We start from the raw sequence: 1,153,433 nt of genomic DNA on the forward strand, positions 1-1,153,433 counted from the left end.
AAATTTTATATGGAGATATGCTGTCATTTCTCTTGGGTACCTACCTAGGAGTGGAATTGCTGGGTACATGGTATGATTGGGGTTCTTGATGGCAAGCAATAGAAAATGTCTCTGGCCGTCTTGAACAAAGAGGAAATTTACTGGCAGAATAGTGGAGGCTTCCAGAATCCACAAGGGAGAAGCTGAAGAGCTGGGCCTGGAAAATGGGGCAAGAGCCAGAAGGACTTCAGTGGTCAGGCAATGGAGCTGCAAGCAGCACCGCCCCATAGAAATGCCTGGGCCTGGGCACTGTTGCAGCCTGCCCTTCTGGCTCTTGTCCAAGATTCAAAGTCTAGCAGAGAGCCTCCAATTGGCCAAGGCTGTGAATCACTCCCCTTCTCCCCACAAGCTGGGGGCCAGGGAGATGAATGATCTGACCACTTCAGCCCCACAGCATAAGGGAGGCATTACACAAGTGACAATTTCTCCAAAAGAGAAATTAAGGCAACAATTTGAAGTTGGAATTCGGGGGAATGCTGGATACCTAACAAAAAGACAAATGTAATACAGCAGGGCCAGATTATGAGGGGGAAAAAGCCAACACAGAGAGGAGGGAGAAAGCAAGGGAGGAGCAGAGAAGAGAGCAGAGCCACTGCCTTAAGCTCATTCTGAAGCCACAGAATCTGTGGATTTCCAGTTACATGAGCCAGGGTGACTTGGATTTTCTCTTGCTTGCAGCCAAATGCATCCTAACTGATGCAGTAGCGATTACGCATGAAAGCCAACTAGAGATAGAAAAAGGCAAGGAAACCAGTGAGAAGAACTTGGGTCTAGCCCCGTTTCTGCCAGATGCCTCTTAGCCGAAGCATTTGATTTCTGAACCTCAGTTTTCTCCTTTTTTCACAGAGTTGCGAAGTAAAATGAAGGATATAAGAGCCCTGTATAGACTAAAGTGCAAAGGACTTCCCCATAGGCTCTTATGACCAAACAAGACAGAAGCAAAAACATGGTAATAAATGAACAAACAGATGTTTTCTCAAAGGCTTTAATATTCCAGGTTCCCATCTGGCCTAAGTTTTCATGAGTTCTTTATACTAGGCATCTGGGTGGGAGGTAGTGGGGGGTAAGAGAAGGAAACATTTTGAAGTAGAATTAGGTCAAAGCTAATCATTACACAGCGTGTAGATTTTGGGAATTTGCTTTTCCTTTTCTCTCTATTCTTAAAAAGCATTGGAGAAACTGTAGGAGGGAAAGGAAGGAGGGTGGCAGATGTTTCCCCCTCATTCTCTTATTTTATCCTCACAGCAGCCCTTGGAGGTAGGGATGATTACCTCCATTTTTCAGAGGTGGAAATGGTTCAGAAAGGTGAAGTCACCCACCGTAGGTATGAATTTGAACTTAGTCCCAACAGATGTTAGATGCCAGGCTCTTCAGTACACCTCACCAACTCCCAGGAAACATAAAAACATACTCCATTATATTCCATTTGGTATCTGAGCTTCAAAAATTTAAAGGAAGCATACAGAGGGTTGAGGGAAGGAATTGTTCCCTCAGGTTAACTCCAAACATTCTTTTTCCCTAAGGGAGGCAACTGTGGTATCAAAAGAACATGGCCATATATGTAAATACCAAGGATATCTTTAAAGAATACTCAAGAAACTGGTCACAGTGAGTGACTTGAGGGTGGCAGGAGAAGAAACTGGGTCACTTAGGGATAGGGAAGAGAAAAACTTTCTTTTCATTGTTGGCCTTTTCCTTCATTTCTTTCAATTAATAAACATTTTTAGAGCAGTTTTTACATCACAGCAAAATTAAATGGAAAGTACAGAAATGTCCCATGTCCCCCATCCCCACACACGGACAACCTCCCCCACTATCAACATTCTGCCCCAGGGTGGTCCATTTGTTACAATCTATGAACCTACATTGGCACATCATTATCAACCAAGGTTCATAGTTTACATTAGGGTTCACTCTTGGTGTTGTACACTCTGTGGGTTTTGACGAAAGTGTAACGACATGTATCCACCACTGTGTTATCATACAGAGCCGTTTCTCTGCCCTAAGAATCCTCTATGCTCTGTCTGTTCATCCCCTTCTTCCTCTCACCTCTGGCAGCCACTAATCTTTTTATTGTCTCCATAGTTTTGCCTTTTACAGAATGTCATATAGTTGGAATAATAGAGAATGTAGCCTTTTCAGATTGGCTTCTTTCACCTAGTAATATGCATTTAACTTTCCTTCATGTCCTTTCATGGCTTGATAGTTTATTTCTTTTTAATGCTGAGTAATATTCCATTGTTTGGATGCACCACAGTTTATCCATTCACCTACTGAAGAACATCTTAGATGGTTCCAAGTTTTGACAATCATAATAAAGCTGCTATAAATACCTGTGTGCATGTTTTGTGTGTACTTAAGTTTTCAACTCCTTTGGGTAAATATCACAGAGTACAAAATGCTGGATCATATGGTAAGATTATGTTTAGTTTTGTACAAAACTGCCAAACTGTCTTTTTTTTTTTTGGGCTGTAGTACAGTGGCACGATCTTGGCTCACTGCAACCTCTGCCTCCTGGGTTCAAACAATTCTCCTGCCTCAGCCTCCCAAGTGGCTGGGATTGCAGGCATGTACTACCACACCCAGCAAATTTTTGTATTTTCAGTAGAGACAGGGTTTCACCACGTTGGCCAGGCTGGTCTTGAACTCCTGACCTCAGGTGATCCTCTCGCCTCGGCCTCCCAAAGTGCTGGGATTACAGGCGTGAGCCACTGTGCCCAGCCCAAACTGTCTTTCAAAGTGGCTGTACCATTTTACATTCCCATAAGCATTTCATGTTGTCAGTGTTTTGGTTGGCCATTCTAATAAGTGTGTAATGCTATCTGTTTATGTTTTAATTTGTAATTTTTGAATGGCATATGAAAATATGCCCTTGTTGAGCATCTTCCTTCCCTTTTTTCTTTAGAGACAGAATATCATTGTGTTGCCCAGGCTGTAGTGCAGTGGCTATTCACAGTATTCACAGGTACAATCACAGTGCACTGTAGCCTTGAGCTCTTGGCCTCAAGCAATCCTCCTGCCTCAGCCTCTGAGTAGCTGGAACTATAGACACGTGTTAGGCCATTCTTGCATTGCTATAAAGAAATACCTGAGGCTAGGTAATTTATAAAGATAAGAGGTTTAATTGGCTCACAGTTCTGCAAGCTTTACAGGAAGCATGGTGCTGGCATCTGCTCAGCATCTGGGGAGGCCTCAAGAAGTTTACAATCATGGTGAAAGGTAAAGGGGGACCAGGCACATCACATGGTCAGAGCAGGAGCAAGAGAGAGAGAGTGAGTGATTGGGGAGGTGCCACACATTTTTAAATGACCAGATCTTATGAGAACTCACTATTACAAAGACAGCACCAAGCCAAGAGGGATCCACCCCTATGATCCAAACACCTCCCACCAGGCCCCACCTCCAGCATTGGGGATTACAATTCAACATGAGATCTAGGTGGGACAAATATTCAAACTATAACAGCATGTGCCACCACACCTGGTTTGAGCATTTTTTATATGCTTACTTGCCACCTGTATATCTTCTTTGGTAAAGTGTCTGTTCAGGTCTGTTGCCCATGTTTAAATTGTTTTTTTTTTAATTGTTGAGTTTTAAGGGTTCTTTGTAAGTTTTGAATTACGTTCTTTTATCTGATGTGTCTTTTGTAAACATTTTCTCCCAGTCTATGACTTTTTTCCTTATTCTGTTTTTGTTTTTTTATTTTTTCAAGACAGAGTCTTGCTCTGTCACCCAGGCTGGAGTGCAGTGGTGCGATCTTGGCTCACTACAACCTCTGCCTCCCAGGTTTGAGCAATTCTCCTGCCTCAGCCCCCCAAGTAACTGGGATTTCAGGTGCGCACCACTACACCCAGCCAATTTCTGTATTTTTAGTAGAAACAGGGTTTCGCCATGTTGGCCAGGCTGGTCTCGAACTCCTGACCTCACGTGATCTGCCTGCCTTAGCCTCCCAAAGTGCTAGGATTACAATGTGAGCCACTGTGCCCAGCCCCTCATTCTCTTGATATTGTCTTTCAAAGATAAGTCTTTAATTTTAATAAAGTCCAACTTATCAATTATTTCTTTCATAGATTATGTCTTTCATGTTGTATTTTAAAAGTTATCACCATACCCAAGGTCATCTAGGTTTTTTTCTTTTATCTTCTAAAAAATTTATAGTTTTGTGTTTTACATTTAGGTCTATTATCTATTACAGTTAATTGTTGTGAAAGATGTAAGCTGTGTCTAGATTCTTTTTTTTTTAAGCCTGGACAACATAGGGAGACCCTGTCTCTATAAAAAAATTAAAGAACTAGCTGGGCATGGTGGTGCACGCCTATAGTCGCAGCTACTTGGAAGGCTGAATTGGGAGGATTGCTTGAGCCTGGGAGGTCAAGGCTGCAGTAAGCCATGATCATGCCACTACACTCCAGCCTGGGCAACTAAGCAAGACTCTGTCTCAAAAAATAAAAATGGATTGTTTTTTGTATATATATGTTCATTTGTTCTGACGTATTTTTAAAAGATTGTCTCTGCACTATTGTATTGCCTTTGCTCTTTTGTCAAAGATCAGTTGACTACATTTATGTGAGTTTATTTCTGGGCTGTCTTTCTGTTCCATTGATCTATTTGTCTAGTCTTTCACCAATACCACAATGTCTTGACAACTGTAGTTTTGTACTATGTCTTGAAGTTCGGTAATGCCAGTCCCCTGACTTTGATTTTTTCTTTTTTTCTTTTTTTCTCTTTTTGAGACTGAATCTCACTCTATCACCCAGGCTGGAGTACAGAGGCGGATCTCGGCTCACTGCAACCTCTGCCCCCTGAGTTCAAGTGATTCTCGTGCCTCAGCCTCCTGAGTAGCTGGGTTTACAGGCACCCGCCTCCACACCTGGCTAATTTTTGTATTTTTAGTAGAGATGGGGTTTCACCACGTTGGCCAGGCTGGTCTTGAACTCCTAACCTCAAGTGATCTGCCTGCTTCGGACTCCCAAAGTGCTGGGATGACAGGTGTAAGCCACTGTGCCTGGCCGACTTTGATTTTTATTTCAATATTGACTTGGTAATTCTGTGTCTTTTGCCTCCCCATATAAACTTTAGACTCAGTTTATCTACATCCACAAAATAACTTGCTGGTATTTTGATTGGATTGTGTTGACTCCACAAATTAAATTGTAAAAAACTGACATCTTGACAATATTAAGTCTTCTTATCCATGAACATAGTCTATCTTTCCATTTATTTAGGTTTTTTTTTTGGTACCTTTCATCAGAATTTCATTGTTTTCCTCCATAGATTTTGAATATAATTTATACTGATTTCATTTTTTAATACCTACATATACAATTTATACATAAGCATTTTTATATCTAAGGGTCTCTGTTGCGGGAAGTCAGTTCTTATCACTTCCCCAATCAATACCCTTGTGATTTCCTATGCCTGTCTTTAATTTAATCTCTTAATCCTGTCAGTTGAGGAGGATGTATGTCGCTTCAGGACCATGTGATAATTGCGTTAATTGCACAAATTGTACAGCATGTGTGTTTGTGCAATATGAAATCTGAGCACCTTGAAAAAAGAACAGGATAACAGCAATTGTCCAGGGAATAAGAGAGATAACCTTAAACTCTGACTGCCGGTGAGCTGGGCAGAACAGAGCCATATTTCTCTTTCAAAAGCAAATGGGAGAAATATCACTGAATTCTTTTTCTCAGCATGGAATATCCCTGAGAAAGAGAATCTGCACCTAGGGGTAGGTCTCTGAACTGGCCCCCCGGGGCGTACCTGTCTCTTATGGTCGAGTCTGCAGAGATGAAATACACTCCAGTCTCCCATAGCGCTCCCAGGCTTATTAGGAAGAGGAAATTCCTGCCTAATAAATTTTGGTCAGACCCATTGATCTCAAAACCCTGTCTCCTGATAAGATGTTATCCATGACAATGGTGCCCAAAACTTCATTAGCAATTTTAATTTCGCCTCAGTCCTGTGGTCCTGTGATCTTGCCCTGCCTCCACTAGCCTTGTGATATTCTATTACCCTGTTAAGTACTTGATGTCTGTCACCCACACCTATTCGCACACTCTCTCCCCTTCTGAAAATCCCTAATAAAAACTTGCTGGTTTTTGTGGCTTGTGGGGCATCACGGATCCTACCAATATGTGATGGCTGCCCTGGATGCCCAGCTTTAAAATTTCTCTCTTTTGTACTCTGTCCCTTTATTTCTCAAGCCGGTCGACGCTTAGGAAAAATAGAAAAGAACCTACATGATTATCAGGGCAGGTCCCCTGATAGGTCTGTTGTGGGGAGTGCTAATGCAATGGTAATGTGTTTTTAATTTCAAATTTTACTTGTCATATCAGCAATGGTTGGTATATAGGAAAGTGACTGACTTTTGTATGTTAACCTTATATCCTGGAGCCTTGTTATACTCAATTATTAGTTCCAGGAGTCTTTTTTTTTTGGTCAATTTTTTCAGATTTCTTACATAGACAATCATGTCATCTGTGAACGTGGGCAGTTTTTTTTTTTCCCAATCTGCATATCTTTTACTTATTTTTATTGTCTCGTTAGTTAGGACTTCCAGTACAATGCTGAAACACAATGGTGAGAGGGGACATCCTTGCCTTCTTCCTGATCTTAGCAGGACAGCTTTAAGTTTTTCACCATTAAGTATGATATTAACTATAGGTTTCTTTATAGATGTGTATCAAGTTGAGGAAATTACCCTTTATTTCTAGTTTGCGCTGGGTTTATTATTTTTTTAATTATGCATGGACATTGGATTTTATCAAATGCTTTTTCTGCATCTATTGATATGATCATGTGATTTTTCTCCTTTAAGCCAGTTGATGTGATGGGTTACATTAATTGATTTTTGAATGTTAAATCAGCATTGAATACATGGAATAAATCCCACTTGGTCATGGCTATAGACTGAATATTTGTGTTCCCTAAAATTCCTATGTTGAAACCTCATCCTCAATGTGAAGGTATTTGGAAATGGGGCTTTGGGAAGTGATTAGGGCATGTGGGCAGAACCCCCATGAATGGGATTAGTGCCCCTAAAACAGAAACCCCAGAGGCTTCATTGTCTCTTCTGCCATATAAGGATGTAGCAAAAAGATGGCCATCTGTGAACCAGGAAGCTGGCTCTCACTAGGCACCAAATCTGCTTTCATTTTGATTTTGGACTTCCCAAATTCCAGAACTGTAAGAATAAATGTTGTTTAAGCCACCCAGTTTATGTTATTTCGTTATAGCGGCCTGAATGGACTAAGACGGTCATGGTGTGTAATTAGTTTTATACATTGTTGGAGTTGATTTGCTAATTATTATTGGGAATGTTTGTATCCATGTCATGAGAAATATTGGTTCAAAGTTTTTTTTTTCTTGTGATGGTTTTGATATCAGGGTAATGGCCTCATTGAATGAGTTAGCAAGCATTCTCTCTACTTCCGTCTTTTGAAAGAGACTATAGAGGAATGGTATAAATTTTCCTTAAATGTATGGTAGAACTCACCAATTAACCCATCTGGGCATGTCATGTTTTGTTTCAGAAGGTTATTAATTATTTATTCAACTTCTTTAATAGATATATTCAGATTGTCTATTTTTTTCCAGTGTAAGTTTTGGCAGATTATCTCTTTCAAGAAATTGGTCCATTTCATGTAGGTTATCAGATTTGTGGGTGTAGAATTGTTCATATTATTCTTTTAATGTCCATGGGATCTATAGTGATGTTTCATCTTCAATTTCTGATGTTAATAGTTTGAATCTTCTCTTTTTCTTAGTCTGGCTAGATACTTACTGATTTTATTGATAATTTCAAAGAACAAGCTTCAGGCCGGGTGGGGTGGCTCACATCTGTAATCCCAACAATTTGGGAGGCCAAGGCAGGCAGATCACTTGAGGTGAGGAGTTCAAGACCAGCCTGGCAAACATGGTGAAACCCCGTCTCTACTGAAAATATAAAAATTAGCCGGGTGCAGTGGCACGTGCCTGTAGTCCCAGCTACTCAGGAGGCTGAGGCAAGAAAACCTCTTGAACATGGGAGGCGGAGGTTGAAGTGAGCCGAGATCATGCCACCTCACTCCAGCCTGGGCGACAAAGCAAGACTGTCTCAAAAAACAAAAACAAAAACAAAAACAAAAACAAAGAACCAGCTTCTAGCTTTGTTTATTTTCTCTATTGCTTTTCTGTTTTCAATTTCTTTAATTTTTGGTCTAATTTTTATTATTTCTTTTTTTCTGCTTCCTTTGGACTTAATTTGCTCTTTTTCTAGTTTCCAAAGGTGGACACTTAGTTTTTTTTTAATATTTTTTTGAGACACAGTCTGTCACCCAGGCAGAGGACACTTAGATTATTGATTTTAGATATATCTTTTTTGGTAATACATGCATTCAATGCTATAAATTTTCCCCAAGCAGTGCTTATGCTACATCCTACAACTTTTGATAAGTTGTATTTTCATTTGGCTTAAAATATTTTTTAATTTCTTTTGAAATTTATTCTCTAACCCATGTGTTATTTTGAAATGTGTTGCTTACTCTCCAAGCATTTTGGTATTTTCCAGCTATCTTTGTTATTAATTTCTAATTTTATTGTGGTCTGAGAGCAAACATAATTTCTATTCTTTTCTATTTGTTAAGGTGTATTTTATGGTTCAGAATGTGGTCTATCTTGATGAATGTTCCATGTAAGCTTGAGAAGAATGTGTAATCTGCTGTTGTTAGATAAAGTAGTCTACAGATGTCAATTATATCCAGTTGGTTGATGGTGTTGTTGAGCTCATCTATGTCCTTACTGATTTTCTGCCTGCTGGATTTGTCCATTTCTAGTAGAAGGGTGCCCTTGTTCTTTGTTCCTATTTTTGTCTTCCACTTTTTCTGGCTTTTTTTTTTTTTTTTTTTTCTTTTGAGATAGGGTCTTGCTCTGTTTCCCTGGCTGGAGTGCAGTGGCATGATCGTAGCTCACTGTAGCCTCAATCTCCTGGGCTCAAGCCATCCTCCTGCCTCAGCCTCCTGAGTAGCCGCGACTATAGGCATGTACCACAACACCTGGCTTTTTTTTTTTTTTTTTTTTTCTGTAGAGATGAGGTCTCATTATGTTGCCCGGGCTCTTTTGTAGTTTTAACAGAGCATTTTATGTGATTCCATTTTCTCTCCTCTCTTGGCATGTCAGTTGTACTTCTTTTTTTACTTGTTTTCCTGGTTGCCTTAGAGTTTGGAATATCTATTTATAACTAATCCAAGTCTAATTTCAAATAAAATGAGTAGGGCAAGTATCTTTTTTTCCCTCTGTATAAAAATAGAAATATTTTAATGTTTCTTTTTTTTAAAATTTTACTTTAGGTTCTGGGATACATGTGCAGGATGTGCAGGTTTATTACATAGGTATACATGTGCCATGGTGGTTTCCTGGCAAGTATCTTATAATAATGGAATATTCCTAATTCCTCTCTTCCATCCCTCATATCATTTCTGTTATTCATTTTACTTATACATAAGCATATATAATAAATAATATATATTCATTTATGTGTGCCTATATATTTGACATATGCACATAATATAGGCATAATCAAATACACTGTTGCTATTATAATTTTTACTAAACTTCTTTGTTAGGCCAATTAAGAATAAGGAAATAAAAGTTTTTATTTTTACCTTCACCTATTCATTGTCTGATACTCTTGTTTTCTTTGTATAGATCTGAGTTTCTGACCTACATAATTGTCCTTCCCTCTGAAGAACTTCCTTTAATATTTCTTGCAAGGCAGACCAACCAGCAACAAATTCCCTCAATTTTTGTTTGTCTGAGAAAGTTTATTTCTCCTTCACTCTTGAAGGATAATTTCACAGGGACAGAATTCTAAGTTGGTGAATTTTTTTCTCTCAATACTCTAAATATTTCACTTCATTCTCTTCATGCTTGCACGGTTTCTGGTGAGAAGTCAGAGTTCGACATAATTCTTTTTTTTTTGAGACGGAATCTCGCTCTGTCACCCAGGCTGGAGTGCAGTGGTGCAATCTGGGCTCACTGCAACTTTTGCACCCCGGTTTCAGCAATTCTCCTGCCTCAGCCTCCTAAGTAGCTGGGACTGCAGGTGTGTGCCACTATGCCCGACTAATTTTTGTATTTTTTGGTAGAGATGGGGTTTCTCTGTGTTGGCCAGGCTGGTCTCAAACTTCTGGCCTCAAGTGATCCACCTGCCTCAGCTTCTCCAAAGTGCTGGGATTACAGGCGTGAGCCACCGCACTTGGCAAGAGTTTGATATAATTCTTGTCTTTGCTCCTCTATAGGTGTTTATTTTCTTCCTTCCGGCTTCTATTAAGATTTATTTTTAATCTTTAATTTTCTGAATTCTGAATATGATATGCCCAGGTATAGTTTTGTTTTGTTTTTGGCATTTATTCTTCTTGCTGTTTTCTGAGATTTCTGGATCTGTGGTTGGGTGAAAAATTATCAGTCATTATTGCTTTAAATATTGCTTCTGGTTCTTTCTCTCTTTCTTCTCCTGGCATTTCCACTCTACCTATGCTACCCCGTTTGTATTTGTCTCATGGTTCCCGATATCCTTTTTTGGGTTTTTCAAAATCTTTTTTTTCTGACTGGTTTTCATTTAGGGAGTTTCTATTGTCATATCCTCAAGCTCAGAAATTTTTTCCTTAGCTGTGTCCAGTCTACTGGTGTGCCCATCAAAGGTATTCATTGCTGTTACTTTTTTTTTTTTAATTTCTAGCTATTCCTTCTTATTCTGTCTTAGAGTTTTCATCTCTCTGTTCACATTACCCATCTGTTCTTGCATGTTATCTATTTTTTCATTAAAGCCCTTAGCATATTAATCATAGTGTTAAAAATTCCTGTTCTGATAGTTCCAATGTTCCTGCCATATCTGACTCTGGTTCTGATGCTTGCTCTGTCTTTTCGAACTGTGTTTTTTGTCTTTTAGTATGCTTTGCAATTTTCTGCTGAAAGGTCGACATGATGTACTAGTTAAAAGGAAACGCAGTAAACAGGCCTCTAGTAATGTGGTAGTCAGATCTGTGGAAAGCAGCAGCACTCTATAGTCCTATGGTTAGCTGAACTTCTCTGGACATCAGCTTCTCTGTAGCCCTGGGATAGCTGGATCTCCTTGGACAATCTGTTCCTCATCAGATGTCCACCTCCAAAATCAGTTCCAAATCATAACATATTAATTAGATCTTTTTGGAGACATAGCGAAGAAGATACATATAGTATACCACACAGTAGAAACTAAACCAAATTCTTCATCAGCCACTCCTCTTCATCTTGCCTCACACATTTTTTTTTCCCTGCTAATAATTTTGTTTCTCTTTTTTACCTCTACAACTTCTTAAAACTCATTCTGTTGTCCAGAGCAGTTCATCTCTACCCTCAGCTTGTGTATCCCACTCAGCAAAACAAAGACCAAGCAGAAGCCACCTTCCCAGTTCCTGTAAGTATGTCTGTTTTGAAGTGGGACAAGGAGCAGCCTCAGCTCACCTGGCCACGTGTACACAGGGCTAATTATATGTAACCTGCAAGGATGTTGTGAGGATGAACAGAGCTGGAATTCAGGCCTAAGTTTTCTGACCTCAAGTTCAATGTCCCTTTCCTTAGCTATCTCAAGACAACAAAATATTGTACAGCCTTTATTCTTAGAGATTTCCCTGGCTCAAACCCTCCATTTAACTGGATTTTTGTAACATTCAACTTTTTTTTTTTTCTTTTTGAGACAGAGTCTCACTCTGTTGCCCAGGCCAGAGTGCAGTGGCGCGATCTTGTCTCATTACAACCCCCGCCTCCTGGGTTCAAGTGATTCTCCTGCCTCAGCCTCCCAAGTAGCTGGGACTGCAGGCACATGCCACCACGCCTGGCTAATTTTTTTTTTTGAGATGGAGTTTCGTTCTTGTTGCCCAGGCTGGAGCGCAATGGCATGATCTCTGCCCACCGCAACTTCTGCCTCCTGAGTTCAAGCGATTCTCCTGCTTCAGCCTCCTGAGTAGCTGGGATTACAGGCATGTGCTGCCACACTTGGCTAATTTTGTATTTTTAGTAGAGACAGGTTTCTCCATGTTGGTCAGGCTGGTCTCGAACTCCCAACCTCAGGTGATCTGCCCTCCTCGGCCTCCCAAAGTGCTGGGATAACAGGTGTGAGCCATTTTTGTATTTTTAGTAGAGACGGGATTTTGCCATGTTGGCCAGGCTGGTCTCGAACTCCTGCCTCAGGTGATCCACCAAGCCCGGCCTGTAACATTCAACTTTTGGAAGAGACAAAGAATTAGCCAGGAATGTGAAAATAAAAATTTGATTTCTAGAACATGTGTCAGGGTCAGCACAAATGTATCGCTCTTATTCTCTCTGTATCTGTGATGCCAGCCCATGAGACTTCAATTTAGAGTGATGACGCCTGAAGAAGAGTGACATTCTCCCTCATTAAAGAGAGATATTATTATGTTCACTGACCCCTACTTAGGCAAGAATGTGGGCAGAGATGTTTCAAAAATCATGGGCAAGACTTGAGATGTGATGAGGCTTTCTTCCTAGCCTAGTTTCCCACTTCCTCCCAGGAAGGGAAGGAGATCAGGGTGACTGAGCCTATCAACGAGGTCTGTAGAGGAGGCAAACGGCCATGGCAGTCAGCATCAGGGTTAGGAGTAGAGTGTGTGTTAGTTTCCTAGAGCTGCCATAGCAAAGTACCACAAACTTGCTGCGTTAAAACAACAGAAATGTACTCTTTCACAATTCTGGAGGCTGGAAGTCTGAAATCAATATGGTGGCAGGGCCGTGCTCTCTCTGAAGGCTCTAGGAGATCCGTATGTGCTTCTTCCTAGCTTCTTATGGCTGCTGACATTCCTTGGCATTCTTTGGCTTGTAGATGCCTGACCCCTATCTCTGCCTCCCTTGTCACACGGCAGGCTTCCTGTGTGTGTCTGTTATCTCTTCTTATAAGGATGACCATCATTGGATCAGGGCCCACCCATCTTAATTAATTACATCTGCAAAGATCCTATTTCCAATTAAAGCCCCATTCACAGTCCTGGGGGTTAGGACTTTAACGTATCTTTTTGGGGAACAAAATTCAGCCCACAATAGAGTGCTCTATCTTTCGTGTTTGTCAGCAGAAGAATCTGCCGAAATGACTTGGCAGCTAGGACAGAAGGAAGGTGACTGAAGTGATTGAAGGAAGGTGAACTTCTGAGGAGGCAATGTCCACATTTCTGAAAATGGGGCAATGGAGGCTTTGGGAGCCAACTGAACCTTTAATCTCCTCCCCCATCCCTGGCATAGGCAGATTTTCAAAACTGCCGTCTGAAGTATAGGATACTTGCTATAGCGTCTTCATCTGACCTGTAACTTCAAAATAAATCCTGGCAAAGTGGCCCATTCATCATTCATAAGGTACAGTTTCACCAGCTAGTTAACATTCCCTTCCCAGGTAGATGTGTGTGTAATTCATTCCAGTATTTAAGAGAGATCTCCCAGAATTCTACTCAGATTTATTGTCAAATAACTGTTCGGTAAAACTGCGTCTTTTGCTGACTCAGGCCTGGCAGGAAAAGTTGCCACAAGCATGGAGCTCTGGCATTGATTTGTGACTTCCCAGTGGGAGAACCTCAGGGGTGGAAGCCCACAGGCTTGATTGCCTTCTTAGATTAATATTTAATAGGATGACCGCCCCCATCTACCTTGCCAGCCCGGATCAGTGCCACAAGTCAAGGCTTGGCCTTGCTGTGCACAAGCGCTGTGAGGAAGATTTGGCAAAATTTTAATTAACTGAAGATAAACATACATAGGGAGCATGAGTCCATTAGCTGGCATCACCACCCAGAGAGAAAAGGCCTCACTAATCACATGCCACAGCAGGTGAAATGACCTGCAGACCTGCAGCCTCCATTTGCTTTCAAATTAAAAAACATATTTTTGAAATAAATACACATGGGGCCCTGCTCATCATGTCGTTTCCCCTGAAAAGCAGGAAATCTGGGTTGCTAATGAGCAATGCTTTTAATATTTTAGCCCAAGAAAGCTGAAAACACAAGTGTAGCAAAACAAGGCTGGAATTGCCCTTCCTTTGGAGGAGGGAGGAAAGTTGGGACAGGAAACCAAGGAAAGGCAATCAGAAATGGAGGACTCAGTCCTGTGGAAAAATACAAATAATATAGTCAGCCTGGGAAGAAGTAACTGGATCTAGAAATCAGGCATGGCAGAGGTACCCATTTGCTCAGCGGCAAGGAATCCGCAAGGTTAGATCGTAGAATAAGTCTGTAATTCACCAACCTTTAGATTGCAAGATGGCCAAGAAATAGGGATAGAGCTTGAGTTTACAATATTCTAGAAGGAAAATTTTATACAATTTGGTCAGAAAGTGGGTATTTCGTTTGCTCATTAGGCTATATATTCATCACTTAATATGTAACAAGTGCCATTTCAGGTCTGGGGAGGTAGAAGTGAAGGAGACTTAACAAGTCTCTGTTGTCATGTGGCTTACTTTCTAGTAGGGGGAGGCAGACAACAAATACCCAAGAAAATATCAGGTAGCATTTAAGTCAGAGACCTGAATGGTGAGAAAGCGCTGGCCATGCAGAGATCAGGGGAGGGCATTCTGGGGAATAGAAAGTACAAAGGCCCTAAGGAAGGTAAGAGCTCAGCCTGTTGAAGGAATGAAGTGTGGCTGGCGCTCAGTGAGAAAGGAGATGAGGAGAAGAAAAGAATAGGTAGGGGCAAGGTTCAGGATATTGGGTTTTATTCCAAGTGCAATTATTCTTATGAAACTTGTCATTCCCACTAGATTATAAGCTTCAAGAGGGCAGAGACTCTCTCTTACTCACTCAATACCTAGTTTGCATTCCAGGGCATCTACTAGCTGCCTTTTCTTTTTATTTGAGCCTGGTCTTCTTCTAGCCCTTCTATAGTATGGTGAGCCAGCCTCCAAGATGACTTCCAATGACCCTTGCCTCCTTTTGTAATCCCCTTTCACATTGAATCAGGGCTGGACCTTTGTGGCCAGTAAAAGAGGGTAGAATTGATAGTGTATGATGTTCAAGGCTAAGTTATAAAAGTCATTCCAGCACCCATCTTGGTCTCTTGGATTTCTTGCCCTGGGGGAGGCCAGCTGCCATGGGAACACTCAAGCTGCAATGTGGAGAGGCCCACATGGAGAGGAACTGAGTCCCTGGACAATGGCCAGCAACCAATTTGCCATTCATGTGTATGAGCCACCTTGGAAGTGGATCCTCCTATCCTAGTAAAGCCTTCAGATGATTGTAGCCTCAGCTGACATATTATTGCAAGCGTATGAGAGACCTTGAGCCAGAACTGCCCAGTGGAGACCTCCTTAAATTCCTGACCAGTGGAAACCATGAGAAATAGTAAATCATTATTTTAAGCCGTCAAATTTTGGGTGATTTGTTACACATCCTTAAGAACCCAGCCAGGCGCAGTGGCTCACGCCTGTAATCCCAGCGCTCTGGGAGGCAGAGGCGGGCGGATCACGAGGTCAGGAGATAGAGACCATCCTGGCTAACACAGTGAAACCCCATCTCTACTAAAAATACAAAAAATTAGCCGGGTGTGGTGGTGGGCGCCTGTAGTCCCAGCTACTCGGGAGGCTGAGGCAGGAGAATGGCATAGACCCGGGAGGCAGGCCTGCAGTGAGCCAAGATTGTGCCACTGCACTCCAGCCTGGGTGACAGAGCGAGACTCCATCTCAAAAAAAAAAAAAAAAAGAACCCAGAACACATAGTATAAGGTCATGTATGAAGTAATGGGATAAAAGCATGACAATGAGAAACTGCTTAAAGGGGATCCTCTTCATGTGGGACAGAAGATCAGAGAACTCCTAAGACAAGGGGCGGGCTCACATCATTCCTTGGGGACATCTAAGAGTCAGGACTGAATGAAAGATCATTGGTGAGGTCATTTAAAAATAAATGTGGCCCTTTCCCCCGGCTGGCAGCGCAGAGGCCGCAGGATGCCTGGAGTTACTGTAAAAGATGTGGACCAGCAGGAGTTCGTCAGAGCTCTGGCAGCCTTTCTCAAAAAGTCTGGGCAGCTGAAAATCCCCAAATGGGTGGCCAAGCATAAAGAGCTTGCTCCCTGTTATGAGAACTGGTTCTACACACGAGCTGCTTCCACAGCGCGGCACCTGTACCTCTGGGGTTGGCTCCATGACCAAGATCGATGGGGGACATCAAAGATGGCATCATGCCCAGCCACTTCAGTCGAGGCTCCAAGAGTGTGGCCCGCCAGGTTCTCCAAGCCCTGGAGGGGCTGAAAATGGTGGAAAAGGGCCAAGATGGGGGCCACAAACTAATACCTCAGGGACAGAGAGATGTGGACAGAATCACCGGAGAGGTGGCAGCTGACAACAAGAAGCATTAGAACAAACCATGCTAGGTTAATAAATTGCCTCGTTCGTAAAAATAAATAAAATAAAATAAAAATAAATAAATAAATGTGGAGGGCAGAATTTATCCATTATTATCTCTTGTGAAGCAGACAAAAGCCACAGTATTCAAAATATATTTATAAGAATCTAGAACCTGTGTAACTTCCCTAGGTTTGTTGTTTTTGTTGCCCTGGTCTAATTATCCAGGGTGAAAAGCTCTTGAATGTTTGTCTGGGGTAACAAAGAGAAGGGGGGAGGGTTTGGGAGGGAGGAATTGCCCCACTCCAAATCTGCCTCAGGGGGTAGCTACCAGAAGAGGAAAGTAGGCCTTGGAACTTGCTGAGGGAATCAAGTTGAAGACAGAGCCTGACTGGGCCTGAGACAGACCCCCGGGCTAAGAGTTGAAAGGCACAGTGTGTTGAATAAAGTGAGCCAGGTTCAATCGTTTCCTGAGGCACAGGCATATCCGCAGCCTTCCAAAGCAGCCTTCCAAATCTGTCTTCTCCGGGAGAATCTTCCCCTCGTCAGAGCTGGTATCTCACAGGTGAAAATGTGAAGTAATCTCTAACAGCCCTGGGAGGTGAATGCCCAGCAAAGTATTTATCCTCAAACAACCCCCTCCTGGCACATTTGTCTGGCTATGTATTTCTGTAATTAATTGATGTTGTTCAGTTAAGATCTATTAAATTCTTGTCTGAAAATAAACGTCATCTGGAACTCCATGTGTTAAAACAATAAAAGCAGTGCTGTTCCAGTTAAGGTGGGAAAGGGAGAGGGGTGCTGAGTCCCGCTTCCCCTCAGCTTTGCCTCATCCACCCACCCCACTTAGCATCCCCAAGGCCTTTCCCAGGAGCCCTAGCATTCTGAAACTCATAGCTTGAAAAAAACAGATTGAGGATATTATAGCACCTGCTACATCGTTTTATAATAATCTGCTATTTGTGATTACTTATGCCACTGTTTTCTTCCACTACTGCAAATAAACAGATTCATCTTCTTCAGATACCATCTCATCATGTACTTAAGGCCTCTAGGAAGATTCTGGTTCTCAGAAGTTCAAGTCAGAGGGGCTTAAAGATGGCTGGTACTTGCCTCCTCCACAAAGAAGAACCTAAATAGTGAGTAGATAGTCACATTTCAAATAGGTCATCCAAAAAAAACACTGGAATTCATTGGAGAAGTGTCAGGAAACACCTAAGGCAAGGAATAAAAGGGAAGCAAGGCAGCCTGCTCAGCCAGGACCAGCTAGGAGTCTGTAGAGACTCCCCATTGTGGGGAAAAGGGAAGTGAGAGATGCCTCGTGGTCCACATTCTCACCGTGGACTCCTGCAGTCCCAGCCATGCGTGGACTCCTGCAGTCCTAGCCATGGTAGAGCCCCTGACCCACAGGGGCCCTGAGACGAAAACAGAGAGCTTCCTGGAGACCACACAATGGCACTGCCCCAGAGAGGGAGTTCACACTGGATCCCACACATCCCCAAGGCATCAGCAGCTCCTGTGCAAGGTGCTATTTTGAGAGCCCAACACCATGCGAACGGCACTCTCCCTGGGACCCAGCAGTGCCTGCATCTCCATGGCCCTGGCGCCCACTGAGATTCCCCACCTGCAGCTACCACCACAGCTGGCTGCTGCCACTGAGGCTGAAGTGCAGGCCACTAACCCCACTCCCTCCAGAAGCAGAGCCACTGCACATTTTCACACACCCAGACAGAATCCTCTGCACATAGCTGTTGTTACTATGCTGCTGGGGCTACAGTGTGAGTGAAAGGGCTGCTGCCATTAGGTCTGAAGCATAAACCAAGCTCGCCTACATATAACTGCTGCCACTGAAAGCAACTTCACCCTCTCCAGGAGCAGGGCCATAATGCAGTTTCTGCTGCCACAACCCTAAGCATTCTGCTGGGGGCCTGGGGATCACTCTGTTTCTGCCTACCACAGCCAGTGCCAGTATGCACCATTGTTGTGGGGAGCTGACTACAAGCCTGCTCAGGCTGGCTTTCCCATAATCCATGCCAGAGCATATAGTCTGTGGGCCTGAGGTTCATCCAGCCCAGTCCACTAGTGTCAGCACCTGAAAACTCCTCCTGGGGGCCTGAGGTTGGCCCCACCCACCCTTCCACTACCACCGCAGCTGGCACCTACTTGCACACAACACCTGCAGACCTGGAGACTAGATGGCCTAGCCCATTGCAGCCACTGCCAACACCACTGCATACTGCTTGGGACCCAGAGAATTGTCTCACCACTGCCACTGCCATCACTCACAACATGCCTACTGTCCAGGTTCCTGAGAAGCTGCCCACCTGCCAGCCAACCACTGCCACCAGCATATGAACAAGCCACCTGGAAGCCCAAGAATCAGCATGCTTGGACCCGCTAACACTGGTGCCAGCATATGCCACCCTCGGGCTTAAGGACAGACACACTCAGCCTACCACTGTCACCATTAGGTCCCAAAGACTGGCCCACCTGGTGTCCCAGTCCCCAGCAATACTTCACCACAGCCTCCACTAATGACCTCATCCTAAGCCATTGAAGAAATCACAGACATCACTAACACTGCCTATAGCCATAGAAATCATACAGAGACTACATTACTGTACACACCCAGAATCAAGGCCAAAGTTTCCTACACAAACAATACCATAGATACATCTTCAGGAAAAAGTCCTCCCCTATGAAAGCAAATTCAAAAACTGGAAGAAGCAACTGTTACACCAAATGCACAGATGTCAATATAAGTACACAGGAAACATGAAACAGCAAGAAAGTATGACACTTCCAAAGGAACATAATAATTCTCCAGTAACATATCTAAGTAAAAAAAGAAATTTATAAAATCCTAAAAAAAGAATTCAAAATATTGATTTTTAAAGAGGCTCAGTGAGATACAAGAGAATCCTGAAAAATACAAAGAAATCAGAAAAACAATTCAAGGTATGAATGAGAAATTTACCAAAGAGATAGTTATCATAAAAAGAATCAACCAGAAATTATGAAACTACAGAATTCATTGAATGAAATAGAAACTACAGTTGAAAACTTCAACAATAGACTACATCAAGGAGAAGAAAAGAGCTTCAAATTTGAAGACAGGTCTTTTGAAATAAACCAGTCAGACAAAAATAAAGAAAAAATAATTTTAAAACATGAGCAAAGCTTATGTGACTATTAGGACACCATAAGGTGACCAAATATTCAAAATTTCAGAGTCCTAGAAGGTGAAGACAAAATGAAAGTTATTTAACAAAATAATAGATGAAAACTGTCCAAGTCTAGCAAGAAAGCTAAACATCCAGATACAAGAGGCTGAAAAATTCCCAAATAGATACAATGCAAAAAGGTATTCTCCACAGCACATTACAGTTAAACTGTCAAAAGTCAAAGACAAAGAGTTCTAAAAACAGCAAAAGCATCTAGCACTTGTTGGGAACAGGCCCCCCAAAATCTGGCCATAAACTGGCCCCAAAACTGGCCATAAACAAAATCTCTGCAGCACTGTGACATCTTCATGATGGCCATGACGTCCACACTGGAAGGGTGTGGGTTTACCGAAATGAGGGCAAGGAACACCTGGCCCACCCAGGGCAGAAAACCACTTAAAGGTGTTCTTTTTTTTTTTTTTTTTTTTTGAGACGGAGTCTCGCTCTGTCGCCCAGGCTGGAGTGCAGTGGCGGGACCTCGGCTCACTGCAAGCTCCGCCTCCCGGGTTCACGCCATTCTCCTGCCTCAGCCTCCCAAGTAGCTGGGACTACAGGCGCCCGCCACTACGCCCGGCTAATTTTTTGTATTTTTAGTAGAGACGGGGTTTCACCGTTTTAGCCGGGATGGTCTCGATCTCCTGACCTCGTGATCCGCCCGCCTCGGCCTCCCAAAGTGCTGGGATTATTAAAGGTGTTCTTAAACCACAAACAATAGCATGAGCGATCTGTGCCTTAAGGACATGCTCCTGCTGCAGACAACTAGCCAAACCCATCCCTTTATTTCGGCCCATCCCTTTGTTTCCCATAAGGAATACTTTTAGTTCACCTATAATCTATAGAAACAATGCTAATCACTGGCTTGCTGTTAATAAATATGTGGGTAAATCTCTGTCTGAGGCTCTCATCTCTGAAGGCTGTGAGACCCCTGGTTTCCCACTCCACACCTCTATATTTCTGTGTGTGTGTCTTTAATTCCTCTGGCGCTGCTGAGTTAGGGTCTCCCCAACCGAGCTGGTCTTGGCAGTCACTTATAAAGGAACTCCCATCAGACTAACAGCAGATTTTTGGCAAAAACCTTACAGTCCAGGAGAGAATGGGATGATATATTTAAAGTGCTGAAAGAAAAAAAAATGGTCAGTGAAGGATACTATAACCAGCACAGTTATCCTTCATTAGTGAATGAGAAATAAAGCCTTTCCCAGACAAGCAAAAGTTTAGGGAATTCATCACAACTAGATCAGTCATACAAGAAATGCTTAAGAAATTCTACACTCAGTAGTGAAAGAAATATATCTACCATCATGAAAACACATACAGATATAAAACCCACAGATAGAGTAAACTCAAAAACAAGAAAAATACTCAAACATTATCACTATGGAAAACCACCAAACCACAGTGATAAACAATAAAAGAGAAATAAAGGAACAAAGGATACAAAAAATAACCAGAAATATATTAATAAAATGACAGAAATAAGTCCCCACATATCAATAATAACCTTGAATGTAAATGAATTAAACTTTCCACTGAAAAGATATAGACTAACTGAATGGAGAAAAAAACATGACCCAACTAAATGCTGCCTAAAAGAAATTCATCTCACACATAGACACATGTAGACTAAAAGTAAAGGAATGAAAAAAGATATCCTATACAAATGGAAACCAAAAGTGAGCAGAAGTAGCTATACTTACATCAGATAAAACAGACTTTAAGTCAAAAACAGTTAATAAAGACAAAGAAGATCACTATATAATAATAAAGGGATCAGTTAAGCAAGAAGATATATAACAATTCTAAACATATATGCACCCAACACTGGAGCACCCAGATATAAAAGCAAACATTAGATTTAAAGGGAGAGATAGATTCCAATACAATGATAGTCGGGGATTTCAACACTTCATTCTCAGCATTAAACAGATCATCTAGACAGACAATTAACAGAAAAAAAAATAATTTAAACTACATACTAGACCAAATGGACTGCCAGATATTTACAGAACATTTCCCCCAATAGCTACAGAATACATATTCTTCTCATCAGCACACAGAACATTCTTTCAGGATACATGATATATTAAGACACAAAACAAGTATCGAAAAATTTTTAAACATTAAAATTATATGAAGTGTCTTCTCAGACCACAGTGGAATAAAAGTAGAAATTAATAACAAGAGGAACTTTGGAAACTGAACAAATACATGGAAATTAAACAATATGCCCCTGAATGACAACTGGGCCAGGGAAGAAATAAAAAAATTTCTTGAAACAAATGAAAATAGAAACACACACAATATACCAAAACCTGTGGGATACAGCAAAAGCAATGCTAAGAGGGAAGTTCATAGCAAATAAGTGCCTACAGCAAATAAGTAGAAAGATTTCAAATAAACAATTTTATGATGCACCTCAAGGAACTAGAAAAGCAAGGACAAACCAAATCCAAAATTAGTAGAAGGAAATAAATAATAAAGATCAAAGCAGAACTAAACACAATAGAGACTAAAAAGAAAAAAAAACCCAAAACACCAAAGGATCAATGAAACAAAAGTTGTGTTTTTTAAAATATAAACAAAATTGATAAATCACTTGCTGGACTGAGAAAAAAGACAGAAGACCCAAATAAACAAAATCAGAAATGAAAAAGAAGACATTACAACTGATAAGACAGAAATACAAAAGATAATCAGAGACTTTATGAATAATGATACACTATCAAACTGGAAAAGCGAGAGTAAATGGACATATTCCTGGGACACATATAGCCTACCGAGATTGAATCAGAAATGTTAAAAGAGAAACTTCAGCTGAATTAAATTTAAAGGAGTTTAATTGAACAATGAACGATTTGCAAATGAGGCAGCCTCCATAATCACAGCAGATTCAGGAGACTCCAGGGATGCCTTGTGGTCAGAACAAATTTATAGACAGAGCAGACACAGTGGCTGATGCCTGTAATCCTAGCATTTCAGGAGGCCAAGGTGGGAGGATCATTTGAGGTCAGGAGATTGAGACCAGCCTGACCAACATGGTGAAACCCCATCTCTACTAAATATAAGAAAAAAAAAAAATTAGCTGGGCATGGTGGTGGGCACCTGTAATCCCAGCTACTCAGGAGGCTGAGGCAGGAGAATCACTTGAACCCAGGAGGCGGAGGTTGCAGTGAGCTGAGATTGTGCCACTGCACTCCAGCCTGGGCAACAGAGCGAGACTATGTCTCAAACAAACAAAAAAAAAAACAAAAAAAACAAAAAAACCTTACAGACACAAAAAGAGAAATGACGTACAGAAATCGGAAGTGAGGTACAGAAACACCTGGATTGGTTAAAGGTTGGCGTTTGCCTTATTTGAACACAGTATGAACACTTAGCAGTCTATGAGTGGTTGAAATATGGCCACTGGGATTGGCCAAGACTCAGCTATTGTTCCAGGCTCATACTCCTAAGTTAGGTTTTCGATCTTGTCTGCCTATTAAGCTAGGTTACAGTTCATCCATAAGGACTGAAATATAGAAGTACGGAGTCCTTCTCAGGCCATAGTTTGCTTTAACAGGAAGAAATAGAAAATCCTGAAAAGATTAATAACAAGTAATGAAGTCAAAGCAGTAATCAAAACTCTCCCAACAAAAGAAAAAGCTCTGGACTAAATGACTTCACTGCTGAATTCTACTAAACTTTAGAAAAGAAATTAACACCAATTCTCCAAACTATTTCAGAAAATTGAAAAGGAGAAGCCTCTCCCAACTAATTCTATGAATCCAGCATTACCCCGTTACCAAAACCAGACAAAGATGAAACAAAATAAATAAAGAAAGAAAGGAAACTCTGGGCCAATATATCTGATGAATACAGATGCAAAAATCCTCAACAAAACATTAGCAAATTGAATCCAAAAGCGCATTTTAAAAACCCACTATAACAAAGTGGGATTTATCCCAGGCATGCAAGTATGGTTCAACAAATGCAAATCAATAAATGTGATACATCACATCAACAGAGTGAAGGACAAAAGCCATATGATCATCTCAATAGATACAGAAAAAGCATTTGATAAAAATTCAACATCCTTTCATGATAAAAGCTCTCAACAAAACAGGCACAGAAGGAACATGCCACAACAAATTAAAGGCCGTATATGACAAACTCACAGCTAACATTATACAGAATGGGGAAAAGCTGAAGGCCTTTCCTCTAGGAACTGGAACAAGACAAAGATGCCCACTCTCACCACTCCTATTCAGCATAGGAGTGAAAGTCCTAGCCAGAGCAATCAGGCAAGAGAAAGAAATAAAAGGCACCCAAATTGGAAAAGGGAAGTCAAATTGTCCTTCTTTTCTAAAGCTATGATCTTATACCTAGAAAAACATAAAGACTCCATCAAAAAACTCTTAGATATGATAAATCAGTAAAGTTGCAGGATACAAAATCAACACACAAGAATCAGCAGCATTTCTATACAACATTAATGAACTAGCCAAGGAAGAAATCAAGAAGGCAATTCTATTTATGATAGCTACAAAAATAAATTTAAAAAAATACCTAGAAATACATTTAACCAAGAAAGCGAAAGATCTCTACGAGGAAAACTACAAAATACTGATGAAAGAAATTGAAAAGGATTGAGAAGAACAAGATAGCTGACTAGATGCAGCCAGGAAATGCCTCTCCCACTGAGAGAAACCAAAAATTGACTAATCCAACACATTTCAAACAGATCTTTTGAGAGAAAATACAGAAAGTCAATAGAGAGGCAACACCGACAATAAGGTTGAACAGGGTGGAAGCTGGGAATACTTCATAGAGTTGCTGAGCACCAGGACCAGCTCCTGGCCCTAAGCAGGTCCTAAGGAAGAGATTCAGCTACAAGAGATCCCATGACCCCCATAGACATTTTAATTTGCAGGGGAACTGCCTGGAAAGTAGGCAGAGGCAGAACTCGAACCTGTGCTAAGCCCAAAAGGTTTTGCATGGGGGACAACTGCAGCAAAATGTGACCATAGGTGTCCATCCTCCAAGGCTCTCCATTTTGCTCTGAGTGACTCTAGCCCTTGCTGACTGCCAGGCTGGGAGAGAGCAGAGCTGTCTTTCCTGCAGTACTAGGGTGCATCTGATCTGCACACCCCCCTATCCACTGGCTCCTCCTAAGGCCCCTGCCTGGCTGCTTGTGCAAGAGCGTGCACACACTTGCCCCACCTGATTGCTTTGCTGGTGGCCTGGGAAAGATTCAGCCTCCCCCATTCCTCAGCACAGCCAGTGCTCAACCCCAAGGGGCCAAAGGACAAAGCCATGGGGCAGGTCCCAACTCCCCAGGGTTTGAGCACATAGCTCAGGGGTATCGAGCTCAGATCTGTGGCCTGAGCTCAAGCAGGTGAGGAGCCCCCACTCTCAGAACACCTCAGAAGAGTGAGGTGCAGGTTCATGTACTAGTGTGGGATTTGGGCATGCCTCCCTCCACAAAAATCAGTCTGGGAAGGGTGTACCCTGTTTAACAGCCCACAGCCTCTGCCCAAGGGAGCCCCTAAGCCCAGAACACCTAACACCCCAGCAATCTGGGCACAGAAGGCTTGGAACAAAACTAGCTGTTTGGGCCTGCTACGGGGGCAGACACCGGAAGGAGATTCAGTCAGGGGAGCACAAGCTGGGTAGTCCCCACAGTTTTCTGCTGAGCAAAACCCCCCAGTCATGAGTCATGGGTGCTGCACCAGCTGTGCACCCATGACAACACTGCCCTGAGGATCCTCCAATCTTGACCCACTGCATCTACAGACCATCCGCAGACATACTCCATAACTCACTCTGACTATGTCAAACACAGAGGACCAGTGGATCTCAGGGGAGCTGTGGGTCTCCTGACAACCTAACCATTGACTCTGGCCACCCAAGGGAGGTGGGAGTGTAGCCTCCCAGGGGCCCTTTTGGGGCTAAGGAAATGCAGGCATGATGCCAATGATTAGAGGGTGCTCCTCCAAGGCCTAGGAGCAAACTTGGGGTCGTCTCTCACGCCCGACATCTCTCCCTCCACAAAGCACTGCTGTGAATGCCCTGAAATATAAAAGAGGCACATAGCTGAGTGACAGCCTATTTGCTGGCCCTTACTCTTAAGCTCCATCTACTGGAATGCAGCCTGAATTATACCACCAATCAAAAATTCCTTTAGCATACATTGACTATGAAACCCAGTACAGGAATCTAGTCACAACTCAATAACCCATACAGAGCCTTGGCCCTCTGAAAACACTCAGAAATGAAGCCAATCAACTATACACAATACACACCACAGTCAAAGCCTCAAGAGAACAAAAGCATATAAAAACAAAAAGCCCCATCCAAATAACAGCAACTTCAAAAGGATAAACACCAGCTCTCTCAGATAAGGAAAAATCAACACAAGAACTCCAGCAATCAAGAAGAAGGAGTGTTTCCTTACCTCCAAATGGTTGCACTGGCTCCCCAGCAATGAACCCTACCCAGATTGAAATGTGGCTGAATTGACAGATACAGAATTCAGAACCTGGATGGCAAAGAAACTCAGTGGTACTCAGGAGAAAGTTGAAACCCAATCCAATGAAGCCAATAAAGTGATACAAGAGTTGAAATAGCCATTTTAAGAAAGAACCAAACTGAACTTCTGGAATAGAAAAATTCACTATAGGAATTTCAAAATTCAGCTAGAGGCATGAACAACAGATTAGACCAAGCTGAGGAAAGAATCTCAGAGCTTGAGGACCAGTGCTTTGGATCAACCCAGTCAGACAAAAATAAAGCAAAAATAATTTTACAAAATGAACAAAACAACTGAGAAACGTCAGATTATGTAAAGAGACCAAACCTACAACTCATTGGCATTTCTGAGAGAGAAAAAGAGAGAATAAGCAACTCAGAAAACGTTTGAGGATACGGTCCATGAAAATTTCTCTCCCCAACCTTGCTAGAGAGGTTGACATGAACTTCAAGAAATTCAGAGAACCCCTGTGAAATACTATGCAAGATGACCATCCCTAAGACACATAGTCATTGTACCTTCCAATGTGAAAGAAAAATACCTTAGGCCGGGCATGGTGGCTCACGCCTGTAATCCCAGCACTTTGGGAGGCTGAGGCAGGCAGATCACGAGGTCAGGAGATCGAGACCATCCTGGGTAACACGGTGAAACCCCGTCTCTACTAAAAATACAAAAAATTAGCCAGGCGTGGTGGCGGGCACCTGTAGTCCCAGCTACTCGGAAGGCTGAGGCAGGAGAATGGCGTGAACCTGGGAGGCAGAGCTTGCAGTGAGCCAAGATAGTGCCACTGCACTCCAGCCTGGGTGACAGAGTGAGACTCTGTCTCCAAAAAAAAAAAAAAAAAAACCTTAAAGACAACTATAGAGAAGAGGCAGATCATGTACAAAAGGGAATGCTAACAGGCTAACAGCGAACTTCTCAGCAGAAACCTTGCAAGTCAAAAGAAATTGGGGGATTATTTTCAGCATCCTTAAAGAAAAGAAATTCCCATCAAGAATTTTATATTCTGCCAATCTAAGCTTCATAAGCAAAGGAGAAATAAAATCTTTTCCAGAGAAGCAAACATTAAAGGAATTTTAGGTCTTTAAGGGAGTTCTAAACAAGGAAATGAAAGAATGATACCTACTACCACAAAGCACACTTAAAGACATAGCCCATAGACCCTATAAAGCAATTAACTACACAATCAAGTTTACCAAACAACAGCTAACAGCATGATGACAGGATCAAAACCTCAAATATCAATATTAATATTGAATGTAAATGGTCTAAACACCCCACTTAAAAGGCACGGAGTGGCAAGTTGGATAAAAAAATAAGACTCAACTGTCTGCTCTTTTCAAGAGGGTGTCTCACATGTAATGACACCCGCAGGATCAAAGTAAAGGGATCTATCACGCAAACAGAAAACAAAAAATAACAGGGGTCATTATTCTTATATCATATAAAACAGACTTTAAATCAACGACAGTTAAAGAGACAAAGAAGGGCATTACATAATGATAAAAAGTTTAATTCAACAAGAAAACTTAACTATCCTCAGTGTATATGCACCCAACATTGGAGCACCCAGATTCATAAAACAAGTACTTCTAAACCTACAAAAAGACTTAGACAGTCAGATAATAATGGTGGGGGACTTCTACACCCCAATGACAGTATTAGACAGATCACTGAAGTAGAAAACTAACAAAGAAATTCTGGATTTAAACTCAACTCTTGATCAATTGGACCTAACAGACATCTATAGAATACTCCACCAACAACCATAGAATATACATTCTCCTCATATGCACATCAGCCATACTCTAAGACTGACCACATGGTCAGCCATAAAGCAAGTCTCAATAAATTTTAAGAAATGTAAATCATACCGAGCATACTCTCAAACCATGGTAGAATAAAAATAGAACTCAATACCAAGAAGATATCTCAGAACCACACAACCACATGGAAATTAAACAACTTACTCCTGAATGACAGATAATGAAATCAAGGCAGAAATAAAAAAATTCTTTGAAATTAATAAAAACAGAGACATAACACACCAAAGTCACTGAGATGCAGTAAAAGTAGCATTAAAAGGAAAGTTTATAGCACTAAATGACTACATCAAGAAGTTAGAAAGATCTCAGGTTAACAGTCTAATATTGTACCTAGAGGAACTAGAAAACAAGAACAAACTAACCCCAAAGCAAACAGAAGAAAAGACAGAACTAAATCAGAGCAGAACTGAATGAAACTGAGGTGAAAAAAATTCATACAAAGGACCAACAAAACCAAAAGTTTGTTTTTTGAAAGGATAAACAAGATTGATAGACCACCAGCTAGATTAACAATGAAAAAAAAGAGACAAGATTAAAAAAAGGAAAATCAGAAATTACAAAGATGACATTACAACCAATCCCACAGAAATACAAAAGATCTTCAGAGACTATTTGAACACCTCTATGCAAACAATCTAGAAAATATAGAAGAAATGAATAAATTCCTGGAAATACACAACCTCCCAAGATTGAACCAGGAAGAAACTGGAACAGGCCGATATTGAGTTCCAAAATTGAAGCAGTAATAAAAACCTACCAACCAAAAAAAGCCCTGCACCAGATGGATTCACAGCTGAATTCTACCAGACATACAAAGAAGAGCTGGTACCAATCCTACAGAAACTATTCCAAAAAATCAAGGAGGAGGGACTCCTCCCTAACTCATTCTATGAAGCCAGCATCATCCTGATACCAAAATCTGGCAATGACACAATGAGAAAATAAAACTACAGGCCAATATCCCTGAGGAACATAGATTCAAAAATCCTTAACAAAATACTAGCAAACCGAATCCAGCAGCACATCAAAAAGTTAATTCACCACAATCAAATAGGTTTTATTCCTGGGATGCAAGTTTGGTTCAATATACACAAATCAATAAATGTGATCCACCACATAAACAGAATTAAAAACAAAAACCATATGATCATCTCAATGGACACAAAAAGCTTTTGATAAGATCCAGCACCCTTTTATGATAAAAACTCTCAACAAACTAGGCACTGAAGGAACACACCACAAGATAATAAGAGCCATTTATGACAAACCCATGGCCAACATCATACTGAATGCACAAAAGCTGGAAGCATTCCCCTTGAGAACTGGAACAAGACAAAGATGCCCACTCTCACCACATAGTACTGAAAGTCCTAACCAGACCAATCACGCAAGAGAAAGAAATAAAAGGCATCCAACTAGGAAAAGAAATCCAACCCATCTCTCTTTACCGATGATATGATCTTATACCTAGAAAACCCTAAAGGCTCCACCAAAAGGCTCCTAGAACTAATAAACCTCTTCAGTAAAGTTTTAGGATACTTTAAATCAATGTACAAAAAAAATCAGTATTATTATTATTTTTTTGATGGAGTCTCACTCTGTCACCCAGGCTGGAGTGCAGTGGTGTGATCTCGGCTTACTGCAAACTCTGCCCCCCAGGTTCAGGTGATCCTCCTGCCTCAGCCTCCTGAGAAACTGAGATTAAAGGTGCCCACCACCATGCCCAGCTAATTTTTGTATTTTTTGTAGAGACAGGGTTTCGCCATGTTGGTCAAGCTGGTCTCAAACTCCTGACCTCAAGTGATTCACCCATCTTGGCCTCCTGAAGTGCTGAGATTACAGGCGTGAGCCACTGCACCTGGCCTAAAAATCAGTAGTACTCTATATACCAATAATGTTTAAGCTAAGAGCCAAATCAAGAATGCAATCCCATTTACAATAGCCACAAAAAATACACCAAAATATATCTAGCCAAGGAGGTGAAAGATCTTTACAAAGAGAGCTATTAAACACCGCTGAAAGAAATCAGAGATGATACAAACAAATACAAAAACATTTCATGCTCATGGATCGGAAGAATCAAGATCATTAAAATGGTCATACTGCCCAAAGCAATTTATAGATTCAACACTATTCCTATCAAACTACCAACATCATTTTTCACAGAATTAGAAAACCGTATTCTAACGTTCATATGGAACCAAAAAAAGAGCCTGAATAGCCAAAGCAATCCAAAGCAAAAGGAACAAAGCCAGAGGCATCATATTACCTGACTTCAAGGTAATATACTACAAGGCTACAGTAACCAAAACAGCATGGTACTGGTACGAAAACAGACACATAGACCAATGGAACAGAATAGAGAACCCAGAAATAAAGCTGCACACCTACAGCCATCAGCTCTTCAACAAAGTCAACAAAAACAAGCAATGGTGAAAGGACTCCCTATTCAATAAATGGTTTTGGGATAACTGGCTATCCATATGCAAAGAATGAAACTGGACCTCTACCCATCACCATATACAAAAATTAACTTATGATGGATTAAAGACTTAAATGTGAGACCTCAAACTATAAAAATCCTAGAAGGAAACCTAGGAAATATCCTTCTCAACACTGGTCTTGGCAAATAATGTATGGCTAAGTCCTCAAAAGCAATCACAACAAAAACAAAAATTGATAAGTGGGACCTAGTTAAAGAGCATCTGCACAGCAAAAGAAACTTTCAACAGAGTAAACAGACAACCTACAAAATAGGAGAAATTATTTGCAAACTATGCATCCAACAAAAATCTAATATCCAGAATCTAATGGGAACTTAAACAAATCAACAAGCAAAAAGCAAATAACCCCACTGAAAAGTGGGCAAAGGACATGAACAGGCACTTCTTAAAAGAAGACATACACATGGCCAACAGACATATTAAAAAATGCTCATCATCACTAATCATCAGAGAAATGCAAATCAAAGCCGCAATGATATACCATCTCACATCAGTCAGAGTGGCTTTTATTAAAAAGTAAAAAAATAACAGATTTTGGTGGTGCTGCAGAGAAAAGGGAATGCTTGTACACTGTTGGTAGGAATGTAAATTAGTTCAGTCACTGTGGAAAGAAGTTTGGAGATTTCTCAAAGAATTAAAAATAGAACTATTATTCAATCCAGCAATCTCATTACTGGGTACATACCCAAGGGAAAATAAATAGTTCTACCAAAAAGACACATGCACGCATATGTTCACTGCAGACATATTCATAATAGCAAAGACATGGAATCAACCCAGATGTCCATCAATGGTGGACTGGTTAAAGAAAATGTGGTAAATATACACTGTGGAATACTACACAGCCACAAGAAAGAATGATTTGATAGCACAATAGGGGAACTATTAGTCAATAATAATTTACTTGTACACTTGAAAATAACCAAAAGAGTGTAACTGGATTGTTTGTAACACAAAGGATAAATGCTTGAGGGGACAGATACCAAATTTTCAATGATGTGATTATTATGTATTGCATGCCTGTACCAAAATATCTATGTACCCCATAAATATATATGCCTACTATGTATCACAAAAATTAAAAATAAAAAAAGTAAAAAAGAGGTAAACAAAAGAAGAAGAAGAAGAAGAAATAACAAAATTATGTCTTTTGTAGCAAGATGGATGGAGCTGGAGGCCATTATCCTGAGTGAACTAATGCAGAAAGAGAAAATCAAATACTGCATGTTCTTGTCTATAAGTGGGAGCTAAACATTGGGTACACATGGACATAAAGATGGGAACAATAGACACTGGGGACTACTAGATTGGGGAGAGAGGGAGGGAGGCAAAGGCTGAAAAACTATGTATTGAGTAATATGCTTGATACCTGGGTGACAAGCTTCAATTGTACTCCAAACCTCAGCAGCACACAATATACCTTTGTAACAAACCTGCATACGGACCCCTGTATATAAAAGTTGAGAAAAAAGCCAAAAACAAAAAAGAAATTGAAAAGCACACAAACAAAGGGTAAGACATCCCATGTGCATGGATTGGAAGAATTAATATCACTAAAATGACTATACTTCTCAAGTAAATCTACAGATTCACTGCAATTCTTGTCAAAATACCAACATCAATTTTCCAGAATTAGAATGAACAATCCTAAAATTCATATGGAACCAAAAAAAAAAAAAAAAAAGCCTGAATAGCCAAAGCAATCCTGAGCAAAAAGAACAAAACTGGAGGCATCACAGTATCTGACTTCAAAATATATTACAAGGCTATAACAACCAGAACAGCATGGTATTAGTATAAAAAGAGACACATAGACAATGGAACAGAGAATCCAGAAATACATTCAAGTATTTACAGCCAACTGATTTTTGACAAAAGTGCCAGTAATATACACTGAGGAAAGGACACCCTCTTCAATAAATGATGCTGAGAAAATTGGATATTTATATGCAGAAGAATGAAATTTCACTCCTAACTCTCACCATATACAAAAATTAAAGACTTCAATGTAAGACTTCAAATTATAAAACTATCAGAAGAAAATACAGGGAAAACACTTCAGGATGTTGGTCTAGCAAAGATTTTATGGCCAAGACCTCAAAAACACAGACAAAATATACAAATGGGACTACGTTAAACCAAAGAGATTCTGCACAGCAAAGGAAACCATCAACAGAGTGAAGAGACCACCTGTTGAATGGGAGAACGTATTTGCAAGCTATTCATCCAACAAGAGACTAATATCCAGAATACACAAGGAACTCAAACAACTCAACAGTAAAAACAAAAACAAATAATCTCATTAAAAGGTAGGCAAAGGACATGAATAGACATTTCTCAAAAGATGTACAAGGGGCCAACAGGTATATGAAAAAATGCTCAACATTACTAATCATCAGAGAAATGCAAATCAAACCACAGTGAGATATCATCTTACCCCAGTTAGAATGGCTATTATTAGAAAAAGTAGCAGATGCTGCTGAGGATGTGGAGAAAAGAGAACTCTTATACACTGTTGGTAGGTATGTAAATTAGTATAGTCATTATGAGAAACAGTATTGATATGTCTCAAAAAACTAGAAATGGGCTGGGTGTGATGGCCTATAATCATGCCTATAATCCCAGCACTTTGGGAGGCTGAAGTGGGAGGATCACTTGAGTCCAGGAGTTGGAGACCAGCCCAGGCAACATAGGGAGACCCTGTCAGTACAAAAAAAATTAAGTTAAATTAAATTAAAAAACTAAAAGTAGAACTACCATATGATCCAGCAATCCCATTACCGGGTATTTATCCAAAGGAAAATAAATCAGTGTATCAGAGGGTTACCTGCACAAACATGTTTATTGCAGCACTATTCACAATAGCATAGATATGGAATCAACCTAAGTGTCCATGAGCAGACGAATGGATAAAGAAAATGTGGTATATATACACAGTGGAATACTACTCCGCCATAAAAAGAATGAAATCCTGTCATTTGCAGCAACACGGATGGAACTAGAGGTCATGATGTTATGTGAAATAAGACAGGCACAAAAAGACAGATATCATATGTTCTGACTCATGTGGGAGCTAAAAAAGTTGATCTCATGGAGGTGGAAGGCAGAATGATGGATACCAGAGGCAAGGAAGGGCATGCGGGTGGGAGGGGTAAGAAGAGAGGTCGGTTAAAAGGTACAAACATACCATTAGATAGAAGTTATCAGTTACAATGTTCCATGACAGAGAAGAGTAATTAGCAACAATGTGTTATATATTAAATACTTGAAAGTAGCTAGAAGAGAGGACTTGAAATGTTCTTAACGCCTAGAAATGATTAATGCTAGGCCAGGAATGGTGGCTCACACCTGTAAACCCAGAATATTGGGAGGCCAAGGTGGGCGGATCACCTGAAGTCAGGCGTTCCAGATCAGCCTGGCCAACATGGTGACACCCTGTCTCACTATTACAAAAAATACAAAAATTAGCTGGGCGTGATGGCACGCACCTGTAATCCCAGCTACTTGGGAGGCTGAGGCAGCAGAATCGCTTGAATCAGGGAGGTGGAGGTTGCAGTGAGCCAAGATTGCGCCACTGCACCCCAACCTGGGTGACAGAGCGAGACATCGTCTTAAAAAAAAATAAAAATAAAATAAAAAAAGGATTAATCCTCAAGGTGATGGATATCCCAAATGCCCTGACTTGATCATTACACATTCTATTCATATAACAAACCAAGCAAATCTAGCTTTGCTGTTTACAGCAGTGCATCTCTGAGCAAGTCACTTAGTCTCTCTGAATGTTGACCTTCTGGTCTGTAAAATCAGGAAAATACAAGGATTGGGAAAATGTATGTAAGGCATTTGGTATACATAGGCACCCAATAAATGGTTGCTATTTTTCAAAAATCACATCACTCATTTGTTTCCATTTTATTGTAAAAATTTTCAAACACATAGCAAAGTAGAAAGAATTTTACCATGAATAGCTATACACTAACCACCTAGATTCTACCATTAGCATTTTACTAAAATTGCTTCTTCACTTATCTATCCATCTCTCCATTCTTCTATCTACCCATTAATCTATCTTATTTTAGTGATTCATTTTAAAGTAGATTGCAGGCGTCAGTACGTTTTCCCCTAAATACTTCAGCATGCATATCAAACTAGAGTTCAGTATTTGGTTAGCTTTTTCATTTGATGTAAACTTTAGATACAATGAAATGCATGAATCTTAAGAATACATTTGCCGAGTTTTGACAAGTGTAAACACCTGTGTAATCCAAACACCCATCGAGATATATACATTTGTATCACCACCGAAAGTTCCCTCATGCATATACATTTGTATCACCACCGAAAGTTCCCTCATGCTGCTATAGCAAGATGTCCTAGACTGGGTAAAAAGGAAAAAAGAAAGAATGTTCCCTCATGATCCTTCCCAGTCCTTTCCTCTTTCACCCTAGAAGTGACCACTGTTCCAATTCTTTTTCCCTCTATAAAGTACTTATTATAGAACGTCATATAAGTAGGATCACATGCAGGACAGTTGTGCAGGTGGCCTCAGACTGAGCCAGTTATTCCCCTTTTCTTGCTTGTAGTGCTCAAGGATAACCGTAGAATATGCTGGAAATGCAACATCTTGAGATAAGGGGAAGCTGGCCAGAACAACCTGGGCTTTGTGCCTGTTCCCCACTACCCAGAAACAGGATTCCTTCAATACTCTAGCCCAGTGTGTTACAGTACCCCTGGGTCTAAAACCCAGAGCACGCTGCTTGCCGCCTTCAGCTGCAGTGCAAGTGAGGTATTCACAGTCAAACTCATCCACCCCAGGCAGTTTTCTGAGCCTTGCGGGACTGGGTCACAACGAATCCTAGGCTTCTGTTATCCCTTGCTGCTTATCTGTAAGGAATAAACCCACTTCATGTAACTCATATGTGTGGCTCTTCTGTCTTACCAGACTCAGACAAGCAGTGTGCAGTGAACTTACTTTTCATGATATAGTCTGTACTCTTATGTAAGGCTCCTTTCACTCAGCATGTTTTTGAAACTCATGTGATTAGTGGTCCATTTTTTTTTTATTGCTGATTAGTATTCTATTGTATGAACATAGCACCATTTGTTTGGCCATTATCTTGCTATTCATTTTTAATAAATACTGGTTACCTTCCTTCTTTCCTTATAGTGGATCATCATGAACAATATCAACTGCCATGGAACTCAACCAGAAGTGAATTGGCAACCCTGAGAAAAAACACTGAGCTGGTGGGAGAGGATGCTCCTTATACTGTAAGATCTCCAGTTAGTTCTTTAGATATAGCATGATCAGAGATAGATTAGATTTTAATTTCCTCCAGGGAGATCCCTCACTTTGTCTTATTTTTATTCAGTGCATTTCCCCAGCTTCCTCCACCATGAAATGACTTGGAGCCAATTAAGAGCCTTCTGCTTCCTCATCAGTAATATTTATGACTATGGAAATATTTATGGTGCATGGAGAGAGCTTGGGTCAGGTAGGAGACCAAGCTTTTGCTGTCCTTGTAAATGGGATTTGTCTCCTGCTTGTTTTTGCCAGAGCTGTAAAATGGAAGAGTGCACATAGTATAGTTTAAGGTTGCTTTTTTTTTTTCATCTACGCTTAGCATTCAGGCTGTGGATTATTACTGACCTTTGTGCTTGGAATGAAGGAGGCATTTTGGTTTTCTGGAGACTTTGGTAGTGTCAACCCCTTTTTCTGGGCCTGCCATCAAACCCCCTGTCCAGGCTAGAGCTATAACATGCTAGGGGAAGGCCTTTTTTAATCCAGTAAAAAAATTTCTGCAATCTGTATGAGGCTCAGGAGGTGCTGGAAGCCACCTAAATACATAAATGTGGAAGGGCCAGAGTCATTTTGTGTTTCTGGTAAAATTGCCAAGGAAGCAATTCTTTCACCCCAGTATCCATTTTTCTTTACTCTCCCTGCATGCCTTTATTCCCATCTCTCACGAATTTCCTTTCTCCTTCCAAGTCTAAGGCCTCCACCTGGACTGGGAACCCATCCTCTGCTACCCAGACCTGGCCAATCTCTGTTAAGAATTCCATTGCAAATGTGGCTTCTCCCTTCCCCCTTCCCCCACTGTCCCCAAACACTGTTTCCATCTCTCCTATAATATTAACATATATTTATAAAAATAAATATTTGTATCAAGAACACATTTATACAAACAGATCTATTTAGGAATGCCTCCTATGTGCCAAGTCGCCCTTTCACATGACTGCCGTCTTGTCTTCGCTTCTGCAATTCTTGAAACCTGCACTCTCTGCCATAGTTTCCCCACTTCTTAGTCCTTCACAGCCTTGTCCATTCTTACCACTCTACTGAGAGAGTCCCAAAGGTTGCCATCGGCTTCTCAGCTGGCAGACAGGGCAGGCTCTCCTCAGTCCTGCCTCCTTCTGGTCCTGATAACCAGTCCCCTCCCTGTCACCTTCTGAGATGCAGCAACATTCCATCACTTCCCACAACCCTACCATTCTGCCTTTTCCTTTATTGGATTTTATTTTCCTCCCACATCCTAAAGGTGGTCATTTCTCAAAGTGATGTCCTTGAACTGATGTCATCCCTTCTCCTACCATAATTTCAGCTCTCCCTGTGGGCAGCTGCATCCCGAGTCTGTGTCTAGCTCTAACCTCCCCTTGGATTTCAGACCCTAATTCCAAGTTGCTTTCTAGACACCTCTTCCTGAGTCACTTCACCCCTAAAACCAACCTTCTCTCCTACGTGAAGAGTTATAAAACATGGCTTCTGCCCCCGGGAGCTCATAACTTAGTCAGAGAGACACACATGCAGATTTTGAAATGTTCTGAGAGCTAATTAACATGAAAGGTGATGTTATAATGAGAGTCATGCCACATGACAAAATGTTAAGGAGTGGCACTAATCACACTGTTCTTACTCACAGTAGAGAGAAGTTGTGGGCTCCATTGCCCAGGAATGGTCTTATAGAACCTGGGTCCCATCAGTGAGGAGGAACAGAAAGGGGTGTGCATTCCAGACATGCAGGGTAAGGAAGGACCTTTCAAAGAACATTCTTTTAACCTACATTCAGCCACGCCGGGAATGATGCTTCTTGACCTGAGGTAGAACTGCTCCCTTAGGGAGATTTTGGAGGCCCTTTTGTTGTTAATTGTTACAATGACTGGGGGATGCTAGCAGCATTTAGCGCCTGGAACTCAGAAATGATAAATGTCCTGCAATGAGCGGGTTAGTCCCATGTCCAGCCAGTAGTGCCTAGGTTGAAAAACAACACATGTGGGGTAATGGGACATTGACTCTTCCCTGTCGTCTCCATGCTCCCAAGAACTCCATTCTGGCTTGTGAAAAACTAGTAATGGAATTACTCGTATATGAAAATAACTAATGCCCGATAGACAAACCAAACAGTTGCCTAGGGCACCAGCAAACAGAGAGAAAGAAGGATAAGTTCAGCTGTAATGAGCTTATTCACAATTTTGCAGGCAGAAAATCTAGAAAGTTGCTTTTTAAAATTTTAGCATAAACTTTCATGTTAAACCAAAAAATAAAATTTTATTTTGAATTTCATGTGCTATAAAATTTTATTTTGAATTTCATGTGCGAGTCCCTGGAAACTTGTCAGTGCTTAGGGCAATAAAGACATTAATCAGGTTGTAGGAGTATCCCATAAAAAAGCTATAAATGTGTGATTGAGGAGTTGCTGGAAATATTCACGATGCTGACAAGGCTCATCTCAGGGAGGCAAGACTGAAAAGGAATGTAATTAGGAAATCTAATCGGTGGAGCTCTATGTTGTCTGGGGGAAGACTGTAAACAGATGATGAGAGACCAGTCACTGGTCTGTTGGTCAACAAATACTTATCCACTAACTACTGTGTCCCAGGCACTGGGCTGGGCACTGGGATACAGTGGAGAACAAGACAAGTCCCTTCCTTCAGTGTGTTTACATTCTGGAGTTGGGGAGGGAAAAACAGACAAAAATACCACAGACACAGACCCATTTATACACACCCAGACAGACACGCAGGTGATCACAGGTCAGCAGAAAGCCTAGAGAACAGTGAGTCAGAACCATTTTGCAAGTTTTTCCAGCCCTCTCAGGGGAGGTCAGTGGCCACTTGATGATGGGATCCCCAGGTCTCAGCAGGGTTGGTGAAAAGGAACCTTGAGGCTACCTACCTTCCCTTGTCCCTGCATACCCTGTCCTAGCCCAAGGCGCCGAACCTGGCAGCGGCATCCTGTGTGGGGCAGTGTGGTGGGCGGTGCCCAGCGCTAGGAAAATCCCCAGGGTCACAGCTGGGGAATCTGAGCCCTACTCAAATCTGGGTGGCTAGGAGCAGAACTTGACCAGGGGAAGGAGGCGTACGAAGATCCTGATTGCACACCAGGTAAACGGTTGGAGCGTGTGTTCTTGCCTTATTGGCTGTTGGGCTTGCGGGGGTGTGGTCTGATTTAAAGGAACTGGGAATTATTTTATGAACAATTCAGCCTGGTGTCAGAAGTGTGTGACTCAGAGTCCCAACAGGAAACAGATGTCACACTCATTAGAGTAACTCAAGGAGGGTGAATTTAACAAAGGTGTGGGTGAAGTCGTGGGAACCAGAAGGGATGTTGGGGTGTTTTTGCAGCCCGTAAGCTGAGCTGTATACCACCCCAGGCCCAAGTGAAAGGGGAGGGAGTGGACATTGAAACCAGGAAGTAAAAAAGTCATGTAGAGGAAGGTAGAGATGACAAGGTTACCTTGAGAGAGACTGAGGGGCACAGCCAGCCTTGGGCCTCCTCATGGGGAGGCAAGGTCCTTATGGGGGACCCTGTTCCTCTGCTCTGCAGTATTTGTGAGCTCCCCATTGGCCAAACCCAGTGAAAAGTCAGAGGACAGAGTGAGCAGAAAATAAGCAGGGCATGGTGACCAGTAGCCAAGGATGCAGGCAGTCCTGTAACACCCTCCATTGTAAACCAGGAACCCTGTCTCCCATGAGGTTAGCTAGCTTCAGGAAGAAAGAGGAACTATGCACCAGCCTGGCGTCTGCCCTGATGTGACTCTTATCTTGCCTACCTAACTCCATCAGGTACACAATGTTCCCCTTTGGAGCTGTCTACTTCTTTCTCCCCATGCCACACTACCTGTGGCCACCACCCTCTCTTGCCTGAATTTCTCTAACAACTTTGCCGTCTCATCCAGTCCTCTTTTTTTTTTTTGAGATGGAGTCTCACTCTGTCACCCAGACTAGAGTGCAGTGGTGCAATCTCGGCTCACCACAAGCTCCGCCTCCTGGGTTCACGCCTTTCTCCTGCCTCAGCCTCCTGAGTAGCTGGGATTACAGGGGCCCACCACCACGCCTGGCTAATTTTTGTATTTTTAATAGATATGGGGTTTCACTATGTTAGCCAGGATGGTCTCAATCTCCTGACCTTGTGATCCGCCTGCCTTAGCCTCCCAAAGTGCTGGGATTACAGGCGTGAGCCACCGCGCCCGGCCCATCCAGTCCTCTCTTGACCATGCAACCAGATCTTTCCAACGTGCTGGCCTGAGCCTATGATTTCCTTCCCTAACACCACCTCACCACAGCATCCAAATGAAATCTACACAGCTTACCATGGCTTATGAGGCCCTTCATGATCTGGCTCTGGTTTACATTTCCAGCCTCATTTCTTGCCAATTCTCATTCTCCCCTCAACAAATGCCCCTCCTCAAATCCATCCCACTATGGTCCAGCCATACAGAACTGCTCTCTGATCTCTCTCTGACCCCAGGGCCTTTGCACATGCTATTTCTCCTCCTGAAAGTCAGGAAGTCAATTCTAACGTAACTCTTTCTCATTCCTCATTCCTTTGTTGCTGGTTGGGGTAGGCAAGGGTTCTGTGCCATTCTTATATGCTCCCATAGCACCCTGGCCCTGCCCAAATCATAATTTTAAAAAATTAATTCAATAGATATTTACTGAGTACCTGTAATGCACCAAGCCCTTCCCACCTCAGGGCCTTCTCTCATGCTGTTCTTTCCACTTGCACGTTCATCCTTCTACTCTTCATCTGGGTAACTCTTACATATTCTTTGAGTCTCTGCTGAAACATTATTTCCTGCAAGAGGTCCCCACCCCTTTTCTCTCCCACAGCATCCTGTATGACTTCGTTTATTTGATGTCTGTCTGCTTCTCTCCACGTGGGAAGGGGCCAGGTCTGTTTTATCCATGATAGTGTGCCCATCCCTAGCTCAGAAATCTGGCATGCAGCAGGCACTGGTTACATATGTGGTAAAGGAGGGAGGCAATAGGGTTCTCCCATTAGACCATGACAAGGAATAAAGAATTGTATGTTCCAGGGGTGAACTCAGGTTTTGTGGGGCCTGAAGCTTAGACAATTTGAGGTTTTATTTATTTATTTTTTTGAGACGGAGTCTCACTCTGTCACCAGGCTGAAGTGCAGTGGCGCGATCTCGGCTCACTGCAACCTCCACCCTCCGAGTTCAAGCGATTCTTCTGCCTCACCCTCCCAAGTGACTGGGATTACAGGTGTCTGCCACCGTGCCCGGCTAATTTTTGTGTGTTTTTAGTAGAGATGGGTTTCACCATCTTGGCCAGGCAGGTCTTGAACTCCTGACCTCGTGATCCACCCCCCACTTGGCCTCCCAAAGTGCTGGGATTACAGGCATGAGCCACCACACCCGGCCGAGGGTTCTCTTTAAGAAAAACACAAAATTACAGAAACAAAATTAGGCAGGAAAGTGGACCTTTATGTAGATTGGGAAAATAAATAAATTGTAAAGCTTTTAAAGTGGAAAAATACTTCAAATATCACAAAATATAGAAAAATAATATCATGTTTTTCTTAGTTAACTGCCTAACACACTGCAATAAGTCTTTCTCCACATTTTTTGGCTGAATAATACTCTTATTGCCTCATCATATGTAATGATTTTGTAATATTTTCCATATAGAGAATGGAATGAGAATTAAGTCCTCTGGCATAATAAAAATTATATTTATGATTGATGGGATGCATAAACACATGTGACCACAGCCAGACATACTTGTTTGTAGGACCGCTACAGTTTGTATCCTACGAACACAGGAATTCTGATAAATTATATTTGTCATTTTAAAAAGGGGAAAAAAAGGAAAGCATGTACTTGTATCGCCGCATTACTCAATATATATATGCCTAATGCATATGACTAGGTATCAGTGAGAACTGGATTCTGCACTTACAATCTTACACATCCGATGATTGGAAGAATTTCCTACAGACTAGCTTTTGGCTCTATACAGTTCAAATCTTGTTTCTCCTCCATTACCCACATGCTTCCAGGGCCAGGTTGCATAGGACACTCGCAAATCTCATATGGTCTTTGGCCCGGCATTTGAGTGTCATAATGCCAGATAAGTTGGCACCACAGGCAGTAAGCATGTTTCTGGGAGCCATTTCTGCACTGAGATGGCTAGCAAAAACCAACTCTACATAAAAGTGACTGCAAACCACCTAAATATGTCCCATAAAACAACTGTATCCCCAACTTAACTTCCCCCTAGCCAGATCACAAAAATGTCCATGGCCACTTCAGTTCTGGGCAACATGAAGGGGAGTGTGACAGAGGGGAAGTCTGAGGGGAAAGAGATAGCAGTCTAAACTGAGTGTGGTTCAAATAGCTGACTTTGGCAAGTTTCACAAAACGTGACCGCCACGAACACATTACTAGGGTCCCCTTCAGAACTTGTCCTAATGGGCAGCCCTAAAGCTTAAGTTTCATTAACTTCATGGTAAATTTGCCTCTGCCTGTATCGTATTCATTATTATGTGCGACCCCTGGCACCACGCCTGGCACATAGTAGTTGCTTAATAAATATATGCTGAGTAAGGAAAAGTGTTGCTTGGCCTCATTACCCAGGAAATAGTCTCTTCCCCCAGTAGATCTCATCCCTTTTTTGAAAGCTGGTGCTCAGAATAGTTAATAGACTTATTGGAGGCACTGGGAGGGGAAAGAAAGGGACCGCTTGGCGGGATAAGCTTTCCCATCTCCTCTTCACCGGGCAAATAAGCCGACGCCAACACGTCAGCTGCCCTCATTAGCAGTGAAGCGGCCCTGGCTGCCCTCTTGGGGTTATTCTAATTGGCTCCAATCAGGGAAAGCCAGGTCTGGGCTTTATAAACAGTGACAGCAGCTCCACCGTTAGAAGAGCAGGTAGAAAGGTCACACTGGAAACACCATTTCCAAGCACAGAGTAATTACAACTCATTCTGGCTTTCACAGCTATGCTGAGGAATCTTTATTTGTCTAGCCCGGCTGATAGTGGCCTTCCGGCTTCCTGCTTCCATTTTCTTCCTTGTCATGAGTTAGCTGAACTTCCGGGTCCAACACACATTTTTCTTCACGGCCTTGGGTCCAGCAAGAAGAAAAAGTCTGGATTCCTAAGGGGCTGACTCTAGGGGTCTCCGCTGCTGAAGAATTAGAGTCTAAAATTCTAGGGTAAGGAGAGTAGGCTATGTTCTAGACAAGCAAGAGTCTTTGGAGGACCGTGGTTTAAATGTACTGGTGACTGAGAAGCAAATACATTTCATACTCCAGCAGCCACTTAGCACGTCCACCTTGTCTGCTGCACTCTCGGCAAAACCTTCCCAGACCCCGGGGGCAGTGAGCCACTCCTCTGGGCTCCCACAACATTGGGCCCATGTCTTTATTACACGACTCACTGCATTGTCTTTCATTTATTAGCTTAGCCATCTGTCTTCCAAGATGGACTGCCAGCTCCTCGAGGGCACTAACCAAGCCTCATTCATATTTATATTTTTGGTTTATTCCCTAGCACAGAGCCTGGCACTTGGTACATATTGACTGACTCCTCAAAGGAAGGGAATGGAAGACACTGGTAATAAGATGAACCAGGAGCTTCCAGATAGCTGAACACATGGAGGGTGGTGCATCCAGAGAGGACACAGAAGCTCCACACTCCTAGCCCCAAACCACGCTCTATGTGTCTCTTCATCTGTATCCTTTATAATAAACCAGTAAACATAAGGTCTATAAGAAAGTAATAGGGTTAAGTGAGGTCATAAGGGCAAGGCCTTATCCCACAGGACTGTTGTCCTCATGAGAAGAGGACGAGACACCAGGGAACCTCTCCACACAAGAATAGCCAAGAGGCCATATGAAGACACAGCCAGAAGGCAGCCACCCACCATGAGGAAGGAGAGACCTCATCAGAAACCAACCCTGGTGGCGCACTGATATTGGATCTAACCTCCAGAAATGTGAGAAAATAAATTTTTTTTTTTTTTTAAAGATGAACTGGTGTGGGCGTAGAGTTTTACAGTAGAAATAATATGTCAAAGAGGTTAAGTTTGGTCTTGGGAGTAAACTGGTTCAAATTCCAGTTCCACCACTATTTTAATGAGGATTAGGTTTGGCTGTAAATGACAAACCCCAAAACAATAGCAGCTTAAGCAAGTTAGATGTTTACTTTTCTCTTTCATGTAACATTTTGGAGGTGGCCACCTCAGGATTCCCAAGTTAGCTCCAGCATGTCCTCAGGGACCAAGGCTCCTGCTCCCTTGCGGCTCTGCTGTTGATGGCCTTGGTCACATCATGGCACTGGCTGGCACCCTCTGGCTCAAGCTGTCACGTCTGCATTTCAGCAGCGGAGAGAAGGCTGAGAGTTCCAGGAAGTTGCACATACCGCTTTTGCTTATATCCTATTGCCCACAATTTAGTCACATGGACACCTAGCTTCAACAGAGTCTGGAGAATGTAGTCATAACTCTAGAAGGCCACATGCTCAGCTAAAAATGAGGGTCTACTACTGTACAATAAGGAGAAATTAGATTTTAGAGGAAAATAGTTTCTGTCATACTAGCTGTGTGACTTTGGGGAAAGGAATTAATCTCTCTGATTCTCAGTTTCCTCATTCAAGAGTTAGAAGAACGCAAGCAAACACCTTAGCAAAGTGCCTGGCACTGATGAAGGGTTGAGCTATTATTACTTTCCTTTGGTTGTGGCTAGGCTAGCAGGAGGCAGTATCCCTCACAGGGAGAGTGTACATGCAAGCCTGCCCGAATCTGAGTTTTTTTTCGTGCCACTTACCAGCTCTGTGACTTGGGGTTTGTTACTTGACCTTTCTGAATCTTAGTTTTTTCATTTATAGAATGGAGGCAGCAATAATCCTTTCTTTATAGGGTTCTTGTGAGGATTGAGATATTGTATGTAAAGCATTTCATAGGGTACTAAGCAAGAGAGACTCTAAAAGTGCTGGCTTCTTCTATTATTACTAGTCAAGACAAGCCCTGAGTGACCTTGAGATCGACCATGAAGAAGATGCTGGAGAAGGTTCCATAGGATTCTGCCTGGCCACCAGACTCCAAAATTCAGCTCGTTCTAAGGGGCGGGACTGATGCTGTAACCAGGAGGCAATAAATTAACTTGACCTCCAATGACTGTATAAGTACGCTTGCATTTTGAATTCTCTCCAAATACAGCTGATCTTAAACGCAACGGGAACATCCTCTGCCTTCCTGCACGTTTTCACTCCCCCAAACTGTCAGCAATTCTCATCTACAGGGTGCCTTTCCCAAAGGGCTCAGGCAATAAGCACCAGGATGAGAAGTGGTAAAGCCAGAAGGAATTTCTGGCCCCAGCAGGACCTGGAGGGCTGTGCCCAGGCTGTGTATACGCTGGGACTGCCTGTCCCCTCAGGCAGAAGTTGCAGAGAAGCAAAAAATAAGCCAGGATCAGGTGAGCCAGACTTCAGCTTGATGAAACAAGCAAAACACACTATTTCTCTTTAGCTCGGGCTCCTGGGATTAGCGGTTAGGTCCCTAGAGTATACTGGGTGTTTATTCTCGGAGACCCGAGGCTCCAAGGAGTAGCAAGAGTCGGAGGCACAGGGCCTCCCCAGGTAGCTCATTGTTGGTTCTACTTCTTGCAGAAGCCAAATTGGGATCCTCTGCCATATACCCTTCATGTTCACAGGCTGCTTCTCAATTCAGCATCAGCTGAGCAACTGCCAGGGATCCCCGAGAGACAGGAAAGACTGGGTGGGAAATGGACGACTGCGGCCCTGCTGGTTCCCACGCTTCCAGGCTCCCAGGGCACCCTTCCCACTCAGCCCTACTGACTGCCATAGTGACTGCTCCATCAGTTACCATGGCCGCTCGGCAACCCACCTGTAAACGAAGCCACTGTTCGATCCCAGAAAACTCCCAATTAAATCACAAATCTGATGTTTTTCTGCTGTCTGCGAAGAGGATGTATCACCTGAAGCGAAAAATTGGAAACAACCTAAATGACTAAGGAAAAGGGATTGGTTGCACAAACGATGGTTGCATCATTTCAAGTAATATTATGTGGCCATTAAAAAATATAAATCATTTTTCTGAGGATCCAGCAAGATGGCAGAGGTAGAGCAGAAGAAGAAGCGGACCTTCCGCAAGTTCACCTGCTGCGGCGTGGACCTCGAGCAGCTAGCTGCTGGACATGTCCTACGAGCAGCTGATACAGCTGTACAGTGCGCACCAGTGGTGCCGGCTGAACTGGGGCCTGCGGCGGAAGCAGCACTCTCTGCTGAAGCGCCTGCGCAAGGCCAAGACGGCGGTGCCGCCCATGGAGAAGCCGGAAGTGGTGAAGACTCACCTGCGGGACATGATCATCGTGCCCGAGATGGTGGGCAGCATGGTGGGCGTCTACAACGGCAAGACCTTCAACCAGGTGGAGGTCAAGCCGGAGATGATCAGCCACTACCTGGGCGAGTTCTCCATCACCTACAAGCCCGTGAAGCACAGCCGGCTTCAGGGCCACCCACTCCTCCTGCTTCATCCCCCTCAAGCAGTGGCTCAGCTAATAAAGGCACACATGTCTCAAAAAAAAAAATTATATATATATATATATAAAATCATGAGGATATATATAATCATGAGGAGATATATATATATATATATATATATATATATATATATAAAAATCATGAAGATTATGTGGTGACTTGGAAATATGGTTATATTATGATGTTCAGTGAAAATATAAAATCTCATCTCTGCCATGAGTGCAGTGGTAAAAACTATATGTATATCTGGATAAAGAAAAACACACCAAAAAAGAGAAAAAATGGGGTGGGAGGATGGTGGGTACAATTTCCCCTTTCATGTATTCTGGTATCTTTTCCTGCTGTTTGTGCACTAAATAAGAAAATCATTTTAAAATCTTGCTCACTAACCTATCATGCACTTTCACCTTCCCCCAAAGAGGAAAAAGCCTCATTCACTGAAATTTGCTAGTGTAGCTCCTTTGCTTATTTTGATATCAACTTTTCAATCAATATTCTCAGGAAAAGATATGACTATTTTAAGTTGAAAGCAAACCACAGACGAACTCAGTTCCCTGGTCAATTATCCTCCCAGTAGGTGGTGACAGTTAAAAGCAGCTCCTTAAGGGCCAAAAGCAGCTCCTTAAGGGCCCAAAACAGCTCCTTAAGGGCCAAACCCTGCAGTGAGGCCTGTAAATAACTTAGATTCTTCAGGTGCTCAGCGTTTGAATTCCTGGATCACCTGCGGCAGGCTCACCTGAAGTAGACATTAGAGGTGGGGCTGTTCTGCACCAGGAACAAAGCTACTCAAAAATCCTTGACTCTTTGAATTTGGCTGAGTGAACAGGAAAATTAAGAAATCATCACTTTAAAATGACCCAGAATTTCAGGAGCCACTTTAATACCATTCCTGCCACCAACTCATTGTGTAAGCCTAAGCACATCACTTAGCCACTCTCCAGACTAAGGGAACAGATTGTAGCCTGCCTGTAAATGGCTGATGGACAGAAAAACATGAAAACGATGGTGCTGAGCACTTTGCAAAAAGGAAACAGAGTTCATTTGAAAGAACCTGGGATCTGGAGTCAGAAAGTCTGGATCCAAGCCAAAATCTGCCACGCATGAACACTGGGACGTTAGGCTATTAGTTTCTGAGTCTGTTTCCTCAGTAAAATGGGGATAATACTCTGCGCAACTGGATTGTTTTGACATTTAAACGAGTTTATGAGAAAAAGCTTTGTAAATTGTAAAGCACATGTATTAGTTTTTAGGGTTGCCATAATAAAATTCCACAGACTGTGTGGTTTAAACAACAGAAATTAATTTTTTTTTTTTCACAATTCGTGAGTCCAGAAGCCTGAGATTAAGGTGTCAGCAGGGTTGGTTTCTTGTGAGGCCTCTCTCCTTGGCTTACAGACGGCTGCCTTCTCTCTGTGTCTTCCCATGATCTTTCTCGATGTGTGTCCGTGTCCTAGTCTCCTCTTCCTATAAGGACACCAGTCATATGGAATTAGGGCCCACCCAAATGACCTCATTTTAACTTCATTACCTCTTAGAAGACCCTATCTCCAAATACAGACATATTTTATCTGTTTTATTGTACTTGGCTTTATTATGCTTCACAGAAACTGCTTTTTTCACAAATTGAGGGTTTGTGGCAACCCAGCATTGAGCAAGTCTATTGGCATCATTTTTCCAAATACATGTGCTCACTTCATGGCTTTGTGTCACATTTTGGTAATTCTCATAATATTTCAGACTTGTTCATTATTTTTTCTGTTATGATAATCTGTGATAAGTGATACTCGATGTTACTATTATGATTGTTTTGGGGTGCCATGGACTGTACCTATATAAAACAGCAAACTTAATTGATGAATTTGTGTGTTCTGATTGCTCCACTGATTGGCAGTTCCCCAATCTCTCCCTCTCCTTGAGCAGAAATCCATGGATAAGTGGACCTGCATAGTTCAAACCTGTGTTGTTCAAGGGTCAATTGTATTTTAAGCCCACTGTTGCGACCTGCTGCTCAGAAAAAAAGATTTCTTTCCAAATATTACTGTTCATTGACAATGTATTTTGTCACCCAAGATCTCTGATAGAGATGTACAAGGAGATTAATGTGTTTATGTCTGCTAACACAACATCCATTCTGTAGCCCATTGATCAAGGAGTAATTTTGACTTTCAAGTCTGGTAATTTAAGAAATACATTTTGTAAGGCTATAGCTGCCACAGATAGTGATTCCTCTGATGGACCTGGGCAAAGTAAAATTGAAAATCTTCTGAAAAGGATTCACCATTCTAGATGTTACTAAGAACATCTGTGATTCATGGGAGGAGGTCAAAATATCAACATTAGCAGGAGTTTGGAAGAAGTTGATTCCAACCCTCATGGTTGACAAGGAGCTTAAGACTTCAGTGGAGGAAGTAATTGCAGATATGGTAGAAATAGCAAGAAAACTAGAATTAGAAGTGGAACCTGAAGATGTAACTTGAGAAAAGAAAAACAGCTCAGACCAGAAAGACTTATACCTACCCATGCCTGGGGGTAATTGTTGAAAGACATTTGTTTCTGAGCAGCTGCCTCACCCATGATCTTCTTGTTCCTGGAATTTGTGATACAAAGGACAATGTATAGCCAATGAATAGCTTATGTTATTTTAATATAAATTCTTGGTAAACACCTTCAGAACTTGCTCTTCTTTTTTCTTTTAAAAACCCACTTATACCTGCTGCTAATTAGAGCATATGTTCAGGGCAATTTGATTCTATGCTCCTATGTTGCAATCCTCAAACTTGACCCAAATAAACTCTCTACTTACACTAATTTTGCCTCAGTTTGACATTTTGAATTGCTGCAATTTTATGATAAAACTTGAATGGATAAGGAATTGCTTATCATGGATGAGCCAAGAAAGTGTTTTTTTGTTTGTTTGTTTTGTTTTTTTTTTTTTTTTTTAGATGAAATCCACTCCTGGTGAAGATGCTGTGACCATTGTTAAAATGACCACAAAGGTTTTAGAATATTACAGAAGCCTAAAGCAGTGACAGGGTTTGAGAGGACTGTGTCCAATTTTTTTTTCCATCTGTGGTATATGATGAGGTTTCTCTTCAAATAATCTGATCAATCTTTTATTCTTTAATTCATAGTTACCCACCCTCTTTTTTTCTCCTTTTTTCTCCTTTTTTTCCGTTTTGCCTTTGTTAGGTGCGCAGGCACGCCACAGTACCAAGCGTTATGAGTACCAGCTCACATTCCTTTCCTTATTTGGAAAGAGGACTTTCTAGCTCATTACAGACACCCTTTCCCCTTCCTCTCCACTTTATTTTATGTGCCCACCCTATCTAAAAAAATCATATGTTTAGCCAACCGGATTAGTTTAGATTGTACCACCTGACCCCGGCCAATGAGGAAAGGGTACAGGGGCAGGACTTGCGTCAGGAATAAAGGCTCTCATGCCCCTTTGTTCAGGTGTGCTCTCATGGCGACTGGCCAAGGAGGCATCCCTCTGCACAGAAGTAAAATTGCTTCGCTAAGAATCCTTTGTTTGAGTGTTCAATTTCCTTAGGATTTTGAGCCTTATTCCTAACACATCCGCTCAAGAATTTATCCTTTGAGTTATAAAAACAATCCAATTACACTCTTTACATTATTTAAAAATGTACTATTCGGCCAGGCACAGTGGTTCACACCTGTAATCCCAGCACTTTGGGAGGCTGAGGCGGGCGGATCACCTGAGGTCAGGGGTTCAAGACCAGCCTGACCAACATGGAGAAACCCCGTCTTTACTAAAAATACAAAATTAGCTGGGCATGGTGGTGCATGCCTGTAATCCCAGCTACTTGGGAGGCTGAGGCAGGAGAATCACTTGAACCCGGGAGGCGGAGGTTGCAGTGAGCCAAGATTGCACCACTGCACTCCAGCCTGGGCAACAAGAGTGAAACTCTGTCTCAAAAAAATAAAAAATAAAAATAAAAATGTACAATTAAGTTATTATTGACTATACTCATCCTATGGTGCTATAAAACAGTAGGTCTTACTCATTCTGTTTTTTTACATTAAATGCTTATCAACCATCCACACCTCCCCCCATGTTTCCTAATACCCTTCCCAGCTGGTAACCATCCTTCTACTCTGTGTCCATGAGTTCAATTGTTTTGATTTTTAGACCCCACAAATAAGTGAGAACATACAAAGTTTGTCTTTCTGTGCCTGGCTGATTTCACTTAACATAATAATCTCCAGTTCTATCCATATTATTGCAAATGACTGGATCTCACTCTTTTCTTTTATGGCTGAATAGTACTCTATATGTGTATGTATGACATTTATTATTTATTTATTTATTTTTTTGAGACAGAGTCTTTCTCTGTCGCCCAGCCTGGGGTGCAGTGGCACAATCTCAGCTCACTGAAACCTCCGCCTCCCGGGTTCAAGTAATTCTCTGCCTCAGCCTTCCAAGTAGCTGGAATTACAGGCATCTGTCACCATGCCTGGCTAATTTTTTTGTATTTTTAGTACTGACGGGGTTTCACTATCTTGCCCAGGCTGTTCTTGAACTCCTGACCTCGTGATCCACCAGCCTCGGCCTCCCAAAGTGCTGGGATTACAGGCGTGAGCCACTGTGCCTAGCCCCACATTTTCTTTATTCATTCATCTGTTGATGGACACTTAGGTTGCTTCTAAATCTTAGCTATTATAAACAGTGCTGCAACAAACATAGGAGTGCAGATATCTCTTTGATGAACTGATTTCCTTTCTTTTGGGTTTACTTTCAGTAGGATTGTTGGATCATACGGCAGCTAAATTTTTAGTTTTTTCAGGAACCTCCAAACTGTTCTCCATGGTGGTTGTACTAACTTACATTCCCACCAACAGCATATGGGGTTCCCTTTTCTCCATGTCCTTGCCAGCATTTGTTATTGCCTTCTTTTGGATATAAACCATTTTAACTGGGGTGAGAGTATATCTCATTGTAGTTTTGATTTGCATTTCTCTGATACTCAGTGATGCTGAGCACCTTTTCATATACCTGTTTGCCATTTGTATGTCTTCTTTTGAGAAATGTCTATTGAGATCTTTTGCTCATTTTTTATTGGATTATTAAATTTTTTTTCCCCTATAGAGTTGTTTGAGCTCCTTATGTATTCTGGTTATTAATCCCTTGTGGGATGGGTAGTTTGCAAATATTTTCTCCCATTCTGTGGGTTGTCTCTTCACTTTGCTGACTGTATTTTCTCTGCAGAAGCTTTTTAACTTGATGTGGTCCTATTTGTCCATTTTTGCTTTGGTTGCCTGTGTTTGTGGGATATTGCTCAAGGAATTTTTCCGCAGACCAATACCCTGGAGATTTTCCCCAATGTTTTCCTATAGTAGTTTCATAGTTTGAGGTCTTAAATTTAAATCTTTAATCCATTTTGATTTGATTTGTGGATATGGTGAGAGATAGGGGTCTAGTTTCATTCCTCTGCATATGGATATCTAGTTTTCGCAGTATCATTTATGGAAAAGCCTGTCTTTTCCCCAGTATATGTTCTTGGCATCTTGTCAAAAATGAGTTCACTGTAGGTGTGTGGATTTGTTTCTGGGTTCTCTATTCTGTTCCATTGGTCTATGTGTCTGTTTTTATGCCAGTACCTTGCTGTTTTGGTTACTATAGCTCTGTAGTATAATTTGAAGTCAGGTAATGTGATTCCTTCAGTTTTATTCTTTTTGCTTAGGATAGCTTTGGCTATTCTGGGTATTTTGTGGTTCAATATATTTAGGATTGTTTCTTCTATTTCTGTAAAGAATGCCATTGGTATTTTTGTAGGAATTGCATTGAATCTGTAGATTTTTTGGGGTAGTATGGACATTTTAACAAGATTTAGTCTTCCAATCCATGAACGTGGAATATTTTTCCATTTTTTGGTGTCTTCTTCAATTTCTTTCAATTGAGACCAATTTTGAAAGACATTCTGGTTAAAATGGTATCAAAGCTGGGCATGGTGGCTCATGCCTGTAATCCAAGCACTTTGGGAGGCCGAGCTGGGCAGATCACAAGGTCAGGAGATCAAGACCAGCCTGGTCAACACAGCAAAACCCTGTCTCTACTAAAAATACAAAAACTAGCTGGGTGTGCTGGCATGTGCCTGTAGTCCCAGCTACTCCGGAGGCTGAGGAAGGAGAATCACTTGAACCTGGGAAGTGGAGGTTGCAGTGAGCTGAGATTGTGCCATTGCACTCCAACCTGGGTGACAGAGTGAGACTCCATCTCCAAAAAATAAAATAAAATAAAATAAAATAAAATAAAATGGTATCAAACAGTATCTCATGCTACAGAGAAAACTTTCGTGAAAGGAAGAGTCAATCAATGAGACAAACTTCATGTCTTATTTTAAGAAATTGCTACAGCCACCCCAGCTTTCAGCAACTACGACTGTGATCAGTCAGCAGTCATCAATATTATGGCAAGATCCTCCACAAGCAAAAAAATTACAACTCCCTGACAGCTCAGATGATCATTAGCACTTTTTAGTAATAAAGCATCTTTTAATTAAGGTATGCTCATTTTTTTCTAGACATAATGCTGTTGCACACATAGTAAACTACAGCATAGTATAAACATAACCTTTATATGCACTGCAAAACCAAAAAAAAAATGTGTGTGACTGGCTTTATTGTGATATTTGTTTTATTTCAGTGGCTGAAACTCAACCAACAATATTCCCAAGGTATGCCTGTTCAGTCACATTCTGAGGTACTGGGGTTTAGGACTTCAATATATGAATTTGGAGACACAATTCAGCCATAACAACACAATATAAATATTTTTCTGGACTTACCTGGGACTTCCCATGATGGGCATTTAGCACACAGTAGGAAATAGCTTTGTTGACCATTTTTCCACTACATCATCATGGCGAGAGGCAGCAGGAGAGACCTGACAGCACTCTGAGCTTGCTCTCTGCTGCTGTGGGGCCAGGATCTTCTGCGGCTATGGGCCTCCAGTCCCACTCAGCAAATAAATGAGCCATATTCCCTTTGGGTTTGAAATGCTTTTTTGTAGGAAAGGAATAATCAAATACTTAACAGCTACTAACTGTTAAGTATTAACAGGGAGAAACAGGTGTGCATGGGCTGTGGGCATTTGTCTCTGTTTACATTTGTAAGTGTCTTCTGGAACAGCCCATCCAGGCCCTTTAAGGAGCTTTCACCAGCTAAAGGAAAAACTACCAACAGGGAGGCCAGGTCACTTTTCTTCCAAATTCTTCCCAAAGTATTTACTTTCATCTGCTGGGAAAAGACCTCAACAAACATTTATCAAGGACCTCTTTTGTGCCTGAGGCTGTGCTGGGTCTGGAAGGAATGTACTGCTTCACTGGGCCTGTTTAGTAAATACAGACATTGCTCAACCAACAAGGAGGAGAGAGAGTCCGTGGGTTCAGGAGCTGGGAATTCACTTGTGCCAGCAGAATGTAGGAGGGCCCTGGTCAGGAAGATAGGTTATTTGGTGCTGCTATGTTATTTTTTATTTTGCCTCTTTACGGATGTAAGGAAGAGACATGCCCACGTTACCTGCGAGCCATCTCTCAGTGGCACAGAATCCCATCCTCTCAACATTGCTGCGTCCCAGTGCTTCCAAGGTGGTGGGGGTGAGGAGAGGGTTCAGTGCTTTTCATGGAATCTGGATTTCAACTTAAGGCCAATAGATTTACCCTCTTTCTGAATGTCTAGAATTTATCCTAGCAGAGGATCTAGCTGTGTCAATTTACCCTTCTCCAAAACGGAGCTCTGCTATCTGCCAGAAGCAAAGGACATTTGTCGTTTTTGCCTGCCCAGCTTACCTCCCACTTCTCTTGGAAATAAAACCACACTTTCCTTCCTGGAACCCATTCTATGTGGTTCAGGTGGGGCTGACCTCACCTCCCCCAATGCAGGGAAGGTGCCCTGTCCTTAGTCTAGCCAATAGGAGTAGCTCTCTAGCCCTTGTCACAGTGATTGGCACAGAGCTGGGCATATGACTCAAGCACAGCCAAACAGAGTCTGCTTCAGGCATTGATGTGGCAGCCACAGGAGAGCAGTTCCGCCCTCCTCTTGGATAACATGCTCTAAGGATGGCTTGGAACTGCTTGCAGCCATCTTCTCCAGTGGTACAGGGGCACAGAGGACACTTTCATCATCTGGAGAAAATGAAGCCAATGTACAAAGAGAAATCGCAGAGAGATGGAAAGCTAAAGGCAACCTTAAAGACAATCTTTGAGCCTCTGGATCCATCTCTTCTCAGGAGCTAATACATTTCCTATGTTGCTTATACTCCTTTGAGCTGGGTTTCTGTCACTGGGATTGGAAAACTGACTGTTGCAGCAACAGGGTTTTGTACTGAGCCTCCTCAGAGACAGTCAGCATTTCTCATGCTTGGCCCATGGTGTTTACCCTTGGCTGGAGCCCTGATTCTCATTAAACTAATTACGGGCAGAGTATGAGGACTACATTCACTCAGAGATCAGGGCACAAAGCATTGCAATTTTATGCAGAGATTACTGCTGAGGACCACTCCCCTTGGAAGTAAGCTGTGGACTAGAGAGTCATTTCACACTTAAACCCTTCCCTCTATGTCTTTGGCCTTTAAACTCTGGTTTCTATTCTTTACTTTCTGAGTGTGTATTTTCAAATCACCCCTTGGGGAGGGGTCTCAGGAACATCCCAGGCTCCATATCAAATGCAGGAAGGTATTTACCATGCATGACAGGTTTCCTATAGTTCTTTGGACTGCAGAGGAGTACTGCGCTGCACGCATGAGCATGGGTGGTGGGGTCAGATGGAATGAAGATCTTTGGCTTTGAGGCAGTGTAACCTGTCTGCCTTCCTCTGTCATTGTGAGTTCCTCAATTCACGTTACTGTCAACCTCTCCCCATGTCTCCAAATTACCCTGTGGCCCACTGGCCATTTTATATGCACGTCATTCTAGCCTCAGAACATGCCATTTCCCTTCCGCTAATGTCTTATTGCCTGTATGAATCTAAACTTGAGGGAGTCTACTGGATTATCTTGCCCACGACCATAGCAGTTTTGTTTGTTTGTTTGTTTGTTTTGAGACAGAGTCTCACACTGTTGCCTGGGCTGGTGTGCAATGACACAATCTCGGCTCACTACAACCTCTGCCTCCCGGGTTCAAGCGATTCTTCTGCCTCAGCCTCCGTAGCTGGGATTACAGGTGCCTGCCACCACGCCTGGCTAATTTTTTGCATTTTTAGTAGAGATGGGGTTTCACTATATTGGCCAGGCTGGTCTCAAACTCCTGAACTTGTGATCTGCCTGCCTCAGCCTACCAAAGTGCTGGGATTACACGCGTGAGCCACCACGCCCGGCCAACCATAGCAGTTTACATGTGGGTTTGGTTTGGGACTGAGAGTCAAGATCCACTGAGGGGCGTGGCCTCTCTTCCAGTATTTACTTTTGTTTGCAAATGAGTACATATTCCGACTCCGACTCCGAAGTCTTATAAAGCTTTTCTAACTCAATTTTCAGAGGTAACAATAGACTCAACCTGAACATTTGATTGACAGTATCCTCTGCTTCCTTTTGCACAGGGTACTTGTGTCATTTCTCCTCCTCTAAGTAATTGCGGCAGCTTTGGTTTCTCTCTTTGCTATGTGACACAGCATGAAGGTTTGGACAGGAGTTTAACTATTACCCTTTAATGTTTTTGTTGTGTTACTGTCAAATTGTGTCTTCTTAAAGGTTGCTTCCTGTCCTTTCTTAGGAGCAGGAAAAAAAAAGTGGCTGTGTGTCTTATGCCCTATCTGTATAAAATGCTTTTCATTATTGATAAAGATACACTATTCCAGGAGACTCACCTATTTAACCAGGTCAAGAGCTGGAAACCTTTCTCCAGTCTGTGTTCAGCCTCTAGTCCCACAGTGGTGTGAATACAAAGCAGTCTTCCTTGCAGGTGTTCAGCACACAGGCCGTAAGCCAAGAGCAGTAGATGGCATGCAGAAGGAAGAGGGTCACTTTCTGCTTCATCATTTGGGATTCTAGTGGACCCAGAGAAGGAACGCCAAGGAGAGGACCTAGACTCGTAACCCCCACATGCCACACTTTTATTTCTCCTAAGATTAACGATGTTTATCACTATTTGAGGTACTGTTAATGTGCCAGATACTTTAAGTGCTTGGCATATGTTATCTAAACCTTAAAAGAATTTTATGAGGTGGAGAATATGATTCCCATTTTATACATAAACAAACTCAAAGATGTTGAGAGAATACCTGAAGAAGTTAAAAGGCTGTCACGCAGCCAGAGGTGACCCTGGGCTTTTGAGTGCTGGCAGGTGGCAAGCACCCAGGTGAGAGCTGTGGGGTGGCCTGCAGACCCCGAGGAGTTAGAAACAGAGGCCTTGGGACAGGCTCCAGGAAGGTGGCCTGTGTGAGAACCTCTCTAGTCCCCAGTGCTCCTGGGAGAGGCAGCTCAAGTGCAAAGCCAGATGCACCCTGCAGTGGGGTGAGAGAGGGGCATAGATCACCTTCCAGAAATAGCTGCCGAGTTGATGTTAAATTTTGTAGGTTTTCTTGATTCCGTTTGTTAATATAATCTTGTGCTCATGGGTGTTAAAAGATGTGGGCCTGAGGTAATATTCATTTGGCTTATTGTAATAGTTACTCCTGGGCATTACACATGCTAAACAAAGCAAAATATTCACCAAGCTCTCAATCTGAGCTCCTTGGGTCAGTAAGCAGAGGTCACAATCTTTTCCTAGTCCCACTAGTGAGTTAAATTCTGGAATGGCTCTGAATTATCAATATGTCAATAAAATGTCAGTCAGCCAGAGCGACATGCTATTGCAGTATTGACTGTCGGATCCTAAAGCAAAAACATGTTTTAATTGTTTTTGCTGAGTGTAGGGAAGCCAGTAAGTAGAGACCAGGTTTGAGAGGGTTAGAGATTGCCACTGATCTTTATTTTTCAGTTTTGAGAGTCTTGTAGCATTGTGGAACCCATTTCTCATTTTCGCCCACAGAATTTATATCAGAGTCAGAAACAGGAACCTGCAAAGGGAAATATCTGAGAAAACAGGCTGTTCCAGGCTTACCTGGTAGGGCAGGGCTGGTGCCCAGGTACAATCATTGGCCAGTGTAAATATATGCGAGTCAGCTAGTGGTGATGACTTTGAAGCATGGGAGGAGGAGATGGGTGCCGCCTTTAGCTCCATAAGCATTTGCTTCAACTGATTAGACTCTCCAGGTACAGCGTGGTGAGGAATGAGACTAACAGCAGCCAGACTGCAAAACTGTGGGTGTGGCATGTCTTCCGGAAAGACCTCCTTATCTTTCCCCATAGAGCAACAATGGTTCCCCTTTTTCTTTGCTTTAGCCCAAAGGTGGGTCTCATCTTGGAAGTCACTTAGGGTTCTCTTTTTCCTGAGGGACACACGTGGGCAAAGATTTGAATACGTCTGCGCCCAGGGGCTTTTCCATCCTAAGGACCTTGTCGCCTTTTGTGCTTTGCCTTGTTTCTCTTTTTCTTTTCATTCTACTCTTTTTCTTTTTTTTGAGGCGAAGCCTTGCTCTGTTGCCCAGGCTGGAGTGCAGTGGCACGGTCTTGGCTCACTGCAGCCTCCACCTCCTGGATTCAAGCGATTTTCCTGCCTCAGCCTCCCAAGTAGCTGGGACTACAGGCACGCACCATCACACCCAGCTAATTTTTTTTTTTTTTTTTTTTTTGTATCTTTAGTAGAGACGGGGTTTCACCATGCTGGCCAGGCTGGTCTCGAGCTCCTGACATCAAGCGGCCTCAAGAGGCCCCCCTCGACCTCCCAAAGTGGTGGGATTACAGGCGTGAGCCACTGTGTCTGGCTATCTTTTCATTCTACTCTTAACTCTCACCCTAACCCACAGGAGACCTTATGCAAACTGGAAAAAGAACATCTCTCTTGGCAGGTGTAGCCTGTACCAGGCTGCATGGCCGGGTGGGCAGATGATGGGCTGGACTTGGGCCCCCAATTTTCCCCTCAGTGGGTATTCTTGTGCAGTGAACACTGCATAGCTGAATGTGGTAGCCCTGTTAATGCTCATCATTTTCTTATCTTGTACTACAAAGGTAAGCTGCAGAGCCTTTTGGGGGCAAGGCAGGTGTAAAATGAATTAAGTATTAATGCGATATAGCTGAGTAGGCTATTCCCCCACTGTTAACTTGACAGAGTGGTACCAGGTGGGGTCCCACACACCTGGTGGGGGAGTAGTGGTCACCCCTGGAGGGGGCTTCTTTAGAAATACAGATATGCTTTGCGGGGTGAGCTGAATGGAAACTGCAGCCACTACTGGGGAGTGAGGGTGAGTCTAGGCACAGGCAGGAATCAGCGTGGATTTTGAGAGGCGTAGATGGAACGATTCTGGAGTAGAAAGAGTGAGGTGTTTTGATGCTGTCAGATGGCAGCTGAAACAGACAGCAGAAGCTGTCATTAACTGGTCAGAGCCGATGGCAGGAAGAAGATAAGAGAGGAAAGCAGAGCAGGACAGAGGAAAGAAGAGAAGAGGAGGAGAAGAGACAGAGGACAGGGAGGGGAGATGGGGGGAGGGGAGAAGACAGGAGAGGAAGTGGGGAGAAGAGGAGAAGGGAAGGGAGAGGAGCATAATAACATTTCCAAGGTCTGAGGAATTCAGTTTTACTCATGCTCACTCTGTTACAATTTATTACCTCCTCCATTCAGTACATGTTTATCGAGCTTCTTCTCTATGCCAGGTACTGTGACAGAGAGATGAGCATACAATCCAGTGGGGAACGCAAACATTGAAAGCAATGATTGCTGCTTGCTGGGCTCTGATGGATGATGTTACAGCAGCACAGAGTGGGCTTAGGAGTTAATAATGGGGAAAAGTGCAGGATGGCACCATATTTCTGTTTTAAGGGACTGTATGAATGAGAGTGCTCCTGGCTAAGATATGAACACAGTTGCCACAAACTGGGATAAAGAACATGAAAGAAGCAAGTGTGGTGGATGTAAGAATATGAGCCCAACTTTAGACATGCTGCATCTGGGGTGGAATGACACCGACTGGTGACCGGTAGATAGATAAGCCACTGGAAGGCAAGCTCCAGGGCGACAGGGCTTTCAGCCTACGCCATCTAATACTGCATCCCGAGGACCTGCAAGAGTGCCTGGCACACATGAGGTGCTCAGTACATATTCGTGGAGTGGGTGCGTAGCTCGGATGTGGAGGCACCCCCGTGGAAGTCCTCACTTGTTGCCCACATTCATCTTGATGCTGCGCTTAGTTAGCATTTTATTGCACACTCTGCCACCCCCAACCCTAAAACAAAGCTAATATCCACAATGCGTCAGTGAATTGTGCCTGTCACGTAGGAAGTGCTCAATAAATATTTATCAATGATAAATCTCATATTAATGTTAATCAATACAGGATCGATGATGTGTTAATTATATTAATATAGAATATATTATAATAATAAATGTGTATTATATAGAGATGTATAGATAACAAGTAATAGGCCGCAGTTCTCGAGGGGAGTTTGGGAATAATAATGATATTGCCCAGCAGATAGCAGAAACCTAAATATGTCTTCTCTCCTGCCAGCCAGCTTGGCTCTTCTCATTCTCTTTCCCCATGTGATCTCTAAACTCTCCATTAACTGAACTGTTCATCTTTGACTCTTGGCCTACATGCCCGTGGGAGCATAAGAAAAGCCTGGCATTCACTCAGCAGTGTCTTCGAGCCTTCTCTTTGGGGTACTTCATTCATCCCACCACCAATGGATCTGAAGCTCAGGCAGCATCTAGGAATGCAGATTTGGGGGCCAAAGGAGTGAGTGAGGAGGTGGAGTGTGAGGGAAAGAGGCTGAGGTGAAGCCCCTGTGAAACACTGAAGGCTGAGAGGCGGGGAGAAAGAGCAGTCTCTGCAGAGACAGGAGCTTGTGCATCCTCATCCAGCTTCCAGCCAGCTTACCTGTCCAGCTTCACAGCAGTATGTGTCCAGCCCATCACTGCAAGAGTCAGCTGGTCATGCACTATCAGGAACAAAGTTTGCAAGAAATAGTTTTTGAATGAAGAAAGTTCCAGCCACTCTCACAAAAATGGACTCTCTGCTCTAGTAATTCCGAAATAACTTCAGTTCTCAGAACATGCCCTGTTCTTTTCAATGTATGTTTAGCCATCCATTCACTCATCCATTTGTTCACTTAACAGGCCCATTTCCAAAACCATTCTCACATTTTAGGTTTTTGTTATGGCAGCACCCCATTTCTAGGTACCCACAGTATTGTAAAGTCACCACAAGTCGCTACCACACTAAGCTCCTCCTGGGCAGGGACAGAGTTTTGGCCTCTGTGTTGTCCTGAAGGCTCCAGCCTGACTCAGCCAACCCTCACTAAGACCAGCAGTCACAGGCCTGTACCAGCTCACCAGACGACCACTCTTACCCTAGTACCATGATACATTTTCAGACAATTTAGCCAAGTCGGCAGCTAAAGAAGCGGCATCATTGCAAAGAGGTGAAGATCAGAAACAAAGGGAAAAATAATGGCTCCATGCAAATCTTGCAAGGAATTTAAAAGGATACAGGAAAAGGTTTCAGGAAAGACTGCTTCAGTAGCTCAGAACCAGGCCCAGGATTCTCATCCAGAGGCTGCCTTTAAAAAAATAGCATAATTTCACTCTTGGCAACTCTATTAGCCCATTCTTGCATTGCTATAAAGAAGTACCTGAGACTGGGTAATGGATAAAGAAAAAGGGGTATAATTGGCTCACAGTTCTGCTGGCTTTGCAAGAAGCATGGTGCTGATATCTGCTCAGCTTTTAGGGAGGCCTCAGGGAGCTTACAATCATGATAGAAGATGAAGGTGAGCAAGACGCCACATAGTGAAAGCAGGGGCAAGCAAGGGGTCTGATCTTAAATGACCAGATCTTATAAGAACTCACTACCACAAAGACAGCATCAAGCCATGAGGGACCCACCTCCATGATCCAAACACCTCCCACCAGGCCCTACCTCTAGCATTGGGGATCGCAATTCCACATGAGATTTGGGCAGGGACAAATATCCAAACTATATAATTCCATCCCAGATCCTCCCAAATCTTGTATTCTTCTTACATACAATCATGCCTTCCCAACAGTCTCACAAAATCTTAACTCATTCCACATTAATTCAAAAGTACAAAGTCACATCTCAGACAAGGCAAATCCCTTCCACCTGTGAGCCTGTAAAATAAAAAACAAGTTAGCTACTTCCAAGATACAATGAAGGTACAGGCATTGGGTAAACATTGCCATTCCAAAAGTGAGAAATTGCCAGAAAGAAAGGGGCTACAGGCCCTATGCAAGTTCAAAATTTAGCAGGGCAGTCATTAAATCTTAAATGTCCAAAATAATCTCCTTTGACTCCATGCCCGACATTCAGTGCACACTGGTGCAAGGCCTTGGGCAGCTCTGCTCCTATGGCTTTGCAGAGTTCAGGTCCTGCAGCTGCTCTCACAGGCTGGAGTTGAATGACTGCCTCTCTTCAAGGTGCAGGTACAAGCTACCAGTGAATCTACTATTCTTGGATCTGGAGGATGGTGGCCCCTTTTTCACAGCTCCACTAGGCACTGACCCAGTGGGGAAGCTGTGTGGAGTCTCCAACCTCATATTTCCCCTCCACACTGCCCTAGTAGAGGCTCTCTATGAGGTCTCTGCCCCTGCAGCAGGCTTCTGCCTGAATACGCAGTCTTTTCCGTATGTCCTCTGAAATCTAGGTGTAGGCTCTCACACTTCCTTCACTTTTGCATTCTGTATGCCTGCAGGCTTAACACTACATGGAAGCTGCCAAGGCTTATAGCTTGTGTCCTCTGAAGCAGCAGCCTGAGCTGTATCTGGGGCCCTTTGAGCAAAGCTGGAGCTGGAGAGGGTGATGCAGGCAGCAGTGTCCCAAGGCTGCCCAGGTCGTCCTAAGACTGCCTCAGGCACTGGGGCTCTGGGCCTGCCCCCACAACCATTCTTTCACCCTAGGCCTCTGGGCCTGTGATGGGAGAGGCTGCCCTGAAGGTCTCTGAAATGCCTCTGTGGCCATTTCCCCATTGTCTTCGATTATTAGCACTTAGCTCCCTTCTAGTTATGCAAATTTCTCTAGCGAGTGGTTGCTCCACAGCCAGCTTGAATTCCTCTCCCTAAAAAGCTTTTTCTTTCTCTGCTACATGGCCAGATAATTTTCTAAACTTTTACACTCTGCTTCCTATTTAATTTCCAACTTTAAGTCATTTTTTTGTTCCTGCATTGAAGTGTAGGCTGTTAGAAGCAGCTATGCCACTTCTTGAACACTTTGCTGCTTAGACATTTCTTCTGCCAGATACTCTAGATCATCACTCTTTAGTTCAAACTTCCACAGATCCTTAGGGCATAAACAGAATGCAGCCAAGCTCTTTGCTAAAGCATAATACATGAGCTTTTGCTACAGTTCCCAGTAAGTTCCTTGTTTTCATCTGAGGCCTCAAAAGCCTGGACTTCACTGTCCATATCACTATCAGCATTTTGGTCACAACCATTTAACCAGTCTATAAGAAGTTTCAAACTTTCCCTTATCTTCCTGTCTTCTGAGCCTTCCAAACTCTTCCAACCTTTGTCCATTACCCAGTTCCAAAGCTGCTTCCACATTTTCTGATATCTGTATGGCAATGCCCTACTCCTCAGTATGAATTTTCTGTATTAGTCCATTCTTGATTGCTATGAAGAACTATCTGAGACTGGCTAATTTATAAAGAAAAGAGGTTTAATTGGCTCACAGCTCTGCAGGCTTTACAGGAAGCATGGTGCTGACTTAGCTTCTAGGGAGGCCTCAGGAAGCTTACAGTCATGGCGAAGTGGGACCAGGCACATCACATGACAAAAGCAGGAGTAAGCAAAAGAGAGTGACGGGGAGGTGCCATACACTTTTAAATGACCAAATCTCATGAGAACTCACTATCATGAAGACAGCACCAAGCCATGAGGAACCCACCTCCATGACCCAAACACCTCCCACCAGGCCCCACCTCCGGCATTGGGGATTACAATTCAACATGAGATTTGGGTGGGGACAAATATCCAAACTATATTAGCAACTGTCCATCCAGTGGAATTTTGGTGGCTTCATGGGGAAGACATTCCATCCCTCTCCTTTTCCCATACCTTCCTTCAGATGACCTACCCCATTACCTTCAAAGAATTCCACAGTCACAAAGTTATTCCTTAGGCATAAGACTCTTTGTCTCCTGGAAAACAGAGAATCTCTGGAAGGGATGGTCTAGGTCTTATGAGAGTCAGGGAGAATTGGTGTATGCAATCCTCTGCTGGGGGCAGGCTTTTATGAGAATAAAAGAAGAGGAAGCCACTGTGAGGATGTTCAGAGGAGAGGGTAGAGAAGATGGTGGTGAAAGGGGAACAGTAGGACCAAGGAGCAAAGACAACCAATAATTTGGGGATTTCAGAAACTCTGACATCCTGTCCTTTATAATTCTGGAGGTGCTGCTGAGCCCTGCTGCCTGCTCTGGAGTTTCTTGGCATTTGCTTTGCCTGTTTGCTCATTTACTATCAGCAAAGTAGCTGGACATTTCACCAGTTATCAAGGACTGTGCTAGGTCGGGCAGCACCAGGGGCTACGGACACACAGACAGCCTCAGCTGCAAGGGCCAAACATCGTCACTCCAGAGAGGAGGTCAAGCTCCAAGCTGGCCTCACCTGTGGCTGCCTGAAGACTGGGAAATGCACAGGCTTTCCAGTGAGACAAAGCTGAGTTCAAACCTGGCCCTGTTCCTCTAGCTGTGTGGCCATGGACATTGATTACCCTTTCTGAAGCATAGCTTTACCAATTGTAAAGTGAAGATCATCATACCCAACCCAGAGGGTTGTTAGGAGAAAAAATGAAAGAAGCTTTGTAGCATACCTAATGCAGGGTCTGGATCACAGCAATTGCTGAAAAACAGTTGTCCCCTTCCCCTTCCCTCTTGGCTCTGTCTTCCTGCATTTCATTAGTCAGATCTCTGCGGTTTTCCTAGAACATCTCTAACTGCAAACCACCAACTACTAAAAACCCTCAAGGAGGGGTAAAATGGATAATAGGAATTTCTAGTGACATAAAAGTGATATCATGTTTGTATGTGTAACTATCAATCAATTTCAGAGAAAAGCAGGCTTGCATATCTGAGCAGACACCACCAGCTTTCTTCTGCTTCTGCAGATTGAATTTTATTTTATTAAGAGCAGAACAATGGGCCTGATTTTCCTCTTTGGATACTAAAGAAGACAAATTAGTCAAAAGGAAATTCAGCTGAAACTGTATTTAGTGTTTGAGATCCTAAGCCCCGAGACGGAGCCTCTGTGTGACCTTGAGGAGCTGCGTGCATGCTCACTGCTGGATCCCAGCATGATGTGGCCATGTCTGGGTCAGGAGCACAGGAGGCTCAAGGCCAGTCCAGGGCCTGGTCAACAGAGCAGCACACGCAAAATCAAAGTGACCCTGGGCCTTGATGAGGGACACGCTGCCTTCCTGAGCAGTGCATGCTGCATGAGTGTAACTGATTACCACATTTTTAAAAGAAAAAAATGGATTTTCTTAACCTTTTTCCTTTTCCCCCACCTCCTACTTAGCTCTTTAGGAATGCAATTATAACCTTTACCTTCTCTCCACCAGACACTCCCTACACGGCAAGCTTATCTAACTATGTGTTTACTTAGAAGTTCTGGAGGCTGAACCTTGAAACACAGCAGGCACTTCTGGAACTCTCTCTCGCCAGGAGATTGCCTCAAGATAACAGTTAATTTACAACCTAAATTTTGCCCTAGATAAAATTAAAATTGTCAATTTACAACAGGGCCCTGCCCACAATGGTGCTAGCCAGACCACTTGATAGATAAGACCCAGGAAGCAAGTCACATGGGCCCCACACCTCCTCCCCTACCTCCTACATGAGGTTGACTCCAAGTCCCCCTTTAAAAGCCCCTGCTTTCTGCCCTGAAAGCTGAAGTAATACCCTTAAGGCAGGAGCCTGTACTTCTTCCTCTCAGCTAAGCTCTGGAATAAAAGTCACTTTCTTTCCGCCAGAACTCCTTATTAATTGGACTCTACCAGCCATGAGCAGCCGGATCCGTGGGACTCACTGTCACAACTGGTTGTGGGGACCGTCCCCCACACTGGCAAGTTCAAGTCAACAAACTATGCTAGGCAGTGTTAAAGGTAGAGGGCGAAAAGGGACTATAACATGGTCTCCACCCTCCTGAAATATTAAACACAAGCTAGGTCAGGGATTCTTAATCTTTTTGGTGTCATTGGAAATCAGAAGTATAGACCCCTTCTCAGAATAATGTTTTTAAATGTGTGAAATGAAATGAGATCACAATTGAAACCAACTCGAATGGAGCACACGAGGTCTCATGCACACATGGAGGGAAGTATTATTGCTAATTTAGAGGTATGAGCAGATCATAATGGTCAGGGGGTGTCTGAAAACTTTATGGAGGAGCCGTTAAAGACTTCTACACACAGAAATGGGGGAAGGCATTTCAAGCACAGGGAACAGCATGAGCAATCGTTTGGAAACAAGGGCGTGCAGATGCATTAAAGGGAACAGAATAATCAAGTGAGGCTGGGGCTTTGCAGGAAGCACCCAGTGCTTGTACCTGGGTCCTCTCTCTGTCTCTTAGAATCCTAGCCAATGTGAAAGGAAAATAAATCTTGGGGTCCCCAAATCACTAAGCTAAAGGGAAAAGTCAAACTGGGAACTGCTTAGAGCCAACCTGCCTCCCATTCTATTCAAAGTCTCCCCTATGCTCACTGAGATAAATGCATATCTGATTGCTTCCTTTGGAGAGGCTAATCAGAAACTCAAAAGAACGTAACCATTTGTCTCTTATCTACCTATGACCTGGAAGCCCCCTCCCCACTTTTGCTTCAAGTTGTCCCGCCTTTCCAGACCGAGCCAATGCTCATCTTACGTATGTTGATTGATCTCATGTCTCCCTACGATGTATAAAACCAAACTGTGCTCTGACCACCTTGGCACATGCCATCAGGACCTCCTGAGGCTGTACCATGGGCACGTGTCCTCAACTTTGGCAAAGTAAACTTTCTAAATTAACTGAGACATGCCTCAGATTTTCGGGGTTCACACCGGTAACAGATATGGACTGAGTTTGCACCTGAATTGCCCATGCTTCTGTCAGTCAGGCCACTGGCAATGGAAAAGTGAGCCCCTGGCATCTGTCCACTCAGCAGTGATCTGCTAGGAAGGTCAGAAAAGCAGGTGGGCGTGAGGGAGGCAAAAAGGAGCCCGGGAAGAGGGTGCTTCACAGTAGCTCTGTTTTGCCCCAGGAGGACAGCTGCTCTGGGAGTTGGACCTGCAGGGGGAGACACCATCAGCCACTGACAACCCACCTAGGCAATGCTCACTCCTCTGCCAGCCACTCTGTTACTCTGTTGGGACAAATTTCTGGCAGAATTGTCCTCAGGAAAAAATTTAATTAGACATTTATTACATGAGCATGTCAGCCCTGTGGTTTTTTTTTTTTTTTTTTTTTTTTTGGTTCTAGAGGACACCCGGCTCAAACCCCTGATTAAATTTGTGCCTAAATTGGGGCCATCCTAGAATCCAGGCCCAGAGTGACCACAGGCCTGGTGGGAGGTGGGCCTACCAGGCTTATGGAGCTGGCTGGGGAAAATGTGCCTCAAAGGCAGGAGTCCAGCACACCCGTTTGGTCCAGACACAATGGCCCAGTCAGCAGGAGAGGGTGATTTTGACATCTTCCCTTAGGTGGGCCTCTGAGGCCAGGCAGAGGGGCTGCAGTCAAAAGAGCAGGCAAGAGCAGCCACAGCAATAGCTCACGTTTATGAAGCACGCATGCAGCACTCGGCACTGTGCTGATCACTCTTCATGCACTCAGTCATTCAATCGGTAACCCTGCCAGCTATGGACTGGTGAGATCTCCCTTTTTCAGATAAGAAGACAAGCTTAGAGGGATTAAGCTGCTTGTGCAGAGCCAGGTCACTGCCTGCCCCCCTCTGCCGGACTCCAAACATCAGTAGACATGAGTACGGGAAAATAAAATATAAAGAAACTGGACAGGTGCAGTGGCTCATTCCTGTAATTCCAGCACTTTGGGAGGCCAAGGCAGGCGGATCACTTGAGCCCCAGAGTTTGAGACCAGGAACATGGCAAAACTCTGTCTCTACTAAAAATACAAAAATTAGCTGGGTGTGGTGGTGCGCACCTGTGGTCCTAGCTACTCAGGAGGCTGACGTAGGAGGATTGCTTAAGCCCAAGAGATCGAGGCTGCAGTGAGCTGTGATCACGACACTGCACTCCAGCTTGGGGGACAGAGTGAGACCCTGTCTCAAAAAATAAAAATAATAAAATGTAAAGAAACAAAATACAAAACAGGAATGTCACCGAAGCCAGTAGCTTCTAGTGGTCAGGTTTTGCAGTGAGGGAAGAAGTCAGGACTCTGGTAGCCTTGGTCAAGGCAAAAGGTGACCACCTTGGACTCTGAGCACTGGCAGCAGTAACCAGGTGCTCCCCACAGTTCATCTGAGCATGGAGAAGGGACCATGCAGATGCCTCCCAGCAGCCGAGAGGAAGCATCTGCACCTGCCGTCTGCAGGCCATTTGAGACACCACCAAAGGACTTCTAGGACCGCATGGGAACTTATGCTGTCTAAGCCCTCCTATAATCAAAGATGTATGTATTGGAGAAAGCTTGTAGGTGTAGGGGAAAGGTCATGTAAGGCTGCTTGAATCAGGTGGGAGTGATTTCCAGTAGATCGCTGAATCTGAGTCTGTTCTCTCACCTATAAAAGGAGCATAATAATGTTGACTTCACCTGTTGGCTCTAAGGATGAAACAAAGTGACATAAATAAAGCAGTCCAGTATGAGGCTTGACAAACCATAGGTGTTCAATAAATATACGTTTTCCTCCCTTCTCCTTCAGAAGAATTTTTAGAGGCTGTGTAGGCTTTTTGAAGCTTTATGTAAATTTATGTGAAGTGACATTCAGTGAAATCACTCATCTGTATGATCCCTTTAATCCTACCTGCAGCTTCAGTAAAATTGAAATTTAAATCATGCATTTTATTTAATGGCACAACTTAGATGCCTGGGGGGGTGTGGGGAAGGAGAGAGAGGAAAGAAAAAACCTATGTTAGAAAGAAAAGACCTTGGCACTAAAAATAACTATTCCAGGGGTGAAAGAGCTTTTGTTAAATGGACTCTTATCTTTTTTTAAAAAAATGTCAAATTTAAATCCAAAGATTTAGATTCAAATCAGGCTTTGAAAAAACAGAGGGCCTCCATGTGAAGTTTGCCCTTTCAAATTAAAATCCATTCTTTTTGTCTTGTGATTTTTTTCCCTGCTATTTCTCACTCATCTTACTTTTTTAGTTGGTCTTGTCTTACTACATGAATACATTAAAGGCTATGTATAATGATAAATACTACAAAGCAGAATCAGTGGACAATTCTGGAAACATTATTTTGGGCTTTAGATTTTAAGCACTAAAAAAAGATGCCCATCCACATTTTTTAAAAAGCAGGTTTTAAAAAACTGACAATGAATTTAATGTATTAAAAATACTTACTGTAAAAAGATAAAAATTATAGAAAACTATAAAGAAGAAAGTAAAATTGTCCCAAATTCTACTACTCAGTGATCGCCAAATTTTATAAATTTGTAAAAGCTTTTTGTATATTGAGGATATTAACCATATGCAGGTTTTATATATATATGTGTGTGTGTGTGTGTGTGTGCATATATATATATATATATATATATATATATATATATATTCATAATGTGTCCTCTATCATTCAAACTTTTAAATGGTACATAGTTTTTTGGTGAGAAGATTTAATTTTTATATTGCAAGATGTACCAATAATTTCTTTCTTTTTCTTTTTTTTTTTTTGAGACAGGGTCTTTCTCTGTCACCCGGGTTGAAGTGCGGTGGCATGATGAGGACTCACTGCAACCTCTGCCTCCCAGGCTCCAGAGATCCTCCCACCTCAGCCTTCCAAGTAGCTGGGATTACAGGTGTGTGCCACCATGCCCCACTAATTTTTGTATTTTTAGTAGAGACAGGGTTTTGCTATGTTGCCCAGGCTGGTCTTGAATGACTGACCTCAAGTGATCTGCCCGCCTCAGCCTTCCAAAGTGTTGGAATTACAGGCATGAGCCACCGCGCCCAGACTTTACCAGTACTTTCTATCTAAATTTTTTTGTTAGAAAGGTTTTTCCATCCAAAAATTATGAAAAATTTCACTTATTTTTCTACTACTTTCACAGTTTCATTTTTACATACACTTTTGGTGATAATTCTGGATTTTACTTTGATATAAAAATTAAGGCTTGGATCCAGGCTTACTTCTTCCAAATGGCTAGCCAGTGTTTTTCACCATCATTTCTTGAATTGCCTCTGTTTCTGTACTGATTTGAAATGTTACTTCTCTAATGTACCTATACTTGGCACTATACGAGTGTTACAGTCTCTTCCATGATCTGTTCATCTAATTTCATTGCTTTGGTGACTAGGACTTTTTAAGACATTTTAAATATCTGACAAGCAGTTGTGCATACTATTTTTGGGGAAAAATCAACATTTTTAATGAACAAAGCACTTTATAAAACAACATTTAAGAAGTCAAAAATAACAGATGCTGGTGAGGTTGTGAAGAAAAAGAAACACTTATACACTTACACACTGTTGGTGGGAGTGTAAATTAGTCCAACCATAGGGGAAAGCAAATCCTTTTGGGATGATATGAACATTCTAAAATCGGATTGAGGTGATGGGAAAACTGTGTGAATTTACTAAAATTATTGAATTGTACATGTAAAAAGTGATAAATTTGTGGTAAATAAATTTACCTCAATAAAGCTGGTTTATAATACCAAAAAATATTTAAAAATCAAATACTGTATACATGAAGAAAGAGAGAGAGGGAGAGAGGGAGGAAGAGAGGAAGGAAGAGAGGAAGTGAGGGAGGAAGGAGGGAAAAGAAAGGGAAGAGAAAGGAAGGGAGAAAGAAGGGAGAGAATAAAAAGGGGGAAAGGAGAAAGAATATTTCTTTTTGTATGATTAAAGCAATGAATGTTGAAAAGACTGCCTTTAGCTATTCTATATCAGAATTACTAAACGAAACTAGCTCAAAGCAAAATCAAAACAAGGGAAGAAAGACAAAAGTCGTGTAAGTTGAAATATAATGTTGAGAAATTACCACAATTCTTTCCAGAAGAAAATTGTCACCTCTGAAAATGAAGGATCCAAGTCTCTGTAAGAGTGGAAGATAAACAAATAAATAAGATTACACCACAAAGGAGAGTCATTTAAGAAGTCAGTCTCTTTCCCGGGGTCTCACACCCGGCTATCTCTGGACTGATGGCACTTCTATTGCTCCTTGCCCAGCCCTGGATGTGTGAATGGAAATCTCATTCTGTGCAGCTGCCTGTGGAAAGCCTCACAGCACTGCAGGGCCCACGTGGAGCGGGTCACCTCCAGCCCACACCAGGGAGATCTGAGCTTGCGCAAGCTCCTAGAAGCTAACTGCATCCAGCCCTGATCCCTGAGGTGTGGGAAACAGCCAAGAGTTAAGACAGGCCTGCGTTCTTTTAGCGTGGCCAGACAGCATTGAACTCCGTATTTGAATAATTAACTCAGCAAGCAACCTCCCAAATCAGCCTTGAACGCTATTTTATCTTCTCAAATAATGAGTGATAATCTTTCCTCTCTAACTCATTTACTTCTAACTCAAAAATGTCAAAACTGGGCCCGGCGCAGCGGCTCACGCCTGTAATCCCAACACTTTGGGAGGCCAAGGTGGGTGGATTATGAGGTCAGGAGTTTGAGACCAGCCTGGCCAATAAAGTGAAACCCTGTCTCTACTAAAAATACAAAAATTAGCCAGGCATGGTGGTGTGTGCCTGTAATCCCAGCTACTCAGGAGGCTGAGGCAAAGAATCGCTTGAACCTGGGAGGCAGATGTTGCAGTGAGCCGAGATCATGCCACGCACTCCAGCCTGGGCGACAGAGCAAGACTCTGTCTCAAAAAAAAAAAAAAAGAGTCAAAACTGAATGCAACGTTTTCCCTCTGTGTGAAATGGAAAGGCTTCATAGGGGGTGTTTGGATGCCAATGAGGTCTCTTGTTGGGGACATGCTCTTGATTCCCTGGCAGTTGTTAAGAGGAAGATGTGCTGATGGAAAGAGCTTCCCATTTGAATTCTAAAGACCTGTGTCTACACCCTCGTGGACATGACAGGCTAGTAGGAAAGACAGATGGTAAGTGAGTAACTAGAGATGAGACGGGAGCTAAATTACTGAGGGAGGTACAAGGTCCTGGAAAGCATACAATTTTATAGAAATCAAAAGCGTGCAAATGGCAAAAAGTTCTACATGAATAGACGACAAACTGTTAACAACTATCTATGAGGTAGAATAACAAAGGCCTTTAACTCTCTCAGGTATATATTTATGTATTATTTAAATGTTTTACAACCAGAGTATACTACTTTTGTACTTATTAAAAAAAGACATCAAAAATTAAATTAATTTTTAAAAAGAGTTTACAGGTTCTTAAGAATATGAAACTATTGGATTTTTTTTCTTTTTTTTTTTTTTGAGATGGAGTCTCACTCTGTTGCCCAGGCTGGAGTGCAGTGGCGCTATCTCAGCTCATTGCAACCTCTGCCTCTCAGGTTCAAGCAATTCTCTGCCTCAGCCTCCCGAGTAGCTGGGACTACAGGCGCGTGCCGCCACACCTGGCTGATTTTTGTATTTTTAGTAGAGACGGGGTTTCACCATGTTGGCCAGGCTGGTCTCGAACTCCTGACCTCATGATCCACCCGCCTTGGCCTCCCAAAGTGCTGGGATTACAGGCGTGAGCCACCACGCCCGGACTTGAAACTATTGGATTTTGATGTTTTGTTTTGTTTTGTCTTGTTTTGTTTTGTTTTTGAGACAGCATCTTGCTCTATTGCCCATGCTAGAGTGTAGTGATGCAATCTCTGCTCACTGCAGCCTTGACCTCCCAGGCTCAAGTGATCCTCCCACCTCAGCCTCCCAAGCAGCTGGGACTACAGGCATGCACCACCACACCTGGAAAATTAAAAAAATTTTTTCAACCGGGCTTGGTAGCTCACACCTGTAATCCCAGCACTTTGGGAGGCCAAGGCAGGTAGATCACCTGAGGTCAGGAGTTCGAGACCAGCCTAGCCAATATGGTGAAACCCCGTTTCTACTGAAAATAACAAAAATTAGCCAGGTGTGGTGGCGGGCGCCTATAATCCTAGTGACTCAGGAGGCTGAGGCAGGAGAATTGCTTGAACCCAGGAGACGGAGGTTGTAGTGAGCCAAGATCGCACCATTGCACTCCAGCCTGGGCAACAAGAGCAAAACTCCATCTCAAAAACAATTTTTTTTGTAGAGATGAGGTCTATGTTGCCCAGGCTGGTCTCAAATTCCTGAGCTCAAGGGATCCTCCCACCTCAGCCTCCCAAGTTGCTGGAATGACAGGCGTAAGCCACCACATCTGGACTGAAACTATTTGATTTTGAACATGGACTTTCATATTGTAATTTATTTTTTGCTGTGGTGACTTGAGGAAGGTAAAATGAAGCATTTCAGCAGGAACCATGAGTGGGCAGCCCATAGTTTAAGATCTGCTCATCTACAACAGCAAATGTGAGTCTTCCCTTAAGCAGCAAGGGTAGCCCTGTGGATTGAAGTGTCCACTGAAAACCTCATGACACCTTTCCACACAGTCCTGAACCAAGACTGGTGAGGCCTGACACAGCAGGAATAACAAGAAGTTAAATAGAGCCAGTAAGGAGAGGGCATTGATGAAGCAGGCAATGGAACACAAACCAAATGGCCATTTTCCATGGAGAACTGGTGCCAACTTAGAGGGAATGACTTGGAGCCTCCTTCCCTGTTCAGTAAACATCTTTTCTTTATTGGTAGCAAAGTTCTGCAAGGTCACCACCGTGTGCAATGCAGAGCTCTTCACATCCTCCCTTCCCAGTCAGTGCCCGCTGCCCACGGTCAGCTTTTGTCAAAGGCGTGGTGGAGTTCGCAAGCCGCAGCTCTTTGTTTTAAAATGAGTAAGCCAGGGCTTTCCCCCTCCTTCGTTTTCTTTTCCTGGCTCTGAATAGGTCTGTTCGTACACAGCAGATGGCTTTCTGACGAGGCCCAAATTCATCCAGTCTTTGGGGAAAAAAAACTACAGCAAGAGGGACTGTTATTCCAATCTGATAAAGTTTTCTATTTTCAGTTAGAAAAATGAGTCTCCGTAAGTAGAAAAGGAAAAAAAATAATAAGAAAGTGAAAGGAACAAAAGCAGTCGATACTTCACATGAGAGATGGATTTGGGGAGTTTTCAATTATGTAGATCCTATGTATCTCCAGACACCATTCTCGCCTATGGCTCAGAAGCTCCAGGGAAGACAGCTCCAGACAGTAAAGGCCTGCGTGTAAAACACACACAAGGAGGTGAAGGTGGGAAGGTCATACGCCAGCTTCCAGACAGTGGCTGTCTTTGGGGAGCGCTGGAAGGGATCAGAAACAAGAAGAGCTTAAAAGGGGGTTTCAACTTCTTAATTTTTTTTTTTTCAGACAGAGTTTCACTCTTGTTGCCCAGGCTGGAGTGCAATGGCGCAATCTTGGCTCACTGCAACCTCCACTTCCTGGGTTCAAGTGATTCTCCTGCCTCAGCCTCCCGAGTAGCTGGGATTACAGGCATGAGCCACCATGCCCAGCTAATTCAACTTCTTAATATTAAAAAAAAAATTTTGTTTTCTTTAAAAAGTAAATGCAGGTAGTAGTGGGTACCTGGGCATTGTTGGTTGTGAAGAGCAAGGACTATGGAACCACACTGCTAGGGTTAGGATACCAGCTCTGCTATTTACAAGTTGTATAACCTTAGCAAGTTACCCAACTCTGTGCCTCAATTTTCTCATCTTTAAAATGGGGATAATAATAGAAGATATTGTATGGGGCTATGGTAAAGATCAAATGACCTCACTTATTCATTCTATAAGTATTCCTGAGGGCCACTATGTACCAGGTACTGTCCTAGGTGCCAGGGATATAGCAATGATCAAAGCCCACAAAGATCTCTGTTCTGAGAGAGCATATATTCTGGAGAGAGAGAGCAATAAGAAGCTAGATAATGAAAAACAGCATGTTAGATAGAGATGAACAATAAGGAGAAAAAATAAAGCAAAGATAAGATGGGTCAAAGAGGCTGGCATTTTAGGGAGGGTGGCCAGGGAATGCCTCATTGAGAAGGTGACATTATGACATCTGAGTAAGGCTTGAAGGAGGTAATATTTACTACAAAGCTCCTAGAAGAGTGCCTGGCACTCAATAAATGTTAGTTTTTTAAAATTATCTATGTTTGAACTATATCTTATTTTTATATTAATAAGAAAACATTTTGAATGACCAAGAAGAAAAAGAGTACATGGATACTTAGAAATGCCTGGAATTGGTAGCAGAATCACTGCAGCACAGTTTGTTGGAAACATTGGTCAAGGAATGCTTAGTTGTACCAAGAAACCTTGCCACCCAGTGATACAGACCTACACGGTGACAAAAATTCAGCCAAGAGACAAATAATTCAAAAGTAATATATATTTTAAGGACAAAGACACAAAAGACATCAGTCATCTTTCTTTAAAATTGAGAACAGAAAACTATTGAATACAATAAGACTGGGAATGAACAACTACTCAAAATACAGAGCAAAAATGTAAATGGTAGAATTCTGTAGTATAGCCTTGTTAAAGAAGAGAGAAAGAAGGGTAGAAAAACAATGACAGAAAACAATGAGAAAGAGATATATCTAGTGAACAATAGAAATGGACAAGCTGATGCACATCCAAAAATAGGCACAGAAAGAAAATATAAAAAGAGAGAAACACTCACACAAAGATACAGCAAGGAAAAGACACTGAATGAATTTCATGAAATCTAATCCCATCTTTTGGCTTCTCTGATGTTATCATTAAAAAATAAAATTAGTGCTTTGTGTTTTGTGACTTCAGGCATTATGGGGTACAGTATTGGTGGTGCATTCTTTGCTAGAAGAATAAATGGAATCAAGAAGGGACCCCTGATCCTGGAAAGACACTCAGGCCCTTATCTGTAGTCAGGGTATGCTAGAATGTCCTCAGGAATTCTTCATGCTGTCTGGAACTAGGAGAGGGTGAGCCCAAACTGCCCAAGAACCTCCTCCCTCATCGCCAAAATATACTCAAGCCAATAAATTTAGACTGAAAAATTTAGCAGCTTGAAAAATAAGAGTATTTATTGCAAAATGCTGCAAAAAATCCACAGAACTTGTCTAGATTTTGAACTTGTCAAGCTCTCTTTTTATTGAGAGCAGATCAGTGAAATCATTAGGCAGATTTAGTCATGCAATTGCCTAAGAGATTCTGAGATACAGACAAACAAGACTCGAGGCACAAATCTTCACTCTACCAATAAGTAGATGAACAGAGAAAAGATCACAGCCTAAGCTGCAGAGGTAATGGCTGAAAAGTAAAGGACTAGCATCCCGATGACGGTTCCTATTCAGAAGAGCCAAAACGGAAATTCAGGCTAATGCAAAATGCAAAACATTATTGGAAAGGAGCCCTGAAAAGTGTTTCAGAGTACATTTTGATCCTGTTGAGGTGAGCTCAGAGCAAGAAGCTGACTCCCCAAAGCCTAGAGGAGCTGTGTGAGAAACAGCAGCCAAAGAGAAGCAAAATCAAACAGAATTGAGGATGACTCTTCAAGGAGAAATGATCTAAAAGAAGGGGAGCATCAGGGGGATGGCAGACTCATGGGGAGAGGGACAGGTACATCCCCATAACTGTCTGGGGTGACATAAGGTGGACAACCTTTCAATTTGTACAAGTACCTACAAAGAGTCTTTAAATTGTTCATATTCTTAGGTCCAACAAGTCTGTATTTAATGTTTTATCCTAAGGAAATAAATAATATAGGCAAAACATACCTATACAATAAGGCTAGATAAATCATGGCACATCCATATACAAGAGTTCATGCTGGGCACAGTGGCTCATGCCTGTAATTCTAGCACTTTGGCAGGCTAAGGTGGGAGGATTGCTTGAACTTAGGAGTTTGAGGTTACAGTGAGCTATGATTGTGCCACAGCACTCCAGCCTGGGTGACACAGCAAGACCCTGTCTCTAAAGAAGAAAGAGAAGGAGGAAGAAGAAGAGGAGGAGGAGGAGAAGAGTTACTATGCGATCATTAAGAATATTGTAAAATATTTCAAAGAGTGTATGAGCAGGTATATGGGCACTCCTTGTTAAAGATGGCAAGCTGAATACATATATTTACCTCTGCCTGCTAGGAAAACCCTACAAAGTTACATTAACAGGATCACAAAGGGAAAAGCTCCTAAGGCTTAAAGAACAAGAGTGCAGACAGCAGCATATTAGATATGTCAACAAAATTTTAGAAGCTTGAAAGCAATCAGATGAGCATTCACCAACTTGACACACCAAAAGATGACTGCTGAGGCATGGTGGCACAAGCCTGTAGTCCCAGCTACTCAAGAGGCTGATGTGGGAAAATCACTTGAGCCTAGGAGTTCAAGTCCAGCCCGAGCAACACAGTGAGACCCCTGACTCTTTCCAAAAAAAAAAAAAAAGAAGGTGACTGCTAAATGCCTGAGGGGTAGGGGGCAGTTGGGGAACTAGGAGGCAAGCCAGTTTGCTCCTCAGAAGTCTAGAAAGTCTCAGGAAGATGAGGGTAGGAACAGGCAAGGCTAAAAATAGTGGATTGCTTGAGAGACTATGAAAAGCATCTAGACCTCAAGATACCTTTCCCCAACCATGGGTCCCTTACTTCCTCACTCTTCCACCCCTCAGGAGCCTGGAGGGTCCCTCTCTGGAGGTATATGTGGCGGCCACACCATGGAGCATGGCTCACTAGGCACTGCCAAGCACAGGAATGTCTTCTGAGTTTTCCCTTTTTTTTTCATTTTCCTTGTTTTTCAAATTATCTACAATAGACATATGCTACTGGTAATCAGAAAAAATATTTTAAAAATTACAACAGTAACTTATGCTTAAAAGAAAATTTTAATAGTGCTGAAGAAAGCAAAGTTAAAGGTCCCCTGCTGCTCACCCCTACCTCCACAGAGATAACCCCAATTTAGAGTTGCTTTGTATATCCTTACAGAAAAAAAGTCATAAAAAATACAATGAAAGCAAATGGAAAGAAAAACAAAATGAGGTGAGGTGAAGACCAGGAGATGACAATTTTGCTAAAACTCAGAAAAAGGAGCAGAGATGAACACTTCCCTGGAGAATCCAAGAGGCTCCTAAGCACAGAGGAAGAGTAGGCAGGGGAGGAAAAGGAGACAGGAAATGAATTGCGTTATCTTTAAAGATGTTGGCTAGCATAAAAGGGCCTAAGGTCTCTTAATTTAACAACATGGTTCTATCATTAATAAAACAACTTTTGGCACAAAAATAAAATTAAGGAAACAATGAGTAGTTCATCTCTTCCCTATGATTCATATATTTTCCCATTAGGCTCTAACTGCCTCAGATTTTTTGTTTGTTTGTTTGTTTTTTAGAAACAGGTCTCACTCTGTCGCTCAGTGGCAAGATCATAGCTCACTGCAGCCTCAAACACCTGGGCTCAACGATCCTCCTGCATCAGCCTCCCAAGCAGCTGGTACTATAGGTGCGTGCCACCACTCCTGGCTAATTATTTTATTTTTTGTAGAGATAGGGGTCACACTATGTTGCTCAGGCTAGTCTCCAACTTCTGGCCTCAAGTGATCCTCCCGTCTCAGCCTCCCAAAGTGCTGGGATTACAGGTGTGAGCCACCGCACTGTCTTTTCCTGGGATTTTAATAAAAACTCTGAATGTTTCAGTAGAACCATGTACTTTGTTAATGATTTGTCTATGTAAGTGGCTAATGTCACAGGGAGACAGACAGAGAGATCCTAACATGCTTTTCAAAAAATTTCAATTTATGGTAAAAAATTGTGCTGTCTCTATTTCTAATAATTAAATTTTGGAATTGTATCCAGCCCATGTTCTGCCTCCACAGTAAAATCACAGCTCTTCTTGCCTTATGCAAATAGATTTGCTTTCATCTGTGCACTGGCTATCCGCACAGCAGTATTGTGCCAAGGTGAATAATCTTGATTAAATTAAGCATTTCCAAGGTCTTTTATGTACTTAAGGAAATATACCACATATTAAGTGGAGGTTTGATATGTCTTCTACATAGGTTACCCAGGCTATTTCTTAAATCAAATTAACAAATTTAAAATGCTTTATTATGCCAAAGGATTCCCAGGGACTTCTGTACTTGAATCATGACATTTTGTTAAGAGGAACTATGGGACAGACACAGAAGAAAAAATCCTATTATATGCTGAGCTGTACTTTAGAAGATCATTTTTCTTATAATGTTCTTGGGAAGTGTTTTAATATACTGAAGAACCTTGAGAGATTATAGAAGATAGAGAATTCGAGGCTTACCTGAAATTGCATTAATGGCTTTGCTCCTGAATGTAAAACAAATCCAGCCAGGGGAATTTGGGGGCCCGTTAAACATGTTTGTGTTTTACCAGAAGGCAGAAAATCCATTCATAGAAAATCTGCAACAGAAAATCACTGAGAATGCTCTGTGGTTTACTTTGTGTGTTTTTGCCTCAGAATTTCTGAGGTGATGAGGTTTATTGCCGGCCAATACGCTGGATTTTAAAGCTCTTCTCTTCAGAGTTTATTGCACAGACACATGCTTCTGAGAGTCCACACACACTCGCATGCGCGTGCAAGGCGGGAGCCAGGGCCCCGCCGGTGAGCTGAGGGGATGGTGGGCGCGCACTTCACCGCTCCTCTGACCCCGAAGGTGGGAAGGTGGCCCGCACAGGGTCCTGCTTTACCTCAGGAGACAGAGGTGCACTGTCAGCTGCCCCTTCTGCAGATGTGAGAGCTCTCCTCCCTTCCATCCCCAAACATTGCTTCTTTAATCCCTTTTACACAGTTTGGTAGAACTTCCTCCCCCCTCTTTTCCTGGTACCTAAGAGGAGGTTGCTTTTTGTAAACTACCACAAGTCTGGGAAGGAGATTAGAGCCTCTTTGGTCTAGTAAGGTTTGAAAGAATCAGAATGAGGTTAGACTTAGCAATGAGTTCGGTTTGCTTGTCTTTTAAATACTTCATTCTGGAGCCAGATCTCTGTGATGGCCTCTACCCTGCCTGCTTCCAGCTTCAGGATCTGAAGCTTCCTTACATCCCCCTCCTCATCCAGCTGCAGGATTAGAATTTGTCAAAAATGCCAATAACTGGGGCTAGAGCCTGGGTGGGGGCGGGAGACCAAGGGGCTACAAATATCTAAGGGTTTGGAAGAGGGAAAGGTAAGAAAGTGGTAATGAAAGCGTGTGGCTATGAATAAGGGTGACCCTGTGGTGTCCACCAAGAGTATAGGACTGGAGTCCTGCCCCAGCGCACAAAGGGAGGGCCCAGATTAAGATGCACGGGAGCCACTATAAGGCCCCCAGTACCACCCTGTATGGACTGTGTCAGTTGGAGAGGTGCACAGGCCTGACTGTATGTTCCCCAGGATTCCATGTACATGCTCAAGCAGCTAAAAGTGAGACCTTTTATTTTTTTTTTCTGAACTGTATGCCCTTCTCTCTTTCCATGATAAAGGATATAGTAATGATGGCATACATAACACAAGTAATACAAGTTACCTGCAGCAAAGTCAGAAAACACAGGTGAGCAACAACAGCAACAAACCATATTCTGAAATCTCAGTATCCTGTAAAAAAAAACACAATGTAAGACTTTGGTGTGTAGATTAGTAGATCTTTCCTATGCAAATGGGTACAGAATCAGCCTAGAGAACAGCAAGTACAGATTGGAGTTGGAGGGCAGAGTTCTAGCAGGGATGTCACTTAAAAAAAAAAGTAACTGATGAGTTTCCTAATGTAGTCAACTGCATTGAGAAGGAATTTATACTTTTGACATTGTTGGAAAGAATTGATACTAGGTAAAAAGCAAACCAAAGCAAATAAAATGTGAGGGAATTTTTAAATCTAAGGGAAAAATGTCACACAAGAAAGGAAATGTGATGATAATACTCTATGTGGCTCAGCTGTGAGCTGTTTTTCAACTTCATAATGTAAACACTAAATATTGACTTTTTAAAATGTTTGTTTTGAAATAATTATAGATTCGCGGGAAGTTGCAAAGATGGTACAGAGAGGTCCCATGTATCTTTACCCCAGTGGTTACATCTTACATACCTAAAAAAAACACCAAGCAGGAAACTGACACTGGTACAATGTGTGCATAGTTCTATGCCATTTTATCACATGTGTAGATCCATGTGACCACGACCATCAAGGCAGAACCATTCCATCACCACAAAGATGTCCCTTGTGCTGCTCCCTTATAGTCACACACTCGTCTCCACCATCTCCAATGTTACCCTGGCAACCACTAATCTGTTCTTCATCTCTCTAATTTTGTCATTTCAAGAATGTTATATAAATGGATTCATAAATAACGTGGCCCTTTGAGATTTTTTTTTTGAGATGGAGTTTCACTCTTGTTGCCTATGCTGGAGTGCAATGGCACGATCTTGGCTCACCGCAACCTCTGCCTCTCGGGTTCAAGTGATTCTCCTGCCTCAGCCTCCCGAGTAGCTAAGATTACAGGCATGTGCCACCATGCCCAGACAGTTTTGTATTTTTATAGAGATGGGTTTTCTCCATGTTGGTCAGGCTGGTCTTGAACTCCCAACCTCAGGTGATCTGCCCACCTCGGCCTCCCAAAGTGCTGGGATTACAGGCATGAGCCAATGTGCCCAGCCTGAGATTTTTTTTTTTCACTCAGCACAATGCCATTGAGATCTACCTAGCTGTTGCTTACATCGAGTTTCTTCCTTTTTATTGTTGAGTGATATTCCAACTAAATATTCTTTTAAACAAAAATTGCAATACAACACATGGCCAACCATAACCAGAATCTAGTCATAGCTCTAATAATGATAGCAGTTAACAATTCTTGAGTACTTAAGATTTGCCAGACACTGTGCTTGGTGCTTTCCCTACCCTATCTCATTCAATCCCCACCACCACAACTTTCATTATCTCATTTTTTTGATAAGGAAGCTGAGGCTCACAGAGGTTAAGTACTTTCTCAGGGTTAAGCAGCTACCAGGTTGATCCTGATCCACTGTCTAAGCTCTTAACAAGCGCATGTGCTGAGGAAACAGGACACCATTTTATTTGTTTTATTCGTAGGCCTCAAAGGGAGAAAAGCCATAGGCTGAGTCCCTCATGAATGTCGTCTCCCTACAGGCCACACTAGCTGTCCAACCTCTTTTAAAGAAAGGCTGAAGAGCACAGACTCTTGCTAAATACTCAGAAACTCAACTGCTGGTGTTAAGCCACTCAAATAAGATTTACCTTTAAAACGGAATTAGACTTACAACTGGCTTCTTGTTTTTATAACTTCTACCAGAGACTCCAGTATCTTCCACTCAGTGGAGACCATTAAGAGAATGTAAGTGACAATATAAAGATTTAATATGCACAGAAATACAGAAATCAAACTGAGAGCCAATTTTGAGATGAATGCCTTTAGGCCCTAAATATGCCTGTGTGATTTTTATAAAGCCTTATAAAATTATGTTCGTTGTAAATGAGCAACCAACTGTTCTGACAATAGGGTTAAATTAATTTACTGACTTGCCAAAACCAGAGGAAGAGTAAATATGTAGCTAATAGGAGTTTCCAAAGAAAGGACATCTTGGACCAGAGCTGTTGCTCAAAGGGCACCACTGAATCCTTTCTGTGTCCAACACTCTTCCCTGGGAGGACGGGACTGCCCAGGCCTCCACAGGCCTCTGGCACTTGCCTTGCTGTGACTCCCATGGCTGACTCCTGTGGGTCTTCCCGGAGCCCTCTCTGCAGAGCAGATTGTTGATTACTGTCATAAGCATCAGATAAAAGCTCTATGCAGAGGGATGACTCTCTTTTTTGGGAACAGCTAAACTGATGGCTGCAATAAGCCTGTGGTAATGACAAATGATAAAAAGCCAAACCTTGCTCAGCATCCTTGTGATGTTTTCTCTGGGCGCTGGTTGAAAAATCCTCACTCTAACAATGAAAATAAGGATGCCAGTTCACTTCCATGAAAGGCTTACGTGTCAGGCCCCTGACTTGTGTTATTTCCTTTAATCTTTATAACAATTCGAAGTTGGGTCATATGATCATTCCCACTGTATAAATGGGAAAACAAATTCAGAAGGATTGGATGATTTGCCCATAGTCACACAGCCAGCTGATGGTGCTCCTGGGATCAGCCGGGCAGGCTGACTTTCCTACATGAACTTCAGGGTCACCAAAGAGCTGACAAAAGAAGTTTCCCTTCATAGGAGTATTGCAGCTAGTACATGAAGGAGGAATGATATCACCATTTTGCAACTCCCTACTGAAAGAGTGGAAACAATCATTAAGCAATGATCATGAATAGTTTTTAACATTATAAAAGTAGACCCTGAACCAGATCAAACATTTAGATCTGATTACCAAAGTACAGGAAATAAAAAGGACAGAATAACATGGTAAAGAAACTATGGGATGCAATGAGCAAAATCCAAATTCTATTTGGATTTTGGAAAATCCTATATGTGGAAAAATCTATAGGGCAAACAGTCCAGTTTCTTCAACAGAAAAATGTCAGGAAAAAGAGAAAAAGGGAAGGAGAATCTATAAGTTGAAAGACACTTTAGAGACATATTAAGCAGTAGCAACGTATGAACTTCATTTAGAACCTGAATGAAACAAATAAACTATTTTTAAAAGCTATTTATTATCAGACAATTGGGGATGTGTGAACACTGATTAGGTATTTGATGCTATTAAAGAGTTGTATTGGGGGAGTGTGGTTGGGTAAATTGAGGTTCTGATTTTATAGATGGAGTCTTGCAGAGACACACAATGAAATTCTAACTGCTGAAACGATGACTGGGATTTACTTTACAATCCTCTGGGAGCAGGGAAGTTGGGGGTAGGGGATGTCTAGTGCAATTGAGATAGGCTACAAGTTGATCATTGTCGGAGCTTAGAGATGGATACGTAGGCCTTCATTGTACTATTTTCTCTGCTTTTATGAATGTTTGGAGTTTTCCATGATGCATTTTTTTAAAGGACTCTCAGAAAGAGCAGCTATAATGAAAGAAGAGGGGAAAACCCAGGCAAGTGTCATATCCCGGGATGCAAGGAAAGAAATGCCTCTAGAAGGAGGGTGTGGCCAGGTGGATCAGATGCTGCTGATGGGTCAGGTGCCCAGCACTGAGCCTGTCACCCAGTGTCTCCAGGGAGGGACCCACATCCCTCTGGCCTCTCTCACTTCAGGGTGTGCTCCCTGCCGCCCAGGAAATGCTCCTGGGCCAGGGATCCCCTTGGTCTCCTCACTGAGTGTCCCAGCTTCATCCTTGGTTACTCTGGAACATTAGCAATTTTGCAAGCAGGAGTCAGAGCCTCTGAGGCAGGTGGGGAGGTTATTCTGCTTCCCTTTCTAATTTATGCTGTGCCAGGGTTCAGTTTTAAAAGATTTGTTGACACAGCGTTCAAGGGGGAGTTAGTGAAGCTACCAGCACGATGCAAATTTAGCTTCCAGAATCTAGACCAAAGGTTACTGACTTGTTAATTATGATCTCATGGAAACTTCTTGTTTCACAAAGATCACCTCAATCATTTTTTAGGTTTTGGTAGTGATTTGGTTTTGCCATAAGAATGAAGGAAGTTTTCTGGGGAAGATATTAACTTCTCAGGCCACAGTTTGTCAACTCTAGTTGTACCCTTAAATGATCTCTTGCTCTCCCTGTCCCTCTGCCCACCTTTGTCTCACCCATTCCACATCCTCCTCTCTTTCCCCTTCCCCTTTTATCTCTCTCCCCTAACTACCTACTGTAGGCAGAGAATATTGTGTCTGGAAGTTATTGGTTTTCGGCCCCCTCTGCCTGGCTCCTCTGGGTGAGCCGGGGCGGCAGCCTCCCAGCATGGGCTTTCTGTATTCTAGGTACTGCCTGAAGAACCCGGCCCTGGATACCCAGCATGATGTGTGACTCACCTCTCCTAGCCATCAGCCTTGCTACTTGTTTTTGTTTATCATCTTCCCCAACCCTTCGGATTTGATACATTCTCTTTTGTTGCCCATGATAACAAAGGCCTGGCTTCCTTTCAGACTGGCCTGCCTCCGCCTCTCTGTTCCAGCAATTATGCCTTTGGAACCTGGGCCATCAGCTGGATGGATGGCAGCTCCATCTGCCTCTTCCCAGCCTTAGGTATGAGGCCAGGACAATTGCTGAGAAATCCCTGGAGGCCAGAGATTTTTGAGTGATGTGTGGTGCATAGGGAAGGTGTGTGTTCACCATTTTCTGACCTTAGGTGGAGTCCCTGATGGTGTGAAACAGTGTTCAGAAGTCCTCCAGTGGGCCTCACTCACCTCTGTAGTGGAAACAAGGCATCAGTGGAGCTGCATTCTCCAGAGCCATCAAGAATGGATAAGAAATGGGTCTTGGTCTCTTGTTTGGCTAATTTCTGTTACTGTCTGCCCCTAGCTCCCATGGGAGCACCTGTCTAGCTGTGCCTCTTCATCAGGCTGTTGTAGGACCTCACAGGAATGATTCCATCCCGTTCCCCAGAATGATCTCACACACACACACACACACATATGCACATACACACATACACACACACATACACACACACACGTAATGGGAAGTTGTATGCCTGTTGTAATTGCTTAATTAAAAAGGAAATTTAGCAGGACTCAAGGGCTTTCTTCTGATTGTTTTACATTTTCATTGAGTGGATTCTTCATCTTTGCTTCTGTGTTGTTGGATTGATTATTGAAGCTATAATAGGATGTGGGTCCTGTATTTCACCATCACTATCAGCTATTGTCTTTTTTCTCATGCACACTTATCTTTTGTGTTAATTGCGAGTCTAAGTGTCTTCATTTCAATATCCATTATTTCTCCTGTATAGTTAAATTGCTGGTGTTTTTTTTGCTTTCATAGGGTCCAGAAAATATAGGAAGTTAACACTAACAACTCAGCTCTCAAAAAGTTCGTTTTTATAGTTAGCTTCTTTCCCGTGGGGGACACAGAGACTCACTCAAGTTGCCTCAAGAAAAATGGTGTCTAGAGTGAAGATGCACATGGACAAATCTCAGCATCCTCTCCTCTCCATGTCCGCCTCTGCCTCAGAGCATTGCTGCCTGTCTCTGTGCGTTTGCTTCCTTCTCTTTCTTCTACCAGCTTTCTTAGAGAGTCTACTTCTTCAGCACTTCAGATGGCCCATACTACATCGTGTCCTCGTGGGATACAATTCAATTCTACTTGTGGACATTCTCTTTCAAAACCACCCCTAACCACTTTGCCTTGTTTCCCAATTCACATTCTCCATAGTTAGGATCTGCTAAGTGCAGCTTGTCTTTTTATCACGGTCACTGGCCAGTCTGGTTGGCCTGGGGTCAGATGCTGCACTCATTCTACCACACATAGTGTGTGTGATGTGGGGAGATTGTGGTTAAACAGGGCAAAACATGGCCACCAAAGAAGCAGGGGCTGTGGTAGCTAGACAGTTTCCCTCCAAGGGGGTTGTGGGCAGGCAGGTACCAATGGATATTGCTAGTGCACTGGTTAACTAACAATCTCATTAACTATTGGCCCAGAGAATGAGAAGGTTAAAATGGATGTTATAAATTCCATTCACAAAAACCCATGTTTCCTTCTCACAAGAAATCCTCTCAGCCATTTGATGAGTATTTACTCTTTTTTCAGGCAAAATATGCCTAAATATCTGAGTTTCACGCCCACCACAGATTTTAAGTAGCAAAAGTAAGGGGGCAAAGAAGGACTAATACAGACAGACACTAATAGCATTGAGAGTCAATAACTGAGAGGCTGACAGCATGGCAGAAAATCTATGAGGAGCAGACACAAGAACTCAAATAGCACAGTAGTCTGGGACCACTTAAAATGTAGGTTAAAAACAGCCCTCTGTACTTCAACAGTCCCCAAAGGCATTGCTGTCTTACAGCCTCGTTAACTGTAGCTAATGTTCATGTTGGTGAACCTTGAGTATATAAGGAAAGGCTAGAGGCTAACTTATGTTTAGAATATCCAGCTTAAGAAGGCAAACAAATTACATAATACACTTAAGAAAAATTTCCATGCACATTTAAAAATTGGTGTTTAAATGAGTAAAACCTAAGCTCTCCAAAGCAAGTCATTTGCTAAGTGTTCCAGAATAGCCACAGTCATAACCACGTGCTCTGAGTTTTAATGTTGGCTATCAGGAACCAGGGTGGTAAAATGTCCTTGCTCCTTCAAGCCGCCCAGGGAAGATTACCCTATTAAATCTCCCAAACTTCTCTCAGGAGACAGAGAGGCATGGCAGTTGAGAGCATGTGCTCTGCAGTCAAGTCAGTCTGGGTTTGAATCCTGGGATCCTGAGCAGTCTCTTGACAGGCCTAAGCCTTCATTTCCACATGAGGAAAATGGACACAATAATATGTATCATACAGAGTTGTGAGAACTTACTGTCCATAGATTTTTTTTTACCTTATTTGGAATTTTTAATTTTTATGTAGTCTTCTAAATAAACAAGACAATGTAATCCACTTGCTTTGAATTTATATGGTTCTCAATTATTATTTTTTTCCTATGGGGCAGTGGCTCCTAGTAGGAAAAGACTAAAATAACACCTCAGCTTGAATCAGTTTATTGGATTAGCCAAGGAGTCAAGCAGTTTTTCTAGAAGGGTGGAATAGAGAAGTCCTAGAAGGGACTGGGGAGGAAAAGGATGGCTTCAGTGTCTACACATGAAGACAAAGGATTGTTTGCAGGGAAAGGAGATGCGAGGAGAGTGGGGTGTTTGAAAGGGAGAAGGGGCCACAGGACAGCAAGCAGAGAGGTGCAGAGGATAATTGTAGTTACCTCTACAACATTCTCAGGATTATTCCTTGGTGAACTATGATTTTAAAATGTTCTCAAAAGGACAATTAGAGAATTTCAGTCACTGTGACTTTTTCTTTCTCTCTCCACCCCACCCCTTTTCTATAGGTAATTTGCTTGAAAGCTGAAAAGGCCACCATGAAAGAATAAGATAGATGAGCGTGAGGTCTGCAGAATCCTTGCAATCTTGGGTTAAAAACTGTCTCAGTCATGTGGTCCGCCTGCCTGCCCAGGAATTCAATCACCTCAGTCATTTTCTTCAAGTAACCGTTATTACATTCCTTTTAAAAATAAACAACTTTAGGCTTCCCAGAATCCCTGATAGATGAGAGAGGAAATTTAGCTGTCAGTTGTAGGTGAAGACATCAAATTCATAAACAGAAAATTGAAAAAGAGAGGGCATATTCACTTCATGCTCTTCCCTAGACCTGTTAAAATAATGTGCATTGAACAAACATCAAAAATAATATGGCTGGGCGCAGTGGCTCACTCCTGTAATCCCAGTACTTTGGGAGGCCAAGGCAGATCATGAGGTCAAGAGATGGAGACCGTCCTGACCAACATGGTGAAACCCCGTCTCTACTAAAAATACAAAAATTAGCTGGGCATGGTGGCACGCAACCTGTAGTCCCAGCTCTTCGGGAGACTGAGGCAGAGAATTGCTTGAACCCAGGAGGCAGAGGTTGCAGTGAGCCGAGACCACGCCATTGCACTCCAGCCTGGGTGACAGAGTGAGACTCCATCTCAATAATAATAATAATAATAATAATAATAATAATACATGTACCATTGTGCCCTTTCACTCTGTGTTCACCTCATCAAAGCAAAAGCAAAGACCCTGCCTCTGAACTATCCCACAAAGCTGGCAATCTTCAATCACTGACTAGACTATGGGTTCATCTCATCATATTTACCTTTTTGTTTTTTTAGAGATTCTTCCCTGGTTTTTTTTTTTAGGGGTTAAATATTTTTCTTATGTACCAGGGATTTGGGTTTATTTGTTTTTAATAAAAGTGGTTCTTGGCATCTACAGATTGCTATTGTTGTTTTATGGCCAAATTCTCAAAAACCATGATAAAAGCATGTCCACAATGTTCATGTACGAAGCTAATATAACAAAATTTTTGCAAACAGTTCTGCAAAGCCATACATTCTTTTGTGTGCACCTGATTAAACAATAGTTAAATCCTTCTGTCTGGGGATGAGCCAGTGAAAACCAGCCTCAATTCTTACAAAGAACACTGGGGATGGCAAAGTGATTTCAAATTGTGTGCCAGCCCTGATCACTTGGTTTTCGTGTTTTGCTGGGAGCTTTATTGAGAAGCATTTTAAGGCTGGATTCCTGCTCATTAGGAAAAGTTCTATGATGAGTGATGTCTGCCTTAGGTGCAGAGTAGGAGAGTCATGCATGTTTGCCACTTACTTACGATTTTGACAGAAGATCTTTGACATTGAAAAATTTAGACTTTGTGGTTTTGACCACTTTTCAGCTGTCCTGAAAGTCCATGATGTATGGGCACAGGGAGAGGAACATCACACACCGGGGCCTGTCGGGGAGTGGGGGGGCTAGGGGAGGGATAGTATTAGGAGAAATACCTAATGTAGATGACAGGTTGATGGGTGCAGCAAACCACCATGGCACATGTATACCTATGTAACAAACCTGCATGTTCTGCACATGTATTCCAGAACTTAAAGTATAATAAAAAAAATTTAAAGTAAAAAAAAAAATGAAAGTCCATGATGTATAGTAATTTGGAAGTTTTATTGCAGATAAATGTTTATTTATATACATATAACATATATATATAACATATGTATATGTTATATATTAACATATATAATATATATAACAGGTAAATGTGATAGGTATATATATATATATATTTGAGGGAGAGTTCCTATTCCATGTATATCTTGATGCATAAGGATTACTCCAAATTGTGTTGCTTAAAACAATAACATTTTTAAAAATTTATTTATTTTATTATACTTTAAGTCCTGGGATACACGTGCAGAATGTGCAGGTTTGTTACATAGGTATACACGTGCCATGGTGGTTTGCTGCACCCATCAACCTGTCATCTACATTAGGTATTTCTCCTAATGCCAATAATTTTATTATACTTACAGATTCTGTAGCTCAGAAATTTGGAAAGAGCAAGGTGAGGACAGCTTCTCTTTGCTCCACAAAGTCTGGGGCCTTTGTTAAAAAGACTGAAAGGCTGCAGGTAACCCAATGGCTGAGGGCAGAGCCATCTAAAAGCTTGTCACTACTCACATGTCTGGCAATTAACGCTGAAGACCTAACAGTGGGACTTCAACGCCCCACCGGGGACTTTGGCCAGAACACCTACATGCAGCTGCTTGTGCTTCCCGATGTTCCAAGAAAACCATAAGGAAGAGGAAGCTATATGCCTTTTGTGACCTTGCCTCAGAAGTCACATAGTGTGCCATGGTCATAAAAACCTCCCAGATTCAACTGGAGGGAGGAACATAGGCCCCACCCTTCAATGGGAGGAATGCCAAAGTCACATTCTGTAAGAAGAGCGTGGAGGAGGAGGATATTGATGCAGCCACTTTCAGAAAATATAACCTGCCACAGTCATTGGGTGAATGAGCCAGTCATTTCATTTCAATACACTTTGTAGTTTTTTCTGTTCCCACAACAATTACTTGCCTAGAGTAATAAAAACTTGATTTTCGTGTGAAAAATGGTTAACAATAAGAAATCAAAATCAAACTTCAAGGAAAAGTTCAAAATTCTTAAATTACGGTATGAAAACCTGTATAGTAAACCACTGATGAGGAAATAAAATTCAGAAGAAAGTCATTTGCCTTTATATTCATTTTAATCTTTGCAAATATGAGGTTTTGCTAATGGTTTGTCTCCCTAGATAACATCATAATGGTGACAAACCAGACATATCCATCTAACTTAGGGTTTCTCAACCCTGACACTATGATTCTTTGTTGTCTGGGGCTGTCCTATGTTATTGCAGGACATTTAGCAGCATCTCTGGTTTGTATCCCTTCCCCCAATCGTGGAAACTGAAAATGTCTTCAAACATCGCCAAATGTCCCCTGGGGTGCAAAATCTTCTTCAGCTGAGAATTGCTGCTATATGAGGCTGCAAATATATTCTCCAAAATTTGTTTCCTAAGACACTCTTAAGAGGTTTGCATAATATGTTTTTTTGAAAGTTTGCATTGCCTGATGCTATAGGAACCTCTATAGTTCATAATCATTTAACATGTGGCGTTCATTCAATATACTAAGTCTCTAGTAAACTGAGTCTTTTTCCTGTTAACAACATTCATTCTGAGGGGCAGAAGCTCCTCCTCTACTGATAAGACTAGAGGATTAAGTCAGGCAGAATAATTTAAGTGAAAGAATAATGAGGATATTAATGTCTTGGCTCATCCTACCTGAGAATGCGTGGGTGTGCCGTTGGGGGGAGTTGCAGCTGCACATACTCTTCCCCATCACCCACCCATCACAACCTACCCCTCCCACTTTCCAGAGAGAAGGTGTGAGTGGAAATAAAAAGCAGTGTGGTGATCACTTTATTTCTTGCATTCACAATTTGCTAGGGGCTGAGAGTGAACACTGAGAAGGTGTGAAAACAAGGAACAATTTCTGCACTGGGGTGTTACAACATTTAAGCTACAAGGTGCAGGGTAGAGTGCAGAATCACTGCATGCACCTTAGGTGGAAACCAAACCCTTTCCTGTAGACTCATGGGTATTTGAACTTGTTTGAATTTCAGGATTGAGTGGCAATAGGGATGGTATGTATAGGCGGTTCTCAGTTTATAGATAAGTGGATTCTGAAATCCACTGTTGAAATCAGCAGTGCATTTTGCATAGGAAAATAATGTTATAATATGCTAGTTATGCCCCTAGACCAGTTGAGAAAAATCCTACTTAACTCCTTTGGTGCAGTGCCATGGTTCTAAAGAACATAATCACCATGTCTAACGGTGCTTCTCAGGACAGTTGCATTCAGATTTCTAACATGGGATGCCAGAAGTTTGAGACAGAACCTGCTGACTGGCCTGCAGCCCATACTCATTGCAGCCAGTGCTCATGGCAGGCCAGTGCTCCCTGCAGGCCAGTCAGCAGGCGTTCTTTCCAACTTCTCTTTAATTCAGTAAGGTTTACCTGAAAAAAATAATGTGCCAGGCAGGCTATAGGTGTTGGGGGTTAAAAAAGAGGTATTCCTGTTTTTAAGAGGCTGAACTGCCAGCCTGTGCCATTCTTCCCTCTTGTACACATCGTGTACACATCAGGAGAAAACAAACTCCCTTTCAAACCTGGAAGTGACCTTCAAGACAGCCTGAAAGGTTGGAGCTCTTACAGGAGGAGGTAGTGAGGGAGATGGATCTGGGGACTTCTGCTTTTATTTTCTGTCGTTTGTCAGGGCCTTTGACTAGTGTTCCTGTCCTTCCTAATAACCAGCTACTGCAGAACAGAAGGTAACTTCACAGTTTCTCCCACTCCTCTAGTTCCTGAAAAATACAAATATTTGTGGAAAGCTGTTTTACCAACACAGGGATGGGGTGGATTTTGATCCTCATTGTCTCCATTCCCTGCTGACTACTGAGAATAAGCAAGAGGTGGCCTAAGGTTCAGGAAAGTGTCATTGCAAAGCCGATGCCAAGTTTTTAGGCATTGTAGTGTGGAAATTCCCTTTTGTAATGGTACTCTTCAAGTACACTACCAGGTAAGCTATTTCAAAGGTCACAGAAGGGAAAGACTCATAGGTCAAATTAAGATGCTTCAATAACAGGGTTTATTAAATCCATTTAAAACTTACAGCAAGAAGCAAGAGGAAAGAAATGAGATGTTAACACTCAGGGTAGGGTGCACGTGGGTAGAAGGAGCACACTATCTCATTCCTGGGTTATGCGATGCTTCTGCCTTCTGTCTCTTTTGCAGTGACAACAGCCTTGCCTTATGATGGGGAGGTTAGAGAACTACAGTTGAGGGAGGCTAGTGATAGTTAATCACATGTGCCAACTTGGTTAGGCCACAGTACCCAGATAGCTACTTAAATATCATCCAATATATTTCTGTGAAGGTATTTTTGGATGGGATTAAGATTTAAATCAGTAGACTTTGAGTGAAGCAGTTTGCCTTCTATACTGTGGGTAGGCCTCATCCATTCGATGGAACGGAGTCCAAAGTCAGTCATTCAGGTAGAATTCCCTGTCTCTCAAGGGAGCTTTGTCAGCAGACTGACTTTGGATTCTTCCCTGGGTCTCCAGCCTGCTGGCCTACCCTCCAGATTTTAGGCTCGCACAAAGCCTCCCCAATCATGTGAGCTGATTCCTTAAAGTCCCTCTCTCCCTCTCTCTTTCTCCACATTCTGTGGATTTCTCTCTGGTGTCACAATTCCCCCATTTAGGTAGGTCTGACATCAAGTACCCTTTGTGCAGTCATGGTGGTAGGGTGGAGAATTAAGGAACAGGACAGAAAGGGAAGGGCAGCCTGCCTCCCATCACCCACTGGACTGGGAGAGGGAGAGATATCCTCTCAAGGTGTCTCTGCCTAGGAGATCTAGGCACAGATGTGGGCAGAGCCATGAGCGGCAGAAGAGGCACCTGCCAGGTGGATGATTCGGGGGCCATCCCTGGGATAAAGGGAGACAAATGTCCTCATTCTCAAAAATAACAAACCTGACTATCTTAATAACACATTTTGAGTTTCTCCTGAAGCTAGTTTTCTTCCTTTTTGCTTCCACCTCTGCTATGGTTTGAATGTGTCCCTCAAAGTTCATGTGTTGGAAATTTAATCCCCAATGCAATCGTGTTTGGAGGCGGAGCCTAGTAAGAGGTGATTAGTCATGAGGGCTCTAGACTTCACGAATGGATTAATGTTCTTGTCACAGGAGTAGGTTAGTAATCAGAAAAGTAGGGTGGTTATAAAGTGAGTTTGGCCCCCCTTCCTATCTTGCTCTCAAGCGCTCTCTTGTTCTTCTGCCTTCTGCCATGGGACGATGCAGCACAAAGGTCCTTATCAGATGCCAACTCCATGCTCTTGGACTTCCCAGCCTCAGAACTAAATACATTTCTGTTCATTATAATTTACCCAGTCTGTGGTATTCTGTTATAGTGGCAAAAAATAGACCAGACTAAGACAACCTCCTAGAACCTGTAAGAAAAAGGAAAAAACACACAAAGCTAATAGTAGTTGGTCTTAGACTATACAGAGAGCTAGACTGAGATTCATCTGAATATTTGAGGAAAGTTCAAACTCAATGAGGCGTCAAGGCATTTTTGGCACAGAAACAAGATGAGGCCTCACCTTGGTGGCCTTCCCCTCCCCCCTTGCTGTCACAGGTCCTGTCTCAGGTGACCCAGGCCCTACTAGTTCCCTCCCCTCTGCTGGAGTGGAACCCTATGCTGGTTTCCTTTATCACATGCTGTCACTGCCTGACTCCTTAGGTGCCCCCACCACTGCACTGTAGTTTATTGAAGTCAAGAAGCAGGACTTTTGCACCACTTAGCACAATGCCTAGCACATAGTCAGCACTCAAAAGAAATTTGTTTAATGAATAAATGACCCAGCACCAGACCAATCTAGAATGAGATGAGAAGCAGGACATAAGGATGGGAGCCCCAGGCAGACTGAAAGTTAGCTGTCAGGTAAGGAACAAAGGGAAAAACATCACTGTTGGAGACCGCTGAGGCCACACAGCTGAACAGCTAGTTCCCATGAAGGTAACAGGCATATAAAGTAGGGGGCAACCTTTATTAGAAAAGAAAAATTTCTAACTCATATGCAGAGAGGCAGACAATCTTATCAAACAACCAAATGTCAGATCTCAAATATTTACACACTATCTTGCCATGGAACATGTTTTTCCACCAGGGAAACTGGTGAAACTCCGTTCTACCATGTGCTGTTGCCAGAGCAATATTCCCAAAATGTGCTCAAGAGCCTTCCATGCAGTATTTGCTTACTGTAGGTGGTCACAACATTTTTGAGAATCTGATGAAAGCTATGGTCTTCCTAGAAAAACATACCCAAATTTGCATTCAATTATAGGGGGCAGTGGTTTAGCCCACCCCCGCTCTGGTGGTCTCCCATTTCCTCAAATAAAATCTATCCCTTGCTCCTCTGCCTCTTCCCCACCTGGCTTTGGAGTGACACTGTCCCAGCCATTCTGCTCTTTTTCCCACGCCCCAAACACACCTTGTGGCTTTCCCACATTTGAACTTGGAGTCAAAGATCCTAAAGTTCTTTTAAGGTGCCCTGGGGACAGGAGCTGGGCCCCCACAGTCCACTCATGGCCAGGGCAACAAAAATTAAGGGAACAGCCATAACCTGTTCTGTAGCACAGTCCTGGCTGGCCCCACCCATCTTTCTGTGACTCTAGGCAGTGCAGGCTTCAGACTTGGTGTGGTCTCTTGGCCTCTCTGACTGAGATCTATCCCTAGACTTGCAAATCCTGTTGCTCCCAGCGACTCCCTAATGGCTCAGACTCCTGGAAATTCCTGATACAAAGCCTGCCAGATCTGACCCCAGGAGAGTGCTCACCCTTTCTACCTACTCATTCAATAATCAATCAATCCAGCATCCATGCTGTGTCATGGAGTGCTCCAGAAAGTTGTGGGAGTATAGCTAGACCCAGTTCCTGCCTCAGGAGCTCCGTCTTAGAAGGGCGGCAGCTACATGCAGAAATGCCTCCACAGGGAAGTCACAGAGAAACAATCACCCCTGGTGTTAGCAGGAAGGAGGTGACTGCTAAGATGAGGCCTGAGGAACAAGGCCTGACATGTTCCAGGAAAAAGAAAAGTCTGAGTAAAACATTCAAGGCCAGAAGAAAGAGAGGATGGTGTGGGAACTGCAAGCTTTTTAGGATGTGTGGACTCTGGAGTCCCTGGAGGGAGTGATGAGGCTCGGCAGATCCAGAGGGCCAGGGAGATGAGGGGCCCTTGTGAGCAGGGTTAAAGAGACCCCACTCTACCCTGAGGGTGGGGGAAGCCATGGAAGCGGGGGCTGGATCAAATGGTCTCTCTCAGGCCTGGGCAGCTCTCTCGCTCCAGTTGCCCTGGACTTGTTAATGCTGCCACCTCCTACTCTATCCCTTAGGGCTTTTTTGAGTCTGAGCATTACAGAACCATAAATATGACACACACTTTCATCTCATTTCTCCTTTTTGCCATTGAACTTCAACCAGCACCTCAAAAACAGCTGGTCCAAGATGGAACTCAGGGTTCCTGTGAAGCCCCTCATCCTCAGGCCTGCTCCCATGGCACTGACAATAGGACAGAGCCCTCCTTTCTCCCTCTGCCCCTGCCAACGAGGACACAAGCCCTTATGATTTCAGGGGTTGGTGTTTAGTTTTTAAACTGCTAATCCCTGAAAGGAGCCAGAAATGGATACCATAATAACCTGAGGTATGGGTGGGGCCTGTGGTGGAGTGGGAAAGTTTCCAACACCTTCCAGTACCTTCCGTTCAGTCTCTATCCTTAGTCCTGACTCCCTTGGTCATAAAAGTACTCCCTTGTGTTTTGTTCTTTCGATGGGCTTAATAAACACTGCTTATACCTCACTGTCCCCGACATTTGAGTAGTGGTTCACATACTTCTTTGACCACTAACCGTAGAAAGAAAGACATTTTATATCATGACCCAGCACACACACACATGTAAAACAAATTTCCTGAAGTAATATTGTACTTTCTACAAATGATGCCCTCTGATATTTTAGTCCAGTCTTTCCCTCCTTCCCTCCCTCCCTCCCTGCTTCTCTCCCTCCCTCCCTCCCTCCTTCCCTCCTTCCTTCATTCCTTCTTTTCTTCTTTCCTGGTCACAGCCCACCAAACTGATTTCAATATCCAAGTAATGGGGTGCAACCTACAGTTGGAAAAGCACTGCTTAGCGGAAGAACATGCAGAGACCTTCCCGAAGAGTACCTGTCTCCAGCCAAGGCAATCCAGATGAAGTCAAAAGTGTCCCCTATCTTAAAGGTTATTTTGAGTTTTGAGCTGCTTCCTGGGCCTCAGTTGACTTAGAAATGTTCCCTTTTGGTAACTGCCTTAAAGAATATGGATCCTAGAAGAGTGTTAGGTCTGTGTGTTGTTCCACCCACAGTCCGCTGGCAAGTGAGAATGGCAGAGGGAAAAGGAGCAGGCCATGTTGTCAGTGTCTGGTGATAATAACAGCAATGATAATACCAACAGCTATCGAGCTTGGCCAGACACTGTGCTGGGCTTTGTCTCACTCAGTCCGCACCAAAGCCTCTGAGTTCGACATTATCCCCATTTTACAGAATGTCAAAGGGAGGTGCGGAGGATTCACCCAGTTAGGTACTAGCAGGACAACAGGCTGGGATTCGCCCAGGTCTGCTGGACACCAGAGGCTGGGTCTTGACAAACCTGAGTGTTCTGGGTGTACTCCGTGGTCTAAAGGTGCTGGGGAGATTGGTCACCTCTAATTTCACATAGACAGTGTGTGTTCCATATGTTGCCCTGTCTCAGGGATTCCTCATTGGAATCTGTTTCATTCCCAGAAGTTTCACGAGCCCTTGAAATGGTGAAACAAGACTTTGAATGTACATTTTTCTGGCTAACCTCTCAAAGCAGTCCTTGACTCACTGACCCATCTGGCTGAGCTAAATGATCTGAATATAATTACAGTCAGCTCTTTGTATCCATGGGTTCTGCATCTGTGAATTCAACCAACCACAGATAGAAAATATTTGATAAAAACTTGTGATTATACTGAACATGTGCAGACTTTTCTTCTTGTCATCATTCCCTAAACAATATAGTATAACAGGTATTTACATAGCATTTACATGCATTAGGTGGTACAACTAATCTAAAGATGATTGGAAGTATAGGGGTGGCTGTGCATTAGTAATATGCAAATATTACACCATTTTATATGAGGGACTTGAACATTCATGGATTTTGGTATCCATGAGGAAGTCCTGGAACCAGTTCCCCACTGGTATCGAGGGACGACTGTACATTTTGGCAGCAACGATCAATTCAAGTATGTGTATGGTTGGGAGGGGGCTGGCTGTTGGAGATCAGTACAATAAGAGAGATTGTCTATTTGTAGGTCCCTGTGGGACAGGAAATTCATGTGGGAAGGAGATGTATGCAACTGAAGTGGGTGGGTGATGGGGATATTCCTGCCCAGAAAAGGGGAGTGGAGGCTGGGGAGAGCAGCTTCCTGGTCTATAAATGAGGGATTGTTCTAGACTACGTTTCTGAGAGCCTCGCAGAGTCTGCAGAGATGCATTGAGGCTGAGGCTCTTCTGCCATTACCTCAGGCTTTAACCGTAGCTATTCCCTCTTTCTGTTTGAGGGGGAAGGAGGCCACCTCTGCTACTTTAAAAAGGAGGGGAAGGAGAGAACCTCAGACAAATCCCAACTGAGGAACATCATACAAAATACTTGGCCAGCACGCCCCGAAACTGTCAAGGTCATCCAAAACAAGGAAAGCCTGAGAAAGCACCACAGTCTAGAGGAGCCTAATGAGACATGATGCCTAAGTGTGGTCCTTAGTCAATAATGTATCAAAATTTGTTCATTAATTATGATAAATATACCAGTGTAAGATGGTAATCATAGGAGAAGCTGAGCGTTGGGGATATGGGAACTCTGTACTCTCTTTGCAATTTTTATGTGAATGTAAATCAATTTTAAAATTTAGAACTATTAAAAGAAGGGGGTGCTACTGACTAGTTGACCTCTGAGGTCCTTCCCAGCTCTGACAATCCCTGAGTAGTCTGTGCAGTGGCTTGGGCTGGGGCCCTAGGGGAGAGGGGGGTTTCCAGAGTTTCTGAGCATGGAATCCAGGGGTGTGAGCTGCACCTGAGCACCTAGATGCTTTGGGGGAATAGAATTCCAGCTTGAGCCTGGGTCTTGCCCTTCATATCTGGCTAGAAACCTGGCAACCTTTGCATCACAGAGCCATAGATGGGACACACACTTTCATCTCTTTCCTCTTTTTTGCTCTTGAACATCAGCCAGTACCTCAGAGACATCTTGGTCCAAAACTGAGCTCAGGGCCCCCCGCCCTGTTCACTGCTCACCCTAGGTCTGCTTCTCTTCATATGTTCTGGGCACAGCACCACCCTTCTCCAGTCACTCGTGCAGTGACCAGCAAGTCATCCTCAACGTCTCTCTTCTCTCCTCCCATGCTCAGCCAGTCATAACCCCCTAAGGATCCCTGTCCCTGGTATGGTGGGTATACACAGACCCTCCTCATCCTCACTGCTACTGTCTTAGCTCAGCCTCTCCCCATTGGCCTAGCTGGTGTCCAGCCACTAAGGCTTCTAATCCACTCTTTAAAAAATATTATGGGCCAGGCGTGGTAGCTCACGCCTGTAATCCCAGCTACTTGGGAGGCTGAGGCAGGAGAATGGTGTGAACCCAGCAGGCGGAGCTTGTAGTGAGCCAAGATCGCGCCTCTGTACTCCAGCCTGGGTGACAGAGTGAGACTCCATCTCAAACAAACAAACAAACAATATATATATATATATATATATATATATATATATATATATATATATATATCATGATGAAATATTTCAGGCAAACCAAAGGATGCAGGTAATAAATGAACCTACTACCAAGTATAAGAAAGACAACGTTACTGATGCAATTAAAGCTCCCTGCATTCCCTGTCTGACTCATTCCCCACCCTCCAACCTATTTCTTCCCATTCTCAGACTTCTTATGCTTTTCCTTCTCAGCATGGCCTACTCTGACCACTCAATTTAACATTGCAATCCAGAACTCAGCTTCCTCAGCACCACAATCTCTTTTACTTCTGCTCTTTTTTTTTTAAAATGCATTTTATCACTTTTTTCAGGTTAAGGAAGTTCTCTTCTATTTTTAATTTTTATCATGGAAAAAGTTTGAGTTTTGTCGAATGCTTTCTCTGCATCAGCTGAGATGCTCATGCACTTCTTCTCCTTTAATCCGTTAGCATGGTGTTTTGCAGAACTAGATATGCTGGCGTTCCTGGGATAACAGTTCAGGGTTTTCATCAGGTGATTAACATGATCTAATTTTCATTCTAACAAGTTCACACTGGCTGCTGTGTGGAGAATGCATTGTGGGGAGCGAGGGTGAAGGAAGCGAGATTAGCCAGGTGGCTAGGACAATCGTCTGGGCCAGAGAGGATGGGAAAGTGGTAATGGAGATAAGTGGGAGGATTAGGAAGATATTTTGGAGATAAAACTGACAGAGTTCACAGATGGATTAGAGGAAAAGGGAAGAGCTGAGAATGACGATTAGGTTTTGGTGGAGCAGCGAGGTGGTCCCACTTTTCTTAATGGAGAGCACAGGGAGAGTCAAAGCAGGAAGGGTAGGAATGAAGGTCCTTTTCTAGATTTGTTAGGATTCAGATGCCTGTTAGACTCCCAAGGGGAGGTGTGAGCAGGTGGTTGGGTGTTTGAGTGTGCAGCTCAGTAGCAAGAGAGTTATCAGTGTACAGGTGGTGTTTAAAGCCACAGCCATCGATGCGATCCCTGAGAGGGAGAGTGAGACAGAGAGGACGGGGCGCAAGGCCAAGCACAGGGCTTTCCAGCACCAGTCAGGTGGCTAGTAAGGGCCAGCAAAGGAGACTAGATAAAGGAGGTTGCAGGTGGGAAGAGAAACTCAGAGAGGAGGAAGGTGAAGGCAGGGCTGGCCAGCCGTTCAAATGCTGTTGAGAGGTAGAGGAGGGTGAGGGCAGAGAAGTGTCCAGTGGTTACCAGTGGACTTCGTTAACTTAATATTTCTGAATTTTGTTATTTTCTGTGCTCAGTTACATGAGGAAAACACCAAGGACCATTTATTTGCACACGGTACTGAATAAAACCAAACTTATCCTCAGCCCTCTTTCAGATGTTTTAGGGGCAGGAAGGTGACTTTTCTGAATGTCTTCTTCTCAAAAGAGCATCTCTGGATTTGCCTCTGGTCACCAGCTCCCAGTGTTTTTGTAGCTGTGACACTCTACATTGAGTTTGATTTTGCCGTCTCCTAAGCTTGACTCACAGAGCTATAAATACAACTGTTTCCACACACACACTGAACTCACTCTCCACGTAAAGCACCCTAAAGGGCTGCGGAGTTCACAGAGAGGAGCACTGCCTCACCCCTGCCCTGAAGGTCCATTAAAAAAATGAAACTGCATTTAAATTACCTTCATTTAGGCAGTTTCATCACACACCCTTTGAGATAACATTTACACATAACACTGGGACTCCTTGCTCTAAGTTGTCAAAACAATTGCTGGCTGGGGTTTAAGGTGTGCATGTAGGTTACCAGAGTCTGGAAAGACAGCCTTGCCTTAACCCGGTGGCATTCAAGTTTAAAGTTTCCACCTTGGGATTTATGTTTGGCCAAGAAAGTGGTAAGGGCCTCCTCTTAGCCATCCTCATTTAGTCGTTCCTATTTCAACAAGCCCTCCCTTTCTTAAACAACCAAGATTATTCTCAACAAAGGTAATTTTCTGCTTCTCTGGTTCAATTCAATTTATCTTTTAAAAAGTAATTAGTATCCCTTTAGAATTCCTTTATGCCCGACTAATTGCACCTTAGTTCAGGAGTTAAAGCTTCTCTCTATCCATTTAGGCAACTACAATAATATCTAGTTAAAGTCCAGGCCAGACAAAAATGCCCATTTTGGATAACACAGTCTCCTTAGCTTTCTAAGTATTTAAATTTCCACCAGTCAGGGAGAGAGGTAGGGGATCCATTTATATTGTAAGGCATTCCTGAGAAGGTGTATTTCCAATTAACTGAGCATGGGAGGAATTGGAAACTAGCACAACTAGGGGACTTAAATATGCATTAAGAAAAATTCCACTACTCATTTGAAACTAGTTGGTAGGCCCATAAGTATCAGCAGCACTGTGTAGCTTGTATTTTTCCTTTGTAAACCAACACTACTTGTTTACTTAAGCCTGGTAAGTGAATCTGGACTTAACCAACACACGACCCGATTAGACAGATCTTTTTACAGGGTAGATAGCATTAGAGAAGTGCCAGGTGTTACAGAAAAACAGCTGGCCCTGCTATGTTCTTTGTTTCCAGGAGAGAGACCAGTTGAAAGAGAATCATAGAATTTTAGAGCTCAAATCATCTTAGAATAGAGTCACTCATGATTTTTAGTCCAACAGATTTATTAATGGCAAAGGGAGGATTTGAAAATTGCTAATTTTATTCCCAGCCCTTTGGTCTTTCCACTAGAGAGGTGGTTCTTGACTGTGCAGCATACTGGCATCAGCAGGGAAATTAAAGCAAATGAAGACACAAGCAAACGCCTTCCACAGAGATGGAGATTAAACTGATCTGGGGAGCTGCCTGGGCATTGGGATGTGTGTGTGTGTGTGTGTGTGTGTGTGTGTGTGTGTGTGTGTGAGAGAGAGAGAGAGAGTCAGAGTCTCCATCTGTTGCCCAGGCTGGGGTGCAGTGGTGGGATCACGGCTCACCACAGCCTTGACCTCCCTGGCTTAAGTGATCCTTCTGCTTCAGCCTCCTGAGTAGCTGAGACTACAGGCACATGCCACCACATCTGACTAATTTTTGTATTTTTTTGTAGAGATGGAATTTCGCCTTGTTGCCCAGACTGATCTCAAACTCCTGGGTCAAGTGATCCACCAGCCTTGGCCTCCCAGAGCGCTACGGTTACAGACATGAGCCACTGCACCTGGCCGATATTGAGATTTTAAAACACTCCTCCTGCCCCACCACCCCCCTGCACCCCACCTGCTCTGGGTACTAGAGGGAGCAGAAAAGGCAACTGAGTTGCAAGACACATACTACACATTTGCAAGGTATTTACTGTAATCCATTTCACCTCACCTACCACTGGCATGATCTTCTGAATGAAAAGAGCCTCTTTTTGAAATGCAACCCCCAGACTTTCTTTTTAATTTACAACATATAGCATTCTTTTCTTCTTTAGTGGAGAGGGCTGGGAACGGATTTCCATTTGGCTCCTGGACTGGTATATTTATTTGGTAAACAGAAAATGGCCTTGCAGAAATATAGAGGTTGTGGGAGCCAAAAGAATCATCTCATCTCCTAGGAACCAATTAGGATCCTTAAACGGCAAAACTCCCATTAAAAAAAAAAAATTACAAAGCCCTCTGAAGAGGCACACTCTTAGAATTACCCCTGAAAGTTCCCACTAAATTGGCAAAGGAGCGAGGCTCTGGGACACTTTGGTAGAAAGTTAGGCAGCAGTTTGACACAAAGCAATTAGGGGAGGAGACGGAGTGTCAAACCTGCGGCAGGCAGACATACAAACATGATGTATTGATTTTGGCAGTGGTTCCCATTACTTTTTGTCAGAAGCCAGCCAAGTTGAAAAACCACTGGCAGCCTAGGTCGAAAGCTGAACTGAGAGCTGGGGTCCAGTGGGCCTCTGCTCAATTCTGTAGCCTTGCATCTGTTTTGGGGGCCTCATGTCTAGCTGAAAAAATGCTAGAGCCATGAAACCTACGCCCAGGTTGCTAACCTTTCTCAACAATCCCAAGTAAACCATTTACCTAATGAAGTTGAAAGTTTCCTCTGTTCAACTGAGTGCTAAGAAATAAAAGGGAACTCCCTTAACCTGCCCAACTGGTTCTGAGACTTGAAACAGGTTCAGTACCTTTATTTAACATATAACCCAGGACACGAGTTCCAGCTCCACTCCGACTCTGTTCACAGCAACACCCCAAATCCTACCATACACACCACCTCCCCATACAGATTTCCCTCTTTAACAAATCCTAAAGATGTAAGTGTCACGCATTTGTCTTCAGGATTCACAGGAAGGCAACTAATTTTAAGAGAAGCATTTTGTGGTAACAAAGAAGAGGGAAGAATGCCTAAGTGAATGACAATCGTAGAAACAGCCAATTAACTGGTAAATCCCTGTGGTCTGCAAGCTGAACCAGGAACGAGTGCGGGAGGAGGAAAAGCAGCTGCAGCCCAATTAAACTCAGTAGCTCAGATACCTCCGGAGGATTCTTACTTGTGGTTTACCTAAACAGACCTGCTTTCTCAGAGATCTTAGGAGACCGCTATACAGAAGCACAGACTCTGATGATTTCCTTCTTTATTATTGTGGGCAACTGAGCTAAAATATGCATATAAGCAAATTAAGAAGATGGGAGGGTCACCAGCCTCAGAAAACATACTTTTCTTGGCCTCTGGGTAGAAGACAGAGGGAGACTGCTGGATCCTGCAATAAACCAGACTAAAGCAACCGTATACACGCACAGTCCAACAGCTGGAGGAAATAATTTCAGAACTGGCATCCACTTAGCAAGTCTTTGAGAATCCAACTGATCCTTCAATTAATGAGTTCAGAGAATCCAGAATACCCTGTTTTGAAATGGGCTGTCACAGAAAGATGATGTTATGCAACCCTAGGGGTTGGGCATCCTGGTCAGGCCCATGAAATATTCTCTTTGCCTGTTTTTTCATGTTTCCTTTTTCCCATATTTCTTCCATATGGACAGAATTTTCCAACTTCAATTCCTGACCAAAATACAGACTTCATCTTCATTCAATAAATCCCTATGAAGAGCTTGACTCATCCCTAGAGCACTGCTCAACTAGGGAAGATTCTCTCAGTCTGGTCCTGGACTATCTGAGTCCAGGGCTGAATTAAGCCACCTGGGCTGCTTGCTTAAAAGACCCGCAACCTAGAATTAAAATCTCCTTGGTACCCAAAACACTTGTGCTAATCTTTTTTTTTTTTTTTTTTTTTTGAGATAGAGTCTCACTCTGTCACCCAAGCTGGCGGGTAGTGATGTGATCACAACTCACTGCATCCTCGACCTCCCCGGGCTCAGGTGATTCTCCCACCTCAGCCGCCTGAGTAGCTGGGACTACAGGTGCACACCAGCACGCCCAACTAATTTTCTGTATTTTATGTAGAGATGGGGTTTCACTATGTTGCCAAGGCTGGTCTCGAACTCCTGGGCTCAAGCGATCTGCCTGCCTTGGCCTCCCAAAGTGCTGGGATTACAGGCATGAGCCACTGTGCCTGGAATTGTACCAATTTTTTAAAATGTTAAAAAAAAGTTTTTTACTATTTATCATGAACATGTTTAAACATTAGAGAGAATAGTATATTATCTATTAGAGAGAATAGTATAAAGAATCTCATGCACCCATCATTCAGCTTCCATAACTATCAACATCCCGTTATTCTTGTTTCAATTCTACCCAGCTGTACCACTTTTTTGGAGGCGAAAGTACTGGAGTACTTTAAAATGAATTCCAGACTCTTATCCTCTTATCCTTTCATCCATTAGTTCTTCAGTGCATTTCTGTAGCAGATAAAGACTTTTTTTTTAACATAATCACAATGCCAGCATCATACCCAACATTAACTATAATTTCTTAATATTAATTATCAAATTCTCAGTCTGTTATCAGTTTTCCACAGTAGCCTCAAGATGTCTTTTTGCATTTGGTTTATTCACATCAGGATTCAAAATGATCCATACATTGTGTTTGGTCGGGATGCCTCTTTTAATTTATAATAGCTACCTCCATTATTTTAGTGTCATTTATTTGTTGAGGAAACTGTATCATTCCTCCTGCAGAATTTCCCACTTTCTGGATTTGACTGATTATATCTTCGCAGTGCTGTTTTTAACATGTTTCCATATCTCTCTCATTTCCTGTAAGCTGGTGGTTAGAAGTTTGATTAGATTCAATTTTTTTTTTTTTGCAAGAATATTCCACAGGTGGGGGAACATTATGCCTGGCTGTTTCACTTTTAGTTAAGGTTGATCAGTGGGTTCAAGTGTGGTCAGCCTGATCCATCCACTATAAAGTTCTCCATTAACATTTTATTTAATGGCTCCGGCAGGCAATTTGATCACCGCCTGGTTCTATTTCAGTGATTTTCTAGTTCTGTCTTTCCTCCTGCATTTATTAGCTATGATTCTTCTAGAGAGAAGACATTTTCTTTATAAAATATTTGGTTACCAAGAAATTCAGTCTGTACAGGAAAGACAAGATAAAAGCTTTATTCTTTCCTTTTATTTATCATTTTCATATTTATCCGAATGATTGATGCCCTAGTATTTCCCAAAGATGACTGATGAAGTTTTCTTTCTTATAGAGGAGGGACGTTATGAGCTCATAGATTTTAACATACTTGATGTGTTTCAATCTATTGCAGTCATTACTTTTTTTCATGTTCAAACTGTCCCTCCTTGGCCAATGGGGACCACTTCAAGTTGGCTTCTCTGTTTGTCTTCTTGACATGAACTCGTAATCTCCATGATTTTCTCGCTTTCAGTTATGGCAAGATGTTCCAGGCTCATCTATTGCAGATCCGTAAGTAGCCATTTCTCCAAGGAACCCTGATTCTGTTTAGTGGGTAATGGTCCTTAGAGATTATAATCTGGGCTCTAGGGGTGCCCATTGCTCATCAATCTTGGCCATTTTCTTTGGCTAGAGCTAGGAAATATGCACTATTTTAAAAGAGAAAAAGTAAATTATGAATTTATACTTATATTTCCAATTCAAATAAAGATTATATTTTTATATACTTCGGTTTTATATTTTTATTCCTTTTCTCTTATGCTGAAAAGCTTGGCTCCTAATGATATTAACATAGTTATGTATTTTCTCTCTTTCTCTTTCTCCAAATTGGTACAAAATACCAATATTGCAACTAGCATAATAATACTGAAGGCAATAAAAATTTCTTTGTGTGTATATTTGTCCTCAAAATATATGTGTGTATATTTGTTTCAAAATCACTTAAAATAATTCTCTTTATGTTTATAGAATCAACTTGGTATATAGCTAGGTTTATTCGTTTTAGATTTTCAAGTAAACTTTTTATTTCATATGTTTCGGATGTACAGAAACATGATGAGGATAATACAAAGAGTTCTCATCTCTCTCACACCCAGTTTACCCTATTATTTACATTTTATGTGAATGTGGTGCTTTTGCCACAATTAATGAACCAATGTTGATACATTACTGGAGTCCACACTTTATTCAGATTTTTTTAGTTTTTACTTAATGTTCTTTTTCTGTTCCAGGACATTTGGAAATCATGTCTGCTTAGGCTTTCCTTGGCTGTGATGGTTTCTCAGACTTTGTTTTTGATAACCTTGACAGTTTGAGGAATATTGGTCTGGTATTTTGTCAAATGTCCCTCAGCTGGGATTTATCTGATATTTGTCTCATGATGAGACTGGAATTATGTGGTTTTGGGAGGAAGACAACAGAGATAAAGTGCTATTTTCATAACATATCAAAGGTACATAGTATCAACATGACAACTTATCACTGTTGCTGTTGACCTTGATCACCTGGCTGAGGTAGTGTTGGTCAGGTTTCTCCACTGTAAAGTTACTTTTTTCCCACCCTTTCTGTATTTTTTTTGGGGGGAGTGGGAAGAAAGTCACTATGCACAGCGCACACATAAGGAATAGGGAATTATGCTCCATCTCATTGAAGGTGGATATTTCCATACATTATTTGGAATTCTTTTGCATGTGAGATTTGTCTCTTATTATTTATTTAAAAATTTATTTACATCAGTATGGACTCAGATATTTACTGAATACTTTGAGTTATAACCCAATTCTATTTTATTTATTTTATTGCTCAAATTGGTTCAGCATTAGCCATTGGGAGCGCTTCAATTGACTTTTGTGTTCTTTAGACATGACCCCTTCATTTTTTTTTTCTTTTTGAGCACTTTCTTACTTTCTGGTACTACAAGATGCTCCAGGCTTATCTTGTAGTTTTCCTGACCCAATCCTAAAATCAGCCATTTCTACAGGGAGCTCTGGTTCCCCTCATTGGATAATGGTATCAGAAACTAAGATCTGGGCGCTAGATGTGTTTGTTGCTACTGGGGTGTCATTGCTTCTAGCTCCTCTCAGCTGACAGGCCAAGGAAATATATGCATGTAGACTAACTTGTGCATATACGCATATCTCTAAGTATTTCTATGTGTAAGCATCTGTGTCTATATTCAGCTAGACATGAGTTCATACTAATGTCTCCAACTCTAAGCCATTGCTGTGTGGCTCATTCTGGCTTCTTCCCCTTGCTTATCTGAAACCTCCCACCCCAACAGTAGAAACCTGGCTGCCAACCATTTACTTAATTGTTTAATTCCAGCATACATACATAACTATTTCCATTTGTTTTTAATGTTTTCTTTTGGTTAATTTTGTTTTTGAATTATGTAAAATGCTTGGTTCCAAAGTCAAAACATAAACCAAGATACTTTCAGGGAGGTCCATCTTTGACCCCAGTTCCCTCCCCACTGATTTCCCCTCCATCACAGATAGCAATTTTTGTTGGTTTTCAATTTAATCTTCCATTGTTTCCTTTGGAAAACACAAGCAAATGTATAAATAGTCATATTGCCTCCTTTCTTGCATAAATTGTAACATAAATTGTAGCATATCACACACATTTCTCTTCACCTCGCTGTGTTTACTTACCAATAGATCCTGGAGATCATCCAGAATATCCTGTAGTGATCCTTCCTCATCCCTGCACCGTCCTCTTTTGTATGGATGTACCACAGTTAACAAGTCCTCTACCGATTGACATTGACATATTTTCCAGTCTTTCACTTTTATAAATAGTAAAAATAGTAAAGAATAGCTTTGAACACACAGCATTTCAGATTTTTGCCTGTGTATCTTCAGGATAGAGTCCCCAAACTGAGACTACTGGGTCAAAAAGAGCATACATATAATACTGCTAGATGCTGCCAAATTCCTTCCTTAAGGGATATATCTTTTTGCATTCTCACCAGCAGTGTATGAGAGGTCCCTTTTCCCTATAGCTTTGTCATCAGAATTTTTTTTTTTTTTTTCACATTTTTGCTTATCTGGGTGGTGACAGTCAGTGAAATGGTGCATATCTCTTATTCTGATGAGGTCTAGCATCTTTTAGAACATTTAAACATCATGTACAGTTCTTATTTTGCATACTGTCTGTTTCTACCTATGTGCACTAAAGTTTGAGAGCCACTGCCCTGGTGAATATAAGAAGAGCATGGAACATAGACCCTTATTCTGGAAGGAACATACATGGGTTTGCCCAAATGACATGCCCAAAACGACAATAGAGACACAAACATCATGACTTTAACTTTTGAAGTCCTTGGCACAGATGAAATGTTTTGAGTTCAGAGAATAGAGATAACTGTGTAGAAATTAGGGAAGGCTTCCGGCAGGGCGCGGTGGCTCATGCCTGTAATCCCAGCACTTTGGGAGGCAGAGACAGGTGGATCACGAGGTCAGGAGATCGAGACCATCCTGACTAACACGGTGAAACCCTGTCTCTACTAAAAATACAAAAAATTAGCCAGGTGTGGTGGTGGGTGCCTGTAGTCCTAGCTACTCGGGAGGCTGAGGCAGGAGAATGGCGTGAACCCAGGAGGCGGAGCTTGCAGTGAGCCGAGATCGCGCCACTGCACTCCAGCCTGGGCGACAGAGCGAGACTCCGTCTCAAAAAAAGAAAAAAAAAAAAAAAAGAAATTAGGGAAGGCTTCATGGAGGAGGAGGTGTTTGAGCAGATTTGAAAGATATCTGGGATGGCATAAGCAGAAGAAAGAGAGGCAGGAAGACATGCCAAAAGTAGGCTGAGAGCAAAGAATATATTAATATAAGGAGAGGAAGCAGTACGCTTTGCTCTGGAGTCAGACTTCCTGGGCTCCAATCACAGCCTCTCTGTTTTATTAGCTAGTTTCAGACTCTGCATCTGTAAAATGAAGGTAATAATAGTACCAATCTCAAAAGGTTGTTGTGAGGATTAAATGAAAAAAAAAATGCTTAGCACAAAAACGTAGAGGACCACCTGACTGGAGTCAAATGTTCTCTTTTTGGAATTGTGGGAGGTTCTGTTGAAAAATATAGACGAGCTCAGATAACACAGGACATCAAACTCTATGCTCAGGAGTCTGGATTTCATCTAAAAGTGAAGAAAGAGGCACTGAAGGGAGCTTTTAAAGCAAGAGACTGACAAAGTGAAGGTGTCTTCATCTGTGTGTAACCAGAATGCTGAACAAGGAGGACTCTTGAAGTGTAATGAGAAAGAGACTTTATTTTGGACTTCCACTGCGTCTAAAATGGGGCAAGTTCTTTCCCTGCTCATAGTTTTAATTCAATAGTTAATAGTGTGCAGGGCCAACATAATGATTAGAATTCAAAGCTAGGCTGGGCACGGTGGCTCAGGCCTATCATCGTAGCACTTTGGGAGGCTGAAGGAGGTGGATCACTTGAGCTCAGGAGTTTGAGACCAGCCTGGCCAACACGCCAAAATCCCGTCTCTACAAAAAAACACAAAAATTAGCTGGGTGTGGTGGTGCATGCCTGTAGTCCCAACTAATTGGGAGGCTGAGGCAGAGAATCAATTGAACCTGGGAGGTGGAGGTTGCAGTGAGCCGAGATCACTCCACTGCACTCCAGCCTGGATGACAAAGTGAGACCTTGTCTCAAAAAAATAAAAGAAATTGGAAGCTAAACTTTATTCTATTCTCTGTTAGGTCCTTCTGCAGGTGGGAGGAAAAGGAGGGCTGCAGCTTCTCTTTCACTTGACTGACACATCCCCTCTCCTCAGCCTTCTAACCAACGGGGATTTCTGGCCTCTCTGTGGCTGAAGAGGGGGAAAGGAAGAAAGCAGGGAAGTTCTTATTTGACTAGTACTATCCCAATAGTGCTTCACAATTTGGACACCTGTTTTAAAGCTGACTTACGGACTTTTTTTGTGGGTTCTTGGGAGGCTCCATTGGGAACTTTCAGCAGCATTTCCTGTGATGCAGTTTCCTCTGAATGACACCCTCCTCAGCCCCAGTTTCCCAGCAGCCCCCTCTAGGCAGCAGCCCTTTCTAGGCAGACCTCCAGGTGGTTCTGTCAGGCCGACTTCAAAATGGCTCCAGGCCAGCTCTCAGCCTGACACGATCCACATCCATTCCATGAGAATTATCATCACATTTTTTGTCTCCACAAACTGCCTGTGTAGGCTGCCCAGTGCAAGCCGTGCTCCTCCACCCTGGCCATCAGAACAACTAGCCAGCTCATCTTTACCTTTTGGATTTTCTAGTCCAGAGTCAGACACCAGTCTATGAGGTCTCCCCAACTGCTAGTGCCACACATCACGCTCCCCAAATGATCCCCCTGAAACCCATCTCTATTGACTTGAGTAGAAAAGGGAAGCAGCCCTCCCCTACACTTGGGAGGAATGGCATTCACAGCCGGGTCACACATTACCTTTGCTCACATCTCACTATCTCCAGTCTCAGGTCTTTTATATTACAGTGGGATCTTATTTGGGCATTTAAGGATCTCCTTGGCCACTGACTTTGAAATTTTTGCATGGTAGTGTTTTTAAAATGTAGCACCTATTGTCTTCTTGTTTTAGCAAAATGGAGATAGAAGAGTCTAATTTTAGAACCCTATTAACATATCTTTCTCCAGTACACAGCACAGTGCCTAGCCCTTGGTGAGTAGTGACTGGTGCACTAGGAAGAAGGCTCTAGCTCAAGTTCATATGATAGATGGGTGTGTGGTAGAAGGAAGACCAGTTTGAATCTGCTGGGATCCAGAAATAAGACAAAATTTGTGTAGATTAGGGATATTTCACCCAGAAAAGAATACTTAGAGGGGCATAGTAATTCTCAGCATAGGTACAGAAAATGACAGTCATGTAGGAAGGAGGAAAGACAATTCATTTTGTTGAAGAGGAGGAATTAAGACAATTGGGTAAATTTGGACAACAACAGATTTGAATTCAGTGCAAGACTTTTCTGATATCAATGGCATCATAGCCTGCCCTTGTAGTGAGTGTCCCATCATTAAAAGTGTGCAAGCAGAGATTTGATTTTCTACACCCAACAACCTATCCCACCCCATACTGCTCCACCTCAGGAAATAACATCACTATCCACCCATTGCTTGAGCCAAAACCCAGGAGTCATTCTTAATTCCTCTTTTTCCTTTATTCCCACGTCCAATCCATCAACAAATCCTATCATTTATAAGTCAAAAATATTTTAACATACATTTGTCCATTTGTCTCCACTTACACTGTCCTTAGCCATCCAGGCCACCATCATCCCTCAGCTGGACCCCTACCCGCCCTCCCTGCATCTTCTCATGAGCTGCATGATCCATTCTCCATGCACTAAGCAAGCTAGAGTGATCTCATGAAAATGCAAAGCAGGCCAAGCGAGGTGGCTCAGGCCTGTAATCCCAGCACTTTGGGAGGCTGAGGTGGGAGGATCACTTGAGGTCAGGAGTTCAAGACCAGCCTGGCCAACGTGGTGAAACCCGGTATCTACTGAAAATACAAAAATCAGCCAGGCATGGTGGCGGGCACCTTTAATCCCAGCTACTCGGGAGGCTGAGGCAGGAGAATTGCTTGAACCTGGGAAATGAAGGTTGCAGTGAGCCAAGATCGGGCCATTGCACTCCAGCCTCGGTGACAAGAGTGAAACTCCATCTCAAAAAAAAAAAAAAAAAAAAGAAAATGCAAAGCAAATCATATCACTGTCTTGCTTAAAACCCTCCTATGGCTTCTCTTTGAACTTAGGATAAAACTCTGATCCCTCAGCCTAGCCGAAAAAGCCCCATGTGGTTTGGCCACAGCTGCCTCTGGAAACCCATCTTCTACTGTTCTCCCCTTAGCTTACTGCATTCATAACACACAAGTCTTTCTTGATTTTCCACACAAAGCCAGGTTCATTTCCACATAAGGTCCTTCACACCAGATGTCCCTTGCCTGGGTTACCCTTGGAGCTTGGCATGATTGTCTCCTTCTGTTCATCTGGGTCTGAACTAAAATGTCACTTTCTCAGAAAGAACTTCTCTGACTATTCAATTTAACGAAGAATCCATCCTATCCCCTCAACCATCTCTTTCTATGACATTATCATATTTTGTGCCTACCAGTTTTTACTATCTGAAATTATTTTATTTTCATATTTGTTGTCTGTCTGAGTATAATATTCACTTTATGAGAGCAAGGACTTTGTCTTCTTTGTCCAGCACTGTATTTCCAATATACTTAATAGGTACTCAGTAAATATTTGTTGAATGAATAAATGATTGAATGATCTTGGCTGGGGTCATTGGAGAGGGAATTCTAGTCATCAGAAGAAGATGAGGCTAGACCTTTGAGGTCACGTCAAAGTCTGTATCTTGGGTGGATGAGTCAACAGGAATGAAGAAGGACTGTATCTGAGATAAGCTCATCACTAAAAAGGTGATGATATATTATAGGAAAAGGCTGAGAGCTAAGGATAAGAAAAATTAACTCCACAGTTGGAATTATGGTGGACTCAAGAAAGGTAATACTCACAGAAGTTTGGAACCTGAGAAGGGGTCGTTGCAGAAAAATTTTTGAGCTTGTTTTTGGACATGGATGATTTTAGGTTGGCAATATGACAACAGAGTCTGAGGAGAGAAGTTTGGGCTAAAGGTGTGAGTTGGGAGTCATAAACTGATAGTTGAAATTTAAGCTGGAAGACCACGTAAATTTGGGAATAGTTGACAGCAGGAAAAGTAGACAAGCTCCCTGAGTACCAGGCCAGGCAGCGAGCAGGAGCTGAGTCTCAGTGCTCACGATGAGGGACTGAGAGAAGAAGAAAGAGCTGCAGAGAAGGGAAAGAGCATGGTGGCCACAGAGATAGAAAGAGACTCATGGGCCCTCAGTGTTCAGCAAATTCACAACAAGAGTTTCAAATGAGAGGTGAAGGCAAGATAAAGAAGAAGCTCTTACAGGTTACATATGCACACACACAGAGATTCTAACAAGAAGGATAGGGCAGAAATGATGGGTGACCTTTAAGAGAAATTTCAATAATGTGATGGAACAGACATCATATGGCAAGACATTTGGGAGGGAACACGTGGTGAGAATATGGACGAACAGATGCAGAAAGTGCCGCTTGTTGAAAGGTATATATAGGAGAAGAGACACAGGAAAATGGCTGGAACAGCTGCATCACACAGCATTTTGTGGTTTAAAATTGGAGATCTGTGTATATTTAAGGAGAACAGGAAGGAGAGTGGGGTTCAGTGTGGCAGATCCTTCAGGAAATGGTAAAAAATGGGGCCCACAACTTAACTGCGGAGGTTACTTTTAGAAAGGAGAAGGGTTTCCCACCAAAGCCGGGCCATCTGTGCTGCCAGAATCCTTCTCTGTTCTTGTCCCAAGGCAGCTCTCCATCCTGTTCCTCTCAAAAGATGTTCTAAACCTTCTCTTCTCCCCTCAGATCCCCTTGCCCAGCCATCCCTCATTCTTAGCACATGACTTTGTTTCTCACTGCACTGAGGATGATGAAGGCCTTGAACTCTTCCCTCTCAGCTCACTCCTTCTTGCTTCCCCCCACGCCCAGCTTCTCCTGAGGTCTCAGTGGTTGACGGCTCACCTCTCCACTTGGGCTCACAGCATTCTTGCCTCTTCCCTTCTTATAGCCCCAGCATTCAAGCCTGTCACCGCCTTCATTAGGGGCCACCCAACCCCTTCGACAACAAGATGGGATGAGTTAATACATTAATAAACTGAAAATAAGTCTCACCATCTCCAAAAAATTAGTCTTTAAAAATGTAAATCTGATGGTATATTTTTCTACCTAAAACTGTACACAGCTTCCATCCAGGCTGGAAGCAAACCTCCTTATCGTGACCTATAAAGCCCCGCGTGATCCTGCCCCTGGCTCCAGCTCCAGCCTTCTCTCCCGCCACCTCCCACTTGCTGGCCACGCTTCAGCTGCACCAGCCTTCCTGCTGCTCCTCCAACACGTCAAGCATGTTCCAGCCTGAGGGCCTCAGCACTTAATGTTTCCTCTGCTTGGTGTGCTGACACCCACATCTTCCCTCCATTCAGATCTGTGCTCAAATGTCCCCTCCTCAGAGGGGCAAGGCCAGCTGCAAAGTTTGCAGAGCCCAGTGCACAATGAAAATGCAGGGCAGGACCCCTTGTTCAAAAAGCAGGAAGAAAAGCTTTTTCCTTTCTTCTGTGGTCTCTCTCCGTCCATAATAGTGTGTTTTATTTGTCATTTTATGTCATGCCCCCTTGGGCACAGGGATACTCATAACTGCAGACCTTCATAGATGCCCCCACACTGGGATTTGGCCCGCAGGGTGCATGCATCCCACCCTGACTCTCCCTGTGCCCACACCCAGACCCCCACTGGGGCTGAGAGTGGCAGAAATTGCTTGAGTGGTCTGGGAGCAGCCAGCCAAGGGCCCAATGGAAGTGGGACCACATACACGCTGAGGCTCCAAGCTCCTAGCCCATCGGGCTTCACTTACAAGTCACAGACTCAGAAAATTTGAAGATGATGACTGCAGAGCATTAAACCCCAATCACAAGGCTACCTTCTGAATGTGGTGGCTTGTGCGACTGCACTGGTCATACACACACTCATGAAGCTGGCCCTGCAGACGGGACTTTTTGACCACTATATCCTAACAGGATCTCTGTATCCTCACTCTTATCTTTTCCACCTGAATCCACTTTATTTTCCTATAGCACTTACAACTACCTAAAATTATATGTGTTTATTATCTATCTCTCCTATTAGAGTGCAAGCTCCATGAGGACAAGGTCTTTGTCTGCTTCGCTTGCTGCTGTAGGCCAGGAAAGTAGCAGATGCTCAATAAATAGTTGTCAAATTAATGCATGAAAAGTTCACAGAATCAGTTCACACATTTGGCCTACTTTCAGTCACACATGGCATCACCTCCTAAAACCATCATGCTTTGCTCATAAAATTCACTTTGGCATATTTTGCTGCACTTGAGCTAAAGAAGAATTTTTAAATTTTCAGATCTAAAATATGTTGCATCTCTCCCAAGTCCTCATTTTCACCTTTCAAAAGAGAGATGAAAAACTAAAATCTTGTTTAAGAGAGGAAATAATAACAAGGATGATCATATTATTTTCTGTTTACTGAGCAGTGACACCCCTCTCTGCAGACAAGTCAAGAAGAATGATTCTCTCTTGCTCCATGACATTGCCTTGCTCAGTTTTGCTTTTCCCTATACCGCAGCCAGGGGCTCAGGGTCAGGCTTGAGAAGGCTCACCCTGCTGGAATCCATCCACAGTTCCACAACACGTTGTCTCCATTACAGCACATCCCCATCTAGCTAGGATCAGAACAACTCATTTATATTTCTGGCTCCCTGCTCTAGTGGGAGCATTTGGAGGGAGAGACCAGAGCTGCCTCCCACATCCCAGTGCAACCCCATCCTCACTTAGCTAACTCTGATTTATCCTTTGGTTCTCACCTTCAACATTACTTCCTCAGGGAAGCCTTCTTCAAGTGCTCAGACCAGACCCTCACCACACTTTCTCATAGCACCTGGACATCTCCATCAATTTACACAATATCAATGAATTACTTAATTGTGTGATTATTTGTGTAATGACTGTCTCACTTACAGGCTACAAGTTCTATGAGGGAAGGGATCGTCTCATCTAGCACCTAGCCTACTGCCTGACAAAGGGCAGACACTCAGCAAATATATGGTGAATGAACATGCATCTCCTAGTGCCTAGTGGTGGTGTTCAACAGAAGCTTGACAGGCGTTTGTTGAATTATACTGGAGAAATTTTTTTTATCTCACCAATGTGACTTGCTAAGAATGAGTTGTTTTTCCTTATTATCAAAATAAAAGACAGCTTGCATAATTAAGCCATTTTCCAAAGAATGGTCTTTCCTAACTAGAAGACCAGGCGATTAAACCATTTAGAGGTAATAAATGAGCAACTCCTTGGAAACATACAAAGCTCAAGGGTGGACTCAGGTGAGGGCATTTCTCTTTCTCTTATTTGTATCATCATGGACTTTCCTTTCTCTGCTTCCAGGCACAGCCAATTGCATACTATATTTAAACCTATTATCTATGGCCAAGCTTTGTATCCCTTAAAATCATTATGTTCCGGCTCTTCGAGCTATTCGATACTAAAAGTAATTATAGGCAGGCTTTCGGACAAAAACCTAATTCCTTTATGGTTTCTCCTATCCTAATAAAGACTCTAGAGGTAAGGATTCAAATAAGACTGAAGGTTGTAAATTGCATTGTGAGGAAGGATAAATCATTCTTTGTCAAGGCAGTGGAGCTGGTCCTCCTTCACAGGCAGAATCAATAGTGACAAATGGCGAGGCTGGAAACAAATGCTTTGCTCCAGTGGCCAGGTGTCATGGTAAGTCCTAATAGGAGATTTAGCTTTATTTGGTGATTGTTATTTCTGTGGGTCTTTTATGTTTTAATCCATTGATTCTCTATTTACAAATAATGGAACATGAGACTGATAAATAATATATGTCAACAATATTCAGAATAGAGGTTAACACTTTTCTGAAGTGTTGGATGGGTCTTTTTAAAAAATAAGCAAAGCAGGTGTTGTCCACCAGTCCTGAAGTCTGAGGGTCCTGGCCCCTCAGGGCCAGTAGTGCAGAGGCTGCTGTCACCATTGTCCCTGTGTCTCATTTGCTGCCACTTCTCCCCGACATCCCTCCCACCGCCATCTCACCTCTGTCATGCCTCCCTGGTGTGACATTAATCACAGCATGCCTAGTGGCTTCTGGAGAAACCACACTCTATGAAATGTAATTTATGACCTTAATACTGTTAACCGCATGGCATCTTTTATATTATTACAACTGATTAGGCAGTAGCCATAATGAAACTATATATAAATTTAAAATATATATAACATATATATACAAATTTAAAAATATATAACTTAAATATATGTAAATTTAAAATATATACACATAAATATGGTGTGTGTGTGTGTGAATGGAATAACTTTTTTTTTTTTTTGAGACAGAGTTTTGCTCTTGTTGCCCAGGCTGGAGTGCAATGGCGCTCACAGCAACCTCCGCCCCTCGGGTTCAGGGAATTTTCCTGCCTCAGCCTCCCGAGTAGCTGGGGATTACAGGCATGCGCCACAGGCCTGGCTAATTTTGTATTTTTAGTATAGATGGGGTTTCTCCATGTTAGTCAGGCTGGTCTCGAACTCCTGACCTCAAGTGATCCGCCCGTCTCAGCCTCCCAAAGTGTTGGGATTGATTACAGGCGTGAGCCACCGCACCCAGCTGGAATAACTTATTCTTATTTGAGTTTCCCTTTTATCAAGGCAAAATGATCACTGGCCTCCTCAAATGCGATTATGTTCTTTTTTTTTTTTTTTTTTTAGACAGGGTCTCACTCCGTCACCCAAGCTGGAGTGCAGTGATGCGACCACAGCTCACTGCAGCCTCTACCTCATGGGCTCAGATGTGTGCCACCACACTTGGCTAATTTTTGTGTATACTTTTGTAGAAACGGGGTTTTACCATGTTGCCCAGGCTGGTCTTGAGTTACTGAGCTCCACCAATCCACCCGCCTCAGCCTCCCAAAGTGCTGGGATTACATGCATGAGCCACCCTGCTCAGCCAATATGTTGTTTTTTTCTCTAAGACATATAACCAAATTTTCTTCCCTCTAAAAGTCTCATTTAATAGTTTTCCTCTGACTCAATATCCAAATAATGAAGCCAGAGCTGAAAGGCTCAAGGACCTTGGAGATGGTGGTTGGTGATGACAGAGATTGAATCTAAGCTCATATCAGCCTATTACGAGAACTGGAAGACTTCAGTAAACATCATTAGCTTTGTTTTAGCTGTTCCCTGAAGGTGACAGTAGAGTCAGTTGACAATGAGAATGTAATGCAATTTGGGCTGGAACGGGATCCTAAATGAAAAGCATTGATGTGAAAACAGGTGATGCTAAGTCCTGTTTAGGAATCAGGTTCAGGTTTAAAGAAACCTCCTCCCCACTGTAACAGATTTAGGCTGAGCACATCCTTGAAGACTTGGTCCGGACACCATTCATAGTGCAGATGACAGTCAGTTCTTCCACTATGCTTATTAGCACTTACCATCTCAAACGGTACTCATTTGTTTTTGCAGTCTCTCTGCTCCCACTAACCTTTGATATCTGGGAAGGCACAACCCCCACTGACCATAACTTTATGGCCTAGTTTAAAGCCTGGTGTACAAGGTGCTCACATAGAAGCCACATGTTTTATTGATGAGCAGATAAGTAACTCAGCAGGGTTTCCTAGAAGATTTAACCTTCTTTTACATTTGTTTCCTCATTAAGAGAAAGCTTTGGCTGGGCATGATGGCTCACGCCTGTCATCCCAGTACTTTGGGAGGCCGAGGTGGGTGGATCACGAGGTCAGGAGTTCGAGGCCAGCTTGGCCAAGATGGTGAAACCCCGTCTCTACTAAAAATACAAAAATTAGCTGGGTGTGGTGGCAGGTGCCTGTAATCCCAGCTACTCAGGAGGCTGAGGCAGGAGAATAGCTTGAACCCAGGAGGCAGAGGTTGCAGTGAGCTGAGATTGCACCACTGCACTCCAGCCTGGGTGACAGAGTGAGACTTCGTCTCAAAAAAAAAAAAAAAAAAAAAAGAGAGAGAGAGAGAGAGATAAAGCTTTTTTATTATGGAGATTTTTGAAAATACCCAAACTAGATTATTATATTACACATGCACTCAAGCTAAGCCTAACCAATCCACACCCCATCTTCTTCCTCCTTCACATTGCTTTTTTCCCCATAAGTTATTGGGGGTACAGGTGGTATTTGCTTACATAAGTTCTTTAGCAGTGATTTGTGAGATTTTGGTGTACCCATCACCAAAGTATACACTGCACTATATTTGCAGTCTTTTATCCCTCGACTCCCTCCCACTCTTCCCAAGTCCCCAAAGTCCACTGTATCGTTTTTATGCCTATGTGTCCTCATAGCTTAGCTCCCACATATCAGTGAGAACATACAATGTTTGGCTTTCCATTCCTGAGTTACTTCACTTAGAATAATAGTCTCTAATCTCATCCAGGTCATTGCAAATGCTGTTAATTCATTCCTTCATATGGCTGAGTAGTATTCCATCATATGTATTTTTCATAGTTTCTTTATCCACTCACTGATTGATGGGCATTTGGGTTGGTTCCACAATTTTGCAATTGTGAATTGCCTCTCATTGCTTTTTCTTTTTTTGAAATAGGGTCTCACTCTGTCACCCAGGCTGGAGTGCAGTGGCACAATCGCAGCTCACTGCAGCCTCTACCTTCTGGGCTCAAGGGATCCTCCTGTGTCAGCCTCCTTAGTAGCTGGGACTACAGGCATGCACCACTATGCCCAGCTAGTTTGTTTTGTTGTTTTTTTTCAACTTTATTTTTTGCACAGATGGAGTCTTGCCATGTTGCTCAGGCTGGTCTCTAACTCCTGGCTTTAAGTGATTCTCCCACCTTGGCCTCCCAAAGTGGTGGGATTACAGGCATGATGAGCCCCTGCGCCTGGTCTGTTCACATTGTTTTGAAGCACTTACAGATATGTAAGTGCTTCATATGACTTCATCCCTAAATATTTTGGTTTGGGTCTCTAAAAGATAAGGACAGATTTAAAAAAATGCCCACAATAACCTCCATCATCACATCTAAAACTAAAAACCTACAATCCTACAATTTCTTAATAGCATCAACTATTGAGCCCCCGTTCAAATCTGTAGTGTCGTGTGTTTTTGTAGATTGAATCAGGATCCCAATCAGATGCACATATTGCAATCTTTTCTATTTCTTTTATTTTTTAACTCTTTGAGATAACTGTAGGTTCATATGCAGTTGTAAACACTAATGCAGAGAGATCCCTATGCCTTTCACCCAGTTTCTCTCAATGTTAATACCTTGCCTAAAAGAAGTACAATATCACAACCAGGAAATTGACATTGATATAATCTACCAACCTTACTCACATTTCAACTGTTCTACACATGCTAATTTGTATGTGTGTTTAGTTCTATGCATTTCTAATCATGTGCAGATTTGTGTGACCACTACCACAGTCAAGACCCAGAACAGTTCCATCACAAAGGTCCCTCCTGCACAGGCACCTTCTTCCTGCGTCTCCTTCCTAACCCATTCACCTGTTCCCCATCTCTATAATTTTGTCATTTCAAGAATGTCATATACGTGGAATCATGCAGGACATAATCTTTCAAGATGGACCTTTTTCACTCAGCATAATTCCCTGACATCTATCCAAGTTATAGCATGTATGAATAGCTTGTTCCATTTGATTGCTAAGTAGTATTCCATGGAATAGATGTATCACAGTTAAACAGTCAACCATTCACTCACTGAAGGACATCTAGGTTGTTTCCAATTTGGGGCTATTATTAACAAAGCTGCTATGAACATTCATGCATAGGTTCTTGTGTGAACATAAGTTATTATTTCTCTGGGATAAATGCCCAAGAGTGCAGTTGCTGGGTTGTTTGATAAGTACATATGTTGTAAGAAATTGCCATATTCTCTTCTGAATGGGTGTACCATTTTACGTTCCCACTAGTAATGGATGAGTGATTAGTTTCTCTGCATCCTTACTAGCATTTGGTTTTAGTATTTTTTAGTTTAGCTATTTTGGTAGGTGTGTAGTGATATCTTGTTGTAGTTCTTTTTTAGTTTTAGTATAAAAGCTCACTTTTGTCCTAATAGAAAAGCTTATTGTAAAAAACATGGATAACAAGACAATCATAAAAAGCAAAATAAAAACCATCCATAATTCTCTTCATTCAGATATAACTACAGTTAGTATGTTAGTATATATTTTTCTAGTATTTTTCTGCAGACTTATCTATTCATCTAGCTATTTACATTTGATAAAACTAGAAACATAAGATACAATTTTGCATTCTATTCTTTCTCATAATGTTATGTGGGGAATATTCTTATGTATCCTATGGCATATTATTTGAAAACTTTTTTTTTTTTTTTTTTTTTGAGATGGCATCTCACTCTGTTGCCCAGGCTGGAGTGCAGTGGCACGATCTCGGCTCACTGCAAGCTCTGCCTCCCAGGTTCACGCCATTCTCCTGCCTCAGCCTCCCGAGTAGCTGGGACTATAGGCGCCCACCACCACGCCCAGCTACCTTTTTTTGTAATTTTAGTAGAGACGGGGTTTCAACGTGTTAACCAGGATGGTCTGGATCTCTTGATCTCGTGATCCACCCGCCTTGGCCTCCCAAAGTGCTGGGATTACAGGTGTGAGCCACCGCACCCAGCCAAAAACATGTTTTTAATGGCTGTATGACACTGTATTTTATGGGACTAATTTTTAACTATTATTTTTGGACATTTATGTTATTTTCAATTTGGATATTATAAACATTTCTTTGAATGTCATACATATACATGGATTTTAACTTACATCTCTAGTTAGTTCTTTATAATAGATTGTATAACTGGGATTATAGGTCAAAGTGTATAAACATTTTTAAGACTTTTGGCACATACGTACACATGTCCAGAGTGCTTTCCAGGAAGATTACATTTTTTACTCATCAGAGTGCATATCTCACCAGATCCTCAATAACAGTAAACATTTTTCAACTTTGCTTTTGTCTTTTTAATTTTTGTTTTTAATCTTTTTATCTTTGCCAAGTTGATAGAGAAATTAATTTGCATCGTTTGTTAGTAAATGAAGTTGAAATCTGTTCATAAATTTTCTTATCTATTTGTATTTCTTCCTTCATTGTTAGTGTTTGCCCTTGGCCTGGTTTTCATTGGTATGTTCATCTTTTTCTTATTAATTTGAAAAAAAATCTTTATATATTATGGATAGTAATTATTCTTTTCTTGTATTTGTAGAAAATATTTTTCTTTGTTGGTCAGTTCCCATTTTTCTGGCTGTGAGATTTTTTTCACTCATTTCTTTATTCTAGAAGCATTTATTGGATGTATTTTACATGCCAAAGAGTGTGCTAGTAACAGAATTTTTTAAAAAAAAAACTGAATATCAAAGTTCACATCCTCAGGGAATTCAGAATTTAGTGAGAAACACACACACATAAATAAATGTTTCCATTATGCCTATTTCAAAAGGAATAGATATGGAATTCCGTGGGACACAGAAAAAGGAAATATAACTGGGCAGGCTTCTTAGAGGAGGTAATGTTTCAGCTGGACCCAAAGAATGAGCAGGAACTGGCTAAGTGCAGAGGTGGGAGAGGAAGTCCCAGGCAGGAGGAGCATATGCATAAAAGCAGAGAGTCAAGATGGTGCCTGGTGGGAGCAGTGTAGCTGAGCAGGGATGGGAAATGAGATAATGAAAAAACTCATCTTGTTTCTGAAAATACAGAAACTAAAGATATTGGAGCAAAACAGGAAGTTATTCTACATCAAGGATCTGGTCAGGGTCTGTGTTTTTCATCTGTGGAGTAACAAGCCCAAGGGAGACTTATTGCCCAGGAACAACCCACTTCTGCACTCACCCCCACACCCCACCTTAGCCAAGGGAGTCAAGGGCTGAAAAGCCCCGAAAGATCTTGCTAAAATCACAGCAATAGGCTCTGCTGCATGGCCTTCTCTTTCTCTCATGGTTAAAGGATTTGGGATAGACTGGAAGATGGATAATGGGAAGGTGAAATGGAATCTGGCTATGGATTTCTTCTCGAATGTTCCTACTCTTGGCCACATACCTGCCTTGAACTCAGGTTGAAGAACCCTAGAGGTTGCTGATCTTCATAAGTGCAATGAGTGGCAGACATGCTCTTTCTCTGGTGACAGCTGAGACTGTAAGTAGCTAGGCTGTCTCAATCCTCATTTCATGGTGAAGCATTCCAGAGAAGGCAGGACATCTGAGGGGCGTGACATCCTTGCCTGCTTGCTTTCTTCCTGCTTGTAGCCTGAAGCTCAAATAGGTAGCCTGATAGCAAAGATGTCAGCATTCTCTCTTTCCTCTAAATTAATTCCTTTATAAATCAAGGTGCAGCAGGTTAACACTGGCAAAAACAAAAACAAAAACTACACTGATCCAAGCTTGTTATTCTGTATGGCCAAACATAAAGGGTATATTCAAAGTATTAAAAATATACAGTATCTATCTCTGCTTATTTCATGTCTTTGTCCTCTGTACTCAGACATGTCAAAGGTGACAGCATTCAGGATGTTAACGAAGAGAGCCAGGAGAGGAAAAGGTGGATGAACTCTCAACAATCCACTTGTTAGAATCAACAATCCTTTCCTGACCTCCTTGTCTCATCTACCTTGAAAAAATCTTCAGGATTCACCCAATCCACTGTCCCCGATTTGAAGGTGACTTTTTTAAAGTTTTATTTTTAAAGTTGCCCTTTCTATGCTTTTTAGACATCCAAGTAGCTGTAACTGTTTATCTGGTGATTTTTTTTTCCTATGGCAATGGTCACACATTGATAGACTGGCTCTTGAGTGGGCAGATTGCTGAGTGATATTTACCTGCCTGGTGGATGATTCTAACATATTTTGCGTGTACGTCTCTTGGGAATCTGGAACTCAATGTATCTATCAGAGAAATAGGCTAGGGCAGGGGAGCACTGCATAATCTCTAAACTCACCCCCACACTCCCCCAGCTTCCCCAGCTCTAACCATTCTCAGAATCTGTGAATCTCAATGACGGCTTTTTCTGGGAACTTTCGGAAACATAATGCTATCTCACAAAAGCCTCCAGGGATGCCTATTGGAGCTCCTTCACTTCAAAGGAGAGGTTCTTGGTCATTTTGATAACAGTTGAAAAAGCACACACCCAGCAGTTTCAGGCTTTTCTCCTTTACAATAGTTATGTTTTTAGATCACTATCCTTCTCAGAAATTTAAACACAGGATGTCAATTGCAAGATGGTGGAATAGAAAGACAGCTGCATTGAAATCTGGGGTTTGAAAAATAATCCAAGGTCTTTTTCTCTCTCTCTCTTTTTTTTTTAAATTTGAGTTTCCCCCTGAGAAACCTTGGCTTTTGAAAATAAGGCCTCCTCCCATGGAATGTTGTTTCATAGGTGGGATGCAGCCCTCATGATTCTTCACTGAAAACATGGAAAGCAAATAGGACAATCCCAACAGCTCTGAATTGGAAACAGTAATTCAACGTGTTGGTATTTCTGGAGCTTATGAGAAAGAAAATCTAGGCTGAAGGAAGAAAAGAAATAGGATGAAAATAATGGTAAGAAGTGGGGGAAGAACTATCCGCCAGTTACTTCACACCAATTATTTCTGTTTTCCTCACCATCCTAGGAGGCAGGAGTGATCCCCATTTCACAGAGGAAGAAACCAAGGTTCCAAAAGGAAAAGTAACTTGCTCAGCATCACACAGCTGGAAAGTGTTGAAGTATGCCTGGAATCAGTCTAATTAACACCACAGTCTCTTTCCACTTCTCTCTGTTATCTGTTTAACAACACCACACACAAAACTCTGATCTGAGGAAAGCTATTTTTTGCGTGTGTGGCTGGGAAGGCCCAGGAGCACACTTGTGAGCGCGCTCTCTCTCTTCTCCCCACTGCCATTGTGAATTCGTGGTCAAATTATCCTGGTGGGGACACTATGAATACTTGAATCTGTTTTTATTTTTCTCTAGGTTTCCTGATTTTTTTTTTTTTTTTTTGGCTGGAGTGCAGCAGCATGGTCACAGCTCACTGTAACCTCAAACTTCTGGGCTCAAGCGATCCTCCTACCTCAGCCTCCCAAGTAGCTGGGGTTACAGGTGCACACCACCATGCCTGGCTAATTTTTTTTTTTTTTGTAGAGGTGGGGTCTCGCTATGTTGCCCAGGTTGGTCTTGAACTCCTGGCTTCACATGATCCTCCTGCCTTGGCTTCCCAATTCCTAATTTTCTTATCCTGATGGAGACAAACTATTTTACTTCTGTTCCTTTCAATAACAATAAAAAATCCTGAAAAGACCAAGAATAGGGCCCCAGCAATTTCCCCCTAACTGTAATATCTGTAACTATTCCCCCTAACTGTAATAACTATAATGTAATGTCAGGGAAAGGTACATATCAAAGCTAAGCCACTTTCATTTGCCCTAAGCTATTTTGGGGACCATGTGATTGGTTTACTGTTAACTTTAACTATAAAAGAGCAGTTAACTGTAGATATTTATAATCTTTTCATCTTCAAAGCACTTTACAGTATTAATTAATTAAATCTTAGCAACACCTTTGATTAATTCCTTTTTATGGATGTGGGAAAAGTGGCATGGAAATAATAGAAAATGCCCTTGGCCATGATGGAATCAGCATTCCAAGGTAGGATTAGAATTCAAAATTTTCTGTCTCCACCTTTCATGATAAAACCAACAGACCAGTCTCCTGTTCTGATGCCTTGGTGGAAGAACATGATTTGGCCAACTCATTCTTTAAATTCTTTTAAGAAAAGAACTTTCTCAAAAGTGCCTATCACCTCTCCAGTGCTCTTTCCTATTCTCCATGGCACTGTGCCATAACTTTATTCACTTCTTAAATCAAAGGCGTTACTGGAAAAAGTGAACAATATGCCCAATTCTTATGGTTCCACAGAGCTCCCTTGTGTCTCCCCTTGGAGTCTATTCTTAGACCTACTGTTTGTTCAGGAATCCAAAGTAAGTCAGCTTTATCTGGCAACATCTCCAAAGATTTCTTCCTTCTGTATGTCCAGACAGAAAGCTAAGCAATAATTCAAAGACAGAAAGGGGTCAGCAATAACCATTTTCACAGCTACCAGGCAGAAACTCATCATCAATTTCATCTTCAACAAAATTTCCTCATCTTTTTAATGTTGGAAGAATCACTTGAAGTGTGAGATTTATGGGCAGCTGTTCCAGCCGGGTGAGAGTCTTGCAGACAGGTATCAGACGGTTATTAGCATCTTGTGTTCTAAATTAAAGGAGACGACTTGTCTCTGAATATACACTAGAGCCTTGGAAGGTTGGTAGGGATGGAGTGGGCATTGAAGTGCCTACGCTCAACAAAAACTTGGCAGAATCTAAATAACCTTTAATGACTCCCTTCTCTAAAAAGTTCTTATTCTTTGCTGAACTTGATAGCTTTGGTATATTTCAGGTAAGATTATCGTTGTGACAATAAGAACCTTATGTCAAAACCCAGTCCTAAAATTTGGTAGTGCTAGAAGGTTGTATGACAGACACCCTTTGTCCTCCAAACTAAATCAAACTCAGCAAGTTAAAAAGAATAACATGGAAGATTTGGCTTGGAAAACCTGGATTTGAATTTTGGTTCTGCTTCCTACTTGTTACGTGATCAATTAACCTTGTTGAGCTATTGTTTCCTCACTCTAAAATGGAATGGTAATAGCATTACTTGCATTACATAATTGTTGGAAAAATTAAATGAAAATATTTTCGGCACTCTAAAAATTGTTATCAGTTTTAGTTAATAATAATGGCCAATATTTATTGAGCCCTTACCGTGTGCCAGACACTGTGTGTGAGGTATGCTTTTATGTGCATTATCTGCTTTATCATCTCAACGACACTATGAGATAAGGACTGTAATTATGCCCCTCTTATGGATGCAGCAACAGAGGCCTAAAATCACCTGTCTAATAACTGGTGTAACCAGGATTCACACCCAGTCTGGTTAGACCCATGTTCTTGACCACTACACAATATTGTCTGTAATCTCCAGTTCCCTGCTGGACATTTCCTTTCAGATATTCTGCAGTTCTTTCAAATGTAACCAGTCTCAAACAAAATTCACTATCTCCTCTCAAATTATAGTCTTTTCACTGACTTTCTTATTTGCAAAAGTTACCTTTTTTTTTCCTCCCTGGCTTGAAATCTCTGGGTCATCTGTGTCTGTGTCTCTCTCTTTTTAGCTGAGGAGTCGCCCTGGTTATTCAATTGCACTCTTGAGACAGCACTCTACCCATTCCCTCTAATTCCTTTTGTCACCACCATGGATGAGAGCTCATCGCCCCCGCAAACATGGATTGTGCAATAACTTCCTAACTTGTTTTTCTACCTTTAGTTTATCCTGTATACTACCTGCTAATTAATCCTAAAATATCATTTTCAACAGTTACCTCCTTGATCAAAAACTTTCAGTTGCCTATGGGAGAAAGTCCATGTCCTGACATTCTTGTTCCTCCACAGCCTGGTCCCACCCCACCTTCCAGCCCTGAGCATGCCCTGCACTTTCTTGCCTTTGCACTTTAGTTAATAATGTTTCTCTTCTCCTTCCTCCTCCCCTTCTCTACCTACTGAATTGCAAACTCTCAAGATCCAAATCAAATCCTTTGTTGACTTTGCCATTCCCAAATATTTATTTCTCCCAAATCAGTAAGACTATACCACCCACCAACCTGTTTACTACTACCCGTTGCTAGTTAATTTTTCACAAATAATGTGTATATCTTATCTTACCTTTCTGATGGGAGGGAGAGGATAGGAAATGTGCCTTATATTTCTTTACCTTCCACACAACACCAAGTGAGTATCTACTGTAAAGCCAAGTGCTGTGTTGCATACTGGGGATACTGAGAAGAACAAGATATATTAAGGAGCTCACAGGCTAATAGTATAGATCAACATGTAGACAAATAGTCACAATTGGGTATGAAAGAGCTAGTAAAGATATGCCTCGAGGACTCTGGGAACACAGAGAAGAGCAATGACAAGCAACTAGAGAAATTGGTTCACAAAGGGAACTTTGAGCTGACTCTTGAAGGTTGAGTAGAAAATAAAAGCTCTTTAGGTAGAGAAGTAGAGAAGAGCTTTTGAGGGGCAGAGAACACCATGTTCAAAGGTCCAGAGGCATGTATGGTGTGTGTGAAGCCTGGTGAGATAAGAGCAAGATGTGGGAAAGAACACCAGGAGAGGAGCCTGGAAAAATAGGCAGCTTCCAGATTATAAGCACCTTTTCATGCAAAGAATATGGGAATTGATCCTACAAGGTAGGTAGGAAGCCAAGGGAGGTTTGTAAGTAAGGAAGTGACATGGTCAGATTTGTATTTTAGAAAATTAACTCTGGCAGCAGCATGTAAATAAATCGCAGCTGGAGACACTTGAGGGAGAGACACCAAGAGAGTTTAGGGGTCTGGACAAAGGCTAGGCTAATGGGGATAGAGAGGTCTGTTTACCTGAGGTATGTTAAGGGGGAGCATAAATAGACTTAGTCTACCATTGGATATGGTGAGTGAGGGAGAGAATGGGAGACTATGGATCACTAAGGTTTTTAGGTTAAGAGACTAGTAGTGTACGCATGACCCTATTCATCGAGGTAGAAAATACAGAGGTGAAAGACTGGGTTGTTTTGGCTATTGCTGCTGTTGTTGTCATTTCTATTGTTTGGGTGGGGTAAGTAATGAGGTTAGTGGCAGATGTGTTAAGTTAAAGGCACTTGTAGACCATTGACAAGGAGATGTTGAGTAGCAGGTAAATTTTTCTTGTGCCTGTCTCACAGCCTGGCACAGAGTGGGTACTTAACAAATGTTTGTGGAGAAACAAAATGAGAACCACCCAGACTAGGCATGTAAGCAATACATGAACTGACTAATTACCCATGTAAAATCATACCCTTATTTTCATGGCAAGGAATATAATATGTACTAGTTCTTCTAGTGATGAGAGATCACACAAAAGTTACACTGAGAGTCCTCAACTAGGTCATTGCCATGGCCTGGTTAGCACAGACACTCTGCTTTCTCTGGCAGACATCATCTGAGGGACAGCATGAACCAGGGAACCTCAGAGTACAGTGACATTGATGTATGAACACATAAACCTTGCACAAGGCCTGTAAAATTTCTCTCAAGGACACAGAAAACAATGGATTTCAAGGTCCATAAATGTTGACTTCATATGAATACTTAAAATGAGACATGGATATTTAGTACCTTTTTTAAACTTAAGAAATCTGAAATAAATCCTGATAAATCATATCCTATTCCATATGTATAACTCTCTTCTAGTCTCTTATAAATAACATTCTCAATTAATCCCAGAAAAATGGGGGTGAGCTAGGGAAAAAGGATGGAGAGAGGGAAAATAGAAATGGAAGAGAGAGGGAAACAAAAGCCCAACAGAGAGAGACTTGAGAAATGGCCTGATGCACCCAGCAGATTCCAGGCCATTCAGCTTCAGTCAGCAGATATAAGTGATGTCCTGGGACATGGAATTTTAAATATTAGCGGACATGTTTCAGTAGTACAGCACAAAGCCATTAATTTCTTTGGCATTTTCAGCACTTCATTGCTGCTAAGCATTCCCAGTATGTTCAAGTTAATAGAAAATTTGCAAGCCAAGGATATTTTATGCCTGCATAACTCTAGTTAAAAACACAGTATTGGGCAATATTTATAAAAGGTATAGACAATGTTCACACAGGTCCAACAAATGCTATTTAAAAGATGATAATGCACTTGTCTCACTTTAATTGCTTTTTCTGCTACTAGATTCTAATCACAATAGCAATATCATGCTCAAGGGCACGTTTCAACCCATAATATAAATGGCAGTCAGTGTGATAATATACATTTACCTTTCATGGTGATGCAGAAAGAAAGAAATAACATGTGCTTAAAGTACAGTTGGCACTCAATAAATTGTTTTGAACTGATTACAAACATGGGAGGCAGTTTCTCTGGAAACAACTGTTTTGCTTCAGAATACTACAAGGCTCTTCCTCCCCCATTCTTCTCTTCAAGTCAGAATTATAGGCTGTGGATTTATGATATCTTCTAGCAGAATTCTCCCATTTTCATAGATGAAAAATGTGATAAGCATGCATAGTTAGTACTCTCTTGGTAGCACGTGACAGAAAACAGAACACCAATCAATTTAAGCAAAAAAATTAAATTTATTGGCCTGTGTAGATGAAACGTCCAGGGCGGTAAGTATAGTTTCAGATGTGGCTGGATTCAGAGCTCTATGTTTCACCTTATATGGTTGTCTTTCACCATATTTTTGGCTTTCATTGCAGAATCTAAGTGCCCCGGTAGAAAATGGCGGTGCCAGCCCTCAGCTTCCAGTAGAGCAGAAGTGTCTGCCTCAGTCCCAGAAGCCTATCGCATTTCATTGGCTTCAGTGGGGTCACGTGCCCCTCGGGCAGCTAAAATGTGCCGGTGGCGGCTTAATCTAGGTCGTGTGCCTGCCCTGGGGAACCAGCATCTCGCTGTAAGTGCACTGGCTTCCTGGAGAGGAGGGGTAGCTGTCTCTGTGCAGAATTGAAGTACACTATAACACCATGAGAAGGGAGAGTGAATCCTGGGGTGGGGAACCAATAAATGACCTTGCGACCTTATGTAATATTTAAATTAAGATTTAAAAACAGCCTTTGCATCCCAAGGTAAAATCTTCCTCCATCTCAAAGAAGAGTCCCCGTTAGGGGAAGAAAAAAAAAAGTTATATATATATAGCAGTTGTTTGAGGACAGCTGAATGAAGCCGTTTCTCGCATTTGGGTTTCTTCCTTTACCTTCCATTCTTCTCTTTGTTACCACCAGCATCAGTCAGAATCCCCACAGTGTCTTCTCCTCCAGAACAAAGTATTCAACAGATACTCATTTCTGATTCCTGTAAGAAATGTTAATTGAGTCTGGGCTTCTCCACTGAATCCTGAAAATTTTAGAGTATGTCCCCACCTTCGCCACCCACAATCCTGACAGTTTTGGTGTCACCTTAATCTAAGAACCCAACCTAATCTTCCAAGTCCGCTTGCATTTTGTTTGTTTGGGGAAGTTAACGAGTATTAACAGCTGTTTATTTGGACCTGGATGGGTCAAAGGCCCTGGATGTGGGCCAGAACCACATAGAAGTCAGAGGCTTTAGTATTATCCCTCTGCTCTGAATGCATCCATTTCTTTTGTTTCTCATTATTATTTTGAGCCCTTCAGATTCTTTCAGAGTTCATTTTCCATTCACTTCCTTGTCATAAATATACATTGTGCAGGCATTTTTCTTTTTAACTGTGTCCCCCAGATTTTACTTGACCACTTGGCTGCATCCATTTGCCAGATGAAAATCTATGTTCTTCAAAAACTGCTGAAAATGCCAGTGTAGTCATGCATGCTAAGTGTCAGGAGGAAGAATTGGTGCTGCAACACACAAGATGATGTCAGAGAGTTATTCCTAGGAGCACAGCATGTCCTTGCTGCCAGCAAATCTCTCTCCTGCCATTCAGAAATTCTCACTTTGTTCAGGTGAAGGTTCTGTTGCCACACTTTTTTGAAAATTGCACAGACTCCACTTCACTTCTCATTTATCCAAAATCAACTAAAATGAATAAGTGGGCTTTCTGGATTTGCCACACATTAATCTCATTCTTTTATGCAGTAAAATGCCTTTGCTGGAAACACAGAAAAGGGGAAGACATAAATAACTGCCAATGTATCTGTAAATTTTAATTTTAATTGTATTAGTTATCTATTGCTTTGACCATCCCAACATTTAATGTCTTAAAACAACAACTGTTTTATATGTTCATTATTCTGTAGGTCAACAGTTGGGGCTGAACTCAGCTGGTCTCTGCTGATCTCTTCTGGGGCTATTTTCACCTGAAGCCATTAATGCAGTTGCAATCATCTAACAAGTCAGATGGGATCTGATAGTCTGAGATGGCCTGACTCATATGGATGGGGGTTAATGCTGGCTGTTGGCTAGGTCATTGTTTCCAGCAGTCTTGCTTGGGTTTCTTCACATGGTCCCAGAAAAATTCTTGGCAACAAGAGAGAGAGTCAAGCCCAATGGGCAAGCATGCTTCAAGCCTCTGCCTCTGTCAAATTTGCTAATGTCCCATCAGCCAAAGCAAGTCATATGGCCAAGCCCAAGTCAATGTGGGAGGGCACTACTCAAATGCATGGGTTTGAGGTGGTGGAATCCATTGACAACCATTACTATAAAAATCTATCACATTAAGTTAAACATCTACATCATTTCTTTTCTTAAAAATGAGATTTACTTGGGAAGATGTCAAGGCAAACTCATTACCAGGAAGAACATCTGTCAGAGATTTACAGATACAGAGCAGAGATATAAAACTTTTATAGATTTATTAGCACCAATGAAGCATAATCTGTGCACTGAGGCATTACCCCAACTGTAAAACCAAATCCACTTCAAAAACAGGAGTATAGGCCTTGAACAGTGGCTCATGCCTGTAATCCCAGCACTTTGGGAGGCTGAGGTGGGAGGATCGCTTGAGCCCAGGAGTTTGAGACCAGCCTGGGCAACATGGTGGGCCCTATTTCTACAAAAAATTGTGAAATTAGCCAGGCATGGTGGCTCCAGCTACTCAGGAGGCAGGACAATCACTTGAGCCCAGGAGGTCGAGGCTGCAGTGAGCCATGCTGGCACCACTACACTCTAGCCTGGACAACAGAGTGATACCCTATCTCCAAAAAACCAAAATTTAAAAATATACTTAATGCTGGGCGCGGTGGCTCACGCCTATAATCCCAGTACTTTGGGAGGCCGAGGCAGGTGGATCATTTGAGGTCAAGAGTTCAAGACCAGCCTGGCCAACATGGTGAAACCCCGTCTCTACTAGAAATACAAAAATTAGCTGAGTGTGGTGGCAGGCGCCTGTAATCCCAACTGCCTGAGAGGCTGAGGCAGGAGAATCACTTGAACCTGGGAGGTGGAGGTTGCAGTGAGCCAAGATCCCGCCAATGCACTCCAGCCTGGGTGACAAGAGCGAGACTCCATCTCAAAAACACAACAAAACAAAACAAACAAACAAAAAACTTAAAAAAAACAGAAGTCTAGGCCTGTATATTGATTCTGCTTAGATATTTAATATACAATTGCATTTAAGGTCCTTTCAAAGGACTTCTACAATAGGGGAAGGTGAGACATTCATTGGGTTAGATAAATCAAATTAGTCATCCCAGTTCTGGTAATAGGGAGAGAACAAGGCAACTCTGACAGTTAATAGCAACTAGCATTTCCTGAACACTGATTCTTAGCCACTGTGTGTGGTTTACTTTCTTTAAGCCTTGAACAGTTCTGTGATGTGGGTAGTTATCTTATGTCCATTCTACAAATGTGGAAACTGAGGTCTAGAAAGTTTAACTTACCCAAGCACACACAGCTTAAATAGAAAGGTGGTGACTTGAACTCTGTCTGTAGAGCCTCTGTAATTGTCCACTAAGTCATGCTACTTACTCCATGACATGGGACAAATGGATGGAGTCCATGAAATGATGTCTCTCCCAGGCCCAACACTTCAAATGTATGGTCCTGTTGCATGTTGCTCCTTCACGGAATGCATTCCTTCTGGTAAGACCTCTGGACTTCCAAGTCATAAACAGGGAGTCCCAGAGGGCCTGAGGGAGGGAAATGGCTTCCATACAACATGAGAATTGATAATAGGGTTGATTGTTTCCTACTTGGATTATACTGGGATCCCTTATGTTTCTCAGTGAAGTAGCTGCTGAGCCTAGCATATCTGGGCTTAAAGATGTAAATGATCCTCTGTTTATGCCAGCACCTTCTCATCAAATAGCATTATTGAAAATCAGAGATTTAGAATGACTGCCCTCCAACACATCTTAACGGAGTTATTCCAATAATATCGATAAGTGCAGATGATGATTAGAATGTAATGAGGGATGAGAAATACTATTCTGGATTAAGTCAATTTTCTCATAAACATTTTCATAAAATCATAAGTAAATTTAGGCTCTGTACTTTTGTGGTCTATTCCCAAGTCCCTACCTCTACCTCCAGGAAACTTGGCCTCCATTCTTTCATGTTTCCTTCTACACACCTTTAGCATCATACAGATTTTAAATTAGGTTTTGTGAAATGAGGCCCCACAGATTTTTTACCATTGTCCAGTCATATGCCTTTTGGCAAAGAGAAGCTAAGAAGCAACAGCACTTGTCAGAGAAGTATCCTTACAACTGCCTTTGCAGGCGGATTGATTTAGCAGAAGAGAAGGCAGTGTTTAGCTAATTTTGAAGAAGAATAAATGCATTAGATGGTATTCAGTGGAGCATGATTTGCATAGCATATAAATTATATAGAATTGCAGTGCAGAAAACTCAGAGCTTTCCAGTGGTGAATGAGTCTAATTTGTAGCTATTTCTAGGGACTAAAACATTCCGAAATAATAACTGGAAGATTCACTTTCCATTTCACAATTTGTGGAACACACAAGATAGGTTAAAGTCTTTTTTTATGTTGTTTTCAAGTAAACCTCTTGACTAATTCATTTTGATTTTAAAAACATAATGCATTGGTTTTTCCCTAATTCTGCACTGAAGTTGTACACATATTATCTGCCTCAATTTCCAAGCTTCAGTTCATATTTATGTATTTATAAAGTCTGCTGTTCTCAAAATGGAAGAAATCCTAGAAAAATTAATTATTTAATGAGTTTCAATATTCAGATTTGTGAGTTTTCACTTAGAATATAAATTTGGAGGCACATTCAAAATTTAAGCATAGCTTGACACAAATTAATATCCACATGAGCAGTGTGCAGTCAGATGAAAAAGAGATGAGAAGAATGTCTTCAAAGAAGATAGGACAGAGAATCTGTTTCCCTGTGAAGCTTGTTGTTTTGACTCAATGATATAATGAAGGTACACTGCAGGAAGAAGGCATTGATTCTGATCCCAAATCCAGCCATTCAAGTGCTGCTCAGAAGAAGAAATAGGGAATAGGGAAACTGGAATTCCATTCAACTAGAATTTCCTGGGCATTAGAATGTTTACAAATATGTAGATGAAATTGACATAGATGTTGGCTTCAAGAAATGAACTGTCCAGTGTGATAGACAAACAAACATCTATCAAATGGGAGGCAAAATGTGCTGTAAGTTTGGATCTTGGTAGAGGAGTTGGTTGTACATTATGAATGTGCTAAATGCCACTGAATTCTATACTTTAAAATGGTTAATTTTATGTTATATGAATGTCACCTCAATATTTCAAAAATGTGCTGTGAAGAGGCACAGAAAGAGAAAGGAAGAACCCCATTTCCTTGGGAATCTTTGCCTGTCATCTCTGAAGAAAAGAAGGCTTGCACATGGAAGGTGGGGAGCATCTGGGGGCTTGAAGTACCTGAGTATCTCAGTTCTGCTTTTGTTTTACTAGTGGACATCTGGTATTTTGAAAACTCTGCTGTTGTCTGGCCATTCTGGGTTAGAACATAAGTCCCATGAAGAGTAGGTCCACTGGAAATGTATTTGTCTACCTGATGAGAGTTGGGGACCACAGAAGTGACCAAAATACCAGTGAACTGGGGAAAGGACCTTAGATTTTAAAACTAAGTTGAGAACACATGGACACAGGAAGGGGAACATCACACTCTGGGGACTGTTGTGGGGTGGGGGGAGGGGGGAGGGATAGCATTAGGAGATATACCTAATGCTAAATGATGAGTTAATGGGTGCAGCGCACCAGCGTGGCACGTGTATACATAGGTAACTAACCTGCACGTTGTGCACACGTACCCTAAAACTTAAAGTATAATAATAATAATAATAATGATAATTAAAAAAAAAAAAACTAACTCTGCCCCTACTTGCTGTGTGGCCTTGGGCAAGTCAAGTTAATGAACCTCTCTGAAATTCTGCTTCCTCTCTAGCAGATTAGGGGGCATGAAAACTGTCTTAGATGGTTTTGGAAAAGATTAATACCATAATGCAAAGTGTATTGCACAGAAGAGACACTCATAAATGTTAACAGTTTCCCTTTCTGTCCCATCTCCCAGCCCCCTCAGCTCACCCCTATGATCTCACTTGATGCTCTCATCATAGAAGTCATTTCCTATGAAGCAGCAACAACACTGGCCTGAAAAATTACCCTCATTAGGTTACAGTTATGCTGGAGGAACTCCTTTCTCTTGACTTCATATTTTCTTATGAAACAGCTTCCACTAGAGCAGGGATCTGCAAACCAAATCTAGCCACCACTTGATTTTGTACAGCCCACGAGATAAAAAATGATTTTTAACATTTTTAAATGGTTGAAAATCAGTCATAAGTAGGATATTTTGTGGAACATGAAAATTCCAATTTCAGCATTCATAAATAAAGTTTTATTGGAACACAGTCACATTCATTCATATATGTTCTGCTTATAGCTGCTCTTGCACCACAATGGCAGAACTGTGTAGTGTGACAGAGACCCAGTGGCCTGCATAGGACACAATTCTTATTTTCTGGCTTTCTATGGGAAATGTTTGTGACCCCTGCCCTAGCATGTCATTCCTGGCCCTTCGCTCCCCTCTCCACTTACTTCCCATTGACAGGTGAATTTCTTGGCTGGGTGGGGCCAATCTATTAAAGACTACATGATTTCATCTCCTTTTCTTTCTACTCTGTCATCCACCAGTGGGAAGCACTAATCCTGAGTGACAATATCTACTCTACAGGGCTGTCCCAAGGCCTAGGCTGGGAGAGGGGGAATAGGAAGGTCCCAAGAGTTTGAGCTGACTCCCTAGATTTCTAGCAATCCCTTTCTCCCCAACCATAGGTCCTTAGTTTGAACCCTCACCATCTCTCGTCTGGATCACTAAAACATCCTCCTACATGGCCTTGCTGCCTCCAGCATCATCTTCTTCCAACAAACAGCAGCCAATATAATCTTCTTAAAACAAAAATCTGATCTTATTTCTTCTCCAACTGTGAAGATTAATGGCATGAATGGCCCAATCTTTCATGCCTCTCTGTACCCACACCCAAGGTAGTGCCTTCCCACACAAATTCTAGGCTCAAGCATGTGAATTGCTTCAGCTAAGGGAATAATAGAAAACTTGATACAGAAGAGGCTTGAAAAAGCACTTTCATGCTGCCTCCTCTCTTGGATCCCCACTAGTGCCACAAGAACATGCCTACAACACATGGAGGAGAGGTGAGTTGTCCCAGTCGAGGCCGTCCTAGATGAGCCAGGTCCCAACCAACCTGCTAGTTGCCTGAAAATGCATAATGAGTCTCAACCAGAGAAGCAGAACTGTCTAGCCAATCAGTAGATTTGTGAAAAACAATTGAAGACTGTCATTTTAAGTTTCTAAGTTTTGATGTGGCTTGTTATTCAGCAATAGCTAACTGATACACCTACTTTAAACTCTTCAATGCCTTTAATTGCCTCTGCAAAAAGCCTAAACTCCTTAACTTAATAACATAGAAGGTCTTTCATCATCTTGCTGAGCTCCATACCTTTAGGTAACCAGCCCTTTCCAGTGATGTGCAGCTATCATTGTAAGAACAGGTTCCCAACACCCTTGCCTGGTTCTCTCTTTACTGAACAGGTCCTGGTTTCCCCTGCTTAGATTGCCCCTCAAACTTAGTTGATCTTAGATTCCCTTTTTGACTATAACTTACACTCAGCCTATAAATCAAGGTGTTTTCCAAACTTTGAGTTGATCCACTGGGTTATAAGTTTAGAGAGTTAGGACTAGCATTTTTTTTTAGATGACATTGAAAAAAAAAGTAACAGGCAGGATAAAATAGAAAAATATCAGAGTGAATTCTAGGTAGTAAATTTTCAATGTGTGTGCATTGGTTTGCTATGCAATATGTGTGTATTTTTTCTGCTGGACATGATAAAAAAAAATGTTTGAAAACACACTGCTTTAGAACATTACTTCTGGCTACTCTGCATAAATACTGCCCCAATCTGCCTGTCCTCACACCCAACCCATGATGGATCCCATAGGCAGCTTTCCCCAGGGCCTGCCCTGTCTCACCTGCCCTCACCAGCCTATCTACCCACATCACCCTCCACTCCCCAACAGACCCTGTCACAATGAAGCAGCAGCTTCCTTGCACAATTAGCACCCTATCATGCCTGTGTGCCTTTGCAATTTGGTTTTTCCTCTGCCAATAAAAACCTTTCCTGCCTCATTCGGCTGGAAAATTCCTATTTGTTAGGAGTGTTGTAAATGCATCCTCCATTATTCAATCTTCAAGATATAGCCCAAATGGCACATTCTCTGGGAAGCTGCTTCTTCCCCTCCCTTCTCTTACACACCAAAGCTTACAATACATCAAACTTAAAAGCGTTGTTTTTTAAATTTTAACTTCGATTTCCCATGTTTTTTACTGGAGAATCATCTGTTTTTCTATGTGCTCCCATACCCCCCTGTGCATGCAGCTGGCATACCCTTAGCAATTACAGATTTATAGTTGTTGCATCTGTGTGCATATTTTCCATACAAGGTTGGAAGCTCCTTGAGGTTAAGGACTGAGTCTTATTTATCTTTGTATCACCAGCACCTAGAGCAGGGCCTGGCATCAATACGAGTTGGCATTCAACTCGAGTTAAAATTGTCCCCTGGTATGTTTTGGGAAGCACGAGTGGCCTGTGGGGATGAGATACAGGGCTACTTGGCCTCTGTGGGAAGACGATGGCCCAAGGAAACAGACAGGAGAGGGCACACTCCAGTGCTGGGGCTTCTTCAGAGGAAAAGGGTGAGCTCCCATGAAGCCCATTCAGCTTCCTTAGTAATTCAACCAGCCATGTTCCCAAGCACTTCAAAAACAAAGTGAAATAAAGAAACCCAAACCCACACAATGTGAAGAAGCAGGAAAACACTCCACAGACTCTTCTAGAGGGTTTTGTGTGCTGCGACACAGGAGATGAATAAAGGAGCACACAGAGTAATCAGAGATGAGAAAAATCCCGTGAAAGGCACAGAAACCTCAGGGCTGGGGACGGATGGGGCCGTTTACGGACTGCAAAGAGGAAGAAAGAAGATAAGAGCTGAAGCTGAGACTGACATGAAGATGGGCACTCAAGGGGCCCTGACAAGTCAGAAGGAAAACTTTTCTCACGGATTATATAGAGTGAACCGGAAAGTAACGACAACTTCAGAGAGACCAGGGGGAATAATTTAGTTACTCAAAAAGGACACTCTGTGGATGTGAAAAATTCACATGAATTCTTTGCTCCATGCTGCACTTGCACAGTACTGTTGTGGGATTTTTCCACATACTGCTTGTCCCAGTTACCAGGTTTCCGATAAAGGGCTCTGTTGTGGCCATCGTTAATTAATTACAGGTACAGTGAATGGTAGCAGAGTACCAACTGGAGAAAGTTAGTACAGGAGGCTTTGAAAATTTCACCCTAACTTACACAAGTTATAAAAGGGGGTTTAACTTACCCTTGGGTGTTTATAAATAATTCCAGTACCTAGCACAGTGCCTGGCACACTCGTAGGAGGAAACAGCTGAAGAGGAGTCAATGAATCATTTTATAGCTCTTCTACCCTTGCTAAAGCAACCAAACCACTTTGGTTTGTAAGAATAGCAGTTCCTAAAATAGACAACATGTCTCTGGAAGACTGTGCTAACTGGGCAATGAGGAGTAGAGAGAGGAAAGGGCGGAGGGGGAGGAGGGGAAAAGGGAGAGAAGGAAAAAAAGTTTCTCTCTCTTTCAGGCCATACAGGCCAATTTCAAGGAGAAAATGTTCTGTATGAGCATATGATTCAACCAACTCAATCAGATACAAAGGGAAATAAAGTAAGGCAGGTGAAACCTAAAGCCAGGAAGAGTGGAAGTGACTTTGGACTCAGAGTTCACGATGAGATAAGTCTAAAAGAACGTAACATAACTGTCAATTTCTTGTAGCAGAGCCAGCTACCTGGCTTTTTAAATGACTTATATCATCAACCTGGGGGATGTGAACCAGGTGATGAATCAATTACCTCAATGAGATAAAATGCCTAAACTCCATTAATGCATCTGGGAACAACAGAAACAACAAAAAAATACTGTCAGGTGTCTCCTGCAAAGCAGGTTGAGCAATTCTCCTGATGTTGGTCTCTTAGACTGAGTCCAGGGGTTACAAGCTGTTCACTCCCACGGTGAACTCCAAGCAGTGCCTACAATAGGTTGTTGGGGCAAATACCTCACTGCCCTTGGGAATAACAATAAGAAAAGAGATGGCAGGGAGAAACTGAGAAGGAAAGGGTTCACTTAAGTAACCAGGGGTTAGACAAGGCAACCTAAGACACAAAAGGAAGGAAGAAATGGAACTAATAAGAAACAATTTGAGTATAGTTAGCTGGAGCTTCCAACTAGATGGGCTGCTGAAAAAAACAAACAACTTCATGCCAGTTATTTATTGACTGTCCCTAAGCCAATGCCAGTCAAAGGCAGTCCATAATATCCCCAGCTATCCCTTAGGAAAAAAGTTCTCGAGCAATTCAGGTAGCTGGAAAAAACACATAAATACTCCAGGACAACAATTTTAGAATAAGAAAGCACCAACAGAGAGAGAAGGGATCTTTAGATTCCGAGTCACAGTGTTTGTACCTTTAACACAATTTGATATATAAAAATTACTCACTATATATGAGCTAAATTTCTCTCTCTTTCTCCGCGCACACACACACACACACACACACACGCGCGCGCGCGCACATGCGTGCACACTGGTATACCCAAGGCACTCTATAGTCTGTGCCTGGTTCCTACCTCTTCTGCTGGTCTCTATCCAGATAGCTAGGCCATTTGGATACCTACCTATAAACTAAACCTTGCTCTCATTTTTATGACCAGTCTGGACTTCAAACAGTAGGAATTTCTGGAGCTACAACGCAGTCTTATGGAGCAAACCATCAGGTCACCCAACTAGAAATCTAGCCCTGGTCTGTGGCCCCAGTTGGATAACTAGCTTTCTGTAACAATCACAACACTCACCATCTCCTTGTACCCCAGGATTGCCAATGGGCTTCTATCTTGAGGACCCTCTGTCTGAGATCGTGTTTAGATAACTTGCCTACTACTTTCACTAGGACTGGGGCCTAACAAGCCCCAGTCACCTCGTTTTGTTCCAATCACAAACAGGCATACAGTGCAAGGTCTTATGGTCCTCAGCAACCAGGACAGAACCAACAGGGAGGAGGAACCAGGCAACAGCTGCCAGACGCTCCCTCACCAGGGAAAGAATCACCTCATCTCATCAGGGTGGGGCAGAGGAAAGCATGGAGTGTGTGGTGGAAGCTGGGTGATCCCATCAGAGCCTTAGGCCTCACTTTAGAGTCACAGGGAATGCAGGAGGAGAGCAGTGTAGGGGAGATACGTAGGGAGGTGGCATTCTTGGAAGTTTTACTCACATGCACGAGTACCCTAGACAGCAGGCTGGATCTCGGAGATAAAAACTAGTCCCCTGGCCGGGCGCGGTGGCTCACGCCTGTAATCCCAGCACTTTGGGAGGCCGAGGCGGACGGATCACGAGGCCAGGAGATCGAGACCATCCCGGCTAACACGGTGAAACCCCGTCTCTACTAAAAATACAAAAAAATTAGCCGGGCGTAGTGGCGGGCGCCTGTAGTCCCAGCTACTCTGGAGGCTGAGGCAGGAGAATGGCGTGAACCCAGGAGGCGGAGCTTGCAGTGAGCCGAGATCGCGCCACTGCACTCCAGCCTGGGGGACAGAGCGAGACTCCGTCTCAAAAAAAAAAAAAACTAGTCCCAGAGCACCAGTCTGGAAAGACTATACAAAGTGTCAGTCAGTGGGTTCTTGTCCTAGGAAGAGGAGCTGATATCCTAGGCAGCACAGCTGAGTGCTAAGAAGACCTATAGATCAGGGCCGGGCACGGTGGCTCACGCCTGTAATGCCAGCACTTTGGGAGGCTGAGGTGGGTGGACCATTTGAGGTCAGGAGCTCGAGAGCAGCCTGGCCAACGTGGTGAAACCCTGTCTCTATTAAAAATACAAAAATCAGCTAGGCGGTAGTGGCATACGCCTGTAATCCCAGCTACCTGGGAGGCTGAGGCAGGAGAATGACTTGAACCCAGGAGGTGGAGGTTGTGGTGAGCCGAGATCACGCCACTGCACTCCAGCCTGGGTGACAGAGTGAGACCCTGTCCCAGAGGGGTGGGGAAAAAAAGGAGAAGAAGATCTGTAGATCAGGAAATGCCTCCCAGAGAAGAAAGATGTAAGACAGACACATGAAGGCAAGTAAGGTGTCATTGTCTTGTAGAACTTTCGCTGCCTCCAATCTTGCCCCTTTCCCCTCTGCCCTGCCTCTCACATTCAGATCGGATTTCCTAAAACACACTTTTTGTCAGGTCACTTCCTATTCAGGATCTTGGCCAAATGCTTGCTTATCACCAGATACCTGTGTTTTCAGCTGTCCAACCTAGTAGCCATCACGAGTTCTCCAAGACAGGACAGTGTGGCATGACCAAAGCCAAGGTCAGAGGTGTACTACAGAGAAGTTTATAAGGCAAGAATTGAAAATAGATAGCTGTATTTTATGCGTGGGGGACTTGCTGAGGCTTTTAAGTGGAGCACTTTTAGTGTAGTTTTGAGAATGGATGACCGATTATGAAACATGGGCGAAAAGAAGATAGTAGGAACCGGGTTTTTGATCAGCTGAAGAAAAAAAGACTAACGCTTAGTGTTTGTTGGAGTGAAGTCACATGTGATCACTGTATTTTTTTCACACCTTAATTTGTGTGCCCAATATTTGTTCATTTATTCTACGTATATTTGTTGAGGACTTACTCTGTCTGGACCCGGTACAAAGAATAGGGGATACAGTGCTAAACAAGATATACATGGTTCTCAGGGGCAGGGGTTGGGGTGAAGAGACATTGGTCGAAGGACACAAAAATTTCATTTAGGAGGAATAAGTTCAAGAGATCTATTGTATAATATGGAGATTATAGTTAATAACAATGTGTTGTATTTTTGAAAAATGCTAGGAGAGTGAATGTTCAGTGTACTCACCACACAAATGATAGCCATGTGAGGTAATACATATGTTCATTAGGTAGATTTAGTCATTCCACAAAACATCATGTTATATACAATAAATACATATAATTTTATCAGTCAATTTTTAAAAATAAGATTTTCGAGCAGACCAAAAGTTTTGCTTACTTTTCTTGAGACAGATTGTCACTCTGTTGCCCAGGCTGGAGTGCAGTGGCGCGATCTCGGCTTGCTGCAACCTCTGCCTTCCAGGTTCAAGTGATTCTCCTGCCTCAGCCTCCCCAGTAGCTGGGATTACAGGTGTGCACCACCAGACCTAGCTAGTTTTTGCATTTTTAGTTTTACCATGTTGGCCAGGCTGGTCTCGAACTCCTGACCTCAGGTGATCCACCTGCTTTGGCCTCCAAAAGTGCTAGGATTATAGGCGTGAGCCACCATGCCCCGCCCAGACCAAAAGTTTTAAAAGCAATAAAAAGTCCTTTTTATATAGAGATCTAATGTGCAACATGAGTACTATAATTATAACATTGTATTGTATACTGGATATTTACTAAGAGAGTAGATTGTAGGAATAACTATGTGAGATGATGAATATGCTAATTTGCTTGACTATAGTAACCGTTTCACTATGTACCAAAACATCATGCTGTACACCTTAACCAAATGTTAAAACAAAAATTGTAACATATTTGTTTTAAAGATATACAGGGTTCTGCTTTCAGGCAATTGCAAAGGGAGGATAGATGTGATGAGACGGGATGTGTAGACTGTTCCAGAAACACATGCGAGGGGCATTTAACACTGGCTTGGGAATCCCCTAGTCTCAACTGCCGTGGTTCTCCTTAGCCAGATTGGTTTTCTCCCATATTCTTGCACACGTCCTACGTATTCTTGACTTCGGCTCTGGGATTATAGTTTCAGCCAGCCTACTCAGGACCTATTAATTCTTTAAGACCTAGCCTGTGTCTCAAATTCCGCTTAAAGAGACTTCTGTTCAAGATGGCATACAGATTTACACATTTAGGTCCACAACCTGTCCCTCAGCTCCAAACACATAACAATGGTAGATAAAAATATTTTAAAAGAAATCTAAATACAAGTGGCCATGCTAAAAAAAAATTTTTTCTGGACCAGAAACAAAGCAAAAACCCAGTACCATAAGCAAGGCTACTAAGGATGAAAGGAGGCACAGGCTGTGAAATGGTAATATCTGGTATGCAAAGCAGGTCAGAGAGAGCCAATTTCATTGAGTGAAACCAGTACTTTTGCAGACTCTCTCACCCATGAAAGGAGGATGAAAAAAAAGTGGCAATGGGTCCTTATCTGGAGCAATGGAGTATATGAAGCTGAGTATCTTGAAAGATAGGAAATAATGGATCTCATCTTGAAGCAAGAATATGGGCCAAGCAGCCCACTGGGTTAGTAACCTGTACCTTTTTAAATTTCAGTAGGACAGGAGCTTCTGAACTGCTGGGGGTAAAAAGCTGGGATCTACACGCTGGGACCTGGGGGGCCAGAATAAAACAACCACAAAATTGTCAGAGTCTGAGGGAACAAAGAGAGAGAAAACACTAAAGCCTCCTATTCACAATGAGCCTTCAAACCAAAATTACAAAACACATGGAGAAAACTAAGACAACAGATATAAATAAGTAGGAGATATATTGATTACTCAGAAATCAAAATAATAGATTAATATGAAAATGTCTTCAAAATAGGTGTGTTTAAGATCCTCAAAGAGATAAAGGAAGGTCCATCACTTATTAAAAAACAAGAATTCTGAAACAAAATAGTCAAATGAGACAGGAGCAAGCAGATATAAAACATAACCAATTGAAAATCCTAGGAATGTAAAAAATGCAATCACTGAAATAAAAACCATAATGAATAGGTTAAGCTCTAGAACAGACATATTGGACAGATAATTAAAGAATTGGAAAATAATATTGAGAAACTCACCCAGAATGCAGCACAGAATGATAGAGATTAAAACTATAAAATGTCAGGTAGAAAATACAGAAAATAGATGGAATGACTCCAGCATGGTTCTTACAGGAATTCTCTGTTTTAAAAAGAATAGAGACAGTAGCAGATAAGATATATTTGTAGAGATGATGGCCGAGAATGTTCTGGACTTGAAGACAGATAAAAGTATACAACTTGTGCTGAGCAGGAGACATTTTTTAAAATGCCTTAGGTGCCCTGGTTCTACCTACCTCCATGACATCATCTCTACCTCTTTGCTCCTCTCTCCCATTGATTAGCCATCCTGGCCTCCTTGCTAGTCCTTGAACAAAACAAGGCACTCCTACCTCAGAGCCTTTGCACTTCCTCTTTCTCTGTTGAAATGCTCTTCCCCAGGATAATCTGTATGCCTTGCTCTCTCCCCTTTTTTTTTAGATTTCTCTTCAAATGTGACCTAATTGGTGAACTCTTCCCTGTGATATAAACAAATAAATATTTGCTTAGGAAATGAATGACTGAATGGGTAGATAGATGCATACTATCCTTTCTCCACCTCAAAACCTCACCCGCCCTCACATATCTGGTACAGTGGTGGGTACATGGATAAACATCTAATTTAGTTTTGCTAAATTCAATGAAAATCTCGATCTATGTCCTAAAAGTTGCCGTTACTACATGTGCATATGAATTAATATGTAATGACAGATGTGCTCAATCTATTTCCCCCAAAAGTTTATCGTTCTTTATAACAGAAGAATGAAATCATGGAATTATAAAGTTAAAAGGGGTGTTTAGAGCTTATTAACTTCACCTTCTACATTTTACCTGTGAAAAACTGAGGCCAAGAAAGGTGAAGTGGATACACAGTCAAGCAATGTAACAGAGCCAGGACCAGAAATCGGTCTCTTGACTCTGAGCCTAGTGTTCTTTCTACCATACTTCATGTCTCCTGTATCCTACCTGCATTCAGAGAGAAACAAGGTCGTAAGTCTGTCCCTTAAACAAACATCTTAACCCCTCCATATGTGTGCATTGTTTCTAGGTAACAATAGAGTACCCTCACTTGCTTTGGAGAAGTTGAGGTTTCCAGGTGCCACTTCATTAAAAATGTAATTTTAATGTGTTTTTATTTCTACGGCTTCTTGTCATTAAGAGCCTATAATTAAAATAATTAGAAGAAGAATCTTGCCTGTTAATCAGTCTACATTTCAATAAAACATTTTAAAATTCTCAGTCCAAAGCTGTTACCTTATTATTTAAGCATGAGTTCTATTATATAAATTGTCACCACAGCACTGCCAACCAGTTATTTATAGAAAAAAATCTGTTAGCTTTTCCTTGGTAAACCAATGTCACTCTATGCTGAAGTTATTGAAGAAATTATAGGGAGATGGAAGATGGGTGGGTTTGCATCCCCCCAGTGTAACCGGGCTCTGGAAGATTTCCAAAATCTTTTTTGGATGCAGTGTACGTCAAGAGGGTTGAGAAAGAACACAATTTTTGCAGCAGTGAGAATTCACGGTGCTAAATTTTGGGTGTCATGCATACATATATATATATATACACACAGACATATGTATGTGGTGATAGTGATGAAAAGATTTTTTAAGCTGCTATAATTCAGGCAGGCTACATTCCACTGGTGCAGTGGGGTTTGAGACACTAAAAAGCAATAAAAATGATAACCTCTAAAACCAATTTCTTATTGTAAGTGTTCTGTTCTGTTTGCTGTAAGCCTGCACTGCCAGAAGCCTTGTGCTAGGAGTTTCTGTAGGACACAGAAAACAGTTTGCATTTCCCCCAAAGGGAACCTCTGTTTGACCCAGGAGAGTCTTGGTTGAAAGGCCGCTAGAGCTCATTCATAGGGTATGGAACTCATGCCATCTGTTTATTTCATGTCCCTGCTAACTTCATTAAATATTCACTTCCCTGGGGTCCTATATGCAATGAGCTTATTTCCAGAAACAAGGGGATTATGCAACTAATAAGAATTAGGGTTCAACTCTTAAGAAATAACAAATAATATTTTAAGAAACTACTATAAGATAAACATCCCAGTGGGATTTTAAAATATTTTGAAAAATAATTATGAACCTTTCTCTCTTCCTGGACAAGGAGCTTTAGGATAAGTTTATGGAATTAGAAGAAATATAAAGGAAAAACATGGAATATTTGACATAACTCCCTGTGGCATATAGACCCTAAGATGCCCACCCCCCCCCCATCTCCTATTATCCACATCTTTATACAATTGTTTCCTCTCAAGTGTGGGCAGGACTGGTGACTTGCCTCTAAGCAATAGAAAGAAGACTGTAAAGGTGGTGGAATGTCACTGTCATGATTATGTTATATAACATCGTAACGTCCATCTTGCTAGCAGACTCTCTCCCCTGATGGCTTTGATGAAATAAGCTACCATGTAGAGATGCCCACACCGCAAGGAACCAAGGGTGTCCTCCAGGTGACAGACAGCAAGGAACTAAGGCCTTCAGTTCAGCAACCTGCAAGGAATGAAACGCTGTCAACAACCATGTGAGTGTGGAAGCCAATCCTTCCCCAGTCGAGTTTCAGAGGAGACCCCAATGCTGGCTGACACCTTGACTGCAATCTTTTGAGAGACTCAGAAGCAGATGATCCAGCTGAGTTGTGCCCAGATTCATGTCCTACAGATAATAAGTTAGCATTTTTTAAGCCACTAAGTTTGTGGCAATTTGTTATGGAGCAATAGCTAACTAATACATTGATTATTGATAAAAGTGGGGTCACATTCCTAAGAAAGGAAATGTACGAAATGGAAACGAGTATAGACTTGGATAACAGAGTTCCTGCTATGCCATTTAGTATCTGGTTAAGTTTCATATCTTTTCTAAACCTTGGTTTCTCTGTTTCTAATATGAAGATAATAGTTCCTGCCTCATGGTACTGTTTGCAGGGGTAAATCAGATACAGTATTTAGTAGCATGTCTGGCAGATATGAAGTATTTAATAGATGCTATTCATTGCTACTATATGATGTAGATTTCATCCACTGGAACAATTATAGTCTTCACCCGGGGACCTTAGCATGATACAGCTATCCAGGTTGGTTTTGCTAGCTTTTTTGTTTCCTCTTGTCAGGACTTTATGTTTCAGGGAGACTGAGTAACCTTCCATTCAGCCCTGAAAGGTTTTACTCTCATGGGTATTATAAATGTTCTCCTCTTGGTATGTGACATGATTATCTAATTCTTTTTGTCTGAAGTAGAACTAGGGAAATATAGAAGTGATGAGTTATTAAGAATCCTTTTTCAAATAAGGAAACAGATGAAATTCCCTCAGTGGCATGAATGTATGACCTCAGTCTTGGTACACAAGGTGGCTCTGCATTCGGGAGAGACTTCATTATCTCCCTGAGAACGCTGAGCTGTCAGTCACAAATTTTTAGCAGCCTTTTGCTTTCTTCATTGGCATTACCACGTTAGAAATTGTGAAATTTTTATCTTCCACTTGAATGCTGTCAGTCAATGCAATGGTAAAAACTTCAGTCTATAATGCAAAGGCTTCTTAGACCCTGACCAGGCTACACCTATAGTTAAAAAGAAACTATAATTTCATTTGAATGCCCTGCCTTTGTGATTAAAAAAAATCAGTGAAACTTTATATTTAAAAGCCATCCAGCTTGGAAACCCAAGAAATAGGAGATCTGTTTTGCAACCTTGTAATGGCTATCTGCATGACAGGAGAGATGGGTTGACCTTTTTCAAGGAGAACCCATTCTATTCCTTCATGGAGAATTATAGGAAGGTGGGTTGTTTTCTATTCCTCCTCTACCTCACCCCTAAACCTGCCTTTCCATTTCTTACAACAGCCATATAAAGCATATAGATCACTTTGTGTATCTATTGATTGGTTAGAAGACCTGGGTTCAATTCTTGGCTCTGCCACTTAGTAGTTTTGTCTCTTGGGCAAATCATTTCATCTCTCAAAGCCTTAGTTTCCTCATTAGGAAAATGAAGACAATAATAATAATCTCAAAGGTGGATATAAAGATGCAATGAGATATGTGAAAAGGCCAGACTCAATAATTTTGTTCTCCACACATACTTTAGGGGACAGCATTAATTTCAGGGAAAAAATTAATGCTTCTGTTTTTCTGTATACACTAAATTTTTCTTATATCTGAGCAATAAGCTATCTAGTACACTGTTCATAAATGTCCATTGTATTCTAAGGTATATTGCAGGTCAAAATATTTGCTTATGATTCATTTTAATGGAGATAATATCTAATATTTAATTAAGCACTTGCTATTGGCAAGTACTTCACATGTGTAATTCAATCAATTCTCATAGTAGCTCCATGAAGGAACTGAAGCTCAGAGAGGTTGAATAACTTGCTAAGGGTCATGCAGCTTGATGGAGTTAGGAATCAAACCTAGTTATCTGAATCAATAACCCGCACTACAGCTGACCCTGCAGTGCTTCCATGCCCCTCATGCAAGTGTTAACTCTGCAGGGGACTTAACCTCTAAACCAGTAGAACCAAAGAAACAGGGAGCAGAAAGTTTTGCAAGTGGAGTATTAGATGCAGCTGGGGTTTATGCTGCAGACACTGCCAGCCTTGGTTCCCTGAGACAAGTATCTGATTTGGGGAGAAAAAGCCCCATATTTTATAGGTCCCTGGTTACCACGTATAGCATGACAGCAGTTGCAGTAAACATTATGCAGAGCTCTTTGATTTTGCAACCTAACTGAAACCTTCAAAGGTGAGTGTGTCATTAGTAGAAAGTGATAATTTTAATTCCTGTTTATTATAAGTATATGTTAATGAAAATTATATAATCAATGATAAAAGAAGCTATTTAAATGGCATCGCCTCTAAATAGATTTACCTCCACCAGCTTCTGCCCGTTTGAGCAGCATTATAAATAAGCAGCTTTATATAGTTGTATTTTCTTATTTTCCTTTAGAATCACTGCGATCCATGAGCCTTCCAAAGCCTACCCTATCCAAAGCATCAGTAATAAATCATAAATATTTATAGCATTTAATCATGAGGCAGCCAAAGAACTAAAGAAGTGTTATATTATTCAGCAACTCATTAAGCACCCAGCAGGCTTATAATCCAATGGTGAGGCCTGTGAATGGTTTCCTTTATCAACAGCTTTCTTCCCTCTACTTTAGGAAAAAAATTCATTAATGCTTGCGTATGTTTAAGTTGCAGCAGGTGTGGACCAAAGTCAATTAGACTACACAATCCCTGATGTCCTAGAGATGTATAATTTAACAGAACAACAAAACGTATTCTCCTTGCCATCCCATTACAGAGGAAAGAAGAGAAAGATGAAGGGGAGGGGGGCAGAAGGGAGAGAAACAATTACTGAGCCCTCCTGTGAGCTAGGCAATAATAGCTGGAACATCACATTTACATTATTAATGACTATTTCATTTCCATAGCCATTTTCCCTTTATTATTTTTGAAGGGAAAATATTAGATATGTTACTCAGTATACAGAACACACAAACAATAAGAACCGTTCAAATGTGGAACGGGGCCTCCCTTCAGAGATAAGAGTCTTATCACTGGCAGTGTTCATGCACAAGCAGGATGCCCCCTAGCAGGGGTTTTGAAGAGGGGATTTCTATCAGAAAAGATGACCAGAATCACTTCTTCAGCACACAAAGATGCAAACCTCCTTTTTCTTCTTCTACAACAGAGGTTTAAATTCTAAAATACTTTCCCAGACTCAATTGTAGGTGGCAGTGGCCACGTGACCCTGTTCTGGCCAATGAGATGTTAGCAGGAGTCCTGGGGCGGAGTGAGGGAGGCTTTTGCGAAAAGCTTTTATAAGAGACAGACGCATTGGAATCGTCTTACACTGCTGGCAGGATTGTAAAATGGTGCAGCTGCTTTCGACAACGGTTGGCAGTTCCTCAAAAAGCCAAAACATAGAGTTACCATATGACTGAGCACACTCATAGCTATATACCCAAGAGAAGTGAAAACATACGTCTACATAAAGACTCATACACAACGATTCATAGCAGCATTATTCTTAATAACCAAAAAGTGGAAACAGCACAAATATTCATTTACCAATGTGTTATATACAGATAAGGGAATGTTATTCAGCCGTAAAAAAGAATGCAGCACTGAGACTTCCATTCAATGGATGAACCTTAAAAACATCGTGCAAAGGGAAAGACACAACAGGCCACATATTGTGTGATTCCATACATACGAAATGTTCAGAATCGGCAAATCCGTAGAGACAGAAAGTAGATTAGTGGTTGCCAGGGTTTGGGGAGGGGGAAAGGGGGAATGAGTGCCAGCTGCTAATGGGTACAGATTTATTTTGGGGATGATGGAAATGTTCTGGAATTAGACAGTGGTAATGATTGCACCACCTTGTGAACATAAGAGGTGAATTTTATGGTATGGGAATTATGTCTCAATTTTGTAAAGAGACAGATTCAGCTGGCCTAACAGTAATTGCTCTTGCATTGCCCTTTACCCATAACCTTATTTTCCTTGCTGAAATGCAGATGGAAGAGCTGAAGTGCAGTGGCCATGTTATGATTGTGAAGACAAAGGCCATTTGCTGAGGAGGATGAACAGAAGTAGTCAGGGCCCATTAAACCTCTTACTTAAGCTGCTGCCTGTCAAGTTTTCTGCTGCTGGCAGCTGAATGCAATCCTAATATACCTCCCAACTTCAAGATTTTATGAAAAGCCAATTACTCTTAAAATGAGAAGAATTGAGTTATGAAATGCAATACCTAGAGAGGTGCAGAAAAATAGTTTTTGAGAAAGTACCGTTTAAAGAGGATTTCACATTTTTAGAGATATTTAGTACTTGTGCTGTAACAAGAAGTGGTTTGATATTTAAGTTTATGATGCTGCATTATGACACAGAGTAATGAAATGTGAAATATATATTTTAAGGCATCTTTAAGAAAAATATAATGAACATGAATAATTACCATTATAGCTATTTTATTAAGACGTGCTATGTAGTCAAAGATGAAGAGTCTATTTTTGGCTTGTTTCCAAAATGCCTGAAAGAAAAACTTCTATGGTATGTTTTTGTTACATCTCTAGATAATACTGAAGATACTAAAAAACTACAATTTTAGTAAGAAATAGCCATAATTTGAGTAAAAGGGGAGCCATCATGAGTAAAGACAGTATGAAATATGCTGACATTTATAGTCTTCTGAGATATTAGCATGCACTAGTGCTATTTTATTTTATTTTATTTTATTTTTTATTATACTTTAAGTTTTAGGGTACATGTGCACAACGTGCAGGTTTGTTACGTATGTATACATGTGCCATGTTGGTGTGCTACACCCAGTAACTCGTCATTTAACATTAGGTATTTCTCCTAATGCTATCCCTCCCCACTCCCCCCACCCCACAATAGGCCCCGGTGTGTGATGTTCCCCTTCCTGTGTTCATGTGTTCTCATTGTTCAATTCCCACCTATGAGTGAGAACATGCGGTGTTTGGTTTTTTTGTCCTTGCGATAGTTTGCTGAGAATGATGGATTCCAGCTTCATCCATGTCCCTACAAAGGACATGGACTCATCATTTTTTATGGCTGCATAGTATTCCATGGTGTATATGTGCCACATTTTCTTAATCCAGTCTATCATTGTTGGACATTTGGGTTGGTTCCAAGTCTTTGCTATTGTGAATAGTGCCGCCAGTGCCATTTTAAACCAAACTTTCTGAAATCTGTACTCATAAATTCTCTGGCTAGTCTCATATTTTTGTATTTAATAAACAGATATCAACATCCCTCTGTTACTGATTTCTTGCCCTGTTTCAATGTTATAAAATTCTGGGATTCTAAATTTTAAAGTTGTTGACCAAATGAATGTATACTGGTTAGATTTACTTAACCTGGCTCTAGAAAAATTGAAATGAAGTTTGATTCCTGTGCGTGATCATTTTCAGAAATCATTCATTCATGTGGAAGGAAGCGTGGTACCAATATCTTTCACTCATCAGGCATTTTAACTACCAAAGATTTTGTTCAATGACTGAAAAATCAAATTAACCACACAGTTAACCGAGCAAATAACTGACAATTATATTATGAATTCCATAACACAGATAAAGTTAACAACAGTGTGAATTCAAATAACACACAGGCCAAGATACTCTTTCCCTTTGTATTATCAGTTTGGGGAAGAAACAGACAGAATGTGATAATCTGGTTAATTTGTCCCCACATCTCTGCTTCATTTTGCTCCTGAAGACCTTATGCTAGTGTTTGTTTTATGGTGGTGCAAACAATTCAAAATTTGGAAAGCTGGACTGTTCTTCACAAGTCACATCTTGAGCAACATGATTTCCAGCTATGCTCATTTGGTCTCAAATTCAATTGGTATGATCACTCCTAGATCCTGTGAAGAGCAAACAAGAATGTGGGTGTGTGAAAGCTCTTTGAAAAGTATGAAGAATTATAGGAATTTAAGGAGTTATTATTATATTATAAATGATATATCGAATTCTGCTAATCTCTCATTCTTTCTACTACTGTGGGTGTGGCAGCTCCAATAACTCTCTTCTGCAACTTCTTCAGATAAATGCTCAGTAAAGGGGCCGCATTTGATATTAAACTGAAAAACTGTAGACAGTAATTTTTCAGATACTACAGATAATTTTTTTTAAACCTGCAATTTCTACACCTACTATCTCCTTCTATTGAAATGATGTGTCAGCTCATTATATTAAATTCTAGCTTATTGGCCACTGGCTATATGCACAGTTATTGAACAGGGGCCCTCAAAAGGTCAGGTGAGAATATTATCAACATGGGAGCTGACTATTCTCATTAAGCCCCAGCTGGCTTTCTTGAGCAGATACAAAGAGAGAAATATGTGTCACAGACAGAAGAGCAATGGGAAAAAGGTGGTTCACCATTTGTGGAAACATAAGAGAGCACACTGCTTCAGTATAGGTAGAAAACATATGGATTTCCTCCAAAGCTTGAAAAACTTTTTAGGGATGAAAAGAGAAAATAAATATGTTTAACTCTCAAGAAAACTTTGCTGGCGAAAATAATCACAATAATTAGTCATTGCATCAAAAATGTAGTGTGAAAAGTAGCTCAGCTGGAACAATTGCTATTGTCCACCCCACTGACCTTTTAAGAAGCTTTATCTTGTAGTTAAATTTCATGTTCATCCCCCACACCATAACCTCGACTACTTTCAAGGGATCAGTTGTGACACACGTTTCTACACTAAGTTTATAAATATACACAGATGTGATAACAGGAAAGTCATTAGATTCACATCCAAATGTTGCAGCTACCTTAAAATAGCAGAGCATTTCTGTTACATTACTCTTTAATCAGTGTGATGTGTTTTTCTTTCTTTATTTATTTTTGTGTGATTTGTTTTTAGCTTTTCTAAGAGGCACTGATGTTGTAAAAGCACTCAGTATGTGGAAAACCAGTACAGTAATATTCTTCCCTTATCTGCAGGGAATACCTTCCAAGCCCCCCAGTGGTTGCCTGAAACCTCAGATAGTACCAAAACCTTCTATATACTATCATTTTTCCTATACATACATACATATAATAAAGTTTAATTTCTAACTTAGGCCCTGTAAGAAAGTCACAACAATAAGAACGAGTATAAGAATATATGTCAATAAAAGTTATGGGAATGCGATCTCTATCTCTCAAATTACCTTCTTGTTCTGTACTTACCTATTTTTGGAATGTGGTTGACCACCTGTAACTAAAACCACTGAGCGCACAACTGTGGGGTAAGCGGGGACTTCTGGAACTTCTAACTTGTATCAGGAGTCAGGACCTGATCCCTGAGGTACTTGAGATGAACTGTCTTGTCACCTTCCAGGCTCTCACACCCTAATCACCAATTCAACCCAAGTGATCCTAAGGGGAAGTAGAAGACTAATTCTCCTATGAAGGACTTTATGTTCCTCAAACTGAAAGGTCACTAAAGTAATATTAACAAAATCGAGGATCATAATGGTTACTTTAATGACAAGTCAAACTTTAATATTTTAAAGAAATTACCGTAATATTAAGATGTAGGGCCACATTAAGGGAACAGAACTGTTACAAAATTCTGAAGGAAATTGACTTTTTAGAAGAAAAGATCACCTTTGGCAAATGCCATATGACTTCCGTGTTCTTTTTTCACTGGTTAAGGGATGTTATTTTCATGTTTGCCAAGAAAAAATTTATCTTCCTTGTTAAATCCTGAAGAGTTAGTCAACTCTTATTCCATCACAGAGTTATTAGGAAACATCTAAAGCTTACAGTGGTGTGACTTGCAAAGTGATTTCCTAATACACTAACTTCAAAGGAACTTTGAAATCTCAGAATGTAAGAGCCAGCCCAGTGTTAATCCACCAAAGCACCACATAGTAGCCTGTTCGGGTTTGTTTTGATAGGTCTTTAACAAGCAGTCAAGCATTGAAGGTAGCATTCTGAAAAACACATTTCCCTATGCTATTCCTCTGATCTTTCTCTATGAAGGTGTCCTGTTTTATAACATGGAGAGCACAATGAAACTACCATTTTCATCTATACCTGCCAGCATATATCATCTTTAGCTTACTTTCCTGCTCTTTTAGGATCACAGCATAGAGATTCAGCTCTTCCCCCCAGCCAGGAAGGACTCTAGCCACAAAACTTGCTGGGTGGAAGAGATGATGTGAACACCTTTCTCCCTACCTATTACTCTTCCTTACGCCTCAATAGAAGAAAGAGTGGCAGAACAGGTGGCAAAATTTGTCAACTGTTACAAATCCCACTCCCCATACACAGGCGTCTGGGATGGAAAGAAAGATTATGCCCACTTCAAAGGGAACATATCTCTTCTTACCTTGCTGAAGAACCGTGAGTGAGTAATGATGTAATTGTTGTGGTTTCTTTATGGCCATACCCCATCTGGGCCACGTACCCTTTGAAGGTATGTGTACATTGACAAGGATGTAGGTGTTGGGGGTGTGTGTGTGTGTGTGTGTGTGTGTGTGTGTGTGAGAGAGAGACAGAGAGAGAGAGAGAGAGAGTGATTCTGTCTTTCCTACCCTGCATGAAACACATTTCTTTAACAGCTCTGCTCTCATATATATGTAAAATCTCCTAACTAGAAAATATCAGCCATTAAATTGCTCAAGGTCCTTTATTAAAAAATTTCTTTTCCTCTATTAAAAAACCCCTGTGACAAATTGTTCACAGAGTCCAGTGTCAGAAAGGGGTTGTTCTCATGACTAATTGGCCTGTTTGCTTCTATTGAAAAAATAAGTTATATAACTTATTTTTATATGTTTTTATATTTTATATTTATATTTTATATTTTATATAACTTATTTATATAACTTATATAAAAATAAGTTACATAACTCATCATATTTTCCTCTTTGCCTTGGTTACTAGGAGGCTAACTTTTGTGTACAAACACTATAGCTTTTTTCCCATGTTTTTGCTAAAATATAATTTTCAACTCTCTTTCCCTTCCCTGTTTTTGAGTAAATCTGATAAATCTGAATGTTACTGAAAACCAAAGTTTGCACAGTTTATAACAAATTAACAGTAACCACTTACATAAAATGTTCTATAATGTTAATGTGTAGTTTGCAGTACGGCCTTCTTACTTTTTCATGATACCTGCCCCATCCCCTTCCATCCCACATCTCTTTGTCTTTTTTTTTTTCCTTGAGATGCAGTCTCACTGTGTTGTCCAGGTGGGAGTGCAGTGGCACCATCTGGGCTCACTGCAACCTCCACCTCCCAGGTTCAAGCAATTCTCCTGCCTCAGCCTCCCAAGTACCTGGGACTACAGGTGCGCACCACCATGCCTAGCTAATTTTTGTGTTTTAGTAGAGATGGGGTTTCACCATGTTGGCCAGGCTAGTCTCCAACTCCTAACCTCGGTGATCTGCCCATCTCGGCCTCCCAAAGTGCTGGGGGGATGAGCCACTGCACCTGGCCCCACGCCTCTTTTTTAAAACTACAACAAGTCAGGAGATGTAATGCCTTCTTTGGACCATCGGATTCAGAAGGGTTACTTTGAGGAAAATTCTAAGAGATTCCCTTGATGATAAAGGGGTGTTTCCTTTTCAGCCTTCTTTTTCTCATTTTAATTTAGTAAACAGCACATTTGCCCATTAAAAGTTGTGTTTTCACTAAGAATCAAGTTAGATATTATTTTCTGCATTTGAAGTTGGACTCTACTTCTCAAAATTGGGCATTTGTGGGCTATTATAACTATCATATCCATAAACCCTTGTTTATCTCGGACTTTCTACATTTCAAATATTTTGATTTTTTTTTCCTATAGTAAGAATGTCACAGAAATGTTAGTAATGTGGTGTCCACAATACATCACACAAAATATCTCTTATTGTTGATTATGAGACAAAAATCCCAGGTCAAACTGTATATCCTTGTTTGGTGTCTAGAAAATGCGACCAACAGAATCCCAAGTTTTTAAAGGGGCATAATTAGAGGAGCTTGGAAAATGCAAACTGCTGTAAGAAAATAGCCGCGACCTACGGTAGGGTCTACTATAATAATAACAGAATCTAGGGATCAGGAGTCAGAGCAAGATGACCAAATAGAAGCCTCCACTGATCATCCTCCCTGCAGGAACACCGAGTTGAACAATTATCAACACACAAAAGCACCTTCATAAGAACCAAAAATCAGGTGAGCATCACAGTACCTGGTTTTAAATTCGTATCACTGAAAGAGGCACTAAAGAGAGTAGGAAAGACAGTTTTGAAATGCCAGTGCCACCCCGCCTCATCCCCTGGCAGCAGCCTCATGGCACAGGGAGAAAATCTGGGTACTTGGGGGAGGGAGAGCACAGGGATTGTGGGACTTTGTATTGGAATTCAGTGCTGCCCTGTCACAGAAACAAACAAACAAAACACCAGGTGGGTCTCAGCTGGCACCCATGGAGGGAACATTTCAACCAGCCCTAACCTCAGGGGAATTGTCCATCTGAGAAGTTGGAACTTGAATTCCAGCCACCCTTCATACCATGGGCTAAAGTGTTATGGAGTTCTAAATAAACTCGAAAGTCACTCTAGGCCACAAGGACTGCAATTCCTGGGCAAGTCCTGGTGCCGTGTGGACTTGGGGTGCACGTGACCTAGTGAGACACAACCTGGGGTGGCCAAGAGAATGGTTGTGCGACGCCTACCCCAACCCCAGGCAGCTCAGCTCACAACTCTGAAAGAGACTCCTTCTTTCTACCTGAGGGGAGGAGAAGGAAGAATAAAGAAGACTTTGTCTTGCAACATGGATACCAGCTCAGCCTCAATAGGATAGGACACCAGGCAGAGTCGTTACGGTGCTCATTTCAAGCCTTGGCACCCAGATATTTCTAGACACACCCTGGGCCAGGAGGAGACCTGCTGCCTTGAAGGGAAGGACCCAGTCCTGGCAGAATTTATTAACTGCTGACCAAAGAACCCTTGGGCCCTGAATAATCAGCAGGGGGTAGTAAGGCAGCATTTGTCATGAGCCTTGGGTGAGACTCAGAGACGTGCTAGCTTCAGGTGTGACCCAGCACATTTGCAGATCTAAGGACTACATGGAAGGACTCCTTCTGCTTGAAAAAAAGGCAGAGGGAAGAGTAGAGGAGTCTTTGACTTGAGCTTAGGTACCAGCTTGGTCACAGTGGGGAAGGGCACCAAGCAGGCTCTTATGGCCCCCAATTCCAGGCCTTGGCTCTAGGATGGAAGTTGTGGACTTTCCCTGGGCCAGAAGGGAGCCCATTGCCCTGAAGTGAGAGTCCTAGGCCTGGTGGCATTTACCAAAAGCTGCCTGAAGAGCCCTTGGGCCTTGAGTGAGCATCAGTGGTAGCTAGGCAGCATTTGCCACAGGCCTGGGGCAGCAGTAGCCATGGGGGGAGACTCCTCTGCTTGTGGAAATGGGAAATAAGAGGGGGAGGAATGCCTGTAATCCCAGCACTTTGGGAGGCCGAGGCGAGGGGATTACCTAAGGTCAGGAGTTCGAGACCAGTCTGGCCAACATGATAAAACTCTGTCTCTACTAAAAATACAAAAATTAGCTGGGCGTGGTGGTGGGAGCCTGTAATCCCACCTACTTGGGAGGCTGAGGCAGAAGAATTGCTTGAGGCCAGGAGGCGGAGGTTGCAGTGAGCCAAGATTGTGCCACTGCACTCCAGCCTGGGCGACAGAGTGAGACTGTGTCTCAAAAAAAAAAAAAAAAAAAAGAAAGAAAGAGAGACGGAAGGGCTTGCCTTATGGCTTGGGTGCCAGCTCAGCCACAGAACAATAGAGCACTAGGTAGATCCCTAAGGTTTCCAACTCTAAGCCCTGGCCTCCATACAGCGTCTCTGCACCAGTCTGGAGAGTGAGAAACTCACCACCCTGAAGGGAAGGACACAAGCCTGGCTGATTTCACTACCTGCTGACTGTAGAGTCCTAGGGCCTTGAGTGAATGTGGGTAGTAGTCAGGCAGTAGTTACGGTGGTCTTTTGGTGAGACCTAGTGCTGTGCTAGCTTCAGGTGTGGCCTAACACAGTCTCAGTGGTTGTGGCCACAGGAGTGCTTGTGTCACCCCTCCCACAGCTTCAGGCAGCTCAGCACAGAGAGATACTCCATTTGTTTGGGAGAAAGTAAGGGAGGAGTCTCTGCCCTGTAATTCAGAGAATTCTTCAAGATCTTATCCAAGACCACCAAGGCAGGACCTCTGTGAGTCTGCAAGAACCACAGCGTTACTGGGCTTGGGGTAACTTCTAATGCAGATATGGCTATAGTGATCAAAAACTTAGATCACCAAACCGAAGTCCGTTCAAATACCTGGAAAGCCTTTCCAAGAAAGACGGGTACAAACAAGCCCAGATTGCAAAGACTGCAATAACTACCTAATTCTTCAAAGCCTGGACATTGACAAGCATCCATAAGCATCAAAACCATCCAAGAAAACAGGACCTCACCAAACAAACTAAATAAGGCCACAGAGACCAATCCCAGAGAGACAGAGATATGTGACCTTTCAGACAGAGAATGCCAAATAGTTGTTTTGACAAAACTCAAAGAAATTCAAGATAACACAGAAAAGGAATTCAGAATCCTATCAGATAAGTTTAACAAAGAAATGGAAACAAAAAGAATCAAGAGGAAATTCTGGAGTTGAAAAATGTAATCAACATACTGAAAAATGCATCAGAGCCTGTTAAAGAGCAGAACTGATCAAGCAGAAGAAAGAATTAGTGAGCTTGAAGACAGGCTATTTGAAAATACACTGTCAGAGGAGACAAAAGAAAAAAGAATGAAAAAGAATGAAGCATGTCTACAAGATCTAGAAAACAGCCTCAAAAAGGCAAATCTAAGAGGTATTGACCTTAAAGAAGAGGTAGAGAGAGAGAGATAGGGGTAGAAAGCTTACGGAAAGGATAACAGAGAGGTTATCCCAAACCTAGAAATATTAATATTCAAGTACAGGAAGGTTATAGAAAACCAAGCAGATTAAACTCAAAGAAGGCCACCTCAAGGCATTTAATAATCAAATTCCCAAAGGTCAAGCATAAAGAAAGGATTCTAAAAGAAACAAGAGAAAAGAAACAAATAATATACAATGCAGCTCCAATACATCTGGCAGCACACTTTTCAGTAGAAGCCTTACAGGCCAGGGGAGAGTGGCATGACATATTTAAAGTGCTAAAGGGAAAAAAATTTAACCCCAGAATAGTATACCTGGCAAAAATATCCTTCAAATATAAAGGACAAATACAGGCTTTCCCACACAAACAAAAGCTGAGGAATTTCATTAATACCAGAACTGTCCCACAAGAAATGCTAAAGGGAGTTCTTCAATCAGAAAGAACACAACTTTAGTGAGCAATAAGAAATCATCGAAGGCATAAAACTCACTGGTAATAGTAAGTACACAGAAAAACACAGACTATTATAACACCGTAATTGTGGTGTGTAAACTACTCATATCTTAAGTAGAAAGACAGAAAGATAATAAAAAACAACTTTTCAAGACTTAGACAGTACAATAAGATGGCCAGGCACGGTGGCTCATGCCTGTAATCCTAGCACCACTTTGGGAGGCCAAGACAGGCAGATCATGAGGTCTGGAGTTCAAGACCAGCCTGGCCAACATGGTGAAACCCTGTCTCTACTAAAAATATAAAAATTAGCCGGGCATGATGGCACGTGCCTGTAATCTCAGCTACTCAGGAGGCTGAGGCAGGAGAATTGCTTGAACCTGTGAGGCGGAGGTTGCAGTGAGTCCAGATCGTGCTGCCACCACACTCTAGACTGGGCAACAGAGCAAGACTCCATCTTAAGGAAAAAAAAAAAAGCAAAAACAAAACCAGACAGTTCAAAAAGATATAAGTAAAAACAAGAAAAAGTAAAACCGTGGGCAGACAAAGTTAAAGTGTAGGGCCAGGCATGGTGGCTCTCACCTATAATCCCAGCACTTTGGGAGGTCAAAGTGGGTGAATCACCTGAGGTCAGGAGTTTGAGACCGGCCTGACCAACATAGTGAAACCCTGTCTCTACTAAAAATACAAAATTAACTGGGCATGGTGGTGCATGCATGTAATCCCAGCTACTTCGGAGGCTGAGACAGGAGAACCTCTTGAACCCAGGAGGTGGAGGTTGCAGTGAGCCAAAATTGCACCATTGCACTCCAGCCTAGGCAACAACAGCAAAACTCTATCTCAAAAAAAAAAAAAAAAAGAAAGTTAAAATGTAGAGTTTTTATTAGTTTTCTTTTTGCTTGTTTCTCAGTTTGTTTATGCTATCAGAGTTAAGTTGTCATCAGTTTAAAATAATGGGTTATAAGATGTTATTTACAACCCTCATGGTAACTCGAATCAAAAAACATACAAAGGGTACAAAAAAACCATGAAGCAAAAAGCTAAAGTATACCACCAGAGAAAATCACTTTCACTAAAAGGAAGATATACAATGAAAAACATACAATGGTTATACAAAAAATAAGCAGCAAGAAACTAAAGCATACCACCAGAGAAAATTACCTTCACTAAAAGGAAGACAGGAAGGAAGGAAAGAAGGAAGAGAAGATCACAAAACAGACAGAAAACAGAAAACAAAATCGCGGGACAAAGTCTTTAATTATCAATAATAAAATTAAAAGTAAATGGACTAAACTCTCCAATCAAAAGACATAGAGTGGATTTTAAAAACAAGTGGATTTAAATCTGAATGGATTTAAAAAACAAGACTCAATGACCTGTTGCCTACAAGAAACACACGTCATCTGTAAAGACCTAAATAGACTGAAAACAAAGGGATGGAAAAAGACTGTATTCAAAGGAAACCAAAAAAACAGCAGAAGTAGTTATATTTATATCAGCCAAAATAGATTTCAAGACAAAAACTATAAAAAGACACAAAGATGATCATTACATAATGATAAAGTGATCAATTCACCAAGAGGATATAACAATTATAAGTATATATGTACCCAACACTGAGGCACCCAGAAATATAAAGAAAATATTACTAGAGCTAAAGAGAGGGATAGACCCCAACACAATTAGAGCTGAAGACCTCAACCTCATTTTGAGCATTGGAAAGATCATCCAGACAGAAAATCAACAAAGAAACACTGGACTGCATCATAGACCAAATGGATTTTATATTTACAGACATTTTGTCCAATGGCTACAGAATACACATTATTCTCCTCAGCATATGGGCCACTAAAAAACTCTTATAACTGATAAACAAATTTGGTAAAGTTGCAGAATACTAAATCAACATACAAAAATCAGTAGCATTTCTATATGCTAACAGCAAACAATCTGAAAAGAAATCAAGAAAGTAATCTCATTTATAATAGCTATAAATGAAATTAAATACCTAGGAGTTAACCAAAGAAGTGAAAGATCTCTACAATAAAAAATATAAAGCATTGATGCAAGAAATTGAGGAGGACACAAAAAATGGACAGATATTTCATCTTCATGAATTGGAAGAATTAATATTGTTAAAATGTCCATGCTACCCAAAGCAATTACAGATTCAATACAATCTATCAAAATACTAATAACATTCTTTACAGAAATAGAAAAAAAATCCTGAAATTTATATGAAGCCACAAAAGACCCAGAATAGCCAGAGCAAAAATAAAAACTGAAAGAATTACATTACCTGACTTCAAATTATACTACAGAGCTATACTAACCAAAATAACACGGTAGTGGCATAGAAACAGACACATAGACCAATAGAACAGAATTGAGAACCCGGAAACAAATCCATACATCTACAGTGAACTCATTTTCAACAAAAGTGCCAAGAACATACCTTGGGGAAAGGGACAGTCTCTTCAATAAATGGTGCTGGGAAAACTGGATATCCATTACACAGAAGGATGAAACTAGACCTCTATCTCTCACCATATACAAAAGCCAAATCAAAATTAATTAAAGAATTAAATCTAATACCTCAAACTATGAAACTACTACAAGAAAACATTGGAGAAAATCTCCAGGACATTGGCCTGGGCAAAAATTTATTGAGCAATACCCCACAAGCATAGGCAACGAAAGCAAAAATAGACAAACAGGATTACGTCAAGTTAAAAAGCTTCTGTACAGCAAAGGAAACATAAACGAAGTGCAAAGACAACCCACAGAATCGGAGAAAATCTTTGCAAATGATCAATCTCACAAGGGATTAATAATAACCAGAATATATAAGGAGCTAAAACAGCTCTACAAGGAAAAAAAATCTAAAAATCCAATTTATTTTATTTTTTTTACAGTCAATAATAATTTATTGTACATTTAAAAATAATGAAAAGATTATAATTTGATTATTTGTAACACAAAGACAGGGCATATGCTTGAGTTGATGGATACCTCATTACCCTGATGTGATTATTATGCATCGTATGCCTATATCAAAATATCTCATGTACCCGATACATATAAACACCTACTATGTACCAACAAAAAATAAAAATTAAAAAATTTTAAAAGGCAGCTTCACAAATGAGCCAATTAGTAGCACTTTAACATTGTGTAAATAATATGTTGAAGAAAAGAGAATTTCACAAAAAACTGGAATGCATAAACAAGATTCAAATATAAATTCTAGAATTAAAAATTAACTGAAATTGTCCTATGACCCACAAATGCTACTCCTAAATATATAGTAAGCAGAAATATCCCAAATCTTCATTGAAATATGTATACAAATATTTATAGACACCTTAGTTCATAATATCACCCAACTAGAAACTACTCAAATGTCCATGAATCACTGAATGAATAGATAGGTTGTGGTATATCCACACAATGGAATACCAATGTCAAGAAGCTTTTTTTTTCTTTTCTTTTGTTGAGATGGAGTCTCGCTCTGTCGCCAGGCTAGAGTGCAGTGGTGCAATCTTGGCTCACTGCAACCTCTGCCTCCTGGGTTCAAGCGATTCTTCCGCCTCAGCTGCCCCAGTAGCTGGGACTACAGGCACGTGCCACCATGCCCAGCTAATTTTTGGATAAAAATCCAATTTAAAAATGGGCAAAAGATTTGAATAGACATTTCTCAAAAGAATCCATACAAATGGCAAACAGGTATATGAAAATGTGCTAAAAATCATTAAGCATCAGAGGAATGCAAATCAAAACTACAATGAGATATACTCTTAGCCATTAAAATGGCTTTTATCCAAAAGACAGGCAATAACAAATACTGGAGATAATGTGGAGAAAAGAGAACCATACATACAAAGAGAACATACACCATTGTTGGGAATGTAAATTAGTACAACCACTATGTAAAACAGTTTGCAGATTCCTCAAGAAACTAAAAATAGAGTTACCATATGATCCAACAATCCCATTGCTAGGTATATACCCCAAAGAAAGCAAATTAGTATATAAAGAGATATCTGCAGTGCCATGTTTATTGCAGCACTATTCACAATACCCAATATTGGGAAGCAACCCAAGTGTCCATCAGCAGACGAGTATCTCAAGAAAATGTGGTACTTCCACTGACTTTCTTCACAGAATTGGGAAAAACTACTTTAAATTTCATATGGAACCCAAAAGGAGCCCACATAGCCAAGACAATCCTAAGCCAAAAGAACAAAGTGGGAGGCATCACGCTACCTGACTTCAAACTATACTACAAGGCTACAGTGACCAAAACAGCATGGTACTTGTACCAAAACAGATATATAGACCAATGCAACAGAACAGAGACCTCAGAAATAACACCACACATCTACAATCATCTGCTCTTTGACAAACCTGACAAAAACAAGCAATGGGGAAAGGATTCCCTATTTAATAAATGGTGCTAGGAAAACTGGCTAGCCATATATAGAAAGCTGAAACTGGATCCCTTCCTTACACCATGTACAAAAATTAACCAAGATGGATTAAAGACTTAAATGTTAGACCTAAAACCATAAAAACCCTAGAAGAAAACCTAGGCAATATGATTCAGGACATAGGCATGGGCAAGGACTTCATGACTATAACACCAAAAGCAATGGCAACAAAAGCCAAAATTGACAAATGGGATCTAATTAAACTAAAGCACTTCTGCACAGCAAAAGAAACTATCATCAGAGTGAACAGGCAACCTACAGAATGGCAGAAAATTTTTGCAATCTACCCATCTGACAAAAGGCTAATATCCAGAATCTACAAAGAACTTAAACAAATTTACAAGAAAAAAAACCATCAAAAAGTGGGCAAAGGATATGAACAGACACTTCACAAAAGAAGACATTTACGCAGTCAACAGACATATGCAAAAATGCTCATCAGCACTGGTCATCAGAGAAATGCAAATCAAAACCACAATGAGATACCATCTCATGCCAGTTAGAATGGCAATCATTCAAAAGTCAGGAAACAACAGATGCTGGAGAGGATGTGGAGAAATAGGAATTCTTTTACACTGTTGGTGGGAGTGTAAATTAGTTCAACCATTGTGGAAGACAGTGTGGTGGTCCCTCAAGGATCTAGAACTAGAAATACCATTTGACCCAGCCATCCCATTACTGGGTATATACCCAAAGGATTATAAATCATACTACTATAAAGAGACATGCACACATATATTTATTGCGGCAGTATTCACAATAGCAAAGACTTGGAACCAACCCAAATGTCCCAAATGTCCATCAATAATAGACTGGATAAAGAAATTGTGGCACATATACACCATGGAATACTATGCAACCATAAAAAAGGATGAGTTCATGTCCTTTGCAGGGACATGGATGAAGCTGAAAACCATCATTGTCAACAAAATATCACAAGGACAGCAAGCCAAACACCGCATGTTCTCACTCATAAGTGGGAGTTGAACAATGAGAACACATGGACACAGGGAGGGGAACATCACACACCAGGGCCTATTGGGGGCTGGGGGGCTGGGGGAGGGATAGCGTTAGGAGAAATACCTAATGTAAATGATGAGTTGATGGGTGCAGCAAACCAACATGGCACATGTATACCTATGTAACAAACCTGCACGTTGTGCACATGTACCCTAGAACTTAAAGTATAATAAAAAAAATGGTACTTATACAAAATGGAGTACTATTCAGTGATAAAAAAAGGATGACTTCCTGTCATTTGCAACAACATGGATGGAACTGGAAGTCTTATGTTAAGTGAAATAAGCCAGGCACAGAAATACAAGCTTTGCAAGTTCTCACCAATTTGTGGGAGCAAAAAATAAAAACCACTGGACTCATGGAGATAGAGGGTAGAATGGTGGTTACCAGAAGCTGGGAAGGGTAGTCGGGTGAGGGAAGGGGGAAGGATAGTGGTTACAAAAATGTAGTTAGATAGAATGAATAAGATCTAGTATTTGATAGCACAATAGAATAACTACACTCAACAATAATTTATTGTATATTTTTGAATAACTAAAAGAGTATAAATGGATTGTTACAAAAAAGGGATAAATGCTTGAGATGATGGATATTCCATTTACCCTGATGTGATTATTATGCATTGTATGCCTGTAACAAAATATCTCATGTACCCCATAAATATATATACCTACTATATAAGCAGAAAAGTTAAAAATAAAAAATTTTTTTAAAAATTGAATCTTGGTATTCATAATTATTGACTCAATATTTTCTTACTAAGACCATTACTGAATAATGACCATGCTTTTTGCCAGACATAGAATTGTTCCAAGGAAGTCTAGGGTCTAATATAAAGCAAGGTATTCTATAATAGTATAATAATAATCCTGTCTGTGCTATCCATTTGTAATTAGTCCATTCAGAATCATGATCTTAAAATAATTTCATCTAGTAGGATATATATATATATTACATATGTATTTATATATTTATAAAATTGAAATACATATATATGTATCTATAAAATGGAAATACATACATATTTATCCTGTCATTTTCAACAATATGGATGGAACTGGAGATCATTATGTTAAGTGAAATAAACCAGGCACAGAAAGACAAACTTTGCATGTTCTCACTTATTTGTGGGAGCTAGAAATTAAAACTATTGAACTCCTGGAGATGGAGAGTAGAATGATGGTTACCAGAGGCTGGAAAGAATAATGTAGGCAGGGAGTGGGAAAGGTTAATGGTACAAACATATAGTTAGATAAAATGGAAATACATACATATTTCCATTTTGTAGATAGAAAAAAACAGAAGCTCAGAGATGTCCAGCAGCCTGTCCCAGGTTGCTTGGTGAAGTGTTTTTTACAACTCCTTTGCCAGTGCTCTGCCTCTGTTATGTAAAAAAATACAAGGTGGTATTTGTAGTATCACTTGCTATGCAGCCTGTAATGGTTAACTAGATTAATTAGTCATAAGTGATTCAGAAGCACTGGGTAAACATGGGTGTGTATACATAAATGATCAGTCACATATCAAATAGCTTTTAGCCTACATATGTTTGAAGAAGGGTGCTCTAGGAAGAATTTTTAAAAGCTAAGCTTCAGAAGTAAAGGTTCTTATGCAACACTGATATTAATATTCTATAAAACTATTTAAAATTGATTAGGTTGCTATATCACTAAAAATCCAGAGGGAACTAATAATTTTGGAGTATTGCCCAAATGATGACCCCAGGCAACCCCTGAAACCAGCAGTGAATACTGCGTTAGGATTTCAATCTATTTATTAATATTATGCTTCTACACAAAGAACACAAAATAGAGAGAAGAGAGGAGAGCAATGGCCTGTCTAGTTGATATGATCAGTATTGATAATTAGAGGAGATAAAGAACAAGTAACAGATTTTGAGATTTTTGTCTGAATTGTCTGAATAATTGTCTAAGCTGCTTGTGTGTGTTTGTGTGTGTGTATGTCTGTGTGTCTGTGTGTAGATTCAGAGATGAAAATGAATTTCAATTTTTAAAAATCCATTCCTCATAATTGGTCCTAATGCCTAATGATAGCATTTTTCAAAATAGAAGTTCATCTGATATTGTTGTTAGTAGAGGCAAAGGGAAAGGGAGTCTCTGCTTTCTGGAAAGCTAGCAGCATGGCATTAGCTCACCATAAGTATCAGTGGTGCCTATAGTGACCCTCTTGCCCCCCTTTTCTCTGTTCTCACACCTATTGTTACGTAAGAAACTCCCCTTTTCTCTCTTTCTTAGAATTCTTATGAAGAATTTCTGCTCTTGCTCAGCACTGTTGTTCTTCCAATGCCCTCGTGTGAGAGAATAAGAATTACTTGCAAATCAAATTCCAGGGATTTGCATGGTAGACTTGAAGCTCTTGCTGCCTTTTGTTGGATAACTAAGATTGGTTTGTATCTTGTACAAACATTCCTGTCATTCATTAAAAGAAATGTAATAGTCTATTTAGGTATGCAATTCCTTCACTTCTCCAAACATATGACCTGTTTGCCTCTTCAGAAGAAGCCAGAGAGCTGGATCAACCTCTTTTGGCTGCTAAGTTACTGTACTTGTTTCTATTACCCTTGGTCCACGTGTATTGCCAGGAAAAAGATCTTCCCTTGAGCTTCAAACATTTGATTCTTAACCCCATATATCATTCTTAAAATTATCAAGATGACTTTGTTAAGCAACTGCTAAGCTAACTCATAGGTATTGCCAATGGCATACACTCTTTATCTATAGGAAAATATTAGATAGTAATGTACTCAGAAACTTGGAACAATTTTTTTTCTTTACAAAGTGATAATGACCTCTATACTTGACCTCCCAATTAAGAGTGTAGTTTAAAGAAACTGCCAAATGTTCACAATTAGGCAATAGAAAGACCTACTTAAGAAGTAGAAAGCAAGCTTCCCATCTGTGAAGTCTTTACTACCCACATGGAACAAAGATAACATAAAAATGTCAAGTGAACAATTACATATGGAATTCTAGGAACTCTGGAAGGGAGGAAGAACCAGAGGAGTCTTCCAGATCAAGGATCAACAAACTCTTCTTGTAAAGAGACAGAAAACAGATATTTTAGGCTTTGCAGGCCATATGTTCTTTGTTGCAACTATTCAGCTCTGCTTTGTAGTGCAAACGTAGCCATAGACAATAATGAGTATAATTGTATTTCAATAAAACTTTATTTATAAAAACAGATGGTGGGCCAGCTTTGGATCATAGATTGCTGATTCCTGTCCTAGACCAAACCCCTCCCAATATAGAAATCTCATCTCTAGCACCCAGACCATTCTATATTTGGACAGTTGTAATAACTGGAGGTTTTCCTTATACAAAGTTACACCGTGTCTCTCTGAAACTCTCACCCACTGTTACCACCGTTGCCTCTGAACTAGACCATGACAGTAGCCTCCTAACTTATCTCTCTGGTTCTACCTTGTCCTTCCTACAATCAATTCTCCATAGAAGCCCCTTAACTAGTCCTTATAAAATGTAAGCCAAATCATGTCATTCTCTGGCTCAAGGTCCTCTGATAGTTTTCTATAACATTTACAATAAATCAAAATGCTTTACCTCAGCCTATAATTATAGGCCTGAAATACCTGGTTTCATGACTGTTTCTCTGATCTCATTTCCTACTACTCACTGCTCTCTGGCCACACTGGCTTCTCAGTGTTTTCCAACATACTATGTGCATTCCCATCTCAGGGCGTTTGTGCTGGTTTTTATTTGTCTGGAATTTCTTCTCCCAAATGCTTGCAGGGCTTGCTCCTTCTTTTCATTCAAGTCTCTGCTCAAATGCTACCATCTCAGAGAGGCCTTCTCCAGCTGCATTATCTATCCTGCTCCATGCTCGACTGTATATTTTACCCTGCTCTATTTTATTTCATATCATCTAACGCTAACATTATATTATACATATGAATGTGTGATTCTTTTTATAATTTACTCCCCCAACTCATGCCAGTTTTATATCAGTAGGAATTTATGTGCCTTGTTCACTGTTGTATTTCTACTGCCTAGAGCAGGAACTAGTATATATCAGTTACTTACTACATATTTGCTGGATACATGATAAATGTGGCTTTGCCCAGTGCAGTTTCCAAAAATACATATGATCACTCTTCCATATGACAACACTTCTACACGTGAAGGCAAGCTCTATATTCTTCCTAAATTTCCTAGTATCCAGGGATATGTAGCTTCCACTCCTGTAATATTTGCATTACTCCCTTAGGCCCAATAACTGGTCATGATCCTTAAGTTTTGACCTTAGGCTTCTACCTACATTTGCTCATCAGGTTACATCTGCCCCTGGTCACTCTGGGTACCTACTTTACCAGATCTAGTTTGACTTTTGGGACCTCTACTCCCTAAGGTTTGCCCAGGCACTTGTGAAAGGGAATCAAACACCAGTGTGTAGACATTTGTCATTCCTTTTAGCTGCTCAGTGACTGAACTTCCCCTTGGGTTTGAGGAATCTCCTCCCCACCTTATGAGACAAAGACCTCTATTCAGCAAAGAATCTGAAATTTCCATATATTCACTTTCCTAACCACCCTTACAGTAAGAGTGCTGTCACATGATCTAGCCTTCACCAATCAGATACTCTAGTCCTAAATTTCGTGGCAAGAACCAGTGAGGTTAAGAAGCAGCAACTGACCAAAATCCATTCTGGTGGTGCTGTGACAAAGGTAGCCATGACGTTCTGTTTCAGAGGCAGCAAAAGCAGAGGTTCTAGTGCATCCAGAGCTTATCTTCTTCTGACTTACTTGTGTACTATGATTTATTATGTATTATGCTTATTGTTAATTGTGTTAGAATGTTAGCTCCATAGGGGCAGGAATCTTTGCTTTGTTCAGTTGTGTGTCCCAAGCATCTAGAGCAGGGCCTGGCACAAAGTAGGAGCTCAATAAACATTTATGAATGAGTGTGCGCTGAGATGACCTTTTTTTTTTTTTTTATTGAGAGGGAGCCTTGCTCTGTCACCCAGGCTAAAGTGCAGTGGTGTCATCTTGGCTCACTGCAGCCTCCGCCTCCCGGATTCCAGTGATTCACCTGCCTCAGCCTTCCAGGTAGCTGGGATTACATGCACGTGCCACCACACCCTGCTAATTTTTGTATTTTTAGTAGAGATGGGGTTTCACCATGTTGGCCAGGATGGTCTTGAACTCCTGACCTCAGGTGATCTGCCTGCATCGGCCTCCCAAAGTGCTGGGATTACAGGCATGAGGCACCGTGCCTGGCTGGAGATGACATTTTTTCATCTATCAGATTGATAAAAAAGGCTTATCTGTGAGAGTGTGAAGGAATAAACATTTACACATTGTTGGTGAGATCATAAATTGCTGTAAACATTTTAAAATGTAAGATTGAAAATAATTTCATATCCAGGAATTATGCTGCACAAGTACACTGAGATCTTAATTCAAAGATGTTCATTGCAGGATTCTTTGCAATAGCAAAATATTGAAAATAAACAAAATATCAATCCATAGGGAACTGGATAAATAAATTTTTATATATTCATAGAGTAGAACTATATGCATTGACATGGAAAGGTTTCCAGACCTAGAACCCTCGGATATAAATAGTACCTAGTACTATTTTAGAAACTTTAATAAACAATTTTTTCAGAAAGGTATTCACAAGTAAGTTTTTTGCAGTGGTTGCTTTGGGGAAGCGGGTAGGTTTGGGGTTGTGGAAGGGGGGAGATTTTTGCTTTCTCATTTTATGCCTTTCTATACTATTTTACTTTCTCCCGTATGTGTGTATTATTCATATTTGTAAAAACAAAGAAAATGAAATGAGTTGACTTTTATCCCCCTACTCTGTCGTCCAGACTGGAGTGCAGGGGTGTGATCACAGCTCACTACAGCCTCAACCTCCCAGTCGAGGGGATATTTCCACCTCAGCCTCCCAGTGCTGCTAATTTTGTCTTCTAAATATTTATTGACCTCACCCCTCCTCTCTATCCTCACTTTTTGCCCTGTTTAAGGCCAGCTGGGACTACAGGCCTATGCCACCATGCCCAGCTAATTTTTAAAATTATCTGTAGGGACAAAATTATTTGTAGAGACAAAATTATTTGTAGAGACAAAGTGTCGTTGCCCAGGCTGGTCTCAAACTCCTGGGCTGCAGCAATCCTCCTGTCCGGCTCTCCCAAAGTGCCGGGATTACAGGTGTGAGTCACACATGCTTGGCCATGAGTTGGCATTTTTACTAATCAAGTTAGCAAAGTGTTTTGGTTTTGTTTAGTTGTTTTTAATGATGATTTTCTGCAGGAAGAGATATTGTGAAATGGATAACCTTACAATACCAGTGGCATTATAAATTGTTGCAATCCTTTTTGAAAGAGGTTTGATAACATGTAACAAAAGGTTTTAAACATTTGTATATTTTGATACTGTAAACATTTTTAAGAAATCTATCTTAAGGAAATCTGTCCCATACATGGAAAGCACTTTATATATAAAGATATCAATGAAATTATTATTTTAAATATCCCAACATTAGAAACAAATATCCCATAAAATATGAATTAAAGCACATCCATAGACAGTCAATATTATCTATTTAAAATAATATTTACAAAGATTTTGTTACAAAATAAATACGTTTGAGGTGTAATGTTAAGAGAAAAAAATATCACACACTGTTAGACTTAGTGGACAGAATGATCACAACCATGTTAAAGGATCTTCTTAGAAAAATACTGACAGGAATGTTAATTAGTGGGTAGCAGAACTTTTTCTTATCCTAGCTTTCGATAATTTCCAAGTTTTCTAAAATAAGCATTTATTATTTTATATTGGAAAAATAACTATTCTGTAAAGAGGAAATGAGACATGCTTGGTATGATTTGTTCATAGTCAATGTGTTCTGAGGCTAAATTAATCCACCATTTTAATTTCTAAATGAAATGTTCATTTACTGTTTCCAAAAATTGGCTACAGCATTTTGCCAAGGACCAATCATCAAACTTGCCAATTTTTATTATCCAAAGACACTCATTACTCATCACCAAGTGCTGCTAATTTTGTCTTCTAAATATTTATTGACCTCACCCCTCCTCTCTATCCTCACTTTTTGCACTGGTTAAGGCCTTTATCCTGACCGCACCTCCAGCTTCATTCTGGTTTCCCTCCATTTCACCCTCCACTCTGCCATGAGAGCAGTCTTTTTACAACACTGTTATACCACATTATTCATTTACCAAAACCTTCCCATAGCTCTTATGGCCCCAGGGCCACAGGGTTCTTGGTGAACCTACCAGACTCTCCTGACCCAAGCCCTGTCTGCATCTCCCCATCTCTCTTCAGCTGAGAATACAGAGGTGCTCATGGTTCTCTGAGCTCACCCTGCCACTTTACAACTCCTTGGCTTTGTTCATACCATTGCTTCAATCTAGAACCTTCTTCATTTGCTAACTCTCTGCCTTCCCCATGCCTCAGGCCCAACATCTGCTCCTCCAGGAAGACTTCTCTGACCCACCAGGCTGGGTCACAAAAGTGAACAAACCAATACTGCTTGTTAGGTTTTCAGAGCATTTGCATATAGAATAACACATCTAGCCCTCGTAATAACCCCGTGAAAATGGCAAGAAACACATTATCCACATTTTACAGATAAGAAAGGTAAGATTCAGACAACATACTTGGTTGAAATCATGTGGCTCATAGGGCAGAGCCAGGACTGGTACCCCGGTAAACCTTGACCTTAAATACAACGTTTGGTTTTTGTTTTGTTTTATTTCCTTTCGTGCTTGCTTTCTGAGCTGCTAAGATTAGAGAGGCAAACCTAGAGAGGCTGAGGAGCTGTTCAGGAGAAGGGGAATCTAGCTGATAGAGAATCTTGACATTTTTCAGTATGTCAATTGCCTTTTTCAACTCCAGAATTTCTTCCTGATTCTTTTTAATTATTTCAATTTCTTTGTTAAATTTATCTGATAGAATTCTTAATTCTTTTTCTGTGTTACCTTGAATTTCTTTGAGTTTTGTTCAAACAGCTATTTGAAATTCTCTGTCTGAAAGGTCACATATCTCTGTCTCTCTGGGGTTGTTCCCTGGTGCCTTATTTAGTTTGTTTGGTGAGGCCATGCTCTTTTGAATGGTCTTGATGCTTATGGATATTTGTTGGTGCCTGGGCTTTGAGGAGTTATTCATAATCTGGGCTTGTTTGTACCTGTCCTTCTTGGAAAGGCTTTCCAGGTATTTGAAGGGACTTGGGTTTGGTGACCTAAGTTTTTGATCACTGCAGCCATATCTGCTTTAGGAAGTACTCCAAGCCCAGTAACACTGGTTCTTGCAGACTCGTAGAGGTACGCCCATGGGGTCTTGGATAAGATCTGGGAGAATTCTCTGGATTACCAGGCAAAGACTCTTGTTCTCTTTTCTTACTTTCTCTCAAACAAATGGAGTCTCTCTCTGTGTGTTGAGCTGCCTGGAGCTGAGGGAGGGGTGACACCAGCATCCCTGTGACCAGTACCTCTGAGACTGCACTGGGTCAGACCTGAAGCCAGCACAGCACTGGGTCCTGCCCAGGCCTGCTGTAACTACTCCCTGGCTACTGTCTATGTTCAATCAAGGCCTTGGGGCTCTACAATCAGCAGGTGGTGAAGCCAGCCATGCTTGTGTCCCTCCCTTAAGGGCAGCAATCCCTCTGGCCCCCAGGCAGGTCCAAAGATGCCGTCCTGGAGCGAGGGCCTGGAGGCAGAAACCCTAGAAGTCTACCTGATGCTCTAGTCTAATGTGGCTGAGCTGTCACCAAAACCACCAGAAAAAGTCCTTCTCACTCTTCTCTCCCCTTTTCCCAGGCAGAGGAGTCTCTCCCCATGTCTGCCACCACCATAAGTTCATGGAGAGTACTGCCAGGGTACCACTAATGTTCACTTAAGGCCCAAGGGCTCTTCAGTGAGCTTTTGGTAAATGCTGCCAGGCCTGGGACTCACTCTTCAGGTAAGTGGGCTCCCCTCTGGCCCAGGGTAGGTCCAGAGATGCTGTCGAGGAGCCAAGGCCTGGAATCAGGGACCCCAAGAGCCTGCTTGCTGCACTTTTCCACTTTGGCCAAGCTGGTACCTAAGCCCACATCAAAGTCTCCTTTACTCTTCCCTCTTCTTTTCTTGGGAAGAAGGGGTCTCTCCTCATAGCCACCACTGCTATGAATGTTCTGGGTCACACCTGAAGCCAGCACATCTCTGAGTCTCATCCAAGGCACATGGTGTCCACTACCTGGCTACTGCTGCTGATTATTCAGGCCCAAGAGCTTTTTAGTCAGCAGTTGAGGAATTCTGCCAGGAATGGGTTCTCCCCTTCAAGGCAGCAGGTTCCCTTCTGGCTCAGCATGTATCTAGAAATGTTGTTCAGGAGCTAGGGCCTGGAATTGTGGCCTTATGACTCTGTCCAGTGCCCTGTCCTACATTGGCTGAGTTGGTATCCACATTGCAAAACTAAGTCCTCTTTACTCTTTTCTCTACTCTCCTCAAGCAGAAGGAAGGGGTCTCTTTTGAAGCTGTGAGCTGCACTGCCTGGGGTTGTGGGAGAGGTGGTGTAAGCGATTTCTTAGCCCTGCCCAGCCGGTGTCTCATTAGGTCATGCACCCACAGAGTCCACTGGATCTAAGCCCTGCACAGTCCTAGGTCTTGCCTAGAAGTTGTAGTCCTTGTGGCCTAGGGTGCCTTTCAAGTTTATTTAGAACCCCACAGCACTTTAGCCTGTGGGTGAGGCTTGTTGAAACCTAAGTTCCAACTGCCAGGATGGGCAATTCTTCTCTGGCAAGGGTTGGTCTAAATGCTCCCTCTTGTGAGTGCCAGCTGAGTTCTGCCTGGGTTGGCAGCAGTGTATTCCAGTGCAAATTCCCACAATTACTGCATTCTCCCTCTCCCAAGAACATATAATTCTCTCACCATGCCATTTGGCCATCCATTGCCAGGGGGATGGGGAAGGGGTGGTGTTGGCAATTCAAGACTATCTTTCCTCCTCTTCAGTGCCTCTTTCAGAGATATGAAGTTAAAACCAGGTACTGTGATTGCTCACCTGATTATTGGTTCTTATGAAGGAGCCTTTTGTGTAGTTGTTAAATTTTGTGTTCCTGTGGGGAGGATGATTGGTGGAAGCTTCTGTTCAGCTATCTTGCTCCACCTCCTCTCTCCCACCTGCCTTTGAATCTCTGTCAAGATGCAAATGATGGCGGCTGACTCCATTGCGAACTCAGAATAAATAGCCTTCGCTTTTCTCGTTTGGTTGACCTTTGTTTATTTCGGCACTTGAGAAATAAATGAAGAGCTTTTTATTATTCTGGAAATTATGGGAAGACTCTTGGTATTAAAGTATCAACATAGGATACTTTACCTTTGATATCAGTAGCAATTGTGAATTATATAAACAGAGTCCAAATGACTATTAGACCAGAGCAGGGCAGGTGCAGGAAGGATGAAAAACAGAAATGCGTAATTTGTATAAAAAGTAGCCATATTGGAAGAGGTATCAAATATGTAATTTATCTTTCCAATCATATTCCTCTTTTTTCCTTGAGAACAAGTTGCATATGTATCACTGTTAGTCATGAAAAGGGACATTACCATTGAAGCTATTCCTCTGTTCTCAACTTCCTCTACCTCTTTTGGTTCCTGGTATTGCCTTCTTTCTTCAGTCAGCTTGATATAACCCTTTTGCTTTAAACAAAAACATCTTCTTCTTCTTATATTTCACCAAGTCATGAGACCAGCTATGTAATTTGTGGGCCTAGCACAGAATGAAAATGTGAGGCCCCTGGCTCAAAAAATATGAACAACTTTTAGATGGTGACAGTAGAACATTATTAATTCAAGCATGAGGGCCTCCTGAGTTGCTTCTAAGACCCACACAGGTTACACACCTAGAAAGCCAGCCTTGTTAGGCTGAAAGGTAAACAAATACATCTTAGGAAACCTTTCCTCTTCTTTCTCTGCTTCATTTTCTCTTTGCTTTGCTAAGGCAATAATCTCTGGGAAATGCCACCCTTTTTATAACAATAAAACAAAAAGAAGATGAGCAGAATTTCCCCCTACCTTTCTATTCCCAGTTAACCCCCGTTTATATTTTGGAGGTTCTATGCTCCCAGGGAGGAAAGATTCTGCCTCCATACTCTCTTTGGTCTTCATCAACAGTACTTTATCAACTCTGAGACCTAAGATCCTACAAACTAAGCATGTGGGACCATCAAATGGGCTTTTCTAGGCTGGGAGTCCACATAAAAGCAAGACTAACGCATTCTTTTTAAGAAAGAACAGAAATCTTTCAGTGATAGATAAAAATTAGATACGGAAAGTTCATAAACTGGGTTAAGTGAATCATTAGATCGTGCTGTTATTTGCTAAAAATAATAAAAACACACACTGAATAGCAAATGGCCATGAATATTTAACCATCACAGATTCCTTTTTTATGTGCAGTGCATTGTAGCTGTTCTAATGTACAACAAAGAAAGAACAGTGGGAAAGTGCTGTAGACCTAATGGGGATTTTTGTTGTCTTTCTACCGTAAAGAAATGAATCTCTCGTCTTGTGGTTTCAAAATACCAATCTTTGGCAACTAAGACCAGATGATGCTTGTAAATATGATAATCAGACAACAAATCCATTATTCATCCTCCCCTGGAAAATGTATTGGCATAAAGTTTAGGCAGTATAATTTCAGACAAAACCTGAAAATTTTTCAGAACAGGATTTAACTAGGACTATATTTTATAAAACTGAAAGCTTACTTTAAATTACATAACATATAAAACCCAAGCACCTTGAACTCCAATGGGACTTTTCCACCATCACCAACATGAGTTTTCTGGTCTTTCAAAAAAGTTAGGGCATTTAGTACAGTTGTCCCTTGGTATTTGGGGGATTGGTTCCAGGACCCCCATAGTTATCAAAATATGTGGATGCTCAAGTCCCTGATATAAAATGGCATGATATTCGCATATAACATACATACATCTTCACATACACTTCAAATAATCTCTAGATTACTGAGGCCAGGCAGGGTGGCTTACACCTGTAATCCCGGCACTTGGCTTTGGAAGGCCAAGGTGGGAGGATTGCTTGAGCCCAGGAGTTCAAGACCAGCCTGGGCAACATGGTGAGACCCTGAATCTATAAAAAATACAAAAATTAGCCAAGCATGCTGATGCATGCCTATAGTCCCAGCTACTCGGTAGGCTGAAGTCGGAAGATCACCTGAGTCAGGAAGGTTGAGGCTGCAGTGAGCCATAATCGTATCATTACACTCCAGCCTAGGCAACAGAGTGAGACCTTGTCTCAAAATAAATAAATAAATAAATAGATTACTTATAATACTTAATACCATAGGCATGCTATGTAAATGGTTGTCATATAGTATCTTTTTAAAATTTTTTAATTTATTGTTATTTTGAAATTTTTTAAGTATTTTGATCTGTATTTGGTTGAATACACAGATGCAGAACCCAGACATGTAGAGGGTCAACTCTATACCTCTATTTTTTCTTTGTTTAGGATCTTGGGCCTCTAGAGATTAAGGCACTAATAGGACTAGTCACCAGGTTGGTTATGTCTTCCTTCAGTCCCATTCTCACATAGCATTTGTGCTGGTAGACATTTCCTGGGGACCATTCAAGCCAGTGTGCTCATCACTCCCATCACCTAAAATCCTTTTAATTCCCTTCCCTTCCCTTCAACTCTCATGCTTTAGAAATATTTATCTACCAAAACCCATTTACTAAATGTAGGCTTAATATGGGAAACTGTTATTTCCATTAGGCTTCATGAATTAATTAAAATAATTAAAGGATTTCCCCCTTAATAATAATAACTAAGGTTTACTATGCCAGGCATTGTTCAATCATATTGTATCTATCATCTCCGTGTAAACCCCGTAATAAGCCTATGAGCCTTATATTCCCTGATAAGGAAACTAAGCCTTAGAGAGGTTGGGGAATGTGCTCAAGATCACAGAGCTCTTACCCCATTTGCCCATGCCCACAAAACTCATCGGTGTCAAGTCAGGACTAGAACACACATCTTCTGAATACTAGTTCTGTGGTCTTTTCTAGCTAAAGAAATATTTACTGAGCTGCAACTATGTGCAAGACAATGTCCTGGATTCCAAGGGAATACCGAGTTGTAAAGGCCCTTTTTAAAATTATTTCCAGGCCAGGTGCAGTGACTCACGCCTGTAATCCCAGCACTTTGGGAGGCCAAGACTGGCAGATCACTTGAGGTCAGGAGCTCGAGACCAGCCTGGCAATATGGTGAAACCCCATCTCTACTGAAAACACAAAATATTAGCTGGGTGTGGCAGCGTAAGCCTGTAATCCCAGCTAGTAGGGAAGCTGAGGCAGGAGAATTGCTTGAGCCCAGGAGGCAGAGGCTGCAGTGAGCCAAGATTGCACCACTGCACTCCAGCCTGGGCGACAGAGTGGAAAAAAACATATGTCCAAAATGCTCACCACTCTTAGGTCCTTCTAATCCATACTGCACGCTGACACACCATGAAGATAATTTCCTTAAAGTCTTTTTGGATCAAAGTATTTTCAGCTATTCTCTATTTCATAAAGAACCAGTTCAAGTCCCTCTGCAAGGCACTTAAAGGAGCTGGTACGGTAGAAAGAGGAAGGATGTGCTGACAGACATGGGTTTGCATCCTGGTGCTGTCAACAACTAGCCTTACAACTTTAGACAAATCACATAATCTGTCTGAGACTCAGTTTTCTCACCTGTAGACCTGGGAAATAGCAGGGTTGTTGGAAGTATTCCGTAGGTAAGTAAAGGGCCTGGCGTACAGCGGGTAGCAATAAGAGTCAGTTGCCTTCCCTGTCTCTCCCACCAATTCTAGCTCCAATATAATTTTCTAAGACATAGACCCTCTAGGTCAGCCAGGCTGTCTGCTTACCACCCGCTGGACATGGTTACACAATCCTTCCTTTTCTTAAACATTCCCCCTTGGTCTAGAGGGCCCTCCTCCCTATTGTTCCCTAATCTAGCTAAATCTTTCTCACCATCCAAGACCCAGCTCAAGCCTACCTGCTTCTTTATAGCCCTCCCAACAGAACACATTCTCTCATGTTTTCTCAAAGCACTATTGTCTGGTTATAGATTCAGTACCCTACACTGTCATTAAATTTTTCATGCTTGTCTTGTTTCTCCAAAGGTGCTGTGAGCTGCTTGGGAGCAAGGGCAGGGCCTTCTTTTCTTCGTATCCCCCACAGAGATGATTGCAGTGTGACACCCATGACAAGTGTTCAATAATCACATGCTAAGTGTGTGAATGAGTACTGCATCATATTGCATTTTGTTAAATTATATGTGTATGCCTGGGAGTTGAAATGTGAGAAAATGACACGGCTCTTTCTCTTCCTAATGCAGATTGCTTTTTAAAATATTATCTATCCAACCTGTTTTTTTACATATAGTATTTTTTTTTCTCCAACATTTCAATACACCACTTAAAATTCGACCTAAAAAAGAAAGTATTAAAGCATGTGTTTCAAATGGGGGGAAAAATCCAGCAGCTATGACTAATGTCTTCAATTTATAGTATATCCAATTTGGAGAAGACCATGCTTTTTCATAAAGTTGCATAACTGCTAACAAAAACATTTTCAGCCACAGGATGTGTTTTTGGAAGAATGTAGCCCTTCGCTAGACGAGGAAAAATGTAAAAACCAAGGGCACAGCTTTCCTTGATACACGTCTTACCCAATACAGATAAGGCACTCAAATACTTATCAAATTGAATGTTCTCTCCTTATATAATGTATGATATTGGGCAGAAGTAGGTTGTCACATTCTTCATATTAATGGTTCATTCTAATTCTACATAGCTTTTCCTTGTGAACTATCTAGGTATTGACAACTATTGAGTACCATCATCAAAAAGGATTAAAGGAAGTGAGTGAGGGATGATGTCATGTATTTCTACATCTACCTCTTCTGGATTAAATAATCAAAACAAAGAGGCCTGTATATTACCCACTTTCTAATATTTGTTGTTACAGCCCTTTGGACATGAAATAATAGTGAATAGACTTTCAAATGAATCACAAGAACTAGAGCTCCAGTTAACTTGTTGACTGCAGTCATGTAAGAAAGTAAGACCCCAAGGAGGGTAACAGGTTAGACTGGTGAATACCTGAACTTAACACTGTGCTTTGGCAGTCTTTTTCACCCTTATATATGAGAATATAAAATCTGGGTCAGAACCAAGATGTATAAGTCTGACTTGAGAATAAACTGAACACAATCTCTTTAAAATACACAGAAGTAAAAGTTTTTAAAACTCACAAACTGTAACTTATCAATAGTCCAATAGAAAAGTTTAAACTCTTAGTTGCATAACGATTCATATTTTTATTTTTAAGTGTGCAAAAAAAAGTTGAAAGCAGCAACATCTGACCCTGTTGTCTATATCAAGCTAATAAGAACAGGTTTTAAATTCTAAGCTATTATTTTGTTTTTCACCTTGAGTATTCATTTTGCTGCCGAAGTAGAAGATGTGAAAATTAAGATCTATAGAACACAGTTTTGAATCAATCATCAAAAGCAAAAAAAAAAAAAAATTGTTTTCAAGGATGGGAACGAATTCTGACATTTTAATTACAAGCTCAGTAGAAAGTTTTCTAGTAGTCTGTGGGCTTTGAAAATCATTATTATGTTGTCATTACAAATTAATGACTATAAAAGAAATCAGTTTTGAATGCTAACGGTAAATTACAGAAAAAAACTTATGGAACTGCTTCCTATCTCCTGATGTACCAAGAGTATTCATCATAATTTACTTGATTAAGAAACCCAAACAGTGGAAAAATACAGAGACATAGATTTTTGAAATGGTATTATATAAATATAAGCCAGCTTTTTCTTAGCAATTCAAAAGATGCTCATCATAACACATTTGTAATATCAAAAAACTAGAAGCAACCTAAATATTCAGCAACATGAGAATGAGTAAGTAATTACAGTACATCCAATTGGTAGATTATGCAATTATTGAAAGTTATAAATATAACTTATATGTCAGATTGAAAAATGTAAGTACAGGCATACCTCGGAGATACTGTGTTTCAATTCAAGATTGCTACAATGAAGCAGGTACCACAAGAAAGCGAGTCACACAAATTTTTTGGTTTCCCAGTGCATATAAAAGCTATGTTTATGTTATACTGTTGTCTGTTAAGTGTACAATAGCATTATGTATAAAAAAAGTACGTATCTTAATTTTAAAATACTTCATTGGTAAAAAATGCTAACGATCGATTCAGCCTTCAGCAAATCATAGTCATTCGGCTGGTGGAGAGTCTTGCCTCAATGTTAATGGCTGCTGACTGACAACAGTGGTGGTTGTTGAAGGCTGAAGTGGCTGTGGCAATTAAAAAAGACAGCAATGAAGTTTGCCACATTGATTGACTTTTCCTTTCACAAAATAATTTCAGTAACATGTGATGCTGTTTTTTACGAACAATGGAACTTCTTTCGCAATTGGACTCAATCCTCTCAAACCCTGCTGCCACTTTATTAAGTTTATTTAATAATCTAAATCCTTTGTTGTCACTTCAACAATATTCACAGTATCTACACCAGTAATTTCCGTCTCAAGAAAACACTTTCTTTGCTGATCCATAAGAAGCAACTTATCTGTTCAAGTTTTGTCATGAGATTGCAGTCATTCAGTCCCGTCTTCAGGCTCTACTTCTAATTCTGTTCTGTTGCTATTTCCACCACATCTGCAGTTACTTCCTCCCCTGAAGCCTTGAACCCCTCAAAGATATCCATGAGGGTTGGAATCAACTTCTTCCAAACTCTCGTTAATGTTGCTATTTGAACTTCCTCCCATGAATCACAAGTTTTTTTGTTTGTTTGTTTTTGAGACAGATTTTCGCTCGTTGCCCAGGCTGAAGTGCAATGGCGCTATCTCGGCTCACTGCAACCTCCGCCTCCTGGGTTCAAGCGATTCTCCTGCCTCAGCCTCCCAAGTAGCTGGGATTACAGGCATGCGCCAGCACGCCCAGCTAATTTTGTATTTTTGGTAGAGACGGGGTTTCTCCATGTTGGCCAGTCTGGTCTCAAACTCCCGACCTCAGGTGATCTGCCCACCTCTGCCTCCCAAAGTGCTGGGATTACAGGCATGAGCCACCACACCTGGCAACAAGCGTTCTTAATGCCATCTACAATGATGAATCCTTTTCAGAAAGATTTTCCATTTATTTTGCCCAGATCCATCAGAGGAATTGCTACCTATGGTAGCCACAGGCTTACAAAGTGTATTTCTTAAATAATAAGAGCTGGAAGGCCAAATTACTCCTTAACCCATGGGCTATGGAATGGATACTGTGTTAGCAGGCATGGAAATAACATTCATCTTCTTGTACATCTCCATCAGAGTTCCTGGGTAACTAGGTGCATTGACAATGAGCAGTAATATTTTGAAAAGAATCTTTTTTTTTTTTTTTTTAGCAGTAGGTCTCAACAGCGAGCTTAAAATATTTAGTAAACCATGTTATGAACAGATATTCCATCATCCAGGCTTTGTTTTTCCATTTATGGAGTGCAGGGAGAGTAAATGTAGCGTAACTCTTAAGGGCTCTAGGATTTTCAGAAGGGTAAATGAGTATTGGCTTCACCTTAAAGTCACCAGTTGCTTGAGCACCTAACAGGAGATTCAGACTGTCCTTTGAAGACCTGAAGCCAGGCATTGACTTCTTCTCTCTAACTATGAAAGTCTTAGATGGTATCTTTTTCCAACTTAAAGCTGTTTCATCTACGTTGAAAATCTGTTGTTTATGCAGGCATCTTAATCAATGATTTTAGCCAGATCTTCTGGATAACTTGCTGCAGCTTCTACATCAGTACTTGCTGCTTTATCTTGCACTTTTATGTTATGGAGATGGCATCTTTCCCTAAATCTCATGAACCTCTGCTAGCTTCAAACTGTTTCTTTGGCAGCTTCCTCACTTCTCTCAGCCTTCATAGAATGGAAAGAAAGTTTGGGCCTTGCTCTGGATTAGCTTAAGGGAATGTTGCTTTAGCTTAAGGGAATGTTGGGGCTGGTTTGATCTTCTGTCCAGACCACTAAAGCTTTCTCCACATCAGCAATAAGGCTGTTTTGCTTTCTTATCATTTGTGTGTTCACTGGAATAGCACTTTTAATTTCCTTCAAGAACTTTTCCTTTGCATTCACAACTTGGCTAACTGTTTGGCACAAGATGCTTTGCTTTTCGCCTCTTTTGGCTTTCGATCTACCTTCTTCACTAAGCTTAATCATTTCTAACTTTTAATTTAAAGTAAGAGCCATGTAACTCTTTCTTTCACTGGAACACATAGAGGCCATTGTAGGGTTGTTAACTGCCCTAATTTCAATATTGTTCTGTCTCAGGAAACAGGAAGGCTCAAGGAGAGGGAGAGAGACAGGGAATGGCTGGTCAGTGGAGCAGTTAGAACACATACATTTATTAAGTTCACCATCTTACATGAGTACAGTTCATGGCACCCAAAAACAATGACAATAGTAACATCAAAGATCACTAATCACAGATCACCATAACAGATATAATAATAATGAAAATGTTTGAAATATTGTGAGAATTACCAAAATGTCACACAGAGACATGAAGTGAGCACACGCTGCTGGAAAAATGATGCCAATAGACTTGGCTTGATGCAAGTTTGCCACAGTCCTTCAGTTTGTAAAAAATGCAGTCTCTGTGAAGCTAAATAAAATGAAGTGCTATAAAACAAGGTATGCCTGTAATGTAAAGTTTTTCATTTTACATATGCAAATATTTATGCATGCTCTGAATACACCATGTAAAACTATGCACAAGAGAAAATAATAGAACAGAAAGTACAGAAATTGTTATAGAATTTATATTTGTGTGGTGAGATTATGGATTTTTCTTTTCAAATCTCATGTATGTTTAAATTCTATTTATAATTTTTTTTTTTTTTTTGAGACAGAGTTTCACTCTTGTTGCCCTGGCTGGAATGCAATGGCGCGATCTTGACTCACCACAACTTCTGCCTCCCGGGTTCAAGCGATTCTCCTGCCTCAGCCTCTCTAGTAGCTGGGATTACAGGCATGCGCCACCATGCCTAGACAATCTTGTATTTTTTTTTAGTAGAGACAGGGTTTCTCCATGTTGGTCAGGCTGGTATTGAACTCCTGACCTCAGGTGATCCACCTGCCTCAGCCTCCCAAAGTGCTGGGATTACAGGCATGAGCCACTGCACCTGGCCTCTATTTATAATTTTTAAAGATTAATTTTCACTTTTGAAGACCTATCATATGCTGAAGTATATTCATTAAATTCAACTCTATGAAATTGTCAGTTTCATGTAGGTCAATCATCTTTGACCTACAGAAATTGCAATGTATACTTCATTCTAATAGTGTATTATCATTGTTCAACTAACAAAATGAATCTGTTTTGGAATAAAAGTGGCTAGCTCCTATTCTAAAATGTTCTTTAAGCTTCAAAATAAGTCTAACTTCTGGAAAATTGTTGGTGAAATAAATTACTTCAAAATCACATTTGAAAACTGTGACTCCAAAATAATCAAAACACAATGGAGGTTTTTGATTTTGAAGAAAATAAACTCAGGTCAGACTGTTTTGAGTTGATGTAGAGCTATTGCCATTGTATTTCTTTTTTTAACATCTTTAAAATAGTGTCATGTTCATTTTTAATTATTCAACAGCCAGTTTAAAGTAAAACATTAATAATTTAATAAGTAAATTTGCTTCTAACCTGTGCTGCGAATGACATTTAAATTGCTTCATACTCTATGATTACTCAGAGATAATTAGTCTTCTAAATATTACTGTAATGAAGACCATGGGTTTAATGAATCATACATATTCAAACCAAATAGAATCTTTACTGAATATTTAAGTTCAGCATAAAAATTGTTTAACAATTGGTTAGAATTCAAAAAATTGTCTAAGGCAAGCCAGGCCATGAAAACGTACAGTGAAATTAAATGTATTTATAGGAATATTGAAACAACAGTTCTAGAAAAAAGAAGTTGATCATCCTGGGTTTGAAGTGAAAATGCACTTCAGCTTTGATATACAATAGTTATTGTGTTTGACATTATGGATCAGGGTTTCTGAATTTCAGTGAAGCATTTTACAATCTTTTATATTTGTTACTAAAGCACATAAATATGGATTCCTTGGAGGAAGACACAGGAGGGTGTGTGTATGTGTATGTGTGTGTGTGTGTGTGTGTGTGTGTGTGTGTGTGTGTTTACATCATCTGTATCATAAGCACCAAGCATAGTGCCTGGCACATGATAGATGACAAGTAAAAGTTTAATGAATAAATACCTGGGTTGGTTGAACAGGTATATGTTTTTTAAAAGTGTGCACTCCAGCCTGGGTGACAGAACAAGACCATGTCTCAAAAACAAACAGACAAATCGTGTATCTGATAAGAGGTTAATATCCAGGATATATGAAGAACTACTGCAACTCAACAACAACAACAAAAAACCCAATTTTAAAATGAGCAAAAGACTAGAATAGGCATTTCTCTAAAGAAAAGAAAATATACATATGGCCATAAGTGGATGAAAAGATGCTCAGCATGTCTAATAATCAGGGAAATGCAAATCAAAGCTGCAATAAGATATCTCCTCACACCCGCTAGGATAACTACTATTTTAAAAAAGACAAACAGAAAATAACAAGTGTTGGGAAGGATGTGGAGAAATTGGAACTCTTGTGCACTGTCAGTAGGAATATAAAATGGTGTTGCTACTACAACAAACAGTATAAAATTTCCTCAAAAAATTAAAAATAGAATTACTGTATGATCCAGCAATTTCACCTCTGGATATAAACCCAAAAAACTGAAAGCAAGATCTCAAAGAGATATTTGCACACCCATGTTCATTGTAAAATTGTTCACAATAGCCAAGAGGTGGAAGCAAGCTGAATGTCCATTGGTGGATGAATGAATAAAGATGATGTGGTATGTACATACAATGGAATATTAGCCTTGGAAAAGAAGGAAATACTTTCACATGCTACAACATGGATGAACCTTGAGGACATTGTGCTAAGTGAAACAAGCCAGTTGCAAAAAGAGAATCTGCTTGCATGGAGTATGTAAAAAAGTCATATTCTTGGAAAGTAGAATGGACATTGCCAGGGGAGGAAGTGGGAAGTTCAATGGATGCAGAGTTTTAGTTTTGCAAGATGAAAAGTTCCTAGGGATCTATTGCACAACAATGTGCATGTAGTTGACACTACTGAACTGTGTATTGAAAAAGGGTTAAGATTGCAAAAATCAATCTTAGGCAATTTGATTTTTCAAGACACAGACATCTACAAATGTTATTATTGAAGAAACCAATGCATCATTACGGATTATGCCTTTGGTAGTGTCTCCAGGTGCAAGGAATAACAGAAATAAAAGTCACATGATGTGTGAACCCCAGAGCTTTGGGGAGACTCCTATACCAGGTCTGAAGTGACCTAATAGGAAGTAGCTGTTATTCATAGTCAATGCCATATTAATGAAGAGAATGAACAACCTCAAAATGGTCTAATATCATGACTTTATCTAACTGTATCTAAATACACAACAGCAATTTGCTTTCCTTTTTAGGTTTACATGTAATAAAAGTATTTAACAATCAGCCTCTTTAGTCTCTTCCAAGAATTCATAGATTTTTTTTTCATATAGGGACAGCATTTTAGATACTAGAGTTTTTTTAAAAAGTTTAGAGTTTCATATAGTTTGAAAGAGGAACTCCTTCAATATTTAGTAACTACATTTCAGCATTTGGATCATTTGCAGCTTTCTTTACCTCCTCAATTTAATTACAAACACCTTCAACAGAGAGTTAGCAAACTAATTAGCAATTCCTTTTCCTTAAAAAATACTCCTAATCAAGGAAGATGATCATTTTTGATTAAACAGCAACCAGTTATCAAATGTAAATTTGCAATTGATTACAGAACAAAATATAGTGTGTGCTTTCCCTCTTAGTAACAGTAAGCATTATTTTTTCCAAGCAGTTATATTTAGTTTCTCAGATTAATTTAGGCTGATCCATCTCTTTTGATGGTGTACTCCCTAGGAATGCCTATATTACTTCCCAGGAGAATTATCCCTGTGCAAATAAAATATCCAGATGCAAAGTATGCATATGGTAAAAAGGAATCTGGCAGTTGCCCAAGTATTTTAACAATTTGGATGCTACCTACCTACAATAAATCAGTCTTTCAAATTTGTCAGGGAATAGGTCATGAGAAACAATATTTAGTGCGAAAAGATACAAAGCTAACTGTCTAGAATGACTGTGTCTTCTTAGGGGTGCCTACTATAGTCCAAATACCATCCAAGGTCCTTGGAATCTATCTGTGGGCAAGACAGAGTTTCTGCCCTCAGCAAGTTTATAAGCTGATTGGGAAGACAGGCAAGTTACAAGGCAATCACAAATCAGTATGACATGTGCTACCAATGGGAAATAAGCAGGTAGATATAAAAAGGGTTCCTGACACTGGGGGAGTTTGGGAGGCAAGAAAGAGATGCCGCGTGAGAATAGTACTGAAGGACCAATAGAGGTTAGATAGGTAAGGAAGAATGAAGGAGCACTAAACATGGAAAGGAATGACCGGTACCAGCCACTGCAAAAATATGCCAAATTGTAAAGACCATCGAGGCTAGGAGGAAACTGCATCAACTAATGAGCAAAATAACCAGCTAACATCATAATGACAGGATCAAATTCACACATAACAATATTAACCTTAAATATAAATGGGCTAAATGCCCCAATTAAAAGACACAGAATGGCAAATTGGATAAAGAGTCAAGACCTATCAGTGTGCTGTATTCAGGAGACCCATCTCATGTGCAGAGACACACATAGGCTCAAAATAAAGGGATGGAGGAAGATCTATCAAGCAAATGGAAAACAAACAAACAAAAAAAGCAGGGCTTGCAATCCTAGTCTCTAATAAAACAGACTTTAAACCAACAAAGATCAAAAGAGACAAAGAAGGCCATTACATAATGGTAAAGGGATCAATTCAACAAGAAGAGCAAACTATCCTAAATATATATGCACCCAATACAGGAGCACCCAGATTCATAAAGCAAGTTCTTAGAGACCTACAAAGAGACTTAGACTCCCACACAATTATAATGGGAGACTTTAATACCCCACTGTCAACATTAGACAGATCAATGAGACAGAAAGTTAAAAAGGATATCCAGGAATTGAACTCAGCTCTGCACCAAGCAGACCTAACAGACATCTACAGAACTCTCCACCCCAAATCAACAGAATATACATTCTTCTCAGCACCACATCGCACTTATTCCAAAATTGAACACATAGTTGCAAGTAAAGCACTCCTCAGCAGATGTAAAAGAACAGAAATTATAACAAACTGTCTCTCAGACCACAGTGCAATCAAACTAGAACTCAGGATTAAGAAACTCACTCAAAACTGCTCAACTACATGGAAATTGAACAACCTGCTCCTGAATGACTACTGGGTACATAATGAAATGAAGGCAGAAATAAAGATATTCTTTGAAACCAATGAGAACAAAGACACAACATACCAGAATCTCTGGGACACATTTAAAGCAGTGTGTAGAGGGAAATTTATAGCACTAAATGCCCACAAGAGAAAGCAGGAAAGATGTAAAATTGACACCCTAACATCACAATTAAAAGAACTAGAGAAGCAAGAGAAAACACATTCAAAACCTAGCAGAAGGTAAGAAATAACTAAGATCAGAGTAGAACTGAAGGAGATAGAGACACAAAAAACCCTTCAAAAAATCAATGAATCCAGGAGCTGGTTTTTGAAAAGATCAACAAAATTGATAGACCGCTAGCAAGACTAATAAAGAAGAAAAGAGAGAAGAATCAAATAGATGCAATAGAAAATGATAAAGGGGATATCACCACCGATCCCACAGAAATACAAACTACCATCAGAGAATACTACAAACACCTCTACACAAATAAACTAGAAAATCTAGAAGAAATGGATAAATTCCTCGACACATACACCCTCCCAAGACTAAACCAGGAAGAAGTTGAATCTCTGAATAGACCAATAACAGGCTCTGAAATTGAGGCAATAATTAATAGCCTACCAACCAAAAAAAGTCCAGGACCAGACAGATTCACAGCCGAATTCTACTGGGGATACAAGGAGGAGCTGGTACCATTCCTTCTGAAACTATTCCAATCAATAGTAAAAGAGGGAATCCTCCCTAACTCATTTAATGAGGCCAGCATCATCCTGATACCAAAGCCTGGCAAAGACACAACAAAAAAAGAGAATTTTAGACCAATATCCCTGATGAACATCGATGCAAAAATCCTCAATAAAATACTGGCAAACCGAATCCAGCAGCACATCAAAAAGCTGATCCACCATGATCGAGTGGGCTTCATCCCTGGGATGCAAGGCTGGTTCAACATATGCAAATCAATAAACGTAATCCAGCATATAAACAGAACCAAAGACAAAAACCACATGATTATCTCAATAGTTGCAGAAAAGGCCTTTGGAAAAATTCAACAACTTTCACGCTAAAAACACTCAATAAATTAGGTATTGATGGGACATATTTCAAAATAATAAGAGCTATTTATGACAAACCCACAGCCAATATCATACTGAATGGGCTAAAGCTGGAAGCGTTCCCTTTGACAACTGGCACAAGACAGGGATGCCCTCTCTCACCACTCCTATTCAACATAGTGTTGGAAGTTCTGGCCAGGGCAATCAGGCAGGAGAAAGAAATAAAGGGTATTCAATTAGGAAAAGAGGAAGTCAAATTGTCCCTGTTTGCAGATGACATCATTGTATATTTAGAAAACCCCATCGTCTCAGCCCAAAATCTCCTTAAGCTGATAAGCAAATTCAGCGAAGTCTCAAGATACAAAATCAATGTGCAAAAATCACAAGCATTCTTATACACCAATAACAGACAAACAGAGAGCCAAATCATGAGTGAACTCCCATTCACAATTGCTTCAAAGAGAATAAAATACCTAGGAATCCAACTTACAAGGGACGTGAAGGACCTCTTCAAGGAGAACTACAAACCACTGCTTGATGAAATTAAAGAGGATACAAACAAATGGAAGAACATTCCACGCTTACGGGTAGGAAGAATCAATATCGTGAAAATGGCCATACTGCCCAAGGTAATTTATAGATTCAATGCCATCCCCATGAAGCTACCAATGACTTTCTTCACAGAATTGGAAAAAACTACTTTAAAGTTCATATGGAACCAAAAAAGAGCCCGCATCACCAAGTCAATCCTAAGCCAAAAGAACAAAGCTGGAGGCATCACACTACCTGACTTCAAACTATACTACAAGGCTACAGTAACCAAAACAGCATGGTACTGGTACCAAAACAGAGATATAGATCAATGGAACAGAACAGAGCCCTCAGAAATAACACCGCATATCTACAACTATCTGATCTTTGACAAACCTGAGAAAAACAAGCAATGGGGAAAGGATTCCCTATTTAATAAATGGTGCTGGGAAAACTGGCTAGCCATATGTAGAAAGCTGAAACTGGATCCCTTCCTTACACCTTATACAAAAATCAATTCAAGATGGATTAAAGATTTAAACGTTAAACCTAAAACCATAAAAACCCTAGAAGAAAACCTAGGCATTACCATTCAGGACATAGGCGTGGGCAAGGACTTCATGTCCAAAACACCAAAAGCAATGGCAACAAAAGCCAAAATTGACAAATGGGATCTAATTAAACTAAAGAGCTTCTGCACAGCAAAAGAAACTACCATCAGAGTGAACAGGCAACCTACAACATGGGAGAAAATTTTCGCAACCTACTTATCTGACAAAGGACTAATATCCAGAATCTACAATGAACTCAAACAAATTTACAAGAAAAAAACAAACAACCCCATCAAAAAGTGGGTGAAGGACATGAACAGACACTTCTCAAAAGAAGACATTTATGCAGCCAAAAAACACATGAAGAAATGCTCATCATCACTGGCCATCAGAGAAATGCAAATCAAAACCACTATGAGATATCATCTCACACCAGTTAGAATGGCAATCATTCAAAAGTCAGGAAACAACAGGTGCTGGAGAGGATGCGGAGAAATAGGAACACTTTTACACTGTTGGTGGGACTGTAAACTAGTTCAACCATTGTGGAAGTCAGTGTGGCGATTCCTCAGGGATCTAGAACTAGAAATACCATTTGACCCAGCCATCCCATTACTGGGTATATACCCAAAGGACTATAAATCATGCTGCTATAGAGACACATGCACATGTATGTTTATTGCGGCACTATTCACAATAGCAAAGACTTGGAACCAACCCAAATGTCCAACAATGATAGACTGGATTAAGAAAATGTGGCACATATACACCATGGAATACTATGCAGCCATAAAAAATGATGAGTTCATATCCTTTGTAGGGACATGGATGAAATTGGAAACCATCATTCTCAGTAAACTATCGCAAGAACAAAAAACCAAACACCGCATATTCTCACTCATAGGTGGGAATTGAACAATGAGATCACATGGACACAGGAAGGGGAATATCACACTCTGGGGACTGTGGTGGGGTCGGGGGAGGGGGGAGGGATAGCATTGGGAGATATACCTAATGCTAGATGACACATTAGTGGGTGCAGCGCACCAGCATGGCACATGTATACATATGTAACTAACCTGCACAATGTGCACATGTACCCTAAAACTTAGAGTATAATAAAAAAAATTAAAAAAAAAAATTGACAAATGGGATCTAATTAAACTAAAGAGCTTCTGCACAGCAAAAGAAACTACCATCAGAGTGAATAGGCAACCTACAAACTGGGAGAAAATTTTCGCAACCTACTCATCTGACAAAGGGCTAATATCCAGAATCTACAATGAACTCCAACAAATTTACAAGAAAAAAACAAACCCCATCAAAAAGTGGGCAAAGGACATTAACAGACACTTCTCAAAAGAAGACATTTATGCAGCCAAAAAACACATGAAAAAATGCTCATCATCACTGGCCATCAGAGAAATGCAAATCAAAACCACAATGAGATACCATCTCACACCAGTTAGAATGGCAATCATTCAAAAGTCAGGAAACAACAGGTGCTGGAGAGGATGTGGAGAAATAGGAACACTTTTACACTGTTGGTGGGACTGTAAACTAGTTCAACCATTGTGGAAGTCAGTGTGGCGATTCCTCAGGGATCTAGAACTAGAAATACCATTTGACCCAGCCATCCCATTACTGGGTATATACCCAAAGGATTATAAATCATGCTGCTATAAAGACACATGCACACGTATGTCTACTGTGGCACTATTCACCATAGCAAAGACTTGGAACCAACCCAAATGTCCAACAATGATAGACTGGATTAAGAAAATGTGGCACATATACACTGTGGAATACTATGCAGCCATAAAAATGCTGGGTTCATGTCTTTGTAGGGACATGGATGAAGCTGGAAACCATCATTCTCAGCAAACTATCGCAAGGACAGAAAACCAAACACCGCATGTTCTCATTCATAAGTGGGAATTGAACAATGAGAACACTTGGACACAGGGTGGGGAACATCACATACCAGGGCCTGTCATGGGGTGGGGGAGGAGGGAAGGATAGCATTAGGAGAAATACCTAATGTAAACGACCAATTAATGGGTGCAGCCCACCAACATGGCACATGTATACATATGTAACAAATCTGCACGTTGCGCACATGTACCCTAGAACTTAAAGTATAATAATAAAAGAAAAAAGAAAAAAAAAGGTAAGGAAGAATCAACATGTGCATTTGCAGAGGTATGAACGATCTTGTCTTTGGGAAAGAAGTTTAGTTTGTCTATAATCGAAGTGAGAGGAGAAAATGGTGAGAAAAGAGACTAGAGTGATAAAGAAGAACCATTTTATGAAGAACAACAGTATGCACCTTCTGAAGAAATTTGCTTGCTATTCTAAAAGCAATATTGTAAGGTCTATTTTAATTAACTTTTTATATCAGGAAATTGTAAATTTAGCTTTTATCTCTGGTTGCAAACCAGATCCCTGAGTTCAGAAAATCCTTTTTTTTTTTTTTTTTTTTTTTGAGATGGAGTCTCACCCTGTCACCCAGGCTGGAGTGCAATGGCATGATCTCGGCTCACTGCAACCTCTGTCTCCTGGGTTCAAAAGATTCTCCTGCCTCAGCCTCCCGAGTAGCTGGGATTACAGGCACCTGCCACCACACCCAGCCAATTGATGAGGTTTCACCCTGTTGGCCAGGCTGGTCTTGAACTCCTGACCTCGTGATCTGCCCTGCTTGGCCTCCCAGAGTGCTGGGATTATAGGCATGAGCCACCAAGAAGGCAGTTAAATATATTCTTCCTTCTTTAAGTTACACTTAACTTCAGGTTTTTTTATTTTTAATTTTTTGATACAGTATCTTGCTCTGTTGTCCAGGCTGGAGTACAGTGGTATGATCATGGTTCATTGCATCCTTGAACTCCCAGGCTCAAGCAGTCCTCCCACTTCAGCCTCCCAAGTAGCTGGGGCCACAGGTGTGTACCACCACACCCAGCTAATTAAAAAAAATTTTTTTTTTGTAGAGATGGGGTCTGTCTTTGTCGCACAGGCTGGTCTCCAACTCCTGGGCTCAAACAATCCTCCAGCCTTCTGCCTCCCAAAGTGTTGGCATTACAGGCGAGAGCCACCATGCCCAGCTTAACTTCAGTTTTATACAAATAGGCACGTGACGACACAAGAGTGATGACTGCAAGGTAACCTCCAAGCTTGAACTTGCCTTCTGAAATGTAATAGGAAAAACGACAAATAAGATCAACTGTGTGTATTAATCCTTATCAAAGGTACCATCTAAGCACAGTTAAAAGATAGTCCCCTTGGAGAAATGGTAGGATATTTTATCTATGTCAAAAACAAAACAAGGGAAAAAATCTTAAACTACCAATAAGCAGCTAAATTGTTTTGGAAAAACACAAATTCTAATCCTAGTGGCCAGAAAGTATTGTCAAAACAGCATGACTGTATTTGTAGGCAACAAAATGGCTAGACAATGATTTTGTGATACAATGTAGCATACAGGTTAAGAACTATGGCATTTGCATCAAGTACACCTTGATTTAAATCCTGATTCTGCCACTTACTGTCACTTTCGCCTCTCATTCCTCACGCCTGGTTTTTCCCTGGTGCTGTTGAGTGAGAAACAAGCTGTCTTCACATTAGATTTTATAAGAAGTGAGACTTTAAAAACGCAACTGGTGACACGAATCTTTTGATTATATGTAAGGAAATAAATAGTTTATTATTTTAGTGAACAAAAAATTTCTTAAGTATAGAGCATATAGTTTGTACACTAATAGGAACTGTAAAAATGAGGTTCAGATGCCATTGTGACTACAGCATTCTGAGAAAGGGGGTCTGGGAAAGGATTTTGTCAGTTTCTTCCATACAAATAACCCAGTGTATTAGTGGATAATGGATGGATGGATGGATGGATGGATGGATGGATGGATGGATGGATGGATATATATTAACTCAGTGCAATAACCATGTAATAAATGCCTACTATGTCCAAAGATAATACAAAAGGCAGTAACATGTGGTAGGTAAGCTTCAGTAGGGCAGCAACCATATTCTATTGTTAATTTGGCTTTTGAAAAGCTGAAGCAAAGTATCTATAATACTGTAAGAGTATAGAGAAGGAGTGATGCCGTTTGGTCAGAAGGATGAAAAATGGTTTCATAAAGGAAAGTGCATTTGAGATGGTTTTGGGGGTTATGATTAATTTTGATGAATAAAGAGTAGTACATTTCAAACAAAGAAGGGAGCATGGGCTTTGGAGACAGATGGGGTTCAAATCACTAGCCGGGCTTGGTGGTGCATGCCTGTAATCCCAGCTACTCGGGAGGCTGAGGCAGGAGAATCGCTTGAACCTGGGAGGTGGAAGTTGCAGTGAGCCGAGATGGGGTTCAAATCTGTATCTGCCATTTTCTAAATATGTGATTTGGGGAGTTTCTGTAATTCCCTGTAACAATGTTTTCATCTGTTAAAAGTGGAATAATAGTTGCTACCTTACACGTTGCTGAGTTGATTAAATATGAAGTGCTTAACTGCAATGTCTGGAATATCATGCTGGATTAAATTGCAATTATTACTACCATTATGAAAAGCAGAAAATCCCACAGGGCAGGAAAAACACACAGGATAGGCTGGTTGAAGAGGAGGACACTGAAAGGTAAAGCCAGAGTTAAATTTTAGGGAGTCTTGGATGCCACACTGAGGAGTTTGGGCTTTATTCAATAAGCAAACAAATCTTTGATTTTTTTTTTTAGGAAACTAGATCAGACTTAACATTTTAGTGTAAATAAGCAACATGTTGGATGGACAGTAGGTTAAGAGTAGAAGGCGAGGCTGGCATCAAAGTGACCAGTTGGAATGTCATAAAAATAGTTTGGGTTTTTTTTTTTTTTTTTTTTTTTTTGAGATGGAGTCTCACTCTGTCACCCAGGTTGGAGTGCAGTGGCGCGATCTCGGCTCACTGCAAGCTCCGCCTCCCGTGTTCACGCCATTCTCCTGCCTCAGCCTCCCGAGTAGCTGGGACTACAGGAGCCTGCTACCAGGCCCGGCTAATTTTTGTATTTTTAGTAGAGACGGGGTTTCACCATGTTAGCCAGGATGCTCTCGATCTCCTGACCTCGTGATCTGCCCACCTCGGCCTCCCAAAGTGCTGGGATTACATACAGGTGTTAGCCACCACGCCCGGCCTAGTTTGGGTAGTTTTTGAGTGTTCATGGTAGCAATGAGAAAGGACAAGAGCTATAGAGGCCTATAGAGGCATAATCCATAGACTGACATAGAAAAAGAGTTGCTTTCGAGCCTCTGAAATATTGAGCATGATGAGGCACAAGTTGGATGAACAATGGTCTGGAAAAGGACATGGGGAGTGGAGTACATGGACCTCCTCTTCTCAGCCCCATGCATCAGCAGCAGTTAGAAAAGGAGCATTATCCATCACAAAGAATTGAAAGGGAAGCCTTGAAATATACAACCAAGTAGATTTTTCCACAAAACAGTGTTGGTTGCAAACAAAAAAAGCAGGAAAAAAAAATCCACAGTGAAAAGTATTGGGGGTGAGGGAGAAGGGAGCAAGTGCAAGGAACCTGGACACAGTGCTGAACTGGAAATGGATAAGTTAGCAGAAGGGAAAATAAGGAGGGGTTGTGTTCTACAAAAGTGAAGCACAAACATCAACACCGAGAAGATTATTGGAAAAGGTATGTTAGAACTGGGAAGGGTTGCTGTTTACATAGTGGAATTTAGTTAATAGAGGAGTTTGCAACTAACCGGTCTTAAGATTCCAATTGGTTTATTTGTACCTATAGAATTCCTTCCATGGAGGTGAATGGTATACATGACCTAATAGTTGGTTCACAATTTTGGCTGGTTCAAGTATCTTTGCTACACCAGTCTAACTCCTTTCAACTCTCTAAAAATGGCCATCGGTTTTCTAAATTGTTCTACTTTTCCTGCAAATGAGGTCAGGAATAGAAGCAACTAAATACCTCAATAACATGAGAAGCCAGAGAAGAAATGGTCCTTAGAAAAATTGGACAGTGGATAACAGACACCAAAGGTATAGATATTTGGTGTAGAATCAGGTCATTTGTAAGAACCCATGCATGTCAACCCAACAGGAAAAAAAATTGGGGAAGTTTGCTCACAACTTTGGAGAACCTATGAATGATGCAGTATCCTTGACACCCACACAATTGATTCAAAGGGTGAACCTTCAATTCTGGTGCACACTATGGGGACACCCACCAGTAGAAAGAAAGAAGACAATGATTTTTTCTACATTTTAAATAGCAAGAATGAAACATATTTTATGTGCCAAGCACTGTGCTAGGCCCTAGAGGTAGAAATATTAGTAGGTAAGAAGCAGTCTCCACTCTTAGCAGTTTCCATTCTGGTGGGCTTCCTTGGCAAATGCTTAGCCAGGGAAGAAAATGCAGCCTGGTCAAATATGGGCAAAAATAGATAAAAGCATCAGAAAGAAGACTACTGAAAAATATGGATCCTATGAAGGTCCAGGCCCTGAATCAAATACAGCTCAAAGAATACTAGCTTCACAGTAAAGTAAAACTGCTTTCTTAGAAACAGAAATGTTTTTAATGTAAAGAAAATTATGTACATGGAAAGTTGCTTTTTAAGTGACACAAATGTTTTTTAATGTAAGGAAAATCATGCACATCTTGTTGGAGGCAGAAACTATTTGGCATTTCAATAACTGAAACATTGGAATATATAAAGTTCTTTTCCTGTATACTGTAACAATGCAAATACTGCAATTACCTGTATTAAGTACCACAGATGTTCTAGAGCCCATTCCAAAGAGCAGAGCCAGCAATACCAATGAGTTCAAGTGTTTGAGGTCAGCCTTCTGAGTAGTCTTACCTTGACGTCCAGGGCACAGGAGAGGGAGAGAAGAAAATTAAGGAAAGATGGTAGGCTTTCTTCCTTTCTCCCTGCTCTTCAGAAATGGTCTCCCTCTCCCACCAAGGTCCCATTGAACTTAAGGACTCAGGAAGAAAGCCCTGGGAAAGCAAACACAGCCACAGTCTTTCTGCACCTCCCCATCACCAGGAGTCAGGGACATGGAATCCTGATGTCGTGATATTCTGTACTCCTATCTCATTGTCATTGCCCTTCCTATTCCAAAGATACTTTGCTCTTTCATTCTATTTCTGCACTGAAAAGCACGTAACATTTATTACCGGAATTCACAGGAAAATAAGACTTGATATGCAACGTTTTACCTAATGGCAAACTCTACCAGAACACAGTTTCTAAATTATAGGAGATATCTATAATCTTCTCAGCACGATGAAGAATGAATCTTTCAATAATGGATTTGATATGAAGGCATTTGCCTAGATGCATACGCAGAAAATACAGTAGTTCTTGTAATATTCCCTTTGGAAGGAACATATGGGTTAACCAATGATGTTAGCATTTGCAATGCAAGACAAGAATTAAAATCTATTAAGAGTGTGGCAAAAGGTAAACATAATAATAAGCAAAAATTGCTTATTTAGATCAAGTAAATTTTATAATGACAATATAAACTAGCCTCCCAAGTCAATAATAAAATTATATTATTGTAAATACAATAATCTCTCCTTAGCTACAGTTTTGCTTTCTATGGCTTCACTTACCTATGGACAACTGCAGTCCAAAAATATTGAATGGGAAATTCTAGAAATGAACAATTCATAATTTTAAAATGTTTCTATTTGTCTATAATTTTTCTATTTTATTATTAGTTATTGTTAATCTCTTATTGTATCTAAGTTATAAATTAAACTTTATCACTAGTATGTATGTATAGAAAAAACAAAGTACAGTTTATATAGGGTTTGGTGTTACTTGGAGTTTCAGTCATCCACTGGGGGTCTTGGAATGTTTACCCCAAAGATAAAGGGGGACTAGCGCATTTAAGAATAGCTAGGCATGGTCATCATGAATATTCAGCAATGATAATCTGCCACTGAGGGAACAAAGGTGGGGCAACAAATGCTATGTCCTGGTCCACTTTCATCAATTTTAGGATTATATGAGTTTTAAAAATGATATTTCCCTTTGTTCACATTTAAAGAAAGCCAGCAGCCAAATTCTAGGGTTTTTTAAATTATTACTAAGAACTTGAAATGCTCAGATATTCTCTCAGGGGGTGCATATAGGCTGCAACGTTGTTAGACCCAATCCAACAAAACATAGCTCTCCCCTGACCGTAATAGCAGCTTAGAAGTCTATGCTGCGATAACAGAAGGACAGAAGAAAAGCATAAACATAGAGATTACTTGTATTTCAATGGAATCACAATACAGTGGAAGTGAATTTTTATTACCTTGGCTCTTTTGTGGTTGTATGCAAAAAGTAAAACACATTCTTTTTTTTTAATGTAATATTATACATTGTTTCCAAAGCTTTTTGATTTTCTTTAAGCTTTCCCATGTCCTTTCTTTAAATTGCCTTCTCCTATTCATTTTCTTATCCATTTCCCTCAACACCATTGTCAACCACGTGCTCCTGGAATGATAATATAGCTTTTAACAATGGCAGACAATGGGCATATGTCTGCTGTACGATGTTTCTTTTTAAGTAAACTTTAATTTTGTAATAATTTTAGATTTACCAAAAAGTTGAACAGGTACTACCCAGAGTTCTCATACTCTCACCCAGTTTCACCTATTGTTAACATCTTACATTACCATAGTACATTTATTAAAACTAAGAAACCAACATTGGCATATAACTATTAACTAAACTCCAGACTTTATTTGGACTTCATGGCTTTCCCCAATAATATCCTCTTTCTGATTCAGGGTCCAATCCAGGGTACCACATTGCATTTAGTTGTTATGTCTCCTTAATGTCCTCTGGTTGTGACAATTTCACAGTCTTCCCTTGTTTTTCATGACCTTGACAATTTTGAAGAGTTTGGCCAGGTATTTTGTAGAGTGTCCCTCAGTTTCAGTTTGTCTTATGTTTTTCTCATGATGAGCTGGGGTTATCGGTTTTTGGAAAGAATGCCACAGAGGTGAAGTGTCCTTCTCCTCTCACACATCAGAGGGACATAATATGCACATGACATCACCAGTGATGTTAACCTTCATCACTTGGATAAAGTGGTGTGTGCCAGCTTTCTTCATTGTAAGGTTACGTTTTTCCCTTCCCATATTCTATTCTTTGGAGATGAGTCATTGAGCCTAGCCCACACTCAAGAGGTGAAAGGGGTGACTTGCTTTTAAGATAACTACTATGCAAAATGTGAATGTATAATAAAGCTCCTATCTTCCATACAAATTCAGTTCAATAAACTTTTAGGTTATCATGAAAAGAAATATTTTGGAGATTTGTTGTGCAACAACTGTAATCTCTAGAAGTGTCTGTGTGTATTACTATCATATGGAAAGACACAAACCTTAATCCTTACAATGATTATAGATACTCAGAGTCTAAGAGATGGTTATCTTTACCTTACATGAATTGTCTTTAAAATGATTGCTTATTTTTCTAAGCTGTTTTTAACATCTGATGAAATCTCTGGGTGAATTTTCTTCTGAGACTGAACATGCTACAATGCAAATTGTATACAAGCTAAAAATTAATCTTCATATAGTTGTACTCTGGGGTCACTCAACATTTAAACGCACATTGCCAAGAATACTGTTTGTCTGCAGAATCATAAATGCACAAATGAATTACTCTTACGATGGTCATGTGATTATAAATTTTCTCAAAGGCTTTCAACTTAGTAAATAGCTTGCTACCTTACATGTAAGGACATTTCAGTTTATCATTTTCATTAGAATCTCTAGTGTCATGGTACCTTTTTACATTTTGTTATTTTTAATTAGATTTTTTGTTTTTTCATTTTACTGGCTTTCCTTAAATTTTGCTTAACATTTTATTTGGCATAACTTACATAGCAGGCAACAAGATAAAAATATGTTCTTTTCAATTTAGAGAAATTAAGTAACTATGTTGCAGATCTGTAATTAAGGTCTTGATTAGTTACACTTTCTTAATTTGGTGATTCACATCTCTCTTTGTCCTGATCAAATTATGTCATCATAAAGAAATAGTTGTAGTGGTTAGAAATGCCTGTCAAGGCCAGGCGTGGTGGCTCATGCCTATAGTCCCAGCACTTTGGGAGGCCAAGGCAGGAGGATTGCTTGAACCCAGGAGTTTAAGACCAGCCTGGGCAACGTGGCGCAACCCAGCCTCTAAAAATATAAAAAATTAGCCAGTGTGGCGGTGCGTGCCTGTAGTTCCGGCTATTTGGGAGTGCTGAGGCAGAAGCATTGCTTGAGCCTGGGAGGTTGAGGCTGCATTGAGCCATGATAGTGCCACTGCACTACAGCCTGGGTGACAAAGTGAGACCCTGTCTCAGAAAAGAAAAAAGAAGAAAAAGAAATACGAATGCCTAGCAAGATTATTTTCTTCTAAGATTTTATTTATTTATTTATTTATTTATTATTATTATTTTTTAAGACGAAATCTCAATCTGTTGCCCCCAGGCTGGAGTGCTGTGGTGCAGTCCAGCCTGGTCTCACTGCAGCTTCAACCTCCTAGGCTCAAATGACCCTCCCACTTCTGCCTCCCAAGTAGCTAAAACTTCAGGTGCACACCATCAAGCCCAGTTAATCTTTTTTTTCTCTTTTTGTTTTTTTTTTTGTTTTTGTTTTTGTAGAGACAGGGTCTCGCTATATTGCCCAGGCTGGTCTTGAACTCCTAGCCTCAAGCCATCCTCCCTCCTCAGCCTCCCAAAGTGCTGGGATTACAGGCACAAGCCACTGTACCTGGCCTACTTACTTCTTTTTGTTCAACATTCATTGATACCTTAGGAGAATGGCTAGGTTCTGTGGAAAAAAAGCAATGCAAGGAACTTACTTACTAGTAGAGATGCTCAAATATATACAAAATTGATTATACTATGAAGTAGAAAACATTGACAAAAAAGAGGTACAAATAAGATGTATCAAAAATATAAAGTAATAAGAAGCCACTAAAGGTTTTTTAGCAGGCAAATGACAAGACCAGAGGTGTACTTTAGAAAAATTAATCCTGTAGCACAGTGTTGGGTAGATTATGGTGGTAGAAGAGAAGGCAAGGAGGATGGAAAGAGGAGAGAGGGAAAAGGGGCGAATGAAAAACTATTAATATTAAAGAGGTAATGTGAAGTAGGGTATTGGTAGTAGAAACAGAAAAAAGATCTGGATCCAAGAAATAAGGCTATGGTGAAACTAATAGGTCATGGCTACCAATTGAATATGAGGAATGAGGGATGGGAAAGATTCAAATGAAACACTGATACTTCAAGAAAGGAAATGTGCCACTAATAAAAATGTAGAAGGAGCATTTTCTGTTCTTATTTATTTATATTTCTTTGCAATATTTTTTACAATGTGTTTTATATGCATTGAGAGCTAGCCCACTGCATTAGAAGATTTTTTATGTTTCTCTTATGATTCACTAGTCATAGCAGCCTCTATTCCTTTCTGGAATAAGTTGCAGTATAAATAAATGAATACGCATTCATTATGCTTGATTATATAATTGTGCTTCCCTCTCAGCAAATGTCTCAAGGTAATAATGTAATGGCGTCTGTTCGTAACTAAAATCCAGGTTGTTTTTTTAAGGGATGTTTTTAAGCTATATTGTGTTTGTTATACATTTTATAACATTTGTTATATTTCTTGGCAATAAGTAGTAGCTTTTACAGAAAGGAGCTTTCTCATTTTAATTTGGGATCAGGTAAACTAATAATTATTCTATTTTCCCTTAAATAGGCATTCATGCCATTTTATAGTAAACAAACCATTGTTAATACTTATCCCTTTAGAATAAAATTGCTCTTCATTCTTTGTTAACATGATATAAACTTTCAGTAACAATTATAACAACAACACAACCACAGCTGAACATTTATTATATTTAAGGCATTGTTCTAAGTGCCTTTTACATATAATCCTCATAACTCTTTGAAGTAGGTACTATTAGAATCTAATGTCACAGATGAGACAGAGAAGGCAAGTAACTTGCACAATGTCACACAGCTAGTAACTGTAGGAGCCAGAATTGAACTCATGCAGTGTGGTTCCAGAGCCCATGTGCCTGGCAACTGCGTCCTCAAACACTTCATCCATATGTAAGACAGTTGAGTTAGACCAGCCTTATACTTAAGAGAGTGCATCTCTCTGCTATCTGTCTAAAAATTTGCCTTAAGTAGGGTCTATTTTAATAGAGAAAAGGAAAAACTTTTCATGCCCATTGGCATTCTCAGAAGACTTAATCATCAAGAGTCTGCAAAAATATAATTCCCTTCACACCAAGACATTTGATTGGTAATTTAAAAATACTCACTTCCTGTAGATAGCTGTAGGAAAGAAGAGTTCTTTATTTGTATTTAAGCTGAAAGTAGTAATAGAAAAAAAGGATAATGAATAAAGTTGAGTTGATTTTCAGTCAGTAAAGCCAATCAATTTCAGTCAGTAAAGTCAGATGTCTGTTCATTATAACAGTGAAGTGGGATTCAAGGGAGGGTGTGAGTCCATTGCTGGGAGTGAGGTGCTCATGGGCAAGAAAAGGAAGCTTTATGGAGACTGTGATATTTACGAAGGTTTTTTCAAGATGAGATGTTGACAACTCTCCTCATGGATGCCTATAAGAAACATAAATCTTTTATGTAATTCCAAAATCTGAAAGGACTGAATTATTTCTGAAGATACTGAAGTCTAGAAGTACATTTCATCGGAAACTCATTTGCCAAATGCCTTTATGGAAAATATCTTCATAGATCACATACACTGAAAAGATTACCTAACATATCTCAAAAATGCATCACGTGGATGGGCCCTGAATCATGGAATCATCATCCTTTATGCTGTTTGGTTACCTTGTGCACTTTCATGAGTTTGAACCATGAAACCAAGCAAGCCTTACACACACACACACACACACACACTCACTCACTCTCTCTCTCTCCCCCTCTGTCTCTCTCACACACACACACACACACTTTATCTTTCTGCATCTTAAGCAGTATTAAGAAATCTAAGATAAAATGATTTTCCCAGAGGAACAGTATAAGATTAACATTTTTAATCCTATTTTTATTTTCAATTTAAAATATCCCCCCATATGAAATTAAATATGTCTGACATGGTGTCCTCCAGTTTGCCAAAAGCTAAATGACTTTAAATGCAAATTATATTTTATTGAAAAACTCACAAGTGTATATACTATAGTTGTCACAAATACACATATTTGTGACAAAAAATAAATTTCCCTGCTTTTTAAATCTTAAAGCAGTATAGGCAGGAGAAAAAAAGTACTGCTTTTGCTATTTCTTGTCTAGAATCAGTCTTATTTTGAGGCTTCTAATACTTTGAAGTTTTATACAAACACTGCACCATTTTGAAAGTAGATTTTCTGGCTGTGCACAGTGGCTAACACCTGTAATCCCAGCACTTTGAGGCTGAGATGGGAGGATCCCTTGAGCTCAGAATTTTAAGACCAGCCTGAGAAACATAATGAGACCTCATGTCAACCAAAATAATAATAAAAATAAAAAATAAATAAATAAATAATAAGCCAGGCTTGCTGGTATATGCCTATAGTCTCAGCTACCTGAGAGGCTGAGGTGGTAGAATTGCTTGAGCCCAGGAGGTCAAGGCTGCAGTGAGCCATGTTTGTGCCACTGCACTCCAGTCTGGGTAACAGAGCAAGACCTTGCCTCGAAACAAAATGCACTCCAGCCTGGATGACAGAGTAAGACCTTGTCTCAACAACAACAACAACAAAAGCCTGGCTGTGGTGGCTCACACCTGTAATCCCAGCACTTTGGGAGGCCAACACGGGTGGATCACCTGAGGTCAGGGGTTTGAGACCAGCCTGGCCAACATGGTGAAACCCCGTCTCTACTAAAAATACAAAAAATAGCCAGGCGTGGTGGCAGGAGCCTGTAATCCGAGCTACTCGGGAAGTTGAGGCAGGAGAATCACTTGAACCTGGGAAGTGGAGGTTGCAGTGAGCCAAGATCGCACCATTGCACTCCAGTTTGGGTGACAACAATGAAACTTCGTCTCAAAAAAAGAAAAAGAAAGAAAGAAAAGAAAAGAGTAGATTTTTCATCTCAAGCTGCTGAAGGATTTTACCCCAAGATAGTATTCTCTAGGTCCCTAAACCTGCCATTCTCCACATTTCTCAAAGAAAGGGGTATGAAGATATGGCATAGTGGAGGCATGTATATTGTATATTTTAGAAATTGCTTCAAAATTGGTGGAATCAAGAATTATATAACCAGTGAAGTGTCTCTTAGAGTCTTGTCCTAGGACACAGTGGATCTCAAAAGCTGGTCCCTGCCTTGCTCAGGAACTTAGAAATGGAAATTCTGACACTCTAGACCTTCTGAATTAGAAACTCTCTTGGAGTAGAGCCCAACAGTCTCTGGTTTATCCACCCTTCTGGCTGATTCTGATAGTGCTAAAGTTTTGGAATCATGCCACTAAAATTTTGAAACTACTAGAGTCACCTGGGAGGTGGTGGGCTTACTGCAGATTAAAGGGCCCTACTGCATACCAAAATCTCTAAGGGTGAAACCCAGAAATCTCTTGTTGGGAGCAAGCCCCACAAAGTCTGGCCATAAACTGGCCCCAAAACTGGCCATAAATAAAATCTCTGCAGCAATGTAACATGTCCATAATGGCCATAACGCCCAAGCTGGAAGGTCGTGGATTTACAGGAATGAGGGCAAGGAACACCTGGCCCGCCCAGGGCGGAAAACCGCTTAAAGGCATTCTTAAGCCACACACAAAAGCATGAGCGATCTGTGTCTTAAGAGTGTGTTCCTGCTGCTGGATTCGGTTTGCCAGTATTTTATTGAGGATTTTTGCATCAATGTTCATCAAGGATATTGGCCTAAAATTCTCTTTTTTTGTTGTGTCTCTGCCTGGCTTTGGTATCAGAATGATGTTGGCCTCATAAAATGAGTTAGGGAGGATTCCCTCTTTTTCTATTGATTGGAATAGTTTCAGAAGGAATGGTACCAGTTCCTCCTTGTACCTCTGGTAGAATTCGGCTGTGAATCCATCTGGTCCTGGACTCTTTTTGGTTGGTAAGCTATTGATTATTGCCACAATTTCAGATCCTGTTATTGGTCTATTCAGAGATTCAACTTCTTCCTGGTTTAGTCTTGGGAGAGTGTATGTGTCCAGGAATTTACCCATTTCTTCTAGATTTTCTAGTTTATTTGCGTAGAGGTGTTTGTAGTATTCCCTGATGGTAGTTTGTATTTCTGTGGGATCGGTGGTGATATCCCCTTTATCATTTTTTATTGCGTCTATTTGATTCTTCTCTCTTTTTTTCTTTATTAGTCTTGCTAGCGGTCTATCAACTTTGTTGATCCTTTCAAAAAACCAGCTCCTGGATTCATTAATTTTTTGAAGGGTTTTTTGTGTCTCTATTTCCTTCAGTTCTGCTCTGATTTTAGTTATTTCTTGCCTTCTGCTAGCTTTTGAATGTGTTTGCTCTTGCTTTTCCAGTTCTTTTAATTGTGATGTTAGGTTGTCAATTTTGGATCTTTCCTGCTTTCTCTTGTGGGCATTTAGTGCTATAAATTTCCCTCTACACACTGCTTTGAATGCGTCCCAGAGATTCTGGTATGTTGTGTCTTTGTTCTCGTTGGTTTCAAAGAACATCTTTATTTCTGTCTTCATTTCGTTATGTACCCAGTAGTCATTCAGGAGCAGGTTGTTCAGTTTCCATGTAGTTGAGCGGTTTTGAGTGAGATTCTTTATCCTGAGTTCTAGTTTGATTGCACTGTGGTCTGAGAGATAGTTTGTTATAATTTCTATTCTTTTACATTTGCTGAGGAGAGCTTTACTTCCCAGTATGTGGTCAATTTTGGAATAGGTGTGAGGTGGTGCTGAAAAAAATGTATATTCTGTTGATTTGGGGTGGAGAGTTCTGTAGATGATCAAGTGGGCTTCATCCCTGGGATGCAAGGCTGGTTCAATATACGCAAATCAATAAATGTAATCCAGCATATAAACAGAGCCAAAGACAAAAACCACATGATTATCTCAATAGATGCAGAAAAAGCCTTTGAAAAAATTCAACAACCCTTCATGCTAAAAACTCTCAATAAATTAGGTATTGATGGGACGTATTTCAAAATAATAAGAGCTATCTATGACAAACCCACAGCCAATATCATACTGAATGGGCAAAAACTGGAAGCATTCCCTTTGAAAACTGGCACAAGACAGGGATGCCCTCTCTCACCACTCCTATTCAACATAGTGTTGGAAGTTCTGGCCAGGGCAATTAGGCAGGAGAAGGAAATAAAGGGTATTCAATTAGGAAAAGAGGAAGTCAAATTGTCCCTGTTTGCAGATGACATGATAGTATATCTAGAAAACCCCATTGTCTCAGCCCAAAATCTCCTTAAGCTGATAAGCAACTTCAGCAAAGTCTCAGGATACAAAATCAATGTACAAAAATCACAAGCATTCTTATACACCAACAACAGACAAACAGAGAGCCAAATCATGAGTGAACTCCCATTCACAATTGCTTCAAAGAGAATAAAATACCTAGGAATCCAACTTACAAGGGATGTGAAGGACCTCTTCAAGGAGAACTACAAACCACTGCTCAAGGAAATAAAAGAGGATACAAACAAATGGAAGAACATTCCATGCTCATGGGTAGGAAGAATCAATATCGTGAAAATGGCCATACTGCCCAAGGTAATTTACAGATTCAATGCCATCCCCATCAAGCTATCAATGACTTTCTTCACAGAATTGGAAAAAACTACTTTAAAGTTCATATGGAACCAAAAAAGAGCCCGCATCACCAAGTCAATCCTAAGCCAAAAGAACAAAGCTGGAGGCATCACACTACCTGACTTCAAACTATACTACAAGGCTACAGTAACCAAAACAGCATGGTACTGGTACCAAAACAGAGATATAGATCAATGGAACAGAACAGAGCCCTCAGAAATAATGCCACATATCTACAACTATCTGATCTTTGACAAACCTGAGAAAAACAAGCAATGGGGAAAGGATTCCCTATTTAATAAATGGTGCTGGGAAAACTGGCTAGCCATATGTAGAAAGCTGAAACTGGATCCCTTCCTTACACCTTATACAAAAATCAATTCAAGATGGATTAAAGACTCAAACGTTAGACCTAAAACCATAAAAACCCTAGAAGAAAACCTAGGCATTACCATTCAGGACATAGGCACGGGCAAGGACTTCATGTCTAAAACACCAAAAGCAATGGCAACAAAAGACAAAATTGACAAATGGGATCTAATTAAACTAAAGAGCTTCTGCACAGCAAAAGAAACTACCATCAGAGTGAACAGGCAACCTACAAAATGGGAGAAAATTTTCGCAACCTACTCATCTGACAAAGGGCTAATATCCAGAATCTACAATGAACTCCAACAAATTTACAAGAAAAAAACAAACAACCCCATCAAAAAGTGGGCAAAGGACATGAACAGACACTTCTCAAAAGAAGACATTTATGCAGCCAAAAAACACATGAAAAAATGCTCATCATCACTGGCCATCAGAGAAATGCAAATCAAAACCACAATGAGATACCATCTCACACCAGTTAGAATGGCAATCATTCAAAAGTCAGGAAACAACAGGTGCTGGAGAGGATGTGGAGAAATAGGAACACTTTTACACTGTTGGTGGGACTGTAAACTAGTTCAACCATTGTGGAAGTCAGTGTGGCGATTCCTCAGGGATCTAGAACTGGAAATACCATTTGACCCAGCCATCCCATTACTGGGTATATACCCAAAGGACTATAAATCATGCTGCTATAAAGACACATGCACACGTATGTTTATTGCGGCATTATTCACAATAGCAAAGACTTGGAACCAACCCAAATGTCCATCAATGATAGACTGGATTAAGAAAATGTGGCACATATACACCATGGAATACTATGCAGCCATAAAAAATGATGAGTTCATGTCCTTTGTAGGGACATGGATGAAATTGGAAATCATCATTCTCAGTAAACTATCGCAAGAACAAAAAACCAAACACCGCATATTCTCACTCATAGGTGGGAATTGAACAAAGAGATCACATGGACACAGGAAGGGGAATATCACACTCCAGGGACTGTTGTGGGGTGGGGGGAGGGGGGAGGGATAGCATCGGGAGATATACCTAATGCTATATGACGAGTTAGTGGGTGCAGCGCACCAGCATGGCACATGTATACATATGTAACTAACCTGCACAATGTGCACATGTACCCTAAAACTTAAAGTATAATAAAAAAAAAATAAAAAAAAAAATAAAAAAAATAAAAAAATAAAAAAAAAAAGAGTGTGTTCCTCCTGCAATTAATTCGGCACATCCCTTCGTTTCCCTTAAGGGATACTTTTAGTTAATTTAATATCTATAGAAACAATGCTAATGACTGATTTGCTGTTAATAAATATGTGGGTCAATCTCTGTTCGAGGCTCTCAGCTCCGAAGGCCGTGAGACCCCTGATTTCCCACTTCACACTTCTATATTTCTGTGTGTGTCTTTAATTCCTCTAGGGCTGCTGGGTTAGGGTCTCCCCAACTGAGCTCCCCAACTCAGCATCTCTGATTTCAACAAGCTTTTCAGGTGATTCTTATGCACACTGAAGTAGTAGATAATCAATAAATCTTTGATGGAAAAGAAACAGTCTCAAACAGCTTTCTCTGGAGGCAGCTTCATGGGGTGGAAAGAGCACTGGCTTTAAAGTCATCCTGACCTGGGTTTGAATTCCAGTTATGTCTCATTACTGCTTATGTGAGCTTCAACCAGTTATGCCAACTCTGTTAGTCTCATCTTTCTTATGTATACAATGGGCATAATAATACTTAGCTTACTCCATTCTGAGAGGATCCAATAAAATGGGATATATACTCAGCATAGCATCTTTTACGCTCAAACACCATTAATCTCCTCTTTTACGCTTTCCTCTTTTGAAATGTTCTAGCCCATTCCTGTCACAGTGCCTGGCACTTTGCTCAGTAAGTATTTGTTGAATAAACATAGAGTCCAGTACAACACTTTGGGGTTAGAGCCCTCCTTCCATCTCCTACTAGCTGTGAGACCATGAGCATTCAAGTTACTTGACGTGTCTGTGCTTGAGTTTCAACATTTTTACAATAGAGATAATAATAGCCTTGACCTCTGGGCTTATAGTGAGGGTCAACTAAGTTAATAGTAAAGCACTTAAAAACAATGTCTGGAACACTATAATTCTCTATACATGTTATTGAAAAAGAAAAATTCCTTACAAATATACTTCTAAACTTCAGAAGGGTCTAATTCTCAAAGAAATACATGCAATATATTTATTACTTTTCCCACAAACATAGTATTTGTTTACAATATCGCAGGTTCTGTGTGAGGCCTTGGGGACATGCAGCCTCTGTTCTCATAGAGCACACAGTCCAGAGGGAGAGGCAGACATTAATCACATAATCATATAAATGAGTAGTATGTCAAGACAAAATGAGAAACAGGTGCTGAAGCAAAGAACCACTCGTGTGGCTGGAGCTCAGGGAGCAAAGGGGAGAAAGATGGAACAAGGTGAGATGTGGGGTGAGAGAAGTGAACGGAGGCCAGACAAGCAGGGCCAGCACATATTTTGGTCTATTTCCAGAGGGAACAGAAAGCCTTTGAAGAGTTGAAGCCAGAGGTGACATGTTCAGATCTGTGTTTCTGAGGGCATGGTAACGATTGAAGCAGGCCGAGAGCAGAAGATCAATTAAAGGATTTTCACAACAGTCTAGGGGAGAGATGATGGTAGGTAAGACTAGAGCAGAGGCAGTGGAAATGGAGCCATTTAGAATTTGAGAACTATGTAAGAGAAGAAATGGACAGGATTCAGGGATGAATTGGAAACAGGAGAGAAGGGAGCGGGAGGTGTACAGAATGACTACCATTCCCTAACTACACTGGGAAAGGACTGGATTGGAGGGAGAAGATAGTAAATGTGGCACTGAGCATATTTAGTTTGATGTTGATGAGAGATGTCCAAATGGAGGGATCAAGAAGCAGTTGGACGTATTGCTCTGGGGCTCAGTGTAGGGGTCTGGGCCGGAGAAATCAGGGAGTCATAGGCTTATGGATGGCAACTACAGCCAGGAAAGCAGATGAAATTGCCCGGGGAGGAAACAGAGTGGGAGCTTAGGGAACCCCAACACTGGATGATCAGTGGGAAGAAGATGAGCCTGCAGAAGAGGCTCATGTGACAGGACAGTCTATGGAATATTAATTATTGTTTTTTCTAACTCTTATTTTTCCCTTTTCTCCCATTTTAAACTGATAGCCTGGTTTTATTATTCCTGGCTTCAGGGGTCTTGGTAGGGCCTAAAGCAAAAGAATCCTGAAGGTAAACTTCTTGCAATTTTTGGCAAATATCAAGAAGTCACAGAGAAGCTCCAAGGCAGGGTAAACTGTAAAGATCCACAGGTGGCTCAAGCTCCCAACCTGAGCAACTTAGGGCCTGTCAGAGTCCTTAGATGCAGCAGAACCTCCTGGGCCTGAGGGCCCCAAGTAGATCTGGTTGAGTGTATTCTGCAGATAATGAGAGTCTATGGCCACTGGTCAGAGGGTTCTCCCAGTGCCCTGGTGATATGTATGGCTTCCAGATCTTTGCCCAGCTCTAGGATGGGAAGCTCAAAAATAACTGAAGTTAAATTTCTCACCATGCTGGTGGGACAGTAGCAAAAAGTCTGCACTTTGCTTTAAAAATTAGAATTAAATGCGATTATTTTCAACAGTTCCACGATGTGTCATATGGATGTCTAAGGTAAAAGGAAAAATGTGCCCCTGGCTTTCATGGGAGCAAACTCATCAATAAAATTTTCAAATCTACTTATTTGATTACCTTGTTTTCAATTGAGATAACAGGATTACCCTGTTTTAAAATTTATCTTGACCGGCCAGGAGCAGTGGCTCATGCCTATAATCCTAGCACTTTGGGAGGCCAAGGCAGGCAGATTGCCTGAGCTCAGGAGTTCGAGACCAGCCTGGGCAACACAGTGAAACCTTATCTCTACTAAAATCCAAAAAATTAGCCGGTCATGGCAGCATGCACCTGTAGTCCCAGCTACTCGGGAGGCTGAGGCAGGAGAATTGCTTGAACCCAGGAGGCAGAGGTTGCAGTGAGCCGAGATCGCGCCGCCGCACTCCAACCTGAGCGACAGAGCAAGACTCTGTCTCAAAAAAAATACATAAATAAAAATAAAAATAAATAAATAAATAAATTTTCTTGACCAAGTAATGATCTAAATAAATTTTAATTAAATTGAAGTAAAATCAGAATTCCTTTTGGTACAGATAAAATATGTTTAAACTTAATGTGGTAATATACCTACTCTTTAATTTTTCAATATTTTTCTACCTATGTTAATGTTCAGGGAACAAATTGACCATTAAAAACCACATAAAAACATGTATACAGAGGCATACATTTTTCCATTTGCCTTAGGCTCCAATCTGGATCAGATAGCACTGGTTTTCATTTAAAATTTTGATATTTTGTTCAATGTAGATTTTTTACATTAATTGGGTTTTTAAAAACTTATTGCATTAAAATATTATTCACTTTGTTTACTTTTTGCATCCCCTTAATTTTACACTCAAGGTGAATGCTTCACTCAACTCACTCCAGTTCTAGTCCTATTTCTTGAACATGTAACTATGGACTGAGAATCATCCCCACTATATGGAGAAGTAGCCAGAGGTGTAAGAGAAATCCAGGAGTATAGCGTCATCAGAGTATTTCCAAAAGAGAGAATCATAAAGGGTATCAAATGTTGCTGAGAAGTCAACTAAAGCTAAAACTAAAACATACACTTGTTGAGTGATCTGCAGGTCATTGGGAACATATTGTGAAAAGCTTGAGTGGGGTGATGGGGTGGAATTGGGCTGAAATGGATGAAAAAGTGAGTAGCAAGCAGGGAAATCAAAACTTTGACTATGGACAACTCTTCTGAGATATTTGGCTCTGAAGAAGAGGAGAGGGATAGACAGGGCAGTAGCTAGAGAGAGAATTCAAGGGGGTGGGGAGGTGGGTTAATTGTATTTTTATGTGATCCAAGTATAAGAAAGAAACTTTAATATACAAGAGGGAAACTAGGGTCAATAGTAGAGTCCTGAGAAGACTGAAAGGAGATGAGATCCTAGCCAGAGGGGAAAGGATTGGCATTCAACAGCAGGTGAAAGTGTTCTGTATTACAGCCTGTGAAAGGAGGAGGGTAGGCACAGATGTAGGTGGGTTTTTATATTCGATAGCAGCAAATTGAGGAAGCTCCTTCTGAAGCCCTCAATTTTTTTCTTCTTAGAGGGAGAGAAATCCCTGAAGATAGGTGGGTAGGAATTGGGCACTGACGTTTTCAGGGAGGGGAAAAGGTTTGAGACCTGTAGTTAGGGACTTGAGGTTGGTAGGCAGAGCACTCATCAAAGCTCTTCTACATTCTGAGTCAATAAACAATGGTATCTCCCCTCTATGGAATCTATACAGTTACATAAAACATAAGGAAGCACTCTAAAGAAAGAGGAAATGATCTCCAGTATATACTGTTAAGTGAAAAAAACAAGATGTAGTCATCTAGTATAATACCTTTTGGGTAAGAAAGGGAAAATAAGAATATATCATATTAGCTTGTATTTACATGAAGAAACAGGAAAGAATACAGGCATTCCTCATTTCATAGCACATCGCTTTATTGTACTTTGCAGATATTGCATTTTTTACAAATGAAGATTTGTGGCAACCCTGCCTCAAGCAAGTGTATTTGGTGTCATTTTTCAAGAGCATGTGCTCACTTTGTGTCTCTGTGTCACATTTTGGTAATTCTCACAATATTTCAAAGTTTTTCATTATTAGTATATCTGTTATAATGATCTGTAATCAGTGATCTTTATGTTACTATTGTTTGGAGGAGCTGCATGCCACACCCATATCAGACAGAAAATTTAATAAATTGCCTGTCTTTTGACTGCTCCGTTGACTGACCATTCTTCCCGCTTTCTCTATCTCATCTTGGGCCTCTCTATGTGTTCAACACACAACAAACTAGGCCAATTAATAACCCTGCAATGGCTTCTAAGTGTTCACATCAAAGGAAGAGTCTCATGTCCCTCACTTCAAAAAGCTAGAAATGATTACACTTAGTGAGGAAGGCATGTCAAAATCTAAGACAGGCCACAAGCAAGGCCTCCTGTACCAGTTAGCCATTTTGTGAATGCAAAGGAAAAGTTCTTAAAAATATTACTCCGGTGAACACATAAATTATAAGAAAGCAAAACAGCCTTATTGCTGATGTGGAGAAAGCTTTAGTGGTCTGGATAGAAGATCAAACCACCCCCAACATTCCCTTAATCCAGAGCCTAATCCAGAGCAAGGTCCTAACTCTCTTTTGTTCTATTAAGGGTAAGAGAGGTGACGAAGCTGCAGAAGAAAAGTTCGAAGCTAACAGAGGTTGGTTCATAAGGTTTACGGAAAGAAGCCATCTCCAAAACAGAAAAGTGCAACTGCTGAGGTAGAAGCTGCCTCAGGTGATCCAGAAGATCTAGCTAAGATAATTGATGAAGGTGGCTACACTGAACAACAGATTTTCAATGTAGACCAAACAGCCTTCTGTTGGAAGAAGGTGCCATCTAAGACTTTCATAGCTAGAGAGGAGAAGTCAATGCCTGGTTTCAAAACTTCAAAGGACAGGCTGGCTCTCCTCTTAGGGGATCCAGCTGGTGACAATGCTGGTGATAGTGCAGCAGTTGAAGCCAATGCTTATTTGACATTCTGAAAATCCTGGGGTCCACAGAATCATCTCTGATGGAGATGTACAAGGAGATGAATGTTTTTTTCATGCCTACTAACACAATATCCATTCTCAGCCCATGGGTTAGGGAGTGATTTTGGCTTTTAAGTCTTATTATTTAAGAAATACATTTGGTAAAGCTATAGCTACCGCAAATAGGGATTTTTCTATGGATCTGGGCAAAGCAAATTGAAAACCTTCTGGAAAAGATTCACCATTCTAAATGACATTATGAACATTCATAATTCATGGGGAAGAAGTCAAAATATCAGCATTAATAGGAATTTGGAAGAATTTGATTCCAACTCTCATGGGTGACTTTGAGAGGCTCAAGACTTCATTAGAGGCAGTAACTGCAGATGTAGTGGAAATAACAAGAGAACTAGAATTAGAAGTGGAGCCTGAAGATGGGACTGAATGGCTGCAATCTCATGATAAGACTTGAACAGATCAGGAGTTCCTTCTTACGGATGAGCAAAGAAAGTGGTTTCTTGAACAGAAACTACTCCTGGTGTAGATGCTATGAACATTGTTAAATGACAACAAAAGATTTAGAGTATTACATAAACTTAGTTGATAAAGCAGTGGCAGGGTTTGAAAGGATTAACTCCAATTTTGAAAGAAGTTCTAATGTGGGCAAAAGCATCAAACAGCATCACATGCTTCAGAGAGATCTTTAGTGAAAGGAAGAGTCAAAGTGGCAAACTTCACTGTTAGCTTATTTTAAGAAATTGCTACAGCCACCAACCTTCAACCACCACCACTGTGTTAAGTCAGCAACCAGCCACATCAAGGCAAGACCCTCCACCAGCAAAAAGATTATGACTCACTGAAGGCTCAGATGTTTGTTAGCATATTTTAGCAATAAAGTATTTAAAAAATAATGTATGTATATTGTTCTTAAATACATAATGCTATTGCACACTTAATAGACTAAAGAATAGTGTAAACATAACTTTTAGATGTACTGGGAAACAAAAACATTTGTGTGACTCACTTTATTTTGATTGCCTGAAATTGAACCCACAATATATTCAAGATATACCTGTATATTTTACAAGCAACTTATAGAAAATGGTACTATAGAAAGCAGGGGATGAGAAATAAGGTAAATGGGACAGGTGGAAAAGAGACTCTCAATGTGTATCTTTTTATTTTTATTTTTACTTTTTGAATTATGTCAATGTATTGCCTATTAAAAAATAAAACTAAAAAATTAGAAAAATTAAGTTCCTATACATATAGGTATGCATAATTTACTCAGAATCTGTTTCCAAGACAAGTCCAAGTTGTCAAGCACTCTGACAATGTTTCAAAATGACTGCCCCATCAGTAGGATTATAACATTTCTATATCTTCTGGAAGGGAAATGTTGAGTTTAAGGTGTCAACAGGGCCTGACAGTTGTTAGGAGGATCAGAGTCATAAGAAAAGTTACTACTTTCACTCTCGAAGTGTTCTTTTACTCACTGTTTGGAGTAGACAGAAGTCCCCCAAGGTCTGCCTTTAGTGCTCATTCCCCATCTACTTCCCCTCAGTTAGCAATCTCATTCACTCTCCCTATTTCACCTGGACTCTATAATCTATATTTCCAATCCTAATCTCTCTTCCAAATTCTAGACGTGAAATCCAAATGGCCAGACCAACATGGTATATCACTCAACGTCTCAACAGGAAACAGATGGCACATTTAAATTGGGATAATTCAGAGAGGGTTTGTTTGCAAAGAGACTACTTAAAAAGGTTTGGGGGAGAGGAGAACCATGAGGGGCTACTGTGAGCTGGGCTTTTACTAGCCCTAAATCTGAAAGGATAAGAAGAGGAAGAAATTACCAGAACCAAGAAGGAGAGAAAGTTGGGAAGAGTAGGCTGCTTTGAGAGAACTGTAATTTCCTCTCAGGGGATGCAGCCAGCCTGACGGTGGTCTCGCTGGGAAGAAACCAGAGAAATAAATACCCAGGCTCCATTCTTCCCCCTCCTTATTTCCTGCTAGGCTCCCCATTGGCTAAACTCAAACAGAAGCCAGAGGGCACAGGAGGCTACGGCTGTAGCCCTTCAGATCAGTACTCCTGGGGCCCAGGGCAGAGTGGGGAAGGATGGAAAGCAGATCTGGAGGCGAAAACTGAATATAGGTGACAAGCATGGCTCCACTGATGTCCTGTTAGCACCTTAAACTTAACATCTCCCTAATCAACCACAGCATCCTTTCTTCATTAACCCAACCTTCCTCCTGGGTTCCTTAGTTACCTTGGTTAAAGGCACCACTACCTTTCAGTGCCATCCTCAATGCCACCTCCCCAGCCCTGCACATGCACACATGCACATACACACATCAAGTCTTTCTCTTCCCTTGGCTCATGAACCCCTGTAGGTGGGGCCCATGAGCCTGGACTAGCAAATATCTCATGAATTATAACAAATAACATTTATCAGGCACTGCCATATCTGGCATAATATTCAGTATTTGATTTGGATTGTCTTATTTCATCTCTCAACATAATAGCACCTACTCCGTGAAGTAGGTCCTATTATTATCCCCATTTTACAGATTAATAAACTGAGGCTAAGAAAGATTAAATAATTAACCCAATGTCACATTCTTAAAAGAGGATATCTGACATGGGAGCCCACCCTCCAGAACTATGACCTTTGTTCGCCCTCCTTCAGGGTTGAATGAACCACACACTGTGATAGCACAGTGCTTTGTTTATTGAAAAAAAGAGTCAGGTGTTGGTCAAACGATATAATTCAGAGAAAGCAAGGGTTGGAGCTAGGGTTTGAACTTGTTGCTGAATTTTAAAGGATAGAGGGGGAAAAGAGGGCATGCCAGGCAAGAAGGCCGAGGAACAGCTAGCAGGGATTATAGTTTGTGGGCTTGTGTAGAAAAGGCCTTGTCCACATCAGAGAATAAATATTCAGAAACAATGAGATAAAATTGAGGCCAGGCACTGTGGCTCATGCCTGTAATCCCAGCACTTTGGGAGGCCGAGGCGGGTGGATCACCTGAGGTCAGGAGTTCAAGACCAGCCTGGCCAACATGGTGAAACCCGGTTTCTACTAAAAATACAAAAATTAGCTGGGCGTGGTGGTGCATGCCTGTAATCCCAGCTACTTGAGAGGCTGAGGCAGGAGAATTGCTTGAACTCAGGTGGCAGTGGTTGCAGTGAGTCGAGACTCCGCCATTGCCCCCCCGCCTGGGCAACAAGAGCAAAACTCTGTCTTGGAAAAAAAAATATGTATATTTAGGAGGAAGTAAGGGAAAACAGATCACGGAGGGTCTTGAAGTCCATGAGCTGTTGAGCCTCCCTATAGAGGAAAGTGAAAGTGGTGTTTGGGGTAGATTAATTTGCCACTTACAAAGTACATAAGATGGATTAAAAGTGGAAGATTATGTGCTGCTGGAAGGACAAGCTGGAAAGTTGTTCTAATGGTCCAGAAACAAATCAGAGAAGGTCTGGATTAGAGTGAGGCAATGAAAATGAAGAATAAACATCAGATTCCAGAAATACTTCAAAGCAAAATTACCTACAGCACATACAGACTGATTGCCATGGGAATGAAAGAGGCTTGGACTTCAGTTAAGATGACTTCAGTTTCTAGCCTTTGCTGGTAGTCTTGCCATTATCGACTGAGAATTTGGAGTTAGATGGGACAGAAAGGATTAGCATAAGTTCAATTTTAGGTATATTGAGTTTGAGGTGAGGGCCTAAGTGACCTGTTTGTCATTTCCAATTTTGTCAATTTAGAGATCTAGTCTTACTATACTAAAAGAAGCAATAGTTGGGGGTCATATTATGGTTTTCCACATTTTTACCTTTTAAAAACTTTTGTTTCTTGAGTTTTTGTCTTTTCAATTCTTCTCTCTATTAATTTTCAGTACACATCTAGCCTCTGAACACATCCCTTCCTGCTGTGATGTGTGTGCTGGGGCGGGGAACAGGGTAGAGCTTGGATATCATAACACACCAGGGTACTGAAGCCCTGTGATTCAGGACTAACATACTGTGCCTCTAATTGATAATATTTTCTGCTTCACAGTAGCTGAGCTGAATTGCACAGACTTGGAGAAGTAAATGAAACAAGTGTTTTATGAAACACCAGGCAAACCATTTAAATCTATACTATGCTATGTTTTTTGCTTCCTTGTCGACGATGGAATGTGAGTGGTGTCTGAGCCACACAGTGATTTCCTTTCATGTTTGCAAATAATACCACAAATGATATTATATCCTTGCTCTGGCTCATAAGAGACTTAAAAGGCTGAGTTGACAAAACAGGAAAGTTAGGATGTAAACAACCAGATTTTCACCATCAACACTATCTTCAAAATGCTAGAATAAAAAAGGAGTTCATAGAAACCATAAATGTTGGTCTTTTGATCAGAGACAAAAAATCAAAGATAAGACCCTGTTTTTGTTTTTTTTTTGTTTTTTTGTTTTTTTGTTTTTACTAAAAAGAATACCTCTCTGGCTTGGTCTACAAAGTTTTGCCACCTCTAAAATATGTAGATGATCCCAAAGTTTAGAAAACCTTAAAAATTGGAACTACACATAAAAGAGCTTCTAGAGTTTGACTATGAAAATACCGTAAGGTATTTATAGTTTACTTTAAAATTTTACCAAAAGAACAAAGACTAAATATTTAGGTAGATATCTGCAGATACTTATGTTGTTTAAAACAGCAGCATAAATAAAGGACTTAAAGGATGGCAGGAGAAGTTTTTACTAGTAAGTCATAAAAATAGGTAAAGAGGCCAGGTGCAGTGGCTCACACCTGTAATCGCAGCACTTTGGGAGGCTAAAGCAGGAAGATTGTTTGAGCCTAGGAGTTTGAGACCAGCCTGGGCAGCATAGCAAGGCCCTCTCTCTAAAAATATTAAAAATTAGCTGGGCATAGTGACACGTTCCTATAGTTTTAGGTGCTTGGGAGGATGAGGTGGGAGGATCACTTGAACCTGGGAAGTGGAGGTTGCAGTGATCTCTGATCTTGCCACTGCACTCTAGCCTAGGCAACAGAGCGAGACTGTCTCAAAAAAAAAAAAAAAAGGGTAATGAGAAAGGAGCTGCAGGTATATGTGACAAATTTATACTATAAAATAGCATAACATTTTTTAAAAATATGGTACAATAACACCTTCACACATTACCTTACCTTGGGACTCAGTTATTTTGTTCAGTTCTGGTTTATGCAGCAAAACTGTTCAAATAAGAAGGGTTGTTATCCTGGTTTAATTAGTACTAGTATCCTCTTTCATTTGTGTCCAGATTTTGGTAAAAAGGAATTTGAGGAACAATAACAAAAACAAAAAAAAATTTTAAGTGTCCAAATTTAGACAACATGTGGTCATCTGCACACAGGTATCATGATGCAATATGCATGACTTTCAAAATCCAGTGCTTTATCAACTTTAATTCATTCAAAAAGTATTCATTTTATTTGTTATTTACCTCCTATCTGCAAGGAATGATTGAGATACAAAGATGAAAATATTGTTCCTGCCCACATGGAGCTTACATAATGCAATGTGAAAACTGCACCTGTAAACAATAAACATGTTTTAGTTCTTTCCTGAGTAAAAACTATACAACTGTTAACTGAATGATTGGGTTAGCCTGACAATACAATGGTGATAGTGAGCACCTTGTTCTTTTGTTTTGTTTTGTTGTTTTGTTTTTGCTTTTAAAATGAAGGACTCTGGTATTTCACTCTTGAACAGTAATTTCTCTGTAGCAGTGGTTTTGAGATTCAGGGTTTTTCTATTTGTTAGGGAGAAAAAAGAGCCCTGAGCAAGTTTGATGCCAGATTGCCTGGATTCAAATTCTGACTGTGTCATGTCATAGATGACTGGTCTTGGGCTTCCTATTTATTCACTCTTTATTCCTCAGTGTCCTTATTTATAAAAATTAAGGTAATCGGTGCCTGCGTCATAGTTTTTTTTTTCAGGATTATAAATGTTAATATATGTACAGGATTTAAGAATAGCACCTGGCACATGGTAAATACTTCTCATGCTTTAGCTATTACTATTTAAACATATATGTTTATACATTGTCTTAGTGAGCTCTGGCTGCTATAACAAAATACCATACACTGGTCACCTTAAACAGACGTTAATTTTTATAGTTATGGAGACTGGAAGTCCGAGACCAGGGTGGTGACAGGATTGGGCTTTATCTGTTTAGGCTAAACTAGAGAATGAAAACTGTTCTAAACAGTAAGGAGAAGGTATTAGATGTTACTTAGCATTTTGCTAAGAGTTATGAAAATGAAATGAAGGTGCTTGTTTAAAAGATGCTAGATTTTATCCGGCAAGAGCAGGCTTAAAATTTTTATTCAAAAGATGACAAAGAAGCGAAATATTTCTTAAATTGAAGAAATCAACTCAGCAGCAGGGTTACCTACAGGGTAAGTTTTTAATGCTGACAAATGTTTTGTTTTAAAAACAGATTCATTTTAGTATGTTTATTAAAGTGAATTTACTCTTATTTATTTTACGCTATTTTAATTATTCTCTCTACAACTCTGAGGAGGATAACACCCATAATTGTTCAGGAATCACCTCTGTATAAAATTTCTGTCAGCTTATACCTCTGTTTCTTAAAACAATTTTCAACCCACTGAAAGGACACAGAGCACCTTGAAAGATGGACTGATTTCAGGGCTGTGGCAGGAAATTAAGAGGAGTATGGGACATCTTGCTGTGCTGAAAAGCAAGGTGCAGGAATGAACAGGGGCAAGACATTGGTAAAGAAACAAAAAGAAAGAAAGAAAAAGGAGAGAGAGAGAAAATACAGCAAAATCTTGGTAATTGCTTAATCTGGTTGACAGATGTATGGGTTCATTTTATTCTTTTCTCTTGTATTTGTTTGAATTTTTCAATTATAAAATAAATGTTTACCTAATTTAGGGCTTCTTTAAAGCAAAGCAACACAAAGTCATACATTCTCAATGAAAGTAGACAACACAGATAAACACAAAACAGTGATAATTCTATTGCTCAAGAGATAATTACTCAACTACTGGTAACAATTTGTAATGCTTTTCTGACATTATTCATTACATATACAATTTATTTTAAAATGATTTCTTCTCCTTCAATTTCTCATATCTTTCACGGTCTAAAAGCACTACTTTGATTATTATATTATTCTATTCTATAATGCACCAGTGCATTCCATAATTACCAAATATAGTCCAAGTCTCTTCCAACCTTCTTTTCATAATCCTTTCTATGACCTTCTCTCTCCATAGACCTCTCTGCTCCAGGCACACTGGATATCCCTGGATTCAATCCAGATTTGTTTCTGCATAAATGTCACAATTTATAATCCGAACGAACACTCAAGACCTTTAAAATAATATATTTTGGGGTTTCACAGTTTAGAATTATTTATACAACTAGCAACTTGTCCTAGCACAGAGCTTAATTTTTGTGAAAAGGCCAAGCTGTTACATAAGCATTTTGCCGAGATCCATGAAAAGAAATCAAGAGAATGCATTTCTGCCTCTAAGGGATGACATGAAAACTGAAAGAAGGTGGGATAATCTGCCTCTACAGGTCACAATGCTTCCGCAGTATTTGTTTCTGCTCTGGTGGTGATGGAAGCAGCAATAGCATGCTTTCGGTTTAGCTGAGTACAGGGAGTATAACGTCCCCAAAGGTCTGGGCATCACATTCTTCTAGAACTGGGAATTTTGGCCCCTTAAACAAGCTTGTCCCTTGTTCAACTATGCTGCATTCGCTGCACACTACTTCTGCAACTAGGAAAGGTTATAATTTTGGTTATAAAAAGTATAACTCCATTGTTGTTTCTAAACTTCAACAATTCTATATGTCAATTGTTTTGTACTCTTGTTTTTCTACTCTTACGACTAGAAGGAATCTTATTCACGATAGGCGAGTATTTTCCTCATGTTTATTTTTACCAAACCTTTAAAAATCCACTAACTTGACATATACATTCAAAACTGAATTCCTGCTAATTTCCCAAGTCTTACTTCCTATTTATATTAGTTGTTCCTCTATTAATATTCTGTAAAACTTTGTTAAGATTCACGTTAAAACAACTTCCTTTTGATACAGATTAACGTCCTAGATCAAGATAAACATGGGCTAGAACCTCCTCTGCAAGCCACCTGAAACCTAGAAATCAGTTGAACCCCAAATCTCTCCAAAAACCAACAATGATGGAATTTCTGCTAATAGGTCTTGTTCTAGTAAATTTAACAGGTCCATTTTTAGCTTCAGACAGGTAGCATGCTGCTTTGGTGTGATCATGTTTTTCCATCACTGTTGATTTATCCTTCATCTTCTCTAAAGCTAATAACATGAGGTAAACTCTAATATCTTACCAGCATAAACTACCTTTAAGAAACAGAAAATTCCCTAGCCTGAGTGTCTCATACCCGAAATAGTCTGGTTTTAAAAGGTTAATCTACGTTAAAAACATTGAACTAAGGCTTGGACGAGATTCGAGACTAGTAGAGAGTTTTATTTATTCAGCACACCATCTGTAAGACACAGGGCTAGGTGATGCGGGGACATGTAGAAGTGGAGGTCTTGATTATTTTTCTTTTTCCTCTACCACTTGCTCTTCCCTCTCCCCCAACTCCTCCCTTTCACTCCACGTCCCCACTCTTTCTCGAACATAATGTTTTCAGTTTCATGTAATGTATATACACTTAGTGAAAATACTACTACTAATACTACTACTAATAATTCACAGTGCAAAGGGCATTTTGTGAAAAAACATTTCTCCTTTTCAGTCTCCTAGTCACATTGCCCAGAGACAACTACAGCCATCAGTTCTTATATATCCTTCAGAGGAACATGGGCATGTACATGCAAATATGTATATCCACTATTTTCCCCTTTTTATTCCAAATAGGAGCAAAAAATTCTATACCTTTAAAATATATTTTATGTAATCTTTCCACATCAGCATGTGAAGCTCTACTTCATCCTGCATAATAGTCTGTTGAATGTATACATCACAATTCATTTAACCAGCCTCTATTCTAGACATTCTCTACTACATGCAGTGCTACAATGTGCATGCTAGTATATGTCTTTGAAAATTCCTAGTAGTGAAACTGCACTGAAAATTTAAAAATTTTAATGCTGGCATGTTGCCCACCAAAGAACTATACTAATTTATAGTCTCATCTCAGCAACATATTATCAAACTTTTTGATCCTTGCTAATCTGTTAGGTAAAAAATGGAATTTTATTATTATTTAAAAATGAGGCTGATGTTTTTTATATGTTTAAAATCCGTTTTTTTCTATAATCACATTTAGCCTGTTTTTCCACTGGATTATTTATTTTGTTTTGCTTGCTTATTGATTTATAAGTGTTCCTTGTATAAGAAGAAAATTGCCTCTGTCAACAATATTATAAATATTTGTTCCAAGATTGTCATTTTTACTTATTTATTTCATAGGTCCAAGAAATAAAAGGTATGTCATTTATTTTTAAACTTTGTTTATGGTAATTATTTGGTAATATATACATTTAAATTTTTTGTAATCAAATTTAATAAACTTTTCTTAAGATTATCCTGTGTTCTGTGTCTTGACCAGAAAGACTGCCTTCCTCCAATATTACGAACTAATTTTAGCATCTTTTTTCTAGTACTGTTTGGGTTTTTTATATTTAAATATTTGATCAAGTGAAATTTATTTTTAAGTAAGGAATATGGTACGAATCAAGGATCAACATTTTTTTTCATGGCTAACCCAAGGATCAACATTTTTTTTCATGGCTAACCAGGGTTCTGTAACCATTTAATCCATTATTTCCTCATCGATAAATACTATTCATTTTAAAAACTCTCTCCATTGATATATATATCTACATATATATCTTACATAGTACAATGTATAATCTTAAGTGTACAATCAGATTAATTTCCACATATGTTTATACCTCTGTAAAACACACCCAGATCAGATATAAAACACTGTCAGAACCCTAGGAAGGTCCCTTGTGCCCCCTTCAGTCAATACTCCCTCAAAGGAAACCATTACTCTGACCTCAATCACCATATATTAGTTTTGCCCATTCTTGAAATTCATATCCATGGAATCACATAGTGATCTTTGTGTCAGGTTTCTTTTGCTTAAAAATTATGCCTGTGATAGTTATCTTTTTGTTTTGCTTTGTTTTGAGACAGGGTCTCACTCTGTAGTCTAGGCTGGAGTGCAGTAGTGTGATCATGGCTCACTGGAGCCTCAACCTCCTGGGCTCAGGTGATCCGGCCATCTCATCCTCTCAAGTAGCTGAGACTACAGGCATGCCCCACCATGCCCGGCAAATTTTTTCTATTTTTGTAGAGATGGGGTTTTACCATGTTGCTCAGTCTGGTTTTGAATTCTTGGGCTCAAGTGATCTGCCTGCCTTGGCCTCCCAAAGTGCTGGGATATTTATCCATTTTATTACGTGCAGATTAGTTTTTTCTTACCTTGCTGTGCGGTATAGTATATACTATCGTAAGAATATCCCAAGATTTATTTAACCATTCTAGTCATAATGAACACTTGGATTGCTTCCAGGTTCAGGCTATTATGAATAATTCTTGTATAGATCTTTTGGAGGATATACGTATTCATTGTTGTTGGATATATACCCAGGAATAGAACTGATGGGTCATAGAGTACACATATGCTAACTTTAGTAGAATCTACCAGTTTACCAAAGTGGTTGAACCATGTTACATTCTTATTAGCAGTGTATGGGATTTCCCAAGTCTACATTTTTTGCTAACACTTAATAGGGTCAGTCCTTTTAATTGTAACCATTTTGATGCAGTTGTAATGGTGATCACTGTTTCTTAACCTGGGTATTTTAACGTTTTGTTCCACTATGAAATGTCTTAAAATGACTACCATGATATAGGAAAGAAAGCTAGATGTGGAGCATAAATATTTGAATGCAAGTTTTGATTCACACTTAATGTTGAGAAACCTGTGAGTGACTATATTAAGCTTTCTGACCCACTACAAGTAGGCATATAATGATTACCTCATAGGATGATTATAGATTGAATTATTTAAAATCATGAAGTTTCAATTACCTAGTATAGCTAAAATGTCTGAAAGTACTTGGGTAAACAAGTATTTATTGAGATCCTTCTATGATCTAGGCACTCTTCTAGACATCAGGAACAAACCGGTGAACAAAACACAGAGATTCCTTCCCTCTTGAAACTTACATTCTAGAGTAGAAGCAGACAAAATAATAGATGTAACACATAAATTGTATAGTATATTAGAAAGGGTTAAATGCTGTGGACAAAGAAAAGAAAAGCTAGAGAGGGCTGTATAAGGAGGGTTAGGGGTTGGGAAAATGTTGCATTTTGAAATAGGAAGGTCAGAGTACAGGCCATGGAGAAGTGACATCTGACCAAAGACTTGGAGGTGAGGGAATCGGCCATGCAGATATCTGGGGGAAGAGCACTCCAGGCAGAGGGAGAGCTTAGGCAGAAGCATACCTGCATATAGCATGAATTATAAGAAGGCCAGGATAGTTGGGCTGGAGTCAGGTGGGAGAATAGGGGGCAGTAATGAATGAAATTAGAGAGATACATGGATAATGGCTGGGGATGAAAATGGTCCACATCAGGTAGGGCCTGTTGGTCACTGTAGGAACAAAGGCTTTTACTCAGAGTGAAATGGTAACACAATGCAGTGTTAAGCAAAGACAGACAAGATCTCACTCATTTTTTGGAAAGGATCACTCTAACTACTTATGTCTTAGTCAGCTCAGGCTGCCATAACAAAATACCATGGACTAAATGGCTGACATGACAGAAATTTATTTTCTCACAGTTTTGGAGGCTGGAAGTCTGAGATCAGGGCGGCAGCGTCGCCAGTTTCTGGTGATGGCTGTCTTCCTGGCTTGTAGACAGCTGACTTTTTCTCTGTGCCCTCTCATGGTGGGAGGAAGAGAGTGGGGGAAGAGATGAGATTAGAGCTCCACCCTTATCAGCTAATTTAATCTTAATAACCTCCCAAAAAACCTATTTCCACATTGGAGATCAGGGCTTTTGACATATGAATCTGGGGAGGATGCAATTCAGTCCATAGCAGCTTGCAACTTGAAAATTTCAATCTCTTAACTCTTAAACATTCTCAAACACACCAAGGCTGAAAAGGCAAACTTGAAAATTAACCATGTATCATTTGTATGAATGGTTCTGAAGGCTTGCTGTTGATATACTCTGTCACTTTCTTTGTCCAAGTTGTGCCTATCAGACTGTGGCTGGACAGTTAATGTATATTTAAATCCGCTAAGATTAATTTTGGGTTCTAAGCATAGAAGCACCTCATCAGAACCCATGTTACCTAGAATGTTGCCCTGATTCTGGACTGAAATTCGTCTCCCTCCCTCATCCCAAACCCAGAAAGATCACTTTCTATTAAAAGAGATTATTGAATTTTGACAAGTTATAATTGTATATATTTATGGGGTATAAAGTGATGTTATGATATGTATATATATAATATGTATATAACACACACACACAGCCACACACACTGGAATGATTGAATCAACCTAATTAACATATCCATCACCTCAAATACTTATAATTTATGTCCCGCCTAACTGAAACAGTGTATCATTTGACCAACATCTCCCCATTCTCCCCACCCCCCAGACTTTGGTAAACATCATTCTGCTTTCTGACTCTATGAGTTTGATTGTTTTATATTCCACATATAAATGAGAACATGTGGTATTTGTTTTTCTGTGCCTGGCTTATTTCACTTAGTATAATGTTCTACAGGTTCGTCCATGTTGTCACAAAGGACAGAATTTCCATCTTTTTTTTAAGGCTGAATAGTATTAACTCATTATCTATCTATCTATCTATCTATCTATCTATCTATCTATCTATACACCATATTTTCTTTATCCATTCATCTACTGATGAACACTTAGGTTGATTCCACATCTTGACTATTGTGAACATTGCTGTAATAAACATGAGTGCAGATATTTCAAATCCTTTGGATATACACTCAGAAGTGGGATTGCTGGATCATATGGTATCAAATGGTAATTCTATTTTTTGTTTTTTTTTTGAGGAACCTCCATACTGTTCTCCATAGTGGCTATACTAATTTACATTCCTATCAACAGTATACAAGGGTTTTCTTTATATCCTCACCACCAACGCTTATTACCTTTCTTTTTTTTTTTTTTTTTTTTTTTTTAGATAGGATCTCGCTCTGTCTCCTACACTGGAGTGCAGTGGCACAATCATGGCTCACTGCAGCCTTGACCTCTTGGGCTCAAGTGATCCTCCCACCTCAGCCTCCTGAGTAGCTGGGACCGCAGGCTCATGCCACCATGCCTGGCTAATTTTTAAAATTGTTTTTTGTAGGGACAAGATCTAACTACGTTGCCAGGCTGGTCTTGAACTCCTGGGCTCAAGTGATCCTCTGACCTCGGCCTCTGAAAGTGCTGGGATTATGGGCATGAGCCACTGCACCCAGCCTCATCTTTTCGATAATAGCCATTCTGACAGGTGTGAGGTGATACCTCATTGTGATTTTAATTTGCACTTCTCTGATGATTAATGATGTTGTGCATTTTTTCACATAGCTGTTGGGCACATGTGTGTTTTCTTTTGGATTACTCTTTATTTTTGAATGAAGGCCAATTCAGTATAGACCTTACTTTGGTTCCTTTTTAAGTACAGATGCTCTTTGACTTGTGATGGGGTTACATCCTGGTTAAACCCATTGTAAGTTGAAAATATGGTAAGCTGAAAATGCATTTAATACACTGAACCTAACAAACATCATAAGCTTAGCATACCCTATCTTAAACATGCTCAGAACAGTTATATTAGCCCACAGTTGGGCAAAATCATCTTACACAGAGCCTATTTTACAATAAAGCATTGAATATTTCATGTAATTTATTGAATACTGTACTGAAAGTGAAAAATATAATGGTTGGATGGTACTTGAATTATGGTTTCTACTGAATGCATAGTCCTTTTGCATCACTGTAAAGTTGAAAAATCATACGTGGAACCATTGTTAAGTCAGTAGTTGTTAGTGTAAGAAAGACCACAGTATCCTGTCTTTGAATGGCGTGTGTTTACTTTAAGCTCATGTGGTGTTTTTCCAATCATATTTACTGTGAAATTTTGGGAGTGTGTGTTTGGAAGCACTACACCTAAGTTTAGCCAAGTAAATGAGAATTTTCCTTCTGTTGAAGTAAAGGAGCCTCAGTTTGTGCTTTCTATTGGAATCTGCCACAGGCACTATTGGCTTCCAGTCTGCAATGGGAAAATAAGACTCAAAAATTTGAAGTTTTCTAACTAGTCAAATAACCTAAATGATTTTATATGGTGTCAGAGCTGTTTTAAAAAACTAGGCTTGCGAGTTAGTTTATAATTTAAGAAACAAATTCTACTTCATATAACACATTCTATAGAATAAATGTTGTTTCAAAAACTTTAAGTCATCCATGTGCTTTGACTGGATGTTACTTTCTTAAGAGATTAAACAAAAACCTTGAAATTAACATTACATCTCTCTGGAAGCTCTTCTGAATAAACATAATAAAACAAAGAACCTGTATAAATTTAAACTTAATTAAGAACTTTCCCTAACTTTTTACTTTCTATTGTCCTCCTCGTTATCTCACTGGGACAGGACATTTCAACAAAACAATTACACTCCACAAAATTCCTTATTAAGTACAATTGTAATGTATGTTTCTTTAGCTATGATCAGTCTAGAAAATTAAAGCTATAATTTCTGGTTACCACAGTGCCTTCAACAAATTTTCATCTGCATTATTTCTACCCTGGTCCAAGCTACTGTCATCTCTCATTGGGTTCTCATTCTGGGTTTCTATCTGCCTTCTCTGTTTCCACTGTCACCCCCACCCATCCTTTTCAACATAGCAATCAGAATCATAGCAATCAGACCTAAAATGTAAACCAGATTATGTCATTCCTCTCTTTAAAACTTCTGTGCTCAGAATAAGTTCCAAATTCCTTACTTTGACCTAAAAGCTTTATGTATCTGGCCTACCTCTCTGATTTCATTTCCTACCTTCTCTCCTCCATAACCCCACTCCAGCACTCTTTCTGTTCCTTACATTCACTCAGACAAAGGCCTACCTAAGTTCTTCGTGTAGGTCTGGAACGTGCTGGACTTGTATCTTCATATGGCTCACTTTTCCTTGTCATTCAGGTCTCATCACAACTGTTACTTTCCCTGAAGCCCTCTCTCTAAGTCCTCCATCTAATGAAGCCTGTGTCTACTTTTAACCACCCAATCACTTACACTTATTCTGTTTCATATTCTATTTTATTTATATTTATTACTACCAGAAATTATCTTTTTTTTTTTTTTTTGAGATGGGGTTTCACTCTGTCACCCAGGCTGAAGTGGAGCGGCCCGATCACACCTCACTGCAGCCTCGACCTCCCATGGCTCAGGTGATCCTCCCACCTCAGCCTCCTGAGTAGCTGGGACCATAGGCATGGGCCACCACGCCTGGCTAATTTTTGTATTTTTTGTAGAGACGGGGTTTTGCCATCTTGCCTAGGTTGGTCTCAAACTCCTGGGTTCAAGTGATCCACCCGCCTTGGCATGAGCCATCATGCCCGGCCAACTACCTGAAATTATCCTGATAATTTTTTTTTTTTTTTTTTTTTTTTGAGACGGAGTCTCGCTCTGTCGCCCAGGCTGGAGTGCAGTGGCGCGATCTCGGCTCACTGCAAGCTCCGCCTCCCGGGTTCACGCCATTCTCCTGCCTCAGCCTCCCGAGTAGCTGGGACTACAGGCGCCCGCCACCACGCCCGGCTAATTTTTTGTATTTTTAGTAGAGACGGGGTTTCACCGTGTTAGCCAGGATGGTCTCGATCTCCTGACCTCGTGATCCGCCCGCCTCGGCCTCCCAAAGTGCTGGGATTACAGGCGTGAGCCACCGCGCCCAGCCTATCCTGATAATTTACTCGTTTCAGGTTTACTGTCTTCTTCCCTATGAAAGGAAGGACCTTGTAAATCTGTTCATTGCTGTAAATGAATGTGTGCTAACTATACCAAAGACAAAGCACCCAGCTCAATGAGAGATACATAAATGAACCAAAAAGAGATCTTGCCCTCAGGGATCTTGAGGTCTACTGGAAAAGATAAAACACATAGATAGAAATAACACTGGAGAAGGAAGAGATGACATCCACCTATAGGAAATCCAGGCCAGCCTTGGGGAAAAGGTGGCCTTTAGAAAGATGGGCATTTTGGCATTTTCCATTTCTTTCAATGTTCTCTTTGTCCTGTTTTGTTAGACGAACTTGACACCTAACTGCTTAACTAACTCCCCTTTCCAAAACATGTTGGCACTGAAACTGATTTTCTTTTTTTTTTTAGATGGAGTCTTGCTCTGTTGCCCAGGCTGGAGTGCAATGGCAGGATTTCAGTTCACTGTAACCTCCACCTCCTGGGTTCAAGCGATTCTCCTGCCTCAGCCTCCCGAGTAGCTGGGATTACAGGTGCCCGCCACTACGTCTGGCTAATTTTTGTATTTTTAGTACAGACAGGGTTTCACCATGTTAGTCAGGCTGGTCTTGAACTCCTGACCTAAGGTGATCAGCCCACCTCAGCCTCCCAAAGTACTGGGATTACAGGTGTGAGCCACTGTGCCTGGCCAAAACTGATTTTTAATGTTCCTGTTGTTCTCTGAATTTGGGCTGGATTCATTTGGTCATTTGTAGGTAAGTGCACCTATGGGTAAAAATGCATGTTTATGTGTGAAACACAGTAATACTGATTTTAAACAATGAATTAGTTTATTTAACTGAAATAAAAATTTCCATGTTATTGCTTTTGTAATTGAGCATACTTTAGCATTGGCATACAAATTGGCCCATAACCTAGGCAAATAAAAACACTAACAAAATATAAAGTACAGTAGAACATTAATACTGAATTTGGCTAAGCTCTTAATATTGGACTACATTACATATATTATTTCCATTATATGTGTAAATATAAATATTTTCTAACCCAGTGAAAGATTTTGTGAATCAGAATTTTAACAACTTAAGATGATTTTATTATAATTATCTGCGGGAAAAAAACAGGACACATTTTCTTATATTCTGTATAAAAGGCGCATATTTGTTCCATCTGTCCACTCCACCTCTTCTCCACCCTCTGCCACCTCAATAGTTGAGAATGACTTCATCTACATAATGATGGTTTGATTTATTCTTACTAGAAATTCAGGTTTCCATGAAACTAGTGAGAATATAAATATAAACGAAATCTAACATTTGCCCCTCCATTGCTTTGGCACAGAGCCATGAACAACTCCAGGGCACTACTCACATAGACTCTGAATTGCACCACCATATGAGGCATCCCTGATTGTACAAAGAAGTAACTAAGTATGGGTCACTTCCAAAAATGGGAAATTTATACTTCCACTCTGAAGTTTTCTACTTAAAGGAGTGGGTTTTTTGAGATGGAGCCTCACTGCAATGCCCAGGCTGGAGTGCAATGGTGCAATCTTGGCTCACTGCAACCTCTGCTTCCCTGGTTCAAGCGATTCTCCCACCTCAGCCTCCTGAGTAGCTGGGATTACAGGTGCCTGCCACCATGCCGGGCTAATTTTTGTATTTTTAATAGAGACAGGGTTTCACCATGTTGGCCAGGCTGGTCTTGAACTCCTGACCTCAAGTGATCCGCCTGCCTTGGCCTCCAAAAGTGCTGGGATTACAGGCCTAAGCCTCCGTGCACGGTCAGGAGTGGGTTTACTTAACTGTCATTAGAAACATTAGGCACAATATTATGAAACAAAACAAACTTTCCACCTTGCTTAAAAAAAAATTATTAGAAGCAAATCAATGCAGTGTACACGTGGCAGACACTGTGAGTTGCTTACCCAAAAGCTAATCTCCCCTCCCTGTATTTACTAAGAGACCCCTCCCCGCCAAGTTTTGTCCCTATGTTGTGCAGCCAAGAGGCAGGGCCCCCTTCAGAGTACCAGAGGTGATACTGGATAAGTAATAAGATATTTCATTACCCTTGGCAAAGATTCATTTAGTAAAGGAAATTTGGGAAACTGTGGCCAAGAAGCTAGAGGAGAAGTCTTGCTGGAGGCCTTTCGGGGAAAGGCTTCCTTGATCTACAAAAAGGAAATGAGGAAAGGAAATATCCTTTTCCCTCCTTTCAGTCTTTAGCCATTATTGTGTGTGGATGTGATACTTGGAGCCTCTGCAGCCATCTTGGGACTGAACTTGTAAAGTTTCCATAGTGAAACATATTGATATGTTTTGGATATTTGTCCCCTCCAAATCTCATGTTGAAATGTGATCCCCAGTGTCAGAGGTGGGGCCTGGTGGGAGGTGTTTTGATCATGGGGACAGGACGGATCCCTCATGAATGGCTTAGTGCCGTCTTCTTGGCGATGAGTGAGTTCACACCTGACCTGGTTGTTTAAAAGTGTGTGGCACCTCCACCCTCTCTTGTTCCCACTTTCACCATGTGATGTGCCTGCCACTGCTGCACCTTTCACCATGACTGAATCCTACCTGAGGCCTCACCAGGAAGCCAAGCAGATACCAGCGCCATGCTTGTACAGCCTGCAGAACTGTGAGTCAACTAAACCTCTTTTCTTTATAAATTACCCAGCCTCAGGTATTTCTTTATAATGACACAAAAATGGCCTAACACACATAGCTATCTCTAGCTCTATAGATTAGATAGATTAGATAGGGATAGCCCAAAGAAACCTTGGAGATCACCAAATTCAATTGCCTCATTTATTTTTATTATTTTTGTTCCATGTTGTTTGGTTTATTAATATTCCCCAATGGAAATCACAACTATTAAACCAACCATTATTTTTGGAAAGTCGTGATAAACATGAATACAATACGATTATTTAATTAGGTGTCATTTTAGAGATAGAAGCTTAAAATATGACCCCTTTATGTAATAATTGCCAAAATAATATCCTACCAGAATTAATTCAATAGCATGGGTAGCTTATTTCTAGAATATTTTAAAAACTGAACCAAAGCTTACTAAGATGGGTGAATTTAATACAATGTTTTTAGCTTTGTCAAAGATAGTACAATTTAGCACAAACTAAAATAAAAATTTACTGTTTGCTCTATGCTGCATCCTATGTTATCAAATAGCTTGACTCAAATTACTTGACTCAAATAGCTTCATACAGTTCTCACAACAACTCAGGTAAACACTGTCATCAAACCCATTTTGTGGATGAGGAAATTGAGGATAGGCAAGGTTAAATAGCTTGCTCAAGATCACAGAGCTAGCAGTAGAAAAGCTGGGATTTGCAGTAAGTAGAAAAGCTGGGATTTGCAGTCTGATTTGCTCAAGCTCTGAACCACTGCAGTTTTCTGCCCAAGAATGAATACAACTTATTCATGGTTGAGGCATGTGGCAAACACTGTTGGATGCCTACTTAGCAACTATTTCCCCTTTTCTGCTCTCAGTCAGAACACTCATTTTGTTTAGGGGTGACTTGTGATCAATTTAATGAACTGTGGCCAATCCTATCTCTTTTTGCCAGTGACTGGTCTGATGTGGCATATGACCATTTTCTGGACAATAAGGAAGATTCTAAAGTCTGGGAAATATTTTTCTCCTTCATAAAAATGGGGGACAGCACTTCCTTTTCTTCCGTTCCTGCTCTGTGCAGTGACCTCTGTGGATGTGATGTCTGGAGCTATGGCAGCCACATTGCAATTAAGAGGTGACAAACCTGGAGACAAAAGCTCACATGCATGTGATGGCAGAGAGCAAACACAAAAAAGAGCTTGGGTCCTTGATGACATGATTGTACTGCTCAACTAACCCTGAAACTATCTGCACTTGAAATTTATATTGAAGATATAGTAAATGACCTCATGCTTTAAGCTACTGCCAAATATTCTGTTCCTTGAGGCCAAAGGCATTCTAACAGATGCAATCTAGACACAGAAAGATGTTTTCCCAGAGTTCCTGCAAAAACAGATGATGTGTAGGTTATGGAGATTTTATCCAGGAATCCATTAGTATAGGTAGTAGTTTAGAAAAAAAATACTCCAAGCTTTGTCTCAGATATGGTTAAATCTGAGCCATCCACATGGTGTCTGTGCTGAATATTTTCCCCTCAGATGCACTGTTTCCTTTTCTGAAACTGACTGATATGAACTATATCAAAAGCCTCCCTTGCCCTCTGGCGTCTGGTTGGACTTGGCCATTGACAAGCACCAGCAGGAGACTGGAGGAGGGTGGTGAGTTAGATATAAATCCCCCAGGTCCTTTGCTGGGTGTTTACTTAGGCTGACTGCATCCGTTGACTGAAGGTCACAGACTCCTGTCAGGTGGCCCTGTGTGTCTGGATTTTTCGGTAACTGTTCTTTCCCGATTGGACAGATCTAGGAGCTGTAGCCTCAGGGTTCCAGCTTCTCTTGTGGTTTCCCACACCCTGCCCACATCTTTGCAAAATGCCATTTGTTTCCTGCCAGGACCCTGACTGATACAATGGTGTCAACGAAATCACTGCAGCTATTGAAGCTTGGTCCAGTCTATCTGAGGTGTGGAGTTTTATAAGGGCTTTCACCTACTATTAAAGGGAGACAGGAGACTACACAAATAAATGTCATGCTGCAAAAGTGAAACAAAGATCATAGCTCAGAGAAAACACTTTCCACTTGAGGGCAAGAAATCAGAGAAAGCTACCTGGAAGAGCCGGCATTTGGGATGAGGACGGATAGGAGTTTTAAAAGAGATGAGATGAAGGGCATTCCAAAGACAGGGAAGAGTGTAAGTCAAGCCGGGGAAGAGAGAAAGCTCAAGTGAAATTTCTGAAAAATTAGAGCTGGAAGGGATCTACGATATCTTTTATTTAATGTTCGTTCTCCCTTCACCTCCTTTAACTGAGATTTGGCCAAGGTCAAACAGCAAGTAAGTAGCATGTCAGGACTCCAACCAGATCTGCTGGCTACCAGGTTAGTTCTTAATAATCCACCTTCTACCTCCACCCCACTCCCTCACCTCAGGCAGTCTGCTTACTTCTCAGTCTCTCCCACTAGACTGTAACCTCCTCAATAGCGGGGCTTCTGTTTTCTTCACCCTTGAATCCCAGTACCTAGCACAATATCTAACACAAAATCGTCATCGTCATCAGCAGCAGCAGCAGCAGCTACCAAACTTTAAGAGGCAACCACCCACTGTCAGGCACTATGCAGTTATTTTGTACATCTTCTGTAATCTTCACTTTTCACTGAGGACGCTGCGGCTCAGAGAGGTTGTCTAATTTGTCTTAGGTCATACAGCAGTGCCGGACTCTATTTTATAATATCTTTCATCAACCGGACTCCGAAGCCCTGCCTCAATGGGCGTTCAGTAACATCTGTTGAATGAACGAATGAACAAGCAATATCCACTCAATGCAAACTATCGGCTGTAACAGGCCACCCTAAAGGCCCCGGAACCTCGGCCGGCTCAGGACTCCGCACGTTGTCTTCCAATCTAAGCACACCGGCCCCTCTCTGCGCCCCGCACAGGCTCAGAGGCTCCGCCCGCGTCTCCGCCTAACTCGCCGGCCACGCCCCCACTTCGGGGAGCTCGGTCCCTCTCGGATTCGAGTTTTCCTCGGCTCCAGCCGCCGCGCAGAGGGCCTCTCCCGGCCCTGCGACCTACAGCCCCTTCCACTCCCCTGCCCCTCCTCTGCGCCCTCCCTCACTCTCCAAACTTCTTTTTTCCACCCTCTCTAAACTTCAGTCATTCTAGTGCCCGCCTCCTCCACTCGCACCGACCAACCAGTGGTCCCCATTCTCGTTGGCGGTCCGCCTCCTGCCCGCCGGGGGCCAATCCCTGGCGCGAGAGTCCAGGGCCGGGGCTCGTTCCCAAGCGCCCAGCCTGTGACGGCAGCGCGCCGGGCGCCGCGCGGCGGGAGGGGGCGGGGCTCTGGATGAGGGATGGGCGAGGGCCGGGGGAAGGGAAAAGGGAGGAGGAGGAGGTTGCGGCTGGTTTGAAAGCGGCAGTTTCCTGGCAGCTTGGGCAGGCGTTGGTCTCCGCGCTACAGCTCCGCAGCGGCCACGATCGATCCCGCGACGGGTCTACGCGCGCTTCTGCGCGCCCCCCACGGATTTTTCCCGTTCCCGGCTCTTCCCCCTTCACCTCCCCGCCCCCCCGCCTCAGCCTTTCCCGCCGCTCGGGCGCTGAGCCCAGGGACCAGCCGGCGGCAGTGACCCCGCCCGAAGCCCCTTCTGGAACCTCCTGGGGACAATTCCCTTTTCCTTTCTTCAGCCTAACCCGCGGTGGCCCTCGCGGAGTCCGGTCAGCCCCGGGGAGCGCAGCCGGGAGGGGCGTCCAAGGGGCGTCTCGCGTCTGGGAACGGCCGGGCCCCCAGCGGGCTGTGGTCGCGGGGTGGGGGCCGGAGCGGCGAGGCCCCCCTTACCGGGCTGCGCGGGCCGCCCAGGGCCCCCGGGCTGAGACGGGGCCGGAGCGGCGCCCCGGCCGCCCGCGCGGGGTCTCCCCCATGGTGCAGCGGGGTTCGGGATGTCGAAGACGCTGAAGAAGAAGAAGCACTGGCTCAGCAAGGTGCAGGAGTGCGCCGTGTCCTGGGCCGGGCCCCCGGGCGACTTCGGCGCGGAGATCCGCGGTGGCGCGGAGCGTGGCGAGTTCCCCTACCTGGGGCGGCTCCGCGAGGAGCCCGGCGGGGGCACCTGCTGCGTCGTCTCGGGCAAGGCGCCCAGCCCAGGCGATGTGCTGCTGGAGGTAAACGGGACGCCTGTCAGCGGGCTCACCAACCGGGACACCCTGGCTGTCATCCGCCACTTCCGCGAGCCCATCCGTCTCAAGACTGTGAAACCAGGTACGCCGGCCCTGCGTATCTGTCTCGGGGTGTTGGGGAGAGGGGCTTCAGGGTGGGCGTCCTGGGAGCGGCGGCACCTCCCCACCGCGTATTGTCCCGGGTAATCTTAGACCTCTAGGGTGTGCCAGACTCCTTGACGAGGGGGAGGGGTGGCGTTGGTGAGTCCCATTTTGCCGAAGGGAAAACTGAGCTCTGGCTTGGCGCGGTTGCTCTGCTAGCTGTGCTAGCTGTCACAGAATTGCGACTAGAAGCTGGGTTTCCTACATTTGTAGCTCCATCTCCCCCCGCAGACAAGAGTTTTTGACTAGAGAAGGCCAGCCTTTTCCTGTGTTGTGCAAAAAGGCCCTTAGGATTGTAACATTTTCTTTGGAACGATCTTACGCATCTTCTAACAGGGAAAAAGGGACTTTACTATAGAGGCACTTGGTGCCAAGGTTACCACCTGGTGTACCTGGAAGGGCTTAGCTGCTTCAGTGTTTCTTGCACTCTAGCAGACATCTCAGAGCTGACAGCCTAACTCTGTCAGTCCAGGTGGTTCAGGTGTCTGAGTACCGATGACGGTACAATATGTGATATGTGGCAGACTGGTGTGTTCTTGCAGGGAGCTGTTGAATAGAGTCTGGGTTTTGCAGGAAGACCTAGGTGCCTAGCGGAGTGAAAGCTTCTGTAACGCTTTTGATTTTACAGAATTTTGTTGAAGTGGTAGGTTAAAGGAGCCTCTGTTGCCCTGGTATCTTTTATGCTAGTAAAAATTGCTGCAAAGCACGTTATGTTTATGGCATACTCGTCAGTTTCAAAGCATTGATCAGAGACAGCATACAGTGAGATCTGATAGTATGTAGTAGTTCTTATGAATTTGTTATAGACAGCATTGTTGGTTTTGTTTCAGCATAGATAGAATGTGGTTCTGTCGTCTTAGATGTTTGTGGGAGAGAGAATTGTGATTGTAACATTATTAGAAACCAAACTGTTTTTCCTTAATGTGCTCTGCTGAGTATACGGTGCATCAAAATATAATGGGCTGGTTAATTGTTACCTGGGCTAGGTAGCAGTCCATCCCTTGATGGCAAAATGCTAGAAAATTCTGGATAAAAATTTAATATGTTATCTCCTTCTCATTTCTTTCTCAGCAGCTCGCTTTGGAAATATTAATATATCTTTAATAGTCCTTGAGCTTAATGGGGCTTGATGGTTTGTGGTGCAGTTTACATATGTCTGTGTATTGTGGATATGTATACACACAGACTCACATGCTCCTAAGGTCATAATTAAGATTTTCTTTCTATAGCGTATTCCATCGTATTCATTTTAAGTGTATGGGTTTATGTGGTGAGGTTTTCTTTTTATTGTTGTTAATTTTTTAAAACTTTGGCAGACTTTAAACAGCTTTTTCTGTATAGTTTTGAGAATTTGTAAATTTTTTTCTTAACTCTAACTTTTACAGCCATGTGTGAAAGGCAGAGGAAAGACTTTTGGGGCTGTAATTCAGCTAGTCAGGCACTGTCTGTAATATGCAAAAGGCTATATAGACAGCATTTACTAGTCTAGCTGCCAAATCTTAGTTCAAATCCCATGAGTTAGTGAATAGTGAGAACATCTGCATCATTTCTTTGTGTTTTGTTTTGATTCGTTAGGGCATAGATGAGAATATAACTTATTTTTAGAAATTTTAAAGTTGATATATTGACATGGAAGCTGGTGTATTCTAAATTATTGTGATCTTTTTTAGAAGACTGAAGAGATGGCTATTTCATAACATTAGTCTAATCTACCTGTTATACATTTTTCTCAACCTCTATATTATATTTAACAATAATTCAAGATTTAGAGCATTAGTAATATTAACTGTGTTGAATAAACATCCTATGCCCCCGTATGTAGTTGACATTATTAGAGTAATACAGTTTTGCCCTCTTGACAGCCACAGACACTGTTCTATTTTAAAGATTTAGCCAAAATAAAGGGAATAACGTATTAATGGCCACAGAACATTTTGTAGTCATTAGTAATAAAGTTCTGAATACTACACTTGTTTTTTGAAGAGACACTTTGTGTCAGTAATTTCTCAAGATACCATTATGTCTGTGTTATTTGAGATTAATATTGTTTCTAAGCAGGTTGTAATTTAAAATTTTTAATCTCTTTTAAAAATAGTATTCTTAGCTTCTTAATAGCCTCATGTTAGGTATTATATTAAATGGCTTTCTTAAATGGCTTTGCTTAAAAGCAACATTTGTTATAAAATAGCAAGATTTTTGCAGGTTAAACAGACTTTAAATACTAGAAATTAAGAATTTGAAGAGGTTATCTGTAGAACTTTTGAGTTTGATTAAAAACAAATATTATTTTCAGAAGAGACAAAGATTCTTTATTGTGATTCATTTTGGAAAGGATGAAAATAGAGTAAGGGAATTTAAAAAGAAACTTGCCATAAACATTGTTTTATTTTTTGCTTTTATCTAAACTTTGTGACAGAAATTGATTTTTCAATTTAATAAGGTATTGTAAAGTGTACTTAGCACTCTCTTGTCTTGACTAGTTGCTTTTTATTAAACCATATTCATAACATGACATTTAGAGACTAGCACAGTGAAAGAGTAAAATTTAACCATTTTTGTAAGATGTAATACTAATCGGAAATGTTCTCATATTGTCTTCTGACAAAGTCCATGGCAGAAGGATGAGCTGGGTTGTAGAACATGGCTTTTGTAGCACTGATTCTTCCTAGCCTTCTTTTCACTTAGGTGCTAAGGGTCGCCCTCCCAAAGCCAGTACTATCAGCCAGGTGACTTAACATCTTTCTGGCAGCTACTGTCTTTAGCTTTGATTTTTTTTCCCTTTTTTTGTTGTTATAATCTTTAATAGAGAATTGAAAGTTACTCTTTAAAATATGGTTTCTAATCTGAAGCTTTTCCTGAATCAATTAGGTAGTTTCTTATTGTTTTAGTGTAGTACTTAGTAGTCAGTACTTTGCCCGCTTATAGAAGAATCTTTGGTTTCACCTATTGCTTGGCTCGATTAGTTACTTGTTTCTTAATTATGACCCTGTTGTTTATTTTTCTGCAAAGAGAAAAGTTGTCATTTGAGTTTGAACTTTGTCTTTTCCCAGTAGTAAAGTTGAACTTTGGACCTCTGGTGAAATTGTTTTGTGATATACTACTATGACTAGGTTTAGTTTCTTTGATTTTACTACAGAGTATATATTCTTAAACCATTTCTATTCTGATTAATATACAAGTAGTGAATTTTGTTCTGAAATTCCCCAGACTCTAATTGTGCAGAGTTTTATGCTTCTTCATACACCTTTAAGCTCATATTTCAGCAGTTTGCTTTCAGTAAGTTTCAGTAAATTATGTGTATTTTATTCCAGAGATTAAGTATCGGTACAATAAATACATGAAATCATTGTCTACTGCCATATGCACACATTACATTCAACTACCCTAAGCAAGTAGTGTATCCAGGGATGGAAATCATAGGAAACAATGTTATAGTTTGTTTAAATAAAAACCAAGTTGAAACAGTTCCTGGGTAATGTTAAAGGTAGGTAAAAGTCTTCACTGCTGACTCTTTGGGACATCCAATTTGTAAGGGAGTTTTGTTAAAATGGGCTAATTCCTAGAAATACACTTCCTGTTGGTGAAGAAACACTACTGGATGCTTTAAAATAGGAAATATTTATGTTATTCAAATAAAAATAATGCTGTGCCTTTCTTATCTCTTGAATCTTTTTGTTAGTTTTTTTTTTTTTTTTTTTTTTTTTTTTTAGTGGGATATTTAGGATTTTTGATGAGTTTTGTTTAGGTGGTTGTATTATATGAGGATGGGAAAGGTAAGAGAATTTAGAGTTAATTGTTAGCCTCCCAGGCTTACAATACATTTCTTCGTACCTTTTTTAAAACAAGAAAATCTAGAGACCTAGAGATTATTTTAGAAACAATAGAAAAAGAAGCAAGCCAAGCCCCTTTGCTAGGGAAAGTAGCATTACATTTTGATAAACCTTGAAGTTGAAAATTTCCTATTTCAAATTTTGGTAGTTTTTTTTTCTTTTTTCCCTAAAGCTCTTAATAACTCAGGGGTTCAGGTTTTGGATTCTGTTCATTGACACCTTCAATTCATATGAGTAATGGGCTTACACCTTAGCAATTGCAAGCTGATTTGCTTGCATGATATTTGATGACTTTTATTATATCATTAACATCTTTGTACTTAAAAAATATTTTCTCTCCATCATTCTCTAAGAGTACTATATCCAAATATCTCAGTATGTATATATGTATATACGTGTGTGTATATATATATTATATGCATATATGTATATGTATATACACACACACATACTTTTGTTAACTTTTCTTGTATATCATTTTCTAGTATATCATTTTGGGTACTTTATTGATCCTGCCCTCACCCCCAGACTTTTATAATTTAGTTTGTAAAACTTTATTTTCCTAGGTTGAGGCATTTTAATAATTCTTTAATTTCTTGCTATCTTACTGGTACAAACAAATACTTAACATTTGGCCATTTGATTTTTAGATGATTTTAAATTTTATTCAGTTTATTGCTAAAACTGATTTTCATGTAACATAACTCTGTGTTCCTGGGACGTATACATTATTTTTCCTCTGAGATCCTGGCACATACTTTATAAAACCTTTTGTTTTGAGAGACAAATTTTTGTGATTTTTTTTCTGCTAATTTATGTAAACTGGCGACAAAACAAATCTTCTAAATTCATTCAAGTGTCTGACTTATGAAGTCAGTGCCTAATCTTCTCAAGTGATAGTTTCATACAGAGTCTTTACTATGTAACCCCTAAGTGCTTTGTAATTTTTGGGGGGACTTAGTGTTTTGGGAGTATGTTGAAAGAGAATCTTGTTTTTATGGATTACTTCAGTATTATTTACCAATTTCAAAATCTGTGAATGTCAGGGTTGTGTGTGTGTGTGTGTGTGTGTGTGTGTGTGATTTGACAAAAGATAAGTGTTTTGGTATTGAAGACTAGAACCGTTTCGCCTTTAATAAATTATTTTTTGTCTTCTGAAATTTTGAGCAATAATTTTCTTGAAATACTACATTTTGGTAGATAGAGTGAATGCCCTGAATTTAAAACTATTGTCTAAAGTAAGAGTTTCAGAAACTTAGAAGCTGGTGTTATGAGACATGTTTGTAGGGAAAGAGGCAAATCCATTCATTGCTCTTCTAGCTAATTTTGCTAACAAAATATCTTGCTAATATTTTGTTTTTGAAGAACAACTATTATTCAGAATGTTTTCCAAGAAAAGATGCATATTTTATTTAATACAGAAAAAATAAGAAGTCCTATTACTGGCACGCATTCATTCCCTCAGCAAATACTTAGTGGTGCACCCACCAAGTGCCAGCATGGAGCTAGCACTGGCGATATAAACATGAGTCAGAAATTGTGTGTCTTCAAGAAGCTGGCAGTTTAGTGGGAGCTTAATGACTCATTGGTAAGGAATACCTGTAGTAAGGGTTTTGCCTTTTTCACTTTTCTGCCAGTGTTTAAAACTCTTTAGGTAGGTCTTAGTATGAATTTTGGTGAAAATGAGACTAACTGGCTGCATAGTGTGCTATTCGAAAAAGTAGTGGAGCTGCATTTTAGAAAGGATTTGGGTTCTCAAGTCATCACAAAAAGAGGGAAATCAAATATAAGCAAAACTGTCTTTTCAAAAAGCCCTTAAATTGTGCATAAAATACTATATTGTACTGTTTGTAGGATGAGTCCAAATGCCACTTTTCCACCCATGTTGGAACCAATTGCAGTTTTTTGGTCGAATACCAGAAGAAGTAATTTGCTTGCATTAAAAAGATATGTTTTACAAAAAAACTTTTAATTCTAAGAAATTATCCTCATCTAGGTATGTACAGTGAATTTATGGAAATTAAATGTGTACATGAAGTGAAAGAATGATTTCTTTTCTTTTTTTCTTTTTAATATCTTGGTAGGATCCACGCCATCTGCCCTTGTTTTCTGACTTGAGTGGTTGAGGAATGAATTGTGAATAATTTTGAACTTGTTTGGGTTTTGAAAGATGACAGATTTTGGTTGAGTGGAATTAGGATCTTTCCAGTAGTAGGTAAGAAGCAGAGGAGGAGAAAAACACAGGGCAAAAACGTTCCATACAGAAAGGTTTACAGTGTGGTCCATCTCAATAATTTTGTGTGTGTTTGTGTACAAGGGCACAAAATCCACATTATAGAATAATTGGAAATTATTTTGTACAAGGGCACAAAATCCACATTATAGAATAATTGGAAAATAGAGGGAAGATCATATTAATTGTTTAAATGTATAGGTAGTTCCATTATGAATAGTCTCCTGTAAGTTTTTTTTAAATGTGTTATCTCCTCGAAATAATGCTCTAAGGTGCTTAATGCTATTTCTGCCTTCAGCCTCATTCCACTCATAATGTTATACTATGAATATTTTTATTTAACCCTTAATGTACCATTAGTTCTGTTCTTTATGGTTAATAGCCCTATTTTTGTTGTTTTGGAAGTCTAGCCAGTTTTATGGGAAAACACAATTTGCTAGCCTAGGAAAAAGGGAATTGAAAAATATATTTTCATCTTAATCCCGCCTTCCCTTTTGTTACAGCCACAGCCGACTGGCTTCCAGTGAGAAGGGTGGCATCATTATATCTCCATTCTTCCCTGAACCCTAGCAATTTATCCTGATGCAGCCACTCAGCTGCATTGCAGTGGTTTCCAGGAGCAACCCACTTACCTGCAGCCCCCACCCATTTCAGTCATCCCAACATGGCCAGGGGAACATAGATTACATTTTGAGGACCATAATTTGACTTATGACATATCTAAATACCTGAGAAAGGACACGCTGTCCTTATAGGTGATTAGGTACTTGTTTTATTAACACATACTGAGAGATATTGTTTTAGAGACTCTGTATGGGTTATGAAGGGTTAAACTTTTTTGCCATAATTTGTTTGGAGTTTAGGGTTTGGTTTTAAAAAATATCATGCAGTGGTAATTGGAAAAAATTTTGTTTCAAATTTATTAATAATTAAGATCTTTTCTATTTGGAGGCTTCCCTTTTTATTGTCTTGGGTATACAATGTGAACGGTAACCGATCTACTTAATTAAAACTTTCTGGCATTTTAGCCTCTTTGCTTTTGCTGGTTTTTTTGCACATAATTTGAAACACGTAATTATTATTTTCTGGCTTCAGGGGAGTTTGTGAGAGGCAAGCCTGTATCTCGTTGTTCTGATTGGGAATTACACATGACTATGAAAAATGGGATTTTACTATACATAATGGCATTTAACAGAAGTAGTTTTATGAAAGGAAAATATCCTACAAGGTAGGAAAAAAACAAGTATTTATTAATGCTTCATTTTCTGAACTTAAATAGAATTAAGCTAAATTGGCTTTGCTTTTTCCTCCAATAAAATAACTTTTAAAAATTCACTTTAATGGAGTAGTTCCAGAGATATATTACTCTTTGGATATGGTTATCTAGTTTGCAGCAAGTATCTTGTGATATATAGCTTAGATCTCAGCAGGAAAGAAAAAAATCTTAATTTACATATCAGTTTCTGTATTTGTAAGAATTCTGTAGCAAGTGACAGAAACGCTGTTGAGATTAATGTAGGCTAAGAAGAAATTTATTGACTTACATACATTAAAATCCAGGCATAGATCAGTAACAGCTAACTTCTGTTCTCAAGTGTTGGTCATTAGAATTATTATTTGGTTCTCTTTTCTTCTGGGTTGGATTTTTTCTCAGCTAGACTGTCAGTGTAGCGGTGAAGGTAGCTCTGAACCCCGAAGTCATACAGGGTCCTTAAAGCTTCTCATCTTTTTGGAGTCTAATAACAAATCTCATGCAGGGACTTTGGCCCTGTGCCCATCTCTTGGACCAATTATTGTAGAGAGAGGAGAGGACAATGAAGTGCCATGATTGGTCAGGCGTGGGGACATGTCTACCCTTGCAGCTGGGTATAAATAGCATAATATGATTAATAACTGTAGCAGAACCCCAAGACGTAAGGGAGGGGGAGTTCCTGAAAGGGTGGGATGCCGAGGAATCAATACTACAGGAAATGATCTCTTTTAAAACATTTAATCTCTCTTACTTGGAGGCCAGAAGTAGTACACAGTTGTCATAAAACTATCATTTTTAGAAAAACAGATATTGGCTGTAAACCAAAACTGATTTGATTTCTAGGCACTGCTTTTACTCAAATATTTAAATAAAAAATTGCTTTTATTTAAAAGTTATTTCTTTAAAAAATTGAAATACTGATACCTTAATGTGCACAATTTAAAAGTATTTCTTGTAATTTTTATTTAATTTTCTTTAAAAAAATTAAATAAGATTCTCTAAAATCAATGCTGTTGATTTTTAGGGAGATGGAATACTTTGGAAGATTAACAGTCTTTGGCATTGAGAAAAATATTATTAGCCTAGTTAAACAATTACGTTTTTAAAACAATTTTATTCTACCATTTTGAAAATGAAATTCTAAACGAATTACTTTCCAAGGTGTTTTGCTTTTAAAACAATGGTCTTTTTAAACACAAATTGAGACAATGTCATTATTGTAGTATTTCTGAGGGCTCCCTAATAATACTTTTTAACCATGATTTCGTGGAAATTATGTGAAAGGAACTACTTCACTGACTCTTATATAAAATGGGTATATAAGAGTTTTGAAACATTACTTAAGTATGGTGTCATGTGGTAACTGTTTAATTACCAAAAATGTTATTTGGCAGATATTGCAGGATAAAATCTGATCCCCTTTTTAAAGTTTTTTATAGCCTCCACTGGGAGAACAGAGGTACTCAGAGCAGGGGTAGACAGTTGAAAGAGAGGGGTGGGTGCTCCAAATAACATTTCATACTATTTTTATATTCTATTACTGTATCAATGTCTTCAGCTTTGGTGCCATAAAAATAATAATTTTAGTAATAACTTTGAGTTTATATATGCCATGCACAGTAGGAGTTTTGTAGTTTTGCCAAGTGTCATCTGGTAGTTGGATCTTTAGTGAATATTAAATGTTGGTAGATTATTGGTGAATGCACTTACTGTACATAAAAATGAACATTCATGGAATTGGGTGTGATTTGCCAGTAAGAATCATCATAGCAAGTACTTTGTATTGTTAGATTAGTTTGGGCACCCTTCGGATGACTTTAGACCATATTTGGAAAATTACTGCTTCTACTTCAAAAGCCTGTAATAATTAGAGTTCTCCAATATTAATTCCATATATTGATTAATTAAGCCATGAAATCTAGTAAAATGATATAGTCTTTATTACCTCTGTTCACAGAATTGTATCTCAATCCAACTTGGTAGCTTTCAGCAGAACACTTTGTCAAAATATTATTAATTTTAGCTAAGAATTCTATTCACTAATTTCAGTGTTTAAGTTAGAATGCACATGCTAGTGAAAATTTTAATTTCCTTTGAATAGAATTAGATTTGCTAACTAGAGCAATCTCACAATGTAATGCTGATGACTGAAATGACACTTCAGCCTCCCTTGGGTGACAACCCTAAGTTTAGACAACCTTACTCTAATAGGAATATTGAGGACTTATCACAACATATTAGCTGTCATTTAGAGTAATAACTTCCATGTCAGGGCATTTTATACCTGTCTTATTTGGTTTATAAGGATGTATATATTAGCATTCATGTTTTCTTATAAAGAACTTTATATATTTTTATTCTCTATGAGTCAGATATTATCATCTTCCTTTACACATGAGAAAATTGAGTTAGAGAGATTAACACGTGAAAGTTCACACAGACTCACAGGAAGAATTATGAACTGACACAGCGTTGAGTCTTTCTTTACTTTCTGGATAGAATATTAGTTCATTATATCCAAAAAACCTGTCTTCCTTTTTCTAGTAAAAGGAAAAAGCACAATTCTGAATTGTTTGCGTGGGTGTTAAATGCAGTAAAACACTGGGCAAGTACTTACAATAAAGGCTTCACTGCTTGGTTCTGTTTCAAAACAGAGTTTGTGGCCGTGCAGTTTAATCTGTACAGCTAAGCTGCATGATAAAGTAGTTATTTCCAAGAATTGCTAATCAAGCAGAAAGTTAGTATTCTTGCTACATTTGTAAGAGAATATTTTCAGCAGAATATTTTTATTGCGGAAAATATTCTCTATAATATGTAAAAGCCCAGATAAATATATTAGATACATATTTTAGGATAAATATACTTGGGAAAATTGCATATTAGAAATAATATTTTGTTCTTGTGTTTCCTTTCTACTTCCTCTGTAATTCACTCACCAGGAAGGTGTTAGCACATTTACTGAGAGCCTAGAAAATGTTCTGGTGAATGTAGAAAGGAACGTACTTTAGAATTAGGGATCTTTTATAAGTATGCAGACCCTTCTCACAAAAGTACACTTTGCTTGAATAAAATTTAGCTAAGCTAGGTAAAAGAATAACTCATTGCATTTAAGTAGACCTTTCTCCTTCTAGACTTCGAGTATTGCACACCTAAGATGGATCCTTTGAAGAGGCAGGTAAAGCAGGTTGTGGATTGTTGGAACCTCTTATTCTTTAAGTGTTTACGCTGTTATGTTTTCTCTCTGGGCTAAAGTCAGTCACTTGAGTGGAAGGAAACACAGCAATCCAATCTTAGTATATGGATAAACAATTCGAGGCTTAGCAATGGCAGAAGTCATAGCATAAGCATGGTAGAGCAGAGACTAGAACTCAGATTGTTTAGTTCCTTTCATTGTTCTAGTTTCTGGCATAAGAATTTGTGTAGAAAATTGGCGAAAAAAGGACCTGTTAAACATATTCTGTTTCTTTATGAAATCTGCATTCTCTTGGAACTAAGTGTAATGTGCTAGACTCAGTTTGTTAGGCCATCAGTGTGCATGAATGTGGTTAGAGGCAGTGGTATCCCCGAACCTGCAGCACAGGAAAGAATTTTAATCATTATATGCCATGGATTTTCAGGGCATTTTAAGCCTTTATAATGGTGTAACTTATGATTAAGATTTACACAGTCAAAATTGTTAGCTGGTATAATAGCTGAATAGTTAAGTATTTATTTTGGTTAGTTACTTTAGCTTTAGCTTTGAAAAATCATTTTTCCTATCGGAGATTCTTCACAATGCTTTCAGTAAAATGTTTCTGAATAGTTCCTGCTATATGGTAGACTGCTAACACTGTTTCTTGCTCTCTCTGTGGGGCTGATGCTACAAGTCTGATTTAGAGTCAGCTGTGCTTTTATTTTTTTCCTTGAGTGACTAGGGGATGCATTGGGGGAAGATAAATTTTAGGGCAAGAGGACACTCAGGGTTGTGGGAGATGAACTGTCAAGGATACCTTTGGCTCACTGTCCTCAAGCTTGTTCGGCTGCAGTGATGGCATAACTGAGAAGAGGGATTGTGCTCTTGCTGGGTGCGGGACAAGAAGATGTCTCAGGCCACGTAAAGCTGGCCACAGCAGAGGACAAGGTATTCCCTGTGAGGCAAAACTGAAGAAAGGGGATTGAGGTGGCAGTTCTGGGGAAACTATGTTTGTTAGGTAGACTAATGGGAATGATGGAGTCTTGCTTGGGCTCTTTGTAGGTCAGTGGAAGAACAGCATGAATGTGGACATGAAAAAATCTTTCTGCAATCCATTTACCACATACTCCTTTGCAATATCAGTCAGGGTTCAGTGCAGGAAACAGAAGGGGATATAATGCAGGGAATTAATTGCTTAGGGAATCTTTTGAAAGGGCTGGAGGGCTGGGCTCTAGACTGAGCCTCTGAGAATGATTTCCAGGACACCTTGAAACAGTCCACAGTGGGAGCTGCCACCTCTGCTTGAGTCAGGAAAGTGGCAATCAGGAGGTTGCTACTGAAACAGTGGCAAGAAAATGCTACTGTAGCTGTGATCCAGGTGATCAGGGCAGCCACTGCTGTTAACATTGTAACTGCTGGAAGTCTGGAATGTAGGATCTGGCCATTGCTGTGACAGCTTCTCCTTGATGCTCGTGAACTGGTGACTAGATGCTGTTATGATGAATCTGGTCCCTGCTGCCTTTGCCATTGTCTCTAAAATAATTAGAAAATGATTAATTATGTTTTTAATATAATTTAATTGTAATTTTATGCAACTAAATTCTTAATAGTGGCTGTGTTTGACAACTGATTTGTGAAATTCATAAAAATTTAATAATTGGCCTTGCAAGAGAGTACAGCCAACTCCATTGCATCACTGTAAAACCTCCTAGCTGACGGTTCTACTCCTTAATTGAAAATTCTCTCTTTTTTGTTTTAGTTCAAAGCTGGAGACTGGATACTGACATGTTCATGACCTTGTGTACAAGCTGAAAGCTGCTGAAAGCTACAGGCCAATGGGGCTCTGCTTTACTTCTGCCTTCCATATCTTGTGTCCTGCATCTTAATGGTGGAATCAGATTTGCATCCAGAATACTAGCTATAAAGGAGTCTGGAAAAGACAGTTTTTAGTTTTCCAACTTCTGCGTTTCAGGAAGGCATACTACAAGGAGGAAGTCGCTGAGTGATAGCTGATCCTTTCCCAGGCACTCATCTTCTTAAACATAGTATATTAATTACAATTTAGCCCATTCTTGATGGCTCATTGTCATTTCTGTGAGCTTCTCTTTTCATAATGGCCTGTAGTTGGAATAATCATAGGGCCAAGGGATTTTAACATCTGTAGTAACTTTTTGTCCTAGGTTAGCTTGTATCTCTCCCACCTCCCATAACTGCTGCTGAGACATCTATGTTTGATATCATTTGACGTCAACCTCCCCTGCAAGCCACAGGCAGGGAGAGCACCTCACCCAAAGCAACCAGTTTATTGGCTGGTCAGCAACCTGTGATTTCTGTAGCTTAAAAAGATGAGTGGGGCTTATTGTCTTTTGAACTAAGACAAAAAGGAAAGAATTTCCAATTAAGGGTGGGAGCTTCAGCTGAGAGGTTTTGAAGTGAGTTGGCTGTATTCTTTTGCAAGACCAATTGTTAAATTTTCAAGAATTTTGTGAGTTGTCAAACAGCCATTTTTAAGAATTAAGTTGCATAATAATTTAATAAAAACAAAGATAAATACTCAAAACAAATTATTTCCTAATTATTTGCCCACATTTTACAATTATCTATGCTTTTGAATTTCTTTATATCTACTATATCTGTATGGTAGAAACACTATATAGTGGTTTGCTACTGTGCATATCTTCCCAGCTCCCTTTTCACTGTTATCACAGTTGACTATGGTGGTAGTTGTTGGCATTTCCTGAACATATCACACTGATTGTGGGGGCGGGGAGGGAGAATCAAAGTTGGAGAGGTCATGAGAAACCATGTACAAACTAAAATTATGGGAGAAGAAACTATGAGTGAAACGATGAGAAAAACCTAATGCATGATGTAGAACTGAGTGGTGTTAATAGCAGAGCACTGGAGGGAAGGGCCACAAAACTCTTCACCCCAAGGTCTAGAATCATTCTAGAATCATCCTACAAGCCTAGTTTTCATGAGATTCAGCCCTATTTTATTTCTTGCTCTTGGAATTATATGAAATTACGAATTTCTGTGTGTTGCCAGCTGTAATAGAATACCCTGGAATTTTATTTACTTTTAATTTTGTTTATTTATTTATGCTTATGTGCCATCTTCTCATGAAAAAGAGGCAGTATGTTAAAAGTTTGAGTTCAGATTTTCTGATGTAGATAAATAAGCTAAAGAAGGCAGGGTGAAGTGTGATATATGAGAATTTCCAGAGCAGGGTATTCGTAACTTGTAAGTATTTAGTCCAAGTTCCCTCTCCCAACACATTTTACACTAGAATAAGATTGAAAGGCCAGATGTGGTGGCTCACGCCTGAAATCACTTTGGGAGGCCAAGGCAAGTGGATTGCTTGAGCCCAGGAGTTCAAGACCAGCCTGGGCTACATGGCGGAACCCCATCTCTACAAAAAAATACAATAAAAGGTAACTGGGCATGGTGGTGTGTGCCTGTATTCCCAGCTACTTGGGAGGCTAAAGTGGGAGGATCACTTGAACCCAGGCAGGTCGAGGCTGCAGTGAGCCATGCTTGTACCTGCATACTGCCTGGGCAACAGAGTGAAACTGTCTCAAAAAAAAAAAAAAAAAAAAAAAAAAAAGACTGAAGGCTGTCTTGAGGAATGCCACTTATAAATACATTTTTAAAAATTCAGTAATATTTTTCATGTATAAACATTGTGGAGACTATTGTAGTTGCTTGTACAATACTGGGGCATTGGTGATATCTGTCTCTTTACTATTGTAGCTCCTGCCTACGCCTTTAGTAACTGCTAAGGTGCAGACTGTAGATCTGGACTGTCTGTGTCTGTGGCTCACAACCTCAACTTCTCTGCTGCCTTTGATTTGCTCCCTCTGCAGTTTTGTTTTCTCTGTACTCCGATTGCTTCTCCCATGCTTCTCTGCTTTCCAAAGAAAAAACTGACCTTGTATAGATCCTGTCAGCTGATTGCAGTGCTCTTAACTTCTCCATTGTGAGTTGTTCAGTCTGAGGAGTTAGGTATAAACCCAGAGTGGTATTCTCTTTTCTGTTGTGTTTGGTTTTGCTTACATATTCAGGAGCTGCTCTTTACCCCCAGAACATCCGTATATATGTTTTTTTCTGTTTCTAGATTTAAAAATATTCCAGAAGCCTGGCCTCAAGATAGATAATATTTTACTTTTAATTTGGTGCCCTTGTTTTAGAGATTTGAACTGGATTGCATTTAGTAAACCAAACCCCATCTTTAAAAAAATCATCTTAAAAAAAAATAGTGGGCCGGACATGATGGCTCACATCTGTAAATCCCAGCACTTTGGGAGACTGAGGTGGGAGGACTGCTTGAGCCCAGGAGTTTGAGACCAGCCTGGGCAACACAGTGAGACCTTTTGTCTACAGAAAAAAAAAAAAAAAAAAAATTAGCCGGGTGTGGTGGCACGTGCCTGTAGTTCCAGCTACTCAGGAGGCTAAGATAAGAGGATCACATGAGCCCAGGAGTTGGAGGCTGCAGTAAATTATGATCGTGCTACTGTACTCCAGCCTGGATGACAGAGCAAGACCCTATCTCTAAGAAAAAAAAAAAAGGAAAAAAAAACTGGTTCAAATTGGATTTTTCTATTCTTTCATAAGATGATAAATGAAAAAAAAAAGAAAATAGATTTTTGAAAAGCAAATAATCTCTTGGAATTTCTTATTAAAGTATAAAAAATTATCTAATTGAGGCATGTTAATCCAATATTAAAGTATTAAAGGCTGAGTGTGGTGGCACAGGCTTATAGTCCCAGCTACTCATGAGATTTGAGACCAGGTGAACTGCCTGAGTTCAAGACCAGCCTGAGCAACATAGTGAGACCCTGTCTCTAAAAACAGGTAAATAAAAAAAAAAATTTCCTCTGATTACAGGAGATAGGTAGAAAAAATGTGTTACAGTGCAGATGAGAATTTCCTTAGCACTTTTAATGTGAAGTTTATTTAGATTGGGTGGCCAGGGAAAGCATCCCTGAGGAGGGGACATGTCCATTGTGAGTTGAATGACTGGGAGGCAGGCATCTGCCCTCTGAAAATTTTTTACTCAGAGAGAATTGTAAAACACAAATATGAGAACCTGGTTCGATATAGGAATAGAAAGGCTGATATGGCTGGCACCAACTAAATGAGGGGTGAAAGTGAGAGGGATCAGATTGAAGAAGTAGACGGGGACCAGTGGGGGTCTGTTAGCCACAGTAAGGGGTTTGGATTTTATTTATTCTTAATGCCACTGGAAAGTATAAAGTTGGAGAATGATTGGTATGTATGTCAAAAAGTCATTGTTTGTGATGTGGAAGGAGGGCAAGAGTGGAAGAAGGGAAACCCTTTAGTTTGGATGAAAATAAATGATGGCTTGGACTTATAAGAATAGTGGCAGTGAAATGAAGTGGATAGATTTGAGATATGTTTTTAAAGAGGAACTAAATAAGACTTAACTGATTGATTGCAGGTAAGGAAGGGAGAGGACTTCAAGAGAACCTCTAGGTTTTTGCTTTGAGTAACTGGTGGTGGTACTATTTCCAGGAATAGGAAAGACAGGAGGTTGGGTGGAGTGATCAGATTTTTTGTGTGAAGGAGATATATCTACCACCAAGATTATTTTCTTAACTTTTTACTGTACTTGCTTTATTATACATTAACCTATTCCTCCATCCATCAATCTGTCTTTTTTTTTTTTATGCCTTTCAATGTAAATTGCAATGCATTTCCACAAGAAAGGCTTTTAAGTGCCCAGTTTTTCTAATTTTACAGATGAGAAAACTAAACCTTGGAGAAAAATATGCTCAAGGTCGTATAGCTAGTTACTGGTGAATCTAGGATCAGCATGCAGGTTACCATTAGTTCAGGACTCTAATTTGATTATATTTTAGCTTGTAAGAATAAAAGTGAAATTTGGAAATGGGACAAGTTTTCCCACGAACTCGTTTATGTGCTAAAATATCTTAGACCCAAATTTCTATGTCAAAAATGCAAAAGATGTAGTACTACAGTTGCATTTGACTGGATTACAATGTTAGCACGGCACTTAGGACTTGTTGGAAAGTACCTTCTAATGTTGTAGAATTGGAACATTTTCAGATGTTTGGTTCAGGAAGGTAGCTTGGGATTCTTCCAAGCATTAATCCTCTTATTGGCAAGGCATTTGGATTTTAATTAGCAAATGTGCCTTGCATACCTACTATGCACTAAGCCCCATGCAAGGCCCAGATACCATAAAAGAGAATGATTCAAGTTCCGTACTTCAAAGTAATTCAGCCTTTGACTTCTGTGTCAATTTTCTGAAATTTCTCTTTTTTTGCTGTATGTTTGTTTAAAAATATAATAAAAACTGAAGTTCAGAAAGGAAGAGAAGCTTATTCAATCTAGGCAAAACTTCAGCCTCCTTGTTAAAATTTTATGCATATGACTGACATAGGCTACTGAATTGAATCAATAGCTAGTAGTGTGAAGGGCAAACAGATTTTTCATTTGCTTTGTGTAAGCACTTTATTTTCCAAGGAGTGAAAATAAGCTGTTTTAGTTTCTGTCCTATGGAATTAACTAGCTAGGTTATCAGTTAAGTTGGTATCCAACCTGGAAGTTAATGACTTAAGTTGGTACAGAAATATGAGACATGTTTGTCTTTAAAAGTCAAACTAATTGTCTGTCTTTAAAAGTCAAACTAATTGTCTCATATTGATATTATTTTTATGCTTTCTTGTAAAATAAACATTTTCACTATTGAGCTCTGAGAATTTGGATTTTGAGGAAATTAACCCAATAGAGCATTATGTTCTTTCCTTGAAGTGGTCATTCTCTGTTCTAAAATTTAATATCCTCCAACAACTCTCTCAGCTCATATCTTCCCAAACTCATTTCCCATTAGTACCTAATATGAATACTCAGTTACAGCCAAAGTATTTGTTACACATCTTCAAAATCCAGTCCTAAATTTATTTCCTTTAGAGATTTTTCTAGGATTAATCTATTACTTTTTATTTCTGTATTTTTCACCCCCAGGATACCTAAATAGTTCTGTACTTTGCCATATATTATTATTAATTTTATAGCTATTTAGTGCAGTAATTTAGACCTACCCAGCAGACTGTAGTGATAAAATTGATCTATTTATTACTGATGCTGAAAAAAACTTAGCAAATTTAAGTTAATCTGTAAACACTTTCTATACTGGAAGGCATCTTTATACCTTTGACAAGAAGAGTTTCTCTTTGGTGGAAAGTTTCAAGAGGAACACACATGGGTTAAAAAAGGATCTGTTCTTTTTTTTTTTCTTTTTTTTTCCAGTTCACTCTCCCAAATTTGACAAGGAAAAAGAGAAATGGAATGGAATTTAGTTCCTTGTTAGTAAGAATTAGAAAAGTATAAAGGTAGAGGAGACCAAAATTGACATCAATTTGAATTTATTTGGGATATATCTTTCAACTAGAAGTTTACTTTTAAAAATCTTCTCTTTTTGGCTGGGTGTGGTGGTTCACACCTTTAATCCCAGCACTTTGGGAGGCAAGCAAGAGGATTGCTTGAGTCCAGGAGTTCAAGACTAGCCTGGGCAACATGGTGAGACCCTGTCTCTACAAAAAATTAAAAAATTAGCCAGGTGTGGTGGTGCATACTTGTGGTTTCAGCTATATGAGAGGCTGAGGCAAGAGAATCACCTGGGCCCAGGAGGTCAGTGCTCCAGTGAGTCATGTTCAACATAGGTAAGATTGTAAAGTGAAATTAACATTTGGTACCTTGTTACTTTTTTTCTCCTATCCCATTCTCATTTTTACTTCTTGGTATTACTTTTCTGTGTCTGCACACTGTCTCCTGACTGTCTAGTCTCAGCATCCTTTCTTATTGGCACACACTATCACTTGGCATTTTTCCATTGTGTAATAGGTGGGTGTCAGGAAAGTTATTTGATTAATCTGTTCTATACTAGGTTATACTATACTGATGTGAGGAATTATCACTGCTAAACCTACTCAGGGATATTTTCCTCTTAACTTCCTGTGTGACCCCAAATAACAGAATTTCAAGCAAGGCTGTAGGAACTTTTCTGCAAGTCACGCCGTTAAACGTATTCTGCCTAATGTAAATGATTCTGGAAAGTATGAGGAAGATGTTAGTGGTTCCTAGCCTCGTCTTTTATCACCACATTTCTTCAGGCAGCTCCACTTCTCTTGCCTGAAGATGGTCTTTCTCCATGTGTTGTTTTTCTCTGTGTTCTTACCAGAGTCCTCTGTAACAGTATTTTGTTGTTCAAAATAAATTCATTACGGAATACCCTGCATTTTGAGATTCTTTGTATATACTGAAATATAAGTCAGCTTCATCTTTTCTGAGTGACAATTCTTTTGAGGCATTGGGAAGCCTCTTATATTAGAAGAAGGTCTAGAGCCTGGATTTTGGTTCTTAGTCCTAAATTTGAATCCTAGGTCTGCCACAGTTCTGTATTCAAAAGTTCCATAAAGAATCAGGACAAAAAATTGCTACTAACCATTTACCACCCAGAAGCCATAATAATAATTAATTTTATTTTTCTTTTACTATTTTAAATTATTTTGGCTGTGACCGTCCTAGACGTGTGAATACATGGTCAAAAAATGTGAACTTTTTGGGAGATCTTGATAATGTTACATTGTATCTTTCTGGCTCTAGAGCTCTTACATTTTTCATACTAAATTGTCTCAGTCTTTGGGGCTTTATTATTATTATTATTTTATTGGCAGTGTTAGATCTTGTAGCCAAAAAAAGATTTTTTTTTCCTCTTTTGGTTCCAAATAGTCATCTGTTATTTTGGATTATTTGCTGGATTGTTAACTATACAGGAAACTTCCAGGCCTCATCTCACAGCAATGACTGTCATGTTGATAAACAATTATGATATCCCAGGTTATGTTAACCCTGCCTAAGTAGTTACATGGCCCAGTGAGGATGCCTAGTAGCTATAGGTGATTGGTTCTGTTTTGTCTCCTACACCTAAAATTTTGCCATAGGTAACTGTTTTGATAAACATAGGATAGCGTCCTTTTATTCTGTATGTAAAAAAGTACTATATGTAAAAAAGGAACTTAACTCCTCACTACCCTGTTTCTGTCCTCTAGACAGCCAGATGGATCTTGTGTAAAAGTAGAAGTAATCTTGGCTATAGAACAAGAACTGTTGATATTTCCATTTTAAAAAGTTGAATCAGTCTTAAGTTTGAGTTGGTGAGTAAAACAAAACCAAAACCAAACCTGGGATAAGCTACCAATAAGTTACCAAAGTATTTAAAAACTTGACAGATGTAAAACATTAATATATAATTTATTCTTAGCAACTTAATCTGTTTATTGAGTGGCAGTGTTTCAGTAATAAAGCTGAGCTATTTGGATACACTGACCTTAATCTAGTGGAAAACAGGAGGCTTTTAAATTGGCACATACACAAATCATCTTAGGATCCATAAAATGCCTTATTGTTAAATTACTGTTTTTAAGTCTTATATTTTCTCTGACTACTTCTGATAGTATTAGTAGGCATCTCTTACTGTATTTTTTTTTTCAGAAGGCAAATTTAGGCCGTTTTTATAAGGTGAATATAGGTAGATTTTCATATGTATTCTGGTATATTGGGAATTACTGCCAATGATTACTTCCCAGATAATCCATTCTAACTATCGAGTATCTAGAAATGATATGTTTTAAGTCACGATGATTATTAAAAAACTGCTGAATTAAATAAGCTACACATTTTGCTGGAAATTAAACAAAACTTACTCGCTTCTTTGAAGGAAATTGATTTATTCCTTGATTTCTTCTCTGAATCTTGAATACAAATTAATTTTTTGGTTTTTTTTTTTTCTATAAAAGTGAACTTGGAGACCAGTATAGCACAATATAAAGCAAGGAAAGTTAAAATCAATTAAGAATGCTTTGTTTAAAAAGAGAGAAGACAGAAAATGTACAATTTGTTTGTGAAAGAATTCCATAGAAATAACTTATTTATTTATTTATTTTATTATACGTTAAGTTCTGGGGTGCATGTGCACAATGTGCAGGTTTGATATATAGGTATAAATGTGCCATGTTGGTTTGTTGCACCCATCAACTCGTATTTACATTAGGTATTTCTCCTAATGCTATCCCTCTCCCCTCCCCCCACCCCCGACAGGCCCCAGTGTGTGATGTTCCCCGCCCTGTATCCAAGTGATCTCATGGTTCAGTTCCCACCTATGAGTGAGAACATGCAGTGTTTGGTTTTCTGTCCTTGTGATAGTTTGCTGAGAATGATGGTTTCCAGCTTCATCCATGTCCCTGCAAAGTTCATGAACTCATCCTTTTTTATGACTGCATAGTATTCCATGGTGTATATGTGCCACATTTTCTTAATCCAGTCTATCATTGATGGACATTTGGGTTGGTTCCCAGTCTTTGCTGTTGTGAATAGTGCCGCAATAAACATACGTGTGCATGTCTCTTTATAGTAGCATGATTTATAATCCTTTGGGTATATACCAAGTAATGGGATTGCTGAGTCAAATGGTAATTCTAGTTCTAGATCCTTGAGGAATTGCCACAATGTCTTCCACAATGATTGAACCAATTTACACTCCCACCAATAGTGTAAAAGTGTTCCTATTTATCCACATCCTCTCCAGCACCTGTTGTTTCCTGCCTTTTTAATGATTGCCATTCTAACTGGCATGAGATGGTATCTCATTCTGGTTTTGATTTGCATTTCTCTGATGACCAGTGATGATGAGCATTTTTTCATGTGTCTCTTGGCTGCATAGATGTCTTCTTTTGAGATGTGTCTGTTCATATCCTCTGCCCGCTTTTTGGTGGGGTTTTTGTTTGTTTTTTTTCTTGTAAATTTGTGTAAGTTCTTTGTAGATTCTGGATATTAGCCCTTTGTCAGATGGGTAGATTGCAAAAATTTTCTCCCATTCTGTAGGTTGCCTGTTCACTCTGATGGTAGTTTCTTTTGCCTTGCAGAAGCTCTTTAATTTAATTAGATCCCATTTGTCAATTTTGGCTTTTGTTGCCGTTGCTTTTGGTGTTTTAGTCATGAAGTCCTTGCCCATGCCTATGTCCTGAATGGTACTGCCTAGGTTTTCTTCTAGGGTTTTTATGGTTTTAGGCCTAACATTTAAGTCTTTAATCCATCTTGAATTAATTTTTGTATAAGGTGTAAGGAAGGGATCCAGTTTCAGCTTTCTGTATATGGCTAGCCAGTTTTCCCAGCACCATTTATTACATAGGGAATCCTTTCCCCATTTTTTGTTTTTATCAGGTTTGTCAAAAATCAGATGGTTGTGGATGTGTGGTATTATTTCTGAGGCCTCTGTTCTGTTCCATTGGCCTATATATCTGTTTTGGTACAAGTACCATGCTGTTTTGGTCACCGTAGCCTTGTAGTATAGTTTGAAGTCAGGTAGTGTGATGCCTCCAGCTTTGTTCTTTTTGCTTAGGATTGTCTTGGCAATGCGGGCTCTTTTTTGGTTCCATATAAACTTTAAAGTAGTTTTTTCCAATTCTGTGAAGAAAGTCATTGGTAGCTTCATGGGGATGGCATTTAATCTATAAATTACTTTGGGCAGTATGGCCATTTTCACAATATTGATTGTTCCTATCCATGTGCATGGAATATTCTTCCATTTGTTTGTGTCCTCTTTAATTTCATCGAGCAGTGGTTTGTAGTTCTCCTTGAAGAGGTCCTTCACATCCCTGGTAAGTTGGATTCCTAGGTATTTTATTCCCTTTGTAGCAATTGTGAATAGGAGTTCACTCATGATTTGGCTCTCTGTTTGTCTGTTAATGGTGTATAGGAATGCCTGTGATTTTTGCAGATTGATTTTGTATCCTGCGACTTTGCCGAGGTTGCTTATCAGCTTAAGGAGATTTTGGGCTGAGACGATGGGGTTTTCTAAATATCCAATCATGTCATCTGCAAACAGGGACAATTTGACTTCCTCATTTCCTAATTGGATACCCTTTATTTCTTTCTCTTGCCTGATTATCCTGGCCAGAACTTCCAACACTATGTTGAATAGGAGTGGTGAGAGAGGGCATCCCTGTCTTGTGCTGGTTTTCAAAGGGATGCTTCCGGTTTTAGCCCATTCAGTATGATATTGGCTGTGGGTTTGTCATAAATAGCTCTTATTATTTTGAGATACGTTCCATGAATACCTAGTTTATTGAGAGTATTTAGCATGAAGGGCTGTTGAATTTTGTCAAAGGCCTTTTCTGCATCTATTGAGATAATCATGTGGTTTTTGTCATTGGTTCTGTTTGTTTGATGGATTACGTTTATTGATTTGTGTATGTTGAACCAGCCTTGCATCACAGGGATGAAGCCAAGTTGATTGTGGTGCATAAGCTTTTTGATGTGCTGCTGGATTCGTTTTGCCAGTATTTTATTGAGGATTTTCGCATCGATGTTCATCAGGGATATTGGTCTAAAATTCTCTTTTTTTGTTGTGTCTCTGCCAGGCTTTGGTATCAGGATGATGTTGGCCTTATAAAATGAGTTAGGGAGGATTCCCTCTTTTTCTACTATTGAAATAGTTTCAGAAGGAACGGTATTAGCTCCTCTTTGTACCTCTGTTAGAATTTGGCTGTGAATCCGTCTGGTCCTGGATTTTTTTTGTTGGTAGGCTATTAATTATTGCCTCAATTTCAGAGTCTGTTATTGGTCTATTCAGAGATTCACCTTCCTGGTTTAGTCTTCGGAGAGTGTATGTGTCCAGGAATTTATCTATTTTTTCTAGATTTTCTAGTTTATTTGCGTACAGGTGTTCATAGTATTCTCTGATGGTAGTTTGGAATACAAATTAATTTTTAAAGAATGTTGAGTCTTCTATTTTATTTTATAAAAATTACAAAACATGATATAAAAATAAAAAATAAAATAGTTACATTTACTACTTAGTATTAATAATAAAACTGTTTGGTGGGTTAATTTATTTCAATCCAAGCTAACATATATTACTAAAGCAGATTTAAATAAATGATGCTTATGTGTAAGACACTGCTGGATATTATAAAAGACTTTAGAGTTCCTTTTATACCTGTAACACTAATTCCAATTATTATGTGAAATTTGGTATATAATTTTCCTAATGAGATGACATTATTATCATTACAAGTTTCACAGTATTTGTATAAATGTGTTACTAGACCAAATAATGTAAATCTGAGGCAAATCTTTGCATTTATAGAAACTAGAGCAACTTTAAATTCCAGATCCTCTTCCCTATAATGTTTTTAGTAGCTTTCTTCTAAGTGCTTTGCCAGTAGGACCTTTAGTAGCAGAAGTAATACTAATAAAGTAAGCAATTATAGTTCAAGCAGTCTTTCTGCCAAAAGTTCATTCACATTTAAAGGAAAGTAGGAATGTTGGGTGTTTTTGAATTGTCTATGCCATTGCTTTCCAGACTGATTAAAACTGGCAGAAATTACTCAGATACTGTGAGGATGAATTTTGTAACCATCCCCATTCCCCACGCCTGATAGAACATCTAACACTAATTGGCTATTTTCAGAGGTTTGTGTATACCAGCAATAGTTGAGAATGAATAGTTTCTCCTTTTTTTCCTATCACTTTCTGCCTAGATTGCTTTGTGATGGCTGTGATCTTCCTTTGCCTCTCTTTTCTATCTCTCCGCTCCTATTATACTCCAGCCCCAATATGATTCTTGAGCATCACTTTTGTTTAGTCGTTCCTGTTTTTTTCCAAATCCATGATGATATCTCCTATTGCCAACTAAAATCTTCAGTTTAGCATGCAAATCTTACAAGTGTGGACCCAGCCTACTCTTCCAGCCTCACATCCAGTTATTCTCTCCTACACCAATGACAATGGTCTGTTTCTCACCAGAATATGCTTTGTACTTCTTTTTAAGCTTCAAAAGTTTTAGTATGTTATCTCCTTACTCCCTCTCCCAATAGCTGCACCTTCTGTAGTCTTTAAATGAGTGCGTTTTATATTTATAAAGTCGTACTGTATATATAGTATTCGGTCTGATTATGGAGGATTTGAAAGCTAGTCAGATCCTAAAGCTAGTGAAAGTAGCCAAATGTTTTTGAGCAGGGGGTCAAAAACATTTATATATATTAATTATATAATTAATTACATATATTAATTATGTAATTAATGACACATATTAATTATGTAATTAATGACACATATTAATTATGTAATTAATGACACATATTAATTATGTAATTAATGACACATATTAATTATGTAATTAATGACACATATTAATTATGTAATTAATGACACATATTATTATGTAATTAATGACACATATTAATTATGTAATTAATGACACATATTATTATGTGTAATTAATGACACATATTAATTATGTAATTAATTACACATATTAATTATGTAATTAATTACACATATTAATTATGTAATTAATTATGTAATTAATTATGTAATTAATTATATATCAATCATATATTAATTATATATTAATTTATATTATATTAATATATTAATAATATATATTAATTATTAATTAATTAATAATTAATAATTAATAATATATATTAATTATATATGATTTATATATTAATTATATATAATTTATAAATATATTAATTATATATAATTAATAAGGGAATATGTGATTAATCTGGCACTGATGTGTAAGAGACACTAGAAGAGTTAAAGATTAGCGTGGAAACCATTAAAGGAAGAGTCAAATTTCCCAGGATAGGTAGAACTGATGCCTGGGATGAGGAAGAGATATCAGGTATCAAAGTTAACAAATCTTGAGATACAGATAATGACAGAATAAGGGAGATTATGAAGGAGAGCTGGTTTTAAGGAGGAATATGATTTAGATTTTAAATAGGTTTGGTTGCAATGATGATATAAATATGGACTTCAGATTAGAACCTGAGCATTAAGACTTATTTCTCAAATTCAGAATGGAATGCTTAGAGTTCTATTCAAATAAAAACGACAAAGTTGCATATTTATTAAGAAAGTATTTGTTGCTGGGAGAGTGGTTATAAATAAAGTACTATAAATAGTAAGGGTGATATTAGCATATACTTTGTTTCTAATATAATATTAAGTAACTATTGAATCACCTTTGACTAATTGTCATTGAATTAGCAATTAGTAATTGATTTTTTAAAAAACTTTTATTTTAAAATTTCATTTATTTTCTTTTTTTCACTTCTCCATTGTTCTTTTAGACCTTTTTTAAAGTGTCAGATTTATTGAGTATAATTTACATACAATAAAATTCATCTATTTTAGGCATATGGTTATATTAGTTTTGATGAATGTATAGAGTCATATAATCACTATCCCAATCAAAATACAGATTTCAAAAATCCCCCATAAAATTCCCTGGTTCCTCCCTGTAGGTTGGTGATCTTTTGAGAATGCAATTTCACCTTATAATGTATTTCAACGAAATAAAAGTTTTCAGTTTTAAACAATCAAATTATTATAGAAGTGGATTTTGGAGTATAGCCACGTCTTAAATTGGGGACCACATTTATTGATTTCTGATAGATTAATTTTTATTTTCAGAGACAGGGTCTTGCTTTGTCACCCAGGCTGGAGTGCAGTGGTGACATCACAGCTCACTGCAGTCTTGAACTCCTGGGCTCATGGTAGCTTAATTTGAATTTCTTGTATTTAACTGAGCAATTTAAGAACAGGACTTAATGTAAATCTACACTTTTACTTTCCTACTCCCTCCTCCCCTATCCTTTTTCCCATTTAATTTTCTGCCTAAAATCAGTTTCTTCTCATGATCTCTGTGTTGGGCTATGTATTCCTCCTGTATATGTTTCTTCCCTCATTCATAGCATTTATCACACTATTATAACTGATAGTTACTTGTCTGTCCCGTTAGTCTGTAAGTCTCACTGAGGTGCTTCATTGTCTTGATCATTATTTGATCCCTATCATCTAACTCAGTGATTGGCATAGTAGGTAATAGATATTTTCTGAATGTGTTTTTCTTGTCACCTAGACTCAAATACTTTAGAATAATATTAGACTCTTTAAAGCCTCTTCCTAAAAGAAAGAAAACCTAATTACCAAGTTTTATCAGTTTTTCTTTCTTTATAATATTTTTTATATCCTCATCCATTCATTTTTATTTTCATATTCACTTCCTTGTCTGGGCTTTTTCGACCTAAGACCTGGGGTCCTTGGTTTCAGTCTTTTGTTTTTGTTTTTTATCTTGTATACTACTGCTATTTCAGTTTTGTGTAAATTTTTCTCTTATTCAGAAAGCTCAGTGGGATCTGTGTTGTTTACCACAGAAAATGTAAACTTATGTGTCTAGCATTCAAGACCTTTATCATTTATTTAAAAGGTTTTAGTGTCTGATAACTTCAAATGCACTGTGATGGGTGATTTGTTAGGCTGTGTAGTTTGTCCCCAACCCACTTTTCCTGTTATCTTTTTCTACTTCCCTACTTGAAATTTTCCACAGTGTCTAATTTGGTTGCTTACTTTTCTCTGAACATGCTTTTTGCTTTCCAGCCATTACTTGTGCTATTTCACTAATCTGGTATCTTCTTCTTTTCCATTTCTTTCTGAGTCTTACCCAAATCAAGTCCCACCTTCAACATCTTTGACCATTCTATTCCATAGAGCACTCCCTTTTGACCTCGTTTAGGGGATTTAACTATTTATGCTATTCATTTGTAATACTGCCTTGTAGTCTTCTTCTTTCTCTTTTTTTAATTTATAAATATGCCATCTTCTTACACAAGATGGAAAGCACATGGAGTTTGAGGACCATTTCTTACATGTGCTTGAATCTCCTGCTGTCTTTAACATAGGGCTTGTGCCTAGTGGTCCTCAATAAATATATATTTGATTAGAGTATTTAGACACCTGTTTGCACTTATGTATAGAAAATTAATGAGAGAATATGATAGTGAATCATTTTATATCTGATAAAATTCCAAAATATAATGACTAGTACACTAAACTTTAGCATCTATGAACAGAAGTGTTGTAGAACAACTTTAAAGATTTTAAAGTGAATTTTACAGGAACAATATATATTACAGTACATTTATCAAACACTTATTTTTTTGCTACATCATTGTTTTCCTGGAAGAAATTAATGTTGGCAGATAAAGCTATTATATAACTAAATATTTTGTAAAAACATTTGGCTTAACTAATGCAGTACTTGTTTAATTGATTTTTGATTTTTATAATTCTTATAATGTAAATAGTTTACATGATAAGTAAAAGTAAATATAGAGTTTAGGGGGCCCATTTTTAGGAAATTTTAATCATACACATTATATAGGGATTTTCTACTTTTATCTTCAATATCCACATTAGCTTTATTAATTAAGGAGTCATATGACTGAAAGTCTCAATTGAGAAGTCATTTATCGAATCTACATTCTGTACTCTTAAATCCTTATAGATGGGAAAAACCTGGGGACTCTACAGGTTAACTTATATTTTTATTACTCAGTTTGGGAGGAATAGAGGAATGAGGCCTTTTTATCTTTTAGAAGATCAGAACTGTTCAGAGTTCTGAACAGTTGTTTCATTTCAACTTGATATTGAGCAGTGAACTTTGTGATTATGCTTGGTGAGGGCAAGTAAACCAAATGGATAGGGCTTTAGGCATCTTTGTTGGAGAGAAAGTGTAAGAGGCTCTTTTGGGCTGGGGGTGTAGAGTGCAGGGCTAGGAGGAAGAGAAAGCATGGAGTTTTAGAAAAAAGAAAGATTGGGAATATCCCAAGAGCAAGACCTTGTATTTTTGGAGAGTGGTTGGAGACATCTTTTTCTTCTTGGTTTGCAAAGAGAGTGATTGGTTTCCATTACTGCTGTAACAGATTCCCACAAATTCAATGGCATAAAACAACATAGATTTATTATCTTACAGTTCTGGAGGTCAGAGGTCTAAGTGGGTATGGAGGGCTGCATTCCTTCTGGAGGCGCTAGGGAAGAATCCATTTTCTTGCCTTTTTAAGTTTCTAGAGCCTGCCTGCATTCCTTGGCTCATGGCCCCTTCTTCCATCTTCAGAGCGTTATCAGTCTAGCCTCTCCTTCCGTTGTCACATCTCCTTCTCTCACTTTGACCCTCCTACTACCCTCTTAGAAGGATCTTTGTGATGATACTGTGCAGTCCAAAGGGATAGAATTAGAATTTGTGGGTGGAAATTACAGAGACAGATTTGTACTCACATTAAGGGAGAACTTTCTAACCATCAGCTGTAAGGATGGAGTGGGCAGTCTCAGAAAGCAGCAGCATGTCCTAGACATTGGCAGTGTTGAATAGAGGATGAACAACCTCTTCCCAGAATTGTTGTAGATAGGATCTATAAACATTGGTGGGTCTACACGAGCCTTAGACCCTTGCCAACCCTGAGATCAAATGATTCTCTATGCATAGCTCAGTGCTATTATAATTTGGATATGGAACAATCCCTGCCTTAAGGAATTCAACTTTTACTCCATTAGTTGCTGTATTGCTTTATTGCCCCCTTTCAATACAACAGTAAACATAAGGCCTAAAAGAAAGACTGAAAACAAGGGCTGTAGATTTAGGAACCTACTGCTTAGACAATCAAACCTACTTTTGTTTGATGAAGTTCTTTTGGGTTAAATATATTTTCACTTGTTTTGAATGACTCATTCTTCCATTCAGGTGAAAAATACTCAGACTTTTTAACAATTTGAATGGATGGCATTCCTAAAAAGTTATGTGGAAAGGAGTTTGAATATTTAATCTTACACTTTTCCAAATAGGAGAAAAAAAATTTTTTGGAATTTAACAGGCCTATGTGAAGGCTTTAGGTGAGGAACATAGCGTCCGTTCATCTGTGTTGAATATTTCATGGTTTTGATTATAACCAACCAATATGAACCAATTTCAGTAGTTTTAGTTGAGAGATCTAGTTAGTAGTTCACTTTCAGGTAGACTCAAAAAGCTTTTCTGTATCTCAGGGAATACAAGTCAAATGTCTGTACATGGGGGGAGTGGCTTTTATAAGCTGGTAGTCAGTGAATATTGCATTGGGAGAGCTGAAAAAGTTTATGTACTTTCAGACATCTCATAATGTATTATGTAGCAAATTTGTTTTCTCCATACGTTTTTAATGACCTTATAGATTAAAACTTTTTTTTTTTGAGAGGGCTAACTGTATTTTTTTCTTGAAAGGTATTTTTGCTGAAACAGAGTGAAATTGAACATATTTTCTAACCAGTCTGGCATAGTGCAGCATCATGGTATTTACCTTTTTTCCCTGAGGCTGTTGTGCCTCATGTTTTCTATTTAAGTATGACTTACTAATGATACACAAAAAATTTCCATGGTTTCTGTAGCTTCTTCCTTATACTTCAAGCCTGTCCCACATGGTAAATATGCTTAAGGGTCCTCTTAGATAAATCCAATGTCAAGTTAAAAATTTTGTGCTATTCATTTGACAGTGAAAAAGAGATAGTCCCATTTGAGGATATGACCAGAGTATAAATCATTAAGTAATAGTATTAGAAAGGGCTTTGACAAGTTGTCTCATCTAACTCTCTGCTTTAAAGAGGCAAGTGACCTAATTCGTTAGTTTCCTCAAAATGCAGACTCTAAACCGAGGTTTCATAAAATCCAGGCTTTAGAGCCTTCAAGAACCCTCTGAAGCTGCATGCAAAATTTCTGTGATTGTGTCTTTTTATGGGATGAGGGTCCATCAACTTTTATGTATTCATTCATGAATTATTCCCTACCTTTCTTCAGTATTTTAATAAATGTTATGTGAAGCTTGTACCAGGTACTTGGACCATACTCTTAATATATGATTCTTCATAAACTTGATCTTTTGTTTTATCTACAGCCAGTAGGAAGTAGCCAATCTTAAAACAAGGAACCAGATATAAGGGACTATGGCTCTGTAATTACTTCTGTATTTGCTTTGAGGTGTATTTCTGGACTGCTCTTGGATTCTTGCTATACGCTAATGTCTGAAACCACCTTGATTTTTTTTTTTTTCAATCTATATGTGTTTGGATTTGGCTTTGCTTACTGATTGTCTGATGTGGAATTTGGTGACCTGGATGCTGGACTGAGTGCTTTCTTAGAATTCATGTTGTTTTTGGAATTTCACCTCTTATCATTAGTGTGAACTGACTTTAAAACTTTATGTAAAACATGCCCTGCCCATCTCTCTCTCTTTACCCTTTTACTGACTGTAAGGGAGTAAGCTTAGATAGCAATTCTTGTTTTTTATTTAATTGGAACTTTTATTGAGCTAACTAAATTCACATGTAGTTATAAGAAATAATAGAGATCTTGTATACCTTTCCCTTAGTTTGCACCAATGGTAACATTCTTACAAAACTACAGTATAATATCACAGTCAGGATATTGACATTGATACCACCAATCTTAACAGATTTCCCTAGTTTTACTTCTATTCATTTGTGCATGTGTATGTGTGACAGCATCCTTAGGGTGTTGCTTCACTAGCCGGAAACTTCTGTGCCGGTGGCACCTCTACTTGAGTTTTGCTCGCACCTGCTGGGCTCGTTCTGCCCACTTGGCCTGTCAGGCTGCGTTTGGCTCATGATGCCTGCCCGGATCCCATACCTGCCAAGGGTGAGCCAGGACAGAGCGGTGAGGGGCATGTGAGTGAGCGAGTGTGGGGTCTGGCCACTGCGCACAGACAGGCATGCCAGCTGCTGCGGGGCAGGGTGGCGGGGCAGGCAGCTCCCGGCGCTGGCACAGGCGCCTGCTCCGTGCAAGGGTGCATCTATACCAGACATACCGCAAGCAGCTTCTGCTGCGGGCACTAGTGTCTGGATAAGGGAACGTGGTGGCGCCTGAAAGCTGAGAGATACCAGGAACAGCAGAACCCTATTGCCCTCAGTGTGGCGAGTGGGGGAGGCATGTTTCGGGGGGCATGTTTTGGCCCAATTGTGTTATAGCTCTTTCAGTCTCACTACCCAGCTCTGGCTTGCAGCTCCTGGGCTGATCCGGCCCCACCGCTACTTCCCATTGCATGTGTGGCTGCCTGGTGCGGTGGAGGGCGGGAGGGCTATAGTGTTACAGAAACTCTGGCTTGGGGAATCCTGAGGTCTGGGCCCCCAGAAGGGTTGCCACCCTTCACTTCTGCAGTCTGAGAGTATGTCACTGCCCACAGCTTGGTGAGCCGACCAAGAATGTGTTACATACCCCTTTGGCTCCTGCCATTCAGTAGGTCCTGAGTTCTTGTCCCACATCCAGGAAGAATGAGATTATGTGGACAACTAGAGGATGAGCAAGGCAGAGAAGAACTTTATTGAGCAACAGAACAACTCTCAGTGGAGAAGAGACCCAAAGCGCGTAGTTCCTATCTGCAGGCAGGTTGTCCTGGTAAGTATTCGTTTTTTTTTTTTTGGGGGGGGGGTTGTTTTTGTTTTTGTTTTTGAGACGTAGTCTCGCACTTTTGCCCAGGCTGGAGTGCAGTGGCCTGATCTCAGCTCACTGCAAGCCCCACCTCCTGGGTTCACGCCATTCTCCTGCCTCAGCCTCTCGAGTAGCTGGGACTACAGGCGCCCGCCACTACGCCCAGCTAATTTTTTGTATTTTTAGTAGAGACGGGGTTTCACCATGTTAGCCAGGGTAGTCTTGATCTCCTGACCTCATGATCTGCCCACCTCAGCGTCCCAAAGTGCTGGGATTACAGGCGTGAGCCACTGGGCCCTGCTGAGTCTGGGGGTTTTTATAGGCACAGAAGGGAGAAAGTGTGTGCTGATTGGTCCATGCGCAGCCATGGGTAGGCCTGGAAAAAGCACCATCCCATTGGCCAAAAGGCATCAAGGAAGTTCTCACTCCTAGTCTCAGACTCCACCCGGTACTGGCAGCCCGGCCTCCAGGCTTCAGGCCTTCCCTTGCTTGAAGGTGAGGTTTCACCAGGGACCGTCCCTTTCCCGCCTGGGAATCTGTCTGCCAGGAGCCTCCCTTCCATGCTTGTTGGCATCCAAAGTTTCAGCCTCAGAAGCAGTTTCTGGAGGGGACTGAGGTGGCGGGTGGGGTGGGGGCGGGGACTGGTGTGTCAGCGCCACCCCAAGTGCTTGCACACCCGGCCTAGTTGTGAGCCTGGGCAGGGAGAAGCCAGGGAGCAGGTGCAGGCACTTCTGAGCCCACGGGGGCAGGGGGTTTCCCGCCCTGCAAGAGCGCAAGGATACCCAGTCTGGAGCTGCTGCTGGGCGGCACCTGCACTAGGGAGTGCGGGCTCCCACTTTGCCAACTCAGTAGGGCGCAGGACTCCTGCTGGGATCACCTGTTCCTAGCCCCTGCCAGCTCCAAGGAGTGTGCAGCTCCAGCCACCCCCGCCGCCTGCCCCCCCGCCCCCCGCTGCAGCTGGCATCCTCGCAGTGACCACTCCACATGGGCCGCCACTGACATCATATGTATATTTAGTTCTATACAATGTTGCCATTTTTGTAGGTTTGTGTATCTAGCACCACAGACAAGATACAGAACAGTTCCATCACCAAAAGCGTCCCTCTTATTACTGCTCTTTTAGAACCATACCCACCTCTTTGCCACCCCTCCTTCCTACCCCACATCCAGGAAGAATGACATTATGTGGGCAAAAACAAGAGCAGTCCAGAAATACACCTCAAAGTAACCACTAATCTGTTTTCTATTTCTATAATTTTGTCATTTCAAAACTGTTATCTCAATGGAATTATGTGATATATAACCTTTTGGGAATGGCATAATCTCCTTGACATTCATCCAAGTTGTTGCATGTAGCAATTATACCAATTTTTCATTACTGAGTAGTATTTTTGTTTAACATTCACTTGTTGAAAGACATAGACTGATTCCAGTTTTTGGCTATTATGAATAAAGCTGGTATGAGCATTCATATAAAGGTTTTAATGTGACCATAAATTAAAAGGTAATATTGGCTCATGAGTTGGGAAACGTTCCCTCTTTTTCTATTTTCTAGAAGAGATTAGCACGTTATGTAAATCTGGGACCAGGTGTGGTGGCTCACGCCTGTAATCCCAGCACTTTGGGGGGCCAAGGTGGGTGGATCACCTGAGGTCAGGAGTTTAAGACCAGCCTGACCAACATGGTGAAACCCCGTCTCTACTAAAAATACAAAAAATTAAATAAGTAAATAAATGAAAAATTAGCCGGGTGTGGTGGCAGGCGCCTGTAATCCCAGCTACTTAGGAGGCTGAGGCAGGAGAATCACTTGAACCTGGGAGATGGAGGTTGCAGTGGGCCGAGATCACGCCATTGCACTCCAGCCTGGGCAACAAGAGCAAAACTCCATCTCAAAACAAACAAAAAACTGGTATTAATTTTTGTTTACATGTTTGGTAAAATTATCCAGTGAAATAGGCTAGGCCTGGAGATTTCTTTTTTCAAAGCCTTTAAATTACAAATTCAATTTTTTTTTTTTTTTTTTTTTTTTTTTGAGACGGAGCCTTGCTCTGTCGCCCAGGCTAGAGTGCAGTGGCGCGATCTCAGCTCACTGCAAGCTCCGCCTCCCGGGTTCAAGCCATTCTCCTGCCTCAGCCTCCCGAATAGCTGGGACTACAGGCGCCCGCCACCACGCCCGGCTAATTTTTTTGTATTTTTCAGTAGAGACGGGATTTCACCGTGTTAGCCAGGATGATCTCCATCTCCTGACCTCGTGATCTGCCCACCTCAGCCTCTCAAAGTGCTGGGATTACAGGTGTGAGCTACTGCACCCAGCCTACAAATTCAATTTTTAAAATGTTTATAGGACTATTCAGATTTTCTTCATCTTGGTTGGGTGGTTTTTGAGGAATGGTCCATTTCTTCAAAATTATTGAATTTATGAGTATAAAATTGTTCATAATATTCCTTTATTATCCTTTAAATGACTGCAGGATCCGTCGTAATAGACCCTGTTTCATTCCTGACATTGGTGATTTGTATTTTCTCTATTTTTGTCTCTATTTAGTCTTCCTACATAGAGGTTACTAAATTTTGATGTTTTTAAAAACCTTCCAAAGAACCAGCTTTTTGTTTAATTGATTTTTTATTTCCAATATCATTCATTTTGCTTTTATCTTTATTTCCTTTCTTACGCTTTTTTGGGTTTATTTAGCTCTTCTTTTTCTAGTTTCTTGAGGTAATAACTTATTGATTTGAAACCTCTTCTTGTTTCTACTATAAATTTTTAATGCTATAAATTTTCCTGTCAGCACTGCTTTAGCTACATTCCACATATTTTGATTTTATATTTTCATTTTCATTCAATTCTGTGTATTTTTAAATGTTCCTTTGAGACTTCCTGTTTGTCATATGGATTATTTGCAAGTATGTTGATTAATTTTCATATGTTTAGAGATTATCCTATTGTCTTTCTGTCATTGACTTTTAGTTGGATTCCATTATGGTCAGAGAACACAATCTATGATTTCAATTTTAAAACATTTGCTGAGGTTTGTTTTCAGGCCCAAGATATGGCCTTTCTTGATGGATTTTCCATTGGTGCTTAAAAAAAGGTATATTCTGCTGTTGTTGGGTGGGGTGTTCTATTTATGTCAATTAAATTGTTAGTTAATTTTGCTGTTCAAAATAACCTTGCTGATTTTCCTTCTAGTAGTTTTATCAGTTGATGAGTGCAGCATGTTGAAGTCCCCATCTATAATTGTGGACTTGTCTGTGTCTCCTTTCAAATCTGTCAGGTTTTGCTTCGTGTATTTTGAGGCTCTGTTATTTGGTACATGCACATTTAGAATTATTATGTTTTCCTAGTAGATTGACCCTTTTATCACTGTGTAATATTCTTGTTTGTCTCTAATAATTTTCTTTGCTCTGAAATCTACTTTAGCAGATGTTGATTTAGCTAATTCAGCTTTTTAAAATGTTTACATGATATAATTTTTTTTATCCTTTTACTTTTAGCTTACTTAATGTTGAATTTGGACCAAGTTCTTGTAGACAGCCTATAGTTTGTTCATCTTTTTTGTATGCATGCTGCCAATTTTAGTCTTTTAATGAGTATGTTTAGACCATTTACATTTAAGGTAATTATTAATATGTTAGAGCTTAACTCTGCCCTTTTATTACTCTCTCTATATATATCTGTATCTATCTATATATATATATATGATCATATATATGTCTCTCTCCCCCCTCTCTTTATATATTTGTGTATGTATACATATATTACTTGTTACAGACAGTCACCCTGTTTAGGTTTAGCATGAAATCCTGCCACATTTTGTGGGCTGTGATTTCAATGATGTTTAAGTCCCAGAGTCTTTGTGATGTTATTTTGATCTGTGAAGTTTATCTGATACCACTGGGGCTCCCATGGTTCCCTCTTGGTACTGCCAGAGGAGGCAGAAGGGTTTTGCCCAGGCTGGACCACCTCTGGGTGAAAAGGGAGTCTCAGGCCTTTGAGGCCAAAGATGCATCTCAGGAGAGACGCTTTTGAAGGAATCCCTCTTGCCAGTGCCATCTGGCCCCCTAACCCAGTCTCCCTTTGTGGGACAAGAGAATCTCAGACCTTGTGGGAGAAGGAGATTGCTTCCCCTGGCTGCTTATTAGCAAGCTTCCCAGTCATAAACTCTCTTGCCTTTGGCTTGTCAGCTTTACCTGGTGTTGTTGAAAGTATTCCTGTTCAATCCTGGGGAGGAATGAGCCTACCTGGACTGCCTTCTGTACCAAATTGGGGGTTGGGTCATGCTGAGACTGGCTGTCTTTCTTCTGTAGAGTAGAGGGCACATATAGTCCTGAAATCCCAAATTAGTTTGCTGTCCTCTTACTACCGTACCTTCCAAAGTTTTCTTTTGGCTGTCTCTTGCAGTATTTCTTGGGTTTATAGTTGTATATACAGGCGAAGAACAAGAGAAATCAGTCTAAGCTAGCTTGTCAGGACTGAAAGTCTCAATCATGTTTTAAAATATTTTATTAATTTTAATTTGAGGGTAACTTTTTCCAACGCTGCCTTTTTTTTTGAGGATAACTCAACAACAAGAAATACATGTATATAACTATTTTTAAAATGAATCAAAATTGGCTCACTAAAATTTTGTTTCTTGAATGGGTAAACTTTAGTTACTTGAACTTTTTCTTAAGTGGAACATATTAACAGGAAAGCAATAGTCAAATGTTGAGGCATTAAAGTATATACAATGAATGTGTTCTGTGTGTGTGTGTGTCCCCATTCCTCATATTCTCCATTTTTTGTGCTTTCTCTGCTCTAATGGCTTTTTTCCTCACTCTGGCTTGCCTTTTCACTCTCTTAATGGTATCTTTTGATGAAGAGAAGTTCTTAATTTTAGTGTAGTTCAACTTGTTGTTAAAAATGATTAATACTTTCTGAATTCTGCTTAGAAATATCTGGCAAGCCCAAGGTAATGAAGATACTCTTTGTTTTCTTCTAACAGCTTTATTGCTTTGACTTTCACATTTAGATACACAGTCTATCTGGAATTGGGCATTTTTATTTATTATGTGAGGGCTCAAGATTCATTTTTTCCCCATATGGATTTTTAGTTCATTCAGCTCTATTTATTGAAAAGACATCCTTTGCTCACCACATTTGCAGTATTGCCTTTCTTATAAATCAGGTCTCTATATGTGGAACTCTTTCTGGACTCACTATACCAGTGGCAACTGGTCCAACTCTTTCTGAACCACTATAGTGTTCAGTAGAAATATAATGCAAGCCGCAAATGTGAGCCATATGTGTAACTTTAAATTTTCTAATGACCATATCTTAAAAAGTAAAAAGAAATTTATGAATTTTATTTAATAACATGTTTTATTGAGCCCTACCTGTGAAAATATTAACATGTAATCAATAGGAAATTATTAATGAGATATTTTACATGTTTTGGTACTATGTCTTTGAAATTGGGCATAAATTTAACATGTGTGGCACGTCTCAAGTTAGACTCTAAATTTTCACCAGAAATACTTGATCTGTATTTAGGTTTCATACAATCACAGTTGAATAAGTAGGTTCATATGCCTAAATTTGTCCAAATCATACTTCAGAGTTTTCCAGTAACTGAATCACTTATCAGTTCTTGAATTTAAATTAATTAAAAATTTAAACATTACAAATTCAGTTCCTTAATTACACTAGCTACATTTTAGGTGCTCAGCACTCACATGTGTCTTGTGGCTCTTATATTGGACAGTGCAGCTCTATTCTATTCTATTGTCAGTCTTTACTGTAGAACATACTTTTGTAATTACTGTCACTTTATCATAAATCAGAGTGGTAGTATAAGTCCTCCAACTTTGTTTTTGGCTATTGCCTCAGCTATTGCTAATCATTTAAATTTTCATATAAATTTTGGAATCACCTTGTCAATGTCCACTAGCATTTTTTCATCACAGTTTACTACTGTTTACATTGTTAGCTGCATACGTGACAACAAGAAATCCAAAGTGATATTGAGCTATTGTTACCAGTGGAGGGTGCCCAGGCTCTTGGCATTTTGAACAAAGAATTGGACAAAATGCACAAAGCAATGGAAGAATGAAGCAACGAAAGCATGTAGTTATTGAAATGAAAGTACACTCCACAGGGTGGGAGTGGGCTCCAGGAGGTGGCTCAGGAGCCCCTGTTACAGAATTTTCTGGAGTTTAAATACCCTCTAGAGGTTTCCCATTGGTAACTTGGTTTACACTCTATGTAAATGAAGTAGTGGCCCACAATCAGTCTGATTGCTTGTGAAGGTGACCAATCAGAGGCTGAAGTGAAGTTACATAGTTACACCCTATGCAAACGTGTGATTGGTTGCGGAAAGTGACCAGTCAGAGGCTGAAGTGAAGTTACAAAGCTGTACTCCTATGCAAATGAAGACTGGGCCCGTGACCAGTTTGGTTGCAGGAAAAGACCAGTCAGAGGTACTTTCATTTTTCATCTGCAACTGCAGAAAAAGTAGGGGTATTACAAAGGGAGTAGCCTCTGATCCCTTTGTTACTTGGATGTGGAGAGGTAGGGTGTTCCTTTTAATTCAGTTCTGGGAAGTCAGCATGAATTGGCCTTAGGTTCCCTGCCTCCAGACCCTATTCTCCTGCCTCACCATAAAGGCTGGATAGTTGACTTGGTTCTTTTCCTAACTAAACAACTGGTTCTGAAACAGTGGCCTTAGTGTTTCAGAAACACTAAGTGAAACACTTAGTGAAACACTGCCATTCCTTTATCTGCACCTCTGCAAATAAGCTTTTCCAGATAATTCTGAATATCAGTTATTCAGGCCACAAATGCAAACCACAGGGTAGGATTTTAACATATAATATAGAAGTAAGGGGAAAAAAAGTGAATAAATACATTTCTTTTTTTCTTCTTATTTTATCAGAGTGGAGTCTATGAAGGTGTTAGGACCAGGGAAGAGGTTGGAGTAGCTGCTGATTTTGGAAATTACATACAGCTCTATCATTTCTAGTACTTAGCACAAGGCCTGGCACATACTAGGTATTCAAATTTTTGGCAAATAAATGGAAGCATTATACTTAACAGAACTCATTGATCAGATATGGAGCCATTGTTCTTGTAGTTCATGAGTGAGGCCCTCTATTACTGTAAACTGAGACTTTTTGGCTGAAATGTCTGAGTAATATTATACAAAGTCATATATGGCATTTGGCTTTGTGACTTTTTTTAGAATATGAAAAGAGGTGTTTGGGGACATAATTACAATAGAATTGCTGTTTAATTTGGTATAACTCATGATGCATGATATATGACTGGAAAGTGAGTTGTTCTGATTTAAATAGAACACTATTGAAGTAAATCATCTCATGTTTTTAAAATAGTTCTCAAATTGTGTTCGTACTAGATCAGTTATCTGGCTGATTGTTCTAATAGAAGTATCTCTACATTTAAATGTCTTTGATTTCTTCATCAACCAAATGAACTGACTTACTAAATTCTTGTTCTAAAGGAATTTTCCTGTTGGAATAGACTATCCTAAAGTAACTTCTACAACAGTTGTTTTAAGCTAGGACATGTTCAAAAGCTTCATATGACTTATGGCATTAGGTTGAACAGTCAAGAAAACATTAATTGGTTTATTTTTCTGATAATATGGCTCACTGAATCAGTTATAAAACATTTAAAACATATTTGATTTAAAAAGGCATGACAACAAAGGGTCATTTTAAATGAATAGATAACTACAAAAATGAATGAGCAGGAGACTAGGGAAGCTAGCGAGCTTTGAAACCACTGGATAACCTGGGGACATACACAGACCTAGTAGGTAACCTGGAAACTTGGAGTAAAAAGGGGCTGGGGCCTGGGCGATGGAGTGAGACTTCATCTCTACAAAAAAATAAAAAAGCATTAACCTGGCATGGTGGTGTATGCCTATAGTGCTAGCTACTCAGGAGACTGAAGCTGGATCATTGCTTGAGCCCAAGAGTTCGAAGTTACGGTGAGCTATGTTCATGCCACTGTGCTACAGCCTGGGTAACAGATACTTGCCTTCACTATTTCTATTTTATATTAGACATTAATATATAACTTATTTGTAAGTTATTTAAAATATATCTTCAGTTGGAAATTGTAGCCAGTGTAATGACACAGGGCAGAGAGATGAAAGGTATAAGAGTTGGAAAGGAAGAAACAAAGTGGTATTATTTGTAGATGATACTATTGTCTATGTAGAAAAGTCCAAGGAGTCTACAGAAAAATCAATAGTTTAGCATAGATGTTGGATATAAGGTAATGATTAAAAATAAATAGTATTTAAGTAAACCTAAAACCAAAATCTATTTTAAAAAAGACAATATTTATAATTTCACAAAAGTATATCAAGATGTAAGTGTGAACAGACATGTAAGATCTTTTCAGAGAAGGTAATAAGATTTTATTGAGTGAAAATTAAAAATCTTAAATGGAGAGAAAAAATATTTTCAGATAGGGCGACTGAATATCATAATTATGTCATTTATTCACAAAATGATTTGTAAATTCATGCAATTTCATGCAAAAATTCCTGTGGTTTTTAAAAATGAAATTTGGAAACTTATTTTAAAATTTGCAGAGGTTAAATTATCCTGGAAACTTGGAGAAGAACAAGTTAGGGAGCAGGCACTTGATCTACACTATGTAGTATTATATTACTGATGTCAATAATTTATAATTTTATGGAATGGTAGCTTCACAGAGATAGATAAATAGACTAGTGAAGCAGAATATAGGCACAGAAGCAGACCTTTATGGAAACTTAATGTATGTCAGAGTGACACTGCAAGTTTGTGGAAAAAGAATAAACTGTTCACTATATATTGCTGGGACAATTGGTTATCTACATGGGAAATAATGAAGTGGAATCTCTACTTCCCACCCTATATAAAAATCCATTTCAGGCAAATTAAAGGCTTAATAAAAATAGCCAACACTTATGTTGTACATATCATATTATTGACCTTGTTCTAGCACTTTATATACATTTACTCTTTTTATCATGTTAGTTACCTTCATTTTTTAAAATAAGGAAACTGAGGCAAGCACAGAGAAGTCAAGTAATTTGCCTAGGGTCACAGTAGCAGAGCCACATTTTAACCAGGTAGTTTGGCTCCAGTGTCTATGCTTTTAACCACTATGCTATACTTTTTCACTTAAATGTGCGGAACGAAACTAAAATTTTCAATATAAGGGCATTTGTTTATGACCGTAGGATAGGGAAGGGTTGTTTTTAAATTTTTGTTATTTTTTTTTTAAATAATTGGGTCTTTATATGTTTCCGAGACAGGACTGAAACTCCCTGCCTTCAAGTCATTTTCCTAAGTAGCTGGGACTATAGGCTGTTTCTTTTTTTAAAGGAAGGATTTTATGTTTATCATGAAGGAAAAAAATAAATTTGGCTAACTTAAAGAGTTATTTATCAGGAGACACTATTAAAAAAAGGCAAATCAGAAATTTGGAGAAGATATTTTTAATACTGATAATAAGACAGAATTGTACCCTGTAACCATAAATATGTAGAATTTCTACCATATCAATAAGGTATAAGTTTCTGTTGCTCCACATCCTCTTGCACGGTTGGTATTTTAGACTTTTAAAATTCTTCTGCCAAGCACGGTGCCTCATGCCTGTAATCCTAGCATTTTGGGAGGCCAAGGCAGATCACTTGAGGCCAGGAGTTCAAGACCAGCCTAGGGAATATAGTGAGACTCCATTTCTACAAATAATAATAATAAATAAACATTATTATTGTTATTATTCTGATCCTGGTGGTCATAGAATGGTATATGTATGGTTTTAATTTGCATCCCTTGATTTTTAATGAGGGTAAGCATAATTTCCTCTATTAATGGCCATTTGTGATATTTTCTTCAGTGAAGAACCTGTGGGAGATGGAACATGAGGCTGACAGTTGGCATTATGTTGAGCTTGTGAGAGGTGATGTGATTCTACCTTCAGGTACTACTGGGTCTGTGCATTCTATAAAACCAGAGAGGCAACTATGATCAGATCTCCTGCTCTGGCTGATTTTTTATTTCTAGGAGATTTTTCATTTGTTTGTTTTCATTTAGAGCTGTACTCCTGAGTCATTAAATAGAACACTATAAATTTGCTGGTGCAGGTCATAACATTTGAAGGGATTAACATTTGGTTTATTCTCTCTAAATCCATAGCTATTAGGAAATAACCTAAAACTTCAGGATTTACTTTGCAGAAATGATTTCCTTCTAATGTATGCTCTCTCAAAGGAATTTAGAATCCTGTTACATAAGAGGCTATACAGCTTTAATCCCATTCATTGATATTTAGTGACCAGTTAAACTTCAAAACAATTTTTAAAAATTTCCCTAATTTAAAAAGTAATAATAATTATGTGAAAAAATTTTGGAAAATACAAACTCATAGATAATAATAAACCATTTAGAGAACTGTGACTTAACACGGTATATTCTTTTGTCTTTTTTTTGTAACCTTTGCGTACGTAGTTGAGAATAACAGCCCCATTTTAAAAGAGGAGCTTTAAATTCTTATTATGCCCCGTTAAAAACCCCACAGGTAATCATAATTATTTAGAAATTTAATCACACAGATGTTGAGTCACAATTTGTGATTTAATTTGATTACTTATGTATTTTCTTATTTTTATTCTTATCTCTTTCCTGGATGTGATTTTTTAAAAAGTTGTGGCCACTTTAAAGTCTTTTGAGAGATGAAATGGGAGCATGTGCCTGTTACCAATTAATTGCCTCTCAGCTCCAAATTCATCCTTCATTGCCCTGATTTGTGATATTAGAGCTGTACCCTGGTAGCTGTACTATGCTACCCAGAAGATACCAGATTATCTTCTGACCACAAATGCATAAATGAACCTAGCCAAAACCAAAAGAACCACTTGCTGAATCTAGTACAAATTGTCAACATGAGCTAAATGGTGTTTGCTGTTTGCCACTACATTTGAGGGTTGTGAGTTAATCATTAAAAGCACACTGATAGGCCAGGCAAGGTGGCTCATGCCTGTAATCTCAACACTTTGGGAGGCTGAGGTGGGAGGATGGCTTGAGCCCAGGAGTTTCAGATCAGCCTGGACAACATAGCGAGACCTTATTTCCACCACCACCACCACACACACACACAAAAAGCGTACTAGTTATACTGCTCTATTTTCAGTGCTTAGAACAACACCTTTTACTTAGTAAGCATTCCCTAAATAATTTGTGAATAAAACAAATCAGGTCAGCCCAAATTCAAGGGATGGAACAAGACCATTCAGTTTTTACAGCTGCTCTCTTTATTGAGAGAATCTCCTCTGTCCTCTGTGCCTCTCTATGTTTTATAACACACTGTATTATAACACTGGTTAATGTTGAATTGTGATTAAAAATTTATCTCCTAAGTAAGGTGTTTGAAGACAAGGATCAGTTTCTTATTTATCTTTTGCTGTTCAACAAATATTTATTGTATGCCTACTGTTTCAGTCACTGTGCTGAAGTAAACAGAACAGATAAGGAAGGTTCTTGCATTCATGAAACTTACTGCAAGTGCAGTATTTTTAATCATACTGCTTTTTAGCAAGTTTAGTATCATTCTGCTTTTTAGCAAGGCCTTGTTTTTTCATTTTGGCCCCAAACCATTTTTTATCCATGAGCCTTTTAATGTTATATTCTTGCAAAATTTTTATCTTTAGTCATCACTTTTGATTTTTATAGTTACATATTTAGTTGTTATGCAATATGTATGTTTTACATACCAAGTATGTTTAAGTTAATATACTATTTTCCTTAGTAGTTAACTCTTTTCTTGGTTATTCACTTTTGTCCCCCGTTAGCAGTATGTCTTACGTATTTTAAGATTCAGAGTTGAAATTCTAAATTCCTTTTACTCACGGGAAATTAGATTTTAGTGTTTTGCACAATGCCAAATACATAGTGGACACTTAATAAGCGTTCGTTTGTAGTAATAGCCTCTTTGGTTTTCTATTTCATAGAATTTCACCAAAGATGATTATTTTTGACTGACTTTTAAATGGCTACATGAATTCTTGACCCTCAGCCTAAGTAAATTTTTTCATTGTGGATCACAATACCTACTTTCTCTTTTCCTTCTTCATTTTACTCTTAAAAATATTAATGTGCAAATTTGGAAGTGTCAGTTTCACAATTGCTAACCTACTTGAAGTGTTTTGAAAAATGAAATTAAGGAAAATTTAGAGAAGTGGTTTATTACCTTAAAATAATTAATAGCAAGATTCTTCTTAATATGTTATGTCATAGTCACATCATTTATTTATTTACTGATTCATTCTTGGTTCAGCCAGTCATCCATTTAATAAATGTGTTTCAGTCCTTATCATATGTGCAAGGTGCTAGTATTATGAAGAGGAATTCAACACAGCTGATATGTGGAGGGATGTCTTTAATTTATATTTAAATCTCTGTGTGAGATTTGAAATATTACAAAAGACTAGAGTATAAATCAGGTGGAAAAAGGGACAGCAAAGAACTGCAAGGAACTTAACCTTTTCTAGCATCCAGCTTGACCATTCTATAAAATATATTTAGCAAATAATATTCTGATATTTTGATTTGAAAGCATGAGGCTGTAGCTCTTTCATAAATGAAAGATTTTTAAAGGTACTTATAGCATCTGCTTATTACTCTAAATCTTTGTGTCATATATTGTTGCAGTGAGTTTGTGAGGATTGAATTCAGTATTTAGAAATAATGATTATTGAAAAACATGAATACAAACATGTGCATCTTAGGAAAGTTATGTCAGATGAATTAGTTAATACCTGAATAGTTCAAAATGATGAATAATTGTTAGAATTATAACATATTATAAATTATCTTAACTACAGATATAGGGATGTTATAATTTGATAATTCAGAACAGGGCTGAATAACAATCATTCTCCCATTAATTTACAATTAATCTCTCTTTACAATTCCAGTGTGTTTTGTAAGAAATAATTTTCCATGAGTGAAATAATGTAATTGCCTTCTCTCTCTCTCTATATATATATTTTGTATATAGATGACCAGATTAAGACATGAAAACATTAGTGAGATAAAAACCAAAGATTTCTCTAATGGGCAGTTTGTTTGTAAGAATGATGGAGATGATACAGAGTAGCTCATATATTTACATGCCTAAGTGAATTTTATTCTGTGTTTTTATTTAAATGTGAATAATAAATGAATCCGTAGATCAGCAAGGAGGTTTAAAGTATTCAAAAAGCAAAAGTTAGGACATTTGGGGTTTAATTTTTTTCATTTAATTAAAATGGAAAGGATATTATTTAACCATTGAGCTGGGTAATGTTAATAGTTCATGGAGGATGCAAAATGATTCTTTTTTCTCTTTTGGTGCTCCTTTAATGAATAAACATCATTTTTTTTTAATACTGTCAAAGCACTTTGGAGAATGGAATTGTAGCTGCACAACTTATATTAAAGTGAAGTTACTCTTACAATTCTGTTATTCTGTTTTCTTTTTTTCCAAATTTTAAAGACAGTCTTTTTTTTTTTTTTTTTTTTGAGACGGAGTCTCACTCTGTTGCCCAGGCTGGAGTGCAGTGGCACTGATCTCGGCTCACTGCAACCTCTGCCTCCCAGGTTCAGGCAATTCTCCTGCCTCCACCTCCAGAGTAGCTGGGACTACAGGCGTGTGCCACCACGTCCAGCTAATTTTTTGTATTTTTAGTAGAGACAGGGTTTCACCGTGTTAGCCAGGATGGTCTCTATCTCCTGAGCTTGTGATCCGCCTGCCTTGGCCTCCCAAAGTGCTGGGATTACAGGCATGAGCCACCGCACCCGGCCTGGAAAATATTTTTTATCTCCCTTTATTTCTTTGATTATCTGCCCCACTCCCATGCTTAGCCTAGTTTTTACATACTTTTATTTAATATTAATATTTTATAAGTTTTAATATTTATTTTCAGTCTTTTCTTTCCCCTTCCCCCTCCAAAACAGGCTTGGAACTAAACTCATCTTTATCTATTAATGTTAAATGAGAATAGTAAAGTTGGAATTAGAGCAAGTACATGTTATTTTTAAACTGATTACTAATTCAGTAATTCATAACTAATTAAATGTCTTTATTTTTCTAGACCCTTACTCTCCTCCTTTTTTCTTTCTTGCCCATCTCATTATCTTATAAGTAATTTGTGTTTTTAAGTTTTTTTCTCCCTAGATAATAGAAAGGGAAAGAAGGTAGAACATAAATAAGGATTACTTAATAATTTTTCATTCAGTTATTTAGCTGTGTTTCCCACTGGCAAAAATATTTCTCTACTATCTTTGTATATATTGAATAATACATTATTTTTAAACTATATATATCAGTTACTCTTATCAGTCCAAAAGCTTATAGAATTAATGCTCCTCCTCCTTTTCCTTTTCCCCTTCCTCCTCGTCTTCCTCCTTCTCCTTCTTTCTTCTTCCTTTCCTCTTCTTCTTCTTCATTTTTCTTTCTTCTTCCTTCTTTCTTCTTCTTCCTTCTTCTTTCTTCTTTTCTTCTTCTTCTTCTTCTTCTTCTTCTTCTTCTTCTTCTTCTTCTTCTTCTTCTTCCTCTTCTTCTTCTTCTCCTTCTCCTTCTCCTTCTCCTTCTCCTTCTCCTTCTCCTTCTCCTCCTTCTCCTTCTCCTTCTCCTTCTCCTTCTTCTTTTCTTTTTTGAATATATAGAGACAGGGATCTCTCTATGTTGCGCAGGCTGGTCTGGAACTCCTGTGCTCAAGTGACCCTCTCACCTGAGCCTCCTGAGTAGCTGGAACTACAGGCATGAGCCACTGTGCCTGGCTCTGCAAGACTGATGTAGCAATCTTTTTGTTTGAGGCTGGGGTGACAAGGTTGTTGCTATGTTGCCCAGGCTGGCCTCCAATTTATGGGCTTAAGCAACAAGCCCCCTTCTCTTATCACTCCCCATTACTAGCTCCAACTGTTCCTATTTACTTATAGTCCTGAAATACAGTAGTCCCCCTGTATCCTGAGGGGATATGTTCCAAGACCCCCATTGGATGCCTGAAACTGGGCATAATACTGAATTCGATTGCTGGCAATCAGAACACGTTTCTGTTCACATCTTCTACCCATAAATTTAATGCCTTTTCCATCTTAACTAAGCACTTATCACATACTATGGCTGTAACTTTTGCAGTTTGAGGTGCTATATTAGTCCATTTTGTGTTGCTATAAACGAATACCTGAGGCTGGGTAATTTATAAAGGAAAGAGGCTTTATTTGGTTCACAGTTAGGCAGGCTGTACAGCAAGCATGGTACCAGCACCTGCTTCTGGTGAGGACCTCAGGAAACTTTCAGTTATGGTGGAAGGCAAAGGGGGAGCAGGTGTGTTGCCTGGTGAGAGAGAGATCAAGAGTTGCCAGCCTCTTTAAGGCAACTAGCTCTTACGTAAACTAATACAGTGAGAATTCACTTGTTACTCATCACCTCCCACTAGGTTCCACCTCCCACATTGAGGGTCACATTTCAACATGAAATTTGGAGGGGACAAACATCTAAACTCTATCAGGTGCAGTAGCAGAATTAGTACAAATATCTTTTTCCTTCTTCACAATCTCACAGATAGAATATTCATTGTTACTGTAGGTCTTGGCAGCCTCAGCATTCAATTTCTTTTTCCCTTGTTAAGTTGAGAACTTTTACCTTTTCACTTAAGAGGAAGTGCTTTATGGCTTCCCTTTGGCATATCCAAATTGCCAGCATCACTATTCTTGAGCTTTGGGGCCATTATTAAATAAAATGAGGATTACTTGAACACAGGCACTGTGATACCGTGACAGTTTATCTGATAAGAGAGCAAGCTAATAAGTAACTAATGAGTGAGGAGCATATACAGCATGGACATGCCAGACAAAGGGATAATTCACATCCTGGGTGGGATAGAGTGGAACAGCACGAGATTGCTACTCTGAGCAGTGTGCAAGTTAAAATTTATGCATTATTTCTAGAATTTTCCATTTAATATTTTTGGACCAATATTGACTTCAGGATAACAAACTGGTAAGCGAAATCATGGATAAGCAGGGACTACTGTATTTCCAGATTTCTTTTCCCTCTGTGCCTTTGCACATACTGTTTCCTCTACTGAGAGCATATTTCTGCTATTGCCCTTCCCTTTCTTATCACCTGGCAAGCTCTTTTTAGCCTGCTCAGAGGTTATTTCCTGAAGCCAGTTTATTACACTTCCTCCTTTTCTGTATTCCTCCTATAGCATCTGATGTATGCCTTTAAGATGACTATACTGTAGTGTTTTATCACCTCCCTTGACTTTGAGCTCCGTGAGAACATAAATGGATTATTTCACCTCTCTTCATGATTTGGACAGAACACTCAATTGTTAGACTGGAAAGGAGAAAGGAAACTAAAGTTTGAGTGTCTCTTATGTGCCAGGGAATGTGCTTAATTGTGTTGTTTTAGACACAATGGAATAAATTCAATTGCCACAATAAATTTTGTAAGAACATACTATCATAATTAGTATATATTTTTATTACATATTATCTCCATCTTATAGTTCAGAAAACTGAAATTAATTAATTTCCCCAGTTATTAAATACTAGAGCCAGGACTCGAACCAAGGCCTGTTTTGACTCTACGGTCTCCGGTTATTTCATTTTACTGTGCTGTTTCTTTACTACTAGTGTAATTGATGATATGATCTTGTGTAATGTAAAGAACATGGACTTGGACATCATACAGACCTGGATTTGAGTTCTAGTTTACCATTTAACTAATGTTGACAAGTGTCTTAATCGCTATAAATCTCTGTTTCCCCCCTTTAAAAAATGTGGTTGTTATCATTATTTACTTTAGAGGATTATTGTGAGAATTAAATGAAATAATGTATTAGAGGGTTTTGTGCAGTGCTGGGCACATGATAGATGCTTTATAAGATGCTAGTTGTATCTTATCTGATCAACAGATAAGTTGATCAACAGGTAGTTGATCTTATCATAGCTACAAGCAACAGAAAAACTTACAGTGGCTTACAGTGGCTTAGCAAAAAAACTTTTAAATGGCTTCACATAATAAAAAGTTTGGAGATAGTCTTCAATGACTTAAGTTTCTTTCTTTCTTTCTCATAGTCTTAGGATATCTGTGAAGTTGCAGGTGTTACATTTAAAGCAGAAAAAGGAATGGTATCATCTGTGTCTATATCTTTTATTAGAAGAGAAAAAACCCTTTCCAGATGTTTCCTTTGTATCTCACTGGCTGGAATTGGTTACATGGACTACTGTAATAGCTTAGCTGCTCTCCTAACTCCAGTCTTGCCATTATCTAAGCTGTGAAAAACACTGGAAAAGTGGAGAACAAGTTGATTGTGATTAGATCAACAATTATTCTTCTACTAGGGATGAGCACATTGCTCCCTCATATAAAGTTACAGAAGTGTCTTGTACAGTTCTGGTGGTGGTGGTGATGATGATGCTATGTGATGACATAGCACTGAAAACCATTGCAAGGTATGCTTATCATTTCATTAGTCTGAAGCAGTTAATAAGTAAGCATTGTGCATTGTTTTAATCCATATCACATAAAGACTAAGAGTAGCTCAGCTATGTCCTTATATTTAAGTGCTAACATTTTACAAAATTGGCTTTACAGGCATTTTCTTATCTCATTAGCTTAAGAATGCTTAAAAAAATGCTGCTTCTGTTACTTCTGATTGTTCCTACCCTCCTGACACACACATCAAACAACAAAACCAAGTGGACAACCGCCACTACCAGATATATAACAAAGAAACCCCTTAACATTGCTGGAGTCCCTCTGATAGTTTTTTGTCTCCTGCTCTTTTTGGAGATCTATAGCTTCAATGTCAACTTCCGGAAGATGATAGTATTCTTAAGGCCACTTTTTCTACCCCTAATATCTCATGTTGGGATTTCCCCTTTCACTCTTACCAGACTCAGTGAAAACAAAGGGATCTGCTATAGTTCTGCCTTCTACCCCTCAGCTTCCTATTATTGGAGCCTTCCACAATTATTAGATCTCCTTCTGCCTTCTCACCCTGTTGATTTTGGGCTGACTGGGAGAGAAGAGGAAAACTGAACTGTGAAGCTCTTGCTGCGTTGCCAGTGATTGGGAGGATATGTTACCCAATGCTCGCTTGGGTTCTGGGATGAATTTTGCCATAGAAACTGGTATAATGGATGTTTGGGTTGTGTACTATTATTGCTTCTCTAGTTCAACTACATTTTGGCTTTTGAGGACTGGCCTGAGATCTATAAAATACCACTATATATGATTCCTTTAGGGAAATACTTTGACTGCCAACCAATTTGAAAACAAACATTCAGAGTAGAATATATTAAATCATGAGTTGAATGACCTATGTTTGGGTTTTTACCATTCTGTACCTTGATAGGATGCTAGAGTAATACACACTCATCCCCAGTAAAAAGGCAGAAGCTAAGGACATGGATAATTAGTTGCCTGATTAGTCCCTCTATAATAAAAAAGTTAAGAACATGGAAGATTCGTCTTGGTTGCAGAATGAAGTATGTTCTTTCCTATGAGTACTTCATATGTATTAATTTTCTTTTTAATATTTACATGTTGAAGCAGTTATTTTTCCATTAGGTCTTTACTCAGAGAGCTTAGAGATCTATATGTGTAGAGAATTAACATCTGATTATTGCATGATTTCATTCTTTGGCTTAACTAAATTGTTTTACAAATCGAATAATTGTTTACTTTTGTATTTTAAAAATTTTCTTCCAGTGTTTTCTCAAGCAAATCAATGTTAATGCCAGATTTTCTAGATCCTTAGATTTACTAGATGGTTTTTAGTCATTCAGAAGCCACTTATAATTTAGTAGAGTAATAAACATAATAATGATTATCAGGTTCAGCTTCCAAATATTTGAGAGAGAGCATATATATACTTTACTGTGACAACTTTTAGAAACTGTTTTGAGATAGATGAAGAAAAGGCAGAAGATATGTTGAGAAGCAGATGTTGTATGACGGAAGTACCCAGCTGTGCACTAACAAAATGAATCTCATGCCGATTAGTTAACAATTCTTTGGCAGTCAGAGACATATGTAAAGCAGTGAACACAGCATGGGGAAATAAAAAAAAATTAAAAGCATTTTCTAAGCCTAAAACATTGGCAGTATCTAGTCTACCATATGTGTTACTGAAGAATTGGTTTTATTGTGGATAAGTCATACCAAGGTCACTTGCAAAAAAAATTGGTTAACCCATTAGAGTCTTCATTCTCAAAAATATATATGTGTATATATATATGATCATTATGTATTTCATATATATATAACGTACAGGCATATTATATGTCATGTATACAATGATCGTATATATAATGATCATAGCAGTGAGTTTATATATGTATTATATATCATACATATATATATATAAAACTCCTGGGCTCAAGGGATCCTCCCACCTCAGCCTCTCGAGTTGCTGGGATTACAAGCTACTGTAACTGGCTCCATAGCCTTAGTTTAGATTCTTCATCATCCTTATCTTGACTATTATGTTAGCCTCACAGCTGCTAGTTTTGTCTGATACAGTAGATAGTTTAGATTGTTTAATGATTTCTTCATAACATATATGTTAAAGTATAAGATCCTCAAAATTTATAATTTGCCCTCAGTTTATATTAGCTGGGCATTTCCATCTTGTATTATATTGTAAATTCTTTGAGTGGAGCCTAACATCTTTTTATTCATCACTATGTTGTGGACATAGTAACTACTCAGCTAATAGTTGTTGACTTAATGAGATAGACCTAGGCAGATTCTTGGCTTAGCAATTCAGTATGCCTTGCTCAAATTAAAACGAATTATTCTGTTAGTAGGAATAATAACATTATTTTAATATATTAATAATTCACACATAATTTTACAGTAGTAATTTATACAGCCCGCTGGTTCTGTTAATTTGAATTAGTAAGATGTTAAGCTATTATGTGCAATGGTTCTGAGTTCCAGTAGTTCTGATTAGAGTTGAAAATTTTTAATGCACAGAATATAGTAATGTCTACCTTCTTGAAGACTAGCAGGAAGCTTTGTTTTGGTTAGAATTACTTTCTTTTTCCTAGAAGGGAATTAATGGAATTGAGTAATAACAAGAGCATACACTAGGTTTTGGATATTTATTGTGGTACAGAGTAAAAATTAGCAGACGACTCCTCATTAGAAGTTTTACTCTTGATCAGAAGTTTATAAAGCTTATTTTAAAAGTTTATAATCTTTACCTTGTATAAATAAGTCTTTAACCAAGATCATTTATGATGCTTAGAATGTACCAATGATTCGTTACTTACCCTAATGGAATATTGTGAGTAACTGGTACAATCCCATCCGTAGTTTTTGTTTTAGTTTGCAACTTTTCTTTTTAAAGTCCCTTTTAACCTAAAGTTTGATTAATACATTGAAATGTGATAAAAATTGTTGGTTACCTGTTGTGACATTGTTTTTAAGAAAAGTGTTTATATCATGAAAACAAGTTTCTTACAGACAGACTATATGTTTTATATATTTATTCATTTTGTAAAAATTGAGGTATAATTTACATATGGTAAAATTTACCCTTTTATAGTATGCATTTCAGTGGTTTTTAGTGTATTCACAAAGTTATGCAACTATCAGAAGAGGATTTTGGTAAGACGGAGTGGGAAGCATCAGAAGGTCTTACCTCACCTAGACAACAACTGCACTGGCAGAATCTGTCTGATATAACTATTTTGGATCTCTGGAGTCTACTGAAGGCTTTCACTTTCCAGGGAGAAGATTTGGATCTAATTGTGGTTATTTTTGGTCAGTTACAGCTCTTCGCATGGTAGCAGCTACCCATCCACTACCCCAGCCCCATGGCAGGCAGTTGTGCCAACAGGTGTTCCAGAAACAGTTTTCACACAGCTCATGGGAGCTAGAGTGGGCAAAAAGCACCTTGTCCTCCAAATATTGGGGATCTGTGCTCTGATTGCTATTTCTGCTCACAGAGGTGCAGAGAGAGGATGGCAGCCTTTGTTGTATACCTACCCCCATTGTTGCAGTCCCCTCCCCCTTCAGCTGAAGTGATTCCAGGGGATTTAAAGGGTTAGCACCTTTACCTCCTCATTTTTCTCTTTTTGGGAGCAGACATGAAAGGCTAGAATATTCAAAAACAATGGCATATGTGAGGAAAAATTAGAAAGTGACTGTGCATGCCCAGGGAAAGGCACAGGTTTGGAAAAGACCTGGGAAAACCTTAAGTTTACATTTCAGGCTGATCATTGGCACAAAGACAATACCAATCAAGACAAAAACAATAAATAGAAATAACAACAAAACCCAGCAAACCCTGAGGAAAGAGGAGAATCTGATTTCCAGAGTAACCATATTATTAGATTCTAGTTTTCAACATAAAAATGACAAGGCATACAAAGAAACAGAAAAGTATGGCTCATTCCAAGGAAAAAACTGAATCAACAGAAACTCTTCCTGAAAAAGACCTCATGTCAAATCTACTTGACAAAGACTTTGAACAACTGTCTTAAAGATGCTTAGGGAACTAAAGGAAGACGTGGGGAAAGTCAAGAACATAATGTATGAACAAAGTGGAAATCTCAATAAACAGAAAACCTAAAAAGAAACCAAAAAGAAATTCTGGAGCTAGAAAATACAATAATTAAAATGAAAAATCCATTAGCAGAATTTAAAGGCATATTTGAGCAGGCAGAAGAATGAATCAGCAAACTTGAAGAGAGAATAATGGAAATTATTGAGTCTGAGGAACAGAAAGAAAAAATACTGAAGAAAAATAAACAGAGCTTAAGGAATCTGTGTGACACTACCAAGTGGACCAACATAAACATTGTTGGAGTCCCAGAAGGAGAAGAGGGAGAGAAAGGGGAAGAGGGAATATTTGAAGGCTTAATGCTGAAAACTTTTCAAAGCTGGTGAAATACATGAATATAAACATCCAAAAAGTTCAATGAACTCCAAGTAGTGTGAACCCAAAGAGACCCACACCAAGGCACATAATCATACTTTGACAGCCAGGTGTGGTGGTTTGTGCCTACAGTCCCAGCTACTCAGGAGGCTGAGGTGAGAGGATCATTTGAGGCCAGGAATTCAAGGTCAGCCTGGGCAACATAGTGAGAACCCACCTCTCTAAAAAATAATAATAAAAAAAATGAGTCAGGTGTGTTGGCATGCACCTGTAGTCCCAGTTACTCAGGATACTTGGGAGGCTGAGATGAGAGATTGCTTGAGCCTAGGAGTTTGCTGTGATTATGCCACCACACTCCAGCCTAGGCAACAGAGCAAGACCCTATCTCTTAAAAAATCATATTTTTGAATGACAGAGAATCTTGAAAGCAGTGAGAGAAGCAACTTATCACATACCAGGGATCCTTAATATTATTATTGGCAGATTTCTCATCAGAAACTTTGGAGGCCAAAAGGCTGTCGGCTGGCATATTCAAAGTACTAAAAGAAATAAACTATCAGCCAATAATTCTATGTCTGGCAAAACTGTCCTACCAAAGTGAGGGATAAATTAAGACATTCTCAGATAAACAAAAGATGAGGGATTTCATTACCACTGGATCTGTCCTGCAAGAAGTGCTTAAGGGAGTACTGCAGAGTGTAATGAAAGAAGACTAGACAGTAACTCACAGCTGTATGAAAAAATAAAGATCTCAATAAAGGTATATACATGGGTAATTATGAAAGCAAGTATTATTGTAACAACAGTTTGTAACCCCACTTTTTTTGTTTTCTTCATGATTTAAGAGTAATACATTAAGAAAAACAATCATTAGTCCAAAAGCTAGTATTATTGTCACTTTGGTTTGTAACTCCACATTTTTTTTCTACATAATTTAAGAAACTATCACATTTAAAATAATTATTAGTTTTTGTTTTTGGCCACACAGTGTCTAAAGATATAATTTTGTGACATCAACAGCCAAAAGGGGAGGAAATGGAGCTGTTATGGGAGCAGAGTTTTAGTATGTTGTTGAAGTTAAGCTGGTAATAATTTAAATTAGAATGTTTTAACTTTAGCATGTTAAATGTAATCCCCATAGTAACCACAAAGAAAATAGCTATAGAATATACACAAAAGGAAATAAGGAAGGAATTTAAACATTTTACTACAACAAAGTCAGTGAAATACAAAGAAGGCAGTAATGCAGGAAATGATGGACAAAAATGTATAAAGCATATAGAAAACAAATAGCAAAATGACAGAAGTATATATCAATAAATGCTTTAAACTTAAATGCGTTAAACTCTTCAACCAAAAGACAGAGATTGGCAGAATGGATTAGAAAAACATGATTCACTTATATCCTGTCTACAGGAGGCTCACTTTAGATCCAGAGACACAAATAGATTGAAAGTGAAAGGATTGAAAAAGATACTCCATGCAATAGTAACCAAAAGAGAGCAAGAGTGGCTATACTGTTATCAGACAAAATAGGCTTTAAATCAAAATGTTGTAAGAGACAAAGAAGGACATTATATATTAATAAATGGTTCAATACAGCAAGAGGACACAACAATTAAAATCTGACATATGCCACAACATGGATGAATCTTCAGAACATTATGCTGAGATAAGTCTGTCACAGAAAGACAAATACTATATGGTTCTACTTATGCAGTATAGAGTGTAGTCAAAAATCATAGAGACAGGAAGTAGTATGGTGGTTGCCAGGGGTGCAGTGGAGGATAGAATGCGGAATTAGTATTTAATGGGTAAACAGTTTCATTTTGGTGTAATAAAAATGTTTTGAATAGTGATGATGGTTGCATGATGGTGTGAATGTATTTAGTACTACTGAACTGTACACTTAAAAATGATTAATATGTTAACTTTATGTTATGTGTATTTTACAACTATGACAGTCTATTTTGTGCTGCTGTAACAGAAAACCTGAGATTAGGTCATTTATAATGAATGGAAATATATTTCTCACAGTTTTAGAACTGGGAAGTCCAAGTCAGGGACTGGCATCTGGCAAGGGCCTTCTTGCTGCATTGTCCCATGGCAAAAGGGCAAAGAGAGGTCAAGGGAAAGGAAAGGGGATCAAATTCATTTTTTATGAGAAACCTACTTCTGAGACAGTAGCATTAAATCATTCATAAGGGCACAGCCCTCATGGGCTAATCACCTCTTAAAGGTATCACCTCTTAATACAATTACAATGGGAATTAAACTTCAACGTAACTTTGGGAGGGGATAAATATTAAAAACATAGCAATCACAATAAAACTGGGAAATTAAAAAAAAATTGTGCGGCTGGGAGCGGTGGCTCACGCCTATAATCCCAGCACTTTGGGAGGCTGAGGCAGGTGGATCACCTGAGGTCAGGAGTTGGAGACCAACCTGGCCAAAATTGTGAAATCCTGTCTCTACTAAAAATACAAAAATTAGCCATGCATGGTGGCATGTGCCTGTAATTCCAGCTACTTGGGAGGCAGAGACAGGAAAATTGCTTGAATCTGGGAGGCGGACGTTGCAGTAGAGCCGAGATCACGCCACTGCACTCCAGCCTGGGTGACAGAACAAGACTGTGTCTCAAAAAAAAAAAATTGTGCAACTATCATCAATATATAATTCCAGAACATTTTTATCACCCCAAAGGAAACCCATATTCATTAGCAGTTACTTTTCTGCTTAGCCCCTGGCAACCACTAAATGACTAAAAATAAAAGCTGAAGCTATGATAGGAATGTCTTATTCTAATTTTGGTAATATTCATTATATTTTAAGTAGACAGATGTAAATAATGGGCAAATAATGCTTTTAATTATTTTCTTTAACCCGTCTTAGAGCCAAGAAGCTTCTTTCAAGGCAGTGGTACATGGTGGAGGCTATCAGAGTTTCTAGAATAATTATCTAGGCTGAAAGTCATATCTGGGCTTTTTGGTGATCTTTCTATGTGAGCACGTACAGCTAATTTGACTAATTCTCTTCAAATATTTCTTGAAGATGTATGTTACAACAAGGCTTAGGTTATAATATTAGAATAGGCCTTCTCTTTTGAGTGGAGTAATATGATTATTCTAATAAAGATCCTTTCTTCACTGAGGCTACTGTTTGGGAGTTGAAGTAACTGGGAAATTTGAACCTACCCTTCTCCTTTCACATTATATCACCAGTATAAGAGCAGAATTGTCAGATATTCCGTTAAATATTGGATACGAAATGTTTTTTAATTGATAAATAATTTGTGTGTGGCAGTATTTCTGCATTCTTGTCCTATAAACTAATATCAGAGTTCTTTGGTTGCTGTGACATGCCTCCTCAGATTAATAGTGAGATTTCTTCCTGTAGGTAACCCTAATTTCTTTTAAAGCAATGATTTATGGTATTATGATCTAAATGCCTTTTTTTTTTAAGAGATGGGATCTCACCATGTTGCCCAGGCTGAGCTCAAGCTATCCTCCCACCTCACCTTGGCTTCCCAAAGTGCTGGGATTACAGGCATGAGCCACCATACCCGGCCCTCGATGCATTTTTAATGTTACATTAGTTGCTAAAAAATAAAACATAAAAAAGAGGCCGGGCACAGTGGATCACGCCTGTAATTCCAGCACTTTGAGAGGCGAGGTGGGCAGATCACCTGAGGTCGGGAGTTCAAGAGCAGCCTGACCAACATAGAGAAACCCCATCTCTACTAAAAATACAAAATTAGCCCAGCGTGGTGGTGCATGCCTGTAATCCCAGCTACCTGAGAGGCTGAGGCAGGGAAATTGCTTGAACCTGGGAGGCAGAGGTTGTGGTGAGCCGAGATCACGCTATTGCACTCCCCTGGGCAACAAGAGCAAAACTTCATTTCAAAAAAAAAAAAAAAAGAATATTTTGCAATATCAGGGGGCAATAATGTGATATGCTGGATAGTAAAAAGTTAATGAGGACATAGATGCCTAGTCTAAGCAAAATAGATAAGAAGTTGCTGATCGTAATTGATGAGAATGACGTCACAGTGGAATAGCAGATAATGCATGAGTGGTGAATTTCCTCGTTTAGTCTTACTTTGAGGCAGCAAATAAATCCTTTATAAGTGTTGCATTACTTTTATGGTGTGTGTGTGTGTGTGTGTGTGTGTGTGACAGAGAGAGAGGCTTCAATCCTTAAATCATGTAATATTAAGAAAAAACAAATGAATTCACTTAGAAGATTTGGGGCTGGATCTATATTTTTTCATCATTTTAACATTTGGGGGTTAAAATTTCCAGACCGTTGGAGACGACATCCATCCAGAACAGAGTAGATCCTGGAGATTCTGGATAAATTATCTGCAAGTGCATTTTTTTTTCCCAATAGATTGAGTTTATTATCAACATTCAGTTTGCTGATTAAAAAATTTTTCAGTATATCGATATTGAACTCGAGTTGGAAGAGGCGAGTCTGGTCTCAAAATGGAGGGCCATGATCCAAAGGAACCAGAGAAGTTGAGAAAACTGTTTATTGGTGGTCTGAGCTTTGAAACTACAGATGATAGTTTAAGAGAACATTTTGAGAAATGGGGCACACTCACAGATTGTGTGGTAATGAGAGACCCCCAAACAAAACGTTCCAGGGGCTTTGGTTTTGTGACTTATTCTTGTGTTGAAGAGGTGGATGCAGCAATGTGTGCTTGACCACACAAGGTTGATGGGCGTGTAGTGGAACCAAAGACAGCTGTTTCTAGAGAGGATTCTGTAAAGCCTGGTGCCCATCTAACAGTGAAGAAAATTTTTGTTGGTGGTATTAAAGAAGATACAGAAGAATATAATTTGAGAGACTTCTTTGAAAAGTATGGCAAAATTGAAACCATAGAAGTTACGGAAGACAGGCAGAGTGGGAAAAAGAGGATTTGCTTTTGTAACTTTTGATGAGCATGATACAGTTGATAAAATTGTTGTTCAGAAATACCACACTATTAATGGGCATAATTGTGAAGTGAAAAAGGCCCTTTCTAAACAAGAGATGCAGTCTGCTGGATCACAGAGAGGTCGTGGAGGTGGATCTGGCAATTTTATGGGTCGCGGAGGAAACTTTGGAGGTGGTGGAGGAGCTATGGTGGTGGAGGTGGTGGCAGCAGAGGTAGTTATGGAGGAGGTGATGGTGGATATAATGGATTTGGAGGTGATGGTGGCAACTATGGTGTGGTCCTGGTTATAGTAGTAGAGGGGGCTATGGTGGTGGTGGACCAGGATATGGAAACCAAGGTGGTGGATATGGTGGAGGTGGTGGAGGATATGATGGTTACAATGAAGGAGGAAATTTTGGCGGTGGTAACTATGGTGGTGGTGGGAACTATAATGATTTTGGAAATTATAGTGGACAACAGCAATCAAATTATGGACCCGTGAAAGGGGACAGTTCTGGTGGAAGAAGCTCGGGCAGTCCCTATGGTGGTGGTTATGGATCTGGTGGTGGAAGTGGTGGATATGGTAGCAGAAGGTTCGAAAAACAGCAGAAAAGGGCTACAGTTCTTAGTAGGAGAGAGAGCGAGGAGTTGTCAGGAAAACTGCAGCTTACTTTGAGACAGTCCTCCCAAATGCATTAGAGGAACTGTAAAAATCTGCCACAGAAGGAACGATGATCCATAGTCAGAAAAGTTATTGCAGCTTAAACAGGAAACCCTTCTTGTTCAGGACTGTCATAGCCACAGTTTGCAAAAAGTGCAGTTATTGATTAATGCAATGTAGTGTCAATTAGATGTACATTCCTGAGGTCTTTTATCTGTTGTAGCTTTGTCTTTTTCTTTTTCTTTTCATTACATCAAGTATATTGCCCTGTAAATTGTGGTAGTGGTACCAGGAATGAAAAATAAAGGAATTTTTAACTTTTCAAAAGAAAAATTTTTCAGTATATCTGCATAAATGAAATTGGTCCATCATGTGTATTAGAGGAAGCTATCCTTACTCCGTTTGTTATCAGGATTATGTTAGCTTGAAGAATGGACTGATAAACTTTCTATAAGGCTTATTACAGGCTTTAACCTGTAAAATTGATCTCATCGTAAACAGCTTTGAGAGTATACAGATAGTTGACTATTTTTCTTCTCTGGTTTCTTCAGATACTCTTCATCATCTTGGATTTGTTTTAATAATTTATATATGTTAAAGAAAATAATCAAAACTGTGCAGATTTATAAATCTTTAAAATTGTACACAATATTATATATTTTAAAACTCCCTACATATGCAGTTTTATCACCCTTCTCATTTATGGTACACCATAAGACTCACTTTTTGATGCCAAGTGTTCTCGAAAATGTCCTAAGGAAGATCATTGCTGGAACAATGTTATTTTTGAGACTTTTGTTCCTTATAAGGAAATAGACATCAATTAAGGAGGGAATTTTTTTTTTGGAGGTGGAAATGGGTAGTATGATCAAGCAACTATATGTATATTTCCCTGGGGAACACGGCATTAAGAAGAGAAAATAATCCCAACTATTAACAATTTCATCTGTGCAGTGGTTTTTATTCTGCAACATTGTCTTTTCTATTTTTGTACATGTTTTCTAGAAAAGGTAAACATGTAGTAGAAATAAATGTGATGTTAATTGCTATGGCAGTGTGTCTGTACACATTACTTTTTTCTCCTGTCTACCCACCTTCCATTGGCAATCACCCAACTGGTTAGGTAAATGAGGGTGGATGGATAATAAACGTTTCTTCACAATTACTTCCTTAGCTCTCAAAAGGGATTCTGAAGCATTCCATTATAAGTGCTGCTTACAGACATGCTGAAATGACCACTTTTTGCTCTGGAGTGATATTCTTTGCTTAATAAAGAACAAGAGATCACAATATCTTTCTTTCCTGAGCAGAAGCAGGGCAAACTGTTGATTCCTTTTTGTTTTTTTCCTGCAAAGAAAGGACCTTGCTTATGTCACCCAATTTCCCCTTTCAGGAAGGGGAAGTAATTTTTAGTAAGTCAAGGTATGTAGTAGCCATAAGGTCTTCTGTTTAGGATTAAGGTTCAGTGAAGTCATTTGGCATTCATTTATTTTTGGAGTTTTGATCCGAAAGCTGCTTCATTGCAGAATTTTAGTCTGAATTATGTTCTAAAGATTGATGATCTCTCTATGGGACTTCACTGTAACTACTCCATTAGGACATCAGATTTAGCCAAGTATTTATGTGTTAATTTTGTTGGATTAACTTATGTGCATAGACATACACACACACACACACACACACACACACACACACTGAAGCCTCATTGTTCCCTTAAATTTTAATTTTTATTTGATATCTTTTCATAATCTATTGAGAAAAGTTATGATGGGAATGCAGTACTGTGAGTTTGCACTGACAATAAAGGTTGATCTATGACAGCCTCTTAGAAGCAACTACTTTAAAATATTTTATAGTGGGAAAAAACCCCACAAATGCAGTTGTTGTTTTGTATACTTTTTTCTCTGTTGACCTGAATAGGATTAAATAACCTCTAGGGTGATTTGCCCATTCAGCAAAGTGGCACAGGCCAAAAAGGAGATTAAAGTAGGATGAGGGGGAAACAAGGAAAACATGACAAAGGAAAACCCAAGATTAGAAAGACTCAGTGAAGAAATTTTACTCAAAGAAATAAAGAGGTTTTTTCTTCCTTCAGTATCCCCAAAGCAATATAGCAGGAAATCTTACTTTGATTATCCATCAACAAGCAAGAGTGGAATTAATAAGTTGACCAGCAAATTGATACATTCCACTGTGCACGCAAAAGTCAGACCCTTATAAGTAAGCAGTTGCATGATATACTTTATAAGTATATAAGCACATATGTTACAAGTTCTTCATGGGAAAGCAGACCAGCTCAGCCTAGCCTGAATGCCACCTAGTGTTCTCTTGTATGTATAGGATACAAGTGGAGCCAATGGTTGATTAATTGAAAATGACAATTAAGATAGGGAATTACATAAATTGATATAAATTTTCATGAGCATTTGATTTTTAACTTAAAGCATATACTGACTGGAGACTGCTGTCATCTTTCTTGCATAAACAACATATAATGCTTGTCTCCTGTTTCCAATTCAAATTTCCATAAAGTAGAACAAGAGCTTAGCAAACTGAGTATGGAATCCTACTCGATTTTTATATTTTTTATAACAATTTTTCTTTTCTAACATTTTGAGATTTACCTTTCCAAAGCTTTCAGTGTTTTCCCAAAACATTTATCTGTTTTCATAGAAACACCCTTTTTGTACTCATATTTCATAATATTTAATTAAATATTAAATTGCATAATCACAAATTGGCATAAAAGCAGTGAGAATGAACATAACTTGGTAAAACAGAATGTGAAGACATACTGCTATTGGAGTAGTCTGTTTGATTTAGCTTGCCTGTGGGCAGCTGCATGTTTTAAACAGGAAATGTAGAGCTAGCCCTTACATAGTGGAGATAGCCCATTTGGGGAGTTTCTGCTCTGTTTGATTTGGCTGATGCCTGTATTCTTCTTTAGGGATAATTAGCTATGATAGGCCTTTATGGCTAAGACTTTAAACAATAATACTTGGTGAAGTGAGTTGTCAAGGAGCTAAATATACACATTAGTATGAGAAGAGAGCAACACGCAATCTGATTTCAGAGCTGGTGCACTTAACCATCATGCTATCTACTGCTTCCCCTTGTGGGAAGTATTAGCATGCCACTTTATGTCCATAATATAGCAAGTAGATAAGAAATGGTGCATAGGAAATAATATAATTATGCTGACCCTTTTCTATATTAAACATTATTCTCAAAAAACAGAGCATATACCTCAGATATCTCTAGAAGAGTTACCAAAACTGATCTTCTATTAGGTTAACAGTATGCCACTAAATGAGTAAGAACAGGAATTATGCAAGCCATTTATGTAGATGAAATTCAAATAGAATTATAAATAACAAAACTGAAAAAGCCATTTGGTTGATAATTATTATTTGGGATGCATATTTTGCTTGTTTTAAATTAGTTTTCAGGGTCTTCTTCCTTTAGGGGTAGCTTAGCTCAGTCTTTAGCCTGATTCAGTTCAAGAGAAGAAAGGCTAACTACTTTTTACCCATAAGAGGCAGTGCAGCTTACTCTCTGGAGTCAAGCTAACAAGTATGACCTGTCCGTACATTTTAATTTCACTTAGTAGCTGTGTGACCTCGGGCAAATTACCTTACCTCTCTTGTCTCAGTTACCTCATTATAAAATAGGGATTAGTATCTATTACACAGAATTTCTTTTATTTATTTATTTTATTATACTTTAAGTTCTGGGATACATGTGCAGAATGTGCAGGTTTGTTACATAGGTATATACATGTCATGGTGGTTTGCTGCACCCATCAACCCATCTCTACATTAGGTATTTCTCCTAATGCTATCCCTCCCCTAGCCCCCCATCCCTCGACAGGCCCCGGTGTATGATGTTCCCCTCCCTGTCTCTATGTGTTCTCATTGTTCAACTCCCACTTATGAGTGAGAACATGCGGTATTTGGTTTTCTGTTCTTGTATTACACAGAATTTCAATGAGAATTAAATGGATTCATGTGAAGTTCTTACAACAGTGCCTGGTGTATAGTAAATGCTCAGTAAATGATAGTCATCATCATCCTTATCAACCTTGAAAAAGGGAAATAGTGATATTATTGTTGAAAATATAGCCAGAAACATGAATCTGAAGTATGTAGTATTGGAGATTAGGTACAGAATAAACAAGAAGTAGAACCAGAGAAGGCATACGTGAAAAATTAATGTGTGGTCCAGAATAGATGTCATAGTTCTGGGCATTACCTCTTGTTCATTAAAAGATAAATAGTGGGTCAGGGTAGAAATAAAAAAATAAGCTGGAGGAAGGAAATAATAAAAATGACATAGAAATACAGTAGGATAAATTCGAGAGTGGACTTTCTGAAAAATCCCAATAATATATGAGTACCTACAGCAAATCTAATTGGAAAAGAAAAAGAACGGGGGAAATCATTTAAAAAGTTAAAAAGAGGATCAGGGAGAGATCCTAAATAGTGTGAGAGACTGCTATGCAGAGTTGTGTGGTAATATATTTGGAAATCTTGATGAAATCTAAAATTTCCTAGCAGATATAAAAATCAGCTAGAGAAATAGAAGACTGTGATTATGTCATTCTTCTGCTTGAAATTCCCCTAAATAGCTTCCCATTGTTCTCAAGATAAAGATAGATACTTTCAACTTGTCTTCCAGTCCTCCCTGATCTGACCTGTTTCTTGCCATCCAGGCCTTGCATTCTTTTCCCTTGGGCTCCTGCACTCTGGCCATATTGATCTTCTTTCTGTTCATCTAATACTGTTCTCTTTTGCACCAGGACCTTTGCACGTCCTGTTTGTTTTGTGTGTTTTGAACACTTAATTTCTATTAATCCTTAGATTTCTACTCAAGTTTCATGTCATGGGGAAACTGAACCTTACTCTTCACAGACTAGGTTTGGGTCCCTGTGCCATCTGCTCTCATAGCTCCTTATACTTTGTTTTCATACTTAACACTATTAACAATTATTTCTGGGTATTTATGTCTCTTTCTCCCCAAGTATATCATAATTTCTTTGATGGTAGAATTGATGGCTGTTTTGCTTATTCTTGCCTAGCACAGAGAGAGGTACTCAGTATTTTCTGATTAAATAAGGACTTGCATAGTCAAATAACCTCTTCCGTTTTTTCTTTTTTCTCTCTCTTTTTTTTTTGGAGATGGAGTCTTGCTCTGTCGCCCAGGCTGGAGTGCAGTGGCATGATCTCGGCTCATTGCAAGCTCTGCCTCCCGGGTTCACGCCATTCTCCTGCCTCAGCCTCCCGAGTAGCTGGGACTACAGGCGCCCGCCACCACGCCCGGCTAATTTTTTTTTTTTTTTTTTTTTGTATTTTTAGTAGAGACAGGATTTCACCATGTTAACCAGGATGTTCTTGATCTCCTGACCTCGTGATCCGCCCACCTCAGCCTCCCAAAGTGCTGGGATTACAGGCGTGAGCCACCACGCCCGGCCCCATTTTTTCTTTAATAGTGAGATTTAGAAACCCATCCTCTCTCTCTCTCCCTCTCAAACATAAAAAACAACCTAAGTTGTTTCACAGACACATTCTTGTAAGCTTTCTAGGAAATAATTTTCTATATCCAACTGTTTTGTAACATACCCATATACATATAGAAAGCTATCCAGTTCATTTTATTTCAATCTCAAATTTGATAAAGTACCAAAAAGTAGTAATACAGACCTAGTTCAGTCATGAATATGGATGGGAAAAGTCAATATAAAATTCTAGCAAATCAGATTCAGCAGGATATTAAAAGAACATTTCATAACATAAGTTATACATTGAATTTAAAAAGTAGGTGAATATTAGATTAAAAATGAAAAACCACATGGTGATCTTAATGCCACAAAAGAGTTTGATAAAACTCAATATTCATTCTTTATAAAAGTATTTAATGGTTTGGATGAAGACTTCTTCAGTTAAAGAAAAACAAAGAAGAATTTCTGTCCAAACCAATATCCCAGTATCTTGCTATATAATGAAATGATAGAGTCATTTCTATGAAAATAGGATAAAATAAAGAGGCTTGCGGATACAGCCTTTTTTTTTTTTTTCCAAGTTCTAGACAATGCAATAAAACATAACAGAAATTAGAAGCAGGGCTTTTGGAAAAAAGGAGATACAGTTCCCATTTATTTGCAGGCCGATTGGTTATATCTAGAAACCAAAGAGAAAATTAAAAACTTTTGGAATTAGTAAGAATAGGTATGAATTAATATGAGAGTTGAGTTGGATACACATGTTTTTGAGCTGATTCATGCAAAGGCTTTCCAAGCTCCTTTGTGTTTTACTAGGTTGTGTTTGCTTAAAGTTGGCTCGCTAGTACGCAGTCATGAGTCAGGGGAAGAGAAGGAGCCTGACTGGCTCCTATATTGTTCTGAGTCATATTTCTTTTTTTCAGTGGAATTAAACCAACATGATTGTTGAAAGAGATCAAAATTTGGCAGGTTTTCATTTGCTTGATATCTGTAAACAGACTTTTCTTTCAGGAAAGGAATTTGGAGGAGGGCAGAGCCATCATTATCTCTTTTTTACAAATCTACAATTTCCCATTTGACCCTTACAATTAATCTGAAAGTCAATTTGTGTTTGAGATTATACGACAGTAACAGGTTGATAAGCAGACATTTCTATGTCTTATTCGATAAGAAATACTGAATTAAGTTGGAGAATGGAGGTCATGTGCTGCCCCGTACATTTCTCATCTTGTCCTCAGCAAGGACTATATGGTAATTTTCATAGATTTTGTCAATTAAATGACCGATATTTGAGTACCTTTTAAGTGCTAGTTCCTGTTCTTGGTGGTAGGATTGCAGTGGTGAAGAAGATATATTCTGTTCTTAAGAGGATTACATTGCAGAGGGGATAGATAGATAATAAGCTGTGTATAAATAAGATAAATTTAATTATAAATAATACTGATAAATATAGAGAAGATAAAATAGGTATTGACCAATTATGAATGGCATACTGTATGGCAAGAGCTTTTTAGATGGAGTCAAAGAAGTCTTTGCTGAAAAGGTGACATTTGAATTGAGTCATGAAGGATGAGGAAGAGGAAGCCATGAGGGCACCTGTTCTAAGAGCATTTCCCAGCATAAAGAACTATGTGGTGACAATAAATTCAGGGACAGAAAGGAGGCCAATGTGGCTGAAGAACAGTGAACTAAGTGGGAGAGTAAGAAGAGGTAATGCTGGAGAAGTAGCCAAAAACCAGGTCACGTAGGAACTTGTGGGCCATAAGAAGGAGTTTGGATTTTTGGAAATGTGTTGGAAAACCTTTAGATTGTTTGTTTGTTTTTCAAAGTGAGATGTTTATGATCTGTGTGGAAGACAGACAAGAAGAAAACAAAAGTGGAAGTAGAAAGACCAGGTAGGACATCGTTGCTTGTGCTGGTGGCTTGGGTCCAGGTGGGTGCAATGGAGATTCAGGGCAGCAAGTAGAATTTGACTGATGGATTGGAGTGGTATGAAAGAAAGAGTCAAGGATGGCCCTAATTTTTTGATCTGAATAATAAAGTGTATAATGAATGCTGTTTGCTGAAATGGGCAACTCTTGAGATTGGAAGTGAAGCTATGAGTTGAGAGCACTTTCTCTGTTTTGGCTGTGTTAACTCTCAGTATCCCCCGGAAGTCATTATTATCATTTGCCATCTGAATCCATTATACCCTGTTTACTTTCAATTTTTATGTTTTTTACTTTTATATTTTTTTGGAGACAGTATCTCACTCTGTTGCCCAGACTGGAATGCAGTGGCATGATCATAGCTCCCTGCAGCCTTGAACTCTTGGGCTCAAGTAATCCTTCCACCCCAGGCTCCCAGGTAGCAGCTAGGACTACAAGAGTGTGCCACTGCACCCAGCTAGTTTTAAATTTTTTTATTGTTTTGTGGATACGAGGTCTTACTATGTTGCCTAGGCTGGAATGCAGTGGCACAATTATAGCTCACTGCAGCCTTGAACTCCTGGGCTCAAGTGAACTTCCTGCCTTGGCCTCCCAAAGTGCAGATATTACAGGTGTGAGCCACTGTGCCTGTTCATTTTCTAAGTTATTTTATAAATAATTAACACAAGTAAACAATGAAAAACAACCTTATTAGAAACTTTAATAAGAATTTAACCATAGCAAACCCAATTTTTTTTATCCTGTAAGTTCCTGGTTTTGAAGACACATACATATTCAAAATGAGAAAAAGTCCTTTGAATATAATCATCAATTGCTATATACAAACCTGTAACATATACATTATATAAATACTGATTTCCAGATTTAAAATGAATCTCTTAATATGTTCTGGGTTTATCATTACTTCTGGTTTTTGCATTTTATTGTCAAAAGGCAGTATTTTTGAAAACTTTGATGGCTAAGATTTTGTTGAAGAAAGGATAAACACTTTCAATTGAAAAGTATTTTTGTTTTTTAGATTTATCAACTAATGAGAATGATCGATTTAATGAAATTTGTTATTTCTACATCAGTTATTTTTTCTCCACACTTTTTATATAGATACTTATCATCAGCATTTGTCTACCTATGAACTTCATCAAGTAAATTTAGCTTCATAAACATCATAAAAAGATCAATGAATACTACCACATATTCTTTTAACTAAATGGGATGGTCTAGGATCTTGTAACATATTGCACAATGAAGTTTCCTGTTGAATGACTGTCTGGCTAAAAGTACTTCTTGTCCTTAAAAATCATATTGTACATTCATTCCTTCTTAAGTTTCAGAAAATTTATCTAGGATATCATCATCTGAAGATTCATAACCTGAGATTTCACTACTACCTGCCTCTTTACATTCACCATCTAATAACTGTGAAATATCTTTCTTTGTCAGTTTTCTTCTCTTTGCCATTATGGGTAGAAAATGAAATATTCTGAATTTTCAACCGTGTTTACTGAAACCCTCAAAAATACAAAGATAGGATTTCCAGCCTTCTTTTCAAAAGATGAGACAATACCACCAACCAAAAAAAGCCTGGGACCTGATGGATTCACAGCCAGATTCTACCAGATGTACAAACAAGAGCTGGCACCATTCCTACAGAAACTATTCCAAAAAACTGAAGAGAAAGGACTCCTCCACAACTTATTCTATGAGGCCAGCATCATCTTGATACCAAAACCTGGCAGAGACACAACAGAGAAAGAAAACTTCAGGCCAGTATCCTTGATGAACATTGATGTACAAATCCTCAACAGAATACTTGCAAACTGAATCCAACAGCACATAAAAAAGGTAATCCACCATGATCAAGTAGGCTTCATCCCTGGGATGCAAGATTGGTTCAACATACACAAATCAGTAATTGTGATTCATCACATAAACAGAACTAAAGACCAAAAACTACATGATTATCTCAATAGATGCAGAAAAGACTTTTAATAAAATTCAACATCCCTTAATGTAAAAAACTCTCAATAAACTAGGTATTGAAGGAACATACCTCAAAATAATAAGAGCCATCTATGACAAACCCACAGCCAACATTGAACTGAATGGGCAAAAGCTGGAAACATTACCCTTGAAAACCGGCATGAGACAAGGATGTCCTGTCTTACCACTTCAATTCAACATAGTACTGGAAGTCCTTACCAGAGCAGTCATGCAAGAGAGAGAAATAAAGGGCACCCATACAGGAAGAGAGGAAGTCTTCTCTGTTTGCAGATGACATGATTGTATATCTAGAAAACCCAATAGTCTCAGCCGGGCACGGTGGCTCACGCCTGTAATCCCAGCACTTTGGGAGGCCGAGGTGGGCGGATCATGAAGTCAGGAGATCAAGACCATCCTGGCTAACATGGTGAAACCCCATCTCTACTAAAAATACAAAAAATTAGCCGGGCGTGGTGGTGGGTGCCTATAGTCCCAGCTACTTGGGAAGCTGAGGCAGGAGAATGGCATGAATCCAGGAGGCGGAGCTTGCAGTGAACTGAGATTGCGCCACTGCACTCAAGCCTGGGTGACAGAGCGAGACTCCATCTCAAAGAAAAAAAAAAAAGAAAACCCCATAGGCTCAGCTTGAAAACTCCTCCAGCTGATACACAGCTTCAGCAAAGTTGCAGGATACAAAATCAATGTACAAAAATTTACTAGCATTCCTATACACCAACAACAGCCAAACTGAGAGCCAAATCAGAAAGGCAATCGAATTCCCAGTTGCCACAAAAAGAATAAAATACCTGGGACTACAGCTAGCCAGGGAGGTGAAAGATCTCTACAATGAAAATTACAAAACACTCCTCAAATAAATCAGAGAAGACATAAACAAATGGAAAAGCATTCCATGCTCATGGATAGGAAGACCCCATATCATTAAAATGGCTATATTGCCTAAAGCAATGTACAGATTCAATGCTATTTCTATCAAACTACCAACAGCATTATTCACAGAACTAGAAAAAACTAGTTTAAAACCCTTACGGAACCAAAAAAGAGCCTGAATAGCCAAGGGAATCCTAAGCAAAAAGAACAAGTGCCAGAGGCATCATGTTACCCAACTTCCAACTATACTACAAGGTTACAGTCACCAGAACAGCATGGTACAGGTACAAAAACAGGCACATAGACCAATGGAACAGAAGAGAGAGCCTAGAAATCAGGCCACGCATCTGATCATCAACAATGCTGACAAAAACAAGCAATGGGGAAAAGACTCCCTATTCAATAAATGGTGCTGGGATAACTGGCTAGCCATATGCAGAAGATTGAAGCTGGATCCCTTCCTTGCACCATATATAAAAATCAACTCAAGATGGATCAAAGGCTTAAATGTAAAATTCAAAACTATAAAAACCCTGGAAGACAACCAAGGCAATACCATCCTGGACATAGAACCGGCAAAGATTTTATGACAAAGACACCAAAAGCAATCACAACAAAAGCAAAAATTGACAAGTGAGATCTAATTAAACTTAAGAGCTTCTGCATAGCAAAAGAAACTATCAACAGAATAAACAGCCAATCTACAGAATGGGAGAAAATATTTACAAACTATGCATCTGACAAAGGTCTAATATTCAGCATCTATAAAGAACTTAAGTAAATTTAGGGGAGAAAACCCCATTTAAAAAGTGGGCAAAGGACATGAACAGACACTTCCCAAAAGAAGACATACATGAGGCCAACAAGCATATGAAAAAAATCTTAATATCACTGATCATTAGAGAAATGCAAATTAAAATCACAGTGAGATACCATCTCATACCAGTCAGAATGGTTATCATTAGTCAAAAAATAACATGCTGGTGAGATTGCAGAGAAAAGGAAACACTTATACACTGTTGGTGGGAGTGTAAGTTAGTTCAAGCATTGTGGAAAGCTGTATGATGATTCCTCAGAGACCTAAAAGCAGAACTGCCATTTGACCCAGCAATCCCATTACTGGGTATATACCCAGACCAATATAAATCATTCTACTGTAAAGACACATCCATGTGAATGTTTATTGCAGCACTATTCACAATAGCAAAGATGTGGAATCAACCTAAATGCCCTCAGTGACAGATTGGATAAAGAAAATGTGGCACCTAAATACCATGGAATACTATGCAGCCATAAAAGAATGAAATCATGTCTTTTGTGAGAACATGGATGGAGCTGGAGGCTATTATCCTTAACAAACTAATGCAGGAACAGAAAACCAAATACTGCATGTTCACACTTACAAGTGGGAGCTAAATGATAAGAACCTACAAACGAAGAAAACAACAGACACTGGGGGCTACTTGATGGGGAGGGTGAAAGGAGCAAGAGGCGCAGAAAATATAACTATTGGGAACTGGGCTTAATACCTGGGTGATGAGATAATATGTACAACAGACCCCCTTGACACATGTTTACCTATGTAACAAACCTTCACTTCTACCCCCAAACCTAAAATAAAAGGTGAAAAACAAAAGATGAGGCAATACTTTGAGTAATGCAATAAGAAAACTGAAGGAGGGTATAGTAGTACAGCATCCTTTTAGGCAATTCTATTATTCTTACAATTTTAGATTTTTAAAAATATAGTTGGGAATAACTGATAAATAATGATGAAATAATTTTCAGGATGATGGATTACCGAAAGATTTAAGGTATAGGAAAAATAAGATCACTGAGGCCCTGTAATATATCTTAGATTTATGAAAGAGTCCAATGGACCCATATGGTAATTGCAAGACAAAATGAGTGTGTTTTAAAAACAAGTAAGAGTTCTGTTTGCTCTTGAATACCTCTAAGAAAGAATAAATTCATGAAATATCAATCCTTACAAATAGAACTGCCCAGAAACAAATTTAAAAAACAAATCTCCAGTCTAGTGGTCCCAGATAATACCAAGGGATAAGTTTGAAGTGTGTATTAAATATCCCATTGGAGATGTAGAGTAGTGGTTGTCTCCAGAAATCTAAACCTCAGAAGAGAGGTCTAGACTAGAGGTTTCAGTCTGAGAGTCATCAACCATTTGAAGCTTTGGATCTAGATGAGATCACCCAGGAAAGAGAGGATAAATGGAAAGAGAAGAGGGCCAAGAATAGAGCCCTGTGGCACACTAGATTTTAGAAATCTCATTTAGGAGAAAGATACTGAGAGGGTGCAACCAGTGAGGTAGAAACCTGTGATATAACTTGGAGAATAGTGTTTTAGGTGGGGAGAAGTCAACTGGATCAAAAGATAAGAGTAATTTTTAAAAAAGTAAGGTCAGAGAAGTTTGATCATTGACTTTTTTAAGAATAGGGATCTTTGATGACCCTTAGGAGAGCTGTTTCATTGAAGTGATGAGGCTGAAAGCCTGTTTGTGATGGATTAAAATGAGGAAGTAGAGATAAGCAATAGAGGCAAATTTTACAATAAATTTTGCTGTGAAGGCGGGGGAGAGATGGTATTTGGTGAGAGTTTCTTTTAACCCACTTTAGAGGATTGAGAGGAATTGGTAGAGTACCTGGAATTGGGGATGTCAATCAGGGAGATATTGGTACCTTAAATTAACATATTAAGGCTTGACATTAATACTCTCACATTAATACTGTATAGAATAGAGCAGAATTCTTCTCTCTCCTTTTCTCTTTTATGGATGTATAATAGAGGTACATAGTTTAGGGGTACATGTGAAAATATATTCCTATAACTTACAGAGATCAAATCAGTGTTCTTGGGATATTCATCACCTTAAATATTTGTCTTTTCTTTATGCTATAAACATTCAAATTATGCTAGCTATTTCAAAATGTACAATAGATTAAGTTATAGTCACCCTACTCACCCTACTGATCTATCAAAGAGTAGGTCTTATTTCTTCTATCAAACCATATATTTGTACCTATTAATCAACTCCTCTTCATCTCTTCCTTGCCCATATACTTCCTGGCCTCTGTTAACCACCAATCTACTGTATCTTTATGAGATCCACTTTTTTGGCTCCCACATATGAGTGAGAACAAGCAATATTTGTCTTTTACTGCTTGGATTATTTCTTGACATAATTACCTCCCGTTTCATCCACATTGCTACAAATGACAGGATTTCCTTCTTTTTTGTAGCTGAACATTATTCCATTGTGTATACATACTACATTTTCTTTATCCATTCATCTGTTAATGAGCACTTAGGTTGATTTATATCTTGGCAGTTGTAAATAGTGCTGCAATAAACATGAGAGTGCGGATATATCTTTGATATATTGGTTTACTTTCATTTGGATATATACCCAGTAGTGGAATGGCTTGATCATATGGTAGTTCTATTTTTTATTTCTTCAGGAACTTCTATACTATTCTGTGTAGTGATTGTATTTATTTACATTCCCACCAACAATGTATAAGGGTTCCCCTTTGTTTCCATCCTCACCAGCATTGTTATTGTCTGTCTTTTTGATAAAAGGCATTTTAACTAGGGTGAGATGGTATCTCATTGTGGTTTTTATTTGCATTTTTCTGATGATTACTAACAAGGAGCATTTGCTCACTTACCTGTTGGCCATTTGTATGTTTTATTTTCGGGAATGTCTGTTTAGATCTTTTGCCCGTTTTTAAATCAGATTCTTTGGCTTTTTGCTGTTGTGTTGTTTGCGCTCCATAAATATTCTGATTATTAATCCCTTGTCATATGGATAATTTGCAAAGATTTTCTCTCATTCTGTGGGTTGTCTCTTTGCTTTGTGGTTGTTTCCTTTGCTGTCCAGAGCTTTTAGCTTGATATAATCCCATTTGTCTATTTTTGCTGTGTGGCCTTGTGCTTTCGACATCCTACACAGAAAATCTTGGCCCAGGTCAGTGTCCTGGAGCATCTCCCCAGTGTTTTCTTCTAGTAGTTTTTCTTCAGTTGTTCGAGGTCTTAGATTTAAGTATTTTATCCATTTTGCTTTGATTTTTGTGTTTGGTGAGAGATAGTGGTATAGTTTCATTCTTCTGCATATGGTTAATCCAGTTTCCCCAGCAGCATCTACTGAAAATACTGTCTTTTCCCCATTGTATGTTCTTGGTACCTTTGTCGAAGATGAGTTGGCTGTAAATGCTTGTATTTATATCTGTGTTCTTTATTCTGTTCCATTGGTCTATGTGTCTGTTTTTATACCAGTACCATGCTGATTTGGTTACTATAGCTTTGTAGTAAAGTTTGAAGTCATGTAGTGTGACCCTTCCAGCTTCATTCTTTTTGCCCAGCATTCCTTTGGCTATTTGGGGTCTTTTGTGATTCCATATAAATGTTAAGTTTTTTTTTCTATTTTTGTGAAGAGTGTTACTGGTATTTTGTTAGAAATAGCATTGAATCTATAGATTGCTTAGGGTAGTATGGACATAGTAACAATATTAATTCTTCTAATCAATAAACATGGAATATCTTTCAATTTTTTTGGCATCCTCTTCAGTATCTTTCATCAGTGTTACATAGTTTTCAACATAGAGATCTTTCAGTTCTTTGGTTGATTCCCAGGATTTTATATTCATTGTAGCTATTGTAGATGGGATTGCTTTCTTGATTTCTTTTTCACTTTGTTTGCTGTTGGTGGGTATAAAGGCTACTGATTTTTGTATGTTGAGTTTGTATTTTGCAATTTTACTGAATTTGTTTATCTGTTCTAATAGTTTTTTTGGTAGAATCTTTAGGTTTTTCTGAGTATAAGATCATGTTGTCTGCAAACAAGACTAATTTGACTTCTTTTCCAACTTGAATGTATGTCCTTTATTTCTCTTGCCTAATTGCTTTGGCCAAGACTTCCAAGATTAAGTGGTATACAAGTGGTGAAAATGGATATCCTTGTCTTGTTTCAGATCTTAGAGGAAAGATCTTCAATATTTCACCTTTGAGTGCAGTGTTAGCTGGGAGTTTGTCATATATGGCCTTTATTATTTTGAGATATGTTCCTTTTATACCCTTTGTGATGAGGATTTTATCATAAAGGGATGTTGAATTTTATCAAATGCTTATTTAATCTGTTGAAATAATCATAGGGTTTTTGTATTGGTTCTGTTAATTATCGCATTTATTGATTTGCATACATTGAACCATCTTTGCATCCCTGGGATGAATCCCACTTAATCATGGTGAATGATCTTTTTAATGTGCTGGTGAATTTGGTTTGCTAGTATTTTGTTGAGGATTTTTGCATCTATGTTCATCAGTGATATTGGCCTGTAGTCTTCTTTTTTTGTTGTGTCCTTATCTGTTTTTGGTATCAGGGTAATGCTGGCCTCATAAAAGGAGTTTGGATATATTCCCTCTGGTTCAATTTTTTGAGTAGAATTGATATTTGTTTGTCCTTAAATGGTTGGTAGAATCATCAATAGAGCCATAAGGTTCCACACTTTTCTTTGATGGGAGACTTTTGATTACAGCTTCAATTGTGTTACTTGTTATTGGTTTGTTGAGGTTTTCTGTTTCTTCATGGGTCAATATTGGTAGGTTTTATATGTGCAAGAATTTACTCATTTCTTGTAGGTTTTTCAATTTGTTGGCATATAGTCTCTAATGATTCTATTTCTGTGGTCTGAGTTGTTACATCTTTTCATTTCTGATTTTATTTGGGTCTTTTTTTTCTTAGTCTAGTTAAAGATTTGTCAATTTTGTTTATCTTTTACAAAACCAACTTTTTGTTTCATTGATCTTCTGTATTGTTTTTTAAGTTTCAATTTCATTTATTTCTGCTCTAATCATTATTATTTGTTTCCTTATAGTAATTTTGGGTTTGATTTCTTTTTGCTTTTCTAGTCCCTTAAGATGTATCATTAGGTTGTTTATTTGAAGTCTTTCTACTTTTTGGATATAGATGTTTATTGCTATAAACTTCCCTCTTAATACTGCTTTTGTTGTATCCCATACGTTTTGTTATGTTGTATTTCCATTTTATTTATTTCAAGAAATTTTAAAATTTTTTCTTCTTAATTTCTTCATTGATCCTTTGGTCATTCCAGAGCATATTGTTTAATTTCCATGTGTTTGTGCAGTTTCTGAGGTTCCTCTTGTTATTGATTTTTAGTTTTATTACATTGTGGTCAGAAAAGATACTTGATATGATTTCTACTTTTCTAAATTTGTTCAGAGTTGTTTTGTGGCCTAAGATATGGTCTCTTCTGGAGAATGTTCCATGTGCTGATGAGAAGAATGTATTCTGCTTGTGTTGGTGAAATGTTCTGTTAGTTAGACCTAGTGTGTAGTTTAACTCTGATGTTTCTTTGTTGGTTTTCTCTCTGAATGATCTATTACTGAGAGTAGGGTGTTAAAAGTTCCCTACTATTTTTTCTTTTTAGAGACAGTGTTTCACTCTGTCACTCAGGCTGGAGCACAGTGGTATGGTCATAGCTCTCTGCAGCTTCAACCTCCTGGGTTCGAGTGATCCTCCTGCCTCAGCCTCCCAAGTAGCTGGGATTACAGGTGCATGCCACCACATATGGCTAATTTTTAAACTTTTTAAGTAGAGACAGGGCCTTGTTATGTTGCCCAGGCTGGTCTTGACCTCCTGGCTTCAAGCAGTCCTCCTGTCCTGGCCTCCCAACATGCTGAGATTGCAGGCATAAGCCATCACACCTGGCTCCCTCCTATTATTGTATTGCAGTCCATCTTTCCCTCTAGATCTATTAATATTTGCATATATACTTCAGAGCTCCACTGTTGTATATAAATATTTATAATTGCTATATCCTCTTGCTAAAATGACCTTTCTCATTATGTAGTGACCTTGTCTCTTTTTATAGTCTTTGATTTGTAGTTTATTGTATCTGATATAAGTATAGCTATTCTTGTTCTATTTTGGTTTCCAGTTGTATGAAATATCTTTTCCACCCTTCCACTTTCTGTCTTTGTGTTTCTTTATAGGTGCTAAGTTTCTTATAGGTGGCATAAAGTTGAATTGTTTCTTTATCTGTTCAGCCAGTCTTTGCCTTTTAATTGGAGAATTGAGTTCATTTACATTCAGTGTTATTATTAATATATAGTGACTTAGTACTACCATTTTGTTGCTTGTTTGTAATTCCTCTCTTCCTTTTTTACTGTCTTCCTTTGTGGTTATTTTCTTTGGTAGAATGTTTTAATTCATTGCTTTTTATTTTTGGTGAATCTATTACAGGTTTTTTGCATTGTGGTCACCATGAGGCTTACACAAAACATCTTATAACAAGGTATTTTAAAGAGATGACAACTTATCTTAGATCACAAAGAACTGAAGTTTTAATTTTATTTAATATAAGTTAAATGTAAGTAGCCACACGTGATGAGTGGATACTGTATTGGACAGGACAGCTCACCACTTTTATCATGTGCCAGTAGGTGAAGAAGGGAAGAATTGGGTAGATCAGAGTTTTTCCGGTAGCATCTGCATTGAGATATGCCGTAAGTGTAAAACACATGCTGAATTTCAAAGATATAAAAAAGAATGAATTTGTCGTCAATAATTTTAATTATTGATTACCCATTGCAATGATGTAATATGAATATATTTGGTTAAATAAATTATTAAAATAATTTCACCTATTTTATTTTATATTTATGTAACCACTAGAAAATTTAAAATTCTACATGTGGCTCACATTTGTAGATCTCGTATTTCTATAGGACAGTGCTATTCTGACAGTGAGCTCCTTATGGGGAAGGACCCTTTTCATTTTAATCTTGACTATTACTGTGTCTTTAATATAGTAGATACTTAATAGTTGTTGAATGAATAACATAGTCTCTAGAAATTGTGACCATAAGCCTTTTGAAGAATTGAGGCTTTGAATTAAAGCATATATATGATAGATACATACATAAACACACTTGCACATACAGGAAGAAACCTACATCTAGGAATACAAGAGTAATAGCACTTGTTTTGAGCCAAATTCTATTAATAATTGAAGAATTAAGTTCTCATAACAGCATCTGTAAGCAAAATTCTATTAATATTCCTCATTTACAGGAAACAGAGACAGGGACATTAAGTAACAAAATGACACAGAAATATTAAGTGATAGAAATAATTTGAATTCAGGCAGTCTGGCTGTGTAGTTTGTACCTTTAACCAGTATGCTAAAGAAATGTCATGTAATTTTGGTCATCCATAATTATCACTTTCAAAATTGTGAAAGGAGGTGTATGAATGAATCCTGGGCAGTTTTGGACTTGGGGGACTTTTTGATGCCTCTTTTGCTTTCCTGGAATGAAGAAAGTTTACTTAGGCCTTACAATCTGCTTTTAATTGCTTTAAGATTTATTAAAGTTCAGCAAGCAAAGTCTTTTTTTTTTTCTGTTCGGCATCAGCTTTTATGTTTATACTTCCAGTAATATTTTTTTCAGCTCTGGGAAAAGTATAAAGAAAGTGTTGCCACTGGTAGTGTATGAGTGAAAAATTATCATTTGACTTTTGGGAAAATGAAATGGTTATTTATATAGTGGTCCCAAGAATCAACTTATCTCTTATATTATTAATAGGAGAGATTTCTGCTTGGTAATAGATTTATAATACTTTACTTTTTGGGATGAAGCAAAAAGGCAAGAATATAAGTTTATTTCCCTTCAGCTTTCTGTTAACATTTCCCACAGAAAGTTTTATTTCATATCTAATTGTAAATCCAGTATGTTATTATTCTGAATAAATCTTTTATAAATAAATAGTTATAAAACAGGAGGGTATAAGGTTCAAAGGAAAAGATGTATTCTTTTTCATTTTTAACATGCTGCCACAATTTCCCATATATGCTAAGTTTATCTGTTTTTTCTGTTTACGTGATTCTTTTCAGTAGTGGCATACCTTTTGCTAATTCACACACATTTGTAAGGGTATTCAGGAAAACTTAGCTTAAAAAATATGCCATCAAAAGATTGGAGATGGATTCTAGGTAGAAAAATGAATTTATCTGTAGGCATTATCATGTTGCATGCAGAAAATAGTCTTTTTTTTTTTCTCTCTTGCTTGCTCAGTCTGAGCTGACAGGCAGTTCTGAATATTGGGCAGCTCTGTTTCACACTGCCATCCAGGGACCTTGTTTTGTTTCTTCTCTCTTGTTCTACCATTCCCTAAGGTGTTGCATGTCTGCAGAGATGAGTCTGAATTGCCACCACCACCACATTCGCATTCTAGTTTGTGGGAAAAGGGGAAAAAAACAAGTGGAAAGCAAGCAGCTTTCAAAAAAGTATGAAGTTTAGAAAACTTCACAGTTACACACAACACTTCATGCTATAACCTATTGACCAGAACTTAATCACGTGGACACATCTATCTGCAAATGTGGCCATCACCTCACATGGTAACTATATTAAAAAAAAATTGAGAACATTTAAGATCTACTCACTTAGCAAATTTTAAGTTTACAATGCAGAATTATTAACTATGGTCACCATGCTGTCCATTAGATTTCTATAATTTATTCATTGTATAACTGAAACTTAGAATCCTGTAAACAACATCTCCCCATTTCCTCATCCCCTGATCTCACTCAGTCCCTTACAACCACCATTCTACTCTCTGCTTCTGAGTTTGAAAATATTCCATATATAAGTGAGATGGAGTATTTGTATTTCTATGCTAGGCTTATTTCACTGAGTATAATACCCTCTAGGCTCATTCATGTTGTTTCAAATGACAGGAATTTCTTCTTTTTAAAAGCCAAATAATAATCCATAGTATATAGCCTTTTAGTTTGATGCAAAGCTATTTGTTCATTTTTGCTTTTGTTGTGTGTGCTTTGAGCATCATATCCAAAAAACTCATTGCCCAGACCAATGTAAAAAAGCTTTTCCCTGTGTTTTCTTCTGGTAATCTTACAGGTCTTACATTTACGTCTTTAGTCCATTTGAGTTGGTTTTTGTTTATGGTCTGAAATGAGGGTCTAATACTACAGACCAAATGGACCTACCAGATATATAAATAACATTCCAGCTGACAGCAGAAAATACATTCTTTTGAAGAGCACATGGAACATTTTCCAGGAGGGATCATGTGTTAGGGCACAAAACAAGTTTTAACAAATTCAAGAAGATTGAAATCATATCAAATATTTTCAGCCACAATGGTATGAACCTAGAATCACTAACAGGAAGAAAATTGAAAAACTCACAAATATGTGGAAATTAAACAACATACTCCTGAACAACCAGTGGGTCAATGGAGAAATCAAAATGAAAATTTTTAAAAATTGTAAAGAAAAATGGAAACACAACATACCAAAACTTAAGGGATGCAGCAGAAGCCTTTCTAAAAGGGAAGTTCATAGCAGTAAACACCTACATCAAAAAAGACTACAGGAAGACCTGCTTGAGGCTGTTTTACAGTTACCATTTTTTTTAACAAGGAGAAGGAGTACACTCTAAAAACAATGATAAAAGTATAATATAGTAGATACATAAACCAGTAACATAGTTTTTATTATCATTATCAAGTATTATTTACTGAATATAATTGTATGTGCTATACTTTTATATGACTGGCAATACATTAGGTTTTTTTTATACCAGCATCACCACAAACACCTTAGTAATGTATTACAATGTCTACAACATCATTAGGCTATAGGAATTCTTCAGCTCCATTATAATCTTATGGGACCACTGTTGTATATGTAGTCTGTTGTTGACTAAAACATTATTATGCACTTCATGACTATATTGCATTGCTGTTTCTCCTTTCACTTCTGTTAATACGTGCTTTGTTTATTAATATTTAGATGTTCTGGTCCATATGTTGGGTGCATATATTTTTACAGTTGTTATATCCTTTTGATGAATTGACTCCTTTATTATTACATAATGACTTTTGTCTCTTGTGATAGTTTTTGACTGAAAGTCTATTTTGTCTGACGTAAGAATAGCTACCTCTGTTCTCTTTTAGTTACCATTTGCTTGGAATATCTTTTCCCATTTCTTCACTTTCAGCCTGTATGTGTGCTTAAAGCTAAAGTTCCTTGTAGGCAGCATATAGATAGATCTTGTTTTTTTTTTTTTTTTGAGACAGAGTCTCGCTCTGTCACCCAGGCTGGAGTGCAGTGGCGCGATCTCGGCTCACTGCAAGCTCCGCCTCCCGGGTTCACGCCATTCTCCCGCCTCAGCCTCCCAAGTAGCTGGGACTACAGGCACCTGCCACCACGCCCGGCTAATTTTTTGTATTTTTAGTAGAGATGGGGTTTCACCGTGTTAGCCAGGATGGAGATCTTGTTTTTTTAAGCCTTCAACCATTCTGTCTTTTAGTTGGAGAATTTAATCCCTTTACATTTAAAATAATTGTTGATAGGTAAGTACTTACCATTGCTGTTTTGTTAATTTTTTTCTGAATGTTTTGTAGTTTGTTTCCTCCTCTCTTTCTACCTTCCTTTGGAATTTGATAGTTTTTTTTTTAATAATGATATGCTCTGATTCCTTCTTCTTTATGTTATTGTGTATCTACTACAGGTGTGTGTGTGTGTGTGTATGTGTGTGTGTGTATTTACCATGAGGCTTACTGATATTGTGTATCTACTACAGTTGTGTGTGTGTGTGTGTGTGTGTGTATTTACCATGAGGCTTACTGAATACATCTTATAACAGTCTATTTTAAACTGATAACAACTTGACTTCAAATACCTACAAAAACTTTACACTTTAACTTTTGCTCCCACCACATTTTATGTAATTGATGTCACAGTTTACATCTTTTGTATTGTATATCTATTAACAAATTATTATAGCTAAGTTGTTTTAATACATTTTAAACTTTTATAGTAGAGTTGAAAGCGATTTACACACCACTATTACGGTATTAGCATATTCTGAATTTGAATTTATAGTAACTTTTTAAAATTCATGTATTTTCATGTTGTCAATTAGCATTCTTTCATTTTAAGTTGAAGAACTCACTTTAGCATTTCTTGTAAGGCAGGTTCAGTGATTACAAACTCCCTCAGCTTTTGTTTTTCTAGGAAAGTCTTTATCTCTCCTTTATTTCTGAAGGACACCTTTGCTAGGTATAGTATTCTTGGTTGACACATTTTTTTTTCTTCCAGTACTTTATTTATTTATTTTTTTATTATACTTTAAGTTCTAGAGTACATGTGCACAACGTGCAGGTTTGATACATAGGTATACATGTGCCATGTTGGTTTGCTGCACCGATCAACTAACTCATCATTTACATTAGGTATTTCTCCTAATGCTATCCCTCCCCCAGCCCCCCCACCCCCTGACAGGCCCCAGTTTGTGATGCTCTCTGCCCTGTGTCCAAGTGATCTCATTGTTCAATTCCCACCTATGAGTGAGAACATGCAGTGTTTGGTTTTCTGTCCTTGTGATAGTTTGCTGAGAATGATGGTTTCCAGCTTCATCCATGTCCCTGCAAAGGACATGAACTCATCCTTTTTTTATGACTGCATGGTATTCCATGGTGTATATGTGCCACATTTTCTTGATCCAGTCTATCATCGATGGACATTTGGGTTGGTTCCAAGTCTTTGCTATTGTGAATAGTACTGCAATAAACATATGTGTGCATGTGTCTTTATAGCAGCATGATTTATAATCCTTTGGGTATATACCCAGTAATGGGATGGCTGAGTCAAATGGTAATTCTAGTTCCAGATCCTTGAGGAATCGCCACACTGTCTTCCACAATGGTTGAACTAATTTACATTCCCACTTACAGTATAAAAGCATTCGTATTTCTTCACATCCTCTCCACCATCTGTTGTTTCCTGAATTTTTAATGATTGCCATTCTAACTGGTGTGAGATGGTATCTCACTGTGATTTTGATTTGCATTTCTCTGATGACCAGTGATGATGAGCATTTTTTCATGTGTCTGTTGGGTGCATAGATGTCTTCTTTTGAGACGTGTCTGTTCTTATCCTTTGCCCACTTTTTGATGGGGTTGTTTTTTTCTTGTAAATTTGTTTGAGTTCATTGTAGATTCTGGATATTAGCCATTTGTCAGATGGGTAGATCGCAAAAATTTTCTCCCATTCTGTAGGTTGCCTGTTCACTCTGATGGTAGTTTCTTTTGCCACGCAGAAGCTCTTTAGTTTAATTAGATCCCATTTGTCTATTTTGGCTTTTGTTGCCATTGCTTTTGATGTTTTAGTCATGAAGTCCTTACCCATGCTTATGTTATGAATGGTATTGCCTAGGTTTTCTTCTAGGGTTTTTATGGTTTTAGGTCTAACATTTAAGTCTTTAATCCATCTTGAATTAATTTTTGTATAAGGTGTAAGGAAGGGATCCAGTTTCAGCTTTCTGTATATGGCTAGCCAGTTTTCCCAGCACCATTTATTACATAGGGAATCCTATCCCCATTTCTTGTTTTTGTCAGGTTTGTCAAAGATCCGATGGTTGCGGATGTGTGGTGTTATTTCTGAGGGCTCTGTTCTGTTCCATTGGTCTATATATCTGTTTTGGTACCAGTACCATGCTGTTTTGGTTAAGTCAGGTAGCGTGATGCCTCCAGCTTTGTTCTTTTTGCTTAGGATTGTCTTGGTACTGTGGGCTCTTTTTTGGTTCCATATGAAGTTTAAAGTAGTTTTTTCCAATTCTGTGAAGAAAGTCATTGGTAGCTTGATGGGGATGGCATTGAATCTATAAATTATTTGGGCAATATGGCCATTTTCACAATATGGATTCTTCCTATCTATGAGCATGGAATATTCTTCCATTTGTTTGTGTCCTCTTTTATTTCCTTGAGCAGTGGTTTGTAGTTCTCCTTGAAGAGGTCCTTCACATCCCTTGTAGGTTGGATTCCTAGGTATTTTATTCTCTTTGTAGCAATTGTGAATGGGAGTTCACTCATGATTTGGCTCTGTTTGTCTGTTAATGATGTATAGGAATGCTTGTGATTTTTGCACATTGATTTTGTATCCTGAGACTTTGCTGAAGTTGCTTATCAGCTTAAGAAGATTTTGGGTTGAGACAGTGGGGTTTTCTAAATATATAATCATGTCATCTGCAAAGAGGGACAATTTAACTTCCTCATTTCTGAACCGAATACCCTTTATTTCTTTCTCTTGCCTGATTGCCCCAGCCAGAACTTCCAACACTGTGTCGAATAGGAGTGGTGAGAGAGGGCATCCCTGTCTTGTGCCAGTTTTCAAAGGGAACACTTCCAGTTTTTCCCCATTCAGTATGATATTGGTTGTGGGTTTGTTATAAATAGATCTTATTATTTTGAGATACGTTCCATGAATACCTAATTTATTGAGAGTTTTTAGCATGAAGGGCTGTTGAATTTTGTCGAAGGCCTTCATCTATTGAGATAATCATGTGGTTTTGTCGTTGGTTCTGTTTATGTGATGGATTACATTTATTGATTTGCTTATGTTGAACCAGCCTTGAATCCCAGGGATGAAGCTTACTTGATCGTTGTGGATAAGCTTTTTCATGTGCTGCTGGGTTCAGTTTGTCAGTATTTTATTGAGGATTTTCGCATCAATACAGGGATATTGGTCTAAAATTCTCTTTTTTTGTTGTGTCTCTGCCAGGCTTTGGTATTAGGATCATGCTGGCCTCATAAAATGAGTTAGGGAGGATTTGCTCTTTTTCTATTGATTGGAATAGTTTCAGAAGGAATGGTAGCAGCTCCTCTTTGTACCTCTGGTAGAATTCGGCTGTGAATCCCTCTGATTCTGGACTTTTTTTGGTTGGTAGGCTATTAATTTTTGCCTCAATTTCAGAGTCTGTTATTGGTCTATTCAGAGATTCACCTTCTTCCTGGTTTAGTCTTGGGAGGGTGTATGTGTCCAGGAATTTATCCATTTCTTCTAGATTTTCTAGTTTATTTGCGTAGAGGTGTTTGTAGTATTCTCTGATGGTAGTTTGTATTTCTGTGGGATCGGTGGTGATATCCCCTTTATCACTTTTTATTGCATCTATTTGATTCTTTTTTTCTTTATTAGTCTTGCTAGCAGTCTATCAGTTTTGTTGATCTTTTCAAAAAACCAGCTTCTAGATTCATTGATTTTTTTGAAGGGTTTTTTGTGTCTCCATCTCTTTCACTTCTGCTCTGATCTTAGTTATTTCTTGCCTTCTGCTAGCTTTTCAATATGTTTGCTCTTGCTTCTCTAGTTCTTTTAATTGTGATGTTAGGGTGTCAATTTTAGATCTTTCCTGCTTTCTCTTGTGGGCATTTAGTGCTATAAATTTCCCTCTACACACTGCTTTAAATGTGTCCCAGAGATTCTGGTAAGTTGTATCTTTGTTCTCATTGGTTTCAAAGAACATCTTTCTTTCTGCCTTCATTTTGTTATTTACCCAGTAGTCATTCAGGAGCAAGTTGTTCAGTTTCCATGAAGTTGTGCAGTTTTGAGTGAGTTTCTTAATCCTGAGTTCTAATTTGATTTCGCTGTGGTTTGAGAGACAGTTTGTTGTGATTTCTGTTCTTTTACATTTGCTGAGGAGAGCTTTACTTCCAATTATGTGGTCAGTTTTAGAATAAGTGTGATGTGGTGCTAACAAGAATGTATATTCTGTTGATTTGGGATGGAGAGTTCTGTAGATGTCTATTAGGTCTGTTTGTTGCAGAGCTGAGTTCAGGTCCTCGATATCCTTGTTAACCTTCTGTCTCATTGATCTCTCTAATATTGACAGTGGGGTGTTAAAGTCTCCCGTTATTATTGTGTGGGAGTCTAAGTCTCTTTGTAGGTCTCTTAAGGACTTGCTTTATGAATCTGGGTTCTCCTGGATTGGGTGCATATGTATTTAGGATAGTTTGCTCTTCTTGTTGAATTGATCCCTTTACCATTATGTAATAGCCTTCTTTGTGTCTTTTGATCTTTGCTGGTTTAAAGTCTGTTATATCAGAGACTAGGGTTGCACCCCTGCTTTTTTTTTTTTGCTTTCCATTTGCTTGATAGATCTTCCTCCATCCCTTTATTTTGAGCCCGTGTGCATCTTTGCACATGAGATGAGTCTCCTGAATACAGAACACTGATGGGTCTTGACTCTTTATCGAATTTGCCATTCTGTGTCTTTTAATTGGGGCATTTAGCCCATTTACATTTAAGGTTAATATTGTTATGTGTGAATTTGATCCTGTCATTATGATGTTCGCTGGTTTTTTTGCCTGTTAATTGATGCAGTTTCTTTATAGCATCGATGGTCTTTACAATTTGGCCTGTTTTTGCAGTGGCTGGTAGTGGTTGTTTCTTTCCATGTTTAGTGCTTCCTTCAGGAGCTCTTGTAAGGCAGGCCTGGTGGTGACAAAATCTCTCAGCATTTGCTTGTCTGTATAGGATTTTATTTCTCCTTCACTTATGAAGCTTATTTTGGCTGGATATGAAATTCTGGGTTGAAAATTCTTTTCTTTAAGAATGTTGAATATCGGCCCCCACTGTCTTTTGGCTTGTAGGGTTTCTGCTGAGAGATCTGCTGTTAGTCTGATGGGCTTCCCTTTGTGGGTAACTCGACCTTTCTCTCTGGCTGCCCTTAACACTTTTTCCTTCATTTCAACCTTGATGCATCTGACAATTATGTGTCTTGGGGTTGCACTTCTTGAGGAGTATCTTTGTGGCGTTCTCTGTATTTCCTGAATTTGAATGTTGGCCTGCCTTGCTATGTTGGGGAAGTTCTCCTGGATAATATCCTGAAGAGTGTTTGCCAACTTAGTTCCATTCTCCCCATCACTTTCAGGTACACCAATCAAATGTAGATTTGGTCTTTTCACATAGTCCCATATTTCTTGGAGGCTTTGTTCATTTCTTTTTACTCTTTTTTCTCTAACTTTGTTTTCTTGCTTTATTTCATTAATTTGACCTTCAATCACTGATACCCTTTATTCCACTTGATTGAATTAGCTGATGCAGCTTGTGCAGGCGTCACGAAGTTCTCGTGCCATGGTTTTCAGCTCCATCAGGTCATTTAAGGTCTTCTCTACACTGTTTATTCTAGTTAGCCATTCATCTAATCTTTTTTCAAGGTTTTTAGCTTCCTTGTGATGGGTTCGAACAACCTCCTTTAGCTTGGAGAAGTTTGTTATTACCGACCTTCTGAAGCCTACTTTTGTCAACTTGTCAAAATCATTCCCTGTCCAGCTTTGTTCATTTGCTGGTGAGGAGCTGCAAACCTTTGGAGGAGATGAGGTGCTCTGATTTTTAGAATTTTCAGCTTTTCCACTCTGGTTTCTCCTCATTTTTGTGGTTTTATCTACCTTTGGTCTTTGATGTTGGTGACCTACAGATGGGGTTTTGGTGTAGATGACCTTTTTGTTGACGTTGATGCTATTCCTTTCTGTTAGTTTTCCTTCTAACAGTCAGTTCCCTCAGCTGCAGGTCTGTTGGAGTTTGCTGGAGTTCCACTCTAGACCCTGTTTGCCTGGGTATCACCAGCGGAGGCTGTAGAACAGCAAATATTGCACAACAGCCAATATTGCTGCCTGATCCTTCCTCTGGAAGCTTCGTCCCAGAGGGTCAGCTGTCTATATGAGGTGGCTGTCGGCCCCTACTGGGAGGTGTCTCCCAGTTAGGCTACGCAGGGATCAGGGACCCACTTGAGGAGGCAGTCTGTCTGTTCTCAGAGCTCAAATGCTGTGCTGGGAGAACCACTGCTCTCTTCAGAGCTGTCAGACAGGGACATTTAAGTCTGCAGACGTTTTCTGCTGCCTTTTATTCAGCTATGCCCTGCTCACAGAGGTGGAGTCTAGAGGCAGTAGGCCTTGTTGAGCTGTGGTGGGCTTCACCTAGTTCAAGCTTCCCCAAGCCGCTTTGTTTACCTACTCAAGCCTCAGCAATGGCAGATGCCCCTCCCCCAGCCAGGCTGCAGTCTCTCAGATCAATCTCAGACTGCTGTGCTAGCAGTGAGCAAGGCTCTGTGGGCGTGGGAGCTGCCAAGCCAGGCATGGGAGAGAATCACCTTGTCTCCCGGTTGCTAAGACCTTGGGAAAAGCACAGTATTTGGGCGGGAGTGTCCTGTTTTTCTAGGTAGTCTGTCATGGCTTCCCTTGGCTAGGAAAGGGAAATCCCCTGATCCCTTGCGCTTCCCAGGTGAGGTGACGTCTCGCCCTCCTTTGGCTCACTCTCCATGGGCTGCACCCATTGTTCCACCAGTCCCAATGGGATGAACCACGTACCTCAGTTGGAAATGCAGAAATCACCCGTCTTCTGCGTTGATCACGTTGGGAGCTGCAGACCAGAGCTGTTCCTATTCGGCCATCTTGGAATGCCCCTCCCTTCCTCTTCTTCCTGTACTTTAAATATGTCATCTCATTCTCTCCTGGCATGCAAAGTTTCTGCTGAGAAATATACTCATGGTCTTAAAATCGTTCCCTTGTATGTGACTAGTCATTTGCTGCTTTCAAAATTCTCTCCTTGTCTTTGACATTTGAGAATTTGATTAAAATGTGTCTTGGTAAAGATCTCTTTATTATTAATCTATTTCAGGTTCTTTGGGCTTCATGGATTTGGATGTTCATTTTTTTCTTCCAGATTTGGGGTGGTTTTCATCATTATTTCTTTAAATAAACTTTATGCCCCTTCTCTTTCTCTTTTATTTCTGTAATACATATATTGGTTCTTTTGATACTCCATAAGTGCCATAGACTATCTTCACTCTTTTTAACTCCCTTTGCTTTTTGTTCCTCTGACTGGGTAATTTTAAATGAACCATCTTACAGCTTGCTGGTTCTTCTTTCTGCTTGATCAAGTGTGCTGTCGAAAGCTCTCTATGGAATTTTTCAGTTCATTCATTGTATTCTTCAGTTCCAGAATTTCTGTTTGTTTCTTTTTTGTGGTTTCTATTTCTTTTTTGATTTTTTTTATTTTGTTCATGCATTGTTTTCCTGACTTCATTTAATTTTCTATCTGGATTCTCTTGTAGCTCACTGAGCTTCATTAAGATGTTTGTTTTGAATTCCTTGTCAGGTAATTTGTAGATCTGTATTTCTTTAGGGTCATTTAGTGGTGCTTCATTTTGTGCCTTTGTGGTGTCATATTTCCCTGATGATTCATGATCTTTGTTGCCTTGCATTAGTATCTGCCCATTTGAAGAAGTAGGCACCTCTTCCAGTCTTTACTGACTAGCTTTGGCAGGGAATGCCCTGCAACAGTCAACTATTTACAGATTCTGGTTAGGCCATTTTGCAGGGCCTATAGGGAGGGCTTGCCTAGTGCCTGGGTCTGTGGGGGCTGGCCTGGTACTGGGGGGAGTTCTACAGTTAAGGGCTGTCTGGCCGAGTGCCTGGGTCCACAGGGGCAGGCCAGGAGCCTGGGGCCATGAGAGCTGACGTGGCAGTGGAATGGCCCTGGAATCTGGGTCCACAGGGGTTGACCTGGATGTTAGCTCTGTAGGAGTGGACCTGGAGCCTGGGGCTATAGACATTGACCTGGTGCTAAGGTCTGTGGTGAAGTCATGTGCTCACGTTACTCTTCTTGCCCCATACAAAGGGTATTTCTCTTTACACTGTGCTGTGCAGGGTAGGAATGAATGATACAGGTAATGTGAAACTGTCCTTACCGTCTTCAGTGTGCCTTCTTATTTCCATGCTTCACTGAGGTGCTATACTTTCTCACCTGGATTCCTCAGGTCTTGTGAAAGTTTTTTTTTGTGCATGGATTGTTGTTCAAATTGATGTTTCTATGAGGGGACAAGGGCTGGAAACTCCTATTCTGCCATCTTACTGATGGCACTCTAGTGTGACTTTTGAATCCGCCAGTAGGAAACCTTTTATCATCCTAAGAAGCACAGATGTGTTTAGCTATTTTATTTGAATTTGGAAGGATAGTCAGAAGGACCTGGTCCACAAAAGCCAGAAGAAGGGACTTGATTCTCAATATACTACTATTTAATAAAGTCAGAATTGGAAAGCCTACAGATTCCTGTTTCATATTATCACTACATCCATATTACTTATACTATGCATCTCTCTTCTTTCCTTTTCTAGAAGCATTCTTTTTAAAGGCTTGCTTGCTTTTTGTTTTGTTCCTAATTTTCCTAGTTTTCTTCAAAAATTTCCTGCCATTTAGTAATGCATATTGCTTTTCTAGAATTATGCATCTCAGCAAAGATTACATGAGGATTCAGAAATACTTTTTAGCATGACTTCTATTTCTTTTATACCCCAAATCTTATAAACCTAGTTAGGTCCGCCTTTGTAGTTCACTGTCTAAATCTATTTTCTTATATTTTGATTGTTCAGGTAAAGGTTTTATTCTAAAATAATGAACACTATACATTGACAGAAACAAATGGATGAATTTCACCAGAGTTACTACATTCAATTATGTTAGCTATCTAATTCACTATATATATAAAGCTTGTAGCTTTGAACTAATTAGGGTTGTAGATTTTTACCTTTGTTTTTTTTTCTTTTTTGAAAAAGAGAAGCAAGCTTCTGTCTTGATTTTTAATTCTTTAATTTAGTGCAACTGTAACTGGTGGCATGAATTTGTTATTACTATTGGCAAATTTCTAAATCTTGTAACCCAAATTGCTCATTCTATTTTTTTCAGATCAAAGCCAGTGTTTACCATGCAATCCCATAAACAACTGCATAATAAACTTAATTCTATTTTTGTATTTGTTTTTAGTTGATGCTGTAACAAATCACCACACATTCAGTGACTTGAACAACACAAATTTCTTAAATTATGGTTCTGCATGTCAGAAGTCCAACATGGATCTCATGGGGCCAAAGTCAAGATGTCACAGGACTATATTCCTTTCTGGAGATATTAGGGGAAAACTCATTTCCCTGCTCAAGGTTTAGACAAGCTCTTTCTCATTTCTCTTTCATTCTCTCTTTTTTTTTTCATCTCTTTCAATATGATTGTAATCCCATGAAACATAGTTCAGCATTCAGGAAGAAACAAACTTAAACTATGTAATAATCATTAATTTATGTAATAAACTTAATATAAAATTAAATTTAAATATTTAAGATTATAACTATAAGATAAAAACTGTGAGTTTTATCTAACTCACAGTATTCCAATTTTCTAATTATTTCCTTAATTGTGATACTCAGAAGACAGGAGAGAGAGACTTTACTGTTGATGGTGATGGTGATGGCTGTTATGATGTTGAACTTTTGAGGGTCTTAGTTTCCCTTTTATACACATGTAAGTCATCCGGTAGTCTTTTGATAGTTGTCTTAGTTATTAAGATATTTGAGAGTTTCCTATTTAATTCAGTTTGTTCAGCCTATTTTTTTTTTCATTGAGATAGGGTCTCACTCTATAACTCAGGCTGCCACAGCCTCAATCTGCCAGGCTCAAGTGATCCTTGATCCACCTCAGTCTCCTAAGTAGCTGGGACTACAGGTATGCATCACCACACCTGGCTAATTTTTTTATTTTTCATAGAGGCGAGGTCTCACTATGTTGCCCAGGCTGGTGTTGAACTCCTAAGCTCAAGCAATCCTCTTGCCTCAGCCTTCCAAAGTGCTGGGCTTGAAAGTGTGAGCCACTGCACCAGACCTCAACCTACTTTTTTTTTTTTTTTTTTTTTTAACCACTGGAGATCTTATTTTCTGACTAAATCTAATAATTTTTTATGGAAAATGTAAGTATATTTGTGAATTGACAGTAGGGTTAAAGGCATGATGCCCTTTGGAATTGCTTTGTTAACATCAGAAGCAATATCTAAGATCCCCCTTTTTTTTTTTGAGACAGGATCTCTCTCTGTTGCCCAGGTTGGAATGCAGTGGCATGATCTTGGCTCACTGCAGCCTCAACCTCCTGGGCTCAAGCCATCCTCCCACCTCAGCCTCCTGAGTAGCTGGGACCACAGGCATGCACTACCATGCCCAACTAGTTTTTTTGTGTATTTTGTAGAGATAGGGTTTTACCATATTGCCACTTTCTGTTTTCGAACTTCTGAGCTCAAGAGATCCACCCACTTTGGCTTCCCAAAATACTGGGATTACAGATGTGAGCCAATGTACCCATGCAGATCCTTTTCTTACCTTTTAAAAGATTACTGGAAAATTTGAACATGCCTCAACATTTTAACATATGTGAATGCCATTTTGATATGAATGCAAAGTGGTGCTGATATTTACATATGGGATCTATCCGTAGTAACTGACTTTTGATGCTCTTTCTTTTTAGAGGTTGCTGTGGACTGAATGTTTGTGTCTCCCCACAATCCCTATGTTGAAACCTAATCCCCAATATGATGATATCTGGGGATTGAGGCTTTGGGAGGTAATCAGGTAATGAGGGTAAAGCCCTCATGATGGGCTTAGTGCCATTATAAAGAGAGACCCAAGAGAGTTTGATTTCTCTCTCTGTCCTCTGGCTTGTGAGGGCACAGCAGGAAGACAGCAAACCAGCAAGAGTCATCACCAAATGTGACCATGCTGGTACTGATTTTAAAGTTTCCCCCGTAATTGTGAAAAATAAGTTTCTGTTTAAGCAACCCAACCTGTGGTATTCCGTTATAGTAGCCCAGACTAAGACAGAGATGTTTAAATTTTATTGTGCTATTAAATAAAAGTACCGGTGCCTCAAAGCTCTGTTGTTTAGATCTAAAAGATCTAAAGGTATGAAATGAATATTGTTGAGGCAGGATGAGGTGGTTTGGATTTGTTTATTTTTCTCCAACTTTTATTGTGAAAAATTTCACACGTCGGAAGAGTTGCAAGAATAGAACAATACAGTACAATAGTACCAGTGTGTCTTAATTATTATTTTGCTGCAAAAGCACACTTGTACTTTTTCTCTCTAATGTGATTGTGTGTGTGTGTGTGTGTGTGTTTATCTGTTTTCTTCCCTGACCCATTTGAGAGTGAGTTGCAGATATTTTACCTCCAAATATTTTAGCATGTATCCCATTTAGGAAGTTTAACATTGATACAATATTATGTATCATATCGTTCATATGCAAGTTTCTCCAGTTTTCAGATTTAGAAATAGCAAATGATTCTAAAAGGGCATAATTACTTTGAAAAATTGAAAATCACTTTGAAAAATCTGGAGTTTTAAAGATGATTTACCATATGGGAAACTGTGGCAAATTTTAAATGAATATCCTGAAGTATGATTCTAATCCAGATTGAATTCAAGCTGTGAATTTTTGTTTTATTTTCTAAATTTTTTTATTTCAGTAGATTTTTGGGGGAATAGGTGGTGTTTGATTACATGAATAAGTTCTTTAGTGGTGATTTCTGAGATTTTAGTGCACCCATCACCCAAGCAGTGTACACTGTACCCAGTGTGTAGTCATTTATCCCTTGCCACCCCTCACCCTTTACCTCCAGTCCCCAAAGTTCAATATATCATTCTTATGCCTTTGTATCCTCATAGCTTAGCTCCCACATATGAGTGAGAACATACGATGTTTCGTTTTCCATTCCTGGGTTACTTCACTTAGAATAATAGTCTCCAGTTCCATCCAGGTTGTTGCAAATACCATTATTTCATTATTTTTTATGGCTGAGCAGTGTTCTATTATATATATATATACCTACCTTTCTCCCTTCCCTTCCCTCCCCTCCCCTCCCCTCCCCTCCCTTCCCATCCCCTCCCCTCCCCTCCCCTCCCCTCCCCTCCCCTCCCTTCCCTTCCCTTCCCTTCCCTTCCCTTCCACAGAGCCTTGCTCTCTCACCAGGCTGGAGTGCAGCAGCATGATCTTGTCTCCCTGCAACCTCTGTGTCCCGGGTTCAAGCAATTCTTTGGCCTCAGCCTCCCAGGTAGCTGGGACTACAGGTGTGCGCCACCACGCCCAGCTAATTTTTTTTGGTTTTGTATTTTTAGTAGAGATGGGGTTTCACCATGTTGGCCAGGGTGGTCTTGATCTCTTGACCTTGTGATCTGCCGGCTTTGGCCTCCCAAAGTGCTGGGATTACAGGTGTGAACCACCACGCCTAACCCATATATACCATATTTTCTTTATCCACTCATTGTGATGGGCATTTGGGCTGGTTCCATATTTCTGCAACTGCAAATTGTGCGCTATAAACATGCATGTGCAAGTATCTTTTTCTTATAATGACTTCTTTTCCTCTGGATAGATACCTAGTAGTGGGATTGCTGGATCAAATGGTAGATCTACTTTTAGTTCTTTAAGGAATCTTCACACTCGTTTCCATAGTGATTGTTTGCATTCCCACCAACAATGTAAAAGTGCTCCTTTTTCACTGTATCCATGCCAACATCTATTATTTTTTGATTTTTTTGATTATGGCCATTCTTTCAGGAATGAAGTGATGTCACGTTGTGGTTTTGATTTGCATTTCCCTGATGCTTAGTGATGTTGAACATTTTTCCATATGCTTGTTGGCCGTTTGTATATCTTCTTCTGAGAGTTATCTATTCATGTCCTTAGCCCACTTTTTTTTGATGGAATTGTTTGCTTGGTTTTTTTTCTTGCTAATTTGTTTATTTGTAGATTCTGGATATTAGTCCTTTACCAGATGTATAGACTGTGAAGACTTTCTCTCACTCTGTGGGTTGTCAATTAACTCTGCTGATTATTTCTTTTGCTTCGCAGAAGCTTTATAGTTTGATTAAGTTTCATCTACTTATATTTGTTTTTGTCGCATTTGCTTTCGGGTTCTTAGTCATGAAGTCTTTGCTTAAGCCAATGTCTAGAAGGGTTTTTCCAATGTTATCTTCTAGAATCTTTATGATTTCAGGTTTTAGATTTAAGTGTTTGATCCATCTTGAGTTGATTTCTGTATAAGGTGAGAGATGAGTATTCAGTTTCATTTTTCTACATCTGACTTGCCAATTACCCTGGCACTATTTGTTGAATAGGGTGTCTTTTCCCTACTGTGTGTTTTTGTTTGCTTTGTCAAAGATCAGTTGGCTTTAAATATTTGGCTTTATTTCTGGGTTCTCTATTCTGTTCCATTGGTCTTTGTGCCTATTTTTATACCAGTACCATGCTGTTTTAATGACTATGGCCTTATAGTGTAGTTTGAAGTCAGGTAATGTGATGCCTCCAGATTTGTTCTTTTTGCTTAGTCTTGCTTTGGCTATGCGGGCTCTTTTTTGGTTCCATATGAATTTTAGGATTGTTTTTTATGGTTCTGTGAAGAATGATGGTGGTATTTTGATACTGCATTGATATTGAGAATTGCAATTCCAGTTTGATATTGGGAATTGCATTGAATTTGTAGATTGCTTTTCTTTTGGCCGTATGGTCATTTTCACAATATTGATTCTACTCATCCATGAGCATGGGATGTGTTTCCATTTGTTTTTGTCATCTGTGATTTCCTTCAGCAGTGTTTTGTAGTTTTCCTTGTAGAGGTCTTTTACCTCCTTGGTTAGGTATATTCCTAAGTTTGTTTGTTTGTTTGTTTTGCAGCTATTGTGAAAGGGGTTGAGTTCTTGATTTGATTCTCAGTCAAGCTGTGAATTTTCAATATATTTTTGGGCATAAAAACTATCTTTAAATGGTGTGAGGACTTACTATGTATATTTTGATGTTTTCTTATAGTTTATATACTTTCTTGTGAAGACAAAAATAGGGGGTCTTCAAAGTCTTTTTTTTTTTTTTTTTTGAGACAGGGCCTTGCGATTTCACCCAATCTAGAGTGCAATGGCATGATCATAGCTCACTATAAACCTGACCTCCTGGGCTTGAGTGATCCTCCCATCCCAGCCTCCTGAGTGGCTAGGACTACAGTCATGTGCCACCACGTGGCTTTATTTTTTATTTTTTCGTGGAGACAGGATCTTGCTATGTTGTGCCACCACATGGCTAATTTTTAATTTTTTTGTGTGTGGCAACAGGGTCTTGCTATGTTGCCCAGGCTGGTTGCAAACTCTTGGCCTCAAGCAATACTCCTGCCTTGACTTTCCAAAGTGCTAGGATTACAGGCATCAGCCACTGCCCCCAGCCTACAAAGTCTTGAGGTACGAATTAGGGGAAGGTTTCTTGTCAAGTTTTCTTTTAACTCTAAAATTCTATGGCTTTCAATAATTTAACAGATATTTAAACTATTAAATATGTAACATTGTATTGGGTGCTCTAGGAAATGTGGATAATCCTTGATCACCAAGAATTCAAGGGAATTAAGAACTTATTTACAAATAAATGCATGAAAGTAAACTGTATATGAAGACTTGTAAGAAATATTTTAACAAAGTGCAGTGAAAATTCAGAGACAGAAGAAACTTGGCTGGGTGGTAAGAATAGAACAGATAAGCTTCATTGGATTGTAAATACTTGTTAACAGAAATCCAGGGTCTCTACTATAATTTTCCTGTGTATACAATAATTTTAACTGGAATTAATTGTATTAACCCATTTATGCCAGAAGTTGCAAATTTTTTTTTGTGAAAAATCAGATCTTGGTGATAACCTTGAGCAGTAGGATAAAAATAACTCCCACAAGCTTAGTGTTCCAGTAATGGAACACTAGGCATAAATGTATTAATAAGCATGAGGTATGCATAATTCAATTAGATTAACCAAAAATAGGGAAATACTTATGTTTGTGATATATTGCAAGTAAAAATTATTGAAATTTTTATTGAAAATAATACATTATAACAAATTTAAGTGTAGTAAAGTAGAAATTAAAAAGAAAAATGTCATCTATAGCCACCTCATTCATAGATAATACCTATTGACATCTGTTTTTTTTTTCATTTTTTCTATATTGTGTGCATGCTTATATTTGATGTTGCATTCTGCTTCAAATTAGTTGATAAAATAATTTTTTTTCACTTTAGTACCACACTTTTGCAAGCAATTTTATTGGCAGCATAATATTATATTGAGTAGTTGTGGCATGATTTACTAAAACATTTTTCTATTGTTTAACAAAATAATTAATTCTTTGTAGGAACAAGCAACTGTAGAAATGGTAAAGTTATGATAGAGAACAAACTTGTTCCAAGATCTCTTGGAAGGATCTTCCTTAATTTTTTATCCTGACAATTTAATACACCAAATATTTTACATGATTTTTTTCTTGCTTTTTTTTACTACTATTTTAACTTACCGTTATTAAATTATTTACGCTTTTCATTACATCTAGTTTAGAAAATTTAGTGTTTCATTGACTATTTGGAAAGATTATTCTGTATATGCTCAGAGAAGTGGTAGAAGCATCAAGCCAGCTGATGTGGATCCCAAAGGGTTTGGTGCAGGAACATCTGTAGTGGTGCATGGCCAGGGACAGCCATCCCCATAGGCTCAACTTGCTCCTATAGGAGTCTTTAGTGCTAGGGGAACTGTCAGTCCTCAACTCTGCAGGATGGTCTTGCCCATCAGATGAGGCAGGTCCAACCTGAGCGCCCCTTGGTCTGCTGACCCCTCCCAGGCCCCATTCCTGCTTGCAGGGCAGCCTCAGGTGCCCTGGGGGGCCTGCATTATAGCTTCTGTACTGGTAGACCATGGGTGATCAGTGGAGAGTTTCAGCAGGGTGGTTTCTGTGGGCATGAACCAGCCTGCATACTCCCTCCCTATGTTGCAGTTTCCCCTAACCCATGGCAACTTACTCAGCTGGCATGTATCTGTGTGGGTGAGTTTTGCTTTCCTTTGCCACACCAGTGTGAGGGAGTGCAGTCCGACCCCCTCCACCCACCAACTGCCATTGCAGGCAGAGCCTTGGCAGACACAGCCAGCCTTCTCCAACCAGCAGCCTGCCCTTGCACTAACACTGCTGTGGGAGTCAAACTAGGCACAGAGAACAGCAGATCCTCCCCAGCCCTGAGTGACAACTCCTGCTTGCAGGGCACAGAGAAGGCACCCAGACCTGCACCTGCCAGTACCCCACCCCTGAGCCAACACCATTTCTAGCATGACTGTGCGCACAGTCACCAGCAGGGGCCCCCTGCGCCCTGCTCCAGCTGCATTCCCTTCACTACTCTGGTGAACACCCACATGGAGACAGGCATCCTGGCACCTACTAGCACTCTGCCACAGCTGCTGCTACCACTGCTGCTGGCACATGCAAATGAGGATGGATCCTGCTGTCATTGCACTATGAAATGCTTTCATTCACACCACCTATCAGAGTGTAGTGACCAGCGGTCTGGGAACACCTTAGGCCCCCCCCGACCCCAGCACAGTGGATTTCTAACCTCGAGGAGCCAGAGAACAAAGAGCCAATGCAAGTCCGCCAGAGTTAGAGCACACAGTCCTGGAGTTGAGAGCTGAGCAGTGGCCCTCTAACACCTTCCAGAAATGAAGCCAGTCTGCTGAATTCACCTATACCACAGTCAAACTCTTATGGTCATCAAATAGAATAAAAGGAAAAAACAAACACCCAAAGGTCAGCAACCTCAAAGATTGAAGGAGGATAAGCCCACAAAGATGAGAAAGAATCAGCACAAGAACCCTGACAACTCAAAAAGCCAGAGTACCTTCTTTCCTCCAAATGGTCACATCTCCGTTCCAGCAAGGATTCTGAACCAGGCTAAGATGGTTGAAATCACAGAAATAAGATTCAGAATGTGGATAGGAACAAAGCTCATTGAGATACACGAGTATGTTGAAACCCAATCCAAGGAAGCTAAAAATCAGGATAAAACAATGCAGAAGCTGATAGACAAAATAGCTAGTATAGAAAAGAAGGTTACAACCCAACAGAGCTGAAAAACACACTACAAGAATTTCATAATGCAATTGCAACCATTAATAGCAGAATAGACCAAGCAGAGGAAGGAATCTCAGAGCTAGAAGACTGGCTTTCTGAAATAAGACAGATAAGAATAGAGGCAAAAGAATGAAAAGGAAGGAACAAAACCTCCAAGAAATATGGAATTATGTAAAGAGACCAAATTTATGACTCATTGGTGTTCCTGAAAGAGATGGGGAGAATGGAACCAACTTGGAAAACATATTTCAGGATATCATCCATGAGAACTTCCCCAACCTACCTAGAGAGGACAACATTCAAATTCAAGGATTGCAGAGAACCCAAGTAAAATACTTCACAAAGAAGATCATCCCCAAGATACATACTCATCAGATTCTCCAAGGTCAAAATGAATGAAAAAAATGTTAAAAGAAGCTAGAGAGAAAGGTCAGGTCACCTACAAAGGGAAGCCCATCAGACTAACAGACCCCTCAGCAGAAACCTTATAAGCCAGAAGAGATTGGATGCCAATGTTCAACATTCTTAAAAGAAATCCCAACCCAGAATTTCATATACAGCCAAACTAAGCTTCATAAGTGAAAGAGAAATAAGATCCTTTTCAGACAAGCAAATGCTGAGAGAATTCATTACTACCAGACCTGCCTTACAAGAGCCCCTGAAAGAATCACTAAATATGGAAAGGAAAGACTGTTACCAGCCACTACAAAACACACTGAAGTACACAGACCAGTGACATTGTAAGGCAACTACATAACAAGTCTGAAAAATAACCAGGGTCTGTGACAGTGTCAGATCCAAACATACTAATACTAACCTTGAATGTAATGAGCTAAATGCCCCAATTAAAAGGCAGAGAGTGGCTAGCTGGATAAAGAATCAGACCCATTGGTATGCTGTCTTCAAGAGACCAGTCTCACACGGAGTGACATACATAGGCTCAAAATAAAGGGATGGAGAAAAATCTATCAAGCAAATGGAAAACAGAAAAAAGCAGGGGTTGCAATCCTAGTTTCACACACAACAGACTTTAAACCAACAAAGATCAGAAAGATCAGAAAAGACAAAGAAGGGCATTACATAATGATAAAGGGTTCAATTCAACAAGAAGTGCTATATCCTAAATATACGTATATACACCCAACACAGGATCACTCAGATTCATAAAGCAAGTTCTTAGAGACCTTCAAAGACAGATTCCCACACAATAATAGTGGGAAAGTTTAATACCCCACTGACAATGTTAGATAATTGAGCCAGAAAATTAACAAAGATATTCAGGACCTGAACTCAGCACAGGATCAAATGGACCTGATCAACATCCACAGAACTCTCCACCCCAAAAAAACAGAATATACATTCTTATCATTGTCACATGGAACATACTCTAAAATTGATCACATAAGTGGAAGTAAAACACTCCTCAGTAAATGCAAAAGAACTGAAATCATAACGAACAATATCTTGGACCACAGCACAAATTAGAAATCAAGACTAAGAAATTCACTCAGAACCATACAATTACATGGCAATTGGATAACCTGCTCCTGAATAAACTCTTGGATAAATAATGAAATTAAGGCAGAAATAAAAGAAGTTCTTTGAAACTAATGAGAACAAAGAGACAACATACCAGAATCTGTGGGATACAGCCAAGGCAGTGTTAAGAGGGAGATTTATAGCACTAAATGCCCACATGAAAAAGTTGGAAAGGTCTCAGCTTGACAACCTAAATCACAACTAAGAGAACTAGTGAAATAAGAGCAAAGAAATCCCAAAGCTAGCAGGAAACAAGAAATAACCAAAATTAGAGCGAACTGAAGGATATGGAGACATGAAAAACCATTCAAAAGATCAGTGAATCCAGGAGCTGGTTTTTTGAAGAAATTAATAAAATAGACCATTAGCTAGGCTAATAAAGAAGGAAAGAGGAAATTGAAATAAATGATCAGAAATGACAAGGGTGATATTACCAGTGACCCCATGAAAATATAAATAACCATCAGAGAATATTATGAACACCTCTGTGAACATAAACTAGAAAATCTGGAAGAAAATGGATAATTTCCTGGACCCATATACCCTCTCAAAACTGAACCAGCAAGAAATTGAATCCCTGAACAGACAAATAACAAGCTCTGAAATTGATTCAGTAATAAATAGCCTACCAACCAAAAAGAGCCCAGGACTAGACAGATTCACAGCTGAATTCTACCAGATGTACAAAGAAGAGTTGATACCATTCCTACTGAAACTATTCCAATGAAGTTAAGGAGGAGGAACTCCTCTCTAACTCATTCTATGAGGCCAGCATCATCCTGACCAAAACCTAGCAGAGACACAACAAAAAAAGAAAACTTTAGGCCAATATCCTTGATGAACACTGAAGCAGAAATCCTCAAGGAAATACTGGCAAATCAAATCCAGCATAACATCAAAAAGCTTATCCACCATGATCAAGTAGGTTTTATCCCTGAGATGCAAGGTTGGTGTAACATATGCAAATCAATAAATGTGATTTATCACATAAACACAACTAAAGACAAAATCCACATGATTATCTGAACAGGTGCACAAAAGGCTCTCAATAAAATTCAATACTACTTCATGTTAAAAACTCTCAATAAACTAGGTATCAAAGGAACATACCTCAAAATAGTGAGAGCCATCTATGACAAACCCATAGTGAACATCATACTGAATGGGCAAAAGCTGGAAGCATTCCCCTTGAAAACTTGCACAAGAAAAAGATGCCCTCTCTTGGCATCCTTTTTCCATTCTCTTGGAAAAGAATACCACTCGTTTTCAACATAGTTTTGAAAGTCCTGGTCAGGGCAATGAGGCAAGAGAAAGACAGAGCATCCATATAGGAGGAGAGGAAGTTAAATTATCTCTTTTTGCAGATGACATAATCGTATACCTAGAAAACACCCCAGTCCCAGCCCAAAAGCTCCTCCAGCTGATACACAAATTCAGCAAGGTCTCAGGATACAAAATCAATGTGTAAATATCAATCTTTCTTATATACCAACAACAGTCCAGCTGAGAACCAAATCAGGAATGTAATCCCATTCACAATTGCCACAAAAAGAATAAATACCTAGAAATACAGCTAACCAGGGAGATGAAAGATCTCTATGAGGAGAACTACAAAATATTGGTTAAAGAAATCAGAGATGACACAAACAAATGGAAAAACATTTTATGCTCATGGATAGGAAGAATATTGCTAAAATGGCCATACTGCCCAAAGCATTGTATAGATTCAATGCTATTCCTGTTATACTACCATTTACATTTTTCACAGAACTAGAAAAAACTATTTTAAAATTCATATGGAACCAAAAAAGAGCCCAAATAGCCAAGGTGATCCTAATCAAAAAGAACAAAGCTGGAGGCATTATGCTACCTGACTTAAAACCGTACTACAGGGCTACAGTAACCAAAACAGCATGATACTGCTACAAAAGCAGACAGATAGACCAATGGAATGGATTAGAGAACCCAGAAATAAGGCCATACACCTACAACTATCTGATCTTCAACAAACCTGACACAAACAAGCAATGGGGAAAAGATTCCCTAGTTAATAAATGGTGCTAGATAACTGACTAGAGATATGCGGAAAATTGAAACTGGATGCCTTCCTTACACCACATAAAAAATTAAGCTGGATTAAAGACTTTAAAATCCCAAACTATAAAAACGTTGGAAGACAACGTAGGCAATACCATTCTGGGCATAGGAGTGGGCAAATTTTCATGACAAAGATGCCAAAAGCAGCTGCAATAAAGGTAAAAATTGACAAATGGGATCTAATTAAACGAAAGAGCTTCTGCATAGTGGAGGAAACTATCAACAGAGTGAACAGACAACCTACAGAGTGGCAGAAAATATTTGCAAATGATACATCTGTCAAAGGTCAAATATCTAGCATCTGTAATGAACTTCGATTTACAAGAAAAAGCAACCCCATTAAAAAGTGGGCAAAGAGCATGAACAGACAGTTTTCAAAAGCAGACATACATGCAATCAACAATCATGAAAAAAGACTCAACATCACTAATTACTAGAGAAGTGCAAATCAAAACCACAGTGAGATACTGTCCCACACCAGTCAGAATGCTATTATTAAAAAGTCAAAAAACAACAGATGCTGGTGAGGTTGGAGAGAAAAAGGAACACTTATACGCTGTTGATGGGAATGAGTGTAAATTAGTTCAACCATTGTGGGAGACGATGTGGCAATTCCTCAGAGACCTAAAAACAGAAATGCCATTTGACTCATCAATTTCATGACTGGGTATATATCCAAAGATTTATAAATCGTTCTATTATAAAGACACATGCACTTATATGTTCATTGCAGCACTATTCACAATAGTTCGCAAAGACATGGAATCAACCCAGATTCCCAATGATAGAATGGATAAAGGAAATATACACCATGGCATTCTAAGCGGCCATCAAGAAGAACGATCATGTCCTTTGCAGGAACATGGATGGAGCTGGAGGCCATTATCCTTAGCAAACAAACACAGGAACAGAAAACCAAATACCACATGTTCTCACGTACAAGTGGGAGCTAAATGATGAGAACACGTGGACACGGGAACAACACACGCTGGGGACTATCGGAGGATGAAGGGTGGGAAGAGGGAGAGAATCAGGAGAAATAACTGTGTACTAGGCTTAATACTTGGGTTACTAAATAATCTGTACAACAAACCCCTATGCTACAAGTGTACTATATAACAAACCTGCATGTGTACCCTTGAACTTAAATTTTTTAAAAGTTTATTAAGGTGAAAATGGTTATTGAAAAATCTTAATCTCTGAATTAGTAACAGTTCCCACATGCTAAATGATGTATCCCAATATCTCTTTATTTAAAATATAAAACTAGGCAGAAACTGAAATTATTTTCTAGTAGGAGAGTCTTTTAAAAGGTAGCATTCATAAGTGTTGTTTACATATTATGCATGGGTCACTGACAATCAATGTGTCTGTAAACAACTCTGTTGTAGTTAGGGCTCTTTTCCCTTTTGAATTTTGATTGCTCAGCCAAGGGTTCTTTGTTGATAGCTGGTTTGAGTACTTTTATATACTATACTTAATTCAGATTAATGAGCTTTGTTAATACTGATTTGAACTAGCTAGATTTTATTTGTTTACTTGTTTTTGTTATTTTTAAGAACGACCAATTCCAGATCTATGCTAATTTAAATATGTCCTCAAAAAGGGGGCACATATTTAAAAAAACAAACCAAAACATACATTTATGTTGGAAAAATCTTCTTAGTTCATTGTTAGTACCCTAATTTTTGTAGGTTTTCATAGGAATTAACTCTTTCAAAGCACCTTTTAGACTATGTTGTCGGCAGCTAGATGCTCCATTTACTTCAAGAAATGCAACAAAATTGAAACCAGTTTAACTGCTAAGTGATTCGAAGTAATGCAAAGTACATGGACTGCTAAATCATAGAGGATCTAATTTTTTTTTAAAACCCATTTGTTAGGCTCTCATATAAATATAACACTTAAAACAATAAGCACATATACTGTTATATAATTCAGGAAGATTTTTAGCTTGTAGACTTCCAAAGAATGTGGCATTTTGTTTTAGTTTTTGAAGTACCTCTTTTTTTTTTTTTTAATTTCAGTAGGTTTTCGGGGAATGGGTGTTGTTTGGTTACATGAATAACTTTAGTGGTGATTTCTGAGAATTTGGTGCACCCATCACCTGAGCAGTGTACACTGTACTCAGTGTGTAGTCTTTTATCCCTAACTCCTCTTCCACCCTTTCCCCCGAGTCCCCAAAGTCCATTGTACGAAGATACTGTACCTTTCTTTTAATGCCAGTTTATAATGCATGTTCGAACTTTTAACTTCACTAAGTCTATGAAGGTAAGATATACATAGTAAGAACTAAACCTGCTAAAGATCATCCTGTTTATGCAACATCATTAATTTAACAAATAAGCAGAGTAATGCATTTAGGACAAAAGTTTATGTTTGTTATTAGGGATATAAAGTCTGTTATCCCCAGGATCTTAGAGACTAAGAGAGTAGTATAAACAAATATTTATAGTAAACTCTGTAATTACTATAGAAAATATCACAGAAGCACAACAGCTCAGCTAACTCTGCCATATTAAAGTAGAGCAGTATTATGACTGAATAAATCAAAACAGCTGACATCATTAGACCTGCTATGATTGATAACAGGTTTTTCTCTTTGACAAGTGGTTGTGATATATGTAAGAATTCCTAGTTTTTCTTTAATATGATAGATAAACCTGACTAATGATTTTGAAGCATTTAGTGGTTGAAATCTTTCTGTGAGCTTTTTGTTTATCTTTTATTTTTAGCCTGATAGTCTGATAAAGGAACTGTGCTTTAATTTGCTTCTTTTTTGCTTGTTGCTAATGCTTTTTATGATTTCCAAATATTTCAACTTCATTGTTGAAAAATGAACATATTTTCAGGTAGATATTATATTTTAATGGATTACAACTTAGATTTTAAATTTGCTGAAATTTTTCTTTGCCAGGGGTAAGGTTTCTGGTCAATATAAATAGAATCATCATGTGTTTCTGTCTCCAAAAAGTTAGCTGCATATTTTCTGAATTTGAGGTTTGAATTAAGAATTGGGAATGCCAATTGATAGATGGATGGTTAAATGCTTATGATAGCTCACTGTCTATGAAATCCTATATGTGTTTGTTAAATGTGACCGTCAGCACTAAGTAAATCGGTAAATAGATTACTTTCCCACCCTAAGGATCTGCAGAGTGTCTTAGAATTTCACAAAAGGAGCAAACCTCTGACTTGATGGAATAAATTTTGATAATCAGTTTCTTGTTTGTTTATCTGTTTATTGATCTATTTCTTAGTATAATTATGATTGCATTTTATATTGGACTTTTGTTTTTTACCTTTTTAAAAAAACCACATTGAGCCAATTTTCAATTGTTTAAACTTTCAGCATGTTTAAATATTTGTGTTTATAGTTTTCAGAATTTTTGCTCAGTTTTGGAATAGTACCGATTACCAAAGGTAAACCTGACCCTTAATGAGCAAGTAAATTTGTAGGCTGTATACATTTTTTTAAAGTAATTGTTATCTAGGCCACATTAGCCTTCAAGCTACATTGTCTATTGACTGAGGCTCCTTAGATCTCTTATAAAATGCATTATATTGCCTGACTTGCATATTATATTATCTAGGTAAAGCAATGTAATTAAAGCTTAACTGAGGTCATGGGTGGTGGCTCACACCTGTAGTCCCAGCACTTTGGGAGGCAAAGGCAGGCAGATCACTTGAGGTCAGGTGTTCAAGACCAACCTGGGCAACGTGGGGAGAGCCCGTTTCTACAAAAATACAAAAATTAGCTGGGCGTGATGGCGCATGCCTGTAAGTCCCAGCTACTTGGAGGCTGAGGTGCGTGGATCACTTGATCCCAGGAGGTGGAGGTTGCAGTGAGCTAAGATCACACCACTGGAATAGGAACAGCTCCGGTCTACAGCTCCCAGCGTGAGCGACGCAGAAGACGGGTGATTTCTGCATTTCCATCTGAGGTACCGGGTTCATCTCACTAGGGAGTGCCAGACAGTGGGCGCAGGCCAGTGTGTGTGCGCACCGTGCGCGAGCCGAAGCAGGGCGAGGCATTGCCTCACCTGGGAAGCGCAAGGGGTCAGGGAGTTCCCTTTCCGAGTCAAAGAAAGGGGTGATGGACGCACCTGGAAAATCGGGTCACTCCCACCCGAATATTGCGCTTTTCAGACCGGCTTAAGAAACGGCGCACCACGAGACTATATCCCACACCTGGCTCAGAGGGTCCTACGCCCACGGAATCTCGCTGATTGCTAGCACAGCAGTCTGAGATCAAACTGCAAGGCGGCAACGAGGCTGGGGGAGGGGCGCCCGCCATTGCCCAGGCTTGCTTAGGTAAACAAAGCAGCCGGGAAGCTCGAACTGGGTGGAGCCCACCACAGCTCAAGGAGGCCTGCCTGCCTCTGTAGGCTCCACCTCTGGGAGCAGGGCACAGACAAACAAAAAGGCAGCAGTAACCTCTGCAGACTTAAGTGTCCCTGTCTGACAGCTTTGAAGAGAGCAGTGGTTCTCCCAGCACGCAGCTGGAGATCTGAGAACGGGCAGACTGCCTCCTCAAGTGGGTCCCTGACCCCTGACCCCCGAGCAGCCTAACTGGGAGGCACCCCCCAGCAGGGGCACACTGACACCTCACACGGCAGGGTATTCCAACAGACCTGCAGCTGAGGGTCCTGTCTGTTAGAAGGAAAACTAACAACCAGAAAGGACATCTACACCGAAAACCCATCTGTACATCACCATCATCAAAGACCAAAAGTAGATAAAACCACAAAGATGGGGAAAAAACAGAACAGAAAAACTGGAAACTCTAAAACGCAGAGCGCCTCTCCTCCTCCAAAGGAACGCAGTTCCTCACCAGCAACAGAACAAAGCTGGATGGAGAATGATTTTGACGAGCTGAGAGAAGAAGGCTTCAGACGATCAAATTACTCTGAGCTACGGGAGGACATTCAAACCAAAGGCAAAGAAGTTGAAAACTTTGAAAAAAATTTAGAAGAATGTATAACTAGAATAACCAATACAGAGAAGTGCTTAAAGGAGCTGATGGAGCTGAAAACCAAGGCTCGAGAACTACGTGAAGAATGCAGAAGCCTCAGGAGCCGATGCGATCAACTGGAAGAAAGGGTATCAGCAATGGAAGATGAAATGAATGAAATGAAGCGAGAAGGGAAGTTTAGAGAAAAAAGAATAAAAAGAAATGAGCAAAGCCTCCAAGAAATATGGGACTATGTGAAAAGACCAAATCTACGTCTGATTGGTGTACCTGAAAGTGATGTGGAGAATGGAACCAAGTTGGAAAACACTCTGCAGGATATTATCCAGGAGAACTTCCCCAATCTAGCAAGGCAGGCCAACGTTCAGATTCAGGAAATACAGAGAACGCCACAAAGATACTCCTCGAGAAGAGCAACTCCAAGACACATAATTGTCAGATTCACCAAAGTTGAAATGAAGGAAAAAATGTTAAGGGCAGCCAGAGAGAAAGGTCGGGTTACCCTCAAAGGGAAGCCTATCAGACTAACAGCAGATCTCTCGGCAGAAACCCTACAAGCCAGAAGAGAGTGGGGGCCAATATTCAACATTCTTAAAGAAAAGAATTTTCAACCCAGAATTTCATTTCCAGCCAAACTAAGCTTCATAAGTGAAGGAGAAAGAAAATACTTTACAGACAAGCAAATGCTGAGAGATTTTGTCACCACCAGGCCTACCCTAAAAGAGCTCCTGAAGGAAGCACTAAACATGGAAAGGAACAACCGGTACCAGCCGCTGCAAAATCATGCCAAAATGTAAAGACCATCGAGACTAGGAAGAAACTGCATCAACTAATGAGCAAAATCACCAGCTAACATCATAATGACAGGATCAAATTCACACATAACAATATTAACTTTAAATATAAATGGACTAAATTCTGCAATTAAAAGACACAGACTGGCAAGTTGGATAAAGAGTCAAGACCCATCAGTGTGCTGTATTCAGGAAACCCATCTCATGTGCAGAGACACACATAGGCTCAAAATAAAAGGATGGAGGAAGATCTACCAAGCAAATGGAAAACAAAAAAAGGCAGGGGTTGCAATCCTAGTCTCTGATAAAACAGACTTTAAACCAACAAAGATCAAAAGAGACAAAGAAGGCCATTACATAATGGTAAAGGGATCAATTCAACAAGAGGAGCTAACTATCCTAAATATTTATGCACCCAATACAGGAGCACCCAGATTCATAAAGCAAGTCCTGAGTGACCTACAAAGAGACTTAGACTCCCACACATTAATAATGGGAGACTTTAACACCCCACTGTCAATATTAGACAGATCAACGAGACAGAAAGTCAACAAGGATACCCAGGAATTGAACTCAGCTCTGCACCAAGCAGACCTAATAGACATCTACAGAACTCTCCACCCCAAATCAACAGAATATACATTTTTTTCAGCACCACACCACACCTATTCCAAAATCGACCACATAGTTGGAAGTAAAGCTCTCCTCAGCAAATGTAAAAGAACAGAAATTATAACAAACTATCTCTCAGACCACAGTGCAATCAAACTAGAACTCAGGATTAAGAATCTCACTCAAAGCCGCTCAACTACATGGAAACTGAACAACCTGCTCCTGAATGACTACTGGGTACATAACGAAATGAAGGCAGAAATAAAGATGTTCTTTGAAACCAACGAGAACAAAGACACCACATACCAGAATCTCTGGGACGCATTCAAAGCAGTGTGTAGAGGGAAATTTATAGCACTAAATGCCTACAAGAGAAAGCAGGAAAGATCCAAAATTGACACCCTAACATCACAATTAAAAGAACTAGAAAAGCAAGAGCAAACACATTCAAAAGCTAGCAGAAGGCAAGAAATAACTAAAATCAGAGCAGAACTGAAGGAAATAGAGACACAAAAAACCCTTCAAAAAATCAATGAATCCAGGAGCTGGTTTTTTGAAAGGATCAACAAAATTGATAGACCGCTAGCAAGACTAATAAAGAAAAAAAGAGAGAAGAATCAAATAGACACAATAAAAAATGATAAAGGGGATATCACCACCGATCCCACAGAAATACAAACTACCATCAGAGAATACTACAAACACCTCTACGCAAATAAACTAGAAAATCTAGAAGAAATGGATACATTCCTCGACACATACACTCTCCCAAGACTAAAACAGGAAGAAGTTGAATCTCTGAATGGACCAATAACAGGCTCTGAAATTGTGGCAATAATCAATAGTTTACCAACCAAAAAGAGTCCAGGACCAGATGGATTCACAGCCGAATTCTACCAGAGGTACAAGGAGGAACTGGTACCATTCCTTCTGAAACTATTCCAATCAATAGAAAAAGAGGGAATCCTCCCTAACTCATTTTATGAGGCCAGCATCATTCTGATACCAAAGCCGGGCAGAGACACAACCAAAAAAGAGAATTTTAGACCAATATCCTTGATGAACATTGATGCAAAAATCCTCAATAAAATACTGGCAAACCGAATCCAGCAGCACATCAAAAAGCTTATCCACCATGATCAAGTGGGCTTCATCCCTGGGATGCAAGGCTGGTTCAATATACGCAAATCAATAAATGTAATCCAGCATATAAACAGAGCCAAAGACAAAAACCACATGATTATCTCAATAGATGCAGAAAAAGCCTTTGACAAAATTCAACAACCCTTCATGCTAAAAACTCTCAATAAATTAGGTATTGATGGGACGTATTTCAAAATAATAAGAGCTATCTATGACAAACCCACAGCCAATATCATACTGAATGGGCAAAAACTGGAAGCATTCCCTTTGAAAACTGGCACAAGACAGGGATGCCCTCTCTCACCGCTCCTATTCAACATAGTGTTGGAAGTTCTGGCCAGGGCAATCAGGCAGGAGAAGGAAATAAAGGGTATTCAATTAGGAAAAGAGGAAGTCAAATTGTCCCTGTTTGCAGACGACATGATTGTTTATCTAGAAAACCCCATTGTCTCAGCCCAAAATCTCCTTAAGCTGATAAGCAACTTCAGCAAAGTCTCAGGATACAAAATCAATGTACAAAAATCACAAGCATTCTTATACACCAACAACAGACAAACAGAGAGCCAAATCATGGGTGAACTCCCATTCACAATTGCTTCAAAGAGAATAAAATACCTAGGAATCCAACTTACAAGGGATGTGAAGGACCTCTTCAAGGAGAACTACAAACCACTGCTCAAGGAAATAAAAGAGGACACAAACAAATGGAAGAACATTCCATGCTCATGGGTAGGAAGAATCAATATCGTGAAAATGGCCATACTGCCCAAGGTAATTTACAGATTCAATGCCATCCCCATCAAGCTACCAATGACTTTCTTCACAGAATTGGAAAAAACTACTTTAAAGTTCATATGGAACCAAAAAAGAGCCCGCATTGCCAAGTCAATCCTAAGCCAAAAGAACAAAGCTGGAGGCATCACACTACCTTACTTCAAACTATACTACAAGGCTACAGTAACCAAAACAGCATGGTACTGGTACCAAAACAGAGATATAGATCAATGGAACAGAACAGAGCCCTCAGAAATAATGCCACATATCTACAACTATCTGATCTTTGACAAACCTGAGAAAAACAAGCAATGGGGAAAGGATTCCCTATTTAATAAATGGTGCTGGGAAAACTGGCTAGCCATATGTAGAAAGCTGAAACTGGATCTCTTCCTTACACCTTATACAAAAATCAATTCAAGATGGATTAAAGATTTAAACGTTAAACCTAAAACCATAAAAACCCTAGAAGAAAACCTAGGCATTACCATTCAGGACATAGGCGTGGGCAAGGACTTCATGTCCAAAACACCAAAAGCAATGGCAACAAAAGACAAAATTGACAAATGGGATCTAATTAAACTAAAGAGCTTCTGCACAGCAAAAGAAACTACCATCAGAGTGAACAGGCAACCTACAACATGGGAGAAAATTTTCGCAACCTACTCATCTGACAAAGGGCTAATATCCAGAATCTACAATGAACTCAAACAAATTTACAAGAAAAAAACAAACAACCCCATCAAAAAGTGGGCGAAGGACATGAACAGACACTTCTCAAAAGAAGACATTTATGCAGCCAAAAAACACATGAAGAAATGCTCATCATCACTGGCCATCAGAGAAATGCAAATCAAAACCACTATGAGATATCATCTCACACCAGTTAGAATGGCAATCATTAAAAAGTCAGGAAACAACAGGTGCTGGAGAGGATGCGGAGAAATAGGAACACTTTTACACTGTTGGTGGGACTGTAAACTAGTTCAACCATTGTGGAAGTCAGTGTGGCGATTCCTCAGGGATCTAGAACTAGAAATACCATTTGACCCAGCCATCCCATTACTGGGTATATACCCAAAGGACTATAAATCATGCTGCTATAAAGACACATGCACTCGTATGTTTATTGCGGCACTATTCACAATAGCAAAAACTTGGAACCAACCCAAATGTCCAACAATGATAGACTGGATTAAGAAAATGTGGCACATATACACCATGGAATATTATGCAGCCATAAAAAATGATGAGTTCATATCCTTTGTAGGGACATGGATGAAATTGGAAACCATCATTCTCAGTAAACTATCGCAAGAACAAAAAACCAAACACCGCATATTCTCACTCATAGGTGGGAATTGAACAATGAGATCACATGGACACAGGAAGGGGAATATCACACTCTGGGGACTGTGGTGGGGTCGGGGGAGGGGGGAGGGGTAGCATTGGGAGATATACCTAATGCTAGATGACACATTAGTGGGTGCAGCGCACCAGCATGGCACATGTATACATATGTAACTAACCTGCACAATGTGCACATGTACCCTAAAACTTAGAGTATAATTAAAAAAAAAAAAAAAAAAAAAAAAAAAAAAAAAAAAAAGATCACACCACTGCACTCCAGCCTGGGTGTCAAAGCGAGACCCTGTCTCAGGAAAAAAAAAAAAAAAAAAAAAAAAGGCTTAATTGATTGAACCAGATTCGAGAAAACAGTGCTAAATTATAATTTTCTCAATACTGTAAATATTTTTCAATCTTCAGCTTCATTAACTTCTATAATTTGAAATTATCCCAATTATTACCTGACATGTACTAAAATTCCCTAAAATGGATCTTGAGTAACATTTTCACAGTACGATAATTTTTCTCTCTGTATATATTTATATAGTCACATATATGCACATACATTATACAAGCATTACTTTTCTATAACTGTAAGGTCAGAATTTGAAGTTGTGTTTTCTTTATCTTTTTATTTCCAATACTTGGCATCAAGTTGATATTCATTAGAAGTAAAGGAGGAAGGAAATGAATAATCTTCAGATACTAAGAACATTACACTTAAATTATTATTAAATCTAATTTGCATTCTCATATATTGGCTTAGCTTGGTTATTTGTAACAAGAATATAAAAATATATGTGACTGGGAATGACATGAATAGAAACTTCTGGAAAATGGAATGGTAAGGTCTAGAGAAGTGGTAAATATTTCATCACTGGAAATGAGCAAGCAGAGGTTAGGTTATTCTTTGACATTGATATTGAAGCAGAGAGTCTCTATAATGGATAGAAAGTTCAAAGTGACCTTTAGGATCTTTTATCTTCAAATTTCTATGAAAAGTATATTTACTTTAATAATAAGGTTAAGATGTTGGAGTGCATAGAGTAAAAAACTAGAAAAGAACCAGATGTTAGAAAGGAGATTTCTTAACAAAATACGGTTAAAGAGGATTTCTCATATTTTATATGGAAAGAAGGAACTTTGATATTTAAGTAGGAACCATCTTCTAGGGGACCCTGTTGATTAAACAGGAAATCTAGAAACTAGACAAAGAAAAAAAGAATTTGGCTATATGAAAGTTAAAACTTATATTGCAAAAGAGAACATAAAATTAATAGTCCAAATAAAATTCAGAAAATAAAATATTTGTAACAGAGATGCCAGATAACAAATTTGTATCTATAATATGGAAACAACTCTTATAATTTGTTTAGAAGATAACCCAATGGATAATGGGCAAAGGATATGAATAGGCAATTTTGGAAGATCAAATTTAGATGGTCAGTAATGTTTCAAAAGATGCTCAGACTTATTAACTGTTAGTGATATGCAAATTAAAATAACACCAAACTATCATTTTACATGCATAAGGTTGTCAAAGATTAAAATAGTCAAAACACTTACTACTTTGGCATGGGGATGTGGGAAGTGATTTGAATACATTGCTGTTGGAAATGTAAGAGTTATTTTATCTCTTTTTTGGAAGGCAATCTGGCAATATTTATTAAAATGGAAAATACACATACTCTATGCTCCAGTAATTCCACTTCAGGAAATATATCCCTAAGAAATAAAAGTACTGGTATGTACAAGGATGTTTATTTCAGCACTGTTTATAATATCAAAAATTACAAACAAAATAATGCTTATTAATGGGATGGGTAAATAAATTATAGTATATTGCGGCACAGATCATTATATTACTATCACAAAAAGCACTATATGAATTAGAGGGACTTTCTGTGAGGTACTGTTGAATGAGGAAAGAAAGATATACAGAAGTATGTATTAATATATCCAATTCTTTTGTAGAACAGTGACCAAAATCCTGTGTGTGAGTTTATGTATGAGTGTGTGAACCTACACATTTATATGTTCATATGGCAGGGCAGTATGTAGCAAAAGAGAAGAATTCATACTCAGTGGTTAGCATGTTTTTAGAGAGTTATAATAATACAACAGGAGTAGGAAGGAAAAGGGAGGTAGGCCCATACCAGGTAATTAGATGTGAGAATGGAACTCAAAGAGCAAGTCAAGACTCAAGATTTAAATTTGGGAGTGAACTATAGAGGCAATATTAGATGCTAACAAAACCGAATGTAATGGCTAACCCTTTAACATCTATCTGTATTTTTTGTCCTATATTTTAATCAGTTTCTGCTTCACCTTGGTCAGCAAAAGCTCAGCAATAGGTTTTGTAATATTTTCTGTTTTAACTAGCTCAAATAAACACATATTAATTGAAAACTTCTAACAGCTTTTATTTATTCAACAAATATTTCTTGATCACCTGCTTTCTGGCAGGCATTGTTATGGCCCCTGCAATGACAAATAAGACATACAGGGTCCCTACATAATAAATAAATAAATAAATAAATAAATAAATAAATAAATAAATATATAATGTCAGATCACATAAAAGCTATGAAGAAAAAGCATTTTTTCAACGGATAATAAGGGACAGAGCAGGGAAGGGAAAAGGAGAGGAGGTTTAACTATTTTGGATAAGGTAGTGAGGAAAAGTTTTCTTTCAGAAGGTGAATTTGACAAAAGAGCTGAATGAAATGAAGAACCAGCCCAACTGTATATCTGGGAGAAGAACCTGTCAGTCAGATAGAACAAGTAAGAAGACCTTGAGGCCTTGACTTATTCTAGAAACTTGAAGACCAGAGTGACTAAAGCATAGGGACATAGAGTGTGAAAAGATGAGTTCCAAAAGGTAGGTAGGGCCTGATCTTGTAGGGCGTTGTCACCCTTGTAAGGAGACAGGATTTTATTCTGGTTGTGATGGGAAGCTGTGGAGGGTTATGAGCACTGGAAGATTATGACATTGGAGGCTGTGCTAATTTGGATTTAAGAAAGCTCACTCTGATTACTCTGTAGAAAATTGATTATAGGGTATAAGAGGAGAAGCAAGAAAGACTATTGCTCTGGAGTAGGCAAGAGATGATGGTGACCCTATTAATTAGTAGAAGTAGTGAGAAAGGTGTCAGATTTCAGATACATTTTGAAGGTTAAGGGAGGGGTGCTTGAAGATCATGAGAGAATAGACTGATATATTTTAGTTGAGTCCACTTTGGAATCACACAAAACTATTTTTAATTTTGAATATACTTTAGTGCCCCCAGCATTAATTATGCAGAACGTTTTAGGCTGTTTAAAAGCAAAGCAGATAAATTAAAAGGAGGTTAGTGGTTAAAACTTCTCTTTCCTATAAATCTCAAAGCAATCACAAGACCCCTCCAAACCTCATATCCCTTTTTTTTTTTTTGCTAATGGTTGTAGATCACACCAGTGTTCTACATTTCATATTCTCTCAGAACTTGCTTTGACCCTCAATGTCGTTCTGTTGTAATGATAATGAAAGTTAAGGTAACAAAAACCACTTATTGTTTATCATGTGCAAAGTATTGGTTTAAGTGCTTTTGCTATATTAAATCCTTTTATCCTCAAACAACCCTATTGTAACAAAAACCAAGTTCAGTAGCTTGCCACTCACAGAGTCCAATTAACAAGAGCAAGGTCTGGTATAAAGACAGCTACTTTTTATTCCAAAGGTAGCTTATAGGAAGAAGTATAGGCTTCCTGCCTTAAGGGTACCACTTCCCTTTTGGAGCAGAAAGAGGGTGCTTTTAAAGGGGTTGCCTGGCACACCGGCATGAATGGCATGCAGGGGAGAAAGCAAGCAGGTGGGGAGTCGATGTACTAGCTTTGGTGCTTTATCTACTGGGTAGTCGAGCTGGTGACTGCTGGCGCCTTCTTGGGCAGGCCTAGGTTGTAAAAAGCATCCCAAAACTCTCCAGATGGGAGAGAGATTCATAGTGAGCATGCTTTGGGTTGTAGATGGACTGTTGTCTCTTGAGGCAACCTCCTGATGGGTGAGAGTTCTGCTCTGGAGCTTCTAAGTACATAGTTAGATGAACTTGCCCTGTAGGAAATGTCTGGTAAAGAGGAAGTAAAATAGAGCTAAGTAAAAAGTTGGGGAAAGGAGGGAAGAGAAAAGAAGAGAGAGAGAGAAAAAATAATTAAACTATCTCTTGGAAAATTGGGATACACTATGAGGTAGCTGCTGTAGCTGTTTTACATGTGAGGAAACTACTAGTATATATGTACTGTAAGTGGCATTAGATAAACTCAGCACCTAAGCCTACTCAGCATGGCATATTATATTTTATAGTATCCTCTCTACTACTTGTAAGGGGATAGCGTTTATGTTATTTCACTAATCTTTTATATTTTTCTGTTTTACATGGTATTGAAAAACGGTAAGCAGAAGGTTTGAGGGAATAGATAATGCTTTAAAATTTTGGCGTCTGTAAATCTAACCTTTTCTCTTATACTTCCAAGTTTGAATATCCTGTTGATTTTTTTCTTAGACCACCCAAATATCTTGAAAATTACCTTGCTTTTGAACCTAAACAGTGTCTCTCAGATAACATTTCACCTCTAGAAGTTACACAAAAATCTTTCAACAGATAATGTCTTGATTTTTGATTGACAGAATATGGTCATTGTATTACCTTATCTTTGTATCCTCAGTGCCCACATAGCACTTGGCACACAGAAAATGCTTAGTGAATGTTTACTGAATGACTGAATGGAGAGAACAGTTTCTCTGTATAATGTGATCTCATTTTTACCTACTAAAGAAAGACAGGTTTGCTTTCTAAGATGGGAAAATATGATCACTGACTGCCCCAGATTAGACACCCCAGTGGAAAGAGAGAGGTTCTATCTTCCAGTATTCATGTCAACCTTATTGAAGAACTCTGGCCCTTTTGGGGGTCATGTGCCTGCTCTTTGGACCAATCATTACTGCCAAAAAAAATGAGCTATTACAACTGGCTAAGCCTAGGTCAAGTTTTCCTTTTAATGGCCATGGAGGTATATTGCATTACTGAAAGGAAAGCTATGTGGAGCTTGAGCAAACAAAGAATGGCAGCTGTAATTATCCACAACAAAAATTATATAGAATTAAAATTTCCAAACAAGTCTCAACTCTTGTTTGCAATTTTATGAAAATTATAAATTTATGAAAAAGTGCAAGTTAAAAAGAAAAGAAACATGGTATGTAAACATGGGAAATGTACATTTTAGTATTTTTGTTAAGGGGAAAGAGAAGCAGAGGTGAACTCTGTGAAGTGATTGAAAATAGAAATCTTAAGGGTAGGCACCTCTCTTTTCAAGTTTCCGTACAGAGATTTTAATTCCTTTGGTCAAAAGGCTGCAATTCAAGTTGTTTTTGCAGGCCTGGCTCATTTTTCCACTGTTTTCCTCATGGGCTCAAAGGTCTGTTGAAGTGGTAAATAAACGTGCTTTGAAGCTATCACAACTCACCTTGTGTAGTTGAACTTGCTTAGGGGCAGTTATCACAGTTCCTAGTAAGCCAAGCTTGTTTCTGACAGCTATGGAGGATGTGAGAAAGAACAGAATTGGATAGAGAACCATTTGGGAAATGGGAGAGATGTGAGTGCTGATATGCTTTCCCCTCCATCGCTAATAAACTTCTAGTGCTATTCCTTGTTCTTTTAAATGTACCTATAGACATTTTGCTCTATGCAGGAAGTATTCCCTAATGAAAGAATGGAGTCAGAGCAAAAGGAAACATCTAAGCTTTATTGATCTGTGCTTATCTTACATTGCTGCTCTCTGCTGAGAAATTGATTGATTTTTTTAAAAAAAAAACTTCAGGAGCCTTTGTTGGATGTTGCCATTGCTGTTGCAAAATAGGAAAACAGTTATGCATAAATTATCTGGAGAAAATATTTTCCTTGATTTTTTTTTCTTTCTAAAAATGTGTGGGAAGAAATTATACAAAGTGAGTAAATGGTGGTATTATTTAGAAACCATTCTATTTTCACTTAGGCAACCCTAACATTAAGCAAGAGGATCTTTGTGGAGAATTTACTGTTAATATTGTTTGCATATTTACCCAAACAGCTTGATATAAGGGTTTGTTTTTTTGTTGTTGTTGTTCTTAAATTACCATTTTGAGATCTAGAAATTTTTCCCAGCCCAAATAACAACAAAATCGTTTACTCATTTTAAAACTTTATTGTTTAAAAAAACCCCACTAACAACCCTAAAATGAATGACTCCGTAGTTATTTTTACCTTCTTTTTATGAATTCCCTCAGCTGAAATTAGGATAATGTTTTGTTTTTTCCATCACTATTGAATACTATTCAATTATCTTTTCTTTTTTTTTTTTTGTTTTCTTTTTCCCAAATGGCTGTTGAATTTATTTGCTTGATCAATAATGGTCCTGGCAAAAATTAGTTAACCAATGCTGAGACATTTGTAATGAAATACTAATTTTAAAAATCCATGACACCTTGATAGAAATTAGAGTTTACACAAACAAAAAAGGAACCTTCGATATTGCCAGCAGCTATAAAGTGAACGTACTGAGACCGACAGGACAGCAAGAAGGCATTTGCACATTTATATCTGACACCCGACCATACTTTCAGTCACCAGAATATCTTCTCTCCAGATTTAAAAAAATAGTATGCTGATTTCTATAACAAAGCTTTTTTTCGTACAAAAATCAAATAATGGCCAACGAGTCACAACAGTGCAATAGGTAGAGGATTAAAAACTGCATCAAACAGGTGCTGAAAATAAATACTACCTAGGAGAAGGAGGTGAGAGCCCTCGTGTGGGGTTTGTTTTCGACCCCTTGAGTGTGTGTGGGGTTTGTCTTCCGAGCCACGAGCCTGGCCTGTCTCGCGGTGCTGTTCACTCTGACAGAGTGCGCCTGCAGCACGTTGCCTCCAGGGCCCAGCCTCCCAGAAGCCTCAGAGCATCAGAGCATCCGTCTCATCGGATGGACCTCAATTATCTTTTCATAGAAATGATGTCATTGTTATACACATGCAGTTTCTGTGGCATTGGAATGAGCGTGACACCATAAAAATAATTCTTAAAGATTGTCAATGTAGTGTTTTCTATATCATTGTTTATGAGAGTTATGGTTTCTGTTGTTTTTCGTGCATAAAAAATGCAATTTTTAAGTATTTTTAAAAATCAAACATTTGTAAACCATAATCTCCTGCATATTGTTGGTACTGTAAGTGCTACTTAGGTAACAGAAATGTTATAAGTATTTGATAAGATGCTTCTAAACATTATACATAAGAACAGTAGGCATTTAAGATAAACAGAAGTGTAAAATACATTTAATCCTAGGCCTTGACTTTTTTTTTTTTTTTTTTACATTCTGGATAATATTATCTACTCCCATGACATTTCAAGTGGATTTACTTGTGTAAATGTGCACATGATTCAAAGCACCAAATATCTGTTTGGTCTTTTCAATAATTCTTCCTGGGTAGCTATCCCTTCTGCTAATAACTTCATCTTTCATCAAGACTAAAAATAAACTTTTGAGATATCGCCCTTAAGTTTTTCTCTACTTAGACTGTTTCTCTTTCACGCTGTTGCCAGATTATCTTTCTAAAGGCAAAATCTTGGTCATATGACATTCCTGCTGAAATATCTCCAACATCTTATGTTGTATAGAGGAGAAATTCTAAACTCTAGCATGAACTTAGAGGCCATCAGCAATCTGTCCTTAGCCTAATTTTACTAGTTTCATAGTTTGCCCAGTGATCCTCCTCTAACCACCATATTATTAAGCCACATTTAACTGCATGCTGTTTCCACACCTGCCTTTATGAATCCATCTTCACACGCACTGTTTGCCCTGAGTATCCTTATTTTGCCGCTCAAATGTCCCTTGATTTCTCTAGGATTCTGCATCCTTATAACACTGTGCCTAGATCACCATAACATTAATACATTACATTACAGTTAATTGTTGAAGTCTTTCTCACTAGACTAGGGACCCTTTAAAAGCATGAACTAGCCAATATTTTTGTAAATCCCTTATCCTGTGCCCATTGTGGGGACTTGACATGTGGTAGGTGACATGCCTTTATATATTGTATTGGGTGCAGTTGCAGGGTTTAAATACTTTTTCCCTCTGAAAGAACTTGTTTGAACTGTAAAAGTGTCTAAGGAATATAGTACCTTTTTCCCCTATCACATTCTTCCAAAGTAGGACCTGTTAAGGATATTCTGGTAATTTAGTTGTGGGTAGGGGGAGGTAACCTTAAAGTATGAAATATAAAATCTTGTTATAATTCACTTGACAGTAAATATTTAAAACTAAGTTAAATAGCCCAAGAGAGTTATCTATACTAACACAAGTTAGGAAAGAATGAAAAGATGGTTGTTAGAAACAAATGCTTCGTGCTGCAAAGAAGAATCAGCACTCTGGCAAAAAGCTTTCTCAGCAAGGCAATTCACTTCTGAAGAAGGGTGCCACTCATACCTGGTGTGGTCACAAGAGCACACCGAGCAGGGTATGGCAGGGGTTTTTATCCCTAACAAAGTTCCTAGCACTTCTGTGTCCTTTCCCCATTGGCTGGGTTTGGACCTCACAATCTAAGCTAACTTGATTGGCTAAGGTTTAAAATTGAATACAGTTAATTTCCATGTATTAACTTTCTAGACAACCTTGAACAGGTCCTTGTACAATTAAAAGATTGGGTCAGATCATCTGGCAGATTTCTTATTGGGTAGTTACAAATGACTAGATAAATAGTAGTTCCATAAAATTTAATTTCTAAGATAGGACATTTAATGAATTTACTGAAGCTGATATTGGGCTATAACTTAAATGGTTTTGACTCAGTGAAAGTTGAGTTAATGAAGGAAAAAGTCACCTTTCAGGAGCATTTGCTCCCAGGGGTGGCACATTAAACAGCATTATTGTGATTATGATCTTTACCTCTTCCCCCAAACTCCCTTACATAACCAAAGGTTTCCTCTTAAGTCTTCTTTATTTCTCTTTAAATGTAGAGGTCATTTAGTTCTTTAAGGGGGAAAAGACAGTAATTTGAAAACGTTCAAATGCCAACATTTTTTTCACATTTAAAATCAGTAAAATAATTATTCTTAGGGCAAGACAAAATGGGTAAAAATGACTCATATATATTTGCAGGACTACGGGAGTCATAATAAAGCAAAACATTTTTTTCTGTATGTCCAGTGTTAGATTTATAAAATCAAAGTCATACAAAGACTGATGTTTAAGCACATTAATCTTCTATTATAATGTTTAGACCTCTCTTAGCTTGGCTTTAATTGTAAAATCACAGGCCTTGAAGAGAGAATAATTAACTCTATTACTGCAGCAACCACTTAAAGATCTAAATATTTTGGAGTGTTCTATTTGAAAATTAGAGGGAGAACTAGTCACTACAAAACCATCTACAGATCTTTGTGTTCTTTTTATTCTTTCTCCTCAACATGTAGTTTGTTGCATTTGTAAGGGAGAGAAATAAAAATATGTTTTTGGGCATAAATTTTAAGATTTTTAAAGCCTGTTCTTTTCATTCTGTCTTCTTCAGAGTGGTCTGCTGACTGATGAGGCAAAACATTTGTACCCTTGGACATATCTCAAAATAATAAGAGCTATCTATGACAAACCCACAACCAATATCATACTGAATGGGCAAAAACTGGAAGCATTCCCTTTGAAAACTGGCACAAGACAGGGGTGCCCTCTCTCACCACTCCTATTCAACATAGTGTTGGAAGTTCTGGCCAGGGCAATTAGGCAGGAGAAGGAAATAAAGGGTATTCAATTAGGAAAAGAGGAAGTCAAATTGTCCCTGTTTGCAGATGACATGATAGTATATCTAGAAAACCTCATTGTCTCAGCCCAAAATCTCCTTAAGCTGATAAGCAACTTCAGCAAAGTCTCAGGATACAAAATCAATGTACAAAAATCACAAGCATTCTTATACACCAATAACAGAGAAACAGAGAGCCAAATCATGAGTGAACTCCCATTCACAATTGCTTCAAAGAGAATAAAATACCTAGGAATCCACCTTACAAGGGACATGAAGGACCTCTTCAAGGAGAACTACAAACCACTGCTCAATGAAATAAAGGAGGATACAAAGAAATGGAAGAACATTCCATGCTCATGGGTAGGAAGAATCAATATCGTGAAAATGGCCATACTGCCCAAGGTAATTTAGAGATTCAATGCCATCCCCATGAAGCTACCAATGACTTTCTTCACAGAATTGGAAAAAACTACTTTAAAGTTCATATGGAATCAAAAAAAAGACCACGTCGCCAAGTCAATCCTAAGCCAAAAGAACAAAGCTGGAGGCATCACGTTACCTGACTTCAAACTATACTACAAGGCTACAGTGACCAAAACAGCATGGTACTGGTACCAAAACAAAGATATAGATCAATGGAACAGAACAGAGCCCTCAGAAATAATGCCACCTATCTACAACTATCTGATCTTTGACAAACCTGAGAAAAACAAGCAATGGGGAAAGGATTCTCTATTTAATAAATGGTGTTGGGAAAACTGGCTAGCCATATGTAGAAAGCTGAAACTGGATCCCTTCCTCACACCTTATACAAAAATTAATTCAAGATGGATTAAAGACTTAAACGTTAGACCTAAAACCATAAAAACCCTAGAAGAAAACCTAGGCATTACCATTCAGGACCTAGGCATGGGCAAGGACTTCATGTCTAAAACACCAAAAGCAATGAGCAACAAAAGCCAAAATTGACAAATGGGATCTAATTAAACTAAAGAGCTTCTGCACAGCAAAAGAAACTACCATCAGAGTGAACAGGCAGCCTACAAAACAGGAGAAAATTTTTGCAACCTACTCATCTGACAAAGGGCTAATATCCAGAATCTACAATGAACTCAAACAAATTTACAAGAAAAAAACAACCCCATCAAAAAGTGGGTGAAGGACATGAACAGACACTTCTCAAAAGAAGACATTTATGCAGCCAAAAAACACATGAAAAAATGCTCATCATCACTGGCCATCAGAGAAATGCAAATCAAAACCACAATGAGATACCATCTCACACCAGTTAGAATGGCGATCATTAAAAAGTCAGGAAACAACAGGTGCTGGAGAGGATGTGGAGAAATAGGACCACTTTTACACCATTGGTGGGACTGTAAACTAGTTGAACCCTTGTGGAAGTCAGTGTGGCGGTTCCTCAGGGATCTAGAACTAGAAATACCATTTGACCCAGCCATCCCATTACTGGGTATATACCCAAAGGACTATAAATCATGCTGCTATAAAGACACATGCACATGTATGTTTATTGCAGCACTATTCACCATAGCAAAGACTTGGAACCAACCCAAATGTCCAACAATGATAGACTGGATTAAGAAAATGTGGCACATATACACCATGGAATACTATGCAGCCATAAAAAATGATGAGTTCATGTCCTTTGTAGGGACATGGATGAAACTGGAAATCATCATTCTCAGTAAACTATCGCAAGAACAAAAAACCAAACACCGCATATTCTCACTCATAGGTGGGAATTGAACAAAGAGATCACATGGACACAGGAAGGGGAACATCACACTCTGAGGACTGTTGTGGGGTGTGGGGGAGGGGGAGGGATAGCTTTAGGAGATACACCTAATGCTAAATGATGAGTTAATGGGTGCAGCACACCAGCATGGCACATGTATACATATAGTAACTAACCTGCACATTGTGCACATGTACCCTAAAACTTAAAGTATAATAATAAAAAAGAAAAGCAACATTTGTACCCTTGTAGTTTTCTTAAACCACAAATCCAAATTCCAATCCTAGAATGTAACTCCAGGATATGAAAGATGGGAAAGAATAATATTACAGTGTAAAATTTGAAGAAAACTAAGAGAGGAATTTTCATACTTCACTAAATTCTCACATCTAGTAGTTCTGGGTCAGTGCCCTTATTGCCCTTACCTGACATTTAAGGCATATATTGTGCATCTTTGTAAGTAAATCTGTGTGGATACAATATAGCTTTTTGAATAGATGTTGATTTTGGTTTCTGAATAAAAGTTTCTCTTGTGATGAACCTCACAGTGGCAAAATGTAGATATGAGAAGGAGAAAACCATTTCTTGAGTAAAAATGGTAAAAAAAAATTTTTTTTTTGATCTCACGGCAGCAAACTTCCAAAGGCCTTTGATGTTTGCCATTTTGTTGTGATAGTTAACTAATCTATAATGTTTGGGACTATTGAGTTTTGTGATTTGACATTTGTTGTATTGGAATCTGATCTGTAAACTAGTAGCATGGCTTGATGTAGAGCTTTGACTAAAGAGACTGAGAGAATGAAGACTAGGAAATGAATTTTTACTATCTCTTCTCAAATGTTTGTCTAAAATTAGTCAAGAACTTCATTTCATTAAAAACGTTAAAGTTTTTTTATTTATATATGACCTCCAAAAATGATTGAATATTTTTTGAATACAAATTCTGTGCCAGTCAGCACACCAGCTTTTTACATGATTATCTCATTTAATCCTTAACACAACCTCATGGAATAGATGTTATCTTCATTTACAGATAAGGAACATTGGGTTCAGAGAGAGAAGTATTTTGTTCAAGACCATTTTTTCAGCTGGTAAATACATGACAGAGGTAGGACTCAAAATTCAGGTTTTGTCTGATTCCAAAGCCTGTGTGCTTAGTCACTATTATAAAAACAAACTCATAGTTCTTGAGTGAGGGAATTATTTAAGGCTTAAGTTACATTTACCTTTTAGTTTAAAAGACAGTATATGTAGTGACTGTGTATCATGATGATCCGTGGTACTGATTATTGAAATCATTCCACAGAGGTAGGCATGTGCAGGTTGTTGAATTGTACTATTATAGATCAATTGTGCCTGGCACTGTTAACATTTTGAACTGGGTAATTAATTTGTTCTGGAGGACTGTCCTGTGTACCATAGGATGTTTAGCAGCATCTCTGGCTACACTCACTAGATGCGTATACCACTCCCTTGTGACAATGAAAAATTGTCACGACTTTCAGAAAAATCATCATCCTTCTATCTCCAACAGAAGAGTGAACTCATGTTTAACTTCATGTAGGTACAGATGGGATATTTATCAATATGTATATAGTACATAGATTAATAGACACACATATTTCCTTGTTCTGTCAGCTGACAAGGTCTAGAAGCAGTGACTGCTCAGTAGCAGTAAGCAGACCTTACATTCAAATCTTGGTTTCTAATATTCTCCAACACAAGGAACCAGGACTCCTTTTAGAAATGGCAGATTCTAGGACTGGGTTGGAAAAAACTACAAGATGAGCCTGGAGCATTTTGTAGTGCCAGAAACTAAGGAAGTTCTCACAAAAAAAAAAAAAAAAAAAAAAAAGACAAAAATCCCCCACAATTATAAGAGTATGCCAAAGGGACACAGAAACTAACAGGAGAGCTCTCAACTGCCAAATCTGGAATAATTTATGCAAAAAAAATAAATAGAATAGTATTGCATTATAACCCAAAGTATAAAACAAATATCCATGAGCCCATATTGATATAAATAAATGATCTCATAAATTAATAAATTGAAGTGAAGTAGACAAATCTCCTGTGAGGAATTCCAAATAATTTATGTAACTACCTGCCCCCAAGGTGTGGGACATAACTCCCCACTCCTTAGGTATGAGCTACCCATAGTGACTTCCTTCCAAAGAGCACAATCAGTATAGGAGAGGGAAAAATAATGCTCCAGTGGAGAAATCTGATGAATACTACCTTAGCCAGGTATTTAAAGTTAACTTCAGCAGTGATAAATCATATTGATAGTGTGTGTATCCTTAACATGAAGTAATAAGAATGGCACTTTACCTTACTCGTCTTCCTCTCAAAAACACATAACCCCAGTCTCATCGTGAGAAAAACATGAGACAAACTACAATTGAAGGATATTCTACAGAATACCTGTTTACTACTCCTCAAAATTTTCAAGGTCATCAAAAACAAGGAAAGTCTAAGAAACTGTCACAGATAAGGGAAGCCTAAGGAAATATGACAAGTAAATGTAATGTGGTATTCTGGATGCGATCCTGGAAAAGGGGAAAAAAAACTTTAGGTAAAAAATTAGGAAATTTGAATAAAATATAAACTTTAGTCAATAATGTATCAATATTGGTTCATTAATTGTGAAAAATATACCATAGTAATATAATATATTGATAATAGGGGGAATTGGTGTAGTATATGGGAACTCTATACTATCTTTACGATTTTTCTGTAAATCTAAAACTTTTCTAAAATAAAAGTTTTATTTATTTTTTTTAAAAAGGCCTCAAAACATTGCCATATGTCTCTAGGGAGCAAAATTTCACCTAGTTGAGAAAATCACCATTATAGTTAATACCATAGAGAAAAAAAGTATATTTCATTTTTGTTTCTGTTGAGTCCCTAGTGGAGAAATAACATTAATGGAAATGCCTAGGATACCTAGTAGGCACAAAGGTGCAAAGTACATATTTACTTACCTTTTCTAATCTCTCTCCCCTTCCCCCTTAAAATTTTAGTGTCCTTGAGGGTTTTATATTTTTGTTTTTCTTCTCATTCTGGTAGCTGTCTTGGATTACCTCATTTGTGCCTGTAGCTTCACATATCATCCATATGTTGATACTACCAATTCAAAATCTTTAGGCTGATCTTAGCTTCTAAGTCTAGCTTCAGAGTAAGCATCTATCTATACTTTTATGTCCCATAACATGTCAAATTCACTAGATTTGAGTCACAAAACCTGATATCTCCTGCATTCTCTGTCTTGTTCCACCAACTGAATATGTGGGAGTCATCCTAGATTCCCTCTACCTTAAGGCCTGAATTATTGTACCCTCTTTCTCTCACTATGTCTTCCACATCTATGGGTTTAAAACAGAAATTTGATCCTCCTAATACCCTTTCTCTTAATCTTATAATGGTTCCTCATTGCATGTAAGAAACTTTTTTCTCCACTGTCATGTACTTCAATATCTCTAAAATTGACCCCTTCCTGTTTTGAGCCCCTGAATCTATTTTACTGGTTTCTGTGGTAATACAAATAACACACCACTGACATTGCTGACCTGTCTCCCCTTCTACTCCACCTAAGCTCCTAGAGTGCAAAGAGTCTATCTTTCTGTTCCCATGGTGGTTCATTTATGATGACTGAATGAGTGAATGTGGTTTCAGATTTATGGTTATAGATTTTATTCAGTGTGTTCAACTTGACTGGTTTCCTGTGTTTTGATATTTCTCTGAGTATGGCTTTATAAATTCAATAGTAGTAATGAGATGTTTTTTATTTATATTAGCAGTGGCTTTCCATTGAATATTATGATTTACCTCATACTTAGTTCCTTATATACATTTTAGGAGTTGGGAAAAGCAAGGTAGTTAAAATCATATCAGAAAGGAACCTTACTGTTTTTTTTGTGTCTACATATAGTACAATAAAAGCATAATTTTAGTATCTTTAATGTAGATGTTTGATTAGATATTGAAACCTTTCAACTATAATTAGATTAACAGATCTCCTGCTCCATCCTCATTCCCATTTATTAGTTGCTTCCTTTCAGACTGTGATTTAAAGTTTGAGTGATGCGCCTATTCTTTCTATAGCTAACAGAATTGTTCCAAAGTGCAGTGCAGCTGCTACTGAAGCTCCTTAGGTCAATACATTTTTCTGTAATAGAAAAACATGTGTATTGTGTTTTGTCTCCATAGGGATCTTAAATCTAATCCATTTAATTTAAAATAATTTTATTTATCTAGAATGTTACTTAATATTTTGTATAAAATATGCTTATTCTAAGAAAATGTTTAAGAGTTCTTGTCAGTGATTATTTTAAAATGAAAACAGGTAATGCAAGAGGCAGCTGGACAATTTTTGGATATATATTGTCTCCAAGTTATATTTCTTCAGAGGAATGAATAACAAGTTTGTTTCCCCCGTTACTACGAACTACACATTATTTTTGGAGGGAAATAAAAGGGGGTACTGATGCTTTCTGACATCACCCTAATTCTCTCTATGAAAACAGAAACCAAAGCCTCAAGAATTTGGGCTATTAAAATGTAATATTTGAGCTCCAGAAACCTGTTCTTAGAAGTATGCCGATTGGGATTTATGTGAACTTGGGGGTGGGGGAAGAGGGGTGGAAATGAGATTTCTTAAGAATAATTCCATTACTTTTGAGGCTGAGACCTAGTTCATAGCTTCAAAGTATGATTGGGTTTCTCATAATTAATTATCTTTTTGCTTTCTTGCCCCATGAGGGAAGTCTATAGTAACTACTGGATAGAAGTAATTATTGTAAAACATAGTTCAAAGTCAAAATCTTAATGACTCCTATTAAATTTCTTTTTGATATGACTTTTTATGGAAATCTGTTAAATGTTTGATAATTTTCATTATCCCAAAATAATGAGACTATTATCTGATATGGCATACTGTGTCAGAGGTCTTCAAGACCACTTCCAAGTGTGGTGATTTGTTAGGATAACTCAGAGGGCTCAGTGCATAGTCCTACTAATAGCTTTGATTTATAGCAACAAAAGGAAAAGGCAAATGGTGCAAAGACCAAGGAATCCAGGCTCAAGCTCCCAGTGGAGTCACACAGGATGCCCTTAACTCCTCCAGTATTGAGTTGTGACAACACATATGAAATGTCATATGCCAGGGAAGCTCATTAGTGACTCAGTGGCCAGGATTTTTATGGAGGCTTGTCACATGGGCAGCCTTAGCCTAGCACATACCAGATTTCCAGACTCCCAAAGAAAAGTAAACCATATTGTTTGCACAATTTAGGCAAAATGAGATATTCTTATCAGGGAATAGTAGGAACTCTCCCAAAATCCAGAATCCCAGGGGCTAGCCAAGGGCTAATCTTGCAAGGAAGCTTTTCTAAGGATAGCATCTCAGCCCTGTTTTATTGTCTTTTCACTGCATGTGCAATGTAACTTGAATGCTTATAGGTAAAGTTTGTCTATCATAATTACTGCAGTTTTGGAAGGTGGTCATACATCCATGCCTGTTTGTGATGGCTAATATCCATAGTTTGAAATAAATATAAACATGGTCAGTTCAGACTTCAACACATCAAGCATGTTAACTTTTGGAACAGATGCTATTTTTTTTTTTAAATAGAAATAAAAAACTGCATGTTACAAAATGATCACAATAGGAATGAATATATTGAGACTTTTTTTTTTTAGTTCTTCCTGTGTAAGTTCCATAAATGTGTTTAAATTCAGCAAACATTTGAGTGCCACTGTATGCCTATTTCTGTTCTAGATACTAGGGACATAGAAATGAATCAGGCATGATTCCTGCCATGAAGAAGCCCATATTCTAAGAAAGATGACAGGAATGTAAATAAATATATGTTTATAGATTAGTATAAGGAACATTATTTTGTCAAATTGTATTTTTTAAGAGATTTTAAAATAAGCTTACTTATACTGCTATTTATGTGTCAGTGTATATTCCACGGACACTGCTATGTAATCTTAGGGCTTTTTTTTAAAAAAAATTTTAGTCTCCTGTTTTCTTACTTTCTTTCTTCTTCTTTTTTTTATGAGATGGAGTCTCACTCTGTCACCTAGGCTAGAGTACAATGGTGCAATCAGCTCACCACAACTTCGGTCTCCTCAGTTCAAGTGATTCTCCTGACTCAGCCTCCCAAGTAGCTGGGATTACAGGCGTAAGCCACCACAAGTGGCTAATTTTTATCTTTTTAGTAGAGGTGGGGTTTCACCATGTTGGCCAGCTGGTCTCGAACTCCTGACCTCAGGTGATCCACCCACCACAGCCTCCCAAAGTGCTGGGATTACAGGTGTGAGCCATCGCACCTGGCATAGTGTCCTGTTTTCTTCAACTCTCTTGATTTTTGTGCTAGAGAAAGTGAGAGAGGGCATGCTTAATTATAAAGTGGTTTATCACAGTAAGTCACTGTGCTGGAACCTATTTAGGCTCTCCCTACATCAGCCATCACAAACATTTTAGTAACTGCCTTTAAGAAAAATTTTGCCATAGTGCTATTCATTTTTTTTTTTTTTTTGAGACAAAGTCTCGCTCTATCACCCAGGCTGGAGTGCAGTGGCTCAATCTCGGCTCACTGCAACCTCCGCCTCCCGGGTTCAAGCGATTCTCCTGCCTCAGCCTCTGAGTAGCTGGGATTACAGGTGCCCACCACCACACTCAGCTAATTTTTATATTTTTAGTAGAGACAGGGTTTCACCATGTTGGCCAGGCTGGTCTTGAACTTCTGACCTCAAGTGATCCACCTGGCTAGGCCTCCCAGAGAGCTGGGATTACAGGTGTGAGCCACCACGCCTGGCCAGTTAGTGCTGTTTTTTTTTGTTTTTTGTTTTTTGTTTTTAAGATGGGGACTTGCTCTGTCGCCCAGGCTGGAGTGTAGTGGCGTGATCTCAGCTCACTCAGCTCTGCCTTCCGGGTTCATGCCATTCTCCTGCCTCAGCCTCCTGAGTAACTGGGACTACAGGTGCCCGCCACCACGCCCAGCTAATTTTTGTGTGTTTTTAGTAGAGACGGGGTTTCACCATGTTAGCCAGGATGGTCTCGATCTCCTGACCTCGTGATCCACCTGCCTCGGCCTCCCAAAGTGCTGGGATTATAGGTGTGAGCCACTGCACCCAGCCACAGTTAGTGCTATTCTTAATGTCCAGTACTTGTAGTAGTCATATTTTGAATTTTATATAAAGCTTTATACAAAAAGAAATCAATTATCATAATTTCCTGTTTCCCCCATGCAATCTGCCTTTTTATTCCTGCCTCTTCTTCTGAAATAACTGAATTATTAGTCAGTTTTGCTTTCTTTCATTTCTCCTTTTGATATGACTTCCTTAATATAATGAGCTTGGAATTTGCTTTAGGTGGTTGTTCAGTTTATCTTCTAATCATGTATCAGAGTCTTCTATCATGCCCACAGCTCCACAAAATAACTCAAGAACCTGAGCTCTGGGTGTGGAGCTTTACTAACTCTTCTTCCCCTTTGCTTTAAATTTTTACACTAACACGTGTATTTTTTGGTCTGTCGTATATTTATTTATTTCTTTTTTGAGACAGGGTCTCACTCTGTCACCCAGGCAAGTGCAGTGGCACGATCTCTATTCACTGCAACCTCTGACTCCCAGTTTCAAGTGAGTCTTATGCCTCAGGCTCCCAAGTAGCTGGGATTACAGGCCTGCGCCACATGCCCAGCTAATTTTTGTATTTTTAGTGGAGATGGGATTTCACCATGTTGGCCAGGCTGGCCTTGAACTCCTGGCCTCAAGTGACCTGCCTGCCTCAATCTCCCAAAGTGCTATGATTACAGGCATGAGCCATTGCACCTGGCCTGTCATATACTTTTTTATAATTATTCATGTGCTTATCTTTGTCTTCTGTCCTCTCAGACGCTGTGCTTTTTTACCACAATTTATACAACCAGCTGTGTGACTTTGGGTAAGTTACTTAACCTCTTAATACCTCTGGCTACTCACCTATAAAACAGAGATAATAATACTCACCTCACAGGGACCTTGTAAGGATTGCATTAATATATGTAAATATCTTAGAATGATGTCTCCAGCCCACTTGATAAATGTTATCTTCCCCAACTTTTTTTAAAAATTCAAACCTTCAAAAATGGTAAGAGTGAATAAGTATCCACATACCCTTTGCTTGAACTAATTTTTTACTTTATGCCAAATTTTCCTTATTTCTGTAAGTGTGTGTGTAATTTTTTTAAACGAAACTACTTGAAGGTAAACTGCATATATTATGATACTTCAGCACATATCTACTAAGAGTAAGGACATTTTCCTATACAAGCACACCCAGGAAATGTAAGAAAGAGACAATGAAAGTATTTACTATGCAGTCTGATATGGTTTGGCTGTGTCCCCAGCAAAATCTCATCTTGAAATGTAACTACTACAATTCCCATGTGTTGTGGGAGGAAATTGAATCATGGGAGTGGTTCTTTCCCATGTTCTTCTCATGATAGTGAATAAGTCTCACGAGATCTGATGGTTTTATAAGGGGAAGTTTCCCTGCACAAGCTCTCTTTTCTTTTCTGCCACCATGTGAGACGTGCCTTTCACCTTCCGCCGTGACTGTGAGGCCTCCCCAGCCACGTGGAACTGTAAGTTCATTAAATCTCTTTCTTTTGTAAATTGCCCAGTCTCTGGTATGTCTTTATCAGGAGCATCAAAATGGACTAATACAGTAAATTGATACTGGTAGATTGGGGCACTGCTGAAAAGATAACCAAAAATGTGGAAGTGACGTTGGAACTTGGTAGAGGCTGGAACAGTTTGGAGAGCTCAGAAGAAGACAGGAAAATCTGGGAAAGTTTGGGACTCCCTAGAGACTTGTTGAATGGCTTTGACCGAAATGCTGGTAATGATATGGACACTGAAATATAGGCTGAGGTGGTCTCAGATGGAAATGAGGAACTTGTTGGGAACTGGAGCAAAGGTGACTCTTGTTATGTTTTAGCAAAGAGACTGGCAGCATTTTGCCCCTGCCCTAGAGATTTGTGGTACTTTGAACTTAAGAGAAATGATTTAGTGTATCTGGTGGAAGAAATCTCTAAGTAGTAAAGCATTCAAGGGGTGACTTGGGTGCTATTAAAGGCAATCAGTTTTAAAAGGGAAACAGAACATAAAAGTTTGGAAAATTTGCAGCCTGACAATGTGATAGAAAAGAAAATCCCATTTTCTGAGGAGAAATTCAAGCCAGCAGCAGAAATTTGCATAAGTAACGAGGAGCCAAATGTTAATCCCCAAGTCAGTGGGGAAAATGTCTCTAGGGCATGTCAGAGACCATTGCGGCAGCCCCTTCCATCACAGGCCTGGAGACCGAGGAGGAAAAAATTGTTCAGTGGGCTGGGCCGGGATCCCTCTGCTGTGTGCAGTCTAGGGACTTGGTGCCCTGTGTCCCAGCCACTCCAGCTGTGACTAAAAGGGGCCAAGGTACAGCTCGGGCCATGGCTTCAGAGGTTGCAGGCCCTAAGCTCTGGCAGTTTCCATGTGGTGTTGAGCCTGCAGGTGCATAGAAGTCAAGAATTGAGATTTGGAAACCTCTGCCTAGATTTCAGAGGATTTATGGAAATGCTTGGATGTCCAGGCAGAAGTTTGCTGCGGGGATGGGGCACTCATGGAGAACCTTTGCTAAGGCAGTGCCAAAGCAAAATGTGGGGTGGGTATGCCCACAGAGAGTCCCCACTGGGGTGCTGCCTCGTGGAGATGTGAGAAGAGGGCCACCATCCTCCAGACCCCAGAATGGTAGATCCACAGACAGCTTGCACCAGAAAAGCTGCAGACACTCAACACCAGCCCATGAAAACAGCCAGGAAGGAGGCTGTACCCTGCAAAGCCACAGGGACAGAGCTGCCCAAGACCATGGGAACCCACCTCTGGCATCAGCATGACCTGGATGTGAGACATGGAGTCTAAGGGGATAATTTTGGAGCTTTAAGATTTGACTGCCCTACTAGATTTCGGACTTGCATGGGGTCTTTAGCCCCTTTGTTTAGCCAATTTCTCCCATTTGGAATGGGTGTATTTATCCAATGCCTGTATCCCCATTGTGTCTAGGAAGTTACTAACTTGCTTTTGATTTTGCAGGCTCATAGGCAGAAGGGACTTGCCTTGTCTCAGTTGAGACATTTGACTGAACTTTTGAGTTAATGCTGAAATGAGTTAAGACTTTGGGGAACTGTTAGAAGACATGATTGGTTTTGAAATGTGAAGAGATGAGATTTGGGAGGGACCCTGGGCAGAATGATATGGTTTGGCTGTGTTCCCACCCAAATCTCATCTTGAATTGTAACTGCTACAATTCCCACATGTTGTGGGAGAGACCCCAGGGGAGGAAATTGAATCATGGGGGTGGGTCTTTCCCATGCTATTTTCATGATAGTGAGTAAGTCTTATGAGATCCGATGGTTTTATAAAGGGGAGTTTTCTTGCACAAGCTCTCTTCTCTTGTCTGCCACTGTGTGAGACATGCCTTTCACCTTCCACCATGATTGTGAGGCCTTCCCAGCCATGTGGAACTGTGAGTCCATTAAACCTCTTTCTTTTGTTAAATTGTCCAGTCTCAGGTTATGTCTTTATCAGCAACATGAAAACGGACTAATACACAGGCTGTGTTCACAATTTCCCAATTGTTCCTAAAATTTCCTTTATAGCTTTTTCCTTTTTTTATTCTTTCTCTCTCTGTTTAAAAACGTCTAGGAACTAAACAAGAATCACATTTGCTTTAGTTGTCCTGACTCTTCAGTCTGTTAATTTAGACCAGTCTTCCTTCCTTTTTTCCTGTCTTCTTGTGACTTTGACATTTTAGAAGACTATAGGGCAGTAGCTTGCTTTGTAACATGTTCTTTTGAAAACTGCACATACTGATTGAAAGATAACAGACTTTGTTAAATTATATTTCCTCTCTGTGGTCTTCATTGAACTAAATAATTAAATGATAGTAAAAGTAGCCTTCATTTAATAGTTAAATTATTTAACTATTATATGAAATAATTTAACTATTAAATGAAGGCTACATTTTATTATTTAATTATTTAATAACTAATGTGGTTTAATTAATTAAACTTTAAAGTTTTTAGAAGATAAATAAATAATGGAGATAATTTGGGTTATGTGAAAGATCATTAAAAATAAAATACATATTGGCCAGGTATGTAATCCCAGAACTTCGGGAGGCTGAGGCAGGCAGATCACGAGGTCAGGAGATTGAGACCATCCTGGCCAACATGGTGAAACCCCGTCTCTAGTAAAAGTACAAAAATTAGCTGGATGTGGTGGCGCATGCCTGTAATCCAAGTTACTCAGGAGGCTGAGGCAGGAGAATCGCTTGAACTTGGGAGGCGGAGATTGCAGTGAGCCAAGATTGCACCACTGCACTCTAGCCTGGTGACAGAGTGAGACTCCATCTCAAAAAAACAAAACAAAACAAAACAAACATATTTTGAGTAGAATATTCCAAAAGATTAGGTTTATAAAGAAAAAAATTAGACCAAAAAAGTTGTTTTATTTGAAAAAGGCTTTAAAAATATTTCAGTCTCATTTTATTAATTCTTTAATATTTATTGAGCTCTTGCTAAGTTGTTCCTGTTCTCCTAATGTTTGAAATCCAGGGAGTGAGGCAAGCTGTTAGGAAAGTGTAGTACAGTGTGATAAGGCATGTGGGTATATGTGATGAGGAGCTTACAGAGTCCTAGGGGAGCAAATAAGAAGGGCAGCTAACTTAGAACTGGGAGATTAGAGAGACCTCTCCAAAGATATAGTATCTGTGTATAGACATATTAATGTAGGTATAAAGGTATTATGAGACAACCAGACAAGGGGTTAGGGGAAGAGTGTTCCAGAGAAAAGGAACATCACATCCCAAGCTCTACGTATGAGAGAGAGAGAACCTAATATTTGAGGAATGTCAGAATGACGGTGGGTATGCAGTATGGAGAAGGAACTACAGGGTGGCAGGAGAAGAGGCTGAAAGGGAATGCTGGAGGTCTTATAAACCACATTAAGGGATTTGAAGGCTACTCTTAGCTCAATTGGAAGGTTACCTACAAAAGTAGAAGTATGATATAAGCAGATTTGTACTTTAGGAAAATTGGAAAACAAAGCTGGTGGCAGGGAGTCCAGTTAGGAAGCTGTTGGCTCAATCAGGCTAAAGATGTTGGTGACCCGGATTAAGGTAGTAGTCATTGAAATGGAGAGAACTGAATGAGTTTGAGAAATATTTGGGAGATGGTATCAACAGTATTTGGTGATTGAAGAAGAGGTATAACATATTAATTAAGAAAAAGACTGTAGAGCCCAGACATCTGGGTTCAAGTCCTAAGTCTGTCACTTAGTAGCTTTGTAAATTTGGGTCAGTTATTAAACCTCCCTATGCCTCATTCTCCCCATCTGTAAAATGGGAAGAAAAACAGTACTCATTTTATAGGATTATTGTGAGAACTAAAAGAATTAATATATGTACAGAATTTAGAACAGGTGCCAGGTACATAGTAAGTATCATATAAGTGTTCTATAATAGTTATTGTTGCAATTGTTAATATTATTATTACTGATTTGATATGTCAGTGAGGGGGAGAAAAAGAGCCAAGGCTAACTCCTAGATTTTTAAAATGGCAGTTGAGGTGAATTGTGGCAGATTTTATGTGTGTGGCGGGGGCGGGCAGGGAGGAGGTCTGATGCATTCACATTTGGATTTGCTGAGTTTGAGAGGCTTTTCCAGTTGGCATCGCTCAATAGGCACATGAATTTGGAAGTAGGGAGAAAGAGTTGAGGATATCAGTTTGAAAATTACTAGAATATAGGTGATAATTAAGCTGTGGAAATAGAATGAATTCACCCAAATGAAGAACTAGTTAAATAGGGAGAAAGGCATATAAAAGATTGTGTTATCTTTAAGAATTTATTATTTAGGCCAGAAGCCAAAGTATAAAACTTGGTGCCAAATGGAAAGTTTAGAAAACTTTCAGCATTCAATACAACTTCATTTAAATTAGGTTGGTCTTCAGAGGATATTGAGGTGAGTAAAATGGGCAGCTAGATGAAAGAAAATCATTCATCTATTGAGGAAACTGCAGAGAAGTCACTTTGCTAACACAGGGAAGATGTTGCTGATTATTTTCTGTTTTGGATCTGACTTAAGGAAAAAAGATAAAAGATTCATTCTTAATTGGCAGAATAGCAAAGAATGAGTTAAGTCTTTCTATAAATTATTTGTCTTAAGTACCTATTGCTAGAATTAGTTAATATTGTATTTACTAAGGAATTCTATATTTTTTCAACTATTATGAAAATTTTCAAGCATACAGAAAATTAGAAAGAACAGGACAATGAATACCCATATAACCACCACTTAGATTCCATACCCACCTATCTATAAGTATGTGTGTGTATGCGTACATGTCTGTGTTTAGTGAAACCATTTCAAAGTAAATTGCAAATTTTATGACACTTTAATCCTAAAATATTTAGCATGTATTCCATATTATACCTCACAACACCACTATCACATCTAAGAAAATTGACAGTAATATCTTAATATTAGCTACTATCCAGTTTATAGTCAAATTTTCCCAGTTATCACAAAAATATTTTTTATGGCTTTTTTTTCCCTTCCTAAACAGGATCCAACTGAAGTTGACATATTGCCTTTAGGTGTTATACCTCTTTAGTCTCTTTTGTTTGAAAATCTTCACCTCCCCCAACCTTTTTTTTTTTTTTTTGAAAGGAGGAGACTTTTTAAGAGAGCAGAATGTTCTAAATTCTAAATTTGTCTGATTGCTTCTTCATGGTATCATTTGTCTTGTTCATCTATCCTTTGTAATTCCTATAAACTGGAATGTAAACCAAGTTGATTCTATTCAGATTAAATGTTTTGGCAAAAATACTTCATAGATGACACTGTAAACTTCATATTGTATTGCATCAAATGGCTATCAGATTAGCAATAATAAGTTTGATCTTTTCTGTGTAATAAAATACTTTTCTCCTTTGAGATTAGCAGGAAATTGGTGGGAATAATTTCATACTAAATGGCTTAGCATTTATTGATGACTGAATCAGTTATTTCATCGGGAGTTGCTAATTCTATCGTTCCTTGTACATTGTTAGCTGGCATTCTTAGGTAAATAAGAATTTTGCACCTGGAAATGAACAACATAATTACTTATTTGCTTTATCCTACAGTACACAAAAATAGGTTTAAAATGACAAAACCCAGTGTTAATACTATAAGCATAATGTGAGGTTCAATATTTTTAATAGTTTTTATTGTCCTTAGAATATATGCCAATAAGAATGTAAGTCAGAATACTATGTTCAAAAGTGACTTGAAATATTTTTTGTTCTCATGTGGTTATGTTACTGATTTGACAAGCAATTAAGTTCATTTGTTTCTACTTGTTTTCGGTCAAAGTTTGCTTATTTAGATCTTATATTTAGTTTTATTCTCTTGAATTTATAAAACTTTTGTTGGTTCAGAAGTCACACTATATTATAAAGTATAGTTGGAGAAGTTTGGCTTTTATTTTGTACATCTACCCTCTACCTCTGTCCTTTTACCACCCTGTCATAGGTAAACATTTTTATTCATTTCTAGTTTAGCCTCCTAGTGTGTTTCTATGTGTTGTGATATAACTGTGTAACTGTCCTTGTTAATTAGCGTTGCTATAATGAAAATTCCATAAACTGAGTGGTTCAAACAACAAACATTTATTTCTCACAGTTCTGGAGGCTGGGAAGTACTAGGTTGAAGGTGCCAGCAGATTTGATGCCTGATGAGGGCTCAATTCCTAGTTCAAAGATGTCCATCTTTTTGCTGTGTCCTTATGAGGCAGAAGGTTAAGGAGCTCTCTGGGTTCTCTTTTATTGGACGCTGTTCCCATTGATGCAGGCTCTGTCCTCATGATCTAATCACCTATCAAAGGCCCCACCTCCTCATACCATTACACTGGGGGTTAGGTGTCAGCATATGATTTTGGGGGAACATAAATATTTAGTCTGTGGCAGTACTACAACTCTAACTATCCTTATTTTTTCTTCTATACTGGATGTATCATCTTGTACTCCATAGAGGCATGCCTAGTATATTTGATGCCTAAAGCAGATAACTTTTTAATATATATCTCTCCTATATGACAAAATTATTTTCAAAAATAACCATGAAATAAAACAAAATATAATAATGGGTAGAAATGAGATATAAACATTATATTTTATTTTATTGAATGATGAATATATAATCATGCCAATAAAAATAAATTAAAAATAAAATAAATATTACAGTACAGAAAATGTTTATTAAAATATTTTCACCAGAAAATTCATCTTAAGTTTTTCTATTTGTTTTTTTAAAAAACTTCTGAAAGTTTTTCTTTTTCTGGAAAATGCAGAGAAAATGACTGTGTGATAGTGGGCATTGATGCTATTTGACCCACTAGTTTATAACTGTGCATTCAAATAAACAGTGCCATTTGGTTTCTTCTAGTAATGTAAAAGCAGCATCTTTTGTTGTTTCCCTTAGCATTCTTCACATTTTTGTTCTTTTCTCAATATAAATGTCCATTTCCTCACATTTTATTTTTGAGTAATGACCATAGCCACAGTTTCTATGTACTGTTCTTTAAATAACAGTTTTAAAGCTTTATGTTTTATTGTCCATTGTTGAAAGTTGATTCCGGCTGTCTGCAAACATTTTTGTGTCTGATTAGCTCATCTAAAACTTCCTACCAGAAAGGAAAAAAAAAAAAAAGACAACTTAACGCAGGAACAGAAAACCGAATGTTGTATGTTCTCCTAAGTGGGAGCTAAACAAGAATACATGGACACAAACGGGAACAACAGACACCAGGGCCTATTTGAGGGTAGAGGGTGGGAGGAGGGAGAGGATTAAAAAAAATACCTGTTGGGCACTATGCTTATTACCTGGGTGACCAAATAATTTGTACACCAAGCCCCCATGACACGCACTTATATAACAATACTGCACATGTACCCAGAAACCTAAAATAAAAGTTAAAAAAAAAAAAGACAACTTAGAAAAGAGAAACAAGGCCAGGTGCAGCGGCCTTATGCCTGTAATCCCAGCACTTTCGGAGGCTGAGGCAGGAGGATTGCTTGAGCCCAGGAGTTCAAGACCAGCCTGGGCAACATAGTGAAACCCTATCTCTAAAAAAATACAAAAATAAGCCCTGGTGGTGTGCACCTGTAGTCCCAGCTACTCGCGAAGCTGAGGTGGGAGGATTGCTTGAGCCTAGGGGGTCGAGGCTGCCGTAAGCTGTGATTGTACTACTGCACTCCAGCCTGGGCAGCAGAGCAAGCCCCTGTCTCAAAAAAAGAAAAGGAAAGGAAAGAGAAAAAGAGAAACAGCATACACTGATCATTATTTATTTGGAATATATTATTTAAATGCAGAAATATATGGTGTCATAGGGGCTAGAGACATAAACTGTACTCAAAGGAAACTTGAATAATTTTGAAACATTACAAAATTAACTTCTGAATAAATGTAACTGAGTCCATGTGCATCAGAGGCTAAACTGTGAGTTCTCCACTTTCTTTTTTTTTAAGTTAATTTTCATATATAAATCAGTGTTTATTGAGAAATAAGTAATAAAAATCTGCTAATTTAAAGCTTACATACAGGTTATTAAAACTTAACAGTCACTGGAACAATTATTTAGAATTTAGAACACAAATTCTTTTTCAGGGAGTATTTTTATCACTGACATTGTTTAGAATTGCTGGCACTTGATGATAAAAAGCAGAATAATTTTTAGTTAGGTTTAATTTTTAAGTTCTCTATGTAGAATGCACCCCCTTGTTGTGGGCCTCAAGGGTGATCTGCTTCTACCACCCTACCTTTGGTATGCCACTGTATCCACTAGCAAAGTATGAGACTATCTGTTTCTTCCCAACCTCACCAACAGAGTGTTGTTGAATGTTTCATCAGTCTGATGGTGAGAAATCATATTGTTTTAATTAGCATTCATCTTATGAGTGAAGGCTTTTATAAGTTTAAAGGTCGTGCATTTCTTTTTCTATAAAATGCCTAGTCATTTATTTTGCCATTTGTTTTGGTGGTAGTTTTTCCCCGACTCTATGTTTGAACATAAGTGGTATTGCGGGGGGTGGGGGTCGGGTGGGGGGCTGGGGCGGGGACAGGGTACCTTTCTCGAAACCTTAGTACTCAACATGATACACAACAGAAATCACCATGTCTCCCTTTAAGGTGGCTTATGCATACTGCAGCCACACTAAGGAACTAAAACAACTTCATATGTATGAGCCTAGGAAACTGTTGAAGTAGAGCTTTTCAAATTGGACTCACAGTTTCATCTGTTTTTATACATTGGAATTTCTTACACAGTTTCTTTTAAGATATAATTCAGTTCTTAAGTCTCTGAATCACTGCTATAAAGTGAGAACAAACATCAGTGGTTCTTTTAAATTTTATAATATACCATAATACAATAAGAGCTACATAATTAGAAATTAGTAATTTAACCAATAAAATCAGTTAAATTGGTTTCTTCACTGAATTGAGTTAGGCAATTTAATTAAAATAATTATCACATAAATATAGCCCTACTGCTTAAAGACTATTTATACTTTGCTAAGAAAGAAAAATTGTATATTCATTTTATAGAGTCAAATATGAATGTTTGTATTGCAGTTATTAAACTTTTATATTATATATAAACAGCTTCCCAGAAACAGAATTGAACATGAAATTTTATCTCCATGTCTGCAAATTCCCTTTCAGTCAGTATTTATATATATATTATCTTTGTCTTTATAGTGTTACCTGCATGTTTGTATTGGACCTTTTCTACTTTTTTTTTTAAGTTGTAAAAATGGTAACAACATTTAAGACAAAAGTGTAAAGACAGAGCATAGCCACTCATAATCTTATCACTAACAGCTTTTTAATTGTCAGTTGTCTTATTTTTTAATGTCTCTTCTAAATTGTCACATCTGTTTCTTTAAAAATCCTGATCTCTAAGAATAATTTCTCCTCAGTGGCACTTTTTGCCTACTGGTCCCTCTTTTAAATACGATAGTATTCTTCAATAGCAACAAAAGTGTATTTGGTTTTAATTTTGAATTTAAAATTTAACAAAGTATCTCGTGTTTACTGAGGTTAAGGTACTTGTGAATTATTTATTAGAGAGCTTGGAAATGTTAATTTTAAGTGTATGTATTGTAAATCTGTCTCATCATGTCAAAAACAAGGTAATAGAATCATGTAATATATGAAGATGTATGTTATTAAAGAGCTACAAAGAATTGATGTTAGTGCTTACTTGAACTTACAACAGACTTTTTCCAACTGAATTGAGATTAATTTACATCTCTCTAGAAAGCAGTAACTTCTGACATCCATTCATTTTGACCATGAAAAATAAGGTGGTGTGTGGATTGTACCTCTCCCCTGTATCTATTGGTCTCGTTACCTGTGTGCCTTGTTTTTTCTCATGTGACACCTGTTTATTTTTTCATCACAGTAGCTAAATAACGTAGTATTAGTATTTGCCTACAGCAGCTCTAAGTTATATGGTTTTCTTTTAGCTTTAGTCATAGACCTCCGGATTACTTGTTTCGTGTCTCTCTGAAGAAAAAAATAAAAGAAAATGTGGTACATATACACCATGGAATACTATGCAGCCATAAAATGAACAAAATCATGTCCTTTGCAGCAACTTCAGTGCAGCTGTAGGCCATTACATTAAATCAATTAACACAACAACAGATAACCAAATCCACATGTTTTCATTTATAAATGGTAGCTAAACATTGAGTACACATGGATAGAAAGAGGAGAGCAATAGACCCTGGGGTCTCCTTCAGGGTGGAGGGTGGGAGGAGAGTGAGAGTCAAAAAACTACTTATTGGGTAGTATGCTCACTGTCTGGGTGACAAGATCATTTGTATACCATACTCCAGTGTCACTCAATTTACCCATGTAACAAACCTGCACGTGTATCCCCCGAACCTAAAGTAAAAGTTGAAAAATAAAGATAAAAAGATAGATGAAATTTAGCTATATATCTATTAATTTAAAACCACCATTACCACCACAACTCAGAAAGACCTTGTTGCCAAGCGAACGGAATACAGATAACACACCGTGTCTTTCATCACAGAGTTTTCATCTTAATCTCCCTTGATTTGGACTGTTTAAATATCTTTTCTTTTTCTTTTTTTTTTTTTTTGGAATCAGATTCCCCGTCCCCATAGCTAAAGAATTTAAATTTGTCTTTATGATGCTGTTGTTTTTACCTTTTTCTTGGGACACGGTGAATATTAATATTCTCATTTCAATGTAATTTCTTTTTAATTTTTGAGTTTTCTTCAACTGTGCTTCTTGTTTATTAAACATTTAGTTCATTCTCTTTTCTCCTGCAGGGACACCTATAATTTGAAGTTTGAATCACAGCACTTCCCCTGCACATCTGTGAGCATTCATTCACTTCACGTCTCAGCTAATTTCTTATGTTTAGTATGTTTCTTGACTCTGCCTCCTATTTCACCAATACAATTTTCTGCTGCGCTGATTCTTCTAATGCTGCTTCTACTGCCAGTATTAATTGGTTTGTGGCTAAATTTATCCTGTGCTGCTGTTAGTGCCCTCCAACTGTTCTGCTTTTCCCATAGTCCACATTGTTGCCAGAATGATCCATCTAAAATACAAGTCTGGCTATGTCATGCATCCTGGTAAAATATTTAGTGACTTCACCACAGAGTAATGCTCTAATCCTTTAAGGTCATGAGTTAGATCCTTCTTTCATCTGAGCCTCCCGCCTATCACTCTAGTCATATAATCCCTTGCGGCCTTGCCTTTCCTTCCATGCCATTCAGCATGCCCTTTCTCCTGCCTGGAATGCCCACTGTGCTCCCTCTATCTATCCTCTCCATTCATTCTTCCAGTCTATGTTGCCTGGCTTCCCCTACCAGTCACAATTATTTTCTCTTGGGTACATACTCCTATGTACCTTGTACATGCTTCTTAACTGGCTTTTGTAGTTATTTGTTTAGACTGGTTTATGATACTATAACACTGGGGTGACCATTATGACACCAAAGACAGGTATTACTTTGTGATTTTTATATCCCCCATGCCTAGCATAGTGCTTGGTATTTTGTTTTATTACCCTTCTGTCCTCTTCGTTTTATTTATTTTAAGGGAGAAAGTAATGATCACCTCTATCATGTGATTTTTTTTTCTTTTTTATGGGAAGTATTTTTATTGGAATCAGACTGTTTAATTGTTTTTCTCCTGTCCATGTTTTCTTGTACATAATTTACTAATCCCTAAGATGTGGTCTTAACAGTAAATTGCCTTAAATCACCATATGGTATTCAGTCACTGGGTCAGGGTAGAGGAACCAGTTCTGTAAGTGGCCTGCAAAAGGCCCAGTTAGTATTCATTTCAGTAACCAAATTACAGGCTTAAGTCAACCAGGACTGACTTCTCTAGCTTAATTGTTTGGTCTGAAGCCTGGGATGGTGCTCAGCTTTCACATGTGTTCCTAGTTATGCAGCTCTGAAATTTGAAAGCAAGCTGTACTCGGCCAGGGTGGTCTTATTCTCTTGTTTTTATTGTTTGCCTCAAAGATTATATTTGCTCTAATTCTTAAGCACTTAAAAGAATAGGGGAAAAAACAGAAGCTTTATAGATTTCTAAAAAATGGTATACTTTTGTTGTTCGCTTAAAAAAAAAACCTCTCAATAGAAAGTTATGAAGAGGAGGATAAAAATTCTTCATTGTCTTGCCACTGAGAAATAAGCACATTTTAGAATATGTTTTGCATACACATATAAGAAACATGTACCAATTTTGTAAATATTGTATACTAAATGCTATTCTGCACCTTCCTCTTTTTTTTAACTCAATATATTTAAACATTATAAATCAGTAGTTGAAGACACGTTTCATTATTAATGATGTACTCATCAGTTCCCTATAGTTGGACACATTTTTTTACATTTGTATTTGAATATTACCTTAGTAGATCTTTTTCTAAGAGGATATGCAAGTATATGTTAATAGATATTGCCATAATGCCTTTCAGAAACGTTGTGCAACTGTATGCCCTCATTAATAGTGCATGAAAATACTTATTACCGCACATCTCTTTCAAAGCTAGATTATTGTCAGTTACTCTCTGTGAGGTAAAGTCTTCCAATTTCCAGCCCTAAATTCAGAGCTCTTCTCTGAATTCCACATAGTTATATCCAACAACCTACTTGATATTTCTACAAGGTGTCCGTCTCACCAACATATCAAAACAACATGCCCCAATCCAACCTGATTTCCTGCCTCAATTCTGAAACCTGTTCTTCTCCTTTCTATTTTTCTTTAAATAGAACTTAAATTTACCTGGTTTCTCAAATGAGAAACCTGGAGTCATTATTATTTTTTGTCTCTGCCTCTCTCCCTGAATCTTCCTGTCAAATGTACCACCAACTATTATGGCTTCTACCCACAATCCCATGTATAGCCAAATACAAGAAGAGCCTGTTCTTAAGCTGTCCACAATTACTAGAAGACATGTGTTTTTTTTTTTTTTTAAAAAAATTTGATTAGACAGTATGAATCTAACTGTTAGGGATATAATCAAATTTCTACTTCTAATATTTAATTTAATTATACATGTATTTAAACTCACAATTTAGAGATACAGGGTTTGCCACTGTGTCATACAAAAATTTTGTTGGTGCTTTTTCAACACTGGAATGAGTCATCTAATACAGTTTTCCAGATCATCTCCTCCTCCCTTCCATCTAAGTTGTTTGAGATAATGTATTTTTTGAATCTGTGTATAATGCTGTCTCAGTTCCAAGTACAATTAGGGCAGAATTTTTCCCCCTACTTTTTCTGTTGGCATATATTCATGATCCTGTTACCTAAGCATGGACTGAATTGCTTTTTTCAAATGATCACTGAAATATTGCTTGATGGTGACATCTAACACACACAGCAGGGAGGTAATACGTCATGGAATAATTACTAAATCTTCTTACTTTGCTTACTTTTTTCTTTTTTTTTTTACCAGTTGTGTCAAATTATCTCTTGAAGCAATTGTTGTTGGTTCCAGCTAACATGACTGTTCCAGAGAGTACTTTGTGATTTTTCAGAACAAAATAATTTGTATGTCAGTCTGTAATCTGAAATATTCTAAGGTTCAAATATAAGATGATTTCCTCTTCTAAGGATAGTTTTTGATATTGAAAAACTCTTCATATATATGGGTTTGTACAGTGAATCTCAAATCCATCTCCTTTTCTCCTTCACTACCACTGTAAATCAAAATCATCTCTTACCTGGACAGTGGCCCTCACTGTTTAATTGCAGGCCCCATAGCTATTCTTGCCCCCCTGTACATTCTCCACACAAAGTTACTTTTTTAATATGCCAGTCTAATTTTCTTACTTCTTTACATAAAGCCCATTAGTGCTATTTCTTGACTACCTTTTCAGTTTACCTTGGTACAACTTGGCTCTTACCATTAGCACATGAAGTCTTCAGCTTGATATAGATAGCAGATAGCCTCTATTTAGCTATTAAAATGCCTGCATTGGTAGTAGTGGGTAAGGAGGGAGCTAGAGCCGAGGGAACATTTTGGTAGCTTTATCTCCGTTTCTCTATGAATTTTTGTCTTTTGCTCCTAGGCATTGGGAATTTTTGCTTTCCCTGTTGGGAGCAGGCATGGTGGCTTCATTTGGCTCCCTCTGCTTCAGGGTGAACTCATGGTGAATTAGAAGGTACTCTGCCACAGCTCATACACTTTTTGTCATGTACTATTCCACTCTCAAGTTACTGTCGTCTGCAGCTTTGAAGTAGGTTTGCCTACTGACATCACACCTCCCAGTTAAGAACCTTGTACAGAAGAAAAATGGCCAATGAGTTTGGCCAGTGAGTTCCACCTTCAGTCCTGCCGTGCTTTCTGATAGCTCACGTAAACTGGGGATGTCAGTGGAGGCCTTCCGGATATTTTCTATTCAGAGTTTGCAAAACGTGCTGTCCTTATGAGCTAGAGAGTTGCTTGTCAGCTTTTGGCATTCCCTCAGTGTAGTCCAAATTGTTTTGTATTTTCTGGAGTTGATAACGTTTTTAAGAGATAATAAATTTTTTCTTTCATTTTTGATTATTTTTTCTCATTTTCTGTGTTGAAAAGAGGGATTTTTGTAAAAGTGACTTATATTGTCATGTTGCCTAGAAGACTCTTCCAGTTCTTGAACAGACATTTTACATTTTGAAGGATCATTTTAAAAAATATTTTAAATGTGTTATTGATTAAAGAGAGATTAGAAATGGAAATTGGAAATACTTAAATTATTTTGTTTGTTGAATGTATGTTGACTCTCTCTGGACTCAGATTACTTTTGATGTATAATAGAATTTTGGGGATCTTTAACCATTTACTGCAGAAAAGTTCTGAGGGTCAGTATATATTTTTAAAAGCTATCAGAGAAAAGAAAACTATTAAATTGTTCCTTTCATATTGGTTAATTATATCAGCCTACTGCCTGAATCCAGAGGTTGAAATTGTTTACAATAATGAAGTCTCTTAAAACACACTATGAATTCTCTAATTATCATCTTTTTTGGGTCAATATTCCCTTTCAGCTGTCTCTTTATTAGCTGTTGTAATGAAATATCAGTAACAGATCTTCCACCTCAAGTCTTGGACATTCTGTTGAAGTGCATAACTTTGATTTGTAAAGACTACTAAACCCAGTTATTATGTTTTCAGTGAAAATGACAGTGCACAATAGATGGTTTTGTACGCTCCTGTCAAAAGGATGAAGCATATAATATGACTCAGTTATTGGTGTGCCAGCCAGGCATTGGTTATCTGGCATTACGACAGGTTTGCTAATGATTCCTGATGTGAGCGTCACAAAGAAAAAATTGTAAATAGCCTCAGGATAACACTTCTAAAATGCTGGGTTTTTTTTAAGTACTAAATGTTCATAATCCCATAAAAAGTTTAGAAAAGAAAAGGACCCAATTTTGATTATTTACTTTTTCACTTTTTCTACTCTGTTCTGCTAGGAAGGTCCCATCTTACTTTGCCCTTCCTGATATATGACCTTTTAAGGGGAGGTTGTGGTGATTTTGTTGTGTCTTGTCTAGAATGATGATTTCCATCTTATTTTTCAAACATAGGTTTTAGTTCTTTAGTTTATCCGTTGACTGAGAGTTTCAGTTAAAAGAGAAATGATTGCAATTTATCCTAGGAATGGTGAAAATAATATTTATTTTGAAGACAGCTGACCAAAGAAAAGCCTACACAAATAGTCTCAGCTTTCATGTAGAACTTGGAAGTTTTTTGTCATAATGGTCCACTATGTTAGGCCTCCTTTTCCATTAATGACATTTAAAGGGCACAATTTTTCACAATTTGGTTTCCAGTTTGTAAAACTTTTTTTTTCATTATAGTAACATATTTTCACTGCAGAAAATTTGAAAAACAAAAGCTATGAAGAAAAATGTTTTTAAAGAAAAAAGTTTATTTAAGGCCGGATGTGGTGGCTCACTCCTGTAATCCCAGCACTTTGGGAGGCCAGGGCGGGTGGATCATGAGGTCAAGAGATCGAGACCATCCTGGCCAACATGGTGAAACCCCATCTCTACTAAAAATACAAAAATTAGCTGGGCGTGGTGGTGTGCGTCTGTAGTCCCAGCTGCTCGGGAGGCTGAGGCAGGAGAATTGCTTGAACCCGGGAGGTGGAGGTTGCAGTGAGCCAAGATCACGCCACTGCACTCCAGCCTGGTGACAGAGAGAGACTCCGTCTCAGAAAAAAAAAAAAAAGAAAAAGCAAAAAGTTTATTTAAAATGCTTTTCAAAATCACAAGGTAATTACATCCTTTGATAATACCTTAAGTATTGTTAAGTATTTAAGAATGAGTTTGTTTTATGTGTGTCGCTTACATTTTTTTTAATTAATTAATTTATTATTATTATACTTTAAGTTTTAGGGTACATGTGCACAATGTGCAGGTTAGTTACATATGTATACATGTGCCATGCCGGTGCGCTGCACCCACTAACTCGTCATCTAGCATTAGGTATTTGCATATATTCAGTTATGTTTAATTTGGATTCATACCAAATATTTTATTTTGTAACTTGCTTTTTTTCATTTAAAATATATCATGAGCATTGGACTGCATTGTCATATATTGAAGCATTACTTTTTTTTTTTTTTTTGAGATAGGATCTCATTCTGTTCCCCATGCTGGAGTGCAGTGGTGCGATCATGGCTCACTGTAGCTTCGACCTCCCTGGCTTAGGTGATCCTCCCTCTTCAACCTCCCAGGTAGCTAAGACTATAGGTGTGCACCACAACGCCCAGCTAATTTTTTGTATTTTTAAAATACAGACAGCATTTTACCCATCTCTACAAAAAATAGAGATGGTCTCGGACTCCTGGGCTTAAGCGATCCACCCATCTCAGCTTCTCAAAAGTGCTGGAATTACAGGTGTGAGCCACCATACCTGGCCAAAACATTACTTTTAATGATGTTGCTTAGTGAAAGGGTTTGTGTGTCTTTGAAGTCTACAGTAAAAGTATTTTTCTAATATGAATTTATTGGAAACACTATCAGTATAACAATCACATTATTTAAAATGTCATTTTTGCACGTTTAAGACAAGCGTTTATTTAGCACTATGCTAGATATTTTGGAGGATACAGAGACACACAAAACATAATTTCTGACTTCACACATGCTTAAGATCCAGTGAGGGAAGCAGACACGTACCCACTGTTCTGTGGCAAGAACCAATGGGGAGGAGAGATGAAAAGATGACCTTCTTAGTGTGGACTCCAGAGTTCTGCCCACGTCTTGTTTTCAGAGCAGGTGGACAAGCGGTCAATGTGCAGGTCTTTTGCTTTAACCTTATTTATGTGTACACAGCACTGTAGATTTATGTGTACACAGCACTGTAGAGCACTAGTTAGAGTAGACACAAAACTGAAACCACTAGATAAAACAATTGGGTGTGGAGGTTAGAAGGGTAGAGCTGGGTGTTGACAGACTGGTGTAGTTGCCTCAGAAGTGAGAATATAGATATAGATGCAATAGCATTTTCCTCTGGGGCACCACCTCTTTTTCTTTACATCTCAGATCCCTGGCCATGTGTCTGACAGTTTTTTAGAGAAATGATTGTTATTTGTAAATACATCATACACAGAAACACTTGCTTTTTTAAGCAAATAAAAATCATAAAAACAAAAAAAAGTCCACAGCATGATGGGTTTTAGTTATACATAATTTGAATATAAGGGAGCAATTTTGATGCTGCATTAATGTGGAATTCTACATGTGATAAACAGTGTTAGACTTTTAGAATATATATTTTTAGTTTGGTAGAGCTCATGGATTTTCCAGATGTATAGGCTGCTTAAGCCAAAGAGTTCTTTCTCTAGCTATGATTATAATTCTTCTGATTATAAATGCATTAAAAAATAATAAAGGAAGGATGAAGTGGAGGAATGTAAGAAATAAGAAGGAAGGGGAGAGAGAAAAGAAAACCTTTCTGGGCATGTGTAAGGAAACCAGCAGGCTTGACCTTCAAATGCCAGTGATATGTAGGACCCAGGGCAACAGATGAAATCTGACCAATACATTTGTGATGGCCCCTTCCAGGAACCTATGGAAAGTGGACACTCCCATTTTAATGTTTACTATTGCCATAATTCGTAATATAGACGAAGAATGTGACCTTTGTTAGCAGGAGCCTTTCTTGTGACTGCTGAGGTGGTGGCTCTATTATGTAGAATATAATAACATTGCTTCATTGCTTTAGTCTGTTTCTTCAAACTGTAACTTGAAAAACTGACTAGTTTTAAAAATGGAAATGGCTCAAGAGACTCCAGAGTATTTAATGCTTTTCACACTTGGGACTGGAGAGGAATTTAATTATATAAATTATTTTAAAAATCCATTAAGTTCCTGCTTGCCTGTAACGAGCGTGGCATACTTAGAGAAATGTGTAGATATAAACCTTCTGAGTTTAAAACCTTGGATATATTCTTTTAAGTAGGAGACAGACTAGAAATAATGAGAAAGCATTTGAACACAGATGTGGAATATAGAGGTGACCAGAAAGAATATGTTGATAGTTGTTAGCTTATGGGAATTGCAAAGGGTTTTAGTGTCAGACCTGAGTTAGTGGATGTTCTTTTAAATTATTGTTACAAGGTTCTGCGTAACCTACTGGTCTATGGAACTCTTATCTCAGATTGTGTGGACTCTTCCTCACTTTCTAAGAGCCAGCAACACTGGATTTCTCTCAGTTCCTCTAACCACTGTGTTCTTCCCCAGCTCAAGTAAGTGCTGTCGCATGTCTTGTTTCCTCTACCAACATTTCCCCCACTGCCCTTTTTGCCTTGCTGGCTCCTATTTATCTTTCAGATTTCAGCTACAATGGCACTTAGTGAAGTCTTCCCATAACTCCCAGATTTAGGATCTAAGTTGTAAATTCCCACAATACTCTGTACAGTAGTCCCCCCCTCCTTATTCTTGGGGGATATGTCCCAAGACCCCCCAGTGGATGCCGGAAACCATGGATTGTACCAGATCCTACATATACTATGTTTTTTGATCTAATAACCCAGACAGCTACTAAGATAGCTACTGAGTAACTAATGTGTGGGTAGCATGTATGGCATGGATATAGAGATGATACAGCAGGACAAAGGGATGACTCACATCCCAGGCGGGATGGAACAGGACGGTATGGGAGTTGAGTTCATTGCAGCACTCAGAATGGCATGCAATCTAAAACTCATTAATTGTTTATGTCTGGAACTTTCCATTTAATACTTTCAGACCAAGGCTGACTGTGGGTAACTGAAACCGTGGAAGACAAAACGTTAGATAAAGAGGAACTCCTGTACTTCTCTTTTATAATGTTTCCACGTTTGAAATTTCTTCTTCAATGTTTATCTTCCCTGCAAGACTTTAAGTTCCCTTTGGGCTCACTCTCATTCACTGCGTTTAGCCCTAAGTACCTACTCCTCAGAACTCAGAAATGACTAGACTGTGTCATGGAAAAGTAGGCTGTTATGAAACAGGAAACCTGTACTCTATAAGCTTATGCAAAAGAAGAAATTCATCAAAAGGGACCATGTCTCTTACACACACAGGTACATACGCGTGTGCACACACACAAACACACAGAGAAAGAGAGAGGGAGAGAGAGAAAGAAACAGGGATATTCTAGGACAGCGCTTACAATGTTTACAGTGTAGGCTCTGAAGACAGATTGACTGTGTTCACATCCCAGGTCTGTCACTTACTAGCAGTGTAACCTTGGCCAAGTTACTTGACTTCTCAATACTTTAGCTTCTTACCTATAAAATGGGAATAATAATAACACCTACTTCAAAGGTTATCATGAGGAGTGAGTTAAAACATATAGCATATACTATAATAAATATAATTAATATGTATATAATAATGATAATAATTCTAAAATAACAGCCCTAGTCATCAGTGTTTCCATTTCTTGTTCTTGTCTCATTCCTATGCCTCTTCCACAGAAAGAAGTGTTTTTGGCTTTTCCTGCTGTAGACTTGTTATACCCAATGGTGCCAGAAGATAATCGATTCAAATGGTTAGCTTAGCCTTATTTTATATTTCAGTCCAGATACCATTTTGTGAATATGTTTTAAAATGTTAATAAATAAAGAACAAAATTTGATGAATTGACATATAAACTATAATTAAAACCTACTTTAAAGACTCATAGAGCTTGCTGCTTTAATGAAGAATTGAAGAAATTGATGAAGAATTTATTTTAGTGTTTTGACTGAGCCAAAATAAAATCAGTTTCATTGTTGAAGAAACACAGTTTAACATAAACTTGTAGATAGACTATTAAAGAGTGCTGTATCAGTTAAGTGAGCACTGTCTTCTAAAATTTCATGTATTCAAGGATGGAGAGGGTCAAATGAATAGTTAAAAATACAAATTAAGGCCAGGCATGGTGGCTCATGCCTGTAATCCCAGCCAGCACTTTGGGAGTCTGAGGCAGGCGGATCACTTGAGCTCAGGAGTTTGACACCAGTCTGGGCAACATGACAAAACACTGTCTCTACCAAAAATACAAAAATTAACCTGGCCTGGTGGCGTGTGCCTGTGGTCCCAGCTACTTGGGAGGCTGAGGTGGGAGGATTGCTGGAGCCCCCGAGGCGGAGGTTGCAGTGAGCCGAGATCGCACCTCTGCATTCCAGCCTGGTTGACAGAGTGAGACCCCATCTAAAAAAAAAAAAAAAAAAATTTAAACTGATTAACTTATTCTATTTTCTAGGTACACACTAAATCTATAAAAACTAAACTAAATCAATAAAAATAAACCATGGCCTTGGCCTTTAGATAGCTGACAATTTAGGTTTAACAATGTATATGGTATTTTTGAACAGCTTTTGTGTCATAGAATGAATATGTTTTACTATGAAATGTATAGATACTGATTATCTAGAAAAGCATTGTAAATACTTTTATTTTTACAAAGAAGTAGACAGTTTGATTTATTATTTTTTAGGGATCCCCTTCCTTGAGCCAGGGAGCCAGTCTGGCATTAGGCTAATCTTACCACTTTCATGGAGGCTTCCCTTACTGCTATAGATCTCATGAGGTAGAAGAAGTAATAAGAGGGACTGCTATTCTGAGTCCTGGTCTAATGGAAAAGGACTAGTTTGTAATATTGGTTGTGTGTTGATGTGGTTGTATTGAACAGTTTATTGGGAAAGTCACCAAGTTGTCTTACAGACATCATTGTAAAGAAGAGAACTGAAACATGGTTATGCCCATCCTTTGCCTTTAAGGAAAACAGATATTTGCAAGATTATAGCATCTATGGCTGTGATTTCAAGGCTAGAGAGTTCTAAAAGAAAAATTATTAGAAGAAATTCTTATAGGTGTACAAAATGCCCTGAACAGCTCAGGTTTCTTAAAGGATGTGCATGATTAATAGATGAAAGGAGCACATAATCATCACACAGTTATACAGTGCTAAGACTTTAAGAAATAAACATTTAAGAATTTTCTCTTCAAAGGCCAAAATTTAAAAGGAACTAAGATGCCTCAGAGTGCACAAAGAGCTTTTAAGGTTGTGTTTGGAGCAAGAGCAACAAGAGGGAAGAGATAGCTCACTGTCTGAAGAAGATATTCTTAATGTCTGTTTACAGGTAAAAATCAGACCTATACAATTCTTACTTTGCTTCTATAATCTTGCAATAGCAGAAATCCTTTTCCTATAGTAAAAGGTAAAACAAACAACCTGAAACAGAGGAAATTAAACAAACAAACAAAAAATATGAGAAGATGGAGTATCATTCACTTTAAATGAATTTAAATTTTCAATACTGAAATGTATTGCCTCCCAGGAGTTGACGGACTCAGGTATAATCGTAGGGTTATTGTCACTTTTTTTTTTTTAACAAAATATAGTTTTTTGTTTGTTTGTTTTGTTTTGTTTTTTTTTTACAAAATCACTGAGAATATGGGGTAAATACTTGGAGACAAGAGAGAGACAAATGTCCTAGTTTCCAAAAAGGAATAAAGTATATTGCAAAAACCCAAGACCAATTCCCTACTTTAAACTGTGGTAAAATTTGAAGAGATTGTAAAAAAATGAAATATTGTGTTTAGAAGAGAATGGGATGATCACCATGAATCAATATGAATTTATAAGAATAAGACATGCCAAAATGACCTCATTTTTTTTTTGCTTTATTTTTAGTTGTATAATTGCTATTGGATTAGAGAATAGTAAAGACATGTTGTATCTTGACTTTCGCCAAGTGGTTGACAGTGTTTCCTTAACTATCCTTGTGGAAACATGATGAAATTAGATTGTAATTAGATTGATTTACAGCTGCTTGCCTGGCCATTGCCATGCCCGCATGCCCAGCGTTTAGTTAAATAATAGTTACTTTATATACTGGTTCCTCACAGAGAACTGGTGGTGAACATTAATTTGCATATATTCAGAAAGTATGGATTTGTAGTTAACGAGTTTTTTTAAGGATTTGTATGTTGAAACTTGAGTTCCTGGATTTATTCATGATTGAGGTTTCTGTTAGGGACTTTTTTGCAACCAAGCTGTATTTGTAAGATATATAAATCTGTTTTTAATTTACATATGTAACCTTGACTTATAAATTACTTAGAAGCCAAGGCGTAATATTAGCATTTAGAGCAAAGTCTGGCTATGTTAAGAATGCTAACGTTATGAAGAATCTTTTCTTTGTTCAGTAACAACTATAGTAAGCTCACTTGGATGTTTTTCATACCCTTGAAATGTCATTCCTGTGAACTATCCCTAAACAAAAGGCAGATGTTCATATACAAATTGATAATACAGATATATTCAGCAGTGTCTTTCTGAGTTAATGTGTCTGTTGGCCTTCTGGTAATCCCACAGTCAGCTGCCTGTTCAAGATATTTACATATTTTTTAAAAAAATACAAATTCCCTGGAATCATATCAAAGAGAGAACCATATATTTTGTTCACTTAGGAAGTTCTTTTGGCAGTCCATGATGGCTGCTACATCCAATATATTTTTTAATTAATTGTTACTTTTAGAGAATGCAAGTCCATAGTTAACTTATTAAACTTTCATAATTGATATTTCTTTGATGCTTGTAATATTTTGTTTCTAGCCTCAAAAAAGTGTGATAACTTTTTTGAATACTTGCAGATGTTTACATAAAATATCACATTTATTTATTTGCTTATTTTTGAGACAGAGTCCCACTCTGTTGCCCAGGCTGAAGTGCAGCCGCACGATCTTGTCTCACTGCGACCTCTGCCTCCCAGGTTCAAGCGATTCTCCTGCCTCAGCCTCTGGAGTATTTGGGATTACAGGCACATACCACCACACCCTGCTAATTTTTGTATTTTTAGTAGAGATGGGGTTTAATCATGTTGGCTAGGCTGGTCTCGATCTCCTGACCTCAAGTAATCCAACTGCCTCGGCCTCCCAAAGTGCTGGGATTACAGGCATGAGCCACCGCACCCAGCCAAAATATCACACTTACAAAATTGTCCCTCACACTTTTCTTTACAACTGTTCGTCTCGGTGTTACATCCAGAATCCCAGTAGAAATGAACGGTGAAAAACAGAGTGCAATTCCAGCCTTGGCCTCTGAGTCTTAAGATCTTGTAGGCCCTTAAAACAAGAATTGAGGCCAGGCACAGTGGCTCATGCCTGTAATCCTAGCACTTTGGGAGGCCGAGGTGGGCAGATCATGAGGTCAGGAGATCGAGGCCAACCTGGCTAATACGGTGAAGCCCCGTCTCTACTAAAAAACACAAAAAATTAGCCAGGCATGGTGGCGGGCGCCTGTAGTCCCAACTACTCGGGAGGCTGAGGCAGGAGAATGGCGTGAACCCAGGAGGCGGAGGTTGCAGTGAGCCAAGATTGTGCCACTGCACTCCAACCTGGGCGACAGAGTGAGACTCCATCTAAAAAAAAAAAAAAAAAGCAAGAATTGAGTTGTTTCAATTATTTTGCCTTAAGAGACCCATTATGCTGTAATTTATGATTTTATTGTGGCTTTGTCCTTAATTATATCTAATTTAATGGTTGTTATTTTATAGATTAAAATGCAATCTGAGTTTTTAGCATTTTATAGTTATCTTTGTACGTTATACCATATCTGACAGTAAAGCTTCAAATTTAAAAAAAAAAGGAAATCGTGAGTTAATAAAACAAAGTATTGAGTCAGATTGTCTTTTTAAATTATTCATGTATTATCTTTTATCCAAATTAAGTCTTTTTCTGAAAATATGTTGTATAGCAGATATTTAGATGTCGGAGCCTACATTATGTTGTTTTTAAGTGGGGGAAAAAACAATGATGCATTCTCTGTCCATTCAAAAACCCTAACCAAACTTCCCCAAATATCACAAAACACCTTTAGACAACTATATAGCGATCTACGAAAACTTTTGTATAACATTTACAAAACATTTGAGACATCTCTTACCTGATTTTAAAAATACTTAATGAATTCATTATTTGGTATATTTTTGTTCAATAAGTAATGAGACTATACAGTATTGATTATAAATTAGCATTTTATTCTATCCGGTGATGAATAGTATACTGTATGATTCTGTATTATACATTTAAAAAATGAAATAATATTATTTTTATCTAAATAAGGCTTGGGTTAGTGGGATCCCTAAATGCTTAATAGAAACAACCTCTGGGACCAGAGATTCTTCTGTGTTCATCCTGGTAAATATCTTTCAGGTTTATTAAAATCACAAAGGCTCCCCCTTGCTCAGCATCTATTTTTAGCAAGACAAAAGAAGGACTTTTTAGGGTTTGTGTTTATTAGTTTAGGATCTGAATATGTTTGCTGAACTTTTGACATACACTGATTTCCTGCTTATGTTAACACCGTCTTGCATAGGTTATGTTCATTTATACATATGAGAAGAGCAAAAGAGGGAGTTAGAAATGTAATATTGTGGAATAATAGTTAAAAAAATTAGCTGATCAATAGTATTTGGTTTATCTAAGCTTGTCATAAGTGCGTTGCTCTAAATAAAAGAGTATACTTTAATCAACTGTTCTTATTCAATAAAATAATCTATTTTGCCTTAGCATTGATTTTTTCTAATTATCTGAAGCCTTGTCTAATGAACAATGGTTTGGACTGTTTGGAGTTTCATTTTAAGTTCAACCCTTACTATAAATTCATTGCTATCAGATTTCTGCAATCCTGTTTTTTCTGCTTAATATTTCTTTGAGAGCCCTTATATCTCTCTATTTATTTCCCATTTTCCCCACAAATAATAGAAAATTTTTGACTTTCTTAATTATTCACATTGTATCTAGGAGTCAAGCAAGTGGACAGAAAATGCCTGTTCAATCTAGTGATAGGAAGAGGACCCTAAGGTAGGGCCAGTTTGGCCTTTTCGAAGATCAGAAAGATGGCCAAGAATAGGTGGAGCAGTGTTTGACAGTGGGAAGAGTGACCAAATTAGGATCAGGGATGGCTGGAGCCAGAACATGTAGGGCCTTCTAGTCCCTGTTCGGGATTTTAGATTTTGTTGCAAGTATAAGATATCTGAGGGGACCCTAAACAGAGTAGTAATTATCAGATTTATGTTTTAAATCTCACTCTGGCTTCTAAGTGGTGGGCAGCAGGAAGGAGACAAGAATGATGCCGATTAGAAGGCTGGGACAGAATTCCAGATGAGGAATCAGTGGTGGCTTAGATTAGGGTGGTGGCAAATGAAATGAAGAAAAGTCAAATATGTCTTGGAAGTAGAACCGACAAAAGTTGCTAATGTGTTGGATCTGGATGGGTAGAAGTGAAAAGGAGAAATCAAGGATGACTTCTAGATTTCGAGATTGTTTTGCAAGTTGATGGTGCCTTCTACAATAGGGAAAATGTTGGGGAGGAAACATTGGGGGCAGATGGAATTAAAAGTTCTGTTTTGGCTATCTGAAACTTGAGGTGCTTATTTGACTTCCAAATATATCTGCAATATATATGCATCAGTTTGATGAGTTTAGAGCTTGGCAGAGGTAGATCAAGGATGGATACATGATATGAATGTGGAAGTTATCATTATATAGATAGTATTTAAAGCCATGGGACTAAATGAAATTACTCTGAATATTTTTGTCACCTTCTCTGACCTGTACCTTCTCCCTCCCTTACCATGTAAAATTATTCCCACATTATATTGCAGGTACATATTTTAATTATAGTACCTATAAATAATTTGGTGTTCTTTTCTTTTTAGTAAAATTCTCTGATTTCTTTATCCTGTTTATAGCTAACTGGTTTAAGAGTATTCAGTTACTAGCTTCTATATTTAAGTGAACGTCTAAAAATTATGCATTTATTTTCTGTTTTTTTTTTTTGTCTTTGCTCCAGGCAAAGTCATTAATAAAGATTTGCGGCATTACCTAAGTCTTCAGTTTCAAAAAGGATCAATTGACCACAAACTGCAGCAAGTGATCAGAGATAATCTCTACTTGAGAACCATTCCATGTAAGTATGTGATGGAATAAAAGAACTGAAGCAGAAATGTCCTTTCTTAACTAATTAAACATCTACAGATAGTTTGATGGAGTATTTCACATGAAATTGTGAAGACTAAGTTGGGAACAAGAATGAAACAAAAATTGGATAAGAAGAAAAATTTTCAAAGAACTTGAGAGGTTTTGTTTTTAAAAGTAGAAAAATGGAAAAACTGGGCCGGGTGCAGTGGCTCACACCTATAATCCCAGCACTTTGGGAGGCCGAGGTGGGTGGACTTGAGGTCAGGAGTTCAAGACCAGCCTGGCCAACATTGTGAAACCTCATCTCTACTAAAAATAAAAAAATTAGCCGAGTGTGGTGGCGGGCGCCTATAATCCCAGCTACTTGGGAGACTGAGGCAGGAGAATCGCTTGAACCCAGGAAGAGGAGGTTGCAGTGAGCCGAGATCATGCCACTGCACTCCAGCCTGGGTGACAGAGCGATACTCTGTCTAAAAAAAAAAAAAAGGCCGGGCGCGGTGGCTCACACCTGTAATCCCAGCACTTTGGGAGGCCGAGGCGGACGGATCACTAGGTCAGGAGATCGAGACCATCTTAGCTAACACGGTGAAACCCCGTCTCTACTAAAAATACAAAAAAAAAAAAATTAGCCGGGTGCGTCGCAGGCGCCTGTAATCCCAGCTACTCAGGAGGCTGAGGCAGGAGAATAGCGTGAACCCGGGAGGCGGAGCTTGCAGTGAGCCGAGATAGCGCCACTGCAGTCCGGCCTGGGTGAAAGAGCGAGATTCCGTCTCAAAAAAAAAAAGTAGAAAGTAGAAAAACTGGAAGATTCTATATTGTGAGTTTTAAAAAGTGATGACTAGAATTTAAGATTATATAATCCCAGCACTTTGGGAGGCTGAGGTGGGCAGATCACCTGAGGTCAGGAGTTTGAGACTAGCCTGGCCAACATGGTGAAACCCCATCTCTACTAGAAATACAAAAATTAGCCGAGCATGGTGGCAGGCGCCTGTAATCTCAGCTACTTGGGAGGCTGAGGCAGGAGAATCGCTTGAACCTAGGAGGCGGAGATTGCAGTGAGCCGAGATCATGCCGTTGCACTCCAGCCTGGGCAACAAGAGCAAGACCCTCAACTCAAAAAAAAAAAAGAAAAAAACGAAAAAAAATATATATATATTTTTACATGTTGTTAACTAGATTTTATTCCTGTAAATCAATTTGTAAAGCCTTATGCAGTAAGAAGACTTTTTAGCTCCCAGTGCCTTGCATACCAAGAACAAGTATTTTATTAGAACTTTATTTTAAAATAATTTTAAAATCTTTCCCTTCCCCAACAAGAAAAAAAAAAAAGAAGAAGAAGAAAAAGGAAAGGGACTCTCTCTTACTTGGAATAATTTCTTTTTTCCCTCCCTCCGTGGCTTCTTCCCTTCCTCCCTTGACTATGTAGTGGCAAAGAGCTAAGTAAAATTGAGTTCAAAATCTTTACTCTAGCATCTTACTGGCTACTTTACTTGGGCAAGTTACTTAATGTTCCTGATCCTCAGAAACTCTCTATATAGAATTAGAATAACAAGACTTACCTCATATAGCTGTTACTAGGATTTAAAATGAGAGCATATATGTAAACTGCTTGGCCTAGAGAGGCACTCAAGCAGTGTTTGTCCCCTTCCCCCATTCTAACTGGATCTCCTCCCTCTCATTTCACCTCGATTCAATCAGTTTTTAAAGTGCACATTTCTCAGCACTATAGGAAAGGGAAAAAAATTTAAAAATAAAGTGGACATCTGATTCTTGTCCAAAATCTATAGTTTATCCTTCAAAGATTTCTACTGACAAAGTTCAGACTCCTTAGCATCGCATAAAATATTTTTTGTTTTTTTAATCTGCCTCCTTATCTATGATTTCCTCCTACAAATCTACCTTGTAGCTGCAGATTGTAACTTCTGCCTTTATTTCAATTTGTATTTGCCTGATGTGTCTTTGTCCATCTTGTTATTCTTAAAGTCTCTGAATCTCTGTTTTACAAATAGTTCTAGACTTTACTCAGTAGCCAGTGTGAAACTTCTTAAATTTTTATTGATGTGATCAATATCTTTAGCCTCAGTTCTGTCATGGTTTTTATATTTACCATATATAAGCCTTTTGTATGAAAAGCTTTTCACTGTGTAGTCATTTTATTTGATCTCTTTTTAGGAAGGTTTGTAGGGATCTTTTTTTTAATGGTTACCTTGATACCTTTATATAATAATCTTTGTTCCTCCCTCCCTATTTTTTTGCTTCTGTCTCTACTATGAGTAATATTAAAATTACTTAGTCATCTCTTCTTTTTCCTTCCTTCTCTCCCATCATCTGACTTGAAGTAATATCTTTTTATTCCTACGAAATATAAGGTAATCAGTAAATGTATCCCACACTTTGCTGTGCTTTTCTCATTCTTACCCTACTTTTTTTGATAGTTGGGCTGTTGTTCTACATTGGCTAAGCAAATAGCCATTACATTACTGTACTTTCCTCCTTTATAATTATCATTTATCTTTTATTCTGTGGGTAAATACATATTTAATATAACCACCAATCCTTATGTTGTTATTTTTCACTAATTGTAGTTGTCTAAAGCTTTTTCTTTACTCGTTTTCCCAGCAAAGGCTCACAGGATCATCTTAGGAGTTTGTTTGTGGCCTTTATACTTTGATGTTTGTTTGGATGGATATAAAATTTTTGACTCATTTTCTTTCCTTGACTATCTTAAATATATTAGTCAACTATCTAACTGTTTTTGGCATAAAGCATTGCTCTTAAAGAGTTTGGTAGCAATCTAATTTTCATTCCTTTGTAAGTAACTTGATATTTTGCCTGCATGGGATGTCTCATTTTTAGTTTCATAGCTCTAGAGCTTCCTCTTCCCTTGTTAAAACAAGATAATAAAAATATGTACTTGTACTTTCTAAGATAGGTCTTTTTTTTATACTGCCCTCTGCCACTTTCACTTAAGTTTTTCTTTTAATTTTATTGTTCCAGTTTTGCAGTTTCCTCAGTGTGAGGTTTTTATCCTAGAAGGGAGCTAAAATTTATTTTGTTTCATTTCACAGGGTCCAAGCAGCTGTAGCCCTTTTAGATCTCAACAGGCCCTCTTAACTTACACAAAAATTGAAGTGTCCAAAGCTCCCTCTAGGAACCTAGACGCAATGACACATCAGTAGCAGGTAGCATACTGAAGGGTCACATGTGATCTCTAAATATCATACTTTCCTAAAAAGTTTGAGGTCTCCTTGGAGATAGTTCTGATTCTAGGTCTGGTACAAGGAAAGTACAAGATGAGCTTTGGAGCATATAAGTGTATCAGAAAGTATATAGTGCTTAAAACATTATAGAGACATATCAGAAGGACATAGAAGCCACCTAGAAGGGGTGCTTGATACTTACTCCAAAAATCTGAAACAATTTGAGCAACAACGTTGAAAAAAGAGGGCACTTCTATTATTGTCAGATATTGAGCTGTAGGTGGAACAGGACTATGATCCTTGAGAGAAGAAGAAAGGAGACCACACACAGAGGAATCCTATAATTTCCTCAACTTTCTACTTAGAGGCACTTTCTGGACCACAGCACAAGGAGGGAGAGTCCAGGCAGAGTACAATGGACTCTGAGTTGAAGGGACAGAAATCTGAGTTCAAGAAGCCTGAGGTATCTGGAATTTGCAGGACAGAATGTCACAGAGGAGAGGGCTATGAAGAAAAAGAGCTCAAGCAATCTGTAAAGGCACCCCCTTGACTCTGTGGCTGAATACTAAGCTGAGAATATGTAGGACCAGACTCTTCAAGGTTAAACCAAAAAATCTCTCGGAGTTTTAAGTTTAACAATTCCCAGAGCTTACCCAGGGGCCAGGAGACATTTGAGTTCTAATCAGCTTGGTGGAAGAATCCCATAAGGGTCCTCCCTTACTAGCAGGGCTAAAATAGTCAGATAAAGCTCCTCTAGGCCTGCTTTAACAAAGCTTAATTAAGCAAGACCCCAAAGGATCAAGTGAATATGCATGCAACTTAACTGCTAGCAAAAAAGGAAGAAAGAAGGAAAGAAGTAAATCAACACTCTTTAAAGAAAGATAGTGTCTGGGCTCAGTGGCTCACGCCTGTAATCCCAGCACTTTGGGAGGCTGAGGCAGGCGGATCATGAGGTTAAGAGATTGAGACTATCCTGGCCTACATGGTGAAACCCCATCTCTACTAAAAATACAAAAATTAGCTGGGCGTGGTGGCGGGTGCCTGTAGTCCCAGCTACTTGGGAGGCTGAGGCAGGAGAATTGCTTGAACCTGGGAAGTGGAGGTTGCAGTGAGCCGAGATCGTGCCACTGCACTCCAGCCTGGTGACAGAGCGAGACTACGTCTCAAACAAACAAACAAAAAAATAGAAAGACAACAAAATGGAAACATTGTGTAACAAAATATTCAGAGTGTCCAGCATCTAATAAAAAATTACTAGACCTGCAAAAAGCAGGAAAATGTGACCCATAATCAAAAGAAAAGTCAGCTGATAGAAAAAAGAAACAGAAATGACACATGATGGCATTACTATACCAGGAGTTTTAGTTATTAGAAATATGCTCAAGGATTTAAAGAACAGTATCAACATAATGAAGAGAAAAATTATATATAAATATTCATATGTGTGTGTGTGTGTGTGTATGAATGAAGTGGAACCTTAAAAATTCACTGAATGGACTCAACAGGAGATTCAAAACTGGAGAAGAAAAGATCAGTGAACCTGAACACGTAGCAATATAAACTAATGAAACTGAAGCATAGAGAAGAAAATGACTGAAAAAGTGAACTTTTTTTTTTTTGAGCAACCAGATGACAATGGGGAGGGGAGAGATTTCTACTTCTGCAATGAAGTACCAGTACCATAACTAGTACTAGATTTACCCTTTTGTAATAAAGAACTGGAAATTGGACGAGGAATATGTAACAGCTGTTTTCAGACATTGAAATACAGGCAGAACAGGACTATGATGCATTTATATTTACCCATGACAAACTATCAAGCCAAAGTGGAGGAAGGAGAAAAAAAAGAAATAGTGACTGAAATGTTTCCAAATTTGATGAAAATAATAAGTGCACAGATCTAAGAAGCTCAATAGATCCCAAGCAGAAGAAATGTGAAGAAAACCATATCAAAGGACATCATAATTAGATTATAAAAAACCATTGATAAAAAGAAAATGATGCTGGGCATGCTGGCATGTGCCTGTAATCTCAACACAGCAGGAAGCTGAGGTGGGAGGATCACTTGAGCCCAGAAGTTCAAATCCAGCCTAGGCAACATGGTGAGACCCCATCTCTAAATAAAGTGAAATAAAATAAAAATTTTTGAAAAAGAAAATGCAAAATACAGAAAAAAAAGATAAATTACATGCAAGGGAACAAAGAATGACTGCAGTATCCACAGAAACAGTATAAGCCAGAGTCCATCAAATAACATCTTTAACATGCTGCAAGGAAAAAAAAAAACGCCAACCTGGATTTCTATGTACAACAAAAATATCCTTCAAAAATGAAAGAGAAATAAAGAATTTTCAGACAAAAAGTGAAAGAAGTTTTCAGCAGCAGATATACACTGTAAGAAATATTAAAGATTGGACAAAATGCACAAACAACAAACGAAATGTTAAAGGAAATTCTTCAGGTGGAAGAGAAATGATATCAGAGCAATAGAACTGAAAGGAAAATAGACAACTTTATAATTACAGTTCAAGATTTCAACATCCCCTTTTAGTAATTAATTTTAAAATTAAGTAAAACATCAGTAAGGTAATAGAAAACATGAACAGTATTTTCAACCAGCTTGGCCGAGTTACTATTTATTAGAAGATGCCACCCAACAGCAGCAGAATACACATGCTTTCCTAGTGCAGATGATACATTTACAAATATAGACCATATTCTGCACCACAAAACAAGAACTGATAGATTTAAGAGGATTTAGACTTAAATCATATGAAACATGTTATCTAGCCATCATGAAATTAAATTAGAAATTATTAACGATGGTGGGAGGATTGCTTGAGGCCAGGAGTTTGAGACCAGCCTGGGCAACATACCAGGACCCCGTCTCTACAAAAAAAAATTTTTTTAATGAGGCAGGCAAAGTGGCACATACCTGTAGTCCTAGCTACTCGAGAGGCTGAGGCAGGAGGATCCCTTGAGCCCAGGAGTTTGAGGCTATAGTGAGCTATAATCATGTCAGGAATGAGACCCTGTCTCTTAAAAAAAATAGAGAAAGAAAGAAATTACTAACAGAAAGATATTCAGAAATTAATAATTAATAGCACACTTCTAAATAAACTGTGAGTTGAATAAATCACAAAGGAGATTACAAAATATTACACATATCAACCAACAAATTGAAATGTATCAAACACAATATATGAAAATTTGTAGGTTGTAGCTAGAGTAGTATTTAAATGGAAACTTACAGTATTAAATACTTATATTAGAAAATAATGAAGATTTCAAATTAGTGATCTAAAATTCTACCTTGAGAATCTTAAAAAGAAGGAGGAAAATACTTATTTTAAGTAGAAGGAAGAAAATAATAAAAAGTAGAAACCAGTGCAATAGAAAATAGAAAAAAACCAATGAAATACAAAGCTCATTCTTTGAGATCAATAAAAGTGATAAACCTCTAGCTAGACTGCTTAGGAAGAAATTAAGCACAAATTAGTGCTATCCGGAGGCCGGGTGCAGTGGCTCATGCCTGTAATCCCAGTGCTTTGGGAGGCTGAAGCAGGAGGATTGCTTGAGTCCAGGAGTTTGAGACAAGCCTGGGCAAATAGTGAGACTCTGTCACTACAAAAGAAAACAATATCAGGAATGAGAGAGGTGACATCACTGAAAATCCTATAGATGTTAAGTGTGTAAGTGTATGATAAAGATTTTTTTTTTTTTTTTTTTTTTGAGACAGAGTCTCACTCTGTCACCCAGGTCCTGGAATTCAATGATGTGATTAGAGCTCAACTTCCATTTCTTCCATCTCCTGGGCTCAAGTTATCCTCTTGCCTCAACTTCCTCAGTTACTGGAACTACAGATGTGTGCCACCATGCCCAGCTAATTTTTTTTTAATTCTTATTAGAGACGACATCTTGCTATGTTGCCTAGGCTGGTCTCAAACTCTTGAGCTCAAGCGATCCTCTGGCCTTGGCCTCCCAAAGTGTTGGAATTACAGACGTGAGGCCCCACACCCGGCCTAATAAGGAATATTCTGAATAACTTTATGCCAATAAACTCAACAACTTAGATGAAATGGACAAATTCTTTAGAAGACAAAAACTACCAGTGCTCACTCATGAAGAAATAGGTGAGCTGAAAAATCCTCTATCTATTAAAGAAATTGAATTTTAGTTTTTAACTTTCCTATAAAGAAAACTTTAGCAGAGAGGGGTAGGCACCATCTCTGCTGTTTGGTCGACTCAGCCATTCCAGCCTGCGGGCTTTGGAGAGTCCAAAAGTTTCAGACAAGGGAGCGTCCCCCCAGCAGCACAACATAGTGGCTTTGCCAGATCATGACCAGACTGCTGCTTTAAGCAGCCTGGATCACTTCCTTCTCACTGGGCAGGGACTCCCAGTTGGGCCCTTCAGCCATGCCCACTGGCACATACTATGGACAGAGCTCTGATCTCTCCCTGGGATGGAGTGCCCCAGGGAGGGGAGGGCTGCCACCTGGGTTGGATGGATGACTCAACTGTTCCAGCCTGCAGGCTTTGGAGAGTCCAAGCTGATGGGCAGAAGTGGTTCTCCACCAGGACACAGCTGTTTTGTTGAGGTGTGGCCAGACTGTTTCTTTAAGCGGGACTCTGATCCGCTCCTCATCTCAGCTGATCCTCCCAGCTGGCTCTTCACAGCCAGGGCCTCCAGCCACCACCCATGTTCTATGGAACTGACAGAGCTCCAATTTCTCCCTGGGACAGAGTGCCTGAGGGGTGGGCAAGCTGCCACCTTGGCCGTTTGGGCTCGTCAACGGGTCCAACCTGTAGGCCTTGGAGAGCCCAGACCAATAGGGAGCTGAAGGGATCCCCAACACAACACAACACAACTCCTTTACCAAAAAGCAGCCACACTGATGCCATTCGTCCTGACTGGGTGAGACCTCCTTACTGGAGTATCCAGCCACCTCCTACAGGTACGTTCGGGCTGGCAGTAGTTCAGTACCCACCTGGGACAGAGCTTCCAGAGGAAGCAGCAAGCTGCCATCCTTGCTGTTTTGCAGACTTCACTGGCAATACCTCCAGGTACAGGAAGAACCAAGGCAACTAGGGTCTGGAGCAGACCCCCAGCACGCTCCAGCAGCCCTGCAGAAGAGTGGCCAGACTGTTAAAAGAAAAACAAACAAATAAACAGAAAACAGCAACGAAGAAAAACCACAAAAACCCCATCCAAAGATCAGCAACCTCAAAGATCAAAGGTACATAAGCCCACAATGATGAGAAAGAATCAATGCAAAAAAAGCTGAAAACTCAAAAAGCTAGGGTACCCCCTCTCCTCCAAATGACCACAACACTTCTCCAGCAAGGTCTCAGAACCAGGCTAAGGCTGAGATGGCTGAAATGAGAGAAGTAGGCTTTAGAAGATGGTTAATAATGAACTTCACTGAGCTAAAGGAGCACATTGTAACCCAATGCAAAGAAGCTAAGAATTATCATAGAACAGTACAGGAGCTGACAGCCAAAGCCATTTTAGAGAGGAACATAACCCCCTGTTATAGCTGAAAACACACTACAAGAACTTCTCAATGCAATCACAAGTATTCATAGCAGAATAAACCAAGCGGGGAAAAGAACCTAAGAGCTGGAAGACTGGCTTTCTGAATTAAGACAGGCAGACAAGAATAAAGAAAAAAGAATGAAAATGAATGAACAAAACCTCCGAGAAATCAGGGATTATATAAAGAGACCAAATCTACGACTGACTGGGGTACCTGAAAATGATGGGGAGAATGGAACCAAGTTGGAAAACATACTTCAGGATATCATCAAAGAGAACTTCCCCAACCTAGCAAGACAGGCCAAGCCAACATTCAAATTCAGGAAATGCAGAGAACCCCAGTAAGATACTCCATGAGAAAATCATCCCCAAGACAATTCATAATCAGATTCTCTAAGGTTGAAATGAAAGAAAAAATGTTAAGCACAGCCAGAGAGAAAGGCCAGGTCACATACAAAGGGAAGCCACCAGATAAAAACAGTGGACCTCTCAGCAGAAACCCTGCAAGCCAGAAGAGATTGGGGCCAGTAGTCAACATTACCAACCCAGAATTTCATATCTGGCCAAACCAAGCTTCATAAGCAAAGGAGAATTAATATCCTTTACAGACAAGCAAATGCTAAGGGAATTCATTACTGCTAGACCTGCCTTGCAAAAGCACCTTAAGGAAACACTAAATATGAAAAGGAAAAAGCATCATTACCAACCACTACAAAAATACACTGTGGTGCACAGACCAGTGACGTTATGAAGCAGCCACCATAAACAAGTCTGCAAAATAACCAGCTAGCATCATGATGACAGGATCAAATCCACACATAACCATGCTATCCTTAAATATAAATGGGCTAAATGCCCCAATTAAAAGACACAGAATAGCAAGCTGTATAAAGAGTCAAGATCCATCAATATACTGTCTTCAAGAGACCCATCTCACATGCAAAGACACACATAGGCTCAAAATAAAGGGATGGAGGAAAATTTATCAAGCCAATGGAAAAAAGCAATTCTAGTTTCAGACAAAATAGACTTCAACCAACAGACTTTAAAATAGACTTTAAACTAACAAAGATCAGAAAAGTCAAAGAAGGGCATTACATAATGGTAAAGGGTTCAATTCAACAATAAGAGCCAACTACCCTAAATATATATGCTCCCGATACAGGAGCACCCAGATTCATAAAGTTCCTTTTTTTTGTTTTTTTTTGAGAGGGAGTCTCACTCTGTCGCCCAGGCTGAAGTGCAGTGGTGCGATCTTGGCTCACTGCAGCCTCCGCCTCCTGGATTCAAGCAATTCTCCTGCTTCAGCCTCCTGAATAGCTGGGACTATAGGTGCCCACCACCACACTTGGCTAATTTTTTGTATTTTTTTGGTAGAGACAGAGTTTCACCATGTTGGCTGGGCTGGTCTCGAATTCCTGACCTCAAGTGGTCTACTCATCTTGGCCTGCCAAAGTCCTGTGATTACAGGCATGAGCCACTGTGCCTGGCCATAAAGCAAGTTCTTAGGGACCTTCAAAGAGACTTAGACTCCCACACAATAATCGTAGGAGACTTTAACACCCACTGACAATAGTAGGCAGATCATTGAGACGGAAAATTAACAAAGATATTCAGGACCTGAATTCAGCTCTGGATCAAGAGGACCCGATAGTTATCTACAGAACTCTCCACCCCAAAACAACAGAATATACATTCTTCTCATCACTGCATGGCACTTAGTCTAAAACTGATCACATAATCAGAAGTAAAACACTCCTCAGCAAATGCAAAAGAACTGAAATCATAACAATCTCTCAGACCACAGTGCAATCAAATTAGAAATCAAGATTAAGAAATTCACTCAAAAATTAGTTGAGTATGGTGGCACACTCCTGTAGTCCTAGCTACTCGGGGCTGAGGCAGGAGAATCGCTTGAACCTGGGAGGCAGAGGTTGCAGTGAGCTGAGATTGTGCCACTGCACTCCTGCCTGAGTCACAGAGCGAGACTCCATCTTAAAAAACAAACAAAAAAACAAAAACAAACAAAAAAAACCAAAAAAACAATAAAACAAAAAAAGAAAAAAGGAAAGAAAGAAAGAAGTTCACTTAAAACCATACAACTACATGGAAATTGAACAACCTGCTCTTGCATGATTCTTGGGTAAATAATGAAATTAAGACAGAAATCAAGAAGTTCTTTGAAACCAGTGAGAACAAAAAGACAACACATCAGAATCTCTGAGATACAGCTAAAGCAGTGTTAAGAGGGAAATTTATAGTACTAAATGTCCACATCAAAAGGCTAGAAAGATCTCAAGTTAACAACCTAACATCACAACTAAAAGAACTAGAGAACCAAGAGCAAACAAACCCCAAAGCTAGAAGAAGACAAGAAATAACCAAGATCAGAGCTGGACTGAAGCAGACAGAGACATGAAAAACCCTTCAAAAAATCAACAAATCTAGGAGCTGGGTTTTTGAAAAAAATAATAAAATAGACTTCAAGCTAGATTAATAAACAAGAAAAGAGAGAAGATTCAAATAAACACAATCAGAAATGATAAGGGGGAATACCACCACTGACCCCACAGAAATACAAACAACCATCAGAAAATACTATAAACACCTCTTTGCAAATAAACTAGAAAATCTAGAAGAAAATGGATAAATTCCTGGACATATACACCCTGTCAAGGCTGAACCAGGAAGAAATTGATTCCCTGAAGAGACCAATAGCCAGTTCTGAAATTGAGGCAGTAATAAATAGCCTACCAACCAAAAAAAGCCCAGGACCAGATGGATTTATAGCTGAATTCTACCAGAGGTACAAAGAGGAGCTGGCACCATTTCTTCTGAAGCTATTCCAAACAATTGAAAAGGAGGGACTCCTCCCTAACCATTTTATGAGGCCAGCATCATCCTGATACCAAAACCTGGCAGAGATACAACAAAAAAAGAAAACTTCAGGCCAGTATCCCTAATGAACATCAATGCAAAAACCCTCAGTAAAATACTGGCAAACCGAATCCAACAGCACATCAAAAAACTTATCCACCACAATCAAGTCAGCTTTATCCCGAGGATGCAAGGCTGGTTCAACATACACAAATCAATAAACGTAATTCACCACATAAATAGAACTAAAGACAAAAACCACGATTATCTCAATAGATGCAGAAAAGGCCTTTGATAAAATTTAACAACCCTTCAGGTTAAAAATTCTCAATAAACTAGATATTGAAGAAACATATCTCAAAATAATAAGAGCCATTTATGACAGACCCACAGCCAATATCATACCGAATGGGCAAAAGCTGGAACCATTCCCCTTGAAAACCAGCACAAGACAAGGATGCCCTCTTTCACCACTCCTATTCAATATAGTTTTGGAAGTTCTGACCAGGGCGATCAAGAAAAAGAAAGAAAGAAAGCATATTCATATAGGAAGAGGAAGTCAAACTATCCCTGTTTGCCGATGACATGATCTCCTATATCTAGAAAATTCCACCGTTTCTGCCCAAAAGCTTCTTAAACTGATAGGCAACTTCAGCAAAATCTCAGGGTACAAAATCAATGTGCAAAAATTGCTAGCATTCCTATATATCAACAACAGGCAAGCTGAGAGCCAAAATCCAGAATGAACTCCCATTCACAATTGCCATAAAAAAGAATAAAATACCTAGAAATACAGCTAACAAGGGAAGTGAATGACCTCTTCAAGGAGAACTACAAACGACTGCTCAAAGAAATCAGAGATGATGATGGCTGAGCATGGTGGCTCACGCCTGTAATCCCAGCACTTTGGGAGGCCAAGGCGGGCAGATCACGAGGTCAGGAGATCGAGACCATCCTGGCTAACACGGTGAAACCCCGTCTCTACCAAAACAAAAAAATTAGCCAGGCATGGTGGCGGGCGCCAATAGTCCCAGCTACTGAGGAGGCTGAGGCAGGAGAATGGCATGAACCTGGGAGGTGGAGCTTGCAATGAGCTGAGATCGTGCCACTGCACTCTAGCCTGGGAGACCGCGAGACTCCATCTCAAAAAAAAAGAAATCAGAGATGATGACACAAACAAATGGAAAAACATTCCATACTTATGAATAGGAAGAATCAGTATCATCAAAATGGCCATACTGCCCAAAGTAATTTATAGATTCAGTGCTATTCCCATTAAACTAACATTGACATTCTTCACAGAATTAGAAAAAAACTATTTTAAAATTCATTTGGAACAGAAAATCAGATGTTCTCACTTATAATTGAGAGCTGAATGATGAGAACACATGGACACATGGTGGGGAACAACACACACTGGGGCCTGTTGGAGGGTTGCGGGTGGGAGGAAGGACAGCATCAGTAAGAATAGCTAATGAATGCTGGGCTTAATATGTAGGTGATAGGATGATCTGTGCAGCTAATACCATGGCACACGTTTATGTAACAAACCTGCACAACCTGTGCATGTACCCCTGAACTTAAAAGTTGGAAAACAGAAAACTTTAGGCCCAGGTGATACTGGTAAATTGTTCTGAATATTTAAGAAAGAAATAATACCAATTCTACACAAACTCTTCTAGAAAATAGTGGAGGGAACATTTCCCAACTCATTCTGTGTTGTGAACATGATTCTGATTCTAAAATCAGATAAAAATATTAAAAGAAAATGTTAGGCTAAAATTTTTCTTGAATGTAGACTCAAAAATTCTTAACAGTATTTTAGCAAGTCAATATATATAGCAATATGTAAAAGGATAATACATTATGATCAAGTGGAGTTTGTTTCAGGAATGCCAAGTTGGTATAACATTTGAAAATTAATATAGTAATATTAGAAAACAAAAACCAATTAATTTTTTCAATAGATGCAGAAAAGTTATTTGGCAAAATTCAACTCCCATTTATGACAGAATCTGTCAGAAAACTAGTCTGCCATTTATTACCCATTGCCTCTTGGCTATAAATCTACTTTTTTGCCTGCTTGTGATACTGTAACATTTGTCTCCTGTCCATTGGCACAGTGTTAAGCTTTCAATAGCGAGCACAGAAAGGATACTGGAGAAAGAAGAGAGTTCTTTTCCTGGTTCCAGTGTGTCTTTTTCTTTTTGCTCCTGCTATCCAAAAAGACACCCAGCAAGTTTCAGCAGTACCCTAGCAGTCAGCTTCCCTGTGACAAGTTCAGTGGCACACCTGCAGGAGACTTCCTTACAGCAAGTTCAGCAACACCCTGATAGGTGATTTCATGAGTACCAGCAGTGCACCAGCTGACTTATAGTTTCCTGGTGAGTTCTGTGACATCCCATTTGGTCCCCCAGTTTTCAGCAACATCCTCTGAGAACCAGTTTTCCTATGGGTTTCTCGCAAGTCCAGCCAATGTCTTAGCTGGTTTTCTATTCACAAACCTCACTCACCACCATAGGTAGCTTGCTGGCGAATTTCACTGATACCCCATGCAGTTTCCTGCCTGTTAAATCCCTGACCCACTAACTGTGAACTAGCTCTGTCCTCAGGCAACCCAGGAAAATTCCCCACCATCCAGTGGGCTGTTACCATACCCTCTTCAATGAGGTCTAAATCCCAGACCTTGGGAGAGTCCCTCCCTTCCAAGTTTGTTCCTTATTTAAATATTCTCCCTCAGCTTTAGGGTGATATTCTTTAGAGTCCTCGTTTATTCCTACTTAGTTAATTCCCTGTAAACAGTTAACAATTCTGTATATTAAACTGTCTCTGTTCAGATTGCCATGTGGTTTCTCTCTCTTCTCTGGATCTTGATACAGAATTAGTACTAGTAGCGCTCCCAGGAGACAGAACCTCTAAGAAGGGATTTCAGAATTGGTTTTGGTTGTCTTGGCTGATCTTACGTGGAGTGCCAAGTTTCTTCCAATGAGAGGTGGGATGCTGATAATTCATGAGAAGCCATGGCATCACAATTTAATTACAGTATCACTTATGGTTGATTGTGAAGAAATGACAAATGAACCCAGTACCTTGAGAGCCCAAATGACTGCTGCACTTGACTGTTATGGCAGTAGTTATGGCTACGAACACTGTAGTTTAGGATAGATTCTCCTGTGTGGCAAGTGCTTACAGAGAGAAACTGGCAAGATAAAATCAAATGGTTTACTATTGTTGTTATTATTATGAACTAATAAAATAAGATTTTGTTACTATTTTTCAATGATCTCTACTTGATACAGATGTCTGATAATAGAAAAACTTAAGGAGACATTGGTTGGGCATGTTGGCTCACACCTGTAGTCCCAGCACTTTGGGAGGCTGAGGCGGAAGGAACTCTTGAAGCCAGGAGTTCAAGATCAGCCTGGGCAACATAGCAAGACTGCACCTCTAAAACAAATGAATGAATGGAAGCATTAACACAAAATAAATACCAAATAAAAATCATTTAAAATTTGAAAGATAATCACATACGTATTTAGTATTTGAATTTTTCATACCTAAAATTGTAGTTATTTATTTATTTATTTATTTTTGATTTATTTATTTATTTTTGAGACAGAGTCTTGCTCTGTTGCCCAGGCTAGAGTACAGTGGCACGATCTCAGCTCACTGCAACCTCCACCTCCCAGGTTCAAGTGATTCTCCTGCCTCAGCCTCCTGAGTAGCTGGGATTACAGGTGTGCGCCACCATGCCCTGCAAATTTTTGTATTTTTAGTAGAGATGGGGTTTCACCATGTTGGCCAGGCTGGTCTCAAACTCCTGACCTCAGGTGATCCGCCCGCCTCAGCCTCCCAAAGTGCTGGGATTGCAGGTGTGAGCCACCGAGCCCAACCCTGAAATGAAATTTTAAAGCACAAAGTATCAATTGTTTTATCTGATGGTCTTGATCTTTGTTTGGTGATAAATATGCCAGAAAAAAATGTATTTCATTTTGCACTGACATTCATCAAATTATTAAGAATGTATCCAAAAACATCCTCATATCGGGCATTACAAAGTATGTTGTTTCATGTAATCTCATTTTCTTTTTTAATTCTGAAAGCATTTCGTCTGCTTCTCCTGATTTTGATTTTGCCGTTGAAATCTATTAAATATATTGCTTTTATTTCAGATTTTAGATCCGTTTCTTATTTCATGTTGGAATGTTCCACAACAGCATTCACTTTCTCTCTTTGCATTTTTTCTGTTAAATATTTACAAAGCACTGAAGCTTGTAACAAATAATCAGTGAAAAATGCCAGAAAATATTATTGGATAGTATTCAAATAACCTAACATTTAGATTTCTGAGCATGGTTAACAGCATTACACAGAGTTGTGTGTTGAAACTGCCAATTTAAGGACTTACTTAGCCTCCAAACTTGTTATTTCTTGGAACTCAACTTATAGGATTTATATGAAGTATAATATACATATCATCTTATTAGTATTGTTTTATGTAAGAAAGACCCACCACTAGCAGATATGGCCATGAGCACACACTTGTGGGAACAGCTGCAAGTAAGACTGACTTGAGTGTATTGTGACTACTACTCTCCCACATGCTTCTGTCCTGGTTCCTGGAAATATCAACCTTAACCTTTGATTCTGCCTTTCAGTGTTTCCTGCTCTTGCTTTCATTTGATATCAGCTGATTTCTTCAAGCCAGATGTCTCTATGTCAAATTATTAAACTTTAGTTTGTGCAGGAGAATTAGAACTTTTTTTGTCATTTTTCATATCAACTGATTTGTTGTAAATTTAGAGAAAGCAAATTACCCTAGAAACTCCAGAAGGAATTCCTACTTAGTAACATAAATCAACCGCAGCTCTCATATATTGCAGGTGGGAATGCAAAGACATCTACTTTGGAAAATAATGTGATGTTTTCTTATCAAATTAAACATACACTTAACCATAATACCTAGTAATTTCACTCCTAGGTATTAACTCAACATACATTTAAATATATGTCTACCCAAAGTCATGTAAGTTAATAGCAGCTTTATTTATTATAGCCCAAATGTGGAAACAACCCAAATTTCCATCATTGGTGAATGGATAATTAATTTTGGTATATTCATACAGTAGAATACCAACTGAATAAAACAAGACAAAAGATCAATGAGGAAACAGAGGACTTGAACAATACAAGACCAAATGGACCTAACCGACATACAGAACATTTCATCCAATAACAGCAGAATATACACTCTTATCAAGCATGCATGGAAGATTCTCTATGATAAACCACATTAGACCACAAAACAAGTCTTAATAAATTTAAGATTTAAATTATGCAAAGTATCATCTCTGACCATAATGGAATGAAACTAAAATTAATTAGCAGAAAGAAAACAGGAAAATTTGCAAATACATGGAAAGTAAACAGTGTGTTCTTAAACAACCAGTGGATCATGAGAGAATTTAGGAAATACCTGGAGATAAATTTTTTAAAAAGATACAACATACTAAAACTTATGGAATATAGTAAAAGCAGTACTAAGAGGGAAGTTTATAGCAGTAAACAGATTAAAAGAGAAGAAAAATCTCAAGTCACCAACCTAATCTTATACCTTAAGGAATTAGACAAATAAGAATGAACTAAATCCAAAGTCAGCACAAAGAAGGAAATAATAAAGACTAGAGCAGAGATAAACTGAATAGAAAACATTAAAAAAAAAGAAAAAAATCAACCAAACCAGGAGTTGTTTTTTTTTAAAAAGAAAATCACTAAAATTGATAAACCCTTACTTAGATTAAGAAAAAAAGACTTAAATTTCTAAAATTAAAAATGAAAAAGGAGATATTATAACTGATGTCACAGAAATGAAAAGAATTATAAAGACTGCTGTAGTGAAAAGTTAGATGCCCACAAATTGGATGATCTAGAAGAAATGGATAAAGTTTTAGAGATATAAACCTACCAAGACTGAATCATAAAGAAATAAAAAATCTGAAAAGACCTATAATGAGTGTGGAGATTAAAGCAGTAATCAAAAACCTCCCAACAAAGAAAAGCCCAGGACCAGGTGGGTCCCCTGGAGAATTCTACCAAACAGTTAATACCAGTCCTTCTCAAATTCTTCCAGTGAACGGAAGAGAAAGGGACACTCTCAAACTCATTTAAACTCATTACCCTGATAACAAAACCAGACAAAGACACAATAAAGGAGAACTACAGGCCAATATCCCTGATGGATATTTGACACAAAAATTCTAAAGAAAATACTAGCAAACCAAATTATATTGCACATTAAAAAATCATACATCTTGACCAGCTAAAATTTATGCCTGGAATGCAAGGATGGTTCAACATATAAGACTCAGTCAATATATTATGCCACATTAACATCTCAATACAGAAAAGCAAAATTCAGTACCCTATCAGGATTTTTAAAAATACTCAACAAATTAGGAGTAGAAGGAAACTACCTCAACATAATAAAAGCTAACATTATGCTTAACAGGAAAAGACAGAAGGCTTTTCCTGTGAGATCCTGCAATAAAGCAAGGATGCCTGGTCTTGCCATTACTATTCAACATAGTACTGGAAATTCTAGCCAGAGTAATAAGACAGCAAAAAGAAATAAAAGGCATTCAACTTAGAAAAGACTTAAAAGATCTCTCTTTGCAGATAACATCTTAAATGTAAAAAGAATTTGAACAACATGGGTGAATCTCAAAAGCATTATGCTAAGTAAAAGAAGCCAGACAACTACTGGAATCAAATTAATGTATGATTCCATTTGTATTAAATTATATTAAAGGCAAAACTATACTGACAGTAGGTCAGTAACTGCCCAGAGTGGAGGACTACAAAGAGGCCCAAGGAAACTTTGGGGGATAATGGTTTCCAAAGTTCACATAATTGTACTATTAGAATTAGTGCATTCTATTGTAGGTAAATTATTTCTTTCATACCATCAATATTTAGAAAATGAAAGTTTATGAAAATATTACTTACCATAGCATATAAGTTTTTTAAAAATACCTAGAAATTAACCTCTAATGAAACGTAAGTCCTCTATAGTGTGAAATTGAGGGATGCTAAAGAAGATCTAAATATGCTGACAGAAATTTCTTATTCATGAATTAAAGGCAGTATGGCAAAGATACCAGTTCTGCTCAAATTGACTTGTAGATTCAATGTAATTCCATAAAAATTTCAGCCTTTTTAGCCTGTTTATCTGATTCTAGAATGTATATGGACAGGCTTTGAATACAAAAAGCAAGATAGGTGGACTTGCTATACTATATATCAAGATTTATTAGGAAAATAGAATAATTATAACACTGATAATGATACCAGAATGGTCAGTAGATAGAAAGCCTAGTAGTAAACACCCAAGCTTATATAGACATTTCCATGAAAGAAGTGCTGTGGCTGATCAGAAGGGAAATTAATGACTTTTAATAAATTATTTTGAGTAGTCATTTGGAAAAAAAGGAAATTAGACTGGTACTTCTCACCAGCTCCCCCATCCCCACCATCTGTTTTTTGTGTTAAAGTCCTAGGTGTGAAAGGCAAACCTGTAGTGCTTTTTAAAAAGAATATAGAATATCTCCATAGCTTTAGGAAAGGATTTTTTTCAACTAGACACAAAAACCATTAGCTGTAAAGGAAAAGATTTATACATTTGACTACATTAAAATTAAGAGCTTCTGTCATCAAAATACAATTTCTTAAAAAGGTGAAAAAATCAGAATGTGACAAGATACTCTCTGTTCCTCTACATTTATTTCTGCAGTACAAAAAAGTTTACATGTGATTGGCACATATGTAGAAAATGACATGAATTTAACTCAGGTTATACTAGTTTCTATGCCATTTTCCTCAGCAAGCTAATGTTTTTTATCATCAAATAGCTACAAGTAAATAAAATAAAAGAACACAACTGAATATTGCAGCTGAGGAAGAATATGGCAGTGTATATGATACCTATACACTTCAATTTATCCTCTTTTCTGTTTGACCATGTGTTCTGTTTTAAAAATCTTTATTGCACTATTTGCCCTATCTTCATTATTTAGTAGCCTAACACTTTCTTATACCCGTTTCTGTCAAGCCACCTTTTCTTTTCATTCCTTTCATTTTCTTAAAAGACCAGTATTTTATTTACTCTGTTATTTTTAATTGGGAATTTAACATGTCTTTTAAACTGTATTAATATTTTAAATTAGGACCATTATTTATTTTGTTAGTGTTCTAGTTACAAAGTTGCAAAGGTTTTGAGAAGTCAACCATGACTCTATTTTCTTCATAATCTCTCTTATTATGGGTGCATGATTTTTCAGAAAGTACTATTTCAAGAAAACATATTTCACAGAAATCCCCCATTTGCAATACATATGTCTGACAATGGATCACAGTACTTCATCAATACTAAGACAGTTATTTCACATTTTAACATCTCTACAGTTGGGAAGCATCTTAGAATAGATGAAATCTTTCAATTATAATTGCCAGGGTTTTTTCTTTCTTAGAGATAAAATAATGATGCAGTTTAGAAGGGGTTGGTTACTTAGATTTGATGATTTACTATAATATTCAGAATATAAAGAATTATAAATCAATTTTATTTTATTTTTTATTATACTTTAAGTTCTGGAATACATGTGCAGAATGTGCAGGTTTGTTGCATAGGTATGCATGTGCCATGGTGGTTTGCTGCACCCATCAACCTATCATCTAGATTTTAAGCCTCACATGCATTAGGTATTTGTCCTAGTGCTCTTTCACCCCTTGCCCCCCACACCCCGACAGACCCCAGTGTGTGATGTTGCCCTCCCTGTGTCCATGTGTTCTCATTGTTCAACTCCCACTTATGAGTGAGAACATGTGGTGTTTGGTTTTCTGTTCCTGTGTTAGTTTGCTGAGAATGATGGTTTCTAGCTTCACCCATGTCCTTGCAAAGGACATGAACTCATCCCTTTTTATGGCTGGATAGTATTCCATGGTGTCCCTGTGCCACATTTTCTTTATCCATTCTATCATTGATGGGCACTTGGGTTGGTTCCAAGTCTTTGCTATTGTGAATAGTGCTGCAATAAACATACATGTGCATGTGTCTTTATAGTAGAAGGATTTATAATCTTTTGAGTATATACCCAGTAATGGAATTGCTGGGTCAAATGGTATTTCTAGTTCTAGATCCTTGAGGAATCGCCACAGTGTCTTCCACAATGGTTGAACTAATTTACACTCCCACTAACAGTGTAAAAACGTTCCTATTTCTCCACATCCTCTCCAGCATCTGTCATTTCCTGACTTTTTAATAATCGCCATTCTAACTGATGTGAGATGGTGTCTTGTTGTGGTTTTGATTTGCATCTCTGTAATGACCAGTGATGATGAGCTTTTTTTCATATGTTTGTTGGCCACATAAATGTCTTCTTTTGAGAAGTGTCTGTTCATATCCTTCGCCCAATTTTTGATGGGGTAGTTTGTTTTTTTCATGTAAATTTGTTTAAGTTCCTTGTAGATTCTGGATATCATACCTTTGTCAGATGGATAGAATGCAAAAATTTTCTCCCATTCTATAGGTTGCCTGTTCACTCTGATGATAGTTTCTTTTGCTGTGCAGAAGCTCTTTAGTTTAATTAGATACCATTTGTCAATTTTGGCTTTTGTTGCTATTGTTTTTGGTGTTTTAGTCATGAAGTCTTTGCCCATGCCTACGTCCTGAATGGTATTGCCTAGGTTTTCTTCTAGGGTTTTTATGGTTTTAGGTCTTACGTTTAAGTCTTTAATCCATCTTGAATTAATTTTTGTGTAAGGTGTAAGGAAGGAGTCCAGTTTCAGTTTTCTGCATATGGCTAGCCAGTTTTCACAACACCATTTATTAAATAGGGAATCCTTTCCCCATTTCTTGTTTTTGTCAGGTTTGTTGAAGATTAGATGGTTATAGATATGTGGTGTCATGTCTGAGGCCTCTGTTCCATTCCATTGTTCTATGTATCGGTTTTGGTACCAATACCATATTGTTTTGGTTACTTTACCCTTGTAGTATAGTTTGAAGACAGGTGGTGTGACGCCTCCAGCTTTGTTCCTTTTGCTTAGGATTGTCTTGGCTATATGAGGTCTTTTTGTTTCCATATGAAATTTAAAGTAGTTTTTTCTAGTTATGTGAAGAAAGTTAATGGTAGCTTGATGGGGATAGCATTGAATCTATAAATTACTTTGGGCAGTGTGGCCATTTTCACAATATCGGTTTTTCCTATTCATGAGCATGGAATGTTTTTCCATTTGTTTGTGTCCTCTCGTATTTCCTTGAGCAGTGGTTTGTAGTTCTCCTTGAAGAGGTCCTTCATGTCCCTTGTAAGTTGGATTCCTAGGTATTTTATTCTCTTTGTAGCAATTGTGCATGGGAGTTCACTCATGATTTGGCTCTCTGTTTGCCTATCATTGGTGTATAGGAATGCTTGTGATTTTTGCACATTGATTTTTGTATCCTGAGACTTTCCTGAAGTTGCTTATCAGCTTAAGGAGTTTTTGGGCTGAGAAGATGGGGTTTTCTAAATATACAACCATGTCATCTGCAAACAGAGAAAAATTGACTTCCTCTCTTCCTATTTGAATACCCTTTATTTCTTTCTCTTGCCTAATTGCCCTGGCCAGAACTTCCAATACTACGTTGAATAGGAGTGGTGAGAGAGGGGATCCTTTTCTTGTGCCAGTTTTCAAAGAGAATGCTTCCAGCTTTTGTCCATTCAGTATGATATTGGCTGTGGGTTTGTCATAAATAGCTCTTATTATTTTGAGATATGTTCCATCAATGCCCAGTTTATTGAGAGTTTTTAGCATGAAGGTGTATTGAATATTATTGAAGGCCTTTTCTGCATCTATTGAGATAATCATGTGGTTTTTGTCATTTGTTCTGTTTATGTGATGGATTATGTTTATTGATTTGCATATGTTGAACCAGCGTTGCATCCCAGGCATGAAGCCAACTGGATCGTGGTGGATGAGCTTTTCTATGTGCTGCTGGATTCAGTTTGCCAGTATTTTATTGAGGTTTTTCGCATCGATGTTCATTAGGGATATTGACCTGAAACTTTCTTTTTTTGTTGTGTTCTGCCAGGTTTTGGTATCAGGATGATGCTGGACTCATAAAATGAGTTAGGGAGGAGTCCCTCTTTTTCTATTGTTTGGAAGAGTTTCAAAAGGAATGGTACCAGCTCCTCTTTGTACCTCTGGTAGAATTTGGCTGTGAATCCCTCTGATCCTGTGCTTTTTTTGGTTGGTAGGCTATTAATTACTGCCTCAATTTCAGAACTTGTTACTGGTCTATTCAGGAGTTCGACTTCTTCCTGGTTTAGTCTTGGGAGGATGTATGTGTCCAGGAATTTATCCATTTCTTCTAGATTTTCTAGTTTATTTGTATAGAGGCATTTATGGTATTCTCTGAAGGTAGTTTGTATTTCTGTGGGATCAGTGGTGATATCCCCTTTATCATTTTTTATTGCATTTATTTGATTCTTCTCTCTTTTCTTCTTTTTTATTCTGGCTAGTTGCCTGTTTTGTTAATCTTTTCAAAAAACCAGCTCCTGGATTCATTGATTTTTTGGAGGGTGTTTCATGTCTCTATCATCTTCAGTTCTGCTTTGATCTTGGTTATTTCTTCTGTTCTGCTAGCTTTTTTTTTTTGAGACAGAGTCTCACTCTGTCACCCAGGCTGGAGTGCAGTGGCACAATCTCGGCTCACTGCAAGCTCCGCCTCCTGGGTTCACACCATTCTCCTGCCTCAGCCTCCCAAGTAGCTGGGACTACAGGTGCCCGCCACTACACCCTGCTAATTTTTTGTATTTTTAGTAGAGACAGGGTTTCACCGTTTTAGCCAGGATGGTCTCGATCTCCTGACCTCGTGATCTGCCTGCCTCAGCCTCCCAAAGTGCTGGGATTACAGGCGTGAGCCATTGCACCCAGCCCTGTTCGGCTAGCTTTTGAATTTGTTTGCTCTTGCTTCTCTAGTTCTTTTAATTGTGACATTAGGTTGTCTATTTTAGATCTTTCCAGTTTTCCGATGTGGGCATTCAGTGCTATAAGCTTCCGTCTAAACACTGCTTTAGCTGTGTCCCAGAGATTCTGGTACATTTTGTCTTTGTTCTCATTGGTTTCAAAGAACATCTTTATTTCTTCCTTAATTTCGTTATTTACCCAGTAGTCATTCAGGAGCAGGTTTTTCAGTTTCTAAGTAGTTGTGCAGTTTTGGGTGAGTTTCTTAATCCTGAGTTCCAATTTGATTGCACTGTGGTCCGAGAGAGCGTTTGTTATGATTTCCGTTCTTTTGCATTTGCTGAGGAGTGTTTTATTTCCAATTATGTGGTTGATTTTAGAATAAGTGTGATGTGCTGAGAAGAATGTATATTCTGTTGATTTGGGGTGAATAGTTCAGTAGATGTCTATTAGGTCTGCTTGGTCCAGAGCTGAGTTCAAATCCTAAATATCCTTGTTAATTTTCTGTCTTGTTGATTTGCCTAATATTGACAGTGGGGTGTTATAGTCTCCCACTATTATTGTGTGGGAATCTAAGTCTCTTTGTAGGTCTCTAAGAACTTGCTTTATGAATCTGGGTGCTCCTGTATTGGGTGCATACATATTTGGGATAGTTAGCTCTTGTTGCATGGATCCCTTTACCATTATGTAATGCCCTTCTTTGTCTCTTTTGATCTTTGTTGGTTTAAAGTCTGTTTTATCAGAGACTAAGATTGCAACCCCTGCCTTTTTTTTTCTTTCCATTTGCTTGGTAAATATTCCTCCATCCATTTATTTTGAGCCTGTGTGTGTCTCTTTGCACATGAGATGGGTCTCCTGAATACAGCACACCAAAAGGTCTTGACTCCTTTATCCAATTTGCCAGTCTGTGTCTTTTAATTGGGGTATTCAGCCCATTTACATTTAAGGTTAATATTGTTATGTATTAATTATATCCTGTCATCATGATGCTAGCTGGTTATTTTGCACATTAGTCGATGCAGTTTCTTCATAGGGTTGTTGGTCTTTATATTTTGGTATGTCTTTGCAGTGGCTGGTACCAATTTTTCCTTTCCATATTTAATGCTTCCTTCAGGAGTAAGGCAGGCCTGTTGGTGACAAAATCCCTCAGCATTTGCTTGTCTGTAAAGGATTTTATTTCTCCCTCACTTCTGAAGCTTAGTTTGGATAGATTTGAAATTCTGGGTTGAAAATCCTTTTCTTTAAGAATGTTGAATATTGGTCGCCTACTCTCTTCTGGCTTGAAGGGTTTCTGCAGAGATCTGCTGTGAGTCTGATGGGCTTCCTTTGTAGGTAGTCTGACCTTTCTCTCTGGCTGCCCTTAACATTTTTTCCTTCATTTCAACCTTAGAGAATCTGACGATCATGTGTCTTGTGATTGCTTTTCCCAAGGAGTATCTTAGTAGTGTTCTCTATATTTCCTGAATTTGAAAGTTGGCCTCTCTTGCTAGGTTGCGGAGGTTCTCCTGGATAATATCCTGAAGTGTGTTTTCCAACTTGGTCCCATTCTCCCTGTCACTTTCAGGTATACCAGTCAATCATAGGTTTGGCCTTTTCACATAGTCTCATATTTCTTGGAAGCTTTGTTTGTTCCTTTTCATTCTTTTTTCTCTAATTTTGTCTTTATGCTTTATTTCATTAAGTTGATCTTCAGTCTCTGATATCCGTTCTTCCACTTGATTGATTTGCTTATTGATACTTGTATATACTTCATGAAGTTCTCGTGCTGTGTTTTTCAGCTCCATCAGGTCATTTATGTTTTTCTCTAAACTGGTTATTCTAGTTAGCAGTTCCTGTAACCTTTTATCAATGCTCTTAGCTTCCTTGCATTGGGTTAGAAGATGGTCCTTTAGCTCAGAGGAGTTTGTTATTACCCACCTCCTGAAGCCTACTTCTGTCAATTCATCAAACTCATTCTCTGTCCAGTTTTGTGCCCTTGTCAGAGAGGAGTTGTGATTATTTGGAGGAGAAGAAGCATTCTGGTTTTTGGAATTTTCAGCATTTTTGTACTGGTTTTTCCTCATCTTTGTGGATTTATCTACCTTTGATCTTTGATGCTGATGGCCTTTGGATGGGGTTTTTGGGTGAGCGTCCTTTTGGTTAATGTTCATGTTATTGCTTTCTGTTTGTTAGTTTCCCTTCTAATAGTCAGGCCCCTCTTCTGCAGGTCTGCTGGAGTTTGCTAGAGGTCCACTCCAGACCCTGTTTGCCTGGTATCACCAGCAGAGGCTGCAGAACAGCAAAGATTGCTGCCTGCTCCTTCCTCTGGAAACTTCCTCCCAGAGGGGCACCCACCTGATGCCAGCCAGAGCTCTCCTGTATGAGGTGTCTGTTGACTCCTACTGGGAGGTGTCTCCCGGTCAGAAGGCATGGGGGTCAGGGACCCACTTGAGGAGGCAGTCTGTCCCTTAGCAGAGCTTGAGCAGTGTGCTGGGAGATCTGCTGCTCTCTTCAGAGTCGGCAGGCAGGAACATTTAAGTTACTGAAGCTGCACCCACAGCTGCCCCTTCCCCCAGGTGCTCTGTCCCAGGGAGATGAGAGTTTTATCTATAAGCCCCTGACTGGGGCTGCTGCCTTTCTTTCAGAGATGCCCTGCCCAGTGAGGAGGAATCTAGAGAGGCAGTCTGGCCACAGCCGTTTTTCTGCGCTGCAGTGAGTTCCACACAGTCCGAACTTCCTGGCGGCTTCCTTAACACTGTGAGGGGAAAACCACCTACTCAAGTCTCTGCCATGGTGGATGCCCCTCCCCCCACCAAGCTCGATCATCCCAGGTGGACTTCAGACTGCTGTGCTGGCACTGAGAATTTCAAGCCAGTGGTTCTTAGCTTGCTGGGCTCTGTGGGAGTGGGACCCACTGACCAAGACCACTTGGCTCCCTGGCTTCAGCCCCCTTTGCAGGGAAGTGAACAGTTCTGTCTCACTGGAGTACAAAAAAAAACTCCTGCAGCTAGCTCAATGTCTGCCCAAACAGCCGCCTCGTTTCGTGCTTGAAACCCAGGGCCCTGGTGGTGTAGGCACACGAGGGAATTTCCTGGTCTGCAGGTTGCAAAAGCTGTGGGAAAAGCATAGTATTTGGGCCAGGTAGCACAGTCCCTCATGGCTTCCCTTGGTTAGGGGAGGGAGTTCCCTGGCTCCTTGTGCTTCCTGGATGAGGCGCTGCCCCACCCTGCTTCTGCTCACCCTCCGCGAGCTGCACCCACTGTCTAACCAGTCCCAACGAGATTATCTGGGTACCTCAGTTGGAAATGGAGAAACCACCCACCTTCTGTGTTGGTGTTGCTGGGAGCTGCAGACCAGAGCTTTTCCTATTTGGGCATCTTGCCAGCTCCCACAAATCAATTTTAAAGACACAAACCCAACAGAGAAATGGGGAAAGACTTGAATAACCACTTCACAACAGAGGAAATCTATATGGCTTCTAAATGTATTAAAAAGAATGTTTAATCTCATAAAGCAATTGCTTTATGAGGTTGAAGTGAAGGGTAAAATCTTGAGTAGCCCTCCTATTTTTCGGATGTCTTGTTCATTGTTGAGGTTGTGGATGATATATCCGGAGCATATGAATAGTATGGCTTTAAAGAAAGTGTGGGATTAAATAAACAGTGAAGTGACTTTACACACCCAGGATATTGGAAAAATCTTATAAGCCTCATGACAAGTATTGGTGTGGACAGAAGAGAATGCATGTTATGTGATTCCATTCATACGAGGTTGCAAAAGTGGCAAAACTAAGCTATGTTGCTTAAAAATGCATTATTTAGTTGGTACAATCATTAAAAAGGAAAGGAAATCATCACAGATGTCAAGATGGTAGTCACTTTTGAGGATGGAGGGAGGGAGAGGTTTATCATCAGAGACACACAAGAAGGTTTTTGAGGTCCTGGTAATGTTCTGCTTTTTGCTTGGGTTGATTTGCTTGTAACTAAACAGAAAGGGTAAATGATCAGTTATGTCAAATGTTATTCATAGGTCAGTTAAGATGAGGGTAAGACTTGGCCATTGAGTTCAGCAAAGTGGAGACTATTGTTGAAACATAGCACATTGTCTCAGTGAATGGTTGGGGAAAAGATCTTATTTGAATAGGCTCAGGAGACAGTGAGAGGAGAATTGGAGACTGTGTATGGCTCCAAAGAACTCTTCGGAGCAATTTTTATGTATAAAGGAGAAATGTGGTGAGAAGTGGGGGTGAGGGGGGATGTAGAAAGCTTTATATAAAATATACAGTATTAGGAGAATATAAAGATAAATTTTATGGAATGCGAAAAGTAATGGGGTGAAGGAAGGAAGATAACTTTATGTGTATTGGGTTGTATGGTTTTGTGGGGGGAGTGAAAATTTATAATACTTTGTAAAGAGAATTAACATTAAAACTATTTTCTAGTCTTAGAAATATATGGTAGAATTACACATACCATTCATATCTGTCCATGAAAAGAATCATGGACAACATCCTGCTCAACACCACCTTGCAGAAAGAGAAAGCCAAAAGAGATTAAGTAGTTGCCTAAATTGTGCCGTTAATAATAATCACAGACCAAAACAGAGTTCCTCCTGCCCTTTCGATCAGTGCTGTTTTTATAGTATTATCTATAATATGGCTTGCTTTTAAATTGTTTTTTAGTCATTATGTTTTATAGTGGAGTTTATTTGGATATCTCAATTAGCCTTTGCTGTATAACAGACTACCCTAAAACTTAGTGGCTTAAAATAGTGATGTTTATTTCTCATGATTTCATGAGTTGGGCTCAGTCGGGACCATTCATGTGGCTATAATCATTGACAGCTCAACTGGAGCTGGAGGGGCTAAGATGGCCTCATTCATGTGTCTGGGGCCTTGCTGCTTTTTGTTGGCTTGGGCTCTCTTTATCACTCAGTAGTCTAGCCTGGACTTCCTTGCATGGTAGCAGGAGCATTCCAAGAGGGTGAATATGGAAGTCTAGATCCCTAAACTTGGACAACATCACAGCCTTTACATTAAATTAATCAAAGCATATCATCAATCCAGTCCAAATTCAAGGGATGAGGCAACAGGCCCCACCTCTTAGGAGGTGCAGAATATCGTCATCATATTTTTTCCATCTGTCATAGATAATTACAAATTATAATTTTAATCCTTGAATTTCCTTTTTTTTTTAAGAGACAGGATCTCACTCTGTCGTCAAGGCTGGAGTGCAGTGGTGCTGCAATGATAACCCACTGCATCACTGCATCCTTCAACTCCTGGTCTCAAATTATCTTCCCACCTCAGCCTCACGAGTGGCTAGGACTACTGGTGTGCATCACTATACCTGGCTAATTTTAAAAATTTTTTTATAGAGACGAGGTCTTACTATGTTGCCCAGGCTTGAGTTAATGTCTAATGTTAACTTTTATTTAATATGGAGCTAAGAAGCTGTTGATTCAGAGAATCTAACAATGTAGTTTTGGTCAATAATGAGAAATATAAAAATTTGAAAATAAAAAACGTATTAAAAATTAAAGGAAAAAAGCTGTTTTCCAGATTTTATATCCTCTATGATGTAAAACAGGTAAAGAAATGCTTATTTTTAGAAAAAAAAATTGGGTTAAAAAATGGGGGAGAAAATTCAATATAGTCTTTGTTGCACAGAATGTTGACATAATCATTATTTTCTCAGATTATTACCATTAATTTGTTATCATAATCTTTGTTTTTTTTTGTGCATGTTACAGAATATAATAGAATGTAATGTGACTAAAAACAGTAGGAGCAATTAAGAGTTTCCCATGAATTAACTTACAGTAATAATAAGAGCATATTGCCAGGCACTGTCCTAAATGCATTTGTTTACAATTTCACTTAATTTATTTGACAGCTATGTATATTCAGCACCTACTGTGATCTTTGCACTGTGTCAAGACTTGGGGCTATTACTCTGAATCAAATCGACATGGTTTCTGCATGTTGCCATACCCTAGATAGAAATCAGGGAAGGTTCTCTAAAGGAACTTTCTAAGCCAGGACCTGAAGGATGAGTAGAAGTTAGCTGAGGTGAGAGTGGGAAAGGGAGTAGGAAGTCCTCTGGGGACATGACAACGACCTTGAAAGTATGTGAGTGAAAGGAACATTAAAATAATTGAAAAATATATGTAGTATACTAAAGCCTAATGTGAAAGGAATGAGGCAAGAAAGAATTTGGGGAGGTTGCCAGGGGCCAGATCACAAAGGGCTTTGTAAAATGTGTTGTTATAGAATCTGGATTTTATGCCAAGGATCATGGGAAGCCATTGATAGGTTTAGAGAGAGATTTTGTTTGTTTCCTCAGACTGTGTTTTAGAAAAGTCACTGACTGCAGTGACTAGGAGGAGTGTAGCTGGGAAGAAGTAAAGGTTGACCTAGGGGTACCAACAATAAAGGTCCTAGATAATGATATGAATTCAGTGATTATGGGAATGAAAAGAAGTATTTAGAAATACTTATGAGGTAGATTTGGTGACTGGATGTGGAGTAGAGGGAAGAGCCCAAGACGACTGACTCTCAGATTTCCTACCTGGAGTGCTATTACTGAATAGGGGCCTAAGTGGAGGAACAGGTTTGAGAAGGAAAGTGTTCTTGTCCTAGACTTGCAACCAATTCCCAGTGAAAATCCTGTATCTCTTTGTATTATCTAGTATTTGAAATGACATTGTGTAAAAGTGACTCTTGTTTAGTAAAATTCAGTCAAATGTAGCAATGCTGCCATAACCTGAATTTACACCTTGAAGCTGAAAGATTGTACTTTAGCATTTAGTGATCTGTTACTGTAGTTAATTTTATGAAACAATTTACTTACTGCTTAATTTTTAAAAATTACTTGAAGAGAATAATGGCTAAGAAGCCATATGTGAATACCTATCTTAAGCCTTTTATTCACATATAAAGTAACTTTATAACCAGTGTTTGTCCAACTTTTAAAAATAAAGTTCATTAAAATAACTTATAAAAAATATTATTTTTTGTCTTTCATGACTCTAGTAAGTAGAATGTTTACATTTATGCTAGAGATGAAAAAATTAAGTAGGATAACTACTTTAAAATAAGTCTGTCTTTCACCAGGTGTGCACATGTATCAAAACATGTTGTATGCTATAAATATATACAATTTTATCTGTGAATTTTACCTTAATAAAGTTGGGGCAGGGGAATGAAACATCTCTTATGTGTTCTCTACAAACTGAATATTCTTTTACTTTGAATATTTTGTAAGTTTAAAAGTACTTTACAACCTACTTTTTTTTTTCTTTTTTCTTAGGCACTACAAGGGCCCCCAGGGATGGAGAAGTACCAGGAGTGGATTATAATTTCATTTCCGTTGAACAGTTCAAAGCACTGGAAGAGAGTGGAGCATTGTTAGAAAGTGGGACATATGATGGTATGTCCCCAAATAACATCACTACCACCCAAAAAACTATCTGAACGACTGGAATTATTTCAGAGGGAATTTGACCAGTAAAGTACCACTTTTTGAAAAACTTTTTTTCCTCTCTGTTTTTGAGAAAATTTTCTTTTGATGGGGAGATTTGTAATTTATTAATTAAAATGGGATTAAATAATAAGCAAAAAAAATCCATCATATTTTAAAGTTGATTGTGAACAGTATACTAAAAATCAGCCAGACTGGCCAGTTTATATATTTCATAGTAATTCACATTCATCATGTGAACTCAGTGAGTATTTGTTGATTGCATTTTATTTGTGGTTGGAATTCAAAATCTGTACTTTAAAAAACTTACATGTACCTTGACTATCCTGGAAAAAAGAGAATATAAAATTTGGGGAGAAAACAACAAAAACAGAATAATTGGTTTTCTTTTCATTTCTGTTTCCTCTACCCACTTGATTCCATTGATATTTGATATTTGAGATCAATTTCCATTTTTAAATGACTCTGTTAGATCTATTTTTCCCCTTATGTAACATACCCTTCCCTGGCAAGCTTATCCACTTCCATAGCACCCTACGCTATGGTCCATTATTGCTTTTTCATACTATTATAATTGCCTGTTTATAAGCTCTGTGATAGTAATGGTCATGTCTTTCTTACTTGATATTATCTTCAGTGCCTAAAGATAGTGTTCAATAAATATCTAACCTGGAATTCAGCGTATCTAAATATGCATTTGTGTTCTATCCAAAAGAGAAATTCTTCATCATTTCTCTCTTTAGCAGCACCATGATCTCAGAACAGTGAAATCATTATTTACTTTCTCCTTTTTCTCACATTTCACATCCATTTGCCAAATCTCATCATTTCTTCTTTTGTAGCTGCATTCACAATACCCTTCTTTCACTTTCACCACCTCATTGTAGGCCCACTAGAAGAGCTCATGTGTGGACTATTGCTGTTGATCTCATTTGTTCCCATTTCTTCCACCCTGCCCATTGCTACCATGCTAGTCTTCTTCAAGAGCAGCTTTATCATGTCTCTCTCCTATTCAGAACTTTCAATGATTTCCTTTCATCTGCTAAGTTTAACCTAACTACCTTTTCTGGGCTTAGCGCCCATGACTCATTCATTTGTTCATTCGTTTTATCCTGTTTTATTCATTAAACAACCATTTATTAAGTACCTACTATGTGCCAAGTACTAAAAGAGAATCTCGGAATACTGTAATGAACAAGATTAAAGTGCTTTTGAAGTTTTTTTTTGTTTGTTTTTGTTTTTTTTTAAGAAGCCCTCTCCCCTTAAATGATGAAGATGCTCTACATTTTCTTCCACTAAATATAAGAGCTTGGTATGGACGAAGTGGCATATTACTTATTATTAATTGCTGTGTGCTCAATTCAAAGAAAATGCAAATTAAAATAGTTGTACATTATTTCACATCCATAGATTGGCAACAATTTTACAGTCTGATAATTGCAAGAAATGGAAACTCCCATACACTGCTGGCAAGACTATAAAATGGTATAATCCTTCTGGAGAGCATCGTGGCAGTAGCTGGTAAATTTGAAGATATACATAACTCTGACCTAGCAGTGCCCCTCTCTAGACATCTACTCAGGAAAAACTGTTGCCCATATGCATATGTAGACACATATGGGAATATTTGTTATAGTGTGAAACAGTGACAGAATGGAAACAACTCTCCTTTAGTAGAATGAATAACATACATTTTAATTTGTTCATAAAAATGGACTGCTATACAGCAGTTCAATGTACTGGATTTATAGGTATCAACATTAATAGGTCTTAAGAGGCATAAAAAGTATAAAATTATATAAAGGTATAAAATTGTATAAAAAGAAAGTTACAAAAGGATATGTACATTATACTATTTATGAAAAAATATGTGAAATATTGTGAAAATACTCTGTGAAGCTTTTATGAAAACAATAGTATTTACATGTTATAGATGCATATATACATATCCTAGATGTATATTCAGGAGGAAAGACACATATCAACTTCAGGACAGCTCAGGGAGGGAGTGGCTATAGGGACAGGAAGTTAGAGCTTTAATTGTAGATGTGGCCATATATGTATATATCCTTAAAGAGAAAAAAAGGGAGATTTGAAAGCAATCTAGCAATAATATCTAGATGATGTATATATAAATAAATACATGTACATATACTTATATAAGTAAATTTTATATAGATATTTCTAATACTATTCTGATACTACAGTCTGTAATTTTATATGTTTGAAATATTGAATAGTTGGCATTTCTGCAAAAATGAAAAAGCCTTCAGAAAATAAAAAAAACTTCAAAACAGCTCTAAAACAATGAAAATCTTTGTCAGTAACTATAGTTAGGGTTCACAAACCTTGGAATTGTATACTGTATCTGAAAACTTGGTATTTACCAACATCTCAAGAAAAAATAGATCTAATTTATTTTATTTATTTATTTATTTTTATTATTATTATACTTTAAGTTCTAGGGTACATGTGCACAACATGCAGGTTTGTTACATATGTATACATGTGCCATGTTGGTGTGCTGCACCCATTAACTCATCATTTACATTAGGTATATCTCCTAATGCTATCCCTCCCCCCAGATCTAATTTATTTATAAACAATGCTAATTTTTTTTTAATCTGAGCCCCATAATTATCTTTTTAAACAAGGAAACTGCCCAAAATTATTATGAAGTCCTAAAATCTTTTCAGTGATTATGGATGGCAGTTATCATATCCTGCATTTTTATATTTTCCCCTTAGAAAAAGGTTAAATTTTCTCGAGTTAGATAATAATTACCAAGAATTCTCAGTAAGATGTGTTTCTAGTAGTACTACTACCTTACTTAGAAAAAGTGGACTTTTTATTTCTGTCATGGTATATCCAGTTTCCTTGATACTGTGATTAATGGGCATAATTCAGGAAAAATAGAGACCCTCGAACCTCCTAATCCCCAGCCAAATCTCTGTTTGGTGTATTTCTGTGCCGGCTGCCCCAGAGAAGCGTGACTGGCTTTTTCATTGGTTCTTTGCTTTACTTCTGAGCTAGAAAGTTTGCAGAAAGTTTAGTCTGTTTTCATACAAATCTTTGCATCCATCTGTATGACTGGAGTAACTCCATTTCAAATATGGATTTGGAAACAAGGGAGTAGGTGAGTAGGGAGAGACAGGATGTCATTGAAAAGTTTTTTAGTTTCATTTTATTGTTTTGTCTTCATTATTTTAATGACAATTACTGCTGAAAGTCAAACTTCCAAAGAATTCATGTTAAATGTTTTCCCCCTCAAAACATGCACAATTTAAGGTAAACTATGTAATGTCTAGATTTGTCTCAGCATTATGGGGAAGAACCTATGCTATTTTCTATCTAGGAAAAAACAATCAATTATCTACCTCATTAATTTACCTTAGGTGAATGAGCATCTTAATTACTTCCTTAGGAGCTAAGGAATTTGATTAGAAAATATGATTTTAGAAAAATCATGAGTATTTTACTCTCTAATCATATATATATTTCTCTAACGTTAGCATAATGATTAATAGAATGTCAAAAGTAGTAGGAACCACAAACTGTTAATGTGGCTAGACCTGTTGAGTGCTTTCCCATATTATTTGGCGGCCTAGTGGGAACTGCATGACAAATTGAGAAGATACTCAATTGTTTTCATTCTTTTCTGGAACATTTATTTTTACTGCAAAAATTACAGATTCTCAAGAGAAAGTTAAAGTATTTCTTGCTTTCCTGAGAGTAAGCCAATACTGAATTATCCTGCTAATGTCTCTGTTTGTTCAATAAATTGTCAGATAAAATAATAGAATGCTCAGAAAAACTTTTAAAAATTACCCTTACATAAAAAGCCTACATTTTTATATGATCTGGTTAGTTCTTAGCTTAACCTTTACCTACATACTTCCTCATTTTACCAAAATAGTTCATTATGTTACACATTAGAACAAAATTATTTCAGTTAGTTTTATCCTCATTTACCCCCACCTTTTATGCCAATTAGTCTTACATGACAGCATCAATGCATTTAAATTCACAAAGTATGTCCTAATTCAGAACCCATGTAAGGCAATCCCTGTAGGAATGAATAATCTACTTACATACAGTCAACTTCCTGGCCTTAAACAAATAGTATTAAGATATTAGATAATATATGTGAAGAGCACTTGAGAAATTAGTTCTTTCCCCTATTTCTGCTCTCTCTTCTCGTAAGATGAGTGCTTTGAGCGCTTTGGCCTCCTTTTGGCCAATGGTAGATATTTCCTTTTTTTTTTTTTTTTTTTTTTGAGGCAGAGTCTCTGTCACCCAGGCTGGAGTGTAGTGGCGCAATCTCAGCTCATTGGAACCTCTGCCTCCTAGATTCAAGTGATTTTCCTGCCTCAGTCTCCCGAGTAACTGGGATTCACAGGCATGTGCTACCATACCTGGCTAATTTTTGTGTTTTTAGTAGAGATGGGTTTTGCCGTGTTGGCCAAGCTGATCTGAAACTCCTGACCTCAAATGATTCACCCATCTCGACCTCCCAAAGTGCTGGGATTACAAGTGTGAGCCACCATGCCCACCCCTATGGTAGATATTTCAAAACTTCTTTGTGAAAAACAGGGCAGAGACATACACTAGGTCAAATTGCTCTGACTCTCACTGCAACATTAGTAATTTCAGCTGCTATTTTATTCACTTCAGGAAACTTCTATGGAACTCCCAAGCCTCCAGCAGAACCCAGCCCTTTTCAGCCAGATCCAGTTGATCAAGTCCTCTTTGATAATGAGTTTGATGCAGAATCTCAAAGAAAACGAACGACATCTGTCAGCAAGATGGAAAGAATGGATAGCTCTCTTCCTGAAGAGGAAGAAGATGAGGACAAGGAAGCTATTAATGGCAGTGGAAACGCAGGTTTGTAAATAGATGAACAACTTCTAACTGATCTTCTAGATTGATTTTACTATTACGTTGAATTAAAAGCACTAAAATTTTTTACAAAGCATATGGAGAGCAAGTGATGGGATTTTAATTTTTTTGTAAAGGTTGTATGTGGAGCAAAGTGTATTTCTGTAGACCATCCTATAAGCTAAAGTGAGTTGTCCCAATTTGGATAAATCAATGATAAACTATCATTAGTAATAAAATATATGCCATTACCCTGCTGTTTAAAATATTTGAGATTTGCCTCTGATGTTGCAATGTGGGAGTCTTGTTGGCCTATGTCTTACTTTACAGGATGTAAACAATATATGGATGTTTTAGAATGTAGACTTCAGCCTAAACAAAGTAAATAGGGCTTGAAAGTATGCTGATAAAAATTATCTAAAAGGTTGGTTTATAATATTTTGAATTTAAATTTTGGATTCACTCAAAGAAAAATTTCAAATATGAGACCCTTCATTAAATGTAAAACCAACAGAAATTCAGTGGTGAAGAATCTGCTCCTTTTGAGTAGCCCTAATTAATGTGGTGATTGCTTAGAGGGTTATTAGACTTATAACTGAGAGTATAACTAGGAAACCATAGAATCACAGCTGAGCTTATTCAATGGTATTCATTGCAAAAATTCCATTCAGAACACTAGAATGTAAACTTCATAGGGCTGAAGTTTTCCTTTTTTTATGTACTGTTCTATCCCTTCCATCAAAAACATGCCTGGCATGTAATAGGAACTAAAATCCTCAAATTTGCAGAACACATTTCCTTATCATTTTCCCAAAGCACCCTAATCTTTTTCATCAATTATTAAAATGTGATATGTATATTTATTGAGTTAATACATTCATTGTTTATGTCCCACTCCAGAGTGTGAGTTCTGTTTTATAGTCCTATCTTTCACATAATACGTTTAATGTTAAATGGATTACCCCAATGTATTTAAATGTAAATACTAAAAACAGGTTTTAAAAGGTTTAGGTGAATTCACATCTAATTTTTAGGAGTTCCTAAGGGAACTCATCACACCGTTGAGCCTTTTAATGTTGATATCAGCTTTGCTATCCCACAAAATTAAGTCTGTTAACATTTAAAAATGCTAAACAGTAGGATTGGAGACCATGAATCTTTCCCAATATGGGAATTTATATGTTCTTGATTTAAGGGAAAAGAAAATGTTCTTTTTTTACTTCCTAATACAGAGCCTTTAATTGATCACTGCAGTTCTTTTAGCGGTAAACTTGTTTGTAATCTCTATAGTTGATGCTTCATGTAAGTCACTTGTTAAACTGATGTTATATACTCTTTGATGTTAATATTTAAAGGGAATATATCCAAGGGTGTGTGGGAGGCAGTTCGTATACTACCTCTTATGTATAGATACCATAGGACACTTACATTGAATTACATATTTCTTTGTCATAGAAAATATACAGGACATTTAAGTGAAAAAATACAAAGCACCCGCCTACAAACAGAATTCACCTTCTGAATAAGTATGAACTGTAGTTGTTAGTTAACTAATCAAAGTTGGGGAAATATGCTTTGTGTGTTGCTTTTGTTGTTTTTTGTTTATTTGTTTGTTTGTTTGTTTTGAGACAGAGTCTCCCTTTGTTGCTCAAGCAGGAGTGCAGTGGTGCGATCTTGGCTCACTGCAATCTGTCTCCTAGGCTCACACAATTCTCATGTCTCAGCCTCCTAAGTAGCTAGGATTACAGGCATGTGCCACCCTGCCCAGATAATTTTTGTATTTTTAGTAGAGACAGGGTTTCACCATGTTGGCCAAGCTGGTCTCGAACTCCTGGCCTCTGGTGATCCGCCTGCCTTGACCTCCCAGAGTGCTGGGATTACAGGCGTGAGCCACCGTGCCCAGCCTGTGTATCGCTTTGGAATCCCTGCCTTGAAAAATCAGAAAATTGTTCGGGAGTAGAAATGAGGAGAGGATAGGTAGAGGTTTATTTGTGCACACCAGTATGTTTATTATTTTATATCTTGCTGAAGAAATAACCCAAAAGAAAGTTAAAATGGTCATGTACAATAACATATGTTACGTAATAATTATTTTTTTTCTAAGAAATGGTTTTATATAAAGAACATCTTCCCAAGTCATTGGCTATTAAGCAAACTCCTTTATTCAATTGCTTGGAACTATATTAAGAAAAGTGTTATAGATCATATACTTGCTTTTACTTTTCTCCAACATGGTTATTTCCCAAGAATGTAACTCCTTTCCAGATTGATTTTTCCATTAGGTACCTTTTAATTTCTATCATTTTTTCTGCATACAAAATAAATCATGTGTTTGATTCATTTATTTATTCAACAAATATGTAGTGAGCACTTACTAGAATACTAAATGCCATTGTGCTAAATGCTAGCAATAAAGCAGTGAACAAAACGGACAAAAACCTGTCATGAACTATACCTTCTGGTGGGAGAGACAGAACTGGCCAACTTAAATGAATAACATACATCGTGTGTTAGATGGTGCTACAGAGAAAAATGAAGCAGAGCAGGAGGTGGTAAGATGTGGTGGTCAAGGTTTGCAATTTTAGACAGTGTGGAAGAAAAGACTTGAAAGAATCAAGTGAGTAAACTCAGGATATCTGGGAGAAGAGCATTCTAGACAGACAGAACTGGAGGTACAAATGCCCAGAGATGGGAACATACCTAGAATATTCAGGCAATAGCAAGGAAACCAGAGTGGTTGGATACAATGTGGACAATGCATTCTATGTGGTTGGAGCAGAGTGATGGAAGGCAATAGAATAGAATAGTAACCAATAAGATCATTTAGATAATGATGGGCATGAGGAGGGAAGAATGTATATAATAAAGCATCTTGTAGGTCATTGGAAGAATTTTGATTTTTATTCTGAAATGAGAAACGATTATGGGGTTTTGATTCAAAGAGTAACATGGTACAACAGTTTTTAACAGGCTTATTGTGACTACTGTATTGAGAATAGGCAAAAGGAGGACATGGGCAAAATACCCTAACTGGGATACCAGTTAGGAGGTTATTGAATGTGCAAGGAAGAAAGTGATCAGATGCTGCTGATAACTCAAGTAGGATGGAACTGAGAAATGATCATTGGATTTAGCAATGTAGAGGTTATTGATGACCTTGATAAGAATAGTTTAATGATAGGAATTCAAAAGCCTTGTTGGAGTGAGGTCCAGAGAGAACTGGAAGAGTGGAAGTGGAGGTAGCAAATATAAACTCTTTCAAGGTGGTTTGGTGTAAAGAGGAGAGAAATAGGTTGGCTGCCAAGGGGTAAAGAGAATTATTTTCTTTTTACTGAACTGGGAACATGTTTTTATGTGGTTGGATATGATCTAATAGATAGAGAAGATTGGTGATGCAGGAAGGAGAGTGAAAGAATTGCTGTAGGCAAGAGAAGATGGGATATAATTTATAATTGGAGGGTTAGCCCTAGCTAGGAGTACAAACAGTTCTTCCATAGTAACAGATGGTGGAGTCAATGGGCACAGTTTCTGTGTAGATGTGATGGTGGGAGTTTGTGGAAGTTTTCTTCTGCTTGCTTCTATTTTGTTAGTGAAATAAGACACAAGGTCATCAAATGAGATGAGGGATAAGGGAAAAGTAGTGGATGGTTTAAGGAGAAAGAAGGTATGAAATAATTATCTTGGAGAATGTCAGAGTGAATCAACTAAAGAAATGTGCTATGATCATCATGCATCATTAAATGCCCACATAAGGTTAGTGATCATGAATTTAAAGTAAACTTGTCAATATTGCCTGTATTCAGCTGTGTATGGTGACATGGAGTAGGTGGAGAGTAGGATTTAAGCAGAGTTCTGATTTAGCCAGGCAGTATTATGAAGTAAGGTTAGGGCAAAGGAATCAGGAATATTTACAAGGGAATAATTATAGTGGTTCATCATGGAATTTAAGTTGGGTTAGCAGGGCAATGGGGAAATGGGTAGAGGATAAAGAATAGTGAAAGGTAGTAAATAGTAGGGCATGGTTAGATAAAGAATGGTTGGAGTTGAAATACTATAGAGAAGGATATCTAAGGATATATAAGATCTCTGTCAGATTCTCTGAATCTGAGCCATTGCCTGCAATTTGAAGTTGTTATAGTGATATTACATAGCATCGTTTAAGTTTTAGAAACAAGTTTTAAGTACACGAATTGTGAACTCCCTAGACAGTACCCAAATTTTAGTATTCTTACCTACATTATGGGCTTTGGGACTCTAAAAGGATTTTAATATTACTAAACAGAATTATATTTAACAACAGGAACTCTATTGAGTGTAATTTTTAAAAATTACTATTATTTAAAGGCCAGTGTTAAATGTGTACAAGGCAGCTTAGTATAGCAGGTGAGAGCATGGACCACTTAGATTCAGTTCATGGCTTTGCTGTTTATTGGCAGTGTAATTTTGACTAAGTTAACTTAACCTCTCTGTGCCTTAGTTTTCTCAGTCTATAAAACAAGGAGATTAATAATAGATACTCACAGGGTTGCTGTGATGATTATGAGTTAACATACAGAAAGCACTTAAAATAGAGCCTGACACATAAAAGGACTACATTAGTGCTGCTGTAGCTGCTGTGGCTTATTAGGATTTATACTGAATTAATTCTATTGTTGTTTTTTGCTTCTTTCCAAGACTAGCATCAGAGGTGCTATACAGAGTTAATTGTCAATTACTAGGGGAAAAGAGTTGAATATGTTGGTTATTTTAAAATTTATAGCAGAATGTGGACATAATAGACAAGAAATTTGCCATATTTATGTATTTGGAATTTTTTTAGAAAGGAAAGGTGCTGTTTGAAGAAGAATATAACTTTACCCACTTTTCACACCTTTCTGTTTTGAACAATGGCAGAAAACAGAGAGAGGCATTCTGAGTCATCTGACTGGATGAAGACTGTTCCAAGTTACAACCAAACAAATAGCTCCATGGACTTTAGAAATTATATGATGAGAGATGAGACTCTGGAACCACTGCCCAAAAACTGGGAAATGGCCTACACTGACACAGGGATGATCTACTTCATTGAGTAAGCAAATGTCTCTATCTCTTCTAATGTGCCCTAACATGTTGAGGATTGTCTAAGATTTTTTTAAACCTCATTTTAGACACATACCTTTTTCAGAAGACTCATTTTTTTTCTTTCTTTAAAAATATTTTTCATAAAACTGACAGTTGATTTTTAATCAGATTTAATCTGACACTTCATTTTTATTTGACTTGGATAAAGGAATAGTGTATTTGACTTCTGGTTTTATAAGAGCAGGAGGATCAAAAACAGTTCACGAATGGTGAAAAATGTAAAGAATAAAGGGTATTTTGCTTGGCTTTTTAAAAAGCTTTTAGGTAGATTGTCCAGCTTAATGAGATTTCAAGAATTGTCATCATGAGTAGGAGCATATTATTATCCGAATTAAATATTTTCAGTCCTGGAGTTTGAGTTTGATGTGTTCAGGCAATATAGTTGAATGATGTAGGAAGAAAATATCACTGATCATCAGAGTAATTGGTACAAATTTAAGTTCACAAAAAACATTATTTTTATGGAAAAGCACTATTAATATAATATTTATAGAGATACTGATTACCATATATATTAGATCAACCTAAAATTGTATGTTGTTTGTACTAGAGAATAATATTATGCAAATAATTATTGGAAGTTTTATCATGAAGAATTTTTATATTCTCACGTAGCTGTAATTCTCATCGTAAAGTAATTTGCCCAAAGGTAGAATATTAATGTAGTAAAGTTACAGAATATAACAATTAAATAACGGTTAAAATATTTGGATCTAGGCACTACACTCAAAGAACATATACTCAGAAATGAATTTGGAGTGGGAGTCTTGAATCTGTTTCCTCAGATGGTCCCAATTCCGTACCCTTCCAAAAGAGTGAGCGTCTTGCTATACCAAATAGGATTCTAGTTTTTAAAAGACACGGATCTTTGGATGTGTAGCGTTCTTTTTACTATAGATTGCACATTATTGATGAGGTTATACATTTATATAAACATTCATCACCACAATTATACAAAGCAGGTACAACCAGGTGGTATATTCTTCTTTATTGACAACTTTAAGGGATTTGTTAAGGGAAATTTAGACTTTTGACTTTCATGCTGACTTTAGAACTAAGCCCCAAAATAAGGTGTAGAGTCATTAGAAGTAGCTAAAATATCTTTAAAAACAGATTATGAGACATTTAATCTGACAGTACTTCACCCTGCAAACAGGGCTAAGTTAGTAAATTAAAGAGGGAGAATTTATAAAAAGAAATATTTTTATAGTTTAATATATGTAAATGGATGAAAGATCTAAATGTAAGACCTGAAACTATAAAAAGGAAGAAAACATAGGGAAAAAGCTTTACAACATTGGATTTGCCAAGGGCTTTTTAGATATAACACCAAAAGCACAGGCAACAAAAGCCAAAGTAGACAAAAATGGACTACATCAAACTTAAAAATTTCTGCATAGCAAAGCAAACAATCAACAGAGTGAAAAAGCAATATATAGAATAGGAGAAAATATTTATAAACCATATATATTATAAAGGGTTAATATGTAGAATATAGTTAAATATTTGCTGCTAGATAAAGCTGTTTGGTTTGGTATAACCAGTATGGTTGATCTGTATTACTGCTGCTGTTGAAAAATGCAACTGTAAGAAAATAATGTTCATATAGGTCTATAGACTTTAGTTCTTATGTTTTGGGAATATCCCCTATGGATATTTCTTTTCATTGGAAAATTTTGGGTAAAATTTTAGCAAATTGCCTACATCTGCTGATTTAGCAATAAAATTTTGGATCATGGGAACCTAAGTTAAGCTTTTCTCAAGTGGCAGTTTTTAGTTGGGTTTAGCAAGGTATTTTCGTGTTGTTGTTGTTCTTATTGTTGTTTCCTAACAATCTATGTGGCTCCTAGGCCCCTGAGTTCTCATCCTTTGCATTTTCTAAAATTTTTTTTTAAGCAAAAAACTTTTAAGTTTGGGGAGATTATTTCTCTAATAGCATGAGTAATATAGACTTTCTAGAGATAATCTCACTTTTTTCTACAGAAATAAGCTATTATTCAGCATATTAAAAACTGTTTTGGCCAGGCACGGTGGCTCACGCCTGTAATCCCAGCACTTTGGGAGGCCGAGGCAGGCGGATTATGAGGTCAGGAGATCGAGACCATCCTGGCTAACATGGTGAAACTCTGTCTCTACTAAAAATGCAAAAACTTAGCTGGGCACGGTGGCGGGCGCCTGTAGTCCCAGCTACTCGGGAGGCTGAGGCAGGAAAATGGTGTGAACCTGAGAGGTGGAGCTTGCAGTGAGCCGAGATCGGGCCACTGCACTCCAGCCTCTGTGACAGAGTGAGACTCTGTCTCAAAAACAAACAAACAAACAAAAAAGTGTTTCTATCACATTCTACCAGCTAGTATTATACCTGGCAGTGGCTGCAGAGCTCTGCAAGTAGCTCAGCGGTTACAAAAGATATAGAAGATGTGAGTAATTCCCTGAAACCTTATTGGCTTCATTTCCTAAGAGTGGTCAAGGTACAGATTAGTGAGTTTATTTCATGTTAAACACACTCAGGAAATATAACTTGTTTACATTCATTGTTACTAATTAATAACAGTTAATTACTTCAGTTAAGTATGACATGGTATTCCAATAATAACTTTAGGCAAGAGAATCACTTGAGCCGAGGAGTTCAAGACCAGTCTAGGCAACATAGCCAGGCCTCTCTCTGCAAAAAAAATTTTTTCAGTTGTTAGGCATGGTGGCACACGCCTGTAGTCACAGCCACTTGGGAGCCTGAAGCAGGAGGATCACTTGAGCCTAGGAAGTCAAGGCTGCCGTGAGCTGTGATCATGCCACTGCACTCCAACCTGTGCAACAGAGCAAGACTCTGTCTCAAAATAATAATAATAATAATAACAATAACTTTAATTTACATTTTATTCCCTTCCTATGTATTTTCTTCCATGACTTTTTCTTTCTTTAATATCCTTGTATGTCAGATATTTAAACTAACACTGTTTGTCCACTAAGCAATGAGATAGTTTCATTTCGGCGTTAGTATCTGCTGCATGGTGACCTGGTCTGAAACTAACTGACTATGACATATAATGAAATTAAACAGATACTGCTCTCTAAAGTCATCTTTGGCCTATATCATAAAATGAAGCAGGGGCAGGATATTTTTATTCCTCCCTTTTTTCCTGTGTGGATCATGCTGATGAAAACTTAGTTTTGTAGAGCAGAGTTTAACTATACCTGTTGTTTTTACTTGCATGTGGCAGAAACAGCCACTTTAAAACTCTTTGTTTTATTTTATTCTATTTTATTTTAAAGAGTCCCTGAGGGCAGGAGCTCTATCTGATGTTTATTTATCTTTATATTCCAGCTTCCCACACAGTACCTACGTATCACAGGCACACAAGAAATATAGTACTTTTTGAAGGGAAGAAGAAAGGAGTTCAGCCAGTGAGCAAACAAGGTTTTCAGTGCAGTATTGTTGGCTAGATAATGCACAGTATGTGGCTATGCGCCCACCTTTTGAAACATTTTTAACTGCTTAAATAGTGTCTGTTATTCCATACTTGGCATTTTAGGCCTTCTTTAAAGTCTCTTGATTCTCAAGTTAGTGCCTCTAGCATTACCATTCCTTTATGGAAATTTTGAAGTAGACTGAGAACAATAGGGTTAATGAATGAATCTGAGGAATACAAATGGAGCCTGTTGGAGATTAATGTTCAAACATCATGTCTTTTAGTCACTTTTAATCTTTACTTTTGAAATAATTTTCTCCTCCTTTATTTTACTGTTTCTAATTAAAATCTTTATTCTACAGCCACAATACCAAGACAACCACCTGGTTGGATCCTCGTCTTTGTAAGAAAGCCAAAGCCCCTGAAGACTGTGAAGATGGAGGTAGAGATTCAGAAACTTACTCTATCATACTTATTCTCTTAATCCTTTCTTGCTCTTCTTGCTCAGATAATGGGTTTTTCAAAACCCTAAACAAACCATAATGTACACAAGCAAAAAAGCAGTGGGTGGATATCATAATCAACTGATTGTGGTAATTATGTCATTACATCTAACTTTATGAGAGATTTCATTTCTTTTTCAGGATTACATAACTCTCTATAAAAAATAACAACAACACTAAAATACATTTGCCCTTTTTTGACATCTGTCCTGAAGACAGACTTTTAAAATTCTAAATAAATATTTAAAAATTAGGCACATCCTCAACCATAAGCTAGGTCTATCATGTCTTATGAAGTTTTTAAAGTATATTTAATTTAGTATACATTACAGTAGATATGCAAGTATCTATAGCTATTCTTAGCCATTTACAGCAGCAGTAGAAATTCAAGGAAAGTCTTTAATATAGGCCCCCACACATATACACACTTACTTTTTACTGCTTAAAGGAAAAATTATTTCTCTAAGAATCATCAGATAATAGCACTTATCTGTCCTATATATTATAGGTTATATTTAACAGTGTAGTTTTGAGCTGGGTGTGGTGGCACAAACCTGTAGTCCTAAAGCTATATGGGGAGCTGAAATGGGAGGATTGCTTGAGCTCAAGAGTTTGAGATCACAGTGAGCTGTGGTCATGCTACTGCACTCCAGCCTGGGCAACAGAGAGAGACCCTGTCTCTAAAAACTAATAAATAAACAAATTGTTAAAAAGAGTAGAGTTTTGTAAATAAGTATAGAATTTATTCCATCCAAAATTGTTTGCTATGTCTTTACCTTAGGAGATGAATAAAATTTGCATTTTTGTATTACTAATCAGAAACTATGTATTAATTGGTTTTAAAAAATAAGTGGCGTAAAATGAGGTTCACAGTAGTCCTCCTTGTATTGAAGTCCAATCTATAAAAAGAAATTAAACAGAATTTCCACATATATTGTTCAGCATGATTATAATATAATATTAAGAGTTTTCTAGGAAGAAGCAATCAGAAAATGGAATTGTTTAAAATTCCCTCTACAATGGCATCAAAAAAGTTAGATAGCTTGAAACAAATCTTCTGAACAATGTGCAAGTTCTCAACACTAAAAACTACAAAACATAATTGAAAGACATAGGAAGACTTAAAATAATTGACAAGAGGCTGGGCATGATGGCTCATGCCTGTAATCACAGCCAAGGTGGATGGATCACTTGAACCCAGGAGTTCAAGAACAGCCTGGGCAACAGGGTGAAACCCTGTCTCTACTAAAAGTACAAAAACTCACTGGGTGTGGTAGCATGCGCCTGTAGACCCAGCTACTCAGGAGGCTGAGGTGAGAAGATCGCTTGAGTCCAGGAGGTTGAGGCTGCGGTGAACCATGATCACGCCACTGCACTCCAGCCTGGGTGACAGAGTGAGACCCTGTCTCAAAATACTAATACTAATACTAATACTAATAATAATTGACAAGATATATTCTGTTCATTAGCCAAAGAACCTTAAAAAAAAAAAGACAAAGTTGGAAGACATAGGGTACCAGATCTGAAGACTTATTTTAGAGCTACAGTGATAAAGACAGTTTGGTATTGGCATAAGGATAGATAAATAGATCAGTGGAACAAAATAGAGAGTCTAGAAATCAATACACATGTATGTAGTCACTTTATTTTCAACCAAAGTGCCAACTGATATGGAAAAATGAACCTCAATTATGCCTCACTTCATACAAACAGTTAATTTCAGATGAATCAAAGACCTAAGCATAAAAGCTAGAACCACAAAGCTTTTGGAAGAAAATATAGGAGAGTGTCTTCATGAGTCAGAATTGGCAAAGATTTCTTAAACAGGCCACAAAAAATATGAACCATAGAAGAAAAAGTTAATATTTTGCATGTAATAGAAATTTTAAAATTCTCTTCATCAGAAGACACCATTGAAAAATGAATAGACAAAGTCACAGACTTTGCAATATATATTTGCCAAAGGAATTAAATTCAGAATCTATAAGAACTGTTTACAACTCAATAATATTGCCAAATTTTAAAATGGGCAAAATATGTTAATAAACATTTCACCAAAGAAAATATACAAACAGCCCATAAAAACATGAAAAGATATTTAAAATTATTAATCATTAGGTGTTTTGCAAATTAAAACCACTGTGATCTACTACTTTACACCCACTAGAATGAGTATAACAAAAAAAAAAACAGATGGTAACTAATCTTGGGGAGGATAGGGAGAAACAGTAACCCTTGTACATTGCTGTGCCATTGGAAAATGGTATAGCCACTTTGGAGAACAGTTTGGCAGTTTCTTAAAAGGTTAAATATAAATTTACCATATGACCTAGTAAATTTTCTCCTAGGTATCTACCCAAGAGGAATGAAAACAAAAGTCCTCATAAAGACTTGCATGCAAATATTCATAGCAGCACTATTCATAATAGCCAAAAAGTGGAAACCACCCAACTGTCCATTAACCAATGAGCAGATAAATCAAATGTGCTATAACCTACAATGGAATACTATTGAGCAATAAAAAGGAACAAAATACTATACATGCTATATGTATGAATCTCAAAAACATGCTAAGTGAAAGAAATTAGACATAATAGGCCAGATATTGTATGGTTCTATTTGTATGAAATGTCCAGAATAGGCAAATCTGTGGAAACAGAAAATAGGTTACTGGTTGCCTTGGGCTAAGGATAAGAATAGAGATTAACTGTTAACAGCATGAGGAATCTTCTTGGAGTTATGAAGACGTTTTAAAACTGGATTGTGGTGATGGTTGTACAATTCAGTAAATTATTAAAAATTATTGAACTGTATACTTAAAACAGATGAATTGTATATATGTAAATTATACCTCAATAAAGTTGTTTTTAAAATGGCCAAAGGACTTATGCACTTCACAAAAGAAGATAAAAGAAGAGTCAAGAAGAACATGAAGAGGTGCTTATCATTAGTTATCACTACAATGAGATACCATCAACACCCACTACAAGGGCTAGAGATACCATCTACATCCTTTAGAAGGACTAAAGTACACTGACGCTCAGCAGAAACCTTACATGCCAGAAGGGATTGGAGTTCTATCTTTAACCACCTTAAACAGAATAAGTGTCAGCCAAGAATTTTGTATCCAGCAATACTAAGTTTCATAAATGAAGAAGAAATAAAGTATTTTTCAGACAAGTAAATGTTGAAGGAATTTGACATTACCAGATCAGCCCTACAAGATATGGTAAAAGGAGTTCTAAATCTTCAAACAAAAAGTTGATATGCACCAGAATAGAACCTCTTGAAAGCATGCAACTTACAGGACTGCCAGGCACGGTGGCTCACACCTGTAATCCCAGCACTTTGGGAGGCTGTGGTGGGCGGATAATGAGGTCAGGAGTTCAAGACCAGTCTGACCAACATGGTGAAACCCCATCTCTACTAAAAATACAAAAATTAGCCAGACATGGTGGTGGGCACCTGTAATCCCAGCTACTCAGGAGGCTGAGGCAGGAGAATTGCTTAAACCCAGGAGGTGGAGGTTGCAGTTAGCCAAGATTGCACCACTGTACTCCAGCCTGGGCAACAGAGCGAGACTCTGCCTGCCATCCCCCCACCCCCCCTCCAAAAAAAAACTCACAGGACCTATAAAGCAATAGCACAGTAAAGAAAACAAAGTACTAGGTAACAATCAACATGATGACTGGAATAGTACCTTATATCTCAATATTAATGTTGAATGTAAATGGTCTAAGTGCTCACTTGAAAGAAGAAGATTGGCAGAATGGATAAAAATTCACAAACCAAATATCTGCTGTCTTCAAGAGATTCATCTAACACATAAGGATTCCTATAGACTCAACGTAAAAGAGTGGAAAAAGATATTTCACACAAATGGAAACTCAAAGTGAGCAGGAGTAGCTATTGTTATGTCAGAGAAAACAGATTTTAAAGCAACAACAGTTAAAAAAAAAGACAAAGAAGGTCATTATACAATGATAAAATGATCAACAAGAAGATATTGCAATACTAAATATATATACCCCTAACTCTAGAGCCCCCAGATTCATGAAACAATTACTATTAGACCTAAGAAAGGAGATATCAACACAATAATAGTAGGGGACTTCAACACTCCACTGACAGCACTAGATAGATCATTGGAGCAGAAAATCAGCAAACACTGGACTTAAACTACACTCTAGAACAAATAAACCTGACAGATATTTACAGAACAATTCTAACCAAGAACTGCAGAATATACATTCTTCTCATCAGCACATGGAACCTTCTGCAAAGTAGACCATATGATAGGCCACAAAACAAGTCTCAATAAATTTTTAAAACTCAAAATCTTTTGTGGGCATTTAGTGCTATAAATTTCCCTCTGCACACTGCTTTGAATGTGTCCCAGAGATTCTGGTATGTTGTCTTTGTTCTCGTTGGTTTCAAAGAACATCTTTATTTCTGCCTTCATTTCGTTATGTACCCATGCCCACAAGAGAAAGCAGGAAAGAGCCAAAATTGACATCCTAACATCACAATTGAAAGAACTAGAAAAGCAAGAGCAAACACATTCAAAAGCTAGCAGAAGGCAAGAAATAACTAAATTCAGAGCAGAACTGAAGGAAATAGAGACACAAAAAACCCTTCAAAAAATTAATGAATCCAGGAGCTGGTTTTTTGAAAGGATCAACAAAATTGATCGACCACTAGCAAGACTAATAAAGAAGAAAAGAGAGAAGAATCAAATAGATGCAATAAAAAATGATAAAAGGGGATATCACCACCGATCCCACAGAAATAAAAACTACTATCAGAGAATACTACGAACACCTCTACGCAAATAAACTAGAAAATCTAGAAGAAATGGATAAATTCCTCGACACATACACCCTCCCAAGACTAAACCAGGAAGAAGTTGAATCTCTGAGTAGACCAATAACAGGCTCTGAAATTGTGGCAATAATCAATAGCTTACCAACCAAAAAGAGTCCAGGACCAGATGGATTCACAGCCGAATTCTACCAGAGGTACAAGGAGGAACTGGTACCATTCCTTCTGAAACTATTCCAATCAATAGAAAAAGAGGGAATCCTCCCTAACTCATTTTATGAGGCCAGCATCATCCTGATACCAAAGCTGGGCAGAGACACAACCAAAAAAGAGAATTTTAGACCAATATCCTTGATGAACATTGATGCAAAAATCCTCAATAAAATACTGGCAAACTGAATCCAGCAGCACATCAAAAAGCTTATCCACCGTGATCAAGTGGGCTTCATCCCTGGGATGCAAGGCTGGTTCAATATACGCAAATCAATGAATGTAATCCAGCATATAAACAGAACCAAAGACAAAAACCACATGGTTATCTCAATAGATGCAGAAAAGGCCTTTGAAAAAATTCAACAGCCCTTCATGCTAAAAACTCTCAATAAATTAGGTATTGATGGGACATATCTCAAAATAATAAGAGCTATCTATGACAAACCCACAACCAATATCATACTGAATGGGCAAAAACTGGAAGCATTCCCTTTGAAAACTGGCACAAGACAGGGGTGCCCTCTCTCACCACTCCTATTCAACATAGTGTTGGAAGTTCTGGCCAGGGCAATTAGGCAGGAGAAGGAAATAAACGGTATTCAATTAGGAAAAGAGGAAGTCAAATTGTCCCTGTTTGCAGATGACATGATAGTATATCTAGAAAACCCCATTGTCTCAGCCCAAAATCTCCTTAAGCTGATAAGCAACTTCAGCAAAGTCTCAGGATACAAAATCAATGTACAAAAATCACAAGCATTCTTATACACCAATAACAGACAAACAGAGAGCCAAATCATGAGTGAACTCCCATTCACAATTGCTTCAAAGAGAATAAAATACCTAGGAATCCAACTTACAAGGGACATGAAGGACCTCTTCAAGGAGAACTACAAACCACTGCTCAATGAAATAAAAGAGGATACAAGAAATGGAAGAACATTCCATGCTCATGGGTAGGAAGAATCAATATCGTGAAAATGGCCGTATTGCCCAAGGTAATTTATAGATTCAATGCCATCCCCATCAAGCTACCAATGACTTTCTTCACAGAATTGGAAAAAACTACTTTAAAGTTCATATGGAACCAAAAAAGAGTCCGCATTGCCAAGTCAATCCTAAGCCAAAAGAACAAAGCTGGAGGCATCACACTACCTGACTTCAACCTACTACAAGGCTACAGTAACCAAAACAGCATGGTACTGGTACCAAAACAGAGATATAGATCAATGGGACAGAACAGAGCCCTCAGAAATAGCGCCGCCTATCTACAACTATCTGATCTTTGACAAACCTGAGAAAAACAAGCAATGGGGAAAGGATTCCCTATGTAATAAATGGTGCTGGGAAAACTGGCTAGCCATATGTAGAAAGCTGAAACTGGATCCCTTCCTTACACCTTATACAAAAATTAATTCAAGATGGATTAAAGACTTAAATGTTAGACCTAAAACCATAAAAACCCTAGAAGAAAACCTAGGCAATACCATTCAGGACATAGGCATGGGCAAGGACTTCATGTCTAAAACACCAAAAGCAATGAGCAATAAAAGCCAAAATTGACAAATGGGATCTAATTAAACTAAAGAGCTTCTGCACAGCAAAAGAAACTACCATCAGAGTGAACAGGCAGCCTACAAAACAGGAGAAAATTTTTGCAATCTACTCATCTGACAAATGGCTAATATCCACAATCTACAATGAACTCCAACAAATTTACAAGAAAAAAACAAACAACCCCATCAAAAAGTGGGCAAAGGACATGAACAGACACTTCTCAAAAGAAGACATTTATGCAGCCAAAAAACACATGAAAAAATGCTCACCATCACTGGCCATCAGAGAAATGCAAATCAAAACCACAATGAGATACCATCTCACACCAGTTAGAATGGCAATCATTAAAAAGTCAGGAAACAACAGGTGCTGGAGAGGATGTGGAGAAATAGGACCACTGTTACACCGTTGGTGGGACTGTAAACTAGTTCAACCCTTGTGGAAGTCAGTGTGGCGATTCCTCAGGGATCTAGAACTAGAAATACCATTTGACCCAGCCATCCCATTACTGGGTATATACCCAAAGGACTATAAATCATGCTGCTATAAAGACACATGCACAAGTATGTTTATTGTGGCACTATTCACAATAGCAAAGACTTGGAACCAACCCAAATGTCCAACAACGATAGACTGGATTAAGAAAATGTGGCACATATACACCGTGGAATACTATGCAGCCATAAAAAATGATGAGTTCATGTCCTTTGTAGGGACATGGATGAAATTGGAAATCATCATTCTCAGTAAACTATCGCAAGAACAAAAAACCAAACACCGTATATTCTCACTCATAGGTTGGAACTGAACAATGAGAACACATGGACACAGGAAGGGGAACATCACACTCTGGGGACTGCTGTGGGGTGGGGGGAGTGGGAAGGGATAGCATTAGGAGATATACCTAATGCTAAATGACGAGTTAATGGGTGCAGCACACCAGCATGTCACATGTATACATATGTAACTAACCTGCACATTGTGCACATGTACCCTAAAACTTAAAGTATAATAATAATAAAATTATAAAAAAAACTCAAAATCATATGAGGTATCTTCTCAGACCACAGTGGAATAAAACTAGAAATCAACTCCTAAAGGAACCCTAAAAACTATACAAATGCATGGAAATTAAACAGTCTGCTCCTAAGTGATTTTTGGGTTAAGAACAAAATCAAGATGGAAGTGTTAAAATTATTTGAAATGAATGATAATAGTGACATAAGTTATCAAAACCTGAGATACAGCAAAGCAGTGCTGAGAAGAAAGTTTATAGCACTAAATTGCTACATCAAAAAGTCTGAAAGATCACAAATTGACAACGTAATGTCACACCTCAAGGAACTAGAGAAACAAGAACAAACCCAAAGTTAGTGGAATAAAAGAAATAACAGAAGATCGGAGCAGAATTAAATGAAATTAAAACAAACAAAAACAGTAGGCCAGATACTGTGGCTCATGCCTATAAGCCCAGCACTTTAGGCGGCCAAGGCAGGCAGATTGCTTGGTAATTTGAGACCAGCCTAAGCAACATGGTGAAACCCTATTTCTACAAAAAATACACAAATTAACCAGGTATGGTGGTGCCCACCTGTGGTCCCAGCTGCTCCAGAGGCTGAGGTGGGAGGATTACTTGAGCCTGGAGGAGGCAGAGGTTGCAGTTAGACGAGACTGTCCCACTGCACTCCAGTCTGCGAAACAGAACGAGATTGTCTCAAAAAATAAAAAAAATCAAAGTGTGTGTATGTGTATGTATACACATATATATATATGTGTATACATACACAGAAGATCAAAGAGACAAAAAGCTGGTTATTTGAAAAAGATATACAAAATTTATAGACCATTAGCTAGATTAACCAAGAAGAGAAAAAATTCAAATAAGCCCAATTCGAAATGAAAATGAAAATGAAATGGAAATGAAAATGAAAATGGAGACATTACAACAAACACCACGGAAATACAAAAGATAATTTGAGGCTACTATGAATAAGTGAAATTGAAACTGTGCACACAAAGTAGAAAATCTAGAGGACTGGATAAATTCATGGAAACATACAACCCTCCTAGCTTAAATCAGGAATAAATAGAAATCCTGAACCAATAACTAGCAGTGAGATTGAATCAGTAATTTAAAAATTGCCAACAACAACAACAACAACAACAACAAAAAGCCTGAGGCCAAATGGATTTACAGCCAAATTCTACCAGACATTCAAAGAATAATTGGTATCAATCCTACTGAAACTATTCCAAAAGATTGAGAAAGAGGGAATCTTCTCTAACTCTTTCTATGAAGCCAGTATCACCCTGATACCAAAACCGGGAAAGGACCTAACAAAAAAATAAAACTATAGACCAGTATCCCTGATGAAAATAGAAAGACCCCAAAAGCAAATGCAACAAAAACAAAAATAAATGCGACCTAATTAAACAAAAAAGCTTCTACACAGCAAAAGAAATAATCATAAGAGTAAACTGACAACCTTCAGAATGGGAGAACATATTTGCAAATTATGCATCCGACAAAGGACCAATATCCAGAATCTACAAGGAACTCAAACAAGTCAGAAAAATAAATAAATAAAACCCACCAAATAATGCCACCAAAAGGTAAAAAGTGGACAAATTACATGAATTGGCATATCTCAAAAGAAGATACACAAATGGCCAACAAACATATGAAAAAAAATGCTCATCATCAGGGATGCGTAAATTAAAACCACAATGAGATACCACCTTATTCCAGCCAGAGTAATAAGTCAAAAAGCAATAGATGTTGGCATGGGTGCAGTGAAAAGAGAACACTTATACACTGCTGGTTGGAATGTAAATTAGTACAGCCTCTATGGAAAACAGTATGGAGCATTCTTAAAGAACTAAAATTAGATCTACCATTTGATCCAGGAATCCCACTCCTGGGCACCTATCCAAAGAAAAAGAAGTCATTATATCAAAAAGACACCTGCTTATGTATGTCTATCATAGCATAATTCATAATTGCAAACATGTGGAACCAACTTAGGAACCAACCTAAGTACCCATCAAATGATGAGTGGATAAATAAAATGTGGTATTGCCAGGTGCATTGGCTCATGCCTGTAATCCCAACACTTTGGGAGGCTGAGGCGGGCAGATCACAAGGTCAAGAGATCAAGACCATCCTGGCCAATATGGTGAAACCCCATCTCTACTAAAAATACAAAAATTAGCCAGGCATGGTGGCATGCACCTGTAATCCCACCTACTCGGGAGGCTGAGGCAGGAGAATCGCTTGAATCCAGGAGGCGGAGGTTGTGGTGAGCTGAGATCATGCCACTGCACTCCAGCCTGGCGACAGAGTGAGTCTCCATCTCAAAAAAAAAAAAAAAAAAAAAAAAAAAAAAGAGAAGAAAGAAAATGTGGTATATATATACCATGGAATACTACCCAGCCATGAAAAAGAATGAAATAATGTCTTTTGCAGCAACTTGGATGGAGCTGGAGGTCATTATTCTAAGTGACTCAGGAATGGAGAACCAAATACTCTATGTTCTCACTTATAAGTGGGAGCTAAGCTATGGGTACACAAAGACAAACAAAGTCGTATAATAGACATTGAAGATTCAGAAGGGAGGAGGGTCGGATGGGGGAAGGGATAAAAACTACATATTGGGTATAATGTACACTACTTGGGTGATGGGTGCACTAAAATCTCAGATTTCACCACTATACAGTTCATCCATGTAACCAAAAACCACTTATACCCTGATATAAATATACATATATAATATATAATATATGTAATATTATTTTTAGATATAGTAAAATAAAATATACTGACAATACCAAAGATTAATGAGATTTTAGAGCAACTAGCATTTTCATTTATTGTGAGTGGGGACACAAAATTACCTGAACATTTTTTAGAACTTTTCACAGTTTCCTATGAGGTAATATCTAAAGAGAAATGAAAACATATGTTCCCCAAAAGACTTAACTAGAATGATTATGACAGCCTTTCTCTTAATAGCTCAAACCTGGAAACATCCCAGATATCTATCAAGAAGAGAATGGATAAACCATTTGTGGTATATTCATGCAATAAAATACTACTCATGAGTAAAAAGAAAAAAGTGTTGATAACACTCAATAATATGGATGAGTCTCAGAAACATGTTGTAAAAGAAACCAGACACCAAAGAGTAGGTTCTCAATTACTCATTATTTAAAGCTTGAGAACAGGCAAAACTCATGTGTGGTAATAGAAATCAGAAAATGACTGGGGAGAGTAGAAGTGGGGTAAAGTGAGATAATTCCCTGGAATGCTATATTCTCCATCTCAATTGAGGTGACAGTTACACAGGCATATCCAGTTGCCAAAACCCACTTTTTATAATTGAACAAGCACTCGATTTTTTTTTTCCCCGAGACGGAGTCATGCTCTGTCGAACAGGCTGGAGTGCAGTGGCGCAATCTTGGATCACTGCAACCTCTGCCTCCTGGGTTCAAGCGATTCTTCTGCCTCAACCTCCCAAGTAGCTGGGACTACTGGCACATGCCACCACGCCCAGCTAATTTTTGTATTTCTAGTAGAGACGGGGTTTCACCGTATTGGCGAGGCTGGTCTCGAACTCCTGACCTCGTGATCCGCCTGCCTCGGCCTCCCAAAGTGCTAAGATTACAGGTGTGAGCCACTGCACCCAGCCAGATTTTTTTTTTACCATTAAAAGGGCACTTAAGAGTTGTGCATTTTATTGTTTGTAAATTATACCTCAATTATTATTCTTTTTTTGAGACAGAGTCTCTCTCTGTCACCCAGGTTGGAGTGCAGTGGCGCAATCTCTGCTCACTGCAGCCTCCTCCTCCTGGGTCCAAGTGATTCTCGTGCCTCAGCCTCCCCAGTAGCTAGGACTACAGGCTCATGCCACCATGGCTGGCTAATTTTTGTATTTTTTGGTAGAGATGGGGTTTCATCATGTTGGCCAGGCTGGTCTGAAACTCCTGACCTCAAGTGATCCACCCACCTCAGGCTCCCAAAGTGCTGGGATTACAAGTGTGAGCCACCATGCCCAGCCCAAGAAATAATTTTTAAAATAATTTTTATACCGTAGTTGTTTATAAAGCTTTCCATAGTAAGTTCCTTCTTATGGTGAAATCAGCCATTCTAAAGGCAAACTAGAATATATAATACTATAGAATTTGACTTTTTTTATTGTGAACATGGTATTTGTCTTCTAGAGCATGTCCCTTTTACTGGCTTCCATTCTTTTTCCTGGTCCCTAATTGTTTCAGTTCAGTTTTCTGCCTTTTCTTGTTTTCTTTTGTAGAAAGCATTTATTCTCATAGCTTTATCAGTTTACTATAGCCTGCCCCATTATCAAAATCTCTAGTATTGTCCTTTGTTCTGAATTATATTTCTGTTTCCTCTTGCTTTTGAGTCTTGGTTTTGATTTCCCTACTAATACTTCAAATAAGCTTATTTAAAACTAAATTGACATCTTTCTCCTAATACAACCCGTCCCTCTTTCTGTCATATACGTACCATTCTCATAATCATCTATGCCAAAATCTTTGCAATTATGTTTGCCTGTTCCTCTCTTCTTGCTCTACTTCCTGATTTAGTTTTCACGTCCTGTTGCTTTTTCTTTTTTCTCTTTTTGCCAATATATTATTATGCAAAAGTTTCAACATATAGGAAAATGAAAAGAATCATACAGTGAACATACATATGCCCACCACTAGGATATTACAATTAACATTTTGCTACATTTGCTTCTTCACATGATTATTCATTTATTCTTTCTCTATCTGTGATTTTTCTTTTATATTATATATTCCTTTCCATTCTCCTAATCACTACACACTTGGATTATTCTTGGTCTTTCTTCCTCCAGTTATTTCTCTCTCTTTAATACATCTTTTATGCCAGTGGTTTTCAAAATGATCATACTCAAACTATCTACTGGTACCCAGTAGAAAATATTAGAACTAATTTTTCATAATGTTGTTACTGAAAGAAAAAGAAACAAACTAAGCTTCACTACTATTTTACATACAGATTGGTAATGGCATTCTTACTGATTCCGTATGTCGGATTATCACATACTCTAACCAGAGTGCCTTGAGGGAGGAATGGATGAGACACCTTTGCTCTTTTTTCAAGGACACTGTGAAATTTTACAGTTGATTTGTGCCCAGTTAAGTGGATTTATAGACTAGTTATATAGTTTTTAAACTAACCTCACATAAAATGGAAATGTCACTTTAAAAGATTTCTACAAAAACACTACTGATTGAAGATGATACAAATAGGCAAACCCAGACTAATAGCAAGAAAATGGAAGAACCGATACTGTTTGTGTATCATATATGACCATATATAAGCTTTTTTCAACTTCAAGGTAAAATCATGATAATTGCTTGTTTAATCACCTCCTTTAAAAACATCTATTTTTGTATATGTTTTATTATATACATATTAGAAGAGGGGCAGATGTCAGATTTTTTACTAAAAAGGCTACATGATCAAAAAACCTTGGAGATATTATGTAAGACCAAATTAATCTTTCTAAAACTAATTTTCTATCTATCTCTCCCTTGCTGTCCATTGTCAGCAGAGTAAAGTCCAGACTCCTTGGTTAAGTATTAAAGATTTTTTATAATTGAATCATATTCTATATTTATTTTTCAAAGTATTCTCATGTCATAAATCTGACATATTTTTCGTCTTTGCCATATACCCATTTCTTCTGCCAGGAATCAGTCTTGTTTCCTGTGTCTACCTGGCTCATACCTATTATCCTTCGAAGCTCCAATCTAAAGTATAATTTCTTTGTAGCCCCTTCTGTCATTTTCTTGCAAGTCAGAAGTAGACGTCCTCTCCTCTGTGCTCAGTAGTACCATATGACATGTCTCTCTTGTAGCAGTTATATTGCATTGTAACTAGATACCACACTCAGAGCAATGATTTTTGACACATTCATCTGTATATCCTTTCAGTAGAGACTTCAATGTTTGAAAAGAGGGAAAGAGGGAAGAGAGGGAGGGAGGGAAGAAGGGAAAAGGAAGAGAAAGGGAAAAAAAGAAAGAAGCTACTCTATCCTCCAGATTATTTTGGTCGCCCTTTTGGAAATACTTTTCAATCTCTATAAGGCTCTGAGGGGCCAATAAATAATAAGCCCGTCTTCATTCACCAGTTTATAGTCAATAGAGAAATAAGACACCAGAGACAGACAGATGAAGTCAGAATGTCAGCAAATGAATGTTAGCCCTGCATGTACATGGCCTTGCTGTTATTTTACCCCTGCAGGAGGGAGACATGAGTACTTAGTCTTTGGCCTCTGTGTTCAACTGCAAGCCTCCTCCCAACGGGCAGACATGGCAGAGAACAGACCAGAATACGCCTCTGCAGGCAGGCTGTTAACCAAAACAGTGAGAGAACTCAAGAGTCCCTGAGCCAAGCATATTGAGTTCATTGTGTAAAACTCCCCAGTCAGATAAGACATTCTTTCTTCCTTGGGGAAGAAAGTGAAGGGGCTCCGAGAAACTGGAAATGTTCCTCCCATTCTTTATTCTCTAAGGAATTTGAAGAATTGGATGAACATTTCCCCCTAATGCTCTTTACATTAAGGCTGAACATATGTCTTGGTTGGCCCAGGACTGATCCAGCTTTTTCCTGTTGCCCCAACATAATTATTAATAGTATCCCCTTTTATTCTCAAAAGTGGACAGTACATTTTATGATCATCCTAAGTATATTTTTCTTAAAATAGAATGATCAAAATTGCATTCAGTATTCTGGGAATGTTTGAAACTCTTTAATATGGGCTACTCTCCCACTTACAAAACTGGGTACACCTTTTTAACATTGCCTATACTTATCTTCGGGGGAGCCTACAATTTAGAACATTGAGTCTATTTGTTTTATGCTCAGCCAGCCTTTTCCACTTTCCTCTCTACACTTTGTCTCCCCACGTAATAGCCCCACGGAAGACTATTTTCAGGATGAACTATGTGTGATTCATATTAGTATTCTCTGCAGTGCTTTGCACAGAGTAGATGCTGAAAAGAGAAGAATAATATTTTAAGTGTAGGTTTTATAGGTTAAGATATTGTTTACATTCTGCTGAACATTTAAGATCTTCTAGAAAGACCTTACAGTTTCTAAAACATGCCCTTTTCTTCCCAGTCTTCTGATATTCTGAACACAGCTGTGTATTCAAATACAGTGTAAGGACACAGCTTGAACAGCTTGGTTTAATTGATGTACATTTTATCTTCTATTCAAATAAAATAGTGTTTTGGTTAGGTAGTTGTCTTGAAAATACAACATTAGGAATTCGTTTTACCCTCAACCCATCCCATTTCTCTTATGATGAAAGAAAGATTAAATTTTTGCTAAAGGCAGCTTACAAATATATTGAATGTTGATATTTCAGAGCTTAGAGAATGATTAAAAAAATTATCAACTGAATAGAGCTCCACCATGAGAAAATAATTGTAATTCTTACATTTAAACAAGAAAAATCCTATTTGGGGAAGAGGAAAGAAAGATAAATTCATGGGATTTAGAACCAACCAGCTGCTTGATATGCCCAAAATAGTTTTGTCTTTTGAAATAGCTTTTTAGGGGAATACTTTGGCTTCATACACAGGAAAAGATGGTTAGGTTAGGTCTTTCCTGTATCAAAAATAAACAAACAAATTTTCTCTTGGCCCTAACCCTCCCCATAGTTTTTATACTATCTTTTCCACAAGCAAATTTTTGTTTTAAGTCATCTATTCTTAAGGACTCTACTTCGTATTTTTCTCTTCAGTTACTACAGTATTCTGACTTTTGCCTCCTACCTTTTCAGGGTTACCAGTAACCTCCTGATCTTATAGACTCTTTTTAGCCCTTATCTTTATGCCTAACAGCTTTACAAAGCGTTTTTTTGTTTGTTTGTTTGTTTGTTTGTTTTGAGACAGAGTCTTGCACTGTTGCCCAGGCTAGAGTGCAGTGGCGCGATCTCGGCTCACTGCAAGCTCCGCCTCCTGGGTTCATGCCATTCTCCTGCCTCAGCCTCCCCAACAAAGCGTTTTTTAATGCTGACCATGCCCTTCCTCTTCTGTCTTCTTTTACACCATTCCCCCTGATGATTCTTACTTTCTCCATCTGCCGCTTAAAATGTTAGTGCTCCTAAGGTTCTGTTCTTCACCTTTCTCTGCTCAGTTTATCTAGGTAATCATGTCTGCTGTCATAGCTTTAACTACAATGTCTCTCAAATCTTTATCTTCTTATATTTCTCTTTGGAGTACCGGGTTCATACGGCCAAGAGCTTGTTATTTATCTGTACCAGGATGTTCTACAGATCACTCAAATGTAACACCTTCCCTTCCTGCCTTCAACAGATATGACATCCCCCCAGCTGCTTGAGCCAAAAACTGGTTGTCATCCTCGCCTTTCCCTCACTGTCTCCTCTCTGTTGCAGTTAACTACCAAGTTCTATCAATTCTAACTTTTAAAAACCTGCCATTCGGGTGGATCACGAGGTCAGGAGACCAAGACCATCCTGGCCAACATGGTAAAACCCTGTCTACTAAAATACAAAAAATTAGCTGGGCATGGTGGCACGCACCTTTAGTTCTAGCTACCCGGGAGACTGAGGCAGGGGAATCACTTGAACTGGGGAGGCGGAGGTTGCAGTGAGCTGAGATCATGCCATTGCACTCTAGCCTGGCGACAGAGGAAGACTCCATCTCAAAAAAAAATAAAAAATAAAAACCTGCCATTTCTTGAGTGTCCATTGGTGGTAGACACATTACTAGGCACTTTTAATATATCATCTGTCTCCTAAATTCCTCTAAATCCACATTAATTTCTAATTTCTATTCCCACAGCCATTTTCATAATTATTCTTTTTTTTTTTTTTTTGAGACAGACTCTCACACTGTTGCCCAGGCTGGAGTGCAGTGATGAGATCTCAGCTCACTGCAACCTCCACTTCCTAGGTTCGAGCAATTCTCCTGCCTCAGCCTCCTGAGTAGCTGAGATTACAGGAACCTACCACCACGCCCAGCTAATTTTTGTATTTTTAGTAGAGATAGGGGTTTCACCATGTTGCTCAGGCTGGTCTTGAACTCCTGACCTCAAATGATCTGCCCACATTGGCCTCCCAAAGTGCTGGGATTACAGGCGTGAGTCACCGTGCCGGCCCATTTTCATAATTATTCAATAAATATTTGATAATGTATCACTTTTATGCCACAAAAGCTAGAAACCTGGGAATCATCTTTGCCTCTTTCCTCCCTTCCCTTCCTCAATCCTCATGGTAGTCATTAAGTTCTGTTACTTTACCTTCTTTGTTTTATTATCCATTCTACTACCCCTGCCTTAGTTCCAGTCTTCACAAGTTCTTATGCAGTCTATTAGTGTTTATCTTATTTGTCTGCCTTTATTCTCATTGCACACCATCTATTTCGTCCTTTATTACTGCTTCCCATAATCTTTTTCAAATATAAATTAAATCATGTCACAGTTCACCTTAATCAATTCTCTATCATCGTCAAAATAAAGATCAAACTTCTCAACACAGCACTCTAAGAATGTTGGAATTTTGTGCTTGTTCATAAAATTCATTTCCCTTTGCATACAACTTTCATTCTAGTTTACCAAATTATTTGTAATTATGGAAAATACCAAGCATTCTTAATACCTCAATGCCCTTTAATCTATCTGGAATCATCTCCCTCTCCCTAATCCCAACTTATTTATTTATTTATTTATTTATTTATTTATTTGACTCGGTCTATCACCAGGCTGGAATGCAGTGGCACGATCTTGGCTCATTGCAACCTCCACCTCCTGGGTTCAAGTGATTCTCCTGCCTCAGCCTCCTGAGTAGCTGGGACTACAGGCGTGCACCACCACACCCAGATAATTTTTGTATTTTTAGTAGAGACGGGGTTTCACAATGTTGGCCAGGATGGTCTCGATCTCTTGACCTCATGATCCGCCCGCCTTGGCCTCCCAAAGTGCTGGAATTACAGGCGTGAGCCAACTTATCTTTAAAGACTGCTTAAACATCAGCTTTTAGCAGGCTTTCCTGATAGCAATCTTACCAGGCAATTGGTATTCCTCTGCACTCCCCAAAAAAGATTATGTTTATCTTTATCTTATCATTTATCTCTTCTGTCTTCCTGTCTAGACTATAAACTCCTTGAAGTCAAGAACTGGGTTATATTTCTAATTTTTATTTCTGCATAAGGATGATGGGGAGAGGAGGATGAGAAGGGAGGAAGGAAAAAAGAATAAAATGAATAAATGAATTGATCCACTAAATAGTGTATAAAGTTGCTAGGTATTTTAGTCTTGATTTTTATTACCTTCACTTTAAATGAGCAAATAATAACCACTTCTTTATCTGTATTAAATTGCCCTGTGTGAAAACAAAACAAAACCAAACAAAAAAAACTTGCTAATGGTATCAGTGGTAAAGGTGTAAAATTAATAAAGTAACCCAGAAGATAAATGGCTGCATTTGTTTGCCCTCCTAAAGAAAGGACTGTTAATCTCTTAGTTGCTAATTACCTTGAGTGCTAACTAAAATGCTAAATCAACTTTCAAGTTAAGATTAAAATATATTTATGTTGATCTTTTATCCTTACTATTAGTACATCCCTTTTAGTGAATTTTTCAGATATCAAATGGACTATTTCAGCTATTTCTATAGTCCTTAATTTCTCCAAACTTCTCTAAAGACAAAACATAAATCTAATTGTGGTACAGTTGTAGAATTCCTCCTTACTCAGCTCTATTCAGTTCCCATGCTATTTCAAGAAAATTTCTATTAAAGAAAAAAATATTTTTCATGGAAGATCCATAACTGTTATAGTGCAGTTTTACAGATATATTCAAAAAAATTACTCTTATCCATGAAACAGTTGTTTGGCGATAAAATATTATATCTATTTGATAGATTTGCTTCATAGCTAAGGAGGATTAAAGTGAACTAAAGTACATCTCAGTTCTTTTTAATGTTTTGTTCTCTTCTCACATATTTCAACTATTTTAGTATTTCATTTGTTCTCATCTTTCCCACCTGAGACATTTCAACCAGGTCCTTCAAAGGAAAAACACAAAAACTCATCAAACTTTGAAACCACCAATCAATATATATGCAGAAAAGTATGGTGGAGAAATGGGGTAGGGGTAATTCAGACATTTTCACCAGGAGGCTAGTCATCTGTTCTTTTCTTATATTCTGAATGCAGAATAATAATTTTTCTTAGAGTAAAACAGTATAGCTTGTCAAGTTTATTATAATGGAATTTTTACTTACAAAGTTGGTATGTCATAACTGAGGCTAAATGATATAAAACTAATAAGTCTTGTGATGCTTTCTAAACCTGTTTGCTGTCCAGCGTACTTTTTGTGTGTGTGTCTTTCAGCAGAGCAGAAGCATTCTTAAGAGAAATTGAAAATAAAAGCGTGGGACATCATAGTGCACAACAGTGGACTTTTAAAAAAATTCTTTTTTGCTCAACTGCTATATAAAATGGATAGGACTAGAACCACCTGCTAGGAACATTCTTCCCAACTTATCCATGTTTTACTAATAAGATGGTTCTTCAGAAACCTTAACTTTACAAGGAATGCAGACAAAGTGGGAGGGAAAAGATTCACATTCACATTGAAAAGCTCATGTCAGTTCATGTTGAAAAGGCTAGAGATTTGTTTTAACTTTCAGAAATTCAACTACCTTCAGTATTTCTGGTTATATTTTATTGGTCACTTACTGAGAATTAGTAATATATAAAAATGCTATGTAAGGTATTTATTTGTTATCATTCACAAATACAGATTACACAAAGCACTGTGGTAGTTAGATTAGTGTTCCTTCAGATACTCAGATCTTGTTCACCAAGAGAAAGCAGGTACTTTTGTAGGTTTTAAGCAAATCTAGATTGCTCACTTGAAATGACAAAAGTCCAAGGCTAGGGTTTCCTTTGAGGAGAAGTGGGTCTGAACATAACATCAAAAATGACTATGTATAATAGTAAAAAATTGAACAGATACCTGCTTCTTCTATTGGACTACAAGGGTAAATATGTCTTGTGTCAGCATGATCAAGGTTTTTAAATGAAAGAAGTACACAGTAATTTTTATTAGCATTTTTATGGCTTGTGGTTCATATGAACACCTTTTTGTTTAATGCCATCTTCTGTTCTGGGCTTCTGATTGCTTGCTGAAATTCTCACTGGCTGGTGAAGAAGCCACTCAGACTTAAATTGTGTTTGTTCCTTGAAAGTGAGCCCTCAGCTTTCTGACACCCAAATATTAGTATAATGAAATAATAAATTCACTCACTGGTGAATTCTTTTCTGTCAGTTTTGAATCTGGCATTTCACTCAATTTTCTTTATTTACAGAGCTTCCTTATGGCTGGGAGAAAATAGAGGACCCTCAGTATGGGACATACTATGTTGAGTAAGTTTGTTACCTCAGTTAATATTCTCCCAAATATTTTCCTTTCAGCATATAGCTTTAGAGAATACTGGATACAGCACTTTATGCTTCTGTGATCCAGCTGTTGAGTTTTTCAACTAGGGGAATGAAAAGGTAGGGGCAGTGAGCATTTGCTTCATTGACCTTGGGCTTCCTGGAAGTTGGCTTTGAATTTCTAAATATAGAGAATAAGGGGGAAGTTGCCTAGACAATTAATAGCTAGAGATGGTATTGTTACTACTACAGCCTCTAAAGAGAAAGTCAGTTGATAGAAAACTGAAATGAGGGCAACAGACTAGATGAATTATCAAGGTCATTTCCAACACTACCACTGTATCCTTCTGAAAGCAGTGGAAGATCTTTAGGGCATTATAACATAATTATCTGAAGTTTTGAAGCATACACCTAAAGGTGTGCTCTCTTTTAAGGAGTTATTCAAGGAAAACTTAGTATTCTTTTTAGGGGTGAAAGTTGCTTCTTAGGCAGCTGCTATGGTTAAATTTAAACATAAATATATATTGGAGAGGAGTGCCAGACACCTGCCTATGTTAGCCAGAGAAATTAAGCTAATATCAATGTCTAATTTTGCCTTCTCTTTTCTTTATCTAATTGCTACAATGTTATGACCATTGGGATTGCTTTCTTTCCAGATGCTAAACACTGAATTTGACCTCAAGCGTCTAGCAGCAGGCAAATACTTCTATCAGAAACATTACTATTTACCTGGAGACTAGGAGTTAAACCTGCTGCCTAGGTAGCAAAGACAAAATGTTATTATTACCTGAAAAAGTAACAAACACAATCATCTTTAATTTTATAATTGTTTCTTAATGTTTCAACACTTATAGGCATAAACCAATGCCATTTCCTGGTAGTTATCCCTAAAGTAAGTATCTCTGACTCCTGTTGCAACTGTAGTCTTTATTCTATTGTGCAGGTTGTTACTTGAGTCACTGTGGTTAGAGGGATTTTTGGAATGACTTCTTAAAATTAAATGTGTCTCCTAAGGAAATGACTCAATTAGATTGACACTTAAGTATATAACTTTAGAATTTCAATATCTTGGTTCCTTTGAAAGCTATGCTAATTTTGTTTCCATTGTGTTACTTAATGTCTTACTGATACTGTGATGTAAAAAGTATACAGCAGCTCTTTTATTATTATTTTTTCCTAAGACTTATTTTGTTAAAGGAAGAAACAACCATTTTTCACATCAAAGGAGTATTTGGGGGCCGACTGAAAAGGTTTTGCAGGATTTTTTTCTTCCCCTCAAAGTTTAGTCTATTTAAATTGGGCTCTAATCAGCTATTTGCCATTGACACTGCTGAACATTTCTGAGATAATGATTCTCATTCTCTTTATTATCCATTCCAAGTGAATTTGAATACATGGTCAAAAGGTGAAAGTCATTTGCCTGTTATAAAACCTTGAGCTGAATGATCTGGTCCCCATTATGCAAAGATATAATATTAAAGCAACTTTAGGGCAAATCCTGAAGCGACCTGCTCCTAGTTGTCAGGGAGGTACATGAAATAGCCTGAATTAGAAGCAACAGCAGCAGCGACATGATTTTGTATGATTATTCCCAGAATGAGCTCATTTTACAGGAGGGTTTTGTATTAGACTAAGAAGGAGCAGACTGTACTCAAGATGCACATTAGTATGGAGTCAGCTGAGCTGTGGAGTGTGGCTTGATTCCCAGATTAGTTAGGTTTTGAATCTCGACCATAGTAATCTGCAGTGAGTTTACTGATGGAGATAAAAAGCTGTTACTTGAATGGCTACTCTTTGGCTCTCTTAGTTTGTCAAACCAGATGGCACGATGATTGCTCTTGGCAGGAGCCTTGTAGTAGTAACACCAACTGCAGTGGTAGTTTTTCTTTGTATTTATTTTAGAGGATGGGATTCTGAAATGGATGAAGTTATTTTTTAAAATAAAATTTTTCCAAAAATGTAATATGCTTATAATATGCATAAATATAAATATGCATAAGCTATAAATATGCTTATATATTTAGAAATGCGGTCTTGATTATATTGCATTACATGTCTTTTTAAAATTAACATATAATTATACACATTTTGGGGGTACGTAGTGATGTTTCAGTACACGTAATATATAGTGATTAGATCAGGGTGATAAGCATTAAATGTCTTGATGCACCTAGATGACAAAGTCAAAATATATACTTGCTTTCACAACTAAAACTTTTTTTTTTTTTTTTTTGAGACGGAGTTTTACTCTTGCCCAGGCTAGAGTGCAGCAGCACGATCTTGGCTCACTGCAACCTCCGCCTTCTGCCTCCCAGGTTCAAGTGATTCTCGTACCTCAGCCCCCCAGTAGCTGAGATTATAGGCATGCGCCACCACACCCACCTAATTTTGTATTTTTAGTAGAGATGGGGTTTCACCATGTTGGCCAGGCTGGTCTTAAACTCCTGACCTCAAGTGATCCACCCGCCTCGGCCTCCCAAAGTGCTGGGATCCCAGGCGTGAGCTACCATGCCCAGCCATCTAAAACTCTTTATGAAAGAATATTTTGTTGAGATAAATTTTTAAATCCAGATATTAGACATAAAATTTTAATACAGAAAATGTGTCAAATTGTGTACTAATATTTAATCATTCTTGTTTGCTTTGTTTCTTTCTGATAATCTGTAATATTCTCCTCTCTTATTTCCCACAGCTAGTTATTTGGAAAACAAAATTTGTTGTGTCTTAATAATAGTGTAGGTATAAGTAATTAAATGAAAAGGACAGTATTTTCACTTTTTTATTTTTTGATTTTTTTTGAGTGGCATTTTAGTCTAGATAGTCTAAGATAATGAAGACAATAACTTCCTTCAGTAAATCTTATATTCTTTTGTCAAATTTTTAGGAAAAGGATTACTCATTTGCATACGTCTACTCTCCTCTCCCACACATTACAAAGGGTATAAATACAAATTACTACTTTTTATGTTCTAATGCCTGGGTGGCAAAGTGAGTCATTCTAGCCAATGACTTTAAAGTGAAAGTGAGCCAAGGTTCTTTCTGAACAGGTTTATTCTTTTCTGAGTGTCAATTTTTAGTTGTTTTTCAAAAGAATATGTAAAATATCAGTACCTAAATAAATTTTTTAAAGTAGTTCCTAGGATTTTTATTTTCACAGAGTTAAACAGTTAACTCAGTGGACAGTGTATCCCCCGCATATTATGAAGCAGAAGCATACTTGAGTGTCAGTGAAATCAGAACCCAAACAATGTCCAGTGGCACTTACCATATTTAGAGCTCTTAAACTATTTAATAAGTAACTACGTCTGTTGTGGAACTGATATGTAGTAGTAGCCTGAGTGACATGGAGAAAGCTAACATTCCTTTTTTTGAAAGTGTTTTTTTAATTTTTAAATTTTTATTTTAGTCCCTGCTGCCCATTTCTCTACCACCACTCTTAATGTTTACAAATGGCAAAGCTCCAGCGTGGACAACATAGTAAGACCCCATCTCTACAAAAAAAAAAAATTTTTTTTAATTAGCTGGGCATGGTGGCACACACCTGTGGTCACAGCTACTCAGGAGGCTGAGGTGGGAATATCGTTTGAGCCTGAGAGGTTGAGGCTGCAGTGAGCTGTGATTGGACCACTGCATTCCAGCCTGGGTGACAGAATGAGTGCCTGTCTCCAAAAAAAAAATAAATAAAGAAATAAAAAGGCAAAGTAAATGTTCAACTTGTGTGACTATTTATATGTACATTTTGTAATATTCAGTCTACCTAAAAACAATCATGTTCTGAAATTCTCATGATTTGGTATTTAATTGTTGGTGTTCACTCATATCACCTCTTTATTTTTATTTTTTATTTTTTTTGCCGTGGAGTTTCACTCTTGTCGCCCAAGCTGGAGTGCAATGGCATGATCTCGGCTCACTGCAACCTCCGCCTCCTGGGTTCAAGTGAGTCTCCTACCTCAGCTTCCTGAGTAGCTGGGATTACAGGCATGCACCACCACGCCCAGCTTATTTTTGTATTTTTAGTAGAGATGGGGTTTCACCATGTTGGCCAGGATGGTCTCTATCTCTTGACCTCGTGATCTGCCTGCCTTGGCCTCCTAAAGTGCTGAGATTCCAGGCGTGAGCCACTGCACCCGGCCTCACTTCTTTAATTAAAGTGGAAAACTGTAGCATATGCTGAAATATATTTGTACTATGGAAGTGTTAGAATATGATTTCCATTGCTTCTGAATTAGACCTATTCGAGGTCCTAAACATCTTTTTTACAGCATTTCCTTTCTTAACCAACTCCACTTAACTGGCTTGCCAGAAGAATAGTGCTCTTTTTCTTCTGTAAAACATACTATCGCCCATAGCGTGTTGAATAGTTTGGCTAATCTCCTAGCGGCTAGTCTCCCCAGGCTTCCTGCTTTCTCTCAGAGAGTTGTATGCATTCCAAGAGTCAGTAGTGAATGTTCCCAAATCATAAATGCCAGTTGAACCTATGTTATAATTATTCATTTAATTATGATATAATTATGAAGAAATTTAAGTGTGAAAGAGTTATTCTATACTATAGTTGATAAAAGCAAGTCATTTTCTTAGTTGCTACTGAACGGATATAGGTGAGTCAGTGGAAAAGTAATAGTAATATAATTTAAAAAGGATTCTATACACAAATTTCTTTCAAAGTGCCTTTACAGCTTGCTTCATTTTGGAGAAACTTAAATTAAAACCCTTCTATCATTAACTGCCTTTTTTAAAAAAATTAAATTACCAAGAACAAGTACTTCTGATTGCATCAGATAAGAAGGCTATAGTTTTGAAAACTGTTATTGGCTATATTGGGTACGTTTATGAAGAAGCTATAGTAAATATAATATCAAAAGCTTCACAGCTTGGCATCTTCTGCAGGACTTTATTTAGCAGCAGAAAGCCCCTCTGCTATCATCTATCAGTCTCTCCATGTTCCATAGCCTAAAGATACATATTTGTCCCCTAATCTATGATGATGGAATGGTATGATAGACTATTTAAGAATATGTTACTGTTTTATTTTAAACTGAAATGTATATTTTTCTGCATTCTACAGTCACCTTAACCAGAAAACCCAGTTTGAAAATCCAGTGGAGGAAGCCAAAAGGAAAAAGCAGTTAGGACAGGTTGAAATTGGGTCTTCAAAACCAGGTAAGCATTCTTTTCAATCTTTTCTTCTAAGAATAACTTGTGAAATTTGTATGCTGAGTTAATAAAAGTGAGTTTGAACTTCTTATTTCTATGGCTTTGACACTAAAGAGTGTCTAGTTGTTACTGTAAAGATATGAATAATCTTAATAAAACATCTGAACATTATCAGAATACTGAGATTTTTCTCAGGAGTATACAAAAAGCATGAAGTTGTTGGGAGAAGGGATTTCGGCAGCTTTTTTATGAATTTGAGATTTTGTTTTGAAGATTGGAATGTTTCCTTATGTTTAAGGCTAGACCAATATTAGGTCTCCAGTTCATCGTTAGCTTTTCCCAAGTTAATTGCTTAAGTATGGTATCTGTAACCACTGAGGATTCTTCATTAACCAATATTAATAAATACTAAATATATCAAATGATTTACCTACATCATTGAGTCTCAAATGGGATGGTAGCTATTAGTAACATCAGATTCATTTAGGGAGCATTTTTTTAAAAATATAGATCCAGAAATTTCGATGAGTCTAATCATGTGTATTTTGAAAACACTGCTCAGGAAGTTCTTACATTCTACTTATCCCTCCCCATCCCTTTTCCAGCCCTCATTTGTCATTAATAACCAGGGGTATATATGGCCATATTGTAGTAATCCAGTAGATTCTCCACTTCGGTTGCCTATGAGAGAAATAGTTCTTTCTTATAGTTACTCTTCAAAAACATCGTCCTCCTCCTAAAGTTCTGCATTTCGTTTAGCAAACATTTTGAGTTTAACAAATACTTTTGAGCACTGACTATATCCCCAGTGCTTTGCTAGGCTCTAGGTATTCAAAAATGACTAAGAGTAAGACAGGGCTTGCCCTCAAGAGTTCATAGTCTAATACAGGAAACTGATGGTTATAATACATGGAGATAGGTGCCATCATAGAGTAGTAGTTATAATGGTAAGCTGAGGAGCAGGTTTGAATCCCAGCTGTGTAATCTTGGGTACGTTTCCTAAATCTCTAAATGCTCCTATTTCTTCATATATAAAGTAGGAATAATAATGGTACCCACCTTTTAAGGTGGTTATGAGTATGTAAATTAACAGATGTAAAGTGCCTACAATGGTATTAAGCACATGTTGACTAATAAATGATAGTTTCATTGTTATTAATAGACATGTACAAGTTACAGTGGTGGCATAAAGACGGGAGTACCCAACTCTGCTTTGGTGGGAAATGTCAAGTGGGCAGGAGAAATTTCAAAGCAGAAGAGATAGAAACTAGGTCTTGAAAAGTCAGGAAAAGTTAAAGCAGGCAGACAAAAATTTTAAAGGAGCAAGAAAGCATACCAAGTAGAAGGAACAGAATGTTTAAAATCACAGAAGCATGAAATGGTGTGCCGAAAGGCCAGAAGGCAAGTAGGTGTGGTTACAGCATAGGGTATTTGTAGGGTAGTAACAAGCGATGAGGTTGTAGGGATAGGCAGCCATGAGAAGAGGTTGAGTATGTCATATGTTGCTGGAATGTCAAGGAAGTTGAAGATTGAAAAATATGTGTTGGATTTGACAGTAGGGAGGTCATTAGTCACTCTAGGAAGAGCAAGTAGAGAGTGAAGTAAAATTGCAATAGAATGAAGAGGGTATGGGAGGTCAGACAGTACAACTGTTGGCAAAATGATAAACATAATTACCATATATTTATAGTAACTGCTGGAATTCCACTCAGTGTATACCCAAGATGAATGAAAATATGTCCACACAAAACCTTGTGAGTGTTCATATCAACATTATTCATAATAGCCAAAAAGTGGAAATAACCCAAATGTCCATCAACTAATGAATGGATCAACAAAATGTGTTGTTTATCCATACAGTGCCATATTATTTGGCAATAATATAATAAATATATTTTATCTTTAGTAAGTACATATTTAATTTAATATTTATTATATATTAATAATAAAGAGCAATAAAGTACTGACATATGCTACAATACAGATGACCCTCAAAAACACTGTCAAGTGAAAGAAACCATTCAAAAAACCACATATTGTCTGATTTTGTTTATATGAAATGCCTATATTGGGCACATCTATACATGGATAGTAGATTCGTGGTTTCCTAAGGCTAGGATATGGATGTGGGTTGGGGAGAAATTGGATAATGACTGCTAATGGGCATGGGGATTTCCTCTGAGGAGGGAAGAAAATGTTCTAAAATTAGATTATGCTGATAGTCGCATGACATTGAATTGTACACTTGAAAGGGCTAAATTCTATGGTATGTGAATTATATCTCAATAAATTTGTTAAAAAATAGATAATGGCAGAACATTTAAAATCTTTTTTACAGTTAATTTAATACTTCATAAATTATAAACCTGCACAATTTGATTCTCTCAGTTTTTGTCACTTTCCTAATGGCAGGCATGGTTGAGGAGAAGAGAGAAGAGGTTCTGGAAGGAAGTTGTTATTTGCAGATGTGAATCACTAGGGTCATCTAACCCCTAATAATGGGCATTTCAAAAGAACTATGTATTTTTTTTTCCTAAATTATCCACTAAACATGAGTGAAAGGGATAGAAATATGAAGCTATTTACTGATAGTAAAAAGATTCACTCCTTCCATCAGTTATAAATCAAAGACTGCAGAAAGCCTGAGCTGTGAATTATAAAAATTCTCAATATACTCTCTTTCATAAGTTTGTGACACTTGACTTCATCTTCCTGGTATAGTACTTTGCACATAAAACTCAGTAGATGCTGAGTTTTATAGTACAGTTGAATAGTATCCAAACTTTCAGAAATTGAGTGCTAAAGGTTGTATCATTTTGACTTCATATAATGGACTCTGGGTTGAAAGTAAGCACAGACAAGGCAATGAGAAAGAGATTAAGTTGAGAATAACATTAAAAAGTCATATAAAAGATTGACTCTGAGTGCTATATTCATTGTAATTATTTTTGTTCTCAAACCCACTTCTCATTTTGGCACAGATATGGAAAAATCACACTTCACAAGAGATCCATCCCAGCTTAAAGGTGTCCTTGTTCGAGCATCACTGAAAAAAAGCACAATGGGATTTGGTTTTACTATTATTGGTGGAGATAGACCTGATGAGTTCCTACAAGTGAAAAATGTGCTGAAAGATGGTCCCGCAGCTCAGGATGGGAAAATTGCACCAGGTAAGAAATTTTTCATAATTATTTGAAGAGTAGTGATACTATAACAAAAATTATAGTGAAGAGATTTTATATACATAAAGAGAGAGAAATAATTAAATTATATAACTAAAGAAAGAGATTCCAGTATTAAAATAGTTTATACTTTAATTTAAAAAAAAGTTGTATGGGTATACAGTAGGTATATATATTTATGGGATACATGAGATATTATACTATGATACAGGCATGCAATAAGTAATAACCACATCATAGAAAATGTGGTATACATCTCCTCAAGCATTTATCTGTTGTGTTATAAACAACCCGTTTATACTCTTTTAGTTATAAAATATACAATTAAATTATTGCTGACTGTAGTCACCCTATTGTGTTATCAAAAACTAGGTCTTATTCATTCCTTCTAGCTATATATATATATACACACACATATATATAATACACATATATATACACACACATACACACACACACACACACACACACACACACACACATATATATATTTTTTTTTGAGACGGAGTCTTGCTCTGTCGCCCAGGCTGGAGTGCAGTGGCGCGATCTCGGCTCACTGCAAACTCCGTCTCCCGGGTTCACGCCATTCTCCTGCCTCAGCCTCCCGAGTAGCTGGGACTACAGGCGCCCGCCACCACGCCTGGCTAATTTTTTGTATTTTTAGTAGAGACGAGGTTTCACCATGTTAGCCAGGATGGTCTGGATCTCCTGACCTCGTGATCCGCCTGCCTTGGCCTCCCAAAGTGCTGAGATTACAGACGTGAGCCACACCGCACCCGGCCTTTCTAGCTATATATTTTTTATATTCCTTAACCATCTCCACTTCCCTCTCACCGCCCCACCAACCCTAACTACCCTTCCCAGCCTCTGGTAATCATCCTTCTACTCTCTAGCTCCATTAGTTCAGTTGTTTTAATTTTTAGCATCCACAAAGAAATGAGAGCATTCAAAGTTTGTGTTTCTTTGCCTGACTTATTTCACTTAACATAATGATCTTCAGTTCCATCTGTGTCATTGCAAATGACAAGATCTCATTCTTTTTATGGCTGAATAGTACTCCATTGTGTATATGTACCATGTTTTCTTTATCTAATTATCTGTCGATGGACATTTAGGTGGCTTCTAAATCTTGGCTATTGTGAAAAGTGCTGTAACAAACATGGGAGTGCAGATATCTCTTCAATATACTGATTTCCTTTCTTGTGGGTATATACTCAGCAGTGGGATTGCTAGATCGTATGGTATCTCTATTTTTAGTGTTTTGAGAATCCTCCAAATTGTTTTCCATAGTGGTTGTGCAAATTTACATTCCCAGCAACAGTGTATGAGGGTTCCCTTTTCACCACACCCTCTCCAGCATTTGTTATTGCCTGTCTTTTGGATAAAAGCCATTTTTAACCAGGGCAAGAAGATACCTCATTGTGCTTTTGATTTGTATTTATCTGATGATCAATGACCTGAGCACTTATTCATATTGCTGTTTCTATGTCTTCTATGTCTTCTTCATGAGAAATGTCTATTCCAATGTTTTGCCCATTTTTTAATCAGATTATTAGATTTTTCCTATAGAGTTGTTTGAGCTCCTTATATATTCTGGTTATTAATCTCTTGTGAGATGGATAGTTTGCAAAGATTTTCTCCCATTCTGTGGGCTGTCTCTTCACTTGACTGATTGTTTCCTTTGCTATGCAGAAGCTTTTTAACTTAATGTGATCCCATTTGTCCATTTTTGCTTTAGTTGCCTAGGCTTGTGGAGTATCACTGAAGAAATTTTTGCCCAGACCAATGTCCTGGAGAGTTTCCCCAATGTTTTCTTTTTTTAGTTTTACAGTTTGAAGTCTTAGATTTAAGTCTTTAATTCACCTTGATTTGATTTTTGTATACAGCGAGAGATAGAAGTCAAGTTTCATTCTTCTACATGTGGATATCCAATTTTCCTAGAACCATTGAAGAGACTATCTTCTCCAATGTATGTTCTTGGCACCTTTCTTGAAAATGAGTTCATTGTAGGTGTATGGATTTTTCTATTCTGTTCCACTGGTCTATGTGTCTGTTTTTATGCCAATACCATCTTCCTTTAGTTACTATAGCTCTGTAGTATAATTTGAAGTCAGGTAATGTGATTCCTCCAGTTGTGTTCTTTTTCCTCAGGCTAGCTTTGGCTATTCTGGGTCTTTTGTGGTTCCATATAAATTTCAGAATTGTTTTTTCTATTTCTGTGAAGAATGTCATTGGTATTTTGATAGAGATTTGATAGAGATTGCATTGAATCTATAGATTGGTTTGGGTAGTATTGAAAAGAATATTGATTCTTCCAACTATGAACATGAAATATCTTTTCATTTTTTGTGTCCTCTTCAGTTTCTTGCATCAGCATTTTATAATTTTTAATGCAGAGATCTTTCGCTTCTTTGGTTAAGTTAATTCCTAGGTATTTAATCTTATTTGTGGCTATTGTGAATAGGATTACTTTTTTATTTCTTTTTCAGATTGTTCACTGGCATATAGAAAGGCTACTGATTTTTGTATGTCGCTTTTGTATCCTGCAACTTTACTGAATTTATCAGTTCTAATAGTTTTTTTATTTGTGGAGTTGTTAAGTTTTTCCAAATATAAGATCCCATCATCTGCAAACAAGGATAATTTGACTTCTCCCTTTCCAATTTGTATGCCTGTTATTTCTTTCTCCTGCTGATTGCTTTAGCTAGAACTTCCAGTCCTGTGTTGAGTAACAGTGGTGAAAGTGGGCATCTTCATTTTCCAGATCTCAGAGGAAGGACTTTCAGTTTTTCCCTCATTCAGTGTGATACTAGCTGTGGCTCTGTTGTATATATGGCTTTTATTATATTGAGGTATGTTTCTTATATAACCAGTTTTTTTAGGGTTTTATCATAAAGGGGTGTTGAATTTTATTAAATTTTTTCAGCATCAGTTGAAATTATTATAGTTTTTTTGTTTTTGTTTTGTTTTGTTTTGTTTTTTAGACTGAGTCTCTGTCACCCAGGCTGGAGGGCAGTGGCATGATCTCAGCTCACTGCAACCCCCACCTCCTGGGTTCAAGTGATTCTCCTGCTTCAGCCTCCAGAGTAGCTGGGATTACAGGCACTCACCAGCACGCCTGGCTAATTTTATATTTTTAGTAGAGATGGGGTTTCACCATGTTAGCTAGGCTGGTCTCGAATTCTTGACCTCAGGTGATCCATCTGCTTCAAATGATTATAGTTTTTATCCTTCATTCTGTTGATACCATGTATCACACTGATTATTTGCATATATTGTACCATCCTTGCATTCCTGGGATAAATCCCACTTGGTCATGATGAATGTTCTTTTTAATGTATTGTCAAATTTTACTTGCTAATATTTTGTTGAGGAGTTTTACATCAGTACTTATCAGAAATACTGGCCTGTAGTTTTCTTTTTTTTGATATGTCTTTGATTTGGATATCAGGGTAATACTGGCATCACAGAATGAGTTTGGAATTATTCTTCCCTCTATTTTTCAGAATAGTTTGAGTAGGAATTGTATTACTCCTTTAAATGCTTGGTAGAATTCAGCAGTAAAGCCATCAGATCCTGGGCTTTACTTTACTGGGAGACTATTATGGCTTCAATCTTGTTGCTTGTCATTGGTCTGTTCAGGTTTTAGATTTCTTTGTGGTTTGATCTTGGTAAGTTGTGTGTGTCTAGGAATTTATCCATTTCTTCTAGGTTTTCCAATTTGTTGGCATATAGTTGCTCATAATAGTCTCTAACAATCCTTTGAATTTCTGCAGTATCAGTTGTAATGTCTCCTGTTTCATCTCTGATTTTATTTACTTGGATCTTACCTCTTTTTTTCTGTTAGTCTAAGGTTTGTTAATTGTATCTTTTCAAAAAACCAACTTTTTGTTTCTTTGATCTTTTGTGTTGTTTTCTTCATTTCAAATTCATTTATTTCTACTCTTTCTGCTTTTCTTCTATTAATCTAGAGCTTAGTTTTCTCTTTTCTAGTTCTTCAAGATGCATCATGAGGTTATTTATTTGAAGTTTTTCTTTTTTTATATATATAGGCACTTATAGCTATAAATTTCCCTCTTAGTACTGCTTTTGCTGTATCCCATAGGTTTTGGTGTGTTTTGTTTCCATTATTATTTGTTTCAAGAAATTTTTCCAATTTCCTTCTTAATTCCTTTATTGACTCACTGGTCATTCAGGAACCTATTGTTTAATTTCCATGGGTTTGTATAGTTTCCAAAATTCCCCTTGTTATTAATTTCTGATTTTATTCCATAGCAGTTGAGAAGATACTTGATATAATTTTAATTTTTTGGAATGTTTTAAGACTTGTTCTGTAACCTAACATATGGTCTATCCTTGAATGATGCCGTGCTGAGGAGAATATATATTCTGCAGCCATTGGATGAAATGTTCTGTAAATATCTATTAGGTCCATGTAGTCTATAGTGCAGATTAGGTCTGATGTTTCCTTGTTGATTTTCTGTCTGGAAGATCTAATGCTGAAAGTGGGATGTTGAAGTCTCCTGCTATTATTGTATTGAGGTCTATTTCTCTCTCCTTAGCTCTAATAATATATATCATATATTATATAATAATTATATATATAAAATATATAATTGTAATATATGATAAAATACCTCTCTCTTTAGCTCTAGTAAAGCAAGTAACACTTGCTTTATGTGTCTGGGTACTCCAGTGTTGGATGCATATACATTTACAATTGTTATATCCTCTTGCTGAATTGACCCCTTTATTATTATATAATGACCTTTTTGTCTCTTCTTGCAGTTTTTGTCTTATAATCTATTTTGTCTGATATAAATGTAGCTACTGCTACTGTTTTTTGGTTTTCACTGGCATGGAATGTCTTTTTCCAGTCCTTTATTTCCATTCTATGTGTACCTTTACAGGTGACATATGTTTCTTCTAGGCAATAGATCATCAGGTCTTGCTTTTTTTATTCACTCATCTTCTCTATGTCTTTTGATTGGAGAGTTTAGTCCATATGGATTGAGTGTTATTAATGATCAGTAAGGACTTACTCCTGCCATTTTGTTATTTGTTTTCTGGTTGTTTTGTGATTGTCTCTTCCTTATTTCCTTCCTTCCTTTTAGTGAAGGTGATTTTATCTGTGGTATGATTTAATTTCTTGCTTTTTATTTTCTTGTGTATCCATTGTATTTTTTTATTTGAGTTTACCAGGACGCTAGAAAATACTATATTATAACTCATAATTATAAACTGAGGACAAATTAACACTGATTGTATAAACAAAGAAGCAAACAAGCAAAAAGAAAATGAATAAAAACTGTACAATTTAACTTCATCCCTTCCTTTTAAATTTTTTGTTATTTCTCTTTATGTCTTATTGTACTTTGTCTTGAAGATTTGTTCTAGTTATTATTTTGATTGGTTCATTGTTTAGTCTTTCTACCTAAGAGTATGTTACCCACCACAATTACAGTTTAATATTCTATGTTTTTCTGTGTGCTATTACCAGTGAGTTTTGTACCTTCAGATGATTTCTTATTGCTCGTTAATGTCCTTTTCTTTCGCATTGAAGAACCCCCTTTAGCATTTCTTGTAGGAGAGATCTAGTGTTCACGAAATCCCTTAGCTTTTGTTGTCTGGAAGGTCTTTATTTCTCCTTCATGCTTACAGGATATTTTTGCCAGATACACTATTATAGAGTAAAAGGTTTTTTTCCTAAGCACTTTAAATATGTCATGCCACTCTCTCCTGCCCTGTAAGGTTTCCACTGGAAAGTCTGCTGTTAGACATATTGGAGCTCCTTTGTATGTTACTTGTTTCTTTTCTCTTGCTGCTCTTAGGATCCTTTCTTTATCTTTGACCTTTGGGAGTTTGATTTTTAAATGCCATGAGGTAGTCTCCTTTGGGTTAAATCTGCTTGGTGCTCTATAACCTTCATGTGCTTGAATATTGGTATCTTTCTCTAGGTTTGGGAAGTTCTCTGATATTATCCCTTTGAATAAACTTTTTACCTCATTTTTTCTGTACCTCCTCTTTTGGGCCAATAACTCTTAGAATTGCCCTTTTGAGGCTGTTTTCTAGATACTGTAGGTGTGCTTTATTGTTCTTTATTCTTGTTTTTTTTTGTCTCCTCTGACTGTGTATTTTCAAATAGGCTGTCTTCAAGCTCACTAATTATTTCTTCTACTTGATCGATTCTGCTGTTAAGAGACTCTGATGCATTGTTTAGCATGTCAGTTGTATTTTTCAACTCTAGATTTCTGTTTGATTCTTTTTAATTATTTCAGTCTCTGTTAAATTTATGTGACAGGATTCTGCATTTCTTCTCTCTGTTATCTTGATTTTTTGTTGTTGTTTTCTCAAAACAACTATTTTTAATTTTCTATCTGAAAGGTCACATATCTCTGTTTCTCCAGGATTGGTCCCTAGTGCCTTATTTAGTTCATTTGGTGAGGTCATGTTTTCCTGGATGGTCTTGATCCTTATAGATGTTTGTTGGTGTCTGGGCATTGAAGAGTTAGGCATTTATTGTAGTTTTTGCAGGCTGGGTTTCTTTGTGCCCATCCTTGGGAAGGCTTTCCAGGTATTCGAAGGGACCTAGGTCCTAAACCCAATAACAATAAGTACCACCTTGGTATTCTTGGATACGATTCAGAAGAATTATCTGGATTAATAGGCAGAGACTCTTGTTCTTTTCCCTTACATTCTTCCAAACAAACAAAGTCAGTCTCCCTCTCTCTCTCTCTCTCTCTCTCTCTCTCTCTCCCTCCCTCCCTCCCTCCCTCCCTCACTCTCTGTCTCTCTCTTTCTCTCTCTCTGTGCTGAGCCTCTTGGAACTGGGGGTTGGGGGACATAAACATCCCTGTGGCCACCACCACTGGGACTGCGCTGGGTGAGACATGAAACCAGCACAGCACTGGATCTTGCCCACAGCCAGCTGTAACCACTACCTGGCTGCCACTTAAATTAACTCAAGGCCCTGGAGCCCTATGATCAGCAGGTGGCAAAGTGAGCTAGGTTCGTGTCCCTCTCTTCAGGATGGTGAGTTTCCCCAAGCCGCGAGTGGATTCAGAGATATCGTCTGGGAGCTAGGGATTGAAGTCAAAAACCTTAGAAATTTACCTGGTATTCTATTCTATTCTGGCTAAGCTGGCATTCAAACCACAAGACAGACAGAATTCTTCCCATTCTTCACCTTCCACAGACAGAGAAACCTCTCCCTGTGGCCACCAACACTGGCCCATGTGGGTGTGTGGGGGTGTTGCCAGGCCACTGCTAATGCTCACCTAAAGCACAAAGGCTCTTCAGTCAGCTTGTGATGAATGCTGTCAGGCCTGGGACTCACCCTTCAGGACAGTGGGCTCTCCTCTGATCCAGACTAGGTCCAGAAATGCTGACCAAGAGCCTAGGCCTGGACTCAGGGACCCCGAGAGCCTGCGTGGTGCTCTACCCTACTGTGGCTGAGCTGGTACCTAAGCTGCACGACACAGTCACCTTTACCTTTCCCCCTACTTTTCTCAAGCAGCAGTCTTTCACCATAGTTACCACAGCAGGGAATGTGCTGGGTCACGCCTAAAGCCAGCATGTCTCAGAGCCCAGTATCCGTGGTGTATTTATTACCTGGGTATTGCTATTGGTTATTCAGGGCCCAGGGGCTCTTGAGCAGGCAGGTGATGAAACCTGCCAGGTCTCTGCTGTGACAGGGCAGCACTGAGTTCAATGAAAAGTCCATCAGCCACTGTGCTCCCCCTCTCACAATCACACAGATTTCTCCATACCAGGTGGCTGCTACCGGGAGCTAAGGGAGAGGTGGCGTAAGCACTCCCTTAGCTGCCCTGGCTGGTGTCTCGTAGGTTGCAGTCAGGTGTCTCTGATCCCAGCTCAGCACTAGGACTTGTCTAGGAATTGCAGTCCTTGTGGCCTAGACTGCCACTCATTTCACTCGGGGCCCAGAGCACTCCAGCCCCCAGTGGTGAGGCTTGCTGGAACTCAGTCTCCAATCACTGGAATGGGCAATTCCCCTATGGCTAGGGTCGACCCAAATGCTCCCTTTGTTGGCATATGTCAGCTGAGTACAGCCTGGTTCTGCTTTCCCTTGTGACAGGGGAGCACTGAGTTCAATGCAAATCCTGACAATCGCTGTGCTCACCCTCTCCCAAGCATGCAAATTCTCACCACCAGTGCAGGGAGGATGGGGGAGTGGTAGCACTGGCAATTCCAGACTGCCTTTCCTATCTTCTTCAGTGTCTCTTTCAGTGATATGAAGTCCAAACCAGGCACTATGATTGCTCACCTGCTTTTTGTCTCTTGTAACGGTACTTTTAGTGTGTAGTTAGTTGTTAAAATTTGGTGTTTCTGTGGGGGTAGGGGGATGAGTAGTGTAGGCTTCTATCCCGCCACTTTGCTCTGCCCTCCGTCACCATCTATCCTCTAAACTAAATGCATATTATCTTTGATGGTGGGCCATTTTACAAACAGGTGAAAACTGTTGGAGAAAACATTAAATTTATTAATATTTTGAAATATTTTATATAACTTTGAGATAATCCTTTTGCTGTATAAAACTAAAGATTTATTAATCATCTCAGAAAAATATTTGTTTGATTTTCTTGAATTATAAAGGATACTTTTGGAGCAAACATTTACCTATAACCTTATTTGAAAAAAAGGTCCTGTGTGGTGTTTATCATGGTATCAAATTATTAAATCTTGCCGTTTTTCCCAAGTTTGTTTGCTTCCTTAATCTTACTGGTTATTAAATTGAACTCCTATGTTAAGAATTGTAGACATAACATTACCATTTTTACAAAGTAGTGTAAACTTGTCTTTTCTATAGTTTCCTAAAGCCTTTACTTGGTAATTGCTGGATATTTTAATATGGCTGGGAGTGTTTGTGGTTCAGGAACTTGGAGAAGGTTGAAGACTAGTTTCTGATTGCGGGGGGAAGTTTAAGTATTGTTTTCCAGAAAGATTTTAGTATTAATACTGAGGTTGCTTTTTGCAGTGTTTGCTAGACTTTTCTAATCCTCTGTTATTTCACATACCGTGAAAATATGGACCAACATTCAGATGGTTGAATTGTCATAGTATTTTTTGATCTCTCATATTATGCTTTCCCATTGAGGTAACAAAAACTTAAAACAGGAAAACTTAAAATAATCAAGTTATACTTGTAAAGAAAATTATTTTTTTCTACTTTATTACTTTATAAAGTTAACAAACTTTAGAGATTAAAATTAATAGTAAGGTTCTTTTGTTTTCAGTTTTGACCTTTTCAACATTTTATCCATGAAACACATGTCTTAGCTATTGTGTATGCTGTCAGGATTTCAAAATGTAGTTTCATATTTGCCTAATATGCTTATCTAATTTGCATGGCAATACAATATTTCCGTGAAAATTCTGGGAGCTTTAATACCAGATTGAGTTTTTTAAAAGCCATCAGAACAAATTAAAGCACCTTTGTTTGGCAATAACCTTTTAAATAATCATATTCAAATAAAAGCTAATTGATGAGACAACAGGGGCCAAATTTTAAGTCAAGACTGTATTAAAAAATACCCAACTGATGACCGTCAACTGGTAATGATTCTACAACCAAAATAGTCTTACTAATGTCAAATCAGGAAAGCAAAACCAACTTTTAGAGGGATTTATTAAGCTGCCTTGTCAGTGTCTTCAATAATGCATTGTTTGCTTCTGTTGAATTTTTTGTTGCTTGTTTCACCTTTTGAAATCTGATTTATACATCAAATTCAAAATTGCTGGAAAAAGAAGGATACTACAAGAAAATACACTCATAAATTAACATCATTCTAATCTTCAGTTCAAAATTTGTCAAACTAGAATGAATTTTTAAAGTACATTGTTAGCAATGGCTTTTGTTTTGTTTAGTTTTTTAGTTTTTTTTTTATTATTATTATACTTTAAGTTTTAGAGTACATGTACACAATGTGCAGGTTAGTTACATATGTATACATGTGACATGCTGGTGTGCTGCACCCATTAACTCGTCATTTAGCATTAGGTATATCTCCTAATGCTATCCCTCCCCCCTCCCCCCACCCCACAGCAGTCCCCAGAGTGTGATGTTCCCCTTCCTGTGTCCATGTGTTCTCATTCTTCACTTCCCACCTATGAGTGAGAATATGCAGTGTTTGGTTTTTTGTTCTTGTGATATTTTACTGAGCATGATGATTTCCAATTTCATCCATGTCCCTACAAAGGACATGAACTCATCATTTTTTTTTTTTTTTTTTTTTTTTTTTTTTTTTTTTTTTTTGAGACGGAGTCTCGCTCTGTCGCCCAGGCTGGAGTGCAGTGGCGGGATCTAGGGTTACTGCAAGCTCCGCCTCCCGGGTTCACGCCATTCTCCTGCCTCAGCCTCCCAAGTAGCTGGGACTACAGGCGCCTGCCACTACGCCCGGCTAATTTTTTGTATTTTTAGTAGAGACGGGGTTTCACCGTTTTAGCCGGGATGGTCTCGATCTCCTGACCTCGTGATCCGCCCGCCTCGGCCTCCCAAAGTGCTGGGATTACAGGCGTGAGCCACCGCGCCCAGCCGAACTCATCATTTTTTATGGCTGCATAGTATTCCACGGTGTATATGTGCCACATTTTCTTAATCCAGTCTATCATTGTTGGACATTTGGGTTGGTTCCAAGTCTTTGCTATTGTGAATAGTGCCACAATAAACATACTTGTGCATGTGTCTTTATAGCAGCATGATCTATAGTCCTTTGGGTATATACCCAGTAATGGGATGGCTGGGTCAAATGGTATTTCTAGTTCTAGATCCCTGAGGAATCACCACACTGACTTCCACAAGGGTTGAACTAGTTTACAGTCCCACCAATGGTGTAAAAGTGGTCCTATTTCTCCACATCCTCTCCAGCACCTGTTGTTTCCTGACTTTTTAATGATCACCATTCTAACTGGTGTGAGATGGTATCTCATTGTGGTTTTGATTTGCATTTCTCTGATGGCCAGTGATGGTGAGCATTTTTTCATGTGTTTTTTGGCTGCATAAATGTCTTCTTTTGAGAAGTGTCTGTTCATGTCCTTCGCCCACTTTTTGATGGGGTTGTTTGTTTTTGTCTTGTAAATTTGTTTGAGTTCATTGTAGATTCTGGATATTAGCCCTTCGTCAGATGAGTAGATTGCAAAAATTTTCTCCCATTTTGTAGGCTGCCTGTTCACTCTGATGGTAGTTTCTTTTGCTGTGCAGAAGCTCTTTAGTTTAATTAGATCCCATTTGTCAATTTTGGCTTTTGTTGCCATTGCTTTTGGTGTTTTAGACATGAAGTCCTTGCCCATGCCTATGTCCTGAATGGTAATGCCTAGGTTTTCTTCTAGGGTTTTTATGGTTTTAGGTCTAACGTTTAAGTCTAATCCATCTTGAATTAATTTTTGTATAAGGTGTAAGGAAGGGATCCAGTTTCAGCTTTCTACATATGGCTAGCCAGTTTTCCCAGCACCATTTATTACATAGGGAATCCTTTCCCCATTGCTTGTTTTTCTCAGGTTTGTCGAAGATCAGATAGTTGTAGATGTGCGGCGTTATTTCTGAGGGCTCTGTTCTGTTCCATTGATCTATATCTCTGTTTTGGTACCAGTACCATGCTGTTTTGGTTACTGTAGCCTTGTAGTAGGTTGAAGTCAGGTAGTGTAATGCCTCCAGCTTTGTTCTTTTGGCTTAGGATTGACTTGGCAATGTGGGCTTTTTTTTGGTTCCATATGAACTTTAAAGTAGTTTTTTCCAATTCTGTGAAGAAAGTCATTGGTAGCTTGATGGGGATGGCATTGAATCTATAAATTACCTTGGTCAATATGGCCATTTTCACGATATTGATTCTTCCTACCCATGAGCATGGAATGTTCTTCCATTTCTTTGTATCCTCTTTTATTTCATTGAGCAGTGGTTTGTAGTTCTCCTTGAAGAGGTCCTTCACGTCCCTTGTAAGTTGGATTCCTAGGTATTTTATTCTCTTTGAAGCAATTGTGAATGGGAGTTCACTCATGATTTGGCTCTCTGTTTGTCTGTTATTGGTGTATAAGAATGCTTGTGATTTTTATACATTGATTTTGTATCCTGAGACTTTTGGCTTATCAGCTTAAGGAGATTTTGGGCTGAGACAATGGGGTTTTCTAGATATACAATCATGTCATCTGCAAACAGGGACAATTTGAGTTCCTCTTTTCCTAATTGAATACCCTTTATTTCCTTCTCCTGCCTAACTGCCCTGGCCAGAACTTCCAACACTATGTTGAATAGGAGTGGTGAGAGAGGGCATCCCTGTCTTGGCGAGTTTTCAAAGGGAATGCTTCCAGTTTTTGCCCATTCAGTATGATATTGGCTGTGGGTTTGTCATAGATAGCTCTTATTATTTTGAGATACGTCCCATCAATACCTAATTTATTGAGAGTTTTTAGCATGAAGCGTTGTTGAATTTTGTCAAAGGCCTTTTCTGCATCTATTGAGATAACCATGTGGTTTTTGTCTTTGGTTCTGTTTATATGCTGGATTACATTTACTGATTTGCGTATATTGAACCAGTCTTGCATCCCAGGGATGAAGCCCACTTGATCATGGTGGATAAGCTTTTTGATGTGCTGCTGGATTCGGTTTGCCAGTATTTTATTGAGGATTTTTGCATCAATGTTCATCAAGGATATTGGTCTAAAATTCTCTTTTTTGGTTGTGTCTCTGCCCAGCTTTGGTGTCAGGATGATGCTGGCCTCATAAAATGAGTTAGGGAGGATTCCCTCTTTTTCTATTGATTGGAATAGTTTCAGAAGGAATGGTACCAGTTCCTCCTTGTACCTCTGGTAGAATTCGGCTGTGAATCCATCTGGTCCTGGACTCTTTTTGGTTGGTAAGCTATTGATTATTGCCACAATTTCAGAGCCTGTTATTCGTCTATTCAGAGATTCAACTTCTTCCTGGTTTAGTCTTGGGAGGGTGTATGTGTCGAGGAATGTATCCATTTCTTCTAGATTTTCTAGTTTATTTGCGTAGAGGTGTTTGTAGTATTCTCTGATGGTAGTTTGTATTTCTGTGGGATCGGTGGTGATATCCCCTTTTATCATTTTTTATTGCATCTATTTGATTCTTCTCTCTTTTCTTCTTTATTAGTCTTGCTAGTGGTCGATCAATTTTGTTGATCCTTTCAAAAAACCAGCTCCTGGATTCATTAATTTTTTGAAGGGTTTTTTGTGTCTCTATTTCCTTCAGTTCTGTTCTGATTTTAGTTATTTCTTGCCTTCTGCTAGCTTTTGAATGTGTTTGCTCTTGCTTTTCTAGTTCTTTTAATTGTGATGTTAGGGTGTCAATTTTGGATCTTTCCTGCTTTCTTTTGTGGGCATTTCATGCTATAAATTTCCCTCTACACACTGCTTTGAATGTGTCCCAGAGATTCTGGTATGTTGTGTCTTTCTTCTTGTTGGTTTCAAAGAACATCTTTATTTCTGTCTTCATTTCGTTATGTACCCAGTAGTCATTCAGGAGCACGTTGTTCAGTTTCCATGTAGTTGAGCGGTTTTGAGTGAGTTTCTTAATCCTGAGTTCTAGTTTGATTGCACTGTGGTCTGAGAGACAGTTTGTTATAATTTCTGTTCTTTTACATTTGCTGAGGAGAGCTTTACTTCCAACTATGTGGTCAATTTTGGAATAGGTGTGGTGTGGTGCTGGAAAAAATGTATATTCTGTTGATTTGGGGTGGAGAGTTCTGTAGATGTCTATTAGGTCTGCTTGGTGCAGAGCTGAGTTCAATTCCTGGATATCCTTGTTGACTTTCTGTCTCGTTGATCTGTCTAATGTTGACAGTGGGGTGTTAAAGTCTCCCATTATTATTGTGTGGGAGTCTAAATCTCTTTGTAGGTCACTCAGGACTTGCTTTATGAATCTGGGTGCTCCTGTATTGGGTGCATATATATTTAGGATAGTTTGCTCTTCTTGTTGAATTGATCCCTTTACCATTATGTAATGGCCTTCTTTGTCTCTTTTGATCTTTGTTGGTTTAAAGTCTGTTTTATCAGAGACTAGGATTGCAACCCTTGTCTTTTTTTTGTTTTCCATTTACTTGGTAGATCTTCCTCCATCCTTTTATTTTGAGTCTATGTGTGTCTCTGCACGTGAGATGGGTTTCCTGAATACAGCACACTGATGGGTCTTGACTCTTTATCCAATTTGCCAGTCTGTGTCTTTTAATTGGAGCATTTAGTCCATTTACATTTAAAGTTGATATTATTATGTGTGAATTTGATCCTGTCATTATGATGTTCGCTGGTTATTTTGCTCGTTAGTTGATGCAGTTTCTTCCTAGCCTCGATGGTCTTTACAATTTGGCATGATTTTGCAGTGGCTGGTACCAGTTGTTCCTTTCCATGTTTAGTGCTTCCTTCAGGAGCTCTTTTAGGGCAGGCCTGGTTGTGACAAAATCTCTCAGCATTTGCTTGTCTGTAAAGGATTTTATTTCTCCTTCACTTATGAAGTTTAGTTTGGCTGGATATGAAGTTCTGGGTTGATAATTCTTTTCTTTAAGAATGTTGAATATCGGCCCCCACTCTCTTCTGGCTTGTAGAGTTTCTGCCAAGAGATCCACTGTTAGTCTGATGGGCTTCCCTTTGTGGGTAACCCGACCTTTCTCTCTGGCTGCCCTTAACATTTTTTCCTTCATTTCAACTTTGGTGAATCTGACAGTTATGTGTCTTGGAGTTGCTCTTCTCGAGGAGTATCTTTGTGGCATTCTCTGTATTTCCTGAATTTGAATGTTGGCCTGCCTTGCTAGGTTGGGGAAGTTCTGCTGGATAATATCCTGCGGAGTGTTTTCCAACTTGGTTCCATTCTCCCCATCACTTTCAGGTACACCAATCAGATGTAGATTTGGTCTTTTCACATAGTCCCATATTTCTTGGAGGCTTTGTTCATTTCTTTTTATTCTTTTTTCTCTAAACTTCCCTTCTCGCTTCATTTCATTCATTTCATCTTCCATCACTGATACCCTTTCTTTCAGTTGATCGCATCGGCTCCTGAGGCTTCTGCATTCCTCACGTAGTTCTCGAGCCTTGGCTTTCAGCTCCATCAGCTCCTTTAAGCACTTCTCTGTATTGGTTATTCTAGTTATACATTCGTCTAAATTTTTTTCAAAGTTTTTAACTTCTTTGCCTTTGATTTGAATTTCTTCCTGTAGCTCGGAGTAGTTTGATCGTCTGAAGCCTTCTTCTCTCAACTCGTCAAAGTCATTCTCCATCCAGCTTTGTTCCGTTGCTGGTGAGGAACTGCGTTCCTTTGGAAGAGGAGAGGCGCTCTGCTTTTTAGAGTTTCCAGTTTTTCTGCTCTGTTCTTTCCCCCTCTTTGTGGTTTTATCTTCTTTTGTTCTTTGATGATGGTGATGTACAGATGGGTTTTTGGTGTGGATGTCCTTTCTGTTTGTTAGTTTTCCTTCTAACAGACAGGACCCTCAGCTGCAAGTCTGTTGGAGTTTGCTAGAGGTCCACTCCCTACCCTGTTTGCCCGGGTACCAGCAGCGGTAGCTGCACAGCAGCGGATTTTCGTGAACCGTGAATGCTGCTGTCTGATCGTTCCTCTGGAAGTTTTTTCTCAGAGGAGTACCCGGTCATGTGAGGTGTCAGTCTGCCCCTACTGGGGGGTGCCTCCCAGTTAGGCTGCTCAGGGGTCAGGGGTCAGGGACCCACTTGAGGAGGCAGTCTGCCTGTTCTCAGATCTCCAGCTGCGTGCTAGGAGAACCACTGCTCTCCTCAAAGCTGTCAGACAGGGACATTTAAGTCTGCAGAGGTTACTGCTGTCTTTTTGTTTGTCTGTGCCCCGCCCCCAGAGGTGGAGCCTACAGAGGCAGGCAGGCCTCCTTGAGCTGTGGTGGGCTCCACCCAGTTCGAGCTTCCCGGCTGCTTTGTTTACCTAAGCAAGCCTGGGCAATGGCGGGCGCCCCTCCCCCAGCCTCACTGCCGCCTTGCAGTTTGATCTCAGACTGCTGTGCTAGCAATCAGTGAGACTCCGTGGGCGTAGGACCCTCCGAGCCAGGTGCGGCATATAATCTCCTGGTGCGCCGTTTTTTAAGCCCATCAGAAAAGCGCAGTATTCGGGTGGGAGTGACCCAATTTTCCAGGTGCCGTCTGTCACCCCTTTCTTTGACTAGGAAAGGGAACTCCCTGACCCCTTGCACTTCCCGAGTGAGGCAATGCCTCGCCCTGCTTCAGCTCGCACACGGTGCGCTGCACCCACTATCCTGCACCCACTGTCTGGCACTCCCTAGTGAGATGAACCCGGTACCTCAGATGGAAATGCAGAAATCACCCATCTTCTGCGTCGCTCACGCTGGGAACTGTAGACCGGAGCTGTTCCTATTCGGCCATCTCGGCTCCCACCTGTTTAGTTTTTTTGTTTGTTTGTTCGTTTGTTTGAGACCAAATCTCACTCTTGTCATCCAGGCTGGAGTGCGATGGCAGAATCTCGGCTCATTGCAACCTCCGCCTCCTGCGTTCAAGTGATTCTCCTGCCTCAGCTTCCTAAGTACCTGGGATTACAGGCGCACGCCACCATGCCTGGCTAATTTTTTTTCTTTTTTTGAGATGGAGTTTTACTCTTGTTGCCCAGGCTGGAGTGCAGTGCTGCGACCTCGGCTTACTGCAACCTCTGCCTCCTGGGTTCAAGCAATTCTCCTGCCTCAGCCTCCTGAGTAGCTGGGATTATAGCACATACCACCACACCCAGCTAATTTTTTGTATTTTTAGTGGAGACAGGGTTTCATCATGTTGGCCAGGCTGGTCTTGAACTCCTGACCTCAGGTGATCCACCTGCCTCAGCCTCCCAAAGTGCGGGGATTACAGGCGTGAGCCACCGCGTCTGGCCTAATTTTTTTGTATTTTAGTAGAGATGGGGTTTCGCCATGTTAGCCAGGCTGGTGTCGAATTCCTGACCTCAGGTGTACTGGGATTACAGGCATGAGCCGCTGCGCCTGGCCTGAGCCACCACGCCCAGCCAGTGGCTTCTTAAACTCAAGAAATAAGGTGGTATTTAAAGATAGACTGACCCTGTCAAAAAGTGGACAAAGGATATGAACAGATACTTCTCAAAAAAAGACAATTATGTGGCTAACAAGCATATGAAAAAAAGCTCAACATCGCTGATTATTAAAGAAATGCAAATCAAAATGACAGTGAGATATCATCTTACGCCAGTCAGAATGGTGATTATTAAAAAATCAAGAAACAATAGATGCTGGCAAGGCTGTGGAGAAACAGGAACGCTTTTACACTATTGGTGGGAGTATAAATTAGTTCAATTAATGTGGAAGACAGTGTAGCAATTCCTTAAGGATCTTGAACCAGAAATACCATTTGATCCAGCAATCCCATTACTGGATATATACCCAAAGGAATATAAATCATTCTACTATAAAGACACATGCACACGTATGTTTATTGCAGCACTATTTACAATAGCAAAGACAGGAACCAACCCAAATGCCCATCAATGATAGATTGCATAAGGAAAATGTGGTATATATACACTATGGAATACTATGCAGCCATAAAAAGGAATGAGATCATGTCCTTTGCAGGGACATAGATGAAGCTGGAAGCCATCATCCTCAGTAAACTAACACAGAAACGGAAAACCAAACGCTGCATGTTCTTATAAGTGGGAGTTGAACAATGAGAACACATGGACACAGGGCCGTGAACAACAAACACCAGGGCCAGTCGGGGGTTGGGGGACGAGGAGAGGGAGAGCATTAGGACAAATAACTAATGCATGTGGGGCTTAAAACCTAGATGACGGGTTGATAGGTGTAGCAAACCACCATGGCACACTTATACCTATGTAACAAATCTACATATTCTGCACTTGCATCCTGGAACTTAAAGTAAAATTTAAATATATATATATTTATATATGATATATTTTATATATCATATATATAAATATATATAATATTAAATATATATATGATATATAATATATATACACTATATATGATATATATAATATATATGATATATAATATATATGATATATATAATATATATGATATATTATATATGATATATATAATATATATGAGATATATATTATATATATGATATATAAATATATATGAGATATATATTATATATATGATATATAAATATATATGAGATATATATAAATCTATATATATATCAGGGGTGGAGGAGGATTTCTGGCTATAGGGGCTATAGGAACTTGACAGGATTCTTGCTGAATGCAGGCTGAGGTGATCAGGTAATCACCTGGAGAATGGTGGGGAATGAGGACTTAGATCATATATCAAGAGTGGGTGATTCTGGCTAAACCAACTTAGCAGGATTCCTGCTAAAGCTGGGCTCTGGAGGACATGCCAAGGATGAGGCCTACTGAAAAAAGAGCTCAGAGGAACCTGTCTAGAGTTTGGTTAAGGACAGCGTCTTTTTCAGTGTATGTATATATACATACATACAGATATATAAATAAAATTAATTTATTCAAAAAATATAATACAGTTTGTACAAGTAGTCAGTGGAGTTATTTGCTTCTGTACTAAATACCTACTGCAATGTGCCTAGCTTTGCATGGATACTTAGATATGACTCAGAGGGTATACTAACAATGATAATATAAATTATCAGGGTTTTTTTTTTAATGATTCACTTGAGCTTGAAGTCAAAATTCTTTGCTACTGAAATAAGTAGGATTTTAGACATTTATACATACATTTTAGAGAGGAGTTAGAAAAGGGAGAAGGTCTGTGTTAGAAATCTATCTTTTCAGCAGTTAATAGAGGTTTCCAAAATTCAAATTTAGTTGCTAAATTGTAGTTATTTTTGCCCCTCTAGCAAAAAAATTAACTTATTTGTTGATTTTAATATTTTTAACATGATTATGTTTTTCCAGGCGATGTTATTGTAGACATCAATGGCAACTGTGTCCTCGGTCACACTCATGCAGATGTTGTCCAGATGTTTCAATTGGTACCTGTCAATCAGTATGTAAACCTCACTTTATGTCGTGGTTATCCACTTCCTGATGACAGTGAAGATCCTGTTGTGGACATTGTTGCTGCTACCCCTGTCATCAATGGACAGTCATTAACCAAGGGAGAGACTTGCATGAATCCTCAGGATTTTAAGCCAGGAGCAATGGTTCTGGAGCAGAATGGAAAATCGGGACACACTTTGACTGGTGATGGTCTCAATGGACCATCAGATGCAAGTGAGCAGAGAGTATCCATGGCATCGTCAGGCAGCTCCCAGCCTGAACTAGTGACTATCCCTTTGATTAAGGGCCCTAAAGGGTTTGGGTTTGCAATTGCTGACAGCCCTACTGGACAGAAGGTGAAAATGATACTGGATAGTCAGTGGTGTCAAGGCCTTCAGAAAGGAGATATAATTAAGGAAATATACCATCAAAATGTGCAGAATTTAACACATCTCCAAGTGGTAGAGGTGCTAAAGCAGTTTCCAGTAGGTGCTGATGTACCATTGCTTATCTTAAGAGGAGGTAAGTAAAAGCACAACATAGAAAAAGTTTCAGTGTTCAAGCGTTTATATCTACTGATTGTCTTTCCTTACAGTTTAGAATGTGTTTTCCCAGCAGACTTAACTAGTAATTAGTGTGCATTTTCCTTAAGGTTCTGTCTGATTGTTTCCATAAGCAGTGTCTTTTTCAGCAGTTTTTAAAAAATTATTAGTGATTTCATTCATGTCCATTATGGATTTATTTCCCTCTGTATTCTTTTGAAAATCTGATTCATGGCTTTAATGATTAGAGAGAGTCACAGCATTGTGATACTTCAAATGAAATACATCCTCTTAATTTCATTTCTCTGTTGATGACAGTAATAGAAATTGACTCTTTCAACCAATGGTGTGTCATCTGGACCTCTGTAATGCACCAAAGATGTTTTGAAAGAGCTAGCATCTCTGTGGATAAGTAAAATGTTGGATGGTGTATTAATCTGTTCTGCAGAGGCAATCATGATAGCATGTGCTCATAAAGTTTTCATCTTAAGCTCTAGTATCTGACTGTAAATGTTAATTAAACCACACAGTGCTTATGTGAGAGAAATATAATTTTTATTTTCCAAGGTCATCAGCTGACATGAACTCCTCCCAGACATTTACAAATTCAGTTCCAAGGAATAATCACAAAGTTGAATTTTAATATGCTTTCTTAAATCCATACTTATAAGTGACTAGTATCTTAAAGAATAAAAGCCACTTACTCTTTTATCTCTCTGGATTTTACTTTTCACTATTGAGGCAAACGAGCACTTCAGCTTCTTTGGGAGTTGTTTCTTATTCTCGTTTCTTTGATTCACATGGGTTTCTTCTCTGAGTGATGGTGGAATGTGCTCCAAGTAAGGTAGAAATCTCTTTGTGAGTGCTTGAGAGTAATCCAGGGCTTCAACAAGTATAACAAAGACACCAAAGTTCAATGTCACACAGGTTTGATGTCAGTTTCCTGCCTTGCCACTTACTGGTTCTTTGGTATAGGAAAGAATCTTAGTTTACCTTCTCTGTAAGATGGTCATAACATTTGTGCCTTCAGATTGTTATAAAAATGAAATGAGATAATATATGTATAATGCCTGGTACATAGGAGGTTAGACACAGAATTTACTAGCGTACTAAAAGTTGAAGCTAGTTTTATCGTAAACATTAGCAGTATTTGTGATCTGGGAATGCATCCTCTGGTTTTAAACTTTGGTTCATTTTTTTTTTAAGGTCCTCCTTCACCAACCAAAACTGCCAAAATGGTGAGTATACACTGGTCCTCAAATCTTTTCCCCAACACACTGAGAGAGATGCCACATTCCCCTCTGTAAGAGGAGCTCACTGTGGTGATGATTATCGACTGGGAGAAGTTAGGAGGCATGCTGCCCTTGGCTTGTATTTATTAGAAACTAGGGAAGCGTTTGAAAAAGCCCCCTAGTGAGGAGATGTGCTCCACTGGTTAAGTATTGCAACTGGAGGATTACTAAAGGCCTATTGTACCAATAATCCTGTTCTCTAAGTTATAAAATGTGAACACATTAAAGAACCAACCTAGAGGTCTTTTTACTTTTGTGTTTCAGAGAAACAAGGTAGGAAGGACCTAAATGTTAAGACAGATGATAAACTATTACATCGTCTTGCCCCTGCCTGAAGAGAAGACGTACTAGTTCACATAATTTTGTGGGGACTATAAATATGCATGCACCTTTAGATAATCTTCTTACTTTTAAGACTAAATTAGGCTTATTTTTTTATTATTTATTTTTTATTTATTTATTTATTTTTTGAGACGGAGTCTTGCTCTGTCGCCCAGGCTGGAGTGCAGTGGCGCTATCTCGGCTCACTGCAACCTCCGCCTCCGGGGTTCAAGCGATTCTCCTGCCTCAGCCTCCCAAGTAGCTGGGACTACAGGTGCACGCCACCACACCCAGCTAATTTTTTTGTATTTTTAGTAGAGACAGGGTTTCACCATGTTGGCTAGGATGGTCTCAATCTCTTGACCTCATGATCTGCCCGCCTCGGCCTCCCAAAGTGCTGGGATTACAGGCATGATACACCACGTCCGGCTGACTAAACAAGACTTTCTAGAGTAATTGTGGCCTTCTATGCTAAATTTGCTTGTTGTCAAAGTGAAAGACCTGAAACAGTGTCTTCTTTGGCATTCTTCTAAATAATCACGTAGCCTGTTTAAGGACCTGTGCAGAGAATAAGAACTTTAAAAAGGAGTGCATCAAATGCTGCTGTTGTGGAAGAAACTCTACAAGGTGCACATTTGTAGCTATTTAAATATCCACAATGTTTTGGATATAAAGACAATTTTATTTAAAATTCTAATTTAGTTCTAGTTTGCTCCTTTGGAGTCTTTTATCTCAAAATCAAAAGATGGCCTTCCATAACCATAAACTATAGACAATTATATTAAATGAATTAGTTCTTTCTAGCCCACCAAGTAGGAATCCTCTGCAAATTTGCTGTTTTATAGATTAAAAAGAATCCCTCAGCTTCTGGCCTTTTTTTTTTTTTTTTTTTTGAGACAGAGTCTCACTCCATCACCCAGGCTGGAATGCAGTGGTGTGATTTTGGCTCACTGCAGCCTCTGCCGCCTAGGTTCAAGCAATTCTTGTGCCTTAGCCTCCCAGTAGCTGGAATTACAGGTGCACGCCACCACACGCAGCTAATTTTTATATTTTTGGTAGAGATGGAGTTTCACTACATTGGCTAGGCTGGTCTCAAATTCCTGACCTCAGGTGATCTGCCCACCTCGGCCTCCCAAAGTGCTGGGATTACAGGCATGAGCCACTGCGCCCGGCCAGCTTCTGCCCTTTTCATTGACTGCTTATACTACTTGGGTCCAGTGTGAACAGAAATTGTTTTTGTCCATTCAGTTCAAATTGCACTGTATTCTACATTTCTCTGGTTCCTCTAGTAATCATTTTTAACTCCTGTGCCACCATATTTATTTCATAATGGATGCCACTGCAGTCGCAGTGGCCCTAATGCTTTATAATTGATGGAAGGGTCTGATGAACTTTAACCGCCTCTGACAGAATGCTAAGATGTATGGGGAAGGGTAGGAGACTACTGTTAGCTTCTCTGCCTTCTCATTGGGTCTGGGTGATTGAAGGGTCCCCTCTAGCACGACACTTTGTAGTGGCTGACCCCTGATTACTCCCTGACAGACTGGTGCCCCTGCATTCTAGTCATTGTTAATGATCACAAACATCCATAATCTCCCTCTCCTAACAATAATCCAGGAAAACGAGCTGGTCTCAAAACCATATTTCTTAGGCCATTTATTGGATTTCATTGTTAACATTTTATTAAATAAGTCATTTTGCTTGGCTGTTATCTTGGGAAAGTTCTAGCTGAATAGGAAAAATATCAAAATATGCTACTATGCTTTCCCTTATCTAATTGTCTTGCATGGTACATTTTCTCTTAATATATGTGAATTGGCCAGACAGGGTTTTCACAGTGCCATCTTTATAACCTAAATTAGAGTTAACCTCTCCTGTTTTCTTAGAAAGAGTATTATCTTAAACATCTTCCTTAGAAATTAAACTCAGTGAATGGGAGGTGGGCCGTGCTAAGAATTTTATGAAGATATTCTCTGAATCTCCCTCTTACTTTACTTAGAAGTGCTGCCTTGTATTGTATTTCTATTTATCTTCATCTCAAAGTCAATTTGTGTCTTGGTGGTGGAGAAAAGGGCAAAATTGTTTAAACATAGGACTAACTAAGGCTCTTCAGTTGATATTACTATAAACTTTTTTCTAATTTAAGTTAAATATGTTTCAACCAAATACACATTGCTATGAAAATGAATTCCTGTAACTGTAAATCTGCTGTGTCTTTGATCCTGCCACCTATACAACTATAATCAGTTGACATATCCATTTCAGATATCAGTTTTATGAATTAATCAACCATCTGCTTTTTAAAAAATACTAAGTAAGGCTCTTTTCCATTTCAGAAAACAGATAAAAAGGAAAATGCAGGAAGTTTGGAGGCCATAAATGAGCCTATTCCTCAGCCTATGCCTTTTCCACCGAGCATTATCAGGTCAGGATCCCCAAAATTGGATCCTTCTGAGGTCTACCTGAAATCTAAGACTTTATATGAAGATAAACGTAAGTAGTTGTGGAATATTTCAGGAGAGCATATAACAAGATAAATTTGGATTTATTTTAGACTAGGACCTTCCCATCTTTCAGAAGCATATTGAAAAGTTATTCCTTCATTACCATTTTAATAGAACTCTGGACTTCTTCCATGTATATTCGACATTCACACATTCATTTTTTTCAAAATCATGCTTTAAGTGCTAGTTATCTACCAGATGCCATACTAGGTAACCAGAATACAGAGATAAATAGGTTACATAGGACCTGCACCCAAAAATATTATTAGAACTAAATGGAAAAAGACAAATATGTAATCAAATAGTATACAAATAAGTACACATAATAAGCCTAACAGGTACAGTGATAGAAAGATGAAATGGATAAATTGGGATCCAAAGAAGGAATATTCAGTTTTATCAGTGTGGGCAGTAGGAAGTGTCAGGAAAAGCTTCATACTGGAAGCAAAGCTTTAACTAAGTCATCAGGGATGAAAAAGTGTCTTTGAGGAAGATAAAAGGGAAAGATAGAAGGAATAGCACATGCACACTGGCCTTGCATGACTTGGGCTCTGCAAGTAGTTCACTTTCGCTGGGTGCAATTGGCAAGGAAAGTCACAGAGGAGAGCAGGAACAGATTGAGGAAGGCCAATGATGCCCTTCCAAGGGAGCTGGAGTTGGTCATATAAATAACAGAGAACCACAGAATGCCTTTAACTATAAGGAAGGCATAGTTTTGTGTTTTAGAAAGGTTTTTCTGGCAGGAGTATGAAGGATGAATCAGAGGTGTATGCAATTTGAGGGAGGGTGTGCAATTTGAAGAAGAAACTAAAGAGTTGACTCCTTACAGGAGTCCAGCTGAGAGATAAAAAGAGAGACTGCATAAGGCAGAAATTCATGCATGTTCCTACTAATTCACTTACTAATGATAAATCTTTTCCAAAGTAAAATTGCAGATTTGAGTAGGTATAATTTTTTAAAATTTATTTGTTCTTAGAAAGAGATGTAAATCTACCTTGGAAAAGATATGTACAAGTGGAATATATGTATAGTTGACTTAATGCTTATTTAACTAGTTGCAGAAGTACATCTTGATAATCCCAAGCCATATTCAGAAAGATGAAAACCAGTTGTACGCCCAGCAAAGCAATAATTTAAATTAGCATAACAATGTAGAATCCCTTTCTTCATACTTTCCATTCATAGCCTGATACATTATTAATACTGGTATAAACTCTGCAGTCCCATCAGGCTTCACCCATAAAATAAGTGAGTTGAACTGATGACTCTTTTTTTTTTTTTCCCCTGAGACAGAGTCTTGCTCTGTCACCCGGAGCTGGAGTGCAGTGGCACAATCTCAGCTCACTGAAACCTCTGCCTCCTAGGTTCAAGCAATTCTCCTGCCTCAGCCTCCTGAGTAGCTGGCACTACAGGCGTATGCCACCATGACTGGCTAAGTTTTGCATTTTTAGTAGAGACGGGGTTTCACCATGTTAGTCAAGCTGGTCTCAAACTCCTGACCTCGTGATCCGCCCACCTCGGCCTCCCAAAGTGGACTCTTTTAATCTCTAAAGTTCTACAATTTTAATAGGAAGTATATATCAAAAGATACTGCTTCTATAGAATATTATCAGGAATTTACTAATCTCACTTTTTACATAGTTCCCTGACATGTTTATTTCTTCTCTCTTTACAGTAAATACTTCTTACCTATAAATAACATTAATATTTTCCCAAAGGAAAAATTTTAGTCATGAAATAGATTTTTGTGACTTAATATTCTTTTTTTTTTTTTTTGAGATGGAGTCTTGCTCTGTTGCCCAGGCTGGAATGCAGTGGCACGATCTCAGTTCACTGCAACCTCTGCCTCCCAGGTTCAAGCAATCCTCCTGCTTAATATTCTAAGGAATACAACCTACCCTTTGAGGGTAGGACAGTATGAGTTAGGAGATTAGACCCTGGAAATCAACCTGGATTTAAATCTTAGCTTCACCACTTGCTATGTGACAATGGCCAACTTACTTACACCCTCAGTTTTCCCACCTAGAAAATGGGGCTAATAATAAATGTTAGCTCTTAATTATTTTCCTTTAAAATGCTATCATTTTGCAAAACTAGGCTAGGTAAGTAGTTCATATGGAATACTTTTCTGAGAGAAAGGTATTAGCTTGAGAGCAGGAATAAGGTATTTTACAGGCACTCTATACAGCAGTGCCTGTACAGATTTAATGTACCTTACCCAAGTGTTAACTTAGGTCATTTGCACCTGTCAAATATCAAACTCAAGTTTGATCATTCTGAATTCAACATTGTTATATTGATTGGACAGCATTAGAAGTTAATGGCAGTGTAATACTGAGTATATGGAAGTGAGAGTAAATGTTTCTAAACAGTCTTCATACAGTTTTGTTTAGAGCTCAAAACGAGGATTTATAGTTGAATTGTGTGTGTGTGTTACACTCTTGTGCAAATTTTCCATATTAAAAAGTTCTGAGATTATAGTTTATTGAGTTACTCTATAATATCCTACTAAATACTGAACTTTGTTTTGTTTTAATCCTTTTAAAATAAATCATAGTATTTATATTTTCTGATTTTCCTCAGCACCAAACACCAAAGATTTGGATGTTTTTCTTCGAAAACAAGAGTCAGGGTTTGGCTTCAGGGTGCTAGGAGGAGATGGACCTGACCAGTCTGTAAGTGTCACTTCTTTGGAACATGGCTGTTTCCTGTTCAAACGTTTTGAGTGGTGATTTGGTGGATTATGGTGTGTTTTAAGTTTTTTTTTCTCTGACAGTTTCATTAATATGAAGAATAACTGCATTTCCATTATTATCATAGTCCCTCAGTTATTGTGGTGTAGCTGAGGCTAAAAACTGTGGGTAAAAACTGAATATGTCAGCTGCAAATTAGACAGTGATTAATTTATTTACTTCTCTGTGTGAATAACTACATAAAGCTTATTTTAAGTTTATATTTTCCTTTGCCCTCATTAAACAGAGTCTAAGACATTTTCCTTCTCTAAGAAGCCTATAATCCCATGTCCTCTTTCCCACTATTACTCTATCTTCTGGATGCTCCATAAATGGTTGGCATGAGCCTGTGCATATTGTTTCACCTCGTCTTATTAATAGGTTGGCATTTTCATGCTCAGTACTTTGCATGTCATTTCATCTGTTACCTTTGAAACTAGAGGAATATAAAATAATTAATATTTTTGTCCAGAGGCATAAGGGTTATATTTGCAAAGCATTTGAAGTCTAGGATTTTGTTTACACATGATTCTCACATAAACTTGTTTTAGAGAACAAATGTAGTGGGTTTTGTTTCTAAGTTTTGCTCTTGGTTTGAATAACAAAGAAGTAATGTGTTCTGTAGCATTTTTAAGAACATATTTGCATTTTATTTTATATAATATCAATATATTATATATCAAAAAATATGGTTGGAAGTTAGGTGAAGAACAATAATCTTTAAAAATTACAGGCTTCTTATTTCTGAATAGAACATTTGATTTATGTAGTATAAATTTGTTCTAATTGGTCATATTGGTTACAGTTACAACAGTCATTGGAGACACATAAAGCTTAAGGCAGGTTGCCCTATGTAGAACAAATACTAGATACTTTAATTGTTCTTGGTATTTGTATTTTTGTTTTATTGCTTCCTATTTTGTTGATACTCATAATGTTCACTTAGACATTTTAAGAATTTGTCTCAAACAACTTAGAAGAAACCTTTCTTTTCTCTTAAATGTCAGATTTTAGCAGCTCTGAAACTAGCCTAAACATTCAGGATTGCCTAATTACAGGATTCTAATGCTGGTGAGCAAAATGAACCAGATTTGTTCACCTAGATGCAAGTGAAGCTTCAGGCCACTCTGTTCCCGCTGAGATTTAGAAACAAGAAATGTCTCTGTGCTGTGTATATTGAACTTGTACCGTTAGTCATATGTGATGGGAGTACTGTTGAGAATGATCCCAGTTGCTGTGAACAGTATGTAGAAAATCTTGCCTGATGACATTGAACAGACTTTTAATAGCTACTCTGCAGATTTATATTTTCTGAGTTTAGTGTTTTGTTTCATTGTAATGATAGGGATAATGGTTGTGCTTTTTGAGTTATCGAACAACTTTGTATTTTCTATTTTCTTTGTACACAGCCCTGAGGATCTATAAGGGATTACATAATACAATGTGGTTATTTGAAGTGCCATTTTGGAGAATGGGCACTTTCTCAGATAATACCTTTCTAAAATATAACTGTTTTCATAGTTGAACTGCAAAAATCTGTTGGTTTGCACAATGCTAAGTTAGGAATTCCTTAACTCTTCAGCTAAACTTTACACTGTGGACCAAACTGTACTTTGTTATCTTATCAGATATATATTGGGGCTATTATTCCCCTGGGAGCAGCTGAGAAAGATGGTCGGCTCCGCGCAGCTGATGAACTAATGTGCATTGATGGAATTCCTGTTAAAGGGAAATCACACAAACAAGTCTTGGACCTCATGACAACTGCTGCTCGAAATGGCCATGTGTTACTAACTGTCAGACGGAAGATCTTCTATGGAGGTGTGTGAACTTGTTCCTGCTCTGAAAAGTTAAAAAAGAAACAAAGATACTAGTCTACTTCCTGTGTAGTTTTGCAGGTTATTTTATTACATTCAGTAGTATCTAAGATAACCCATTTGGTGTGATCCAGGGCCTCACTGTGGAAGGCTATGCAAACACAAAAGGATTCAGAAATAATACTACTATAAAAAAATAAATTTTGGGCTTCTATATTAAGATTATTTTCATATATTGATGCATTTTGCAAATGTATTATAGGTGGGAGTATTGATTTAAATCCGGTTTTGTTTTGTTTTGTTGAGTTGAGGTAGAGTCTCACTCTGTCACCCAGGCTAGAGTGCAGTGGTATGAGCTCAGCTCACTGCAACCTCCACCTCTTGGGTTCAAGCGATTCTCCTGCCTCAGCCTCCTGAGTAGCTGGGATTACAGGCACACACCACCACACGGCTAATTTTTGTATTTTTAGTAGAGACGGGGTTTCACCACATTGGCCAGGCTGGTCTCGAACTCTTGACCTCAAGTGATCCACCTGTCTCAGACTCCCAAAGTGCTGGAATTACAGGCGTGAGCCACTGTGCCCAGCCTAAATTTGTTTTGTTTTTTTTTAAATAACAAATACAAAATTATTTAGTCATACCAAGATATCCCACTAGCTGAATATACAAAGATTTTTGGATCCCAGTGAAATCTGAGCTACTAAAGGAAAGTAGGATGTTTCTACTTGAGAAGTTTTAGTATAATTTAACATTTATTGAGTGCTTACTATGTCCTAGATGCATGGATTATTTTATTTAATCTTCACAACACTATGAGGTCATTATCTAGTTCTATGATTACTCAGAGAAAGGTTGAGAAACAAATAACTGGTAAGAGGTAGGGCCTGGATTAAAAGTTGCAGTTTAATTCAGAGATCAGGGTTTAAACCATAGCATTAGGATATGAATATCTCTTATAGTTTCTCGCCAGTAGCTTTATGAATAATTAAATAGAAATTCTTATAAGTGAATTCTTTCCACTTTAAAATTAAAAAAATACAACTCTGTAGCACAAGAATATAAGCCTCATGAAGGTATGAATTTTTATTTGTGTAGTTATCTGCTGTAAGCTCGGCACCTAAAAGAGTGCCTGTCTGGTACAAAGTGGACATTAATAAATGTTGTTAATTGGATGAATATTTACATCACTCTTAAAAATGAGGCACTGTATTTTTTATTGCAACATTCAAAGTAAAGGCCTGCCTCCTTTGGTAAATACCAGGCATTTAGAATGCATATAGATTGTAATGCAGTACTGCCTCAATTTGGTTGTGTTGGAGGCCAAATGTAACTACTTACAGTAAAATTGTGATGTTATACAACCTACGCTCTTCCCTGGAAAGAATCATGAAGAAGTTTCATAGTAGTTTGGTATTATTGGAGACATTTTAGCTAATACATTCTAACTATGCATTTTGAAAAAAAAAAAGAAAAAAACATATTCTTAAAACCATGTGAATTTTCAGCCAGAAAGAGACCTTATAAATATGGACATGACTGCAGTGTGTTGTGGTTATTATTAACGATGGTTTGTACCAAATTATGGCAAAAAATATGCCCTTTTTAAAAAATCAGTTAGGACTTTGTGTCATTCTCAAGTTCTGATGTCATCCTTGAAGAGCAGAAAAAGGTGTAGGTTAATTGGCCATTTGTCAGGAATTTCATATGACCCTGTCTATGCCCAGAAGTGTTTGCTATTCATGTGGACAGCTTGTTATGTGTCCCAGCAAGTTGAGGGGTGGAGGTTGGGGAGGTTGAAGGCTGAGAACTGCTAATGATGAACTCATCTTATATCATCACTCAGGAAACTGCAGTTGCAAAACACATCATATAAGACAAATCCTGTACAGGTAGCAAACTGTTATAATGGGGCAGCATTTCTGCCCTGATGCTTTAACCTCTAAGACAGACATCAATGAATATCAGTCACTGAGCTAAATTATATTTATAATTGATTTTAAAAGGAAGTTCATGTGTCATTCCTCATTATGTGTTTCATTAAAATTATTGGTCCATGTTATAAAACTTGATGGAACTAAAACAGTTTTAGGAAGAATTTTTTTACTATCAAATCTCACAGAAACTTTGAAAAGCTTCCTTTAAAATGAGATCATGAGGTCAGGAGTTCGAGACCAGCCTGGCCAATATGGTGAAACCCCATCTCTTCTAAAAATACAAAAATTAGCCGGGCATGGTGGTGGGCACCTGTAATCCCAGCTACTCAGGAGGCTGAGGCAGGAGAATGGCGTGAACCCAGGAAGCAGAGGTTGCAATGAGCCGAGATCGCGCCACTGCACTCCAGCCTAGGTGACAGAGCAAGACGCCATCTCGGGGAAAAAAAAAAATGAGATAACATGAGATTGTATGTATTTTTCAGTAATCCACTCTGAGTATTTGGGAAGTCGGATGGACTGCTGTTGCCTACATCTGCACTCAGATTATACCCGAAGCTCACATGTGGGGCTGCTTTTCTATTCTTTATGTTATTAGAAACTGAATTTTTCTGTGAGAGGCTTAGCATAAAAACACTTTAGTCACCAGAAATTATGATGTTCCAGACATATCAAAACTGATCATGTTTATTACAGAAAAACAACCCGAGGACGACAGCTCTCAGGCCTTCATTTCAACACAGAATGGATCTCCCCGCCTGAACCGGGCAGAGGTCCCAGCCAGGCCTGCACCCCAGGAGCCCTATGATGTTGTCTTGCAACGAAAAGAAAATGAAGGATTTGGCTTTGTCATCCTCACCTCCAAAAACAAACCACCTCCAGGAGGTAAGGGCTATTGTATCTTATTGTCTCTCCCTGCAAGTCCAGTTTTCTGAGGCTCCCACTGGAGTTTATGAAATAATTAGGAGCTATGTATAAAATGCCTTAGGTACTTATCTTTTTAAGAATGGTGAATACTTTCCTTATTTTCAAAATTAGGTAATTTGAACCGAACCTTCCAGGCTTCAAGTTTATCTATTATCTCACATTCTATAAAATATTTAATAAGTCTCAGTAGCTCCATTTGCCTCAAGGTTATACTGAAGACAGTATGTCATAGATATGGATTTAATGAAAGGTATAATGCTGACTTTTAAGAAAATGGGGACATAGGTTTTGAAAATTAGGATAAATCGTGTATGTAGAAAATAGAGACTAGAAGCAATTGAGAAGAAGCAAAGCAGATTAACAGAAAAATCTTGACCCAAATATGTCGTAGATATTTTATGTTATTATTTAATAATAATTGCCATAGTCCAGCTATAAATTACCCTTGTTGAATGATAAGAGGCATACCTTTTATAAATGTTTCATTGAAAGGTAAAAATTTTGTCAACAATTGGAAAATGGATCTAAATATCTTGAACCAAGTTTAACAGAATATTCTAATCCAGAAGATGAATGTATTTATATCAGTTCCATGATCAAAGGAGGAATTACATCTGATATATTCAGGGCTGTTACGATTCAGCAAATGAAATATTTGTCTTGATATTTCTATAAAATAATAATTTTTAATATAATTATAAAATCCAGTTGAATATGAGAACCAGCTCCAAGTCAAATAATAAAAATCTTTGACCACATGAAAATGTGCCCTTGCCTTTACAAGTCAGTTTGATTATGTTTTGAATAGTGAGATCCTTTTAGACCAAGTGGTTGCTAAAACCTTAGTTTAAAAAAAAGAAAACACTTTTAGGAAAGTGTTGTGAGCCAAATCAGTTTGCAAAAATCTTGCTAAAATTAATGGAAATGTATAAGGGAAAAAGAGTCCATGACATGGATGAGTTATTGCTATAGTATTAGGTCACTGCTCACTGATGCTAGTTTCCATTTTCCCAAAGCAGTTGCCATGGAAACACTTGGAACTGGAACTGTCACTGATGCTGTGAGGATGATAATATGGCGTGTGTCAGAAAAATGAAAGGAAAGCAGCTTTTAGGTGGTTTTCATGTTGTATCATTGGAATCAGTATTTCCAAAAACAGATAACCATTTAGGATAATGATATTGTCATTCTCGTAACATACAATAACACCAGGCATTCAGATTAACTAAAACAGTGAAAGTATTACTCTAGTAGATAGATGCTAACCACTTTCTATATTGAAGATATTCCCTTTCTAGCACTACAGAAATTTGGGGAAAGTCTAGTGTTCACTATAAAACTAAGCTATATAGAGGAATTCAGTAAAATAAGTTTCATTGCTTAAATATATTTAAGCATATTTTTACATTTATTTATATTTAACATTTATGTTATATTAAATTTTAATATATTAAGTATTTTTATTTGTATATATTGGTAAATTTTTAAAAATTTAAAAATCTTTAAGTAGTTTTATATTTCCTTGTTTCAATCATTTTTTACTATTGTGATGGTTTTACCTATGGAGATACTTCATCTCTTTAAGATAGTGTCATTAAGTGTTGTGTTTTGTAATCCAACAAACTTGGATTCAAGTCCTGCTTATGTCTTTTAATAGCTGTCTGATCTTGGGCAAATTACTTTCCCTCCAAGAGCTCCAGTTTCTTCCACAAAATGAGGATGATAGAGACACTCCCTGTCTCATGAATGTGAGGATTAAAGGAGACAGGGTATGTGAAGCCCTTAGCCAAGGCCTTCAGTAAATGTTAGCTGCTGTTGCTTGTTGTAACTTCTGCTGCCATTGTTATCATCATCATTATTTAGAAAATTGTCACCGTCTCTTAACTTTTCTTTTAAAAAAAAACTTTTAAAAGTTCATCAATACTTAATAATGAGATAGGAAAGAAAGCCCAATTAAAATGTAAGATTGAGGCAGCAGCTAACATGTGGCAGGAGATGAGTATTTGCAGCTCATTAATTATCAGGCTGAATGGTAAATTAGGCTCAGGTTGTTGATGAATTTTATGTAAAGTACTTGAGATTTTCAGTCATGGTGTAAAACCAGAATTGATAATTTCACTGAAATGCTAGTTAATAATCTCATAAAATGTTGAGGCCTGAGAGTATTCTTGTTAGAATTTTATTTTTCACATATAGACAGAAAAAGGGTCCTGGGGAAAGCTCCAATGAGGAGTTTTCACTTACAGAGACTGAACACTTGCTGCAAACTGTATGACAGAGAAGGTTTGGTTCAGAAAGGAGTTAGCACAGGTGGAAAGGCAGGAAACCTGTCTCAGAATAGATCAGTATTTTCTTTTTCTTTTTTTTTTTTTTGAGACAGTCTTACTCTGTTGCCCAGGCTGGAGTGGAGTGGTGTGATCTCGGTTCACTGCAACCTCTGCCTCCCAGGTTCAAGTGATTCTCGTGCCTCAGCCTCCCGATTAGCTGGGATTACAGGCATGTGCCAACACACCTGGCTAATTTTTTTTGTATTTTTAGCAGAGACGGGGTTTTGCCATGTTGGCCAGGCTGGTCTCAAACTCCCAACCTCAGGCAATCCACCCACCTTGGCCTCCCAAAGTGCTGGGATTACAGACATGAGCCACCGTGCCCAGCCAGATCATTCTTTATGGACCTCATCTCAGGTATTTTCTGATGACGTATGTCTCAAGAAGAGTTCCTAGTAGCATCTGTGGTACCAGTTATGGAATTCTGAGTTTCTCTACTGTTGACTTTTTCAAAGATCAGGGATCCAGGTCTAGCATCCTCACAATTTGTCTAAGTGCTGAATGAATGGAGTACTTAGAAAAGGCCTCTATTTAAGATTAAGAAGACTCGGCTAGTTTTTGCTTTACTAGTACTTCAGAGCTTTTAGTGTTATTCCTTCTTATCATGTAGTTTTCAGTTCTGGTTGCAAAGGATTTCTTTGAAAAGGGAACATTTCCAGTTACTGTTCTTTGTTTTCCTGAAAAGAAATGTTTTAAGAGCACTAAAGTGATCTCAGGATCTAGACAAGCCAGGCTATGAGACAGATTTAGGCCAAAGATGAATGAAGATGGATAAGTTGGCTTTATGGCAAATGCCTGTAGACTTTGTGTATCAACAAAAACAAGGCAGGACTGAAGGCTTTTCCCTAGCTATGTGAACTCTAAGGGGTTACCTTGAACAGTTTCCCAGTCCGTTTAGAAAATGTTCAGAAGCTACCTTTCTACTGGTCTGTTTGCTATTTTTAACTGTTCCGGTGACACTGCTATAAATACTAAGACAGTAACAATCTGACTGCTTTTACCTTCCCTCACCCAGACAACCAGCCCTTTAGGAAGTTGTATACCACCATGCACCAATTCTTTTTACCACATTGCTCGCAGACTGAGAAAGGGGACCACTAAGATTTCAGAGATTAATTCTATTTAATGCTTTCCCAAGTCTGAACAAACTCCTTTTAGTGAGCCAAGGAACTGAATGATTTTCTTCTCAGAGTATCTAGAAAGAACACTATGTTTGAGTAAATCTTTTGTAAGGAGAATAACTGAGATATTGATTTAGAAGGTCACCACAGGGCCACCGTATGACCTGCCGTATGTTTCTGGTGTGCCACCTGTTGTAGAATTAGTGAATCAACTCATAATGCCTGATATGACATGGCCCTTTCTGCACTGGCATTTCTCTAATTACGTTGTTTGTAAGGAAAATAGAATAATAAGTGCTTGACATAATTCAGAGCTAAAAGGCACTTCCTTCCAACATTGACTTACTCTATTTTAAGATAAAATCTGCCACTGTGTATTCCTAGAAGAGCCAGGGCACTGTCTGTAGGGAAATAAATCATCATCAAGAATAACTTTTCTACTCCAAATGAAGGTCTATTTAAATGTCCCTTACATACTCCTAGATATGATTCAGAAATACTAGTAAGGAGCAGGTTTTACTATGGAAATTAAACATCATTCACAGTGCCATTCAAAAATATGAATTATCCCTATTCAAATCAGTCAGTAGTCAGCAGGAGCCCACATACCTGATAAGTTTAAAGTTTACTGACCTAGGCTAGGAAATTCTCAGAGAACATAGAAGGAACATTTGTTTCCTAATACAAATGCTGCCTGTTGCACGGTGGAAAATATTTTGTTTGACAAGATTTCCTGAATATCTGAGAACTCATTTCAAGCTATAATAATAGCAGAGTATCTTAATAGTTAGTCCAGGAAGGCTCTTAGCATTATAAGCTAGAGATACAGTAGAGCTACACAGAGCATCTTTGCAATTGTATTAGACTCAGCTTTGTGTATTTGGTTTAGAATTTGATCCATGAGTCAAGTAGTCTTAACAGTTAACATTTAATGTTCCAATTCCACTCAGCTTTTCAAATTTTAAAAAGAGCCAAAGGCATAAATAAGAGGAATTAATTTACATGTGGAATTAAGTATGATTCATTTTAATTGTCAGTCATTTCACTGTACCTGAATTTCTGACCAATAACTACCGAGTGCTAAACCTGAGTTTGACCTGCATTTATTTACAAGGTTCCTTATGGGAGCAAGTGTCCCTTTAACAGAAGCAAAGATAATCTTATCGTAGCAGTTTTTAAAATAGCTAAAAACTTGTTGCAGCTTAAATGGCCAACAATAAACAATGAGACATCTGATCAGTCAGGTGGTATCAGTGAGATTAGTAGCTCTTAAACAGAACAATTACGATGAGAATGTAAAAATTAGAAAAAGGTTTCTGGTAGGTAGAAAATAGCAAAGAGGTTTATATGCTATGATTACAACTGTGTAAAGAGTATTTATGCATGTGGGCAAAAGTGAGAAGTATGAAAATAGTTCCGTTTGGATGCGATGATGACGTGTGGTACTTTTCTGTTATGTTTTTAAATAATTTTCTTTGATGTTATGTTGAATTTTAAATGACGTTGATTATAAATCTAACACTAGCAGAAATCTTAAATAATTGAAAAACCTGGGGTTTTTTTTCCCATAGTTATTCCTCATAAAATTGGCCGAGTCATAGAAGGAAGTCCGGCTGACCGCTGTGGAAAACTGAAAGTTGGAGATCATATCTCTGCAGTGAATGGGCAGTCCATTGTTGAACTGTCTCATGATAACATTGTTCAGCTGATCAAAGATGCTGGTGTCACCGTCACACTAACGGTCATTGCTGAAGAAGGTAAGGAGCCAGTAGACGCGCCTGCCCCAAGCTGATCTGAGAGGCACAAAGCCTGTGTGAGGCAGTGGCCTCCTCCAGCACTGCCAGAATCACTGCGGGGATATAACTGTGTATGCACGCTGGAGTCTTATTCTTCCCCTTTTCAATTTAATGAACTTAAAAAACAACTTATTATAAAGTTGTCAGCAGCTCAAGAAAAATAATCCAGCTAGTGAGTGTGGACCGTTTATTTATGTGCTAGAGAAGCAAGCACCCAGAAGTGAAAGAGACTGGTAGTACTTTTCAGATCTTATTTTCTTAAAATAATGTCTTAAGTCTTCGCTTAAGTGAGAGAAAATCCTTTAAACAGTTCAAAGAAAGTCACTGTTGATATCAAGTCTTTTATGTCAGGCCCATGCCACAGTGTGCCTTTCCTTGGGGACAGGGCTTTGTTCTGGGCAGCCGCTTTGTAAACAGGGTAAAGGAGTGCGTGGGAATGGCTAGTAAGTGGGGCATAAAACACATACTGGCAGCCGTGGAGTCTCCCAAACATGTTTAATGTCTTGCCTTGCTGTAAAGCTGCCTTTTGATCATTAAGAATTTCTAATTAGGAACCATCTTTAGCCAGTCCATATTCTTTGTGAATTACAACATAACCACTATGTAATGCTCTCATTTTTCCTGATTTTGCAAAACTAACAAGGAGAAGCCAAAAACAGAATTATGAAGGGTCAGTCTTTGATGTTAAAATTCCTCATACTATAATGTGTATTCATGTTCCATTTTCTCCCATGACCCTCTAATCTAGTTGGTTTCCAAGTCTTTTATACTTCCTGGTTCTACCTTTTGTTTCTGTTCCTACCACACCACTCTCATCATTTATTTCTAAGGTATTACATAAATCTGTTCAAGATGCTATAGGGGTTATTTCTGCATGGACATGAATTGACTTCACTGCTCCCTTAGGCCCTGTCGAATTCTGGGCAGGATTCCAAGATGCTGTGACATCCCTGCCTTTGTTCTTTCCCTTCTCCATTCTGTTCCTATACTCTTCTCAGACTCTGCTGATTCTTTTCTAAAATAATCCCTTGTAGAAGCTCCACTGCTTCCCCACTCTCTGCCCAGAAAGTGTTCTGTGATTTTGCTCTCAGCCTTTTAAATGTACTTCTCAGTATTCTCTCCACACCCTCTCTAAGCTGGGCCTCACTGGCCTCTATGTACATGGCCTTCCCCCGCAACCGCAACTCCCATAGCACCTCCTATCTCTGCACTTCACTGGACATCATTCTTACATAACCATATCCCTATTTAAATGGTCTGCTCTTTGTAAACAAAAAACATATTGGTTGACTATGATACTAGATGCTCAGCATTTTTTTTTTTTTTTTGAGACAGGGTCTCACTCTGTTGCCCAGGCTGGAGTGCAGTGGCACAGTCCTGGCTCGCTGCAGTCTCAACCTCCCGGGCTCAAGTGATCCTCTGACCTCAGCGTCCTGAGTAGCTAGGACTACATAATTTTTAATTTTTTTTTTTTTTTTTTTTGAGATAGGGGTCTCACTGTGTTGCGTAGTCTGGTCTCGAACTCCTGGGCTCAAGCGATCTTCCTGCCTCAGCCTCCCACAGTGCTAGTATTACAGGCGTGAGCCACCATGCCTGGCCAGCAAATATTTTTTGAATGAAGGAATGAGTAAACGAATGAGTGAACAAAGTAAAAGTTAGGAGATGTTAGTTCTGAGGGCTTCTGTCCCATTACCTAAGCAGAGGCTATTTAAACCCAATAAAAGAAGTAAGGCTTTTGACAAAGGCCACAGATACCTATTAGCTAGTTACATGACAAAAAAACTACATAATATTTCTAATCTTCACTTTTTTAACTGTAGAACTGGAGTAGTAATATCTATTTCAGTATCATCATCAGGGGTTAAAGGTGAAAATATACATAAACTGCATAAATACCCTAGGGTGCTCATCTAATATCATTATTTTACCTACATGACTGGCTCCCTCATTCAGGTCTCTGTTTAAATCTCACTTCCCAAGGAAATAATAATAGTATTTAATAAGTGTGTACTATGTGACAGGCACTGTCCTAAATGCTTGACATATATTAACTAATACAATAATCCTAGGCAGGCACTATGGTTTTCCAATTCTTGTAGATGAGGAAACTGAGTCACAGAGCAGTTAGATGAATTGCCTGTGGTTAAAAAATGTTCTAAATGCTTACTCTCAATATCTATGTATCTCGTCTATGAACCACACTTTGGGTAGCCTTGGGATAGATTGTTAGGAAAAAAAACTACTTCTTTCTCCAGTAACTTTTCCCCCAAAATTACTGTTTAATGTTGATGGTATTTTCTCCAAGAGATTATCCAAGATTGTTCATAATTTTTCTTAGAATAAAAGTTCCCTTTCACATTCTGGCCCAAACACTTGTGGACAGACACTTAAGATTTCCTGTGTAACGTCAGTTTGTGTGCAGAGAAAAGAGAAGGGTGGAGGGAAGCTCCCTAGAAGATATATACTTAAAGTATATTTCATATGCAGCCACAGCCTCTTAAAATACAGTCACATTTTATATGTTAAATCACATTTCACTGATCACACACTATTTTATTATGCTCTAGGTTTTTTTTAAACTATGAAAACATCCAGAATCTCTTATTTTTCTTAGGAAAAAACAGAAAATCTTCCTTCTGTCCATAAAGATCTCATTCATGGAGTTTGTAAGCCTTCCAGGTTCTCATAAAATTCAGTATAAAATCTATCAACTGCATTAATGAGTCAAATGAATATTTATAACTCTAAAGCTATTTTCAGAAACCACACATTCAGATCAATACCTTAGGGCAGCAGAGCTTCCCATCTGATACTTCTCCCCTTCTCTCCATCAGCCATTCCCCATTGACAGGTAAAAGACAGTTACCTAGAAAATGAACAACTCTTGGTCCCTCCATCCTTTTTTCCCCCTTTGCTAGATGCTGTTTAATATTTGTGCCTATGTTGCCAAGGATATGGTAAGGCAAGTGTCATATTTCATAAAAGACTTCCAAACTGTAGCCAGGACTTGAGACTGTTCTCTATCATATGGCATTCCCCACAACACTACCGCCTCTTCCTCTGCCATGGTATCTTGTTTTTAAATATGGAACATAAATTTACTATATCTGGTAGTTCCTGCTTACTGTAAAAAAAAACTTAAATTATATAATTTTTCAAAATTAATTTCAAATTTTTTGTCAGGCCTTGTTAATTTTAAGAGTGAACATGACTTACCAAAGGCTACCAAGCACTCCTGTTGGAATTGATTCTGGTAGTGTTGCAATACTTTTGTTTTGTTTTGTTTTCAGTTGATTTATCTGTTTATTCCCATTTGTCTCCATTTTCCATTCTCATTTCTCTCACTGCTCCCATTGGCAAGCATTCTAGTATGTTTTATGTACTGCATTTTATTTGTACATCTTTTAAAATACATTTTTTGTTGTGTGTTGGCATTTATTTTTGAGTTACGTAAATGTTATGGATTTTACACTGGGTTTTTCTCAGAACCATGTTGTTGTTGTTTTCTTTTAATGCCATTTTACTGTTCTAAGATCCAATCCAGTATTCCTCTTGACATTTAGCTGTTGTCTTTTTTTTCTTTTTAATTGGGATAGACTTCATATACTATAAAATTAATCATTCTAAAATATACAATTTGGCCTGGCGCCGTGGCTCATGCCTGTAATCCCAGCACTTTGGGAGGCCAAGGCAGGCGGATCAACTGAGGTCGGGAGTTCAAGACCAACCTGACCAACATGGAGAAACCCCACCTCTACTAAAAATACAAAATTAGCCAGGCGTGATGGCATGTGCCTGTAATCCCAGCTACTCGGGAGGCTGAGGCAGGAGAATCACTTGAACCCGGGAGGCAGAGGTTGCTGTGAGCTGAGATTGCGCCATTGCACTCCAGCCTGGGCAACAAGAGTGAAACTCCATCTCAAAAACAGAAATATATATATATATATATATATGCATTTCAGTGGTTTTTAGTATATTCACAGGGTTTTGCAATCATTACCACTAGTTCCACATTTTATTGCTCCAAAAAGAAACTTCATACCCATTAGAAATCACTTCCCATTCTCTCGAAACCCCCATCCCTAGGCAACCACTTATCCACTTTCTGTCTCTGTGGATTTGCTGGGTATTTCATATAAATAGAATCATACAATATGTGGCCTTTTGTGTCTGGCTTCTTTCATCTGGCAAAATGTTTTCAAGGTACGTCCTAGTTGTAGCATGCATCAGTACTGCATTCCTTTTTATGACTAATGAACAATATTTCATTATGCATACATATATTTTTCTTACCTATTAATCATTTGATAGACATTTCAGTTGTTTCTACTACTGTGAATAATGCCACTACAAATGCTGTTTTATAGGTTTTTGTGTTGTTTTATGATTTCATTTTTCTTGGTCGTATACCTAGGAGTGGAATTGTTGGGTCGCATGGTAACTATGTTTAGCTTTTTGAAGAACTTCAAAACTGTTTTCCACAGCAGCTGCACCCTTTTATATTCCCACCAGCAATGTATGAGGCTTCCATTTCCCCATATCCTTGCCAACACTTATTTTCTGTTTCAGGGGTTTGTTTTCTAGCCATTCTAGTGGGTATGAAATGGTATTTCATTGTGGTTTTGATTGGCATTTTGCTGATGAGTAATGATGTTGAACATCTTTTTCATGTGCTTATTGACTATTTGTAAATCTTCTTTACATAGAGAAATGTCTATTTAAATCCTTTGCCATTTATAACTCAGTTATTTGTCTTTTTTATTGTTGAATTGTTTTCTGAATACTAGACCTTTATCAGATACATGGTTTGCAAGTATTTTTCTCCCATTCTCCATTTGTCTTTTTACTTTCTTGATACTATCCTTTGATGCACAAAGTTTTAATGCTGAAGAAATCTAATTCCTCTATTTACAGGGGCGGTGCTTGTGCTTTGGTATCATAGCATCATATGCTTTTAAGATTTATCTGCATTGCTGGGTGACCATAATTGATTGCTTTTAACTGCTTGACCGTTTTCCATGAGTATTTACCACAAATAACCTGTCCACTTCCCTATAGACAGTCACATTGCCTACAACACTACAGTATTACAAACAATTCTATAATACACATCTTCACATATCTATGTTACAAAACAGTGTGAGAAGCCAGGCATTGGTGGCACATGCTTGTAGTCCCAGCTACACAGGAGGATCACTTCAGCCCAGAAGTTTAGGCCAGCCTAGATAACATAGCAAGACCTTATCTCTTAAAAAAATAAAAAAACAGTGTGAGAATTTCTGGGAGTGAAATTACTTGATCAGAGGGTATACATGTATTTGATTTAATATTGTCAGATTGTTGCATCCATCTACTCCCACCAGCAAAACATTGAGGATTCTGATACTGTACTTCCCCACCAGTACTTTGTATTATCAGCTTTTGAATTTGCTAGCCTAAAGCATGAAGGTGTTGTCTTATTATTTAATTTGCATTTCTCTGATTGCCCATGAATTTCAGCATCTCTTCATATGCTTGAGTTTTTTTCTTGTGGGATTTCTGTGTTGTTGATATTTATTGGATACTCATGAATTATATGGACTTCAGTAGTACAGTTTTGTTTTAGAGACTATAAATATCTATCTTTTTCTGCCATCTGTATGTTCTTTGACCATGGTACCCTTTATTATACAGAAATTCTTAATTTAGATGTAATCAAATTTGTCACTTTTTACCTACAGCTTAAACTCTTGAGGTTTTATTTAAGATAAGTCATTTTTTCCCCACATCACAGAGATTTTTCTTTTATATGATCTAATACCAGATTTGTAATTTTGATTTTTGTACTTAGGTCTTTAATCCATCTGGAGCCTACCTTTGTATGTAGTTTTAGGAGGGATGTAGTTTTATTTTTTATTCTTAAGATGAGCCAGATTTCCCAACACCAGCTATTAGACAGCACTTCTTTGCCTTATTTATTTGTGATGCCATCTCTCCTATATATCAACTTCCCCTTTAAACATGAGTCTCCAAGTCCTCTATTCTGTTCTATTAGTTTATTTGTTCTTGGGCTGATGATATGTGTGTGTGTGTATTTTTTATTTTTTTATCTGTAAGTTTGTGATACATCCTAATATATCTGCTTATTAGGGAAAACCTATCTGTCTCCCTGTTTCTCAAAATTGACTACATATTCATGGAACTTTTCTATATAAAATTTTAGAACAAATTATTAAGCTCCTCCAAAAAAAATCAAAGTGCAGTTTTTTGGGGATATATTGTGTATACGCGTATATAAATATATATGTGTGTATGTATATATATTTTGGGGGTGGAGAATATCTTTACATATTAAGTCATCTCACCAAAGATCATGGACTGTATTTCCAATTATTCAGCTCATCTTTTATGTCCTTTAATAGAGTTTTAGAGTTCTAGTATGTTCTCTCATAGGGTTCTTATTTACTCTTGGTAAGGTGAGTCTCAATAGATTATAATGTTTATTGCTGTAGTTTAACTGTGGATTTTGTTTTTATCTTTTGAAAATACACTTTCTTTTAAGTGTATTATTATAGGCATACCTTGGAGATACTGCAGGTTCAGTTATAGGCCACTGCCATTAGGTAGTGAATATTGCAATAAAGTGAATCACATGAACTTTTTGGTTTTCTAGTGCATATAGAAGTTATATTTACACTATACTGTAGTCTCTTAAGTGTGCAATAGCAGTATGTCTTAAAAAACAATATACATACCTTAATGAAAGTATACTTTATTGCTAAGAAATGCTAATGATCATCTGGGCCTTTAGTAAGTCTTAATCTTTATGCTGATGGAGGGTCTTGCCTCGATGTTGATGGTTGCTGACTGATTTGGGTGGTAGTTACTGAAGGTTGAGGTGGCTGTAGCAATTTCTTAAAATAAGACAATAAAGTCTGCCACATTGACTCTTTCTTTCACCAAAGATCTCTCTGTAGCATGTGATGCTGTTTGATAGCATTTTACCCACAGTAAAACTTCTTTCAAAATTGGACTTTGTCCTCTCAAACTTTGCCTCTACTTTATCAACTAAGGTTATGTACTATTCTAAATCCTTTGTGGTCATTTCAACAGTGTTCACAGCATCTTCACCAGGAGTAGATTCCATCTCAAGAAGCCACTTCTTTGCTCATCCGTAGGAAGCAAATCCTCACCTGTTCAAGTTTTGTCATGAGATTACAGCAATTCAGTCCCAACTTCAGGCTCTACTTCTAATTCTGTTCCTTGCTGTTTCTACCACATCTGCAGTTACTTCCTCCACTGAAGTCTTGAACCTCTCAAAGTCATCCATGGGAACTAGAATCAAATTATTCCAAATTCCCGTTAATGTTGATATTTTTGACCTCTTCCCCATGAATCACGAATGTTCTTAATGTCGTCTAGAAACCTTTCCAGGTTTTCAGTTTGCTTTGCCTAGACCCGTAGAAAAATCACTATCTGTGGCAGCTATAGACTTACCAAATATATTTCTTAAAATACTAAGACTTGAAAGTCAAAATTACTCCTTGATCCATGGGCTACAGAATGGATGTTGTATTGGAACTCATGAAAACAACATTTATCTCCTTGTATTTCTCCATCAGAGCTCTTGAGTGACTAGGTGCTTTGTCAGTAAGCAGTAATATTTTGAAAGGAATCTTTTTTTCTGAGCAGTAGGTCTCAACAGTGGGATTAAATTATTCAGTAAATCATGCTGTAAACAGATGTGCTGTCATCCAGGCTTTATTGTTCCATTTTTAGAGCATAGGCAGAGTAGATTTAGCATAATTCTTAAGGGCCCTAAGATTTTTGGAGTGTAAATGAGCACATGAATTTACCAGCTGCATTAGCCCCTAGCAAGAGAGTCAGCTGCCTTTGAAGCTTTGAAGCCAGGCATTGACTTCTCCTTTCTAGCTATGAAAGTCCTAGATGGCATCTTCTTCTAATAAGAGGCTGTTTTGTCTACCTTGAAAATCTGTTGTTTAGTGTAGCCACCTTCACCAATGATATTAGTTGAATCTTCTGGAAAAGTTGCTGCAGCTTCTGTATCAGCACTTGCTGCTTCACCTTGCAGTTTTATATTATAGAGATGACTTCTTTCCTTAAACCTCATGAACCAGCTTCTTCTAGCTTCACACTTTTCTTCTGCAGCTTCCTCAGCTCTCAGAATGGAAGAAAGTTAGGGCCTTGCTCTGGATTAGGCTTTGGCTTATGGAAATACTGTGGCTGGTTTGATCTTCTATCCAGACCACTAAAACTTTCTCCATATCCAGCAATAAGGCTGTTTCATTTTCTTGTCACTCATTTGTTCACTGGAGTAATATTTACAATTTTCTTCAAGAACTTTTCTTTTGCATTCACAACTTGGCTAACTGGTACAAGAGGTCTAGCTTTCAGCCTGTCTCAGGTCTCAACAAGCCTTCCTCACTAAGCTTAATCAAGTCTAGCTTTTGACGTAAAGTGAGAGATATGCAACTCTTTCTTTCACTTGAATACATAGAGGTCATTGTAGGGTTATTAATTGGCATGATCAATATTGTGCATCTCAGGGAATAGAGGGGCCTGAGGAGAGGGAGAAAGATGGGGAAAGGCTAGTTGATGGAGCCAGCACACACATATTTATCGATTATGTTTGCCATTTTATATGGGTGTGATTTGTGGCACCCAAAAACAATTAGAGACAAGTAACTTGAAATTGACATACCCAGTAAGCAAAGGTGGAAGACCTGGGAATTTCCAGTGGGTACAAGAATATAAATATCAAAGATCACTGACCACAGATCACCATAACAGATATAATAATAATGAAAAAGTTAGAAATTTTGGAAGAATTACCAAAATGTGACACAGAGACATGAAAGTGAGCACATGCTGTTGGAAAAATGGCACTAATAGACTCGCCCAATGCAGGGTTGCCATAAACCTTCAATTTATAAAAAATGCAATAAAATGAAGTGTACTAAAATAAGGCATACCTATACTTACAGACAGAAAGCCCAGCAAAAATGTAATTCTCATCGAAGGAGAGATATACTTAACCCATTGCTTTACTATTTTAAGAATTTTCAAATAAAATTCAGAGAGAAGATAGGCCTGTTTGACATTATGGAATAAATATTTGACTTTGTGAAGTAAAATAGCTTATAACAGAAAAAAAATGGAGAAGCCATGTAGCACGGGTTGAAGGACTAAAAATGAAAAGAATCCCAGTGATAGGAAGTTTTACTTAAATTTGATGAAGACAACAAAACAACAAAAAACATGTAACTTTTTTTTTTTTTTTTTTTTTTTTGAGACGGAGTCTCGCTCTGTCGCCCAGGCCGGACTGCGGACTGCAGTGGCGCAATCTCGGCTCACTGCAAGCTCCGCTTCCCGGGTTCACGCCATTCTCCTGCCTCAGCCTCCCGAGTAGCTGGGACTACAGGCGCCCGCCACCGCGCCCGGCTAATTTTTTGTATTTTTAGTAGAGACGGGGTTTCACCTTGTTAGCCAGGATGGTCTCGATCTCCTGACCTCATGATCCACCCGCCTCAGCCTCCCAAAGTGCTGGGATTACAGGCGTGAGCCACCGCGCCCGGCCAAAAACATGTAACTTTAAAAGTAAGCACCAATTTGTGGTACATTTTGCCTGGAACTGAAATGTCTCATCTGGAATGGAAGGTAGAGGAAAACTTGAAATTGATCAGATTACTTCTATTGTCCTGCTCTGATGTTATACACTCATTACAATAGCCAAGCTAGTAACGCCGATAAATTATCTCTCTTGACCACATGCAAAGGTACAAGTATCTCCCAGTCATCTCATTGGCAAATGGAATTTTCCCCATCATTTTCCATCTCCTTAATAGTAACCATGAATTTACAGCGACCGAAGACAATCGAACTCTATACTGGGCAGTAAAGTTTAGAGACAGGTAACTTGAAATTGACATACCCAGGAAGCAAATGTGGAAGAACTTATGGAAATTTCTAGTGAGTACAGGAATATCGAGATAACTGAGATGTGATTCTTGCAATCAAGGAGTTCAGAGTCTAGTAGGAGAGACAGGTGTTCTGCCAGCTCTGACACAATGTGGGAAATGCTGTGAGAACATTGTGATCACAGTGTGCTTAAGGTGCCAGGTAGGATTTCACAGAGGAGGTGACAATTTGAACATGAGGTGAAATGGAAAGCCAGGAGTGCCCAGGTAACAAGTATCTTATGAGCAAGAAAACGTCACCATAGGTTGTTTTTGTTTGTTAGTTTGAGATAGAGTCTTGCTCTGTCGCCCAGGCTGGAGTGCAGTGGCATGATCTTGGCTCATTGCAACCTCCACCTCCTGGGTTCAAACGATTCTCCTGCCTCAGCCTCCCAAGTAGCTGGGACTACAGGCACATGCCACCACACCCAACTAATTTTTGTATTTTTAGTAGAGACGGGGTTTCACCATGTTGGCCAGGCTGGTCTTGAACTCCTGACCTCAGGTGATCCGCCTGCCTTGGCTTCCTGAAGTGCTGGGATTACAGGCATGAGCCACCGCGCCCAGCCCACCATAGGTTTTTTACACAAGGCAGTGGCATGTTTCAACTTATGTGTTAAAACTGGAGTCTAAGGTGGCAAAGAGAGCAGTTAGGAGGTCAGTATAAGCAGCTTGTTAAAGTTACTCAAGAAAAATAAAATTCATGATAGCAATATAAAAGAGCAACAAATTTCCAGGTCTCCAAAAAAAAAAAAAAAAAAAAAAGTTCATAGCCCACTCTACTCCCACCCTCCCTTCCTGGAATACTTGACCTTAAAGAGGAAACACAACCCTCTGGGTAAGTTCTGGTCCAGAGGTTGGTTCTGCATCTCCAGGTCTAGTACACATTGTTAAATCCATGTTCACACCCAAGCCCAGCAGCCAGAGGGCGTAGAAATCCTCAGGGGCCACCTGGCTTGGCCATATACCATTTCTTCCTCCTGCCACTTTGTACTCTCTGGCCTGTGTTTTTAGAGTACTCTCTAGCTTCTAGATACAAGAAACTTTTCAATAAAAATAAGCAATTTATCTGTGTTTTTAGTCTCACAGCACTTTGGAAAGTAACAACTTAACCCAAGCAATAAAATAGTGATGCATGTATTGTAGTAAAGCCTGAAGTTTCAGCTTTCTCAATGGAAACTGCTTCTTAATTATCTCTTATCTTTAACATGAGATTTTCACTATTGTATTCTAAGATTCAGGTTATATCAGCTTCCACATGTTTTTCTAACTTAAAGTACCCTCTACATTTAACATTTTTATAAAGCAAGGTAAAGATTTCAGCATATATGTTTAAAGAGAAATGCAACCCCAAGTGAGAGATATCATTTTGATGATGATGATGATGATGATGAAAATGATGATAGTTATAATAGAAACTGTTATATTGTGACTATTATATGCCAGGCACTATTCTAAGCATGTATATTTATAAGCTCCTTTGATACTATAACCCAGTGAGATAACTGTATTTCCCCTTTTATAGGCAAGACAATTCAAAGCACAGAGAACATAACAGATTTTCTCAAGAACACACAGCTAGTAAATGATGCAATCAGGCTTAAACCCTGTCCATCTTGCTCAGAGTTCATGGTCTTAATCATTAAGCTGTGCTCCCTCTGATACTTTAAATATCCTATGCTTTTATATTTAAACATAATAAAATGTTCAAAAGTTTCAACTTCAAAAATATGAGTCTGCCAGCCTTAGGCATCTTGTTTAATTGTCGCCTCCTTGCCATCTAGTTCTAGGTGCAGGCAGTCACTATGCTTAGCTATGAAAGCTACCTTCGAGGAACAGCAGGGAGTCCAGAGCTGTTGGGAATGATACAAAACAAATGTAATGTTTTTCACCTATATTTGTGTTCTGAGAAAATGGAAGCAGTAGAATATTTATAAATATTTGTTAGCACTCAGGATTCTATAAGTTTGTCTTTGGTTCTCAGTGGCAGGCAAAATAACTGCTCCTATATTGAAGATGCAGGTTCAAAGGTGTGAGTGTGGTTTGCAGACTGGCCTCCGTGTTCCAGCATTCCTGAGACCCGGCTTTGTTATCTAGAATGGGTTACCAATTATTAGGTGTGTGCTCTGGAAGCCCATAGAATAGGCAACAGTATAGTTCCTGGAGCTCTGTCTTCTAGATAAATATTATGTTCATTTCTGAATTTTATGTTATATGGATGACTAAAACACAGGTGAAAATGGGGACATAATATGATTCCTGTTCTCCTGAGACATAAACGTTAATCAAAAGCCACAGGGAAAAAGATGTTAATGCGCCAGTTCCAGACAGCTGACAATAGTGCTGTTCATGCTAAAGCCACTAAAGTCAGTACAGCAATAGCCATCTGTTATTGTCTCACCTTCACAGATCCGCTTGGCCTTCACATTTTTATGTACAAATTCTTATTTCTATTGTTTTCTCATTTGAACAGAGCATCATGGTCCACCATCAGGAACAAACTCAGCCAGGCAAAGCCCAGCCCTGCAGCACAGGCCCATGGGACAGTCACAGGCCAACCACATACCTGGGGACAGGTGGGGCTATTTTCAGGTTTTTGTTTTTGTTTTTTTCTTATTCTCTCCTTATTGCTCTGCTGTTCATAACCCCACTCCCCATCATCCACCCCCATGCAGTAATGCAGATGCCAGCTGTTGAGGTCAAAATGACAACTCTTGCCTGTTCCTCAAATACCGTCCCCATCACCTCCACCCATTCAGTACCTTCGTCCCTCTTCCAGCCTCCATCCCAGGCACAGCATAATTATCCAATCTTGCCTGACATGCGAGGATTAGAAAGAAATGACATAGCATCTGGCTCTGCTACTCTTGGTCCTCATAGTTTTCATAGGGAAGCTGCAGACCCATATGGATTGCTGTCTTATCAGACCACCTGAGCAGAGCAGGTTTTGTGTGTATTTCTGTCTTCTTTCATTGAAAATATTAGCCTAGATTTCCAGAAATCCAGCATCTTCACGGGCATTGGTGCTGCAGGAGAGCCATTTTTCACTGTGACAGGGTCAGCTTAACTGCCCTCTGGTGTAGTTATTTGATTGCAGTTTTCTTTGATATAAACTGCTCTGAGATGTCCTTAAAAAAATTGTGGATGTTGACAGACTTCAAAGTATGTTGGAATTAATGACCAGGTTTCTCCTAGCACCCCTCTGATCTGATTTTAGATATAGTCTGTCTTCATAGTGGTTTGTCAGAGGGAAAATGGCAAGGTCGAGCTTTTAAAAGAAAAGAAATTAATCTGCCTTTAGACTGTTTTTCATTTTCTCAGTTCAGAGAGTGACTTGATTTCTCTCTCTTGTAGAAGTGCCCTAGAAGGTGAAATTGGAAAAGATGTCTCCACTTCTTACAGACATTCTTGGTCAGACCACAAGCACCTTGCACAGCCTGACACCGCAGTAATTTCAGTTGTAGGCAGTCGGCACAATCAGGTAAACAAACATTTCCCCAGATGGGGAGTGATATTTTGAGTTGCCATACCACTGGCATTGGTGAATTTTTATTGCAAATCAGTTCAGATAAATTTGTTTCCAAAACTAATAATTCTCGAAGACCTGCCATGTGTTTGGCATTCTGCTGGCATTCATAGGAGAATGTTAGGAGTGAAAGAAAAGTTTCCCCTACAGCAGGAGAGCTTTGAACCCTTGGTTAAGTACTTAGAAGTAAATAGTATTTTAGATAATCAAATTCAGGTTTTTTTGTTTGTTACTTGTTTGTTTCCAGGAAAATTAGTCAAACGCTACTTAAAGGAAGCACTTTCCAAAATTCTGTTCTCTGATTGTTGCATTGCACATTGACCAACTAGAAAAGACATGTAACCTTCAGATTAATTTAGGCTGCATTTATAAAAATTAAGTAGCCCTTTAACCAAAACCTACATTCCTTCTTTACAATATAGAAATGCACATTGAGAGTATAAATCATTTCTTCCAGCTATAGAAGTAATCTTTCTTCAAAATGTAAGTAAACAGTCCATGAGAACTTGCTTTTCTTATACTTCTTTCTCTCTAGAACCTTGGTTGTTATCCAGTAGAGCTGGAGAGAGGCCCCCGGGGCTTTGGATTCAGCCTCCGAGGGGGGAAGGAGTACAACATGGGGCTGTTCATCCTTCGTCTTGCTGAAGATGGTCCTGCCATCAAAGATGGCAGAATTCATGTGAGTTGGTTTCTGTCTGTAACCTTAGGTTCAGGCTCTAGACTAGAAACTTCGAAAGATATTAATAATTGATTTAAAGGGAATGCAGGAACCTCCTAAATCTAAAAAGCAGGATTTGTCATCACTGGTAGCTAAAAAAGGCAAATGCTTGTCATTTTGCTTTTCTAACGCCCTGATGATTTCATTTCTTCTCTTCAGTGTGCTAAACCATATTGCAGTTATGCCACTTTTGCCTTCTTGACCTTGGTCAATAAGAAAATTCATTTCTTATTCACATAGTCAACATCTGAGGGTAAACGAATTAATAAATACACTTTTCATCTTAATAAGAGTCTTGAGAAAGCGAGGATCAAATAGAATCTTTAACTTTTTCCAGGAGGCAATAGGCCCAGGATTTTTTTTCCCCACTCTTAGCTACCGGGAGAGGTAACTAGAGGCTGAAAAGCGTGGCTCTCAACATTTCTTATTGTTTGAAGGCCTAGAATTCACATCAGTAGTATTCCATCATAGATGTTCTCAACTCTGAAACACTGTGACTTCGTATAGGGAACTGCAGACCAAATTGTTTATAGATCTGCATAAGATAGTTTTTCCTTCTTCTCTGGATGTTAATTAAAGAGGAATCTTATATAGAAGACATTTGCTGCTGGGCGCGGTGGCTCACGCCTGTAATCCCAGCACTTTGGGAGGCCGAGGTGGGCAGATCGCCTGAGGTCGGGAGTTCGAGACCAGCCTGACCAACATGGAGAAACCCCGTCTGTACTAAAAATACAAAAATTAGCCGGGCCTGGTGGTGCATGCCTGTAATCCCAGCTACTTGGGAGGCTGAGGCAGGAGAATCACTTGAACCTGGGAGGCAGAGGTCGGAGTGTGCCGAGATCACACCATTGCACTCTAGTCTGGGCAACAAGAGCAAAACTCCATTTAAAAAAAAAAAAAAAAAGACATTTGCTGTCTTCAATTTAAAAAAAAAAAAAACTTAACTCACTGGCATTCAGTTAGGTGATACATTAAAAACTTTTAATTTCTAGACACCGTTCCCCCTACTACTCAAAAGAATTTTGGATTTCCTTTCCCTGCCACCAGTAGGCATCAGAGAAAAGGAACTTTTTTTTTTTAATTTTAAACTAAGTAATTCAATTAGAAAGGCAAATGATCCTGGTAATTATTAGATGGTATATTCTAGTAATTATTAGAAAAGGTGCTTCTGGGTGATTGCAGTTTTGAATTTTTCATTTCACTCCCATTAGTCATTTCATAAACACATATTGAGTGTTTGCATTACCCAAAGCTTTATGCATGCTACTGAATGAGTTGGGAGAGTGACTCAAAACAAATAAGATATTATCCTCCCTCAAAATGACCAGACACATGCACAAGTTCAAAGGGATGAATAGAGAAGATTTCACAGAATAGGTGGCATTGACAGGTGCATAGGATTTCAATAGGGAGAAATTAAGGAGAGAAAACATTCCAGGCTGAATAAATGAGCAATGGCGTAAAACTAAGGAAGTATAAGTCATGTACAGGGAACTTCAAATGGTTGAGTTTACTTAGATTTTATTTAGAAAATGCGTAGATGAATAGAGGAAATGAGAATATAAAAGCCGATGGGTCGCAGGCATAAAGGTCCTAGGCAGTGGGAAGCCATGGGAGGCTTTTTAGCCAGGAGTTTCCCCTCAGAGCAATCTGCTGATAAAAATCTGTTAGTGGTGTGCAGGAAGGATGAAGGGACTCCAGGTAGCTGTAATTTATGCATACAGTGGTAGTGGTGGGAGTATAACTTGAATGGTAACGCTTTGGATGGAAGATAAGAGATGCATATAAGTTCAAATTTCAGTGAATAAAGGACCAGACTAGATGAACAACAAGTATCCTTTAAATGAGGGATGAAGGAAAAGGAAGAGTAAAGGATGACTCAGAAGCCTTGCCCCATCTGTACTACGAAAACCATCAGGGAAGCCAAGGGGAGAAAGGATATGGCAAAGACTGATGGTGTAGTAAGTTGGAGTCATGTTGAGGTGAAGGGAACAGCTAGTAGAGCAGGTGTAAATGTTTAGCAGGCAATTACTACTAGTAGTGGTAGAAGCCCAGATTGCGACATTACTGAGAAGTGATGATTGAAACCTTTGTGGTAGATAAGATCACTAAGGAAGAATATTTAGAGAGTACTTAGCCAAGGGCAGAGCTCTGAGCAAGGCATGTAATTAGTGGACTAGATAAAATAAAGAAAATGGGAAGGCGCAGCATGCAGAGCCACAGAGCCAAAGCTGCAGAGTGTTTATGACAAAGAGGGACCGATGGCCTTAATACAGCTCGTCAAGAACTGCTGAATCTACTTTCTTATAGAGACAATTTCATATCGTGACAAGAACATGGGTTTGGAAATCAGACAGGACATTCTCCTGAGTTTCCTCATCTGCAAAATGCAGAACCATATGTAATATACATGGTCCAAGTAAACTTCTTAAAGTCTTAATAAGAGCATCTTGAGACACTGTTTACAGAGGATGGCATATTTATTCCTGGTTTTCTTGGTCCTTTCCCCTCCCCTCCCCTCCTATCTTCTCTTCTCTCTCTCTCTCTCATCTCTCTCTCTCTCTGTCTCTCTCTCACACACACAACCTATTCAGTTACTTTACATCTGTGTTTCAATGCTTCTATTGTAAATAGTGTCACAAAAATCCAATTAAATGATAAATTAGGATATAATTGTTTTAAATGTTGGTTCCAAATATAACCCTCAGATCCACTAATCTCAGTAAACCAAAGGCAAACAGGCCTTAAAGCAAAGTCTAGTTCTAAACATGTCATTCTCAGCCAGGAGTGGTGGCACATGCTTGTAATCCCAGCTACTTGGGAGGCTGAGGTGGGAGGGTTACTTGAGCCCAGGAGTTCAAGACCAGTCTGGGCAACACAGCAAAACATCCTCAGTTAAAAAACGACAACATGACATGCTTTATGAATGAGCAGAAACTTTAGAATCTAATGATGAAATCAGCTTTTATTTCAAGAATAAACTCTGAAAACAAAAGCAAATGAGCAATTAACTGTTAGACCCCAGTGTGCTCTAACCTGTAAGAAAATGTCAGCTTTTCAGAGAAGTCACTTTTTGGGCTATTAAATTATCAAAATCTTGACTTGATACAGCTCATGAGGGCTTTGCATATAACTAGTGCTCAATAAAATGTTATTGATGACAACTTTCTCTGGTGGCCGCTGTCCAAATGATAAGAGTTTATCTCTAGCTGACACTCGCACCACGGAGCCACCTGAGTGCCCCTCTCTGCCTCCCCCGCTTGCCTCTCCTCTTCTCCCTTTATTAGGTTGACAGCTGTACTTTGTGTCCTATACCTATTATTCCGTATCTCCAGCACCTGATATGGTGCCTTGAATATTCATATCAGGTGCTCCATAGATATTTGTTGAAAGAGTAAAATGTATGGATAATAATTCTAGATACTGAGAGAATTATTGTGTGTGTGTGTTTTTATTTTTAAGATCAGTTCCCAGGACTTATTACTGGGTGAACAGGACTGGGGATATATGAAGTAATTAGCAACAATCTTAGTGTCATTAAGAAAACAAGAAATGTTAATTTGTAACATAGATGGAAGGATATTGAGAATCATTGAGAGGTTCTTCCTTTCGGTCTGGTTAAGATTTAGAGAGGAGAGAGAAAAAAAGTGTTCTGGGATAAGGAACTGAGAAATAGCTGAATGGAAAAGGTTCATATTAGGGAATAGTGTCAAACTTAAATATTTAACGTAGAACATAATCAGATTTAGAAAATATTAAGTGTTTGCTGTCTTTGAGGCAACATGTATTTTCCTACACAACATGCGTTTTTACTTATATTAGTCTCAAAAACTCTGAGATAGGTGACATTATCCCCACTTACAGATTTAAAACTGAGGCTCAAGGAGACTTAGTCACTTGCAGAGATCACTCATCCTGTGCAGGCCACAGTGTGACCCAGGTATGACCCTAGTCCGTCGTCCTCGAAGATCGGTTCATGTGCTTTCCGCTATGTCAGGTCTTGGCTTGAGTCCAGTTTGGATTGGATTTCATTGATAGGCAGACAGTTTCTTAACAGGTTGTGAGATAATATAAGCCATGTGGTAGAAATATTTTGTCATTTTAATACATTTGTAGTGGATGTTGTTTTTAAAACGACAAGACTGCCTATAAAAAAATAGTGATTTGTTTAAAAAAGGGAACATTCTTTTTCCCTATTCTTCCTACTTCTTTTCTTTTGGTTCTCCTATTTTTTTTCCTTTCTCTTTTCTTTCCTCTCTCTTCTCTGTCCCCATAATTATTTTTCAATAATACAAAACTGAACTTGAATCTTTGTTCTATTTATCAAAAGATGTTTTCTCCAAATTATTTTTTATCACATTTTTAAAGTGACTTAAAATGTTAAAAGGATGTTTACTGGGTGAATTTACTCCTCTGAATTTCCCTCTCAGAAGAGTCTTTTTCATCTGTAGTTTTGTGTATGTAGGTCTCTGCAGAATTTCTCCCACTCTGAGGGCCTGTCTACCATAAATCTTAAAGCAATGGCTCCCCCTCCTTCCCCTCATTCAGTTTTAAAGTTAAACAGAAATGACACCTGGTGGCAAGTCTGTTCAATTACAAGTTTTTGTTGTTTTTTTTTTTTGCAGTTTATTGCAGGAAAAGAATAAAAAGTGTTCTGGGTTGGAGAGCTTAAGCTAAAGAATGTGATTGAAATAAATTATAACCTCAAACCTGTTTTACAAGATATGCCCAAAGCAGTGTCCAAATACTATCTACTTTAATTTTCTTTATCAGCAAGATTATATATCTAGTGCTAATTTCTTACCTACATTGCCTCATGAAAATGATTCTTCTTCCATCATTTATCAAGGGAAATCTAAGTATTGGCTTTTGTTTCACTTATATATTCTGGATAGTAAGGGGTTTCTAAATTATTCTCCATCCTGCTGTCTTACTTTGGTTTTATTAAGGTGTTTTCATCTTACATATTAAATCCATCAATCTTGTTTCTGATATTGTCCATTTGTTCAAGAGTAAGCCTCCCTTGTTTAAAATAAGTATGCAATAAGACCTTTAGTCTATTTCATAGTTGACTTGAATTTTTTTGCATTGTATAGAATGGAGTGCAGTCTACAGTTAAATCTTCGTAATGATACACTTTAAAATAGCTTGAAAACTAATATTTGCACTTGGTATATAATCATGTTTTATCTTAAGTCCTCCCAGAATCCCACGAAATAGGTACTAATATTATCCTCATTTAACAGATGAAAAAAATGAGACCACAACACTAGAAAGAGGTGGAGCACAAGATGTGAACCACAGCCTCCTGACCGCCTGTGCCATGCTGTATCTGTAGAAAGAGTTGGCCCACTGACCTTTGTTAAATATTGAGTCCTTCTGTTTTGTTACTTCTGGATTGGCTTATTATTATTTCTATTCTTTAGTCACCTTGCAGCTAGCTTCAACTCAAAGGAACTTCTGGATTGTTTTAGTAAGCTCTTACAAATATTTGAGTATTTGCTTTTTGGAATTTCAGTAATATGCCATTGTCTAATTTTTCTGTTTTGAAGCCAGTATCCTTCATTTTACATGTCACCTTGAAATATATTTTTTCAACTTTTTTTTAATAAGTTCAGTGCGGCACATGTACAGGTTTGTTACACAGGTATATTGCATGATTCTGAGGCTTAGAATATGAATGAGTTCCCATCTCCCAGGTAGTGGGCATAGTACCCAATAGGCAGTTTTTTAGCCCTTGACCCTCTCCTTCCCTCCCCCCATCTTGTATTCCCGTGTCTGTTGTTCTCATCTTTGTGTCCATGTGTACTCAGTGTTTAGCTCCCAATTACAATTGAGAACATGAGGTATTTGGTTTTCTGTTTCTGCGTTAGTTTGCTTAGGATAATGATGGCCTCCAGCTCCATCCATGTTGCTGTAAGGGGACATGATTTCGCTCTTTTTATGGCTGCATAGTATTCTATGGTGTGTATATACCACATTTTCTTTATCCAATGCAGCATTCATCAACATGTGTTTGCTTGAAATAGATTTAAAATCAGTACCATCATTATGTTTAATTAGGTCTGTTCCAAAGTTATACTTGACTTTTACATATTTTCCCTTTTTCTTTTAAAATAACTCAGACATTTCTAGTAAATCACAATGGTACTAAGGTATATCTTATTCTGATCCCTAGTTTTATGTTTATTTTCCTGAAAAATGATTTTTTTTTTTTTTTGAGACGGAGTTTCGCTCGCTGCCCAGACTGGAGTGCAGTGGTGCAATCTCGGCTCATTGCAACCTCCACCTCCCAGGTTCAAGTAATTCTCTTGCCTCAGCCTCCCAAGTAGCTGGGATTACAGGCATGCGCCACCACACCTGGCCAATTTTGTATTTTTAGTAGAGACCGGGTTTCTCCATGTTGGTCAGGCTGGTCTCGAACTCCCGACCTCAGGTGATCCACCAGCCTCAGCCTCCCAGAGAGCTGGGATTACAGGTGTGAGCCACCATCCCTGGCCCTGAGAAATGATTTTACACTAACATCACTAAGTTTATGCCAGTTACTGGTTTTAAATAAGTGTTCATATTAATCTATTCTCCAAGTTTAAGTTTTTAAGAATTTTAATCTATAAAGATGTCATTTATTCAAATACCTCATGTATGTACAGGACATAGCAGCAGTTCAAAGGAATGAGCAGTTCTCCCTGGAGGCCAGGAAAGGCTTCAAAGATAAGAGCCCTCTGCCCAGGTTTTAGGAGATATATTTAAAATTCAGCTCAAGTTTGAAAGTACCCTTCACATTCGGACATAGCTCTGTAGTATCATTTGGATTGTTGTTTGTAAAATGTCTAACATGTACCCAGTGCTCTCCTGCGAGAGTTGATAAGAGGACAGATGGCAGCAACAGGAAGAGACAATGTCCAGGTTTACTCACGCATAAAAACCCTACACAGCAAGTGCCCAGGTTTACTTATGAAAATCCTACACAGGGCCGGGCGCGGTGGCTCACGCCTGTAATCCCAGCACTTTAGGAGGCTGAGGCGGGCGGATCACGAGGTCAGGAGATCGAGACCATCCTGGCTAACACGGTGAAACCCCATCTCTACTAAAAATACAAAAAATTAGCCGGGCGTGGTGGCGGGCGCCTGTAGTCCCAACTACTCGGGAGGCTGAGGTAGTAGAATGGCGTGAACCCAGGAGGCGGAGCTTGCAGTGAGCCGAGGTCTCGCCACTGCACTCCAGCCTGGGCGACAGAGCAAGACTCCGTCTCAAAAAGCAAAACAAAACAAACAAACAAAAAATCCTACACAGGAAAGTTTTATATGGCTATTAAAGATCTGGGCATCTTCAAATCAAGAACCAAATTCTAGAATTTGATTAACATTCTAAATTTGATTTCTATAAATTTAGAAAATTCCAAATCTGATTCTAGAATTTGATTCTTGATTTCAAGATGTCCAGATCTTAGTTAGTAGCCATATAAAACTTTCCTGTGTAGGATTTTTGTGAGTAAACCTGAACATTGCCACTTCCTGTTGTTTGTTGTCATCTGTCCTCTCATCAACTCTCACATGGCAGTACTGGGTACACGTTAGGTATTTTACAAACGAAAGAATCACTTAGCAAGGTTGAATGGCTCAAGAGCTGACAAAAGCAGAATTTACAAAGGATGCATAGTTTCATGTTGTTCCTGTGAATGTTCTCTGTCTAGGTTGGTGACCAGATTGTTGAAATCAATGGGGAACCTACACAAGGAATCACACATACTCGAGCAATTGAGCTCATTCAGGCTGGTGGAAATAAAGTTCTTCTTCTTTTGAGGCCAGGAACTGGCTTGATACCTGACCATGGTAAGTAAAGTAGCCCACTAGTAGCTGAAAAGTTGTATATTAGGGAGGGGACAGAAGAAAAAGGAATATATATTTGGAGAGGATAGATATTTTACTAGTTAATTCAGAGGTGAATGCTAGAACCATGAAAAGCTAGTTACATAGCAGAGTTATCATAAATAGTATTAGAAAACAAGTGACTTAGGCAGGACTTTCGTTGGAATGGAATGTATTTTAAATTTAATCAGAAAAAACATATAGTTGTTTTTGTAGAGAAATGTACCTATTAAAAAAGTGTATTAGAGGCAAACAATTTAAATACCATAAAAAATGTTTTAAATCTCTTCAAAATATCCCAGCTTTTTCTCTTACTTAGCTAATTACACATTACCAACCAATATTTTTATTTCTGTAAAGCAAGATAAGTTTATATTATAATGAATGCGCAGCATGAAAACTTAGGCTTTTCTGGTGACTCGGCAAAAACAAGTTGCTATCACCCTACCTGGAGACAGGGAGTTGGACCTGAGACCATTTCTGTCCTGTATTAATGTTAAACTTCCTGGGTTTCCATGGCATGTTTTGAAATATCATGGTATTTGAAAGTCACTGTTTTTTGAGTGCACTATTCTAGAAATAAAGGCAGTACCACACCCACGCAGTACTTGCCTCATCTAGCTCCCCACCTCCTGCCCTACCCCACCCCACCCCACCGCTTTTGAGGGATAAGTGTAGACATAACCTCCTACAGTACCCTTCCAGCTTATGATTCTCTGACTGTATTATCTTCCACCATCTGCTTGTAAATCATATGTTCCCAGTGACATCTTTGCTAACTGCACTGATTTTTTTTTTTTTTTTCACATAGTCCTAGGCTTTTTCTCTTCCCTCTTCAGGTTTGGCTCCTTCCGGTCTGTGCTCCTACGTGAAACCCGAGCAACATTAAGGCTTTCAGGGCTTTTCTTGGTCTTTCCTTAAAAAGACTTGGTAAATTTGCATGTCTTGTAAATCACTTTCTTCTTTTGTTTTCTTTTAAATTAAAAATGATGCTATTAAATACATCTATTTCTATCTTCTGCACTTTTCAGTCTTCTTTTGACATTAAATTTGACAGCTTAATGCAAGAGAATTATTACAAATGCCCATGAGCCTCATTCTGGTTACCACAGTTTGGTTTCCTTTATTAATTAGTGATTTTGCCATATCCTAAACTGTATCAATTCATAATAATTAGTGAGCTTCTTGGGCCACGTAATTTGGTTCAGCTTTATAACTTGTAAGTTCTAATTGGGCTTTACTAATAGAGAATTTACAGATCATATATTATCTCACTAATTATATGTAATTGGAAAAAATGAATATTATTTTGTGTATATAAACAACCCATCCTTCATGTATGAACAGATGTCTGTACACATCCGCCTTTATAGAGAGATATGTTGTAAACATATACAAACTGTATAAAATACTCAGGCTTTTTAAGCAGTTACGACAATTCAAATGGCTGTCAAAGTTCAAAACGTATTGTTCCTATTTGTAATTCTAAAATTTAATAATGTTCCATTCAAATCACTTTTTTAGGTGATTGGGATATTAATAATCCTTCGTCTTCAAATGTGATTTATGATGAACAGTCACCATTACCCCCATCTTCACATTTTGCTTCCATATTTGAAGAGTCTCACGTGCCAGTAATTGAAGAATCTTTGAGAGTTCAGATATGTGAAAAGGCAGAAGAATTAAAGGACATTGTGCCTGAAAAGAAAAGCACTTTAAATGAAAATCAGCCTGAGATAAAGCATCAGTCTCTTCTCCAGAAAAATGTGAGTAAGAGGGATCCACCCAGCAGTCATGGGCACAGTAACAAGAAAAATCTATTAAAAGTAGAAAATGGTGTTACACGAAGAGGTAGATCGGTTAGTCCCAAAAAGCCAGCCAGTCAACATTCAGAGGAACATTTGGATAAGATTCCTAGTCCTCTAAAAAATAACCCCAAAAGAAGACCCAGAGATCAATCCCTCAGCCCCAGCAAAGGGGAAAATAAAAGTTGTCAGGTCAGCACCAGGGCAGGCTCTGGACAAGATCAGTGCAGAAAAAGCAGAGGTCGGTCGGCCAGCCCAAAAAAGCAGCAAAAAATTGAAGGAAGCAAAGCTCCATCAAATGCTGAGGCCAAATTATTAGAGGGTAAGAGTCGAAGAATAGCAGGCTATACGGGCAGTAATGCTGAGCAGATCCCAGATGGGAAGGAAAAATCAGACGTCATCAGGAAAGATGCAAAGCAGAATCAGTTGGAAAAAAGCAGAACAAGGTCTCCAGAGAAAAAAATCAAAAGAATGGTTGAGAAATCTCTTCCATCCAAAATGACTAATAAGACTACAAGTAAAGAAGTATCTGAAAATGAAAAAGGAAAGAAAGTAACCACAGGAGAAACAAGTTCTAGTAACGATAAAATAGGAGAAAATGTCCAGCTATCAGAAAAGAGGCTGAAGCAAGAACCTGAAGAGAAGGTAGTTTCAAACAAAACAGAAGATCACAAAGGGAAAGAACTAGAGGCAGCTGACAAAAACAAAGAGACTGGAAGGTTCAAACCGGAAAGCAGTTCTCCAGTTAAGAAAACACTGATAACTCCAGGGCCCTGGAAGGTTCCAAGTGGAAATAAAGTCACAGGCACTATTGGTATGGCTGAGAAACGGCAGTAACCTTTAGTATAAAACAAAGAAAAACAAGTTGTAATCTTTTCTTACAGCAGCATTTTTCCAGAAAAAGCCTTTTTTTTTTTTTCAGATATTCTGAAACAGATAAGTACATGTTAATGTGAGCCTCAAGTTACCTAGGCTGCATGAAGGGCCTTTAGGATTGCTAAGAACCAACTGTCCCCCTGGCCGGCTGCCCTCCCTCGCTCTCAGGAAGGAGCTGCATCCACATGCTCATCTGACCCGCCCTGCTCAGGCTGCCCAGCTCGTCTTCATGAGTGTCTGAACAAATGACATATGTTGATATTAACAATGTGGTCACAACTCACTTTGTATTTGTGCCAAGTTATCTACTGTATCATGTCTGTTTTTATCCTTTTTGTTCAGCTGTTTCCACAGTAATGAAAAAGTTAGGTTTGGCTTGGAAGTTGATGATCTCAATAGCATGTTGCATGTTTACAGAGAGAAATATGTGAGTCCTTGCAGAAGAAGAGACTGTTAACTCATCGTTAAAGATGGCCGTTGTCTCTTCTAACAGCTACTGATGATGTCCCACTTTAAAAATAAAACCCCCAAACATCACTACTTTAAGGAAAAAAAAAATGTAGTCCAATATTGATGCTTTCTTATGGCTTTTTATTTTAATTTGGCTGGATAAGTTGTTTCAAATAACTGTTAAAGATATTACTTACAATTGAATGTTTGAAATAAGAAAGTACTTTAAGCAATAGAGTTCATCTCCTGCTGTGTTATCCAACCTCGATGTATACTTACAGCATCTCAGGTCACCCTTTTTATTTCAGTTATTTAATTATGAAACCATAAAGAAGCATGTGGAAATAGTGTTTATTGCTCTTTGAAGAAAAACCACCAACTATTTCTGGATATTTTGGCTGTACCTACTACTAAAGTCATTAGTCTTTAATACATAATACATATTTGAAAAGTAAACATATTATATAGATTATGTGAGGGACTTAATCATGAAACCAGTTTCACAGTCCAAGTACCAACTCTTCTGGTAGCAGGTGCACAAGCTTGGGTGTTTAAAAACAACCTGTGTAGGGTATGCCCAGCAAATGAGGACAAATGTGTAGACAGTACTTACTGGATCTTATTTAACTTTTAGCTACATTAACTAACTTTCTTATTTAAAAACAAGAAAGGGAGACTAAACATCTGCTTAACTTGTACACATTTTCAGAATTCTTTTTAAAAGTCTAGTTAAAGATGTTTCTTAGAAGTTGGAGACTGTTAACAACTTCCATAAAATAGATCCAGGTTTTTCAGTTCCCTGAAGCAGCATTCAGTAGCATCTATATAAATAAAGGCACCTTCTGAGAATAAAACTATTTTATGGAGTGTGTGAACACACTTGTTCTGTCACCTGGGTTCATCTTGTTGTGAAGCACATTAGGTCCAGGTCCTTCCCTCTGGGAGTCTGACTGTGAAACTCTTTAACCCAACAACTCAATTAGCCCCTGTAGATAAGACATGCTTCCCAGAGTGAGATTTTTGAAATCCCCTTTTCATCCAGAACTATATTTACCCACCTATTGTAACTATTCAAATAGAGCAAAATTAGGAGGCTTGATAAATACTAAGAATTTAGTACCACAGAAATTATTTATTATTTTCCCTGTAGTCCACAATTAGTGATAACGAATCCTATTTTTGTTAACTGTGACATAACTTTGATGTCATATGTTGTCCTATGTGGTTCTTCCTAAGTAAACTCTGTACTGATTATATACTGACTTAGCAATGTGGCCTTGGAATGCTGAGCAAAATGTGGATGTACTGGTTGTAAATGTTTATATATTGTACAGTACCTTTATATATACACTTGAGGTTCTGATTAGAGAAAGATCTGTAAATTGCTCATTATTTTTTATATAGATATTTAAAAAAAACAGTTTATGGCCTGCATTTCTTTTACTGTCACATTGGTTTAATGTTGCTTTCTAATGGTGGAGCTAGGTCCCATCATAGTCTGAGTCCTCAAATAGATTTTGTCCCTCCAAGTAACAAACTTTCAAAGTCCTAAAATCAGGAAGAGTCTTATAATAATGATTTTACCTCTATAGGTATACTTTTATTTATTTATAAATAGAGTTTGAAATTCTTTAGAGTTGAATATCATTATAACCATTTTTCATCTTTCATTGTAAAGAAAATAGCTTTGGATAAATAATTTGCTACTGAAAATCCTTTCTTAACACTGTTGGGGAGAGAAGAGGAGTTTCTCATTGGAAATTCAGCTACTAGACATTTATAATGGATATAGTAATATCAGTCCAGTTACTACAAGGTCACAAAATCCCATTTCATCAGACTAATGATTCACATTATCTTTAAAGATCATTTATTTATTTAGTTTTATACTTACTTTTAGAATGTTTTGACTTAACTCGGTATGAAAAGTGCCTAAAACCTACTTCAAGACCACGGTTAATTTTATACTCTTTTAAGGTGAAATATAAATTCCCACTTACCATTGCAAGAACGCATACTAAAAATAAACCCACGGTCGGGCACAGTGGCTCATGCCTGTAATCCCAACACTTTGGGAGGCCAATGCAGGCAGATCATTTGAGGTCAGAAGTTCGAGACCAGCCTGGCCAACATGGTGAAACCCTGTCTGTCTCTACTAAAAATACAAAAATTAGCCAGGCATGGCGGCAGGTGCCTGTAATCCCAGCTACTCAGGAGGCTGAGACAGGAGAATCGCTTGAACCCGGGAGGCGGAGGTTGCAGTGAGCTGACATCACACCACTGCACTCCAGTCTGGCTGACAGATGATGAGACTCCATCTCAAAAAAAAAAAAAAAGTATACCCAAACTTCTAGTTAGTTCCCAGACCCCACAGTGAAGATGTGCCATAGCAGAGGCTGCAGAAACAAACAGGCAGTAAAATCGTTTTGTTGTTTTAGTGAACATATTTTCTTACTGGTCACAACAGGGAGAAAAGCTTTGAGATATTATTACATTGTCTCCCTAGTGAGATTAGAAGGCTAAGATCCTATGATATTGTCTTTAGTTACATCAGTCTTGGACCAGGCAGCTTTTGAACAGGAACAACTCTTATTTCAGAAGTCTTGGATCCAGAAAGGCACTTGGCTTTTTATTCTACATGAGAATACCTTGTTACTTCCCTTTTTAATAGCAAGATTTAAAAGAGAAATAAATGTAATCATGTAGAAGTAAAACCAAATGCTTTTAAACATGTAGACAAAGAATTATTTTATGTTTAATATGTCCACCATTCAAAGAGTAAGGATTTATAAGGCAAGGAGTATTCAGATTAAACTGTATAAAACAAACAGTCTCACTAATGACTTCCAGAAAGCTGTATTTAAGTTGAAGCTTAGTCCACAGTGGAGCTAAGGAACATTGATATAAATAAACTTGTTACAAAATGTGACATTTCAGTCTGGTATGAGGAATACATCAGAGCAAGTTTTTACATCATCATGGCATGCTCCAAGGCCTAAAAACTATTTGTGCTTTGAAACAATAACATTTATTTATTCGGGTGGCTCTTTTCTGGTTCTATTAGAGTTTATCGGGAATATGACTTGTTTAAAGCATGTCATTATTACATGGAATCTATAATCTTTGCTTTTAGCTAGCTGAATTAACTTAATATATCAACTAAGTTGGATATTTTTTCAACATTGCTAGGCAAGTAGCCTTAAGAATTATAAAGCCAGGCATGGTAGTAGACACCTGTAGTCCAAACTACTCAGGAGGCTGAGCTGGGAGGATCACTTGTGCCCAGGAGTTTGAGTCCAGCCTGGATGACACAGTGAGACCCCCATCTCAAAAATAAATCTTTTTCTTTTTTTTCCCCTTGAGATGGGGTCTCACTCTGCCACCCAGGCTGGAGTGCAGTGGCACGATCTTGGCTCACTGCAACCTCTGCCTCCTGGGTTCAAGCAGTTCTCCCACCTCAGCCTCCCCAGTAGCTAGGACTACAGGCGCACACTACCACACCCAGCTAATTTTTGTACTTCTTGGTAGAGATGGGGTTTCACCATGTTGGCCAGGCTGGTCTCAAACCCCTGATCTCAGGTGATCTGCCCACCTCAGCTTCCCAAAGTGCAGGGGTTACAGGTGTGAGCCACTGTGCCCAGCCAAAAAAAAAAAAATTTTTTTTTAAGTAGTATAATAAGGGAGTATGAAGGCTTATAAGGAGTTAGAATTCTGGCTGGGCGCGGTGACTCACGCCTGTAATTCCAGCACTTTGGGAGGCCAAGGCAGGTGGATCAGGAGGTCAGGAGATCAAGACCATCTTAGCCAACATGGTGAAACCCATTTCTACTAAAATACAAAAAAATAGCTGGGTGTGGTGGCGCATGCCTATAATCTCAGCTACTTGGGAGGCTGAGGCAGGGGAATCGCTTGAACCTAGGAGGCGGAGGTTGCAGGGAGCTGAGATCATGCCACTGCACTCCAGCCTGGCGACAGAGCAAGAACTGTCTCAAAAAAAAAAAAAAAAAATTCTATTTAATAGAAAACTCTGAATCTTTCTTATGTATACATTAAAATAGGAAAACATAGCCAAGAGCTTTAATTTAGCCTAAACCTATATCTTGACAAATAATCCTGTGGGTATTTTGCAATACTGCATTCAAGTCAAGCCTAACTATTAGCAAATACACAAATCAAGAGACATATTTTGTCCTTAATAAAAGATAATCGGCTGGGCACAGTGGCTCACGCGTGTATTCCCAACACTTTGGGAGGCCGAGGCAGGTGGATCACGAGGTCAGGAGATCGAGACCATCCTGGCTAACACAGTGAAATCCCGTATCTACTGAAAATACAAAAAATTAGCCAGGCGTGGTTGCACGCGCCTGTAGTCCCAGCTACTCAAGAGGCTGAGGCAGGGGAATTACTTGAACCTGGGAGGCAGAAGTTGCAATGAGCCAAGATCGCACCACTGCACTCCAGCTTGGGTGACAGAGCGAGACTCCATCTCAAAAAAATTAAAAAAAAAAAAAATAGAAAAATAAAAGACAACCATTTATTAACTAGAGTAATACCCTATTATACCTTATAGGCTCAGGATATGCTGCAGGAAAGGTATAGAATTATTGCACATTTGTGAAACTCACACTTCACTATTCAACATGGGCCCCAATAACAGCAGGGAGCAAAGGATTACTAAACTAGCCAGTACATGAATAGATTAGGTTTAATGAATTAACTCCCAAGTGACACACTGTATTTGGAAGAGAGACTCATCTAGCCTATTATGAGTGTGTAGATCTAAAAGTTTTCACACATAAATTTCATTAATTTGAAAGATTATTTTTAAACTGCATAGGTCCACTTGCCTCTAAATAAAATGAACCTAAAATAAAAACAAACTATACTTTGTGAGACATCCTGGTATTTAGAATTTTTCTACCTGTCTCTGAAAGTCAGAACCATACTCCAATGAGGCAAGTATTTGGTTATTCAACTTCTCAAAGTGTTTATATTATACATGGGCCATATTGTACATATTTAGAAAGTCTGTAGATCAGCAGTCCCCAACCTTTTTGGCACCAGAGACTGATTTCATGGAAGGCAATTTTTCCACGGACCTGGGGGCAGGGAGAAGGGATGCAGGGAGGGGGTGGTTTCAGGATGATTCAAGTGCATTACATTTACTGTGCACTTTATTATTTCATTGTAATATATAATGAAATAATTATACAACTCACCATAATGTAGAATCAGTGGGAGCCCCAAGCTTGTTTTCTTGCAACTAGACGTCCCATCTGGAAGTGACGGGAGACAGTGACAGATCATCAGGCATTAGATTCTCATAAGGAGCACACGACCTAGATCCTCGCATGCACAGTCCACAACAGGGTTCACGCTCCTCTAAGAATCCAATGCTGCTGCTGACCTGACAGAGGTGACCTGACAGAGGTGGAGCTCAGGCAGTAATGCAAGCAGTGTGAGCAGCTGTAAATACAGATGAAGCTTCACTCTCACCTGCAGCTCACCTCCTGCTGTTCAGCGTGGGTGTGGGTGGCTGGGGACCCCTGTGGTATATTATACACCCACAGCAACTTTAGGAGAGATAATTTTTCCCAATATAACTGCAGATTATAAAATTAAGTCAACAGGTATTTTTCTTACCCTTCTATGGTTATTACTATTCCAACTAAATGTATGAATGGCCTAATCTAATTGTTTTTACATCTTGGTTTAATTTCTCAGTAACAAGTAATTATCACCAAAATCTCATTCCTTTTTTGAAATCAAAACAAAAGCCCAAGTTCCTAGAAATTATTATACAGGGATAAATGAGGCACTGAAGGTGGGAGAACCATGAAATTACAGTTGATCCTTGAACAACATGGGTTTGAATGGTGTGGGTCCACTTATATACAGGCCTTTTTCTGTAAGTATATTGGAAAATTTTTTTGAGATTTGTGGCAATTTGAAAAAACAAACCATGTAGCCTAGAAATATAGAAAAATTAAAAAGTTATATAGATACTAGCCTATTTTATCATTTACTATAAAATACACACAAATCTATTATAAAAAGTTAAAATTTATAAAAACATACAAACAAACTGTACATGGCACCATTCACGGTTGAGAGAAATGTAAACAAAGATACAGTATTAAATCATAACTGCATAAAATTAACTGTAGTACATACTGAGCTACTATAATTATTTTGTAGTTACCTCCTGTTGCTATTGTGGTGAACTCAAGTGTCAAAAGATCTGTTTAAAACACCATGTGATGCTAATCATCTCTGTGTGAGCAGTTCATCTCTCCATAAACCGTGGATCACAGTAAAAAGTGATCCCTTGCGGTTCTTGCATATTTTTCATGGTTAGTGCAATACTGTAAACCTTGAGGACATAAAAACTGCAGGACCCATATGAAGCACCACCAGTCATAGAAGTGCTCCCAAGAAGCACAGAAGAGTCATGACATTACAAGAAAAAGTTGAGTTGCTTGATACCATAGATTGGGGTCTGTGGTTGCCCACCATTTCAAGATAAATGAGTCCAGCATAAGGACCATTGTAAAAGAAAGAAGGAAAGAGAAGAAAGAAGGACGGAAGGAAGGGAGGGAGGGAGGGAGGGAGGGAGGGAGGGAGGGAGGGAGGAAAGAAAAGAAAAACTCATGAAGCTTTTGCTGCAGTTATGCCACCAGGCATGAAAACCTTGCACTTTTTGTGAAATAGCTTTTAACTTGCATTTAAAATGCAGCTTCATGTGGGTATGGGAGTGCTCTAAGGCATATCTATAGATTCCAATGTGATTCAAGAAAAAGCAAAGTTATATGACAAAGCAAAAGGAAAGTAGATTTGCTGATGAAGAAGCAGCAGACGAGTTCACAGATGCCATTCAGAAGATAACTGAGAAGAAAAGATATCTGCCTTAACAGGTTTTTAATGCAGAAGAAAGTGCCTATTCTGGGAAATAATGCCACAAAGGAAATTTATTAGAAAGAGAAGCAAGCACCATGATTTAGGCAGGAAAGGATAAGCTAATACTGTGCAAATGCAGTTGTGTTTACGATCAGGACTACACATATCTGTAAACCTGCTAACCCCCAAGCCTTGAAGAAGAAGAAGAAAAAAAAACACCAGCTGACAGTCTTTTGGTTGTATACCAAGAAGTCCTAGACAATGAGAACCCTTTTTCTGGATTGGTTCTGTCAATGCTTTGTCCCTAAAGTCAGGAAGTACCTTGCTAGTAAGACACTACCTTTGAAAGTTCTTTTGATACTGGACAATGCCCCTGGCCACCTAAAACCCCATAAATTCAACACCAAAGCGATGAAGTGGTCTCTGTGCTCCCAAACACAACATCTTTAATTCAGGAATAAGGGGGTCATAAGGACTTTTTAGATCCATTACACACAGTACTCTGGAAAGGACTGTCAATACTGTGAAAGAGAACCCCAAGAGAGAACATTATGAAAGTCTGGAAGGAATGATTATGCCATGCCACTGAAAATGCCATCATTGTTACAGAAAAAGCTGTGAAAGCCAACAAGCCCAAAACAATAAATTCTGGCTGGAGAAACCTGTGCAGATGTTGTGCATAACTTCATAGGATTTACAAAAGAGTCAATCAAGGAAATCATGAAAGAGATTGTGGATGTGGCAAAAAAAGTGGGGTGTGAAGGGTTTCAAGAGAAATTCAGGAGCTAATAAACCCCACACCATAGGAATTAACAGATGACTTGTTGATGGAGACGAGTGCTTCCAAATCAGTGCAAGATGATGAGGAAGAAAACTTAGAAGCAATGCCAAAGAACAAGATGATGTAAGACAATCTGGCAGAAGGGTTCCAATTATTCAAGGCTGCTTTTGACTTCTTTTACAACATGGACTCTTCTATGATATGGACACTGAAACTAAAGCAAACAGTAGAAGAACGATTGGTACCATATAGAAACATTTTTAGAGAAATGAAAAAAGCAAAAAGTCCAATTACAATGTATTTCTGTAAAGTTAGATCAAGTGTGACTGCCTCTTGTGCTTCCCCTTCCACCTGTGCCACCCCTGACTCAGCAAGACCAACCGCTCCTCTTCCTCCTCAGTCTACTCAATGTGAAGATGACAAAGAGGAAGACTTTTATGATGATCCACTTCTCCTTAATGAATGGAAAATATGCTTTCTCTTTCTTAGGATTTTCTTTATAACATTTGTCTTTTGTCTAGCTCACTTTAAGAATACAGTATATAATACAAATAACATACAAAATGTGTTGATTGTTTGTGTTACTGGCAAGACTCCCAGTCAACTGTAAGCTATTAAGTTTTGGGGGCATCAGAGTTACACATGAATTTTTTACAGGAAAGGAGGATAGTGCCCCTAACCCCTGCATTGCTCAAGAATCAAATGTATGACCCTTCTATCCTAACAGAAAAAAAAACTACACAAATGGTAAATTACTTGAGGTCTATTCTTCATTCAACACATTTTTATTGAACACCTATTATATGTTCTGGGGACAAGAAGAAGTCTCTGCCTTCAAGGGACTTACACTGTAGCGGGAAAGGAAACGACAGACAGTCAAAAAATAAACACGATAAAATTGTGGTAAGTGCCATGAAGGAAATCAATAAGGCGATATAACTGATAATGGATAAAATGGGTAACTACTTTAACTAGGGTCATCAGAGAAGGCCCTCTAAGGAACTGACAGCTGACAGCTGAGAGATAAGCAGCAGCCAGCCAGAGATGAACCTAAGAAAATATATTCCAGGCAGATGAAACAAGCTTGCACAAGCCTGATATGAGAAAGAACCTGGAATAATAGAAGAGCAGAGGGAGGTCAGTGTGGTAGTGAGGTAAAGGAGTGAGGCTGTAAAGTAAAGGAGGTGAAGCTGGAAGGCAAGGTAAGCATGATAATGAAGGGCCTTGGAAGCCACCAAAGAGAAAGCTAGGAAAGGTTTAAGTAGGAACAATGTTAGTTTCCAAATTTTGAGGCTCATTCATGTGGCTATGAAAAACCAACTGTAGGAGACAAGAATGGAAACAGACCAGTGGGTCACACAGTAGTCCAAGTGAGAGTGAAGGAGGTTTAACCTAGTAGCTGTGGAAATGTAGAACTGGCATGACATGGTAGTAGATTAGATATGGAGCTTTCAGCCTGAGCAATTGGAGAAACTCATTTACTAAGGTAAGGAAGAGTTGTTTTACTCTTCAACTTACAAACAACTGAAAAACAATTTTAAAAATATGAAAAAAAATGGATTTTAGATATAGACACCAGGCAGCACAGGACAGTAGAATTAAACAAGGTGAGTCCCATGATTGCTCCAAGATTATTGCATACAGGCAGTTTTACAAGGAGGCAGTTTCTAGGCTGTGGTGCAAGAAGGGAGAATCCAAAAAGAACCAAGCAGTCTTGCTGAGTTGAGGAGACAGAATTGAGAATTTGGGGAAGGCCTGGGGTCTAGAATTTTAGGTAGGAGTACCAGAGAGAATGCAGCTGCACAGAAAGGGAGGGGCTCCAGAGACATGCAGAGGGCTCCTTTCAAGTCTTTGGCTGAATATTGATCAGCACAAGCATGTGAGGGAATACCCAAGAACAGGTTAAGAACCTCCAAGAAGCAGGCAGAAAAATTCCAAAGTTCACACAAGTCTGGGAATAGTTCATGCTACTACAGCCAAAGAAAAAACCTCATAATGAACAGAGCATCAGGTAGAGTACTCAGAAGGATATTGCTTCAGTAAATAGAGAAAAACTAAAGGCTGCTCTTGCCCACCTAGCAAAGCTTAAAAGCAAGCCTTGAAATAATCAGACTGTTTCCAATAACTTTACAGTGTTCCAAAACAAAGCTCTCAAGAATATTTAAAAGACTACCAAGAATACACACATACACACAAAAACCAACAGCATAAAATTCATAGCCAATAAAAAATTACCAGGCATGCAAAACAGCAGTACAATGACCCAAAATGAGGGGGGAAAATGACCCCAATAACTGTTTTAATATCTTTATATACTATTCCTATTATAAATGTATTATGTTAAATGAGGTAGAGAAAAGAATACTCATGTTAAAGATAGACATGGAAGATATAAAAAAGACCAAAATCAAACTTCTAGAGATGAAAAATGTATAGGATGGGATCAATAGCAAATTAGTGCAAAAAAAGCAAACTTGAAGGCACAGCAAAAGAAACCATCCAAAATTAAAACAAAGAAAAGGTTGGAAAAACATATAAAGCATCAATGAGTTGAGGAACAACTTCAAGCAGTCTAATATACATGTAAATTTGAGTCCCAGAAGGAAGAAGTAAGAGTAGACTATAGAAAATTTATTTTAAGGAATAGCAAAAATTTTTCCAAACTGTATGTGAAAATAGAAAACTACATATAAAAAATATGATTACAAACCCACAGATCCAGTAAGTTCAACAAACCCCAAGCACAGAACACATGAAGAAAGCTAAACCAATGTACCCTATAATTGAATTGCACAAATTCAATGGTAAAAAGAAAAATCTTAAAAGTAGCCAGAGTTTTTAAAAAAAAAAAGAAAGAAAAAAGACACTTAACATACAGAGGAGCAAAGATTAGAGTGACTGTAGACTTCTTGTCAGAAACAATGCAACAACCCAGGAGGTAACAGCACAACCACATCTTTAAACCTAGAATTTTATACCCAGCAAAAGTATCTTTCAAACATAAAGATTTAAAATCTTTCTCAATAGGGTAGGCCTACACACCTTGCTAAAAGGATTTTGGATTTTTATCTTCAAAGTGCTAGTAAGCCACTGATGGATTCTAAATGATGAGACTTACATTTCAGAAAAGACATATTACATTTTTGAGATGAGTGGGTTAGGTGTGGGGGAAAGAGGAATCAAGCATACATAAGAGCAGAGATAGCAGAAACTTGCTCAAAAAACAAAGGATGCTGACTTAAATAAGAGCAGTGGCAGTGGGGAGGAAGAAGAGTGGACTGATGAGAAAGATATCTAGAAGATAATTATTCAAAGACTCAGTGATTGATTGGATGTGAGGTATGAGGAAGAAAAATGAGTCAAGAATCATTCCTAAGTTTCTGATATGATTAACTATACTTACACATAATTTTACCCACCTGAAAAATAATTTAAACCAATATACACCATCAAAACCACAACTGAAGCAATCCACACAATTGAATTAATATACTCTAAACACTGCTTTTAAACTAAGAATTAACTGTGTAAAAGTTGTACATAAAAATAGAACAGCATTTTTGTAGAAGAAAAAGATGAAGGCATCAGTTTTCATTTGAAATCTGCAGTGAGCTCAATTTTGGATTTGAGATCACTGCTACTGTTCCCTATGGAAACAGTAAAAGCATGGTTTCTATGAACCATCTGTTGAGATGCTGAAGTGCTTCTACAGAACACTGCCTTCTAAAGGTTTATCACTATAATGGAGTTTTGCCATTTAAAAAATTATAACTCATGTATAAAAGGCTGCATATTTTTGGTAATCAACTTCTAGTTCAGCAACCTTGCTTTCCATGTTTCTATCTTCACAGTTAGGAATTATCAGTGAGATTTTTTTTAAGGACTTTAAATAGTAGTAACACATTTATTGTAGATTTGCTGAGTACTAAATACTTTACACTGTGCAAGTACCTTACATGACAACCTCATTTAATCTTAACAACCTTATTATGTAGTTATTATCCCCACTTGTAGTTATTATCCCCATAAATGGGTTAACAAGTGAGAAAATTGATATACAAAGAGCTAATATGTGGCAGGGCCAAAGATTTGAACCCAGAAAGGTCTGACCTCAATCCCTGGACTCTTCAGAGATCCACCTCTAAACCTCACAAATATTCCTGCTTATTAGAAAATGTGCAACTGATCCTCTGATTTTAAATGAATACATGCTTTACATGTAATAACCAAGTTTCTAAATTATGTTTATTTAAAACTTCACAAAACCTTATCATTAAAATGTTCAAGCTTTCAATTTGCCTCAAAGAGATTCTTGCAAATTAGCCAGGTGTGGTGGCGGGCACCTGTAATCCCAGCTACTCGGGAGGCTGAGGCAGGAGAATCACTTGAACCCAGGAGGCAGAGGTTGCAGTGAGCCAAGATGGTGCCACTGCACTCTAGCCTGGGCAACAAAGTGAGACTCTGCCTCAAAAAAAAAAAAAAAAAAAAAAAAAAGAGAGATTCTTCAAAGCAGGTAACTTAATGAGCAAGAATTATAAGTAGACTATTAGAGCTTTCATTAACATATGTATATGCATGTGTATAACAGGATGCTGCATTACAGAACCTGTATCATCAGAGGCATGGCATGGCCGATTATAGACACTGAGGACCTGAAAATGTACGGAGGGTTTAATACATTAAGTTGCACAACTGATAAACTATCAATGATGCTTGTGATAGGACACATAGCACTGTGTTAGGAACCACAACTCAGATGATCTATATGGAAACAATGCTTCCATGGCTTCCACATAGAACGTGGAAACCATGTTGTATGATGGAAATGGATGAGTAGGCATATACTTAAATTTTTCATGCTGAATTACATGGCATATTGTATGCATGCATCGTTTGCCAACAACTATACAGTTATTAACCCAAAATCGTAAACGAACAAAACATTTCTCCACAGTTTAACAGAAACTCACAGTTTAAAAGTTAATTTTCTTCCTTCAACAACAAAGAAAACCTAGAAACTGAAAGTCTCCAGTAAAGTTCTTTTATTCGGATTTAACCTAAAATAGTTCGCTTGATCTCTCTTTGATAGAGAAATGAAATCTCCAGTTCTATAGACTATAATGGAAAAGTATTGAATTTGCATATTTCCAATAAAAGATATTTGCTTCATGCTTTGGGCATCTATCATAGTTGCCCAAAAGACTATGTCCAGTAAACATAACTGTCACAGTACTGAAGCGCAAACTTACAAAATTGTCTTTGTGTTACCACAACACACACAGTCTTTAGTCAGCTGACTATTCATGTTGTTTGAAAAGCATGAAAATACAGGTTTTTAGCATGCACACCCAGTTGGAAAAGGACTTGCTCCTCCGGAAACACCATTCATTCGCTTTGGCAGAGCTGAGAGCACCTGTGCATGTGAACAAGCAGGTGGGTATCTCACTGGTTTCTGCAGTCATCACTTTCCTTGATAGGTAAGTTTTGATACCAGCCAGGGGAGAGTCCAGGCATTTACTCAGCTTATGATTTAATTTTCCACAGCTAAGAGAACAAAATCACCAAAATAAGTTAGTTCTAGGAAAACCAGGTGGGATTTATAGGTACACTTACATGACTATAAACTAAGAATCCTTTATAAAAGAAGAAAATGTATCAAGTCTGGCAATAGCAACCATAGAACATCATAGAGAAAAAACATTTAAAACTTCCAGGATCAAAAATAATACAATGCAGTTCATGTACTGGTTTTCATTCATTCTACATCTGTACATTCCCCAGGATCAGAGTAAGACCATTACCCAGCTCAGGCTATTAAACTGATATGAAATTCAAACTTGATTTTTTTTGTTCCATTCAAGAGCACTGTCTGTTATATTTGTGTAAAATGAGAAAACTGAAGCTGAAAAGCCTGTGGACCACCAATCAAAATGCCTATTTCTTTACCTCAAGAGTTATTTGCATGCTAGAAACACACACACACACACACACACACACACACACACACGTGTGAAGAACACAGATTTCTGTACATAGTAATTTTTAAGACTAGGATGCTACAGAGTGGTGGTGATACTTACTCTTATATTAAATCCTAGAAGATCACTTATAACACCTGAGACAGCAGAAAGGATAACTACTCTTGTGATATTGTAGATTAAGGGATTCATTGTCAGTCCATAGAGTCTAAATGGTGTGTCCAGCTCCTACAAAAAACATCAAAGAATTGAAATGAGATACATGTTTTCTCATAGCTACTCAGTGACTTCTTGCTGTGTTTTGTCTTGGGTATAGATGAATGCTTAAGGCTGTCTTTCCTTAATATTCAAAGAGCTACCTTCAAAAAATCCATAACGTGTTCTCACCTACTTTTCTACTAACTAAGATTTTTTTAGGTGGATTTGAGCAATATGTCATTTGTAGTTTTATATATATATATACACACACACACACACACACACACACACACACACACACATACACACATATATAAAATATGACAGACATCAGCAATCATCAGAACCTGGGTAACAAAATTGGAAATTTTTTCACAGTAGTTATTAACCCAAAACCATCAGGTCAGCATTTTGAATCTACACAGCCTAGCATCTATCTCTTACTGGGTTCTGAGAAGTAAAACATTAATTAATGTATTTAAAACAGGTTAACTCACTTTATTTTTCTGGTATAAAACCACCACATGGTGGCCATAGCTAGAGCTTGGGTCCTCTACATGGAGAGTCTGGTATGGGTCTTTAGGCCATGGTCACTAAATTCCTGATAGGGAGACTTGGTGAACATGTCTCTTACCAGAGGTTGGGGGTGAAATAGCTGTAGGTCTTGGAGATGGCATCAAAGGTGCCCTTGGCAAAATTGGCCAGGGTAGCAGCGCAGTCCCCAGTCAAAGTGCAGCAGTGGTGGGTAACCACCATCAGCAGCAGGTTCCTGGGCACAGGGGCCAAGACAGTACCAACGCCCCTGGAGGCAGGGATGAGGCCACCAGCACAGAGATGCAGGCTGCCAGTCACCTTGCAAGGGTAGGTAGTGTGAGTGTGAGGCTTGCTAATCTTGTTCCCCCAGTAGTCTCCTCACACAGGGAGGATAAAGAGCTTGACCATGATTATAGCCCCATGGATGGTGCTGGCTACCTCCTTGGAGCACTAACACCCAGACCAACATAGCCGTTGTAGTCCTCAATGGTGACAAATGCCTTGAACCTGGTCCTTGATGCACAGAGAAGAGGCAGATCTCCTCCAGGGACTTGATCTTCATGTCCTTGACCAGATGGCCCAACTTGGTGATGGGGAGCCACTCTTTGTCCTTAATCTTGCCTCCAGGAGCTCTGTGACCTCAGCTCTGGTCCTAACCACCACTGTGACCCCTACCCCTGATGCCACTGTGGAAGAGTCCACTTCCAGGACCCCTCCCAACCCAAGGTATCATCTGCCATTTAATGTTTTCTTAGAGAAAAGACTGATTTAACTCAAATGATAGTAAAAGTGTATCATAGCCTATGACTTACTTTCAACAACTTGGTGGACAGCTTTAATACATTGTTTACTAGAGTAAGCTGTTCTTTCTTATTTGGCTTTTTTTCCATCTTAAGATATAAATTAATCTAAGGGAAGGAATAGAAATTAAGGTAAATTTCTTGGAAAAAAATATATATACTGCATAAAATCTGGCATATTTCAAAGGTCATGTTTTCAAGTAAAATAAATTTTGAAATTCCAATAGCTATCGCTACAGAGAACATATGTCATGTGCTCTAGCCCCCATTCCTGATCAGTCTCCCTCTGGCAAAGAAAAACTATTTAGTGATGAAAAATTAATGATGAAGCAATTTAAATATCAAAACAATGAAAAATTTTAATATTACTTGCAACATAACATAATTAGCACGTAAGCACCTTGAGTTCAAAACCTCTATCTTATTCATCTCACTATCCCCCTAGATAATCTAACATCCTCATTAAACATTTATGGAACAGAAGAAGATAGCTCCTTTTACTTTACTAATTCCTTATATTTTGCCTTGTAGGAAGAATTCTCCATTACGATTCTAAGACAAAAAAAAAACAGAAACGAATGATAAATGTTTTTATTCAAAGTTTATGGAAAAACTTGAAATTAAAAACAAAATTAAAAAAACTTTATACTACTCTGTATTTACAAGAGATATTTCTCAATCTTAGTGTCTATTCACATACTGAAAACCAAGTATCTTCCAAACACTGAATAATGTATTCTATGTCTAATACAGAAGAATTCAAGAAGCTTATTATACATGCTAAATGACAAGTACTCTAAAGATCTAATACTTGACATAGAATATGAGATTAAAAGCATGCTCCATTACCACCAATAAAAATCTCTCCATAGTATACAAAGTCTTTTCAATCCATTAGATCTTAATTCTCACAGAGCAGGAGGAGATATTACATCCATTTTATTAGGGATAAGCAACTACAGAGCAGCAAACTGACTTGTGAGGTCCTGTAGCTAGAAAGTGACAGCTAGACAGTGATTAAACCCTGAATCCTCTGCAGGAACCTTACAGCGTATTACGCTACCCCTAACCACTAAACCCAATTGACAGGACTGATCAATACCTGTTCTGTAAGTAATATTGAAACATTGCTGTATTTCTTATTGGTTTCAGACCCCAGTGAGGCCAGACGCAATAAAAAAAGTAGTAAAGCTGTTTCCCAGATCAAAAACTCCCAGTTATAAGCATCATTCAGGAAAGTTTTATGTCCTTGGAGAACCTATACAAAGGATCAAAAAAAAGTTAAGTTTTTCATTTACCTTAAAATCATGTAATTACTCTTTTACTCTGTCAATTTAAGAACATTTCCAAAAATCCAATATTTTAATACTGAAAGCAGAAGAGCTTTAATACTCATTAACTATTACCTATTTATTTAATCACTATATATTTCTCTAAGTTTTCTAGATTTTCTCCTTTAGCAAGGGTCTAGAAGTAACAAAGAAGGAAAATACCACAAATAAAATAAGACAAATGCATTTGCAGCTACTTTAACTATCAGTGTGTCCACTCACAACTATATGGCAACCATTATTCAAAGTAATAACTTTGCTTTATGTCAAGTGAGCTCCCTAAAACATGTGGCTCATTCCACTGGTATGACTAGAAAATCCTAAGGATCAGTTCTTTATTCTGTTTTAGGCTCCAAATAACAATAGCAGCAGCAACTACCATTTATTGAGTGCCTATTATGTGTCAAATTTTCCGGTAAAAGGTTTTTGTTTTTGTTTTTAAATTTGTTGATTTAAAAGTAAAGAAATTTACTCAAGCCCAAAGTAAGATGGAATTTACTGAAAAACATACAGATAATGCTCACAGAAACCTGGTGAAAAACAGGAAGTCACCAAGCAGCTGCCCTCTCCATCTCGCTTCCCCCAGGGCTACGTAGGCTCCCATCTCCACTCCTCTTAGCCAGCTCCATTGCCTTACAAGACCTTTGTTTTCTGCCTCCCCACTGAGTTTGACTCATATTAGCTTTGGCTTGTCATGGCACCCTAGCAGCAGACTTCTCAAGATAAAATGTGGAAATCAGAAAGCAATAGAATCCTAAAAGTGCTGAAAGGAAATAACTGGCAACCTGGAATTCAATTCCTGGTAAAAAAAAAAAAAAAAAAAAAAAAAAAAAAAAATCATTCAGAAGTGAAAGTGATAAAATATATTTTCAAACAAGCAAAAACTGAGGGAATTCATCACCAGCAGACTGGCACTAAAATAAATACTAAAGGAGTTACTCAGGTAGAAGGAAAATAATCCCAGAGAGAAACACAGAAATTCAGGAAATAAAAAGCAATGGAAAAGGTAAATATGTGAGTAAATATGATTAATTACACAAAACAATAATAATTACATCTTGCGGTTTTAAAATATATGTAAAATTAAGGTGAAGGACAATAATACAAAAGGTGAAGAGGTAAATGGGATAAACTGTTCTAAGGGCCTAGCATTATCAAGAGAGTGATAAATTAATCAGTTTATTAGACTATAAAAAATTAAGCATGCATGTTGTAATCTCTTTACTACTTACAACAAAAGAACATATAACAAGTTAATAGGATTAGGTGGAATATTTAAAAATATTTGGTTAATAAAAAGATGACAAGAGGAATGAAAAAGGAAAATTAGCAGGTAGAAAAAGTAAGAACCAAATATATTTGTGGTTACAGTAATAACATTAAGTTTAAATGGGCCAGACACTCCAAAATCTAAGACTGTGAGGATGGATTAAAAAAAAAAGCAACCAACTGGGCACAGTGTCTCATGCCTGTAATCCCAGCACTCTTGGAGGCCGAAGCAGGAGGATCCCTTGAAGCCAGGAGTTCGAGGCCAGCCTGGGGAACAAAGCCAGACTCCACTTCTATGAAAAATTTAAAAATTAGCCAGGCTAGGTGGCATGTGCTTGTAGTCCCGGCTACCAGAAAAAAAAGGAAGAAGAAGAACGAATGAACAAACACCAAGCAACCATAAGAGGAAATGCTGATTATGAGAGACACACCTAAAATATGAGAACAAAAGAATAAAAACAGGTAGACAAAGATATAACATGTAGAAATGAATCAAGACAGCTGGTGCAATGAAATTAACATCAAATCAATAAGAAACATTACAAATAGAGACATTTTGTAGGGTCATGAAAGGCAAAGCCTGACATTTTTCCAGATTAAAGGAGACTAAAGAGACATGACAATTACATGCAATATGTAATTCTGAATTGGATCCTGGATTCAGAAAAAATAAATAAATCACTATAAAGGACATAAAAGTCAACTGCCCAAAAAGATGGATAACAAAGCTAAATCTGGATGTACCCAGTTACACATAAAGCAAAAACTGACAGAAGAGGAAACACAGACAAATCCACAATCAGACTTAAACACACCTCCACCAATGGCTGACAGAATAAGCAGACCAAAAAATTCAGTAAGGATGTAGGTAATTTGACACATAAAGGACACTGCTCTCAACAATGACAGAATACAAATCTTGTCAATGTGCTAATGGAAAATTTAATAAAACTGAATGTATGCTGGATAACAAAGTAAACCTCTACATATTTCAAAGGACTGAAAATATTCAGAGTATGCTTTGACCACAGTAGAATTACATTAAAATTCAATAAAATTCAAAAAATATAAGATAAACCTGTAACTTCTTTTAATGCAGAAAGCACGGAAGTGCTTTACAAAAAGCAGACCCTGTCAAAAGGGTACAGGAGGGGGTTTCTAGGGGCTCCCACTGGCCAAATTTAGGACAATGTAGGCAGCAAAGCAAATATAGTAACAGGTTTTTTTTGTTGTTTTTTTCTTTTTTTTTCATGGAGATGGGTCCTCATTATGTTGCCCAGGTTGGTCTTCAACTCCTGGCCTCACACAATCCTCCCACATTAGCCTCCCAAAGTGCTGGGATTACAGGTGTTAAGCTGCTATGCCCAGCCTATAGTAACAGATTTTAACCCACTGTATAAAAATGAGAATACATGATTCCACAGTATAATAAATAAATGAATGAATAAATAAGAGGGAAAGAAATGAAAGATCTACCTTGGAGTGATAACTAATAAATACAGAAGGAATAATGTAGTCAGAAAATCAGTTATTTTGCAACCATATGATAGTTTTATTATCAATTAATAATTACCAACTAAAATTAGAGCGATCTTACAGTTTGAAAGGACTTCAGAATTACTTGTATTCCCATTTTGAAAAGTTAGAAAAATTACCAAACATCCAAAATAGTAAAAAATGTAGATGCATTAAAAATACATACTTAAGGACAGTGACCTAAGTCTAAAACAGAAAGTGAACTCTATAATAGAATTTTCATTTTTCCTTAAAGCAGATGTGAAACTTTTACCTGAGCACAACAAATGAAAGCAATCGAAAGTGTCAGTAGGAAAACCGAGGATACAACCACATCAACTGAACGCTGTGGCCCCCGTCTCTGTGGAGTGAGACACATGTGTTAATGTTTTAGTTACTGGCAGACAGCAACCGCCCTCACATTATTAACACTCTGAATTGTACTACATTCGTGTGAAAATAATGTTTATAAGAAGTTTCTGAGATAGGATTTTAACATATTTTGGACGTCATCAACTTTAAGTACTGAAATCCATGCATTTCCAAATTAAGGGTGACTGATTCATTGACATACTTTCGGCTGGAGTATTTCCCAAAAAAGCCAGAAAAATATAAACTATTTAATTGTCACTTTGCCCCTAGGAAATTTAGATTTTCTTTTCCCTTTCTAAGCTCTTCTTTACCTACCCCTACCAGCTTTGCAGAGAGATGACATCCAACTTGCTGTCCAGCAAGTCTGTCAGCTGCTGCTATAATCTGCCTGACACCCAGAACTACACTGTCTACTGAGTAACTGCTGCCAGGAGCTTCAGTGAGCATATTCTTGCACATACTCTATTGTTAATCAAATAAAACTCACCTTTAGATAGGAACGCAGTGATAACCATATTTTAATATTCTCCACCTTCTTAAGTCTGAAATGAGGTATTTCATATTTCCTAGCTTTCCTGGCAGAAGTAATATGGCTGAAGAGTTTTGCAAATAAAAATCTCTAGAAGAGATTTAAAAAAAATCACAGTGAAATGTATGTATGTGTCTGTGTATTCATATAATTGCCAACGATATTCCCAGAATACAAAAATATTAAAAAGAATGAAGTTCTAATCAGTGTTCAGTAAGATGGGCAGTGAAAATTTTCATTAATAGCTCGTTACCCTGTTGTTTCCAAAGCACATTACATAGTAACATACTTCTTCACAATGTGGTACACTCAACATTTGCAAGGAATATTCTTTGGAGACCCCCAAAGAATGGTTGGCATTTATGGATCCACTACTTCACAAACTCAAATGTTTATACATGATTCTGGCTTATTCTCAAATTAAATTTCCATTCAAAATCACATTTCTGGGGCTGGGCATGGTGGCTCACGCCCTGTAATCCCAGCACTTTGGGAGGAAAGACGGGCGGATAACTTGAGCCCTGGAGTTCGAGACAAGACTGGGCAACAAAGTAAGACCTCACCTCTACAAAAATACAAAAAATTAGTCGGGTGTGGTGGCGCAGGCCTGTAGTCCCAGCTACTGGGGAGGCTGAGCTGGAAGGACTGCTTGATCCTCAGGAGGTCAAGGCTGGAGTGAGCCGTGATCACACCACTACACTCCAACCTGGGCAATAGAACAACACCCGGTCTCAAAAAATAAAATAAAATAAATCACACTTCTTCTGCATATCACCAATATTTTAAACCCTCCATCCATAATTTTTATCAAATTTCAATAAATTTATTTCTCACTTGGCCATTTTTCACAAAAACATTATCACATGTAGATAATTATTTTATTCTATGGATAAAAAACAAAAAAGGGACACTGAGGTGCAGATGCTAAGCAGTCGGCTAGGCTCACTCACTGGCTAAGCCACTTATTCTACACATGAGGCCTGGCAAAATTTCAGATTACAACGTGTAATATGTAAATAGTCAATAACACAAACAATAAATCCACAAATATCAAAAGTCCACTTATCAATCCTTTATTGCCCACATCAACTTGAAGAGAGACCAAATCAAGAGAACAAAAGCAACTCAATGGAATATCATATACAAAAACAGGTAAAAAATTTTCCTTATTTCTCCACTGACCTGTTTATATGTTCTCTCTGCCACACACATCATGAAAAAAAACATCCAAGTAAGACACAATCTTTCAAAAAAATTAATTATCGACAAAACAATAATAGGTGTAACAGGTGGTGCCCCACAAAAGAGAGTCAAGATCTCCTCAGCTGAAATGGACTTTAGTTGGTCAAGGCTCTTCTCACGGAAAAGTCGATGTAAGAATGGAAAAAATGCTAATCCAATAGTGACAACATTTCCCAGCATCTGATAACCTACTCCTTGCTGATAGGCATTGACCTGTGAATTAATTTAAAATTTCCACCATTATTGTGTTAGCTAAATGGAGTTACAAAGCAGTATTTATCAAACACTATTTAGACTATTAAAAACACATTCTAAAAGTATAAATACAAATGACATACAGATTTATGACTTTCAAATCTTATTAAAAATTGGGATTCAATGAGATAAGGAATATCTGTAGAGCATACCTGAACAGTTGATTATGTTAATAGAGACCAGGTATAACAAATAATGTATATACTACCATGTAAAGACTCTGACTACAAAATTACATATATATGTTAATAATGTTATTATATATAATATGATATATATGTGCTTCAAAAGCAGAGTCATACTGTTTTAATCACTAAGAGATTCTTATAAAATAGCTCCTGATCACTTCGTATATTTTTTGAAAAATCTGAAAACATATTCAGTCTTACCCTGCTCATGATGATGCCACTTATTTCCAACACAGACATATCCATCTTTTTGCACTCATTCCCCTCCCAGATTATTGCACTAACTCGATCAGAGGAAGGACTTGAATTCTGAAGCCAGAATAAATGATTCTGAGAAGAAAAATATAAAATTGTTTCTATCCATGCCCTCTTGCCTCCATTAGTTTTTCTTTCCCAGGCTCCATTCATTTGCCAACACTCTAATAACCACCTCTATAATGCTGGTCCTTTCTTTCTTTCTTTTTTTTTTTTTTTTTTTTTTTTGAGACAGGGTATCACTATGTTGCCCAGGCTGGTCTCAAACTCCTGGGCCCAAGCAATCCTCCCATCTGCCTCCCTCTATACAGCCTTCTGTGTAGCAAGGACCATAGGCACATACCACCATGGCTCGCTAGGTCCATTTTTCCTTACTAAGCCATTCTCTCATCTAGAGAGAGACTAAATGTCTTCTGTTATGAGGAGAGATAGTCCATGATCTCCAAGGTTGCTTCCCTCTCTAAAGGTATGGAAGTGAGGATAAGCTTAGTGTAGTCATGGGCTATTAAGAAAGAATTTCTAGAGCTACGAGATTACACTGGGAGTAATAGGAAGTAAAGGAAGAGAGATACTAAAAGGCCTTATAAATCACATGAATGACTGAGGAGTTAAGTCTGTTTCTGGTCTAACCAGGACACAAAATTAGTGAGGCTTAGAAAAGCTCAAGTGGAGACAGTCACAATGAAAACAGCTCCCTCTCCTCCTCTGCCATATCATGTCTTATTCTTTAAATACTAGCTCAAGTCCCATTTCACCAACATGGTCCTCTCTGACAGCCTCAGTCTTACTAACTTTGCCCTTCTCTGAAATGAAAAACTTCTACAGTCTGTATCAGACAAATTAACATCTTATTATATGGTGCTTTTATGTTGTCCTCTATTTGTTTCCTATATAATTATCTTGTTCCCAAACTAAAAGATAATCTTCTAGAAAAGGACCATCTGGCATATTTTTTCTCTTCTACCACCATGCTTAGCATAATGCCAACAAGTATTTATTGATTTGAATCACTGACTTGATTGATTCACTGACTTATACAATTCATATTAAGCACCTACTATGTATCATGCATGTGGATAAAATGGAGAACAAGATAGATGTCCTTGCTATCAAGGAGCTTATAGACTTCTGAAGGAAGTTACTATACAGCATGGTAAGGAAAGGCAAGAGTGCTTTAGGAGTATATAAGAAAGGCTTCCTGAAGGAAGCATCACTCAAGCCAAGACCTGCCTGGAAATAAAAAGGAATGAACCAAAAGAATTGGCATTAGAGAAAATTATGTCCCAGGCAAAGAAACCTGTATGCATAAGGGCCCAGAGGCACATGAGGCCTGGTACACATCAGAAACAAAGAAGGTTAGTTGAGTCGAAGTTCACCATGTGAGGAGGAGGGAGGGAATGGTCAGAGATGAGACTGTATTAGAACAAATAAAGGAACAGAAGCAAGCAATCCAGAAAGAAGAAAAAAGGATTTTAAAGGAAGTGGCATTATCAGATTTGTATTTTAGAATTATCACTCTGGCTGTAGCAAGGAAAATGAAAGGAACAGAGGCAACCCTACAGAAGCTACTGTAATGATCCAGTTGAGATAAAATGATGGCCTGCACCAAGCAGGGTGACCAGAAACAGAGAGATGCAGGTATTTAGACAGCTGAATCAAAAGAACATAAGCGACTAAGGGTGGAAAGAATGGGGCCAGCTGGGCGCGGTGGCTCACGCCTGTAGTCCCAGTACTTTCGGAGGCCGAGGTGAGTGGATCACTTGAGGTCAGGAGTTCGAGACCAGCCTGGCCAACACAGCGAAACCCCATCTCTACTAAAAATACAAAAATTAGCCAGGTGTGGTGGCAGGCGGCAGGCACCTGTAATCCTAGCTACTCAGGAGGCTGAGGCAGGAGAATCACTTGAGCCTGGAAGGCGGAGGTTGCAATGAGCTAAAATTGTGCCAGTGTACTCCAGCCTGGGTGACAGAGTAAGACTCCATCTAAAAAAAAAAATGGGGTCAAGAATGACTTCAAGCTTTTTGACTTGGGTGGGTAGTGTGGTATTAAGAAATACAGGGAATAAAAGAATAGGCTACGTGAACAGGATTGGAAAATGATTTATTGCATTTGACATGGTGAGTTTACCACACTCAATTATTCTTATATATGTCTTAAAATTATACTGCAAATCTCAAAGGAGGGGAGTGCTACGGAGATCAACATCATCGTGATACTATGCATAACTACTGAAAACTAATGTAATTTAGATGAATCTTCAGACTGAATGCAAAAAATATTTAGCCTCACTGCAAAATCAGAAAAAGTAGCATAAAATTTTAATGAGAGCCAGGTATGGTGACTCACCCCTGTAATCCCAACACTTTGGGAGGCTAAGGTGGGAGGACTGTTTGAACCCAGGAGTTAAGACCAGCCTAAGCAACATAGTGCGACCCTGTCTCTACAAAAAATTTAAAAATTAGCCAAGCATGGTGGCTAATCAGGAGGCTGAGGTGGGAGGATCACTTGAGCTGGAGAGGTTAAGGCTGCCGTGAGTCATGATTGCACCACTGCACTCCAGCCTGGGCAACAGAGTGAGCTCTGTCCCAAAAAAGAAAACTTTAATGAGAAAATTTACACTGTTTCTTGTTCATTTTTTAAAAATTATATACATTTAATGAAGCGATTTTTTAAATGAAAATGTATAACCTAAATCAATGGTATTTTTGAATCAAGAATATTTGACAATTAAACAAATATATATCCATCATCCACTATTTGCAAGACAATGTGGAAATATTTAGCCTAAAGAACAAAAACCTAAGAATCATAACAATCATTGACATTAAGCAACTGAAAGGTTGATAAGTGAACTATTTCTTCATCATTCAATCTATCCAGAAGTGGAATAAGCTGTATCATTAAATAACAAGCATTCCAGCTCCAGAAGTATTTAAGAGGCCAATTGATCATCTGATGGAGATATAAATAATAATGCTAACATTTATTGGGTATTTACTCTTGCCAGGTATTATGCTATGTACTTTATATTATCTCATTAGCTATTTCACACTATTCCTAAGAAGTAAGAACTATTATCACCACATAACAGATGGTAAAAAATTTACACAGATGTAGAATGAATCTCTACATTGGTTGGAAGGTTGAAATACCTTCTAATGGCTATCTGACTTTATGATATTAATATAAAACCTGAAATTAAAAGCATTATTTATTTTATGCATTGTTCAAAAAGCAAGCAATACCATTTCCTAGTAATTCATATGTAACACTGTGATGTTCATGAAAATATAAGGTATATTCTCTATATGCAAACTCTACTCATATAAAATATAAAATACACATAAAGGACCATTCTAAGGAAAATAATAAGAAAAAGTAATATACAGAAAAATTTAGGTTAGGGCAACTCTAGATTACTTCTCCCTGAGTTCTAATCCCAACATCTTCACTTATAGACTATGCTCAGTTTCCTCACCTCTAAACTGGGGATAATAATAGTATCTACCCTACAGGATGATTGTAAAGTTAAATGAGATGACAGAGTGCCTGACACACAGTAAGAACACAATAAATACTAGCTATTCTTATCATGTCTGCACAGACCTGCTGAAAAACATCCTCTTTGGGGTCACGTTTGGTCCCTGAGTGAAGGGTATTCACATGGGCCCCCTCACTGTCACTGGTGACAGATGACCGGCACTCTGGGCCATGTAGCAGGTCGTCCCATAACATGTCCTCAGTCTCCGAGTCATGGCGGGTGCTTTCTGAGTCTCTTCTTGACATGTTGAGGCTTCGAGAGCCACCACTCACACCCGATCTAGAGCCCTTTAAAGGAAAACAAAAAGCAAAAAATGTTATTCATCTTTAAAAATAATTACATGTGAAATAAAATTAAAACAACTTATCTACAGCAATGGCTTGAAAGCCTTCAGAAGTCAATCACCATGAATTCATTTTTTCACAGGGCTTCACGTAACAATAATGCTTTTTTATTTTTTGATACAGGGTCGCGCTCTGTCACCCAGGCTGGAGTGCAGTGGCATGATCATAGCCCACTGCAACCTCAAACTCGGGCTCAAATGATCCTCCTGCCTCAGCCTCCTGAGTAGCTGGCACTACAGGTGCATACCATCACACCCGGATATATATATATATATATATTTTTTTTTTTTTTTTGTAAAGATGTGGTCTCATTTTGTTGCCCAGGCTGGTCTCCGACTCCTGGTCTCAAGCTATCCAACAACCTCAACCTCTCAAAGTGCTGAGATTACAGGCATGAGCCACCATGTCCAGCCAATAATAGATTTTAATATTTAAATGTTAAACTCTGATGTCTCTAGCAAGCAGTACTCCCTCTAAGAAGCTACTGCCATGTTATGGAACTGATCAACTAAGGTGTTCTGGGAGGGGAGTGATTCCTGTAAGCACACCAAGATGACCCACTCAATTGGCTTAGCTGAGCTTTTTGACACACACAAAGTGACCCCAACTCTAAATATTGTGAACTTGACTACAGACCTACTCGTGAACAGGATTCAGCTCCAAAACGTTAAAGGATAATCAGTCAAAGAAAAGTACCAACATAAATATGAAAGTTATTCCATGACCACAATTGCCTTATTAATCAAAATAAAAGAAAAAACCACACCACCACCATCTACTCTGCTCACCTCTGAGTTACAATTTTCCAAATAATATAATATGCCCTTTAGCTCTCATGATGAGATTTACTACTCCCATCTTTCAGAACTCCTTTCTCAAAAATCTGTCTTCATCAGCATCAATCCAATTTATGATGTTTAAAAATAAACTTCATATGCCAAGTGAATATTTAATAATCTCATTATTTAGGGATTAAGTAACCTCCTGCTGGGCATCATCTGTGATACTTTTAAGCTTAGGGTCAATGTAGGAAAATATTCTTTCTAGGTGTGTAGTCATTAAAAGCTGCTAGATAAGGAGATGGGTAATTGGAGACAGGGAAGGGCTGGCAAATATTAATGTAAATGCTACTTTAGGGCAACCAATAAAAAAAGGAATGGATAAAGTTATTACCCTCAAAAATATACCTTGATTTCTCAAAGGGATACTTTACCTGGCTGAAGGCTGCTGATTCAAATTCTGATTCAGCCAGACTATCTGAATCCCGCACAATATGACACCACCTTGTAGTGGTTTTCTTTACCTGCCAAAAATCAAACCAACAAGCAATAGGAAAATATGTTAAATGCTTTGTTACTAACTTCAATGATTCAGTCCTATACTTTCATAAACTAAAATAGAAATTACCTGAGAGTTTAGGTGCCTTGAAAGTATTGATTTTCTATTCTTAACTTCACAACCATTGTCACTTGAGGCCCCTTCCACACTCCTACGCAATAATATCATCTGTGTCCGTGCTTCACCATCTTCTTCACTTGACAGGTCATCAGACACCCCATTACCCAAACGCCTAAAAGCCTCCTACAAAGAGAACAGCAATACCTTCACAGGGGACAGCCCAAAATATTCTAATAAGCTGCATGTGTAAAAACAAAAAAAAATCATACAAAAACTACCAAGCAGCAAAAGTAAACTAACCCAAAACTGAACAAATCCATATATTACTTAATCTCAATTAAGAAAAATATTTAGTTGAAACTAAATATCCTAAATGAAGAGGCAGTGTTATGTAGTATTCAAAAACCAAGACTCAAGTCAAACTCTAAGCCTGAATCACAGCTCTTCTACTTACTAGATACATAACCTTGAGCAATTTACTAAATCTGTTTGGAGCTGAGTTCCCTCATCTAAAAAGAAATTATAATAAAAGCATCTATTTCACAGGTTTGTTGAAAATAAATGAGATAAGTTAGTATACGTAAAGTACTCAGAACAATGCCTGGTTATAGTAACGGCTCAATAATTCTTAGACTAAATGCCACAATCTAACCAATAAGAAAACAGTTTAAGACTATAAAAGTGTGTAGCTAGTTTTAGACATAGAGCAGACCATGTCTACTTAAACCTACAAAATAATTTCCCAAACTCTTACTATACTATCACTGCTTCTCTGGAATATGACCCAGCACCCTCTTCACTAATCTGTTTATTAAATCTACCAGCCTACTGCTAAGGCTGGATAACTCACAAAATTTTTTTTTTTTTTTTTTTTGAGACGGAGTCTCGCTGTGTCTCCCAGGTTGGAGTGCAGTGGCGCGATCTCGGCTCACTGCAAGCTCCACCTCCCAGGTTCATGCCATGCCATTCTCCTGCCTCAGCCTCCCAAGTAGCTGGGACTACAGGCGCCCGCCAACACGCCCGGCTAATTTTTTGTATTTTTAGTAGAAACGGGGTTTCACCGTGTTAGCCAAGATGATCTCGATCTCCTGACCTCGTGATCCGCCTGTCTCGGCCTCCCAAAGTGCTAGGATTACAGAACTCGCAAAATTAATAACAAGTCCAGTACTATAAATTTTAAGACTAAGTTCCAGTCTTCATGTGGTATCTTCTTTTCATATCCTGTGGTTTTACTTGTTAGGACAAATTTATAAACCTACTAGTACCTATTTTATATCTCTAACAGAATCTTAATAGGAAAATGTTACATGGGGAAAAAAACCCCTTGTTAAATCCATCTAAATCTTACCCTACGGCACTTTTCTCCATCTGAAAATTTTGCTTTCTCTCTTGTTTGCCACATTCTAATCTCTGGTCGACATTGTCTCCTCTTAATGATAGGATGGACACAACTTGGGTCATTGTCAGTTTCAGTCCCTTTGTTAGATATTAATTTTACTCTTTTAATCCTATTTTTTAAAAAAGGAAAAGAAGATTAATTTTTTGAAAGTAACACCTTTCATGAAACCACTTTCTTTTAAGGAATACGCTATATTATTCTGGAAATCAAGAAAATGCAGGAATCATATTTTTCAGGACTTTAGCTTGCTAAGTAAGGGTGTAGAATGACAAAATACTCACTCACAGACTCAGAATGTGAGTCTATTCTTCAAAGACTCATGTCAATTAACTGAAAGGAAGCATATACTTTTCAGTGTTGCACAAAAGTAGGTTCACAGTCCTCTCCACATCTTCTCAGACACAATGCAACTCCTACCTTATATCGTCTGTTATTGCCACTCCACTAGCCCAGTAGACTTAGGTGCACATGACCTATTGAGACACCAGCTGGGTGGCCAGGGAGTGCATTTTTGCCACCCTTACTGCAAAGCCAGGCAGTGTTGTTCACAGCCCAGGAAGAGACAGAAGAGTAAAAAGGACTTTGTCTTGCAACTTGGATACCAGCTCAGCCAGAGTAGAACAAGGGACCAGAGTCCTGAGGCCCCCATTCCAGGACCTAGCTTATGGATGACATTTCTAGACACACCTTGGACCAAAATGCAACCAGCACATTTGAAGGGAAGGATCCAGTCCTGGCAGGAGTCATCACCTGCTGACCAAAGAGCCCTTGGGCTCTGTATAATCAACAGTGGTAGCCAGGCAGTACTCACTGTGGGCATTGGGTGAGACTCAGAGCCATGCTGGCCTCAGGAGGGACCCAGTATATTCCCAGCTGTGGTGGCTACAGGGAGAGACTCTTTCTGCTTGAGGAAAAGAGAGGGAAGAGTAAAGGGGACTCTGTCTTACAGGCAGGGTACAAGCTCAACCACAGTGGGGTAGAACACCAAGTGTGCTCTTGAGGTCCCTGATTCTAGGCCTTGGCTCCTGGATGGTATTTCTGGACGCACTCTGGGCCAGAGGGGAGCCCGTTGCCCTGAAGGGAGATACCCAGGCCTATCAGCATTGACCACAAGCTGACCAAAGAGCCCTTGGACCTTGAGTGAATATCAGCAACAGCCTTGCAGTACTTGCTGCAGGCCTGGGGCAGCGGTGGCCATGGGGAGAGATTCCTCTGCTTGAGGAAACGGGAGAGAAGAATGAGAAGGAGTTTGTCTTTTGGTTTGGGTGTGAGCTCAGCTGCTGTAGAATAGAATGACAGGAAGATTCCTAAGGTTCTCAACGCCAGGCCCTGATAGCGTCTCTGGATCTGCCCAGAGCTAGGGTAACTGGCTGCCCTAAAAGGAAGGACATAAGCCTGGCTGGATTTGCCACCTGCTGATTGTAGTGCCCTTGGGCTTTGAGTAAACATAGGTGGTAGACAGGCAAGTGGTCACCATGTGGACCTTGGGCAAGACCCAGTGCTGTGCTGGCTTCAGACCTGACCCAGGCCAGTCCCAGTATTAATGGCCACAGGGGTGCTGTGTCACTCCTCCTGGCTCCAAGCAGCTCAGCACAGAGAGAAAGAGACTCCATTTGTTTGGGAGAAAGTTAGGGAAGAGAACAAGAGTCTCTCCCTGGTAATCCAGAGAATTCTCCCAGATCTGACCCAAGACCACCAAGGCAGTAACCTCTACAAGTCTGCAGGAGCCACAACATTACTGGGCTTAGGGTGCCCCCTAATGCAGATACAGCTGCAGTGACCAAAGACTTAGATCACAATGCCCAATTCCCCTCAAATACTTGGAAAGCCTTCCCAAGAAGGACAGGTACAAAGAAGCCCAGACTGTGAAGACTACAATAAACATCTAACCATTCAATGCACAGACACTAATGAACATCCACAAGCATCAAGACCATCGAAGAAAACATGACCTCACCAATATCTAATAAGATACCAGTGACCAATTCCAGAGAGACAGAAATATACAACCTTAGAGACAGAAAATTCAAAATAGCTATTTTTAGCCAGGCACAGTGGCTTATGCCTGTAATCCCAGCAGTTTGGGAGGCCAAGGGACAGGTGGATCAGTTGAGCTAAGGAGTTCAAAACCAGCCTGGGCAACATGGCAAAACCTCGTCTTTACAAAAATTAGCTGGGTGCAATGGCATGTGCCTGTAGTCCCAGCTACTTGGAAGGCTGAGGCAGGAGGATCACTTGAGCCTAGGAGGTGGAGTTTGCAGTGAGCCGAGATTGTACCATTGCACTTCAACCTGAGCAATGACAGTGAAACCCTGTCTCAAAAAAAAAAAAAAAAAAAAAAAAAAAAAAAAGCTATTTTGAGGAAACTCAAACAAATTCAAGAATACACAGAAGGAATTCAGAATCCTATCAGATAAATTTAACAGAGAGAGTGAAATAACTAAAAAAAAAAAATCAAACAAATTCTGGAGCTGAAAAATGCAACTGACATACTGAAGAAATGCATCAGAGTCTCTTAACAGCAGAATTGATCAAGCAGAAGAAAGAATTAGTGAGCTTCAAGACAGTATATTTAAAAAGACACAGAGGAGACAAAAGAAAAAGAATAAAAAAGAATGAAACACACCTAAAAGATCTGGAAAATAGCCTCAAAACAGCAAATCTAAGAGTTACTGACCTTAAAGAGGCGGTAGAGAGAGAGACAGGAGTATAAAGTTTATTCAAAGGGATAATAACAGGAAACTTCCCAAATCTAGAGTAAGATACCAATATTCAAGTACAAGAAGGTCATACAATACCAAACAGATTTAACACAAAGAAGATTACCTCAAGGCATTTAACAATCAAACCCTCAAAGATCAAAGATAAAGAAAGGATCCTAAAAGCAGCAAGAGAAAGGAAACAAATAGCATACAAAGATACTCCAATATTTCTGGCAGCAGACTTCTCAGTGCAAACTTTACAGGCTAGGAGAGAGTGGTATGACATATTTATTTACTTACTTATTTTTCCCTTTTTTTTTTTTTTTTTTTTTTTGAGATGGGGATCTCAGTTGCCCAGGCTGGAGTTCACTGTCACAATTACAGCTCACTACTGCCTCAACGTCCTGGGCTCAGGCGATCTTCTTGTCTCAACCTCCAGCATAGCTGGAACCACAGGCACAGGTCACCACATCCAGCTGATTTTTTATTTTTATTTTTGTAGAGACTGGGTCTCCCTAATGTTGCCCAGGTTGGTCTTGAACTTCTGGCCTCAAGCAATCCTCCCATCTTGACCTCCCAAAGTGCTGGGATTATAGGCCTGAGCCACTATGTCCAGCCGGTCTGACATATTTAAACTGCTAAATGAAAAACCTTTTTGTCCTACAATACTATACCCAACAAAAATAAACTTCAAACAAGAAGTAAAAATAAAGACATCCCCAGAAAAAAACAAAAGCTGAAGGATTTCATCAACAACAGACCTGCCTACAAGAAATGCAAAAGAGAGTTCTTCAAATTGAAAGAAATGACATTAATGAGCAATAAGCAATCATCTGAAGGTACAAAACTCATTAGTAATAGTAAATACACAAAAAAGACAGAATATTATAACCCTGTAATTGTTATGTGTAAACGACTCATATCTTCAATAGGAAGACTAAAAGATGAACCAACTTAAAAGAATACAACATTTCAAGACATAGACAGTATAATAAGATATAAATACAAACAACAAAAAGTTAAAAAGCAAGGGGACAGAGTGAAAGTGTACAGTTTTTATTACTTTTCTCTTTGCTGGTTTATGAGTTTGTTTGCTTGTTTATGCAATCAGTGTTACCAGTTTAAAAAAATAGGTTATAAAATATTATTTGCAAGCCTCAATGTAACCCCCAAATTAAAAAAATAATAAAAGATGCATAAAAAATAAAAAGAAATAAATTTTAAAATACCCCTAGAGAAAATCACCTTCACTAAGAGGAAGATAGGAAGGAAAGAAAGAAGAGATCACAAATGAACCAGAAAACAACTAACAAAGTGGCAGGAGTAAGTCCTTACTTATCAATAATGGCATGGAATGTAAATGAACTAAACTTTCTAATCAAAAGACATAGAGTGGCTTAATGCATTAAAAAAACAAAATCCATGATCTGTTACCTACAAGAAACAAACTTTATAAAAGATACACACAGGCTGAAAATAAGGGGATGGAAAAAGATATTCCATCCCAATAGAAACTAAAAATTAGCAGGAGTAGTGTATTAGTTCATTTTCATGCTGCTGATGAAAACATACCCGAGATTGGGAAGATAAAGAGATTTAACTGGACTTACAGTTCCACATGGCTGGGGAGGCCCCTGAGAATCATGGCGGGAGGTAAAAGGCACTTCTTACATGGTGGCGGGCAAGAGAAAATGAGGAAGAAGCAAAAGCGGAAACCCCTGATAAACCCATCAGATCTCGTGAGACTTATTCACTATCACGAGAATAGCATGGGAAAGACCAGCCCCCATGATTCAATTACCTCCCCCTGGGCCCCTCCCACAACCCACTGGAATTCTGGGAGATACAATTCAAGTTGAGATTTGGGTGGGGACACAGCCAAACCATATCATTCTGCTCCTTGCCTCTACAAACCTCATGTCCTCACATTTCAAAACCAATCATGCCTTCCCAATACTCCCCCAAAGTCTTATTTCAACATTAACCCAAAAGTCCAGCATCCAAAATCTCATCTGAAACAAGGCAAGTCCCTTCCACCTATGAGCCTGTAAAATCAAAAGCAAGCTAGTTACTTTCTAGATACAATGAGGATACAAGTATTGGGTAAATACACACGTTCAAAATGGGAGAAATTGGCCAAAACAAAGGGGTTACAGGGCCCTTGCAAGTCTGAAATCCAGTGGGGGAGTCAAATTTTAAAGCTCCAAAATGATCTCCTTTGACTCCAGGTCTCACACATCCAGGTCACGCTGATGCAAAAGGTGGGTTCACATGGTCTTGGGCAGCTCTGTCCTTATGGCTTTGCAGGGTAAAGCCTCCCTCCTGGCTGCTTTCACAGGCTGGTGTTGAGTGTCTGAGGCTTTGCCAGGAGCACAGTGCAAGCTGTTGGTGGATCTACCATTCTGGGGTCTGGAGGATGGTGGCCTTCTCACAGCTCCACTAGGTGGTGCCCCAGTAGGGACGCTGTGTGGGGGCTCCGACCCCACCTTTTCCCTTCCACACTACCCTCACAGAGGTTCTCCATGAGTGCCCTGCCCCTGCAGCAAAACTATTGCCTGGGCATCCATCTTCTGAAATCTAGGCAGAGGTTCCCAAACCTCAATTCTTGACTTCTGTGCACCTGCAGGCTCGATACCACGTAGAAGCTGCCAAGGTTTGGAGCGTCCACCCTCTGAAGCCACAGCCTGAGCTGTACATTGGCCCCTTTCAGCCATGGCTGGAGCAACTGGGACATGGGACACCAAGTCCCAAGGCTGCACACAGCATGGGGACCCTGGGTCCGGCCCACGAAACCACTTTTTCCTCCTAGGCCTCCAGGCCTGTGAAGGGAGGGGCTGCCATGAAAGTGTCTGACATGTCCTGGAAACATTTTCCCCATTGCTTGGGTATTAATGTTAGGCTCCTTGCTACTTATGCAAATTTCTGCAGCCAGTTTGAATTTCTCCCCAGAAAATGGGTTTTTCTTTTCTTCTTTTTTTTTTTCTTTTGAGACAGAGTCTCGTTCTGTCACCCAGGCTGGAGTGCAGTGGCGTGATCTCAGCTCACTGCAAATGCCACCTCTTGGGTTCAAGCAATTCCCCTGCCTCAGCCTCCCAGGTAGCTGGGATTACAAGTACCCACCATCATGCCTGGTTAATTTTTGTATTTTTTTAGTAGAGATGGGGTTTCACCATGTTGGCCAGATTGGTCTTAAACTACTGACCTCAGGTGATCCACCCACCTCAGCCTCCCAAAGTGCTGGGATTACAGGCGTGAGCCACCACGCCTGGCCTGGGTTTTTCTTTTCTATCGCATAGTCAGGGCACAAATTTTCCAAACTTTTATGCTCTGCTTCCCTTATAAAACTGATTGCCTTTAACCACACCCAAATCACCTCTTTAATGCTTTGCTACTTAGAAATTTTTTCCGCCAGATACCCTAAATCATCTCTCTTAAGTTCAAAGTTCCACAAATCTCTAAGGGAGGGGCAAAATGCCACCAGTCTCTTTGCTAAAACATAACAAGAGTCACCTTTGCTTCAGTTCCCAACAAGTTCCTCATCTCCATCTGTTACCACCTCAGCCTAGACCTTATTGTTCATATCACTATCAGCATTGCTGTCAAAGCCATTCAACAAATCTCTAGGAGGTTCCAAACTTCCCACATTTTCCTGTCTTCTTCTGAGCGCTCCAAACTGTTCCAACCTCTGCCTGTTACCCAGTTCCAAAGTTGTTTCCATATTTTCAGGTATCTTTTCAGCAACACCCCACTCTACTGGTACCAATTTACTGTATTAGTTCATTTTCATGCTGTTGATAAAGACATACCTGAGACTGAGAAGAAGAAGAGGTTTAATTGGACTTACAGTTCCACAAGGCTGGGGAGGCTTCAGAATCACAGCAGGAGGTGAAAGGCACTTCTTAGATGGTGGCGGCAAGAGAAAGAAGAAGCAAAAGCAGAAACTCCTGATAAACCCATCAGATCTTGTGAGACTTATTCACTATCACGAGACTAGCACAGGAAAGACCAGCCCCATGATTCAATTACCTCCCCCTGGCTCCCTCCTGCAATACGTGGGAATTCTGGGAGATACAATTCAAGTTGATATTTGGGTGGGGACACAGCCAAACCATATCAAGTAGCTATACTTATATTGGTCAAAATAGACTTTAACTATAAAAAGAGTTAAAGGTCATTATATAATGATAAAGGGGTCAATGCAGCAAGAGGACAAACAATTGTAAATATATATGCACCCAACACTGAAGCACCCAGATACATAAAGCAAATATTATTAGAGTTAAAGAGAGAGACAGACTCCAATACAATAATAGCTGGAGACTTCAACCTCATTTTCAGCATTAGACAGATCATCCAAATAGAAAAACCAACAAAAAAAATTGGACTTAATCTACACTACAGACCAAACAGACCTGACAGACATTTACTAAACATTTTACCTACTGGCTATAGAATACACATTTTTCTCCTCAGTGCATGAATCATTTTCAGGGATATACCATATTATAGCCAAAAAACAAGTCTTAAAACATTCCAGAAAATTAAAATGATATCAAGTATCACCGGGAGGGTACAGCCTCCCTCCTGGCTGCTTTCATGGGCTGGTGTTGAGTGTCTACGGCTTTTCCAGGTGCACAATGCAAGCTATTGGTGGATCTACCATTCTGGGGTCTTGAGGACAGTGGCCCTCTTCTCACAGCTCCACTAGGAAGTGCCCCAGTGAGAACTCTATGTGCGGGTGCCCACCCCACATTTCCCTTCCACACTGCCCTAGCAAAGGTTCACCATGAGTGCCCTGCCCCGGCAGCAAACATCTGCCTGGACATCCAAGCATTTCCATACAACCTGTGAAATCTAGGCAGAGGTTCTCAAATCTCAATACTTGACTTCTGTGCACCTCTACAAAAAAATACAAAAAATTAGGGAGGGAGGGATGTGGTGGCACATGCCTGTGGTCCCAGCTACATGGGGGACTCACACACAAGAATCACTTGAACTGGGAAGCAGAGTTTGCAGTGAGCCAAGATCATGCCACTGCACTCAAGCCTGGGCAACAGACTGAGGCTCTGTCTCAAATATTAGTAACAATAAGATAAAATAAATAAATAAAAAGATCATTCATCACGACCAAGTAGGGTTATACCAGGGATGCAAGGATGGTTCAACATACATACAAATCAATTAACGTGACACATCATACCAAAAGAATGAAGGAAAAAAACCATATAATCATTTCAAATGATGATGAAAAAGCATTTGATAACATTCAATATCCCTGCATGATAAGAATTCTCAAAAATCAGGGTATAGAAGGAACATACCTCAAAACAATAAAAGTCAAGTCACATAACAGACCCACAGCTGGTATCATACTGAATGAGGAAAAACTGAAAGCCTTTCCTCTAAGATCTGGAAAATGACAAAGATGCCCACTTTCATCACTGTTATTCAACATAGTACTAGAAGTCCTAGCTAGAGCAATCAGACAAGAGACAGAAATGAAAGGCCTACAAATTGGAAAAGAAGAATTCAAATTACCTTTGTTTACAGATAATAAGATCTTATATTTGGAAAAACCTACAGATTCCACCAAAAAACTATCAGAACTGATAAACAAATTCATTAAAGTTGCAGGATACAAAATTGACATAAAAATCAATAGCATTTCTTTTTTTTGAGACAGAGTCTTGCTCTGTCGCCCAGGCTGGAGTGCAGTGGTGTGATCTTGGCTCACTGCAAGCTCCACCTCCCGGATTCATGCCATTCTGCTGTCTCAGCCTCCCAAGTAGCTGGGACTACAGGTGCCCGCCACCACGCCCGGCTAATTTTTTTTTTTGTATTTTTAGTAGAGACAGGGTTTCACCATGTTAACCAGGATGGTCTCAACCTCCTGACCTCGTGATCCGCCCGCCTTGGCCTCCCAAAGTGCTGGGATTACAGGCGTGAGCCACTGCGCCCAGCCAAAAATCAATAGCATTTCTATATGCCAACAGCAAACAATCTAAAAAAGAAATCAAGAAAGTTACACGATTTCTAATAGTTTCAAATAAAATTAAACACCTAGCAATTAACCAAAGAAGTGAAAGATCTCTATAATGAAAACTATAAAACATAGATGTAAGAAATTGAAGAGAACGCAGCCGGGCGCAGTGGGTCACGCCTGTAATCCCACCACTTTGGGAAACCAAGACGGGCGGATCACGAGGTCAGGAGATCGAGACCATGGTGAAACCCCATCTCTACTAAAAATACAAAAAATTAGCCGGGCACGGTGGCGGGTGCCTGTAGTCCCAGCTCCTCTGGAGGCTGAGGCAGGAGAATGGCATGAACCCAGGAGGTGGAGCTTGCAGTGAGCCGAGATCATGCCACTGCACTCTAGCTTTGGCGATAGAGCGAGACTCTGTCTCAAAAAAAAGAAATTGAAGAGAATGCAAAAAATATGGAAAGATATTCCATAGTTTATGAACTGGAAGAATGACTATTGTTAAAAATATCCATATTAACCAAAGCAATCTACAGATTCAATGCAATCCCTATAAAAATAACAATGACATTCTTCACAAAAATAGAAAAAACAATCCTAAAATTTACATGGAATTGGCCAGGCATGGTGGCTCACACCTGTAATCCCAGCACTTTGGAAGGCCAAGGTGGGCAGATCACCTGAGGTCAGGAGTTTGAGACCAGCCTGGCCAACATGGTGAAACCCCATCTCTACTAAAAATACAAAAAAAAAAAAAAATTAGCCAGGCGTGGTGGCAGGCGCCTGTAATCCCAGCTACTCGGGAGGCTGAGGCAGAATTGCTTGAACCTGGGAGGCAGAGGTTGCAGTGAGCCGAGATCGCGCCATTGCACTCCAGCCTGGATGACAGAGGAAGACTCCATCTCAAATAAATAAATAAATAAATAAATAAATAAATAAATAAATAAATAAAAATAAAAATTATATGGAATCACAAAAGACCCAAAATAACCAAAGCTATCGTAAGTAAAAACAACAAAACTGAAGGAATCACATTACCTGACTTCAAATTGTACTACAGCACTATAGTAACCAAAGGAGCATGGTAGTGGCATAAAAACACATCGGCCAATGGAACAGAATTGAGAATCCGGAAATAGATCCATACATCTACAGTGAACTCATTTTTTTTTTTTTTTTTTGAGACAGGGTCACACTCTGTCACCTAGGCTGGAGTAAAGTGGTGAGATCCTGACTCGCTGCAACCTCTGCCTCCCAGGTTCAAGCAATTCTCCTGCTTCCACCTCCCGAGCAGCTGGGATTACAGGTGCCCACCACCACGCCCGGATAATTCTTGTATTTTTAGTAGAGACAAGGTTTGGCCATGTTGGCCAGGCTGGTCTTGAACTCCTGACCTCAAATGATCCCCCCGCCTCAGCCTCCCAAAGTGCTGGGATTACAGGCATGAGCCACTGTGCCCGGCCAACAGTGAACTCAGTTTTGACAAAGATGCCAAGAACATACATTAGAGAAAGGACAGTCTCTTCAATAAATGATGCTGGAAAAACTGAATATTCACATGCAGAAGAATGAAACTAGACCCTTATCTCTCACCATATGCAAAAATCAAATAAAAGTTAATTAAAGAACTAAACCTAGGACCCCAAACTATGAAATGACTAAAAGAAAACATTAGGGAAACTCTCCAGATGTTGGTCTGGGCAAAGATTTCTTAAGTAATACTCCACAAGCACAGGCAACCAAAGCAAAATGGACAAATGAGATCACATCAAGTTAAAAAGCATCTATATAGCAAAGGAAACAATCAACCAAGTGAAAATACAACTCACAGAATGAGAGAAAGTCTTAAATTATCCATCTGACAAGGGATTAATAACCAGAATATATAAGGAGTTCAAACAACTCTATAGAAAAAATCTAATAATCTGATTTTAAAATGGGCAAAAGATCTGAATAGACATTTCTCAAAAGAAGACATATAAATGGTAAACAGGTATGTGAAAAGGTACTCATATCATTGATCACAGAAATGCAAATCAAAACCACAGTGAGATATCATCTCACTCCAGTTAAAATGGCTTTTAGGCAAAAGACAGACGATAACAAATGCTGGAGAGGATATGGAGAAAAGGGAACCCCCGTACACTGTTGGTGGAAATGTAAAGTAGTACAACCACTATGAAGAACAGCTTGGAGGTTCTTCAAATAAAGAAAAATAGAACTACCATATGATCCAGCAACCCCACTGCTAGGTATATAACCAAAAGAAAGGAAATCAGGCCAGGTGTGATGGCTCATGCCTGAGGCCTGAGGTCAGGAATTCGATATCAGCCTGGGCAACATGGTTACACCCTGTCTCTAATAAAATACAAAAATTAGCTGGGTGTGGCGGCGGGCACCTGTCATCCCAGCTATTCTCAGAAGGCTGAGGCAGGAGAATCGCTTGAACTCAAGAGGCAGAGGTTGCAGTGAGCCAAGATCGTGCCATTGCACTCCAGCCTGGGTGAGAGAATGAGACTCCATTTCAAAAAAAAAAAAAAAAAACAGAATACTTCCATGATAGATTACTGCATTCACAGGTAACAAAACAGACAGTGAAGACAACATTTTGAGTAAGCAAGCCCTCTGATAACCCTTAAAAATCACACCAAGATAAGTCTATACTACTTACTCCTATGGCCTGATGATACTATACATTCTGTAAACACTACGTGAATACAAAATCAAGTAAAAAAGACTCCCACCTGTTGCCAAAGATAGTCTCCCAAAAACCACCAATAATGGGTACAGATTCCAAAGTTTCTATTCCTCTGACTTTATCAGAGGAGTTATTTCCATTTTCTCGGCTCCCATCACCATTTACAGTTTTTCGTAATTTTCTACAAAAAAAAATTTCAATAACTTCAGATTATTCAAGACCCTTTCTATTTCTGCCAAAAATATCCCTACAGAAAATTATACTGACAAATTACTACCTTAAATCAAGTATAGTTTAACTTCATATTCTGCGGATAAACTATGCAAGAACTTTCTGATTTGAGGGCAAAACCAGATTCCAAACCAAAGTCCTATGCTACCATTTTGTTCAGTCATTAAAGAAATAGAACCGCTATTCAGAATCTACTAAAAAAAAAAATTTCTACTTGTATGACCAAGAGTCTGTTCAGGCACATTCAACACCACTAGCAGAAGGAGCAATTTCTTTAAATATGGATGTTAGGAATCTACCTCTTATGGCACATTTTATAAGGGTAACATAGAATAGTAGCAACTGATCACTTTTTATTGATATCCTAGACAAAAGATATATACTATAGATATCAATAAGACATAGCATAGCATTTTATTTCCTTAGAAAACATTCCATTAATTTAACTGAATTTACAAGAAATCTTTTTTAAAAAGTTTTTAAAATAACATTCAAAAATAAGAATATGTTGAAATTCATTGCACCTAATGGAAAATTCTTATTTAGTAATTGCTTACGCAGGCAAAAATCTACAGATATTCTGAGGGAAGATAACATAACTTTTGGAAAATAACACTGCATATACCTAAGAACATTTCAACAGTTCCAAAACTCACATATACCATATAATCGATTAAAATATAACATGAATTCAATATGTAAAGAAAAGCCAAATAAATCCTTATTAAAAGTTTAGACGGCTGGGTGCAGTGGCTCACGCCTGTAATCCCAGTCCTTTGGGAGACCGAGGCGGGTGGATCACCTGAGGTCAGGAGTTCTAGATCAGCCTGATTAACATGGTGAAATCCCATCTCTACTAAATTCAAAAAAAAAAATTAGCTGGGTGTGGTGGCATACGCAGGTAATCCCAGCTACTTGAGAGGCTGAGGCAGGAGAATCGCTTGAACTCAGGAGGTATCGGTTGCAGTGAGCCGAGATTGCGCCATTGCACTCCAGCCTGGGCAACAAGAGCGAAACTCTGTCTCAAAAAGAAAAAAAAAAAGTTTAGACCACTTAGAAATCAATTCTTATTACACATCTTTGAAAAAAGGTAAAATTTTGGTAGCGCTAACCAAATGTACCAAGATCCTTGTTTACAGTGAATTTTCACCAAATTTTGATTAAGACTGAATTTCAAAGAGAATGTTTTCTTTGAAGCCAATATATGATAAATTTTATAAAGAATAATATAGTATAGAAATTTTCCTTTTAAACAACTGTACTGAATGACAAAAATCCCAAACTGGAACTAAAAGTTTGTAACAAGGTTTTCTCAGCATCAAGGAGAAAAGTGCAAAGTAATGCATTCATTTTCTAAGCCAAAAAATAATGAAAAACACAAAAGAGGGAGATTTTAAATTAATCAAAGGTTTTATAAATCTCTACAATAACTCTCCCAGAAAATATACAACTACAGTGTAATTTCTCATCTTACCTTCTTCTTCGATTTCCATTGTTTCCTGATGGTCTTGTTATCTGAGTAGACACAATTTGACAGTGGACAGTTCCCATGAGTAGCATAAGGCACAAGGGTCCAAGTACTTCACTTATGTTCACAATAGGCATCATCAAATATAAGACAATTGCTATAACTGAAAAGAAGAGGTTTTAAGATGTAAAACATTAGAGCTCTTCTTTAAAATTAATTCTAAAAACTATACAAATTGTTTCTATAAAAATCCATCATTTAAAAAAGTACACAAATAAATAGTTTCCTACAATGCCCATCCAGATGCACATTAGCCAAGTGAAAAACTGAAGCCCTAGATCCCTCGGCAAGTGAAGAATACTGTGTTAAAAGGATTTACCTTTCTAGCAGCATGATAATTTAGATATTTCAAAAGGGTTTCCACCACAAAAACAACTAGATGCTGTATATAAAACACATTTTGAAGTGCTGTGTTGCTCAAAGGAAGAGTATTTTCCAAGGCTACACAGAAAGCAAACAGCAAAGATGGGGATTGAACCCAGGTAGTCAGGCTCCAGAGTCCTCACTCTTAACTACTATGCTATGTTGCCTTTCCATTTCATATATAATGAAGAAGAAATACATATATGTGTATATATATATATATATGAAATGCAAATCAAAGCATATATATAAAATGTTTAAAGAAGTAAATGAAATGGAAAAATATCAAAAAGTATCTCCATATTTTAACATATTTCAGATTTTCACATAAATAGTAATTCTTGTGCTATACAAACTATTCCTGTGCGGAGAAAAAGAAAGTTACCTATTCCATGCCCTAATAAAATCCCAATACTCAAACACAATAATGAAAGTACCCAGACAATAAACTATAGATCTTGTTGACTTGAGAATGTAAATATAAATTTGCCACTAAAAAGTAAGCACCATGAAGACAAGGAGTTTTGTCTGATTTGTTCACCGCTATATCTAAAACTAGTACCTGGAGCACAGAATAGACACTCAATATTTGCTGGAAACCAGTACCTGGAGCACAGAATAGACACTCAATATTTGTTGGATAAATGATTGAAATACTACCAAAGTGAATTTGACATTTAAAAGTAGAAAATTTATCTCAGCGTTTAGAAGAATATTTGGCACAGACACAATAAGCTTAAGTATTTGTTGACTCAAGTGAATTAATGTAATAATTTCATACAATGTAATTTTGATCACATCTATACAAATCATCTCAATTGACAGTTATGTAATAAAGAATTTGGTTGGCGGCTGGGCATGGTGGCTCACACCTGTAATCCCAGCACTTTTTGAGGTCTGGTGGGTAGATCACTTAAGCCCAGAAATTCAAGACCAGCCTGGGCAACACGGCAAAACCCCATCTCCACAATACTCCAAAAAAATTAGCCAAACATGGTGGCACGCGCCTGTGGTCCCACTCCAAGCCTACTCAGGAGGCTGAGGTGGGAGGATCACTTGAGCCCAGAAGTCGAGGCTGTAGTGAGCCAAGATCACACCACTGCACTCCAGACTGGGCAACAGAGTGAGACCTGGTCTCAAAAAAGAAAAAAAAATTGGTTGGTGAAGCGGAAATGGACAAATGGGGTCACATCAAGATAAACCAAGATCACAACACTGCACTCCAGCCTGGGTGACAGAGCAAGACTCCGTCTCAGGGATGGCGGGGCGGAGGGCCGGGCCGAGGGAAGCTTCTACACAGCAAAGGAAACAATCAACCAAGAGAAGAGACAACTCACAGAATGAGAGAAAGTCTTTGCAAATTATCCATCTGACAAGGGATTAACAACCAGAATATATAAGGAGCTCAAACAACTCTATAGGAAATAACCTAATAATCTGATTTTAAAACAGGCAAAAGATCTGAATAGACATTTCTTAAAAGAAGACATACAAATGGCAAACAGGCATATGAAAAGGTGCTCATATCATTGATCACAGAAATGCAAATCAAAACCACAATGAGATATCATCTCACTCCCGTTAAAATGGCTTTTATCCAAAAGATAGGCAATAATAAATGCTGGAGAGGATATGGAGAAAAGGGAACCCCCGTACACTGTTGGTGGAAATATAAAGTAGTACAACCACTATGAAGAACAGCTTGGAGGTTCCTCAAATAAAGAAAAATAGAACTACCATATGATCCAGCAATCTCACTGCTGGGTATATGCCCAAAAGAAAGGAAAATGGTGGTTGGGCACTGTGGCTCATGCCTGTAATCCCAGCACTTTGAGAGGCCAAAGTGAGCAGATCACTTGAGGTGAGAAGTTCAAGACCAGCCTGGGCAACATGGTGAAACCCTGTCTCTACTAAAAATATAAAAATTTGCCAGGCATGGTGGCAGGCACCTGTAATCCCAGCTACTTGGGAGGCTGAGGCAGGAGAATCACTTGTACCCAGGAGGCAAAGGGTTGCAGTGAGCTGAGATTATGCCACTGCACTCCAGTCCCTGGGTGACAGAATGAGACTCTGTCTCAAAACAAACAAAAAGAACAAAAGAAAGAAAGGAAATCAGTATATCAAAGAGTCACTCCCACATTTGTTGTAGCACTGTTCACAACAGCCAAGATTTGGAAGCAACCTAAGTGTCCATCAGCAGATGAACGGATAAAGAAAATGTGGTACATATACACAATGGAGTACTATCCAGCCATAAAAAAGAATAAGATTCTGTCATTTGCAACAACATGGATGGAACTAGAGGACATTATGTTAAGTGATATAAACCAAGCACAGAAAGACAAACTTCACATGTTCTCACTTATTTGTGGGAGCTAAAAATTAAAATGACTGAACTCAAGGAGACAGAGAGTAGAAGGCTCTGAGGCTGAGAAGGGTAGTGGGGGTGGAGTAGGGGATGTGGGGATGGTTCATGGGACAGAACGAAAAATACCTAGTATTTGATAGCACAACAGGCTGACCTATAGTCAATAATTTAATTGTACATTTAAAATGAACTAAAAGAGTATAACTGGATTGTTTGTAACACAAAGGATAAATGCTTGAGAAGATGAATACCCTACTTGCCATGATGTATTATGCATTGCATGCCTGTATCAAAGTATCTCATCTACCTTATAAATATATATACCTACTATATACCCACAAAAATTAAAAAGTTAAAAAAAAAAAGAATTTGATTGGCATTTGATCCCAGTTCCTGGGAAGTGACCTCTAAACCCTTGAATTTCCTAAGTGACAGAAGTACCTTTGCTATTCATTGTGGGCCCCTTGTGCCAGGCCTGATAGTTTATGCTAACAAGGTACCTAAGGATGGCTGCTGGTCACACCAAAAAGACCAACTACGTGATTAAAGGCTTGGGTCTTTGAGCCATATTAGGAGACCTCTGAGGACTGAAGGGTGATGGAGACTGCATTCAACCACATGTCAATGATTCCATCAATCAGGCCTAAATAATAAAGTCTCAATAAAAACTCTACATACCAAAGCTTCGGGGAGCTTCCCTGGGTGGCAATATTTTGCATATTGCTACCTGAGGACAACGGAAGCATCCTGTTTGGAACCATCCCAAACACTCCTATACCTCTCCTCTCATTTATATTCTGTTGCTATAATGCAACTATAATTGTAAGTTTAGCACTTTCTGAAGTTCTGAGAGTCATTCCATCCAATCATCAAACCTGAGGGAATGCCTGGGGGACCCAAAACTATAGCTACCTGGTCAGAAGTGAGAGTGATCCTGGGGACCCCCAAACTGGAGGCTGATATCTGAAGGGAGAGCAGTCTTGTAGAGGATTGTGCCCTAAACCTGTGAAGTCTGGCCCAACTCCAGGTAACAGTAAAAAAAAAAAGCATTGTATTAAAAAAAAACACATACATACATTTGTTCTTGATTTGTAATTCATCTCAAATGCCCATATTTTCTAAACTATTAAGAATAAAAATATTTCCTTAACATGCTAAAGAATATATAAGTAAAATCAATACATATTATATGTTAGTGAAGATATTCTGAATCAGGAACAAAACAAGGATGACCACTCACTGTTATCATTTAACGTTACTCTGAAATGTTGACTGATTGGGTGAAAGTAAATGAAATGTATGTGAAAGGAGAAAACCAAATTGTCATTATTTGCCAACCATATGGTTGTATCATTATAAAATCTAATACAAGCACTGAAAAACAATTAGAATTGATGACAAAGAGTTTAATAAAGCGGCTGGTTATAACAATTTTAATTATAAACCAATAGCTTTCAAATGTGACAGCAAAAACCACTTAAAACTTGTAAAAATAGACTTAAAAAGTCATGTATTTTCAGCAGCAGCAACAAAGACAAAATATTTTAATTTCAGGTGGAAATCTCTAAGTATCTCTCAGAAGATGAATGTACAAACTAAACATGGTATCTACATACAATGGAATACAATTCAGCTTTAAAAAGGAAGAATTCTGAAACATTCTACATGGGTAACCTTGACGATGTTATGCTAAGTGAAATAAGCCAATTGCAAAAGGACAAATATTATATAATTCTGCTTATATGATGTTCCCAGAGTAGTCAAAATCATAGAGGCAAGGTAGAATGGTGGTTGCCAGGGACGATGGGTAGGGGAAATAGGGAGTTTAATGGGTATGGAGTTTCAGTTTGGGAAGATGAAAAAATTTTGGAAATAAACAGTGGGTAATGGTTGTATTCCAGTATCAGTATACTTAATGCCACTGAACTCTACACTGAGAAATGGTTAAGATGGTGAATTTCATGTTGTGTATATGTTACCACAATAAAAAAAATTGAATTTAACAAGATCTAAGCAGGCCTTATAAGAAAAAAATCCAGGGCTGGGTGTGGTGGCTCACACGTGTAACTCAAACACTTTGGGAGGTTGAGGCAGGAAGATCATTTGATCACTTGACGCCAGGAGTTCAAAGACCAGCCTGGGCAATATAGCGAGAGCCCATCTCTAAAAAATAAAAAATAAAAAACACCAGCTGAGCATGGTGGCACACACCTATAGTCCCAGCTACTCAACAGGCTGAGGCAGGAGGATTGCCTGGGCTCAAGGCTGTAGTGAAATACCATCACGCCACTGCACTCCAGCCTGGGAGTAAGAGTGAGACCCCGTCTCTATTTTAAAAAAAAGAAAGAAAGAAAGAAAGAAAAAAATCCTGCAAAGGTTTACTGAGGGATAAACAGAAGTCCTGATTAAGGCCAGGCGCTGTGGCTCACACCTGTAATCCCAGCACTTTGGGAGGCCGAGGCGGAAGGGTCACCTGAGGTCAGGAGTTCGAGACCAGCCTGGCCAACGTGGCAAAACCCCCGTCTCTACTAAAAATACAAAAAAATTTGCCAGGCATGGTAGCGGGTACCTGTAGTCCCAGCTACTCAGGAGGCTGAGGCATGAGAATCACTTGAACCCGGGTGGCAGAGGTTGCAGTGAGCCGAGATCAAGCCACTGCACTCCAGCCTGGGCAACAGAGCAAGACGCCGTCTCAATTTTAAAAAAAAAAAAAAAAAAAAAGGAAGTCCTGAGTAAAAGGAGAGCAATATCATATTTCTGTATAGCAAAGAGAATGTTGTAAAGAAGTCAAATTTTCTGTCCATCCTCCAAAAATATATGTATACATCTACATTTGTGTATGTGTGCTGGGGAAAGGGGATAATCAGAGAATTCCAATCCAAATTCCTGTATTGTTGGTTTTGGGGGGTCTTTTGGTTTTAATCACGATAAAATAATGCTAACCTATTTTGGAAAGGATAAACAAGAAAGCATGAGAGAAAATGTGGGAAAGCAGAATAATGAAGAAATACTTGGCCAGGCGCGGTGGCTCAGGCCTGTAATCCCAGCACTTTGGGAGGCCGAGGCAGGTGGATCACGAGGTCAGGAGTTCAAGACCAGCATGGTCAACATGGGGAAACCCCATCTCTACTAAAAATACTAAGATTTGTTGGGCGTAGTGGCATACGCCTGTAATCCCAGCTACTTGGGAGGCTGAGGTAGGAGAATTGCTTGAACCCAGGAGGCAGAGGTTGCAGTGAGCCGAGATCACACCATTGCACTCCAGTCTGGGCAACAGAGTGAGACTCCATCTCAAAAGAAAAAAAACAATTTTCCTGCTCAATGTTAATCCATATTAAACAGCTGTGTAGTAATGAAAGCAGTGTGGCATAGATATGAGAATAACCAGAAATTAATGGTACAGAGTATGTAGTCCAGAAACATACCATGGCAAATACAAAAATTTAATATATGGCATAGATATGAGAATAACCAAAACTGATGGTACAGAATATGCAGTCCAGAAACAGACCATGGCATATATGGAAATTTTATCTATATAGGATGCAGTATCTATCAACAAGGAAGGAATAAATAATTTAATAATAAATGTGTGGAAAAAATACTTAATTTTACCCTTACAAGTGACCAAGGAAATTCATATTCAACAAGCTAAATATTTTTTGCACGTCAAATTAGGTAACAATCTTTTGTTGAGGGGGCGGGCAGAGATGCAGTCAGGGTCTTACTCTGTCAGCCAGGCTAGAGTGCAGTGATGAATCATTGCTCACTGTAACTTCGAACTCCTGGGCTCAAGTGATCCTCCCACCTCAGCCTCATAGGTAGTTGAAACTACAGGCTTGCACCACGCCTGGCTAATTTTTTTTTTTTTTTTTTTTTTTTTGTAGAGATGGGATCTCGCTATGTTTCCCAGGCTGGTCTCAAACTCCTGGCCTCAAGTCTTCCCACCTCAGCTTCTCAAAGTTTTGGAATTACAGGCTTGAGCCACTGCCCCCCACCTAGATAACAATTTTTAAAATTATAATAATGCTGGTAAGACCATGGTAAAACAGGTACTCTCATCTATTGCTTTCCAAAACAACTGTGCCATCAGCAATTTCATTATATGTACTAAAAGCCTTAAATGTCCACATTCTTTGATCTGTTAATTCTATTTCAAAGAACAAATCCTAAATAAATAATATAAAATAAGGAAAACTTTGTTCCTGCTGGCATTATTAATAAAAAACACATAGAAACCACCTAAATGCCCACAATATGGGAAGATGCTATAACATATGTCCCCAACAAAACTCATATTGAAATCTTAATCCTTAATGTGATCGTATTAGGAGATGGGGCCTTTGGTAGCTGATTAGGTCATGAGGGCAGAGCTCTCATGAATGAGATTAGTAACCTTATTAACGAGATTCCAGAGAGCTCCTGTGGCCCTTCAGCAACATGAGGACCCAGAGAGAAGCAGACCCTCACCAGACACTGAATCTGCTAGTGCTCTGATCTGAACTTTTCAGAACTGTGAGAAATAACTTTTTGTTATTTATAAAGCACCTAGGCCATGATATTTTTGTTGTATCAGCCCAAGTGGCATAAGACAGAAATTGGTACTGAGAATGGGGGGTCCTACTATAACAAATACCTAAAAATGTGGAAGCAGCTTTATAAATAGGTAATGGGTGGAGACTAGACGAATACTTGAAGTACATAGTAGAAAAAGCCTAGATTGCCTTAAACATTTTTAAAAGAGATTCTGGTGAGGAATCAGAAAGAAAAGAGGAGGCCGGGTGTAGTGGTTCACACCTGTAATCCCAGCACTTTGGGAGGCCAAGGCGGGTGGATCACCTGAGGTCAGGAGTTTGAGACCAGCCTGGTCAACATGATGAAACCCTATCTCTACTAAAAACACAAAAATTAGTCAGGCATGGTGGCAGGTGCCTGTAATCCCCGCTACTCAGGAGGCTAAGGCAGGAGAATCACTTGAACCTGGGAGGCGGAGGTTGCAGTGAGCCAAGATCACGCCACTGTACTTCAGCCTGGGCAACAGAGCAAGACTCTGTCTTGAAAAACAAAATAAAACAAACAAACAAAAACAAAGAAAGAAAAGAGGGGAGCTAGAGAAAAAGCCTCAATCTTCTTAAAGAATACCTAAGTAACCATGAACAGACTATTGGTAAAATATGAGGTAAAGTCCATTCTGATGAGGTCTCAGATAGAAATGAGAAATAATATGTTATTAGAAACTGAAGGAAAAACAATCCTTGTTACAGAGTGGTAAAGAACTTGTTGAACTGTATTTGTGGTCTAGGATTCTGTGGAAAGTGAAACTCGCAAGTGATGAAATTGCATATTTAGCTGGAGCTATTTCTAAGCAAAGTATTAAAGGTGCAGCTTGGCTCTTCCTATGTGCTTATAGTAAAATGTGAGAAGAGAGAAATGACTTAAAAGACAGAATTGTTAAGCAAAAAGGAAGCATAACTTAAAGATTTGAAAAGTTCTTAGCCTATCCACATTGTAAAAAGTGAGAAAGCATGTTAGAGAGGTCCCCAGTCACATATAACCAGTTGGTTATAGTTTGGGGATGAGTGCCCTTATAGATGTGGCCTTATAAAATGACTCCTAAGAGCTCCCTTGCCCCTTCCACCATGTGAGGACACAGCAAGAAGACTGACACCTATGAATCAGAAAGCAGGCCCTCACCAGATACCACATCTTCTGGCACCTTGATCCTGGACTTCACAGCCTCCAAAACTGTCAAAAATAAATTTGTGTTGTTGATAAAACACCCAGTCTATGGTATTTTTCTTATAGCAGCCTGAACAGATTCATACAGAAAGGTTACGTAAATTACAGTACTCTTACATAATGGACTATTAAAAGCTATATAGGCCAGGTGTGGTGGCTCACACCTGTAATCCCAGAACTCTGGGAGGCTGAAGCAGGAGGATCACCTGGGGTCAGGAGTTCAAGACCAGCCTAGACAACACAGTGAAACCCTGTCTCTACTAAAAATACAAAAATTAGCCAGGCATGGTAGTGTGTCTCTGTAGTCCCAGTTACTTCGGAGGCTGAGGCAAGAGAATCACTTGAACCTGGGAGGCAGAGGTTGCAGTGAGCCAAGACCACACCACTATACTCTAGCCTGGACAACAGAATGAGACTCTGTCTCAAAAAAAAAAAAAAAAAAAAAAAAAAAAAAGGCAGCTATACAAAGATGTTTATGATAAATCCATATGATAGACTCTACATATGACTCTACATATGATAGACTGTACAGACATTAAAATGATAGTTTTAAATGATGGTATGCCCATATGATGAATTATTATGCAGCCATTAAAATGATCATTATGAAGACTTAATTTAAATCAAATAAAATTTAAAATTCAGTCTCTTACTGACACTAACTACATTTTGAATACTCAATAGCCACATATGGCTAAGTAGCTACTATACTGGGCAGCACAGACGCGGAACATTTCCATTACAGATATTCTAATAAATGACACTTTCACAACTTTAAAAAAATTAAACCTATAGATTTGTAAATTTATACATATATTTTTCACTCTATATCTTAAAAAAATTTTTAACTGACACAAATAGAAGAACCCATAATTCTTTCACCTTAACCCAACTTTCTCCCACTCTTTGTTCTAATTCATATCTTTTTGCAGAGATGTAACCATAGTATATACTGTCTACTTCCTTGGTAGACAATGGGGATACAGTCGTAAAGAGAATATATTGGGTCCCTGCACACAGTTAGAAAACATCAGGTAGCGATGTGTAACCCAGAAATTAAAATTGATTCTTATGATAGTGACTAGAGGGTATTAGGACTACTTAGAAATATAAATAGGAGGCCAGGCGCAGTGGCTCACACCTGTAATCCCAGCACTTTGGGAGACCGAGGCGGGCGGATAGCAAGGTCAGGAGATCGAGACCATCCTGGCTAACACGGTGAAACCCCGTCTCTACTAAAAATACAAAAAATTAGCTGGGCGTGGTGGCGGGTGCCTGTAGTCCCAGCTACTCGGGAGGCTGAGGCAAGGGAATGGCGTGAACCCAGGAGGCAGAGCTTGCAGTGAGCCAAGATCGCGCCACTGCACTCCCGCCTGGGCAACAGAGCGAGACTCCATCTCAAAAAAAAAAAAAAAAAGATACGTAGATAGGAATGGCCTCTTTATGAAAGTTACAACCCAGCTGAGATTTAAAGGTGAGAAAAAAGCCAGCCATTTGAAAAGCCTTAAGAATGCTTTAAACAGCCGGGCACAGTGGCTCACACCTGTAATCCCAGCACTTTGGGAGGCTGAGGCGGGTGGATCACCGGAGGTCAGGAGTTCGAGACCAGCCTAGACAACATGGTGAAACCCCATGTCTACTAAAAATACAAAAAATTAGCTGGACGTGGTGGCGCACACCTGTATCCCAGCTACTCGGGAGGTTGAGGCACGAGAATCACTTAAGCCTAGGAGGCAGAGGTTGCAGTGAGCTGAGATTGCACCACTGCACTCCAGCCTGGGAAAAAAGAGCCAAACTCCGAATGCTTCAAACAAAACAAAACAGCTCCGTGTGAAGAACAAAAAAAGGATATTATGTCTACAGCCAGCACGAGCAGAGTGGTAAGAAATAGGAGATGATGTCTGAGAGAAGAGCAGGCACCAGGTCCTGTAGGGCATTATAGGCCATGGTAAGAACTTTGGATTTTTATTCTAAGGTCAACAGAAGTCACTACAGGGTTTTAAGCAGGAAAATGACATTATATGGCTTCTGTTTTTAAAAGATTTTGCTAATTGCTGTGGAAAGAATGATTGGTAGAAAGAAGGCTCAGAGTAGATGTTATTCCAGTGGTCTAAGCAAAGAAATGCTGGTGCTGTGGACAATGATCATGGCAGTAGAGACTGAGATAAATATAGTGAAAAATTTGGAGGAAGAACTCACAGACTTGGTGACATATTACATGTGAGAGTTGATGGTAGGGTAGAGTAGGAAGATTTAATTTTTCACCTGAATACTGGGTGATTGATAGTATCATTTAATGAACTGGAGACAAAAAGAAGAACAAGTTTACACACACAGGCACATGTGTGCAGCGCACACACACACAAGTGAAGAGTTCCATTTTTTATATAATTAACTTCAAGATACCAATTAAATCTCCATATGGAAATGTCAAAGCAGGCAATTAGATTTATAAGTCTGAAGTGCAGCGGAGAGATCTGGCCTGAAGATATAGATTTGGGAATCACCTGTATATCAATTGTATTTAAAGCAATAGGCCTTAATGAGACTACTTAGAGAATAGAACCTAGGGTGCAAACTTTAGGTAATCCAATATTCAGGCTAAACGTGGTGGCTCACATCTGTAATCCCAACACTTTTGGGCCTAAGAATTCAAGACCAGCCTGGGCAGCATGACAACATCTTGTCTCTACAAAAAAATACAAAAATTAGCCAGGCACAGTGGCATACACCTGTAGTGCCAGCTACTTGGGTGGCTGAGGTGGAAGGATTGCTTGCGTCTGGGAGGTCAAGGCTGCAGTGAGCTGTGATCATGCCACTGCACTCCAGCCTGGGTGACAGAGAGAGACCCCGTCTCAAAAACAAAAACAAAAAACACACATACCCAATTTCAAAGGCTCAAAGGTCAGACACAAGAAAAGACTGAGAAGGCCTGGCCAGTGAGACAGGTAGAAAGAAACTCAAGTGAGGAGAAAGAGTTACACAAGTATGTTTGCTCTCTCATAGCAGATAATTTTAATATGAACCCCAAATGGCATATGTCTCTTCATTCTGTGTACTTTAAACTGTCAAATGAAAGGGTAAATGTAAAATCAGTAGGTCTTCATTATTTAATAGCAAAAGCAGCAAAAAGAAACTGTCATTGCTTATTCCAATTTCTCCAATTACCTTGCATGAAATAAAGTAGTAACAGCCAAACAAAGATTCTTAAAGAGGTAACCTGAATCCACCAATTGCTGAACAATGGAAAAAATACAACTCGAACAAGCCCCTTCCGAGTCAGAGATGTCCATGGAATTTCAGGTTTTGCTTTGGCAAATGTTGACCCTTTAAACATACAATAAAACAAAACATCAAACATTTATATACACTGTATTGAAGGCCACCTGTAGCACTACATTAAAAATAGGTGAGTGCAAAAATCAGCACAAAACCTGTTCAGTTAAAAAAAAAAACCCTCTTAGATGTTTGTTAAATGTAATAACTTCTTGCCTCAATCACTAGGACAGAAGCTCAAAATAAGTCAGGCTTACTTGAATGTTAAACAACATATTTATCTTAATTACACAACAGCAAGTCTCTACGTTCATCCCTCTTTTACATGTATGCATGTAATTTATAGAGTCACACAGTACTAAGAGGTGGAAAAAGTGCTAAAGCCTGAATGATGAGAGTAAAGTGTTACATTTAGAAATTAAAGTATACCATCATATAGAGAAGATATTGAAAATTAAGCATCCCTGTGAAATAATATAATAATGTACATAAAAAACAATTTTAAGACTAACCTCTGATTAAGTCAACGTCAATCAAGTCTGGCTTTATGTGGCCCATCTTTTTCGGTTTGTTTTTCAAACCCTAGGATAAAACAAAACAAAAATAAAATCAGAAATAAAGAAAAGCCCTTTTATTTATTTATTTATTTTTGAGACACAGTTTCGCTCTTGTAGCCCAGGCTGGAGTGCAATGGCGTGATCTCGGCTCACTGCAACCTCTGCCTCCCAGGTTCAAGTGATTCTCCTGCCTCAGCCTCCTGAGTAGCTGGAATTGCAGGTGCCCACCATTAAGCCCGGCTAATTTTTTGTATTTTTAGTAGAGATGGGGTTTCACCATGTTGGCCAGGCTGGTCTCAAACTCCTGACCTCAGGTGATCTACCCACCTCGGCCTCCCAAAAGTCTGGAATTATAGGTGTTAGCCTCTGCGCCCAGCCAGAAAAGCCCTTTTAAATACAAAAAATAAACTTACATTTCTTTTTCTCTATATCTGATTCCCTTTTACTGGGGACACTTTAATCCTAAAGCTCCTTAAAGGAACTTGCCATTAATACATATTTTGTTTTAGTTTTTAATCCTCTCCACTAATGCATCAATATACTTTATCACTTTTTAAAATATTCGAACAGTGCCAACAGATCAATACGTGAAAAACAACAGTCCCCTAAGCCATCTCTCCTCTCCTCTGAATTTCACTCCTCAAAAACAAATAACTTCCATCTTTTTTTTGCTTCTACTATTTTTAATTGACACGTTATAATTGTGCATATTTATGGCGTAGAATGTGATATTTCAATACATGCATACAATGTGTAATGATCAAACTATATCTATCACCTTGAACATTTATCATTTCTTTGTGTTGGGTTCATTCAAAATCCACCCTGCTAGGTATCTGAAAAAATATAATAAATTGTTAATTATAGCCACCTTACAGTGCTACAGAACACTAAACCTTATTCCTATCTAGCTGTACTTTTGTATTTGTTAACCAACCGTTGGCTATCTGTCATTGCCTCCCTCTTATACTTCCCCACCTCTAATAACTACTATTCTACTCTCTACTTCTATGAGATCAACTTTTTAGCTTCCATGTATGTGTGAGAACAGAAAGTATTTATCGTTCTGTGCCTGGCTTATTTCACTTTGCATAACGTTCTCCATTTCCATTCTTGTTGCCATGAATGACACAACTTCATTCTTTCTTACAGCTAAATAGTATTCCACTGTGTATATATACCATATTTTCTTAATCCATTCACCTGTTGATGGACACGTACACTGAATTCCATGTCATGACTATTGTGAACAGTGCTGCAATAAACATAGGAATGCAGATATCCCTTCGACATACAGATTTTCCTTCCTTTGGATATATACTGAGACTGCTGGATCATATGGTAGTTCTATTTCTAGTTTTTTGAGGAACCACGAGACTGTTTTTCATAATGGCTGTACTAATTTACATTCATACCACCAGTGTATAAGAATTCCCCTTTCTCTGCATCCTTGCCAGCATTTTTTTTTGTCTTTTTGATAATAGCCATTCTAATTAGGTTGACGTGGTATCTCATTGCGGTTTTGATTTGCATTTCCCTGATGATTGGTGGTATCAAGCATTTTTTCATATACCTGTTTGCCATCTGTATTGTCTTCTTTTGAGAGATGTCTATTCAGCTCATTCACCCATTTTAAAATTGAAGTATTTGGATTTTTGCTATTGAGTTATTTGAGTTCCTTATATATATTAATCCCTTTTCAGATGAAAAGTTTGCAAATGTTTTCTCTCATTCTGTAGGTTGTCTCTTCAATCTTGATTGTTTCCTTTGCTGTGCAGAAGCTTTCTAGTTTGATACAATCCTATTTATCTATTTTTGTTTGTTACCTGTGCTTCTGAGGTCTTCTCCATAAAATCTTTACCCAGACCAATGTTCTTAAGCATTTCCCCTATGTTTTCTTCTAGCAGTTTCAGGTCTTACATTTAAATCATTAATCCATTTTGACTTGATTTTTGTATATGGTGAGAAATAGTGGCCAGGTGCAGTGGCTCACCCCTATAATCCCAGCACTTTGGGAGGGGCCAAGGTGGGAGGATACTTGAGGTCAAGAGTTTGAGACCAGCCTGGCCAACATGCTGAAACTCTATCTCTACTAAAAACACAAAAAGTAGCTGGGCATGGTGGCGGGCACCTGTAATCCCAGCTACTCAGGAGGCTGAGGCAGGAGAAGCACTTGAACTGGGAACATGGAGGTTGCAGTGAGCTGAGATCACACCACTACACTCTAATCTGGGTGACAGAGCAAGACCCTGTCCCTTAATTTAAAAAATAAAAATAAAATAATTTGCACATGCTAATTCTTAATTATGTCTTAAAAATTAGATATTCAATCACTAAAATTAATGCCAAAATTAAAGGTTACCGTAATTTGCTGTTTACCTATTACAGACATTGAACCAGTATTGATCTTTAGCTTTGCTTAAACAGATGCAGTCAGTTTCTCTTGTGAATCTTATATATTTCTATTCAACTCACCATAAGCTGTAGATTTTACAGAAAAATGTTCTAAAACCTTAAATGTAATAAAATTAAAGAAGGAATCAAAATTTGAAAATGAGGCAACTCAAGGAAAAAACTCTTTGAAGAAACATGTACACTAATTTTTGAAATATGCATAATTTTCATGAGAATAACAATTATCTTGTGTACTATATTCAAAATCAGAAATTAAAAATTTAAAGGTAAAAATATTACTTTTTACCTTTTTGGACATTTGTCCCAGTGCTAAGCTTTCTGGACATTTGTACCAGTGCTATTCCCCATCACTTTAGAGCCAAAATAATTTTTCTACTTTCTTTGCTTTCTAGACTTTTCTCCAACAATGTTACAGAGTTAGAATTAGCATTAACTAGAGGTAAAATTATCCAAAGCTCCCTTAGCAATAGAAACACATTTATTCACTCAGTCAACAAATATTCGACAAGTATCTTCTATATGTCAGATAATCTGCTTGAGCTAGGTATAAAATAATAAGTCAAAACACGGCTCTATCTTCAAAGAATGTACAGTATAGAAGGGAAGACAAACAATAATGCCAAATGTACAAGGGTTTCTCAGGAAAATACCCTCTGAATCTCCCCATTTTTTTATTTCCTAAAGGGACAGAAATCATTAATAAACTTATGACTACTGATCTTATGGGAGATTACAAAAGTCACAATATACTGTTGTATATTTTGCACTGAGGGAGAGTAAAAAACACATTCCATACTTTAGAATCCTTCTGCTTTATCTTCCACCGTGCATGTATGTGTAACAAGAGGAAGTACATGGCAGGCACTATCCTAAGCACTTTTACATATAGTCATGCATCACTTAATGTCAGGGATACATTCTAAGAAATTCATCTTTAAGTGATTTCACTGTTGCCTGAACATCATACAGCGTAGTCACACAAATCTTGATGGTAAAGCTTACTACACACCTAGGCTATATGGCAGCCTATTGCTCCGAGGCTACAAATCTGCCCAGCATATTACTATGCAGAATATTTAGGCAATTTTAAACCCAGTGGTATTTGTGTCTAAACCTAAAAAAGGTACAGTAAAAATATGGTATAAAAAATGGGGCTGGGCGCGGTGGCTCACACTTGTAATCCCAGCACTTTAGAAGGCCAAGGCAGGAGGATCACCTGAGGTCAGGAGTTTAAGACCACCCTGGCCAACATGGTGAAACCCCCGTCTCTACTAAAAATACAAAATTAGCCAGGCGTGGTGGTGGGCACCTGTAATCCCAGCTACTCAGGAGGCTGAGGCAGGATCACTTGAGCCCGGGAGGCTGAGGTTGCAGTGAGCCAAGATCGCGCCATTGCACTCCAGCCTAGGCGACAAGAGTGAAACTCTGTCTCAATAAAGAAAAAAAAAAGATAAAAAATGGTACACCTGTATAGGGCACTTATCATGAATAGTGCTCTCAGGATTGGGAGTTGCTCTGAGTGAGTCAGTGAGTGAGTGGTAAATGAAAGTGAAAGCCTAGGACACTGCTGTAGTACACTATTGTAGACTTTATAAACACCATAAACATAGGCTACACATTTTTTAAAACCTTCCTTTCTACAATAATAACTTTTTTTTCTCTGGGACAGAGTCTTGCTCTGTTGCCCATGATATAGTGCAATGGCACGATCACAGCTCACCACAATCTCATCCTCCTGGGCTCAAGCAATCCTCCTACCTCAGCCTCCCAAGGAGTTTTTTGTTGTTGTTGTTGTTGTTGTTTTTGTAGAGAAGGGGTCTTGCTTTGTCACCCAGGCTGGTCTCAAACTCCTGGTCTCAAGTGATCCTCCTGCTGTGTCCTCTCAAAGTGCTAGAATTACAGGCATGAGCCACCTCACCCAGTCTGTTCTATGATAACTTAACCTTAGCTTACTGTAATGTTTTTACTTTATAAGCTTTATAATTTTTTTAACTTTTTTACTCTTTTGTAATAACAGTTTAAAAACACACATTTTCTTTATATCTTCATAAGCTTTTTTTTTTCTTACTTTTTAAATAAAAACTAAGACACACACAGCCAAGGCCTACATAGGGTCAGGATCATCAATATCATTGTCTCCCACCTCCATATCTTGTCCTACTGTAGGGTCTTCAGGGGCAATAACACACAGGGAGCTGTCATCTCCTATGATCACAATGCCTTCTTCTGGAATACCTCCTGAAGGACCTACCTGAGACTGTTTTACAGTTAACTGATTTTTTTTTAATAAATAGAAGGAGTCCACTCTAAAATTAAACAATTCAAAGTATAGTATAGTAAATATATAAACCAGTAATATAGTCATTTATTATCATTATCAAGTGTTAGATACCGTACATAACTGTATGCTATACTTTTTATGACTGACAGTGCATTTGGTTTGTTTACTCCAGCATCACTCCAAACACATGAGTAATGTGTCGTGCTATGACTTTAGGATGGCTACAAAATCACTAGGCAATAGGAATTTTTCAGCTCCATTATAATCTTATGGGACCATTGTCGTATATGAGGTCCATTGATGACAGAAACATCATTATGTGGCACATGACTGTACTTAAGTTAACTTGACTCATTTAATCCTCACAAATGTCCTATGAGATTGGTACCTTTATTATCCTCACTTTACGGATAAGGCAACCAAGGCAGAGATTCCAACCCTTTCATTCTCATTCCAAAGTCTGTGCTCTAACCACTACACTATCCTGCCTTTCGCTATATGACACAAAATGCATCCCTAATCAAAGTAGAGAGAGGTTTTGTTTAAATCAAACAAGACTGCTTAACTTTGAGAGGTTCAATGGGCATTATGAGTGGATTTCCTTACTGGCCACAACCTCTACCTCAGCAGCCCAGGAAAAGATTGTAGGACAGAATCAGCATAATCACTAGTTGCCAGAGTAGTGGTCTGGAAATTCTCTGCAGATCCCCAGCTGTAGGCTGTACGCAGCCCTCTCTACTGTCTGCCCCCAACATAACTGTGCAACATCATCACAAGCTCAGAACCACTTGACAAATGAAGTCCCCACTTTTTGGAAGAGGAACAAAAACACTGGAGGTATTGATGCAATATAATTGGACTTTGTATTAAACAAGGAATAAAAAACAAGTGAAACCCTGTGAGAAATCTCTATTTCCTAGGGTGCTGAAATTTTCTATTTTATTACAATCAAAAGAATTGAACTATTTATACAGTCTGGTGCAGAGAGGGAAGTTACCCCTGATTTGGGGCATATGGTGAACAACAAAACAATTACAAGGCAAGTATAGCACTACAGGAACATCCATAAAGGACACCTTATTCACATTTAAGAAGTCCAAGAAAGATTTCCACAAAGAAAAATAGTATCTAACCTGATACCTGAAGAATGTATAAGAACTTGTAAAGTTGCACATGTGATATAGCAAAATGAGGAATCAAGAAACACATATGATCATGCCTGCAATCCCAGCACTTTGGGAGGCTGAGGCAGGCAGATTCCCTGACCTCAGGGCGACCAGCCTGGGCAATATGGTAAAACCCTGTCTCTTATACTAAAATGCCAAAAATTAGCCGGGAGTAGCTGCTATGAGCCTGTAGTCCCAGCTACTCAGGAGGCTGAGGCAGGAGAATTCCTTGAATCAGGGAGGTGGAAGCTGCAGGGAGACAAGATCAAGCCACTGCACTCTAGCCTGGGTGACAGAGCAAGACTCTGTCTCGAAAGAAGGGAATGGAAGGGAAGGGGAGGGGAGTTGGGGAGGGGAGGGGAAGGGAGGGCAGGGCAGGAGAGGGCAAGGCAGGGCAGGGCAGGGCAGGGCAGGGCAAGAAAGAAAGAAAAGCATGAGAGGACCCAGGAATAAGAGATAGCATGGTAAAAACTAAAGTAAGTTTGAGAAGGCCTAAAGCACAGAATGGAAGTGAAAAGAGGTCAAGACATGGGTGAGAGAGGTAAACTTGTGAGATGAGAAGAAGCCATAATGTGAAAACTATAACCATGCTAGGAGTATGATTTTATTGTAAGGGTACTAGGAAGTCAGGAAACAGTTTTAAGTATGAGAAAAATAATCAAATTTGTGTTAAAACAGAAACCAAAAAACAACAACCTGGCTCTGCTATAAAGAACAGATGGAGGGTAAAGAGAGATAGGAAGCAAGAGAAAGCAGTTAGAAAGTTAAAAAACCTACCCCAGTAATCTAATCAGGAGTGGACAAAATTTTTCTATAAAGAGCCAGATGGCATTTTAGGCTTTATGGACTATATCAGGGGTCTCCAACCCCCAGGGCATGGAATAGTGGTACGTGGCCTGTTAGGAACCAGGTTGCACAGCAGGAGGTGAGGGGCAGGTGAGAGAACAAGGGAAGCTTTATCTGTATTTACATCCACTCCCCACTGCTCAAATTACCACCTCAGCCCTACCTCCTGTCAGATGAGTGGCGGCATTAGATTCTCACAGGAGTGCAAACCCCACTGTGACCTGCACATTCGAGGGATCTAGGTTGCATGCTCCTTATGAGAATCTAATGCCTGATGATCTGTCACTGTCTCCCATCACCCCCAGATGGGACTGTCTAGTTGCAGAAAAACAAGCTAAGGGCTCCCACTGATTCTACCTTATGGTGAGCTGTACAATTATTTCATTATATATTATAAGGTAATAATAGAAATAAAGTGTACAATAATTGTAATGTGCTTGAATCATTGTAAAACCATCCCCCCACACCAGTCCATGGAAAAACTGTCTTCCATGAAACTGGTCTCTGGTGCCAAAAAGGTTGGGGACTGCTGGACTATACAATCTCTGTCACAACCACTCAGCCACTGTAGCACTAAAGCAGACACAGACATTGAATATAAATATGTAAAGCACTAAACCTGGCTGTGTTTCAGCTAGATTTGCACATAAGCAATAGTTTGCCAACCAGATGAGTAGACAATAGGTTAGACCAGGTAATTAGAAGCGTGAACTGGGAAGAGTACTCATATTCAAAAGATATTTAGCAGGTATCATCCAGAAGTATTGGTAACTGAAAATGTGAGATTAGTGTGAAGGTGAAGAACTCTAAACCCTGACTTCAGTACTTTAGCAATTCACTGAATAGGAAAGGTAAGAAAATGAAAAGTATTGGGTCATGGGAGGAAGGTCACATTCAGCTCACATTCCACTGGCCAAGCAAATCCCCTGACTAAGGTGGAAGTCTGTGGGGCCAGGAAGAATTCTTCTCTTATAGGAAGGCACTGCAACTCACATGACAGTAAGTGCAGCCATATAATCTTCTTACAGGTAAGAATAATTACAGGTAGTGAATAATTAGGAAAATTACTATAATATACAGTTCAGTCCATCTGACTCTAAATTTCTTGCCTAAATGCTAAGGAGATTTGTTGGTTTTGGCACCGGTATAAATAAAGCATATTGGTATAGCCAATATACGTAAATACTCACATACCTCTAAATCTACCTATCGCATATGGAAATATATGTATATCCTATTACTCAGGTAACATCATTTAATGTATTATTTGGTTTTGGAGGAAAAATGTTGTAAAATTAAATCTTTATTTGTACTAAAATAATACTCATATTACAAGGTTAATAAAAAATAACATTCCAGTCTCACCCTTCCTTACCCTTGATTCATACATCCTAGCTATTTCTTCTCTTTACTTCTAAAACAAAAAATGTTTACAGTGCTTTCATCAATTTCAGATGTTATCCATTCATTTCTTACTGTTGAAGATGAGGAAATAACTCTTATTTAGCCTTTCTATGCCTCAATTCCTTCACCTATAAAAAAGGGAAGATAATAGCACATACCTCATAAGATTATCATGAGGATCAATTGTGTGTGTTGCTTAAAACAATGCAAGACATACTACACACTATTAATGATTACAGCATCACCAAACACGCACGCCCTCCTGAACTATAGTTTTTTCCAATAGAGTTTTATCACAAATTTTTGTTACATCAATGTTTAGAGGGTTATAATTACATAAATATTGTTCACAGCTAAGCCAAGTAGTGAACTATTATATTTTCCTCTCACAAATTTTTTGCTTGTCCTAGAACTGTAATTGCCTCATTTTTTAATGCACTTAATCTTCTATTACTAATTCATCTTTAAACTCCCTCTGTTACATATCTGCTTCCAATATGCTCGAACACAACATATATCAGTTTAGTTTTCCCCCTTCAAGAGTTCTATATCAATTTTCTGTCCTCATACTCCATTCTGGACTGGTTGTTTTCTAGGTCAGATATAAGGTATCATCCTGAGACATTTGCAATTATCCTGGAATTCCTTTTACTTTGCTGTGTTGGCTGTCCTGTTTTCTGACACTATGAATTCCTTTCTGGCTTATTCATGGATTATAATACAGTACATGTCCTCCCACAGCTTTCTGAGAGAGGGAGTATGGGATATGAATTTTGAGACTCTAAGTTCAAAATATATCAGTGGTGCCTTTGCACTTGATTAATAATTAGGCTGGGCATAAAACTTCAGGTTGAAAATCACTTTCTCTCATGTGCCATTGTCCCTCACCTTCCACTGAACATTCCATTATCTTTTAGCTTCCAAATGAGCTAGAAGTTGCTGCTGAGGGGCAGTATCTCTGACTCCCAATTTTTGTCTACATGATCCGTTTTGATCCTTCACTCTACTCCATGCTTAACCCAAGCTCTAATTCTAAATGTTCTGAAATTTCATGATAATGTTTCTCAGTGCTGATGACTCAAAAGATCCTTTTATTTTCCTTTTTCTTTTGAGACAGAATCTCGCTTGTCGCCCAGGCTAGAGTGCAGTGTTGTATTCACGGCTCTCTGCACCTTTGAACTCCCAGGCTCAAAGGACCCTTTCACCTCAGCCGTCTGAGTAGCTGCGACTACAGGCACACACCACTACACCCAGCTGATTTTTAAATTTTATTGTAGAGATAGGATCTCACTTTGTTGCCCAGGCTGGTCTCAAACTCCTGAGTTCAAGGGATCCTCTTGCCTCAGCCTCCCAAAGTGCTAGGATTACAGGCGTGAGCCACCATGCCCAACGAAAAGATCCTTTTAATCTGGAAATACATACACAGTACTGCATTTCTGGGGCAATTTTTAAAATTATTTATTAATTTCTTCTTCTCCATGTATTTCCTTTTTCTGGAACATCTATTAGTTGGATATTACATTTCCTGCATGAATTGCACTCACTTTGCTATTTTCTTTTTTGTTGTTCATTTTTATACTACTTTTCTGGGAAATGGTCTCAAATTTATCTTCTAACTTTTCCACTGAATTTATTTTAATTTTTATTTATTTATGTGTTTATTTTTGAGACAGGGTCCCACTCTGTCACCCAGGCTGGAGTGCAGTGGTGCAATCACGGCTCACTGCAGCTTCGACTTCCCAGGCTCAGATGATCTCCCACCTCGGCCTCCTAAGTAGCTGGGACTACAGGCATGCAACGCCAAGCCCAGCTAATTTTTTTGTATTTTTTGTAAAGACAGGGTATCACCATGTTGCCCAAGCTAATCTTGAACTCCTGGGCTCAAGCGATCAGCCTCGGCCTCCCAAAGTGCTGAGATTACAGGCGTGAGCCACTGTACCCAGCCACCCCTGAATTTATTCTGATTATTTTTATTTTCTAGTCTTCTCACTTTCTAATCTATAGTCTATTTTTTAAGCATTCTTAATTTTTAAATTGACAGATAATATTCTATGTATTCAGTGTGTACAACATATTCTGAAGTGGATATACACTGTAGAATGACTAAATTAATATATACATTACCTCACATGGTTATTATTTGTGTGGTGAGAACACTTAATATCCACTCTCTTAGCATTTTTCAAGAATACAACATACTAACTATAGTCACCAATGTTATACAATAGATGTCCTGAAGATATCTCAGTCTTTTTATAGTATCCAGTTCTTTAAAGGTAGTAATTATATCTTTAAAAACACTGTTTTTATGATTCCTGCATTGCTTCTTTTCTCTTTTCTTCTTTTTCTTTAGGTCTTAAATATTTGATGATCTTTAATTATCCATTTATAATTAACAGTCACTAACACACTGAATGCAAGCTCAGTGTGCAATGCGTGAAGCATTTTGAATAGTGGACCTCACTATAGAGGCGTGGCCAGTCATTTCACTTTTCAGTATCCTTAGGTTCTCTTTGGTTACTCAGTTTTGACGAAAAGAAATTCCAGTCTTCTGTTTGCAGATTATAAATCTGACGACCAGACTTTCACTTAATCCCCATTATTAGTGCAGCATCTCACCAGACTCTGATTTGTTTCTGGTCTTCCAGAATCCAGAACTTCTCTGGCTCAGCCTCTCCAGAGAGCAAGCTTCAACCCGGTCTTCTGTCAGAGGAAGATAAGGGTAACTATGTGGCTACATGGAATAAGGAAGATCTGGGGGTAGATCTATTATCCCTTATACACATGTTCAAACAATCCTGTCTTTAGTTCTTTCTCACTCCTACAGATTATACCTGATACATCTAATTCCTGAGTCTTTCAGAAGTTAATTACAGGGGTTTTACTTGTTTCCTATTGGCTTTCCCTATTGCAGGCACTTAAGAGTTTTACTTCTTTCATTTTCCAACCTTCGAAATTGTATTGATAGCTCTCATTTACTGTAGTCTCTTCTTCCATTCTTTAAGTCCTTGCAGGCTGCCATGATTTTTTCTTATCTGTTGTACTTTTAAAGAGGTTTCAGGAGAGATTAGTGCATGTATTTGAACTACCATTTTTTGGGTTTTGTTTTGTTTTTGTTTTTTTTTCAGGACAGGGTCTTGCTCTGTCACCCCGTCTAGAGTGCAGTGGCACAATCATAGCACACCACAGCCTCAAACTCCTGGGCTCAGGCGATCCCCCCCAACCAGCTTCCCCAGTATCTGGGACTACAGGCACATGCCCACCACACCCAGCTAATTTTTTTATCTTTTTGTAGAGCTATGTTGCCCAGGCTGGTCCCAAACTCCCGGCCTCGAGCAAAAACCTCGGCTTCCCAGAGTGCTGGGATTATAGGCGTGAGCGACCACGCATGGCCTCAAACTGTCATCTTTAATGAGGAGTGTCAGTGTCATCTATCATATGGCCACCATCCTGCTTAAATAAAACATTATAAATACAGCTGAAGTAGTCTCTGTGCTTCTGATTAGCCTTTTTTATTCTCTAAATACAAAACCATGCTATCTTCAAACAGTGATTTTTGTTCACTCTAATATTAATTTTTAAAAATAAAACACACAAAAAAGAAAAGATAATATTAATTAATATTAATTAGAATGTTTTGCTCATCTTAGCAAATGTATCTCAAACAGTATGCTAAAGAGTAGTAAAAGGGGCCAGGCGTGGTGGCTCACGCCTGTAATCCCAGCACTTTGGGAGGCCAAGGCAGGCAGATCATGAAATCAAGAGATCGAGCCATCCTGGCCAACATGGTGAAACCCCACCTCTACCAAAAATACAAAAATTAGCTGGGCATGGTGGCGTGCGCCTGTAATCCCAGCCACTCGGGAGGCTGAGGCAGGAGAATCACTTGAACCTGGGAGGCGGAAGTTGCTGTGAGCACTGCACTCCAGCCTGGGCAACAGAGCAGGACTCTGTCTCCAAAAAAAAAAAAAAAAGATTAGTAAAAGGGGAGATTCTTATTTTAGGCTTATTTTGGAGGACTAAGTTACACTCCATCACTGAAAATAATATTAGACATTAGATTTAATATATTCTCTCAATTAAAAAATTTTAGGGCTGGGTGTGGTGGCTTACATCTGTAATCCCAGCACTTTGGGAGGCCAGGGAGGGAGAACTGCTTAAGCCCAGGAGTTCAAGACCAGCCTAGGCAATGTGGTGAGACCTTGTCTCTACAAAATATAAAATATTTTTTAAAAATTTAGAAAACAATTTTAATTGTGAATATGTATACATTTACATTTTTGGTGTACTATATTATGATTTTTCCTACTTTTACTATTGGTATAATTTTTAAAGTAGCTTTATTGAGGTATAATTTACATACTATTAAACTAAACTATTTTTACAGATTTAGTAAATAATTTAGATTTTTAGTAAATTTGTAGAGTTGTGCAATCATTATCACACTCAAGTTTTAGAACATTTCCATCACCTCAAAAAGTTCCTTTCTGCCTGTTTGCAGGAAAGCCCTGTTCCCCTCAATCCATAGGCAACTTTTGATCTGTTTTCTATTTCTATAGATTTCTAGAAATTTCATATAAACAATCACACAATATGTTGTACTTAGCATGACATTTTTTATGTTCATCCATGATGCAGTATGTATTAACAGTTTTTATTGCTGAATTGTATTTCATTGTATGACTATAACACATTTGTTTATACCAATTGATTCACCAGTTGATGGACACGTGGGTTTTTCCTACTTCTGGCTATTAAGAATAGTGCTGCTATGAACATTTGCATGTATTTATGTTTTCACTTCTCTTGGATAGAAAATGTTAAATATAGTAGATACCCTAAATATAGGTAGATACCCTAGGAGTGGAAATGTTGGGTCATGTGAGAAGTACATATTTAACATTTTTAAAACCACCAAACTATTTTCCATTTTCCATGCCCAACAGCAGTGTAGAAGAGTAGAAGAGTTGTAGTTCCTCCATCACCTTGCCAACATTTGGTATTGTCAATCTTTTTAATTTTGTTCTAACAGATGTATTATAAATGTAGTAATGTAAATCTTCCAACACTATTCTTTTTAAATTTGTTTTGAATATTCTACATCCTTTGTATTACATACATATATTTGAGAATTAGCTCATCAATCTCTACCAAAAACAAACTTCTGCTGGAATTTTGAAGGGATTACATTGAATATATAGATACATTTGGAGAAAACTGACATTTTAACAATATTGAATCTTCCAGATCATGAACATGAAATGCTATTCCATTTATTTAGACCTTCTTTAATTTCTCTAAGCAATGTTTTATAGTTTTCCATGTATGAATCTTACACTTTTTATGTCATTCCTAAGTGTTTTATTCTTTGTTGCTATTATAAAATTGTTTTCTTAATTTTATTTTTGAATTATTCATTGTTGGTATATAGAAATACAACTGATTTTTGTGTACTGATCTTGTATTTGAAGACCTTGCCACATTCATTTGTTACTGTAATTTTTTTTTTTTTTTTTTTTTTTTTTTTTTTTGAGACGGAGTCTCGTTCTGTCGTCCAGGCTGGAGTGCAGTGGCGCGATCTTGGCTCACTGCAAGCTCTGCCTCCCCGGGTTCACGCCATTCTCCTGTCTCAGCCTCCCCAGTAGCCTGCAACCACGCCTGGCTAATTTTTGTATTTTTAGTAGAGATGGGGTTTCACCATGTTAGCCAGGATGGTCTCGATCTCCTGACCTCGTGATCCACCCGCCTTGGCCTCCCAAAGTGCTGGGATTACAGGCGTGAGCCACTGCGCCCAGCCTACTGTCATTTTTTATATATATTCTTAGGATTTTCTAAATATGGGATTATGCTGTCATGAGTAAAGGCAGTTTTCATATTCCTTTCCATCTCAATGCCTTTCATCTCTTTTCCTTTGCTTATTACATTGGCTGGGACTCCCAGTACAATGTTAAATAAAAATAGTAAGAGCAGATATCCCTGCTTTGTTCCTGATTTTAGGGGAAAACATTCAGTCTTAACCACTAAGTGTGAAGTTTGTTGCAGGCTTTTCCTAGACAACCTTTACTATGTTGAAGAAGTTCCCCTAAGAACCTAGTTTATTATTAATAGGCATTGAATTTTGTTAAATGCTCTTTCTGTATTTACTGAGAAGATCATATGATTGTCCTTTATCCTATTAATATGGCATATTACATTACTTTGTTTTCAAATTAATGCATTCCCAGGATAACTCCCACTTGGTCATAGTAGATAAGCCATTTTATGTGTTGTAGAATTGGTTTTGTTAATATCTTGTTAAAGATTTTCACACATACATTCATAACGAATGTTCTTATGATGTCTTTGTCTGGTTTAGGTTTCAGGGTAATACTAGTCTCATAGAATGAGCTGAGAAGTATATTTCCTTCTCTATTTTCTGAAAAAGTTTGTGTAGAATTAGTGTATTTGTTCTTGACCTAATTAACTGCTACTCATGCTTCAGATCTCATTTTAATCAATTCCTTAGCAAAAGCTTATCTGACCTTCTTAATTAGGTTCTTCTTTTTTTTTTTTTATTTTTGAGACGGAGTCTCGCTTTTGTTGCCCAGGCTGGAGTGCAATGCATGATCTCAGCTCACTGCAACCTCTGCCTCCCACACTCAAACGATTCTCCTGCCTCAGCCCCCTGAGTAGGTGGGACTACAGGTGCGTGTCACCATGCCCAGCTAATTTTTGTATTTTTAGCAGAGAAGGGGTTTCACCATGTTGCCCAGGCTAGTCTTGAACTCCTGAGCTCATGCAATCTGCCTGCCTCGGCCTCCCTGCTAGGATTACAGGCATCAGCCACCGTGCCCAGCCTTTTTTTTTTTTTTAAAGGCAGGGTCTCTGTCATCTTGACCTCCAGGCTTAAGCAATCCTCTCACCTCAGTCTCCTGAGTAGCTGGGACCACAGGCAGATGCCATCATGGCCAGCTAACTTATTTTTTGTAGAGACAGAGTCTCCCTATGTTGCCCGGGCTAGTGTCAAATCCCTGGCCTCAAACGATCCTCCCACTTTGGCCTCCCAAAGTGCTAGGATTACAGGCATGAGCCACCATGCCCAGCAACTAGGCTCATTTATTTCCCTTATTATAAGTATAGTAGCTTGTAAACAGACCTCTTCTCAGTATTTGCCACTAAGTAATTTGCATTTATTAGAAGGATTCTTTTTATTATTCTCAACCACTTTGTCATAAATTCCATGAAAATAAAAATATTGAATATGGCTGGGCAGAGCGTCTCATGCCTATAATCTCGGCACTTTGAGAGGACAAGGTGGAAGCACTGCTTGAGCTCAGGAATTCGAGACCAGCCTGGACAACATGGCAAGACCTTGTCTCTACAAAAAATTTAAAAATTATCCAAACCTGTTGGTGCATGCCTGTGGTCCCAGTTACTCAGGAGGCTAAGGTGGGAGAATCACTTGAGCCCAGGAGATTGAGGCTGCAGTGAGCTGTGTTCATGCCACTGCACTCCAACTTGGGCAACAGGGCCAGACCCTGTCTCAAAAAAAAAAAAAATGATTGAATGTTTTTACTTACCATTATGTAGGCATAGCTAGTGTCTGCCACATTGTAGGTAAGCAGTCAACAAATATTTGTTAAATAAATACGTAATGGATGCTTTCATTTTATTTTTGGTATTTCTTTCCCTGTTTTACTTTGGTTGATTACATTTTCTTTCTCTAGATTCTTCAATATTAATATGATTCATTGTAAACCTTCCTAGTCAAACTAGACATTTTTTGTTAATATAGACATTGAGAATAATAAGTACTACTCTGGAAATATTCCATAGATTTTATTATAATGTCTATATTTTTATTTCTATCTTTCAAAAACACAGATATGATGTGACTCCTCTACTCAAAAACCATTAAAACCTTTCAATTTTCTACAGAATAGTATCTAAAGTTCTTAGTAAAGCAGTCAAGTAACCTTCAAATAGATTTATGGCCTATCACTCTATCTATGTACCTTATTCTCCAATCATATTGGGCTACTTACTTGCTCTTCCTCTAAACAAGTCTTATACTTCTGTTTGTTAATATTTTTCTCTTGTGCTCAGCACCCAACAAAATGCCTTAAACATTGTAGTTCAATAAATGCTTATTGAAGAGTTCATACCATTTTTCATGACCCAAGTTAAGATTTTTAAAATTTATCTTTCATAATTCTGAATTATACTTTTAAATATATAATTTTAAATTATATAACAGTACTGTGATATGATGTTAATATTTTTATTTTAAAATTTTTTTTGCTTATTTGTTCTTTTATTTTTTGTTTTTATTTTTTGTTTTCAAAAAATTGTATTTGTGTTCATGTATTTTTAAATTTAGCATTAATTTTTTTGTATGCTATACTTTGGTCATTTTTTAAGACTTAAGCATATTAAAAAGATATCTGGGCTTTTCTCCCATCACTATCAGACTGTGAAACCCATGAAGGCAACAATCACATCTATCTTTTTCACTGTATTCTCAGCACCTAGTACAAGAGTGGCACATTAGCTGAGTAATTTTTTTTTCAGCTTTCTACTATCACACTGAAAGCTCAGTAAATGTTTATAGTTATTTTACATTTCATTCTTCCCACCGCCGCTAAATTTAAAAGCATACATTAAGGCGTGGTTAGGTAGATTACCCTATGAGAGAACGAGTAAAAAATATGCATGATGGATAGGGTTCAATTAACTATAGCAACAGACAGAGTTCCTAGTATGAATCAAGATGTTCTAAGAGTAGGAAACAAACACACTTCCTACCCTTAGGCCTATGAACACACATAGGTTAACAAATAACTTTGATATCATGCACTAAAAGGAAGGTATGTATTAAATGACATGGAAAAGAGTGAAGGAAATCAGGCAGGGCGCGGTGGCTCATGCCTCATGCCTATAATCCCAGCACTTTGGGAGGCTGAGGCAGGTGGATCACGAGGTCAGGAGATCGAGACCATCCTGGCTAACATGGTGAAACCCCGTCTCTACTAAAAAAAAAAAGTACAAAAAATTAGCTGGGCATGGTGGCGGGCCCCTGTAGTCCCAACTACTCGGGAGGCTGAGGCAGGAGAATGGTGTGAACCCAGGAGGCGGAGCTGGCAGTGAGCCGAGATCGCTCCACTGCACTCCAACCAGGGTGACAGAGCGAGACTCTGTCTCAAAAAAAAAAAAAAAAAGGGTGAAGGAAATCTTTAAATTGGCTAGGGGAAGAAGGTTAGATAACAAGGCTAGAGATCACAAAACAAGATCAAACTCCACTTCTATGCTGTTTCCATTACACCATACTTACTATCAGTGATGTTTAGCAGCTCACAAAAAAATAACAGGACAGGCTTTAGAGAATCACAAAATAAAATCTGGAGACTTATTCATCCTAACCCCATCTCCCACTAATATAAATAATCAAGGACTATACCAAATTGTGAAAAGTTAGTCGGCTACTTGTTGTTCAAGTAGCTTTCTATTGATTGGCCTATTTAACAGAACAGATAATATTAAGTTGTATTCACCCAGTTTTTTTAAGTATTAATGAAGGGTCTGCTGCAATACTTTTTGAAAGGTAATGCAAAAACAAGAATCAGCTGGCATTTATCAGCACTTTGCAAGGAAGTGAGGCCCTGAATCCATAAGATTTAAGTAAGTATTAAAGTCGCAGAGAGTTATATTCTTTTGAGGGCCAAGGATGGTTCTTTAGGCTTTTCCACATCTCAAGACTATCCAATTACATTTGGTTACCAAGCAACCATTCCATGATGAATTTGTACCAGCATCCCCAAATGGCTTAACCCCACAACTCTGACTTTGGAATATCAGAAGATAATTTAACCCTCTCCTCCCCTATTATAAGTTAATAAACTGGCATTCTGAATTATATAACAGTTTTTGGTCACTTGGTTAGTATAAAATAAGAATCCTCTCAGTTCTAAGAGCTGTGTAGAAAAAAGTTTAAGAACCTGAAAAACTTAAAACCATACTCTAGGCCGGGCGCGGTGGCTCACGCCTGTAATCCCAGCACTTTGGGAGTCGGAGGTGAGCAGATCACAAGGTCAGGAGATCGAGACCATCCTGGCTAACACAGTGAAACCCCGTCTCTACTAAAAATACAAAAAATTAGCCGGGCGTGGTGGTGGGCGCCTGTAGTCCCAGCTACTCTGGAGGTTGAGGCAGGAAAATGGCGTGAACCCAGGAGGCGGAGCTTGCAGTGGGCCAAGATCACGCCACTGCACTCCAGCCTGGACGACAGAGTGAGACTCTGTCTCAAAAACAAAACAAAACAAAAAAACAAACAAAAACACATACTCTAAGCCAGTGATTGAATAAAATGGGGGACCATAGGCTGGATTCAGGCCACAAATGGATTTTATTTGGCTTGCAAAGGAGGAGGAGGAAGAGAAGGAAGAGTCTCTTAAAAATCCGACACAAAATGCACAATATATTTCATATAAAAATGTGTATTTCCAGCTTCTCTTGAAAAATCTGAAACTCTGGCAATATTTGGACCTGCACTGCCAAGTGGTAAAAACTAGCCAGAGCTAAGTAACCCCAGCCCTATTTATATGGGACATTTGCTCTCTAATTCATCATAGAACAACTCACTCCTTTCTGTTTTCCTGATAGTGAGGCCAAAAATCAAGTGTCACTTCTCATTATGCTTGCACTGCTTTTCTTATAACCTTCAAAGATTAAAGAATGCCATACTGGTAGTTAAATGCAGAGTTTACCAGGTAAGTACAATTCCACTCTTCATATTAATGCAGTGAAACATAGGCGGAATCAAAGAAATCAATTTACCTTAATCTGAGTCTGTTCGATTGACTTTTCCCATATCTGCTGATCGTAGGCTCCAATCTGAAAGAGGGAGTAGTCTATTAGTTAAACGATGCAAAGGAAATCCTTACATTATTAAGTCAAGCCTCATAAAAGTCATGAGCCTATTAAGTATCAATATGCTATGTGGAAAATATGCTTCTCAAAAGTTAGAATAAATCAATACTTCGAAGGACTGTTTCCTTCAAAAATCTAAAATAGCTGGACCTAAAAGTAAGTTCAAAAGCAATGCCCAAAATATTTCAAATTAATATTACCTTAAAAGATATTTCCACTTCTTGGGCGGGCATGGTGGCTCACGCCTGTAGTTTGAGACCAGCCTGACCAACATGGTGAAACCCCGTCCCTACTAAAAATACAAAAAATTAGCCGGGCGTGGTGGTGGGCGCCTGTGATCCCAGCTACTCCAGAGGCTGAGCCCGGGAGGCGGAGCTTGCAGTGAGCCGAGGTCGCGCCATCGCCCTCCAGCCTGGGCAACAAGAGCGAAACTCCGTCTCAAAAAAAAAAAAAAAAAAAAAAAATCCACTTCTTAAGGAAAAGAGCACTAGAAAAACTAGAGAGGAATAAAAGATAAGGAACAGCTCAATAAGATTGTTGATAGTATCAATCTGAGCTGTGCACATACAGGTTTCATGTCTTTTTTGTTTTTAAGCAGTTTGATCAGAAGCAAACTTTCAAAGCATTGCGGTGGCATTGTGTATGCAGCCTGAAGGAGGTGGCTTGTAAACCTTATTCTGGGACCTGGAACCGGGTTTAAAAGACATAATGACCTTGTACATCTTTTTTTTTTTTTTTTCATTTATGTTGAAGTATACATGAACACCTGGCACTACTAAACTCGGGGGAAAGTAACATTATATTATTTGTGGGAGCTTTTTGCAGGAAGAATGCTTTACAAATAAAAAAAATATATATATGTATTACCTTCTTTTGGTACCACGATATAGCATCTCTCTCATTTGAGGCCATCTGTGTCTCCAGCCAGAGAATGGGATTTCACTGAAAATGAAGGAAAACCAATCGGTGAGTCCAGCTGCTGAAGGTTACTCTCCCAGTTTGGGTAGGACGCGAAAACCGCTTCTCTCAGCCTCTCCATGAGCTGCTCTTTCTCCAGCTGTTTGCCAGGGAAAACACAACAAACAAACAAAAAAAAACTGGCGCAGCGGCGACCGGAGAAGCCTCTGCAATATATCGGGCGAGCGTGTTCGTGGGTGCGGGGGAGGGGCAGGGGCCGCCGCTGGAGTCGCCCGGCACCCGCCTCCTTCGCTCGCCCGCGTCCGGCTCTCACCTAGTGCCCGTTGCCCCGCGGGCCGGCGCCCGGGACCTCCGTCCTCAGTGCCCGGGGTCCCACCGTGAGGCCGGGGGCGAGGCGGCGGGCCAGGCAGGCCGCATCTTCCCCTCCAGGCGGAGACGCCGGAGAGGCCGTTACCATGGAGACCGCGGAGGCCGCCCCAGCTTCGGAGGCAGCCGGCCGCCCAGCGCCCTGAGGGCGGCAAATCGATCGCCGGTCAGAGGCCGCCTACAGGGTCACGGACTGACCAGAAAATAAGCAGAGAATGAACTGGAAAATGAGGGGGATTAAAAGTGAAGGCCTCCAGTCGCCACGGCGACAGCAAAAGGCTTTGTGCCCAGCTGGAAAAGACAGGTGCAAAGGCCCCGGACCCCGAGAGCCCGGGAGCCCGGGAGGAGGAGGCGGCGGCAGCGGCGCTCGTCTTCTGCGGGCCGCGCCGGGATGCAGTGACTCAGCCGTCTGAGATCTGGGCTAGAGCCGCTCAGCCGACCACCGGGCAGCAGCCTTCGGCTTCCGCTTTCCGGCTTTCGCCGCCGAGGTGGCTCCGCCCCTGGCCCGGGGCCTTCCCGCCCAGCCTTGGTCCAGGCTCCGGGTCCGAGGGCCTGGGGAGTCGCGCGGCATATCGATGGCCAAGAGCAGCTCCCTCAGATCACCCTTCAGGCCTCAGCTTAAAAGTCACTTCCTCACAAACGACTCTCCCATCCAGCGGTCTAAAGGAGGTCGGTCCTGATACTCTAGTAGCTCACGTCTTTGTGGCACTCATTTTCGTGTTTCATGGCTTAATCTCTGTTCCCCAGTGGGCTGTGGGCTCCATGAGGTCAGAGACTGGGGCCTGGCACAAGCCTGGCACTTAGGTTCCCAATGTTTGTTGAGCGAACGAATCAATGTTTGCGTGAATTTACGCTGCCCTGGGAGGAAGGGCCAGGCTGCGGCTTAGTGACTCCCTTCCTCTCCCGCCCCTCAGCAGCTCTGGGTCTGGAGCTTTCTAGTGCTCAAAGGTGTAGGGGGAAAAGAGGAACAAGTATTGGGCAGTCACAGCTTTTTCCAAATTAGGGTAAAGTTAGGTGGCGGCAGGAACAGGTTAATTAGGGCCGATAGAGGTCAGGAGAAAGGAAAGAAAGGTTGAACCCTCAAGTGAATATTTAAGGATACGTTAAAAGGATTTTTAGGCTGCTTTTTTTTTTTTTTTTTTTTTGGCCATTAATGGAACACTGTCCCCTTACAGCCATTCTCCCCACCTTATTTGAAGCCGTGTTCTTGCTAGCCCACAGCGTGTAGCATCTGGGTCAGAGAAAGCTAATGACAGATGATAGCTTCACTTAAGAAAGCCTAAGAGGCGCTGTACTCAATGTTTTGCAGACATTATTTCTTCTTATCTATTGAGTGGGCACCAGGTGGAAGTTATCCCATTTCACGGATGAGGAAAATCGACTAAGCTAAAATAACTCCCACAGGACTAAGTTTTACAAATTACTTCACCCAGCCTGGGCGCAGTGGCTCACGCCTGCAATCTGGGCGCTTTGGGAGGCCTGAGGCGGAAATGTAGCTTGAGCACAGGAGTTTGAGACCAGCCTTAGCAACATGGCCAGACCCCGTCTCTTAAAAAAAAAAAATTAGCCGGGGGTGGTGGCGCGCACCTGTAGTCCCAGCTACTTCGAAGACTGAGGCAGGAGGATCGTCTGAGTCCACGAGTTCGAGGCTGTAGTGAGCTATGATTGCACCACTGCACTTCGGCCTAGGCAACAGAGACCTGTCTCAAATAAAGTAAAAATTATTTTACCCTTATTTTTATATTGCACACATTGGCAGTGGTTTCCTTCTGCTTTTGCTCCTTGACAGCTTTTCCTTTCCTTAGTGCTAAACATTACAATTCTGTTGAGCTTCAAGACAAATGGCCAACTTGAAAAAAGAGATAAATGACAAGTGAAAAACGTCGAATTTTGCACACGTAAATATTTAACCTCAATTACATTAATAGCAAAAGTACTTTACTTCACTGTTTGGCACACAGATTTTCAGGGAGTGTCTGGAGGAACTGAATCAGGTAAGAAGTATTAGAGAATAGTGGTAAGTAGTAAACCATTTTTCAGGTGCCCTGTTGGAAACTATTCAGTGCTTCCTGCGGCTACCAGCGAACAAGGTCTGAATCCTTGCTCCCAACCAATAATCTGTGATCTTAAGCAATTTATTCAACTAACAAGCCTGTTTTCTCACCTGTATTATGGAGATAGTCACCTTCTTAAGGATGTGAGGATTAAATGAGAAACCCTCATATAAACTGCCTGGCCCATGGCAGTTACTCAAAAAATGTGAAGTCCCTTTCTTTTCCTTTCCTAGACAGAACCAAAGGCTATCAGTGCTTAGGACAGGTACCTCAATTAAAGATAACTTCACACAAAAACTGATGAGGAAAGAAATCCATTTTGTTGTGTCACATTAATACATCAATGACATAAAAGTCTATACGCCATCTTCATTAATACTCAATGCACTTTCAAGAAAATCCACATCACCAGAATAAAAATTTAAGACTGTCCTCTTTTAAGTAGATACACACCAATTTAAGCAATTAAGAGGCATTAACTACAACAAATGTCAAGTGTATTTTTTCTTCTTCCCCCAAACTAATTGCATCTCAATATGGATGGAATTTTCCCCAGACATCTTTAGGAAAGAAGTCATAAGATTTTCTAAAAATTTTTTTTGAAGTAGTAGGGGATACAGTAGGTGAGGGATTCGTCCTCTAAAAACAGGTTCCAGGTATTTAGAACTCACATATGCTATGCATTTTGTGATGAAACACCAGTAAAGGACAAATCAGACTTTTTTTATTAAAAAAATACTTTACAGGAAAAAAAAAAACTATGCATTCCATTGTCCTATTTTACAAAGAAATAGCTTAACAATTTAACACACTTAGACAGCTACAAAAAAGCACTGTGTTAAAAGGATTATTCACACAAATTTAGATTTAAGACTATTCATTAAAAACCTTTTTAAAACACTCGTTAATGTCAATAAACAAACTAAGGCCACACAACGCAAATAGTCCGCCAGGCAAATATACATTTCATCTATATGCAAAGACCTCTTAGATAAATAAAAGCCACAGGAAAAAAAGTCTTAGCTGCCAATCAAAATGGAGTTTACTCACAGAAAACACTATTACATGAAAATTTACAACATGTGATAGTAGTACATAAGTATTTCTTTAGAGAGAATTGAAAAGTGCTATATTTTAAGAGACAGTGGTCTCAACTACATGCACAAGTGGATCCTAAAAAATGTATGAAGAAAATGGAAGGCCATAATATTTATGGAGAGATACTTGCTTTTAAAGCAACAAACTTTCAAGACAAGGATAGGTCCCTTACGTGCTAAAGAAAAACATTTGTACTGTGCATTTCCTCTACTTGCATGGCCAATAAATACAGCTACGACCTGTTTGAAAAACAAAACAGATGTGAACCTCTGGCATGTGCTAGCTAGTGAAAGGTTCTTTTTTAAAAACCTGTAGCAATGATAAAACAGATTAGAAAGATACAAAATTATCCTAAAGGCATAAATGCAAATAAATTTTTTATGGCAAATACAGATGAAAATATAATGGGCTAATTTATTAATGATTAAGAATATATTCACTAAGCGTTTTCATGGATTTGGGAGTCTTGTTCCTATATTAGCTTTCATTCTAGACAATTAATATTTATATAGGGAAAGGCAATAAGCAAGTTTTTTCCAGTCATTAAGTGTGACTTTTATGCCTAGTAAGACTGATGCAAGACATCTTTTCCTAAAGTTTAGTAAACAACTTTAATAAGCTCCTTTTTCCCCCTACAAGAGCTTGTAATATTAGTCAACTGGTATTCCAACTGTCTCTTAAGGGGAAAGGGCACTTTTCAAAAGTCTTTCACTAAAAAATAATAAAAGTACCAGTTAAACAAATTCTAAGTACTGAATAAGCAAATTAAAGGTACAATTAAACCTAGGAACCAATTTTTAGAGTTAAAACTTTGGAGGAGAGAACATACTATATAGGTTTTTATTATTATTGCTTTATGAATTTGGGTTACCACTTTGAATCATCATCCTACTCCTAGCATATCTTGGTATAGAGAATTACTTCTGGGGCAAGAGGAAGACTTTTATGCTTTTTAATGAATACCATGAAATTATTCTACTTTACTAAGTTAGGAATATTCATTTATTGGGTCCTTTCCATAAGCACATTTAAAAACCATCCCTCTGCTCCACAAAATATTAAAACTTATAGCCACATTGTGCAAGTAATCTCAAGAGCTGGCACAACGGATAATATACCAAAAAGGAAGATCAGCTTAAATTTCAGTTACAACTTCACTGCCATCACTACTTTAACAAATCAGAAGACGCCAGATTGCTCCATGCCTCACTCCACCAAACCAAATAATTTAATGATTTAGAAAAATTGCAATCATTTGTATCACTAAACTAGGATACAGCTTTGAAAGCAGTAAAAAACGCAAAACTTCTGCTTTTATACTCATCAGTCTTTAAAGCATGCTATTAAAATCTAATACTCACATAGGACATTCAGTTTTCAGATCACGTTACTAGCTAAATGTTTCTCTTCATTCTATTGCAATTCTAACATACAATGAATTTATTAGTACATGATTTTAAACATTTTTATTGTACTCTTTTAATGTGTTTATATTGGAGGTGAGGGTAGAATGTTTTATAAAAGGAAAATGGGGATTTGCTTTTGATTGTAGGTCTTTGCAGATCCGCTGGTTCCTGAGTGATAATACACAGTGCTGGCTGTCAGGAGACAGTCTCCTTGTTTATTAGCAATGACCAGCTTGGATGACAGATGGCATCTGCTGGATGGCAAGTGGGAGATGGGGAAATCGGATCTTGGAAGACAAGAAAAAATTAAAAAAAAAAAATTTTTGCTTTAACAGCCTTCTCTTCATGATTATTTTTAAAAGCAAATGTTGCCTGAGAAGAATTTTACTTTGCACAGCCTGGTAAAGCTCTTCTGGACAGAAAAATAAAAACAAGAAATAACCCAAACCCACACACTTTGTGATTAAACCCCTCCCCAACAAAATAACAAAAAACACCCTCAAAGGCAGGTCCCGTTAAAAACTAGTCTGGATAAACTGGAATTTACCCTAGAATTTATACCCAAGATTTAAAAACACCCCTGCAATAATCACATTACCTTTCATACCATTCTAATTACCTTATTTACAAAGATAACTAAAGCCAACATCACTTCCAATTCATAAATGGTTTACATTGAAATGTATCCCTATTTGTCTTCATCCTTTGTAACAGAGAATACATACATATACATATATATAAGGAATAATACAGATTCTAACTAATCACTGCAGTATTTGCTGATGGTTACTTTTCTATCGGTTTACACAGTGACCTCTATACTTTGCTAATATGCATTTAACTACACAACAATATTGCACAAAGTAATATTTATATAAGATTTAACCTATTTCAGAATATTTTAGAGAAAATTCATATTTGATATTTCAAAAGATGCAGCTAAGTTTTCATGGTGACAGACATAATAAAGCAGCATCTTGTATTTTTTTTTTTTTTTGCCTATGTTAATGTAAATATTTCAAATCTTACCATCCAGGAAAAAAAAAAAATCTCCAAATTGCACTGTAACCAGGGAGATATAAGAATCTGGTCTTAGGTGTGGGGAGTACTCTTCCATTAATAAACAAAAGGCCTACTGTATTATTAACTAAGAGAAAGTATAATGTGAATCATGTTAACATTCTAAAATAACAGAAAGTTAGGACCATACTAGCAATGTGAACTGTGCCTGTTTGAAAAGAAAATTTAAATACTCAGGCACTAAGCATTAGCCTACCTGAAACTCTAGGATGAAGTCTAGTGCTGTATTCTTTCTTAGAAAATAGCAACACAGAGTAATAGTAAATAAACCCAGGTATTCACCAGTTAAAACTGTGAATTGAAGTGTCTCAGTAGTAGATATTTATCATGAAGAGGTTGATGCCAAGTGACAAGAATAGTTTATCATAAGATTGATGCTCAAAATATGGCAGCCTCATCAGAAAGACTATTATTATTCTCTAAGTTTAATAGTTGTGATCAGTTTAGGAAGCAAAATTATCCCCACAAAATGTGAGGATGCCAGGAAGCAGAACAATAGAGTATCATGTCAACATTATCTCTTTTACCCAAAATATCTTCAACAGTTAGCATATATTCTAGAAGAGATTAATGAGCCATGGATAATGAATGACCAAGGACTATTCATCTTTAGATTTTTTTTTTAATTGAAATATCCACTGGGCTTTAAATAACAGATACAAAAAAAAGACAGTTTGGATCAGAAAGTGCTGTGCTTTCTCTTTTGTTAAGAAACCAGAGAGCCACTGAAATTTCCTTGGAAACTACTTGTTATTTGTGGTTAGAACTAAATAACTTACTTGCCCATGTACCAGATGCAGAAATTCTTTCCTGCAACCTATGCCATTTTCACTGTAGAAATTGAACCTGTGCCATAAAGACACAAGTACTAAACCATAAATCTTATTTATCCATAAAAACAGCAAATATGGCAAGAGACAAGGCAAGATAAAATTAAGGGAAGTGAATAATTTACCAAACAAGAATCTGTTATTCCAGAGAATTCTCATTTTGATTTGAAGAAGAGATTGAATTGTTACCTCACACCTTAAAACAGAAAGTAGCAGCAGACCCACTATTACATACTGTACTAACGGGATAAGATACAACTCTTAACTTTGCATAATCTGTGTAAAAAAGATATGCTTGACATTTGTGGAATGTCATTTCTCTTTATAGAATTATAGGCAAGATTTCTCCAATAAAACTTAACTTAAGCCAGTTATAAAACTATAACTTCACATCAAAATTTAAAAAAGTTAAAAAATGTGTTTGAATATGTACATATCACACAGAAGTGGTTGAATGTTCTTGCAGATTGTGTTGCTGGTCAGAGTCCAGTCTACTTTCCACTTTTAAAACTGGAATAGGCTGAGTCTTCTGATCTTGCTGTAGATTAAGTTCTGATGCAGGTGGGAAAGATGATGAAGCAGTTGTTAACAGCTGAATCTCTGTGCATGCTTCTTCAGATTCAGTTTTTATCCTCACACATTGGGAGTCAACTTCTAATTCTCGCTTTCCAGTTAAACCACAGTCCATGTTAGAATTGCTTTCTGTGTTTTGAGTGGCTTCCACAACAGGGTGGTACTGTTTAAGCCTTATATGCCAGGCTAAGCTGCACACCGCCGAAACTGTTTTGAACTGATGAATGACATTTCTAGGGATGAAGTAGATATCATTGTCGCAAAGCTGAATTCTAGCATAACGAATGCCTTCCCGCCTCATTTGGTTTAGTTTAGCTTCATCTACCCACTGTACGCACTGAAGAAAGAAAAAAGTTACGTGAGACTTTAAAATATGTAATAATTTAGTCAAGTGAAATAATTAGCAAAGGAAAACAGTAGAAACAAAATGTGTCATAACAATAATCAAATTAAAATTAAGCAACACTAAATGATAGGTAACTCTCTAAAAATTCTTGTAATGCCTGGGAAATTATTTTCCTCCTATTTTACTACCTCTTTAGTAACAAAGTACAGGTTAAAATCAGAATGGCTTAGAGAATCATTTAAGTATTTCAAAGTACAGCTAAGTATCAATATTCTTTACCACACATAAAGGCAACATGTTTTCTTTTCTTTTAGTGTGTCTTTCAGCCTTTTGCAGTTGAGGGGACACAGTGCAATGGGGTTAACAAGTGAGACAGCTCATGGCCATAACTGAGCCGCCTGGGACCTCTAACCATCCCAGGCCCACCTGGTATCCCAAAGATTGAAAGGATTTCAAGCATTCTGCTAGGGAAGCTCTGTTTAAATGATTTTCAGCACCACCCCCACCCCAGTCTTTAACAGTAATAAAATTAAACTCACTATCCCACATATCAGACTGTAAGATAAAATTCAAAATAAAATGGGTATAGATATTTACTTCTAATATCGCAAATGGTGATAAAACATAAGTTATTACCTGGGAAACTGGAGGTTCATGAAGATCTAACTGAAGTCTTTGTACAACATCAGTAAAATCCTCAGCATGAAAACAAATCACATCTTTGGTTATGCGAGGTTGGTCACTCCTAAGATTAACAAAATTAAGTTTCAGAGACAAACATCTCACAATGAAAAATGATGACAAATTTCAGTTCTTTTGTTCTTGGAAATGCTTCTACCAGCAGAGAAATAGATGCATAGTTTCTAAGGACTAGGTATACAATTTTTTTTTAATTTGAAAAAAACTAAAGCTTAAAAAGCCATAAAAATCAGATTTGCTGTTGTAAAATTAAAACAAAAATGGCTAAAAAGAATAGTTTTATTCTAAACTAGTTGCATTTGCAGTCCTCTCGCCACTTTGTATCTCCATGTCCTGAGCTTTGTTAAAACTGGGCCCCAACAGAATATAAAATGGTTTAGCCACTGTGGACAACAGTCTGGTAGTTTCTCAAAACATTACAAATAGAACTACCATATAATCCAGCAACTTCACTCCTGGGTGTATAGCCAAAATAATTGAATGCAGGGACATGAAGAGATATTTATACACCCATGTTCACACCAGCATTATTCACAAAAGCCAAAAGGTAGAAGCAACCCAAGTGTCCACTGATGGATAAACTGATTAACAACATGTGGTATATACATACAATGAATTATTATTCAGCCTAAAAAGGGAAGGAGATTCTGACCCTTGCTACAACACGGATGAATCCTGAGGACAATGCTAAGAGAAATAAGCCAGTCACAAAAAGATAAACACTATATGATTCCATCTATATGAAATATGTAAAGTAGTCAAATTCATAGAAACAAAGTAGAATGATGGTTACCAGAGCCTGGGGGTGAGAGTAAAAGAGGAATTGTTGTTCAGTGAGTATAGAGTTACAGCCTCGCAAGATGAAAAGGTTCTGGAGCTCTGTTTCGTAACAATGTAAAGATGCTTAACTCTACCAAATGTACATTTAAAAATGGTTAAGATGGCAAACTTTATGTGTATTTTACCACAATTTAAAAAACTGGTCCTAAACCTTTTAAATAGAGTCCACATTGTCTTATACAATATTAACCAACCTTGCAGTTGAGTTCAATTAACTCACCATTCACCAAATTGTACAGCTTTCAAAACTCCAACAGCAGCCGTACTCTGCCAGTCAAACCCCTGACCGACATGATCAGCATGAGCTCTAGTCCTATCTTCAAAGAGAACTTCGCGGGGTTCACTGGTCCGAGGTAGGTACTGGAGATTTTTTATTTCATTCATTGATCTAGAGTTGATTTGGTTGTTAAACAAAGGGTAAGCAAGGAAGAAAGAGACCAAAAAAAAATTAATTAATAGCAGTAAGGCAAAAAAGTCTGCTAAAATACCAGATTTAAATAAGATGAGGACTGAGAAGGGTTCAATGATTATGATCATTAGCATTTAACACACTATATTATAATGCTTAATGTAATTACCTTCCTCTCCCTGTGTGCCATAATAAAGCTGAAAATATATCTTAGATTAGGCTCAAATGTAGTGCTTCTGTTCTAGCAACAGAAAATAAAAGTCAAAGTTTAAGGCTTCTTTACCCTCATTCATCTTATTTCCAACTCTCAAAATATGCTACTAGTGAGGCTGCCCTCACACAGTTAACAAAACTCTGGATGGAAATATAGCTATAATTAAGCATTAATCAGGCTGCACTTAGACCCACTTTCTTATAACTAAAAGTCAGGTAACACTAGATACTGACCATTTGCATCCCTGTTGTTCCTACAGATAGAATTTCTTGGAAGTGGGAAAACCTTTTTGTGAAAAAAAAAATATATATATATATACTTTTTTTAAAAAAGAATTCTAGTGTTAGCATCATAAGGCTTTTGTTTAAGATAGAATCTCTGATGTTAAGAATGGCTTAAGCAGATCCTGAATTCTGGCAAAACAGCTGCTGCCAACCAATTTAAAGACCCCCACAGAAAAACCTAATCAGCATGATAATAGTTTATTCATCCCTTTGTCCATGACTTCACTTTGTACTCTCGGACCAATAAACATCTCCACACATCAGCCCATTCCAAAACCTTTAAAAACCCTCACCCCCAAACTCCTCAGGGAGACAGATTTGAGATTTCCTCCCATCTCCTCCTTTAGTGGCCCTACAATTAAACTTTCTCTGTTGCAGTCTGCTGTTTTGGTGTACTGACTTGCCATGTGCATCAGGCAATGACCCTATTATAGTTAAACTAGAGTTCTGATTCAAGATTGCAAACCAGGCATCCATGTTATCTCCTTCTACATTAAAATGAAAGTAAAAGTCTTCAAACCAATAATAGGGGAAGTGGGGATTAGATGGGAGAATGGATTAGAGTACAGATGAAACAGAATTAGCCATGAGTTGACAGCTGTTGATTGTATATTAAACACACAGCAGTTTATTATATTGTTTTCTGCTTTTTTATGTGCTCAAGAATTTCTAAATATAATAATCTAAAGATGATAGTGAATAAGAAGCAACAAAGGAAATGAATTAATGAATGAGCAATATCAACAAACTTTTGCAAGATGGAAAATGATCCTAGTACCTGAGACTAATAAAACTGTGCAGAGAAAGCCACAGGCATAGAATACACAAGAAGGGATCAGCAGCCAAAAAGGCAGCAGACCTGCCCAACAGACCTTGGAAAAGCCTGAGTCCAAAAAGAAGCCAGGCATAATAATGATGAACAGAAATGAAGTGAGGCTGAGAAAAGGGGAATTAAAGTGAAATTCTGCAAATAAACAAGTCATCCCTGCAGGTAGAAATGTAGACAGACATTTAGCCCCACATGGAGTAGACTATGGCTACCCACCCAGCATCCATTCCTCCCCTTTAATTCCCTGACAGAACCCTAATTTTTATTAGGCATCTCATTCTGCCCTGTATGTGACCTCATTCACAAGCTCCAGAGTTAATTTCTGATGAGTACTGGTAAATTATGGTAAGCTCATTTCCCCTGACAGTGACTGATTTAGGAATAGACATGAACTGATTCTGTCTAATAGTATGAAAGGAAATATGCTGAAGAGACTTCTGGGAAGTTTCCTAGCTCCTAAGAAAGAAGTACAAGAAAAGATACTATCTTCTTCTATTAGATATAGCCAAATCAAGATGTGATGTCTAGAACTGCCTCAGCCATCTAGCAACTATAAAGGGAGCTAGTGTAAGTAAATAGCCTAAGCCAAGAGAATGTTAGAACAGAGAAAAGGAAAGAATCTGGTCCCTTGATAACAGCACTGACACACTGACCATATGGTGCCTAGAACCAACCTCTCTGGACTTCTCGATATACAAGACAGACATTTTATTTTATAAACAAGTTTGAACCAAAATTTTTGTTGCTTATAGCCAAAAACATCCTGATAAACTTTCAGCCAGAAAAACTGCACATTCTCTAAACACATGGAAATTGCCACAAAAATAGAACATAATCCTCTGAAATTTGGGCACATCATTTAGTGTCCATTTCTATGCCTGTTCACTCTAAGTTGACAACTGACAATTGTCTACCTGTTGACAAGACTCACCAAAATATAAATAGAACTCACAATAGACCCAATGCTTTATTTTAACATATGAATGGGTCAACCGAGAATCACCAGCTTCTGAAGATAGCAGCCTGACAGAGAAAAACCAAAATGAACAATGCTAAAATTTTAAAACACCAAAGAAAGGTTAGAAGACAAAAGTCCAGTAAATGTCTCCGAATCAAAAGCAAAAAGATAATAGGAAATATGAGGACCATCAAACCAGGAGCTCTATTATTCAACCAATAGTAGTTTCAGAAAGAAATAAGAGAAAATGAAGAAGAAATTACCAAACCAATTAAGTAAGAAAAATTATCAGAAAGGAAAGGAGACATGAATCTTTCAATTTAAGGTGACTACTAAACAACAAAAAGTATAATTAAAAAATAAGAATGAAAGACTCAAGACATATTGTGAAATTTCAGACTGCTGATGATAGAGGATGCTATAAGCTTGCAGACAAGAAAAAAATAGGATACCTACAAAAGAATAAAAATTACACTAGCATTAGGACTTCTCATAAATAATATTAGATGCCAGAAGACAACAGAGCACTGCTAAAAACACTAAGAGACAACACAACTTCTGGACTTCAGCTAAATTATAAATCATGTTTATTAACAGAAAAAGAAATTTTCAGACATATAATAACTCAGAATACCTCCTTTTTCTTAAGACTATTCCTTGAGAATGTGTTTAAGCAAGAGAAGGAAATAAATCTAGGAAAACAACAACCATAGGTTAATGCAGAAAAGCATTAAATAGGAAGTCCTAGGTGGATAACTGAAATAAGCCTTCTATAGGCAGAACACAGAGTTCCAAAAGATATCCACATAAAAAAACTGATATGTTACAGCAGACAGTATGAAAAAAATTCTAAAAGGCATGAGGATATGATAAAAGAACAGAATGCTAGGTAACTACCAACACCAATGTCCTCTCAAAAAAAAAAAAAAAGGTTATAAAAGAAAGCCATAGTCAAACAGATGAGAAAGTCAGCGTGGTTCTGGAAGAAAGTAATGTACCTTAACTCTAACCCTATAAGCAGTAAGGAGAATGGAAGCAATAAATAAAAAGATGGGAAGCAATAAAGAGAACAGAAGATATTTAGGATGGTCAAGAAAAGTTTATGTTCCTACCTCAAAAAAAAAAAAAAAAAAAAGGAGGGTAATCAGAAACTGCAGGAAAAACAGAACACTTTTTTATGTTCCTACCTCAAAAAACAGGGCAATCAGAAACTGCAGGAAAAACAAGACTTTTTTTTAAAAGAAGTTATGGTACCAAATATAAAACTTTCAAAAAATGTGACATGGTTTTAAGTACGTAGGTGAAATATAGAAAAGAAAGATGCTTTTGCATATTCTTCCTTTGAGTGATGATATAACATTGAAACCTTAGAATATGAATTAATAACTTAATAGCTGGGTCTGCAGTAAACATAGCTAGCCATAATATTTTAGAATCCACTTATTGACAAGGCATGTAAGACCTAATGATAATTTTAAAAACAGAATATGAATTAACCCCAGCAATGTGTAGGGACAGCTGACTGAAAGAAGAAATGAGGAGGAAGAGGATAAAGTAGGGGTCATCTAACTATTCAGAGAACATGTAAGAGGACGGAATACCTGCTATCATACCAAAAAATCAAAACCTGTATAAAAACATGACATGTATATCATACATATATGCAACTATTATATACACAAGATTAAAAAAATTTTTAATTAAAAAAAAACCCTGCCAAAGCCTTTTTAAAAAAGTATTATAAACAAATGGGTTTTGCCTCTCGTAAAAATATATTTGCCTCTGGGAAGGAAAAGTGGGCAGGATTTTCCATTGTAAGTCTTGCTGTATTATTTTATTTTTAAAAAACTCTGTACACATATTTCTTTAACTCTAGAGTTCATAAATCCAAAGATGAGCTTCAGTAGCAGTGTCCTTGGTAACTGAACAGCTTCTCACATTTTTATTCCACCATTTTCCACAAGTTTTCACTAACACAAAAAGATGGACATTAGTATTTACATTTTGATTCATTCAATTCTAATTCAAAATGCTTCTGAATGCCTCACTTAAGAATATTTAATACCAACAGAAATAAAATTTGATGGCACCTCAGATGCATTATTAAATAAATGATGTTGGTACAGCTGCCTAACTACCTGGAAAAACATGTAAATCTCTTCCTCTATACTGAAGCCAATTCCAGGTGGATTAAATATGTAAATACTGAAAGCACAGAAGTACTAAGAGAAAATGTAGGTGAGTATTTTATAACACTGAATAAAAGAAGGCTCTTCTAAGCCTATTGCTAAAGGAGAAACCTCAAAGGATAGATCATATAAACAAAAACTTCTGTAAGTAAAGAAAAAAACACCGAAGCTGAAAGCCAAAAAAAGATAAAAACTTGGAACAGAAGGGAAAAAAAGCTTAATAGTCATAATATATATGGGATTTTTACAAAAGAAAAACACCAAAATAGAAACATGTATAAAGGAAATTAAAAGGAAATCACCAAAGACAAAATAAGAAACCCCTCAAAAAACAGCAAATTAAAATGAGACATTTTTGGGTTGGGCGTGGTGGCTCACGCCTGAAATCCCAGCACTTTGGCAGGCCGAAGTGGCTAGATCCCTTGAGGCCAGGTGTTTGGGACGAGCCTGGCCAATATGGCGAAACCCCTCTTTACTAAAAATACAAATATTAGCCAGTGGTGGTGGTGCACGCCAGTAATCCCAGCTACCTGGGAGGCTGAGGCATGAGATCACTTGAACCCGGGAGGCAGAGGTTGCAGTGAGCCAAGATCGCACCACTGCACTCCAGCCTGGGTGACAGAGCAAGACTCTGTCTAAAACAATTTTTTAAAATAAAATAAAATGGGACATTTTTATCCAATCAGATCAATATAGTTTAAAATGTTAGTGGAGAGTATGAGAAAAAGGGAACTGTATTATATGAGTGGGTATATAAATTGGTATATTTCTGGAAGCCCATTAGAAATGTGTATACTTTGAGACTTTAGGAATTTTTACTAAGAATATAAACACGCATGGCCACGTGCAGTGGCTCACGCCTGTAATCCCAGCACTTGGGGAGGCTGAGGCAGAAGGATCACAAGGTCAAGAGATCGAGACCATCCTAGCCAACATGGTGAAACCCCGTCTCTACTAAAAATACAAAAGTTAGCTGGGCATGGTGGTGCATGCCTGTAGTCCCAGCTACTCGGGAGGCTGAGGCAGGAGAATCATTTGAATCCGGGAGGCGGAGGTTGCAGTGAGCCGAGATCGCGCCACTGCACCCCAGCCTGGCAACACAGTGAGACTCCATCTCAAAAAATATTAAAAAAAAAGAAAACAAACACGCATATGCACAAACATACATATCTACCAAACTTCCATCCATATACAATCAGTGGTATGCTCTATATACTTTACATCTGACTTGAGGGTCAGGGGAGGTGGCTGATTTTAGCTGATTTGCTGATTTCTATGGTATAAATACACCTAACACGAATGATTTCCAGTTACTAACGTGACATCACGCAATGTGGAACTGGAAAGTGATGCTAATGATGGCCTTTGTGAACAGGTACAAACTGGCTCCAGCACACCAGTATCATGTTTTCAAAATACTGTTTACATTGAAAACCTGGGAAAAAATTACACTAATAAAGAGTTGGTGAGGGCCAACTCTTTTTTAATTAAAATTAAAAAAAACAACAGGCCAGGCACGGTGGCTCACGCCTGTAATCCCAGCACTTTGGGAGGCCGAGGCGGGTGGATCACGAGGTCAGGAGATCGAGACCATCCTGGCTAACACGTTGAAACCCCATCTCTACTAAAAATAAAAAAAAAAATTAGCCGGGCATCATAGCGGGAGGCTGTAGTCCCAGCTACTTGGGAGGCTGAAGCAGGAGAATGGTGTGAACCCGGGAGGAGGGGCTTGCAGTGAGCCGAGATCGCACCACCGCACTCCAGCCTGGGTGACAGAGCAAGACTCTGTCTCAAAAACAACAACAACAACAACAAAAAACAACTAGCCAGGCATGGTGGCAGGCACCTGTAGTCCCAGATACTTGGTGGGGCTGAGGTGGGAGGATCACTTGAGCCTGGGAGATGGGCTACAGTGAGCCCTGATCATGCCACTGCACTCCAGCCTAGGTGACAGAGTAAGACCCTGTCTCAAAGAAAAAACAAAAACAAAAACCAAGAATTGGTTAAATAAATCTTGATACAACCATACAGTAAAAATTCCCAAGTTTTAAAGTAAACATCACACAAAGAATGGATTTTGTAAAAAGATTATTTATGGCTATATATAATTTGAAAGGTTAATATGCCTAAATGGTGGCTACCTTTTTTTTTTTTTTGGAGATGAAGTCTTGCTCTTGTCCCCCAGGCTTGAGTGGAGTGGCACAATCTCGGCTCACTGCAACCTTCGCCTCCCAGGTTCAAGCAATTCTCCTGCCTCAGCCTCCCGAGTAGCTGGGATAACAGGCGGCTGCCACCATGCCCAGCTAATTTTTGTATTTTTAGTAGAGATGGGGTTTCACCATGTTGACCAGGATGGTCTCGAACTCCTGACCTCAGGTGATCCGCCTGCCTTGGCCTCCCAAAGTGCTGGGATTACAGGTGTGAGCCACCATGCCCAGCCTGCCTTCTTTCTACTCTTCTTTTTTTTTTTCTTTTTGAGATGAGTCTTACTCTGTCGTCCAGGCTGGAGTGCAGAAGCACCATCTCAGCTCACTGCGACCTCGGCCTCCTGAGTTCAAGCGATTCTCATGCCTCAACCACCTCAGTAACTAGGATTACAGGAGCGTGCCACCACACTAATTTTTGTATTTTTACTAGAGACAGGGTTTTGTCATGTTGCCCAGGCTGGTCTTGAACTCCTGGACTCAAGCAATCTGCCTGCCTCAGCCTCCCAAAGTTCTGGGATTACAGGTGTGAGCCACTGCACCTGCCCTCTTTTTACTCTTTCCTATTACTTTTTTCTTAAGTTTATAAAAATCAGGAAACAAATGATGGTCATTTTTTGAGGAAAGATTACAGAACAAAAAATGTATATAGTATTTAACAATTTAATAAGATTTCAAGATTCGTCATCATCCTGCAACAAAAACTGCTATAATCTAGCAATGTGCAGAACTTTCAAATGACTCCTGGGTTTTTACCATGCCACCACCCTGCATCGTACATAATGTTTTCAAAGTATTTTCATACATTTCAAGTACCTAAGATTATTCCATACTTAGCTCAAGTATCATTCTCCTATGAGCCTTAAGTTAAGGTTTAGATTAGTCCATTAAAACTCACTTCTGGGCACTTATTTTGAATTGCTATTTTCGTAGTCTAAGCAGGTATAGATCATTTTCAGTCTCATTAAATTAGATTTTTCAAAGTACTAGAGAGTGAGTTAATCTACATTTGTCTTCAAAGTCTGAAACACAAAACATGTTAGCACAATATGAATTACTGAGGCTCGGTCCTATAGAACATTATTGGTTTCATGTAGCAAATACTGGTTACCTAGTATATGTCATGAGGACAAAGATGAATAAAATAGTCCCTGTCTTCCCAAAGCACACCTCAAATGTTAGTAGAAAATAAAAACATGTAAACAAAACTTTAATGAACAGAACATTGTAGGGAACAATTAATTACCTAAGGAAGGAAAGAAAAACTTCACAAAGGAGGTGACGTCCAAGTTAAGTTTTGTTTGGTTTTGGTTTGGGTTTGAGTCAGGATCTTGTCGTGGAGTCCTGGGCTCAACTGATCCTCCTACTTCAGCCTACCAGGTAGCTAGGACTAAAGGCATATGCCACTGTGCCCAGCTCAAGCTAAGTTTTGAAAATGTATTAAGTTTGCTGTGGGACGGTAACCCCAGCACTTTGGGAGGCTGAGGCAGGAGGATCATTTGAGGCCAGGAGTTCAAAGCCAACCTGGGCAATATGGTGAGACCCCATCTCTACAAAAATAAAATACACAAAACAATTTTTTTAATCAGATGGGCATGGTGGTACACACCTATAGCCACAGTTACTTGGGAGGCTCTCCTGAGACCAGAAGTTCAAGAATACAGTGAGCTATGATTGTACCACTGCACTCTAGCTCTGGGCAACAGAGTGAGACCCTATCTCAAAAAAAAAAAAAAAAAAAAAATAGTGCAAAAGCAAAGAGTTATGATAGACTATGGTTTGGAAAGTGAATTCGGTATGGCCGGAGAAGACTAAACACAGATACATCTAGAAGAGGTACAGTTGACCTGATTATTAATGTAAACCACACTAAGGGGTTTGATCTTTTATCCTGCAGGCAGTTAGGGCACAGGTTTTTAAAAAATAAGTAAAAATTAAATTTGTGTTTTAGAAAAATGCCTCACTGTGATAACTGTGATGATTGGACTGAAAAGAGGAACCGACAACTAAAACATTTACTTAAGGGAGCCCAAGACAAATGGTTTTCAAACTGTGCTCATTTTTATAAGCAACCAACTAAAAAAAAGTAGTTTTGCTTATTTGAGAAAAAGAAATATTTACCGTCGTCTTTTGAAGGGTGACTTTGGCATATCTGCTGTAGGGATCATCTGTTCTCCTGGCCTTACCCACATTATAGGCCCATCATCACTCTGGGACCTACACTGGAGTCGGAGGCTAGAAAGTGTACCCCAGGGCAAAGTCATCTAGAAATCAGACGGATTAGTCACATTAAAAAATTGTTTCAATGATTTATAAGTTAATCCTCCCACCCAAATAAAAGTTCTAAGAAGGCTTTTTTACAACTGTATATAAAGAAATAAATGCTATTTACATAGTAATTTATATTAAAAAGAATAATTGAATTTAAGTACTTTGTACTAATATTATTCTATCTAAACATTTCTGTGCAAAACACTGGATAAATTTAATTTCAATAGGCAATATTAGCTAAATACTCTTCAACATATAAAGTGCCCACTTAAGTAAAGATCAAAACTTTAATAATCTTAATTAACACTCACTTTCAGAAATGGTGATTCTTCTAACATATCAAGGAACTCTGGGAAATAATCACCAACTTCTTCATCTACTGCTCCAACGAGACTTATCTGCCGCATAGGACCTGCTCGGTAGGTGCCACAGCAGTATGTCCTGTTGACCTAAGATAAAACAAAAGAGGGAAAAATGGACTGAGGTACAACTATAATATAATTAAAGAATTAAAATAGGTTATTGTTTCCAACGTTGCCATTTCTTCTACAAACTAAGAACTGAATGGTCAATACCTTGAATAAAGTCAGAGAGGCACCCAAGCACACTGACAAATACACTAATACATATGCCACAAGCAAATTTCAATGTGTGATTTAACCTGAAGATCTCAAAGAAACATTGAAGACATTAATATCTATTTAATACTTAAACTTCTCTAAAAATGATTTTTTTAACTTTGTAATATTTTAGAGTGTGATCTTTATTTAAGAAAAAAACATATAAAAGTAAAATCATCAGGGCAGGGAGAAAAAAAGACCATAGTCATATTAATCTTCCATGTTCATTTTGTACTCCCTAGCTTCAAAGTCTTCACTTTAGCCCAGATACCAGGATACGAGGCTCACTGTTACCAAGACAGGCCAATCTTTTTTTTTTTTTTTTCCTTTTTTTTGAGATGGAGTTTCACTCTTTGTCCCACAGGCTGGAGTGCAATGGCATGATCTCAGCTCACTGCAACCTCCACCTCCCAATTCAAGCAATTCTCCTCCCTCAGCCTCCCAAGTAGCTGGAATTACAGGTGTGCGCCACCATGCCTGGCTAATTTTTGTATTTTTTTAGTAGAGATGGGGTTTCAACACGTTGGCCAGGCTGGTCTTGAACTCCTGACCTCAAGTGATCCACCCGCCTTGGCCTCCCAAAGTTTTAGGAGTACAGGTGTGAGCCACCAAGCCTGGCCCCAATCTTTTTCTCTACTCAACTTATGACAAACTTATTTCTACCTCCAGTGATTTTTCTCTTGAATCTGCCCAATCTGGAATGTCCTCTTTTCTGTCAACCCAAATCGTATCCATCTTTCAAAGAGCAGTTCAAAAGCTCTTTTTTTCCAGAAGTCTTTCTGGTCACACTCCATGATCTCTCCCTTCTCTGAAGTCTAATGTTACCTATGAGCAACATATATTTTCTCTATATCAACTCTCCAGTGAATTTAGGACATATCCTACATAAATATGCAGCCCAGAGCATCCTATCTAGCATCTGAATGGAATCTATCATTAATTCCATACAATCTGATACTATTCCTCTAGTCATTTCATGTATGTTCTTATCTTATGTAATCTCCAATTTAGAGTTTCTCAAGGATAGAGAGATGGATCCTGTACATAGCAATGGACTAGACTAGAAATGCTGTATTTAACCAGAATTTCCACTTCAGATCAGTTACCTAGCATTTTCTACCTCTGTTAAAATGCAGATTAAATTTAAAAGCCTAACATATAGCTGTACCTTTATATAAAATGGCTCTTTAATGAACATTAAAAAAAATTTAAAGAATCTACTGTCATGTTTTAAATACCACCTATTTTGCCTTAATAGGAAACAGTCTACATAAATGACCATCTAGGATATCTTACCACAATTCTTCACCATTTGTTCTTTAGCAGCATTTTTAGAATCAATTTTTTTCCATAGACAATTTAACATCACCCACACATATATACACAGAAAAAAAGGCTGTAGATCTTGTTCTCAAATAGCAGGGGTAGGGATTTTTTAATTCCTTACAAATCCTCCCCCCAAGATCACTTTAGATGATTCTTAAGCAGCAGCCACCCAGGCCAGAATTACTTTATATATATTCATATGAATTACTTTCCATAAGTTTGGTATGATCATCATGCCATAAAAAGCCAGGGGTGGCAGCATGGAACAAAGGCTCATCATGGGATATAGAGATAAGGAAGGGGAAGAAAGGTAAGTCTTTTTAAATCATTATTCTAACCTTTCTAAGCACTCTAAAACAACTAAAGTAGATTTAACCTTCAGCAACATTTCTAGGAATCATATGCTTTTAGGGGTAATAAGAAATTATCAGTCTCGGCCAGGCACGGTGGTGCATGCCTGTAATCCCAGCACTTTGGGAGGCCAAAGCAGGTGTATCATGATGTCAGGAGCTCAAGACCAGCCTGGCCGAGATGGTGAAATCCCGTCTCTACTAAAAATACAAAAATTAGCCAGGCACGGTGGTGCATGCCTGTAGTCCCAGATACTCGGGAGGCTGAGGCAGAGAACTGCTTGAACATGGGAGGCGGAGTTTGCAGTGAGCCAAGATCGTGCCACTGCACTCCAGCCTGGGCGACAGGGCAAGACTCCGTCTCAAAAAAAAAAAAAGAAATATCAGTCTCCCCCAAACACCTCTCCCAACTATTCCCAGTCTCAGAAATTCCTTTACTAAGAAAGGCTTTCTCTCTATACAGGCATTTTATGGGACAAATGTCCTAAAGACCTATCATGATCTTTTTAAAATCTTTTTCCCAGCCAGAAGTGACTCTTAAGACCTATCCTAATTTAAAGCAGCCAAAACTCAAGACCAATCCTAAAGAAGTACACTGCCATGTGGCAGTTTTCAATTTACTTGGCCTGAGATTATACAACTCAATGCATTATTAATTTGAAGGAATTCATACTACTTTAAATTTTACACACAAAGTGAGACTGAATTAATATTCTTATATCACACCACTCCAAGTTTACCTAATTCAAACACCACTAAACTCAACAGCACTGAACTTGAAGACAACTTAGAAAGGTAAACACCTAGAATAATCAACATGTGACATGAATAAATATGAAGCATCTTTTCCTATTTGCAAAGAGAATAAAAAGTAAACCTAAAAAAGAGGAAGGCGGGAGCAACAGAAGACAAAGAAAGGGTATGACCACAAAATATAGCGACCTCATAATTTCGCCAAGACCAACATGTTTATTTTCATATATACACAAAGAAAAGCTTCTCATCTTACGAGGATCTTCAGGTTCACACCTTTGTGTGAGTACCAATGTTGTATCCATGAGTGACAAAGAATTAACAATGTTCAATTTTTATTTCCTGGCAGAAGAGCCATCAAGTAAACAACTATGCTACAAAATACTAGGACTGGATTTTGAAAGCTGCAATGTATAAAGCCTATTTGGATAACTGTAGCTAACTTAGCCTAGCTAGAGAAAGCCCTTATTAGTAAACCACAACCTTCCTGTTTTCATTCCTTTACTTACATGAAATTAGACCTCTAGCTTTCTGTGACCTACGTTTTTTTCTCAGTATCAGTCCCCTCCTTCTTTCAGCTGCTTCCATATCTAGTCTAAACCTCAAGGTTTATCCCTCTCTCATAAACACACTCTCATCCTCTATCCCAGTCCTTCCACCAGCCCTGCCTGCAAACCCCAGGCCTGAAACATTCAAACTATCCATCCCACCTCTGGACTTTTCCATTCCATAGGCCAATAAATCTCTTTCATCATTTAAGCCCATTTTAAAATTGACTATCCTGCAACTTGCCATCAAAAGCACCAAGATATATATACCTTTTTCACATAAGAATCCTACTTCTGTAATACTAGTCTGTAGTACCTGTCTCTATTGCCTCACCTCACCTTTTATTCACATCTCATATCATTGCAATCAGGCTTCTGCCCATACCACTCCCCTGAAACAAATCACTGATGACCTCTTCACAACCAAATTCAAGGAATGCTTTGCAATCACCTGCTTTCTTGATTTCCCTTTCCAGGCTTCCTCCTCTCCAAAACGTGGTTGTTGCAGAGTTGGCCCAGTTTTCATTCCACATATTATCTGTGGGTGGTTTCAATTATACTACAGATTTAACTACCACCTGTACCCTACTACATTCCATATCTACATCTCTAACTTAAAACTCTGCCTCAGATTCAGATCTTAACATACAAATGCCTCCTGGGCAGCCCACAGACACCCTCAAATTTAATACCTACAAAACAGAGCTCGTTTTTTTGTAAGGTTCCCTTCCCCTCCCAAACCTTCTTTTTCTCCTTCTGTATGTACTTCGCCGGTTAATAATATTCATTTTCTCAGGTCCTAAATCAGGAATTGATAAATCCCTCTTCCTCATCACTTAAATCAAAATCTATCCTTCTAACTAAATCTGCAGTACCACTGCCTTAATTCAGGAAATTATCATTTCTCACCTAATTGTAAAACCTCTTAACCAGTATCCTTGCTTCAGGATTCCTATCCCCAAGAGCCATCCTACATACTGCTACAAATAATCTAGGAAAAAACATCTTATCATTCAACCTTCCCATTTTAAATCCTTTAGTAGCTCCATATTACCTGTAGCATCAAACTAGAAAATCCTTTTTAAGGAAGACAAAGCCCCTCCTGATCTATTATTCCAAGGGAATAACAGACCAAGATTTGCCACATTCTCCACATTTGCCACATTCTAAATATACATTTCGCAAATTCTAAATAATTTCTGCTGCCTCCACAAGTTTTCACATGTTATTGTCCACCTTTACAACTCCTATATTTCCTTGATGGTATAAAATGACTCAAAATAAGGTTTCAAGCTCAAAGAACGAAAGTACATAACATTTACAGATTTTAGGTAAGTTAGATTTGGAGTTATAACTAGATCAAAAAAGGTAAGGAATAGATGCATAGATTTGGAAATTGTCTATAACATATAATTTTTTAAGTGACTAAGACTTGAGAGAAAGAATAGAAAGAGACAGAACCAAGAACTGCACTTAAAGGAAAACAGATATTTGACAGACAGGAGGAAGAGTTAGCTAAAGAAATTGTGAAAGGATGAGTTAAGAAGTAATGCAATTAAAATGATGTAAGAATAACGTTTCAAAAATGGTCAAGGACAACTATTTTTTAAGAAAAACAAACTGGCTGTTATGAATAGTGCTGCAATAAACATGGAAATGCAGATCTTCAACATACTGATTAAATTTCCTTGAGTTGGACATATACCAAGAAGTGGAATTGCTTGGTCATGTGGTCGTTCTATTTTTAATTTTTTAAGGAACATCCACACTGTTGACCATAATGTCTGTACTAATTTAGATTGACATTAACTGTATAAAAGTTCTCCTTTTTCCATATCCTCACCAGCATTTATTTTTTGTCTTTTTGTTAACAGCCAGAACTGGGGTGAGGTGATATCTAATTGTAGTTCTGACTTCCATTTCCCTGATGATGAATTATGTTGAACATTTTTTCATATACCTGTTGTATGTCTTCAAATTTCAGAATGTCTATTTAGGTCTTTTGCCCACTTTTAAATCAGATTATTTCGTTGTTGTTGTTATTGGGTTGTTTGAATTATTTACATAAATTTTAGGCCACAGGGCAGAAAATACTATCTGGTCCTTAATAGAAAAAGTTTGCCAACCCCCAATTTAAACCACTCACAAAAGAAATCAAGCAATATGTTTGAATACAAACTTTGTGAAAGAGAACAATCTGTATTATTCAATATTATATATCTGTAATACAAAGTGCCTGGTATGTAGTCATAAATATTTGTTGAATTTCTGTATGTTAAGGCTAGAAATGAAGTAATCAACCACAAACTCTGGCAAAAAGAAAAAAAAGGGGTGGAGGGGGAGAAGAAGAACTGCTGATTACCAGTCTATCACTTGCATTTAAAAATTTAATAAATGCAAATGTTTGTGATACATTTAAATAATTAACAGCATAACAATGAACAGCAGTTATGACCACAAATTCAACATGCACCAACTTTCAACCTGAAAAGGCTGACAAGAAAAAAAAAAAGAGAGAAAAAAATAGATAAAACAAAAAAACATTCACCAACTGTAGGAAACTAATGCCAAACAAGCAAAGTATTCCTTCTTTTTAGTAAGAAAATTTCCTGGGCATATGGCCAATAAGCTAGGCTCCCTGACAGCTAAATGCGGCCTGTGCCTAAGTTTGGGCCAATGAGACAGTCACATAAGTTACATATGCAATCTTCAGGGCATACCTTTATAAGGAAGTGGCTTGCCCTCCACTTCCTTTTTCTCTTTTGAGGGCTGCAACACAGAGTGGTAAAGAGCTAGTCTCAATCATGCACATGACAACACCAGTAGGAACGACAAAAATTAAAGACAGAAGGAAACTAGCATCCTGGATGACAACAAGGAACAGAGTTGCTTACCTCGGGACTGCTAAACAAGAGACAAACTTTTGTTCTAGCCACTGCACATTGGTCCTCATTGTTATGGTTTTTTAGCCTATACCTTGTATACTTTGTAATGAGGGAGGCAATATTCTGCATTGCACAGAGATATCATCTGGGGTGTGATCTCCCGATCTGGCCTAAAAAATATCTATAACTAGGGCACACCCAAAATAGAACATTTAAAGTGATTAGGGACTTGCAAACCATACAAAATGGAGGAAGAATGCAAGAAATCAAAAGTATTTCAAAAGTATTTAACTTGAAAAGATTAAAGGAGGGACACAACAGTCTTCAAATACTTGGAGGCCTGTAACATGAGTTACAGGAAAGCAGGTGTCATTCATTTACCACAAGTTTATTGTACAGTCATGTGTCACCTAATGACAGAAATACATTCTGAGAAATGTCATTAGGCAATTTGTGGTTGAGAACATCACAGCTTGTACTTACACAAATCTAAGTGGTATAGCCTACTACACACCTAGGCTATATGACATAGCCTATTGCTCCTAGGCTACAAAACTTACAGCATGTTATTGTACTGAATACTGTAGTCCAGTGGTCCCCAATCTTTTTGGCATGAGGGACTGGTTTTGTGGAAGACAATTTTTCCACGGAAAAGGGCAGGGGGTTGGCAGGCATGGTTCTGGATGAAACTGACCCACCTCAGATCATCAGGCATTAGTCATATTCTCATAAGAAGTGTGCAACCTAGATCCCTCGCATGCACAATTCACAACAGAGTTCACACTCCTATGAGAATCGAATGCTGCAGGTTATCTGACAGGAGGCGGAGCTCAAGCAGCAATGCTATTATAGCTTGCTGCAGCCAGGTTTTTAACAGGCCACAGACCAGTACTGGGGGACCAGTACAGTTGAGGACCCCTGCCGTAGATACCTGAAACACAATGGTAAGTTTTTATGTATCTAAACACATTTAACTTCCCATGCTTGCAGAATAGGGAGTTGTTATGGGTCAGTGAGTGAGTGGTGAGTGAATGTGAAGGCCTAGGACACTGCTGTACACTACTGTAGACTTTATAAACAGTGTACACTTAGGTTACACTGATTTTTAAAATTTTTCTTTCTTCAATAATAAATTAACTTTAGCTTACTGTAATTTTTATAAACTTTATGAGTTTTTTAATTCTTTGACTCTTGTAATAACACATAGTTTAAAACACATTGTACAGCTATACAAAAATACTTTCTTTACGTCCTTATTCTGTAAGGTATTTTCTACTTAAAAACTTTTTTTTTTACTTTTTTTAAACCTTTTTTGTTAAAAACAAAGATACAAATGCACACATTGGCCTATGCCTACAACAGGGTTGGAATGATTAATATCACTGTCTTTCATCTCCACATCTTGTCCTGCTGAAAAGTCTTCAGGGGCAATAACACTCACGGAGCTATCATCTGCTATGATAACAAAGCCTTCTTCTGTAATATCTCCTGAAAGATCTGTCTGAGGGTGTTTTACAGTTAACTTTTTTTTAATAAGTAGAAGTATGTTCTAAAATAATGATAAAAGGTATAGTAAATATAGTAAGTGATAGGAATTTTTCAGCTCCATTATAATCTTATGGAGTCAGCGTTACATATGCAGTCTGTCATTGACTGAAACGTCACTACATAGCACATAAACATATATTTTATGCCACTGTACTCAACACAGGTATAGCAAACCAGACCTATTCCTGGCCACTTGAAGCTTACAGTCTAGTAAGGAGAGGCAGACACTAATCTAAATAAACATTTAATTATAAACTTTGATCTTCAGAATGTAAGATGTATGACACTATGAAAAAGAACATGGGATCCTGATCCGGGGAATAAAGTATTCCTTGAAGTAACATTGAGCTCAAATCTGAAGAACAAGTTCAGAGGGAAACAAAATCTCTTAAGCATTGCCCTTTCCAAGATCTAAAAGAAAGCTAATGATAATAAACACAGAAAGCAAAAGAGAAAAATAAAGATGAGACTGGAAAAATCAGCTGTAGCTGGATTATGGAGAGCCTAGAAGATCACATCAAGGATTCTGGAAAGCCACTAAAGGATCTGAAAAGAAGGAAAGTTACCCAATTTGCCTTTGGTTTTTTGTTTGTTTAGTTTTCTCAGAGGGGCACAAAAAGTAAAGAGATCAGCTAGGAGTATTCTATAATATGCCAAATAAGAAATGTTAGGCTAAGCTAATAACTTGATTTTAAATAGGGACTTCTTTTTAAAAGAAAAACAAAGAGATCTGAAAATTATACAGGAGATAAAATTGTCAAGATGTGGACAAAGATTGGATATGATAGATAAGAGAAAGAAGTATGAAAGATGACTACCAGGTTCTGTACTTTGGAACCTGAAAGAGCAACTACTCTCTCTTCTGGAGGAGGATCAGGTTTCACTGTTTTGGACATGATGAGCCAGAAGTATGTGATAGGTTGAAAAACGGCTTCCAAAGAACCTAACCCCTAGAACCTAATCCCCAGAATCTGTGAATGTTACCTTATGGCAAAATGGACTCTGCAGATGTGAATAAATTAAGGATCCTGAGATGGGGAGAGTCTCCTGGATTATCCAGGTGGGCTTAAATGTAATAACACGTGTCTTTTAAAGACTGAGGCAAAGAGATATTTGAGAAGGCGATGTGATGATAGAAGCATAGCCTGGGGTAATATACTTTGAAGATGGAGGAAGGGGCCACAAGCTAGGAAATGTAAGACACAAGAAGCTAAAAAAGGCAAAAACTTGATTTTTTTCCCTCAGAGCCTTCAGAACTGTAAGAAACTAAATTTGCGTTGTTTTAAGCCATTGTTTGGGGGCCAGGTACTGTGGCACACACCTGTAATCCCAGCACTTTGGGAGGCCAAGGCAGGCGGATCACTTGAGTCCAGGAGTTCAAGACCAGCCTGGGCAACATGGTGAAACCCTATCTCTACTAAAAAAATACAAAAAATTAGCCGGGCGTGGTGGTGAGTGCCTGTAGTCTATTTCTAAATTTTCTATCTTGCTGAACAGAGCTCATAAACTAATTACACTGATTTAATAATTAAATCTTTAGAATATATTGGTACCAGGTAAGGCACTCCTCCATCGTTACTTTTTCTTTTCTGGCTGTTCTTGCCTACTTATTTTTGCATATAAACTTCAATATCTGCTTGGTTGTCTCAAAAAACAACTATTTCTATTTTATTGGGATGGTGTTCAATTTATAACTTAGGAGAAATTGTCATTCTGATATTGATTCTTCTTCCCCAGGAACACAGTAATATATGTTTCCATTTAAGTCCTCTTTTGTGTGATCATGTTTCAACACTAATAGGAAGAATCTGATAAAGATGAAAAGGTGAAGAGGACTGCTGTTTAAACATGGTAGACTGGATGTATGATTTTTTTCTATTCCTTGTCAAAATCCCACTCAAGTGAGAATAAAATATCAAGGCTAAAATCCCAGATAGTCAAAGAGAACAGAAGTAAAAACTACAGATACAAGCTATCAAAATGTTTTTGGAAGGTGAAAAATGTACAGGGAAATTTGCAAACTGAGAACTCTGGCTAACTTTTATAGAAGGCAAGAACAAAGCATGCAACTAAAAACAAAAAAGGTGGGTTTAAAATCTGCTTGAGTCAGTGAGACCCTTCCACTTACATTCTACCTTCCTATCCCATGCTCCTTTTTCCTCACCTTATTTGTGGTAAAAGTGAACTAAATGACTACAGACACAAGGATACAAGGCACAAGCAAGGGAGAGAACCATTACACTGGAAGCAGGGAATTAAGCAAAATCCCAGTTATTTAACAATGCAATCGCCTACCTCCTTCCAAGAATTCTAGCAGACAGGTGTGTAACCTACTCCATCCCCTGACAAAAATGTGGTAGATTTTTAGCTGTAGAAACTAAAGGCCCAAGAAACAATATCTTTAAACACTAATATTTAGAGCTTTTCTCACAATATGACCACATTCCCTATCCAGTCTTCAAATGACAAATCCCACCCACGTGTTCACTGAGTTTCTAATGTTTTATAACGACTCATGTTTCAATATGAACAGATCACCATGTTTGATGAAAACATAACCAGAAGACTAAAATAAAAATAAAAAAGAACTTGAACAACTTAAGAGTATAAAAGAAAACTTAAAAACAAGTATAATTAGTATCAGAGAGATGAAAAAAGGTATTGTATCCATGAAACAATAGGAAGTTATTAAAAAAGGGACAGAGAACAAGAACAAGCTCTCAAACTGAAAACATTACAGCTGACATTAATCAACATTAAGAAGCTAGTTAAATCTACCCCCAGAAAGCAGGAAAAAAGACAATGAAAAATATAATAGGAAAGATAAGAAAATTGAGGTTGAATCGGGAGGCCTAATATACAATTAATAAAAGTTTCAGAAAAAAACGATAACTGAGAAAGAAAATTAACAAGTAATACAAGAAAAAACTCCATAAAGGATGGATTTCCACATAAAAAAGGGTGGTGGGGGGTAGGGTTCAACTGCACTGATGATGTTTTATTTCTTGGGCCAGAGTGATTGTTATTATTCTTTATATCTGCGTCTGAAATATTTCATAGTAATTTTTTTTAAAGAAAAATGATCCATCTCAAGGCACATTATCCTTGGTACTCAGACATTCTGTAGTAGAAATTCTGAAAGCTTCCAGAGAGAAAAAAGCAGAACAGCTAAAAAAAATCAGGAATCATTATGGCATTGGATTTCTCAACAGCAACACTGTAAGTTTAAAGGCACTGAAGCAATGCCTTTATAAAGCTAAGAAAAATGACCCATCAATCAAATGTTACAGTTAAAGAAAAATTCTTCAGATGTGAGAATTGAGCTACTGAATTCAGGCAAGAGTCATGGAATGCCAGACAGGAGAAAGGACAAATAGAAACCCCAGGATACATGCGTGGATAAAAAGACCTATCAAAATAGGAAGATCCCTTGGCCAGGAGTTTGACATCAACCTGGAAAACACAGGAAGACCCTCTACCTTGCCCCCACCCCGACCCAAAAAAAGACATTTACACAAATGCTTACTGTAACACCATAATATTATAAAACTGTAAACAACCTCAATGTCCAAGAATAGGAGAATAAATAGTGAGTGTGATATTGTGCAATATGTATCTGGTCTTCATCCCTATTTCCTGAGGTAGGGCTCCTAAACTCCTTGTTATCTCCAAATAGCTCTATTTTTGTATGCTAATATTGACTAACAGCTTTAGGGCGGGGCTGGTCACCTGAAAAATAAAGGTACAATTAGAGGGTTGGACGGTCAGCCCTACCCCCAACCTCCAGGGAGGGGTGCTAAAGGTCAAGCTGACCACCAACGGCCACTGGCTTAATCAATCAAGCCTACATAATGAAGGCTTCATAAAAACTGAAGAGGTTCTGAGAGCATCTGGATAGCTGAACATGTGGAAGCAGACAGGAAGATCAACAGGAACTCATACATTTGCTGGGAGGGTGGCATACCCCAACTCTACGGGGAAAGAAGCTCCTGTGCTCGGGACCCTTCCAGACCATGCCCTGTGTATCTCTTCATATGGCTGTTTATTTGCACCCTTTAACATATCCATCACACTAAACCCATAAACATAAGTATTTCCCTGAGTTCTCTGAGCTACTCTAGCAAATCCACTGAACTCAAAGAGGGGATCGTGGGAACCCCAACTTGAAGCCAGTTGGTCAGAAGTTCCAGAGGCCTGGACTTGTGACTGGTGGGAAGGAGAGGCCAGTCCTGGGGACTGAGCCCTCTATCTGGGATCCAAAACTGACTCTGGGTAGTGTCGGAATTGAATTGGATGACACCCAGCTGGTGTCTGCTGAAGAACTGATTGCTTGCTTGTTGTGGGGGAGAAATCTCCCACATTTGGGCAAAGAAGTCTTCTGTGTTGATTGCTGTTGTTTGAGAGCAGAGGAAAAGTAAAGTGTTCAAAAACAGTGATACAGCTGCCCAACAAAATACCAAATATAATGGTTAAAATTAATGTAGAGTTAGATGTATCAAAATAATCTTCAAAAACAATGTTGAACAAAAATAACCTGCAGAATGATACACACAATACACTGTAGTTTTAAAATACAAAGGTACAAGTATTGTTTTTATGTTCATTTGGTATTAGTAAAATGTTAAAAGATAAAACGACATGATAAGCCACAAATTCAGAATAAAGATTTACTTCTAGGGAGAAAGGAAAAGTTTATTTAGAGAAAAAAAAAGCGGGGGAAAGACACGAAGCAGAAATTCGCTTAATATATTTTATACTTTTAGTTACGTGGGGAGTGGGAATGGAGAAGGGAAAGGTTGGAGGGGTAGTAGCGGGTAACTGACATCAAAGATCCTAACCTAATGGGTATAGAGTTTCTGTTTGGTATGAGGAAAAAGTTCTGGAAACGGTAGTGGTAATAGAACAATATATATACCCAATGCCACAGAATTATACACTTTAAAATGGTTAAAATGGTAAATTTTGTGTATATTTGACAACAGTTTTTTAAAAACCTTAGCAGGCTAAGGGATGGTATTCATAACACAAGTAGACAAATTAGCCTGACAAATTAGCCTTTGAGGAGGAGATAGAATATCTTCTCTACTGTAACAGGAGAGAATGAGGAAAAGATGTATACAGATAAAGTTTAAATAGTATTTATGAAGAACAGGTAAACAAGCTAAACAAAGAAAAGAAGTAGGCTTCCCAGGCAATGTTGACAACCCAATGGGAAGCATTATAAAATGTCATGAAGAGACAAAGTCCCCAGTGATGGCCAATCAAAACATGATTTTTTAAAATTTGCACTTTGTAGAGGTCAGATAAGATTATCTCTTAGTTTATGATGCTCTGAAATTCTAAAAAGATGCTATCTACAGGTCAAATGAAAGGAACTAGAGTAATGGTAGATGGTATATGGTTTAAAACAGTGTTTCTTAAACTTGCCTGATCATAGGAATCAAGTCGGTCAAGGTACTTATTTCATGCCTCACTCCAGACCTCATGAACCAAAATTTCCAGAAGAGGAACCTGAGAGTCTAATGTATATTTGAACTAGCAACCCCAAATTATTCTTAGGATCTGGCAAGTTTGGGAAACTCTGGCCTGGAAATAGCAACTGAAAACAAAGAACAAGTTGAATTCTACAGCTTTCCGGAGTTTATGTACTGGAGCACAGTGGAGGAACAAACAGAATTGGGAGGACTGGAGGGAGGTAAGTACGAGACCAAAGAACAGAAAAAACTAAAGCTGCCATGGAAGCAGGAGACATAACGCCAACAGGAAAAACACAGTCTTTGGTAAAATCAGAAGGCAAAGTGGGGAGGGGAGAAGGATGTGGCATCAAAGAGAAATATGCCTATTAAAAAAAATAATAGTTTTGCATAAAATTTATTCTCTTTATAATATCTATAAAATGTTAAACAATTATCTTTGAATATATATACTGCTGTCAATACATATGTAGTGTTTAAATTAGAAACTCAACTTCACAGTTATCCTGTATGAATTTCTGAATTAAGTAAGCTCAACTGTGTCCCCAATACATAGAGCTTCTACAAAGGACAATTATAAATCTGTTAATAACTCAGGAGAACACCAAGCTAAAAAAGCACTATGTGGAAAACCCTGTGTATGGGGGTTGAGAGCGGGTGTGGATTATTCCACAGAACTCACGTTTCAGGAAGAAGCCTATTCAAGCTGACTTTTTAAAACACAGAAAGGAAAAAATTAGCCAGCGATCTTCCTAACCTTGTGCCTTGTGAATAGAAAGGCATTCCTACTTTAAAATATATAGTGAAAAAACAGTGTGACTGGGTCAAAGTGAGTACTTAAAATAAGAGGAAAAAAAAAAGAATCAAGCCTACCATTTTTATTTATGCCATTTTATTTTATAAAACCTGCTACTTAAAATGTTTATTTCTCCTTTTCTATAACACACTAATAATGCATACAGTTCCTTAAGGGTTTCTGAGCTATTTCCCAAGCTATATACTACTCTACTAGTTCTATTCTTATTAGTATTACCAATTCATTATAAAATGTTAATCAATCAAAGATCAGAGTGCATATAACAAGCCCATATAAGGCCTTGTCCCAACACACAACGAGGGAATAACATTTTTTGTTTTTCTCTGGAACCGTAGACACTAAAATTATACACGCCAATGCTACAGAACATTATCATTTTATAGAGTAATAAAAGTAATATAAGAAATAAAACTACCTAAAGTTAAAAAGCTTTGATTCTCAGTGAAACCTCAAAATTATATATGAAAATTTTTGAAAAAGATACTTAAAACATGCAGATTTGCCAATCTTCCCTACCCCCAGCAAACACATAACACACACTCCTCTCCATGTACATCCTTCAATTACTTAGTTGCCAGAAGATCTCAGAGGTGATATTGAAAACAATTCCCTTTTAACTTCACTGTATTTTTAGTGTTTGTTATTATTTGCGCTTGCAATTTATGTACAGATTTTGAGACCTATATGGCCTTGGTGGTCCATTTACTAGCAACATCAGCATCACCAGAAAATGCAGACTATAAGCAAAGCTAGTGCTCACACCTGTAATCCGAACATGCTAGGAGGCCAAAGCAGGAGAATCCGTTGAGACCAGGTGCTCAAGACTAGCCTAGACGACATAGTGAGACTCTGGCTCTATAAAAAAATTTTTAAATTAGCCAATTGTAATAGTACACACCCGTAGTCCTAGCTACTCTAGAGGCTGAGGCACTGGAAATAGCACCTGAAAGCGAAGAACAAGTTGAGTTCCACCACTTCCTGAAGTTTATGTACTGGGGTACAGTGGAGTAAGAAACAGTAGAAAGACTACTAGAGCCTAGGAGTTCAAGGCCTCAGTGAGCCATGATCACACTTCATGATCACACTTCAGCCTGGGCCACAGAGCGAGACCTCATCAAAGAAAGGAGAAAGAAAGGAAGGGAAGGGAGGGGAAGGGGAAGGGAGGAAGGAAGGAAACTCAACTTTATAAAGTTATCCTGTATCAACTGCTAAGAGTTAAGTAATCAAACAAGGATCAGCTTACTGTTTCAATGGACATATAAATTTTTCTGCTCTGGTATTAGAACATTTGAGTTTTCTAGAATGTTAAAAGAAAACCCTATATGTGGATCCTAGCTTTAGCCACCACAATAATTTAAAAATATAAAAATAACAGAAGTTTTCATTTTTCTTGCACAAAATCTACATTTTACTTTCTCCTGCTTAGAGGAGCTGAGTTCTAAAGCTTCTCAAAGTTTAATGTGCATATGAATCACCTTTTAAAAATGCAGATTCTGATTCAGAAAATCTGGGTAAGAGCCCAGTCTACACTCCTAGCAAGCTCCCTGGTGGTGCCAAATTCATACATAGAGCAAACTTTTAGTAGCAAGGTTCTAAAGAAAAGGCATAATTTACAATAGTATTTACCTGTCCACGGTTTGCAAAGCACTAATCTTGATCATGTCTCCAATTCAATTCCTAATTGATAAACCTACCACTTTCCCATCCTTACTTACTGGATCCTTCATATGGATAAAATAAACACTTCATTCTTAAAATGCAGAAAACTTCTAGTCTTTCTTCTGCCTGCCTTTCTTTTTGGTCTTTTCCCATGTTCATCATACTTACTTGTGGATGCATCACAAGATTCCACCCTTAGTTTCATCTCTTTTCCACTGCTATTGCTGGTTCCATCTTCTGCATCTCCGCATCTCCTGCATTAATGGGTTCAACTTCTGCATCTCCAACCTAGACACATCTCTCAAACTTGGATCCATACATTCAATTCCTAAGAGTTCTTTTTTTTTTTTTCTTTTTTTCTTTATTGAGACTTGCTCTGTCGCCCAGGCTGGAGTGAGTGACGTGATCTTGGCTCAGTGCAAACTCCACCTCCCAGGTTCAAGCCAGCATCCCAAGCAGCTGGGATTACAGGCGCCCGCCACCATGTCAGCTAATTTTTGAATTTTTAGTAGACATGGGGTTTCACCACTTTGACCAGGCTGGTCTCAAAATTCCTGATCTCAAGCAATCTGTTCACCTCAGCCTCCAAACTGCTGGGATTACAGATGTGAGACACCATGCCCAGCCTCCTAACAGTTATTTCTAACCGTAAATTCCCACAGGTACCTTCAACTCAAAATATCTCAAACTGAGCTCATCAACACCCTCTAGCCACAGAAACCGGCTTTTTCAACCATGTATTGGCTTTGACCAGCATCGCCATCCACCCATTTGTCCAAACCACATCTGAAGACTATCTCTCTCTCTCACCAAGACTAGTTAAATCTCAACCTTCTAATTATTTCTCAAATTTCTTTCTTTTCTCTCTAATGTCAGTACCAGTTTGGACGTGGAGCATTTATGACATGGTTACTATCGTAACTAACTGGTATTCTTGCTTCCAATCTCATATCCTGCACCACCAATTCCATCCTCCACACTATTATGTAATCTTTGCAAACATAAATGGATAGCAAGCATTTCCCTATTAAAATTCACCAATGACTCCCAATTATCTTTAGGAAAAAGTACTAACTTTTTAAAAGCATGTCATCTAAGGCTCTTCACAATCCTAATCATGTCTCTCTCTCTCTGGTCTCAACTCCTTCCATCCCTTAACAGTCAGTGCATACTCTTGCCATGTCAATCTATTTGTAGCTCCCTCTAAGTGCCGCATTCTCAAATGCCTCTGTGTATTTGCATAGGCTGTTATTCGCTTAAAATGTTCTTACCAAGTTAAGTATTAACATGCTTTCAAGATTGTACTCAAGCATCACATGGCTTAACATGCCTTTTCGAATTACCTCAAGTCTGCATTAGGTAACACAGACAGTGCTCCCTCTATTACAGGGTTTTCCCTATGCGTACCTCTACTCAAGTAGTACTCTGTATTATAATTGCTGGTTTACTCATCTCCCCCACTAGACTGAGCTCATCAATTAGTCCTTTTAAGAACACAGTGCCCAGTACATGGTAGGTTCTCAGTAAGTGCTTGCTGAATAAACTATCTTGAAATATAGTCACGAATAATTATTATGGCTACATATTTAAACTATAAATAACTTCCAATAACTATGTCTCTAAAGCAATAAAAAATTTATTTGACTTTATTTCTAGGTTTAACAGAACTTCATAAAATGTCAAAAGACTTCAGGTAAGTCCACACTGCCCTAGGTATTTGTTTAATTCCCAACGATCTAAAGGGATTTGTTAAAAATATTAGAAACAAAGCCTTTTGCATGCTGTTTCACACGGAGATACTTTAATTTCACTGACCAGAGTGTTAGACAAATAAAAGCACTAATCTCTTCTCCATGGTAAAATGATGTGAACATTGTTCAGGTGGCCTGGGTTTGCATCTGGACTCTTCTACTTACTAGCTATATGACCTTGGATAACAAACAATGAACATCTCCCAGCCTCAGTTTCTTCCATGGGAAACACAGATAAAATTGCTTACCTACCTACCCACTAGGTTGTTTCAAATATTCAGATATGAATGTGAAAGCATTTCTATAAACCATGAAGTGCGAAATCAATTTGAACTACTGTGTTAACTTCTATCCCAACATCTGCTAAAGTTGCAAACTTCAAAGTTTAGTCGGCTAATCCAACCTCCCATATCCACACCATACTCTTCTCTAATGACTGAAAATTCATAAATAAAATTAAGTTCCAGGACCACCAGAGCACAGGACTCATTCAACAGTCCTCAATATTCTTATGTGGTTGAAGCGTTTAATATCTAATTTAATCATAATCTGAAATGTTCTTAAAAAGTGGTTATTTTTTAAATCTCAAAGTAAGTATCAAGGTAAGTTGTTGGTACAGTCATTTAAATTTCAGCTCCATTTTAAAAAATTAATTGGAGGACAAAAATCAGCAGGGAATATTTCAAGATATTTTCTTTTATTAACTATTTAGACTGGATACTGTCTGTTGACATACAAATTTGATCCACTTTAACTAATATGAATGTTAAAAAGACACCCTTACAAAACTGGGACAGTTTTCCCCCAAATTTCTGGCTTATTTCTCAGAAATGCTTGTTGGTCTATCAAAAGAGAAAATTTGCTGCATTTTTCTAAACTAAAAAAATGATAGAGCATGTTGATTCTGCTCTCAGCAATATCTTTCCTTGTTAAATAGGGAACTTATGGGGATTATGGACTATATTAGGAGAAATGTTTTCAGTCTCATCTGCAATATTTATAAAAATAGGATTCCTTGACCTTCAAAGGGCAAAACTTAAAAAAAAAATGAAAATGAAAAAAGAAAATCTACTACAAAAGTCAGCACTTCGGTACCTGGTTGTGGTAATAAGGCCAAAATCCAAGACGAAGCCCTTTATTGCACATGGTGTTCCAACATCTTGGGCAGCCCCATCTTGCGACCTCTCCACATTGGCTGCTCCTGCTCTCTCTACTGCAGAGAGAACTTCAATTAGAGAAATTCTGAAGCTCATAAATCTAAACTGGATACTCCCCTCATTGGAGGCAAAGATGGTAAGACTCACTAAAAAGATTCAAGTTAGAGGAGGTTTCAAATAAATCTAAGTGGCTTGAAACCACTATAATTCAGGCAGCTGAGAGTCTTATTACGGCAACAATCTATTTACCTAAAAAAATATATATATATTAAGGGAAAAGAATGGCAGCAAATTACTAGACAACCTGAAAAAACAGAACATATAATCATAAAAGTTTAAAAAGTGAAAGTCTCCACTAAAGTTGAATTTATAATATATACTGCAGAAACTTATAGCTGACCATTTATATTCAATTCTTACGAGAAAAGCAAGTAAGAAAAAAACTAGGACACATTATTAACTTCTTATTCCCTAAAATAACTTCACTGAAAAAAATGTTTGGTTAAAACCACTGGTTAAGAAGCAGACGTTTCCCTGCTGACTTAAGCCTAGCTGCCCATGCAAGGCTTCAAAAAATGTCTTCACCTACAACAATGTATAGGCAGAAGGAGCAGAGGCTATGGCGGTCTTCCTAATGACACTTCCAAGTCACATAAATGGGGTATATTTCTGGGATGGACTGCCAACAAGTTACTGAAAGAGATATAAAAACTCCAAAAACCTGGCATATAAACAGGCCCATGCCCTCACGTGTTTTATTATGATATAAAAGCAAATCTTAACTAAAGTTATCCTGAGACTAACAGATCTCAATCACATCCTCCATACTAACATTACCCGATTTGTGAAAGACCAGGTAAGTTTTCAAGCTAGTTTTCCATAAAGATTTGTAATGATGTATAACATGTATAAAGCATTCCCTCCAGTAAAGAAGAAGCCCCACCCGAACTCAGTAATTAAGATTTTTCAATTAGAGGAAGAGACAAACAATTTGAAGCACCTTTATTACCATAAATTTGTTATCAAAAATGTGCTGGTATGTGCTGTGCGACAGAAAGAGGTTAATTCTGTTTAGAATCGTATTTACTAATTTTTAACAACAATTTTTATCTTACCTGAGTGTGAAAATTTGAAATGGTGGTTGTTTCAATATCTTTCTTGCCCAGAATTTCCATTTTCACTGGAGTGTTGGGGAAATTAAAAGCAAAGTAGTCCAAGAAGTCTGGGAGATAAGCAGCCGCTCCATGCACTATTGCTAAAGCATAGTAAGCAGCATTTTTCTCATTTTCACTGAATGTCAAAGCAAGAAACTCCTCAGAAAATCTCTCCATCTCCATTGGAGACAAAAATGAGAGTTCATCCATGTAAGCATGAAGGACAAGAGCACCACCATTGGACTGGTGTTCCTCATGAATAAAGTTGCTAAATTTAGTACCTGTTTTTAAGAAATTTCTACGAATAGAATGTTCCTGGTGAGTCATAAAAGGTGTTTGTACTCCCTGGGGTACCCGATATTCTTGCATACCCAAATTTAATCGGCACAGCTGTTCATCTTTCAGATACCTGAAGGACTCCTTATTAAGTCCTGAAGTGCTATTTATTTGTCCTTGGGTGAGAATTTCTTTACTGATGCGGGTCAGGCCAGCACAGACGGTTTGTACTTCCTTATTGTACATTTTAAGGCGTCTTCCTCGCATGTCTTCTCGGTGTTTCTTTTTCTTTTTCTTCTTTATTTTCTTCAAGACAAAATCATCGGCTCTCTGGGTTTTACCATTTTCATCTGGTGTTTCTGGCCACAATAATTAAAAAGAAGTTAGTTGCTAGGACTAGTGTCAACATACAAGCTTCTTAAGGTACTTGATCTCATTAAATAGCCTATCCTCAATTTCTCTGAATTTGCTATTACAACTTACGTGTTTAGAAAACAAATGAGACAGAGATCTTAAATATAATAATATTCTGGATTGAAGAAAAGAATAAAATTGAAGGTATCCATTTTTCAAAGCAGTATATTACTGATAATGGAGAAAAATCAGAAATAATTCACACATCCAAAAAACAGAGAATGGTTAAATAAATCATGATATAGCAATGGTATGAAACATTATACGATAGCTAAATATGATGATTCTGAAATCTATGTAACAACATAGATTCTTTTGTTCAGTTATCATCATAAAATTTAAATTTAAGCTAGGCATATTTTGCTGTCAGCCTATGAATTACTATGATACATACAGGTAAATCAACAAAGGCAAAGTAAGCCATGAGATATCATTTTTTCCTATCAAGTTGGCAAAGTCTGCGGTTTCTGGTCATTCTCAACTACTACTGCTGGAAGTATAAACTGGTACAACTTTCTGAAGGGCAATTTCATGATACATGTTAAAAGTCTTAAAAAATATTTCTAATCCTCAGACCCAGAAATTCCACTTCCAAGTAAAAGTTATCTAAGAAAATAATTGAAGATTATATAAAGATATCCATTACAGTATTATTTAAAACGACACAACAGGGAATGCTCCTAAATGTCTAATAACAGGGGACTGATTAAACTCTGGTAGTTACATATTATAAAACACTACTCAGCCATTGTAAAGTATATTATAGATGAAAAAACTGACATAAAAATTAGAAGGTTACAAAATGCTTAGACTCATTCTTTCAGAAAGCCTTTTCTTCCCCACCCAATCTGGATAGCTACTCCTGCTATGGGCTCCCTTAAGCTTTGTATCCCCATCTCAGCACTTATACTCTGTGTTATTAACATTTCATTTTACACCCTCCCCTAGACTGTCAGCAATCTAAGTTCAGTGATGTATACCTTACCTTTCTCTCCTGAGCACTTAACACATGTACATTCTGATCCCATTTTTATATAAACATTAATTCATCCAAACATTTAAGTACCTACTAAGTGCTAGGACCATAATGCTGACTAGGACATACACAATCCCCAATCTCTTGGATCTTTTTCTCCCCGCTTTTTGAGGAGTATGGAGTCTCCATATGTTGCCCAGGCAGGGCTCAAGCTATACTCCTGCCTCTACCTCCCTAAGTTCTGGGATTACAGGTGTGACCCATGGTGCCTGGCATCTCTTGGGTCTTATGATCTAATTGTACAAGAAAAAGAAAGTACCAGATAGTGATAAGTGGGATGCATTAAGTTTGGGGGAAGCTCTTTTGGGGAGGTAACATTAAGAGTGATTCCTAAAGAATAAGACAAGCCAGGCATGTAAAGGTCTAGGAGAAAATATTCCCAGAAAGAAGAAAAGGACCTAAAGAGATGAAGAAGTCTGTCTGATCTATAGATGCTTTACACACACACACACACACACACACACACACACACACACACACACACAGAAAAATATCTGGAGAAATATATACCAAGCTATTAATGGTAGTTATCTATTGGTGGTAGAATTCTAAATGTCTAGCTTTTCTGCTTATCTGTATTTTCTAATTTTCTAAAATAAACATATTACTTTTATAATTTAAAAACTTATTTTTAAGTTTTAAAGGATTATCATGGATTGACAAGCCCAAGATGGAATGGCATCTTTTGTTTACTAATTGGAAAATATACCTAGCAGGAAACTTTCAGGATTAAATACCAGGTAGAGTCCTGACGAACCTTCAAGTTTGGTCTAGTATTTACTGCATAGAATTTACCCACCAAACAATCGTTTTTTCTAACATAATTGAAGTAATTTGGAGTTAAGACAAATATTCCAATTAATCCTATTTTTACATCTAGAAAAACAAGTTCAACAAATTTTAGAGTTAAGAATTTACTTGGTACAATATGTAAATATATGACAGTTCCAATACTCCATATAAAATCACTTCAAGTCAATTAGCTACTACAAGGGTTACGAAACCTTCTAAAGAAAATACTTAAAAAAGCAAGTCAAAGACTTTACTAATGCCAAATAATATTTCCTTCTAAGAACAATAAAATGAAAACCGTTTATTTGCAAATATCACTTGTAATTAAACTGTAATAAGATAGCAAAATTTACATTTAATCAGAATACTGTTAACCTGGCAAGAGAAAAAGTCATCTTTTATTCTATATACAACTAAATATTTGAGATATTTGAGAATTAAACACTTAGTAATAGTCATTTATTTGGTAAGAAGTATACTTCTTACCAAATAAAATTCATCTAAATACTTTCCCCAATATCAAATCAGTAATTTAGGCAATTCTCCCAAGCAACTAAATGTTAATGCCATTCAATATAAAGGTTAGACCAATTTAAAAATAGTCATCTAATTACTCTCTTCTATTAATGTTTTAGCAATTTCACAGGAAAACAAGAAAAGAAAATATCTCCAAATAGATCTTGTTATTTTAAGCTTCGGAAGAGGTATTTGGTATGCAGAAAATGAATTGTGACCTAGATCTGCCACTGAAATTAGCACCAAGAAAGAACTGCGTTGATTGTAACACATTTTCTGTATTACTATCAACTTTCCAGTGGTATTTCTAACTTGGTCAAGTCTCTGTGGGTTTCACTTATACGAGTTTCACAAAATTCACTTATATGAAAACCATTCAATTAGTCCAACATGGCCCATCTCAAAAAAAAACAACAAAAAAAACAAAAAAAGAGAAAACCACTGTATAAAGAAAAGAATCTTACATTGTAATCTCATAAATCAACATGATAAAAATTTTAAATATGAAGTAAATTTCAATCTATCTTCTCACTAATCCTGTTTTTCAATTTTTTTTTTTTTTGAGACAGAGTCTCTCTCTGTTGCCCAGGATGGAGTGCAGTGGCGTGATCTCTGCTCACTCCAGCCTCCACCTCCCAGGTTCCAGAGAGTCTCCTGCCTCTCGGCCTTCTGAGTAGCTGGGATCACAGGCATGTACCACCACACCCGGCTAATTTTTTGTATTTTTAGTAGAGACAGGGTTTCACCATGTTGGCCAGGCTGGTCTCAAACTCCTGACCTCAAGTGATCCACCCACCTCAGCCTCCCAAAGTGCTGGGATTACAAGCGTGAGCCACGACGCCCGGCCTCAGCTTTTGACTTTTATCTAACTTAGGGTAAGATACAGAAAGCTTGACTTTTTTTACAGAGAAATTTAAGACTACCCATTTCATACTGGCTAACAAATCTCCATGAGTAAACAAAATTTATTATTGAATTACCGTGGTGGCAACTAATTGAGAATGGCATATGTATAAACAAGTTATCAAAGGTTATTATCAAACACTGGCCACTGTTGCTTTATGAGAAAAATAACAATTGCCCTGCCTTGAATTTAAAACGTTATTTGAAAGTCAGTGTCCAAAGTCTTCTTCACAACTTTTCTATTTCTGGTTTTAGCTTTCCAACAGAGAATCTATTCAGCACATTTTTAGTATTTCCCCATAGTGCAAAAGCTAAAATTTATTGACTACAGTTCTTTACAGAAAAAGAGCCAACCTACACTATACCTGTGATTAAGAAAAACTTTCACCTATCCAACTGTGTGATTACATATAAAGAGAAATACATAATTCTACAGAGGAAGATACATTCACTTAAGAAACAAATTGCTGGCTGTCTTTAAAAAGGTAACTATTAATACATGACGTTATTAATAAGATCCTCATATGTGCTAATACTACCAATATTATCAATTAATGTCATCTGATTTCACACAATTGAAAGTTTTCATTAATGCAAAAAAACAGCTTTCTATATTATTAAGTTCTTTTTTTTTTTTTGATAGGGTTTTACTCTCATCCAGGCTGGAGGGCAGTGGCGCAATCTCGGCTCACTGCAACCTCTGCCTCCCAAGTTCAAGTGATTCTCCCACCTCAGCCTCCCAAGTAGCTGGGACTGCAGGTGCACATCACCATGCCCAGCTAATTCTTGTATTTTTTGGTAGAGACAGGGTTTCACTATGTTGGCCAGGCTGGTCTCAAACTCCTGACCTCAAGTGATCTATCCGCCTCGGCCTCCCAAAGTGCTGGGATTACAGGCATAAGCCACCATGCCCGGCCTACAAAACTTAAGGTCTTAACAGCAATTCTTATACTCTAATTATGGCTTAGAAGTCGGAAAAAAAAAAAAAAGGTAGTATCTTCAGTTCGTAAAAATCACAGTAGATGAACAAAAGCAAAACAAGTGTAATTGCTTACATCTTATTATTCATGATTTTTTAAAGGACTAAAGTTGTTTCCTGAAAATAAATTATTTTCAGTCTTCTTGAGAGTTCTTCCAGTTCTATATAAATACCTGACTAAAAAGGAAAAACAAAAAACTACTCATTTTGAAAGCCAAACATTTGTGAATCATTGTATGTTTTTAACACTGCCTTACTTTACCCACCATCTCTCTATATTATGGTGTTTTAAGAGCGCTGTCTAGGTTTAAATCCCTGTTCTATAACTTTCTAGTATACTTTCTAGAAGTATACTTTCTAGAACTTTTTTTTCCCTAAGCCTTTACTTTTTTTTTTTTAGAGCAGTTTCAGGTTCCTAGAACTATAACCACACCTGGCTCCCACAAATGCATAGTCTGTCTCCCTGATTATCATCACCCCCAGCCAGAGTGGAATACTTGTTACAACTGATAAGTCTACATTGATGCATCATTATTCGCCTGCCCGCAGTCCATGGTTTACATTCAGGTTCACTCTTGTTGTACATTCTGAGGGTTTGGATAAATGTATGACATGTATCCACCATTAATTAAGTTGCATAAAGAGTAGTTTCACTGTCCTATAAAATGCTCTGTGCTCTGCCTATTCATGCAACCCTCTCTAAAACCCCTAGCAACCACTGATCTTTTAACTTTCTTGATAGTTTTGCCTTTTCCAGAGTGTCATATAATTGGAATCATAAAATGTGCAGCCTTTTCAGGATGGCTTCTTCCACTTGGTAATATGCATTTAAGGTTCCTCCATGTCTTTTTATGGCTTGATAGCTCATTTCTTTTTAGCACTGAATAATATTCTACTGTCTGGATGTACCACAGTTTATCCATTTACCTACTGAAGGACATTTTGATTGCTTCCAAGTTTTGGTAACTATGAATAAACCTATTATGAACACCTATCTACAGGTTTTTGTGTGGACACAAATTTTCAGCTCCTCGGGGTAAATATCAAAGAGTATGACTGCTGGATCGTATAGTATGTTTAGTTTTGTTAAGAAACTGCCAAACTGTCTTCCAAAGTGGCTGTATCATTTTGTATTCCCAACAATAATGAATGAGATAGCATATCTTTTTGCAAGTTAATTCTTTGCACTGCTTCTCATTGGTAAAACCGGAGGAAAGAACAGTATCTCATTATAAAATTAGTGTGCAGAGTAAATGAAAAACGCATGTGAAGTACTTATAATAGTCCTAGAACATAATAAATACTCAATACATCATAACTACTATTATTGCCAAAAACAGTTGAATTCTAGAGGCAGTAGAGTGTACTATTTAAGATAAGAACAGGTGCTGTACTGTTAGATAGACCTAAGTCAATGTCCCAGCTCTATTGTTTACTAAGGTCTCTGGGTAAGCTCATAAATCTCTTTAAATCTAAATTTTCTCATCTTAAAATGTTATAATAGGCCAGGTACAGTGCCTCATGCCTGTAATCCCAGCACTTTGGGAGACTGAGGCAGGAAGACTGCTAGAGTCCAGGAATTCAAGACCAGCCTGAGCAACACAGCAGGACCCCATTTTTACAAAAAAAAAAAAAAAAAAAAAGTTAGCTGGGCTTGGCGGTGCATGCCTGTAGTCCTAGCTGCAGGAGTGAGCTAGGCTTAGCTACAGGCTGAGGTGGGAGGATCGCTTGAGCCCAGGAGTTCGAGGTTACAGTGAGCTATAATCACTTCACTACACTCCAGCCTGGGCAACCCCGTCTCAGAAAAAAAAAAAAGTTATTAATTCTAGAGTCTATCTCACAGAGTTATTTTAAGAATTAAATGAGACAATGACTATAAGGCCCTCATCACAATATGTGACACACAATAAGTCTCTTATCATCTTGATTATCAAGAGAAACACATAAGAAAGATCTCTGAAAGAGGAAAGAAAACGTATTTGCCAAATGTCTAATAGGGACCATATATGTTATTTTATTTTAATCCTCAAACCAATGAAGTACGGAGAAAGAAACAGCCTGAAACAAGATATGTAATTTATATTAGGTCACAAAGCTAGTACACAACAGCCAAGATTCAAACTTCTCACCTATCTGACTCCAAAACAAATTCTTCTAACATACTGCACCCTACACTCTCTTCCTTTCCGCCTCCACTATCAGACATCTCCCTGCAACACTCCCATTAGATGATCAACTAAGATTATCTGGTTACAATTAATGGACCTGAGGTAGCTTGGAATAAAGGGAGTATTACTTCAACAAATATCTTACTTAGTGCCATTTCAAAAGTTTTCGTGCCCTTAAAGGTGTTTTTGCCTCTCTCAGGGTGAGCAGGGAAAAATATTAGTCCCTACAGTTGTTGTTCTGATAAATAAGATTGTTTATTTCAATTCCCTTATAATCCCAATAATTCTCCATTGCTAACATCAAAAAGAAGTGTTTCTGGACTTAAAATCCCTGCTTTTTGACATGAGAGAAAATTTCCATTAAACATCTGGCTCAGGAACACTTACACTCGGTGATAGCAGTTAGGCAACTGGTCAAGAGTAAAAAAAAAAAAAAAAATGAGATAAGAAAGATGACTCACAAGAGCATACATATGAGCAATCCGGTCATGTAATGACATTGGAGAAGACAGCCTATGGGGGCTGTCCTTCCTTTCTTTCCTTTTTAACAACATATTAAAATCATGAATTTACTAAGAATAATTAAAAAGAAGCATTACTTCTTTTCATGGATTTTTAAGGAAGTATGTTTGTCCTATTTTTTTTTTTGAAACGGAGTCTGACTCTGTCGACCAGGCTGGAATGCAAGTGGCGCAATCTCAGCTCAGTGCAACCTCCGCCTTCCAGGTTCAAGTGATTCTCCTGCCTCAGCCTCCCAAGTAGCCCAGCTAATTTTTTGTATTTTTCGTAGAGACAGGGTTTCACCATGTTGACTAGGCTGGTGTCAAACTCCCGACCTCGTGATTTGCCCACCTTGGTCTGGGAATACAGGCATGAGCCACCGCGCCCGGCCTGTCCTATGTTTTTATGAGCAATAAGAGGGAGAGAAAAAAATTAAGATTTCAAAACACATAGGTAACCTCCAGTTTAGTTACACTCAAGCTTATTCCCTATAAGAAATAAAAACAGCATTTAAATATCTCTGTTAAATAATCAACCCCAGTGTGCATAGCAGAAAGAGAGGTCAACTGGGCCATGAGGGAAAAAAATTGAGTTCTGTATTCAGCTCTATCACCAACTAAAAAATTTTAAGCATTTCACTTCATCTCTCTGAAAATCACTTCTTTCTGTTTTAAAGATGAACAAGTTTACCCTAGCATTTACAGATTAAATTTTTGTTTCAACTGTTTATGAACAACTCCAAATGTCTGAGATTGTAATAATTTGTAATTAGTCTCCACATGAATTCAGATTAAATACTGTTGAACTGCTGTGCAGGAAGGAACATGTCTCTTAAGTGAACTCAAGGGTGGCAAACTTCTCTAAAGAGCCGAACAGCAGGCTTTGCAGGTCTTATGGTCTCTGTCTCAATTACTGTATTCTGCTACTGTAGTGCAAAAACTACCATAGACAATATATATGAATGAACAGAGCTATATTCCAATAAAGCTTTATTTCTGGACACAGTTTAAATTTCGTATGATTTCCATGCGCTACAAGGTCGTTCCAACTATTTTAAATTGTAAAAACCATTGTTAGGCCAGGCACAGTGGCTCATGCCTGTAATCCCAGCACTTGTGGGAGGCACATCACCTGAGGTCAGGAGTTTGAGACCAGTCTGGCCAACATGGTGAAACCCCATCTCTACTAAAAATACAAAATTAGCTGGGTGTGGTGGTGGGCGCCTGTAATCCCAGCTACTCAGGAGGCTGAGGCATAAGATTCCCATGAACCCAGGAGGTGGAGGTTGCACTGAGCTGAGATCACACCACTGCACTCCAGCCTGGCACAGAGCGAGACTCTGTCTCAAAAAAAAAAAAAAAATCATTGTTACATTACAGGTTGTACTGATTTTTGAAAAAAGTGCAAAAGCAATTCAATGGAAGATTAATCTTTTCAACAAAAGGTGCTAGAGCAACTGGATATCCTTAGGCAAGAAGAAAAAAAATGGCGACCTAAACCTCACACCTGTACAAAATTAACTCAAATGGATGACAGATTAAAATACAAAAGTTAAAATTATAAAACTTTTAGAAGAAAACAAAGGAGAAAATCTTTGGGATCTAGGACTTGGTATGTTAGATATGATGCCAAAAACATGATCCATTAAAGAAAAAAAAAAACTTAGTAAATTGGATATCAACAAAATTTAAAATTTTTGCTCTGTGAAGTATCCCACTGAGAAGGTAGAAAGGACCAGGCACAGTGGCTCCTGTCTGTAATCCCAACACTTTGGTAGGCCAAGGCGGGAGGATCACTTAAGCCCAGGAGTTTGAGACCAGCCTGGACAACACAGAGAGACCCTGCCTCTATCAAAAAAAAAAAAAAAAAAAAAAACATTAGCCAGGTGTGGTGGTGCACACGTGTGGTCTCAGCTACTCAGGAGGTTGAGGTGGGAGGATCACTTGAGCCCCAGAGGTTGAGGCTAGAGTGAGCCATGATCACATCACTGTGCTGCAGCCTGGGTAACTGAGTGAGACCCTCCCCAAAAAAACAAAAACAAACAGGCTGGGCGTGGTGGCTCATGCCTGTAATCCCAGCACTTTGGGAGACCAAGGCGGGCGGATCACCTGAGGTCAGGAGTTCAAGACCAGCCTGACCAATATGGCGAAACCCCGTCTCTACTGAAAAACACAAAAATTAGCCGGGCATGGTGGCAGATGCCTGTAATCACAGCTACTCGGGAGGCTGACATAGGAGAATCGCCTGAACCCAAGAGGTGGAGGTTGCAGTGAGCCAGGATCGTGCTACTACACTCCAGCCTGGGTGACAAAGTGAGAATCCATCTCAAAAAAAAAAAAAAACAACCAAAATAAAAACAAGCAAACAAACAAAAAGGATGGAAAGACAAGCAACAGATTGGGAGAAAATATGTGCAAACCATACAAAGAAGCTGCACCTGTGATCTACAAAAAATTATCAAAACCCAGTAATAAAAAATATACAATTCAAGGGCCGGGCGCAGTGGCTCACGCCTGAAATCCCAGCACTTTGGGAGGCTGAGGCGGGTGGATCACCTGAGGTCAGGAGTTCGAGAACAGCCTGGCCAACACAGTGAAACCCCGTCTCTACTAAAAATATAAAAAAGTAGCTGGGTGTGGTGGCAGGCACCTGTAATCCCAGCGATTCGGGAGGCTGAGGCAGGAGAATCGCTTGAACCCGGGAGGCAGAGGTTGCAGTGAGCCGAGATTGCACCATTGCTCTCCAGCCTGGGCAACAAGAGTGAAATTCTGTCTCAAAAAAAAAAATTATATATATATATATATGTATATGTATACACACACACACACACACACACACACAAAATTCAATTAGAAAATAGGCAAAAGGTATAAAGAGACATTTTACTGACCAGGATATATAGACAGCAAATGATGATATGAAAAGATGTGTATTATCACTAGCCATTTGGGAAATGCAAATTAAGATCATGATGATGTATCACCACACGTCTATTAAAATTGCTAAAATAAAAATAGTGACAATACCAGATACTGGCAAGAATGTGGAGAAAATGGATTTCTCTTACACCGCTGACAGGAATGTAAAATGGTACCGACACTCCAGAAAATACTTTGGCAGTATCTTAAAAAACAAACAAACAAAATAAATATATATAGTCATCCTTGGTATCCATGGAGGATTGGTTCCAGAGCCTCCCAGGGCAACAAAATCCAAGATGATCAAGTCCTTCATATAAAATGGCATAATAATTGCTTATAACCTATGCACATCCTCCCCTATATTTTAAATCATCTCCAGATTATTTATACCTAATACAATGTACATGCTATATAAATAATTGTTATACTGTATTGTTTAGGGAACAGTGACAAGAAAAAAAAAGTCTGCACAAGTCCAGTACAGACAATGTTTTTTTGAAAATATTTTCAATCCCAGGTTGGCTGAATCCATTGATGTGGAACCCATGGATACAGAGGGCTAATTGTATTTACCATACGACCAAAGAAATGAAAAGTTACATGCACACAAAAACCTGAACACCAATTTTCATAGAAGCTCTATCTATAATAGCCAAAAACTAGAAATAATCAAAATGTCCTTTCTTATACGGGAATGATTCAATAGGTGAACCATGGTACATCCATACCATGGAACACTATTCGGCAATGAAAAAGAGGGATGGATCTCAGGGACATCACACTGAGTGAAAAAGGGCAATCTCCAAAGATCACATACTGTATGATTCAACTTATATAATAGTCTCAAAATGACAAAACAGGTTAGTGGCTGCCAGAGGACAGGGACAGTAGAGAGACAGAGGGAGTGCCTAAGGCTGTAAAGGGTTTGTGGTGGTGGAACAGTTCTGTATCTTGATTGTAGTGGTGGTTACACTAATCTACATATGATAAAATAGCATATAACTACATATACATTGTACCAATGTCAATTTCCTGGTGTTGATATTATACAATAGTTATGTAAGATGTAGCCACTGAGGGAAACTGGTAAAAGGTAAGGACTTGACTATGTTTGCAATTTCCTGTGAATCATTAATTATCTAAAAAAAAAAAACAGTTAAAATAGTTTCCAAAAATCTGAGGATAAGCGAAGGAAGGACATAGCTTTGTAAGTAACAAGAATCTGCCCACTCTCCTTATTAATCTTAGAGTTGTTTTAGGGACCATGCATAATAAAATAATAAAGGCCGGTTTTAAGTAAGTGCCTACAATGAGCCAGGCACTGCTGTAAGTACTTTCACACAATGCCCTATTTAATCCACACAAGTTCCTTATAAATGAAATACCACAACCCCATTTTATAGACAGGAAAAGTGCAGTTGAGAGAGGGTAAAGCAATTTGTTCAGGCTCACACAGTAAGTGTTAGAGCCATGATTTAAACTCAGATTAATACCAGAGGCATGCCTCCTGCATACCACTGTAACAATAAAGATGTTCAGAGGACAAAAAAGATATCAGTCAAACTATGTGCAAAAGCCTGGATTAAACAAAGTTAAACCAGTTTATTTTCTGTAGGGTTTTCAAAACTTTTAAAATGCCAGTTTGCCAATTCATGTTACATATGTAGAAGGCTACAGTACACAGTTTTTCTCAAATGTATTTGACCAAAAAATTCTTTTTCACCCAAAATATAGTTTGGGTATATAATCCAACAATCTCTCAGCCAAAAGTTAAAATGTTTAAATGGGCTTATCTTAACCCACTTCTCTTCTTCACATGTTGGCAAACTACAGATATTTAGAGTGGTGTTGTCCAGTGTGGTAGCCACTAGCCATATGTGACTAATTATAAATTAATTAGAATTAAATAAAATCAAAATTTCAGTTCCTCAATCATGCCACATTTCAAGTCTGTTCAGGAACCACATACGGCTACCATATTGGTCAGCACAAATACAGAAAATTTCCATCATCTGAGAAAGTTCTATCAGTCAGCATTAGGTCAGAAGTGTGTTTTTTAAAGAACATGGGGCCTGTGCAATCTTCAGAGAAAGATTGTAAATTATTACACATGTTATTGCCACTATCCCCCATAAAACGGGGCCAGGTCAGAGATCCTCGATGATATAAAGCCACTGTAATGTCAAAGCACAGGGAAAAGGTAAACAAAGGAGTGGAAAAAATGAATAGCAGGAAGAGAAAGCAACATCATGAAGCCTGGAGATGAAGCTTGAAGCAGGATTCAGGAGCCTGGGTTCTACTGCCTGTTATGCCAATATTCACCTTTTTAAAAAATATTTAATTTTTTTGCACTTCATGCGAATTAACTGTGATTTGATTGAACAGGCCTCTTTACTACTTTGGGCCTCAGTTTCCTTTTCTACAATACAAATTTAAGCCAGAGGATCACTAATTCCCTCTAGTTCTGTACAGTTAAAACACACACACACACACACACACACACACACAAGAAATGAGAAAGTAGGGAATAAAAGTAAAAATAAAAAGAGAGCAAGATCATTGCATATTGGTGGTGAAAACTGGCAGTCCTGTCATCTTGCCACAAGTTCTACTCCCAAGATTTGGATGCCACCAAATGAATAAAAATTTAATGCTATTCAATAAATACTTATTGAGCAATTATTTGCAACGAACTACAGTATTCGGAAATAGCACCACCAAAAAAAATGATTAGCCTTAAGACTCAATACGTGGAAAGAATGCAAGACTCACAAAACTTTAGGTTGAAAGATTGTCTCATTAACATGTAATAACCTAACTGGTCCAGTACTAAGAAACAAGTATTTCAAATATTCCTGAGGAAAAACAACTAGTAAATTATATAAAATAATATATAAAGTACAAACATACGGCATAATCAAAAGCATCACATTTCTTCCACAAAGAATATAAATAAATGCTACAGGTACTTGGGAACAGGAAGACATCAGTTCTGGCCAATCTAATTTTTCTAGAATCCACATTTAATTGGATACTCTGACATTTTCTAGTAAAATATTCTTGAGGGCTATTGGAATTAACAGATCCACAAAGTGTGCTAGACAGAATCAAATGCAACTGAAATTCCGGCCTCTACTATCTACTGCACAAATTCCCACTTTTCAGAGGCACTGTTGGTCCTATTTCCTAGTATCAAAGGGTAGAGAAAACCTTCCACATGCCTATTCTAAGAATTTAAATAGCTAATATGAAAACTTTAAAATGATTTTTACCTCTAGATTAAAAAGAACCAAGATAAACTGCGTCTGATATTTTACCTTGCAGAAGCTAAGTCAACCAGTGAGTCGTGTAACCTTTATATGAATTCCCTCCTGAAAGACTGGAACCATACCCCTGACTATTCTGGAGCAAGGGAGAGCAGATAACTAAAGCTCTCCAGCAAGCAAAACAAGGAGAAGGGATTTTAGGAACATGCCTTTTCTTTGGAAAGGCATTTTTTAGTACCCCACCTACTAATCTAACGCGGCGCGGAAACCTTGCAGAATTTGAAAACAAATGCTGAGAGGCTCCGGGGGACCGGTAAAGGGATTAGCAACTGACAGCTCGGCCTCGGAGCGAGAAGCCTCAAGTAGTTAGATCAAACCGTGTCAACGATCTGAAATCCAGGGTCCACCCCAGTGAGCTTAGAGAAGTACAGCAGCAGAAGGTAAGCAGGGGTTTGGCGTCTTTCAGTCCTAAAGATGCGGGATATCGGAACTGAGAGAGACCTAGAACCCAAGCCGGGCAGTTTGCCTGCTCTCACCTCTCTTGGGGGCTTTGATCAGAGGCACCCCTCCAGTCCTCTCGCCGTTTTCCTGCTTGTCCTTGTGCTTGAGATCGGTTCCGCAGGAGCTGGGATCACCATCGGGGCCGCGGTGGTGATGGTGCTTGTGCCGCTCCTTGTGGCCCTTATGCTTGGGCCCGGCCGCGCTCACCGTCAGAGGCGAGAAGGTGAAGAGGGCCGAGGTGCTTGGGGCCGGGAGAGGGGCAGCGACAGCGGGCCCGGCGGGTGCCAGCGAAGGTGGCGGCGGAGGCGGCAGGAGAAGAGGCTCAACAGGGCCTGGGACAGTTGGGGCTGCATTCGTTGGCGGCAGCGGCCCAGGATGTTGGCGGCTGCGACGCCGCCGGTGAGGGGGAGCGAGAGGGGGCTCCTGGCTCGGCCGCCCCCGCTTCTCCTGAGACCCCCCACTGCTAGATCGGCGCTGCCGTTTAACTCCCCGCGGGGAGACCCCAGCATGAGGTTTCTCCTTCCCCTCTTTGTCCGGCTCCTCCTGCGCCGCCACCGCCCGTACTACGCGCACCGCTCCGACCTGCGCAGCCATTTCACCCACAAACACACATTTAAATGGCCCGACCGCCCCCCCGTCCGCGCATCGCGCAAGCGCCGCCCGCGCACTGCCCGCTGGGCATTGGAGTCTCTCCTCCGCCCTCCACTTGTCGGCCGTTCTTCGTCCAGAGATGAACATGCCGGAAGCGGCCGTTCCCAGCTTTTCTCCGCAGGCCTCTCCAACCGAGCTTCTATTGTAAAGCACCCTATGCCGCGCAAAGCGTCATGGGAGCTGTAGTTCCGCCGCGCCCCCGCCGCGTCCCCGGCTCTGAGTGGAGGAGTGGAAAGGGAGCGTGCGCGAAGTCACGCTTCTGGCTGCGACGCAACCGCCGCTGGGCGGTGAGTTGCCGCCAACCGCCCTAACGGCCGAAACAATGTTAATGGCTTTCAGAGTCTGGCGGCGCGTTCCCATTATCATCTTCCTGTGACCCTTCCTCATTTTACACGGAGGAGGTGGTCTCCACAGTGATTTTAAATTTAATATTTCTCTCATAACCTTTGTGAGATAAAAGAATCTTCATCCTTTTAACTTTGACGAGGGATGAAATGAAGGTGAAAAGAGGATTTAGTAATATGTAAAATAAGGGTGGTTTTGCTGTAAAAATATGATAGGGCCGCAATTCAGAAATGTTTTCAAGCATCTGGGGCATTGCTATGGTTACAACTACAGGCCTACGAAGTCAGGTGCGAGAACTGCTTGGAGTCCTGGTGAGGACGGCCCCTCCTCGCCATCCGGCCACATCCCCTCTAATGCCTGGAAATGTCCAGCATTTATTTTGAATATATCCCTACAGTTGCGAAAAATTGTAGATGGAAAACCACGTTTAAGATTTTTTATAAGTTTTTTTTTTTCAAATCTTAAGGATAAGATTGCATAAATTTGAAAAGTGTGCCTACCGGAGAACACACCAAAAATCATCACTGCTCACTACGGATAGTTGTTGCTCAGAAATTCATTTAGAATTTCATCCTCGCTTTAGCTTTTACCTGGGGTTCTTTTAAGTATTTATTTAGAGACGGGCGGGGCGGGGCTCGGTGTCTCAGGCCGGTAATCCCAGAGCTTTGGGAGGCCGAGGCGGGAGGATTGCATGAGGCCAGGAGTTCCAGATCAGCGTTGGTAACATAGTGAGCCTCTGTCCCTACAAAAGTATTTTTTAAATTATCTGGGTGTCGTGACACGCGCCTGTAGTCCCAGGTACTCGTGAGGCTAAGGTGGGAGGAGTGGTCGCACCACTGCACTCTGGCCTGGGTGACAGATCTAGACCCTGACTCTTAAAAAAAAGAGACAAGGTCTCGCTCTGTTGACCAGGCTGGCCTCCAACTCCTGGGCTCAAGGAATGAGTAGCTGGGTCTACAGATGCACTCATGGTGCCCTAAGTAACTCATGGTTACCTAGAATTCTTTTAGTATATTTGTTTATTGATAAAGACATTTGGAAGTAATTGATTACAATGATATATACTCAGCAGATAAAATTACTGTGGTTTGATTTCACTAGTTTCTGGAGAAGTATTACCTAAACACTACTGCAATGAAGTCAGTTTAACAACCAAAAAGTTTATTGAGTGTCTGTTGGATACATTGTACTACAAGAGACAGATAATAATACTTCATTCAATTTGCCCTATTGGACTTCCAAATGAAAAATACTGAAGAACAAATGATGTTTAAACAATACTACATGTTTCTAAAAGTTATAAATAAAGTTATTTAAATAAAAATATTTTTAATGCATTAGGGGAAGTCAGGTGGATTCTTTGTAAAAACAATTACCTGCCAATTTATTTACTACATAAAATTAGAGTTGAACTAGATTTTCTTATGGCAGATCCATATTCATATAGAAATTCATTTTAAACTAGTATTTCTGATTGGTTAGATAAAAATTGCACATGATCTGAAAGATCCTGTATAAACATATACAATTTATATCTTTTGCTACCAAAAGATAGCTATTATATTTCATTGATTACTTTTCTAGAATTGGTAATTTAATGACTTTGGTTAAAACTTATCAGGATTTCAGTTGAATTCCTTGTTACATTCAAATAATTGTCATTATTTGCACATTTTATTCTAATAAATATAATTTCTCATTTTCTTAATATTCCAGTTTTCCACAACATTTGGGAAGATTTACAAGGTATACTCCATTTAGGCAAAAATAACTGTCAGGGAATAGTCATTGTCAAGAGCAGTTTGTATTGCAACCCACAAAGTAAGTTTTTTTTTTAACTTTTTATAGTATATTCTGGCAATGTAGAAATTAGTTGAGATCCAAATCTTACAAACCTTTTGAAGTTTATGTTTATGTAGAAAAGTAAAAGAAAATAAAAATAACTGGCAAAAATGAAAAATAAATCCATTCTAAAAGTGTTTCTCATATAGCATTCTGTACATAAGCTCAAGTGACAAACTTTTATTTGCAGTTTTCAACTCAATGCAAATGATATGAAAATGCAAAACTGGCACTTATTGGCATTTTGCTTTTCTTTTAAAAGCTATTAACACATTAGCATATCTTCATATTTGATATTATGCATATAGAGCACTTATTTTAACTAGCAGTATTCTAGTAGTTTTATTTGCAGGTGTACTTGCAGCCCATATTATTATAAATCTGGAGTTTTATTAAATATTCCAAGTTGGTGGTGGATTCCTTGGTCCTTTGGGTTTTGAAAAACGGTTTGCAAAACCTGGGAACAAAAATAAAGTTGAATGAAAAGAAAGATGTTTTAAGTATAGAAATGAATACTTGGATTTTAGAGTATATTATAATATATGCAAATACATGGTCTTTTTTTAAATGTTAGGCAGCATCTTGACCAGTTTAGTAATAGATTATAAAGGGATTGTAGTAATCTAAAGCTTAAATGATAACAGAATACTAATAACACTTTAAATTTGAAGAGCACTTACAAATTTAATAATGGTAATAATAGAATGTAGGACCCTGGTTATATATAGGCTTTGATAATTTAGTATATAATATCATTTGTCTATGACTTTTTGTCATCCACTCCATCCCATTAAATGAAGTCAGGAAATTTTAATTTCACAAAAATATAGCACCGTTACTTATAACATTATTGTATTACATCTAGTTATACCTCTATGTCGGTCCAGAAATCCTTCAATTTACCAAGAGATTATGTTTGAAAATCTTAGAAAAAATAAACAATCCTGAAAAACTAAGTAGGTAAGTAAACATTATTATTTATCTTTCTTCTTCAAACTTGTTCCCCCTACCCCACCCCAAAGAAGGAGGATGAGAAAATTTTTCACAACTAATGAAGGCTATTTCTGGATGCTTTCAAAAGATGTGCATGTTGATGATGTTGGTTCTTTATCATTTCAGCAACATGTGACTTTATGACTTTTCTTTTTGATGGTAGTGTCTTTTTGTTTGTTTGTTTTTTGTCTGAGACAGAGTCTTGCTCTGTCGCCCAGGCTGGAGTGCAGTGGCGCGATCTCGGCCCACTGCAACCTCCGCCTCCCGGGTTCAAGCGATTCTCCTGCCTCAGCCTCCTGAGTAGCTGGGATTACAGGCGCCAGCCAACATGCCTGGGTAATTTTTGTATTTTTAGTAGAGATGGGGTTTCACCCTGTTGGCCAGGCTGGTCTCAAACTCCTGACCTCAAGTGATCCACCCACCTTGGCCTTCCAAAGTCTGGGGATTACAGGTGTGAGCCACTGAGCCAGGCCTAATGGCAGTGTATTTTTAAGTTATCTTACACTTAGCAACTTTAGGGACTTAAAGTAAGAAATGAAATGTTTGAAGTATAGGGGAATAATAAAATGAAAAACTCAAAGATATACCTAAACCTTTAATTTCATCATCATACAAATTGTATTATCTACCTTAAAAAACTGATGTAAGGATCAAATGAGATATTTGTGTAAAAAGCGAATGGGGCAGGGTGCAGTGGCTCATGCCTTTGAATAATCCCACACTTTGGGAGGCCAAGGCAGGTGGATCGCTTGAGCCGAGGAGTTCAAGACCAGCCTGGGCAACATAGTGAAACCTTGTCTCTACAAAAAAACACAAAAAAATTAGCCGGGCATGGTGGCTTGCACCTCTGGTCCCAGATACTCAGGAGGCTGAGGTGGGCAAATCATTTGAGCCCAGGGAGGTCAAGGCTGCAGAGGGGAAAAAAAAAAAGAATTGAAAAAAAAAAACAGCATCCAGCACAATGCCTGGCACATAGTAAGTACTCAAATGTTCCTCAGGCCAGTCATGGTGGCTCAAACCTATAATCCGAGCACTTTTGGAGGTGAGTATGGAGGATAGCTTGGGGCCAGGAATTCAAGCCTATGGTAACTACTCAAATGTTGCTTAAATTTCAACCCAGAAGCCAGGCGTGGTGGCTCACACCTGTAATCCCAGTACTTTGGGAGGCTGAGGTGAGTGGATCACCTGAGGTCAGGAGTTCAAGACCAGCCTGGCCAACATGATGAAACCCTGTCTCTACTAAAAATACAAAAATTAGCTGGGCATGGTGGCGGGTGCCTGTAATGCCAGCTACAGGGGAGGCTGAGGCAGGAGAATCGCTTGAACCCAGGAGGCTGAGGTTACAGTGAGCTGAGATCGTGCCACTGCACTCCAGCCTGGGTGACAGAGCAAGACTCCATCTCAATTTAAAAAAGAAAAAATTACCAACCTAGAAAACTATGCCAGAACTGGAAGAGAAGGAGAGTAGGGAAGGGGAAAGAAGATTCAAGAAAAAAAAGCACATTCAAATTTGTTAATGGTGATGATAAAAAAAAATTGGTGGAGGGGACACACAGCCTAGTTGATGTACATTTTACTCTTCCGAGTGGCAAGAAAGAAGATGGAAGGAATACTTTTGGTTAAATAGTTTCACACACAATAGTCAGAATCATCCTGTCAGTACAGATCACTTGATTGTAACCCAAGTGGACTAGGAATAGAGATAAGGACATATGTTAGTATTGAGTACCTAAAATTTTAGGAATGCATATATTTGATCTCTTTCACTGGTCAATTCTCAGTAGCTTAAAACAGTTTCGAGCTACCTTTTTTTGCATGTGGGCCAATTCAGGGAAAATAAACCTGAATCATAAATTTTTTCATTCAGATTTAAGTACTTTTTTGAGTAACATGCACTTAAATTGATATTGCCTTAAAAAAGTAAGTGCTGATTTTTGGGTTTTTTTTTCCAAGACAGAGTCTTGTACTGTCGCCCAGGCTAGAGTGCAGTGGCATGATCACGGCTCACTGCAGCCTCAACCTCCTGGGCTCAAGTGATCCTCCCACCTCAGCCTCCTGAGTAGCTGGGACTACAGGCACATGCCACCATGCCTGGCTAGTTCTAAAAAAAAAACATTTTTTTGTAGAGACAGAGTCTCACTGTGTTGCTTAGGCTGGTCTCAAACTTCTGGCCCCAAGTAATCCTCCCTCCTCAGCCTCCCAAAGTGCTGGAATTACAGGCATGAAAATGCTGCTTTTTAAGTAGGAAAAATGTTCAAATCTAGGCATATTTGAGAGGAAGCAACATGGAGGCAGCTCTCTAATATTTTATCCTCATATTAGATTATGTAGACTGTTGTTAAGCTAGGTAGGCCTAGAGTACTCAAGTTGTATCACTGATTTAGAGTAAAGAAGGAAGCAGAGAACATTTATGTTCCAGGTAAAGTTGGGAGCTTTTTTCTTTTTCTTTTTTCCTTTTTTTTTTTTAAATGAGATGGTCTTGCTATGTTGCCCAGACTGGTCTTCAACTCCTGGGCTCAAGGGACCCTCCCACCTCAACCTCCCAAAGTGCTGGGATTATAGGCATGAACCACCTGGCTTGCTTTTTTCATAGTTTTTACAATATTCTGTGTGAATGTTTTAGCTAAATGATTTCATATAAATCATAACTTATTTTTTAAATTATAACTTTTTTTTTTGAGATGGAGTCTCGCTCTGTTGCCGGGATGGAGTGCAGTGGCGCAATCTCAGCTCACTGCAACCTCCGACTCCCTGGTTCAAGCGATTCTCCTGCCTCTGCCTCCTGAGTAGCTGGGATTAGAGGCATGTACCACCATGCCCAGCTAATTTTTGTATTTTTAGTAGAGACAGGGTTTCACCATGTTGGCCAAGATGGTCTCGATCTCTTGACCTCATGATCCGCCCGCCTCAGCCTCCAAAAGTGCTGGGATTACAGATGTGAGCCACCCCTCCCAGCCTAAATTATAACTTTTTAAACCTCAGAGTTAATGAAATCCAAACAAAATTTTATGGCAAAAAAGACAGATCCAGAAATTTTAGTTAAACATTTTGTGAAGATGACACAGGGACTCTTAACTTAGGCGTGGCAGAGATTGCTCCCCATCCACCAATATCTTCTTTGCTTCTTCCTCAAATAGAATTGTGTGTAGGCAATTTTGTCTGTCTGCCCAGCAATATTACATTTCCCAGTCTCTTTTGCAATTTAGTTATAGCACATGTCTAAGTTCTCTTCAAGGGAATATGAGCTGATATGATCTGGCCATTTCCAGGCCAGTGCCTTTGAAGACCAGAAGAGTAAGAAGAGGAGGCCACACCTCCACTTTTTCCTCTTTTCTTGCCACCTACAGTCTGCATGTGGCGGCAACCTAATTTTGATTGTGTAAGTAAGGACAATACCATTAAGTGGCAGTTCTCAAAGTGTGATTCAGGGACTCCTGGAGGCCTCACACTCTTTCAAGGGGATTGGTTAATAATAATTTTTAGTAGTAATAGCCTACCACTAATTGCTATTCTTACAAAAAATTATACCTGATACTACTTTAAATAGTACATAAATATGTATCACATAGGACAATAGAATGCTTAGAAGAATATAAAATTATTGTTTTAAGTTTATAGCTTATACTTAGGAGCAATTGGGTAAGCAAACCTTAAAACCGTCAGAATTGTGCTTCATTTCCTACTATTGAATTAGTTATATAAGATTAAATAGTGGCAACTGCTGTTCTTTTTATCATACTTCTATGTTTTTTATAAATTTGCTTTAGATATGAACCAGAATATCACAGCATCTCAATTTCTCCATTTGGATAGTCATATTTATTTACTACATGCCAACACAATAATTTGGTTACCTAGCTTTATTTTCCACATATACTAGATAATTTAGTTCTGTGTGAGATGTTAAGAGGTAGTTAAGGTTAAAAATAAAAAGATAAATTGCATGGAAAAGAATATAAACATAAGGACCTATACATGCAACCTAAAATCATATTTAAAGTTGAATCAGTTATACTGTAAATGAGTAATTTAGGTAATTTTTTTAACTCTTCAGTAAAATAACACACATACCAAAATTCAGAAATGAGCTGGAGTTATTTGACTGAACAGATTCTGCAGGCTTGTTTGGTGGGCAAGAATTACAGATACCTAGAATCAAAAGAAAAAAATATAAGGGAAAGACTAAAGACAGACTCAGATGACTGTTGATCAGATCACATATAATTGTTAAGAGTAATTAATAATCCCAAATAAACATATCACTGTCAAATGTTAACAAAATGTAGGTGCTTACAAATGGGTTGACACTATAATATTCTCATTTGTATTTTTGGTTTTTTTCTTAAAAGGTTTCTTTTCTTTGCAAACAGATTGTATAGTAAAGCCCAACACTAAAGAAAATTGCTAAGGAAATAAGATCCAATATATCATGAATCAGCATTTTTTTGTTTTTTTTTTTGAAATTCACATTTTGGCTTTGGACTTCATATTACTTTTTCCTCTGGCCACTCTTAGTACATTTTTACATCATTTCTTCTCCACAATAATTCATCCATGACAAGTCTTTTATTTGTATTATATAATCCTCTACCCTGGAATCTCTTTTTTTATTCCACTTTCCAGCCTGATTTTTTTCTAATTATAAGTGATTCTAATTTAGGCCCATAACCGGGCACGGTGACTCACGCCTGTAATCCCAGTACTTTGGGAGGCTGAGGCAGGCAGATAACTTGAGGCCAGGAGTACGAGACCAGCCTGTCCAACATGGTGAAACCCCGTCTCTACTAAAAATACAAAAAAAAATTAGCGAGGCATGGTGTTGCAAATCTCTAATCCCAGCTACTTGGGAGGCTGAGGCACAAAAATTGATCCAACCTGGGAGGCAGAGGGATGAGGTGAGCCCAGATTGCGCCACTGCACTCCATCCAGACTGGGTGACAGAGCAAGACCCTGTCTCAAAAAAACATAATAATTATTATTATTTAGGCCAATAATCTCCCAAAAGCATTGTTATGCTGCTTTGTTTTGCTATTTTAGTTACTTATAGGTATAAGTTAACTTATAAGTTACTCATAGGTCATATATGTACATTGATATATTCATGTATCAGTTTCTGCAGTTTTGAAAACAGTCCCTTAAAAACTTTGTCCACATTTTGCACATTCTCTGTCTTGGCAATGGAAAAAGATAATTTCAGGTTTGTATAAACTTTCTAACAAATTGCATATAAATGGGAAGATATTAAGTGTTTTTGTGTTGTTTTCAACATTTTCAGAATGCACTGTGTGAACTGCATATGCATATTAGGTATGCATATTTGCACATGCATACGTAATACTAGGATTCTAGAAACACCTTCCTTTTCGAGGAGGTACCTGAGTATGAATCACTAGACTACATACTGAATTTCAATCAGATCTAATTAAGATACATATTTATTTTGTACTTACTATATTACTATAGTAAGTATAATTATTATACTTAATATATTAAAATACTTAATATAAAGTATAAGTATAAAATACTATTCATATTTAAATACTTACTATGTGCTAAGCATTGCTGTAGGCACTGAAGATAGAGACATTAATAGAAAGTAGTAAAGGTGAGGAAGTTCAGGAGATATCAGTAATCTGTATACTGCATAGGAGCTGAAAGTTATATACATCCTTCAGAAAGAAAACAAAATTGTCTCAAAGGAGAATATTGTTTTTTTTACAAAGGAGGCACAGATTCCACACATATATATCAGAGGAAACTGCTATTTTGTTATTTTGGCTCATCATGGATTTTTTTGTTTTGTTTTGTTTTGTTTGTTTGTTTTGGGGTTTTTTTTGAGACAGTCTCACTCTGTCGCCCAGGCTGGAGTGCAATGGCACAATCTCGGCTCACCACAACCACCGCCTCCCAGGTTCAAGCGATTCTCCTGCCTCAGCCTCCCGAGGACCTGGGACTACAGGTGCATGCCAACACGCCTGGGTAAATTTTTTGTATTTTTAGTAGAGATGGGGTTTCACCATGTTGGCCAGGCTGGTCTCAAACTCCTGACCTCGTGATCTGCCTGCCTTGGCCTCCCAAAGCGCTGGGAATACAGGCATGAGCCACTGCACCTGGCCTATCATGGATATATTTATGCTGCCTGCCTAAACTTCATTCCCTCTTCTGATAATAGAACTTGAATTTTCCTTTAGGAAACTACCCCTCCCCAGTTTTCAGTTCCCGTGCTTCCATTAGAGCTGATTGTACCTTTAGATTAAGGAAATGACCTATAACTAGGGCTGATTTTCAGTTGGTATATTGGCATGGTCACACCAGATGTATAGGTCTGACCTCATTCCTGATTGGACAGTGTCCACATGTAATAAGTGTTAAATATTAGGGCATGACACTATCCTGCCTAATCAGAACATTGACTATAATTGGTTCAGGGATGGGCAAATGAACCAAGTCAAGACAATCAGACCCAGTTGGCACTAGTCATCACAGTGTGGCTTGAAAACCAATAAAGAGTTATTTTTTTTCCATCATAAGCCTGAACTCACATGATAAAAACCTGCCTATGAATGAGTTAACACAGAGTGAGACTAACCTGAGAGACATGAAATGAGAATTTAGGTTCTGATTACATCATTTGGACCATTGTTACAAGCCAGTAAATTCCCCTTTTCTGCTGAAGTCAGCTTAAGTTAGGTTTTCTGTCACTTGTAACTAAAGGATTTCTGAGCAATTAAAGTTTCCCACCAACAGTTGACAGCTTCCACTCTTGTCACTCTATAATTCATTCTGTATGTAGCAGCCAGTGTGATCGTTTTATACTTTTCTGTGAAGCATGTTTAAAAATAAATAGGAAACAGAGCATGTAACATCTCTGCCTAAAACCCTTTTATGGATTCCCATTACACTTAGAATAAACTAAACTACTTACCATGCATGACCCATAAAAATCTAACTGCTCCTCCCTGATCTTTCCAGCTTCGCCTTACTCCTGTCTCCTCTTTACTTACTACCCTGCATCTAAGATGGCTTCCCTTTGAGTTTCTACAATACACCAAAATCTCCTACCTCAGAGATTTTGTTCCCTCTATCTGAAATACTCTTCTCTGGACCCTTTGGCTGGCTGGCTGCTCCTTCATGTTTTGGGTTCAGTTGTCACTTCCTTAAAAAGGGTTTCTTGGGCCGGGCACAGTGGCTCACAGCTGTAATCCCAGCACTTTGGGAGGCCGAGGTGGGTGGATCATAAGGTCAGGAGATCAAGACCATCCTGGCCAACACGGTGAAACCTTGTCTCTACTAAAAATACAAAAATTAGCTGGGCATAGTGGTGTGCGCCTGTCATCCCAGCACTTGGGAGGCTGAGGCAGGAGAATCACTTGAACCTGGGAGGGGGAGGTTGCAGTGAGCCGAGATCGCATCATTTCACTCCAGCCTGGGCGACAGAGCTAGACTCCGTCTCAAAAAAAGCGGGGGCTTTCTTGGACTACTCATTCTAAAGTGGATCCCCTTTGTTATCCTCTCATAGTTACCCTTTTGTTTTCCTTCATAGCATTTATCATGTGTTATTAAGTATATATTTGTGAATATGGTCAACCAAATTTTGTTTAATGTTGTTTGTTTAATGTTGGAACCCCTCACCAAACTTACATTCCACAAAGGCAGAGCCCATATCTGTTCTGTTCACCATCATATACCAAGTGCCTTACAGAATGCCTGGAACATAGTAGACACTCAACAAATATTCATTGAATGAATGAATGAATGACACTAGGCTTAGATACTAGCTTAAAATAACAGAAGAAGAATCCTAATTTCATTAAAAGTAGGACCAGCTTTACAGACCAGTGGGAGATCCAGGCTACAGGGAGAACACATGGAATTCCAGAATCATGAACCATCTGGAAGGGGCTGAGGACACATATGAAGTACAGTCTAAAGCTTCAGGATCAATTTTGGGAGCCAGATGTTCTTCATTTAACGGCAAAAGACCAGAGGATCAAGGTAACTGAAAAATACAGCACAGCCCAGATCCAGAGAATGAACTGGGAGCTCTTACTTAGAAATAAGACTCAATCTCTGAAAGTTCCACTATACCTTCAAAGCTGTGCCAACCTAAATCTACCTGAAGTTTCTGTTTCTTTATTTGATATTCTAGGCAGAGTTAGAGCTAGAGAAAGAAAACTGTTTTCTGAGTTAGGTGGATCAAACCAATCTTTGGTTAACCATTTAAGTCACTCATTTCTTTGCACTTGGCTGTTTTATTTCCCCTGTTTCCTACCATAATTTCCATTTGAAATGTTTAAATTCTCTTTTGACTCTTTTTAGGAGAAAAGGTATGTTTTCCAACTATACTTCAGCCATCATGAGTTGGTGTCAGAGATCAGCTATAATGGCAGTGATAGCAAACTAGCTCAAGAACCTGGAGCTTTTGGGTAGGGAGATAGAATGAAAACCCAAAAGGAAACCTTCTTTCTTAGACTATACCTACATCAGATTTTCTCAGTGCTTTTTGTCTCTCCCTATAGTACCAGTTTAATGTCAAATAACTGCTCTTTCACTGATTAACCAAATGTATCAAAAATTTTTTTAAGATTGTCACCATGGTTCTTTTTTTTTTTTTGAGACGGAGTCTCGCTCTGTTGCCCAGACTGGAGTGCAGTGGCGCAATCTTGGCTCACCGCAACCTCCGCATCCCGAGTTCAAGCAATCCTCCTGCCCCAGCCTTCCGAGTAGCTGGGACTACAGGTGCATGCCACCACACCCGGCTAATTTTTGTATTTTTAGTAGAGACGGGGTTACACTATGTTAGCCAGGCTGGTCTCAAACTGCTGACCTTGTGATCCACCTGCCTCGGCCTCCCAAAGTGCTGGGATTATAGGCATGAGCCACCACACCCGGCCATCACCATGGTTTTTATATTTTTTATTTGTAAATAAGATTTCTAAGATAATTTTCCACAGTTTCAGGACTCAATGGATTTTATTTTCATTACAACGTAGCAAAAATAGTAAGCAACAGACTTTTATTGCTAATAATACTTAGTAAAAATGGAAATGTGTCAATGCTTTGCTTATTTCATGAAGTCAACACATTTGTTCACAATATGCTTTGCTGTGACTATTTTCAAAGAAAATACATCTGAGGTTAGACTGCTGGAAATTTTAAATAATCCAATTGTATGACAGCATCTTAGGATGGGTAGAAAGTACCAAACATTGGCCGGGTGCAGTGGCTTATGCCTGTAATCCCAGCACTTTGGGAGGCCAAGGCAGGAGGATCACTTGAGCCCAGGAGTTCGAGACCAACCTGGGCAATATGGTGAAACCCCATCTCTGCTATTAAAATAAATTTTAAAAATAAATTTAAAATTTTTTTAATGCCATTGTACTAATTATTATTCTTGTGTATTAAACAGAAGACTTCTCATCGCCTACTCCCTGCCCAATATTAGTATTGTGAAGCCTAGCAAAAAAAAAAAAAAAAAAAAAAGGAGGCCTATGGGTGATTGTTCTGATTCATAGGACCCTATGGAGGCTCTGTTTAGGAATAATATTGTTAATCTTTTCACAATATTGGTTGGTTATATAAATAAAAATTACAAAATTGAGAAAACGATATTTTTAAACATAAGTACCAACTTACTCTTTTTCATGTTTCGCAAAATTTTCAAACTCTACAAAAGAAAGGAAAAATGTTAGTTTTTTTTCCTGTGAAACTTGAAATACTTTAATCAAATAGAAATATAGACTTAAGTGAAAAGAATTTAATTTCCTTAAAAATAGCCATGAAAATGTACAAAGTTGTTTTTCCATCTTGCCATTTTTAATTCAGTGCAAAACCTCTACTTGATTTTATCTTGCTATTTATATCACCCATGCAAGTATCACACTACATATTTTGAAATAATAGTATCAGAGGCTGAGCACAGTGGCTCACACCTGTAATCCCGGCACTTTGAGAGGCCAAGGCAGGAGGATTGTTTGAGCTCAGGAGTTCAGGACCATCTTAGGCAACATAGCAAGACCCCTGTCCCTACAAAAAGTAAAAAAAATATTAGCTGAATGTGGTAGCAGCTACTAGGGAGGCTGAGGCGGGAGGTCTGCTTGATCCCAGGAGTTCAAGGCTACAGTGAGCTCTGATCCCACCACTGCATTCCAGCCTGGGCGACAGAGTGAGAACATGTCTTTTAAAAAAGATTAATAAATGTTGTTGTTGTTGTTGTTGTTGTTGTTGAGATGGAGTCTCGCTGTGTCGCCCAGGCTAGAGTGCAGTGGCGTGATCTCAGCTCACTGCAACCTCTGCCTCCCGGGTTCAAGCGATCCTTCTGCCTCAGCCTCCTGAGTAGCTGGGACTACAGGCACCTGCTACCATGCCTGGCTAATTTTTTGTATTTTTAGTAGAGACAGGGTTTCACCATATTGGCCAGGCTGGTCTCAAACTCCTGACCTTGTGACCTACCTGCCTTGGCCTTCCAAAGTGCTGGGATTACAGGCGTGAGCCACCGTGGCCAGCCAATAAATTTTTTTTTAATTATGCTATCAGAATATTGACGGGGAGCAGTGGAGTGCTGGCAAGGTGGCTCATGCCTGTAATTCCAGCACTTTGGGAGGCTCAAGTGGGAGGTTCCCTTGAGGCCAGGGAGTTCAAGACCAGACTGGGCAACATGGTGAGACCCCATCCCTACCAAAAATTTTAAAAAGCCAGGCATGGTGGTGCAGACCTGTGTTCCCAGCCACTCGAAAGGCTGATGCAGGAGGATCACTTGAGTCCAGGAGGTCAAGGCTGCAGTCAGCCATATTTATGCCACTGCACTCTAGCATGGGCAACAGAGCAAGACCCTGTCTAAAAAAGAAAGAAAGAGAAAGAGAGAGACAGAGGAAGGGAAGTGAAGGGAGAAGGGGAAGGGAAGGGAAGGGAAGGGAAGGGAAGGGAAGGGAAGGGAAGGGACTCAGAGGGGTAGAGGGGATGAAATTCCCACTTCCCTCCTTTATTAGGACCATTTCAGAATCCACAATGGCTTCTGAATATATCCATGATACACAGCCATTTCCATTCTAGCCAAGAATTTTTGCCAGTCATATTCTGTATTCAATTTACTAAGGCCACCTTCCAAACTGTTAGCCATACTTCCTTCCTCTACTTTTATGGTGGAGTCTCTAATTTTTTTTTTTTTTTTTTTTTTTTTTTTGAGACGGAGTCTCGCTCTGTCGCCCAGGCTGGAGTGCAGTGGCGGGATCTCGGCTCACTGCAAGCTCCGCCTCCCGGGTTCACGCCATTCTCCTGCCTCAGCCTCCCAAGTAGCTGGGACTACAGGCGCCCGCCACTACGCCCGGCTAATTTTTTGTATTTTTAGTAGAGACGGGGTTTCACCGTTTTAGCCGGGATGGCCTCGATCTCCTGACCTCGTGATCCGCCCGCCTCGGCCTCCCAAAGTGCTGGGATTACAGGCGTGAGCCACCGCGCCCGGCCTGGAGTCTCTAATTTATCTCTTCAAGGAACCTACCCAAATTTCTTCTTTACTCCACATTTCTTCAGCATGTATGTTTTTAATCTGCTTCAGGCATTTTATTCTTCTTGATAATTTTCATGTTTCTCAAAGGTGTTCTGTTCCAACAGATTAACTATACTATTTTCAAGGGCAAATAGTTATCCTTTATGACATTTCTGTTTTCCTAACACCTAACAGAAATGTGCTCTTCCATGGAATAGATATTTAATACATTATTTATTTGTAACATTTTTAGTTATTTTTTAAAAAATAGATGATTTATTTACAAGTCAGGAAATCCTAGTAAAAATGCTCCCATCCTTGTCTTCAATCTACTACTCAGTTTCTAATGCTCCTCCTGTAGATAACCACTGTTAGTTTTTTATCCTCTGTTGTTAGTATCCTTCCAGTGTTACTTATGAATATATAAGTAAATACACATATGTATCATATTCCTTTTTTTAAGTAAAAGTTAATAAATTATATATAAATATATTGAGAAAGTCCTAATTCTTTTTTAGCTGCACAGTATTCCATTTGTATGGATATAACATGATTTATGATTTATTTAATCAGTTCCCCTAACAATTAACACTATTAATTATGTTGTTTCCAGTAATCTGCTCTTACAGATAATGCTGCAATGAATACTTGGTATACATGTCATTTCATGTGTATGCAAGCATATTTGTAGGATAAATTTCACTTCTAGTGGCTCACACCTGTAATCCCAGCACTTTGGGAGGCCAAGGCAGGAGGATCGCTTGAGTCTAGAAGTTGGCAACATAGGGAGACCCCATCCTAGACAACATAGCAAGACCCCATCTCTAATTTAAAAAAAAAATTGTAAAAAGAAGTTGTACCACTTGACATTCTCACCAACAACATTGAGTGTGCTTATTTCCCCATAGCCTCCCTAACAGAGAGTGTAATCAAACTTTTGGAATTTACCATTCTGATGGATGAAAAGCAATATGTCACTGTGGTTTTAATTTGTAATTTTTTCATTATGAATGAAATTGAACATATCAAATATATAAAGGGCATACCATGCTCATTTATTTTCTTCAAACCATCTGATCACCTATTTTTGCCCATTTTTATTTGGGGGTTATTATTTTCTATGAATTTCTAACAGTTCTTTATCTATTAGAGTAATAACCCCTTTGGCTGTGGTGCCAGTTGCAGATTTTTTTTCCTCCAATTTGTTCTTTGTCTTTTGATTTTTAAGGTGATTGTTTTACCATGCATACATTTTCTCTTTTATTTAGCTGAATTTATCTATCTCTTTTCTTATGGCCTCCGGATTTTGAGTAAGTTATAAAGGTCATTCACACTCCCAGGTTGTAAAAGACTCTTTCCAAGTTTCTTTAGGTCTTCTATGGATTGAGGTTTTTGTTTTTGTTTTTTTAACATTTTAATCATTTAGCCACTTAGAATTTATCCTAGTATAGATGTAAGGAATAGACCCTGCTTTTTTTCAGGTGGTTATTTGATCCAACAACAGTTATTAAACCATCCATCTTTATCCCCTGATTTTGAGATACCACCTTCATTGTATACTAAATTTCTACATATATTTGGATCTATTTCAGAACTTTCCCTTTTACTCTGCTCGTATATGTTTCTTTTTATACACTAATATGCCATTTTATATTTATATTTAAATTTTTGAGATGACGTCTCACTCTGTCACCCAGGCTGGAGTACAGTGGCATAATCTCTGCAGTCTCCACCTTCCAGGCTCGACCAATCCTCCCACCTCAGCCTCCTGAGTAGCTGGGACTGCAGGCACACAGCACCATGCCCGGCTAATTTTTTGTATTTTTGGTAGAGACGGGGTTTTGCCATGTTGCCCAGGCTGGTCTCGAATCCTGAGCTCAAGTGATCTGCCCGCCTTGGCCTCCCAAAGGCTGGGATTACAGGCATGAGCCACCATGCTGGGCCTATCATGCCATTTTAATTGAGGCTTTGCCATATTCGAATATCTGCTAAGGTGACTCTCTTTCATTGCTTTTCTTTTTATTTATTTTTATTTTTAAAAATTATTTTAGAAAGACATTTATCTAAACTATTTTTATTTATTATTTATTTGCAGGTTTCTGACTAGTCCTGCTTCCCCCTACTCCCATGTGAACTTTGAATTCAGTTTATCTAGTTCCAGAAATAAACAAGTTGGTAGTTTCCTTGGGCATCTTTTACATTTATAAATCAACCTTAGGGAGAAGTGGATTTTTTTTTTCTTCATTTATTTTTATTTTTATTTTTTAATTTTTATTTTAGGTTCAGGGGTATGTGTGCCAGTTTGTTATGTAGGTAAACTGTGTGTCACAAGGGTTTGCTGTACAGATAATTTTGTCACCCAGGTAATAAGCATAGTACCCAATAGGTATTTTTTCTGGTCCTCTCCCTCTGACAAATGCCTCTTTAAGTTGTATTTTTTCTTCTTTTTCGTTTCCTTCTATTAATTTTGACTGTTATAATATCAACAATTAGTTTTAATAAAGATATTTAATCTAATTTTCCATCTTAATGCTGGGGAGGGGGAAACTTTCAGTAAGGGAAAGTTTCCGGCATGTTTCCCAAAACTCTTATCTTCTTTACCTTACTCCTTGTGAAACTTTTTCCAGGAGTCTTCAGTGTCTGTTTTGAAGATGTTGAATTTTCCATGGTGTCAGGATAGCTAGTAGAATATGTTTCTATAGATTGGGCCTGCATACCTTAAAAAAAAAAAAGGAGAAAAACATGTTCCATTGCATACCTTCTTAAGCCTTCATGTTACATATAATAAATTGTTAGCTTGGCTTTTTTAGGCATTATTTTGACTATATATTAGGGGCTTTTAAAATGTATTCTTTTGTGTAATCATTTTTGTACCTTTCCATTTAGGTCCTACTTTATTGTTAATCTTTTAACATTTTCATTTTTATGATTTTTTTGAGAGAAAGTGCTACCACTTACAATCTTCATCGGCAAGAAAGAAGGACTCTAGAGTTCTTTCTGGGAGAGGAGGTGGGGGAGAAGAACGATCTTGATGTAGTTCTGTGATAAGAAAGTATACAATAAACCAGAGAAATCCATCAATTAAAAGTCATAAGTCAACACCCTTTTCTCTTTGTATAATTTTTTAATCAATCAATCTTAGCCGACAATCACCAAATAAAATATTATCTGAAAAATGACTGGAGCCTCAAGAACTTTGTTTTTCTACCTCGTTAGCCTATGAGCCTATGATTCATCAAAAATGTATAGCTCACTTCAGAAGTATTCTCCCAAAGACACTGAAACCGAATATAATCAAGCTTCTAGATCTAACACCCATTTTGCATGAAATATTGGGCATAGAGGATGTTAAATAAAACCATTGTGATACAATTAGCCAAATCTAGAAGACTAAGCAGTCTTTTAAGACAAATGACCCACTCTCTTCAACAAATAAATGATGTGAAAAGTATAGAAAGGAGAACGGTTATATATTTAAAAAGAAAATATTAAAAAAAGAAGGGAGAACTGTTACAGATTTCAAAAGACAGATTTAAGAAGACAAACATACAAATCAAATGAAATGCTTAGATTTTGTTTGAATCCAGATTTGAATAAACCAACTGTAAAAAGACATTTTTGAGACAATTGAAAACTGAACAGTCTGGATATTAGTTACTATTAAGGAATTATTATTAATTTTATTGGTGTGATAAGGTAGGTTTTAAATGTGTGTTTGAAATTTTCCATGATGAAGATTTTCAGTAATGGACATATTTTCCCATGATGTAAATTTCTGAAGATACAGATGGTATTCTACTGACATAAGCATTTAATTATATGGTGCTGAGTATTACTATTATATTAATTCCTTTTGAAAATGAAAATGCAGTAAAGTACAAGAGGTTCACATGTCATTGGTCATTGGGTTTGTTTAGTCCTTAGAATTTGTCTTATCAATAAATTGTCTTATTTCTTACATGCTAGGTAATACACACAAGTGTAGTACTTATTTCTAGCACCTAATAAAATAACTGGCATACAGTAGGCATTTAATAAATACTTAATAACTACTCTGAAGTAGTTCATCATCTTCCAGTTTGCTGTTAGGGAATATTCTGAAAACTAAAGTTGTTCGTTAACAGTATTCTAGTAATTATTTCCCTAAAATTCCATTTCATCTTAATACTCCCCTAACAAAGAACCCATAATGCCTGTTACTTACTACATTAAATCTAAATTCCTCTGCCTAACTTTGGGTGTAAATTCCTCTGCCTAACTTTGGGTAGTAAAATACACATAAGATTTGCCATTAGTGACATTTAGCACATTCACAGTATTGTACAACCATCACCACAATTTAGTTCCAGAATACTTTTTATCACCCTAGAAGGAAACTCTGCACCCATTAAGTCATCACTCCTTATTTTCCTCTTTCCCCCAGCCCCTGGCAATCACTAATCTGCTTCTATCTTTATGGATCTGTCTATTCTGGATATTTCATGTGACTAGCTTTTTTAAGTCCTTCAGAATCTTGCCCCACATCTTATTTACCCAAATTTATTTTCTGTATTTCACAAACTAGAATATCTATTGCAAAAAAAAAATAGCCTACTCACCATTTCTCCATACACATCATGCTCATTTCTACCTTTGAGTCATTGGTAGGCTGATCCCTGCTGCTGGAATTCCCTCCTTTTTTCTCTCTGTCTATACAAATTATTTAAAGTTCTTTCTTCCACTCAGCGAAACCTTTCCTAACCACTCCAGTAATGCCATCCTGTTTTCCCAGACTCCTGGTGATTACAGTCAGTGCCACACAGATTATCACTTAGTGGTTCCACGTGAGTATTAATTTTATCTACTCTATTTGAATATAAGCATTAAGTAGTACTCTTTCTCATACATCCTGCCTATTCTAACCCTGTGTAAGGTGCACAGAAGTTGCTTAGTAAAATGCTTATTTAATGATTAATAAAAATTATAATCGATAATATTTAATGAGGACTTATTTGACAAGTACTACGCTAAAAGCTTTACGACATTATTGTATTTAATCCTCATAAAAATTATCTAAGGGATTCTATTCTTTTATAAATGAGAAAAATAGAAGGAGAAAGTATGTAATTTAACCAAGTTTATGCATGTTGATAATTCTTCATAGACCAGGGATTTGACTTAAAGCCTATCTGACTCTAAAGCCCTTGTTTTTGTTGTCATGTTTTGTTTTGTTTTTGAGATGGAGTCTCGCTCTGTCACCCAGGCTGGTGTGCAGTGGCGCAATCTCAGCTCACTGCAACCTCCACCTCCCAGGTTCAAGCGATTCTCCTGCCTCAGCCTCCCCAGTAGCTGGGACTACAGGCACCCGCCACCACGCCCAGCTAATTTTTAGTAGAGACAGGGTTTCACCATGTTGGCCAGGATGGTCTCGATCTCTTGACCTCGTGATCCGCCAGCTTTGGCCTCCCAAAGTGCTGGGATTACAGGTGTGAGCCACTGCGCCTGGCCTGTTGTCATGTTTTTTAGAGACAGCATCTTGCTCTGTCATACAGGCTGGGTGCAGTGGTGCCATTATAGCTCACTGCAGCCTCAAATTCCTGGCAAAGCCCATGTTTTTTAACCTTTATATTATCTGTATATGTATTTGAATAATATGACAGTATGAATAAATATGTTAAGGGCAACTACCACTTGTGATAATGTAAACAAAGTACCTGGAAGTGCCCAATAAATGTTAGTTTTTGTTCTTCAATGCATGAAACAGGCAAAGCTCAGACAAGTACTGGAGAGGCAACAGCAAATTAAAGAATTAAGTGGCCAGAAATAATTTTTTGAATCACACTGTTAACAGTGGGAAAATCTCTATAGTGGAAAAGCTGCAAAGTTTTAAAAGATTCTCTCTGAAATAGTTTTTATATATTATTTCAGAGAGGTTATATATTAAGGAGCAGAATTCTAAAATCCTGTCTTCACCTTGCTCTTTACAAAATTTCTAGTCTGGGAAAGCCAGAAATAAATCAATGAATACTGGAAGCTATTATGGGAACCAAGTAACTTCCTGAAGTGAATTACTCTAAACTTAACGAACCATTCTTCCAATCTTAGGGCTAAATGTCATCTAAAGCCAAGAGAAATTTTTACCTGATTTAGGACTTCGGAGTTTTACACTCTAAAAGAAAAAAAGAAAGGAAAAGTGAAAGAAGAATATGTATACAAATTATACAAACTCAAAGCAAAAAATGGCATTTTTGAACTTATATGTAATATAGCTGTAGAGATAATTATGAAATGTAGACCCTATTTTTCCTAATTTGTAAGTGTGCTGAATTATGAAATGGCATCTTTCACTCTTACACTGATTTTTATATCCCATGGCAATTAGTCCTAAATTGATCCCCTTCTGACTTATTTCTGTCCCACCTGAAACATTTCCCTGAAAATTTAATTAGAGGTAAGTTGCGGAAATTGAAGTTACTTCATAACATTGGAAGAGTGACTGTTCTTTCCTCTGGGAGTTGTTAAAGTAAATATATGTGCCTATTATTAATGACAATAATAATTACTAGTACATTAGAATTATAATTTAAAAGGCAGAGAATATTTGCCTATCAGCATTGCAATTGTAGGTACTTTAAAATGTTTAATTATTTTTCTGATCTCTCAAATTTTAAGAGAATTGGTTCACAGACTATACAGAAATGCATAACATTTTTAGATACACTTCTATTTTTCCTCCAGAAGCAGGACACACCTACTTTCAATAATTATTTTCTATTTAATCCACAAACCCCTCCCACCCCCATCTCTGACTTTACCATCAACCACACTATTCCAAAAGGTTTATCTTAAGTAATATGCACACCTGTCATTCTCTATAACATATTATCACAGCAAACATGATATAGCCTACCAAATGACTACAGTGAACAAGCTTCCTACTTAAGTATGAAACATTTATTTTTGCCTTAACTATCCTTCAAGAATCAGCTCAAATGTTTCCTCTTTCACTAAATCTTCCTTGATCACTTCCAACCTGGAGGCATCTCCTACACTTGAAATTCTTTATCTTTCATATGACATTGATCACATTTGCTTTGTTATAATAAATATAGGCAAAAATAAAGATTTGTACACATCCTATATCTCTACTACTAGACAAGAAGCTTCTTACAGGCAAGAATTGTGTCTTATACATCCTTTTTATCCCAACATCCTCTAGCACATTGTTCTATATTTAGTATGTGCTTAGGATTTATTGAATGATGGGTGTTAAAAATACAAGGAGTAGAACTGTAGTCTATTGAATCTAAATGAGTAGAGTCATTAAAAAATTATTGACCTTGCTTGGTCTAAGTATCACAGAGTCATCAAATTTCTTTGGTTCAGATGTTCCACCCCATTCCAGTGATGTTCCAATTTTTACCTTCACAGCTGAGGATAAGGATTTGGGAACATTTGGTGAGAATTCTCCTGGAAGAAAGTGAATATAGTTCGGTTCTTAAGAATAGTATTCTTTTAGACATCAAATGTTGCTCAGCAAATAATACATAAAACATTGAAAGGACCTGAGAAGTAATCTAGTTAATTCACACTTCATTTTATTTTTTGAGACAGGGTCTTGCTCTGTCACCCAGACTGGAGTGCAGTGGCACAATCATGGCTTACTGCAGCCCCCAACTCCTGGGCTCAAGTGATCCTCTCACCTCCACCATCCAAATAGTTGGGACTACACATGCATGCTGCTATTGCTCTGCTAAATTAAAAAAAAAAAATTAGAGATGAGGTCTCACTATGTTGCGCAGGCTAGTCTTGAACTCCTGGCCTCAATGAACTCCTCAAACTCAAGGCTCACACATCAGCTTCCCAAAGTGCTGGAATTAAAGGCATGAGCCACCATGCCCATCCCACACTTTATTTTATACTTACTGAACTGTACTCACCAGCTTCCTCAACCACAATAAATGATTCAGGTGTCCATACAGGAAGTGGAGGGGGGATTTCATCATCTATCCTTGGAGCAGTTGCTATCCAAAATGTCAAAAATATTGTAACAATTGTTAATTAGAACAATCCAAAGGAAATTCTTATATTCTAATATTAAATATAAATTTACCATAATTTATATTTAAATTCCGTTGAAGCAACATTATCAGTAAAGTTGACACTTGTTCATTCAAGGAAAAAGCAAAATAAATTCTCTTAAGGTACAAACCCAGGAGGTTTTTGCTTATTCTTTAACATTTATTGTTTTAAAAGCTCAAAAGTAGGGCTGGGCGCGGTGGCTCACGCCTGTAATCCCAGCACTTTCGGAGGCCGAGGCGGGCAGATCACAAGGTCAGGAGATCGAAACCATCCTGGCTAACGTGGTGAAACCGTGTCTCTACTAAAAACACAAAACATTAGCCGGGCGTGGTGGCGGGCCCCTGTAGTCCCAGCTACTCGGGAGGCTGAGGTGGGAGAATGGCGTGAACCCGGAAGGCAGAGCTTGCAGTGAGCCGAGATTGCACCACTGCATTCCAGCCTGGGTGGCAGCAGGACACTCCGTCTCAAAAAATAATAATAATAATAAATAAATAAAAGCTCAAAAACATTTTGATTGAGTCACGGTGTATCAGTTAACATAAAATATTATATTAATTTTGGAAGCTTTGAATTAACTTTTACATAACTCCTTTTGTTTTACATAGACTATATAATAAAACATTATAAAGTGCTTTGACGTGTAAAAGGTTCAGTTATACATTAGGTAAAATCATAAAGATTTCAGTATCTCTTCATTCTATACAAAATTCAAGAATATGGGTATTTTTCCATTTTACAAAACAACAGTATAGGATAGTCTTCTGTATTTCTATACAAACATTCAGTTTTTATTAAACATTTTAAATGGTATTACAAGAAACTGCCACCAGATGGCACATGACGATATTGTTACAATCCCTGAAAATAAGGGTATGTTTTTATTAATTAATTTTTTTTTGAGACGGAGTCTCGCTCTGTTTTTTAATGATGCAGATGCTCAGAGAAGTTTAAGGTATAAGAAAAGAAAATACATTTAAATGTTTAAAAATGTATAAAATAATCTAATCACAGAAGGAACATCTTAGATCCAGATAAGATATTTTTGCAACAAAGCTACAAATGATCTACACAACTATTTATTAAGAAACTCTACAATAAATAATGTTATAGAGCAAAAGTTTTCTCCACCTCCTATCTATGTAGAATGTGCTTTACAAATTATTTGATGATATACCTAAGGGAGTTAAACTTGTTCATTGCTTTCCCTCATCATCTTCCACATCAAATTATTGTCATCATCTCTAACAGGGTGCTCATTTCTACTTTCAAACTAATCAGTAAAACAGAACAATATGCATTATATGCAAAAATACAGAATTATAAAAGAGACAAAACATGAAAGTAAAGGTATACATATGATAAAATTTTTACACAAAATACTAAACATGTATTGTCATCTACGAGATTACTACAAAAGAGCAAGAAATCAGGTTCTCCCCTTCCAAATCCTGCAGGAAGATAATTCAATTTTTAGCAATATGTTCAACTCATTTTAGCCACATAATTGTGCAACAAAAAATCTGGGTGCTATTGATCAAATTTTTTTCTGCTCTTCCTTTGGAAGCTGCTTCTATATGTTAAGAGTAAATTCTGAAGCTAGGTGTGGTGGCTTGCACCTGTAATCCCAGCACTTTGGGAGGCCAAGGTGGGAGGATTGCTTGAGGCCAGATTTTCAAGACCAGGCTGGGCAACATAGCAAGACCCCATTTCTAAAAAAAAAAAAAATTAGCCAGGCATGGTGGCGTGTCCCTGTGGTCCCAGCTACTTGGGAGGCTGAGGTGGGAGGATTGGTTGAGCCCAGGACATCAAGGCTGCAATGAGCAATGTCCACACCACTGCACTCCAGCATGGGCAACATAGTGAGATTCTGTTTCAAAAAATATTTTTAAAAAACAGTATATTGTGAGCCTTTGATATACATTTCTAGAAATGAGGCGTGCCTTCTTTAGAAGCACTCCTGCTGGTACAGATCCTGTACCAGATCTTGATTGCCTCCATTGTTGCCTGTTTCATGGAATATTATGTTTGATGTTGCTATTTTCAACTTATTACAGCATTAAAACACTCCTGGAATGTATTTATTTGAGGAGTAGCAGGAAGAAGAAAGAGAAGGAAGCAGGCTAGGCGTGGTGGCTCATGCCTGTAATCTCAGCACTTTGGGAGGCCGAGGCAGGCAGATCACGAAGTCAAGAGATCAAGACCATCCTGGCCAACATGGTGAAACTCCATCTCTGCTAAAAATACAAAAATTAGCCGGGCGTGGTGGCGCGCGCCTGTAATCCCAGCTACTCAGGAGGCTGAGGCAGGAGAATTGCTTGAACTCTGGAGGCGGAAGTTGCATTGAGCCAAGATTGCACCACTGCACTCCAGCCTGGGTGACAGAGCGAGACTCCATCTCAAAAAAAAAAAAGAAAAAAAAGAGAAAAAAGAAAGAAAGAGAAGAAGCAGAGGAGAAGAGGGAAGAGGAGAAGAAACCAACTATTCTATAGAAACAAAATGAAATCTAAAATTCTATGCAAACTTTAAAAAATAACTTACCTAGTACAGCTGACTCCTGGTTCAATAGTGAGGAAATATTGGTTGGAGAATTCAGTGATAAAGAATCATGTGAATTGTAATAAGAGAAGAGGGATGTAGAGGATGTTGGCAACAGAGAAGAAGGAAAAACAGTTCCATCTTGCTTCTCAGGTAAATCAAGAGACATCTTAGAACTGGTACCACTTGGAGGCCATGATGAAAAATAAGGATTTTCCACTAAAGGTATGTAAGAATATACACCAAGAGCACTAGAGTCATGGTGCTTTACATTAGAGGCATTACGTATTTGGTGTTTAGAGTCATATGGCAGTGAATAATTCAGTTCTGCTGAAGAAACATGCATTACTTTTTGAGCCTGCATCTCTACAAAACAAGAATCATGTGGTTGAGATTCCAAATAAGAAAAGTTTTCCTTGCTGTCCACCTCCTTGGTTTCTCTCTGCTGTATCAATTCAAAAGGAGTTGATTTGGTCCGTGTTATTGGCACCTTTGAATTAAAATATCTTCCTGCTGCATTTACAGGTTTAGAATTAGAACATCCCTCAAACAAAAGAGAGCCCAAATCCAAACTTTGATGCTTCTGAAGAGGCTCCCCAACTATTGGAAATGCCTTTGTCTGCCATTTCATGGTTGTGTCAGCATTTTTGTCAAAACTGTAATTTAGCTCCAGAAAGTCAAAAGAAGTGCTTGATTTAGCAGGGTGCAAAACTAGCTCTTCTTTTGCACTTATTTCAGAAGTCCTAAAGTCAAAGGAAGAAGATTCTTTGATTTCCATTTTTGTCCTTTGTTGGTTCATCATTTTTGCTGCTTTTGTGGTACTAAAACAAAAAGAAAGCGTAATGATGACACCATACCCCAAACAGGCCGCTTCCTAGCATCACAATGATGTATAAGCATGAGATTCATCTCCCAGACACAATTAGTCAACATTTAGATATATAAAATTGTACTCACCTTTTTGGTAAATTAGGAGAATAAGAGTCTGCTTGGAGAGTGTGATTTTTCTCAGGAATACAATGCTTTGCTTGACTCTTTAAAAGAAATAAGTCAGAGGCTGGTTTTCAGTGAAGCAATGTCAATAAGATATTTTAATATTTAGAAGGCTGAAAAGTAATTTTTCAGGAAATAAAAAGATTTAAAATAATTCATGAAAGAGTTAGATTAGCTTCCAAAATATTGAACTCAGCAAGAACTCGTTCATATACTGAGATGGCCAGAATAAAGGATTAATAGTATTATAGAAACTAGAAAGGATTTGTGTATATCATCATCTTTTCAAATGTGGGAGTTTTAAAAATGTTCTTTGGTGGGTAACTTTAGTCTCAAAAACACTCTGCCTTTAGAAATTTCAGCATCTCAGCCCTTTACAGGTACTTATTAGGTCTCTGGACCTATTTCATCTTGTTCTACTCTTTTCCTCCTCACTATGCTCTAGGTATACTGGTTTTCTTGCCATTACTTTAGCATGCCAAACTTATTTCCAAGTCAAGGCTTTTACACTTACTATTCCCCCTGATTAATATATTTTTGCTCCAAATTTTGCATGGCTGGCTCCTTCTAAGTAATTAGATCTCTGCTTAACTGTCATCTGCATAAGGAAACCTTCCCTGACCACCCAACCTAAAATCACATTTCTTCCCCTGTCCAGCCATGCTCAATCTTCTTCTTTTTTAAGAGACAGGGCCTCGCTGTATTGCCCAGTCTGGCCTCAAACTTCTGGGCTCAAGCAGTCCTCCTACCTCAGCCTCCCAAGTAGCTGGGACACTACAGGTGTGTACCACAGTGCCTGGCCTCAATCTTTTTTTTTTTTTTTGAATTAAGTTAGGGTCTTATTCTGTTACCCAGGCTGGAGTGCAGTGGCACAAACATGGCTCACTGCGGTGTTGACCTCCTGGGTTCAAGTCCTCCTCTCACCTCAGCTTCCCAATCCTTATTTTTTATAGCAATTATCATATTATGAAATATGTTATTGTGGTTCATAGAATCTTAAAATATAATTGATTATAAAATATATCTTCATTTCAGAGATGTTAAAATCCATTTTGAACATCTCAGTTGATGCAGAAAAAGCGTTTGACAAAATTCATGTTAAAATCACTTAACAAAATAGGAATATAAGGAAATGTTCTCAACATGATAGAGGCCATATATGAAAACCCATAACTAACATCATATTCATACATGAAAGACTTAAACTTTCCCCTAAGATCAAAAACAAGACAAGAATGCCAACTTTTACCACTTCTATTCAACATAGTACTAAAGTTCTAGCCAAAGTAATTTTTTTAATTAATTTTGTTCTTAGGCAAGAAAAAAAAAAGCATTCAAATTGGAAAAAAAGGCTGCGCACAGTGGCTCACGCCTGTAATCCCAGCACTTTGGGAGGCCAAGGTGAGTGGATCCCTTGAGGTCAGGAGTTTGAAACCAGCCTGGCCAACATGGTGAAAGCCCGTCTCTATTAAAAATATAAAAATTAGCCGGGCATGTGGTGCACACCTGTAATCCCACCTATTCGGGAGGCTGAAGCAGGAGACTTGCTTGAGCCCAGGAGGCGGAGGTTGAAGTGAGCCGAGATCGTACCACTGCATTCCAGCCTGGGCGACAGAATAAGACCCTAACTTAATTCCATCTCAAAAAAAAAAAAAAAATTGGAAAAAAAGGAAGTAAAATTATCTCTAGTCTCAGATGACATGATTTTATATATGGGATTCCACAAAAAATCTGCTAGAGCTAATAAACAAATTCAAAGTTGCAGGATGTAAAATGAACACATAAAACGAGTTGCATTTCTATACATTAGCAATGAACAATCTGAAAAGAACATTAAGGAAACAGTTATATTTATAATGGCATCAAAAAGAATAAAATACTTAGGAATAGATTTAACCAAGGAGGCAAAAGACTTGTATACTGAAAACTACAAAGCTTTGCTGAAAGAAATTAAATAAGATATAAATAAATAGACATTCAAAGTGATCTACAAGTGCAATGCAATTCTTATCAAAAACCCAATGGCATTTTTACATAATTTGTTTAAAAAACAGACTAAAATTCATGGAATTTCAAGGGGCACTGAACAGTCAAAACAATCTTGAAAAAGAAGAGCAAAGTTGAATGACACACTACCTGATTTCAAAAATTGCAACAGAGCTACAGTAATTAAAACAGTGTGGTACTGACATAGTATAGACTAAAGACCAATGGAATAGAAGAGCTTTGAAAAAAACATTTACATATGGTGGGCAATTGATTTTTGACAAAAGTGCCAAGAAAATTCAATGGAGAAAGGAGAGTGTTTTCAATAAATGATTCTGGGAAAAACTGAATATACACATGCAAAAGAATGAAGTTGAGGCTGGGTGCGGTGGCTCATGCCTGTAATCCCAGCACTTTGGGAGGCTGAGGCGGGTGGATCACCTGAGGTCAGGAGTTTGAGACCAGCCTGACCAACATGGAGAAACCCCGTCTCTACTAAAAATACAAAATTAGCCAGGCATGGTGGCGCATGCCTGTAATCCCAGCTACTCAAGAGGCTGAGGCCGGAGAATCACTTGAACCAGGGAGGTGGAGGTTCCAGTGAGCCAAGATCACGCCATTGCACTCCACCCTGGGCAGCAAGAACGAAACTCCATCTCAAAGGAAAAAAAAAAAGAGAGAGAATGAAGTTGGACCCTTATCTTATGATACAGAAATTAACTCAAAAATTGATCAAATACCTAAACATAAGAAGTAAAATGTAAAACTCTTATAAGAAAATGGGCAAGCTTCATGACATTGGATTTGGCAACGATTTCTTGGATAGGACACCAAAGGCACAAACAACAAAAGAATAATAGGAAAATTGGACTTCATTGAGATTAAGACTTTTACACACCAAAGGACACAAAGGCAAAAAGGCAACCCATTGACTGAATGGAAGACGGTATTTGCAAATCACATATCTGATAAGGGATCAATATCCAGAATACATAGAGAACTCCTAAAACTCAACAACATGTAAACAACTCTTTTTTTTTTTTTTTTGGTGGAGGGGGACAGAGTCTTACTCTGTCACCCAGGCTAGAGTGCAGTGGTGCGATCTCGGCTCACTGCAGCCTCTGCCTCCTGGGGTCCAGCAATTCTCCTGCATTAGCCTCCCAAGTACCTGGGATTACAGGCACACGCCACCACACCCGGCTAATTTTTGTCTTTGTAGGAGAGACGGGATTTCACCATGTTGGCCAGGCTGATCTCAAACTCCTGACCTCAAGTGATCTGCCCGCCTCGGCCTCCCAAAGTGCTGGGATTACAGGCGTGAGCCACCGCATACAGCCTCAATTAAAAAATGAGCAAAATCTGGGCACCATGGCTCATGCTTTTAGTCTCAGCTACTGGGGAGTTTGAGATGGGAGGACTCCTTGAGGCCAGGAGTTCAAGACTAGCCTGGGCAACATAATGAGACCCTGTCTCTAAAAAAAAAATTAAAAAAAAATTAGCTTGGTGTGGTAGTGCATACCTATAGTTTCAGCTACTCAGGAGCTGAGGTGGGAGGATCACTTAAGGCCCAAGAGTTTGAGGCTTCAGTGAGCCATGATGGTGCCACTGGACTCCAGCCTGAATGACAGAGCAAGACCCTGACTAAAAAAAAAGTAGGGGTGGGTGGGAGAAGGCAAAGGACTTGAAGAGACATTTTTCCAAAGAGGATATACAAATGGCCAATAAGACCACAGAAAGGTGTCTAATCATTAGGAAAATATAAATCAAAATCACAATGAGATACCACTTCACACCTAATTAGGATGGCTGCCATCAAAAAAACAAAATAGGCCAGGCGTGGTGGCTCACGCCTGTAATCCCAGCACTTTGGGAGGCCGAGGCCGGCGGATCACGAAGTCAAGAGATTGAGACCATCCTGGCTAACATGGTGAAACCCCATCTCTACTAAAAATACAAAAATTATCTGGGCGTGGTGGCATGTGCCTGTAATCCCAGCTACTTGGGAGGCTGAGGCAGGAGAATCGCTTGAACCCGGGAGGCAGAGGTTGCATTGAGCCAAGATTGCGCCACTGCACTCCAGCCTGGCAACAGAGCGAGACTGTGCTCAAAAGACAAACAAATAAACAAAAAACAGAAAATAAAAAGTGTTGGCCAGGATGTAGAGAAATTGGAATCCTTGTGTACTGTTGGTGGGAATGTAAAATGGCACAGCTGCTATGGAAAAGAGTATGGCTGTTCTAAAAGAAAACTAAACGGCCGGGCGCGGTGGCTCACGCCTGTAATCCCAGCACTTTGGGAGGCCGAGGCGGGCGGATCACGAGGTCAGGAGATCGAGACCATCCCGGCTAAAACGGTGAAACCCCGTCTCTACTAAAACTACAAAAAATAGCCGGGCGTAGTGGCGGGCGCCTGTAGTCCTAGCTACTTGGGAGGCTGAGGCAGGAGAATGGCGTGAACCCGGGAGGCGGAGCTTGCAGTGAGCCGAGATCCCGCCACTGCACTCCAGCCTGGGCGACAGAGCGAGACTCCGTCTCAAAAAAAAAAAAAAAGAAAACTAAACATAGAATTACCACATGTAATTCCACTTCTGGGTTATACCCAAAGTAATTAAAAGCAGGGATACAAATATATATTTGTATACCCATGGTCATCACAGCATTACAGCAGCCAAAAAGTGGAAGGAACTCAAGTATCCATTGATGGATGAATGGATAAACAAAATGTGTGTGTGTGTGTGTGTGTGGTGTGTGTGTGTATAAACATATACAATGGAATATTATTCAGCCTTAATGAGTAAGAAAATTGTGACACGTTACAACATGGATGAACCTTGAGGACATTACGCTAAGTGAAATAAGCCAGACACAAAAGGACAAATACTATATGATTCCACCCATATCAGGTACCTACAGTAGTCAAATTCATAGAGACAGAAAGTAGAAGGATGGTTGCCAGGGGCCAGTGGGAGGGGAGAATAGGGAGTTATTGTTTAATGGATACAGAGGGTCTGTTTAGAATAATGAAAGTTCCAGAAATAGTGATAGTCACTCAACATTGTGAATATACTTAATGACACTACATTGTACACTTAAAAATGGCTAAAATAGTAAATTAAAATGATATATTATACCACAATAAAAATATTAATTGGAAAGTATCTCTTCCTTTTCTATTTCCTAGTATAGACTGTATAAAATTGGTGTTAATTCTTCCTTAACCATTTGATAGAATTCTCTAGTGAAACTATGTGGGCCTGAGATTTCTTTTTTGGGAGTTTTAAAATTACAAATTCAATTTTTCTAATCACTAAGGGGCTACTCAAATTATCTATGTCATGCTGAGTAAATTGTGGTAGATTGTGTTTGAGAAAATAATCCATTCTGGGCCGGGTGTGGTGACTCACGCCTGTAATCCTAGCACTTTGGGGGGCCAAGGCAGGAAAATCCCTTGAGCCCAGGAGTTCAAGACCAGCCTGGACAACATAGCTCCTATTTCATTCCTGATATTGGTAATTTTCATTTTCTCCCTTTTTATCTGTGTCAGTTTTTAAAAAGGTTTGTCAATTTCATTGATCTTGTTAAAGAACGATTTTTTTTTATCTTTTAAAAAAACCAGGCTGGATGCCTTGGCTCACGCCTGTAATCCCAGCACTTTGGGAGGCCGAGGCAAGCAGATAGTCAGGAGTTCAAGACCAGCCTGGCCAACATGGCAAAACCCCATCTCTACAAAAATAGAAAAATTAGCTGGCCATGGTGGCACATACCTGTAGTCCCAGCTATTTGGGAGGCTAAGGCAGGAGAATCGCTTGAACCTGGGAGGTGGAAGTTGCAGTGAGCCAAGATCATGCCACTGCACTCCAGCCTGGGTGATAGAGTGAAACTCTGTCTCAAAAAAACAAAAACAAACAAAAAACCAATTCTGATTTTTCTCTATTATTGTTTCCAATTTCATTGATTTCTGCTCTTTATTTCTTTTTCTATATTCTTGGAGTGACAGCTTAGATTATTGAGACCTATACTGTTTTCTAATGGATGCACTTAGTGCTATAAAGTTCCCTCTCAGTACTGCTATTGCTTCTGTCTCATAAATTTTGGTATGTTGTATTTTCATTTTTGTTTAATTCAGTGTGTTTCTTTATTTCCTTTGAGACTTTCTCTTTGACCCAATAGATTATTTAGAAAAGTGTGGTTTGATTTCCAAGGATTTGGATACTTTTCCGTTACCTTTCTGTTACTGATTTTTTTCTTTTTTTAATTAGTTAATTAATTTTTGAGACAGGGTCTTGCTCTGTCACCCAGGTTGGAGTGCAGTGGCACAATCACAGTTGACTGCAGCCTTGACCTCCCAGGCTCAAGCAATCCTCCCACCTCAGCCCCCTGAGTAGCTGGGACTACAGGCACATGCCATCACACCTGGCTGAGTTTTTAATTTTTGTAGAGACGGGGGTCCCCCTGTGTTACCCAGGATCATTTTGAACTCCTGGCCTCAAGGAATCCTCCCACCTTGGCCTCTCAAAGTGCTAGGATTACAGGCAAGAGCCACCATGCCCGGTCTCTGTTACTGATTTCTAATTTGATTCTATTGTGGTTAGAAAATATATTCTGTATAATTTTGGTTGTTTTGTTTTTGTTTTTGTTTTTTTTTTTTTTGAGACAGAGTCTCGCTTTGTTGGCCAGGCTGGAGTGCAGTGATGCTATCTCAGCTCACTGCAACCTCCGCCTACCAGGTTCGGGTTCAAGTGATTCTCCTTCCTCAGCCTCCCACGTAACTGGGATTACAGGTGCCCACCACCACACCTGGCTAATTTTTGTATATTTAGTAGAGATGGGGTTTGGCCAGGCTGACCAGGCTGGTCTCAAATTCCTGACCTCATGTGATCCGTCTGTCTTGGCCTCCCAAAGTGCTGGGATTACAGGTGTGAGCCACTGCTCCCAGGCTAATTTCAATTTAAAAAAATTTTTCAAATTTTTCAGATTTTTATGGCTCAGGATATACTCTATCTTGATATATATTTTCCATAAGCACTTTAAAAGAATGTGTATTCTTATTAGGTAGAGTGTTCTGTAAGTGTCAACTAGATTTTGTCAGTTAGTGGTGTTGAGTTCACCTATATCCTTGCTGGTTTTCTGTCTAGTTCTATCAAAATTGTTGAAAGAAGAATATTGAAGTCTCTGGCTATGACTGTGAATCATCTGTTTCTCTCCTTTAAGTTCTATGAGTTTTTCTTCACATATTTTGCAATTTCATTGTTTGGTCTATATACATTTAGGACTATTATGTCTTACTGGCAGATTGACCCTTTTATCATTATCTCCCTATCTCTGATAATTGTCTTTGCTCTGAAGTCTACTTTATCTGATATTAACATAGCCACTCCTGCTTTCCTTTGATTCATGTTTACTGATATAACTTTTTTCCATTCCTTTGTTTTTAGCCCTCTTATATATTTGAAGTGAGTTTCTCATAGACAACATATAGTTGAATTGTTTTTTAATTCTCTATGCCAGTCTGGCAATTCACTCTACCACCAGTAAATATTGGTGTATTTAGGCTTATATGTTTAATGTAATTATTAATATGGTCAAGTTTCATTCTGCTATTTTATTTTTTGTTTTCTCTTTATTCTTTCTGTTTCTCATTGCTCTTTTCTTTTTCCTGATGCTTTCTCTTTCCTGCATTTTTTAGAATTCCATTTTGATTTACCTATAGTGTGTTTTATTATATCTCTTTGTATAGCCTTTTTTTAGTCATGGCTCTAGATATAGATACAGATATATGGTATCACACTCTACTGGTGTTATCATTTTACCAGTTCAAGTGTGGAAGCCTTACCTTCCTTTATGTTTCTTACCATCCTCCTGTTATAATCATTTAAAATATTTCCTTTAATACATTTAGAACAACATCAGTCAGTGTTATATTTTTGCTTCAATTGTAAAACATAATTTATAAAACTCAAGAGGAGAAGGAAAGTTTATTATATTTACCCACTTTTGTTTATTATGTTCTTTCTTCCTTCTTTCATCATTCCCTTTCGGTTTAGAAAGTTTCCTTTGCCATTTTTTTAGGGTAGGTCTACTGGTAACAGATTATCTTAGTTTTTCTTCATCTGAGAATGTCTTGATTTCCCCTTCAGCCCTGAAGGATGTTTTCACTGGGTGTAAAACTCTGGATTGACAGTTATTTTCTTTCAGCACTTGGAAAATATTGTGCCACTTCCTTCTGACCTCTATGATTCCTAATGCAAAATCTGCTGTCATTCTAATTGTTTTCCTCCTACAGTTAAGGTGTCATCTTTTTCTGGCTGATTTCTAAAACTTTTTTGTCGTTTTTTGTTTTCAGAAATTTAATTATGATGTATCTTCCAGTACTTTTTCAGCCCTGCCCTTTCTATTTTCTTTCTGGATTTTGATGACCCAATGCTAGATTTTTTTTTTTTTTTTTTTTGGTCCCTTAGTTCCCTGCAGCTCTGTTTATTTTTTTTTCAGTCTATTTTATCACTGTTGCTCAGACTGGGCAATTTCTATTGTTCTACTTTTCAATTCATTAATTCTTTTTTCCGTACCCTCTATTCTGCTGTTGAACCCATCTATTTTGCTTCAGTTACTGTATTTTTAAGTTCTAAAATTTCCATTTGGTTCTCTTTATATCTTGTTTCTTTGCTGAGACTCTTTTTTTTTTTTTTTTGATGAGGCTTTGTATTTTTTAATTTGATTTAAGCATGTTTTTACCTTTTTTATTTTTTTATATTTTCATTCTTTTTATTGTTTTGTTGTTGTTGTTTTAACTATGTTTTTAATTGCTCATTGAAGCATTTTTATCTTGGCTGCTTTAAAATCCTTGTCAGATAATTCTGACATCTGTATCATCTCGGTGTTGTCACCTATTGTCCTTATTTAAATTCAGTTTGAGATCTTCCTGGTTCTTGGTATAATAAGTGATTTTCAACTGAAATCTGGGTATTTTCACATTGTTATGAGACTCTGAATCTTAGTTAAGCCTTCTCTTTTTGCTGGGGCTTTTTTTTTTTTTTAACAGAGTGTTGCTCTGTCACCTAGGCTGGAGTGCAGTGGTGCAATCTCAGATCACTGCAACCTCCGCCTCCTGGGTTCAAATGATTCTCATGCCTCAGCCTCCTGAGTAGCTGGGATTACAGGTGCGCATCACCATGCCCAGTTAATTTTTGTATTTTTAGTAGAGATGGGGTTTCACCATGTTGGCCAGGCTGGTCTTGAACTCCTGATCCCAGGTCAAGACCAGCCTGGTCAATATGGCAAAACCCCACCTTGGCCTCCCAAAGTGCTGGGATTACAGGAGTGAACCACTGCACCCGGCCATTTGGAAAAATTTTTTTGTAGAGACAATTGCTATGTTGCTGAGGCTGCTCTCAAACTCCTAGGCTTGAACAATCCTTCCACCTTGGCCTTCCAAAGTGCTGGGATTACAGGCATGAACCACCTTGCCCAGCCAAGAGATTATTTTTAAATTTTTATTTCTCTTTGAGACAGGGTCTCACTTTGTTGCCCAGGCTGGAGTGCTGTGGTGCCATTTCAGCTCACTGCGACCTCCACCTCCCAGGTTCAAGCAATCCTCCTGCCTCAGCCTCTGGAGTAGCTGGGACTACAGGTATGCCCCACCACTCCTGGCTAAATTTTTTTTTTTTTGGAGATGGGGTTCACCATGTTGGCCAGGCTGGTCTTGAACTCCTGACCTCAGGTGATCTGCCTGCCTCGAGCTCCCAAAATGCTGGGATTACAGGTGTGAGCCACCGGACTTAGTGAGATTAATTTTTTAAGTTAAATTACATCAAATTAATTTGTCATTTTCCACAGGAAATTTTCAGTGCAGCCCTATGCACACCTGACGCTCTCAATTTAGTTGTGACAATAGATAAATCCTGCAACAAATCTGACATCCCTTGACCAAAAGCAAGTATGAAAATTTTTTTGACATAATATCTAGTTTAAATTTTACCTCTGTTCCAGAATGTTTATCTCTGATAACATCCATCTGTCTCTTAAATAGTTCTAATACAGCATTGTAGACCAGTTCATATTGTTCCTGAAGAGCATCACAACCCAGAACAAATGAAAACAAAAACAAAAAAATTGGTGAACGACAGGACCAGATTTTAGGAATATGAACACCAATCAAATCCTAATATAGCAGACCCAAAAGGACGATCGGCATGTTATTAAACTTACTAACAATGCCTTATGCTTACGTAGTTCACTTCAGATTTCAAAGCACTTTTATGCTGCTGAAAATAGCTAAATATTTGATACACCTCTAACTAATGTACAGGAATCTTATGACTTGTTTCTTTTATGTTCTAAACCTAGTTTCTTATCTTTCTCTCCACCATCATTTCTCTAATTCTGTTTCCCTTGCTCACATTAAAAAAAAAAATATTTCATTCTAGATGGATTTTTTGTAAGCAACCTTCATCTTTTCTGGAAAAAGAGATAGTGGTTGGTATATAGATAGATAACTTCAATGTCTATGCTTTAATTTGGTCCTCACAATTGCTCTATAAAGTAGATAAGCTATTTATACCTATTTACAAACAGTTTATCCCAGGTCATTCAGAAGGAATTTCCAGGGCTTGGCTTAGAAACTTAATTTCCACACTCTTAGTTCAGTGCATTTAGATAAAGTTGCTAAAATTTTGTCCTAATAAAGATACCAAAAAAAAGTAAACCACTAAATAAGGTTTTGAAATTTGTGGTTACAAAAGGATTTCACCATAGAGAAATGAGACCTCTATTATTACAAGGTTTATGAGTTATTACTACTCTGTTTTTGCCTGTACTTTCTCAAGCACTTAATTTTGAACCTACTTTTTATCTGAAAGGGCCTAATCAGGGTTTTACCTGAAAGGGCCTATTCAGGGTTTTCCCTGACACTTTACACATTTCTGTACAAATAAAGAACAATTTTTTTTCAAAGATAATTTTAGCAGGAAACAATGCAGAGTCTATATCATTCAACACAGCCATTAGTATGCTCTTTATTTATTTATTTATTTATTTTTTTTTTTGAGACACGGTCTCACCGTGTTGCCCAGGCTGGAGTGCAGTGATGCAATCTCGGCTTACTGCAGCCTCGACCTCCCAGGCTCAAGTGATGCTCCCACCTCAGTCTCCCAAGTAAGTCGGGACTGCAGGCACCTGCCACTACACCCTGATAATTTTTGTATTTTTTGTAGAGACAGGGTCTCACTATGTTGCCCAGGCTGGTTTTGAACTCCTGAGCTCAAGTGATCCACCTGCCTCAGCCTCCCAAAGTGCGGAGATTATAGGGGTGAGCCACCACATCTGGCTAATTTCTTTAAGAAAGAAAAATCAGGGCTGGGCATGGTGGCTCACGCCTGTAATCCCAGCACTTTGGGAGGCCGAGGCAGGCAGATCACGAAATCAGGAGTTCAAGACCAGCCTGGCCAGCATGGTGAAACCCCATCTCCACTAAAAATACAAAAAAAATTAGCTGGGCATGGTGATGCGTGCCTGGAGTCCCACCTACTCGGGAGGCTGAGGCAGAAGACTTGCTTGAACCCGGCAGGCAGAAGTTGCAGTGAGCCAAGATCGCACCATTGCACTCCAGCCTGAGTGACAGTGTGAAACTCCATCTCAAAAGAAGGAAGGAAGGAAGGAAGGAAGGAAGGAAGGAAGGAAGGAAGGAAGGAAGGAAGGAAGGAAGGAAGGAAGGAAAGAAAGGAAGAAAAAGAAAAATCAGACAGGAAGCTCTCATCTGGTTACAGTGCCATTTCCTGGTTACAGTAGTGTCAGAAAAAACAGCTACAACTGTCAAGTTCAGTTAGTTGTTTGATAATGCCAAAATGTGAAGGCTTTTTCAGCGTCTTCCAACTCTTAAAAGTAGGCCTGAAATGAAATTCGTTTTTGAAATGGGGTATAGTTTTATTAAATTAGTATTGCTATTTATATAACTAGGTTCCATACTTCTGGAATCTTTATGCATTTACATGGATCAGCCTTCTTTCAAGTCTGACAGCATTAAACCAGCTAATGCTTTCATTTCACATAAGCTTTCTCCCTCACAGGTTGAATATAGAAAACACCTACACTCAGCACACATGAAAGTTATTTTTTTCCACCAGCTATTAGTGGAAAATCTGTGCAGGCCAAACAGTTTTATATTATAATAGCTCTTTATTTTATCCCTTTAATTCACAACTTCTAGACTAAATATCTGAATTGCCATTGTCAGTTGTTTTATCTCTAAAACTATTTGCATCTTCATTTGTAAGTGTTTTAAACACTTTAAGGTCTTGCTATTTAAGTAGTTAAAAGTAGTTCTAACAAATTACACAAAAGTGCCTGTTAATAAACATCAATACACGTTTCATGAATGAATGGGTCAATTCTAAATTCTATATTAAAAATGGAGACCACTTAGAAAACTAAAACTATTGGGTAAAACTATTCGTGTAGAAATATGGGTGAAATTAATATTGTAGGCAGTGAGAGATTTGGGCTAGGAGAAGGGAAGAGCATTCCTAATGGAGTGAACAAGTATGGGTATTCTGGGGTAGGTTAAAAGATTGTGATACATAAATAGAGTGTGATTGTAATTTTTTTTTTTTTTGAGACAGAGTCTCACTCTGTTACCCAGGCTGGAGTGCAGTCGTGTGATCTCGGCCCTCTGCAACCTCCACCTCGCAGGCTCAAGCAATTCTCCCGCCTCAGCCTCCCAAGTAGCTGGGATTAGCAGGTGCCTGCCACCATATCCAGCTAATTTTTTTATTTTTAGTAGAGACAGGGTTTCAGCATATTGGTCAGGCTGGTCTCAAACTCCTGACCTCAGGTGATCCACCCACCTTGGCCTCCCAAAGTGCTGGGATTACAGGTGTCAGCCACCGCGCCCGGCCCAATTATGTTTTTTCTTTTTTAAGTATGCATGCAATAAGAATCAGGAGAAACTATAGAAAAATAGTAATAGTGGCTATCTGTAGGTAATAGGAATATGGTTTTTATTTTTATTTTTCAGTGTTTCCTAAAACGAGCACATAGACTGAATTCTCCATATTCTGTTACCACATCCTGGGTAGAAATTACAAATCCCTGATTTTCTATGCTTTCAGAGATGAATTTTATCACTACAAAATTTCAAATTAACATGACCTAGCTATTTCAAGTCCACAAGTCAGTTTGTTGAATACTTTTACAACATCCTTTGTAAGGAAGTAAGTAATATTACATTGGTATCTTAATATTTTCTGAACAGACAGTAAAATAAGGAATGAAAGGAATTTGACCCAGGACAAGGGATACAGGAAAAATATTGGGATATTCAGAGTTAGAGAAAATGGCAATGGACTCTAGAGCACGTAATGGTAAATTGGTGTTATATCTGAGCAGTCAGCTGTTTTTGGATGCCTCACCATTAAACAGATGGAGCAAGACTCAGACACATGTTCTGATCCATTCACTATAGTTCATACCTGCGTTTGAACTAATGAAGGCCTCTGTGTCCGCATTTCCCGGATCAAACTGAAAACACTGAAGTTCTCAGGAATTATCTATCAAATTAAAGGGGAAAATATTCCTTTCAATATTTTGTTAATAAATTATTGCTACTTTTTCATAGTCTTGTACTTCCATGGCATCTGCTCTTCTAACATGGGGTAATATCAGAAAAATGATGCATTTTTAAAACAAATGAGGTTTCTTATCACTTGCAACATGATTTAGAGCCTGGTATTTTCCCTAGAAAAGACTAAAGAAACTCTTCAGAATGATTTCACACGGTATAACCAAATGTCTAAAACTATAGATATAACGAGGGACAGGATTCAGTAGATGCACAAGTATGAGAGTTGCATAAAATAAAAGAGGTTGGTAGGTAGGTCTAAAGGCCATATTTTAAACTTCCCATTTCCTATTAGACATTAAAAAATGATTTATAGATTGGAACGCAAAGTATGATTGCAGTAAGTTGAGTCCATCTATTAAAGCATCTTTGGATAAAGGAAGGGTAACTATATAATTTAGGACAGTGGTCCTCAAACTTCATCATGCATCACAATCACCTGGACAGCTTGCTGGGCCCCCATCTCTAGAGACATGATTCAATTCAATGGGGTGGGGCCCAGTAATTTGCCTTCACCTTAGGTTAGGTGCACCTAACCCCCTTGGGGTTCAACCCCTACACTATTGGAATCTCCAAAGATTGGAAAACAAACATTAAAGGACATATAAATTACAGACTTCCTGGGAGTCTGACAAAGTAGAAATAGAAATATTTGACCTATTTTCAGTATTTCACAAGAACTAACAGAAATCATATGTCTACTAAAACAGCTGCACAAGCTAAGTGAAATATCTAGTTTCCTTGGGTTTTGATTTTTGCTTTTTGTTTTGTTTTGTTTTTGAAACGGACTTTCACTCTTGCTGCCCAGGCTGGAGTGCAACAGCGCGATCTCGGCTCACTGCAGCCTCTGTCTCCCGGGTTCAAGCGATTCTCCTGCCTCAGCCTCCTGAGTAGCTGGGATAACAGGCATGTGCCACCAGGCCCGGCTAATTTTGTATTTTTAGTTGAGACAGGGTTTCTCCATGTTGGTCAGGCTGGTCTTGAACTCCCGACCTCAGGTGATCTGCCCACCTCAGCCTCCCAAAGTGCTGAGATTACAGGCATGAGCCACTGCAACCAGCCAAGTTTGCTTGGTTTTGATTAGAATTGTCAACTCAGAATGGCAACAGTAGAACAGTGATATCCAGTAAAATATAATGTGAGCCACATATGTGATTTTAAATTTTCTTTTTCTTTCTTTTTTTTTTTTTTTTTTGAGGACTTTCACTTTTGTTGCCCAAGCTGGAGTACAATGGCATGATCTTGGCTCACTGCAACCTCCACCTCCCAGGTTCAAGTGATTCTCCTGTCTCAGCCTCCCGAGTAGCTGGTATTACAGGCATGCGCCACCACACCTGGCTAATTTTGTATTTTTAGTAGAGACAGGGTTTCACCATGTTGGTCAGGCTGGTCTCGAACTCCCAACTTTAGGTGATCAGCCTGCCTCGGCCTCCCAAAGTGCTGGGATTACCGTGTGAGCCACCATGCCCGGCCAAAAATTTCTTTCTTTTCCTTTATGTATTTTATTTTTATTTTTATTTTTTTGAGACGGAGTCTCTCTCTGTCACCCAGGCTGGAGTACAGTGGCTCAATCTCAGCTCACTGCAACCTCCGCCTCCCGGGTTCAAGCAATTCTCCTGCCTCAGCCTCCTGAGTAGCTGGGATTACAGGCACATGCCACCATGCCTGGCTAATTTTTTTTTGCTTTTTTTTTTTTTTTTTTTTTTTTGAGACAGAGTCTCGCTCTGTCACCTAAGCTGGAGTGCAGTGGCGCGATCTTGGCTCACTGCAAGCTCCACCTCCTCAGTTCAAGCCATTCTCCCGCCTCAGCCTCCTGAGTAGTGGGGACTACAGGCGTCCACCACCATGCCCGGCTAATTTTTTTGTATTTTTAGTAGAGACAGGGTTTCACCATGTTAGCCAAGATGGTCTCGATCTCCTGACCTCGTGATCCACCTCCCTCGGCCTCCCAAAGTGCTGGGATTACAGGCGTGAGCCACTGTGCCCGGCCTAAATTTTCAAATAGACACATTCAAAACCGAAAAGAGGTGAAATTAATTTTAATAACATATCTTAGCCCAATATATATTGCATTTCTAACAAGTTCTCAGGTGATGCTGATGCTTCTTGTCTGGGGACCACCCTTTAAGACCCACCTACCTGGGAACTAATTTAATCGTCTGACAGAGTGGGTCTACAAGTACATTTTCTAGAAAAGATGAATCATGAAGATAGATGTTTTGAAAAACCAAACAATTACTAAGTATGAAAGCAGTAGACTAAGCAAATGGGAAGTGCCTGCTGAGAGAAACTCACCCCATCTTTTAGCAACATCCATGTATAATCAATAGCACAAATAACACCAGTCCTTCCACAGCCAGCACTGAAATGAAAGATCACAGTAGCATGTATGCATGTATACCTAGAGAGAATGGACCATTGACAGTAGCTGGAAAATTTCACCAGCAGATTTGAGGAAGAAGATACCTGGGGACAATTAAACTTTCCAAACCCCACCATTTCCCAGAGCCCATTTGTCATGCAAGAGGTCCTAGGCAACATCTCAGAGCAAGAGTCTCTAGAACTGTACTACTCACAAGTAACTTATCAGAAAAACATGAATTTAATGCTTAGGTTGAATTTATTATCGTTTGTTTTTGCTATTAACCTTTTCCCCTTTCAATTACACAGTCCTGGCCAGACTCTGACATTTGGTTCATTTTGGGTAGAAGGTTTATATATAGTGTCATACCTGCAGTGAATGCATATGGGAACACTGTCATCCTCTTGGTAACAACGTACATCCCAGATGAGCTCAAGAATAGGGTCTATAGATGAAGGTACATCATGGTCTGGCCAATTCTTGTAATGAAACTGGTAGATAGTTCGAGTTTCCTATAAAAAGTAGCCAGATGGGAGGGGAAGAGGGGCAAGGGCTGAAAAACCACCTATTGGGTATTATGCTCACTACCTGGGTGATGGGATTATTCAGTGGCATGCATGCAACAAACCTGCACATTTACGCCCTTGTGTCTTATATTCATAAGATTAAAGTTGAGGCTGGGTGTGGTGGCTTACGCCTGTAATCCTAGCACTTTGGGAGGCCGAAGCAGGCAGATTACTTGAGGTCAGGAGTTCAAGACCAACCTGGCCAACATGGGGAAACCCTGTCTCTACTAAAAATACAAAAGTTAGCCAGGCAAGGTGGTGAGCACCTGTAGTCCCAGCTACTGGGGAGGCCACGGCACAAGAGTTGCTTGGACCCAGGAGGCTCAGGTTGCAGTAAGCCAAGATTGCACCACTGCACACTCCACACTCCAGACTGGGTGACAGAGCGAGACTCTGTCTCAAAAAAAAAAAAAAAAAAAAAAAAGTTGAAATTATTTTAAAAATAGCCAGGATAATAAGACAACTTGTGGTTAGAACTCCACCTCATTATACCAAGACAACAGTCCGGCATACTAAGTTGTATCTATATCCTTTTTGAAATTTATTCCGGTTTCTTCTCTATAGATCTCAGGTGACCAGATGCTTTCTGAAAACCATTAAAAGTGATTTCAGGTCACTTACTATTGGTTTGTCCCCATCTGCCCCATTCACAAGAGGAAATAGCTAGATATGAAAATAGTTCAAACCAGTGTTTCCCAACTGGTATGCCTCCAATGTGTCACAATCATGCTGATATATTAAATCTTTTTGCCTTAGAGAAGCTGGGCAGGGCCTAGGGCAGCCTAAGCTCTCAAACTGGTCCCCAGTCTCTATGCACTGTTCAGCTTCTGTTCACCCTACAAATATTATCATTTTATATGTGTGCCATGGTATAGAATAGATTGAAGACATATTATAACAATGGTCTCTTCTTTTTTTCTTCTTCTTTGAGACACAGTCTTGCTCTGTCACCCAGGCTGCAGTACAGTGGCACCATCTCGGTTCACTGCAACCTCCACCTCCAGGGCTTAAATGATTTCTCCTGCCTAAGCCTCTTGACTAGCTGGAACCACAGGCATGCACCACCACGCCCAGCTAATTTTTTGTGTGTTTTTAGTAGAGACAGGTTTTTGCCATGTCGGCCAGGCTCAAAGTTCTCTTGAATATGAAGACTCATTCATGACATCAAAGACCCTACCACTTCCCATTGTCTTATGCCCAGCCTGAGCTACACACATCTATATTTACTTGCCTGATCTCTATAGGCTTTTGAGTTTATCATTCTTATTTTATACTTACACTATTGAACTTAACTTTTAGAGTCCTGATTATATAATCAGATTTCCTTTTTTCAGCTTCCTAAAAAGAAAAAGAAGACTCAAGTATTAGTGATTGCAAAGACAAGCTCTCTATAAGGTAGACCCTGGAGGCTTTACTCAGACATGAGAACAGACATTACACTTACACAGGATACAGAGAAAGGGCCAAATTCCAGCTGCATCTCTCCTGGCTCAGCCCAGTAGCGCTCACACTTTTTCTGTTGCACAAAGCAGAATACAGTGATTTCCCTCCATATATTCTAGTCTTTTCCACTCTCTCATTTGGAAGCAAATTCAGCTCTATGTCCTTCACCTTAGGTTAGGTGCGTCTAACCCCTTTGGGCTTCAACCCCTACATTATTGGAATCTCCAAAGATGGGAAAACAAACATTAAAGGATATATAAATTACAGACTTCCTGGGAGTCTGAAAAAGTAGAAATAGAAATCTTTGACCTATTTTTAGTATTTCACAAGAACTAACAGAAATCATATGTCTACTAAAACAGCTGCACAAGCTAAGTGAAATACCTAGTTCCCTTGCTTTTGATTAGAATTGTCAACTCAGAATGGCAACAGTAGAACAGTGATATCCAGTAAAAATATAATGTGAACCACAAATGTAATTTTAAATTTTCAAACAGACATATTAAAAAATGAAAAGAGGTGAAATTAATTTTAATAACATATCTTAGCCCAATATATCAAAACATTCTGACATGTAACCAATATAAAATAATTATCAGATATTTGGCATTTTTTACTAAGTCTTCAAAATCCAGTGTATATTTTATATTTATAGCTAATCTCAATTAGGATGCCAAATTTTGGAAATATTTTATTTCCATTTAGATTTAATAAAACTTACATTTGAAAAATTTTCACATACTCAAACAGCTTTCTGATAACTGAATTGCATGTCAGTTTTTAAGTTTAAATCAATTAAAATAATTGAGTTCCCCAGTCACATTAGCCATATTTTAAATGCTCAATAGCTGTATGTGGCTGGTGGATGCAATATTGGACGGCACAGGATTAAAAGCTCTGGCTGGCAGTTAAAGATATCTAATTAATAGAAATGGGCAAGTGATTTGTTAATCTTAAAAGCATACCTTGTTTTTAACTGTAAAACATAGGGTCTACTGAGAAAACAAACAAATAGGATTCTTAGGAGAAAAAAAAAATCCTCTGAGAATCACGTGGCATTCCCAAACTGAAAACTATGAAGATGACATAAGTTTTATCTAGGTACACTCAGGTAAGTTCTGCTGCCAATTTCCCTCTCCTTTTTCTTCTTTCCTTTGTTTTAAGGTCAGCAGGTACTAGAAAGTAACTTACCTTTCCCATTTCATACTCCATGCATGCCATAACAATGATCTGGGGGATGAAATAGATAGAAACTTAAACATTCATATATAGTTAGAAAGAGCAGTTAATACATGGATCCCAGACTCAGAAAGTATTAACCGTTCTTTTTTCTGTTTTGTCGTTTTTTTTTAACCAAAAAATAAATCCTGGTGACTTATAAAATATTGCTGCTACTCTTCCTTCATTCTGACAATACTTCCCCTTTCTCTGTTCAGACCAGTAATCTTGTTACCAAATGAGCCTGTCAAGGTAAGAACTTTCTCATTTTTAAATTTATTTTTATTATTTTTTAAAACTTATTTATTTTTGAGACAGGGTCTCATTCTGTCACCCAGGCTGGAGTGCTGTGGCACAATCTCAGCTTACTGCAGTCTCAACCTCATGGGCTCAAGCGATTCTCCCATATCAGCTTCCCCAGTAGCTGGGACTACAGGCACACACCACCACTCCCAGCTAATTTTTGTATTTTTTGTAGAGACAGGGTTTTGCAATGTTGCCCAGGCTGGTCTAGAACCCCTAGGCTCAAGCTATCCACCCCTCTTGGCCTCCCAGAGTACACCTGGCTGAGAACTTTCATTTCCTTGGACAAGAATGGCATTGTGATTCTGACTAAAAGATGCCTGAACCCTGAAGTTCCACTGACCAATTTTTTAAAAGCACTGTTTTTAATAAAGTAGAGAATAAAGTAACAAAAGCAACACCATACTTACAAGGACACTATATTCCCAAATCATCCTCCAGAAGTCCAGGAGGGTTGTAGATAAAGGACCCTGGGTGGCAATATAAGCCTTGGGTCCATAAACTCCCTAAAGGGGAACAGAAATTACACGGGGTGACTACAAATAATACCCTGTTCTCACCTAGTCCTCCGCTTCCTTTTTTTTTTTTTTTTGAGATGGTCTCACTGTGTTACCCAGGCTGGAGTGCAGTGGCATAATCACAGCTCACTGCAGCCTTGACCTCCTGGCTTCAGGCAATCCCCTTTCCTCAGCCTCTCCAGTAGCTGGGACTACAAGCGCATGCCACCACACCTGGCTAATTTTTTAACTTTTTGTTGAGATGGGGTCTCATATGTTGCCCAGGCTGGTCTGAAATTCTTGCGTTCAAGTGATCTTTCCGCCTCAGCCTCCCAAAGTGCTGGGATTACAGGCATGAGCCACTGAGTCCAGCCAGCCCTCCCCTTTTTTTGGGTATCTAGAGAAATATGGAATGCTTTTATTTTCTTTCACTGTACCTTAATGAAGTTGGCATTGATGTAGCTGGAATCCTCATCAGAGGTTATCAGGGATAGTTCTACCCGGCTATAATCATCTATAATACAAAAGACAGACATAGTACAATTAAGAGGGCTTAGTCAGCAGATTTAAATCAGGGCCTAACACTGTGAATAGTGTATGCTCATGAGTGAACAAGTGAGTGAATGAATGAATGAATGAATGAATATTCTTTTGCAGTCATAAATAGTACAAACTAAGTTGTCAATGCCATGTTCCAAGATCAGGATCAGTAAGCAATGGGTACAAAGAGATAGTAATGATTGAATTTGGGAGAAAGTATGAGTTTATAGAGAGAAATGGAACTTACAGGGCAAAATATCCTTATATCTGTTTTTCTTGATATTCTTGGGCTTCTCAGCCACAGTTGTAGGATAGGTTTTGTCTGCCTTGTACTTGGTAGATTGCCTTTTCAGCTTCTGTAATAAGATTCCAAGAAAAATTAATCTTCCTAGAGAAATGAGGTAAGAAGCTATCTCTAAAGAGCTTTCCTTTTCCACTGGCAAAACATTCTACCTCAACCCTTTTATTATCTTCTGGTTCTGACTCCGTTCAGGACAGAGCTGCAGAGCATAAGGAGACCTGAGTTCAGTGACATTTGGGGAAGTGAAAAGATCACACTTACTGCAGCTGAGCCATAGATAGCGTGAACTTAAAAGTGAAACTTGTGAATATTTTAAGAACCAAATATCTTCTGGAAGCAAGCTATATGCTCCACCCAATGGGCAGATATTAAAAGCTTAATTTACTTTCTTTATAACTGCTTTTTAGTTAAATGGTCAACTGGAAAATAATTAAGTTCTATTAGTCTTTTTACTTCAGATCGCTTTTTTTTCTAAGTGGAAGTGGAGCTTAAGCTGAATAAAATTTCTCTATATCTAGCAAAATTTCAAAGATTTCAGTTCCAAAAGCAGTCACTTTTTTTTTTTTTTTTTTTTGAGATAAAGTTTCACTCTGTCACCCAGGCTGGAGTGCAGTGGCTTGACCACAGCTCAATGCAGCCTCAACTTTCTGGGCTCAGGTGATTCTTCCACCTCAGCCTCACCTCCCACCTCAGCCTTACCTCCTGAAAGCTGGGACCACAGGCACAAGCATCACACCTGGATAGTTCTCATATTTTCAGTAGAGAAGGGATTTCACCATGTTGCCCAGGCTGGTCTCAAACTCCTGGGCTCAAGCAATGCACCTTCCTTGGCCTCACATAACTTTTATTACTGTAGATTATCATAATTGTTCTATTGTATTACTAGCTATTATTGCTAATCTCTTATTGTGCCTAATTTATAAATTGACCTTAATTATAGATATGTATGTATAGGTAAAAACAACATAGTGTACGTAAGATTTGGTACTATCTGCAGTTTCAGGCATCTACTATAGGTCTTCAAACACATCCTCCGTATATAAAGAGAGCCTACTGTAGTTTGAATTCCTCTGGATTTTCAGAACTGGATTTGAGAGGAGAGATACTGAACTGATATCTTTTTGTTTGTTTGTTTGTTTAACTTTGAACCCCAAGAAGCTACTGAACTATCTTTATAGCATATTTTTACTTCAAGATGGATATGGATACAAGTGGACTAATTTGGGAATTTAAGGACACATGAAAGACTAGGCTGAATTTCAGCTGAAGTTACACCAATTTTTCAAATCTCCCTGCTCTTAAGCAACTTCAGAATGATCATTTTCAGGTTGCTGTTGATCCCAGGGCTGCTGAAAAGATCTCAAGTCCCAGAACAGTTTCTTCTAGGAGTCTCCAGAACTAAGCTCAGTGCATACTCCTTGTTATACTGTTTTTATTTATTTTTGTTTTATTTTGCTTGTGGAACGCTTTCTAGGGAGAATGCTATACACAAAGCCCTTTGCGTAAGATATCCTTCAATTAATTTGGCAAAATGTTACAGATAAAGGTGATGGGTGTGTGTGTGTATGTGTGTCCTATATTTGTTTAGCTGCCTTCACTGCTACCTTCAACAATAAGGCAGAATGGCTTTCATTTTTCCTACTCCTTTCCTCCCCCTCGAGTAATCTAGCTGGATGACAAAAGCAGACACTCTTAGCAAAACATCACACAGGAAATGCCTACAGAATTATTCATTTGTAATGTATGAAAGATTTGATTTTTTTCCCTCAAACATCTTATCTTAAGGTCATACCACTGTGAAGTCTTCCTTTTTCTTTCTGTTTTTTTGTTTGTTTGTTTTTGTTTTTGTTTTTGAGACAAAGTCTTGCTCTATCGCCCAGGCTGGAGTGCAGTGGCATGATCTCGGTTCACTGCAACCTCTGCCACCCAGGTTCAAGCAATTCTCATGCCTCAGCTTCCAAAGTAGCTGGGGTTACAGGCGCCCGCCACCATGCCTGGCCAATTTTTTGTATTTTTGGTAGAGACGGGGTTTCACCATGTTGGCCAGGATGGTCTGGAACTCCTGACCTCGTGATCTGCCCGCCTTGGCCTCCCGAAGTGGTGGGATTACAGTCGTGAGCCACCGCGCCCGGCCAATTTTTTTTTGTATTTTTAGTAGAGACAGGGTTTCGCCATGTTGGCCAGGCTGGTCTTGAACTCCTGACCTCAAGTGATCCCCCCACCTCGGCCTCCCAAAGTGCTGGGATTATAGGCATGAGCCACCGCGCCCGGCAGGCTTCATTTTTCTCTTCCACCTCTCTTCCTGCCAGACTCCCGGGCTCCAATATCCCAAGAAAGAACAAATTAGGGCAAAATTAGGGCAGAAAAAGTAATAAACTACACCAGAAAAGGAGGAACCCTGAAAGTAGAAAGCAAAAGGGTATAAAAGAGGAAGCAGGGTCATGGGGATGGGTTTAAGTTTGTGAAGAAAAGATATGAGATCTAAAGGGTGAAGGTATTTCTTTGCCAACTACAAGGTAGGGGTGTGAGTTCCCTAGAGGAAGTACCATCAAGAGAAGTCAGGGGAATAGTTGCCAAGAGGATAAAGTGAAGAGACTGGGTGCGGTGGCTCACACCTGTAATCCCAGCACTTTGGGATGCCGAGGCAGGCAGATCACTAGGTCAGGAGTTCGAGACCAGCCTGGCCAGCATAGTGAAACCCCGTCTCTACCAAAAATACAAAAAAAATTAGCTGGGCATGGTGGCAGACCCCTGTAATCCCAGCTATTCAGGAGGCTAAGGCAAGGAGAATCGCTTGAACCTGGAAGGCAGAGATTGCAGTAAGCTGAGATCACACCACTGCACTCCAGCCTGGGTGACAGTGTGAGACTCCGCCTCAAAAAAAATAAAAATAAAAATAAAAAAGAGAATAAAGTGAAGAGAGAGCTCAACATCCCTCGTGGGCCCTGAAATAGGGTGGAATGTGTGAGAAACCAGATTCTGTGTGTGCTTGATAAGCTAATAGTAAGTTCATTTGGTTTGTAGATGATACTACCCCTTTCGTTTCAAGAAAGGAGAGGAGAATGGGGATCCTGGCCAGTATAACAAGGAGTATTAGATTCTAGAAATTCGGATTGAGTCATTTGCATGTTATTCTCACAGACTAGTAAATAAAATAAAGTCACTCCCAAAAAAGAACAGAAAGTAAAAGAAAGCACAAGACCACGATATCTTTGCCTTGAAGGACTACATTACTGGATAGAAGACGTAGCATTTTAGATACATTTTAGGGAGAGGAAAATTAAACTTGGCCCTCCTGTGCTAGGTGGGAGAACACAAAGTTTGGCTGTCTCGAGAACTCTGCAAGGTAGTTCCTCAGTGCCTTGCAAATATAGGTCAGTATTATACCAAGCCTCCATCAGGACAGAAGAAGTACAAGTGGTAAGGAATGGCATTAGGAGCTCAGGCTTCTAAATCCAGTAATCAGGAGAACTACCAGTAGGAATGGAGGACAAGACTGAATTGTACGAGCGTGCAATGCAATCATCTTCAACAAGACTGACAAACTTATCGAGGTTAGTTTCCAGTGCAATAGTGGGGCAAATGGGTAGGTGGGTAGGCAATAGCTAAATTGGGGTGAGTAAACCAAGAGGTTCAACTTTAGATACATAAAATGTGAGAAAATGGCAAGAAATGTGTGTGTTGTTGGTTGGTTGGTTGGTTTTTGAGACAGAATCTTGCCTTGTCACCCAGCAGAGAGTTCAGTGGCGCAATCTTGGCTCACTGCAACCTCTGCCTCCCAGGTTCAAGTGATCCTCCCACCTCAGCCTCCTGAGTAGCTGGGATTACAGGCACCTGCCACCATGCCCAGCTAACTTTTGTATTTTTATTAGAGACAGGGTTTTACCACGTTGGCCAGGCTGGTCTTGAACTCTTGACCTCAAGTGATCCGCCTGCCTCAGCCTCCCAAAGTGTGGGGATTACAGGCGTGAGCCGCTGCGCTCAGCCAAGAAATGTGTTTTAAGTGTCCTGTGAGTAAATGAAAATGTAGGACTAGATGGTCCCTAGTGAGAGGCTGGAGATGGTGTTAGAGAAATCAGCTTCAGAGGTGATGTGATACATTTATTCTGGTGGTGGCATTTTTAAAAATTGCACCTTAATGTGCACAAAGGTCAAGAAATGCTGATAAATATGTTCAAGTGATAGGCTGATTCACAGGAATGAGTAGTGTCAATTCATAGATGTTTGTGCACTTGCTCTGTAGGAAGTACCTTGTTGATAACTGTTTGGTTAGTATCATTACTATAATATACACAGAACCAGGATGTATCTATGTCTCCTTTATAGAACCAAGATGTAGCCAGATCTTTGATATGTCTCTGGTCTTCTAATGAATCTCCAGAAGTTGCAATAGTACCAGTCTGATTTCTAGTATAGTTTAAACTGTTAGCACCTAAACCTGGCCTTCAGAACTAGGTATCTTCTTTCTGTTAGGATTCAATGAATCCTTTATATTTAATAAATATATATATATATATATATATTTTTTTTTGACATGGGATCTCACTCTGTCATCCAGGCTAGAGTGCAGTGGCGCGATCTCGGCTCACTGCAACTTTGCCTGCAATCCCAGCTACTCGGGAGGCTGAGATAGGAGAGTCACTTGCGGTGAGCCAAGATCGCACCATTGCACTCTGGTCTGGGCAAAAAGAGCAAAACTCCATCTCAAAACAGACAAACAAACAAACAAACAAAAAACTGAAATTGTGGTAAGTGCTATGAAAAATAACAAATGGTGCTAATAAGAACTTACAATAGAAGATTTGATCTATTCAAAGAGGTCCAGAAAGCTTTCTCTGGCCAGGTGTGGTGGCTCATGGTTGTAATCTCAGCACTTTGGGAGGCTGAGGCTGGAGGATCACTTGAGTCCAGGAAGTCAAGTCTGCAGTGAGCTATGATCAAGCCACGGCACTCCAGCCTGGGTGACAGAGCAAGACCCTGTCTCCAGAAAAAAAAAAAAAGAAAGAAAAGAAGAAAAGAAAAGAAAGCTTTCTTTGAAGAATTGACCACCAAATTGAGATCTAAAGAATTATTAGTCGGGCATGGTGGCTCACACCTGTAATCTCAACACTTTGGGAGGCTGAGATGGGAACCCTAGAGGTTGAGGCTGCAGTAAGCCATGATCACACTACTGCACTCCAGCCTAGATGACCAAGTGAGGCCCTGTCTCAAAAAAAAAAAAAAAAAAAGGCCAGGCATGGTGGCTCACGCCTATAATCACTTTGGGAGGCCAAGGTGGGCAGATCACGAGGTCGGGAGATCGAGAGACCATCCTGGCTAACACAGTGAAACCTTGTCTCTACTAAAAACACAAAAAATTAGCCGGGCATGGTGACACACACCTGTAGTCCCAGCTATTCAGGAGGCTGAGGCAGGAGAATAACTTGAACCCAGGAGGCAGAGGTTGCAGTGAGCAGAGATCGTGCCACTGCACTCCAGCCTGGGTGACAGAGCGAGACTCCGTCTCAAAAAAAAAAAAAAAAAATTACCAAATGTTATCTAGGTAAAGAGGAGTGTGAGGAATGTTCAAGGCGGAGGTAACAACATGTGTGCAAGGCCCTATGGCAGAGGAAGCATGGCAAGGACAAGAAAATGAGCATGCTATAAGAAGCTGGAGAGACACCATGTAGGACATTGATAGCCATTTTAAAAGGTTCTTTGGGAGGTAAATGAAGTTCTATTTGTGAAGCACTTTTAGCACAGAGTCTGGAACACAGTTCTATGGATTAGCTGTTGTTACTGTGGAAAGTAGATGAACAGAAAACGTATATAAGGAAATGCAGATTTAAAATAATCATGGAACATTTTAAGGCTCAGAAATCCAATGAATGAAATTAACATAATAAAGTACTATTTTATGCTAGTTATATCAGAAAAAAAGTCATGATTTTTACCTGATACAGTTTAAGTACAGAGGTTAAGAGGCTTTGAAAAAAAACAGACTGGTTTCAAATCCGGGCTTTTCCATTTCATGGGTAAAAATGAACATAATATTTTCCTCTTGGGGTAGTTGTAACGATTAAACGAGATCACGTACGGCAAAGCACTTAGCAGATTGCCTAGTACATAGTAAGTAGGCAAAATGTTTTCATCTTTTATTCTCTTTTATATTTATTAAGTCTAGCAAGGTGGTAGAGAAGATGATAAATTCATATATTGCAAATTAGAAAAACTCCTTTGGAAATACATTTGGTAATACTTAACCAATTAGATGCTAATAGTCTTTGACCCAGTAATAACATTTTTGGGGATCTAGCCTAAGGATTAATCCAAAAGAAGGGAAAAACCACATGGAAAAATATATTCATATTAGTGTTATCAATAATCATGAAAAACTAGAAATAACTGTTTAACAATGGAGAAATAAATTATTTGGGTATTACTATGTCTCAGGAAGTTTATATACTTATTATCTTCACAGCAGTTCTTCAAAGTGAATATTATTCCCACATTTTACTGACTTAATCCAAGGTCACATAGCTAATCATGGGCATAACTTAAATTCAAACCAAGATTTATATGACTCCAAAGTTTTTATGACTTCAGATGACAAAGCAAGACTACCTGAAATTGAAATTCAGTTCCACCACTTACTAGCTATGTGACCCTGAGCAAGTTAATTGACCTCTCTGTTTGTTTCCTCACCTATAAAATGGAAATGAAAACAGTACCTTCCTCAATGGAGCAAATGAGTTTATATATGAGTGTTTAGAACAGTGTCTGTAAGAGGTATAGAAGCATTCTCTATTATGATTATTATTCTTTCATTATAAAACCAGATGGACAGGCTGGGCGCGGTGGCTCACACCTGTAATCCCAGTACTTTGGGAGGCCAAGGCAGGCAGATCATGAGGTCAAGGGATCGAGACCATCCTGGCCAACATGATGAAACCCCATCTCTACTAAAAATACAAAAATTAGCTGGGTGTGGTGGCACACTCCTGTAGTCCCAGCTACTGGGGAGGCTGAGCCAGGAGAATAGCTTGAACCCGGGAGGTGGTGGTTGCAGTGAGCCGAGATCATGCCACTGCATTCCAGCCTGGTGACAGAGTGAGACTCCATCTCAAAACAACAACAACAACAACAACAACAACAAAACCCACATAGACAAATATATGTCCATGTGATGATGCTGCATCATCAACTATTAAAAATCATATACATTTTAATCAGCCTGATAATTTTGGTATAATGGTAAGTGAAAATATGAGAACACAAAATTGTATCTATGCTATAATTACAATAATATTAAAAATTTACATAAATGGACAAGAACTAGAAGATCCACAAAAAAAGCTATTGTTGGTTTTCATGTGTGTGTATGACAGGGTCCCACTCTGTCTCCCTGGCTGGTGTGCAGTGGTGCAATCTCAGCTCACTACACCCTCCACCCCCTGGGGTCAAGTGATCCTCCCACTTCAGCCTCCCAGGTAGCTGGGATTACAGGCATGTGCCACCACTTCTGGCTAATTTTTTATTTTTAGTGGAGACGGGGTTTCATCATGTTGCCCAGGCTTGTCTTGAACTCCTGGACTCAAGCCATCTGCTCGTCTCAGCCTCTCAAAGTGCTGGGATTACAGGCGCGAGCCACCTCACCTGGCCAAGATCCACAAAAAAAGTTTTGATTTGTTAGAATGTTGGTATTATGGTGAGTTTACTTTCTTTTAACTTTCAATAATATTGTTTTATAACAATAATAAGGAACGTTTGAAAATACCTTTAGAAATTTCAACAGTATAGTTGCATCCTGCTGTTTCTGCTGTGTAGAAACTATACTAACTATGTCCTTACCCTAAAACTTACCCTAAAACTAGGTCCTTTGAGAGACTCAGTGTCATTGGATGAAGTAGAACACTATTGGATAAGGATTAATGTTACAGCTCTGTAATAAGACAGATCTGAGTTAAATTTCATCTCTATGGCTGAACAGCTGAGTGAGCTTAGGCCAATTATTTAACTTCTCAGAGCTTCAGTTTCCTCATTTGTAAGTCAGAAATGACATTTGTAGCTATTTCACAGGGTTTTCTTAAGGAGTAGTAAATAAGAAAATGAATGTTGATGTTTCCTTGACCACCTCACCCAGACTATCACAATTATATTAAATATTTAATATAGCAATTAGTTGTTTAATGTCTGCCTCTCTAAGACATATCTATTGCCTTATAACATAAGCTCCACTAAAGCATGGAGCATTGCATTGCATTCCTAGCATCTAGGGCATTACTTTGCACACAATAAGCACTCAATGAATGTTTATATGAATGTATAAAAACCTTAGATGGGTGGTCAGTGGTAGTTTCAACTACAGAAAAGTTACTGAATTTAGTCCTGGCACAGGGAAAAGACATAAGCAGCATGGCACTGGCTTCAGCTGCCATTAACAGGACTGCCACATCCAATTATGAATACAGTCCTCTCACAGTATCTGTGGGGGACTGGTTCCAGGACCACCCCCTTCAATTACCAAAATCTGTGGATGCTCAAGTCCCTCATATAAAATGGCATAGTATTTACACATACTATACATGACCTCTTGTATATTTTAAATCATCTCTACATTACTTATAATACCTAATACAATGTAAATGCTAGATAAATTGTTGTTATGCTTTATATTTTTTATTTTTTGTTGTTGTGTTATTTTTGGTATTTTTTTCAAATATTTTTGATCCATAGTTGGTTGAATCCAAGGATGTAGAACTTGGGGATACAGACAGCCATCTGTATTGTTCTCTGTACAAAGATGTATGGCCAAGAAGGAAGTGGAGACTGAAATCTGAACCATGGACCTGGGGAGAGGGTAAAGGGGTTAGGATGCTCAGGGAATCTACCTGGAAATAGAGATGCCTTTTGATAATTCCCTTAAAGTTACCACCAGTTAAGTGAACAGTGGCCTTGTGTCACAGAATGAGTCCTCAAACCTCGGAAACATAAAATCCTGGGAGAATACATTAAGGGCTTAAGATGGGACACAGAACATGACCAGATGGAAAGCCCTCTGATTTAGTGGCAGTATTTACCTTGTCCAAGCAAGCAGTCTAGCCTCATTCACTACTCCTCTACTCCCCCAAAGCTCTCTATCTGGTGTCTCATCTGAAACCTTTAGATGGAGCTGAGAGGAAGACTCTATTTTTCCACTGGAGGACATGAGTCAGTGAACAGTGAGGTTACACTTAATCACTACCCAAAAACAAGGTCCTTAAAATCAGGAGCTAGAAAAGCAAGGAAGTGATTAATATAAAAGTCAGGATAGTGATTATCCCTTGGCCAGGGTAGGACAGGACAGGGGCAGATGGGTGTAGGGGACCTGATGGGGCATGGGTCTTCGGGGGTCTGACAGTTTCTTGACTTGGGTAGTGGTTGCACTGCTAATGGTTGCTTTATAATTATACTTAAATGTTTTATGTACTTTTCTAAATGTGTATTATATTGCACAATATTAAGCAGCTAAAAAAAACTATAACAAGTTTTTAAGCAGGGAAAAAATGACCAGATTTGGCTGGGCGTGGTGGCTCATGCCTATAATCCTAGTACTTTGGGAGGCTGAGGCGAGTGGATTACCTGGTTGGACAGACCAGCCTGGCCAACATGGTGGAACCTTGTCTCTACTAAAAATACAAAATTAGCCAGGCGTGGTGGCTCATGCCTGTAATCCCAGCTACTTGGGAGGCTGAGGCAGGAAAATCGCTTGAACCAGGGAGGTGGAGGCTGCAGTGAGCCGAGATGGTGTCATTGCATTCCAGCCTGGGTGACAAGAGCAAAACTTTGTCGCCCCCAAAAAAAAGACCAGATTTGTATGATTAAAAGATCACTTGGGTGTTGAACTGAAAATTGACTGAAGGTGGGGCAAGGCTAGAGGCAGAGAAGCCAGTTAGGAGGTAGCTGCTATATTTTGGTGAGAAATTATAATGACTTTAGCTGAGAAAAGGTAAAATATTAGGGATATAGTCTACATTTTTTTTTTTTTGAGACAGAAGTTCGCTCTTGTTGTCCAGGCTGGAGTGCAACAGCTCTATCTCAGTTCACTGCAACCTCTGCCTCCCGAGTTTAAGCGATTCTCCTGTGTCAACCTCTTGAGTAGCTAGGATTACAGGTGCCTGCCACCACGCCCAGCTAATTTTTGTATTTTTAGTAGAAATGGGGTTTCATTATGTTGGCCAGGATGGTCTCAAACTCCTGACCTCAGGTGATCCACCCGCCTCGGCCTCCCAAAGTGCTGGGTTTACAGGTGTGAGCCACTGCCCCCGGCCAGTCTACATTATTTTAAAAAACACAACCAAAATAAAACAGAGGCCGGCACTGCCCCTCAGCTCACTTTTTACATCTATGCCTTGGGTTACCTTGGCTTAGGAATTATAGTCCAGGGGCAGGGACATGTATACACATGTGCTAGAACTTCCTACTTATCTCCTTTCAGGTAACTCTACCAGAGGGGCTCAGACTGATCAGCCAGTGGCAGTGAGAGCACATTTTTCATAGTACCACAAGATTATCCATGTTGAGCTGACATCGGAGTTCCTATCATAATATCTAATCACTCAATAATATCTAATTACTCAAGACTTTCAGAGTGTTTTCACATCTGCTATCCGGTACCAGAGTGTTAGCTCCAGGAGGCAAAGGTTTTGGTTCTTTTTGTTCACCGCTGTATTTTTAGTGCTTAGAACTGAACTTGGTACATACTAAGTGCTCAATAAATGGTACTCAATAAATGACCACATTTAATGATTGTTATTGATATTTAATCATCACAACAATCCTGTGAGGATAGGTAGGACATGTATTATTATCCCCATTTTATAAGTTAGAAAACAGAGAGATTTAAGAACATGTCAAATACTTCATAATTTGGTGAAAAAAAATCATGATTTAATTTCAGGTTTGTACTTCAGTTCCCCTCTTTCCACCCATTTCTTCACAACTGAAGAGCTAAGGTTTAAAATTCTTATATCTCTGAAACGCCAGCTGTAAGCATTCTAAAATACATGATAGGTACTATTAGACACCCTATGTTATCTGATATCTCAGCTTGTAGGGTGAATGAGGCCTACCCAGCTGCCATTGCATCAATAATCACAGTTCTCTCAAAGGAGATTCACTGTTCTTCTGGGTAATCTAATCCACCCAACCTGAAGCTACCTTGTACTCATGTTTCTCTCCTTGACCTACACTTGTCTCTACTCTCCATCCTAGCCATTCCACTTCTCCAAGCAAAAGAAGTTAAGGAAGCCCTGTTATTGAAAAAACACATGTTATAATATATTTTTCATATGAAAAAGAAAAGAAAAATGATGGCCAGACATAGTGGTTCATGCCTGTAATCCCAGCACTTTGGGAGGCAAGATGGGAGGATTGCTTGAAGCCAGGAGTTCGAGACAAGCCTGGGCAAAAAAGCAAGGCTCGTATCTACAAAAAAGAAAAAAACAATTTTTTTTTAAATTAGCCAGGCATGGCGATACACACCTGTGGCCCCAGCTACTCAGGAGGCTGAGGCAAGAGAATCACTTGAGGCCAGGAGTTCAAGGCTACAGTGAGCTGTGGTTGCACTGCTGCACTCCAGCCTGGGTGACAGAGTAAGATTCTGAATCTTAAAAAAACAAACAACAACAACAAAAAAAACTGTGGCAGTGGGTAGTTTTGGTGCTCTTCAAAAACCTTTGTCAACCAAATAGAATCCCAGAGGGGAGGCTAAAAATGTAATATTGCATGAAAAGTTAACATTGGTCTCTTTCTTCTTAATATTAATTAAAATTAGTAATATAAAGCATAAACCACAACTTAGATACCTGGGGAAATCTGGATGTTCAATTAATATTAGTGTTTTTACATCTGGAGTTGTATATGTCTTCTGTAGGATTCCTAACCAAACTCCAAAGAACTAGCAAACAAAATATTAAAACCAGTAATTTTGAGAGAATACCTGAAATACATGCAAACCACTCAGAGAAGTCAAACTTTTTTTTTTCTGTCTTCCCCGCCAAGGTCTCATATTTACTTTATCCCAAGAGCAATTTGGTCTCGGAAAATTGGACCCCCATAGTCAGTTAAATAGTGTATGTAACTACCCTGAGAGGGTCACATACAGGACTCACCAGAAATTCATTGGCAAACTCCTCTTTAGTAATTTTCTTGCTTTGGGCCTCATCCAGGAACTTCTGCAGAATTTCTCTTTGGTCCATGCTGCAGAGCAAGAAAAATAGTCTATAAGTAGGTTGAGGGAGGGCATGTCAAATGTGTGTCATGGCCGAGACACCTCCAAAAAGCCACTGCTGCCGCCTGAGCAGAGCATGCTGAAGGCTGTGGTTTACTGACTTCATCACAAGCCCTAGAGGAAATTAGTACGTAACCACCTTCTGTGGTCACATAACACAGCCATCATCTCACTCCAGGGCCCTAGTGCCTTCCTTCTCAGCAAAGGAACCTGGTTACAATTCAAATTTTTAACAAACAAGAGGCTAACTAGAACGTAAAGTGTGGTCTGCTTAACTGAGATTATTCCATTCCATCACCCATATGCAAAACTCACCTTTCTTCTTGCCTCCCAGAGAAAGAACAGAATTACAGGTCTCCTGAATGAGTTCTGTCTCTCCCCATTTTCCCAGTGAGCACAAGGGCCAAGTTGACACCTTCTGTTTCCTTATGTCCCAAATGAACTCTGCAAAGTTCAGTTAGGCCCAGGAAAGAAGACAGACACTGTTTAGAGTGAGTGACATGTCTTCTACCCGGACTGTTCATCGAAAGGTTTCTTGTCAGTGTGATCAATGAGAAACTTCTGTTCATCACAGAAGGTATTTTTATTCATAACTTTTAAGTCTGCTATATATACCTCAAACTCCCTTTTGAATGAAGCAAAGTCAGATGCTTCTGACAGTCTGTGTCTCTCCCAGGACTGGGGAAGTGCTGACCTCCATTAAGGGAAGTGTTGATTTCAGCACCTCTTCAACCCTCCCAGTAACCTTTGAAGCTTCACTTGGGTTCTGGATATAAAGACTAAGAGTGTTGGTCTATATAGGATCTAGAGCAAGTGGCCCCCACAAGGAGCACCTGACCAGACAGTTAGCTCAATACCCTGCATATGTAATGCTGGTAAACTGTGATGGAACAAAAAGAAAGTAAAATCAACCACCTTGCTGACAACATTGTAACTTTTAGGGCAGAAAGCCTGAAGAACTGTTTCTAAAGAACACATTTCTACTCTGCAACCAATGTCTTAGGAAATAAATTTGTTTCAGGAAGTTATGCTGTGCCTGTGGCATTTTGGCCCTGAAAGGCAGGCTCTTCTAGAAAAACTTTCCACATTTGAGCTTGCATAACCTCTCAATGGGTACAAGTCTACCCAAGTGCCTAATTCAGTGTGAGAACATCCAAAAATCAGTATATCATCTTTATTGAAGGCAGAAGTTCAACAAATGTTAACAAAATTAGTCTTGATCCTGAAGAAAACTGGGAAATGTGTTGTTAGGACTTCCTCTATTTAAGATATTAGCAATCCTTTCTGTTTTGCAACATTATTCAAACTTCCTTCAGGATATCATGATTCTGAACACTGCTTAATCTGAACATTAAAGATACTGCATGCTCTTTACTAAGTACTGCAAAAAAAAAAGAAAGATCATCGAGATATCTTGGTTATAGACAACTTAAAGACAATATTTCAAATTAAGAAACTCAATCCCAGTATACATAAATTAAAATAAACCCTCATTCTTCAGCAATATTTGTTAGGAATAGTATATTTCTTAAATTATCCCCATCTAGAATTAAGAGAGAATTTCTTGCTGCTCTAAGTAACGTGATGTTTACTTTGGCTATTTTAAAACATAAAATATGGGAAATCTTTGATTTATAAAAATACAAAATTTCAAGTTTGTAATAACTAAAACCATGTAAAAGTGTGTACATAGTTAAAGACTAAAAGAAGCAAAAAAGAATCAATTGTGTAAGTTTGCTTTCTAAAATTATCATAATTTTAGAATTATGATAAAGTTTGCTTTCTAAAATTATCATACCGTTTTTAAAATTAGAAATAAACATTTAAAAATCCATTAAGTTGTTCAACAAATTTATTGAGTACCCACTAAATTCTAAACATTGTCTTAGGAGATTGGCATACAACACTGAGAAAGCCAGAATATGGTAAAAACAAAACAAAACAAAACAAAAACATCCTTAGCCAGTTAATAAAGCAACTCAGAACTAAAGATACAGACATGATTACTGATAAAAATTAAAACACTCCTTAGGTAACTTTGGGAAAGAAAATAAAAATAAAAACATTCCAAACTAACTTGCTTAATTGCAGAGTAGCAAAGCATAATCCTAAAAGGAAAATGATTTTCTATGTTTGGACAAAGAAGATAATATAGTTTTATAATTTCTCTGTACCCTTAGAATGTCCTCAATTACACAAAACTAGAACTTTATTAATTTTTATTAATTGATGAGGCAAACCTGCCTAATAAAATTTAAATCTATTTTTCTCAAGCCTATATTTCAGCACAATCTCTTACTAACTTTCTTGTTTCTTCTTAATGAGGGAGAAGACAGAAATAAATAGGAGATAACAAAAAAAATTTTGCTTAGATGCCTCCATAGTCCCTTTCCTCAAAATCTAAGAATCTGTAAATAGTGTCTTGGCAGAACTTCACACTTTTTTAAAAAAGCAAGCAGCAATCTATTCTACTGTAAACCCAAAAGGTATAGAGACATTGTGAAATAACCAAACCCCCAAAACCCACTTAGCTACAAGGCCATTTCCTGAGCAGACCACTCAAGCAAGCAAAAAACAAACTGAAGAAGAAAACAAAAAACTTTAATTATTTTTTTTGTTTTGGGTTTTTTTGTTTGTTTGTTTGTTTTGTTTTGAGACAGGGTCTTGCTATGTTACCCAGACTAGTCTGGAACTCCTGGGCTCAAGTGATCCTTCCACTTCAGACTTCCAAGTAGCTGGAGCTATTATTTTTTTTTTAAAAAAATAAGCTACTACTTAATTTATCACACTTCCTTCTACAGAGCACAATGCTTTTTGATGAAGATTGTGTTGACTCATTTGTATCTTGCGGGAAGATAAAGAGCTGGGGAGGGGAAACAAGACATGCAGTAAAGGTTGGCAAATACCTAAAAGAGTTTCAGAATTTATGATGAATCATTTAAACCAGTCTGGCATAAAACCTAAGTGAACACAATTCCATGCAATAAAAAAAGACTCACAAACATTTTGCCAGAACCATCAAGTAAATTGTGGGAAGTAAATTGTGGATAAGCACCTGAAGAGGAGTGACAAGGCCACATCTCACTGCTGCCTCATGTGGCTGTAGTGCTTGGTCAGAAGGAAGAACACAACAGAGAAGAGTGCTGGTCACCATGTCACCTGTTCCAAGAAGAGGGGAGTATGCTAGTTTAAGGGGAAATATCAGTATCACAGAGGTCAGGAATTAGATTACAATAAACATTAATTGAGGAGAATTTCAGGGAAGACTACAAGGGTAAGATAAACTATTCAATAGGAAAAACATTCAGGATTCTCAGAACATCCTTCTGTCTTTTAGATGAGGGGGAGACATGTTTTACCCTGGAGAAGATACTTACCCAACCTTAGCTTTAGTTTCACTACTCTTGCCTTTCCCTACATTCCAGGGTCATTGATTTGATATGGGATATATATACTGTCTGTGAAACATTCAGTCCTTTGTAAGCATTCTTTTGATCACCAAGGCCTATTGGAAATTTCTCCTCAATGTCTTTTAGATTCAACCTGTCTTTTCCATTCCCACTTAGCCCCATTCCCACTTTCACACCCGGATTCCTATAGCAATAAACTTAGAGTATCTTCCTATCTATATGTTTCCATTCTAGTATCTCCTGTTAACCAAGGCTGGATGAAAGTTCTTAAAACTGCACTTTAATGCTAAAGAATCAGAATAGTTATTGATGATCTACGGGAACAAGTCCAGATTCCTTAGCTTGTCACCAAGCCCCTCCCTGTCAACTATCCCCACCCAACCTATCCAAGCACATCACCTACAGACCTCGTTCGTTCTACTACCACTTTTTTCTACTTCTCACCTTTACCCCTAAGTTTCACCACAATGAAAATAAAACCATAAAGCTCAATTTTTCTTCAAAAATCTTGCCCCTAACTCTGTTTCGCCATGATCTTCCCTTAGTCTGAATCTCTTCAATATAAATCTGTATATTCAGCTATAGAAGTTTTCATTTATTCAATTTCCTTGTCTCCTATAAGTTTATTTAAGAGTTTATTCAAAAGATGTCCCCTGTATTTTCAGATTTATCAAAGGCAATGATAGTGTATTCTATGCGTTTGTATAACCCACAGTGCTTAACATGGTCTTGAGTATACCTAAAAATAAGTCTGTTGTGATAAAGTAGCTAATGTGGTTACGCTTTGGTGAGGGATCTACTCTCACTTGGTTACTCATTATATCAATTACTCCAAGTCTCTTGTCTGGCACAGTCTGTGCTTCTTGTCTCTAGCTAGGCACTTTCATTATGCCAGGAGCAGATGGGCCTTCCTACATGGAGGCACAGGAACCTGGCAAAGGGTACTTTCCTGAATGCTGCTGCCCAAGCAGCAGGGCTATTATTATGAAAGGAATGGTGTCAATACTGAGCTTCAGAGTCCATCTCTGAAGAACTGCAATGGCCAGAAATAAATGACCTCCTTTATCTCTAGAGTAGGCTTGTTTTTCCTTTTATAAATGAACACAGAAGAGGCTTATAAAATACCTTTAACGAAGCTTGTTTGATTTTCTCATGTTTTCACATCATCCCGGGTAGGAAAAGTCCCCCTACCCATCTTTCAATCTACTGCTTGTCACTACAGCATTCTGAGACTTCACTAAGTCCTTCAGTTCACCTGCTGCAGACTTCATAGTCAACCTCCCACTACACAGGGAAGCATACTCTGCCTTTGGTTTCAAAATCCTCAAGAAGCAAAGGTCAACCAATAACTTGCAATTGAAGTTTTTTTTTTTTTTTTGGAGACAGAGTTTTGCTGTTGTCACCCAGGCTGGTGTGCAATGGTGCTATCTCGGCTCACTGCAACCTCCGCCTCCTGGGTTCAAGCAATTCTTCTGCGTCAGCCTCCTGAGTGGCTGGGATGACAGGCATGTGCCACCACGCCCAGCTAATTTTTGTATTATTAGTAGAGATGGGGTTTCACCATGTTGGCCAAGCTGGTCTTGAACTCCTGACCTCAGGTGATCCACCCGCCTTGGCCTCCCAAAAGTGCTGAGATTACAGGCGTGAGCCACCGAGCCCAGCCTGAAGCATTTTTTTTTTAAAATAAAGAGCATCAGGACTCTTAAAGCTTAGCATCCTTTTCAAATATAATCAAACTTGAAGTCTCATCTGAGTCAATCAGCTATTCATTCATTTAATGAATATTTTTAATATCGATGTACATGCCAGATAATGAAGAGGAGGGGTGTTACAGAAGTATACAACAAATTGTATCATTCAGCAATCCTTTATCCTAGTGGGGAAGATGACTATACAGATAATTACAACTTAAGGCCATTTTTTGGATAAGAAACATAAAAGTGGTACAAACAAAAGTTCAAGGAGGCAAAGACCACTTCTTATTCTGGTTATATGGATAGCCTTCATGGAGAAGGCTTCATGACAGTTGGGTTGGGTCTTGAAGATGTCTACAGGTAGAGCCTCAGAAAAAGGAATATGAAACATAGGGAACAGTAGGAGGAGGGCAGCTTTAGTGACTGGCTCGGTTATACTAGAGCATTGGGATTGTAGAGGAGAATCATGATTGATTAAGGCTATATAGGGCAGTTAGGGCCAGATACTGGGGGAATTTGAATATCAGACTGTTATTTGATGAACAGTAGGGAGCAGCTGAAGGTTTTTTTTTTTTTTTTAAAAAAAACAACCTTATTAAGGTAGTGCTGATGTACAATAAACTACACATTTCAAAGTATGCAGTTTGATAAGTTGGTGTGAAATCATCACCCATAAAATCACTACAATCAAGATAATGAACATGTCTAATCACACTCAAAAGTTCCACTGAAGGACTTTAAGAGAATGGCATTCAAAGCAATGCTTTTGGAAAGTTATTTCTTGATTTAAAAAATAAATGCCCCCTTCTGATAAGATGTTTAAGTCTTGTAATCTTCATTGGTATGTTAAATTTAAAAATGAATGATACCATATCTAAAAATGAATCAAAATAATAGACAAAGAAACCACAGCTTTGATCAATCTGATGGCAGTATATAGGACAGACTGGAATGGAGCAGGAACAGAACAATCTATTGAAAGCCTAAGTAGGAGGCTTTATTAATAGTCCAGGCAGTTGCTAATAAATCTGGTAGAAGAACCAGGACAAAAATGAAGTAACAAATGAGAAAAACTAGTTGGGTGAGTTGGACTGGAGAGAGAGAGACAAGGTAAAAATGACTGAGGTTTTGAGCTAGTTGTATCGCAAACAGGGAGAGTATGGGGATAAGAAAGGTACACATAAATAAATAATAAGCATCTGTGGGTATGGAATTGAGAAGGGAAATAAATCATATTTAGGAATCACTCACATTGATGTGAAAGTAAAGCCATTAAGAGTGGTTTGCATCTGTGAGAGACAGGGTTAATGGAGAGAGAAAAAAGTCAAGCTAGAACCTTATGAACTGCATAACACAGAATTCCAAATTGCTAATGGCACAGTGTTTAAAATATTCCAAGTACTCACCCTTTACAAAATGTATTTGTTTTATTTATCTCTCACAAAAATCTTATTAATAAGTTACCAAATCATCTCTATTTTACAAATGTAGAAACTAAGGTACAGAAGAATTATGTCTCTTGCCCAATGTCACATAATTAGCCTATGGTGAAACTAAAGTGTTAAAATCAGGCAATCTGAATCCATTTTTAATTCCTGGGTTACAATGTCTTCTTCCTGCAGCCCAATCACTTAAGCTCTCCTAAGATAGAGTCTCTTAAAATACACAACACCTAGGCCAGAGCTGCTTAACGCATTTGCCTAGTATAATCCCCGTGGGCACCATATCTTCAAATCTCAAGATAATGCAGTATACTTGGAACTGTTTTATGAGCAACATAGGATAAAACTGGGAGCTGGAATTATTCAATTTAGATTGAATTTGCTGAAACTTAGTTCAAATGCATAGACAGAAGTTTATTTCATAAAACAGAATAGCAACAAAGTAAAAATTTTGATTTTGCCTATGAAGTCAAATACCACAAAACTCATCATCTTGAGTTTATAGTAACATAAGGGACAAAGGAGTACAAGTTTCTTAACTGGTAGCCAAAAATATAATTTCTACTAAAGAGAAACAGGACACATCATTTATGGATTACTAACTTGTTGTGATTTAACTAGGAATAGAGGAAAAAGCATAACTTTATTTATTTTCTTTTTTTTTTTTTAGACAGTTTCGCTTTTGTAGCCCAGGCTGGAGTGCAATGGCGCGAACTCAGCTCACAGCAACCTCCGCCTCCCAGGTTCAAGTGATTCTCCTGCCTCAGCCTCCTGAGTAGCTGGCATTACAGGCACGTGCCACCAAGCCTGGCTAATTTTTTGTATTTTTAGCAGAGACAGGGTTTCACCATGTTGGCCAGGCTGGTCTCAAACTCCTAACCTCAGGTGATCCACCCGCCTTGGCCTCCCAAAGTGCTGGGATTACAGGCATGAGCCACTGCGCCAGGACAAAGCATAACTTTAAAAAGCAAAAATGTATTAACAGCACTACATATTTACTTCTCTGCATTTAGAGGAGATACATAGATGGCTGGCTGATAGAGGGGAAGTGGTTAGCTTTGTTAAACTTTAGCCAAAGTTATTAATGCTGCTTTTCATGAATCACTGTAGCAATGCCTTTCTTCTTGATATTTAGGAAAGTAGTCTGGTTTTTGGAGTCTCTACCTGATGACTGCCTACTAATCTATTAGATCATTAAGGACTATTTTGAGATACAAGATCATACAAATCATAAGCTTTGCTTCCAATCACTCTCACTTGTAGGGCCAGAGAAATGGACTACTCAGGAGCTACAGAGCTCTCTGATTGGCTGAAGACCCAGAGAAACTGTGGATTATGCAAGAACTAACAAACATATGGAGACTAAGTTCCCAAAGAAGAGTTAAATATCTTTGAGTTTAAACCCTATCTACAGCTGTGTTTGCTGGAATTGTCAGGACTGTAATAGAGTTTCAGTTACCAAGGAGAAATGTTGATTTAGAGAAGGGGTCAGCCAACTTTTTCTGTAAAGGGCCAGCTAGTAAATATTTTGGACTTAACCAGCCATATGGTCTTCTATAATCATTCAACTCTGCCATTGTAGCACAAAAGCGGCCATGGACAATATGTAAACAAGTGAATGTTGCTCTATTCCAATAAAACTTTATTTACAAAATAAGACAGCAAGCCAGATTTGACGCGTGGGTTGTAATTTATCAATCTATTCTCTATAGTGATGGCTGTCACACTCTATATGTACATCAGAATCACCTATGGAACTAGTTTAAAAGGTAGGTTCCTAGGCTCCAGCCTACCCCTACAGAATCAGAATCTCTAGGAATGCGAATCAGCAATTCAATAAGGTCCACAAGTGGTGTGTGAACCACACTTTTAAAGCTTTGTGTTATGCAGCTAGCTTCATCTAAGCTGGGGTGGCCTTGCTGTCCTAGATGTGGGCCAGCACTTCCTGCATCCTGTGGCAGTAAAAATGGAGTAACTTTTATTTTCTTTGACCTTCCTAGTAGAAACAACTGTTTTTGTTTGTTTGTTTGTTTTTTGCTTCCAACCTCTAAAATGCATAAAATAGTCCTTCTCAGGTGAAATTAACATGAAGTTTAGGGATGATTTTGAATGAAAATGCTCAACTTAAAATAACAAGATTTTAGGCCGGGCGTGGTGGCTCACGCCTGTAATCCCAGCACTTTGGGAGGCCAAGGCGGGCGAATCACGAGGTCAGGAGATCCAGACCATCCTGGCTAACACGGCGAAACCTCATCTCTACTAAAAATACAAAAAATTAGCCGGGCGTGATGGCGGGCTCCTGTAGTCCCAGCTACTCAGGAGGCTGAGGCAGGAGAATGGAGTGAAACCGGGAGGTGGAGCTTGCAGTGAGCTGAGATCGCACCACTGCACTCCAGCCTGGGTGACAGAGTGAGACTACGTCTAAAAAAAAAAAAACAAGATTTTTCAACCAAAAAGCTTCCTGAAATCCTTTAAATTGCAAAATTAGTAGGCACAATTCTTACCAAAAGACAGGGCTACATCTGAAGAAATAGTTTCCATTGTTCTCCCTTTCTCTCAAAATACCTCCAGCAAAGGCCTGCCCTGTTGCTTATAATTCCACTACTAACAAGTCATTACTTTGTGTCTAGGGGTCTTTGCTTCAACAGAACCTCATTAAAACTCATGTGAAAACAGAAAGTAGAAAATCTCTGTGGTTTGCATTAAGTTGACAAAACAAAACAAAACAAAAACCAACTCTGCAGGCCTCTGGCAGCTGCTCCCAACTTTAACAATCAGTAAAAAATAACTTATTCAGCTAAGTTCAGTTCTGATAAAATGAAAAAAGTGCTTTTTTATTTGTTTGTTTGAATTCCCAGGAATCAATCACCCAATCAGTCAACAAGGAAGTGATGTTCAGTCTCGTGAATAGCTCCAACTCTTCAGCTCTCCAGATTTTCCTAGGGAAGACAGAGAAAATCCTACAGTCAAAGGAATTGCTTTCAGGAACTTCCTAAGAAACCAGGAAATGATCTGCAGATAGCTCCAGGAAATGTAGCTCTTATTAAGGCTTTCACTGACCCTGTAAATGGAAAGGAGTGCTCTATGACAGCATAAGTTCTGATGATTACTAAAACATGGGCTTAGAATACCTTATATAGTTACCACTACAGCAAAGACTGTTTTTTCTTAGATACTATTAAGGTGATTCTGACTTCCCTAACACACACATAGAGAAGTTAGGAAAAAAAGACCCAGAAATTTACAAAGGAACGGAGTGAAGCCAGGCTGAAATTAGAACTCTATCATGAATATACTTTATAGATGATTATGTGTAGGAAATGAAGATTAGCTTTACAGTAGTCAGCAGTCAATATTTAAGGTAGCATGACTCGAGTCCAACATCCACAGGCTGAGCTTCTGTCTGCTCCATTTTTCCATGGCAAGAAAATCTAGGCATTTTCAGCAAAATAGGGAAGCCTGTTTTCCTGTTGGTTTCCAATTTACAAAAAGGGTCATGAATTGGAATCCCAGGTATTAGTACAAAAACAGTGCAAATACCTAGCAAAACCAGGAGCCCCAACAAACTTACCCAACCTCCCTGGCCCTGGATGAACTCCCGGATGGCTTGGTTCCCATTGATCATACCCGTCATGGGGATAGCCACCTGTCCCACTACTTCAGGAGCAATGTGAGCCATGTACTCAAGAAGTTTCACTGACACTGCCAGAAAAGCTCTCTCATAAGCTAAGCTGGAATCCTGAGCACACCAGGTCTTGCTGAGAGATTCCACAGTGTCCTGGAGTATAGCTCCTGTCTGAGGAAAGACAAAGGAAACATCAACAGAGTATCACTCAAAAAGTGCAGGAGGCTGCAGGTGCAGGAATCCAGTAAAGCAATTGTTTCTTAGAGTGCCAAATGTGCAACTGGTGGTAACTAAGGAAATCTTAGAGAGTAGATGAATAATCTTTTCTCATTTTAATATTTTGTTATCTTAATGGGCACTTGAAAATACATAAGTAGTCCATCAAACCCATGACTTCAGGTATTATTGCTTAGGTTAAACAAAATGAATGAAAAATGATTTGAAAGAAAAATATTAAGTATGTGATAGTCCAGCTGGTTAAATTGTAAAGGTATTGCTTGAATGACTAGGAAATGTCTGGGAGACTCTAAAGTAAAGGCCGGGGGCAGTGGCTCATGCCTGTAATCCCAGCACTTTGGGAGGCTGAGACTGGGAGATCACCTGAGGTCAGGAGTTCAAGACCAGCCTGGCCAACATGCTGAAACCCTGTCTCTACTAAAAATACAAAAATTAGCCAGGCATGGTGGTACAGGCCTGTAATCCCAGCTACTCAGGAGGCTGAGGCAGCAGCATCACTTGAACCTGGGAGGCGAAGGTTGAAGTGAGCCGAGATCACGCCACTGCACTCCAGCCTGGGCGACAGAGCGAGACTCCATCTCAAATAAAAAAAAGACCGAATGCAGTGGTTCACACCCGTAATCCCAACACTTTGGGAGGCGAAAGTGGGAGGATCACATGAGGTCAGGAGTTCAAGACTAGCCTGGGCAACATATTGAGACCCTGTCTCTATGAAAAATTTTAAAAAGTAGCTAGGCATGGTAGCACATGCCTGTAGTCCCAACTACTTATGAGGCTGAGGTTGGAGGATCACTTAAGCCTATGAGATTGAGGCTAGAGTGAGCTATCATTGAGCCACTACACTCCAGCCTAGGCAACAGAGAAAGACTGTCTCAAAAATAGTAGTTAATTAGAATTAATAATAAAATAATAATAATTCATTAAAATAATTGAGTAGCTCTTCCTTTTCCTCTTTCTTTTTCAAAAATGGAATCTAAAATCCATTAGGTGGGTCCAAGCAAGATCTGTGGGGATTTAGGGGGGCCAAGGGTGGTCAGAGCTGAATATCAGAGCCCAAACAAGCTGAAAAGGACATCCATGTGGGAGAGCACCTAGATCTTGATTTCTAAATATCATTCTCCATTAAAAGAAACCAGAGGCCGGGCGCAGTGGCTCAGGCCTGTAATCCCAGTACTTTGGGAGGCCAAAGCAGGCAGATCACGAGGTCAGGAGTTCAAGACCAGTCTGGCCAACATAGTGAAACCCCGTCTCTACTAAAAATACAAAAAATTAGCTGGGTGTGGTGGTATGCACCTGTAATCCCAGCTACTCAGGAGGCTGAGGCAGGAGAATCAGGTGAACCGGGGAGGCAGAGGTTGAAGAGAGCCGAGATTGCGCCATTGCTCTCCTGCCTGGGCGACAGCGCAAGACTCCGTCTCAAAAAAAAAAAAAGGCGGGCGGTGGCTCACACCTGTAATCCTAGCACTTTGGGAGGCCAAGGTGGGCGGATTGCCTGAGCTCAGGAGTTCGCGACCAGCCTGAGCAACATGGTAAAACCCCGTCTCTACTAAAATACAAAAAAAAAAAAAAAATTAGCCAGGCGTGGCAGTGTGTGCCTGTAGTCCCAGCTACTCAGGAGGCTGAGGCAGAAGAATTGCTTGAATCCGAGAGGCAGGGGTTGCAGTGAGCGGAGATCGTGCCACTGCACTCCAGCCTGGACAACAGAGTGAGACCCCGTCTCAAAAAATAAAAGAAACCAGAGCTCTCTGGAGAATGGTTGATTTCAGTTTGGGGCTAGGGAAGTATAAGATATTCTGTCAGAAATTAAGGAAGTACTCAAATAATAATAGAGACACATCAAAGAGATGCAGTCTAGAGTGAAAGGACTCCCACTAGCTAAAACTAGGATGATTTGAGCATCTAAATTAATAATGATGTTAACAGATTATAATCCACAGAATAAAGTAGGAATTCATGGGTCCAATGCTGATAAGAAATGAATGCAATGAAATTTTGATGAGATGTGGGATATTTACATAGTTTCAAAGTACCTCTCCATAAAACACTTATTAATTACAAAGGGGAAAAGAGTAACTTTATAGAGGAGAAGCTTTACAGACACCATCTTAAGTGATTAAAGTTAACAACATCAATACTGGTATAAAATGAAATCTTGTGCCAATTGATGCAATGCACTGAGAACACAGCAATACTTCTGTGATATTCCTGCCAAAGGTATATATCCTTAATTTATTCAAGAAGAAACATCAAGCAAACCCCAGTTAAGGGACATTCAACAAGATAGACCATAGTCTTCAAGTGTCAAGGTCATGAAAATCAAGGAAAGACTAAGGAAAAATTCCAGATTGAAGGAAACTAAAGAGAAATCACAACTAAATGCAGTATGTGATTCTGGCCTACAACTTTTTACTATAAATTACATTATCGGGACAAATGGCAAAACTTGAATGAGATCTAAGGATTAGATGATAATGAATCAATGTTAATTTCCTGGTTTTGATGGTTAGATTGTGGTTACATTACAGAATGTTCTTGTTTGAGGGAAGTATAAAAGTATTAGGGGTTGATGAAATATGTCAACTCCTTACTGTCAAATGATTCAAGAGAGAAATTATTTGTACTATCCTTGCAACCTTTCCCTGAGTTTAGGGCTGTTTCAAAATATATTTTTTTTTATTAAAACAAGTTCAAGTCAAATTATTTATTTATTTATTTATGTTTTTTTTTTGGAGACAGAGTCTTGCTCTGTCGCCCAGATTGGAGTACAATGGCACCATCTCGGCTCACTGCAAACTCCCCCTCCCTGTCAAGCAATTCTCCTGTCTCAGCCTCCCAGGTAGCTAGGATTACAGTTGTGTGCCACCATGCCTGGCTAATTTTTGTATTTGTATTTATTTATTTATTTTGAGAGAGGGTCTCGCTCTGTTGCCCAGGTTGGAGTGCAGTGGCGAGATCTCAGTTCACTGCAACCTCCTTCTGCCTCCTGGGTTCAAGCAATTCTCCTACCTCAGCCTCCCGAGTAGCTGGGATTACAGGTGTGTGCCACCATGCCCAACTAATTTTTGTATTATTAGTAGAGATGGGGTTTCACTATGTTGGCCAGGCTGGTCTCAAACTCCTGGCCTCAAGCAGTCCGCCCCTCTCGGCCTCCCAAAGTGCTGGGATTACAGGCATGAGCCACAGCACCCAGCCAAAAAAAAAAATATGTTTAATGAGAAAAAAAGTCAACTCAGCTATCAACTACCTAGGACAGCCTCAGGGCAAGCAACTGGGAGTAACAGGTCCAGCTCTGCCTGAACATAGTGTAGGCACACTGCCCAAGCTGTGTATAGTAGGACGAATAAAGCATAACGGTTAAGAGGGTGGTTCTTTTTTTGAGACAGAGTCTTGCTCTGTCGCCAAGGCTGGAGAACAGTGGTGTGATCTTGGCTCGCTGCAACCTCCACCTCCCGGGTTCAAGCGATTCTCCTGCCTCAGTCTCTCAAGTAGCTGGGATTACAGGCATGGGCCATCACACCCAGCTAAGTTTTGTATTTTTGGTAGAGACAGGGATTCTCCATGTTGGCCAGGCTGGTGTTGAACTCCTCACATCAAGTGATCCGCCCGGCTAATTTTTGTATTTTTAGGTAGAGACGGGGTTTCACCATTTTGGCCATGCTGGTCTGGAACTCCTGACCTCAGGTGATCCGCCCAGATGGGCCAGGCGCGGTGGCTCACCCCTGTAGTCCCAGGTACTTGGGAGGCTGAGGCAGGAGAATTGCTTGAACCCGGTGGGTGGAGGTTGCAGTGAGCCGAGATCGCGCCACTGCACTCCAGCCTGGGTGTGACAGAGTGAGACTCCATCTCAAAAAAAAAAAGCATAGGCTGGGTGTGGTAGCTCACGCCTATAATCCCAGCACTTTGGGAGGCCGAGGTGAGTGGATCACCTGAGCTTAGGCATTCAAGACCAGCCCGGGCAACATGGCAAAAACCCATCTTTACTAAAAATAAAAAAATAAAAAAAATAGATGGGCATGGTAGCACTTGCCTGAAGTCCCAGCTACTCAGGAGGCTGCAGTGGGAGGATCGCTTGAGCCCAGGAGGTGGAGGCTGCAGTGAGCTGAGATCACACCACTGCACTTGAGCCTGGGTGACACAGTAAGACCCTGTCTGAAAAAAAAAAAAAAAAAAAAGATACTATACTTTGCCAAGAATAAAGTGTTATAAATGTGCTCTGTGCACACTAAGCACAACAGCTGTGATGAAGACCAAGTAGAGACAAACTGAAGGTTCATCAGCCTATGCCCAAAATTTTCCATCTCTGTACCACTTAGGTTTTAGCAATTGGAGAATTCTTGCTATACTTCCTTGAAATATAAGCACCCAAATATTTTCATAGAACATTCCTAGTCACTGTAGTATGGGAGTAGTAAGAAAAGGAAGTTTGAAATAGAAAAAAAAGCAGCAAACAATAGCATGAAGTAGAAACTTGACCTGTCCCTTAATGGTTTCTGCAATGACGTTTTTGGCAGAAGCTTCCAATTCTCCGTTGAACTGGTCACCCAACATCCGAAGGCGACCAGCAATGATAGCCACATCAAAAGAACAAGGCTCTCCTATGACAGAGGGAACACATTTGTTACAATGCTTGAAGCAATGGCAAGTCCCAGGAATCTGGGCAATGAGAAAAATTTGTCTTGTCTTTTAAATAATTTTCATATCATGATCTCCCAAGAGCTTAAATGTTCTGTCAACACCAATAGTCAGAAAGTTTCCCTTCATTGAGAACCTCTTTCGCTTTAGGTGTTACTGAAAGCTTAGAGTTTGCCTTTTGAAACTTAAAGGAAATAAATAAAATATACTGTTTTTTTTTTTTTGAGACCGAGTCTCTGTCGCCCAGACTGGAGTGCAGTGGCGTGATCTCAGCTCACTGCAACCTCCGCCTCCCAGGTTCAAGCAATTCTCATGCCTCAGTCTCCCATGTAGCTGGGACTGCAGGCATGAGCCACCACACCTGGCTAATTTTTCTACTTTTAGTAGAGATGGGGTTTCACCACGTTGGCCAGGCGGATCTCAAACCCCTGACTTCAGGTGATCCACCCACCTTGGCCTCCCAAAGTGCTGGGATTACGGGAATCAGTCACTGCGCCCGGCTGAAAACATACTCTTATTGACCTGCAATCACCGCCTAGGGCAGGAACCTTACCTGAATCTACTTCATCTACACAGCATAGGTTCCGGCTGGCAACCTGCAATGTTGGGCTCAAGAAGTCCATGAGTAGAGTGTTCACAATGCATTCCGTTTGTTCCTCAAAAGTTTGGGAGCTCTTCATTTTAGATGTTTGCTGTCAAGTTTTGCTTTTCCACGAAACAAGCAGTTTTCAGCCCAGCAGGAAGTTAAAAACACTGGTAAATCAACAAATGTTTCTACCTCTTGTAGTTTCCTGACATGTAATCCTGGAACTTTTCCCACTAGCTTTCTTCAAACACAGCTGCTCAGAAAGGTGGGACTTCTCAGAAGGATTACCTACTTGGAACTGGGGAGACTTTAAAGACTTTAGGTTCTCTATCTCAGACCACACCCTAACCACATAAAATTAATGCTTAACTTTTATCGTTAGGTAGCCAACCTAGAACTGAAATAGAGTTCAGGAAGAGCCTCTGGAGTAATTTTATTAAGAAATACTTCCTCGACTTCTTAGGTCCTGCACATGGTATAATTTGAAGGAAGGTTTTGAAGTTACAGTGGACCAGCGTTCAACTTCTGTTTATGGAATTTATTTGCCATAATCATATAATAATTACTTACTGAACAAGGAACTATAGTTGGCACTACAAGTAACATAGAAAAATGATACAGGCACAGTTACTGTGCTCATGAAGCTTACACTTCAGCAGAAATGACAGATATTAAATGAGTAATCGCATTGTTATTTGTGCTATTGAGATCAGTGCACTTTGATCAGTGAAGTGTAACAGGGAATCAAGCCTTTGATCAGTTTAATAGGGAAACAAACCTAGGGGACTGGGAAGGCTTCCTTAAAATAGTACCATCTGACATGAGCTCTGAGGAATAAGTAGGCATTCATTATGCAAAAAGGAGGCATAACACTATTCTAGGCGGAGAGGTAGCAGATATAAAGTCTGGGAAGGTTAAAAAAAAACAACTTGGAATTATAAATGGGGACAACAGAAAATATTTCATAGATAAATTATGAGGATTAAATAAGATAACATGCGGAATGGCCTAGCACTGTTTGGCATACAATAAATGTTAAATGTCCTCCTTTTAGCCCAAGACATAATGACCAGGAGGAAAGAGATCTGAGATTCTCTGTCTAGCAAAAGGATTTTCCTAACAGGGTTGGACTCCATCATTGTTTTAAGAGATCTCATGATTGGACACTTATCTGTAGTGGTTGCCTTCTTAACGTAGCTAAACCTAGATTTTGGGTCTGGGTCTCAGAAGCAGCCATCAAACCTATCAGCAAACTTACCACTCAACCTGTCTGACCTGGTGAAGTTATTAATATTAACAGCTCCAACTAATAAAAGAGTCAAGCATAGGCCGGGCATGGTGGCTCATACCTGTAATCCCAGCACTTTTGGGAGGCTGAGGCGGGCAGATAACCGGAGGTCAGGAGTTCACGACCAGCCTGGCCAACATGGCAAAACCCATCTCTACTAAAAAATACAAAAATGAACTGGGCGTGGTGGTGCATGCCTGTAATCCCAGCTACTAAGGAGGCTGAGGCATGAGAATCGCTTGAACCTGGGAGGCGGAGGTTGCGATGAGTCGATATTACGCCACTGCACTCCAGCCTGGGTGACAGAGCAAGACTCTGTCTCCAAAAAAAAAAAAAACAAAAAAAGATTCAAGCATAAACAGTAAGTCAGTTGTTCAGAATGGAATTTCTATCTTGCAAAATATCAAAGCCAATCTTGTGTTTTCTGTTCCATTCTAAAACACATACAACCACTGCACACCTATTAAAATGGCCAAAATCCAGAACACTGGCAAAACCAAATGCTGGTGAGGATGTGGGTCAGGAACTGTCATTCATTGCTGGTAGGAATGCAAAATGGTACAGCCACTTTGGAAGAGTTTAGCAGTTTCTCACAAAACTAAACATCCTCTTACCATATGATTTAGCAATTATACTCCTTGGTATCTACCCAAAGGAGCTGAAAACTTATCTACACAAAAACTTGCACATGGTTGTTTATAGCAGCTTTATTCATAACTGCCCAAACTTGGAAGCAACCAATATGTCCTTCAGTAGGTAAATGAATAAATAAACTGTGATACATACAGACAATAGACATTATTTAGTGCTAAAAAGAAATGAGCTGGCTGGGCGCGGTGGCTCACGCCTGTAATTCCAGCTACTCAGGAGGCTGAGGCAGGAGAATTGCTTGAACCTGGGAGGCGGAGTTTGCAGTGAGCTGAGAGGGCACCATGGCACTCCAACCTGGGTGACAGAGCAAGACTGTGTCTCAAAAAAAAAGATCAGGCCATGAAAAGATGAGGAGGAATTTGGGTGGTAATTGGACTTTGGGTAATAATTGATGAGGTAAGTTCATCAGTTACAACAAATTGTACCACTTTGATTGAGGATGTTGATAACAGAGAAGACTATGCTTGTGTTGGGGCAGAGGGTATATGGGAAATCTCTGTACCTTTGTTTCAATTTTGCTTTGAACCTAAAACTGCTCTTAAAAAGTCTTAATTTTTAAAAATGATCATAAATTGCTTTTGGAGTAAGAACACAAATTATGTTCCCATGTAGCTAAAGTGCTATTTTCATTTGTCATTATCTGTCGCTCATTCTCTCTAGAGGCAAAAGGGCTGAAACCTCATTATTACTAAGTAGGCTTCAGACTTTTAACATCAGAAGGGCGGGCACTCAGAGAAAATTCTAGGCTAACCTCCTTTCACATTAGAGCTAGCCACTGACAGTTGAAGGATTCTAAAAAATACATTTGTGACATACTCCCAAAACAATATATAAAAAATAAAAATATTTATGAGACCATCCAGCTGGTATTAAATAGCTTGCCCAAGTTCACACATCAGTAAGTGGCAGAATATAAATTTTAAACCAAGTCTGTCTTACATTAAACTCAAGCTTTTCCCACAGTAATAAACCACGTTCCTCATTTCACTATCAATACGCTTATGCCATCTTTGAAATCGAATTTTGAGTCCAGGGGTGGTAGCACGCACCTATAGTCCCAGCTACTCAGGAGGCTGAAGCAGGAGGATCACTTGAGCCCAGATCAAGGCTTCACTGAGCCATGATCACACCACTGCACTCCAGCCTGGATGACAAAATGAGACTCTGTCTCAAAAAAAAAAAAAAAAAAAAAAATCTAATTTCAACTCCTTTGCATTGTCTTGTATAATCAATGTTGTAAAGCTATAGAAACAGAGTACAGGCTGTCATTAGCAATGTGGAGTAAATTTTTTCCAAGTTTGTTTACTTCTTCTGGGCCTTCAATATAGCACCCTCCAAAACTATCCCTTTCCCTCAGCCCACATACCTTCACCCTTGCAGTTGTAATATTGTGCTCTTAATTATTACTGAAAAATCACGAGGCCAGAATTTTTTCACCGTCACTTGTTTCTCTTGCCACCCTCTGACCACAACAAATTACATCCCTCCCCAAAATGCTTTGTCTCATATCATTGGCTTAAAGTCCAGGATCTTGTCATCTGTACCAGATGTGCATGTGGATGAAGATCCTTGAGTGTAACTCCTCTCAACATGGAGACTTGTAACTAAGAAAACAAGTAATGTGTCCCCTCTCCCCTAAACATCCCATATCTAAGAAAGGAATAGAATACTTTTAACAGAACGCCTGTTCAAAAATAGGGGTAATGGAAACACATCACAGTCACTGATTCATAACTATAAAATGATGGTAATATGCAAATTATTGCCTCTGCAGTGTTCCAAAACACTATTGTCTTTGTGGAACCTCATTACATACGTAACATACTGTTTACCTGTCAACTAAGAATGACATTAGATGGCTGCTGTTCTAAGAGCACAGTATAGACTACCTTCATGGATTGTAAAATATAAACATCTACTTATATCACATCATCAAACCCCATGTCTGCAGAAGCTATACAGAGTTCCTAGCAGGGGAAATATTAAAGAATTAACTTCATAGTATACCTGAGCTTTAGTCATTTTGCTTATAAATTAGTAAAACCAGGCTACAGGAGAAATCAGTTCTTCATTGAGATAATCTTAAAAGTATATTTTCCAAAAGCAACAATTTCATATTCTATGTATTCCTCTTACATTATAGAAAAGCAACCAAGTAGAACATAGTCTTCTAAAAGCTCCAATAGTTGGGATCACTTTAGTATTATTATTTATTCAGTTGCTTAGTCATACCTAATTTTCTTTAGATCAACATTTCAGTTATAGTCTTTAATTTTAAAAAGTCAATAAGTTTACTCAATTTCTACCACCTGCATCCTGTTCCCTTGCTACGCCTTTTTTTTTTTTTTTTTTTTTTGAGATGGAGTCTCACTCCGCCACCTGGGCTGGAGTGCAGTGGCACAATCTCGGCTCACTGCAGCCTCCGCCTCCCAAGTTCAAGCGATTCTCCTGCCTCAGCCTCTCGAGTAGCTGGGATTACAGGTACCCGCCACTACACCCAGCTAATTCTTTGTATTTTTAGTGGAGACGGGGTTTCACCATGTTGGCCGGCTGGTCTCAAACTCCTCAACTTGTGATCCACCCGCCTCAGCCTCCCAAAGTGCTGTGATTGCAAGCGTGAGCCACCACGCCCGGCCCCTTGCTACACTTTGAATTGGCAGCACTTCAATTTTATTTCTCTTAGTACCTAATTAAACATTCACCATTTAACTGAACCATAAAAATACAGAAAATGCAATTCTGAAGCTGTTCTAATCCCTCCCTTTCCTGTCCCTGAGGATCCATGGTCTAAATCAGTGGTTCTCAAGTAACAGCAATTTTGCCGCCTGTCCCAGGGGACCTTTGACAATGTCTAGAGACATTTTTAGTTGTCACAACTGAGGGTTCTACTGGCATCCAGTGGGTAGACAGAGGCCAGAGATACTGCTAATAATCATTCTACAGTGCAGAGGAAAGCCCCTCACAACAAAGAATTATCTGGCCTCAAATGTCAGTATTGCCACTTTTAAGAAATCCTGGTCTAGAATAAGTTCCATCATTTTCCATATAGTTGATACAATATCATAAAACCCATTTCAAACATCAATCCCAAAACACATCAGAATCTAATTATATACAGCCATTCATTCAGTAAAGATTTACTGAGTAATACTATGTGGCAGGCACTATGGAAATAAAAGGAAAGAAAGAATCATTCTTAAAAGTTGTTCAGGCGAGGCACGGTAGCTCATGCCTGTAATCCCAGCACTTTGGGAGGCCGAGGCAGGTGGATCACCTGAGGTCAGGAATTTGAGACCAGCCTGACCAACATGGTGAAAACCCATCTCTATTAAAAATACAAAAAATTAACTGGGTGTGGTGCGGGCACCTGTAATCCCAGCTACTTGGGAGGCTGAGGCAGGAGAACTGCTTGAACCCGGGAGGTGGAGATTGCAGTGACCCAAAACCACGCCATTGCACTCCAGCCTGGGCAACAAGAGCAAAACTCCACCTAAAAAAAAAAAAAAAAAAAAAAGGTTGTTCAATGGGGAAGTCCATTCAATAAACAACTCACAAAACCCAGGCTCTTACCAGAAAATTCAATACTGTCTGTTATCTACTCCTATTAAGAGCTTAGTTGAGGCTGGGTAACACTTGAAGTCAGGAGTTACCAGCCTGGCCATCATGACGAAATCCCATCTCTACTAAAAATACAAAAATTAGCCAGGCGTGGTGGTGCATGCCTGTAGTCCCAGCTACTTGGGAGGCTGAGGCAGGAGGATGGCTTGAATCTGCAATGTAGAAGTTGCAGTGAGCTGAGATCACACCACTGCACTACAGCCTGGGTGACACAGCAAGACTCCGTCTCAGATTTAAAAAAAAAAAAAAAAAAGGCTATTTGAGAGAAGTGATAGGTGAAAAATTATCTGAAGGTATGTGCTTATCTATATCTAGGTAGTAAAAATCCTTGAATTAAGCTGGATGATAAAGGCTATATACTTGGATCATGTTATCTTAAGTCCTTGAAGAAATGCCTTCATTAAGCACCATGTTATTATTATTATTATTATTATGGAGACAGGGTCTTGCTCTGTAGCCCAGGCTGGAGTTCGGTGGCATGAGCATAGCTTATTGCAGCCTTGACCTCCTAGGCTCAAGCAATGCTCCCACCTCAGCCTCCCAAGTAGCTGGGACTACAAGCACACGCTGCCACACCTGGTTAATGTTTTACTTTTGTAGAGATGGGGATCTCACTACATTGCCCAGGCTGGTCTCAAACTCCTAGCCTCAAGTGATCCACCCACCTTGGTCTCCCAAAGTACTGAGATTAAAGGCGTAAGCCACCATATCTAGCCTACTTTTTTTATGTTCTTTTTTTTTGACAGGGTCTCCTGTCACCCAGGCTGGAGTGCAGTGGTGTGATCACTACTCTCTGTAACCTCAAACTCCTGGGCTCAAGCAATCCTCCTGCCTTAGCCTCTTGAGCAGCTGGGATTTCAGGCATGTGCCACCATGCCTGGCTAAGTCAATTTTTTTACAGACAGGGTCTCACTATGCTGCCCAGGCTGATCTTGAACTCCTGGCATCAAGCAATCCTCCCTCCCTGGCCTCCGAAAGTGCTGGGTTACAGGTGTGAGCAACTGCACCCAGTCTAAGCTCTGTATTAAAGTCATGCTCTCTGCTTTCGTTGAAGAATACTGTTAAGAAAGTCATGTGAAACCCATTACTAACTTCTCATAGGATCTTGCACATATCTTAGTACCACCTATGTGAAACTACATGTACATTTCTTTTAGAAATCAATGTTTCTTCCTCTCTGATGACAATTATAACTGTTTCCCTTAACTCTGACTGCTAAATCACCTATAGAGACAAATCAAGGCTCAACTATATCACCTAATAGGCCCATACAGCCTGAACATTTGTATATTTCCCCATCCCCAACCTAGCTGGTCTTAACTGGTATTTTAATTTTTCCCATTCTGGATTCGCTATTTATATTTTACCATCATTTTATTAGATTTGTTCTTGCCATAAGTTGCTTCAATGTACAAAATGTGGTCAGATAAGAACAGAATAAAAATTGAGGACAAGCAACAAGAAAACAATTACAATACTACTGCTAGAGGTATGCTCTGGCTACTTTGATAGCTTGAGGGAGGCCCCTAATGAAGGCAGTGAGGGTTAAAGGAAACTTCCTGAAGGAGCTTATGAGTGAGCTGAACACTGAAAGATAGACGAGGTGTTAATTCAAGAAGATATGAGGGTGAGAAAATGTTCCAGGCAATAAATAAAAGCAGGTTTAAGTTAACACAGAGGTGAAAGAAGCAGGTGTATAAAGGGAACTGCAATGCAAATGGTTTGCTTCTGCCAGAAAAGAAGTCATTTTGGGAGTGGCAAGACTTGACACCAAAGAGGTACTTTAGATGACATTAAGGACTTTGGAATCTGGCCTAAAAGCATGATTGGAAATATGAGAACAGTTAGGAATTTACTATAATAATCCAGGGAAGAAAAGATGACCCCCACAAATGATGACCCCTATCAGTTTCCACACATCAGCCATCTTTAATTACTAACACAATTCCTAAAATTGATTAGGAAATAATCCAAATCCCATCCTCAACGCATCTCCTTACCAACATTAACCTCTACAACATCATCACTGAAAAATGGGGTCAATTGCCAATAGGAATGAAAGGAATGAATCAATGTTCTTTGGCCAAAAACTTAAGAATCCTGATTTCTAGATTTTCCACTCTCCTTTGTATCTGATATTATCTGGACTTACTGGCAGCTCTAATAGGAAAGACTAAGAAAGTGTAATAGTTATTCATCTTACTCTAGACAAGCAACAAGACTCTGTTATGATTTTATTTCTTCAATTGTTCCAATCACAGTTTCTAATACAGAAATAAAACTATTCAGCGTCTCCGTTCTTGCTTCATTTTGTTTCACAGAGATCTGCATTTCTGAGTTTCCAGGCTCCAATAGCAGTTCTGTTAAGAACAGACAGCCAGTATCATCCTGAGCACTGAGGTATGCTTTCCATGGCCGAGACCCAGCCCTACTCATTGCGATGGTCTGGATGTTCACTACTTGAAGAGCCATCTGGAGGGTGTCAGGATGGAATTCTCCCCGCCAAGGCAACACTTGCTGATGAGCAACTTTAAGGCTAAGCCAAGTTTTCTCAAAATAATCAGCAGTAAGCTGGCGATTGGGGACTAGCATGAGGGCTCCAGAATCAGGGAGTTCTTGTACCCTCTCCTTGTTCTCTTCAGGAATCAAGGGTCCTAAAAGAGACAGAAAACTTGTGTGAAAGATGTTCTTAATCTGTAGGAGCTAAGTTTTTTATCCAAATTCCCAAATGTACACAATGTGACTTTTATTTTTGGACAAATGGCTGAAATAACCAGTGACGAACCTCTTTCTTGCTCACAAATGCTTCAAATTCAGGCAACAGTCTGAGGTTTAGTGCTAAGATACTCTACTTTCCACCAATCATTGAAAAGGTAAAGATTTATCATGACAAGATTTAAGGTAAGGACTGTTTTTACCTGATGCGGCAAAGGATGAAGTTTTAGGAAGCTCTGGGTCACAACGCTCTGCCCCCTGGCATTTAGAGATAGTTGCCCAGTGGGCTTTGCCATACACTGGCACCAGTGTGTTGAAGTCTGAGGCCCAGCTATTCACAGGTCTTTCTGCCGGATCCTCCAAAAGTCCAAGAGTAGGGTCAGATTTAGGGCTACACAGAATCCGCTTAACTTCATCAATGCCAACTAAGAGGAGGCGATAATAGAAGAGACCTCGGTCCCGTACAGCCATATCTTTTTCTTCCTCTGAGGTAAGACAACAGATTGACTTCATTAAAAACAAAACCACTTTCCTCCTACTCTTGTGCCAACCATAATAGGAGAAAAAAATGAAGGAGAGAGGAAAACCTAGGAAGCATTCACATTTTCTTCTCGGGTCCCAGACGTGACTCACCAAACAATGAAAGCTATTAAGAATTTTTACTATGGGTCATGGCAAATACTATTTCCTTCTGAAAAACCCACCTATGCAGTAATACAACAAACGTCCTAGCATGTCCTGGCACTCAGCAGGTCGGGAGAGGAAAAGGCGCAGCAAAGCAGTGAGCAGCTCCATCTTAACAGCTGGAAATGTTTCCGACTTCACATTCTCAACAAAGTCCTCTAACACATAAGGAGCATTAGGAATTCTTTCCCCATGGACACCAAGTAGCCAAATAAGTGCTTGCTTCCCCTAGAGAATAAAGGAATAAGAGCAAGTGCTCAACACTTGACTGTCTAAAACACAGGAGATAATAGACAGCCACTGGTTTTGCTTTTCGCTTAGTGCCAGCAGAAAAGGTGTAATCTTTAGTTTACTTCATTTAATTTACTGATTCCCCGTACTATACTCTCTACAACAAATAGGAATGAAATTCTAATACACAAGAGGAAACTCAAAACTTTCATAGCCTATGTTGGATTAAGCAATAAATAAGGTTTCCTCAGGTTTGGGGCCTTTGGCCCTATTGGGTTTTAGTGTTTCAGTGGAAGCTGCTCAAAGAATTTCTCTAAATTTTTCACAAAAATGGTTACTAACCTAGAGTGCACATCAGAGTCATCTGTGAAGCTTCTTAAAAATGTATCTGTCAGCCGGGCACGGTGGCTTACGTCTGTAATCCCAGCACTTTGGGAGGCCGAGGAGGGTGGATCACCTGAGGTCAGGAGTTCGAGACCAGCCTGGCCAATATGGTGAAACCCGTCTCTATTAAAAATACAAAAATTAGCCAGGCGTGGTGGTGCACACCTGTAGTTCCAGCTACTCGGGAGCCTGAGGCAGGAGAATTGCTTGAAACCAGGAGGCGGAAGTTGCAGTGAGCTAAGATGGCATTACTGCACTCCAGCCTGGGCAACAGAGCTAGACTCTGTTTCAAAAAAAAAAAAAAAGTTATCTGTCTAGGTCCAACACCCCTGAATATTTAAGTCAGTAGACCTGTGATTACGTCCAAATCTTTGTAAAAATTTCACAAATGATTATAATTTTCATTCTAGCTAAAAACTCCATGGTCTAAATCTCTGACTCAAAACTGTTCAAGAGAAGCGGGGCACAGTGGCTTATGCCTGTAATCCTAGCTCTCTGGGATGCTGAGGTGGGTGATCACTTGAGGCTAGGAATTCTAGACCAGCCTAGACAACATAGCAAAACCCTCTCTACTAAAAATACAAAAATTAGCTGGGCGTGGTGGTGCACACCTGTAATCACAGCTACTCTACTCAGGAGGCTGAGGCAAGAGAATCACTTGAGTTTGGGAGGTAGAGGTTGCAGTGGGCCGAGATCACGCCACTGCACTCCAGCCTGGGCAACTCTATCTCAAGCAAAGCAAAACAAAACAAAACAGAACTGTTCAAGAGAACAATGGTATCACAGTTTTGTAATAAAACCCGTCGGATAAATCTTGTTTTTATAATTTATATGCCATCTATATCCAAAAGAGAATCTAAGGTGGCAATCAATTCGAAGAGTGCCCACTTCAAACACAGGGTAGAGAGAATAATTAGATTCCATTTCAAAGGGCAGGGTTTCAAGCATTCTCCCCCTACCTAGAAGTAAAGGAGAATTACAGTCTACCTCACTATCTTGAATGTTCTCTTCACAGCCGGGCAGGGCCTGACATACAGCTTCAGTACACTGAGGACACAACCAAACCAGGTCTCGGAAAGTCTGCACCACCACTACAATACAGGCCAGGGTACAAGAGCACAGGATTAGAGCCTCCAGGTAGGCAGGAATCTTAAGAACAGTCATGTATTCAGACTCATGATTCTGGCTGGATTTCTGTAAAATGGGTTTTGGAGGTGTGGTCAATGGTTATCTAAGAAATGTAATGAAATAAGCAATAATTTCTTGAATGCATATTGCTCTTATCAGATTGACATGAGGATAAATGAACTAATGTATGAAAAAGCACTTTGTAAAACATAAAGCTGTATGCAAATGTGGGGTAGTATTGCTGTTGAATGAAACACTAAAGACAGTATAAATAGAACCACCAGGCCTGGGAAAATGATAACACAAGTGAGGTGCCTAGGGTTCAAAATTGAAGAAGACATGCAGGATTGGCTCTTGCAGGAACCTAAGAGTGAGTGCCTTCTTAAATTTTGCATCCTAGGCATCTTGCTTGACTTACCCTTGTCCCAACCCTGGAAGCCACTGCCTATGGCATACTGCCATAAAACAAAAAGAGAAGTAAAGATGGTGAAATATCAAGCAAGGTCATCCTAGTAGCCTTCATTATCTATAGTACAGCCTTATAGATCATGGCAGCCTGAAGACTCAATATCCTATTAGATCTATAGACTTTATGCTTCTCTAACAGCAACAGATGATGATGCAAGGAAAAGTTCAAATCTCTATATTACTCATTCAACAACAAACATGTTTTGAGCAACTACTATAGGCCAGGCACCTGACAAAAAAAACAAAAATCCTAAAAAGGCAGGCATTACCTGTGGTAATGTGCTCTTGTCGAAGACCCAGCAACTCTGTTAAAATCTGAACACATTGATCTGTGTAAGTCCTGGCAATGCCACCTACAAAAGAAGGGAAAGCAGAGAAAACTGCTAAGTGAAATATTAGCACCTCAATCTAAAATCATCTCCCACCAGTGAAAGACAAAAGAAACAGAATTATCTAAAAAAAAAAAAAAGAAAAAAATTCACTCCTTACTTGATGAACTAAGAATATAAGTTTACTATAAAGGGAACTTTGGTAAAAATCATTTTTTCTCACTGACTACTAGAAAACTGAAAGCTCATAGCAAAACAATTCCCCATTAAACAAGGTTGAAAACTTATAGTAACAAAGGTATTTACATGGCAGCCAGATATGAGGTACCCTTTTTGTTGCAGCACACCTGCAATGGAGTATTTTTGTGGGGGACACTTGACAGCAGTCTCCTAAGGATTTCTTGTCTCCTCTTTGCTCCCTCTTCTCTGCCCCTAAAATAACCATGCTTTATTCCAAATATGAGGGTTGCTCCTCCTCCTGTACTTGAAATCCTTCAAAACTTGGCTCAACAGCTGTTTTCAGTTTTTGAGTCACTCCAGCCTTTCAAATTCCAGACAGGGTACTATGAAAAAGTCTGTAAGATTTAGGAATTATTCTGTGTTGGTCTACATTCAGCACAATACATAGCCCATAGCAGAAGCTCAATAAATGACTGGTGGATTAACATAGGACTTTGAGTCAGGAAAGCTGGATTTCAGTCCCATTTCTAAAACTATGTGCCCTTTTGGCAATTTGATAACTGTTTTTGTGCCTGAGTTTCTTCATCTTTAAAATGAAGTTAATGACATTTGTCTACTTTTCCTGACTGTCTCACGATACTGTGGTAAGATGATGTATAGGAAAGCATTTTGGATAGAAGACAACAACAATTTTAAGTATTGTAGTTTGTGTTACCTGTATTCTCCATCCTGGAAGATACAGCAACACCAATCTTGACCAAAAAAAAACAAAAAACAAAAAAAAACTCTCTTCCCCCGTGTTTGTAGTCACTGACCCAATTATTTAGTGCATAGTACTTTGCTTCTGAAGCAAGATTCATGCCCTTTGCTCTCTATGGTTCCTCTAACCACAGTTTTCTTGCTGGCTGGTCTAGGTTCTCAAGAAGGAAAAGGAGCAGACACCTACCTATGGCAAAGATGGCAGCCTGTGCAAAGTCCGCAGACACATCCGTGCAGTACCCTCGAAGCTCCTCTAGCACCTGCTGCACATTCTCATCGTTCACCAGTTCACACAGCACCTCCACTTTCTGTAGTTTGATGTAGTGGGGCTCCGAGTAGGAGCAAAAAAACTTTTTGTAGTGGCTGCTAAAGTGACCTGGTAAACTATGCAAGATCTGGCGTACATGACAAAGAGCAACAAAACAGAGCTCACGGCTCTCTGAAGAACAGGCAGCTAGCAAAGGTCCCTTGACCCGCACAAGGACATCAGTTTGTACGTGGGGAAACATTTTTGCCAAGATCAGAAAAAGTTTGGTAGCTCCCATCACCACACCTGGGCTACTGCTCTTGAGGAAACTATCCAACAGATTGAGAATGTCAAATAGTTCTTCCTCACTGCGGGGTTGGTAGCGTAGCAGAAAGTTCAATACTTCAGCCTGGCCCCATTGGTCCAGTTTTGACATTCTATCCAAAAAACAAAACAAAAGAGCTATTTTAGCAACAAAATTAGGACCATTTCCATGCCACTGCCATATGACCAGGTGGTTGTTCATCATAGCAAAGGGAGAATTCTTAAAAATAGGCTGTGCCATAATTAAGTCACTTTTCATGTACTATTTAAAGTTTACACAAAAAAGGCTTAAAATTCCAAGATGAGTTGTTAATACAAATGCACACTCCTCTAAGACCAAAGACATGATCAGCATACACTGGGTCCAGGTTCCTTACATTTTAAGACACTATAAATGGCTTAGTTTGGGGGACATGACTAGAGAAGGGTAGAACCTATTCCCACAGTATATTTCTATTTCCCTATATCAATAAGGGAAAGTAAGGCAAATAAAAGAAATTCTCTCAGTGGAATGTGAGGGAGTTAATAGTGGTTAACTGGCCGGGCGCAGTGGCTCACGTCTGTAATCCCAGCACTTTGGGAGGCTGAGGCGGGCGGATCACCTGAGGTCAGAAGTTTGGGACCAGCCTGACCAACATGGTGAAACCCTGTCTCTACTAAAAATACAAAATTAGCCGGGCATGGTGGCGCATGCCTATAATCCCAGCTACTCGGGAGGCTGAGGCAGGAGAATTGCTTGAACCCAGGAGGCGGAGGTTGCGGTAAGCCGAGATAGCGCCATTGCACTCCAGCTTAGACAACAAGAGCAAAACTCCGTCTCAAATAATAATAATAATAATGGTTAACTTTCTTTTCTACCCCACATAAGTTGTTCAATACTTTAATACATCAACAAGATCCCACAAGGTAGCAGATCTCATAATAAAAAGAGTGCTGAGGCATCCAAACCGATTTAAGAGATGGTGAGCAATGGGCTTATTGATGACAACGCCTCCTTCCTGTTTCAGAATTTCCTCTAGAGACCTCAAGCAGTTCACAACTACAATTGGATCCTGGTCACGCAGCAAACTGTATAATTCATTTACCAGGGCACCATCTATAAAAAAGAACAAAGTTCTTAGATAAAGAAGGAAAGCTTCAGAGTAACAAGGATGTAGCCAGAGTAATAGCTCCAGGTAGACAAAGTTGAACTTCTCTGCTACAAAAATGACAAAGGCCACACTAAAGTGCAAGGCAAAAAAAAAACTGCCATGTCCAGACTGTTCTAAGCAGCTAATACAAAGGATCTCATTGGGGCCCCAGAGAAAGGACTTCTCATCTCCAGAAGATACCAAGCCCTGCATCCTACTTAAAGAGATATGTACAGAACTGGGGCCACATTATTATTTTCTACCAAAGCCACACAATCTTTTTTAAAGTTATACATAATGGAGGCACATTGACCATGATGGATTACACTGAACTTACCTACTTCAGAGTCTCCATGAAGATTATGCATCTTGGCACATCCAAGGACTGCCACTCTCCTGACATATGAAGCCTTATCCCGCAGACCATTGAGAATAGGCTGTTGTATATACTCCTGCACACCAGGCATCCTAAGCAACACATCCTGGAGTTAGCCAGATTCTGAAATACTAATTTTGACATACCTCAGCCCCTGTTCACCTAACAGATGGTTTAGTAGATGCTGCACCCATCAGATCATGAAGAATTGCAGAAAGCCTCTATCAAGCTTAAAAAGCCATAATTTGACTTTTCTGTTTTTTTCTTGTTTTTTTCAAGATGGGGTCTCACTTTGTCACCCAGTGGCCCGATCATAGCTCACTGCTGCCTTGAATTCCCGGGCCCAAGCCATCCTCCTGCCTCAGCCTTCCTAGTAGCTGAGACTACAGGTGCGTGTCACCATGCCCATTTAATTTTTTGTAGATATAGGCTCTCACCATCTTGCCCAGCTGGTCTCAAATTCCTGGGCTCAAGCAATCTTCCTGTCTAAGCCTCCCAAAGTGCTGGGTCTACAGGCATGAGCCACTGTGCCCAGCCTAATTTGACTTTTCATTTGGAATAATGATGCACAGGCAGCAAAAAAAGATATACACATAATTGTTTAGAGATATTTAACCAAAACTGAGGACTATTTTACTTAGAGTGAGAATCAAAAACTCCCTCTAATAAAATTATATGATACAGGTTATTAAGCCAAAGCAGTGGCTGAAAATCTGAGTTCAGGGTACAATAATGTTTTCCCCAGTATTAAGGAGCTCAAATAAATTATCCTCTTTAAAAACCTACCCTGTGATCACTTGAATTCATCAGCCATTTAGGACCAGACAGAGAAGAGGGTACTCACCTGAGGCTACACATGCTCCGTAACGCCAGCCCTCGCACCATTGGATTGGGGTCTGAGCAGTCTTTGCACAGCGTATTGATGGCCAGGAGAGCCAGATCTGGTTTCAGGGGAGCATATGTGCACATGTACAGATAAACCAACTTCTTCTGGACAATATCTACAGTGGCACTGGCCTTCACCATTTCCATAAAAACACCAGACATGTCCAAGCCTTGAGTCATGTACCTGAACAACGCACATGACAGAAGGAAGTAAAATGCAAAATCCCCAACTTACAATGGAGGGAGTTTTACTTACATATCTCCTGATTACCCAACTAGATTGTGATCTCTTAGAGGGTAGCAGCCAGGATTACCTTGTCTATTATATCACACAGTACTTCATACCATAGGCCTACAATAAACATTATTCTTCTATTCATTCAACAAACACTTATTATTATTTTTGAGACAGAGTCTTGCTCTGTTACCCAGGCTAGAGTGCAGTGGCACAATCTCGGCTCATTATAAGCTCCGCTTCCCAGGTTCAAGCGATTCTCCTGCCTCAGCCTCCCGAGTAGCTGGGACTACAGGTGCGTGCCACCACGCCCAGCTAATTTTTGTATTTTTAGTAGAGACGGGGTTTCTCCATGTTGGCCAGGCTGGTCTCGAACTCCTGACTGCAGGTGATCCACCCGCCTTGGCCTCCCAAAGTGCTGGGATTACCAGCGTGAGCCACCGCACCCAGCCTCAACAAACACTTATTGAATCCCTAGTACTTTGGTGAAATTCAACTTTTACATCCAGGGACATGCTCTTGGGACATAATCTTGAAGAAGGTGTGGTCTCAAACCTCTAGGAACTTCAAATCTATTAATGAGCCAGATGAGAATACCGTTAATTACAGTATGATAGATAAGTACTTAAACAGAAGTATTGTACAAGGTGTAGAGGGGATTCAGAGGTCTGACACTGGCAGGAAGTCAGAAAATGTTTCTTCACAGAGGAAGTAATACTTTAGCTGAATGAGCAGGAGCTCACTAGGCAGATGTAATAGCAAGGTAAAGATACATGCTATGAGGTAAGTAGACATGAGCAGGAGCAGCACACATTTTTTTAAGAGTCTGTAGGTAGTTGAATTAACAGCTTGTTCCTTGGGTGCTGTGATAAGTTTGGACTTTATTGTTTCTCAGACTGGTCTCCTACTGGAACCAACTGAAATGTTTATTAAAAATACAGATTCCTGGGTTCCCTCCCACCCTACTGAAATCAGAATCAGTCCCTGGACTGGATGACAAAAAGCACCCCAAGGGATTTTTATGCATAGTAAAGTTTGTGAACCATAGCTGTAGGCAAGAGTTATGTGTTCAGGTATGTATAATGGAAAAATTCTGTCTCAAATGAGGCAAAGTGGCCTACTAGTAAGCTGCTGCAATTGCTTTATTGATGAAGGCCTGGACCAGAACAACAATGCTAATAAACAAGAGAGGATGGATATTTAGAATTATGAATTCAAACCATCTGACATAAGAAGTGAGAGATCAGGTGTCCTCAAGGTTGGCTCCCACGCATAGTCGGCTGCTGGTGGCATTCATCAACACAAATGTAAGCTGAACAGGTTTGAGGAAGACGGAAGAATGTCCGGGCTATTTCGGACATACTTTTGATAAACCACGCACGTGGAAATGCCAAGCAGGCAGTGGGATACGTGGGTCTGAAGCTAAAAAAGGAAGTCTGTACTAGCTATATTATAGATCCAAGAGTCACCAGTAATTGCTCAAGCCCGTGATATGGAGGAAACTACCCAGCTGAGTAAAAGATGCTGCAGAGGGGAGACTGACATGGTACTCCAAAGCAGCAGGACGAAGACCGAACCATATAACTGCCACGTGTGAAAGCTAATTCACCCTTTCAGAGAGACTGGGGCTAGTGAGCCCTGATGGGGATTGCAAAGGGAGCAGTTAGCACGCGAAGGGAGGTAGGTGATACCTAATCACTCGCTGGATGACATTCCGGTAGCGCAGCCTATCAGCTTGAATGTGAGGATTGCACAGAGCCTTCTTCAGCTCCTTCACCACGTCCTCGGAGCCAAGGTACGGCATCTTCCTAAGAGTCACAGGGCAGCTCCCACAGCTCCCACGGTAACTCGAGGGCTCCTTCTCGTCCTGATGTGGGAGCCTGAGTAAAGGAAATATGAGTCAGTGAAAATACAAAAGGCGAGATCTCGCCTCAGGCTCGGCTTCCGTAGGGCCGGCACGCTGGCCCTGACACACTTCCACGCCCTCCGCGACACCGCGAGCCCCACCCTAGGCTCTTCAGGCCCTACCGTCGGCCGGCAGGCCGTTCGCCCCGCCCACAGATCGCTCCCGCTACTTCTAGGTCCTCCGCCGGATTTCCAGCGCCGCGTCCGACTGACCGCAGACCCCTCCCTCTCCAGTTCCAGCCTTAATTCCCCCTCCACGCCGTTCTCATCGCGGATAGGCCCAATCTTGCTTTCTGCGGAAGTCCCGCCCCCTTGTCAAGAGACCAAACAGAAGACCGCTGCCGGTCTCCCCGCGAGCGAGCGCTAAGCGTAGTCCCGACTCCGACCTTAGGATGCCCTTCCCCCAACCTCTCACTCTCCAGGCGCAGCTGCGCGGCTCCCTCTGGTGGAGCTGCGGCGGGCAATCGGAAATCGGCTACTTTGGCCTGTCTCCTCCCTGCAGCGCGCGCTTTGAGTGCCCGGCTCGGCCTCCGCTCCCGCGCGGTTGGGAGTGTCCAGCGCCCTCCGCGATTTGGGCTCCAGCGGGCAGGGTGACTTCCTTTTTCTGCCCACTCTGGTAACTTATTGCTCTGCTGGGCTCTTTCCCTTAGGGTCTCTGGCCCTGTTCTTGCCCCAGCATGACTTTTATCGGGACGCCGTTGTGGAAGCCTCACGCAGGAGCCCTGCCCCCGTGGAGAAGATCCCACTGGTGACTCCAACCCTACCACCATGAATGGGGTCCTGATCCCCCATACGCCCATCGCAGTGGACTTCTGGAGCCTGCGCCGGGCTGGCACCGCACGTCTCTTCTTCTTGTCTCACATGCACTCGGACCACACCGTGGGCCTGTCTAGCACCTGGGCCCGGCCCCTCTACTGCTCCCCAATTACAGCCCACCTCTTGCATCGTCACCTACAGGTATGGGGCTGGAGTCGGTCTCCGAGAGCTGGTCCAGGCATCTGGGTTGGGACTTCAACCTGTCATTCTTGGAGTCATAGAATGGGGGCCACGAAAACTGATTTGGAAGTTGTTTGAACCCAAAAATGCATCTTTAACCCAGAATAGGAACGTGTTTTCGAAGTGACCAACTTGAGATAGTTAGCCATAAGTTGAGGAGATATTTTAATCCAGCCAAGGAAACTATTCCTACCTTTATAAGTAAGCTAGGCCGATGTTTCCCAAACTTGCCTTTTTTTTTTTTTTTTTTTTTTTTTTTTGAGACGGAGTCTCGCTCTGTTGCCCAGGCTGGAGTGCAGTGGCGCAATCTCGGCTCACTGCAGCCTCCGCCTCCCGGGTTCAAGCGATTCTCCTGTCTCGGCCTCCTGAGTAGCTGAGATTACAGGCGCACGCCACCACGCCCAGCTAATTTTTTGTATTTTTTGTGGAGACGGGGTTTCACCATGTTGGCCAGGCTGTTCTCTAACTCCTGACCTTAAGTGATCCGCCCGCCTCAGCCTCCCCAAGTGCTGGGATTACAAGCGTGAGCCACCACGCCCCGCCTAAACTTGCCTCATCTTAAGAATCCACCTAATGTGCTGGGTGGTTCTCCAGCTCTCTCCCCACCCCACCCTTAAGTCTCCAAGAGATTAAGATCAGGAGTAAGTTTGGGAATTGCTGACTAGACTGTTTGCTGAACTCTTTTTTTTTTTTTGAGATGGAGTCTCGCTCTGTCGCCCAGGCTGGAGTGCAGTGGCGCAAACTCGGCTCACTGCAAGCTCCGCCTCCCGGGTTCACGCCATTCTCCTGCCTCAGCCTCCCGAGTAGCTGGGACTACAGGCGCCCGCCACCACGCCTGGCTAATTTTTTTTGTATTTTTTAGTAGAGACGGGGTTTCACCGTGTTAGCCAGGATGGTCTCGATCTCCTGACCTCGTGATCCACCCGCCTCAGCCTCCCAAAGTGCTGGGATTACAGGCGTGAGCCACCACGCCCGGCCAGCTGAACTCTTAAATTGTACAAAGGGTGGGATGGGAAGTGGAAGGAGGAAGGGCAGATTGCTTGGGAATCCCCATTACAGCTTCTGCTCCCGGTGGCTCAGGATTTGGTCAGCTTTCCTGATTCATGTAAGGGATAGTCCCTGACCCGGGGAGGTAACGGAGAGGAGTCAGTGGTCACTGGGATGACTAACTGTTTTCTCAGGTATCTAAGCAATGGATCCAAGCCCTGGAGGTTGGTGAGAGCCATGTATTACCCCTAGATGAAATTGGACAAGAGACCATGACCGTAACCCTCCTCGATGCCAATCACTGTCCTGGTTCTGTCATGTTTCTCTTTGAAGGATATTTTGGAACCATCCTCTACACAGGTGGGCCTCTCAAGGAATCCCAGTGACTTCTCCAGACTAGATGTTTTTTTTTTTTTTTTTTTTTTTTTTTTTTAATGTATAGACTGGGGCCTCGCAGTGTTGCCGAGGCTGGTCTCAAACTCCTGACCTCAAGCAATCCTCCCGCTTCAGCCTCCACAGTAGCTAGGATTATTGGCACAAGCCACCACACCTGGCAGACTTTTCTTGAGCAGCCTTAACTCAATAGAAGTCTGGAGGCGCTGGAGGCCTTCTAACTTCATCACATATGAGCATAGTGACCCCATCTCAACTGATTTCCCACTGTTTTTTTTTCCTTCTTCTTTTTGAGACGGAGTTTCACTCTTGTCACCCAGGCTGGAGTGCAGTGGCGTGATTGTGGCTCACTGCAACCTCCGCCTTCTGGGTTCAAGTGATTCTCTTGCCTCAGCCTCCCAAGTAGCTGGGATGACAGGCGCCTGCCACCACGCCCAGCTAATTTTCGTATTTACTATTAGTAGAGACGGGGTTTCACCATGTTGGCCAGGCTGGTCTCGAACTCCTGACCTCAGGTGATCCACCTGGCTCGGCCCCCCAAAGTGCTGGGATTACAGGTGTGAGCCACTGCGCCTGGCCGATTTCCCACTCTTTAAGGGTCCGAACCTTGTGAAGAGTAATTGAAAAATAGGAGTAGGATGGAGACATTACAACAAAGAAACCATGCAGCTATACTGCCTAGTTCAGTGCCAGGCTACATAATAGTTTTTTCACAGACTAGTAAGCAAACGCCTGTCTATTGTTGGAGGTAGGAGAGGCTTGTCTTCTATTCTTTTGTCTCTGACCTTCTGCCCCCATGTACATATTCCTCCAGGTGATTTTCGATACACACCATCCATGCTAAAGGAGCCAGCCCTGACACTGGGGAAACAGATCCATACTTTATACCTAGACAACACCAATTGCAATCCAGCCCTGGTTCTTCCTTCCCGACAAGAAGCTGCCCACCAGATTGTCCAGCTCATTCGAAAACACCCACAACATAACATAAAGATTGGTGAGTTGTTTCCTTTCAGTTTCCTGTCACCTGTAGATAGTGAACTAGATTCTTTAAGGATTCTCACATCTTTCAGATCTTTGTGCAGTTCTCACTTTCTCCTACACTGACCACCTTATTTAAAATTGCAACCTGGCTAGGTGTGGTGGTTCATGCCTATAATCCCAGCACTTTGGGAGGCCAAGATGGGAGGGTCATTTGAGCCCAGGCGTTTGAGACCAGCTTGGGCAACATGGCAAGACCCTGTCTCTACAAAAAATTTAAAAATCAGTTGGGCACGATGGTGCGTGCCTGTGGTCCCAGCTACACAGGGGACTGAGACAGGAGGATTGCCTGGGTCCAGTAGGAGGTCAAGGTTGCAGTGAGCCATGTAAGTGCCATTGCACTCCAGCCTGGATGACAGAGCAAGACCCTGTCTCAATAAATGAATGAATGAATGAAATAAGTAAAACTGCAACCTGCCCACCATCCCCATTCCCAACTCCTGATCATCCATACCAATTCATTTTTTTCATTTTTTTATAGCACTCATATACTATATATATTTTTAAATATGCTATTGCTTACTTGTTGTCTATCATGCACTTCCTCTGGCCCATGCACATACGCGTGCACACACACACACACACAAGCATAAACTCCTTAAGAGCATCACTGGAAATGGGAAGAGACTTTGTGTGTTTGTGGAACAGAGAAGCAGCAGTCAGTATGACAGGCACACAGTGGGCAAGGAGGCTGAAAAGGCAAGAGGGGCTGAAGTGCTGTTAAGCCATTTTGGACTTGATCCTAAACCCAACCAAGAGCTATTGAAGGATTTTAAGTAGAAGAGGGACAATATGCACTCATCACCTTGCAATATATTCTATAATTTATGTATTTATTGGACTTTTTATTGTCTGATTCCCCCTGCTAGAATGTGAATTCCACTATGGCAGTCTCTGTTTTATTATGGGTGTATCACAAATGCCTACACTAATGCCTGACACAGAAGCATTCAATATGAATGAATGAAATTTATCAGAACATAGATATTTAAGTGAGCGTTGTGCTTTAAATTAAGTATACTGAAAAAACAGGTTTGTGCTTGTTGTACTGATTATAAATAGTATAAAACATTGTTGAGGACTCTTTCTTGGAGTTGCCATTTGGAATAGTTTATGAAAATACATTTTTGTTTTATAAAATAAATAAATGTAATAGATTTGGTTCTAAATTACTTTTTTGGTTGTTTCCAAATTTGTGAGTCTACAAAAGGACAAAGACTTGCCACCATTATAAATATTTGAAAAGGACATGTCTCAACTCTGAAAGGAGTTTCAAAATGAGACTAAACAAAGGCATTGAAAAAATTATATAACTTCCAGGGTGACTACCAAATCGATTGAGAAATATCCTCTACTCTCAGGATTGCTTAGCTACTTATAAAGACCTAACCATTCTTAATATTTTAATGCAGAATTTTCTCAAAAAAGCAAAGCTGGCTAGGAGGATGCTATAGTAAGCCTTAATTAATTTTGCAAATATGTAATAAGCCTCTACCCACTAAGTACCAAGTATCCAATAGGCAGTGGGGATATAAAGATGAATAAAATATAGTCTCTGACTTGGAGGGCTCACAGTCTGGTAGGGAAGGACCTGTGGGGAGGTGGAAGTGGGAATATATATAGAGAGAAGAAAAATCCGCTCCATTTGTGCCCAAGGAGTGAGATTTTGAACCATAATCAGGAATAAAGTGGATATAAATAATATATACTTCTTTTTATGGCGTTCACAATCTGGTTGTGGATTTGAAACTTCTTCAGAAAAAGTCTGAGAACAGCTATTAAACAACATCTCCCATATCTGTTACCATAACCATTTCCCAAATTAATGTCTCCATTTCTTTCTCTGTAAGTACTATTTGGGCCCTTCAATTGAAACTTCCACTCCAGCTTCTTCTCATCCTGGCAGTCAAATAATATTATTACCATATTTTTCTTTTTAAAGCCCTGCTCTGAGCATATTATTCTTATGATTAGAATTAGCCATTTTCCTGCTTCACACTCAGTGGCTCCCCTTCACTTACACAATGAAGTCCAAGCTTCTTAGCGGTACATATAAGACGCTCTATTATATGGCCCTTGCTTGCCTCTCTGGTATCATTTCTTATCAATTCCTTTTTTACTTTAGTAACAGCAAACTGACCCCTCTTAAAATGTTTTCCACTATACCCTTTCTACCCTTTCCTTGCCAGGTTAACCTTGCCCATCCTTTAAGATTTAGCCTAACGTTCCCTAACTCCATCACCTGTTAGATACAATACTGTATACTTTTTTTGTTTTTTTTTAAGAGACAGGGTCTCACTCTGTTGCCCAGGCTGGAGGGTAGTGGCATGATCACAGCTCACTGCAGCCTGGACCTCCCGGACTCAAGTGATCCTCCCGCGTCAGCTTCCTGTGTACCAGGAACTATAGGCGTGCACCAACATGCTTATTTGTTTATTTTTGTAGAGACAGGGTCTTGCCAGGTTGCCCAGGTTGGTCTTGAACTCCTGGGCTCAAGCAATCCTCCTGCCTCAGCCTCCTAAAATTGTAGGCTTACAGGTGTGAGCCACAGTGCCCGGCCTGTACACATATCTTTAACGTTGCTCTTAATTGTGGTTTTTCTGGGTCTCCTTGTAGATAGTACTTCTTGAGGACTGACAGTTTTCTTTATTAGTTTTCATGGTGCCTGAAACTTGCTAGATGCTCTCTTTTGTTGAACTAAATGAATGAGTGGATTCTGTGTCATTCCCTTTCATATGTCTTAGCTCAAATGCCACCTCTTCCTTGATATTCTCCCTGGATTTCTCCATGAATTGTATCTATTTTTGTTAAACATTTTGTTGATTTATTAGGATTTTCCAATAGCTTAATTTTCTTCCTTCTCTTACTTTCCCCAATACATTGAACATTATTTAGGACTCTACAGCCTGGGAAAGGAATCACTGCTGGAGCAGCTGGCCCTGGAGTTTCAGACCTGGGTGGTATTGAGTCCTCGGCGCCTGGAGTTGGTACAGCTACTGGGCCTGGCAGATGTGTTCACAGTGGAGGAGAAGGCTGGCCGCATCCATGCAGTAGACCATATGGAGATCTGCCATTCCAACATGCTGCGTTGGAACCAGACCCACCCTACGATTGCTATCCTTCCCACAAGCCGAAAAATCCACAGCTCCCACCCTGATATCCACGTCATCCCTTACTCTGACCATTCCTCTTACTCCGAGCTTCGTGCCTTTGTCGCAGCACTGAAGCCTTGCCAGGTGGTGCCCATTGTAAGTCGGCGGCCCTGTGGAGGCTTTCAGGACAGTCTGAGCCCCAGGATCTCCGTGCCCCTGATTCCGGACTCTGTACAGCAATACATGAGTTCTTCCTCTAGAAAACCAAGCCTTCTCTGGCTGTTAGAAAGGAGGCTAAAGAGGCCGAGAACCCAAGGTGTTGTGTTTGAATCCCCTGAGGAAAGTGCTGATCAATCTCAAGCTGACAGAGACTCAAAGAAGGCCAAGAAAGAGAAACTTTCTCCCTGGCCTGCGGACCTTGAAAAGCAGCCTTCCCACCATCCTTTGCGGATCAAGAAGCAGTTGTTCCCAGATCTCTATAGCAAAGAATGGAACAAGGCAGTGCCTTTCTGTGAGTCTCAAAAGAGGGTGACTATGTTGACGGCCCCACTGGGATTTTCAGTGCACTTAAGGTCTACAGATGAGGAGTTTATTTCTCAAAAAACCAGGGAGGAAATTGGTTTAGGGTCCCCCTTGGTACCCATGGGAGATGATGATGGAGGTCCAGAAGCCACAGGGAATCAGAGTGCCTGGATGGGCCATGGTTCTCCCCTGTCCCACAGCAGCAAGGGCACCCCTCTTCTAGCTACTGAATTCAGGGGTCTAGCACTCAAATATCTTCTGACTCCAGTGAACTTTTTCCAGGCAGGGTATTCTTCCAGGAGATTTGACCAGCAAGTGGAAAAATACCATAAACCCTGCTGAAGACAGGAGAGTACAGAATGACAACATTGAGCCCACACTGCAGTTTTGAAGATAGTAACTGATGGCTGGTGGGAAAGAGTTTGTTTTTGGGGCCTACTTTTCTATCTTTACAAGACTCTTATGGGCCCACCGTGGAGCAGCACTTCCCAAAACTTGTTCACTGGGGTCCTCGTGCCTATGGAATCCTTCTTTTTATAACTAAGTTTAAGAAATACTTTTTTTATAAAATCTTTGGAGTATGCGTGAGCAAATTAAAAGTTCTTTGAAGTCCTACAGTAACTTAATCTGTTTAACCTTGTTTAACCCAGTATTTCTCAAACTTTTGTGAACATGCAATCATCTTATGTGGGTACAGAAAGAGGTAAAGAGTCTGAATCAAAAAGGACCAGGTTATTGCTGTTGCTGTTTTGTGGTGTCATGAGCCATTCTCCATGTCCCCTTCTCCCTCTTCTCAGATCAAAATCCCTAGGGAGTTCTATTTTTAAAATTATGAACTATGGCGCTGCATGCTTCAATCCTGAACGTCACTGACTTGCTGTGACCATCCAAATAATTTTCCTGTCTCTGCCTCTGGGAGGGAACAGGAAGCGATGAAGAGGTCTTGGAACAGTAGTGAAAATTCTACCTCTATGTCCTTCATGAGGATGTGCAGTATCCCAGTATCACTGGGATCCATGTGGAACAGAGCCAGCTGGGGGGTTGGGCAGCTCTCTCCAAGGCAGTACCTAGAGCCCAGCTGAACAACAAGGCTTTGGGTGTGAAGGGACTCCCCAGCCTGGAGACCCTATTTGGCTGAAACAGTTACAAAATATCAAATGTGTTGTCAGATATTCCTCCAATTGTTCACATAGCTGGGATATTTGTTGCTCCCCTCACCCCTTGGATTATGTAGGGAGCCAGTGCACACAGCCTGTTTGTTTTAGTATCCAAGGAAGAGACCAAGGAGCCAGCTGGCGGGAAGGGGTGGGGGTGTGCAGTCTGCCCTGTCCTTCTGCTCATAACCTGACAAAATGCCAAACTAGTAAGCAGGATAGCTGATACCACGGCTATGAGGGAGTAGGCTCTGAGAGGGCACAGACTTGTGGAGCTGGGCGTCTGGATCAAAACTGCTTTGGGATGGAACCTCGAGCCCTAGCAGTGAAGAAGATTCCATTTCTTGTCCAGGGGATTTAAAAGAGTTTTCTGCTTTGAGAGAGAAATAGAGAGTTTAGAAAGCAATTGCTCTTGGGAAAGCTATACACAGCTCTGTTTTGTCAATGACCTTTGTTGTAAGTCTCCCAACGTCCTATTAGGAGCCACAGCAGGTGAGGCATTTGGTGCAGCAGGAAACATGGGGACTGCCTAGGCTCGAATCTGTGGCACCCTGAGCAATTACTTAAATTGTGGAGCCTAGTTCCTCATCTGTAAGATGGACTTGAGATTCCTACCTCTCATGATTACTATGGAGATTGAATAATTGGTAAAATTCTCCTAGCTCAGTGACTGCCACAGGATGGGTCTTTCAGATTTTGGTTCTCTTTAGCTTCTGGTTCTTGAAAGAAATTAATCTGTATATAACATAAGAAACTTTGAAAGTCAAAAAAACAAAAAATTTTAATTCCTCGTAGATTAATTGATTTGCTATCTTTTAGTTTTTTTTTCTATGCATGTAGATGTATTAAATATGTAAATGTTTTTCAAAGTTGAGGTAATATTGTATAGAATTTTATAGCCTACATTTTAATTTCTTGATATCTTAAGCATTTCACTTATTAGATATTGTTCAAAAATGCCATTTTTAATATTTGTATAATACCCTATCATGTGAGTATACCTTAACTAAGCCATTCCCATATTCAACATTTTGTGTACTGTTTTTCTAATTACATATATTACAATGAACAACCTTATGCATATATTTTGCATTTTTATTTCCTTAAAGTAAATTACTGGAGTTAGATTATAGTTTTAAGTTCTTGATACCAATTGTGCTGAATTGCCCTCCAGAAAGGTTTCCTGACCATCTTTTCTGCAGACAGGATAGCATTAAAATACCTTGAAGACTCATTAGTTTAAATGAGATCACAAGAACGGTACATGTTAACACATGGAAAATCATCTCATGTGTTAACTTAATAAATAGCTACTAAACTGTGTGGGCAAATTTAGCTGGACTTCCTCTAGCATCCTCTAGCTGTCTGACTTCTAGGCGGCCGAAGGTGGCTGGGAGAGATAAGGTAGTTCTCAGTACAGGGGTTCCCATATTGGCGTTATCTTCTAGCAACAAGGGAGCCCGTCTACTCTTGGCACATGCTGTGTCACACCTGTTCCTTCAAGTGGGTTCTATATGCATTCAGATAGGGGAGGGGAAGCAAAAGACTTTGAGGAATTTAGTTGTTGGTAGCATGTTTGCATTTGTTTGTTTGGCTTTTTTTTGGAGACAGGTTTTAGCTCTGTCACTCAGGCTGGAGTGCAGTGGCACAGCCATAACTCACTGCAGCCTCGACCTCCCAGGCTCAAGAGATTCTCCCACCTGAGCCTCTTGAGTACCTGGGACTATAGGCATGCACCACCATGCCCAACTAATTTTTTTTTTTTTTTTTTTTTGTAGAGATGAAGTTTCACTATGTTGCCCAGGCTGGTCTTGGTGTTGAACTCCTGGCCTCAAGTGATCCCCCCTACCTTGGCCTCCCAAAGTGCTGGGATTACAGGCATGAGCCCGTGTGCCCAGCCATGTTTGTGTTTTCATAATGGGAAAATTCCATACTATTCTAAAAGAAAAAATGTCTGCCTTCTTATACTAGAGATTAGCAGTTGTTTGATTTTCCAATAGTCCCTCATATAAAAATGCTGCATTGCATATACTTTACATAGCCAATTTAAATTATTTTTAGAATCTAAAGATGATCCTATAGATGTATGAAGATATTGCAATTAGGCTTGAAGGTGCTGGGAAAAAGGAGGTTCCCTAGAGATCCATTAGTTATTTAATGGATGATCTGTGGGAGAACTTGTACTTTTCCACAAGGTGACTGACAATGGCTTAAGTCCCCTTACAGAAAAAAAATCTGCCTGGCTGGTGTTGGGAGGCCATCTCTTACTCTTGACCCAGATTGCCCTTTGTGGTAGGAAACAGATGAGTGACTCCACTTGTTCTTCTCTTTTCTTTTTCTTTCTTCCTTTCTTTTTTTTTTTTTTTTTTTTTGAGGAGTCTCACTCTGTTGCCCAGGCTGGATGCAATGGCACTGTCTTGGCTCACCACAACCTCTGCCTCCTGGGTTCAATTCTCTTGCCTCAGCCTCCCAAGTAGCTGCGATTACAGGCGTGCACTGCCACACCTGGCTAATTTTTGTATTTTTAGTAGAGATGGGGTTTCACCATGTTGGCCAGGCTGGTCTCGAACTCCTGACCTCAGGTGATCCGCCCACCTAGGCCTCCCAAAGTGCAGGGATCACAGGTGTGAGCCACCGTGCCCAGCCCAGCCCATGTGCATATATTTTCGATGTTACCATCAGTGAGCACCTGTCAGTGTATTAGCTGCCTCCCACCCCTCATGCTCCTCAGCCACCACCAACCACCACAAGCTGTTTTGTCTTAGACTCATGGTGCTTTCCCTTTTCTCTTCCCCAGGGGATCCCACCTATACCTGAACAGAATGATGCTGCTCTCCCTTATAAACATCTGAGTCTAACAGCTGCCTGTGAGGGATTCTCAGAATGGTTAAGCTTGTCTTTATCTTGACCACAATGCCTACCCTTCATTTAGCTCTACCCTTCCATCTTGACTGTCTCATTCCTGGGTAACTTTGTCTTCTTTGAACATAGCCTTGACCTACTGGATCACAAAAAGCTCCCAGGATTCTGGGCTTGGTTCTTCTGGATAAATAGCTTATTGAATCATCTTTCAATCACACAAAATTTCTGGCTAGCCTTGGGTTCGCCTGTGTCTTACATTATTTACACTATTGTATTATGGCTATCTTACCAGTCCTGTCTCCTCTGGTTAATTTATAACAACTTTGGAGAGTGTGGGATGAAAAATTGGTCCCCTGTGCTACTCCATCCTCAATGTGCTCATTGAAATGTGTGTTTTTGAGGAGCGAAGGAAATTGGGTTAAGCTCACTCACCCTACTAATTAGGCTTTGTGGAGACAAAGCACCAGAGCAAGAGCAGATGCCTGCTGTTTAGGGAGTCAGGGATACAAAGTTTGGAGAAAACATGTCTTCAGGAGGAAAGGAAAGCTTTGATCAGCTGAATTTCTTCAAATTCCCACCCATCTTCCAGGCTCATACCATCTGCTTTCTAATTTCCCTCTCAATGGTGGGATAAAAATCCTTCAATCACCTCTTACTAAGAACATTTTCTCTGCTCATACACATTCAAGAACCCAAACTATTCAGAACATTTTAGGTCCACATGATACAAGGCCCAACCTATCCTTCCAGCCTTATCTCCCAGGATTCTCCCAGTGCACACAATAGTAGGCCATAGTGGAAAAGATGGATTTTCAAGTTAGATGTCTTGGGTTGGAATCGTGATCCTGTGACTTACTAGCTGTGTATATAATCTCTAGCAAGCTACTCAGCTTTCCAGCTTAAAGTTCCTTTTTGTAGAGTGGGAATAATAATGCCTACCTCATAGGGTTTGGAGGAGAATGAAATAGAATAAAGCAACTAAAGCACTTCATAAGAGTATCCAATACATTAAAAAAAAAAAAAAGAAAGAAAAGAAAAAGTTTTTGCCTTTGGCTGGGTGCAGTGGCTCATGCCTGTAATCCCAGCACTTTGGGAGGCCAAGGTGGGCAGATCACCTGAGGTCAGGAGTTCAAGACCAGCATGGCCAATATAGTGAAACCCCATCTCTACTAAAAATACAAAAGTTAGCCGGGAGTGGTGGCATGTGCCTGTCGTCCCAGCTACTTGGGAGGCTAAGGCAGGAGAATTGCTTGAACCAGGGAGGCAGGTTGCAGTGAGCCGAGATCACACCACTGCACTCCGGCATGGGCAACACAGCAAGACCCTATCGCAGAAAAAAAAAATGTTTGGCCTCAAACTCCCTGACATACCTTAAATCCTGTTTACAGAGGAGTGACTGACATGTCCAGTGCATGCCCTGGATAGTGCCATTGGCTAATCCTATCTTTCAGGCCCAGAAAAATCTGAGAGATTGGCTGATGAAGGTACTTCCTGGGGGAGAGGTTCCTGGAGTCAAGTCTAACCAAAAGGGCAGTTACCTGAAGCATCCAAGGATGCATTTGTACAGATGGAAAAAGAGTAGGGTGAAATCATGATAAGCTTCAGATGCTGTGCTGAGTAAATTTAACTGTAAAATCCTAAGGCAAAGCCAAAACACCTCAGAAGAATAAGTAGTTAATCAGAGGCTCAGAGAATCCAAAGAGGTGTGCAGAGCAGAGCAGTCTGGGCTGTGCATTTCAAAACATTGTGGGTAAACTAAGGGCCAGACACTATGCTTGGTCTGGTTCTAGATTCTTCTGCCACACCAGCTGTATAAACCAACAACCTTGGATCAGTCCTGGAATTCTCCTTTTCAACTCCTACAGAAGGAAGGCAGAGCCACTGGAGAAAAGAACCATACAACTGGTATCACTACAGATTTCAGCCTCTGGTATTTTCAAAGCTGCTTCTCATCTCTTTAAGTCCTTGATTCACCTCCTCTCCCATGTACATCAGTGGTTATGACAAAGCTTTATGACTCAAACTCTTACAACATATGAAGCCTTAGGAAGACACCTTTGAGCATCAAGGATACCAAGCTGCAACACCCTGGGGCAACTTCCCTGGACCATAAGAACAGGTCTGGTCACCCAGCCTCACCCTAAAGGTGGCAGAATGAATCCCCCATACCCTGTTTAAACCGCAGTCACTGTCAGGAGTTCAAGTCTTTAAGGCCGGATTCTCAGCCTTCCCTCCCCTCTTTCACTAGGCTCTCAAGTCTCCTGCTCTGTGATCAGCAAATTCCTCTATGTCCTCAGCATCTTTTCTGAAAGTATCCATCACCCTCCTTGCCTAAATTGAAGACTGGCTCTCCTCTGAGCACACTGCTTTCCAGCCAGCTTCTCACATAGAGGCTCTTTTTCTCTCCCCCCACCTCAAGGTAAGAAGGTGACATTGATGTTCTCCTTATTCTCCTTGCTGCCTCCTAACCATTATTGCCATTTCTTCCTGTGACCATCTCTCCTACCATGAAGTGCATACTATCTAGCTATACCATCCCCTCCTTCCCATCCTCACTTATCAAGACTTGAGTCATTGACTCACAGCCTTCTCCTCCTTCACAACCCTGTCATCATTCTGGATGATTTCAATACCCTGGCCATTCAGCTTCCTTGACCTCATCTTCAAAGACCTTATTCTCCCTCTACCTCACCACCCTGTCATTACCAGAAATTGTACTACATCTGAAGCCTCAATTTTAAACTTTTTCTCCTGGCTTATTTGCTCAAGTGCATCTGTGGGACTGACAACAAAATGAGACCTGAGTGATGAGCCAGCCAGGTGAAGACCTGGTGGGGAGGTCTAATTTAAAAATTGTTTTTGTAGAGACGAGGTCTCACTGTGTTGCCGAGAGTAGGGAATAGGTAGAGGGTTCAGGCAGAATCAGCCCCTGGGATAGGATGGGAATGAGCTTTGTGCCTAAGGAACATGAAGAAGTGAGTGTAGAGAAATGCAAATCAAAACCACAATGTGGTACCATCTCACACCTGTCAGAATGGCTATTATTAAGAAGTCAAAATGGTCAGGTGCAGTGGCTCACACCTGTGATCCCAGCACTTTGGGAGCCCAAGGCAGAAGGATCACGAGGTTAGGAGTTCGAGACCAGCCTGGCCAAAATAGTGAAACCCTGTCTCTACTAAAAATACAAAAAATAGCCAGGCATGGCGGCGGGCACCTGTAGTCCCAGCTACTCGGGAGGGTGAGGCAGGAGAATTGCTTGAATCCGGGAGGCAGAGGTTGCAGTGAGCTGAGATCGGGCCACACTGCACTCCAGCCTGGACAACAGAGCAAGACTCCGTCTCAAAAAAAAAAAAAAGTCAAAAAACAACAGACGCTGGTGAGGCTGCAGAGAAAAGGGAACGCTTATACACTGTTGGTGGGAATGTAAATTAGTTCATCCACTGTGGAAAAGAGAACTACTATTTGACCCAGCAATCCCATTCTGGGCATATATTCAAAGGAAAATAAATCATCCTACTAAAAACACACCTGCACTCATCTGTCCATCCCAGCACTATTCACAATAGCAAAGACATGGAAGCAACCTAGGTGCCCATCAACAGTGGATTGGTTAATGGTAACTTGTGATGTGTAAAATAAAAAAATAAAATAACCCAGTGGATTGGATAAAGAATATGTGGTACATATATGCCAGGGAATACTATGCAGCCACACAAAGAAAGAAATCATGTCCTTTGCAGCAACAATGATGCAGCTGGAGGCCATTATCCTAAGCAAATTAACACGGCAACAGAAAATCAAATACTGCATGCTTTTATTTGTAAGTGGAAGCTAGACATTGGGTGGTCACAGACAGAAAGATAGCAATAAGAGCCACTGGGGACAACTGGGTGGGGGACAAGGGTTGAAAAACTATTAGGTACTATGCTTACTACCTGGGTGATGGGAATCAATCATACCCAAAACCTCAGTATTATGCAATATACCTATGAAACAAACCTGTTATGTGTACCTCCTGAATCTAAAATTAAAAGTTGAAATATATATATTTCTCACACACACACACACACACACACACACACACACACACACACGGGCCAGGCACGGTGGCTCATGCTTGTAATCCCAGCACTTTGGAAGCCAAGGTGGGCAGATCACCTGAGGTCAGGAGTTCGAGACCAGCCTGGTCAACGTGATGAAACCCTGTCTCTACTAAAAGTACAAGAAATTAGCTGGGCGTGGTGGTGCGTGCCTGTCATCCCAGCTACTTGGGAGGCTGAGGCAGGAGAATTGAACCTAGGAGGTGGAGGTTTCAGTGAGCCGAGCTTGTGCCACTGCACTCCAGCCTGGGTGACAGAGAGAGACTCTGTCTCCAAAAATAAAAATAAAGAAAAAAAGAAATATATACACATAAACAAAGAAGTGTGTGTCAGAAGGAGAAGAAGAGGAGATGAGGTCACAGAGAGGGAGGCAGGTGTTGGATCAGAAGTGACTTAATAGTTTAAAGTAAGAAGTTTAAATTTGATTGTAAGTGTATTTATAAGCTATTGGAGTGCTTTAAATTAGGGGAGTGATATGATCTGTTAAATATTTTTGAAAACAACAGAGAATGGGGCAAAAATGAAAACAGGATACCATTTAGGATGCTCTTACAGCAATAAGAGATATTGGTGAGCTGAGCTGGGGAAAGGTGATTTACATTCTATTTGATTTTTTTTTTTTAAGTAGAGATGTGGTCTCACTATGTTGCCCAGGCTGGTCTTGAACTCCTGGCCTCATGATCCTCTCGCCTGGGCCTCCCAAAGTCCTGGGATTACAGGCATGAGTCACCACACCTGGCCGGATTTACACTGTGTCTAGACAGGAATCTTTTAGAGTACCTTTTTATTACAAGCAGCTACAGCGAAAAAGAATATCTTTTCCTCCACCAAAGCTTTCACAAAGAAAAAGCGCATCTGTAACCATATGTATACACACAAATAGTATATAAATACACATATTTGTGGGGAATGAGAAAACAGGAAGAAATGAGTAAGCCAGTTTATAAGTAAATAATTGGAATATTTTATGAATTTAACATTATTTCCTATAATAGGCATGTTTTATAACTATCTTCTTAAAAGAAATAGCATGTTTTACTTGCTTTGGAGTCAACACAAGTCTTAGGGTTAGAGTTTACATTTCCTGAGACACTAAGAATCTTCAATAAAAAAACTTCATTAATCAGAGAGTATTTACTTTTTATTTATTTATATTTATTTATTTATTTTTTGAGACGGAGTCTCTCTCACTCTGTCGCCCAGGCTGGAGTACAGTGGCATGACCTCAGCTCACTGCAACATCTGCCTCTCACGTTCAAGTGATTCTCCTGCCTTAGCCTCCCGAGCAGCTGGGACTACAGGCATGAACCACCATGCTCAGCAAATTTTTGTATTTTTAGTAGACATGGGGTTTCACCACGTTGGCCAGGGTGGTCTCAAACTCCTGAACTTAAGTGATCCGCCTGCCTCAGCCTCCCAAAGTGCTGGGATTACAGGCGTGAACCACCGCACCCAATGCTTTTTAATTTTAATTTTTATTTATTATTATTATTTTTTGAGATGGAGTTTCACTCTTATTGCCCAGGCTGGAGAGCAATGGCACGATCTCAGCTCACCGCAACCTCCGTCTCCTGGGTCAAGCGATTCTCCTGCCTCAGCCTCCCGAGCAGCTGGGATTACAGGCATGCGCCACCATGCCTGGCTAATTTTGTATTTTTAGTAGAGACGGGGTTTCTCCACGTTGGTCAGGCTGGTCTCGAACTCCCGACCTCAAGTGATCTGCCTGCCTCGGCTTCCCAAAGTGCTGGGATTATAGGTGTGAGCAATCGCGCCCCGCCCTTACGTTTTATTTTTAAATTATTAAGATTATTATAGGGCCGGGCATGGTGGCTCATGCCTGTAACCCCAGCACTTTGGGAGGCTGAGGCAAGTGAATCATGAGGTCAGGAGTTCAAGACCAGCTTGGCCAAGATGGTGAAACCCCGTCTCTACTAAACATACAAAAATTAGCCGGGCTACTCGGAAGCTACTCAGAAGCTACTCGGAAGCTACTCAGGAGGCTGAGGCAGGAGAATCGCTTGAACCCGGGGGGTGGAGATTGTGGTGAGCCGAGATCATGCCACTGCACTCCAGCCTGGGCAACAGAGTGAGACTCTGTCTCAAAAAAAAAAAGACCTCAGGCCTCCCAAAGTGCTGGGATTACAGGCTTGAGCCACCGCGCCCAGCCAGGGTATCTTTTGGAAGTAACACTGAAGACATTTTCTGATGGATGGAATGAGGGAGGTAAGGAAAAGGTATTATCATCTTCATTTTCAGTATGAGGAAAGTGATTCTCGTTAAGATGCCCACCATCATACCCTAATCCCTACCAGAGTCAGGATTCCTATGGATGTCAGGCTCTGAAGCTCCTATTTTTCTATACTGGATATCCTAGGAGCAGTGAGGTTGGTCAGGTAAAAGCCTATTTCACATCAGCGAATTTACCCTCTAGGGTTTGCATAGAGCACATTCCCCTATCCTACCCTGAGTGAAAAGAACCACCTGTTGACTGCTTACAGGTTTCATCAAAGTGAGTTTACAAAAGTAATAATAAAAAAATTAAATTCACAGTCAATGACGATAATTGTTATTTTGAGGTTTCTTCTTTTTTAAATAGAGATGAGGTCTTGTTATGATGCTCAGGCTGGTCTTCAACTCCTGTCTTCAAGCAATCCTCCTACCTCGGCCTCCCAGTCCTGAAGTTCTGGAATTACAGGCGTGAACAATATGAAGTCTCCTTCCCTCCCTGACATCCTTCCTCCCTCCCTTCTTCTCTCTCTCTCTCTTTTTTTTTTTGTTTGTTTTGAGACAGGATCTGGCTCTGTCACTCAGGCTGGAGTACAGTGGCACAAGTCTCAGTCTCTTGTGCTGAAGCAATCCTCCAACCTCAGCCTCCCTCTCAAGTAGCTGGGACCGCAGGTGCACACCACCACACCTGGCTAATTTTTAATTTTTTCTTGTAAAGATGAGGTCTCACTATGTTGCCCACACTGGTCCTTCAGCTCCTGGACTCAAGCGATCCTCCTGCCTCAGCCTCCGAAAATGCTGGGATTACAAGTAGGAGCCATTGTACCCAGTCCTTTTGAAGTTTCTTAACCCCTATTCTATAGTTAACTGATCCTGATGCTTTGAGCACTGCGAATAAGCGCTCAGTAATTTACTCATGAAAACAGTTATAGCACCAACCATGTGTAAGGAATTGTGCTGGGCAGGGGACACTTCATTGGGGCTTTTTGATTTCTGAGTTTGTGGGAAGTACAAAATGACTTAGCACAAATAATATTCAATTATTAAATTTCAAGTTCCTGTTCTGCTCCATTGCCCTTTTCATGTGGGTCTCTGTGTGCCTTCCCAAACCATTTATTTTGGTTTTAGATATTGCTTGAAATTGATGATAGGGAAAGACATATGGAATGCAGATGCTAAATTCTGTGTAACAGTTGGTCAAAGAAAAGGTGAGAATCTTAGAGTGGGGAGGATGATTTTTTAAAAAAAGAAAAGGTTAGAAACTACATAACAGAGGAAGCATAATAATGAGAAATGCTGACCCAAGGAAAGGGAGAAAAAGCACTATTCCTTGCTTTTGCTACATAAACAGTTGGTATATGAGAAAAGTGAGAAAGAGTAAGATCATTATGTGTAGAAAAGGGTGACATTAGAAATGATTATGGAGGAAGGAGGGTCTGAGGAGTCATAAACATGGGTTATATAAGGAGTCAAGGCATTTGTTCTTTCCCCACAATAGTCTCTGGGTTGACCCTTGAAAATTAAGGGTAATTGTGCCTTGTCTCTAAATCCTGAAAACCTCCCTCCCTGCCACCCCACTTTTTTTTTTTTTTTGAGACAGGGTCTTGCTTTGTTGCCCAGGCTGGAGTGTAGTGACAAGATCATAGCTCACTGCAGCCTCAACTTCTAGTGGTCAAGCAATCCTCCCACCTTACCCTCCTGAATAGCTGGGACTACAGGTGTGTGCCACCACGCCTGGCTAATTAAAAAAAGAAAGGTTTATCCTCCAAGACATCTGAATAAAATTGTTATAGAGACGATGACTCACTATGTTGCTTCCTTTTTTTTATTTAGGTAAAATCGACATATTACTAAACATTTTAAAGTGGACAGTTAGTGCATTTAGTGCATTCACAATGCTGTGCAGCCATCAGCATGCTCTAGTTTCACCTCCCCTTTCATTTATTAGGAAAGCTTGTATTCAAATCTTCTTTAATCCCATAATATGCCCATTCATCCAAACTCCTGTTCCATTATTCCATCATTTCTGCTAGGACCCAGTCCCCAAAATGTCCATTATTCTAACCCCTGTCACTCTCATGCTAGATATTGTCCTTCATGAAACCAGATGAGGGGCCAGAACAACTTTTCCTGGTTTATACCTGTGAGAAGAGAAGTGATAGAGAATGTAGTCAAAATGATTCATTTCATAACTTCTCAGATGTAGCTGATGTGGACCCAAGCAGATTCCTTGGATATTGAGAGCTGAATATGGGTATTGACCAGAATAGATTCTACCATTCAGCTGGACCAGGCCATTCTTCCCAGATTGTCAGTCACCACTCATACTATGAGTAATCCTATATAGGAACCACACAGCTTCTGCCCAAACTATGCCACTAAAACCGCTCTCTCGAAGATCAAATACTATCTCTCTCTCTCTCTCTCTCTCTCTCTCTCCCTCTCTCAGAGATGGGAGTAGTGGCTCTCACCAATATCAGTAATATCTATCTATCTATCTATCTATCTATCTATCTATCTATCTATCTATCCATCCATCCATCCATCCATGTATCTAATCTATCTACCTTAGAGATGGGGGTCTCAATATGTTGCCCAGGCTGGATTTGAACTCCTGGGCTCAAGCAATCCTCCTGCCTCAGCCTCCTGAGAAGCTGGGACTATAAGCACATGCCATCATGGACCAGCTAGCAGTGACCTTTCCATAAGCCCCTGAGGTATGGGGATTGTTTGCTACACAAGTTAGCTAAACCTAACTATTCATTTGAATAGGCAACGGACAGTGTCTGCCAAATTTCCCTATGCAAGCTTTCTCTGCTAAGGATACTCAAAAGGAGTCTTAAGAGAAAAATCTTGGTAATACCTAAGGCTTGCAACCTGAGGAAAGGGATGAGCAGGGAGGCTGAAGGGCTGATATTCACATACAAGCATTCAGTAATAAATCACTGTGGGCCTAATGCTCAGATCTTTTTTTTTTGGTCGGGGGGACAGAGTCTTGCTCTGTTGCCCAGGCTGGAGTGCAGTGGCATGATCTTGGCTCACTGAAACCTCCGCCTCCCGGGTTCAAGCAATTCTCTGCCTCAGCCTCCCAAGTAGCTGGGATTACAGGCACCTGCCACCGCGCCTGGCTAATTTTTGTATTTTTAGTAGAGATGGGGTTTCACCATCTTGGCCAGGCTGGTCTTGAGCTCCTGACCTTGCAATCTACCCACCTTGGCCTCCCAAAGTGCTGGGATTACAGGCGTGAGCCACCACGCCCAGCCATGAAGAACATTTTATTACCCCTTACCAGAAAAAGTCCTGTATTCTTCAAAAATATTAAAGACAAAGAAAAGCTGAGGAACTGTGCCAGATTAAAGAACACTAAAGAGACATGACAATTAAATGTAATATATGATCCTAAACTGGATCTTGTGCTGGAAAATAAAAAAAATGCTAAGAATGATGTTATTTGATCAACTGACAACATTTGGAACATGGATGGTAAAGTATTACAGCAATGTTAAATTTCCTGGAGTTGTTAATTGTATGTATTTTGTTTACATAAGAGAATGTACTTATTAGGATATTCAAGTATTATGTGGTAAAGGAGGATGATGCATGCGATTTACTTTTAACTGCTTGGAAAAAAAAATATGTACGTGGGCTGGGCACGGTGGCTCACACCTATAATCTTAGCACTTTGGGAGGCTGAGGTGGGTGGATTGCCTGAGTTCAGGAGTTCAAGACCAGCCTGGGTAACACGGTGAAACCCCGTCTCTACTAAAATACAAAAAAATTAGTCAGGTGTGACAGCGGGCACCTGTAATCCCAGCTACTCGGGAGGCTGAGACAGGAGAATCGCTTAAACCCAGGAGGTGGAGGTTGCAGTGAGCCGAGATCATGCCACTGCACTCCAGCCTAGGTGACAGAGTGAGACTCTGTCTAAAAAAAAAAAAAAAAAAAAAAAAAAAAAAGGCATGTATGTGTGTAATATAACTCTATCTATCTATAACTGCAAATGATAAAGCAAAAGGGGCAAGATGTTAATAATCTGGGTCCTCTTTTTGTCACTCTTGCAACATATCTGTATGTTTAACATTATTTCCAAATAAAAAGTATTCTGGGGTCTGGATTTTTAAAAAATCATTGAGGTTCTCCTCCTGTTGGCTCAAGGGACTTTTCTGCTTTTTATCGTTTACTGCAGACCTTCACTCTAATCTGGTTTTCCCAGTTTCACAACCTGTTGGCTTCTATTTAAATTCTCTTTTTTTTCCTAGCCCCTAGGATTCACTATTTGTTTGAATAGTTTGCCTAGCTTTTTGGTTCAGCTTCTCTCAAGACACAGCCTTCTCATCAGCTTCTCCTATTTGGCCTTAAGCACTGCCGCTCTTGGGCAAATGACTTCTTGCCTGCAACACTGAATCTAGGCTGTAGGCCCTAGAAGGATGTCATACCCTGAATGAAACTTGAATGCTTCCGATTGCTAACTGCTCCACCTCCCTCTCCAGTTGCTCTGACTTGGTTTAGGAGGATGTATTTCACATATCTGCCCCTTCTCGCCTTCTTTCCTGTGTAATCAAACCCTCATCATAGTTTTCTGATTAGGATCCCTTTCTCCAGTCTTTACCCACTCCAGCTAGCCCTCTTCCTTCACCATCACTAGTTCTCTCTCACATTACCTGTCTGAATAAACTTCTTTTTTGAGACAGAGTCTGGCTCTGTTTGCCCAGCCTAGACTGCAGTGGCACGATCTCGGCTCACTGCAACCTCTGCCTCCCGGATTCAAGCGATTCTCCTGCCTCAGCCTCCCGAGTAGCTGGGATTACAAGCATATGCCACCATATCTGGCTAATTTTTGTATTTGTAGTAGAGATGGGGTTTCACTGTGTTGGCCAGGCTGGTCTTGAACTCCTGACCTCCAGTGATCTGCCACCTTGGCTTCCCAAAGTGCTGGGATTACAGGCATGAGCCACTGTGCCTGGCTACCTGTGCGAATAAACTTCTAACAGCTCTACATTGCCTTTCAAAATCTGACTCAATTTACCTTACTACTTCCAAATCGTGCAACTTCTCTGCTTAACTGTAAGCTCCTTCAGGGCACAGACCATGCCTTTTCTTCTGTGTATCCTTAATTTCTTTTTTTTTTATTTCTTTCTTTCTTTCTTTTTTTTTTTTTTGAGACAGAGTCTCACTGTCGCCCAGGCTGGAGTGCAATGGTGCAATCTCGGCTCATGGTAGCCTTCTTCTCCTGGGTTCCAGCGGTTCTTCTGCTTAAGCCTCCAGGGTAGCTGGGATTACAGGCATGCGCCACTACACTTGGCTAATGTTTGTATTTTTAGTAGAGACGGGGTTTCACCATGTTGGCCAGGCTGGTCTCGAACTCCTGACCTCAGGTGATTCACCTGCCTCAGCCTCCCGAAGTGCTGGGATTACAGGCATGAGCCACCACACCCAGCCCCTTAATTTCTTATATAGTGCCTAGCACACAGAAGATGCTCTATAAATAGTTACTGAATGGACAAATGACTAAACTTTGAAACTTCTTTGACCTTACTATGCTCAAATATCACTTCTGATGTTCTTCTCCGACTCTCTCACTTATCTTATATATGTCTGCACACGTTTTTTCCTCATTAGACTGTAAGGTCCCTGAGGGAAAAGACCATGCTTTATTCACCTGTCTCATTCATACCTGACCCAGTGTCTAGAAGAGTGTATAGCACAGAGCAGGCACACAAGCAGTTTGCTGGATGAATGAGTGAATGATACTAAAGAGGAGAAAATACAGACTTTAAGAAGCTCTCCGTATAGTGAGAAAGACTGAGGACCTAAGAGCAATGAAAATAGAAGTTAACAAGTATAAATAAAGAAGGTACAGGTTAATTTAAGTAATCAGATGATGATGCAGAATTCAAATAAAATAGGAGTCAATCAGCAAAGGTTCCCGAAAGGGTGAATTCTGAGAGATATTTGAAAAGAGGAAAGGGACATAACTTGAGAGAGCAGGAGTTTAGGAACATGTCAGAGAGTTAGGTTGAACCAAGGCATGATAAACATGTTTGAAGCTTACATTCTGAGCAGGATCTGTTCTACCCAGACCACAGGTTTCTGCCTTTTTTTCTGGCTCATCAAGCAGGCATGTTTACCCACTCTTTTTATCTTCATGTTTCCCAGGTCAGCCCAATGTGAGGACTTTAAGTAGTAGAAGGAAGTTTCTGTGAAAATATGCAAACAAAACTGCCTTGTGGGATCGAACATTTTTGGTAACCCTAGTTCTCTAGGGAAATAAACTTCCCTGTTCCAGATAAAATGGAACTGCTCCCCGTGTTGTTAAGCCAGAGAGAAAGCCAAATGACTTCCCTTAAAAGGTACTTCAGCGCATTTTACACAAATCATAGTTTTCTGTGTGTGTTATGGGGATCCAAGGAAATCAAAGATGTTAATGAGTGAGATTTGAGAAACAAAACTTGATAGTAGAATTTTGTCTTAGCCACAACTGCCCTTCTCCTCACAGAGTATATGCAAATACCGATGGTGACGGACAGTCACTTTCTAGAGCTCAGATCACTGCTGCCTCCAGCACTTGTGGGATGGAAAAAATGAAGAAATTACAGTTGCCCTAAAAATGTCCCCCACTTCAGGAACCTGAATATTTTACACAGCAGGAGATACATCGGAAGTCCTACAGAATCTCTTGACTTTGGGAGATGCAACTGCTTTTCTATTAGGATAACCTAATTTTCTGTGTCCATTTTCTCAGAATGTTGTGCCCAACGCGTTCTGTTTCCTAAATACCCAGCCTTCCTTCTGGTAGAGGCAAGAAAATTATGCTAGCATTCGCTCACTGCATGTTTTGAGCGTTTGAGTTCAGAGTACAGCTATTCTCTCTCCTCGTAATGTAAACACAGGTTCCCACGGCGGCAATGGGAGACTCCCCTAAGGGGCTCTTGACGTACAGGGAGACTTCCAGATATGGTACACAGATGTCACATTGCTAGAACGTCTCTAGACGGCAACGAAACATTAAAGCCTAACCTGAGGTAATCCCTCACCGGCAGTGAAGCTCCTCTGCTAGGCACTGTCGTCCCGTACACTGCCCAAGCTCTGGGGGTGTCACACTAAACTGTGGTGATGTCACACTAGCTGGGATGACATTTTACAGTTGGATCCCGTACCACCGCCAGGCACCTTTAAATCACCGCAGAGTCTGCAGTGCGGAGGGGGCGGGAAGTCCAGGCCCCGCACTCGATCCACGCTGGCTCCCTACGGAGGCCCACCTACTCGAGGCCCACCGACTCCTACTGCAATCAGTACTATGCGATCGTCCTAGAGAGTCCATTCAGCTGCACTTCCGCCTCAGTAGGTGTCATGGCGCGGGGCGGGTGAATAGTTCCGGCGAGGCGGGGCCGGCCGGGTTGAGGGACGGCCGCTCGGCATTCCGTTCGTCGGGTCTGGCGACAACGGCGGCTGCGGAGCAAGGGGCCCGGCGGTAGCCCCGGACGGCAGCAGGAGGCCGAGGCGGGAGCGCGCGGGGCTGAGGCGGCGGCGGCGGCGGCGGGAAGGGGCTGGGTGGTGGAGCGGGAGGGAGGCTGAGGAGGCTCCCCCTGCGGGACGGGCGCGGGGACGGCTCCGGGGGGCGGGGGCCGGGGCCCGGGCCGGCTCGCGCGGGGGGTATGATGACCCGGCTGCGGGGCCCCAGATCTCGTCTCCTCCGCCGCCTCCTCACGGCAGCCCCAGCTCGCGGCTGAGAACCAGACACACCGGCGGTGAGTGGGGACGGGCAGGAGGGGTCCTCGGCGGGGAGCGACTTCCCCTCAGCTCCCTGAGGCGGGGCCGGGCCGGCCGCCGGCTCTCCTGGAGCGCCCAGCCTGCCGGGGGCGCCTTCCTCAAAGGGCCCCTGCCTGGGACCGGGCGCCGCGTCTTGCGGCCCGGCCGCTCACTGCCGCTGAGGGGATTGCCTTCCCAGGAAGGTGGGGAGGCTCCGGGCTGGTTTTCGGGGCAACTCCCCCTGCCTCCTGCCACTTCTCGCCTGGGCGTGTTGTCCTTAAGTGACAGGGGACCGCCTTGCGTCTCCTCACTCGGCCGGTTTTTTCCCCGGCTGTCGTGGCAGGTTCCCAGTGTGTGGCTTGTGCGTGTGTACTTCACAGCTCCGCTTATCACCATGGTTTTGGGTTATTTGTGCTGTTTGGGACCAGGAAGCCGTGCCTGGAGAGGACGACAGTGGGGTGGGTGTGGAAGCTTTTCTGTCGTCTCCGCTGATGTTCTGTAGTCGTTAGGCTTGTAATTCGTAATGACGGTGGAGACTACGTGAGACCAGCCCACCTAATGTATATCTGTACAAGGGAGATCTAGAGGTCTGGCCCAAAGGGAAACTTTTGCTGCCACCACTTTCAAAGCTTTCGTTAAAAAAACAAAAGGGAGGGGGAAGGTGGAGAAACAACCAAAATTCTGGTAAGGCCCACACTGTTCACAGGTCTGTGGGGAAGAGTCCCCTTTTTGTGCTTAGCAACCAAGACGTGGAGTTCCGTCTCCAGGAGCGTTGGTCTAACCTCCAGTTTGTTGTGGTGACGAGCTGTGAGCAATGGCCTGTGTTTATGCTGGGCGAGCTTTCTTTCCTACTTGGGGAGGGGGGTTCAGGATGGGAGGATGCGGGTAGGGAAGAGGGGGGGAAAACCCCCAAGCTCCAGTAAGTCTTTTCTTTACTTAATCACTGATTCTGTTGTAGGTAGACTCATTTAGAGGCAGTCCTAGATGCTCTTTCTTGTCTATTAGTGACACTTTGGGAATTCTCAGTAATTGCATCAACATAATACTTTCAGCTATAGACTCTCTGTCCCAATCTGTCCTTTATCTTGTTTCTTAGTAACTGGTGAAAACAGCAGTGTGGCTTCCCGCTCTTGATGAAATAGGGTTAAATTAAGTGGCTGATGCCCTCAGCAAACCTACAATTTTCCTTTTGTTTGTGTAAAGCTATTTTTGATCTCTGGTCTGTGGGTTTTTTTTTTTTTTTTGTAAGATTATAGAGAATGCAAACTATTACTAGCTTTTTTCATATGGAAGCCTAAAGCTTTCTATAAAACATTTTAAAATCTAACAAATCATTTGACCTAATTTTCATTATTCAGCTGGTGATTTTGGATCTTTACATGTAATTATCTCAGGGTTCTGTGTTATAATACTGTTATGATGAAGGGTGGCATTGACTTTAAGATACTGTTCCTGGCTTGAAAGATATTTTAGTAAAGTACTTGCGGTTGGAACTGGAGGCAGCCAAGCCAGTAAAGTATCTTAGAATAAAATGGTGAATGAGATCTTATAAATATACTGGCTCTGGTTGGCAAGTAGAACTTTTGCTGGTGATACCTTCATGAATAGTTTATCTCTCGACACTGTAGTTTTGTGGTTTTTTGAGCAAGTTCGTTGGTAACTTGAGACTTCAAACCAAACCAGAACTTCCTTCTAAAAGAAAAAAAAAGAAGAGATAATCTCAAAGTTCACAATTCTTTGGAAAATAAACTTCTTTCATTCTGTGCTTTTGTTTTTATAAGCACAGCTCCATCAATGATTTGTTGGTACAAATCAGTGAGTCATACCGGCCTTGTAAAGTTCTTACACTTGGAACTTGTGCAGCTTGTTAGTTATATATTGTAACTGGTCTTGTAATTTGAAGTAATTTTGCAAACATGAGCTGCTTGATCTGCCACCTGCATGAGTGTATAACAGCAGTCTGTATTTTTTAGGTCTTTTTAAAAAAAATTTACTATTATTCCTCCCGTTATCTTCCCTTCCTCTCCCTTTGTGCCATTCTGAACACAAGTCATCAAGATTATTTTCCTTTAAGTACCACTTCAACAATCACTGGTTTGTCTTTTGGTTCCTTTTGTTTTTGTTCCTGATCTTCCCTTTAGTTGTTGGAACCCAGCTCCTAAATGCCTAATATATTCCTGTAGTGCATAATTTGGCACTTGAAAAATTTACATCCTGTTTTCATATTTTTCTTTCTTTTTCATGTGTTATATCATTTCAGCAACATTTTAAGTTTTTTGAAGGTAAGGAAACTTACATTTCTTTTAGATTCTTTAAGGGTACCTGGTACAGTGCTTTCCCAGAGTGCTTAAGGAAAAAGAATGAGAAGACCTTTGCCAGCATTGCTACTCATTAGCGCTGGGTAAAACTCGTTTGGCCTTTTTGGATCTGTTTTTTTTTTTTTTTTTTTTTATTTGAGACAAGATCTCGCCCTGTCGCCCAGGTCGGAGTGCCGTGGTGGGTTCAGGCTGGAGTGCAGTGGTGGGTTCAAGTGATTCTCATACCTCTGCCTCCTAAGTAGCTAGGACTACAGGCACTACAGGCACGCACCACCATGCCTGGCTAATATTTGTATTTTTAGTAGAGATAGGGTTTTGCCATGTTGGCCAGGCTGGTCTCAGACTCCTGACCTCAAGTGATCCACCTGCCTCGGCCTCCCAAAGTGCTGAGATTACAGGCGTGAGCCACCATGCCTGGCCTGGATCGCCTTTTTCTCATCTCGGAATTAGGGGGTTTTAGAATCTTTAAGGTCCCTTTTATCTGTAAGAGTTCCAGTACTTTTTTGCTAGTGTCTTCTGCTCCAGTTAAATATATCTCCTTACTCTACACGGTTTTTTATTTTTCCACATCCTTTGGCATACTAGCATAGCAAAAGTCATCTCATTCTTCTGAAAGAGCCTCCTCCATCTTCCATTCTCCAAACTGCTGTTGCCTTACTTAAGTCCCGTTTTCCTTCAGCCTTTGCTGGCATATTGTTTATGTTTCATATTGATCTCTGCTTTGTTAATTTTAACTTTTTCTTATCCTGGAAACTCCTCAAGGTATAGTTTTCTTAATTCTAAGCTTTATAGACCTATAGACTGTTATGTGCAGGTACTAAAATGTAGTACCTTTTTACTAAACACAAAGCACTTACTTTTCTTTTGTTCTGTTGCCGTAGTCATTCCAAATAAATCTAAGTGAACTATTGATTTTGATACAAAGCAACAGCCTCTGCCACACTGAAGAAGTGAGCTTTAAGCAGAGACTAGAAGGGTAAGTAAAAGTTAGGAAAAGAAAAGCCTAAGGGGGAAAATGAAGTTCAGAGAGGAAACATGTTGAAGGAACTAGGGCCAGAGAAGGCAAGGTCTATTGTGGGAACCCAGAGAGACTTGGTAGTATTGGAAGAGAAAGTGCCTGGGGAAAAGCGCAGATGAAACAAGGCTGTGCAAGTAATCGTGGTCCAGATCTTGCAAGGCCTGGTAATCCAAATTAGGAATTTTGGTGTTTGTCCTAAGGTTTTAAGTGGGGGATAGGTACACTTTTTTTTTTTCAGATGTGCATTTTTAAAAGCTTCAGTTGAGAGGTGAATAATGAATTGGGAGAGGGGAGCTTAGAAAAGGGGCTTGAGGCCAGCATCGTGGCTCACACCTGTAATCCCAGCACTTTTGGAGGCTGAGGTAGGTGGATCACTTTAGGAGTCTGAGACCAGCCTGAGCAACATGGTGAAACCCTGTCTCTACAAAAAATACAAAAAAATTAGCTGGGCGTGGTGGCATGTACTGGTAGTCCCAGTTACTCGGGAGGCTGAGGTAGGAGGGTGGATTGAGCCCTGGAGGTCCAGGCTGCAGTGAACGAACCATGATCGTGTACTGCACTCCGGTCTGGGTGACAGAGTCTCAAATAAAGGGGGGAAGTTGAGAGTACAATTTGGAGGAAACCAGTTAAGCTGTTTAAGTATGGGATTGTGCAGTAGGGGTGGAGAAAACTTAGGAGAGTAGAGAGAGATTTAGGTGTTCTGTTGGGAAGAATTTTCTTCCCAAACTTGTCTCACTTTGTTTTTACAGAAGATGTACTCTTATCATCTGTAAAAAATATGTATCAGAGTATGTGATAGACAATATGTATACCTGTGTTCATGTCATCTGAGGATAAGTGCTGGAGCAAGAAATCAATATATAGTACAGTTTTTAGGTCATTTGGCTAACCAGCTGTTAAATTGTATGAAAGAGGCAAAGATAACATTGAGCAAAAGCAACAGGAATTTATTACTGGTGTGTCAGGAAAAAGGTTACTGAGGGGTAAGGACAAATCAATGGAAAATGATTACCTGGGTTGTCTTATCCAACTGTTCCATTCAGGGTTATAATATTTGGATCCTTTTAATAAGATTATTTGCCTATAGTGCTTATAGTGTGGAGCACCCAGTAAATAATGTTAAATGGATGTGACCATGCCAGGGAGTGGGAAAGTTGTTAATCTGTTTTTGAAAGCCTTGGATTCTAGCTATTATCTTTTAGCAATAAGTACAAGTACCAATGATCTTTTGCCCATCATTGCTACTTTGGTATTAATGAACTGGGCAAATTTGTCATTATATTGAGATGGTTAAGTCCTTGGAAAGTCAGATTTGAAATGTAAAGACTTCATTTATTGCTGGAGTCAAGAGGCGCAGCATTTTCAGGAAGTCAAAAATAACTTTTTATGCCAGGTACGGTGGCTCATGCCTGTAATCTCAATATCGTGGGAGGCCAAGGCAGGAGGAGGATTGCTTTAGAGCAGGAGTTTGACACCAGCCTGGGTGACATAGTAAGACCTCATCTCTGAAAAAAAAAAAAAAAAAAAAAAAAAATTAGCCAACTGTGGCATGTGCCTGTAGAAATTAGCCAAGCGTCCTGGTGTGTGCCTGTAGTCCTAGCTACTTGGATGGCTGAAGCAGAGGATTGCTTGAGCCCAGGATTTCGAGGATACAGTGAGCTGTGATCACACCACTGCATTTCAGCCTCACTGACAGTGGTGAGAACCTGTCTCAAAAAAAAAAAAAAAAAAAGAATCAGCTGTTTTTTTTTTTTAAACCTTTATTTTAGGTTCAGGGGTACATGTGCTGGTTTGTTATATAGGTAATCTATATGTCACAGGGGTTTGGTGTACAGATATTTTGTCGTCCAGGTAATAAGCATAGTGCCTGACATTTATTTTTTCTGATCCTCTCCCTTCTCCCACCCTCCACCCTGAAGTAGGCCCCAGTGTCTGTGGTTGGCCTCTTTGTGTCCATGTGTTCTCGTTCTTTAGCTCCCACTTTTAAGTGAGAACATGCAGTACTTGGTTTTCTGTTCTGTGTTTGTTTAGGATAGTGGCCCTCCAGCTTCATCCATGTTGCCTGTTGCTGCAAAGGACATGGTCTTGTTCTTTTTTATGGCTGCATAGTATTCCATGGTGTATATGTATCACATTTTCTTTAGTCTACCATTGATGGGCATTTAGGTTGAATTTCATGTCTTTCCTATTGTGAATAGTGCTGCAGTGAACATATGCTTGTGTCTTTGTGGTAGAATGATTTATATTCCTTTGGGTATTTACCCAGTGATGGGATTGCTGGATCTAATGGTAATTCTGTTTTAAATTCTTTGAGGAATTGCCACATTGCTTTTCACAATGGGTGAACTAATTTATACTCCCATCAGCAGTATAAGTGTTCCCTTTTCTTCACAACCTTGCCAGCATCTGTTATTTTTTGACTTCTTAATAATATTCATTCTGACTGGTGTGAGATGGTATCTCATTTTAGTTTTGATTTGCATTTCTCTAATGATTAGTGATGTTGAGCAATTTTTCATATGCTTGTTGACTGCAAGTGTGTCAAAAATAGCTTTTTAATTTATTGAGTTGCTATTCACATTGAATTGAAAATATCTGTAATTTGCCTCACAGATTCTGATATATAGTAAGTTTTCCACAGATGTTAATTCTGTTTTTGTTGTTGTTGTTGTTTGAAAGCTCTCCACCTAGGAAGAGAATTGCCTCCCCACTTGCAAAGGCAAGTTTAATAGAACATAATATCTTTATCCTGTGTCTAGAAATTGCTGTTTTAGCTGAGTTTCAGAGTAGAATATAAATAAGAGTCTGTTGGTTTTTCTAGGCCATTGTGATTCTGTATTTTCTTCTCACCTTGTGTTAATTGAGGTCAGAATGAGTCTCAGCCACACTGTAAGAACCCCGGTGGTCTGATACTGACTTTTTGTACATCACACCCTTGCTGTGGGGAAGACCAGTGAAAGAATTCTGAGTTGTCCTTTCCCCTTGGGTGAACTAAATTTGTCTTTATGGATAAGAACTATAATCATTTAATATTAAAACATTCTGAAAAATATCCTAGAACTTGTACTTTTTTCAGTGCCCAGTGTGAAGATCTGAAATCATAAGTAATCTTTTATTATGTTTTTTGGGTAAAAAGTTGGCAATAATGTTACTCTGCCAAATGCAAAATTTTATAGAGTATCTAGTTACGAATCCTTTTTTTTTTTGAGATGGAGTCTCACTCTGTCGCCCAGGCTGGAATGCAATGGCATGATCTCAGCTCACTACAACCTCTGCCTCCCGGATTCAAGTGATTCTCCTGCCTCAGCCTCCTGAGTAGCTGGGATTACAAGTGCGTGTCACCACGCCCAGCTAATTTTTGTATCTTTAGTAGAGATGGCGTTTTACCATGTTGGTCAGGTTGGTCTCGAACTCCTGACCTCATGATCTGCCTGCCTTGGCCTCCCAAAATGAATACATTTTTAAAAATTTGGTATTTCATGAATTCTTTTCAGTATTACTTTATGACCCCCCTATTCCTAGACAGTTGCTACAAACTGCAAATTTTCTATTTAGATTCTTTCACTAAATACTTCAAGTTACATAAAAGTTGTGTTTATGTTTTTTGATAGATTGTTAAAATTAGGTGAACAATATTAACATTGTTAATGGAAAACAAATTTAGAAAATTTGCTTCCTTTTGTTGTTCAACAGGTTGGCTTAATTTTATGATAAATACTTACACATATATTTTAATAGGTGCATTTTGTAAAGGAGGTACTTGGTTTCAGATTTTTCTTTTATTATATTTGGTATTTCAGTGAAGTAGGTAGAACAAGATGATTTGTAAATTCAGCCTCACAGTTAAATTGTACTGACCTTAGCTTTTAATTTGTACTTTTTTTTCTCTTCAAAGTTTATATAAATTATGGAAACTCTTAAAGTAAATCTCAACTGAGTTTTAGAAATTGAAGGCAGAGGATTTGTTCTTTCCAGCTGACTAGTCCAGTGCAGGTGGTTTCTAGTTGTATTCAGGCACAAAGAAATGTACTTACTGCCTTTTGATGTTCTGTAACATCCTTTGTCATGTTTCCTTCCTTTCTTGTTGTGTTTATTCTTTTATGATTAGTAATGTTATACTGTATGGATTGGAGTAGAGACTTCCCCCATGACTCAAGGACCACACAGATAAAAAGGAGGGAAGACATTAAAAAAAAAAAATCAAGGATCGAGCATTTGAAAATACTACAGTTGAATGTGAGTGGTAGGGAGTTGTATTTAATAGATATGAGATTGGTAGGCAGGGGTCAAATAATTCATCCAACAGATAATTGAGTATGTATATATTGTCAGTCTGTATAAGGCTTTGGTGATAGAAGAGCAAGACAGAGATGGTACATGTGCCGGAGCTTATACTGTAGCTGGGAATGTAGCATTAAATAAATACTTTCAAGTTAACAGGTTGCTGTGGGAATGCATGGTGGGGGCAGGGGGTGATCGTAGGGAGCGTTTCTGCATGTGACAGAGGTGTCAGGGCAGTTTTCGCAGCAGAAAGTCTTCAACATATTTAGAGGGCCTGGAGGTGAGTGGCCTTCCAAGAACTAAAGAAAGAAAGGCAGTGTGGCTAGAGTGGGGGTTAGGGGAGGAATCAAAGTGGGGAGATGTTGGAAGGCAGCAAGCAGATTTTGGAGTGCATTTTAAGGCAGGTTGAGACAGGTTTTTTTTTTGAGATAGGATCTAGCTCTGTTGCCCAGGCTAGAGTGCAATGGAGTAATCACAACTCACTGTAGCCTCAATGTCCCAGACTCAGATGATTTTCCTGCTTCAGCCTCCTGAGTAGCTGGGACCACAGGCATGTGCCACTTACACTTGGCTTTTTTTTTTTTTTTTTCCCGGTAGAGATGGAGTCTCCCCATGTTGCTCTGGCTGGTCTTGAACTCGTGGACTCAAGTGATCCTTCCACCTTGGGTTCCTAAAGTGCCAGGATTACAGGCGTGAGCCACCACATCTGGCCTAATTTTTCTTTTCTTTTCTTTTTTTTTTTTGTTAATGCTTCCCAGGCTGATCTTGAACTCCTGAGCTCAAGTGATCCTCCTGCCTGGGCCTCCCAAAGTGCGGGAATTACAGGCTTGAGCGACCATGGCCAGCCAAGTTGAGAATCTTGGACATTATCTCCAAAGCAATGAGAAACCCCGGGAGAAGGGGAAGCAAGATGGTTAAGAAGAGAGAGCAGTTATCTGATTTGCATTGTTTAAAAGCAAAGATCTACTGAGTGGATTTAAGGAGATTAGTTTGGAAGCTACTGGCAGTTTGAACTAGAATGGTGCCAATAAGGGTAGGGAAAAAGGGCTGATTTGAAATATACTTAGGAGGCCAGGGGCAGTGGCTCACGCCTGTAATCCCAGCACTTTGGGAGGGTGAGGGGGGTGGATCACTTGAGCTCAGGAGTTTGAGACCACCCAGGCAACATGGTGAAAACCCATCTCTACTAAAAATACAAAAAAATTAACTGGGTGTGGTCGTGCACGCCTCTACTCTCAGCTACTTGGGAGGCTGAGGCAGGAGAATTGCTTGAGCCCCAGAGGTGAAGGTTGCAGCGAGCCAAGATTGCACCATTGCACTCCAGCTTGGGCTACAGAGTGAGACTCTGTCTCAAAAAAAAAAAAAAAAAAATACACACACACACACACACACACACACACACACACTTAGGAGATGGAATGGATAAGATAGAGATTAGATGTGGAGGAATAAGGGAGAGGAATGAGCCAGGATAATAGTATTAAATATGTGGTAGACACTATCATTTTACATGTATTAAATTATTTAATTCTCAGAACAACCCCATGAGGTAGGTATTGCTATCACCATTATGTAGCTGAGGAAACAGACATCCCTAATTTTTTTTCTTTTTTTTGAGACAGGGTGTCATTCTTTCACCCTGGCTGGAGTGCAGTGGCACGATCACAGCTCACTGCAGCCTCTACCTCTGGGCTCAGGTGATCACTTCTGCCTTCTGAGTAGCTAGGACTACAGGCATGTGCCACCATGCCTGGCTAACTTTTTTTTCTGTTTTTTTTTTTTTTTGTTGTTGTTGTTGTTTGTTTGTTTTAGAGACGGTTTCACCATGTTGCCCAGGCTGGAGCTCCCTGATTTCTGGCTTGAGGCGTTGGATGTGTGATGGCATCTCATAATTAAGATAGAAAACTGAAGGTGGGGTGGAGGCTCGTAAGTTTAATTCTGAATGTATTGAATATGAGGTGTTTGTGAAATGTCCAAGTTGCAGGGTTAAGTAGTCATTTGGATATAGGGTTTGGAGTTCAAAGCGAGAGAATCCTGGGTTAGAGATAGAGATTTTAGTCTTTTGAAGATGACTAATTTTGAGGAGTAATTATTAAAAAGGGGCAAAGGGTAGAGCAAGGAAAGAGGGATTACTATAGAGCCCCAAGGCATATGAGATCGGATGGTTGAAAATGGAGAAGATAAATATGAAATGGCTTGTGTGCTATGTCAGATGTTTGGACTTTATTCTGAAAAAATAGCTTTCAGTTTAATCTGTGGGCTTATTGAGCTGGAAGTGTCTGTGGGATATTCAGGGACAGAAAGCTGGACTGTTCTTACATCCTTTCCTCATATTTTTCTGCTAACTTTCCTCGGTTCTTCAGAATATACTCTAGCTTTCTCATCATCCTGGTTACTTTTTTTTTTTTTTTTTTCAATTTTAGTATTTTTAGAGACAGGGTCTCACTACATTGCCTAGGCTGGTCTCGAACTCCTCAGCTCAGGAGATCTTCCTGCCTTGGCCTCCCAAAGTGCTGGAATTAAAGGCTTGAGCCACTGTGCCTGGCCCATACTGGTTACTTTTTTATCTTAAAATGTGGTAGACAATTGAATGCATTTTATGTATGACCTGAGCAGAGTGGATAATCTTCACTTTGTCCAGCACGTTCTGTACACTGTTTCTATGAATATAGGTCAAGATTGAATTAGTTTTTGAGAAGAGGAGAACATTATTACATCATGTTTCTTTTATCAAGTAAAAGTGTGTGTGTGTGTTTGTGTGTTTTAAATCTAAGCCTTGTATCTTTTATCCTTGTGGTCTAATTCTTCCTTTCTCTCAATATAGGTATGGCATCACAGCTGCAAGTGTTTTCGCCCCCATCAGTGTCGTCGAGTGCCTTCTGCAGTGCGAAGAAACTGAAAATAGAGCCCTCTGGCTGGGATGTTTCAGGACAGAGTAGCAACGACAAATATTATACCCACAGCAAAACCCTCCCAGCCACACAAGGGCAAGCCAACTCCTCTCACCAGGTAGCAAATTTCAACATCCCTGCTTACGACCAGGGCCTCCTCCTCCCAGCTCCTGCAGTGGAGCATATTGTTGTAACAGCCGCTGATAGCTCGGGCAGTGCTGCTACATCAACCTTCCAAAGCAGCCAGACCCTGACTCACAGAAGCAACGTTTCTTTGCTTGAGCCATATCAAAAATGTGGATTGAAACGAAAAAGTGAGGAAGTTGACAGCAACGGTAGTGTGCAGATCATAGAAGAACATCCCCCTCTCATGCTGCAAAACAGGACTGTGGTGGGTGCTGCTGCCACAACCACCACTGTGACCACAAAGAGTAGCAGTTCCAGCGGAGAAGGGGATTACCAGCTGGTCCAGCATGAGATCCTTTGCTCTATGACCAATAGCTATGAAGTCTTGGAGTTCCTAGGCCGGGGGACATTTGGACAGGTGGCTAAGTGCTGGAAGAGGAGCACCAAGGAAATTGTGGCTATTAAAATCTTGAAGAACCACCCCTCCTATGCCAGACAAGGACAGATTGAAGTGAGCATCCTTTCCCGCCTAAGCAGTGAAAATGCTGATGAGTATAATTTTGTCCGTTCATACGAGTGCTTTCAGCATAAGAATCACACCTGCCTTGTTTTTGAAATGTTGGAGCAGAACTTATATGATTTTCTAAAGCAAAACAAATTTAGCCCACTGCCACTCAAGTACATCAGACCAATCTTGCAGCAGGTGGCCACAGCCTTGATGAAGCTCAAGAGTCTTGGTCTGATCCACGCTGACCTTAAGCCTGAAAACATCATGCTGGTTGATCCAGTTCGCCAGCCCTACCGAGTGAAGGTCATTGACTTTGGTTCTGCTAGTCACGTTTCCAAAGCTGTGTGCTCAACCTACTTACAGTCACGTTACTACAGGCAAGTGGCAAATGCTGAAAATCGTATCTTAGGCTAGAGTTCTGTCCTTATATTTAACATATACCCCGTAGGCTACATATAGCAATGAATTTGTTTATAGATTCTGAGATAGAAATAGGATATGTTTTAGCTCATTCTATGTGTGTGGCATTCCTATATATGACATTTATTTCTGAAATTTTATCTAGCACTGGAAAAATTAACTCAGTCTGATTCTGAAAGTTGTTACTAGTTGAATTATACTAGCACCTGGTTCTTTAGTATTATTTTACCTCATTTTCCCATTTTATTTATTTTATTTATTTATTTATTTATTTAGAGACAGAATCTCGCTCTGTCGCCCAGGCTGGAGTGCAGTGGCGTGATATCAGCTCACTGCAAGCCCCACCTCCTGGGTTCACGCCATTCTCCTGCCTCAGCCTCCTGAGTAGCTGGGACCACAGGCACCCGCCATCACGCCCGGCTAATTTTTTTTGTATTTTTAGTAGAGACGGGGTTTCACCGTGTTAGCCAGGATGGTCTCGATATCCTGACCTCGTGATCCACCCGTCTCGGCCTCCCAAAGCGCTGGGATTACAGGCGTGAGCCACCGTGCCCAGCCTATTTATTTATTTTTTTAAGATGGAGTTTCACTTGCCACCCAGGCTAGAGTGCAGTGGTGTGACATTGACTCACGGCAGCCTCCACCTCCTGGGGTCAAGTGATTTCTCCTGCTACTCCTGTCCTGAGTAGCTGGGACTACAGGCACCTGCTACCACGCCCGGCTAATTTTTTTGTTTTTAATAGAGATGGGGTTTCACCATGTTGACCGGGCTGGTTTTGAACTCCTGACCTCAGGTGATCCACCCGCCTCAGCCTCCCAAAGTGATTAGAGGCGTGAGCCACCATGCCCAGCCATTTTCCCATTTTGAAGAGTCTTGAAATACACAAAGATATTTACTTATTTGTAATGAATCTGAGCATATGTTGCTGTTTTTTCGAACCTCTTATCTTGGCAGGTAAAATAACGTGGGAATAACTCTAGGTTTAACTCTAGTAACATTTTATTCTTTTACATTTTCTTCTGTAGTAGCATGAATTGAATTACATGGTTGCTACAATCTCTTCCTGTTTTAACTTTCTCTAAATACTTTGAACTTAATGGGTTATCCTAGAATGGCCTTGACCCAAGTACCTTATACTTTAATGATATATATTTCTAGATTGATACTTTTAATGTAGCTACCATTTTAATATATAATAATTATTGGGACAGTATGTAAATGCTGATATATACAATTTTGTCTGTACCATAACCAAGGCTTTTAAAATGTGCTTTTTATCAGCACCCATTTACTTACTTGCCTAGTTATTAATTTTAAGGAATCTAATATTTAGTTTTAATGGCCATACATTAAATACAAATCATGTAAGCATCCAATCAAGAAGTGAAATAATAAAAACATAGATAACCTATAAAATATGTTTATAAGGAGCTATACATGCCAGATGCCTGTAATAAAATTTGAGGAAATAGAAATTCTGAATTAAGAATTTTATATTATGTGTGAAAATAATGTGAGGATATTTTAACCCATACAAGGACTCAGAAAAAATGTCATCTGCATGTTTCCTTTTTTAAAAACATTGTGGTAAGATGTTTATAATAGGAAATTTACAATTTTAACCATTTGGTACCACTCATTGTGTTAAGTACATTCATAGTGTTGTGTAACCATCACTGCTGTCTGTTAAGTATATTCACAATGTTGTGTAACCATCACCACTATTTCCAAATGTTTTCATCACCCAAAACAGAAATTCTAACCATTAAGCAATAACTCCCTATTCTCTCTTCTTCCTACCACTGGTAATCTTGATTTGACTTTCTGTCTCTATGAATTTGCCTATTCTAGATACTGCATGTAAGTGGAATCATACAATATTTGTCTTTTTGTGTCTAGTTTATTTCACTTAGTGTAATGCTTTTGAGGCTAATCCATGCTGTAACATGTATCAGAACTTCATTCCTTTTATGGCTGTATAATATTCCATTGTTTGTATATACCACATTTTGTTTATGCATTCATCTGTTGGTAGATATTTGGGTTGTTGCTACCTTTAGGCTGTTGTGAATAATGCTGCTATGAACATTGGTGTACAAGTATCCTAGTCCCTATTTTCAGTTCTTTTGGGGATATAGCTAGGAGTGGAATTGCTGGGTCACATGATAATTCTATGTTTAACTTTTTGCAGAATTACCAAATTATTTTCCACAGAGGCTGCACTATTTTACATTCCTACCAGCAGTGGATGTGCATTCCAAATTTCTCCACATTTTCTCTAACATTTGTTATTTTTTTTATTTAAAAATATTGTTTGTTTATTTTTACAGAGACAGGGGCTGCCTCTATTGCTCATGCTGGAGTACAGTGGCACGATCATAGTTCACTGTAGCCTCCAACTCCTGGACTTGAGCAGTCCTCCCACTTCAGCCTCCCAAGTAGCTAGGACTGCAGTCACACTCCACCATACCTGGCTAATTACTATTATTTTATTTTTTGTGGCGACAGTGTTTTGAGGGTCTCATTTTGTTGCCCAATCTGGTCTCAAACTACTGGCCTCAAGCCATCCTCCTGCCTCAGTCTCCCAAAGTTCTGGGATTACAGGTGTGAACTACCACTCCTGGCCTTGTTTTGTTTTTTAAATAATAGCCATGGGTTTTTTTTTTTTTTTTTTTTTTTTTTTTTGAGATGGAGTTTCACTCTTGTTGCCTAGGCTGGAGTGCAGTGGTGCGATCTCGGCTCACTGCAGCCTCTGCCTCCCAGGATTCTCCTGCCTCAGCCTCCCGAGTAGCTGGGATTACAGGTGCCTGCCACCACACCCAGCTAATTTTTGTATTTTTAGTAGAGATGGGGTTTTACCATGTTGGCCAGGCTGGTCTCGAACTCCTGACCTCAGGTGATCTGCCCACCTTGGCCTCCCAAAGTGCTGGGATTACAGGCATGAGCCACTATGCCTGGCCAATAATAGTTTTTTTTTGTTTTTTTTTTGTTTTTTTTTTGAGATGGAGTCTTGCTCTGTTGCCAGGCTGGAGTGCAGTGGCACAATCTCGGTTCACTGCAACCTCCACCTCACAGGTTCAAGCAGTTCTCCTAGCTTGGCCTCCTGAGTAGCTGGGAATACAGGTGCCACCATGCCCAGCTAATTTTTGTATTTTTAGTAGAGACAGGGTTTCACCATGTTGGCCGGGATGGTCTCGATCTCTTGACCTCGTGATGAAGTGCTGGGATTACAGGCATGAGCCACCGGGCCCGGTCAATAATAGCCATTCTTATGGGTGTGAAGTGGTATCTCATTGTGGTTTTGATTTGTATTTCCCTAATGATTAATGATGTTGAGCATTTGTTTTATTTTGTTTTGTTTTGAGACAGAGTCCCACTTTGTCACCCAGGCTGGGGTGCAGTTGTGCAATCATGGCTTACTGCAGCCATGACCTCTCAGGCTCAAGCAGTCCTCCCACCTTAGCCTTTCGGGTACCTGAGACTACGGGCATGCACCCCCACACCTGACTAGTGTTTTGTATTTTTAGTAGAGACGGGGTTTCACTGTGTTGCCCAGGCTGGTCTCAAACTCATAGGCTCAAGTGATATGCCCGCCTCGGCAACCCAAAGTGCTGGGATTACAGACATGAGCCACCATGCCCAGCCTGGCATTTTTTTATGTGCCCGACATCTGTATATCTTCTTTGGAGAAATGTCTATTTAAGTCCTTTCCTCATTTCTTGAATTGGGCTTTTTGTTGTTGAGTTGTATACTCTATATACTTAATTTTCATCTATTCCTTGGGTTGCCTTTTTACCTGTTGATAGTGTTTGACACAGAAAAGTTTTTAACTTTGGTGAAGTGCAGTTTGTCTACTTTTTCTTTGGTTGCTTGTGCTTTTGGTGACATATCCAAGAAGTCACTGTTAAGTCGAAATCATACAGATTTTCCCCTATGTTTTCTGCTAAGAGTTTTATAGTTTTAGCTCTTATATTTTGGTCTTTGATTCTTTGTTGATTTTTGTCTATGGTCCAAGGTACAAATCCAGTGTAATTCTTTGGCATGTGACTATTCAGTTCTTCAAACACCATTTGCTAAGAAGATTGTCCTTTCTGCATTGGGTGGTTTGGGCACCCTTGTTGGAATCATTTGAACATATATACAAATAATTCTTATCTTCTATTGCTTTCCCATTTTCAATGTTGGGCTCTCTATTCCATTAATCTATATATGTCTTTATGCCAGTACCACATTGTTTTGATTATTGTAGCTTTGTAGTAAGTTTGAAATCAGGAAGTGTGAGACCTCCAACTTTGTTCTTTTTCAAGATTGTTTTGGCTATTTGGGGTCTTTGAGGGTCCATATAAATTTTAGGATGGGTTTTTCTATTTTATACAAAAACCATAATTGCTTTTTATTAAGGATAGCGATGAATCTGTAGATGACTTTGGGTAGTATTGACAGCTTAATAGTAAGTCAGTCCATCCTTATTTCTTTATATCTTTTCACAGTTTTATAAAACTGGTATTTTTTACTTGAGGTAAGGTAAATAAACTCTTAGAGCCTTTGTTTTCTGGTTTTATGCTGCCCTAGGCAACCTTGGCTAACTTTAAGAATGTCATCTCCATTTATTTATTTATGCCTTGGGAGATTTAGGTTCCAACTACATTTGCTTTTTAATGCTCTCCTTTGAGCAGTCTCACCACCAGCCACACCAACATAACATATATATAACATACTCTACAGGTGCACTGAAGAATTCAGCGCAGCATCCCATTTTGAGTCCTCAGGAGGGACTAGGCAGACCACAGCTGAAGGAAGAGGGCTGATCAGCTCTTCCTTTCTGTCTTGACTCTGTGCCTGCAGGTGTTCTTTAACTATTTGTTTGCCCTGTCAAAGACAAAGTGCATTCTCTTGTGATAACAGAGTAGTTTTTAAATTGAAAAAGGGAGAGCAATAGGAGATAAAAATTATTTGGCTTTGTTATAATTGGGGCATGTTAATACAAAATAAAATGAATTATTTGGCTGCTTAGCTTTCTGTAATGTGTAATTCATTTGAATAATTTTCAGTGTTAGGTTGCTGATCTTTGTATTTTTTATCCTTTTAATTTAAGCTGTCAATTGATTCATTTTGGTTTTGTTTTTTATAGAAACTAAGGTTTTCAAATCTTCAAAGTTACCCTTCGACAAAGCTTTCTTTAAATTCACTGCAATATAGTTGTTGACTATAATTTTAAGTGGAGCTAAGTTTGCCTCTTAAAAACAGGAGTTCATTCTGTGTATTACTGAGTAATTACTCTGTATACTGAAGTTCAGTGCCCAGGGCTTGACAGTGTTTAGGATTTAACATGAGTGTTCTGTTGTGTCACAGTAATACTTGATAATGAGCCTAAGGCAGATGGAACAGCAGCTCAGGCATTCCTTCTTTATCACTAGTTTTACCCGCAGTGGTCCTCTTAAGCTTCTTTGATGTTGCTTTGTTGCCATATTAGAGTCCATTAAGTCCTCACCCTTCTGTCTTTCAAAAAACCTCTGTGAAATCTGTTTGGCTGGTGAAGCATTTTGACTCCAAAGCTAGTCCTTCTCTTACCCACCTTTTTAGTTTACCTTGCTTTGTCTTTCTGATAATATGCCAGTATTATCAGCTCACATAAATTTGCCAACTTGCTGTGTCCATTGGCCCTGGGCATGGCTAAATGATTCAGGCAGTGGAAATAATATACTTTACTCTCTGGCTCACTGTAAATGTGCACAGACTCCAAGCAAAGCTCCTGTCTTTCGGGCTTGAGTTTTAGAGACAAAGGTTTGCCATGCTTACAGGCTGAATGTTTTTCCCTACTGAACAAACTAGCCAGCCTTTATTTCAAGCTGAATCACTTTGTTACTTACGGAAGGAAAAGGTCTAGAGAAGGAAAACGTATCTTCCATTTATCCTAGACAAACAAATAATCTAATTTCCTCTGGCAGTCAAAATATAGTTTCACCTAAGCCACTGATGCAGGAAGTTAGGTTTTATGTAACCTCTCTAATTGGTAAGTAAGTAGGTTTGATGTCTCTGAGATAGGAAGAAAGAAACGAAAATGTTCATGAAAATAATCAGAGTGATTTGTGTTAAGTGATCCTAACCTTAGCTTGCTCTGGGTGCCAGTGAAATTAACCTCAACAATGTTGGTTGGAAGAATTTTTCAACTTAAAGAAGTTTGAAGTTGGGGAATCAAAAGGCAGGGATTGTTGTTTCTATCACTTAGCTGTAATAACCAGAGCCTGTTTAGTATTTGTTTTTTAAGGATGGGATGTGTCTTCAAAGAGGAGACTTGCCATGTTCAAAGCACAATTAATGCCATTTTCCTACTGAAGTGAACACTGCCAGTTTTTAACAGTTTCTTTCACTTTCCTGTGCTTCTGTAGATAACCTTTTTTACTGCCCAGTTGTTGGAATGTTACAGCTGGAAAGGGACCTAGAAGAGTAATTATCTAACTCTGTTTCCTTATTACACAAATGAGGTAGAACCAGAGTTTTACGTGTCTGTAGAGTTTATATTGAGGGATTAAGAAATAAGGAGGCCAAGAGGAAAGATGTAATGAAAATAATTCTAATAATTATAATCTGGATTCACAGTTTAAAGTATTCAGTCCTTAGAGATAAACCTGCTCTAGTGATGCCTTACTGTTCAGTAAAGTAGAAAATAACTTGTCTTTTTGCTTCGTAGAGTTTGGGTAAGTCTAACATTTATAGGCCCAAATAATACAAAACCCTCAGTGAACTAAGCAGCCTTACTGCTTTTTTGTTTGTTTTTGAGACAGGGTCTCAGGCTGGAGTGCAGTGGCGCAATCATGGCTCACTGCAGCCTTGACCTCCTGGGCTCAAGTGATCCTTCCACCTCAGCTTCCTGAGTAGCTAGAACTGCAGGCATGCACCACCATACCTGGCTAATTTTTTAAATTTTTTTGGTAGAGATTGGGTCTTGCTGTGTTGCCTAGGCTGGTCTCAAACTCCTGCTCAAGTGATCCTCCTGCCTTGGCTTCCCAAAGTGCTGGGATTATAGGTGTGAACCGCCGTTTCTGGCCGTATTTTTTTTTTTTTTAAACTGCTTTCCTTTTTTTGTTTTTCCTTTTGCTATTTGCCTTTTTATAAGGTAGATACGGTAGAGTTGCTGTTTTGACTGAGCTTTTGCTGGAAGTCCTTAGCTGCTTTTGTCACTCCAAAAGCAGGGTGAGACCAAATGAAAAAACTTTCAGCTAATCTTCAGTTTTTTTTTTTAATTAAATGGGACTTGGGGGCTGTGGAAGTGATATTTTCCTTAATTTCCCAGAAAACTTTAAGCTCGAGACAGTTATCATATATTATTGCTACCTTTTTTATTTTTTTCTGAGACGGAGTTTCGCTCTTACGCCCAGTCTGGAGTGAATTGACGTAATCTTGGCTCACTGCAACCTCTGCCCCCCGGGTTCAAGCGATTCTCCTGCCTCAGCCTCTGGAGTAGTTGGGATTACAGGCGCCTGCCACCATGCCCAGCTAATTTTTGTATTTTTAGTAGAGACTGGGTTTCATCATGTTGGCCAGGCTGGACTTGAACTCCTGACCTCAGGCCATCCACGTGCCTTGGCCACCCACAGTGCTAGGATTATAGGCGTGAGCCACCGCGCCTGGCCTGTTATCGCTACCTTTTAAAGAAGAAAGTTATAGAGTGGCCTGGCCATTCTCTGTGACCTACCTTTTGGACTTTAAAATGTCTTTCTAGTATGGTAGGAATAGCAAAATCAATATGCTGCCCTCCAATTGATGCTTTGGAATGTTCTAAACCCAGTTTTTATTTTGGCTCATTGCCAGTTGTGCTCCCCCTGCCAGCTATTTTTGGCATTGTCATGAACTTGGAAATTAATGATTCTGCTCACTAGGAGTAGAAAATTTTGTTCCTTTTCAATTTTAGAAAAGCTTTTATGTTGTTTCTGGGTAGTCTTACTAGCTTATTAATGCGCCTGTCAAACTTGTGCAGTGTTGAAAACATGCCATTATGGTTGAGATTTCACTGAACTCTGAAATTCCATCAGTAATATGTGCCTCTAGCCACCTGCAACAGGAATATCACTTTTGAGGGTTACTTCTTTTCTTTTCTTTTTTTTTTTTTTTTGAGACAGAGTCTTACTCTGTCACCCAGGCTGGAGTGCAGTGGCACTGTGTCAGCTCACTGCAACCTCCGTCTCCTGGGTTCAAGCAATTCTCCTGCCTCAGCCTCCTGAGTAGCTGGGATTACAGGTGCCCGCCACCACACCTGGCTGATTTTTTATATTTTTAGTAGAGATGGGGTTTCACCATGTTGGCCAGGCTGGTCTCAAACTCCTGACTTCAGGTGATCCAGCCTCCTCGGCCTCCCAAAGTGCTTGTATTACAGGCATGAGCCACCGCACCCGGCCAGTTATTTCTTTGGTAAACAAAACCACAGTTCAAATTAAATACTACAAAAACTGATGATATTGGTGGTTCCACCCATAGCTGTTAAAAAGTGTAAGCCCGAAGAGGCCTGGGTCGACTGCTATTTGTATTTAAGGATCAGAAAAGCTTTCAGGCCCTGTGGAGTCCCCAGATTTACTGTTTTCTAAGGGCCACTATTTATGTATAAATACTAGGGGAGGATTTTTTTTTTCTTCTATGCCTAGTTTGCTTAGATGGGGAGGGATATTCTTATTTAGGGAAATTATATTCTCCTTGCTTAATCCTTGCCTTCCCTCAACCCCCTGCACATATACACAAAACAACAATAAGCACATATCACTTGAAAGTAGTTTGAGAAACCTGGGTATTCTGTGAGGAGACACGGCCAGTTAGATGGTTCTTCACGGAAAGATCTGTTTTCCATTTAACTCCTGTAACATGAGGAATCTGAATCTGGATCTGGATCTGGATCTGGAGTGTCCTTATAGATTATAATTCCATGACTTGTAAGAAAGAAAGGAAATTATTTGGAGAAGATGATCCAGTGCCTAAGAGCTGAAATCTTGGATCCAAATAGCTTGGGTACCATCCTTTTTCTTTTGTTGAGATGGAGTCTCGCTCTGTCGCCCAGGCTGGAGTGCAGTGGCAGATCTCAACTCATTGCAACTTATGCCTCCCAAGTTTAAGTAATTCTCTTGCCTCAGCCTCTGAGTAGTTGGGATTACAGCTGCCCGCCACCATGCCCAGCTAATTTTTGTATTTTTAGTAGAGATGGAGTTTCACCGTGTTGACCAGGCTGTTCTCGAACTCGTGACCTCAAGCAATCCACTCACCTTGGCTTCCCAAAGTGCTGGGATTACAGGTGTGAGCCACTGCGCTGGCCAAGGGCACCATCTTTTAGTAGTTATGTAGCCTTGGGCAAGTTACTTTAACCTCTTAGTGCCAGTTTCTTCATCTGTAAAATGGAGGTAATACTTTTATTGCATAGAATCTAACATGCCATTGATTATAAGATACATTATTTTTGTACCACTTAAAAAAGGAAAAGCGCTGCCATTAAACTAAAATATACCATCATTTGTAAGAATCTTCTTAATTTCAGAGGTGCTAACATGTAAAAAGATGTGTATCTTAGAATTGATGACATCATAATAATACTTTGATAGGATTGTTGTAAGGATTAAGTGACTCAACATTTATAAAGAACTTAGAACAGTGCATGGCACATAGTAGGCAATATTTATGTGTCATTTATTATTATTGCTATTAGTGTTACCTATTATTTTCTTTTTGAACCCACTTATTGCCTAATTAGTCATAGTTTGACAATTGCCCTTGTATTCCACCATGTCAAATATAAATTTACATAGATGAGTATGTACTTTTACTTATTGAGAAACAGTGTAATATATAATATACTCAATTCTGGAGCCAGATTGCAGGGATTCAAATCCTAGCTCTGCCACTTATTTGACTGTGACTCTAGGCCAATAACTTAATCTTTCTTTTTCTCAGTTTCTTCTTCTGTAATGGGGATAATAATTCTATTTTAGATGTGTTCGTATATATAAACGTCTGAGTTATGGATTACCTTAGTCATCTCTTTAAAGTTCCCTAGCATTTTATTTCTCACTTGGACTGTTAATGAATATTTCTAAAAAGCACACTAAGAGTTCAAAGTTTTAAAATAATGGTAACATAATACTGTTATTATATCTAACACCTACTAGTATTTACCATGTGCCATGCACTGGTCTAAAAGCTTTCATATATTTATTTAAGCTTCACAACAACTCTATGTGGTGGGAACTCTTACTGTCTCCATTTTATAGATGAGGAACCTGAGGCACAGAGAGATCAAGTAATATACCTGCAGCTATTAAATGATGGAACTAGGATTCAGACCCTGACAGGCTGGCTCTAGAGAGTGTGCTGTCAACACCATGTCTCTTCAGAAGGCATTTCTTTTTCTTTTTTTTTTTTCCAGAAGGCATTTCTGTCATGAAGGGTTATTTATTGACCAGGGCTTTTTTTTTTTTTTTTTGGACTGTCTTGGGTCTCCTAGGCTGGAGTGTAGTGGTGTGATCTTGGCTTACTGCAACCTCTACCTCCTGGGTTCAAGCGATTCTTTTGTCTCAACCTCCTGAGTAGCTGGGATTACAGGCGCCCACCACCACACCTGACTCATTTTTGTATTTTTAGTAGATTTGGGGTTTCACCATATTGGCCAAGCTGGTCTTGAACTTCTGACCTCAGGTGATCCACCCGCTTCGGCTTCCCAAAGTGCTGGGATTACAGGCATGAGCCACTGTGCCCAGTTGACCAGGCCTTTTAATTGATTTTTTTTTTTTATGATTGAAATGGTGCTAGGAATAATAATAAAAAAAATCTATTATCCCTTATCTGTGATTGCAAAATTCAGAAAGCTCTCATAAATGAAAATTTTTCTTTAAGTTTGGTATAAATTCATTTAATTGGCAAGACCTGACTTGAACCATTGTTAAGCTATTTGAAGTCTTTATTTAGCCAACTTAGTATGACTGTTCCATGTTTTGTTGCAGAAATATTAATGTGTTTGATTATAGTGCACTGCCCTGAACTCCACTGGGATTATTATATAATGTGTACTTTGTGTTCTGCATTACCTTTCTGAAATTCAAAATATTCTGAATTCCAAAACACATCTGGCCCTGAGCTTCAGATGATGGATTGTATACCAAAGATTTTTTTTCCATTTCATTGAATAAATGTTCCTTTAGCTAATACTAAAACAGGACTTAGTCATGTAGTTAATTTTCCCAAATAATGTTTTTTTTTTTTTAATCTGATATTTTTTGTTTTTGCTAGAGCTCCTGAAATTATTCTTGGGTTACCATTTTGTGAAGCTATTGATATGTGGTCACTGGGCTGTGTGATAGCTGAGCTGTTCCTGGGATGGCCTCTTTATCCTGGTGCTTCAGAATATGATCAGGTAAAAGTGTTTATTTGAATGGAAATAGAATGCAAATAGTTACTTGTGAATTAGATTCTGGAGAAAGAGAAGTACTAAGTACTACTGAAGTATTTAGATAATAGGGAAAGAGTAGTCCAATTGCTACTAAAGAACTTTTTAAAGAATAGTATAATTTTCTCTTCCTGCTTCTTAGGCTAAAGTATGTTTGCAATTCTATAATAAAAAAAAGAATTTTATTTTATATTAAGGTTGATACTTTGCTAGATCTGTAATGATTTATTAGAGACTTAACTTTCATTAACTTATGTGCTTTGTGAGTTAGGAAAGTAGAGTAAAGATGAGGAACTGGAATTTTAAAAGAGAACTTCTACTTACTCGGAGCTATTATAATTTACTTTTACGCATGACACACTGAAGTACTTTCTTCAGACTGAAACACTTCAGGTCCCAGAAGCTGTGACATACTGGGTCGCTAAGATAGGATTTAGAAAGGAAATCATCTGAGTTGTAGTAATATATGATCTGTATCTAAAAATAGACAAACTTTAGGAGATATGGTATAATTTCCTAAGGAATTGGTCCGTTAAGGGAAAATGTTTTACTATGGAAGTAAATTGTGAATTCTCATTTCTTGTTATTTTTTCTTTTTTCTTTTTATTTGTTTGAGATGGAGTCTTGCTCTGTCACCCAGGCTGGAGTGCAGTGGCGCGATCTCGGCTCACTGCAACCTCTGCCTCCCTGGTTCAAGCGATTCTCCTGCCTCAGCCTCCTGAGTAGCTGGGATTACAGGTGCCTGCCACCATGACCAACTAATTTTTGTATTTTTTAGTAGAGACGGGGTTTCACCATGTTGGCCAGGCTGGTTTCGAACTCCTGACTTCAGGTGATCCACCTGCCTCAGCCTCCCAAAGTGTTGGGATTACAGGTGTGAGTCACCGTGCCTGGCCTTCTTCTTATTTTTTAAAAATGTTCCTGCCCTTTATGATGTAAGCTCCTTGAGGGTAGAGATTGTTTCACATCACCAGTGTATCCTCAGCTCCTAACACTGTGTCTGGTACACAGTAAGTACACCAGTTTTTTTGTTGTGGTTTTTAAGTTTTTATTTTTTTAGAGACAGAGTCTTGCTCAGTCACCCAGGCTGGCATGTAGGCCTGTCACAGCTTACTGTAACCTCTAGCTCCTGGGCTTAAGTGATCCTCCCACCTCAGCCTCCCAGGTAGATGGGACTATAGGTGCATGCCACCTTGCCTAGCTAATTCTTTTATTTTTTGTAGAGTCGGGGATCTTGCTATATCAGCCTAGGGTGGTCTCAAACTCCCAGGCTCAAGCTATCCTCCTACCTTGGCCTCCCAAAGTACTGGGATTACAGGTGTGAGCCACCATGCCTGGCCTATATTGTCAAATATCTTTACTTGTCCGTAAATACACTTCTACCTTGTCATTTACAATGTCTGCATGGTATTTTGGTTTCCAGCTACAGGATTTAGAAAGGAAGTTATCTGAGTTGTAGTAGATTCCACAGATTTGAAGTATTAGAAGTCAACAGGAAAAGCAAAAAAGATTATAGCCAAAATTTTCAAAACTGGATTTCCTTGTAAATAATAGATACAGTAGCTGTGGATGGATTAGTATATATAGGTATTTACAGATAAATTTCAGTTGTATTGATTAAAGATTTGATTTCTTCCTTTGCCTAAAGTTAATGATGTTTTAGTGTAAAAGCCTTTAATAATTTCCCTTTTCACTCCAAATAGTTGTTTGATGGTTTTGATGTTTCAGATTCGTTATATTTCACAAACACAAGGCTTGCCAGCTGAATATCTTCTCAGTGCCGGAACAAAAACAACCAGGTTTTTCAACAGAGATCCTAATTTGGGGTACCCACTGTGGAGGCTTAAGGTCTGTCTTCCCTACTATGCTTCCGACTCCTGTACTCCACCCCTCACTCCCCAATTTTGAATTCAAAGTTTAGTTATTAAATTCTTCAGGTAGAGAAGGGAAAGGAGAGGGGGAAGCATTTTGAAAAATTATTTCTTTGTACCTGTTTGGCCTTATCCTCAGTTGAAAAACAAAACATTAATTGCTAGTTCAGTTGGCTGAGGTTATTTTGTATATGTTCAATCCACAGCTGATAGAAAGTTTGGAGGGTAGTGCTCACCATTAAGCGATAGAACTAGAGACATATAGTAATGACTGATTTTTAGAGAATTCTCAATGAACATGATAAAATCACAAATTTTCTAACTGCCCACATTCAGGACTTCTATATTTTTTCTTGAAACAAATACCTGCTTTTTACTTCTGAGCCTACTCTGTCAGGTTCAGAAATATCTGAGTAATTTGACTAACCCTGTGACTGTGTGTCTGAGTCTGTTGAACAGTTAGCATTTGAGATATCGATTTATTTGAAAGTAGCTTTAAGAGAACAATGGTAGTGTCCCCTTTTACCTGACATTCTTTAGGAACTGTGCTGTATCATTACTTGCATGTTTATCACTGTTGAAAGGGTAGCTAGATATCAAGGTCACATCTCTCCACTGGAAGATTTTCTGGTTGTGAATTACTTTCATGTTTGCCATCTATGGTTGGCAAGGTGACCACACTTGTCTCTTGTATTCTGGCTTTGGTTTTGAATAAAATGTGAAAATAACATACAGATGGAATTTAAGGAGGAAAATCTTTATTTTATAGACACCTGAAGAACATGAACTGGAGACTGGAATAAAATCAAAAGAAGCTCGGAAGTACATTTTTAATTGCTTAGATGACATGGCTCAGGTGAGTACGGAAAGTTTCAGAAAGTCAGACATTTATTTTTAATCAGAGACACTTCTGTTGATTATACTAAAGACAAATTTAATGTTATCTTTCTAGTATTTGTTTTCAGTTTTTATAAAAAATGCATTAATATTCCACCATGTAGTAAAGGAACATTTAAATCCTAACCAAGTATATTTTTAGAATTACATATTTCTCTCTTGCTTTACTTGTCTTGTTACATAGCAGTGTTTTAAAATATTACTTATGAAAGTTTCTTGTCCCATTTTCTCTATTAAATACTTAAGAATTATATTTATTGAGCGCCTATTATGTTACGAACTCTGAACACTTCACACTTATGTCATTTAATTTTTTCAACAGTAGAAGCTTTTATATTTAGGTAGTAACAATCACTATTGCTTAGCTACTTGTTCCATTTTTTTTTTTTTTTTTTTTTTTTTGAGACAGAGTCTCACTCTATTGCCCAGGCTGGAGTGCAGTGGCGTAATCTCAGCTCACTGCAACCTCTGCCTCCCGGGTTCAAGCGATTCTCCTGCCTCAGCCTCCCAAGTAGCTGGGATTACAGGCACGTGCCACCATGCCCGGCTAATTTTTGTATTTTTTTTAGTAGAGACGGGGTTTTGCCATGTTGGCCAGGCTGGGTCTCAAACTCCTGACCTCAGGTGATCCACCTGCCTTGGCTTCCCAAAATGCTGGGATTACAGGCATGAGCCACCGCGCCCAGCCCCCAAATTTTTAATGACAAGAAATTGTTTAGCTTTCTTCTACCACTCAATTTAGATGAAGATTTTAATTAAACAGCATAAAAAGAGCTTCCTCCTCTGAAAATGATTAGATTTTCATAAAAAGAATTTCCCCAGGTTTCTCTTTTGATTACATATATACACACACACATAGTTTGGAGGGAAAGCAGCTATGTAGTGTCAGTGCCAAAGGTTAAGTGAAGAAGTATAATTCTGAATTTTCTTTGGAAGGTGAATATGTCTACAGACCTGGAGGGAACAGACATGTTGGCAGAGAAGGCAGACCGAAGAGAATACATTGATCTGTTAAAGAAAATGCTCACAATTGATGCAGATAAGAGAATTACCCCTCTAAAAACTCTTAACCATCAGTTTGTGACAATGACTCACCTTTTGGATTTTCCACATAGCAATCAGTGAGTATGGAATATTCTGGGGCTTTTGCCATGTGGTTCTTTGTTGAGTTACCGCCTTATCAATGGCACTATCAAATGAGCCCGCCACTTTGGTGCTTATAAATCTGGCTCAGCAGTGCTTTTCTTTCTCATTGAAACATCATAAGATAAAAATTAGATGTGTATTTTTCTTCCCTATGATTATACAAATTCTTGATTTATTTTATCTGAAAGTGATTGGGAAAAAAAGCTTTGATCCATGTTCATCTTGAGTTATTTGCTGTCTGTTTAAATCTCAGCATTCATTTAATGAATCTTTAATCTCCTTTTCAGTGTTAAGTCTTGTTTTCAGAACATGGAGATCTGCAAGCGGAGGGTTCACATGTATGATACAGTGAGTCAGATCAAGAGTCCCTTCACTACACATGTTGCCCCAAATACAAGCACAAATCTAACCATGAGCTTCAGCAATCAGCTCAATACAGTGCACAATCAGGTATTCAATAAATAATTTTGGAAACTCAAGCTTAAGTGGGATAGAAACTAGTAAGAATACAGGGCAAGGTAAAGAACCAATTTTTGTTTTGGTGGTCTTGTTGCTTCTTAGAAATTCTCCACTTGACAAAAGTTGATGGAAAACAGGGTAGACTGATAATACTTACCAGGCACAGGCTAACTAAAGTTAAATATAAAGGCCTAATCCATGCCCTCATATGTTCAGCATCGTCAAATAAATGGGGTCTGACTATTATGCTACTTACTGCTGTTAGTTTTACTGACTTTAGCCAAATGACTTTCTCCCTGTTAGGAGAAGGATTTTATATCTCTTGTTACTGTATTGAAAGGTTTCCAGTCATTAACTTTAAGGGTGGTTTTGCATTTGTTTGCTAGCCAGTGATATTTGCATTTAGGTTTATTTCTGAAGATGTAAGCTTCCCAGTTTCTTGGCTGGGTCTACTTTTTTAATGGAAGAGCCTATGAGATTTGGTGGGATCTTCCATCCAGTAATTTTTTGTGCAGAAGTAGTTGGGGTTTGTGTAGCCACAGCCAACATAGGACCATTCGTTTTTTTTTTTTTATTTGCTTATTTGACCATATAATATGCCTTCAATTTAGGGACTAGGGAAGTTTCTTAAGCAGAGAGTTATTTCAGAGGCAGTTAACATTACATTTTAAAACATTATTCTACGTTTTTCTGGATAAATTCTGTATATATAAAATTATTGTGTGTCTCTACTTAATACAAGTGTACAAATATAATCCTTTTGTTTTTAGGCCAGTGTTCTAGCTTCCAGTTCTACTGCAGCAGCTGCTACTCTTTCTCTGGCTAATTCAGATGTCTCACTACTAAACTACCAGTCAGCTTTGTACCCATCATCTGCTGCACCAGTTCCTGGAGTTGCCCAGCAGGGTGTTTCCTTGCAGCCTGGAACCACCCAGATTTGCACTCAGACAGATCCATTCCAACAGACATTTATAGTATGTCCACCTGCGTTTCAAAGTAAGTGGGGAAACTCCTGTATCATATGGTATTGTATCAGACCTACCTGCTTTAGGCAGCTCTAGTTGTTTAGTTCTGATCTTTACAAGTTTAAACTCTGTCTCTGATGAAGAAGGTAACTAAAATTGGGTAATATCACAAAATGGATTTTCTCTTTTTACATAGGCTATTTATCTAATTATGATGCTATCTGATGCATTGTAAGAGCTCACTTTATGTTTCCTTAATTGAATTGCCTGATACCAGTTTTCTTGCCCATTGAGTCCTTGTGTCAATGTCGTACGTCTTGTATAAGCATGTATCTGTCAATATGCAAAATCTATACAACTTGAAAAAATTTGTTGTAAGCAGAATTGCTAAATATTGGATCTTATTGCCTATATCATTCTATTATAAAAATTATGTTCCCAATAAAAAGTGATTTTATTCTAAAATGTAAAAATCATGTTTAAGAATGTGGAAACATCTTAAATTACTTAAGGAAAGAAAAATCATTATTTATTGAACTAAAAAATCCTACAGGCTGAGGTGCTTGTGTGGGGCAGGCATTAAGATTATCTTCTTCAGCTTATGAATCATATAGTTCCTGCAAACTCCTGTCAACAGAGGAACAGAATAGCTGAAGGAGGAGGCGGAGTCCCTGTGTTGCAATAAGATTTTAATTTTCACATTCCCATCCTTCTTAATTTTCACATTGTTGTTCTGTAATCTAGTCTGTCCAGTTTCTTTTTTCTGTATATGGGAAATGTGTGTTTAATCATTTGGTAAGCCATTTAGAAGAATGTTACTTTAAGGCTAAAATCTAATGACACATTTGACTTTCCCAAGAGAAGGTCAGTGTCAGTACCCTGTGAGAATAAACCAGGATTCAGGTATTTCATATAACACTTTACATAGAAGCAGGTAGCATTTTTGCCTTTTTACATCAATTACTTATTGACCGTGACTCTCTTGTTTGTTTGGTTTCTGATAGAGTCGGAGCAAGCAGAAGGAAAAGAGGGGCTAGGGGGGTCAGAGAGATTACCAGGAGGACAGGAGAGCAATAGCGATATAAACCAGGGAGAAACCACAGGGAGAGCAGAGGGACAGATTCAAAATCCGTAAATGCACGTTTAGCCTAACTTACCAAATTATTTTCTGCATATGCTTCATAATAGTAAATTCTGTAGTTGGGATTGTCGTATGTTGAGTGATTCTTCCACAGAGCTTAGCAGATTAGCCACTTTTTTCACCACTTTTTCCGAAGAGTTTCATTGGAACAGTTTTCAGATGTGGGACCCTGAAGTTTTCTGCTGCTTCTCAGATGATACAAGATGAAGCAGAAGAACTTTTGAGTTCCTTTAACAAAACAAAATGTAAACTAATGAAGTTAGAGGGGAAAAGTGGGATAACCCTTTTTAGTATAATTAGGTAAGCTTTGAAATTTTTCCTATCTAGGAAGTATAAATAACCTGAGGAGTTATTAGAGCATACTTAAAATTTTCCAAATGAAAAAGGAGTTTTAAAATTAAGGTGATGATGATGATGCCTGATATGTATTACTATATGCCAGATAATGTTCCAAGTGCTTTTACATGTATTAATTTATCTTCACTAACAATTCTAGGAGGTAGGGTAATGTCATTATCCCCAATTTATAGATGAGAATTTTGAGCATGGTTCCTTCATATGCCCAAAGTCCTATAACTAATTATTGCAGAACCATGATTTGAACCCAGGCAGGGGAATTCATAGCTTCTGTATTTTGAGGTATTATCCTTATTGCCCTTCAGTTGCCAGCCATCACTAGTTGCTCATTTCTGTGCAACAATGGTCTTATTCCAGGTTGCCCACTTTTCTTGGACTATCTGTTCTTTTACAAGATGACTATACTTACAGGAGGATAGATCCTCATCAGTTAGGCAATTTATTCTTTCCATACTTACCTGATTCTTTATTTAAAGGACTATGTTCAATAAAACAAAATAATAACAAAAAATGAAACTATAATCCCTCTTAGGTCAGGAACCGGGGAGAACCTTCCAACAGTGTTGCCTTTTGTTAATTCTTTTTTTCCACTTTTGGGCTCAGCCTAAAGTACAATAGCAATCTAATACATTAGAGTCACATTTGTAGGTCAGTACTATAAATACTACTTTCCATACTGTCCTGGTTGGCCAAAATAGATAACACATTTTGCTTAGTGGTAACTATTATTCTGTAATTTTGTCACCTTTCGCTTTATCACCCTGGGGGCTATAGATGAGCTTCTGAAGTGAACATTTCCTCCTAAATTTTACCAATTTGTAGGAGGCTATTATTATACAATACCAATGTCTTGTAGTTAGGCATGTATCCATGTCCTACTATAGGCAAAAATTTTGTGTGGCTTAGCCTTCTTATTGGATAACATTGCCTACGGAAGCATGGCTGGCAACTTTTTAATCTTGATATATGAATTTGTTACTTTTTATTTTTATATAAAAAAAGATATTGTTAGTGTTTTAATTCTGATTTTACTATGCCCTCTTATTTTGTACGTTGCTGGATTGTATTTTTCTTCATGACAACTTGTTATTAAATTACTCATAAATTACTGAAGTGGAAAATTAGAAGACTGACTTGCTGAAAACAGCAGTGTTAGGTCTATGAGTTATGCTCATTTGATACCTCCATAGTAATATTAAGAGAAATTAGTTGGTGATAGTTGAGAAAATGTCACCTAAGTAGTCTTTAATTAAAATCTTTATATCCTCACTTAACAAAATTGCAGACATTAGTGAATTGGAAATATAATAGCAACTTAAATTCTTTATGTTGCAAGTTTCGATAAAGTACAGAAGCAACTGAAGGCTCTCAAGTCTTGACAAAAAGAATTGTCTTTAGTTGTGCTTTTCCCCAGGAGGTCTATTTGTAGGAAAGATTTATTCAACATTTGTTCTAAGAGCATAATGAATAAAAAGATAAAGAAGACATGGTTATTGTTATAAAGGCACTGTTACAAAGAAGAATTCTTGATTTTCCTAGCTGTCCATTAACTACAAAAGAGCCCTATTAGATGTCAATGACAAGAGTAGATTTCTAAAATAAGTTGAAGCAAGTTTCTATAAACCAGAATGTCTGCTTTTAAAATATTCTTATCCTAGGCATAATTTTTTTCAGTTCATGCCTGGTTAAGGATAAAATATATGACTGATTTATGGACTAGGTTATATTTTTTGAGGAATGGGGAAAAGCATTCTAAATAAGAAGGTAACTTAGATTATAAATTATTGAGCTTTTCGTAATCTTTCTTATCTAATTCACTAAAAGTTATACTTAAGCCTTTGCTTTTAAAGATTAGAATTTTAAAAACAAGTTTTTTTTCCACCTAGTGGATTAAAAAGTGAATAATGCTGGGCACAGTGGCTCACACCTGTAATCCCGGCACTTTGGGAGGCCAAGATGGGCAGATCATGAGGTCAGGAGTTCGAGACCAGCCTGGCCAACATGGTGAAACCCCGTCTCTACTGAAAATATAAAAATTAGACGGGCGTGGTGGCGCACTCCTGTAGTCGCAGCTACTTGGGAGGCTGTGGCAGAAGAATCGCTTGAACTTGGGAGCAGAGTTTGCAGTGAGCCCAGATAGCATCACTGCACTCCAGCCTGGGTGACAGAGCGAGACTCCATCTCAAAAAAAAAAAAAAAAAAAAAAAAAAATGAAAGTGAATTTAATTTACTAAGTGAAGATTTTTTTGTTTTTGCCTGTACTCTTAATGGAGATGGGATGAATATTGTGTTTTAAATTTTGTAGCATAAAAAAAATTTAGAATTCTTTTAAACCATCCCTCACTATATCAAACATCTTTCCATTAACCTAACCTGAGGGGAAGTCTCCCTTTTCTTAACTTCCAAGACTTCTATGAATGAAACTTCTTTGTCTTAAGTGTCTAGGATTAAAACCTGAACAGTGGATTATTTGAACAGAGAAGCTGAAAACAAAATAATCTTAAAACAGTACTCCCAGACCTTGCAAAACTATTTAACTGTGATGCTGTTTTCAATAGCTGGACTACAAGCAACAACAAAGCATTCTGGATTCCCTGTGAGGATGGATAATGCTGTACCGATTGTACCCCAGGCACCAGCTGCTCAGCCACTACAGATTCAGTCAGGAGTTCTCACGCAGGTAAAAGCTAGAGCAATGTGGATACTCAGTATTGCTAAACACTATTGAGATTCAGATATTTTGTCCTAGAAAATGGTATTTCCTTTGACTATAAGATCTTTCTTGGTCATGATTCAGTGGACTTAAAATGAAACATCTCTATGGAACAATATACTAATTCCTAACACTATTGCAACTCTGCCATTGTCTTCCTTAGACTTGCAGGGAAAAAATATCCAGACATTCTTGAGAAATGGTCTTCTGAGTAAGTTTACTCTAATTTTGCGGGGTGAAGCGTTTTTTTTTGTTGTTGTTTGTTTTTTAAATGTTGGAGCTCATATAAAGATAAGTATATATGTAGCATTTTGATTCTAAAATATAAGCTTCCACTTTTGCACCCTTTGTGTCCCTTTTGCTCACTCTTTTAGAATTTCATCACAGTTGAGAGGCTGGATCACATCAGGATGCCTCTTCACATATTACATTCCTTCATTCCGTGTGTTTAACCAGATTGTAGAAAGCTTTAAAACTTTATACTTGCTATGGAACATTCGACTAAGATGATAGAGAAAATTGTAAAGTATTTAAATAGCAACAAACAGTATATTTTATATTTTATATATAAATGTTTGTGGCCTATGACACATAGGAAATTCTCAAATCCAAAAACTCTATTTTGTGAACAGGAGGAAGAATTCTTAATAAATGTCTCTGTTTCATAGAACTGATCCCCTGAATCTAGCCCAAGGAGGATTCCTATACTTCTTTGTTTTAGGCCATTGGCATTTGACTTTGTGGGCCAATGCCATACAAAGTTGAAGGGGGAAAGTTGTGTTTGGTATATGCATTTTAGATGCTATCAAATTACTGTTCATTGTCAGTAATAACTTGGGGGGAATGAGAACCCTTCTGAATCCAGATATCCTGCCTCCGTGTTTGTTTCACTCACCTGCCTAATCTACGTTTCAGGGAAGCTGTACACCACTAATGGTAGCAACTCTCCACCCTCAAGTAGCCACCATCACACCGCAGTATGCGGTGCCCTTTACTCTGAGCTGCGCAGCCGGCCGGCCGGCGCTGGTTGAACAGACTGCCGCTGTACTGGTAATTCCCCTCACTTGATTGTGTTACTAACGGAGTTTCTTTGGTTTCTTTCTTTTTTGTTTTTTCCTGTTTGTTTTTGTTCTGTTTTTTTCTGGTTTATTTTTCAAAAAAATTTTTTAGCTTAGTCTTTGCAGAGGGCATGGAAGCATGTGCCATCTTGTGGCTGTGTTCTTGCTACATCTTTTAATGTCTCATTGTTTTCCTCCCCAACATTTGCTGTAGCACTGTCTGACTGATGGTTATGTGGCTCTGTAAGGAGCCAGATCCCTTGATTCTTCTTTGCCAGCCTAGTGTGATAAAAGCTCTCGATGTAGCCTCAGAAGAGCTTCAACACTGTTACTTGTTTTCTGCCTTTTACCCTCTGATCCTTGAGAATGAAGGAAATGGCCTTTAATTTGGCTCAGCTACAGGTACCCGGATGGCCAAAATTGAGCTCGTTGGCAAGATAGCTTTCTCCTTTTTTTGCTGTTTTAAGGTTCTAAAACTTTTCTGCATGTGGAAATGCTTAAGATGCTCTTAATTTATTGCTTTCTCAGTTGATACTAACCATCCTTCTATGGACACATGAAGATAGCTCTTTTTGCCACTCATGATCAGTGGCAGCTTATATCTTACATTTAAAGATATTCCCTTTAGAATGTAGATCATATTGTAGGTCATATTGTTGGTTGAAATTAAAAGTGGACACATTTTTAGGAGTTTTGGGAGGAATTAATTATTTTACAAATAGGTCTTTATACAAAGGTTGAAAGTATGGCCAACAAACTATGCAAATACAATATCTTTGTTATTAAAAGTCATGGGGAATAGTTACTTAATGTAGCTGCAATTGTAGTACTGGGCTTAGAGATAGAAAAAACAACCAAGACTTTGAGGTGTGTTTCAGGATTTGTAACCTTAAGAGTGATTTTTTGGATGTGTTTTGGTTTATATGGGGAGTTAGAATTGTTTATTGGATATCCAGCATTTTCTCATTTGAAATTTAAAATTAGGTAAGCATCCAAAAACCTGAAAGGCACTATTGAATCCTGTTATTTCTCTGTTTTCAAAGTTGCTTTAAATTTCTTTTGTTGTTTCTTAAGTATTCATGTGAGTGAAAACACTTCCAGAAACATACTTTGGTTGGAATTTGGTTTTCATTTTAAAAGTCTTTGTCACTTCCAGATTAATTTTCTTGTAAGCAGAAAACCTGAGTGTGAGGGAGTCAGATATATTTCCAACTTGATTGATCCAAGCCAATGGTTTTAACTCACTCATCTGTAGTTTCGAGGTTGGAATGTTAGTTGACACTTCTCCTTTGCTGCTTCTCTTAAGTTTGCACTAGCCATTTGCTAAGCTTTGCATATTTTTGTTCTTCCTCTGTCAAAACAGTTCGTCGCTTGGAACGCCAGATTTCTGCCTCACATTGGAATGTTATTTCTTGCTTTGTATTAAACTACATGCTTTGTCTTGTGCAGGTGTTGGCTTATGGAAAGACGCATGGTGTGACTTAACATACTTCTTTTATTTTTTGTTTTGTTTTATTTTGTTTTAAATTCTGCTTATGGTAGCAGACGTGTTTGCAGTTTCTCTGCTTTGAAGGCTTCTTGTTTGGAACCAGTATTTGTAACAAGTAGATCTGTTACTTGCAGAAATATTTTTAAAACAGTGTGTTGATGGCCTTGCAATTTGAAATTCAAGAAACAGAACCATATGTACCCAAGCATTGTAGGTAATTGTACTGCAGAATTCAAGTTTAAAAAGGAAACTTCCAAATCCGTTCCCATTTTTTTTTTCAAAAAATGCCAGAATTTCTGTGAGGAAGAAGTACAGAAAACATTTGTTGCTCAGTTTATTGCAAGTGACATGGCTTTTTTAAAACTAGAAATCATGTATTTTCTTGTAGTGATTAGTTTTTATGTGGAAATATTCCTGCAAATGATACATAAAAACATATTTTAGGTAACTATTAGAAACAAAGTATGATGCTTTCTGCTTCTAAAACATCTTACTTTTTGCCTTATTTTGAAATTCCATTATGTGGCTATAAATGATGAAGTTAGCTTTTTCTTGCTGGCATAAGATTTTTTCCCCAAAAGGATTAGGCCTTTGGTCATCCACATCTGGCTCCATTTTCCAAATACTACCCTTTTAAAAAAGGGAACAGTTCTGCCTTTTGTTTTATGGGTTGAATTGATCTGATACCTTATCTGATTGGCAGTCAGATTAAAAAATTTTAATCTCCAGGGAGTCCTCTTAACTCTTTCTAGGGATTTATTTTAGAATTGTTGCAAAAATGAAACTCCAGCATTTAACCAGCTCTTATCTCTGAACTCTCAGACTCCTTTTCTCTACAGTATAATAGAAGCTCTTAACCGCAGGGATCTTCTTTTCTTTAATACCCGGGTGGTCAGGTTATGGGGGTGAGCAAGAGAAAGCAGTATGTTTTCTTTCCCCATTCATAAGACTTGTAGCTTGAGCCCCTCTGACCTTTCTTTTTTAATCTCTGCAAGTTAACAATCTACAAGCAACTTCTTTTAAGATATGAATTTTTCTTTCTTTAAAAAAACAGAAGAAAAAGCCAAGAATGAATCAAGTCTGGATGTTTTTTATGTGTGTTTCCTTACAGCAGGCGTGGCCTGGAGGGACTCAGCAAATTCTCCTGCCTTCAACTTGGCAACAGTTGCCTGGGGTAGCTCTACACAACTCTGTCCAGCCCACAGCAATGATTCCAGAGGCCATGGGGAGTGGACAGCAGCTAGCTGACTGGAGGCAAGTGTCCTGTGTTACTCTGGGAGATTTGTAAGGGCCGATCCCATAGGGTGGGAGCACTTGGTAATAAGGAGAGAGACTAGTAAGAAAATAAAGGAAAATTTGACACTGTTGGAATCCTTTAAGAACCCATATCAGGCTAGGAGATGGTGTTATAAGAAAACTTTGAATATAGGAAAGCAGTAGGTTCTGAAGGTCAGGAATCATTTCTTCTAGATTTTTTAAAGAGAGTCTTAAGTGATTAGAAACCATACAGTGAGATCCTAAAGCCTTGTAATCTAGGTCCCCAACTTTATCTTTTATAATGAAAATTCTTTTTTTCTAATGTTTAATTTTTGTGATTACATACTAGGTATATATATTTATGGGGTACATGAGATGTTTTGACACAGGCATGTAATGTGAAATAAGCACATCATGGAAAAGGGGGTGTCCATCCCCTCAAGCATTTATCCTTTGAGTTACAAATAATCCAATTACACTCTTTAAGTCATTTAAAAATGTACAATTAAGTTATTACTGACTATAATCACCTATTGCGCTATCAAATAGTAGTTCTTATTCTTTTTTTTTTTTTTTTGTACCCATTAACCATCCCTACCTCCCCACTAGCCCTCCACTACTCTTACCAGCCTCTGGTAACCATCCTACTCTCTATGTCCATGAATTAAATTGTTTTGATTTTTAGATCCCATAAATAAGTGAGAACATGTGGTTTGTCTTTCTGTGTCTGGCTTATTTCACTTAACATGATGATCTTGAGTTCCATCCATGTTGTTGCAAATGACAACGTGTACTTTTTGTGGCTGAGTAGTACTCCATTGTGTATATGTACCATATTTTCTTTATCCATTCATCTGTTGATGGACACTTAGGCTGCTTCCAAATCTTACTGTGAACAGTGCTGCAACATAGGAGTGCAGGTATCTCTTTGATATACTGATTTCCTTTCTTTTGGGTATATACCCAGCAGTGGGATTGCTGGATCATATGGTAGCTCAATTTTTAGTTTTTACAGGAACCTCCAAACTGTTCTCCATAATAGTTGTACTAACTTACATTCCTACCAACAGTGTACAATTGTTCCCTTTTTTCCATATCCTTGGCAGTGTTTATTATTGCTTGTCTTTTGGATATAAGCCATTTTAACTGGGGTGAGATAATATCTCATTGCAGTTTTGATCTGCATTTCTCTAATGATCAGAGATGTTGAGCACCTTTTCATATGCCTGTTTGTCATTTGTAAGTCATCTTTTGGAAAATGTCTATTCAATTCTTTTGCCCATTTTTTGATCGTATTATTAGATTTTTTTCCATAGAGTTGTTTGAGCTGCTTACGTATTCTGGTTATTAATCCCTTATCAGATGGTAGGTGCTCAACTTTAAAAAAATAAAATGCAGCTGCATTTTGGCTAATTGCTTTTGATGTCTGTTTGGTCCTGATTCTTCAGTGGTTTTGGAATTCACTCTTCTCTTTCTTTCTGTTGGTACAGGAATGCCCACTCTCATGGCAACCAGTACAGCACTATCATGCAGCAGCCATCCTTGCTGACTAACCATGTGACATTGGCCACTGCTCAGCCTCTGAATGTTGGTGTTGCCCATGTTGTCAGACAACAACAATCCAGTTCCCTCCCTTCGAAGAAGAATAAGCAGTCAGCTCCAGTCTCTTCCAAGTGAGTCTGTGTTACAGCTGATAGTTAAAACTGTGCCAGTTTGAGAGATATGTTGCCTTGCATTTGGAATATTGTATAGACATATAATATAGATATGAAGCAGCAAGTAGCTGCCAAATTGAGGAAGAGCAAATCATTTCATCTGGGCATGTACACCAGGTGTGTCCTGGTTTTATGATGGTCCTTTGTCTCTGCTGCCACTTTGAATCTAGGGCATTTTATGATGTTTTTATTTTACTTTACAGAGTGAAATTTAATCCTGGGATAAAGGGCTTATAAAAGTAAAATGTCTTTTGTATTTTGGTGTTCTTGTCCCTGGAAACTCTTGCCAGCATGGTGCTTATTTTCACTGGAACTTATATAGTTAAATGTATTTGCTTAATGATTATGTAAAAAGGAATCAATGAGTAAATTGGAAAGCAGTCTGGGGAAAAGATACACAATTTGGAAGGCCAAGGACTGAATCATCTTTCCATGTGAACTTTTCCTACAGGTCCTCTCTAGATGTTCTGCCTTCCCAAGTCTATTCTCTGGTTGGGAGCAGTCCCCTCCGCACCACATCTTCTTATAATTCCTTGGTCCCTGTCCAAGATCAGCATCAGCCCATCATCATTCCAGATACTCCCAGCCCTCCTGTGAGTGTCATCACTATCCGAAGTGACACTGATGAGGAAGAGGACAACAAATACAAGCCCAGTAGGTAAGATAAGTGAATGGTTCCTGGCTCTATTGGTTTTAGACTGTTGGCCTCAGGCAAGTGGGCCCAGTTTGGCCTGTGAAAGAAAGGACCGGTGGGGCATGGTGGCTCACGCCTGTAATCCCAGCACTTTGGGAGGTTGAGGCCAGCAGATCACCTGAGGTGAGGAGTTCAAGACCAGCCTGGCCAACATGGCACAACCCTGTCTCTACTAAAAATACAAAAATTAGCAGGGCGTGGTGGCACATGTTTGTATCCCAGCTACTCGGGAGGCTGAGGCAGGAGAATCACTTGAACCCAGGAGGCGGAGGTTACAGTGAGCTGAGATCGTGCCACTGTACTCCAGCCTGAGTGACAGAGCAAGACTGCATCCCCTCCCGCCCCCACCCAAAAAAAAGGGCCGAAGAAAAAGGTGTTTTGGAAGCATAGCCTTCGATGGGGCTTTTGGTGTTGGGCATACGGAAGAGGGAATGACCTCTTGCTTTTACCTGAGAAGGTAGGATTCACACATGAAAGTAACTTAGGAGACTTTACAGAGTCATGCAGAAATGAAGTTTAAGTGAACTTGGAAGAGAAAATTTAGAATGAATTTAGAGCCTGTTAGTTCAAAAGGACCAATTGTAAGATGGTAGAGGCAACATACAGGAGGTGTTAGAGGTGTGGACTCTGAAGTCATTCTGTCCTGGGTCTGAATCCTGTCTTCACCACTCATCACTTCTTGTGTGACCCTGGGCAAGTTCCTCATCTCCCTATTCCTTAGTTTCCTCATCTGCAAAATGGGGTTTATAGTACCTACTTCATAGGATTGTTGTAAGGATTCAGTGAGATGTATGTGGAGCATGAGAGTAGTGCCTGATACATAAGTACCCAGAAGTTTACTGCTGCTAATATTACTATTATTATTACCATCTTTATCATCATTGTTATCATGGGAGAACCAGAGACAGATCATCTAAGAAACATTGCTTAAAAGGGTGGTTGAAGCTCGGCATGGTGGCTCATGCCTGCAATCCTAGCACTTTGGGAGGCCAAAGCAGGAAGATCACTTGAGCCCAGGAATTTGAGACCAGCCTGCGAAACATAGTGACATCTCATCACTACAAAAGATAAAAACAGTTGGGCATGGTGGTACACACCTGTAGTCCCAGCTACTCGGGAGGCTAAGATGGGAGGATAGCTTGAGCCCAGGAGGTTGAGGTCGCAGCGAGCTGTGATCACTCCACTGCACTCCAGCCTGGGTGACAGAACAAGACGCTGTCACACACACAAAAAAGAACAATTCAATTTTCATGTATTTTTCTTTTCCTCAGCTCTGGACTGAAGCCAAGGTCTAATGTCATCAGTTATGTCACTGTCAATGATTCTCCAGACTCTGACTCTTCTTTGAGCAGCCCTTATTCCACTGATACCCTGAGTGCTCTCCGAGGCAATAGTGGATCCGTTTTGGAGGGGCCTGGCAGAGTTGTGGCAGATGGCACTGGCACCCGCACTATCATTGTGCCTCCACTGAAAACTCAGCTTGGTGACTGCACTGTAGCAACCCAGGCCTCAGGTCAGTGTTATCTTCACAGCTTGAGTTGAATTCTCCTTTGATGTGTGAATGCTTAAATATTTTGCCATAATCCACTTATATCAGTGGTAGAGACCAGTGGTGTAGACATTCTTAAAGAGACCTTAATTCAGAAATCAGTTCCCTGCACAATGTGAAATTATTTTTGGCCATCACTTTATCTTCCTGTGTTTATTTTGCTTGGATTAATATACAAATGAGATTGTAGTCTCAGAAACACATTCAGTGCTGATGGGAGAAAGCAGACAAGACGTGTGATATTGCAAGAAGAATTAGCAGGCAATTAGGTTTGCCACAGATGATTTGAATTTGGCAATTGAGATGTAGACAGGACTTGATAATATTGAAAATGACTGCAAAAGTGTTTTGGAAAACAGTTATATTCTTTAGATTTTTTTCTCACCCAGTGTCATAGCAGTGATGCTTTTGATGGTTTTATTACCAACCCAATTACTTCCATCATCTTTGCCCTGTTAGATACTGGACTTAAGCTCCCTGGTTTAGTTATTGTGTTAGTTGGGTAATAGCAGTTGCAGTAACAAATCCTAGATTTTTGTAGCATAACATAGTAGAATTTTACTTCTCTCTCATATAATTTCTTGGTACAAGTGTTTGATTCCTGAGCATCCAGTCAGAAGGAGAAAGAAAGTGTGAAGGAGGCACACACATGTCTTAACCTCTTTAGGCTGGAAATAAGTGGAAATAGTGAATGCTTCTCACATGGCCCCACCTAGATGCAAGTGAGCCCAGGCAATGTAGTCTTGTTAAGGCAGCTGCTTTTCAGTGACAACTTCATACCAAGGAAGGGGTTGGTGAAGTTTAGGTGTCAACATAAACCTGGGCCATACTTGTATAAATTATGTTTTATTATGTATTATCTTACTGCCATAGACATAAACAGGGTTGTAATTTGAGGGTATTGTGTTATGCCTCTGTGTGATTCTTTTCAGAAGTAGACAGTTGTCCCATTGCAGACAAGAGAGAGAGCTTCCTGATGCCAGGCTACTGAATAGAATTATTAGTACCTCCGTGTGCTCTTGGGTCCAGAGAATATAGGCTATCACATGAGACACTGAATAAATGCTCTGGTTTTCCTAATGGGAACACAGAAGCAAGCAAAATTTCACATTCAGCTGTCCTGTAATTTCTAAGAATTTGAAGACAGTAAGTGTCCAACAAGATAGAATTTTGCCTTCTTTTAAACCCTCTTGCCACTTTAATATCCTAAGAATTACCAATAGCTTTCTCAGCTTCACATTATCATTTCTGTGCTTGTTTAATCCCTTCCTACATAAAACTATAAACTCTTGGAGAGAGGGATGGTGTCTTAGCATATTTGTATTTCCAGTCGTTCCTTGTATATAACAAGAGATTATAGTTAAAATATTTATAATATTTATTTAAGTGAACATTTTGAGGATCCTATGTGGAGATTTGTGCCAAGACAGAAAAGAAATGGGTGATAACAGGTTATTTTCTTCTGATGTAAATAGAATTGAGACCTTAATGCTTGCAAACTACATACAGATGTGGACTAATTAATATGATGCCATCTGAGGTTAGCTCAGTGATGTCTACTCATAACTATTAAGCCTGGTGCTTTTTTAGGTCTCCTGAGCAATAAGACTAAGCCAGTCGCTTCAGTGAGTGGGCAGTCATCTGGATGCTGTATCACCCCCACAGGGTATCGAGCTCAACGCGGGGGGACCAGTGCAGCACAACCACTCAATCTTAGCCAGGTAAGTGCTATGGGCTACTGCCTTCTGTTTGGGCCCTGCACTGTTGTTACTTTCTGGAGAACCCTGCTTCTGGCTGGATGCTGAATAAAGCCAAATGAAGCCCCTTTTGTGTCAAACAATTTTGTGTTCTATGGCTTACGTCGTACCGCATATGCTGTGTCTCTTCATTCACTCTGTAAGTGTGTTCAGGATGTACATTCTAGGTTTTCCATCAGACCTCCCTAAGTCTACCCTGGAAGGTTAGAGAAACGTCTGGGATTTAGAAAGAGCCTGGGGTGCTTTAACCATGTCTGTGATAGGCATATGCTTTGAGACCAGATTCTCTTTATCCCCCAGGCCATAAGTAAGCTGATCCTTACATTGTTTACTTGAGTCAAGAGATTGTGAAAAGCTCATTGGCCACCAAATTCAACTGGTTCTAGGTCCTACTTGTTGCTGGAGTCTGCGATTTGGGACTTCCCCACTCTCCGAACACCCCCAGCCCCAACCTACCCTTCTGCTTCTCTCATTACTTTATTCTATTTGTGTTCACTCTTAGAAGCTAAAATTCGAGTGCTTGTATGATGTCCACCAGTAGTGAGAAAGTGTCAGTATGAGGGTATGTGAGAGAGAGCACATGCAAGTGAAAATGTAAGTTTGAGTTAGTGCATGTATTTTAGTTTCCACATTTCAAGAGGGGTATGAAGAACTTAGAGGACGAAAACAAAAGAAAGCAATGGTAAGAAATAAAGGCTAGGAAAAATTCAAATTTACTGACGCCAGAATAGGGTGAGTTGAGTCACCAGTTATTAACTTGCAGGAGTGGGGAACCCTATGATCTCTTGATTCTCCCTCTTCCTGTCATACTTACAAGCAAAATGCTGTTACCTGAGCCAGATTAGGATCTATCTTGCTAAGAGGCAGAAGGAGGGGTGGCTGATTTCTGACAGCATTCAATGCCAGTGTGGGAGATTATGTGCTATACCCATTCGAAAACAGTACAAGTCAGAACCTGAGCTCTTAACTTGGCCTTTGGTGCCCTGAGCTGGAGTGACCTCAGGATTCCTCACTTCTTCCTTCTTTCTTCCAGAACCAGCAGTCATCGGCGGCTCCAACCTCACAGGAGAGAAGCAGCAACCCAGCCCCCCGCAGGCAGCAGGCGTTTGTGGCCCCTCTCTCCCAAGCCCCCTACACCTTCCAGCATGGCAGCCCGCTACACTCGACAGGGCACCCACACCTTGCCCCGGCCCCTGCTCACCTGCCAAGCCAGGCTCATCTGTATACGTATGCTGCCCCGACTTCTGCTGCTGCACTGGGCTCAACCAGCTCCATTGCTCATCTTTTCTCCCCACAGGGTTCCTCAAGGCATGCTGCAGCCTATACCACTCACCCTAGCACTTTGGTGCACCAGGTCCCTGTCAGTGTTGGGCCCAGCCTCCTCACTTCTGCCAGCGTGGCCCCTGCTCAGTACCAACACCAGTTTGCCACCCAATCCTACATTGGGTCTTCCCGAGGCTCAACAATTTACACTGGATACCCGCTGAGTCCTACCAAGATCAGCCAGTATTCCTACTTATAGTTGGTGAGCATGAGGGAGGAGGAATCATGGCTACCTTCTCCTGGCCCTGCGTTCTTAATATTGGGCTATGGAGAGATCCTCCTTTACCCTCTTGAAATTTCTTAGCCAGCAACTTGTTCTGCAGGGGCCCACTGAAGCAGAAGGTTTTTCTCTGGGGGAACCTGTCTCAGTGTTGACTGCATTGTTGTAGTCTTCCCAAAGTTTGCCCTATTTTTAAATTCATTATTTTTGTGACAGTAATTTTGGTACTTGGAAGAGTTCAGATGCCCATCTTCTGCAGTTACCAAGGAAGAGAGATTGTTCTGAAGTTACCCTCTGAAAAATATTTTGTCTCTCTGACTTGATTTCTATAAATGCTTTTAAAAACAAGTGAAGCCCCTCTTTATTTCATTTTGTGTTATTGTGATTGCTGGTCAGGAAAAATGCTGATAGAAGGAGTTGAAATCTGATGACAAAAAAAGAAAAATTACTTTTTGTTTGTTTATAAACTCAGACTTGCCTATTTTATTTTAAAAGCGGCTTACACAATCTCCCTTTTGTTTATTGGACATTTAAACTTACAGAGTTTCAGTTTTGTTTTAATGTCATATTATACTTAATGGGCAATTGTTATTTTTGCAAAACTGGTTACGTATTACTCTGTGTTACTATTGAGATTCTCTCAATTGCTCCTGTGTTTGTTATAAAGTAGTGTTTAAAAGGCAGCTCACCATTTGCTGGTAACTTAATGTGAGAGAATCCATATCTGCGTGAAAACACCAAGTATTCTTTTTAAATGAAGCACCATGAATTCTTTTTTAAATTATTTTTTAAAAGTCTTTCTCTCTCTGATTCAGCTTAAATTTTTTTATCGAAAAAGCCATTAAGGTGGTTATTATTACATGGTGGTGGTGGTTTTATTATATGCAAAATCTCTGTCTATTATGAGATACTGGCATTGATGAGCTTTGCCTAAAGATTAGTATGAATTTTCAGTAATACACCTCTGTTTTGCTCATCTCTCCCTTCTGTTTTATGTGATTTGTTTGGGGAGAAAGCTAAAAAAACCTGAAACCAGATAAGAACATTTCTTGTGTATAGCTTTTATACTTCAAAGTAGCTTCCTTTGTATGCCAGCAGCAAATTGAATGCTCTCTTATTAAGACTTATATAATAAGTGCATGTAGGAATTGCAAAAAATATTTTAAAAATTTATTACTGAATTTAAAAATATTTTAGAAGTTTTGTAATGGTGGTGTTTTAATATTTTACATAATTAAATATGTACATATTGATTAGAAAAATATAACAAGCAATTTTTCCTGCTAACCCAAAATGTTATTTGTAATCAAATGTGTAGTGATTACACTTGAATTGTGTACTTAGTGTGTATGTGATCCTCCAGTGTTATCCCGGAGATGGATTGATGTCTCCATTGTATTTAAACCAAAATGAACTGATACTTGTTGGAATGTATGTGAACTAATTGCAATTATATTAGAGCATATTACTGTAGTGCTGAATGAGCAGGGGCATTGCCTGCAAGGAGAGGAGACCCTTGGAATTGTTTTGCACAGGTGTGTCTGGTGAGGAGTTTTTCAGTGTGTGTCTCTTCCTTCCCTTTCTTCCTCCTTCCCTTATTGTAGTGCCTTATATGATAATGTAGTGGTTAATAGAGTTTACAGTGAGCTTGCCTTAGGATGGACCAGCAAGCCCCCGTGGACCCTAAGTTGTTCACCGGGATTTATCAGAACAGGATTAGTAGCTGTATTGTGTAATGCATTGTTCTCAGTTTCCCTGCCAACATTGAAAAATAAAAACAGCAGCTTTTCTCCTTTACCACCACCTCTACCCCTTTCCATTTTGGATTCTCGGCTGAGTTCTCACAGAAGCATTTTCCCCATGTGGCTCTCTCACTGTGCGTTGCTACCTTGCTTCTGTGAGAATTCAGGAAGCAGGTGAGAGGAGTCAAGCCAATATTAAATATGCATTCTTTTAAAGTATGTGCAATCACTTTTAGAATGAATTTTTTTTTCCTTTTCCCATGTGGCAGTCCTTCCTGCACATAGTTGACATTCCTAGTAAAATATTTGCTTGTTGAAAAAAACATGTTAACAGATGTGTTTATACCAAAGAGCCTGTTGTATTGCTTACCATGTCCCCATACTATGAGGAGAAGTTTTGTGGTGCCGCTGGTGACAAGGAACTCACAGAAAGGTTTCTTAGCTGGTGAAGAATATAGAGAAGGAACCAAAGCCTGTTGAGTCATTGAGGCTTTTGAGGTTTCTTTTTTAACAGCTTGTATAGTCTTGGGGCCCTTCAAGCTGTGAAATTGTCCTTGTACTCTCAGCTCCTGCATGGATCTGGGTCAAGTAGAAGGTACTGGGGATGGGGACATTCCTGCCCATAAAGGATTTGGGGAAAGAAGATTAATCCTAAAATACAGGTGTGTTCCATCTGAATTGAAAATGATATATTTGAGATATAATTTTAGGACTGGTTCTGTGTAGATAGAGATGGTGTCAAGGAGGTGCAGGATGGAGATGGGAGATTTCATGGAGCCTGGTCAGCCAGCTCTGTACCAGGTTGAACACCGAGGAGCTGTCAAAGTATTTGGAGTTTCTTCATTGTAAGGAGTAAGGGCTTCCAAGATGGGGCAGGTAGTCCGTACAGCCTACCAGGAACATGTTGTGTTTTCTTTATTTTTTAAAATCATTATATTGAGTTGTGTTTTCAGCACTATATTGGTCAAGATAGCCAAGCAGTTTGTATAATTTCTGTCACTAGTGTCATACAGTTTTCTGGTCAACATGTGTGATCTTTGTGTCTCCTTTTTGCCAAGCACATTCTGATTTTCTTGTTGGAACACAGGTCTAGTTTCTAAAGGACAAATTTTTTGTTCCTTGTCTTTTTTCTGTAAGGGACAAGATTTGTTGTTTTTGTAAGAAATGAGATGCAGGAAAGAAAACCAAATCCCATTCCTGCACCCCAGTCCAATAAGCAGATACCACTTAAGATAGGAGTCTAAACTCCACAGAAAAGGATAATACCAAGAGCTTGTATTGTTACCTTAGTCACTTGCCTAGCAGTGTGTGGCTTTAAAAACTAGAGATTTTTCAGTCTTAGTCTGCAAACTGGCATTTCCGATTTTCCAGCATAAAAATCCACCTGTGTCTGCTGAATGTGTATGTATGTGCTCACTGTGGCTTTAGATTCTGTCCCTGGGGTTAGCCCTGTTGGCCCTGACAGGAAGGGAGGAAGCCTGGTGAATTTAGTGAGCAGCTGGCCTGGGTCACAGTGACCTGACCTCAAACCAGCTTAAGGCTTTAAGTCCTCTCTCAGAACTTGGCATTTCCAACTTCTTCCTTTCCGGGTGAGAGAAGAAGCGGAGAAGGGTTCAGTGTAGCCACTCTGGGCTCATAGGGACACTTGGTCACTCCAGAGTTTTTAATAGCTCCCAGGAGGTGATATTATTTTCAGTGCTCAGCTGAAATACCAACCCCAGGAATAAGAACTCCATTTCAAACAGTTCTGGCCATTCTGAGCCTGCTTTTGTGATTGCTCATCCATTGTCCTCCACTAGAGGGGCTAAGCTTGACTGCCCTTAGCCAGGCAAGCACAGTAATGTGTGTTTTGTTCAGCATTATTATGCAAAAATTCACTAGTTGAGATGGTTTGTTTTAGGATAGGAAATGAAATTGCCTCTCAGTGACAGGAGTGGCCCGAGCCTGCTTCCTATTTTGATTTTTTTTTTTTTTAACTGATAGATGGTGCAGCATGTCTACATGGTTGTTTGTTGCTAAACTTTATATAATGTGTGGTTTCAATTCAGCTTGAAAAATAATCTCACTACATGTAGCAGTACATTATATGTACATTATATGTAATGTTAGTATTTCTGCTTTGAATCCTTGATATTGCAATGGAATTCCTACTTTATTAAATGTATTTGATATGCTAGTTATTGTGTGCGATTTAAACTTTTTTTGCTTTCTCCCTTTTTTTGGTTGTGCGCTTTCTTTTACAACAAGCCTCTAGAAACAGATAGTTTCTGAGAATTACTGAGCTATGTTTGTAATGCAGATGTACTTAGGGAGTATGTAAAATAATCATTTTAACAAAAGAAATAGATATTTAAAATTTAATACTAACTATGGGAAAAGGGTCCATTGTGTAAAACATAGTTTATCTTTGGATTCAATGTTTGTCTTTGGTTTTACAAAGTAGCTTGTATTTTCAGTATTTTCTACATAATATGGTAAAATGTAGAGCAATTGCAATGCATCAATAAAATGGGTAAATTTTCTGACTTATGTGGCTGTTTTTGACTTCTGTTATAGGATATAAAGGGGATCAATAAATGACATCTTTGAAAGTGGCTAAGCATATTGTATTTGAACATCAGTAGAGTACTAGAGACAATTTCATTCTTCACACAAATCTCCATACTGGAAATGAATAGGGTTTGGCAGGGAATACTTCCCAAGAATGCAGTGTCCAGGGTCCTTACTTCACATCATCTGGATCTGACCCTTTGAAAGAGGTAGAAGACTTCTGAGACCGGCTAATTAAGCTTTGTTTCCTCATATGTTTTGCCAGATAGCAGTAGCAGAATGAAAAGATGAGTAACCACAGGAAGCTGCTATTTTTCCCCTCCTTTCAAACTGTACTGTTAGAGTCATGGTCCTTTTTACAGAAGGAACCTCTCATCAGATTCTGTTGATTCTAAAGTGAATAGAATTTCTCCCGATAAAGAAATAGGGGTTTGTTTCGATTAATGACTGCAGGTCTCTGAGTAAATGCTCTATTTGATTTTTTTTTTCGGCCCGTGTGTCTACCTTATGGCCCAAGTCTACCTTATGGTGGCCATTAATTCATTTTGGGCTCCTGCAGCCTTAGTTGGGATATAGAAATGAGAAACACTCAGAAATACCCTTTTGGACCACAACCAAGAGAAATAACCAATAGTCTTTTCTCCCAGTGGTAAGGAAGTCAGAATACATTGATCTAGACTGCAACAACATATATATATATATCAGATTCCGCCCCCCCGCAATACATGAATGTATAGTAAATTAGTGTGAACTCACTGAACACTCCTCAGTTTTGGTGAGAGACTATATCTGGCCTCTTTCAAGCAAAGGAAAGCCATGTAAAACAGCGCTGCTGTCAGCCTTAACTTCCAGACGATCGAGTTAATTTACTAACTTCTCAGTGACCTGTTTTTTTTTTTTTTTTAATCTCAGTTATATTTTCTTCCTTGGGCTAAATCAGATATTTGCATAGCCCCCAAAGTAGTAATTGGATAGTCTTGGGGGAAATATGCATTTCAGTGGTGAAAACCCCTGTAAATTCAATATATTTGGCTTTTGTGGAAAATTTTCCTCATGGGGTGAAGTCTAAGCCTTAGTTTCTGTATTATCATGAGAGATGACACCAGCTGCTTAGCACAAGGTGGCGCCAATGAGCTTTAGAATAAGTTGGGCTTGACCACTTGGGCCATTGTTTTCCTGCTTCCTCCCTTCAAGCCTCACCTCCCCAGCTCCCAGCTTCTACTGAACAAGGCTGAAAACCCACTCTATTGCAGGGAAAGGGAAAGATTAATGAAAAATGTCAGTTTCTTAAGTCAGCACTGGTGAAACTTTCCTAAAACAGGAATGGCGTTTGCTGAGTTTTCTCTGGGGTCTCTGCTTTCTGCAGCTAGCTTCCCTGCTTGACTGCCTAGAAGGCCTCTGCTTTCGGGTTTCCATCTCTTTCCCCTCCAGAGGACCCTACAGCCTAGGCGGGAGGTGGTTAAGGCTTCTGGCTGCTGTGCAATGGGGCCATCTGTGTTTGATCAATCCTGGCGGAAAGGAGGGGGTGGGGGTTGTAAAGAGAACTGAAAGCATTCCAGAGTAGTGAGAGAGACCCAGAGATCAGGAGAGAAGGCACCGCCCCCACCCCGCCTCCAAAGCTAACCCTCGGGCTTGAGGGGAAGAGGCTGACTGTACGTTCCTTCTACTCTGGCACCACTCTCCAGGCTGCCATGGGGCCCAGCACCCCTCTCCTCATCTTGTTCCTTTTGTCATGGTCGGGACCCCTCCAAGGACAGCAGCACCACCTTGTGGAGTACATGGAACGCCGACTAGCTGCTTTAGAGGTGAGGGACCCCTTTCTCTTCTAGCCCCGCCTAGAAGGATTCCAGGGCTATTGGTTCAACCAGTTTGTTAGGGATCTGGGGATAACAAGAAAGGGCTCTGTTAGAGTCTACAGAAAATTCTCTCTTAATAAGAGGACCTTCGGAATGACAAGCCCTCCTCTTACCCCACATAGAACAATTCCAAAGCAAATCGACTTTTGCGTTTTACCTCTGGGATTAGATAGAATAAGGGGGCAGAGTGGAAACGAGAGCCAAAATTGTGGGGCTGCATCTCCAGAGAAGGTGATGATTCTGTTGAAGTTGGAGGTTCCCGGGGAATCTATAACTTCCTGTCTTTTTAACAGGTTGAGATCCGTAGCATTTTAGTGTCCGAGAGGATAATTGCTAAGGGAGCAGAGACCTCTTCACACCTTCATGCGCTTAGACCTGCCTAGAGGCTCAGATGGCTCAGTGGCACTGCTCACAGAGAACACAGGCTGGAGGACATGGAGTCGGGGTAGGGGCCTAGGTGAATCTCAGCTAGGCTCTTTGCACATTTAGCACCTCTGCACATCTGGTTTCCTTTTCTGCAGGAGTGGAAGGGGATATTGAAGCCTGGCTGAGTTTGCTCTTTTTTTCCCATTCCTGACTCCCGAGTTGGGCCTCTCCCTGCCTGGGAGTTGTAACCCTGCAGCCTCCCTCCTGATCCCCCATCCCTTCAGGAACGGCTGGCCCAGTGCCAGGACCAGAGTAGTCGGCATGCTGCTGAGCTGCGGGACTTCAAGAACAAGATGCTGCCACTGCTGGAGGTGGCAGAGAAGGAGCGGGAGGCACTCAGAACTGAGGCCGACACCATCTCCGGGAGAGTGGATCGTCTGGAGCGGGAGGTAGACTATCTGGAGACCCAGAACCCAGCTCTGCCCTGTGTAGAGTTTGATGAGAAGGTGACTGGAGGCCCTGGGACCAAAGGCAAGGGAAGAAGGAATGAGAAGTACGATATGGTGACAGGTAAATAATCTGAAAGCAGGCCCCTAACTCTTCTCAGAACCGATATTCTTCCTTCCTTGCTTCTTACTCTTTTTTTCGCTTTGTCCCAGTCCATTGTGGCTCTGTCTTCTGGAATCTGTTTTAGGGAAACCTCTGTAATGCCAGGTCTATTAAGGAGAGGTTCTGGGGATCCAGGCCGCTGTGGTACCCGCTCTTTCTCAATTCTCCCTAAGATTGGAGGCAACCACTGGGCAAATGCTCACTATTCTCCAGATCACCCACCCTGGGGGAGTTCCTGCTGGAGGCATCTAATTCTTGCCTCTATTTCCTTTTCCTGTGCTTTTCTCATCAGACTGTGGCTACACAATCTCTCAAGTGAGATCAATGAAGATTCTGAAGCGATTTGGTGGCCCAGCTGGTCTATGGACCAAGGATCCACTGGGGCAAACAGAGAAGATCTACGTGTTAGATGGGACACAGAATGACACAGCCTTTGTCTTCCCAAGGCTGCGTGACTTCACCCTTGCCATGGCTGCCCGGAAAGCTTCCCGAGTCCGGGTGCCCTTCCCCTGGGTAGGCACAGGGCAGCTGGTATATGGTGGCTTTCTTTATTTTGCTCGGAGGCCTCCTGGAAGACCTGGTGGAGGTGGTGAGATGGAGAACACTTTGCAGCTAATCAAATTCCACCTGGCAAACCGAACAGTGGTGGACAGCTCAGTATTCCCAGCAGAGGGGCTGATCCCCCCCTACGGCTTGACAGCAGACACCTACATCGACCTGGCAGCTGATGAGGAAGGTCTTTGGGCTGTCTATGCCACCCGGGAGGATGACAGGCACTTGTGTCTGGCCAAGTTAGATCCACAGACACTGGACACAGAGCAGCAGTGGGACACACCATGTCCCAGAGAGAATGCTGAGGCTGCCTTTGTCATCTGTGGGACCCTCTATGTCGTCTATAACACCCGTCCTGCCAGTCGGGCCCGCATCCAGTGCTCCTTTGATGCCAGCGGCACCCTGACCCCTGAACGGGCAGCACTCCCTTATTTTCCCCGCAGATATGGTGCCCATGCCAGCCTCCGCTATAACCCCCGAGAACGCCAGCTCTATGCCTGGGATGATGGCTACCAGATTGTCTATAAGCTGGAGATGAGGAAGAAAGAGGAGGAGGTTTGAGGAGCTAGCCTTGTTTTTTGCATCTTTCTCACTCCCATACATTTATATTATATCCCCACTAAATTTCTTGTTCCTCATTCTTCAAATGTGGGCCAGTTGTGGCTCAAATCCTCTATATTTTTAGCCAATGGCAATCAAATTCTTTCAGCTCCTTTGTTTCATACGGAACTCCAGATCCTGAGTAATCCTTTTAGAGCCCGAAGAGTCAAAACCCTCAATGTTCCCTCCTGCTCTCCTGCCCCATGTCAACAAATTTCAGGCTAAGGATGCCCCAGACCCAGGGCTCTAACCTTGTATGCGGGCAGGCCCAGGGAGCAGGCAGCAGTGTTCTTCCCCTCAGAGTGACTTGGGGAGGGAGAAATAGGAGGAGACGTCCAGCTCTGTCCTCTCTTCCTCACTCCTCCCTTCAGTGTCCTGAGGAACAGGACTTTCTCCACATTGTTTTGTATTGCAACATTTTGCATTAAAAGGAAAATCCACTGCTCCTCTCCTGTGTTTGTTTGGGGTAGCCCTCAGATCAAACTTCCCCCTGACCATCCAGTTTCTCCCTCCCAACCCATCCCCACTCCTTGAGCCATATTAAAGACTTGGGCGGGGCTCCCTTTGCTGAGGAAGAGTTTACTGTGAGGCGCCTGGGGGAGGTGGCAGAATCCCGCCACTTTAGGAGGCTGGACGAAAGGCCTCCTTCCACACCCACCGCCATCCACAGCAGCCAATCCACAGCAGCCATCCTAGAACCTCAGTGGCACCGTGCCTCTGGCTGTGAGACACTGGGGCCCAGGGCAGAGATTCCAGTTCCGATTCTCAGAGGATTTTGAACTACAAAATGCATGTTAGTTGCATTGCATTCTAGTGTGGAAACCAGAGCCCTGAATGCCTGTGTTTTTAGTAAGAACTGAAGTCTCCCCTCTAAAGTGGACTCTGCCCCGCACCCCAGACCTCCACTCCCACCTCCAGCGTTGTGCTCCTGCAGGGCCAGGTTGCACAATCATTCTTGGTCTGGACCGCTCTGATTTTCCTGCTGCCACGGCGTCTGCGGTTTGTGCAGGGAGGAGGGGCAGTGACCGTGTCCCAGATGTTGGCCTTACACGGTCTGCAGCCTATTCTTGCTTTCCTTTTCTCCACTCTCATCACCCTCACCTACCCACTCCAGCCCTGAACCTGGCTGAAGCCCGTCAGGACTTCTGGAAACTTAACCCTCTCTGGCCCATACCCTGGCCTCTGGCGTTGGATTGCAGAGCGTAATGTGGGGAAGAGGGAAGGGAGAAGGGAGAGGAGGAGGAAGGCTCCAGGCTTTGGACTCCAGTCTCCAGGAATCTGCTGATTTCTGCACCAGGCCCCCACCCCAGCCTCACCCTCACTGCTGCATGCTCAGCTCGCAGGGGCAAGGCTGGCTGATGGGCAGGATCCACTGCTTTCATGAGGAGTCCACCTCAGGCATGCCTGGGGGTCCTCTTGGTTATTTGCTCTAGCCAAGTGCGGGAAGGGGGCACAGCCTTCTCCCCAAAGCACAGCCCTCCTTCCCGCCCCAGGTGGGGTGGCTCAGTCAGGGCCCTGTGAGCCTCCCTTTATCTTCTTTTCTTTTCTCCTCAGGCAGAGCTGCTCCAGACGTAGGTTGATGAGGATGGGGAAAGAAAGACAGTGAAGCACCTCAGAAAGGCGCTATTATAGGGAGACCGGGGCGGGCAGGGGCTCTCTCCCATTGAATTCTCTCCTAATGTGGGGCTGGCAACAGTAATCACCACCTGTCAGCCCACGGAAGGGTCTGCCCACAGAACAGCTGGCTGCGGCACACGTGGTGCACAGGGAGGGGTTGAGGGGGAAGGGCATTCTGAGCACAGGCCTGGAGAATGGGGTCTGGGCCACACGGCTGGCAGAGCAGTGTGGGGACTGTGGGTGCCCCATGTGGAAGGGGAGCTTGTCTGCTCCCTAGCGTGACTGTGTGTGTGTGTGTGTGTGTGTGTGTTGGGGGTGGGAGGTGCCTGTGTGTGGCAGAGGTGCTTGTCTGCTCCCTAGTGTGACTGCGTATGTGTACGTGTATGTGTATATGTGCCTGCATGTGGCAGGGGAGCTTGTCTGCTAGCTTGTGTGGCTGTATGAGTGTGTGATAGGAGGCTGTAGGGTCAGGCCGTGTCTCTGGAGTTACCTTGTTAGAGCACCAAACACCAGGAGCGGCTCTGATGCCCTTGATGAGAGCATAACCTGAGACTCCGTGTGTATAAGTGACGTCAAGGAATATGTATTTGAAGTACATTCTTAACGCCTTATTACTTCCATGAAAATCAGGTAACCAGGTTCTTCCGCGTTGCATGTGTGTGCTTGTCTTTGTGGCATCTATCTTTGCCTGATTCCTCCTCCATGAGAAAGAAAAAAAGCATATCTTTTTTTGGCTTACAATTTCTGTGGAAAAGTTCATTCAGGCTTTTCTGAAAGGGCAGAAATCTCTGGGGCCTTGTCGTTTATTACTTTTCTCTTCCTTCTTTTTGGCTCCTGTGCAACAGCTAGTGCTATTTTGGAAGCATTATGGAAGGTGAGTAGAACTGTGTGGGCAGATCCAGTGAACTGTCCAAATTCATTAAACTAAATTATCTGCTGCTCCAGGAGACAGCACCGGTAGCTAAATCCTATCATCCACAAGTAGCCTCAGACCCCCATCAGACCCTCCACAACCCATCACTTGGCAGAAATAGGTTATGACCTCTGATTTTGTTGAACAAAAGACAGTGGAAGGCAAAGGGCCTAGTAGAGGAGAGAGGGGTTAAAAGCCCAAAGAGAAGTCCCACATATGCCCCAGTGCCTAGCCATTGGGTGGTACAGTAAACACCCAAGGATGGGGATGTGGGAAGGGCACCAAGAACCAGGAGGGGCTGCTGTGGTGGAGGCAGCTGTCTGCTAGGTCTTAGGTCCAGATGTTGCTTCTCCATCACAAGGCAGTATTGAGAGGGCTCCCCCAAGGCAGTATTGAGAGGGCTCCCCTCTCCGCCACACTGGGCCTCAGGGTTTCCTGCTTTACTTCCTAAGCTCCCCTCCTTGTTCTCAATATCCTCTCTTCTCCAATGCTGGTCTTAGTATCTGCCTGCCAGCGAATCCAAAGTGTTTGTCTTGTTCATTTTAATCAAGGAAGCTGAGCCGGTGTTGTGAGCGCCCTGGATGGTGGAGAGGGACAGGGCAGAGATGGACAGGAAGAAGTTGTTGATTCAGCTGTCAATGTTTCCTCTGGGATGGGCTCTGAGCTAAACAGAAACCAAGCCCTCCTTTTCCTCCTCCTCCAGTCTCAGATTTTCTGGGCCTCTTCTCATCTCTCCTTGAACAGGCACCCCTTCCCCAAGGCTCCTGGGGGCATCCCCTTCCACTGCTCCCCACTCCTCTACCTGGTTTAGAGGAAAGCATGCCCATTTTGAGAGCTGCTGAGACTGTCCTGGTATTTCTCAGGGCCTTCAGGATAGGTCTCTTCAGGGCCTGCCACCCAGCCTCTCTGTGTCTGCCTTTGCAGTTTAGTGTGGTCTGTGGTCCAGGAGAACTTTTCTATTTCTCCGGCTGGAAAGTAGGGTCTGTCCTGTGGCCTTAGCTCCTGTTAGCAGCTGTGGCCTCTGCAGGCCCTGTGGACCCCTCAGCCTGGCTGGTGAGCTTTCCTTTGCCTGGTCTTTAACTTCTGCTTTTACAATGCAGAGCTTAAAAGAGTAAAGCTTTATTTCTGGATTTAATAACTCCACAGAATTATAAATGTGGAAGCCTATGTATTACTTTAAAGGGCAGAGTGAGAAGTGAAAATGCAAAACTCTCAGCACCATCTCCCCAGAACTTGGGTTCTGACCATACCTCTCCAGGACTGCCAAGACCAACTCGGTTGGAGAGACCCTAACCCAGCAGCGCTAGAGGAATTAAAGACACACACACAGAAATATAGAGGTGTGGAGTGGGAAACCAGGGGTCTCACAGCCTTCAGAGCTGAGAGCCTCAAACAGAGATTTACCCACATATTTATTAACAGCAAGCCAGTGATTAGCATTGCTTCTATAGATTATAGATTAACTAAAAGTATTCCTTATGGGCAACAAAAGGATAGGCAGAAATAAAAGGATGGGTTGGGCTAGTTATCTGCAGCAGGAGCATGTCCTTAATGCACAGATCACTCATGCTATTGTTTGCGGTTTAAGAAGGACTTTAAGCGGTTTTCCGCCCTGGGTGGGCCAGGTGTTCCTTGCCCTCATTTTGGTAAACCCACAACCTTCCAGCATGGGCGTCATGGCCATCACGAACATGTCACAGTGCTGCAGAGATTTTGTTTATGGCCAGTTTTGGGGCCAGTTTATGGCCAGATTTTGGGGGCCTGTTCCCAACACAGGACAGTCCTGCATGACCTCTGGGGGTCTATCCAGCTTACATTCCCCCTTCTCTGAGATGAGACAACTTTACTCCCTGGCCATAGCAGTATGCCCAGAAGGGAACACATCAGACTCCCTCCTGGGGAGTTAGAATTGCAGGTCAGAGATATTAGATCTTAGGAAGTGTTTGGAGGCATCTTTGCCCTGCTACCCAGAGGCAATGAAAGCCCACTGGAGGGGAAAGGACGAGGTGGACCCCAGGGAGAAGCCAGGGCAGAAGGGAGGAAGCAGCTGACCTGGGCCTGTGTTCCTGCCCAGTCCCCAGCCATCAATCCTGAGGTCACGGCACACTTCTGGCTCTTGGGTTCTGCAAGGTGCCTATAAGTTAATATGAGTGGATTTCTGTTTCCCAAAACCCAAAGGCGGCTCCTCATCTTTACCTTCCCACCAAAAAAATCCCCTGTCTGCTGGACTGCTAGGCAAATGGCCTTGGCCCCATAGTCAGGGGTGTTCAATCTTTTGGCTTCCCTGGGTCACATTGGAAGAAAAATTGTCTTGGACCACACATAAAGTACACTAAGGATAGCTGATGACCTAAAAAAAAAAAAAATCGCAAAAAAAAACCTCATGATGTTTTAAGAAAGTTTACCAATTTGTGTTGGGCTGCATTCAAAGCCATCCTGGGCCACATGTGGCCCACAGGCCAGGGGTTGGACAAGCTTGCCGTAGAGTGCTCTTCCCTGCACATGACCCAGAAGACTCACTAGAATAATGAAAGAATCTCCCCAAAGCCTGGCCCACATCATTCTACCGAGGCTCACTCAAGTCACACCTCCTCCACGACACCTTCCAGACGACCTGGTCAGTTCCACATTCCTGTTCTGTTCATTCATGGTCTGCCGTCTCACCCCATCAGAGCCTGTAGCACAGTGTTCTCAGAGGCAAACTTATGTATTAGAAAGAGCATCAACTTTGGGGTCAGAGCCCCTGGGATCAGAGTCTGGCTCTGCCACTTACCAAAGTTACTTAAGGCCTCATCTATAAAATAATATCTACCCAATAGGATTGTTGCTGTGAGGATTAAGGATGAAATACGCAGATTCTTTAGTAGTGCATGCAATCAGTGTGTGGTAGCTCTGAAACCCCACTTCCTTTGAGAGGATTTTCTGGCCCTTTCTACTGCCAACCACACATGTCAGGACCCTTTGCTATGGGCCCCTGTTCACCCCTGGGCATAGCCCACTTGGAGCCTGTAATGTGCTGCGCTGTTTGCTCATGTTTGTGTCCCCAGGGTTTAACACAGAGCCTGACTCATAACTACTTGTTGAATGTATAAACGCTATATATATCCATGCTTCTCCATCAGGCTGTGAACCCTGGGAACCCTGAGCATGTTTGTCTCCTAACTCAGGACCTAGCTCGGGAGTGGCACATTGCTAGCAAGCAGTACATGTTCTTGGTGGCATTTTTCAAGTCAGTTGGTGTATTAGTCTGTTCTCACGCTGCTAATAAAGACATACCTGAGACAGGGTAATTTATAAAGGAAGGGGGTTTAATTGACTCGCAGTTCCACATGGCTGAGGAGGCCTCACAATCATGGCAGAAGAGTAAGGGACGTCTTACATGGAGGCAGGCAAGAAATTTGTGCAGGGGAACTCACATTTATAAAACCATCATATCTCATGAGACTTACTCATTCCCACAAGAACAGTATGCGGGAAATCATGCCCATGATTCAATTATCTCCACCTGGCCCCACCCTTGACACATGGGGATTATTACAATTCAAGGTGAGATTTGGGTGGGGACACAGCCAAACCATATCAGTTGGACAAAGACAAGCTACAGATAAAAACTGAAAACAGTCGTCTTTCAATTGCAGAAGGCATTGGCCTTCCCACATGATTCCAGTTCAAACATCTAAGGAGAAACTCAAGCTAGGCCAGCACCTTTATGCCCTGAGGCCACAGGGGAGGAGGGTAATAAAGCTGCAGGAGGTAGCGGAAGACCTAGGTGTTCAGCACCGGTTCATAGCAAGGGTCCTGGAGTAGTTGAACCTGTGTTCGCACCCCAGCCTGGTCACTTGCCAGAGTGTGATGTGGTGCAAGTTACTCCACCTCTTCGAGCCTGGTTTCTTCATCTGTGAAATGGATTTAATAGTACTCACTTCAGGGATTGCTGTGAGCATTAAATGAAATAATCTCTATAAAGCAGTGAGCCCAGTATCTGGCACACAGTAGGTGCTCAATATATATTATTGTTATTATTATTTTGAGATGGAGTCTCGCTCTGTCACCCAGGCTGGAGTGCAGTGGTGTGATCTCGGCTCACTACAAGCTCCGCCTCCCGGGTTCACACCATTCTCCTGCTTCAGCCTCCCGAGTAGCTGGGACTACAGGTGCACACCACCACGCCCAGCTAATTTTTGTTGTTGTTTTTTTTTAGTAGAGACAGGGTTTCACCATGTTAGCCAGGATGGTCTTGATCTCCTGACCTCATGATCCACTCACCTTTGCCTCCCAAGGTGCTGGGATTACAGGCGTGAGCCACCATGCCCAGCCTATATTATTATTATTATTGTTACTAATGTCATCATCATTGCATAAGTCTTTTCAGTTAGCAAAGTGCTCTCATATATTTTCTCTCCTTTGATCTGCACAATAATCCCATGAGATAAGCAGGTGTCAGAAACCTGAGGATTATAGAGATGAAATGATTCCTCTAAGGCCACATAACTGATAAGTGTTGGAGCTGGAACCTATGCTACGGAGGCTGTGTGGAGGAGAGTGAAGAGCTGGAGCTCTGAACTCAAGTTGCCTTCAAATCCTTGCTCTGCCACTTGCTAGCAATGTAATCCTGTGCAACCATGCCCTATCTCAGAGACTTGTGAGGAATGGGTGAGCTAGTGTATTAGTCCATTCTTACACTGCTATAAAGAACTGCCTGAGACTGGGCAATGGAAGAAAAGAGGTTTAATTGACTCACAGTTTCCCAGGCTGTACAGGAAGCATGGCTAGGAGGCCTCCAGAAACTTACACTCATGGCAGAAGGGTGAAGGGGAAGCAGGCAAGTCTCACATGGCTAGCAAGAGGAAGAGAGAGCCAAGGGGGATGTGCTACACACTTTTAAACAACCAGATCTCATGAGAACTCACTCACTCTCATGAGAATAGCAAGGAGGAAATCTGCCCCCATGACCCAATCACCTCCCACCAGGTCTTCCCCCAACACTGGGGATTACAATTCACATGAGATTTGGGTAGGGACCAGAGCCAAATCATATCAGCTAGTGTTTATAAAATATCTAGCAGAGCATCTAGAAGAATAGATGTTCAATAAATATTCATTCCTAGGCCCATGACTCTTGCTATTTTATTTTTTGGGGGCAGGAGGACAGGTTCTCACTCTGTCACCCAGGTTGAAGTGAGATCTCAGGTCACTGCAACCTCTGCCTCCCAGGCTCAAGTGATCCTCCCACTTCAGCTGGGACCATAGGCACACGCCACCACACCTGGCTAATTTGACTTTTGCTATCTTGATGTGGAACAGCATGCCAGTGATCATCTCTGCTAGGCATTATAAACCATTTATCCTGACCCAGTGGCCCTTCTGCTCCTTCCTTCTCCATTTGTACACTGTTCTGTAGGAAGACGTGGCACCTTTTTCCCACCACAGATCTCTGTGTTATCAGTAACAGCAGGGTTGACAGGTGCCTTGCACTAGCCATGAGGGAAGAAAGTAAGGTGCACTGACACATCCTCCTTTTCTCTGTGCCTGGACCGCCTCTCCCAGCAGTGATATTGATATGTGTGTGTGTGTGTGTGTGTAGAGAAAGAGAGAGAGAGAGAGAGAGAGAGACAGAGAGAGAGACATTGTGCTCCAAAGCTACATTTTTCCTTCGATCACATTTTCTCTCAAAGATATTTTAGTTTTTCAGCCTGTGTCCCTAAAATTCATCATTACTAACTTTTTGGACTTACCTTACTGTGGATTTTGGCAGATCCTTTGGTGCCATTTTGCTGCACTTCATCTTATGGGTGTTTATTACTGTCCAATTTCACATAATTTTGGTTTTGTAGCTGGTGAATTTTGTGTTCCAGACCTGTAAATCCATGCAGTTGTCAAATGCATGAGCTGTTCTCTATCTATTCTTATTGTGCTTTCTTGGGGAAGGAAGATAGTGTGGAAAGAGCACAGGTGGGAGTAAGATGAACTTTCCATTCCTATGTAATTTGTCCATGTGCTCAGTGTCCTGTCTCTGCTCCTCATTGACCGTGTGACATTGAACCAGATGCTAATCCCTCTGTGCCTCAGTTTGCTCATTTGCAAAACAGGATTTTATTATCTGGATTATCATCACCCACGATCATTGCAGTTCAAGCCCTAATGCATAAAGCATTCAGAACTTCTAGCAAGGACTCTTAGGAATCATGTCCTTTGGCTTCCTCTTCTTATAATGGGAGAAACTGAAGCTCAGAGAGCGTTTTGAGGGCAGGGACCATGCCTTATCCATCTTTCTATCCCCAGGATCCAGACACAGTCTGGTGCATACTGGGTGTCCAACAGATATTTTGTAAATGAGTTGTGTGACCAGCTCCCAGTGACATATTTGTGATTTAGCCCCCTTGATGACTCAGAGTGATTATCCACATCAATCACTACACTGTGCATCCTGCCAGGATGGCTTCAGAACCAATTATGTTATATAGAATGTGGCTGTTATGCTTTTCTACTTATGTTTCCTGCTCTCTTCTCCCTCACTGTCAGCTGTCAGTTCTCCCCGTAGCCACTGGATCCACTTTAAGAAATCTCTGTCACTGTTTTGAATGGGTATCCACTGTAGTCTGGGGCAGAATAGGAGTAAAAGGACTTTGAAAGATTTCAAGTTTGGCGCACATAGAAGGTACCTTTATTGGAGTCACAAGGATTATGGCGGAGTAGACCACAGACTAGAAGCATTGACTATTTTAAGCTGGAAGAGGCCTCACAGTCATCTGATCTGACCTCTTGAAGTCATGCAACTATATCCTAACTCATGCCCCTGTCCAGTTCCTTCTAAGCATGGTGTTAGTTTCCTCAGTGACTTATGAAGCAGGTGCATGTTTTATGCGGGTAATGGTTGAGAAAGTCATGGTTCCACCCCTTGGAATTTCTACCCAATGATCTGGATTCTTAAGCAATTTTCCTCTCAGCACAGAGGAGGTAAACATACGTAGATGTGAGTTTCTCCTCTGATTGCTAATTATGACCTAGCAACTTCCCTCCTTTTCTCCTCTATGTTCTCTCTAGCCCTTTTCAGTCCTGATTGAGGTGAAATATTTTTTTACAGCCATATATTACTTAGAGTTCTAGGGGAAACTCTAAAAATGTAAACTGAAAACACTCAAGGATAATTAAGTAGGGGAGGGGTGACAGAGAGAAATGGTAATTCTATCACTGGATTTCAAGTTGAGATAAGAGTAATTCCATTTAAACCAAACTTCAATATTCACTTGAAAGCCTGTAAATTTCAAGTTTATTAGCCATAAATTGTGATTTATGTCCTGTGGGTTTTTAATGAGGGCAAATGAGGCAGAGAAATGCTCTTATTGATTCATGGTCTGGAAAGGATCTGGCTGGCTTATGCTCTCTTTGAGGGCCATGTAGTTGAAGGGCATGGAGCAGAGGTCCAAGGTTCAAGTTGCAGTTCAGCTATTTTCTGCTTGTGTGATCTCAGTTTCCTCATCTGTAAGATAGCAATGATATTAATATCTCCCTCACGGGGCGGTGCGATGAGTAAATGAGATGATGCGTGTGAATGTGGTTTGTAAATCGTAAGCTACCCAAATGCCAGCTGCTCTCATTATTGATTTAATACCTAGCATTCAGTGTCTAGTGTCTGTGCTGAGTTTTGGGCAGTCAAGGAATGGGACTGGCCAGCAGCCTGTCTGGCAAGGAAAAGCAGAAAGATGTGTGCAAAAGAAAAGTCTTCCTCCTTTCTCACAGGTAAACACCATCCTTAAGTTAATATTATTCCCACGACTTTTTAAAATTTTATTTATTTTATTTTTTATTTAAGACTGGGCCTCTCTATGTTGCCCAGGCTGGTCTCAAACTCCTGACTCAAGCAATCCCCTTCAGCCTCCCAAAGTGCTGGCATTACAAGCATGAGCCACCGGGCTCAGCCCCCATGACCTAAAAAAACATGTTTGTTGTATATATCTTTACTAATATAATTTATATTATTGTTTTGTGTGTTTAAAAAATTCACATCATTCATGCAATAAAAATTGCCACATTATTTTTGAGCTTGCCCAGGATGACACACACTGCTCTGGCTCACTATTTTAACCATCTGTATATGAATATGCCCACTTCCCTGCTGCTGGTCATTTTGGTTGTTGCCATCTCTCACTGCTTGAAATAGTGCTGAGCAAATGATCTCGTCCATGTTTCCCATGCCCATGTGAGAGTGTCCCTCTAGGGGACCCCTAGAAGTGGCAGCTACTGCTGTGTCACTGGTGTGTCTGTCCTCAGTTTTACTGGACATTGCTATAAGACTTTCCGAAGTGAACGTGCCACTCTGTATCCCTGATTCCTTGTGGCCTACTAACACCTAGTGTTACCACATGTGTTGATTTTTGCCAGCTTGATGCATGTAATGTGGTATCTTATTATTATATGAACGATCACATGAAAGAATTTTTAGGGTAAAGGGAAACATTTTAATTTTTTTTCTGGGAGTGATATCTGTAAGATGGCTGGCTAGTGATGCCTAGCGTTCATCCCCTGCACACAAAAGGACCAACACAATGAATAAACAGCAAAGATCTGACCGAAATGTTGAAGAGAGTGGAGAGCTGGAGCGCAGTGGGCGAGTGAAGATATACCTGTGGTGAGGGGAAATCCAGGAGGGCGGCATGGAGGCACCCTGCCTCTGTAGCCTCACATTCTGCATCTGAATCAGATCTGTCCGGAGTCAGGCAGGACTTTCCATTATGAGGAAAAGTGAAGCAGAAGATCTCCACCAGCCCCTGTTGCTGCTGCAAACATTTATAATCCTTACTACAGGAGAATCCCACAGTCCTCACAAGCCCTAGACCAGGTTTGGAGAGCTGCCGGGAACTCAGGCGGCTGCATCACCCAAGATTAGGAGCACAAGGTATACACTTCCCACCCCTCACCCACCACCGTCTGTGAGACAAGCTGCTGCAGCACAGTGCCATCTTGAGACTGCAGCCAACTTTTAGAGTACATCCTCCTCTGGGGGCCGAAAGCCACTGCACCTGCCCAGCACTGGGGCTCCATCTTCATTCAACCAAGCCCAGATGGTTGGCTAAATGGCACAGCACTAGCTGCGTGGAGCCTGGGCTGTGATGCTGGTCCTGCACAGCAGGGAAACCAGGCCCTCAGCCCCATTTCCAGCTGGAGGAACAGTCTGGCAATCCTGCTTAGGGTGAAATCCCCCTTGAACTAGCCAAGCTACTGCATGCCCTTCCTCAAGCAGAAGGGGCCTCCAAGTCTCCAAGCAACTGGTAGACCCCTGAGCCAGCAGAGTGGCTACACTCCCATGCACAAGGCCTGAGAAACAGCCCCGCAGAGCTCCCCACAGCATGCAGATATGTTCCTCAGCTGCCCAATGGTCCTGTGCCCCCAGTAAGGGCCTGAGAAATAGTCCCACAGGCTGCCCCTGGTGTGCACATCCCCAGGCTAGCCAAACATGCAGGAACCCACAACATGGACCTGAGAAACAGTGCCACAGGTCACCCCGTGCAGACATGCATCCAGGCAAGCTGAGAGGACATATGACCATGACCTGGGCTTGAGAAATAGCCCTGGGGGCTGCCCCTGGCAGACATACCCCCAGGCTAGCTGAGCAGCTGTGCACCTGCATCCTGAGCCTAATAAACAGCTCTGTGAGTAGCCCCCAGCAAACATCCCCCCAGGCCAACCAAGAAGTTGTGCAGCTATGTTCTGGGCCTGAGAAACAGCCCTGCAGGCTGCTCCTGGCAGACATGTTCCCAGGCCGGCTGAGCAACTATGTGCCTATGCTTCCAGCCAGAGTAACAGCTCAATGGTCCAAACCTCAGTGAGCCAGACCTCAAGTTGGCCAACCCACCATGTGCACACATGCACTCCTAACTTGAGAAACAGCCTGGCAAGACCACCTGTGGCAAAGCTGCACCACCATTGCAGCTTAGGCCACTGAGCAACTTGCAAACACCATAGTGTGAATTACAGCTGAAGAAACTACATGGAATCTACATTACTGCATCCACCTAGAACCAAGGCCAACATACTACACTGAACTGACACCCCAAGACCCATTCTTATGAATAAGTCTTTCCCTACAAAACCTACTCCATAAAATTGAAAGAGGCAACTTTTCCACCAAATGCATAGAAATCAATGTAGGGACACAACCAATATAAAAAAGAAAGGAAACATGACACCTCCAAAGGAAAATAATAATTCTCCAGTAAAAATCCCAATCATAAGGAAATATATGAAATGCTAGAAAAAGCATTCAAAATAATCATCTTAGGGAAACTCAATAAGATACAGGATTCAGATACACAATTTAATGAAATCAGGAAAACAATTCACAATTTGAATGAGAAATTTAACAGAGACAGATATAAAATGAATCAAATGGAAATTCTAGAATAATTCAATAAATGAAATAAAAAATACAATTGAGAGTTTCAAAAACAGACTAGACCAAGCAGAAGAAAGAATGTCTGAACTTTTCAAAAGGCAGGCCTTTTGAAATAACACAGGCAGATGGAACAAAAAAGAATAATGAATTAAAAAGAATGAAGAGGCCGGGTGTGGTGGCTCACACCTGTAATCCCAGCACTTTGGGAAGCCTAGGTGGGTGGATCACTTGAGGTCAGAAGTTCAAGACCAGCCTAGCCAACATGGTGAAACCCCATCTCTACTATAAATACACAAAGCAGCCAGGTGTGGCAGTACATGCTGTAATCCCAGGTACTTGGGAGGCTGAGGCATGAGGATTGCTTGAACTTGGGAGGCAGCGGTTTCAGTGAGCTGAGATCACGCCACTGCCCTCTTGCCTGGGTGATAGAGTGAGACTCCAGTCTCAAAAAAAAAAAAAAAAAAAGAATGAAGAAAGCTTACAGGACATAACTAAGCAAACAAAATTTTATGTAATGGGTGTTCCAGAAGGAGAAGAGAAGGGAAAGGGTGAGGAAAACATATTTAATGAAATCATAGCAGAAAACTTTCCAAGTCTTGGGAGAGAGATGGACATCCAAGTCCGGAAAGCTCAAAGAACCCCCAAATAGATTCAACCAAAACAGGTCCTCTCCGAGGCACATTATAGTCAAATTGTCAAAAGTCAAAAACAAAGAAAGAATTCTAAAAGCACCAAGAGAAAAGCATCAAGTCAGTTATAAAAGAATCCCCACTGGACTAACAGTGGATTTCTCAGTAGAAACCTTACAGGCCAAGAGAGAATGGGATGATATATTCAAAGTACTAAGAGAAAAGAACTAGACAGCCAAGAATATTATACCCAGCAAAACTATTCTTCAGAAATGAAGGAGAAATAAAATCTTTCACAGATAAGCAAAAACTAAGGGAATTCACCACCACTAGATTGGCCGCATAAGAAATGCTCAAGGGAGTCCTACAGCAAGTGAAAAAATGATAACCACCATCATGAAAACATGTGAAATTCTAAACTCACTGGTAGAGCTGATACACAAAAGAGAAAGAACGGAGTCAAACCTTATCACTACTGGCCAAGCATGGTGGCTCACATTTGTAATCCCAGCACTTTGGGAGGCTGAGGCAGGAGGATTGCTTGAGTCCAGGAGTTCAAGACCAACTTGGGCAATATAGTAAGACACTGTCTTAACAAAAAAAAATAAAAATAAAAAAAATAAAGAAAAAGAAAGAAAAAATTAGCCAGGCATGGTGGCACACACCTGTGATCCCAACTACTCAGGAGGCTGAGGTGAGAGGATTGCTTGAGCCCAGGGAGTGCAGGTTGCAGTGAGCCATGATTGTGCCACTGCACTCCAGCCTGGGTAACAGAGCAAGACCCTGTCTCAAAAACAAAGAAACAGCAACAACAAAACCCTTATCACTATAGAAAACCTTCCAACTGTAAAAATAAATAAGAAGACAGGAAATAAGGAACAAAGGTTACAAAAAATAACCAGAAAACAATCAATAAGATGTCAGGAGTAAGTCATCACCTATCAATACTAACTTTGAATGTATCTGGATTAAATTCCCTATTTAAAATATATGGATTTGTTGAATAAATTTTAAAAAGCAAGACCCAACTATATTCTGCCAACAAGAAACTCACCTCAGCTGTGAACACACAGAGAGACTGAAAGTGAAGGGAGGGAAAAAGGTATTCTCTAAACTAGAAACCAAAACCAAACAGAAGTAGCTGTAATTATATCAGACAAAACAGGTTTCAAGTCAAAAGCTGTAAAAAGGGGCAAATAATACTAAAGGGATCAATTCAGCAAGTGAATATAAAAATTACTATATATGCATCCAACAGCAGAGCACCCAGCTATATAAAGCAAATGTTATTAAACCTAAAGAGATAAAGCTCAGTACGATAATAGCTGGGGACTGCAACACTCCACTTTCAGCATCAGACAAATTATCTAGACAAAAAGTCAATGAAGAAACATTGGATTTAAACTTCACCATAGACAAAATGGACCTAACAGACATTTACAGGATATTTCGGTCAACAGCTGCTGAATACATATTCTTTTCATCAGCACACGGAACATTTTCCAGGACTGACCATATGTTAGGACACAAAACAAGTCTCAAACATTTTTTAAAAATTGAAATCATATCAACTATCTTATCTTACCACAATGGAATAAAACTAAACATCGATAACAAGAGGAACATTTGAAACTATGCAAATATATGAAAATTAAAGTACATGCTCCTGAAATGAAGAAATGAAAAATGAAATTTGAAAATTCCTTGAAACAAATGAATATCGAAACACAATATACCAAAACCTATGGGACACACAAAAGCAATATTAACAGCCAAGTTTATAGCAATAAATACCTACATTAAAAAACTAGAAAAATTTCAAATAAGCAATCTAACAATGCACCTCAAGGAACTAGGAAAGCAAGGACAAACCAAACTCATTAATTAGTAGAGGAAAAGAAATAATAGGCTGGGCATGGTGGCTCACGCCTGTAATCCCAGCACTTTGGGAGGCCAAGGTGGGTGGATCACCTGAGGTCAGGAGTTTGAGACCAACCTGGCCAACATGCTGAAACCTTGTCTCTATTAAAAATACAAAAATTAGCCAAGTGTGGTGGCACACGCCTGTAATCCCAGCTACTTGGGAGGTTGAGGCACGAGAATCTTCTGAACCTAGGATGTAGAGGTTGCAGTGAGCTGAGATCGCTCCACTTCACTCCAGCCTGGGCGATAGAGTGAGATTCTGTCCAAAAAACATTAAAAAAAAGAAATAATAATGACCAATGAAGGAATAAATAAAATTGAGACTAAAAAAATTTTTGTTCAGAGTAACAAAAAGTTGGCTTTAGCTGGGCATGGTGGCTCATGCCTGTAATCCCTCTCTACTTGGGAGGCTAAGGTGAGAGGATCACTTGAGGCCAGGAGTTCAAGACCAGCCTGGGCAATACAGTAATATAGTGAAACCCTATTTCGAAAAAAAATGTGATTTTTTTTTAAAAGATAAACAAAACAGACAAACCATTAGCTAGACTAAGAAAAAAAAGAGAAGACCCAAATAAATATAATGAAAAATGAAAAAGGAGATGTTGCAACAGATACCACAGAAATACAAAGGTTCATTAGAGGTTATTATGAATAGCTACACACAAATAAATCAAAAAACCTAGAGGAAGTGGATAAATTCCTGGACACATACAACCTACTCAGATTGAACCAAAAAGAAACAGAAAACTTGAACAGACCAATAACAAGTAACGAGATTAAATCAGTAATTAAAAAACCTCCCAAGAAAGAAAAGTCCAGGACTGGATGGCTGTACCGCTGAATTCTATTGAACCTTTAAAGAAGAATTAATACCAATTCTCAAATTATTCCAAAAATTGAAACAGCCAGAATTCTTCGTAATCATTCTATGAGGCTAGCATAACTCTGATACCAACACCAGACAATAATATAACAAAAAAGAAAACTTATTTTTTTTTAAGGGAAAAGGTAGGAGCTAGGCAGAGACTAAAGATGTAATGGAGAAAGAGGAGAATGAAACGAGCTTGCTTAGGAGGAGGGAGGAAGAGGAGGAAGGAGAAGGGACAAGGCTTCTCAGAGCTCAGAGCAAGGGGACAGATAGCAAGTGGAAACAGAGTTTATGTCAGAACAAATCCCAATCTTGTTGAGAAGGGAATAGTAAATGAACTGCAGAGGGAAAGAGGATGGGAAGTGGTTCAGAGTCTGAAGAGAGAAGAGCAGGATGTGAATTTGGCGTGAAGCCAGTAAGAGATCATTGAAATATGGCAGAGAGGAAGCGAGGAGCCGCTGGAATCTGCAGTGCACCCACAGCCAGTCTTCTCATTGCCAGCATCTCCGTTTTCTCTTCCTTCTGGACAATATTTGTCAACTACTAACAACTAGCAGCTGCTTTTTTTTTTTTTTTGAGGCCTTACTATGTGCACTTGATAGATATCTTCCCAATTCACAATTACTTGTAATTGTATGATAGGTTTGAAGCAGAAAAGAGTTAAGGATGTTGGTTGGTGTAAGTTTTCTATAAGTAGGTACCATGTGGTGTGGCTGCTCAAAATGATGATACTCTTTAGGCTGCGTTAGTAGGAGCACATTAGTGTGAAGGAGAGCAAACAGTCCTGTGTTATTCTGCTCTGGTCAGGCCAAAGAAGCAATGTTCTTTTCTGTCCCAGGTAAGGGTGATAATCATAACTGCTACTATTCATTAGGCACCTACTATGTGCCAGCTCCCGTGAGATGCTTGCATGCATTCTTTTTAATCCCCAAAACAATCCCAAGAGGTAGATAATATGATCTTCATTTTACAAATAAGAAAACTTAGCCTCCAAGAGTTTCAGTTACATGCCAATGTCCTTAGAGAAAGGAGAAAAATAACACCTACTAAAGAAAGACCTAAGGAATAAGAGTGGTATCTTCAAGTAGCAGAAAGGCCATCATAAGGCAAAGGGACAGTACTGGCCCTTTTTGATCTGGCCATAAAAGGTAGAAATAGGCTCAATGGATGTAAATCACACAAAAAGAAGTTCCACTTAACAAAAGGAAGAACAGTCAGCCATATGACAAAATGTTTTGTGTTACCTTTGGTGGTAGTGAGTTCCCTGTTACTGGAGGTGTTCAAGCAAAGGCTGAATGAATGTTGGGCACAGCTGTACAGAGAATGCAAGCATTAGATGAGGAGTAGAACTAGATGCCCTTCTCGATATTTTCCAACATTCAAATTTTGTTTATATTTTTTAGCAATATAAAAAAGAGGTCAGGTCAAAAAGGGAAGAGGTTCAAAGACACCGGAATGGCTGGCCATGTGGCAATCCTCCACAAGCTGCAATTAGAAAACAAGAGGGGTTCTCCTGGCCATCGGGATGCGGAGTAGAAGTGAGGCTCTGCCTCATTCCGCCCACCCCTAACTTGGCTTCCGGTGAAGTCTCCTGGAGAAGTTAGAGGCAGAAGTTTAGTGTGCACGTTTCTGCCTAAGCAATTCTGCAACCATTTTTCACCAACTCAGGCTCAGGCAGGTGGCTGGCTATGGTTTGTATCTGATTTGTTTGCATTTCTGTGGCAGGCAGCTGCTGTGACTGGTTGCAAAGGGAGAGATTTGCTTTGCACCTAATTTAATCCAAGGGTTAGGTAATGAGTTTGCTCCCCCTTAGAAGAGAGGAATCAACATGCTTCTTCCAATCTTATCTGTGCTTGCTTATTAGCAGGAGGGCTGCTCTGTGGACCTTGTTAGATCTCCAACGCATGTGATCACTACTCAGGGGTGATTTACTATACCTCCTGATATTAAAAACCCCTGAGCGAGACAAGAGAAATGAATAATGCTCTGTAGTGAATTTGTTAATGAATTTTCTTTCTGCACCCAAAAAGAAGAAACTGGAAAAAAAGGATGTTGGACCAGAGAAAGACCATAATTCTCTGCAAGTCAGGGTTCTTGATGAGTCTAGAGAGAAAATAATCAGAAATCTTTTTTTTTTTTTAAAATCCCATATTCCGTTCTAGTTAGGGATTGTCATTAATTTCAGGGTAGAAGATAGCTTGGCATCTTTCTGGTATTCTTAAAATAGAATAAATAGGCAGCCAACCTTAAAAAAAATAAGAGGTTTTGATCTAGGGTTTGAGTAATCTGGGCTGGCTTCTGATTTGCATATATATGTAATAAAGTATGTCCCTGTTCCCAAGGTTGATTGCTAGGAAGCTGAATTCATGAAGAATGAAACTCTGCTCAGTGACAGGTGAGGAGGCAGAGGGACTTCCTGTCAACTCCTCCAGGTGTGTACCTGTCTATAAACCCTCACCTGCTGGGTCAGGGTGTCTTGCTTCAAACTTGTGACTAGGGCCAGCTTCCTAGGCATGTGGCCTGTGCAGGTGCACAGAACCCTGCACTTAGAAGGGGTTGAGCTTAGTTTAATGTTCTGCTGTTGCTGTCTTGAAATTCTTAATTTTTGAAAAAGGAACTCCTTATTTCCATTTTGCACAGGGCCTGGGAATTATGTAGCCGGCCCTGACAGTTGATTTTTCATTGTCAATGGCTCTGTCTTGCGTTCATCTGCCCTTTCCCAACTCTGACCTTTTCTCAGGGGCAAAGTGATGTTTGCTCTAAAAGCATACATATCATGTAAAAGTATGTGTCTGTCTTTTAGGAAGACAATTTATTGCTTTTTATACCCTATTTAGAGAAGTAATACAGGTAAATTATAGGAAATCTGAAAAGTACGAAGAAGAAAAAAATTATCCATATACCCACCACACAATGATGTAGCTTTCTAGACTTTTAATACATACTTCTGTTTTGTTCTGGCTTTACATCATTGGAAATATCAGAAATAATGTTTGGGAAAATGCTTTTTAAAGATTACTAACATAGCATGAGAATTTCCCCCATATCATAATTTTTTCTTCAAAAGTTTTTTTGTTGTTAGCTACATAGCATTCCACTACACAAAAATGCCATCATTAACTCAAATGATCCCTTCTTTTTGGGCCATTTATGTTTACTACAAATAACACTGTAAAGATAACACTTATATACGTTAGAAAACCAAAAAAAAAAGATGATTTGTTTAGTTGTTTATTTATTTTATTATTTATTTTTGGGGGAATAAGCAGTGTTTATTGGGCTCAGACCAGGAGTCCATGGGTCTTGAGGACCTCTGCGTATCTGTCAGTTTTCTCCATGTTCTTTGCTGCCTGTTTCTGTGGCCTTAAGAGCTGCTTTTCCTTCCCTGAGTAAATCCTGGCCTTTTCCTTCCTCTCCTCCTGCAGGTGGCTGTCACTGCCTGCTACTTCTAGCCAGCTTCGTGAGTCAGGCACCCCAGGCAGGCAAACTTTCTTGTAGGCTTCAGACATACCACCTGGAGGGCCGCAGAAACAACCTTCAGCTGTTTCTTGTCGCAGGGCCGTGGGATCCCAGCACACACCTTGAGGCGGTCCTGGGAGGCTTGGCCTCGCGCGGTCCAAACCAGGTATATGGGGGCCCAGGAAGGGTGGGGGTCCGGGAAGGGTTGGTGTTCATCCACCTGTGGAGGAAGGCCAGGTACTTCACCTGGTTTCTGTAGAAATTGCCAGAAATGGGCCAACATAGTGAAACCCTGTCTCTACTAAAAATACAAAAATTAGCTGGGCGTGGTGGTGCGTGCCTGTAGTCTCAGCTACTCGGGAGGTTGAGGCAGGAGAATTGCTTGAACCTGGGAGGTGGAGGTTGCAGTGAGCCGAGGTTGTGCCACCGCACTCCAGCCTGGGTGACAGAGCGAAACTCCGTCTCAAAAAAAAAAAAAAAAAAAAAGAAAAGAAAAGAAATTGCCAGAAATTCTGATGCCCTCGCTGTGCACGACCCCCACCCTCCGGCCCAGCAGTGCCTGCTTAGCCACGATGGCCCCCGCGTCCCCAGAGGTGGCCTCGGCCTCAAGCACCAGGACCTGCCCCTCACCCCTACGCCATCTTCGATAGCCGCTTGGGGAAACAAAACAGATTATGCTGGGCGGGTTGAATTCCTAGAAGTAAGACCTTAGACATACATTGCCAATTGCCCTCTGGAAAACCCTTCCAATTTACAGTGGCTACGGAAGGAAGCAAGTGGGCGAAGGAGACGTGGAGGAAAAGGAGTTCTGCTTGGTGCTTTGGGCTCTGTGGGCAACAGCCGACTTTCTCTCTCTTTCAGTACTGGTTGGGGTGCACTGCAGTGATTTAGAGCAGAACTCGCTCTTCCACAATCCAAAATTCTTTCCTGGAAGTGGCGTGTCCCTGGCGCTCTCCTGTCCCCACCAGCGCTGAGGCGGGTGGGAGCTCCCAGGAGCGGCTTCACATTCAGTCGCTGCAGGATCACAGCACTGATGCCCCTGCAAAGCTGCCACTGGGAACATTTTAGTGTGCTGGGCTTGGTTTAATGTCACCGTGCTCTTTCCAAAGTCTCCTGAGGGGAGAAGAATAGCATTCCAAGCGTGATAGTTTCTAGTGAGGGTCTCTAATGAGGAAAGAGAGCTGCAGAGGAGGCGCTTGCTCCTGGGCAGCTGCTGCTGTCTCCCAGATTCATTCTGAATGTCCACGATCCCTGCGTTCACAGAACGAGTCTGCTAGTGGCTGTCATGATCATTTAGGCTTTTATTTAGGCTTTGTGAGGGGGGATGTGACCAGTTGGTCTGTTTACTACGGAGGCCTTGGCCTGTCTCTGTGGGAGGAGCTACCATATGCTGCTGGTGGGGCAGGAGCTCTTCACATCTCTTTGAAACGCAAGTTGCAAAATCTCTGCATGTTTCTACTCTGGGTCTGTGGCCAGGGTGACTCCCAGAGACTGGCTTGTGCTAGTGGGGAGAGGAGAGGGGAGGAGTGTGTTGGGGGAGGCTGGGTTGAGAAGTGACATTTACAGACCAGCTGTGCAGCAGACCCCAAGGGATCCTCAGCCCCTGCAAGGCTTCCTTTGACCCTGTGGGTCTGGGGCAGGGAAGGAGGAGGGCCAGGGGTTCTCTTTACATTTAGCTGCCCCGGTTCTTCTTTGCTTTGGATGACCTTCTCTTGATGTGGTGAATTTCCCATCTGCTAGAGATACACAATTTCTGACTTCCACCGTTTTCCTTGAACTTCTTTCTGCCTCTGCTCATGAGCCCTCTTCTTGCTACAGTCCCACTCCCCTCCATCATATGCAAGGCACTGCTGGCTCCAGGGCTCGTGTGGGAGGTCTCGCACACACACAGGTTGGACCCACACCGGGCTAGAGCCACCAGGGACAAACCACTGGCCTTTTGGCTCCTCCTCACATGTTCCCCTCCCACTTCCCCTACCCCAATCCCCATGGGAAGAACAAAAATCTCTGGTCTCTGCAGCCCACTGTGAAGAATGTCATCTGAAGGGAAGCCACACTGCCAGCAAAGGAAGTGGCCTCCTGCCTTCCCCCGCCTATGGTTCTGCCCCAAGTCCACTTAGTAAACAAAAACTTCTTAGATTGGAGTCTGTGGATGCAGTCTTATGTTCTGCTAGTTCTCCAAGCATTGCTGGAATTTCGACTTTTCAATTTTATGATAAGCTTTACAGAAACTCATACCATTTATAAAGACAAAACTGAAGTCTGTGTTTTTGCATATATGTTTCCTGGGATCCTATGAAAATTTTTCTCCTTTAAAAGGGACTGAATTTTAGACAAGTTTGAGAAATACTGCACAGTGCCTCCAATGATAACAACAGCCTTTGTTGAGCCCGTAATCAATGGTAAACCCTGTGCAGCGGCTCCTTTCGCTCCTCCAGTAGCTAGGCATCCCCTTTTTCCAAAAAAAGGAGAGCAAAGCTAAGAGACAAAATGGCTGGCCGGTGCCACACAGGCCAGGAGGCCAAGATACAAATGCCAGTCTGATACCAAAGCCCATACTCTTAATTTTATGAGGCTCTCCCTGTGGGAGGCATTGTTCTAGGCAGTGCAGGGATGAGAGTGGAATGTGGTTGTAAAAATTAACTCCAATATTCCTGGTCAGTTAGTTTGTAACCCACGAGAGGATATAACACATATATACATGTAACTAATAAAGATTGGACTGTGACTACTGCTAGAAACCAAGTGCTAGGAAGTGCCTAGGAACAGATGAAAAGGCAAGTTTTAGCTTAATGGATTGGGTTCGAAGAGGGTAGGATCACTCATTTTTAAACCAACGTTTGATTGAGCTTCTATTTGGTGCAAGGAATTGTGCTGAGCACTGTCCTGCCTTCAAAGAGCTCTACTAGGGCAGACAGATGAATGAATGGACAATGACATATGCACAGGATGGGGAACCTCCTGGCGGGGGATGTTCTCCTCTCCACCTCAGGCTGGTTAGGGAAGCACTTGAGCAGTAGCAGAGAGGGAAGGTGTATTAGTTCATTCTCGCATTGCTATAAAGAAATACCTAAGGCTGGGTATGTACAAAGAAAAGAGGTTTAATTGGCTCACAGTTCTGCAGGCTGTACAGGAAGCATGGCACTGGCATCTGCTCAGCTTCACGTGAGGCCTCGGGAAGCTTTCAATCATGGCAGAAGGCAAAGGGGGAGCCGGCATCTTACATGGCAAGAATGGGAACAAGAGAAAGTGTGAAGTGGGGAGGTGCCGCATACTTTTAAACAACCAGATCTTGTGTGAACTCACTCCTCACCAAGGGGACGGTGTTAAGCCATTCATGAGGGATCTGACCCCGTGATCCAAACACCTTCTACCAGGCCCCACTTCCAACACTGGGAATTACATTTCAACATGAGATTTACCGGGGACACAGATCCAAACCATATCAGAGGGGAAAGGGGATGTATGCTGAGTGCAGAGGAAACAGCTGGAACAAAAAGGGAGTGAGAGGCTGTGGGCCGCACAGGGAATTAGAATCAGTCCTCCATTACCCAGGGCAGGGGGCGTTGCTTGGGTAGTGGCTGTAGAAAAGTGAAGGAGATAGGCCTAAGTGCAAATCACAAAGTTTTGAAGCTTTAACAGGGAAATAGGCAGTTTCTGGCAACCTGTTGAAGGTGTTAAGAATAGGAATTATAAAAAGTTAACAGGCTGGGCAGACACCTGAGGGAGGCCAGATAGGAGACTCTTGCAGTAATGCAGGTGAGAAATGGGGAGATCTTAGTTACGGCTTCTTATTGCACTCATGGTAAAGGCCCAGAGCCATTCCAAGGACCTATCAGGCCCCACACAGGCTGACCCGTTATCTCCAGCTAGTCTTCTCTGGTTCAGCCACACTGATCCTTAAACAAGCCAGCCATGTCGACCTCAGGGCCTTTGTGCCTCTCTCTGGAATGTCTCCTTTCCAGGGAAGCCTTCCTAGCCATTTTATTTAAAGTAGTCCCCTACCCTCAACTCCCTGTTCCATTTCCATGTTGTAGTTTTCTCCATCTACCTCACTATAGCTTTTACTTCTTTGTTTATTTTCTGTCTCCTTCCAGTAGAATGGAAACCCCTTGAGGGCAGGTATGTGTCTGTCTTGCTCACTGCTGTCTCACCAGGTGCCTTCAGCCTGGCACATAGTAGGTACCTATAAATATTGGCTAAATGAGTGAATTATTGAATTTCATAGGTGAAAGAAAAAATCCACAAAGGCAGGGGTAGTAGCAGTGGGGTTGAGAACAGTGAAGAGGTAGGGAGAAATTTAGGAGGGATTGTGGATGACAGGACCTGGGATTGCTGAATGTGGGGGGAAGGGAGAGAGGAGTAAAGGGCTACTCTTAGGTGTCTGAGCTCCAGCATAGGGTCAGTGGGGGGCCATTTCAGCAGCTAGGAGACTGGTTTGAACTATGTCCGGCTGGGTGTGGTGTCTGTTGCATGTAATCCCAGCACTTTGGGAGGCTGAGGTAGAAGCATTGTTTGAGCTCAGGAGTTCAAAGCCAGCCTGGGCAACATAGTGAGACTCCATCTCTAGTTAAAAAAAAATAGCCAGGCATGGTGATATGCACCTGTAGTCCCAGCTACTCAGGAGGCTGATGTGGGAGGATTGCTTGAGCTTAAGAGATTGACACTGCAGTGAGCTATGATTGTACCACAGCACTCCAACCTAAGTGAGACCAGGATCGAAAAAAAAAAAAAAAAAGTGAGATCCTGTCTCAACAAAACCAAAAACAAAAAAAACAAACTATGTCTGGAGGATCCCTGGGAATTTCCTGGAGCCACTTTGGGGAACCATCAAAGGGAAGAAGGGTTGAGCTGAGGAACAAGGCTCCAGTCAGAGAAAATCAGTATTTATTTTGTTTTTGATTTTCTTGTTTTGGTTTGGTTTAATTTTTAAGTCACTGAGATCAGAAATTATAATAACTTATAGTTATTGTGTTCTTACAATGTTCTGGATATTAGGCTAAGCATTTAAAACTAGATCTTCTCATTTCCTCTTTATGACAATTCTATAAGGGTGACACTATTATCCTCTTTCTACAGCCCAGGAAACTGAGGCAGAAGAGAGATTAAGTGACTTTTCTAAGGTCACAGAATTAGTAAGTGAAGAGCAATGCAATTCCTGAATCCATAGTCTAAAGAGAGAAAATAGACAATGTATGGTCTGGTGGAGAACAGAGTATCACCCTTATTACTGATGATAGCAGTGTCACTCAGTTTTCACACTGCTATGAAGATACTACCTGAGACTGGGTAATTTATTAAAAAGGAGGTTTAATGGACTCACAGTTCTGCATGGCTGGGGAGGCCTCAGGAAACTTACAATCATGGCAGAAGGAGAAGGGGAGGCAAGGCACGTCTTACATGGCTGCTGGACAGAGACAGAGAGTGAAGGGGAAGTGCTACTTTTAAGACCGTAAGATCTCGCAAGAACTCACTATTACAAGAACAGGATAGGGGAAACCACCCCTATAATCCAATCACCTCCCACCAGGTCCCTCCCTCAACACCTGGGGATTACAATTCGAGATGAGATTTGGGTGGGGACACAGAGCCAAACCATATCAACAGCTGTCACATCTAGAGCAAATTGAGGTTGTTAATGTCCATTCCAGAAACCAAGGTGAACAGGCTCTCAGGGTTGGTGCCTGTCTGGTTTCCAGCCAGGTAGACTCCAGCAGGAGCACCCTGCTCAGGTCGGTCTTTCTGACAGGTAATGAAATGTCACAGCAGAAAGAAGAGCTCCCCGCCCCCCAAGGTGTGCATGAGGGTGTGCTCCTGTTGAAAGTGTGGTGCTGGGTGGGGAGAGTTACCGAAGATGGAGAACAGTGGCTTGAAACCAATAAAAACCAACTGCTGGGAGAAACACTCACCAGTTTCTGAAGATCTTAAACAAAGGACCTAAACTAGGAGATGGCAGACAAAATCATCAAAAAGAAATGTGTCCACTGGGGACTGTGGGGAGCCCCTGCCCCATCTGAAGGGCAGCTGCTGCCCTGGGCCAGCCAGTTTTTGCCACCAGGGGATGTGGGCTCAAGGTTGCTTCATTTTTCATTTTTTTTTAAAAGCCAGGAATCTGGATTTTTGCGCAAAATCATCTGACTTTTAAACGTTGCCGAAACTCCCAAAACCGTATGTGGTCCAAACCAGTAACCTCACAGGGCCCCATCTGGCCTGCACGCCGTGGTTTGTGTCCACTGACAAGGAATCTTAACCTCTTTGGGCCTTGGGAATCTGATGAAAATGTTCAGGCATTTTCTAGGAAAAAGAAATGCCTGAACAAACACATAATTTTGAGTATCATTTCTGGGTGTCTCTCTGCCCCCGGAATCATCCTTTTCTAAAGGCACACTTTGTAAAGGTAAGAGGGCTTCTGAGCAAACCTGAGGTCTGGGAAGGTACAAGCTGACAGGGGTATCTGGGTTTGTCCCACATCTGAATGAAACAGTGCTGTTTGTTGGAGTCAATATGTCCACATCTGTTTGCTTATGAGTCCTGCTTTGTACCCAACTTTCCTTGGCAGTCTTGGTTAATTCCCTCTGTATCAGTAAGGTTGCACAGGGGAGCAGGAAAGAGGCCCAAGAGGCCTGGATACTGGTCTGGAGGGGGCAGAAGAGCAGACATGAAGGCAGTGAGGGAGGCTGGATGTGGGGGGTGGGGGATGGGGGGGACTTTAGAGCTAGACTTTGAAGCGTTGATAGAACTAAAAAGAAGAAATAAATTATTTTTCTGATCTTGGACAAGGAGGAAGGACATGGATTTAAAGTTGGATGCCCTAAATGCCAAGACTGTCTGCATCTAGGACAGGTATTACATGCAAGAGGCTCTCCTTCCAGCCAAGCATGTGCCCTAGCTAAGCTCCTGCACTTTCACAGGAGGCTGACAGCCCATCTCCAGCCCAGCCTATTAAAGAATAAGGCTGCCCTTAATTGGTAACAGGGAGGAGCTGAACCCCATGTACTTGTCAGCATAACACTGAGCTCCCTGCAGCTCAAAATTTACCAAATGCTTGGTTGCAAAAAATAGCATTAATAGAGATAAAAGACATGCATTCCCACCGTTCCTCTAGATTCCATTAGTCTTATTCACAGATAAGTCAGACCTTCAGAGACTTGAACATATGGTTTTGGCCTCTGGCTGGCTAGCTCTATTGAACAAGGCTGAGCAGTTATGCCACTGGCCTCCCTCTTTATGTACTTATCATTAAGAGAATTAAGGATGAGGTTCAGTGTGTCAGGCAAATTTCCACTTTTTGAATACTTGCGTGGCAACCTCCCAGATAGCCCCCAGCAATCCTTGCGTGTTAGTAAGTCATGCCTTTGTGTAGTCACCTCCCATATAGAATAGGGCTGACCTGTGGAGCTATAAGATATACCAGACATGATGGAATGTGACTTCTCAATCTAGGTCATGAAAGGAATTGTGGCTTCCACTATGTCCTTTCCTATACTGCCCACTCAGGAGGAAGTCAGCTGCCATGTTGTGAAGACACTCAAACAGCACAATGGAGAGGTCCATGTGGTGAAGAACTGAGACCACCTGCTAACAGCCAGCAGTGTGAGCTCACTTGCCAGCTGTGTGAGTGAGCCATCTTAGAAGTACATCCTCCAGCTCCAACTGTTGTCAGCTTTTTTGGGATATCACTTTCATATCTCTAAATAACAAGCTTATATTGCTACTTTTTTCTGTTTTAGACATTGTCTATTTATTTTCCACTTTTCCATTTTTGTAGTGAGAAACAAAAATTACCACAAAACTTAGTAGGTTAAAACAATAAACATTTATTATCTCTCACAGTCACTTTCTTCATCTCCTCTCAATATATTATAGTGTAAATCTGATCAACATATATACTGATATACAGTCACATGCCACATAACAATGTTTTGGTCAGTGATGAACCACACAGACCACAGTGGTCCCATAAGATTGTAATGAAGCTGAAAAATTCCTATTGCCTAATGAGGTCAGAGTACAATGCATTACTCACGTGTTTGTGGTGATGTGGTGTAAACAAACCTACTGCACTGCCAGTCATGTAAAAGTCTAGCACATACAATTACATACAGTATGTAATACTTGATAGTTATAGGAAATAACTGTGTTACTGGCTTATGTATTTACTATGCTTTTAATCATTGTTTTAGAGTATACTCCTTCTACCTATTAAAAAAAAGTTAACAGTAAAACAGCTTCACTTCAGACAGGTCCTTCAGGAGGTATTCCAGAAGAAGGCTTTGGTATGATAGGAGATGATAGCTCTGTGTGTGCTATTCCTCCTAAAGACCTTCCAGCGGGAGAAGACGTGCAGGAGGAAGACAGTGATATTGATGATCCTGACCCTGTGTAGACCTAGGCTAATGTGTTTGTGTCTAATTTTTTTTTAAAGTTTACAAAGTAAAAATATTTAGAATTTTTTTAAGTAGAAGAAAGCTTATAGAATAAGAATATAAAGGAAATATTTTGTACAGCTGTGCAATATGTTTGTTTTAAGCTGTTATTTCAAAAAAGTCAAAGAGTTAAAAAAATTTAAAAAGTGTATAAAGTAAAAACTTACAGTAAGCTAAGGGTAATTTATTATTGAAGAAAGAAAATTTTAAAATAAATTTGGCATAGCCTAAGTGTACAGTGTTTCTAATCCTTGTAGGGTACAGTAATGTCCTAGGTCTTCACATTCTCTCACTGCTCACACACTGACCCAGAGCAACTTCCAGTCCTGCAAGCTCCAGTCATGGTAAGGGCCCTATGCAGGTGTACAGTTTTTATCTTTTATACCATACCTTCACTTTACAGTTTCTACATTTAGATATGTTTAGATCCCCGAATACTATAGCGTTACAATTGCCTGCAGCACTCGGTATGGCAACATGCAGTACAGGTTTGTAGCCTAGGTATGTGGTAGGCTGCACCATCTAGGTTTCTGTAAGTACACTCTGTGATGTGTGCACAATGACATAATCCTTTTTTATCTTTATGACCCCCTTGTCAACCCTCGAATCCCCTTTTGAATGAGGAGGAGCATAAGTACATGAGTTTTAGAGAAGGTAGTCAAAAGCTGGCATATCAAGGAATTGAACACAAGGCAAAACTCTTGAGAAGGAGCCAAGAATCAGAAGTCAGCAATGAAAGAAAAATCCCACAAACCAAAGGGGCAAGGGTGAGTTAAAAATGTAGAGGTGGATCCAGAGCTGGAACCAGGGGAAAGTTAGAACAGGTTTAGACTCTAGGGAAGCCAGCACTTTCCCCATAAGCTGGCGGGGCTTCTCAGCTTGCTTCGTGGTTCAGTGGAGGCATTGGGTTCTGAGGGGTGTTGAAGCCACTCACGTCCTACCATAGGCTGGACTCCTTTTTCCTCTCCCCACCCTTGCCGGCTCTGGGCACCGCCTCCTGCTTCTCAGGGCACCTCACTGCTCTTGTCATTAATGGAGATAGTTAGGGAGAGAGGAAATGAGGTAAAGAATGAAGTGAAATTAGCTTTACAGTAATCTCATTAACAGATGTCAGTCTCATTTTATAGGGAGCATAGAGCTACATATGGAATATTATTCTAAGAAAGCTGGACAATTCATTGCACCGAGGGGAGGAGGTGTCCCTTCTTCAGTCCATGTGAATTCCTTCAGTTATGCACTTCCCTCCATCCTCATATCTCTCTTTTGCTATGACTTCCTTCCATCAAATTTCCCTTCTCTTCTACATCTTCAATCTCTTCCTCTCTCCTAAATCCTTTCCTCCATATCTACTCAAGTTGTTCTCATCCTTTAACAATTTCTTCCTTGATTTCTCTAGTTCTGTCTTCCTTCCTTTTACAGACAGCTCTCCTGAAAGTTCTCTGCACCTACAGCTTCCCCTTTCTCTGTTTCTCACTCCACAGTGGTGTGGGTACTCTCACTCTGTCACTCATACTGGAGTGCAGTGGTATGATCTTGGCTCACTGCTGCCTTGAACCCTTGGGCTCAAGCGAGCCTCCTGAGTAGCTGGGACTGCAGGTGTGCACCACCACACCTGGCTAATTAAAAAAAAAAAAAAAAAAAATATATATATATATATATATACACACACACACACATACATATTGCAGAGATAGAATCTTGTTATGGTTCCTAGGCTGGTCTCAAACTCCTGACCTCAAGCAATCCTTCTGCCTTGGCCTCCCACAGCCCTGGGATTACAGGTATGAGCCACCACACTGGTCTCACTTATTCTTAATTTCATCTCTTCTGGTCTTTTCTTTCTTTTTTTTCTGCAGGTTACAATTCCTTTGCTTGTCCCTTAAATGCATGGTTCATTCTTGACCCTCTTCTCTTTTCATCCTCTAAATGTTTCCAGATGTATCATCTCTTCCTGTGGCTTTGTATGGCAGTGCTGCCAAATATAGATATTTCTGACCAGAGCCCTCTACTGAGTTGTGTTTGTGTGCACAACTACCTTCTGCACTTCTGACCCTTTACCCAAGGCTGTCCCTCCTCCTGGATGTCATTTTCTGGAGAATGGCATGGTCAGCTACTTTGATTTCTGAATCAGGAACCTGGACATTATCTCTGACCCTCTCTTACCCCTTCTCTACTCCATGTCCAGTCAGACACCAGTCAACATAACCCTGGACTCTGCTTCTTACCATCTCACAGCCTCAGTCCCTTCTCTCCATCCCCACAGCCACTGCCTTAGTTCAGGCCTCCAGTGTTCATGCAACCTCCTGAATGGCCTCCCCCACACCAAGATTCTCTCCATTAACCCATCTCCACATTGTGGCCATGGTGGCTATTAAAGACATATATCTGGGTGTGATGTTCTCCCAGGGAAAAACCACATTGGCTTCCGTGCAATTAGGGAATCTCTGAAGTCCCTGTCTTGGTCTTGAAGGCCTTTCAGAGTGGGCTGCATCTCTGGCCTCAGCCTCCCCAGGTCTCTGCTGTGGGCCAGTCCATGCTAGCCTGTACGGAGCTGCTTGCTGCTTTACGTGTCAGTGCTGTTGAACTTGCTGTTTCCTATACCTAAAATACATCCCTACCTTCTTCACCAGATTGACCCATACACATACTTCAGCACAGCTCAAGCATCCTTCTTCCAGCCTTCGCTGACACAGCCTCCTCCCTCTCCCCCAGGCTGGGTGAGGGACTTTTCCTCTGCGTTCCTTTGTCCTCATCTCTGTCAGACACTATCATACCATACTGTGAGCATTTGTTTTCTTGTCAGTAAATAAAGGCAGGACTTTTTGGGGCGGGGGGAAGCTTATAATACTGGTACTCTGCACAGTTTGGCCTGTTGTAGATGTTCAACCAATGTTTATTTATTTATATTTTTAGAGACAGGGACTCACTCTGTCACTCAGGCTGGAGTGCAGTGGCGCGATCATGGCTCACTGCAACCTCAAACTCCTGAGCTCAAGCGATCTTCCTGCTTCAGCCTCCCAAGCAGCTGGGATCACAGGCGCAAGCTGCCATGTCTGGCTAATTCTTTCACTTTTTGTAGAGAGGGGTCTCTGTATGTTGCCCAGGTTGGTCTCAAACTCCTGGGCTCAAGCAATCCTCCTGCCTTGGCCTCCCAAAGTGCTAGGATTACAGGCATGAGTCACTGCATCAGGACCCAACCAACTTTTGTTGAATAAATGAATCAAAGAGTGACTAGACTGCAGAAGAAAGTGTTGTCAATTCCCTTACTTAACAAAGCTGATGCTTAATAATAACAAACATTTTTCTTGGATCTCAGGTACACAGGATTATTCCGCCCTTCATCTCATCTCACAGTGTCATCAATGGTCCATGCAAGAACTCTGCCATTCATTCATTCATTCATTCATTCACTTATTCATTCATTCTTTTTATCCCCATCCCCTATATCCCATCACTGTTTTAATTTGTTTAATGTTGAATCTTGAAAAGCACACATCATTGTTTTGTGGCTGCGGATTTTTAATTTATGTGAATAGGGTTGTGATATAGCTCATTATGTTTCTTGTCTTCTATTCAGGACCATGGTTTTAAGATTCAGCCACATTGCTATGTGTTCTTCTGGCTTATTGCTCTTAACTGTTTCATTGTTCTCCTAAAACTAAACATTTAAACAGCATTTTAGTCCTCATGATTTTTTTTTGTTCTATTGTTTTGGTTTTTTTTTTTTTTTTTTTTTTTGAAATGGAGTCTCGCTCTGTCGCCTAGGCTGGAGTATAGTGGCGTGATCTCGGCTCACTGCAAGCTCCGCCTTCCGGGTTCACGCCATTCTCCTGCCTCAGCCTCCTGAGTAGCTGGGACTACAGGCGCCCACTACGGCGCCTGGCTAATTTTTTGTATTTTTAGTACAGACGGGGTTTCACCGTGGTCTCGATCTCCTGAACTCGTGATCCGCCCGCCTCGGCCTCCCAAAGTGCTGGGATTACAGGCGTGAGCCACCGTGCCCGGCCCTGTTTTGGTTTTTAAATTTGATGTTCACATCAGCAATGTGAGGAAGTCAGGGCAAGTATTAGTATCTCCATTTTACTGCAGAGGAAGCTGAAGCTCAGAGAGAGTGAGTGATTTGCCCTGAGTTATACAGCACTTTTGTGGCAGAATCTTTATGTGGGTCCCATTTTCTAACACCACATTCAAGGCATGCTCAGGGATCACACTCCCTTCTCATGTGGGTGTGGCCAGACCTGGACCCAAGGAGGAGGAGATAGGAGCCTGCCCTCATGGTCAGGGGCAGGAGTGTCTCAGGGCAAACCTCGTGAGATATCTCCCTCCTACCAGAATTCCTGCCTCCTGAAAGCACGTTAAAATGAGTGTCTGGGAAGTTGGGAATGGAGGTGGGGTGGAGGACTATGCAAAAGGCAATAGCTTTGGGGGTGGTGGTGGGGTTCACATGAGCCAGGGTTGTGGGGTGATTGCTAATTGTGTATAATAGATACTTGCCTCTCCCTTCTTCAGCCATTGTGAGTCACCCATGGGGAAATGGCCTCCATTCCCACAAGGAATCCCAGTTCCCCAGAATTGACCCCATCTGCCCACCATCATCATGATTGCTCTGTCTCAGGGGCAGGTGTGTTCTCTGCAAGTTGTGATACATGACATCTGTGATTGTTTTTCTAAATAATGAAAATTATAAGGCTGTGAGTAAACTCCTAGAAGGAACCAGGTGAACCCTCTATGAATCCTTCTCATGAGAATTTTTAGAAGCTCAGGCCACTCACTGCCTTTTATCCCTGCCCTCTTTCCATTACTGGAAAAAAACATAATTATAATCATATAATCAAACTAAGATTCATGATTAATTACAAACACATTGTTTACAAAGTACTTATTATCTCATTTAATACTCTTTTAACACATGTTGGTACCATGATCCCCTTTTAGTGAGGAAATTGAGGCTCAGAGAGGGTAAATAACTTTCCCAAGGTAACACAGAAAAAAGTGTCACAACTGAGACTCAGATCTAGATCTCCTGATCACAGGTGCTATGCCTTATCCACTACACCCCATCAAGAGCAGATGTCCAGTTTCTCTGTAGGAGAATTCAGGTTGGTGTCCAAGACTCAGCATGAAGATGATCCCCTAAAAAGAAATTGCTCATATTTATCCAGTGAGTAACCTACCTGGGTATGCTATCATTCATCATTTAGCAACTGTGCCTGGAGCCCCTGCTGGGTGTGCAACCAGCTCTGTGTAAGTGAGAAAATCCATGTCTCCTTCTGTCTTCAGAGTAACAAAGCCATTTCCCAATGAATCATAGATGACTAATTAAAATGCACACTTTTCCCGGGCTCTCTGGTTAATTCTTTCCTAAACCAGGCAGGGGTCGGGGTGGGGATGAAGTTGTTGCAGGATGGAAAGAAAGCAGAGGAGAACAAAAAGGGGATCAAAAGGAATGGAAGGGGGAGAACAAAAATCAAAGAAAGGAAGGCAGGAAGGCAGGATGTCAGGAAGGAAGGGAGAGAGGAAAAGAGGAAGAGAGGAACATGTACCTATTTGCCTCAAGGAAAACAGGTAAATTTTCTAAGTCTCTAGCAAGTTTACATTTTCTAGTATTTTACAATATATGCTATTTCAGGTATGTGATCTTGTTGAGCCACAAAAAGATCTTTTGTTTTAAGTAAGATATTTTTATACAACTTTATAAATGAGGAAGCAGATTCTGGGAGGTTAGGGATTACTTAACCTTGGAGATAATCTAGAAGAACTGGAAAGACTAAAGTTTTGATGCCCAACAGATTTGGATTCAAATCTAGACTATCTGTGATTTATCAACGTGACCTTAGTCAAGTTACTTAGCATCTTGGAGCTTTGGTTTCCTCTTCTGTAAAATGAGGATCGTGATAGCTCCGATCCCTTAGGGTTATTTTGAGGATTAAATAGGATATTGCATGGCTGTACTAGTCCATTCTCACACTGCTATAAAGAAATACCTGATACTGGGTAATTTATAAAGAGGTTTAATTGTCTTACGGTTCTACAGGCTGTACAGGAAGCATGGCTGGGAAGGCCTCAGGAAACTTTCAATCATGGCGGAAGGCAAAAGGGAAGCAGGCACGCCTTACATGGCTGGAGCAGGAGGAAGACAGAGAGGGGAGGTGCTACACACTTTTAAACAACCAGATCTCATGATAACTCACTCACTATCACAAGAACTAGCAAAGGTGAGAGTCTTTATCAAAGGTGAAATCTGCCTCCATGATCCAATCACTTCCCACCAGGCCCCACCTCCAACATTGGGGATTACAATTTGACATGAGATTTGGGCAGGGACATACACCCAAACCATTATCAATGGCCTACACAAAGACCTTAATAAATGCTAGCTATCTGGGTTTCTATATGATTGTTCTCATTACTACCACTACTATTCCTAAAGCATCTGACAGTGCTAGTACTTATAATAGTATATATTCAACAAATATTAGTTTCCCCTACACAGTCCCACATCCCTACTTCCCTAAGGTAACATAGCTAGTAATGTTGCAGGCAGTCTGGCCATGGCATTTGACGTTAGTACCAGTACTCCTCCACAGTATCTTACTGCCCACCTCTCTGTTTAGCACCTTAAAAATACAACTAGACCATATCGTATACCTCCATGACTCTAAAATTCAAAATGATATTCAGGGCTGGGTGCCGTGGTTCATGCCTGTAATCTCAGCACTTTGGGGGAGGCAGGCTGAGGTGCGGAGGATCACTTGAGATCAGGAGTTTGAGGCCAGCTTGGGAAATAAGGCAGAGACTCCATCTCTACTAAAAATACAAACAAAATAGTTGGGTGTGGTGGTTCGTGCCTGTGGTGCCAGCTACTCAGGAGGCTGAGGTAGGAAGATTGATGCTTCGGCCTGGCGGGGCAGAGGCTGCAGTGAGCAGAGATGATGCTGCTGCACTCCAGCCTGCGTGACAGAGCGAGACCCTGTCTCAAAAAGAAAAAAAAAAAGATATTCAGATATCTTAAGGTTAATTGTTCAGAATATTCTATTATCTCTACTGCTTGGGGAAGGACTTGTGCGCCCTCTGTATTGTATCCTAATATTCCAGGACATGATGTGTCCTCTAATTGCTTTAAGTTTGAATATACAATCAATTCCGTACACACAACAAATTAAGAAGCCTAAAATAATGGGCAGAGTTTAATGTTGAAATTAATCTTAAAGCAAAGTTAATCAGCACATAATCATATTTGTGCTTCATAGTGATTAGGTACAAATGAAAGCTATTTGTGTAAATGAAAATAATCAGAAATATTTTGTGCAATCAAACCAAGCACTTGCAGAGACTTCTAGGGGACAGCAGTGATCCTGAATGTGGGTGTGTAATACAATTATAGCTATCAATGTGTCTAAATTGCTGGAGGAAGGGACTGGCCACTGAGTCCCTAAGATGTTTGCTACAATCCCCGGCAGTTGTAAATGTTCATTAATTGCTAGCTCCTCTTCCATGTCCACTTCCTCTTCTTCTTTCCTTCCCTTTTCCCATTATTATTATTATTATTACATTAATATCTTAGCCTTAACTAAAATGGCCCCAGGACCACTGACTCAGTTCCCAAGGTTGAGAGTGAATGTGCATTAGGAGTTTGGAGACACCTGTTCAGGCATCTGGGAAGAAGAAAATAACAACTCTGGAAAAATGATTTTAGTATTTGTTAGAAAGTTCTAGTAACAAATGATACTTTCTCAGATAAGAAAAGCTATGAATAAAGGGCCAGATTATAGTCATTTTTAACAACCTGAGGTCACAGGAGTTAAGGGAACAGAGCAGCAAGAGTGGCAGAATGAAAAGGTGGCCATATGTATCATGGGGCCATATTATGGGGTAATGACATGGATTAGATATTTTGGGGGACTGATGCCTAGCCCTCAGTAATCCCTTTGAGAATCCTCCCTGCCTCATGCTATCTGCTCATTAGAGAGAAGCAGAGAAAGCCCGTCTATGGAGAGAGAAGAGTGGAAGAGAGACGTAGAGGGAAGCAGAGGTGAGAGTCTTTGTGAACCTAGAGTGAGAGAAAAACAAGAAATGGCTGATTTGGTTTCTGTAGGTTTTCCAGCTCCTGGTTTAACTCTCTCCTGACATACCTTCTCCCTGATCTTGGGTTCTGTAAGATACTCGTATATCCATATCATTCATTCTCCTATTTTGTTTAAGCTAGCTCAAATAGATTTTTATTATTCACAACCAAATAATCTTTTTTTTTTTGAGATAGGGTCTCGCTCTGTCACCCAGGATGGAGTGCAGTGGTGCAATAATGGCTCACTGCAGCTTTGAGTTCCTGGGGCTCAGGTGATTCTCCTACCTCAGCCTCCCAAGTAGCTGGAACTACCAGCACACGCCACCACATCTGGCTACTTTTTTTTGTATTTTTTGTAGAGATGGAGTCTTGCTATGTTGCCCAGGCTGCTCTTGAATGCCTGGACTCAAGCAATCAGTTTACCTTAGCCTCTCAAAGGGCTGGGATTACAGGCGTGAGCTACTGCACCTGGCCTAACCAAAAGAATCTTAACCAAAACACAACGCTTAATCAGATTGCTTTCTCAACACCTTTGATTAAAAGAGGAAGAATTTGGATAGTTTTGTTGGAAGGTAACTTTGCTCAAAATATACTGCTGCTTCCTTCCTACAGGCAAATACCATAAATAAGTTTACTTAATTCTCTTTAAATCATTTTCCTCCTTCTCCTTTCTGGTTTGGAGTAATTACGCTGAATGGAAATGGGTGACTGTGGTGACAGCAGGGCAGGGCCCTATACAAACTGCTACACTGCAGACTTTATGTCCTGTGTGATGTTGTTTTCTCAGAACAGCAGCAACTGAGTCCAGGGCTTGCCATCTAAGGCTCAATCTTCCTTCAGCTATCTCTGCTTCTGCAGACTTTTCAAGGGCTTCAGGAACCCTACTGCTGCAGTTCTTACTGTGGGACCTGGAGAGACTCCCTCTCCCACCACCCCTGCCTTGGATTTTGAGTTGAGAACCACTCTTAGAGCCTAAAAGTTAATGGGTTATATGGTTTGTCTCTGTGTCGCCATCCAAATCTCATCTTGAATTGTACTCCCATAATTCCCACGTGTTGTGGGAGGGACACAGTGGGAGATAATTTGAATCATGGGGGTGGTTTCCCCCATACTGTTCTTATGGTAGTGAGTAAGCCTCATGAGATCTGATGGTTTTATCAGGGATTTCTACTTTTGCATCTTCCTCATTTTTTCTTGCCGCCACCATGTAAGAAGTGCCTTTCGCCCCCCAAGATTCTGAGGCCTCGTAAGCCAAGTGGAACTGTAAGTCCAACTAAACCTCTTTTTCTTCCTAGTCTTGGGTATGTCTTTATCAGCAGCATGAAAACAGACTAATACAGTAAATTGGTACCAGTAGAGTGGAGTGTTGTTGAAAAGATACCCAAAAATGTGGAAGCGACTTTGAAACTGGGTATCAGGCAGAGGTTAGAACAGTTTGGAGGGCTCAGAAGAAGACACGAAAATGTGGGAAAATTTGGAACCTCCTAGAGACTTGTTGAATGGCTTTGACAAAAATGCTGATACTGATATGAGCAATAAGGTCCAGGCTGAGTTGGTCTCAGATGGAGATGAGGAACTTATTGGGAACTGAAGCAAAGGTGACTCTTGTTATGTTTTAGCAAAGCAACTGGCAGCATTTTTCCCCTGCCCTAGATATTTGTGGAACTTTGAACTCAAGAGAGATGATTTAGGGTATCTGGTAGAAGAAATTTCTAAGCAGCAAAGCATTCAAGAGGTGACATGGGTGCTGTTAGAAGGATTCTGTTTTAAAAGGGAAACAAAGCATAAAAGTTCAGAAAATTTGCAGCCTGATGATGCAATAGAAAAGATAAACCCAGTTTTTGAGGAGAAATTCAAGATGGCGGCAGAAATTTGCATAAGTAACACGGAGCTGAATGTTAATCCTCAAGACGATGGGGAAAATGTCTCTAGGGCATGTCATAGGTCTTCATGGCAGCCTCTCCCATCACAGACCTAGAAGCCTAGGAGGAAAAAATGGTTTCATGGGCTGGGCCCAGGGTCCCCATGCTGTATGCTGCCTAGGGACTTGGTGCCCTGCATCCCAGCTGCCCTAGCCCTTGCTAAAAAGGGCCAAGGTATAGCTCAGCCCAGTGTTTCAAAGGGTGCAAGCCCCAGACCTTGGCAGCTTCCATGTGGTGGTGAGCCTGTGGATGCACAGAAGTCAAGAATTGAGGATTTGGAACATCCAGCTAGATTTCAGAAGACATAAGGAAATGCCTGGATGCCCAGGCAAAAGTTTGCTGCAGGGCAGGGCCCTCATGGAGAACCTCTGCTGGGGCAGTGCAGAAGGGAAATGTGGGGTCAGAGACCCCACACAGAGTCCCTATGAGGGCACCGCCTAGTGGAGCTGTGAGAGGAGGGCCACTGTCCTCCAGACCTCAGAATCCACTGACAGCTTGCACTTACTTGCACCTGGAACAGCTGCAGGCACTCCACGCCAGCCTGAGAAAGCAGCCAGGAGTTGGGGGCTATACCCTGCAAAGCCACAGGGGTGGAGCTGCCCAAGACTATGGGAACCTACCCCTTGCATCAGCATGGCCTGGATGTGAGACATAGAATCAAAGGAGATCATTTTGGAGCTTTGAAATTTGACTGCCCTGCTGGATTTCGGACTTCCATGGGCCCTGTAACCCCTTTGTTTTGGCCAATTTCTCCCATTTGGAATGGGTGTATTTACTCAATACCGGTAACCCCATTGTATCTAGGAAGTAACTAGCTTGCTTTTGATTTTACGGGCTCATAGGTGGAAGAGACTTGCCTTATCTCAGGTGAGACTTTGGACTGTGGACTTTTGGGTTAATGTTGAAATGAGTTAAGACTTTGGGGGACTGTTGGAAGGCATGATTGGCTTTGAAATGTGAGGATATGAGATTTGGAGGGGTCAGGGGCGGAATGATATGGTTTGGCTGTGTCCCCACCCAAATCTCATCTTGAGTTGTACTCCCATAATTCCCACATGTTGTGGGAGGGACCCAGTGGGAGATAATTCAAATCATGACGGCAGTTTCCCCCATACTGTTCTCATGGTAGTGAATAAGTCTCATGAGATCTGATGGGTTTATCAGGGGTTTCCACTTTTGCATCTTCCTCATTTTCCCTTGCTGCTGCCATGTTAGAAGTGCCTTTGACCTCCCACCATGGTTCTGAGGCCTCCCCAGCCATGTGGAACTGTAAGTCCAATTAAACCTCTTTGTCTTCCCAGTCTCGGGTATGTCTTTATCAGCAGTGTAAACATGGACTAATACAGCCAGCAAAAAAGACTATTGAGGGAAATGGAGAAATCATTTTTTTAGGGGGGGGACAGAGTCTCACTCTGTCACCCAGGCTGGAGTGCAGTGGTGTGATCTCAGCTCACTGCAACCTCCGCCTCCTAAGTTCAAGCAATTCTCATGCCTCAGCCTCCTGAGTAGCTGGGATTACAGGCATGTGCCGCCACACCCGGCTAATTTTTTTGTATTTGTAGTAGAGATGGGGTTTTGCCATGTTGGCCAGGCTGGTCTTGAACTCCTGGCCTCATATGATCCACCCGCCTCAGCTTTCCAAAGTGCTGGGACTGTGGCAGGCCATTTCTCCCTGACAATCACACAGACAGGCCTGCATGACAGACAGCCACACAGACAGGCCTGCATAGCACTCCAATTACACAGACAAATTTCCACAGAGCTGCCTTAATGTTGAGCAAACAGTTAAACCTAGGGAAATCGATATCCAGACATCAAAGCTAGAAATGAAACATATGGTCAGCAGGAGCCTTGCATGGGCTTCTCCCTTGTTGGAGCAAATCAAAATAATAGAGACAGCCTTACATTCCTAGTGCCAGGACCTGTCTCAGTTCGACGAAATCTGAGACGAGTCAAGGTAACAGAGGCAGCTGTTTGAATAGATCCATTGGAGAGTCTGAGGCAGCTCTCCAGACCAAGCTGTAAAGGAGATAAGACAGAAATAATCACTCTGGTACCACAGTAGACAGGCCTTTAAGGTACTAGGGCCCTCACAGCTTAATCGGACTTAGCAAGCATTTTTCTGCGTCTGACCTTCTAGTTGAAACGAAATTAGTTACCAATAGACTTAGGTGAATGGTGTACTACACGTAGGCACATAACCCCAACCTATATAAGCACTAAGAAAATTGTAACACTTTGAGTTGGTCTGGTGGAATTATCTCCGACCTTCTCTCTGTATCCGGTTACAGCAATAAAGTCCTAGTTTGTCTGCTTCTTGTTATTGGGCCATGAGAAAATGCAGCCAGACCCAGCTTGGTTCTGGGAATGGGATTACAGGTGTGAGCCTCCGTGCACGGTCGATAAAACAATTTTAAGAAATACAAATCCACATTCACTTATTACAAATAGATTCAATGCATCTGAGAATAGCATCAAATATGGACTTAATTTAAAAATATATATAGTTCTTAGTTTTCTTCTTTGTCCCCTGCGACAGAAAAACTCAAGATACCAAGCAGTTTGACTGGAGTGGTAGGACATGCAGAATGACTGGGAAGGGGCTCCAAATGTGTGCTCTATTCTGGAAGTAATTAAAAATCCAGGAAGTACTTACATATATGAGCTCAGCTGGACAGTTAGGCCCCAAGTTTGGGGGAGGTCAATTCATGCGGAGGATGTGGAGGATGACCTTGTCTTGCTTCACAGAGATACCCTCTAGAGAAAAAATGGAAAACAAATGTCTGAGTCTCATCTATGTGCACTGTGTGATGGATTTCTGAATGTGAAATACTGGGACCACCCAGAAAATTTTATATTTGAGAAGATCAGAAATTCTAGAAGAAAGAATTCTCTGGTCATCCGGCCAGTAAGCATTCGATGAACACTTGTTTGGGCCACAACACTGAACTAGGAGCAGCAAAAGACATGAGAGACACCAAAAGCATGGACCCCAGGGTGAGAACCTTTATGTTTCACTCATGCAGCCTTTATGAAGCACCTGTTATGTGTCAGACACTATTCTGGGCATTGGAATGAAGCAGTAAACCAGGATAGAGGAGGCCCCTGCTCCCATGAAGTTTCAATCCTAATGGAGATGATATAGGAGTTAAAAATGAATTATTTAGGCAGATAGTGAAGGTAAGGAAGTCCTCAGTAAGGTTTTCCTTTTAATGAAAAGCAGCCCCCAAATCATTTTCTTTTCTAACAAAGAGCAGCCTGTAAAATTGAGCTGCAGACATAGAAAGGCCGACTAGAAGCTTGCACAGGTGAGTGCCGGCAGTTATGCCAACAGGCTACCTGGGGCTAGGCATGTCTAACATGGCGGCTCCATCTTCCCTTTTCCTTTCCAGCCATGTGTGCAGTAGGGAGCAGACAACATGGCACTGGCCAAGTGGAAAGCCCATTTGCATAATAAGATTAGAGTGGGGTGGCCAGTGTCCCCTCCTGCTATGTAAACCTCACACTTGGTCCAACCAATCTGTGGGCCATATGTAAATCAGACACCGTCTCCTCAAGCCTGTCTATAAAATCCGGTGCACTCCAGTGCACTCTGCTGCAGGCCGGAAGTCCCATTTGGGCACCCCTTACTCTCCTGCAAGAGAAAGAGCTGTTCTCCTTTCTTTCTTTTGCCTATTAAGCCTCTGCTCCTAAATCCACTTCTTGTGTCTGCATCCTCAACTCCCTTGGTGTGAGATGACGAACCCCGGGTATTTACAATGATGCCACTTCAGAGAGAGATGAAAAACAAGCAAAAAAAAAAAAAAAAAAAAAAGCTAATTAAAACATATGTAGGCTAATTTTCAGAGAATGAAGGAAATGAAGGAGAGTAATGAGATAGAGTGGGGCTAGGAACTGGGGTTGTTTTAAATCTGGGGATCAGGGAAGGGCCCTGAGACCTGAATAATGAGAAGAGGCCACCAGGTGAAGCTCTAGGGGGAACGTATTTTAGTACAGACGCCCTGAGGAATGTTTGAGGATCACAGAGAGGGAGGCAGCAGTATGGTTAGAGAGTGAGAATGAGGTGAGGGAGGAGGGCAAGGGCCAGACCATCTTAGCCTGTGGACCAGGGAAGAAGTTGGTTTCATTCAAAGCCTAACAACAAGCCTCTGCAGGGTTTTAAGCAGGAGAGTAATATGAGCTGATTGAAACAGCAAAAGCCCACGCCAGCTGCTTTGTGAGGAATGGAGCCGCAGTGGAAGCTACCAGCAGGGAGGCTGGTTAGGATTGCAGTCTAAACCAAAAGTAGAATTCTAAGGCCCCACTGACCATCTGAACAGATCCTCCTCTTGGCCAAGTGCATTCCAAAGTTAGCCTACATACAGGCTCACTCCTCTAATCCCGTTCCCGGAACCAAGCCGGGTCTGGCTGCGTTTTCTCATGGCCCAATAACAAAAAGCAGATAAACTAGGAATTATTGCTGTAACTGGATACAGAGAGAAGGTCGGAGATAATTCCACCAGACCAACTCAAAATGTTACAATTTTCTTAATGCTTATATAGGTAGGGGTTATATGCCTACGTGTAGTATGGCAAAATTAGCCTACATATATTTTAATTAGCTTTTTTTTTTTTTTTTTTTTTTTGCTTATTTTTCATCTCTCTCTGAAGTGGCATCATTATCTGGGGTAAATACCCAGGGTTCGGGGCCGGGCGCGGTGGCTCACGCCTGTAATCCCAGCACTTTGGGAGGCCGAGGCGGGCGGATCACGAGGTCAGGAGATCGAGACCATCCCGGCTAAAACGGTGAAACCCCGTCTCTACTAAAAATACAAAAAATTAGCCGGGCGTAGTGGCGGGCGCCTGTAGTCCCAGCTACTTGGGAGGCTGAGGCAGGAGAATGGCGTGACCCGGGAGGCGGAGCTTGCAGTGAGCCGAGATCCCGCCACTGCACTCCAGCCTGGGCGACAGAGCGAGACTCCGTCTCAAAAAAAAAAAAAAAAAATACCCAGGGTTCGTTGTCTCACACCAAGGGAGTTGAGGACGCAGACACAAGAAGCTGATTTAGGAGCAGAGGCTTAATAGGCAAAACAAAGAAAGGAGAACAGCTCTCTCTCTTGCAGGAGAGTGAGGGGTGCCCAAATGGGATCCCATGACGGGGGAGGGGGTCAGACATGCTTCATTATACCCTCCTCTCTTTTGGAATTCAGGAAAAGCTGATCAGCATTAACATCAACACAGACCTTAAGTCTGATAAGAAACATTTACAATCTATTCTCTCTGAAGCCTGCTACCTGGAGGTTTCATCTGCATAATAAAACTTTGGTTTCCACAACCCCTTATCATCATAACCCAGACATTCCTTTCTATTGATTCCAGGTCTTTAAATAATAACTTAACTCTTTCAACCGAATGCCAATCAGAAAATTTCTAAATCTACCTATAACCTGGAGGCCCCATCCTCACCCCTTCTAGTTGTCCCACCTTTCAGAACTGAACCAATGTACATCTTACATATATTTGATTGATGTCTAATATAACCCTAAAATGTATAGAACTAGGCTGTGGCCCAGTGCAGTTGTTCAAACCTGTAATCCTGGCACTTTGGGAGGCTGAGGCAGGAGGATCGCTCAAGCTCAGGAGCTAGAGACCAGCCTGGGCAATGTGGTGAAACCCCATCTCTACAAAAAACACAAAAATTAGCTAGGTGTGGTGGTGCGTGCCTGTAGTCCCAGCTACTCTGGAGGCTTAGGTGGGAGGATTGCTTGAGTCTGGTAGGTTGAGGCTGCAGTGAGCGATATCACACCACTGCACTCCAGCCAGGGCAACAGAGTGAGACCCTGTCTCAAAAACCAAACAAACAAACAAACAAACCAGGCTGTGCCCAGACCACCTTGGGCACATGTTCTCAGGATCTCCTGAGGGCTATGTCACAGACCACTGGTCACTCCTATTTGACTCAGAATACATCTCTTCAAATATTTTACAGAGTTTGACTCTTTCTGTTGATAGCAGTAAACTCAGAGGAGGAAGGCTGGGGGCTAGGATGGACAGGCAGCAGTAGGGATGGTGAGATAGGATTTGATTTAATACACAGTCCGAGGAGCCAGGACCTGCTGGTTTTTTCTGTGGGTGGGATGAGTGGAGAAAGTGAGGATGATTCAGGATTGTGGCTTGAACAAATGCAGTCTCCAACTGAGACTGGGGGAAGGAGGTTTTGTTTTTGTTTTTGAGATAGGGTTTCACACAGTCTCCCAGGCTGGAGTACAGTGGTGCGATCATAGCTCTCACTACAGCCTTGAACCCCTGGGCTCAAGTGATCCTCCTACTTCAATATCCCAAGTAGCTGTGATCACAGGCACATGCCAGCTAATTTTTTAGATTTTTATAGAGATGTGGGATCTCACTATGTTGCCCACCCCTCAAAAATGCTGGGATTACAAACATGAGTCATTATGTCCAACCTGAAGGAGGTGTTTTAACGGGAAATCGAAGAAGAGGCTTGGAAGAGAAAAATGAAGAATACCATATGGGACATGTTAAATTTGCAGTGCTTTATTATTCATTCAATTTGGTTGAACAAACAAATTATAAACAGGCAGAACAAAGTGAATATTGTAAAAAGCATGGTATCCACAGAGGCCTCAAATATTATATATGAAATCCCCTTAAACCCTTACACCAAAGGATCCTGCAGCTCAAAGCTCCAACTTCATCACTTACCTAGATGACTGTGGGCATGATCTTAACTCCCCAGATCTTACATTCCTCACCTGTAAAATACAGATAAAAATAGTATTAACTTCATAAGCCTGTTGTGACAGTTGAAAGAGATTCTGTACATAGAATACTTAGCACTGGCCCACAGTAATATATTAATATTCGTGAATATTAGCTGTTGGCATTCAATGAATGTGAACTATTGGTAGTTGTATTCATTTCCTAAGACTGCTGTAACAGAATACCGTCAACTGGATGGTTTAAAATAACACAAGTTTATTGTGTCACAGTTCTGGAGTCTGGAAGTCTGAAACTGGGGCACTGGCAGGGCCGTGCTGTCTCTGAAACCTATAGGGGAGAATCCTCCTTTGCCTCTTCTAGTTCTGTTGGTTTGCTGGCAATCTTCGGCATTCCTTGGTTTGTAGATGCATCGCTGTAATCTCCCACCTCTGTCGTCTTATGGCTGTTTTCTCCTCGTGAGTGTTTTTTTTTTTTTAAAGACAGAGTTTTACTCTTGTTGCCCAGGCTGGAGTGCAATGGCGCGATCTCGGCTCACCACAACCTCCACCTCCCAAGTTCAAGCTATTCTCCTGCCTCAGCCTCCTGAGTAGCTGGGATTACAGGCATGTGCCACCATGCCCGGCTAATTTTTTGTATTTTCAGTAGAGATGGGGTTTCTCCATGTTGGTCAGGCTGGTCTTGAACTCCCGACCTCAGGTGATCCACCTGCCTCAGCCTCCCAAAGTGCTGGGATTACAGGTGTGAGCCACCACGCCAGGCTGACTCTCTTTGTGTGTCTTTGTGTCTTCACATGGTATTCTCTGTATATCTCTCTCCTCTTCTTGTAAGGACACCAATTATTTTAGAGTAAGATCCCACCCAACATCAATATGACCTCACCATAACCAATTCCATCTGCAAGGACCCTATTTCCAAATAAGATCACATTCTGTGGTACTGGAAAGTAGGAACACAATTTGACACATAATAGTGGTGGTATTAGTATTAGCATGGATGATACTTATTTCCATATCTTGGTAGAGGGCCCTGCCAAATAGAGCCATTTACAACCAGTCCTTTCAATTCATGTAACAGTCTTTGTCTCTAATAAAGAACTTGATTGTATGTGGTTGGCGTTTTAGCAGAAAGAAGATTGAGATGATCTGTTTATAATTATGGAATTTTTAGTAGGTTTGCAGTGACCAGGATTGATTTAGTCCAATTACCTCATTTTATGATTAAGAAAACTGAAGCCTAGAAATGTGATGTGATTTGGCAGAGGACACATATCTATATAGCACCCAAGCCAGTATAGAAACCTTGTCTTCTAAGGTTATTTCTTGAAAGTTTATTTCTTCTAAGGTTATTGCTTGAAAAAGAAATTCTAGTGCAACAGAACAAGTTGGAGTTAGGATTTTTACCTTTGGAGTAAACTGAAGTCTTGAGAATGTTTCCCCCATTTTGCTTATTTGGTCCTACAGTCTAATAACATCAAATTTCATTACCTTCTTCCCTTCCTAATCACAACTCCTCTTCCAATCATCTCGCCTGCTTTAAGTCCAAACATATTTTCAAGAGGAAATGTCAGACAAGAAGATTCAGGAATCAGGAGGGGAAAAAGATGAACACAAGATACCTCTCTCCTTCTTCAACTCGATTCAGAACACTTAGTGTTCACTTCCTATTTAACTCTGGAGAGGTTATGCAGCAACTCAGAGAGGCTGAAAAATATGAAACTCTAGGCTGGGTGTGGTGGGTCATGCCTGTAATTCCAGCACTTTGGGAGGCCAAGGTGGGCAGATCGCTTGAGCCCTGAAGTTTGAGCCCAGCCTGGACAATGTGGTGAAATCCTGTCTCTACAAAAAAATTAAAAATTAAAAAAAAAATTCTAAACAAATGTGACCAGTTGTGACTTCATCTGTAGTTCCCGCAGCCTGGGAATGATGTTATTTCAAGCAACTCTTTTTTATTTTTATTTTTTATTCTTCTTCTTATTTTTTGAGACAGAGTCTCACTCTCCTGCCCAGGCTGGAGTGCGGTGGCGTGATCTTGGCTCATTACAACCTTCGCCCAGGTTCAAGTGATTCTCTTACCTCAGCCTCCTGAGTAGCTGGGACTACAGGTGCACGCTACCACACCTGGCTAAATTTGTATTTTTAGTAACAACAGGGTTTCACCCAGCCTGGAGCTCCTGATCTCAGGTGATCCACCCACCTCAGCCTCCCAAAGTGCTGGGATTACAGGTGTGAGCCACCATACCCGGCCAGCAACTTATTATTATTATTTTTTGAAAAAGCAATTCTAGTGCAACAAAACAAGTTGGAGTTAGGATTTTTACGTTTGGAGTAAACTGAAGGCTTAAATACCATATCAGTTAGGATGCTTTCAGCTGCAAGTAACTTAATAGCTGAATAACATGGCTAAAACAGTAAGGGATTTGTTATGTCATATAATGAGAACATTAAAGTTAGAGAATTCAGGGTAGTTCAACAAATTCAAGGAGCCTGGAGTGTCTTCTCAGGAATTCTGTTGGCAGCAGCTCCCAGGGTAATTGTATTAATCATGCCTTTCTATTTGCCGTATTTCTGATACTTTGACCTCTGGGGGCCTTGCTGACCCTTGAGAAACTGTCCCTGTCTGGGCTAGTCAATTCCTGGAGACAGTAAATCACTTGCCCAGAAGTGTGACTTTCAGATACAAACCAACCCATCCAGAGCCCACACCCCAACCACCTCCTTTATGAGGCACTCACAGGGCTCTCATACTCTGGGCCACTATCCACCTGCCCTGATCACCCCAGGGTCAGGTACCAGGCAACTATGGATGGTCCCTATGCCCCAGAGCCCACTGAAAGTATTGAAATCAGCTGATCCTAAGCCTGCTAACTCTGCCTCACTTGTTCTGTCATGTGGCGCCCACACTGGCTCTCCCTAACTCATCACTCCCTTTTCATTACATACAGCCAAAATGCAAGGCTGTGTGGTCGGAGTTCTTACACAAGAGCCGGACCATGCCCTGTAACCTTTTTGTCCAAACAACTTGACCTTACTGTTTTAGGCTGGCCATCATGTCTCCACGTGGTGGCTGACACCGCCATAATACTTTTAGAGGCCCTCAAAATCACAAACTGTGCTCAACTCACTCTCTACAGTTCTCATAACTTCCAAAATCGATTTTCTTCCTCAAACCTGATGCATATACTTTCTGCCCCACTCCACTACCTCTCAGCAAGCCAAACTCATTACCTTAACTCGAGCCCTCACTCTTGCAAAAGGACTACGCGTCAATATTTATACTGACTCTAAATATGCCTTCCATATCCTGCACCACCATGCTGTTTTATGGGCTGAAAGAGGTTTCCTCACTACACAAGGGTCCTCCATCATTAATGCCTCTTTAATAAAAACTCTTCTCAAGGCCACTTTACTTCCAAAGGAAGCTGGAGTCATTCACTGCAAGGGCCATCAAAAGGCATCAGATCCCATTGCTCAGGGCAACACTTATGCTGATAAGGTAGCTAAAGAAGCAACTAGTGTTCCAACTCCTTTCCCTCACGGCCACTTTTTCTCCTTCTCATCGGTCACTCCCACCTACTCCCCCACTGAAACTTCCACCTATCAGTCTCTTCCCAAACAAGGCAAATGGTTCTTAGACCAAAGAAACTATCTTCTTCCAGCCTCACAGGCCCATTCTATTCTGTCATCATTTCATAACCTCTTCCATATGGATTACAAGCTGCTAGCCCATCTCTTAGAACCTCTCATTTCCTTTCCATTGTGGAAATCTATCCTCAAGAAAATCACTTCTCAGTGTTCCATCTGCTATGCTACTGCTCCTCAGGGATTATTCAGGCCCTGTGACCTCCCTTCCCTACACATCGAGCTCAGGGATTTGCCCCTGCCCAGGACTGGCAAATTAATTTTACTTACATCCCCCGAGTCAGGAAACTAAAATACCTCTTGGTCTAGGTAGACACTTTCACTGGATAGGTAGAGGCCTTTCCCACAGGGTCTGAGAAGGCCACCACGATCATTTCTTCCCTTCTGTCAGACATAATTCCTCAGTTTGGCTTTCCCACCTCTATACAGTCTAATAATGGACAGGCCTTTACTAGTCAGATCACCCAAGCAGTTTCTCAGGCTCTTGGTATTCAGTGGAACCTTCATACCCCTTACCGTCCTCAATCATCAGGAAAAGTAGAACTGACTAATGGTCTTTTCAAAACACACCTCACCAAGCTCAGCCTCCAACTTAAAAAGGACTGGACAGTACTTTTACCACTTGCCCTTCTCAGAATTCGGATTGCTACAGGGTACAGCCCATTTGCGCTCCTGTATGGATGCTCCTTTTTATTAGGCCCCAGTCTCATTCCAGACACCAGCCCAACTTGAACTGCACCCCAAAAACTTGTCATCCCTACTGTCTTCTGTCTAGTCATACTCCTATTCGCCATTCTCATCTACCCATAAATGCCCTGCTCTTGTTTACATTGCCGGTTTACACTTTTCCTTCGAACCAGCATAACTGATATCTCCTGGTTTTACCTCAAACCGCCACCCTTAAGTCTCTCTTAAAGTGGATAGATAATCTTTGCTGACAGGGTACGCTCCAATACTTTCACCCTGATGAAGCCCTATTCTTTACTTTTATACTCACTCTTATTCTCATTCTCATTCTTATGCCACTCTCTACCTCTCTCCCCAGCTATCTCCACCACACTATCAATCTCTCTCACTCTCTCCTAGCCGTTTCTAATCCTTCTTTAACAAACAATTGCTGGCTTTGCATTTCTCTTTCCTCCAAAATCGCTGAGGCCTCAACTTACACACTGAAAAAAAAAAAGACTCTGTATATTTTTAAATGAAAAGTGTTGTTTTTACCTAAATCAGTCTGACTTGGTTTGTGACAACATAAAAAAACTCAAGGATAGAGCCTAAACTTGGGACCAAGCAAGTAATTACGCTGAACCCCCTTAGGCACTCTCTAATGTCCTGGATGTCTGGATGTCCTGGGCCCTCCCAATTCTTAGTCCTTTAATATCTGTTTTTCTACTTCTTTTATTCGGGTCTTGTGTCTTCCGTTTAGTTTCTTAATTCATCCAAAACCGTATCCAGGTCATTACCAATCATTCTATACGAAAAATGTTTCTTCTAACAACCTCACAATGTCACCCCTTACCACAAAATCTTCCTTCAGCTTAATCTCTCCTACTCTAGCTTCCCACGCCACCCCTAATCCCGCTCGAAGCAGCCCTGAGAAACACCGTCCATTATCTCTCCACACCACCCCCCAAAATTTTCACTGCCCCAACACTCACCACTATTTCATTTTATTTTTCTTATTAATATAAGAAGACAGGAATATCAGGTCTCTGAGCCCAAGCTAAGCCATCATATCCCCTGTGACCTGCATGTATACATCCAGATGGCCTGAAGCAAGTGAAGAATCACAAAAGAAGTGAAAATGGCCTGTTCCTGCCTTAACTGATGACATTACCTTGTGAAATTCCTTCTCCTGGCTGATCCTGGCTCAAAAGCTCCCCCACTGAGCACCTTGTGACCCCCACCCCTGCCCACCAGAGGACAACCCTCTTTGGCTGTAATTTTCCACTACCTACCCAAATCCTATAAAACAGCCCCACCCCTATCTCCTTTCACTGACTCTCTTTTTGGACTTAGCCCACCTGCACCCAGGGGAAATAAACAGCCTTGTTGCTCACACAAAGCCTGTTTGGTGGTCTCTTCACACGGACGTGTGTGACAAGGAACACCCTCCTTGAGCACAGGGGGAGGGTGAATATCAGAACTGAATCTGACTTCTGACAACATAGGAGCTGAAGGGACCTTGGATGTTGGGTAAGCAGTTCCCACTGTCTGTCACAAGCCCTAATAAAATACAAGTAAGAGAAAAGAACAAAACTGGGGCAATCTAATCAAGAAAGGCTTTCTGGAATGCATGAGGCCCCAGCGAGATCTAAAATTCCTAGATGGACTTGGTGTTGTGGAAGCAAGACAGCAGTCGGGCAAAGGAGAGACAGGAAGCAAATGAATTCTACCTTGCCAACAATGGGAAACAGACATACTTAATGTGAGTAGAGAGGTAGCCTTGGCCAGGAAAGTTTGTTTGAAGATCCTGGTCTGTCTTGACTTTAAATCACTTGCCTTTGGAATGGAAGAGAACAGACATCTCATCAAATGAACCAATCTGAATGCAAGGAGCACCCGAATCCATCCCCACTCAGGAATCCTGGTTACAGATGCTAAAAGATGTCTTTGACAGTGAACAGTGGGTCATAAGATCTATTTCTGCCTCCTGTCTGTGACTCACTGGATGACTCAAGGTGAATCTCTCCCCATTTCTGAGTATCTGGCCCCCATCCATGAAGAACAGAAGATCACATCAGTATTTCCCTTCGGCAAGGTTGGCCCCCGCTGCAGCAACTGTGCAAAGACCACCAGACTGCCCTCTCTGCCAGCTTACTCTTCAGCCTTTCTGGCTCTTTCTCCCACTTCCACATCCCTGCTTCATTTTTCTTTTTCTCCTTTTGCAAATAGCATTGCTCCAAAGCAACCCAGGCACGTGTCTTGGGGACAGCGCTGCGAGCTACCCCTGAGCTGTGGGGAGCAGGCCCAAGATTGTTTGCTATTAGCAACTCCTGTTTGCAGGATAAATAAAGCGAACCTGAGTGCAGGCTCCTGTGGGCTGGGACATTTTCATTCTGCAGCAGGTCAGCTTCCATTCCACTAGGGGGCTTTGAATGTTAATAGGCATTTCTTTCCAGGTACCCTTCTCCTTTCTCTACAGTGCACCAGTCCCTGTGGGACCTTCCATTGGCATCCTACGGAGAGATTATTACTCTTTTCATTGTTTTCCTTACAAATTAGTTTCTGGATTTAATGGCTTTGGTTGCTGAGCAGATTTTGGAAATTGGGGCAGATGGTGGGGTGGGGTGATCTGCAGAGCCCATTATGGGCACTGGGTTATTGACTGCTTGGGATTTAAGGTGGAATTAACGCTTTCCTGTTTCTTGGGGAATTTTGCGATGGGGTTGGACCTTCTTTTCCCTTAGAAGGAATTGTGTTTGTTGTTATTGCATGTTTAAGAAGCTTCTAGAAATTGTAGCTCTGGAATACAATAGGTAGAGAATGCAGGTTTTTAATGGGATGTGGGGGAGTGTTGCTCAGTTGTGGGAAGATTTGTAATAATGGTTGGGACTGGGGATAGAGCGTTACCTGAGGACGGTTTTATTAATGCCACAAAGCATAAAGTTTAAAAAAAAAGAAAAAAGAAAATCCAGGGGTGTCTTACTGTCAGAAGCTTTGGAACCATGTTGAATAGGTGCTGGGTAAAATGAGACTGAGACCTGCTGGGCTGCATTCCCAGGAGGTTAGGGATTCGCAGTCACAGGGTGTTTACAGTTAAGGGAACAGGTTAATAATGTTTACCAAACAGACCCAGGACTTAACAGACCCAAGAAATGTCTTGATGTCCTGCTATCTTAAGCACAAAAGCATTCTTTGTTTAGTAATAAATTTTGCTTTAAAGATAGTAATATAGATTCTTGCAAAAGTCAGTAGTTACACAAGGATTAACAATCCTTTGTCATGAGCCCTTGTAATAGACCACATCCTTTTCATGATTTTTTGCCTTGTTATCTCATATATAAACATGCATTGCACCTAATAAGGTGGGCGCCTTACTCCTCTTGCTTTCAGAAATGCCCTGCTCAGTCCATGGAGCAACCATTCTTTCATTCCTTTACTTTCTTAATAAACTTGCTTTCACTTTACTCTGTGGACTCACCTGGAATTCCTTCTTGTGCAAGATCTAAGAACCCTCTTTCGGGGTCTGGATTGGGACCCCTCTTTCATAACACTGGTGCTAGGAATGTGAGCACAAGTGCATGCCGGAGGAGTGGACAAAGGTGAGAACCACTGTTCCAGGAGGACAGGGTGGGATGAGATGGGCACCCTAGGAGGTAACGGGGTCTGTGAAAAATTGGTGGGAGCTGGTAATCTGAGTGATTCATCTTTGAGTTTAGGATGGGTTAGTCATCTCTACAGTGGGCTGGGACCAAGAGGTGCCCATCCAGCTAGAAACTGCTGCTGAGTGGGAGTTCCCACAAGGGTTTGGAGCTTCGAAATAGGAAGATGGAAGTGAACAGCGAAATGAGCAGCAAGAAAAACAGCTATCATTAAAAGAGGAATTTGGGGATCAGAGAAATTATGCCAAGGAGATGGTACCATTAATCTCCCAATTCAGATGGAAGCCTTTGTAGTTAACGGGGAGACGCCTTGTAATAAAAACCAGGTCAGAACGTAGGCAAAAGGTTCTTTAGCATAATAAGGCCAGGATAATTACTTCCTTAAGAGTAGGGTCAAAGCTGTGTTAATGGGAAGAATATGCATGCATTACATATGCTAGACTGAGGTCTTTGTAAGAAAATGAATTGCAAAGGGGTATTTTCTTTTAGGTCATTCAGGGAAAGAAGACTGCAGCATTTGCTCATGGAGAGGAGCTGAAATGGAGGTGAAAAATCCACTATTTCTGCTCATCATCCCTCCCCACATGCGTAGTTCTCAGCTGATTAGCAGAGCCTTGGATGGAGGAAGACCATACTGACACCCGCCTGAGGAAATGGCAGGACCAAGAGGAGAGTGGGCTTAGGTTTTCCTCATCCTATAGGAGAGGAAGAATATCCTGACTGAGGAAGGACTTACAGTGGGGACTGTGAAGGGGATGGAGTGGGATGAGGAAGGGAATTAGAGAATGGGGAACATTCTGCCCGAGGCGTTGCCTTCTCTTATGTACAGATAATGGTAGCTCTCCTTTATTTGAGGAGCTACTCTGTTCTAAGCTCTTTTACCTGGATGGTCTTGTTTAATCCTCACAGTAATACTAAGAAAAGACACTATTATTTTCTATTTCCATTTCATAGATGAGCAACCAAAGGATTAAAACAGGCGTGTGCAATCATTTGGCGTCCCTGGGCCGCATTGGAGGAAGAATTGTCTTAGGCCACACATAAAATATACTAACACTAACAATAGCTGATGAGCTAAAAAAAAAAAAAAATTACAAAAAAAACTCATAATATTTTAAGAAAGTTTATGAATTTGTGTTGGGCCATATTTAAAGCCATCCTGGGCTGCATATGGCCCATAGGCTGCAGGTTGGACAAACTTGAATTAAAAGTTCATGTGACTTGCCCAAGGTCATTCCCCTAGCGAGTGGTGGAACTAGGATCTGTCTGAGGCAGTGTGGCTCTAGAACTCAATCTCTCAAACTACACACTACACTAGTTCGGAAATGGAGACTAAATGATCACAACCTTCAGTGCTCCAGGTCTTTCTAGCTTTGGAGAACTTTGATAAAGAATTGCTTCAAATGCCATCAGAGATATTACTATAGAGTTTGTGTTTGCCTAGAACAGAGGTGTAAAAATGAAAAAGGTAAAAATAAATAAAATAACTATACAGTCTGACGAAGACTGGCTAGGCTGTGTTAGGAAAGGGGAGAATCCATAATCAGTGGTCATCTGACACACCCCAGGTGACAGCTTTGATTACCCAGGCACAGAGAATGACCAAATGACAAGTAATTTCCCTGCTATTTGGAGATTTGGAGGAAGGAGGGATCTGTCACATGGATTACAAGGTTGGAACTCTGGTGAGGGTGGTGCCAGTCTGCCACATCACGTGGCAGTGAATGAGGCTTAGCTCCAATAGAGGCTCAGGACAGAAAAAGTCACAGAAGAGCTAAACCCACCTTAAGAGCCACCCACCTGTCTACTAAGTCAGGGCTCTTCAGGCAAGTGCATGTGACAGAAACAGTCCTGGGCCCAGGCAGGCCTTCCAGAGAACAGAGATGTGGACACCTGGAAGAGGGCAATGAAGGGCCTCTGATCAATTGTTCAATACATTTATTACCAGTGGCAAATCCATATGGGTCTGCAGCAACCTCAATTCTTGTCTCCTCAGAAAAAAGAATTCAACTGAGGGGTATAAGGCAGAGTAAGAGACCAAGGTAAGTTTTAGAGAAGCAGTGAAACTTTATAAAAAAGCTTTAGAGCAGGCATGAAAGGAAGTAAAGTATGCTTGGAAGAAGGCCAAGCAGGCAACTTAAAAGATCCAGTGCACAGTTTGACCTTTGACTTAAGGTTTTATATGTTGGCATATTTTGGGGTCTTGCATCCCTTCTCCCCCGATTCTTCCCTTGGGGTGGGCTGTCCACATGCGCAGTGGCCTGCCAGCACTTGGGAGGGGCCACATATGCAGTGTGTTTACTGCAGTTGTACACATGCTTACTTGAGGCATTCTTCTCTTGCCACTCAAATGTTTCTAGAAGGTTATTGTCAGGCCTCTGAGCCCGAGCCAAGCCATCGCATCCCCTGTGACCTGCACGTATACGCCCAGATGGCCTGAAGTAACTAAAGAATCACAAAAGAAGTGAATATGCCCTGCCCCACCTTAACTGATGACATTCCACCACAAAAGAAGTGTAAATGGCCGGTCCTTGCCTTAACTGATGACATTACCTTGTGAAAGTCCTTTTCCTGGCTCATCCTGGCTCATAAAGCACCCCCACTGAGCACCTTGCGACGCCCACTCCTGCCTGCGAGAGAACAAGCCCTCTTTGACTGTAATTTTCCTTTACCTACCCAAATCCTATAAAACAGCCCCACCCTTATCTCCCTTCGCTGACTCTCTTTTCGGACTCAGCCTGCCTGCACCCAGGTGAAATAAACAGCTTTATTGCTCACACAAAGCCTGTTTGGTGGTCTCTTCACGCGGACGTGCATGAAAGTTAAACTCTGCCATTTTGCCTCTTAGTGCACATGCTTGAGCCCACTTGCCCAACTCCCGAGATCTTATTGGGAAGCTGCTGATCACACGTTTCAGGTTTTTTCTATCTATTGGGAGACTGCCTTTCCCTGGCACTGGCTGCGATCAATTATTATTTCAGAGAAACAGTGTAACAACCACCTGACCATCACCTGATGGTTGCCTGATGTTTCTGGTTGGGGGGCCTCTCTCCTGCCCTGCTCATGTCTGCCTAGCTACGTACTGTAACATGATGACCTAAAAGGAAGAAGCTGAGGCAAAATTAGTACAAGTTGAGAGGTTATTTGGCCAAGCTTGAGGATTGCAACCTGGCAGCAGAGACTCAAGTTGCCATGAATATACACTCAAACTAGTGGTAGTTACAAGTGGGTTTCCAAAGGAAAAGAAGAGACAGAATTTATGTTAAAAAAATTCTTGGTAAACAACTTAGGAACTGCTTCTTCTTTATTGATTGATTGATTGGCTATGTGTCATTCTTTGTATCACAAATTCCATTCCTTTGAATGGAATGGAATTTAAATGGAGATCCTTTAAATGGAGTTTGTGATACAAAGAACACAAAAACATGAAGATAATGGGTGAGGCAGCTAGTCAGGAACAAAATGCCTTTAAACAATTGCCCCCAGGACAGGCAGGCATGGGTATGTGAGTACCCTCCTCACCTAACCGAATTCCCATACTCATGTCTCTCTAGACCTGATAAATTTTGTAGACCTTACTTACCTCAGACTGCTCTGAGCTATTTTTCTTTCCTCAATTCAATCAGCAAATGTCACTGAGCAAGTACTATGAGTCAGGCATGGTGTTAGGTGGTGAGGATAGAGCACCTGGTTTATGCCTTCAGGTTTTAACAGTATTGTACACCGAAAATAAAACACTAAGCTCTCAGCTGGCTGATGGACCCTCTCTTCAGCCAAGGGCATTCCAAAATTAGCCTGAAAAACTATTCAGGCCATGATGGGAGGTGGGGGACATGCCTCATTGTACCTTCCTCCTGTTGGAATTCAGGCACAGCTGACCAGCATTAACATTAAAACAGAGACCTTAAAACTGAGAAAACAGACTCTTTAAGTCTGACACGAAACATTTACAATCTATTCTCTCTGAAGCCTGCCATCTGAAGGTTTCAACTGCATAAGAACTGTGGTCTCCACAGCTCCTTATCTTAAGTCTGATATGAAACATTTACAACCTATTCTCTCTGAAGCCTGCTACCTGGAGGTTTCATCTGCATAAGAACTGTGGTCTCCACAGCTCCTTATCTTAAGCCAGATACTTCTTTTATTGATTCCAGGTCTTTATATAAACTTTTTCAACCAATTGCCAGAAAACCTTTGAATCTACCTGTGACCTGAAAGCAGGCCCCTGCCCCATCTCATCTTCCTGAACTGAACCAATGTACAGCTTACATGTATCGATTGATGTCTTATGTCCCCCTAAGATGTATAAAACCAAGCTGTAGGCCAACCACCTTGGGCACATGTTCTCAGGATCTCCTGGGGCTGTGTCATGGGCCATTATGGGTCACTCATATTTGGCTCAGAACATATCTCTTCAAATAGTTTACAGAGTTTGGCCCTTTTTGTCAACAGCATAAATAGATAAATAATAAAGCAAACTATAATTGCATGTGGAAAGTGGGAGCAAGCCCAGTACGTTAGCTTGGGGTGAGGTGAAGTCAGGCATACACTCCTGGAAAAGAAGACTTCCAAACTGACACCTGAAGGTGAGTAGGAGTGAGGCAGTCTCAGGATGAGGGTTGGTGGTTGGGGAGGCAAACTTTCCAGGTGGAGCAAACAGCTTGTATAAAGGCCCACAGGTGAGACAGATCTTGGTGGTGAAACTAGTTCCTTCTGGTCAAAAGTGGATGTCAGGGGAGGTGAGCCAAAGCAACATCACGAATAGCCTTGTAGACTTTTTGAAGGAGTGTAAGGCTGGCAGCAGTGGCTCATGCCTGTGGTCCCAGCACTTTGGGAGGCTGAGGCAGGAGAATCACTTGAGCCCAGTAGTTTGAGACCACCCTGGGCAACATAGAGCCTGTCTCTACAAAACATTTTCTTTTTTGAGATGGAGTCTCACTGTCACCCAGGCGGTAGTGCAGTGGCAAGATCTCAGCTCACTGCAAGCTCCGCCTCCAGGGTTCATGCCATTCTCCTGTCTCAGCCTCCTGAGTAGCTGGGACTACAGGTACTTGCCACCACACCTGGCTAATTTTTTTTTTGTATTTTTAGTAGAGATGGGGTTTCACCATGTTAGCCAGGATGGTCTTTATCTCCTGACCTCGTGATCCGCCTGCCTTGGCCTCCCAAAGTGTTGGGATTACAGGTGTGAGCCATCGTGCCTGGCCAGTTTTCTTTTCTTTTCTGTAAGGATTAGTGGTAAAACCCTTAAGATGCAAAGGTTATTCTTGTTTAGAGAAGCCTGGTAGGAATTAAATTGGGAAGACTGTGTACTGTTGAGTGGGGATTTTGTGGAGGGAGGAGTCTGATAGGAGTTGATGACTGCTGGAAAAAAGAAAACAAATTAATTTGCAGGCCTGAGGAAGAGGGATTGTGTTGTTTTAACATATGTCCACAACTTCTTAGGCACTACTCCCATCAAAAGTGTAATCATAATCCTAATAGCTTCATTTGCCCAATGTGCAGCAAGTCAATATACTGAGATACCAGGCACTGCAGTGGACAAAGAGTTTAATCATTGTAGGGCAGCCGAATGAGGAGACAGGAAGAAATCTCAAATCCACCTCCCAGGGAATTTGGAGCTGGGGATTTTGAGGGGTTTGGAGTGGGCCAAGGTGTGGGGATCATTGACTGGTTGAAGAGTGCAGGGAGAAGTCATGGGTCAGGGAGATGAAGCAACTGCATTCTTATTCAGGTTTGGTTCCTCTGTGGCGAGTCTTCAAACTGGTTGGTTTCAGTAGTTTCACAATTCAGGATCTGAAGAACATCTTAAGCAATTCTTAACCAAAAGATTCTAAGATCAGAACGTCTTAAGCAATTCTTAACCAAAATGATTCTAAGGTCAGAAATCCTGCCTAATGGGAGCAAGAGGGATGTGAATAGTCAGTAACTAGTGTTACCTGACTTTCAGTTACAAGGATGTGGCCAAAGTGCAGCTGATTAATACTTTATTATAACTATGTTTCTACCCAGAATCCAGCATGTGATTCCTGTGAACCCTGTGAAGACAGTTTCAAAGGTGGAGTGTAATTCCTATTGCCTTGAATGTGCACCAGTCTGAGTAATTTGCTTCTAATGACTAGAATGTGGTGAGAGTGATGGTCTGTGGCTTTTGAGGCTACGTCATAGCAGGCATTGCTTCTTCTGCCCTGCTCCCTCCTGGACTGTTCACTCAGGGACAAGCCAACTGCCATGTCATGAGGACACTCAGGAAGCTCCATGGAGAGGCACTCATCAGCAGTAACCAACTTGCCATGACCATGTGAGTGAGCCACCTTGGAAGAAGGCACTCCACCCTCAGTCAAGCCTTTTGGTGATTTCAGGTCCCAGCTTTCAAGGCTTCCAACTGAGACCCCAGGTGTTCCATTGTGCTTTGTCTAAATTCATGACACACAACAACTGTGAAGTAATAATTATTTTAAGCCACTCAGTCATGGGGCAATTTGTTACATAGTGATAGATAATTAACACAGGAATACAGATAGGTCTGGACTAAGAGGTGACTGTAAATGTTTAACCAAAGACAAAACCTTTTATTCCTTTATAGTGGACTTTTACACATCAAAGCTTCATCCATGTATTTACTCATACATGCATCTATCCATCCATCTCTCCATCCATCCATTTTCCACCCTCTCATCCTTCCATCCACACACCCAACTACCAAACCATCTATCCATCCATCCATCCATCCATCCAACAATTGCTCCATGAGAGCAAGAACTCTGTCTTCCTTATTCATTTTTATGTCTCCAATGTCCAGAACAATGTGTGGCACATAACACTCAACATATATTTGTTAAATGAATGGGTAATTAATTTTTTCCCCAATCTTCAGAGAGTTCTCAGTGTAACGGTAACAGATAAGAATATCAATAATTGGAACTCAAAGAATGCTACAGTAGAGATGGATATGGGTATCCGGAGGACAGAGGAAAGGCATGTGATTCAGGGCTATAGGGGTACAGTGGAGTCAAGAAAGGATCTGATGTCCAAGCTGAGTTTTAAAGAATAAACAGAGTTGCCCAGGAATTTGAGGCAGGGCTGGCCTGAGAACATATGGAGTATATGGAGAGTGGCTACATTGTGGGTGCCTGGAATCCATTATTCTCTTTATTTGAAGGAGTGTGGGGTGGTCAGAAGACACAGGTGTAAGGAAGCTGCATGACCTGGCCTCAGGAGCAGCAGGAACATCTTCAAGGTAGTTCTGTGCTTTTAAGGAAATCCAGTCCCCCTTTAGGCATCTCCACCTGACCCAACACCAACTGGCTTATTCTTATCCTCACTCACCTTTTCTCTACCTTACCTTTTAATTTCTATAATCTTGGTCTGCTCATACTTTGGTTCATTTTATCTGCCTGTCTAGTTAACACATCATCACCTTATAAGACTCAGGTCAAGAATCATCTCTTTTATGATAAATTTTCTAGATCAGTCGGCCCCCTGGTAGACTCGACCTATTCTTACAGCCCTATCCTTGCCTTTCATCCTGCTGCTTTCAACACCTGCTGCTGATGGACTCATGTTCTTGGGTTTCCCAGTTTGAATTCCCCAGGGAGAGAATCTGATTGATTGGTTTTATCTAATTATGGGTTACTAGTGTGCCTAAAGTCTGGCTGCCTTCAGGACAGGTGCCTGTCCTTGATCCAATCAGCTGTGGCATAGGGAGGTGTCAGGGATATGAGGTAAAAAATAGCCCCCTAGGGCTGCCTGTGTAGCAGTCTGACAGCAGAAAAATCCCCTTAAGTGGGGCTAGGAGCTATAGGAGGACAAATGGCGGGCAGAAGGTTTTGGATCTGGTAGCAGACAGCTTTTGGTGCCCAACATCACATTCCCTTGGCCTACCTCTGGCTTTAGTTGCTACAGTGGTGGAAGGTTCTATGCAAGCCCAAGCCAACTGCTCAATGAGAAGTTTTACCACAAGCAGGCTCCACCTTCTGCCCCAGGAGTCTCTGAGGCCACAGCGCTTCCCTTGAAGAGGGTCGATGGCTGTCATACTCCAGGACAACCTCATGCAGTGGAGGGGCTGGAGTGGTGGGTCACTGTTCTAGACTCCCACCTTTCAGGTGGACAGTCCCGGAAGTGATTCAGGAAGCATCTCGGCATCTTCACAGAACTGAGTCCCTATTGCCTTCCACAGTGGTGTCCCTGTTGTGCCACACTCTGGCATGTTCTCTTGGTCTCTGTTCCTGCTCCCTCACTCCGGGGACAACCCAGACAACCCCATAAATGATCTGCATCCAGGTCTTAATCTTAGACTCTGCTCTCAGGGAACCCAACTGAGATTTATTCTGAAGGCAAGAGGGAGCCCAGGAAGCATTTTTTCCCTTTCTGATAATAATCCTATAATGAACTCTAGGCACTCTGCTGGGTGGAGAGGATATAAGCACAAAACGTTGCAGTCCCTGAACCCAAGGAGCTTATGACCTCCTCCTCCTGTAAACTTTTCAAAGTGTTTTTATTTCCATTATCTCATCTGGCCTTCTCAGCGACCTTTCCAGGAAAGCAGTGCAAACATCATTATCCCCACCTTACAGAAAAAGCGAAGAGACATAGAAAGGTCAAAGCAGTTTCCAAGGTCACACAGCTGCAGAGTGGCCTTTTAGGCAATTAAAATCTTTGGCTGGCTCTATAAATTATCTTAGTTACTCTGGGAAAGCAGTGTTAAAGGCAACACACTTGCTATAATTTAATTATTCACTTGCCGTCTTATATTTTCTTTGTGTTCTCTGTTTCTCTTCCACTTTCCAAATATTGTACTGGCTTTTAATCAGTGCTATATAATTTCTTCTGTGAAACTAGGTCAATGTACAATATGTTAACATAGCGTTCCTTTTACAGTTTAAACAAAATTCCTGCAAAATTGAAACTTAAAAGAAGGGGAAAAAATCCCTTTGACTGCAATTGCATAATTCTTAGCACTGACATGATGGGATTTGCATTTTAGAACGACCAGTAAGTAGTGTGGAGGGTGGCGTGGGGGAGAGCCTGGAAGGGCACGATTACGTTCCCTCCCAAGGTGCTTCTACACCTCTCCACAGCTTTAAATAACATCTTTATGCCAGTGACTCACACATTCATATCTCCAGCCCCAACTTCTCTTCTGAGCTCCAGATTGGCATATCCAGCCCCCTAATTGACATCTCTACTTGGATGTCTCACAGGCACTGAAACTTAACATGTCCAGAATGAACTCAATTTTTCACTCTTTCCCCAAACTGTTTCTCTCCCAGTGTTTCCTTGCTTGGTAAGTGGCACCACTATACCCAGTTGTTCAAGCCAGAAACCTACAAGTTGTTCTTGATCTTTTCTCTCTCACCCTCTGTATCCAATCAATTAGCAAGTCTGGCAACTTATACCTTCCAAATATGTCTCAGATCTGTTGACTTCTCATCCTGGCCACTGTACCACTCAAGCCATTGTCATCTTTTGTCTGAACTATGGTTGTATCCTCCTAACAGTTCTCTCTTTCTCCCACTCTTGCTTTGTATTGAGGCAGAGGTGTTGGTGAATGGAGAGATTTTCCTTCCCGTTGCCTTCATGTTTCCATATGCAGGCACCATCATCAGATAAACGGTCCTGGCCGCCCTCAATGATTTGAGTGTCGAGTTTAGGAGATGGAATGAGCATGAATGGCTAATCTACTTGCCTTCTTTCACTATGGGATCTACCTGCCTCAGGAAGGCTGTATTAGTTTTCTAATGCCGTGTAATAAATGACAAAAAATCAGCAGCTTAAAATAACATGCAAATATTATCACGGAGTTTCTGTGAGTCAAGAGTCCGGGCATGGTCTCACTGAACCCTCTGTGCAGGGTCTCCTAAAGCTATAATCATGTGTCAGCCAGGCTGCATTTTCATCTGGAAACTTGACAAGGGAAGAATTAGCTTTTTGTTGTTGTTCATTCAGGTTGTTGGCAGAATTCATTTGCTTGAGGTTGAATGACTGAGAGCCTGGCTTTGCTGGCTAGTGGCTGGAGGTCACCCTCAGGTCCCTTCTGCAGTTCCTTGCCATGTTGGCTTCCTCAACATGCCTGCTTACTTCATCAAGCCAGCAAGAGGAATCTTTTGATCCAGCCTGCCATGGCAGAGTCTTAAATAAGGTAATGCACCCACGGGAATGACATACCCTCACCTTTGCCATATAATACAACTTAAGAGAGGGACAGCCCATCATTTTTCCCATATTCCATTGGTTAGAAGCAACTAACAGGTTCTACCTGCATTCATAGGGAAGGAATTACACAAAAGCATGGACACCAGGAGAGTGTCAGGAAGGGGACGAGAGCAATAGTCTCAAGTGCTGTAGAGATTTCAGGGGGGAATAGAGTCCATGTACTTGGCAACTAGGAGGTCAGAAGTGATTTTAACAAGGACAGTTTCAGTGGAATGTGGGACAGAGAGTGAAGGGGAAGGAAGGCAGTGGAGACAGTAAGTGTAGACTTATTTTGCACAAAGTTTGGTTGTGAAGTGAAGAAGAGGGGCTAGTAAGAAAGAAATGCAGGAGTTATTGTTTTCAGTCTCATACCTTTGGAGTCCAAATTTCTAGTACTTCCAGGGATACTGTGAGTAACCTCATAATATCTGAAAACAATTTTTTTTTCTAGTTAACTACTAGAATGGATTCTGTTGTATAAAATTTAGATTCTCTGATGAAATGGTGAGCTTGAGTAAAGTGATGAAGGTCTGAAATAGTAATTGTGGAGAAAAAGAGAGGGCTTTGGAAAAATGTTTTATAATAGAAGATCGTTGAGCATGGCTGAGGGAAAGAACCAATAGAAAGAGTAGGGTGGAGACCACACACTGAGCATGACTGATTGATGCAGCCACGTTTTTGAGGAGAAGGAGGTAGGAGATGTGGAATCTAGGGCAGAAGGGCTGGACTTGGACAGGTGGAGGGACATTGCTTTCACCGAGGCCAGAGGGAAAGCGGTAAAGATGGAAATGAAGAAAGATAAGTTGCATGGGTGTCGTGCAGGAGGTGGAGGTAGTCAATCCAATCTTGATGGCCTCTATATTCTCTGCTGAGGAGGAGGTAATGTTGTTGGCTAAGTCTGAGAGCAAAGTGATGATATAGGAGGTGGAGTGCACATCTGTCTGATTATGGTTTCCTGGCTTCTTTACATTGCTACCATCTATTTGCAGGCTCTATTCAAGTTTCACTGATTGTTCCAATAGTGTTAATTATATAGCAAAAGGATTCAACTTATGATTACACATTGCGTTATTTGTCATGTCTCTTTCAATCTTTCCCTTGAAGATGATAGGCCAGTTATTTTGTAGAATCTTCTTCAACGTGGGCTTGTCTATTGTTTCTTCATGATTATATGCAGGTAATACACCTTGGGTACAAATATTACAGGAGTGATGCTGTGTTCTCACTGCATCCTGTCAGGTGGTACATGATTTCTGTTTGTCCCATTACTGATGATGTTAACTTTGATGATTTAATTAAAGTGATATCTACCTGACCTCTCCTCTATAAGTTATTCTTTTTTCCCTTTGTAATTAATAAGCATTTTGTGAGGAGGTACTTAGTCATTATGTACATACCTCTTTTTTATCAATTTATTCCTTTATTTATTTATATCAGTAGTGACTCATGGTTTCTATTTTATTCACAGGGTTATAATGTTACTAATATCATTTATTTTCATGATTTCTCCACCAGATTTAACCATTGGAATCCCCTTCAAGCTGGCTTTTGGGTCTTTTTTGATACATCTTTATCATTCTTTGAAGATTTTCTTACTTTTGGGCAAAACAGGATGTCATAGGCTCATTCTGTACTTTCCCTGCCCCAGTCATGTGCTATGGACAGCATTGTGTCTCCTCAAAATTTATATGTTGAAGCCCTAACCTCCAATACGACTGTATTTGGAGATAGGGCCTATAAGGAGGTAATTAAGGTTAAATGAGGTCATATAGGCAGGGCCTTGATTTAATAGGATTAGTGTCTTCAGAAGAGACCAGAGAAAGCTTGTTTTCTTTCTCTCTCTCCCACTATGCAAGGACACAGTGAGAAGTCAGCCATCTGCAATCCAGGAAGACAGCACCCTCAAGAATGGAATCACTGGTATCTTGATCTTGGATTTCCCAGCCTTCAGAGCTGTGAGAAATAAATGTCTGTTTCTTAGTACACCTAGTCTGTAGCATTTTGTAGGGCAGCTCCAGCACAGTAAGGCATCATGGAATTAGCCATTTTTCTTTTTCTTTTTCTTTTATCTTTTCTTTCTTTCTTTCTTTCTTTTTTTTTTTGATGCAGAGTCTTGCTCTGTTGCCCAGGCTGGAGTGTAGTGGTGTGATCTCCACTCATTGCACCCTCAGCCTCCCAGTTTCAAGCAATTCTCATGCCTCAGGTTCCTGAGTAGCTGGGACCACAGGTGTGTGCCACCATGCCCAACTAATTTTTTTTTTTGTATTTTTAGTAGAGACAGAATTTCACCATGTTGGCCAGGCTGGTCTCAAACTCCTGACCTCAGGTGATCCACCTGCCTCAGCCTTGCAATGTGCTGGGATTACAGGTGTGAGCCATCATGCCCAGGTGGAATTAATCATTTCTCTAAGATGCCCTAGTTCCTTTTACGTGAGAATGGTATTTAGAAGCCACAATCTGGGTGCTGCATGTGCTTATTACAATGGAGATGTTGCTGCTTTCTTGGGAGGCAGAGATAGAGAATATATGTACATGCAAGTGTGTGTATATATATGTATTTATTTTTATATCTATTTATCTATGTTAAAAACCACAAATCCACTCCACTACCTCCAATTCCAATTCCAGTCCCAAATCACGGTGTTCATTCTAGTTTTCTCCCTTTCCATATTTGTAACTCCCATGTCTAACAGTAAGAAACCTAGCTCTATTATTTTTAATGTGTTATTTGTTCAACTTCTCTATATGTTGCCACCTCCCATTGCCACCCCTCTGCTGCAAGGATCCCCTTCTCACCGTTTTTGAGCTCTTCTACCCAACTGAGCTACTGCAACTGCTGCCTGTGATGATGCTCTCTTCACCTTGCCTGGGCTCCAGAACTCTGCATCAGGCTGCTCCCTCTACCAAAATCCTCCTCTTCCTCTGAAGCTCCAACACCCATATAGCAATGTTCCACTCCCATTTAAACATCCTTCTCATTCCTCTCAGGCTCTGACACCCTGTTCCGGGTCACCTTTTTATGCAAATGCCCCCTTTAGTCTGCTCAGGTTTTAATACCCTGCACTGGGCTGTACCCCCACGTGTGTGATGTCTTAGTTTGGGCTGTATATTAGTCAGGCTTATCTAGAGAAACAGAACCAATATGACGAGAATTGGCTCATGTGAGGCTCATGTGACTCAGAAGGCTGAGAAGTCCCACAGTATGCCATCTATAAGCTGGAGCCAGGAAAGCTGGTGGTGTGATTCAGAGTCCAAGGCCTGAGAACCAGGGGAGCCAATGGTATAACTCTTAGTTTGAGGCCAAAAGCCTGGGATCTGGTGGGGAGAGGTTCTGGTGTCAGCTTCAGATGCCATAGGCCCAAGAGCCAAGAGCTCTGATGTTCAAGGGCAGGAGAAGATGGATGTCCCAGCTCAAGGAGGGAGAGAGAATTTGCTCTTCCTCTATCACTTTGTTCTATCTGGGGCCTCAACAGATTAGACAATGCCTGCTCACACTGGGGAGGACGGATCTTCTTTACTCAGTCTACTGATTCACATGCTAATATCTTTCAGACACACCCTACCAGACACACCCAGAAATCATGTTTTACCAGTGATCTGGGCAACCCCCAGCCCAGTAATGTTAACACACAAAATTGACTATCACAGGCTGCTTCAACTGAATACTGCAGATGAGGTGGCTTGAACAGCAGAAATTTATTGATCACAGTTCTGAAGGCTTGAAAGTCCAAGATCAAGGCACCTGCAGATCTGGTGTCCGGTGAGGATGCTCTTCTTGGTTTGCAGGTGGCTGTGTCTTACATGGATGGCTGTGTCTTACTTGGGTCCTTACATGGAAGAAGGCAGACGGAGCAATCCCATGTCTTCCTCTTTTCTTTTTTAAACTTTTGAAACAGATTTTTTTTTTTTTTTGAGACAGGCTCTTGCTCTGTCACCCAGGCTACAGTGCAATGGCATGATCATGGCTCAGTGTAGCCTCAACTTCCTGGGTACAAGCAGTTCTCCCACCTCAGGCTCTTGAGTAGCTGGGACTACAGGTGTGAGCCACTATACCTGACTAATTTTTGTGTTGTTGTAGAGACAGGGTTTTGCCATGTTGCCCAGGCTGGTCTCAAACTCCTGAGCTCAAGCAATCTGCCAACTCCAGCCTCCCAAAGTGCTGGGATTACAGGCATGAACCACGGCACCTGGCTTCCTCCTCTTTTCATTAGGGCACTATCCCATTCATGAAGGATCCACTGTCATGACCTAATTATCACCCAGAATCCCCACCTCTAAGTCACACTGGGGACTTAAGCTTTAACACATACATTTTGGTGGACACAAATATTTAGTCTCTGTCTTCCTCACTCTTTTGGACTCTGACATTTCCTCCTGTGTGGACACCATCTCTCCTCACCCTGCTCAGGCTCCATTACCCTGTACTCTCCCCACCCAACTCAGGCTCTGATAATTCTGCACTGGACCTGCCCTCTCTTCCCTTGTGAAGACAACTCACTTTAGTCTGGCCCTGACAGCCTACTCTGGGACACAACAACTACCTCCCTTTCCCCAGTGCAGAGGTCTAATTTGGCCCTATCTAATGGCTTTTGAATGGAATTGTTCAGGAAGGTAAGAGAAGAGGAAGAAGAGTAGGAAAAGGAAGAGTAAGCCCTTTATCAACTGACTTTCCAAGGCAGAAGCAGGAATTCAATGTCCCCTTTCAGCCAGCCCTTGTAACTTAGGCACAGACATGTGAATCTGCCAACAGCTGGACTCACATAAGGCTTTAGTTTAGATGTGAATGACAGGGGAAAGCAGCATCTACTTTGTGATGAGTGTGGTGATGGAGGTTTCAGCTTTTCAGAGACAGTGGTGGTGGCGCTGTTTGCATCCAGTCCTCAGTGAGGGCTGCCGTGTGTGTGACGAGTGGCAGGGACAGTGATGTCTTTTGTCTTGTTTTTTTTTTTTAAATTTGAGACAGGGTCTCACTCTGTTGCCCAGGCTGGAGTGCAGTGGTGTGATCTTGGCTCACTACAGCCTCAACCTCCCAGGCTCAAGTGATCCTCTTGCCTCATCCTCCCAGGTAGCTGGGACTACAGGCATGTGCCATCATGCCTGGCTAATTTTTGTATTTTTTGTAGAGATGGGGTTTTGCCATATTGTCCAGGCTGGTCTCAAACTCCTGGGCTCAAGCAATCCACCTGCCTCAGCCTCCCAAAGTGCTGGGATTACAGGGGTGAGCCTCTGCACCTGGCCAGTGATGTCTTTTTAGGAGCCCCTGCAGAGTGTTTGGGAGCATTGTTCTTAATTGTGTAGCCTCTGAGCCCACTCTCTGGCTCTTCTAGAGAATCTTTGAATCATCTAATCTCTTTAATAGCTTCCTTTTGTTTAAACCAGTTAGAGTGGATTCTGTTGTCTGCAACTAACAACACTGATTTTTGTCTCTTTTGTGTCCCTTATGATGCCATTGTAAATCTTTGTTAATATGACAATCCTGCAAGAACTTCACTTTCACAGGGGCCTCTACTTCTCTAGGTAATGTAGTAAACAAATATTTACTAAGTCAAAAGAGTGTTTATTAACTTACAGGCTATTTAGTCAAACAAGCAGGAATTTATTTAACTGATCTTTAATCTTTAATGTGCCTAACACTCCAGGATTTATGGGTAGGATATACAACATCATAGACATTGAACTATCCTTAAAAAATATACACACTTCAGCAGTGTTTTGAAATCAGAAGTATCAATCAGTATCACCAGGGGAGTCTTTTTTTCTCCAAATGACTGAGCTTCTCCCAGGGAAATTCATATTTGGTAGGTTTGAGTTGGAACCCTAGGAACCCACACTGTATAAAAGCTCCCTGGTTGATTTTGATTCACCAACATGACAAGAGTATTTGAACTATTAGGTCTTAACCTCATGGTGCTGTCTATTGAGTGGATGGATAACACAGACAATCAGGTAATTAGCAGAAATGTAGGGAGGTCCCATGGGTAGTGAAAAGAGCAGCAGGCTCAGAGGCCGTATAGTGAGGCCTAGAAGTCAGAAAAAAGGGGGCTAGCAACAGCTTAGCAAACCCTCTAAGAGTTTGGAACTAAGGTTGCCTTAGAGATAAACTAATAAAAACGACTTTTAGCCAGGCGCAGTGGCTCACGCCTGTAATCCCAGCACTTTGGGAGGCCAAGGTGGGCTGATTGGCTGAGCTCAGGCGTTTGAGACCAGCCTGGGCAACATGGTGAAACCCCATCTGTACTAAAATACAAAAAATTAGCCAGGTGTGGTGGTGTGTGCCTGTAATCCCAGATACTCAGGAGGCTGAGGCAGAAGAATTGCTTGAACCCAGGAGGCGGAGGTTGCAGTGAGCTGAGATTGGGCTGCTGCACTCCATCCTGGGCGACAGAGTAAGACTCTGTCTCCCAAACAAAGAAACAACCAAAAAAAAACCTTTCAGCAGATGTAATCATATGTCCATGGGAATAAACCAAGAGATTGTCTGTAATATGAGATTTAAGAATTTGGGAATACCCAAAACACCTTAAGTGGAATCTCAAGGAGGTAGGACTAAAATGTGACTGTAGTTTAGTGAGTAGTAACCTAGTGATTAGGTTCTAATTATTACACCTGTATAGGAAAAATACGTGTACACTGAAGAAGATGGGTCGGGTTCAAACCTGAGCAGTGCTGGCCACTTTGGGCTGGTCTCTGCACATAGTAAAACATTCTCAAAGTCCTCTGTACCCATCTATCACCCCACTCATTATGGTGGCTGTTCCCCCCAAAGTTCTCCTCACTCTTTTTCCAGAATAATCCGACCCACCTGGCTCCTTTTACACTCCTCTCTAGTTCAACTCCTCTTGCCTTCTGAGTCTCTCTTTCCCTAGTTGCCATGTGTCTTGTAACGTTACCCTGATTAGCTTTTACCCTCTCCATTTCACCCATAGCCTAATCCCAAAAATAGAGAGTCGAGGAATTTTCTTTAGAATGCAGAGGGAAGGGAAAAGACTAAAGACATTCATATTTTTGTCCTTACCTAAAATATAAGAACTTTATTAGTTAAGGTTCTTTTGATATGAATATCCAAAATCAACTCAAGCTCTTTAAAGTCAAAAGAACAATTTATTGTATATACCCATGGAATCAAAAAGAGCTTGACTAAGCTGTCTGAAAGGGCAAGAATCAGGGCATCTTTAGGGGCTTAACATGAGATATTTGTGGGTCCTTCTTCTAGGATAGAAGTCCCAAACTTTTCACTGTGACCCACTGAAGAAGGGCAAAACTTTGAAACCTTTTAATTATTTCCAATTTCCAGAAGATAAAGTCCTATTACATGAATGATCACTGTACTATGTTGCAAAGGGGAATATGCATACATATGCATGTAAAGGGTGTGATGATTGTTATTTGAACTGTAGTGGATAGTTTCAAAGTCTAATTATTGAAAAATTGTAGGCCCCAAAGATCACTATGCACAACAAACTGGTAATTCTAAAGCTGAATAAACATGAAACCAAATTTATAATAATTTATAATTAATGACCAATGTAAGCAAGCTATCAAAACCCACAGCCAATTCAAAGCAACAATGGTGAAGCACTGAAAATAAAGTCCCGTTATTACCCCCAATTGCAGGAATTCCAACTCCCCGTGTGCCTGTGCACTGTGAGAGCACCCCAACGTTGAGGGCCTTGGCCTGGCAGGCAGCGTCCATAGCAGAATATAGAGTTAGAGTTCGTTGGACACTCTATTTTTTTTTTCATTAAAAAAAATTTCAGTAGATTTTTGGGAACAGATGGTGTTTTGTTACATGAGTAAGTTCTTTAGCGGTGATTTCTGAGATTTTGGTGAACCCGTCACCCGAGCAGTGTACACTGTGCCCAGTGTGTAGTCTTTTATTCCTCACCCACCTCCCACCCTTTCCCCCAAGTCCCCAAAGTCCATTTTATCATTCTTACTCCTTTGCATCAGGACACTCTTATAACAATCATTTTAATTGGTGAATTATAGATTTTAGAAACCCCTAATGACCATTTAGTACATTATTAGGAAATAGTCCCTCATGATATATAAAAATTTATGACTATGTATAAAAATCATTTGCACATGATAATTTTCATATGAGGATTTGCATTTTGGATTAGTTTGAAGCTCACCAGGAAGCTCCTGTAGTAATTTGGGAATCACTGCTCTGGAAATTTTCCATGAGCTTGTCTGAGCAACTAAGCTCATCTTCCTCAGATCAAAATCTCCAATTCCCAAGGCTGAGATTCTTAGGGATCCAGCTTGAGCCAGGTGTCCACTCTGGACCAATCCTCTTTGGGGTTGGGAGAGTGGAGAAGAGAGGTGGCAGGACCTCTTAATAAAAAGATGTTTTGTTTGTCGGGACTGCCCTGTGGGTGGAGAGGGCAATTCCTGGAAGTGAGTGATAATATCCACAAGTAACAGCAACAATAAATACAGTGTCAAGGTCATAAAACTTATACCATACCTTGGCCTTCCAGAGGGAACTGTGATCTATTTATTTTTATTTTTCATTTTTAGAGACGCTGGCCCTTGAACTCCTAGCCTCAAGAGATCCTCAGGCCTCAGTCTTCCAAGTGTCTGAGATTGGAATCTTTATTTTTGTCTCCAGCCTTTGGGTAGCTTGAAGAAAACTCTAGATTCAGTTCAATTCAAGACAATGTAAACAACACATCTAGGAAGTATTCAATCTCTCTGTGTAAAAATACCTGGTCTCCCAGCTTTCAATGTCTTCTGGCCCCTCACCCCCCATTCCCTACTGCCCCCTTGGAAGCATGCGATGGTGCCACTGGTTCCTGGAGTCTCCAGGGCTCTATCTCTTGTCCCTAGCCCGGTCACTGCTTGCATGGCTGAAGCTGGCAGCTAGAGGGATTTGTGATTTGGACTCTCAGCCTGGCCAGGACCCCACAGTCCTCCCTGGCAGACTCAGCTGTCCATTAGCGTTCTCGGTGGGGCGGAGCTCCCTAACCCTAGTGGTCTGCTCATGGTCTTCTCTGTGGTGGAACTCCAGGAAGGCAAAGCCTCTGGAACGGAGAGAAGCAAATTACAGCCTGGTTCTGCCTAACAGGATACTGGGCCCTTATATTTGTGCTCTGCCACATGAGGTCTCTGTGTTCTTAGCCCTTTTCATTTCCTGGATATTTCAGAAGCTCAGTTCCAACTGTGGTGTGTGTGTGGTAGGTGGCTTGAGAGGTGTGTGTGTGTGTGTGTATAATATGTATGTGGTGTGTATGTACATGTATGTAGGTGTATGATGTGTGTGTGTGTGGTGTGTCGTATATATATGGTATATGGTGTGTGTGATATGTAGTAAGTGTGGTGCAGTATGTGTGGTGTGTGTGTATGTGTGGCATATATTGTGTATGTGTGGTGTGTGGTGTGTGCATGTGTGGTGTACATGGCATTTGTATGTATGGTATATGGTGTGTAAGTGCAGTGTGTGTATGTGTGATATATGGTGTGTGGCATGTGTATGTGCAGTGTGTGTATGTGTAGTATATGGTGTGTATGTGTAGTATATGGTGTGTATGTGTAGTATGTGATGTGTGGTACATATATGGCATGTGTAGTAGGTTGTATGTGTAGTGTGGTGTGGTGTATGTGTGGCATATATTGTGCACGTGTGCTGTGTGTGTGTGTGGTATGTGTGATCGTGTGTGATGGCGGACTGTTCTCTTTTCCCTCTCTTTTCCTCACCTCCTTTCCCCATTATCCCTCAGGACTGAAAGAAGGCTTTCCTTACTGGGTTCTATCCTCCACCTACCATAGAGAGAGCTTCATGGCTGCACGGGCACTCTAAAAGCTGGTTCCTGCAACACTAAAGGGGAAGATAAAGGAGTTTTGAAGATGATAGCCTGTGTTTATGGAATACTTGCTATGTTCCAGATACTTCCTAACTGCTTCTAAGTGTTATAGTGCTTGACATCTAGAAAGAATTCAATAATATTATGTTTTGCATGTATTAGCTCATTAACTTCTCACAGCAATCCCCAGAGGTCAGTGCTATTATTACCCCATTTTACAGATAAGGAGACTAAGTCCTAGAGAAATTCAGTAACTTGTTCAAGGTCACACAACTGGTAAATGGCAGAACCTGGACTCAGCCCAGATATTTTGCCTCTAATTTTCTCATTTTAGTCAATTGGCAATTCCACCTCTCTCAAGACAATAGCCTGAATCTAAAAATTAGTGCCTTGCAGAGAAATCTCATTTTAAATGTCAATAGCAGAATATTAGCTCTTTATTTCTTTTTGCATTATTCTGCCTATGCAATTTAATCTCTCCCAAGGCAGAGGAATGCTTGGGGCCAATTGAGGGAAAAGGTCATATTCTCTGAAACACAAAAGAGAAAAACACATTAATAATTTTTCCAAATAGTGCCCTCTTTACAATAATAATAAAAACAATAGTAATGACATAGAAGCAGAAAAATAGGACTGTGACAGGGCAAACATGGAGAGCTCTTGGCCAAGCCAACTCACCACTCTCTCCTCCACAAGGCTCTTCTGATGAACTAACAGGGCCTCAGCCAAGAGGTGTCCCAGGATGATGAAAATCCCCTAGAACTGCTAGAGCTTCACTGCTCACCAAGGCACATTCTGCCCATGAGGCTTGTTGAATTTCTCAGCTACAAAGAGAAGATGCCCCATTAGGTGCACTCAAGAAGACTCTGTCTTGTTTGACAGTTGTTTTTTAGGGTAACTAAATAGACTGGTATCCTGTGGCTTGGGTAACAGGAGCTACCCCTTTTGCTTCTGAAAAAGTTAAGTTTCTGAACCAACAAGACTAAAGACAAGATGTAGGGGATGGTAAATTAACCAAGACAAACACCCTCTCATGGGACCCAACTGGGCAGCCAGGCATTCCTATGGCTCCCCTGCTCTGTCTCTGTGTGAGGCTGGGGTCCCTGGACAGAAAAGCCTGAGACAAAGGCTGAAATGCGAGGATTTCCTGGGAGACTGCATGAGTGAGAGTCAGAGCGGGTGAAGCAGGATGGAGGGAGAGCTCACTCAAAGACATACTGGCAAGTGAGCTACTCGCTGATTGCCTGGTTGCATAGGACTGCCTGAGAAGCCATCTGACAAGCTCTCAGAATTGTCTATCTGGAGGAAAGAAAGAGAAGCATTCAGTTAGTTCCCATCCCTCTTTGGTTGAGGTTTGTCCCTCCACAAACTGGCCTATGTTAACTCCCGGGCATTTCCAGGTTCCCCTCAACACAGGTAGGAGCCCTGGATGGGAAGAGAGCAGGGCTGGGGTGATGGGGATCAGGTTTGAGCTGAAGATGCTCTCAGCTCACTGAGGACTGATGGCTGCATGAAAAGGGGGAGGTAAGGCCAAGAGTGTCTGGGAGATGCAAAAGAGGTGTGTGTGGATGCGCCTTCTTCAAACTGCACAACTGGCAGTGTGAGCTCCGCAGGTCACCTCAGCCTTCTGGGTGTTAACTTTCCTCATCCATAAAGGTGGGGCCAGGGAGATGCTCAGCATGGAACAAAACATCCAAATGAGACCCAAGGAGAAAGCGTGGATTGGGTACCATCCCAGCGGGTAGGAGAAGACTGCCAGGGAAGGCGTGTCTTGGGGGTCAAGTGAAGGAGGTAAGGCTGAGTCGAAGGCCTGGGAAGGCTCTCAGGATAGGAGGACAATGGAAGCTCAGTTTGAGTAAAACAGCAAGTGATTGGGGGATTGAGGAGGTGGCAGCCTTCGATGTGTAGTGTGATGTGAAGTGTGGCCAGAAGTGTGGGCTCTGATTCTAGCTCTGCCACTGACAGTGTGACCTTGGACTTCCACCATCCACCAGCTCCAGGTGCCAGTTCTCCATCTGTAAAGAGAAGGAGGTATTTAGGGCTCTTAGAGTTTTGGGTGTTTCCTCACAGCAACATGGGTAAGAGCAGAGGGACCTCACTGGATGGAACTGGTGCTTGGCAGCTGACCCTGCTATGGGGGTGGATGTGGTCTTTTTACCCCCACAGAACTAGGTATGGATGTCTTTACTGATGTGGCAGGTAGATATTCAGTTCTAAGATTCCTGATGAAATAGCAGGATTTCAACAGATAGTAGAGCTGAGAGGAAGCTGGACTAAGTAACAGCTGGCACCAGAGAGGTGGTTCTGGGGTTAGTCAAGCCCAGATATCTAGCAAGGCTTCATGGTCTGGGCTCCTTTATGTGGGAGGAGGGCTCATTTGTACAAGTAAGGCAGGCCTTTAATCAGTCCTTCCAGGTGGCTACTGTGGCAGCAGTGGTAGCTGATCACCAAAGATGCAAGCTCTCCTTTCACAGTGTAGAGGTATTGTTAGGATGCAGTTGTCTAGTTATATACCATGCTCCTCAATCCACTGTCTTCAGCTGCACCCATAGGACTAGCACTGAGCAAAAGAATGTAAGCAGAAATAATGTGTGCCATTTATAAGCTGAGGAGATGAATTATCAGCTGTGCCTTACTCCACTCTTTTCCCCTTCCAAGACTTAGAGACTGCATGTTGAAAATGATAGCATTACAAGATGGAAGGAGCCTGGATCCCTGAGTCACTGGTTGGAGGAGAGTTGCCCAGAAATATTCTCATTAGACTTTTCATGAGCAAGAAATAAAGTTGTTTTCTGTTAACCCAATGATATTTTGAGTTGTTGTCATGACAGTTAACTTATCCTATCTAATACAGCTATCTTAGACACCTTAAATGAGCCCCAAAGCAGAAGGACAGTTATTTGGAGACATGAAACTTGGAGAACCTAAAGATGAGCTCATTGATCAATCTTAGATAATATTTATTACTAATACATGCCAGACTTTCTTCTTGGTTCTAAGGATACAATGTTAGGATGACAAAGTCCACACTCTTGTGAGACTTGCCTGCCAGTGAAGGGAGACAGATAACAAGCTGACATGCTAAATGCATGATTTGTAGGCTCAAAGTATAACTTATTTTGTTATCCACCGTCTATTTGAAGTATACTCAGTGGTCGTGATCTGTTCCTATACTGGAAATGTGGGTAGATTCCATGATTGTTCTGCCCACTCCTAGGTGATAGACAATCCTTTGGTCACTTTAAGTTGTAAAGACAGCCTCAGTTTAAAAACTGGAATGTCCGATGGAAAACAATGATTAAGTGCTTTTATTTTATCCAAAAGTTGAGTTAGCACCTTTGAATTATGGCCTATAGTTGATGGCATCCTGACTGTAGGAAGGGAAGATAGTTTTTTTTCTCTCTTATTTTATCTTCTCTCCCATCTTCCCTCTTGCTGGCTTGTGGGGAAAAGAAAGAGAGATCAGATTGTTACTGTGTCTGTGTAGAAAGAAGTAGACATGGGAGACTCCATTTTGTTCTGTATTAAGAGAAATTCTTCTGCCTTGAGATGCTGTTAATCTGTAACCTTACCCCCAACCCTGTGCTCTCTGAAACATGTGCTGCGTCCACTCAGGGTTAAATGGATTAAAGGCTGTGCAAGATGTGCTTTGTTAAACAGATGCTTGAAGGCAGCATGCTCTTTTAAGAGTCATCACCACTCCCTAATCTCAAGTACCCAGGGACATAAACACTGCAGAAGGAAGGCCGCAGGGACCTCTGCCTAGGAAAGCCAGGTATTGTCCAAGGTTTCTCCCCACGTGATAGTCTGAAATATGGCCTCGTGGGAAGGGAAAGACCTGACCATCCCCCAGCCTGACATCCGTAAAGGGTCTGTGCTGAGGAGGATTAGTATAAGAGGAAGGAACGCCTCTTTGCAGTTGAGACAAGAGGAAGACATCTGTCTCCTTCCCGTCCCTGGGCAATGGAATGTCTCGGTATAAAACCCGATTGTATGTTCCATCTACTGAGATAGGGGAAAACTGCCTTAGGGCTGGAGGTGGGACAGGCGGGCAGCAATACTGCTCTTTAAGGCATTGAGATGTTTATGTGTATGCATATCTAAAGCACAGCATTTAATTCTTTACCTTGTTTATGATGCAGAGACCTTTGTTCACATGTTTATCTGCTGACCTTCTCTCCACTATTATCCTATGACCCTGCCACATCCCCCTCTCCGAGAAACACCCAAGAATGATCAATAAATACTAACGGAACTCAGAGGCCGGTGGGATCCTCCGTATGCTGAACGCTGGTCCCCTGGGCCCCCTTATTTCTTTCTCTATACTTTGTCTCTGTGTCTTTTTCTTTTCCAAGTCTCTTGTTCCACCTAACAAGAAACACCCACAGGTGTGGAGGGGCAACCCACCCCTTCACTGGCTGATATATTGCTTCTTTCAAAGGGGTAGTGTGTGTGAGGGGGTGCTGGTGGTGGTAAGGGGATGGGGCAGTCCTTGCTAGACTGGCCTGGGAGATTTTGTGTTCTTTGGGCCTGGTAGATGGTTAAAGCCGGGTGGATGCATCTTAATTGTGAGAGTTTATTTGCTATTCTTTGTTAGCCCCTAGGAAGAATAGGCCTCTACTTTCAGCTTCTTCTTGCTGGAATTACTGCATCTTCTAGGTGCCCACATTGAGCAGAACCCAAGACAACGGCTCTCTGATTTTTCTTGCATGGTCCATATTAGTCCATAGAATATATTCAAGCATCTGTCTTCATAACAGGCTCTGAAAATGCAGACTGGGACCAATATAACACCCTCTTTCCTGTTTTCCCAGACTAACCACTTAAGTTTTTTCAGTGAGTCAAGCCCAAGTTCAATATCTAACACTCCTCCCATCTCACCAACTTGAGAGAACACACAGGATGCTCTCTAAATGGTCCTCTAAAGCCCTCTCACTCCAGGATTGAAGGAGGTAACACCCTCCTTCCCCATTTTTAACCCTTTCCCTTGGGTAGAAGAAGTTGACTCTCATAAGATAGCAATAACTCCTTCCAAAGAAATCCTCCATTCTGAAGACTCCCATGTATGCACATTGATATGATTTCGCTCTGTGTCCCCACCCAAATCTCACATTGAATTTTAATCCCCAGTGGTGGAGGAGGGGCCTGGTGGGAGGTGATTTGATCATGGGGGCAGATTTCCTCCTTGCTGTTCTTGTGATAGTAAGTTCTCATGAGATCTGGTTGCTTAAAAGTGTGTAGCACTTCTCTCTTTGCTCTTTCTTCTGGTGGCCACATGAGACTTGCCTGCTTCCCGTTGGCCTTCTGCCATGATTGTAAGTTTCCTGAGGTCTCCTCAGCCATGCTACCTGTATAGCCTGTGAAACTGTTAGTCAATTAAGCTTCTTTTCTTCAGAAATTTCTTCATGGTGGAAGGGATCTCTTCACAGGGCAGCAGGAGACAGAAGAAGTGAGCAAGAGGAAGTACCAAACACTTATAAAACCATCAGATGGTGTAAGAACTCACTATCACAAAACAGCATTGGGGAAACTGCCCCCATGACACAACACCTCCCACCAGGTCTCCCCTCAACACCTGGGGATAACAATTCAAGATAAGATTTGGGTGGGACACAGAGCCAAATAATATCAGCATGGTAAGGTTTATGGGTTTAATTCTAACTGCAAAGGCAAGCTGTTGGGGGGCAGGAGGGTTGAAGCAGGGAATGACCTGATCAATTTATATTTTAAAGAGGATAATCAATGACATGAAAAGAAAGAAGGGAGGACTACTATTGAATGAAAGAGGCTTAATGGACATAAGCAAACACTATGTTTAGATTTAGTTTGGATCCTTATTGAAACAAACTAATTGTAAAAAGAGATCTTTGAGATGACCTAGGAAATTTGAATATGGGCTTGGTATTAGATAGGTTATATTACATAATTATCATTTATTTTGTTAAGTGTGATAATAGCATGCTTTGGGGCTAAAAGAAAGTCTGTTAAGCATATACTGAGAGTGACAAAAAGACAAACAAGAAATAAGAAAGTCTGTATTAGTTGGAGATGTGGAAGTGGCAATGTGGAAGTGGCAATGGGTGATGTGTTATGATGACTAGGATTTGCTTTATTTCAGAAAATAATTAAATAATTGGGGCTTTATTATACTATACTTTTATATATATTTTTAAAATGCATATTAAAAATTACAAAGGAAAGGATCTGTCTGTTGTGTGGAGAATGCACTGCGGGGGAAAGAGTGGAAGCAGAGACCAGTTAGGAGCCCTTACAGCAAGCCAAAGAGAGGGGAGAGATGATGGTGACTTAAAGTGGTAGTCATGGCAGTGGCAGCCTGTCTGGAGTTGCCACTGCCATCATGCCAGCTGCAGCAGGGAGGTGTGGCTGGGGCTGCCCACTCCATGGAGCCAGCAGGAGCTGGGGACAAGTGGGAGCCCTGCCCCTTCAGGCCAGAGAGGGCCTGAAGGCTGGGTGGGGGCCAGGCTGCCAGTCCCACAGACCAGAGTGGGAGCTTGTGGTGCCTCTTTTGGGCCTGCCCATGGCTGCCCAGGGACCAATCAGCATGCACTTCCTCCCCACTGAGGCTCATAAAAGCCCTGGGCTCAGCCAAAGCTGAGCAGATGTCAGGATGACCAGCTGCAGAGAGGAGCTACCACTCCAGGGCCTCCTCTGAACCATTCAGTCACTCAATAAAGCTTCTCTTTGCTTTGCTTACCATCCACTTGTCCATGTACCTCATTCTTCCTGGACTCAAGACAAGAACTTGGGACCTGCTGAATGGCAAGGCTGAAAGGGCTATAACACAAACAGGGCTGAAACATGCCCCTTGCTCACCACATTGCAGGTAAAGAGAAGGAGAGAAGAGCTGCAGCCCTATGGGGAGCCCAGACATGGGAACTCCCCGAGCCAGAGCTGTGACTCACTCTTTGGGGCCTTGTGGTTCCTGGAATCTCCAAGCTTCTGGTTGCTGCTGTGTTTCCCAGTGGCAGTTGTGGAAGCTGCTTGCTGTGCACCTGATCCAGCTGCAGCCCTGCAGAGAGTCTGCACCCATACTATCACCTGGAGCTGCCTGTCCCCTGTAGCAGCTGGCATGCCTGATTGTGTGCAGTGCCAGACCCCATGCTTGCTTGCTTACATACTCCTCACCGCTCCATGCCTGGCTCCCCCTTGGCAGGTGTGGGATCCAGGCTGGTATCATGAGCTGAGTGCAGTGTGCCAGGCTGAGTGGGTGGAATGAGTCCAGTGGGTCTGAGCAAAACTTGGGCAAAGGTAACACTGATCACGGAGGTTTCCGGCCAGAAGAGTGACACCCCAAAAACCCTGCAATGGTAGGAGTTGGGTTGGAGCTGGAAATGGAGATAGTTTAGAGATAGAGCCAACAGCACTTGTAGATTGGATGTGAGAGATATAATAGTGGCCCAGCTAAGACTAAAATGAAAGTGACTTTGAGCACAATGTGAGGCCCATTTTTCCATACTAGGGCTTGCATTCTCAAATTAATCCCCACCAGATTAAAGGATGATGGGAAAACGGGGAACTAATACATATATATCTATCTAAATCTATCTATCTATCTATGTATCTATGTATCTATCTATCTATCTATCTATCTATCTATCTATCTATCTATCTATCTATATTTTGAGATAGAGTCTTGCTCTGTTGCCTAGGCTGGAGTGCAGTGGTGCAATCTCAGCTCACTGCAACCTCCACTTCCAGGGTTCAGGTTGATCCTCCCACCTTAGACTCCAGAGTAGCTGGGACTACAGGTGCATGCCACCACACCCACCTAATTAATTTTTTGTAAAGCCAGGGTTTCACCATGTTGCCCAGGTTGGTCTCAAACTTCTGAGCTCAAGCGATCTGCCTGCCTCTGCCTCCAAAGTGCTGGGATTTCAGGCATGCACCACTGCACCCAGCCATCTTCAAATTATGTATGTCTTAAATTAAATTTACATTCTTGGAATTGGGGCTGGGCTGAGCCCAATTTAGCAGGGCAAGGGCTAAGACGTTTGAAATAGCTGGAAATTCTGTAACTCTGCAAGGCAGACAGCTGGAAGAAATTACTTCCTGTTAAAAATTGTAGTTCTCAGTCATCGGGTAAAACCCTTGCCTTATCAGCTCCTGGGATTAATGATTTTTTTTCACACTAGGCCATACCACAGTGCATTTCAACAGTGGATCCCAGAAACACAGATCCTTAATTTACTTTTGGTTAGCTCAATTATGCAAACACGTGTTTAGCTGCTAGAACGACTTTGTCCGCATTTAGGGAGCTTTAATTCAACTACAAGTACTGGAACCAGCAAAGGAACTCCTGACTGTCTGAGATCTGCCCAGCGGCAAAGCTGTTTGTTGTAGCTATTTGTTTTTTGCGTCACTTTTTTCTTTTCCTTTCTGTATGACTGGTACTACAAATGGAGATGTGCATCTGTTACTGTGGATCTGTCAATGGCTTAGGTTTTCTGGACATAATCTTATTTAATTGAGCCAGGTCTTTTTTTCCTAAGTTTTTTCCCTACATGTGAAGCATTTTGTTGTTGTTGTTAAAGTGCTCTAATGTCTTAGTACTAAACTAATAATAAAAATGACAACAGTAACAAATAGTGCTCTTATTGATCATCAAGAGAGTAGGCTCTGAATGGTAATTGGAATACAGCTGGAACAGGGCCGTATGGAGTGGCAGACCTCATCCCTCATAGGCAGCAGCAGCTAAGCCCATTCTGTATTCTACACCCTCCCTGACCCTTGATTTCTACTTGGCCTACCTCACCATGTTGTTCTATGGAAAATCAGGCCACCCCGTACCTAACCTTTCCCTGGCCAATATTTAGCAGCTTACTGAGCCTGTTGTATTGTATCTAATCCTTGCTTAGCCCAGCCATATGCACTACCATTAGGGAACATCATAAATCATCATTTAAGGATCATAATATCCACTCTACTTGCCAGAGGACCAAGTCATCCATTCCCTTGTATCTAAGTGGCAGTTGCAAACTCCTGGAATAGATTCCTCATTGTCTTCCTATCAGCTTCAGCATCTCCTGTCTCAAATGTCACTACTCATAGCACATTTTTCTTTAGAACATGCTCATTCTTGTGATTTCTTTTCTGACAGAGATAGATACCTGCTGCCCAGCTGTGTTGCTTATGGATTTCCCCAATAGGAGTCAGTACTAGACACTTGCCAACAGGCAAGTCACTTAATATATTTGAATTACATTTCCTTCTTAGGTAAATAAGAGTGACATTCCTCTTTCTTTCTTTCTTGGCATTGTGTCTGAGCTGGGAAGACTTTATGTCAGGTTTGCTGGGATGATCCAATGAGACACAACTTGTGAATATCCTTTACAAAATAGAAGACCCTGAATAAAAGCTAGCAATTATTGTAATAACAAAGAAGTGCTTACAGATAAATGTGTCTCTTTTATTCAACAAACCTGTATTGAATATGTGTCAAGTACGATGATCAAAAAGACTCAGTCCCTGCCTTTAAGAAATTTAACGTCTTGGGGTATATACAGATAAAGAAATAGGCACTTACAATACAGAGTGATAAGAACTATGATAATGCTAAATCCCTTATGAGAGTGCACAGAAAACACATATAATGTAGACTAAGAGAGGTCAGGGAAGGCTTCCTGAGAGGTGCAGAGCATGAACAAAGGTGAGCTGAAAGAAAAACTGGAAAATGTGGCTTCTGGGAACTGTAAATTGCTCAGCCTAGCTCTATCTCAGAGTGAAGTCAAGTGGAAAGACTGGAGAGGTAAGTGAAGGCTAAATTATGGAGGGTTTTGAACATTGGAACACTACTGAAAGGTTTTAAGCAGAGAGAGACATGATCAGATGTGTCTGAATATCATATGTTTTGGAAGGAGAAAGATGGAATGAGGGAGATTGGTTAGAAGGCTATTGGGATTAACTAGCGATGAGATTATAATAGCATAATCTAATTCTGGTGGTTTCAAGACAGGTAGATGAATTCAAGAGATATTTGGCAGGAAAAATCAGTAAACTTTGATGTTTAATTAGATGTGGGGAATAGAGTAGAAAACATAGTGGAGGGTAGCACCCTCATTTCTAGTTTGGAGAACCATATGGATGGTGATGCCATTCACTGAGATTGGGATCATGGAAGGAGAAGAGTTGGGGTACGGAAAGATTATAATCTCAGTTTGGGTTGTGACTCTTTTTCAGGGACTATGGATTCCAAGTAGAGATATGTATAATATATGGATATTCTGCTATGTATGTTTCAGGATGCTTGGCTGCTCATAACTCTAGGAAGGGACAGAATTACAGACTGCATGGTTCTTACATGTCCGCGGATGCTGACTGGACATGGAATCAATGTCAGACACAATGGCAGTGAATACACTGGCTAGCCAGTAATTTTTCATGTATGATATGGTGTATTAGTCAGGGTTCTCTAGAGAGACAGAATTAGTAGGATATATATAGGAGTTTATTAAGTATTGACTTACATGATCACAAGGTCCCACAATAGACTGTAAGCTGAGGAGCAAGGAGAGCCAGTCCGAGTCCCAAAACCAAAGAACTTGGAGTCTGACGTTCGAGGGCAGGAAGCATCCAGCATGGGAGAAAGATGTAGACCGGGAGGCTAGGCCAGTCTCTCCTTTTTATTGTTTTCTGCCTGCTTTATGTTTGCTGGCAGCTGATTAGATTGTGTCCACCAGATTAAGGGTGGGTCTGCCTTCCCCAGCCCACTGACTCAAATGTTAATCTCCTTTGCCAGCACCCTCACAGATACACCCAGGACCAATATTTTGTATCCTTCAATCCATTCAAGCTAACACTCAGTATTAACCAGCACAAGTTCACCTCTTGTCAACTTGAGCCCATACACATCTCCTGAGATCATTCATAATCTGCAAATAAAGACAATAATGTCATAATTGCATCTAACTTAATACAACTATCCTTTTTCCAACCAGAAATGCACCAATCCCCAACCCAAATACTATTACATAAAGTTAACAATACTTAAATGCTGATATGAAGTCAATAAATCTTATGTCACACGAAAAAGGAAAAGGAAATAAAATAAAGATATTTTCTTAGCACAAGTGTATACATGCACAAACATGTTTTTAGCAAAAGAAGAAGGAAATACTCATGACAATCACAGTCCCTATTTCTGCAGCTGGTCACGTGGTCATAGCTGGTATTACTGACTACCTTCTACTACCCATTCTGTATTCCCTTTGCCTTCAGCAATCACCTCGGCAGGTCATGGTTTTTTTCCTGGTGGAGAGACCCAAATGTTCATTCCTGAGGGGTCTGGGCCATTTGTAGTCCTGCCTGGATTGAGCTGTTGTAGTTTCCCATTGACCTTAATCACAGGGCATGGTAATACTAACAGACGCCCTAATGGATCTGCTGTATTCCATTCATACTCTTCCTCACCTCTGTTGTGGAGTAGTAGACTGATTTCATCTTGATAGTCCAGGTCAATCACCCCAGCCAGCACCTTTCTTAGCCTCTTAACTAAAAGGTAGGAGGAGTCCAAAGTGTTCAGGTGGCAATCTTTTTTTTTTTTTTTTTTTTTTTTGATGGAGTCTTGCTGTCACCCAGGCTGGAGTGCAGTGGCGCGATCTCGGCTCACTGCAAGTTCTGCCTCCCGGGTTCACACCATTCTCCTGCCTCAGCCTCCCGAGTAGCTGGGACTACAGGCACCCACCCCACGCCCGGCTAATTTTTTTGTATTTTTAGTAGAGACAGGGTTTCACCATGTTAGCCGGGATGGTCTCGATCTCCTGACCTCATGATCCGCCCACCTCAGCCTCCCAAAGTGCTAGGATTACAGGCATGAGCCACCGCACCTGGCCTCAGGTGACAATCTTAACTTCCAGTTTAATGGAATTGTTGTGTCTCCTGGTGGCAGTGTTCCTCCCTCTGGAACTAAGAGCTCTAGGCCAGCAGAACTAAATGTTGTGGGAACAGGAAGCAAAAATTTTACTATTGGATCACTAGGGGTGATGGTGAGTGGTGCCACTTCCACTAGCAGCCCTTGATTCCTGGACCTGTGAATCCTGGCTATGGGAGAAGAAGTACCATATATTGGATGCTGATTCAGAGCAGACACAGCCTTCTAGAGAACTTTGGCCCAGCCCTGAAGAGTATTGTCACCTAGTTGGCATTGTAACTGTGACTTCAAAAGGCCATTCCACCATTCTATCAACCCAGCTGCTTCAGGATGATGGGGAACATGGTATGAACAGTGAATTCCATGAGCATGAGCCCACTGCTGCACTTCTTTAGCCATAAAGTGAGTGCCTTGGTCAGAGGCAATGCTGTGTGGAATACCATGATGGTGGATAAGGCATTCCATGAGTCCGCGGATGGTAGTCTTGGCAGAAGCATTGTGTGCAGGATAGGCAAACCCATATCCAGAGTAAGTGTCTCTTCCAGTGAGGACAAACCTCTGCCCTTTCCATGATGGAAGAGGTCCAATATAATCAACCTTCCACAAGGTAGCTGGCTGATCACCCCAAGAAATGGTGCCATATTGAGGGCTCAGCATTGGTCTTTGCTGCTGGCAAATTGGGCACTCAGCAGTGGCCGTAGCCAGGTCAGCCTTGGTGAGTGGAAGTCCGTGATGCTGAGCCCATGTGTAACCTCCATCCCTGTCACCATGGCCACTTTGTTCATGGGCCCATTGGGCAATGACAGGTGTGTCTGGGGAAAGAGGCTGAGTGGTGTCCACAGAATGGGTCATCCAATCCACTTGATTATTAAAATCCTCCTCTGCTGAGGTCACCCGTTGGTGAGCACTCACATGGGATACAAATATCTTCACAGTTTTTGACCACTCAAAGAGGTCCATCCACATATCTGTCCTCCAAATTTCTTTGTCACCGATTTTCCAATTATGCTTCTTCCAAGTCCCTGACCATCCAGCCAAACCATTGGCTACAACCTGTGAATCCGCATATAATCGCACATCTGGCCATTTCTCCTTCCTTGCAATGTGCACAACCAGGTGCACTGATTGAAGTTCTGCCCACTGGGATATTCCCCTTCACCACTGTGCTTCAGGGATGTCCTAGAAAGAGGCCGTACTGCTACAGCTGTCCACTTTCGGGTGGTGCCTGCATATCGTGAAGAACCATCTGTGAACCAGGCCCTAATGTTCTCTTCCTCTGTCCACTGATCATAGGGAAGTCCCCATGAGGCCATTGGTGCAGGCTAGGGAAGAGAAGGCAGGGTGGCAGGAGTGGAGACCATGGGCATTTGAGCCACTTCCTCATGTAACCTACTTGTGCCTTCAGGACCTGCTTAAACCTGATCATGTATAAAGCACTTCCATTTGATGATGGAATGCTGCTGTGCATGAACCACTTTATGGCTAGATGGGTCAGAAAGCACCCAGTTCATGATAGGAAGTTCAGGTCGCATGGCGACTTGCCCTGTAGTCAAATGTTCAGTTTCCACCAAAGCCCAGTAACAGGCTAAAAGCTGTCTCTCAAAAGGAGAGTAGTTATCTGCAGAAGATGGCAGAGCCTTGCTCCAAAATCCTAGAGGTCTCCGCAGTGATTCACCTATGGGGGTCTGTCAAAGACTCCAAACAGCATCCCTGTCTGCCACTGACACCTCAAGCACCATTGGGTCTGCTGGGTCATATGGCCCAAGTGGCAGAGCAGCTTGGACAGCAGCCTGGACCTGTTGCAGAGCCTTCTCCTGTTCTGGACCCCACTCAAAACAGGCAGCCTTTTGGGTCACTTGATAAATGGGGTGGAGTAACACACCCAAATGAGGAATGTGTTGCCTCCAAAATCTAAATAGGCCCACTAGGCGTGGTACCTCTTTCTTGGTTGTAGGAGGGGCTGAGTGCGGCAACTTATCTTTCACCTTAGAAGGAATATCTCTACAGGCCCCACACCACTGGACCCCTAGAAATTTTACTGAAGTAGAAGGTCCCTGAATATTAGTCAGATTTATCTCATCCTCTGGCATGCAAATGTCTCACAAATAAGTCCAGTGTGTTTGCTACTTCTTGCTCACTGGATCCAATCAGCATAATGTCATCAATGTAATGGACCAGTGTGATATCTTGCAGAAGCGAAAATCAATCAAGGTGTCTCTGAATAAGATTATGACATAAAGCTGGAGAGTTGACATATTCCTGAGGTAGGCCAGTAAAGGTGTATTGCTGGCCTTGCCAGCTAAAGGCAAATTGCTTCTGGCAGGCCTTATGGGCAGGAATGGAGAAAAAGGCATTTGCCAAGTCAATGGCTGTATACCAGGTACCAGGAAATGTGTACACCTGGTACAGCAGCTGCAACTGGAGTCATCACTTGGTTAAGCTTACAATAATCTACTGTCATTCTCCAAGATCCATCTGTCTTCTGCACAAACTGAATGGGAGATCCCTGAATCTGAACAGGGATGTAGCGGGAATCACCACCTGTGTGTCTTTCAAGTCCTTGATGGTGGCACTGATCTCTGCAATCCCTCCAGGGATGCGATATTGTTTTTGATTTACATTTTTCTAGGTAGAGGCAGCTTTAATGGCTTCCATTTGATCTTTCTCACCATAGTAGCCCTCACCCTACCAGTCAGGGAGCCAATGTGGGGGTTCTGCCAGCTGCTAAGTATGTCTATGCCAATTATGCATTCTGGCACTGGGGAAATGACCACAGGATGAATCTGGGGACCCACTGGACCCACTGTAAGTTGGACATGAGCTAAAACTCCATTAATTACCTGACCTCCATAAGCCCCTACTTTAACAGGAGGACCACAATGACATTTTTGGTCCCCTGGAATCAACACCAACTCAGAGCCAGCGTCCAGTAGTCCCCGAAATGTCTGATAATTTCTCTTTCCCCATTGCACAGTTATTCTGGTAAAAGGCTGGAGGTCTCCTTGGGGAAGGATGGGAGAGAGAGTTACTGTATAAATTGTCGGTAGTGGGGTCTTTTCTCAAGGGGACCTGGCCTCCCTTTCATTCAAGGGGTTCTGGGTCTGTAAACTGGCTGGAAAGTCTGGAAACTGATTGAGGGGCCATGATTCTCTGTTTTTATAATTCATGTTAGTTTTTTATCCATTTGACCTAGAAGTTTTCTGCTTGTATAAATTAAGTAGGAATGCAGTAGGCTTCCTATCAATTTCACCTATAGGAACACAGTTGTTAAGTATCCAATGCCAGAGCTCTGCATGAGTCAGACTATTCTAATTGCCACTTTGCCTCTGCTGTCCATTACAGTAGCTACACCCACCTTGCCTTTTATGGTTGAGTGCTGCCACTTGGCCCCTGCCACCTCAGGATTGTATTTACATTTTGTAGTTGGGTAACTGCAGTTCCCACCATTCAATCTGACATACAGAGAAGAGCAATTACAGGGCTCTTCAAAGATCCAGGTGCTGCCCTCACAAATCTATTTCACAAGGCATTGGTCAAGGGTATATCTTCTGGACCCTCCCAGCTGGGATGAGTAGGTCTAAAGTGGCTAATCCACTCCACCATCCCAATGTTACTAAGCCTTGGGATCCCTCCCTGTACATTAAACCAAGAAAGATCAGGCATTTCCAGCTCACTCACGGTGGGCCATCATTTAATCCATATTTCAGCTAACCAAGCAAATAAACTATTAGAACCTTTTTTAACTCCCCGAGGTGCAACGTTAAAAGCAGAGTCCCTACTTAGTGGGCCCAAATCAATAAATGCAGCCTGATCAAACTCTATGTTCCTTCCACCATTGTCCCACATCCTTAATATCCATTCTCATGCCTGTTCTCCAGATTTCTGTTTATAGAGATTAGAGAACTTAAGGAGTTCTTTTCAAGTGTAGTGAACCTCCTCATGGGTCACACTATCAACTTCACCTCTAGCGGCCCACTGAGATTTTAGTTATGGGTTTAGAAGGAAACAGGGGTGTTGGGGGTGGCTCCTGAGGAGAATCAACATTATCTTGCCTGGCAACTGCCTCAGGGGAGGCCATCACTGTTGCCTCAGGCAGCACAGGGTTTATCTCCTCAGACAGAGGTGGAAAGGCTGATGGCAGCATGGGTCAGGGAGGGGATGTTGCCACTACTGGGGATGGGGAAGCTGTTCCTTTTGGCAAAAAAGTTTCATCGGAGTTTACAAACTCAGTGTCCCCAGCTTCATCGGGGTCCTCCCACACATCCCCATTCCAAGTTGCAGGGTCCCCCCACACATCCCCATTCCAAGTTGCAGGGTCCCATTCTTTTCCAATCAATGCCCTCACTTTAATAGTAGACACCTGGTGAGGCTGTGCATGCACCTTTTGTTGCAGGTCAGGAACTCACATAATAAGAGCTTGTGTCTGTTTTTCCACAATTTCAGCTCTTTCTCTATAGGATATAAGACTCTCACTAAGGGCAATCTTAGCAGATTTGAGGTTCAGTATCCGCTTCTGAATCCAGGAGACAGAATCCCTGAGTTCATCACTTTCTTTCATCACTTTGCCCACTGAACTTAGAAGAAACCAACCAGCTTCGTTATGTTCCTTGGTTCTCCACATATGGTCAAAGGTATTATGTACAGAGTTACTAAACTAGCCTCTCATGAGCAGTGAATCAGGAGTGTCCAATGCATTTATTTTGCATAACTGTCTAAATAGTTCATGCCAAGGACTATCAGTGTTTTCCATACTATTAGAAGTAGAATCCTTAGCATTTTTGGGTCTAATCATATTAAGCAGCTGACTCCAGAAACCCCAAAATCAATGAAAGAACTCCATCCTTAATATTCTGTTCCTCTAGAACCACTCCCAATACCAAAATCTGTATTAGTCAGGGTTCTCTTACAGGGACAGAACTAATAGGATATATATAAAATTAGTTTATATATATAAATACAAACTAATAGGATATATATGATACATATGATATACATATATATATATGTGGGAGTTTATTAAGTATTAACTTACATGATCACAAGGTCCCACAATAGGCTATCTGTAAGCTGAGGAGCAAGGAGAGCCAGTCTGAGTCCCAAAACCAAAGAACTTGGAGTCTGATATTTGAGGGCAGGAGGCATCCAGCATGGGAGAAAGACATAGGCTGGGAGGCTAGGCCAGTCTCTCCTTTTCACGGTTTTCTGCCTGCTTTATATTCACTGGCAGCTGATTAGGCTGTGCTCACCAGATTAAGGGTGGATCTGCCTTCCCCAGCCCAGTGACTCAAATGTTAATCTCTTTTGGCAACACCCTCACAGATACACCCAGGACCAATACTTTGTATTCTTCAATCCAATCAAGTTGACACTCAGTATTAACCATCACATGTGGCTCAAACAAATGAGTTATGTCAATCAGATTTTGTTTTTGGAGAGTTTCAACCAACCAAGCCACTGACTACTGCCAGTAACTGATGGACGTTGGTATTGGAAGGTCTTACAAACTCAGGGGCTGTGATAGCCATTGGGCCCGTATGTAAGTTGCTGAAAGGGCCATTGTCTTCCTGAAAGACCTGAAAAGAGAAAAGAATGGAACAGACACAAATTGATGAAGAACCGAGAGAATATGTCACTGCCCATGAGAAAGAGACAGAGAAAGAAAAGATGCCTGGTTTATGTTCTCACTTTCAGTTCTAATTTCCTTGAGCCTGGCTGTTCTTGTTTCTTGTGAATTCTCTCTTTCTGTGTGTGTGTTTAAATGTTAAATATTTAAATTTTAAACTTTAATCCTTTTTAGTATATGACCAGAAAGCCTGCAATTAGAATAGAAATTGGTACCAGGAGTGGGGTTTCAAGTGACAGAGCCTTAAAATATGGGACAGTTATGGTATCACTGGGAGAAGATATAATCTAAAATAAATTACAAGATGAGAATTTTGCAGGCTGTGATTTTTGGTGAAAAACTAGTTAAGTGTCACCTGCAATCCCTTGAGACCCAGGACATAACCATACAAAAGGTGGAGCTCTGGGAGGCTTGATGACTGAATGTAAGAATAAGGAAGCAGATTATTTATTGCTTAGAATCTTAGATTAAGGCCAGCAGCAAAGAGACACGTTTCTATCCAGAATGCCTGTCTATCAGCAAATAAGAAAAGCAAGGTGATTATGTAATCCTGGGGCAGGAAGCCCATTTTGTCTGTAACTGGAGCTCTCTGATTACTTAGATTCAAATCCAGAAACTAATGGGCCTTGCCAAACTGTGGTCTAGTCCTAATTTTCTGTCTCATTGAGTTTCTAGTGCTAAAGCTGTGATTGACAAAGATGGATATTTAGGCCATTGGAAAAGGATTATCTAGAAGGAGTTGCTGGGGAACATGACACTCCCACAAGCTTCTCCAAGGCATTTTTTACTCTGCCTTCCCTACAAAACAAGAAGATCCCTTCCCACTGGGAGGCAAGTCTAACAGCCAGGATTGAAGTATGGATAAGGAAAGACAGATTAGGAAAGAAATAGCTAGCACTTTTTGCCTACGTCCCTTTTGTACTAAGTGGCATCGGTCATTAAGAGAAGGATAGTCAGATTGAAGAGCCTAATCCTGGGTTCTGAGCAACAGAAAATTGATGGGCCTGGTCCTCAGGACTTATTTCAACTATTAAGAATATGCAGGCTTCCAAGGACATTGGCCTTACAGTGTCAGTCAGGGTTCCCTGTAGCTTCAGGATTAAATATTTGCTTAGAAAAGTAGCCACTGTATGGCTCTTATCCTAGAGATCTCTTTCTTTCCTCTTCTAAGTAAATGATTGTTTTCTGCTATCTTCCCATTTTTGTTCCATTGTTGAATATTGGGCTATGGCAGAGGTTAAGTTTACCATTTAGTTCATAGATTGTAGGAAGATGAGATGTCACCTTTGGACAGGAGAGGAATGGATATAACCTGAATATTGTGGATTCTGAGGCAGGCAGGCAACCTTTGAGATGGCCTTGAGACACTCACTGCCTCTGAATGAGGAGCAGAATATGACTTCAAGTTATTTCCTAGGGGGAGAGGATGTATGATTTATAGTTGTAAATTTGATCAATTAGACGAAAGCACCTTTGAAAATGTCCAAATAAGGAAAAGGTTATGTGTGCCAGGCAAGCAATAGAATGAAACTGACAGGCTTTCATTATTTGTCTTATTCAATGATGCTGGAAGGGACAGCATTATATGCCACATGGACGTGGGATGGACACCTAACCCAGGGCAGCAAATCCTATGACTTACATTGTCAGGGTTGAATGGATAGGCTCATCAAAGCAGACTCTTTCTCCCGAATTTTGAACAAGGAGACATTGGGTCTATTATCACTTGGAGTGAGCTCTTCAGTTGGGTCCTATACACTGGGGGCATGATGAGTAGACAGGAATGAGGTGGGGTGCCAGGGGAGAATGGAGCAGACACCTGGAGACTGGTGACTCCTGAGAGGGAGAGATAGAGTTGTTGCTTCTGTTCTTAATGGGTTTCTCCTGATTTTAGAACCTCTCATATCTGGCAATATTTTACTTTTCTGTTCTTGGATTTCATTGGATTTCTGCTTTCTTACAATAAATCCCAATCTGTGGCAGAAATCTAGCATTCAGGAGACAGATCTAGGTGGAAATATGTTTTTCAGATCCATCTACATTTTGGTGGAATCACGACCTGGGAGTGGAGGAAATCACCCAAGGAGGTGTAGAGGGAAAGAGAAAATATTGTATTCTGATCATTACAAATACTTCATATTGCATAGTATACCACAAGATATTAAATGTTGGCATATATTATTTACTCTTCTAAACAACTTTGTAAAGTAGCTGTTGTTATTGTCCTAATTTTACAAATGAACAAAGGTGATAAAAATGGGTTCAGTTATAATACTTTGCCTGGGTTGCACAGGTCTTCTGACTGAGTTCACTTTTCAGCTCCCATTAGGAGCAGAAGGGACTCAGAATTGGCAGGGCAGAGCTATATGCACTGGACCAGAATCTGGACCAGAATTCTCTCCAGAGGTGGGCACCACTTTGTAATCATAAAGACCAGTATTACCTGATATATGCACAGAAGTTGGCAGGAGAGTAAATGAATTAAAGGAAGGATGCTTATCCCAGAGCTCCTTGTTTCCCTTTGTGGGTCTCCTTTTCCCCCACCCCATAACTAGCCCTGCTGCTCTTTAGCCCCTTTGAGGGAAACCACTGACCTGCCCCATCCACGGAGAAGCAAGAGGCCTGTGCTACAGTTATCCCTCCCTATGGACAATTCCTGGTCCTTTGGGGGAGTGTTTAATGCCCCCAAATTTTGCCACTTGGGGGTAGGTAGTGGGGAGGGATGGTAAATGGTACTTTGTGGGAAAAGGATTACCTGTGCAAAGGATTCGGGAAATGCTGAGTTAAACAAACAAAAAGAGATTTCCTGATCACAGTTCTTAGACCATTAAATGTATGAACATGCATCTCCTAGAAGGGCATATTATGGGAAGAACTTCCCCAACTTACCTGACCACAGAACAGCTTCCTAATGTGCTAGCATTTTAAGCAGTAATGGGGAAGGGGAAAAAGATTGTGGAGGTGGGAGGCAGGAGGTGGGAGGCATGCAAGAACTTCACCTCAAGGGTTAGCAAACACCTACTCTCTATTCATGTGCAATGGCCTTGAGTGGAGCTCTCAACTGATAAGTGGGGGTTTGTTTGTGTGTGCGAGTGTGTGGTTTGTGTGTTTGTGTGTCCATGCACCCACACACGTAGGCACAAATCTTGGCTATCAACTCAAATGCAGGAACTGGATTGATTTTTATAACTTTGCTCTTAAGGTTTCTCACCCCCCAATATTTGCTCAGGCCTCTTTTGAGACTACATGTTAAATAAGGCATAGGCTGCCTCACAGTGGCTTTATTTGCTTGTTGTGGGTGGTGGTGGGGCCGGGGAGCTCATTAGGATTCTTAAAAGTTTAGGAAGGAGCAAAGGCCAAGTTAGAAGAGGATACCTGCCTCCTGACTCCTTGGGGGGCTCTCTTTTTGGCCTGCCCTACCTACTGAGGACTCATTGGAGGAGCCCTCACAGGGAACTTTTCTTAAATTGACACCCTCTGTTTATTTTTGAACCCCTAATTACCCTTTAAACTTGCTGTGGCTTATTTTTAGAGGTTTCTCATCCATCTCATTAACAGCTCGTAAAAGCTCCTGTCTCATATTTCTACCATTTGTGCCCTTAATTAAACACAGTGGCTTTTGTTATCTCAGAATACTGGTCTTGTTTAGAATTTAAATAAGATGACTCCAAGCTACTGCCTAACTGCTTTTTAAGCATTCCTTCCCTTTCCTCCAATCCTTTTGTCTGCCATGGGTCTGTCTAGAGCCTTGTCCCCAGGGTTCTCTCTGTTCTTTTTTGGTTATTTTTTTTATAATCAAGGGCTGAGAATGCAGAAGAAGGAGGCGTGGGATGCTGACAGCTCTGTTTTGTGTTTCAGTTTTGTTTTGTTTTGCTGATTTTGGGGGTAGGGCACCGTTGGGCTCCTTCCTCCACCTCTACCGGGAGTTAGGAAGAAAGAGATGGGTTAAGACTTTTTCAAGCTTTGCCATCCAACATGTGAACAGAACAGCAATACTTGATTAAATGCACACCAGGACTCTGATCCCTGATCTGACACCTGCTGATCCTCTTCCCTCATCAGGAAAGCACTGCCTAATTACCTTTTCCTGCTAGCCCAGTTTATATTCAAAACTTCTTAGTGGGACTGACCAAAATATTGAAAGCATCCATCATCAGAGGTGCTCGACACCAGGTACTGCCTCGCAGAGGGAGGAAGGCTGGTGTAGGGAAGAGGAAGCACTTGCGGTCTGGGGACTGTCAGTGGCACAGGCCCGGGTAGCACCTGCACTTTGGCCAGGGAAGGGCAAGCCCAGTCAGTGGTCTGTCCTTTGTGGCCTGGGCCCAATCTGCCCTGTGGAACTCACAGTCTCCCTGGCAAGAGAGAAACCTGTCATCTGTGCTGTTGGCTTAGTCAGTGGGCACAGGCTGAGGTGGTGCCCATGCCCTTCACAGGCAAAATAAAGCAAATAACACCAGGTTCATCTAGGCTTGACTCTCAGTTCCTTCCCTTGGCCTTGGGCAAGTTACTTTACTTCTCTTCCTTGTGTTCTCTTCCATATAATGAGGTGATATTAATATTACCTACCTCAAAAGGTTGATGTCAGAACTCAATTAGATAATGTATGTAAAGAATTTGGCATGGTGACTGGCACGTCATAATCATGTAACAGATGACAGCTGCTGTGATTAGTATTAGTATTACTGGAATATAGTGACCATTCTGGTCCTATGTGGCCAGTTGAGACCACAGGGGCAGTGGGATCATTGTGGGTCATTGTGATGATATGGATTTTATCCTGCAAAAGAACCTGTCTACTCATTCACTCACATGTCTGTTTATCCAACAAACACTTATCAAGCACTTAATATGTGTCAGGGACTATGCAAAGTGTGGACAAAGTGGGGCCATCCATGGGCGTCAGCTCTCAGGCAGCCTCTACTCTGATGTGGGAGATCCTACTGTAACATACATTGGAATAAAATATGTGCTAGAAAGAAGGTACAAACACTGGACTTACAAGGACAAACAAGAAGGAGCTCATAGTTATGACCTGAGAGACGCAGAACTCAGGAAAGATAGAGGAGGGATGTTTGAGCAAGAACGTAAAGGATAAGAAAGATTTCAAGGAGCAAAGGAGGGAGGGAAGAACATTCTAGGATGAGGGAGAGGCATTAGCAAAGTCATGGAAAAGTGAAAGTGCATGGGTATTTGGAAAATGTAGCCTGGGTAGAGAGAGAAAGTGACCATGTAGGGCCCAATGATGGCTGGACTCAAATGCCACAGCAGGGAATTTGAAGGAACTGAGGTCTTAAGAGAGGTGACATTAGACCTTTGTTTCAGAGAGATAGCTAACCGGGGCTGTGTGAAGTAGATTGGCAGTGGGTCCTAACCTTTCATTACCAGGAAATCCCTTTCATTAATTTACCCCCATAGATCTGGCAGTTTGATTTTGGACATTTAACACATTACATTTATCAATAGTCTGTGGTGCTTTATTGGGGTAAATGTATAGTTTCCAGTAGTTCTTTTAAATACTGAAGACCCCTAGATATTTAAGAGTGCCAGGCTGGGAACCAAAGGGCTAGGAAGGTAGAAGAGCAGATGTCTGAAGACCCCTTAGTAAATTCCTGGAGGCCCGGGACAGAAGCGAAGTCCTGAACTAAGGCAGGTGTGGTTTCTGAAAGGTGGGGACAGGTATGAGATGTTCTGTGGGTGAAATGGACAGAATTCGGTGAGCGATTGGGGCTGAAGTGAGTGAGGAATAGAAAAATGAATCAAGGTTGGGCATGGTGGCTCATGCCTGTAATCCCAGCACTTTGGGAGGCCAAGGTGGGAGGATCGCTTGAGCAGGGGAGTTCAAGACCAGCCTGGGTAACATAGTGAGACCCCCATCTCAACAAAATTATTTTAAAAAATTAGCTGGGCACAGTGGTGGACATCTGTGGTCCCAACTACTCAGGAGGCTGAGGTGGGAGGATAGCTTGAGCCCAGGAGGTAGAGGCTGCAGTGGGCCATGTCCTTTCTACTGCACTCTAGACTGGGCGACAGAGCCAGATCCTGTCTCAAAAAAATAAAAAGAGAAAGAGAAAGAGAAAGGAAAGGAAAGGAAGAAGGAAGGACGAAAAGATGAGTCAGAGCGTCTGGGCCTGGGGATAAGAATATCAATGAGAGGGGACCCGGAGGGGACTGGTGGCCAGAAGGAAGGAGTGTCAGTTGATAGCAGATGCACTGAGTGTGAGTCCACTGCAGTCTTCTACATGGAGTTCTTCAGCAGGAAGTTGGGAGCTTGGGAGAAAGGTCACTGCTGTGGGGCAACTCAAGACATTTTCTCATGGGCAGTGAAACTGAGGCTCACTTAATCTTCCATCCTCAGACCCAATGGCTAGGACTAGTGCCCCCTGAGACACCCACCTTTACCCTTACCTTCTGCCCTGATGAGACCCCAATAATCTAGAGTCTATTTCCTAACATTCTCCTGTATCTGTCCTTCAGTGCTTAGGAAAGTGTTGCTGACTATAGGAAAGAAAAGACTGGGTTAGGGAGAGGGGTGTGAAGAGGTGCCCAGGCCAGGGCAGCGCTCCACCACTGCCTCCTGCCCTGCTTCTGCCCAACCTGCAGTTAGCCTGGTTTAAAACAGATGCTCTCAGTCATGATCAACCTGTCTGCTTCTGCCTTTGCTCTGTGGTCATGGGAAGCAGATGTTTCACCCTGCTGTAGTGGGGACTGAATTACAGTGGCATTGGTGTGGGGTGACCTTCAGGGCACTGGGCAAGGCTCGCAGAGGGGGTGCCTTTGCTAACACCCCTCCTGTGCAAGTCTGGCAGTGTGTTGCTCATGGGGCTGCCGGCCAAATGCCAGAGAGGGAAACAGTCACACCCCCAAACTGTTCATGAACAGACCTAAGTAGACACACAAGTCCCATCACAGGGGAACACAATCCCCCTATGAGCTGTGTCTGGGTCAGGGTCTTCTCAACTTAGGAACAACCATCCCATGCCAGGTAAAGCCAAATCTCTAATTCTGGGCTTAATGTTCCTTGATGCATGTGCCTGGACTTTGTTATGCATCAGAAACACCAGCCAGCTTGTTGAAGTGCAGATTCCTAGGCTCCAATCTAGTGCATCAGAGCTTCTGTGGGTAGCAATTTACATTTTTAACAAGCTTTCTAGGTGGCTCAAATGCACAGTAAAGTTTGAGACGCCGATGGAGAGCGTCCTCTGTTAAATCACACCAAGACTTCTTTCTTGCATTGTCCATCACAGACCACGTTTGTGGGGTTACTATGTTAACTGTTTTCTGAATCTCATGCTGGGTATTCTGAATCTGGGTACTTGACTCTGGTTTTGGCTCGTGTGTCCTCCCCTCTTGGCTGTAGGTGCCTCCTCTCTGACAGGCTCCCCATGATGGGGCACCTGGATGTGCAGGGCAGCGGGAGGGAGCCAGGCGAGAAAGGGCACGAAAGAAATAGGACACCAGCTTCTAATAAGGGAGTGTGCCCAGCACCGGCTCAAGGTATGGGAGGGAAAAGCACTATCCCCTGCAGGGCTCTTCTGGAAGGCTTTTCAGGAGAGGCTGTAGTTAGGCCCCAAGAATAAGTGGGATTAGGTTTCCTGAGACTAGGGAGGGTATCCTGAAGATACAGAGTATAAACAAAGCATGGTGAGAGGAGGGTGTTGCATTTGGCCATAGAAACGGGTGCTGAAGACCCATGAAGTGTTTTGAACACCAGATTAATGCATTGTCAGTTTCATGTAAGGCAAAGTGCTTGGTAATTTTTAAAGCTCTATGCAAACATTAATCATTCCTTTCTCCTTCTGTGGGCAAAAGGGGAGTTAGTAAAAAATTATGAGTAATAGTGGGATGCCTGGCAAAGGTTTTAGGATGAATAAATTACTAGGGAAGTGGAGAACAGCTTTTTAGGGGTTCAGAAGCAGTTGTCCAGGGGCTGAATCTTATTAGTTTGGCCAACAGTGTTAGCTTTTCAAAAAAAATTTTTAAATTAAAAATTTTTTTTTTCAGACGGAGTTTTGCTCTTGTTGCCCAGGCTGTTGTGCAATGGCACGATCTCGGCTCATTGTAACCTCCACCTCCTGGGTTCAAGTGATTCTCCTGCCTCAGCCTCCCAAGTAGCTGGGACTACGGGTGCCTGCCACCACATCCGGCTATTTTTTTTTTTTTTTATTTTTAGTAGAGATGTGATTTCACCATGTTGGTCAGGCTGATCTCGAACTCCTGACCTCAAGTGATCCACCCACCTTGGCCTCCCAAAGTACTGGGATTACAGGCATGAGCCACTGTGCCCAGCCTTTTTTTTTTTTTTAATTTGCATTTGAATGTCTTTAAATAGAGCTTTCACCTTCCAGTTCCCACAACCTACAACTCTACGTTTGTTTTACAGCCTCACACATTTACACCTGCTTAGCCCCAGAAGGTATTAGAGTTTTTAATCTCTCAATTGGCACAGAGGAGGGTGAGAAGTTGAAATTCTAGTAGGAGAGATAACAGTAGTGGGAAGTAGTGAGGGCCCAGAGAGAGTGGGGCAGTGAGATAAGAAGAAGGAGACAACACAGAATAAGTAAATGGGACACGCTGGCGGATTGAGGGAGAGAGGGGAGTCAAGGGTTAAACTGATGGGACAATGCTGCTGAAGTCTGCAGAGGCTGAGGAGCAGCTCTGAAGGATATGTTGGGTTTAGGTTGTGGCAGGATATCTCAGGGCCTTGTCTAACGGCAGGTGACAATTTGGGCCTGGTGCTCAGAAGAATAATGGTAGCTGGGGACGCAGGTCAGCCCTGGCGTGGAGGCAGTGGGTGAAGTGGAGGTGGAGGTGAGTGGGGGTAAGAGTGTGCTGGGAGAGGGTGGAGGGCTGGAGGAGCCTTCTCACTGAGGAGGTGTGCAGAATAGTCAGGATGGCAGCAAAGCTGGATCTCATGCAGGATCCTTGAGTCAGAAAAGGAGAGAACCTCCAGGAGGGAGGGGCTGATTGGCTGCCAGAGGCACTTTGGCAGCCGAGGAGAATATGGGTTGGAAACACGTCCTTTAAGAAGCCATTGACTTTGAGCATCGGTGAGCAGGTCAGCAGGGGTGAGCGTCGGCATGGTTGGGCTCTGCTCCTTCAGTAAGGGAGCACTGAGGCAGTGGAGCTCCGCCTTTGCCTGAGGGGCTGGTATGGACTCCCGGCACAACCTGGCTCTAAACTGGACAGTGGAAGGGTGGCCTCTGCTCTGACCTGTCACTGTGTCTTCCCTGAACGGCTGTGCTTGGCCAAAGCTGAGCTGTTCATAGTTGTCCCACACTAGCTCACTCTGCGCCTCTCCCCAGATGGCCTAGAAGACCACGGCCCTCTCTGCTCCTCAAGCCAGAAGCTGCTCTCGGGTCAATAAGCTCGGGTTGCTGGAACTTTTCGGACTGCCGAGGTCACTTCTGCTTCTGGGTTGTCTGACCACTGGCCAGTTTTTTGCTTGCTCTTTAGCGGCTCTTCCTCCTTGTAGCTCAGCACCCTGTGAGGTTGAAGAGGCGGCTGCTCAGCTGTGGCTGAAAGTGAGGAAGCTCCCTTTAGGGGGTAAGAGTTGGAGTTTGAGATGAAAAGTGTTTGGTGCCGCTTGGCTTGACATTTTCCCCCAAAGTGAAAATCCAGCTGGCTTGTTCCCCTGGTTTGTCTCTGAAGCAGTATCTGGTATTTATAGAAGACTGAGCCAAGGGCCAATCAGCTCAGAATGGAAATGCCTGAGCCTGGAGTTCTCTGGGGCAACCGTCTCCTGGCTTTCTCTCTCCCTGGAGTTCAGCTAAGGTTTTCTCTCGAAAACTTTCAAGCCCTGAGAAGTTTGAAGAGACACAAACAGGGGAAAGGACCCTAAAGCACACTGACTGTCTTTCTCTTGGCATCGACGTCTTGTGTGTTTTTTTATGGTTGATAGCAAGAAGGTAGCTGAAGAGCTAGGAGAGTGGCCTGGTGTGGGGCGCAAGGAGCAGCTGCAGCGTCCAGCTGTCTAGGGTGATGGGCATAGTCTCCTGTTCCTACAGCCTCTAGGACGTCCTGCTTCTGAATTATGTGCCTGTGCTAACCTACTGGGACAGAATTGTTGTTTTTAGCATGTACCTTCCAGCTGCAAGGAAAAGGAAGGGGATATTTGACATTTTAAAAGACAGCTGGAATGAGTGAGATATCAACTGACACATTCATTAAATGTCATCACTTTTGTTTCTCTTCCACATTCAGTGCTTAAGTTATTCTAAATTAATTACCCAGCCACTTGATTTATTCCTTACACCCCCCTCTGTGCTTCCTGCCACCATCTCCAGGCTTAAGAGCAGCACAAGTTACCCGGTTGTAAAGGCTGAGCAGGGGCCTTCAGAGAAAGAGGAGACTGTCCAGGCAGCTAGGCTGCAGGATGCTCTCACAATGGGGTCAGAAGCCGAGCCTGACCACTGCCATGAAAGTTGTCATCCCCCTGTTTTACAGATGAGGGAAGTGAGGCTCAGAGAGGATAAGTGATCCATCCAGGGCAGACTGGGGAGGCTCAAGGAGCCAGAATTTAACCCAGGTCTTCTGCCTCTAGGCTCTTGAGCTTACCAAATGTATTGGTGTCAAAGAGGCAAATCTATTTTCACGTGCTAGGTAGCCACAGGGATTAAATAAACTGAAGAATACAATTTCACACCCCCCTCTGGCCCTTACTTCCTTGTCAGGGAGAGGGAGAGCCAGGTGCAGGAGGACAGCTACAGGTTAGCATCTAGAAGGCAGATGAGGAATCTCTCTGCACAGTAAGTCAGGTATATTTGTATCATTCGGCAAAGAAAGTTCTTAGTAATTTAAGGAAGACAATGTGTGAAGTTTGTCTGGCTCTTTGATTTCACAATCCATTTTAACTGCTGTGTGTCATTGTTGGTAATTTTTCCAGAGAGATGAAAGACCATGGTACAAAGGGCCATAGCCCTTTCAACTGTGATTAGCAAGTCCTCTGTCATCTCAGGGACTCACATTTCCACAAACAGAATTTCTAGCCCCAGGTTTCATTCCTTATTGCTCCAGCCTGAAATGTTCCCACAGGCCTAGCCTAGGTACAGACTGTAAGGTGAAGCCACAGAGAAAAGCAGAAATGCTACATGGCTCACGAAAGCCTGGGGCATCTGCCCACATTGGTGCTCTGTGTATCTCTGGATAATCTCTGATGTGTCACCAAACTTCCCCAAACTGTGTGGAAAAAAGAGCCACCTCAGGGAAAAGAGTCACATATCTCCTCCATTCCTTTCCCCAGTACTAATTTACTGTGAGTTGGTTGCCCTCAGGTGAGATTGCTGCAGGAGGTGATTCACAACTCTGGTACTGAAAGGAAAGAGATGCAAGGAGGCAGGAGAGCTGAGCTAGCCTGTGGGAGTGCCTGAGTTTGCAGGGTTCCTCTGAACCCTCCGTATTGTCTGCCCTCTCCTGTGGCAGCTCATCAGCTCATCACCAAATTTCCTTTTTCGTCAAGTCTCATGGCTCAGGTTTTGTCTGGAGCTGCATATTGTAACAGCGTGATGAGCTCTCCTGCCTTTTTGAAGCTCAACACTGCTTTTCAGTAGAGCTGTGAAGTTATACTGACTTCATTCTTCCTTGCATTGTCCATCATTTGCATCATTGTCATTTGGGTTTACTGGCTAGGGTTGGGTTTGATAGGCAGATCCCACAACTCTTTAGCTGCTCCTGGAGGAGTAATTGATATGGGGGATCAAATTAGTATGGATGACTGATGGTTCTCAAAGAGGCCATCACGGGACCCTCTCCTGGAAGGGATGAGGCTGGGGTTTCAGAAGGTACATTTAGGGGTACACCATGAAGGGATATGCATAGTTGTCTGGGTTAGGTAATCCTTCTCTAGGATGTCTTAAATCTCAGGTATTTCTCAAGGTTTGGTTTTACCATATTACAGAGTAATTTTCTATTTCTTCGTTTGTCTCCTCTGAATTGTGAGCTCCTTAAAGAGCTATGTTTTATTAGAAGGCAGTTTAGCATCATGCTTAAGCATGTGAGCTCTGGGATTTAATTACCTGGGTTCAGTTTCATGATCTTGGGCAAGCTCTTTACCCTCTTAGGGCTGGAGGGAGAATTAGATGAGATTTTGCATGTAAAGCACTTAGAACAATGCCTGGCATATAGTAACTGCTTAGTATATGTTAGTTATTATTATTATTAAATTTGCATGTCCTCATCTCTAACATGATACCTGATATACCTTAGATGCTCAACACATGTGTTTTGAGTGAATAGATGAGTAAATACCCATGTGTATGTAGAAAAAGAGGTGAGCCTGCCATAATGTGAGTAAGCCCAGTTGAAGTTCTTGAGCATTCTGGGGCTGAGGTAGCGCAGGAGAGAGAAGCTGGGCTTCAGGATTGAGTTCTGTTGTCGGGTTAGGAATTGGGCCAGGACACTTGCAGTTGTGGGAGATGACTTTCACAGGGACTTGGTAAGAGTTGAGTTTAGTGTAAAAGGTCTGGTTAGCTAGGTTTGACTTCCACATGTACTTGGTTCTGTACCAAGGATCACAACATGTGTATATCAGGAGGGTTCTCAGAGCAGAGGTGGATTTATGGACAGAATGTCAGCAAATGGCACCTTGTGGAGTGATTATAGTGTCTTCAAGAGTTGGGTTCCTGCCTATGTTACCCAAAGTAACCCACAGATTCAAGACAATTTCTATTAAAATCCCAATGATGTTTTTTAAAGAAATTGAAAAATTCATTCCAAAATTCATATGGAATCTCAGGGAACCCTACATAGCCAAAACAATTTTGAAAAAGAACAAAGTTGAAGGACTCATTCTTCCTGATTTCAAAGCTTACTTCGAAGCTACAGTAATCAAAACAGTATGGAACTGGCATGAAGACAAACATATAGACCAAATAATTAGAACAGAGAGTTTAGTAATAAACCCTTGCATATATGGTCAAATGATTTTTGACAAGAGTATCAGGACCATTCAATGGGAGAAAGGACAGTCTTTTCAACAAATGATGATGGGAAAACTGGATACCCACAAGCAAAAGAATAAAGTAGGACCCTTACCTTAGAGTATATGGAAAAACTAACTCAAAATGGATCAAAGGCCTAAATGTAAAGAGCTAAACCTATACAACTCTTAGAAGAAAACAGAGGAAATCTTCATGACATTGAATTTGGTGATGATTTACTGGATACAAAGGCACAAGCAACAGAAGAAAAAAGACAAATTGGACTTCATCAGAATTAAAAGCTTTTGTGCCTCAAACAACATGGTCAACAGTGTTAAAATGCAGCCCACAGAATAGGAGATAATGTTTTCAAATCACATATCTGATAAAAGATTAATGTCCAGAATATTTAGAGAAACTCCTACAACTCAACAATAACAACAGAAACAACCCAGTTCGAAATGGGCAAAGGGCTTAAGTCAACATTTTTTCCAAAGAAGACACACAAGTGGCCACTAAGCACATGAAAAGATGGTCAACATCACTAACCATTAGGAAAATGCAAATCAAAACCGCAATGAGATACTACTTCACACCCATTAGGATGGCTACTATCATAAAAGCAAGGGTTGGTGAAGATGTGGAGATATTGGAATTCTTGTGCAGTGCTGATGGGAATGTAATAAAATAGTGCAGCTGCTATGGAAAACAGTATGGTGGTTCCTCAAAAAAATTAAAAACAGAATTACTATATAGTCCAGCAATTCTATTTCTGGGTATACACCTAAAAGAATTGAAAGCAGGGTCTCAAAGAGATGTTTGCACACCTATAGTGTACAATAATAGTAGCATCATTCATAAAAGCTAAAACATGGAACCCACCCAGATAGCCATTGATGAGTGAATGGAGAAACAACATGTGGCATATCCATACAATGGAATATTATTCCGCCTTAGAACAGAAGGAAATTCTGACATATACTACAACATCTGTTGAGGACGTGATGCTACGTAAAATAAGCCAGCCATGAAAGAAAAAGTCTGTGTATTCCACTCATATGAAGTACTTAGAGGAGTCAAATTCATAAAGACAGAAAGTAGGATGGTGGTGGCCAGGGGCTGGGGGAAGGGAGGAATGGGGTGTTAGTGTTTAATTGGTAGAGAGTTTTAGTTTTGCAAGATGAAAAGACCTTTGTGGATGGATGGCGTTGATGTTAGCACAACAATGTGAATGTACTTAATGCCTTTGAACCATACAATTAAAAATGGTAAATTTTATGTGATGTATATTTTACACAGTTCTTTTCAAAACATCAAGGGCCGAGCTGATGGGAGACAAAAAAAGAGTTGGGGCCCTGCAAACATAGGTGGAAATGGACTTTCGTGAATCGAGTTATATTGAAGCAACTTGGATTCGCTTGTTATGAAGAATCATTTTAGGAAGCCCTTGATTGATCTGTTTCTGTTCATCAGCATTTGCATCAATCAGCCTTGCTTGGGCACCTCTCCATCATGATTCACGTCACTTTCTTTTCCCTTGACCTCTAAATGCTGATGGTTCCTGAAGAACCTCTTTTTAGGCTCCCTCATCTAGTTGTACTCGCTTAGTTGTACTCACTTGGCAGCGTCAGCCTCCTGTCTTCACATTGCTTTGTGGTGCAAGGTTTCTATAAACTAACATCTCACACCTGACCTCGCTGCCAGGCTGCGTCTTGAACTGCAGCTGTCTGCTAGACATCCCTCCAGCATCTCAAACTGAGTTTGGCCCAAATGGGACTCATCACTTTTTCTTGCTCTGCTGAATTTCTGGTTCCTGTGGAAGGCATAGAACACTTAGTTTCCAAGGTATAAAAACATCCAACACTTGGGAAACCCCCTTTCCTCTCCCTGTCTTTCAGATGAGCTCAGCTGTCAGTGGTGTTGCGTTTTCCCTCTGTGACCATCAAATTTTTTAAAAATAGAGATGGGGTCTTGCTATGTTGCCCAGGCTGGTCTCAAACTCCTGGGCTCAAGCAATCCTCCCACCCTGGCTTCTGAAAGTGCTGGGATTACAGGTGTGAACCGCCACATCTGGCTGTGACCACCACATGTTGTACAGGTACTCTGCCTGTGTCTGGGTCAGTCCTACACTCCCTCTTGAGTGGACGGCCACAACTGCCTGCCCATCTCTTCACCTCCAGTCTCTCCACATGGGCTTGCTGCTATGAACCAGCCAAGGGAAAGCTGGGGAGAGGCTGGTCCTGTTCCTTCTACTAAGGAATCAGACCTCTGGATAGGGCTCACCCTGAAGGAGAGCAGGATGTGGCACAGATCATAAAGTCCCAAGTGGCTTCTGGCTGATAAACAGCCCAGGGAGGAAAGCCTGGTTAAGTGGATGGGATGAGGCTGCTAGACTGAGTCTCAAAGTCAGAGGAGCAGGTGCCAAGCCACCAATGGAGGGTGGGGCAGCAGGTCCACCTCCCAGTGGAGGCAGTCGGCAAGAGCTACACAGGGGCCAGGTCTAGAGTCTGGTGGGTTGGGGCCAGGGCTGGGGACAGCAGGGCTCCATGGGCAGAAGTCCTGCACTCTGCCTGGGCTGACTAGTGCAAGCAGGGTAGCACTTGAACTCAGGGGGTTCACTGTCTCCCCTAGATTCAGGGTAGTGGCAGCCCTAGGAATTCTGGCTCTGGACCTTCACTTGTGTGGGCCCCTCAGTTTGCAATATGCCTCCTCCCCACAACTTCCACACTTCCAAATCCCACTCAGCCTCAACGCCTAGATCAGAGCCACTTCGCACCTGAAGCTGCCACTCATTTTGCTGAGCTGGGATGTTCTTTGTTGGACCTCCATAGCCTTTTACTTCACCTCCCTAACTGCATTTCCATTTTCTACCTTGAACTATTGTTACTCAGTGCCATTGTACTAGACTAAAAGCTTTCTGTGGGCAAGTCATTTGACAATGAATAGAACACATGGATGCCTGTGTTTGTTAGTGTTTCTGAATCCATCGTTCAGTAGCTGTCAGTCTCCACAGGCCTGTTTACATTCACTGTGGGTCTTCCCAGGTGCTGCTAACTCAGTATTTCCAGTTTTTCTTTCCCTGGGGAACTCGAGCCTTTTTTGTGAGACTCTATCAGTAGTTCTGGCAATGGACTGTGAAGAAAAGTGACGTGTTACTAGAGCATTTAGGCCAGTAGGAGACCCTTCCAAGTGCTCTTCTCCCTTATGGGTGGCAACTAGCAGTGTTTGAGATGTCAGCTGCTCTGTCCTCCTGAGTGCCCCTGAATAAATACGATGAGCAAAGCTCCTAGCTGACCTGTGATAGCTGAGCAAGGCTCCTAGCTGACCTGTGATGGGCGCCTATCATGGATGAGAAATAGGCTTTTGTGGTTTTCAGCTACTGCAATCTGCAGGTTGTAATTGCAGCATAGCCCAACCCATACTAACAGACACAATGACCCCTTTGGTTTATCAGCTCTAGATGTGACCAGCACATTGCCACATCCTGCTGGCTGCTGGGTGACCTGATGGGAAGCCACTGGCAAGGGGAGGCTGCCTCTTCAGGCAGTAGAGTGCTGCTCTCAGCAGTTCAGCTCACTGGGCCTCTCACGGTGGAGCACCCCTCATTCAGATGCAGATGTGCAGGAATGGACGGTCCCTTCCACTCCCCTCTCTACGGACTGCTCTCTAAATTAATTAAAAGCTGCAGGCGAGCAGAGAGATATTCTATTACATTAGAATGTTCTTTTTTTAAAAAAAAATGTTGAGGCTGCAATAGTATTTTCCCATGGCTTTGCCAAATTGTGTTTTACGATGGTTAGCAGGATTCTCTACTGGTGGGTGACAGCATCGTACTTCCCAGATGTGTGTGGCCCACTTCCCTAGGGGAGCTTCAGCATCTGCAGGGGTTGCTTGTTGAGCTGAACAGCTGAGGGAACAGCGGAGCCCTGTGCGCCAAATGATCTCCGAGCCACAAGCCTGACAAAACACAGGTGGATTCCAGCCTGATGAGGTACACAGGTATTCCTTGGACAGAACAAAAAACAAACAAGCCGTTCTGCTCTACCTCTGATAGAAGGGAAGTGGTTATCCATGTGAAGCAAAGATTGAGAAGAAAAGCTTTGAGATGTCCTGTGCGTGTGTTGACTGCTAAACCCCAGGAACATAAAATGACAAGAGAAATGGGCAAGAGACAGAGATTTAATTGAATAAAAACTCCAGGCTGTGACACGGGTGGGAAGACACAAACGAGTAATTAACAACATAATATTTTAAATGACAGTGCAATTAATTAACGTCCTGGGTAAGCGCAGAGGGGGAGGAGGGCGTCTTTCAGCCCGGAAACACTGCTAAATAAAGGAGAAGGGAACTTTTCATGTTTTTTAAAAAAACCTATGTGCAAATGGCCCTGGTTATCACAACTTCATCAAAGCTCACAGCAACAACCCGAGAGGTTTCTCCGGCCAGAGAAAGCCAACAAATGGATCAACTTTGTATTTCATTTTCTTCTTCTCTGTGAGGGAAGAGATACTGGGCTAGATAATGAAGTTGGCAGATGTTCAGGTTTCATTCATGATTCAGGCTGAGGAGTAGTCTACCTTGAGGGTGCTGGGGATGAGGCTGCAGGAGATAAAAGCCTCCCTGGGGTGGGCTCCCAAGCCTGTAGGAATTGACCCAGACTGCTAGAGCAGCAGCGGTTGCAGTTGGCCAGGGTGGTGTGGGGCTGGCTAGAATCTGTTCAGGACATGATTTTCTGAAACCACTGGGATGTTCACTCATGGGAGATAGCTGCTTGGATATAAGAGGAATGTCTCAGATGAGCAATACTATTGTGATTCACATTGATCACACTCCCTTCTCCAAGAGGTTAGAATGGGTTATACTCACCTGCCTAAGGGTTTAACGATGACAGCTGGACATGAATTTTGAGTTCACTTCCAGAAGGACCTTCTCACACTAATTTCTGGACTCCTTATGACCCAGGGAACTCAGTTGTCTCCTTTGTAATGGCAAGGCCTTCAGCATCTGTTCACTGACGGAAACGACTATCTTGATGGGGTCAGTCTAGAGTCAGAATCATAATGAAGTCTGTCACCTGCCAGGAATCTTGTCATGACCTTGGGTTTTTTCTCACTCTCAGGAGAACACCCAAATGTAGGACTACCAGACTAGGAAGGCCTGTCAATGACAAGATATCTGGGGAGAAAAGTCATCTTTACACATGAGTCCCTAGCCTAAGGCTCAGTACAGGGTGGAGTTTAGGTTTATCTACATTTACTTTTCTAAGCAGAAAATTCCTTTTGCCACAATATCCTGTTAACTCATGCCCAACCTGGTCATTTTTAGGGCTAGAAGATACTATGCAGCGTTCTATCAGCAGAGAAATCTGACAACTTGGTTTAAAATGAGGGATACTTTATTGGTCGCTGCTCCTCTACCATGTAGCATATATAAAGAATAAGACACAGGTGTGTGAACAGATTTTCTGTTCTTGATTTTCCACTGTTAAAAGAAGGGGTTCTTCAGCAGACTTGCCTCTTGCAAGTAGTACACACAGCTCAGGAAACTGGCACTGTGTCGCCACAAGTCGAAGTAGAAACTCACCTCCATGCGCTTACTGGGGTTATACAAACTGAGATTGAGCAAATCAACCTGGTTTTAGGGGTTGGTGGGAAGACCACTATTAACTCAACAGAAATGTGCTATTACAACACAGAATAGTTCAAACAATTTTTTTTTTCCTAAACTGAGTTTGGCCTAAGGTAAAGATCTAAAGGAAACAAGAAACCCTCACAACCACTGAAACAAACAACACTGAAGTACTTAGTAATTTATAGAACTAAAGTTTAAGATGAATATTGTCAAAGAGCCAAAGGGGCTGAAATAGGCTTACGCTGACTCGGTTTCAATCAAAAACATACTCTTCATAGAAAGATGGACTCAAACTGCTATTTGGATTTCAAAACTCCCCATTTGGAAAAGAACATTTAATCTAGGTTTTTCTTTAATCTGTTTAGGCATTTTAAACAGCAGCTTGATACTTCATGGAATTATAAAGCTATGTATAATGCAGAAATCATTCCAGAACATATGTTTCTCTCTTACTTTACAATCAAGATTATTTCTGAGGACAAAGATCCTGTTTTCAAACAAATGTGATCATTAACTGTGGCGCATCAGAAAACATATGGCGTGTTTAGTTTCGGCTGAACTGAATCATTCCTAAAGAAAGTGACTAAGTTCCCATGAGGAATCAAGACGTTTTCAATTCATGGGGAAAGCCAGCGAGGAAGGGGAGCGAGGAACCCTGCACATCAGCTGAAGGCTCACAAGCGCCTCAGAGGTCTTGTGATTTCAACACGGGACTGAGGGTCCCAGCGTGGTTTATGTCCTGCCAGCGAAGAGCTTCAAAGACTAGTAATTCACCTCACAAAGGCTCTTCCATGGATTCACCCCATTCCTGCAGGGCACTGAAAATGCAGCCGCAGTCCCACCACGCCTCCTCCTTTTCCAGGGTTGTGGAGCTTGCTGGAGACGCAGCATTTCAGAAACTCAATCCACCTCTTTCCAAAAAACTGTACCTTGTATTTTCTAGAACCAACTTCTGGGCTTTCCACCCTTTGTCTTTTCCTACTCTTTTTTTTTTTCCCTTTTCTTACCAGCAGACCCATAAAAAGTGAAAAACCACAAAAACATCACCTTGGGAGACACAAAAGACTAAGACAGATCTGACCACATGACAAGTGTCTCAGCTTTGACCTACACAGGAGCAGGTAAGACTCTGGAGTGACGGACGGCTGCCGCTGCTGCCGCCACTGCGACTGCACAACACTGTTTAGACGGTTGAACAAGTGCAAAGAGAACATTGCTGAGTCCCATTTGTGTTATTTGGCTGCACATCTCATGGTGTTGGAGGTGGTTTCGGAGATGGGCACGAGCTCTCACTGTCGAAGCTAGCAGCTCGGCCCTGCCACTGCAAAGAGGAGAACAATCTGTTTATTAATTGCTAAAGGAATTTACATTTCAACTTGCAAAACTGAACTGGCCCAATGCACTGAATTCACCTTTCCTAGCTTCTCATAAGCTTTCTTGAATTTTGCTGTCAGCCATGCAAAAACATAAGGGAAACAGCTTAGAGCTTCTAGTTTGGAATACCTGATTTTCAAAAAGACCTACTGCAGAGATAATTAAAGCTTTCTTAACTCTCTCTCTCTCTCTCTCTCTCTCTCTGTGTGTGTGTGTGTGTGTGTGTGTGTGTGAGAATGAGGTGCTCTGACTGGGCCATTTCTGTGTGCTTCAGCCATTTTTCACACTGAAAATCATATTATGTTAGCAGCGAAAGAGGCAGTGTGCAGAATATGTCCTTACTGCCAAGAACCCATGGTCATGCATTATTAGCAATTTGTCTGGGAGCTGACAGTACAGCTAAAAATCTGATACTGCTTTAGCTTTGAGCTGTCTCCTTTGTTTTTCATTCTTCCTATGGGCATTTGCACCTGACTTGTGGAGAGGTAGAGGTGTGAGCAGACCCTTCTGGGCTTCTGCAACCCCTTTCTCCTCCCCAGTTCTCCTAGGTCACAGACTGCCTCCTATCAGCCTGACTCTAACCCTTCTGTGAAAGGGGTGATGTAATGAGGCGTAATGGAGTGAAGGACAGGGCTGAGGCTGGGTGGACTTGAACCATTCAATCCTTCTTTAACCAGTCATCGCTGCAGCAGTCATAACCCCAGCAATATTTACTGAGCAAAGATCTGACCCCATGAATATTCTTGACCTGCCTGGGGGCTTTATGTTAATAACTTCAAAGTGAGTCAGTGTCCACTGCTCACCCATCCTTGGAGTGGGCTGAAGAGACCCAGTACTGTCCTGGGTGTCTGCAGGACAGAGCTCCAGAGTTAAGAGGTAGGTAGGTGGTCAAGATGGCCTTCCTGACCTGGAAGTGCAGCCCCTTCTGCTTCTCATGAGCGTTGAGGGTCTCCACTATGGAGTGAGGGGGCTGAGTAGAAGCTGCTACTATGCATCATGCATACATGGAGGTTTGGGGTCGGGGGAGGATGTGGTTCTCCCTCAATACAGCCATTCCTAGAAGGGCCGAGCCACCTGAGGAATAGATCACTTTCTATCCAGCATCACCTGCGGAGTAGATGGGAAACCCATGAAGTTCAGGAAGGACCCAGACCTACTAAACTACCTTAATGCTTTCAATTCTAAGGAAAGCTTCTGTTACCCTTCTCTGGGCTCGGTTCTTCATGGGCTTCTTAGGACTCCCTGTTCAGGCCAGCTGAAGATCTTTATGACTAACCAAAGGCCAGACAATCAGGTACCGATGACCACCATTATGTGACCTAGACCTAAGCAATCTTAGCATGTCAGCACTGGAGGCAGGCTTGGAAGCTGATCCAGTCTAACCTTCTTGTTCTCGCAAATAAGAAAACAAAGACAGAGAAGTCAAGACACAGCTAGCTAGGGGCAGAGCCAGAACCCGAAACCAGGTCTCCTAACACCCAACCAAGTGTTCTTTCCACTCCATCCTGCTGCTATCTCAGCATCTGGCCACACTAGGGGAAGAAGGAGACAAAAGGTAATAAGCAACCTAACGTCTTTGGGTCCACACCAGGTACTTACTCCTAACTCCAGGTGGCAGTCTCTCTGCTTGCAGCATCCACGTGAATGAAATCACAACCGAGGGTTTCCCTGGTGAAATATTTTAGATAAATAAATGCCTGGTTGTTGAGGCCACTGTGGCTTCTGACTCAAGTGTTTCTTAACCAGAAGGTGACAACACATGATTACTAATGCTCTTATTTAACAGACCTTCATTTTAGGAGTTCTACTTTTCTGTTACAACCTTTACTGTTGGTGAAAGGTACATTATAATCACTGGCTTCTTCCCTGAGTAAGCATGCCACTTAAACAACCTGACTGATAGGCCAGGTCAGAGGAGAAAACATAAAAGGACTACACAGAGTGTCTTTCTTCCTTTATGTAACAGCCCAAAGAGTAGTAGCAGGGAGCATAACTGTTTATCTAGAACAAATGAAGAAGGAACACTGGCTCCCCTGCTAGTCTGAGTTTTCCTATGAAGATAAACAAAGGGAGGAGATGGGGTTTGTGGACAATGGAAAGGCGAATGATTCCAGGAGGCTTACAGTGGCTCTGAAATGGCAGCATACCTGTCCCCAGCACACAGGGAGATTATTGTTTCAGAATGCCTGTGTTCCAGTAAGGTCTTTTGTTGCTCTGAAATGGGTCACGTTCCAACAGAGATTTAACATCTCTGGCAGATGATCTGAACCCGGCCCCCGTAATAAAATGCCTTGGAGAAGAGCGCTGGTCAACTCTGTGTGTGGTAACAATGATGACACATGGCTCTGGGCTGAGAGGGAAGGGGGCTGGTGCTGCAGCTGGGAAAGGCCACTTGTGATGGCTCAATGAATTTTTATTTATGAAAGAATCCCAGCAGGGAAAGACACCTTTTCAGTTAATTTGTTCCCCTCAGCCTTATTTTGAGCCCCAAACAAGTGAGCAAGTATAATGCCCTCTGTTCTCATTAATAAAAAAGAAATGATCACAGCACTTGAAAATCCCTTAAGAAAGGTTCAAGATAAATACAGAGGGCTTTGCGGATATGATGCCATTTATCTTCCCAGGAGCTGGAGGAGATTTCTTTATGATTATACAAATGGGAGATACAAGTTTCAGGAGCAAAGTTCTTGCTCAATATCCAGAACGGGAACGAAAAGAAGGCAGGATGTGAGCTCTGAGGATGAGCGGGAGGATTGCCTCCAAGCACAATGCATCGCGTGGACACAAGGTGCTTACTTAATGTCAGCCCTGTGGGGGTTTACATGCATTTTAATAAAGATATTTAAACTGTGGGCGCTAAATGTGTCAGTGACAATTTTAAATAAACGTGAACTATGGAAATCCCAGGTTGCTGAGACGAGTGTCATTTTTAGCTTCTTGATATAGAGAATGATCAGCTGAGCAGAAAATGGCAGGATCGTGCGTGGGGGAGGGGGCATTCCTGGGAGCTTGGCCTGCAAGGTCAGGAAAAAAGTAAACCCAAAGGATATCAATTTATTCTCTTTTTGTTTTCCATATACTGTTACTTTCCCATTACTGTCTCATCAAATATTCATTTTCAAGGGCTTGATTCTATTTTATCTTTCTTTTGTAGTCTGAACCAGTGAGTTAGAGTTCTCAAAGAAACAGGGACTTGGAATCAATTATTTGGCTTAATTAGGTTATATTCATCATGAAGGAGAGTGATTCTGGGGCCAAGTCCTGGCCCATCTGTGGTACTCAACACCCCACCCCCAGCTGTAGCCGCTGCTCTGTCACTTTCCATTTTCCACAGGCAGGCCCAGCCTGGTAACAGGGATGGGTTATTGCGGATTGAAGATTAGAAAGGCAGTCACAGCACAAGATGGGGGCTCACGGGCCCAGCCATTGCTTAGGGTCAGAGTTTCCTAGAAAAGCAAAGATGGGAAGGGCTTATCCCCTCATTTTACCAAGGAACCCAAAGACCAGAGTGGGGCAGTGAGTTTTCTTTTCTTTTTTTTTTTTGAGATGGAGTCTCGCTCTGTTGTCCAGGCTGGAGTGCAGTGGTGCGATCTCAGCTCACTGCAAGCTCCGCCTCCCGGGTTCACGCCATTCTCCTGCCTCAGCCTCCAGAGTAGCTGGGACTACAGGTGCCCGCTACCACACCTGGCTAATTTTTTGTATTTTTAGTAGAGACGGGGTTTCACCGTGTTAGCCAGGACGGTCTCAATCTCCTGACCTCATGATCCATCCACCTCGGCCTCCCAAAGTGCTGGGATTACAGGCATGAGCCACTATGCCTGGCTGGGCAGTGAGTTTTCTAAGGCCCTACAGCCGACCAGAGGCCTCTTAGCTCTCATTCCATGCCCTCCCCCTAAGCCACCCTAAACAGTTTAGTATACTTGTTCTATTCTTAAATATCTCCAAAGGAAGATAAGTGGGGGAGGAGGGGTGGTGGGGTGGATGGGGCTGTCATGACCTCTCCCTGGGTTGAACCAACACAGCCTTCAGTGAGGTGCTGGATGCTGTCTGCAGGTTGTCTAGCGTTCTGCCCAGCAGTGCCTCCTGTATTGTGGGCTCCTCACCCACACTCTGCAGAAAGGTCTTTCTGGAAAAGAGGGGCAGGGGCTCCCCTGGGGGAGCTGAGAGATGAGGGACTGGCCTCACTCATTAAAGCTCCACAGCTATGGGACAATCAAGGCACCCACAAGACAGAAATATGAAGCCTCAACTGCCAGAAACTTTGCTTCTTTTTATCTCTTGATGCTGCCCCAAAGGTCACAGGGCAGGAGCTGCACAGAGCACATGCTGCCTGTCTAGGGAGGTGATTCAATTAGCCTGTCCTCCATCCCCCAACAACTGAGGTCCTTATCACCTATGTTTCCATGGGTCCAATCCCCTTGGCTCTCAGGCTCTCCTGAGACACCTCAGCCTGCCAGAAACAGGTGGAAATGGGCTTGTCCTCCATGAGAGGGCAGGGAGCCGGCAGGTTCTATGGGTTTGCAGACCTGACTTCTCTGCATCATAGAGTGTGGGGAGGGGATGACTCTGTTTTGAAGGTGACTCCAATTTTAAGCCGAGGGGCCATGCAGTGAAAGGGATAAAGCTTTATTTTGTATTAGTAGAATTTCCAATTTATACAGCTCTCTAGACTTGTTAGGTTTGAAGCCTGTTAAGATGACAGAATATTCATCCAGCTTTCTAGGATACAGACCGAGGTATGAGATATTGTGAGTGAGGTTTAAGCCTTGTTTGGTCACCCACACTTCCAATCCATTTGAGAAAAAGCAGGCCTGGGGACCACCACGGTGATAGAATACAGGATCCTAAGTCGGTGGGATTCAGCGGAGGGTGGAGAAGTTTGCAGATATTACTCAAAGGGATATTTTCTTTGCAGTTGAGGGAGAAGTGACAGGGTCAAGATTATACAGCAAGTCAGGAGGGGCCAAGATTGCAGCCCAAGTCTTGGGACTCCCAGCCCAGTGCTGTCTCCATTACGTCTCTGTTAGAACCCAACGCAACCCAGCTCCACAGCTTTAGCCAGAAAGCGTGACACCTTGAGGCCATGCTCCCTTCCCCAACAAGGGCAAGAACCAACATTCATAAGAGGAGGAATCTGCTCTTTGGCATCTCTATCCAAGCAGTGAAAACTGCCAAGTGACTTCCTTGCTTGAGCCTCAGGGAACTTACTGTTCTGACAGGGGTAGAATGTCTTGCCAAGCTCTGATCTCACCCCCTTGGGGCTTTCTCCTAAAGGACAGACTTGGCCAAGGGCTTTGTGAAAGCATTTCAGACCTGGCACAGTGGTCTGCTGGGAAGTCTTCTTCACAGTTCTTGCTTTCCATTAAGAACTCAGTGTTGCTTTCAAAATGCCCAACACCAGGGGCTTTGTGTTGGCAGCCTCCACCTTCTTCCTCCATTTCCTTTTGGCCTATTACACACTGGGTAAGAAGCATGTGGCCCTCATGCCCACCTTTCCACAAAAGGCCGAGGGTGTCACTGCAGCTGACTGCCATTCTCCAGCCCACACTGCCATGCAGCAAACATGCCAAGGGCCAGGTGACCTCACCCACCTCTTTGAAGGATTTCTTTACCTCCACCAAGGAGTGCCAGTGTGCGATGGGCTTCCGGGGGTATGCCAGCATCTCGTTCCAGTGGTCCCTGCCCAGGCCTTCAGCAGTGATCCCCACACGACAGACTCCTATGATCTCATTGTGGCCCACTCTGAGGGAGAAACAAAAGTCCCAGCACTGGCTACCAGACATGCCCTCAGAAAAGGAGGTCCAGTGTGGGGGGTGGTAGGACTCTGCCCGATGGGTCTAACTCAGAACTCTGAGCTCTGAAAACAGATGCTTGGCAGGGCTTCTGGGTGTCAGTGGCGGTGAAGCCTTTGCCTAGTCCCCTTCAGTGGACACTGGACACAGGCAGATGAGCAAAGGTTATAAACTTGTTTGGAATCTCAAGAAGTGGTGGGCAGATAGCCTGAGTATGCGAGGTGAGACAGTCTAAGTCTCTTCACTTATTTGACCCCGCCAACACATTACAACCTCACTGAGACATCAGTATTTGCAAATAAATCGACAGTCTCTGAGCACCATTTCTCCAAAACCCCAGTGGCTGGAATGTGATTTATTCACTCGGTAAGAACATCAATTATCTCTTAAGTATGTTCGTCAATACTATGCCTGAGAACTTGGGCTGAAAGTCCTGTATTGAGGCTTTATTGCATGGTTTCTTTCTCCTTTAGCTAAAGTGACAAGTGGAGAGAAGAAGTTATGGGGACCAGAGTAGTTGAAAAATGTTTTTGAGCCAGCCTAGATGGAAGAGCAGGATGAGTGGAAGAGACGAAAAATATCTGAGGAAGGGGAGATCCGATTGGATGGATATGCTGGGTCCAGATTAGGGAAGGCCATCAGAGTCCAAGGGAAAAGCCTGGATCACAGGAGCCATTGATGGTTCTTGAGAAGGGCAGGTCCAGGAAGAAAGCTGTCATTTAGGAAGATGTGTCCTTAGTATGTTGACCGAATTGTGGCAGGAATTGATGGAGGCAGGGGTCAGCTAGGAGGCTGCACAGCCATCCCAGGGTGACAGTAGTAGCAACAGCAGAAATAGAGAGGATAGAGGGGCATTTCAAAGGCCAGATAATAGGACTTGGTGCCAGATGGAAGAATGGGAATAGCAAGGGGTGAATTCAGGGAAACTGATGGACAGAGCTGCCCCTGACGGAGATAGGCCAGTTGGGAAAAGAACTTTGAACCTTTGCTAAGGGAGAATCTATGCTCTTCCTCAAACTCCTGCACCCTTCTTGGGTACAGATAGATTTGAGGCCTGAACCCTAAAGCTGAGCCCTGAATCACAAGGTCTAAGGTCAAGGAGCCCTGTGCTGGTGCTGGAGTGGGAGTGAGGGGTAGAATTACGTCCCTCTAGGACGCCTACCTACCGATCATAGTCCATGACTGAGATGAGCAGGCTGACTTGATCCATGTTTTCCGGGGGAATGTCAAAGATGATGGCCTCATTGTAGACAGGATTGAGAGTGTTTTTCTTTATGGTTGTTTTCTTCTTCTTCAGCCTCCGCCCATCACAGAGCAAGGACACTTTCACATAGGGATCTGTGCCAATGGGGACAGAGAAAAGGGAATGGAGTATGTTAAACAGATGTCTGCAAACATCATTTGCAGCAAAGGGACCGAAGCCCTAGACCTACTGCTGCTCATCAGATGGTATCAGTGGGTTGTTAAAATAATTAAACCACCTTGTATTTATGTAGCACACCTGTCTCTGAGGACACTCTGTGCTTAATAAATGCAGAGTCTTTAGCTACCTCAGTATTCTTGGGAGAGCGCCTAATGGACTTTTACTAATGGGGAAGCTGGCCCCATATCAGACATGACACCTGCCGATAGGTATGCAGTTCACAGCCCTAAATCTCAGCTCGTCAATCCCTGGCTGACTCAAAAAGGTGATGAGGCTGAACAATGACACTATTTCTTTTACCTATGTGGAGTACTATTCTTTGAGTGGCTTTTTTGTTTTACCAGAATTACAAACCAAAGGATAAAGGTTTTGGGGCGGGGTAAAAATAGGACTCAACAATGGCCAGGGAGACACAATGTGTCAGAGTGAAATGAACAGCAACAATCACAATGCTGTTCATGTCCTCCCCACCTGACAACATAATTTTGGGTCCCATTGTCTCAATAATCCCATTTCCATTTGGCATCTAGAAGGCGTGAAGTGGCCCTGCTCTCTGCTTCCCTGGAAGCCATTTCCTGCCCACTTCTGGACAGTGGAGAATGAGGGAGCTGTGGCCCGGGGAGACTCAGGGCAGCTGGTTGACATTTCCTTTCTCAGTGGGATCTTGGATTCTCTCCATCCTGCAAAGAGATGCTTTTATTGAACTTCCATGTGCCTCCCATCCTTTTGTTTTCTTTAGTTTTCTGAATGGGTATTTCATGGTCATCTTTCTACCCTGAAATTTTCTACTCACCCAAGTGAAGTGAAACCTAGTGTATCTCATAGCACAGGTGTCTCGGTCACCATCATAATTGTTATTTATGCTGCACAGCTCAAGAAATGGGAGGGCGGCTCACAGGTAATAATAGCTTTCGAGACGCTGATGTGCTGAGACACCTTGTTGCCCAGAAGCCAGGGCTCCTGTGAATCTGTCAGGAGGTGCCAGCCAAGCAGCTGCTCCCCAGCTCTGTGATTCATAGGCATATGGTTCTATCTCCTGGACATCGAGCACCCACTAGGGCCCTGTACTCCCTGGCATCATTCAGATGGCAGATGAGGCACACATCCCTGGTGGAAATTAGGGAGAACTGTGACACCTGATCAGAAACTCCAAGCCTGAAAGGCATTTTTGTAGACACCTAAATGAGCTGCCGACTAATCCATGTGGCAGCAGTAGCTATGCCTTAACCATGGGGAGATGAGGTTGGGTTTATGGAGAGACCATGAGGTGTTTAATCAACCTGCTGTCTCAAACTACACATTTGAAAGGACCCTCTCTTAGGGATTTTCAGTAAAATGGAAGTAAGAGTTTTGAGAACCGGCATGAGGCTCTGGTTTCCACAGATTCCATTCTCTATGGATATGCCCCAGGACATTATTCAGGTTCAGGTAGACAGATGGGCAGAGCTAGCCCCAATACCTGTCTTTAACACAGCAGCTTGCAAAATCCATAAGGATGTACCTTTTCTTGCAAAGTGGCTCCAGACTTGAGGTTGCTCAGGTGCCGCCTCATTCCCCTGCTCTACCTATTTCCATACACTCCCACATCAGGGCAGATTTCCATATCATGAGGCTTGGAAAAATAGAGGCAGAGCCACTTGTCCCATGGGCCACTGAGCAAATGTCTTAGCAACCTTCCCCAACTCTGTTCATCCTTACAAGGCATATCCATTTTTTTTTAAGAGACAAGGTCTTGCTGTTTTGCCCAGTCTGGTCTTGAACTTCTGGGCTCAAGTGATTCTTCCACCTCACCCTCCCGAGTAGCTGGGATTACAGGCATGAGCTACTGTGCCTGGCTGATATGAAATTTATAAAATTCAGTGCACATATTTCCCTTGCAGGAACCAACACTTTCACCAGCATCCATGAAGCCAAGCAGACAGATGACCGTTCCCTAGGCTTTTCTGGGGCAAAAGTCTGCGGTTTCTAGTGGAATGCTGGCCCCAGATGATCTTGGAGGTCCTTTCCTCTCTAACAGCCTATGATGCTCTACGCAGCTGAGGGAGGGGACACAAAGACCAGCAGTGTATTTCAGCCTCATTGTCATGGGAGCAATCAAAATCCAGCATTTAGAATGTGCTCACCACCCCTTTGTAGCATACTGGTCCTTATTATTATTTTGTGCTATTTTTAGTGTCATGGTTCTAGCAGATAGGCTTAGAGAATTGATTCAGGGCTAGTTTAGATCATTGAGAATAGGAAGATCCTGGGTTTTAGACATCAATGCCACACAATTCAAGAATAGGCAATTAATAAGCTCCATTCAATACCTAGCTTAGTCCAACATCGAATAAGTCTGGGCTGAGGGAAACCTCAAACTCATCCTCAAGAACAGGAGATCTAGTTCGAGAGGCTCCTAGCAAGTACACCCCCACTGCTTCACCCTTGGGCCAGGTTCCTCATGCTGTAAATTCAACCATCCATTCATTCGGTATCTATTTATTGAATGCTTACTGTGTTTTATCCACTGTTCCAGATACTTGCTTACATCAATGAACAAAATAGACAGAAACTTGTAATGAAAAGAAGACCCCTGGATCTTCGGAATCAAGCCAAGGTTTAATAACAGGTTCCAAACCCAGGTCAAAAAGAGGGGCAATTGTGAAAGGGAGGTTAGAACTTAGCAAGAACAAAATCTCACACCCCAAACCCTCTGATTCAGAGCAGCTTTTGTGATGACCTCAGCAGCTTCACCATAGGCTTTCTCTCCAGCACATCAATTTAATTACACCAGAGAAGATAGTGTGGGGACTTAGGCAGCAAAATCCTATTTCCCTCAGCAGCCTTGAGAGTCTTCAGTGAATTTTCTTCCCTGTTATGCACTTATTTTGGTATTAAAATGAAATCTACATTGGCTGTATTTTAGGGGAAGCTGACTTGCTGCTGCCTAAGCTTTTCCCAGGCCAGAAGAGGTCCGTTAATCTCTTCCCCACATCCTGATGTGTGTGGGTAGCTCTGAGGGACTCAGAGCTGCAACAAACACATGTTACTCTAGGGTTTCCTGAGCACCTTGTCCTGAAACTTCAGTTTTCAAGGCCTGATACCTCCTCTTCTTCCAGTTGCACCAGGTTACACCTGAGCCCAGGTGTTTTCGGCTGGGCCATCACCTCTTTCCAGCAACTGATTATACCCAAGACTCAAGCTACTCCTCTGTTATTTCCAAACTCAAATACCTTCTTCCACAACTTAGGGGGTTTCCAGCAAATAAATAAAGAATACAAAGCAAATATGAGGAAAAATCTTTAATATATTCCCAGCTAAGTTCAGAAGCACCTCCTGAGTGGTTTTACGTTGGTAATCTGAATCATCGAGAGTCTCTTGAGCAGGAGGACAGGGGATCTAGGGAAACAAACTGAGCTTTTTTCCACATTTGCAATTCTGAGTGCAGCCCAGACCAAGAGGCTTCACCCCATTTCACTCCTCAGAGCAGTCTGAGCTGATGAGGGAAGGAGGCTCCCAAGACTCAAGCTACTCCTCTGTTATTTCCAAACTCAAATACCTCCTTCCACAACTTGCAGAATTGTGGGGAAAGACTCAAACCTCTGACACTACGTCCATCCTGCAGGTCTCTGTGCAGCTGCCCCCAAACAAGCATTTCCTCTGTCGCTAGAATAAGACTATATTTCTATGTTCCTGCTGTACCTAGCAGCTCTCTTGGTGCTGAGGCTGAGGCCAGGAGGCCTGCAGCAAAGCCTCAAATACAAATGCATTTTGCTTTTCAGTGGATTTGTTTCCTTGGCTCAGTGCACAGAATTGCTGCCATAAGCCTGCATAGACCGGCAAACATTTACACACTCAAACGACATAACCCTGGGGCCTCACATAAATAAGAAAACTTATCCTTAATTTTTAAATCCTATATATTTACTTCTTGTTATCTCCCTCTTCTAAGAGAAAGAATGACAGCAACAGATGATATCTACTGAGTGCTTATATGTGTAAGGCACCATTCTGAACATTTACATGAATTAACTCATTTCTCCTGAAAGCAACCCATGTAAGATATTATTACTCCCACTTTTCAGACTAGAAAACCAAATCATTTACACAGCAAAGAAGTGGCAGAACTGGAATTCGAATCCAGGCAGTTTGTGTCCAGAGCTGGTGCTTCTATTCTAAGAATGCTGACAATTCTTTCTCCTTCTCCCCGAACACCCTTCCAAATCCTAATGTCTGGGCTGCTGGCAGGCCACTTGGGTTAAGAGAGGTACCTGAATAGCCTGTGATGTCCATCGCCTTGAGGTTCCGACACTTAATCACTGTGAGGGTGAGCCTGCCTGCAGTGGGCAGGTAGCAAAGGGAGAACATGATCTCTCCCAAGTCCACGCTTTCCTGCAAAGAAGCACACAAGAGGGCAGATGAGGGGCTTGCAGACCATGGGCCTCATGTCCAGTGCAGTATCTGCTGGGGCGCTCTGGGGTCAGGAGGAGGCTCTTGGAGACACTGTGCTGTGTTTTTAAGACTAAGGGACTGGCCTCCATGCTGCAAGTAACAGGGTATAAAAGGCAATGGAAACAATATTGCCTCTTCAGTACAATTTGCCCCTTCCAATATTCCCTCTCAATGTCAACCACATTCTGACCCTGGTCCTTGCTGTTCTGCTTTTGGCCTGACTTGATCTCCATGCGCCCCTTGGCTGCAGCCTCAAACCACCAGCCCCTTTGTGGCCTCTTCCTGTTCTCCTCCAGCCCACCCTTCTCAGTCACTGACCCCCTTGACTTCCTGCCCATCCAGGCATGTGGTCATGACAGTGTCCTGGACAAGACACATGCTCTAGACTTCAGCTGTCCCCTCTCCCAGCAGGTCCATGATTCTTTTCTTCTTCTGCCCCTCAGTGCAGTTGTTCTTTGTCAATCACAGCCAACCAAGGAGACAAACACTTTCCATCCCATCTGATGGCAAGTGTTTGATGCCAGGCCTCAGGTCCACTTTCTCTTTTCTCCTTAAATGTGGTCATCCTTTAAAAATAAACCCAGCACAGAGCACACGCTCTGCTGCCTCTCCTAACCCCAGAATTGTCATGGCCAGGGATTCCTGGGAGTTTCTGAGAGAACAGGAAAACCTCAAAGACAGTAAGCACACCCATCTGTGGCATTAAACAGTGCCTTGCCAGGTTGCTTCCTCCATTTGATGAAGGAGGGCGCTGTCACGGTGAAGCCTCCTCCCACAGGTTTGAGGAGGGACTCCAAGATATGGAGACATTTCCTCCCATAGGGCTTCCAGAGTCAGGTTTGAGGAGGAAGAGGTCAGCGTTTAGGGTGATTTCAGATGAGGCCCTCCATCCATCCATCCATTCAGTAATTCAGTCAGTTAACAACTATTTATTGAGCACCTGTTATGTGCTAAGTGTTGATCTGAGTGCTAAGGATATAGGAGAGAACAAAACAGACAAAAATCCCTGTTTTCATGGAACTTAAAAAATAAATTTCAACTTAAAAAAAATTCCACCTTTTATTTTAGGTTCAGATTCAGAGGGTACATATAGAGGTTTGTAACATGGGTATATTGCATGATGCTGAGGTTTGGGGTACAGATGATCCTGCCACCCAGGTAGTGAGCATAGCACCCAACAGTTAGCTTTTCAAACCTTGCCCCCTCCCTCCCTCCCGACTCTAGTAGTCCCCAGTGTCTATTGTTGCCATCTTTACGAGTGGAGCTTACATTTTATTAGGGCAAAGGACAATAAAGGAGGTAAGTATATAAGTTAGATAGTCAAAAGTATCAAGGAGAACAAAAGGCAGAGAAGTGGAATATAAAATGACCAGCAGGAGGCTACAGTTGTTGAATGTTTAGCTAGAGAAGACCTCTCTAAGGAGATAATGACTTCTGGGAGAGAGAAGAGTCGAGGGTGACACCAGGGTTTTTGTCCATTCTCCTTGCAAAGAGCCACCCTCTCCTGGAGACTCCTACAGCCCTGTTCCCCCCCTGGAGAATAAGCCAAGGCCCTGTCTCCCCCTACCTCCAGAGCCTGCGCTCACCGCACTCTCCTCTAGGCAGCCCTGACACCCTCACCCTCTTTTCCTAGCCCTAGATTTGTCTTTTTGTCCAGGCCCCCGAAAAAAGTCACCCCCCAAATCAAATTCTAGGAACAGCAGAAGGTGAATACCCCCAGCTTCCCAGGAAGGGCCTGGCTGGGGCCAGGGCGGGGCACACTGTGGAGACAGCCACCCCTCCTGCACACAGAACCACGTGGCCTCCGCAGAGCCAGCCATCCCACACCAGCCCCTGTGAAGCGCCTCCATGAAGATCACTTCCAGCTGTGAGGCTCTCAGCAACTCTGCGAGGCAGGCTTGTTGGCATTTTCCCCTCCATTTCACGGACGAATAACTTGCTCAGGTTTACAAGCCTTGCCAGCTGCTTGGACTCGTGACTCTCGAGAGAGTGGTCCTTGCACTCCGCTTTTGAGCAATGCCCTTCCAGCTCATCTAGGAAGCTGCTCAAGGGAACCCTCACCCTTCTGCACCTTGGCTTACATTCCATCCACTTGTTCATTTTTGTTTCCATTCGTATTTACAGAGTGCCTGCCAGAGGCACCATGCTTTGTGGAGAGTATGCAGTCCCCACCCTCGACATGCAGATGGTCTAGCGGGGCGTAACCAGTTAAAAGAAGGTGCTGGAGTCCCCATCTCACTCAGGTGCATCTCCTGGCTCCCTAGTCCCCTAGTCAAGAGAGAGACACATAGCAAGTGCCCTGTGCCCTGGCATGGGTCCTGCGGCAGGGGGCAGATCAGCATCACATCTGGCTAAATATTCCATGTCTCACATAGGCACTGAGGTGTAAAGAGAAGCCCCTTTATTTCCCTTAATAACCCTTCAAGCCCCAAGTTACTGAAACTCTTTAGATTCAGTGAGCACAGTACTAGGAACCAACCCATTGCACATGGACTGTGTGCCAGGCCTCTGCTAAGTACTTTGCTAGATTATCTCGGTGAGTCTTACCTCAGCCCTGCGAGGTAGGTGCTCTCTCTCTCATCATCCCTATTGCACACAGGAGAAAATTAGTGTTTGGTGAAGTTAAATAACTGGCCCAAGGCTGTGTGACTAGTGAGTGCTTTGGTGCCAGATTTTCATATATCCTTGCCACTGCTCAAACCCCTTCAGTGGTTCCCCTTGTTTGGCTTCTGGGATCAAGGCTCATCTTCTTAGCTTGCACTTGGGGCTTTCAGCAACTGGGCCCTGTCCTACCTCCTCACCTGCTGCTCTCTCCCTTCTCTGTGCCAACCCTCTGCTCCACATGGCTGGTATATTGTTGGTCCTTCTTGTCAAAATGCCTCCCCTTCTCCTCTTTGCTTGGATACTCCTATACCTACATCATGCCCCCACACCACACCCCCATGGACCCTTGCCCAGGGTCCAGCCCACAGTAAGCATCTCTCCCGAACACCCCTGCAGGGCTTCCTGTCCTCGAACAGCTCACAGGAGTCACCAAGTCCCCTTTGCCCTGCAGCTGTGCCCCCCAGCATCTAGTGACGAGAGCCCCTTTTGGGACAGGGTCCTTGCCTTGCACCTGCTTGTGCTTCAGCATGCCCAGCAGGACACAAAAGCAGCTACAGAAATGCTTGCAGAAAGGGGTGCTCACATTTTAGTAAAAGAACTCTGGAAGGAGTGGTTCTTCACGCAGTGTTATGATCAAGTTAGGGCCCTGGGAAGAACTCTGGAAGCTCCTGTGGCCCCTCTGAGAGGGAGCAAACAAAAGGCCACTGTCACCATTTCCCCACCACCAAGTCCTACAGATGCGGAGTTGCCTGCGCTTTCACAGGCTGTCTCTTTTGGGGGAGTCTGAGTTGATTTGTTATGGACCTGGGAGGCTTGCCTGGGGATATGAGGGGTCCCTCGGGGTAAACAGCATTGCCCCAGGCTCTATGAACTGCTGTCAGGATGGCTCCCTCCAGGGGAGCAGTGACCCGCAGACCTCCCTGGTTTTTGCAGGACCCCTGCTCTTTCTCATAGGACCGTGGCAGCTGGCGACATGCAGGTGCTGAGTCTGCAGTGTGGTGTGGCCCGTGCACCCAAAAATGAACTGCACCCTCCATCCATGGGCGCAGCCAGGTGAAAGGACTGGCTCAAGATCCCACTATGACCTGGAGGCAGGGAGGAAACCAGGGCCAGAAGACAAAAGCCTGGCTCCAGGCTTCGCACGGGGGAGTGGCTGGCCCTCACTGTGCCTGGTGGCAAGTCAGCAGCTCTTGGTTCACTGTTCCCCTGCACACACAAGCAGCGGAGGACTGGATTATTTAATAAAGGAAATTAAACAGGTTAATTTTGAGTAAATAAGAGATGAGAGCTAAACAGAGAGGGTCAGCATCTCCTGGTAGTCACTCTCTCTCTCTGGAAAGCCAGGCCCCAGCTCGGCCCTCACCAGGTCCTCTCTCTGCACTACCCTCTCTCAGGCGGTTTCAGTCAGATCCCACATGGCTTACCAGCCTTTTATCCTCATTAGAGGTGTTTGAGACTTTGGACTTCAATAAAACAAGGGGTGACCAGGGGCTTCAGAACAGCTAGCACATTATTGCTTTCATCTTCACCTGCTGTCAGGAGAGGCTGCCTTAGGGCCCCTGACTGGTAATGAGCTCTCTGGTGCAGGAGAGGTCACTGCTGTCCAGAAAGCAGCAGAAACCAGCGTAGCCCTCTAGACTTCTAACCTAGGAGCTGATAGGGTAGATCTGAGCTCAGTAGCAGCTGGCTGAAAGTCTTGGCTAGTGCTTGCAGGAGGTGGACCTGCTGGCAGGGGAGGGGAAGCCAGGATGTTGGCTTCTGGAGAAATCTGTCCTTTAGTGCAACTTGTCCACCTGATGTCGCTGCCCATATTAGTAGCATTCTCCTTGGCTGCAGTGCACAGGGCATCTGGAGAGTAAGATTCTTAAAGGCTCACCTATCTATAGCACAACACTGTGCTCCCTGGCTTCCCAGAGGCCCATCTGCAACAACTGATTAAAGCACTTCTCTCTACTTGATGCAGTCACATAGTCCTGGGCATAGAAAAAGAGATCCTATTTGTGGGCTGCCCATGAAAGAGCAGTGAACCATGAATCAGGAGACCTGGACTTTAGACCCTCTACCCCCAGTTAGCTGTGAGACCTTGAGCAAATCATTTCCCATCTCTGGTCCTTGGGCTATAAAATGAAGGGGTTGTTCTAGATGAGATGCTCTATCCTCAAGGTCCCTGTCAGCCATGAGAACCCAAGATTCCAACTGGAAAATCTATCAGCCATCACCAACTGAGACGACCCAAGGATGCTTAAGTGGTGTCTATCGCCTGCCTCAGGGAATCTAGCAATTTCGTTTTGAAATCCAAATGCTCCCATTTTTTAAGTTCCCATTGCCCCTCAAATGTTTTGTTCTTCTCCAAGGCCAGTCATGTTTCCTCCTGAATAAGCAGCGAGTGGCGTCAGTGCCTGTGAGTCCATCTTGGGAATGCAGGCTAAGCAAAGCAAGAACAATGCTTCCCCATTTCTTACAGAGCACTTCTAGTCTCTTAGTCATTAAGTGGCTTGTCTGAATCTCTCATCATCAGCAGAGAAGCATCCGCTATACTTTCAGGAAAGCCATAGGAGACCTAAAAAGATCTCAGAAGCACTGGGCAGGAAGTGCTGTTAAGTTCCCCAGGGGTTGTGGGAGGGTAGGGGGGCTGGAAGAGAGATGAGGTAGAAGCCAGTTGGACTCCAATGGCTAAAGAAACCCCGCATTGTAGGCCTGGGGCTCTGTGTTGGGGGTACAGAGATGAGTCAGATGTGGAAGCCAGATACCTGGAGCTGAGCCAGCCCCTGTGATATCTCCTCCCATAGCAACACAGGCCTCCTCTTCATAGCACACACTACAACTCTAACTTTTATGTTGATCTGGGGACTACATGATGAATGCCTGTGTTTCTCACCAGATTGTATGCTCTTTGAAGGCACGAATGGGGTCTGGTTTTATTCATCCTTATACCTCTCATGTGTAGCCCAGTGCCTGATGTGTAGTAAGTGCTCAGCAAATACTGGCTAATGAACAAATGGTTGAGAATGTGGATTTGGGGTCAGGCAGATCCAGCTTCCAGCTCTTAAGACTATGAAAGCTTAAGTACTCCTAAGAGAGTAGTATGGCTTACTTAACCTTTCATAATCTTGGCTTCCTAACCTGTACACTGTACAGTGGGATGAATATAGGACCCACCTCTTAGGGTTGCCGCAGAGATTAAATGAGGTAATTTGTGCAAAGTGCTTACTTAGCACAGTGGCTGGCACAGAGTAGGTGCTTAGTAAGTATTGGCAACTATTATAATTATTACTACTGTTATAAAGAGCTCACGGTCTTGGAACAGGGGCAGGGAAAGGCATGTCAGTAGGTAGTACTGTTTGGTTTGGTCGGTGCAGTAATAGAGGTGTGGACAAGACGTGGGCATGCAGAGCAAGGAAGAAGGAATTCAGCCCCAGATTTCAAGCTAGGCTTCCCAAAGAGGGTGATATTTGATAGGATCTAGACAGGTCAGTAAAAGTAGATTTCTAGCAGAAAAAAGTAAGCAAGCGCTTTTGCTTTTTTTCTCTGGAGAGGGATCAACAGTGCCTAAAGACACAGAAGGGGCAGGGAGTGTTCGGGGCGCATGAGAGGTTCCCTGTGGCTGACAGCATGGTGATGACAGGGGCGGAGAGCTCCCAGATGAGGCTAGAAACAGGGCCCCAGGCAAGGGCCAGCCTTGCCTGCCTCTTAGCCCATACTTGGGAGTTTGTCCTTGATTCTGCAGACAATGGGAGACTGGCTCTACCCCTGCCCTTCCTGCTTTACTTCCTACTCAGTCCACTGTGTCACCTTCAACCCAGACACCCACACCAGAGACCATTTTCATGTGTGTCATTCATTTGTCACACACCCACTAAATGTTGGAGGATCTGGAGAGATAGTAATGATAAGACAAAGTCCCAGCCCTCCAGGAACTTGTATTCTAAGGGAGGAAGACAAAAGTACACTAAGCAAGATGGTACCCAAGGGCAGCGAGGGAGCCAGGGACCTGACCAAGGGTAGTGAGTGGGTGTGCGGCCGCTTTATTCATAGTGGTCCTGAAAGATGGGGAGGAGCAGCCAAGAATGGAAGGAGAGCTCTCAGCAGAGGCTAGCAAAGAGTGCTGTGGGTCTGGCTGGGGGAAGCGGATGGTGGCTATGATACCAGAGTAAGCAAAGGGTAAGAGGGAGGTTAAGGGAGGACTTGCAAGTGCTTGGATTTTGCTTCCTATGAAAAGCAGAGCCCTTTGAGGACTTGCAGCAGTTTGGGACTTCAGCAGCTTGTAAAGAATGGGTGGCAGGGGCCGGGAGAAAGTGAGCATGAGTTCAGATGCTACGGCCTCCACAGCTACTCAGTTCCCAAGCTGCACAGCTTCTCCCTTCTGAGTGTCCCCAAACTCTGAGGCCCTCTCCTCCCATCCTCGCTGCACTACCTCAGCTCTGGCCTGCACCATCTCTGCCAGATCCTTGCAGTTTTCTAACTCCCCCTGCCCACTCCCTCCAATCCATCCTCCTTGCTGTAACCAGGTGGTTGGTCTCCTGCTCAGAATTCTTCAGTGGCTTCTCATTTCACACTTGTTTTGTAGTTGGAAAGCCTCTTCTTCAAATGAAGTATCATCCAAAAGCCCAATCATATACAGCAGCTGAAGAGTGGCTCAGAAACAGGGCATCCAGAGTACCTTCAACACCTCGGGCTCCCTCCTTGGAACTTTTAGGAGTCGGCATGAAAAATCACTAATCCACAGAATCACATGGCATTCAAGCTTCTTCACCGGGTGGCCCTCGCCTTTCTAGCCAGCCTCACCTTCCACTGTTCTGCCCCAGGTGCCGTACACTCCAGCCATAATAACCATAACATTGAGTGTTTACTATGTGCTGTCCTGCCCTAAGTGCTTATACGTATGATGTCATATAATCTTCACAAAAGCCTTGGGAGATGGCTACTACTATTATCACCACTTTTTACCTGGGGACACTGAAGTACGGAGAGGTTATGCAAGTGGCCCAAGGGCACACAGCTACTAAATGGCACAGCCAGGATGTGGACGGAAGCTTGAGAGCCCCCACTTTCAGCCATGACACCATCCTGCCTCTTGATGACACCTCCTCACTAAATGCTCCAAGATCTTTCCCACCTTCATGACTTCATCTTGTTCTTTCTACCACCTGAAATAACCTCTCCATCCCTCTGACCATCCTGGACAACTCTGATCTTTCCAGGCCAGCTGTCCTGTCACCCCCTCTTGGGTCACCTCCTCTGACTCCCTTGGTCTGGCCTGGGGTTGTGCTCCCATTGCCCTTGGGTGGTAAAGGCCAAGGGAGAAATCTTACAACTGCCCCAAGGCAAAGTCAGGACTTCCGAGAGGAACCCGGCAGGATGTGCTAAACTGCCGGGTGAGGGGCTGCAGGAGGAGAGTGGAGACTGACGCTCTGCCCGCCCCACGTTCCCACAGCTGGCTCAGCTCTCGCCTGGGAGAGAGGAGCTGTGGGAGTGGGCACTCCTTCCTAGGGTGCCGAGAGGGGGCCCCTGCTGTGAACACCGGCCTGGGTGACGTGAGTTGATTCCCTGCTCCGCCTCAGGCCCGGGCTCCTAGGGCTTCAGCAAGAATGCTGGGGGTGTCTGGGGTGGAAGGGTGGGATGTGTCTGTTGTGACGCTCGGGGCTTCCTGCTGGGTGCTGGGGCAGGTTCTGTTTGTTCTGAGTTCCATGCCTGCTTTTACTCTCAAGTGCTTCTCTGCCCCAAGGGCCTTGCAGCATTATGAATAAATGATCAACCAGAATTGAGGCTCCTTATACGAACTCAGTATACTCCAGCTTCACCCTGCAGTGTGGACACAGAGCTAAGGACTGCCCCATGGAGAAGCGGGCACCCCCAAGCCGGTGTGGAGCAGCGGTGCACGGAGGACGTGGGTGAGATCCTTGAGTCTGGGTTTGTCCTAGGGACCCATTGAGACTAAAGCACATCAGCGGGAAGCAAATGTTTCAGCATCTGAGCATCTTCAGAGAAACAGATGGTCTTATTTAGGAAACTTTTTCTCAGCCTCCCCTTCGTGAACCTGCCCTTGAAAAGAGGCTTAGTATTTCACACGCACCATTACTTTTGGGCAAATATCCGTGAGTCAGAACACACTGGGAGGTGCAGATCTCTTCCTAATGACTTTTTAAAGTGAGGGTGGAGAAGAAGAGGGGCTGAGAGAGTGGAAAGGAGCTTGAGAGGAGTGGAGTTTGGAGAAATTTTAGAAGAGATGGCAGTAATGCCTGGTCAAGCCAGGAAGTCTGTGCCGTAGGGTGCTTGTGCCTGAGAGCCCAGAGCCGAGGACCTCACTTCAGATCTGGTCCTTCCACTGTCATCTTCATTAACCACAGGGGTGGTGGGGGTAGTAAAGGGTACATTAATGAAGTTAATGATGAAAATCCATCTTAATTTCTTGTCACAAGTTGTCTTGCCGAGTGGCTGTCAAATAGCTGCCAGTTTCTCCTGGGGAGAGGGCAGACATCTCCCCGTGGTGAGAGATCTGCTCTCTGCCCCTCGCAGGGCTGTGGGGGCTGGGACTCTCAGCAGGAGGGAAGATACCTTGGTCCTGGTTTCCTGATGAGTCTCCTGGGGCAGCTGAGGAATGTTTCTTGCAAACAAGTGCCCTGAGGGGGATGCCAAATAGGCAGGGCTTTGGTCTCAGCCAAAGGCACAGGCCTGCACTGCGTGACAGTGGCTTTAGCTTCATCATCTCTTTGGGGACAGTCACCCTGAAGATTAAGATCTTTCCCCACCTCCTGCTCCCCACACTCCAGAATCTCTGGGTCTTGCCATGGCAAGGTGCTCCATAGAGAAGCTCTTTCCAGCCTTTCACAGAGTTGACTGCCCTGCTCTTGACAACTCCACTTCCTTCCGGTTCTTCTCCCACCTCTCTGGCTGCCTTTTTCAGGTTTCCTGTGCCAGCCTCTTCTCCCATCCCTGCCTCTAAACAGTGAAGTTTGTCAAGCTTTTTCTCTCCTCACTCAGCCATAATGTTAATATCCATCTCCCCACTCATGGCTCCTGAGTTTATGGCCCCTCCGCAGACATCTCTTCTAGACTCCAGACTCATATATCCAAAATGACATGGCCATGTGGCTGGAAATCTAAAACTTCTCAGAGGCTCAAAGTTGCCCTTTTCTGTTTACATTCTCCTCTAATTTTCCCCAACCTGGCCCATCCATCCACCCAGTTGCTCAAGCCAGAAATGAGACATCTTTGTGGACATCTGCCTTCCTCTTTTGGATTTAGATCATCATCAAGCCCTGATAATTCTAACTCCAAATTCCATCTCAAGTCCACCCACCTCTCTCCATCTCCAGTGCCACACGGAGGCCAAAGCCTACCCCCCTGCCAGCATACAGCCGCCTCCTATCTGCCTTCCCTGCTTCCCTTGCTCTCCCGCCCCATTCTCCACACAGCAGCCAGAGTGCTCTTCCCCAGATGGAAAATGGATTGTACCACTCCTTGTTTAAAACCTCCAATGGCATCCCCTTTCACTAGGAATAAAAACAAAAGCACTTATCAAGATCTACAGGGCCCTCCACGAACGGGGCTGACTCTTCAGCCTCCCCCCGTGCCAGGGCTCTCCTCACAGGCTTCCTCAAATGCCCCAGGCTCTTCCTGCCCCATGACTTTGCACTTTCTCTTCCTCTGATTGACCGTTCTTTCCCCAGCTCTTCACATGGCAGAGACCCACTCATCTCAGGCCACTTCCTCCAGCGCCTCCCTCTGCTGCCAACTGTGTTCCCGAAGGACAGATCTGGGTCTGTTTTGCCAGGGCCAGGACAAGGGTGAGGCAAAGCAGGTGCCCAGGTACAAAAGTGAAGGAAGTGCTCACTGTCAGGTTCATGCATGTATCCAAGAGTGAGTGTCCCCTTCCATTCTGCCCCCTGGGTACTTCACTCGCCTCACCCTAATCTCAACCTCATATTTTACTCACCACTGTATTCTCAGTACTGAGCACGGTGCCTGGTGTATAACAGATGCTGACAAGTATTTGTTGAATTAATGAGCAACTCAGCTTTGTGGGGCTCACCTGGTTAAGGTGGCAAAATGAATGGGTGACAAGAGTAGGCCCTTGCTTAACCTCAGCCTCAGCCTCTGGTCTCCCCAGGAGGGTTGCTGTGGTTATTGAGATGGTGTCAGGGTGGAGCCTCATAGGTGTTCCTCAGCGGGTGGGCTGAATATTCCCTGCATTAGAAGCTTGGGAGGTGGAGACTTGATTCCTGAGCTGCGCCCAAGATCTACTGAGTCATCATCTCTGGAGGCGGGGCCTGGATGTTTGCATTATTGACAGGCTTCCCAGATGAGTGTTACATAGCCTCAGTTCGTGATATAAGGCGAGAGATTCTGAGGTTGCCCCAGGTCAGACCCTATTAGAATCTCTGTGACATGGAACATGTCCTAATGCAACTGAAGTCATTAAATATCAGAGCTGCCAAGCAAAAGTTAAGGCATAAAAGGCCTCTTCTCTTTTTTTAGGCACAAGCAAGGGTTCTGAAGGATCGAAGCCATGTGGGCTGCTGGACTGGTCCTGGCCCTCACCACTTACTTCCCTTTGCCTTTTTCCTGTGCACCACATGGCACACTGGGTATATTTTAGAAAGAAGCTGCCTTATCCAAATTTACAGGGTTTAAGAAAATTAGGTATTAAGCAAAGACAGTGTTTCAAAGATATCTGACACCACTCTGTAAATATTCCTTATTGCCATAGATCTCCAAGGATGTGTTCCTGACCAATAAGATCAGCATCACTTGGAACTAATCAGAAACACAAATTCTTGGGCCCTACCCTCACCAGAAGGCAGGGCCAATAATCTATGTTTAACATGCCCCAGGGAAGTCTCAGGAACTGACAACCATTGCTTTTGTCTAGTTGGAAGAACCAATTGAACACGAATACTCTGGACAGGATTTTGAAGTTTCTTCCACTTCTTTGAATCTATTTATTTTGGTGATTAAAGCCAAAGTCAAGAGAGGAGGAGATTAACAGTTATGGAGCATCTACTAGTTTGTAGGCACTATGTTGGGTACTTAACACTTTTTTTTTTTTTTTTGAGTGTCTCGCTCTGTCGCCCAGGCTGGACTGCAGTGGTGCGATCTCGGCTCACTGCAACCTCGGCTTCCTGGATTCAAGCAATTCTCCTGCCTCAGCCTCCCGAGTAGCTGGGATTACAGGTGCATGCCACCATGCCGGGCTGATTTTTGTATTTTTGGTAGAGACGGGGTTTTATCATGTTGGCCAGGCTGGTCTCAAACTCCCGACTTCATGATCTGCCCGCCTCGGCCTCCCTAAGTGCTGGGATTACAGGCATGAGCCACTGCACCCAGCTCTTAACACATATTACGTTCATTTTACTCATACTCTATGCCTGGGAGGAGCGCATAATCATCTCTACATTGTACTGAAACTCATAGAGGTTAAATAACTTGCCTAGGGTCTCATGTGCTAAGCTTGGCTTTGGACTCAGGTTTGTTGACTCTGAAGGTGTTGCTCTTCTCCTCCATCCCACCCAGCCTCCTCTGGGACTGTCCATGCTCCACCCCACTCCACCCCACCTTCTGTCCCTGGTTATTGAGGGTTAGGGCTGCCGAGGACCGTGTAGGTTTTGAAGGTGAAATTTCTTGGTGTTCTGGAAGCAAGAAGCATGAGAGAGAAAGCTCTGAGACTTAGAATATTACCTCCCTTCTGCCTGCCCCCACCTGCCTCTCTTGAAAGAAGATGAATGGATGGTGTCACCCTGCGTTACAGACTATGAGAGGATACATCCTGCTCACTTAAACCTGCTAGTGCAGCACCCTGGCCTCAGCCCGTCATTTCTCACGAAAGTCACCTGTTAAGTCATTCTCTCACCAAGTGCCAAACTGCTGCAGCAGACACTGCCTCAGGGGAAGGAGGGAGGGGGAGAAGCTAGGCCAGCAGGGGCAGAACCCCTGGGCCAAAATTCTTGTCCCCAACGCGGCAGTTCAGTGGAAGAACCCCGGGCCCTCTCTGCACAGATCTTTGTACCTGAGGTCTCTGGGGAGCAGCCACCAGGACTGGGAGGAGGAAACCCACATATGAAAAAGTTTTGAGCCAGTGAAGTGTTTCCCCTGTCTCCTGTAAAGGTGTAGTTATATTCCTCACTGTTATTTCCTTGCTTCCTTAGGTCTTGAGGAAGGGTGAGGAGATGGTCTGTGATCTCTACAGGCTTCTTGGGAGAGTTGAAGGTGTCAGATCTCAAAATTCATTCCCTTGGTGCGGGATATTTAAGGATCAGAGCAAAGCAACTCCCATCACATGCCACTAGGAAGCAAGAGGCCCCAAGTGATCAGCCAACTTACCCAGTCCCAGCTTCCCAGCAAGACCACATTCAGCTTAACAATCAATGCCTCTTTTCCAGTGTTCCACCCCCGCCCGGAACTCAGGAAGTCCCCCCAAATGGCTGACCCAGTTCCTGGGGCATCTATGCCTTCCCTCCTAGTTCCCACCTACTATTACATCATAATTTAGAGGTTATGCCTTCTAAGACTGTATCAGTTTTGACTCCACCTTCTCTTCACCAAAACCAAGAACCTTCCCTTGGCCTCATGTTTTAGGCATTTTGGTGGCCTTCATCTAGACCCACGACTAATCATCAACGAAGAACTCCTGATTCATGATTCCAGAAGGGAAGAACCATGAGTCTGCTACAGGAGTTTTAGTATAAACAGTTCCAAGGAGCGATGCATGGAGTTGGGCACAGAACCTGGGGTTCGAATCCCTGCCCTGCTGCTTTCCAGCTGTGTGACTGTAAAACTCACTGAAGGTCTCTGACCCTTTCTGATGATGGGCAGTATTGTCATGCTTGAGGTGGCTACCTGTGAAGCAGGTGCCTTTCGCCCTGATTTACAGGCATAAGAGGAAACCACGGGGAGAGCACGGCCAGCTGCTAGTAGGAAAACCGAGACGTGCATATAGCAAGAATACAATCTGTTTGTAAGCCTTTCATTCTCCTGCCACATGGAGGCAGGTGGTGGCACTAAGCCCACTGGGTGTGCAGTCCCCACTGCCTGCCTGGTGGGCTGAGGGGCCAGGTGTGCCCCATGGATGTCTAAGTCAGCAAAAGTTGGAGGAAGAGGCAGCTGCCTTGGAGTTGTTCCTGGGTAGAGGGTGGGAACGACACATCTTCTAGCCTGGATTTCAGAGGCCCCAGCTCCTGCCTGCAGGGCCCCATGGAAGCTGAGCTGATTTGCTGGCTCTTTCTTCCCTCCCAGCCCTGGGCTTCCCTACCCAGCAGCGCCTTCAATCAGTAGGATTGGGGAGGGCATCCTGTGTCTTCTCAGGCTCCAGTTCAGATGTTCCCAGTAAGAGAACTTAAGGGAAAAATTAAGCTGGCTCTCAGAGGTCTGGGTTCAAATCCCGGTTCTGCTGCGAATCAGTAGAATGATATGGGGCAAGTCACTGTGCCTCCCTGAGCTGTGCATCCTCAGCCGTAAAATGAGAGCATTGTACCAGATGACCTCACCTCCTCATTAGTAAAATAGGGTGAACCGTGAAGCCCAATGAGTGTATGCACTGAAGACGCCTCACAGGGATCTAGTGCAGAGCAAACTCTTCAGACACTTTCGGGCCCCTTCCTGTTCCATCCTGCTGTGGAGCGGCCTCTGGCCGCTAGTGGGTTGGCTTCAGCCATCTCCAAACTGCATCCTGACAATGCCTCACTGGAAGGAGAAGCAAGCGGTGTGGGAGAGGGGGACAGGAAGGAGGGAGCATGGGGCCAGGATCCCAGAGATTTCCCAGGAAGTACAGAGCTCTTTGCTGGGAGGTTGCTATAAACCAGGCCCCAGGCCTCCCTTCCCCCTGCTCACCCAGGAGCACGATGATAAAGCGCCAAATTAGCTCCATTATTGTAACTCCTCCAAAAATTACAGGCCGCATGTTCTGCCAGAGCCAGCTAATGTCTCTCATTGGTAAGCAGGTGACACTAATAGTTATTTCCTCCCTTCCAGGCACCAAGTGCAGAGTGGCAGAAACAGAGTGAGGCTCAGGCTGGGAGGAGAGAGGCCCAGGGAGAAGCCGAGGCACTGGACGGCCCTGGTGCCAGGGGTCGCCTGAGTGCCACAGCAGAAGTTTGCAGATCCTCCCTTTGGCTTAAACTGCCTCTTTGCACTGTATGAACCTGGAGACCTCCCTGCTCAGGAATGGCGCTGCCTGGCATCTGGGGAGGCCACAGCACGCAGGCCATGCCAGGCCCTCCGGCGGGGTGTCCCTGGGGCTCCTGCTGCTGCTGCAGAGGGGCCTGCTGCTCCCCGGCTGTCCCCGCGGCTCAGGTTCCTTCTCCCAGGCGATGCCCAGCTTTCTCTGGCTTCCCACACAGCAGTCAGCATTTCCTCTCTCACCTCTTCCATCCTCCCCCACCCCCATCTGCCTCTCCTCTCACACCAGACAGAGCCATCTCCTGTCGGTGTCAGCTGAGGCAACGCTTCCTCAAGGGGGCAGGGTCCCAAACGGGAGTGGAAATAGCCCATTCCCAGGCATACCCAGGCCCCTTTCTTCCAGGTCCAGCAGCGAGAAATCACAGATTCCTGGACCTGGGGTGGCTCCTATGTCTCCGTGATCACTGCCCTCCGTGCACACCATTGTTCTGCAGGGCATCCAGCAACTCAGTCCCAGCCCAGTCCTTCCTAGAGATAAAGGTGGGAATCGGGTCGGCCTGACGTCTCTCTTTAAAGGATTCCCAGCCAAGCCCCTTCTGCAGTTAGTAGTTGAAGTGTAAAGCCCTCTCTGGTGATCACTGTGAGAACTCAAGGGTCCCAAGAGATTACAGGCCCCTGTTCATTTCACATATCAGAAAACAGAGGCTTGGAAGGGCTGTGTGCCCCTGGTGATTCTACTTGGAGTTTTCCAGCTCCCAGGCTAAGCTGGAATCCCTTTCTCTTACTTTCCAATTCCATCCCACAAGTATAAATTGAGTACCTACTGGATGCAAGGCCAGGGTTCAGGGCTCCAGGGCACATGGACAGTCCCAAATTCCAGGAACTACCTACCTCTAACACTGGATGACGATAAGGAAGAACTTTAAAGATACTACACATAGCTGGCATTCATTGAGCACTTGCTGTGTGCCGATGGGCACTTGGCTGAGATTTGTGTGAATTCTCTTCTTTAATCCTCACAATAACCTTATGGAAAAGGGTTATTTTTACCCACACTTTACAGATGAGAGAACAAGCATGGAGATATTACGTTAAAGAGTGGGGAGATATGGCTTGAACCCAGGCAGCCAGACCCCAGGGTCTACCTCAGCCACCATGCCAAGCCAGCTTGGTTTTCTGAAAGGTTGTCCCTGAGAATTGTTCACCCAATGCTTCTGGAGCTCTGACTGAGCAGGGTTTGACGGGGCTTTACACATTCTCTCAGTAACTTGTTTTCAAAAACCTCTCTCAGGCCGGGCACGGTGGCTCACGCCTGTAATCCCAGCACTTTGGGAGGCGGAGGCAGGCGGATCACGAGGTCAGGAGATCGAGACCATCCTGGCTAGCACAGTGGAACGCTGTCTCTACTAAAAATACAAAAAATTAGCCAGGCATGGTGGCAGGCACCTGTAGTCCCAGCTACTCGGGCGGCTGAGGCAGGAGAACGGCCTGAACCTGGGAGGCGGAACTTGCAGTGAGCCGAGATCGCACCACTGCACTCCAGCCTGGGCGACAGAGAGAGACTCTGTCTCAAAAAAAAAAAAAAAAATCTCTTTTAAAGATTCTCATGTATTTGTCAAAACAAATTTGTGAGCTAGGTTTTATAATTACCCCCACTTTGCAGTTGAAAAACCGAAGGCATAGAGGTGTTGATGAGGTCTCAGAATTCAAAGACCACACTATGATCTCTCCTTGTGATGGTGTTCACTGTGTGATGCCCTCGGTAGAAAATTTCCTCTTGTCTTAGAACCAGGAATAGCTTAGTGTTTCCTAAGCCTCTGGTTTGTCTTTACTTAATGGACGCTGAATTCTGTGACTATCTTTCCCTTATTGTGTTATCTGCCAGAATGCTTCAAGTCAGTTGTGTGGCAGGTTTGGAGGGCAGGGCGTGCACATTGTGTAGGGGACTCGCTGGATTCCAGAATTTCACATTCTTTCACTTATTTTTTTGCTACTCTTTAATGATGTTTCAAACTTATTTTTAATCTTGTCGCATGTCCTATGAGCTAGCTAAATCTTTTCTGGAGCAACACAAAGTGACAAGCAAAATAAATAAACGTTTTTATTACTTGCTGTGCAACCTCAGATAATTCACTTAGTCTCTCTTAGCTTAATTTTCTCTATCTACAGAATTAGGATAATTCCTCCTACCTGCTGAGGATTAAGTGAGACAATGTGTGCAAAAAGGCTCTGTAAATTCAACAGTGGTATATAAAGGCAAGGTGACTTGTTACCAATATTGTTGTTATTAGTAACAAGATGGGGTCCCTGCCCCTGGGGCACCTGCACTCAGGGATTGGTAAAGAGGGTGTGGCTGGCTAGGACCCCCTCCTACGTCACTGGAAAGACACCCAGGGTTGTGTGGCTTGAAGGAGCTGCTGATGCTGCCCTGGCTGGAGAACAGAGCTGCATCAAACCTCACGCTGTCCGTGCCTAGAGGCAGGGCCTTCATTGAAGCTGTCCCTACCGCCCTGCCCACTGGGCAGCTAACTGGCCAGAGAGGGACAGGCGATGTCTCCATAGCCACCAAGGCCCCCAGGGGGAGGTTGGCAGTCCCTGTGAGGTTGTAGGACTCTCCAGAGAGTCTTCTGGGATCTCAACCTCATCATCTGAGAAGACCATGGCCCCTCCTACTCCTAACATCTCAGAATGCTCAGGGACTTGCTGATATGAGATGGGCAGTGGCCTTGGTCTTTGGTGAGAAGGCTGGCTTGGGGCCTGCCAGATCTTCAGGCCTGTCCTCACTATCCCTCCTTGGAGCCTTGGCCCTGCACACCTCGCACTCTCCTCCCTCCTGTTCTTCACTCCACATCTTCCCTTCTTTCCAGCATTCCTCCAAAATGCCTTAATCCTGAACATTTGCAGGCCCAACCCAGCCAGTGCATCAACCCCTCACAGCCTCCATGGTAGTCCTCTCCCTTCACTGCATTCACATTGTTTTCTAAGCAACAGGAGGACCCTGGGGCTCATCGAAATGGGAGTTGCAGTATTCTTGGGAGAATGGGCTTATAGTGAAACGTATTTTTTGTGGCTTTCTGTATTTTCTAACTTATCTAAAATAAGAATGTAATACTTTACCTTGAGGCAAAGAAGGGTAAAATATATTAGTTATATAGTGTGTAAGGAAAATGATATCAGTTTTGGTTCTCTGCTCTATCATTTTAAAACTGTGTGACTTCAAGGAATTGCCTCAGTTTCCCCATCTATAAAATGGAAATACTGATATCTTCCTATATTGAGGTTAAATGAGAACACGTCTTTGGAAATTTACTTATAAACACATTAGTTATTGTTGTTGTTAGATTCAAGAGCAATAAACCATGGCAAGAACCTAGGAAGGCCCTTGTCTCATTGAAATTGTATTGCACCCTAGTCACAGCCCTGTGGTAGAGATTGTTGTCCACATTTGGCTAAGGGGGAAAGCGAGAGGTGAAGTGGTTTGACAGGCCACACAGTGGAGCCACCTTCAAGCCCCAGCCTCCTGACTCCAACTCTTGCTTACCTGCAGGCTCTTGGGGCCTGGAACCAAGTCTGCCGTTGGATCCGTGCCCCTTGCAGGGTCTCATGGATCCTGACTGACAGCGCAGAGCTGACTGCGTGGCCTTGAAGGTGCTGCACCATTATCAGGGCCTCAGCTTCCCTGTGAGTGAAATCTTTGTTCTCCCTTCTCAACACATGAGAGATGCAACCTGACATGGAAGTGGTTTGGGTTTTATTATAATCACACTTAAGGTTATTCCTAAGCGCATCATCTTCAGGCTGCAAGGTCTCCTCGAAATTCTTTTCCAAACAGAATTTCTTAGCGGAACCAAAAAATGTCCCTCTCTTGGGGACTGGAGTCCTCCAGGGGGAGGAGGGTTGACAGAAAGCCAATCAAACAAGATGGAACAGGAATGAGCACTTTGCTGCTTCCCTGGCGTGTGATGGACACAGCATGTACATTTGTGTGTGTGTGTGTGTGTGTGTGTGCGCGCACATGAGCATATGCACACACACACGTGGGGCTGCCTGGGGTCTGGCCAGACTCAGGGTGGGTGGCAGAGGGCTCTGCTGAGATTCTACTTCCCTATCTCTTGCAGGAGGCAGAGAGGAGCGCAGCCAGAGTTTCTCTGGTAAAAATTCTCCAAATAGGGTTGGGGGAATACTTTCCTAGGGAACACCCACTCCCTAAAAAGAGCTGGATGGCTGCCTGCACTTGGATAGGATTCACTAAAAACGCCCTTTCAGCAGGAGTTGGAGTTACAAAGGCCTTCACTGCCAGCCTTTCCCCCTGGCCTCTTTTTCTCCACAAACCTACCAAAAAGGCCCAGCAGCACCAAGAAAGGTTGGTTCTCAAAATTTTCCCCATCAAAGTCACCTTGAGCCCTAATCCCCTACTTTCAAAATGCCTGTCCGGGCCCTGCCCGCCCAGCACAGCTTGTCAGCATTAGAATCCTGACTCACACCTCCTTTTCTCCGGGGCCCGCGAGGCACTCTGAGCTTGGCTGTTCCGCGTGCCCTCCTTCCTGCCTTTTTGCTTCCAGCTGACTTTCAGCTAGTTCCTCTGATGTATTGATCCTGTGAGGGGCTGGGCAGGGCTCCCGGCAGTGTCTCACAGGGCCCTGCAGGAGTGACTCAGCTGGAGATGGCTCTGACAATGTGGAGGAGGCATTTTCAAGCAGGTGCCTCAAGTCACAAAGCTAGCCCTGTCCCCAACTTCTCAAGAAGGGAAATGCTTATCATGTTGTCATGACACACCACCAGAGCTGTTTTTTTCTCTCTGGAAGTTGGACTGTTCCTAGCACATGGTCCAATGTGTCACTACAGAGATGTGAGTCAACCAAAGGCTCGAGGAGGGATGGACTCACCCTGGGAAAGAGCCCCAGGCCAGTGCTGTTCCCATGCATGTGGGTGCAGGGGTGGCTCAAGGGGCTGTCCTCTCCCCTCTCCTTCTACAAAGCAGTGACCTCTTTTATTCAAACAAAGTGCAAAGCCTTTTGGGGGCAGCAGAGAGGAGCCCTGGAGAAGGCTGGCAGGTGGCCAGGGTGGCTGAAGCTGGACCCTCTGTCTCTCCCCCTGCACATTCTCCGTCTTTCCTTTTGGGTTTTCTTTCTGGTTCTAGGTGCTCCTTCATGTTCTGTCCCTGCATTCTCTTTAAAGCTCCAACTCAAGTGTAGACCCAACCCTGCTCCTGGTTCCCATCACATCCCTGAAAGAGCCTGGTAATATAAAAAAGAACTTCTTCAAATACTAAGGGTGAGCAAAAGGAAATAACCACAGACAAAGCAAACAACACTGCCTCAGGGTCTCCAGCCCCAGGTGGCCAGGACACTTGCACAGGCCCCTCCCCGGCTCTTTCCCTGGCAGCCCTCTGCCTGTCCCTGTGGAGTGGCATCCTCTGTTTTATGGACATTTACCTCTAACACTCTGTCTCTTTTCTGGCTGAGACCCCATCCGGCTGGGGCCTCCTTCTCATTTTGAATGGAAGGACTGGTTCATTCTCAGGAGACTTGCAGAACTGGGAGGGTTGAGATAGAAGTGGCTTCCCCCTTCCTATCTCAGGTGGCAACTCCACCCAAGCCCTAAGGAGGGGCCTCTCTCTGCATATATAGGAAAATGGCTTTACAAGCCCCACAGAAATGCCAATGGCCATAGCAATTCTTAGGAAACAGAGAAAGCAAATGCCATTTGAAACCACAAAAACCTTCTATGGAGGGTGGAGCCTGGTAAAGGCAATATAACAATCTTAGGGTCCCCACTGCTCCTGGAAATGATGGCCAGTTATTCAGTTAGAAATCTTGTTGGGTTTTAAATGTGAGAAGATGGGGCCGGAACTGAGCTACACCTGGGGATGGGGCTGGGGCTGGACAGAAGTCAGGCAATTTAAAGAGGGACGTGTGGTGGTGGTTTGGATTTGAGGCCTAGAACTTGTGGGGAAGGGAGAGGGAAGACGATAGAATGATGGGAGTGGTGGGGAGCTGGGGGCAGGTGCCCACCAGCAGTCTGCTGTGCCACTGGGAAGTGGCACTTTCCATCACAACAGACCTTCAGTTAAGTGCTGCTCCTCACTTTGTGTTGCTTGGAGTGTGGTGGAGCTAGACCCGTGTTCCATGACTGGGTCAATGAAGGAAGAGCCATCGGAGACCAAGAGGAGGATGACATTTCAGAAGAGGTGGAACGTTGGTGGCAGAAGGGACTATGATCATATATGCTCTCCCCAACCCAGGAAGAGGCAGGACGCATGGAGAGAGCCCCTGTTAGCCAGTTCCTGAGTGGCAACATGGGGGAGGGCTCGGAGCACATGCAACCGGCTGGCCCAGGTGGACTGCCGCTCACTGGCCTGGTGACCTTGAGCAGATTGCCTGAGTTGCTTCATCTGGAAACTGGGGATAACACCAGTACCTACCCTGCAAGGCAGGGGTGAGGAATGAATAAACAATGCACTTACAGCCTGGCACACAGGAGGCCAAGAAGCTCTGGTGGACACCCTGCTTAACGTGCAGTTGGAATTCTGCACATAAATTGTCATCTGAGGCCTGTTTTTGCACCCATTCCTGATCTCACCTCTGTTCCCTCCCACCTCAAGTGCATCAGACACAGGTTTTGTGAAGAAAACATAAAATATCTCCTAGGGAAACCCGACCCATGGTCGAGGATGTTGGTGAACTCCAAGTTGTGTCAAATCCAGACGATCAGCAGGGTAGGACTCTAAAATGACAGTCTTTTGAAGCAATTATTGGTGTTTTTCAGGCCATCAAGATGGAGGGCAATGCCAGCCTGTGCTGGCCAGACATGGATGAACATCTTGCTGTGGCTCATCCTGTCCCAGGGGCTGTCTCTCTAATTCCCTCATCCCAAGGCCAAGTGGACTTCATGGAAAGCTCTCTACTCAGATTTCAGTGCAGCCCTAGAGAGGCCCTCAAGGTCTCAGGGACTTTATCCAGAAAGGAAGATATTAAATATTCATGGAGAATGAGTAGGTGTCAATTCAGACATGAGAGGAAAATGTGGCTACAGTGGATGGCTGATGAGGATGAATGAGGGCCAGATGGGCTCGGGGTTGGCAGTGGCGTGGGGGCTGGAGGGAGGGGGAGGATGGCTGCTGTAGAGACCAAATTTTTCTGTGTTGCTGCTGACACTAAAACACCATAAACATATGATAGCAACTGGACAAGGCTGACCTATACTCTACAGCTCACCTTGTCTCCTTCCTCCTCTAAGGTAGAAATATTTATGTACCATGGGGAGATTTTGGGTGGGGGTTAATTGGCTCAGGATCAAAACACTTTGATAAACGGCCTCTTTTTTCCTTGGTTTTCCTGCTGATGTTGCTTGTTGGTTTGCCTATTTCTGGTCTTAGATCTTCCTTGCATGGAAAAGACTAACTTTTGGGAGAGGGGAGGGGGTCTTTGCTCTGTGCCCTTTGACATTTAATGCCTTTAACTCCAAATTCTGTCTTTCACCTCTTCCCTACAGTATAGAGAGGCTCACAGGCACAGGATGAAGGCAGTGAGTGGGCAGGGGCCTGGGAAGGAAAGAGTGAAAACAAGGCAAGAGAATTTCCTATAAAAACCCAGAGACTAGGAAGGGCATGGGCTGGGTCTCATGAGACCTGATTTGGAGCCCAGATTTGCATTGACTCCCAACCACCCCAAGCAAGGTGTGAGACTTCTTTGGTCTGAAATTGCTCATCTATGGCAGGAGGAGGTTGAGCCAGGTCATCTCCGAGGCTCTTTCTAGCTCTGACCACCCCCAAGTCCATGAAAATATGGAGTCATAACACCATGGTCCGCGGGAAAATGTGAAGTCCCTCAGGGACTGCTCCAATTCTCCCAAGTTGGTTGCTATTCTGGTCATAGTTACACCCCATGACCCTAGTCTCTCTGAATTGCTGCTGATCTAGGAAACTGCATTCCCTTCCTCCTGGATGAATCCTGGAGTTCAAAAGTCTGTGACAGTGCCCAGAGGGGATGTTTGGCTGTTGCTTTCCTTGCGACCAAATAGTCTCTCTCCAGGAGAAAATGTCACTGTGTGCTATTAGGTGGTGGAAGCACTAAGCAAGTGCATATGCTCTGGGAGCAAGGTGGGGGGAAGCAACGGGAAGTACATCTGTGTTGGAGAAATCGCTTTTTGTTGATGCATGAGCTTGTTGCCTAATGATTTCCCATTCATCCTCTTGTAAGGGAAAGATTAGATATTTATTCCATCCAAAGGCACAGCATACTAATGAGGGGCACATTTGGCCGGGGGCAGGTTCGGCTTGCCCACCAGCTCTGTGCTGAAGCAGGCTGCGAGCAGAGGGAGGGAGGGAAGACAGGGCTGCGGTCTGGTTGCCAGTGAGAGCCGTACCCTACAGGAAGCTGGCCTGAGTGGGCAATGGGGCTGTCTGGAGGCTAGGGAACTCATCAAGAGTGAAAGTGGAACTGTCTCCACTGTCTGGGCCTCTGGCAGCTTTGTAAGGCCATTTCTTCTGAAGCAGCAGAGAAGGATCTTTTGTGAAAGGCCAAGTTTAGAAACAACTTAAATAAGAACACCCAAGGCCAGCAGAGCTGAGTAGCTCTGCTTACTGCAGGTCAGAGCCCTGTCTGGACCATTAGCTTTGTTTTCCAGCATCACATGGGAAACCTTTAGCCCCCTGGAGCCAAGAACAGCTACAGGTCCTAATTTTGGCTCAAGTGAGAGTGTGTGGAAGGGTCACCTCTGCAGCAGGAACAGTTTGTGGACTTGGAGTCCTCACCTGTGGTGGAAGGGGCCTGCTGCTGCTCAGCTGTGGGAGTGTGTGACTTGACTCCTGGATTGACCATGGAGGCCCTAGTGAAGGCTGCCCGTGGGATGGAGGGTGGAACCCACACCTCTCCTCTTTCCTTTCTGGGTTCTTGGTGGATTTTCAGCAATCCTTCTCTAGAGGAGCCTTGGCCCCTTGGGCAGTCCCAGAAAAGTCAAGGTCCTGTTGGCTTTAGAACCTGGGGCTGGACACAGTGAGGCACATTCTCAGGATCTGAGCTTTGAGCATGGAGGGACCCCTCCCTGCACCCTCCAACCCCCAATTTCCTCCTAGTCACTATAGGACATGAGGTCTGAGGTTAGGGCTGCTGTTACTATTCTGGAGCAGGAAAAGCTGCTCCTTGCTTGATGTTCCCATCTGACCAAGAAATCCTTCCAGGGAGGCAACCAAGCTCTTCACCTCCTCCCCTCTTTGGTGAGAGGTACAAAGGAGAGGTCCCACCCATCTCTGCATTGGCAGGAGTGGAAGGAATAAACTGTGAGTAGGATGCACTGGACATTTCCAGCGATTGGCCCAAGGGAGGGGGTGCCAGAGAATAACAAGGATGATGAGACCAGGCCCAGGGGAGCATGGGGGCAAATGAACATCCAGCAAAGACAACCGGGGAGCTGCACAGCTCCCGTTGAGCAGCAAACACACAAGGGAGCCTTGCAGCCCTACCAAGGACCCGGTGGCTTCTGACTCAGGTGGGTGGGGGCCAGGCAGCTGGGAGGGCCACTGCTGGGCTCACTTGGACTGCTCAAAGAGGGCCACAGGACTGGCCATCTTCATGCATTATTCAGAGTGCTCCGGCTGCATGGTTTGGCCTGGGGAGCAGTCTTCATGGGTTTGGGCAGGCCACCCAGGCCCCCAGACTCAGGCACACCTTTACACCCACTGGGGCTTCCGTGTAACCCTGATTTGCCCTGCTGGCCTCTTTCAGAAAACTCTCCCTCTCTGCTTCCATCCTGGCTTGGACCTGCATGCGGGAGTCCAGACACTTGGGAATTTAAGGCAGAATACTAGGGATACTGAGCCTTTCTGCAAATTTCTGATGGAAAGGGTAGTCTTGGCCTGAATTGCTCTGAGTTGCTCTCAGTCAGGGCTGCTCACTCTACCTCCCTGTCCCAGCCCCAACTTTTCCCTAAGCTATGGCCCATATATGGAACCAGCCTCTTGGCATACTGCCAAACCAACCCTCCTAGACCTTTAAAAACCCATTTCAAGAGTTGCACCCTCCAGAAAATTCCCCCAGAATAACACGGCCCGTGTCCCCGTTCCACAGTTGATCTTCCCCACTCGGGTTCCACCAAAGCGGCCCTTGTCAAGGCCGATGATAAGCTCCTTGATGCTGAACAAACTGGCCAGTTCTCAGTCTGCATCTTACTTGATTGGTCATAGCATCTAATACAGCTGAGCCTTACCCCCATCCTCTGGAAACACTTCCTTTGTTTCCTGAGACACTGTACCCTCCTGGCTTTCCTCTTTTCCCTGCTGTTAGTCTCCTTTGCTGGGTTTTCTTCATAGCCCCACATAAATTGTTAGAGTACCTCATGGTTAAATCCTGTTCCTTTCCTCTTTTCTATCTAAACTTATTCCACTGGGATCTCAATTAGTTTCATGCCTCTTGACACCATTTATATGCCGACATCTCCAAAATCTGTTTCTTTAGCCAAGACCTCACTCCTGGACTCCAGACTTTATATCCAGCTTCCTATGTAGCATCGCCACTTGGATGTCCAAAAGGTATCTCAAATATGACATGTCCAAATCTGAGCTCCTAATCTTCCTCCCCATATGGGTTCTTCCTCCAAGATTTCCCAACTCAGCATCCCAAGTTGCTCGGACTGAAAATCTTGATTCTTCTCTTTCTCTACACCTTAGACCCTCCACCCAGTCTGTCATCAAATACTGCTGGCTGTGCTTTCAAAATATATTCAGAGACTAGCCACATCTTACATATCTACCACCATATTTGTTCAACCTATTTTCATCTCTTTTTTAAGACAATCACATCCCCACTGACTTCCTGCCTTTCCTCTGACTGTGTACAGTAGTCTAGTCCCCGCCCATCAGCTGCAGTGATCCTTTTAAACTTTTGGTTGTGGAACCATATTAACCTCTCCCGCCTCTTACCTCTCCCGCCTCTTACCTCTCCCACTTCATCTTTCACTCTTTCCCCTCCCCAGCCCTGTTTCTGCTTCTGCCACACTCACTGGTCCTCTTGCTGTTCTTTGTTTTTCTCTTTCTTTCTTTCTTTTTTTTCTGTCTTTTTTTCTTTCTTTTCTTTCTTTCTTTCTTTCTTTCTTTCTTTCTTTCTTTCTTTCTTTCTTTCCTTTCTTTCTTTCTTTCTTTCTTTCTCTTTCTTTCTTTTTCTTTCTTTCTTTCTTTCTTTTTCTTTCTTTCTTGACAGAGTCTTGCTCTGTTGGCCAGTCTGATGGATCACAGTGCAGTGGTGTAATCATGGCTCACTGCAGCCTTGATCTCCCAGGCTCAAGCGATTGTCCCACCTCAGCCTCTGAGTTGCTGGGATTACAGGCATGCACCACCACACCTGTTTTTTTTTTTTTTTTTTAATTTTTTGTAGAGACGAGGTCTCCTTGTTTTGCCAGGGGCTGGTCTCAAAATCCTGGCCTCACATAATCCTCCTGCCTCGGCCTCCCGAAGTGCTAGGAGTACAGGAGTGAGCCACTGTGCCTGGCCTCTTTCCTGTTCTTTGATCATGCCAGATGCCATCCCACTGCAGGGTCTTTTCTCTCTGCCTGGACCTCTCTTCCTGCAAATATCTGCAGGGTTCTCTCCCATATTTCAGGTCTACTCAAAGGGCACCCTCTCAGGGAGGTCTCCCCTGCCCACCCTGTTTTGCCCTGCTGTCCTCCCTTCAACCCACCCTCCCCAACCCAACTTTCCTATCACATTTCCCTGCTTCATCTTCTCCATGCCATTTATGACTCTCAGACATACTATTTATCTTAGTCATTTGCCTTCTTCCACTAGAGCATAAGCTCCACAAGAGCAGGGACTTTGTTGACTGCTGCATCCTCAGCATCTAGGACCATGCTTGGCACTTAGCAGATGCTCAAACAGGTCATTGCTGAATGAATAATTCCCGAGTGATTCCTCCTTTGACTTCCTCTTTTTCCTTTCTCTTGATCTCCTCCTGCTAGGTGCTCTTTGCTGCCTGACCCTCTTTCTCCTTCATCCTGGCTGTGGGCGTTCCCCAAAGCTCGGTTCTTGTTCCTGAATTCTCCTTCTGCCATCTGTATCCCTCATCCCACTCACTCACTCTCCTCGCTTCAATACTCACCTCCATCTCCCCTTTTTCCTTTTAATGTAATGTAAATAATTGTGTTCCTTTCATTAGCTTTTTACTTGCTCTGAAACCTCTGTTCAACTGTGAGTTCCTTGAAAGCAAGGACTATGTTTGCCCCTTCAATACCCAGTTAGTTGTTCTAGGACCCAAGTATGTTCTTTGAGGGCTCGTTGAAGACCTGCTTAGTGGATGAAGATTCAATATGCTTACCTCTTACTCCTGCCCAGGACAGACCTAGAAACCTGAGATCCAAGATGGACACTTCGAAGGCGTTGTCTCAAACTGCTAGTCAATGAGGCTTTGGGAGGCTTCACCCCCGGGTGATTTAATGAGTCACAGTGGATCAATTAGCTGATTCTTTGGCTCTACTTGAAAAAGCCTTTTGTGGCCACTCTGGGATCTCATTCGACTTGAGTGTGTGGGCGTGAGAAGAGGATGCAACTGAAATTTTTTTCAAGCAAGCAAGCAATTTCATTTCAGGAGGCCTGCCTTCCCCCAACATGCTGGGCCAGTGAGGGACCTGCATGTCCCCAAGACAGCAGAACTGGTTTCCTGCCTCCCCCATCAGACTGCGAGGTCTTGAGGGCAGGACTGGAGTTGAAGTCATATTCCCAGCCTGGTGCCTGGTACATAGTAATTACTCTGCAAGTAGTTATTATACAAAGAAAAGAAACCCAATCTTATGTGAGAGAAAATCTCTCTAGATCCTTCCCCAAGTCCAAAGAGAACAGAGGAACATACTCGCCCTCCTCTGACTTCCTCTTTTATCATGCTCTGTCCTTCACTGTCATCAACATAGCCTGGCCTAAAACTTTTCTTTTCTAGAAGCAGCTTTTCTAGAGCAATCTCATCTGACTCTGATTTCTTTTCTTCATGTCTCCTAACACTTCTGCACATCTCTTGCAGTGCAGCAGCTTGCATAATTGTGTTGTAAGCATCCTGAACTGGTCTGTCCCCAGGTGTGTGCCTTGTGTATGAGGGGCTTGGGGACTTGGGGGCACAGGGCATCCCCTACAGTCCTTGTCAGCCTGGGCACCCTGATATGGAGGGCTCTTGCTTTACCTTCCTTTCCATAGCCCAGCCCATGGCTCTGCATTCAACAAGTGCCCAATGATGCACTGACCGGCACATAGTCAGCATTCAATGAATAGCTATTAAACTAAAAAGAAACAATGTCAAACCCACTGCTCACAGAAAGGAAATGGGGGAAAGGGTAAAGGAATCCAATGTCAGCACCAAACCCACTCCCAGAAATGACCAGATTTTGAGATGAGTGAGAGAACCTAACAAGTCCACAAAGAAAAAACAGAACAAAACACTCTTCTGGATCCCCTGATGAGCTGCACAATTTCAGTGTTTATTTTCTGTCCCAAGAAACAATGTAACCATGCTTCCCTCTGGCGGTGCAAGGATCATGAGTTCAAATCTTGGCTTTATTATTTCTGTTTGGGTGACAATGGGTAAGTCACCTAACCTCAAACCTTCGTTTGTTTATTTACATATGGGGGATGACCATAAGTGTTGTGGTGAGGATGAAACATGGCAAAGCAGGTTGTGCCCTTGGCAGCTAGCAGGAGCTCAATAAGTAATGACCAGCGCATCCCAGTAAATGGGGATCAGAAAGGAGATGGAAGGGAGGGAGCTGAGTGCCAGCATAGGAATGTGGCTCATGGGAAAAAGAGGAGGAAGGGTTGTTGATGGGGCCTCCCCTGTGGCAGAAACCTCCTAGAGGACATTCCCCACGGGCTTGAAGAGAGGCCTGACTCTTTGATATTTAAGGAAAGAGTGGGGATGTCTGGAAATTCTGCCCAGTGGCTTATCACTGTGGGGTTTCGGCCTCTGCTGTGGAGACCACACTCCCGGAGAATGGGTAGCTCTGTTCTGTGAAAGCATGAGAGCCAAGAACTTCTCCATGGGAGAAGCTGAGAATTACAGGATTCTAGAGATGGTTTAATACTGAGGAAAATGCAGCCCAGAGATGGAAAGTCACTTTTTCAAGGTCACACAGAAAACACATGGCATAGCCAAGACAAGAAATAAAAAATGAATAATAATGTCCAACAACCAGTCAGAACAGATGACCTGGACTGAAGGGGAAGGTCAGGCCTGGGAGTGGTACAGAAGTGACACATGGGCTAAGCCAGCAGGAAGGGCACCAGAGGAATAGGGCTCAGCAAGCTGCTCTGTGACAGTGCTGTCCTGGGTGGCTGTGTACTCTGTTTCATTTACTACATATAATAACAATAGGACTAGAAGCCATTATTAATCCCCATCTTGCTGATGTCAAACCTGAGGCACAGTTTAGATAATGTCCCAAGGTTTTAAAGCTAGAAAGTAAGGAAGCTAGAATGCAATTCAGGTTGGGTTGACAATAAAGCCTGCACTCCTTCTGCACAACTCTGCTCATTTCCAAGCCAGAGGCTATTCTACCATTTAAGGCCTCCCTTCCTCCCTGCATACCCTCAGTCCAGGCTCTCTGGAAGTATATGGAACACTTCATCACCCCTAAAACACACACACACACAAATGCATGCCCACGCACATACACATGCATGCACACACACACTCTATCCTAGTCCAAAAACAACACACATGCACACACACACACGCATACTCTAAACTAGTAGGGACCTGGTAAGGCAGGAAGATGGCCGAATCCATTAGCATTACCAAGCACAGCACATATTTATGGCCCCAGTTACAGCCTTTGTCTCCTGCCACAGTGAAGGAGAGGGAATAGCGACAGGAATAGTTGTGTGCGGTGGGGTCTGAGTCCTCTGTAGCAATAACTACAAGATTAGAGATGTTAGCAAACCCGGGTGACGGCAGCTCTATTATAATGATAAATCTACAGCTTTATTTAGAAATAATGAGACTGGGGGCAGAAGATGCTAGGAGGGAAGAGCATGGTGATCTTAGCCAATTGAAGCTCTGGTTGGAGAGACAGTGGCAAACCTCTGGGAATGCCCAGGAGACTATCAGGGGCCCTTGGGCAAGCCAGGCAGAAGGAGAGATGGGGGAAACAGCAGGGCAGTGCTTCCCAGGGCTGGAATGGGTGCAGTGAACTCCCAAAATTTCCATCCTAGGCCTGAGTTTCTTAATTCCATGCAATGCACGAGGCCTCCGACTGCCCTGCAGGCCCGGTTTGCTCTGGCTCTCCAGCCAGTGGGGCATGTTAGCTGCTGTGCTGCCCAGACTTCCCTCTGGAACAATCTGGGCTGGGGAGGTGAGTGTCCCTTGAGGCTTAAGATTTGCAATTAACAAAGAGCTAGACTCCTCGGATGTGTACCTCCCCTCCACTAGCCTTGAGCTCAGGGTTCTGTGGCTGTGAGAAAACAATGCAAATGTTTCAGGCTTTGGTACTTCAAGTCAAGCACCAGGGTGGGGGTGGGAACAAGGGACCTGCCTGGTGCCACCTGCCAGGGCCGAATCCGACTCTCCTGCACAAACTCAAGGAGCAACACAGGCAGCATTCACATCACTTTGGTGAGCACAGAGCAACCTCCAAGTCCCCTTTCTCACGGTGCCTTTCCTTCTGCTCAGCATGCGGGTCACAGGCTCTCTGCTTTGGTCCAGACTACCTGATCGGGCTGGTTACCCCAGACACAAACCATCCCATTCACCTCTGAACACATGCACAGGCTGGGTCTCTCCCCACCAAGCCTGGCTCTAAGCCATTTTCTAAATACTACTTGAGCTGCTTCTCCTCCAAGAAGCCTTCCCAGGTTAACCCCATTCAATTCCAACTGCTTCTTTAATAGTCTTTTCCTTGGGTACCCATATATAGTTTTAATTGAATTAAGTAAGCCACTGGTCATTTAACAAGAAAGTACTGGGTTCTTACACTCAGCCCTGAGGGAAAATACAAGAGAAAGTCAAATGTGGGTCACAAGCCATTCCTGAGCCATTGGGAGGACTTTACAAGATAGAATATGACTCAGGATATAACTCGGGGATACAGAGAACACACGGGAGAGGCAGCTGCTGTGAGACCAGGAGGCCACATGGAGGATGACGGCAGGTAGGCTCTGAAAGGTGGATTGGTTTGCACCAGGCAGAGAGGTGGGAACAGATCTGCCTGACATGGAGAACCTTGTTGGCAAAGGCAAGAGGCAGAAATGTCAGGTGTTTTTCAGAAGCTGCCAGATTCCTGAGCTCAGGTCCAAAGGGCAGCTCTGGGAATGGAATCAGACACATGGGAGAGATGGGAGCTGGCTGTTGGCTGCGCTCATCTCATCAGTACTGTCCCCCATTGTGCTGGTATGGGAATTCATATATGCTTAGTGCTCTGTCATTCCTGGTGACTGTGATGACTTGGGTCTCCTTGGCCCCCAAATAATTAAAATTTGACAGCACCACATATAGGTACAAGCATCAGCCTTCTCGCACCTCTTCCCCCTCTTTTGCTTGAGTCCTTACCTGGCAGGGTGATGAGCCTGCTCCTGAGAACTCTACCTGCTGGTGGGGCTGTGGGTTGGAGGGTGGCAGGGGACTCACTTGAGAAGGAACATCCAGCTCAGACAGACGGTAAGACAGGCTGTCTGAGCATGGGTGGGGCTCTGCAGCTTGGGAAACTCCTGCACCTGGACTCCCTCTGCAACTGGCTGGAATGCTCCCCCTTCCTCTTGTCCTGTCGAGTTATTTATAACTGTCCTTCCCCACCTGATTTAGTTCTCCTCATCAAGGAGACCTTCACCAGCTGTCCTAACTCTAAGGATCCTGCAACCATACCCAGAGGATCGTATTTGCTGCTTTGCACTACCAGCTACTGCATGGACTTTTCCTGTCTCTGTAATTACATGACAAGTTTCTGTGGGTCAAAGAAGCTGTTTTCTACCCCAGCCCCACCCTCAACCCCATGCCTGGCACAGTGTTCTTAGGAGGAGGAGATGGAGGAGGGCTATAATGATACTAGTTGAGGATGATGAGGATGATGGTGATTTGTCCTATGCTCTTTGGTTGATCTGCCCTTTTCAGAAGCCAGGTGGGGGAAGTGGGGATGGGACAAGGGCAGGACAGCCACGGGGTTCTTGGATATGGAAAGGTGCATCCAGGTGAGGAGTGTGCTTGGGCACAGACTGCCTGCCCCAGGCATGAGGCTTCCATTCATGCCTGGAGCCAAAGACACCAGATGGTGGGCTCTGGCAAGGAGCAAAGGAGGCTCCTAGAAGGGCTGGGCTGAGCTCTGCTTCCTGCAGCCCCTGGCCCTCACCCCTCTCCCTGGGTGGCAACCTCACTGTGAGGAGGACTGAGCTGCTTTTCTCTACCTGTCCAGTTACCATAATGAAGCCACAGCCTAAGGAGACCACAGGGAAGAGCTGCACCAAATGTAAACTTCAGAGTGATTTATGGAGTGGAGCGCTCGGGCCTGGGGCTGCCACAGAGCTGCTGTTCCAATCCGCCCTGTCTGCTCGCCCCGTCTGCCTGCTGGCCAGCCGGCTACTTATGTTCTTCTTAGGGATGACATTTCAGGAAAGCAAAGGTGGGGGAGGTACTGAGCCATTGGGCTGGACTGGTCAAAGTCAGCACAAGCTATGAGAATGGCGTGTCCCCCAGACCCTTCCTGGGGTGTAAGCAGAGCCCACTAAGCTTTCTCTCTTTGAACAAAACAAGATTTATGCCCTTTGCACACCAGAGCAGGGCTGATTTTCCCAGCCCCTCTCTTCACAGGCTCAACACAGAGATATTGAGTATTGACTATCCAAGCGGGAGTCTGCAGACAGAGTGGGGTTGCCCCTCCTCAGAGATATAGTGGAGGAAATATCCAGGTTGCCCCTCAACCTGTTAGCACTCAAGAGAGCAGATGCAAGGCCACTGGAGCTTGGAGGGAATGCCCCCACTGAGCTCTCAGCTGCCTGGGGGTGCTTAGAGAGAGGACACTAGCTATACCTGCAGGATGCAGCTACACAGCTTCCTCAACCCAGGGGACTGGAGCGAAGGGCTATGCCAGACCGAAGGGCTCCAGATGTGTCCTCTCCAGTTCTCTGTGCCAAACCTGTGCTCCCTTCTCTTAAAAGCCAACTTGAGCCCCAGCTCCTTGAAACCTTCCCTGATTAATTCCAGCTGGTTGCAAACAGCCCAGCACCCACCTCCTGTGTAGGTGTTAGTCAGGTCTCCTTTTGGGCTGGCCTCCCCCATCTCCCATACCTGACTGGGAAAACAATGCCCAAGCAAAGGGACTCTGCTGTGTGTCGTCATTCGTGCTGTTCATTACATATGTCCAGCTCTCCTTCTGGGCACTCGGTAGGATTACTTTGCCCCTTCTCCCTTGATATTAGGAGTTACCGCGTGTCTTGTTCTAATGGGAGTGGAAGTGACATGTGTCACTTCTGCGTGGAAGTTTTAATAAACAGTGCGTGATTTGCCACTTCCTCTTCCTCCTGATGTTTAACTGTGGGGGCCCGTGTCTAAATGCAGCCTCTGTTGGCTTGGGTCCCCAGGTAACAAGGTGGAGCAGAGTCCCCAGTCCAGCTGCAAAGCACATGAAACATGAACAAGGCATAAACTTTGGTTGTCTAAAGCCACAAAATCCTCGGACTGTTTGCTGCTGCAGCATAGCCTAGTTCAGTCTGATTGATATGGCCTGTTTCAATTGCCTATGCCAAGTTTCTAATGCACATCAGTACTCTCAGTAGAAAGAACCACCCCAGAACATGCAACCAGAAGCCACAGATAAAAATTCCCTTCCCTTCCTAGCTACATGGGGACTCTGCTCTCTGCCATCCCAACCTGGGGCAGAGTGCAAGGGTAGACTGGGCCACTGGGCAGTTTCCAGAGTCCCTCTTCACATCCCAAATGGCAAAGGCCCATTTGTCTCTAGGAAGTGAGGGTTTGGGGACATGTCCCACCCAACCCAGAACCACAAATCCTCAAGAAGCCAAGGAACAGGGCTGTACTTACACTTGTGGCATATTGGATATCCTTCCAGATGGAGGTTTCCCGAGACAGGTCAGAGGCCTCAAAGAGGTTGTCCAGGATGACCTCGCCAATCATGTCATGGCGGGAGAAGCGGTCAAAGTCGAAGACACTGAGATGCAGCTTGCGGTCAGCCAGCTCCTCATAGGGCACAGGGAAGTGGAAGTTCTCATCAAAGGTGGGGTTCAGGGTCTTGCGGTGCACCCGGGTCTGCAGCTTGCATTTGCGGTCAGGCAGGAGGTAGATCTTGACATAAGGGTCAGAGCTTCCACAAAAGTCCTTGGCAGGGAGGTCAAAAGCCTTCAGGATACGCACAATCAGGGTCTCGGTCTCGTAATCGTAGCGTAGGCTGAAGTTGATCTTCCCGCAGCTCTTGGTGGCCTCAGACTTGGCATCCTCCCCATCCACCGACTTCTGCTTGTAGAGCTCAGGCTTGATGCGGCCAATGCTGGTGGGCTGCTCTGCTGCTGGTGGAAGCTCATTGCCATAGTCTACACTGGAGACATGCATCTGCCTTGGCAGGTGGCGCTTGAAGGACGTGTGCCTGGTAGAGGGCAGGAGGGGGCAGAGGGAGTGTGGTCAGGGCTCAGGGGAAGGGGGATGAAGGCAAACACGAGCCTGGAGGCCCTGGCTCATCTTATCCCTTGTTGAGCCCCCTTTTCCTTCCTCTTCTTGACCCCACTTTTGCTCTGCATACACTTTGTGTGCAAGGTTGTGGTGAGCATTACATGTCTTAATATATGTAAAGTAGTTGGAATGGTGCCTGATATATAGTAAGCTCAATAAACTTTAGCCATTGTTATCATAATCACTTTTTCCTGCTTTTCTGTTACCTGCTTTCTAGGTTTACTTCCTAGTAGACATGACTCTGGTTTCCTTATTAAATCATGAGATTCCTTAAGAGAAGGACCATCCCTTCTTATCCTCAATGTGGCACCCACTTCATCACCATCATCACCATCACCATTTGTTAAGCATTTGCTATACGGCAGGCAGCAGAGTGGTAAAAGCATGGGCTTTGGAGTTAGCCTGCATAGGTTAATTTTGGCTCTGTCACTTTCTAGCTGAGATCTTGGGAAAGTTATTTAACCTCTCTGTGCCATAAAAACGAGGATAATAAAAGTAACAGCTGCATAGGATTGCTGTGAAATGAATTGATTACATATGAAGTGCTTAGAATAGAGCCAAGCATAATCATAAGCAATATATGTGTTAGCTCTCCTTATCAATCACATTGATTCTTCCATTGGCTCCTCACAACTGCCATATAAAAGTCATCAGCCTTATTTTACAGTTGGAAAAAGTGAGTCTAAGGGAAGGTGAGGAACTTGCCCAAGGCCATATGACAGACTGTCAGTGTGACCTCCCAGCATGTTCATTCCTGGCCTCCAGTCTGAAGACCAGGCCTCGTTCTCTTTTGTTGGTCCCCTGAGGGCCTGGAGAGCCGTTGCAGGGACCTAGGAGTCCATCAGAGCCCTAAGTTTTGAGTAAATACAATGCCTTACGCATGCTTGCACCACATCTTTTAAAAGTGCTTCTGAATTTAGGGTAGGTTTTTGTCGTTATGTTTTTCTTGTTGCTATTTTCAGTTAAAGGATGCTGTATGTATTTACAGTTGTTGTCATGCAGGGAACTCTGAAAGGCTTTAAAGGAATCCTGATTCTCAAACTATTAAGATTCCCTTGCCTTATCTGCCATGTACTGCAGACTGTAGCTATCAGGCTTTACTGACATATCCCTAAACACACCATGAACTCTTACATCTCTAGGCCTTTACTGTTCTCTTCCTTCTGCCTGAAGTCTTTCCTTCCAAACATCCAACACTCCCCTATTCCACTATTCCATTCCCCTCACACCCACACACACCCCAAGTGCAAACCACATATACAGCAACCCGCCTCAAAGGTTTCCCTTTCATGAAGTCTTTCCTGGTGCCCACCTCCTCATTGATCACCCATCATGGCTCACATCATCTGACATATTTGTCAATCAAAGGATATGTGTTATTATTTCTGGTCTGTGATCCCCACAGGCTGGAATCCCATAGATGTATTAAGGGAGTGTGGAGGTGTGGGGGTCAGGGAAGGGAGTGGTCCACTCCTCACCTGGTGGATGACGCTGGCTCTGTAGTTTGCCGCTGCAGCCGGGTGTGACGCATGATGTGCTCCTTGACCGACATCTGCACCTCAGCTGGGATATCTGGGGACGTGTGGCTGATCTTCACGGCCGCCTCCAGGAAGCCCAGGGTGCTGGGGTCCTTCAGCTTGTCCGCCATGTTGCCTCTGAAGCTGGGGCTCTGGAGGGCTTCCAAGGGGGGATTAGCAGAAGAGGGACTGGAGGCCTCCTTGTTCCTCCAGGGCATCCAGCACAGCTTCCAAAAGAGAAAGAGAAAAACTGCCACCAGGGCCACGCCACACACAATAACTACAACTGCGAGGAGGCTGACAGAGGTGCCTGCCCTCGGCATGAGCCAGGCAGGGAGGGACAGACAGACAGAGGCGGGGAGAAGCGGGTGAGGGTGTTGGAGGAGGGGGCACACGGAAGGGACAAAGACGGAAGAAGAGAGAAGAATGGTCATGAGAAAGCTGCCAGGTCAGAGGGAGAGGTGGTTTCAGGGTTGACTCTTGATTGTCCACTTGGTGGAGTATGTACAGCCTTGTGTTCACCTCAATCTGATTCTTCCAGCATCATCCTCTCTCCCGCCCCCACCCCTATCCCCCCAGCCAGCTTGGGGAGCACCTGGGCTGTCCTCTCTACTGGCTATTGGCACGTGCACAGGGAAATGAAAATAATTTAAATAGCAGCCTAAGCAAATGTGCAAATTTGTGAAGGATTCATGTTGAGATGCTGTTTGAATTTCTATTAAAGCTGCTACTATGGCCAGACTTAGAGTCATTTTTGTCTACAGCCCACTTCCTTAACAGGGTGTGATACCTTGGGGGGCAGAGGCTGGCTAACTCATCCTCTTTTCTTCTTTATCCCATCCCCACTGAGCCCAAGACAGGAACTCAATAAACATTGAGTTGACTTCAAGTGAATGAGATTGAGCATAATCTCTTTAAGGGCAAGGATTATGTTCTTCTGTACTCCCAGAACTCTGTGCATAGTAGGCTCAATAAATACTTCTATTAAGTTGGAATCTGATCTACACAGTGCACTTCAAAGCTAAATAGAGGCACACTTCATTTTGCTATGCTTCACTTTATTGTGCTTCACAGATCCTGTATTTTTTACAAATTGAAGATTTGTGGCCACCCTGCCTTGAACAAGTCTTTCTGTGCCAGTTTTCCAACAGCATGTGCACATTTTGTGTCTGTCACGTTTTGTTAATTCTCACATTATTTCAAACTTTTAAATTACTATTATGGTTGTTATGGTGATCTATGATCTGTGATCAGTGATCTTGGATATTCCTATCGTCATTGTTTTGAGGCGTCCTGAGCTGCATCCATGTAAGATGGCCAACCTAATTGATAAATGTTGTGTGTGTTCTGGCTGCTCCCCTGGCTGGCCATTCCTCTCCTTAGGCCTCTCTATTTGCTGAGGCACAACAATATTGAAATTAGGCCAATTGATAACCTTACTTTGACTTCTAAGTGTTCAGGTCAAAGAAAGTGTCACATGACTCTCATTTTAAATCAAAAGCTAGAAATAATGAAGCTTAGTGAGGATGGCATATCAAAAGCCAAGACAGGCCAAAAGCGAGGCATTTTGTGCCTCACAGCCAAGTTGTGAATGCAAAGAAAAAGATCTTAAAGGAAATCAGAAGTGTTACTCCAGCAAACACACAAATGATAAGAAAGCAAAACAGTCTTATTGCTGATGTGAAGAGAGCTTTAGTGGTCTGGACAGAAGATCAAACCAGCCCCAACATTCTCTTAAGCCAAAGCCTAATCCAGAGCAAGACAGTACCTTTCTTTCATTCTATGAAGACTGAAAAAGGAGAGGAAGCTGCAGAAGAAACGTTTGAATCTAGCAGAGGTTGGTTCTTGAGGTTTAAGGAAAGAAGTCCTCTCCATAATGCAAAAGTTCAAAGATGAAGCAGCAAGTGCTGATGTAGAAACTGCAGTAAGTGATTCAGAAGATCTAACTAAGATAATTGATGAAGGTGACTACACTAAACAACACATTTTCAGAGTAGAAGAAATAGCCTTATATTGGAAGAAGATGCCACCTAGGGCTTTCATAGCTAGAAAGGGGAAGTCAATGCCTGGCTTCAAAATTTCAAAGGACAGGCTGACTCTCTTTTTAGGGGCTAACACAGCTGATGACTTTAAGATGAACCCAGTGCTTATTTACCATTCCAAAAATCCTACGGCCCTTAAGAATTATGCTCAATCTACTCTGCCTATGCTCTAAAAATGGAAAAACAAAACCTGGATAATAGCATATCTGTTTAAGAATGGTTTACTGAATATTTTAAGCCCACTGTTGAGACTTACTGCTCAGAAGAAATGATTCCTTTCAAAATATTACTGCTCATTGACTATGCACCTAGTCACCCAAAGGCTCTGATGCAGATGTACAAGGAGATAAATGTTGTTTTCATGCCAGCTAAAACAACGTCCATTCTGCAGCCCATGGATCAAGGAGTAATTTCAACTTTCAAATCTTAGGCTTTAGCTGTCATAGACAGTGATTCCTCTGATGGATCTGGGCAAAGTAAATTGAAAACTGTCTGAATAGGATTCACCATTCTTGATGCCATTAAGAACATTCATAATTCAGGGGAAAAGGTCAAAATATCAACATTAACTGAAATTTAAAAGAAGTTGATTCCAAACATCGTGAATGGCTTTGAGGGGTTCAAGACCTCAGTGAAGGAAATAACTGCAGATGTGGTGGAAATAGCAAGAGAACCAGAATTAGAAGTGGAGCCTGAAGAATGGATGAGGAGTTGCTTCTTGTGGATGAGTAAATAAATTGTGGATGAGTAAATATTTTATCTTCTTGAGATAAAATATACTCCAGGTAAAGATGCTGTGAACATTGCTGAAATGACCACAAAGGACTTAGAATATTACATAACCTTAGTTGATAAAGCAGTGGCAGGGGTTGAGAGGATTGACTCCAATTTTGAAAGAAGTTCTACTATGGATAAAATGCTATCAGACAGCGGTGCATGCTACAGAGATATCTTTAGTGAAAGGAAAAGTCCATTGACGCAGCAAACTCACCGTTGTCTTATTTTAAGAAATTGCCACAGCCACTCCAGCCACCAGCAACCACCAAACTGGTCAGTCAGCAGCCATCAACATCGAAGCAAGACCCTCCACCAGCAAAAAGAGATTAAGACTCACTGAAGGCTCATTTTTAGCAATTTAGCATTTTTTAGCAATCAAGCTTTTAAAATTAAGGTGTATATATTGTTTTTGGGTGTAATTTTATTGCACACTTAATAGGCTACAGTATATTTTACACTGTATATGTGTATATATATAGGTAAATATATTACAATGTATACTTTTTGTAAGGCTTTAGCTGCCATGGATAGTGATTCCTCTGATGGATCTGGGCAAAGTAAATTGAAAACCATATGAATAGGATTCACCATTCTTGATGCCATTATATTTACAGTATATTACAGTATATTTTATACTGTGTGTATATGTATATATTCACATATATGTATATATACATATATGTATATACTGTATACACTTAATAGACTACAGTATATTTTATACTATATATATTTTATTTAATTCTATTGTGCTATTCTAATAATTCTATTTCTTTTTATAAAATATACTTTAGTCTATTAAGTGTACAATAGAATTACACAAAGTTATATATATGTTTACATGTGTACATATATAAATTACATATACTTATATGTATAAAAGTTTTAGATACATATATGTATATATAGTATAAAAGTAGTATAGTATAAAAGTTATGTGTGTATATATACATATATAGTATAAAAGTAGCACAGTTTAAAAGTTATATATATCTATATATACATACATACATATGTATATATGTATAAGTTATATATAACTTATATGTGTATATATACATATAAGTTATATATAACTTATGTGCATGTGTGTGTGTGTGTGTATATATATATAACTTTTATATGCACTGGGAAACCAAAAAATTTGTGTGACTTGCTTTATTTTGATATGTGCTTTATTGCAGTAGTCTGTAACTGAACCTACAATATCTCCAAGGTATTTGTGTACAAATGATTCCTAGAGCTGTCCTCCTCCATTCCTGTGGCTATTCAAGAGCTTTGCTGTAAAACTGGTATTTTAAATGTTGTGATTGGTTTGGAGGTGGGCTCTCACTCCCCCACCCCCAGCCCACCCCTGACCCCAGGGATGCCCATTATCCCAAGAAAGGGGTATGCCCCTATGAGGGATGCCCCTCTTTGTGAGAAATTATTAAGCAGACCTCCCATCCCACTTCCCTCTCCAAATTTGGGAATGAACCTTTGAGCCCAAGGCCTCTTCTTGCTCGGAGTAGAGAAGTTAGAAGGCTCTGAACCAAGGGCATACTTTGCAGGGTTTGCAAAAAGGTTACTGTGGACAAACTAGCAGAAGAGTTTTGTTTGGCTTGCTTAATGATTGAAACGTTAAGAAATTCCATCATCATCGTCACCCCAGACTTCTGAATTCACTGGAAAAGACCAATGACTTGGTAATTGAACATGGGCTCCCACATGGTGGGAACTGGTGACTCTCTTTGTAAGGATATGTCCTCACCAGCTCAACCCTCCACTTCCTGTTCCCTGTCTGGCCCCTGAAAGCTTGTAAGTTTGAAGCCTCTGTATTAGCCTGTCCAAATGCCTTAAAAATCTTACTATTTAAGGTAAGAAATGACCCCACAAGTAGTGAGGCCAGGCTGTGCCTTTAAAGATGGCAGCAGTGGTTCACAGAAGGGACTTGCTTGGAGTCACAGGTTGGTCAGACACAGAACCTGGACTAGGGTCCAGATGTCCACCACCCAGGCTGGCACTCTTTCCTCTGCCCTGACCTGTCTGTCTCTGGTTAAACTGTAGGCTACTATGACACGTGTTTTTCCTCTTTGTCTGATTCAGGGCCTCACATAGAAACTGGCACATGGAATGAATGAGTGACTGAAAGAATGATGTATGAGAAGGCTGTAATTAGCTCTCATTTCAATTAAGGTCAAGCAACATTTACTGAGTACTTGCCATGTGCCAAGTTCTGAGCAAGGCTTGAATGCCCAGTCCCCTGCTAAGGGGATCCAGGTACTCCCACAGCACATAGGCTCCAGGGAAAGAGATCCCACATCAGGGGCCAAGAAGGAGTTGAGGATATCAGCCACTCTCTCTGGGAAGCCAGCACTGCCTTTTGATTCCTTTGCTGCAAGTTACTTGCCTAGATCAGTTATCACCTCCGAGAATAGGTAATAATAGCAGAGAATCCTCAAGTCCTGAGCCACCTACCACCACCCCCTTCCCAAGCCTTCCCAACACCTGGCTCCCTGCACAGGGACATTAGAGCCTTTCCCTGGCCAAAGGAGCTGGAGGTAGTCCTTCACCTGGAGACTGCCAGACACCGGGAAAGCTCATTCTAAGTCAACTTCTATACTAAAGGTCTCCAATGTGGTGGTGTCTCCAATGGGGTGAAGCTCGGGGCAGGTGGACACAAGAGAAAAAAACCAAGCCATTTTAATATTTATAATCTTTAAAAGAAATCAAATTTTTAATATACAGGTTGATAGGAATAATAGCATGTTATTAGATTTAGGCAATTTATTCAACATTACTATGTCTAAGGTTCAAAGAGCTTTATATCTATTCACTCATTTAATCCTCTCCAATGAAAAAGGTATGATTATTATCCTCATTTTGCAGATGTGGAAACTGAGGCACAGAAGGTTAAATAGATTTCCCAGGTCACACAACTAGTGGGTGGTGAAACTGGGCTACAACCCAGCCAGTCTGGTTCTGAAGTATCACCTCTGTGGAACATGTATGTAACTTGGGAACAAAAAAACATATATTGGAGGTATTAAGTTTTTTTTTTTTTTTTTTTTTTTTAACCTGTTATGAGTTCATGATCTAAATAATTTGGAGACTCTTTCTTCAGGTCTTTATCCTAGTGGGCTCACCAGGGAAGTCACCACAGCTATATGTGTCCTTATTCTACATATCTGGCCATCTCTAGCCCTTCACATCTGTTCTCTGTTACAGCTGTTCTGGATGCATTCTCTGCAATATGAGTCACCTCAAAACAAAAGGTGTTTCTAGGGCTTTGCTTTCCTTTGATCATACATCTTACTTGTTCTGGTAATAATTAGAATTTTAATGAGAAGGGGAGTAGGGGGAATCTAGAGAGCATAGAGTGCATTTAAATGTTCAGCCTGACAAATAATTGAATTCGTAAATGAAAAGAGAGGTAGGAGAAGGGGGTGGGGCAGGACAATGAGGTTTTCCTTGGTGTGGTTGCTATTTAGATTGCCTCTCCATGTGACCCCCAGCTGCTGTTCCCTCAGAGCTGTGATTAGGGGAGGCAGAGGGCATGGTTTTTTGGAATCAGCACCCAGCACTCAATACTGGTTATATGAGACCAGGAGGCCCGTCCTATGCCTGAAGAATCTTATTGCAGGACTAGAGGAGCCTGGGCTTTTGACATCTCACTGGCAGGCAGTGCAAGGAGAATTAGGTCTCAAACACTGAGTGGGTTTGTCTTCACAGGAGATGCAAGGTTGGTGAGCAAGGCTAGTAAGACCAGAAGCAGGCAGCAGGGAGGAGGTGACTGTAGAAGATTCAGCTCATTTAAAATCACTGTATGTGGCCTTGAACTCAGACATCCCTCATCTCCTAGTTTAAGTTACATTGAGATTAGAAAGGGCTGTAGGCTTCTGTACAGCCTAAGGGCTGCATAAAGGCCCAGATAACCTAAGCTGTATGCCTTCCCACTCTGGGCTTGCTGGGGCCAACCCACTGGGACATGTCCCCTAGGAAATCACAGGTGCACAAATAGCCTTCAAAACCCTTTTCCCATTCACATCTTGTTTGAACTTTGACCCCTTGAGGCAGCTAGAACTTTGATGGGCAACTCTGCCAGTTTCTGAGTCCTGATCCAGTGCTCTTCCAATTTACACCACACGTTCACTTCAGGAAAAGCTAGAAGTAAGCCTCCAGTAAGGGAGAGAGGGCTCAGCCCAGCACTGAAAAAGAGAAAGTACCTCCTAGGTATTTGGATGCTTCTTCCCTGTCTTCTTCTTTACTTCTTCTTCAGCTTAGAGAGAAGGAAGCATTGCCCTGAAGTCAGACTGGCCTCACTAACAGTCTACCTCTACTAGTTTTAAACTGTGACCTTGGCAAACTATGTAACACTTCTCAGCCTCAGTTTCCTCATCTATAAATTGGGGGTAATAATAGTATCTACCTTTAGGGTCATTGTGAGGTTTAAATGAGACCAAAACTGTTGAGGATAGTGCCTAAGATGTAATAAGCAATATAATAAATATCACCTATTTTTATTAGAATTAGTTATGCCCAGCCCAATTTGAAACAGTCCTTAGTTTTGAAATTTGTTTAATGGGCAGAACACCTGAAAACCATTGAACATTAATCAACAGAGATAGCTTTAACCTTGTCTTTACAAACCAAGAACAATCTTACTAGCAGAAATAATATAATGGTTTTGGACATAGCCAGGTCCGTCTGTATCTTGAGACGTAACACAAACTATGGTTCAGATCACACATCTCCAGGCTTTTCCTGCTAATACTCATTTGCTTGCTGCCTCCTCAGTTGTTTTGTTGTTACCATCACCAGCCAGCTGGTGAACAGGAATGAATTCCAAAGAAGTAAGAAGAAGATCATGGAAGAAAAACCTATAATTGAGAACATCCTATGTTCTTGAAAAATTTCTTGAAATTTGGGGAAAAGAAGCCTATTGCTCAATATTCATTGTAAAATGTTTTCATTCAGGCATCAGAGGAGCTCTAGTATTTCATGGGCACCTGATTTGGTAAACCATAGTAGCCAACTCTCCAGCAGTCTCATGGGAGAGAAAACAGCTATGGAACTAGGCTTTGGGATCACACCCCAGTGACATAGCCTTGTACAGGGGCACATGGCTTCTAGCCCTGGCTGTGAAACTGAACTCACAGGTGCTCAGACACAGGATGGACATCTCAGGTGGGCGGCAGTGCCAGAATGACCGACAGCACAGCATGTATCATCTTCATTGCTTTCTAATTGCGTGACCTTGAGCAAGTTATTTAACCTGTCCAAATCTTAGTTTTCTCTTTTATTTAGTCAGGATTCGAATTATTCCTACTTTGCAGAATCATTGTGAATATTAAATAAGCTAAGACTTTGAGCACAGGCCCTGGTACACAGTGAATGTCCCCAAAATGTAAGCTGCTGTTATTCTTCATGTTTTGTTTTTTGGTGGAGGATAACAGTTGACTGTGTATACAGAACAGACACAAAGCTAAGCTAAGTCTTTGAGGCAGGGAAGGGAGACTCCAGATCAGAGGACAAAGAATCTGAGGGACGTCAGGCCCCTCTTCTCTCCTGGGAAGTTGAGATCCCCTTCAAGGCCATCAGGATAGGATCTGCTTGTCACCTTAAATGAGACTGTCTGGTTGGGGTGATGGCCCATGGTCTCCCTCCTCTTCCAGAAAATGCTGGGTTATTAAATAGCAGCTCAGGGCTTTCTTATCTTCCCCCACTGACACTTCTTTCTCCAAAGACAGCCCTAGTGCCCCCTCCCCTCTTCTCCACCCATAGTGTTAGAATTCATCAGCAATTCTTATTGCTTGCTATTGTTCCCATTTTTCTAATGGGCTCCCACATCAGAAAAATCCATTTTGTAACAGTAACAGGCGTTCTTGCTAACAGATTGTAATTGAAGAGATAAACTGGGAAGAGGAAGCAAAAAGAAAGAACCATTTTCCCTACTCACCCCAAAGCCAGAGAAGGCTGGCTTCAGGGCCTGGAATTGGTGGTGGACCCTCAGAAACGGTCAGTGCTCAGGCTGGGGAGAGCAGGAGCTGCCTCGGCCAAGGAGCTCTCGTGCAGACACAGACAGAGACATAGACAAAGCACAGCCCAGAGGCCAGGGAGCAAGTGACGCAGAGGCCCAGGAGCTTGGAAGAAGAGCGTTTAGCCTGGGAAGAGAAGAGATTCTGGGCAGAACCACTCATAAAATACTAATAATATCATTTATTTATTTATTTATTTATTTATTTATTTATTAATACATAGTGAGCATTATGCCCTTTACATTATCTAATTTAACCTTTCTAGCCTCCCTAAGAAATTGGTATACACCCTTAAAGATAAAGAAACTAAGCATAGAGATGTTAACCAGGTAACTTGTTCAAGGGTACAGTGCATTAAGGAGAAGAGCTGGGATTTGAACCTAGGACTTGCTGATGCCCAAATCTGGGCTCTTGAATCACGTATCTGGGAGGACTACAGATTGAGCTGTGGAGTCCCAGGCTGGACAGAGAAGTTGGAGTGGGGGCAGGCATTTCTTAGTTGTACTCAGGAGAGGATGGGAGGGATACTCCCACTTTTTGGCCTGACCCTATGAACCTGGACAGAGCCCCAGAGACTCAGATTATGACCAGCCTGGTGACCACCTGCCCCATCTTCTTCCCTGGAAAGCTGACACTTCAGGTTGCCCACCAGCCACCAGGCAAGTAACCAGTGGCCTCTGGAAAAGGTGTACCTGAGGAATATCTGAGAGAGAGAGAGAGAGAGAGATTGTGTGTGTGTGTGTGTGTGTGTTGGGAGAACAGAGCTATTCTGTACTGAGGCTCAGACGTGGCCCATTAATAATTAATAATAAGCTCTGCCAGGGCTTGTAAGTTTATTAGGAGAACCGGTGTAATTAAAATTCAGGGCTGGGGGGAGGGGAGCAGAGGGCTTTTGCTTCCTTTGCTTCTTTCAGAGATCCAGACTGAGCTACCAATGGGGATAATTAGCAGAGTCCAAACAGAGAAGGAATTAATGCTCCTGAAAAAGCTGTGATGAGGAGAGACAATGCCAAGCTAATTACGGCCGCACCAAGCTTTATGACTGGGCGCTCACTTCCACCATCATTAGGGGATTCAGAGCTAAATCGGAGACTAATGTGGAGTGTTACAGCTAACAGAACATTGGCACTAATTTAACAATTATTAATATTATTAGTTTGGTGGATGGTAACTGTACCTTTCTGCTTGAGGGGTCAGGGCATGTGGCCCTTCTGAATGTGGGATCAAGGCTGGAGTGATGGAGGTGGAGGGCAGACAGCCAGAAATTCTTTTCCCTCTATGCTTCTCTCCCTGTTTGTACCTGCAACTAGTGAGAGGAGGGGTCTGCCTGGGTCCTCGGGGAGCAAGAAAGAGTTCAGTGCTCCTAGAAGAAAGAAGGGAGGGATGAGGTTGTGTCATTATACTTGGAGGGTCCAGATCTGGATGCCCCTGTTTATTTCTACTTTCAGAGACTCCTCTGATTTCAGTTCCTAAGTGTGACTCAGTCCTTAGAGGCTTCTTTTCCTAAGCAAGAATAGAAAGGGTGCCACCCAGTTTAGTCGGAACTTTGTCTTAGCATGCTTTCCCCACTCCAGACAACCCTATACAGACCATAAAGAAACCTGGTTTGATCCAGATGCCTCAATGCCACTCCTCACTATTTGCAGCCACATGTTATACCCCTAACTCTGTGGACAGGGAAGATAAACTTCAGACAGTTAGAAGAGAACATGTCTTTTGTACAGAGCTTAGAGGGATGACACATACTGAAACCACCATCCCTACTTGACGTTCTCATCAAAGTCAGAGGGAGAAGAAAACTTCTAGAACTATAAATCTAAGGGCTCTACAACTCTTAGATACTGGACCCTGCTTCTAGAACTCTAAAGCTCAAAACACACTAGTCAGAATATCATCTCCTTGGGTTCTAAAGGATTGTGCATTGTACCTTTCCTCAAAAAGGGCAAAATCTGCAGAATTCCATCCTTCCAGTGAGAAGGACAAACATCACATAAATTTCATGGCCACAAGTAAACTGGAGTTAACCACTCCCGGCTGCCAGCCTAAGAAAAACAGGGAAGCTTGAGGTCTCCTGTCAGGTTTCTGCATTTGCTGGAGCACTTCTGGACCTCTGCTTGCTACCTTAAGTCCAGAACCCATGCTGACCATACCTAAACCTCTGCAGCTTGGCTTATGGAAAAAGTTCATTCATTTCTACAAGGCAAATGACACAATGAAAGGTGGAGAACTGCTTATTAGTGTTCACTTGGGGTGTATTAAGGAGAATAGCAGGCCTATGGCTTCAGAGTTTTTAAAGAAAAAGGGGAAACTTGCTTTTAGTTTGGACAGTTTGTGTACAGGTGTTTCCAAGTCAGGGTCTGATTAACTGAGACTTCCTGTGCAATTCCTAGCACAGACTCTAGCCTATAGAGGAGTCTCAGCAAATGACAGTGGAGTCTGAATCTCAGTCTCAGGGTGTTACTAGAAATCTGTAAGCTAGAGACTTAGAACAGGAAGAAGTCAAGGGAAAACATAAAATGGTAAACAGAGCTGGGCCTGCTCTAGCCACTTGCATTTTTCATAAAACTGCAACAAATGAAAAGCTCTAGCATTGTGCTGGTTGGAGAATCTGGACCCAGAGAGCAGGCTGGGAGGCGGAACAGCTGGGGCCTGGTCCTGAACTCCATGGCATCTCCCCAGACCCTCTGGTCACCTAAATTCTCAAAATCCCAAGGCCACTCTCAACCACTATCTTTCTCTTGCTATGATCAAAGGGTCTGCTCCTGCCTCCCCATATCCCTTTCAGCCTCTCAGCTTGGACCCTGGGCTTCCTGGGACTTGTGACTCAGCAGCCAAAGTTAAAGTTTTCCTGAGCTAACAACTAGAACTCATCTTCTGATGCAGCCTGCAGGGAAGGCATAGTAATTCATCTGGGCCTGCCGACTCTCACCCCTCAGGCTTTTCTCACCCTCAACCTGGCCATCCAGGCACCTGTCATTCCAGATTATGGGTATCTCTGTGGAGTCAGAACACCTGTGCCTCCCCCTACCAAGATGTGCTGCACACATACAGCCCTGCCCCACTTCCAGCAACTTCCACCGTCACCCCCAGCATTTCTGCCCTGAACAGACAGGAGAGTCAGCTTCCATCCCAGATGGAACTCCACAGGTATGTTCTCACCCTCTAGGCTCTGAGGGTCAGGACCAGCATTAAGGCTCCACTGGAGATGGATCATTGGTGGAAAAGACGGAAGGGAGCTGGGGAGTAGGGAGAGGCAGGAAGAGGCTCCCTGATAGGGAAAATTCTGTGTCTGGTGTGTATGCGTGGTGTAGGAGGGGATGGCACCAGAGAACCAGAGTCTTATAATAATAACTTGTTAGGCCTAATGTGTTCTGCGAATCTCCAAGGCAGGGAATCAACTTCCCCAACCTCCATCTCTGTACCACCCTCTAAAAGTTCTTTATGTCTAACCTCAGTCCCTTCTGCTGCAGTGATCAAACCATTGACTAAACATTGCCACAACTAGGGACAGCAGCGCCTCCTACGACCCTCACAGGGCTCAGGTGGGCTCCGCTCACCCCAAGGCTGGATACAGCCCCCTCACACACACAAGCCTCCCCTTGGCCCACCGCCCCCTCCCCCGAACTGCTCCTCACGGGTATCTACCTCTATATACGACCTTTAACCTCAAGTGAAAGAAAACAGGACCCTGGGACCTGCAGCCGCTGGGGAGTTTACCCCACCTGTACCTGCTCCCAGAACCGCCGGTCCCTGGCTTCTCGTCCCTGGAGCAGCGCGTGGGGACCAAATTCCCGCCTCTGGCAGCCCCTTTCTCCCCTTCCCGCGCCAGCGGTGCAGAGCCACTGAGCAACTCCCGAGTGCTCCTAGGCCCAGCGCTACTGGGGTCGGGGTGGGGGAATAAGGAGGGATGGAGCCTGCAGAGTCTCCTGGAACCCCGGCGTCCTGGTCCTTGCAGGATCTCCCCACCCCCACTCCGCATTATCTCCAGGCCTCTCACTCCCCCAGCCCCTCCCCCATGGAGGGGACGCGACCCAGTACTCCCTCCCGCCCCGGACCCTCCAGATATCGGGACAAAGAAGCCCCGCGGCAGCCGGCGAGCGTGGCTGCCGGGCACTGGTGCAGCAGGTAAATACCCTGGGCCGGCCGCCACGTCGCCGACCCTCCCGCAGCTCCCGCCGCCAGGGCGCGACACGCCATTCCCCCTGCCGCGACTCCCCGGAGACGCCGCAGCTGCGCGCCAGGGTCCAGCCCGGCGGGGATCGGGCTCGGGACTCACCCGCTCCGGCGAGCTCGACTCAGCTCGGGCTCCCGCCTCGGCTAGGCAGCCGCCTGGGGCTGCGTCCCGCGCAGGGTCAGCGCGGATCGGGCAGGAGGCGCCCTCTTGGCAAAGTCGGCTAGAGGCGCCAGCTCAGTCGCGCACCGGCCCCGAGTCCGAGTCCGAGAGGGACGGAGGGAGCGAGTTATAGGGGCGAGAGGGGGTGGGGGAAGGACGCCGCAACACCCTCATACCCTCCCCCACCCCGCCCCCTGTCCCCCGCCCCCCAGCGGAGACGCGGAAAACCACTCGCAGCCGGAGAGACACCCGGACACAAAGACCTCGTGCCAGCCGCAGACCCAAGTTTCTCCCGGAGAGACTGGGGGTCCGCCCGCGTTCACCGCGAGAACACACAAACGGACGGACAGACCGACGCACGGACCCGGGGACCTCGACACTCGCTAGGAGGCAAGCCCTATTCCTCAGCCGGGCGCCCCTCGTCTCCCGCTCTCTCCATGGACCCCTCTCCTGGCAAATCGCCCGCAGAGCGAGCTTGGAGATGCGAGGGAAACTGAAGCCCCAAGGGTGCCCCGTCCTGGGAGCCTGGCTGTCTGCGGGGTCCCCCGCATTCCGCAGTAGTAATACAGGAGGGCCGGGGGCTTCTACCCCAACCTCCGCTCCCCTTCGGGTCTCTCCTGGCTGTGCAAGCGATGGGCCAGAGGGCTGGACGAGGCTGGCTCCCAATCCAGAATCCCGAGCTGGGGAGTTCTCTCTAGGTTCTGGGGCTCCTGGGACCGGGGCTTTGGGGAAGGGAGATCGCAGGACGGATATCCAGGAAGGGAGGGGGCCCTGGGTCTCCCGTTACCTGCGCCTGCCGCGCTGGGACTCCGCTCTGGGGGCTGCAGCTCGAAGCTCCGACAAGTCTCCACGTCCAGCCCGAGAGGGGGCGGCCGGGCCCGGCACAGCGAGGCGAGGACCGCGAGCGCCTCCTGGCACCGAGGCCCGCCGGCCCCCCACACTCCGCTCATGCCCTAGACACCCAGGCTTGCCGAGCAGCAGCTCGAACCCGCGCCCCGGCCGCACTGGGGCGGGGCACGACGGCCCCAAGAAGACCCTCCCTGCAGCGGCCCCCTGCGGCTCCGCTCTGCTTTTAATCACTTCCCCGCAGGGTCCCCGCCCCTCACGTGGCATCCCGCGGCAGCTGGCGAGTCTGGCGCCTCGCGGCCGCCCCCTCTACACTCAGGGACTGGCCTGAGTCCGGGGGGTGGGGGTTTCGAGGCGGGAAGCCGGGCTGTCCCGAATCTCGGAGGGTGCAAGGCCAGGAAAGAGTCCGGGTTCCCACTCCGCATTCACTGCCTGGTGTGACCTTGGGCGTCTCTGAGCCTCAATTTTCCTCTCCGTAAAGGAGGTGTAATGATTTTAAGTACTTCACGGACTCCCTGGGGATAGAAAGATCGTGTTTGTGAAAACACTGGGTAAACTGCCACATGCCACACGAATGACAGAGAAATAGATAACCCCGTAACAGAAAGAGCGACGGTCAGGCAGGGTCTGGGAGGACCTTGGCCGAGGTTCCTGACGGGAGCAGTTAGACTGGCCCCCGAGTCCCAGCTTCGGAGGTAGAAGACCCCAAGACAGGCGGGCGATGCGAACTGCAAGACTTTCCGAGCTCCGCAATCCTGCGGTCCGCGGTACCCGCATGTTGCTATGGCGACGGGAGGCAGCGGCCGTCTCTCTCCATGGCAACGGGAGGGAAAAGTTTCTGGCAAACAGGAATGGGGGGTCATTTCAAGAGGGCGCAGGGCGCTCAGTTCCGCCGACCCACCTCCTTGCTTCGGTGAAACAGCACCAGAGATCATGTATCTTTCTGCTAAGCATAACAAGAAAGACAGAAAGCTCAACGGGAGGATTGAGGCTAGACTTAAAGTAGAGATCCCCTCAGAAACTGTGGAGTGAGGCCCAGGAACAGATCGGCTGAGAGGCTTCGAGCTGCCTCACTCAGCGCTGGAAGTCTGTGAGCCATGGTCAGGGAGGCCGGGGGACCAGCGCCCTGCAGGGGCCTATCTCGGGAGTCTCTTGATCTACACCTGTCGGCGGTGGGGCCCCTTCTGTGTGGGGCTCGCCTGAAGCCCCAGACTCAGGTCCATTTGCTCTCCCGGAGCTGGGAAGGAAGCTTTAGCTGCAGCCCCTGGAGGCTGCTGGGTTGGTGTATGCCCGAGTGGCTGGCGAGGGAGAAAGGTCTTGCCTCTTAATTAACACGCTTATTGGAAGTGACTCGGGCAGTGACTCACGTTCCGGAGGGAGGAGATTCGGAGCCTTAGCTCCTGGCGGTCTCCACTGCGCGCCATCTGTGCCAACCGGCCCTTGGACTTGCGATCCCCTAGCAGCTGGTGCCTGGGGCACCAAGGGCTAAGGCAAGGCCTGTGAGGACCCTGGCCCAGCCAGGCGGCTTTTCCACCGTGAGGCGCCCCCTGGCTCTGTCCACGGTGCTGAAGACCCAGTTGGTGCTACCATCGCGTGGGCATAAGTTTAGGGGACGAGGGAGAGGCAATTGTTGAAGGTTCGCAGCTTCCACCCTGACCCCTGTGCCTGTGATAGCAGAAGGCTAGGAACTCAGGCAGGGACCAAGCAGACACGACGCAGGCGATACTGTGCAATCCGGGCTGCCTTCCTGCTGGAGGTGTTTGGTTGCTGTTCCAAGAACAAGTGGGGCTCTGGCATCCCTATGCGCCTTCCTGGTGCTTCTGAAAACCCACCTGAGGAGCCTAGAGGCCCCATTAATTTCTTTTCCATCACCCGATGCAGATCTCAGCACCCAGAAGAGCCTCTGGCTAAACGCTTATTAGCAGTTTCCCAAGTGGCAGGTTTGTGTTTATGTAAAATACAAATGGAGAACTGCTCTTTGCCCGTGTTTATGGCAACTCTGTCACTCCCCTGCTATTTCTCCCTCCCCCTCGCGAGTTCCTGGGGGAAATTCACAGAACAAAGCACCTTGTTTTGCCTTTGCAGAGAATGAAAAAACACAGGACCATTCCAAGGGCCCAGACCTGTGATGCAGGGAAATCAATATTTTGCTTACATCGAGTGGGGGAATTTGCATCTAAACTGAAGGCAAAGGAGCTTGTTTGGAGCAGAGCAGGTGGCAGGAGCCGAGAATTAACAGATAATTTCTCATTGTTCCTGGATTCAGCCTCCACACTCGGCAGGCGCTTCTGCAGCGTCTCTGGCGCCCCGGCAGCAGCTCCGGACCTGGCATTTCTCAATCTAGCAGTGTGAAGGAGCTGCTGCCCTGATAGGGCTGCAGAAACAGGTTAGGGCCCCTGGGTCAGTCAATAGCTATTGAAGTTGGATTGTAGGAGTTAGCGTGTGTGGGAGAGACAGAGATGAGAGAGACAGAGAGAAAGAAACAGAGACAGAAATAGAGGCAAGAGACAGATACAAATGAGAGAGACAGAGGATGAGACAGAGATACAGAGAGACAGTTATAGGAAATAGAGAACAGAGAAACAGACAGGGAGACAGATGTACAGGTAAAGAAACACACATTCAGAAGGAGACATTAAGGTAAAGCCTCACCCTAGTTGTCCTCTTTAGCCCGCTACCTCCCCCAGCCCCCAGGTCAATTGCTGATACCACTGTGGTCACATAACCAGCCACAAAGCAGAAAAATTCTTCATGTAATGATGGAAACTTTTTTGTCTCTCAAACCCCTTTGCCCTGCAAACCCAACCCCCAAACACACCTTTGCTTCTTCCCATATGAAGAGATAAAATTCAGAGTCCCAGGGTCCCACCAAGAGCTGGGAGGGAGGATCCAGGGTCCCACTCAAACCCAGAGAGGGAAAGAGGTGGAAAGAAGTGGAATTGTTGCCCTTCAATTCTATCTCTCAGAGAAATCCCATTCTGAGTTTGGGTTTAGGGGTGGGGAGGAGAGAAGCAGGAGCAGAGACAGTTAAGCATGGAGTGGTGGCAAATAAGTACATTGGACAGGGCCTGGGAGGGCTGGGATTCAGGGCTGGTGCACCAAAGCAGCCACGAGGCTGTCACATCCCCTATCTGGGGCTCAGTGTGCCTATGTGAAGTTGGATTAGGAGCTCTTTGAGGCTCCTTCCAGCAACAGCACTCTAGGATTTTACATGAGGGAGAAAAGAGGAGGCTGGGGCAAAGGGAGGAGGGAGGCAGCCTTTCCTGGCTCTGAAGCTGAGGGTGGTTTTACAGAGGCCAACTCACTTTCAGCTCCCCCTCCCCCATCGTTCTCATTGCGCCTACAGCCATGCATGGAGCATCCCGAGTCTGGGCACCTCCAGACCAGACTTCTCAGATGCAGGAAGAGGAGCTGGGGTGGAATGGGAGGCAGAATGAGAGGAGGTTTGAGACAGAAACAAGAGGCCTCCCACTCCTATGCCCTCCTCTCTTCGGAAATAGCCAATGTGCTCATCTCCTGCCCCCAACTTAAGTCTCTGCCCTTGGGCAGGCTCCCACTCTGCTCTGAGCAGCAATGTCTTGTTGAGTTATGTTGCAAATAAAATAAATTAAAACCAAATAATAATTTCTTTAAAAAAATTGAACCTTGGTAGGAAATTGCTAATGCTGTAGGCGGGAAGAATGAGCTCCTTTGACATGAGCCGATGTGTCATATTGTCTTTCCATCTCAATGCAATTTCTAAATAGGGAGCCCTTTCCCCATTCCCTCCTCCCTCCAAGTCCCCAGCAGAAATGTAAAGGGAGCAGTCTGACGATTGTAGCTGGATTGTCTGACGTGCAGGGAGAGACACAGAGGAATAGACACACAAGCACACCTACAGCTTTGCCACGTGGATAGAAGCTAAGGAGGCTCTGACCCAACCCTGAGGGCCCCTGGTCTCTTCTCCCCACCTCCCCCATCCTCTGCTTACTGAGGCATGTAGCCGCCTTCTGCAGAAGTGTTAATTTACTCAAAAAAACAAACATCAGTTGAACCTAGTCTACTGCAGAATCAAGTTGAGGTCCTGTATTTGAGGGTATAACTTCATATCATTATTTGGAATAAACTGTACTATGGATTCCCTATGGGGTTTCAGCCAGAACAGCTTTATCAGTATTTCCTGCAGATGACACTCTCTCCCCCAGCCCCCATACCAAGATAGCAAATCTAGCCAAAGCTGGGTGACTTCTGCAAATCATGCTGTCCCAAGCCATCATCAGAGTTTTCAGGGATTCCTCCTTACCTGAGAAGATGCAGAAGACGTTGCAGAGCTCAAGGTCAATGCCTAGGTGCTTTTTGAAAGCGTCCATTCTTGCTTTTATTCCAAGAAATATGCTTGGCAGTTCAAACATCCTGAACCAGGGTATATTTGCCTCTCTCCCATTCCTCCCCTATTTCAGCAGTCTCATCTCTGTTCTGTGCTCTCTGCTCAAGCACACAATATTCCACATCAGACTTGGGAAGACTGGACAATGTTTTCTGCATCCAGCCTGGCTTTGTGGACAAAAGCAGGCTGGAGTTCGGGGAAGCAGAGACAGGTTGAAGGTCAGAAGGCAGTATCATCCTTCAAACAACTTTAGAGCTAGGCCTAACCATGGTGGGTCGAGGTCTGTCTCCATTACTGAGAAGTGAAGATGATGTCAGAATGGAAGGGCTAGGAAGGGAGCCAAATAGTCCTCTTCTCACTGACCTTGTACAGAAGAAACAGCACGGCTTTGGAGTTGGACAGATCTGCGTTCAAATCCTGGGTCTGTTATTTACCAACTGGATTGCTTTAGGTGCTATACTTTAGCTCTCTGAACTTCAGCTTCCTCATTTGTAAAACGGGACATATAGGGCCTGCTTCACAGTGTACAAGGCAAGGATTACATGAGTTGGGTTAAATGGTGAAGGTACTGTGACTGATCCATGGCAAGTGTTAAATGATGGTTCCTGTCCCCTTTCTTCCTTTTTTCAGAATGTAGAGGAAAATTTAGCAGGTACACTATTCAGAGGTTAACCTGTATTCTTCCATGGGGCAAGTCTCTGCAAATTGTCCAGAAGGAATTTATCTCATGTAATTCTTACAAAAATACTGAGAGGCACAATGGGTGGATCCTAATCATCCATCTAGTAGATGAGGAGATTAAGTGACTGGTTCCTAGTCCACAAGGGAGGAGATGGCAGAGAACTGGAATTCAGGCCTTCAGACAGCAGATCAGCGCTCCTTCCTTCTTCACCATGCGGCAGAAAGATGGTGGGGATGTGAATACTTTTTCTTATTTTCTTACAAAAGGTTACAATATTTTAAAATTGCCTTTACAATAAATAAAAATTTAGAAATAAATTACAATGCAGTGAAAGATTTTTTCCTGTGCCTCTTTGCAATGCTCTTGGCTCTTTGACCTTAGCCATTTCAGTTGCCTCTTGGACCCAGTTACTGGTCTAGAGGAAAGATGGTGTCATTGATAAAATACGGGGTTGGGGCCAGACAGCTTCATGGCTCCATATGTGCTTGGTTGCTTCACTCTTGACAGAGGTAGGACTCCTCAGAGAGCAGCTTGGGGTGTCTCTGTGCCTGGACTGTGTCCTGTGGTCAGAGCCCTGCTTCCAGGAAAGGGCCAAGCCAAGATTCTTGTAAGACCAGGACTCCAAAGATTGGAGCTCTCCCCAAGGAGCCTGGAGAGAGTTTGCAATCTTAGGTCTCTGGCTGTTCCACTAATGAAAGGAAACCAGATAAAATGCCAAAACTAATTAAAACAACAAACCTGAAAAGGCCCTGTCAAAACTAGGAAGTCTTAATTCTTGATTTCAACAGAATTCAGGTAGGAAGAATCAACAGAGCATGCTTTGGGTCAGTGGACTGAAGCCCCCTACAGAACTGAGGTGTTGGAGTCCCTGGAGAGAACAAATCTGTTTACCAAATTCCAGCTTCCATCCATTTGGTAGAATAAAAATCCTTTTCTATCCCAGCCCCCAAGCCTTATATACATTTCTGCTGTTTGCTAGAGCCATAGTAATGGTTTTAATGAGTCAGCCCCCAACCTTTATTAATACTTCTCTACCTTTGTAAAGCATGGCACAGTTTACACAACAGTCTTACGTATGTTATCTCATTTCATACAACAACCCCAAGATTGGACAGTATTATTCTCATTTCACTGGTGAGGTCCCAGAGAGGCTAGAAATAACTGGCTCAGGATTCACAGCTAGTGAGTGGCCGAGCCAGAGCTCAAGTCTGTCTTTTCATGCCACTCGTTCACTCATTCAACATTTATTGAGGTCCTACTAAGACCCAGTCTGTGCCAGGCACATGGGATGCAATCCTGTGCTGTTTCCTGTATACAATGGCCTTCAGCCACACCACATACAGAGCCCTGAGCATATGGGCTCTGTCCTGAGGGAGTGCACACCATCAGTTGTGTAAAGAGGCTGTGTGTGAAATTGACTGAAAATGAGTTCTTTGACCTCCTTGATGCGCAGTTGCACAACCCACATGAACAGTGAAATTCTCTTCTGACATGATTCTCCCTGGATTTCCCTCCCTTTCTGTTTCTTTTACTTTCTCCTTTGCCTCCTGTCAACCCTCTGCTTTCTCCAGGGTTCAGCTCTCAGCTTTTCTTTCTCCTATCTCAGTGCTCTCTGAATGGTCTTATCCATTTATAGGGCTTCAGATACCAAACAATGCCAACATTAATAGTAATGGTAAACATTTACTGAGCACTTACTCTTTTCCAGGATCCATGCTGCTTGCTTAATAAGGGTTGCATAATTTAATCCTCACAACAATCCTATTATTGCCTTCAATTTGCAGGTACCAAATGATAGAGCCAGAATTTAAACCCATGCAGTCTCACTCCAGCGCCCACCCTAAGGATTTCCAATTCTGCATCTCTGACTCATCTATCTCTCCTTGCTTCTCCATGTGCATTTATAAATTCCTGTTCTGAACAACTTGACCCTAGACCTTCTGAATCCAATACATATAAGACAGAAATTATATTTTCCTTCACAAACCTGCTCCACCTCTCTCCTTAAAGAAGGCTATAACCAAACCAAATTAGTGGCTCAAACTAAAAATCTCAGAGGCTTCTTTGATGCTTCCCTCTCCCTTATTCGTCTGCATTCATCCATGACTGAATTCTGTTGTTTCTATTTCTCAAGTGTTTTGAACCCTTGTCCGCCTTGTTGTATGTAATGAGATAACATACGTAAGGATACCCTCATCCTTGGAATCACTGTCCTTGCCCTAGCTCCAGCACCCAATAGCGCTCTTCCAGATCATGGCAGTTATGTTATGGGATAATATGAATATGTCACCCTCTCCGTTAAAATCCTTCATAGAATTCTTGGGGCCTTTGAGATGAAATTGAAACCCTCCAGTATGGCAAACAAAGCCCTTCCAGATCTGGCCTTTGTCCACTTATGTAGCCTTCTCTCTAGACACTCCTGGGTATCCTCTGCGGGCCACCTATGCGGTGGTCACAGAGTGGTAATCCCTGTCCCTTGTCCTCACTCTCCACCCCACCTTCTGCATTTTTGCTCATTTTGTTCCTGCAGTTCCTCTTCTCTTCCATTCTAGAGTCTAGAACTTTGTGACTGCTTGTCCCTCTGCCCCAAACACCTTCCCTCTTTTCCTCATCACCCAGCTTGTTCCTACTGGATGCAGTGGCACACGCAGGTTAAGACTGTAGGCTTTGAACATTATACTGAATGGGCAAAAGCTGGAAGCATTCCCGTTGAGAACCAGAACAAGACAAGGATGCCCATACACATCACTCTTATTCAATATAGTACTGGAAGTCCTAGCCAGAACAATCAGGCAAGAGAGTGAAATAAAAGGCATCAAAATAAAAAGATGGAAAGTCAAACTATCTCTCTTCACAGACAATATGATACGATACCTAGAAAACCTCATAGTCTCTGCCCAAAGGCGCCTATATCTGATAAACAATTTTAGCAAAGTTTCAGGATACAAGATCAATGTACAAAAATTAGTAGCATTTCTATACACAAATAACATCTAACCAGAGAGTCAAATCAGGAATGCAATCACATTCACAATAGCCATAAAAATAGTAAAATACCTAGGAATAGAGCTAACCAGGGAGGTGAAAGATCTTTACAAGGAGAATTACAAAATACTGCACAAAGAAATCAGAGTTGACACAAACAAATGGAAAAACATTTCATGTACCTGGATAGGAAGAATTAATATTGTTAAAATGGTCACACTGCCTAAAGCCATTTACAGATTCAATGCTATTCCTATCAAACTACTAATGACATTTCTCACAGAATTAAAAATATATATAAAATTCATTTGGAACCAAAAAAAGAGCCTGAATAGCCAGAGCAATCATAAGCAAAGAGTACGAAGCTGGAGGCATCACACTGCCCAACGAAGCTATACTACAAGGCCACAGTAATTAAAACAGCATGGTACTGGTACAAAAACAGACACAAAGACCAACGGATCAGGTTAGAGAACCCAGAAATAAAGCTGCACACCTACAACCATCTGATCTTTGACAAAGCCAAGATAAACAAGCAATGGGGAAAGGACTCCCTATTCAATAAATGGTACTGGGATAACTGGCTAGCTTTATGCAGAAGATTGAAACTGGACCCTTCTCTTTCACCATATACAAAAATCAACTCAAGGTAGATTAAAGACTTAAATGCAAAACCTAAAACTGTAAAGACCCAAAAGAAAGTCTAGGCAATACCCATTCTAGACATTGGCCCTGGCAAACACTTCATGACAAATGCTCCAAAAGCAATTGCAACAAAAACAAAAATTGGCAACTGGGACCCTAATTAAACTAAAGAGTTTCTGCACAGTAAAAGAAACTATCAATAGAATAAACAGAAAACCTACAGAGTGGGAGAAAATATTTGCAAACTATGCATCTGACAAAGGTCTAGTATCCAGAATTCATAAGGAATTCAAATAAATCAACGAGCAAAAAACGACCTCATTAAAAAATGGGCAAAGAATATGAACAGACCCTTCTCAAAAGACATACAGGTGGCCAACAAGCATATGAAAAAAGCACTCAATATTACTAATCATTAGGGAAATGCAAATAAAAACCACAATGAGAAACCATCTCACTCGAGTCAGAATAACAATCATTAAAAAGTCAAAAAGTAACAGATGCTGGTGAGGTTGCAGAGAAAAGGGAACATTTATACACTGCTGGTAGGAACATAAATTACTTTAGCCACTGTGGAAAACAGTCTGGAGATTTCTCGAAGAACTTAAAATAGAACTGCCATTTGACCCAGCAATTCCATTACTGGGTATATACCCAAAGAAATATAAATTGTTCTACCATAAAGACACATGCATGTGTATGCACTATTCACAAAGCGAAGACATGGAATCAACCTAGATTCCCATCAACAGTGGACTGGATAAAGAAAATATGGAACATATATACCATGGAATACTACACAGCTATACAAAATGAGATCATGGCCTTTGTAGCAACATGGATGGAACTGGAGGCCATAATCCTAAGCGAATTAACACAGGAAGAGAAAACCAAATACCACGTGTTCTCACTTATAAGTGGAAACTGAACATTGAATACACATGGACACAAAGAAGGGAACAATAGACACGGGGGTCTATTTGAGGGTAAAGAGTGGGAGGAGGGTGACAAGTGAAAAACAACACATCGGGTATTATGCTGATTAACTGGGTGATAAAATCATCTGTACACTAAACCCCTGAGGCACTCAATTTACCCATGCAATAAACCAGTGTATGTACCCCTTGAACCTAAAACAAAAGTTGGAGGAAAAAAAATGTGTAGGCTTTGCAGCTAGATTGCTTGGTTCAAATTTTGGATCTGCCATCCAATTGAATGAATGACATAGTAGCTGTGTGACCTTGGGCAAGTTACTAAACCTTTCTGTGCCTCTGTTTTCTTGTCCATAAAATGGAGATGATAATAGTAGTACCTCTCTCATTAGTTTACTGGGTGGTTTAAATGAGTTGATATGAACGAAGCACTCAGAATATCCCGTTCTCTGACTTCCAGAGCTGACTCAGATATTCCCTTTCTTGACATCCCATGGCACCCAATGGTTTTCTTTGTCACAGAGTTTAACAAACCATACTGTTGACTATTACTAGGCCATGAGCTGCTGAGCTGCATCTATCTCTCATTGATCTTTATACCCTCAGCGCCTCACACCTGATCCACACACAGCAAATGTCTATCACTTTGAAGAAGGCTGAATGTGTGAGTGTAATGCGATGCAAAGTGAGTGTGTGAGTGCAGGAGGAATCCCAGAGGACAGTTCCACGGGCCAAGTCAGGGAAGGCTTCTTGGAAGAGCAGAGTTGTGAGTAGAGTAGTTCGTCTGGAACTGGAAGGAATGGGGGAGCACATTCATTCTAGGCTGCAGGATACCTGTGACACAGGGAGCTCAGGCAAAAATAAGCATTTCACAGGAAGGAGTGAGCAAAGGACAAGGGGCGAGAGAGGACCCTGGACCCTCAGGAATCCCAGTTCACTGCTCTGATGCTCATCTTACTCAGCTGGGTTGTTATCAAGAGCTGGGCTTGTTCCAGCCTCAGAGGCCAAGGCAGAGGGAGGCCCAACCCCAGCCCTCAAGGAGATTCCAGTGAAGCCACAGGAAGCCAGGAAGCACCCAGTCAATATTCCTCTGCAAGCTCTCCAGAGTTGGGGTCATGAAAAGTTTCTTTTTTAGAATAAATTGCTTACCAAAAGTGTTGATTGAGGAGAAAAATATATTCATACATTTTTTTTTAAAGAAATTGCTGATTTTTCTCATGTCAAGCCATCGCTGTAAAGCACGCGTGTGTCTTCTGGGGCAGCTGACTGTTTTCCGGGATAAATTTCTGATAATACCACCAAGTCATTACTGCACAATTAGTGCTGCTAATGAGGTAGGCAAAGTTTGCTTCCCACTCCTTCCCCACCCTTTCTACCTCTCTCTGCTCTTTTCTCCCCAGTTCACACACATTCTTCTCACACCCCTCCCTCCCAACCACAGAGCTGGTAGTGGGAGACGGGAGGGCCCCAGGTGAGGCTGTCAGACATTGGATTTCGACTCTCAAGCCTCCCAAATTAGCAAAGTGCCCAGGTAACTGGGAGAGGGCAGAGAACCAAGGGGTGCCAATGAAGAGGAGGGAGAGGCTGGCCTTGACCTGGGCACCAGGAAGTTAACAAGGGGCTGGGAGCAGTGGCTCCTGCCTGTAATCCCAGTGCTTTAAGAGGCTAAGGCAGGAGGATCACCTGAGGTCAGGAGTTCAAGGTTGCAATGAGCTATGATCTCACCACTGTACTCTAGCCTGAGTGACAGAGCAAGATCTGTCTCTAAAAAAATAAGAAGAAAGAAAGAAAGTTAAATAAGGGTGGCGGCAGTAGCCAGGGGAGGTGGGGGGTGGCAACTTACCCTTCAGGGTATGCAGCAGTGATCTGTCACCCTAGAGACTTTGTCTAATGCCCTGGTAATAGTGGAATTTTCTCCAGCAGTGGGGAGACAGCCCAGTGCCAGGGCTAGGTAACAGAGCTGTGGGTGGGTGATGCTGTGTTTGTTTAGGCTGCTGGTGGGAACAGCAGCTAAGCTTGATGGGAACATATTTCGTTTCATTCTGAGTAATTATTTTCCCTACACACACACTCTTAGACACACATACATAGACCACATTCAGACACACACCCCCAGGGGGATTTTTCAGCCTTGCTCCTGGAAGCACCTGACAGGTTCTCTGATAGGCTCTCCTCCTCCCAGGTGGCTGTTGAGCTTTTTGGACACCTCAGCAGCCTTTGTAAGATGGAGAGTTTAAAAACTGCCGAGAAAATTATGTAGGGGAGGCCGGGAGCTCACTGAGGCCTCTGTTCCTGAGTAGGCATCTCCATGGTGGGTTGTAGAGTTGCCCACTGACCTGGTGAGCAGAAGTCAGCTGTGGCTGATGGAGCCCAACCTCCCCAGCCTGGGGAAGAGGGTGGGCAGAAGAGGCCCATGAGGGAAGGAGGACAAGGAAGGAGGGGCAATAGTGAAGCCTGTGGCTTCAGGAGGAGGGCTCAGGGGCAGGAGGTTGCTGAAGTGGGGCTTGGATGCAGATGCTTGCAAGGAGAACAGGCGTGGGCATGACTGCAGGGTCACAGCTCCATGGCTCAGGGAAGCCACGGACAGCACAGAGCATGAATGCCTCAGCCCCAGTAGGGATTGGATTGGATTGGATGGCCTGGCTTGCCTCTCATCCAATTCTTTATGATTCTTGCGCATGAAAATTGACAAAAACCAATCACTTTCCTCACAGCTGTGCTAACCTAGGGTTGGGGGCAGTAGGGAGGATGGCAAAGGCTTTTCATTATTCATTGGATTAAACTGTTAGAGCCAAACAGCACAGCAAATGGAAGTCCATTGTTTTCTCTGGAAGCCATTCTAATTGTTAACTGAGCTGGTGAGGGAGGTGTCCTGGGAGGCTCACAGTGGCTTCACTCTGCCTTCGGGTTTGTGAGCGGAACTTCGACAATGCTTTCCTCTGTCACCCTCATGCAGACAAGAAAGTACCTCGGTGACCTCCCTCAATTCTGAAGAGCCTCTCATTCCCACACGGGCTAGGCCCAGAGATACCAACATTGAGACTTGCCTTGTTTTGAGCATCTCCTTTAGGAGAGGGTCCCATCTTCCTAATCTGGGTTAGATGCCCCCTGAGCCCTCCATTTCTGCTGTTGTCACTGCCCTCAGATTTTACGGTAATTGCTAATTTACTTCTCCATCTCCTAGACAGATATGTCAGGGACTAGACCACAAGTTCTGTTTTGTTCACTTTGGTATTCCCAGCCCTTGCTATATTGTCTGTTACCTAGTAGGTGCTCAAGATAGTTTAACTGGGTGAATTAGCTGAGATAGGAGTTTCAAAGTTTGGGAGTTGGGGAATCATTTTTAGGTAGATCAATTCCTGCTTGCAAAGGAGAGGAGGGAAAAACCACTAAGTGTCTCAAAGCAAAGAGAAGGTTTGCTGACCACAGAGGAGGAGAGGGGCATGTCTTCCTTCTCACCTGGAGTTCCTAAAACCTGGGCCGCAGGGTGAGAACAACTGCTGTAAAGATCTACCAGGTAAAGCTTCAAGATCTTCCCGTAGAGCTCAATCTCCTGCACCAGGAGCCACCCTCCTGGGAGGCCTTGCTCTCCTTTCTCTGACCTCTGCGGTGCTGGTACTCGGCGCCTCCAGAGAACCTCCAGGCAGGTGCTGCCTGATTGACTCCATGCTCTGGAAGTCCTCTTCCTTGAACCAGTGGCCTCACTCCCTCCCATTCGCCGGGGAGCAGCTGACTACTCCTGCTGCCTCCTTCATGTTCTTCCAGGGCATTGCTACCTCTCTTGCTGCTCCCACCCAAGTGAAGACAAAATCCTCTTCTTCATTTCTCCTCGGATGCCATGGCAGGCTGGCAATTGAAAAAGAACCTTAAGAATGACTGAGGAAGGAATTACCTTTCATATAAATAGTTTTTGGATATCCAAGAATCGTCACACTCTAGACAGAAAGAGCAGGTGCCACATCACAGGCATCTTGCTTGGGTCCTGGCCCTGTCGGGTGGGGGCTGGAGCTAGTTCTCAGAGGTCCCCAACTGAGCAGCAGGAACGAGGCATCCTGACATTTACCACAAGCTCTGCAGCAGCAGCCAAGAGGTCACTTGTGCAATACCAGAGAAACAAAAGCTAAAGGCCACCCGCACCAGAGACAGGAGCTGAGACTCCACCTGCCAACCCAGAATGTCAGGGAAAGCTAGGGGTGGGGCCAACACAAAGCTGGTCAGGTCCCAGGGCAACCACCACAGACACTTGAGGATGTTCAGAGCTTACCTTTGGGGGATGTTTCTGGTGTGCTCTGTGGCTGAGTGGCTTGAGCAAGAATAAAGGATTTTGGGGCAAGGCAGAGAGCTTCCCTTCTTTCTAGCCACAGCTAGTCTTTAAACTTAAGAGAAGACCACAGTCAACTGTCACTCAGAAAGTTGGATGACCCTCATTTTTAGCCCAACACAATTCCAATTGGCAAGACACAGAGGAAGTTAAGAGTATGGGTCTTGGAGTTAGAAAAAGGTGGACGTAAATCGTGTCTGTGTAATTTATTCTCTCTCTCTGTATACAGTACTTCCAAACCTCCATTTCATCAACTGTAGAATGGGGATAATACAAGCACCTGTTAGAATTGCCAGGAGAATTGAATGTGATAGTACTCGTAAAAGGCCTAGCATACAGTAAATGCTCAATAACTGATAGCTCTGTGATTATTGTTTGAACTTGATAAGTCCTTACTGAGTGGCCTCTAATCTAAAAGTATGACCTTGATAAAATCCCCCATTAAGGGTCACCAACTGAACCACAAGAGAACAGAAATTGCCCTCAGCTCCAGAGAGCAGTCTGCCTCTAGGTAAGGTAAAGAGGTGTTGCTGTGCCCTAGAAACCTTCAGATGGTCCCCTTCACTTCGAAGCTGAGGTGGGCCCTAGTGGGCGAGGAGGGGCTGATGGTTAAACTGAGCCCTTGGGACATAAATTATGAATCAGTGACCTTTGCTAGTTTAATTACTCCCACTGCTGGGTGGTCTGTGCTCTGGCACTAGCCCCGGTAGGGGGCAAATTCTGCTCGCAGCCGGCAAAGCCCAGGGCCTGGTGCTTTTGCTTTCATCACCCCTGGTTCGTGTGGTTATTTCTGTGGCAGGAAAATTTTCTCACTGTGATGAAGGTCATGCTCTAGTCTAGGGGCAGGCCTGCTCTGGGCTCCCCTCATCCCTTTGACTTTGCAAAACACCTTATTATTCTTCAAAGCTTGTTGACATCATCCATCTTTTTTTTTTTAAAGCTGAATCTGACTGTATTAATAAAGCTGTCACACTAGTAGGTCTGTGGGTTCTAATCGAACTGATACATAGAAACAATCACATTCAGACAAAAAGAACACAGGGCACTCCATGAGGGAGTGACGCTCTGGGGCCTGAGAGGCTGCTGTTTGTTTACAGCCTCAAGATGGGAGAGACCAAGAGGATGACTTTTTTTTTAATAAAATATTTTCAAATATACACAGAATAATAAAACGAAATCCCATATAACTGTCACTTAGATTCAAAAATTGTCAACATTATCCCTATCTTGTTTCATGTCTTTCTCACCTCTTTATTTTCCTGAAGTATTTTAAAACAAATTCCAGACATTATATCATTTCACTTGTCTATTCTTCTGCACATACTTCTGATAAAAACTTTAAATGAGTATGACTCTAAATATACGTGGCCTTACCTATATACAAGTACTCATCACCCCTGACAAAACCAGCAAAACAATAATTCTCTAATATTACCCTGTCCACACTGAAATTGTGCTGTTATTTGAGAATGTCTTTTTATAGTTGGTGCATTTTTTTATTAGGATCCAAAGTGGTTGGTTTTTAATAGTAGCTTCTAATTTCCTCTCTCCAAAGTTGGTAACCGAATGGGATAACCTAGACAGCAGCCAGGCACAGGCAGTCACTAGAGTGGGGATGGGGACAGGAGGGAAAAACCTACATTTTCCCAAGACAGGGCCTGGGCCCCAGAAAATTCTGTTTTAAGCTCAGGCTTCTTGGAGGTGTGGCTTGGAGCCTTGGGTACAGAGATATCTCTTTGGGATATTATAACAGCCATCCTATGGGATAGGCCTCTCATGATCACTACCAAGCTGGCTTGGGGCTCTGCCAATGCCTTTCTGCTGCCCCTGTCTCAGTAGCCATGGCTATCTGTTCATCACGGATTGACTAAACGCTTATTAGGCACCTGTTCTGCACTGAGAGTTGGGGGAGCCAGCAAGGAACAGACAGGTCAGATTCTACAAGTTTCCTGTCTGGTACCGTGATAGTCCAGAGACAGTGTCTTAAGCCCATGTCAAGTGTGTGCAAACAGCTGCAGAAGCCAGAGGAGGAACCCATGAATATGCTGAGAATCAAGGAAGGTTCAGAAAAGGTGACATTTTGAAATGATTCTGGGGGTGTTGAGGTTGCTGAGGGGGCCAATGAGTCACATCTCCCGATTCTAAAGCAGAAGCAGACATGGAAATAAAAATGAGATAAAATATCTGCTGAACTGGGGAAAACAACGTAGATCCAAGGCCCAAAAGAGCTCCCTGCTCCTCATCAGTCAGGGGTGATTTTAAATTAAAAGCCATGGGAGAAGGGATGGGGATGCAGCCAAAACAATGAAAGTTTATTTATTTATTCATTTATTTATTTATTTTGAGACAGATTCTCGCTCTGTCACCCAGACTGGAGTGCAGTGGTGCAACTTCGGTTCACTGCAACCTCTGCCTCCCAGGTTCAAGCGATTCTCCTGCCTCAGCCTCCCGAGTAGCTGGGATTACAGGTGCATGCCACCACACCCAGCTAATTTTTATATTTTTAGTAGAGACAGGGTTTCACCATGTTGGCCAGGCTGGTCTCAAACTCCTGACCTCAGGTGATCTGCCTGCTTCGGTCTCCCAAAGTGCTGAGATTACAGGTGTGAAACCAATGTGCCTGGCCCACAAGAACTTTAAAAAAATACCACACCATTTGTAAAAGGTTATGTGAACAGGTCAAACCTTCACTAGTGTGGACGCTGGAGAGTGTTACGAAGTAAGCCAGGAGAATCTGTGGGTCTGTCCAGGAAGGCCTCATGTATGTAGAGAAGAAGGCTTCCTGTTCAGCCTGTGGCCTCCAAGTCCTTGCTCAAGGTGTTCTCCTGGCCTGGGGACCCTGCTCAAATCTCTTCAGCCAAATCATGTCCCTCGCATGCTCTTCTTCAGGAAGTCTTCTCTTTCATTACCTCTTGTTCTCCAATGTCAACCTTTGCAGACCTGCTCATCCACACCACTCTCAAAGTCTACCCCCTGACAACACGCTTGATCTCCTGGCATTGAGCCCCTAGCCTTTCATACAGACCCTTTCACATGACATAAATTCTTGTTGCTAATGTTAAGTCATCTCTTGTGAACTTCTAGATGGCTGTCCCTGCCCTGGGGTTTCTTTTGTATCCCCACAGTGCTTTGCAAAGGTGTTTACCCTTGGCCAGAGCCTGTCTCATTAATTCATTCAACTAATAACTAAATCACTAACTAAGCACAGGAGATATAGCACTGAGCAAAAACAGGCTCCCTGTCTTCATGAAGCTTATAAACCAATGAGAGAGGTGGATAATGAACAAAAAAACAAGCGTATAATATGATGTCAGTGTATTAGTTCATTCTCACACTGCTATAAAGATACTACCCAGGAATGGGTAATTGATAAACAAAGGAGGTTTAATTGACTCACACTTCCACATGGCTTTAGAGGCCTCAGTAAACTTACAATCATGGCAGAAGGGGAAGCAGGCACCTTCTTCACAAGGTGGTGAGAGAGCATGAGTGTGTGAAGAAGGAACTGTCAAACACTTGTAAAACCATGAGATTTTGAGAGAACTCACTCACTATCACAAGAACAGCATGGGGGAAATCGCCCCCATGATCTAATCACCTCCCTCCCTCAACACAAGGGGATTACAGTTTCCTCCCTTGACACATAGGGACTACAATTCAAGATGAGATTTGGGTGGGGACACAGAGCCAAACCATATCAATCAGGTAGCAATAACTGTCAACAACAACAAAAACATAAGCAAAGGAAAGAGAGAGTAACAGGTGATGCCTTTATTGGTATCCAATGATACCAATGGTACCAATGGTATCATTGGTATCATTGATACCAATGGTAACATTCCCTGAGACAGAGACAGGGCAAAATTTTTGGCCTTTGACCAGAATAAAGTGAAGGAGTGATACATTTGAATACCTAGAGGAAGTGAATTCTAGATAGAGAGAAGAGCAAATGCAAAGGCTATGAGATGAGAATGTGCTTGAAATGTTCAAGGAGCATCTGGATGACCAATGTGGCTTGAGCCAAGTGAGAGAAGGGAAAGGGGTAGAAGGCAAAGTCGGAGAGGTTATGTAGGCTGTGTTGTCCAGTGTGGGAGTTGCCACATGTGACTATTTAAATTTAAATTAATTAGAATGGGTTACAATTTGAAATTTAATTTCTCAGTTGGTGTAGCCTCATTTCAAGTGCTCATAGCCACACATGGCCAGTGGCTACCATATTGGACAGCACAGATATTGGATGCCACTGCAGAAAGCTCTATTGGACAGAGTTGGTATAAAGCCTTGTAGACCTCAGTGAGGACTTAGGATTTTATTCTCTAAGAGAGATGGAAAACTCTGGGAGGGGTCTGATTTACATTTTAAAGGATCATTCTGGCTGTGTGGAGAATACTTTTTAGGGGGACAAGGGTGGAAGTGAAGAGACCAACTAGGAGACTGCTACAATAATCCAAGACAGATGGTAGTGGCCAGGATCAGATGGTGGTGGTAGAGGTGGTGAGATTTAGTGGATTTGAAGGTATATTTTAAAGACAGAACTGAAAAGAATTTGCCAATAGGGTAGATGTGGGGTGTATGTGAGACAAAGGAATCAACAATGACTCACAGGTTTTTGATCTGAGAAAGTGGATGAATTGTGTGGCACCAATCACTGAGCTAGAGATTGCTGGGGAAGAGAGGTTTTGGTGGGAGTGAAGGTGGCATGGAAATCATGCATTCAGTTTGTATGTGTCAAGTGTGAGATGTCTATTAGACATCCATGCAGAGATACAAGTTATATTCAACTTTGGAATTCAGGGAAGAGGTCAGGGCTGAAGCCAAAAATCTGGGAGGTGATCTTTAAATCTGTAAGACTGAATGAGCTCATCCAGGGTGTTATGGTCTGAATGTTTATGTCTCCTCCCACGACGCACCAAATTCATACGCTGAAATCCTAACCCCAAGGTGATGAGGTAGGGCCTTTGAGAGGCGATGAGGTCATAAGGGCTTCACTTTCATGAATGGAATTAGTGCCCTTATAGAAAAGGTTCCAGAGAGCTAGACCTTTTTATCATATTAGGTTGTAGCAAGAAGTTGCCATCTATGAAAAATCAGCCCTCATCCAGCACTGAATCTGCCAGCCCATGATCTTGGACTTCCCAGCCTCTAGAACTATGAGAAACAAATTATTGTTGTTTATAAGTGATCTAGTTAATGATGTTCTGTTATAGTAGCCCAAAAGGACTAAGACACACACACACACACACACACACACACACACACACACACACACACACAGAGAGAGAGAGAAGAGAGAAGAAAAGGTCTACAAACAGAGCCTGGCACCGGCACAATTTAAATGCTGGAGAAGAGGATCCACAAAATAGCTATGAAGGAGCAGTCCATTAGGTGGGAGAGCAGGAGAGTTTGGTGCCCGGCAGCCAAGTAGAATGATTGTTTCAAGAAGGACCAGTCATACCCAAAGCAGCTAAGAGGTTTAGTAACAGGGAACCTGAGAGTTAACCACTGAATACGACAACATAGAGATCATGGGGGAACCTTGATGATGACTCTATCCACGGAGAGATTGGGAGAAAAATGTGACTAGAGAGCATGCAAGAGAGAGCAGTAGGTGAGGTTGTAGAGATAGCAAGCATAAAGTCAAGTTTTTCAAGGAGTTTTGCTATAAAGGGGCAACTCTCAGTGCTGCCAGGCAGTTACTGGAGACAATTGTGGGGTCTAGGGATAACTTTGTTTTTAATATGGCAGATGATACAGCATGTTTGTATGCTGATAAGGATGATCCAACAGGAAGGGCAAAGTAATGAGGCAAAAGAAAGAGGAGTTAGTTCAGGATCAATGGCCTTGAATAGGAGAAGGGAGAAATCCATTGCCCAGGTGAAGGTTTGGGTCTTTGATGGAGACATGCACACTTTGTTCCTTGCAACAAGAGGAAGGCAGCCTGTGTGGATTCAGTGTATCAGCAGGTTGATGGTTACGGCAGTGGGAGTTTCTATTTTCTCAGTGAAATAATATGCTAGACCATCAGCTGAGAGTGAGGAGAGCATCACAGGTACGGGGGTTTAAGGAGAGAGGAGAAAGTAAGCGATAGTCCTCTTGGAGAGCAGGAGAGTGAATTAACTGAGTGAATGTAGGAGCATTGCCCGACAGCACCAAGGGCTCACTTGCGGTCTGTGGTCATGAATTTAAAGTGAGACAAATCAATGTGGGTGTGTATTTTTTCCAGACATGATTGTAGGTGAAGAGCAGGCAGAGAGTTAGATTTAATCAGGATTGGAATTTTGCCAAGAATGAGACAGGGGCAACAGAGTTGATGATAATGATGCAGGGCAGTGATTATATTGATGGATGTGGGAGCGTATGCTGGGTAAAGAGGGAGGTGGGCATGAGCAGAGGAATGGAGAGTGAATGGGTAACAGTGAGTGGCTTGGAGGTGCTGATTGTGGGCATAATGACACCGTAGGCAAAGCTGAATGGAAGCCAGCAGCTAAGGAGGAGGAGGACAGTACTGGACAGTGAGCAGGCCAAGGGACTGAAAGGCCAGGGATGTTTAGATGGCTATAGAAGTCACCAAGATCCATGACAGGTAAACCAGGTGATGAAATAATCAGCAAGTGGGGGTGTCCGGGAGGATTGTAGATAATTGCAAAAAGGGAGGACACCCGGTGTCTAATCTGATAGCCTGTGCTTCAAAGCAGTTGAACAATTCTTGCAGGGCAGGAGGACAAAAATAGGCTGAGAGTGGCAAAGAGGCATGAGAGCACTGACCCTAGCTCCAGGTCCAAGGAAAGGTAAGTAGTGTGTGATTCCTGGTGCTGGGAGTGAGTTATGAACTGGACAGACAAGGACCCTGATTTTACAGAGATCACATTTCAATTAAGGAAGTAAATAAATAAGTACACAAGATAGTATCAGATAATGAAAAGTGTTATGAAGAAAATGAAAAAGGGATGTTCTTGATGGTATCTGGCCATGAGAGTGGGGATGGGCTGCTTTCGTTCAGGTGGTCTGAACAAGATGGGCGTGGGAGTCAGAAGTCCCAGGCGGAGGGAAAAGGAAGTATAAAGCCAAGTTCAAAAGCAAGAATAGGATTCCTCTAGGCTTAAGGGACAGCGCTCCAGTCTGAAAGAGAAATTTCCCCAACAAAGCCTCCAAGAAACTAGGATCTGAACCAGACTTGTTAGTCAACAATGCCTAAGCAGGTATGGGAAGTGAAAGTAACATTCTAGATGAACCCCTTTGTGTGGCTCAGAAAAGTTACAGTATTCCCAATACCTGCTTTCTATAAAGTGCTACGATACTTTTTGCCCTTAACCAGATTATTCTTCCTTTGTCTCAAATTGAAGAACATTTTTATTCTGTTTGCAATGTTGGCTGAACATTAAAATTGCATCATTGGTTTCCTCTCTCACTTGTTCTCGTTTTTTATTTTATTGTTATTCAGTGCAAAACAAAAAGCTGTGATGGAAAAAGACAATAGAGGGATGGCTGGAGGAAGCTTGTCAAAATAACCTCCTGTTTAGTAGTTTTGCTTCTGTTCATGCCTGACTTTCATATGCATAAAAGGGCCAGAAATTTATCACAAATGGCAGAAAATTGCATTCCATTAATTTCAGAGCCTTTGACTCCGACAGTTCAATCTTCAAGAGTGGTTGCTTCTGGGATATTCAAGAAAACAAAGAATAAAAGCTATTTTGCGTTATCTGTTTTATATTTTAGAAGAGTATATTTCACTACATTATCCAGAGGGATTTTGCTCAGAATCTCATTAGTGTGTTTTGAGTCCGCTTGCCTACAGAAGCCCTTCCTTGATTTCAACTTGGAGACAAAAGGGTAGAAACTATGGGTGAGGTTGGTGAAAGGGGATCTCTTACAGGACCAAATTAATAAATGTGAACTGCCTTTCAAAATGAACTGAATTACTTGGAAAGCAGAAACTGAAATGAAAACTCAAAACCTTAGAATTTTTACCCACGCTGTATCCCTGATGTCTGTTCATTCAGCCTTTGCTTGAATTTCCCTAGTGACAAGGAACTCACTACTTCCTAAGACACACAATTCCATTTTAAAGCAGTCTAGCTGGAAGAAATTTCTTTCTCTGTAAGAGTAGAAATTGACTTCTGGAAACGTTCCATCTATTGATCCCAGTTCTACCCTCCAGAGACTCCTGCACACAATTCTTAATGTATCACAAGACAACGTTCCTGTCTGCCTTGGGCTCAACATCCCTGATTGCTTCTTTGGAATTGTTGCATTCAGATGTCTCTTTTCCAGCCAAATCGCCTTCTAAAATCCAAAATGGTCGTACTTCAAGGCTGTTACTCAAATTCAGACATACTTTTATCTCACTGTGTTTAGGAAACATTGAGCAGAGTGACACATGATCTGCAGAGGCTAAGGGATTGGGAGTGACTATCTACCACCCAGTCTCTCCAGCAGATGGTTGATGCTGCCCTGCAAAACGAGAATTCACTCCCATTCCTTTTCTTCCACCAGGGCCAAGGCCCAAACATTACACAAGCATATGAATTTCTTATGCTTTGGGGATCATGAATCATTTTGAAAAGCTGATAAAAGCTATGGGTGCCCTCTTTAGAAATATGAACAAACACATAAAATATTGTATTTGACTTCATCAAATTTAGACATCCCACCCTGAATCCCATTCATGAACCGCACTGCCCTTCCACAGGGTGCAAAGGATCCAAACTAAGAATCCCTGCTATAAGCAAAGCCTACACAGCCCAGCACTATGTCCTCCATGGTATTTCAAAGGGTTTTCAATTGAGGGCTTAAAAAGACTCACTCAATTCACCCCTCCTTTCAATCAAATATACCAAGTATGTGTTATACTTCTCACACACCAAGGGTATGGCACTGAACAAGACACAGTCTCCATTCTCAGGGAGCTCATGGCCTAGGGCAGACAGCAGGAGCAACTATGCTTACACAAACACTCTTACAATGACAGTGCTATAATAGGGATAAGGACACGGCATGTGGGGGAGTGAGACACCTAACTCAGCCTTGGCGGTTTCTGGGAGGACTTTTCAGAGGAGGTTGCTAAGCCCTGAAAAAGTTTCATATTAGATTTTAAAAATATTTTAAAATACCAGATGTGGTACTAATTCAATAGGCTAAGTTGGGTGCATTCTCAGCACAGCACAACTCCTCACAGCAAAGGCTTCCTTGTTCATCTGCTGCAGAGGCTGCCATCTGTAGCCTCTCTGTAGATACTCCAAGAACCCACCTCTCCTTGCCCATCCTGCTATCTCCTCCCTGGGACACATGGCGGTGATTTCCCACAGCTGCTGATCCTTCTAAACTGTACTGGCCCCCAGGCAGGTAAAATTGGGACACAGCTCCTGCTGCTAATGAAGAGATGATGTTCCTGTAATGAAAACAGGACATGGTGCTGGGAGCCCACTAAGGATGAATAATTGCACCCTAATTAAACACTGCCTTTTGTTTTCCATTCATTTATTCAGTATTAGATGTGAATGAGGTTTGCATCATGCAAAAGTCAGCTCAGACACATTCCTACGGAGTCACCAAGAAATCATTTCTCTCATTGTGCTTATTATACCACTTGGTGCTCTTTTAAAAAATCAAGTTGTATATATAACCTTGGTAGGTGGAAAATGTTCTCTGTAACTCTGGATTCTCTTCAGATGCATGATCAGCACTGGGAATTTTTCTGAATGAGCCTTGCTTTCAGGTTCTTATTTTCCAGGTTCTCCTTGGCATAATCCTTCCATGTGATAATGACCAGCTTTGTTTACTCTTCATGCTCACTACAACCAAGATGGGAAGGATGAGAAAAGACCTCCTTAGCTCAGTTCTTGGCATAAGGTTAGCAGGGGATGTTGACATTTCCTAGCACAGAATAGGGCTGACCTGCTGACCTGGGAGAGTTGGGCAAATGTTCAAACCCTTGTAGATTATTTCTTCATAGTTTGGCTTTATTATCTGGTTAGAGCTTAGCAATTTCTCTGAATATTGGAAATCTTCAGATTTTAATGCATTTCAAAGCCTGGATGAGATTTTTCTGGGCCAAACAGGCTTACCCAGGCAGCTTCCTCTGGCATGGAGAATCAAGGGCTGTCTGTGCTTTGCAACAATCATGACCCCAAATGGGCAGAAGACAGCATGATTGGTGGAGAAAGGGGACCTGGTGAGAATCAGGAGTCGTGGTTATTAATACTGTTTGCCCAGATGGCAACTCCTGTTCTCCTTGTGTTTGGGCCCATATATTTAGTTTGGGCCAATAACTTGTAAACAAACAAACAAAAAAAGTGAAACTTTCAGACTGGAGCATTTAATTGCTGGTGTGAGAGCATCGAGCGGGTGGCAGCTCCACGAGCATCTTACCATGGGCCCCAGGGTGACTACGATGAGCAGACCCGCTCCCCAATGTGTGTTTATTTATTTATAAACCACATACATGCACTGCCATAATTAACTCATTCTTCAAGGTCCTTTGGGTGACATTCATCTCTAAGAAAAATAAACTCACATTTCAAAAGGTGTTTCTGATAATTTCTAATTTTTTTTTGGCCAGTGTCTTGTCAGATTTGATTGGATCGTCATTTTTTTACTGCATAATGTAACAGATGCTGAGCTCATATTGGGGTAGAAATGTCAGTTCTACCTCTTTCCTATCGTTCACTCAGGCTTATTATTATTGGTGTTAAGCTCAAACAACAGGGATTCTTTTAAGCCATTTTTCCATTTTATGAAGAGTAGTTTAGTTACAGCTAAATTACATAATCTCTAACTCAATAAAAATTAAAAATTATGGGAATACGAAAAAATGCATTGATAGAAAAGAGCACCATGTTAACCCTTCTGGGTGTAGGTCTCCCACTTCTGCCTCTGTGTCCCTCTAGATCATACATGGTTCGGAACCATCCGACACATAGAACAAGCAGAGACTCAGGTGTCAGGTCATATATTAAATATTGGTAAGTACAATTTCTTTCTTATTTTTTGTAATTATAAAAATATAAACATTGAATTTTATTGATTCAAAGACATTCTTTTTTTTTATGTTTTAATACCTCTGAAATTAGAATGCATTTTACAACCATAGCATGCCATATTTTAATTGGGAGCTTTTAAACGTTTTTCCTAATGTACATTAAAAAATGGTAATTAGTGGCATTTTTGGTAGATAAAATATGGTAAGTAAAAATTTTAGAATCTTCTCGTCTTAATCCAAATGAATTGTTTTATGATCACTTTTAGAGACCAGTGCTCTAGAGCCTTGCTGCTCCAAGCAAGTGTGGTATTTGGACCAGCATCATGGGCATCACCTTGGAGTCTGTGATTACTAGACCCCGCTCCAGACCTCCTGAATCAGATCTGCATTTTAACAAGATCTCCAGGTAGTTCACGTGCCCATTAAGTCTGAAAAGCCCTGTGTTAGAGATACTGAAATTTGGAATATGTCCAGTGGCAGCTTACATTATATTTGGTGCTGGCAGACATATTTCAGAGGTGAATGGCTTATCCATCTGGCTAATGTTTACTCTTTTAGGACTCAGCTCTGGGGCCACCTCATCAGTAGTGTGCTGATAAATTTTTAACAACTGGCTCTCTGGGAAAGGAAAAAAAAAAACCCTGATTTGTCACATTTGTCAATTTCCATGCCATAAATCTTCCTCCCATGGCTGATTTCAAACCACAAATGGTTATTTTAGGTAGCATTCCTGGAAATTTGACAACCAGTACTCTAGAGCCAGTATGTCCATCACTGCGTGCCCTCCAGAAAGTCCTTCCTCATCCCTCTTCCTCTCCCTTTCCCAATATTGGGGAAGAGCCACAGCACCTGTGCCTATCTTCTTCAAGGCAGAACCACATTGTGCTACTTATTCAATATCTGTGGTAGGCAGAATAGCCCCTACCCCCACCAAAGATGTCCCCATCCTAATCCCCAGAATGTGTAAACATGCTATACTACATTACTGATCAGCTGATCTTCAGATCGGAGATTATCCTGTATTATCTGGGTGGTTCGAATGTAATCACCCGGGTCCTTATAAATCAAAAATAAAGGTGGGAGAGTCAGAGTGATGCAATGTGATAAAGGCTCCATCAGAGTAGATGGAAGGGGCCATGAGCCAAGAATGCAGTAGCCTCTAGAAGCTGAAAAAGGCAAGAAAATGGATTCTCCCATAGAGACTTCAGAAGGGAATGCAGACCTGCTAACACCTTGATTTTAATGAGGGTGAATTAGTGACACCCATTCTGAACTGCTGAGCTCCAGAACTATAACATAATAAATTTGTGATGTTTTAAGTCACTACATTTGTGGCAATTTGTCACTTTATCTCTGGAAAACTAATATAGTCTGTCTCTTCCTATAGGTCAGTGGTTCTTAATCTTGGCTACAGATTGAGAATCTGTTCTTAATTGGAATCATTGGGATTATTTTTAAATTAAAGATTCTTGGATCCTTCCAGGAGAGACTCTGATTTCATCACGGCCTAGGCACTGAGATTGTTTGAAGCATGGGCCGAAATAGCCTGGGGCTCCTGATTCCATTTGAGAACAATACTATAAAACCTTGCAATAGTATCATCTAAGAGCTTGTTAGAAATGCAGAATTTCAGGCCATATCTCAGATCTGCACAACACAAATCTGCATTTTAAAAAGATCCCTGGGTGATTTGTATGCACACTAAATTTGGGGAGCAATATGCTAGCTCCTGAGCATTTTGAGGACAAAGGCTCGGTTTCCTTATCTGGAATCCCCAGCACCCCACACAGTGCCTGGCACAGAAGACTTATCTTCAAGTAAGGCCACATTGCAAGGTAGTAGGGCTTAAAGTTTCCAGAGTAGGCACTAAGGAAATATTAAGTAAACTGACTTCTGAACAAACCAGAACTCTTGAATGCTAGAGGGCTACAGAAACAATCTGATGGCTTCAGAAAGGTCCAAGATGACAGTTTCAAACTTTTTTTTAACGTAGGGGAGTTTTTTTCCTTTTAAGTTGTATTTTCTTTGAATGTATAAGACACATAATAGTGGCACCAATAGTTTTCCTCTGCTCAGCCTCTCCCCTGACCCCTGGGCCCCTCGGTTCATATATCCTTGAACTCAGAGAACACAGCAGGACACACTTCCTGGAAGAGAGGATAGAGAAGGCCTAGAAAACAGGATGCTGGCTACTGGAGGTCTGGAGCAAGAGCAGGTCAGGGACCAGAGGGATCCACAGTAAGGGTCACTCCTTGGGGTTGGTGGTATAGACGAAAAGTGGTACAAGTTCACGGGAGTCAAGGTGTCAGACCTAACCAGACCAAAGAGGCCCAGTGCCAAGTCGGCTTGGGTCGAAGTCCAGAGGTGACGACTGGGCAGGGAGAAGAAGGCATTCACAGAGTCCACACATCCAGGAAGGGCTCAGACCAGGCAAAAGGGAGCAGGCATGCACCCACCTGCCACCATCCATTGGTCATTTCCATCCATGTGTGACTGTAGTCCAGATTCAAAGTCCAGGAAAAGGGAGTCCAGTTGACCTAACTTAAGGTTCTTGGCCCCTTTGGCTGGGGGAGGGCAGGTCACCTTCATTTATAACCCTGTCAAAAATGTTTCCAATAGGAAAGAGGTGGTGTCCTCAGAGGAATTGAAAGTGCTGATGGGAATGGGCAGTTGAGAAACAGCACCTGACCATTATGAGCAAGTAGGGTTATGCTCATTTATCAGAAAAGAAACCGAGGCTCAGGCTGACCCGAAAACTTTCCCCGTGTTTGCATAGATAGTAAGTGCCGGCCCTGGGGTTTGAACCCAGGGTGGTCGGAAGCTGGTATCCTTTGAAGGACAACACATCGTCTGGCAAGAGTCCAGTGCCTGTGACAGAGGCACATAGACAGAGAAAGCCCAGGAGCAGCACTGTTGAGAGGCCAGCTCAGGAGTCCCTGTGCTCTCTCTTCCCAGGACAGGAATGGGGCTGAGCCTACAGATGGGGGAGGGGAGAGGGCAGCAGGCAGGAGCCAGGCAAGTCAGCACAAGACAAGGAGGACAGTCCTTACCACCAGACAACCTTGCTGATCCTGACCTGAGGCTACCGCCCCTCTACTCATTTTAAGTCCTTGTATTAGTTTGCTAAGGCTGCAGTAACAAAGTACCACACAAACTTGGTGGCTTAAACAACTGAAATTGATTGTTTCATAGTTCTGAAGGCTAGATGTCCGAAATTGAGGTGTTGGGAGATTCCTTCTGGGGCCTGTGAGGAGTGATCTGTTTCAGACCTCTCTCTTTGGCTTGTAGATGGCCATCTTCTCCCTGTGTGCCTTCACATCAACTTTCCTCTATGTGTGTCTGTCTGGGTCCAAATTTTCTCTTTTTATAAAGACAGATCATATTTGATTAAGGCTCACAATAATGATCTCAGTTAACTTTATTAGTTTTATAAAAGCCTTGTCTGCAAGTATGGCCACATTCTAAGGTACTAGGGCTTGGAATTTCAACACATGAATTTTGGGGAGATACAGTTCAATCCATAACAGCTCCCTTCTTGGTGCCAAGGGAAAATGACCGGATGCTGTGTGCTCCTTCCTGACTCAGGGTAGGACTTCACATGGGGCATGTTATTCCCAGAAGCTTTGGAGCATCTACTGTGCACTTGGTACTGAAACCAGCCCTCGTAGGGCTCATAGGGTTGTGAGGGAGAAAAATTTATAAAAGGAGTATTTTATAAAACATTAGGCGCCATGGTAGATATGGTATGGCATAGTGGTTAAGAGCTCAGAATCTATGACAAGATTGGTCGGTTTGAATTCTGGCCCTGCTACGTACAAGCTGTGTGACCTTGGACAAGTTGCCTAGCTTCTGCGTGCCTTTGTCTTCTCATCTATAAAATAGGCATAATAATAGCAACTACCTCATTGTTTGTTATGAGGATTCAATGAGTAAACATTTCTTTTTTTTTCAGAAAGAATAATTGATTTATTAAAGGCTTTAATTACACAGAAGGCTACAGCTCTTTTAATGCAGGCTATGTTTGTTTATTTATTTGTTTATTTTTGGAATAATTTTTTTTTATTATACTTTAAGTTCTAGGGTACATGTACACAACTTGCAGGTTTGTTACATATGTATACATGAGCCATGTTGGTGTGCTGCACCCATTAACTCATCATTTACATTAGGTATATCTCCTAATGCTATCCCTCCCCTCTCCCGCCACCCCACAACAGGCCCCGGTATGTGATGTCCCCCTTCCTGTGTCCAAGTGTTCTCATTGTTCAATTCCCACCTATGAGTGAGAACATGCGATGTTTGGTTTTTTGTCCCTTGAGATAGTTTGCTGAGAATGATGGTTTCCAGCTTCATCCATGTCCCTACAAAGGACATGAACTCATCATTTTTTATGGCTGCATAGTATTCCATGGTGTATATATGCCACATTTTCTTAATCCAGTCTATCATTGTTGGACATTTGGGTTGGTTCCAGGTCTTTGCTATTGTGAATAGTGCCACAATAAACATATGTGTGCATGTGTCTTTATAGTAGCATGATTTGTAATGCTTTGGGTATATACCCAGTAATGGGATGGCTGGGTCAAATGGTATTTCTAGTTCTAGATCTGTGAGGAATCGCCACACTGTCTTCCACAATGGTTGAACCAGTTTACAGTCCCACCAACAGTGTAAAAGTGTTCCTATTTCTCCACATCCTCTCCAGCACCTGTTGTTTCCTGACTTTTTAATGATGGCCATTCTAACTGGTGTGAGATAGTATCTCATTGTGGTTTTGATTTGCATTTCTCTGATGGCCAGTGATGATGAGCATTTTTTCATGTGTCTTTTGGCTGCATAAATGTCTTCTTTTGAGAAGTGTCTGCTCATATCCTTTGCCCACTTGTTGATGGGGTTGTTTGATTTTTTTCTTGTAAATTTGTTTGAGTTCTTTGTAGATTCTGGATATTAGCCCTTTGTCAGATGAGTAGATTGCAAAAATGTTCTCCCATTCTGTAGGTTGCCTGTTCACTCTGATGGTAGTTTCTTTTGCTGTGCAGAACCTCTTTAGTTTAATTAGATTCCATTTGTCAATTTTGGCTTTTGTTGCCATTGCTTTTGGTGTTTTAGACATGAAGTCCGTGCCCATGCCTATGTCCTGAACGGTATTGCCTAGGTTTTCTTCTAGCGTTTTTATGGTTTTAGGTCTAACATTTAAGTCTTTAATCCATCTTGAATTAATTTTTGTATAAGGTGTAAGGAAGGGATCCAGTTTCAGCTTTTTACATATGGCTAGCCAGTTTTCCCAGCACCATTTGTTAAATAGGGAATCCTTTCCCCATTTCTTGTTTTTGTCAGGTTTGTCAAAGGTCAGATAGCTGTAGATGTGTGGTATTATTTCTGAGGGCTCTGTTCTGTTCCATTGGTCTATATCTCTGTTTTGGTACCAGTACCATGCTGTTTTGGTGACTGTAGCCTTGTAGTACAGTTTGAAGTCAGGTAGTGTGATGCCTCTGGCTTTGTTCTTTTGGCTTAGGATTGACTTGGCAATGGGGGCTCTTTTTTGGTTCCATATGAACTTTAAAGCAGTTTTTTCCAATTCTGTGAAGAAAGTCGTTGGTAGCTTGATGGGGATGGCATTGAATCTATAAATTACCTTGGGCAGTCTGGCCATTTTCATGATATTGAGTCTTCCTATCCATGAGCATGGAATGTTCTTCCATTTCTTTGTATCCTCTTTTATTTCGTTGAGCAGCGGTTTGTAGTTCTCCTTCAGGAGGTCTTTACATCCCTTGTAAGTTGGATTCCTAGGTATTTTATTCTCTTTGAAGCAATTGTGAATGGGAGTTCACTCATGATTTGGCTCTCTGTTTGTCTATTATTGGTGTATAAGAATGCTTGCGATTTTTGCACACTGATTTTGTGTTCTGAGACTTTGCTGAAGTTGCTTGTCAGCTTAAGGAGATTTTGGGCTGAGATGATGGGGTTTTCTAGATATACAATCATGTCATCTGCAAACAGGGACAATTTGACTTCCTCTTTTCCTAATTGAATACCCTTTACTTCTTTTTCCTGCCTGATCGCCCTGGCCAGAACTTCCAACACTACGTTGAATAGGAGTGGTGAGAGAGGGCATCCCTGTCTTGTGCCAGTTTTCAAAGGGAATGCTTCCAGTTTTTGCCCATTCAGTATGATATTGGCTGTGGGTTTGTCATAAATAGCTCTTATTATTTTGAGATACGTCCCATCAATACCTAATTTATTGAGAGTTTTTAGCATGAAGGGCTGTTGAATTTTGTCAAAGGCCTTTTCTGCATCTATTGAGATAATCATGTGGTTTTTGCTGTTGGTTCTGTTTATATGCTGGATTACATTTATTGATTTGCTTATGTCGAACCAGCCTTGCATCCCAGGGATGAAGCCCGCTTGATCATGGTGGATAAGCTTTTTGATGTCCTGCTGGATTTGGTTTGCCAATATTTTATTGAGGATTTTTGCATTGATGTTCATCAGGGATATTGGTCTAAAATTCCCTTTTTTGGTTGTGTCTCTGCCAGACTTTGGTATCAGGATGATGCTGGCCTCATAAAATGAGTTAGGGAGGATTCCCTCTTTTTCTGTTGATTGGAATAGTTTCAGAAGGAATGGTGCCAGCTCCTCCTTGTACCTCTGGTAGAATTCAGCTGTGAATCGGTCTGGTCCTGGACTTCTTTTGGTTGGTAAGCTATTAATTATTGCCTCAATTTCAGAGCCTGTTATTGGTCTATTCAGAGATTCAACTTCTTCCTGGTTTAGTCTTGGGAGAGTGTATGTGTCGAGGAATTTATCCATTTCTTCTAGATTTTCTAGTTTATTTGCATAGAGGTGTTTATAGTATTCTCTGATGGTAGTTTGTATTTCTGTGGAATCGGTGGTGATACCCCTTTATCATTTTTTATTGCGTCTATTTGATTCTTCTCTCTTTTCTTCTTTATTAGTCTTGCTAGCAGTCTATCAATTTTGTTGATCTTCTCAAAAAACCAGCTCCTGGATTCATTAATTTTTTGAAGGGTTTTTTGTGTCTCTATTTCTTTCAGTTCTGCTCTGATCTTAGTTATTTCTTGCCTTCTGCTAGCTTTTGAATGTGCTTGCTCTTGCTTCTCTAGTTCTTTTAATTGTAATGTTAGGGTGTCAATTTTAGATCTTTCCTGCTTTCTCTTGTGGGCATTTAGTGCTATAAATTTCCCTCTACACACTGCTTTGAATGTGTCCCAGAGATTCTGGTGTGTTGTGTCTTTGTTCTCGTTGGTTTCAAAGAACATCTTTATTTCTGCCTACATTTCATTATGCACCCAGTAGTCATTCAGGAGCAGGTTGTTCAGTTTCCATGTAGTTGAGCGGTTTTGAGTTTCTTAATCCTGAGTTCTAGTTTGATTGCACTGTGGTCTGAGAGACAGTTTGTTATAATTTCTCTTCTTTTACATTTGCTGAGGAGTGCTTTACTTCCAACTATGTGGTCAATTTTGGAATAAGTGTGGTGTGGTGCTGAGAAGAATGTATATTCTGTTGATTTGGGGTGGAGAGTTCTGTAGATGTCTATTAGGTCTGCTTGGTGCAGAGCTGAGTTCAATTCCTGGATATCCTTGTTAACTTTCTGTCTCGTTGATCTGTTGAATGTTGACAGTGGGGTGTTAAAGTCTCCCATTATTATTGTGTTGGAGTCTAAGTCTCTTTGTAGGTCTCTAAGGACTTGCTTTATGAATCTGGGTGCTCCTGTATTGGGTGCATATATATTTAAGATAGTTAGTTCTTCTTGTTGAATTGATCCCTTTACCATTATGTAATGGCCTTCTTTGTCTCTTTTGATCTTTGTTGGTTTAAAGTCTGTTTTATCAGAGACTAGGATTGCAACCCCTGCCTTTTTTTGTTTTCCATTTGCTTGGTAGATCTTCCCCCATCCCTTTATTTTGAGCCTATGTGTGTCTCTGCACTTGAGATGGGTTTCCTGAATACAGCACACTGATGGGTCTTGACTCTTTATCCAATTTGCCAGTCTGTGTCTTTTAATTGGAGCATTTAGTCCATTTACATTTAAGGTTAATATTGTTATGTGTGAATTTGATCCTGTCATTATGATGTTCGCTGGTTATTTTGCTCGTTAGTTGATGCAGTTTCTTCCTAGCCTCGATGGTCTTTACAATTTGGCATGTTTTTGCAGTGGCTGGTACCAGTTGTTCCTTTCCATGTTTAGTGCTTCCTTCAGGAGCTCTTTTAGGGCAGGCCTGGTGGTGACAAAATCTCTCAGCACTTGCTTGTCTGTGAAGGATTTTATTTCTCCTTCACTTATGAAGCTTAGTTTGGCTGGATATGAAATTCTGGGTTGAAAATTCTTTTCTTAAAGAATGTTGAATATTGGCCCCCACTCTCTTCTGGCTTGTAGAGTTTCTGCCGAGAGATCAGCTTTTAGTCTGATGGGTTTCCCTTTGTGGGTAACCCGACCTTTCTCTCTGGCTGCCCTTAACAGTTTTTCCTTCATTTCAACTTTGGTGAATCTGACAATTATGTGTCTTGGAGTTGCTCTTCTCGAGGAGTATCTTTGTGGCATTCTCTGTATTTCCTGAATTTGAATGTTGGCCTGCCTTGCTAGGTTGGGGAAGTTCTGCTGGATAATATCCTGTGGAGTGTTTTCCAACTTGGTTCCATTCTCCCCATCACTTTCAGGTACACCAATCAGATGTAGATTTGGTCTTTTCACATAGTCCCATATTTCTTGGAGGCTTTGTTTGTTTCTTTTTATTCTTTTTTGCTCTAATCTTCTCTTCCTGCTTCATTTCATTGATTTGATCTTCCATCACTGATACCCTTTCTTCCAGTTGATCGAATCAGCTACTGAAGCTTGTGCTTTCCTCACGGAGTTCTTGTGCCATGGTTTTCAGCTGCATCAGGTCCTTTAAGGACTTCTCTGCATTGGCTATTCTAGTTAGCCATTCGTCTAATCTTTTTTCAAGGTTTTTAACTTCTTTGCGTTGGGTTCCAACTTCCTCCTTTAGCTCTGAGAAGTTTGATCATCTGAAGCCTTCTTCTCTCAACTCTTCAAAGTCATTCTCCTTCCAGCTTTGTCCCATTGCTGGTGAGGAGCTGTGTTCCTTTGGAGGAGGAGAGGCGCTCTGATTTTTGGAATTTTCATTTTTTTCTGCTCTGTTTTTCCCCCATCTTTGTGGTTTTATCTACCTTTGGTCTTTGATGATGGTGATGTACAGTTGGGGTTTTGGTGTGGATGTCCTTTCTGTGTGTTAGTTTTCCTTCTAACAGTCAGGATCCTCAGCTGCGGGTCTGTTGGAGTTTGCTGGTGGTCCACTCCAGACCCTGTTTGCCTGGGTATCAGCAGCGGAGGCTGCAGAACAACGAATATTGGTGAACAGCAAATGTCACTGCCTGATCATTCCTCTGGAATTTTAGTCTCAGAGGGGTACCCGGCCCTGTGAGGTGTCAGTCTGCCCCTATTTGGGGATGCCTCCCACTTAAGCTACTCGGGGGTTAGGGATCCACTTGAGGTGGCAGTCTGTCTGTTCTCAGATCTCAGGCTCCGTGCTGGGAGAACCACTACTCTCTTCCAAGCTCAGCTGGAAATGCAGAAATCACCCGTCTTCTGCGTCGCTCACGCTGGGAGCTGTAGACCCGAGCTGTTCCTATTCGGCCATCTTGGAACCGCCCCCCTCAACGAGGAAACATTTCTAAAAGTGCTTAGCAAGTGTTATGCAGTGCAAGTGTTTGTTAAATAAAACCATTAAAAGTGAACTCAGTGTGCTAAGGAAACACCAAAGAGAGGTACCTAACCCAGGCTTCCAAGGCTTAGGGGACCAACAGGGAAGCTTCCTGGAGTTTGTGAAGTTTTAACCTGATGGAGGCTGCTGAGGACAGAAGGGTGAGTTCTCCAGGGGGCATTTGTGACATGTTATTAGAAAAGGTGTGGGGGTAAGTGGATGGGGGCTTTGGCTCCTCTGAAATGTGTCCCCAACTCTCCCTCCAGACACAGCAGGGGCAGGCTGGGCCAGGTCAGCCATATAGTTGGTTCTTGGAGGAGGAAATGTCAACAAAAATGTACAACTTACAGGCTTGAGCCACCACATCACTTGAACCCAGGAGGAGGAGGTTGCAGTGAGCCAAGATCGCGCCACTGCATTCCAGCCTGGGCAACAGAGTGAGACGGCATCTCAAAAAAAAAAAAGTACAACTTAATTAAGCCCGGTGTGAAGTCTTTTTACTGCTTGGAAGTAGGGTGGCCCTGTCTCCTGTTAAATGTACAAGTCAGTTCTGCAAGACGTGAATCCAAATCCAACTCCCTGCCGTTATCAGGTGCATATCTGAGTCGCCCCTACTTATGAGTCTCTGTACATCCAAGGGATTAAAATAAAATAAGCTAAGACAGATTAAAAATTCAACATTTCTTTAACCTCATCCCAACACTACTTCCATCACCAAAATTGTTTTTAATAATTTCACAGGTCTTCTGTAGTCATCCAGCCATTTCTAGATAAACTGCAGTTTAAAAAATTGTCCACGTCCCAAGGACCCACCCTGAGGTCATGGATAATTAAAGGCAACCTGATTCCTACAAACTGCAACTAGAGCCATCTTTGATGTGGGTCTTGCAAGCAAGTGCTAATGAACTCCTTTGCTGACAGGTGGAGGGAGGGCTGCAGATAGGAGTCAAAGGCACTGTCTGCAAAATATGGGGAGCAGAAGGGGCACCTGCTTTTTAAAAGGCTTCTCTCTGAGGTCTGCAATCAGAAACCAAAACTGGGGACTTACGTATGACCAAGGCACTCCCCAATCTCTTGGTCCAATCACAAGGCCATTGTTGCCTCTCTCTTCCCAAGTGCTTTGAGGAATATTGATCTCATATTTAGATCTCTCATTATTTCAGTTTCTTAGTTTGGAATATGTTTCTTTATTGTGCCATGAGTGACAATGGGGAGTAGGTTAATAAGGACAGTGGCCCCCACTGGGCCTCCACCCATTATTTATGAGGAGTTGACATACTGAGAAAGGCCCCCAGCCTGGCTTATGTTCTCTAGAGATATCACAGATGCTACAGGCCTTAACCAGGCCCATGTGCAGTGAACAGAAAAATTTGTTTCTCACTGTGAGTCATTATCAGTGAACACTCGCCTACATCGATACATTGGAACTGCCAAAGAGCTGCCCATTAAGTGGCTTAGATCGGGAGGTAACCACACTTCTAGAGTAAGATGAGGCTGGAGGGGCAGGAATGGAGAAGAGAAGTATTTGTGGGAATCAAATTTGCCAACCCACTGGAATCCACAAACACGCTGCTGGAATTGCTATCTCTTTGCCATCCATACTAGAGAAGAGCAGACGATGTACCAGTGAGTGATGTGGAATTGCATTAAAGTAATGATGCATAAGTGTTTGGGCCTAGCAGCCCTTCTCCCCTGAAAAATAAGCTTCTCAAAGGCCAGGGGTGTGTCTTATCTATTCCAAAGCCAGCCTCCACCTGACACCCTGCCCTACCTGTGTTCTCACTAAAGTGGATTCAGGACTGGGGAGAATCTTCTGTGATGGAAGGTGGGGGGTGGGCAGAGAGGATCCCAGCTTCACTGAAGGCTGCTGCGGAAAGGTGAGAGGTGGTCAAGATTGCAGTGGCTGGGAGTAATGTTGTCACTTCTGTTTAGTGAGCGCTTACTGAGAAGAAAGCACTGTGTTAAGCACAGACCCCTGGGAATGCAGTTCTTCCTTTCCAGAATCCAGCCATGTGGGTTGTTTCTCCTCAGAGAGGAAAGGGGGAAAGCAATGGCCAAATGCCCTGCTGCAGGCCACAGGAGAGCTGTGGATGCCTACACATTAATTTTGTTCCAAAACACATACAATAGTATGTTTTAATTTAACCTTCATAGAAACTCTAAGGGGTAGGATCTATTCTTTCCAATTTACATGAGGAAACTGAAACTGAGAGAAGTCAAGAGATTTGATCAACAGATTGTGAATGGTAGAGCTTGGATCCAAACCCAGATTTGCCTGTCTCCAAAGCTGGTGCACTCAAGTTTCTCCCACTAAATAGTCACTTAAGGGAGGCCTAAACACAAATAAAGTATCAGGTCACTGGCAAGACACATTTACAGGTGCACTGAAAAGTCAGACTTTGGGGCACGTGCAATTCCCTTTTCTGGTCAAAGAAGCTGATCATTATTCAAGTGTGTGAGAGCCAGGCTATTATATCTGTTCTATTCAAAAAGTAAATCACTCCCCAAATTGGATGCTTTAAGTATTATTAGTAACCAATTATTTGCAACACCACTCACCACTACTTGTGACATATGCTCCAATGGTTCTCCAAGAAAGTGGTAGATAAGAAGTGGTTTCCTGGACCCCCACCTCATCAGTTCTGATCTAGTTGGTCTGAAATTGACCTTAGAAACCTGAGTTCTAAACAGTTTCCCAGAGGATTCTGAAGCCGACTGGTCCATAGGTCCTGCTCTGAGGAACCCTGCCTAGAGTATGCTATGTCTTCTCCATGAGGTTGTGGGGTAGGGAGGGAAGGCCTCTAAGACTTGAGTCAGTAGTCCTGGGTTCTGATCTCAGCCTGGATGCTACCGAGCTGTGTGGCTTTTATACTGGTCTCCCTGGGCTTCAGTGTCCTCCCATATCACTGGACTGGATCATCTCTGAGGCTCCCTGCAGCTCTAAGAGTGGTTGCTTTTTGAGGCAGGGCCCCGGTCCTGCCCATCAGGAGTGGAGCTGTGTCCCTTCTTGAAGGCAGAGAGGAGAGGAGGGAACTGGAGGAGAGGTGAGGAGGGAGTAGGGTTAATAGACAGAAGGGGTCCTGCCAGCCAGTAAGTGAGGCCCCATGGACAGGCTGCACGCAAGATGCTCCACAGCAGGCCAGTCCTCTGGACCTGGATTCCTGGAAACTCATTGCAGCCCAGCCCCAGGAAGAGCTGACTCGCTGGGCTCTATCCCTCCTGCAGATAGATTTCAGGTGAAAAGATTCTAGACTACAACAGGTGCTGGGAAGAAATTCTAGTGGTGGTGGGGGAAGCACTCAGGGGGGAGTCAGAAACCCTGGATTCTCCTTGCCCTGGTGCTGTGTGTGCCATGCCCTTCCTGAGTTTTTCTACTTTTGGGTTTCAGGGCCACACCATAAAAGGTGGCTCCAGGATAGACCCATACCCAAAGCCTCATCAAATCATAGTCTTGTGGGTCCACGATTTGATGATTCCAAGACACCATTGCCACCCTGCACTACCCTATGTCTTATAGAGCCTTTCATAGTTGCCAACCTGTTGAAGACAGTCCCACATTGCTCTACATGTCAAAGGTGAATGAAGAGTGATGGAGGGAGGAAGCTGTCACAAACCTCAATTCTATACAAATAAAACGTCTCAGCTCACAACTGCCACTTGTACCTCTGCACATGCTCAAGATTAATGTGCTGTTACTACTCAACAGCCTGTTTCTAATACCGCAGCTGAAATCACTTTGCTCCTGGAGCAACATTAGGAGGGGGCAAAGCACAGCACCAGCTGTGCCTGTGAAAATGGTTTCATGTTGGAAGCAAGATCCTCTTCCTACTGCCACTCATCTGAGCTGCAAAGAAACCGAGGAGACAGAGACAGTGTGGGTGGAGAGAGAGCGGGAAGAGGACAAGAGCAGCCATTTCACTTTGGTTTGGCGTTCTCGCCTTTCTCAGCCTCCCTAGCCAGCTGTGGAGGGGTTGGAGGAGACAGTGGGAGCTGTTCTGTGAGAGCTGCCCACATCTGCCCCGGCCTCGTCTGTCAGCCTTGCAGCCCTGGGAGCAAGAGCCATGACGAAGCAGAGGATCATGCCTGTCCATTCAGCATGGACTCACCAAGTCCTCATAGGGAGGAAAAAGGCCCATGATAAGTGTAAGGGATACTAAAATAAATAAGATCCCCATCCCTACCCATTGCCGGCCTTGAACCATGTCTTAGTCCAATTCCTGCCACTAGGAGCAGCTGCATGGTCCACCTGGAGGAAGCCGAGCCGGGTGGAATCCTCCTTGGATGAAGAGGAGCATTGCAGGCCAGCGGGCAAGGTGATGGCAAGGCTCTAATTCTATGATGTTGGAGATATCTCTCTCTGCTCCCCCAATTTTTCTGGTTCAGATCCTTAGAAACCCTCACCTAAATGTCTCAGTGGCCTTCCACAGCAGTGAAATCATGTTTTAACACAAGATAAAAGTCGATGGGTCAGTGTCTCAGGGTCTTGCATTCACTCCAAGACCTATTTTTATTCTGTTTAATCAGTCTTATGAGGCAGCCTTGTTAACACACTATTATTGTTTTTTTTAATTTTTGTGGATACACAGTAGGTATATATATTTATGGGACACATGAGACATTTTGGTACAGGCATGCAATGTATCATAATCACATCATGGAAAATTGGGTATCCATCCCCCCAAGCATTTATTCTAGGTGTTATAAACAATCCAATTATATCCTTTTAGTTATTTTCAATTAAATTATTATTGACTATTGTCACCCTGTTGTGCTATCAAATATTAGGTCTTATTCATTCTTTTTAACATTTTTTAACCCATTAACCATCATCACCTCCCCACCAGCCCCCACTACCCTTCCCAGCCTCTGAGAACCATCCGTCTACTCTCTAGCTCCATGAGTTCAATTGTTTTGATTTTTAGATCCCACAAATAAGTGAGAAAATGCGATGTTTTCTTTCTGTGCCTGGATTATTTCACTTAACATAATGACCTCCAGTTCCATCCATGTTGTTGCAAATGACAGGATCCCTTTTTTTTTATGGCTGACTAGTACTCCATTGTGTATAAGTATCACATTTTCTTCATTCATCTGTCGATGGACACTTAGGTTCCTTCTAAGTCTTGGCTATTGTGAACAATGCTGCAACAAACATAGGGGTGCAGATATCTCCTCAATATACTGATTTGCTTTCTTATAGGTATATATCCAGGAGTGGGACTGCTGGATCATATAGTAGCTCAATTTTCATTTTTCTGAATAACCTCCAAACTGTTCTCCATGGTGGTTGTACTAACTTACATTTCCACCAACCATGTACGAAGGTTTCCTTTTCTCCGCATCCTTGCCAGCATTTGTAATTGCCTGATTTTTGGTTAAAAGTCAAGTAAACTGAGTGAGATGATATTCATTGTAGTTTTGATTTGCATTTCTCTGATGATCAGCGATGTTGAGCACCTTTTCATATGCCTGTTTGCCATACGTATGTCTTCTTTTGAGAAATGTCTATTCCAGTCTTTTGCCCATTTTTTAATTGGATAATTAGAAGTTTTTCCTACAGAGTTGTTTCAGCTCCATATATATTCTGGTTATTAATCCCTTATTAGATGGTGTATTAGCCCATTTTCACCCTGCTATAAAGGACTTCCCTGAGACTGGGTAATTTATAAAGGAAAGAGGCTTAATTGACTCACAGTTCCAGATGGCTGAGGAGGCTGCAGGAAACTTACAATCATGGTAGAAGGGGAAGCAGGCACATCTTACATGGTGGCAGGTGAGAAACAGCAAGCAAGAGCAGGGAAAACCACCTTATAAAACCATCAGATCTCGTAAGAACTCACTCACTATCACGAGAACAGCACGGGGGAACCCCTGCCCCATGATCAAATCACCTCCCTCCCTCAACACATGGGAATTACAATTCAAGATGAGATGTGGGTGGGGACACAGAGCTAAATCATATCAGATGGGTAGTTTGCAGATATTTTCTCTCATTCTGTGGGTTGTTCTCTCTTCATTTTGTTGAGTGCTTCCTTTGCTGTGCAGAAGCTTTTTAACTTGATGTGATCCCATCTGTCCATTTTTGCTTTGGTTGCCTGCCCTTGTTGGGTAGTACTCAAGAAATTTGTGCCCATATCAATGTCTTGGAGAGTTTCCCCAGTGTTTTCTTGTCGTAGTTTCATAGTTTGAGGTCTTAGATTTAAGTCTTTAACTCATTTTGATTTTATTTTTGTATATGGTGAGAGATAGGAATCTAATTTCATTCTTCTGCATGTGGATATCCAGTTTTCCCAGCACTATTTATGGAAGAGACTGTCATTTCCACAGTGTATATTCTTGGTACCTTTGTCGAAAATAAGTTTACTGTACGTGTGTGGATTTGTTTCCAGGTTCTCTTTTCTGTTCTATTGGTCTATGTGTCTGTTTTTATGCCAGTACCATGCTGTTTTGGTTACTATAGCTCTGTAGCACAATTTGAAGTCAGGTAAAGTGATTCCTCCAGTTTTGTTCTTTTTGCTCAGGCTAGCTTCAGCTATTCGGGGTCTCTTGTGTTTCAATGTTAATTTTAGGATTGTTTTTTCTATTTCTGTGAAGAATGTCATTGGGATTTTAATAGAGATTGCACTGAATTTGTAGATTGCACTGAGTGTTGTGGACATTTTAACAATATTGATTCTTCCAGTCCATGAACATGGACTATCTTTCCGTTTTTTTGTGTGTCCTCTTCAAGTTTCTTTCATGAGTGTTTTATAGTTTTTATTATAGAGATCTTTCACTTCTTTGGTCAATTCCCAGTTATTTAGTTTTATTTGTGGCTATTGTAAATGGGATTACTTTTTTGATTTATTTTAACAGACTACTTTAAATTGTGGAAAGGCAGCACACTGAGGAGCTCTGCTGGGAAAAGATGCTGCTCCCCTCCTCCCTCATCCTTCCTCCAAATAACTTGTCTCTCAGCTTCCAGGTTCTGTGCCCCATTCACACTCCTCAGCCCTGCCAAATAAATGTCTCTGAAGCCCACTTTGACGGGCCACACCAATGTTCACAGACCCCTCAGATTCAGGCTGACTGATAACAGTGCTTGCAAGGACACCTGTAACTACAACTGTTGACTATCTGCTACATTCCAAAACTGTTCTGGATGCTTCCTATACGTAACCTTGTATAACTTTCACACAATCCTATTAAGTAGGTATTATTACTAATCCCATTTTGTAGATGGGAAAACTGAACTTCAGAGAAGCTAAGCCAGATTTGAACCCTCAGCCCATGCCCTCATCACTACACTCCAGCATCTTTCTCTCCTTCCAAGTGTCATCTAGGTAATGTCACACAGTGGTCCACACTGAGAGGCAAAGGCCAGAGCTAGGAACCATTAACAGCCATCTTCTAATGCAGAATTTCCCAAGCTATGTTCTGTAGAACAAATCCTTGAGATGCTGGGCAGAGAAGTAGTTCCCAGGTCATATACACACAAGACAGGTTTTATTTTCTGTCTGTCTCCTGGAGGTTTACAATGTGCAGCAGCTCTGATAATGACTAGGCAATTTATTGAGATTATATTTTGCATTTTGTTCTCACTGTAGTTTTTGTTCCCCAATATTTTCTCTCTGAGAAAGTTTCCTGTCTTTTTTTGGTGCCCTCTTGATTGAGAGATTTGTTTTGTAGGATCTACGTAGTCACTTTTTGACACACCCTTCCTGTCTTTGATTGGGAGAAATTCTGCTCGATCCTCCCAGAGTGGGGAGGAAATGGGCAAGTGCTTTTGCCTGGTAGAGAGTGGGTTCGGAAGGCAAAAGCAGACAGAGGAGTTAGAAATTCTCCAAGATGAAAAGGGAGAAGAAGTTGGGGGGTTCTGGGAGAAGTTGGCACCAGAAAGGGCCCCTGTGGAGCTGTCAGGACCTGATGGGGCATGTGAAGAAGCTGGGCACCAGGTACTGAGTCTCTGGCCTCAGCAAAGCTCCCCAAACCCAACCCTGGCACAAGCTCAGCAGAACCATTCCCCGTCACACAGTCACGCAGGCCTGGACCAAGAGACCATTGTTGATGCCACTCTATCCTGAGCCCAGAGGGTCCCACTCTGTGTCATACCTCAGTACATTGTCATATCCCTGGAGGGGGAGGGCAGGATCAGAGGAACCCTCAGTGACAGCTGAGGATAGATTTTCCATTAGTCCAGTGGGTTGGAGGTTCAGGTTCAGTCAATTTGACTTTAAGAAAATAAGGCAATATGACAGTTCTTGCACATCCAAGTTTGAATTTCAATTCTTACCCACTAAATTTGATAATTCATGATTTGTTAACTTTTTAAACACATGAAACCTGTATTAGCAATTATTGGAATTTTGGTCACTAGATCACCTTTTGGGAATTCTAACTTTAGAACATTGGCCTCCATGTGACTTAACCTCCCAGGAATAATGGGGCCAACTAGACCAGGTAAGCAAGACAAGAAGCAAGAGGGGTAGAGAGCAGGAGGGGAGAGTAGGAGAGGGAGAAAGAATGAAAAGGGGAAAGAAAAGAAGTGAGGGAGAAACCAAGAAGAAGAGAGAAAAAGCCAGGGAAGTGAGAGGAGCAGAAGAAGATTGAGCCAGAGAACCATGGGAGAAAGGGACAGAGAAGAGAGGAGAGGCAGAGATTGGAGGAGGGGGAGGGGAAGGAGAATCCACCATGCATCAGGTGGGGACTTGGCCATGCACTCAGAACACCCAGGAGAAGGACAGGGCAGCACTCTGCCTGGCCTGTGAGTAAAGCACACCTAGGGGTTGCAGTTCCATATGGGTGTTCTGTGAGAGGGAGGAGAAGGCTGGATGTGAGGCTGAGAAGAGTCCCAGCTTGTTTTGAGGGTGCATTCCTTTCAGAGAGGCACCCCAGTGTGATGACTGACATTCCACTGCTGAATAGAGGAGCTCCCCAGCTAGAGTAGAGTAGCCACAGCTAGAGGTTCAGCCAGGGCTTGAGTCCTAGAGCGTGTCATACAGGTGGTGCCTGGATTTCCGCCTGTCCAAGGGGCAAAGCTGACAATGGGTGCCTTCTGTGAGCCCTCTCCATCTCTGCCCTTCTCCTTCTTTGGAATCATTCCTCTCACCTCCCTTCCAGGCATCTTCGGGGAAGATGTCTAATAAACCTATTCTTATTAAGTGTCTTAATCTTTTATCCTTCCCCAAAAGTATAGGAAGGTGGGGAAAGAGCAAGGAAACAATCTCCAATTGTGAGATTTTCATAGGCTGTGCCTAGACAATGGGAGAGGTGCTTAGGAAGGAAGGAGGGAAGGAAGGAAGGAAGGAAGGAAGGAAGGAAGGAAGGAAGGAAGGAAGGAAGGGGATTAAGTATTTTGGCCAGATTTTCTCTGGTTTTTCTTAGGGTGAGACAGATGACTAAGCTAAAAATACAAAGTCTGACCATGAAGCTGAATGGTGAAGTGAACTGGAAATCAGGAGACTAGATACAGACCTGCCTTGGCTAGTTGGCTGCAAGGCCTGGAGTAGGTTATTCACCCAATGCTCCTTTTGTCTACAAGGGGGTGAAACTGAAGGGTTCAATCTAGACATTTCCTCTTGTAGGGTACCTCCCAGCTCTAATATTCAATAGTTCCATAAGTAGAGTTTAATGTAAAAATCAAGTAACACTTGCAAGTAAATTAACCCTGTATATTCAAAGAGCTATACTTAGTGGTACTTTGCCCTCCAGAACAAGTGTTTCTGGGATCAAATGCACATTGATGGAGCAAGGGGAGATCGGGAAAGAGTCTGTGGCTCTGCCTTTCCCTCTCTCCCAGCCCAACACCCAGAAGGAGAAGCTTTCTGGCTTCTACCAACTTTAGCGTGGATGCCTGAGGCCCAGCCTTCCCCAACTTTGTCTTAGGGAAGGGAGATGTAACACCATGACTCAACCTTGAATCCCTTTACTGGCATTATTCCCCCAACAACCTTGAGGGAGTATGCTAGTCAAGACTTTAGGTGACAAATGTCAGGAGCTGAAACTAGTTTAAAAAAAGGGAGGGGGGATTTATTAGCTCAGAAAGCTGGGACATCCAGAAAGGTATCTGCTTTCAGACATGGCAAGAACCAGGAAATCAAATGACTTCATTAGGGCTCTCTCTTTCTGTGTTAACCTCTGCTTATTTCTGCTTGGCTCCCTTCTTTGGACAGCCTGTTTCACATAGTAGGTTAGATAGCTAACCACACCCCCAGACTCCTATGCTCCCATTTTAGCAGCTCTAGTAGAAAAGAATCTGTCTTTCTTGATAGCCCCACCAGTAAGAACTGACTGACCCATTTGGGTCATATGCTCCTTCTTGAATCAGCCTTGGTGGTTGGGGGATGAAATACTCTGATTGGATGTACCTGGGTCACATGCCGCCCTTGTCACTGGGAGAATAAAGTGGATGTCAGCTCCATTTGAACCCCATGGAATGGGTTACCTACAGGAAAAGTTGTAGAGAAGGGATTCCACTAGATGAAACATCAGATTTCCTCAAATAGAATGTCTTCAAGCCCATTATACAGATGAGAAAATGGAGGATCAGACTGGTTATATAACTCACCAAGGTTTACAAAACTAGGAAATCACAGAGCTTGGACTTGAAGCCACATTTGTCCAACACAAAAGTGCGTGTTTTAACCACAGCACTCTGCTAGCTCAACTGTCTCAGCATCCTCAAGAGCCCCATGACTCCAACTTTGAATACTTGGGCTTGTCATTTACGGTTCTCAAAATAACTGAAGTTGCAGGCAGCCTAACAATGCATTCGAGACCCCTGGCTCCTCAAAGGAGCTTGCCGATCTGCTCTGTTTCTCTTCTTCTGCCTCTCCCTAGTTGGAAGGAAGGAGCTAGGGAACCATAATCACGCCTCTCATTGCCTCTTCCAAGGCTAGATACACAGGTATGTGGAATAGGCTGAATGCCACCATTTAAGACAAATGTTCTCAACCACAGTGTGCTCACAATGGCATGGTGAATAATTTGTGAGGTGTGTTGCAAGTAACTTGTTTTGTTAATAGTTAAAATACTGGAGTTTGCAAATGATTTATCTTTTTATAAAAATAAGCAAGAGAAAATTCAAGGCTATCCCTATAACAACACACACTGTGTTCACTTGTATTCTTTTTTATACTTTTTTGAGTGGGAGAGAGAGGTAAAGTTAAAGCAAGCAGGCATTTGTCATTACCCTGGGCATAGCCATGGAAGATTTTCTTTCTTGTGTTCCCACATGGAAAAAGGGCTGAGTATTATTGATTTAAGGGAAGACTTCTGTTCACAAATACCTCCTCAATACCTACTTCCAATTCCACCAAGTAAAAAATACACTGGTTTTAAAAGCTAATGCTGGGTAGGCAGCGTGTTCAACAGTCACTCACATATTGTTGTGAATTATAGGATACCCTTGTTCAAGAATAAGATATTCTAGAAACCTCAAATGAATGGAGACATTTCTGAATACTTTCAGATAATAAAAGCTTCTGAAGGACTAAAAACACAGTCAAACTTTAAAGTGAAGCTTTAAATAGAGCTGAAAGCTTTTTGAGTTAATAGATAATTTTATGCAAAATAACTTTCATACTAGCAAGTAGATTCCTAAGTGAGTGACAGAGTAGGCAGCTGATTTTTTTTTTCCATTGTGGCAAAGTGGAGCTTTATCCTCAGTTCTTTTTACCTTCTGGATATTTTAATTGCACACCAAAATTCACTGCAGCATAGTTACAATAGCCAAGAGGTAGAAGCAACCCAAATGTCATCGATGGGAGAATAAAGAAATGTGGTATGTGTATACAAGGAAATACTACTCAACCTTGAAAAGGAAGGAAATTCTGACACACGCTCCAGTGTGAATGAACCTTGAGGACATTATACCAAGTGAAATAATCCAGCTATAGAAAGAAAAATACTATATGATTCAACTTATATGAGGTATTTCAAGTAGTCAAACTCTTAGGAACAGAAAGTAGAATGGTGGTTGCTAGAGGGTGGGACCGAGGGTGGTGAGGAAAGAGGAATTATTAGCATCATTCCATGATTGTAGAGTTTCAGTTTTGCAAGATGAAAAATCTCTACAGATTCACTGCACAACAGAAAATTGTTAAGATTGGAAATTTTATGTTATGCATTTTTTCCCACAAATTTCAAAAATGGAAAAAAAACAGAAAGGAAAGAAAAAAAAAAAGAAAGGACCAGAAAACTTGAGCTGAGTTATTGTCATTTAAGATGAAAGAAAAAAAAGGGAGGGAACACAGAGGCAGTAATTAGTCCCAGAACCTAATTCTAGGAATGTCCGGAAGTCAAAAGTTACTTGGTGGAATTTAAAGTGGTACTGAGGAGGTATTTGTGGGCAGAAACCCTCCCTTAAATCAATAATGCTCAAGCCTTTTTCCAGGTTGGACACACCAGAAAAAAAATCTCCCATGGCTATACCCAGTGTAATGACAAATGCCTGCTCTCTTAAACTTCACCTGTCTCTCTGCCCCACTCAAAACCCCTCTCACATAGAATAAATGGCAAAAGAAAAGTCTACATGGAGTAATTTCTTTCAAAAAAGGAACAGCAGAAGTAGGAAGAGGGGAGAGGAAGAGAAGAGGGAGTGAGCAGCAGCTGAAATTACAGTCTTAAAAAATGCTTATTTTCAATTATACACAAAAAAGAAAATAATGCAAAGATTTCATAGCCAACATTGTACTGCGTATAAAAATTGTGCCACAGTAGTCACAAAAGCTCTTCATGTTGCTGGCAGAGACAGAGAGCTTATGGCTTATTCAAACAAAATCTCACCAATCTCAATGGTGAGGGTTTTGGGTTTAATCAGATTGCTTTCCCCACACCTACCATAAGAAAATGGAAGGAAGATGAGATATAATTTGGAGGCATGGAATCTTATGAAGATAAACAGGCTAAAGCCAGGGGTCTTGGGTAGTCAAAGGGAAGTTCATGGAGATGAGAGTAAAAGAGATTGTTACTGGCAGACTAGAGGAAGTATGGGCAAGGCAGTGAAGACAAATTTTACCACTAGAAAAAAAAAATGCTGCAATTTCGTTCTGCCTTCTCCCTTCTTAGAATCAAAATAGCTTTTACTTAAATGTTATTAGTCCTTGCCTTCCTCCCACCCCAACTGCCATGGGCACTAGAGGGGTGAGACAAAGCAAAAATGAACCTGCATGGGGAGCTGGTTCAGTAGCAGCAATGGGGCTCCCAGGGATTGTCCAAGGCAAGCTGCAAGATACAAGGAGGAATGTGCTGGATTATTGATGCCATGAGGTACACAAAAAGACAACTTGGTGGAAACTCTGTCACACAGATTGCTACAAGAAAGCTAGCCTGGCTAGCAGCCATGCATAGTGTCACTTTAATGTGCAGCCCTTCTGACCTGGGAGAAGGCTGCCAGAGGCGGCATTCCCTAAGGGAGGCTGTGAGATTTGCCCTGCCCACTCTGGACACCGGGTTCCTGTCAGCAGTAGTTAGGTGGGACTCTTTTCCCAGTCAGATTCCATTTATGAAAATACTGAGAATTGTTCTTTAATTTAGACTTTAATAAAGATAAGACAAAGGTTAATTGAGAATGGCTGAGTCTCACATTACGTAATGAAGACTGCCTAAAATCTACTGTACTGTTAACTTGGAAAATTGCTGCTGAATTCTGATATTGACCTCCACGCCTTCCTAACTAAAGAATTGATGGGTGTGTTGATTTTATGTTACCCAAGTCTAGCTGACCTGTATCTTCCATTCTTTCTAATTCTTGGCTCATATTGGTCTGGGTTCATATGGATTTTTTTTGTATCAAGGATCTTGTTACTAATTGCAGAGAATTCTCAATCTCTACAACTGTAATTTATCAAAGTTCAGATTTTTAAATAACAAAGGCCACATCAATTGCTGTCTAGGGAGGTTGCCTCGTCCAAAGTGCTCTGCAAAATGCCTGCTGTCAGTTACTTATAACCCAAAAATGGCTCCTTTCTCTACTTGGAATGTGCTGATCTCCTCCATCATCAGCATCTGCTTGCCTCTGCTCAATTGCCTCTGCTGGTGGGCTGGGCTGGAAACTGGCTCCTTTTGGTAGCAAGAATTACTTCAGGAGTGAATCTCATCTTCTCGCTTTGGAAATCTAGAAATACATCCTAGAACTTCTGGCACAACCCCATTCAACATACACCTTTGGCCCTGGCAGGTTTTAGAGCTTTACTCTATAGGTATTTTATGTTTACAGATGATGACTAGAAAGAATTTGACTAGAAGACCACTATGTAAGGACACGAGTTTATACACTGTGCAAAGGTGCCCAGCCAAGGAGGCAAGTGGGGCTGAATTCCAGTCCTGCAGGAAGGAATGCCTTTTCTTTGCACAAAGGCAACAGCTCCCACCAACCCATGTGCTGGTGAAGCTGTGTCCACACAAGGAGTATCCTTTTTGAATTTACACACTCCATAGGCTGGCAGCAGCCTTCCCTGAAACAGATGCTGTGGGATGGGGAAATTGGTTTTTAAAGAGCTCAAAGAAAAGTTTACCAGGATCATTCATGGAGGAAAAGTCAGCATGATCATCCCCAAAGTGGAAGCCAACAGTGATCAATCAAAAGACCAAAGAGGGCCAGGCGTGATGGTTCACGCCTGTAATCCCAGCACTTTGGGAGACGGAGGCAGATGGATCATTTGAGGTCAGGAGTTCAAGACCAGACTGACCAACATGGTGAAACCCTGTCTCCCCTAAAATACAAAAATTTGCCAGGCGTGGTGATGGGCACCTGTAATCCCAACTCATTGGGAAGCTGAGGCAGGAGAATCGCTTGAACCCAGGAGGTGGAGGTTGCAGTGAGCCGAGATCGTACCACAACACTCCAGCATGGGTGACAGAGCGAGACTCCCTCTAAAAAAAAAAGACCAAAGAGAGGCTAGGCACGGTGGCTCACACCTGTAATCCCAGCACTTTGGGAGGCTGAGGCAGAAGGATTGCTTGAGTCCAGGAATTCAAGACCAGCCTGGGCGACATGGTGAGACCCTATCTCTACAAAAAATTAAAAAAAAAAACTAGCCAGGTGTGGTGCTGAGTGCCTGTGGTCCCAGCTACTTGGGAAGCTAAGGTGTGAGGATCACTTGAACCCAGGAGGCAGAGGTTGCAGTGAGTTGAGATCATGCCACTGCACTCCAGCCTGGGCAACAGAGTGAAACTGTCTCAAACAACAACAACAACAAACCCCAAAGACCAAAGATTAAGAATCTAAAGCTTTACTCTCTAGCTCCATTGGAAGATGCTTCGCTTTTCTTTTCTTCTCTGCCCCTGCATTATTTCTCAGAGAGAAAGAGCTGATTTTTCCATGTGAAATAGGGAGGAAGAGGGCTTAGATGATACAGCACATACCACAGAACACAGGAGCCAGTTCAAAGATGCATGAGCTGCCATAATACCACAAACACACCACTTATCCCATGGAGTAACTCCAAGGACTGATCACATTCAGCCACAGTGAGGGTAGCCAGGGGGCTAAATGCACTAGCCCAACATGCATCAAAAGGGCAGCTTTGTTCATTGTGCCAGCACCTGCCCTCAGATACTGCTTCTTCCGGCTTCCCTTTCATTCTCTCATCTCTTGCGCTTTCTTTCTTGCTGCTCATATCCTATGTTCTGGAATTCTCGCTGCCTCCCAGACACTGTGGTTCACTTTGATTGATGCTCTTTGTTCTCTGTGTAAGTAGAGAACTGCCGAACAGAATAATATAGTCTTCAGCCAACTCTATCTTTCCTTTTGTTCCTACCTTGCCTGCTCAGGCACAGCAGTCGATGTGGGAACAAATGTTTTTGAGCACCTACTCTGTGATGCATGATTCTAGGCACTGGGAACACAGTGGTGATCAAACCAGTCAAAAATCCCTGCTGGAGGGGATGAGGTGAGGGAGGGATAGACAATAAACAAAATAAGTAAATTGGCCGGGTGCAATGGCTCACATCTATAATCCCAGCACTTTGGGAGGCAGAGGCAGGCAGATTGCTTGAGCCCAGATGTTTGAGGCCCACCTGGGCAACCAGATGAAACTTCATCTCTACAAAAAATATAAAAATCAGCTGGCTCAAACAAATTAACAAGAAAAAAAAAATCCCTTCAAAAAATGGGCTAAGGACATGAATAGACAATTCTCAAAAGAAGATACACAAATGGCCAACAAACATGAAAAAATGCCCATCATCACTAATGATCAGGGAAATGCAAGTCAAAACCACAATGTGATATCACCTTACATCTGCAAGAATGGCCATAATAAAAAAAAATAGATGTTGGTGGGGATGTGGTGAAAAGGGAACACTATTACACTGCTGGTGGGAATGTCAACTAGTACAACTATGGAAAACAGTGTGAAGTTTCCTTAAAGAAGTAAAAGTAGAACTATCATTTCATCCAGCATCCACTACTGGGTATCTACCTAGTGGAAAAGAAGTCATTATACAAAAAAGATACTTGCACACGCATGTTTATAGCAGCACAATTCGCAATTGCAAAAATATGAAACCAGCCCAAACGCCCTTCAATCAATGAGTGGATAAGAAATTGTGGTATGGCCTGGCGCGGTGGCTCACACCTGTAATCCCAGCACTTTGGGAGGCCAAGGCGGGCGGATCATGAGGTCAGGAGTTCGAGACCAGCCTGGCCAACGTGGTGAAACCCTGTCTCTACTAAAAATACAAAAATTACCTGTGTGTAGTGGCACACGCCTGTAATCCCAGCTACTCAGGAGGCTGAGGCAGGAGAATCGTTTGAACCTGGGAGGCAGAGGTTGAAGTGAGCCGAGATCACGCCATTGCACTCCAGCCTGGGAGACAGGGTGAGACTCCGTCTCAAAAAAAAAAAAGAAATTGTGATGTGTGTGTGTGTGTGTGTGTGTGTGTGTACATATATATATAGTATTCCGTGGCGTGTGTGTGTGTATGTGTGTATATATATATAAATATATATGTAATTATATATTATATATTATATATAATTATATAAATATATATGTGATTATATAATTATATAATATATAGTTATATAAATATATATAATTATATATTTACATATATAATTATATAAATATATATAATTATATATTTACATATATAATTATATATAATAAAGGAATGAGATAATGGCATAAAAGGAATAAAAAGGAATGAGATAATGGCATTGGCAGCAATCTGGATGGAATTGGAGACCATTATTCTAAGTGAAGTAACTCAGGAATGGGAAACCAAACGTCGTATGTTCTCACTCATAAGTGGGAGCTAAGCTATGAGGATGCAGAGGTATAAGAATGATACAATGGACTTTAGGGACTTGGGGGAAAGGGTGAGAAGGAGGTGAGGGATAAAAGACTACAAATTGGGTACAGTGTACACTGCTTGGATAATGGGTGCACCAAAATCTCACAAATCACAACTAAAGAACTTAATCACGTAACCAAACACCATCTGTTCCCCAAAGATCTATGAAAATAAATAAAAATAATAAAAATAAAAATAAAAAAGTTAAAATGCTATACATGTAAAAAAAAAAAAAATAGCATGGTGGCACATGCCTATAGTCCCAGTTACTCCAGAGGCTGGGGTTGGAGCCTTGAGCCCAGGAGGTAGAGGCTGCAGTGAGCTGAGATCACGCTACTGCACTCCAGCCTGGGTGACAGAGCAAGACCTTGACTCAAAAACAAAAAAGTAAATAAGATATATGGTATACTAGATGGTGGCAAGTGTTAAAGAGAAAAATAAAGCAGGAGAGTGTGGAGGGTGTGGTGGTGAACATCCTGTGGTCTCAGCTACTTGGAAGGCTCAGGAGTGTGTAAAAAATACGTTTATATTTCTCTTCAGTAAATATCTGGAATTGAGATTCCTGGGTCCAATCATAAGTGTATGCTTAACAAACGTTAAACTGAAGAAAGAAACTGTCAAATGGTTTGCCATTTCATAATGGGTGGCCAAGAAAGCCCTTGATGAGAAGATGAATTCTGGTTAAAGATCTGAAGGAGGTGAGTGAGACTTGACATGTCTAAGGAGAAAATGCAGTGATCTTTTTGTAATTCTCAAGCTTCTGACTGGCTACACAGGGTTTATATTTTTACTAACTCTTATCAAGTGTATTAGTTATCAGCTGCTATGGAACAAATGACCCCAAAACTTAGTGGCTTAAAACAACAAAACGTTGTCTCACGGTGAGTCAGGAATCCAAGTGTGGCTTATCTGCATCCCTTTGGCCCGGGGTCTCTCACACAAGGCTGTCATGAGGGCGTTGGCCAGGACTGCAGTCATCCCCAGGCTCAGCTAGAAGAGGATCTGCCTCCGAGATCACGCAGGTGGCTGTTGACAGACCTCAGGTCCTCACCGGCTGTTAGGTGAAGGTATCAGTTTCTTGCAGCTTGGACCTCTCCATGGGGCAGCTGATAACAGAGAAACCCAGCAAGGCAGAAGTCAGACTTTCAATAATCTGATCTTAGGAGTGACATCCATCATTTTTACCATATTAAATTGGATGGAAGCAACTCATTAGATCCAGCCCACACTCGAAGGGAGGGGGTTACAGAAAGGTGTGAATTCCAGGAGGTGAGGATGGTTGAGACCATTTGGAGGTTGACTCTCTCCCCAAGAGTAGAACAAAGGCATGTACATCCTTCATATGCACCTGGATGACATTCCCTTGTTAATTTTCCCCATAACAGCCAGAGTAGTCCTCACAAAATATAAGCGAGAGCATATCACTTCCCTCTCCAAACCCTCTATCACACCTTAGAGTGACACCTGCAGCTCACTAGCTGGCTGCGGCCTCACTCTCCTGCCGCTTATTCCACCATCCACTTGACTCACGCCACTCTGGCCGCAGGAACCTTCTTGCTCTTGCACAAATATGCTGAATCTCTTCCTGCCCTGTGCACTGCTCCCACTTGGCCCTCCTTCCCCATCACTCAGGTCTGCTCAGCTCTCACCTCCTCCACGGGCCTTTTTCTGTCCACCTGTACTTCAGCCCTCTCCACTTATTCTACTTTATTTTCCTCATACCACTTATCCCTATCTGAAATGGTCTATTATTTGTTTGTTTGCTGCTTGTCCTCCTCCCTGACTAGAAGGTAAGGTTGACAAGGGGAGGGACTTTTGTCTATTTTGTCCACTGCTCTATTCCCAGTGCCTGGGACTTAAAAGAGTCTCAGTGGATGTCACCAGAATAAGCGAGTGACTGAACAGCATTTGGATGTACGTAAAGATGAAGTCATCTGTAACACAGTAATAATAGTATTTTCCACTTGGGGGGCTTATTATATCCTAGGCAGTTTACAAACATAATTTCATGTAATCCTTACAAAGATCCCACGAGGTGGGTACTATCATTATCCTCATCTTACAGGGGAGGAAAACCAGGCTTGGTAAGACCAGGAAACCCACACGAGCTCACACAACAAATGGAAGAGCTGAGATTTAAGCCCACAGTTTCCTGACCCTGCAGCCCACACTGTCTCCCCAGCAATAAAGCAACCCAGACAGCGGCTGTCCGCGCAGGCTGTGCACAGGAGCACCCGCGGGGCACGGGCCTCACCACCGTAGTGTCATAGTCACCATAAGACTATTTCTAAAACTGTTGCCTAGGAAATCCTCACGTACAGGCTAGGATAGCGATCCTGTCTCACACTTCAAGATCTAGTGACAAGTATTAATGCAGCGCCTACCTCTACAGTAGTCTACAATTTAACAGAACCTTTCATCTCAAGCCACCTTTAGGCAAAACTGTGACATTTAGCTTGAGGCTACCCAGAGACCCTGCTGAGACTTGAGCAGCCCAGGTTTCTGCCCTTCTCACCCATGCTCACCCACACTTTGTCCTCCTCCCTCCTCTGAGGGACAGTGAGAGGACGAGTCAAGGCTGCTCCCCCAGTCAGAGCTTTCAGCCCCATTGCTGCCACTGGCTGCAGGCTCATGGACAAATGAGGCTCCAGCTCCCAATCAGCCTCCTCTCCCTTGTCAGCGCAGTTGACAGCAATATCACCCATCTGGAGCACCTGCCTCCCAGTATTCCTCGCTCCTGCCACACTGAATTCCCTTCAGTCCCTGAATTTGTCATGCTCTCTCACCTACGGGCTTAGCTCATGCTTGTGCCTCTACCAAGAAGATTCTTTCCCTCTGATCAGCTAGTTAAATCCTATTAATGCTCAGGTCTCTGTAAATGTCACTTCCTGACCTAGGGAAGGCTTCCCTAACTATCCCCTGTGTGGGTTAGGTACTTCCCTGCTCCACTGGCACCCAGGACTTCCTGTATAACAGGAGAACACCAGCTTGCCTTCATAATTACCTGTACTTTCATAGAGGCGCCCTGAGATCAGGAACCATGCATGTTGGGTATCTGTAGCCCGGCATTTACCTCCTCTCCTCTGGAAAGAGTTTACTAAATTTCCCTTCCTTTTTATTTCAGCCATGTGGTTTGTGTGCGACTGACGCTAACGTCCAACTCCATCTGCAGAGCTTAAGTTAATGGGCATACCCTACCTCCATTCTCCCTGTCACAGTGGCTCAGGATTGACATGTGACTCAGGCCAGGCCAATCAGGCTGCACCTCAGGGCTCTGCCTGGAAAGATGAGCACTGGATTCTTTCTCCCCTGCCGCACATGTAGCCTCTTGGGATACTGGAAGAAAGCCAAGGTTTCTTCCAGTTATGCTTAAATAACCTGTGTCAGCATCAAAGACAGAGCCCTGTGGCATCCTGCTAGTGTTCCCCTTTCAGGTTGATGTTGCAATAGTGGCCACTATTCTTTGGATCTGGCTGTTACACCAGTTAACCCTGTGCATTAAAGGAAAGGGTATTCAGTAAGTAAGTTCAGTAACAACTCAGGGGCTTAACATCTTCACCAATGGAGGTGAGGGTTGGGGTGGTGGAATCTGGCCTGCAAGGGAGTCATGCAGAACTAAGAAATGGAGACAAAGAAACAGAGTCCTGGTCACATTATTTGAGGCACTGGATCAAGCATTGCCTGAAACTAGAGCTACCTCTAGATTTGTCAATTACATGGATCAATCAATTACCTTTATACTTAAATGAGATTGGGTTTGCTTGTTGTTGTCGTTACTTGCAATGAAGAAAACACCTTAAATTCTGCCTTATTCACCACTGAATCCTCAGCCCTCAGCACAGTGACTGGCACCTAGCTGTGAGTGAATATAAGTTTCTTTGCTCTAGGTAAGAAATCAGGGGACTAGCAACTCCAGCAGGGAGGGCAATATAAGCACTTGGCTCTTTCTAGGCAGGTGCTACAATGGTGGTTCTACTTCTTTCTCCCAGTTCCTACACAACAGTACATCAGGGATCCCTCTCTCAGCTCCCCTGGGCCCTGAAGACCCAGGAGCTCTTCTATCTGGCTGCTGAGATGCAATCCCTACCTCCTGGTCCTACTTACAGAATCATCCCTAACCAGCTTCATTCAAGTCCCCAGCCTGCCTCAGCAGGCCATGTTAACTCGGAGCCTGTTACAGACCATGGGGCCACTCAAAGCACAGATTTAGCGCGCCGTCTACTTGCTTTTTAAAAAATCTAGGCTGTAATTGGTTCTTCCACTCACACACTGAATAAATTCTGTGCCCTCTCTTGTGCCCACAATCTGATTTTATCACTGTTATTGGAATAACAGAATTTGAGAAAGAAACATAGAGGTCATTTAGCTCAACTCCGTTCCTAGGGCAGGTGCCACCACTACTACGTCTCTGACTGAGGTCTAGCCTGCTTTGGCTTGAATACAACCACGGACCGGCTGCTCCATCCTTTGCAAGTCGGGCACATTGTCAGACAGCTCAGATTGTTAGAAAGTTCTTCCTGAAATTGAGCTGGAATCTGCTTCCTTGTCATTCCACCTAGTCCTGGATCTGCCATCTGGAGTCCCTGGCATCAGCCTGATCCCTCCCCCACATGGCAGCCATTGGGATATATGAGGACAGCTCACATGTCCCTAACGTCTGCTTGGCTCCAGGCAAAGAATCCCTTGTGCCCTTACCCAGTCCTCATATGACTTGGTTTCCTGATATTGCACCAGCACATCATCCCCTGAATGTGCTCCATTTGTGATTGTTCACCTCTCTGAAAATATGGTTCCTTGAAAGGATCTCAACAGTCTAGCTGTAGCCTGTCCAGCACCAAGCACAATAGAACCATCTGTACCTGGTTCTGGGCTCACCACACCTGTTAATGATGATATGTAAATTCCCAGTGCCATTTTTAAAGTCTCATCATACTATTAGCTCAATGCAATCTTAGAGAAAATAAACCCCTTCCACTGGATTTTCCATATTTGAACATTTGATATATGGAGCTTCATAGAGATTTGTCTTGAATGTTATCTTACAGGGTTTAGACTGGGCAGAATCACTAGTGATCATATAATTTGTCATACAAATTGTGACAGTTTTAAGATTGAAAACAGGTGCTATTAATACTATCAACAATCACTTTGAGACAACAGACACAACCAGGGCTGTCCAAACAAACCTAGACCCAGGACCACCCTAAGCAAAGTGGTTAGGACCACAGAGTCTGGGTTCAAATCCCAGTGCTATCATTTACCAGTTTGTTACTTAATCTCTTGATGTTTCTGTTTTCCCATCATGGAAAGGGAGATAACATATTTACATCATAGGATCATCATAAGTATTAAACAAGATCATGTATGGAAAGCATTTAACCCAGAGCCTGGCTTACATTAAATGCTTAGAAAATATCACTTGTTATTTTTAGCTTGTTGAGATCTTTTAAAATTTGACCAGCTATCCCTCTCAGCATTGTGTCATTTTTAAATCTGAGAAGTACCTCTTCCACAGCCTCGTCTGAGTTGTTGCTTAAATAACCTGTGTCAGCATCAAAGACAGAGCCCCATGGCAGGCTGCTAGTGTTCCCCTTCCAGGCTGATGTTGAAGTATTGGCCACTATTCTTTGGATTTGGCTGTTACACCAGTTAACTCCGTGCATTAAAGGAAAGTATGTTTAGTAAGTAAGTTCAGTAGCACCTCTGGGGCTTAACTGGTATACAGGTTTATGTTTCTCTCACATGAAAGTCTGGAGAGGCCCCACTTTGGCAGAAGTCCATCCTCCCACCATTAGCCAGGCACCCAGGCTGATGGCAGCTCTTCTGTCTTCAGCATGTGGCTTTCTGAGTGGTTCTGCTGGTCACCATTCCCACCAGTAGGAAGCGGGAGAAGAGTGTAGAGGAGCAAGTGGAGGAGATATATGTGCTGGCCTGCCAGGGGCATGGATCACTTCTGCTCACAAGCACATGGGGGAGAACTTAGACACAAAGGTGCGCCACACCATAGGGAAAGTGGGAAAGGCAGGGCAGCTTAGCTGCCAGGGGCCAGCTCCACTGCCATTCCTACAGAAGAAGGGGAGGAGATTTTGGTGGACGCCTAGGAATTCCCACCATTCCCATCCACCTAATGCATTATCATTCAGGCCACAATTTTCTGTCTTGTCCTCGAGGAAGTAAGGTGAGACTCTACCAAATACCTTATGAAATCAAAGGCCTTCACCATTCTGCTCTGCTACTAGCAAAGAAAGGAAATCATTTCCAGGGCCTCATGAGGAGATGGCACACAGGCAGCCCACACTCTGTCTGAGAAATGGTTTTACATTTGGGGCAGTGAAATTCATTTAATCCTTTCATTAATCTGTGTGGGGAAGAAAGAGAAAGAAGGCAGAAACATAGTGGTGTTTAAAAAATGAAATGAAACGAAATTCCAAGTATAAGAGCCTTATGGAAAAGTCAAGCAGAAAAGGAGTTATACATAAAAATTAAAATGATCTTCAAGATTGCTTAATATTTCTCTTGGAACATTCCTGAGCCCCTTGAAATGAGATGTAGGACTCAGATTTCTGACACAAGTAACATAGGCATTATGGTCAGCCCTTAAACTCCAGCCTGCAGCTCTTAAAGTCAAGTCAAGCACTGCTGATAAGCAACCTCATTTATTCATTCAGCAAACACGTGGAGAGAAGCTTCTCAGTGCCATGCACTGTGTGGGGAATAAAGAAATAAACAAGCTGTGGGCCCTACCCTTGAAGGTCTTTCAGACTCAAAGATTCCTAGTTGCAAATATCAGAAACCGTGTCTGGCTACTCTAAACAGAAAGAGAATTTACTAAAGAATATTAGGTCACAAAAACTCCGGGAAGCTATGAAGCTAGGAATAATGCCTCAAAACACTTTGCAGAATAGTCTAGAAGAGACTATGCTGGCCCCCCTGTCAGCACAGACACACAGCTTGGTGACCCTGCCTGTGTGGGACCTCAGATGCTTTCATCAGCATCTTCTGAAATTGAGGAAGATACAAGCCATCTTAGCCAGAACATACTCCTCCCAGTTCTCGCTGCTTTGCAGTGCTAGCTTCTGATTCAGAGTCCTTCTGATGCAGCTGTGCCCTAGCTGCAAGGAAGGTGGGAGAGTGAGTACCTGCCTTCTAAGTTAGGATGTGGGGATTCATAAAACAGAATTCCCCAAACATAAGGAAGATGTGAAAAGGTTCTGGGTGGCCAAAACATTGATAAGTGTCCATGATGAGGTGAAAAATACATGCAAATGCATATATTAGAATGGAATATGGGCTTTATGAACTTTATGAACAGAGTTGTGAAAACACAGAGGACAGAGAAATAAAACCTAACACAGCAGGTCAGAGAAAACTTCGCCAAGGGAGTCTCCACCTGTCCCACCCACCTAAAGTGTTATCATTCAGCCCGCATTTACTATCTTATTCTCTGGATCATAAGGGATGCTTGAGAACTTTCTGGGGAAAGTTTCTGAGGAAGGGCCCTGCACACAGAGGAAAAGCATGTGAAAAGGGATGAGAGTGGGAAAGGCTTGGTAGGTCTGCGGAGTGGCTCCATGTGGTAAAGGCAAAGGCTGAGTGTCAGTAGCGAGGAGCAGATAGGCTGAGAGTGACAGGTCAAGATCAGATCACAAAAGCCTTTTATGGTCATTGGATGTCATTGAAGGATGAGAGTAATGTGATCTTTTTGTTTTTAAGAGATTACCTGGTGCTATGTAGAGGGTGGATTGGATAGGAAAGAAAATGAAGATGGAGACAGGGTCCAGAGGCTGGTGTGAAAGACCAAGTGAGAATGACGCAAACCTGAATTAAGGCAGTGGCAGCAGGAAGGAAGGGAAAGTTGAACCTGGGAAATTGCTCTGCCCACTGGGAAACCCAAACTATGGGTCTGGAACGGAGTTGGGGATCATTAGCTTTAGATGGTAGTCGGTACAATAAGAGAGGCCACAGAGGGTGAACAGAAGATGACTGGGAACCCTTACAGTTAAGCATTAGAAAGCCCAAGTCAGGTTTCCCAATCCCAGCAGCAAACAAAGGCAGGATGTGCCCAGGCCATAAAGCGTAACACTGGGTATTAGGGGTAAGAGGGTGGAGATCCTGATCCAAGTTCCCTGGAGCTCATTGTTGTGTTGAAGCACATAGACGGCCGTTGTAGTTTTTTGGCTAGCTGCTTCAATTTCCTCTTCTCATTGTAATGGAGCAGGATTTCTACTCGGGGAATCCCCTCTCACCCATTCTGTGCAGTCTTGGGGGTGTTAATCAATGTGACCTGTCTGGCCCTGGCTAAGAGGTGAGCATGGGACCCAAGAGCATTCAGATTCTCTTCAAGGACTTCTTATTTTGAGCTGAGTGAAGCAAGGCTGGAAAGAAGAGTTTGGAGTTGGTTCAACCCAGCAGCATCTCCCTAAGGAAACCACCCCTTAATTCCTGCCCCATGGAATCCTGAGCTGCCCTAGCTCAATTATTCTTTAAGTCTGGTTTCTAGCTTTCTCTTCTACTCTGTGAACTCAGTGAGACTCTTAACTGAATTTTTTTCTGCTTGGGGGAGTCAGAATCTGTGGTTTGCAATCAACCCCGACTCACAGAGTAACAGGCACTTAAGTCAACTGTGTATAAGAATTCCTCCAAACCAACCTCCCAACAGGTGCAAAGCACTTATGAAAAAGGAATGGGGCTGTCATGCACACTGGAACAGGGATCATTCTAGCTGTGACTTTATTCTCACTTGTCACAAGACCTCAAATGGGTTCCTTCACCTCTCCAGGCCTCAGTGCTCTCATCTGCAAATCACAGTGTGGGGTTGGATGATACTTGGTGTCCAGTGGGGTGCTGGTAAACTGTTTCTTTAAAAAAAAAAAAAAAGAAAGAAAGAAAGCATTTTGCTGGCTTTTAAGCAACTTGGTCAAAAATCTGCTTCCTTAAAAAGTAGAGAATTAATGAGCATCTCAAGCTTTTTCTTTTCCTTTTTAATGATGCCTGCACCATCGGAGTATTCTAGCATTCTCTCTTTTGTTTGGCATATAATCATGCACAACATTTTTATTTCTTTAAGGTGGGAGTATATTTTTATTTCCTAAATGCCATACTATGAAGATCAAAGTCTTAAGTGTGTTTGTGTAGCTCAAAAATAAAGATATATTAAGGGGGGAGAACACCGGTCTCAGCACAAGGCACACTTAAAGCAAGTTTTACTTTTGGTTGTATTTTCTTTGTATATTACAAACACTTATTTAACTTGTTGTCATTTGAAGTAAAAAATTTCCAAAGTGTGTGCTCAACAATAATCATTGAAATGTTTCCAGTGAAAAAAAGAAGTGAAAGCCTTGATTAATAGTGTTTGATAATGTCTGTGGTATAAATATTCCTTCCGTGGCTAACTTTCAAGCTACCAATGGTTTAACAACCAGCTTTCTAATTTCCTGAAATTTGTACTTTTGCAATCAGGTACAAGCCAGCTCTGGTACATCACTGTTGGTGTCCCTTCTAGGGCTGACTTCTGGTCTGTACCACTCTACACTGGGACGCTGGAAGACTAAGTCTTTGACTCTTGTTGGAAAGAAAGCGTATAGGATGGCATTTCTCAAACTCCATAGCAGGGAACTTGTTAAAATGCAAATGCCCGCAGACTGCTATTAGGCACTCTGAATTAGCATAGGGGTGGAAGGGTTCCCAAAAATTTGCACCATTAACACACTCCCCAGATGATTCTGATGCAGGCGGTGTGAGGGCCAGACTTTGAGAGTCACTGGCTTGGAAAGTGGAAGGGATGGAGATAAAACAGGTGACAGTGGTGGGAAATGGAGTCAGGCAAGAGGAGAGAGGATTATGGAGGAAATGATGACCCAGACCATAGACACAATTGGGAAGCAAAGAGCAGGGAGGCAGGAGATATTCTCAGCTTGATATCCAGACTTGGAGGACTCTGCAGAACACCATGTACCAGAGGGCTTTAATAAGAGATGATGAAGATCATTATGGCGATGAAGGAGGGCAGTAGGCTTTGTTAACCAGCTTTACAGGGCTGGTAGGAAGTAGAGCCATCTGGTGCATATTTGGTACATTACAGAATCTATTTTATTTTCACTCATGCTACTCAGCCAAATTTATATCTGTTTCTGGCTGCAGAACTTGCCTGGTATTAGACTAAGCCCTGAGCTCTGAGCAGGAAGAATCCCACGCCAAGGACGTGATCAGTTTTTGCCGATCCTGGGGGCAAGGCTGGATTTCTAAGCCTTCCTAGAATTTCAGCCCTTGTTCTAGATGGTGGGAACCCAAGAACATTCCAAGTGAATGACTGAAAGTCCTGAAGGAATCTGTGCTCATATCACCAAACCACCTATCTCCTCCTGCAGGAGAGGGCAGCATTGGCCCCAGCCTCCCTGTGAGGCCCTTCACATCCTCATTTCCATTTCTCTATTGCTTCTGGGGGACAAGGACCTTGTTTATCTTTTCAGGCCAGGGCCTGCCTCTCAGTAGGTGGAAGAATGAGGCAGGTAGGTGATTGTAACGTACAGGGATTGGGAAGCACCATTAGGGCTGGCCTGGCTGAGACAGATACAGATAGAAGAAGAGTAATTGCCCAGTGGTAGGGGGTAGCTAAATATTAGGGGTCGAAAAAGCCTGAAATTTACCCTACTTGAGAAGGAAAACAAATCTGCTTAAAGCTACACAGTAAATTAATAATAATTAAAAAAAAAAAAGACTGACTAATGGTCCTCCCTACCTCCGTCACTCCCCCACACAAAAGAAAACAAGATAACTTTCAGGAAAGTTGGGGAAGGGGAGGTACATGCTGCTTAAGAGGCTCTTGGGAGAGCATTTGTTGTCTCTTCCTAGTCTTTGGCCTTATTCCAGTCCAACTGTTCAAAGGCACCGGGGCAGAATTTGTCTTCCCTGGGCTGGAACACAGGATATCACTAAGATTCCTCTGGATCCTGGAATGATGCTGCGAGTTGCACACACCTGCTCTGACTTTCCCCATTTAAAATTCCTCGTTAGAAATCCTTCCTTCCACTCTGATGTCCCAGACATCGCTCTTGGATCTTCCGCCCGCTTGCCTTGCATTCCCATCCCTCAGCTCAGACAGATGAAATGCAGGATAAAACCTTTCAGTACACAGGGCAGGGACCTTGTCTTTGTGTCTCATAAAGTGCGTGTACACCTGCAGTGCTTTGTAAATAATAAATGGCCACAATAAAGAAGCTGCTTCTTTGGGGTCAGGGGTGCCTGTTTGCAGAAAAACAGTTCCCCCTACACCTCCTCCCACCAGGTCTGGCTCTGCCTGGCACAGCTGTCACCGGAGCCTGAGGATGCAGTGCACAGAGATTTCCAAGGGGACATGTGACCTGAAAACTTAGGGTTCCAAACAGAATAAAAGGCACCACGCCAGGATTTCTTGGCCAGGGGAGGTCAGAGAGCAGCTTGCTGACATACTATGTACTTGAAAAATAAATGTACCGTGGAAATGCAAGATGTCATTATTATTACTTCGAATTTTATTGTTCTGCTTAATCTGGCCTTTACAAATTACAACAGCACAGGCTTTTTTAGCCAAGTGTATAATAATAATTTACTATTGAAAGAGAGATTGGCTGGTAATAACAGGTATTATTACTCTAATAATAACTTGCCAATTTCATACAAAGGAGAAGGAGACCTCTTTCCAGATGGGTGAACAAGCGAAATAGACAAGGGGGTTTCATGAGGGTGACTATGGGAAGGGCAAGGACATGATTACAACGTGGTCACTCATTATGATGACCCCCATCACTGATGCTGAGAACAAGTGGAGTAAAACTCTCAACTAGCCTGCTGTTTTCTCACTACAATTCAGAAACAGCAGTTCATCTTTTTGAAAATATGCTGCTAAAATCTCCCCTCTGTGTTTCCGGTTGCAGGGCACTATCAGGGCAACAAAACGTTCTAGAACAATGAACTCATCCATCAGGTATTTTGGAGGCCTTCATAATAATAGTAGCTGCCATTTATTGCAGCCTCGCTATGCGCCAGGCACTGTGCATCACCTCATTTACTCCTCTCCACCTTCTCTATGAAGTGAATCCTACTATCCATTTTATACATGAGAGACCTTAGGCTCAGGGTCGATAGGCCCAGTGTTCTAGCCAGGATCCAAACATAGACTGAATCAGGAGCCCAAGATCTTAACCACTGTGATCTACCACCTTTACTGCCACTTGGCAATGTTTCAATGGTTGAAATAGCTGAGTATTAGTAACTCAAACAACTCAAACTTGACACCTCTAGGCAAGAGGGAATAGTTTTCAAGCATCCAAGCTGATGGAAGGACAGAGTGGGATGGATAGCACCAATGCACAGGTGCTCAGGGAGTCACTTGGACTTGGCTGTGGATGGCCTAACTGGGAGAGTTTGCAGCAGAATTGCTTTCTGAGTTATGTTTTTCCAGACAGGTATTAAAAATATCCATGATCTCCGAGACTACTCTGGCTAGGTGGGAGAGGAGAGTGACTCTGAAGGAGGGGTGGGAATGGAGAAACTACTGCGGCATAAAAATTTGACTACAGATAATTTGTAAAGTTGATGATCAACCTTGATTAGATTTGCTCTTTCTAATTAGCAGAGCTGGATGGTTGGAGCTCCTTCATCCCTCCCCTCTGAGACTTTATTTTTTAAATTTCTTTATCATTAAATGAGGAATGTGGAGGAAAATTAGAAGGGTGGATGCTTCGAAGTTCTTATTGTCTAGCTCTGACCATCTGCCCTGGACTCAATTTATTCCAGATTGCCAGTTCCATGAGCCATCTTAATGAGCAAGCAGGGAGAAGGTCTCAGTCCAAGGCTTGCTCTGGCCTAAAGTGATTGCCTCACGAACGACTCACTAATTTTTAATTAATGCTCTGATCCATCCCAGAACCCTGGCTTGTGCATATTCTGCCTCTTCCCCCCACCGTTCACAAGCAGGAAGAAAGACATCTGGGCTACTTCAGTGCCTGTTGGGACAGGAAAAATAGCCAGGGCAGTGTACATCCCTTTCGTTTTCAGGGAAGTCACAGAACCACATCTGTTTTTTAAAGCGCAAGAGTGGAAGGCTGGGATGGGGGAGAGGCTGGGGGAGAAGGGATGTGAGTATGTGGTGGGGGCTATGGATGTGGTAGTGATGAGGCGAGTGTGTCTATGAGTAATACGGTGTGTGTGTGATGTCATGTGGGTGTGCTATGCAGGTCAAGTGTGTGATGGTGTCTGTGTGTGTGCACGTGTGTTGTGTGTGAGATGTGGTATGAGTTGCTGTGTAGGTCAAGTGTGTTTTTTGTGTGAGTATGGTGTGTGTGTGCTCATGTGCAGTGCGGTGTGGTCTGAGTGTGAGGGGTATATGTGTGTATGTGTGGTACAGTGTGTGATGTACAAATGTGCTGTGTTGTGCAGGTCAAGTGTGCTGTGTTTGTATGGTGTGTGCATGTACAGTGGGGTCTGGGTTCTATGGATGAGCATGTGCATGTTGTGTAATGTGTGTTTTGTAGTGTGGTGTGGTGAGTGTGGAGGAATGAATGCGGTGGTAGTGATGGTGGTGATGGTGGTGCCTGTGTATATGTGTGCATGTGCGTGTGTGAAAAGAGGCAGAGCAAGAATGAAAGCATCTCTAACAAAATAAGCTGCTTGAAAAGGGAATTTTTCTATCTCTAGAAATTTGCCAGAATATCTTCCTTTTTTGGCTAAAGCCTCTGCTCAGAAGGTCTCTGCTGCTCTGGATAAAAAAGGACAAGCTGGGTTTCAACAAAATAAAATGAATGTTAAAGATACTCCGGGGAGAAGCATTTTTACAAACCCAGTGCTAACGATGCAGTGGTTTCAGTTTCCTTCCATTGAGTGAGAAGGAATATTTAATTTTGAAACCAGTGGAGGCTCAGGCCCTACGCAGCAAGGTAGAGGAGACAACAGCACACGGCCCCTTTGTAGATTCATCCGTGCTCCCCTGACACCTCCTGTTTCCAGGTCGCAGATGAGATGAAATCCTCTTTGTGGAATACTGAAAAGGACTTTTGGTCTCCAGGGTTTGGCATTCCAAACAGAAGTAACTGAAGTCACCCTGATATGGAGGTGCCATCTAGGGGCAAGAAGGGGCTGGAGGAGGCTCCTGAAGAACAAGGAAAGGAGTCATCTAGCCAAAGGATTTTGTCACAGTCCTTCACACATGCTTTCTGGAGCTGGGGTCCTTGTGCAGGGGAATGTCCCAGAAGGGCTCAGCCCAGACAAATCCAGCAGGTTCAAAAGCATTTCCACTGAGAGGCTTTTCTTCAAGCCAAGCTCCCTGGCAGAGAGGCATTCCAGAGAAACGCAAATGAAGTAAACATATGGAAAAAAGTTTACATTCATGTCGTCAAGGAAATACAAATTAAAACAATAATTGACACTGACTTGGTGAAGTTCTTTAAAATGATCATGTCGGGGCACTCTCATGCTGCGGGGAGAAGCACACATTGGAAGGGAGGCAGTTTGGTAACACTTATCAAGAGCCTTAAAGCCTCAAAAGCCTCTACCCTTTGGCTCAGTGATTCCATTTCTACGAGTTTATTTTTAAAAACTCATTAGAGTACAAAGATTTCTGTAAGGATGTCCATTGCAGTGTTAATTATACATGTGAAAAATTGGTATTAACTTCGATGTTCAAAATAGAAAAGTCTAAAATAAATGTACCTTCTAAATAATGAAATACTGTGTTGACATTAAAAATCGTATTTTTGGACACTACCTAATGAGGTGGGAAAATAGTCAAATACAATGTAAAGTTAAAAAGGAAATATTTTTAAAAGTATATATATAATGTATATTTATAGAAAAAGGGGCTGAAAGGATATACATCAAACTTAATAGCCGTTTCCTTTGTGGAAATGGCATAAGTGATTTTTTCTTTATGTTTTTCTGCATTTTCCATAGTTTTATATACTGGGAAATAAATATTATAATGATAAATAATAAAAACAACATATATAATTTAAGAAATAAGGCTGAGGCTGGATATGGTGCCTCATGCCTGTAATCCAAGCACTTTGGGAGGCCAAAACAGAAGGATTGCTTTGAGGCCAGGAGTTCAAGATCAGCCTGGGCAACACAGCTGAGACCCCATTCGTACAAAAAATTTTAAAATTATCTGGGCATGTGGCGCATGCCTGTAGTCCTAGCTATCCAGGAAGCTGAGGCAGGAGAATCACTTGAGTCTAGGAGTTTGAGGAGGCAGTGAGCTGTGATCGTGCTACTGCACTTCAGCCCGGGTGACAGAGTGAGACCCTGTCTCAAAAAATAAACAAAGAAATAAATAAAACATTCCTGTGAACAACAATGACAAAGACAGTAGTATAATTTCTTTCAATTAGAGGGAAAGGCACTCACATTTCTAAGTACCTCCTCTTATGTGCAAGGTCTTGGACTTGTGTCACAAGGCTCACAATAGCCTTGGGAGGGATGTCTCTTCTCATAGCTCCAATGCTTTTCCCCTCCTCTCACTTTCAGCCCATGGTCTTTCTTCCTATTTCATTGAGAAAATGAAAACAATGAGAAGACATCTTCCATACTCTCCCACTATTGCTTCTACCTCCTACCTGCATCTGTGCCTGTAAATTTGGCTTCCCCTGGTATTGTTACAGATGACTCACCTGTGCTCCTCTCTAAGGCCAGCCTCTGCACTCATGCTGCAAGTCCAATCTCCTTTTGCCTACTCAACATTTCTCCACAAGTCTTCCCTCTCTATCTCACATCTTCAATTTCCCTCGCTATTGGATCATCCCATCAGCATATAAACATGCTATAATACTGCCCACATTTAAAAAAATTCTCAGCTGGGCATGGTGGCTCACGCCTGTAATCCCAGCACTTTGGGAAGCTGAGGTGGGCAGATCAAGAGGTCAGGAGTTCGAGACCAGACTGGCCAACATAGTGAAACCCCGTCTCTACTAAAAATACCAAAAAAAAAAAAAAAAAAAAAAAATTAGCCAGACCTGGTGGTGGGTGCCTGTAATCCCAGCTACTCGAGAGGCTGAGGCAGGAGAATTGCTTGAACCTGGGAGGCCGAGGTTGCAGTGAGCCAAGATCGTGCCATTGTGCTCCAGCCTGGACAACAGTGTGAGACTCTGTCTCAAAAAAAAAAAAAAAAATTATCTCTTGAGTGACAGCCCCCTCCAGCTACACTTCCTCCTTTCTACACCCACTTTTGCAACAAACTCAAAAGAATTGTCTATATTCACTGATTACATTTCCTCCTGTTTTCTTTAAACCTTAGTAGTCAGCTGTCACCCTACCCCGGTCCATTGAAATTGTTCTTATCAAGCTCATCACTGACCTCCATGTTACTAGTCCAATGATCAATTCTCACTCCTCATCTTGCTCAACCTCTCAGCAGCCTTTGATGCAGCTGAAATAACTGACACTTCTTGAAATGTTTCCTTCACTTGACTCTCAGGAGTCTATACAATCCTGGTTTCCTGCTATCTCACAGGCCGCACAGTTGCTGTCTCCTTCCGCTGATTATAACCTGCTCTAATCCCCAGGGTTCCATTCTCTGCTCTCTTTTCCTTTGTAAATATGAATCTCTTCCTTGAACTTGAGATATATAGATAGATAAATTATAAATTGATAGGCAGATAGATATCATATTAATCAAACTTAATCAAAATTAAACTTCCTATCCTCTTTCCCAGACCCACGTTGCCACCACTGCCTTCCTCATATCAGTTAGTGGCAACGATATTCTTACCATTGCTAAGGTTCAAAACCTTGGTATCACCCTTGAGGAATCTTTCCCTTTCACTCTACATCTAATCTATTAGCAAATGTTGTCTCTTCCACCTTCATAATACATCCAAAATCCAGTCACTTCTCAACACCTCCATTGCTACAATCATCTGGTCCAGGCCACCATCATCTCTCTCCTGGACTTTTTCCTCCAAACTAGTCTCTTTAATCCCACCGTTGACTCTCTGCATTTATTCTCAAACAGTAACCAGGGCAATCTGCTAAAATGCAAATCAGATAATGTCACTCCTTCCCATCTTCATCAGAATAAAAGCCCACGTCTTTCCAAAAGCTCGTAAGAGCCTGTATAATCTGGGTCTCTGTTTCTTTCTCCATCTCATCCTAGTTCTCTCTGCCTTCTCACTCTGCTCTTTCCATAGTGACTTCTGGCTGACCTAGAACACACCAGGTATGTTCTACTTCAGATATGTGTCTGGCTGCTCTCTCATATCCCAAGATTTTTGCACAAATGTCACCTTCTCGATGAGGCTTTCCCTGATCATCCGGTTTAAAATTGCTTTTTGCCCCATGCCCCCTTTCCTTGCCTCATTGTCTCTGTAACACTTGCCACCATCTGATACGCTATGTAGTGTACCTTTCGTTTGCTGTCTAGAGTGTAAACTCCATGAGGCAGGGTCTTTTGTCTGCTTTGTTCACTGTTATACCCCTAAAACCTGGATCAGTGCCTGGCCTAAAATAGGAACTCAGTGAACATTTGCTGAATGAATGAATGAATGAATGAATGAATGAACTAGCAGTGATTGAAAAAGACTCAACAGCCTACTCAGTGCTTTAAAAATATGCCACTAATTACAGGCCCAGAAAGAAAATTAGCCGTAAGCATTTCTTTTCTGTTCCCATTAGAACCTCTAATGAGAGTGCACGGTTGTTATTATTTCAAAAGCAACAGCTTTCCAGTGTTTAACAATGTGCTAAATGCTTTTGCTGTTTGTTTCCATTCCTTTTTCCCTAATGGGTAAGGGGATTCGATGGCTGATTTCCCCACTCTAATCACCATGGGGAGGCTGGTTTTCCTCATGGCACTTGGCTTCTCCTCTCCTCAGATTCAGCCAGCACTTAGTCAGTTGATAAAATCTTTGAGCACCTACTGTGTACTGTGTGTAGGGTTCTCTCTTTGAATCATAAGTCTATTGCGCACCATGAAACATAAACCAAATGTTGGTGATGCAGTCCCAGTGATCTCACTCCGAGGAATTTTTGTAGCCAGCGTCCCCAGTGCTAAAGCATGCCCCATCTCTGCCAGAAGATCTTTGATGCCACAAGGGGCAATACAGTGCTTCCCAGACTCTTCTGCAGAACTCTGTATCAGTGTCAAAACATTCTAGGCCCTCCTTACATGAAAATGGTCACTTATCTAGTGATGGAGGCTACAGATGGTGCTTACTGTGCATTTGGATTCACAGACTGCTTACAATAACTGAAACTGTTGGTGTCCACAGGCCCTGAAACGCTGATGTCACTGGAAAGTGCATTGTTCTTAGAGTTCAAAGACCCAATTGCACTCTTGGTTCTGCCGCCTAACTGGCTGTGCCTCCTTAGGCAAGTTACTCCATCTTCAAAGGTAATTTTCCTGTCTGTAAAATGGAAATATGAAACCCACCTGTGCTAAGGTTGCTGTGAGGATCAACTGAGACTCGTGTGAAGGGGCTTATAAACATACACAAGGATGAAGTATTAGTGAACCCATTGTCTTCAGTCTCTCCTCTCAGCACTCACCTGCACAGTTGCTGCCATTGAATTACCCCTTTGGCCTACCTCTTTAGAAATACCAACTGAGGTTAGGTTGCAGTGGTTTTCTCCATCTAATTCTCTTTATTTTGCAAACTCATTAAACATATGCTGAGAATAAATTTACTATTAGGCTATGAATTTCTGCAGGGCAGTGACAGAGTCTCATCAGTTCTACTGCCCCAGAAGGGATCTGCGCTCAGCACAGGGCCCAGAGCCCACCTGCTTCAAAGGAGCCCCAGTGGCCTGGGGTCAAAGGGAATGCCCACCTGGCTGACTGAGAGCATCCCAAAGAGGGTCTGAGAGCGAGGTTTCCCCCTCAGGTCACAGACTAAGAGGAATTTTTCCTTTTGCTTCTCCAAGCAGGCTCACTTCCTCACTGAACACTTTTGCCAGCTGCTTTCAATCCTAATATTTTGGCAGCCAAACAGCATGCTGTTCTGCAAAGGAGCTGGGAAACTGCTAATGATCTGATATGAACAGCCTCCCAGCTCTCCCGGGCTCCTGCTCAGAGCCCAAGGTTGACAGTGGGACATGGGGCCTCTTAGCATGCTGCCTTTTGCTCCAACCAGAGAAGGCCCTGGGCCTCACGCTTTACAGCCCCACCCCCATAACACCAACTCTATGTGTGGAGGGAAACCTGGGCACCTCTGTCTCTCAGGATCTGCTGCTCAACTCTGGTACAGCATGACGCAGAACGTTAAACACGCTGTCTTGGAAATGACACCATTCCAGCCTCAGGACAATGCTTCTCCACATCTCTTATGTCCTTGAAACAAAGGTGACTGTGTCTGAAGAGTTGTGGGTTGTGGTGTTTCCAGTGTTGGAGATGGACATTATTTCAGAATGTGTGTCAGCTGGGGAAGGGGAGGTGACCGATCACCTCCCCTTTTTGGGTAAAAGAAAAGACAAATATGTTAACATGTTAAATTCTTCCTCTCACATAGCCAAGAATGCAATTGATTCTTGCAAAATTCAGTATACATCGCATGTCCATTTTCTTGCTTTTCTTCATGTTCCCATTTGTGATTCTGGAGTTACCCATAAACTAGTGTAGAATTCACAACAATTTCTGTAGCAGTTAAGGAACCTTTTGCAATATTAAACAGTTTATAAAACCCGTGTGTGTGTGTGTGTGTGTGTGTGTGTGTGTGTGTAGCCGGGGTTTCTCAACCTTAGCACTATTGACATTTTAGACTGGTTACTTCTTTGTTAAGGAACCTCTTGCAATATTAAACAGTTTATAAAACCCGTGTGTGTGTGTGTGTGTGTGTGTGTGTGTGTGTGTGTGTAGCCGGGGTTTCTCAACCTTAGCACTATTGACATTTTAGACTGGTTACTTTTTTGTTGTGGGGCTGACCTAGAATGTTTAGCAGCATCGCTCATCCCCATCCACTAGATACCAGAAGCAAGTTGTGTCAACCAAAGATGTACCCAGACGATGCTCCTGGGAAGCAAAACCACCCTTTGAGAACCACTAGACATAGACATGTTTATAGACATAAGTGCATGAAAAGTGATGCTGCTTCTTCACACTGGCAATGACAAGGATCTCACACACTAGAATTTTACTTAGTTTTATTTAAATAATTTTGATTAAAAATTTCACATCCATTAATCATAAAAGTTTTCACTCATTTTTAATAGGCACATTTTAATACAATCAAAGAAAATTCATTTTTTAAAACATGAAAAATGTACACTCATATAGTTTACCTTTAGTTTAATCTACACTTTATGATAAAAATATGTTAAAACTTTGGACATTTTGAATACAATCACATTTTTCTAAACTCCAGATCATTACCATCAATAGAACACATATGACATGAATATCTTGATTATATAACAATATAATTTATGATTTTGCTAAAATAAAAACATGAAAACTAAAATCTATGGATGAATATGTAATAGTTTCTGAATTATGTGTGTATTTATTTCATTACTCACCCCAACATCACTGGCCCATCAACCAAACACCAAGACACATGTAAGAATAATTTAATCCAGTCATCTTTGATATTTGGCTGAATTTCAGTCACGTAGAAACTGTAGTTTTGTACATACTGTATATTTTACTGAGGCATGTTTGTCAAAGTAGGAAGCTAGAATATATTTCATCAAATCATTTATTCTCTTGGTTTATGATTATCTTGCCAGGGGGCTGGCATGCATGAGGACCAGGTCTCATCCACTTGACCTGAGGCCTCAGACCAGGGCCTAAAATGGGACCGTGCAGTCACTGAGCCCAGGATGGGATGGGGGCAGGGGATAAAGGGAGGATGGGGCTGGTTGATCAACCGCAGGCCTGAGTTGCAGGCAGGCCCTGGCCAAAATGGTTAAATAGGTAAAGGTGATTATTCCCTTACTGGGGGCTTCCCTAGCCCACCTTAGATTCCAGGTTCCTCACACCCTACCCCAGTCAAGGCTCAGAATTAAATCCCAAAGTACAACCTGACCCATGTATCATTTATTCATTCAACAAGTATTTATGGATCTCTTCCTCTTCTCTAGGTACTAGGCTGGGCCATGGGATATAAAAGTTTCTGCTCTAAATACGCAGGTCATTTCAAGAGGGAGAAAAACCTTATCGATTCCCACTTATTCTATCTCTTTCCCTTTTTATAATTCTTTTATCCCTAAGCCATAATAAAGGGGAGAAATACATATTTAGGAACCATTGTATTTGTTAAGTTGCATCTTCACTTTTTCATAATCTTGCTTTCTGCTGTGCTAAGCAACAATTAAATTTAATTTAATGCCACAGGGATGAAATTATTGAGCTCCTGTTACCTGACAGACATGAACTGTCCTCAGGGAACCCAAAGATTCAGGAAAAAAAAATGGTGCCTGGGCTTAAGGATGTCACACACCAGTAGAAGCAGGCAGGTAAGTAAGAAACACTCTTATGCTGGGCTAGGGCTGCACAAAGGTTTGCATGAAGTGTAACAGCAGAGGAGGTGGGAAATGAACTTTTCCTGGGGGATTCAGGTGAAGCTTCACCAAGGGTGCTATTTGAGCTTAGTCGTGCAGGGTATGCAGAACCCCTCCAGGCAGAGGTGCAAAAGGACGAGCAGAGGAGGCAGCCCTGGCAAATGCACCCTTGGAAAGGACAAGCCACTAAAGCAGGGAACCAGCCCTTGGCACAGAGTAGGTGCTCCGTGGGTTCTGGTTTCCTTCTGCTGTATCCTGGCCGAGTGACAGTGCCTGGTTTGTTCATGACAGAGCTTAAATTATTCCTAGAGATGTAACACCCTAGCCCCCAAAGAGCAATTGTTTCTAAGATTTTCTGGCCCTCAGTGCTGGAGCTGTGCCTTTCAGCAACCTTCAGAACATTCAGAGGAGCAAGGACAAGAGCAGGAGGGGAGGCTGAGGACACCCTGGCTCATTAGTTAATGAGGGGCATTGATTGGCTACCTACCCTCTCAGGGTGGTTGTGGAAATCAGAAGAGATAAAGAATGTGTGTGTGTGTGTGTGTGTGTGTAATGCGGGAGAAGACATCAGAAAATATCACCCTTGTCTAGGAACTCATACAAGTTTGGGAGAAAAACTTACCTGTGAAATGCAGGAGAAGTGACTTAGGAACTTGGGAAGTCTGCAAGCAAAGCATCAGCAGATACACCAGATGGAGAGACTTCCACAGGATAGAGGATTGTGGAATGAGGGGAGGGACTCCCATGGGATGGGGTTAATCGGGGCGTGGCCTCCTAGAGAAAATACTTGGGGACTGGTCAGAGAGAAGACAGTGTTTCTGGTCAAGCAGTGCACCAGAGCAAGTGAATTGGCGAGGTGTGTGGGAAGGACAGCAAGCAGGTACAGTCAGGTGAGAGGGACACTGTGTGGAAGGGCAATGGGGGAAAAGGCTGGACAAATGAGAATTAGGGCAGTGAGGAGGCCAAAATGCTAGCTGGAGGAGACTTCCTTAGGAAGGCTGGGCTGGAGACCACTTAAGATCCACTCCAACCCTGAGACCTTCCTAGCAGACAGTCCCACTCTTTCAGGGGCCCAACTTTTCCCAGCATACGCCAATTCCCAGCTCCTGGGGTACATCCCAACTGGTTTAAACTAAGCTCAGTTATACCACTGCCTTTGGTTGAGTGTGGCTCTGTAATCAGGTCCCAGACAGCGAGCCATACAGGTGATATGTTTAAAGGTTCTGGGAAGAAATAGTCCATCTTTGTCCTGTGCAGGATGTTGATGTGTCTGGATGTGAGACCTGAAACCACTGCAGTGATCTAGCCTGAGGAGAAAACCAATTTAGACAGGAGTATTTATAATCTCACATAATAAGAAATCCTGGCCAGGCGTGGTGGCTTATGCCTGTAATCCCAGCACTTTGGGAGGCCAAGGCAGGCGGATCACCTGAGATCAAGAGTTTGAGACCAGCCTGGCCAACATGGTGAAACCCTGTCTCTACTAAAAATACAAAAATTAGCTGGGCAGAGCAGAGAGAATCACAGAAGACAGGAGCTGGCACCCTGCACTGGCAGCCTCCTCCTCCCTCAGGATTTCTGTTTTTTTTTTTTTTTCGGAGACAGGGTCTTGCTCTGTTGCCCAGGCTGAAGTGCAATGGCTGGATCTCAGCTCACTGAAACCTCCGCCTCCCAGGTTCAAACAATTCTCCTGCCTCAGCCTCCAGAGTAGCTGGGATTACAGGCACATGCCACCATACCCAGCTAATTTTTGTATTTTTAGTACAGACAGGGTTTCACCATGTTGGCCAGGCTGGTCTCAAACTCTTGATCTCAGGTGATCCACCCGCCCTGGCCTCCTAAAGTGCTGGGATTACAGGCATAAGCCACCACACCTGGCCAGGATTTCTTACCACATGAGATGATGAATACTCTTTATGCCATTTGAGGGTAGGTTTTCTTCTGCTTGCAGTCAAAAACATCATAATATCTATTTTTAATTATCCAGACCAACAGTAATGGGAAAGTTATAATTCTAGACAGAGGAACCCATCAAAGAAACATAATTCATGCAAGCAGTGACAGGCATTTCAGCATGATTAACACATGAAGTTCAGGATGCCATGTGGCTAGAGATGGGACCAGAGGTGCAGGCAGAGGCCAGGTCTCAGAGAGATTCGTACACTTTGTGGGGAACCTGGTCTTCGGAATATTTGGGATCCACTGATGAGAGGATTAAGTTGCCCTGAATAAAAAGTCAGCAACCCATAGGATTGCTGAGCAGGAAATAACTATGATAGTGTAACTGAGGCTCAGCAGAGCATAGAGATTCAAGAAAAGGGCTTTGGTGAGAGACCAAGGTTTAACCCACAGTTCAACCACCGATGAGCCATGTGCCTTGAATAAACTTCCCTCAATTTTATGGAAGACAAGTCCTGTTCCTCAGGGTGGTTGTGGAGCCTGTGAGCACTCCCTCTGATGGCCTGCGCAGCTCTGATTGTTCTATAAACACTCACTGACACTGCAAAGTGCTAGACGCTGTGCTGGGGTTGGGTGCAATGTCATAAAGGGCCATTTCTGCCATCAAGGCGAGCAAGGCCTCCAGGAAGGACAACTCACGAGAAGGTAAATGTCAACGTGATGTGCAAAGCGCTAAGTAGAGATAGACCCAGGTTGTCAAGAGTGGTTTTTTCCCCTAAAATGCAAAGAACAAAAAGTCCAATGATGGCAAAGGTTCAGTAAGTTGCTGACTCAGTTGGCAAGGGGAGCCGTTCCCTCTCTGCCTGTTCCCACAACTCACTGAACACCAATTCTTTCTTTAGCTTGAGACTTCCTCAGCTCTTCTGTGGGACCAGCTGGGGGAAGCCAGCACCCTCCTCCCACCCCACTCCACTGTTTCCTCCAAGGTCCCTCTATTGACACACCCATTAGGGTCACTTCTGAGGGACAGTTTTCCAGCCTGCCACTGGGGAAGGACTGGCATCTTTCCCAGGTCCTGTGGCCTCCTGTCCCCTGTAGCCCTGAACACAAATTTCAGGCCAGCTTTCCTAGAGAGCAACCTCACACTCTGCTAAGAGGTTCTCCAAGCCCATGCCTAACCAACCTGCATCTGAAACACAGCCTTTCTTGGATGGAAACAAGGCCAAGATGAATTCTCCTTCTCAGGACCAAAGCATAACCTCTGGAAAGGATTCTAGAGGCTTCTTGGAATCATCATTATCTTAGCACTCTTGCAGTCCCATGGCACCATACATCAGACAGTCTACAAGTCTGCCACACCAGCAGTCATTGAAATTGGCTCACGATTCTGATACTTCTGCATCAAAGCTGCCACAAGATTCAGTGGCCTCTTCAGGAATCCCAACAGTCCCTTTCCCCAGCATTCAAAGCCATTCCCCACCCTCACCTTGGAAAGCACAGGAGGGTGATGTTAAGCACTGAACCAACTTAAAAATTTTTTATTTTAGTATAGCATGCATACAGAAAAATGCATGCATCATAATCGCATGGCTCAATAAATTATCACAATATGACTCCCCATGTAACCACTGCCCAAGGTAAGGAATAGAACATTGCCAGCTATGCAAGAGCCCTCCTCATGCCCTTTCCTATCACCAACCCCACTCTTCCCATCAAAGGCAACTTCTAACATCACAGAAGTGTTTGAACCAGAGAAGCACTAAAGGTTTTAAGCAGAGAGGAAATATCATCATATTTGTCTTTTGGAAAGTACTTTCTGTCTAGGAAGAGAACAAGAGGCTGGGAGGCGAACTGGGAGACTGTTGCAGAGACTGTGATTGCTGGGACCAGAAAAGGGGCAGTGAAAGTGGAAGAAAGGAAGGAGGGATGGGAGGGGAGGGGAGCAGACGGGAGGAGAGGGGAGGGGAGAGGAGGGGAGGGGAGGGACAGGGATGGGAGCTGGGGGTCATAAGGCCAACTTTCTGCCAACTTGCCCACTCTCTTAGTGGTGCTTTACTGTGGTCTGCAGATTAATTAAATGACCTTAAAAGCCTCCTACCCCCAAGCCTGAAAGTCTTTTATTCAAACCAGTCATCTGGAAAGCAAGCCTCCCACTGGTGCTTAATTCACTCAAGAAAAGATTAGAAGAACCTGGTTACCAAGCTTCGAAAAGTTGCTCATAAAATTCAGCAGGAGCCTGAAATCCTCAGAGACTTCTATTTTTACCAAAAACACACACAGAGAAGTGGAGAATTTTCAAATGAATTAGACATGAGATTGATCTTTTTATACAAAAGGAGGGTGAAAAGGAACAGTGATGCTGTTTGAACTCCCCGACACCCCACACACACACACACCGCCCCGCATTTCCCTAAGCTGCCTTGACTTGATGGCATTGGTGAGACCTGAGCTCTGCCCTGACCCAGGCACAGACCATGGTTGGGGCCAGGGTTTTCTCAAGACCATGAACACAGTACACAACCCCCCAGACAGGGCCTGCTTCCACTCTAAGAGGAGCTGGCCAAAGTGGCTCCCCAGCCCCACCTGAATAAGAACACCATACACTGGGAATGACTGTTGGTGTTGAGGAGGCTTAAAACAAGGGCATGCTTTGGGAGAGTTGGGGGGATCTATCCTGGGCACCCGGCTGGTGAGGCAAAGCTCTGCAGTCAGCAATTATTTTCAACCCATCTTGTCCTGTAAGCATCAAGCTGTGGTCTTCCTCAACAGTGCTTTGTCAGCTAGCTAACACCCTTATCTTTAGCTGAGGTCAGTCAAGAACTCCTTTTTAAGTTTAATTTTTATTTTATTTTTTTAAGAGACAGGGCCTTGCTCTGTTGCCCAGGCTGGAGTGCAGTGGTGCAACCATGGCTCACTGAATCCTCAAACTCCTGGGCTCAAGTGATCCTCCTGCCTCAGCCTTCCAAGTAGCTGGGACTACAGGTGTGTACCACCACACCTGGCTAATTAAGGACTCCTGATTTCCTCTTGTGAGCTTTGCATAAATTAGATCTGTGATTGTTACCCAGTGCTCTGTAGACCCCCCAGGGGTTCCATATAGGTGTCTCAAGAGCCACAGAGAAGCCAGGACTCTGAGCCCCTACACATTTCAACTACAGAAGCTCCACTTCTAAACTGGCCTTGAGACAACACAGCAATCCTTTCATAAAGTTTTGTCAGGTAGGCTTACCCCTATCTTCTTGGCTATCACAGAGTAATTAAAATACTAATTTGTGTACAGTTGCCCTCTGGGAGAGTATAAACCTGAAAAAGGCTTTGTCCTTCAAAGGACTGGACAGGAATAACAAATTCAAATCTTAATGGGGCCATACAGGTAAGTCAGAGAGCAAACTGGGCTGCTGTAAGATGATAGGGTGTGGTAGGGTCTTTGACAAAACAGTGTGCATCCTCACCTGCAGCCAATTGCCACCAAGTGAAAATGCAGGCTTAAGGCTGCCAGACCTTCCGATGCTTCCAGAGAAGACAGATATCACATTTGTCTGTAAATATCCAGATTTCTAAGTCTACGCAATTAATTTAAATTTTTAAAAAACAAAAACATGTGTAGTCACTCGTGCACAGTATGTGAACCATGGACTTCTAGTTTAGGTCCACTGGGTGAATAAGCCAGGACGCTAGGGAAGAGAAGGGTTTTAAAGGCTTAGGACTTCAGTGTTGAAAAGGGGAAGGCCTGATCTAGGAGACATAGAAACTAGGAAGAGAGGAGGAGTTGCAGGTTTCAGAGTGATGAAGACCTGAACCAACACAAATGCAGCACCCATGGAGGCGGCATCTAGGAACAAGGGTCTGTGCAGACAGGGCACCAAGCATCAGAGCCTGGGGGATCTGGGGAAGGCCCCACAGCTGAGCGTGGCACTGGGGTGGTGGAGCTACCAGCAGAGCTGCCTGCCCTGGAACGGACCAGGAGGGCCAGGGCAAAGAGCAGAGTCCACACCAACCACCGTCAGGGACCAAGGCCCTCACCTGTTTCCTACGCCAAGCTTGTCTGATCCAAGCGAGGGGGAGAGAATCCCAGAAAACTAAGCACAGTCAATTTCCTCAAGCCACAATCAGTTTTGTTTAGAAAATGATGAAATGTGTCATTTCTTTCAACCTAAACGCCCTAGAACAGTGGTTCTTAAAGTTTAAGTTATGGATCTACAAGGGTCCTCAGGACCCTTTCAGGAGGCCCTAGAGGTCAAAACTATTTTCATAATAATACCAAGATGTTGTTTACCCCTTTCACTGTGTTGCCATTTGCACAGATGTGGAAAGCAGGGCTGGGGGAAACTGAGGTCTCCCACCACGACCTCAGCCACCACCCTGCACTCATCGTCACTGTGTCCGCCTCATATAATAAAACAGTGGCCAGTTTCACTTGAGAATGTTCTTAATGAAGTAGCAAGAATTACTGATGTTATTAATCATGACCTGGAGTCCACATAATTCTCTGTGACAACTGGAAAGTGAGCATGACGCAGTTCTGCTGCATGCCCAGGTGTGGCGGTTGTCTTGAAGAAAAGCTCTGTGGGAAGGGTTTGAGTTGTGAGCTGAAGAAGCACATTTGTTTTGTTTTGTTTTGTTTTGTTTTTTAAATAGGACAGTATTTTTATTTAAAGGCATCACTGATGGACAAAATGTGGTTATTCAGACTTACGTATTTGGCAGAATTTTTCTTTGAAATGAACAAAGAGAGCCCGTCATGTCAAAGAAACCAACTGACAGTATTTGTTGCCAATGATAGAATTTGAGCTTTCAAGCAAAAATTAACATTTTTTTTAAAACTTTGCATCTACTACTGTAAGTTTGACAGTTTCCCAGTACTTGAAGACTTTTCTGATGAGACTGGCAGTGAAATTAATGAATAGAATTTTTTTATGTTGTATAAAGAAACGCATCAATATTTGGATGATCTATAGAACTCATTCAACCAATATTTCCCAGATGACCAATGAATCATGTTACAAAATAATGCATGGATAAAAGATATTGCAAACATGTAAGATAGGCTAATGAATTTTAATATACTACAGAATGAAAAGTTCATTGATGTGATTTTAGATTTTACGTTGCAACTTATCTTAGAGTAACTACTTCTTGTGGGGTAGGTATGATAACAAAGAACATCCATAATTATCCGAGAAGGCTGTTAAAATACTTCTCTCTTCTCCTACTATACATGTATGGAGGCCAGATTTTCTTCATATACTTCAACAAAAACAACATATCCTAACAGATTGAATGTAATAAGCCAGACATTAAAGAGAGTTGTAAAAATGTAAAACAGTACCTACCACTCTTTTCACTTGATATTTTAGCTTTGGAAAATATAGTTATTTTTAAATAAAAAAATATTTATATGACTACCTAATGAGCTTATTTTTTCTTACAATAAATTGCTAAATACATATTTTTAAATCCTCAATTTCATTTTGAATACAGTAAATAACTGTGACATACATAAATAGCTTGGGGTACTCAATAATTTTTAAGAGTGTAAAAAAGACTCTGATACAGAACAAGTCATTCCTGTCATATTCTGCTTCTCTGGAGAGCTCAGAAAGATCAAAGCCATATAACAGGAAGAGTGAGGTGGGGGCTGAGTAGAGGTTACGATTTGCAATTAAAATTCACTTTCATGTAGATGACAGCATTTTATTCTCAACCCTTCTGTAAGGGGCCAGCAGAATCTTTCACAGATAAGGAACTGAGACTCAAGAAGTAAAATACCTGGCGCCAGAGCCAACTCCCAGGTAGGCCAGGCAGGATTTGAACCCAGGTCCTCTGACTTCAAACCCAGAGCTCTTTCTCCTCACATGCACATTATCTCTGCACCTGAAATGGGCCTTGGCCCCTAACTTTTCCTTTCTCATCTTTCTTCTGGTTTGGTCTCATGGGCAATGTGAGGCTATCTTAAAAGAGGAAGTAAAATTCTTTTCCTCCTTCAAAAGCTCTGTAATTGACCATAACAGCTTTACTCACAGCCACAGCCCTATATGTCATGTGGCCCATCTGTTCCCTGCCTGTGACTGAGGAACCAGAGTGGTCACTTGACTTAGAGGCAGGGTCATCCATAGAATGCTCTGGGCCAGTCGGCTTCTCTCTTCCAGGATTTTAAGTTGAGAGACACAGAGGGTATTGTCAATTTGATGGAGAATCTTGGAACTGAAAACTCAGGCTGACTTAGGGGCTGAAGTGGCTATTTGGGGACCATTTGAAAGACGATTAATCAGAGGAAACTGGGGGTGGGTGGAAAGAAAGAGAGAGAGAGAGCAAACAAAAATAAGTCGCTATTGGGAGACAGAAAAAGGGTCTAGGTCCCTGACTTTCCAGTCCTCAGTTCTAATGGCTGCAAAACCCAACTGTACCTCTTTTTCTCCAGAAGCCCTGAGGTGGCCATGATGTGTCTACAGTTATCCCTCCCACCCCATTGGCTTTCTAGTAGTGCACCTCTCAGCTCACTGTGACACTCAGGGTCTTGGGATTTCTCTAAGGCTCACATGTCCACTGGTGCTCGTGGCAATGCTGGAGGAGCATCTGTATGCTCTCTGGTTTGTAGTTGCATCAGTGACTAGAGCAGCAAAAGGGAGCCACACAATGGTCATTCTGTTGACACACAGTTCGTTTGCTTTGGGGCCTTTTAGAACGAGACCCTACCTGGTTTGGGAGGCCAAGGAGTGTTTTCTTCACATTTGATTACAAGATTTTTTCCCCTTTCCCTTAGAAACCATATTTTTTCCCTCATTCAAGTAAGATGCACTGTACTCAAATATGCCCTCAATTTTATGAAAATTACTTTAGATGGGATTTAGGATCAGAAGAATGGATTTCATTTCATAGGACTTATTAGTTGAAAAGAGGTTATCCCTGGCTCTGAACAGAAATCTGTTTCCTATATTTATCCAAGGCTTTAAAAGCCCCCCTCATGAGGTACCAAAAGCTAAGGAACTCTGGTTTTGGAAACTTGTTGGGCAGAAAGTCTAACATCATGGAATGACAGAAAGATAAGGCAGTGTGTCCTGTGTCCTCTTACCAAGTGCCAACTGTGCCCTGTTAAAGTCCTGACAGGCTCAAGTTGCTTTAATTGTCACCTTTCTCCTCCCACTTCTGGCCTACAAACTGCTCTGGCAAATCTTCATTGGAACAACACCCCTATAAACACGCACACGTGCATGCATGCACACACACGCACACACTTACCAGCACTGTGGCTCTTGCCCTCTTCTTTCTAAGCATTACAGTAATAATGACATGAAGTGTTTGCCTGAGCTGAGTTATAACAGAGTGACTATGGCTTGGCAAAGCTTCAGTGAAAAGGGCACTGTCATACCCAGCTGGCAGGAGTGCAAATTGATACAGACTTTCTGCAGGGCATCGGCAATATGTATCAAGAGCTTTAAATGGGCTTATACATCTGGCACAGTAATTTGTTTTTTTTAAGGGAATTTATCCAAAGGTAAATAGTAATGTTCCTTAAAGCAGGTTTGTATTAGCAAAAAATCAGAAGCAATCTAAAACATGTCTAACAGGAAGGAATTAATTAAAGAAAGTATCATACAATCTGATATATGTGGTCATTAACATCTTATCACCAAAGACTACCTAAGCACATGGAAAATTACTTATGATAAATTTGTAAAGTGAAAAAATTTGTATATAAAAATCAATTTATAAATTATCCAGCTGGGTGCAGTTGTTCATGTCTGTAATCCCAGCACCTCGCGAGGCCGAGGCTGGTGAATCACTTGAGCTCAGGAGTTTGACACCAGCCTGGGCAACATGGCGAAACTGTGTCTCTTCAAAATATACAAAAAAATAATAATAATAATAATTAGCCGGGCATGGTGGCGTGCACCTGTGGTCCCAGCTACTTGGGGGACTCAGGTGGGAGGATCGCTTGAGCCTGGGAGGCAGAGGTTGAAGGGAGCTGAGATCACACCACTGCACTACAGCCTGGGTGACAAAGCAAGACTCTGTCTCAAAAAAAAAAAAAAGAAAACCCATTAACCAAGTGCACAAAAATAGTACATATAAAATATAAATATATATATAATTTATACATAAAAATTTATATTTGTGGTATAGTTTTATATATCTATGCGTATATCTATGACTGAAAGTTAATAAAATAGAATTATAATAGTAAATGTAGATGTATGCGTGAATTTTATTTTCTTCATATTCTTACATATTTTTCCAAAAATTTTATGACTATATTCTACTTTTATAATTAGAAAATAATAATGTTAAAATAATTTTTTTAGAGGCAGGTTCTTGCTATGCTTCCCAGGCTGGAGTGCAGTAGCTATTCACAGGCATGATCTTAGTGGACTACAGCCTTGAACTTCTGGACTCAAGCAGTCCTTCCACCTCACCCTTCCCAGCAGCTGGGACTATAGGTGTGAGCCACCTAAAATAACTTCTAAATTAAAAAAAAACCCAAAATGCTTACACTGGGGTCATGTGACCCTTGGAAAGTAATGCTATCCCTCCGAGCCTCACTTTCCACCCCTGTAAATTACTAAGTAATGCCTATATTGCTTTTCTAGAGGGTGTTGTGCAGACTAAAGTCAATCAGATAAAATAAAAATATATTATTATTTATGACATTTTTTCAATATGATCTACTTAAAATGACAATCACCACAGCTAAAAGCCTTTTCTGGACTCCACATGGGAAGCAGGATAAAACCTCAGCTTTGTGCTCCAGCCCCAGACTCTGCCTGCCTCCCTTGCCTCATCTCCAGTTCTCTTTGACTCAAACCTTAAGCTTCAGCAACACCAGTGTAGACCTGTAGCCCCCTAAACACCATGCTGTTTCTCTCCTTACTTTCCATCTTCTGTCCTTCTGCCCGCACTGCCTTTCCCCACCTTGTTCACTGGGTTCCTAGGTTTTCTTCTGCATCATCTCAGGCACCCAGGAAGATTTCCCTGCCTCCTCCAAGATAGTTAATTCGCCCCATCTGAAAGCAACTGAAGCTCCCTGGTACCCCTCCACCACTGCACTTACAATGCTGCATTGGATATTCCACTTAGTGCATCTCCTCACTCAGCCACAAACAGCTGGAGGGCAGTGACCTTCTGTCTTTGGCTGTTAGGTCCCTGGTGACCAGCATGGGGCCCAGCCTTCGCAGGTACTTTGAAACAGGACACTAAAGCTTTGCAGTTTCGGATAAAGAAACGTGCAACTACCAATAAAACTACTCCCCACCCAGGGCCACTGCATAAGGTTTTATAGATTGTGCATTGCTCAAAGGCACCTGGCTGAGGAGGCAGGTAGGATCTGAAGTCCAACCCACACTTGGCTTGCCAAGCCACATGCCTTGGCCTGGGCTTGCATCAGCCCAGAGCAATGGGAGCCTTTTGCTTTGCAAAAAGGCTCCATTGACCCTCCGTGCTCAACTAGGGGTAGCCACAAGGCTGTACGCACCTATAGATGTATTAGGCTGTACCCACCTAATTCCTGCAGAGGTTCTGTGTGGGCTACCCAAAAGGCAGAAAACAGATGATTCACAGGGACCGTCATATCCTCACAGATCAATGCTAACCAATGCAAAACTCGCTTGTTAGAAGCAAACAGAGTTTGTATAGAAAAATTGATTTAATTTTACATCTTAGCATTGAAATATTTGTAATTTTCTAAATCATATTTACAATATACCTTACAGTATAGCCCACTTTGTCCAATAGAACTTTCTGGAGTGACAGAAATATTGTGCCCTTTCCAATACAGTAGCCACCAGCCACATGGGGCTATGAGTACTTGAAATATGGTCAGTATGACTCAGGAAGTGAGTTTTAAATTTTATTTAATTTTAATTAATTTAAATACTCACACACAGTAGCTATTTAATACCATATTGAACAGTGCAGGTGTAGACAAAGTTTTCTTAAATTTTAGTGTGCATAGCAATGATCTGGGTACTTATCATAAAAATTGATTCCCAGGCCCCTCCCCAAGGAGTCAGATTCAGTAGACACGAGTGGGGCCAAGGAATTTGCCTTTTGAACCACCACCCCGAACTTCTCATACAGGTTGAAATTTGGACCACATTTAGAGTTACTATTAAATGGGTTTAGGGTATCTTGGAGGAGTTAGTCTTAGGCCATTTTTTGACTTTGAATATTTTGGTCCCTAAGCTACAACTTCCTATCCAAACACCCACCATGGAAGTTCTGGAATGAAAAAAGCACTTCCTAGAAGCAGCTTTTCTTGCTCTGCTGAATTGACATGGACATTTGTCCATGTCAGTTTGCTCTGCTATAAAGAAAATGAAACTCCCGTGGCTGGCAAGATGGCTGAATAGGAACACCTCCGGTCTGCAGCATCCAGTGAGGTCAATGCAGAAGGGGGGTGATTTCTGCATTTCCAACTGAGGTACCCAGCTCATCTCATTAGGACTGGTTAGACAGTGGGTGCAGCTCACGGAAGGTGAGCCAAAGCAGGGTGGGGCATTGCCTCACCCGGGAAGTGCAAGGGGTCAGGGAATTCCCTCCCCTAGCCAAGGGAAGCCGTGAGGGGCTGTGCTGTGAGGGACTGTGCCATGAGGAATGGCGCATTTCAGCCCAGATATTACACTTTCCCACTATCTTCGCAACCCACAGACCAGGAGATTCCCCGGGGTGCCTATACCACCAGGACCCTGAGTTTCAAGCACAAAACTGGGTGGTTATTTGGGCAGACACCAAGCTAGCTGAAGGAGTTGTTTTTCATACCCCATTGGTGCCTGGAATGCCAGTGAGGCAGAACCATTCACTCCCCTGGAAAGGGGGCTGAAGCCAGGGAGCCAAGTGGTCTAGCTCAGCGGATCCCACCCCCACAGAGCCCAGCAAGCTAAGATCCACTGGCTTGAAATTCTCACTGCTGGCACAACAGTCTGAAGTTGACCTGGGACTCTTGAGCTTGGAGGGGGAAGGGCGTCTGCCATTACTGAGGCTTGAGTAGGCGGTTTTCCCCTCACAGTGAAAACAAAGCCACATGGAAGTTTGAACTGGGCAGAGCCCACCACAGCTTGGCAAAGCCACTGTAGCCAGACTGCCTCTCTAGATTCCTCCTCTCTGGGCAGGACATCTCTGAAAGAAAAACAGCAGCCCCAGTTAGGGGCTTATGGATAAAACTCCCATCTCCCTGGGAGACAGCACCTGGGGAAGGGGGTGGCTGTGGGCACAGCTTCAACAGACTTAAACATTCCTGCCTGCCAGCTCTGAAGACAGCAACGGATCTCCCAGCACAGGGCTTGGGCTCTGCTAAGGGACAGACCACCTCCTTAAGTGGGTCCCTCACCTCAATACCTCCTGACTGGGAGACACCTCCCAGCAGGGGTCTACAGACACCTCATACAGGAGAGCTCTGGCTGGCTTCTGGTGGGTGCCCCTCTGGGATGAAGCTTCCAGAGGAAGGAACAGGCAGCAATCTTTGCTGTTCTGCAGCCTCCACTGGTGATACCTAGGCAAACAGGGTCTGGAGTGTACTTCCAGCAAACTCCAGCAGACCTGCAGCAGAAGGGCCTGTTAGAAGGAAAACTAACAGAAAGGAACAGCATTAACATTAACAAAAAGGACATCCACACAACAACCCCATGTGAAGGTCACCAACATCAAAGACCAAAGGTAGATAAACCCATGAAGATGAGGAAACACCAATGCAAAAAGGCTGAAAATTCCAAAAACCAGAATGCCTCTTCTCCTCCAAAGGATCACAACTCCTTGCCAGCAAGGGAACAAAACTGGATGGAGAATGAGTTTGACAAATTAACAGAAGTAAGTTTCAGAAGGTGGGTAATAACAAACTCCTCCAAGCTAAAGAAGCATGTTCTAACCCAATGCAAGGAAGCTAAGTACCTTGAAAAAAGGTTAGAGAAATTGATAACTAGAATAACCAGTTTAGAGAAGAACATAAATGACCTGATGGAGCTGAAAAACACAGCACAAGAACTTCGTGAAGCATGCACAAGTATCACTAGCCAAATCAATCAAGTGGAAGAAAGGATATCAGAGATTGAAGATCAACTTAGTGAAATAAAGTGTGAAGACAAGATTAGAGAAAAAAGAATGAAAAGGAATGAAAAAATCCTCCAAGAAATATGGGACTATGTGAAAAGACCAAATCTACGTCTGATTGGTGTACCTGAAAGTGATGGGGAGAATGGAAGCAAGTTGGAAAACACTCTTTGGGATATTATCCAGGATAACTTCCCCAACCTAGCAAGACAGACCAACATTCAAATTCAGGAAATACAGAGAAGACCACAAAGATACTCCTCAAGAAGAGCAACCCCAAGACACATAATTGGCAGATTCACCAAGGTTGAAATGAAGGAAAAAATGTTAAGGGCAGCCAGAGAGAAAGGTTGGGTTACCCACAAAGGGAAGCCCATCAGACTAACAGCGGATCTCTTGGCAGAAACCCTACAAGCCAGAAGAGAGTGGGAGGCCAATATTCAACATTCCTTTTATTTTTTTTTTTATTTTTTGAGACTGAGTCTCGCTCTGTCCCCTAGGCTGGAGTGCAGTGGCATGAACTCGGCTCACTGCAAGCTCTGCCTCCCGGGTTCATGCCATTCTCCTGCCTCAGCCTCCTGAGTAGCTGGGACTACAGGTGCCTGCCACCACACCCGGCTAATTTTTTATATTTTTAGTAGAGACGGGGTTTCACCATGTTAGCCAGGATGGTCTCAATCTCCTGACCTCGTGATCCACCTGTCTTGGCCTCCCAAAGTGCTGGGATTACAGGTGTGAGCCACCGAGCCCGGCCTCAACATTCTCAAAGAAAAGAATTTTCAACCCAGAATTTCATATCCAGCCAAACTAAGCTTCATAATTGAAGGAGAAATAAAATTATTTACAGACAAGCAAATACTTAAAGATTTTGTCACTCTCCCTCTCCCTCTCCCCCTTCTTTCTTTCTACGGTCTCCCTCTGTTGCCGAGCCCGGACTGTACTGCCATGATCTTGGCTCGCTGCAACCTCCCTGCCTCGGGCTCCTGTGATTCTCCTGCCTCGGCCTGCCGAGTGCCTGGGATTCCAGGCACGCGCTGACACTCCTGACTGGTTTTTGTATTTTTGGTGGAGACGGGGTTTTGCCGTGTTGACCGGGCTGGTCTCCAGCTCCTGGCCTCAGGTGATCTGCCCACCTCGGCCTCCCAAGGTGCTGGGATTGCAGACAGAGTCTCGCTCACTCAATGCTCAATGTTGCCCAGGCTGGAGTGCAGTGGCGTGATCTCGGCTCGCTACAACCTCCACCTCCCAGCCGCCTGCCTTGGCCTCCCAAAGTGCTAAGATTACAGCCTCTGCCCGCCTGCCACCCTATCTAGGAAGTGAGCAGCATCTCTGCCTGGCCGCCCATCATCTGGGATGTGAGGAGCCCCTCTGCCCGGCTGCCCCATCTGGGAAGTGAGGAGCGCCTCTGCCCAGCCGCCACCCCATCTAGGAAGTGAGAAGCATCTCTGCCTGGCCGCTGATCGTCTGGGATGTGAGGAGTGCCTCTGCCCGGCCGCCCCGTCTGGGAGGTGGGGAGCGCCTCTGCCCGGCCGCCCCGTCTGGGAGGTGGGGAGCACCTCGGCCCGGCCGCCGCCCCGTCTGGGAGGTGGGGAGCGCCTCTGCCCGGCCGCCCCGTCTGGGAGGTGGGGAGCGCCTCGGCCCGGCCGCCACCCCATCTGGGAGGTGGGGAGCGCCTCTGCCTGGCAACCCCGTCTGGGAAGTGAGGAGTGCCTCTGCCCAGCCGCCACCCTGTCTGGGAAGTGGGGAGCGCCTTGGCCCGGCCACCAACCCATCTGGGAGGTGAGGAGCCCTTCTGCCTGGCAGCCCCGTCTGGGAAGTGAGGAGCACCTCTGCCTGGCCACCACCCTGTCTGGGAAGTGGGGAGCGCCTCTGCCTGGCCGCCCCGTCTGGGATGTGAGGAGCGCCTCTGCCCGGCCGCCCCGTCTGGGATGTGAGGAGCGCCTCCGCCTGGCCGCCCTGTTTGGGAGGTGAGGAGCGCCTCTGCCCGGCTGCCCCATCTGGGAACTGAGGAGGGCCTCTGCCTGGCCGCCCCTTCTGGGAGGAGAGGAGCGTCTCAGCGCGGCCGCCCCATCTGGGAGGTGAGGAGCGCCTCTGCACGGCCACCCATCGTCTGGGAGGTGAGGAGCACCTCTGCCCGGCCACCCATCATCTGGGATGTGAAGAGCGCCTCTGCCTGGCCGCCCCATCTGGGAAGTGAGGAGCACCTCTGCCCAGCCGCCCCATCTGGGAGGTGTACCCAACAGCTCCGAAGAGACAGCAACCATCAAGAACTGGCCATGATGATGATGGCGGTTTTGTCAAAAAGAAAAGGGGGAAATGTGGGGAAAAGAAAGAGAGATCAGATTGTTACTGTGTCTGTGTAGAAAGAAGTAGACATAGGATACTCCATTTTGTTCTGTACTAAGAAAAATTCTTCTGCCTTGGGATGCTGTTAATCTATAACCTTACCCTCAACCCCGTGCTCTCTGAAACATGTGCTGTCTCAACTCAGGGTTAAATGGATTAAGGGCGGTGCAAGATGTACTTTGTTAAACAGATGCTTGAAGGCAGCATGCTCGTTAAGAGTCATCACCACTCCCTAATCTCAAGTACCCAGGGACACAAACACTGCGGAAGGCCGCAGGGACCTCTGCCTAGGAAAACCAGAGACCTTTGTTCATGTGTTTATCTGCTGACCTTCTCTCCACTATTATCCTATGACCCTGCCACATCCCCCTCTCCGAGAAACACCCAAGAATGATCAATAAATAAATAAATAAAAAAGATTTTGTCACCACCAGGCCTGCCTTACAAGAGCTCCTGAAGGAAGCACTAAATATGGAAAGGAAAAACCAGTACCAGCTACTGCAAAAACATACCAAATGATAAAGACCATCAACACTATGAAGAAACTGCATCAACTAATGAGCAAAATAACCAGCTAGCATCATAATGACAGGATCAGATTCACACATAACAATATTAACCTTAAATGTAAATGGGCTAAATGCTCCAATTAAAAGACACAGACTGGCAAATTGGATAAAGAGTCAACACCTATATCGGTGTGCTGTATTCGGGAAACCCATCTCACATGCAAAGACACACATAGGCTCAAAATAAAGGGATGGAGGAATATTTACCACGCAAATGGAAAGCAAAAAAAAAGCAGGGGTTGCAATCTTGGTCTCTGATAAAATAGACTTTAAACCAACGAAGATCAAAAAAGACAAAGAAGGGCATCACATAATGGTAAAGGGATCAATCCAACAAGAAGAGCTAACTATCCTAAATATATACGTACCCAATACAGAGCACCCAGATTCATAAAGCAAGTTCTTAGAGACCTACAAAGAGACTTAGACCCCCACACAATAATAATGGGAGACTTTAACACCCCACTGTCAATATTAGACAGATCAAAGAGACAGAAAATTAACAAGGATATTCAGGACTTGAACTCAGCTCTGGACCAAGCAGACCTAATAGACATCTACAGAACTCTCCACCCCAAATCAACAGAATATACATTCTTCTCAGCACCACACTGCACTTATTCTAAGATTGACCACGTAATTGGAAGTAAAACACTCCTCAGCAAATGCGAAAGAACAGAAATCATAACAAACAGTCTCTCAGACCACAGTGCAATCAAATTAGAACTCAGGATTAAGAAACTCACTTAAAACCGCACAACTACATGGAAACTGAACAACCTGCTCCTGAATGACTACTGGGTAAATAATGAAATTAAGGAAGAAATAAATAAGTTCTTTGAAACCAATGAGAACAAAGACACAATGTACCAGAATCTCTGGGACACAGCTAAAGCAGTGTTTAGAGGGAAATTTATAGCACTAAATGCCCACAGGAGAAAGTGGGAAAGATCTAAAATCAACACCCTAACATCACAATTAAAAGAACTAGAGAAGCAAGAGCAAATAAATTCAAAAGCTAGCAGAAGACAAGAAATAACTAAGATCAAAGCAGAACTGAAGGAGACAGAAACACAAAAAACCCTTTAAAAAAATCATTGAATCCGGGAGCTGGTTTTTTGAAAAGATCAACAAAATAGATAGACCACTTGCCAGACTAATAAAGAAGAAAACAAAGAAGAATCAAATAGACATAATAAAAAATGATAAAGGGGATATCATCACTGATCCCACAGAAATACAAACTACCATCAGAGAATACTATAAACACCTCTACGCAAGAGTAAAATTACTCTTCTAGAAAATCTAGAAGAAATGGATAAATTCCTGGACACATACACCCTCCCAAGACTAAACCAGGAAAAAGTCGAATCCCTGAATAGATCAATAACAAGTTCTGAAATTGAGGCAGTAATTAATAGCCTACCAACCAAAAAAAAGCCCAGGATCAGATGGATTCACAGCCGAATTCTACCAGAAGTACAAAGAAGAGCTGGTACCATTCCTTCTGAAACGATTTCAAACAACAGAAAAAGAGGGTCTCCTCCCTAACTCACTTTTATGAGGCCAGCATCATCCTGATACCAAAACATGGCAGAGACACAACAAAAAAAGAAAATTTCAGGCCAATATCCCTGATGAACATCAATGCAAAAATCCTCAATAAAATATTGGCAAACCAAATCCAGCAGGACATCAAAAAGCTTATCCACCACGATCAAGTTAGTTTCATCCCTGGGACGCAAGGCTGGTTCAACATACACAAATCAATAAACATAATCCATCACATAAACAGAACCAATGACAAAAACCATATGATTATCTCTATAGATGCAGACAAGGCCTTCAATAAAATTCCACACCCTTTCATGCTAAAAACTCTCAATAAACTAGGTATTGATGGAATGTATCTCAAAATATTAAGAGTTATTTATGACAAACCTACAGCCAATATCATACTGAATGGGCAAAAGCCGGAAGCATTCCCTTTGAAAACTGGCACAAGACAGGGATGCCCTCTCTCACCACTCCTATTCAACATAGTATTGGAAGTTCTGGCCAGGGCAATCAGGCAAGAAAAAGAGTATTCAAGTAGGGAGAGAGGAAGTTGAATTGTCTCTGTTCAGAGATGACATGATTGTATATTTAGAAAACCCCCTCGTCTCAGCCCAAAATCTCCTGAAGCTGATAAGCAACTTCAGCAAAGTCTCAGGATACAAAATCAATGTGCAAAAATCTCAAGCATTCCTATACATCAATAATAGACAAACAGAGAGCCAAATCATGAATGAACTCCCATTCACAATTACTACAAAGAGAATAAAATACCCAGGAATACAACTTACAAGGGATGTGAAGGACCTCTTCACGAGAACTACAAACCACTGCTCAAGGAAATAAGAGAGGACACAAACAAAAGAAGAACTTTCCATGCTCATGGATAAAAAGAATCAATATCATGAAAATGGCCATACTGTCCAAAGTAATTTATAGATTCAATGCTATCCCCATCAAGCTACCACTGACTTTCTTCACAGAATTAGATAAAACTACTTTAAATTTCATATGGAACCAAAAACGAGCCTGCATTGCCAAGACAATCCTAAGCAAGAAGAACAAAGCTGGAGGCATCAGGCTACCTGACTTCAAACTGTACTATAAGGCTACAGTAACCAAAACAGCATGGTACTGGCACCAAAACAGATATATAGACCAATGGAACAGGACAGAGGCCTCGGAAATAATGCCGCACATCTACAACCATCTGATCTTTGATAAACCTGACAAAAAGAAGCAATGGGGAAATGATTCCCTATTTAATAAATGGTGTTGGGAAAACTGGCTAGCCATATGCAGAAAACTGAAATTGGACCCCTTCCTTACAACTTCTACAAAAATTGACTCAAGATGGATTAAAGACTTAAAGGTAAAACCTAAAACCATAGAAACCATAGAAGAAAACCTAAGCAATACCATTCAGGACATAGGCATGGGCAAAGACTTCATGACTAAAACACCAAAAGCAATGGCAACAAAGGCCAAAATTGACAAATGGGATCTAATTAAACTAAAGAGCTTCTGCACAGCAAAAGAAACTACCATCAGAGTGAACACGCAACCTACAGAATGGAAGAAAATTTGTGCAATCTATCTATCTGACAAAGGGCTAATATCCAGAATCTATAAGAAACTTAAATTTACAAGAAAAAAAACAACCCCATCGAAAAGTGGGCAAAGGATATGAACAGACACTTCTCAAAAGAAGACATTTATGTGGCCAACAAACATATGAAAAAAAGCTCATCATCATTGGTCATCAGAGAAATGCAAAGCAAAATCACAGTGAGATACCATCTCAACGCCAGTTAGAATAGCTGTCATTAAGAAGTCATGAAACAGCAAATGCTGGAGAGGATGTGGAGAAATAGGAATGCTTTTACACTGTTGGTGAGAGTGTAAATTAGTTCAACCATTGTGGAAGACAATGTGGCGATTCCTCAAGGATCTAGAACCAGAAATACCATTTGACCCAGCAATCCCATTACTGGGTTTATACCCAAAGGATTATAAATCATTTTACTATAAAGACACATGCACACATATGTTTATTGCAGCACTATTCACAATAGCAAAGACTTGGAACCAACCCAAATGCCCATTAATGATAGACTGGATAAAGAAAATGTGGCGTATATACACCATGGAATACCATGCAGCCATAAAAAGAGGATGAGTTCATGTCTTGCAGGAACATGGATGAAGCTGGAAACCATCATTCTCAGCAAACTAACACAGGAACAGAAAACCAAACACTGCATGTTCTCACTCATAAGTGAGAGTTGAACAATGAGAACATGGACACAGGGAGGGGAACATCACACACGGGGGCCTGTTAGGGGATGGGGGGGCTAGGGGAGGGATAGCATTAGGAGAAATACTTAATGTAGATGATGGGTTGATGGGTGCAGAAAACCATCATGGCACGTGTATACCTATGTAATACGTTCTGCAAACATATCTGCACGTTCTGCACATGTATCCCAGGCTCAAGCCTGTAATCCCAGCACTTTGGGAGGCCGAGGCAGGTGGATCACGAGGTCAGGAGAGGAAAACCATCCTGGCTAACACGGTGAAACCCCGTCTCTATTAAAAATACAAAAAAATTATCCAGGCGTGGTGGCGGGTGCCTATAGTCCCAGCTACTCAGGAGGCTGAGGCAGGAGAATGGCGTGAACCCGGGAGGAGGAGCTTGCAGTGAGCCAAGATCATGCCACTGCACTCCAGCCTGGGCGACGGGGCAAGACTGTCTCAAAAAAAAAAAAAGTATAATTTAATAAAACGAAAAAAATGAAACTCTATCAGTGGCAACAGCTATAGACTGAATTAACCACCTAAGACCATTTCTTCTTCCCTCCTTCTTTCCTTCTTCCCCAGACTAACTCCACCCCCAATACCAGCCTCTCTGCAATGACCCCCTGCCCACACAATGAGACCTCCCACACAAGCAGCAGGGCTGTGCTTGGATGAGAAATCTCTCATTTGAGTGACTTAAGGAAATGTCTCTTACTCTTCCAGGGCAGGTCCTTCAAAGTTGCCACTTAGTTCAACTGAAGCCAGAGAGGTGGCCAGAAGATGAGATGCCAGCACTCTCCCTACAAAGTATCCTGGGTCCCGTGGCCTCTCAGTTTGGGGACATAAAACAAGGTCATGATTATGTTGATATCCCAATTGCAATGACTCTGAGCAAGCCCTCCCTTCCCCAACCAGAACTGAGCCCCTCAAGGGGCCCCTAGTAAATTCTGGGAACTGCCCCAGGAAAGCTTCACGTTGGGCACAGGCCAGGCTTCCAGCAGCACCAACCACAGGGGGCTGCCCTGAGGTGCCTCTTCCTCTGGCTTCCACTCACCCGTTAAGCAGCTTGAAAACGCCTTCAAAGGCCACCAATCCTGAGTTCTGTACGGAGGGAGGAGAATGGCCTTTCCCTACTCCGAGGCCGCACTTTGTCACCTGGGTCCTAAAGCATCCCAGCTTGTGCCCAGAATCTCACCAAGTCTGCCATGAAAATAATTCCATCCAATTCTGATCCTTATCCCTGTAGAGATGAAACCCAGGCCAAGGACAGACAGTGGAGAAGAGATCCATGAAACCCCTTCTTTCTTCTTCTCCCAATTACAAAGCTTAAGTGTCGTGCATATAAATAGAGACAGAGGAAGGGGACAAGAACACTTCCAATAACCGGGTTGCAGTTCAGCCAAAATTGCCCCTGAGGCACATAAATGAAAACCAGTCCAGTTAGATAAATCAAGGACATCTGCCTTCTCCCTGTGGCTCTAAATCAATGGCAGGTATATACCAAGAAGAGCACAGAGTCAGCAATGCTGCAGTCTGAATGGCGGGGAGGGGAGAGTGGAGAGGACGAAGCCACAAAGCTTTCTTCTTTATAAGAAAGTATTTATTTATAATACAAACATTTTGCCTCTCCTGGAGAGCATCACCTTTCTTCTTTTCGTTCCTTTTACCTGCTTGAAAGCACAGTTCATTGATTCAGGCTTTTCGCTGGGTCAGCCCACTTTCAACAGACTCTAAGGAAGAGTAGTTAACTCCTGCTCTGAGACCCTCAGGGCAACTGGGCATAATAGAATCTCTCTGAGACTCCTGCAGCCCTTGGCGAAGAGTCTATTCTAGGTATCCAGTTCACATTTTCTCTCAAACTAGTACTAAGTTGAAAAAATAGCATCATAGAGTCTGCCACTACCTGGAGTCAGGGCTTGGCTGTCGATTCAACACAACTACATCTCATCGGATGAAAAGTCAATTTCAATAATAAGATATCTGGGAAGGCTTCAGAAGCTAATTTTCCCATCCTTGGATAATCTGGTACTGCTGACTGACTGTTCCGGGGCGTAACCTGCCAGCCGGTGCCTTCACCAAACACAGAGCACTAGCACCCTGCCCTGGCACCCCAGCCCCGGCCCCTTTCCAACTGAGCTGCCGCACACGACTTGGGGAGCCATCTCTGGCTGCCATTCAGGGGAAGACAGATGGCTGAGAAAAGATTTTCTAGAGTTTCCTGACCAGATTTCTCTCCTATGTATCATGAAGCAAACCGTGGCTTTAAGATTCATCCCTGGAGCAGCAGGCAGCCACCGTCTCTGAGTCGAGTCCTGCTTGGTTGGGAATTTATTTCTAAACACTACGGGATTTGGGTCAGGGCTTGCATTTTAAGCAGCCCATTTTCATTTTCTGGGACATAGGTAAGAAGAGAGGACAAGCTTAGATTTTCACAGGTGGTATTGTTGCCATAAAAAGGGGTCCCAATCCAGACCCCAAGATAGAGTTCTTGAATCTTGTGCAGGAAAGAACTCAGGCCGAGTCACAGGGCTTGGGAGCACAGTGAAAGAAGCAAGATTATTGGAAACTACTCCATTATGGAGTAGAGAGTCCTTGGAAAGCAGGAGGAGGAACTCGTGTCCTTCCTTTGTTAGGGTCGCTACTTTTAAGAAACTATAAGGAGCTATAATTAAGCTTGAAATGTGCAGATGTATGCATTAAAGGTAGGGGCTATTGGTGCTATCAGTGACCACTCATCTTTCAACCTAAGCCTGCTCATTAACATTATCTTTAAGTCAAGTGGGGGGCACTCAGAACATCTGGATGTTCTGTGGGCTTGGTGAAAGATGTTCTGTATGGCCACAAATATTCTGCACTTATAAGTGGTGGCCAGCTTAGAATGTGGCTATTTTCAAACCATAAGTATTAACCTTATAGGTGCTGTGTGAGTGCCTAGTTACTCAATTTAAGATGGAATCACTCTGGTCATATTTTATTAAATCAGAGGCCTGGTAAGCAGGGGCTCCTCTAACATTATTAAATCAAAGAGAGAGGCAGACAAGAACAGTGAGATCAGGCAAGAGTCTGAAAATGGCACTGGATGTGGGACAGAGCTGCCCCATTGCACCACAGGGAGCTGAAGAGAAGGGCCCTGCCATTGACTGCCACCCAGCTGTAGGCCAGGTACCCTCCTAGGCACTTTACGTATGATAGCTCACTTATTCTTTGAATCTCTGACCTTAGCTGTTTCACTGATAAAGAAATTTTATCTCTTTGCTAACTAGGTGCTCTCCCTAGTGGTCACCTCTACTCATGTGGCTTCAGTGACCCTGCGTGTGTCAGCGACTCACGATCAAACACTGTCATCCTTCTGAGCCCCAAATACATTTACACAATTGCCCACCGAACCTCTTCAGCCTCAAGCTCAGCACTAACACCCCATCTTCCCCACCCCCGTGACAGTCCTGGGTCCTTCTTTCTTCACCTACCATATCCCATGGTCACCACATCCAGTCATTTTCCTGTGAAACGGCACTTGGCTCCATCCACAGCTCACCTCCTCCCCGCCACTGCACTGGCTCAGACCACTTCACTGCCACAACTGCTTCCTCCCATCCACTCTGGATTGCAGCCGAAATTCTCAGCCACCTGATCCTGTTACCACCAGGCTCGAAACTTTACAGCTTCCCAAGTTGTCCTGGATCTGTCATGGGATGTCCCCTCATGATCTAGCTCTGCTCCCTCGTGAATGAGTCACCCTGTCACTTCAGTCCTGGCGTGCTGTGATCCATGCACTCAACAACTTTAAGCCCAGAGTGTGCTTTTTATTTCTTTATCCAAATCTTTGAAGACTGTTCCCTCTGTCTGGAATCCTCTTACTCACAAATGTTGATCCTCCCTTCACCCCAAGGGTTGATCCAACCCTCACAATGGTTGGCTGACTCCTGCTGACTCTGATTTCAGCTGAGATGCCTCTTTCTTATGTGTCCCTCATCACTCTGCTCCTACCCTTTTCACAGCATCACACTGTCCCCCACTGGACTGTAAACTCCTTAAGGACAGAAATAGCATCTTTTTTTTTTTTTTTTTTTTTTTGAGATGTAGTCTCGCTCTGCTGCCAGGCTGGAGTGCAGTGGTGCGATCTCTGCTCACTGCAACCTCGGCCTCCCAGGTTGAAGCGATCCTCCTGCCTCAGTCTCCCAAATAGCTGGGACTACAGATGTGCACCACCACGCCCAGCTAATTTATGTATTTTTAGTAGGGATGGCGTTTCACCATGTTGGCCAGAATGGCCTCCATCTCTTGACCTCGTGATTAACCCACCTTGGCCTCCAAAGTGCCGGGATTACAGGCCTGAGCCACCGCGCCAGGCTAGAAACAACATCTTGCTTACCATTGAGTCCTTAGTGCCAGGCACAAGATCTGGCACACAGCAGGTGCTCAAAACATTTTTGTTGAGTGAGTGAATGAGTGAACAAATGAACTAGCAACTTGCCCCAAGATTCTCAGCTTGTAGATGATGGAGCTGCAGTTGAAACCCAGTCCTGTTAGTCTCAAAGCCTGTGGCCTTTCCTTTGCACTCTGATGACACAAGCATCATCATGTGGCTTATTTAAAGCAAGGCTGGATGACCTCTGGAACTAATACAGTATCTTGGGAATAACTGCAGTGAACTCTTGAGGGTGTTTTGAATCTGACATTTTGAAATCAACTTTGAGTACTCATCCCGCCACTTACTATTCTGGTCTAGAAGACAGACCTCTTCCTGCTCTTTTATCTGCAAATTGCCTTAGGTCTTCAAGTTACCTCTTTCTTTCCCCTAAGTACAACACCTCAACTATTGTGCAGTTTGTTTCCTGGTGCAGTCCTAGTAATATGCCCTGAAGAGCTAGAAAGAGACTGAACCATTACTGTACTTTCTCATTAAAGGAAATTACTTGTATTTCTGCTCTAAGGTTGCGCCAACTCATTGTTCATGCAATGTGACCAACTATATGACAAAATTCAATCAGTCTAGAAAATTTCCACAGAAGCCAAAGAAGAGCCTCCCACTCAGCAGCAATCACTGTAAACACAAATCACAATATTTGCACTTACATGAGCCATGGATGGATTACATTATCTACCTCTGCTTCATTTAGATGATCAACGGCATGCAGCTGGGGAATACAGAGACACAGAAAAAGCCCTGAAAACCCTCAGAAGTGGGATGGATTAATCTTTTCCTGAAGAATCATTGGCTCCAATGAAGCAGGGAATGAACACAATGCACCAGAGCTACCCAGGGGGCCCTGGGCACCTCAGCAAGGCCTTCTCCTGGCCTAGGACCTTGGAGTGGGATCACATGAGATTCCAAGAGATTCTCACCATGGCCCCCTCAAAGGGAGCCTCTCATTTGTCTTTTGAATGCTCAGCTATTCAACTAAAAGTATATTAAAAATGCCCGCTTTGGATCTGATTCAAAATAATCTAGCCAGATGGGAGAGTTGTAGATGAAACAGATTGGCCATAAGTTAATCATTATTGAATCTGAGTGATGGCTGCATGTGGGGAGCCATTATTATATTCTCTGTTCTTTTGCATATTTTTGAAATTTCCCATAAATAAAAGTTTTAAAAGGTTGCATATGAATATAATCTGGTATAATTTTTCTGGGGAATAATTTAGTATTATATATTCAAAAGTCTTTAAAATGTGCAAATCCTGTGACTCAGAACTTCTACTTCTAGGAATTTACTCTTAGGAAATAATCATGAATGGGTGAAAAGATTTATCTACAGGGATGTTAATGACAGTCTTGTTTATAATAGGGGAAGAAAAGAAAAGTGTTCAATAATGAGGACTGGTCAAATAAATGTTGGCATCTATTATGATAGACCATTATGGAGCCATTAAAATAATCTTGGGTCTGGTGATGGTGAAGAGAAATGTCATTTCACACACTATTGATGGGAATAAATTTAATAACTGCTTTGCAAAGTGAGTTGGTATTATCGATCCTTGTTTAAAATGCTTACTTTGGCCCAGCAATTACATTATTAAGAATTTTTCCCATTGACAGACAAAAATGTATATACTGGGATAACTGCAGCATTCTTTATAGTAGGAAAAAATGAAAACAATATAAATGTTCAACAAATAAAGATAAGTTGAATAAATTGTGGTTAACCATACAATGGAATACTCGAAGGCATTGTTTGTATGTTATAATAATTATACCTAACATTCTTGAAAGATGTTCTAGGCATTGTTCTAAGTATTTTATACATGCTAATTTATTTAATATACTGGTATGAAAATGTATCAGTTAGCCATTACTGTATAACACACTGCTCTAAAAATCAGTGGCTTACAGCAATAAACTTTTTTTATTGCTTGATTGACCTTCCTCCTGACTCTCTAAGCAGCTGTGGGTTGGGTAGGCAGCTCAGCTGATCTTGGGTAGGTTTTCTTATGTGTTTGGTGGTCATCTGGGGTAGGCTAGTTTAGAATTTTTTTTGGCTGTGACACTTGGCTTCCATAAAGACTTTCATATCCTAACAAACTAGCCTAGGCTTATTCACTTGGCAGTGGTAGAATTCCAAAAGAGAGTAGAAGCATGCAAAACTTCTTGATGCTTAGAGTCCAAACTGGCACACCATCACTCTTGCTGCATTCTGTTGGCCAAAGCAAACCCAGATTCAAGGGATAGCGGAATATTCTCCCTCTCTTGTTGAAAAGAGCTTCAAAGTGATGTTTCAAGGAGTATGAAAACAGGGAGGGGGATATAAAAAAATTTTTGTAATAAATATTCTACATATCTAAAATGAACAGTGAGTTTTGTGTGCTCCTTTTTGTCCAGTAAAAAGATAAAACACCAGACACATCAACACATACAGATACAAACACACATGTACACACACACACACACACACACACACACACACACACCACATACATGCACATAACTGGAAGATTTCTATCAGGTACACAAAATTACCATTCACTATAGTTACCCTGGTGAAATTCTACTTCTTGAATAGAACTGGGGTATCGGGTCAGAGACAGACTTTCTTTTTATTGAACACCCTTTTATACTGTTTGAATTGTTTTGCCATATGAATAAACTAAACTTACAATTTTAAAAAACAGATATCAAAATTAAAAGATCTCAAAAAAGGAAATCAAAATGCATAGAACTGAATGAAAGTGAAAATACAAAGTATCAAAATTTGTGGGATGCATCTAAGGCATGGCTGAGAGGAAAATTCATAGCACTAAATGCTTCCATTAGAAAAGCAAAAAGATCACAAATTAAAATTCAAAGAAAAAGTGTAGCAAAATCATATTATATAACAACATTTAAGATACGAAAATGTGCGCAAAATGTTGTTAATGGAAACATGCAGGTTACAAGCAGTATAAATGATGACATATAAATTTAAATATAAAAAAGGCTTAGATGCTGCACACCAAAATATTGACATTGGGTCATGAGGTGGTTTTGAATTTTCTTCTTTGTGATTGTCTGTATTTTCTATGTTTTCCTACAATTTACATTTATATTTTTTGGCCAGAGTATAGAAATGAAGGTCCTGTAAAAACAAGGAGCTAAGGTCCAAGGATCTCAGGAAGAGCCTCAGTCCTCACATTCTTGGCTTTCTTTCCATTGGCTTCAGAACACCTAGGCAGAGATTATAATTTCTCCCATAGTTTGACTGGCATGGAAAATTTGTGTCCAAGTTCAGGCCCAACTTTTAGTCTTCCTCTCCTTTCTTCCTCACAACAGTGATATGAGAATGAAATAATTGGCTCCACTTAACAGATAAGGAAATAGAGCCCCAGACCAGGGCTGAACTCAGTCCATAGTTCTTATTCACTCTATGTCACTGCTCCCTCCCTTCAGTGAAGCTGGAGGCAGGGTTAGACCTACCTACCCTGACTTCCACTCCCTTTTGGAGTTTGGACATCCATTGGAAACTGCCACATTCTGAGGATATAGCATTGAACAAGACCAACAAAATCCTTGCTCCATGGAGCTACATTCTAGCAAGAAAGACAGCTATGAAGCAATATAAAGATTAAATTATTCATTAAAATTGTGTTGAGTGCTTCAAGGGAAAGTATAGGCTCCAAGAGAGGATATGACAGCAAGACCTGGTTTGGCCTGGGTCAAGGCAGACTTCTCTGGGGCATTGGTGTTTATACTGAAATCAGGTGATTATCACCGCCTGTGCTGGATCCAGAAAATCCTGCATCCTGGGCAATTTCAAATGAACACAGCTTCAGATATCACAGTGCAGTTGAGGAAGGAGCACCAGTCTAGGATCAGGAGACCCTGTTTTGGTCTCAGCCTTACTATTCATTAGTTCTGTGATCTTGGATAAGGTATTTGCATCTCTTAGCCCTCATTTTCTCATCAGTAAAAATGAAGAACTTAGATTAGCCAGTGGCTTGGTACTATTTTTTAAGCACATAACCTAAAACTCATTAAAGCTGAGCTGTTATAAAATCTTGTGTGTTTGCTCTTCTCCCCAACCTTTCTCCTTGATGACTGTGGCAGTCTCTAATTCCCCTCAAGGAACTTCCATGACCTGCAAACCAGTTTGAAAAATTCTGACCTACCTAGGTGATTTCTGAGACCCCTTCTAAATGTGAAGTTGTGTGATACCAACTTGGAGTATAGGGACCTCAAACACATTTTCCACCATACATGGATATGAGGGCAATAGGGTTAAAAGATGATAATGCCATTGAGTCAGGCATTCAACATCTACTTCAACCTGCTTCTAAACAGCCTTCCTGAACTAAAGAGGCTGAAAAGCTAAAAATTACATTTCCAGATTCTTTGCAGCTACTGTTCCATATGTGACACAGGTCCACCACGCAAAGACACCAACATGAGGCTTGAAAGGCAAAGGTGAGCAATGTTGTCAGTGTTCATGTGCAGGGAGGTTGGATCTTTCAGCAAGTGCAGTAGCAGAAGCATTTGACTTTTCTGGAGCAGTGGGGATGATGGTTCTGTTCCTAGCATCATCAGTGCTGGATGGCCAGTCATGGCACCAGTGGGCTTCCTCTAGACCATTCTGGAATTCTCCTTGGTCTTTTTCCCTGGATGCATAAATCCTGAATGGGTAGCATCCAAGCATGATTGGAGCCTCTTCTGGAAACTCTAAACTAAATAATACCCTGTAACAAATCCCTTTCTGTTTAAACTAGTGAGGGTGGATTCTGTTACCTGAATGCAGTGGTCGAGAAACACCAGAGCAGACTCTTAGATGGCCCTTATGAGCATGCCTGGCCCTTGTGCTTCTTGCCTGATTCTCTACCTCCTGCCTCTGTATGCTCCTCCAATCTTTCCAAACTGGACTCAGCAGTTTCTCTGCACCTGCCACCTAGTTACACTTTTGTACCACAGACTATAGACTCAGATAGTTCTGAGTTTGAATTGCAACTGCCACTTAGGACAATATGAACTGAGGCAGATTCCTTAATCTTTCTGTTCCATCATTTACAAAATGGGGCTACCAACCACAGAAGGTCATCATAATCAGATGGAATAATGCAAGAGAAACAGCAAAGCACTCACATAAGAAAGGCTCTTGGTTGCTGTTGTTGATGTTCTTATTACCTTTGGCTTTGGTGATGAGCACCCCTCCCATGACTCACTGGTTCAATTACGGTCTGTGGCGTCTGTGTATAATTCTAACACTTGACACAGACAGAAATAAGAGCTCTCCTGGCTCCAGGGTCCAACCTTAAAGACAGGTCTCACATCTGTACAAGTCAAGATTATTGGCTGCAAGCATGAGACTAACCTGCAATCATCAGTAGAAAAGGGCATTTACTGGAAGGATAAAAGCAACTTTCAGAATCCACTGGTATTGGGAGAACCAGGCACAGAAAATGACAAGAGTTTACTCATGTCCAGAAAGCCAAGGCAGCCATCCTTTGGCAGTCACTCTCTGCTGCTCCTGAAGTGAACTCTAATTGCCTCTTTCTCTTGGTTCGCCCCCTCCAGGTTCAAAGTCCCAGACAGGGACATCTGACTGGCCCAGTGCAGGTCATGTGCCTGCACCCTGCAGCCAGGGTGTGGGGAGAAAGACCACCTGACCCTTGGGTTTCTATAGGAGGAAATGAGACATTGTCTCCCACCAGGATGATACACACTGAGAAACTCCCAAAACCAGAGAAAGGAACTGGATGCTGGAGAGTATATTAGTTAGGGTTCTCCAGAGAAACAGAACCAGTATGATGCACCTGTACATACTATACAGAAAGATGTGGATTATAAAAAATTGGCTCACATAGTTATGGAGGCTAGCAACTCCTGATCTGCAGGGTGAGTCAGCAAGCTGGAGACCCAGGAAAACTGTTGGTTGTTGTTCCAGTCTAAAGACAAGAGGCTCAAGACCCAGGAAGAGCCAGTGCTTCCATTTTAGTCCAAAGGCAGAGGAAAGCCAATGTCTCCATTAAAAGGCAGTCAGGCAAGAACCATTCTCTCATTTTTTTGGGAAGAGGGTCAGCCTTTTTGTTCTTCTATTCGGGCCTTCAACTGATTGGATGAGGCCCACCCACATTAGGGAGGGCAAACTGCTTTACTTAACTACCTATTTAAATGTTAATCTCATCCAAAAGCAATTTCATAGAAATACCCAGAAGTATATTTGACCAAATATCTAGGCACGCCGTGGCCCAATCAAGTTGACATATAAAATTAATCATACAAGTGATCCCCAGTGTCTTTCAGGATTCTTCAAGAGGCCTGGAGTTTCTTGCTGGAGCTGCTTGCAGGGATGGGGCTTGTTGTATGGGGCACTATCTCCTAGGCAACACAGAGGCTGCCTTGATGTCTACAGTAGCCCTCAGGCTGAGGTCATGGGAGAATCCATTGTTCTGCAAAGTAGACCCCAGACTGCCAAAGTTTGAGAATCTTGGGTTATGAGAGAAATACACACAGTCTTTTCCACAGCAAACTCCTCAGGCCAGTTTCCCCTCACTGGTATCATATGTTAGGATTAGACACATTTTCTGTCCTTATGAGTCTCCCTTCCTGGTCAGGATTTGCAATGGCCCTTTTTATCATGGAGCACCTGTCCCAGACCATTTATGTGACTCACACCCATTTGTCCTTATTATGATACATTTCTGCTTGGGAGTCCTGTCATCAGAGGACTGGTCTCTTCATACGGCACACTGAGTCTCGTCATTCTCTAGACAGCTGGTGTTGATATCACCTGAAAACACCGACGTGTTAATGTATTTCCTCCTTCTCACCATAAACTCTAAACACAGTGCACCAAAGAGGCCTTCAAACTGATGAGGTTTTCCACCTCGACAGGCTTTTCAGGATGGATCAGTCTCATTTTTTAGCAGTTTTCAGGAAAACATACCATCTGAGCCTCCTCAAATTAACCAATTACTGAAAACAATGCATTTTCTTTCATGATGTTCTCATGTATACCTCCTCATTTTCAGTTAACAAAAGGAAAAAAATGAAAACTTCTACAGAGAAATTTGCAAAATGCTGCAAAACATATTCAATCATATAGTCAAATTAAGTAGAAAATCTTGTCCCCTAACAGGGACCGTAACAGCCAGTTTCATGGATTAAACTGTCCTTTGCAAAAGAAATTTTTCCCCTAGAGAATGAATGAATTCATTTGGGTGGGAGGTTTCTAAGGCTCTGCTTGAAATGTTAAGAAAAGTCATTTTTGCTGCATATATACTATCTTAATTCTCTGAAGTGAAACTTACAATATTTGAAATTTTAAGCTACAAACCATGACCTCTTTTTTACATACCGTGGCAGAACTACTTTTGAAGTGCCCCATGTTTTTTAAAACAGAGATTTTGAGTAACATTTCAAAGAGCCAGTCCTGATTTAGTAAGCGGATTACCTAAATTTAGCTTGTATTCAAACCCTATCACTGAAGCTCAACTTTTCTGGACTCTGGCCACATCTCTCTTTTCCATTATGATGTCGCTTGCTGGCAGATGTCCCCTTCACACCCTGCATACAAGGAGATGGCTAATAATATATAAGAGTAAATGGTGATGAAATAATCTTGTCTCAGAACCTCACCCTCCAAATCCCAGGGGCTCCCCTCCCCTAGTTTGTACCCTTCTCCATATGGCCCACACCACATTCTGCCTGTCTCCCACCCTACATTGCCCCTTGCATTGCTGACAATTATTATAGCCCTGGTGGAAGCAACCTAATCACCCTGGCAGGTACCAATGTCCACATTGAAACTCTGTACCCTGGCCACACCTCTGGGCTCACAGTCACCACACTGAGGTGGGAGGAGGTTTCCATCCCTAAACCAGTGACACAAATCCTTTTTTTTTTTAAATTAAACCTCATCCTAGGAGATTTCACACTTTAATTTTCTTACAACTCTTTAGTATTTTTAATCTCTTACATGATTTATGCTTCCAAAGTAATGATGTTGAAAATACAGATAATCAGCATCACCATGTAATGAGCCTCTTTTACATACCTAGACACAATGTTAAGCACTTTACATGGATTTTTCTCAATTGAGCCAAACAACGACCTGCTATACTCTTGTTTGCCACGGTTGTGGCTAGGAACAGGTGCTTTAGAATCTGCCTGGGTTCCAGTTCCAGCCCTGAGATCTTTAGACAGGTTTCAAAGTCCCTCTAAGCTTTTCTTTCCTCAACTGTACATGGGGATAGTAAGAGCCTCTACCTTGAAGTGCTATTATCAAGATTAAATGAAAAGGTGCATATGACGCATCTGGCAGAGTGACCAGCACATACTAGGTGCTCAATAAGTGGTAGCTTACTCTGAGTGTCCCCACCTGGGTGACCTGCAGGGTCCCTGGGCTCAGTGGTTTCCTGGTTGGGGGCTGCTACAGCCTCACCCACACCCCCTCCAACCCCTGTCTCCAACCCTTCTCCAATTCTCTGGATTGAGTTGTGACACACTTTGAGTCTCCCCCACCCCATTTCCAAGTGAATTTCCTTCCAACTATGTAGATAGAAAAGCAGCCTTGACCCTCCACTCGGCTTTATTTTCAATCTGCTGGCTGACAGAACCCCTCCCAAGGGTCCTGACAAGACCAAAGAATAGGACCCTCTTCTGTAGTCTGAAATTACCCAAAGTCCTATGAAACCTTTCCAAACGAAGGTACTTGATTTCATTTGATACCTTCTTTGTTCTTAAGAGAATGGAATTATTTATTTCCATTCTTAGTTTAAAAAAAGCCAACGCCTCCTGCTGCAGGACCCTGTTGCCAACCTGGAAGGTGCCAGGGTCATAGTCTATTTTAGCACCAGGCTGCCCAGAGACAGAAACTATCACATGTCACTCATAGGTGTACTATGCATTTTCAAATGTCTGTGGGGCTATTGTGATGAATACAATGCAGGATACTTAAGACGCAGGTGAGGGTGTTCAACATTTGACATTAAAAAGGGCATCTTCTTACTTTCAAAAGCTGGAAACTCCTCATGTCATGGAAAGAACACTAGAAGGAAGTCAAGTGCATTGCCTGGGAGTGTGATCCTGCACAAATCACATCCTCTCCCTGGACCTCAGTGCCCTCATCTGTAAAGGACGGCAGTTGGAAGAGCTGACCTCTAAACCCCAGCACTAAAATTTTATGAGTTTAAAATCACTCTCTCCTAGCTACGTGATGATGAATATTTATAATGGCTGACATTTTTAAAGGAAGGAAACTACATAGACAGCCTCTATAGCCACATAAAACAAATGGCAGACTAGTACCTGTCGGTTTTTTCTGTCAAATGTTAGTTTTTGTTAGTTGTACCACTTTCCCAACCTCTTCACCCGCTGTCGTGAGAGTCCCCTCCTTTGTCTGCAGCATCCTGTATGTGTCTTTCAAGATTTATTAATGTTGGTGTTTTCTCAGCGACTGTAAGGTGGCCATTATTGCCTCTCTCCATTATTTATCCATTTCACTTGCTTGGTGTTATTTTTATTTTTCATGCCCTCCAAGACCTCTCCTTGAACAGATTGCTTTCTATTACCGTAGTCTTAACACTCTGTTCTAAACCAAATTGTCCTCTGTCACCCGTTTGCCATCTTAAATTCATCTGTGGGAGATGTAATTGCCAACACTCCAACTGTTGCTTAAATATTTGCCCCTTTCCCATGACAAGTTCTTTCAAAAGAATGAAATCCTCACAGTCAAGTCATGTGTTTATGTGCTCACCATCTGTGGTGCCTTTGTGCTCTGCCCTCAGCAGGAATTTTCTGGGCCTTTCCATCACCTTTCTATCTGCACTCTCCTGCCCTCACCCACTCTACCTACCTACCTCTACCTCTGCACCCACCAATCAGAATGCCTCTTCATGTCTGGAACCAATCAGAAAGCCTCTTCTTCCAAACATGTATTAAGCATCTGTGAATGGGCAAAGCTTCTCTGACAAAAGAAAGCACAGAAGATTTGAGGTGTCCGCTCAGGAAAGATAATCTGTAGGAGGGGAGAAATGCGCACTGTAAGTCTTACCTTTCCTTTGGTGAAGGCATACAGGGAAGTCTTACCCCCTGCAAAGTGATGAGCACTAGACATCCTTTTCTGTTCAGGAAAGACTCTTGCTGCCATCATCAGGAGGGACGTGGCTACCCCTTTAATACGCCGACTCAATCATGGACCCAAACTGTTTCTGCTGGATTATTTTAGAGCAGCTAAGGCAGGCTGGGCTTTTTCCATTAGACTATGTTAAATATTAAAAGACAATAAAAAGGCAATGCACAAAGAAAACACCAGAAATTTTTTCAAATCAAGAGTACAAAGTGCAGCATGCTTATCCTATTACTGCTGTTTCAGTGTCTGACCCTTCCCTATGCTATCTAAAATGGTTACTCACTCACCCCCAGAGAAGTCCAACTCTAAATGTCCCTCGCATGAATGTCTTGCCTCCCAGCTTCCAGCCTGCCTCTCTTCCTCTCAACAAGGCAGCCGTAAGAAGCTGGCAGTCTTAACCATACAACCATCACTAATTCAGCAAAAATTTCTGACCCCTGCCTTTCTGTGTTCGGCACAGAGGTGCAAAGTACAGTGTGAAGCTTCCACCCGCAACCCTCCAGGTTTGTTTTCACTAATGGGGGAGGCAGACAGTAAACTATCAATTCCACTAAAGGATTGTAAGTGTTATTATGGGGACATACAGAGAAAACTGCTCTCTAAATCAAACTGAGAGGTCAAGGAAGAATTTCTGGAGTCTGTCATGCTTGAAATGAGATGTGAAAGATGAGTATGATTAGTGAGATTTTAAAAAGAGAGAAAGGAAGAGGAAAGTCATTGCAGGCAGCAGGGACTGCATATGCAAAAGCCATGTGTTTATGGGCTCACCAAGTTACACCAAGGTATAACTTGGCATTGGTCATTGGGGAACTTCAGTTGGCTCTGTTTGGTTTGAGCAAAGGGTGTGAGGAAGAATCTCAGGAAAAGACGCCAGGAAGGGGTCAGAGGGCTGCATCAGGAGAGGATTTGTGTACCAAGTGAAGACTAGAAACTTTATCCTGACAGGTCTGCTGAGCCATTGAGGAATTTTAAGCAGAGGATTGACATGATCAGCTTTGTGATTCTGAAACTCTAGCAGGAATGTTTAAAAAAAAAAAAAAGAAGGGGAGAGAAAAGGACAGGAGTCAGTGTGGAACCAGTTCCAATAATCCTGGTGAGAAATGATGAGAGGTTAACCCCAGGTAGATTCTATAGAATTTCATGAGTAGTTAGATACGAAAATGGAAGAGAGAAAGAAAGAGAAAGCGAGAAAGCCGAGAACATCTCCCAACTTTGTGGTTAAAACAATTAGCTAAATAGTAACAGCTCACTGTACTGAGTACTTATGATACACCATGTTAAATGCTTTGCATGCTTTCATTCTTTCATTCAGCCATTTCTTTGAGAGACTACTATGTGCCAGGCACAGTTTCAGGTACTGGGGTTACAACAGTAGAGAGAAAAAGAAAAAAGGTAAAAACTCTTGCCTATATAGAGTATGCAGGAAAATGATAAGTAATGAGGAAGAAACATAAGGCAAAAAAGGCAATAGGAACATCAGGAGTGGAAAGAGTTTAAACTGTAAAGTGGGTGCCCAGGGAAGGCCTTACTGAGAAAGTGGCTGAGAAGTGAGGTATGTGGCTCTTGTGAGGGACAGGCATTCTGAGTAGAGGCCCTGTGGTGAAGTGAACCCCTGGAACAGCCAGTGAGGCTGGCTGGAACAATGAGGGGGAAAAGTAGAAACAGATGAGGTCAGAGGTATGGGGAGGGGCATGGGGGGACAGGTCACCCAGGGTCCCACAAACCATCGTAAAGACTCCAGCTTTCACTCTAAGGGAAATTGGAAGCCACTGCAAGGTTTTGAGTGAAGTAATAATGTGATATTAACAGAATCATTTGCATTTTAACAGAATCACTCTGGCTACTCTGTTGGACATAGACTGAAAAGGGGACAATTCAGAGGCCATTACAGCAACACAGGTGACAGATGATAGAGACTAGGATGATGGCAGTGGTGACTGTGAGAAATGCTAAGTTCTGGATATATTGTGAAGGTACAGCTAGATGGGATAAAATTTTAAATGTGGATGTGAGAGAAGGAGAAGACATCAAGAATGCCAGCCATGGAGTTGCCTTTGATTGAGATAGGGAAGACTGCAAGAGGAGCAAAAATAGAAAGGGCTCATTTTTGACATATCGGTTTTGAGATGCCTATTAGGTATTGAGTGGAGATTTAAGGAAAGAAATTCAATATATGGAGATTTAAGGAAAGAAATTGAATATATATATCTGAAGTTCAAAAGAGAGGTCTAAGCTGAAGCTATAAATTTTCATCTTCAGCATAGAGATGGCACTTAAAACCATGTGATTGGATAAGACATCACTGGATGTCCCATCTACATCAGTGATTGGAATGGGAAAGGAACAGGGTCTATGATGAAGGTACATCCTAATGGACATCAGCAGTCCCATGCAAGTCACTCCATTCAGAACAGATTATTATGGGTCCTGAAGACAGGCGAGACTAACTTCCGCAGACAGAAGAGGAAGGACTGCTTTTATTGACAAAAAAGCCTTGGCAGAATTTGGAAATCGAGGTCCTCTATTTCATCAGAAACTGCCCATATGTCCCTATCCCAATTTTCAGGATCCCTCTGTCCCAATCAATGCTCTGACTTTCACATAAGACCCTTCAAGGTTGTGAATTTTTTGATAACACCTTTTTAAAGATACAAGTTACACACTGTGCAATTCATCCATTTTAAATGTATAATTTAATTATTTTTTTCGTACATTCACAGGTGTAAATTCTTTTTGCCCTGTAATTCAGCAATCTTCAAAATTAGACCATGGGTTTGGATTTCAGGATCTTAGCCCTGCACCTACAGAAGATAAGGGTTTCTTTCAGGGGAGTTAGAGGAGCTTTCTAGCTCATCACGTGGACCTTGATCTGGGACTATTGAGCACTGAGCTCATTATTTTCTTTACCCAAGCTCTCCAGTATACTAGGAAGCAACCAAGTTCTTCATCATTTTTATTTGCTCTAAAATCTTATATGGCAGCAGCCATTTGGTACTCAATGCCTTGCTTTGAGCTTGATTGCAATGGCTACAGATGGTCATTTAAATAAAGATTTGGCATTATATGCCATGGGTTGCCAGTGTCCAATTTATCATCGGTAATGGGGTCTTTCATGCCTGTAAATCTAGTCAGATCAGTGAACCAATTCCAGATTCCCAGTATTAAGATTCTATTCCCCTAGAACCACATTTGATACCAATAACTGTGTCAGTAAGGCTTTAGTTAGGGAAGCAGAATTGCTACGGATGTTATGGGATAAAGGATTTATTATAGTAATAAGACCTCACAATTGTGGAAGGAGTTAGGGATGGAAAGGTATAGAAGTGGTGTTGGATGATCAGGAAAGGAGTCAGTCAATCTAAGCCAGACATGTCCAACACCTATGAAGGGGGGACTCATGGATAGGTCTACAGGAAACTTTAGCCTCGGTATAGCTAATGCTTCTGTGGTCCACAGTCAAGTGTCTGGTGGTGGGCCTGGGCCACTCTTGGCAGTAGGGCTAGCAGTTGAGGAGAAGAGCTGGACTTGGAGAAGAGGAGAGCAAGGATATGCTAGAAACTGCTTGGCACCTGTGTGCCTATCCTGACCAACTACATCTGACTATGATGACCTGTACAGTAATGGCTACTGCTTTATTTCTAACTTCCAAATATCACACAAGTTCCTCTTTTGGCCAACTCTAGCCTGGAATCATACAGAAAAGAGGACTCTGAGAAACTCAGTTCCCAGATTAATTAAATGACACAGTAAAAACCACCTCAGCATCCACAGACTGACCTGGGGCATCCCAACTTTCAGAGGTCAGGAAGAAGAGAAGGAAAAAGGAAAATGACTGGAAAAAAGGGGCTGCCAGAAAAATCAAAGGAAAAGCTAGGAGAGTTTGTTGTCCAGCACCCAGGTGAAGAAAAATGTCTCAAACAAGTGAGAACAATTTAGAATCCAAAATGCTGTTGATGGGTCAAAAACAATGACTGAGAAGCAATCACTGAATATTCCAACATAATAGTTGGAATCACAGATGGCCTTCAAGAGAATGATTTTAGTGGAATGAGAGAGCAAACTTTACTGGAATGGGTTCAAGAGAAAATGGGAGCACACTGAAGATAGCACATTTAACCAAGGAGTTTTACTAAAAAAGGAAGGTGAGAAAGAAGCTAGTGACTAGAGGGAAAATGGGATTAAGTGAGTTTTGAGAATAAAGGAAGAAGGGAGCATGGGGAAGGGAATGATCCAGTAGAAGGAAAATCTGATTGCGCTGGAGGAATGCTGAAGCAATATGCTTGAGGGGATAGGAGGCAGGGTGGGGTGAACTCTAGTGTATAAATGCAGGCTGTATTCGTCCATTTTCATGCTGCTGATACTTACCCAAGACTGGGTACTTTATAAAGAAAAAGAGGTTTAATGGACTCAGTTCCACATGGCTGGGGAGGCCTCACAATCATGGCAGAAGGTGAAAGGCATGTCTTACATGGCAGCAGGCAAGATAGAATGAGAACCAAGTGAAAGGGCTTTCCTCTTATAAAACCATCAGATCTTGTGAGACTTTTTCACCACCATGAAAACAAAATGAGGGAAACTGTTCCTTTGATTTAATTATCTCCCACCAGCTCCCTCCCACACCACATGGGAATTATGGGAGCTACAATTCAAGATAAGATTTGGGTGGGGACACAGCCAAACCATATCACAGGCAGCGGCCTTAACTGAGAGCATGGAGAAGGTCATCCATCAACTATTTCTGCAGGGAAGAAAGAAAAAATGTGCAGAGACAGGATGATTGCTTCTCCAGTAAGATTGGAAGCAAGATCATGAACTCAAAGCAAGGATAGAGTTGGAATCGTTGGAAGTCTGAGGAAAGAAAAGAGAGTTTGAAACAGCTATGGAATATTGTATTTTTCAAAGATACTCAAAACAGTATAGATCCCATTCCACTTGCTCTTCTTACAACGTGATGTTGAGATCTCTCCATCAAGAGGTGAGTGTCTGTGTTCCCACCTCCTTGAACCTGGGAGGTGCTTTGTAACCAACCATTTCAAACAATAGAATGCAGCAGAAATGACACCACATGACTTCCAAGGCTAGCTCATAAAAGGCAATGCAGCTTCTACCTGGGCTTTCTCTCTCTCTCGGACATGTGTCTTTGGAACCCTGAGTCACCATGCGAGAAGTCTGGCCACCCTGAAGCTGCCATGTTGGAGAGACTACATGGAAAGACCACATCTTAGAGACCACAGGTAGAAACATATAAGGAGCCCCAGATGTTGCTGCATCTGGCTTTTTCAGTCTTCCAGCCCAGGTACTCAACATGAGAATGAATGGCTGTCAGATAATTCCAGTTCCCAGCCTTCAAGCCACCTAGTTGATGCTCAATGAAACAGAGACAAGCTATTCCCATGGAGCTGTGCCAAATTTACAGATGCATGAGAAAAATAAATGTTGTTATTTCAAGCCACTAAGTTTGGATATAAACTTGTTATGCACCAATATAATTGGATCAATAGTTATCTAGGAAGTTACCTAGGATGCCATCAATTAAGCACCCCTTGGTTTTGATTAACTCACCCAGGGAGTATGGTTTGTATCAGAGTGGTCTGGGGGAACATTTGCAAAATGTGTGTGTTAACCACTTTTCTGTCCTGGGGCCTATCATAATTGGGGTGTAGGGAGCTACAGGAAGGAGGCGGTACTCTTCAGTGTTTATATTTTGAAACGGTTCCACAGGGAACATACAAACTCCCAAGTTGAGAATAATTGACAAAAATAAGAAGCACGAGGGTTAAGGACCAAATTCCATGGAAACTGTCATTTAAGTATCAAGTGAGCAGGAGTGTTCTTGAAGAGTGCTTCTCAAATTTTTTTAAAAACAGCTGCATTGAGGTACAGTTTATATATTATAAAATTCACCCATTATAAGTATATAATTCAATGATGTTTAGTAAATTTATAGAGCTCTGCAACCATCACAAAAATTCAGTTTGAAAACATTTCCATCACCGCAAAATATTTCCTCTTTGCAGTTAATCCCTGTTCCCACCCCAAGCCCTAGGCAACCACTAATCTACTTTCTGTCTCTATAAATTTGCCTTTTCTGGACATTTTACATAATGAAATTATGCAATGTGTATTCTTTTGCATCTGGCTACGTTATGTTTTCAAGGTTCATCCATGTTGTAGTGTGGATTTGTAGCTTTTTTTTAATTGCTGAATAGTATTCCATTATGTGGATAAATCACATTTTATCTGTTCACCAGCTGATAAACAACTGAATTGTTTCAAGTTTTTGGCTATTGTGAATAATGCTGCTATGAACAATTACATACATTTCTTTGTGTGAATATACATTTTTGTTTCTCTTGGGTAGAATCCCAGGAGGGCAATTTCTGGATTCTCTTGTAAGTTTAACTTTTTAAGAAACTGACCATGTCCTTTACGGGGACATGGATGGAGCTGGAGGCCATTATACTCAGCAAACTAACACAGGAACAGAAAACCAAATATCATGTGTTCTCACTTATAAATGGGAGCTGAATGATGAGAACACATGGACAAATGTGGGGGAACAACACAGGGGCCTGTCGGAGGGTGGGGGTGGGAGAAGGGAGAACATCAGGAATAGCTAATGGTTGCTGGGCTTAGTACCTGGGTGACAGGGTGATCTGTGCAGCAAACCACCATGGCACACACTTATCTATGTAACAAACCTACACATCCTACACATGTACCTTTGAACTTAAAATAAAAGTAGGACATTTTTTAAAAAGAAACAATTATTTTTCGCAGTTTGCCCTCGTTCTTCTTCCTGCACCCTGGGAGAAACTTGGATGACACAGCCACCTAATGGGCAGGGGAAGAGGAGAGTTTGGAAACACACATGCATTAATAGATGATGTCCTGTCACGAAAATTATTGTTCTTGTTTCCTAGATGAAGAAATTGAGGCCTGGAGTGGGTAACCTGTCCATGGTCATGCAACTGGTTTGAGGAAAATCATCACCAAACACCACCTTGAACTTCTAGAGCACTATCTGGAACGTGTGGTGCTGACACCGTATAATTTACTGTTTCATTTTAGTCTTCCCTGTGTTGTTTTGTTCTCTGGCTGTTTTGTGTTCAATTGGAGTAGATTTCCTTAGCCTTGGGTTTCTAGTATAATTATTCCACCACTGTCTCCCTTAATTACGTGGTTGTTGTCCTTCAACTCTTATTTTCATGTACGTTTATTCTGAGCTTCCTCCAATTCAATCCTTTTTTGGAAGAAAATGAAGCATAAAAGTATAAGTAAATAAAATAGCAGTTTCATGTGTATTGCTGTTACATTCCCAGATGGACTGGGGACACCTTGAAGCCAAGATTTGTGTCTTAGACTTCACTTGCTCACAGCCCCCAACACCTAAAGCGGTACCTGGAGGTGTTTCACAAACCCTTGTTTCAAAATTCACCAAACTGAGGGAGGAGGGTGGGAACTACCATTGTTGACCACTTACTTCCTGTCTGCTACTCTGCAAACAATATTTGAGCTCATCCACACAATAAGGTGTTAGTATTCCTGCTTGTATAGGATGACCCACATATCCCTCTTTGTTGGGGACCATCCCAGTTTTAACACTACAAGTCCTGTGTCCCAGACAAACCTTGGACGGTTGATCACCCTACACTTTAGAGATGAGGCCACTGAGTCTCAAAGAGATGAGTTACCTTCTCCAACTTGTCTTACAGATCCAAATCCAAGCTTGCCTGGAGTATGGAACTAGTTTATTAATAGGACAGATTAGAGTATAGGAGAAAAAGGAAGTGAGGTTGTCCAGGGCACCCTGGTCAAAGGCTCCGGTGTGCCCCAGCAAGTGGCCCCTGGGCACTGTTGCAGTGCCATGAGGAGTAGCTTAAAGTCCTACAGAAGAGACTGAGGTGGTTTAAAGAACTGTGAGTGGCAGGGCTTGGAGTTGGTTTGAAGATTAACCGCAGGGGTATAGTACAAAAGGGAAGGCAGCATGCTCAGGAGGGTTCTTCTCACCCAAACAGGCTACCTTGGACCCTGTGTTGCAGCCCCTGATGGTCTGTCTGCCTGCGGCTTGTATCACAGACTTGAGTCAAGCTGACTGCATCAGCTGACACTATATTTTCCACTAATAGAGTAACAAATGAGTAATTTGGACTGATCATTATTCCCTGCTTACTACTCATGTGCCAAGTATTTATGGAAACTAATACAGCATTCAGTTTACAGCTGATAACAGGGAAACCATTAGCTCCCCCTAGTCATCCCTCTTCCCTCTGGCAGAGAATCGCTCAACCTTGAAGGAGACCAGCTGAAGACTTTAGGCTGTATGATAAGGTTCACATTTCTTTTTTGTGACAAAGACATTCAGAGGCTCTCTAGCAACCTTTCTTGTGTTCTACATTTTTGCCTATTTAGTTTCTCTGCCTCTGAATCTACCTCTCTTCAAGTCACAAAAAATGAGGCCCTGTGTTACTGAAGATCCAAGACATGCAAGTTACACATCTGTCCCCAGCCCAGTTTCTGATACTTCCCAGACAATGGAATAATCCAATCACTTGCTTTCCTGAGGCTCAGGGGCCACCAAAGGCTGCATGTGTTGGCTTCTATAATCCAGTTGAACTCATTATGGTCACCAAGCTCCTCTGTGCCCTGCACTGTGCCCGGAGCTGGATACACAGGCTGAACGGCATGGTCCCTGTCCTCAGACTGCTCACAGGATATTAAGGTACTGACAGTCTTAAGGCATTTATGAGGAAAAAAATAGGTCATTATGGTTTATGTTGCTGGTGTGATTAAAAAGCAGTTATGTCCTTCAAAAGGCCCAGAATGATAATAAAATGGAGCAACACAAGGACATGCGAACCAGCTATCAGTTCAAAACAATATTTTCAGAACAACAGAATAAGAGGGAAAACAAATTTATTGCGACCTTGTGTGGATAACACCAGTAACTTCAGCTTCCTACCCTTGTTCGGAATTCTGCAATTTTTCCAGATTTGTTTATTTTTGATCATTGTATCCAAACACAACAAATTTTAAATTATATGTCTTATACACTCTAGGGGTTATTAAGCTAGACAATTCTGTGATTTTCCTTCTCAAGTTGTGTCTGTTACTGATCCTTATAGCTTCTTCGACAGATTTTCATAAATCAGATTTATATATAGTCATATAATTCAGGCTACATTTATGTTCTTATTATCAGTGAAATTAATGTCAAGTTAAAGCTTTCAATTTTTAAAGAACTGGTCTCAAGGAAAAATGAACTTTCACCCGAAATTGCTTTGATTTGCAACTCTTTCAGCAACAAGAACTCTAAAAGTCAATTTGTGGGTCTGGATTTGAGAGTTTGCTATTTTTAATTAAGTATATAAATCCCCTACCTCATTTTCCATTACAGCTATGTGTGGGGCCAACTTTGCTCTGCTGAAGTGCAGAATACATCATGTGTTTCACTAGCAGTAAATCCATCTCTGGAGACTTATCAGTGGCCATGATCTATCAAAGGTGGTCAGAAGATCAATGTTTCAAATACCCTCTAATGTGAATAAAAGAAACTTAGCTAATAATTTTTCCACATTAGGTTAGATTTACTTTAGGAAGCTTGGTATTACAATGGGCTCTCAAAAAGATTTTTAAAAATTTTAAATTCCCCCAAGAGAGAAAAAAATATATTCAAGAAAAGGCACTGAGAGTGGCACAGAAGATGAAAAGAGGTAGTATAACATTAGTCCTTACCAATAACCCAGCTTTGAGTTCCACCAGAGGCTCCAAGCCTATGTCTTTGTTTTACTTCATTAAGGCCAGACACTGACTTCTTAAAGTTTGAGTTTTTGAGGACAATGTCGCCAAGAACTTATAGGTCACCAGGACACCAGGACCACCTAGAGCTTCCACAAAATAAGCCACTGACCTGCTCTAGGGATTTCTGCAAAGCCACCTGGCTGTGCAACTGGACTAACAGCAGACTCACACTGACAGTCAATGCACAGAAGAGATGAGCTTCCCTCTGAGAAAATGGATGGGTTCAGTGCTCACAGAAAAGAAAAAAAATGGACCCTAAGAACTTTAATTCCTCAAATAATCTTGTACTTGTTCCCCAGGAGTTATGTGGGGCGGGAGGAGAGCAGGCGCATCGCATGAAGACGGTTTCATCCTTCCACCTCCTAAGCACATTAGCCACCTGAGCATTTCTCCCAAATGGCCAAAGCTCTTTCCAGATTGTGAGAAGTTCCCAAAGCAAGAAGTGATTCTTGAGAACTGGGCATCAGTGACTCTGAGGTTTAGTAGGACAGTTAATAGTGACATAAAATGCAAAGGGAACATTGGATGGCGCAAAACTTTTCCATTAAAGTTTTAAAGAGAACATTTTACACCAGCCTACCACTCAGGTTCACAGGTGGTATTGAAACTCAAAGTCTGCCAATTGTGGATTCTTCAAGTCGAGTGATACTGGTTTTCATGGAGAGAGAGTCTGGTGACAAACAGTGCCTGGATCCTGGATCCATAGAGAAGAGCTCCAGCCAACAGCTATTAAGTGTGTGCTGGCTCTCAGCGTGGGCTGTGTGGCCCAGCACTGCCAGCAGATAAATGAATACTCTGTTTTGAGAGGACTGGAAGGTAGAGGGCAATTGCTATTATTAAAGACCTGCTGTACCAGACACTTTATATGTGTAATCCCTTTTAATCTCAGAGCAAATGTAATTTGCTCCAAACAAAAGGAACAAAAAAGAAAATAATAATTTATACTGGCCATTAGAAGTTTTAAAGTATTATATGCAAATTTTAGTATGTGATTCTCAATCTGTCTGTTTTGCTTACAGCTGGATCCCCAGGGCCCTGCACAGGGCTTCACACGTAGTAGATATTCAATAATTTTTTTTTTAATGAATGCATGTTTTTAACCCATTCCTCCTTCAGTAAGACAAAATCCTATGTTTTATTATATAATTTTAAAACAGTTAAATATCTTAACAAAAACAAGAAGCCTTGATGTTTCTTAAATATCTTTTTAAAAACAAGTTTTAAAAATGGAAGTTTGAATAAGGTTTCTCAAATTGCACATGTACCACTCTTTGCCATCCCTTCTACGGGCCAGTCCTCAACTGCTTGAAAATTACTGCCTTAGAAGTAGCCATGTCTGAAGTTTAAAAACAAGAGAAAGATCATAAGGAAATAATCATAGGTGTATACAAGAACTTTTACAGAGATATGCATTGTGGGATTATTTACATAGTCAAAAAGTAAAAACTGTGAGAGAGGATGTCCATAATAAATTATGCAACATCCAACAATAAAATGTTCTACATTCACTAAAGATTTTCAAGGATATTTAATGACATGGAGAAATGTTATCTAATTTCTCCAGTTTAAAAAGCATGATACAAAACTGTGTGTGCATTCCCACTGTTGAAATTCATGTACATTATACATGCATGCAGAAATGTTAAAAGGAAATATACCAAAGTGATAGCTGTGATTATTTCTTGGTGGTGAAATATTATTAGTGATGTTTACTTTTTCTTAATTTTTATCAGCATTTTCTGTTATTTTTATAATATGCATGCATTATTTGCATAATTTTTAAAGTTTTTTTTAAAGAAAGAAGATTTTGATAATAGAACAATGAAGATGCAAAATATGGAGTTGACTTCTCCCTGGTGGCACAATCTGCTCTAGAGACATGGCAGAAGAAGTTGTTTTGTTTTGTTTTGTTGAAACAGGGTCTCTCTTGCCCAGGATGAAGTGCAGTGACATGATCTCAACTCACTGTAACCTTTGCCTACGGAGTTCAAGCAATTCTCCTGCCTCAGCCTCCCGAGTAGCTGGGACTATAGGCGCATGCCACCAGGCCTGACTAATTTTTGTATTTTTTGGTAGAGATGGGGTTTCATCATGTTGGCCAGGCTGGTCTCAAACTCCTGACCTCAAGTGATCCACCCGCTTTGGCCTCCCAAAGTGCTGGAATTACAGGTGTGAGCCACTGCATGCAGCCACAAGAAGTTTTTATACCAGAGAATAACCTTCTTTGCTAAATAATTTTTTAGGATTCCCCCACTAATTAGGCTCATGACCAACCAAGTCAGCCACTTTGCTTATTTGACTCAATAATTTTGTCTTCATAGTTTTCCATGTTAGCCCAGGCTGTAGCTGCTCTGAAACTTATCTTTGCATCCTGTGGGAAAGGTTCCAATAGTTAACAAAACGCTTCTGTAAATAATGTCATTTATTCACTCAAAAATTATTGTGCACCTCCTGGGGCCCAGGTACTGTGGTGGGCACTGGGGGAAGGCCCATTTCATCCTGAGGTCTTTACATCAGTCTGTAGATGGGAGCTTGAAAAGCTAGTAATGCATTTCTTTCCAGGTGCTCCCACTTCTGGGGGTATGCTAGTAGAATCTCAGCCAAAACAAAAGGCTCAGGTCAGATGGCAATTAATTGAATCAAAAGCTGTGCGTGGTCCAGTGAACAGCTGGGGCCTGCCTGATGGGAATTCTGCCTGTGCCAGGGCCTGCTCAGCTCAGAGGGCCCTGGGCCAGAAAGTACTGAAAAGAGCCCACAGGTCCTTACTACAGCCTTGCAAGCCTGGATGGGCAGACTGTAGAGAGGAGCCATGGAAAAGGAGAGAAAGGGCTAAGGGTTAAATCTGAAGGAAATGGTACTGTCAAACTGTACTACTGCTCCAGTTTCTGGTATAGCACATAAGGAGCTCAGAAGTCACTACTCCACCCTAGCAACAAGTAAAATGCTGAACAAACTGAAACATCAGCAACGCTTCTTAGATCCATAAGAGAAGTGAAGTCACTGGGCAAACCATTGCCCCTAAAATTAGAGACCGGCAGATACGAAGAGTCACAACACACCAGAATAGAAACTCACAAGCACAAACCTCTGCAGGAACCAGCGCTGGGCAGCAAAAGCAGAACTGTAATTGACAAACTGCTGGAAGCTCAGTGTGGAAAAGTCTGAGAGTTATAAACTCCAGGGGAGCCTAGGCATGGGGAGGGGCCCCATGCATTTGTGAGTTTGACCCCCAGGAGCTCTACCAGACCCATACAGTACATATCAGAGAAAAATGCCCTTGTGTTTCTGAGAGGAGAAATGGAACCCACTGGGAACACTCTAGAGCATTCTGCTCTTCTTAACAAGGTTTGCCCTCAGGAGAAACTAGTTAGCCAGAGCCTAACCTGTTGGCAGTTTCATCAAAGGCTAGCTAACCTGGGGGAAGGGAAATACTCAATTCCAGCCCACTTCAATCTTCCTGTCACACTAAAGGGGGGTGTGGGGACTAAGAGGCACAGGAGCAGTTCACACAATCAAGGCACAGGCTCACTAGAAGACTGAGACCTACTCACAGTGCTAGAATGCTTCTCCTCTCGCCTGAACCTTGCCACCACAATACTAAAGGTCTATTTACAGTAGTACCCTTTACCCAGCATATCATGTCCAGCTATCAGGAAAAAGTTACAAGGCAAAAAACACAGTGTGGAAAGACAGACCAAACCTCAGAACCAGATACGGCAGGGAGGTTGGAATTAGCAGACAAGGAATTTAACACAACCATAAGTAAGATGCTAAGGGAGCTAATGGATAAAATAGACAGCATGTGGGAACAGATGGGCAATGAAAGCAGAGGGATGGAAATGCTGAGAAAGAACCAAAAAGAAATGCCAGAGATGACAAACAAAACCCTGTAACAGACATGAAGAACGTCCTTGATGGGCTTATTAGTAGACTGGACAAGGCTGAGGAAAGAATCTCTGAGCTTGAGGATACCACAATAGAAAACTCCTAAACTGAAATGCAAAGAGAACAAATACCGACAAAAATCAGAACAGAATATCTAAGAACTATGGGACAAATACAAAAGGTATAAATACACATAATGGGAAAGAAAGAGAGAAAGGGACAGAAAGGACATTATTATTTAAAACAATAATGACTGAGAATTTTCCCCCAAATTAATGTCAGATACCAAACCGCAGATCCAGGAAGCTCAGAGAACATCAAGCAGGATAAATGCCATAAAACAGAGCCAAAAAAAAAAAAACACCACAACTTCTAGGTATATTATTTTCACACTACAGAAAACCAAACATAAAGAAAAACTCCTGAAAGAAACCAGAGAAAAACACACCTTCCTTATAGAGAAGCAAGGATAAGGATTGCATGCAACTTCTCAGAAGCCATGCAAGCAAGACGAGAGGAGTGAAATATTTAAAGTGTTGAGAGAAAAACACCCACCAACCTAGAATTCTGTACTCTGTGAAATTATCCTTCAAAAGTGAAGGAGAAATAAAGGCTTTCTCAGACAAACGAAAATTGAGGGAATTTGTTGCCATAGATTTGCCTTGCAATAAATGTTGAAAGAAGTTCCTTGGAGAGAAAGAAAATAATGTAAGTCAGAAACTTGGGTTTACATAAAGAAAGAAAGAGCACTGAAGAAGGAATGAATGAAGATAAAATAAAAACTTTTATTTTTATTCTTTTTTTTTGCAGTGGCACAATCTCAGCTCACTGCAGCCCCAACCTTTTGGGCTCAGGTGATCCTCCCACCTCAGGTTCCCGAGTAGCTGGGACTACAGGCATACACCACCACACCAGGCTAATTTTTGTACTTTTTGTAAAGATGGCATTTTGCCATTTTGCCCATGCTGGTCTTGAACTCATGGGCTCAAGCAGTCCACCTGCCTCGGTCTTCCACAGTGCTGGCCATTGTGCCCAACCTATTTCTCTTATTCTTAATTGACCTAACACATAACAGTTTGTTCAAAATATTAATAGCAACAATGTATTTGATTATGTATGCTTATGCATATATGCTTATTATGCTTGTATGATGAAATGAAATGAATGACAACAATGATTCAAGGGATTGGGGGAAGGAGTTAGAGTTATTTTGTTATCTAGGCTACAAACCTGCACAGCATGTGACTGAATACTGTAGGCAGTTGTAACATGGTGGTAAGTTTTGTATATCTAAACACATCTAAACAAAGCAAAGGTACAGTAAAAATGCAGTATTATAATCTTATGGGACCACTGTCATATATGCAGTCTGTCATTGACCAAAACATCATTATGTGGCACATGACTGCATACTAATACACTAAGAAAGAAGATACAATCACATAAGAAGCTCAGTTACAACCCCAAAAGGCAGAAAAAGAGTGGACAACAAAAAGAGGAACAAAGAACAAGAGCAACAAAAAGAAAACAGGAATAAATATCTTAGGTATTAATGCAACTATATCAATCATCACGTTAAACATCGATGGTCTAAATGCACCAATTAAAAGACAGAGATTATCAGAATGGATCAAAAAACCCCATCCAACTATATTTTTTTTACAAGAAACCCATTTTAAATATAAAGACGATTGTAGATTAAAAGTAAATGGATGGAGAATCCATCCTATATCATGATAACATAAATCAAAAGAAATCAGGAGTAACTATATTAAGTTCAGTTATAGCAGACTTCAAAGCAAGAAGAGTTATCAGTGTTAAAGAAGGGCATTATATAATGATAAAGAGGTAGATTTTCCTAGAAGGCATACAATTGTTAATGTGTGTGTGCCTAACAACAGTATCAAACTACCTGAGGCAAAAACTCACAGAATTGCAAGGAGAAATGGATGAATCTAATATTATAATTGGAGATTTCAACACCCCTCTATCAGGAATGAACATAACTAGTAGGCAGAAAATCAATAAAGACATAGTTGAATTCAACAATACCATCACCTGTAATCCCAGCAATTTGGGAGGCTAAGGCAGGAGGATCCCTTGAGCTCAGGAGTTCAAGGCTACAGTGAGCTATGATCACAACACTGCACTCCAGCCTGGGTGACAGAGTGAGACCCTCTCTCTAGAAACAACAACGACAACAACAACAAAAATACCACCAATCAACTGGATATAATGACCGTCTACAGACTACTCAGACGACTACATCCAACAACAGCAGAATACAGATTCTTCTCAAACTCACCTGGAACACTCACCAAGACAGACCACAATCTGGGTCATAAAACACAACTTAACAAATGTAAAAGAATAGAAATCATGCAATGCCTGCTCTCAGATCACAGTGGAATTAAACTAGAAATCAGTAATAGAAAGATCTCTGGAAAATCCCCAAATATATGGAGATTAAGCAGCACACTTTTTTAAAGTTATGATAAATAACTTTTACTTCATTTAAATGTCTTCATTTAGTAGTCAAATCCCAGAAGAAAATGCTATTTTTAGGAGAATGTGTAACTGAAGAACCTCACATTTCTATTTAAGTTTAGCCAGTTATTCTTGACAGAAGATAAGCAAACTAATGCATGATAAAGCCCCCATGAAGTTATCTCATACTTAAAAAAAAATCCCAAATTATACTTAGTAGCTTTATTGCAGCTTTCATCCAAAATGTGTTTTATATCATCTGTGACCCAGGAAATCCCTGATATCTTCCTGTCAGGGTAAAGAAATGAAAAACAATAGGACATTAATTATACTTTTAAGTATTCATCTGTTTAGAGCCCTAGATATTCCATATGCAGACCACTATGCTCACATTTGTTTTAATAAGACTCTGGTCCAAAGCCTCACATTTTTATAGCAGTTACAGTTTTTCAGCACCAGACCAGGTAAAGACATGGCAACCCCATGATCCACAAAATCAAGGAATGACGATGATTCAAGGTGACCATCAAGGTGTTGATGATTCAACAAGAAGATGACAACTTCTTGTTGACACTGAGATGACTGAGCTGGTTTATAACAAATCTATCTATACAGAGGCAACTTGGAAATATTGGCCGCTTTCACAGCCTCAAAGGGCTCTGCCAAGTGCACCTCAGCACTGCTGTACTCTTGTCCCACAGTCAGGTAGGGCATGCTCGGCCAGTAGTGTTTCTCCACATGGTTCACAGCTGCTGGTGCTTCCCTGATCCACTGCCTACCAGAAATGTGATTGCAGCAGAGGAGGGCAGTCAAGGACATGGTGCCTGCATCCACAGGAAGAGTCCCTAAACAACACGCTTCTAAATAACACATGGGTCAATGAAGAAATCTCAAAAGAAATTTAAAAATATTTTTAGCTAAGTTAAGAGGAAAACACATGAAAGCAGTGTTTAGAGGAAAATTTAGAGCATCAGATGCATGCATTAGAAAAGAAGAAAGATTTAAAATAGATCATCTGAGCTTCCACCTTAGGAAACCAGAAAAAGAGGAGCAAATTAAATTCAAAGTAAGCAGAAGGAAAGAAATAAATAGTAGAGCAGAAATCAATAAAATAGAAAATAGAAAATCAGTAGAGAAAGTTAATGAAATCAAAACCTTGTTCTTTGAAAGGATCAAGATCAATAAAATCAATAAGGCTCTGGCCAGACTAAGAAAAAAAGAGAAAGGGCACATACCAGAAATGAAAGAGGCAACATCACTACAGATCCTATGGCCATTAAAAGAATAATAAAGGAATACTATGAACAACTCTGTGCCCATAAATTTGATAACCTAGATAAAATAGATGAATTCCTTGAAAGGCACAATCTGCTAAAATTAATACAAGGAAAAATAGACAGTCTGAATAGGCCTATATCTATTAAAGAAATTGAGTCAATAATTATTAGCCTTCCAAAACAGAAAGCATCTGGTGCAGATGGTTTTACTCATGAATTCTACCAGACATTTTAAAGGAGAAATGATACCAATTCTGAACAATCTCTTTCAGAAGATAGAAGCAGAGGGAATACTTCCTAACTCAATCTATGAGGCCAGCATCACCCTAACACCAAAACTAGATAAAGACATTGCAAAACCAGAAAACTACATATCAATATCTCTATGAATATAAATGCAAAAATCTTCAACAAAATATCAACAAATTAATTCCAACAATGTATAAAAATAATTATACACCACAACCAAGTGGGATTTATCCCAGGTATACAGGCTGGTTCAACATTCAAAAATCAATTAATGTAATCCATTGTATCAACAGGTTAAAGAAGAAAAATTACACGATCTTATCAGTAGATGTAAAAAAAGCATTTGAAAAAACCCAAACCAATTCATGATAAACCTCTCAGCAAACTAAGAATAAAGGGGAATTGCCTCAACTTGATAAAAAAAAAAATCTACAAAAAGCCCTATAGCTAACATCATACTTAACGGTGACAACTAGAAGCTTTCCAAATAAGATAAAGAACAAGGCAAGGATGTTTCCTCTCACTATTCATTTTCAACATTGTATTTGAAGTCCTAGCTAGGGCAAGGAATTGATTCACAAGTGGTGGCACGCACTTCTAGTCCCAGTTACTTGGGAGGCTGAGGCGAGAGGCTCATTTGAGCCCTGGATATTGAGGCTTCAAGGCTTCAGTGAGCTACGATGGTGCCACTGCATTCCCTCTGGGGTGATAGAGCAAGAACCTGTCTCTACCAAAAAGAAAAAGAAAAGAAAAAAGTGGGCCACAGACCTTAACAGATGCCTCACCAAAGAACACATACAGATAGCAAATAAGCATATAAAACAATGCTCCACATTATATGTTATTGGGAAATGTAAATTAAAACAATGAAATACCACTACATACCTATTACAATGGCCAAAACCCAGAACACTGACAACACTGAGCGCTGGTGAGGATGTGGAGCAAAAGGACCTCTCATTCATTGCTGGTGGGAATGGGAAATGGTACAGCCACTTTAGAAGACAGTTTCGTACAAACTAAACATAATCCTCCCATACAATCCAGCAATCATGCTTCTTGGTATTTACTTGAAGGAGTTGAAAACTTATGTCCACACAAAATCCCGCACACAGATGTAGATAGCAGCTTTATTTGCAGTTGTCAAAAGCTGTCCTTCAGTAGGTGAGTGGATAAATAGACTGTGGTACATCGAGAAAATGAAATATTATTCAAGGCTAAAAATAAATGAGCTATCAAGTCATGAAAAGACATGGGTAAATTTAAATGTATATGACTAAGTGAAAGAAGTCAATCTGAAAAGACTACACATACTGTACATTTCCAACTATATAACAGTCTGGAAAAGACAAAACTATGGAAACAGTTAAAAAAAAGTGGTTGCTAGGGGTTACAGGGAGGGAGGGATGAATAGGTGGAGCACAGATAATTTTTAGGGCTGCGAAACTATTCTCTACGATATTATAATGGTGGATACATGTCATTATGCATTTGTCCAAACCCATAGAATGTACAACACCAAGAGTAAACTCTAATGTAAACTATGAACACTAGGTGATAACGATATGACAGTGTACTCTGGTGTACTCTGTATAGGGTGTACTCTGGTGGGGGATGTTGATAATGGGGGAGGCTGTGCATGTTTCGGGGAAGAAGGTATGGGATATTTCTGAGCCTTCCTCTCAGTCTTGCTGTGAACCTAAAACTACTCTTTAAAAAACTAGTCTTAAAATTAAAAAACAGGCCAGGTGCGGTGGTTCACACCTATAATCCCAGCATTTTGGGAGGCCAAGGAGGGTGTTTTAGTCTGTTCTCGCGCTGCTGATAAAGACATACCCGAGACTGGGTAATTTATAAAGAAAAAGAGGTTTAATGGACTCACAGATCCACGTGGCTAGGGAGGCCTCACAGTCATGGCAGAAGGTGAAAGGCACATCTTATATGGCAGCAGGAAAGAGAAAATGAGAGCCAAGCAAAAGGGGAAACCCCTTATAAAACCATCAGCTCTTGTGAGACTTATTCACTACCACGAGAACAGTATGGGGGAAACCGCCCCCATGATTCAATTATCTCCCACAACACGTGGGGATTATGGAAGCTACAATTCAAGGTGAGATTTGGGTGGGGACACAGCCAAACCACATCTCGGGGGTTGCAAGAATAGCCTGAGCCCAGGAGTTTGAGACCAGCCTGGGCAACATGGCAAAACCCCATCTCTACAAAAAATTAGCCAGGTGTGGTGGCATGCGCCTGTAGTCCCAGCTACTCAGGAGGCTGAAGTGGGAGGATCACATGAGCCCAGGGAGTTGGAGGATCACCTGAGCCTGGGGAGGTGAAGGCTGCAGTGAGCTGTGATCCCACCACTGCACTCCAGCCTTGACAACAGAGCAAGGCACCATGTCAAAAAACAAAGTGTGCCCAGGTCACACACACAAAAAAAACTGCACTGCCTCTGCCAGAAAGACATCAACTGTAACAATAATCTGATGATAATGATGATAGTAACAAGTAATAAACAGGTAAATAAGGGCAGCTACAGAGAGCAGAGTGCAAGGTAGAAGTGCTTAGGCCCTAATTTAGGCAGACCTGCCTCCACCACTGACACTGTGACCTCAGGCAAGTTCCTTAACTTCTCTCAGCTGCAGAGTCCTTGTCTGCATAGGGTAATAGTGAGGATAATAGGACCCCTCTTGCAAGTTTGTTTTGAGAGTTAGAAATAATATATGTAACATGCAGGACACAATCCCTGACAAATATTAGGTATTCAATCATGATAGCTCTAAAGCCGAAGTCGTAACTCTGAACTACTTCATACTTTTAGAGTTACCTACATTTGGATAGCAAAAATTTGTTGTTGTTGTTGTTGTTGTTGTTATTGTTGTTTTTAATGGCAGATCAAACAGCTGGTTGCTAGCCAGGACGATGGGAGAGAGTTCAAAACCGAGTACTGCTGGGAGGGTTGACAGTCCCTTGCAACTAAGGCCTTGGGACTCAAATGAGTGCTGGAGCTCCCCCTGCAGGCAGAGTTGGGTGTGTGTTAGTAGGATGTGGGTACAGCGTAAATGAGCCACACAGAGCCGGCTTAAAACCCAGCATGCTTCTCTGCTTGGTTTGTGTTTTTCTATTAAAAAAATAGTATTACTTATTCAGCCAGATTTGCACAACATTTGCTAAAATTACTATATTTACTATACTTATATCACTATATTTGATTAGATGGCACATGATTTAGAACGAGTTTTTTTAAATGCCAATTCTATGAGCTAAATAGCTAGCTTTCTCATTAACCTTGGGTATTAATCAGTGCTTTTTTTTTTTTTTTTTACCCATTTCTTGGCTTATCAGAACCCAGTTTTCCATCTCTCAAAACCACTTGCATTATTTCTATGTCACAAGTATGGAACAAGCATTTATTGAACACTAACTCTGTACAAAAACATTACACTAAAAGCTCAGGAGAACACAAAGAATATGGACGGATTCCTACCCGCTAAGACCTTTTAATGTAGTTGTGAAGACAAAATATACACATATGAAATGGTGAAGTCACGAGCAAGAAAATGATGACATGTGGGCTTGTCCATGCTAGGGCGCATATTCCACACAACTCTCCACCCCATTCCCAATACTTAGCACAGTTTATGGCACAGCATAGGGACTTAACAGGCATTTAGTGAAAAACTAAATAGCATGATGATGACAGAGAACAGGGAACAAATACTGAATGACTATAAGAGAAAACCACACTTTTCTGCCTCATTTTTCTCCTTAACATTTGCAACCTTCTAACACACTGTCATTTATTTCATCATTTGTCTCCCCTCTTTAAATGTGAGTGTTCTGAGCAGAGAGTTTGCCTGTTTTATTCACTGCATATCCACAGAACATAGGTTTGTGTCTGGAACATCATGGTCACCCAATATGTGTGTGTGTGTATATATATATATACACACACACGTATATATATACACACACACACACACACGCGTATATATATACACGTATATATACATACACACACATATATATATACACGTGTACATATATTGAGTGAATGAGTGAATAAATGAATATTTCAGCCATAATTTCTTAAGTATTTATACATAAGTGATATTGAGATTCCTGAAATCTTGTGGAATTTCAGTGTCAGGATTAACCACAGGATGAAATACCAAAAATGTACCGGGTGTTTGTTACAGCTTTGTTTATAATAATGACAAATTGGAAACAATTTAAAAGAAAAGAATGGCTATATTTAATATTACACCTCTATAATGGAATCTCTATAATGGAATGGCACATCTGTATAATGGAATATCATAATTCCATTAAATATAGCAACATCAATCTATATGCTTTTGGAAAGGTTGCTTTTTTTCAGAACAATTGTGGGGGGCTAGAACAGAAAAAAGTCTGGAGGGATTTACACAGAATGTTATCACCAGGTGGCAGAATTAAGAGTGGAATTTTCATTTCCTTCTTTAAGCCTTTTCATATTGTCTGATTTTTTAAAATAATAATGATATGCATGCATTATTTTAAAATCAGAAGAAAATAAAGGTATCTTTATTTTTGAAAAGACATTGTCTGGGGCTTCTGTCTTGCAACCATGCTGGGAGTGTGGAACGACCTGCCTGGGTTCCGATGTGGTCCTGTGCTCATCACCTTCCCACACCTGCTGCCCTGCACCATTCCCAGGGGCTCCTCTGTGACATAAATTTTAGTTGACCATAACTGATCCAGCTAGTCTGGGATTATCAATTTCAGATGGTGGTCAAATTTAACAGCTAGTGGTTATTACAGAGGGCTACCTTTCCATCTTTCTTCTTGATGAAGACTGCCCTGGATTGCCAACTAAACTTTCATCAGTGATAGCCTGTGAACCATTGTCTAAAGTCCTGACAGCAAGGTTCTGTGCCCCTATCTTCCACCCCTAAGGGATCAACTAGAGAGGCCCATCACTGTGTTGATAAGAGGAGAGTTAGAGAGAAGCTTTGGCAAGGATGAGTATGTCTTGGAAGTCACAGTAATTAGGGGTTGGAGGGAAACAAACCATATTCCCCTTACCAGGGGCTGTGCTGGTAACATTAAGTGTCTTGCAGGCTTATGGTAAAAGTTCCAAACAACAACTCCTTCATGCTGGTTCTGGTTTAATTACCAACATTTGGAACTAGAGGTGAAACTAGGTATTCTCCTTTAGAGGAGAATAGTGTATAGTGTTTGCTGGTCCAGAGATCTGAGATGGTGCAGCCAGTGGGAAGGAGGAATAGCATGGACTTTTGCAGTCAAGTTATTGACTTTGAAAAAGGTCTTAAATTTTCTGAACTTAGTTCTTTCATCCACAAAATTGTGTTATTGATATATACTTTACATCATTTTAATGAATACAGGAGATTATGTAAGATTATAAAATCCTAACTAGTGCATGGCACACAGTAGGCATTAAGCAAATGTTAATTCTTCTATCAATGTCTATTATGGCTATTAAGAAAAGGGGAGAGGGACAAGATATTGAGATCCCACTAAGTGCCAGGCACTCTCCTGAATCCTGTGCTTACATCATGTTCTCACAACTCGGTATTACTGTGCAAATACCCACTGCACAGATGAGGCCCACAACAGCTAAGTGACTTGCCCAAGATCACGGCAACATGTGACAGAGCTGGTGTTCGAGTCCAAATCTGTCTGCTCCCAAATCCCATTTCTATAAACTATATTTAAGTTGTTCTACTTAGAATAAATTGTATGAGGTCCCGTTATTTTCTGGAGGGAGAAGTGCCAACCCTCTAAGTAGGTGTGGTCAAAGTCCAATTTTACATTAGCCATGAAGTTCTCTCCCATTATTCAGCTGGGGACTGAATATAAGTAAATAATGCTTGATAATAACAGTAGCTCACATTTTTTGACAACTTACTATGTATCAGGCCAAGTGCATTAGACTATAGGATTCTCATTTCATTTTCAAGAAGTCCAAGAAGTGGGCATTATTATTATCCTCATTTTACAAATGAGAAAACGGACATACAATGAAGCTAAGTAACGTGTCCAAACAGCAGAGCCCGGTTTGAGCGACTCGCCACTGAACTACCCACCACCCTGGAAAGATGCATCTTGAGGCAAGGAGCTGGTAGCCAGCCATGCAGTTCTCCCTCTGAATTCCTCTAGGAACTAAGCAGCACCTGTTCACAAGGTCCCAGGGGTGCCCATTCTCAGAGGTCTGTTCTCACTCCTCACCTTCTGAGACCCAGAGGTGGTGGTGAAAGCCCCTAACCTGTGAGGAAGAGGCTCATCCCTAGGTTTGGCCTTACAAAGACAGCAAAGGGCCAGGTCATTGGGAGCCTCTGAACTTGGGGTCAAGGCAAGCAGCAGGCTCAGAGGCCAAGGAAGGGAGCCCAGCAGGGGAGGCTGCAGGAAAAAGAATTTGATTGAGGCAAGATTTATTCACATGCTCTAAAGGAACATTTCTTAAACTTTCTGCGACCATGACTCACCAAGCAACACTGTTACATGTGGAGTAGCTATGCAGATTTTCTTCCACCAAAAGAAAAATCATTGTCAGATTAAGAAAAGACACAAACAAAAATAATACATATGGGCGACAGGAAACTTTATAAGTTAAATTTCACAACATGAAGAAAAGATTTTATAAAACTACATTTCAGTATTTTCCACTATTGTACAGTATAAAATGGTTATTTGTTATAAAATATGATTTATTTTTGCAAAGGCTCACAGCACACAGGACAGCTTTTCAGAGAACATCAGCATTCTGATAGTGTTGTTTAAGAAATGCAGCTTGTAAGTGAATAAGCAACAAGCCCTTGATCTTAGGTCTATACACACTAGCCACCTGGTTCTGATGCAGGACAGGCAAGCCCCAAAATTGGGGCTTAGCCCAAGGTTTTTGGCCCCATCCAGGAAAGAATTCAAAGGTGAGCTGGTGGTGTTAAACAGCAGCTTTTATTGAAGCAGCAGTGTATAGCAGCAGCAGCGAAGCAGGACTACCCCACAGGCAGTGTGTCCAGAGTAGCAGCTCAGAGGCAGTTCTGCCATCATTTTCGTACCCACTTTCAATTATATGCAAAGTAAGAGGCAGTTTATGCAGAAATTTCTAGGATGAGGGTAGTAGCCTCTGTGGAGTTGTCACCACAGCAAGGGGTGATAACTTTCAGGTGTTGCCATGGCAATGGTAAGCTGACATGGCATACTGGTTTTCATGTCTTATGGAGAAGTGCTTCCACACTGCACCTGTTTTAGGTAGTCCTCAATTTGGTCCTGTGTCTGAGCCCCACCTCCAGAGTCTAGTCCCACCTGCTACCTCAGTTCTGCCCAAATGACAGTGAATATTAACTTAAAGGTCCGAGACTTGTTAAAGCAGTGCTAGGTCCCTAAAACAGAGGCCTTCAATTTTTTAAAAAATCATATAACCGTAGCAGCAAAAATGTTGAACATACACTCCAATATAGTGTATTTACTTATCTATATTATTATCTTATTATATTGATGCATTTCTATTATTAGCCAATGTCTCAAGGCTTCATATACACTTAGGATGAGGTTTATCACAAATGCCAATGGAAGTAAAGGCACTGTCCCCTTGATAACTTCTAAACTTGTTTTTGTCAACATCTTGTCTGATCTGATTAGATTGTTATGGTTTCTAACCTCATGATATGTCTGACAATGAGCTTCTTTTGAATTAGGGACAGTGCCATTTTCTTGTTGTTTATTTGCATTTGCATTGTGGGTGTTATCATCACACTCCTTTCTTTGTAGAGCTCTTCTTAAGCCACTCTGTTTTGTGAGGATTTGTTTAGTTAAGACTAAATAATCCAATTTGCCCATCCTCTCAAGTGGCACGAATAAGCTACAATACTCTGAAAGCCAATGAGCGACTCGTCAAACTGTAACACTCAGTGTTCCTCAGGATACCCCTTGAGGTCTGTATGTGACATGGGAGCAACAGACAGACCAAGCAAGCATGCATGCATCAACCTGTATATTAAGTGAAGCTTAATTCTTTTCGCATTTTTAGATAAAACATTAGTAGCAGACACCTCAATATTTGCTTCCCATTTCCCCAGCATATCATTCTGCATTCTCTGGGCTGCCCACTCCCCACTTTGAGATATTAGAGGCAGTATCTTTATAAGACTCTTAGGGTCTATGTGTGTGGGTAGATTTATGGGGTTTTGATCCCCCTGAAAAGAGACTTCAAATCTTGCATGATGGCAACAAAGACTTCTTTGGAGAGACTCTGAAAGGGAAAGGAGTGACACACAAGATTTTCCATCACCCTCCCTTGAACCAGCCCCAGGGACAGCCTCTAACCTAACCTGATTTCTGGTCATTGTAAATAAAAATAGTGTCTGTAGACTAATTGACTTCCCTGGAAAAGTCCATTCATCAGTCAAAGGAGGAAATTAACAAAGAGCCTTACATGATTAAGGAAGAAGAAAGTAGGATTTTTTTTTTTCCAAGACAGGATCTTGCAGTCACCCAGGCTGGAGTGCAGTATAGTGGCATGATCATAGCTAACTGCAGTCTCGAACTCCTGGACTCAAGTGATCCTCCTGCCTCAGCCCCCTCAGTAGCTAGAACTACAAGCGTGCACCACCAAGCCTGGTTATTTCTTTCCTTTTTCAACAGACAGGATCTCACCATGTTGCCTAGGCTGGTCTCAAATTCATGGGCCTAAGCATTCCTCCCACCTTGGCCTTTCAAAGGTCTGGGATTACAATCATGAGCCAGCTTGTCCGGCCCAGAAAGTAATTGAAAAAAAAAAAAAGGCTGTGAGTTCATTTTTCCTGTGGATCTTGTGATGTAGCTGTACCTCTTCCTGTTCCACTGCCCTCCATAACACATATCACCTTGGGCTGATAGGGCTGCAATAATTGATTTTTTGTGTGTTTTTGTCCTTCATTAAACGTAGATTCCTTGAAGCAAGACCAATACAGTTTTACAGCATCAATACATAGCACAGTGCCTGACAAATAGTAGGTGTTCAATAAATGTTATTGGATGAATACACTCTTGGGGATAACAATAATAACCTGTCAGAGTCCAAGGAGATACTGTAGGTAAATCACATAGCACAGGATAATTGCTCAATAAATATACATATTACTGCATGAGATAATATAATTGCTCTCTGAGCAATTTTGCTATTATATCGTACAACAGTACTTTGTAAACTGCAAAACAGCACGTTGATTTATGCTTTTGAACTACCCGGTTTCCATAGTAGAAACTAATCTTCTGAGAAATACCAAGAGTCCTGAGCCTGCACGGGCCCCTTTCCACTCTGGGGGTGAGAAAGGCACTGGGTGGGGGCTCAGTTCCGCACATAGGAAGCTGCGTGGAATTAGAATATTACCCGGGTAGGATGTAAGACACATAGTATTATTCCCTCTCCCCTTGCACCCGCGATTCTGGGATCAACTTTACAGCATCCTTCCTAGTTCATCTGGCTGCGGCTCATCGTTCAGCTGCTTCCACATTGAGATTCCAGAGGTCTCCACACTGCCTTGGCAGTCCCCGCTGGAGCCTCCGCTAAGTGTTCAGCTGCTCTCTCAGAACTCCTGTTCCTCACACATCAGTGATGTCAATCCCTGTCTGTCCATCCAATAAATATGTATTTTCTCTTATGCCTACTATGTACTTGACATTATTGTAGGTGCTGGGAATATGGAAATAAACAAAACAGACACAAATTCCTCATGGAGCTTGCATTTTAAATAAAATAAGTAAAATATGTAGTGTTGGCAGTGATAGGCACTAAAAAAAAAGTAGAGCAGAAAAAGGGGGTGGGGAATTTGGCGGGGTGGGGAATGGGCTGCACATGTTAAAACGGTGGTCAGCTGAGATTTCACGCTGAAGGTGACATGTGCATAAAACCTGAAGGAGGAGAGGGATGCAGAGGGGCAGGTACTCGAGGAAGAGCTCTCCAGACAGAGGGAAGAGAATATGTGAAGGCCTGAGACAGGAGGGTGCCTATGACACGGAGGACTGAGCTGGGAGTAGGGCAGAGCCGGCTCCCTGTAACGGTTAATACTAAGTGCCAACTTGATTGGATTGAAGGATGCAAAGTATCAATCCTGGGTGCGTCTGTGAGGGTGTTGCCAAAGGAGATTAACATTTGAGTCACTGGGCTAGGGAAGGCAGACCCACCCTTAATCTGGGAACACAATCTAATCAGCTGCCTGTGAATATAAAGCAGGCAGAAAAACGTGAAAAGGTGAGACTGGCCTAGCCTCCAAGCCTACATCTTTCTCCTGCGCTGGATGCTTCCTGCCCTCAAATATTGGACTCCAGGTGCTTCAGTTTTGAGACTTGGACCGGCTCTCCTTGCTCCTCAAGCTTGCAGACAGCCTATTGTGGGACCTTGTGATTGTGTAAGTTAATACTTAAAAAACTCCCCTTTATATATATATACCCTATTAGTTCTGTCCCTCTAGGGAACCCTGACTATATAGTCCTGTCGGCCTGTAGGCTCCCTATGTATTTGGCTTGGAGTCTGAGTGGGACTGGAAGCCAGTGGAAATAGAGGAGTGGTGTGAACTCACTTATGTTCTCACAGGCATCATGCCAGACTCCGTGGGGAAGGGAGGATGCTTGGACACAGGGAGGCCAGGCCAGTAGCTTCCACAATAACCCAGGTGAGAGATGATGGGGGTGGCCCATGTGGTTATAGTGGAGGTGGCGAGACGCAGCCAGATTCTGGATATGTTTTTAAGGTAGAAAATGCAAGATTTGTTGACTGATTAGATGTGGGGATGAGAAAAAGAAGCACCCCAAAACGGAGGCCTCAGATGAGACACTACCCTTTAGCCTCTTGCAGAGTTCTGAAATATGTATTCCTCTCTGCATTTGCCCTAAACCAAAGCCAGTTTTCTAAATTTATCCTTTCCTTTGTAACCATTGCTCAAAGCATGCATTTCTTGAAAAGTAAATGTATTTGAAGTTTCCAAATAGTTTAGCACTACATAAAATATATGATGTGTGCTGGTTCTCTGCCATGAATATCAATCTCTGAAACTCCTTGTTTCCCACAGAAATTCTATCAGCAAAATTAGAATTGCAATTGTATTCCTCCTCGGTTGTCTGATTAAGGTTTCATTTAAGCCTTGGGCTTATTTTTGAAAACCCTATAAACATTTTACACACCTACTCATATATTACCAAAGCCATTCTGAATGCAGCCTACAGTAAAATTAATTACTGTGTCATGAGTCTGTCACATTTCAAGATAAATCATAAATATTTACTTAGACCTGATTCAATATCACTTGGAAATGAACCAATATTGGCAACAAATTTCTTGGTATTACAGTACACTCTTTAGTTGGAAATTCCCATGTAAATATATCCATAAAGTTTTTAGAAGGCCATTTTGTACATGCAGAGAAGATAATAAATCAACATTCATAACATTTCAAAAATCCATAGGCCCACAAAATCCACATGCTTTTTCAGCTCCTCCAGGGCCTGTACCATGAGGCTGGTGGCAGCAGAAACAGAAGCCAAGCCTGAGAGTGAAAGAAACACTAAGCAGTTGGGACACTGATGAGACAGAGCTGCCATGATGGCAGGAAATGAAGTCCTTGCAGGTGAAGGCAGCATGGGCCAGACCGGCTTGAGCTTGGAAAGCCAGAATTTTATTGCAATCTTACCCTGAAATCAAAGCCAAAACTCACCCATGCGGTGGACCCAGAGACAGGCAATGTGGTGTCATGAAAGCACACTGGATGATGTGGGTTCAAATCGCAGCTCTGCCACTTGGACACTGTGTGACCTTTGGCAAGGGAAATTGCTCTGTGCCTTAGCTTCCTCATCTGTTAAAAAGTATCTACTTCATGGGGTTGTGGTGAGGATATAATGTGAAGGACTTCAAAAAGGGCCTAATACACAGTGGGTATTCAATGTGCACACACACACACATAAACATTTATGTATATAGATGCATACATAAATATGGTATCTATACTATGTATACATAGCACATATATATATTAGTGAATATAGGGACCCACATGTACATAGTATGGTTCGTATAATTAATTTAAGTCAAAATAACTGACTTTCGGTCCCCAACTCTGTCACTGATTATCTTGCCTGTCTCCCTCAGTTTCCTGGGGATGTTAATGGCAATCTTGTCTGGAGCCTGTGAGGATTAAATAAGATAATGTGAAAGAGTTCTGCAAAGTATTTAAAAGTCTAGACAAGTGTGGCCTATTATTGTGAGGATGTTTTCTATCCTACTATTTTTTTCTTATTTTTCACCTCTCCATCCTGGTGGATCTGATTCTTTCTGGGTGGTTTGGGTTTCATAGACCTGGGCCCTTGACCTGCCAGCTGGTCAGCAAAGCTGCTTACCTCAGGCCAGCCAGCGCCCCTCCTGGCTCCTCACATCTTTGCTCAGAGCTGCCTCTTCGGGACTGTCTTGCGAGGAAGCGCATGGGCCTTGACGGAACTGGAGCTGCACTATGTAGGTTGAACTTGCTGACACTGACAATTTGGGTCTTTGTGCTCTATGCTTGGATGACTAAAGTAATAGCTAAAAGAGGAGATGAAGAAGCTGCTGGGCCAGGTGAGCTGAAGAGGTTATATGTGGGGGAGACAGCTCAGGGGAGCCAAGTATCTTCTTCGCGCCTCGCTTTCTGGTTTCACTGTCTTTAGCAGTAGGAGGATTCTGTGCCATTTCCATCCCTCCAAGGACAGGAAGACAGAGTTGTTAAATTAAAAGGAAAAAGACTTTAACGTTGATGCATGCCTAAAATCTACATCAATAGAGAGGTGTAGAACACTAGCAAATCTTTTCCATCCATTTCCTAAGTTGAAGGAAGAGCATTTCGGTCTTTTTTGTGTGTGGGAGGGTGGGGTCTGGCTTCCTTTTTTTCCATACTTATAGCAGCTTTATATACATATAATTTACATATCATAAAATTCCCCAGTATAAATGCACATTTTGATGACTTTTAGTTAATTTATACAACAGTGCAACCATCACCACAACCCAGTTTAGAAGAGTTCCATTACTCCAGACAGATATGCTGTGCCCATGTCAATTTCCACTCCCCCTCTAGCCCCAGGCAAACACCGATCTGCCTTCCATCTCCATAGACTTGTCTTTTCCATAAATTTCATATAAGTGGAATCATACACCATGTAGTCTTTTACATCTGGCTCCTTTCACTCTGCAGGATAATTTTGCACATACCAGTGGCAGTTCCTTTCCATTGCTACATAGTATTCCATTATTATGGAATTTTATTTGGAATTTGTCTATTTCTTATATTTGATTATTATTTGAAGACATTCTTTGTTAATCCTTACCAGCAGTATTCTTTTATTATAAGAACTGGGAAACGCATTCTGCAGTGCCCCTGTGAGAACACAGCCTGTGTTTAGCGCAAATGTTGAACTAGGAAAATCATTCGCTTTCCAGTACTTGATGCCTTGAAATAAAGGAATTTTCCAACTGGAGTAGATACATAGGGCTGATGACTTCCGTTGGGTTAGAACCTGCACAGGATGTTTGCAGGGCACAGTGTAACCCTGATGACCACAGGAGGGACCAGGACAAGGAAAACCAGATGACATGGGCCCTTCACGTCACTCCAGCAGCCAGGAGCAAGCCACAGCCCAAAGGAGCAGCAGGATCCAAGGGGAGAGCCAAGAGTGTGGACCCCAGTTTCCCAGCCTTCCTCCAGAAGTGCACCCCCAAGGCAGAGACTAACTCTGTCTTGTCATTCTACTTTGTTCTTGACTCACACTTGAGCCCCTTCTCCTGGCAGGGGGCTTAGGGGAAGGGATATTGCCAAGGAAAGCCTTGAGTTGTCTCTAGAGGCCATAATGTGAAGCCAAAAGGTAGCTCACTAGAAACTCATCACTGGGATGTCCTTTTACCATCCCTGGTAAAAGGATACACAGGCTCTACTAATAGAAGACTCTTTTCTCAGTCAGTCAATAAATACACAAGGGCTGCTCCCACGTATTGTCAGGCACCCTGCTGGGTACTAGAGTAGAAGGGAGAGAGAGTTGCTGGCCTTGATGAGCTCCCTGTCCAACCACAGAGGGCAACTATTAAGCAAGTGAATGCAATTCTTAGAAAAAGTAATCCCAGAGTCCCATCAAAAGCACCCTGAGAACATGGAGATGAGCACTAGAAGAGTTACAGAAGAACTCGCATTTCATCTGGGCCTTAAAAGTGGAAAGTGTTTCAGATGACAAGCAGGAAAGGAGAGAGCAGTGTTTACACAGCCATTTCAATATGATTTTACATTATCAGAGATAAATCTGTACTTAGCTAAGCCAAAAGCTGAATTTCCCTTGCAACCAAACCAATGTGGTGGTTGTGAACCCACCAAGAAGCCCTAGGAGGCTGACTGCTGGCTGTTCATAGTGTACCGGCTACTTTAACTACTTAACCGTATGTTTGCTAAGTGAAGCCAACTGGCAACAGAATAATGGGGAAAGGGATTTACTTTACAACCGACTTGGCCAAATGACTCCTATCCCACTAAAGATGCTTACCTGGTGCATAATGCCTCACTTCTTGAAGCTCTCCAAGGAGACAGCCATAAAGAGCATTGCTAAAAGGTTAGTTCATATAGCGTACCTTGTGTGTACTATGAACCAAAGCAGCAGTGGCTAGCCTGGAATTCAATGGCTCAAGTTCCACAATCAGGAGGCTTTTTCCCCATCAGTCTCTTCTAAGCCCAGGAGTTAAGAGTGGCTGCTCTGGGGAGCTTCTGGCTAAACATGGAGACTAGAACACATGCTTTTATCTGTTTCCTACCAAAAGTCCACTAAGATGATAGTATAGTATTTAAAAAACAAACGGACTACAAAGACGAGACCAGGGAGGAAATTCAGCAGATAATAAATGTCTATAAAAATTTGGAAGCTGTGAAGCAGATGAGCAGAGATAATTTGGATCAAAGCCAGCAAGATGGAGGAAATCAAGATGAAGCGAGACTCTCTATACTTCAGATCTCTAGAAAGGTTCAGGAATTGAAGACACTATGTGCCTCAAAAGATAGAAGTACATATTGGGGCTGGAAAAAAGGCGATCAAAAGACTGAAAGAAGCAATGAGAGCCACCTATCCCTCCTCTTGCCTTGCCCAGGCTGACTTTTTACCCACTCAGTCTTTTTTTCTTTCTTTTTTTTTTTTTTTGGTCTAGCTTCTTTTTTTCATATTTAGCGGGACCAGGGATTTACTCCCTGGAGAAATGAACCATTCAGGCTCTTTGGGGAACATGGGGAGACTGGGTCCAACTGAGGATGGCTATTAGCCTCCCTACCGAAAACGGGGATCGTGTGAATACTTAGAACCCAAGTCCCGCCCACTCCCACCACCCCGCACCGCCACACTCTGCTCCAGAATATCAGAAGCCAACCTTATATTCCTCAAAGATTCTTCAATAGGGAAATTGGCCAGCTCAAGAGAAATGTCTACGGATGCTGCTTTGGGAGATCTTTAACAAAACAGCCTGGTTCCCATCTGATCACCACTGTTTACTGTCACCAGACAATAAGCCCTTTATATGCACACAGAGCTTTGCATCAGCATTTTAGCGCCTTACCATGCTGATAATGCCTTCGTGTCTTAAAAATGGACAAAGATTAACAGACATTTGGAGAGTACCTAGAATGTGAAAGAAATCAAAACAGACCAGTAGATAAAAGAAACTTAGAGGGAGACAGTAATGAAAACAAGAAAACATTTAGAAATCTGTAAATGTTATCCTTATAATAGGGTTAGATAATTGCATCCATGAATTTGAGAATAAGAGACTCTAAAAAATAAACATTCAGAAAATAATGAAGAGTTCTCAGAAGTTAAAAATAAAATCAAAAAATTTTAAACTCAATAGGAAGTTTGGAAGATAAAATTGAGGAAATTTCCTAGAAAGTTGAATAAAAAATAAGTAGAAAAAGGAAAGATAAGACAACTAGAGAATCCAATAAAGAGAATCAGCCTTTAAATAATAGACATTCCAGAAAGAGAAAGAAAAGAAAATAGAGGAGAAGAAATTACTGAAGAAACAATACAAGAAAAATTTTACAAAACAGAAAGATAAGGGCCTCTGAAAAGTGTCTAATGAATGAAGAAAGAAAAACCCACACCAAGGCTCATAATCATAAAATTTCAGTAAACTAAGGTTAAAGAAAAGATCCTAAAAGTTTCCAGAGGGGAAATTTAAAAAGATCAAATACAAACTTCTGAAGCTGATCGGGAATCAGAATGGCAACAATCATCTCAACAACAAAGTGAAAGCCAGAAAATAATAGAACAAAGGCCTCAAAATTCTGGAGGAAAATCATTTTCAACATAGAAGTCTATGCCTATTCAAGCTGTCAGTGAAGTGTGAGGATAGAAGAAAGACATTTTCAGACATGCAAGGCCTCAAATACTCACTTGCAGGCAGTCTTTTTCAGGAAGCTACTAGAAAATGTGCTCCACCAAAATAAAAATGTTTTAAAAAAGAAGAAATCAAGAAAGAAGAAAACATGGGATCCAGGTAGTCGGGGATGAACACACAGAAAGGAGGCAACTGAATTCCCACGGCATGGTCATAGGGATGTTGGGGACTGTAGCTTTGCAGGCCTAGGGAAAGGCCAATACAGATCTGAGCAACACACAGGGCTCAGGAACAACACACAGGAAGGAAGGAGAAAGAAAAGAGCAGGCGGGAGGAATAGACAGAATACTCAAGACAGGTCAGTGTATTGAGAGATTTTTCAGTGCTGTCGGAGTCTGGGGATTAATCAGTAATAGCCACTGAGCAGTAAACTAAGCAAACAAAACATGGGATGATTTTCAACTCCCAAAAGGAACAAAAATATGAATGAGAAAGGAAACATAAGTGAAGTACACCATGTGGTTCAGCAATCATGATAATGTGAACTCTGAAATTGGTTTAAAGGGTAATTTAACAGTGTTGAGAGGATGGTGCAGAGACAGGACTGACGGCGAGGTGTGTGAGAAAGCTAAATCTGCAAGTGTCATCACAAAAACTCAATAGTTAACACTTAAAACAGAAAAAAAAGAAAGAACAATAAAAGCGTGTTTAAAAAAAATGTGGATGTAAGTACTAGATTAAACACTTAATAGAGTTGAAAGTGGATGTGATGGTTAGTTTTATGAAGCAACTTGGCTGGGCCACGGTGCCCAGCTACCTGGTCAAACATTATTCTGGATGATTTTGTGAGGGTGCTTTTAAAATGAGATTAACATTTAAATTGGTGAACTTTGAGTAAAGCAGACTGCCTTCCATAATGTGGGTGGGCCTCATCCAATCTCTTGAAAGTCTCAGAGAACAAAGACTGACTTCCCCTAAGCAAGAAGGAATTCTGCCAACAGGCAGCCTCTGGTTTCGAGGGGCAACACGGGCTCTTTCCTGGGTCTCCAGCCTGCCCACCTACCATACAGATTGTGGACTTGCCAGCCTCCATAATCACATTAGCCAATTCCTTAAAATAGATACCTCTCTCTCCCTTGCCTTCTGTATACACACACACACACCCACTTGGTTGTTTCTCCAAGGCACCAGGTAGAAGATTTCAGGGTTTTGTTATGAACCTGGTTATAGTTTTCGATCTTCTAGACTATGTGTATTTGTTACCTTGCAGGAAAAAGATTGAATTTAAAAGACAACAAAAAAGAAAAAGATGATATGCTTTATAACCAAGTGGCCTTGGTTTAAATTCCATCCCTGCCTTTACTGGCTGTGACCCTCACATCTCTCTGAGCCTCAGTCTCCCCATGTGTCAGATGGGTCCTGGTGGGTCAGCAGGAGAGCTGAATAAACCGATGAATGTAGAATAAGGCTGGTGCAGAGTCGGTGCTGAATAACGGGTAAGTGTTTTCATGAGAAGATGCCTTTGCTTTCATCAGCTCTCCCTGGCAGGGGGCTCAGTGTTACTTTGATTTCGTCAGGATTATTGTTCCAATAAAATACACTGGCAGAAAAACTCATTCTCCTGGAAAGGAGTATGTGCCCTTTTAATATTTTATCCCTGATGTGCTTTATATGACAAATACAGTTCAGCGTTGTAATTAAAACTCCTTCCAGTGAAGCCGCCTTAGTCCACGAAGGGAGGTCAATTCCACCCCGTCCTTCTGCATCGATCTGCTGTGCCGGCCGCTTGCGCTGGGCTGCTGCCGTGGGCTCAGTGATTTCCTGCCCATCACTTGCTGTGCACAAATGAAATCATTTCAAATGACCTAATGTGCACCTCTGCCACTCAGAAAACTGAATGAAGAGGCAAAGAAGCAGCATCATGAGAGGTGCTGAGAGAACTGGTGCTCGTCGTGGCTGCATTTCTTGGGTGACTGAGTCGAAGAAAATATGAGGTTAGAAGGGCAATTGCAACCAAGGGATGGTGTTGTGCTGCTGTCAGGAAAACCTGTCTGCATTCCCTGGAGATGATGTTTGGTTTGCTTGTGAAGTTATCGGATTCTACCTTAAGAGTGGTCTTAATCTGGGGCATGTACTTCAGAAAGGTCTGCAAACTCTCTGAAATTGTCTGACTTGAGTGTGCAGTTATCTGGGAAGCAGTCTGCGTCTTCATTAGATTTTCAGAAGAACTTCTACCCTTTAAAATATGGAAAGGGCTGACAGCTTCTTGTCTGGGTTATCCTAGTATATAAGTATCTGGAGCTGAGATGTCAGTGCTTGGAATGGCCATGAGTTCTGGTCAATCCAATCTCCTAGAAGCCCAAGGCAGAAGGTGTCAGCCAGCCTCCTTTTGGTTTCTCTGGACTCCAACCACTCCATACTCTGTACGCTGGCTGTTCAGAACCATTGCATTATATTTGTAATTTCCATACTGCAAAACATGTCCTCAGGCCTTTAAGCATTTGTATATCCTGTTTCCACTGTCTGGTGTTCCCTCTCATCCATTGTGGACTTGAGAAAAATCTACTTACCCTTCAACACTCAGCCCAAGCTTCTCCTGTGCTGTGAACCCTCCTTGACCTCCACTCCAACCTCCATCTCCGCCAATAATCCCTGGCTGTTTTAACTCCATCCTTGTTTCTTTTCAGTTCCCAGGGCACCATGGCACACATCCTTTCATTAAAGCATCAAGCATATTGGTTGTTTTCTTTTCTGTCCTTTTCATTAAAATAAGAAGTCTGTAAGGGGAGATCTTTTTGTCTTTTTCATCTCTGAAAACAGTGAGAAATCCTATGCATCTCTCACTCTAGCTACTCAGAACTACTTATGATTCGCCAAATGCAATAAGCTCTCCATGCCTCCTTGCCCCTTTCTGTGCTGTTTGCCCTGAGCTGAACACTATACCTGGTACATAGAATGTGCTCAATTAAAGTGTTTGGAATGTTGGTTGTTAAAAGGATGGTTTGTTTCCTGAACTGTACAAAACCCTCCTAATCTCATTTCCTTGTCGTCCTTCTCAAAAGTGTTCTGAATGAGACATGACTTTTCAAAAGACAGTACATTAATTCCTGAAGTACTCTCTGTTGTTCATGATGGGAGACAGGAAGAGGTAGAAGGATTATAGAGACAAACCTCTCCAGCCCTCTTGCGGCAGCAGAGAAAGCAAGAATGAAAACAGGAGAATTAGCCTCTCGGGGAAATGTCCTTTAAAAGAAACAGCAAAGCAAATCAGACCAGATAGATTCCTGGATGTTTTGTTTTTTCCTGATGCAATTGGACAAAACAGCAGGTTTCTATCCTTGCTTCACTCACTGCACTGGGTCTTTATTTATTGCTGGCTTCCTGGGCATGTTTCTCTCTCCTCAAAAAAGAGATTTGCTGGAGGCTGGCTGCTTTCCCATTAAGGTCACCAGAGAGCAGTTGAACACTGGGAAATAGTAACTTCAGCAAAATGTCGGGGAAGATTTAGTGAAAATGAACTCCACATCGTGCCCCTCCGTAAGGAGCAGAGCTGGCCAAGACCACACGTGGTGTCGGGTGCTGGATCGCAAAGGCAAGGGCAGGCTGCACCAGTCCTGGAAGATCAAGTCCTCTGGTCAAGAAATAGGCTCCTGGGAGCCTCACCAAGTGAGAGAGGCCTGCGGCAGTGACAGTCCATCTTGTGACCATCCCTATAACCAGCTCCCCAGCAACAGCAGGAGCCCCAGCCATTTCTGTTTGCACCCCAGAAATTACTCACAAAACCCAACTGTGATTTATTCAGTGATGGAACAGGAGCAATGGCAATTTGCAACGTGGAGCCTAATCTGAAATAGACTCAGCTCTGCATAAGCAATTCCTCTGAAATATACTTTCCCTTTGTCTGGAAAGCCAGACCTTCCACCTCAGAACCTTCCATTTTCAAAGGGACTTTTAAATCCTTACGCCGGGAATATCCATGTGTCACAGAGGTCTTAGGCCACAGATAGACTAGACTACCCCTCTGGACAGTTCATCCCTAAGGTAGACATCCAGAAAAGGAATTTAAATTTAAAGGACCAGGAGAAATCTAAGTTCCTGCTAAGGTGCCCAGAAATCAAGCTGGTAACCGAATTTTCCCGCCACATATATGGCTCCACATGGTACATCCAAATGCATAGATTCATATTAGATAAATCCAAGCCAATTCCCTCCTTCATATTTAGGAAGAAGTTGTGACACACAACTCACTGTCTCTTGGCCAGCCTATCACACAGCTCCCTGAGTGTTTCCCCAGCAGCAAGTAATTGACCAGGTAATTGATGCCTCTTCTTCCTGTGGGACTGAATGAGACTAGATGTGTGAGCTGGAGCAAGTCCCTCTCTGGACGTCATTTTCCTCCTCCACACAGTAAGTGGCACTTGTGGTTCCCAAGGGCACTTTCAACCCACTGACATTGTGAGTATTGCCTATCTGACTAGGAGAAAATTTAGGTTTCCAACAACTTTCTTCCTTCTAGGTTTTAATAAAATAATGACTTTATTGGTTTTATTAAAATGATACAAATAAATTCATATAAATAGAAGAGTAACCAAAGCAAGTTTTAAAAAAAAAATTTTAAATATCATTATCTAGAAGTAACCACAATTAATATGAAACATCATTCTATATGTCTCCTTATGCATATATCCAGATGCAAAGGTGGATAGATGGATAGAGCTAATTTTTAAAAAACTGGATAATAGTCTATATGTTATTTTTGGCAAATATATCAAATTTAATATTATTTTGAGCTTAATATGAAAAAGAAATTGAAGTAAAACTGAAAATATTCTATCACAAGAAAGAGGTAGTGACAGACGTAGTGGCAAAATTTGTTCACAAATTCATTACCACTCCTTCAACTGAGAGGTGGGCTCTATTTCTCCAGACCCTTGAATCTAGGCTGTGCCTGTCACTGCTTTACCCAATAGAATATAGTAGAAGTGACATGGTTTCAATTCTGCACCTAGGCTTCAAGAGAACTTGCAGCTTCCACTTCCTTCCTTCCTCGTGAAACCCAGCCACCATGCTGCAAGGAAGCCTGATATGGTTTGGATGTTTGTCCTCCTCAAATCTCATGTTGATATGTAATCCCCAATGTTGGAGGTGGGGCTAGGTGGGAGGTGTTTGGGTTGTGGAGGCAGATCCCTCATAAATGGGTTGGTGCTGTCCTTCAGATAGTGAGTTCTCAAGAGATCTGCTTGTTTAAAAGTATGTTGCACCTCCCCCGACTCTTGCTCTCACCCTCACCATGTGAGACACATGCTCCCCCTTTGCCTTCTGCCATGATTGTAAGCTTCCTGAGGCCCTCCCCAGAAGCAGATGCTGGCACCGCACTTCTTGTACTTCCTGCAGAACCATGAGCCAATGAAGCCTCTTTTCTTTATAAATTACCCAGCCTCAGGTATTTCTTCATAGCAGTGCAAAAAAAAACCTAATACAAAGCAGCTACACAGAAATGCCAACAATGGGGGAGAATTGAGGCCCTGGTCAACAGTCACAACTGAATTCCCAAACAACAGCCATCATCAACTTTGCCAGCCATATGAGTAAGCCATCTTGGGAGTGACCCCTCTGGCCCCAGATGAACTACTCTAGTTGACACCAGGTATACTAGAGACAAACTATCCTTACCCCGAGCTCTGCGCAAATTGCCAAATTGTAATCAAATACGTGATTATCATTATTTTAAGCCACTAAGTGTTAGAATGGTTTGTTATGCAACAATAGATCATTTAAACAAAATCTCTGTACAATTAAGAAAAAAGATGAAAAATTTAAGAGATGAAATTTCTCAATTACAGATTTCCCTCTTCAAAAGTTTCAATCGACCCTAGCTGAAAAAAAAAAGCACACTTTTATTTTTCCTATTATTGCTTTTCCTGTATGTTGTTACATTGACAAGTTTACATGTTTTGTAATCTTTATGTTATGTTCTGAAACAAAATCCCAGGGTTATTTAGTCTTCGTTTCATATTTAAATGGTAAAATATTTACCAGGAGATTTTTCACCACGTCTTGTTAATTCCTAATTTCTATTACTTGGTTTCAACACTTGGTTAATAGCTTTTAATCTTAGATATTCTCCCAGCCAAAAAGAGTTTATGGGTGCTATTTTTCCTACATTAACTGATGTTTAAGAATATCTATCTGTTACCGGCCGGGTGCAGTGGCTCACGCCTGTAATCCCAGCACTTTGGGAGGCCGAGGCAGGCGGATCACGAGGTCAGGAGATCGAGACCATCCTGGCTAACACGGTGAAACCCCGTCTCTACAAAAAATACAAAAAAAAATTAGCCGGGCGTGGTGGAGGTCCCCTGTAGTCCCAGCTACTCAGGAGGCGGAGGCAGGAGAATGGTGTGAACCCGCAAGGCGGAGCTTGCAGTGAGCCGAGATCGCGCCACTGCACTCCAGCCTGGGCAACAGAGTGACTCCGTCTCACCAAAAAAAAAAAAAAAAAAAAAAAAATATGTCTGTTACCTTTTTCCTTGGTTAATAACTTAGGTGAGTGTTTTGGTGTTTTTTTTTTTTTTTAAAGACATGGTTTTGCTCTGTTGCCCAGGCTGGAAAGCAGTGACAACAGACTCACACCACAGACTCAACCTCCTGGGCTCAAGCAATTCTCCCACCTCCGCCTCCCAAGCAGCTGGGACCACAGATGCACAGCACTGCACTTGGCTAATTTTGTTTAATTTCCCACCATGTTGCCCAGGTTGACTGTAATATTCTTGAGTCACAATTTTCTTCAGTAATTGTTGCTTCTTTGTCATTAGTATTCTTATGTTGTTTAAAGAAGTCTGAGGCCAGCCTGATTTTCTTTCTTTTGAATTGATTTGCGTTTTCTACCTGGTTGCCTGACATTTGTTTGGTTTCCTTTATCTTTTGAATTCAGCAATGCAGTCAGGATAGATCTAAGGTAAATGTTATATTTACATTACCTTCCCTGAAACATGGCAGCCTTTTCAGCTTTATTTATTCCTTTATTTCAGAAACTTTTTCTTCAGTTCCTATTCTAATATGATTTTGATCCATTTCTTGGGTTTTCTACTTTAGAGAAGCAAATTTACGCATTTACTGGTTCACTTTACTTTATTCTCCAAATCAAATATTGTTTCTCTAATTGTTTTGATCTCCTTGTCTTTTTTTTTTTTCATTTACTGTTATCTCAAGTCTTCCCTTTCTGTCAACTTTTCCCAGGTGGTACATGGAGATAGAATTAAATAATATTGAATCACAATGTAAGAAAGTCACTGTCTTTTCACTCTCTCTCAGTTCTGTTTAAATAAAGGAAAAAGTCTCAATTTGGTGCTAGAATGTCTTCAACATCTTCCCAAACTTATCTAATTCTCCTTTTTAACAAAAAGAGAGTAGGCCTTAAGGTTTAGTGCCTTTCACAGGCAATAATGTATAGCTAAAATTTAATAGCATTAATTTATTTTCTCTAGAATGAAGAGGAGAAAAAATAATTTATTTTTATTATATTTAATTTTATTCTATTTTTGACAAGTCATATTGGTTTTCCACAAACTGCTGATATAAAGTTTCCTTTTGAAATAAATTTCTTAGACTAAAAAAGCAAGCTGATTTAAAGAAAATGTTATGGAGGTGGAGCCAAGATGGCCAAATAGGAACAGCTCCAGTCTATAGCTCCCAGCATGAGCGACACAGAAGACGGGTGATTTCTGCATTTCCAACTGAGGTACCAGGTTCATCTCACTGGGGATTGTCAGGCAGTGGGTGCAGGACAGTGTGTGCAGTGCACTGAGCGTGAGCCGAAGCAGGGCAAGGCATCGCCTCACCCAGGAAGCGCAAGGGGTCAGGGAATTCCCTTTGCTAGTCAAAGAAAGGGGTGACAGACGGCACCTGGAAAGTCGGTTCACTCCCACCCTAATACTGCACTTTTCCAGTGGTCTTAGCAAATGACACACCAGGAGATTATATCCTGCGCCTGGCTCGGAGGGTCCCATGTCCATAGAGCCTTGCTCACTGCTAGCACAGCAGTCTGAGATCAAACTGCAAGGTGGCAGCGAGGCTGGGGGAGGGGTGCCCACCATTGCCGAGGCTTGAGTAGGTAAACAAAGCAGCCTGAAAGCTCGAACTGGGTGGAGCCCACCTCAGCTCAAGGCGGCCTGCCTGCCTCTGTAGACTCCACCTCTGGGGGCAGGGCATAGCCAAACAAAAGGCAGCAGAAACCTCTGCAGACTTAAATGTCCCTGTCTGACAGCTTTGAAAGAGTAGTGGTTCTCCCAGCAAGCAGCCTGAGATCTGAGAACAGACAGACTGCCTCCTCAAGTGGGTTCCTGACCCCCGAGTAGCCTAACTGGGAGGCATCCCTCAGTAGGGGCAGACTGACACCTCACACGGCCGGGTACTCCTCTGAGATAAAACTTCCAGAGAAACGATCAGGCAGCAACATTTGCTGCTCACCAATATCTGCTGTTCTGCAACCTCCACTGCTGATACCCAGGCAAACAGGGTCTGGGGTGGACCTCCAGCAAACCCCAACAGACCTGCAGCTGAAGGTCCTGACTGTTAGAAAGAAAACCAACAAACAGAAAGGACATCCACACCAAAACCCCATCTGTACGTCACCATCATCAAAGACCAAAGGTAGATAAAACCACAAAGATGGGGAAAAAACAGAGCAGAAAAACTGAAAACTCTAAAAATCAGAGTGCCTCTCCTCTTCCAAAGGAACGCAGCTCCTCACCAGCAATGGAACAAAGCTGGATGGAGAATGACTTTGACGAGTTGAGAGAAGGCTTCAGATGATCAAACTACTCCGAGCTAAAGGAGGAAGTTCAAACCCATAGCAAAGAAGTTAAAAACCTTGAAAAAAAATTAGACGAATGGCTAACTAGAATAACCAATGCAGAGAAGTCCTTAAAAGACCTGATGGAGCTGAAAACCAAGGCACGAGAACTATGTGATGAATGCACAAGCCTCAGTAGCCAATTCAATCAACTGGAAGAAAGCATATCAGTGATGGAAGATCAAATGAATGAAATGAAGCAAGAAGAGAAGTTTAGAGAAAAAAGAATAAAAAGAAACAAATAAAACCTCCAAGAAATACGGGGCTACGTGAAAAGACCAAATCTACGTCTGATTGGTGTACCTGAAAGTGATGGGGAGAATGGAACCAAGTTGGAAAACACTCTGCAGGATATTATCCAGCAGAACTTCCCCAATCTAGCAAGGCAGGCTAACCTTCAAATTCAGGAAATACAGAGAACGCCACAAAGATACTCCTCAAGAAGAGCAAATCCAAGACACATAATTGTCAGATTCACCAAAGTTGAAATGAAGGAAAAAATGTTAAGGGCAGCCAGAGAGAAAGGTCGGGTTACCCACAAAGGGAAGCCCATCAGACTAAAAGCTGATCTCTCGGCAGAAACTCTACAAGCCAGAAGAGAGTGGGGGCCAATATTCAACATTCTTTAAGAAAAGAATTTTCAACCCAGAATTTCATATCCAGCCAAACTAAGCTTCATAAGTGAAGGAGAAATAAAATCCTTCGCAGACAAGCAAATGCTGAGAGATTTTGTCACCACCAGGCCTGCCCTAAAAGAGCTCCTGAAGGAAGCACTAAACATGGAAAGGAACAACCGGTACCAGCCACTGCAAAAACATGCCAAATTGTAAAGACCATCGAAGCTAGGAAGAAACTGCATCAACTAACGAGCAAAATAACCAGCGAACATCATAATGACAGGATCAAATTCACACATAACAATATTAACCTTAAACGTAAATGGGCTAAATGCTCCAATTAAAAGACACAGACTGGAAATTGGATAAAGAGTCAAGACCCATCAGTGTGCTGTATTCAGGAAACCCATCTCACTTGTAGAGACACACATAGGCTCAAAATAAAAGGATGGAGGAAGATCTACCAAGCAAATGGAAAACAAAAAAAGGCAGGGGTTGCAATCCTAGTCTCTGATAAAACAGACTTTAAACCAACAAAGATCAAAAGAGACAAAGAAGGCCATTACATAATGGTAAAGGGATCAATTCAACAAGAAGAGTTAACTATCCTAAA

At 40.8% G+C, this 1,153,433-nt stretch overlaps 10 protein-coding genes, 4 long non-coding RNA genes and 7 pseudogenes across 99 annotated transcripts, besides 69 other annotated features; 8 read left to right on the top strand and 13 right to left on the bottom strand.

Annotated features, from left to right (window-relative positions):
• Window positions 5,493-6,338: an enhancer, noted in NCBI's record as "OCT4-NANOG hESC enhancer chr1:113701114-113701959 (GRCh37/hg19 assembly coordinates)". NCBI's record gives its function as "activates a minimal SCP1, AML or CMV promoter by ChIP-STARR-seq in primed H9 embryonic stem cells {active_cell/tissue: H9 hESC(primed)}" and the evidence as "EXISTENCE:reporter gene assay evidence [ECO:0000049][PMID:30033119]".
• Window positions 15,960-16,443, top strand: RPS19P2 (ribosomal protein S19 pseudogene 2; annotated as a pseudogene).
• Window positions 25,030-25,109: an enhancer, noted in NCBI's record as "active region_1529". NCBI's record gives its function as "activates an Ori minimal core promoter by ATAC-STARR-seq in GM12878 lymphoblastoid cells {active_cell/tissue: GM12878}" and the evidence as "EXISTENCE:reporter gene assay evidence [ECO:0000049][PMID:35858748]".
• Window positions 25,190-25,389: an enhancer, noted in NCBI's record as "active region_1530". NCBI's record gives its function as "activates an Ori minimal core promoter by ATAC-STARR-seq in GM12878 lymphoblastoid cells {active_cell/tissue: GM12878}" and the evidence as "EXISTENCE:reporter gene assay evidence [ECO:0000049][PMID:35858748]".
• Window positions 39,216-39,325: an enhancer, noted in NCBI's record as "active region_1531". NCBI's record gives its function as "activates an Ori minimal core promoter by ATAC-STARR-seq in GM12878 lymphoblastoid cells {active_cell/tissue: GM12878}" and the evidence as "EXISTENCE:reporter gene assay evidence [ECO:0000049][PMID:35858748]".
• Window positions 43,782-53,254, bottom strand: LOC643441 (uncharacterized). The gene is made up of 3 exons (NR_038846.1): window positions 53,063-53,254; window positions 48,774-48,843; window positions 43,782-45,691 (listed from the first exon to the last, which is right to left on the bottom strand). It is a non-coding gene; the product is annotated as an uncharacterized LOC643441 (long non-coding RNA).
• Window positions 45,518-46,023: an enhancer, noted in NCBI's record as "H3K27ac-H3K4me1 hESC enhancer chr1:113741139-113741644 (GRCh37/hg19 assembly coordinates)". NCBI's record gives its function as "activates a minimal SCP1, AML or CMV promoter by ChIP-STARR-seq in naive H9 embryonic stem cells {active_cell/tissue: H9 hESC(naive)}" and the evidence as "EXISTENCE:reporter gene assay evidence [ECO:0000049][PMID:30033119]".
• On the top strand, window positions 45,808-46,292 carry RPS15P1 (ribosomal protein S15 pseudogene 1; annotated as a pseudogene).
• Window positions 235,848-236,092: a silencer, noted in NCBI's record as "fragment chr1:113931469-113931713 (GRCh37/hg19 assembly coordinates)". NCBI's record gives its function as "represses an EF-1alpha promoter that drives an FKBP-Casp9 reporter gene in an ReSE screen in K562 erythroleukemia cells {active_cell/tissue: K562}" and the evidence as "EXISTENCE:reporter gene assay evidence [ECO:0000049][PMID:32094911]".
• Window positions 237,082-237,131: a silencer, noted in NCBI's record as "silent region_1209". NCBI's record gives its function as "represses an Ori minimal core promoter by ATAC-STARR-seq in GM12878 lymphoblastoid cells {active_cell/tissue: GM12878}" and the evidence as "EXISTENCE:reporter gene assay evidence [ECO:0000049][PMID:35858748]".
• Window positions 237,162-237,521: a silencer, noted in NCBI's record as "silent region_1210". NCBI's record gives its function as "represses an Ori minimal core promoter by ATAC-STARR-seq in GM12878 lymphoblastoid cells {active_cell/tissue: GM12878}" and the evidence as "EXISTENCE:reporter gene assay evidence [ECO:0000049][PMID:35858748]".
• Window positions 237,516-532,924, top strand: MAGI3 (membrane associated guanylate kinase, WW and PDZ domain containing 3). Of its 5 annotated transcripts, none has more exons than XM_017000974.2 (22): window positions 237,516-238,350; window positions 396,516-396,632; window positions 427,543-427,662; window positions 432,388-432,597; window positions 437,485-437,659; window positions 441,482-441,561; window positions 461,602-461,659; window positions 466,737-466,831; window positions 469,807-469,995; window positions 488,912-489,517; window positions 490,744-490,775; window positions 493,487-493,643; window positions 496,238-496,329; window positions 498,015-498,207; window positions 500,831-501,019; window positions 506,081-506,266; window positions 518,735-518,837; window positions 519,616-519,742; window positions 520,323-520,466; window positions 528,199-528,337; window positions 529,185-529,303; window positions 529,898-532,924. In XM_017000974.2, exons 1-21 carry the CDS (start codon window positions 238,035-238,037, stop codon window positions 529,292-529,294), a joined length of 3,438 nt encoding a protein of 1,145 aa, XP_016856463.1. In that variant the 5' UTR covers window positions 237,516-238,034; the 3' UTR covers window positions 529,295-529,303; window positions 529,898-532,924. The 5 variants fall into 5 exon arrangements, with proteins under 5 accessions (XP_016856463.1, XP_005270794.1, NP_690864.2 ...); XM_005270737.4 differs by having other exon boundaries at window positions 529,213-529,303; NM_152900.3 differs by having other exon boundaries at window positions 529,213-532,924.
• Window positions 237,932-238,061: a silencer, noted in NCBI's record as "silent region_1211". NCBI's record gives its function as "represses an Ori minimal core promoter by ATAC-STARR-seq in GM12878 lymphoblastoid cells {active_cell/tissue: GM12878}" and the evidence as "EXISTENCE:reporter gene assay evidence [ECO:0000049][PMID:35858748]".
• Window positions 237,932-238,461: a biological region, named in NCBI's record as "H3K27ac hESC enhancer GRCh37_chr1:113933583-113934082".
• Window positions 237,962-238,461: an enhancer, noted in NCBI's record as "H3K27ac hESC enhancer chr1:113933583-113934082 (GRCh37/hg19 assembly coordinates)". NCBI's record gives its function as "activates a minimal SCP1, AML or CMV promoter by ChIP-STARR-seq in naive H9 embryonic stem cells {active_cell/tissue: H9 hESC(naive)}" and the evidence as "EXISTENCE:reporter gene assay evidence [ECO:0000049][PMID:30033119]".
• Window positions 238,122-238,281: a silencer, noted in NCBI's record as "silent region_1212". NCBI's record gives its function as "represses an Ori minimal core promoter by ATAC-STARR-seq in GM12878 lymphoblastoid cells {active_cell/tissue: GM12878}" and the evidence as "EXISTENCE:reporter gene assay evidence [ECO:0000049][PMID:35858748]".
• Window positions 238,512-238,561: an enhancer, noted in NCBI's record as "active region_1532". NCBI's record gives its function as "activates an Ori minimal core promoter by ATAC-STARR-seq in GM12878 lymphoblastoid cells {active_cell/tissue: GM12878}" and the evidence as "EXISTENCE:reporter gene assay evidence [ECO:0000049][PMID:35858748]".
• LOC100421402 (heterogeneous nuclear ribonucleoprotein A1 pseudogene) lies at window positions 296,707-297,686 on the top strand (annotated as a pseudogene).
• Window positions 387,428-387,722: a silencer, noted in NCBI's record as "tiled region #10793; HepG2 Repressive DNase matched - State 8:EnhW". NCBI's record gives its function as "represses a minimal TATA promoter and a strong SV40 promoter by Sharpr-MPRA in HepG2 cells {active_cell/tissue: HepG2}" and the evidence as "EXISTENCE:reporter gene assay evidence [ECO:0000049][PMID:27701403]".
• MTND5P20 (MT-ND5 pseudogene 20) lies at window positions 423,752-423,895 on the bottom strand (annotated as a pseudogene).
• Window positions 485,665-486,166: an enhancer, noted in NCBI's record as "NANOG hESC enhancer chr1:114181286-114181787 (GRCh37/hg19 assembly coordinates)". NCBI's record gives its function as "activates a minimal SCP1, AML or CMV promoter by ChIP-STARR-seq in primed H9 embryonic stem cells {active_cell/tissue: H9 hESC(primed)}" and the evidence as "EXISTENCE:reporter gene assay evidence [ECO:0000049][PMID:30033119]".
• Window positions 524,328-524,622: an enhancer, noted in NCBI's record as "tiled region #12988; K562 Activating DNase matched - State 8:EnhW". NCBI's record gives its function as "activates a minimal TATA promoter and a strong SV40 promoter by Sharpr-MPRA in K562 cells {active_cell/tissue: K562}" and the evidence as "EXISTENCE:reporter gene assay evidence [ECO:0000049][PMID:27701403]".
• Window positions 527,886-528,424: an enhancer, noted in NCBI's record as "NANOG hESC enhancer chr1:114223507-114224045 (GRCh37/hg19 assembly coordinates)". NCBI's record gives its function as "activates a minimal SCP1, AML or CMV promoter by ChIP-STARR-seq in naive H9 embryonic stem cells {active_cell/tissue: H9 hESC(naive)}" and the evidence as "EXISTENCE:reporter gene assay evidence [ECO:0000049][PMID:30033119]".
• A 10,907-nt stretch (window positions 532,925-543,831) lies between the features above and the next one.
• On the bottom strand, window positions 543,832-606,889 carry PHTF1 (putative homeodomain transcription factor 1). 19 transcript variants are annotated; one of them, NR_136564.2, is made up of 21 exons: window positions 606,024-606,487; window positions 605,660-605,849; window positions 604,700-604,756; window positions 596,507-596,590; window positions 585,731-585,800; window positions 585,111-585,269; window positions 573,419-573,575; window positions 571,760-571,894; window positions 560,280-560,439; window positions 558,941-559,114; window positions 558,747-558,836; window positions 557,255-557,476; window positions 553,595-553,723; window positions 552,891-553,163; window positions 551,667-551,798; window positions 551,082-551,168; window positions 547,795-547,950; window positions 547,194-547,244; window positions 546,705-546,800; window positions 545,263-545,388; window positions 543,832-544,726 (listed from the first exon to the last, which is right to left on the bottom strand). NR_136564.2 is itself a non-coding variant. In NM_001323045.2 (20 exons), exons 5-20 carry the CDS (start codon window positions 585,774-585,776, stop codon window positions 544,706-544,708), a joined length of 2,163 nt encoding a protein of 720 aa, NP_001309974.1. In that variant the 5' UTR covers window positions 585,777-585,800; window positions 596,507-596,590; window positions 604,700-604,756; window positions 605,660-605,734; window positions 606,024-606,487; the 3' UTR covers window positions 543,832-544,705. The 19 variants fall into 19 exon arrangements, 14 of the variants coding, with proteins under 14 accessions (NP_001309974.1, NP_001309971.1, NP_001309972.1 ...); NR_136567.2 differs by lacking the exon at window positions 596,507-596,590 and having other exon boundaries at window positions 605,660-605,734; NR_136566.2 differs by lacking the exon at window positions 596,507-596,590.
• RPS2P14 (ribosomal protein S2 pseudogene 14) lies at window positions 545,885-546,607 on the bottom strand (annotated as a pseudogene).
• Window positions 596,428-596,722: a silencer, noted in NCBI's record as "tiled region #5734; HepG2 Repressive non-DNase unmatched - State 15:Elon". NCBI's record gives its function as "represses a minimal TATA promoter and a strong SV40 promoter by Sharpr-MPRA in HepG2 cells {active_cell/tissue: HepG2}" and the evidence as "EXISTENCE:reporter gene assay evidence [ECO:0000049][PMID:27701403]".
• Window positions 599,461-599,662: a silencer, noted in NCBI's record as "fragment chr1:114295082-114295283 (GRCh37/hg19 assembly coordinates)". NCBI's record gives its function as "represses an EF-1alpha promoter that drives an FKBP-Casp9 reporter gene in an ReSE screen in K562 erythroleukemia cells {active_cell/tissue: K562}" and the evidence as "EXISTENCE:reporter gene assay evidence [ECO:0000049][PMID:32094911]".
• Window positions 600,491-600,540: a silencer, noted in NCBI's record as "silent region_1213". NCBI's record gives its function as "represses an Ori minimal core promoter by ATAC-STARR-seq in GM12878 lymphoblastoid cells {active_cell/tissue: GM12878}" and the evidence as "EXISTENCE:reporter gene assay evidence [ECO:0000049][PMID:35858748]".
• Window positions 603,526-604,081: an enhancer, noted in NCBI's record as "H3K4me1 hESC enhancer chr1:114299147-114299702 (GRCh37/hg19 assembly coordinates)". NCBI's record gives its function as "activates a minimal SCP1, AML or CMV promoter by ChIP-STARR-seq in primed H9 embryonic stem cells {active_cell/tissue: H9 hESC(primed)}" and the evidence as "EXISTENCE:reporter gene assay evidence [ECO:0000049][PMID:30033119]".
• Window positions 605,127-605,256: a silencer, noted in NCBI's record as "silent region_1214". NCBI's record gives its function as "represses an Ori minimal core promoter by ATAC-STARR-seq in GM12878 lymphoblastoid cells {active_cell/tissue: GM12878}" and the evidence as "EXISTENCE:reporter gene assay evidence [ECO:0000049][PMID:35858748]".
• Window positions 605,890-606,209: a silencer, noted in NCBI's record as "silent region_1215". NCBI's record gives its function as "represses an Ori minimal core promoter by ATAC-STARR-seq in GM12878 lymphoblastoid cells {active_cell/tissue: GM12878}" and the evidence as "EXISTENCE:reporter gene assay evidence [ECO:0000049][PMID:35858748]".
• Window positions 606,360-606,939: an enhancer, noted in NCBI's record as "H3K27ac hESC enhancer chr1:114301981-114302560 (GRCh37/hg19 assembly coordinates)". NCBI's record gives its function as "activates a minimal SCP1, AML or CMV promoter by ChIP-STARR-seq in naive H9 embryonic stem cells {active_cell/tissue: H9 hESC(naive)}" and the evidence as "EXISTENCE:reporter gene assay evidence [ECO:0000049][PMID:30033119]".
• RSBN1 (round spermatid basic protein 1) lies at window positions 608,833-659,477 on the bottom strand. Of its 3 annotated transcripts, NR_130896.2 has the most exons (8): window positions 658,711-659,477; window positions 644,364-645,037; window positions 643,187-643,304; window positions 624,672-624,809; window positions 624,211-624,353; window positions 615,223-615,390; window positions 614,100-614,208; window positions 608,833-613,454 (listed from the first exon to the last, which is right to left on the bottom strand). NR_130896.2 is itself a non-coding variant. In NM_018364.5 (7 exons), the coding sequence occupies exons 1-7, from the start codon at window positions 659,411-659,413 to the stop codon at window positions 612,981-612,983; spliced, it is 2,409 nt and encodes an 802-aa protein (NP_060834.2). In that variant the 5' UTR covers window positions 659,414-659,477; the 3' UTR covers window positions 608,833-612,980. The 3 variants fall into 3 exon arrangements, 2 of the variants coding, with proteins under 2 accessions (NP_060834.2, XP_016857007.1); NM_018364.5 differs by lacking the exon at window positions 643,187-643,304; XM_017001518.3 differs by lacking the exons at window positions 608,833-613,454; window positions 614,100-614,208; window positions 615,223-615,390; window positions 624,211-624,353; window positions 624,672-624,809 and having other exon boundaries at window positions 624,821-643,304.
• Window positions 627,712-627,761: an enhancer, noted in NCBI's record as "active region_1533". NCBI's record gives its function as "activates an Ori minimal core promoter by ATAC-STARR-seq in GM12878 lymphoblastoid cells {active_cell/tissue: GM12878}" and the evidence as "EXISTENCE:reporter gene assay evidence [ECO:0000049][PMID:35858748]".
• Window positions 627,872-627,981: a silencer, noted in NCBI's record as "silent region_1216". NCBI's record gives its function as "represses an Ori minimal core promoter by ATAC-STARR-seq in GM12878 lymphoblastoid cells {active_cell/tissue: GM12878}" and the evidence as "EXISTENCE:reporter gene assay evidence [ECO:0000049][PMID:35858748]".
• Window positions 651,788-652,082: an enhancer, noted in NCBI's record as "tiled region #4295; HepG2 Activating non-DNase unmatched - State 6:EnhF, and K562 Activating DNase matched - State 5:Enh". NCBI's record gives its function as "activates a minimal TATA promoter and a strong SV40 promoter by Sharpr-MPRA in HepG2 and K562 cells {active_cell/tissue: HepG2 | K562}" and the evidence as "EXISTENCE:reporter gene assay evidence [ECO:0000049][PMID:27701403]".
• Window positions 658,288-658,817: an enhancer, noted in NCBI's record as "H3K27ac hESC enhancer chr1:114353909-114354438 (GRCh37/hg19 assembly coordinates)". NCBI's record gives its function as "activates a minimal SCP1, AML or CMV promoter by ChIP-STARR-seq in primed H9 embryonic stem cells {active_cell/tissue: H9 hESC(primed)}" and the evidence as "EXISTENCE:reporter gene assay evidence [ECO:0000049][PMID:30033119]".
• Window positions 658,288-658,841: a biological region, named in NCBI's record as "H3K27ac hESC enhancer GRCh37_chr1:114353909-114354438".
• Window positions 658,542-658,601: an enhancer, noted in NCBI's record as "active region_1534". NCBI's record gives its function as "activates an Ori minimal core promoter by ATAC-STARR-seq in GM12878 lymphoblastoid cells {active_cell/tissue: GM12878}" and the evidence as "EXISTENCE:reporter gene assay evidence [ECO:0000049][PMID:35858748]".
• Window positions 658,752-658,841: an enhancer, noted in NCBI's record as "active region_1535". NCBI's record gives its function as "activates an Ori minimal core promoter by ATAC-STARR-seq in GM12878 lymphoblastoid cells {active_cell/tissue: GM12878}" and the evidence as "EXISTENCE:reporter gene assay evidence [ECO:0000049][PMID:35858748]".
• Window positions 658,818-659,347: an enhancer, noted in NCBI's record as "NANOG-H3K27ac hESC enhancer chr1:114354439-114354968 (GRCh37/hg19 assembly coordinates)". NCBI's record gives its function as "activates a minimal SCP1, AML or CMV promoter by ChIP-STARR-seq in naive and primed H9 embryonic stem cells {active_cell/tissue: H9 hESC(naive and primed)}" and the evidence as "EXISTENCE:reporter gene assay evidence [ECO:0000049][PMID:30033119]".
• Window positions 658,818-659,877: a biological region, named in NCBI's record as "NANOG-H3K27ac hESC enhancers GRCh37_chr1:114354439-114354968 and GRCh37_chr1:114354969-114355498".
• Window positions 659,222-659,611: an enhancer, noted in NCBI's record as "active region_1536". NCBI's record gives its function as "activates an Ori minimal core promoter by ATAC-STARR-seq in GM12878 lymphoblastoid cells {active_cell/tissue: GM12878}" and the evidence as "EXISTENCE:reporter gene assay evidence [ECO:0000049][PMID:35858748]".
• Window positions 659,348-659,877: an enhancer, noted in NCBI's record as "NANOG-H3K27ac hESC enhancer chr1:114354969-114355498 (GRCh37/hg19 assembly coordinates)". NCBI's record gives its function as "activates a minimal SCP1, AML or CMV promoter by ChIP-STARR-seq in naive H9 embryonic stem cells {active_cell/tissue: H9 hESC(naive)}" and the evidence as "EXISTENCE:reporter gene assay evidence [ECO:0000049][PMID:30033119]".
• On the top strand, window positions 659,613-748,238 carry AP4B1-AS1 (AP4B1 antisense RNA 1). 2 transcript variants are annotated; one of them, NR_125965.1, is made up of 5 exons: window positions 659,613-659,826; window positions 661,388-661,492; window positions 662,379-662,473; window positions 744,869-744,990; window positions 746,873-748,238. It is a non-coding gene; the product is annotated as an AP4B1 antisense RNA 1 (long non-coding RNA). The 2 variants fall into 2 exon arrangements; NR_037864.1 differs by lacking the exons at window positions 659,613-659,826; window positions 661,388-661,492; window positions 662,379-662,473 and adding exons at window positions 703,636-703,725; window positions 704,537-704,658; window positions 704,984-705,017.
• On the bottom strand, window positions 660,812-718,760 carry PTPN22 (protein tyrosine phosphatase non-receptor type 22). 13 transcript variants are annotated; one of them, NM_001193431.3, is made up of 21 exons: window positions 718,538-718,713; window positions 706,353-706,461; window positions 706,003-706,079; window positions 705,479-705,574; window positions 704,739-704,777; window positions 703,549-703,620; window positions 703,383-703,442; window positions 701,908-702,050; window positions 701,472-701,538; window positions 699,028-699,105; window positions 695,541-695,627; window positions 685,545-685,621; window positions 684,591-685,408; window positions 681,911-681,994; window positions 681,394-681,440; window positions 680,112-680,139; window positions 676,950-677,030; window positions 676,593-676,708; window positions 672,143-672,173; window positions 666,578-666,655; window positions 660,812-661,970 (listed from the first exon to the last, which is right to left on the bottom strand). In NM_001193431.3, the coding sequence occupies exons 1-21, from the start codon at window positions 718,622-718,624 to the stop codon at window positions 661,906-661,908; spliced, it is 2,340 nt and encodes a 779-aa protein (NP_001180360.2). In that variant the 5' UTR covers window positions 718,625-718,713; the 3' UTR covers window positions 660,812-661,905. The 13 variants fall into 13 exon arrangements, with proteins under 13 accessions (NP_001180360.2, NP_057051.4, XP_016856494.1 ...); NM_015967.8 differs by having other exon boundaries at window positions 681,310-681,440; XM_017001005.3 differs by lacking the exon at window positions 718,538-718,713 and adding an exon at window positions 711,199-711,278 and having other exon boundaries at window positions 681,310-681,440.
• Window positions 717,851-717,900: an enhancer, noted in NCBI's record as "active region_1537". NCBI's record gives its function as "activates an Ori minimal core promoter by ATAC-STARR-seq in GM12878 lymphoblastoid cells {active_cell/tissue: GM12878}" and the evidence as "EXISTENCE:reporter gene assay evidence [ECO:0000049][PMID:35858748]".
• Window positions 718,459-718,718: an enhancer, noted in NCBI's record as "active region_1538". NCBI's record gives its function as "activates an Ori minimal core promoter by ATAC-STARR-seq in GM12878 lymphoblastoid cells {active_cell/tissue: GM12878}" and the evidence as "EXISTENCE:reporter gene assay evidence [ECO:0000049][PMID:35858748]".
• BCL2L15 (BCL2 like 15) lies at window positions 723,817-734,582 on the bottom strand. The gene is made up of 4 exons (NM_001010922.3): window positions 734,250-734,582; window positions 733,538-733,659; window positions 728,774-728,998; window positions 723,817-728,141 (listed from the first exon to the last, which is right to left on the bottom strand). Exons 1-4 carry the CDS (start codon window positions 734,374-734,376, stop codon window positions 728,124-728,126), a joined length of 492 nt encoding a protein of 163 aa, NP_001010922.1. The 5' UTR covers window positions 734,377-734,582; the 3' UTR covers window positions 723,817-728,123.
• Window positions 741,195-752,029, bottom strand: AP4B1 (adaptor related protein complex 4 subunit beta 1). 17 transcript variants are annotated; one of them, NM_001253853.3, is made up of 11 exons: window positions 751,943-752,029; window positions 751,606-751,794; window positions 749,639-749,735; window positions 748,756-748,886; window positions 748,237-748,384; window positions 746,905-747,401; window positions 745,719-745,802; window positions 744,841-744,944; window positions 743,259-743,466; window positions 742,758-743,039; window positions 741,195-742,493 (listed from the first exon to the last, which is right to left on the bottom strand). In NM_001253853.3, exons 3-11 carry the CDS (start codon window positions 749,677-749,679, stop codon window positions 742,066-742,068), a joined length of 1,923 nt encoding a protein of 640 aa, NP_001240782.1. In that variant the 5' UTR covers window positions 749,680-749,735; window positions 751,606-751,794; window positions 751,943-752,029; the 3' UTR covers window positions 741,195-742,065. The 17 variants fall into 17 exon arrangements, 16 of the variants coding, with proteins under 16 accessions (NP_001240782.1, NP_006585.2, NP_001425302.1 ...); NM_006594.5 differs by having other exon boundaries at window positions 749,639-749,863; NM_001438373.1 differs by having other exon boundaries at window positions 749,639-749,863; window positions 751,922-752,029.
• Window positions 751,436-751,495: an enhancer, noted in NCBI's record as "active region_1539". NCBI's record gives its function as "activates an Ori minimal core promoter by ATAC-STARR-seq in GM12878 lymphoblastoid cells {active_cell/tissue: GM12878}" and the evidence as "EXISTENCE:reporter gene assay evidence [ECO:0000049][PMID:35858748]".
• Window positions 751,576-752,135: an enhancer, noted in NCBI's record as "active region_1540". NCBI's record gives its function as "activates an Ori minimal core promoter by ATAC-STARR-seq in GM12878 lymphoblastoid cells {active_cell/tissue: GM12878}" and the evidence as "EXISTENCE:reporter gene assay evidence [ECO:0000049][PMID:35858748]".
• DCLRE1B (DNA cross-link repair 1B) lies at window positions 751,620-761,087 on the top strand. Of its 5 annotated transcripts, NM_001363690.2 has the most exons (5): window positions 752,327-752,776; window positions 753,997-754,162; window positions 755,010-755,192; window positions 758,132-758,839; window positions 759,133-761,081. In NM_001363690.2, the coding sequence occupies exons 1-5, from the start codon at window positions 752,588-752,590 to the stop codon at window positions 759,156-759,158; spliced, it is 1,272 nt and encodes a 423-aa protein (NP_001350619.1). In that variant the 5' UTR covers window positions 752,327-752,587; the 3' UTR covers window positions 759,159-761,081. The 5 variants fall into 5 exon arrangements, with proteins under 5 accessions (NP_001306876.1, NP_001350619.1, NP_073747.1 ...); NM_001319947.2 differs by lacking the exon at window positions 753,997-754,162 and adding an exon at window positions 751,620-751,709 and having other exon boundaries at window positions 752,470-752,776; window positions 758,132-761,087; NM_022836.4 differs by having other exon boundaries at window positions 758,132-761,087.
• Window positions 752,166-752,215: an enhancer, noted in NCBI's record as "active region_1541". NCBI's record gives its function as "activates an Ori minimal core promoter by ATAC-STARR-seq in GM12878 lymphoblastoid cells {active_cell/tissue: GM12878}" and the evidence as "EXISTENCE:reporter gene assay evidence [ECO:0000049][PMID:35858748]".
• Window positions 761,327-761,471: an enhancer, noted in NCBI's record as "145 bp enhancer 196 fragment used in the MPRA reporter construct; PK_construct_4237". NCBI's record gives its function as "activates an SV40 promoter by MPRA in K562 cells {active_cell/tissue: K562}" and the evidence as "EXISTENCE:reporter gene assay evidence [ECO:0000049][PMID:23512712]".
• Window positions 761,391-761,408: a transcriptional cis regulatory region, noted in NCBI's record as "GATA motif; enhancer activity is reduced when this motif is scrambled". NCBI's record gives its function as "necessary for full MPRA enhancer 196 activity {active_cell/tissue: K562}" and the evidence as "EXISTENCE:site-directed mutagenesis evidence [ECO:0005528][PMID:23512712]".
• Window positions 771,002-776,526, bottom strand: HIPK1-AS1 (HIPK1 antisense RNA 1). 2 transcript variants are annotated; one of them, NR_110725.1, is made up of 5 exons: window positions 775,704-776,259; window positions 775,245-775,389; window positions 773,854-774,823; window positions 773,629-773,742; window positions 771,002-771,333 (listed from the first exon to the last, which is right to left on the bottom strand). It is a non-coding gene; the product is annotated as an HIPK1 antisense RNA 1 (long non-coding RNA). The 2 variants fall into 2 exon arrangements; NR_110726.1 differs by lacking the exons at window positions 773,629-773,742; window positions 773,854-774,823; window positions 775,704-776,259 and adding an exon at window positions 776,363-776,526.
• Window positions 776,236-776,555: an enhancer, noted in NCBI's record as "active region_1542". NCBI's record gives its function as "activates an Ori minimal core promoter by ATAC-STARR-seq in GM12878 lymphoblastoid cells {active_cell/tissue: GM12878}" and the evidence as "EXISTENCE:reporter gene assay evidence [ECO:0000049][PMID:35858748]".
• Window positions 776,325-824,870, top strand: HIPK1 (homeodomain interacting protein kinase 1). Of its 17 annotated transcripts, none has more exons than XM_047449139.1 (18): window positions 776,845-779,223; window positions 780,141-780,235; window positions 786,371-786,484; window positions 787,383-788,460; window positions 799,767-799,890; window positions 801,652-801,771; window positions 802,564-802,650; window positions 803,628-803,812; window positions 804,125-804,287; window positions 805,067-805,292; window positions 809,318-809,439; window positions 810,388-810,522; window positions 813,131-813,273; window positions 814,767-814,949; window positions 815,443-815,649; window positions 816,957-817,198; window positions 818,825-818,955; window positions 820,025-824,870. In XM_047449139.1, exons 4-18 carry the CDS (start codon window positions 787,385-787,387, stop codon window positions 820,511-820,513), a joined length of 3,633 nt encoding a protein of 1,210 aa, XP_047305095.1. In that variant the 5' UTR covers window positions 776,845-779,223; window positions 780,141-780,235; window positions 786,371-786,484; window positions 787,383-787,384; the 3' UTR covers window positions 820,514-824,870. The 17 variants fall into 17 exon arrangements, with proteins under 17 accessions (NP_938009.1, XP_005270668.2, XP_005270667.2 ...); XM_047449134.1 differs by having other exon boundaries at window positions 776,845-776,940; NM_198268.3 differs by lacking the exons at window positions 776,845-779,223; window positions 780,141-780,235; window positions 786,371-786,484 and adding an exon at window positions 776,325-776,533.
• Window positions 776,676-776,725: a silencer, noted in NCBI's record as "silent region_1217". NCBI's record gives its function as "represses an Ori minimal core promoter by ATAC-STARR-seq in GM12878 lymphoblastoid cells {active_cell/tissue: GM12878}" and the evidence as "EXISTENCE:reporter gene assay evidence [ECO:0000049][PMID:35858748]".
• Window positions 776,746-777,055: a silencer, noted in NCBI's record as "silent region_1218". NCBI's record gives its function as "represses an Ori minimal core promoter by ATAC-STARR-seq in GM12878 lymphoblastoid cells {active_cell/tissue: GM12878}" and the evidence as "EXISTENCE:reporter gene assay evidence [ECO:0000049][PMID:35858748]".
• Window positions 784,756-785,283: an enhancer, noted in NCBI's record as "H3K4me1 hESC enhancer chr1:114480377-114480904 (GRCh37/hg19 assembly coordinates)". NCBI's record gives its function as "activates a minimal SCP1, AML or CMV promoter by ChIP-STARR-seq in primed H9 embryonic stem cells {active_cell/tissue: H9 hESC(primed)}" and the evidence as "EXISTENCE:reporter gene assay evidence [ECO:0000049][PMID:30033119]".
• Window positions 798,794-798,994: a silencer, noted in NCBI's record as "peak375 fragment used in MPRA reporter construct". NCBI's record gives its function as "represses an SCP1 promoter by STARR-seq MPRAs in K562 erythroleukemia cells {active_cell/tissue: K562}" and the evidence as "EXISTENCE:reporter gene assay evidence [ECO:0000049][PMID:32103011]".
• Window positions 823,836-824,413: an enhancer, noted in NCBI's record as "OCT4-NANOG-H3K27ac hESC enhancer chr1:114519457-114520034 (GRCh37/hg19 assembly coordinates)". NCBI's record gives its function as "activates a minimal SCP1, AML or CMV promoter by ChIP-STARR-seq in primed H9 embryonic stem cells {active_cell/tissue: H9 hESC(primed)}" and the evidence as "EXISTENCE:reporter gene assay evidence [ECO:0000049][PMID:30033119]".
• Window positions 825,719-826,552: an enhancer, noted in NCBI's record as "NANOG-H3K27ac hESC enhancer chr1:114521340-114522173 (GRCh37/hg19 assembly coordinates)". NCBI's record gives its function as "activates a minimal SCP1, AML or CMV promoter by ChIP-STARR-seq in naive H9 embryonic stem cells {active_cell/tissue: H9 hESC(naive)}" and the evidence as "EXISTENCE:reporter gene assay evidence [ECO:0000049][PMID:30033119]".
• Window positions 826,475-829,254, top strand: OLFML3 (olfactomedin like 3). Of its 4 annotated transcripts, NM_001286352.3 has the most exons (4): window positions 826,475-826,631; window positions 826,976-827,127; window positions 827,333-827,618; window positions 827,950-829,254. In NM_001286352.3, the coding sequence occupies exons 2-4, from the start codon at window positions 827,074-827,076 to the stop codon at window positions 828,768-828,770; spliced, it is 1,161 nt and encodes a 386-aa protein (NP_001273281.1). In that variant the 5' UTR covers window positions 826,475-826,631; window positions 826,976-827,073; the 3' UTR covers window positions 828,771-829,254. The 4 variants fall into 4 exon arrangements, with proteins under 4 accessions (NP_001273281.1, NP_001273282.1, NP_064575.1 ...); NM_001286353.3 differs by lacking the exon at window positions 826,976-827,127 and having other exon boundaries at window positions 827,204-827,618; NM_020190.5 differs by lacking the exon at window positions 826,976-827,127.
• Window positions 828,220-829,052: an enhancer, noted in NCBI's record as "H3K4me1 hESC enhancer chr1:114523841-114524673 (GRCh37/hg19 assembly coordinates)". NCBI's record gives its function as "activates a minimal SCP1, AML or CMV promoter by ChIP-STARR-seq in naive H9 embryonic stem cells {active_cell/tissue: H9 hESC(naive)}" and the evidence as "EXISTENCE:reporter gene assay evidence [ECO:0000049][PMID:30033119]".
• Window positions 830,308-831,271: an enhancer, noted in NCBI's record as "H3K27ac-H3K4me1 hESC enhancer chr1:114525929-114526892 (GRCh37/hg19 assembly coordinates)". NCBI's record gives its function as "activates a minimal SCP1, AML or CMV promoter by ChIP-STARR-seq in primed H9 embryonic stem cells {active_cell/tissue: H9 hESC(primed)}" and the evidence as "EXISTENCE:reporter gene assay evidence [ECO:0000049][PMID:30033119]".
• Window positions 848,434-850,344, bottom strand: RPL13AP10 (ribosomal protein L13a pseudogene 10; annotated as a pseudogene).
• Window positions 862,120-863,319: an enhancer, noted in NCBI's record as "CDK7 strongly-dependent group 2 enhancer chr1:114557741-114558940 (GRCh37/hg19 assembly coordinates)". NCBI's record gives its function as "activates an origin of replication core promoter dependent on BRD2, BRD4, P300/CBP, MED14 and CDK7 cofactors, with strong dependence on CDK7, by STARR-seq in HCT116 cells {active_cell/tissue: HCT116}" and the evidence as "EXISTENCE:reporter gene assay evidence [ECO:0000049][PMID:35650434]".
• Window positions 877,622-878,205: an enhancer, noted in NCBI's record as "H3K27ac hESC enhancer chr1:114573243-114573826 (GRCh37/hg19 assembly coordinates)". NCBI's record gives its function as "activates a minimal SCP1, AML or CMV promoter by ChIP-STARR-seq in primed H9 embryonic stem cells {active_cell/tissue: H9 hESC(primed)}" and the evidence as "EXISTENCE:reporter gene assay evidence [ECO:0000049][PMID:30033119]".
• Window positions 878,790-879,373: an enhancer, noted in NCBI's record as "NANOG-H3K27ac hESC enhancer chr1:114574411-114574994 (GRCh37/hg19 assembly coordinates)". NCBI's record gives its function as "activates a minimal SCP1, AML or CMV promoter by ChIP-STARR-seq in naive H9 embryonic stem cells {active_cell/tissue: H9 hESC(naive)}" and the evidence as "EXISTENCE:reporter gene assay evidence [ECO:0000049][PMID:30033119]".
• Window positions 882,028-882,322: a silencer, noted in NCBI's record as "tiled region #7982; HepG2 Repressive non-DNase unmatched - State 22:ReprW". NCBI's record gives its function as "represses a minimal TATA promoter and a strong SV40 promoter by Sharpr-MPRA in HepG2 cells {active_cell/tissue: HepG2}" and the evidence as "EXISTENCE:reporter gene assay evidence [ECO:0000049][PMID:27701403]".
• Window positions 884,043-884,625: an enhancer, noted in NCBI's record as "OCT4-NANOG-H3K27ac-H3K4me1 hESC enhancer chr1:114579664-114580246 (GRCh37/hg19 assembly coordinates)". NCBI's record gives its function as "activates a minimal SCP1, AML or CMV promoter by ChIP-STARR-seq in naive and primed H9 embryonic stem cells {active_cell/tissue: H9 hESC(naive and primed)}" and the evidence as "EXISTENCE:reporter gene assay evidence [ECO:0000049][PMID:30033119]".
• Window positions 885,210-885,792: an enhancer, noted in NCBI's record as "OCT4-NANOG-H3K27ac hESC enhancer chr1:114580831-114581413 (GRCh37/hg19 assembly coordinates)". NCBI's record gives its function as "activates a minimal SCP1, AML or CMV promoter by ChIP-STARR-seq in naive H9 embryonic stem cells {active_cell/tissue: H9 hESC(naive)}" and the evidence as "EXISTENCE:reporter gene assay evidence [ECO:0000049][PMID:30033119]".
• Window positions 896,957-897,634: an enhancer, noted in NCBI's record as "NANOG hESC enhancer chr1:114592578-114593255 (GRCh37/hg19 assembly coordinates)". NCBI's record gives its function as "activates a minimal SCP1, AML or CMV promoter by ChIP-STARR-seq in primed H9 embryonic stem cells {active_cell/tissue: H9 hESC(primed)}" and the evidence as "EXISTENCE:reporter gene assay evidence [ECO:0000049][PMID:30033119]".
• Window positions 905,155-906,009: an enhancer, noted in NCBI's record as "NANOG hESC enhancer chr1:114600776-114601630 (GRCh37/hg19 assembly coordinates)". NCBI's record gives its function as "activates a minimal SCP1, AML or CMV promoter by ChIP-STARR-seq in naive H9 embryonic stem cells {active_cell/tissue: H9 hESC(naive)}" and the evidence as "EXISTENCE:reporter gene assay evidence [ECO:0000049][PMID:30033119]".
• Window positions 925,443-925,943: an enhancer, noted in NCBI's record as "H3K4me1 hESC enhancer chr1:114621064-114621564 (GRCh37/hg19 assembly coordinates)". NCBI's record gives its function as "activates a minimal SCP1, AML or CMV promoter by ChIP-STARR-seq in naive H9 embryonic stem cells {active_cell/tissue: H9 hESC(naive)}" and the evidence as "EXISTENCE:reporter gene assay evidence [ECO:0000049][PMID:30033119]".
• SYT6 (synaptotagmin 6) lies at window positions 936,293-1,000,870 on the bottom strand. 9 transcript variants are annotated; one of them, NM_001270805.2, is made up of 8 exons: window positions 1,000,611-1,000,870; window positions 986,616-986,881; window positions 984,496-985,054; window positions 950,602-950,722; window positions 946,095-946,266; window positions 944,728-944,878; window positions 940,736-940,804; window positions 936,293-939,083 (listed from the first exon to the last, which is right to left on the bottom strand). In NM_001270805.2, the coding sequence occupies exons 2-7, from the start codon at window positions 986,870-986,872 to the stop codon at window positions 940,787-940,789; spliced, it is 1,278 nt and encodes a 425-aa protein (NP_001257734.1). In that variant the 5' UTR covers window positions 986,873-986,881; window positions 1,000,611-1,000,870; the 3' UTR covers window positions 936,293-939,083; window positions 940,736-940,786. The 9 variants fall into 9 exon arrangements, with proteins under 9 accessions (NP_001257734.1, NP_001353154.1, NP_001240701.1 ...); NM_001366225.1 differs by having other exon boundaries at window positions 944,749-944,878; window positions 986,616-986,964; NM_001253772.2 differs by having other exon boundaries at window positions 986,616-986,964.
• Window positions 938,872-939,373: an enhancer, noted in NCBI's record as "H3K4me1 hESC enhancer chr1:114634493-114634994 (GRCh37/hg19 assembly coordinates)". NCBI's record gives its function as "activates a minimal SCP1, AML or CMV promoter by ChIP-STARR-seq in naive H9 embryonic stem cells {active_cell/tissue: H9 hESC(naive)}" and the evidence as "EXISTENCE:reporter gene assay evidence [ECO:0000049][PMID:30033119]".
• Window positions 951,896-952,543: an enhancer, noted in NCBI's record as "NANOG-H3K4me1 hESC enhancer chr1:114647517-114648164 (GRCh37/hg19 assembly coordinates)". NCBI's record gives its function as "activates a minimal SCP1, AML or CMV promoter by ChIP-STARR-seq in primed H9 embryonic stem cells {active_cell/tissue: H9 hESC(primed)}" and the evidence as "EXISTENCE:reporter gene assay evidence [ECO:0000049][PMID:30033119]".
• Window positions 956,234-956,283: an enhancer, noted in NCBI's record as "active region_1543". NCBI's record gives its function as "activates an Ori minimal core promoter by ATAC-STARR-seq in GM12878 lymphoblastoid cells {active_cell/tissue: GM12878}" and the evidence as "EXISTENCE:reporter gene assay evidence [ECO:0000049][PMID:35858748]".
• Window positions 971,400-972,187: an enhancer, noted in NCBI's record as "H3K4me1 hESC enhancer chr1:114667021-114667808 (GRCh37/hg19 assembly coordinates)". NCBI's record gives its function as "activates a minimal SCP1, AML or CMV promoter by ChIP-STARR-seq in primed H9 embryonic stem cells {active_cell/tissue: H9 hESC(primed)}" and the evidence as "EXISTENCE:reporter gene assay evidence [ECO:0000049][PMID:30033119]".
• Window positions 992,545-993,257: an enhancer, noted in NCBI's record as "NANOG-H3K27ac-H3K4me1 hESC enhancer chr1:114688166-114688878 (GRCh37/hg19 assembly coordinates)". NCBI's record gives its function as "activates a minimal SCP1, AML or CMV promoter by ChIP-STARR-seq in naive H9 embryonic stem cells {active_cell/tissue: H9 hESC(naive)}" and the evidence as "EXISTENCE:reporter gene assay evidence [ECO:0000049][PMID:30033119]".
• Window positions 1,002,045-1,002,658: an enhancer, noted in NCBI's record as "H3K4me1 hESC enhancer chr1:114697666-114698279 (GRCh37/hg19 assembly coordinates)". NCBI's record gives its function as "activates a minimal SCP1, AML or CMV promoter by ChIP-STARR-seq in naive H9 embryonic stem cells {active_cell/tissue: H9 hESC(naive)}" and the evidence as "EXISTENCE:reporter gene assay evidence [ECO:0000049][PMID:30033119]".
• Window positions 1,003,588-1,003,882: a silencer, noted in NCBI's record as "tiled region #1115; HepG2 Repressive non-DNase unmatched - State 22:ReprW, and K562 Repressive non-DNase unmatched - State 20:ReprD". NCBI's record gives its function as "represses a minimal TATA promoter and a strong SV40 promoter by Sharpr-MPRA in HepG2 and K562 cells {active_cell/tissue: HepG2 | K562}" and the evidence as "EXISTENCE:reporter gene assay evidence [ECO:0000049][PMID:27701403]".
• Window positions 1,052,054-1,068,056, bottom strand: LOC107985443 (uncharacterized). Its single transcript, XR_001737803.1, has 3 exons — window positions 1,067,959-1,068,056; window positions 1,053,461-1,053,686; window positions 1,052,054-1,052,090 (listed from the first exon to the last, which is right to left on the bottom strand). It is a non-coding gene; the product is annotated as an uncharacterized LOC107985443 (long non-coding RNA).
• Window positions 1,081,695-1,081,784: an enhancer, noted in NCBI's record as "active region_1544". NCBI's record gives its function as "activates an Ori minimal core promoter by ATAC-STARR-seq in GM12878 lymphoblastoid cells {active_cell/tissue: GM12878}" and the evidence as "EXISTENCE:reporter gene assay evidence [ECO:0000049][PMID:35858748]".
• Window positions 1,104,419-1,104,887: a silencer, noted in NCBI's record as "fragment chr1:114800040-114800508 (GRCh37/hg19 assembly coordinates)". NCBI's record gives its function as "represses an EF-1alpha promoter that drives an FKBP-Casp9 reporter gene in an ReSE screen in HepG2 liver carcinoma cells {active_cell/tissue: HepG2}" and the evidence as "EXISTENCE:reporter gene assay evidence [ECO:0000049][PMID:32094911]".
• MRPL57P1 (mitochondrial ribosomal protein L57 pseudogene 1) lies at window positions 1,126,003-1,126,287 on the bottom strand (annotated as a pseudogene).

This window comes from Homo sapiens, chromosome 1 (assembly GCF_000001405.40).
Source record: "Homo sapiens chromosome 1, GRCh38.p14 Primary Assembly".
NCBI lineage: Eukaryota > Metazoa > Chordata > Mammalia > Primates > Hominidae > Homo > Homo sapiens.

Coding starts and splice junctions, on each gene's coding strand:
- MAGI3 (NM_001142782.2), top strand. CDS start 238,035: ATGTCGAAGACGCTGAAGAAGAAGAAGCACTGGCTCAGCAAGGTGCAG. Junction 238,351..396,515: donor TCTCAAGACTGTGAAACCAG/GTACGCCGGCCC, acceptor TCTTTGCTCCAG/GCAAAGTCATTAATAAAGAT. Junction 520,467..528,198: donor TCAAAGATGGCAGAATTCAT/GTGAGTTGGTTT, acceptor TTCTCTGTCTAG/GTTGGTGACCAGATTGTTGA.
- PHTF1 (NM_001323042.2), bottom strand. CDS start 605,704: ATGGCCTCAAATGAGAGAGATGCTATATCGTGGTACCAAAAGAAG. Junction 560,440..571,759: donor GAGACTATCTTTGGCAACAG/GTGGGAGTCTTT, acceptor TTTAAAAAATAG/GATTAAAAGAGTAAAATTAA. Junction 557,477..558,746: donor AATCAGCAGCCTTCAGCCAG/GTAAAGTATCCC, acceptor TTTCCTTTAAAG/GGCTCTAGATCGGGTGTGAG.
- RSBN1 (NM_018364.5), bottom strand. CDS start 659,413: ATGTTCATCTCTGGACGAAGAACGGCCGACAAGTGGAGGGCGGAGGAG. Junction 624,354..624,671: donor AAGAATCACCATTTCTGAAA/GTGAGTGTTAAT, acceptor TCTGATTTCTAG/ATGACTTTGCCCTGGGGTAC. Junction 614,209..615,222: donor GCTGTACAATTTGGTGAATG/GTGAGTTAATTG, acceptor TGTTAATCTTAG/GAGTGACCAACCTCGCATAA.
- PTPN22 (NM_015967.8), bottom strand. CDS start 718,624: ATGGACCAAAGAGAAATTCTGCAGAAGTTCCTGGATGAGGCCCAAAGC. Junction 703,621..704,738: donor TGGAGTATGAAATGGGAAAG/GTAAGTTACTTT, acceptor TTTGTGCAACAG/AAAAAGTGTGAGCGCTACTG. Junction 681,441..681,910: donor TATTGTGGTTGAGGAAGCTG/GTGAGTACAGTT, acceptor ACTTTCTTCCAG/GAGAATTCTCACCAAATGTT.
- BCL2L15 (NM_001010922.3), bottom strand. CDS start 734,376: ATGAAGAGCTCCCAAACTTTTGAGGAACAAACGGAATGCATTGTGAAC. Junction 733,660..734,249: donor TGTAGATGAAGTAGATTCAG/GTAAGGTTCCTG, acceptor CCTCTGTCATAG/GAGAGCCTTGTTCTTTTGAT. Junction 728,999..733,537: donor CAGAAACCATTAAGGGACAG/GTCAAGTTTCTA, acceptor GTCTTTCCTCAG/ACAGGAGCTATACTCCAGGA.
- AP4B1 (NM_006594.5), bottom strand. CDS start 751,718: ATGCCGTACCTTGGCTCCGAGGACGTGGTGAAGGAGCTGAAGAAGGCT. Junction 748,887..749,638: donor CGGAGCATGTGTAGCCTCAG/GTGAGTACCCTC, acceptor TGTGTTGCTTAG/GATGCCTGGTGTGCAGGAGT. Junction 744,945..745,718: donor ACAAGAGCACATTACCACAG/GTAATGCCTGCC, acceptor CCTGTATTGTAG/TGGTGGTGCAGACTTTCCGA.
- DCLRE1B (NM_022836.4), top strand. CDS start 752,588: ATGAATGGGGTCCTGATCCCCCATACGCCCATCGCAGTGGACTTCTGG. Junction 754,163..755,009: donor TGGAACCATCCTCTACACAG/GTGGGCCTCTCA, acceptor ATATTCCTCCAG/GTGATTTTCGATACACACCA. Junction 755,193..758,131: donor ACAACATAACATAAAGATTG/GTGAGTTGTTTC, acceptor AACATTATTTAG/GACTCTACAGCCTGGGAAAG.
- HIPK1 (NM_198268.3), top strand. CDS start 787,385: ATGGCATCACAGCTGCAAGTGTTTTCGCCCCCATCAGTGTCGTCGAGT. Junction 803,813..804,124: donor GATTTTCCACATAGCAATCA/GTGAGTATGGAA, acceptor TCTCCTTTTCAG/TGTTAAGTCTTGTTTTCAGA. Junction 809,440..810,387: donor AGTCAGGAGTTCTCACGCAG/GTAAAAGCTAGA, acceptor TCTACGTTTCAG/GGAAGCTGTACACCACTAAT.
- OLFML3 (NM_020190.5), top strand. CDS start 826,518: ATGGGGCCCAGCACCCCTCTCCTCATCTTGTTCCTTTTGTCATGGTCG. Junction 826,632..827,332: donor GCCGACTAGCTGCTTTAGAG/GTGAGGGACCCC, acceptor CCATCCCTTCAG/GAACGGCTGGCCCAGTGCCA. Junction 827,619..827,949: donor GAAGTACGATATGGTGACAG/GTAAATAATCTG, acceptor TTTTCTCATCAG/ACTGTGGCTACACAATCTCT.
- SYT6 (NM_001366224.1), bottom strand. CDS start 1,000,773: ATGAGCGGAGTGTGGGGGGCCGGCGGGCCTCGGTGCCAGGAGGCGCTC. Junction 944,879..946,094: donor TCAGTCATGGACTATGATCG/GTAGGTAGGCGT, acceptor TTTCTCCCTCAG/AGTGGGCCACAATGAGATCA. Junction 939,084..944,727: donor TAAAGAAATCCTTCAAAGAG/GTGGGTGAGGTC, acceptor TCCTCTTTGCAG/TGGCAGGGCCGAGCTGCTAG.